Source organism: Falco cherrug, chromosome 4, assembly GCF_023634085.1.
Source record: "Falco cherrug isolate bFalChe1 chromosome 4, bFalChe1.pri, whole genome shotgun sequence".
Taxonomy (NCBI): domain Eukaryota; kingdom Metazoa; phylum Chordata; class Aves; order Falconiformes; family Falconidae; genus Falco; species Falco cherrug.
In genome coordinates this window covers 3,482,754-4,403,781 of record NC_073700.1, presented here as the reverse complement: position 1 = coordinate 4,403,781, position 921,028 = coordinate 3,482,754, and the positions used below count along the sequence as shown (strand labels likewise).

General features: G+C 41.2%; 14 protein-coding genes and 1 long non-coding RNA gene across 45 annotated transcripts; 8 read left to right on the top strand and 7 right to left on the bottom strand.

The window, feature by feature from the left end:
* Positions 1–54,992: 54,992 nt before the first annotated feature.
* Positions 54,993–403,626, top strand: IQSEC1 (IQ motif and Sec7 domain ArfGEF 1). Of its 16 annotated transcripts, none has more exons than XM_055710351.1 (17): positions 54,993–55,396; positions 132,252–132,281; positions 214,410–214,499; positions 222,984–223,070; positions 352,818–353,100; positions 356,802–358,066; positions 372,699–372,860; positions 376,316–376,438; positions 377,220–377,386; positions 379,982–380,121; positions 381,691–381,720; positions 383,962–384,087; positions 385,781–385,880; positions 389,267–389,428; positions 390,126–390,302; positions 397,493–397,542; positions 398,904–403,626. In XM_055710351.1, the coding sequence occupies exons 1-17, from the start codon at positions 55,131–55,133 to the stop codon at positions 399,507–399,509; spliced, it is 3,864 nt and encodes a 1,287-aa protein (XP_055566326.1). In that variant the 5' UTR covers positions 54,993–55,130; the 3' UTR covers positions 399,510–403,626. The 16 variants fall into 16 exon arrangements, with proteins under 16 accessions (XP_055566326.1, XP_055566325.1, XP_055566327.1 ...); XM_055710350.1 differs by having other exon boundaries at positions 389,267–389,440; XM_055710352.1 differs by lacking the exon at positions 214,410–214,499 and having other exon boundaries at positions 389,267–389,440.
* An 8,745-nt stretch (positions 403,627–412,371) lies between these two features.
* On the top strand, positions 412,372–437,811 carry ACAD9 (acyl-CoA dehydrogenase family member 9). Its single transcript, XM_055710367.1, has 18 exons — positions 412,372–412,523; positions 414,868–414,961; positions 417,327–417,428; positions 420,607–420,713; positions 422,118–422,218; positions 423,776–423,854; positions 424,847–425,018; positions 425,563–425,636; positions 427,142–427,217; positions 427,900–427,970; positions 428,328–428,447; positions 429,271–429,399; positions 432,011–432,090; positions 432,656–432,782; positions 434,888–434,965; positions 435,798–435,926; positions 436,962–437,034; positions 437,510–437,811. The coding sequence occupies exons 1-18, from the start codon at positions 412,401–412,403 to the stop codon at positions 437,608–437,610; spliced, it is 1,836 nt and encodes a 611-aa protein (XP_055566342.1). The 5' UTR covers positions 412,372–412,400; the 3' UTR covers positions 437,611–437,811.
* CFAP92 (cilia and flagella associated protein 92 (putative)) lies at positions 437,673–527,929 on the bottom strand. Its single transcript, XM_055710166.1, is given in 19 exon segments — positions 437,673–438,595; positions 439,075–439,154; positions 439,654–439,849; positions 442,444–443,768; positions 446,261–446,578; positions 447,375–447,620; positions 449,173–449,185; positions 449,359–449,709; positions 452,881–453,036; positions 453,901–454,327; positions 454,330–454,789; positions 456,240–456,424; positions 457,374–457,496; positions 468,855–469,062; positions 470,190–470,386; positions 470,585–470,773; positions 470,864–471,430; positions 519,205–519,300; positions 521,609–527,929. Coding segments are annotated over 12 exon segments (2,784 nt in total). The 5' UTR covers positions 470,307–470,386; positions 470,585–470,773; positions 470,864–471,430; positions 519,205–519,300; positions 521,609–527,929; the 3' UTR covers positions 437,673–438,595; positions 439,075–439,154; positions 439,654–439,849; positions 442,444–443,588.
* Positions 478,659–539,936, top strand: EFCC1 (EF-hand and coiled-coil domain containing 1). 2 transcript variants are annotated; one of them, XM_055710368.1, is made up of 8 exons: positions 478,659–479,587; positions 481,060–481,466; positions 517,435–517,577; positions 520,796–520,928; positions 521,249–521,414; positions 527,937–528,095; positions 530,359–530,428; positions 531,967–539,936. In XM_055710368.1, exons 1-8 carry the CDS (start codon positions 478,925–478,927, stop codon positions 532,098–532,100), a joined length of 1,875 nt encoding a protein of 624 aa, XP_055566343.1. In that variant the 5' UTR covers positions 478,659–478,924; the 3' UTR covers positions 532,101–539,936. The 2 variants fall into 2 exon arrangements, with proteins under 2 accessions (XP_055566343.1, XP_055566344.1); XM_055710369.1 differs by lacking the exon at positions 527,937–528,095.
* A 19,288-nt stretch (positions 539,937–559,224) lies between these two features.
* On the top strand, positions 559,225–562,999 carry GP9 (glycoprotein IX platelet). Its single transcript, XM_014284342.3, has 2 exons — positions 559,225–559,321; positions 561,225–562,999. Exon 2 carries the CDS (start codon positions 561,232–561,234, stop codon positions 561,856–561,858), a length of 627 nt encoding a protein of 208 aa, XP_014139817.1. The 5' UTR covers positions 559,225–559,321; positions 561,225–561,231; the 3' UTR covers positions 561,859–562,999.
* Positions 563,000–582,042: 19,043 nt separating this feature from the next.
* RAB43 (RAB43, member RAS oncogene family) lies at positions 582,043–601,997 on the top strand. Its single transcript, XM_005444400.4, has 3 exons — positions 582,043–582,350; positions 592,316–592,499; positions 593,408–601,997. The coding sequence occupies exons 1-3, from the start codon at positions 582,141–582,143 to the stop codon at positions 593,659–593,661; spliced, it is 648 nt and encodes a 215-aa protein (XP_005444457.1). The 5' UTR covers positions 582,043–582,140; the 3' UTR covers positions 593,662–601,997.
* A 5,267-nt stretch (positions 601,998–607,264) lies between these two features.
* On the bottom strand, positions 607,265–621,989 carry LOC102056631 (haloacid dehalogenase-like hydrolase domain-containing 5). The gene is made up of 8 exons (XM_055710370.1): positions 621,830–621,989; positions 619,723–619,932; positions 618,527–618,639; positions 616,778–616,871; positions 615,530–615,563; positions 614,463–614,637; positions 612,219–612,407; positions 607,265–611,401 (listed from the first exon to the last, which is right to left on the bottom strand). The coding sequence occupies exons 1-8, from the start codon at positions 621,938–621,940 to the stop codon at positions 611,005–611,007; spliced, it is 1,323 nt and encodes a 440-aa protein (XP_055566345.1). The 5' UTR covers positions 621,941–621,989; the 3' UTR covers positions 607,265–611,004.
* A 2,652-nt stretch (positions 621,990–624,641) lies between these two features.
* On the bottom strand, positions 624,642–637,735 carry ISY1 (ISY1 splicing factor homolog). 2 transcript variants are annotated; one of them, XM_055709269.1, is made up of 12 exons: positions 637,603–637,735; positions 637,359–637,381; positions 635,336–635,387; positions 633,588–633,653; positions 632,762–632,804; positions 632,475–632,587; positions 631,664–631,781; positions 630,625–630,747; positions 628,097–628,203; positions 626,886–626,972; positions 625,327–625,444; positions 624,642–625,166 (listed from the first exon to the last, which is right to left on the bottom strand). In XM_055709269.1, the coding sequence occupies exons 1-11, from the start codon at positions 637,603–637,605 to the stop codon at positions 625,337–625,339; spliced, it is 843 nt and encodes a 280-aa protein (XP_055565244.1). In that variant the 5' UTR covers positions 637,606–637,735; the 3' UTR covers positions 624,642–625,166; positions 625,327–625,336. The 2 variants fall into 2 exon arrangements, with proteins under 2 accessions (XP_055565244.1, XP_055565243.1); XM_055709268.1 differs by having other exon boundaries at positions 624,642–625,444.
* A 50-nt stretch (positions 637,736–637,785) lies between these two features.
* LOC114017308 (uncharacterized) lies at positions 637,786–638,461 on the top strand. The gene is made up of 2 exons (XR_003562282.2): positions 637,786–638,274; positions 638,354–638,461. It is a non-coding gene; the product is annotated as an uncharacterized LOC114017308 (long non-coding RNA).
* Positions 638,462–640,766: 2,305 nt separating this feature from the next.
* CNBP (CCHC-type zinc finger nucleic acid binding protein) lies at positions 640,767–650,404 on the bottom strand. 6 transcript variants are annotated; one of them, XM_055708243.1, is made up of 5 exons: positions 650,366–650,404; positions 643,433–643,552; positions 643,069–643,161; positions 642,681–642,879; positions 640,767–641,746 (listed from the first exon to the last, which is right to left on the bottom strand). In XM_055708243.1, exons 2-5 carry the CDS (start codon positions 643,533–643,535, stop codon positions 641,629–641,631), a joined length of 513 nt encoding a protein of 170 aa, XP_055564218.1. In that variant the 5' UTR covers positions 643,536–643,552; positions 650,366–650,404; the 3' UTR covers positions 640,767–641,628. The 6 variants fall into 6 exon arrangements, with proteins under 6 accessions (XP_055564218.1, XP_055564214.1, XP_055564215.1 ...); XM_055708239.1 differs by having other exon boundaries at positions 642,681–642,883; positions 643,070–643,164; positions 650,366–650,386; XM_055708240.1 differs by lacking the exon at positions 650,366–650,404 and adding an exon at positions 649,905–650,062 and having other exon boundaries at positions 643,069–643,164.
* Positions 650,405–718,047: 67,643 nt separating this feature from the next.
* On the top strand, positions 718,048–762,231 carry RAF1 (Raf-1 proto-oncogene, serine/threonine kinase). 4 transcript variants are annotated; one of them, XM_005444404.4, is made up of 18 exons: positions 718,073–718,198; positions 728,930–728,985; positions 736,954–737,169; positions 738,040–738,152; positions 739,201–739,303; positions 740,794–740,951; positions 741,899–741,997; positions 743,426–743,579; positions 747,067–747,094; positions 747,185–747,312; positions 748,281–748,398; positions 752,294–752,378; positions 753,369–753,545; positions 754,175–754,221; positions 755,572–755,690; positions 758,039–758,170; positions 759,991–760,125; positions 761,068–762,231. In XM_005444404.4, the coding sequence occupies exons 3-18, from the start codon at positions 736,963–736,965 to the stop codon at positions 761,206–761,208; spliced, it is 1,944 nt and encodes a 647-aa protein (XP_005444461.1). In that variant the 5' UTR covers positions 718,073–718,198; positions 728,930–728,985; positions 736,954–736,962; the 3' UTR covers positions 761,209–762,231. The 4 variants fall into 4 exon arrangements, with proteins under 4 accessions (XP_014139819.1, XP_014139820.1, XP_005444461.1 ...); XM_014284343.3 differs by having other exon boundaries at positions 718,082–718,218; XM_014284344.2 differs by lacking the exon at positions 728,930–728,985 and having other exon boundaries at positions 718,048–718,198.
* MKRN2 (makorin ring finger protein 2) lies at positions 762,227–775,844 on the bottom strand. Its single transcript, XM_055709147.1, has 8 exons — positions 775,706–775,844; positions 775,269–775,397; positions 773,528–773,706; positions 772,445–772,749; positions 770,729–770,943; positions 768,990–769,100; positions 766,692–766,836; positions 762,227–766,073 (listed from the first exon to the last, which is right to left on the bottom strand). The coding sequence occupies exons 1-8, from the start codon at positions 775,729–775,731 to the stop codon at positions 765,930–765,932; spliced, it is 1,254 nt and encodes a 417-aa protein (XP_055565122.1). The 5' UTR covers positions 775,732–775,844; the 3' UTR covers positions 762,227–765,929.
* MKRN2OS (MKRN2 opposite strand) lies at positions 775,769–780,359 on the top strand. Of its 3 annotated transcripts, none has more exons than XM_055709148.1 (4): positions 775,769–776,105; positions 776,224–776,273; positions 776,885–777,047; positions 779,612–780,359. In XM_055709148.1, the coding sequence occupies exons 1-4, from the start codon at positions 775,900–775,902 to the stop codon at positions 779,829–779,831; spliced, it is 639 nt and encodes a 212-aa protein (XP_055565123.1). In that variant the 5' UTR covers positions 775,769–775,899; the 3' UTR covers positions 779,832–780,359. The 3 variants fall into 3 exon arrangements, with proteins under 3 accessions (XP_055565123.1, XP_055565126.1, XP_055565125.1); XM_055709151.1 differs by having other exon boundaries at positions 775,786–776,105; positions 776,224–776,257; XM_055709150.1 differs by lacking the exon at positions 775,769–776,105 and having other exon boundaries at positions 776,169–776,776.
* A 2,574-nt stretch (positions 780,360–782,933) lies between these two features.
* TSEN2 (tRNA splicing endonuclease subunit 2) lies at positions 782,934–793,837 on the bottom strand. Of its 2 annotated transcripts, XM_055709145.1 has the most exons (12): positions 793,785–793,837; positions 792,560–792,750; positions 791,790–791,871; positions 791,017–791,053; positions 788,740–789,259; positions 788,549–788,626; positions 787,918–787,968; positions 787,118–787,256; positions 785,178–785,214; positions 784,401–784,512; positions 783,712–783,801; positions 782,934–783,236 (listed from the first exon to the last, which is right to left on the bottom strand). In XM_055709145.1, exons 2-12 carry the CDS (start codon positions 792,731–792,733, stop codon positions 783,177–783,179), a joined length of 1,380 nt encoding a protein of 459 aa, XP_055565120.1. In that variant the 5' UTR covers positions 792,734–792,750; positions 793,785–793,837; the 3' UTR covers positions 782,934–783,176. The 2 variants fall into 2 exon arrangements, with proteins under 2 accessions (XP_055565120.1, XP_055565121.1); XM_055709146.1 differs by lacking the exon at positions 793,785–793,837 and having other exon boundaries at positions 792,652–792,740.
* Positions 793,838–831,345: 37,508 nt separating this feature from the next.
* Positions 831,346–893,403, bottom strand: PPARG (peroxisome proliferator activated receptor gamma). 3 transcript variants are annotated; one of them, XM_055709349.1, is made up of 7 exons: positions 893,187–893,403; positions 858,167–858,394; positions 856,142–856,311; positions 854,221–854,359; positions 844,860–845,059; positions 840,092–840,542; positions 831,346–832,731 (listed from the first exon to the last, which is right to left on the bottom strand). In XM_055709349.1, the coding sequence occupies exons 2-7, from the start codon at positions 858,384–858,386 to the stop codon at positions 832,484–832,486; spliced, it is 1,428 nt and encodes a 475-aa protein (XP_055565324.1). In that variant the 5' UTR covers positions 858,387–858,394; positions 893,187–893,403; the 3' UTR covers positions 831,346–832,483. The 3 variants fall into 3 exon arrangements, with proteins under 3 accessions (XP_055565324.1, XP_055565323.1, XP_055565322.1); XM_055709348.1 differs by lacking the exon at positions 893,187–893,403 and adding an exon at positions 892,770–892,880; XM_055709347.1 differs by lacking the exon at positions 893,187–893,403 and adding an exon at positions 892,737–892,879.
* Positions 893,404–921,028: the final 27,625 nt, after the last annotated feature.

The window sequence follows — 921,028 nt, the reverse complement described above, 5'->3', positions numbered from 1 at the left end:
AACAGAAAAAGACAGTGGAATAAAGCAGCAATATCTAGTGCAATAGCTACCATGCAACATATAAATAGAATCAGTTGTGGAAAACTGGAGATTTAATAAGACAAAGTTTCATGCATGGTACAAGTTAAACCAGTGAAGAATGAAGTCAGTAATTTATATCTTACAATTGTTCTGCACCACTGAATGGATTTCATTGTTAGAGTGTTTACTCATTATTAACAATAAAATCTGCAACAGTGGCAGGCACAAAAGCAATATCAAGTGGAAAAGAATGAGCTTGAACAAAAGAAGTAGGAGAACAAAAAGGAATTAAGTAAATTGAAAGCAAGTTTGAGCTAGAGGAAAAAAGCAATTCTTTGTGGAAGCAAACATGATGTTACACAGAAACAAAATAATTTGAATTGGTCTTGCTACTTAGCAATGAATAACGCAAGATAGCACTTACCCTAAGTTTCTGAACTTGGGAGCTTTTCGATAGTCTCTCTCACACACATTTATTAAATGAAAATTGCTTGGGTTTCTGTGACTAAAACAGTAAAGCAACGCGCTCCCCTCATGCTGCACTTGGAGAACAGTCATTTGCGAACTTCTCTTTCCTAAGGATCTGGCTCAGTAGAAGTAGCAAGGCTGTAATCAATACATTTGTTAAGGAACAAAGAGACTGGAATATTATGTCAACCTTTGTTCCAGCTCTCCAGGCTGAAGCATGTGCCACTGCTCCATTGCCTGCCATTCTTTGTTTAGTCCACCACTTGGTGGATGTGTTTCCCGTTTGTGTGTTTGCACACTAGCTAGTGACGAAGGAGGAGGGATGGGCTGGTCTCCAACAAGGTCTGTTGTGCTCTCGTGGTACCAGTAGCCTTATAATTTCATTGGTTGCTTCTGATATTCTTGGTGTCCCTCAACATTCACACACAGGCTCATCTAACTTCTGTTTGATTGTAAACACTCATTTTGTATTATCTTCTAAAGTTCTGAAGTAAGTTGGACTGTCTTTTGGTTCTTCATTCAGTGGCTCTTTGTATGGCGTGTATGTAGAAAAAATATGTCAAAGATGTTGGGGAAACGGTACAGTCCTGTGAGGGGTTTTTTGTTGCTCTACACTGTGTAGCAACAGCAGACTGACCTTAATGTGTAAAATACTTATCTACCAGCTACGTGGCTAAAGACGTGTCCTAAGGAGCTTTAGATCTAGCTATTTTGGCAGAACCAGGGGAATTATCACAGGCAAAGTGTGATTTTTCTACTTGTGGCACTCTGGAGGACGGCTGAAAGCTTGCAAAGTCCTATCAGCCCCCATAAACAAAGGAACTAGGGTGTGAATCTGACCACAGAGGGGTAGAAGTCAACGGTTTAAGCTGTGACTGACTAGATAAATTCCCTAACAAATACCAACTACTGTAATCATAGATGGGTTTGGATACAAACTTCCTTACCTTTCAGCTGTAAAAAACGAGTGCAGTCTATGTATAGTACTAGAATTCAAAATGTGATGTGGGGCACTGAATGCACATTATTCCTTCCACGTAATTTTCTCTTCAAGGCTCTGTTTTTCATTGTGACTCACTAATCATCTTTGGATTTTAAATTTATGGCCAGGTCCTGGTGGTAATCTGGGATTTCCTTCATTTGCTAGATTAAAATTTTATTTTATGCTGGTTTAAGATTGGCCAATAGAAATAAACAGCCTTCGATTCTAGCACAGTTTAGTATCTCTTAGGGAGGGAAAAGATATCTGCTGTCCCGAGCATCTGACCCCAGCTGGTTCATTCTCACTGCCAACTGTTTCTTGCATGAGCAGAAAATGAATAAAATTACCAAACAAAGAAATATTTTCAGCAACTACCCAAACATTCAAGGCTAAACATCCTCCTTGGAATGCCAGGTTTTGATTCCAAATAAACAGCTGAATTGAAGGATTATTTTGATAGCATTGTAGAAATATTGTTCTGCTGGAGATGCTTAAAGGTCAACTAGAGTGCTTTGTGGGCATTTTTTGTTGGTGTTGGGCTAGGTTTTTTTGGTGGCTGACTACTTCTGGGCATGCTGCCTTCCTAAGGCATGTGTGATAACTCACTGGGACTCTCACAAATCTGTATGTTACACAGGTTATTACCATTGCTATAGTCCCCATATTCCTCCTCCACTACACAAATGTCAATATGTGTGATTTTTTCTGTGCCTCTCTGATAGGAAATTCCACCTCCTCCTTCAGCAGGAAGAAACTGATGAATTGATGTATTGAAGGAAGAAGTAGATTGTAGTTGCTGTCGCTCTTAAATTATTTAATTAAATTATTAATAATTTACCCAGAGCTGGAGGGGGGCGGGGAGCAGAACGTCATTTAGGCATAAAACATGATACAGCAATTTCTTTTTTTCTTCCAGCTTTACTGAGTATGCTTTTAAAAGAAGCCAGGTATAGATCACTCGCTTGTTTGATGTTTAGATTTCCGATTGCAGTAACATAGTACAAAATGCCGCCATTAAGAACAGGGTAGGTGAAGGCAGCATCGTGCATGGTGCAGAGTTTTAAGGTCACAGAACACTGTAGCGCACACTCCAGATTAAACCAAATAATCTTTGTGACCTCCGCTGTGCAAAACAATGCTTTGACTATCAAAACCTTTTCCTCATGTTCTTGGATGGAAAATGTGGCAGTTACAGATACTATTCAAAGGGGAAGACAGTCACGCAAAATCTACAATTTTTTCTGCTATGTTTATATATCCCCTCTATATCAAAACCCACAAAGATCTATATGTGAATACAGATACTATTTTTTTTTCCTTTTCTTTTCCAAGAACGTACTGTAGTTCTGTGGATCTAAAGCTCATATATTTTTGGTTTAGTAACGGTTCCATTGCTGAGTGCAGGAAGCCCATCACCTAAGCCACTGTTTTGCTTGTGCCTCTGCAAATGTTGCAGCCTTTGGCTTTTCCAACCGCATCCAGAATTGGATTGATTTTTTTGAGTGTTGGCAATTGAAAAGTTCTAAGATTTATTTCCATTTTCAAAGAGAAATTTTGCAAAGTCTGAACTTGCATTTAATGATTTATTTCTTTATTAGCTAGCCTATTTCTGGGCAACTTAATGTGGAGAGAATCATCTCGGTGGCAAATTAGTAATATACCTAGAGGTGTCAATCTAGTATCCATTCATGGGAGCACTGGCAAAGGGACAAAATTAGCCTGTGAGATAATGCAGCTCACATTTGCTCCTGCAACTCTGAGTAAGTGCAAAACTATATATATAAAAAATAAATATCAAGTTTTTCCCTCACCTTTTCATTGTGGTTAGGAGACTGGTGATAAATAAATGTGGTACACAAATCTCAGAGTCCATAATGTTCTCCTAGCGCTGATACTGCTGAGAGTACTGCAAACAACAAACCAGCCAACAAACACATAATGGAAGTAAAGCTGAAAGACTGGTGAGTTTTCCACTTAAAAGGTTTGAATTTGCTTTTTTAGAAAGTAGCGCTACTAATAATCTTAAATCCTCATATGCCATCAACACCACAGCAAATGTGTTAAGCTTATGTAAGAAAATATGCATCATAGGCTTGACCTGGGAATCTAAAAGTCAAACCGTGCTCTTTTCAGCTGGTGGGTTCTTTTCCCCAGCTTTAATGAGGAACCATATTTTTAATGTGCTTACTTCATAGTCCATCTATTTTTAAGGGAACTGTGTTTAAGTGATGCTGAAAAATCATGTTAAAGCATCGTGCAGTTCAAATCTAGTTATTAACAGTTCTGCTGATGATGAGGGAAGTGGAATCTAACACCACTCACTTTACTGCATCCCTGTAGGCTCCAAAGTTAGTGGTGGCAATAATAATTCTAACAATAGACATTAAATTATAATAGCCTCTATATGAAAATTAATAGAAATACCATTTCAGTATGAAAATGATTATCTGTTTTTTCAATAGGCACTAAATGTACTTTACCTGCTTGGAATTGTGTTTTTCATTTCTCTTAAATTCAGATATTTTTGTAAATTTAGGAAAATTATCACCATCTTAAGTTTTGTTTTGTGGGGTTTTTTGTGTTTTTTTGTGGGGTTTTTTGGGGTTTGGTTTTTTTTTTTTTGCTTCTGATATTGACTGTCTGGAATGCTTTTCAGCACTTTATTTTTTTTTGGTCAAACCTATGTTTGCAAGTAATAACCTTGTGAAAAGCACACAGCACTTTCGGTCCACCTTAACACAATCTATTTTGCACCTAGGAAGATGTTCTAGTAAACAGACAGGCATTTTATTTTTTATGTCTGCTGAGGTATTTAAGAACAATTAAATCCTTGTAAGAGTAAGAGCCATTTTGAGATGGGGAGAGGAAATGGAAGCCTTGGAGATATACCCCCCAAGGCAGGGACGTTCTGTAATGGTTCTACATTTGGGTTGAGGTGCATGATTGGAACATAGGAAGGTACTTTCATAGTTGGATCATTGCACTTAAAACAGTGAAGGAAACAGGGAAAAATATATATGAAAACATATGATGTACTCCTTCAGAGTAGCAATCTTGCCTCTCAGTAACTTGGCACGTCTTCTGCTTGTTCTGATGGAAGATTCTGTTTCCCAGGGCATTCTGTGTCAGTCAGTCTGTTTTGGAACACAACGTTAGACAAGTAAGGTTTTTCTACTGTTCCTTACTTGGAACTAAAAGTGTTTCTCAGCTATCTGCCTTTCCCCTTGCCATTCCACGGTTCGCCTCTGTGAAAGAACTGCTCTCTCCCATGCCGACAGTAATGGGCAGTGAGCTTTGTTGCTGGGTTTTTATTTTTTAATATCAAATAATTTATAATATATGCTATTGGTCATCGAAATTTGATTATTTCCTGCAAACCAATCATTCAATCTTGGTGTGAAATTTATGCGTTATAAAACAGAAAACTTTCCCCCCCTAGTTTTTCTTTTTTCTTTTTTTTAGTTTTTCCTCTCTCCTCCCTCATCCCCCCCCCCCCCTTTTTTTTTTTAAGTTTGTACAATGTTGAATGTTTCTTGGAACAATTGTTAGTAATATACATACTTAAAATCAATGCTGAGGCTCATGGCTTATAGGTAATTATAACCCATGTGAGCCATAATTAGATATCTAATAGATAAGATGATGTCATAGCACATAATTTGAAGTACAATGTTTTCCTTAATTTCTTAAACTTTATTTACAACGTTGTTAAAATAACAATACTAGACAACAAGATTAATTTCAAGTTCTGTGTCATCTAGTCTTATTTCATGCATCAGGCAAGAAAAGACCCTACCATAACACTGCCATAAACTTACTTTACTTTGTCATAAAATCATCTAAGCCTGTCATGGGTTTGAGGTGGCTATGACTAATGCAGTGAAGTCTGTGATAATGTTTCTGTCCTGGATTCAAGGGACAGACCGTGGGCCAAGACGGGATTTATTCTTCCCTCATAAGGTCAGATGAGAATAAACAAGCTACTTCCTGTTATTAGAGTAAGTTTACACCTTCATTATGAAATCAGCTAAAATGTATGGATCCTCTTTCACACTGTTAAATGCATCTTGCCTATTACATTGCTCTTGTCTAAAATATTATTTCAAACTCCTGACTACGGACACCTGCCAGCTATGTAGAATAAAACCCTGTATGTTGTCTTCAGTTCTACTCCATGTGATGTTGATAGTGTAACGCCTGCACATGTTAGCCTTTACCTAGCTGGTGAGGACTGCGCCAGCCTGCCACCTCTGCCCCGTCTTCAGTCATCCGCTCCAGGGGATGGCCGCCGTCAGTCATGGTGCACCTGTTCTGTAGTCATTCCTTCTTTTTCCTTCAATTTTTTTGTCTCCGTGATCTAACTTAACAAATAGTGTTTTCGTGTTCTAGGTGGTCATGGAGGAACTCAGTCCCTCCGGTTCATAATATTCTTCCCTTGTAGCCTAACTCTTTCCAGTTGCAGTTTTGGAACAGGTCTGAACTAATTTGTGTCCTTGGATCAGTGAATTACCCAGCATTTGCAGTTGGGCATCTGCTGGTAACAGCCATCCTTAGAGCTGTACTTAATGATTCTCTTTCCTGAGCTGAGAGAAAGTATATTTATACCTGCAATGCAACGACTTACCAAGTAATAGGATTGACATGAGGGAAACTATTGTCCTTCAAGACACACTGAAAGTAGGGTGAAAATACATCGGGTGTTTTCCAGCTAGTATTTCCCAAGGGGCATTAGAAGTAGAAGGTCCCAGTTCCAGCAGTGAGTCACAGAAGCAGGTATGTGTAGAAAGCACTGGACGGTGAAGTTTTCCTCCTCAGTGGGGGTGTGGGGGGCAGGGAAAGGCAGTGTGTTTGCGTATTTGGAAAACACACTAAGCCATGGTTTTGAATGTAACGGGAATATCAGACATTTGCAGTCTGTGAACCTTGCAGATATATAATATATATGACTTAGATTACAATTGTGCTATTTCTGGAAACCTTTAAAGTAAACTATTTACTTCCAAAACTGTGCAGGCTCTTTGTATCTGCTGTGCCGATGTCTGACCTCCTACCTGAACTCAACGTCTTTGTATATGCAAACACGCATCCTTTTGTGCATTGCTCTTAAGATGTCTGTCAGCAGACTGAGAATGAGGCTTCACATTCTTCAGGTTTATTCAAATCTCTCTGCAACCTTGTTCAATAACCACATCTTGTCATTTGTCCAGCAATAAATGAGCTTCACATTTTGCCAAAGGAAGCTTTCTGTATGACTCAGCTGCTGTCTTTTTGCCGATTCACCCAGTATGTTTAAGTGTAGTTATTTGATATAGTTGGACTGTATACGGTGATGTACACACATTTTCATGAAATCTGTCAAATGTGATTTTAAAGTCATTACATGTGCTCTGCAACAAAGCGGGCAGAATTATAGAGCAGTATGCCTTTTGAGAATGCTATTGTAAACGTGTCAGAATTCATTCTGACTTTTCATGTAGGCTTATCTTTGAATAGCATCCTGCTGTTATGATTAACGATTGCTATCATGAATAAAATCTCTTTGGTTTCAGCAATAAAATAAACTGGTTTATATATAGAACCCACTGTTGAATAGGACCTTAAATATTTATTTCCCACTCTTCTTGCCAAATAATCTTCAAGGTGAAGCCTTTCTTCTAATGAAACAATTCCAGCAGTAAAAGGCAGATCTTCAGGCAGTCATGGTTTTAGAAATGAAAGTCAGCAGCAGAAAGCGAGCTATTAGAGTTGCTCATCTAAACAAAACATTGTTGAAATTCTGTGAGCTGGAAATTATGTAAATTTGTCTTACTATGAAAAGCTTTGTGGTGATCCCAGGGGTGATCAGCATCAACCACCATTTCAGGCTACCTGGAAACCCCACAGTAAGTAGCTTGGCTTCATGAGCTACATACGTACCCCCGGCTCTGTTTTCACATACGTTTCAGTCTTGGGACTTTTAAAAACAGTAGACTTGCCTTTGAAGTTTTAGTATTGGTAAATCACTCAAAAAACCCCAGTTTCTTCATAGGAGTTGGTAAACCATCATATAAACCATTAATGTCTAGTTGTAGAGTTCACATTTTTACAAACAAAATTTAGCAAGAGAAAGCAAAGCTTTTTCCTCTGAGGGTTACCATATGAAGACTTCTAGGCTTCTGGAGGATTGGAATAGTTCCAGTTAAAGCCTAACAAGCTAAAATTTAGAAATAGTTGGAACTAATCTTTGAGAGGGGGAAGAAATATTCTCCGGGAGTTCTTACAGACCTGTTGTTTCATTAGTATATAAGAAAGCAAAAACCTTCTCTGCAGCAGCCTCCTAAGCACGGTAGAGGTGATGTTGGGCAATGTATTAAAATGAAACGTAGAGGTAGAAGACAGCTTTTTCTTCATAAGTAGGTTTGCATAACATAGTGAGACTAGCAAAGGAAATGATGTTAACAGTCTTCATCTCCCATTTCCATGGGAGCCTGGTTGCGTGCAGGAAATTTCTGGGAGGAGACAGCAGGGAGGGAGAGGAAGGTTTCCTCCAAGTAGTTCAACTTACGACTTGGAAGTTGTCTTAAATTCTGGGTCATCTTCCTTTCAGGTTAATGTGGTATATTTGCATAACATGTGTGACCCAAGAACATTTGTTTTGCTGCTGGAGTTGGACCACAGTGTTTCTTTGACGCCAAGTCTTACGTATTGCACTGTTCAGTTGTGCTTCAGGAGTTTTCCTAAGTTATCATTATACATTTCTCTCATTCCATCTGCAAATAGATAGGACTGTACTAAGTCTGCTATTCATTGTTTAGGTTGCTTCATTCCAGATAAATAAAATATTTAAAGTGAATATTTTTCCGGCACCTGCAGCTGCTCAGAAACACTGCACAGTATATGCAGATGAAATCAAGTGGAAAGAACTGCTCACTTAAAATATTTTCAGTGCCAATAAGCTTTAGGAATTTTGTTGTTCTCTGAGAACAGGTAATTTCTAAACCACTGTTCTTTGAATACTTCAGCTTCTGTGTATATATCGTAAAGGTGTACTTGTACCTCTTATTAGTGACTAATCACTTATGTATATTAATTTGTTTGTTGTCTGTTGCTCAGACTACTAATTCAGCATACCTTTCCGTGGCCTAAATGACTGTACTTTCAGATAAGCTCCAAGCATGTATTGCTCGTTCACTACTTGCTATTTGGAACTTTTAGCAGCAATTTTTCAAGTGTCTTGGAGTGCTGGTTTCTTTTGCATTTTGGGATTCAAGCGTTATGGTCCAGAACCAACAAAACACATCTAGAAATCCATACTTTCTAAGTGACAGAATTATGGGAAGTGCCGTGTCTGGAGTAGCTGATAAACTTGTGGGTCCAACAGAAGGAGCACATCCCTCCCACAGAGACTGGATCCTGTAATTTTGTGACTCTACAACTGCTCATATACAAATTCTTCTGAATAAAAATTTTAGCCTTTTTTTAATCAGCTTGTCTTGAGTAGTATGACTATGCAAATCTGCGGATACATTTGGTGACTAAGTTTCGTTATATGGATTTACATGTGCAAAAAGACAAGCTTGTTACCAGTGTAGTGGTGCCTTGATTGCCTGCAGCTGCTGAATTTGTATGTGCCTTGGATCGTGGTCATTTGTAAAAATGCAGAAGCATTTATGCAAAGTTCATAAAAACTTCTGATTTCCATTTAATGGAAAACGATTTGTACATAAACCCATGAGAACTCACTTGACAAGTCACCAAAGCGAGCTAAGACCTATGTCTTAGGCATTAAAGCTTGTTTCATTTGTCTCCATTGCAACACAGCTCCTGACAACTCTTCACTTGGCTTACCAAGCTTGTGAAACAGCGTATGTGGGAGTAGTCCCCTTGACTAAGTTTACAGGAAGGTGTCCCCAAGAAGAAGAACTAGGTTTAACTCATGATCCATCACAGAACTGGTTCTGTCTCCCTCCTTTATCACTACGTTACACTTTACAGACCATCATTTCACTACTGTTTTATACTGGTTATATACTGTGTTTTGCCCTCCCTGTAATGTTAACTTTAATATTTTTAAATTCTGTAAGTTACATTCTATGAAATACTAAAACCTGTAAAACTTTTCAGCTGAGGGCTATTTGTTTTCATTTTTGTATGGAGAAGAAAGAAACTTTTCAGCTGAGGGCTATTTGTTTTCATTTTTGTATGGAGAAGAAAGAAGAAGAAAGGAAGGAAAGAGTGGTTGTTTCTAGAGCCCACAGCACTGCTTTAGTGCTTGATACAGAACTGTGAAGTATCTTGAGCTCTGTTGTGGAGAATCCATGTGCGGTGTAAATCAGAATTGTTAACCTTACCTCACCATTGGGAAGGCTGAAGCACACTTTTTTTTTTTTTTTTTTTAAGTGATACTCAGCTCTTTTCAACTACCAGAGATACATTGCTAGCTTTCCATTGAAAATAATGTCCCTATGTTGTTAAAAGGGTAAAGCTCTCGAGGAAACTTGTCAACGGTCAATAAAGCAGCGTGTGTCTTAAACTTTATTATTTTAAAATAAGGCAACTACTACTCCCTAGAGCATTTCAACATGTGAGTACGCTTCCAAGAATCAGTCAAAGTTGCCCTTTGCTAACGATGAGTTCTGCGTGAGAAGAGCGAGTAGGGCTCCGAAAGAGAAGAAACACGGTGGGTGTTGACAACCCGTGCTGACAAGCATGTGGGCACATCACTGCTAAGCATCTTGCACATCAAGAAAAATTTACTGCAGCTCGGCCAGGCACACTCGGCAGGGCGATGTCCTAAGTCCAGTGCTAGTGCTTCTGAAGCTGCGTTGTTGTAGTTGAATGTGGAAGTTGGTGTTTTATACAAAAGAGATGTTCTTATTTGCATCGTATTTAGAAGTATTTTGCTGTGAATACAATACAGTTCATTACCCACATAAATGGGAATCTGATTCCACTGTGTACATTGCATCAGCAGCGTTATGTATTCCAAATGAAAATGTTTCTTAATCTGATGTATGACAGTGTTGCTGAATGATACTGATCTATTTAAGTATCAATCAAAACTTGTTATCTCGGATAACATCCTGGTATGTGTGTTTACTTTCTTCTTTCCCATTTATTTAGATTTTTTCGGGGGGGCGGGGAGAGTGGGGCACCAAAAATGTTATGACTGATTCATCAAAGAACTTAAATATGTATCTAAAATTGTGCCTAGTTAATTAGTTCTATTTAAAGTAGTTCTACTCAAATGCATAAACTTTTTAGCATGGAAATTATTTCACTGCATAATATTTCAGTCTGTAATTCAAAAGCCTCCTGCTATGTTCAAAGCCCAACCAGCAAATCTTTTTTCCCAATAATTGGTACGTACATATTCCTGAAGGATTTTGAGATGTTTAGTCCAGCAAGAATTGCTATCTGGTGGACAACAGGGAAAACCATGACAAAATTTTACTATTATTATTTTTTTAAATGTAGGCAATTATAACTAGGCAAGAATAAAACAATATAGTAATGAGAGGAACAGAGCTACTCAAAGCTTAGTGAGTAGCTAGTACTGGAGCCATTATCAAAACCATGGTATTTTTCCTGTTAAATGTAGGCAGTAAAATAATTTATTTAAACAGTAATTTTTTTAATCATTTTATTCTTGATGTAAGTAGTCAATAAAGTGGCGTGGCTTGGTTATGAGGTGGTGGGGAAGTTCTTACAGTTGGCAGTGATCTACAAAGTGGGTCTGTGGCAGTTTCTTGAACAGCCTATGCAAGGGTTTGCTGCTAGTGCAGTCTCTAATGGTCCCGGCAGATGCCATCTAAAAGGCGAAGATTCTAGCGCAAGCTCTTTGCGAGAGTATTGCCTCCCAATTTAATGCTATTGCTTGTACCATAATGCGTTCAGGTCGTGTGTGTGTGTCTGTATACACGCGCATCAGGAGAGTGAGGAAGCCTTCCAGATGGAGATGACTTCAGGCCACTGTATGGCCCAGAAAATCAAAACAAGCACTACAGTTACATAAGAGCTCTTTGACCTAACGTTATTTCATTGTTGCAGTGATCTAGAAAGGATGAGGTGTGTGGATTTTTGTGTTTTGTCTGTGGATTATCTTTTTTTTTCCCCCATTTGGATGAAAGGACAACACTAGAGCAGTAAAAAAATACATAGCAAAACTTGGAGAATAGTGTCTGCCTAGAGGGTCGAAAAAGAATTAAAATGAATCCAAAGTGTCTGGTGGGCTAGGTTTAATGCTATTCATAAATCTAATAAGGATGTAATTGTAGTGGGTTTCCCAGTTTGGTTTATTAAAAAAAGGAGATGTAAGTAAACTATTTACTGCTATTTAAAATTTAGTACTCGGGACGGCTGTATGTACACCCTGTTTCACATGTTAAGTGCACAGGCTGATGCTGGAAGTGCCCAGCTTTCCTATCAGAATGAAGGTGATGGTGGGAAGGACTGGGAGGAAGGGCTATAGAAGTTTGACTCTGAATTTACTGCTGAGGAGGGCAGTGTTTACTACCAGGTAACAATCTCATGTTAGCTGTCCTTTGGTAAAATTCTTGTGGAGGTTAATCTGAATGGAAATGCAAAATTCTTCCCAGAATAGAGCACACACGTGTAGCATTGTTCAAGACTGGTTACAGATGTTCCACCTGAACTGTCTGCCTCAATACAGGCAAGAGCTGCTTGATAGTGTTTACAAAGAGCAGCGTCCCCTCCACATGCTACTTTCATGGATGTGGTGTTGTGGAAGGGTGAATTGCACTGGGCTATACTGGCCTGTGGGAATGTCAGCTTGGACATCATCAGCACTGGGTTCCAACGACCGGTACATAAGCGTCTGTGGGACACCTGGGTCTGACCCAGCGTGACATAAAATTATATCCTTGGAACTCCTGTAATTCTCACTGGCAAATCCCAAAGAGAAATCTGGATGTCTGATTGTGCAGCACCCATGCATCAAGTGTGACACATTAAACATCTTGTTACCCTCCTCGCATATAAACCTGTGTCTCACAAAGCAATCTGCAGGCAGTGGAGGACACTGTGGAAACACATGAGCTCTAAAGCATGACTTTCCCCTGCAAATGCTGTGAACAGTTCTGACCTGGGTGGTTGTTGAATTGTTCTGTCTGTTAACCTTGAAAATAATTGCAGCAGTTGGGGACAGATTCTGAAAAAGACTGACAGATGTTGTTTGCTTCCCACATGGATGTTGTAAATACATGTGCACAGATAAAGTAACCCTAAATGAAAGGTAAAATCTGGCTCACTAAGTCAGTGATAAAACTTTCAGGTCAGAATCTCACAAAATAAGCCTTAAAGCATCGTACAGAAATGATAATAGGAAGACAAAAAAAACCAAAACCTAATATAAATTTCTGGAGGAGTTGGTGAAAAGTGTTGTAAAATAAATGCTGTGACCTTGAGATATGAAATAGTTAAATATCCCATTTCCAGGATTGTCATTAGATGTAAATCTTGGACTGTAGGGCAGCCTCTGTTCTAGAGGGGGTGGCACTACTGTATATTGGGTTTGGCAAATTGGTGAGGTGTGAGACTACATCACAGCAAAGAGAGACCTGACCCCACGTACATGCCAATGCGGGTATTGCAACACAGCCTCAGGCAGCAACGCAGAGACAGCTGACCAGTCTACCCCATTCCCCTGTACAGCAAGAGGGTATCTGGGGTCCTCACTGGACAGAGCTGGTGTCAACCAGCTTTATTCCCAGGCATCATTTGAATAATGGCCACAGATAACTTTGCTTCAGGTGGCACAACCTTCTGGCAACCTGCAAGAAGGTATTTCCCCGTCATGTGTAGGGGGGTGTCCGCCCCATTCAGTTAGGTTAGCAAGACAGCAAACAAACGACTAGTTTCAAACAACATTTCCTACAGAGCTGTTGAGCTGCAATTTCAGTTTGTGCTTTTTTGCTCTGCTGGCAAATTTACAAGCCCTCTGGGGATAACTTGCTTTTTTGGTAAGTTATTTGTAACGAGGACGTTTCCCTACATGCCATTCAAACACATGACAATCACCACTGTAAGGCAGCATCCGTCACTGCTGTGGTACGGCCCATGCCAATGGAGCCTGGCACTTGCCTTGCATCTCACACAGCGAGTACCCCCTGCCTCTCCCTGATTAGCGTGCAGCTCAGCTTATAAACATGCAAGGAACAAATCATCCTAATTACAAGGTACTTAGAAAGCTAGTAAGACGGATTGGTATTTGTTGTTCTTTGAACATTAGAATTATTCTGATAATGAGTATACTGTGTCTTTTTTAAGGGTAGAAAAAGTTCAGACTCTGCAGATGTGTCTGGAGCGCAAATACCTAGCCCACATAGTGCCAGCGCCCTCAGTGAGGCTTGATGTACTCTACTAAATGCTTTGAAACCTGGTGAAGAGCACTATAAAAGAACCAGGTGGCGTTTATTGCATGAGGGCTCTTTTTATATGATGTCTTTTCATTACATATGAGGAAGGATTTGCATCCTCTTCAGAATGGTAAAGCCAAAGAAAGTACATGTCAGCAGTCTTTGATCTCCACAGTGCTACTACATCAAGTTCCTATTTTGAATGGCCTTTCCTCTGCTTATTTAGGATTAACATAATACAACTTCCATTATTTTTCCGTGTTGATTTGCCTTTCTCCTCCTTTTCACAAACCATGAATTTCTGCTGGGGGTTCCAGAATAGTAATTTTAGATAATCTAGGTTAGACTGCACCTAAAAACTAGGACTATAGAGACCACAAACAATCGTTTAATCATCCTTTGTTGCAATTTGAGTCCAAATCAGTTTGCCTCACACAGGGCACCAATTGTCACAGCACAAACAAGCCAACAAACAGCAAAAAGGATTTACCCCTGGTCAAACTCTACTGTCTATGCTGTTTCCCCATCCTCCAGAGGCCAGACCACACCCCTCCTTGTATATGCCACACTGGGATTTTCCTTCTCCAGACTCTTCCTTCATCCAGGGCTTTTCCCACACTCCTCAGAGCTATTTAACCACTTTGCTGTGGGATCACAGCTGCACATCATCAAAGCAAGGCCACAGCTGCCTATTATCAATGTCAATCAGCCCCCATCTTCATTCCCCTACAATCCTTCCCATGGAAATGAGGGTAAGGTAAAATCTAGACTGTTCTTTTAAACTCACTCTTAAAACCTCCAGAGAAGGAGTGTCCTCGATCTGCTCTGGTTGCCCCTTTGCTGGAGCCCTCCAAAGGCAGTCTATTTGAATGCTGCTGTCACTAACATCTTAAATTGCAGCCTTCATTTGGGAGAGGGACTCCCAGATGCTGCTTCACAAGTAGCGCTCGCGCTTGCTCCTGTAGAGGATGCCGCGTAAGGCAGGCGGTGAGTCAGAACTCGCCGGGCATGCCACGAGCACAAGTAGACAGCAGCGCATACGATGTCCCAGATTTCCTCGAATCTTAAAGTATCCCTAGCTCAGCGTAATGTCACAGTTGGGCAGGTGGGGAAGAGCTGGTGGGGTTTTCTGGTTTTGGATGGGGGGAAGCATTGCCTAATAGTCAATTTGCACTTTTTTCTTCTGCAATTTAAAGCTGACTTCTTGTATTCCCCTCAGCTGTCACACAGAACAATCAATATTGTCTTAACTACGGCACTTGGAAGACTGACGTTCTTCTCTCTTCTAGCACAAACAAACCTTTTCCTCTGGTTAAGATTCTAAGCAGTGCATGTTTTCTCACACATTTATCACTCCTCTCTAATCTGTACTTACTTTCAAAGCATGCAGCCAAAACCTAGATACAGCACTCCAAATGACGTCTTGACTCCACAAAGTAAACATGGAATAATTACTTCCTATTTCTTGTGTATGGATCTTCCCTTAACACAGTCTTCTGTCAGATGCTTTATTCTGAGCTGCCAGAAACGCCAGATATATTTCCTCCCCGCAGTAATCTGTGAACACTTACTCATAATTTGATATTTCCCATTTGCAGTATTTTTTGCTTTTCTGTGGAGAGTTTTATTGTCATTAAAACATCTATAATAGATGTAATAAAATGTAATTATGTCATTAATATCTCAGTAAAGGGCTGGGAAGGAAAGTGGTGAGGGTAGGTGACTAGAAATCAAGGGGGTTCTCAGATAGGAAGAGCGGATTTATTTGGGGCACCAGTGAGGGGGTTCCTGGGCACGGTGGAACGGCCAGCCCACGAGCTTTGTTCCTCTGCTCCACTCCTACGCTGCCCACACGGCTCAGGCAGAGGCTTAAATGAGCTGGTTCTCCTCGCTGCATGGCACCCTTGTTCTTTGCTCTCAATTTGTTAATCAGATGGTAGTATGCTTATTAACCAGGAGCTAGCACCTGCTTTGATCAGAAAACAAAACTGCGTTTTGTGTCAGCAAATTTCTCCTTTCTCCACAGACAGCAGTTCAAAGTGCTACAGGGACGATAAACTTCCACGCGGCCTAATTCTTGCAGAATGTGTCCCCTGCCGTCTGAGTGAAAAAAGAGTGAAGAAAATAAATGTCTTTAGCTGAGAGCCAGTCTTGTGAACAGTTTATTCTTAGCTGTCCCAATAGTTTCCCTTTTGTTCTAACCATTTAGAACAGTCACGGGTAGGAAACAAAGCTAAGGGGCCGTGCCAGTGAGGCCGGCTTCGCACCACGGTTTCAGCAGCTGGTTTCTCCAGCCTGGCTGGGAAGAACAGAGTAATTTGCTTCCTTTATAGCACTGCAGCTCCCGAGTTATAGTGCTGAGCTGCAAGCCCTGGACCCAAGAATTCTCTTCTGCTTTGTATTTGGAAACATAGTCAAAATTAAGTGAAAAACAACCAACCCACCCAAAACTTAATAGTGCACAGAAAGAACTAAAGGCCTCTTTGGAAAAGCTGCAGGGAAAAGGGGGATAAAGGGAAGAACAACTGCAAACCTGGTCCAAAACTGAGAGACACCATGCATGTCTGTTTTACGGCATTGACAATGTATTTCTAGCGTCTGAGAGTATACATACATATATTTATATGTATAAACTTATGTTTGTCACATCTTCTGTGGTCTAGGACTAGAAGGTGTCCCGGGGTTGCTGCACCAACAATATTTCATAGAATTCCTCTTCAGAAGGGAACAGAAAGCAAATGGAAGGACTGTAAGAAAGGAAATGCCAGTTGTTGTAACAAGTACGTATTATTCTAGTAACTTAATTAACTATAAAATACCACTTAGGATTTGAGTATTTCTTTGTATTGTGGCAATCAAAAGTCATAGACTTCAGTAATAACTCTTACTGCATGTATACACATATTTTTCTTCCTTTAAATTTCTCTAATAATGTAAGTCATGAAATCATAGCAAGTCTAGAAACAAAAGCCTTAATGCCAAGGAATCCTTTGGGGATAGAAAAACTCTAGAAGATAATACAGCACTACACAGATACCGTCTATTTTCTTGATATAAAAAATATCAGCTAAGTGACATTGCTTGGGTGCTTAAAGTCATCAGCAGTCTATTGGATGACTTTTGTTTCCACAGGCTTAAACAACAACACGTCTTATAATAGATAATCTTTAGGGAATTTGATGAGGAAGAGGAAATTTAAGGGCAATCTAAAGGAAGAGGTGCTTACATACTTAATGTGGAGCTGAGAGGCAAATCCTGGTTCTGGACCTTCTTTCCATGGACTTTAGAATGATATGTGGACAGCTGCAAAACTGACCACATAAAGATTTTTGCCAGTATTTAGACTAGGAATTCAAGTTTCCAGTTGCATTCTCTCTCTCGCTTTCTCTAAAAGGAGTCTTCTTAACAGTAGGGAAAGCAAGAAAATCTGAGTCCTGAATTGCTGCTTTTAATGCCCAGTTATTAATATCGCTGCCTTCTCAGAATTTCCATTCTGCTGGATTTCTTTCTTATTTCTCCCTTTCACTGTGCAACCTTACTGTTTTCAGTTGCCGCTGAAGCATTTTGCTCACAGTTCTAACTTCCATCCTTCAGAAAACTCCCTTCACATTATAATTTTCTTGCAGTTAATACCAGCACATCACTGATATTTCCTTAACAGCCATGACTTGACTTGTCACATAAAAAAACAGTGGCTCTGTGGAAATCCTGGATGCCTCCTCCTTTCAGGTACAATAAGTATAAACACTGGTCATGCACTGAGACATTTCATATAAATTATTAAACTTCCATGGCTCTTACTTTCCTGTTTTTAGAGCACAGGGTTTGTAAGCTTTGGAACTAAGGGCCTGGAATTCATTTTTACAGTTGAGATTTAGCAAATGAAAGTGTCACGCTTACTCGCTCACTGTGCCTTCTGGAAGTAGAATAAAACAGTTTTTCTGAGCTGGAAGGGGGTTTCATGGTCTGATATGCTTTCTGTTATTGAATAGATAATTATATATAATAATATATATTTCATATACATATAAGAAAAAGTTTTTGTAATACATAATCCTATATGCTTCAGCACACACTGTTAACCAATTGGCCTGCATTAGCTGTAGTCCTGTCCAAAGTTGCTTGAGTTCTAATTCATTTTGCCCTGAAATCAATGGTATTTTTTTATCGATTCAGACATGGTTATTTTAAATGGAAGTATAATGCTGTTCGTGCTCATTAGCAGATGTTTACCCAGACATTTCCTTAACATACTTTTGTGGGGTCTTATTTCCTATGTTTTGACTTTGGGTGTAAATGTTGTGTTCTTTGGTTTAGATTAATTTTTTGTGTGTGTGTCAGAATTGTGGAAGTTTCTTACTAATCTCACCTTCCTAATGATAAACATTGGAAGGAGATCAAAACAATACGGTATCTTTTGAAATGTATGGCTTGCCTTGATAGCAGCATATCAGAGAATGTCAAGAATATAAAAAATTACAATGCTGTTCTTTTGCATGTCAAACAACTTACTGTGAAATAAATAGCTAAAAGGAATTTAAATAAAATTCTTCAATGCAGCAGCTAAGACAGAAAGTATTGAGAGAAAGGGAAATCCATTCTGCTAGTAGAATCCTCCTTAATGAAAATTGCTGATTCACATTCAGTGAGTAGACAGCTGTGAAGATTTAAGACATTAAATCTCACCAGCTGTTAATCACTTTCCAGCTGGCACTCATTGCCTGTGGATTAGATAGAGCTGGCAAAACGTAGTATATTCCTAGGCTTCAGAGTCACAGGCTGACTTTTTCAAGCAAATCTACCACTGTCAGTGGTTTGAATGGATATTCAGCCCATAAATGAATGTGCTTCTAATCTCTTGGGAGAGATCAGCAGTAGCAAAAGAGCGGGGCAGATAAGCAGGGCTCAGTAGCATCTTAACACGCTGCAGCAGCATCAGTTAAAACTCATTCCTGGGTTGGCTCTTTTTTTTTTTTTTAAATGAAAGTCACTACATCTAAACTGAGGAGCCTGGGGCTGCAGTCCCAAGCCTGGCAGTGTTCTGCCATGCCCACTCCAATGTGGGGGGTGACACCCAAGTACACGTTATTTTTCCCTTCCACTCTTGCTGTAAATCGGTAGGTAGAAAATCAGTGCTGGATGACAGAAGGGAACTTCTGTGATCTTTGGCTATTTATCTTGGGCTTAGAATTCAACACAAACACTCCATGGAGACTTTTACTTACTACTTTTTTATTTGATTCCATAATTCTTAGTTTTCCTTAGAAGCAGAAATACATAGGGCAACCCCCCAAACCTTCCTCAAAAAAAAAAAGGTGATTTTTGAGTATTGGATCTCAGTCATACACTGAGGAAAAGGTAACATGATGGTCAAGTAATATTTCAAAAGCAAGGGCCAAAATCCACAGCTGTTGTGAACCTGTAGTTCATGCAAACTCTTTCAGTGAAGCTGTCTCTTGCTAGCTGGTCAGCTGCTTCCTTTCACAGCAGACTGACTTCACTTGCAGAGTGAGCTTAATGTTCATGCTAATTATCAAACTCTGCCAGGAAATGTCCATAATATCTATTTTGCATCCTTCCTAAATTCAAGTGAGGCTTTTAATATAGTGTAGAGGAATAGAAGATCCACTTCTCAAAAGCACCAAACGGGATCTTGAGCCAAAGGTCAGTGTTTTCGATTACTTACTCGTATCAGAAATATTCAATCCCAAAGAGCAAGTATCAGTGAGTGTGGGGTCATGACAGCGAAGTCAAGGTGGCAAGCAGAATTCTTCCAAAATACTGTAAGCAGAAATAGAGTAACTAATAAAGGTGTTAAATTGTTCTGCCTTCAAATGGGAGTTTTGGTAGAAGTTTTAATAAAACAAAGTTTACCATGAGACACTGAAGTTCTTCTTTAGGCATTGAGTCTTCAAGAGCAAATTGAAGAAAAGATTCCTGTTATAAAGGAGAACGTACAGAGAAGGCTGTCTTACAAGGAAACGGAGCATATAGCCTTTCTGACCTGCTCAGCAGTCCTGCTAACACCAGGTGGTCCAAGGGTACTTGAAGATGATGGTATAAGCTATAAATATTCTACCTGCTTCACTGAGTACTCTATAGTTCCTGTCTTGGAAGGCTCATTTGCTAATTCCTTCAGAAATTGGAGTCAGCAGCAAACACCAGTCACTTGCCAAAAAAGCATCTTGAAGGGGTAGGAGCAAATTGTAAAAATGAGGACAAAACAGGGACCTAATCTGAACAACTCTTGTCTCTGGTGTTTTTGTGCCTGTGACTATGACACCTGATAGGCAGTTTGGGAACTTCACTATGATGACAGAAGCCTTCCCATAATGAGGAAGAGTTCAGAGGGTTTTAGATGTTGTTCTCTGCTGAGAGAACTGGCAGCTGGCCACGATGCTCTCCTACTGTAAAAAGCCAAGACAGAAAGCTGAAATTATGCCAGTTCCTATTTTTGTTTTGTTGATTTTTTTTCCCCCTGCAAGTGCTGCGCTAAGCTCATTTTACGGTATCTTTTGTATTGTATTAAAAATATGCTGGAGTTACAGAATTTATTCGGAACACCTGCTTCTGGGCCACAGATTTCAGTCTAGTCACGGTTTACGTAAAAAACATCCAAAGCATTTGGCAAACTGGGAAGCTGGCCCCAAACCCTCAGTCATGTGAGTGTTCAGTGTGGAACCTGCTCTCCTCCATCCCCTGAGGTTTGCTCTGTGTTGCACGCTTGCTGGGGCAAGTCTTCCTTCCAAGGGTCCCCCTCGCTCAGCCTGACCCAGCCCAAGCCCACCGGCAGTGCCAAGGGAAGCCGGCCGCACCAGGGGGCTGTAGGTGGGACAGAGGGAGGAGATGGAGCTGGGCTGAGGTTTCTGTTTGCACGACACGTGCTCGTGTAGGATGCTCTTGTATGCTATGAGAAAATGAAGTTGTGTTTGAAACATGCCATCTTCGTGCTCCTCAGCTTGCTGCAAAGGGAGGATTTCCAGCACGGATGATTCAATACCTTCCTATTATGGTGGGCCAAGTAGAAAAGTCTCAGTTTCAGAGGGTTTGCCCCTGTTCTTTATGCTGCTTCTCTGAAAATAACACTAGTCTGCTTTCAAACAGCTGCATGTGCTGAGACTAGTTCAGATTTGAAGTACTAGTACTAGTAAATATGAAGTACTATAGAGGAAAACAGATATCCTATATATATATAACACTATGTATCGGCCCTTTGTGAACATTGTGGCAAGGTAGACAGAGACTTAGGATTTTGAGGGTCATATTTCAGGAGTTGTTTTTCAGAGATTTATTAAGAATTGCTTCTCCAACCACTACTGCCTCAAGAATTTTTTAGAAGTGCTGATATTTTTGCTATAGTACTTTATCAAAGGATTGTAGAGCAGAAGGTATGAAACAGGGATTTCAGTCACTTCATCTTTCCAATCTAGTTTTTGCAGAGATTGCTGTGCCTATAACCAGTCTGTATGGCACTGATGTGATCGTTGGCTGCGATAGAGGGTGTCAGGAGAATTGGTTTGGTTTGTTTGTTGTTTTTTTTTTAAATACTGTAAATAACAACTGGAGCCACAAATGGATCCAGGCATTGTCATACTCAGTGTTGCACCGTCAGATTTCTATTTGGCTCCACAAACCAAAGTGTGAGCAGGTCTGCTTCTGGTATGGGGACAGCTGAGTCTCCCAGTGAATAGTGCAGTGAGGGGGAGAAGTCTCAGCTGAACAACAGGATGTGGCAACGACAGCAAACCGTGCCTATTGCTAGGATTTAGTGTCAAAATGTTCTGTGTCCATCCAGGTTTAACAGGCCTTCCTCTCTCAAAAAGAAAGAGGCAGGATCGTAACACAAGAGGCAGTAGACAGATAGGAAATAATAGGAAAATTCAGGCTGAAGGGGCCTCAGCAGACCACCTAGTCCAAGAAAAAGACAGCATAACCTTTCTGGACAACCTCATCCAATCCTGACTGTCCTGGTGGTGAGAAAGCTTTTCCTTATGTCCAGTCAGAGCCTCTCTTGCTTTAGTTATGTTCATTGCCTTTTGTCTTCCTACCATGCACTGGCTCCATCTTTTCAGTGACTTCTTTGTCTTCTCAAGTAACCGCTACAGGTGATGCAGCCCTACCTCCCGGGAGGCGGCTGAGCACCTGCCTGCCCACAGCAAGAGGTGAGTGAGCTCCCTGTTTTGCTTTGCTTGCGTGCACGGCTTTTGCTTTACCTGTTAAACTGTCTTGATCTTGACCCACAAGTTTTCTCACTCTTCTGATCCTCTCCCCCATCCCACCATGGGCGAGTGAGCGAGCAGCTGTGCGGAGCTGAGCTGCCGGCTGGGGTTACACCATGACAGCCCTTTCTGGTGCAAAATGTGGGGCTTGAAGTGTTCAAGATAACAACATTTTTGATTGGGAAGTGCCAGATCGAATTTATAGCAGTTATTGCTGTTTAGCTATTAATTGCCAGGCTGCTGTGCTTGCCATGGGGCTCGCTTGCCCTACTGTATATTGGAGTCTAGTGCTCGTTAGTGGCTGCTTTCTGCTTTCGCTGCTGCTGTGCTGCTGATCATCTGACTCTGCTGTATTATGGGCAGGAGCAAAGCCAGTAGATTGGAGGAAGTGATTGGTCACCTCTACTCACCATTCATTAGACCACATCTAAAATAATGCCTCTGTAAATTATGTTACATTCTGGTAACAGCAATGGCGATGTGCCGGGGCTGGCAGGTGGCCAGGGCATCGCTGCTGTGTCTGTGCTGCTGTACTGGGCAGGCTGGGACTCCAGGGTGAGCTCGAGTTGAAGGGACTGTGACCTGTGGATGAGTCCACGTGGGAGCAGGACACCCTGAAGTGTCTGTAGCTGTGGCTAAGTCCATGCCAGAGCAGGTATATCTCCAAGTGGCTGTGGTTGTATCTGTGCTGCAGCAGGTATGCCTTTGGAGAGATTGTGGCCCAAGCACAAGTCCACGCTACAGCAGGTACACCTTGAAGCATCTGTGGCTGTGGATGAAGTCATGCTGAAGCACCTGAAAGTATGTGGCCATGGATAAGCCCATGAAAGAGCAGGTATGCCCCTGGAGGGATGGCAGCCATGGGTAAGGCCACATTGGAGCAGTTTTACTTCTGAAGGGACTGTGGCTGTGGGTAAGGCTACGCTGGAGCAGGTCTATGGTCATGGTCTATGGACAAGACCATGCTGGAACAGGTGACCCTCAAAGCGACTGCGGCTGTGGATAAGCCTGTGCCGCAGCAGGTATCCCCCTGGAGAGGCCGTGGCTCATAGCCGAGGCTCCACTTGGAGCAGGTACACCCTAAAGGACTGCAGTCTGTGGATAAGTCCAAGCTGGAGCAGGGGCAAGGGGAGGAGTTCACTGCAGCGATAAACCCTATGACCTGGTCTGAAGGTACCAGGGGTGGAGACTGTAATGGAAATACCTTTAAATTGTTGTAATGCAGGACTTGAGTTGCCTGTTATAGGAATTACTATAGGAGGAACCACCCAAGCCAGTGGAGGAGAAGCCTTACAAGCAGCAGTGCAAGTGCAGCTGTGACCCAACCTGAGCTGGCTTTGGCACCCAGTAACTCCATGCAACACACCACCTCTACTCTCCTGAGTGACCACCATAACAGATGGAGCCCAAAATCACGGACTAAATGAACTCAGTGGAAATGTTGTGGACATTTATGGACATTTTACAGACATATCACGGGGATGGTCCATAGACTGAGGGAATGATATCTGTGTATTATATCAAAGGATGGGAAAGGTGGTGGTGGGTGATCAGGATGTATTGAATAAATTGGATCGGGATGTGGGACCTGAATAGGATGTAAAAGTGGAGAAATGTGCTGGTTTTGGCCGTGGTAGAGGATTTTTTATTCATAGTAGCTAGTATGAGCTATGGTTTGGATTTGTGCTGGAAAGACTGTCGATAATTCAGGGATGCTTTAGTTATTGCTGAGCAGTGCTTACCCAGATTCAAGGTTTTTTCTGCTCCTCGCCCCCCCCCCCCCCCCCACACACACACACACACAATGAGTAGGCTGGAAGGGGACACAGCCAGGACAATTTTACTTATTAAGCTGTATGTATCTCAACTCATGAGTTTTCTCTTTTTTCTGATTCTCTCCCCCATCCCACCAGGGTACAACAGGGATGTAACATGGGGAGTTACCGAGCAGCTGTGTGGGGTTTAGTTGCTGGCTAGGGTTAAACTACAACATCTCACAGGCACTGGAAAGCTTCTCTTAAGTTCCCCAAACACTATCTCCTTCAGACTGACCAAGTCCCTTTCCCTCAGCCTCTCATCACAGGGGGAAGTGCTTCAGCTCCTGACCATCTTGGCCCCCTGCCTAACTCGCTTTTGTTTTGAATGTCTTTGCCGTACTGTGAAGCCCCACACCAGAGGCATTATTTTAGATGTAGTCTAATGAATGGTGAGTAGAGGTGACCAATCACTTCCTCCAATCTACTGGCTTTGCTCCTGCCCATACAGCCCAGGATGCTGTCCTGCCCCGCTGCAGGGTGTGCTGCTGGCCACTCTTCAGCTTGCTGTTCAACCCAGCAGCCAGGGCCTTTCCTGCAGAGCTGCTCCCCAGCCAGTGGGTTCCCAGCCTGTATGTTGTCAGGCGGTTCTTCCTTCAATGGGGCGGGATGTCACATTTTTAATGAATGAATTTTGTAAGGTTCCTAAAGGTCGGTTTTTTCAGCCTACCTACATTGCTATGAATGATGATCCTGCCCTTGAGCATATCATCATGTTTTCCCCTATTTGGTGTCATCTTCAAACATGACAAGAGCATACCCCATCACTTCCCTCATGTCTTCATAAAGATGTTAAACAGGACAGATGTTAACACAGACCCCTGCGGAACTCCGCTTGTAAGAGGTCCCCGGTAGAATATGACCTGCTAACCACTGTCTTAGCCTGATTGTCCAAAGAGGTTTTCATTCATTTAGTTATCCACCCATCCATTCCTTAATATCCCAACTAAGAAACAAGACTATTTTGGGTGACAGTGTTGAAAGCCCTGCTAAAGTCAAGGTTGATGACATGTACTGCTCTTCTCTTGTCTATTAAATATTTATAAAGTTAACAAAATTGTAATGGTTTTAGAGAATTGGTGTTCTATTGTTTGTAATAACAAATATTTTAATGAATCACTGACAGCTCCTGACAGGCAGGTTTTGGTTACGGTTATTGGTGAGCATTAATTGAGGAAAAGGGGGAAAATGGCCAATTTAAATAAGAAAAAAAAAAAAAGAAAAAAAAAAGGCACTGTTGTGGTTTAGCCCCAGCCAGAAACTAAGCCCCACGCAGCCACTCACTCACCCCCCTGCAGTGGGATGGGGGAGAGGCTCAGAAGAGTAATCATGAGAAAACTCGTAGGTTGAGGTCAGGACAGTTTAATAGGTAACGCAAAAGTCACGCACACAAGCAAAGCAAAAGAAGGAGTTCATTCACCACTTGCCATGGACAGGCATGTGTGCAGCCACCTCCTGGAAAGCTGGGCTCCATCAGCCGTAGTGGTTATTTGGGAAGACAAACGTCATCATTCTGAATGTCTTCCCCCCCCTTCTTCTTCCCCCAGCTTTATATGCTGAGCATGATGTCCTATGGTATGGAATGTCCCTTGGGTCAGTTGGGGTCAGCTGTCCTGGCTGTGCCACCTCCCAGCCTCTTGTGCTCCCCAGCCTGCTCACTGGTGGCGTGGGGTGAGGAGCAGAGAAAGCCTTGGCGGTGTGTAAGCACTGCTCAGCAGTAACAAAAACATCCCCGATTTACCAACACTGTTTACAGCACAAATCCAAAACACAGCCCAATGTGCTACTACAAGGAAAATAAACTCTACCCCAGCCAAAGCCAGTACAGGCAGTCAGTCATCTCACAGAAGATCGTTTAGAATATTGTGAACTATAACACGGTTAATACTGGCACAAAGCTCACACTTAGGACTATTTTGAGAAAAAACGGGGTTTTGCTGTATCATTCATTCATAGAAATGGTTAGCCTTCCATAAAGGAATTCAAGTTCAATGAGCTGAAGAAGAGGATGATGTTGAATCGCTGGAGTGGGGATCAAGTCAGTGACTTGGATTCTGGTCCCTGCCTCAAGGACTGATTAAACAGCTGTTGAAAATAATGCGATACTCATTCTTTGTGAGTTGCACGATGGATGGTTGAGTTGTACAGGATTGTCAGATTGGGATATTTCTGGGTCTGCAGTGGAGGCAGAATTTTGACAGAATGTTACCGTCACAAAGAAAAGAATAGTTGCTTGGGTGAAAAAAAGTTTGAGGATCATATTCTTGGAAGTATGCATTTAAATTAAGCCTAAATTATCTTTTTTTTTCTGTCTAGACCAAAGGCTTTTTGGTCTATAGCCGAAGTTACTTCCTGAAGCTGCCATCCCCTTGGACTCCTCCCAGCTATGGGAAAAAGCAGAACCTTGACAAGAAATTATGATGAGGAACCTGGATCTACAGGAGCTGTGTAATTGCATATTGCCTTGTGGAACCTACAGACGGTTAACTGTAGGAAGGGAAAACAGGCAGAAACTGTCATCTCGTGTTTTGACTCATTATGGAAAAAGAAAGATGGCAGGATGGAGAAAGACCAAAAAGCTTTGCCTGATGCTCATGTTGGATTTCCAGCATATTTCAATGTTGACCTTAAACACACCTTTGAGCACTGATACCCGTTCTTTTTCCACATCAAGTTTTGATCAGATAGCTGCTCTGCTTGCATTGTCTAACACAATATATTATTACAAATGTCATGTGGCCTTATGGCTATGTGTTAACGTTCAATTCTAATCAGTGAATTTCCATTCCTTCCCAGCTTTAGTCCAATCTTCACACTAATGTGTAAAGCTCTCTGCCTATTCTTTTCTCTGGTAAATACTTCACAGTTCTTAAACATGCAGCTATGAAACAGAGAACCCTCGTAAGCTCCTATCAGCAATTCATCAACTTGAACACAGTAACAAGCCATAGTTGTGGCAGTTCTATAGCAAAATACCTTCAAAATCTTGATTTTAATGAGAGTATAGGCATCAGTTTGTGTTCAGGGTGTATAAACATAAATTCATTTAGTATCTGTGATTATATAGGAAATGGAGGATAGCATAACTATTTTAAAATTCAGGATGTTAAATAGAGGAAAAGGAAAGATCCCTCCTCCCTTTGGAGTTTTTATCTTATGAGGTGGGAGGACAACAGTGTACATACAGATACGATTTTACACAGACTTTCTAGTTAGGTGCTTTATGTCAAACTGAATTGCATTCAATAACTTTGGGTATATACAGGAATTTAAAATTTAAATGAGAAATTAATTTAACAGGCTTTTGTCACCAGAGGCCATAAAAAGTGCAAAGGTTAATGGCATGAGAAACAAAAGTCTTCACATCCTGATTAAACCAAATCCTCTCCCAGTCTGTTTCCTGTTCTCCATGGGGCATCATCACTTTTACTATGATCTGCCAAGGTTACTTTCTTTGTTCTTTATTACCCTTTGTGATAGAAATGCTACACTATTCCTGTATGTGCAAAGCTTCTGATAAATGCTCAGTGATTTTTTTGGCGCACAAGGAATGGAGAATTAAGGTTTCAATCCTAAGAGCTGCACAGAGTGACACTTGGCATTTTTACCAAAGGAAAGTGTCTGATGTGCTACTATTAACTTTAGTATGGAACATGCATGCTCATGTCATCATCTGTTATAAAAATTCTTAGAAAGAGAAGTGTGTTGCATCATCTTACTATTGTAAATCTCAAAATATGAAGACTTGCTCTGCCCTTCCTGATCCCAGTTTGAGTGGGATGATTTTTTTATTCTGTATCCAGTTTGATGACAAACTATAAGTGGTGTATAGTAACAGCAGGTTTTACACCATACTCTCCTCGTCCCACTGCAATGCATTGGTAATATGATCTATTTTACTTCTTCCACTATTGCTTATTTTCAAGTCCTAATTTAGTTGTTCACTGTATTCTTTTAGAGAGGAATTAAAATCCAAAATACCTGAAGGAAACTATAGTGGACTTAAACCACAAGTAGTAAGGAATCATGTAAGAGAACATAATAAAATGGTAACAGCAGGCTAAGCACACTGGAGAGTTCAAACCTTTTTTTTTAAATCAACATGGTATAGAGGAGGTTCTACTTGAGTGCAAAAGCAGGGAGATAGCCTACATGGTAAGAGAAGGATTTATTGGACTGCATGAATTTCTTTATTGGCATCCTTACATGAATGAAGACTGGACAACATGAATAACTGGTGGTAAAAATGTAGTCTGAGCCAGCTGCTTCTTGCTTTTCTCCTATAATTCATTAAGTAATGTAATAAATACATGTAAAAATCTGAAAGAATTTGCTTTATGTTTTAAGAACAAAAATTTCCAAACTCTAGTCAGGAACTGGTGGAAACCAAGACACTGTTATGAAGTAATAGTTGGCTTTTGTAGAGCACTTTCTGTCAAAGAATTTACAATTTCCCAGAAGAAATTGAGTCAGGAAATGAAGCATGTCAGAATTCTCAGTCACTGAATGGCAAATTCAAAGCATGTAATAGATGAGACTAGGACTGCAGTTGATTATAAATACATTGGTAAGTTGTTAAAATGATCTTTTATCTATTGCACTTGACTATTCAAGCATATTTTATCAATCCTTTATAAACCAGGAATGAGATGGGTCCTTCTTTATTATTTCTTCAAGGTATTCCAGTTCTTTAAAGTATCCCTGGATTTATGAAGTGCCTGCCGGTAATCCTCTCATCTGCCTGAGAGAAAATCTGAATGCTGATAAGTTCTCATGTGCTAGAGAGCCACATGTTTTGGGAGATAGCTCAAAATAACGGGTTGTGTGTTTGCACTTTTGAAAGCCTTGAAAAATTCATTTCTGATGCAGTGATGAATGAACATGTTCTCAGTGTTTTTTTACATTAAAAAAAATCAGTTTTCAGTTTTGCATGACCTTATGTATGAAGCATATAGAGACAGGTACAAAACAGAGCATATTAAGTGTTTCTGCAAGATGACAGTGAGAGAAATAGAGAGAGGATTACTTCTTTTACTGGAGCAAAGCATCCTCAGTGTCTGCAGCTGCTTGACCCAAAAGAACGGATTTCAGATTACTTTCCTACCCATCCTGCCCTCCAAGGTTTGCATACTCTTTAACTGTGCTTTTTTGATGTTGCAACAGTTCTCTGCCAGATTTCTTTCTAGAGGGCATCATTCTCCCTCTTCAGTTTTCTTTGAGCTTATTGCAGTCCTCCATGACAAAGTCTTCCTTTTGCACTGTTTGTACAGCACGTTGCACAGTGGCATCTGGTCTGCAAGGAGGATTCCTAGGCACATGGTAACATGAATAGGGAGAAATAACTGGGAGCAAACTGTCTGAATTGGATAAGGATAGCTGCCGCTGCCCACTTGCTGGTATCCTGGCCGCTCTCCTGCAGTAAGACCTCACGACTCCTGCTCAGCAAACAGCGGTACAAGGCAGCAGGCATTAGCCCACAAAGGCATGAAGTCAGCAGCACATACAGGTATGAAGGCGTCTATGAGATGCTGGTCATAATTGTAAACGGATCTTTGAAAGGTTCTTTCAGGGCTTGCAGAACTCGAAACTGATATACTGTGATGGCAGGTGTAAGAGATGCTTGTTGCAAGTACAAACCGGGGCAGCAGTGAGCGTGTGTAAGAAAGCTCCACCAGCATAAATCATTTCCCACCATACCTCCGTACCACCTCACCTTCCTTGCACTGCTCTGTTCTTTCACACAACGTGTTACTGCATCTAAGTCAGAACGAGCTGGGAGAGAGAAGTACCTTTGCTCTGGAATGGAAAAGACAGATCTGTTCTACAAGCTTTGTCACCTGGAAAAATTTGTGGTTTTCTTTGATAACAAATAATACACAGAGCAACAGAAAATCTGCCAACCATGGCAGAGACTGTAAGTTATTACCAACATGGGCAGTTTATCAGTGACAAGTTATGAAGAGAATTAAACACAACTGCTGTGGTCCACCTCATATGAACTCAAAACTTGAGAGACATCTAAACCCCACCTAACTCGTAAAGATTGAAAGCGATGTATTAAAACCAGCAACAATAAAAAGTGATTAATTCCAGGCCTTATTCTAATGCACAGCATGAGAGAATGAACCAGAATGGACCAGGTGCAAACAACTCAGGGCTATCGCTTCTATATTTTGTATAAATATTTCACAGTGCTTTTCAATACATCATTTTAAGTCGTTATAGATATGCTTTCTTTACATATAATGAAGAGTAATGGATATCAGATAAAATGTTTGTGGGAAGGAAGCCTGTGAAATGAGAAAAGCAAAAGAGATTTTTTTAAAATCAAGAATTCCATTCCTGAAGAGCATACTTAACTCAGGGAATGGGAAGGGCTACATGGCTAAATGCGGGGAAACAGCTCTGTTGATAGCGTGCTGTTTAGACAAAAACCTTTATTTCACAAACCGCTTGCTTGTGGAAGTGAAGCACAGCTTCTGTAAGAGTGCAAGGAAACCTGCACCAGGATTAAGATAGCACATCCAAAATCTGGGTCCACAGCATCAATAATAACAATGTAAATGTACACATATGCTGAACACGTTACGCTTCAAAGAGAACATGTACTGGATGCTATCTGTTGTTCTCAGGTGCAAATTCTCTTGTAATTATAACTGTTCCGTAATGGTTATGACTGGAACAGAGTGCACTGGGAAATGTAGGTCATGACCATAAGGGGTATTTCATCAGACATGAAAGAGGGGACCCACGCTTAGAGGGAGTGGGAGCAAAGTAGTAAAGGTGTCACAGTGAAAGAATTCCAGCAGTACGCGTTGGGAACATTGATCCTTGTTTCTATTTGTCCTTGCAGATCCTCCCTACAGGCTAATTTGCCTTTACCCATCGCCATCCATCCAACCACCCCGAAGCAGTATACGCAGATTTGCACACATGCTGCTACCGAATACAACTGTACTGAATTTTAATAAAATTTCAGTAAGGGGGTGCCTCTTGCTTGTTGTGGAAGAAGGAGTCTGATACAGAGGAAGGAAAATGTTTACCCTGGGATGTAAAAAGCTGCAGCAGCATCACTTTTTGGTACTTTGGTCACTAGGGTTATTTAAAGCCCTAGGAAGAAACTTCTTAAACCTGAAGTCCAGCATCGGCAAGGGTACCACTGGGAGTTTCTTGACTGCCTTGCAGCCTGTAGAAGAGTTGTCTGATTATTAGTGTTTAAACACAGCATTAATATCAGAATGTAGTTTCTGCATTAAACTCACATATTGTGAGTCACTAGACCGTCGTTCATGTTGGAAAGAACCTGAAATTAATGCTTACTTTGGCTTTATTCAGAGCTTAATACATTTCATTCTTTCCCAGTACCTCACCAAGCGGTCAGTAATTACACTAATAGCGTTATCTCCATTATTGAACAACGTCTTGTCTAACCAATATGATTAATTTATATGCATCTGGTATAACTTGTGCTTTCAGGACTTTTTATGATCATACGTATGGTTTTGGCTTTCCTCTCATTCTTCCTGACTCCTTTAGACATAATGTCTTCCTTGGTAGGCAAAATGCCATTTTTATCTTTAGGCTTAAATTGTGTCACTGTATTTTAGCAACAATGGAAATTTATAATTCTAACCAACAATGTGAGTCTGTCCAGTTCTGAACCTCCCGCTGATCTCTGCCAGCAAGAGTGAGGCTGGTTTAGTTGTAAAATATCACAGGGCATTACTCGGTGCTCCCAGTGGTCCACTTCAGGCATATGAACAAGCAATGGTTTTCATATAGGCTATTACAATTTTTCTTGGAATCCTCATATTTTTGAGATATTTTTAATAAAGGAACTGTTATGATAGCTTGTTATTAAACTAGCTACAGAAAGCTATTCCCCTTTCACTTGAGCTTGCATGGATATTCTTGTCTTGCTGATTTGTGACACATTTGGGTTTAAGGTGATATTTATCATGAACTTGTCACCTTTTGTCCCAGAGATTTTCTTTTAGAATCATAGAATCATTTAGGTTGGAAAAGACCTTTAAGATCATCAAGTCCAACCGTTAACCCAGTACTGCCAAGGCCACTATGTGATGAGCCACATCCCTCAGCACCACATCTACACGGCTTTTAAATACCCCCAGGGATGGAGACCCACCGCCTCCCTGGGCAGCCTGTTCCAGTGTCCCTTTCGGTGAAGAGATTTTTTCAAATATCCAACCAAAATGATTTTTGAGAGCATTTGCTGAAATGTGAGATTGAAATAGAAATTGCTTCAGTGACTTTTATAGCCCCTGTAAGTATTAATTACATTTCTTAATTGTCTTTTCAGTACTCGGGCATTTCATAGGTTGTGAAATAGATATTTCAAAAAGTATGCCTTCTTTACACCATACAGTTTGTTGAGATATGGAAAAGTTTCTTTCTTCGTAGGAATTTAATTTGTATTGAAGTCATTAAAAACATTATTTTTTTTATTGAAAAAGCTACACCTAGACACTTCTGTTCTGAAACGCTGTCACCAAGTCTTATGGGAATTACAGCTCATGCCTCTCATTTGCCTGTTCTGCCACAGGGGCTGGTGACCCTCTGAGTGCTGGGAGAAACTGTGATGCTGTAATCCCAGTGCCCTTTCTTTTAAGTTGATTACTATAAACAGCACTCGTATCCATTAAAAATTCCTCTTATTCCAGCCTGTTCCTCTAGATGAGTGATGCTATGGAGTCAAAATGCTATGATATATCTCCATTTCCATGGCAGCCAGCAAGCTCTCTGTCCTGATTATTATTTACATATTACTTTTAGAAAAGTGTGTTACGGCTGAGCAAATACTTTGCAAGTTCGGCTTCTACATTCAGATTTCTCTTGCAGCCTGTGGTTTGAGTGTATTCAACCTTGTTAAAAAAACTGACTGTATTTAATCCAAGTAAATTGTTTCTTCTAGTAAATGTCTGTTTTCCAAGTGAAAGAATGCACATACATTTTGGTCTCAACAGTGACATTCTCTCGCTTTCTGGGCTTTCATTTCTGTGAAGAGTTGTGCTGGTAAATAAGCCTGTTCATTCAGATTCAAGTAGTCCAAGTAGAAGAAGGGCTCAAGGGCCATGAGTGGCTCCTCTGTTACACTTAGATGATGCTACAGGAGCAAAGATTAAGGAATCGGGGTTATGAATCCCAGACACCGAAGTGCTAGGTCAGGATTTTACGGAATACAATTATCCAACTCTTCAGCAGAGCAGGGATCTAATCAAGTATCACCCAGAAAGGAAGTAAAACCAAAACTCAGGAAAAAGGAAACATCAAAATATGCATCACTAAAACCAACAGAGACGGAGAAGAATCCAAGATCTTATTAGAGTTTCTGGTTCTGAATTAAACAAGTTCTGAATTATATGTCTAGTTGTTGAACAATGAGGGAGGGGTCTGGCGTTACGCAAGGTGCGCACTGAGGCACCTTGGCTGAAGCGATACACGTGGGTACCGGCTGCTGCTTGTGTTGCAAGTGTCGGTCTCGTGAATATTCAGGTTTCCTCTCCCATTCCTGGCAAATGTTCACTTTATGCATCTGGCAACAAATAACATTTATAGGGCAAGAATGTCTGCAGATGTAATACTCCCAACCCTCAACAGTCGACTAGTTTTAGATCCGTGAAAATGAACAGAAGTACTTCTAATTACAAAGCTTTTCTGGATTAACACAGCTTTTCATGCTGCCGTATGAAAGAAAGGTATTTTGCAAGTCAGTAGGCCTGCTGTCATCTTCTCTGTGCGTTTGAATGGGTCTAAAGGACCAAATCTTGTGGCATGTACCAATGTTGATCTGAGAACAGTATGTTATACCTGTTACAACGTTTTTTCATTATTTTTTCAGACTAGTAGCATGATTTCAAAGATCCCACTGTTATTTGGATGTTCTACATGATAAAGTAACAAACCTAATTTTTATTGAAATAAATGATAGCAAGGGAGTGCAAATATCACTAGCAGGAAGGTTTGGATTTGCTTGCTCCAAAACTAAAGCCATCAAATGAAATCTGCTGGATTGTGAAGAACCAGTTAGAGCTTTAAGTTCAATATCTCAGAAACTCCTGATAGTAGGAAAGAATACTATCTATAGCACTATTATTAATCTGACATAAGCAATGTTATGCAGTGCGTATTATATTCACAGCTACAGAGAAGCCAGACTTTAACATAGCATTACTGTAATTATTCCTTTTTTTCATCAAGGATGGTGATGAGGATGTGTTCCCCATCCTTCTTCAGTTCTGATCTCTCTCACTGCCATCTTCCTTTTTGCACTATAGCTGAAAAACAGTGGTAGATATTGTTTGAGGCATTTCAGAATATTGGTTCCCACAGGCTTTGAAAATATTCTGTCCTGAATTCAGAAGGGCTGAGCACTAGCTCCTTCATTTATACTTCTTGGGAGAAGCAGGTTTTTTGAAAGAATTGGTACCTTATGAGAACTCATCGGCTAAATTCCTGCCCAATGTGAAGAGAAAGAGAAGTAGAATGTCATTAAGAATTAGAACATGGAGACTTTCATCTGCAGTGACTTGTGATAGAAAAGACCCAACTCATGTCTGTGAATTCACACCGGATTTAAACAGCGTGTTCACCTCCCCTCTAAGCGCTCCAGCATCACACATGAAGCTCTCAAGGGGGAAGCTTTCACCATGAGAATTTAGGTGAACGTTCGTTGTGAAATGAGACATCCACAATTTTCACTGGAGCAGAGGGACTACATTTAGACATAAATGCCCTATACTTAGGGACATGTGCAAGAGATCCTGATTCAACTCAGAGTGTAAATTAAAGCTGAATTTTTTTCTTTAAAAAGAATGACCCAAATTCCACAACGTTCCTTGGGAGTGCCCCCTTTCCCTCCCACCCCATTCACCATGCAAAATATTAGTACCAGTTTCATCCTGCTGTGAAGAAGGAAAATGTTTAGGATCAAAGGAAGAGTAGTGGATATGGAGCCAGGGTAGGGGGGACATTTGCCATCAGCTCACCATGAAATTCAGACAGGAATTGCTTAAGTAAAAATTTTAAGTGACCTTTGGGGAAAGCCAAGACCCGTGATCAGTGAGAAGAGCAGCAAATATAGTACCATAGATCTGGTTGGGTTTTTTTTTTAATTTCTTATCATGTCTTCTAGCAAATGTTTTTTATGAAAAACAGCTGTCCAGGAACTTCATTCTTGTGCATCAGGGAGCATGACACTGTTTGGCATTAAAGCAGCCATGAAGATTTGACCTTACCTGAGGATCTCTATTTGCCTATAACTTCCCTGTGTCCAATTGCCCCGCTCCAGAAAGGAAATAACAATTTTATGCATTTACTCATCATTCAGGAAGCTGTGGGGACTTGAACCCCACACCCCGAGTCTCAGAACATCCGTCCTCTCGAGATACTGGAGTTCAAATGTGGTGCCAAAGACAAGGAAGAAAGCAAAATTCCATCTTCTTTAAAAAAACAGGAAAAGTGGGCTTCCCTATGTCATACTGTGTTTCTTGTCTTGCTGCAGAGTGAATTAGCTTTTCTGTGTGGGTTTTACTTTGCCTCTTCATGTTACAACTGGAAATCCTGATAAGGCTGACCTGAATCTATAGAGAAAGAACTGATAAACACGTGGTTTTACTTTTAACAGATACGAGTAGTTCCACTATTTCATGGGATGCTGATAGTCTGTTAGTGGAAAAAGTATGCTTTAACAGTCTGGATATGATTTATCTTCATACGAAACCTGGCAAGAATTTCCAAAACACTTTTAGTTTATGATAACAGATTTTTTATTTTACTTCCTTCCATTGTTATATAGAAAACATCACCTGATGAGTGGCTACAAAACACAACATTAAAAGTTCTCAAAAATAACTTTTATTATGCACAAGTGAAAAAAAAAAAAGTTTTAGGATTGCCACATGTTGGAAATACTCATTTTACATCTGTTCATCAAATAAATTGCAGTGAAGCCACAAACTGTGCATTGTTCACTTCAGCCATGAAATATATACATTAGTGGTGTTTAGGATCAGAAATCACCAAGTGTTCTTTCAGTTGCTTGCTTTGATAGCTGATGAGTTTTAAACAAGAGAATAATAAAAGTTGAAAAATTAATGAATTCAGTTTTAATCAATTAAGAGAACACTACTATATTTAACAAACCCTGAACGACTAAGTATCTGAATTCTCAGCATTTTAATTGCCACAGGTATGATTATGATGACCCATAAGCTTTAAACTTCTGAGGACAGAGCAGCAAGGTATTCTTCAAAAACCACTTCCCATTAGCCGTGTGGTATAGTTGCTACAGAACTGCAGAAAAAAGTCCTCAGAAAAGGAAAAAAATGAGTATACATAATTATAGATAAATGGATTTCTAATGAAAAGAAATTAAGAAATGCTTCATCCATCCCAAGCTCTTGCGTGTAACTGGAAACTTTTCCCATGTTTACAGTGCTCAAAACTTTTATAATTTATCTTAGGTTTTTTCAGCCAAGCATAAAAGCTGGGAAGACACAAGAAAATGAAGTGTGCAAGCAGCCTGGAAGCCAGGCATTCTCCTCGCTAACAGTTTTGACATTTGGGGTGAAATGGACTGCAGGACCGGTGTATGTCACTGCCTTCCCAAAGCAAGTTGGTTTTGGCAGCAGTCCTTCAACTATGTGGAGGCAGACGATGATATTCCGCTCTTAAATAAGAAAAAACATACAGAATCAGTAGGTTAAATTGCCACATTTCTTTTAAAAGGAAGGTTATAGAAATATTCATGTTACAGCATTTCCACCGGACAACTCTGGAACAAGGAAACAAAGCTGGCTTTACAGTGAATAGATAAAAAGAGCTGAGAAAACAATAGCAGCTCTACCATCTGACTGTGATAAATTAAAAGAAATATGAAGTTAAATCACTGAATCCTATCTCAAGTAAAATCCTTTTTGAAGCCATGGGCATTAGTGTTTGGTAAAAATGGGTAATTGTAATGCCAGGTCCAATAGCACTTGTTATATTATCTACTACATTAAATCCCTGGCAAATATTTAATGGGATTAAATCTGTCTTCTGTTCTAGATTTATATAGCACTGTGAGGGCATAAACTTTATTAAAGCTCCATGTAATAGATATTTGAATCCTGACTGGAAAATCTCATTTTAAAGCACCACATCACTTTTACATTCTCTATTTTATTCCCATTCCATCATCCCTTCCCCAAATATGTTCCCATTAATTTAATATTTTTATTCACTTCCCTTAGCTTCAGCAACTTCTAAGGCCCTCATTTCAGCAACCCCACGCTCATATGGAAATCACACGCTTTAGACAGACCTGTACAGGAATTATTCTATGCCTAGCAAGGAGCTGTAGTACCTCAGTAAATGTTAAAACCACTAAGACTTGCCACGTTCAGTGAAGAAGGGGAACTCTGTTCCTTACCGGCCTCTGTTCACGGAACAGCTCCTCTCTGCGTAGGAGTTTACGTCAGCGTAAGCGCATGTACGGATTTCCGTTAAAAATCAGAAATAGGAAGGAAAACTTCTTCCCACTTTCTCCCCACTGATTTTCTGCTTTAGTCAGCAAAATACAGTATTCATTTATGAAAAGGCACATTTTCCCCTGCTATTTATTTCGTTCTATGAAATTAATACATGCACCTATTACAGCTCTTGTCTAATTGCAAAGAGGCAAGGCGCCTTCTCTCCCTGAGGCCACCCTGTAACCAAATGTACTTTGCAGGGCGCAGCGTGGTTGCACGGCCTTCGGAAAACAGATGTGAACTGCTCTGCGCATGCTTCAGGCCAAATGAGCTTGCATTCAGAAGCGGGATGTAAATATTCAACAGCTGCTTTAGAACTTGGGGGCCAAATTCACAGTCGTGCACTATTGAGTAAGCACGCATGGTAAAAATCAATGTATAATGAACTGATTTGCAGACTCAAAACTGGAGTTCTCATTTGAACAGCCCACAGTTATGTAGATTTTTTTGCTACCAGCTGTGGCAGTAAATGAAATTAGTTTGACACATATTAATATGTAATGTTTACAATCTGGTCAGGTGCTGTACTGCGCATTCATCGTCTGTAAACCATTAACAGCCTCTGCACTCTTTTCACCTCTGAACTAAAATAGCAGTAAGTTTTGCTCTCTTTCACGCAGCCCTCTCAGCTCCTTTTAAGTGTCTTCTCATTTGCCATACTTAGCTGTAGGCAGATTCTTGTGGGTACTCTGTCAGTGGATGGAACTTACACCACTCCTATAGATGATATAAGCACAGCAGTAACTTCAACGATTACACTGAAATATGGCCATATAGGAAACCAATATATAACTACTCTATAGTCACTATAACTACGTATATCAGCAGATGAATGTGACATTGCCATCTTTTTCCGTGGTTCACAGCATCTTTTTTTTTTTTTTAATTTAAATGCAGAGCATAAGCTTCAAATGCACCAGGCTTCACAACATTTGTAATAATGCTGTCAAAACACCCTCTAAATTATTTTCTGAACCATAAGAACATTTTACTCTGTTGGCATTTCCTTAACTAGGATAGTACTACTGCTGCCTGAGAGGTGTTACATTAGCGGAGTATCTTTGTGATGTATAAATTATAGCATTTGTCTTGTAAATAGAAGTTTGCATTATGCATTGATGAATGAATGTGTGCATTTAATTTAAATGGATGATCAGAATTTGTTGAAAATTATTATCTACCTTTCCAGGAAATTTCCATTATGTTCAATTACATTTTTAAGAGCATATCACATGAGTAATGTTAGTGCATATCAATTCATAAAATTAGCATTTCTTGTCACAATGGAGCCCTTGAAAACACCAACTGAAAAAACATAGATTGTTTAAAATCTTAAACTTAAATCTCTGCTTTGTTGAAATTCTAAGAAAGTCCGTTTAGGTGAAAACATTTTTTACCTTACTGTATCAAACCACACAATGCAACAAATTATTTTGCTGTGATTGCATGTACCAGTGGTGAGTTACATCCAATTACACATACATACCACGCCATACATATCATACCAAATTTAACAACTTTCAAAATCTTGCATTTTTTCCCTACTAACACACATAAACAGTATATATTCCCACCCTAAGATCTGCTTACAGCAGGTAGAGGCACTATTCTGCAGAATGTCAAGGTTTCGTGCTTTCAAAAAGGTGTGAGAGCTCTTATATAGATCATTTTAGAGTCAGAATTAAGAGCTAATTTAAAATACATTTGCAATTGCTGTGGGCATAGCAATTCGCCATACAGCACATATTGGAAGTGGAGGGTAAGGTCAGCTTTTAAACCGTTTATAGCAGAACTGAGAAATATTTTGGCCTGTTAGTTGAAAGGCAGTTTATAAAGGCAGCTGCTCCTTACAGAGCAACGATTGCAGCTGATAGGGTGTTATTTCAATGCTGCTATGAGAGTATACACATCCTGAATCAACTACTGCATGACAAGATCACTGAGTTCTTGGAGATCAACAGCTTCAGGGTCGGACGTTACAAGACCACAACACAGCTCTGTTTCATTACGTTGTTTTGTGTGGGTTTGAAGATTTTGAGATACTGAAGATAAACAGAGGCAGCGGAAGGGAAAGTAACTAGAACCTTAGGCTTTAATCAGTCTTAAATGTGCTCTGGAGGGTACCTAAACAGATGTGGTTGTTAAGCTCTCTGTATCAACAGTTCTGCTAGGTAGTTAAAATACTCCCAGGGAACTACTTCAGAGTTAATTGATGTGGTGTCCCTCCTAATAGTAGACAAGAGCTGGAAGCCAAGAGCAGACACGAGTTCTTTCCTCAGGAACTGGAAGGCGACAGCTCCAGCATTCCCAGCTCTCAGGCAGCTGGAGGGGTTTGGGCTGCCCCCATCCCGTGCCGGCTTCGCCCCAGCTAGCCCCAGCCTCATGGGGTGCTCGCCAAAGACCTGCCCAAGTGCTTCCGTGGTTGCTGCTAAAGAAACGCAGCTGCAATTATTTGTCTGTAACAAGCTCCTGAAGACAACCTATAGGCACGAGAATGCTAAGGGGGTGCTTGTGCTGACGTGGGACATGAGCAATGAGGGGCAGGTTTGCGCCTGGTCACCTGGTGGCACTTCAGACCTGAAGCTCCTGATTCTTACCTGGGGAAAACTTTTAAGCTTCTGGAGAAAACCTCAATGGAGCATGCTGGAATTTCCTTGTGCTGTCCCGATATTTATATCTTATTCTTTCCTCTGGCATGGGGATTTCACTCCTTCCTGCTCTCTGTCCCTCAGCACTCCTGCCGTTGCTTGTCATTTGCAGGCAACCTCCTTGGTACAGTACAAACACTGCCTTTCCTGTTTGCACTGCAGCTTGTTGGCTTTCTTAGCTGCAATGCTTAGAACACCAGTACAACACTGCAAATCAACTACTGCTTTACCTCATTATTACTAAACTAGAAAACAAAACGTTGGAGAAATGGGAGAACTAGACTAATTAACTGTTCCCTCCATTTTTTTTTCTCTTTTATTCTTAATTTAATTTTTGAATCTAAACTTGGGTTCACTTTGTAAAGTATTTTGCTAAACGCTACTGACTGTAGTTTTGTTTTACTGGTATCCCACATGGAAAACACATTTTTTACGTTGACTGCCAGGGATGCATTGGCACAGCCATGCTGTGCCAAGCTCTCAGCCAGCCTCCTGCTCCATGGTACTGAGCTCCCTCTCACAGCACAAAGGCTGCTCTGCTCAGGCCTGTGTCACAGAAATACTGACAGCGATGGGCGTCTTTGGGGATGTGTCCTCGTCCTGGCAAAGGAGCTAGGGTGACAGCGCTTTTCCACCTTTTCAGTGCTTCACTTTCAAATCCTTGCCACTTCTCCCTTGAATCATCTTGTTCCGTGGCCAAGCCGAAAAGGTTCCGTGTGCCACTGGTGGCTCCTGGATCACCAGAACGACAGTCACATGCAACCAGTTTTTCCCGTGGCCAAGCCTGCTTCATGCCACCCTCCTCAGCCCCAGCGCCCGCATAAGCAATTATGCACGGTAAAGTTACAGGGCTATGGAAATGCTGGCACTGGGCTTTGAGTCGGTGAAGCTGCAGCCAGGCACCAAGACTGTTAAAGCTTCGCAGGTGCAGCAGTTGGATGGATGGCAGTGCCACGTGTCACCTCTCCACTCCCTCCCTGACTCAGACCGCATTTTTAGCAGTTGGATGGAGGCCTTTGCCATGTAACAGTTTGCCCTGTTCGACTATGCCAGTGGTCCCAAGTCGTGGTGGGTTGAGCTGAGAAGGCTGCTGGATGTTTTCTGTATCGGGTATTCTGCAAGAAGACCCTCATCAAAAACCGCGCTGCTATACGGTTGACTCACATTCTTTTTGCATGACAGTACCTGTTGACACTTACGTACGTGAATGATTCAGCTAAATGCCTCTCCTCCCTCTCATTTATCACTGCATTGAAATTGGACGTTCTGCATATGAAAATTACAGGTTACTGTGAGCTGTGTTCAAAAGGGTGATTCACAGAACAGCATAACAGACGATTGTTGCTGGCATCTAGTGATGACTTCATTTCTTGCTGTTGTTTCAGCAACAGAAAGAAGCTTTATCTAGGATGGGTTTCTGACCCTTCACATAGATACTTTTTAAATTATCCTTTACTTCATGCTCATCCATGATCAATCCCTTTTTGATTGTTTGGAATCCATAAAGGCATAAGAGTAAGAAATAGGTTGTAGCTTTGCGACAAAATGCTGGAGGTCACTTTTATTTTCTTTGATGTCCTTGGGCCAGATATCAGCTTACTGAGCCACTTTTGCGGCCAGCTTTGTATCACACAGTGGAAAGCCAGGAGAAAATATCACCTAGGAATGGGGTCAGCCACACAGCTGAAAGAGTGTTCACAAGCTGCGTGTTGTCTTAAGTAGCCAGCAACCAGAGGGAGGTTGGCAAATCGATGGGGTGGGATGACTCCCTATGCTGTGGCACGACAGCAGAAGAAGTTGCACATGTTGATTTGGCACTGGAGACACGGATGGTTTAAGAGGACCAACCACTCGCCCTTTGCCCAAATTCAATGCAGGGGTAGAAACGCGGTAGATAGATAGATACACACAGCTTGGTGCGACCATCAGCGGCCAATCTTCCTGAAAAAATCTGCTTGCTGAAGTATGCTTAATGGTGATTCTTAAAACTGAAATATTTCCAGCCAGAACAGGCCAAGATCATCTTCTTAGTGAGGTATTAATTACTGACCTGAAGTTACATACTTTCCAGGGATTATTTGTATTGGTGTTTATCAACTGAATTTTTCACAGGCATTCACGCCGCTCCTTTTGAGAACTGTAGTGCAACACCAAACACTGTTTCTTAGTCAGCAACTCTGCTTCAAGAACTGACATCTAGAGACAAGGATAGAAAGCAAATCCACCTTATTATTCAGTTCTCTCTTCTCAAAAGAATTTTGTAACAGATGTAACACTGCCACACAGCATATGTCTTCTCAAGTCGGAACATTTCCTTGCATACTAAGAAAAGAACATGGAACCTGTGTTTAAGATCCATATGGGTGATACTGGCCAAAATATACATCGCTGTAGAAAACTATTTCCAGATATGCACATACTTACGACAGAGGCCAAAATACCCCAATAAAACCTTCCCACAAAACAGAGTCCTAAATTTATCTCCAGAGGATTAACCTCAAATAGTTCTCACAAAGGTTTTTTCACCTTTTCATAAATGTCATAGTCATAATCGTTCAAGCATGAAATCTGTTAAGGTCTTGGCTACAAAACCTAAAGGTTTGGGGTATCTGTAATAAGTCATGGAAACCAAAACAGACTGTATACAAAACTGAACTGTTGCAATGCAGAACTGTGTGTTTTCCCTGTAGCAAGGAAAAAAAGTTTATCCCTAAAAGAAGGTATTGAGTGGTCCATCAGCAAAAATTCCTGAATGGGGACAGGCCAGGTCCATGCAGAGGATGTGAAACAAGTTTAAGCTTCCGTTTTCCTTTTTCTCTTTTTTTAAGATGAAATATGGCATTATTACACCCTAATATGTATACTAAGATGACATTTATCTTGGTAGTACAATCGATCAGTCACGGACCAAGTTGTATTTTCACTCCAAGTTGTCCTGTCTTTGTGGGAATTTTTCCAACCCGGAGTGATCCATGTATTGTAACACAGTCTCAGTAGCACATACCTCCTCATGTGAATTCATGGTTAAATCCCTTCCCATTGGGCTGGAAATTTACCCTTAATAATTCCATAAAACACCTTGTGCAGATTTAATTTACTTCTGCCACCAGATGGCACTTGTAGTGGGTTTATGCTGGGAAAATAAGTGTGTAAACTCTCTAAGGCAAAGCATTAAAATCAATTTAAAGGCAGGACACTGTTTACAAACAAGGATTTTGCATAACAAGGGACTGCTTGCTTTGCCAGTTGGATTCTGTAAGAACTGATACGCAGTGTTTCATCAAGCAGCATATTTACTTTCTTCTTTTTAGAAGGAATGATATGTATGTGCAGACCTTGTCAAGGATTCTTCATAATTTTGCACTGAAACAGTGTAAGACGAAGACTGGAGCGTCTGAATTACAGTTTTGCTGACCTTGAGTTCACAATGTGATGCTGTAACTGCTCTGCAGTGGAAGCTGGTTGATGAATAATGTCATCAGCACCTTTCTGAAGAAAAATATAAAGGAAAATGAGAAATGAAAAAAAAAGGGGGGGGGGGGGAAGGAAAGGGAAGAGAAAGAAGAGGAGGAAAGGAAGGGGAAGAGGAGAAGAAAGGAATAAAATAAAAAAAAAAACACCAAAAAAAAAAAAAACCCAAACAAAAAAACAACCCAGAAAAAAAACCAGGAAGAAAAACATCCCTTGCCAGATTGTGGCTGTGGTTGCAGCAAGCAGAACAAGGGCTTTGTCTAGTTCCCTTTCGGAGATGGAATATGTATTTTTGTCAGGCATTCTGTGAAATGGTAACGAGGAACACGTAACAATGCAAAGGGCTGCATGAGCTCCTGAGCTGTGCTTTTGCTGTGGGTGGGACCCAGCTTTGAGGAGAATGTTTACTTTAGGTAAATTCTCCACTTTTGCCCTTCTGGCACATATGGCAGTTGTAGCAGCGGAGATTCTGGGAGCTTAAAGGGGGAAAAAACCTCACAGTAACAGAACAGAGGACAAAACGGAATGGGTTGAAACCTGTTTGCAGTTGTAGCTACACCTTTTTGAAAGCCCTTTTTGCTCCCAAAGGCTGAATTAATTTCATTCTACATTAGAAATTCCTGGAGATCTATTTTAAATGTCAATTTATAGCTAGCATCCAATAAAGCAGTAATACGACAATGACTTTTTGACCACCAGGTTTTGAAAAACCTTAGCTGGAAAGTGAATTTTTTTGCAATGCGGAAGAGTCTTCCCAGGCCTTACACTAAAGTAATGGAAGAACTATGTTCCTCAATAGGTCTGAGTAATGCAAATACAACTATGAGGTATTTTCTTTACTTTGATTTTTGGAAAATATCTTTTTCAGGTGAAAGGCAGACCCAAACATTAATAATGCATCTTTTTCTTGTAGTAATTCAGCAAGTAAATGCGGTAAGAGGCTTTTAAATGCCTAGATCACTGACAGGCCAAAAAAAAAAAAAATTAAAAAAAATCAGAGTTAACAGTCCTGTCATAGTATCCCTCAGAGACAGGTTTCAAGATCACTTACCCCCAAGTATTTGATTAGTGCCACTTCTGCACTTCAGTAAAGAGCTACTCACATGAATTAACCCAAGATACAGAGGATAGGTCTTGATTACACAGGACTATGAAATACAACGCTCAGTACAATAAAAAGCTTTATACAGAGATTGGGATTAGCTTTTCCATGTGAGAAATGGATCAGATTTATCACGTAATTTAAACTGCGCCTTCTTTACTAAGAAGTTAGCAGCATTTCCCACAGTAGAAATTCACTTAGTTGCCAATGCAGAGAAAATAAGTCTCCTGAACGGGTTGAGGATCAAAACACTTATGAAGGAAATTGAATTCTTTCCTATGGCTGTTCCAGAAGAGTGGGGGGAGAGGTTTAAAGAGCTGACACCCTTCCTCATTGCAGGTTCCTCCTTTGTGATTGAATCCTGCAGCGCAGACGAGCGCCGAGGCGCCTGCTATGAAGGGAAGAACCTAGCCCATGTCAGACCCTGCCAATCTTGCTGGGTTCTGGGCCTGGCTACAAACTTAGATGAGAGACCATTTTTTCCTTTCCTGTGGTTTGGGTCTTTATAAACCTTTGCAACAGTGTTAGCTGCCCAACATTTTCATCTGTTCATAGCTTTTGCCTGACTTGAATGAAGGACAATTTCAAGGAGACATACCAGCACCCAGGCATTGCATTTCTACGTATTCTTCTCACCAAATCCCTCCAAGGCTGCCAAGTAGTAAAAGGAGAGCACCTACACCGTGCACACAAGCCCCACCGAGCCTGATAGCTGAGGAGCCTGAGCACAGCAATCTGTCTTGGTGTGATCAGTATTCTTTAGGAAATCTCATGAAGCAAGCTGCTGCGCTCAGGAGAACCTACAGCAGTTTGTCACAAGCTCCCAGCTAGTCCATTCCCTATTTTTAAGTCTAAGATCTCAATTCCTGTTGAGGGACCCACAATAAACTGAATCTGTCGTTTGTACTAAGAACTTACTTTGATATGGTGTTTCTCCTTGTGTTCTAAGTGCCTAGCCAAGGGGAAGGCTCTAAACATCTCATTAACACTTTGTTGGAGATCTCAGATCATTATTCTCCTCTGGATAAATGACCCAGTTTAATTCAGACAAAGCAATGTGCACAAAGCAGACTTATGAAAAAAACATAGCTGGTTCTTTTTGTATTGCATTTCCAGAATTTACATCTTCATCTCTTCTTTGTAGAAGCAGCACATTCCTTTTTTACTTTTCCTTTTGGGTAGGCTTCCAATTCATCTTGAGAGTGAATCAAGTTACTTGTGCCTTCAGATACTCAGGGACGGGGTCAGTTCTGGAGGTGCCTCTGATTTAGAAAACCTGTTCGCTCTGCCAGTCTGTAATCCCCTACGTAAGTGTTCACTGAACGTTTTGCTGCCACAATATTTTGTCGTTCCATATGACAGATTTTCCATCTGTGATAGAGCCTCCTCTTGAGAAATGGTTCGGGGGGGGGGGGGGGGGGGGGGGGAGGAGGGGGGGGGGGAGGGGGGAATAGATTCCTTCCAAAAGCAAGTACATCTCTCTCTCTTTTATTTTTTTAATTTTCAACTGGAAAGAACCTAGCTGGAAAAGATTCCAGAAGTTACTGCATTATTTTCTCAGAGGTCTAAAAAGAGATTAGGATCAATGCTGATCCAAGTGAAGCCTATCCTGATCATTCATACTCACCAACACGTGAAGAGCCCTGTTTGTATGACCAGCTACTAAGAGACTGGGGATGGACTAGGTTCCTGTGAAGCATTTTAATCGTGAGTTTTTAATAGTAACAGGAAATGTGCAACAAAAGCCACATACTCTGTAAGGAGAGCATACCCTTGAGACTGGAGTGCCCAAATATCCACAATATTTCATAGTCCTTGCCTATGCAAGACCAGGTTCCGATGGCAAGAGGAGAAAAAAAGGAAATAATAAAACAAAATGCTTTTTTTGCCACTATTTGGCAATTATGAAGCAGCAAATATATTTTTTTCATGTTAGCTTTGACAGAAATAACTCCCTTATCTTTAAACTTTCACAGAGTTCAATAGAGCTTAACTACATTGCTCTAGGGCTTCTCAATGCAGTTGCAGTACAAATGCTCATAAAATGGAGAGAGGCTGACGAGTTACAAATACTAGTTTGAAGATCAAGCGATAAAGTACTTTCCAAGGCTTCTAGGCTGAAATAGTAAATAACAGTGTTACTAATGATACAGTCCAGCATCAACACGTTTCATCCCCTCCTACATACTTCTCAACACTGTGAAAAAGAAGGGATAAGAAAAGGTTAATCCTGTCTGACCCTAGCATTTTCTTGTTCAGTTTTTCATTTCCTGATTTTGAATCTTTACCTAAGACATCTGGAGGTTTAGCACTGTTTATTTGGGTAAGAAGCAATTGAAATTGATTTGTCTATATAATGATGTATTTTCTTTTTTGGAGAAGGACAGAAGAGTTTCCAGTCTGAATCTGCAAATCTATTTTTAAGTATTGCTGCAAATAAAATGAAAGAACTTAAATTTCCCTCAGCTGTTTTCAGTGATAAAGCTGGGGTATGATTTTTACTCCTTGCCTACAAATGAAAGGTTATTTCTCCTTCTCTTCACACATATACACATACACACTGTCTTGGACAGCAATACATTACTAATTTCTCATTGGAAAAAAGTAACTTGTCCACAAACCTCAGACCAGTAAGCGTGAAAATATGGTGAGTCAGTGCAAACAAGACTTCTAATTGCATTAGTACAAACATACCTTAATGACCACAGGATCAAAAATTTACTGTTTTTCTCCCAGCACAGAACCAGCTGTCAGGCAAATACCTTTTCTAGTTTTCACCTTGTTACGTGTTTCATCACCAGTCTCCAGGTCACCTTTTCATTCAGGGTGGGGACAGAATAACGTACACTATGTAAACATACAGCAGCCAAGGCAAGGAACATACCTCCACCCTTGAAAAGAAATTGCCAGTTCTCTTGCCACCATTAATATTTAATGATGAAAATCTATCCTGTGTTTGCTATAGGTCCAGATTTTAAGGAGACCCTTTTTTCCCTAGCTAGTTTTCGTCACAGAAGCTCATGTTGAATCTCACTGTACAGGACGATGTCAGGATCTGTGAAGTAGCAGTGCCTTGGGATGCTCCAGAGCTGCAGGGGCTGCAGCTGCCAGCACGGTGCCGTATCCCAGTGAGGCAGCAGTGCTGAGCACAGGGCTGCACTGGTGCTGATAGCTCACTGCTGAGACAGGAGCGAGCTCTCCGCACACTTCCCTGTGTAAACGTAACGGTGTTCTTTGGGGGCTTTGCTCTGCACCGTTTTGTTAGTGGGAAAGGATTTGCAGCCTCAAGGCGTGCTGCGGGGACATACGCATGGCAGCGCCCATGTTGCAGATAGGAAGATGGAAAGTTCTTGCCTGTTACGACAGAGTTTGGAGATGGACTGGAGATTAGAGGTTCTCAGTAGCAACCCATAATTATGTGCTCGTGACCTTTTTAGTTAATGACTGCCTGAATTAACATTGCCCATTTCCAGCTGCTAACATGCATTGAAGAGTGAAGTGTTATACTGAGGTATGTCAATCTTGACAGCAGATAGAGTAGCTGTCCTAGGGATGCTGTACAATTAGCAAAAGCAGGTGAAACGCTCCACATCAGATGTACGTAACAGCACACTCAATTAAAAGGTGTTCTGGATGGGATGAAAGGATCAGGAACCCAAGCCTTCACCACTTACATGCTGTTGCAATTCATACAAAATGAATAAATAGGTTTGTTCCCTCCAAATTTTGTTGATGACAAGGATTCACTAAACCATCCAAACACACAAGCTAAAAACCATTATAAATGGCAAGAACATATTAAGCCTCTGTCATAACCTTCATTTTCAGTCACCTAAGTGCTTCCTGATGGATCTGTACATCTTACTTTGAATACTAATTGTTTTAAATCATTTATAGGGATACAAGATTTCAAATAAGCCAGGAGGTATGGAGAGGTACACTACTTAAAAGAATAGGCGAGGCTGAATTTTCAAGCCTTCTGAAGTTATTAAATGCTGTAATTAGGATTACCCATGCAACAAATTCTTCTCTTTGATCATATACATATACACAATGGTATGCCCTGCTTTCAAACTATTTGTGATTTTATCCATTGGACTCAGACAGAATGAACAGAATACATATTGGAAATGCCATTTGATAATGATTTTTCAGGATGCTTCCCCATCGTCTAATTTTTTTGCTATTTCAACTTCTCTTTGAAGGTAGAATTCTTTCCTAATGTAAAAGACATTACTATGCCATCTAAGCCAGTTTCTCTTCATAGCATCCTAGTAAGCACCACACCAATTACAGATGTGAAATGAGAACAAGAAATTAATGATAAAAATCATCAGTGTTCATCAATGTAGGTGTCCAATTTAAAATACCTCTGGCAAAATAAAAACATATATCTGAGGATTTAATATTTTATCACAGTTGCTTCTTCTGACTTTTGCCTAATTTCTGTTCCTATGGTTATTTAAAATAACCTTATCTGATGTTCATGTTTTCTCACAATCTTATTCTGAAAAGCACTGTTTGCTGAAATTCACTAGATAATTCAATCTGAACAACATGGTAAGCATGGAAAAACTGACTCCAACCAACTACAGAAAAATACTAGAATGGAAATGGATGGAATCAAAATGGAATACAACATCTTAAAATGGAAAATAGTGGGTGAATTTAACTCTGGCAAAATAGATAATTATTCCTTTAAGTAGTGTTTTTTTTAAAAAAAACAACACACCCCCAAAAACCCCAACCTTCAACACATTTATATGAGCAAGTTTGCTTATTAGGTTTTTATGTAGAACAGACTTCAAGAAAACTTTGGTTTGGGTGTTTTGATATTGAAGTGCTGCTATTTGATATTGTGTATGATATTGTATTGCTTTATAAGCTTAAAAAAAGAAGCATGTTGCAATGAAATCATGTAATCACAAGAAATGGTGATGGACCACACCGATGCATATTTTAGCATTTGATATTCCTCCTTGCTTTCAGTGAATCTGTGAAGTTGCAGTTTTGGGAGGGTTTCATCTGTTTGCTTTCCTCTCTTTAATAGCCAGCTTCCTAATCTCATGTCTAAGTTTTTTTGCCCCACCAATACGCCTCTACTGTTCATCTGTTTAATGTGTTTTCTTCCAGCGCCTATCTGCTCTTGACACTAGGTATTTGATATCGTAGCATATACTTTTCTCCTTTGGTCACGTGTCCATTCCTGCCTCTCCTTGTCATAACTGAGGAGCGCTCACCGACTGCTGCAGCGCACCAGAAGCATTACGCCCACCTTCAGTGACGCCGCTTCAGCTCCCGTTCTGAGTGTGTGTGTACCCTAATACAGCCATACGTGCTCCCCGTCCGAGAACGGGGTACTCCCCGTGCACCAAGGCCCTTGCACTGCTGAGATCCAAGGGCTTACGAAGGCGTCTTGCAGCTCCTCTGCAGATCATGCCAGGTGCTTCATTTGCAAGTGCTCCATGTGGTGTTATCCCCCTTCCTCCCGCTTTGCTAGAACGTGGCATCTGTCCCACCAGCCGGGGCTCACAGTACGCCTTGCCTTCAGTGCTGCTGCCACATTACACTCCCCAAGAAAAACCATGAGCCATCTCTTTAAACAGCATATCCTTTCCTTTATAAGCCCATTACTGACTTTTCCTCTTTCCCCAAAGAAGCAAAATATTCCTTGCTAATTTATCCCACGCTTTTATATTAGAGTTGCTTGATACCTTACACTAACAGGGCTTTTTAATTTACAGGACTCAAAACCACAGTACTTTCCCAAGGACTTCAAACAAGAGGACACGTTGGGGTTTTTTTTGCCTACTAACATTCCCTGATTCTGCTTATCAAAACAAGATATACACAAAGAATTCACAGACACTAACAAAAATACAAAGGAAATACTTTTATGAAAGGCTCATTAGAGCTAAAGACTCGGTTAAAGTTAGGTATTTAGATGGATTAGCTCAGGACCAAACTCTGCAGGCAAACTTCCAGATCAAGCTATGTAACCCAGAAGAGCCAATTTATCATTTCTTCCATAAATCAAAAGGCAAGTCACGCAAACAGCAATGATCAGTAGGCTTGGCATCAGCACTCCAAAAATTATAATTGAACTTTCTACTGCCTTGTGTATACGCCTCAAAATAGGGCCTGTAACTTTGTCATGCTTAGCTTGTGATACTTTAAATAGTTTATAAGCTGGTCAGGGTAAAAGCACAGCCTAATTGTTCAACTGCCATACAAGCTGCTCAGGCACCGCGGGGTGCGCCGAGAACTCCAGGGCTGACAGAGGCTGCTCAAGCAATCTCCCTTTTACAAGAGGGAGACTCAGTGCATGCCATTCATCCGAGAACAAGTTCAATGGTGTTATGATCGTATTTCACAAGAGATTATTGTGAAAGATTTGTGGTAGGAAAAGGCACAAGGATGTTCCATGCTTGTAAGTAGAAATCAGATAGACCAGTAAGAGAAGTAAGATGTCAGGTTTTAACAGTGGGTTATCCGTAACCAGGAGAGGGGAAAGAAGCAGCCAGTTTCTAAAAGACTTCAGGTCTTTAAGGTTGTGCCGCCTTTTTTTGGTGTTTTGTTTGTGTGTTGGTTTTGTGTTGTGTTTAGTTGTTTGGTTTTTTTTTTTTAATACCAGTCTCGCAGGCAGTACATGCCCTACCGAGGCAATGGTCCAGGGCAGCAGCATGATTTCTATTGCCTTCCTTCTCCAAGGAATCTCAAAAGCGTGCAGCAAATGGGCTACAGAGAATGTTGGTCTTTCTGGTACCGCTCAGCTGTTTCCCCACTGTCAGCCTGCTGGAGACGAACAAGCGCTTCTGGGTGCACGGGGAGTACCCCGTTCTGAGACAGGGCACACGTATATTGTGTATTAGGGTACACACACACTAGGCACATGGTGTGAAAGAATTTGGTACCTACACATAAACTCTGGCAAGAGGGTAATGCTCCTCAGTGTCTAAAGACAATCCAGCAAAACCAAGGAGAGAGGGAGAGAAGTAAAGGGGGAGGAGAGCAGGCGACAGTGCAAGCAGGAAGGAAGTGGCTTCCAAGAGAAATTTTTGAGAGAGAGATGGAGGGCAGAGTTAAGATTGAGCACAAATCACTGCATGACTTCTGGGTTCTTGTGTTTTATATTATACTGACCTAATTAATTGTACATGGAAAATATGTATCAGAGGCTTTCTCCTGGTCTTGTATTTGACAAAATTACTTCAGCTGTTTGCTCACTCCTGGCATTATTAGCCACACCAAATCGCTTTTGAGATAGTAACATTTTATGCTTAGTTTTTATGCAGTCCAACAAACTCACATCTGACCAAACATCCCAGTCAGACAGGCATGTAGCAAGTACAAGAGCCAGGTTTTTAGAATTGGACCAGCAGATGTGCCCAATCTCTGTGGGGCATCTAACGGCATATGGAGTCCCACAAGCAGCAGAGACACCTCCCTGAATCCCGATCAGAATTTGGATCGGACATGGGAACAAACGCCCTTACACTCACAAATGGTACTCTGCAGGGTATTCATTTGCCAGAAAGTATAAAGACCTGAGACAGCCTAAAATTAAGGCCATCCTGAAGTTCTTCCACAGTGTGATGGGATATTTATGTATTGCTAGCAATGAATTAGTAAGAGGATCCTACTTACTGAACGCGCAACATTTCCTTTCATATTTAAGACCCCCTTGGCACCTTCCTAGGCAAGAATTAACCATGTGATACTTAGCTTATAAAAATGGACAGTCTGAGGTAGGATGTTAGCAAGTAACACAAATGCTATTTTGGCAATTTTCATATTTAAAAAGGTTAGGCTTGATGTCACTTCATTTTCTAACTGAGCAAATCCGAACAAGCTGGATCTGCTTTTACAATCTGTGTCTTACACAGAGAGACTGAATATATTATTGATTCCATGAATATGCTTATCTTCTAAGTTTACCTCTTGTTAATTTACAGAGCGTGCTGAAGCACACAGGCCTTTTGAGGCTCAGAGGAACAATCCCTCAGACACAGAGCACCCCCTCCCATTTCTAAATGCCGAGTGCCAGCGACATACCAAGCACACCGGGAGCATGGCCCTGGTAGCCAGGTGCCAACCCAAAGGCTTTTCTGAGGGTTTACTAAAATTTTCCAGTCTAATTTATGGTTTCCTGGGAAGAGTGTTTCCAGTAGGTTTGCTTTTCTCCATGTCCTCTATGGGACAGCACAAGCAGCCGAGCTTCTGACTGGCAGGTCAAGTTCATTATCTTTTTACTGGTATCCTCTCAAAAAAACCCGACAAACCCCAAACCCTCCAAAATCAAGCAGACATGAAAGAGAAGCTAGTCCCTTCACAAGCTATTATTCCTCAGTTAGCTTATCTAACAAGACTGTAAGCCACCGAACAAGATACAGCTTTGCCATTTGGGAACTGAGGCACTTCCTTGTAATCTGTAAAAGAAGGAAGGAAAGTAATCACACTTAAAACGGCTCGCGCCTCTTTAGCAAGGCTGCACGGGTCCCACGAACTCAGGAATTTCTACCTGAAATCGCTTTCAAACGGATTCTAGTTCTACTAACCACTGCTGTTTCACTTTGGCTGTCCTCTCTGTGAAATGCTTAATAAGCTTTTATTGTCTGCTGATACATTAATGAGTTTTGAGCATCTCACTTTACATTTTATTTTGCATGTAAGAAACAAGTTCACTTGCTGTATTTATCAATGTAACCCCTGCCAAATATTTGGGCTGCCTCAAATACTACCATGCAGGTTGCCTCAGCAAGATGTTACATTTCTTTCCACAAAGAGCAAACTGATCTTCAGCAAATACATTCTGAGCAAATAGTATACTGAAGAAAAAAAATATCCTAATGCAAAATACTGATGGAGTCATTGGAAGAGAAGCTCGGCCTCTTCAAAAAGCAGCTGAAGCCTTTTCTGTGAACTCACGATCCTCCCTAGGGCTGGAAATGAGTCCTTCGTGCTTCACTCACTTCAACAGCCCTTCATTGGGGGTATGTCCACAGCAAAAGTAACAGGTTTGATGATAACTTGTTTCTACCTAAAATGAGAACGAATATGAGAATTGCCGGATGAACCTCTGCGTTTCTGGGCTTCATCCTTCCCCCACGCCCCTTCTCCCTATGTTGCCAAGCCGGCGGCAAGAGGCAGAAGAGGGGGAGAAGTCGGGACATCCACCCTGCGCTTTGGAGCTCCATCCAAGAAGCTCCAGCCCCTCACGCCAAGGAGGCCACAGAGAGCCCCGAGACCCCGGGTGCCCACCTCCCTGCTTTGCTGCATCAGGCATGGCCAAGCGCCATGGCTGCTGGCACATGCCAGCGAGGGCTGGTGCCACAAGAAAGGGCTTGTGCTCCACCGGCAGCAGAAAGCGCCTCTCTGGGAAACGTGGCTAGTGGGAAACTCGCAAAGTTTAAGAGGTAGAAAAACGAGGAAAAAAAATGAAGGAGTCATCGAGAGGATGGGAGGAGAAAAGCACGCATTCACCTTCCTATCTTCTTCCTGCACTGTCTCCCCGTTTCCCTTTCCTATTCCCGGTTTTCCCAAGCGCTCCCACCGGGCACGCCCTTGGGACGATAAGGGGACCCCCACCCCAGCAGCTTGCCCAGGCGCACCCCGGCGGGCAGCGGTCCGGCCCCGACGGCGGGGGCTGCCGAGGGGGGGCCCTGCGGCGGGCACAGCGCCAGGACCCCCCGGTGCCGCTCCGCCACTGAACACCGCGGCCCAGCAGCGGCGGGGGTCGCCCTGCACCCCCACGGGGCTGCGCGGAGCGGGGTCCCCGCACGGCTGCCCTGCCCCACCCGCGGGCCGGAGCTCCCCGGGGCCGCACACCACCCCGCTCACACACCCCCACCCCCCCGGCGCCGCGGGGACGGGCTGGCGGCGCCCACCGCGGCCGCGGAAGGGGGCCAGGGACCGCGAGGACGCGCCCCCCCCCCCCCCAGCCGCCAGCCCCCCGGAGCGGGCAGCCGCGGCGCCTCAGCGCGCAGCCCCGGCGGCGGCAGCGCGGCGCGGCCGGGGCGGGGGAGCGGCGGGCGGGCGGCTCCGGCGCGGGAGCGGGCAGGGCCGCCGGGAGCCGCCGCAGGGCCGGGCGGGCTGCGGGGGCTGCGGGGCGGGCTGCGGGGCTCCCATGCCCGGCTGCGAGCTCGGCGGGGGCGCGGGCGCTGCCAGGCGACGGGCTGACCCGGCTGCGGCGCTGGCGGGGCGGGACAGCGCCCGTGCGGCAGCGGCGGCGGGGCTCCGGGCGGCGGCGGCTGGGCAGTCCCCGCCGGCGCTGCCCTCGCTCGGCAGCGGGGAACCGCGCGGCAGCAATGGCGGCGCGGGCCGGGAACCGCTGCGCGCCGCTCCTGCGCTCGCCTGGGCGGCCGCGGCTCTAGGAGGGGAAGCGGCGGGCGCGCAGGGGGGCCGGTTTCCGGCGGGTTATTTATTTCTTCCCTCTCGCTTAAGTTCCCAGCGGAGCGGGCTGGCCGGCACCTGCGCCTCCCACCTGCTCGGCGAAGGGTGAGAGGTGCGGGGAGGCCATGGAGAGCCCAGCGGAGAACCCCAGCAAGGCGGCGGAGTATCTGAAGGAGCTGAACAAGATTATCGAGACGCAGCAGGAGCTGCTGGAGAAACAGAAGCGGCGGATAGACGAGCTGGAGCAGCAAGTGGCGAAGTTGTACCACGAAAATGCCTGCCTCCAGGACGAGCATCACCGGCACCTGGCCACATGCAGGCTCCAGCAGGGCGGGCCCCCCGCCTACCCGGGGGTGCTGAGCGCCATCCAGGAGAACGCGAAGCATGAAAAGTAAGTGCTGCCCGCGTCCGTGTGCCCCCTTCCCCCAGGCGGCTTCTCCTGTGGCGGGGCTTCCCTTCGTCTTTCGCCTCCTGCCTTCGGTTCCCAGAGCCGCCCCGGGTGCGAGCTCTGGGCAGCGGCGGGACTCCCTGCTCGGGAGCGAGTGCCGGTCCCCTCGGGGGGCAGCTGGCCGCTGCGGGGGGGATGCCCCCAGCCCCTGCCCCCCAGCCCGCCCGGGTGCCGGTGCCTCACCGCTTCTCCAGCAGGGATCCCGCGGAGAGCGGGCCCGGGGTGGGGGGTGCCGAGCCGCGGCAGCACGGCCGGGGCTCCCTAGGGCAGGCTTCGCCGCCCGCCGTGCTCGCGGCTTTCCCTGCGCTCCGGGACCCGGGCAGCCCTCACCGCCCGGGGCGGTGGTGGTAGGGGGATGCTCCGGGCGCGCCACCCTCCCGGCGCAGCAGCATCAGTGGGGCGTTAGGAGGAGTGGGGCGAGCTCTGCCCTTCTCTGCCGGGCCTGCACCCCGCCGTGGGAAGCCCGGGATGGCGCTGCCACCCCCCCCACCCCCCTCGGCCGTGGGGCTGCCGAGGCCCCTCGGCGGTGCGGGGAGCCGCGCTCCCGCCGCTAACGAAAGTGACCCGGCGAGGGGTCAGTAAACATTGGCAGCTGGCCACCGCGCGGGCTGGCTCGGCCGGGTGGCAGCTCGCCCGTCTCTGGGCCGCGTCCGCTCCCAGCCCTCGCGTCTCTTCCCAGCCTCCCTAAGCTGTAATTAATCGTGCGCTTCTTTACCGCGCGCGGAAAGCCGCTTAATTGCGCGCGATCCTGAAGGAGCAGGAATTCAGGAATAGCAGTAACTACAGTCGGGGCGCTTACCCGACGTGCTGCTGCTTACGGGAAAGTATTTAAGATTTAGTTTTCCTTGAGCCGAGTGGGAAGAGCGTGCATCGTACCGAGAGCCCGCTTAGCCGCTGTGGCACCGCGCAGGGGGCCGTTCGCAGCCCCGCGGTACAAACGCACACGCGGCTGCACCGGCGGTTCGTGCCGCCGCGGGGAGCCGGGCGCGCCCGGTTGCATAAGGGGCTGTGCGGGACGCTCCGCCACGCCGGGCCAGCGGGGGCTCCGCGGCTGCCGGCCCAGCCCCCCCGCGCAGCCGGCCCGCCCGCCCCGCCGAGGGGTGCGAGGGGGGAGACGCCCCGCTTCGGGCGCTGCCGTCGGGGTTCCGCTGTGGCGGGGGGCAGCGGGACAGCCCGCCCCCCCGCCCCCCCTTCCCGGCCTGGCTGCATCGCCCTTTCCGCGGCGCTGGGGGTGGCGGAGGGGGCTGCCCCGGGGGGTTGCCGGCACCGTGGGGTCCCCCCCAGGGTGGGGGCAAGAGCGGCTGCTGCCTGGTCCTGCGGCTGCGGCGCGCTGAGGGCGCGTTGGCTCGGGGGTCGGGCCGGGGGCTGCGCACGGGGACGGGGCGTCGGTCACTCGGGGCCCCCTTTGCCGGCCCCGGCTCCCCAGCGCCTCGCACCCGTGCGGGGGGGCAGCAGCGCTCCCTGCCCGGCTCCCTTCCTGCTGTCGGAGCGTTAACGCTTCGGGGCTTTTTGGCGATGCCGGGGTTCTCATTTCAGGCTTTTTTTTTTTTTTTTTAATTAACAAAGATGTCTCTATGAAAACTAAGCAAATAGCTCTTTAAACATGGAGAGCATATGCTGTCATTTAACAATCAATCCCAGAAGGCGAAAGAGCTATTTCCAGAAAGTATGGGCTATTTACACGATTCCTACCCTGTGCATCTGTGTCCAGTGCCCGAGGATTTTTTGTGTGGCAGTGCTGCTAGCACAAGGCGTCCGCTCGGCTATCTTGTCCCATTTGTCTCTTGCAAACGACATTACCAGAAATTGTACAAATGGCTTGCCTTGTTCGATAATATTTCCTCTGCTCCAGCCCATGACTCGTTTGCAGCGCTCTCTTTGGGCAGGCAGCTCGGGGGACTCGGAGGCTTTTAAGTCTCTTAAGTGGATTTGAGGCTGGAATCAGAATTAATCTGGGATATTTATGGCAGTGTTGTGTTGCTCTGAGGCACAGCCTGTGGGGCTTAGTGGGGAAACGGGGAGAGAGCCCGCTTGGCGAGGCTGGCCCTGGCCTGGGCCCTCTGCCCATGTACTGTCTGTGGTGAGTCAGGTTTTCAGGGCCACCTTCATCTGAGGCATGCTGCCTCCCCAGCCGTCCTGTGTCCGGCGGTGTCGTCCCCCTCCTTTTGCAGGGAGCGAGCCCCTTCTTTCCTCCAGGATACCCTGTCTTGCTGTGTGTGTGTGGGGGGGTCCCACCTGTGGGCTCCCCAGCTGGGGAGGTGGGGGGCTGTGGCTGCTGGGGCTCCTGCTGACCGGGAGCAGGGGCACCAAGCCACCCACAGGACCAGTTTACTGTCATACAAAACATGGAGGAAGTCTCCAGCTGGGAAAATAGAAAATACTCTTGTTTTGAAGTCTTGTCACAGTCTCACAGTTATCTTGGCTTTCTGAGAACCAGACCATGGGTTCTGGGTGTCTGCGGCTTCGTGTTGAGAAGCTCCATCTCGGTTTCCCCAGAATTAGATGTCACATGCTCCTTGTGTATCTTTGCGTGGGGAATAGGAATCCCTTGCTGCTGAAGTTCAGTATTGGGTGTCAGTGATGCTTGTTTTGGGGATCTCCGGTGTTAGGAGGGAGGCAGCTTGTGAGTTGGTGTGTCCCACCTGTGCCCCCTGCCCCCAGTCACAGACCTCCCTCCTCTTCCAGAGGCAGCAGAGCTGCTTCGTGCGCTGGTACCAGTGGCAGTCAGTGCTCTCCCGTACCCTCCAGCACTTCAAAGGTAAAATGACTTGAACACTTTTTAAAGGAAACTGGGCTTCTCTTAGTCAAATACATCAAGAAATCAGTACTTACAAGCACTATAGATTACTTCCTGTACCTTGAGACTGGAACAGGTTTTTTTTCTAAACTGCTTAGACTCCTGTCTGCAGCAGTTCAGCCTCTGTAAAGTGGATACGGATCACTGACGCTGTAGTGTCAGGATGGCTGTTACCTATTACCAGGTGGTGGTCAGCTTGTGTGATACAAAAGGAAGCATGGAAATATTATACAAGATAATATGCCTATAATTGCATCTTACACAAAAAATAAAAGATTTGAAAAAACCCAAACACAACAACAAAAAAACAACCACAAGTCCTCAGCCTTTTCAGTTTGTCCAATGGGAAGAATATATAGCTGAAGACTGCTGAAAAAAATTGGAAAAGCTGGCATATCTGTAGAAATTCTTTAGCTGGATCTCTTGTGGGTTGGGGAACTGTTAATGAGCGCTGTAGTAGACTTCTGGAAGAAAAAACCCACCCATCCAGTAAGGTAAAAATACTCTGGTTTGTGTCCTTCCAAAAACCAGACCAGAGTAGAAGGAAAGTTTCTTTTGTGTAGGTTGCCCTCTGAGGGAGGGGAGAGCAGAGGGATGGATTAGCAGGTGCAGATGTGCTCTTCAACCTGCCAGGAGGGTACACCACAAAAGGTTTGGGTGCTGCTTCACTTTTGTAGTAGTTTGTTGAGTGCAAATCAACCTGAAAATATCCCCAACTTGGAATTGAGGATAATTAGTTGATTACAGGGCTTTGTTACATGTAGTGAATCAGCATGTTAAAGATAACAATAGGTATTTAACTCATTAAGTTGCAGAAGACTAATTTTCAGTAATCAATTTCATTTAACATTTGAGAAAACAGAAAGTACTTCTACAACTCAGACCCTTAGTGGGAGGAAGATGTGTTCAATCCATCCATTTTGGTAATCCACTTTTTGGTGCAGATACATAAAAAGAAACGTGCTGGAGCATCTCACATCTATGCAAGTACAGTTTTGTCTAGCTCTGAAAATTCAGCACTGGCACGTTACCAGCTTAGGGAGTGATATTTGTACTTAACCTAATCAAGTTAAAAACCACGCTGCTTTTCCACTGAGAGTGCCTGCTAAGAGTTCGAGCAGGAGGTAGGGAATAATTGTCTGCTGAGATAGAACAATCTTAGAGGGCTGTTATTTGCAACTCAGTCTAAATCCTGCACCTGGCCTGACTGATTTATTTTTAAATGAATCTAGGACTGGCTTTGTTCTCTGGGGAAAACTGTCACGACTCAGAGCTTGAAGAAGTCCTCACTGTGTTTAGAAGATACACCTCAGCTGAGACTGAGGGTAGTAGTAGTGCGGTTTAGGAAGTGGAAGTTGTTGCTCTGGTGATATGTGTGGAGGCTTCTTTATGGGTTACATAAAATGAGATTGTGGCTTTGTGTGTCACTCTTGGCACTGAATGTCCCCTTGCACACGGTCTTAGCAGGGACCCCAAGGTTGCACTGGTGCTACTGCAGCATGCTGCGTGTTCTGTCACTCCTGTAGCAGGCAGGGACGGTGTAATTCTGAAGTTGGGCAGAATGTGAACTGCCATCCTCAAATAACTTAAAACATTCTGTTTTCAGTCTGTAACTGGAGCAGCATGAATACTGAGCTATGAGAATAAGGATTTCACACTGAAGGGAGTGCTTTTGCTTTTGAAGCACTCATTTCAGCATCATTAGTGTGATTTGTACATCAGCAGATGAGCGAGCATCTCTTAGAACAGGCATTTGTTGTTCTGGCAGGCAGTAGGAAATCAATAGTGTGAGGATGTGTCATAAGACATGAACTTGCTAACTAAACTGAACTAAATTATTTTGGATCTCAGTTGAAATATTGACAAATTCTTGTACAAATATCTGCTAGATGTTAAGCTAAATAACACATAAAGACAAATTAATTTGAAAACTGATGTACTGTATTATTAATAAAAAAAAAGGGGGGGGCGGGCAGGTGGGTGGGCAGTGGTGGTGCCAGAAAGCACAGTGATAACAAAATAGTGTTCTGGTATCAAGAAAGTTCCTGGGAAATCAGAGGAGGGAGGAAAAACACGGTCCATAAAGAAAACAGCAAAAATACATGCTATTTTGGGAGAGAAAAACCAATGCAGCAGAAAGTAACCCATTTATACACAGTGTGTTTAAAGATGGTTTAAAAACCTGAAATGAAGTAAATCTGTCCCATTTAAAGCAGACCAGACCTGTGGAATAAGTACTCAGTGGATCTGAAATCCTTCTGTAATGAAGCCTTTTATTCTGCTGACCCAGAACACAACTTTTGCACTTCCTAACTTTGGAGTTCTTGTGTTCTGAACTGAAGAATCAAGTACGTTTTCATGCTAGTTAGTGCTTTGGTCTTCCTGATGAATTTACTGTCCAGGAAATTGGAATGCACTTCCAAAGATCTGCTCGTGGAAAATCTCTGGCAATGGTTATGGATCCTAGGTCCTCAGCAAGCAAATGAGAGCTGCTGTAATTGCTGTGAGTCTGAATGTCTGAAGATGCTCTTCCCTTTCCTCCAAAAAAAACCCTCACGCCAAAGTGAGCCTGTGTGTGATGCTCTGTACCATATATGCGTGTAGTTCACCAGCAGCGTGCTAGTACTGTCCCTTTCTCGAGAGGTGTGTGAGGAAGACCTGAGCTTCAGTCTGCTGGTTAGTACCAGAAAACAGCTGTGGGTTCAGTGTGATCGCCTGTGAGAAACAGCGATACTCAAACTGGAGCAGCCGTGGCCGTAAGTTCTGCTGGGAAGCTAGGAGGTCTGGAGCAGTGTGCTGTTATAAGGCAGTGGCTTTGGGGTCAATCCTGAACGTTACTGTGGTCGTAAATATAGTAATTCCTGCTTGTCGAGAAGGTACGGTTTAACATTTTAAAGTAAATTAGAGGGGTGGCACTGAAGGACTACGTAGAAACGGGTTAGGGTGAGCAAGAGCAGACCTGTTCTTTGTAAATGTGCCAAGCACGGTGCTTGTGGAGAGCTCGGCTTCCTGCTGAGTGAGGGATGTGAAACTTCATCCTTACCCACCTAAATAACGGCCCTTAGGGAGAATGTGAGGTACAGACATACACAGCTCTGAACCTGACTGGCATTATTGTTGGCCTGGTTATTTGCATGGGAAGACAAATCTTCATCAGTGCTTCGGGATGGTGTCTTCTAGCAAAAAATAAAGTGCAGCTTTTTTGTAAACCTGAAGCAAAATACAGCATCCTCAAAGTAGTATCTGTAGGAAGTATTTACTCAATGGCAGGTCGCAGAAGCTATGTGGAAAAACCCAAGGTATTTCAAGGTGTTTTCTTACAGCATACTGATGGGGAGTAAATTATTAAAATTAAAATAGTAAATTATTAAATGCTTCTTGAAAGTAGCATCTTAAAAAGTTTAATTCAGTTTTTTACACCCAGTAAAACTAGGTGGCTTTTATCCATGTGCTGGTCAGTGATGCTAAACAGGAACTGCGGTGCAGGGTTTGCAGTTGCCATGCCTGACCATGGCCCTGAGGTGCTGAGTTTCCTCACAGAGCGGTTGCAGAGGTGCATGGCTTCCTCTGGGACCTTCTTAAGGTATGGGGCTGGTTGGGAACAGCCAGAGTTTCCTCCGTGCTTCTGATTTTGGTACTATTTAATTTTGTGGGCCCCTGGGTGGTACAGCTGAGCAGACCTGCAAAGCGGCGCAGCACAGTGAATTTCCCCTGAGTTTATGGCTCGTTTGGGATTACAATCCCGAATTTGGGAAGAGTTGCCTATAGAGTAGGCAGCCTATACACAGATGGGTTGTTTGTTACTTAGAGCCACCTTCCGTCTGAGGGCTCCTGCCTCCTTCGTGCAGGTGGCAAGGAGGTCATCTCATGCTGTTCACCAAGGTGGTGTGTGGGAAGCTTCTTAGGTAAGTGGATTTTGTAGGCCAGAAGTACTTCCTGATATGCAGCCCACACTTGCATTACTCTAATGTGATCCTATCGTTCCTACTCAAACCTCCTCTATTCCATTAATTCCACCTTTTTTGTGGTTTGCAGCCTGCAGACACTTTTAGGCTGTTCTTGCCAGTGCTCCTGTCTTTCGTCTTCGCTCAGCGAGCCTGTGAATGAGGTTGTTGTAATTTCATTCTGCCCCTATCCTTGCTTAATTGTACTATTCTTCTCAGCAGAATTGTTGCATTAGAAATTTGGACAATCTGAGCAGGCTTTGGTACCGTAGAACAATGTGATTTGAGGAGATAGTATGCGATGGTGCATTCTGCTGGATTTTAGGTCTTTGGTAGCTGGCCCTGCTGTGGGCTGCTTTTTTTTTCCTTCCTCTTCCTTTACTAGGGGGCTCCTCTGTAGATTTTTCATGGTAGTTCTTTGAAATGCCAGAGTTCTCAGCTGCTGTAGTTTACTGTGTTACAGTGGAAGAAGTGCCGGTTTGCACTAGCTAGAAACCTGGACGAGAACTGTCACCCTTGTGTGGCCATTACCATGGTGTTGTGATTAAGGGCAGAAGGAGGAGTAAGGTATGTCCCTTTGGTCCCACCTGGTGACCTGTTTGCCCCTGGCAAAACTAAGCACTGACAATGATTGCGATTATACAGATGGGCAAGTCCATGTTAAAATTATCAGTCTTCTCCTAATGGGTTGTTCAGAGATTTAGGTGAAAAAATATTGCATTAAGTGTCATGCTTGAGACGCACAAGGTTTTATAAATCCTGGGTTCCTTTGGTGCGATATACAAACTTGTTTGGGTTTAATGATGTTATTTGTATGATAAGTGTAAGGTAAAACTAATAATGTTGCTGCAGAGTGCCTAAAATATTTTGAAAGGGTCAACACTGTAAAGCAGACCAGCTTTCACAGCAGCATCTGAAAACATGAATCTTGCTTTCTTTGAACAGCTGGGTCTGAAATGCCTTGTTGTTTCTCAAAGGCTGTGGTGCTGGCTGGGGCCCAAGCCCCCCCATCCCGAGGCAGCGGCACTCCGGTGCTGGCAGCTTCGCTCCATCTGCCGGCACATCCCTCCATGGCTCACGGTGCTGCCGGGTTCTGCGCGCGCCGTGTCGGATCTGCTTCTGAACAGCAGCGCCTGTACCGCTTCTGCCTCTCTCCAAAGCGTTAGAAAAGCTACTGTGAATGTAGCTGAAGGCTTGTCATGAGTTCAGGTTTGCTTTATTTTTCCTTCTAGTGTCTTAAAGTGCAGAGGCAAACTTTCTGCTCAAATAGTACCATTTTAAAATATACACAGGAGAGAAATGACTCTGCTGTGAGGTGTCTGTGCGGACTGAGTCTTGCAGCTGTGCTAGGTAAGGAAAGTACAGCTGCTGAGTAGCTCTCCATAGTGATGGATTGAAACATAATACATGTTATTTGCATGTTACTAAGATCGCTAGTCAGACTTCCCTAACAAGCATTGGTAGAGACAACAACATACATGTAAATACATCCTTTACTGCACCATGGTAATTCAGATTTACTGTGTGGAAAGAGCACTTTATTCTGAATAACTGGGCAAATAAAGCCGAGGAAGGAGGGTGGGGAAACAATCATATCCTCTCTCATAATTTAAGATGCAGCTGGGAGTTGTCATTTGTCAGAGTTTCTCCCATCTTTGCTAGATTTCTGCTAGCTGAAAATAACTGTGGGTGGTGTGGACCACTGGTACTTCGAAGCTTTTAATTGCTTTTTTTTGGGCATTGGAGCACGTAGCTATCAGGTAAACAGTCTGAAGTGCTGTTGATCAGCCAAGCTTGCCAACAGTAAGCACTTTTCCCAGGCTGTGGGGGCTGGTTGTGTCCATCTCTGCAAATTGATTTCTGCCCTGAGAGTTTAGCTGACATGTGGGGCGGTCAGAGGGTACCTGATAGCTGTGCTGGAAGGGAGCCGCTGGGAGCTGGGAGGGTCTTGGCCTGGAACACTTCCAAAAAACTTCAGCCTAACGAAGTCCCTTCCCTAAAGGATGTGAACCACCATCTTGTGGACATAGTTTCACAAACATGTTTTCAAGGAAGAGAAGAACTTGACCATTTATTTTTTTCAGGGGGTATGTGCCTTTGGGTTTTGTGTGTGGTTTTTTTTTTTTTTTTTTCCTAGCCACCTCTACCAGTTTTCTGTCCACTTGAACAACACTTTACTGTGAAAATGGCTTCTTAGTCCTGCAGCTTCATTTCTGCAACTGTGCCCCTTTGCGTTTTTATTTGATTTATCTAAAATTTAGGTGTAAACTTGAGTAGCAGAAGGTCTGTGTGTGTTGACACGAGTATTGATCAAGGTGGAATAATGACCCACTTCTTGAACTTTGTACTAATGTGCATTTGTACTAGCACTTAAAACAATTTGAGGATCATATGTGGAGTCTCTAAAATATCATATTTCCACATTGGCAGCCTCTGGAACTTGCTGTACTATTTTTGCTGGGTGGATGGAGCTGTGTAGCACTTCTAACAGTCATCAACAAGTTCTCCTAATGCTGCCATAGTAAACAAATCCCTGTGGAATTTCCTGGCTGCCAGTGTTGAACTGGTATGCACCAAGCTGTGTATTGAATTACTGGCAAACTAACTGAGCTGTTGTTAATATGCTTTCTGTTTGTTGGGAGTGATGCTAAAACAACTATTTGGGCCACCCTGTGTTAACTTCTCCCACTTCTAATTTTCAAGCGGTTGAGTTCTGTAAAACGGATCCTTCATTTTGCTGTGTTCAGACCTCTGCTACCTTATAATCACATTCCAACTCCTGGGAAGATTTTAGTTTTATCCTGTACTTTTCTGTTGTGGAGTGCCTTGAGGGATCGTTGTACGGTCCGGGAGGTGTGAAAGCTGATTAATGAAGTTAATTACAGATGACACTTAGTTCTGTAGTTGCTTGATTGGTTCAGAGTAGAATTAGAGAACTGAACGGTGTCTACCACTCTTGCTTAATCGGCTGGTCACCTGAGAGGGCCAGCATGCTGCCATTTCTCAAAGGCTTCAGTGACTCTTGTGTGCTCTCTAAAATTTGGGAAAACAGGAGGAGGAATCCAGCTTGGGTCTCCTACATAGTACAGAAGACTTTTTTTTTTTTTGTTTCCTTTTTTTTAATTCATAAGATTGTCTCAGTCAACTTACTGTTGAAATAGTCTTTAAAACTTGCATCAAGCAAATTTTGTGAGCTTTAAGTGAACACTCTGAGGATCCCTGTGTGACAGTGCAGAGCTCGTTTGGAACTTGGCTTCTGCTACAGTGAAAATGGAGTGCCTCCAGGTTAGGGTTACCAGAGATGGCCTCTTCGAGAACCTGCTTGGTAGAGTATCATGGGGTAAAGCCCTGGAAGGAAGAGGGACCAAGAAAGCAGGTCAGTATTCAAGGATCGCCTCCTCCAAGCTCAGGAGCGGTGTCCCAAGGAAGAGGAACTCCAGGAGGCACACCAGGAGGCCTGCAGTAATGAACAAGGAGCCCCTGGACCGAGGCAAACCCAGGGGAGAAGCCTACAGAGGGTGGAAGCAAGGACAGGTAGCCTGGGAGGAATACAGGGTAATTGTCCGAGCAGCCAGGGACCAGGTCAGGAAAGCTAAAGCCCCGAGAACATTAAATGTGGCCAGGGACATCAAGGGCAACGGGAAAAGCTTCTGTAGGTACGTTGGTGGTAAAAGGAAGACTAGGGAAAACGAGGGCCCTCTCTGGAAGGGAATGGGAGAGCTGGTTACCTGGGACATGGAGGCGGCTGAGGTACTCGGTGACTTTTGCCTCAGCCTTCGCTGGCAAGTGCTCCAGCCACACCGCCCAGGTGGCAAAGGCAGGGACCGGGAGGACGAAGGGCCACCTGCTGTGGGAGACGTTTGGGTTCGAGACCATCCAAGGAACCTGATGGTGCGCAAGTCCATGGGACGTGACGACCTGCATCCACAGGTCCTGAGAGAACTGGCGGATGATGTGGCTCAGCCACTCCCCACCCTATTTGAGACGTCGTGGCAGTCGGTGAAGTTCCCACTGACTGCAAAAGGAGAAGCATAACCCCCACTTTTAAACGGGGAAATGAGGAAGACACAGGAAACTACAGGCTGGTCAGTCCCACCTCTGTGCCCAGCAAGATCATGGAACAGATCCTCCTGGGAACTATGCTGAAGCACGTGGGAAATAAGGAGGTGACTGGTGAAAGCCAACACAGCTTCACTAAGGGCTACTTGTGCCTGACAAATTTGGTGGCCTTTTACAACTGGGTTACAGTATTGAGGGATGAGGGAAGAGCAACTGATGTCATCTACCTGGACTTGTGCAAAGCATCTGATGCTGTCCCACATGACATCCTTGTCTCTAAACTGGAGAGGTGTGGGTTTGATGGATGGACTACACGGTGAATAAGGAATTGGCTGGATGGTTGTGCTGAAAGAGCTGTGGTCAGTGGCTTGATGTTCAAGTGGAACCAGTGCTGAGTGGTGTTCCTTGAGGGTTGGTACTGGGACCGGTGCTGTTTCACATCTTTGTCGGCAACGTGGACAGCAGGATTGAGCGCACCCTCAGCAAGTGCGCTGATGACACCAAGCTGAGTGGTGCGGTTGGCACACTTGAGGGATGGGGTGCTTCCAGCTTGTCCATGTTCCTCTGCATTAAGTGGGCCCATGTCAACCTCATGATACTCAGCAAGGCCAAGGGCAGGGTCTTGCACCTGGGTCAGGGCAAACCCCAGGATCAATGCAGGCTGGGCAGTATGGATTGAGAGCAGCCCTGAGGTAGAAGGACTTGGGGGTGTTGGTGGACATAAGACTCAGCATGGGCCAGCCGTGTGCGCCTGCAACCCAGAAAGACGACTGAATGCTGAGCTGCATCACAAGCCGCATGGCCGGCAGGTTGAGGGAGGTGATGCTCCCCCTGTGCTGCGCTCCCATGAGACCCCTCTCCTCTGCAGTACTGCAGCCAGCTCTGGGGCCCCCAGCACAAGAAGGACATGGACCTGCTGGAGCCAGTCCAGAGGCAACGAAGATGATCAGAGGGCTGGAGCACCTCTGCTATGGAGACAGGCTGAGAGTTGGGGTTGTTCAGCCTGGGGAAGAGGAGGCTCTGGGGAGACCTTACAGCAGCCTGCCAGTACGAAAGGGGCTTATAAAAAAGAGGGGGACAGACTTTTTAAGTAGGGCCTGTAGCGATAGGACAAGGGATAATGGTTTTAACGAAGAGGTTAAATTTAGATTAGATATTAGAAGAACTTCTTTACCGTTTGGACGGTGAGGTGCTGGCCCAGGCTGCCCAGAGCAGCTGTGGGTGCTCCATCCCTGGCAGTGCCCAAGGCCAGGCTGGACGGGGCTGGGAGCAGCCTGGGCTGGGGGTGTGTGTGTCCCTGCCCGCAGCAGAGGGGTGAGACTGGATGGTCTTTAAGGTGTCTTCCAACCCAAACTGTGATTCTATGATTAAACACATTCTATGATTATTTGTCATGCCTAGGAGATGCTGTTGTAACCAAAGAAGAACCTCTTTCAAGTTCTGATTGCATTTAAATTAGAAGAGCGATGATTGATTGAAATAGTAAGACAAGACCTGTTGGAATGGTAACTTCTTTATGAAGGTGTGAATGGGAAGTATCAGCCGGAATGCCGTTCTCGTCATGGTGGGAGAGGCTGAAGGGCAGTCCTTGCCCCCTGCCAGGTGTGACCTGCTGCTTAAGAGCCACACTGGAGCATGACAGTTTTTTAGCAGTGGACTGCATGCTGTTGGATCAGTAGACCTCAATATCTCGCTAGGGCTGGTTGCACATATGAAATGGGATATTTTAATAACAAGGTGAACGTGACCTCTGTTCACCTGCCTACTCTTAAGTTCCTTCTTTCAGAGGTTCACTGCAGCAATGTTCTGTTTTTCATTTTCTTTCTGTGGACGAAATAGTTCTCTGCTTGTGCTTGGGGAATATAAAATCTTCTGTTTGGTTGTCTTCTGTGCACTACTAATGATCCTGGAAATACAGAAAAATGTCAAGGATATGTGTGAGAGATTCTAAACAAGTGTTTGTCTTCCAGTTTAGGTTCAAGTATGTCATGTCATTCTGCAATTTTGATCTCTTAGTACGGCTTTTCTGAATTTAGAAAGTTGTATTTCAGAAGAATGAAGAATTTTTGACAAACCAAAAGTGAAATCTTATATGTTACAATATATTAGAAATTATTTTTGCTTGTGTGTGCTGTATCTTTTAACATGGTAGGGTAGATGCATATAGCATTGAACCCTAAGGGCTTCTTGGAATTTCGTGTGCACTCAAGCCCCTTGCAGAGGTAACTATTAAGTCTATATTCTGTGGACGCACTGTTTGATACTGTGCTAACAGCTAAACGGTGTAGGTGCCACTTGTGCTCTATGCATATAATTGAAGTAAAAGGTCTGAGTCTTTGTGCTTGTGACTGCTCCAGGTCGTGCACAGTGTCCATGCATCGTGTGTCCAGGGCGGGTTGCAAACAGGCATTAATCTCCCACCCTGCAATGCAGCTGGGATGTTGTAATTGTGCTAAATTCAGAGGGACTTCTTAGCAATTCTAGTCACGATGGCTGCAGTGGAGGGATTGCAGAGCCGAGCTATCATTCTTCTTCATTCTTGCTGCTTACCTTGCTACATTCACTTCATCTTCCTTTCACCAATGATTTCAAAGTAGAAACTGGTTCAGACTACGTTTTGCTTGATAGTCTTTTGTTCCCTTAATAGTTTCCTCGGCGAGGCAGACATGTAGTTCTCTAGAAATGAAATTCCAGCATTGTTATTCAAATCCCAAACAACTTGATATATCATCATTTTAAATTTTTGGCTTGAGTGCCAGGATGCACTGGCACCATGGACGCCCAGGTGCACATGTGGTGTGCTGTATACATGCACTGCATCTTAGACTGGCTTTCATGAGGAGGTAGGGCTATTTGTGTGAAGTTCCTCATGGTGACAGTAAAGCAAGAGTTCACAGCCATAGGAGTATCCCTTTGGGGTTTTTACTCCCTACTAGGAGTTATGATTAATGGTTCCTTGTTGTGGAGAATAGGTGTATTGACTTTTCTTGTATTGCGTCCTTATATATCACACAGAAGCATTTGATTGACTGTTTTGGAGTGGGGGAAGTGTGTACACTTCAAAGAATGCGTGCTTTAATCTGTTCTGCTTTCTGCTTGACGCAGGCAGGACCGTGGATGGTGATTCTTAAATTGTAAGTGTAACTTTGTTAGTAAAAAACCAAACATTTTTGATTTTTGTCTTGATGTTTAAAAAGATAAAGTGGCCTGTATCATCTTGTGTCTTAATTCACGCATGTAACTTGGGTAACTGTATGGTACCATAGGAGTTAGTAGGCTCTAGTTACAGAAAAGTAAAATGGTTTGGTCCAGCCCTCCCTGTTGATGGCATATTTACCTTTCCCAAGGAAACGATCAGGGGGATTTCCTTCTCCATACAGCATAGTCTGTTCTTGTGTTGATCTCCTTCATTTGGAGCTCTAAAGAGGGAGGTGTTGGTGCAGGGGTCGGGCTGGGCTCGGATGCGAGCGAACTGGCTCCCTTTGAGCAAAGTAAAACCTACGTTCAGCTTTCAGGCTTGATTTTATTTTAAGCTTTTAATGGAGTCCACCACTTCTTGAGTGCTTGAGGTTGTCATGTGGTGAGAGAATGTCTTAGTTTTCCCCTTTTCTGCAAGACAAACTTCTTTTTTAGTTTGACCAAGGCTGTAATGGTGGGGTTAGTGCAGAGTTAAGGCTGACCTGAACGTGCACGCTGGCCTGCAGGATTGTGGCTGTGTCCGTACCGCTGGCGGTAGTGGGGGAGGCTGAGTACCGCACAACGATAATCTCAGCGCAAGAACTTGTTCTCCGAGAACATTTTCGCAGACAGCTTGGGATGAAAACTTTCAAGGCAGTCGTCTGAGGCTCTCCTGAGACTGCCGGGTAACTCGGTAGCTACTCCTGGCTTGTGTTTCAAAGAAAACCCTCTGAGGCAGTTTTACTACCCTTTTAGGTATGTGAGGCTTTTTAGATACAAGCAAGAGCTGGTCACCTTTGACTTCATTCTAGTGCCGTGATGAGACATGGTGGCCAGTGCTGGACCCCTGTGGGGGGCTCGTCCGCCGCAGGTGGGGTGTGCCTCGGCGCGCTTGCTCGGGATCTATCACAGGGTTACGGGCACGCAGCTGTGAGCTCCGAGACCCGGAGAGGAGGAGGCAGGGAAACGAATTTAACATATTCTATTATGTTTTATATATATATACATATATACATATATATATATATAAAATATATAACCTGTTATATTATAACAGGTGTTACGCCCTGTAAGTTGCCTGGTCTTTGCTGCTTAAAAAAAAATGAATAGTTGGATTTGAATCTGGATTCTGTTAAGCAGCACGGGTTGCTTTTAATCCTGGAAAGGTGATTTCCATGCTGAAATCTCTTCATAGCAGTATGATTAAAAGGGGTTTTTGTTGTGCACAAGTGGTCAAGCAGTACAGCCTTCCGTCTTGTATTAACTTGGGTAACAGATGAAATCTCATGCTAACGTGAAACAATTCATAATTATGAGCTGTACTCTGCAGTGAAGTCCCACGATGCTCTGCCTTTTCCCCTTCAACTCGTGTGCACGCCTAGGGCAGAAATACCGTCCTCGGAGCGGGGACTTGGGTTGTGCGTAGGAAGTCAGACAGCCGGAGCGTGTGTGAACGCATGCTTACCTGGGCTGGTTGTGCTGAAATCTGATTTAGGCAGGAGATTGTCCAAGAGGCTAACTGACAGGTAGCTACCTTCAGTGGAGCTCATGCCTTAAAGGAAACCAAGAACCCTTATAAAAAGAGAAAAAAAAGGCATGGCTCTTTTTCCCTCCTCTGCTCTCTTTCTCAATATAGTGACAACTTTAAGATACAAATTTCCCTGTCTAAGAACTTATCACTGAGAAGCTGATGCTCATATTAGTGCTCAAAATTAGATATCAGGCCTTTGTCTCGTAGGGTTTTATGTGCTGGTTAGTGACTTTCCTCACCTGCTTTTTTTCAACCATCTTATGACTTCATGCAGCACTTAATCTCCATCCAGATGTACCTGGTAAGAGTAGCCCCTAACTGGGGGGCTGAGGGTTGTCTGTCCTCTTGCCTGCTCCCTCTGAAAGCAAGAAAGTATGATTTTTTTAGTAAAGTTATTGCAGAGTTACGTAACTTTTATTCAGGAAGGTGCTTTGCAGCACTGAGCTTCGCTTTTGTAACATGATACATCACCAGAACTTGCTGACATAAGCCACGATCTTCACCTTCACCAGTAAAAACCGATTTCCTTGACCTTACTTACCTATGTGCAGTATTAGAAGCTTGTTTGATTTACTCTAGAGGATGGAAGACTGCTAGTAAATCGGGCACTGATCTAGTTTGTGTACTGAGTCGTGCATAGTCTGAGTCTTGTGACTCAGATCTTTATTCGTGTGAGACTGTCAATGTTTTAAACAACTTCTTGCGATCTCCAAAAAGTGGCGTTTCCCAGATTTTTAAGAAATGATCAGAAGTGATTTTTTTTTTCTAAACATGGCATGGTGTGACCCTCTTAAGCTCTTTCATGAGTCATCTTGCTGTTTGTGAAGGAAATCATTAAACCTCTTCAGACTAGATGAAGAGTCCCTTTTAGATAATGTTATTCAATTAGCGACGTCCTTTGCTTATGATAACCTGTGCAATGAACCTTGATATTACCAACACATTTATAACTAACTCAAAGGTCGCCAGAGCGGTGTTTACTGTTGGCATTTGTCCAAGTTTGTCCTTCTGTCAGTCTTCGTGTGTTATGTTAAGGTGTGGTCTTGTATTCTGGCTAAACAAATACATTGTGTGCAAGCAACCGATTAGCTTAATAAATAAATATAATAAATCTTAAGTAAAATGGGTGTGATATGCTTTGTAATTTTGGGGGTGAATCTGGTCCGTGGGAGACTGGCCAGTAACCACAGCTGGAGGGGAGGTTCCTTGCCGGGTTCCTCTGAGGAACAGTGGTGAACTGTAACCAGCTTAATGCTAAAACCACTTTGAACCAAGCCCTTGAAGGATACTTCTGGACTGTTTGGTTTATAATTTAATTTAGAATCCAGAAAACATAAAATGCTTCCCTCCTGTTTTGATAGATTTGCTTGCCATGCTGAGTGCAAAACGTGCGAGTCAGTGGCTTTCCTTTTAAAACTGTTTTATGAAAGGAACTAAAAAGACCATTTAGAGACAAATAGCCTATTTGTAAGTCGTGGTGCTCCTTGGTAGCTGAAATGCCAACAAAAGGTCTCAAATCTGTCACCTGCTCAACTAAGCACAGGTTTTTCACTTTACTCCTTGTGCTCAGCTGTATAGATGTTCTTGCTGGTGGGGAGTTAACTGGGCAAAATTCTCATTCGGGCAGAAGTGATTGCTAGTAGTGATCTCCTAACTATTATAGATCTGCACCTTTCCCAAATAATGGATTCTTTCAAGAAGTCTGTCTTAATAATTGATGTCCAATGTATTATGTTATCTTCACCAATTAAAATCCTTTATTTTATGAAAGGGAAAGTAACAGAAAAGTCTCAAGTGTGCTGCCTGTGGCTTTCTGCCAACTTACCAGATAGTGATTGTAGTTGAATTTGAATTCTTTGTCAGCAACAAAGCTTTATTTTTCTTTTTTCTTTTTTTTCCTCTTAAGCAGGTTGCATCGGTTTCCAAAGAGTCATGACGATGTAGGGTAGCTTGATCTCCACATATTAGGTAGATCCCTGGGAGATGGAAAAACTTAAATCTCTAATTAGAAGCTTGGCTTATTTGAAATAGAAAGCTATGTTGTAATAAGTAGTAATGCCTGGGATGCAGCGATAATAGCCAAAATAAACTTCAGTGCCTTGAGGATTGTGAAGCTTGTGATGCTGTCAAAGCAGATAAGTTGTTCTCTTCTCTCTTGGCTAATTTTGTATTTAATATAAAGCGTGGAGGTACTATTGCTTTCCCCAATACACTTGAGAAAATGTAGTGAATGAAGAGTGGTTGAACACATTAGCTGCAGCTTTGCAATTTGAGACCCTCTATATGATAATTGTTCTTTGAATTGAAAAGTTGATAAATTCCGTTGGCATTTTCCGGACACAGATGAGTAAATTGAGTTTAACTGTCTTTGGAAGGATGAGAGTTCCTGGCTCCTAGGCCAGACTAAGTCCATCTGAAAAACAGCATCCTTTTCTCAAACTGGGAAAGACGTGTTGTCAGTGTGGGCTGAGATCCTGGTTAGCACTGGGCAGGGAGACCTCGTGGAGTGGGCTTGAAACCTGCACAAGAGAAGGAGGTGAGGTACAAGAGGATTAAATCTAGAAGAATCACTTGGATGTACCTTAGAAATTCTGATCCCGGTACAGGGTTATCAAAGTAGATGCACAACTGAAGAGTTTTGCTGACTCTACTAAAATAAATAGTTCTTGTTGACTTACTCAAGCATGCAAAGTAAGGGATAGCAACTCCAAGGTCACTCCAAACGTGTGTGTCTTGTTCTTATGCTACTTGCATGCTAGCAGAGGGAAGCTAAATGGTCGTCGGGGCTTCTATTGGAGATATGCTTTATCACATTATCCAGCACTGTTTTTAACCTTCCAGGTATGGATTGAATCCGTACAAAGCATATGAACACCCCTGCACACCCAGACAAGGTGTCTTATGCTTGAGGGCTTGGTGAGTGCTAGCTTGTGGTCTCGGTGACTGTAAACAAGAGAAAAGTCCCCCTTTCCAGGTCAGTATGTGCTCAGGTTTACTTTGCTGCTTTGTCTTTCCTAGGTCTTCTCCTGAGGCTGTTCTTTAGTATGCTTATAGGGAGGGTATTCTGTCTGTCTGATGCAGTTCTAGTAATCATTTGACTGATAAACAAGTCCTATAATTTTTTTTATAATAATCTTGTAGGAATGGGGTGGAGTGGGCAAGCAGGCTGGCTTTGGTGGTGCAGATCCCCTGCCATACGTGTGTCTGTGTGTTGACAAGAGAGGGGTTCAGTACTTGCTTGTATAGCAATTGAACATCTTTGGCATATGTATACATAGCAACAGTGTGTTCTGAGATTCTTCAGTGTGTCAAAAAACCCAACAACACAAAACCCCCAAAAACCCCCACCCACCTCACCCCCACCCCAAAATATCATGTTCCCAAACAGTGCAGGTAGAAGACTAAATTATGTATCTACTTAATTTATGGTCTCTCCTGTGACTGTGATACTTAGACAGCAAGTGACTTTATTCTGGTTTTGCATTTTTCTTTCAACTGGCCAGTCCGGCTCTCTGGAAGGCAAAGCCCTTGCTGTAAACCCCGGTGCTTTTGAGGCACATTTTTCCTCATTCAAGAGGAGAGCTTGTTTTTCGCCTTGGGTTGTAGCTGGAAAGCAGTGCTTCTGGGAGGCTTGCTCTGTGCTCACTCTGCTTCACTCTTCTAAAAGCACTACAGATATCCCCTCCCAAATTTAACTTTCTGCATTTGCTTAGGTTTCCTCAGCTCCCGGGAGTTTATATTTGGGGGCCATCTGTTATCTTGGCCTCACATGACAATTTTATGTGGGGTTGCTTCTTTTCACTTCCTTCACGTGGATGTGAGTTGTTTAGATTTCTTTTCAAACTTAACACCAATATCTAATTCTTTGATGTTGTACAACCCACAGAGCTGCAGATATTTTTATTTGCATGTGACCAGTAATCCACTGTTAAGTCAGTGTTGAAGACTTTCTATGGGTAGAACAGGATTATAAACATCAAAAGGTAGCTACGCGGCACAAACTTACTGACTGTTAATTGTGTTATTCCTGTGTACGGTAGTGCTTTTGGATTTGTGCCTTTAGGAACGCTGGGAAAAGGGCTGTTGCTGAGGTGGCTGGGTTATCTTCTCCACTTTTGGCAATGTCATTCTTCATAATGTAGACTTCGAGCAGAATTAATACATCACTGTGCTAAGGCACACTGAAAAACCTACCTGTGCTCCCTGACTTGGCTTGATAGCAAGAAAAAAAAAAGTCATGTTTCCCTGCGTAAAAGTAATGTGGGCAAGAACTTACACTTTAGAAAACTTGCCTTCCATTTACGTGGTCGTTTTTCTTCAAACAAACAAACCCAAAACCCAACCCAAACACCACCAAACCTAACAAAACCCCCACCCGATAAAAGTGGATTTCACAACTTGTGCTTTATTTTTATCTTAGTCAACCAAACATGGTGAAATAGCCGTGGGTATCGTTTTGTCCTTGCTCATCCAACAAAATATTCTGTGGTTGCACAGCTGGAGTGTGTACTAAATATAGCAGAGGTATGACGGAAGGCAGAAATAAGGTATCTCTCTGAACACCTCCCTCTGCTCCCTACTTTCAGAGAGCGTTACTGTTCTGTGCACTTACTGCTAATACAGCCCATCTGCTTGCTGAGGAAGAAGCTCATTCAAGGACTCTGTTGGGTGGCTAAGATGGTGTTGAGAAATGAGTCTTCATCTTTTTACTGCATCTTAGAGTGAGCCGAGAATGCATCGTTATTCTAATTCTTGATGTTTCTCAGTATGCAGAAGAAAAAGATGTCATTTCTAGCCTGCCTTCGCGTGCCATGAAACGTAGCCTGGCTTGATAAGCAGTGATCACGTAGCTGTCACCAAGTATAGCAGCCACAGGGGGTGGACAGAGACTGACTTTCTTGTCTACTATTTGCAATGGCAGTAATTTTCCTTCCTTGAAAAAAAAATTTTTTTAAAGCTTTACAAATAAGAGTGATATGGCACAGCTTGTAGCTGGAGGCAGTTCTATGAAAATGAGGCACAGTGAGACAAATACAGATCTGTATTTTTATTTTTTTTTAAAAAACAACCTTCTAATGTAATGCCTGCAGTGTATTTGACTAAGCAATCCATCGGTCCTTGTTTATTTTTTAGTGGTTATGTTACTAATGCATGAAACATCCAAATATAGTTTCACCTTGGCAAGCCTTTAAGTGGTCCTCTTGTGTAGTAGCCAAAGCCTGTTTATAAGTTGGATTTTCTTCTGGTTTTGGACTTGAAAGTCACTGCTTTCTTGGAGAACACTTTTTTACAACTGGTATTTATAATGATTTCAGGTACACTGGTATTCTAGTCTATGTTCTTAGAACTGGGGTTTCTTGATATTTTTCTTTAAAGTATTTCATACTAGATTTAAAAAATAGTAAGTGGGCAGACTTTCTTGAAGCTGTTTGCAGTGGTGGGTAACTATGAAACAATGTCCTAGTTCAGAAGCACTTTGCTACTGTACAACACTTTGAGCACATGGTGACCTTAATGAAAAATCACAACTAGGTTATACTGAAGAAGAAATCCTAGCGCTGCAGTAGAAAAGGGCATAATAAGTTTGCTGTTATTTGGACTTAATGATTAAACCCCCACGCCCCAAATCAAAAAAAAGCAAAATGAATTGCTGTCTGATCTTCTGTTTATAATTAAGCAAATGGATCAACCAGAAATGCTAATAAGTCTGGCAGTTCTGTGCTGGGACTCTCACTGTCTGGTACTGCTGACGAAGCAATGGTGTATTTATTAAAATCGTTGAGTCTGTATTTTGTTTGTTGCTGGCGCTGCTGATAGAAGTGGATTACTGAAGAACCAAGAATGGCATCCGACAACAGGCTTGTTTGATTTACTGCTTTCTGTGCTGTGTTTTCTTTACCGTAATTTTTAAGTTTGTGTTGAAGATCCAAGCATCCTCAGGTGGTAAGGGGTAACATCATGACTGCACGTCAGTGTAGCTGGTAGGGGCTTCAGTTTCAGATGCAGTTTTGCCGTTCATGTATGGGGTGTTGGTGAAATTCAAGTTTCATGAAAGTAGGTGTAGGAAACCTAGTTATAGTGCTAGTGCTTTTTACTGAAACCATCTGATGCTGGATCTTTGACATTAATGAAAAATGTGTTCTTTATGTAAGAAAGGGCAGAAAATCCTTCCAGAACAGTCAGCCTAAAAAACCATCAGATTTCCCCCTCTTTCCTCTCCTCCCTCCCTCCAAAGAAGGAATTCTGAGAACTTAACCACAAATACCATGAGAAGTGCAATTAAAAGGTGTCTGAGACTTGAATGTCTCATCTTGCATAGAAAAGGTTCACAGATATTTTTAATCTAAAGTCAGAAATTACTGCTGTGTTCCTGTTGGTGGTACTGGGAAGTGTTTCCAGAAGAGGCCCTGAAGATCAGATGGTCTGTCTACAGTTATTTAAGGAGTAGGTTCCCAACCCTGAGAGATTCTGGGGGTTGTAGATCCTTCTTGTTTTGTATCCATCTCGGTAAAAGCTGAGGGTGTTGGAAAAACTTGCTGAATTTCAGGAGGGATGGGGTCAGCTTGTCTAAAAATGCTTTTATTTTCTGCCCAGATGGTATACAGTGAGTTTACCCTTAGTGGCAATCTTCTGTCAACCTGACGTGTGACTGCAGAGTCTCCAGATGAATACTTAGGATTAAAAAAAACAGTTTAGTACTTAGAAATTGAAAAGGTAGGTTTGGTAAGTAAAAGCATTTAAGACTTCTTTCCCAAATTAATTCAAAGGTCACGTACTGAAGTACTGGGGGGTAAGTTCAGCCCAGAGATCAGGGTAGCAGGAGGTGGCGGTGAGCGTTGAAGAGCGAGGCCCAGCCCGTGTGAGAGCATATTTATGTCTCCATTGTTACAGAAACCTTCAGTGATGGAAAAACAGGTACGGAAGGATTAAGTAAACATAAGCATTGTCCCAGAGCTTTGAAGCAAGTGTAGTTCTTGTCCCTTGCTGACATCCTTTTGCTTTGCTTGTTTTGGAGTCAGCACTGGGTGCTGGGGTTTGTGCTGTGTGATGCCTGGAGCTCTGGGTCCTGGGTCCCAGAGAGGCGAGGGAGATGCTGTACCTGCTGCAGGCCATGCAGCTTCTCAGCCAAGAGAGCCTCCAACAGTAGGCTGAATTCACCTGTTCGTGTAGCATGACCTTTTCTTGGTGGAGATCCTAGCTGAAAGATGGAGTAACGTGCAATTTAGTCAGCTTTAATGGCTTTCCAAATGTGATTACGTTATTTTGATAACCATGCGGAGTTTGGAGCTAGGTGGTAGTTATCTGAAGCTTTTCAGAATCCTTAAGTATGTTTTTTTCCTGTTGTGTTTTTTTTTCCATCCTGCTCATATGAGAACTGGCAAGCTGAACATAATTTAGAACAAGTAGTATGAGTACTAGAGCAGTTGTCTGGTTAATCCCTGCTTTACAACTTCCAGAGCTCTGCTTGGATTTTGAGGATAGGTCATGTGTAAGTGTCTGCCCCCCAAGCGCATTGCTTCATGTTTTTATCAGATGTTTATCATCACTTTTCTTCTCTAGGGGGTAATCCTTTTCCCAGCATTCCCAGTTTACCTGTCTCTAAGACAGTATGTCTGCTCATTTGTTACTTGAGCTAATTGCAATCACATTAACAGAATGTAGCCAAGTATGGCTTCAGGCAAAAAGGAAATTATGTGTATATATGCACCTATATAAAAAAATTAAATGCTTAGTAACAGTGACAAGCTAGCAAGCGTAAATTTTAAAACTACTTTGCCTAAGTGGATAGAGAAAGCAAGTGCAAGTTCCATCTTCCTGTCCCTTACCACTGTTAGTGCTTGGTTTCATTTTGCATTAAGACCAAATAAAATAAAAGTACTTCTCTAAATGCTTTTGATACAGCAAGGGATGAAGCTGTAAAGACACTAGGTAACTCTTGTCTTCAGCCAACTGTTGGCTTTAAATGTCCATGATCAACCAATGTTCTTCCACTTTTAGTTTCCTTTATGCCTTCCCTCAAATGCTTAGGGCGTGCAAGCAGGCATTCTTGTTATTTCTAGCTGTTACAAGGTGATTGCCTTTTGATATTAAAATTTTGAACTTGTTTTATAGACTCTGAGTTACTCTAATAAAAATACTGAGCCAGATAACGTTGGTTTGTCAAACCAAATAAAGCAAGGACACTTTGGTCCAATACTTAATTTCTTCTGACGATATTAGATGTGAGCAAGCTGATGACTGGTTTTGAGTTTACTATCATATTCTCCATATAATCTTTCTTTAATCGTTTTGAGTTTATCACACATAGATGCAGTCTGTCAGGTTGGTTGTGCTCCTAAAGGTATCCTGTGTTATAAAACCCACGTACTGGAGATTATCACTGTGTAGAAAGTGGATGTAGTGGAATAGCTGTAGTGTCCTTGTAAGTGTTTTTACTCATCCCTTTAATTATCCATTATATGGGTGACTTAGTATGACATTTTGCAGTCGTTTTGATGCATGTATTAGCATAATTTTGCTGGACGTGTACAGTTACTAATAAAGATGATACCTCTGTAAAACTGCTGTCAGTAATTGTAGAATAAATGTAGTAGCTTGTATTTGTGTAGCTATTGACTTAGTTATATTTGGAAGAATTACAGTTAGTTTACCCCAGTAAACTTGAAATACAGTTTTGATATTGAACGAATGATTCTTTTGTCATCTTCTGTGTGCTCCAGTAGATTATGAATTTGTGCTTTTATGTGCCTTTTTATAGATAAGCTCCCTGTTTCCAGATCATGTGTTTCAGGGCCGTGCAGTGTAACCTGTCTCGCTAAATCAGCTTAACTGTAGTCCAGCTTGCACAACATAGAATGATAATAGATTTCAAATTTAATAATACTAAATGACATAAAGTCCTAGAAACCTTCTAGCCATCACCCCTTGCAAATGGCTTTATTAGACTTGTAATTGATGTTTGAGGTAATTAGTGCATACTGTAGGGTAGGGCATTATCTGAATTTTCTGGATAGATCAACAGGCTGAATGTCAGCTGCATAAAAGTAGTTACTTGAGGGTTCAGCAGCATCGTAAGGATGGCTTGGAGCAGGGGTCCTCAAACTTTTTAACCAGGGGGCCGGCACACGGATGCAGTGGCAGGCAGCCATCTGCGGCTGCTTGGTTTCCCCCCCAACCCCCGGCGGGGGGGGTGGGGTGGGGGGTCTGTAAATACCGGGGGCCGGATTGAGGACCCTGGGGGGCCATATCCAGCCCGTGGGCTGTAGTTTGAGGACCCCTGGCTTGGAGCATTGCAGTAATGTGGTCTTAAGGCAAACCAGAAACACAGATTTTTTTTTTTTTTTTTTTTTTTTTTGCTTGGAGGGGAATTTTAGAAGTAGCATCGTGATTAACTTTTTTGTCACTTGTACAGAGAACTGCAGGTGGGGAACGGGAGAGCTGTTTGTTAATAGTATGGCAGGCATTTATCTTTGATGTAGAAGTACATGTAGCTGTGCTAGAACCTCCAGATGTTTAAGAATAATCCACTGTTAACACTTGCATATGAAATGTATTTAGGAATCTACTTTGTCTTTGAAATTGGGATGATGTTTGAATAGTTTAGTGCTCACAGAAATGGATAACCAAGGGTTGCTTGACTCTACTAGAGATGGTTTCATATGGAGTAAAATGCTCAAAATGTGGGGATGACCTTACAACTCTACTGTATTTATTTTAAAACTGTGAGTATAACTGCTTTTGGCTTTAAAGGAGCTGAGGCTTATGAAATACAGGCTGTAAGTTCAAGTGTGGGTTGTTAGGAGTAAATGCTCCTGTGCAGTTACTTCAACAGTTTGATTCTTAGTGTTCAGTTTCTTTTGTATCAAAGTCAGTTGAAGCTCAGCGTCAGGCAGGGCTAAGCTTTGCAAAGACTTCAAAAATGTGTCAACTTCAAGCATGCAAGTAGTTAATGAAGCCAGTGAGACTGCTGGTAGCAAGGCACGTAAGGACTCTGCTGAATTAGGATGTGTGTTTTCTGGGGATAACCATATACGTTGGTGCTGTCACTGTTCATCTGGGTGCCTGAAGGTTTATATGAAGACATCTCTGCACCGCTATTCTCCTTCCTATGTAGAGCATTCCGCATACATGAGTCATGCTGGTGTCACCCAAAAGTGTGCACTCTAGGACTGAAGGGCAAAAAAAAAAATAAATTGTAAAGAGCTTCCAATATCTCCATTGTGTTCCAAATGAATCTTTCTGGCCTCTGGCTGAAACTTTGTAGCTGTGGAAAGAAGCCAGTCTGTGGCCAGGAGGGAAGCCAAAGCCAGCTGTCAAGAGGAGAAGCTGGCAGCTGGGTGAAGTGTTTTAAAATAATTGTGTGGGGAGCATTCAGTAAAAGCTCTCACAGATTTTCCTAGCCTTACTTGTAATTTCAGGACATCACTGATTTAAAGAAAAGAGAAAAAAAAAATGCAATATAATCATATAGGAAGCTGGGGAACCCAGCCACCTTCCAAAGTACAGGGTGAGGACTGAGGCTGAGTACGGTGTAAAAGGACGGTAAAGAAGTGCTGTTGCCTAGAGGGGGTGGTCTTAGTCAAATCTCACAATATTTAGTCCTTGAACTCCCACCTGCTAGTCATGGTTTAGAATTCCAGCTTTTATTTAGAGATTATATTTTTAAGCAGCTTTTTTTTTTTTTGATATATTTTGCTATGGCACAGCTAACTTTTAATGCTCTATGGGAAAAATGTTTGGCTTGCAGCAGAGTGCCAGAAGTGATAGACTGGTCCATATTTTTATTTGCAAAGGAGAATATTTTACTGAAGTCTTTGCCAAAAACCTGCCACATGAAGGGCAGGAGTGTGAGGAAAGGGGCTATATATAGGGAGATATATATATAGATGAGCAGTATGATCAATTCATGGAGAAGCCACTCACTGAAAACTTCAGGTTTAAACAGTGCTTTTTGAACATAAGTGCAATATATAGGAAGCCTTGTGGTTAGTGCAGGTTTCACTAAATCAGTAAATCCTTACCAGCAGCACAAGCAACAACAGCATTTACAACTGAAATGCAAATAAGTCCTTAATGTGACAGCATTGAATTTTCATTTTTACTTGCAGAGATAAAATTCTATTAAGTAGTCTGGTACTGTTCTTTATCAGATGCAAATGTTTAGTTTGCTGCCTCCTTTTCCTTCTGCATCTTTCCTTGTGCCCTTTCCCCCCCTCCCCTCCCTGGAGTATAAAGCACACATTAAAAACTTAGTAGGCTTTGGAGCAGACCTGGAGTGCCCCGGTGTTCAAGGATCCCCAAGCAGTTTATAAACTAAGCATTATCCAGGTTAAATCAGTCAATGTTTCTCAGCACTCCCAGATGAAATGTAGTGACGAGCTACTTCTGTTATGTCACCAGTATGACCCATTTCTAATGTTCCATTTAGCTCCCCAGCAAGACTCAGGGCACCGGTTTAAAGTTATTTAAAATTATCTTCTTTAAACGTGTGCAGAACTAAGTAAATGCTTCTCATCAAGTGAGAATAATTAAACTGGTATAACTTTGATTCAAGGAAACCCAGGGCAATTTAAATTGATACTATTGTTAATAGTGAACCGAGTGTGACTCTTTGGCCATCAGTATTGTAATGGCACTTTGAAGTGTGTGTGTGTACATAGATACACAGCACTTAATCACAGAGTTACATCTAAATGAAGTGTGACTGATCTTGTTTGTTCAAGATGGGCTCAGTGTCTGAAGGCTGCTTCCTTTGCTTCACCAGACAGCTCGCCTGTGCTCGTACAGCCGTGTGCGTGCAGTGTGAGGGCTGAGCCCTTCCTACGTGCTTGTTTCAGATAGATGAACGCTGATGGAGCCTTGTGATGGTGGGATTGTTGGGAGCCTGCCTGGTAGCTGATCTACTGGGTGCCGTATTTTAACCTTCTGTTTTCCAAGAGCTTAAGGGGTATTTTTTTTGGTTTGTTTTTGTGGGAGTGGGAGAACGGAGAAACTGAACAGAGGGAAAACAAGCCACATTGGCAAGCTTTCAGAAGCGATTGCTTTCCTACGTCACCCTTAATTCCCATTTTTAAGCTTGCAGATGAGCTGTGTCAGCTTTTCAGTTGTCCTCATGTAAACAACGGCTTTGGGTGCATTTGTAATCTTAACCTGTCCAAAGCCTAGGAAATATTAGGAAGAGCCTTCAGAGTTGTGGGCTACGTGACCCGCGGCCCTGGGACCCTGGCAGTACCGTGGGATGCTTGGCTGTGCCTCTGCAGCAGGGCTGGGGTGCAGTTGTGTGCTACATTCTAGTCTCTTCCCCAGTAAATGCGTATGGGGGGGTACTTACTGAAATAGTGAAAAAAAAACCAAAAAAAACCCAAACCACCCCCGCAACCCGAACTAGCCTCTCAGTGTAAAGTTCTGTTTCATCTTGAAACCCTGGCATAGATTGTTTTTATTTATAAGCAATCCTTGCTAATACTGAATTAGTATTTACTATGAAATAGTTGAATAAATTATGTCAGGAGACAGCACTGCTATGTAATACATAGTAAATATATAGTAACTTTCCAACAGATGCAAGCTTCTTGTTAAACCAAGCAAAATGAGCTTTACAATATGGGTTCTTAAGGTGGTGTTGAGGAGGGAAGGAATTATTTTTGAGCTTTAAATGACTGCTATTTTTCTATATTCCTTGTGTAATTATAGCCTAACTTCTTGTATGAACTAGGATCTGGTTTATAAAATTAAAATTGGATGCATTTGGAAACAATTTAAATTTTCTTAATAGAATCCAATTTTATTAATACAGATATAGTTTAAATGGCTAGTGGAGACGATGGCGCTTGAAATAACAGTAGGTGCTGTGACTACTTTGGCTGTTCACAGTAGGGAAAAATGCCCTTGCAGAGACATTGTGTATGAACAAATGGAAAAGCGCTGGATCCAGAATGTGCTTATATCCCTTTCAGTCCCGATCCTGTGTTTTATTCTTTTAGGCAGTGGTTTTCCTCGTTTAGGTAGGAGCACATCACCATAGGAACAGAGTGCCTTTGGAATATTTTTCTGAAAGGAAGAGACATTTTACAGCAATTTCTTTTCTGCCTTAGTGTGTGGGAGAAACACCTTGACTGGTTTGCGTTTCCTTGTACATGAATAAATGTCTGTGTGGCAGGAGGTGTGGAAAAAATAATTTGGGAGACAGCTAAAGATGGGAGTTTACTGTTAATTTCTAAAAGCCGCTGGTTTGGCAGCTCCCCTGTTCTTTTCAGGTGAATTGTGTCTCAGCTCAGTTGGTTTGAGAACCACCTGTAGTGTTCACTGGGCGCAGTTTTTGGGTGACACTTAATGGCTGTGGCACTGTGTGTGAGCACGCCTCGGGCAACGAGGCGTGGGGTTTAACGCGCTTCTCCTGTCAGCATCTCTCCCAAGCACCGACCGCAGTTTACTGTAAGAGAACAAAAGTTGCAACTGCAAAACTCCTAAACTCGCCTAAGGAATGAACATGCCTTCGCAAATCACCCTGTGCAGTTTGGGTGATGCTGGGTATTTTGTTCATTATCAATCAAAGCAGGGGTGCCCCCTCTGCCCCGTGTGCTGGTACTGGGTGCTGAGGGGAGCCCCAGGCTGCAAAATGAAGTGTAGTGAGTGCTTGCACAGTACTCTTAAGAATACAAGTTGTTTGTAACGACCCCAGTTAGTTCTTTGTTCAGGTGCTGCTTCTGAGTGCGCTGTAGGAAGGGGTGTGCAGCATCGCTGCCTCTTCAGCATGTAGATCTAGAGCTGCAGCTTCATGTCAGTTGTGACTGACCTGTTGGATTTACAAGCATGGGATCACGGATAAGTTTTGCATGCCTGAGTGTTTTCAGTTTTGATGTCCTAGATAGGTAAGAACAACTCTATCTAACAATGATGTATGTGTTTTGAATGACACACCAAGGTAGATCCTCTCTCCTTCAACGCTACTTCCAAAAAGTCTGAGTTTCCTTGTGATGTAGGAAGTGAAATGTGTGCAGGATTGTGGTTGTGGGACTCATGGAAAACTATACGTGTATACTTGTTTGGCACGGAAAAAAATAGTACGTTTAGCATCCCGTTTTAACTTAAATTTAGACATTGGCTCAGGGTTTGCCTTCCCTCTCCCTCCCTCTTTCCTCCCGCGCTCATGGGACGACCAGAAGAGAACGTGCCAGTGAACTAGCTGCCTCAGAGTAGGCTTTTGCTTAAAAGTCCAGTTCTAAAAATCCTGCCTGTACTTGAGGCTATCTGTTGAAGCATGGACTTTGTATCTTCATTCTCCTTAAAACCAGAGGAATATTTAACTTGCTTCATCCCTTCTTTGTGGAATCTTCATTTGCCAGCTGGTGCCAGCTTACTGCTGTGCCAGGTCACTTTGCAATTCTCTGCAAATGAGGCATGAAAAAATCCGTTCCCTTTGCCGTATTCTTTTTTGAAAGGCTTGCCTGTATCTAGCAGTATGCACCGACTTTGTGCCTCTAGCTGAGCCGTTATACTACTTGTCCAGATAGTTTGGTTTGGTCTGTAAATATCTGTGTCAGCCTGAAGGGTACGTGGCTCTGCAACAGTGCTCTTCGAGAATGGAAACGAGGTGAGAAAAATTGCGAGACTGGTAATAATATATAAAATGACCACCCTTAATTGAAAACTCTTCCCTGGGGAGGGTAATATACTCCCTGTGAGCAGGCACTTGTCGGCATTAATACCTGGGAGGAACATTAGCAATTAAGCAGTCCCACTTATTAAAAATGTTAGTTTGATTTTCTTAATACCTAGATAGAATTTTTGCTACAGCAGACTGGCCAGAATGCCTGTGCGGAGGCTGGGAGGATATATCACTGCTAGAGCAGCTCCGAGCTGGATTAACTTCAAACCTCTAAAAATAGCTTGCAAGCCATCAAAAGCGAAAATGCTTTTTCCTCTAGTGAATCATGTATTCTGAAGGGAGGGCATATGAAAATTAATCTGTACTGCCTTCTCTGGAGTCTTGCAGAGAACTGGCTAAACAATAGAGCACAATGCTACTGTACACTTTGAATAGGTGGAATTTCTGCAGCAGTATTACAGCATAATACACGGCAAATGAGGTTTCAAATCTGATTATATTAAAATGAAATACTACAAGAAATTCTCCTGCTTCTAAACAGTTTTTTTCCCCCAGGCTTCTAAGGTTGCATTTGAGACAGTTATGTCCTAATATTTCATCATTTGGATGGTTATGAATAGCTTTAATTCATCTTTTTTCTCCCCCCCCCCCCCCCCCCCCCCCCCCCCCGCAATCCTTCTATTACACTTCAGCATTTCTAATAATGCCTTTTGCATAGCTGGCAGAGAGTGATCTCTGGTATTGCTGAGGTGAAGTTCCATAGCTTCTGGAGCCGAGCAGGCTGTTCCCGGTCTGGCCTTCCTAGCATGCAGCAGGAGGGGCTGTTAGCTTTCTCACATCGGCTTGAGGATACTTTTTTCCTTTTATTCCAAAGTGGTAAAGCAAGACTAACTAGTCTGCGTTTGACAGCTTTTCAGCAGTACTTCTGTCGATGGTTATCTGTGGAAATACAAACTTGAGCTCTTTTTAAGCAGTGTTACGCTTCGTGATTTTGCCAGGAAAGTAGTAATGGCGTGGAAGTAGTTTGCAAAGGTAGTCTACCCTAATGTTGTTTACAGCTTCTTATTAGGTTATACTATAATTTGTGGATGTGATTAGCAATTTACACTTTAGAGTCCTGGCTTTTACTTACAAAAGCTATAGAGATATAAATTGAGAGTTAACAGTGCTATCAAAAATCAGATGTGCAACTGCAGTCTGAATGCTGCTGCTTTGCTGGCTTGACGGACCAGATTTTACTTGTCAGACTGGAAGCAGTGGAATTGCTGTCAAAGACTGCATTTAGTAACATGATGAACAGAGAGGTGTTTGAGAGCACGTAAAGCACATGTAGCATTTACAGGAAGCGTAGTTTATCTTATGGGCAGAAGTAAACTGGGTATTCCCACCTATATGTAATGTATAAGGTCCTGATCTGTAGAAATGCAGTTTGTAGCAGTTCAGCCGCTGTCTGTCTCAGCAATGATGAAAGTATGCATTGGCTATGCATTTCAAACTAAAACAAATGGTACTGTTAGTGGGTTGGAAAGTCCTTGTTCTTTCTGTGCTGGTTAAGAACCTAATTACTCTAGAGCAGATTCTTTTGCAGCTGCTAGCAGTGAGCAAACTGGAATACCATAATGAAGAAGGGACTACTTGTAAACATGTATTTTGAGTTAATGGGGCTTAGAGCAGCTAGTGACTGGTTGAGGCAAGTGCTGTTAAAACACTCTGATGCCTGCTGGAAGAAATAGTTGCTGTAAGTCACTGCAAACTTGAGCTGCTCCTTCAGTTATGCATTCGGGATGGAGTGACTATGGAAAAAAGGAGGCTTCTATACAGAAAGTGTCTGTCCTGAAACATCTTTTTAGGTAGACACTGTTTTGCTGTACTTATTTGTACTCATGAAGAAGCAAAAATTCTAATAATAAAAATAATTTCATTAAGAATTGTTACTGCAACTTCCTTAAGCAAAGAACTTTAAGCATTGGTCAGAACCACTCTGCATTTCCACTGAAATTTTAGCATAAAGCGCTTCAAGTACTTGTGTGTCTCATCTTTAGCACCAAGTTTGATTGTCAGCACCAAGTGAATTGAATTTCTCCTCTGTGCTGTCAAGAGTGATGGGAATTGAAGAGGAATTCTATCTTAACATAAATGGATGGATATGTTAAGCCAGCAATCTGATTTTCATATTGAATTTAATCCAATAAAACCTTCTGTTACAGTCATGGAGTTTTTTTTGGTTAGCTTTTTTGAAGGGTTTGTATTTCTGTCTTCCTTATGTGTCGGTCTCTTCTCTGAAGTTTCAATTTTCTTACTTGAGAGACATTGCAAACAGAAGTGGTGTCTACTCCACTTTCTACCTGTCTGAAGTTGTAAAGTTTCAGGACTTAAAGCAAGGTTAAAGGACAATTTGAATTTTTCAGTCCTGCTTTGTGGCTGAAATGCATTTGTTTTTAATAAAAATATGTGATGCATTGACATTACTGTGAAGAAACTTGAACTGTTCTTCCTGTTCTTTTAGAGTGTATTTAACTTGTAGGAAGTGTTTAAGCGCTGTAGGTGGTTGCATGAATAAAGGCATGCAGGGAAATACTGTCTGTATAGCATGTGGAGAGATAGGCCATTGGTCCTGAGTAAAACACAAACAATTGTAGAACTAATAAATACACAAATCTGTGGATATGTGGCTTTTAAATCTTGCATTGGGAAGCTTTACAGGGACCACTTGGTGCTATGTCTCCTTTTTGAGGATATTGATCAACTTGCTATGTTTTGTATTCTTCCTCCCATAAGCTTACAAAGCTCGAGTGCCAACTATTTCAAAATGTAGATTTCTCCTTTGACTCTCAAAATTCCAACTTCTTAGAACCTAAAAGTCCTTTGTTTGTTTTAAAAGCCATGAAGACATTTGTTCTCAGATGAAGCTGTGTTTCATGTACTGGTCTTTTGCTAAAGAGCGGCAGATGTTCAATGTTTCAGTTCCAAGCTTTATTTTCCAAACAGCTATTTTTATTTATATTTTTTTTAGCAAATGCTGCCTCCCTTATTCTCATCTCACTTATCCGTTGCCCCTGTTTGCCTAATGCTTCAGCTGAGTTGTCCGTCTGAGAAATGTGTCAACAGGAACAACATTGTTAACTGCAGCGTGGTGATGCTGTCATGTGAGATGCAAGATAACATCAATTCATTGGTAATATTGAACTAACTGTTAGCTCTTGGCTTGGTTTAACTTCTCAGCATAAATATTGCTGTATACTAGTTATGGTGAGAACTTGCAGACTGAATTGGTTTGTTCTGGAGTGCTGTGTCCAGTGCTGGACTCCCCAGTTCCAGAGAGACTGGGAGCTACTGGAAAGGAGCCAGCTGAGGGCTACAAAGATGATGAGGGGATGGGAGCATCTCCCTTCTGAGGAAAGGCCGAGAGAGCTGGGCCCGTTTATCCTGGAGAAGAGAAGGCTGAGGGGGGAGCTGACCCATGCCCACAGATACCTTAAGGGCGAGTGCCAAGGGGACGGGGCCAGGCTCTGCAGGGGTGCCCAGCGGCAGGCGAGGGGCAGCGGGCACAAACTGCAACACAGGCAGTTCCAGCTGAATGTGAGGAAAAATGTCTTTCCCTTGAGAGTGACAGAGCCCTGGGGCAGCTGCCCAGCGAGGCTGTGGGGTGTCCTGCTCTGGGGACATTCAAACCCACCTGGACATGACCCTGTGCAGCCTGCTCTGGATGAACCAGGTTTAGCAGGGGTTGGACTGGGTGCTCTCCGGAGTCCCTTCCAACCCCTACCAGTCTGGGATGCTGTGTTTTAAACAGAAAATACAAGAAATCTGTTTGCTTGAGGCTGAGCTCTCAGATACTGCAAATATGACTTTTAGCCAGTTTGAATGTATAAGGCTTGGGAAAAGTAAACAAGTTCTGTGGTTTATCTGAATCCTGCAGGACCCCGCACACATCTTCAACCTTTGGATTCTCATCTGGGTGGTGGTTCCTCGTTTTTAACCTACCCTGTCGTCTTAAACTAGGGGAGGTGTTAAAGGAGGCATCCATAAGGTATCTGCATGGTCCGTCCATCAGTTGAAATAGGGCAGCTGCTGACATGGCCAGGTTCGGCACCACGCTTGGAGCTGCTCTGCCTTCATGAGGAGGGTAGATGTTACGTAGGAAGTAAGCAGAGGGTGTGTAATTGCAGCTTGTCATCTTAATTTGACTGGATAAGGTCGCATTTTGTATTTTTGAAGGTCTGCTGAGCTGCTGGCAAGTGTCCCCAGAACATCCTTCTGTGGAGCATCTTTGCTTCTGATCGCATGTGCACGCACTTGGTTAATGAGGAAGAAATTTCTCTTCGTCAGTCCTTATCAATAACGCGATGGTGACTTTGGAGGAAGGGGAATAGCTCTGCACTTACGTTCCCTTCCTATTAATGGGGCTGTTAAGTAGCATGTAAAAACTGCTAGAAGTAGGAGGAAGATAGGTCAGAGTTTTAACTGTAATCGCTGGCTTGTGAGACTTAATTGAACCATTGGTGAAACTGAAATGGCAAGTGTTCAGCCATGGCTTCCTGAGTCATCCTTCTGGGGGCAGCAGCCTGGTGTCCGTGACGTATGGCAGTAAATACAGCTTTATATAATTGGTACTAAATTCTACTAGAGTAGTAAATGATATTATATTATTCATATAATAATTTGTATAATTAGTAACAAATCTGTGTCGTTAATATGAATGTCAATATGAAATTCAGTGGGTAAAAATTTGATGCTTAATAACACACTGATAATAAACACTGTAAATATAATTCCACAGAATTATCCTTTAGGATTTGGTAGAAGATGTCTGAAGTCTTGACTATGTAAACTCACCACAGACATGTGACAACTTGGGATTTCTGGCTTTTTTTGGACAGTCTTGTTCCTTTAGCCTCATTTGTTTACCTGCCTAAATGTCAACAGTTTGAGGTATTTGTATTCGAACTCTCCTGAATTAATTATTTTTGTTTTAATTGTGAGGAATAAAGATGTGTCAAAGTAAAGCCAAAGAAAAATCAAACAAAAAACCTCTGCACACTTCAGAGGGCTATTAAATAAATTCATGCATCTTCCGCTACCAATCAGTAACAGTATCTCTGTAGTAACTTAGCAAGTATCTGTAAAATGTCTCAAATTTAGTAGAAGTTTTAGATGTTTGATTGCAGCATCAAACTGTTGATACTGTATGTACTATTTAATTTCCTCTGAGTTTGCCTGAATAATAGTCTTGACTCAAAAATTTTTGAAAAGCAAATTCAACAATGATGCCAAGAATTGCTATTAAACTGTTTGGTGAAAGTTAAGAGCACTAATGAAATGGGCTTTGACATAATTGCAGTTCAGATTCACAGGTAGGCAGAGTCAAGGATATGAAAAACAACTTAATGGAAATTCAAGTTGTTGTTAGACAAGTGGTGAAAGAAATGAATCGAGTCTTCCCAAGGTATTTGAAGGAGGACTTTAAGAATAAGGCTTATATGAATGCTATATGTAATTCTTAGTTGGCACAGTAAAAATCAAGTTAATGAAGGAATCCAAAATATCTTATTTCTTTGCACCGGTTCAAGATACTTCAGTAGAACAGGCTGAAGTAAGAGGCCTCAACTGTTAGGAAGGCTGTGATGTTCCATGAATCCAGAATAAATTGGGAGGGGAATGGTCTAACAGGTGGGCTGGGGAATGAAATCTTTAAAAACTACACATCATGATACTGGCTAGCAGAACTACATCTTAGCCTTGAGCTGTTTTCTCAGAACTAGTGGATCAGGTCCAATTCCCATGCATAAACATAAAATAGCATCCTTTTTAAATGTGGGATTGTTTCTGTAGGTAATGAAATCCTGCAAGAAGAGTGTTCCAGGAAGGAAAGCAACCTTCTAGGTTGCCAGTAAGTGAAAATATTTCATAAAAAATATTCTTCCTTTGGAGAATCTCAGCAAGTGTTCCTAACGACTCCCTCGAGCCTCTGTCAGCCGCTGTAAGCGTTGATTACGGTGATGAAGTGGGATGCAGCAAATTGCAGCGGCTTGTCCAAGAGAGCAGTATGCCAGCAGTAGATCAGGGGATGTGTTTTGTTCTGCCCTGCGCCTTCTCCACGTTGCAATTAATCCTTTCACTTGGTGCTTTCGGAGAGCCATTGCCTCCATGGGACCGTGCTGTCCTGGCGCAGAGGTGCGCTCCCCTGGCGAGTGCGTGTCCTGCCACGGCTTTTTGACTGTTTCCTTTGACTCAACGTTGACTTGACCAGTATCTTACTATATAACATATGTTACTATATAACAGCAGTTCTGTCATATGTACTCTCTGTTAAGCAGACAAGATTTGACGCAGCCTGTTCCTTTTTAGGCTTTTAGGGAGCATGGTGTTTTACAGGTAGCGGCAAGATCCCTTTCCTTGTAGATGGTAAGTGAAGTATGTCCCACGCTTTGAAACCAAGCAGCTGAGGATTTAGTGGTGTCAGCTGCTGATGAAGTTCTGCCAAACCACGTGTAGAACATGCTTGAGAGACCCAGATTCTAGGCTTTCGTAGCATGAAAATTGGACTGTTAGGGCTTTTTGTAGCCAGCTTGTGGTCCTTAAAGGAATTTTACCTAATGCTGCTTGTTGCTAGAGGTAAAGGATGTGGTTTGGGGGATTTAGAATGTTTTAGTACTTTAAGTAGACTATTTGGGCTCTGTGGGCTTCACCAATGCCTTATGGCTTGCTAATTCTCTGTTTAGCTGTGGTCTGCTAGTTCTCCCATAGGACAGATACTAGTGTTGATGGTGATTGTGCTGGTTGTGGTCAGGATTTTTTGTTGAAATTCTGGCTAGAAACATGCACACGGTGTTACAGAAGATCCAATATTTTCATGTATGAATTCAACATAACTATTGCAATAAAGGTGAAAAGAAGGGGAGAGAAAGTGGTCTTAGTGTGAGAGGATGACACTGGAAAGTTGTTGGTTTTGTTGTTTTGTTGGGTTTTTTTTTCTCCAGAAACCCTTTTTTTGATATTCGGTGCCTGTGGCATTGGCTGTCACTGCTGGTTAAGTACTAATCTCTTTCAGTGCAGCATCTTGTATGCTGCATATGTAGGGTCTGAAGAAACCTCAGTGCTGATGGCTTAAATCTAAGCTTGGTTAACCTGGTAATAATAAGTGTCACTTGGAAACATGAAGTGGTATTATCTGGGAGACAAATAGGCTTCCTGGCCCCATGGCTGAAATCTCTTGTCTTCAGCATTGGGTGGAAAACCTCTTAATCTGTAACTTTGTGGCAGTGGGTGCTTTTGACCTAGGTGCCATATTCTCCAGTTCGTAACTGGAACAAGTTTTCTGTTAAATCATTCCTCAAATACATTTCTCTTGAGTTTTTGCCAGGAGGAGATGCCACATTTGGAATAGACAGATGTTAATGCAATATTCTCATTTTTGTGTCTCGTACATGACTCTTTGTTACCTGTCTGTCTTGGATGGAACAGTTTACGAGCACAGTTATTAGATGCCTAACAAAATCACCAAAGGGCCGTTCCATGGCACTTCTGATGCGACACAACAGTTTCAGTTCTTGTTCTTGATGTTAAGCTACCTCGTTGCCTGCCCGAATTATTGTCATTCATAGGACTGTGCCCTTGGAAAAGGACATGGGGATGCGGTGATCATTCTCCACCAGATCAGAGGCTGTGTTCTCTCTAGAAATACCGATTTAGCTCTTGTGCTGTGATCTATTTTCTCACATGTATACTTTCTTCCTGGGTTTTAAAAAGTAGGTGAAAGCATGGATCATGGATTTTGAAATTAAATATGATCGTATTCATTGTCTGCTAGAAATTAATTTAATGCCCATTTAAAATAATATCTCTTTATCAGGTTAATTCACTGTATTGATGGGGAAATAAGGAAATGTTTTTTTTCCACCTTGAGCAGCGAGAAAGGTGGCTTTGTACAATTTCCCAAGCAAAAAAGTTTCCTCATGAAAGTAACAGAAGAACTCTTTGAAACTTTGCTTTGGACTGTAGAGGAATATTTGGCTTTTTTACTTGGCTCTGTTTTAAAATGGACCATAGAGACTTGGAGTAATTAAAATATATTTTGAAATGTTGAGAATTTTTGAAAAACTTTTTTGTTTTGTTTTGCTAGGAAAGCAAAACAAACATTATATACAGAAACTCAAACCCTGAAATAGTACTGCATCTTTTTTTCAATACAGATTTGCCCGATGTGCCAAGCAGTCTGTTGTTATCCCAAGGTGGAGGGCTCCTGAGACTGGACTGAAGGGCTGTGAGGCCGGACCAGACTCTGTTCTATGTATTTCTAAAAGCTTCCTTTTAACTTCCATCTTTCTGTCATAGCGGTTGTTGCTGCTGTCCTGCTGTAAGTCATTGCTGCAGTGACTAAGGTGTGGGAAGTTGTTGCTTCCTATTTATAGCTGTTCTTGTTTAATCCGGTGCTTTCTCAGCATGCAGGGTAGTGACTCCAGGCTTTCTGCTTGTGTTGGGATCAGAATTGCTCCTCGTTAACTTTGCAGTCTCATTCGCTGCTTTGTGAGGGTCCCTGCTGGCTGTGGGTACCCACCTGCACTGGGCACCTGGCCGTATTTCTTTCTAGTGCTACTAGCAACGCTGTGTCTCTGCAATACGTACCAGAAATACTTTTCTTCAAGTATTGAAAACACTGTTAAGGGGGGGGGGGGGGGGGGGAAGTTGATTCTATTTGCGAGTTTTCGGAATAAAACTGCTGTCTTTGTGCTTATGCTTTTGGGACCGTTTGTTCTCTTTCTGTGGGGTATTGGATCAGTGCTAATGTAACCCAATGGAGCGTAATGACAGACCATACGGATCCTTGTGAGATTCATGAACAGAATCTCTTTAGGAAATGACCAAGAGCAGCGCTTGCGGGATGCCGTTTTGCATCTCACGGGCAGTATACCGGGCAGTGGCCTGGCTGAGGAGGAAAAAATCAGATTCCCAGTCACTTCCTTGAATGAAGCAAATTTGTAATGCCAGGCAGAGCAAGGTGACCCCTTTGAATAAATCAGCAGTGCTCCCCCAGAGCCAGGAGGGCTGGCCGCCTGGGACTGGCGGTGCTTTGATGCTCTGGTACCCAGTTGGGACCTGTCTTCTCAGCTAAACACACTTGAATGCTAAATGGGGAGATGATGATATTATTAATCTTCCTGAAAATTTATTACGCAGTCAGCATGCTATTCTAAATGTCCTGCGGTTATCTGCTTGTTCTTTGTGTAAATTGCTGTTAATTTGAAGGTGTGTTGTGGGCCAGTGCACCTCCTGAAGAAAGGCTCAATCCTTTCTGCCCTAGGGCTATATCAGAAAGATGGGTAACAAGGGCATGAGAACTTGGATGTCTTCACTGTTGCTGTACAAAGATATGAGGTATAATTCTTAGTGTTTCATAGGGAAAAAAAAATCCACTCACCTGTAGAAGCAATGTTTAGTGATAACCCAGTCAGACTGCATAACTGGGATGCAAATCAGAATGTATTTTACCTTTATAGTAAGAAGTGCTAATTGTGTAGATAAGCAATACAAGGCCTATTTCCTGCCCATGTTATGTCATATCTGCTTGATAAGAAAGGTAATCTCTTCTTAATGATCGGAATGGCGAATACTTGCTCATAGGACAGCGCTGCTTCTGTAATCTGGAGGGTGAAAAACAAGATGGGAAGTCCTGGTTCGGGTCGATGGTTACCATAAGCCTTGCCTTACGTGTTATGATAATTTTCTGTGGTAGTAATTAACAAACATTCAAGTTGTGGAGGACATAAATATTGACACTGATGTATGTATGAGCTGAATTTTTAAATTGAGTAGATTACCACTGGCTGGGGTAATACAGTTGCATGAATTGGACTTTAATTTTGTGCATTCAGTTCGTATTTAGAGGACTATATAGCTATTTTTTAGGAACATAAGTTGATTTACTCATTTAAAAATGTCCATTTCAGTGCTAACAAGTGGTGTTTGTGTACATGTGTTGCACTGACAGTCTTCCCTTTTCACTACAGGCACACAAATACTGTCTTGCCTTCCAATGTTTGAAGGGCGGTAGGGAGGGGAAAAGGCAAAAAAGGTCGCCAGATGCTGGGGATGTGCTGCCGAGAAGCACCTTGGCAAATGGTAATTAAATGTTTTTGCAGCTTGCTCTGATATTGTGGTTCCGTACAGATCCTCTGTTGGGTGCGCAGAACAGGCAACATGTTTTGGCTGTTGGTCAGTCTCCTCTGTTACTGTCTAAGGATTCCCCCTTTCTCTGGTATACCCTGGTGGGAAAACTTGTTTTACAGTTCTCTGCTGCTGGAGAGACATGGGAAAAAAAATAATAGAACTGAATTATCTGTCTCTCAAAAAAAAAAAAAAATTTCTTGGCATTTCGAATGAAAACTATTTAAACATTGAGGATAAATGTAAACTGATGTTTTATTTGAAGTGTTCTACGCTGCAATAAATAATTTCTATACTACTTCATTGCTGGATTTAGTTATGATACTGAGATAAAACAAAGCAGAAAATTGGTCTGCTGCAGAAGTTGAGAGAATGTTATTCATAGTTGCAGCAAAACTCTACGAAGTACTTACTGAAATACCCACCAACCTTAAATTGTTCTGTATGTAGAGCACTGGAAATGTTGGGTGAATTATGTAGACAGGACACAGACTACAGGTGAAAAATCATGTGCAGGGATGCTGATGGCTTGGTAATAATGACTTGGTGCAGTCTGTTTCAGTAAGAAATGAATCAACCTGAGGGTGCTGTGTTTTGTTCCTTAAGCACATCAAATGATAGTGGATTAAACCACAAAAATGACCAGTGAAAGAGGGTTTTTTCTTTTTCTTCTGCCCAGCAGATGGATTTGGTTTACTTCCTGTGCTATATGGTGACTTTATTCTAAGGCCTTTTTTTGAGGTTAATGTAGGTGGGTGATTAAACCAGAGGTTTGACCAGTCAGACGTGGAAACGTTTTGTTTGAGACTTCAGGTAAAAGTTTGCTGTTTGACTTTCTGGTATGATTTTGTCTGGATATGAGAAATTGCTCTCTGGGTGTATATGCATATACATACCATGTATGACATTATACAATTGATCATCTGTGTGTGGACGAGCAGCACACGTGCATTGTCAGCCTACGTGTTTTAAGGTACAGCCCCCTAGTGAAAGTGTTGGGTGTGAGTGGTCAAATTTGTGGTCGAATTCATCTGGACCTTATGCTAAGTGGATACAGAAGCATTTAGCTGTTCCAGCAGGAGCAAGAGAGTATCGCTGTTACAGGTTAATGGAAATTGATAGCTGATAAGACCCTACTATGAACAGAACAATTCCCCTGAAGATTTGGTAACAAACTTGCCCTGTGAAATGCACTTTTGAAGTGTAGAATAGGAAGAAATAGAATGAAAAATGGAAATGGAGAGAAGTTAACAAGAAGGTTCATCTCACCAGTGTAACTCCCTAGTTGTAGAGGTCTGGCGGGTGCTAGTCTACACTTGGATGAACTCTTAGTATAAACTTCAGTGTTTTCCAGTGCATTTGGTATTCTTTCAATGAATCAAGCATGCTTGAAGGTTGCATCAGATGACACCAGCAAGTAAATCTAGATGTTTCCGCTTGAGATGTGAATTTCTGTAGCTTACGCTGAATCTGACTTCCAAGCTGAGTGTTCTAACAACTTCTTGCTGTTTGTGGGTCAGACGAGAAGTTAAACTATTTTTAACAATAACTTTATTTGAAAGGGGCAACTTAGCATTTGTACGGGATTGAGTCATCTTCCAGTTGACTGATACAGCCCAACATAGAGAAAACTGAAAGTTATTTTTTGTTCAGCTCCTCCACAGGAGGTGGTATGTGCATCTCCTTGGTTTCCCTTCTAGAACTGCCTCTGGTCTGTCATCAGCTGGGGGCGGGGGGGGAACAACCAAAATAAACCACTATTTCTGTAACAGCATCTCTGGCTTATGTTAGTTGATGCCATTGACTTGAGAATAAAACCAAAATGGTCCAATACCCTTCAGTCTGTGCCAATTCAACTATAATACACCAAATGGCAGTGCTCAGCTGTCCAGACTGAAAATGTTTCTGTTGGTGCATGTGATGCCCATTACTGGGTCAGATGGATGCTAGGTGCTCGCACGATCTATGGAACATTAATGCCAATCATTTCCAATGAAAGATCATGAAGGAGTAAACACATTTTTCTAGTATGTGTAGAGCAGTACTCTTGCTTCCTATTTGGAGGGGGAAACAAAGCTTCCATTTTTTGACTTAACGTGAAACTAGGAATGCTTCTTGCTTGCATTTAGTATCTTGATGAACTCCAGTATCAATAAAACTAACTTATTCATTCTTTGAAAATACAAAAGCCTTATAGTGGCAAATGTGTGTAGTTGTTTGGAAAGAGTTTTTTAACCATGTTAATTTTGCCTCTGTGACCTAGTTGGAGGGCTTTCTCTCCAGTCAAATGAAGACTTTTACTTTGCTTGAAACGGACCTTTTTTTGTGGGTGTTAAGGAAACTATTTTAACTTAACGTTTTACCTGTTACTTTTGGCTGGTGAGCCAGATGGGGGCATAGTGGTGCTGTGTTCCTACTGCTTCACCTTCTAGGCTTGTAAAATGGAAAATTCCTGGAATATTTTACAATCAAAGAAAACTTCTTGAATTTTGTGCTGCCCTGAACGTGTTGCAGAGAAACTCTTCATATGTAAAGTTCCTAGCGGAAAATATTTTACAGTAGCTTTGGAGAATGAGACTAAAGGGAACATGTAGTTTGGTTCAACGTGTAAGACAACAAGAATAACTGTATGCGTTGACCTGCCTTTTTCTGTCTGTCAGTCTAAGCGAGCATCCTTGTTGTATTTTATATCAAAACACATTTTTAATAAAAATAATAAAAAAACCTAGCCCCAAACCCTTTATGTGCATGGAGTAAGAATAGGAAAGATTCATGAAACTCTCAGACTTGACATCTTCCTATTGCTTCTGTTGACATCTTGGCTAAAGAGATATGATAAAAAATGGTTATTTTCTTGGTGATACTATATAATCTATCTACCAGCTTTGGACCATGTCCTGCACCTCCTTTCCCCAAGAAACCCAGCTGCAAAAGGGACAATAACTGTACTTGCTGTAGGGCTTGGGAAACACTTTGGGTTTTAGATAAATTCTTTATCACAGAGGTGAGTTGTAGAGGAATGGAGGCAGTGGGTTAATTAGCATTGATAACATGCAGCTGTGGCCTTGCCTCAGAGGCAGTGGGTTGATTGACATGGACGATGTGCAGCTGTAGCTCATTCCGCTAAGTGGTTAAATAGCCCTGAGGATGGTGGGAGAGGGTGTTGGATGGAGGAGGAGCAGTGTGGTCTGACCTCTGGAGGAAGGAGCTACAGCATGGACAGTAGAATCTGACCGATGGTAAAGCCTTGTTGCAGCTACTAGTTTTTGTGCTGCAACAGTGACTGATGCTCTTCATCAACAATATCACTACTGACCGGTGTAAGTATTAATGTGAGGTGAAGGAGGATTTTATGCTGCAGAGGATACAGTATGGTCAGCACTGTGCCGTCAGATGCGGGCTCTCATTTAATGCCATTGGCCTGTATGTGGGCTGCGCACCCTAGGCTTCCCATTGATTGTGAAATTATTAACAAATATTCTGAACATGTCATGTCCATTACTACAAGCCACCCAGTTTAGGGCTGACCGAGAGATTAATGAGAGCTATCCACTCTATTTTAAATCTAATTATTTTTGTCTACATAAACAAAACCACTAAGCATAAACTATTGTGGAAGGATATGTTGTATGTAATTCGGTTATCACATTTGTAAAGTATTGGTTGGTGGCTTAGAATTAATTCCGCAGACCAGTTGCAGTAACTTCCCCAAAGGGGTGCGTAACGCTGTTCTGGGAACAGCAGCCTACCAAGGTGTGCTCCTTGTACAAGCTCCCTGTGCAGGCTGCCTGGCTCGCTGCTCTGCTGGAACTTCTCGTTAGTTCTGGTTGGTATTTGAGCAACAAACAGACACAGGCTGTCCACCAAAGCTGCAATACTGGAGGAACTGGGCAGCCTTGCCAGGGCAGCCCTCCTGCCCTTCTCTGAACCTTTATCATGAGGCTGAAAGTTTCTTCCCCCTTCACTCATCTGTTCTCTGACTTCGGGTACGTCAGGAGCGCTCCCTCCTGCTGCGGGGCAGCTGCAGGGCCGCTTCCAGCATTGAGCGTGGCAGGTCGCTGCGGGCACGGTGCTGCCAGAACAGGGGCTGCCCCTGCTGAAGAGCTGTTTCCAAGTCCACGGACATACCCCTCGTTTTCAGATAGCCCAAGGTTGCAGCCCATCATGAAGACTAGTTCTAAAACCACCAAAGCAGTGATGTTTTGTGTGAAGCCTATCATCAATGTCCAAAACCCAGGCAATTTTCCCGCTGTACAACTTCCAGAATGCAAATGGAAAATTTGGTTATTGCGTTTCAGTCTGTGACTCATCTTGGGAAATGTTAAGACCTGTAATAAATCCTACTGCAATAAATTGTTCTCATTAGCTTTCTCTGTCGGAGTTTCCTTAGTCTGTGCTGGTAGGTAAATTTTCTTTGCTGATGGGAGAAAAATGTGTAGGGTGTGATTCAGTGAGGTACTTGAGCATGTGCCTTCAACTTTGGTCCTGCAGGACGTGAGCTGGAAGGAATGCTGCTGGAGCGGGTCTGTGCAGCCCCCATGGTCAGCTCTGTGCGGGGGCCCGGAGGGTCAAGGTCAGGACCCTTCACCCTTCAGATAAGGAGGACTGTAAGGGGGAATGGTACTTTGCTGCACTTGAATGTCAGATCGACGCTTGAAAAGAAATAACTGTGGGTGATGAGTTTTGGTTTTATCTTCTCTGCAAGTTAGTAAATTCATGCCTCAATTTACTTAAGTGAAAGTTTATTATGAAATAGAGAAATACTTGTGTATTTCACACAAACTGATGGTGGTCTGGCAGTGCTGTCACTTGAATTATTGCTTAAATGTTTGCCTACCATTTTTTATCCCATAAACCTAAACAAAGGTGTCAGTAAGCCATAGAATTGTGGGGAGGGGAGGCAACTTCTGATGTTCAGAACCCGTCTTTGCTGGGGAAGCCACTTGTTAAAGCTTTAGTTCTTCAGCTTCACCTCTCTCCTTTCCCTACCACAACAGTGGGACTGAGTGAGCTGAGCTGTACTGACCCTCGGTAAGACTCCTCTGAATTGAAATGCAGCGTGACAAGGATTTATACAAATGCTCAACAGAAAATCATGGGTGATCCTCAGCGAGCTTGATTGCATTTAAAATCCTTGTATTCAATAGCAGCAGTGTTGGACTTCTCTAATAGCTCCAGCGTGTAATATGGTCCGTGGCAGCAGTCCCTAGCATCGCTCTTCAAAATATCCAGAGATGATTGCTGCATACTGTTCTTCTGTGCTCTTGGCTGATTGCAGCAGTAGCTGGTCACCTGAACCATGCATTTTCAACTTTGCCGCCCCACCTACTGTAAGAAAATCTACAGTCTAGTACTTGCTGTTGGCAGCCAGCTAAGGAAATGCTGGATCTTGCACTCCCCATCACCCCAACAGAAATGCTTTGGGTTGTAATGGTTGTCTTTACCCATCAACATACTACTTGGACATAGATCCTCTGCTTAATGTGACTGTCGTTCAGGGAGTGCACTTGAATGTGTTTCACTGGACTAAAAAACCCCAAGGCTCACGCCAAAGCTGATGCTTGACTCGGTGGCTTTCTGGGCACTTGATGCTGTAGCTGAGGCACCAAGGCAAGGACACGCTGCTGCTGGCAGAAGTGACACCTCGGTTAAGCCACTGGCCTTGCAGTGTATTTTGCGAGCTTTGCATTATTGATAAGCAAACACTTATCACAGCAGATACGGGCACCCTGTGCTAGCAGCTGTCATGAATTGATCCAGATCCTGCAGAGACAAAAATGTTCCTGGCAGCTGGAATGTGAAGGAATCAGAGGAGGAATGCTGTCAAGGCCTGATGTCTGCGCTTTGGGGGGAAACGATAGGAGCACAGAGAAGGAAAAGATAAAACTGTTATGGGAAACTTCTACAGTGCTCTTAATTTCTCTTTCGGCAGGGAGTTTTCAATGACTTGCTCTGGCGAGGGCTGTCCCTGGCTGCTGTGGGAAGCCCGTTCCCACGGGATGTTCTTGCCAGGCTTGCACGTCAGTGGCTTCACTTGACTTCCTCCAAATTCCTTAATGTGGAAAACCAGAATGCGCCGTGATAGTCAGACAGTGTGTTTTTCCATTTGCATTAGCTGAAGGTCAGAGCACAAGAAGGTGTTCTTAAATGTCTTAATATTTTGGGCAGTAGCTATTAAGTGGAAGGCCTGCAGGGTTCCCTTTCCTGGGAGAGGAGCCCTTTTTCTTTTAAAGTTCTTTTCTTTGGCAGCTCTGTTGAAGCTTGCTGTGCTGTGTTTGTTTTGCTGTTTTGTTATTTTAGGGTTTGGTGTGGTTTTTTTTGTTTGTTTGTTCGTTTGGGTTTGTTTGTGAGTGTTTGGGTTTCTTTTTGTGTTGTGAGTTTTCTTTTTTGTGGGTTTGGTTTTTTTTTGTGTGTGTTGTTTGTTGGTTTTTTTTTACGAATAGCATGTTTTAGGATTGAGGAGCTCAAGCAAGCCACCTTTCACTCTAGAGATGCCTTCATCCTTACATAATCCTGAGTGTTACAAAGTTGCCTGTCTGTTAAGTCGGTCAGAAACAACCTCCCAGGAGCATTCTGCTGACAATTACTCCATTGCCTTTAATACCAACTTGAGGCTTTAGAAACAGGTTCCAGTGGTATTTGGAGAGGCACTGCTTTTTCTGACCACAAACCTGTCTGCAGAAAAGAGCTGGCATTCCTGTTTGCTTGTTTCCCCCCCCCGCCCCCAAATCCTGAGTCTATGCAAAGTGATGGAAATTGCACAGCTAAGGTACTGGGGGGAAATGAGCCACTGGAAAAGGGCAAAGAAATTGAAGATTGATCTAACGCTGAGAGGGGCTCATGCTTTTCCAGGGAGAGTTGCTGCAAAGGGAAGATGCTTGCTTTGTGCCGTGGGAATTGCAGTAGAAGCATTAGATTTAGGCAGAAGCAGAGGAGCCCAGTTTAAACAGCTCATGAGAGCAGCGCTTAAGCCCTGGGGCAGTGTTACTCCCTTCTTACAGACCCATTTCAGTTGCGCATAGTGTGTGTTTTAACCTATTCAGATAAAATACAAACCTAGCACCCCTTGTTTTGGAAGTGTGTCTATATATCCTGTCTTAGTGCAGTCCTGAACTACATTGTCTGAAAGTCATAGAATATTCTAAACACAAATACTAAATTCTACTTCTGCAGCATGCAGCCTGTGCGAATTGTTTTGCCTGTAACAGTTCTATAGTGTTCAAATTGGCAGCTCCACACCAATGTGAAGTGTATACACTATACATTACTCAGCTGATGTATTAATTTTGCTAATCTTTACAGGCTTCATACTTTTAAGGCTTCAATTCAGTGTTCTCACTAATTGGCATCCAAAATAAACAGTTACTTTAGTTGGCATGTCTACAGGAGCAGAGAGTATTAATGTTCGGTTTTGGTTTTTTTTTTTTAATCCTGTGTAATCAAATTGTGATTAATTGATGCAATGCAATGAACGTGTTACGTAAGGTGGTTTCTTTTCAGCAGCTGAAAGTCTCTGGCATTTCTCAACCTCTGCTGAGCCGATGGCCTTCCTTCGCCGGGAGGAGCAGTGAGGCCAGTGAGAGGCCCCTGTGGAGCAGATGCTGGTTAAAATCAGCACAAGATTTTTCTAACGCACATTGTCCTGTGCTGGCCGTATGGAAAGGTCTTTAACCCTTCCCTCATCAGTTTCTTATTCTGATCTGCTTCTGCTGTATCTCTTCCATTAATGAGACACTGACCAGGTAGGGAGTGTTACATGTACTACAGGTATTAACTACTGCAGCAACAATTTTGTGAACAGTGTGGCTCAGTTTCTCTGCTGTTAGAAGTAGTCGTTATTTGACATCGGTAGGTAACAGCTGATGAGGCTATAAATTTGACAGGAATACTCCCGAGGAATGCAATGAATTCTGCCTTTTGCACCCTGACGGCCACAACAGTTCCTGCTCTGGCTGTGGCCTGGACTCTGCAAACTCTGGAGCCTGTGGAATGTCTTGTTGCTGGGATCATTTATAATCACACACACACACACATATATATATATATATACACACACACATATATACACGTATAAAGTGATACAGGAAACTGTTAGACCACAGTGTACAAAAGCTCTCCTGTCACAAACGTTTAAGATTATATATCCTGGCATGGTGGTAAAAGATATAGGTTTGGATATATATTAAAAATTTATAGTGTGTTGGAAATAGCTTTTTTTTACGTTACACTGGGAATTCTTTAGGTAAAAGCGCACGAAAGAAAAATTTATCTTGCTGTTCAAATTGCCTGAAGATTTACTACTTAAAAAAAAATTTAAGAGTCCGGCAGTGCATAGATAGTTTTTCATAACCTGGAGCCATAAAATGCAGGTGTGAGTCAAATATATTCTATGTTCAGAAGGTGGTTGCTTTAAGATAATTAACTTGCAGAAAGGTATGTAAAGATTATCTTAGCCAGAACAAATTTCTAAGTACCGTGTGGAAAAAAAATCCAATAGACTTGTACACACAGAGTATTTTTGACAGAATTGCGATGTCTCAGGAGCTGATTCTCCTTGTGGAAATGCAGGGACTGATACAATCTATCGAACATTGGCACAATGTACAGAAAACTTCATTTGCGTGCCTCTTAGGTGACAGCTCTCGGAAGGCTTTGGGGAGTTTGCAAATGGAAAATATTTTAAGGAGTTACTGGGGGCAAGAAATGGAACAGTTTCCTCCCGATGTCTATTTAAGAAGTAGTAGGCAATGAGGGGGAAAAAAATAGATTGCTTTAGAAAATAATACATTTGAGGGTAGCTTGTGACTGATCGCAAAGCTTGCTGTCAGAAATTCTGCTGGATTCTCTGGAATAGTTCTAACAACTTTTATTAAATCACGTTCCTGGCAGGGAATGTACTTTTTTGGCCATAAAGCAAAGCTGTGATGGTAGGATACAAACCCAGTAGCGGGGCAGTCTGAGCAGCCAGTCTGTTCGCTCCAGGCTTCAATGGGAGCCGCCCAGCAAAGTGTGTTTTCACCACAGCCCGGACTGGAGTGCAGAAGCGATGGTATCAATATTCCTGGCTGTTCAGGAGACCTGTAAGCACCGAGCTGTTTCAGCCAGCTGTATTACGGACTGGCTGTACGGCTCAGTGACACTGGCTTCAAAGCTTTTTGCCTCTTCAGTTCCCGTATCCCGCTGTTACGGTGCTTGGTGTTCTGCCGCAGCTACTCCGAGCGCTCGCTTTCACGTGGTGGTGCCTTGGCCACGGGTCTGTGTTCTTCGTACCACTGGTGCTGGCCCTGGCTGGTGCAGACATCACATCTCTTAGGAATTCTCTGCTGCAATGAGGCTTGCCCTCCTTAAGGATTTTGACTGTCTGCATTGGCTCTTCCATTAGAACAATTCTTTAACTGTGAATTGAGTTTTTGCTAATTAGTCGCACCAGTCTAGAATCTCTCCATACATTGTTCATCATGATTACCTCTAGTTGTGCATTCTTTAGGCGACATGTGGGTGTTGATATCAATACTGACAGCACTGGCAGCTGCAAAGGAGGCCGGTGGCAACCAAAGGGGCTGCTGGCGCCTGCCTGGGGCTGGCAGCTCCCATGGCTCGGCATCCGAACGGACGGAAGCTGCTTTGTGTGGGAAGAGGAACCGTAGGCATTTGTAAGGTTACAGAAACGTTCTCAAAGCAAACTCTGTTTAAACCTTGGGTAATCTGAACGCTTGGGGAAGTTTCGACTTCTATTTAGCAGTGAACCGAACTGAAGCTTTTTTTGTAAACAAGCTTTAGGGTGTGGAAGCTGAAAAATCCAGTAACCTGAAAACTTCTCTGTGCTTACAAAGCTGTCTTGCAGTTCAAGCTAGTGTAAGAATGGCTGCTGATGGCAGATTAATATTTGTTGAAATGTTGGGAACGCAAAGAAACCAAGAAATTCGATCTCACGCTTGTTCCCTCTGTTCATAATTCACTGTTTCGGTAACGATAATTTTACTAGCAGGTTTCCTGTCGGCTGTCCTTAATACTGTATGTTGTACAGGTATTAATGTAACCTTAATAAATGTATATTTAGGCAAATGACAGTTGTTCTTCCTGCCCGCTGGCATCACTGCTGTGTAGGTATTTAGGTTATTAAATAGTTTTCTTGATTTCAGTTGCATTTGGCCAACTTTGCCTAGGTAGCCCATGGGCACTGTGGGCTAGGCGCAAAGTAAAATGTCACCAACCTCTGGAAAATGGGATATGAATATTTTTCTTAACTTATCTGTGTAACGCAGTGGGTCTTTAATGGTATTTCTGTACGTTCACTTCTGTTTTCAAGATCACTTCTGTCCTTTAGTTCCAACTTCCTTCAATTTCATTTTTTTTTTTTTAAATAAGTATATTTAAATAGTAAAAGCTGGTAGACTAAACGATTTGGACTACCTTCTCATTTTGCTGCTGCTGCTTACTAGCTTCTGTCTGTCTCAGTTTGCTGCTCTTGCCACTTGCTTAGGAAATAAGCTGTGAAACAGAGCGCGCTGCTTGTCCCGACGTGGCAAGACTAGCACACTGAGATGGAAAAGCTTCATGTAAACTCCCTGTGATATACGTTGGTGAATTGAAAAAGGAAAACTAATGGCTGTACTCGAGAACAAGGACTCCTGCATGATCTGGGGACCGACAACTGGGACTTTCCGATGCAGGGATTTGAAGTTAACCCAAGGGTGAAGCTGATGGCTGGAAGTGATGGGCTGATAGCTGCCATTACCACCCGTAACTAGGTGGTCCTAGTAGCACCCTGCCCCTGCTGGGAGGATGCTCGGTGGGTGTTGCATGAGCCTGTGAGCACACAATGGACTGCAGCAGCCAAGTGTGCTAGGAAGGTGCTGTATGAAGCCCGGACCTTTGAACTCCTGACTGCACCTGGGCACGGCTGCGCTGCTAGTTCTGCTCGTACCTGTCTGTGCTGGTAACACGGGGAAAGACCTTTGTGATTTTGAACCTGGTGCTGTGTAATTTCAGCAGTATATGCTAGGTCAATAGAGTGAGAAAACAGTTAGTATACTTATACGGTTCCGAGTCAGCTCTGTCAGAGGTGCTGAGCTGCCGGCAGCTGCTGCCCCTTCATAACTTTGGTTGTTTTGCATATGTGAAATCAGACTCAGTTACACTTCTGAAAACCTAAGCATTCAGCAGGGTTTCTGAAAACCTTACCCAAAATTTTTTCTTCGGCATGACTACAGAGGAGTTGAGCGTGTTATTTCAGTGAAAGCAATTGCAGTCACTTAAGTGGCATTTTTTTGAGGCTTATTCTAAATCCTTTTAACTAAGATTGGAGCTAGAGGTGGACTTGGAACAAACCCAGTCTCTCACCTTTCCTGAACTTGAAAATTTTTGTTTGAATGTTTGGCTTCAGTGTGCTTTCAGCTCATATACAAGAGCGAGAGTTGAATGCAAGTACTGATTTCTTTCAGAGTAGTTACGATAAGGAATATTGGCGTACTGGCAAACTTGGCTGAAACTATCAAAAATAAGTTTATGATCTGATATGTCCTCTCTAAAATAAGCTTTATTAAGGAATCTAATGGTAATATATTTGAATACATGCTGAGTTCTTTTTCAAGTGGCAATTTTAGGTCTTAGGACCCAGAAGAATAGGTTTCCTTTCCTCATAAGGAAAAGGCTTTTTTTAACCTTATGCTGGTAGAAGTGATAGTCCTGTTACACAGAAATTCCTTAACTTATTTTATTCCAGCTGGACATGTCTTGCTCTGTAGAATAACACCAGGTTAAAATCTAAAATTAACTGCCCTTTTTTACTGAGCTAGATCATTTGAGGAAATAACTTTCCGTAAAAAGAACAATGTTAATCCAATTTAAACGTGCATTTTTGGCAGAGATGAGCAGTACGTAGCGTTGCAGAGCACATCTGAAGCACCTGTGCACCGTGATGGTGTATACAGAGCTGGGTGGCATAAAATGTACTATTTTCTGTGAACTGTTTTCAGAACAGTTCTTCACAGAATACACAGCAAACTCGCGTAGGAGTTTCTAGATGTGACCCTTGCCGTGTCAGCCTTCAGGGAACTGGCTTGGGGCATGTGTTGGGCAGGAAACCTGCTGCAGCATTCCCCAAGCCTTTTGCACCAGATTTCTAGGGGACAGTCGGGAGAATGTTTCGCTGCCGTTCAAACAGGTGTGGGAGCAAAGATACCAGTGAGGAAATGGTCACGATGGTTTGTCAACAGTGCAAAAATTAGTCTCGGACTAACATTTAAAGAATGAAGTTTAACTGGCTGGCTTCCAGATGCATTTCAGATTTGCATGGGAGATCATGGATCTGAAATTCCTGTAATTGGAAAAAGTAAACCCAGTGCGAAAGGAGTAGAAATGAGTTTATAAGACAGTATTTGCTATAGTGTTTGAAGGTGTCATTTCTGTAACATATAGGATAGTGAGAATGAACAGATTTTTGCTGTCCTTTGACCTCTGTTGCTTTATAAGTTACCATGTACTGCATGAGAGAAAGCTTTTTTCATTGGTGAATGAAAAGGTGGTGCTTCAATGTAACTTATGTAACTCGTATAAAAATCACTGCTATGGCATGAAGTGTTCAAGCAGATTTATTCTTATCTCTGCAAATAAATATCCTATATAAAAAAAAAAAAAAAGGAAAAAACACAGTAAATGTAGTGAAGCCAAACAACATGAAAGTGACAGGTGAGTTCCTGGGTTAGGTGAGTAGTTTGCATGCTTGAATGAAGTAGTTCATGTAAGGAAAAATAGTTAGATTTCTGCTTGGCAAAAATTCAGTTATTAAAAATAAGCAACAGGTTTAGAAAATAACCTGCTGTGGCTTCCCTGTGCAGACGTGTAGCTTAAAAATGCTCTTACATTTCACATCCTTTCTGGTCACTATTAGTAACTAGCACTTTACAGTTGAAAAGACTAATAATTTCATTTTTAGTTATCTCTGCCTGTCCATAGAGAAGTCACAGCGGTGCTGTGACACAGAAAGATGTGCCACAACACCTGCTTTGTGGAACCATTCTCAAAGCTAATTTTTTTTGTACAAAATACGTGGCCTGTGGAAATCATGACTGATGGCATGAGTAGCCAAATTAAATGTGAACCTGAAAACCTGAGGAATACTAGTTTCCTTGTAGCTCCCATTGGAAAAGGGCAATTGGGTGTATAGCTCTGTTTCCACATTTGAAAGGCGCTGCTTTTATCCTCCCAGCAATCAGCGCTGCTTTCATGCAGTCTAATTCTGAGAGCATGAAAATGTATTTCTGAGCAGATGTGTGCTGAAGTTTGTGGTTGTCTGCAGAACTGCCCTAATGGGGTAATACCAAAGCGCTGCCCATAATTGTGGACTGAAACAGCTGGCTTATTTTTAATCAGCCCATAACTATTATTAATTGATATTTATGTAATATCGCAGATTCATCCATGGATTAACATATCACAAATGACAAAATACCAGACTGCCACAGAAGTAAAATGAAGCATTTTTTGTTCTTGTACATCTTTTTTGGGCACAGGAAGGATAAAATTTTATCCCAAGCTACTGAGAACTTGTGTGGGTAGAAAAGCATCCAGACTGAACTTTAGGGTGTTTTTTGCAGAGCTATAAATGATGATTTTTTTTTTATTGTAGCTGTGTTGATTTTCTCGATTTTTTTGAAAACACTCTGGCAGCGTGCTGCAGAGCTGGGATCTCTCTGTATGGAGAAGCTATTTCAGGACTGAGATTTGTACGGGTCCTTCTGAGCTTAGGCATTTGTGCTTGTGATAACGGTATTGCAAAGCCAGTCACAGTGAATGTTTTGAAACTTCTAACACTAGTGAGGAAATACCTCTTTCTGGAACCTGTTGAGCCATCCAGAACCCGTAATGCTTGGAATAAAGACTTGCAGGCTGAATCAAAAGATGTATGACAGTGCTGGCCAAGTTGGGTTTATTCCGCTATGAAATCTTGACTGTGCTGACCTCAGAAGGCATACGCTAGAACTCTGAAGCTATTCACATCTTAGTCTTCAAAACAAGAATGAAGGGTCAGCTAAGTGTAACTGGAAGGGGAAGTTTGCTTTATAGAGCCGTGGGCGGGGGGATCTCCCAACTCGTGCACTACACAGCAGCTGGGTCGGCTGTGTGTTTGAGATTTGTCTTCACTGAAACATCACTTGTTCTTATTCCTTGCATTACGACTGTACCACGTTTGCAGGAGCTGTTTACATCTTTCCATTAGGATACGCTGCAGTAGCAATTAGGTGAAAAATTCAGAAGTGGGAAAGTAGGAATTGGTAAGGGAAATGCTTTCAACATCTAAGTGATGGGGTTTTATGCAAGTGTCTTTAGTAATGCTGTCATTTACCTAACACCATCATTTCAGCTATCCTCCAAGTATCTCCTTCAGACTTCTTACTTCTGCAGATATATCTGTGTAAAAGCAGTATTGGCCAAGTTCTCTCTGGAAACATCTCAAACGATAATTTTTGGTATCTCTTGGAAGTATCCTAGCTGAAAAAGTGTGATTGGTTCTTTCTGTGTTTGTGTGAACTGATGGGATCCCGAGTTGGGATCCAGATCCAGGCAGCTTGTACGGGCTTGCTCTTGACAACGTTCACCTTACAGTCATTTTCACTGAGAAAATACATTCAAGCTCAGTCAGATGTTTTTAGAATGTACACAGAATTTGTGACTTTATTTAGAAGCTGGAGATCAGAAAGGCAGCAATATGACTTAACTCCTTCCACACGTGCTCCTTGCAGTCCTAGCGTAGTTCTGGACTTGTAGCCACAGTGAAATCTGCAGGCTCCTCTGTTTCCAGCACGTTCTGTGTGTGGCTTTTCCTCTGAGCGGTCTGTCATTTGTTGACGTGGCAGCTGAACAGCCAATAGAGGACAAATACAAGGAGGTGTGTAAGAGGGATGTAATCCACTAGCTAGGTGTTCATTTGTTCATATTACTACTTGCATGAACACAAAAATGCATCTTTAAATACTGTGAATTCCAGTTCAGCACTTGAAATAATACGTTATCTTGACTTTTTTTAAAATTAGTTCTATAGAATTATGACTACATGACAAAGTGATGAAAGCAGTCCTCTTACTGCTTTCTCTTTAGGATGAAAGCAATTAGGCAATGTTATAAATGTTGGTATCTAACAAGATATTGGTATATGTTGAGATTCATTTATGCACATTTAATTGAAAGCAGAAATGATCAGCAAACATCAGTGTAATGACCTGTACTAACCTTGACGTGGTTGACTAATGAAATTATGCCTTGTCACTAGTGGTATATGTTAATTTTATTGAGTTATTTGCTTATGAATAAGATTATTCATAAAATCTGAAAGCAGTACCATGCAGTCATCTTTTCATATATTCTTAGCCATCGCATGCAACTCTGTGCATTAACTTACTAGAAACAAACAGAAGCGCTTCTGGTCTTTTATAAGCAGGAACTTTAAATGTCAGGAATGAAATCATCAGACTTAATAATGCTGTAGGTGTGTATCACAAGATTATTTTTCATGAAAAGTACATAAAATAAGCACTCAAACTATTACGTTCTGTGGAAGTGACAAAAAGTACACATCGTGTTTTTCCATCTGCCTCCAGGAATCTACCCCATCCTTTTCTTTGTGTTTGCTCTAAGTACTTGTAACAAGTGTGGAAGTGGGTGAGAAACATCACACTGCAGATTCTTGGAATTGAATTGGAGTTGAAATGATGTGGAATTGCTTTCTAAGTGCTATATGGTAAAACTTAGTAAAGGGCGGGGAGGGATTAAAGAATAGAATATATATATATATATTTGTCGAAGTCACTGAGGCTAAATTAGATAGTATCTTTTAACAAGCATCTACTTAAATGTTCTCATCTCTTCATGCAAATCTGAAGTCGCTTCAGTAAACGTAACCCAGACTCGGTAACCACTCTCTCAAGGCTCTATCAGTCCATTTAAAACCCCCAGTTCTAATAAATGCTAGCTGGTTTCTTCTGCTACTACTCCTGATGGCTGAATTGGGTAGCTGCATAGGCTAGGCTGGTAAACCTGACATGGAGAATGGTACAGACCTTTATTTTTGTTTAAATGAGATCTTACCTTAGTATTTGTGAAAGCAGTAAAAGCAGCAATAAGCAAAATAATAAGGCTTCCTTAGATCATTTGTCTGATGTGCAAATGGCGAATTAAAACAAAAAAATATACCCAATCCACAGTATTAATATATGCCTTTAGTTGTGGTTGTTGGTACTACTTGTTCTCACTGCCATAGCTGCTGCTCTGTAGCCTTCCATAGGTGATATAGAACAACGGAAGGCAAGTGACTTGTTTGCTTGTTTTATTTTTCTTGGCTTTCAAGTTGCTGTCATTTCTTGAGAAACAGGATCAAAATATTACAGTGCTTCAGCACTTTTGCAGTTTTCTAAAGCAGTTAATAGTTATGTTTGTGTAATTTTCCCAGTTTATAGTTACATTCAGTAAAATAGAAACCCAGCCTTGTTCTAGAATGCTTGGTTGTGAGCAATTACCTGACACTGTCTTCTGCGTCACATATATGCCCTTTCTCAAAGGCTCTTGCCACAGAGCTGAGCAATACTCTTACTTCCCAAAGGTCTGAGCTGGTCTGCTGAAGAACCGCACCATCTGTACAGTGTTATGTAGGTGGTTTGGTTTTTATTGTGGGTGGGGTTTTTTTCTTCTTCTTTAGGTATCTCCTTCTGTAAAACACAATACTCTAAGAAGCAAAGGCTTGCCACATAGAAAAATGCACTTGACTCCTCAGCTTGCCCTGCATATACTTTTCTTTACCTGTGTTGGCTGCCTTGAATGTACTGTCTCATATGTTCACTTAATTTCTCAATATATATTTAGGGCAGATCAAGATAAATTGCCTGTGGTGGTGTTTCAGTTTGTCTACAAGCAGAAGTAGTTGCATGCCTGCTGGTAAAGACAACTGGTTGAACTGCTCAGATCTGTACTAGAGTACTCCTCACTAATTGTGCCTTACTTCAGAATACTGGATGCTTTCAAGCTATCACTTTTCAAGTGGCTTAAAAAGTGGAGAAAAATCTTCCCAGTCAGTCTATGGATTATTGATATTTTTGTAACATATTACTACTTCAGGCATAAAATTCTTACTGAAGTTTCCTCTTTGTGTCTTGGTCTGCATTATCTAAAACTGTGCATGATTTGAGAAATGGAATTTATCCGTAGTGTTGTCTAATATATTGCAGTTCAAAGATTCTCTGTAAATCAAGTATTCTCTCAGGACCTGGAACTGAGACGAATTATGTCCAGTAATTGCTCTTAACCTTCCACTAATCATTAAGAGATAAGGTCAACAGGTTCAACGCTTCCACATGGAAACTTCCAGGAACAATATCCAGAAAGTAAACAATCCCTAGGAAGTGATGCAAGTATTATATGGCGCCACTTCAAAAACTTGTGGTATTAACTTGTTTGAACTGTACGAGTTAATTGTTGGGTTTGTAATGGTGACATTCTCGCTCTTTGTGCTTCTAATACATCTATTGTGTTGAAATGAGTGAATGCATGAGCATTGCGCTCTACCCTAGACGTGACTCCAGTCTGCAGCGCTTGCTGAAAGGATGGACACCAGTTAGAGTTGGTCTGTGCACAGAAAAAACCAACCTACCTGAGTGATTGAAGGCAGATAAATATAAGCTATGGTTAACAGTGGGATAAAATAATTCGGGTCAAAACTAGTATCTATCATCTAATTAAATTTTGTCGAACCTTAATTACATTTTCTACATAAAATTAATCACGTTCAAAGTCTGTATGCTTGAAGTTTGTGCCATAAGCATCTCTCAGATCTGTCCTGGGCTTTCTGTGTACGGTGAAGTGTTGAGTAATGACAGGAAACTGATTTGCTGTCTGAAGCTTTTCAGCTTGCAGAAGTAAACTCGAGCACTAATGTACGTAGGAAGACTTAAATTTACTGTGGTATATCAAAATCCAGCAGAAAAGTCTGAAATGCGTGTAGTCTTGCAGTTAAGAGACAGGGAAGATGAATTAGTTGGGTTTGATAGGTGGCTTGAATTTTGAGGTACTAAAATAAAGGCTTTTCATAGGAATTTACCTTTAGAGTTAACTTCGGTATGACTGCTAAAGTTTTAACTTTCTCACTTAAAATTTTAGGGTTGTTCAGACTTCTTCCAGGGCTGTCTTTGAATGATGTGGTTAACATAAGTAGGGCAGTGTTTTAGGGACTGTGCTGAACAGATTTTGCATTCTGAAGAGTGTAGTATTGTGATTAAGTAGAGAAACTAGTATTTCTTACTATAGTGTAGCAGCTGAGCTGAACTCGTCTTAAAAAATAATTGGTCTGGTTCACGTCATCTAATGACAAAGCTCCTGTCGTATTCAGGCTTTCATAATGAAGTTCACTTGAGAGGACTCTTAAACCTTAATGCTTTACTGATGTTCAAAGCAATAGAATTCAGAAGATCCTGTTCCCTTAGTCATAGCTGCTCATTTGTCTGAGTTTTCTTGGGGTATTGGAAGAATAAGAAGTTTTGGTGACAACAGTGTAGAATAGGATGATCTGTAGTTATGTGGCATTAATATCATCTTTGGACAAGCTGAAATTGCTTGAAATGCTGCATTTGCAAGTGCACGGTTACATACCCTGAGGATATTGAAACCATGGTTGTAGGCTGTATAAAAGTCCCACATGGCTGATGGGGGAGATCGATGTAACTTAATAGTCAAATGAGCACAATGCATAGGACATCCAGCCCTGTGAAGTTTGGTGCAAATAGCTGAAACAAAAATAGCCCAGTGACAAATCATATGGATTGCTTATTTTTTCTCAGGCAGGATGCCTTGCCTGCTGGCTCACAGCTGCTGCCCAGCTCCTTCTACAGCGGAATTGCTGCACGGCAGAACAAACATTGCAGCGAGATCTCTCTCTCCCTTTTGCCTTCCCAGGGAGCGCGTTACAATGCATGCTGAAGGGATGTTTGCAGGAAAGGAGAACTATCTTTGCAGTTCAAGGCGCGTTCACAGAAAATACTGGCTGGTAGACTTGATGCAGCATACACAGCCAAGTGTATCAAATTCAACGAACCGCTGCTTTTGAGCTAGGGGCTGGGAACAGAGTTTCCCTCTCTTCAGCCTCCTCACCCAAAGTAAACGGCACTAAAAAGATGAAAGGTGGTCCTAATAAGGTTTAAATCCATACAGTGTGTACTCTTCTGTACAAAAGTAACAAGGACCAGATGTCCTCTAAATCCTGTATTATGGGATTTATTCTGGTTTTAAGTTTAATTGTGTTTGGATATTTGTAATTCTTCTGAAGAAACATATATACTTCTCTGTTTCGGGTTAAGAAAAATAATCCGCCACTAATGGGCATACCTCCTAACTTTCTTCTCATTACAGTTCAAAGAATTGTGACAATTAAGATGCAGCTGAAAAGGCTTCAGTGGCCGAAAGACAGAGCGTTTTTAGTAAACTGGTACATTTTGTGCTGATATCGCTATGGGAATCATCATGTCCTTGCTGCTATCATCTCTTGCACTAGTTAGAATAAAGTTAGTATTGCTGTGGTTGTGTAGGAATTACACTTTTTGATAGTGGCCTAACATATATCTATATAATGAGGGACTTATAATAAGGACAGACTTGCAATGCACAAAAATACACTGTCTCCTGCCGTCTTCCCACTTCTCTGCCTCTGCAGAAAAATTTGCTGCCATACAAATGCATAGGTGCCTAATCTTTGCTAAAACCTGAAAAGCTGGCGATTATCTAAAGAAGGAATTGTACTGAAAACCTTCTAGTTGCGTGGCACTTAGTGTGGAATTGTAAAGGTCTGTGTCAACGACTATATGTAGAGCAGAAACTTGGTGCAGCTTGCAAATGTACAGATGTGTTTTCAAGCGAAATGTGCTTACCCCATTGTATCTGTGCCGTCCTTGGCCCCTGTTCAGCAGTGATTGAATACCACATCTGCAGTAACCACAAATGGAGACTAGGCTGGGCCTCTGGAATCATTATCTACAAGAGCTGCCTTTTATGTGAAGAGATTGGTTTGGGAACTCCTTGTGCCAGGTAGCAGTGATCCATCAAAATAATTTCATAAACTAAAGTGACTATTCAAATGCAGACAGTGATTTATTGTAAAAGAAAAGAAATCTTAAATTTCAATATGTATGTAAAGAAGCTTCTGGAGTATCATCGGTGTTTGATCTTTGAGCGTAGCTATTTCCAGGAGTGGAATGTTATTGCTTTTGTAATGTCAGAGTACTTACTATAAAAATGGGCTGTTTGATGGATGAGCGTCTGAACGGATGCTCTTCCCCCAGTTCGACACCTATTGCATACAAGCCTGTGTCGGTTTACAAAGCTGAATGATGCTTACGCATTTTGAGCGCTGAGCCCCTCGAAGGCAAAGCCTGGTTAAGCAATTAGTGTATCGAGTGCCAGACAAATACTATCAGCACTTCATTTGCTTGTGCCAGTTACCATTCATTGGGCGTTATTTAAATTTCTCTAGCAGCTCAGGCACTGCTAAAAATAAATTCATTTGTTTGTAGACTTCTTTGACAACAGCCAAATAAAACCCCGTTACTGTATTTTGAACAGAAGGCACAAAACCAAATAAGCGCTGTTTGAATTTGGCTAAAACTTGCTGTTACATGGCTGAGACTGGATATACGCCTGCTTTTTTTCCCTTCCTACCCCCATTTTCTTTCCTTTTGAAAACTTTTTTGTACCAGTGTGCTCTTACCTAAATGTGTGTGTTAGCTGGCCCGAGTAAGGAGCAGCTCTTGTTTTTTTTGTTAGCAGTGAGCGTTGTAGAGCAATAAGACTAAGAAGTGGCAGCAGAGGAGCTGTTAAAGGCAGTGCTTGGGGCTGGGAACACAGGGCAGGGGCCTCGAGTGCGCGTCCCTGAGTGAGGAGGAGGAAGGCTGAGTGTGCTGGAATGCAGGCACGGTTGGGCTCTGTGGCAGGGACCTCTGAAAGGTGAAGTGATGGACCTGGGCTTCCCGGCAGCAGGGGAGCGCTGAGGAGCTCTGTGTTATTTCAGCACAGCAAGTGAGGGCAAAAGGAGATGAGGAACGTCAGTGAGGAGGACAGATGGCATCTGTTGCGGTATCTTGGCTGTGCCATACTACCGTTTAAATGTCCTGGAGCTGCAGAGCTCTGGAATGAATGCCGCTTCTAGGAAGCGAAAATGCTGAGATGAAATGTATTATATAAATTAGGTTTTCCTATCTCGCTACATAAGAAATATATAGAAAGGATGCACAGTTACTGCATGAGCCAGCAGCCAACCCCATGTTTACTTCAGTCCTGCCCTCTGCTCGCTGGGCCAAAGGAACAAACAAGACTGCCCATCACGGACCCAGCGGGAATTAGGGCTTGGATCCTCTCAGCTCAGTTGCTGTAGCTCTAGTGGGGCAGATGGACCCATATCCATGGGCATCAACTTGATAAGGTAATGCTTAATGAAGTCCTAGTGGCACTCTGCTTTTTACAGAACTTTCTCTTTCTCTCTCTCTTTTTTTTTTTTTTTAGGGGTATGTGAAAAGGTTAAGGTGATTTTTAGCAGGAAGAGCTAACCTCTAAGGTGCAGAACTGTGAATGTGCTCTTACTCCGGGCAAATGGATAGACGCATGATCTGCTGCCACTTAGGGTAGTACGCTACCAAATATCGCGTCTGAAACACATTACTGGGAACAATGACACTAAATGTGATTTAGCTTTGTAATGTTGTAAGGATTTAAAAACGAGAATCGCCAAAAAATACCCCCTCAAATCCCCAACAACAACCTCTGAAGAGTCATTGGTTCTGTCTAGAACAGTATGAGCTGTTGGGGAGTGCTTTGATCTAAAGAAAAACAAAATATAGCGTATCAGTGTCAAGAGGCAATTGAAAATACCAAATAGCAAATTGAAGGGAAAATCAGGTAAAGCTGATAGTGCAGGGGTCTCTCAGGGGGGTGTTGGAGTAACACAGAGGATAAAGAGGGTATTTGAAGTAATGCTTCTAAAAGCTGAACAGATTAGTTCAAACTCTCCCTGAAAGTTGTAATTGTACTGAAGCTTGCATTTGGGGGCTGATTTTAAGATTTAAAAAACCCTACTAAAACAAAACCAACACAAGCAAACAACCCCCCACCCCCAGAAAAGGAAACTCCAGAGACCATGCCGAGCATTGCCTCCCCTCCCAAAACACCACCCCACCCCCCCCAAAACAACAAAAAAACCCCAAACAAAATACCACCCAAAAGATCCAAAAATCAAACAAACCCCCCCTAAACAACCAAAACACTTGTAAGGCATTTTCTGGAAGATAAGAACTAGGCTTTGTTGCTCCATCCAGTGCCAAAATAATCTCAAGAGCTTGTGACCTCGAGATTACCTAAGGAAGGGCGTTTTGTGTACGGGTGGCTCAGGCAATAACTGCTGCAGGTTTAGGGACAGGTGGAATCTGACTAATAGCAAGAAAGCCATTAGCTGTGCGTACAGCTGTTATAATTGAAACTGAGACCTCCAGGCATCTAAAAGGAAGCCAAGAATCCTGTCTATGGGATTTTCTCCTATAGTAGAACTTTTTTTTTTTTCTGCGTGCAAAGTTTTAATAGTTACCGATTACAGTGCTTCCAAAAATTTAACTGAGGTGAGAGCAAGCACGTCTAAGACTTCCATTCTTTATGCCTTCTATCTAATGTACGCTTGGTTTTGGCTTCATCTTTTCAGGTTTTTGAGTTCAGTCTTAATTGGAGAAAAGGATTATATCGATGGCAACAGAACTCAGGTCTGAATTATACCCATGTGGCCACTGAAATCAGGATGACTTCAGGGGCATGTTACGTGGTTAGTTAACAAAAAATGACTGGGACTTGAACGTCTACCAAAAATGACTGACAAAGTCAAACAGCCCCCGTCTCGCGTGGTGACATGTCTCTTCCCAGTGAAAGCCATACCAATTCCACTGGGAGCCAGTTTTATGCCTCCATATGTTTCAGGTTGTCTTTGTATTTGGTGTCAGCCCAGCAACTGCCTGTGTAGGCTCTGAGGTTAATGCAGAGGTTAAGTACGCTCAGGCTTTTAATACTTTTCATGCATCTTAGTGTGAAATCTAGTTTGTGCTCTGAAAGCACTGTTTTATTCTTCGAAACGATAACTTTGCCATTTTAATGACAAGTCACTCAGACGTCTAATAACCTCTGTGTGGAATTTAATGTGCAGGTGCTTCTTTTGAGATCAGACTGAAGTGTAGTTTATATTCAAATTTTTATCCATGAAGTACTTTGGTTTAAACTGCATAGGGAGGCTTCAGATGCTGGGTTTTGATTTGTAATTGTTGTTGGATCAATGACTGAATGAATTCCTGGCATGGATAGCTGACACCAACTATGGCCCCAGAAGTTTTATTGTTTCTTCTTTCTCCTTATGGAGTAAACATAGTGAGATCTTGTTGTATGTAAAAAGTAAGTGTAGAAATGTAATGACCTCCAGAGCCTGGGGATTAAAAACATACATTCCAAATGTGGAAAATCGTTCATTCTTGTTGAAGGTTTCTTGGCTGCTCAATCTAACCAATCCACACGTATGTCTAAAATACATTTTGACAAAACCGCTCTGCACAATAATAATTTTATTAAGGAAATTACAAATACTTGATACAAGTGAAGGATGAAGCTTGATTTGATCATTTTCTAAACGTTTATGGCTGATGACTGCATGTTTAGAGGCTAAATTGATGATAAAGGGTTCTGCTGTAGATACCATCATATTCAGAAAAGCATCTAGCTGCCATTAGAGGCAAGGACCTCTATAAGGGAGTATTTTAATGGGAGCCATGACTGTTGAAAAGCCATACTTGCATCTTGGCTGTTATTTTAAATGTAAGATAAAAGGATGCACTCCTTAAAATAAAATTTTAAGGACGTTTTTCTTTCTTTGTAAGGCCTTGCCTGTAAGTGGAAAGGCAGTCAGGAGTAATCCCTGTCTAGTGGCTTGCCACTTATGATCAATCTTAGTTTAGGCTAGAATAATGCCTTCTGTGGGTATATTCCATACAGAGGAACACCGATTGCTAATGCTTTTTAATACTTTGTACTGCTGCAAGGAAGTTTCTTCCACTTGCTCATAAAGCAAAGGTGGTTGCAGTATCATGGAACTTCCTTAGACATTTCTGGTGTGCAATTACATATACTAAAAATTTACTATGCAGTTCTAAATTGTTTCTGAGGTTAAGCTGCATTCTCACTTCCTCAGCTATTAAAAAACCCAAACTCACTCAATTAACTGAGCTGTAAAGCAACATCTAAATGAGTTTTGTGAAGTTACTGGTTCCTGAGCTGTAGCAGGGATAAACACGCCTGCAGGTCAGAGGGGAAGGAGTAAGTGGCTGGAAAAGTTTCAGCTGCAGGGGAAGAAATAAAGGAATTGGCTCATTTATAAAGTGATTAATGAATAAGAATGAGATGTTTTTCAAACAGAATTGAAGCGTACGCACCATTTCACTTTTTGCAATATTATTTTCTTGTAAACAATTACAAATTGCAAACAATTGGGGGGAGGGGGGCGTGAAAAGAGGTGGAATGGTTTTGGGAGATTTTAAACCTGAGATACTTTAGTTACTCTTTGGATTCAAGTCTTTATTCTGATACTGACTTTAAGAGCACCCCCTGCTTATCAAAGCAAAATATTTACTTGCCTTCCATATGGCTCTTTGGCAGTATCCTTACTTTAGATCATAAATTGGCTTCACTGCAGATTCTAATTGCTTAATCTCATGAGACAGGTGTTGGTGCTGGACCTCATGTAAAGCAAGCGGGAACCACGGGGCCTTTTTAGCACGGTGATGCCATGTTCCGGAGGCGTTAATTTTACAAAACCATTACCGCTACCTGCGGTGGGAAAGGATAGTTGATGACTTCTGTAAACAAAGCTTTCTTCCTTGGTGTTCTGTTTGTCTGTATTTTCTGTTCCATGGATCACTTTCTGTCCTACTCTGTAGTAGACACGAAGGGTTTGCATCCTGGATGAGCCTGTCCGCGAGGAGCGTAACTGGCCTGTGGTGGTGGTGCTGGTGTGGTGAGCGCTGGGCTGCTTGGGGCAGGGGCTGAGAGAGGGCACCTGTTCAGTTATCCTCTGGTTTAATTGCCTCCCCTTCCAGAGATGGACAGCAAATGCTTTGGGCAGGAACAAACTGTTTCCCACTTGCTTTGTGTTTGGACCACTGCTCGTTCAGTCTCCACACAGTGTATTAATGTGCTCCCTGAAAAGAAAAAAAATTGCCCCTTCCTTCCCTCCAGGTGACGTGGCTGTTTCTGGGCAGAAAATAACAGTATTTCTCCAGTTAGGTAGAAGGGCCCTCAGGTAGCTGCATCTGTATGCTGAGTTTTATGTGTCTTGTTTTTTGTTAAATATTCAGGTACGGAAGGCTGTTCCAGGCTGCCCAGGCAGTGGTATGAGGTAGCATCTGCCCAGCGTGGGTCTTCATTTGCATGCTGGAAGAAGCGTGTTCCTCCGCCTCTCACTGAGCAGGCAGATGGTCTCTATAACCTTGATGTAAAGCACACAGCACAGCCTGTGGAGGGGGTTGCTTTTTGTGAAAACACGGGACTTTGTACCCTGTCTGATGCTTGAAACTCTTTTCAGATGCGAAGGGGAAGGAGAACCTCAAAGGTGCCTGGATGAGCACGGTGAGGGCAGGACAGCCTTGCCGCTGGTGGCCTGAAGCTCGGTGGCATATGCCACAGCGATCGATGGCTGGGCGGCGGCACCAAGCTGATCTTTTTACGATTCTCTCATCAGAGATTACTGAGAGTTTGGAACAGACGCTCCTTGGACAGCAGTGGCTGTAGGCAGTCCAGGAATAGATCTATCAAGCTCTTTATGGAGACCATATGCCAGTAGCTGCACTTGGTGTTTGTCTTAGAATGTCATGGAACTAGAATGTTATCGTAGAATATAGAAGAATATATAGAATAGATCATAGAATATCTATGGGAGATGAGTATTTGCTGGTTCTTGTGGATAGAGACCTGTGTCTGTATGGGGTTAACAGTTTAGCTTTAAAAGACAAAATGGCACCTGCTACCTAAGGCTGTTCCCAGTGTTCCTGTCCAGGCTCGCAGCCAAATCGATTTCCTTAACGTGGCTGCTGGAAGTGTCTGTGTGACACCTTTGTCAGGACTTAGGAGGTTTTGGTGGCCACTGCCACAGGAGCGATGCGTTCCAACAGCTGGAATGGAAGGGTGCTTCTTAGTGTGGGGGTCTTCTCCACAAACACAAGTGCATGCAGGCAGAGACTTGAAGACTGCTTATAGTAGATCTGTATTTAAAAAAAGGGGGCATCTGAAGTGACTTAAAATACCTACAAACTAGAGGTACTTTAATAGGAGTTGGGGAAAATACAGGACACAAAAAGTGTGGTTAATGCTCTTTCTGAAATAGCATGCTGTTCCAGTGACCATTGCTAACGTGCTGTTATAGGTCTAATAGCCAGTCAATTCGATAAACTCATCAAATGGGTCCTATTTAAAGCTCTCAGTCTTATGTTGTGCTGTAATACAGAACTCTTTCTTGTTATACCTCCTCCTTCCCCAGCACGGTAGAGTTCACTGTGCTGTTTTATATCGGTGTGCTTGGGGAGAATTGCCATAAGGTGGTAATTCCGTGTTGCAGGTGAGTGCGCTGGGCTGGTCACGGAGGAGCAGTTCCAGCAGCACGACTGGCAGTTGCCTGCATTGTTGCTATGGCATACAAGGGGAATTGGGCACCTGCTGTCTCTTTTTTTTTTTTTATTTCCCCCAGCCCCCCTTCAAAATGGTGCCTGAAAGCGTGTTTTATATAACTTACATTGGATCTTTCAGCTGATGATTCGTATATTTACCTTGTTTTAATTCATCTTCACGATGCCATTTCACGTGGGAGATGGTGTACTTTCAAGCATGATCTGCGATGAGAGCCATTAGTCGTAAGTACCAGCCCAGATTTAGTTTGTATGTAGTTCTGATATGAGTTTTAAGTTTTTTACTCTTTGGGACTTCAGTTGAAACTCCTTTTTCACTTTGGATAATGGGCGATCACATCTGTACTCTTCCTGCTTTTCTGCAGTCAGAATGTATCGCTGGGTTTTTTTGAGGCTATGAATGCACAGAGTGCATGAGCGGTGGGATGGTGCCCAGTGGAGTGTGTGAAGTGTTAAGAATAATGAAACAGAAAGCTTTTAATGTATTAATCATAACATGAAGCCAGTATTTAAAAACATGGAATAATACCAAAGAATAGGTTTTTTCCTATGTCTTCATAGGAAGGGTCCTGAGGCCTTAGCATGAGGTTGGTACCTTTATAACTCGTGGAATTTCCTGGAAGGCTATGCATCCTGTGACGCGTTCAGCTTAATTATGTTGATGAAAAGGTGTCTTCTGGCTTTGATGATAGAAGCACTGTAATACGTACAGAAAGTATACGTATCTCTCGAAGAAACTGATGCACTGTACTGGAAAAGAGCTGTTCACTTGCTAGAGACAATACAAAGCTGTACAGCTAGGAAGAATATGACGAGTAAAATACAAACTGACACTACTTAAAGTGCCAATACAAATGCACTTACAAACTGCTGAGCTACAGTTCCATCAAGCATGGGGATGTCAGCTTTTACTGATACCTTTGTTTTGTTTCTCTTCTATAATGCAATAAACCATCCCACTGGAAGTACTGGACGGGTATAGCTGTAAGCCAGCAGAACGGATGTTTAGTAATTAGAGGTATGGTTCTGCATTATTCACCTACTGCTGCTGGCGCAGAGGAATTCAAGATTTGTATGTGACATGGTACAAGAGGAGAATTAATCCTTACTAGAAACTGTTTGTTTATTATAATGCAAATGATATGCTGCAAAATATGTATTTCTGGTACCTGGAATTGGAGAGGGCATTTTTGGAAAATTGCTTCTACCAAGTATTGAGTTTTTGTTAAAAGGAAGAATAGAAAGGTGAAAAAACAAATCTGATTTTAATGTATAATGTTTGCTGCATGAGAAGTGCACTCAGTTTTACCTTTGATTATATACAGTGAAAATTGTATGTTTAAAAAATGTTTCAGGATTACGTGGACCTCTGGAACACTCAGACTCATCTTCTAGGCAAGAGCATCTTCTGTCTTCCCAAGGCTTTCACTGAGCCTAGTCGTGAGGTGTGCCTTGTTGGGGGGGGTTCCACGATGATATTTTTCACTAACTGCCTTGGAAGGGCGCACACATGCAGTTTTTAAGTTTCCAGTGGAAGAACCTGGAGGTGGAGCTAGGCGACTGCTCGTCCTGGTACAGCATGCTGTGGGGTGCTCCTGCCTTGCAGGCTCTGTTCCCACTATTAAAAAAGTGGAGGGAGCCAGGCTTCAAACCTCCCAGCTAAGTGACTTGCTTTTTTACTGTAGTGCAATTTTGTTCCATCACCCATTTTATTTTTGCTTAAACGGATTTATCAGACATGGTTGTTAATGGGGTAGCAGTATTAGTCTGAAGGATTTCAGGCAGCAATTGTGAAGACTAGCTAAAGTGCTGGAGGGGAAGTGTTACAGCTCTCGGTCCTCCTATAATTGAAAAAAGTGAAGTATCTCATAAATGTTGACCCTGTGCTATCTTTCAAACTGACTCAGCAGTCTGGACTGTGGGAGTCTCTTCATTACAGACCCCGTGCAAAGTGACTGAGGCAGGAGTTCCCTGGCCAGGCAGCTGTGATCCTGGGGCAGCTGCCCTGGAACTTCCAGAGAGCCAGAGCTGCCCGGAGCTGGCGTGGCGGGGGCTGGGAGCCTCCCGTCAGCAGGACGTGCATCCCAGCTAGAGCCTCCTTGCAGGCAGGCTGCCGGGCAGGGGTGGAGAAATGCTGATTCCTTACTGCTCCAGGTCAGCTTCGGAGCGGCGATGTTGGCTGCTGCTTTGGCATCGCCAGTCCGGGTTTGTGGGCTTGGGGAGGTTGGAGCATATGGGAATCGCTGCGTTAGCTTTATGTAGCTCCCCCTTTGTAAAAGGTGCTGCTTTCCCCTCTCCCAGTAAGCTCTCCGTATGCCTCAAGGAGTTACTGGCGTAGCTAGAGCCTTCCGAAATGAGGGGTGCTGCAGAGCACGAAGCTGCTGCTCTCGAGGTACAGGGTTGTATTTCTACGTGTGCAATAAAACCATCACAGGGGTTATTTGGCCTGTTGTTCCCATGGTGCTGAAGCAGCGGGGATGTTGGGTCGCGTCTGTGCCTCTGCAGTACCAGTCTTGCTGTCCTCACTCGCTTGTCTCCGTGGGCCAGTGTTATGGGTGTATTGCAGCAGCAGCAGCAGGAGGGGTGGGTTGTGAGCGGATCCCTCCGTCGGCTACTTCTGAGTAATTTGCCGGATCACAGCAAAACTGGGATGAGGGATGTGCGGAGGGGGGAGGCACCAGTAAGCTGAGTGGTTCCACGCCTCAGGCGGAGCTACAGCCTCTCCGGGGTGAAGGCTTTGCTGGCTCCCTCATCCAGTGAGACCTGCCTGAGAGCAGCAGAGAGGAAGGGCATCGCTCGAGTCCTGCTGGTGTGTGCGGCAGCGAGAGCCTTGCTGCTCACACCGGTATCGCTGTTCCATTTCTAGTGCTGGTGTTTGGGTGGTGCTAATCACTGCCGTCTATCTCCTGTTCAGTTCATGTAGGCTTTAGGGCAGAAGAGATGGATGTGGAGATGCTCTAGCAACTTCCGTCATCTTGTATTAAGACCCCCACCCCCCCGGCGATACGTCTAGTCATTATTTGGGAGGTGAAATAATGACGACAGACAAACCTGTGGTGCCAGGTTTTAAGGCTGTTGGTTAGATGCCAGTCCTGAGTATTTTGAGTTTGTTGAATATTGCTAGGTCAAATGCTTGATGTTCACTAAAACAAAATTTCACATCTTTCTATTCTGTTAGGTAAATAATTGTTCTGGTTTGTGATGTTGGAACACTTCTAGCAGTTTACGTTTTTGTTTTTTTTTTTAAAAAAAATCACATCTGTGACATGTGAGTCTCCTTCTGTTGTTATTCTTTTCAAGGAAAAACTTCTCTATGCTTTTTCTGTTCTCAGTATGCAGATAACTTGATTTCAGAAACATACCTCTGAAGAATGAAGTAGTAAACCCCCCTTGATTGGCATTGCAATGGGGAAACTCTGTTTACACTGCTTTTTCCTTTGATGTCTTTGAGCTTATCTTTATTCTGACTTCAGACATCTCTTTCCACAGACTGTTCATTACTAGCAGCATCTTACCTGTTCCTAACCCTAATGTGCATCATGTGTGACTTGACACATGTAACCTTCTGAAAGAAACTTTTTGTTTTGTGGAAAGTTCTTAGACCCTGTCCTGGAGGATGCCAAACCAAATGGAAGTGCTATATTCAAGATGGCCATTGAACTTTTTCATATTATTTGGAAAAGAACAGAAAAACTGTTAGGGTATTACTGCTCTCAAATAATCTGTGAAAATAGAAGTTTTCCTACTGTGAATGATAGGGGGTTTATCTCAGTATTAAATCAAAATGCAGTGCAGTAATTGTACTTCTGTAATTGATTTTTTTTTTCTGTTACCATTGTGATGGGCAGATCCAAGAGCATGTTTTTGCAGCAAGTGCTTGTTCCTTCATTCTGTTATGCATAATAATAAAATACTTAGGAAAAGGCTATAATTAGTGGTGGAATTCATAGTTTTTCCTCATCCTGAAACTTACCTTCTTAAAATGCTACTGACGGGACAGGTCTTACTATGCTTAATATTTTGTCACTGCTCTTTAGAGTCCAGCCCAGCAGAATTTTTCGGACCCTGTCTGATACACAGAGCCTTGCAAGCTCACCCATTTTTTTGGAAAGGAAGACCTCCGTTCCATAGGTCTGTGTTACAGGGCGTAGTGTTCTGGGCTTCACTGGCAACGTGCTGGTGCTGACCTAGACGCCCTGGCAGAAGGGCAGGGGCGTGCTGGCCGCGGGGCTCGGTGGGCTTGGGGGTGTCTGTTACGACTGTATGTGCAGCAAGCAGAGCCGCTCTTGTCAGACTCCTGGAAATGAGTGTTTCTTAACAGAGTATTGCTCATCTGCTGTGATCCATAGGGGCACATAACATTGCTCAGATGCAGTAGATGAAAATAAAAATCCTAGGAAGTGCTAATAGCCTTTAGATGGGGGCCTGGAAGTTTCCTGGCAACATCTGCCTTGTTTTGAATTGCTGCTCAGAACATAAATGTATAGCAATTTTATACTGAAACATGCTAATGCCTAGTCGTGATATGAGTAGTACTGTTTATGGAGCCCTTAATGAATTCTTCCTGAAGCTTTTTTCCTTGAAGGTAATCTGTTCATCTGCATTACAAATGCTGAAAGTCTTAACATATTACAAATGAACAGCCTGGAACAGGTGTAGTTTTCTTTCTTGAGGCAAGTTCTGTGCTCAGCGCAAGGCTTCATCAAATGCATTTGTTGTAGTATTTGTGCTATAAAGATTTGGTTCAATTTTCATAAAAAATGAAATTAGTGCTCTTTAGTCTGTGGTTACTGTATACTCATACCTGTGGTAGGTCTCCTACTGAAATAAAATTAGTTCTTGTGGCTTGCAAGAAGAAGATGTATTTCAGATGGAGTATGATTACTTAGCATGGAGGTTTGCCGTGCTGTTGCAAACCTTGGCTTTTACCCAGTTTGTTTGTTCTGACGGGAGTGACAGCTCTAGGTGAGGAGGTACGGCTGGGCTGGGTACCACGCGGGCGCGTGTGGGGCGGTGAAGCTGTACTGAAGCCCTGTCCACTTGGGGGGTTTACAGTGAGGTTCTGGTTCTGCTTTTGCCTCTTGGTCTACCTTGCCATGTCATGCAAAATTTTGCATCCTGAATATGAAGCTTAGGCAGGCAGAGTTTTGAAACTGTTGTTTCTACTTTCCATATAACCTGTTTTTTTAGAACATTGCCATAACTCTGCTCATTGCCTAGATAAAGTGTCTGCTTAGCTGGAAATTGTTGCAGGGGTGGTTGTGTATATCAGCCGATATAATATGCCGTAATGGTTATGAACGATATTTTATTCTGAAAATGATTACTTCATGAGTCAGACGGAAGCAGCTTTACATTGTGCTGTTTCACTTCTAAGTATAGCTTTAAGTGTAAACAAATAATCAGATGACATAAGGCTTTCAGCTTGTTTATTATTCCTTTAAGAGGAGGGAATAACGGAGAGAATTGAACGTTTCCTGCTGGAGCGAGCCAGAGATGTGCTGAGACCTTCGGAGTGAGGAAGAGCCGTGGAGTGAGCTCTGCCTCTGAAGCTGGGCTGCTTCGGGGGCTTAAGCCCCTGCTGTCACCTAAATGAACAGGAGACTTGCTGGCCGGGAGGGGAACCTCTCACGTTCTCAGTCTGAGTGGCTTTTGTGTCTTGTGCTTGGCTCAAAGATTTTGTCCAAATTGTGATATTCCTGGCTTTCAGTTTTTACGAGCTGAAAACCTCCCACCAAGGATGTTTTGTAGAAAAATTGCCAACTGCCTCTGCAACTGGAAGCCAAGACACTTTTTGTCATTGCCCTGCTCGGTGTATCTGTAAGAGGACAGCGGTGACTGTTCCTTGGGTATGCAGAGCAAAAGATAGTGAGTCATTTTGGTAATGTGAATGGAGATGTTTTCTGAAATCTCCAGTTTTCACAGATGCAGACTGACAGGTGGCGGGTGATGGCAGTACTTCGTTTAAACTAAACAAAAATAATTCAGGATTTTAATCATTACTTTGGTTTGTGGTCTCCTGCAAGCCTGAAGTACTGGGTTTTTTTGGGTTTCTTTGCACTTGTTTTTTGGTTCAAGGTTTGTTGTGATAGTACCTGTTCCTGCTGGCCTCTGCTTGCAATGGGACGATGGTAAATACTTCTAACAGCAAAGTCAGTCTTGCTGCTGTTGGCTGTAACAGCCTCAGGAGGATGTGTTTTGCCCTATTTCCTACTGAGAATGAAGTCCCTGGGGTCAGGAAGAAGACAAACTTGTACTTTAATGGGGTGTGTGAGTTAATATTTAGTTCTGCTCAAAATGAAATATTGGAAACCAGCCAGAGATGAGAGATCCTGGAGAAAGCTGCATGACATTTATCACATGGCTGATACAACTTATCTAAACAGAATATATTCTGTTTAAAATAGTGTAGCATAGAAGATATTATATATATTGTAGCCTTTCCCCACTTTAAGGTCTACCTTAAAAGAAATAATGTGGTATATTGCCAGAAATTTTGTCACCTTTCTCCTTGTTTCAGCAGTGACAGTATCATTTCTTCTGTCTGGGTCAAAAGGAAAAAGAAAAATCCAAAGCCCAGCACATGCTTACAGTGTGAGCAGAAACATTAAATATTGATCCAAATTCCTGGCTTTTAAAAAATGCGTAAAGAAAACCTAATGCCTTATTCCAAACTACATGTGGTGGCTTTTTTCAGTAGCATGTTCGTTTAGCCCTGCAAACCAATTCCTCACTCGTTCCCTGAGTAAAACTGACCATCTCTGAATAACTCTTTGGAATCTACTCCAGTAAATTTTAGCCTTGGATTTTTTTTTTTTTTTTTGGTTAACCTTTGGGGATCCCCGAAATGAAGAAGGGCTGGTGGTCCATCTTCCCTCAGCCTTTACCCTGTAGCCTTGCCTTAGCTAAAATCCTTCTGGAGCTTTAGCAAGAGGAATAGTGAGTTGATGGGGAGATGGTCTAGGATGGCTGCTTGCTGCTTTGGGTGACCGCAGAATACTCTGAGTGCCTAAAGACGTTTCCCCTTTGTCATTCTGGTCAAGGAAAGGCAGAAAATTCAGACATTAAAAATGCAGTTGTCTCAGCTGTAGTTGAAAACTTGAAAGGCACAAGCAATTACACGTAACATCTTTTTCAACTGCAAGGTGTATGTTCTGCAAGATGTAATTTGCTGAAAACTGAGTGTGGGAAGTTGTCAGTTAAACACTTAATTCATTAATTTTTTTATTACTCATGGGGATGCATAGGTGAGCTTATTTCTCTGCCTCCCCTTGCATTCATGTGGCTGTCAGGGGTTAGATAACTGTGTAGAAAAAAGCTACTGTGATGTTGCCTGTTGTCTATCAGAATATTTAAGTGTGTCTAAAAACGTGACCACTTGAAGTGACGGACAGGCTTTGAAAAAATGAGAAGGGAAGCACGGGAACTGATGAATTAACACTGTGCCAGCTTGGGATTCATAAAGCTGCAGTCTGAGGATAGAATTTAGTCCTGTGGCCGTCCTCTCCTCCCCTCTGCTCTGGTCCCCCTTGGATGTGTTGAGGGGTGCGTGTGCAGGCAGAGTCGGGCTGCTAGGTAATAGGGCAGGGTGCTGGGTTGGAATGCAGCCACTGCTGATGTCTTGCGCAGGTCGGTATGTTGCAATGTCTTCAATACAATGAAGTAATGCAGCTGGATGTAAAGCCATTTGATATCAGATCCTGTCTTTGTTACCAAGAACTGGCAAAGTGTTCTCTTGAATATTTAAGAGCTTTTCTGGGTGTGGATTTGTGGGATTGTTTTTCCATTCCATGTTGTTTTATAAATTCTTTCTAATGTGCAGTAAAATAAATCTTGTGATAACAGATAATGATGCCAGTAACACCCAAATTCTCAGAGCTGTTAAGGTCTTTGTATGGGTAGGTACTGCATTCGGGTACATGAGATGCTACAGGAAGTTTTTTACAGTGGTGACAGAGATTGTTAAACGAAAACTATACTTCCTTAAATGAAAAGCAGTGGTGACTCTTCATCTCAAGTAAAAAGACCATTGTAACGATTTCAGAAGAGTGTATATTGAAACAGAGTTCAGCTCTGCAGCAAACCTTGTGGGTTCTCCACTTTGCTGGGTGTTGCAGGCTGAGATTGTGCCGTGTGGCTGCTTACAGCACTCTGCTTTCCAGGCAGAAGTGGATTCACTTTGCTTTGGGCAAAAGAATTTTCCACTGTGCTAATTTCTCTTCTCTTATACAGTATTCGATGATGTCAGCTGTCAGAAACATACTGATACGCCTGCTTGTAGGTATACCTGGCCACCTTTCTGTCCCCTGCGCTCAGCCCACTGAATTGCAACTCTCCTGCTGCTGCCAGGCTCTCATGGGGCAGGGGGCTGTGCTCCTCTGTTCCTCCTTTCCTCAACTTGGGCTTTAAAAATCATCTAGACTTCTTTGAGCTTGAAGAAATTAAAGATAATGTCAGAGCATGTAATAAAGGGGGAAAAAACCCCCAACAAATCATCAATTTTTGCTACCAATTTCTAAAATAGATTCTGATATTTAATACTTTTTGCTTTCTGGCATTAGAGTTACAAAACGTACTAGCCATAACTTTTTTTACTGCCTCTAGCATAACATACAAGTTATCATTGGAGATGGAGGTCATTCTAGTATCAAATTGGCTGTGGGTTTTTTTGTTGTGTTGTTCCCCACTTCAGTCAAACTAGGGAAGATTCTTTAGTTCCTGAGGAAATACCTTTGTCTTTGATTTTGAGGAGGCAACTTCAGTGCTAGCATGTTGTTGCTTAAGTGCTAAATTTTGCAAGTTCATATTGATCACCTTTTTATTTGGGTCCCTGGTAAGATGATGTGGAAGGGGTGTTCTGAGGCTGGTTTGCTCTGGAGTCTTCTGCATTGCTTTGTCTGCTTCCTGGTTTTGCAGAGCCTACTGATGTATTTAAGGCTTCTGTAGCGCTGAGGCTGGATTATTTTGGAGTGGGGAAGGAGGGGAACTGGGCACACATGGTTGTATGTTTTCTTCTGGATTTTGTGTTGGTGAATTGCTGGGAGTAGTGTGTTTAGGTTCCTCTTTGGAGAAGGAAACCTTGTTTGTATGAATGACACTAAATTAAATTCCGTTACTTTAAAAATATTGGAGAGGGAAGGGGGAGAGGCTTTGTTCCTGTTTAGATAAAATTATCTCACCTTGAAAAACTATACTCTTTAAGTTCTGTAACTTGGTATATCTTCTCTCTCATCTTTATACATGTATGAAATTCAGACAAGTGTGGGTTTTTAAATATTTCAAATTACTTTTATTTGCAAGCCTTAGCCCTTTCTGCGTAGTGCCTATTAAGCCTGGGGATTAGATTCCTAAATGTATTTGCCTATGATCTTTTCAGCTACAGAGTGAAGAAAAGCAAAAAAAAAAAAAAAGTACAAAGGTACAAGCTAATCTGCTTCTAGAATAATGTTAGAGGTTGGTGCTTTTCACTTGCAAATATGGAACATAAATCTTTGTTATTGCGCATGTAAAGAAGGTCTTTGTTGAGGGTTCAGAGGGTCTCAGCCCATATTTTAGTATTGTGGTCACTGGCTTCCACTGTTAACTGGTTTTTAACTTCTAATAGATCTATTCTAAACTTAGACTGGTTTCTTTAAATGTGTTATTAGTAGGGAAAGTACAACAAGCCTGAGAAAAACTAACTGAAATACAAAGGGAGAGAATGCATCAGAAAGTCTAGCATTTTTAGACTGTCTGGCTTATAAATGCTAGAAGTAATTATGTCCTAAATATTTGTGTATTACTTTACAGGTCTGAAGGTGAAAGTTCAAGAAGCATCAGGTATGTGTATGTTGTATTTTTTCTGTCTTGACGTCTTTGGTCTAAGGAAATACTGTATTTCAAAAGCATAATTTTGTTTGAAAGTGTTCAATTGAAACAGATTTTTTTTTTTAAATGTGGATTTTATTGGTACTACTTAGCATGCCATTTGTATTTTGAATAAAGGATCTTCAATCTTGGATAAGTTCAGTAATAGATAGCATGATATTTCCTAAACGCTTCTGTCTCCAGTATGGTTTAAGACTGTTCTATTAGTTTTGATAATTGGAAGAGGTTATTTGTAGTTCATTTTCACTGTTTTCAGTCCAAATACATACTCCGTAGTCATTTGTATTGGCAAAGCTGTGAGCCAGCTGCCTGCCAGTTTTTGGGGGAGCATCCGTGCTGGGGAGAAGTCCACGTACGTGTTCAGGCTTTCTTAGTAGTTTCCTCTTCTTTACTTGACAGCAAGAACGTTCATTGACTTATTACAATACTCGTTATGCACTTGGAAGATTGAGATAATTTAGGGAATTTAATGTAGTTATCAGGTACTTTACTTTTAACTTATTCAGTATTTTATACTTGTTAAGGATACTTTTTTAAAACCTATCTCTGGAAATTTGGCTGTGAGAGTTGGACTTGCAGAGTACATGTGCTCTGAAGAGGACTGAAATGTTGAAGTTACATACTTGAATCTGAAAGTGTTCCATGTTCATTAGACTGTTACAATCAAGCAGATGCCTTGATTCTTAAGCAGTGTGACCATTTATCAATGATAACAAGATCCAAAATACTGTCTGTGGGTTCGCTGTAATACCCTGGAGCTTGTTTTAGGGGTTATCAGGACTTTGCATCTAAGGAAGCGGTATTTTATTTGTGTGGGTTTTTTTCTTTTTTTTTCTTTTTTAAAAGAACAACAAAAACAACACAGCAAAAAAACCCCAACCCAACAACAAAAAACAAAGCCAAGACCTTCCCTTGCAGAATTAAAAATCCAATTCTTATTGATAGGTGTGCAGACTATCCACAGAAACAGGTAAATTGCAGAATAATTGATCTGATATCAGAAAAACAGGGGTCTCCAGGAAGTGTTCCGAGACCCTCTGAAATGCTTTTTTTTTTTTTCATCAAGCAGAATTTCAGATCAGTGTATGGCACTGAGCTGAGCTCGAGGCTCTGCCGGGGAAGCTGTAACATATTTGAATATATGGAAGCTGTAACATATTTGAATAAACAGCAGCTGCCCCGGACCAAATGGCAAGCTGCTGCAGTCCAGATCGTAGGAAGATGTTGGAGCTTTATTCCTTGGGGATTTTTAACTCCCAATGGGAGTTGCCAATGTGCTGGCAAGCTGTGGAAAGGCTAGTGCTGATCAGCTATCGCAAAGAAAAAATAAGTCCACTGGCATGAGAATTTACAGAACTATAACTGAGGTCACATTTCAACCCCTGACAGTCGTTCTGGTTTCAAACTGCAGAGTCTCCTGCAGGATCTGAGCATCCAGATGTGGAAGCAGCTGCTGAGCACCCCGAGAGTCAAGTTCCTCTCTTAGAGGCTGTATTTTGAGGCATTTAAGTAGTGTGGAGATGCAGCTGAAAGCCAGTTACTTCAGATCTGGTTTGGGTGCTACCTAAACCCCAGTGTTACAGAGCTCCAGCCCTCGCTGTAGCATGCGTCGGTGAACCGAGATGATTTCATTGTGGGGTGTGCATGTGTCGTTTGGCTGCTGGGTGAAGGGGCTGGGCTGCAAGACTGGTAGAATAACGTTTACATGTCTGGCCAGATAAATTCCACACCTTAGAGGAAGGGTCTGCTCAGACTCGGTGCGTCTGTAGAAACTGGCACTACTACAGGGAGCATGTTTCTCCCATGCGCAGGCGTCAGGGTTGTGATAGTGACAATCAGCAGCACGTGTTCTATACGGAAACCTGCGGGCAGGCAGCGTGAGGCTTGGAGCGCTGCTATAATCTTCTGGTTTGAGGCTGTTCAGTGAATTAATGCTGTTATTCAGCATGCACTTGAGTTACTCCAGGACAGTTCCAGACTTCTGTGATAACCTAAAATTAGGCGAAGAGATGCGTGCAGTAGCGGGCAGTGCAAGCAGGAGGCAGAGCCATATTCCTCCTGGAATGGTCTTTCCATCCGGCTCTTCCATCCTCTCTCTCAAGTTGTGTTTCTTCAGAGAAGAGGTGAAATGTCCCGAGAACATGCTTTTATGTTTCTGCCTGCATAGAATCCTGGTCAGCTTTCGTCTTGTCTTGGGCAAAAGCTCACTTAGCTCTTTACCTGTGTCTGGCTAGATGCTTTACATTGTGGTTAATTTGCTTCAGACTGTTTTCCTTGATTTCTGCCAAATGAAGATGAAGTGTAATCATCTCAGATGAAATCAGGTCAGTCTAGGGGATAGTGCTTAAACATCATTCCTCCTCATGGAAATACCAGGAAAATACTGGCAGATCCGTGTGCTGACTGTACTGTGCCAGCATCTTCTGCCAGATTGTTCAGTTGGGTCTGTGGAGTGAAGCATGGCAAGGAGCTGCGAGCAGGTGAGGGGCCAGGAGTAAAACGTATTGGCTCAGCACTAACTGCACCAATACTGCGCTGAGGTTAGTTAAGGGCTTATGTTTGCGGTCGGTAAGTGAAAGTATCAGGATTGTAGCATTTGACTCTAGCATGAGCACTGAAGATAAAAGGATCACTGTAAATAGAGAAGCCGCTGTGGTGGTTGGTTGGTTTTTTGTTTTTTTTTTACATCCTTTCTGCCAGGAGATTGCTTTGAGATCAGATGGATGGCTAGCTCAGCACGTCTGTCACTGGAAACCTGTATCCTAGGACAGTCCAGTGGCTTGTGACACAGGAGCAAGACCGTTCTCATGTTCAATGCTACCGGGGGTACGAGGCGACCCAGTGCAGTGATTAGCTTTTACTTTTGCACTTCTAGCAGATGCAGAGAGAGAAACAGATCGCTCTCTTGAATTCCGTGTGGGTCAGCGCTGGTTCCGTGTGGGTCAGCGCTGGATGGCGTGGGCATCGAGCTGTGGAGCAGCTCTGCTCTGCATCAGCTTCATCCTTCTCCCTTCCCTCCCTGCTTCCTGCCAAACCTGCACCACCGCCATCCTTGTTAAACTTTTTAATTCTTCTAGGAGGGTCTTGTTAGAAGTTTTTCTTAGAACTCTGAGCATTACATAGAAGAATTAGGATTCTAAAGGGCAGGCAAATAAATGTATGTTGTGGGGTTTTTTGGCTTGTTTTGTCCCTGTCTTTCCCTCCACCCCACCACCCCCCCCCCCCCTCCTTCCCCCAGCTGTGATGTGCAGCTGGGGCTGGCAGGCCATGCCAGTCTGGCACCAGTCGTGCCATGGGACTGGGAATCCCTCAGTTCGGTTTAGTCTCTGCCAGTTGAGTGTAATCAGACTTTTGTCTGAGAGATTTGGAATAGCTGGCATTTTCCAGGCTGAAATGGAATATCCACTACAAGTGATACCCTAGAATTTTATACTGTTGCTCAGTTGCAAAAGTTATTGCCTTGGTGCATTTGTTTTTCAGTAGCTTTATAGCTTGTCATAATGATGAAAATTTATCCAAAGAATGTTTTGAAGCGTCCTGAAATGCAGCAAATGCTGAATCTGACTGCAGAGACAAAGCTAATGCAGAAAAGCAATATGATTCCAGGTAATACACTGAAACAACTAACAATCATCTTGATTCCCCCCCCCCACACCCCTTGGCTTTCTCATTATGTGACCAAAACACCACTATCCTATTGTTTGTGCAAGCCCTTAAAACTCTTTCTGCATATAATATTGTTGTACTGTAATAAACTTGCATTGGTTTCCTTTTGGTGAATGCCCTGTAATTTTCAAGTCTAGGTATTTGTTAAATCTATTAAAATGGATAAATTGCATTCTCAGATGTAATGAACACATACACAGTGAGCTATGAAATTGTCAGTGTGATGGTCCCTTTTAATTATCTGTCTTCGTATGTTTTCAGCAGAAAATTTAATTTGGTTTACAAGCAATTCTAATATTTAGTAGCATGACCTGACAGTTACAGATATGACTGTATATATGTCGTATAATCTATCATACTAAAATTTGCAAGAATAGCATGTCTCAAGGTTTAGTAACCAGAAGACGTTCCTCTTAAGTCTTCTGTGGACCCTGCGTGTTTTCAGGAGCACAGGGCAGCAGAATGGAGGATTCAAGCAGCATACGAGGTGCAGAGGGACTCAGAAGATCAGTAAGCATCACTGATGAGCAAACCTCTAAAACCTCTCCAGAAACAATACCTCTGTTCTGGCTTGCCTTCCTTTCCCATTTTTATTCTTCTAAGAGATTAACAGTAGTATGAATGGCTCAGAGACCTAAGATTTAATTAACCATGTCCCTAGGTATTTTTTTGCTGCTTTTCTGCCAGTAAAAGAGGTGAAATTAATTATGTTTGAGATGACTGTAGCTACTCCACACAATTGCTCCATGGTATTGCTGGTGTAACACTGCTACAGCTGGTGTGTCAGTTGGTCGTCAGCAGCGCAGAGCATCTCCCAGACCCTGTCCCAGCAGCCACCCTGTGCAAAATAAATCTTCAGTCAGACCACTGGAATTCACCTGTCCTCTTTAGGGTTTTGTGTTTCTTTCCAGTTGTGTGCTTTTGAAAGGAGAAATGAACGGGGTAAACTCTAAAGTAACAATACTGCATAAAAGCAGGGTGTTCTCATGGCTCCTGAACTGAGAGGTGCCAAGGCTGTTGCCAGAAACCTGTGGTGTTCAGTGAATATCCACATAACTAACTTAAGAAAAATGCAAGGGAAGAGGGGAGAACCTGAAGGTTAATTAAAAAAAAGAAGAGGGTCAGTAGAGCACTAGCTGTGCAGAAAACATCAGCTAAATAATTTAGCTGATCCAAAAGAAAAGTCTCGGTCTGTAATTCTTCTCAGTAAGTAAATAGATGGAGGAGGTGTAAAGTTTTGTGTTAGTTGAGGGCCATGCAAAAAGGCTAATTTCATGTAAAGGTGTGCATTAGATTAAGTGGAAAAGTGATTGTCTAATTTAATTTAGAGCAGGGAAGGATTGTACAAGTATCAGCCTCATTCTGTGCTGTGTGGAGTGGGAGGAATGGCTGTTAAACACACCTTGTCAAACTTCAGTAATTGAGACAAAGTCTAGCAGGAAGCAAAGTTTTGTGTGTTTTTGTTTTATTTTACCCCAGTAAAATCTACTTTGTGTGACTCAGCCTTCTCTCTGATAACCTGCAAAGTACAGGTTTGGGGGACTTAGAGACAGCCGGACTCATAAAACTAATTTCCGAGTTCAAATGTATTGCTTTGCAATCCAAGTGACTCGGTGAGTGCATCTGAAGAGGGCCTTTTCTGGCTGGTTTGCATCCCTCCATAAAGCCTCTCTACAGTTTTATAACCCGTCCTTAAAATGTGCAAAAGCATAATTTGTTACTAATTAAAAAAAATCTTTCAATAGATTTCTACATAAATATCAGGCTGACCCTCAACAGTAGAATAGAATATGATGAGGTTCTTGATGTTAATTTAAACTAGTTTTATTACTGCTGTATAAATAAAATATATGGAAACAGCTTCTAGTAGCTGAGATGGCTGTGGAGTTGCTAACGGCTTTAAAATTGCAAAGCTTTAACATGAATTTCAGAATGAAAGGACAGCAGTATGTTAGATCAAGTTGTCAGAAATGTTTCTGTGTCATCTTTTAATAGTTAACTCCACACTTGTAATATTAGAATATGGGGGTTTTTTCCTAAAAACAGGATGGAAGATCTACTTTTATAGAATGAATGGGTGCAAAACTTAAAAAAAAAAAAGTTTAATAAGATTGGGAGTATTCCTATTTATTCTTAGAAATCTGTCATCCTGTGCAACGTGGAATCACGTGAAAGGTGTGCTGTAAGGTATGGGACTTCCCAGAAGTGGGGGATACTATTGATGTGGAAGCCTTTGTACCATGCTCACACCAGCGCTCTGCCTGTAGTTTTTGGTCATCTCCTTGAGCAATAGGAACAATTCCTCCTTTTCACCCCACACTGTACGCTCTGTCTCTATACGCTTAACGAATATTTTCTAAGTGCCTGACTTCATTGGGATGACTGCTTGCCTTCATCCCCTCGCGCTTCATTTTTGTGCTGTGAGTGATGATCAAGTACCGGGGCTGCTGGGTCCATGCAACCCAGGGCTGCCAAGGAAGGACATCTGAGACTGCAATCTTCTCGAAGAAAAAATGGTTGTGACTAGAGGGGAACGCAGCTCGCCCCAGGAGCTGGGGCCAGGTCCCAGGAATACTGCCCAGGGATGGTGTATACTTGCTGATGTGGGAGGGCGAGCTCAGGTGCTGGAACCACAGGACCAGCAATGAGGAAGTCTGGTTTCAGTCCCAGCATCTTCCCCACAAGGCTTGAGCTGCGTCCTTGCGTTAAATTGTGCACTTGAACCACACTTGGGGAACTGGGTGATGTTTAAGACAACGGAATGTTAAATTCTAGCTTTAGATAAAATTATAAAAGTAGTGAAGTCTGGAGATGCAAGCATTAGCGTGTGAGTGTTCTTAAAAGGTGAGCAGTATTTCCAGAGTAGATTTTTTTCTTCAGTAACTTACATCTCTTACTAACATCTTAGAATTAAGCTGTTATTAACAAACAACTGTAATTGTTTTTTCCAGATGTTCTTGAAGCTGATGAAAGCAAATTAGCCTTAGGTTGTTGGTATTATTGTTTCTGAAGCCTTGTGCCAGCATTCCTGTTTGCAACCAGAATGTCTGTTCTGCCCTTCCGACTGCCAGAGGACCACACGCTTATCTATAAGAGTTAATACCGGACTGGATTTATTTTTCTCCAGACTTTGCATTAGCGTTATACGTTAGAAATTGTTTTATGAAATGATATGTGAAGGATTAGGAAGGCTTACTAAAATCAATAATCGGTAGAATCCAAGGTGCTCAGAAGGTTTCTCATAATTTGTTTCTGCTAAGCTCTGGTGTTGCATGGGACTGTAAGAGGCTCTTGAGGCTTGCTAGTTGTTTAATTTTTTGACTACTTAGAAATCTGGCAGTTAATTGGAAGATCTTTCTCGGAGGCAGAACAGCATCAGTATTGTCTTGTACTGTTACCTGTTTGACCATTCAGAACTAAATTTGTAATCGGGAGAGGAACTGGAAGGAAAAAACCTGCACAATGCCACAACCAGCTGGTACAAACGATGTTGTCTGTGGTCAAAGCCCACAGTAGATGGTTGGATGATGGTACGGATAGGTGAGCTCTGGACTAAGTGTACCAAACACCACCATTGGTGAGTTAGTTTGAAATGAACTGATAGTAACATAGCGGTCAGGTTTGGGCCCCTCACTAGAAGAGGGATGTAGAGGGGCTGGAGCGTGTCCAGGGATGGGCAGTGGGGCTGGGGAAGGGGCTGGGGCACAAGCCCTGTGAGGAGCAGCTGGGGGAACCGGGGGTTCAGGCTGGAGAGGAGGGGGCTCAGTGGGACCCTATTGCGCTCTACAGCAAGGTGGGGGTGGGGCTCTTCTCCCAAATCACAAGTGATAAGACAAGAGGAAAGGGCCTCAAGATATGCCAGAGGCGGCTTAGATCAGGTATTAGGATTTTTTTTTTTTTCACTGAAAAGGTGTTGAAGCATTGGAACAGGCTTCCCAGGGAGGCAGTGGGGTCTCCATGCCTGGGGGTGTTTAAAAGCTGTGTAGACGTGGTGCTGAGGGACGTGGTTCAGTGGTGGCCTTGGCAGTGCTGGGTTAATTGTTGGACGTGATGCTCTCAAAGGTCTTTTCCAACCTAAATGATTCTATGACTGAATATGTTTTGTTGGGTGCTCTGTGACATGTATGGGATAGGAATGCCTTTTCGGTACAAAGTGAATGTAAACTGTATTCGTGGTGAAAGGGTTCGTGATCAAACGGGAATTGCTCTCTTGGCTGTTGCTTCAGCAAGGCTTGTCTTTGTGAGACATGGTAAGAAGGTAACAACTTGCGTGTCAAGCAGAATAATCTTCTCAGATACTCTGCACAACCAGTGTAACTGCAGCGCGTGGGCTGGTGGCTGATGGCAGTCCTTCCCCATCAGCCTTCTGAGGAAAGTCACAAGATTCTTTGACAAAGGAAGCAGGGAACGGAGGTTTGGGTGGTGATTGCAAGACACTTGCCGAGTTGGAAGAGGGGAAGGCGATACTGCTTCATGCAGCCAGGTTAGCTAGAGTTTTGCCTCTGTTTCTAGTGTGCTCATGTATCTGAAACTACCATGTGCCCTACCTACACCCCTGCCCTGCTCGGGGTATACGGTGAGTTGATTTCATCAGAGATTGTAAATCGGAGAGCAGAGCATGGCCATATATATGCTTTATATGGCTGCCTTGACAAGGGAAGCCACTGTCTGTTTTCACAAATTTGTCACTGCATGTTCTTTTTACTCTTAAGTGGAATGAACTCACAGTAGTAAAGCTTTTTCCTCAAGTGTAATTGCATTCAGTGTAACAAAATAACTTGGCAGCATCAGTAGTGGTATTTTAGGCACTTGATTTTTCGGGAAAGAGATTATGGGAATTAGTTGTAAACTGGAAAGAGACCTTCAAAATTTCCTGGTGATACTGAGTGCCTCTTTTTTTTTTTTTTTTTTTTTTTTTAACTTGCCTAGTTAGAGGTGTTTTAAAAGTTTCTGATTTTCAAAAAAAGGTTGACCATATACCTGAACAATCGGTCCAAGTGTTATAAATTACATATCGGACTTGCCCAGCAGAATTATTAATGTGATCAGCAATTACATTCTAAAATGTAATTTTCAAAAAATTAAAAAAAACTACATGCCAGTCCAGTATGGGTAGTTGATCAGTGACTTTTTAGCATTCAGCAGCTGCAATAGTGTAGATATTTTAGCAAGTACAATTTCAGAGTTAACAATGATAATGTAAGTCAGAAGCATACACTTTATTTCATAAACCTTCTATTGTTTTTACACATCCTCTGTTGGAAGAAGAAAAACAAGAGTCATACTGTGCTTTTTTGAGGCAGTTTAGTCAAGAAGTGAGTTAACAGAGTTCTAGTTCTCCAGGTATTACAGCCAAAATTATACCATTGCTTCGGAGCATCCTGTGTAACTGCATGGCTGTGCTAGCTGGTGGGAGGGGGGCGGCTGAGGGGACCTCTTTAACCTGAGTCTTCAAAAGAAGTCCACAATTCTGTGCTTCGTATAGTAAGGGTTTTATTTTTCTGGATTGCTTTTCAACATGTGTTTCATGACTCAGAAGTTTCAGGTACTGTAAATGATTCTAAGCATCAATGCCATTAAACTGTCTATATTTTGTAGAAAAAATAATCTGTGTGAACTAAGGTAACTGTTTTTCCCTCCGTTAATGCTATTTCCTTAGACTCATTTGGCAAGGAGATATAGTAGTGTTGTACTGATAGGTGAATTAAAGGGAAAAATGCTGGATTTTTTTTTTTGCAATAGTTGTGTAAACATGAGTAGGTGTCTGCAGTTTAATGGAGTTTTTCATTTCAGGTAATGTATTACACCGCTGTTTTTGACTTCTGAATTACTAAGATTCCAATTTTTATACTGCAAAGTAGAATTAAGTCTTGCTAAAAACTGGATACCATCCAGGTGGATAAACCAGCATATGTAAGCATTATGTCTAAAATTATTTGCACTGGAAATAGATGACTGTAATTTGTATAAGTTTCTAAGTACTGATTGTGCTCAACAGAATTCTCTTGACAGGCTGGCAGTTGTTGAATTTGCAATCTGTAAAAGACAAAGCTTTGTAAGTGGTTTCACATTAATTCAATGCAGCTAGTTTTTATACTCGGTCCTTGAAGGAGTTGTTCTTGTTCAGAAGTAGTCCCATTGGTTACTATGTAAGATAAGGCTGCCTTAATGAGCAATATGTGTGAACAACTTAATTCAGTAAGTTGAGTGCTTGTGGTGCCACCGGATTTCTTTCTTGTGTAGATAAAGTATTTTGAATTTCCTTAATGATTTTGCTATTCCATCTCAGTTGGTTTTGTTCTTTTCTATTAGAATACACATGAAACACTGGCTAAATCTAGGGGATGGAATATGAGAATAATGAAGGAAAAAACATAGACTATTTTATACTTTGTGTAGTTCGTCGTGTTCTTCAAGGGCTTTGGTTAAAGTTGGTCTGGAGCATCTGCTGAACAGTTTGTAATTACCCGGTTGAATTCTTGTTTCCATGCCCTCACTCTAGGCAAGACAGGCAGGACTCATGTGCATTTTGAGTAAAACTTGACACATCTGTTAGCTGTTTGGGACAATGAGAATCACCTCTAAATGAACTAGTGTTTTCAGCGAGCTGAAGGCATCCTGCTGTGCAGCTCATACTAAATGAGGTTGCCTTCTGCCTCCTCTTCGTCTGCTTTTCAGAAGAACATGGAATCTGTGTACCCTTGTGACACAAATTTTTCCCTGGCCTGTGATGTAGGCAGAGGTGTGTCCATCACATACAGCTGGTGGGGGGGGCAGGTTTAGAACACAGAACAGTGGCACAGTGAGTCCAGCGGAACCGCTGCTGTAGCTGGTGCAGGAGTTCCAGAGGACAGGGTATGAGCTGAAGTTGGTTTATCTTATGAATTTAAACTAGGGCTTTTTCTTTCCTTTTTTTTTTTTTTAATGGAGGTGTGATTATATTTGCATAGCCCTGTGAGGACGTGAATGATAAAATCTGACTTTAGGAACCGAATTAACTGGGTATAATTTCCTCTCCACTAGAAATAATCTACACTAATTATTGGAAATACATGTGCATGTGCAAACTGATAGGATCATGAGTAGAACACAGTGAGTTCTGTTGATTTGTCTCTACGTACTGCCGATAAAAAATACCTCCTTGCATATAATCTTTCTTTTGAAAGAACTTGTATGTTAGACACTTACAGATAGGACTTCTAGCCAAAGGTACCTTGCAATGCAAGATGCAAGGTTCAGGCACAATGCAGCAATGTTTATGTAGGAGTCTGTGCATTGACAACTTAAAATCAAAGAGAGAACATTCACAATTTTTCTTTCTGATCTCAATGCTTTACACAAGTAGTCATGGTTAGACTAATTCAATCCAACAGGAAAATGTGCAGCAAAAATAGATGTGTAAAAATATACTGATGCCTTTAAAGGCCTTTTTCCCTTTTTGCTTTTTTAAAATCTATATTCTAGGTAGTTTTATGCCTCAGTGTAATTCAAGAATGAGCCTTGGATTTGGAGTGAACCGTGGTTTAGATATCTGGTTCCTCATCTGAACTGTTTTAATGATACTTTTGGCAGTATTCCAGTAAGTGCAATTGTCAGTAAATGGAAGATGAAGTAAGCAAACGTGTATTGGAGACACTGAGAACAGAATCATATGCTAATAAAAACATAAAGACAAAAAGAACAACATTTTATGTTATCACAGTACAGAAGAAAAATCAGTATCCTAAAATAGACATCATAAATAATTGGAATCAAGGCTAAAGCTTTGTGTGTGATGTAACTGCTTCCGAGGAACTATTGAAGAAGCGAGTTGGAGTGGTTGTGAAGGCATGTTTATGGCTGAGGTGGTGATTGTTGGTTGATTCCCTCCCCCCACCCCCCACCAGTTCTTCCCCTGCTTTCCAGAGGAAACGTCAATTTTTGTACCATTTTTATGGGGCTGTCAATAGCTTTGTCTGTACTCAGGGAGTTCTCAGAAGTTCCTGACTTGTGGTGGCCACGCGGTCCTGTTCAGAGGCATGGGGAGTGCACCACTGACAGGGACCCCTGCCAAAAATCAGGTGGGGCTGTGGGTGCACTGGTGCTGTCCGTGAAACTGAAATAAGGCACAACCTTCTGTGGGGTATTTGTGTGAGGTGGATGGAGAAGCGGAAGGAGAGCAGGAGGAACAGATGCCAGTAGAAGTCAAGAAGTGCTGTTTGGGTGGTTACCATCCTTACAGCCATGCTCAACCTGATGAACAAAACCTTTATTTAGAGAAGTGTAACTATGCTGAGCTTGGGTGAGTGGTGGAGTGTAGGTGTAGACATCCTTGTGTTCTGTGATATGGAAGTAGAGGCCAAGGAGTTCTTTGAGTTTGGTGAATGTGTTGCTTTTTTTTTAGTGTCTGGTCCTAACGTTTATCTTCAGATTGCTGTGGCCACCAATATCAGAGAGATATATCACTAGATTTGATAATGGTAGCAACCAAACATTATATCACACGATTTCAAACTATACGCATGTTGTTCTACCTTCTTTTGCAAATGAAGCTGTAGATTTTTGTCGCCTTTTCAAAGATGAACAAAACTAAGTAAGACAACTCTTCATGCGTACTTCTTGTTCTTAAAGTGTAGTGAAGCCTGTAAAGGTTTCTGTGACTTCTTTAGTAAAAATAACTAACTGAAAGCCTTAACCTTTTGTGCCTCCTTGCTTTGCCCTGTCATTAGCTGTCTTCTGTTGAGGTTAAGAGGAGAAAGTAAAGCATTTTAACTTATCTCCGTAATGGATGCCCTTACTTGCTGAAATCCCATATTGATTCTACAGTCTTATCTGCTGAACATATCTGTAAGTACCTGTCAGCTAGTCTTGCCTAATTTCTGCCATCAATTTGGCCTCATTAACTTATTGTTGATTAAATCAAGCACACTACTTGGGATACCCCTGTCATTTATTTATAACAGTTAACTTTATCAGGGGAATAAGATTCCTCCTCTGAATTTTAATGCAAGAAACAGTATCTGTATAGAAAACTAGAGACTGGAGCCAAAATTAATAGGGCTGGATGGAATACTACATACACTTGGCATGTGACACATGGAAAAAATCGTTTGAAGGTAAACAGACTTGCTCCTGGTTTTAGTCAAGCTTTATTCTGACCTGTATTGTGTATGGTGCAAAAGTCCCAAGTCGTATACTCAAGAACTACGTTTTGAAGTGTTGTAAGGGTACAGTTAGAGAACGTTCTCTGGGTATCTTCAGCCTTCCAATTTCTTTGCGTGCTTTTGTTATAGAGTCAAACTTAATTTGATCTTCAAAACTTTTGAAGTGGTAAAGACTGGAGCATATCACTCATACTAAACAAACCTTGAACTTAAATCAGTCAAATCCTTCCTTTCTAGATACTGTAAACCGATCGTATGCATGAATTAAGATGGCTTACCATTATTCAGTTTTTTTAGGGAAAAAAAAGTCCCTTTGTGCTCAAACAAATATAAAAAATCCATCAAGAATTCATTTAAATTTCTAGCCTTCTAATAAACCCCTCAGCTCTGATGCATAAATCAAGGAAAGTTTCCACTCTGCAATGAAGATGAGGATTTCAGCTCACACGTTGTCATTTAATATGTGCTCAGAATATATGGAGTTAAGCTTGACTTGCCTGAGATGTCACAGCTCTTTATTTTTTTCATCATCTTTTTTCTGCTGCCTTTGGTTTTGAAATGAACTGCTTTGAAAAGCACTGCTGTAAGTAACCTCCTGACCAACGCGTGTCTTTGCAAAAATGACAATAGACTTCTCAGAAGCACAGCTACAGAGGACTATATGCTACCGAGATAACATTAGCAGGATATCTGAGTGTTACTTTGATTGTGCACTTTATCTATTGTGAGTGTTTGACTTTGAAGAGCTAGGTCTGCTGTGACTACGGACTACTATGTTATTTGTAATCCTTTGGCACTAAAACATGCTGTGCTTCCTGAAGTAATTGTGAATTAATTGGCATTGCTGCGCTGCATACAGCAGATGTAATCTGGTTCCTTTAGAGAATGCTTTCCACAGCATCCTTCAGAACTGAGGTATCAGAATAATTTAACAGTCTTACGTACAGATCTTGGAGAAATGCATAAGGACGTCTGGAAAAAGGTGTCAGCGTAGAGTAGTGTGCACACTGCAGAGAGAAGAAATACAGTGGTCATTGCTTTGGGATGCTGAAGAGAGACTTCAAATAGCACTCACTTAAAACTGATAGCATAAATAGGCCTACCTTTAAACTCTAAACCAATCTATACCTGCTTTTGGAGAGTCATCTTTCTTGGAAGCTCAAAGCAAAAGTCACTTTTCCAAATCTGGATTCATAAGAAACAGTTGACTTCTGTTCTGGCAGACTTTCTGGACCCTCTTAGGAAGAAGTAGTATCGTTCTCCTCTAAGGCCTGCTATAGCTGGCAGCTCACGTAAGAGAATTATTCAGACAGAAAGCAGAGCTACTAAATGAACCAACAGCTGGTAGCTACTTGGTCTTTTGTTGTAGCTACCTGATTTATTTTATGAAAAAAGAAATCTGAGGAAGCTGAACAAACAAAGCAAGGATGCTCATGGCTAATTACGGACTCTGTAAATATGACTGAGTCATCCATGAATCCTGTTGTCAGCATTTTTCACTGTTCTTGCATTCTGTTTAGAAAAGCAAGGAATGGTCTGCCTAAGTATTTTGGCTAGATCCAAAGAGGACTCTAAAATGTCAAGGCTAAGTGACTGAACATTTCAGTAATTTCTGGCTTCACTGCTTGTCTAATTTGCTTCATAATCCTTGTTCTATAGAGCTGGAGGAATTTTTCTTGGACCTGCTCATGAACTGATTAAAATGGAGGAGGTCTGAAGGCGTTATGCTGATGCCATAGTTTCAGAGTCCAGAATGTCTGCTGGATTACATTGTAAAAGAAAATAGTAGAGGGCTTCACGCCATTGCGTTTCTGCTAAAACCTGTGGTGTTCGCCACCGTGCCCACGTTCTGACTGGAAGGTTTCATCAGAGTAAGCCTGGCTCTGGGAGGTGGCTCTGTCCCTGGAAGGGCATGCTGTTTGCGTGCTGGAGGGGGATGGCAAAATGGTCTGCAGGGCGGGAGGTACTCTTTGCTCAGTCAGTTATTTAAACGACTGATTCTTTCAGTTGTAGCTCCAGCACTAATGTGATCAGATTCGCTTCTGTCTCTTCTTGCCCTTGCTGTATAGGATCCTTATTTTATGGCAATCCATTCTCTTTCTATAAAGACTGAGCATGTGGGAGATAGTTCTTTCAAGTCTTTGCTTCAGCAGATGAGTCATTTCTCAGTGCTTCAGGGTAGTGAATGTACCTGCTTTCTTGTGATACAATCCTTGCAATGCCTGAACATTATTAATGTAATGCATGTGACACACAAATCTGTTTCTTTAACTGCAGTCTTGTTGAGAAGAGATGATGGACAAATTTTTGGAAGCCAGGCTTTTTGTAAGAAGAAATCAGTGCTATTTTGATAGCATAAAACGGAAAGGCTACACGTTCTCAGGATCTACGCTTTGTCTCTGTAGTGGTGCTTCATTATTTTAAGGGGTTTGCATAATTGTGGCTTATGTCCTTGTTCTCTCCTAGGATACGCTTCATAATAACTACAAAGTTTCCTAAAAAAACCCTAAAGTAAATCACAGTAACATTAAGTTTTCCTCTGTAGAACATATGGTTTCTACTCCTTGAAGACCAAGCCCTTCTTTGGTCTTGTGGAGATACATTCCAATACTGTAGATGTTCTGAGACAACATAACATACTTTGCTGGTCTGAGTGTTAAATAGTCAAGATTTAAACTGCTCTTCTGATGCCTTGCTAGGAGCGACCCCACTTCTAAATTGCATTAGATTGTTGAAACTATAACAAACACCCCAAACTACACACCCCATTATGTAATGTTGGGTGGAATGAACTTAATTTAAAAAAATAATCAGGGAAATACTTCTACGGCTACTCTAGAAATACGAATAGCAGCTGGCCTTTTATTCCTCTGCTAACATTGTACACCCTCACCATTCATGCCTAACCTAAGTCATTACCAGTCTGAGGGTTTTATGGAGGTCTTTTCATGTAGTTCAGTAATGAGCATGTTCATTATCACTTTGAAGAAAAAGATCCTGGTGCTGTTTCTTAGATAAAATAGGGCAATACCAAAGGTTTAGGATTAAACAAGAATCGTAAAAGCTGATTTTTTTACTTTTATATTTGCACTTAACTAGTGGCAAAATTGATAACTACTGCCTGAAAGGATGTAGGAAGTTACTAGGCAATGGGTAGTTAACAATAGGAGGAGGGTGCAAGGGTACCCTAAGACACTTGTATGCAAGCAAATAAATTACTGGTTCCTTATTCTGAAAGGATCATACAATTATAGAATGGTTTGGGTTGGAAGGGACCTTAAAGATCATCTAGTTCCCGCCCCCCCCCCCCCCCCCCGCCACGGACAGGGGCACCTTCCACCAGCCCCGTCCAGCCTGGCCTTGGGCACTGCCAGGGATGGGGCACCCACAGCTGCTCTGGGCAGCCTGGGCCTGTGTCTCACCATCCTCAGGGTAAAAAAGTAAAAAACTTTTTCCTAATACCTAATCTAAATCTACCCCCTTTCAGCCTAAAGCCATTGCCCCTTGTTCTGTCACGACATGCCCTTGTAGAAGGTCCCTCCCCAGCTTTCTTGTACCCTTTAGGTACTGGCAGGCTGCTCTAAGGTCTCCCCAGAGCCTCCTCTTCCCCAGGCTGAACAACCCCAACTCTCAGCCTGTCTCCATAGCAGAGGTGCTCCAGCCCTCTGATCATCTTCGTTGCCTCTGGACTGGCTCCAGCAGGTCCATGTCCTTCTTGTGCTGGGGGCCCCAGAGCTGGCTGCAGTACTGCAGAGGAGAGGGGTCTCACGGGAGCGCAGCACAGGGGGAGCATCACCTCCCTCAACCTGCCGGCCATGCGGCTTGTGATGCGGCTCAGCATTCAGTCGTCTTTCTGGGTTGCAGGCGCACACGGCTGGCCCATGCCGAGTCTTATGTCCACCAACACCCCTAAGTCCTTCTACCTCAGGGCTGCTCTCAATCCATACTGCCCAGCCTGTGTTTGTGTTTGGGTTTGCCCTGACCCAGGTGCAAGACCCTGCCCTTGGCCTTGCTGAGTATCATGAGGTTGACATGGGCCCACTTAATGCAGAGGAACATGGACAAGCTGGAAGCACCCCATCCCTCAAGTGTGCCAACCGCACCACTCAGCTTGGTGTCATCAGCGCACTTGCTGAGGGTGCGCTCAATCCTGCTGTCCACGTTGCCGACAAAGATGTGAAACAGCACCAGTCCCAGTACCAACCCTCAAGGAACACCACTCAGCACTGGTTCCACTTGAACATCAAGCCACTGACCACAGCTCTTTCAGCACAACCATCCAGCCAATTCCTTATTCACCGTGTAGTCCATCCATCAAACCCACACCTCTCCAGTTTAGAGACAAGGATGTCATGTGGGACAGCATCAGATGCTTTGCACAAGTCCAGGTAGATGACATCAGTTGCTCTTCCCTCATCCCTCAATACTGTAACCCAGTTGTAAAAGGCCACCAAATTTGTCAGGCACAAGTAGCCCTTAGTGAAGCTGTGTTGGCTTTCACCAGTCACCTCCTTATTTCCCACGTGCTTCAGCATAGTTCCCAGGAGGATCTGTTCCATGATCTTGCTGGGCACAGAGGTGGGACTGACCAGCCTGTAGTTTCCTGTGTCTTCCTCATTTCCCCGTTTAAAAGTGGGGGTTATGCTTCTCCTTTTGCAGTCAGTGGGAACTTCACCGACTGCCACGACGTCTCAAATAGGGTGGGGAGTGGCTGAGCCACATCATCCGCCAGTTCTCTCAGGACCTGTGGATGCAGGTCGTCAGGTCCCATGGACTTGCGCACCATCAGGTTCCTTGGATGGTCTCGAACCCAAACGTCTCCCACAGCAGGTGGCCCTTCGTCCTCCCGGTCCCTGCCTTTGCCACCTGGGCGGTGTGGCTGGAGCACTTGCCAGCGAAGGCTGAGGCAAAAGTCACCGAGTACCTCAGCCGCCTCCATGTCCCAGGTAACCAGCTCTCCCATTCCCTTCCAGAGAGGGCCCTCATTTTCCCTAGTCTTCCTTTTACCACCAACGTACCTACAGAAGCTTTTCCCGTTGCCCTTGATGTCCCTGGCCACATTTAATGTTCTCGGGGCTTTAGCTTTCCTGACCTGGTCCCTGGCTGCTCGGACAATTACCCTGTATTCCTCCCAGGCTACCTGTCCTTGCTTCCACCCTCTGTAGGCTTCTCCCCTGGGTTTGCCTCGGTCCAGGGGCTCCTTGTTCATTCCTGCAGGCCTCCTGGTGTGCCTCCTGGAGTTCCTCTTCCTTGGGACACCGCTCCTGAGCTTGGAGGAGGTGATCCTTTACAGGATGAAGTGATTCGTGAAACTTGCCTGTTCTCAGTTCCAGTTACAAGTGAGAAGTATTAGCTAGTAAAGTGTTGTAAGTAGAAAGAGTAAGCGCCTTTAACCTGCAAAAGAGGAGTTTTAATTTCTGTTCTGACTTCCAGAAGATAAAACCTAGGCTGGTTTTTTGTCACACTTTCTCCTAACAGGAGTGAAAAGTAACTTACAATGTGGAGGGAATTTCCATTTAAATTTAAGAAGTAAGAAAATGTAGTCTGGAGTGCTTTCCATGGGCTATTTCAAAGTAAATGCATTCTTTATTCTGTACGTTCTCCAAGTGATGTTAGATCTTCTGCTTGAGCATCTTCCTGTTTTCCTGTGTCACTGCAGCAGCAAATAAACTCTCCTGCCTCTATGATGGAGGATACGAGCAAACATCTGTCCAAGTGGCATGAATTTCATGCAGCTGCAAATAATTTTCATTAGAAAACATAAGCCTGTCATTTATACTCATTTTTTGGGGGGAACTTACACTAGTTTTCAAAATTAAAAAATTGAAATGTCGTTATGACCTTTTAATTGCTTTGCAGCAGATGGAGCTGACACACAATGCCTTTCTATGTTAGACCATAACGTGTGCTTAACTGATTCTTAAATGAACTGGTGGTAAAAATCTAGATTAAAATTCCTATTTTGAAAGATAGTGTAGTGTGCATGTGCTTTTTGGAAGACCAGGTAATGAAAGCAGGAGCATTTTGTGTGGTTGTGTGCTTTTTATAGGGGAAAGATATATATGTAGGTATCCAGGTTTAGACTGTTTCCTTAAAGTGTTTTTGTAACACTTTATTAATTACATTTATTGTAAATATTGGTTTTTCTCTTGGCCTTTGTTCACTTTGCTTTCTTGCGTCTTTATTGTGAGCCAGAGGAAAAAAGCCATAAGCCCAATATTCAAAACCAGTATTACAGTGGAACAGTTTATATGCAGATAGAGCTGAATACTTGGGATGCTTGTAACAGCTACATTTTCAGTGAGAGAAAATTTTTATTATAAAAGTTGTAGAAACGGAAAAAAAACAACCCCAAATTAATACCTTGGTTTTGTGTTGTTGCAAAAAGCTTAGGGAAAAACTTGGAATGCTGGTAATGGATTTGGAATTAGGTGCTTGGTGTAACAGGGATTGTAGGGGTGATCCATGCAGCCAGGGCTCTGGTTAAAAATGTCTTGCACTGCTTTGAGGTAGGACAAAAAAATGGGGAGAAATATTATTTCACCTGTCACAGAAGTGCACACTTCTGAAGTTTGGCATAAAGAATTAGGCATGTACTGCAAGTATCCAGGCAAAGGTAAAAAAGCAGCATTATTACCCACTGCATGCTTAATAGCTTTTCAAACTGGACATCCCAGTTATTAGGTTTCCTTCGGTCTTGCAGCTGCCTGGAGCAAAGAGCACTGTAGCAGGAAGGCTCTTTCCTTCCCTGGAGATGCCTGCATGGCCGTGTATTAGGGCATAGGTGTGCCTTGTGTTTGTATTTGTTGTTTGGGGTTCTTTTGTTGTGTTTTTTTGGGTTTTGTTTTTTTTTTGTTGTTTTTTGTTTAATTAAAAAAAAAAGCTCTTAACAACGTGGTTGGGGTACTTTTGTTCTGATAGCAAGAGGTTATCGTGAACATGCTTAACCTGCATTTGACAATCAGGGCTGAACTGACTGTGTGAAGATTGGAGGTGACTTTTAGAACAGTAATTTTGAAAAAGTAGGTGTTTGTACCCACCCCACCCTGCCCCTCGCCAACTCCAGGTAATTGCTTCAAAGCAGCAGAATTGCATATAATCTGAAAACATTTTTCCATGTCCCCTGGGCTTAGGTAGGTAAGAGAGTGTGGTTGCAAATCTAGGACAAAAAAGAGGTGGTAAAGCAGTGTTAAGGACAGGGATGCAAGCTGTTCCACACCTTTGCTGGTACAGGGGCAAGATTCCGATATTCTTTGCAATTTATTTGTTTGTCCCTGAACTTGAGGGTGAATCCAAAAAGGGAGCTATTAATAAATTATTGAAGATTTGTTCTGCCGTGGAGTACTAGGACTATCCTGTATTAGGGTCCTGTGCTGCAAAATGTCTGGGATTCAGCTGAGATTTGATCACTTAATTTAACAAAGTGATTAGATTATGGCTGTAGTAAGCAGAAATGCTGATTGGACAAAACAGATAATACTGTGAATTACGAAGAAAAGGTGAATGCTGATTTTTTTTTTGTCTGCGTGTGCACACTAAATTAATACAAATTTAAAACTCTATATCCACACTATATCCATGTTAGGTGTTTTACTGTACTAACATTTGGAAAGAAGATAACACTGGCTTTGAGGATTCTGTTACCTCAATGTCTGTGATAATGAAAGACACCTACACTTAAAATTCGGAATAAGTAGAGCATGAAATACTACACAGTGTCCATGATGAGAAGTTAGAAAAGTGTTTAGGAAAAAAAAAAACAAATGTAGAGAAAACAATAAACTTGGCATTGATAGATCTTGGCCAGCCAGATGATGTCAAGTAACTTCCACATCAACTTGAATGCACTGAATGCCTCAGAATACATTTTGGTTGAGCTAGTTTTAACTAAGCTTATCAAATTTTAACTAGGATTTTCTTTACTAGGATTCCTGCAAACTTTGCCCGTGCTTACAAAGCTGCGGGTACAAATGCACCACAAGTGTGAGTTTGGGAATGAGTAAATTTCCTTGTTTACATAAATAAGGTCAGGAGGGCACTGTTCTTGAACCAGGGTAGCTTGGAACAGAGCCTGCAGGTGTGGTGCAAATGACCTCTGTGACTGACCCTCACCGCTGCTGTCTGTCATCTGCCGTAGCTCTCTCTCTCCAGTATCTCACTGTTCTCTCCTGTCCATCTGCAGCGGTGGCTTTTGGCACCCTCGGCAGCTGTGTCGCTGGCCAGGGGCTGTGTGGAGCCACCAGCAAGGTCCTGGGAGCATCTGTGGCCCTAACGCTGTGTCAGGGGAGGACGTGCCAGGAGGGGAGAGGGAAGAGCGACTGAAGTGATGAGTCCCTGGGGGGAGCCCGATGACCTTGGGGTGCAGCAGTTCAGCCGCGGTCTCTTCTTTGAGTCTTTCCCGCGGAATCTGTCTGGCAGCCAGGCAGTTGCAAACTGTATTTAAAAAGAAGCGACAGGGACTTCAAATAGCATCCTAAGTGCCATTTTCTGTACAAAATAATGACCAATACTGTGAGATAAGAGAAGGCTTAGTGCATTTTAATAACTTTATAATGAATAAATCATCTTTATAAGGTTAATGAAAGCAGATACGATGTGAAAGATGAAAATGTGGTTGCTATTTAGGAATTCCTTTCTAAAGTGTGTCCCTCCACGGTCTTGACCAAAGAGTCTCGGAGGATCTGTGGTGTGAATTTATGATGTTTAATGCATCTAGCAGTCTTGCTACCTAATAAAAGTAGTCTATCTCCAAATATTTACTGCACTGCATCTTACATCGCATTCGCATATCTAGCTTTTCTTCTCACTACATGACTGTTGGTCTGCAGTGTCATAAATACTGAAAAATGGCATGTAATTAAGACTATTTTCTATTAGTAAGACTTGTCATTGAACTAAGGGCAAATATTCCAAACACAGAGCAAAATCCTGCTTTTGTAGACACTTTAGTCTGTTATGCTGACACTAAGTGGGTATTTTGATATGTCAAGTGACAAGATAAACACAGCACAGTTCACTATTGCTGCTTTTTATAGTTTCATAATGGATGTTCTTCACCCTTAAAAAGGCACTATGCAGCAAAAACTCATTCATTGCGACTCCTTCATTTCGTTTAAACTGGCATATAAACAGCTTCAGGAATTGCCGAACCCATTTAGAGGTTAAAATGCAAGCGAGAATTTATTCCTTTGAAGTACATATTCTTTTTATTCTTCCTTTCCCCGATTGCTTCTTAGGTGTAAAAATTAAGCATCTTCCGAGTGTCTGTGCCTGTGCTGCCCCCGGCTCAGACGTGTGCGTGTAGAGAAGCACGCACATGGGGTGCGGGCACGTGCACTGCCATCAGAAGGGACGTGGTACTGGCCTGCGGAACGGAGGGAATGGCAGCGATTTCCTTAGGGACCCTACCAAAACAAACCCAAGAGTCGCCAGCTAAATACCTAGAAACCGACTGGTTTTGCTGGGTTAAATATACGTAACGTGTATATGTTGTTCTTACAGAAGGGTAACAGTGTTTTTTATAAAACTGCTGCCAGCCCCGCTTGCTGACCTTGGCTGGAAGCGGACGGTCCCTCTGCAGTCCAAGCGCGCTGCTGTTCCTGTGGTTAGCTGCACAATGGGTGTAAGGCTGGAAATCATACATGACAGGGTCTCGCTGCATTTGAAATGGGCTCTGATTTTTCTGATGGTTTGTTTATAAAACAAAACAAAACAAAACCATCAAAAAAACAACCAAACACACTCCATCAGGCAAGCTGTGTCACAAGTCCGGCTCTTTCCTGCGAGAGCTTTATTAATCAGGTTTTGTGATGTTTTGCTCTTTGGGACTCTTAACTTTAAAAATACTTCTGGCTGCTTACTGTAAATTCTTCTTAAATGTGTCTGTCTGTAGTTACCTTAGACTGTCTGCTGTGAAACACAGCGATGCTTTTGAGGTATAGCAGGATGATTTATCAGGAGCGTTGGGGCTTTATTTACTTATTTTGAGAAATAAGCTGGCGTACACGATAAGCCCGCTTCCTTTTGTGGCTTGGCTGAAGTGCATGTGTTAATACTGCTCTGAGGATTTCAGAAGCCTGCCCGAGGTGTGCGAGTTGAGTGCCACTGGCAGATAAAAGATCTTTCCTGTCCGCTGCCTCTGCTGCTTCTGCTCCTGGCGCTGGAGGTGGTACTTCCCTGTCTCTCTCCTGTGCTTTCAGCGTTGTCTCTGCTAAGGGAACAATTTATCTTGTGTGCTGTCAGTGTTTGATCACTAATTGGCATTTCAAAGTGCTGCCATACAGCAACTCAGATTGACTTTCCTGATTGTGTTAAAATACCTGCAGAAGGTAACGCAGTCTCTTTCAGCATCCCAGTTCACGTTTTCAAAATGCTGCTGGAGAAGAGGCTTATCCTAGGTTATAAAGTGCCTGTATTAAGCTGTTGAGCGATAACCATGATTTTAAGAGTTTATACCCATTTTAAACTGATGTCCTATATTGGTGATCTCCTTTTCCTGGGGAAGGGCCCTGCAATGGCAAGGGAGAATTTCAGCGAGTTTTCTGATGGGCACAGATGGCAGGGCAAGGCAGGGAATGTCACTTTATTCTTTTTTTAGGGGGTATGTTGTTTGAATGAGGCTTTTTTTCCTCTGTTTAAGGTTGTGGGATTTCTGCAGCTTAGGTGAATGAAATATGATTGCTCTAAGCTTTTTATTACTTGTTGGTATATTTATGACACTGGCTGACTGCTTGTGTTGTGGCTCGCCATGCAGTTGGTTTATGCAAAGAAAAAAATAGACACAAGTTCCCAATAAATAAAACTGAAACTATTTTTAGAAACTTACTGCTCGTATGCCTTGATCAAATAACGCACACCATGTTCTGTCAACATCTTCTAATGAATAATGAAACAACGCTGGCTCTTCATATTAGGGAAAGAGGGTGTTTATCCAAACACTTGAATGTGTGCCTGTTTCTGCATACTTTATTTTATGCAATAGTTGCTAATTAATAATAATAAATTATAAAGCTGGCAGTCAAGAGATACTGGAAATTCTGAACAAACATTAACCACCTAATGTTCAGAAAAATCATAAAATATACATTGCTTGCTGATGAACTGTTTCCTGAAACACAAAGCTGCTTTTAAGATGTTAGTAAATAATTTTTAACAGAGCTGACCTGTTCTGATTTTTCACTAACTGATAAATCATTGTAGAAGGGCTTTTGCAGACCTCTGCAGGGGTCAGGTTTAGAAAACCTGCATAAATATGTATCCTGTCAGGAACTGGAGCCAGGGGGCTGTTTGGTCCTGGAAGTGGCTCTAGGAATTGAAGTATCCTGGAGTAAATTTCCATTTGTATTGTTTATGCTGCTTATTAAATTGGAGTTCTCTAGGGTAAGTATGTAGCAATGGTTTTAGTTAACAGGGACTTGTTTGTGAGTAATTTCTCCTTGTCTCAGTCCCAGTTATCTCTGTATGAAGTCAGCAGGACTGATGCTGCTAGCTGGTGTCCTGTTAAATAACTGGCTTCAGAAGGGGAAAATGTATTTATACCTCCCTTGGTAAATACCTACTTAAATGTAACGCGTGTGCTTGTAAAAATACTGCTGCTTTGAAAAATGCATCCTAAAGATGTTTAAACAGAGTGTTTCCTGCTTTGAAATGCTGAATAGATGATAAAAGGCACTAAAAACAAAGCTGAGATTCATGTTAAATGGATTTTTAGTGTCATTTTGTATCAGCGCTCTGCAAGGCATTACCCATTACTTTGTTCCATTTTCTGAAAAGTAGAGTGAATTATTCCTGTAGCCATGGGAGGTGGGCTGAACCTGATGCCCACTGTAACAAGATGTCAGGTAACTGATGCACACGTGCTGGCATTTAGAAAAGATCTGCAAGAATCGAGGGTCAAATTGTTTTGGTGCTTTAGGTAGCTGCTGAATGTACCAAGTTACTTAGAGAATATAATACAAGGTTTTTCTCTTAACTCATGTTACTTAATCTATCTCAAGTTCATTTTCCTTTAAGATTCAACTGATGGGAATACTGGTTTTTCTGGTTTTGTTCTGTTTTTTTAGCAAAATCTGTTGTATTTTTCTTCGCAAGAAGTCCATGTTCATGATGCTGAAGCTAACTTGCATGAAATACACAAAAGTTACTGTGCTTCATGTAGAAAACACAATAGCAAGCTCATAGTAATTCAGAACAGTTAGTAATAATAGAATGAAAAGCAGAATGAAAATTTAACATAATGTTGTTAATTTCATTATTTCATTATTAACAAATTAGTAGTAATAATAATGTTTTACATCTGAAGAGCCTCTTTTTGAAGTTAAGGAACAGTTATAATTCCATAGGAAAAGCTGCTATCTGCAATGGATTTACTGCAGTTTTAATAAATTAGATTACGAAAATTCAAATATGCTAGAAATTATGCAAGAAAACTAGTGGCTAACAGTTAGGTGTCTTTAATGACCTTTCAGTTTCCTGTGTGGCTTTTGTTTAAATCATATTTTTAAGCAGTAGAAGCTGATCTCTAGTGTAAACACTTCTGACGTGGTTTGCATGAATTGTTCCACAGTGTACAACATGTTATACAACATGTGGCCAACACTGGATTCTTCAATATATTTAAGAAATAATCTTAGAAGTAATTTTCTTCTTAACATGGGTGCAATTTTCAGTGGTCTTCCATGGAGCTATGTTCATAGGCTGCCAGCAGTTGAAATTTCCTTTCCTTCCAGGAAAATCAGTCTTGCCCATGTTAAGAGCAACCTCTATTTTCTTTCTCTTTTTTTAACCTAGAAACCTAGGCGAGTTCAGGTGGTCCTTTGATGGCAGCTGCCTGTCTTTTGAGGAAAGGGTTACGTTTACATGGAACAGGAAAGGCACTTGGAGGCCAGAATGTCAGCTGTGAGAAAGGGATGGAGGAGCATCCCGGATGGCTGAGCTCTTGGGAGGGTGTATGGGGATCAAGGAAAAGGCAAATGCAGTGGCAGTGAGGCGGGAGAAGTAATGGAAAGATTAAGAAACCAAGAAGGAAAGGGAAGATAACATTTAGTAATGACATTCACATTTGGTTTTGTTCAGACTCAGCTATGAAAGTGGCTGATTACATGTAAATTTAAGATGGCCCTTGTCCCTCAGACCTCTAAAACAAATAGCAAGAAAATATTTTGTTTAGCTTCTTTATCTCAATTTTATATCAGTCAGATTATACCTGGGATTTTGAATTAATTCCTTCTGAAGCATTGGCCAGAAATGCTGCCTTTGGTTTTGTGTTGGCTTCTATTGCGTGAGTCTTCCCTTGGTAAATACAGACCTTTTTTTTTTTAAAAAAAAAAAAAAACCAAAACACACAAAAAACACCAACTGAACACCAAAACACACACACAGAAAAAAAACCAAACCCCAAACCAAACCCAAACCCCACACCGCCAAACCACCAAAACCCGAACTAACAAACCCACGCTGACAAGCCCAAACCAGACAGGGGGCACTCGGACAACCCTTTCTGCATGGTACCCCGAGAGACCCCCTGAGCCCACTGTGGAGTTTGGTCTTTCACGTCGTGCTTTCGGAAGATTTGGTTTTTCTGAGATGAGCCATAAGGTGTGTGTTTGGTTCTGGGTCGCTCTGAGCTGTGGTTCCGTTGTTGGGGGAGCATGTGTGGGGGAAATGCTTCTCCATGGTAGTTTTCCAGATACGGCTTAAATATCCAAGGAACAAATTAGTAGAGTCTTTACAAATGTGTTGACTTTACGCCAGTAGTCCTGGGCAGGGTGGGAGCAGTGCATGCGGTATCTTAAAATGAGGAAGGGGTCCTACTGATGCAAAAAGCCTGCCACCTTGACATGAAACCGCTGGACCTGAACTGCAGCCTCCTACATCGCACCCAAAATGCGCATCCATAGCGGCCAGTAACTGCAGCGCTGTGGCTTGGAATTTGTCACGGGTCTTAGCTCGGTGGCCAGGAAGCCCGTCCGTCTGTCCCCAGTTGCCACTTCTAATTTCCCTCTAATAAGAGACTCTATAGAGGTGGCAGAAGCAGCAGGACAGCACCGGCTGTGCACGAGCAGAGGATGGTAGCAGGGAGTGAAAGGGGTTGTCGTCTGGGTAACTTACCTGGTGCTTACACAGAAATTAGTGGAATTTGCTTCTGTCTTCAGACAAGGGAGGAGCAAGGCAGGAAATTAAGATCTTGGTTAATCCTGGCTGAGGGCAGGTTTTAAGTTTTTCCTGGTATTAAATAATTAATAATATAACAGATAATAAAATAAATATATATTAATAATTATATAATATATTAATAATATAATTAATAAAATAATAAATAAATTTTTTAAAAAAAGTTTTCCTGGTATTAAATAATGCAGGAGAAAGGGATGTGATATATAAAAATGCATGTATATTGAGGCCAATATATCTGATACTGGTGAACAACCTCTTTACTAAACATAATCTTAAGAGTATGAATTTCTGGCCCAGGCACTGCTCCACAGCACCTCTGGCTTTTTACAGAACTGTTCAGCACGCGTGCCGTGAACTTGGTTTGGATTTACAGCGAGGTGTTACGTACTCCACGCTTACTTTTTGGGCCGGCATGCTGTGCACAAGTTAGGCTGCAGATTATTGTCCCGAGTCCTTGCAGGGAGATGTAGGAGATCACTTGTAGGGGTTTCTTTACCATACAGAGGAGCTGGTATGGTTTGGAAGAGCTGACTTCAACTGTTTAAAATATTGGGCATCTGACAATCCTGGCTGCGATCAGCTATCTCCTAGAGTGAGGAAGCTGAGAGTGCCGAGATACCAGGCTGATGGACGGTTCAAATTTTTGTAATACAGTGTGAAGGAGCCTTGTAACGCTGATGTACTTGAAATGAATTTATCTTCAAAACCGCTGTATCATCATAAAAGCAATCTAGATGTGATACCTATGCCTGTAGTTGGATTTGTGAGGCTAAAGTACCTCACGCAAATGCTGAGGGATGGAGGGGTAGACTTGTTGCTCACTTTGGAACAGAGCTCATAGTTTTAATTGATAGCATAAGACTTCGTGTCCTTTCAGTCAAGGCCTATAGATACCATGAAGCAAAAAGTGTTTAGTCTTCCACTTTGATACACAAATTAATATGTGAAATACTGCATGTCTTTTTTTGATGGAATTTTGAAAGCGCTGCTGAGAACTTGCATAAATGTGATGTGGGATAGAATGATACAAAAAGTGGAATTACGTCGAGCATCTCCTCCTGCTTGGCAAGACGTGTGGTGAGGGAGGGCAGAGCTGAAGTGTGGGTGCAGGGTTTGATTTCCTCAGACACCTGAGAAATCCAAATCCAAGAACATATTGAAATATTTGTGGGATCTTGGGGCTGATTTGCTCAGGCAGGTGTGGATTCACACTGAGATTACTCCACAGACAGATCTGAGAGCCCGTTTTATAGAAGTCCCAACATGACAGTTGTTCTTCAAAGCAAGTATCTGAAGAGTCTCTGCGAGTGAAACAGGGCTGGTGTGCCCCGTCAGGAATCTGAAAAAGCTGCCTCTGTTTTTCTCCTTTTTGAGCCTCTAAAAATGTTATCAAAGCTGTCAGCTCTGTGGGAAGTCTGGTCGGTAAAATTGGCTGAATCCTGGCAAACGTTAGGGTTCAAGCTGTGGATCTGAAAGGCAAACGGCGGTGCTGAGTACCTGGGCAGTGCAGCGGGGCAGCAGAGCATCTCCCGGCAGAAAACACCCGTTTCCAAGTTTGTCCTGCACTGGCTTAAAACAAAAGGGAGATCAAACTAATGTGAACTGCTAAAATGTTTAAAAAGTGTTATTTGATTCTTGTAATACATCACAATGGCAGGAGAGAGCACTGAGGTAAAAACAAAAGGAATTTATGATGAAGATTTGCGGAACAGAAAGCAGAAAAACTGCTAGCCCTGCCTTAAGTAGAAAGCTTTGTGCCTGAAGCTGCTGGGTTTTGGACCATTCCTTATTTATCCCGTGACCCCCACACTGTGCTGTTAGAAACTGATAGCCACAAAACTGGAAACTCTGATACGGAGACTTCACGCTGGTTTACACAAGACCAGAAAGTATCTTTGAATAGGAAACACTGCGCTCAGCTGCCAGGCAGCGGGCATGTCGCCTGTGCGAGTGTCAAGCTGGAGTGAGCCCCTGGCTGTGTCAAAATGCTCAGCGCAAGATAGCGTGCTTTTTTTTTAAGCTTCGTCAAGACAATTCATGCCTTGCTCCCAATTTTCTAATGTTTTCACTTCTTTAGGTCCAAACTGTTTGGGCTGTTAGCATCTCACAAAAGGGCCTTGGCTGCACAGGGTGGCAGGTGCTTCAAATATGTGCCAAGAAATGGCCCTGCTCCCTTCCTCCTCTGAGAAATTAATACTGTAACTGGCATAAAAGCTTTAGACTTTGGGTTTCCTTTTCCTGGTGTTTGTTGTTGTTTTTTTTTTTTTTTGGTTGGTTTTGTTGTTTAATAGGAAAATACAACCAAACGCCTGATGGCTAAGTCTGTGTTTGGTGTGATCTGGGTGGCTTGAACATCGCCTTTATGCCAGATTCCCTGGAGGAGCTGTCAGCCCTGTGCCCGGGATCCCTGCGGTGAGCATCTCTACCCAGCCCTGTCAAAACTTCCCGCTCCCCTCCAGAAGTCGTGCGGTGTCACACACAGTACCTCAGTGACTTAAAACGTGAAGCTATAGTCCTTTAAAGTGATTTTTCTGTTCGCTCCATAGAACGCTTGGATCTACTTTTGTTTTCCTACTTTTGCTTTAAATTCATATTTTATTTTGAGTGAAGAGCAAAATGGAGGAAAAGCAAGCAGCACGGCTTGCGTTGGATAGTTAGTCTTGTACAAGGCATTGGCGTAAGAGCTGAGAATTGTGCATTTCAGTCCCTGTGGCACAATTCAGTTGACATTAAGGTTTGTAGGAGATTTTTCATTGACTTGGTGGAAACTGGATGAGGTTCTTAAATTATGCATAAGCAGTCTGCTGACTGCCTTGGTATGAGTGATTTTTTTCACCTCGTGAAGACAGAATGAATGTTTTTTAAGGCTGTTACTGCAGTTTGCAGTTAGACACAAATCGCTCTCGCTTTTGTTAGGCGCATGCTTTCTTCAGTACATTAAAGTTTAATATGCATAAAGTGCAGCACTGATCTGAGATTTACAGGAGACTAAGGGTTGGACAGTCAATTACCAGGGCCATGGTAGGAATGCTTTCTGACAGGATCCTAATAAAGCCCCCTGTAGAGTCAGAATTGTACGTCAGCTGTGCCGTTCTCTCTCGGTGTCTCGTCATGGCTGGGGGCTGTAAGGGCAGCGATCCCGCCGCAGCCCCGCGCTGCAAGGACGGGGGATGACCGGGCGGTGGGGAGGTAGTTGTTGTGGCGTTACAGCAAATCCAGCAGCCTTGTACCGCTTGCATCCGAGGATGGGTGCAAGGCTCTCCCGGTGCTGGAGCAGAGACCAGCTGTGATGGATTGGAGGGAGGCTTCGGACCTCTCCACCAGCTGCCCTGCCTCCTGCAGCAAACCGGCGCTAGCAGATGTTCTCCCTTCTGCTCAGGGTTGTCTCGCCTATTTCTGAGGATGCCAAATCCCTCACAGCAGATCTTACAACACGTTTTGAATTCCCCTGGGATTTTTTCCATTGAGGATGGTTGCTGGCTGCAGGGCAGTGCTCCCCAGATGGAAGCCGTAGGGTGGTGACTGCTGATCTGCAGCTCCAGCATCGCGGTAGTATTTTCTTGTAGCAAGGTGTGTCTCTGAGCAGAAGCAGTGGGGAGGGAAGAGTTTTCTGACATTGTACTGAGGTCTAGAAGGAAAAGTAACCGTTAGCAGGGTTCATCTCAAATTCAGACTGTGCTAAACCCAGCTAACTAGCAAGAAGTAGATGCAGGTAGTAGGAGCTGAACAGCAGTGTTGCATACGTGGCTACAGATCCAGCAGTAGATGTAGTCATAAAATCTATTTTTTTCATATAGGCAAGATGATTTAAAAATTTGTTGGCTATATGAAGCTACAGAAGCTCTGTGAAGAAACCGAAGTTGATTGCGGCAACTGTTGGGTTTGTACCCCCGCTGCTTGTAGTGCTGTTCCCTGCTCTGCTCAAAATGATGATTATAAAGTACAGCTCCTGAAATTACACCATTTTGTTCTGTTAGTCATCACTTTTCGTACTGAATACCATTCAAATATTTGCTCTCTTTAGCTGATGCCTTCGTCTGAAAAATGCAATTGTCTAGAAAACAACCTAAGTACATATTTAAGGAAAACAGTCTGTATTTACGCGTTAACATTTAAGGTGCTGCAGCGCTATTCTTACATTTAGACGTGTTAGGAGGAAAATAGGTCTGTATATTTAAAGCAGGAAGAAAAAATTCCACTGAAAATGTCAGACAGTAATGTTGACTGGTGGTACCGGTGCAATTTTTTCTTAAATGAACCACTGTGTACTGAGACCTTTTCATGTACAATTTGTGGGTTATACACTTGAAAAGCTGTTTCAAACATACTGTTAGGGCTTCAGGCTTTTCTTATTACCGTAGGGCTAAGTGGTGGTGAGGTGTGTTATGTGATCTGCTGTGTATGGAACAGAATGTGGACCTTAGCACATTCTTACGGCATTAAAATGAGGCTTAACTTTGATTATAATATAGATTTTAATAGTATAGCATTGAAACTGTTCAAAGTTCCAAGTAATTTTTCGGAGATTGTGTTCTCCAGCAAGTCATGTCACTTCCTGAGATGTGGCATTAATATGCTGCAGAGCTCCAGGAAGGGAGAGACCTTGCAACCAAATTATTTCCCTGTATCACATCTCGCCACAGGGAAAGCATAGAATTCAGCTGTGCAGAATAGCACACTGAGGAGCCTGGTGCTGCCTTTCGAGATAAAGAAACAACCCTGGCAGCTGCTGTTGTACAGCTAAGAATGTAAAAGATGTTACCGAACTAAGTTGTTTATAAAAGCAACTATGCACTAGATTAAAACTAGCTGAGGTTTTATTCAGGTGGTATTTATATGTGAACAGGGCAAAGCCACATTTCGGGTTCAGTAAGACATTTGTTGGTGGTTCTGTGCAAAACTAGATTGTATTTCTGGGTAGCTGAATGTTAATGCATAAAAATAATGTTCTTATAACTACAGAAAATGGGTAATGCTTCGGAGTGAATGTAGAAATGATGAAAAAACAGATTTTTGTCTCCGACCTTAAATATAACTATCCTTAGCCATTGAAAATGCCATGTTGGTCTTCACAGGAGATGAGATACAAAATTCACTATTGATTTTTTGCCGTTGTGCCTTCTCAACTGCCTAGATAGGTCTTCAATTAAATATAGAAATTGTCTTTAATTCTCTTAAATTGTTCTGTGCTGCTACTGTCAGGTGTTAAGTAGCTCCTAAATTTCTTATTATGGTGAATAAATGGCCTTGATATTGAGGAGCTAAGAATTATAAATCCCACTGTCATAAATCTTCCAACTTAACAGAATAGGAGCTGCAGTGCTCAGTGCCATTAAGAGTTGAGCTCAGTGATTCTGGAGTATTTTGAGTAGCTCTGGCACTGGGAGTGCATTGTTTCAAGATTACAGAGGTTTGGAGCTATGCAGTCCTTTTATATTACTGGCTTTCTTTAGTCCTGCAGGCTATTGCCCAAACTTAATGCACTGAAACATTAGTTTTGAAGCTGAAAAACAGGGCAAACAAAAACCCCCTAGCAATCTAAACTGATGGTGGCTTAGATCACACTGCACAAAAAGCCTTGAGGTTGGGCAGGGTGATTTTTGGATGAAGAAAAATATTTAGATACCAAACTCCTGCAAGACAGGAGAAGCATTTTTCACTCAGTTGTTGGCTGATTGCAAACATATTGGAGATGCTTCATTTCTATACGGATTTTTCTCAGGGTGGCTGTGGGCATGTCTAGCTGTCGTCCAGCAACATGTACACTTATCTACCTACTTTTTCCAGCGTGGGGATTAGCTTTGCAGGAAACTGAAGTGGTGCTGGGAGAGCTCCCCCTCTCCCCCATCCCCCTCTCAAGGCAAAACAAAGAAAACAAACCCCAACCTTCAAAGTTTCTTGCTGTTGTGACATATGGATAAAAAAAAGAATTATATACATTATATCTTTAAAAATCAATTAAATTTTCCCAAGCAAGTCTCTCTTTTTTTTTTTTATATCCACACATGCTTGAAATATAAGAAAAGGGGAAGTTCACGTTTTGCCCCTAGGAGATGTTCTAGGTAGTGCTGGTGAAAATAGTGTGTTTCTCATGTCCCTGCCATATCTTCCTATATTTTCTCACAGCCGCCTGATGACTGTGAGCCTGTTTTTGCGGATAGCCTACCACTACGCTGAGAAACATTCCTCCCTCAGTTCAGCATTCCGTAGTGCTGTGAAGTTGAAGCCTTCCGATGGAGAAGTGGGTAGTGGAAGAACAAGCCAGAATATTTTTCTTAGTGAAACGGGATTGTTTCACTCGGTCCCTGTACCCTGGAGTGACTACATTAAATGAGATGTTAATTGGGAATGTTGCCACTCTGTTAGGTAGAGACGGATTCTGTGAACTTGCATGCACGTTGCCTTATATATCTAAATAAGCATATCTTGGGCTTGAATGGCATTGCTGAATTAGTTCTACTGCTTCCATTGAAACAATTCCTGAGCTGCTCGGAACAGAATATGGCCAACGATGCTACAGCAGCTGTGCACTTCTGTTACAGCAGATTTATATCATCTGCCTAAATCTGATCTTGAGATTGCTGCCAACTGAGTGAGATTTGTTCAGGTGGTTTGATAGTGTTGGAAGCCAGAGGGTTCACCTGGATGTGTTTTTGGCCCAGTCTGAGTGGTATTAATAGCTAACATTAGTCATGGTCTGGATGGAGCCTGAGCCTCAGAACTTCTCTCAGCTTGCCCGGGTGTAAAGCAGAAGTAAAGCTGCAATTCTGAGCAAATTGTGCATTCCTACTGTGCTCTGAAAGGAAAATGCAGGCGGTGATATGAAATCAGTGGTGAGCCTTGACACCTTGCATAACTTAAAATGATTTTGTAAATGATGATAAGGGCTTGCGTTCAAGGGCGAGTGAGCCCTGCTTATGTCTAAACTGTTGATGAAAGGCTACTGTGAAAAACCTTGATGAAGTTTCTGGAACAAAAAATTTGCAACTCTGGGATGTAAATGAACCACTCATGGGAAACAGAATGAATAACAGCAATCTTATTTGAAATTAATGTGTCCTCTCTGCTAGCCTGCCTCTTCCAAGCCGAGGGGATGTGCAGAAGAGGAAGCCTTGCCTTCTGCTCCCTGACAGGGGAGTGTTACTGTGTGAAATCGTGATGAAAGATGTAGGGTTGCTATAGGATGAAAAGGGAATTCAATCAGTAGTGTTCTGTTGAACCGAGTATCGCCAGGGGTAGGGTAGAAATACCATGGCACTGGCAGACTGTTATGTGGCTGACGCTTTTAGGGCTTTTGCAGCCATTTTCTTTCCCATGTCAAGACCAGAAGAGGCTGGATACAGCCACTGGGGTGAGTGTTGCTGAAACTGGCTGATTGCAGCTCCAAAACTGCTGCCTTCTCAGTTCAAAGAGACTTTAGACTTCCCGCTCGGTATTTTTCTGTAAGAGGATGATGCACCACTTTTGCATTTTGACTGCATTAAAAACAGAAGGCATTGCCCTCTTTCACAGACTGCTTTTTTGTGTGTGTGTCTCATTAGCACTTTCTGCTTGTGAATAAACTATCAGCTCCTGGAGGTGCATTGAAGTTTTAATTGCCTTTGCTTTATTTGGTAGAGAACTAACCAAAGACCTTTAAAGCCTGTATTCTGCTACCTCCTGCTAAAAGGCCTTTTTCTGAGATACCTCCTCCATGCTGATGCTTTCTAATAAAAGCTACAAGCCTTTAATGAGCTGTGTCCTTTGCAGCTTGGCTTTCTGGTTGCAGTCTTTTCGAAATCAGAATGACTTGTCCTCTGGTGGAGGAAGGACAGCTGTTTTCCTGCTGAAACCCATGAGGCATGTTTAGTCTTCCTGGCTTTGAAAAGGTTGGTCCAGTTTGGCTGAGCCGGCTGTTCCAGAGACCCACGGAGCAGCACGGCTGTGAGCCTTGTCTGCCTTCTCTACGTTCAAGCCTTTGTTATTTTATCCCCAAGCCATGCTCTTAAACCAGTTGATCTGGGAATTTAGGGAATCCTGTTGGCAACATTCGCCAAATTCTCTACTTTCAAACATTCAAAATTCTGTGCCTACAACGGGTTCAGTGTTTAAAAAAAAAGAAAACAACCAACAAAAAAACCAAAAAAACCACACCCCAAAAGTTCCATATTTTAAAAATAAATACAATCCATGTATATAGCTGTATTTCATTCCATTACTATTACAGTTTATTTAAGTATTAAAAAGACTTTTTTCTCAAAGCATAGCCTTCCATGGTAATATCTTCAAATGCTCACTAAATCTAAGTATTCATTAAGCAGTTTCAGAACTAGGTTTTTTATATATAAGACAAAACGTCATTTTTGGAGGGTTAAAAAGCAGTCTTCAAAGGAAAAAGTTGTCTTCAAATGATTTTAACAAAAATGTTAGGAAACACTTGAATAGATAAGAAATACTGAAATCCTTGGAGGAAGTTTCTTCCCCCTTTCCACCACAGGCAGAGACAAAGATGTGAAGAGCAGGAAGAGAAGGAATTAAGAGAACCCATCTTGTGATACAGTTTGATTTCAGCTAATACATTACTAAATACTTTCTTGCCTCGGAAGGTCCAGGATGGAGTTTATCATTACACTGTTGCTGGATACAATGCTTTCTAATGAAGTGCTATGTTACATAAAGTATTTTTTTCCATTTTTCTATGAGACCTTTCTTGTGTTCTGTCTGTTCCTTGGTCAGAAGCCAGGTGTGCATCGTGTACAATTTCCATTAGTCAGCCAAGACATAGTTAGAAGTTTGATGTGAAACATAATTATGTAGTATTTAAGTAGTATTCCTTGAGTTATTTTGGGGGTAGGGAGGGGAAATACTAAATGCAGGTAAATGCTTGTAAATTTATGAAATGATTGTAAAATTAGTTAATCTTAAATAACCAAACTCTGAAGATTTGGTAGCTAGTTTACCTATTTTTATCCCAAAGTGAACTTTTGAAACTGGATTATGCCTTGGTCTGAAATCTTACCATGCGTTTTCTTTACAACTCTAAAATCTTGGAAGAACATCTTCTAATTTCCCCCCCACCCCCCCGGTGTGAAAGCCAAATTTTTAACTGTTGAAATCTAACTCCTGGCATTGATTTTCATGCAGAACCAAGCAGTGTGATGTGTTAAACGTCTCGAATCTTTCTGTGAGCCTGAGCCATGGCTGTCGCTGTCAGCCAGAGCCCGTGGGCTCGCTCTGTGCCACTTTAGGAATGGGTTTGCATTACTTGCTTACTGAACGCTATGTGCAAACAAAATTTGAATTAATGTAGTGAATTACTCTACTTTGCTCACTGCATGGAATAGCAGAATGAGCGAGTTCAGTTTATATGGATTAACAGCTATTCATTCTGGGCAGTGCCGGCAGAAGCAAGCATGCTCGTTATCAGGTTGAAGAAGGATTGGGGAGAAGGGACATGACAGTTTCTTTAACCTGTATTTGCTGCTTTTAACTGAGAAATTCATGGTGTCTTATGAATAAAAGATAACTTAGTCTGATTTAGTGCCTGGAATTCACTTACTTGAATAGCTGCCAGTACTTACAGGCTGAATTAGTGCTGGTGTAGAGATTCCTGATTATATGAAGTTTTAAAGTCTTAGTTTAAAAATGAGGGGCAAGTACAAACTGCAAAACCTGGATTCAATCTTCACCAAATCATTTTTAACTGTTTTCTTACTCCTGAGTGTTTAAATCCCAAGAGGTTGAAAATGTAGCTGGCAAGTTAAACGGGCAGCAAGCTGAGCAGCATCATTTCTCCTGCTGATGCACAGCCCCCAGAGCAGCACTGTTTCCTTCACTGAAGCCAAATGCCTTCGAGTCCTCTTTACTTTTAGTACTGTGAACAAGTACATGGTTTTCAAGCCTGGAGATGAGATCAAGGATCAAGCTTCATAATCAGCTTGTCCTTCCCAAATGGAAAAGGGAGACACGGTCCCTTTCTGCCATGAATATAGTTGATGGGAGTTTGATACAGCTTTTAGGTTTACAGCTATTTCTACTGTTGCTCCCCAAAATGAGCAAGCCAATTGCAACAGCGAGACCGCTGTGTATTGGTAGCCCCTTGCCCTGCCCCGTTCGCTTTAAGGCGGGAAGGGGAAAGGCAGCTGAAGAAAACGAAATGATGGTACCAACTTGTGTGCTTCTTGGTTATGGAAACATTTCTGCTTAACTTTATTCAAAGAATATTTTTTAATTTCTATTTTATATAAAAATTATATAATTATATATAAAAATAAATAAGCCCAGGTGAATCAATGAAATTCACCTGGGCTTAAAGCTACCAGGTTACCAGACTTCCTAAAATGATGGGCAGGTGTTTCAGGGGAAAGGTATTCCATGATATTTGTAGCAGGAGGCTGGGCTGCTGCAAGGTCCATGTTCCCTGAGAAGTGTCGTCATCTTCTGGAGTGGTTTTTTAAATGACTTGAAGATAAAGTAGCATGCTGAGTTCATAAGTGGAGAAGGTGGGAGGGGCAGTGTCCCACCAAACCAGCCTGTTACTGCAGAGAGGGGTGGTGGCGTGTGGACCAAATCCCTGCAGGTGCAGAGGCAGTGGAGGACTTTGGTAAGCTGTGGGAGAATCCATGCAGGAAAAACCTGCCACGTAACATTTCTGCCTTGTTAGGCTTCTGTGCAGGTGTGCTACTAACAGTCTTTCTCTATAGCTTCTGTACAAGTAATTTTATTTTTTATTGAATAGAACGTATCAATTAGTAAGTGTTGATCAGATGGTTTACGTGAACTCTTGTCAAGCTGCAACTTTTACACAAGCTGCTCTTGAATTACGTCTTCATTGATGTAAGTAAAATCTCCAACCAGAAAATACTGTTGGTCTGTTATCAAACAACAAAATTAAAGAACGGCTTTGCAGCAAATGGCATTTACTCTTACACTTTCTATGGGGGTGTGAAGTAGCAGTTTTCTCATGAGATTATGGGCCAAGTTTCAGTTACTTGGTTGAATTCTTGGACCTGCTGAAGAAAGGAGGGCTCTAATGCGGAAGAGGAGAGGAAAGAGGTGTTTCAGGCGCTCACCTTGCACTGTAGTAAAAGTTAGATAGTTTTTGATAACGTTAACTATTTGCCACCTTTTCTGTGTTGGTATGTACTTCAGTTTGTCACTGACAAGATAATTTTCCTTCATGAAAGCAAAAAAAAAAGGCAAACTGGCATGTGGCACGTTTGAATGCTTGTAGTAGAGTGAAGAAGAGAATGCCATGTACCATTTTATAGCTTTCCTGAAATAATGAACATGTTGAAGTTATCTTTTCAGATTGGACTAAAATCTAGGTCTGGGAATTTTGTGAGCTGGTTTAACTTACAGTGTGCATTTACCACTTTTTATCAGTGTTTCCTCTCCTAGTCTAAAATGCCCCAAACTTCCTACCTTTTGTGAGAGTGCCCATGTCAGGTGGTGAACTCTGTGGGAGGAGTATTCCCGTTGCACTGCCGACTCCTTCCCACCTGCTGGGAAAGCCCAGCTCAGAGGGGAGGGCACACTGGGGTCTACTTTTGTCAGCGGAACAAGCTGCTGGTGGCTTGTGTGCCTGGGGTGTGCTCCGTGATGCTCTAATGGGGGCAGAGGTTTCTGTTTGTTAATTCCCAACGTAAGTAATGAAAGAGACGAGATCAAGAGAAGTCATTAGACTCTAAGCACGTGTTTCATGGGATGCTTAATGGATTAAGTGTGTGCAGAAAGGAGAGCTCAGCAAACTGAATAAAAAAAAAAAAGAGATGAGAAATAGCACCGTGGGGCTTGGGACTGGGTGGTGTGTCTCACTTCTGTGTTCAGCTCAGTCCTCTGCCTGGTCCCAGGCTCAGCAGCGCAGGGAGCCTGCACTGGTTAGTAGTCCAGGTTAGCAGCAGCCTGGTACTAGTGATGGTGCCATTCTGATATGCTGAGTGCTGGTATAATCTTGATGTCAAACTGCAGTGGATGTTTTAATGATGCTTGCAGAAAATCTTCACTGTTGATAATTCTTCACCGGACATCATGTATATAATGCCTTCCTCTGCTAATGTGATAAAATGCTATCTAGACACTGATAGCTAAAAAACAGCCCCAAACCATTTCTACCTGTTTTGGTGGTGGTGTCACCATCATCCTGTCCATGGCAGTACCTGCTGTTAATCAGGCATGGCATAGCAATGGTTTCTCTGAATTCAGTTTTAAAAAAACAAGTAAAGTTAAAATCTGAGGGCTGAAGTGGAGGACTTTACGTTAGAAGACTTGTTTCATTTCAGCCCTGTCATACATACACTGATCATTACTAGCAGCATATTTAACTCTGTATTATTTTCTCATGTATATTCCCCTTGCAGTTTTGGAGAGGCCTTCTTAAAAGTAAATATTAAATGGTTATTACTGACCCTGGGAGGATTCTCATTTGCCATTTTTCTTTTGATAGGTGTCGTAGATCTCAGGTACCTGTAAAATCACCTTCCTACTATTGCGGTACTGAATGTAGCTGGAGGGTGGCTCTTTGAGGTGAGCTAGGAGATCCGTGCAAGGCAGAGAAAGACTCCAGAGAGCCGTGGGGGGTGGGGGTGGAAGGGCGTAGCGGTGTTTGTATCGTGTATGTGCGTGGGAAAGCTACAGCCTACAGGGTCAGAGCTAGAGCTGGTACAAACCAGTGGCAATTTTCACTTGATTTCAAAGAAGTTGAACTGAATCCCTTTGTGGATCTGTCCCGAGTGTGTTTTTCACCTGCAGCTTAGGCTCCTTGGCCTGGGAGCCTCACACTTCTGCAGGTCAGACGACCTTGATGTGATCTAGCACAAACCATGATTTTTGGACTCTTGGGTTTTCAGTTTCTAGCATTACTGGACAGGGAACGGGGAGCGTGGCTGTGCCATGGGGATGTCTCTGTTTGTGTGGCTGCGCAGCAGTCGGCGCTTTGTCAGAGTTTAAAACCAAAAACCAAATGACAGGCAGGCCACGAGGTGGGGAGTAAACTTCAGACCTCATATGTGCTTTCGTCTGACAAATTGCTTGCGGTTCTCAGGGTGGTTTGGTGGTGGGTGCCTGCGAGGGGCCTGCGTGCCTGTGCTGTGAGCTGGGTCAGGGTGCCTGGAGAAGGTTCCAGAAGCGGTGATGGCTTGTCACAATGTGGGGCAGGGTCCCTTCTCCTGACCTATGTGTGTCTTGGCCACTCCTGGAACCTGGGGCAAGAGAAGATTCTAGAAGCCCAGGGGCTGGGGCTGATGAACTGGGGCATCCTCTCACAAAGCCACGTAGTTTCCGCTGGATGTAATTGTGAAAGGGTCAGTGTTCACTGAGCGTTTGTTCGGTGTTTATGTGCGGACCTTGAGCGTTTACCTCACCCCGAGTCTGCGCCGAGGGGGTCGCAAACCTGTGGTGCTCCCCCTTTCCCGCAGGTGGGACGTGACACCGCCACAGCTCCTCCTGAGCTCCTGTACTGCTACACTGAGTCACATCAAGCTTTATACTGCGGGGTTAGTCACGCTGTGGGCCATTCTGGGCTCCGTGGTGGCCTGTGGTGGGAGCGTTGGGCAGGATGGTCCCTCTGAAGCCCGTCGTCCTCACGCCTGCTGTGTCTCTGCCAGTCCGCTCATGGCCACTTGTTACTCTGCCGTCGGTGGTGTCATTCAGCCTGTGCTCTTTCCTGTCTTTCAGATATTTTTTTAATAGGGTCACTCAGTTTCTTTGCTGCAGGATATGTCTGCACACGTTTTTGCCTCTTTGCCAAGCAGTTTTAGCTTTAAAGGTCTGAAAATGGGTCAGCTCACAGTTGTAATAAGAAGCATCTAAAGCCCCTACTATTATTACAATATGGTCATGGTATTTACTTTTCAGCAATGCTGGCAAAAATACTAATGTTTTCTTTAAAATTAGGTGCGTGAAGATCTCTTGCATACATGTGACTTCTGTGCATGTTCAAATGGCTGGCGGGGGGCTCCTCACCCTAGCCTCCCCCTGCCCGCTGCTGCGGGGGGCTCTGCCGTCCAAAAACACTGCAGTGATTTTCAAGACTAGGCTGGGTTTAGGGCAGTAGAACAAGACATTCCTTGCGCACATGCTCTACTGCGTAAACCAAGCCTCAGAGAAGGTTCAGCTAAGACCAGGATCCACTGGGCTGAAGCTGTCTGAGAATTTCTATCCAGAGAACAGTAAATAATTGTAAAAATGCTTTCTTTAATATGATACAGGCATGCCTGCCATGATCACTCTGCTGTCAAGTTCTTTGATGATAGCACCGTGGGACCTCTTTGCATGCATCGTATGTGACTTTATAAACACATGTAGTTAACTCTGTGAGCATTTCCCCATCTTAATAGGGAAGAGGAATCTCTCAGGGATTGCATTTGTGATCTTTGAATGGTGTAGAACAAAGCAGGGAACTGGCATCTGTTCAGGATGCCTGAGTTTCAATCTGGGAAAAATGTGCTTGGCATTGTCCTCTTCCGTGAACTCTCTTGCTCCACGAGTCTTCCTGACTAGTTTTCTTTTCTAAAACCATATTTCATGTCAAAACCACAGCAATTTTTAAAAACTCTCTTCTTGAGAGAGGCACCTGTGCCAAATTGGAGGAGGATACTTTCTGTCAGGGAATGATTAGGATTGCAGGTTATACTACATACTACAGTTTATACTATATATTTCAGGTTTGGCTAAAAAGCAGCACACGTTGAAATGCTTACCTCATGTTAGAGTTTGAAATGGTGGCCCAGCATCTCATTCTCCCTGCTTTTGACTGGCAAAACTAAGACTGGAAGGAAGGAGAATTTGAGCGTTCTGGATGAATTTTGTCTGAAACAGACTACTTCAAATAAAGCTGTTGTCCCTATTCAGAAGGATCAAATCTTTACTGATAGAGACAAAACCATGCCCCTGGTGCGTTTTGTCACATCATCCATGTCTTTGTTCACCCTGGTCACCTCCACCTCTCTCATGGCACGAAGTGCTGTAGGTTCTCAGGAAAGACTTAGAAGGATTGGATTCTCTTCTGGTTACAAAAAGCTGGAAACAGGTTCAAAGAAAATGCCTTGCCTGGTGTTCTGAGAGGAAGGGTTTTAGCCAATAAATGGCTAAAGCAGAGAGAGGATGTTTTAGTGGTGGCGTTGAAAAATGAAGGTTCAATTTCCACTTTAATGATGCCTGCCTGAGTAGCCTCCCTTAAATGGAAAGCTTATAGTATCTCACCATCAGTGATTTATATGGGTATTAATTAAAGCATTTATTAATTTATAGGTCTTTCCATTTTGATTATACTTTCAAAACAAATGAAAAAAACCCAGAATTTTCTTTAAGCCAATGCTTTCCTTACACTGATACAAAAATACAGCATGTGTGAATTTGCCCATATGTCCGCCTGTATAAAGAAGAAAAATAATCGCATTTTTCTAGGTGGAATTCAGCATATCTACATGTTTGAGTCTTACAAACGATACACTAAAGCACAAATAGATGAGGCAAAGAAAACTATGGTGGGTTTTAGCTGGCTGAGAAATAGAAGGATGTAAACAGCAACCTAATGTTACTGTAGAGGAAAACACAAATCTGAGCCTTAAAGTGGAAATGACAGGGCAAATAGATATATTGATTATCTCTTTTTTTAAAAAAAAAACAACTTTTTTTCTAGGCTATAAAAGGCAGAAAAGTCTTTTAGGAATATTTCTGTAGCCGTTCTAGCATTTGAGTATCAATGCTGGAAGTTAAATATTTATCTTTTTTAAGCTATTTCTGTTTATATACTCAGTAAGTAGCTTTTGTCTTAGAGGATATATTCTTAGACATGTTCTTATTTCTTACATCTCCTTAAATTGTATTACGATAATGAGGTATTCAAGTTTTATGTATAAATCCTTTTTTAAAAAATGTGTAATAGTTTTAAAGGGACAGGGTAGTGCGTTCTGTGGTGAAATACAGGCTCTGTGGGAATTTTTTGCGTTTTATTGCGTTCAGGTAAACATTTCAGCAGGTGTTCTGTGGCAGTATTTTAAAAATGGATAAAATAAATCTGCCTCTGAAAAATAAGTGGATATTTTGACCTCTGCTTTTGAAATGCTCTCAGTACATCATGGTTGGCTTCTATTAAACAAATACCTTGCTCTTTAGAGTGAGTTTTATTTAGAAGCTAAATGAAATAGCTTCCTGCCAGAAAATAGTGATGATTACGTGCACCCGTAAACAATTCAAGATAGTTCAACCAAAATAGCAGGTAGATAAACCTATAGCCTATAGCAGCATGATGGTTCGCCTCAGAAGGTTCTGCAACACGGCAGAACTTTTACCTTTAAAACCCCCGCAGGCCTCAGGTAATTGCATAGGTTAACAATTTTAAATAAAAAATCAGTTATTTTTAGTTAAAATTTAATTTTTAATTTTTTTTAAGTAATAATTTAAAAATGATGCTTTTTTGGAGTTGAAATTCATTGCTTCTTCCAGTTACCACAATCTCAGTCTTCTGACTGTACAGATGGGGCCACAACATGGGGGATTAAACTGGACTAGAGTAGTTCCATGCCAAAGATCTTATTACAATTCCTGTATCAGTTATCAGCAGCATTTTAAACTCTTATTCATTGTCACATGCTGGCATACTGGTATTTGGGGGACAAGAAGGGAAAAAATAAAGATTTGCATGTTCATCATTATCGATAGTCAGGTGTGAGCTGGCAGGTTTAAAAGTTGCTCTGGAATCTGCATCTCAAAGAGGTTTTCGTAACATCAGGTATTTGGGGTTTTCATTTACTGTTGTCGATAGATGAGGCTGAACACATTTAATAAGTAAGCTTTCCTCTAAATATAGTATCTCTGAGTATTTGCCACCAGTTCGGAATATTGTACTAAGCTTCAGAATATATGTCTGAGAGAGAGAGAGAGAATCCTCAGTGGGATTAATCAAAATTCTGTTTACAGTGTAGTGACTGTTAGATTGGAAATGTTTATAAGTGGGACAAGTATCATGCACTAAGACGGCCTTAAGTGTTTAATGCAATTATACTTTTACTGTGCTTTGTATTATTGATCAGGCTCCTTTGCTTCTAAGATGCCAAATACTGTCCTTCCCCTGTACTCGAGAAATCCAACTGAACCAGGGGGATAGATTCTGTCTGGGATCCTCCTGCTACCCCAAGGCACAGGAACACTGAGCTGCACAGCCGTTAGTTGGGTTAAGCATAGCAACTGCTCTGTGTTGTAAGCAAGCTGTTCTCCCTGGTTCCCCATTCAGTTATTTATTGTCTTGTATTTCAAGTTCATGGAAGCCTTCTCTGCTTGACTATAATTTGAAGGTGCCTGAGGATATGAAACTTAGCACAGTTGCTGAAACCGTGTCATGTTGGTCTGACACCAGCTGTAACACTTAATTTCCTCAGTAATAAACCTGGGTAAAAGCACTGCCTACCATGAAAGCAGCAGATAATAGCTATCATCACAGAAGGATTCAGAGGAAGACAAATATGTAAATCTGTTACTTAAATAAAATTCGTATTTTTGGCAGCCCCTTGAAATACATTTAGGTTATAAAATACCTTAGGAACAGTTGGACAGCAGCCTTGAAACTAATAAAAACATTTTTCTGTAATTACTTGTGTCTAAAAGGCTCTCTGAAGATGCAAAGAGAGGGTGTGTTTTTTCTTACAGAATTAAAATTTTGTCTTGGTATAGAAGCTACAGAAGGGGAAAGTAAAGGTTTTTCAGAGAGCGTGGTTTTGATGCAGAACTGCCATTTCTAGTAGCTGATCCCTTGGAAGAACTTAAGCGTGTTTTAATGACAAACAGATCGTGTTCTTTCTGTGAAGAAAGCCATTTCCATACCAAATAGCATCACTATGCTGTATTGTCTGCAGTTCCAGGAATGATATTGCCGTTAGATTTACTGTCCCACAAGCTTTACTTGACCCTAAAGCAGAGATGTATGTTTTTTCATATGCCAAACATGTTGAAGTTACTGACAACTGGGGTAGGCACAGAAGTGGTTTTAAAATGCCAAATTCTGTAATGCTGGAACATACCACCGTTCTGGATTGCCAAGCAACATGGATTTATTGGTGGTCAAAAAGAGGTGGAACTAAAATTAGAATTAATTAACATGGATGCTGTTCAATACTGAGCTTTGGCGTCAGAGGGCTGGAGAAGTTACTAGGAGAGAAGTGCTGCTGGTAACTGGACACGTACCTCTTTAGACTCTGAAATATGTTCAAAGTCTGGTCATACATTGGTTGCCAAGTAAAGAAAGTGACCTGTCACATTCACTTACAAAACTGATTTCATGAGAGTGAGGAAGGAAATAAGTTAAAAAAAAAAAAACACAAAAAAAACAAAACAAAACAAAAAAACCAAAAAACAACAAACCAACAAAAACCCCCAAACATGTTAAATAAGTGAATAAAAATAAAAAGAAAAAGAAAAAACACTGTTCTAGTTATGTGGCAGCGCTTCCCTGAGAAAAATTAAGCCATCTCAAGAAGCCTGCATGTAGGCTTTCAAATCTAGACTGTTTCAGCGCATTCTATTTCCCAGCAACATTCCTCTAATGTAAACTTTTCCTGCCATTAGACTGATTTTCCGTTTCTGGTTACCCCGTGCTTTATGCCAGCCAGAGCACGGTGGGCTCCTCCTGTTTGGATTCCAGCATTGAGGTTTAGACCTGTCCTGTCCAAAACAAGTCTGGTTTGGGAACCTGCTCACTGTGACTTTCCAGCAGTGAGATGAACTGGAGGCATAGGAAGCGTGAATGTGTTGTCTCATATTTCTAATCTAAAAGCTGTACTCAAACAGAAGCGCCAGACTGGGCGCTGTGTGCATGCAGCTAGCTGTGCTTTAAGATCCTTCTGGTGATGGACGTTGCCCTGCGCTGACGTTGGCACGGCATGCTCAGCCGAAGTGGAAGTGCCATCAGTGCATTTCAGATAAGCATATACCCATTTTTAATCTTGCCACACATTTTCTGAAGCGTGTATTAGTATCTGAGAAGTTATTTTTATCACAGGCTTTATAGCTTGATGATCCAGTGCTTTCAGAGTTTTCTCCTGATGGGAGGAGAGATTGCAGTCTGCACAAATGGCAGGAATTGTAATAACCTAGCGTTCCCATTTGTGCTGCCAGGGATCACCGTGCAGCGAGCAGAGCTGTATCTGAAACTATAATATGAAATTCTGTAGAGCAAATTTCAGTTTAGATCTTTCTGTTCTTTTTTTGTTACTCGTACAGGTTGACAGTCCCTGCTGTAGTTCCTTACTCTTGCTTCAGTTTTAGATTAATATGCATAAGTAACGCTTCGAAGCAAGAGAGTAAGCTGTTTTCGCTTACTGCATCCTGATAAAACCAAACAAAATATAAAAGCTGCTGAGATAGAGCAATATTAGTGTGTCTGTGTCCTTCCAATCTGGAACACCAGAAATCTGGCAAATACAGATCTGAGCATGTTCTGGATCTGAACCACTTCTGTGAGTTTCACACTTTTGAGGCTTGGCTCCTTCTGCTGTTTCGATGGATTGCTCTCACTTTCACTTGTGCTGCAAGAGGGTAGTATTGGATTGAATTCTGCTCTTCTGTGAGAGTTGTCACTGCTTCCCAGTATCTCTCTCTGAGAATTGGGTGCTTCATCTTAAAAGATCATCCATATCTTTTTTTGTCTTTTGTACCAACTGTTCCTCAGGCTCTGCCCACCCCTGAGGCTTGTACCAGCACTGCTGCATAACTTCCTGTGATGCTGTCCAGAAGGCACATCAGATCTTTGTCCTGCAAAACCAAGGGATCAAAGCTGCTGTTTGTTGTTTTGTGGGGTTTTTTTCCTTCAGTTTTTCAGCATCTAACAAAGAATTGATGTCATGTAGTCTGATTTTTCACATAGTGGTGGCGTTGGTGAAAGTGGATTTGAAAGGTTAGATGTTGCAAAGAAGAAAAGGTATGTGCTATTAGGAAACAAAAGCCAAAGAGCTATCGTGGGGATTTGGAGACACCCTGAAGGTTATACCATAGATGAGATTGTCATAGTTTGTGATGTGAAGGATGAAAAATACCTTTTCTCTTTACCTGCAAAGCAAAAATCAACAGTAGTCTGCAGTCAGTGTGGCATAGCTTCCTCATTAACTGTGGGGCTGTGGGATGCTGCAACATGTATGCGTATCGACATTGTGGCTGAATGATTAAGTAGTAGAGCTGGTGTTTTATTTAGGTCTTGGGACAGATTGCTTCAATACATCATTGGGAGCTGGCATCCCAAAGATCAGCGATACCCCTGGGGAGGAATCCTGCTCTGAGGAGCAGGCACCAGCTGGACTTGTTGTGGCTGAGGGTTTCTCTGGATGTAATTCTGGAAAAAGCATCTAATGGGTCTGTAATTGTTTGGGAGCGATGTTCGTCTGCATGTGGCGGGTGAATGCTGCCTGTGTCCCCTGCAGCGCTCGCAGCAGGTGCCCTGGGTGCTGCCACTGGGGCTGAGCGGTCCCTCAGTCACACCAGCACAGCCCTCATACTGGGGCAGGACAGCGCTGCTGGTTCTCACCCAGCTACCATCCCTGCCTTTTCCAGCAGCTCTGGGTTTGGCAGGCTGCTTTTCTTGCGAGCAGTACTCGCTGTTGGAGCTGGCTGGCTTCCACGGAAGGGGGGACTGGCTTGTAGGGGCTCTTTCGTGGGCTTACCGGGGCTGGTGCATTCTGCTACGGGTGTTTCCCTAGGAAGGCCTGGTTTAAAGTAACCTGCTACAAAGACAGGTAACTGAACATTTCTTTCTGACACACAATTACTTCCCCCTCATTCACAGAAGCTTATTTTCCAGAGAATATTTGTATTGATCTTTTTTCTCTTCCTTTTCTCAAGGTTGCTGCAGTCAGTGAGTCTAAAACTTTGATTACTTACGCGAGTAGCTCAGTAACGTAGTGTGATTCATCCTATTAGAATACATAAAGGCTAGAAGCCTCTACTACTGTGTATAACATGACAAACACAAGTTTTAGAAATGAAAAGGATCTCATCAACTGTGGATTTTGCTTTAGTGTTATCAGTGTAACGATTTAAACATGCAGCATCTTTTTTTGCCCTGCTGTTGATGTTGTGGTGAATGTACAGCTGCCAAAGTCAATGGGCTGTTTATAGCTATAGAGGAGCAACACAAAACTCTGATCACCACCTGCCTTACTGGCAGATAGTCTGAAGTTGCCTACCAGGGAGACTGGTTTTAGTTTGTGCTGGGGAACACCACCTTGCTCTTGTTCACCTGGCTTCATTTATCAGTATTGACAAGTCATAGCTAACAACAAACGATTGAACTTCTAGTGGCTTTCCATTGATTATGTCCTATTTCAAGTCCTCCTGCTACATGCTCTTCAGTTAATTTTCAGTGTAACTCCAAGAAAAACACGAACATAGTTGTTTCACCTGTGCATGTGAAAATGGAAGGAATTATCCTACTGTTTCCAGGAATTTCTAAGGCTGTTGGAGGATCAGTTTATGAAAGAACAAAAAAAAAAAAATTGACAAGAGGAAGCTATAGATCCCCTTAATGGAGACCTGATAACGCTGATGAAAAGCAGACAGCTTGGGTATTGTTAGGGAGATAGGGGAGTTATGGTCTCTTTTCACAGAGGTGATGGGGGCAGTGAGGCTTATGTTTGGAGAAGGTACTTTATACACTTCAGGGACAGTTTATTACAGTTAAATTATTCAATTACAACAGGGTTGATTGCCAAAAACTGCCATTTAAAGGACACAACACCTTTGTTGACATAGCATGTAAATTCAACACCATTAGTGTTTATCTTGAATCTTTTTAGTTTGAACAAAACTGGTTTAAAGTACCACTGGTTGACTTTTTCAAAATCAGAAGGAACCAACCCACCAGCATCCTTTGAGAAGGAGGAGAAAAAAATAGTTACCTGTGCACACACAAGAACCTAGTTTAGGGTCCATGCTCTATAGTTGGAAACTGTTCCAACCTGCCTTCTGTTCTGGGGTGGTTGTAATGGTGGCTAGGAGGGACTGTTGCTTAAACTACTGGAAAGGCTTGTTCTTGCCACTGATCAGTTCAGTAGCCGAACATCGTAGCTGAGCACAGGAATCAGTTTTTATTATAAACTGTTGGAATGGGACCATTGAGAGTGAATACATAATAATAATATGGAATTCTTAATCAATATCCAACAAATCACAAACAGTGAGTGGGGTTTTCTTGTTTTGATTACAACAGATATTTGGAAATCAATCATCTTGCTCGAAGATGAGTTATCTTTACTTGGGTTTCAGTGGGTTTTGTATTTATAACAGGAATTTATACACTACAATTGCCTTTATCTTTTAGCAATTAATTTCAAAGGTATTTAGCAAAAAGTTCTTTCTGAACAGAAGTTACAGTGCTTAAGGTTCTGACTCAGTAATGTCAGCTTTAACGTGTCTATGTTGTCATGGTGTGTGGAAGACTCTGGAGAAGTTTAAGCATATCAAGCTAGTCACCAAGGAATTGTCCCTGTCCCACCACAGTGGAACTCTTGATATTGGTTTCCAACCACTCTGCCAAGCCTGATGCGCTAGACCTTATATCAGTTCTGACTTTTCTTTACTTCTAAGAGCCTGACTGTTTCCTCTCGAAAACTGCCTTTCAGTCCTGCAACTGTTGTGGCTGCTTTGTTTAGGTTTTTTGTAACTCGCTTTTTCTTTTAAAATAGCCTGTTGCATGTTGTACAGCACCTAGGATTTTTGCCTAGCAATTTAGTTTTCAGTTTTGACGTGTAAATTTGCAAAGTATTTACAGCCAGAGTGGCAAATGAGAGCCATGTGGGTTGGCTCCAGACACGTACGAAGTCAGTATCGTTTTATGACGTTTTGAAAACCTCAAAGTTTTGGAGCAGCTGCAAAGCAAGGAAGATGTGTGCAACATGCTGTTGTAGTGCTGAAGATAAAGCGGACAAACCAAATCAGCCCCTTCCAGCCTGAGTCCCCAGTGCAAAGGCATTGATGAATTAAATGAGTTGCCCTTTGAAGAGGAATGTCCTTTTCAGGTCCGTTTCTAGGCAGTGGTCTCAAAAGTTGAGGGCACAAGGGCCCAAGTGTTTCCTTCAAGCTCAGCATCCAGTGAGTTTGCTTAGCTAATGAATGGTCAGTCTTACGTTTAATCTCCGGCAGAGCTACCTATTCCAGCCGCTGCTGTGTATTTCCCATGGATGCTTCCCTCTGCTATATATCAGGATTAAGAGCTAAAGAAACATGCTAATTACTTAGTGGGATCAGCATCTGCTAATGAGATGGGGTACTACAGTTAAACGCTGGTCTTTAACAAATCTGCCTTCAGATAATTTTCTCAGAGCAGAGTTTTGTCTCTGTGAACTAGATACACGTTGCACTTGAAACAGGCACATTATTAACAGCATTAACAGGGAGGGGCTTCTGGTGCAACAGACAAAAGCCCTCAGGCACATGCTCTTACTCTGCTGGCATATGACAATGAGCTGTTCCTGTCTCCTACAAGTCTTTCAAGGGTGTTTGTTTTATTTGGAGAGAGAGAAGCAAATGCAAAGATTGGGATGTGAAGGTGATCGTACCTTGTCTCACTGGTGTTAGGTGGAGTATGGGCCAACAAATTATGGTTCCAGACCTTGATCATGCCAATATTGATCAAAGAGTGAATCTGGAAATATGTTTACCTCGAGCTGATTTTGAAAGATGGCTTGTAACTTCGAAGCATAAGTATAAGCATACTACAAAAGACGGATGGGGGGTCTTGTCCTCCACACTGCCAAAAGGTCGCTGGATTCCTGGTGTACTTGGGCTATGGAAACAGGGCTGAAAGACAAGTAGGAGGCCCACATGCTGTTGAAATATTATGAGAGTTGTTATCCAACTAGCTCATTAACATCCAGTTCCAGAGAAAAGGCAGTAAAAATCCTATTTTTAAATAATACTGCTGTAGGTAAATGTAGTTTGTAGGACTACACGAGATAATTATAGTCATTCAGAATCCCAACAATACAGGAATACTTAGCTTAAGAAAAGAAGCATTAAGTAGCTTAATGTTCTCAAGCTATGAGGAGAATAGTGACCTAGGCTTGTGTAGAGTAGGCACAAAAGACAGGCTATTGAGTTTGGTACATACGGGTAGTGAATCATATACCATAAAATGGTGCTGTATTGGCATTCTGCAGTTAATGTAGACTTCTGTCCCATGAAGAAATGTATAGATAATAAAGGAGCACATCAGTAAACTCATGGCGCTTTCATGAGTCTGAAATTACAATTTCAGTGCTTTCTTAAATGTGTGTGGTAGGGGAGGGGAAACCACATTACAACAAAATTATAGTCCTGGTGGCTAATAATGCCTTTAGGTTTCATGCTTCGGAGTACAGAGATGCTGTCATGACAGGGGACACTGGAACTCTCAGTATGAAACAGGTACGAGAGCTGCCAATGTTTATGTGATTGCTTAGTGATTTTAGTATAAAAAACAATTACAGCAAAAGTTTCCTTTGCAAGCTCCTACCTTTTTTTAGGATTGATACTGTTTTTATTCAAATTCATTTACATGTGGAAGTGTTAAAGAAGCACACGGAATGTATGCTTTGCTTTTAGAGCTTCCTTTCAGCTTTGATAGCTGTAGGGCTTCAAATTTTGCAGAACGCTTTGTTCTCAGCTACCAGATGACTTATTTTTGTGGCAAAGATCGACGTTCTCATGAAAGGAATGAATAACAGTGGCTAATTTAAGAAAACAGTAGTGTTTGCTAGTGGGGTGGTGTCCCACAGGAATCACTGTGTCCTTGCATCGTGTTGGTACGTCAGAAGAGAAGCCAGTCCACACAGAGACAAGCAAATGCAGCTGTTCGGGGGACTAGATGTGCTGAGAGAGGAAATGCAAACTTCTGGGGCAATAACATGAGTAGGGACCAAAATGAGCAGAAAACGTGGCTTCACAAACAGGAGGTGTAGGGTTGGAAACAAATTATGAAGGCAGGTTAGCAAGGATTAAAGAACAACTGCAGTATTAATGAAGAATGATGGGGAATTGCTGCCAAGAATACAATTTCTGCTGCATTCAGGAGGAGAGAAGTACCTGACAAATGATAAACTTGAAAGGTGGTGTTTGATAGATGTATTAAAGGTGATGCCTGGAAGGGAAAGATAATCATCCAAATGGAGAATGGCAGCTTCCATCAAGCATGGGGGAAAAATAATGTGTGGGCCATTTATTTGGTGGAATTGGCCTTTTGATTATCATCTTCTTGTATCCAAATATAGAAGACTGCCAATTCTTGATGCTCTAATACGTGAAGCTTACGGTAGTGGATGTAAGAAACTAGTAGCAAAATTACTAGTGATTATCTTTGTGCGTGTATTTCCAAGTTGCATTAATGCTTCAAAACTGAATCTCTTAGTAAACCAGTATGGAAAATCTGTAGGTGATAGAAAAGACTCCTCCCACCCTCCAAACTTCATGTCGAATTGTAAACGGATAAGACGCCTACAAGTTGCAAATCACAGCTGTGCAGTCCTGTGAACGGCTACTGCCCGCCGCCCCCCCCCCCCCCCCGCCCCCAGCAATGGGGTAACAGTGACTGGGAAGCTCAACTAACACTGTTGAGGCCAGCGGTCTGAGAGAAGAAACCTCTTTTTAGAACCCCAAACCTCCACAGAAAACAACTTACAGAAATTGGTGAATGGAAGCAAAGCAAAAGCATTGCTATGGGAGGGAATCTGGACTCTCCTTCAAGGTAGAAGTGTTTCTGGATAATATATTTTGCAGTTGCAGCACTCCTTCAAATCTTTATCTGTAGACTTCCTAATTTCTTGAGATGCTAGTTAGGTGTCACAACTTATTTTCATCACACAGAAATGCAAGTTTAGTCAAGGCATGAAGATGTTTAAATGCTGTCATACCAATGCCGTGCTGTTTGAACATGTCTTCTGGGTGTCTCAGTGGGGTTTTAAGGATCAGCCCTGTATTTTATGAAAGGATGCTTCCTTTTTGTCGGCTCAGCATTGGCATCTTTCTGTTCTGATTATACAAGTCCTGCATATTGTATGATTTTAGTAAGACTTTTCAGCATTTATTTGACTTTTTAAAGGTAACAAAGCCCTGTATCCAGCAGAGAGAGGATCAATAGGTAACTGTTCTCAGCACAAAGTGAATTAAGCCTGCTGAACCTGCCTGTTAGCCTAGACAGTCCAGCTACTGAGATTCAGGAATGATTATATTTATCCATGACTGAAAACTTGTATGGTTGATGTAAGTCCTCATTAATATTGGAAACTCATAGTATGATCATTCATTCCACACAGAAGAACTCAGGGTTTTGTTGGGTTTTTTTGTAGGCTTCCAAAGGGAGCATACCTTGTCTGCGTATATATGCATGTGTTTATCTGTGTACATAAATAGTTGTTTACGTAACAGAATTATAATGTATTTTTTCCTGTAGAATGGTACCCTCTGGTTTGAACAGCGTGGAACCCTAAAAGCCAATTTACTTGAGCCTTTTACCTGCTCTAGTGGTAGCTGTGGTGTCCTGAGGACTGTTGGCACCTCTGCAGAGCATGGGAGCTGAAAATGTCGAGATATGATTTGGGTATGAGATGGAGTCTCATGTTAGACCTGAAAATCTTTTCCTTGGTTTGTGCTTACCAATGGGCCCAAATGTGCTTGTAGAACACCCCGCGGAGGCTGGCTGCCTTAGCACTTCAGTGCAGCTAAGCAGCCTGACACTGCTCAAATAGTTACTGCTCCCTTTTGTTCTTCTGGGAGTCCAGTCGTACCTGCAGGCAGCACCGTTCTGCCATCTGTTCTCTCGCTTTCCTGAACTGTGTGTCCATCAAAGTAGGAATACTGCATTTATTGCAATAGACTATTTGAATATCTTGTACATACTGGAGCTTAAAAGATAGCAGGTTAACCATGCACAAGATCATGTGTCACACCAGAATTATATCAAATTTTCCTTGAACTTTAAAAATACACCTGTTTTATAGATACAGGTCGATTAGGAATGTTTATTATATTGATTCATAGAATATGTGAGAGCATTTCTGCAAGTATGTCTCTGGATCTCACGTGCAAACTCTTCATGAAGATTACCTATTTGCTTTTCAAGTTTGTGAAATGGAAATGTAAATCTTCTACATGTTTGATAACTGGAAATGTGGAACTCTCATATACTGGAAAAAAATGCAGCTCCCTGGCTGTGCTTTGAGGCTCCTCCCTTCATTCTCAGCATCAGGGCACCTTTTTTGAAACTGGCATAGCCAGGGTTTGATGCTTTGATCTTCTAGTAAGAACCTCCTAGTTATTATTTTCCACATCTACGGATGTAATAGGCAGTCAGAATATCAGGAGAATTATGAAGTGCTTGTATTTGTCTTTATAAAAATAATTCTTGTGGATTCATGGGTAAATTTGTATGACTCGGGTTAAGTCTATTCATAAGAATTTAGTTCCTGCCTTGCTAGTTCTGCAGAATGGTTCCTGGGTGATAGAAAAATAAGAGGCTCTTGAAAAGAGAATTAAATTCAAAAGCAATTCAGTTTGCCCGTTTGTTTTGTTTTCTCCCCCTTCCCCTCCCTGGGTCTTGTTGGTAGGTTTGGTTATTTCCAAATGTAAAGTGTCAGTCTCATCAGTATTTTTCCCTCAGTAAAGCTGGTTGTCTGGGGAAAAGTCACTTTAATTATGTTTCCACATCTGTTTTTTAGAGCTTGTTGGTTTACTTTCAGGATGGATAAAAATGGCAGTGTTGTTTGGCTAATTGCTTGTGCTGCCTTGTGCAGCGTACCACGGCTGCCTGCTTCTCCCAGTGCCCTGCGCCCAGGGTTTTTGTATGCTTTGTGTGGATATGTGTGTACTGAGCTGGAGGGGTGAGCAGGGTGGGGGCACACGCCTTTTAAGTGATCTTCTCTAAACTGCAGCTGTGATCTCGATCTTAGCTGGGTTTAAGACCTTGCAGACTTCAGTGGCACTGTCCTTTATGTCTTTACTTTAACCGTTAGACAAGGAATAAATGAAGAGCTGTCTTTTGAACATCAGAAATACTGCTTTAGCAGTGTCAGACTTGGTCTGATTTTACACAGACCTGAAGTCCTCAAATTTTCAAAGATTTTTGTTTTCTTAATATTCTTAAGAAGCAAAAAAGCCTAACGCTTTCTCTTCCCTCTGTATGCATATTTTCTCCATTTCCTGCTGCACCTGCTTCCCCATCCCAATTTTGCTCTTGGTGCATTTATTTCAGTTTTCTTCATTCATCTACTTTTAAGTGACTTTTAAGTGATAAAGCTAAATGGGTTTTCCTTGATTCCTGATGCTTTCTTTTATGCTTCTTAAACATTGTGTGATGGCAAATGTGACAGTTGATTGCAGATTTTCCACATCTGTAATTTTTATGCCAATTGACTATATAAATAAGATGTCATCCAGACTTCATAAACATAAAAGTGAAATTGAAAAGGTGTTTGTATCTTAAAGTTTGATTACTAAAATAAAAGTAGAACCCAATGCAAATGCTTGTGAAGCTAGCAGAAATTAGCACACATGAAAAGAATGTAATGTAAATAATTATCACATAAAATTAAATGTCCCTGCTGCTTTTTTATTTTGTGTTTAGATAGGGTGAGCTTGTCATAACCTCTAAGGCGGCTTTATATTTCCAACACAGTGTGGTTGCATGCCAAATATTTGTACGACCATTATATCTAATATGGTAACATTTATACGTACTAGATGCAGAGTTCATTATTATATCAACTAGTGTAACAAAGTCAAAGTACAAGAGGTGAGTAATTAAAAGCTCAGGTATATACTTTTCTTACTCAAAGAAATTTATGCTAGAGGTAGTGTTAGTATTTCAAGTTAATCACCAGTCCCACTAGCACATTTGGAGAGCTGAGAATGCACTGAGTTGTGCTCTTTTGTTTCTTAATACAGGAGATGGTCATAGTCTAAAGGAATTGGCAGGAACAAATCAGAATAGAAGAGCTTTTGCCTACATTTAGATCCCCCCCTCCCCCTCCCCAGTGGGCCATATCCAGCACAGCTTGGAAAAAAACTTAAAATTGGAGACAAACATTGCAGGATCAGCTGTACTTTTCACACTGCTTTATAGCACATAATGTAAAAACATGGTCAGTGCTCCCGCACCTCTAAAATCTTTTTCAAGCAATTTGTAATCACTTGTATAAAGCATATCTATCGATAGGGAGAAACATGTTGTGCTTATTGGATGCTTCGTGCTTCTTTTTTGAAAGAGTCTATAGAAACTATTGTATTTTGCATACACTCTGGTATTTCTTTTTTTCTTTTGTGTATCAGCCTGTAAGAAGAAATTTTGAGTTACCAGAGATGAGTAAAAACACTGCACACAGTGGACTACTAATAGGGTTTTAAGTGGCTTTGATACAGCATTGATGCTTTTGTTAAAAGATGATATATTTCTTTTGGGGATTAGTATGTTCTTGTCTTTTTTGGTGTCTAGTTATAGCGGATGTTGAGCTAGGTCAGAATTCCAAACTTCTGAACGCTGCACCCAACAGAGTGGTGAAGATATCTGTTAAATGAAATTCCTTGCTCTTTACCTTTCCTTATTGCTCTCATAAATGGCATTTCAGGAAGCCGAAGCTCTATATATTTGAGGCATGTCCAAAGCACATCAGATATGTTTACATTCACCCATGTGCATCATAGGTCGGTTCTTGTTCAGTTTGCTCTGTCTTTTATTTTCGTGCACAGAAAGCCTGCTAAGGAATATTCATATTGTCTAACTCTGCATTTAGGTAAACACTTCAGCTTCATTACGTTCATTCAGTTGATTTAAGTACTTGAAGTTACTGATAGAATCTGAGTTACTTACATTCAGTGATATGGAAGCTCTACTGAGATTTTGTAGAACTGGAGTTTAAGACGATGGCACTAACTGAAGTGATTTGCTGTTGTTAAAGAAATGGTCTCTTATGGAAAACATTAAATGTAACAAGGAACTGGTATCTTTTAGATGACCTGGCAGCTTTGGTTGATTGCCTTGACTTGCTGTGCATATAGTAAAAGGAAGATTATTTATATTTTAGATGACAGTCTAGGTCTTGAGCATGAGCAGGACAAAGGTGATGCAGGATTTTGTGTGCTGGGCAGAGATGCCTTCCAGGGTACTCGGCAAATCCATCAATGTTCAGAGCCTCAAACCTGGGCGTAAAGACATCTTGTAGCGGCTCATAGGCTTTGAGCAATATATGGTTTGGTTGCCCTTTGTGCTAGGTTTCATTTCTTCATGTAATCTCTCCAGATGTGCAAATATTAGCTGAAGCGATCTGTGCTGCTGTCTGTTTTCCTGACTGCAAGGGCTGTGGCACCTCCTGGTCAGCAGTCCTAGCCAGGCTCTGCTGTTCTCCAGTGTGATCCCCGTGGCTCAATGCTGCTGCTGGCAGGCAGCCTCCTCGCACCTGCACCTCCCCCCCCTTGGAAAATGCTGTTGCTTAATCCACATGTGTCTGGCTGATCTTGTAGCTTTGGTGGAATGAGGAGCTGCTGCAAAGGTGGGCTTCAAATGTCATTAGTTTCTGTCCACGACCACAAAGAAGCTTATTCAACTTGCTGAATTGCAGGCTTTTACATCCTAGTGTGCGTTAGCGTTGGTGATGTGAAATACCTCACTGCGTGTATGCAATAATCCTGTTGAAGCTCGTGTCAGTGAGGTACGTAGGTCTGCGTAAGACAACCGGAAAACCAGCCCAAAGCCCGAATACAGAGACATGACCTCAGTCGTCTTGGTTTAGGTGGCAGGGAAGTGGCACCGGCAGGATTGTTGCCAGAATTAGCTATAACAGAACAGCCTGGGTCTTCCCCAGCACGTACCAGCTCAGGGCCCCCTCTGCGGCACGGGCCATGGCTGGTGGGCCGCAGCGATGGCGTCTCTGCCCGGTGGCTGGGATCAGGGGACAGCATCCAGAGCTGTCGGTCCGCCAGCTCTCACAGCCTCTTAAAACGCCTATGCTTAAAAAAACCTACACAGTGTGCGCACTGCTATGTGTCAATGCCAAATCCAGTTGTGATGTTTCTTGGTCTCCCCTTGTTTTTTGGAAGTTGTAGGGAGTTAGGAAACCCGTAGCTTTGTGAAGCTGGGAGTTCCGTTGAGGGAAGGCTGTCCCCAGCACCCTGCTGGTGTGGTTCTGATCCAGCGTTGGGTCTGGGCACTAATTAACACTTTGCACGCTGTGAAATGGATAGCCTTTTGTGTGCTGGGTGGGAGAAAGCAAGCGCGAGCTGCCATCTGTCAGTTTGCCTGTGTGTAGTACCTTTATCTCCAAGTTCTGTACTTTGAATCTTTAACAGAATAGTTGTACGCACCTTGCTGAAGCCAGCGGTTGAGATAGGATCCAGCTTCCCCCAGATTTAATCGCTGCAGTCAGCAGACAAGAGGATCTTTATGGAAGAGGAGCTATGGCTCCCCGCCACTGTCAGGAGGCAGCACACAGGTTAATAGGGACTTTTAACCCTGTAGGTTAAGCATAGGGGGAAGGAAAATGGGACTTTCCTTTCTATAAGTAGAAGCAGCGATCAGTACAGGCGCAATAAAATGATAAGAACCCAGTATGAATTGTGATACACATACTGATGTGGCAGAAACATAGGAGGTCTGAGTATGTAAACATCAGTAGATGCTTGTTATAAATTTCAGTGAGTAAATACTTTCTGCTGGCGTGTCGGAGACTGCTGTTTGCCACCACTGCAGCATGCCTTAAGGCAGTTTTGAGACGGGTAATGGATTAACAGTTCTTTTCTAAAGAAAGGAAGCAAGGTATACCTCACTCGGATTGTTTCATATCCACTAAGTCAACCTAAGGATTAACTGTTAAATTCATTTCCTTGTTCAGCTTAGAAGTTGTTGTGTAAACTCTTGCATAAGCCCGGCTGGAGAGCTCACTAGGCCCCTTGCCTGTGCCAATTTAAGACTTTCCCATTTCCATTTCGCCCTTACATACCTTTGCCGGTTAATCTCTCTCTCTTCTAATACTGATGATGCTTTTCAATGACAATAGCTTTTTCTCTGTCCTGGGAAACAAGTTTTTTAATATAACAGTGAAATACTTTATACAGTTGCAAATAAATGAGTGATGATGAAGATGGATACTTCACGTATGCGTAGTTTACATGTTTGAAACGTAAAGTTTTGCTGCATTTTAGGAGACTGTACCTTTACTGAACAAGTTATTACCTCGAATTTAACTTCATTACTCTACAACCCTTTTTTCAGCCTTTGAAATGCATCAACGGCACCACTGTGGTAGTTTATTGTGCTGTGAGAAGTGATTGATTTTTTTTATAATGCAGTTATAGCAATCGTGATGTCCCAAGGCAGCTTTCAGAACTCTTTATTGCAGTCGCACATTTGAGAATATGGTTTCTGATGCTTCTTCTTTAAAACAAGAAAAAACACAGCAAAAATCTAGAAAACAAAAAAAAACCCCACCCCAAACCAAACAAAACCCCTGAACAAACCATCCTGGCTGACAGAGCCAGCTCCTCTCAGTGTCTGCACATGATGGAAAGGCAGGGTAAGGGTTCATTTGCAAACTTAGTCATGAATTGGACTAATACTACAGCTATTGCCATCCATCAGTTGTTTCATATCAAAACTGAGTCTGTTGCAGTAATTTCTTTTTATTTAGTTTGGACAGCTTCCTTTGGATCTCACAGTGCTGGTTCTGGTTTAAAGGAGTTTTCTCATTGTTTTGGGGTTTCTTCATTTCAGTATGAAGCTTAGACATACTGGTGGAATTCTGTAGTTGTATGAATTTTGAAAATACTTTCATCTTGAAACCTCAAAAAAAGACTAAATCTCTAAATGTCTTTATAAAGTACTAGAGTAGTTTTCCTTAATTTCCTTGGTGTTTTTTCTCACAGCGTTTTCAAGCGGCAGTTTCCAAATCAACTTAAAAGTTCCCTAACCATAGTTAATAAAAAAAGCGTCCATTAGATCTTAGTGTTTCTAAAACAAGCATTTTCACTTGCCCACTTCTGCAACGGTACGAATGTTTCTGGGTGTCTGAGAACGCCCGAACTGGTCCTGAAATATGGTGAGAGACTAATGAACATGCTTAATTGAACTGGTACTTCGGTGTTGATGTTCTGGGCTCATTCCACCTGACCATGAGGAGCTTCATAGGACTTCTTATTCTGCTTTAAAAAGTTTTGAGTTTTAAACCAGATACTATTGACCTTTCCCTATTAGTCTGTAACGAAAAGGAGGAACAATTCCCTTGTTTCTCTGTGCCTTAGCGAGTGCCTCAGGAAGGCACGATGATGTGCTGGGATAGTGTCGGACCTGACCTGGGGTAACTGCACTTCCAGGATGTTTTGCATCAAGTTATATTTTGATTTAGCTCTCAGTAGGTTGTTTTCTGGTCATCTGCTCAGAAGAAGCAAATAGGTACTTCCATGCCGGGTGAATTTTGTCCGTTTAGCTTGTGAGTGGGAAGTTAAATGTTGCTATTCTGGATGGCTCTCACACTGGCTGGAACTGAGCAAATGAATCTGAATCATGCTGTCTTAGCTTCCTTTCAGAATATTTGCTTGTGACTTTCCTAATAGTGCTACTTATTCCTTCCTGCATGCAGTTTTCTTTTTTTTGTCTGTCTGAGCAAAGGGAATGGAGTAGGAAATCTTTTCCGAAGCAAGACATTGCCCTCTTCTGGGTACGGCATGAATCAAACGTGCTTCCAAGCCCCCAGCTTCCACCTTAAATTAAAAATGTGCTCCCCCCTGGCATTTCCAGAGCATCAGCCTTGGTACCTCTAATTACTTTATCTGAGATGACTTAGTCACTTTTAAGCTTTGATGAAATACAAAAGCTTCATGGAACATGTATAGAAGAAGAATAATGGCTTGGGTGACAAAATCATTTCATTCAAAGTGTTGCCTTACCTGAACTACAAACAAGAGACTCATCTGCTCACTCATCAGAAGGGTTATTTATAATGGAGTGGTGCTTCAAGAAACATTGTTTTTAGCATAAAACGATCTGTTCATCTGCCTCCTTTCAGCAGATGCCTCATATAAGAGAGTAAAAGTTTAATAAGATCCTTTTGTATCATGAAACATATGTACACTATAAATAACATTCAGTTAACAAAACTGGGGTTTAAACCTTTGTATTTGGATGTTTTGCTGAATATCTAGCTTTTACTAGTGGAACAAAATATTTCACATAGACTATGTTAATTAATTTCTTAATTAATTAGAAAAAAGGTTGCTTTACTTAAAAGATGATGGAAATATTTCTCTGAAATGTCTATTACTGAAACCTGCCAGGTTGTTTAACTTCTGTAAGAACATGGGGTTGATTGAATAACCTTCAATAAGCAGCTGAAAGAAATAACTGCTTTAAGAGCATCTTTTCATACTGAAAAGATGAAGGAAAAAGAAAAATCAACACTTCAGCAGTTCCCTGACTCTCCTGAGAAGCTGCATCTCTTTTATTCATTATCTCCGGTACCAGTTACAGAACTTTCTTCTGCTGTAATGTGATTTCACTGGTTTGCTTCATTTTGATTTGAAAATGTCTGGCATTTTCATACTTTCCTGTTAAGTAATGAAAAGTAAGTACTTGTGAAAACCTCCAAAGCCACTTCGGTACATAAATTGATTCTGTTAGAATAAAATGTTTCCACATCTGATCTTACTGAAAGCAGCAGGAGAAAGCAGGGTGGGAGTCACGTAGAAGAAACATTTCTACTTTTGTGACCACCAAAACCACATTCCTTCTTTGCTACTAGCAGCAGGCAGCACTAAAGATATTGCAAAGCAGTCTTTGTGCTGGGCATCTCTGAGCATTTTAGAAAAAACAACCACAAACAAACCAAAAAAACCCAAACTGAACTCCAGCACCTTTTTGTGCCTCAGTTTTGTACATTGAGTGGGTCAGTAGCTGGGTAGGAGAACATTCTGGTGCTGTGACTATTGGCACTTGATACACGGGGGTTTTCCCACAGATTAGTAGGAAAAATGTGCTTAATTTTGCATCCAGACAGTGTTAAGTAATACAGTAGGAGAGCTTTTACGTGTGTGGTTGCGAATCTCTCTCCTAGCAACACACATCTGCAGGGACTGCACTTCTTAAAGGCAGCATTTTTGAAACTGGCCAGCCAGCTGCAGTATTCATCATACTAAATTTCTCTATCTAGACAATTAATTCACCTCTTATTCTGTATTGTTTCACAATATTATTTTATTTATAGAAACTCTTTCTATAAATGGAATCATAGTTTTCGTTAACCTCTTCTAACAAGGATCACATCATGAAGGAATGCCCCCTTCATTTTATGAATTGAGTAATTTATTGCCACTGAAAACTCTGAAGCCTTTCCCTTCAGTCTTGTCTCCAGCCTGGTACATTGGAATTCTCTAATAAATTAGATCAACACTTGGAATATAAATAGATAAGCATGTTAAGCAAATAATTTTCATTTAGAAGCAATTTTTTAAACTGTATTTGTTTTGCAACTTATGGGGGTTATTTTTGTTGAGGAAGTGATCCTAAAAAAAGTGTTGCAGGTTATACCTTTTTTTTTTTTTTTTTTTGGTTTAGGTTTCTTTTGGGTTTTTGGGGGGTTGGTTTGTTTGCAAAATGTTTTGTAACACCATGCAGAGAAATACTGTGTTCCTGTCAGTTTTACAAATCGGTCTGAGCTGGGTATTTCATGGTAGAAAGCAGTGAAGGAAGTATGAGCTTGTGTCTCAGATTCATTTCTCATTCTTTTGTCTCTGTTTATAAATTCTGAATTTGCTCGTACCTATGCACCTTCCCTGCCTCCAAGAAGTTAGGATAGGGGTTGATTCTAAAACACGTATGGTGTTAATAGATCGTAGTACCACAGTAAAGCTTCTATAGCTAGTGCCTGTGTGGTGGAGGAGTTATGAAGAATAGTGAAAACTCTTTTAAGTTTTTTCTAATGTCTAAATACAGATCAAGAGATGTGGCCCGGAGGAAGTAGAACTACATACTTCTCATTAAGAAGAAACGCTGAATAAGTTTTATATCATGAGTAGGGATTCAGATGTGACTAGTGAAATCCTCGTTGTGTCTCTGGTATGTGTCTGAGCTAGAATTTTGTGCACAGACTTGTTAACGAATGTTTCATTTCAAAAAGGTGGCTTTCATTAGTCAGTGAGTCAAGCTTCTATAAATATCCCTAAAATAAGGCAGACTAGTGCCATATTGTATCAGTGTCTGAATAACAAGAGCAAGTGAGAACTGAGTCATTTCAGTGACTCATGTCAGAGACCTGGTGTTACGCTCTACAGTATAAAATCTAGTGATAATTGTGTTTCAGAAGACAACTCGTATGAGATACATTGCACTGATCAGAGGAGCGAAAGGTACTTGGCTGTATATAGCAGAGATCGTGTCTAAGCTAATTCTTTTCTTCAGCAGCGAGTAGCCGGTATTTCCTAGCCATCTGGCCTTCCCGGAGGCAGCTAGCTAATTCCCTTCACCTGCTAAGGAAAAAAATTAACTTTGAAATTGATCTTGGTAAGAGGTGGAACTTTTGCTTCATTTGGCCACCACAGGGCCTGTAATGCCCCAACGTGTTGCCTGACATACAGTATGGCGAGAGCCAGGTCCCGTGAAGGAGCCACCAGCAGCTGTGGTTTTCCACCCAGGCAATTCGTGTCGTTATAGCAACAAGGTAATTCATATATTTATTGTGTACAATGCTAAGCCATTTCACGTTGAATCATTTTGCAAGTTTGTGCAGACCTGCTCACTCAACATATATTGAATGCACTTTAATATATAGTGTTGCAACACATCAGCGACTGGAATGCCTGTTAGCTTGGATAAGAAAAGCAGCCTTCTGGTTTTTTTCACTTTATTGGCATGGCATAACAATAGCAGTTTTTTAACATACACTAACCTTCAGTTTAAATTAAAGGCTACAGTCTGAACCACCTACTTTAATAACTTGTCATCCTTTTTTTTTATTTTTTAAAGCCTCTCTTACATCCATGCCTTTAGCTAATCATACCTTCTAGAGAAGCTACACGGATTAGAAACAAATTGTTCACCATACGTTGAGAAAGTAGACATCAACTGGGAGCTGCTGGCAAGTCCGTCTATGTTGTATTCTTCTTACAATGGATGACTCAGTCTTGGCATTTAAGTTCCTTCCTTTGCCAAAAGCATTCTTGTCTGAACTAAAGCAGGTAGAGCACTCACTATGTCACGTTTGATAGCTGCCACCTTTACTCATCCCGTTGCCTTTCTTCCCCATGGAAAGGCTGTGCTTTGCTGAACGGGGGACACCCTGGTGTGACTTAGGGAGGAGGAAGGGATGGGGTGTGCCTGTGTAAATGTAGTTCCAGCCCCAGAAAGACTTTTTGCATGCAAGATGGTACTGAAGTAGTATGGCTAGAGCATTAAGAAAATATTTACACTAAAACAGGATTTGAGAAGGGATGCATCGGGCTGTACACCAAACATTCGGGAAGCTGTTCATGCCTACAACAGAACAGTATCAGCTTGGGTTTAGGTGTATCAGTATAGATATGTAGCTGTTCGCTTAAAAAAATAAAAAATACCTTTGTTACCCCCATATGTTAAAATTCAAACTGGGCTCGAGAAGTGTTTAAAGGCACTTATGCCTAAACTGACCCCATTAGCCTTGTGTGATGAAACTTTCTTTCAATGTTTACTTTTTATTTTAATTTCAAGTTACAGTTCGTGCAGACGTCTCGGAGGAAGAGCATGCAGTGCTGATTTAAAAGAAAAAAAACCCCTCTCTTATTCTCTGCCCTTCCCTCTCATGGAGTGACCTTCGTTCCGCTCACCATCCGCTGTAACACACTGAACAAGGCTTTTTATGGGATCTCTCAGGCTTGCTGAGCTATCTCAGGAGCCTGCTGGTTTGGTTCTTCCCATGGATTTCTTTCAGCAATCTTAGCAAGTGTTGATTTTGTCCTATATGAGCAATCCACATATATCTTTGTAATCTTCAAGACGGAAAGATTGAGACTGTCTTGAAGACATTAAAGTTCTTTTAGTTGAACATTCGCCTACTGAACCGTATCCGTTCTCAGTTTCTGCCCATACAAAGGCAGAAGAATAGACTCCTCTGACAAAGCATGCAATATAGTATGCCACAGCTCCACATTATTATCTGAAATGTAATCCTAAATAGGAAGATTTCTTTTTTTTCCCCCCTCTCATTAATTTTTAGGGGTCATGAGATGTAGCATAAAGAAACGATATTGTATAGGTACAGCTCTTCAGTAACGCCGAGTGGTCAGATGTCTAGCAACTAGCTGTGTAATTCATCATAATATTAGCATTGTCGGAAAACTAGTGTTCTTCTGATGTATTTGCAGTTAGTTCCGGATTTGAATTTTTGGTTGCATTTTAAGTTAGCCTAAAATTAGTATTTTTCTGGAGCAAATGTTACAAGAAGTGCCCAGTTTACTGTTAAAGTAAACTGGAAGCCAATTAATTCTGTTTCCAGCAAGAAGAATATTCTAATTTATTTATACTGAAAACATCTTTGAATATTTTTTTGAAATAACAGAAATGCCCTATTCTACTGAGGCTTGCAAAATCTGAATTAATAGGCATGCTTTTTTGAAATTCCTCTAGTGCATTTAACAACCTCCACAATTATGAAAACAGAACAGATTTACCTACTGTAACTTTGATCACTGCCTCCAGTACCATCTGTCTTCCTTTTGACTAGCAAGGGTGGCATATTGCCCTAGTCCTCATCACTGTTCTCTGTGGCTGGAGAAGCAATGAGAACCTCCAAAGATGATTATGTCTGGAAGTTGCAACCCAATAATCTGCTCGGTAAAGTTCCTTCCAGCATTACTATTAATAGGCCTTCAAGGATCCTGCTCCTCAAAGGAAGTAAGAAGTTGAGAGTGCCATGAAAAACTTTTTTCCTTTTTTTTTTTTTTCTTTTTTTCCCCCCCCATAAGGGCTACTGTACAGGGCAAGGCAGCTGCTGTTGCTATTTACTAAATTTTTTCTTTACTTCATCTCTTTAAAAAAACCCATCAGTCTTGATCTGTTGGTGTACTGCAGTGGAGTGGTAAAAGACAAGGAGAAAGGAATCAGAAATGATCCAAGGAATAGCTTCTGTACAAAGAATGATTAACTACACTGCTCTTCAGCCCGAGAGGGGTGGCTGGTGGGATGGGGGAAGGGAACACAAAAGGTCGATAGGGTTGGCAGTTGTATAGGGAGAGGGAGTAAGAGTAATCATTCAACGTCTTCTGTAATCCTAGCTGCTGAGCAGAAAATGAAGGCCGATTAAGGAAGCAGAAGTATATTTTTTCCTGTAAAGCAAAATAAAACTTCACAATGCTCTGGCACAGAAATTAGTTGATGCCGAGTTTATACAGATTCAAAAGACATGGTTATGGGAAAAATTTTTGCCCAGGCTTGTTAACCCTGAAGACATTCCTGTGGTAAGGGACTTACTGAGCTGTAAGGTCTTGGAAACTGGGGAAGTATCAGAATATGGCCGAGTCAGACAGTTGTTTGAGTTTAATGACCTTGGAGGCCATCTGCTCCTACCTCCTGCTCAAAGCACGATCAATGCTGAAATCAGACCAGTTTGCTCAGGGTTTGACCAGTCAGATCTTGAAAGCCTTCAAAGCTGAAGATAACTGTTTGGGGCTCTGCTGGCCAAACCAGGCCTTGCTGAGCGTGGCGGTGGGAAGGCATGTGTAGGCTCGCCGCAGGAGCCGCTGTTTTGCCAAGACCTTTGTTCTTATGTCCATGTTCAAAAGAAAGTTCAAGAATGTTGTATTTAAAAATGGAAAAAAGGAGTAATTAAAAGGTTTGTTCTTTTTTCTTTTTTTTTTTTTTTCCTAAACAATATTAGGTGATAAAGTTAAACGCCGTGATGGTATTTTGTGCTTAGATTTTCAAAAGGTCAAACTGAAGCGTGTCTCAGTGGTGTGGTTGCTGCTAACGATGTTTACTAGAAATCCACAATGGTTGCACAAATGTACAACAAATTTCTTGTGTAATGTGCAGTTCTATTTTCAGATATTTGCATGGGAAAGAGACTAACCATTTCAGACAAACTTATGTTCAAGAGGCTTTTACGATTAGAATTCATTACAATATTTCTGTGGTTTATACTCCCGTAGAACTGCATATTATGTGTGGAAAATTTCTTTGGAAGTGTTCTTATTTTGAATTTCAGGAAGAGCTGAATAAACATCTTTATAGTAATATATTCTAATTGTGTTGTTAATTATGCCCTAAAAATTGTGAAAAAACTTTAAGAAAATGTACAGTTATGATGTGTGTGCTAAACTGAAAATCCGGTAAGATATTTTTTCAGAAATCATTTAATGTAACATTGATAAAGAAAACCTTTTTGAATTGCTTTTGCTTTCCTGTGGGATAAATACTGATTGCATGCCTGGCTATCCGTTTTGCTCAGTGCCCAGCTCCTTGAAAACATCGGCCCAAGCTTAGATGACTTAGCAATGGATGGAGTTCAGCTGGTGTCTGTATGGTAGGGCTGCGGTTTGGCTCAAGGATTGAAGGCAGGTACTGCTTCAGAGTATTAAAAGTCTTGTTCCTTTTTACTTTAAATAATATACCATCTGTAAGCATGTATAGTCCAAACTCCCAAAATCTTTAAAAACCGAAGAGAAGTTGAGGCAGGTGGTTGTTGGGTTTTTGGTTTGTTGTTGTGTGTGGGTTTTTTGTGGTGGGTTTTTTTTTTTTTTTTTTAATTATTCTTACTGCAATGAATATACTTAGCATTAAAGATAAACCCATTCTCTGGCTACGCTGTATTTGTGTCCATGCCAAGAGACTCATATCACAGTGATGCTTCCCTCTGTCAGACTGCTTTGTGAACTACATTTGAGTGTGAATTCATCTAGTCCAGGAGCACACCTTCATTCCCAGGCTGAAATATCAGCATAAACACTTTCAGTTAACATGTCTACCAGAGCTGGCTGAAACTTACTCCTCAACGATGAAACTCACGGTAGAGACTGTCCTTACATCACCTATCTAGAGTCTAACTAAAAGTTTGCTTTTGAAAAATTAACCTGGTATTGCTATAAAGACACCTTGTTTGAAATATACTGAAATACAGAGGGGCAGATAGTGTTTCACTGATGTACGTTAGTGTGGCTAATATTTTACCTGTAACCCAAAAGAAAACAAAAACAGGGAGAAAAAAGTAACAAGGAGTGCAGCAGCAGCTCATTAGTTGTTCTTACATTACTTGTACCGATCAAAACAAGTTGGTAGCTGCTATATGTGGAGGAGAATTGAAATGGGATAAACATTCAGGATTTCTTCGGTATTAATCGTTCTGAATTGTAGTATTAGAATTTCTAAAGTTGTTTCAAACCATTTCTGCATATAGAGTAATAACAAAATGTTCCATGACTTGACCCTGTTCCTTTAAACTTTCGAAGATGTTGCCCTTGGCTGAGCTGCTCAATATGTCAAATCTCAACGTGAAATGCAAAAGTCTGCTGAAGCTGTCCTGTGAAAATGACCCGTTTCCGTGGATTTAACAACAGGCACTTGCTAGGGGCTGTTGTATTTGTTTGTGTTGGTCTGAAAGGTCATTTAAATTCCTGAAGCGTCTGCCTTTTAATATTTATAACTGAAGTACGAATAAGAGATGCAATAGGTTGTCCTAAAAAAAAAAAAAAAGTGTAGAGGTTTTTAGGATTCTTCTAGCAGAGCTCAACTTCAATGACACACATTCCCAAGGTCGTTAGTATCCAATACAGCTGCTCTCAAACAGGCACGCTTAGATAGTAGCTGGCTTCTGAAAGCCTCTCAGAGGAGAAGCTGCCCAGCTACTCCTTCTGCCTGCGAGAGCAGCTGTTTCACCAGCCTGATGCCTCTGCTGCATTGAGGGACCCTGGCCAAGTCCACAACATCTGCTGCCAGAAAAGAGAACTGGCAAATGGTATGAGAGGGGTTTCTTTGTGTCTCGAGTATGTATTCTGTAGTCCTTGTGGGCAAATGAATTTTCTGTGTGCAAACTTGAATACAGTTGTCTTCCATGCTCTGCACTGCACACATACCGGTATTTTATTTGTTAAGGCTTTTGCAAAAGAACCTTGAGAGGATGGATACTTGATTTTTTCATTTACTCTTAATTCACCAAAGAAAATACCGTATCTAATCTCTGCCTGTAGACATATTAGAAGCACCAGAGAACCTGCGCGCACGTCTGCATGCTCTTTTTAGAACTAAGCTTATTATAAACTGAGGGGCTGTGGAAAAACAAATTGTGTTTCAGGGTAGTACTGGGAGATGTGGTTTACCTAGTTACATTGTCCAAATCAGAATTTGTGTTATAAAAATGAACAAAAGTTGGGCAAGAGAGAGAAGGGTAGCAAAAGGAATCCTGTGCTGGTGGTGTTATGGTGAGGAAAAGAAGAGAGTCTTGAAACAGTTACCCCTGCCCACAGTTCTATACAATTTGACCTGACTCGCAGCCAAAAAGGTTTTGGTTCATTTATTATTTTTTTTTAAGCATATTAGTATGTACTAGTGGAAATGCTCATGAAAAGAGACTTCTGAGACCTGATGGCCTTTGGATTTGAGCTCCTGCATGAGGTGTCACCTTGTCTCTCCACTTAGAAGTGCTTTATTAGTTCTCTGCCGTGCGAAGTTGAGGCATATATTAAACAGAAAAGCAAATGCTGAGCCAGGAGGAAGAGGAGGAAGCCTTGCTTGTTGGATGTTGCTGGGATGTGGGATTGCCACTTGGGTGAAAGGTATTTTGATTGATGTTGCAAACTAGAGTTCTGTGGGTTTGTTATTCAGGCCTCTGAATAGAGCAAACTGTGAAGCTGTTATTTGGATTCTTATGCTAATCCTGACTCATCTCAAATCATCTAGGCGGCTTCAGGATAATGTAAGGAATAATAACATGCTTTGAATACTGGTGCTTTTGAACATTTAAGGCAATACATGTGGATTTTTTTTTAAGCTTCCATTGTTTTAAAATTGTCACAAAATTCCTATCCTAAATCTGCTGTAATCCTGCAGATATGCCTGTGAAGCTGCAGACATTTGAAATACCTGAACCCTTTGCTTTTTGTAACAGATGAGGGGAATACGATGGATGCTTTTTCATGTGCAGTTGGCTCCAGAAGTTTTATTGCCTTTTGCAGTGGTTCTATAGGTGTGCTTTGTATTGATTGACAGGTCTTTCTCTCCCGAGAAATCTGCTCTGGATAATGCCTTGCTCACCTTCTGTAAGTTATAACTTTAAGTGTACGCTTGCCATGAACTGTTCTCTTCCTCCATTTTTTCAGCATTGATCACTTCACTGAAATGTTCTTATTTGAAATCGAGTTGATGGACCCTACCTCACCAAACATCATCAAACTGGTATTCACTTTCACATTCTCAAAACTACTGAATATTTTTGAAAAACCCTTTCTTGACCTTCCTTTAAGTTGAACGTACGTTTTAAAAACTAATAAATAAAACACATGACACTGGAGATGTCAAGGGTAACGTGTCACTGCTGGCACAGGAGTGCAGGCTTTGACGCAGACTGCTTTATAGCACTGACCCCAGGCCAGGGCAGGGCTCCTTTGCAGATCCCATGTTTTTAGCCATGGGCTGTTATCTCTGTAGTGCCAGGAGCTGCTGCAGCCCCCTGAGGTGTGAATGCAGGCAATGGGCAGGCAGGCTGGCAATCTTTCTTGCCCCTGAATAGGCTGATGTGGTCTGTGACTCAGAGTTCAATACAGCCAGCTCACCCCGTTCTTGCCGCTGTGGGTGCCGCACATAGCCTTATCCTGCTTGGTCACGTTGGGATGATCTGTGAAGCAGTAGTATGGTAGTACTACAGCTGATCAAAAAAGGGAGGGTAAAAAACCCAAACGAACAAGCCTTATGATACAGCTCTGTATGTTCTTGCTTTGCAAAGTCCACCACTGTCGTTTCCCAAACGCAGCTAGACTACAATAATAGTTTTGCAGCCAGGTGCTCCCTGGCATTTCCGGGGAGTGGGATTACCACAGCCGTGAACACCCATGGCTCAGGAACTCAGCTGGGATTTCTTTATTACCTCCTCAGGTTCTCTATAAGCTTGTAGTGAATGTAAATTATATGCTTGCTGTTGTAACTGCGGTAACTTACTGCTTCAGTCAGCAATGCATCCGTGAAATATCCAGCTAGATTTTTTGTTTATATTTACCCTGGGGAGAGAGGTGGCATTGTTGTCTTTATTAACATATTGACATGTTTATTGACATCAGTTGTCTTCATTCTTGCCTGTTTAATTAACATAATTGATTCACAGAACATCTGGCTAATATTTCTGGGGCAAATACTCTAACTAGGCTTGTTACTAAAATTGAGTCTCAGCCCCTTATTGTGAAATCTGCCATGGGTCTAGTTGCCAAAATAATTAAATGACCATTAATTTGCAATTTTTCCTCCATCTAAAACACTTAAGCTGGATTTTTATTAACAATTAAGAACAAAATATTTACAATGCCTTCACAGTAAATGAATGCTAAGAGATAATAATGAGATGCCTGCTCATTTTTATGTAGAAAAGATGAAGCAAATAACGGTAATGTCAGTGTGTTATACAAGAACCACTGAATAGCAGCTGCAGTCAACAGTTTAAAGCTAGAAATAAAATGCTTGATTAATAGGAACAAAGGATGTAGGAAATACTTCTGAACTCTTATTTCTGTAGCCCAGAATGAATGCTTTTCTGAGAAGATACCCTGGATTAGTTAGGTCACTGACTGTAATTCTGAGTTACGTCAGAAATATGTATTAAATAAAAACATCTGCAGGTTCTAATGAATTGTGATATCCTGAGCTATAGACAGGCACTTCCTTATCTCAGATGATGTATTACATTGCCCATTAGTTTGCTAATGTTTGTAAAATATCTTATGGTGACAGATATGGTTTTACTTAGAGACCAGGAGACGTGTAGGCATTAATTACATTCTGCTCATTAGTATTCATTCATCTGCTGATACGTATTTACTGTTGTGTGTGCATCACCTCGGATACTAGAAGGTGCATGCAGCAGATTTTTTCCTGGCTTTTGCGTTTTCAGCTCCATTGTCCAAAAGATGAAGGACTGGATCTGAACAAACATTTTGTACTTAAGTAATTAATAAGTGAAGAAATATATGTCCAATTAAAACTCGCAATTTAAAACACATCCCGGTCTTGAAGAAACAAAACTGCTTTTCAAATACCTATTACAGTGTGATTCATTAGCAATGTATTATTTTATTAAAGAGGACAGCAGCTGTGACCTGATATCAGGAAGCCCAGAAGAGTGACTCAGGCCAAAATACTGTACTTAGTCCATGCCTGCAACTGTTTCTAGGCTCTGTTCCAGGTATTCCTGCTGCTGCTCAGATTTTGTGCATCTGAAATAGTTTGGTCCTGGATTTTTCCTAAGTGTTTTGATCTGCTGTTCAGTTATACTCAAGCCTGTAACTTTATGGACTTTCTTCCATATTTGTTCTTCGTTCATGGCATATTTGAAGTTTTTAAGTTTTGGACAGTTAGGGTATTGTCTGGTGAAGTATCTGGCGTAAATATTTCCACAGTTACAGAGGACTGTTCCAAGCATTTTGTAGGCTTTGAAGTTTTCCTCTTAATAATGAAGAAAGGACACAAAATCAGAAACTTAATCTCAAGTAAAATCTTGAAGTTTGCAATGCTGCAAAAAATTGCTTGACAGTGCTTTGTTTCATTTTTAAAGCAGTAATTTTAGCTGGGACACACAGCTGTGTAAAGACTAGAAATGTCTAGTATGTCTTTAAATTGCTACTCGTCCAGAGAATGCTCACTCGGGGTAATAATTCTAATTATGGGCAATCAAGTAGGGTTTAAGTCTGATATTTGGAAAAGAACCTGCTCAAAAATCAGATAAGCCCTCAGCTGATACAGTACTTCTTGCCGTGTGTGTCAAGAATATATATGACATAAAAAGATGGATGGGGGAAGCAGAAAGGAGTGGCATGTGGTTGAAATTGTGGGATTCTACGATCAGGTTTTCAAAAATTTTCACCAAGCTATTCTACTTCTTCACAGTTCAAAGATGGATTTTCAGCACTGAAAATAAGTCATTTATTATGTTATCTAAGTTCTATCCTGGTCATGTGGCCCAAAGGCTCTGCAGTAGTTTCGAGCTGTTCAAATAATTTAACATATAAAATTGTGTAAACCTAATGTTAATCTCACATTCTGTGTTCAGGGAGTAATCAAGTCTGTAGGATATTACAGAGTGCTGCTTAATGGAATTTTAGTGGTTTAATTTTGCAGACCGATTTTTCTTCGCTAATTTGTCATGTAAATACTTACTCTGGGGTAGTCTTTAGCTATTAAAAATTATTACTCTGAAGTTTTGATTTTTCTGCCAGAGACCATGGAGCTTCTGGCAATTAAATGTCTAATGATGTTATAAGATGTGTTAAACCTAAGATGTCAAACCCAACCAAACAAGAAAACTGCACCACAAAACCAGCAGTGCTACTTAATGGTGTAAATGTGTATCACGTCCAGGGCTGTGTTGAAGCCCTAAGTACCGGTTGTGAGTTTGCACTTCGTGGTACGGTGTGGCTATGTGAGAACTGTTCTCTTCAGCTGTTAGCAGAGGATAACTGATAGTTATTGAAAATAGCAGTGTTACCCGAATAAGCTGACTTCAGGATGTCTCATACAAAGATGAAGGAAATTTGTACTTTGCGTTCAGAGTACCTGCGTCTCTTATTTCAATATAAAAGCAATAGCTGGTGACAGATCTGAGCACACTATATCTCTGTATGAATTTCTTCATCACAAAATTTTGCCAATGCAGGATGACATGAAAACCTGGAAGTCAATTTTCAAACCGGTTTCTTCTGTTGTCAACAGCACCATAGTAACATTTCTAGAGGTTTCACTTCTGAAATGAAATGTTCTAATGAAAAATACATAGACAAAGAGTTATTTTAGTGGGGCAGGTAGTCACTGAGTTTTTTTAAGCTTTTGTGGTTTTTAATACATCTTTTGCTTTGTAGTTCAAGCATCATTGTGTCTGTTAGAAGTGGGTAGAAGCAGCACAGATGCTGTTAACTCTGGGTCTTCTGAAATGTTTCTGGCTAATTAGTGTTTTGCAGATTCTATGCCACCTCTTGCTCTTCAGCAGATATCCTTCCATGTCACGAACAACCTTGAGCTGGAAATACGTATCCTATGGAGTGAATGGAGTTAAGCTTTCTTACCTTGTTAAGGATTGTGCCGTGCCCTAGACATGGCAGGGAACATAGTTACTGTAACAAGCCACACACGCATCCTGATTTATAAATATAAATCTCACTCCAGGGTCTGCTGAGCCTCTTGTGAAGTAAGTGCTTCAAGTAGGGACTTCAGCAGACGCAGAAGTGTATGGTCCCCTCTGCCTGATGGTGTGCACAGGGGCAAAGCCCATGCAATCCTGTGACCTGCCTGGGGGCACAGACCCTCTCAGCCTGAAAACTGCTGCTGCAGCCATTAGCTGCTATCCTTGGCATGGGCGAGTGTCATGAGAAAGAAAACAAACTGTTCTGCTGTGTTTTGTGCAAAGGGAAGTTCTACTCTGCCAACGCTGTATCTTGGGGGAGGATGGTACTATTCACCTGGCTTTTTCCACAGTACACACGATCTCTTGCACTTAATTGTGTTTGCTACAGTGAAAGAAACAGAATTGTATAGTTGAAATGAAAATGTATCAAATGTATGTGCACAGGAAAAATTGGGTATTGAATATATTGGCATTCCTCTGCATTTCTTCACAAACAAACAAGCAAAACCCTTGGAAAGGTAAGCAGAAAAAAAATGCATGGCAGATAAAATGTTTGTAATCCCTTGTGGGCATATTAAGTGCCTAAAGAACTTGGATATGTTAATACTTAAAATATGCCAATCTGTTGAGTGAGGGTTCACGTTACTTTAAAGAAAGATGATCCTTTTTCCAGAGTCACATGCAATGCAAGGGAGTTTGAATAGTTTTCACACCAAGGAAGAGGGCAAAAGTGGCACAAAACAAGATTCCACAAGGGTATTGAGAGCCACTTACCATGCGAATGTGTGTCTGTAGCCAAATAAACCAGTTTTAATAAAGTTTTGTTGATACAAAGCTTTTTAAGGGGAAGTATGAATTAGGGCTGACTGAAGGTTTGTGAAAGTATTTTAATTTGGGTAGGATAGATTTTTTTTGTTTTGTTGGCTTCCTTTTACAAAGAGTTGTTTTGCATAGCGGGAGGAGGTATAGTTATTTTAGAGCCTTGTGTTAGCAGTGTTCTTAAGCAGAACTTAAAAGGAAGCAGTTGGGGCTTTAGTTGCTTAACAGAAAACAAAGCACACTTTTAATAGTAATACTAGTGTACAAATAGAAAAATAATTTATTGTGAGTAATAATATACAGATTTTTCCACAACTGTATTTTGCTGCCAGTAACAGTTAATACTTGCAGTGGTTTTGTGATGAGAGCCAGTAAATGAATGCAGCAGCTAGTGACCTGATGCTGAGCTGGGGCTTCATTTTGATGAAGAGCAAGGACTTTCCAGAAAAGCCAATGACGGGAGAGAAGCTGTTGGGATTTAGTCCATGTTTGTTTCTGAGAGAGGGAGATAGGGTCCGAGGCAAAGCAAGTCGTTTCAGTGAGATGATAGAAACAAGTTTAACTTCCGTAGGAAATGGACAAGCTTGGAGAAATTAAGTAAACTAGTTATTGAAATGAAAGAGATGTAGTGGGAAAGAGGGGGCTGCTTGGCTTTGTTCTTTAACTTGGAAATAATTTTGGCTGTTTGGCATGAAGTACCATTTACTTGCCTCTGAAGCTGAATGGCAAACGCTAGCAGGGAGAAGTATTAGATTAAATAACTTTTTCTAACTACATTAAGTGTACATGGAGAGTATATATGATAAAATAGATCAATGCATCAGCACCTGTGTATAAAGTTCTGAACACACAGGGATAAAATGAGTATTGCAAAGGAAATACAAGCAAATGTGTGTCAACTGATCAGTAACAACCAAGCTGAAAATCAGAGGCAGCTTCCTATGAAACCTTTGGGCATGTTACTAAAATAAATAGTAGGGAAAAAAATTCAGAGGCTTCAGAATAGAGCTACATTCATTCATGAAAAATATTTCAAAATGTGATTGAGAATGAAAATACTGTACTGTGACATAATAAATTTTTGGCAGTCCTTTTACAAATGTTTATTTTTGCTTTGAGCGTGCATATTTGATCAGTGTGACAATACTCAGCTAATGTTTCACAGAGGGGCAGCACCTGCTTGCAGGAAAACAAAACGCAGTGGTTTATCCTTCCCTTACTATGCCGAGAACCACAGCATCTCTATTGTAGCCAGGTTTTTTTCCACTGTTCCTTGGACGTCACATTTTGTGTAATAAAAGTGCAAGCACATAGCACAATAAGCGATACAGAATTAGGTTCTTATGGCAGGTGGCCTTGGCCAGCTGCCGGAGTGCGGTGGCTCTTGCTTTCCTCCTCCTCCCTCCCTCCCCAGCAGTATGGACCCCTTGACCTCCATGCCCGGTGTTTGGCTCTGGCCACTGGGGTGATTACTGGGGCTGGTGGCTGGCCTCAGCCGTGGCATCCTCGGGCACGGTGTGGGTCCCTGGCACAGCCGTGCTCTCTGGTGCCAAAGGGAAGCTCCACAGGTACAGGCCAAGCCCCAGGCTCTCGGGCATGGTTCAGTCTCAGGTGGCAGTGTGAGCATGTGGGAGTTTTTGGCCAGTAATAGCTATTTTTCCTATAAAAATAATCTATATGGTCTCTCAGATCACTGGTTGCTTATATAAATGTCGTCAGCTTTGCCCCCTCCAACCCCATACGCAGGGGTAATGCTCTCATCAAGCCATTTTGTACTTTTTCTTCTTAAGTTCATAGTAACAAACTTTAAGGATGTGGCACGTGTTGGTACCGGGTAGGTTAAACTTCCATTTCAACACAAACGAAGCAGGAGCAGGGCAGGGAGAGGTGTGCGGTGCGTATCTCCCAGGCGATGATCGTCAGCTGGGATGCGATGCTGTTAATCATTCCTGAGGGACAGTGGACTGTAATGCTCGCTCCCGTAGTTATAGCGCGAGAGCCAAGTGCTCCGTTACGTGCCAGTGCTGACGCTGGGCTCGTGGCACCGTGTGGAGACGTGGCAGGCAGGTGAACCGCAGCTGCTGGCAGCCCCGGCACAGCCCCCTATTCCAGGGCTCCCAGGGACGCTGGCACTGTAACGGCGTAAGGGCACTGAACTCTGTCCAGATCAGGCTCTGTGTACTCTGTAAGTATCATTCTGAGGCCATAGACATACTTCTTGACCCCGATGTTTAGAGAATGTCCTGGATGTCCATATTTACTAATTGGTCTTAAAATGATAAACTCGCTTTTGGGGCAGCGATAATGATGCAAGTAGAAAAATGTATCAAACTGTTTAGTCCACTGAGAGAAAATTTTTGAAAAAAATTGGGGGATCTTTGAAACAAAGGGTTGGAGACTGTCATTAAACACCACTGTAGAGCAAAAAAAGCTGATCATGGTAATAGCATGCAACACAGCTGCTCCTAGTCACACTTGTGATATCAACATGAAGTTTTAAAATGGTTCTGATAGTTATTCTTTTCATATTTGGAGCATGCTGGTTATGTATTTGAGAAGATAGGTCAAGGCCTCATGGGGGCAGGGTGAGGGATGTGTGCTTTATCCCATGTGACTTCACTTTTAACTTCAACCGCAAGCCTGGTTTGCTCTGGTTTTCTCAAATGAATAAATAGCTAAGCATCTTAATCACGCAGAGCTCAACATGTTAATAATAAGCATGAAAATACAATAAATGGTAACAAATGGCTTTGCCTAGTAGTATATCCCAAAACATTCAAGAAAAATTCAGGCCTTAATTTAAACCAAACAAGCCAGCAAGCAGTAGGGAGTGATTTTGGTTTGTAAATGTCATCTGGTATATGAATTGCAGTGCCTAAGTTGCGGTGATCCTGCAGAAGCTGTCCTATATGATATTGTGTGATGTTGCTCAGATGATCTCTTTATTTCTTGCCGTAATGGAAGGAACAGAAATCTCAGCAGAGAAAAGTAGTTTTTAGAGGCAGTTCACTGGTGGTGCTGGTTATTGATGTTGGCAGGTCATTAACGTAGGTAGGACTTGGTAGAACTGATTGCTTATTGTGACATGCTGCCCCTGCTGAAGCCCGTGGGAGTTCTTTCCAGTCATTTCAGTGGGATCAGAGCCTTTGTATTTAATACTTCTAGATTGCAAACTTATTGGGGTAATGATTTGGGTATCTTCTGTCTATGTCTTTGCATATAGTGGCATTGAGTAACATACTGTACAAGTATCTTGCTGAGTAGACTTTGTAAAGCTAGGGAAAACTGCAACCCTGGTGTTCCCAATTCTGCCCTACTTACTATATTTTTTTTTTAGAAAGGAAAGCCTTTCTTCTACTTCAAATGCTAAGGCTAAATAGCCTTGTGCGGTTACTAACTTTTCACTTTGTAGTATTCAATCAACTGCAAAACATTTTAATTCATTCTGCTGAGATACAAACGTGGCCAGACTTTATCCTATGCTTACTCATCAGGCAAACTTCATATTGTTTTAGGGGAGAACGGAGGAAGATGGTGAACTAAAGATATGTTGGCTCAAACAGCAGCTTGAGCACATGCTTAACATAAACTATGCAAGTTAGCCTGTTACCTTGAGTAAAACAGTAAGAGCTCAGATGAGTTTAGAGCCAGATAGTGTGGGGTTTTTTAATTTTCATTGTATTTGGACACCTCAAAACAAAAACCAGAACCAAACTGAAAACTTGTACCGAACACACAAGAAAATGCTATGCACTATAAAAGCTTCGTGACTATTATCCTGCCTAAAATTAAAATTTCTGTGACATTCATTACAGAATACGGAGGTACAGCTTTTCAATTACTTGTGCATCTTTCATATACCGACCTGCAGGCTGGGTTACTGCTTTTGGATACGTTGGTACTATAGTACCTTCCTGTAGGAAGCCTCAGTGAATGAGCAGTGGGCATCAGTTCTGAGCCTGTGTGGCGACAGAACTCAGCGCACACGCAGCAGCCGAGAGCCTTCCTGTAGCATTAGTAGTGCTGGATTCTAGACAATCCATCTTTCTTTTGCAGTTTGCTTTGGCTTATTGATTTGACTTGTCGGTCTTGTTTTTCATGTCCCTCAAAACTGTGCTTTTCAAAAAATAGCTTAAATGATTAACTGTTTCACAGGACTAGTAGATCCAGTTACCTGACCAAAGGGTTTCCTCTTTGACTGGATCGATGGTCATTCAGAGAGCACCTTACTGAATACCTTTGTAACTTACTCTTCGCCTCTCATTCAGCCGTATTCACTGTGCTGCCAGCCATCTGCAGAGACTGAATTTAAAAACAGAAGAATCAGACCAAGCTGACAAGACTGTATATTCTCTTCCTCATACACCAGTGGTGCTTAAGCTGCTTGACTTTACAATAGGTTGGAAAGCTGTTTTATGGGACTCTTTATGGAATGTTTTTATTTTCTTAGCAGGCATTTATCTGTGTGATGAATTGATGCCTCTTAGAGGGCTTTGGCTGAGATGTGCAAATTCACAATACTCAATCACCTTCTAAAATTATACTATTTCTTCAGTGCTCTGTATTTTGTATCTGTTAAACATGAGGCAATATTTGAATCATTATAAAGCTTCTCTGGAGCAGAGGATACTTGTAGGCTGTCTTCAGTGCAATGGGAAACTCACTTGTCTTAAATCTGTATTTCACTGAATTATCTTAAGTTGTGGAAAAGATATTTAGCTTCCTGAGTTAACAGATACCAAGTAATCAGGTTAATGGCTTGCAGTGTTGTATATGTGTTTCAAGGTATGGATGCTTCGCATCAGGCCTTCGCTGTGGAATGGGGGTGTTTTGCTGAGCTGTCTGATCCTTGCCGTGAGGCCACGTGAGTTGGAGTTACAGGATCAAGCTCACAGCAAAGGTTTTGTGAATGAAATAAACAAAGCTATTTCGGACTTGCCCCATTAGGCCGGATTCTGTGTAGGTCGCTTTCTGCTGTGTGGGGCTGTGCTGCATCAAGTGTGTGTTTAGATGCAGCTGTCTTAAAATGAATGCTGCTTGAGACCTGTTGACACAGTACATAAGCATTACAGACTGGTTTGGGGGGGGGATGGTGGAGAATTTTGGGGCTTTTGCCTCCGCTAGTTAAGGGTTCCCATTGCACTGCTGTAACACTAAAGCATATAAAGACTGCAGGGCTGTGGCTACCCTGACAGTTCTACAAATGATCAATTTTACATTTGTCAGGATGGAAAGTGAAGCTGAACAGGTAAACATAGGTGTATGTCTGCTAGATGAAATTCTTACATTGGTTTCCAGTGTAGCAGGAATTAGTATGGCCAGTAAGCAGGTGTAAACAGGAGGTTGTAGATGTAACTTTAACTTCAGGCAGATGACTGACCAAAAGGGAGCACCTTAGGGTATTTTGGCACAGAGTATACTCATTTGCAAATCAGTTTGGACCAAAGATAGTCAATAACTCCTGCCTTGCCACTTTTTTTTTTTTGAAAGTTTACATTATTTAGCAGCGTCTGTGACAGTTCATGCTTCTCTTTAGCCTGGGGAATTTCATAGGTGATGCTGTGATAAGTAGCATTTGGCTGACCACCTGCTCTCTTATTCTGGAAATATTACAACTGGCCATGAAACAGCTATGAACTGATCACTTGACCACGACAAATGAGCTGCCCTCATCAGTGTGTTCTGGTATATATTTAACTTAATAATGCAAGCAGATGGTCATTATATTGATTCATGAAGCAAGGGAGGAAGTTTGGCTGTCTTGATACTGTGAGGCCTGAGTGCTAGGCATTGGTGTGGGGCAAGAAGCAGGGAAGGGGAGGAAAAAATGAAATTTTTGTAGTGTGATTTTTGTTTCTTGGGTTTTTATTGTGAGGGGTTTCGTGGTTGTTGTGATTTGTTTGATTTTGGTTTTTACAAAGGACCGCTATGGACAGGAATAAAATAAAAGCAAGATTAGGTGACTCATAAAGCCTGTGCATATGGTCATTCCCCTGGAGACAGACTGTTAGTGCACAAGCATGGTGCTGCTGACACGTTTGCACCACTGACGGTGCTCAGAAGGGGAGAGAGGGGACACAGGAGGGCAATAGTTTGTAGAGTTGTGAAACTTCTCACTCTGCTGTTTTTATTAATGATGTGACAAGTCTTTTGAAGGGAAAAGGTAATATTTAAATAACAGCCGTTTGGTTTGTTTGTTTGTTCTTGTTGTTTTGGTTTGGGTTTTTTGGGGTTTTTTTTCAAAGAATAGCTTTGTTTTATACTCTCTACCTGTTTATTAACAGGGTGTAACTGGAGATATAAACAAGAAACTAATTCTATAAAACATTCAGCCACTATCCTTCTGAGCTAAACTGGGAGGTTCACAAATTCCCAACCTGGAACAGCTTGGTTTGGTTATTCATTCTGTAACTTTTATATGAGAAATACTATATACAAAACAGTATTCTCTTGAACAGGAGCTTAATCTCATACTGTTTCTCCTAGCTGCTGATTAGCTTTGCTGTCTTATCAGTTTATGTCATAGTATGTGACTATAAATTGACTTCGCAGTGAAGAGGGAATACGGTTCGTCTTCACAGATGCTGCTGTTACCATGGAGATAAAAGGACCAATGGCCTTTTCTTGGTTTGGACTGTACTACAGTGTTCGTACAGAGATGGTGCATTCAAAACCGCAACATTTGGTGCTTTTATATTGCAGCCTAAACATCAAATGAGAAAGCATATTGTTTTTTCTTGTGAAGAAGTTTAACAATAAATACAGATTTGTGACTTCTGGAAGCAGAAAGCAAGCCCACCAGGAATGTGAAAACAGTGTGGCTGGTTTATGCTTGCTAAACCTCCTCTCCGGGAAAAACCTCTTGGCTTTGCAAAATATAACCCTGTAGAGCCTTTGGGTTTATCTGATGCAGCGTTTGATGCTGGTTACATCACCAGCTTACTTATCTGTGATGTTTCACCGTGGCTGATCTTGAATGAGCATGCAAAAGCTGTTCATGTGATTTTTATTTTTTTTTCCTTAAGAAAGAGCTTTTCTACCTCAGATTGCGTGAAAGAAAATATAAATTCCAAATCCACAACACATTCAAGGATGGCTTGCAGAAGGTGTTATTTGTGAGTACCTTTTCCTTCTTCATCTGTCATCACGTCTCTGATATCTGTGTTGAGGATTCCAGAAGTGGGAGTAGTGATCAGTTTATTGTTTGGTAGGTTTCTTTCCACGAACCATTTTCAGGGTGTTACCTTTTTGGCAAATGAATGATTTGTATATTAGAAATGTATACATGATGATTGTGTTTATGCTTATGGGTATTTAAACATTTAACTTAATAAAGTGAATAAGTCTATGTTTAGCAGTGAAAAAAAATAACAGAAAGCCCCACTTTGCATACAAGAAGCAATGCAGGATGCTACGAATTCTGTCTGTGATGAGTCAAGACTCTCTCTTCCATTTTGTTTGAATGCTTTGTCATATTAAAGTGTAATCTGTCCTTTATGTACATAAATACTAACACAAGGATATGAAATGCAGTCTTAAGCAATATAATATCAATCAGGCAAAATAACGCTGTGTTTTTGTTGTATATATGCTTGATCAGAACCTAAAGGTGCACTAATTGCTTACTATTTACTTGAATAGTTTTTCAAACATTATAGTCAGCACAGGAGGAGTTTAATATGTCATTCATGCACTATGCAGTGCAGGAGCCCATTGCATGACTTGCCACGTTTGGCAGAAGAGCTAAGTGCTTATCCACTTGTAGCCAGAGGAAGGAGAATGCAGAAGTTTGCATAGTGTTTGTGGTGTCAGGGTATATGTGGCAACCATGCTTGGGCAGTTTTTTCAGCTGAATTCTAGTGGTTCCACATCACCCTTACTAGGAGCTTTCTCTTAAACCATACTGCAGTGTTGTTCCACTTCAGGGAAAAATCAGAATAAAATAGAAGTGAGCGTGCAGTTAGGTTGTCCTCTATGACCCACCCTCGCTGCCATCAGTGGTTCACTTCTAACCCAGTGTTTTGAAATGGCTGTACCTGCTATTTACATTTTTGAAATATGGTTAAAGATCCTCTCCCTTTAGGGTTAAATCCAGGTTTGCCAGAGATCATCTATTAAGCAGATGCAATTGTCCTCTCTAGCCTTTTTCAGTTATTTTAATGGTACCTCTTGGGGTCTTGATTTAGTAGATCTGCTTCATTTTCAGTAGCATGGGCCATACACAGGCATAGTAAGTTCAACCATTCAAGAATAAATTACCCCAAATGAATATTGAAAGAGTGTTGAAATCTGCTCTGAAGTTTTCTTTAGCCTTTTGTTTTATGGGGAGGGTATGATGGTGAAGTTCAAATGTTTTAAAAGCAAAATGTACGGAAGGAATGTAGGAAGTTGAAATAAGAAACGTGAACTTGGAAAACAGGTTGTAGCCTTCCAGGTATACGTGGATCAGTTATTAAATATAACGCTGTATGTTTATACAAGGGAGTAGTAGAAATGTTAGACTCCATTTTAATTTGAGTTCTGGGATTTGGGGGTTTTGTAACTCTCAGCAGAGGACGGAATTTCTTATAGTGCTTATCATATGGTGTTAAAGAATGCCCCATCTCTATAGGTTACTTTCTTTGACAGTGGTGTTGCAGTCTTATTTATAGAACCATCTTGTACAGTATTTTCCTCTATTACTGCTTACATGTTTAGTATTTTTTACCTACCTCAGCACGTTGGTGTAGGAAACAAGATATGAACTATGACTTCTATAATTCTGTGTTGTAACTCCTATTTAAGAAAGTCCATACTGATAGTTGAAAAGAAGGAAAATGTATGCCTGGGTTTTTTTTAAAAACTAACTCTCTAGAACATATATATATATATAAAACATTCATGTTCTTTAAAACTGATCTGTTCTGATTACTGAAAACATATGTTAAACAGTATAATACACTAGCTTTTTAATGCATTACTAAGTTTTGAGATGAAAACTTAAATACTATAGTTCTGTCAACGTTCTAATAATATATATGCTAAGAACTTTTGCCTTTTTAAAAAATAAAACGTATCTTTTTTACATCTTAAAATGTAAAAAGCTAGGTTGTTGCCATTCTAAAAAAACCAACCTAAACAACAATTTCAGACTACTAGGATTAGCAAAAGTGTTTTCCCAGATGCTGCATTGAATAGAACATATGTCTTTGGACCATTGTTTTAATAAATAGGATTTACCTTGCTGTAAATCTCCTATGCTATATCTGTGTAATTTCATTCTTTGTCCATTTGTATTTTTCCTCTTTCATGAGCTTCAAATCCAATATGTATAGATGTCACTATTTAGATTTGGTTTTACTATGATTATTGCGTTGTGAAGTTATAAATTTGGCTGATTTTCTAATGCGAGTTGTAGTTTCTTGAGAAAATCTGGGAACCAATTTATTGATGTGGAAAATATAGAAAAGATTCAGTGAAACCATCAATTTTATGATTTAATCTAAAAGATTTTTTTTTCCTTCTGTCATATGCAGCTTCACGTCTTTCTGCTGCTCTTTATTTCTGCTTTTGGTCTGTGTGGATTTTTTTCTATAGATTTTGAAAGTGACTCGTAAGCACAAATGATACAAGTGCATTCATGTGTACTGTAAATTATTGTACATCACCCTTCAGAATAGATGGTTTTATAGTAAGACTTATGCAAGAGGGAAATAAATGTTCCTAATTATAAGTGTCTACATATTAGCAATCTTAATTAAATTCACCCTAGTTACAGCTAACCCAGTACTGGAGGCTGCTTACAAACTGTGCATTGGCTAGGATGCAAAAGAATCACCTCTTGCCTATTTAAGTAGGCTAGTACTTCATTTTTGTGAAAGCAGATAAGTTTATAATAATTATTTTTAAAATAATTATGTCAATAAGGATTGTGTTCTAGGATGGAACAAAAATAACTGATGTTTCTTGTTTAGTGTGCTGTGACTGTACTGGCTTTATTCTCCCGAGAGATGGCAATTATTTTAAGGCCCTTTTAATGGAGGAGAGGGTAGTGAAAGTGTACCTAATCATTTTTGTGATAAACCCAGTTTTGGACGCTTGAGTTGGAAATACAAGAAAGGGTGGTATTATTCAAAACAAGAACCTATCGGTTCATATTTATACTGCAACATGTACAAATGCTGATACTTAATCATTTTGATGACCAAATTATATGTATTCTTGAGAAAAATTCAGTGGTCTATACTCCAGCCTACATGTGCCAATGTCTTAGAACTGCAGATTTTATTGAGCATCCTTGATACGCAGGGATTTGGTGTCTAAGAAGCTGTGTACAGAAAACAGTCTTGTTTGAAGGAAAACAATAGGAATAAAGGTATTAGTTGCAGTCTTCTATAGTGTGTGACAAACTGCCACGTGCCTGTGAACTGTAAGGTGTTTACATATGCAACTCTAAATGCCAGACCAGCATTTAATTTTGCACAGTTACCACTCAAAAAAGTGTGTAGGGGAAAAACTGTAATGAAGATCAACACCCTGAAAAAATTGCTATATGCCACCACAGCCTCTCCTTGCCATAATTGGCTCCAGGCTGATGGACATAAAGTGGGATGAATCACATAGAAAAAAAGAAAATTTTTTTCACTGCTACTTCAGAATCATGCTATCCCGTGTATGTTGGGTGAAGACGCGAGTATTGAAAGGAATATCCTTGTTATCAGAACAGGAGGGATTGGTCCTTGCAAATGTGAGTGGATCATCTGCTAAATCACCTCTTGGCGGACGCGTGCCCAGCGCTCTGCTCTCTGCTCTGCTGGGGTGAGTTTCCAAAAAGCAAGTGGTCTTGTAGGCTCAGCCAGCTGATTCTAAAAGCCTTTCTGGCGTCTTAATAAACATGGTAATAAGCGAACTTCTAGATGGAGTCGATACACGTCCGTATTGTTACGATTGCTGTTTGTCACGTATTTGGAGGTCAGTTTGATTATATCTCAAGTTTTATTTCTCATTAAATAAATGGTTACATTTATTAAATGAGAACAGGACAGACTTCACTAGTTTTAACTATAGTCTTTTCTAATCTCAGCTATATCCCTAACTCTGGATTGATGTGAAGAAAAAAAAATTCAGCTTATAAAATAATGTTGTTCTTCATCAGGATAAAATACCGAGAAATGGAAGTAGTCCCTTTATTAGCTTGTGGGCATGAATCCAATCAAACCTCATTCTTAGCCGCCCCAAATGACATTGAAGTGAATGGGCTTATACAGGGGATGGACTTGTCTGCCACTTCGGATATTTACAAGCTATTTGTAAAAAAGGTATGTGTTAACTAGCACCAGGTATACAGGGTGCCTGAGGCAGTATAGTAGGCTGTGCTGGTATAAATTTTTCCTAGTGCTCGCACGTACTTGTTGGAGCACAGTACCTCATGGAAAAATGTACCAGAAGAAAAAGGAAGAATATTGGCAGACGGAGGTGAACAGATTGTTATTTCGTACAAAGAGGAGGAGGAGGAGTGTGTGAAGTAATAAGGCTGCAGATAAATACAGCAGTTACGGTGAGCAAATGTACCTTGTAGAATGCTTTAATCAGCCACGTTGTTAACTTTATAAAAAGGCAGCATTTCTTTCAGCTGTGGGCCTGTACCAATACACTTTTACTGAGTGCCTGTGAGACAACAGTTTTTCAGTCTCTTCTGTCTGATATCGAATAATCTTGTTAGGAAGAAGTTCTAAGTGTTGATTTAATAATGCCCTCAGCTTACTCACAGGTTTACACATGCTGAAAATTAAATGAGCCAAATTAAAAAAAGGGTTGGATAGCGTATGCTGTACTAAATGCCGTGTGCTACTCGGAGTTAGAAGGACATGCTCTCTCCAGGCTCTCGGCACTTGACTGGATGGATGTGGTTCGTGCTACAGCCCACAGTGCTGCCCTGCTACCAGGAGCAGGAGGTGGTTACCAGCCTACTAAGGGCACATTTTGAAAACAGTAAGAGGATAGTCTGTTAAAGCAAAAGTAATTCCAAGTTAATAGCCTAGGATTCTGCTCTCCCAGGTGGTTTTAAAACCAATATTGAGAAAATAGTCTACTGAGTTTGAGAGGCTTGTGGGTGATTGTAAGAGAAAATGAGAGAAAAAAAAAACGCAACAAAGCAACAAAACCAGTTGTAGCTTTATGCGATGATCAGTGATCTGTTTCTTTGTATACCTAAGCAAGGCTCTAGTACTGAAAGAATAAAAAGAATGGTAATTTCTGTTCACTGAGGCACAGGAAAATGTTAAAACGAGTGGTTTCTAATGGCAAACATAATGGAACTTATACAGAAGTGAGAGGAACAGGTATACCTACTTTGGGTCTGCATACATACTTTATAGCTGGATTTTTCCCGTTATGTTGGTATCCTGAGGGAGGTGTGATTTCATGGTTTTGTTTTAGGTTTGGTTCTGTTTTTCTGTTTAACTAGTCTGTTTTCCAAAGGACTTTCCTTTAAAATTGACAAGCGGTTACCTGTCAGTACTTGGGGAGCTGGAAGAAACCTGGCCTGGAAGCAGGGAAATTGCAAAGCTTCCATGTCCACTGGGGTGTTGTGGTCATGTTTTAGAAGTTGAAATTACTGGAAGTAGCGTTCATCATTTTAGTCATTTGTCTGGTGTCAGTGCTGAAGTTGCTGCGGTCTATTTATAACCTTATATCATCTTTTGAAGACCATAGATTAGAGAGGTAGAAACTAAACTTAATAGGCCCAAGTATCTAGGGTACTGTGAACAGGGGAAGCGATTACTTCTCCAAATTATTTAAATATATTTCTTCTGATGTATGGCTTCAAGTGTTACAACTTAGCAAACCGATTTTTTGAATGCAAACTTGTGTTGAAGAGTGATCAAAAAATCTAGTTAAAAACCAACCAAACAAAAAAAAAAACCCCAAATACAAAAAAAGGCATTTGAATCTTGACCTTTTTGTGATAAGGAGTAAATGAATGGAACCTATTTTAGCAGTTGATTGAAGATACAAGATGCCACATATGGATCTTAGATTGCACCAGCAGAAGGTAGATTTGCTTTGGGTAAAATTAGTATGCTATGACAGAGGCAGCAAAGCCTGAGCCTCATCATTTGTCAGGCTGATTGGGCATCAGTCAGTGGGAATCTAGAGGAACCAAAACACAGAGTCAAGATGTCCCTCATTTGTAATATTTGGAGCAGAGTCTAAGCCTCATGTTTGTTTCTGTAACTAGTTGGACAAAGAGCGTATCTTTCAACACCCTAAACATTGGCTGAAATCCAACCTGATGTATTGAATGTCTGTTGAACATCTGAGATGTTCTTTTTAGAACACAGCAATGACATGTGGTAACTTAATTACAAGCCTGTAGTTGAACATTGTCATCTGTTTTATCTACTCCATACCTGCACTTACGATGCACAGAGTGCCAGCGTACTTACTACTTGACAAAACTTTGGCACTTCTTATTTGCTATCAAGGTGGCTGGACTTTTGCATTTCTACTGCGCCTTCGAAAAGAAACTCAAAGCTGTTGAGCTCCTAACCAGTGTGATAGGTGAGTATTAACCTTAACTGCAGATGAGCAAAGAGATTATAGGGAGAACTTTCTTCTTTGTTTAGAATTTTTTTTTTTTTTTTGACGTAGTAAAGTTGGGATAGGACAGATTTATGGAGCCTTATGGGCAGATTCTTTTTGGAGTAGTCAGGAGCAAGCTCTGTTTGAAACGCTTTGTTGAGCAGAACTGAATCCAGACAGCTTCTTTCATCTGTTTACTGGTTTATTCCCTGAAGAAGAGGTGTACTATTGCTGAGAATAGACAGGTTTGTACAGCAAAAAAAAGTGGTGGGAAGGGAATATGGGACACTCTCATACTAATTTCCTCCTTTTGCTTCTACTGAAAAAAATTAGGTGTTCACAAAGCAGGAAGCAGTGATTTCGCCACTGTGATCAGTTTCCCTACTCAATGTGAGACTATTGTGCAATGCACACTTACAATGTGCCACCCTGGTTCTGTGAATTGTGTGGAGCAACTTGTTGTGAATATTGTATGTTTTTCATGTCAGAAAATACAGCTTTTGTGTGTTCTAACCGCTTTTATCATGGTCCATCAGTGCGTTCAGTAACATTGTCCATCTTTCTTTAGAATTGTTCAGTCCATCCTTCCAAGTAGTTTGAAGGTGCCACCAATTAGTACTTGTGTGCTACGAGGTGTTAGCAGGGTATGTCCCATGATGGCAATATGCCTGGTGACTGAATTGTGTTGTGCTTCTGTTTCCACAAGCTCCAGTACTTTATAGGAGCTACCATCAGTTGCTATCTTCAGACAGAAAATCTAACTCGTCTTGGCCATGCAGTTGCTGACACACAGTTGGCAGCAGAAATCAGAACAGGCTGACCTTGCAGGGTTTTTTAAAAAGGATTAGTAACAGACTCCTTTCTGAACAAAGCCTGACTTCTTTTGCTTAACCACTCTGTTTGATCTCATAAGAAAGTGACCTCACAGGATTCATTTAAAAGCCTCAGGGGTGTGGAAGAATCAAAATCAATCTTCTGAAACATTTTTCAAGATGCCAAGCCAAAGGGGGGGTGGGGAGAAACTTGCATGTATGTACACATACACACATTCTCTATTAATAGTCAGTTTGGACGTTTACAAGTTAAAAGAGGATTTTCAATTTAATGGCTACTTCTTCCATATGTGCACACTCTAAGAGCCAGGAAATATTGATTGATATTGTTATGATTTCCTAGAAGGATACTGTGTCTTAAGAAGCTTGATTAGGTGATTTTATCATGGAGGACTTACTGTGCTAAACCTTGTTTAGTGTTCCCTGGCACAAACATCAAAAATGCTGAGAACTGTACTGTGTGTGTTGCTTAAAGATTTTTCTAAGCTTTACTTCAGATGCAATACCTTGCCTTGTTTTGCAACCCTTCTTTGTGTTTAGTGAAACAATATAAATGTAATGATCTAGGGTGCAGAATATCTTTTTGTGTTGTAAAGCTTTTTTTCTTTTTCCATGCTTTAAACAAACTACAGCAATTAAATTAGTATTGCACATTTTGGAATGTTGTTTAAAACTTGGGTGAAACTTGGATTCTTTCAAATTTACAAGTGGCATATTGCAATATATTTATAATTGCTGGGCTTGAAGAAAGCTTGTGTCCATGTTCATCACATTATTCCTCCTCTCATGTAAGCACTGTGTTTGTAATTCCATTAACAAAGAAACAGCTTGACTGGTGCAGAGTAAATTGCAAGTCTGAAGCTTCATTTGCACAGGGATTTTAACCCTCAATGTTTAGCTTTTGCCTCAGTTTCGCATGGCAAGGCAAAACCAAAGTCTTAAATTGGCGTTTTATCTCAATCTTGCAACAAAACTTTGATTCTTCATTGCAACAGTTCATCACTGTCATTCTTGATGTGTATATTTAAACCATGGGGCTGTTTCCCTCCTTATTTCCTGGGATTCAGAACTGACAGCTGTACGTCAAATTTCATTCAAAGTTATTATGAGTTTCAGATATACCTATTAGCACCTGCTTTTTCCCTAAAAAGCCCCGTTCTAAACACTTGGTGTTTTGACTTTGTGTTTTTCCTTGTGTCGTAGGTCTTTAAATACTCTGCACCAGTTTTGCTGTCCAGCTCCATTGTACCATACCCAGCTAGCTGTCCCTGCCACACACTCAGAGTACAGGTAAGAGTAGATATGGTCCACCCACTTTTTATTTTTGAAGAGAGATCTAATGTTACAATTTGATGAAAGAAAAGGAATTGTAGTTTAAGTTCTAAAAGAAAAAAAATAAAAAAGCATATCAAACATTTTTAATCATAGGATAGTTCTCATTCACTTCTCTCAGGCACTCTTGAATTATACATTAAAATGATTTCATGTGCTTTAAGAGGCACATCCCCCTAGACTCTCTGAAAGGTAGGAAGAAGCTAGTTGTGAGTTTAGTTCTCACAAACAAACATACTGAAATGCTTTTATAATTTATGTAGGGTAGCGATGTCATTCTGAGCAACACTTTTTAAACCCCTGACTATTTTGTGACAGTATGTGAAGCAAGCCATGTATTTTGGCCCACTAAAGGTTAAAGTCATGGACCTGCAAAAGTCTCAGCACTGCCTTTTGATTTGAATGGAAGCAAGGGGGCTTTAAACAGTTGCAGGACCTTGATGCCAAGCAGAAACTGCCCTAAATATATTTTTAAAATCCTGTTTTCCAGCTAATAATGCTTCATTTAACATAGTTGTCTTTACTATCTGTTTTCCAAGTTTTCTTCGACCAAATACAGAGAACAGTAGTTAGGCATTTTAGTACAATTCATTCTCAGTGCTAGTGTTTAAGTCATAGAAGCATCAAAGGACAGCTAATCTAAGTAATTAGAAATATGAAAACCATGAAGAAAGTGTGCATGTCATGAAAAAAACTGTCTTTAATTTTTAGTTTTACTATTAGTGATTAACTTAGTGATATTGCCAGCTCATGAATAATATTAATATCAAAATATTGGAAGTCTGGTGCTGAAAAATCAAATCATTTTGTACCAGTAATAAGGAGAGACAAAACCAATGAATCCTAAATCTGTAAATGCATAAACATATTTCTGATTTGAATGTTTCATGTCTTAGTTATCTCTAACCATGCATGTTTGGATTCATCCTTTTGTTTTACATGACAGCATTTGTTTGTATGTTTGATTTTTTTTATCCCATCAGAGCTCTTAGTTTTATTTGGTGGTAGCAAATCCATAGTTGAGTTGTAAGACAACTTGGTACACCTTTGGTGAGGAGCAGCACCTGAACACTGTTAGATTCTCCGCTTGCTTTTTCATGAGGCCTTTGGTTTTCCTTTGTCCTTAGTTTATAATGCTTTCATTTTAAAGACTTACTAAAGATCTTCCTATAGGGATGTTGATGGGAAAACCCGTTGTTTCTTGAATGTTTGAGTGTTTTGCTCCATGTAGGTTATTATTTTTATCGGTAGTATTGCTTCTGGAATTAAAACTTAGAGCAGCATAACTTTGTAGTTAAAAAATCCTAAACTTCTCTAGCTGCTTTTGTCTTTCTGTCTTTGTGCAGAAAAAAAACCAAAAAACCCACAAAACCCCTGCCCTAAATGTGGCTGGATCTGTAAAGCAAGAACAGTGTTTAGAGTACTAATGTATAAAACGACACACAGAATTGGATGATGCCCACACACACGCCACAAGACCTTCAGCTTTTGTTTAAGGATTGGGGGATGTGCAGGAACTCGTCATCGACTCTGCTCTCAAGGAAGTTTAGGTCTCCAACTCTCCAACTGTGTGTACGTACGTAGCCATAACTCAGCTACAGCCGGTGGAGATACGGGAACTTCCACCAATCCATGAATATTTTAGTGCTTCCCATACCTAACAGTAATGGAGCAATCAATGGGTCAGTCACCGGCTGCCGGGCAACTTCACGCGCTCCCCATCTCCCTCACCCCTCGCTGGCTGGTCAGCCCTGGTCTGCCACCAGCGTGTGGCCGGCGCTGGCCTCCGGCTTTGTTGTGCATTAGATAAGGGAGGTCAGGGATTAAGACATGCCCTTGTTCTCCCCTTGCCTCCTCCCCCAGCCCAACACCCCAGTGACCGGGTTGTAAAATGAGTTTTGCAGAAGGTGTCGATGCAGCAGTGGCCAGCACCCCTGGGGCTGCGTGAGCCGAGCGGTCAGCAGGCTGAGCGAGGCCTTTCCTCCCTCCCGTCACCTGCGAAACCTCCGCTGCCGCGTCCGACTTTCTGAAAGGCATCGGGACACTGGGGCGAGTCCAGCAAAGGGCCACCAAGGTGCCCTGGGGCCAGAGTACAGGGCAGGGGAGGAGAGGCTGAGGCAACAGGGGCTGTTCACTCGAAGAACAGAAGTCTCAGGCTGGTGCCGGCTTCAGCTCCTTACCAGGAGAGTATGGAAGAGGTGCAGCCAGCCTCTTCTAGGAGAGGGTAGTTTTCCGCATGTCAGGAATTTGCTTGGTTTACCCATGAGTTAAATTTCTGAAGCTGTTGTATCCAAACTGATTGTTGCAACTTGACGTCACTACAGCTGTAATCTCTTAGTTGAGTACAAATGATGCACCTGGTTTTGTGACGGACCTATCTGTGGGGATCCTACTGCTGTGGGTAAAATTCAACTGCTAGAACACCAACAGGAGTGGGTTTTAAATTTCCACATACATTTAACAGCATTACATTTAACTTTAACTCTTACCATTTATCAAGTTATAAATAGAAATCATTAGAAGCAAAACTAACAGAAATGGATGCTTCAGTCTAACTTTGGGTTTGAGGCTTTATTTAGAAAATACACAGAGGGATTAATTTTGTAGCCCAGAATTAAAAATTAAATTTGCTCTGAAAGAAGCAATTAATGAATGCACTACAGTGAGATCTGGAACATCTTTGATTTGCTGTTAGCTAATTGCTGGATGTTTTATTCACTCCGGCAGTTTTATTTCTAGTCAAGACGATTTTTGGCATCTGTTTTGAATTGTTAATAGGGAAATAATGCATTTTTAATAACTGCAGCTATTGCGGTAATCCCTTGCTTGCTCATTTTACAACGTTCAAAATAGACAGAAATAATACAATTTATCTTGCATTCTCCTATTATAAGAAGTCGTCTGAGGCAGCCTAAGCATATAATGTACTTGCAGCTAGTTACTGGTCTCTGTATGTTCCAGTTAGCCTATGTGTCTCCTGCATTTGTTCTTTTTGAGCCTTAAAAACAATGTACTCTAGGTCAAAGCTGCAAATTCCATGAGGTGCTCTGTGTTTGTTAGTGATTGTTTCAATCCAGGTTTTATTGCCTGGTGTGAAGGGCAAAGTCAAGGAGATGGTGGTACACCATGGAGAGGCTTCCAAAAGGGCCTGGATCTTGCAACTGCAGTTTCTGAGCCTCTTGCTGCTCCGGCCCGCGTTATCTCAGTGGCCTTGCAGCGAGAACAGGCACAAAGCAAAGCCCAGAGGTGTAATGGCGTTCAGAGAAAGTACATGTAATTATTTGTTTCTCGTTTGAGGAACGGTCTGTTCCCCACATTTTCTAAACACATCTTTCTAACCAGACTTCGGTTAGTACTCCAGCCTATCTGTGTAGCTGCTAGGTGCCTGATACTAACAACGTAACACACTTGTGCACCTGACTGTTTTAGACTTGGAGTACATCAGTTGAACCTTCAAGTTACTCATCTTTTTACACCATTCCCAAACATGCAGGGCTCATTTACAGTCTGAGGATAGTTCACCAGCACACCCCTGGAGAAGGCATCCTACTCTGCTGTAAATTGGGGGGGGGTGGGGATGTGTTGGTTGGGTTGGTTTCTAATGCCTCATAGCCCTAACGCTGCTGTAGCCGTCAGCTCTTCAGGCTTTTGTGTGGTGAGTGCTATGGCAGGAGCAGCTGTAGGAACGGCTCCAGGCAGGAAGATACAATGTAGAAGACTGCCCACGCTTGGGAATGTAAAATTGTATCCATACCTGTAGGCTTTCTATGGGTATGTTTTAGGCTGATACATGCAACTACAACTGTGGACAGATTTCCTTACCACTAGTATCTAAGCATTTTTTCATCTGATGTGTCTATTCATAACTATGATTTCCTTGTTCTGATTTGCATGAAACGTTGCCTGTCAGTCAGTTCTTTCTCCATCCACTTTACCTTCCATCCTTCTAATACCAAAATAGATGCCCTTACGTCCAAAGACCATTTTCAAAATCGTGAAGCTAGAGATTTTTTTTTCTTTTCTTTTTTTTTCCCCAGTGATACCTGTGAAAACAAAAAGATAATGCAAAGGATGTTATAGTACCAAAGAAATCCCATCGTTTTCTTGCAGTCTCTACCTGCTTAATGTTTAATCAGCACCTCTGGGAGGTAAAAAACATTATTCTGAAAATAATGTACTTCTGTGAAATTTTAATGTGGAATCTTTGTTTCACCAGGTAATGTTGGCTTACGTGCAACAAACCACTGTGTGGAAGACCATAGAAGGATTGGTTGTGCTATTTCTTTTTGTCTGAGCCGCTGGTAGGCGTTGTAGCTATTTTGTTACCATAACTGGTTAACACAGAAGCTTAACATAAAATGATATCTAGCTGACAGATGCTTCTATATTGTATTTGAGTGGTCTGGTTTTTCATACTTTTTTTCAAGAGCACGGTGGGAATTCTTGCATGCTAGGTACAGTCAGGGAAAATTGGGAACTTTTTGCTTAGATTCCTGAAAGTGAAAAATACCTGTTAACAGATAAATTTGGTTCTTTGCAGCTGTGGTTTACACTTTCCCACTAATGAGCACTATACTGTTTCCCAGGCTCAGACACATAAATATTTCACATCCTTTACACATGCATCTGTAAAGACATCCCACGCTACACAGCAGACACCTCAGTCCTGTGGTAGTTTCCCAGTCAATGATTAGTCACAGGTGAAACTGTAGCTGCAGGAGTGTCTTCAGAATCCTTTGTACTATTGATATGACTATTTTTTGAAGTTTTCTACCAAGAAAAATGTTGAATAGGAATCTCATTTCTAGCTGAACAGCAATCGCCTGGCTATATAAGTTGCCACATTTAAGCACTGTAACCTCTTTTTATAATATGCAGAGATTTAAAAGCTGGAAAATGTTTTTTTCAAATGGGGCAAAGAAGTGAAAGCAACACAGCTCAGATGAGCCAGCATATTGCAACAAAGATGCAATATGCAGATACAGAAAGCAAACCAGATCCAAACTCAGACCAAGTCGTGTGCTCTGTGCTAAGTCAGTGTGAGGTTCAGATGATTATATAAGGCATCTGTGCTCAAACCCTATGGCAAAGGAAAGCTGGCATAATTATAGTAATACTTGTAATTTTCCACTTGATGCCTACATGATCTAGCAATGCAAAAATGGTGAATTGTGTTCCTACACAGCAAACTGTTTTCAAACAGTCAGAACTTGGCAGAATATCATGAAATTTACTATTTGATTTTGGATTTTCTTGTTTTTCTTCCTTCATTGTGTTCCTTTCCATCCTCCTCCTTTAGCTTGTTATTTAGTTTAAAGGAAATGACCACTCGTGGCTGTGTTACTAGTAAAGAAGTGACCTCGTGCAAGCTTCCTTTTAAGCCAGCATCCCTTCCTCCACCCGCCATAAAGCACGCTATAGCATTACAGATGTAGGTATTCCAAACTGCTTCTTTAATTGCCTTTGTGCCTTCTGGTTTGTAGCACCATTCATGATGCTGGCAACTCTGCATGGAAACAAAGTTCTTCCTTCTACTTGACAAGAAGGGGGGTGGGGGGTGTGTGTGTGACGTGCAGATCTGTTAATTGTCAATATTTCTGTATGTCAGTTACCAGCAGAAGGGGAAATGAACCTGTTCTGCATTTTCAGTGGAATATGGGCAGTGAAAATACCTGTGGAAAGTTTTTTTTTAAACATGTTAAAAACAAAGGAGCCATAGCCACATTAGGCTGGCTATGTATATAACTACTTAATGTAATTTTTTTTAGGGGAAAAACAGAAATTGCCCTTTAAAAATGGCTTTTGCCTCAGAGTTTGACTCAAAGTGTTGGCTTAGGCTCATTTAGTTGTTCTTCACTGTATTGAAAGTCCTGCCTCTGAGATTGAAGTGGGTTAATTGGGTGGTTCTTGCAAACAAGTTACACTATTCATGGATTTAAAAACACCCCAAAAAAATCTCAAGCTTGATTTTCCTAATGCTGTTCCCTATGATTCTGTTCCTCTGTCTTTTTTCTTTCTTGCCCCCCTCTTCCTTGGCAGGGAAGATAATGTTCTGCACCAGTTCTGCTGTCCACCCTCGGGGTCTAGTAGTCCATCTTCAAGATAACAGAGAAGCTCGGGGTCGCTAAGTGTGCAGTCAGTGCTACATCTGTATAATCCATCTCTCCTCTCTTACTGGTGTGTATGGGACTGACATTTGCATGGATGCCGTAGGATTCTGACTCATGTCAAGTGTGAGTTATTCAGAACGGCCCAGCCATAAATTTTTGCCATCGATGCTTGGTAATCTCCTCTCCGTGCTTTTCTACAGCTCTCCTCCTTGTGTCCAGTATTTAAAACACACGCGAACTGTAAGCAAACACATAAAATGCACAGTTTATTTTGAACTAAAATAAACAGTACCAGAAATCTTTAAGTGTACTGTGAGTTTTGTTATGGTATGTACATGGTCGTGTGATACACTTCTCCCCCAGATGTTGAGAACACGGGGTGGGAAGGAGCACCTTCACAGAGTCTGTATTGTGTGGGTTTGCTGCAGACAGTCCTAGAAGTTTGTTTCAAGGTTGGGCAAATACCAATGTGGCACTTTATGAATGTTGCTATATAGAGATTAACCATTGTTTCTTTGCCTTTTGATCATTCTGAGGAACCAGCACATTTATGTTCTTACAGCAGATGCTCTAGCTAGGAGTGATTACAACATTTCTAAGCTTCTTTGAGGTCTGTTTTCTAATTTTGTTTGCCTGCGTTTGTGAAAGTCTTGTATTAAGCATTAGCAAAAGTGCAAGATGATTACTCATGTACTTCTGTTACCTAATCGATGAAAATATTTTTCTCTAAGCTGTGAACAAGATCGTCAACAAAGGAATGAGCTTGTAATTGAAGAGCCCTGTAACTACAACCAGATAAACATGAACGTGTCCACGGGTGTCTTAAGAACAGAGTCCAAGTTACCGTTGCCCACAAGGCACTTTGTTGATTACATCTTTCCAGACACATGTTGTGGCACAAAAATAACTGGAGGATTTCTACTGGTTGGATCTTCCAAACCTAAACAGCCCAAGCAGATGTACCAGGAAACAGAATTTCTATGAAGTGGCTTTTACTAGCCTGAAGCTCACAAGAAAGAAAAACTGATTGGGGTTGGGGGAAGGCTCTTAAGTGAATGTTGTCACTATCATGAGTTAAAATATACTCCAAAGCATCTGGGGCTCCTGTAAAGGCAGGGATGGCTGGATACAGGGTGAAAAGCTGTTATTTATTTGCAGTTATATGTGGCTTTGAGGATGGGATAAAAGGAGAATCATCAGGATCAAGGAGGGAAGAACTGGAGAGGTAGCGTGAGGCTCATCCTCGTCCTGTATAATGTGTTTTTTTATGACCCTGAAGAAATCCATATAAAAAACAGAATACAGGTCATTTGCTTTTCAGTTACATTTGATTTACTGTTTCTATCCTTCCTGTTAAATGTTTCCTTGTGCTTGCCTTAGGTATGACTGTGAAGTGTCCAAGGCATAAGGAAGAATACGCTTGCAGAAGGCTGATCTGCCTTCGTGATTTTGCAAGTTTGTCTACATTCTTTATTCTTACTGCAGGCTGTCAGCAATACATAGCTGCTTCTGTAATTTGGTATTGAATGCTTCTTAGTTTCATGTGTTTCTCAATCACTTGGCATTACAATATAGATGAAGCAGTTTCATTTCCACTCTAAAATTTGAAAATTACATGTGCAAAAATTGTCTAGTAGGGTTATTGCAGTTTATTATATCCCTGAAAGTGCTGCGATGTTTACTGGGCAGGGTAAAACATTGAAATGTTTGAATGTTGCTTTTGATTTTGGTCTTCTACTGCTATAATTAAGAGTTTCTCAGAGTTGCTTCCCAAAGATAGAAACAGTAAGAATTTCTGATATTTTGACTTGCTTGCATCTCCCTCCCAAATGTAAACAGTAATTAACTCTCTTTACTTGGTGACTGAACTGAAGCACCGCAATTAACCTCTTCCATAGGATAGGGTTCGTCCAGTCTTTCAATGAGTATCTTTTATATAATTCTGTAGAGGAAAACAAAGAAGAATGACTACTATTTAAATGTGAAAATTAAACCCACCAACTCTAGGTGCCAGCCCTTTTGCCTTGAAGATACAGCAGCTGATTATCCTGAACGTGGTTTGTAGCTAACAATGTGTCTCAGGAGAAAATGAAGTCAAAGACTGATCAGTGTTATTAGCTGTAACAGGGACACTATCATTGGTTGGTTTCTATCTGGTAGTTTTCCAATTAAGGGAAAATAGGATCATTATAAGTTGCTGGCATAATTTGAGTTGGTATCCATAGTATCATGGCATTTACTCATTGTGGAGCAAATAGAGAAGCTGACCTTCTCTGATGCAGTGAAAGTCAGAAATGCAGAAGTAAACATCTTCCTATTTAAATAAATCATGGGTGGCTAAATAAAACATGCTGTGAATCTCAGGATTTAGCAGTAGAGCCTAGTAGGGGTTTTTTTTTAGTTAACTGGAGTTTGAAAGTAGATGACCTAAATGCTGCACATTATTATAAAACTGAGGAAGTTAACAGTAGAAAAATGTCCTTCTCCTGATTCCTAGATGATTTTGTACTGTTTCTATGAAGACTAAAAACTGTTTTATTGTGCATTTTAGTATGGAAGGTGAAGTAGAGGTGGAATTTTTCGTGTTTTTGTAGACCAAGTATCTTCATTCAGGAGTTCAAAGGACTGAAAAAAAGCTGCTGCTCTGGGGGAACAGAGCTGGGGAATTTCTGCTTTGGCACCTTTAGGCCCTTTTACCTAGTAGGATCAGGCTATTTTGTTTTTCTTCTGCAATTGTAGTTCTCCTTCGCAAACATACTCAGTTCTTAAATTTTTCTGGGTGGTTTTGCTTAAAATAGGTAGGTGAGACTATAGTTTTGCAGAGCAGCTACTGGCTTGCTGCTATTTTCTGCACATGTATTATTTTCTCTCTGTAAGTGGTGGCGGGAAAGTCATTCAGCGCAGTGCAGTGCGCACACTTCGTGCTTGCCTGGTGGGGTTTTGTGCACCGCTAGATGGAGCAAAAACCCCCCAGTTCAACTGTGATGAATTAGGGACTCTCCTCCCAAAGCAGACTGTAAAAAAACTCTAGCTGAAGCGAAATATTGTGTAACGTGAGGAGAAGAAAATAATCCCCTGAAAAATGTAGGGTGTAGATCTTAAGCGTGACTGAAATCAAGCGTTTAAAATTTTCCTTCCACGTTCCTGCAGCTATGAAATGGAATATGGATTGTCACAATTTCAAGTAACTCAAGGTTCATGATGAATTTGAATTGCGTGTTTAGTTTATGGCCAAGGAAGCCCCTTACTGGAGAGGTGCCTAGGGATGGCAGAGTGCAATCTGCTGGCAGAACGGAACAGCACTGAGGTCGCGTTTCAGGTGGCTCGTAGAGGTCATTGTCCAAGCGGTAGGGACGTGGCTCCTCGGCAGCCGTTGCTTGAGGAGGCTCTGTGTGCCGTGGGGCCTACGGGCAGCAGTGCTGGCATTGCCCCGGCAGGATGTTCATTTGCCAAAGTGACTGTTTTGAAACGCGGGACAGAGTCCTCTTCCCCTCAAAGACTGAGACGGAGCAGGGAGGTCCCAGCAAATGTACCCCCGAAACACGCCGTGCGCCATGCGAGGCCTTCCCAGCTGGGCTGTGGTGGGGCTGCCAGTGGCGCTGGGATTTTCGACTGTTTCCCAGTTCCTGGGCTGGTGGCTAGAGGGAGCGGCAATGCAGGCCAGCGGCTCCCAGCTCGCTCGGCAAGTTCATCATTACAAACCGGCTGATTTTATCTCGGGAGGCTGGAGATGAAAGCGAAGGAGGAGGCCATCTATATTTGCTTTCGCTCGCATGCTGTTGACGCTGGACCTGGGGAAGTGTTTGATCACGTGAAATGACGAAGTGGGTACAGACGCCGGCGTGCCCTGCAGTCAGTGCTGGTTATGTATTTTATAATTATTATCATCAATACATAGTTTGCTTGTGATGTTTGGTCTGCCTCTACCTTTCTCAGGTTCTAATGCAGAACGTTTTGCAGGGCAGGTGCGCGAGTTCAAGGATGTACGAACGGCCCAATGGGACATTGTACATCCGACTGGCAGATGGCAGATGGTTATGTAGAAAGCAGTATGAGAGCAAGGCAAATAAATGGCAATTCTTCTTCTAGGCTCCAGTAGATTTTGGCAGGAGACTAATCCATAGGTGATATCTAGTGGACTTTCAAAAATAAAGCATGAACTGATCGCAGAACTGCTAGATAGATGTTCCTGCTGTCAGAGCAGCAGAAATTCTTGGTTTACTCTTCTGCCTCAACTGAATTAATTATCATGATTCAATTAGGGGTACCAGACCTGTATTTACAGGGCATTTGGCTTTACAAACCTTTTCTCCCATGTGCAGGTCCGTTTCACATTTTCTTTTCATTTCACAAAATGTGCACAGCGGTTGCTCAGTCCTGGGTGGGGAGCCTGGGAGCACAGCTGTGCTGGAACTTTGACTCATCCGCACCAGCGATAGCTTAATGTGACTCAGCTGAACAGAAGCTTGACTTTTATTCCACCACCACCACACACACACACGCACACACGCCACTGTCCTTTGGTGCTTGGTGAAGGACACTCTGCCCTCCTTTCTGAAAGGAGGTCCTGGTGCCGGCTTAGCTGGCCGTGCCAGGTAGTGAGCTCGGTGCTTGCCGGGGCTGCTTCTGATGAGCTGGCAAAAAATGGATAGAGAAAGAGGAGGCAGAACTTCCATCGAGTCAGTCCACAAGGAGAAACAACATCTGATGACCTCAGTGAGAGTTTTTCCTGGCTACGTCTGGATCAAATTCACCTCCCGCTCTCTGCTGCTAGTTGCCTTTCCATGACTCAGTGCTGCTGCTGTTCAGTTGCCACCCTGTAACATAGAGATGTTCCTTTGCTGACCCTTAAAAGAGACCCTGGGGACCTTCCTGGGGGTGGGAGGGACTCGCTAAGAGGGAGTTATTTCTGTTTTTCACAACAGAACGCTGCAGGCTCAGAAGGAAAGAGTAGCTAAGACAGCTAATATATTTTGGTCTGCATGCTTAGTGTATAGCAAACATTTGGGTACTCGTTAAAGACAGCTTCTAGTAACTAAAGATGCTAATAAGGGTGGGAGTTTTCAAAGATCCTGATTAGTCTGGCTTCCTTCTCCGTGCTCAGCTGATGTCTTTATCGGCAATAAAGGGAAAACAGCAACATTCATATTTTACAGAAATGACCAAGGTAAAACATTAAAAGTTGAGGATGAGATTTTAGAAAATTTGAAAATAATTAGCTGTTTAGTTATTATTAGCTGTTTAGTTATTATTGTTAACTAAACAAGCTGGGGAGCTGAAATTTCAAATAACCAAAGACCGTTTCTTCCTACAGTTGTGTTTACTTGCCATATTAAAGGGAAAGTTTGTACACAATATTTTTCAGGAAAAATATGTCCCTTTCTAATTTCTAGTGTTTCAAGCAAGTGCTTTTGTTTCCATACCCATTAGAGGAGTTGTTTTTCTTTTTTTGATGTTATTTGTATGCTCTTTGGCCTTTTTTGATTTTGGGCTGATATGTTAGAGAGCAAATGCATAAAATGAACCCAATTTATGACCCTTTAATGTAAGCATTTTTTCCTAAAGAAATTGTGTCACATTTCATTCACCTCTGAATTTTTTTTCCTAGCCAATCACTGGAGCATTGTTACACCTGAAAATGAGATGGTATTAAAATCTGTCTTGCTCTCTTCCTCAATTAAATTCATCTTTATGGAGAATTCAATTAGTTGTAATTGATATTTTATGACAAGATTTTGCCAGAGGCTGGTGTAGTACAGATAATTAATCTTGATCAGGAAATGTTACTTAAATAATTTTATTTTGTAATCCTACAACCAGTATTATTAATCAGGTGACATGTATTCTGACACTGGAAAGAATGGGCAGCTAGCCCACTGCTCCATCTCTTAGATGTAGCAGATGTTTCTGACAAACAAGTTTGTTTGCTTGTTGGTCACGAGGTGTCTGATTAAAGCAATTTTGCTCAGCTTTGTTCTTTGTTAGTGAGTGAGCCCTCAGCTGTGCCCACTGCTATCAGCTGGCTGTGGAAGCCATGAGATTGCTGGTGGTGCCTCTAGGATTCAGCATGAAATTGAGGTGCTCTCCACACGTGTTTCACTCTTCAGAAGCTGGCAAAGATGCGTCGTCTGCTTTATGCTCAGACTTTATTATTGAAGGCTCTTTTATTTTTTTTTTCTTTCTGATTCTTGGGGAGCTCAATGAAAATGTATTTAGTGCTGCCAGTACATACTGAATTCCAAGTAAGACATGAACAGTAGTAGTTCTTTCCACAGACTGCTTGGTTAGATTACATCAGTGCTTCAAGGCAAGAAAATAGCCAATGCTTTTTAAAACAAAACTGAAAGCAACTGGGTAATAGGCATTGTCAACTCATTTCACATTTTTCATCAAAGACTTAAGGATGATCAAAGAGCCAACAAGGGAGGCAAAGGTTTAGGTGTGTAAGTGGAGCAGCAGGAGGCCTGTCACCTTATTACAGATGAGGCTTAACGAATCCTGAGCTTTGCTTTCATGTTTCATTAGGCACTCGTCTCAGCCACAAAACTAGTCCAGCTTGAGGAAGGCCACGGTTAGCCATGAACAGGAAAATTTGGAGGCAATTTTTATTAGCCTCCTTGTAAGATGCTTGATCTGTCAAAACTTGGAGTGGCAGAATATGTAGCTGTGGAGGCTAGAAAGGAAGACAAAGTAGTGCCTGCTGTAGCCAGTTGTGCAAGTTTTTGCCAGTTGTTTGTTTCATCTAACTCTCTGCTACTGAAAAGCTAAATGGTGTAATAGTCTTTGGGTAATAAGTATGAAATTGAAGAATGTGGAAGATTTATTTAAAGCTTATGCTCTTCAGGTACTTAGACATTTTCCTTCCATATTTTTTGTGTTTTGAGGGCTTTTCCAAAACACTTTCAGTGTTGTGTGTATACATACGTATATATACACATATATAGCAGTTTCCCAAGTATGGTTGTTCTCTGAACATGTACAGCTGCATCCAGATGGCAGGCAGAACCTTGGCCTCTCCCAGGCGCATCTGGGACTGCAGTCTGATTTCTGGGTTTACACTGAAGCTGTACTAGTTCCCGTGGGTACAGAGTCACCCTGAACTGTTCTGCTGAAAATGCTCTTTGGAACTTAGAATGAATATGGCAACCCCTGGTGAACTCTGAAGTGATGTAACGCTTGTAGTCATCTTACTGTGGTTTCAGCTGGCTCCTTTTATTCTGAAAAGTTAGAATTGTTACTATGGTAAATTCAATTTTTTATATATACTATAGTGTATAAATGCATGTGTCCATATATACACACACATATTTATATATATATATATTAAATCTGCTACTTACACACTCTGGTATTTGCATAACTCCCTAATGCTGGGGTTTTTACATGTTGGACAAGAGGCCCCTATGAAGTGGCCCTGTGCAGGACCCCTGACTTGCAGTCCTGCAGCTGCCCTTGGTGAAACCCAGCACTGGTGCCGAAGAGTCTGTAGCCTATGGGATCCACCTGGTACTGCCAGGGAAGTTTCTGTCTCAACTTCAGGTGTATTTGAAAGTTAACGTGCCTCTGTACATTCGCTCAGCACACTTGATAAATGTGCATTGCCACTTCGCTGGAAAATCGTGTTTCCTTTCTATTGACTAGGTTGCTCTGTGGCTTCCCCACCCTGCGTCCAGCACGCACACTACTAACCCCACTTTTAGTTGTTTTGCCACAGACATGCTGACGTAGCTCCAGTTGTGCTTGTTTTCAGATTCTGTGGTAGTTTGCTAGTTGCATGTTATTTAACTTAGATTTGTAAGCCTCTTCTTCCGGAAAACGACGCTTTTAAAAAATTCTAACCCCATTTTCGATTCATTAGGTCTGTAGCCTACAGGAGTAGCATTACTGAAACATTTACTGTGCGTGTGTAGTGATAAAAAGTTGTTTTTCTTATTGAAAAGCGTCATAACCACTGACTGATACAGTGCACTACAGTTTAAATTATTGATTCTGATTAAGTGAATACCTCTGTCAATTTTCTTTTTCAGAAATTGTGAAAATCCTAGAATAGACGCAGCTTTACTGAGAATAGGGAAACAGCACATTGATCGAGGTCTTTGAATCCACTTAACAGCTTGTGTAACTCTGTTACATTTCCTGGGAAACAAAAGGGTCATGCACATCGATCTACAGTATCTTGTAATCTGCTGCTGGTTGTTAAATGCTCGGTAATCAGAGAAAAAGATTGCTGATGTGCAGAGAAATAATCATAGATTGCAAGTGAATGTATTGAAATGGGTTGCATCATATGAATTAAATGATTATATAATATGAAGTATTACATTCCTAAATTGTAATACTGATGTTTCTGGACAGATACAGGATCGAATAGCTTTGTCGTGGTACGTGATAAATGAGCTTCTAGCAGCATAGAGTGTGGCTCGTGCTGCCTGCAGATCTGTGCAAGGGAATAAGGCTCCTCTTCAAGCCTTTTGTTTTTCTGTACATATGTAAGCTTTTGCGGTATGCAAACTACGGGGAGGTGCCGGCAGCATATGGTAATACATGCGAAATACTTCAGCTGCAAACTTCTCTCAGAGCACTCATTCTGAACTAGGGATTTAAAATCTGCTGATGTGAAGATGAGAAACAAAATGTTAAGTCTATAAACCAATATGAAAAGCAGAGTAAAGTCTATCACTGAACCGCTCCTGTGGTGCAGCCACGTACTGCTTTGTGCCAACAGATCTTTCAGGCTTTGAACTGTTTGCAAGCATAATGTTCTTAAAGTATGCATGAATGAGATACACCCTATCAGAAATAGTGTCCATTTTAAAGGATGAAGTTGTAAGTCTCTGCTCTTAGGGTATAATGTAATGGGGCTGATTTGGTGTGTTCTTTTTTGTATTCAGCTTGATGTGGTTTATTTTACTTGGCTGCCTCACTCTTGCACAGAGCTGCTGCTAGCTGGAGCTGCTGCTAGCTGTTTTAGGAGGACAGTAGTAACACTATAGCTTGGAAAAAGACACGTGATATTCAAACACATGTTTTAAATTACACATGCATTTTAGGTTTACTCAACAGCCTTTGTTTTCTGTTACTTTTCAGTCAAGTGATCTCAAATGCCATGCAAGGATACTTAGAGAATTTAGATCCTTGTGCTACCTGGGTGGATACTGGTATGGGGAGTTATGCAGAAAGTGCCCTTCTGTCTATACTGAAGCTGCTGTCCTTTCCCCCTGTAAGTTATATGATTTTGCTTATGCTGTGGGTAAGCAGTCACACAAAAGATGGAAGTTAGCCTAACTGGGTTGCTGTAAGTGCTTAACTGACAGTGATCAAGAAACCTTACCCATAATGCTACAGTCTTTTCAGATTTATGACTCTCATAAAGGTCCCTTTCTTTGCGGATGATATGCAGACAAAACCAGGGAAAGGTAGCTGCTTCTGACCAGTAGACAGAAGGGAGAACTTTTAATGGAGAGTAAGTTTGTCCAGCCATACTGTTGAACAAGACATTTTCAAACACTTCAGTTCTCAGATTACATGAGTATGCTGGAGTTTTGCCTCACAGAGGATTAAACATAGATCTGGAAACTTTAATGTCTTCACACTGAATTATATACAACACACTTTCTCTTCCTTCTTTGGAAAACCTCAGGTCCCATGTTGCATGTACGGGTTGGTTTTGTTTTCATGGTTCTAAATTTGAGCTGCAAATAGTAGTGAAGCTTGTTAATAAACATCTGATCTTCACGTAACTCTGGGAATAAGTGTCATTTAAATGATGGGCTTTACTTCTTAGAAAGCCAAAACCACATCACTGAAATATTTTAATATGAAATCAGTTCCTCTGGCAAGATACCAACTTGAAAAACATACTGATAAGATGTTCAGCGGATAATAAATTCTAAACCATTTGTTGTCATGAATGATTCCTTGATAAAGTTACAGGTTTGTTCCCCCAGCCCCGAGTTCGGGGCTGGGGGACGTGCAGCTCCTTTGGAAAACACAGCAGAAGGCTGGGATGCCTAAATACAAGGCATACCCGACTGATGTGAATTCTGAAACTGAATTGTAAGACACGGTGATGAAGAGTCTTAAACAGCAAGGTCATTAGTCTTTAGATGTTATTGCTGGAGTTAATCTAGCTGGTGGGAGTTCTTTAAAGTTAATTTTTCAAGTAACATCTTTCACTGTACAATCTGTTACTGCAAAAGTGAAATTAGAGCATTTCTGAAAAAGGAAGCTTCTCTAAGTTCCCCCTGTTGTTACTTTTGCAGATTGCTCTAGGAATGCAGGCCCCAACCTTGTAAGCGGAAGAGTTTTATTTAATGTAATTCTGTTGCTTCTGTACATAAATTCAGTTTTACTTTTGCACGGTCTTCTCAAATTAATAAAGCCAGCTGAGCTTGCTAATCTTGCTATTTCCTCATGGCTTTTAGGTTCGTGTTGGGATGGCTTTATTTCCTGGATATTGTTTTTCTTATAGAGTTAAAATATCTTTGAGATAGTGTGATTATATTTTTGTTTGGAAAGCACATAATAAAAATGAGTGTTTGGGCATGCTTCTGTGCTGAACACTGCCGGAACTATGACAGAAACCTGTGATGCAAAGGAAAGCCTCCTGAAGGAGGCAAAATGAAAGCAAGCTTGTGCTATAGCTTGCACACAGCCCGGACCAAACTCGGCTGCATCTCTAGTATGCCAAGTAGAAAAGCATCTGCAGATCTTTCCTAAAGCTCTTGTTGTTCTCTGATCTGTTTCTGTCTTTGAAGAAAGCCTTTTAGTCACATAGCTATGCGGTATCTGGAAGAGATCCAACAAAAAACTCTCTATCAATCAGTTGGTTTCTGAACAATCAATTGCCCGCTATGATTTGTAATCCAGCTTTAACTGTTAGCGACCTGGGAAAAATGAGCCGCACTCTGAGGGCAGGCGGTATGGGCTTTCCAGCTCAGAGCTGTGCAAAACCTCTAGAGCCAGCAGAACTCTACTCGGGGATCTAAGTCATTCAAGCCCCAAGTGAGGAAAGCTTTTTATTTCTAAGAGCAGCATTAAGCGTGTATTTAAGAGCTTTCTTGTCTAAAGGGTTCATTAAAATACTTGGAGCACAATGTACAAGAAGAGAAAATTAGAAGCAAGAATTTCAATGGTATTCAATGTTCCTAGTTCTTCCAAGTGCTGCCTTTTCGTAGGTGAACAGTGCCCGTTATGACAGTTAAGCTATTAAATTGTATATCCAAAAGAAAGGCTTGATTTGAACTATATTTTCAGGTTTTGTTCCAATGACTGACATCAACTGAGTGGTGTTTAGTTCTGGCCTACTGACCATGCAACTCTGCGGAAACCTCTGGCGTTGGGCTGTTCTGCTTTTAGCTCTGCAGTTGGGACAGGCTGCTGTGAGGCAGGTTTTCTGAACTGAAACGTCAGTGTAGCTGCCGGAAGAATTACAGGTTTCCTGAGAGCTGCTGCCTTTGCAACAGACCTGTTTTAAGATTGCAGTGTGTCCGCCAGCGAACTGAACACCACCACGGTGGTGAGTTGGTGGCAACAGCGGGTTGGAATAGCCCTGCCGCATCTGAGCAAGCATCCGTCCAGGCCAGTGCCCCATCGCTGACAGGGCTCCGCTGCAGTGCCCAGGCAGACATGTCGGAGTAAGGCACGCATGCTTTTACGCTAGTCTGCCTTTAGTTCTTGAAGATATCTTGATTCACTTGGATTGTGCTAATTAATGCAGGAGACATGCATGTCTGATAAATGATGCTCCAGCCAGAAAAGACATTATGGCAGAGCTTCTAGCCATATATCCATCAGATTCCTCTTAATTTCTGGGAGGAGCTCAGTCTCCTCATTAATTTCTCATCCCTGATACTCAAATTAGAATTTCCCACAGCTTGTTTCTTCAGGGGCGTTTGTTTGGGACATCAGGCAAAGGGCTGTGTAACCAAAGTGAATGCTGAACTGCAGCCGCTGGGTCCCTTGAGCTCAGGGCACTTCCTTTTGGGAGCGTGTCCTGCCTGACGGCTTGGCAGACCGCTGGGCAAAGCCAGGCTCTGCTCATGAGGGGCAGCTCAAGCGAAGACCGCGTGCTGAGCAGAATTTAGAAGTGGGAGGCTAAAATTCAAATGTCAGCTTGTTGCTTTTTTCTGTTACTTCTCTAAGTGACTTGATTGAGCGATGGGCGCATTGGGAGCTGGGTGACAAAGCAGGTAACGAAGGGGGAGCAGAGTGGAGATGACCCAGCTCTCTGGGTGGTGGTGAGCTCCAGCATTATGAAGAAGGCACCGTACTGCGCAGTGCTTGATACTTGGGTGGTTTATTGCTTTCACTTGTCGGTAAAACATGTTGGGTGTCAAGCTTTCACACATCCTGGAGTCCTGTCAGTGCTCATAGAAGTGACTTAGAGAAAGCTCACACGGAACAGGAAGGGATGATTTTATTTGACCAATGTGACAGCTGGAATATCATTTCCAGTTTTGTTCCGGTGGGAGGACAGCATTCTGGCGGAGTATGATCCTTCTGCTGCCTTCCTGTTGCCCACTGTGTTTAAATGCTTTGGGCTTCCCTCCCAAATGGAGTAGTAAGACTGGGATCTAATGTGCTCATCAGTGCTAGGTTTCAGACCATCCTCAAGCAAGGGTAAATATTCCCATTTCATGAAGCTGCACTTTGGAATATAAAGAAATAAGTTGGTCCTCCCATGTAAATGAACGTGGGGAGGATCACAGCATCAGTCTGCGGTGAACAGGGTTCCCTTTCTTCCATGTGCTGCCAGTTCACACAAAGGAACTGTGACGAGCAGCAGCTATTCACAGAGCAATATCTAGCACAGTGTCTTAAATATTTAATACATTATTTTGCATTCCTTTCCCTAGTATTAAAAAGATGCAATACCGTGCTGCTTCTAGCACCAAAGGTTTGATAGAGCTCAGATTTGCGTTTTCTGCTCACACACGTGCACTTTGAGTTGCCATTTGCAGATGGCATGTATTTGTACTGTGATGTTCCAAGTGGATTTTGCTTCTTAGCTGTTAGATGATAAATTTAAACAATTTTTATTTGGGATTAAGCTGCAGGTTTGCTTCAACTACATTTATTTATTCTGCCACCATTGTGAATTTTCATGCCAGAAGATGATGGCTTTTTTCAAACTAGAAATTTGTCCTGCTGCTTGTACAATGTCTGCTAATGATACGTAGTTTTATGATATGTAGTTATTTGTAGCCTCTGTCAGCAGTAAGACAGGCAGTGCTATGTTCTCATTTATCCTCTGGTTAACAGATAACGAAGCAATTGCAGCCATCTGCACTGATGGAAACGGACTGCTCATGTCCCAGCTTAGCATTATTCAGTAGAATTGAGCCTGCAGGGCTGGAAGTTGCCCATGGGACCCTGCGAAGGGGAGGCAGCCATACTGAGCTCTAAACCAGCGTGGGGACTCGCAAGTTTATCTGTTCAGTGTAGTAAGAACCTCCATATAACTTTGCACTGCATCAAGAGGGTTAACAAATACTCTGTAAAAGGCTTACAGCACAGACACCGTGCTGGAGCGCTAGAATCACTGTATTCTGTTTATTCAGTCTCAGCAAGAGCATAGGTCCTGTGTGGTTCTGTTACGCTGGTGCTTACTGCAATTACATTGACATCTTTCTTAGAAACGTCTTAATGTTTTACATTGTCACTGTTCCATACTTAGAGACAGAATAGTTTAAATTAAGGTCTGTCTTTGTAATGCTGTCTCCCAGATCAGTAATGCTCCTTACCTATTGTCACAGCTGAGGAAGGCAAGATTTAAGATTGTCAGTTCTTCACAGTATTCATGCTTTTCCTTCTCTTTGTCCTTATGGTATAAGGAAATCCATCTTATGCAGTTTCAGAAGTAATCTTCAATAAGACTGATTTTTGTATTTATGAAAAAGTTTGATCACAAAAAGGCAAAATAAAACAGAACTTGGATCATTGCTGAAGGTACCAAGAAGCTAATTGTGTGTCTCACTTAAATCTGCTAAAACATTTTGGAACGTGATCTTTTAAACACCCATTTGCTAGGAATCCTGTATCCCTGGGTTTGCTCAGTACACAGCACAAATACCACGTGTTACAGCCCATGGCCTTGGTTTTTGCTTCAGGACAGAACTCTCAGCTGGAGTTGTATTTACTCTTTTTGTGTATGGATACCTAAAGCCCACTGAATAAGACAGCAGCTGTCTCAATTTTAGACTAATGATTTCTTGGTAGTATTTTTATTTTGTCCTGCATAATACACTGCAGAAGTGGGCTGTTGATGATTTCTGTGCTAGCTGACGGAAACAGATGCAAGGTCTAAGCAAGTTTGTAATTCAGGAGTTGTGTGTATCCGTATTTTGAATAATTCTTATTTTGTATAGCCTTGAAAGAGGTGGCTATTACCAACAGTTACATCTGTTCTTCAGATTTCATGCTGACCATGTTAGGACCAAATAACCCAACTGAGTTACAGCCCTGTGTGCCAAGTTTAGTTACAGTTCATGCGATGATTTCTCTGCCTTTTCTCTAAAATGTCAAGTATTTGTGTGACGAAGAGATGTCATTCAGCTGACTCACCAGTGCAACTGGCGCAGCCTTCCTCAGCTCCCTACCTAGAAGGACCTTGTGAACTCCATGGAAACAAACTGGAGATGCAAAGCAGCCTGCAGCATTGTTAGAGCATTTCCCTGGTAATGCAGGATAGGTCTGCAGTTTGTTTTCTTCTCTTCAGTGGTGCTTATAAGTCTTGGCTCAATTTTCAGCCAATTCCTTGTTCTACAGGTAGTAATAGTTTGTTTTCTTGTGTATGTACAAAGTGGAAATTCTACATATGTAGACAAGCCCATTATATTTTCAGTGGCTTTACCATTACATAGTGTATGATTTCTTTCTGGACTACAAAGGTACTGAGTAAACTCCCATTAGGAGTAAACAAATAGGATTGTCAGACCTTGCTTTCTGTAGACCATTGCAATACTTGTTTTTCTGTCCAGTTAATTTGTTAAAAACAAAACAAACCACCTTTTGAAATAACCTAAAATAGATGTATTTTTATTTTTCCTGAAATTTGTCCTGAAACAGACACTCCTGAAATTACTTTGTGTAGAATGGGATAATTTGTTTGCTGTAGCTTAGTGATACTGAGTTCAGGATTTGGATTATTTTTATGTTTTAAATGAACTTTCTACCTTTGAGCAGTGTTTGGAAAGAAACCAAAAGATTTAAATGGGATTTTAGATGTAAAGATAGAAGGGGAGTTATTATGTGATTATACTAAAATTATTTGGTAAATTCAATAAGAATTAACTAACTTTCTGTACCTCAAATCCAGATCTTTCAATAGATTTTAAACTTGATTTCTCCTTCTCTACTGGCTTCTTTTTTGTGGCTACTAAGCTTTGGTTTTTATGTTGCCAGTCTACTCCCGAGGTTTTCCCACAACGACAAGGTGAATCTGTGGGCAAGTGACCAGGTTAAAAGGCTGGCCGATGGCTTTTTCTGGGGGTGTAACCCTCCTTAGTGTGTGTCTTGGTTTCCATCTTGCTCCCCAGTGGTGGAGCTGGAGCAGTTTGTGGCTCATGCAGGGAGACTTCTTCAGCTACACAGTGTAGCTTTTCCTGTGTCTGGCACTGTTTTCATATCTGATCTTCACATAAGGAAACCAGTAACAAGCCTTTCTCCATAGGGCTGCTTTGATTCTGTATTTGATGGAAGAAATGAATTGTGCGAGGGCGGGATGTTTCTAACATACGTTACCGTAAGAGGCTCCATTGTCCGCCTCCGTGCCCCTGGTGGAAGGGTGCCCCGGTGACACGTGGTGGGGAGCCGAAGCTGCGGTGGGGTGTCTCCGTGACAGAGCCTTCCCAGGGGCTGCCCACTATGGACCCAGCGCCTTTCAAAGCCCTTCCCCAGTGCCTGCGGGACCTGCGGGGCGCTGAGCACGCTGGCAGCTATTGAGGCTCTGTGTTGCCAGCTCCCAAATTGATTAGATCTGTGGCTTTTTGTGTTCTGGGCTTTTTAACTGCAGTTACTAAGTACATAAACAGTTACTAAGTACATAAACAGTTACTAATAGTGTGGTGAACTGCTATGAGCAGCAGCAGGGAAACTTCTAGAAAATTATTTCAGGAAAACCAGAACCTTTCCAGCCATGTTCCAGGACATACCAAGACTGGTATTTTTGCTGTGAGAGCTGCGCTTTTCCCTGTGTATTTAAAAACATCCGTGTCTCCTGGCTGAAGCTTTTGGTCGGTGGGGAGCCTGCCTTGGGTGCCTGTCTTCAGAAAGCAAAATGCAGTATTTCTGATGAAGCTGTAATCCTGCTGCTTGTGGTTGTGTAAGGAGTCCCTGAGGTCACAACGGGCTGCGTGTCATTCGGCACCACAATCAAGGTTGCGCTGGGATGGAGGCTAATCAGCGCTGCCTTGTGTCTCATTACCATCTCTTCTTTATGCACAACATATTGTCACTGCACAAAGACAGTCTGTTAAATATTTATTTATAGTCAGAAGGGCCAAAACTGTTAAGCAAAGATTATTTTATTTTTTTTAATCTGTTAAAAGCAAGGCTATGTTTAATCTGTTTAAAAGTCATGCTCAGTGAGCAGGTTGGCACTACCATAGCACACTGTGTTAAGCAGTAAACTTAATTATAAGTAAATTAAGTTCACCCTTTTCAATTGTTAAACTAACAACGAGCTGCAAAGCCAACATATGTAAGCCACCCCCTCAAAATTCATCACTATTTACAAATCTTGAACCCTGGAAGCAAGCAAATTACAGGGTGGAATAAGCTCCTAAAAGCTATTTTAAAGCTTTAGTGCTTTGAAAAGCTATTTGGACAAAACAGTTTGTTTCCATTCTTGTACAGCTAATTCTTGCATATGCTGTGTTTATGGCCTCCTCCCTTCACACAACCCTGTTTATTTTTGTAAACAAACTAGTAATCTTGGGATTAAAAGTAAAGGTTTGACACCAATTTACAAATACCCACCGTAAATATAATTAATGCAATTCTAATGCTAATTTTATGGACCTCCGTGGACTACACACATTTATGACTATAAGAGCAAAGGCTGATCTGTGGGAGTTTGTGTAAGGGAAGTAAATGGATAAGTGCAAATAAACATTTAAAAATTATTTCTAACATGATGATGGAGCGTTCATTATGAGGCTTTGGCTAATGTTTGATTACAGCCAGTGGAAAAACAGGTTTCACCCTAAAAAATTAACTATATATCATATATATGTTGATAATAAACCTGAAGTCAATGCGAGCAAGTCCACTTAGTAATACCATACTACATATTAATATATTGCTGCTTAAATATAAGCATAGTTGTGATCACCTCTGTACTTAGAGTGTCTTAACTAAACTTTCTGCTGCAATAATTCTCAGGATGACTCCTTTTTGGGTTGCCTTTTTGGGTAGAGAGTACCAAGCCACAGAATGTAAGGATGACTGTTCCGTTGGTAAGTGATCAGATGCCTGGTGTGAGGGAAGCCAGCCAGGGGGTAGAACGGAACTTCTACCGCCTCTTCGCCCAAGAGCTCTGCTCTGCTCCCTGTTCCATGGAACTGTGCTATTTTTGCTTAGTGGCTGTACCAAGTCCAAAAGCAATGGCCAGGAGTACATGCGTGTAAGCTGCACAGTGCTGTTCTTCTGTCATTTGGTTTATGTGTGCTGCCCTATTCTGGTGCTACTCCTTGCCAGTAAGCCTTCTGGTGAGGACAATATTTGCATCCTGAAATTAGATATGCACCTAACCCAAGGGTCAGCGTTAACTTCATGAGTTGCTGAAAGGCGCTTTGTGCTCGGGGACCAAGTCCAGCAAGTGTGAGCTGGGTCCTGCGGGCGCGCGGGCTGTGGCGCAGCTAGCACCTCCCAGGAGGATGGTTGCACTGCCTGAAATTTTCAAGCATCCGCAGTGTGAAGGTTTCTGACGCTTCCTAAAGCAGGCTGTGATACTGGCATGTGCTAGTATATTCTGAGGTTCTGCGCTGATACAAGGGAATTGAGCCGAGCTGTTACTGCTAAGCGCACACAGTACAAGACTGAAAGGCGACAGGTTCTGGAAATGCTTAATGTAATGGTGTAAACAGTAGGACTTGTGTCAGTCCTTAGAACAAAGACTTGTCATTTTTGCGTAAGAAATAAGGAAGGGTAGAGTGCTTTTAGGATGCTGAAAATGGATCGCGTTTTGACTAGTTCAGAAGAATGTTTCTGTAATTCTCTTTTCTCTCGTGTATAGGAAATGGCTGTTGGGTTCTTTGGGTTTGGATTTTTCTTAAATCCATGATTAATGGTGTACTAAGTGTTTTGCAATTTCAATAAAGAGGAAGAAAATGTAAAGTCATTAAACACCTGATATTTAAGCACACGGTATTTTTGAATCGTTTTAATACTTTATAATTTTATTCTGTCATCTCAGGACTTCATTGCATCTCAACCGATCCACTCAGGTACTGTAGTAATACAGATGGTAACTTTAGGTTTGAAATAACAGAAATTTATCTCTATTCTGCATTGGCTGTATATTGCATAACTTCATCTTACAATGCCTCGCCACTAAAGGCATTGACCAAACAGCTGGATTTTTCGGCTTTGGAGGGGATAGTTTGCTCTCTTCCAGGGCTTCCAGCTTGAAATTCATCCTAGCTTCAAAGAGTGTATTTGTTCTCTGAGGAGCATGAAGAGGAGGGAGGGAAGGTGTGTTCGTGCACGCATAGGGGCGAACCATCTCTCAGATGTTTATAACTTCAGATTGGGCTGAAAACATTTGGCCTTCCCTGGCAGTTTTATACCGTTTTGAGTGAACAATACTGGTTGTGTCGAAACGTCATTCGTGTTTGCCATTGCTCAGCGTTCTCCTAAAAGCACGTGTATAAACTTCAGAGGGTGCTGTCATATGAGTCATTGCAGTAACTGAGATTTTACTTTGATCATTCAATTTAGAAAAAATGCTTAGCACTGTTAACACTGCATATCAAATGGGTACCTTGCATCTTTTATTCTCATAGTTGCACATTAAAGAGTGCATCAAAGTCGCAGGCTTCCTTTGATGAAGTTGGGGCAGAGTCCCTTCCTCTCAACTTGACACTTGTTTTGGTAAAAATCTTCCTTTGGAGACGTTACGGATTGAGGATGTGACCTTTTCCCACGTCGCGTGGTTTTAACCTTGCTTGAACAAACCATTAGTGGGGACTGTTCTGTTTAACCTTTTTCAAATTGAAGGCCCTCTATATTATTAATCTTCCATTATTTTCCAGTGTCTAGTCTTCTCAAAGCAAAGCATGTGCCTTATTATCATTGCCGAAAAAACACACGCACACCCCCTACGTTGTAATATTATCTTTGTCTTCAGCTCAGCGTAGCAACACCAGCCAAGGTTCAGTCATGACTGTAGTTTTGTTCCCGTCTCCCGGGCTGACTGGAACACTGCTGCTTTGTGTGGTGGGACAATGCGGGAAACAATGTCAATGCCCCCCCCCGCCCCACTTTCCTGCAAACTTATTTTAGCAAGAACATCATGTAGCTGGTTTGTGATTTACGAGAACTACGTATTGCTGCCATCTTCCTCCAGGCTCGATAAATCTTTGTGAAAATAGACATTTATTACAATGTTTTTCCTTCCAGTGATTTTTTTTTTCTTCTGTGGTAGGATATCGGTGAGAAAAATGGGGAAGAATTAGATAGACATAAGAAGTGGCTGAATTCTAACATTTGTTGGGAAAAGGAAAAGGGAATATTCTCTGAATAGGGTTAGTTGCACTGAATAGACATGTTTTCTGGAAACTGTGGTGGTTGAATCATTTTAAGTTGCTGTGGGACTATAAACTCATGAATATTTCCTTGTCTTAAGCTATTTTCAATAAATGAGACCATGTGATTTTATATCTACCAGTTACCAGTATGGCCACTGCCATTGCTGCATGGCCCCATGAACCATGAAGTTTAATTCATGCAGTGTATGTGTTAAGTTCAGTGGCTGGGCTCTCATTAGTATGCATTCAGTGCATAACACTTGCTTAAGCCTGCAACAGAGAGGTGCAGGCTGGTATAGAATCCTTGGTTGCACTGCTTTATATTTCAAACAATAGTTTTAGAAGGTAAAACATAAGGTATTATTTAAAAAAAAAAGTTCTAAGTTACCAGAGATTTTGAGACTTTCCTCTTTATCCTATTCACTTTTCTAAAATGCCTGTGCTCTCAGACATTCCCTAAACGAATTAAAACAGATAATCTTGAGGATACTTGTAATTTTTTTTTACAGAACTGTCTTTTTATAAAAAGTTGTTTGGAAATAAATGCACTTCCATTTAGGAAGGACTTTTGAATTTTAAGAATTATAGTGAAATAATATCTGGGAGTTACGAGATAAGTAAAAATGCTACTGTCTAACTACAAATGAAATGATTTTATGATGTTTAAAAACTGTGGAGTAAAACAATCATAGAGGAGACGTTAAAGAAATTTCCAGATGATATCAGTTAAACCAGTGAATTTTTCCTAGGGTTAAGTAATTATCGAAGAAATTATGTAAAATCTAGTCAGCTTCAGTAGGTCAAATAAGCCTGTTCTGGAGCCGTAATTAAACACAATTAAGGCTATTTCTTATTTTTAAGTAAAATGAAAGCTAGTAGAAGACTTCTTATTACTCAATGTGTCCTCATGAGCCTGTGGAGCAAATTTACCTCTGAATGACCCATAAAATGGAATGTATCAATTGATAGGAGCCCATCCAGTGTCCCATCTAGCAATTAGTATTTTCTAATCAGGCTACTTTTCTTGCATTTTACTCACAGAGTTCCTGTCCCCATCAACAAGGTAAGTTTGCCCTCAAAGAACCACTCTTCTATTTCTCACCTGCTCTGGACCACTGTAAGCCAGCCTTCTGGCTTTGTTAAGTGTCAGTTGTATGTAGATCCACCACCAGCCAGAGCCATTTGTTTCCCCTGGATTTATTTAGACTGCACTTGAATTCTGTAGGTTCAATTTGAAAGTTAACACAGTTGTGACATCAGAGAAAAGCCCAGTGCTGTAGAGAGTAAGGGCTGAGAAAAATTTGCTTATGCCCATTATAAAGAAAAAAAGCTGCACAAATTGGCATGCTATATATATGTATGTATGTATATTTTGTTTCGCACAATTTCTTTTATAGTCTGGACGTTATTTGTTCTGGATATTTTGAGTTGGACTCTGACAGCTTTCAGCTGATATCTGAAAATATTTTGTTTCCCAATATCTAAATCTCACTGTGGGCCTTCTGGAGTGTTGTATTACCAGCTCTGTTTCAAATGATCCAGAAATTTAAATATTAAAGTTTTGCCGAAATTCATGGCATATTTGTCATGCTCTGTAACAAAGTGATCAGTTAGCGTTTGTGTGAGTTTGGAGAACAGACGTGCAGAAGAGATACTCAGCATTAAGGGAACAGCAAATCTCTTACTATTCTACTTGATGAAATTTTGGCAGCTTAGAGGCTTAATAACCAAAAATGAAGGATAGTATCAAATGGCAATTAATATTCATCTGTGGAGGAGTGCATAAATCTGGGAGCTGTTTGAAGTGATGAAAATTTGTTTTGAGTTACCGGAGCGTTTGTAGGCAGCAGAGCTTCCCTGCGAGTGGGGAGGAGAGGAACAGCGAGCTTGATTTCGTGTTCCTGATTCCCTGGGATCTCTGTAGAGCACATCACAGTTTGTCTGGGTGTCGCAGCGGTGCGGCAGGGAACCCAAGAGCCCAGATGTTCCGTGTTCCCTGGCTGCGAAGGGATGCTTGCTGAAGTGGTGCCCAGAAATGCCTAAGAGCGCCAGGAAGAGAGATCTGGTTTGGCAGAGCCTTCAACGTTGAAGTCTTCCTTACCCTTTGTGTGGGCAACCCAGGAAATTTTCCCAGAGCTTGCTTGTGGAGACTCTTGGATTTCCAATATCAAGAGAGGGACCTAATGTACAGGAGCTTTGTGCGCAGTTGTATTCTGTGAACAGAGGGGCCTTCTAAGTCTCCCAGGAACTAGTTTAGCATCTATTTGGTTGCACAAAATCTTGTTTTGTACACCTTGCGTGTGTTCCTGCTATGATCCCTGCTTTTTAATGTGGTGGGCCAGGGTACCAGGGAATTAGTATAGGAACTGCACTGTCTTGGTCTCATGATATGCTTGAGCTCCACAGTGTACAAATCGCTAGCAGGATGCTTTTGTGTGTGGCCATTGAAGTATTTCACCCTGGAGTCATGAAAAGACTCATGGAAAACAGTTTTCTCACTGCAGGCTTACAATTTCTGTACTCCAGGTAAGTAGGCAGGTACATTGTTTTTCTGGGCACTTGAAATATTTTTCAGGAATGCTCCCAGCATATCACTTATAAGGGTGTAAGTAAGTAAATAACAGTAGTTCCATGTACGTATTTTATGAAGGGTTAAAGATGATGGAGCTAGACAAGATAATTTTCCTGATTTCCCCAAACTCCAGCGTTTGAAATCAGTATACCAGTAACTCTAGCAGGCACTGTTTCATCCTGGGGTTATTTTATACAATGCTCTGCCTCATCAGTGGATTGTTACACTTCACCCTCACAGCTTCAAGGATTAACAAGACAACCACCCCTAAAAAAAGGAGGTGGTGTACTATATGGTTTTCACTTTGCCCTTTTTTTTTGGTGGCTGTTTTTGAGAGACTTGTCAGCGGCTTCAGTACACTGCTGCCAGAGCTGCCTCTGCATAGCAAAGCTCTAAATGACTATAGAAATTTTCAGTAAATTGCTCATTTACGGTACCAGTCCTGAAGCTGCAGCACATAGAAAAATTCCTGCTCTTTACTAGGCCTGGGAATTCCAAGTCAAAGGTTTTCGTAAATGCCTTTCTGAAAGAACTAGTTTTATATCCAGGGTGAGCGTGAGATGAAGCTTAATTTTCTTTGTTGTTTTCCTCTAGAAGACAAGTAAAAATGAAGAACGTGTTGAAAGCATGGTGCTTTTCATTTGCAAAAGTCCTAATTAGCATTTTCTCTGCATGCAGTGCAGTATAATCGGTGTTGTTTGCTGTCAGAAAATTCATGGGTACATAGCTTCTACTCACTGGAAGTCCAATATTTAGAATTAAGTAATTAAGGTGACAAATAGCATTATTTTTTTCTGGAGTGGGTATGATGGAGAGAAAGAAATTGCCTTGCAATGTGAATAGTCAAATGACCAGTTTTCAGACAAGTCCCATTTCAGGATCAAGTCTTTGGATGGTGTCTCTTGAGCTTAATTGTCTCGGTATGGCTTTCCCGTTCTCGATCCTGACAGTACCTGGTCTCGGTTATGGGGTGAGGCGTTCCTTGCTGCTGCTTCTTTTTTTTCCTCCTTTTTTTTTTTATAACTTCTTTTGTTGTTGTTGTTTTTTAAAAGAATTCTCAAGAAATTCAGACAGAAGAATGATCCCATAGGGAAAACTCAAACACTTTTTTTTTTCTGCTATCTGCTTGTTCTTGGAAATAAAGGGGAAAAGTTTCCGTGTTATACTCTTGCCAGTGGACCGTAGCCTGTCCTGATGGACCAGCCCAGGACATGGCACCAGGGTGATGGGGAAGGCTGGGGCCAGCCAGGAGGCCCTGGATCTCAAGGGTCTTTCGTTCAGTCCCTCTTTAGGTACAACTGTCTCTGGAAAACAGGGGCTGAATCAGGGATGAAAAGCTGGGATGGAAGATTTTGATAATGAAAATCTAAATATCCTTAGCATGATGGCATCGCTGCCTTGAAAATTGCCAAGCTAATGAAGCCCAAGGGGATACGAATTCAGGAAGAAAAACAGGCTTGACCTTTCACAGTGTTTCACACTGCTAGGAGGTTTGCCTCTCTTCTCAGCAGTAAGCAGGAGGGTTTTCTTAGGAATCGCTGCAACAGTCCCAGTTCTGATGCTGCTCTGGAAGAAATTCAGTGAGTAAATGCAGGCATGACAGGCAGCTGATTATTTTAAAGTGCATCTTTTAAAGAAATTATTTTTTAAAAGGCCTAAATCAAATGCACATCGTGTTCGTGCTCTTTCACCCAAGTTGTTTTTCTTGTGATCTGTCCATTTCCAGCATTCACCCTATATTGTACAATGTATTTTTAGGGAAATACCAAAGTGTGGCATAAGCATTTTTGAATGTTTTCTAGGCATAATTCACCTATTTCTTTACTTCACTAAAGAAACTGCCAATCCTTTCTTTAAATTTTAAATTTATAATTTCATTTTAAGTAAACGTACATGAACTGGTTTTCTAAGCAGTTGCAAGGCACTTAAGTAACGGAGCAGTGTCAATGAGTAAAGCCAGAAACCAGAAGGATCCCTAAATATAGCTTATTATCCAGGCACTTGGGGAGCCAGATAGGTCCGCATGGAAAAGAGCCTCAAGCCAAGCCTTAGGAGTTTGGATTTATTTTTGTGTTTTTAAAATTAATTGAAAAATAAAAAGAAACCACCTGTTCAAGTGCCAGGCTCTTTGCTTTGTGTCTGCGGACCTCTTGTAAGTTCCCCTACCTTTTTGATACTATTGCGAGCTAGATCCTCAGTGTTTACTATTAGTGGTTTTAAAAAACTCAATGGAATGAGAAAGACCCACACTGTAGTTTCTGGAAATGTGAATTGAATGGCAAACTGGATCCAGGAATTGGGTCAGTCCCTACTGGGACATTGGTTCTTAGTCAACAACCGTAACAAGAACTTAAAAAAAAAAAAAAAAAAAGAGGGAGAGAGACGACAAAATACACACTCCCCCAACGATCCCCCAAAACAAACAACCAAACCACAAAACAACACCACAACCCACAAACAAACCAAAAGGAGCCATGGCTTCGGAGGCTGCCCCGTGGCCAGCAGCGCTCCCCGCGGAACAGCCGCTGCGCGCTCTGCCCGGGGCGAGTGCCGGACCGCCACCGTGCGCGGCGGGGGGCGCGGATGGGCGCAGCATCGTTCACGGAAGACAGAAACTGGCCGTGGGCCCCGTCCCTTCCGAGCAGGAGGAGCCGCTGGTCGCTGCCCGGCCGGTGCTGCGGGCAGGGGGCGCGGAGCCGCCCGCCCCCGCTGCGCCCCCGCTGCCCGGGGGTGCTGGGACTCAGATACGCGTAATGTGCCTCGGCAGTGGGGAGGGTCGGCACTGCTGCCTGCCTTTTTTTTTTTTTTTTTTTTGCCTCTCCCCTCCTCTGTCATAAGGAGCCCCCAGTGTGCGTAGGTGCTGGCAGACAATAGAGCGGGTGTGATTTACACGGGAGGAGCTGATTAACGGTTGTGTGCTGCTCTATTTAAAAAAAAAAAAAAAAAAAGAGGAAAAGGAAAAAAAAAGCCTGCAGTTCCCATGTGATGGGATCATAGCACTGCCGTGATTATAGGGCAGTTGTTGTCAGATCTGATTGAGATAATTGCTTGCGTTTTCCAAAGTTCCGTGAGCCTTAAGGATGCTTTCCAAAGGTCCTTCAGAAACCTGCACTGGAATAGACGCACGCTGTTTGACCAGGGGGCTTTTAGTGTGGCCTGAAATAGCCAAAAGGAGAAGTGGGATTTCTGTGTAATAACAGCGATCCCGGTAGTATTGGGGACTGGTGGAAAGATAAACTGCGATCAGGATCAAAGAGCGCACATGAATTTGTATCCTTTGTGCGACTGCCTCTTTGTATTAAAGTCGGGTGCTGTAACTGTGCAGGTGCTGTGCCATGTGCACGGTTAGCTGCATGTGTGGGGAGCAATTAGAAAGACTTATGCTGCAGCAATAAGAAGAGTGTGTTGGACTGGATCTGTGTCATTCAAATCATAACAAAAAAAAGTCTTGTGTGGTTAAAACCTAGCTGCAGACAGCAGTCTCTGCCGTAGAAGTATTTGAAAATGCTGAAGTTAAAGGCCTTCTGCTTGGATTACTGGCAGTTTTTATGTCTCCAGCCTCTTCACGGTTTCTATAAAAGGTAAGGAAACATTAACTCTGAAATGCTTTTCAGAACTGGGTGGCTGCACATGATGCCACCAGTGCTTTTACTTGCTATTCCACTCTATTGCTGAAAGGCAAATATGCAGGGGAAAAGGGAGTGGTAGAGAATTAATGAGAACTTGTGACAAAGATTGTAAAGCTGCTTTTTGTATTGCATTAATTATCAGCCACTTTTGTCTCTGTGCATGCAGATGTGAAAGGTGATGATGCTGTTTGGTTTTAACATTTATTTTGTCACATCATCTCAGCTAAGACGCAATTAGTACTTTCTCTTCTCTGATATTTTATCCTTAGGCACAGTAGCTTGTGCTGTGTAGTGTACAGACTGTAAATAGTACTAGGAGATTAATTGAAATGTCACAGAAATTTATGTAATGCAGCAAAGATACTTTTTTTCCCAGAGATATTTAGTAATATAATAGTTCATCTTTCATCTCCCTTCCAGCACAAAGTGCACATCACAGTCATTCAGAGCAATGGGCACTTCACTTAGGCAGGTCTGACACACAGCTTAAATGATTGATGGTGAATAGTGATCATAAAGAATAGCACTGGGTGTCAGATGCATTGAGCTTGCCTATTTAATGGAACAGCAAAATAAGCAATTCCATTTAACGTGTCCCTGAACTTATGCTGATGCTTTTTAATCTAAACTTGTGTTTTCTTGCTCTTGATTTACGCTACTAAGCAGAGGGAATTATATGTGTTTTAATTTTCTGGGGAAAAAGTAGGGATCGGTTCATTGTTAACAAAACCCGTGCAATTCTTTAAAATAGGATTCTGTTCTTGTTATGTACACTTTCTGGTCTGACTACTTATTGTCAGCCTACAGAAAGTGCTTTGTACTAAATGCTAATTGCAGTTGAATTTTTCATGCGGTGACTGAAGGCTGGAAAAGGGAACTGTTCCAATCTTTTTCAGGGTTTAAGGGGTGCCCCGCACTTTCTGGCATTGAGTAATATAGGACCCTCATCTGTGACTATTGGCTTGTGAAGTTTCAAAAGGTACCTTTATTCTCCTCTTCTTGCAGCTTTTCACAGATTCTATTTCTAAGCCAAAAAAATTCCAACCTATTCCCAGCCCATTGTAATGTCTTCCTTGCCGAAAAAACATATAAAATAATAGAAATGTAGCCAGACTGTTTTGACACAAATAAATAACGAAATAACAAATACATAAATGAAAGCTTTATGTCTTGAATTCCTGGCGAAATCCCAGCTTTGTTGGAAATGAGTTACTGTAGAGTTATTCTGCATCTCTTAATGGAAACCTCTGTCATAGCTAAGGACTGTCCATTTATGTCCTTCCAGATAGTTAATTTATTTGTCATCGAAACCTAGATGTACTTGAGCCTTGAGTGTGTTTGCATGAACAGGAGTAAACAGAGGCCTTAAGCACTTAAATATCGGACAGAAGCACTTTGCTTTCTTCGTTTTGAGAACAGGAAAATTGAAGGAAAGTTGCCACTTTCTCACATTTTAAACAAAGTAAGTTCTAGATTAAAGCACAGTGACAAACCAGCATGAAGAGCAAATGGTCCGGACTAAGAAACCTAAATGTGAGAAAAAAATCCCTAACTTTCTTGAGACATACTTTCAATTACTTTTAATTCGTACTTGCAGATTCTTTAAAATGCTCTTGGAGAAGAGCCAAGGGGCTGTGGGGAAGATTTGTGTGCGTACATATAGATAACTTGAGTAACGTTTCCATTGCATGGGTCTTGCTACGTGAATTTTTGGTATTAGCGTTGGGGTTCTTGCCTGTCTGCCGTTATGCTTTGATGGCGTGGGGAAGATGCGTCAGAGAATGTAGGCAGGAGCAACTTCAGACACTCCTCTATGCCATTCCCTCGTGCCACCACTGTTACCTGGTTGACCAGCCGTGGCTTCGGGTGAAGAGGCGCAGCAGAGAGTTGTGGGGGAGCCAGTGCCAGACACCTGAGCCTTCCTCGTGTACAGGTCATGCTCTGACAGCAGATGACTTTCTGGAGCAGACATGGGGATGCTGTGGAATAGCCGCCCGCCTCCCACTTAATCCGTGTGTTCCTGGTCCTGTGGGGTGACTCAGAGGCTCATTGCTTGGCCAGGAGAGCTCTGCTCCTCGTGCACTCACCCTCCCCAGCAGCGCTTAGCAAGCTGTACGTGATGAGAAATGTGACTGTTCTTTTTCCTTCTGTGGACTGTCTGAGCAGAGCATGACTTTTATTTTCAGTCGTGGTCAGTGCTCAAAACTTCGGTAAGCGTTTCTTGTTGCTTCAGCAGCTCTGCGGCTTGCTGCTCTATGTTCAGAACTCAAGCTGTGCTTTTCAGCTTCTGTGACTCGGGGAGGTCTGGTGGGGTCATCTATGTTGCCTGACCTGGACAGTTCTGATTGACAGTATAATTTTGTCTTGCACTGCATGGAATTGTGCATCTATATATAGAAATCCATGGACTTGAAGGGAAGCCCATGCAAGGTCTGTCAGGTCTTGCAGCTTTCTTGCCAAGCTGCGTTCACGCATACACCCTGAATGTATGGAGCAGAGTGGCGGGATGGGGCCGGCACACCGTGGGCAGCGTGCTGCTGCCTCGGACACTTCAGAGCAAGATGACACCAAGAGGCTCAGCTGTGGTGGTGGGCTGTCCCTGCTGCCCAGGGATGAGCAGATGAGCCGGGCCCCCTCCCTGCCTGCAGCTGCGGTGCCAGGTAGGGCACTGCAGGAAAACAGTGATTCTGGATGATGGGACAGTTAAAACTGGGGCAGTTTTTACCTTCCGAGGTGCTACTTTTCAAATGTATTCAGGTATACAAGATTAAAATCCAATTCCAAAACTCCTTGCAGCAAGCTGTGCGTGTGATGATTCCTAAAGAGAAGCCCAGCTAAGGGCAGACACCCAGCCTGGAGCAGAGGGCTTCTGCAGGGGTTGCAGTCCTGTGTGAGAGCTGATTCAGTGAGGTGCCTTTCCTTAACACAGCAAGGGAAAGGGGGAAATAAGCTGGCTGCACTCCCGGTCCATTTCTTAAATTTGGCAGCAGCTTCAGTAGCCAGGACTTTGCCCATCACATGCATATTCCCAGAACAAAGTGCAAGGTCATGGTGCTGATGCCTCCAACAAAGTGTATTGAAACTAACAGCCTGCTTTTATCGGAGTTGCAGCAGATTGTTGTATACAGCAAACTGGGGGGACTGGGGTAGAAACCTGGCCCCAAAAATGTTGGGTAATTCGCTAAGTTATGAAAATCAAATTTCAGCTCTGTGTTGCCATTAGCACTGCATGTGTTTTGATGAGCGCTGTGGAACCCCTCACTGAAGTGCGGGTTTTCAGTATCCTTTGAATGCAAACACTGGAAGTGTAGGGATGTAGTCCAATAACAGATTGAAGTGTAAGATGAGCAAATCACTGTAGGGTTTCTGTGGGATTTTGAGGATGAGTGTCTCATGCTTTACTCAGTGGATTACCACAAAATCATGTGACTTCAGGTTTAGCATGTGAAAGTGAAGATTTTCTTTAGCCAGTGGGTGCATCGTGCTGTGCTTCTGCCAGCTGGTGTGTAATAGCCCAAGCGAGAAATTGTCACAATTAGCATTGCATTAAAGATAAAGCATAAGGTGAGAAAATTTGTGGCCGGCAGTGATGGTGGCTATAATCTGTAGTCTGGGGAGAATTTTTCCTCCCAGAAATGTAGTCTTCCTTCTTGCTAAAAACACAAAGTGCCAAGTTTGTAAATGCTACTTACTGGAATCCAATTGCTTGACAAACAAAACGGTTTTCAAATTACTTCTTCGCACTTTTCAGTTTTCTTCCATCGGTTTTGTCTCCCTAAAGGAGACATGAGTCCCTTACAGAACAATTAAGGCCATGCCTAACAAGCATCTGATTCCAGCTGCCCCAATGGAATAAGATATGCGAGAGAGGACTGATTTTTTTGAAGTAGGGATTAGCTGAAATTGTTTCTACTAGTCTTCAATTGGGACTGGCAGTTCCAACATTGTGATTCAGGGTCAATTGAATCATGTGCTTAAGCCCATCTCCAGGCAGGAATAGGTCTATGTTTTGGTATATGATTCATTCCCATGAGGATGTTTTGGTGGTGACTATAAACGAAAATGCTTTTCATGAATTTGCGTGTTAGGCACAGCTTATTGCTCTGCCACACTGGAATATCACAAAGTAGCTGAGTGTCAGAAGCTACTTAAAGCCACTGTAATATTGCAGTCTGCAGGGCACCTGCAGCTCTGCGCTCAACCTCTTTCCCATTTTTGTTATCCAAGAAAAATTTGTAGTGTTTGAAGCTTAGAGGAGTTGCCAGCCTTAATTTAGATGCAGTTTAAGACAGCGCATGGGCTTTAAATGGTCTATGTCAGGACTGTCCTCTAGGTTAACTCTTTGTTAGTCTTTGGTCTTCATTTCTGGTGTTAGCAGCATGGACACTGCTTCTCTAGGGTTATGTGAGGTGGGTTCAGATACACCATATAATGTGCTTGCTAATAGTGCTGCTGTTTAAGTAAAATACACCATAAAAAAACTGCAAAGAACTTGATGGTCACATGTTAAAGGGAATGCTATTGCTAAATTATTATTTAAAAACAGATTTAATAAAGGGGGGGGGTACTTTTAGGTGGTGTGTTATACACAATACTGTAATCCTGTATTCTTAGAAACAGTAGTTGTATACTAGTTACGAATCTTGGTAATGGTGAGCGGGGCAGGGGCAGGTGGGAATCCTTAGGTTCTAGTTCACGAGAGCAGGGAACTTCTTTTGTGCACTTCCAGACAGTGGTGCCAGTCGGTTGCTTTTCTTCTTGCTGTCATTTAAATTACGAGCTCCTTTGCAATATCTTGAACAAAACAATAGCAAAGTGGGTGGGAAAAATTACTGAAGCTTTGTCTTGAACTTGCATTTGGAGTTCACCATATATGTTGTTAGGAACAAATAGTTTGCTTTCACTTGACAGTGACTTCATCCAGAGCAGGGCTGAGTCATACGCCTATAGCACAGCTTGCTCGCCAGAGGTTTGTGTTGGCAATGCTTATGCAATTGCAGAGCAGCTAAGAGCATAAAATTCTCTCCTTCTCCCCCAAAATCCGCCGTCCTCTTGAAGTACAGCCCACAAACAACGCGGATGGCAGTATTCCCACATTCAGCATAAAAATCTTTAAGAGGAAACCCTCAAATAAATATATGAAGTGGCAAAACATCTTAAAAGCAATTGGAGGACTTGCCTACACTCAGGGAAGTAAAGTGACTTCAAGTTGAGAAATTTAAATTAAAATATCTGAGATACCTGTTAATCCGGGTGAAGCTTTCATTGTAATGTAATTAATGCTCTGTGTATCTGAAAGAGAGGGTTTGTGCGGGTGTTCAAAATGCATTGTTTGTAGGCCTGAAATTGGTACTTCTGGTTTGTCTCAACTTTCCGGGCTGTTCTTCCTACCTGGAGGACACATCTTGCAGGATCCCTTCACTTTCCATCCCTTGGTTTCACTGCGGTGTGCTGTGGGACTTGGGCATTGCTGAGCAGAAATACTGCACGAAGGCACGGGGCTGGGGATGGCTCTGCCCTGGGCACTGCTGGGACCCAGAAATGGGTTCGGGCTGCAGGCAGCTCTGTGTGTATGTGCCTTGCTCTCTTCTGCCTCCCTGCTGTCCTCGCTAAGTCAGGTCCCTCGGCTTCCTGAGACCTTCCTTTTCCTTCACCCCCCCTCTCTCTCACCCAGGAACCATCTGTGAGTCCTCAAGTTCTCCGTTCTTCACGCTTTGTACAGATGTTAACCTCCCGCGGAGAGAGCCGCGTCAGGGCTGGGAGGCAGCGTGGTGTGGGGGCAGCGGGGTCCCTAGCCCTCAGCTGCACCCCGGGGGAGCAGTGCGGGGGGGCTCTCCCAGGCAGGCAGGGGGGTCCCTGCCTCTCAGCTGCACCCCGGGGCACGCTGCGCCAGGCTTGCCTTTCTGTAGCTGATCTCTGCTGCGTTTAGATGCAACTGATGGGCAGACCCCAGGGCAGTCACATTTTAATCGTGTGTTTGGCTCTGTGCCCTGCAGAGGAAGATTGGAAGCTTTCTGAGCTTCCTTTGATAGGCTTCCAAGATGAAGTCACAGAAGAGGGAGCCTGGGAGCATGGTGGAGGCCTGGAGCGTTCGAGGAGGCTGTCAGAAGCTGCAGCTGGAGGGGCCTCTTGGAGCGACACAAAGCTGCCAGCTCCTTGGGGATGCGAGGGGATGTCCTTTATCAAAATGCCAAAATCATGCCGGCTGTGCTCTGCGGACAGACTAGTATGTGGATGTCACTGCTGTAAACTCCCAGGAAACGTTGTGTTTTGCACAACCCTGGGAATGTTTGTGAAAAATCAGCAAAGGAAGTTTAAAAGGGAAGGAAGGAAAATACGGTGAAGGCTAAGGAAAAAATGTGTGGTGAAAATATTTTATTTAAAACTTTTTTTCCATCTACAGAAAATGTTGACTTGTAACAAGTCGAAGGTTTAAAGATACCCTAAATTGGCTAAAAAGCCAGGATGCATTTCAACCTAAAAATTTAAAGCACATCTGATTGTAAAACCCTTTCAATCCTTAATTGGTAATAGCTGTTGTGTAGAGGGAATGCTACTGAAGTTAAAAATAGGTCTGAAACTGTCCTGGCAACCAGAAACGTGCTGGCTCTAACAATTCACATGCTCCTTTTGTCAAATGACCTATAAATATGATTTGTGTGATAATAGGAATCCTGTTAAATTCTGCTTTGTGATCATTTCATCCTGGTAGAAACTTCAGGAAAATAAGCGAATTGCTGCCTTGCCTCTTGAAGGCAGCGGCACTACCCACCGCGCTCCTTGCAGGAGCGTTGCGCTGACCCCGGTTGGGGTGAGCCCGGGCAGTCAGAGCAGTAAGATTAGCTTAGCGGCCAGCATGTCGTGTGTAAAGTGATGCATGCATCCGGAGCACATGACTTTATCAAAAAGCAAATCAGATAAGGTGTCCTGGGTGCTCTGTTTCTCAGAGCCACTTGATAGTAACTTCCACAACAGGGGCTTGACGCTGCTGGCCCCCCTCGCTGGCTGTGCCAGCGGAGCACTCCCTTATCGCCTGGGCGTCTCTGCCAAGTATGAATGAGTCTCAGGAGGGGGGAGAATAACAGAGTGTGAGACTCCAGATTAAGTGCTGCCTTTCTATTAATATCACTTTAAAGTAAGACACCACCTACAACTTGCAAAGGAACCTTAGCACTAGCATTTGAAAATACATGGCATGATTTATGTGTGCTGTAATCGCTTTGCCTGCAGCAGCTTTGTTTCCAGTGTTAAAACAGGTTCAAATCCAGTTCTTTTCTGTGCATTACCTCCCTATACCACCCTACACCCCGCACCCCACCCTTCTCCATCACATGGTGGGCTAGTAGTTGCCCTTTGTTCTCTTAGCACTCAAAAACATTGGGAGAACCCTGTTGTTACTAACGGTATGTTGTATGTGCTTGGAACTGGCCAAGCTGAGGGCTCTGACAAACAGCTTCTGGTGACTTTTGTTCCAGGGTTTTGAGATGTTGATTCTTCCGATTGTTTTTACTGCCCTGCAACAGCTCATGGCTTCTGTGTGCAGTCAGCAAAACAAAAAACCTGCGTCTGTCTCAGCTGTTTCAGGTCCTCTTGGTGCAAACTCACCTGCGTCAGCAGTTCCAGCCGGTGCTCCAGGCTGTGGATCCGGAGCAGCTGAGCACCAGCGGTCCTTTACGCTGACTTCAGTGGGCAGCCACGGCTTGTTGGTGTGGTGGGGAGCGTCTTCAGTCGCCTCCACTCTTTGCTGGGTTCTCATGAGCCACTTGAGAGTGCTGACATTGTGGCATCATCTTTGAGTTAGCCATCGCAGGTGGTCGAATTAAAGATTTCTTCCTTAAAAAGATGCACTCTGTTTTACAAAGTTGAGAATTGCTCGCTGTGTTTTACAGACATTGAAACGCAGCTCCAAGAGGGCTGGTGCTTCCCACTCGATGTAGAACTGTGGGGAAAAAGCTGGGGGGAAACCTAAGAACGATGTGACCTGATGGAGGGGGGCAGCTCTTCCTGATTGTGCCTATTAATGCACCCACTGGAAATCAAATAGTCACTCAGTGTCCTCGGGAGACGAAATGGTGCTGGGTTAGGAAAAGCCAGTGTACTGAAGTGGGAAGAAATTTTGGAAGGAGGCAGAACTTCTCCTTGCACCTTCCTGTTGCAAGTTGGCAGGACGAAAACGGCTTGTAGTACACGAACCATTAGCAGAACACTGTTGTGGGTCCAGGCACAGCGGTGCTGACGTGGCTTCTGAAAGCAAGAGTTGTGCTGTGGATGCTTGCAAGGAGGGCGGATCTAATAAAGATTTCCAGGGAGTATAATAGGAGACAATAAAATCAGCAGCTAAGTGGATCTGCCTGGGGAGTTCTGCCTCATACAGAGCCCGGTCCCACGCACAGTGTGCCTGGGTGGATGCAGTGATGTCCTGAGAATGGAATCTGTTGTTTTATTTCAAGGGGAAGAGATAACGGCAGCTTTCGTTTCCACACCCGAAGAGGAGTAACAACCCAGCCAGGCAGCAACAGTCTGCAGGCGGCCCTTGTGGCCAGCCCACAGGCTCAGCGTTGGCGAGGATTTCTTGGCCAAACGCGCGAGTGTGGGAGAAGGCTGTCACTGGCATCGTTACACTGGGTTATGATTGATGCGCAAAATGGAGAATCCATGCCACGGACAGACGTGGTGCCAAATGGCCCCTGCAGTGCTGGGGCTCATCTTGACTTGTCATACAGGGAAAGCAAACAAGGCTTCAAAAAAGTGAACTCATTTGATATGCTAATCTGTGCCTTGTTTCAGGCATAGTAATGTCACTGTGAACAAAGGAGAAGAAAGTAAACAGCTAAGACAAAAGGGACTTACTGTCTTATTGCTGCTGGAAAAGTTCCTCTATTCCTGAATAAGATTTTTCTTAATAATAAGAAATAGTCAATCAGTCAGTTTCCTCTTTGATATCTGTTCTGTTACCTCCTTGGTAATCATATTACAAAGGAGCTGTTTTTAGAAAAGGAAGCCTATCATGAGAGGCACAATTAGCTGTAGGTTTTGATTAATCACCAGTTCTTCCCATCTGTGTATGTACAGAAATCATCAGCTATTAGCCGATGCTATTAGCACCCATGCTTGGGCAGAGCCGGCATTGTTCTCTCTGCCCTCCCGAAGCTTTACAGGATGCTTTTAGCTTTAAGCATACCTCTCAAATACCATTTCAAGGAGCGTTTCACCGCACTCTGTTCTTTATATTTTCACCAGAATAAATAGCATTTATTTACATCCGAGATTTAATCATAGAACTGTAGTTGTATTAATTCATGTGATTTGCATGGTATTCAGCATTTTCTGAATCTATATTATTTTGTCTTTGTCAGTTCTGTATTCCAAATATGAGCCTGCTATTCCCTGTACAATTAATACTTGCTTAGCGGAGGGCTAACCTGGTTTGTCCAGGTCTTTTTGGGAATTAGTGGACAAACTCAGCTCATCAGGACAGGAGCTGAAATACCCTACACTATTTCATAAATAGCCTCCTTTCCATGGGAAATGCTGCAGCAATGATTTAAACAGCAGCCCCCGCACAAACCACCCCACAGCATCTCGCTTCTGTCCTATGATGCCATCACATGTTGTCTTAATCCATTTGGTCACTGGTAGTGCACAAATTTTAGAAACACAGATGAAGAAGGTAATTAAAATACTGTTCTCTTATGGGTCTCACCCACTTTAATCTATCTTTAGAGACAGATAAAAATACTATTCCTGCAGATGCTGGTAAATATCAAAATATTGCAACTGGAGGTGAATCAAGGAGTGTATAATCCAAATACATCTATTACACTGAAGCCCCAACTATGAGCTCAAAGAGATGTAGTTGACACAACTGAGCGTGCTGTTGATACCTTCATACTACACAGAAAATAAACTACCAGTTTTATACTCTGTATATAATGGGCTTATTTATGCTAACTGAAGTATTTCAAGTGTTATACCGTGCAAAAATCAGAAAATCTATCTTGTAGGCACTTCATCTCTCAAATTTGCAAATTAAGGTAACGGACAGGGTTCAGCTGCTCTGCCTGAACTTACATAGTTTTTTCCGTCATTGAAATGTAGTTAATGACTATGTTAAGACAGAGGTACACATTTTCTAATGTAATTTTTCTTCATTAAGCCTAATGATTTAAAATGTGGAACTTGTTCTGACTCTTTTTTTGTAAGCCATCAATAGCTTGCTCCAGGAACAGTTGTCAGAACCCCCCTGAAAGAATCTCTTTTGAAATAGTAGTAATGGTCACGATATCCTAGATAAAACGGGCTTATGCAAAATGGAGTTGTGCAACAGAAAAGAGACTAAATTTAATCATAAAAGCATACTGTTCTATGAAGAAGTAGCATGAACTTAATTTCTTGCTTAAGTTTTATAACATAAACACATATCTAATGTCTTTTGATTGTGCTGTTGACCTCTTTGTGGAGAACAGAGTGTTGATCTAGGCTTAGGAAGTTTTAATCTGTCATAGCAACAACAGTAACTTTCAGGGTGGTCTTGGAGAAAGCAGGGCAGGATTTAAAGGGTTTGTCCTTCAGTTAAAAAGATTAACAATAATTGCAACTATAATAATGCTTTTCTCTAACGTTGATTCCAGGTCAGTATGTGTTGAGGTTTAAATTCTATTCAAACTTTTGGCATTAATAAATGTGTGATCAAACTTAGCACAGTGAGAGAATCCCATATACATGATGAGCAAGCTGGGGTTTGGTTTGGGGTGGGGTGTGTGTGTGTTTTCAATCAGATCTTGCCATTTTATTTTTTATGGAGTTTATAGGCAAAGTGTCATAGCTGATATTCTCTACTGAAAGTCATAACTTTGTATGTGTTCAAATAGGGCTTTGGAAAATGACTCATTACTTTTTTTTGGCACTAAAAAGTTTATTACAGTAGAGAAGAGATTTTGCAAACGGTCGAGGGTTTATTCAGCCTAAACCATTTGATTTAGTGCGTGTGTTTGGTAAGCGTTTACAGTGCTCACAAGTGGTTTTCTAGGGTTGTGTTACGGAACTGTTCTTTTGAAGTGAAGTGAAATAAATTGGAGTAACTTTTCACAGGTGCTGCAGAGGTAGGTTTTTCTTAGTTGACAACTTGGAGCAGGATTATATGTAGCTTTTTGAACAGCCTCTAATAATGTCTTCTGGTTTGCAAATAATATAAACAACGAGTCTTGTAAATCATGAAGAAGTAACCCGAGACTTCAGATGAGAAAGCTGGCTTCTCTCTGGTTTAGTTTGCGTGGAGGTCGGAGGAATCACTTGGAAATCGTGAATCAGTGCTTGGCTGCTGCGTGAACCTTGGACTAGCTTTGTCGTCCGCTGCTAAACTTACTTGTTCCTTGAGTTACTTGGATTCATTTTCACTTTGCAAACACTTCAGAGAAGGTCATGAAGGGAGATGGTAGTGCGATGTGGAATCTGATGTGGAAATACTGCATTTCTGTCAGGACAATCAGGTACAGTAAGAATATATGAAACTTTGTTTTGTGGCAAGTCTAAAAACTGCATGTGTTGAAGATTGTCTGTCCTACTGCTCATATTCTTTCACCCTGCGTAGTTACCTCGGAGTAGTCTGAGATGATTATTTGGCTAGATTCTTACTTGTCCTTATACTGAAGCTTTGAAAAGAAAAATACAGGGTTATTTCAAAAAGTCTTGAAGGAAAGTGGAGTTTTCATGATTTCAGCGTCTTGGAAATACCTCTGTCTCATTTACAAGCAGGCAAAAGTTGGAAAATGAAAGAAACCTTATTTTCGTGGATACTTGCCTATCATAACCTTCTATTTATTTTATCTTCTGAATCCAGAGATTCAGCATGTTCTTAGCATACCACAAACATAATTTGCTTCGGGAAGGGGGGGGGGGGGTGAGGAGTGGGGGGTGGGGGGTGGCAGAGGGAAGAAGGTGGCTTTTATGGCAGAATGAAACTGATGTTTCAAATGTCTCTGAGCGAGGGTAGTGCTACAACCTCGTACCTGTGTGCGTTATGTGAAAACACAGCCGGCTGCAATAAGATGACAGGCTGTGGCTGCTGTGCATCGCCGGGCACATTCTTGGAGTGGTTCTGTTTGACATGCTGTGTGCTCCCTGCCAAGAGCAGTTGCTGTGGATTCCAGTAGAGTTTATTCCAGGAACGGAGCTATTAAGCGAGAGATGCTTGGTGATTGTGCTTTCTCACAGCATTTTTATATATTTAAAAATAGCTAGCCATTTTCATGATATAGATTGTTCGTTACACGGCTGTATGATTTGAATGGTATGTTTTGTCATGCAAGCTTCCCCTGAGAAATCACATAATCTAAGTAATTACTGCATTTCACGCTGCATAATTATTCTGTGCTGTGGAAATATTTTGGAGAGCCTGAATTCCTACATGAACTTTTGTTACAACCAGGATGAGACCGTGGTCATCGTCAGGATACCGAAATGAAACTAAAAAGTCCCTTCATTGCCTGCAGACAGTGAGTCAATATAATAGAAACTGGAAATAATCCCTGAGAGAGGATTTGATTAAGATAAAAGTAACTTTATTTATGATCTGGGTTTAGAACCAGAAGCAGAGGGAAAGCCTAAAACAAACCAGATCATTGCTTAAATCCAGAGGAACGGTCTTTACAGCACAGATGTTCATCCTGTCCTCAGGGCTGCTGGAAACGTCTGAGAAAAGTTCTGTGCAAAACTCCTGAGCCGTGAAGGTGCACGTTCCCACTAAGCCTGGGCTGGAAAGGTTCCTTGGACCAGTGGGTGTGGTGTTTTCCTGACGTTTAACGTGCCGGTTGTGCTCACCTGCAAGCAGCCACCTTCTGTGATCAGTGACCTTACTGCTGTTCAGAATGTGTAGGTTTAATATTAGCTTAATTGCTTACAGCAGGGCTTGTTCATAGAGCAGCCTGCTGGCTCTCAGGGCTTGCATAACGCAAAGTAACGTTCCTCTTTGTTACGGCGCGATGAGTATTTTCAATTCATGGTTTCGGTGGTTTGAACAGATCTATTTTCTTTGGCAGCAACACCAATGAGTTTGAGAGCGTAAAAAGAGCATTTTTCCTTTGTGGAAAAAGATCTCCACTACCTTAATTTGCTTTTCTGACATCCTTCAGAAATGCTGAAACTCTCCCTGTGTTTTGAAAGGCTCCAGTAACCATCCTGGCTCAGGTCCTTATCCATCAAGGATGAGGCTGTACCCGTCCTTCTCCCTCTGCCTCCTCCCCTTTGTGGAAGGCTCTGCGGCCCATGCAGCCCCTGATGCACATTTCACTTGGCCTCAATGTCTTTTATACCAGTAGAGTGAGGTGGTTTTTTTCCTTCAGCTGCCCTGGTAAAAGCATTTCTACCTACCCCACCCCCTGGCACAGTCGCGCTGCGCGTGTGTGGCATGGGCTGCACTGGAGCACTTATGCCGCAGCTCCTGCGCGTGCGCGAGGCCTCAATGAGGGGCTTTACGCCCCGCTGAGGAAACAGACCCCCTCCAAAAGGAAAATTATAATTAGCTGGGGTCTAGGGTTAGGCTTGTTTCCGTTGAACTCCAACAGCTTTAAAAAAAAATATGTTTGACTTAATCTTTGTCATCCATTTTATTTCGACTGCGTGGCTTAGGGGCAGAGAGATCACCTGCATCCGTGTATATGTGTTTAAGTTTATGTGGCTAGACCTTAAGATCATAGGGTCATGCCCGTCAGCAGGGTGAAATACATGCATAGGACTAGAAGAAAATGCAGTGGTTTTCTTTTTGCTAAGGGGAGCTGTAGGATAACGCTGGGGAGAGAGCAGGACCGTGTCACCTGGAACTACAACGCTCTGTCAGAATGATGTCTTGTTTTTTTTCTTCCGTGGGGTGTTGGCCTACTCCTAGAGCAAAATTGCAAAAATTCTGAAGATGAAGGGATTTATTCACTAACGCCCTGAGGCTGAGATTGTGGCGCTTAACACGAAACTGCTGCCCTTCCCAAGAGCTCAGTTCTGTGAGCCCCTGCCAAGCCTGCGGTGCTACCAGCCTGTCTGCTGTGGTGTATCGGGCAGGCAGGGTCCGGCTGCACCCCCAGAACGCGGAACAAGCCGTGGGTCATCCCTGCGCCCCGGGACGGTGCCCACCTGAAGCTGATGTTCCCAGGTATCCGGGGGAGAGTTGTCATTCCAGTCCGATTTGCACTGTGTTTGCACCTTACGGGATGGGATACCGGATCCTTATCCTCTTCCCTCAGCTGGACCAGTCTCCCCGGGACCAGCCGTGACTCCTGCCGCGCGCAGGGATGTTTTACTCCCCTTGAGGACAGCAGGTGCTGCCTGCACGAGAGGTGGGAAGTGTTCCTGCCCAGAGCACTGTGAGTTGTCTCTCGTATTTCTGAAAAGGGGAATAACGGTGTTTGTCACCGGCACCGTCCCAGAGTGAGGGACAGAGCAGTGTCAGCCCCCGCTTGTGTCACTTGCCCTTCCCACTGAACCCATTGCTGGCCCCGCGTGTGTGCAATGGGCAAACCGTGCCCTTCCTGCTCCCCTGAAGCTCAGTGAGGGAATACCGTGCCAGATAACCATGTTCTCTCTGCTGGTGAATCTTCACTCGTGATAGTATTTGCAGATGGAAAACTCTTCCAAAATCAGAGAGCTGGCAAAGCATGAAAGTAGAGCTGGGGTCAAAGCATCACGAGTCATTGACTTCTGTTAAAGTTACATTTTAATAACCCACCACCGATGGGGGTATAGGCAAATTATATATATATATATATGATTAGCAAATTGTCACCATATTCAGATGAGCCGCTGTATTTGTAGGGTCACTCACGTTGGTATTAAAACAGAGCACTGTGTGTTAGATGAAGATGGGGAGCAGCTCAGCTCCATGTCGGATTCCTCGTTCCACCAGTAACGTGCTGTGTGCCAGCCAGCCTGGACAGATGGGGTTAGTGGGCAGAGGAGCGGGCTGGAGCCATCTGAATCAGCAGATCCACAGCCCACAGAGAACAAATTAAAGAGTCTATACTAATGTTAACGCATAGTTTTCAGCTTGCATCTTCAAGTTCCATTTGCAAGTAATGGAGGAAAACAGTCAGTAGTTAGTTCTCAGTGCTCTACACATCTGGAAAAAAGTAAGAATTAGTCCTCAATGTGATTTGTCATGGGGTTTCTTCACTTATTTTCCTTCTGCTACAAACATTTTCCATCTTGATTCAGTCATACGTTATTTTTAGTTGTCTGTTTGGTGTGGGGTTTGGTTTTTTTTCTTTCCTGACAGAACAGTGCTGCATTTTCATCAAGGAAAAAATAATACCCTGACCAGGGAAAGGGTCTTAATCGGGCTTTAATGGCGTTTTGGGCAGCACGAGCTACAGAGCTGGGGAGGGGAGGGGGAGTCATGGGAGTTTGGAGCCCATAAAGGTGGTTTGGTGTATCTTGTGTAGGGGGTTATTCATAAATGTTCTCAGCATCCACGCTGCATCATGAAAGCTCAAGCTGCTCTAAATAATAATGCATTGCAGAGGGGTCAATGTAAAGGAATAATACAGTGAACGTGTTGGTCCGCAGTTAGTGCTCAGTGGCGGTGCTGCCCTATACATTATTGCAGCTCCTTGCTCCTGCTTCCAGACTGTCTGTGCACGGTGCCGCACAGGTGTGGTACAGCCATGCAGGAAAGGCTGGGAGCAGAGGGGAGGGGGGTCCATCCAGGGCGTTGCAGTGGTACGGATTGCCTCGAGGCCCCGCAAAAAAATTTGTGTTCGCATCAGGCAAGAGAGTGTAGCAAGCAGCAGTGGGAGAGCAGAGGGGGACGGTGCTAACAGCTCAGGTGTGACTTCATCTTACGGGGGACAGTGTGGGCTGCAGACAGGGCTGAGGGCCAGGGCTGGGGCCGGTTCGCTCAGCAGTGTGCTGGCGAGTACCAGCAGCGTGCCCTTCTTAGGGCTGTTTAACTGCCACGTGTAACCAACAATAATCAGACACTCAATTTATGCATTTCAGTTTTCACCTCAAGTGAAAAATAGAACACCCACCTCAGGTATTCCTCCTCATGCCTACCGGGTTAATGTTTATGAAACTTAGAAAAGAATATATGTTATGTGTTGTTCCAGGCATAAGCAATAGAGCTGGCATCTTTCATTAAATCGGATGTTAACAAAGTGTTTTTTTCCTATAGCTATTTATGGCTTAAACACCAACAAGAATTACTAAAAATACACTTCTAAGATTAAAGAAAAAAAAAAAGAAAGAAAGAAGTCAAACCCAAAACTAAACAACCCCCAAAACTTCTGTGTTGACTCCTGCATCTCCAGAACATGTTTATTTTTGCATTCGGTTTCTACGTGGGTTTTTTTGTCATCTGCAAAATGCTGCAATTGAGAAGCTACAAGGCAGAACTGAGTGTAAGTCACTATTAGTAGTCTGGATGCTTTGATCTTCATATAGTGCATGGCTTTCTATAGCCATCAGTCTTGTATTCTAATATAGTACAACTGTAATTATCCCAGTGCAAACCTTCCTCTGGGTTAAAAGATCTCTTCATCATGACGGTGCCAATAGCCACACAGCACTTAATGAATTTGTAATAAGCTCTTGATGCCAGTGTAACAAATCATTGTGAGGTTCGAATGAAGTTGATATCTTTAGAATTCTGTGTTAGGAGCGTGTGAATGTGTCCTGTGCATTTTGCATACTAAAATTTATTATTTGGGTAAAGTGTGCCCTGTTTCTCCTGTTGGCTCTGGTCTATGCATAGGAATCTGGAGGGGAAATCGTTATGTTAATTCCTCGGAGCTCAGTTGCTCTGCCTAAAATGGATTTGTTCAAGGGGTGACTTACACATTGCTTTGGTTTTGTCTTGGATTGATATTTTTTAACTCATTTAACTGCCTTTAAATGTTGCTTCTGTTCAGCTAGGGTGTATCTGTGTTTACATGGCTGGATTATTTCAATCTGATTGTTAATGTAAATGAGTGGTTTGTGGTTTGAGTTCAGGAAGGGCAGTTAAACAGGTTACGGGGTTACAGATCTGTCAGAGCAGAGGACTGGAACCTCATCAGCTCCTTTTGCCTTTTTTTTCCTTATTGTAATTTTTTTCCCTTCCCCCCCCCTCTTGTTTTTTTCCTATGAATACTCATGAAAATGCTCCTACTTAGTATTTCCATGTGCTTGTTGTCTTGGACTATGCTGTCTTTGTGCATCACTTGCTGTATTATTGCTAAAAGCTAAAACTGTATCGGCAGGGGCTGTTAGAGATAGTGGGTGATTTCAATTTAATCCTTCCCTGAATTTTAGTGTAAAAAGTATGACGGAAGTTGCAGTATTTGCACGTAATTAAGCCTTTCTTCACTTAAAAAACTCACAGGTGAGGAGGGTCAGCTGCCTTGGAATTACACAGAAACTGTTAGTCCAGCAGCAATGCTTCTGGTTTGTCTGCTTTCCTGTACAGAAAGTGCAGGGACCTTATTGACTTAGAGTTTGTATTTTTTAAGAAGGGTGAAATAATTGCAGAATATTGAAGTGATGCACCAGTGTGAGACCTGAAGGCTGGTTTTAGTCACTGCCCACATCAGTTGTATTCTAAAAGTTCTGTTCTTTTATTTTAAGGCTGAGTGTACTGAGCTGTTCTGGTGTAAAAGAACCCGAAGCCAGCATAGCTAATTAGCTAAAAATGAAATCAACTTCTAGCCCTCTTTGGAATTTTTATGTCTTTGCATTAAAGTAATTGCATCAATGTTTCCCTCAAAGCTTTAGTTTGGGCTAAGAGCAGCTCTGGGCTTGAACTGTGCTGAAGCTGTGTCCTTTCAGGAGGAGGTATAATGACACGCATTGAAACCCTACAAGTCAGAAACCTAATCCAAGGCAGCCGAGAGGAGTTAACGGGCTGTTTTATTATTTATTTACACAGACCTTTCAAAAGAGCTTGTTGAAGCAGAGTCATAGGTTACTGAGCTGGTAAAATTGTTTGCCTAGTGATGGACGAGTTCGATTATATTTGAGGTAGCTGTTTGTATTTTAATGCTTGCTGAGGGTGATGGTAAAAATGTATGTGGCAGCTTGTAGAACAGAACCGCTGTTCGAGGCTTGTACTGCTTCCACTGCTAGTCCTCTTGCTTCATGTCTTTTCAGACCTAGCAACTGGCGTTAAGGATTTGCTTTGAAAGGGTACTGCTTCTGTTGTTGCTTCTAGATTACTCAGCAGTTTTTATTTTTTATATTTTAAGAACTCCTGAAGCAGCCTTTCAGTTTGTGTCTTTTTGCTCTGAACATACAGACCAGAACCAAGTTATATGGAAGTGTGGCCTGCTCTTCAGTTTGAACAGAATTATCTTCTAGTGGACTGTAAAGAAAATTATTTAGAAAGCAAAGCTCTGAACTTACCTGTTTTTAACAAGATCATGCATTTTCCAGAAGGACTCAGATGACGTTTTAGTAATTGGTGAGTACTGATCGATTTAATCCTTATGAATCATGTGATTAAAGTCAGTGGATGGTGTGGATTAATCATAATATGAAAAGCATGAGATGCGAAATGATTTTAATGAAAAAGACTTCTGCTCAAATGCCTGGAAAAGGTTTTATTCCTTTTCTAATAGGAATTCATTTTGCTATATAAGTGTGAGTTTTAATTCCCGGTGTGCTTTTGCTGTACTCCATGCAATATCTGCCTATTAATCATTGTCTTTGACAATAATTGATTGTAAAACCAGCAAGAATTTATGCAGTAAGCAGAGTATCCTGCGTTCAGTCATCTTTTAGCAGGAGACAATAAATTCATTTGTATAATTAACTGTCTGACAGCTATGAAGTGTTTGAAGTGTTACTAGATAGGGTTTTCCTGTACTCACCACTGGTGGGGGGTTGGGGGTGGCAGAACTGCTTAGTTAGGAGAGCTTAGGTTCTCACGACAACTGCAGTAAGAGAGAAATGAAGAACCCCAAACAAAACCAAAGCTCATCATGTGTATATTTACTCCAGACCCTCTGACTGGCTAATGAAACTCAAATAAAACTTGCAGCTGGCAAAGCATGACTGCAGGACCTGCTGCACTCACGGCGCATCGCCACGCTGCACGTGTGGAGGTGTAAACCTGAGTGCTGCGGGCAGATCAATTACAAATTAAATATGCTCTTGAGTCAGTCACACCCGCGTTGATCTTCTGGAAGAGCCTCAGCAACATGCACAGCATTTGACATTTAATGAATTCTCAGTAGTTGCAATATCGGTGATGGATAGTATTCTTTTGCGTCACCAGGGGGCCGCTCTCGTGGCCCAGGGGGGTCCATCCATGCCTGTGACTGTAAATTAAGCCGGGGGATTTGCCACCCTGGCACGAAGCATTCTGGTTCAGCTCTCCTGAAGTTACTTATTTTCACATAAATTGGTTTTCTAATACGGGAGTCGTCTCAGATGCAGTAGTTTACCACATCTCCTTGAGTAGTGGGTGATGTTCACCACCACCCCTCTGCCCCCACTTGCTTTCCCAAGCGTTTTTCACTCCGCGTTGTTCAGGCAGCAGGGAATGCCGTCGGTCAGAGGGGATCCCTCACAAGAGCATCCAAGCACTGATTGCTGCTGAATCCAGGTGGCCAGAGCTCGTGTGCGGGTGCAGCACTGCGGTCCGTGTTGCCTGTGGCTTGGCTGAGCATTGTGCACGAAGCCAAGCCAAGCGTGGCCCCGGCGCGGAGCGGGAGACGGCACCGCTGCCTGCGCTCGGCGTGCTGCTGGCGTTGGCTTGGGTGCTGCTGCTGCCTTGGCAAGCCGCGTCTCACTGTGACCTTTGGCAGGAGCTGATGGTACTGTTCCCCCTGCATCCCGTATGCTTTTTTTGTGTTAAAGCAAGAGATGTTTCTACACATCTGGGCAGGTTGTGACTGCTCTGTCAGAAAGGCAGAATACAAAGCCGGTGCGGGCTGGTGCAAAGGGGAGTATGACCTTTCTGTTGCTTGGGAGCCTTCAGAATGTATCGTGAAGTCTTACGGAGAATGCCTTTGTTAAAAGGGCAGTGGGGCTGCAATCTCATCTGTCGCCCACAAGCCTTGGAAGAGGATCTTTGTAGCTCGAGTTCTCTGGATGTTTGTTCCACCTCTGACTTTTTAAATGACTCCGTAGCTGTTTCTCCCCTTCCAGCAGCTGGCGGGGGGTAGGTGTGTGTCTGTGGTCAGTCCATCCTCAGCGAGAAGGTGAGTCCTGCCCCCCCCCCCTCCCGTTCCTGCCCCTGGGCAGATCCATGGGGCAGTTCCCGCTGGGAAGGGGGTGCCGAGCTGCTGATGCCTCCTGGAAGGTGAACGGCGCGTCTGCACCTTCACCCTGGAGCCTCCTGTCTAAGAGGAGGCACACTTGCCTTTGGAAGAAGCAGATGGAAGCCATAGCTGTTATTGGCAGATAATAGTTATAAAAAAGCTTTATAAAATCTCTTGTAAAAGCCGTAAGAACAGCTTTAACACAGTTATTATTGGGGTTTATTGTGTTCCTAAGGAAATGGAAGCTGGTTTAACAGAAGTTTGAGAACCAAATTAGCAGTTACCATTTGTTAAATTGTCTACTTTCAATCTTAGGCATTCAGCTTAGTTTTAAAGCTGAGTTGCAAGTTACTTAGAGTTGTTGGATGTCCACAGAATGTCCGCAGGCCGGTGTACTGCAGAAGAAGAGTTCTGCATGGGTAGCTGGGTCTGTATCAGATGTTTGTACAGCCTAGTTCTCTTCCATGTTTAACTCGGGAAGAATGAACTATTGCACCGAATCAATGAAACAGGGGCAGCTTGATCTTTTCAATAGTTTATTTATCTGTCTGAAATTCTTTCAATATTTCAAATTAAGTGAAAATTAGGCATTATGACAAACATAATTTTTAAGCTGACTGTTCAGGAGAGCTTAATCTGAGCTGCTAGGCACACAGCTCTGAATTCAAGCACTTTCCCACAAACAGCAGTGCTCAAGACTTCTGTCCTGCAGTGTGCTCAGCTGAGTGATTTTTATGGACGTGAATACAAAGACCTGATGATAGAATTTTACTGTCTGTATGTTTTCAAGTGAATGTAACACACGCTTGAGGAGGAAAGATGCCAGTGAGAGGGAGATAAATACTTGAACTTTTTCCAAATGGCCAGTGTTAATTCTTTAAAAACAAACACATGGAATAGAACCCAAACCTTAAAGGCAACCTCTTGAAGAACTTGCCCCAAGTTGTTTGTCCTCTTTCAGGCTCTGAAACCACCACATCTTCCTGGTTGTTCCACCTGTGTATTCTTAAATACTTCAGCAGATTCATTACTCGGATTATAGAGGCTTACACAGTCGCTCATACACCTGCACCTTGTGACACTGTTCCACTTATTGCCCATCCTGCAGGGACAGGTGTTCCTTGGAGTGAATGGGGTGGCGAGTGAGGAATTATGCTGAATCGGCTGTAAATGATAGTTTGTAAGTACTTCTTGTGCCTATGCTGTGCTGGCCTGCTTGCTCTCATCCGACTGTCCCGATGCATTGGTTTTGTTGGCATAACGACCCGTTAGGTGGTGCGGTGGTAGATAAGGGAGAAGAACCCATGGTGAAAACAGGCTGCCAAGGAAATGGGCCAGGACTAATGAGTTAGTGGGGCTGGGGCTTCTTATGCCATTGTCAGTTCTGGAGGAAATGTTCAGCAAACAAAAGCATAACTAGACTGATGGGGGCGTTTCCTCCAAAATACTGAAACAACGAAGCTTTTAAAGAAATTGGGAGCGGAATCCCTTAAAGCGTATGTACCACGTGTGCCATTTCAAAGCACAGGTGGACACGGGTGTTTGTGCAAAGATGCCAAATGAAAGTCATACAGTTGCTGAAAGGCACGCAGATCCCCTATTAATACAAGTCCTTGTACTGTTAAGAGGGCCGGGGCATCAAACAGCAGCGGTAGCAGGCATGTGGCTATTCAGCTGCTGCTTTAAACCAAAAGCAACCAAACAACACCCCACACACACACCCAGAAACCCCTTGTGCAAGTTATTTCTGTATTCTGTTACTCTATATTTCATAGTATGTATCCAACCGTTAAATAAGCTTACTGGCTTAGTAGTGTTTTGTATCAATATTTGATAATTTCCTCAGACTCTGAAGAAAAGTCCATCTGTTTGAGGCACTTAGAGCCTGACGGGAAAGCTCTGGTTGCACTGGGAAGGCTACATGGGCGGTCAATGTTGTAAAGCTGTTTTGAGGAGGGGAGAGACTCTTTGTTCGTATTTGTGAACATACTGAAGGGTTGATGGTTTGCGGGTGTGTTTTGTTAATGGGATAGTTTAGATAGTCATGTTAGGGAACCCTAGGGAGGAGGACTGAGAAAGCTCTCAGAACAGGGAGTCTTGATGCCTTAATACAAGTCATTATTTTACAGACATTTTCATCTGGATTGTTGGTGACTGTAAGTGGTCGGAATTCAAGGTCTGAAGGTGTGTAGTATCCTGGAGTGTCGAGTTCTCTGAAGTAGTAATTCTGGGGTAGCATAAAGCTGAATTTTCTAAAATGAAAATAAATAAGCTCAGGAGGGGAGAAGAAAACCTTTCATGACTTATGCTTTTAGGGAATGAAAAAGGACTACTAGCTGTCTAACCTTTCAAGAGACTTTTTTTTTCCGAGGTGATGACCTTCTATCTATTGGTGCCTGCTCAGAACCATTAGCTCACTGGGGCTGTTCTGTCTTTCATTTTCTAAGTGATGAGGTCAGGTACCTGGTCTTTGCCTCCTCCATACCAGTGGCTAATGATGTTATTAATAAGAGGAACTGTGTACCTAATTTTCCATCAGAGAAATAGGGGGGGTGGGCTGGGGGGTCAATCCATGTCCTTAGGGTACTGATATCCGTATGTGTCTAAAACAGATGAGACTGGGAAGAAAACAAGAGACCTGTGATGGTAGTCTCAGCATTTTCCATATCTGTCTCTAATTCTTGATATCTATCAAAGCAAAAAAGATGAATTTCACCATGTCTAAATCTGCTGAGAGAGGAGGGAGGGAAACATTTTGTCCAAGTGTTCAGTGTTCATTAAAAAGGGAGATGAACTTTGCACAATGGTTTAAAAAATTGCTTTAAAATCTGGTCCCGATGTGTGCTATTCATTCATTCTTCATAACTTTCCTTTCAAAAAGCTTTTAAAACTCCTAAGCACAGGGCGAGGATGCACTTTGAGCTGTGAAATTGTCTTTGCAGATCTCGGAATTTTTTTCCAATGGTAATTTCAGAGCTCATGTGTCAACAGTGTATGGTATTATCATTTCCCTCTGGACTTTTAAAATCTGTATCTCCAGGGGAAATCTAGGGACCATATGATGTCAGCTCTGAATACATTAATAAGAATGAAATGTAACATTTGTTAAAGATTTAATCCTTTCATCAGAGAAACATCGTATTATTCTGATTAAGAGGCGTGTCAATATTATATCACGTTGACTAGAAGTTTCTGGGTATCAGCTAGACTGACAAGCTCTAAACAGCTTTGAAAATATCTGGAATCCTCCTCTTGGCATTAAAATACACAAACATTTGCTAAAGTAATTACTTTTGTTGAATGAATCTGTGGCGTATCTTGGGAATTTGCTGCTGCTGAACACTTACCCCCCCACACACCCCCACCTTCAACCTACGTGTCACAAAGTAATTCCTTGCAAAGGCTGCGAAAGGCTTAATATAATCAATCCACATGCAAATAAATATAACCATATTAGTTCTCGAATAGTAGGAAGACACTGGAAAAATCTCCAACTAAGGCATATTGTTCTTTGGCAAATGTTTTTCAAGTGTTCCCTCCTCTTCAAGCTGGAGATTCTTCTAATTAAACAGCTACGGCAACAAATGCTGTCCAGCTGAGGGTCAGCTATAAAGTTCACATCCCAGATGGTTGCTATCTGTACATGACTGATCCACCAGATAGGTTCAAATGTTCCACTGGATCTTCTATTCTTTTCTCTCACCCTTCCAGTATTAAGGCAGTTTGTTATATTCCTATCAAATATTTATACTGGTTTCCTATTGTCATTTGCTAGGAATTATTTAGCTAGGAAGAAGTTTCCCCGGAGCATCTGTTCTGCTGCTGGAGAGCACTCTGTTCGGCATTCCCTTCTACCAGTTTCTGCAGTCAGAGTGTCCAAGGCTGCCCTAAAAAAAGGCCAGAAATAAAAGGCACGCGATCGTGGGGGTGAGGAGAAAGAGGGATAATGTTGTTAGTGTTTACTTTTACTGTTTCCGTGGATAGTTAAAGCCTATGTGCTTTTATCAGATAATCAAGACAAATTTCAAACGATCTTGATGATTAGCACTGATGAAGCACAGGCTGACTGCAAAGCTTAGCATCACTGGTAGCTATATAAAAATATAGCAAAATAGTGTCTGTCCTTGGTTTTGTTTTTTATTACATGCTACTATTAAACAGCCTAGGTAATGCATATGGGAACACGTTGATTTATTTGTGTATTTTTAAAAGAGACCTTAAGTATTTTAGACTAAGCTTTCTCATGGAGATGAGAACTTAAGTTTCTAATTCCTGGTGTTTATAGTGTTGTGAGTTTTGGAAGACTAGGTGGTAGGAGGCTACAGTTTCTTTTGGTTCAAATTCCAAAAAAAGAGTGGTTCAGCAGTTTACATATAAGCAATAAGCAAGACAGAAACAGGTTCTGAGCTGTAGAAAATATGGCAAGAAGGTCTTGATGGAACAGAAGCCGAATATTGCATTCATTACTTTTCTGTAATTATTTTTTTTATTTCATTAAGTGCAAACTGGTAGTATTCCCAAACTGTGGTTAGTACTCAAATTGCCTTCAAACCTTCAGATTCACATTCTAAGTTAGATTAGAAACTGAATTAAATGTTTTAGAGAAATGTTGGGTTAGATGTTGCGTGGTTTTGTGTTGGAGAGGTACAGTGTTCTTGCTTTTGTCACTAGAAAAACTATATCAAACATGAAAAGAAACAAAAAATAACCAACCAACCAAAAAAAACTAAACAGACAAAACCCAAAGCAACCACACAGACAGAGATACACACACTTTCAAAGTTTAAGCTTCCATAAACCTGGAGGACAGATTTGCCTGAATTTACTCAGCTTCAATGTTTGTCCCCAGGCCGGGGGGTTTTGCCAGTACATTTGCAGACGCTCTGTGATGTCTGGCCGTGCTATTTGTATGGTGCGCTTGGAATTAGGAGTAAGGATGAATTTCAATCCCGACAGGTACTTTGATCACTCTGTTGTTGAATCCATTTCTAAATAAATCTGATGTTTCAATGCAGCTGAATGAATAGTAAATACAATACAGGAGGGACTGTTTTGGTGCCATTGAAATTCAGTGGGGAAACTCCCACTAACTTCAACAAGCATTTCACTTTTGTCCTCCGGAGGGAACCAACGAACTTGGAAAATGATATGAAAGGTGCCTGATCTTAATATCCTTAAACTGATGGCTTGTGAAATACTTCTGCTGCCTTATAGTTTTCAATTATCTTTATCCTTCCATTGTTTTTTAAAATAAAGCAAACGTTGGAGATCTGGCTACAGTAGCAATGAAATATTTCTTATACGAACTAGTTTGTGAGCTAGTCTGTTCGGACAGTGCAGAACCATTAAGATCCTGTTAGAAATAAACTGCTGTCCGAAGTTGAAGGAATTAACAGCATGTGCAGAACCCCCTCTTTATTCTCTACAGTTAACAATTTCTACTCATTTGGCCAATTTTGTGTTGGCTCTTCTCTCCTAATTTCACCGTGTCTTTGAGCTTTCAATATTGTAGGTGTAGATTCAATTAAATGTGTACAACAACGTGATGCTAACCCAGAGAAACGTTCCTTTCAGCGATCTGTACAAGGGAAGACCTTCTCAGATTTTCTTCTATGTCCTCTTATGTGTCTCTGTTGCCTCGGGGTAGGAACACAGTGGTTGCAGTGGGCGCATTCTCACAGAAAGCTGCTTAAGCAGTTGGCTTTGGGATGTGCTGAATGCCACAGCAAACCGCAAAGCTGAACGCTTCAATGAAGACACAAACCTCCATTTGTACAATGTGGCTTAGCTTCCTTAAGAAGATTTAGGAACTGGAAGCAGACCACGTCAGTCAAGGCAGCAAAAATGTCCGTCAGTGGCCCATCCTGCTGTGGAGCGCTCTCAGCAAGCCGTCACCTGGGCTTACGGGGTAACGATACTTAGTAAACACATCGGCATGTCGTCAGAAGAATGTGTTTAAAGGCATCGTAAATCCAGTGCTGGGGTAACAAAATACTGTATAAGGCAGGCCACAAAAAATAGAGGGTTTGTTGTGTCTTTAAGGAGTTCTTTTTCTCTGTATAGGCGTTCAGCAGTAACCCCCAGTTTGGCGTAGCATGTCTGTGGGTAACGAACGCTGCTGCTGCATTCATCCTCCCCGGTGCGCGCACAGGGTCCGTGTGCCCCTAAAATCCGCTGTGCTGTGCCTTGCCAGGTGCTGCTGGCTGAGCTTCCTCCCCATCCACAAGCTTTGCTGTGCATGTGGGCTAACTCTAATGGCTGTTCTAATGTAACTAGTGCCATGGCCAAGCACCTTGCTAAAGCCGTAAGCACAGGTGGCTGATAATCTGTTTTAATTATAGTTAACATGCTTAATTTCAAAAGCGATGTGTAAAGCTGACAGGCAGTTCCAAAGAGCTTTCCATCCCGGCTTCTGAGCCTTTCAGTAGTCGTACACCCTCCAGTGCACAAGCCTTTAAATTATTTACCCAAAATTGGCTTTGAAGGAAGACATTTAAAAAAAATAATTAAAAAAAATCTGAGCCTGGGTATATTAAGACTTGATGGAGGAATGGAGCGTAAATAAGTGCCCTCATAGGAGCACTCTGGCTTCTGCTGATCCACGGGGAACTCTTAACAGGTGAGCTTTGGAAGGCTTCTTGGGGTGTTTTTTGTGTATGTCCACTTCTCCCTGTCCACCCCAACCCTGTTTTTCATTTTTTTAAAACTAGACAGCTCCATTTATTTTGCATTTTTAGTTGCTTTTACAGTGATCAGCCCTGTGATCAGGTGAACAGGTCGACGTGCTTTGTTACTGTCCTTTCCAAAGGGGCGTCACGCTGCATGCAATCGGCTGCTGTTCTACAGACAATGCCTCCTGGTTTGGTTTCAGCTGGTTTTGGGTTTTCTTTGGGGTTGTGTGCTTTTTTTAATCTGGTTCTTTTTTTTTTTCTTAGTTGTTTTGTTTGGGGTTGGGTATTTTTTGGCTGTAAAAACAAAAGCCTTGCATGCGTTTAACTTTCTGATTGCTTGTAGTACCAGAGGGGGCTGCCAAGCTGCCTGGGCAGCTGGTAGCCCCACTTCGTCATTTTAATACAAGCTAAACCCTGCTCCCACTCAGAGGTCCACATGCAGCAAGCTGTCTTCACAGGCTAAATTAAAAGCAGGTTTTGCATATGATCAGCAAAATAGGAATGTGGAGAACAAAGAGTATAGGAAGGCTAAAGGACACGCATCCTATCGCTTGGTGTTCTGTGATTCAGAAAGGAACGATCATTTTCCAAACGCTACCCCCTTTCAATAGAAAGTGTTCTAAACTAAGATAATTTTTGAGTGACAAAAGACGCTAAACGTTAGCCCTCACGCTCTGCAGTGTTGCGTAGGATTTAAGCTTATGCTGTGGCTCCTTCATCCAGTGCCTCGTGTGGCTGCACTGACTGTGTGACGGACTGTAAATTCAGAGTGCTGTGAGATAATGCTGCAAGAGAAGTTTTCTTGCTTTTGTTTTAATTTTCCTGCTATTTAATAGCATTACTTTTTAACCTACGCAGCATCTAAATATGTTTTCACACTGAAAAAAAGACTTCTGGTACTTTGGAATTGAGATAATTCCTTTTTCCAGCACTTGCCATGAACTTGCATAGCTTTATCTGTTTCCCTTTTAAAAGTACCCCTTCTTCCTCCTTCAATATTCCCAAGCACATCCTGAGTGTCCAAATAATCATTTGGAAATTCTATCAAGACAGTATTTAAATATCAGATACTGTAACCACGTGGCACAGAAGTTCCTTAGTTCCCACAGCTACAGATGTTGTGAGAATATAGTGAGTGCTGAAAACGATCATCGTATTGCACAAACTTCGTCTAGAGACTGTAGAATCTATAATTCCATGTTTATAGTTTGACAATAAAGCAGTGATTGTGTATCTTCTGTGATTTCTATGGCTATTAAGTTATTTATATTATGGTGAGCAAGCTTTCAAAATCTTCATATGATAAAGTTGCAGATGTTCTGTCAGCGATGGAAACTTGGGATTCTGATACTTCCTCACCGACTGCTGGTCTCTGTGGGGTTTGTGTGGTTTTTAACAGTTTGGGGCTGAAATAAAAACTGTTATTTGATGGAGCAGTGCGCTAGAGGGTTGGGTGGTGGAGCCGGGAAGGAAAGCTGTGCTGCTGAGCAGGTTGGTGGGACGTTTAGACCTTCGCCTTACTACAAGCCTTTAGGAATAGCTCCAGGTACTGTCGATGCTCACGGGAATGGGTACCATAAACTTGGAGTTGCTGCGTGTTGTGGCAAGTTTCATTTTAGAGGTTCATGGGAGTTTTGAATGACACCAAAGGGTATAAAATGCGGTGTCATATGGTCTGGCTGGGATCCTGCCAAAACCTTCCCCACCACCTCCAGGTGTATTCCTGAGGGGATCTCAGGGCAGGGTATGTCGGGCTGGTCTTGCATGTCTTGAGGAGCACAGAGAAATACGGCTGTATCTTTACTCCATGTCTCTCCTTCCTCTCTAAACAGCGTATCTAAATGAGTTACATTTTCAGGTGGAACCAAACCAAATCAAGGGGTTAATCATGAATTTGGGGAGATCAGGTTGTTCTCAGCTGTGTGATTCAGGCCATTCTTCCTCCGCTGTGATTTAAGACGGAATGGGAAGGGTGGAAAGGAAAACATGACCAAGTACTGGCATCTGGGGGAGGTAGTGCAAGCTCACAACAAGACTCTGGAAGAAACGGGGAGTCAGAGCTGGAGTGAAAGAGGAATTTGGGGAGATCTCAGGTCTCCTGAGGAATTGAAGTGAATCTTATTAAGTCCTCAGGTTTTGTTATTGAGTCCAGATCCCCCGCTTGCCGAATACTGCTTTGCAAAATGTGATCTTTCCGCTATGCTACATTGCAATGAAACATAATACAGATATGTTGGTGGTTTGAAGATAAGTAGTATGTTCTCAAATGGGAAATAGTTGCATCTGTGTGACAGAAGCCACCAGCGATTATACTGCTTTACAGAGGTAAAAATTATTAATTATAGCCATTTAGTCAATTACATACCCGTCTAGTGGAATTTATTCTGGAAATGCAAAACAAATATGAAGATCTGAAAGATGTTTACAGTTTAAATATTGCATACAGTCTGTAGCATAACAAATCAACTGTTCCAGATAAGGCAGGATAGTCTGTGTGTTTATATGTATATATCAATATGTGTATGTATTTACATATAAAACAATACATAAGACTCCAGAGCCTTACTATTTCAAGGTGAAATCAAACTCTTTCCGTTCAATACTTTTATTGACTCCACAGCTAATGAAGTGCAAAGACTGTATATTGTGCCTGCTCTCAAAGCTGGGTATTTGACGTTTACCCTCATATATGAGTTACGCTGAAATTCTTGCAATAAAGCGGTACCTTTGAAAGCCTTTCTAGATTAGCTCAAGGGTCAAAACTGACACTCACATGTGAACTTTGATAGGTTTGTGGGAGGCTGAATTTCAGATCAGCCTGTCTCTAGTTAAAAATGCAATGAGTGGATCAGCTGTAAAATTAAAGATGCTGTAGGATCTAAAGAGAAAGTTCTTTGTGTAGCAGAAGTATAAAGTGTGAAATGCCACAGCTCAACAGAGAATTTAAAGAGACAGTCGGCACTAATATGGACAGTACAGTGTCCGAAGTATCCCTGGCTATGGGAATTACTCGTGCTTTTAAGCTATCGTTTCAGTGTTCTGCAAGCTTGATATAAAATCCTCTGCTCCATGCTCACTCCCACTCAGGAGCCCTTGAGAACTGGAAGGTTTAATCTTACAAAGTAGCTTTTCTTCTTGATGTAGGTTCTGTTTTAATGCGTGTATATATGTAAAGTTTGCAAAATTAAAATCGTACTGCTGTATCATGCATTCAGGGAGTCACGTGCCAGACAAACGTCCCTTTAACGAATGTGCAAAAGCTTTGATGGTAACTTGAACAGTAAAATAGCTGTTGGTTTGTGAACAGTGCCTGTGTGCCTAGGTTGCTAGTGAGAAAGCCAATCTGTATTCCGGTGGAAATAAATGCAGTAAAATACCTGCCACTTGCAGAAGGGCTGATGCTGGGAAGAGGAATTCCTTGGGGCTCAGCTCCCGCACCCGCGACGGAAGGTGGTGCCATTGCCCCAGGCTGCCTGCAGCACGCGGGGAGGTTGTGATGAGTGTGTGCAACTGAACGTCAGCACTAACAGACTGTGCTGTTTCTCTTTTGTAAATGGGAAATGTAAAAGTAGGTGCTTGATTCTTGTTTCACTTGAGCTAAACGCGCCCTGATCTGTCAGGGGTAAGGAGCAGCATTGCCTTCCTTCTGACAGAATGAACCAAAGCTGCGGCGGTGTCTAGAAATCAGTCCTGTAGCCTTGATTCGTCTGAACAGTAATGTGTGAGGATGTTCGGAGTTCCAGTCATCTGGTTTATGAACTGTATTACTTTGTTTAGGAATATAAGCCAGGGGCTGTGAATGGGAATGATTAATTTCTGGACAGCAGTTGCTATGTCCTGGTTAAGTAAAATTCTGTGGTGTTCACAGGACCTTTTTCTTATCGAAGTAGTTCAGGGTGATGCAAGTACCTATAAAAATTTAAGTGCGTACAAATGGAGAAGAGGATGGTGACTGATGAATATATTATACAATTAAAAACCTGTTCTGAATGATAAGCAAAGCAAAGGAGTACAAATTTATGCCACCACACTTATGGGCAACGTATTAAATATTAAGACAAAAAGAATTCTAACAGCATTAATTGCAGCTGGTAGATGTGTCAATAAGGGCAGAGGAAGCGGATTCAGCTTATTTATTGTGGTTTGGAAACCAAATTAAGAAATGTTTTCACATCTTATGAAGTAATGTTTTCTACTCTGTTGTTTTCAGAAGGTAAAGAACACCTGTCAAAACAGCACATCTGGATAAATTATATTCAAATGCTTTTGGAAGGGTTGGCCAGCAAATTCTCCCCAACATGTAATATTTAATGGGGATGGGGAAAACAGAAGCCATAACATTGCAAGTTAATGTAATATTCATGTTTGAGAAGAAAGGAATGGTCTAGACAACTGGTGATGTCTGTGAGCCTGCTACTGACTTTTGACAGAATTGTAGAACCACCAGTATGCAGCTCACTGTGTTATCCTTGGTCTTTAATTGATATGGCATTTGTTGACATAAATTGAAGCAGGCTTCTGTTTGTAACCGACATTGTGTATGCAGGGTGGCATTGCTTATGGTGGATTTGTACGACGTGGGAGTTGTCAGAGCCAGTGTTCTCCAAACCCTTGGATTGAGTACCCCATCGGTAAAAAATGTTTGACCACTGACTCCCAATGTGTGTGTGTGTGTGTATATATATATATATTTGTAAATTATATACGTATACTACTGAAGTTCTAAGATCATCTTCCTGCACCACCATTGGTCAGGTTCCGAACCCCCAGGGTGTGCACACCCACCCCACTTTGGAGAGCGCTGGTCTAAGCAACTAGAGTCAACAGCCCTGCTCAGCAGGTGTAGTTCTGACAGTTCTCAAAATGTAGCTGTGAATTAGGATTACTGCAGAGCAGGTGAGTTTAAGTGGAGTCATAAAGATATCACATAAAGATAATTTTTAATATTGTGGTAAAAAAATAATTGTAGTATCCATGGATGACACATGTACAGGGTGAAAGAGGACAGCTGTAGGGTAGCTTGGTCAGCAGAGCACAAACAGACGACATGCATATTTAATACATCCGAATGTAAAGCTTGGGTGTCTGTAAACTGGGGTTGAAGCCCATGCTTAGAAGAACGGGGACTCCTCTGTCCTGAAAAAATGGTTCTGTGAAGGTCTGGGGAGTCGTGCTGAGCCATCAGCAAACTGGTAAGAGGCAAGCCAAGCTTCGGCAGGGACAAGGAGAGCTGGTCTGCTCTGAATGTTTTCAGCATTTAGGAAGGCTGAAATGATTGTGGTAGCTTCTAACTTTGGAAGCTGCCAGGTCTGGGCTATGTTTTCAGATAGAAGGACAAATTGCTGACGAGATTCCTGTTTTCTGTTCTGTGTAGACAGTTTCATTAATAACTCACTGCACATATGGTGAAATTTTTTAGAGGCAATTACAGATATGACATATTGTACACATGGTTTTAGAGCGCCGTGTCATCAGTTGCTACTTGAAGCAAATGACTTTGTGACCTGGAGGTACTCTTAGAACTGAAATTTTAAACTGCACAGTAAGTTCTGGTTGAAGATTTGAGGACAATTTTTCCTTTTTCTAATAATTTCCTCTAGTGACAAATGGAAATATTCCTTATTACTCCTTAAGACCAGGTTTTACTAGCTGCCAAGCTAAAATAAATCTGTCTAATTAGAATAAATAAAGCATTTCTAGATGTAATAAAGCTGTGCAAATGCCTTAGGAATTCTAACTTGACTCTTGGTGAAGAGCCTGATGGTGTACCAGGGCCGTGAGCCCATGTGCAGTGGGAGTTTTTGGATTCAAACAGGACTGCGTTGCTTAGGCCCACCTGAGCAGAGACCTGCACATCACACTTGTGCTTTGGAAGGATGGTGTGCTGGACAGACCCTGCAAGGATTTGATCTCTTTGCGTTCTAGATAATTTGTGTAAATTACTGTTACGCTCCATCAAGTGCTAGATTTGACAGTCGCCTTATATGCACACGCAGAAAGGACTTGGTGCAAGCAGGCAACATCTGCAAGGTCCCTCTGTTCCTCTTTGTTAATTTTTAAAACCTGCTTTTTTAAAGTGTGCCCCTTAGGTGCCTGAGATGCAAACTGCCAGTTGCACTATGGATCTCTGTTTCTGGTGACTCACTGTCTCCGCTGAGATTTTGGTGGTATCTTGGTGTGATTTGTGCAGTTTGTACCTGCTTTGCAGAAGGCAAAACTAATTCCATGTTCTGATAACGTAGGAAGGGTCTGTGGGCAGAGCGCTGGTTTGGAGCCTCCCTTCATTGCCATGCTCCACAAAGGGCTTTCTCCCTCCTTCTCTGACCTTTCAGGTGCAGTAGGTCTCCATTACCAAAACGGGAGGTAATATCTTTCTTATACCTTATAATTAATTCTGAACACCCTATACCAAATTGTTTTTCTTCAACACCAAGCTTAAGCGTTGCTAACTTTCATTGTTTACATCAGTATGTCCTTATAAAAAGAAAAAAAACCAACCCACCTCGGAAGTCCTGAGAACTTTGATATCTCCATAAAGGTGCGAACACTGAAGTGCTAAGCACTGTTATCAGTGGACATGGAGCCAGACATTAAAAACATGCACCCATGTGTGATGTGTCCTCTGTCGTAAATTCACTTTTCTCCTAACATCACAAAGAAGTCAGAGCTTACTGCCTTTCTCAATATATATGACAGAATAGGTTTCTTATTGTGAAAACACTGGCGACTTGCTGGTTTTGCCACTTCATACACCAGTGGAAAAGCTTTTTGAAGAGCGTGAAGGGAAGTTTAATGCTATTTGTTTGCTAAAGGTAGGGAAAGGCTGCAAACTCATCACAGAAGCATTTTCAATAGTATTTTTTCTGTGTGGCCGTATCACTTTTCTCTATATGTCTTGCAGTGATGCTGTCATTCTGTTCTCTACTGACGCGCTTGATACCTGCTGTAAGAACATGAAGGTACAGGTTGTGTAGCGTTAATTGGGAATGGAGCTATTTCCATAGGCCACATAAAGATCACCATTTGGAAACAAAAATAGAAAAGCTGCCTGAATGTTCATTTCAACCCTGGGTTTTTAGAATAGCTTTGACTTCTGTCCTTTGAAGGCTACGTGAGGCTCAAGGATGGCTGTTTGAAGTGATCCCTGGTGGATTTTGAATATGTGTCTATGGCAAAGTGCAGCAAGCTGACATGATGACGTGACACCAGGCCAATCTCACCTTTATCTTGTTAACATAAATACCCTTCTAAAAACGCATGTATTTTTAGGAACTGTGAATTAGCATCGTTCTTCCTGTACTTCTGTCCTTCAACTGACTCTTTGGCATGTCAGTAGGAGGGGTGTTTAAAGCTGACCTGATTCCAGAACAAAGAATAAATTCCTGTTTGCAGTGTATCTCAAGCATTTGTCATGATCCAGCTCCTTTACACTTGATTCAGCGAAGCTCTGAGCATGTGCAAACTGAATTTATGTATAGCATCGAGTTTCTTAAAAGCAATTTTAGGAAAAAAAGACTGGTAAAACAATAAAACATTTTTCCTAACAGATCAATCTAAAGGATTGATCTTTTTAATCAGTATAACAACTGGGAAGAGCTATATATATGCTGGCTTGATGGATTATAAATCACACTCATCAGAAGGGAAATGGAAAAGATGTTCTTTCCGTCCCATTTGTCATACTGGTATTTATTTCCAAAGAGTGTTTACTCCTTTGGAAAGAGTGCAACAGCTTGAAAGTCATCAGTGTCTACTTCTCTTTTCAAGCTGCATTAAGTATTTTTTTTGAAACAGCTCCATCTCTGTCCTCTGCCGAAGGCCGTGCTGGGTATTTCCTGGGGCACAGGGACGCCCTGTGAAGTCCCTTACGTAGGCAAAGCGTGATGCTATGGCAGAGCGTTTGTGGGGCAGGGGGTGTGTGTGGGGCGCTGGAGCTGGGACCTGTGTACGTGGGCGCAGGCTGAACGCGTGAAGAGCTGGCAGGATTGATAGACCCCAAGTCTGGTGTCCAGCCCTTCCAGCCATGGGTAGGAGGAGGCTGAACGAATAATGCTTGTTGAGGCCAAACCTATTCCTGATGCTTTTAAGAAGTAAACTATAACAAAAGATATTGCTGGGTTGGTTAGTAAACATCAAAACCAGCAGCAATTACAGGGAGATAGAACTGAAATGAGAGTTTCTGGGCTATCAGCACTAATCCCTTCTACTTCAGGCAAGCATGTTGTATGTTTTCTTCTTATAATCCAGTCATTTTCCACAGTTTTGCTGCTCACAGAGCTAGAAATCTTTTTATTTCTATCTTAATTCGGTTTCAACTTGTGCACATTTCTTCTTGGGCCGATACAAATTTTTCATTTCTAGCCCATACATTCACCCCACCAGTATGCATTGAAAAAGCAATTCTTACCCCTTTTCGGGGCTTGGTGAGCCCATCTTTTGCAATCCACAGTCGCCAGAGCAGCTTTCTGTCATCTAAAGGGGCCACCTTTGCACCCAGGGCAAAGTTTGATTTACTTTTTCTTAAATTTGGAATACCAGTGCAGTTATTCTAGCTGAGGTCTCACCTTTGTTTTAAAAGCATATCGCTGAGGATCCTGCCTTTTGGCAGTCTGACGTGAATATCTTTAGGGTTTTTTGATGCTTAACATGCAGGCTTTTCCTTATATCCCTGCAACTTGGATTGACAGTTATACTGAAAAAAGAAACAAACCTTTCCCCACAGGATGTGATTTTTACAACTACTAGTTTGCTGCTTCCAGTAAAGGTACCGAATAATACACCTTAAAATCCCCATAGTAATATTACCCTGCTGTATCTGTTTCTCTCCAATTTTTAGTGCTGTGGGAAATCTGCCAGGGAAGTGCAATAAACACATAATAAAAACTGTGGGAACTATATAGATGTACGTGTACATATGCACTTATTTAGAAATGCAAACTTTCTGTTTCTTCACTTTAAATACATTTAAAGAAGTGAAGGCTTGAAGAACTTTGGCAATAAATTTGATCTTTTGCTCCAGAACATCTCCTTTTATCTAAGGAGACGGCGCGTAGCATTAGCACAGAAGATAGATGACATCTGTGTTGCTGCAGCCTGCTCTTGGAAGAGTTTCTACAGTGTGCTCGACCGCTGTGAGGTTCTCTCATGGAGAGGAACGCTCAAGAGAGGTGCCAACACTCGCGTTAGCCAGCAAGGGGAAGGGAAACTGTGGTCAGAAAACAGAGGCTGCTGCTCAACTTTTCTGTAAAGTAGACAGAATCTTTCTACCACTGTTTTTTGGTGACTTCCAATACCAAAAAGGCAAAGGTCAGTTCTGTGTGAATGACAAACCAGGCATACCTGTGAAATGAGCCATTTCTACCCAGTTGGATCGAGTACATAGAGATAACGAGTGCCTGGCGCGGACCGTGAGGCTGTCTTTCTCCGAGGGAGCTAAAGGAAACAGCAGGCTGGCTTACTGGGTGTGCTGGGAAATAACGGGAATGGCAGCAAATGCCATTTTGGATAGTCTAATAAGAACATGAAGCACCTTTTCAATTTGTAGAGCCCGTGCTTAACTTTCATGTATATAAAAGTAATTTCATTATACTTGGAAATGCATTCAGGTGCAACTTGTGGCTGCTGTAGTTTCTCTTAAGAATTCATAGAGCTGTGATGCATTTGTAGATGCGTAACATGCTATTTTGCTTTCTTACACTTCAGATAGATTAAAACAGAAAGGCTAACAGACAAATGATCTGTAGCCTAGATGCCAAGTCACTGCTTAATTTGTCTAACAACCCAACCATATAGTCTGTTTTTCAATTTACAATTACTGCTCTCTACAAGGTACAATGAGCTGATTTCAGAAGGAAATGGATTTTTTTATATGTCACTGTCACGTCTACATGTGTAAACATAGATACTTTTGTCAGACCCATGTGATTTCATTTGCTGTCTGATCTCTAATTTCATAGATCAAGTCCTTTAATGTATTATCATATGTTGTATATAATGTAGTTATTGAAAAATCGATCAGGTTGTTGTCTTAACTTTTTGGGAAGGAGGGGAAGAGGAGGCTACAGTTAAAAACCCATCAGCCAGAAAACAGAAAGGGTTCTGCTGAAGTAAGGAGCACTTTGCCTGGTTCATCCGTCCTTCAGGCAATTTTGGTATTGAGGGAAATACTCTTCTGTGTGTGCGTGTGATTTTTTTTAATTATAATGCACTGAAAGTCTTAGGTTTCTAAAAATAACTTATATATCATAACTTGTACATGTTATTAGGCATGTGAAGGTCTGTTCCTGAAAGGAGGGGGACTACAGCTCAGTGAGCAGTCTGTGTGCAATTTTGGGAGGTAGGAAGTAGAATTGTAAATACTTCTCAAATATTGATACTTTTTTTATGGTTTTCTTTAGCTCTTATTTCCCTAGCTTTCCCTTTTTGTAAAGACGGCAAGAGACCATCATTTCTTTGCTTAGCAGGAGGAGAAAAGGGGTTATTTAAAGTGAATAAAAATTAATTATTATACCAAGGATTGAAAGTCAAGAGACATGAGTTCTATTTCTAGCTTTGCGGCTGGCTCGTAATTGCTCTTTGGCAGGCGATGTCATGGTGTGACGCACACTTAAACGGGCTCTGCCTCCTGGAGTGAGCGGTCCCTGCTCCTGCGCTGCCCCTCACCAGCTGTAGCACTCCTGGGAGCGGCAGGGCCATGAACCAGAAGGGGAACCCATCTGGCTGCCAACAACCCCCACCCCCCAAAAAACAACCCCACAACCGACCGACCAACCAACCAACAAAAAAAAAACCACCAAAAAAATCCCAAAAGCAAACCAAAGAGCAAAAAGGTAGTGACGGAGGAAAAGGAGGGTATTTCTTCAGCCAGAGCAGCTGCCTCATCCACCTCATGGTGCAGGGTTCAAACATGCCAGCACAAGACATGTCAAAATGTTAACCTTACTGCATCTCATGTGCCTTACCTGGGAAAACAGGAAAAAAAATATTTGAAACTTTTTTTCTTCAAAATATTCATTGGTTAGGTAACGTGGCTTCCTTGAGCTGCACAAGACTTTGATCAAATCAAGCAATCCAAATAATTGTCCAGCAAAGCAAAAACTGTCTACAAAGGTTTGACCTTGAGTAGGTATAAGGACTGCTTTCATCATTCACTTGGTGGGATAAAAATAATGTTACTTTAAAACTACCCTGTAGTAGACAAAAATATCCTGCTTTTAGTATGCACAGAGTAAAAAACCACCCAAGATAAAGGTGTTACCACACAACGTTTAATTCAGCCTCAGTGGCTAGACTATTATCTTTGAAATCATAGTGAAGTATAACTGATTTTGTTGCAGTCTATTGAACTTCGGCAGCCTTCAGAGTCGATCAAGCCCAAAATAAGCGAGTGCTCCGGTTATTTACAGAGGTAATGCCGTTTGTAAGAAAATATAAACATCCCTATTGAACTTTACTTCTTTTTATTGTAGGGCAATATTTTCCTTGCATGTTTCTTTTTTGGGCTATTCTTCATCTAAACCTCCTTTTTCTAAACAAATCGGTTTTAAAAAAGAAAGACTGAAAATCTCAACAACAAAAAGAGCAAATCTGAATGACTGAGATTGAAAAACTTTTTTCAAGTCAGAGTGATATTCCCTGTGTGAAAGAGATGAGCTGCTTTTTGCAAATTGGGCCTTGGATAATGAATTTTATTATGAGCCTCATTCTTTTTAATATGCTTGTCTCATTTAGTCACAGTTGATTTTTACAGTTTTATATCAGTCATGACTGTATATTCATGGGATTGCAGTTTCTACAGATGATTTTCTGTAACTTGGATTTTGGACCAGTTCTGAGGAGGTATAAATGGACAGTCTGTGCTGGAAAACCTTAACGAGCCTTGAAAATTACATCTGGGTTTTGCTCTTTTGTTGCCATAGGTGTAGAAGAAGGAAAAAAATAAATAACTGGAAACTGGGGGAAAAGATCAAATTCACCTTGTTTTCTTGAGTGAATAATCATATTGAAGTGGTGTGGGTTTGTAAGCAAGACACAAGGGGGTTACCTAACGGCTTGTGTGAGAGACTCCGTGTAATGCAGCTGAAGTAGAGCCCTTCTTTCACTTAGTAAATATAACAATAATCAGTCTGTCCCAAATGTTGTTAGCAAGGTGTTTAGCTTGAGTGAAAGGAGAAATCAAAGGAAGTCAGTTCAGTACAGCAGCAGGAACTTGAATTCTTGGGGAGCACTTCAGGGGCGGTACCTATAAGAAGGGTTGATGAGACTCTTCCCAAAGCCCTGGGGAGAAGGGACAAGAAGCCGGGAGGGAACGAAACGTGGCAGGGGAGCACCCTGTGAGAGGGCAGGAGTAGCAAGAATGGAAAAGGCACCAGTGAAAAATGCCCTGGGGTTTTAGGTGTAGATGAGCTCTGTAGCACAGTAAGGTGAAAGGTGGGGAGCTCAGAGCTGCAGAAGCTAAACATCGGGTCAGGGACCGTAAAACACATGATGCTTCCAGAGGTGGGAAGAGAGAATTCATGGAACTACCCTTCTTCAGGCAGGTACTGGAACACAGGTAAGTGAGGAAGGAAAACAATTTACTGAGGATGATCAGACTCGATAAGGAAGGACTAAGTAGAAATCAACCAAATAACAGAGGTTGAATCCTTGTAAAAGACTTGAATGTTTAGAATCACGGTCTGCTTGCATTGCGTCAGATGCAAGCACCTAACTGTTAGATCCCAATTTAAATTATACTGCATGGAAAATGTTGTCAGGTATGTTTAATGCATTTCTTGAAATACTGTTGTGTCTACCTCTAAATCTGCTTTAACTTTCAAATTATATATTTTTCCTACAATTACGACCGTTTTTCTGTTAGTCTGAGGCAGGTTGGTTTTACTGATGATTACTCTGCTCATAGCATGTAATGACTGCAGTCAGGCTTGCCTTCATTGTCTCTTATCCTCCCCTAAATGTATACCCTGCCAGCAATCAAGCTTCCAATTGGGAAATAAGGAGAATGTGGTTGGGACTGCATCACTAAAGGAATGAACGTATATCAAATAAACTACAGTGAGATGACAAACAGCGTCTCTCCGAAGCCAGCAGTGATAATGTTACAAGTGCCTGTGACAGCCTCTGGCTGAAAGAAGCCAGTGGCTTTACCCATGAACGGACAAATCGATCCCTTTCCCTGGAAAGGGAATATCGTTCCAGACACCGGGGGTGAGAGTCATTCTCATACACGAGAAGCGTGCGGCATCACCTTACCGTACACTGCAGGTAACAGGGGTCTTCCAAAACGTCGTCATTAACACGCATGAGAGTACAAACTCCTGCTGGCATCAGGATTCTTCTGCTGTCAGACTGTTCTGGCTGTTCAGCATTCGGACACATACTGCTTGTTTGTGTTTCATTTTTAGCAAAGGAAAGGGGTGTGCAGCAGCTCTTAATTTTTAACCAGATTTCTTGCCTCTGACTTTTTTTCCTGCCTCACTTTCCTCACCTTTGATATACAGGCAATGGTAAAAGCCGTTGCCTCCTTCAGCCAGCTGTTGTAACGGTCAGCAGCTCCGTCTGCGAAGTGTGAAATGGTTTGTACGGTTTCAGGTGTAATAGCACCACCAGAGCCCTGGCCAGCAGAACAGGTTTTACTGAAGTACAACCTCAGACCCTCGGGAGGGGAAAGCAGGGTACCAAGGTCTCTTTGGCAGCACGGCAGCCTTCGCAGCTCCCGTGGAGCTGCCTGCTGTGCCCCCACAGCACAGGGCTGAAGTCTGGTCTTTAGTAGTTTACCATTTCTTCTGCAATTAAAATGGCCAGTATGAAGGAAAAAAAATTATATATATATAGATATATATAAAGACAGTATACATTTGTTTATTTCTTGAAGACATTAGTTTACATGTAGCACAGCACTGATAGAGTTTTGGTTCATCTCCCACCGGTTCTCCTCTTTGCAGACTAGCCGGGAAGGCGTCACTGTGCAGGATTCACTGCTGCGTACACAGAAAGCAGCAATGAAATCCTCTTACGTGATGTTCTCGTATATCTCCAGTGCTAGAGCTGAATCGTTCCCAATAATAAAGCTAAAACTGCTCTGTCTTCTAATTTCAAACCTTCTATGTAGTAATTTCTTGCCACTTGACCGGGCATTATGCTAAAAGTAATTGAAATCACACTGTATGTGACAGCATATACAGGCTACCTTCTGCTCTGTTTTGGCAGTCAGTAATACAGAACAGAAAAAAATTTGGTTTGAATTTATCTCAAAAACTAAGTCATGTGAGATTATGATGACATTATGGTGAAAAAAATGATAATCAGAACAAATTACTTTTTGAATTAGTTTCCCTCCTGTAACTATTAGAGGCTATAATTGTTGCACCCAGCAGGTAAAATTTGCATAGAGTTTATCTGCTTGTATTAATATGCTTATGTAATACACAGGAAAGATTTTGGGAATTGGTGAAGGTGCCAAGATCGGTTGCAGTTGTACCTATGAGACAGAGCAACTTTCTTGGTAGGTGCTAGAACCGGGAAACCTTGCGCTTTACCTCCAATCGATGAAATCCATCCTGTTCCTAGTAACTTTTAGCCCAACCAGTGCAGTGCTAAATTGGATGGACTAAGCTGCCGTATTTTGGCTCGGGAAGGCAGTCAGCTGTACTGGAGGACCAAGGCGATGTTTGGCTATGACCCAATGTTCAAGACTAAGTTTTCCCAAGGAAACAAGGATGCTTAATGGGTGTTAGAATTTGTTGGTCTCCTTTTGCCTCTGTGTAGGTTGCAGCGATGCTCACTGATAGCACAGCAGGGCCGTTGGCTCGCATGATCGCACGACTGCTTGTAGACAAGGCAGTGCTTTTACAAGATGTGTTCTCATTGGGGAAGAACTTGGAATTTTTTCCTTAGCACATGTTAGAATATAAAATAACACACGCTGTGTGTTTTGGATATGCATGCGCATGCCTGGGGCAGTGTCAAGAGGGCTTGTATATGGATTCTGTTCAGTGCCTAAACAGAATTAAAATTGTCCGTCTGGCACCTTGCAGAATCCTGGAGGTGGCAGGCACGCAAAATGTGAACTAGACAGATGAATTGTACAAGTCCAAGTGGAGAAAGAAAGCATAATTGCGTTCAAGATTAATGCCCTTCTAGCTGCAAATGGCAATCTGCATCCATTCAGGGCAAAACTTCCTGGCACATCGTCTTGTCCAAGGGGCTGGTTTAAGACAAAGATTATTCTGATAGCTGCAAATGAGTATTTCCCTGACTTTATGGGGGTAAATCAAAGTAAGATCAGAATTATGTGATCTTGAGCTTTTTCCTTTTGGACTTTCAGGGAGGCTTACCTGGGAAGGTGCTAGACTTTTAGCTCGTGACAGAGGGGCACACGGTACTGGGTAAAAGCAAACCGGCCACTTCAGTGTCATTCACACAACTTCTATCAGTGTTGCTGTGAGCGCTCCATCTCCTGGGAGCACTGAGCCCTTTTGGCATCCTCATGCTCCCTCCTCTTTTCTCATGCACGATCCCAGGTGGCCGAGCTCCACAGGACCATGCTTCCCAGCTCTGAAGGTCAGAATCCTCGTTAGTGACATCACAACCGATTTGCTTAAAACCAGGCTGAGGTCACTGAACTGTTAGGAGGTTTCAAGTAGAAAACGTGAGGAAAAGCAAATCAGCTCTTTGGAAACGATGACCTCCTCCATCTCCCAGAGCCACTTGAGCAATGCGGTAAAAATAACACAAAGAAACTGAGCTGTTCCTGGCGTGTAAAACTGACCGGACTTGCAGCTCGTGGGGTCTCACGGAGTGGGAGGGTGGATGCCTTCCTCATCAGCCTCCAGCCAGCTAATTAGACAGCTCGAAGATTTCTTCCCAGCTGCAGCTGCTCTTGAAGCATGCAAGCTTGTTAATCCTTTTTTTTTTTGTTTTATTGTTGTGAGAGCAATATAAACTTTTTCTTACCAATATGTATTTCAATAATATTTTGCACTTATTCAGCATCTTTTGCATTGAAAATCTCAGAAGTGCTTGACAGAAGGGAGTGAAAATTATCTTCAATTTTTCCACAGGGAAAGCTGAAGCAAGCTTTTAAGGACTTCTGGTGTGGATTTTGGAGAGGCAGCACATTCAGATATTGAATTTAGGCTTTTTTAAAAAAATTTTTTTCCCTTTCTGTTTCTTTTTTTACTGGAAAAATAGAACTTTTAAAACTTTTTTCCTGTACTGGAAAGCCATTCCAGAGGCAGTAATGCAGGGCCTGGATGCAGGAGGTTGCTGATCCTGGTGTGATCCTCCATGCGCTGGGAAGCTCTGCATAAGATTTTGGTGTGTGTCCGTTTTGACCTTGAACCCTGGAAGAGAGAGCTGTCTGGTATTTGATGACAAATGACGTGACAAAGATGATGAAGGAATCACATGCAGGGGAACTGTCGCAGATCACTTCTACATAGAAATGTGCTGGGAAGTGTCTCTCTGGACGTGCCACCTTCTGACAGAAAGGTTTGACGTAGGGAGGGCAGTGAAGAGGTTCTGGTTCTGCTGGAGGCCTTGGCTTCATGCCGAAGGAACACGGGAATGGTGAAGGGAGCGAGATGGGAGCCCAGCACACAGGCGTGCTCGTCTACCCTGTCAGTTCCTCTGTATTTCCCGTCCTGGTTGAATTACCTTTCCGATGCTTTTCTGTGGCCGTGTTTATGTGTTGGAGTAACACTGGCTGCTCAGAGCCGCCGCTGGGCCGTGAGCTCCCTCGGCTGCCTGAGGAGTCTGCCCAGGAACGCGCGTCGGCACTCGGGCCCCTTGACCACGCTGTCTCTGTCTCACAAAATGCAGCCGCTTCACACGTCCCTGCCGGGGTGTGTGTGTGTCCCCAAAAGGTGGGAACGCTGCAGGGAGCGTGTGGGCAGCAAACCATGACGGTCCCGTCGGCAAGGGGGCACCAAGGGGAGCGTGAGCACGCAAAGCAGGGCAGAAGGGGAGCAGCCTACGCACGGCATGCGTGGCTTGGTACGGGGAGCTCGAGACCAACAGCCTGACAGGTGACAGGCAGGAGTTTTCGGATAGCAGGGGATTTGCTGTATGGTACCGTTTGTCAAAAGGGCAAAACCTTCTCTGCCCCAAATTGCACTTCATTTCTGCCGTGCTTCCCCGTTCTTGAAAGAGTTTCCACTCCTCCTCTGTTGGCTCTTTGCAAGTGACTGTTGGTAATACTGGCCCCGAAAACTGGTAGAGCTGAGCGAACCAAAGCAATTCTGTCATCAGAGGGCTATGCTAAGGGAAGCAGTACAACTCTTTCTCTGATTTGGGAGAAGGATTGTAAACCCCTTGGGTTCCAAGTTCAGCCCAGCTGAACTCACAGCATTTCAGTCTCAAACGGGGCCGGGGCGCTCCGTTATCTCTTGGGCTAAATAGTCGGTAGTGTTGTGGAGTTGTGTATCGTAACACGTGCTATACAGATATCCAACAAAAAAAGCTATATGTTGTATTTAATATATTATTTTTATTTATTATGCTACTAATATGAAGCGCCTAACCTACCACTACATTTGTATGCAAAACTCTAGAAATAAGGTTGAGAAATTTTTGTTCCAAAATTTACCTTTTCAAGGGGTATCAAATCCTTTGGCAAAACACTGGAAAAGATCCGGCATCTGGTTGAACAGATCCTGGTTTACTTTTTTTTCATGATGTGTCTGTGATTTGCTGCTGTTGGAACCATGGCAACTCGTAAGCATTTGCTGGGGCTGGCTTGGCAGTATCCGTCTGTACTGATGCTATTCTGAAGAGCACATGAACTTGAGGAAAAGCTTAGCTCAAGTTTCACCAGTTAGATGGAAAGAGCGTGAACAGTGTTGCTTTTTCAGGTAAACTATAACCTTAAAACCTAAAGTACTTTGGGTTGCCCTATACAACGAAATATCAGCGACGTAGTCCGACCTTTGGGTTTTATTTCAATATGGGTTGAAAATGCCCCAGTAACCACGAACACAGACTGTGCATTTCAGAGGTACAACTGCAGAAATGATGATGTGCAAGAATTCTTTCCTTTGAAGGCTGGAGGAGCCTGACCAAGAAATACCTCAATGAGAGGTGCTGAGCACCCGTCCGCGTTGGTGCAGTCAGGAGGAGCTGCACTTCAGCCCTCCCAGCAACACGCAAAAGCCTGACAGAGGCAATGGGCTGGGTTCAGGAAGGCTTGGAGAGGCTGGTTTATGTTCTGTCTGGTTTGGTGATGCTTAAGAGGATAGTCTGGGGGGTACTGGCGGAATCACAAATAAAATTGGGATGAGAAAATACTTTCTGCTTAGGCATAAAAGTCACACTACAGCATTTTGATGCTTATGCATCGCTGGTATTGTTCCAAAATTTGAGTTGTAAGTCGGTAGTATACCCCATTTGGGGCTGAGCAGCATAGGAGTTGAGTATTACCTAAGAATTAGTATCAAATTTAGAAAGTGATTTCGTTCCGGGAAAGCACACGTAGCATCATCATTTTTATACAGCCTAGCATCTGCTGCTTAAGCTGCCTGCTACATCTTGTGAGGTTGAAAAGGGCACTGACCTTGCCGTGAGATTGCTTGCTAGCCAGGATTGCCAGAGAGCTGTGGTATGGCTCAGGGTGCGTGCGGGTGGGAAAGCTGCTGAGCAGAAGCTCCAAGGTCCGGCCCATCACAGCGCCGTTAGGTAAATGTGCTGATCAGTACAGTCTGTCCGTCAGCTCCCAGCCCTGCGCTCCCCGGCTCCGGAGCACGGCACTGACCCAGCTTCATCCTCCTGCAGGACCAGCCGGCTCTTTTTATGTTATTGCTGCACGTCCACCGCAAAGGGAAACTGTGACAGCTCCACCTGGATGTTTGATTTTATTTATTCATGGCCCGTGGAACAATGAAGTCAGAGGTAGGTGAATGATGCAGTGCAGGAAGTTGCTGCAGCAGTAGCTTCGCTACGGAGATGATGATTTAATGTATCGGGCTAGCGGCGGAGGAAAATATTAATAAATTCCATTTATGCATGTATTGGGCAGGGACTGAGGCAAAACAAGGCTTTCTGGGCACAGCAGATGATATTTTCTAATTATATAGCTTTCTGTTATGCCTGAAGTAGTCATGTACGAAGGTTTTGCTTTCATTAAAATGAAAGAAACCCAGCCTTTTCAAGGCAAAGCTCTCCATTTAACTTGCTGGAATTAACGGAATGTCGTGTGTCGTTCTTATAAATGCATATCAAGTTCTCAGCAGAAAAATAAGCTTGTTAATGGTTGTAGCTGATGTACAGTGTTATGTAGATTGCTAGCATTGATTCCAGGCTGTAGGTTCAGGTTTCTTATTTGCATTTAGTCAATTGAGTCTGTGCCCACCCCGAATCCCTTCTGGTGAATTTCTGTGGCTCAATGTATTTCTTCTTTGTGTATCTGCTTTTAAATAAATCATCAGAAATATAAACAACCCTACAGCAGAGGGAGCGGAATGTTTCAGGAAGCGGAATCCTTTGGTTCAGTCGCACGCAATCGATGCCGTTGTTAGAGGAGGGGGGTTCGTGCAAGCCATGAGTACGTTTTGGGTTTTGCAAAAAACAGTCTCACGTCTGCCTCGCAGGTAGGAAGGTGGGGGTTCGTAGGACGGACAGGTAGGTGGGTTCCTAGAAGAGATCCCAAAGCCGAGCTGCGGGGCTGGCCGTGCAGGTGGGTGCTGGTTATGCAATGGCTGGCCACGGCGCCAGAGAGGCGGCTGAGAGTTTGGGCTTGGTCTGCTTCTTCGTTTCCTTTTTTATCTCTTAGTATGTGCCATACATTTCTTGTGTATTTCTGAATGCTAAATAATTCTTAACATTATTTTTAACACAAATTTGTTAGTTTCTGTCAGCGTCATTGGGCTTAAACGGTGTTAGATTAATGGTAGTAGATTAATATCTTTTTATGTTAATGGGGGATTAATCGTTGCTATGTCTTCCAAGCACCCGATACTTTAAACTGCTGTGGGTCCTGTGAAGCCGCTGCGTGGTTAGGACAAGCCAGGCGGGGATCTGAGCTGCCACCAGCGCCCGGGGCGGGACGCTGCGAGGTTCCCACGTAAAACCCAAAGCTCTGCTGTGTGCTGCCCGTCTACACGCAGGCGCTTTGCGTCTTTACGCGGTAGTTTGAGTTGGAGGTGGTGGTCTAGGGGACCGCCCAATGTCTACAAAAAATACCTTGAAGTCCTAAGCCTAGTTCAAGTTAAAATTCACAGCCAGATTGCTGGTTTGTGGGAATCCTTATAAACAGAAGGAAAAATACCTGGACTTATCATTAATACAAATGTCAGAGAAGTTCCTCTGCTATGGAATAGCTAGGGGTGGTATGAAAACAGTAAATCTGGACCTAAGTGTTGTGTGCTGTGAAGGTCCACGGGCCAACAGATTGGGGGGGGGGGGGGGGCGAATCTGTCTGAACAACTAAACACAGAATTCCTTTCAGCAGACCGAGAGGAGTGGGTAGCGTAGCGTCAGTGGATTAAAGGGTGTTTGGGGGTGAGCGCCTGTGTCACTTTGGGAAGGTCACAGGCAAGAAATTCAGCTTGGCGTGCCCTGAGTCCAAACACTGCCATTCCTCCCGGCGCTTCGCCGTGTGTGGTGTGGAGCTGGGGGGAGTGCGGGGCATTTCCCCCTCACCGGGCCGGTCCATCCTCCGGGAGGCGGCGGCCCAGGGATGTGCTGGGCTCCTGGATAACATCCCGTCCGTCTCAGAGCAAGTCAGCGTGCGACGTCGTGCACCAAAGGAGCAACTCTGTTGCCCGCTTTTTTTAAGTGCTTGAGGAAAAGTACTAATAAATATTACATAAAATGATTTTTTTCTTTCCCTGAATTATCCTTTAATTTTAAACATGGTACCATTTAAAAGCAATACTCTAGATTTTTTCCTAACTCTTTTTTTCTGAAATAACTTACAGCATTTTTTTTTCCTCAATTAAATGAGAATAAAAGGTACTGTTTTGCAGTTTCAGGAAAAACATAGGTCTTGAATTTATAAATGCATCACTTGATTAGATTTGAAGCATTTCTGCTTGCAGCTATATACATGATTATATGTTTGAAGGTCTGGAGGCTTTCACAGGCATGTTTTTGGTTTTACTGTGACAGGGATGGGTAAGGGTTGTGCATGTTGCATGTACAAGTTGTGTATTCAGTACACAAATTGAGGGGGGGACCTTGGGGGACTTAAGTCCTTCTTGATGAAATCGTTATTTTTATAGAGGGTAGAGAGACAAGGCATGTCTCATTACTAGTCGAGTCATGCTCTTTATGCCAAAGCAACTCTAGTAAAAAGTGAATGGCCCCCATGCTGAACAGCAGTAAAGCAATAAAACCCTTAATTTACATATACACAGTTGCCAGTTTGAAACAGTGTTCATGAAGGGCAAACAGTGCATCAGCAACTGCACGGAGTTGGAGCATTTTTTCATTACTCTGTCAACAAATTTAGATATTATTTTTTTTCAAGTGTAAATAATATTAGTTTTGCTTTAATGTGCAGGCAGGGCCTTGCTAGTTTGCTGCAGTACTGGGTGGTGTATGAGGCTGTTCAGCAATGCTTGTGTTCTGCGCTCTCAAGCTGCTGGGGAACAAAGGAGGCTCATGCTGGGGGCAATGCTGTGAATGAGGCTGTTGCAATGAAGCAATGCAAAGGGTATTTTCTAGCATATACCACTGGTTCACTGGGGGGTATTGTATGGACAGCTGTAATTATTTTTTTTTTAAGACTCTTACCTGTAAATGGCAATGCTGTCATAGTAAGAATTGCATCCTAAGCGAAGACGAGCAGGAGTTTCAGTGTATGTGGAGGGAGCTGGGAGTTTAAATAGGTAAATTGTGTAACTGGTAATGGTGATCTCCCAATGCTCTGACACTACCGCCTTCCCAGTGCTTGGTCTTCAGAGTACTGAAGAACTTTCAAAGGAAATTCATGTTTTCCAGGAGAAAATTTTTATTAAGGAAAAAATAAACAAACAATGGCAGGCAAGTTGGATCTTGTTTTGAGACTTCTCCCAGGCAGGAGCTGCTGCATTTGTCTGAGGGGACTCCTTCAGAAACAGAAACTTTAGCTTTGTCAAAGTGTAGAAGGTTGTCAGGCCACTGTTCTGTGCCTATTGGAAAATTAAATTACCTCCTGAAGCACGAGAAGAGAGATGAAAGGGGAAAAAAAAACCAAATCCACTTTTTAAAAACAACACTTGCTTTTCAGCAAGACGAAACTATATGTCTGTGCCTTTTGCAAGAGATGGCATAGCAGGCTACTGCCTCAAACATTTACCAAAGTGAAAAATCCTGCTGAAATTCAGTTTAATCCAGGTTGCTCATTCTTCTGGGGCTGCGAAAAAAAAATAAAAATCACAGGCCTTACACATGTGAAGACAGTGACCTGGAGTTTAATGAATGTGTTAGCCACTTCCTTAGAAAGCTTAGTCTTCTAACACAAACAGTGTGAGCATGTCCCAGGGTGATGCTGTCCAGGGGTTTCTCAAAGCTAGCGTGTGGTGCGTCAGTGCTAGTCTGGGTGCTGAGAGTCCTTACTCAGTGCCGTGGTGTTCAGAGGTACGTGAGCAGGCTGGAGGGGGAGGAGAGCCGAGTCTGCTGCCATTTGCTACATTTTTTTGTGTTGTGATTGCTGGTAGATGCTCATCTTGAGTTGAGATAGAACTCCTTCATCTTTAATGTCACGCATGAGGTACCTGACAGAAGCTGAATTTCATGGACTGTGGGTAAGATCCTTAATGAAGCTAGGTGTACAGGGGTTGGTGCTTTTTGGTTTGTTCCACAAAAATACATGAAATCGAAAATAAGTAACTTTTCATCTTCAAATAATTTTTATAAATGTTTACCGATTTATATGCACAGCACAGGCATTCACAGTACAAATGCAAATCTCTTCACTTTTCCAGATGGAAAGACTGAGGGAGAGGAGGGGAGAGAACAGTTTGTTCAGCTGCAGAGGGAAGTTGATATTAGAGGCAGAGTTAGATTCTAGAAATCTTTGTTGCTGGTGCTGTGCTGTCACAGCTGCCTAAGAGCATTAGACAGTATCTATTTCATATGCTTGAACAATGACACAGAGAAATAAACTTTTCAAAAGTGTGATTTGTGTGTGTACATGCTGGGTACGTGACATCTGCAGAACGCAGTGTTTGGCAAACACTTTTAGGTCTTTGAAGTGAAACCAGATCTTTGAGTTACGCTCAGTGTCTTGCAGGCAGTGCTGAATTGACAGTATTCTTTACAATGGGTATAATCACGTTACACATTACAGCATAACTTACTGCAGCCCACTTTTTACTTCTGCATGTTATTAAAATGCAGGGGAGGGGAATAGCTGGACTGCCTTGAACTTTCAGTAATGAGCACAGCAATCAAAATAGCGGAAACAACTAATATTTGCAGACAAACCAAGAAAAGGAAACTCACGCAAATGTTATTTCCCAGTCTTCACAATTTTCCAAGGGCAGTGCTGAAGTCTGCCTTCAGGGGAAGCATCAGCTGAGCAGCACAGTTCTCATGCAGTTGTGTTGGAAGGCAAGGGGGAGAACCCCAACTTTTGGGAGGCAAGGGGCTGATCACCCTGACCTGCTCAGGCTTGAGGCAGGTAGATTAATACCAATACTGTGCGCTCCAGTGGTATTTTCCTAAGATTTCAGCCAAGAGTAGAACCCATTGAGACAGCCTTCGGGGCAGCCGTGGGCAGCGGAGAACGCAGGGATCAAGGGGTGTAGCTTGAGAAAATGGCCTGTTGCGCTGCCGCGCGTTTACAGTGTTACCTGGAGCGTGCAGTACAGGGTGTTGGTTCAGCTGTGTGCCCCTGCCATGGGGCTGCATCCAGAGAATATTCTTGGATTCGGTTCCAAAAGGGGGGTGGTGAAATATATTGCGTCTTAGACACTCCTCTCTTTTTCCTTGTTTGATAACTGCTGCCAAAGTGGGCTGGCCTCAGATGTGTGTGTTTCCAGTGAAAGGCCATAGGAAAATATTTCCTGGTAATAAGACCTGACTGGTTGGATGCCATCTGTAGGATATGTTAGTATAACCGGGATGTTTTCTGTCTCTTGATTAACATGATGAATAGACTAATGGAAAATTAAAAAACCATTGCATTATCAGTAACGGAGCTGGTGAGATGGGAAATGGGGAGAGCAACACCCTGGTTTAAGTGCCTGAGCATAAGGCACTTGTGTCCTGTAGAACAGCTGACCTGTGCCGCTGTGCTCTTCGGTTGGTGGCCCACATGAATTTCAAAAGTGTTGCTCAGCTATGGGAATGATGGTGACATTAGCCTGCCAATGGGAGTATGGAAGGCTGGGTGGAAAGGAAATAAGCCAAAGAAAATAATTGCATGGTTAAATTTTGCTCAGCTGTCCTTTCCTCCTTCTTCCCTTCCTGTCTGTGTGTTCCTTTGGCTGTTGTCACGGGACTCCTCGGTGGTGCCATTTCTTTTGTCACTTCATCCCACGCCAGCACTCGCCCGGAACTTTGTAGCTTACCGGTACCGCTGGCTCAGCTGCTCTGTTCGTCGCCCTGCACTGCACCATGCTTCAGAAATCCTTCTCCTCTGCGCCCAGCAGAACACGCCGGCGCAGCAGGGTGGGCACACTCCCCCCACCTGCACAATCATGGCCCGATCCTGGATCCTGGCTGGCATACTTGGCAGAGGGACCCAGAAACAATACCTGGTGGGGGAATGGCTTCCCTTCCAAGCGAGGAGGAGGCCAGGTTTGTGCAGTGAGGAGAGGGGCCCTAGATCCCAGCTCTCCAGGATCCCTGCGGCGCCGCACAGCGCACCAGGGTGGCTCCTCACTCTGCTAACCGCTCCGCGTTCCACTGTCGGCCCAGCAGCGTTCGTTAGCACAAAACTGACATTCCAGACGTTTCTGAAGAAGATAGCAGGACGGAGAAGGAACAGAAGTGCAGAGGACTTTGCTTCCCCAGTGCTTGCTGGTGCATTCAGGGCTGGAGCTGATGGCAGGGGGCCAATCCTGGCAGCTGTGCTCAGGTGCTGGCTGGGAGCGGACCCCGACCGGGTGCCTGCACCCTGCTGCCTCAGGCCTGCACAGGAGCTAGAGCTTGGATTTTGTTCCTGTCCTCATTTCTGCAGGGGAGCGAGCAGAAGCCCAGCTCTAGCTTTCCAGTTCGGTCTCCTCGCCCGCTCCTTTTTGGAAAGGTAAGGAAACCCGTGGGGGAGATCTGTGCGCAACTCCTGCCTTGGTCCAGAGCTCAGACATCAGTGGAAGTGAATGAAGTAGCTGTCAGCTGTAAGAGAATACGAAGTATTAGTATGCAAAAGGAGCAAATCCCAAGCAATTCACATTGCTACTGAGGTTTCCGCATCCTAGTACAAGCTCTTTGCTACAGCAGTGTCAGATCTAGGAAGTCTGAAATAAAGCAAGATGCCTGGTGTGCATGTTTGCATATCAATACCAGAAGTGTTTTCGAGCTTGTGTCTGACGAAAAACATAAGTGGTGCTTGAGGTCAGGAGCAATATCAGAGTTTGAAACATTTGTGCATGCAGTTAGTCCTTGTGTTTGTTTTGCAAGCTTTCTTCTCTTGCAAACTCCAGTCATTTGTCTGAATGCTAGATCTTCCGTGCAGGCTTCTGGGTACTCTGGCGTCATCCTTATGCATATTCTTCTGCTCAGAATATCTGATTTGAATATCTTTGCCCACCGTAAAAAATTTTGCCACCTAGCAAAACATCCAGGCTGCTTCTGCCTAGATAAACAGTCTCCTGGAAGCCAGACAGGATTTCTTGAAGAAATCCAGTTTGTGAACCAAACCAGCAAATGAGTGGAATTTTTTGTTTATGTAGCCTTTGATTTTAATTGGATTACAAACAACCAAGTGCATCTCTTTATCCAGTCTCCCTAGAGCACTTGTGTCTGTGTTCTCGAGACTTGTCATCATTAACTGTTTCAGAAGCTTGGGCAAAGAGTATAAACTGGGGGGTACAGTGGAAATATAACAGTGGAGATATGTAGGAAGTTGACTTTTATTTGTTTGCCTGTTTCTGTTTGAGAACTATTTTGTCTATGAAAGAGAAAGCAGCATGCACAACAGAGATTAACACAATATATACGTTTCTGAAGGATAACCTTTAGTGAATATCGCAAGATCCATCAGGTCTCAAGTTTGGTATTAGAGTAGGACAAACTGTGATGAAAAGAGCTTCGTTCATGGAATGAAATCTGGACAACTGTGTACTTTGACTTATCGTTATGGTGCTGCTCTGTCTCCCTTATCTGTTGCTCAGACTTCCACAGATAAAACTGTAAATAATGTTTGCTGCCGGGATTGACTGACCCGTGGAAGATGGGTGCTCTGATCGAGAGAGGGCTAAATCACCCTTTCAGCAGGCTGACGTGTCGAAGGTGTGGTCACTCGGTGCTGCACATGCCGTGGTAAGAACGTGGTCACAGGGAAAGAAAACCAAATGCTGGTGAAAAGGAGCAGTATCTGCTGGTAACCAAATCTGAGCTGACCGAATTGCATCTTGGACGGAGGCTGTGTTCTTTTGTTTGCTTGTCATCACGATAGAATTGTGCCATTGAATAGATTTTATTTTCAGTTGGTTTTGTGTCGGGAAGTAAAAAAGCATGGGCATTTAAACAATCTAGGAAAAGTGAGCCACCCTCTGAGGGTATGTTTACCCAGTCTTTTCAAATGTTCGTTTCCTCTGACACTTTTATTTATCATGGCACATAAATACCAAGTTGAGCTGTTTCCCCTTCCCTGAGCTCAGTGTTTTTAAAGGAAGCTGATGTTCAGTCTTGTTGAAGAATTTCAGGCGGCTTGATAGGAGGACCACGGGTAAGAACAACGATGCCATCTTGCAAGAATGTCCTCCCAGATTTTCTGGTTCTCATAGCAAACTAAAAAAATCAACTCAGGAAGACCATGTGATACCAATGCTGCAAGTCTTATGCAATTCTGGATAATGTGGTTACAGAAATAGTTTAAAGGTTAGCCTACGTGCTGTAAATATATGATCTTATTATATGAATTTTCTTATCCTAAACCCATCTAGAATGGATGAAACAGCATTCCTAAGCACTTCACAAGGCCTGTCATTGCAGGGGAGGTTTCTTAGCGGCCTTTAAAGCATTTGAATTACTGTATAATGCTATTCTGTCATCTCTTAGCAGGGCTCACGCTCTAAACACTTTTATACACAATAGAAATTAAAATGGAATTGGGTAAATTCTGTCTCTCAAATTCATGGACTGTCTAGTGATTGTTCGGCTGCTTTGTATGAAATATAGGTTCCTGTCTAGTAGAGCTTAGTGACTTGGAGCAAAAAATTGTAAAATGTAAAATAGTAGGTCAGATGTGGTAGATCCGATATTAACTCTTTCTGTACACTTTTTGAAGTATCTGCATCTGGCATTATAGGCAGGTTTGGGTTTATTCTTTTTCCATGCTTTAGGATATTGAAAAAGTAAGCTTTTTTTTTTTTTTTTTTTTTTTTTACTGTAGATACGTAGTTTATGGGGTGAAAAAGTATTTGGCATGCAACAAAATTTTTCAAAGTTTATGAATATAGTAGATAGCGATCATTTTGGGGTCATCTGCACATGTGCCATTTTTATGATCTCGGAAGGTCCTTCATCGTTCTTGGTTCTCCAGCAGCACATTAGCTTTCCAGGGAACTCTGTGGTCTGCTCTCTCCATTGTTACAGCTGAGTAAAATTTGTTGTAATTGTACCAGCAAAGGCAAGCAAAAACTATCACGTGCAGTTACCCTTTTTTAGGGGGCAGCGATGAGGTTACTGAAGGACATCAGAGAAAAAAAATATTCTAATGTGTGGCTCTTATGTAGGACCAGTTTTCTGTGTAGTTGCCCACGTGACACGGAGACCCCAGTGAGATGGTCTGAAGCTTCTGTCTATCAATTCCTGGGCTTGAAAGGTTTCTCCTTCCCAGGGGTGAGCTGTTACTTCACAGCACTTCGTGACTTCTCTGACATGAGAGTTTTTGATAGACTTCAGTGTGCCCAATTCTTCCCTGAAAGATGTTGCCTGTCTTCTTTTTCTGGTGTCAAGCAACCACAGATTGCAATGCAGGGAGAAGCAAAAAGTTGGGAAGAGTGTGAGGTGGTTCATGGTGAGCACTGGTTCGAGGGTCATCTCTCCCGCCGTGCCGGGGCAGTTGCAGAGCAGTCGCTGAGTGTGTCCTCCCATGTCTCCGCGTAAGCGTCGCTGGTTTGTGGGTGCACCCAGAGGTAGCCGCAGCAGCATGTGGGTGGGTAAAAGTTTCTGCTGACCTCTCTGCTTTTAGAAAAATAGCTGAGTGTACCTTAGCTTCTCACACGATATGTATGGAATTTGGGGTGCGGGAGATGAAAAATGAGGCTGCTGCGTGACCTCTACAGCTCAAAGCAGGACAGAGCCAGAAAGTGTGCCAAAGCGGAGAAACGTGCTTCTTTTAAAGCACATGAAGATACAGCAGGATTATTTTTTTTACAGTCTTTGTTAGCCAGCCTGCACCCTTGCTTCATGGTGCTGTAGGAACTGCTGCTTGGTACTGTAGGATCTCCAGGCCAGCAGCGGGGGTGCCTGCTGAAAGTGGCTGCAGAAGGTGCTGTGTGCCATGGGTGGGAGCACGGGGGGGTTGGGGACAGCTTTCTGCCTGCTGTGCACGAGGATCTCTGCTTCTGGGGCTCACTGGTGGTACCTTACTGGCAAAAGGGGGGTGTTAGAGAGAGGAGAAATGGGGAGATGTTTGCTCTAGAGCAGCGCGTACCGTTAGCAACAGAAATCTGCAGAGGTCAATTGGTCAAATAATAAGCTAATCTAATGTCCTAGAGCCATCAGATAGAATTTATCAGGAAATGCTAAAGTTACCGTTCCTGCAGGGAGGGGGATTTAGATTTGCTGTGTGATGTTTTGTACTTTGTACCCCTGAATATAATTTGACAGCAGTCTAAATGTGAACAACAGTAGTGAGGTTCGGAGGTAATGCTGTGGACATCTACTCTCACACTTACCTAGGCCTCTTAAATGTGCGTAGGTGATCTTCCACAGCGAACATTTGGTGTGGTTTAATTCCTTCGCTTCCTAGAGGAAAAAATGCCTGCCTGTTTTCATGCATCTGGAACACTTAATAAGACTTAAGGGCTTGCCTTGCCTGGTTGTACCTGTCAAAGCACCATTTCACCAACGACAGAGACACTGATTTGCGACACTGTCCTGACAGCACGGAGCAGGGGCTCTCTCATTGCTCATGTAGAAGAAAGAAAGGCTTGTGAGCATGAAATGAAATTAAAATATTTGAGAGCTTTAGTACAAAACTATTCAGCACCTCCTGGGCATTGTGCTACCTTTGGTTTGGTTCTGCTGGGTACCCTATCTGGAAGTATTCTAGAGAATCAGAACTAGTGCAAATTAATATTTTAATTGATCTATTCAGTTCTGCAGAAATAACTAGATGGTCTCTGTTCCCTAAATAAGAATAGAAAAATCTGTGACCAAGGCTGGTCGCACAGCAGTCCTGTTCAAAATGATTGGATCACTGCGACAAGCTTTCATTCTTTAAATAGTCATCCTGTTAGCTGAGGAATGGCAGAGCAGCTCTGGAAGGCATTTCTGTAACATTAAATTATGTCCGTGCAGTATCTAACTCTCTTCTCTGAATCTGACCTTCACCAGCCACGTCCTGACGGCCCCAACTTGAGAAACCCCTGCCTAACCCTGAGTGAGATCAGGTCTGGCCGCTGAGATGCTTCATGTCATGACTTGTGAGACCACCAGGCCGCTCTGGCTCGGCCATGGGGTGCAGGTTTCCTCTCCCAGAGAGTCGGTAGGGAGTGTACTGGTTGCACTGGGACGTGGCATGGCTGTGGTGGTGCAGCTCCTGGGGAATGGTATGGGTTTGCTGGCTCTGCCAGGGAATCGCGTGAAGTCCATATGGGCCAGAACGCCCAAGGGCTGCTCTCTGCTGGTTAGGCGCTTAATTGTACAAACGTCTGTCTTTCGAGTGCTGAGGCTTGCGTGATGTGCTCGCAAAGCGCAGCGGCTGCCGCGCTAAACCACACCAGCGTGGTCAGCAGGGGCTGGCAGAGCTCCGTGGGGGACGAGGGGCTGCTGGCGGGCCGCAGCGGCTGCGTGCGCTGTCCTGCACGAGGGCAGACGTCCCACTGCGCTGGCAGAGCTGACTCCTACACTAAGCAATTAATTCTAAACCGGAGTTTACCTTCCGCCCTCAAATGGCATAGTTGCGTGGTCGGCACGGAGGAGCCACCAGGCAGTTTCTCTTAAGTGTAACATAAATTCTAGCTCCTGATGTATGCTTTGCTATAGGTGCTTGCCAAGACTCTTTCTGTAACACTCAAGAAAGGATTTCTTTGAGTAAAAATATCCATGTTTGGCTGCCAGAGCACTGCACGTTTCTGGACCTTTAAATTAAGAGGAAGGAGCTTTTGGTTAGTTTAACATATACTTGTGTCTTCCTGCGGGGTTCTTCTGAGGCAAGACTTTACAAGAGCAGGTTTGATCCTTCTCAACAAGGCCCCAGAAACCATCCCCGAACGCTCTAACATCCTTAGAGGGCCTGAAATGCATTTTTCTAATAACTGAAGGTATTCTTCTGTTCATTTTTATCAGAAAAAGGAGAAATATTTAACCGGAGTATGAAGGAGACCTATTTTCAATATTCGTGAAATACTCCAAATAACTGCTTATTTTTATTTGCCAAAACAGGGTGGAGTACTGAGGTTTGTGGTTGAGATCACCACCACCGAGAGGTGACCTGTTGACTCTATGTTCAGTGGTGATGTAATCTTAATGTTCAACATTTTTTTTAATTCTATAAATTTAGAACAGAATTCTCAGAGTACTTTTTTTCTTGCAGTCTCAGCACACGGATTCCTTATTAGCTTGTGCAAAATGTCTGCAATTAAAATTCCCTCACGAGTAGGAACAGTTTTGTCCTGGCCTGGTTGTATCTCTGAGCTTCTGAACCTCTCCCAGCCATTCCGGTGATGAATACAAATTATTCCATGCTTTTATTTTTCAGCCCATTAAAGGGCAAAAATGGGAGGGGGAGTTTAAATTGGGATATAATTGGTTCTTTTGTGGGTCTGCAATAATTAAGTGCGTGTATGTGGACAGGGAGTCAAGACAACACCGTTCTCACTGAAAGCTGAACTGTTGCTTTACTTCAGGGATAACTTCTACTAAAACTTGGGGCAGAGCCCTTTGCCTTGCTAGCACTCTGAAATCCGCCTCCCTGGCTCGCTTCAGCCGTGGCCAGCTGCTGGCCCTGAACTGCCACTCGCACCAGGACTGAAATGCCACCTAGACGTGTTCTCCGAGAGCAAGCTGGCGTTCCGTGACAACTGAACGTGAAGTTGCCTGATGCAATTACTGTGAGGAGTAACGGCAAGTTGGGGGCGTGGAAGGAGATACTGTGCTCTGAAAGCTTACATATTTGGTTGTCTCCTGGCAGCGGCCCCTCGCCGTCAGCCAGCCCGAGGCATGCCTTTGCTGCACTTGTCACTGGGCGAGGATCAAGCAGAAGCTGTCCAGCTGAACAGGACTAATCCTGGGGACCACGCAGGATGAGCTGTGTGTAGGGCTGTTGCATAGCAAGTCCGGGAAGACCACCTGGCTCGGAGGAGCCTTTTCAAAATACCTTTGGAAAGCTGCGCCCACAGCCCAGCGTCGCAGGCAGCCTCTTTAGGTTAATAAAGCGATTCATAAGCCCTGGCGTGTTCCCCTTGGAGCGTGCCATGGTGGGCTCGGGGCGTGCTTGGGTTTGCTTTGGACACCCAGGCACCAGAGCTCTACATTTTCCAATTCATATAAATCTGATTGATGGGGTCATGACTTCAAGGCAGAAGGGGCTCCAGTTTTCATTCCCGATGACTAAAATTGCTGCAGGCTCTGTTGGGTGGAGATAAACTTGTGCAGCTGCTTTCCCCACAGAGGAGCCTGGATTCTTGCCGCTATGCAAACGCGGAGCAGCTGTCCCACGTCGCCGAGGCACAGCCGCGTCGTTGGGAAGGCAGCACCGTGTCCGTGTGGGATGGAACGGCTACTGTCTGCCCCGGGCTGGTACCTGGCCGTAACAGGTGGCTGGATTCTCCTTTTCCCTCTTTGCTTGGCACCAAAAACACAGAGCCACTACAGAGAGGAGAGGAGGTCCAGGAAAGGCTTTTGAAGCGGAGATGTAACCATTCTTCCCTGGGACCATGAATTGGCTCCCACAGAGTTTACATCACGGAGGAGGGATGGAGGGTTAGGGCAAGGATAGAAGAGATTTGGGTTTTACTTGAATCGGCTCTTTTCTGAATGGATTGATGTGTGGCGATGCCCATATCCAGAACCATCTGGTCCTTACTACGCCGGACTGTAAAAACCTGAGTACATCCTAGACAGAACATCACAAAGCAAACCCAGAGGTACCGGCTGGGGACTGGGCGGTTTTATTGTTCCTTCCAGAATGCCAGTGAGGCAGGAACTTGCCCAGTTTTTATTCCAGTCTATATATCCACACTGTGTAAATAAATTTGAAGTGAGGGCTTTTACATGCATTTTTACAGCTTATTTTGGAGGTAATAGAAGTAGATAACCAATATAAAGCTGCTACGGAAACTGTCACGTTCTTATTACCACGGGAGGCTTGACCTGAAGGTAAACATGACGTGGAGAAATGACAGCCCTACAGCCTGTGGAAGGAGAACAGTTGGTACAGGTGAAGAGCTGGCGGGACCTGGAAGATACTTGTGTGTGTGCATATATGTATGTACATACGCACATGGGGTAAAATAGAATGTGTTAGCATAAGTACATTTCTAAAAATTACCAGTCCTCTGCAGTGTGTGGCCTGAAACAAGAAGGTATGCAACAACAAATTGTGGAGCTTGGTTGTCTTGTAAATTATTTCTATTATCATTCATAGGACATCACTGTTTACAGTGTGCACAGCAGCATTTTGGGCACCTGCTTAAGTGCAAATTCAGAACTAAATGTTTTTCCTTTAGAATTCATTAAGGACCTTTCAGCTGTTGTGAGGATGCTATTTCATGTGCTGCTCTCAAGTCAATCGTAGCATAGTTTAAAAATACCATCGTGTCCCACCCTGCACTGCTGTCTGTGTGCCTCAGCCTCTTGGGTTTTGAGAGCAAGTACATTCTGCAGAGCTAAAACAAACCCCCCAAAAGTGCGTATTATGCACGTCTGCAAAATGATGTGTATGCACATAAAGTCAAGGGACTAAAATACTGTTTTTAAAAGGAATTCAATCAATGAAGGCTTATTTACTCTTTAAAGATTTACGCCTAACACCATGGGCAGTTCGGGGCCAGCAGGACTCCATGTGGCTCCAGCAGTTTCTAGACCCCAGAGTAAACACTGCGGCACTGCGCGTCAGGATGAAAGGACCAGAGAAAACAGCCAGCTGGATTCTGGGGCATGAATAATGCATCATCCCATAAATACAGTCTTAATAGTCTACAACGAGTGTATTTGTTAAAACGCCATTCCCCCCCTATTCCAGTTCCTCTGTTTATGACATGAGGAGTCTCAAGCTGCCTCTTGGAGTTAAAGGAGGGACTGCCAGGCCCCTCCGATGTCGTTGGGTAATTACGATGGCACACCAACGTTTAATGAGAAACAGAAGACATAAGGCTTTCACTCCCTGTAACTCTTGGCCTGCAGCAAAGAAAAATACTAAAAAGGAACACTTCTGCTGAGCTGCCGTGGTTGAATGTAATGCTTGAGATTCTCGTTAGCCTCCGATCCCAGTTTGAGCAAGCAATTAAAGCTTGGGGAAGCTAACGTGGAGCTGGTTGGGGGGAGATTTTTATGTTCTTTTTCCACTGCGAAAGGCAATTAACTATAAATTGTACTTAAAGAGTTTAATAGCACAATATGCAGTTCATCTTCCATTTGCCTGCATGTTTATACCTGGGAATTAGGTTGTTATGTTGTTGTTTATTTACTGGTTTGGAAAATACCTGAAGAGAATTTGTTGATGAGGGTGGTATGACAGTATGATTATCTGTCAAATCAGCAGGTATTTACTGCTGATGGTGCAGGAGTCAGCCTACGCAGGATGGCAGTTTGATTATATGGAAGAGTTTTTAGTCCTGCTTCATATTAAATGCTTTGCTTTTGATGATGCTTGCTTTGTGGCACAGAATGTATTGACTCTTTCCTCTATGCTGCGTTCTTCTTTCCCCGCTGTTGTTTCTTAACTTCTATGCTAAGCGACAGATACAAAGGGGAAAAACCCACCACAACACCTCATTCTAGAGTGGAAAAAATAAATAGTCTTTTTTATAAATAACAAATAGTGAAAAAAAAAATCTAAAAAGCGATTACAAAGTACTTCAGTTATCCCTGTGATGCTGGAAGTATTCTTTTTAAGGAGCTACATTTTTAGTACTTTATTTTAGTAATTTCTTATTATACCTTTACATTTAGCCATTTAAAACATTGACTTTGGGTGACTGTAAGGTGACAATCTGCCTCATCTATACCTGTTCATCACCGAAGGGATGTTTCTCCCCATCCATCGTTGCTTCATTGATGCTGCTCTGCAGCCACCTGTGGCAGAACAGTGCAGAATTACGTTTTGTGTGATGTACAGACAGGGAGATGCTGTTCATAACTGAGAGATTCTTTATTCCTGTTAATATCTTTGACTGCATCTTAGAAGTGAAAATGGTGAAACAGTTATGGCTCATTCTGAATGTTTATGGTCATGTTTCTTTCTGCATTAATCTGGTAGTGTATACATGTAGACCAGGGGCTTGGGTGCTGCATATATAGATAAAGTAACCAAACTGGAAAACGTGTATATGTTTCTCAAATTTGAGTTCATAATTACAGTCACTGTGTGCATAAGGAAGGGTGCTCCAGGTGAGTCTGTGAGCTATGTAGAAATCTGGTCCTTGGGAGTGTTCTCATTTTCCATTCATCCTTTTCCCAAATGTTTTGGTCTCCCTATGTAAGAAATGAAACTCGTCAGGTTATTTCCAGATCACCACCTCAGGAGACAGTTGTGGGTTTGGCCTTCATTGGCCTTGAAGGACCAGGAGAGCTCAAGTTCCTACTTCAGGGATGGAAAAAACGCAGGCACCACTGTAACGCTTCAGTTGCATCTGCTGCTTCAGCCAGGGAGTTCTAGAGTGGATAGGTTGTAAACATGACAATGTTCTGTTTTGTTGATGGGGTAAGTTCAAGTATTGCAACTATTCACTTAAAAACAAAAAAAGTAATCTTGACTCTAGACACCATGGTCGAGATTTTCAAAAGCAAAGCCCGGTACTGTCAGCATTAGGCACATATTTTCAGGGGTACAAAGAGAAGCTGGGCTTTCGGCACCCTTGGGTGTCCCCTGAGAGGTGAGCACTGCCCGTGCACCTTTGAAGTACCCCCCCCTCAGCCCTGGAACTGGATTTCAGTCTGTTTCTAGAAGCTCTGAACCCTGACTGGGTTTCTAAGGTGACTGCTCTACTTCAAGAAAAGGGGGAGGAAGAAAAAAAAAAAAAAAAGGAAGATAGAAGCCTAATTGGTGGTTTAAAACACATTTCTGAAGATGTTGGTCCATTGCTCATGAACAAAACCATGAGTACCGTGACACTTCATCCAGCGTGGTTATTGAAGGAGGACCTCGGTAAACTTCTCCACTGTCTGTTCATGAAAGGTGTTTAAAAAACCCCAGCAGTTCATATTAGCAGTAATATCGATGAACTCTGCCAGGGAAAGGTATATTGAATTAATAAAACTAATATTATCATTTGAGCTTCCACTTTCCAGATTCCTACCAATACCAAACAGATGTTTTGGACCTAAAAGTCATGTATTGAACTGAGACTGGGAGGGATAGCAGAAAAGGCTTACAAACACCTCAGGTCCATATTGGCTCGTTCAGTTATGTTAATGCTTTGTACATAAGTATTCTTTTAATATAGGTTATGACTTGTATGAATATGAAAGTGTTATTCCTATTCCCTTACAATTTAACATTTATAGCTGCATACGGTGTCTGTTGCATTTGTAAATTTTATCTTGTTAATATTTATGAGTTCGATTCTACAAAATGCATTTGCATTTAAGGAGTTAATGTAGATTTTCTATTTTCTTATAGGTTACCTTAAAATAACAAATATAAAATCTGAGTTAGAACATGCAGTAAAAAATAAAAAAAATACTTTTTACTACCCATAGAAGAAACACCAGAATTAAAAAGTGATGTGTTTACTAACCTTCTTAAGTTCCCTCTTCTCTTTCTGTGGCTTAGAAAATACAAACAAAATAACATGGTGGTTCTGCATCTCATCAGTTGGATACTCAGCTGGTGTTTGGTAACAGCCATTGCCTTTTCAATGGAACAAAAAGGTTTTATGCAAGTGTTGGACGTTGCTGAATACATTTGCTGTATTTTTGTCTCATACCCCGATGTTTCTGCTTTCATTTTGTATGCTTTTGCTTCAGTAAGATGCCCACCTGTTTTGTGGTTCATCTATAAATCACGAGCAACTCCGAAACAAACCGTATTGGCAAAACACAGATAAGTAATACTGCTAATCATAATAATCTTGGTATTTCGTGCCCTAAAACATCCCTGCCTGCTTTATTCGTATGTATGGTTCTATACCCAGAGTACTGTCTTCATCTTAGGATAAGGCGAAGTACCTAAAGATGGTTAAACCTTTTGCTCAGGGAAGGCTTTATGCAAAGCCGCTGTGCCATTCCCCCCTCCAGCAGGATGATTTCCATGCAGATGGGTCCGTGAAAGAGAAGGGAGAGAAGGGACCTGGATCAGGATGCTGACGGTGACTGTACGCTGCTGGCAGCTCTAGCAAGATGGACCTGAACCATCTGAGGAAAAACATTTCCCAAAGTAAATATTGACAGACTTTTCTGCAAGGGTACAACTTCAGCAAAATGCATCGCGTGTCACCTGCTCAGAGGTCCTCTGCTGTGGGAGAATGCCAGCTTAGTCGGAGATTAGCAGGAGAAACTGTTCAAAGGCAGATGGAGTTGCCTGAAAGCTGGCATCGGGAGCGGAGCTGGCTCTTTGTGCAGACTGACCTACATGCTCTTTAGCAGTGTCAGGTAAAATAATACCTGGTCTGCTTGGCTGCAGAATTTTAATAGAAAATGAACAGGAAGAAGCAGAGATAGACACGTTTCTCAAAGCTAATTTGTTTCTGCTTTCATCAAACAAAGGTAGTTAACGTTTATCTCTTAGGGTATACTTAGAGGAGCTGGGTGTAAATGCTGAGCTATTTCAGTAAAGGCTTTGCTCCATTTTTTCCAGCACCTGTCTGAAGCCTTTAAGGTGATTCAGCTCACTGTCAGCTGTGTGGTATTGTTATCCTGTTGAGGAGTTACGACATCGCGTTGCTTGGTTCAACCTGAAAGCCTGCTTGGATCATTTGTACACCAGCCTTCTCATACTACAAAACACAAATGTACATTTGTATTGAGCCTTTTATCAGAAATCATAAGCTTTATCTCTCTTAATATAATTATTTGGAAAATCCATGTTATTTGTACCATTTAAGTATAGTCAGAAGACTAAGCAGAGAGGCGGTTTCCCCCAGCAAACTCTCACTTTTATTTTTCAGATTGCTTGCTGCTTACAGAGTTTTCATTTTACAGCTTTTTAGGAATGGTCACCAAGAGCTGTGTGTGGATTTCAGGGTTTATACCTGACGCACATGACGCTTTAGCTGTAAAGACAGCGATCGTGGTAAACACATGAGCATCGTCACTGGCTGGCGCTGAGCTGCTCAGTAGCCACGTGGCTCTCGGTGGCCGGCTGAGCTGGGCTCTGCCGCTGCCTGAGCGGGTGGCTCAGCCCTGCCCTGGGTTCTGTGCTGGGGCTGGTGCACAGGCTGGGCCAGGCGGGCTGGCGCTTGTGGAACTGGCTCCCGTGGGGCTGGCTCCCTTGGTGCTGGTGCTTGTGGGGCTGGCTCCCGTGGGGCTGGCTCCCTTGGTGCTGGTGCTTGTGGGGCTGGCTCCCGTGGGGCTGGCTCCCTTGGTGCTGGTGCTTGTGGGGCTGGCTCCCGTGGGGCTGGCTCCCTTGGTGCTGGTGCTTGTGGGGCTGGCTCCCTTGGTGCTGGTGCTTGTGGGGCTGGCTTCCGTGGGGCTGGCTCCCGTGGGGCTGGCGCTTGTGGGGCTGGCTCCTGTAGGGCTGCTCAGGAGCTTGCATCCAGCTGAATGGCAGCGCTGATGTGCTGGTCATTTTCTGGCCTCTCGATTAGAGTTTGTCTGACCACGCTTGATAGAAAGGAGCCAGAGTGAGGTGCTTTTTTGTGCCTTTGCCTTTCACCCGGAGGGGAACGTTCTAATGGCTTTGGTAAATTGATTAAATTATGTTTTGAATGATAGAGACTTCGAACATTCAGTGTATTTCCGGATGCTCCCTGTAGCAGAAGCTAACTCGCTTCAGGCATTTGTCCCCCATCTGGGATTTTGCCAAACTCTTCTCTGCTAGCGAGGCTGTTCAGAGCATGAGCTGTGGTTCCCAGAAAGCCATTTCAGCAACCATTTCTGGGTGAATTCCGCAGCTTTGGCTTCCGTGTGAAGTCAGGTCTCTACGTCTGTCACACACGGGAGTCACCACCCGTCAGAGATGCTGCTCTGCCGGCCGCAGCTGTACACATGAGTCAGCATGTTCTGAAAAGCGTAAATGCAGAAACATATTCTGCAAAATAAAACTATGGGTGAATTTTTTTGGAAAGCTTATTGCCTCCCTCTGTGTGTTGCTGTCACAGACTTGCAGATGTGCCTGTGTAATGCTTTATGGAGAACGCGTGTGTGTGAGGGCGTAGGCATGTGGAGGCGCTGAGTACAGGGCTGAGTATCCTAAGGATAATGTGTTCTGGAGAGAGAAAATCAGACACACAGCCGGAATCAGTCTGAGCAGAGAACACATCCCTGAGTTCTTTATACGGTGGTTTGCTCATTATAATAAAAACTGTAAGAGACTAGAAGTTATTTTTATTTGAAAACTTTACAGAAGTGTCTGGGCTTCTTTATTAACAGGTTTAAAATAATTAATCCTTCCTTTTTAGAAACGAATTAATTGAAGAACCTATGTGCTGTTATAATTCCCTGCAGGACCACTGTAGCATTATGTAAAGCCGTGCACAGCATATGCAGCTTTCACCAGATGTCTGCTTGGGAGCGTATCTTTGACTCAAAAGGAGATGGTGGTTTGCGACAGCCTGTGCTGGACTCGTGCTTGGTGGTGGAGGGAGAGGACGAGGGAAGGAGCTTGGATGGTGTGTTGCACTGCACAGGAAAACAATGTTTGAAAACGTGGGAGGAACAATGAGTGATGTTTTCCTTATAGGTGTTCGTGTTCTGTGGCCTGTCCGTAGGACTGGAAATTGTAGCACTGTTGCTGTTTGAATGAGAAATCTCATTTCTGAGCGTCCAGACAGGAGCAGCAGTCGCAGTGCATTCCAGCTCCTGCATGGCGCACAGTTGCAGCGAGTGCTTGTGAGGCTAGAATTCAGTGTGGTTTGTTTTAAACATTTGAGGGGTTTTTATTTAGATATATCCGTACTGTAGGGAGTGTAAATCTAGGTCTGCTTTTTGTTAGAGCTCTTCTGGTTTAGGCAGGCTGAGCTGAGTGAAGGCCAGCCTGAAGGGGTCACAGCAGCATCAACCGTTCTGGCAGAGTGCAGAAGGCTTTGTCTTTCTTCAGTGCTAATGCTGCTTCATCCTTTGAACTATTCTAAGCTGCAACTCCCTTTCAACAATCCTAATGCTGCAAAGTACGAGACGGTAGCAGTATACCTCACCCTTTGAATGCTTTCTTCGGACTTAAACAAACAACCAAAAAACCCCAGCCTCTCAACTCTGAATCACTGAAAGATAATGGCAGGAGCTTTGAAAACCGAGTGCCTAAAACCTGTTTGTTTCATCTCAGTTTTCATATCGATGTGGTTGGCGAGTCTTGTCTGTCTGCGGTTTCATCCCATGGCACAACACGGTGCCAGGCAGATGCTTGTGCAGGAATGAGCAATTGTCGTCATCTGGCTTTGCTTCATCTGCCTCGGGAAAGGCCTCGTAGGTGCCACTGGTCGCTTACACAGCTCCATTCTAGGGGAAAAAATAAGTGGTTCAGATTGTCCATCTTACTCAGACGATCTTTCCACATCCTTCAAAATGTACTTGTTTCCTGTGAATTGCAAAAAGAATCCATCTGAAATAACTTCAGCTTGGACTGTTCCACTGTTCATTCCTTCTGGCTCATGGGAGAGGTTTCAGGATAGTACAAAAAGGGATGCTTCAGAGTATTTCACCATTCGTGAAAGCTAATTTGATCAATGAAACACCCAAACCACAGCAAACACCTTCCCGCTGTCAATAGTGAAGGTAACTTTCATCCTTAATAGCTAGAGTATGCTTGTAAGTAAATATTTTATAGAAAATATATGTAAGGAAAAATCACCAATCAAAGAGTATCAGGATGGGCTCTGCTGGCTTTATAGGCAAGGTCAAAGCAAAATGAAAGTTCTCATTTGTATTTAGAGCAGGTAAAGTGTTTGTCTACAATATGCAGAAATAGAAACATGTAAATAAAGGTCCATCTGTGCTGCCAGTTTTAAGTTGAAGGTCTGTCACACATCTGAAAAGTTACTTGTTAAGACTCGTGATGGGCAACAAACGAATGCAGAGTGATATAGGAGAAAAGCCACTACAGTGGTTGTAAAGCAGGCAACTGATACAGTTTGGACACATTAAACTATTTTTGCAATTATTTTGTAAAGTTTTTTGTAATCATCTACCCATGAAAACTAGAGGATTTTCTTGCCAGTGGAGAGTATTGAAAGTTATTCTGAAAACAGTACAGAACAGCAAAATTTAAAATCTTAATTTCTCTGATTTTTATTTTTTTTTTTTTTTGTAGGAAGAAAAATATCATTACTTTAAATCAAATTAGCAGAATTTCTGGAGTTTAAACTCATTGAGCAATACTTCACATTTCAATTACGTTGCAGTTCATAAGTTAAACGAAAGGTGGCATAACATCCAAGCTGGTGATCCAATCAAGTGTCAAAGGTTTCTAAAACTTCTTTTTGAACTACAGTTTTATCTTTATTTTAATTCGGTCTCTAGGAAGTCAGAATTCTCTTCCTAGACTTAAATAGACTTTTTTTTTTTTTTTTTTTTTTTTAGTTGATAACTAAACAGGTAAGTGCTTGTCCTACTCTCTCTTCCTCCTTTTCAGTGGGGTTGCAAACAGGAATAACGGTTGCGTTATGCGTATGGAGGAATAACGGGGGGTTACCAGGGTGAGCATGGGTTTACGCGCAGCACACTTGCGTTGTAGCACACTGGTGTGCTCCTTGGCTGGTGTAGCGACGATGTCAGGCTGCCAGCACAGAAGGTTGGGTGTGTGTTACAGGTGTCAGGCCCAAAGCAACAGTTGGCTCATGGTGAATGTGACGGGGTGTTTTGATAGTAGAAGCCTTTATAAATGCCTCTTTGGGATTGTGTGCATGGATTACAGAGACCTGGTCCCTGTACATCACTGTCAGGCGATGTTCCCAAACACCACTGGAGAACTGGGAGGCGTTCGGCTATTTTGCACACAGGCCCCAGTGGCTGACACTTTATTCGGTCTCAGGTTTCCACCAAGACTGAAATTTATCCTCGTGTTTGTTCAAGAACCAGATAGCCACAATATCTGAAAACAGGTTTGCCAGCAAAGTGTTAGTGTGCCGCCTCTTTGGTCTGTCCGTTCTGGTCCCCCAGTGTGCTGTGGTCTCCTTTGGACACATGTAGTGCATTTTGCACGTTAAGCTTAGCTTTAATTTTTTTTTTTTAATTTTAAATTAAAGTGGATGGGAGTTACAACCTACAGTCCATAAAATATTGTTCATATGAGAAACCTGAGGGCTCCAGATGACTATCAGTCTATGAAATAGCCTATTTCATCTTCATTTGTGCTTTCACTACCTATCAGGCTCATTAGATCGGAAAGCCACAGTCAGGTTTCCATAGAACACTGACGGGATCAGCATCCCTTGTCCTTTGCCCCGCTACACCTATTGTAGCTGCTACCAGCTGCAGGTAACTGGCCATGCTCTGCCTTGTTACCACTGCGCAATCCCATCGACAAAAGAAAATATTTCTTGTGATTTAGTTCTCTGGATTCTTGACAAACAGAGCCTCCAGCACACCAGGAGAAATCCTGCCCTCAGAGGGAGGAAATCTCTCTAGTCAGTTAACATGAAAGGCTACAAATGGATTAAATTGCTGGTGCTCTCGCAGTCCTGTGTGTGCTGAGCTGAGGAGGAGAAATTGGAGTCCCTTTGAGTCCAGGGTATGTTTCCTCCACATTAATGAAGATAAGTAACATTGATATAAATTGCACTGAATAATCTTTTGGCGAGTGCCAAAGATCACCCATTTGTAATACATTCCTCGTCTCTTTTATGGCCTCCGGGTCATTTTTGTTTGCCAAGTTACAGCAGTTTCCAGTGTGGTTACCTAGATTAGAGGGGGGGGGGGGAAAGGCCATTTTATGGTGGTAAAGAAAGCTAATTTACATTTCAGATTACTTCTAGATTGGCTAGCAGCTTTTCCTGAGGCACAGGGGGGTGGTTCTTACTGTAAGTCAACTGTTTGCATTTGAAAGTGTGCCTACCCTTAACTAAACTGTGTAATTAATTAGCGTAATGGATTTTCATTTTCTTTTTGTCTTAAGATTTAGATGAGAATTTATTAAATGTTTTCTGTGACAGGGCAAGAAGTCAATCAGACGTTAAAAGTGCCTTCACTAGCATCATGTATTGCAAAATGACCTTGTTACGAGTGACAAAAAGGTGATTTTTTTTTTTTGTTTGGTTTTTTGTTCAGTGATTTAAAATACGCTTTGGTTTATGGTATAGGTCCCTTATTACTCCCCTTGTGGGGCAAGTGGCTGTTGGTCTTCTGTGGGGATTTTCCTTGGGAGAGGTGGAGGCTGCTGCAAGGGGGGAGGGGTGTGTGTGTGTGTGTGTGCAAGTGGCGGTGTGTGCCGTTCCGTGAAATCAGTCTGTTCTCCCCTGAGGAGCTACTGGGGTTTTTCATCCAAAGCGTGTGTGTGTGTATTTTTTCTTCTTTTTTATATAAATTCAAAACAAGGACTGCAGTAAATAATAATTTTGAAAGATGGGAACTTCACACCCTGATGTCTTCCCACTGCCTCTTTAGTCTGCACGCAGTTGTGCCAAAATATAACACTTGTGCAAGACGTGAACTTCAGGAGTTACGCTTTTCCAAAGGAAAACAGAATATTTTCTGTTCGTCTATGAACAAATATGTGCTGGGCATAGTCATATGCAAATTGCTTCTTCTGTTGGTGTTTTGCTAATGGTGCCTTACGGAGGTTTAAGGCAAATCCCATGTAAGCCTTTTAAATAGAGTCCTGTGTCACAGGGGCTGTCTCCAGGCATTCCCTGTGGATCTAACAGTGGAACATGCGTTTCTTCTTTCACTTAAAGTATTAGCAAATGTAATTAGTTTTCTGCACTGAAGAGTTTCAAAGAGGGATTTTCCTGATCATTTTTTACCTTAACATACCTGTGTAGGCCAGTATTATGCAGAAGGTAGTTAGGAGGGATGTGCTTGTCCAGACGCTGGTAGCTGCGTGGTTGAGTTCTGTGCTGGCACACTCAGCATGGCAGATGAAGGGACAATATATGAGGGAGAAATCTGTGAATGAGCATAATGGAACAAATATTTATCACTCTGGTAATAAAACCCCCTGCCTTTGAATCCCTGATGGATTGCATGTAAAATCCGGTATTGTCATTTAGATCTGATGTTTTCTGATCATTTCCCTCTTGTTTCATGTCTGCAAAGGAAGCATAACATTATCCCACTCTTTCACATCCTGCCCCTTTGTTTTCCAGCATAGCGAGGGGTGTATGGCAGGGGTGCTTCACGTGTGGGACTGTGGAGCGGGCCGGGGGCTGCGCGGTGCAGCCAGCAGGATGGGGAGCACCGCTAGCGACGTGCCCTGCCTGGGCACTGCCCTGCTCAGCGCTTGGCCGAGCTCGGAGCTGGTGCTCGGCGGGCAGGCAGAGGTGTTCTGTCTCCCTGTGAAAACGGCCGGGGCTGCCCAGCCTTTTTTCTGAGAGTTCTCCATACAGCAGCTGTGCTGCCTTCCCGGCTCCGGTGAAGGAAACTGTGGAACAAAAATACTCCTTTTTTGAATGCTCTTCATTCCATCTTAGTGTGGAGCAGCTCTCTAAGGTGTGTGTTTATTGCTTCCTCTCCTCTTTTTGTTTATATCTGGCTCAAAACACCATTCAAAGTTTCTATTGGCTGTAAAGGTTACCGTGGGAAAAGTCAGTATTTGAGTAATTTAAGCTAGGGTTGAATTTTTATGGTTAATGAATCTAGTTCATGGGCTTGAGTCAGTTAGCGGAGGCTCAGACTTTGTTCGCACCCATAGTGGTGTTATCAGTGCCACAGCTGTTTCCTGCGTTATGTGTGTGTGTGTATATATATGTGCCTTAGCACAGTAATGCATTTTGCTCTGTGATCGTTGCTGGGGAATGTGGGTTTGTTGTGTTTTTTCTTGGTGATTGCCCTTTGCCTTACACGTAAAACTGTAAGCAGGAGGCCTTCGCAGGATTTTGTGGAAAGGGACTTTACAGAACTGGCACGGTTGCTTGCGGTATCATCAGAGGGATACGGAACTGCCAAAAAGAAGGGCCGTGTCTGTAAATATTTGTGCATTTGAGCCAGTTCTTCTATCTGAGTGATACAGTGCATCTCCATGCAGATGGATTTGACAAAACTTGAATGCAGATATGTATCCTTCCTGAATTAAAAATTGGTGTACTGCAGAGTCATGCACTAATACAGAAGCTGTGAAAATACTTTCATAAAATACCTTTAAATCAAACTTTATTAGGTCAATAATAAGACCATCCTTATAACTTTCTTCATACTCATTTGTTTAAATATGCAGTCAGTGAAAAAGTGATTTCTCTACCTTAAAAGTGGATTTCGGTCCTTTTTTTTTCTGTTTTTGTAATTATATATGAGACATTTCAGTGATGCTTGTCATTTTAAACTTAGTGCTTGCTATCAAAATAAAGAACTGTAATACAATCTGAGCTTCAAGTAGAAAAATTGCCGGGTTTAGAATGGCACTTGCAGAAAGACAAGTAATGGAAAATATGTACTTCTGCATGATTCTCCATGTAGCACATTATACTGAGCCAGATGCCACAAATGCTGGTAGAAAGACAGTTGTATACAGCACATAAATCAGCAATGTTCAGCTATTTAATATTGACAAGCAATGATTTTCTCAAGCTTTTAGTCCCTATTTCTGGGGTTTGTAATTCTTTCCCATTTTTGTTCAAAGAAACACAATTCTGTATTTTCCAGAATTAGAAAATAGTAGTAAAACCATGTTAAAATCAGTCATGTATTTTTCTAATTGACTTCAGTGTGTGCACAAAACCCCATGTGCACGCAGAAGCTCACTCATCTTCCTAAATTTGTGAATCGATCGAACGGGGAAAAAAAATTAGATACCAAGCCAACAAATCTATGCTGCTCTTGGGGATTGAGAGCTTTTGAGATGTTGATGACGTGAAGCATAACTAAGCATTGTTAATCGCAGCTGTCTGTTAATCCCAAAGAAATGCATTTTGCAGAAAGCACATTATTACTGTCATAAAATGAAAGCAGAAAAAAAAAAAAAAGAGGAGGCTGTGGGGAACCTTCTGGTATAGCGTATTTTTAAAGGATGGTTCAGTTTCAGTTACTTTACACAGGGTGTTTCAAGAGCATTAATACATGGTGTATTGGCTACCTGCATTATATGTATCATCTCAATGTTCATGTTCTGTCCAGCTTCATTCAAAGATATTTTATTCAGGGACAACTACTGCATAGGCGGTATATGGAGTATCTTCTGGTGTCAGTGGATTTTTCTCATGGCTTTCTAACAGTGGTACTTTGGAATATTAAAAACTCCCAAATCATAATGATCATTCCATTCTGGCCCCGTTTAGAGACAACACCTAGAGGTAAAGAGTGAAAGGGATCTTTTGCTTTGCTTTTCTCTTGCACCTTACGTACATACTCCGTGGGTCTTACTGAGTGCTACGCAGGGTGCAGCCTGGTCAGATGTCTCTGCCCGATGCAGGGTGAAACACGGAGGTGAACACAGGCACCTGCCAGGGGGTGGGGAAGGTGCAGAGGTCAGAGGAAGGTAAAGCCGCTTCTTTCCATGGCAGTATTAGCTTAATCTGACGGTGAATCTGCACCGTCTGTGGTAAAGGAGAATTACTTTACCTTTTCATTCCTTTCTTGTGATGAAATTACAGTCTGGAAACAGACTTTCGCTGTGTGAGGTCTGCTCTTCCAGAAAATGAGGATATATTCCTTACATCCTGAGTTTCTCAATATTGAGCCACGTGGAGGTAGTGCCTACGATCCTTGTAATAGCACCGCACGCACAGTGAGTGAAATGCTGGAACCTGGTGACTCGGTGTTGCAGATGCTCGGGTGAGTCCCAAGTTGTGGGAACTCTGGATTCATCGGAGAACATGGCCCTCCACGTGAGGAAAACGAAGGAGCCGCTCTCGTATGTGTTTCACTCTCTTGTATGTATAATGTATCAGCAAACTTGCAATTGCAGTCGTCTTGTACTCGCAGACCAGAGTCCTGCTTTTATTGCCCCCAAGAATGCAGGTTAAAGGTTTCCTATTTACTGCATTTTGCTCTACAATTTCTGGCAATAATAGAGTGGCCGCCTTGGCTTGCCGATGAACTCCTTTGTAAAGGGGCTCTCTGGCTCCTTGTCAGCCTCTGTACTTTCTCTGGGGGATTTCCAAGCATCCGCTATCCCTTTGTCCATGGATTTGTAAGAAGAAAGTGTTGTCTCTTGAAGAACCACGGCTCAGCGCTGGTTGCAGCTCCTCAGGTTTGCTTCCACCACTGGGGTGAATCATGGCAACGTTGATGGCTGATGAAAGCCCCCTACTAAATTTTTTTTGAAAGGGAGGGTGTATGGTATTGGCACACAAGAAGTTGTTCCACGTGCCTATGGATCTGTCAAGAGAAATTTCAAATATCTTGATAGTAGTATAATGAAATGTCATTACCTAGTAACTGATGAGTTCTGTGGGAAGTTGAAACCATCTTGCTGTGAGCTGCGCTGTGGGGAGCAGAGGCAGGACCAGAGAAGATGAAAACATCAGCTCAGAAGCAGCGTTGACCGGTGTGCCAGAGTTCCCTGGGAGAAACACCCGGCTACTGTACTAAACAAAAGCTCTGCCTAACGTTACTTTTTCCAGGGCTCTTCCTGTGGATGTAAATAGTCCGTCAGTGCTGTAGTGCACCTAATTAATACAGTGTACAATAGTTCCCCACCCAGGTGAGGGTTTGTAGGATCAACTACTGACTTTGAGGGACAAAACCAGGTAGAGTATTGACGGCAAAGAATTTTGAGGCAGGAATCCTGGCTTTGGTCTAATGGTTTGACTGTAGGCTCTTCAGACTGTAGACTGAACCCTCTTCATGTATTGTTTTTCTCATTGCTGAGATTTTGCATATGTGTGTTACAACTTGCTACAGTTCTGCAGGGTTGTCTGGTTTGCGTGCTTCCACACTGGATAAAGCAATGTATCTTAGTGTTCTGAAACATTGGTATCATTGTGGAATTTCCTTTTTTGCCCAAAATCAGGCCTCTTACCCAAATCTTTTAGCCAGGGCTAAGGAGAGAGTTTGGTGCAGAGCACAGCCTTCCACTGGCAAGTTTTCTTCTGAGGGGCTAATAACAGACCCTTTTCTTTTCTCCTTCTGTGGAGCTAAGTGTCTTGTCTTAGGAGAGAGGATAAAGAAGCAGAACATGTAGATCTGTTTCATTTTTAGTTCTCGCGCTGATCTGCAAGGTGACTGTGAAAGGTTAATCTCATTTTCTTCTGCAATGGTTTATAGTCTTTGTGCTTTGATACGCCCATCCTTCACGTAGTGATAATGCTATTTTATATTTTGTAAAGGTGGGGGGGTTGAAATAGGTAGTTGAAAAGTACAGTTTCAAGTTGACAAACCTTGAAGTCAGTGAAGATTTCCTTTGCCTTAAATAGGCTTTGGGTCTGTTCTTAGGAGAGTAAAATGACTACAAAGATTTGTTGTTTTGCCTTCTCCATAGCAACCAACAACATAAAGCCTTTTCCCAGATGTGTTTGTTTAAAGGCTTTGTAAGTTCAGCTTCAAAAAATGACCTGAAGTTGTAGCTATTGTTTTAATGCTTATTTTTGTATATCAGCATGAAAAAAATAAATTGAACTAGTATGCAGCCGTAGGAAATGAAGAAATGTGTATGAAAGAAGATGATAAATCGGGTTTTGGGTGGGTTGTTTCGTTTGTTGGTTGTTTGGGTTTGGTTTTTTTTTTGGGGGGGGGGGGGGGACACACAAGACAAAACTGGGATAATTACAGTAACATGTAGCTTGTAAAGAATTCCTATTTATACATATTTGAGAATTCCTATGTAATTCCAGGTCATGTGGGAAAATTATCACAGTATACTGTGTTATATACAGTTAGAGAATCAATTACTGTTTGTTGATAATTCTTATCATGCACCAAAAGAGGTTACTGTGAAAGTGCATCATGCTGAATGTCCTTGAAACTGATATATCCCAATATTTTTTTAATGAACATTTAGTTTTTGTTAGATATACAGGTAAGCATGGGTGGAGGGAGAGCATGAGAAGCAGAGAATTCATCATGGGAGGGAGGAGGTGGAGGATCTGTATGGGTTAGTGTATTTTTTTCAAGGGATGAATTGGATTAATATCCCCCCACAGCCCACTGTGAGAGGAAAGACACGTATTTTTATTCGTTTATGCATTTTATTGTACAGTGCTGTGTGGCTGTATTTATACTCTGCAGGAAGAAAATGACTCCCTAGTAGTTTCTTCCATTTCTTTTCTGGGTAACCCTTTGCTTTTATTCAAGCAAAATGCGAGACAAATGCCTGTTTCAGCCTTTTAGATCTTGGAAATAATGGTGTATTAAATGTGATTAAGTTAGGAATTACCCTTAAGCAGGGTCATAATTACTGTAGATTTAGATGGCATGTTATACAAATTGCTGTGTGCTCATAATTACAAATCGAGTTTGTTGAACTCTGGGGGTTTATAAACTTTATCTTAGCTATTAGCACATTAAATAACAGTGATTTATATAAATTATGGGATAAACCAAAATTTCAGTGTTGTGCTTAATCTAAGCTTTAATTATATTCCTGCATTGCAAATAAAATACAGTTAACTTTCACAGGGAAGATTGGATAGTCTTAACATTCAGTGCTGAGATATTGTTAAACATGGTAACACTAACAAAATTGGAGCCTGGAAGTATGTCAGTCGTATTTGCTGGGCACGCTGGCTGAAAGCTACGGTGGTATAAAGTGGACGCACTCGCAGTTGCAGTGAATGAGCTGGCTGTCAGCAGTAAGCTCTACCCATGCTCAGCCAGCCTGCTTGCTTCAGAATTATTTACCTCGAATTCCGGACTGATCCAGTGAGCCTAACTTCATCGTTTGAAAGCTTTGTTTGCATCCTCTTGCACAGAGATTTCCTAGTGCCTTCATTTTTTCTTAAGTCAAATTGATCTTTTTTGCCGTGGAGGAAAGGTAACTCTGTGTTGTACTGTTAGTTGTGCTCCAACAAATTGCCAGGAATTAAGGATACAAAGACACAAAAAATTACTATTTCCTTACTTTGTGCTACATATTTCTACAGTATCTTGGTGGCAGCTTTAATGCTATGTAGGTGTCAAAATAGCAGTGGGAGAACAGCAGCATATGTAGCCTCTATATGTCCTACTGGTTCTGCCAAAGCTTCCTATACAAAGGGCAGATAAATAAAGTGGTGTAGACACCCACGTTGGCTCTGTGTTGTTTGCAGAGCCTCTCCTGCCCATCTCCTAAGGCCTGAAACGCCACCTCCATATGTTTGGCATAGAGCATAAGCACTGCACCTATGTAGTCAGGATAGCACAAAAGTGTAGCTATGCGCCACCAAAAAAATTGTCCAAAAATATCAAACCTAGATGTCTATGAAAAATCACTGCCAGTTACCTGAGGGAGACTGGATTGTGTGCTATGGATTATGGTTCAATGAAGATGGTTCTGGAATGCTGAAACATAAATGAGAAGTCTCTCCAAAAATAATTGCATCAGGCTGCCTTGACTTGGAAACCACAATGCCATCTGCATAGTGCAGCAAGGATTTGGTTTTCTGTGTTTAATTTTCTTCATTGGAAAACATGAGAGATCTTAAAAATGTAAATGATTGTGGCATTTAATCTTTACTTGGGGGTCTGAAGACTTACTGAAAACGTGAAGTGATTTTATAAAAACTTTGTAGCAGAATTGTTGAAACAAAATTGAGAATTCTAGATAGTTGATATTGGGGGAGCGGTGGGAGCTGTAACAATTATCCAGGTAGTATTTGAAGTGGGACCTGCCAGTATTGCTTGGTTGGCTGCTTACCTAGCGCGTTCATGTCTGCCAGAGGAAGGTTCTGTTTGAAGCGGGTTCAGGAAAGCACGTTCTTCAGAAAATTCTGACTGCTTTTGAGGTCAGAGCTTCTTGAGAATCCACCCTTCCTAGTACATATCCGCCTTCACAGCCCACACTGAAACCGTCTGCGCTTGGTTTCTAAATGGAAACTGGTTTCCAAAGGAGCAGTTGACTTCTGTGGACTGCTTATGTCTGCTTTGGGTTTGTCTCTGTTTACAAGTAGAGATGAAGCTTCATGCAGGAGGGCATTGAGTCAGGACCAGAAAAATGCAGGATTGTTGTCTATGCCAGAACTTCGGCAGGGAAGACTGTCTGGGTAACCATTGGATGTTGAAAGTAGGCGCTGAGGTGTAAATAGTCTCTGGTTATAGACTTGCAGTGACATTACTATCAAAACAGTCAGTGTAGGTGTGTCCTTCCTGGACGTATTTGAGTTTCACTGAAAGCTAGTTAAACCCAGGCTCATCGGAATCTATGCCTAATGCTTCCTTAGGAAACTATGCAAAATGCACACTTGATCCAAATGTTTAATTGGGTTTAAGTAAAGTTGCTTTGATTATTTTTATCATCCAGGAAGATGTGATCAGCTCTCGTGGCATGTATTGTAAATAAGAGGTATGTTGTATATACAGCACAAGGGCACAGCTGGGCCTTTCATTGTGCTCTTTCTTGTACCTGATTCGTTTGAGCAACATTTTTAGTTTCTGTCTAAACTTCTGAGTTTTCCCAGACTTCAGAGATCAGCCAGTGCTGCTTTGATGTGCTGGAGTATTTTCATTCCTAAAAAAATACAGTGCAAGTTGCTCTGTCTCTACACGAAATTGCACCAAATATTGTGCATTATGAATGAAGCCTTTAGTAGTAAACTTACCAACTCCCCCCCCCCCCCCCCCCCCCAGGAATGGCTCGTGTTTTCTTAATTAGCTTCCCCTTCTCCAGTACCTTGGCATCTAAATGAAGACAAGGAGTGTCTGTGGTTAGACAGTTTGCCCAGCTTACATAGACTTGATGCTTATTTTGATGAAAGGAAACTTAATTTGGAAGGCAAGATGTTTTGACAGTTCCATGCAACAGGAAACCCAAAAGCTGAAACTTGTCTTGCTTCCTTGCATTATTACAGGATATTAATCATATGGGCCTTACTATTTTTTTGAAACACTAATTCCTTTGTACCTGTAGGTAGCACTATTTATCTACTGGTTTTACGGTGCAATTTCAGCTGTTCTTTTGACCTGTAAAGCTAAAATTGCTGGAAGAAGCGTCTACCAAAGAAACTATGACTTAGCAAATACTCTTCAAAATTATTTGCGGTTTAGATGGGCGGGGGAACTCGGACTCTGTTTTGAACAGGAGCAGAGAGCCGATAAGGTGGTGTTCCCTGGGGACAAGGAGTTCTGGGACTGGCTGACTCCTTAGTTCTTCAGCACTTGGGTTAACCTTTCAGATACACTGCAAACCCTTCTCTTTACTAGGCTTTGGGGGAGAAAGACCAGGGCAGCATCATGAAGCAGCAGCTTTTTTGTTAAAACATTTGTGTAAAATGTTCTTGTGTGTAAGAAAATTATATAAATTCAATGTTCTCATTTGCAGGTATGTGGTTTCTACATAAGAGGCGTATATGTAATTTAAAGCACCTTTTACGGTATTCTAGGAGATGAGATGGTTTTTGTTTAGGAGTTACTAAGTTACAATTAACTCTGTTTAGACTTGATTTCTTGCAGTACTTTAATCACTGCATGGTGAATCTGCCTGAAAAAAAAAATTAGGAAGGATAGTTATTCATGTGTCAAATACTGCAATGATGAAATTCAGTTGGTGTGTTGTGGGCTTTTTTTTGTTGGGATTTTTTTTTTTTTTTTTTAATTCTAGTGAGGAATTCTTGCTTGCCAGAACTAGCTTTACCATTGAGCTACCATGTATTTGGAGATTTCTTTCCATTCCCATTTAAAAATGCTGTGAGAACACTGAGGACATGGTATAGCAAAATCCATGAGCTTTCTAGATCAGGTTTCAGTGGAGCAACAAAGGATAGTAATTACAGTCTTTTTTTAAATACTCAGTTGTTGTGGTTTTTTTTTCCTGAAATCTTGATTCTGGTAGGTTTGGGTTTTTTTAAATAATAAATCAACCACTCTTCCCAAAATTGTTCTCCTGTCGCCAGGCCTCTACAGTGCTTAATGTACTGTATTTGCCTTCTGTGTGTTTCATGCCACTGGTTCACATTCTGCCTTGCAATTGCAAACCTCAAACCATCTCACACTGGTGCAACACATATAAAACCAGTGTTTGATGGAAGTAAATAGGATTTGGATTATTGTGCTTATATTCAGAACAACAACAGGGAAGTTTAGATGCTGTTGTTTTGAATGTGTGTGATGTTGATAAAATTGCTCCATTTCCTCACCTAGTCGTGTGCCTGGGAGTAAGCGTAGGGGGAGAGAGATGGAATATTTGCTGCCAGCGCAGCTGCTGTCATTGCCTCAAGTCAGGGTTGTGGGGGTTTTTTACAAGTTAAATTCTTGCTTCACTTTCTTATTCTGGTGCATCTGAAATATTTTTCGCTGTGCTGTTTCGCGTTGCTCTTTCCACGGATGTCTCCGGGAGTCTCCCAGAAGCCTTCGACAAAGCGCAGCCACCCCCGCCTCGGGGGAGCGTCACCCCCTCCCTCAGGTGCCTCCCCCGGCTGGCTGCGCTTCTTCGCTGAACGTAATTCAAAAGATAATTGGGTATTTATTTTATTTTGAGCAGAGGAGTTGGGCGGGAAAACAGCTGGACGCAGCCTGACCGGTGCCTTCGCTCCGAAGGCAAAGTCTGCTTTAAAACTTCTCCCTGCCTGCCGAGGGGCTCCGGGAGCCGCAGCTCGGCGCTTTGCGGGAATTAGGGGGGTCCTGGCCTCGGCTGGGCGTGCGCCGCGCTCCCGGTTCCCAGGGCCGGGGCGGAACTCGGCGCGGTGCGGCCCGGCCCGGCCCGGTCCGTCAAGCGGCCGCCGCGGCCTCTGGCGCCTCGCGTTCCCCGGGAAACCGGCCTCCGCGCGTGCGCGCGGGCGGGAGCGCGCGCCCCCCCCCTCCCCTCACCCCCTCCTCCCCTCCTCCCCTCCTCCCCTCCCCTCCGGGCCGTGCGCGGCCGCTGAGGGGAGCGGGCGGGGCGGCCGAGGGGCGGCTATGGTGGCGGCGCCCAGCTCCCCGCCTGCGACTTCGGCCCAGCCATGTGGTGCCTGCACTGCAGCGCGGAGAGGACCCAGTCGCTGCTGGAGCTGGAGCTTGACAGCTGGTAAGCCCAGCCCGAGGGGCGCGGGGCGGGGGCGTCCCCGGGCGTCCCGCTCGGCGGGGCCCCCGTCCTGTCACACAAAGGGCTCCGTTCCGCCGTTGCCGGCCTCGCCGGTCGCGTTGCGGGAAGCTGTAGGCGGGGGGAGCGGCGGCCCGGAGCCACTGCCAGCTGCGGGGGGCCCGGCTGGCGGTCGGGGATCCCGCTTTGCGGGGTGCAGGGGGGTGAACGCGGGCGGCCGCGGCTTGGCGGTGCTCGGGAGCCGAGGGCCCGGGACGGGGAGCGGGAAGAACTGCGGTGCCGCCGGTCCCGTAGGAACAAAAGTTTGAAACCCCAAGCGTTTAAGCGTAGTACAGACGCGGGCCCGTCCGCCCGCTGCCGGTAGCCGGTGGCAGGCGGGGCCGTTACGCGGCCGGCAGCGCGCGCGGCCGCCGGGACACCTGTGCGTGCGCGGGGCGGGTGCGGTGCGGGGCGGTCACGTGCCGTGTCACGGCGGCGGGTCCTGCCGCGGGCTCTCCTGTCACCCACCGGGGGCACCTGGCCCTGGAGCTGTCAGCCTGGGAAGCTGTCCCGACCGCACGGGCGCTGCGTAGGTACATGATCCTTTGCGACTCGTGCCCTCAGCGAAAAAAAAAAAAAAAATTAAGTTCAAAGGCCTTTAAAGTGGGGGTACCGATTAACTGACGGCAGATAAACAGAAAATGGGAGTCGTCACCTTCATACATACCGTCTCTATTGTTACGATGTTGTTTACTGCTAAAATAACATGCATCACATTACAAAATGCAGCATTCTGTTACATGAACCTTTTGAAAACTAGAAGTACAAACCAGTTGGTCTTGTGCAGTATCGCGTGTAGATTATGATAGACTAAAAGAGTTGTTCCGGTAAGTGGGCTTGCTAAGTAAGTTTGTCTCCAATGCGTGTGAAAGTTTAGTCCACCGAGCAATTAAGTGAAATTCTGAGCTGATTGACTCTTAAAGAGATAATCAATTTAAATCAAGCTAGGCAGTATCTTAAATTGGATGTGTGCATGTGTTTAAATTGGATGTGTGCATGTGTGGAAAAATATAAAAGGAGGAAATTCAGCGTAACTACGTATGAATGCAACAGTGTCTTTTCTGGAAAATAAAGGAAAAATGTTTTTTGATTAAGAAAAACTTTTTATAGTACAGTTTAGTCACACATTTAATAATGCTTAAGCCCATCTTTATGCTTAAGGAAAATAATAAAGTTGAGCTTGCAAGTTCCCTGTGTGGAATTCGGAATGTTTGTGTATGCGAGTTACATTGGATGGCTTGCTTCAAAATGAAATTTGTAGATGTTACTTTGGTGACAGATTTGCCTCTATTCACACAGTTACGTTCTGCTATTCAGTCATTGTTTCAGACTGTTTTTCCTCCATTTGCACATTGCTATGCACTTCCTTTCAGTTAAACTTGATTATTCTGCCTGGTGTGTTAAAAGAGGAATTGCTGAGTACTTAGTTTGGATGGTTTCATGTATCTGTGTCTATTCTTGTGGCAGATATCCTTCATATAAACACAGAATTAATTACATCTATCTGGCCTTTGGGAGAACTTAAGCCATGCTGAATACAATGACCCATTTCCCATTTTACTTCCACTTTTGTACCAGATTTGTTTTGTTGTAGCAATGTCCTGTTCTAGTTCCTGAAATGGCAGATATCGAGAGTACTGTTATATAGTAGTCAGCTGGGTTTTTTCTCTTAGTTAAATAGGTGCTCAGTGTTGGGATTTCATGTGCGAAGTCCTCTATTATCAATTTTTTTTTCTTATTTCTGCTAATCTGAAATAATTCATTATCATCAAAGATATTAACTGTAGTACAAGATCTGGAGCTAACCTGTGAAAATTATAGCACTCAGTGTATCAACAGTGTTTGGTTGTTTCTTCGCCCCCTTAGAATATTCGGGGTGCAGTTAACTGCAGTTAATAATCTGGTGCTGTTAATAAAAAACTTGCAATTCAGTTATGTAGAATAATTTGCAACTTGTAGGTAAGGAAGCCCAATAATTCAGTTTTTTACTTAAAAAGTACAGATACCAAGTTGAACAGTAACTGACTTGTTCTTGTTACAAATCTGTATTGGAAGGTTGCTGGGAGTTTACACAGTGAGTTACTACTGGGCAAGTGGACTTCTTTGCTCGAGACGGTTCCCTCACTTCCAGTTGGCAGCATGTTCCCCTTGAGAACTGGGACATGATTTCTTAGGATAGACAGCCCCTGTGGCCTTCCATGGTTTTTCTCACCCTGTGACCATTTCGTATTTGCAGAATGCAAATTCTCTCAAGAGAATTGCTTTTCTATTCATGTGGCCATAGAAAGTATTCTTCCAAATGTTGACTTTTCATGAGAATCACTTCCATCACTTGGAGGCTGGGATTATTTCATGCCTTTGAGGATCTAGAGGTTAGCTGCTAGGACTTCAGTGAAATAACTACTTTGAAGCAACAGTTTATTTTTATACTGGTCACGTTTTCTCTGAAGTGTAAAGATGACAATTCAGAGATCAAATTTTCTGAAGAGGAAGATCTCATAACTGTGTAGCTGATTAGTACACTTATGTGATTACTCTAATTATGCCTGCAAACTGTGTTTGCCCTGAAGGCCAATATGAAGTAGCTGTGAATTATAAAAGCTGGCCTAAAAGTAGCCAGTCCTCTGTTGATGGATGCAGGGTGTCATCCTGAACCAAAACCAATGCTTGTGGAGATGCTACCTGCAGGTATTTAACATCTCGTCACAAACTGCAGTTGTGCTTCTTGATGTTTAACACCATGATACTCAGACTTCAGGTGTCTTTAGCAGAACATGGTAAAACAAGAGTGCGAGAAGTGAGAGACTGCTTTCCTAGTAAAACTTTTCCTTTTGCTTACTGCTTGGTGTCCCAATTGAAATTCAAGACACTGCATTGCCTTAACTTTATAGCCTCAGCTGTGTGGCGCTCAATGAGTAAAACTAGATCTAGCCTGATACCAGATCAGCTATACTTTGGAAATATTCATGCCATAAAGATGTCCTGGAAATCACCCAGTAGACCTTCATAGAATCTCAAGATCCAAACTAATGCACTCTCTTTGTTGTAAACCCATGCAGCTTGCAGTTTCTGCATGATTCTGACAGGTGCAGGGAAATTGTTCAAGTTACTGTATTTTTTAATTTTGCATTTTTTTTAAAAAAAAAAACCTGTGAAGGGCCACAATTTGAAGGGGAAGAACCCACTTTGTTGCTCTGACCATTATGATACATGGATATAGATCAGCTGGGTGGCTGTACCTATTGTGCCTCTTCATTGCAAGGATTTACCATAATTTATGAAGGATGTTAAGGATGCAATTTTCTTGCTCTTGCAGCATTTACATAGTACTTTTTCTGTCAGAATTGATGGTGATTTTATCATTAATTTCAGAGCCAGGCATATTTTAATCACAGTAGCTGTCAATCAATTATTGCTTTTTAAGTTTATTTAATGACAGAACTGCAGGAGACCTCAAAAACTGTAATCAAGATGGAGCCCTGATTGCTCTATTTGTTACATTAAATGTATGAGGATGACCCTTAACCCAGACACTGCCTGATCAACGGAACAACTGGAATTATGAAGAGGTGAATCATGGGTTTGGGGAGAAAGTGTGCTCGTGTGATGTTTTCGTTAACTGTGCTTTGTTTAGATGTCATTGATATTTAAACAGAGTATGGGCCATAAGCCAAATTCATAATCCCAAGTTTGCTTCTATATTTCTGTTGTCTGAGAAGGCTGAGTAGTTATAATAGCAGAATCAGGCCCTGAATTTGGAAGCGTATTTTTAGCATCCTGCATATTTTCATTTTATGTCAGAGTTTGTGTAAATACAGATTTTGTTTAATTCATACATCTTTGTTATGCAAAAATAGTTACTGAATGCAGGCTTTATTAGCAAGACTTATTAACACATAAACAGTTTAGTTACATAGCCCTTCTTGTGTCTTTCAGGAATTTGTTTGAATTTTATTTGGAGGAAGGATGATTCTAGTTAGGATACAGACAGAGATGGCAACTTTACTGCACTGCTGTGATTTGACTCCAGGTTTCCAGAGAAGAACAGATGCTGCTTTAATCCACTGTAGCACAAAGCCTTAGTATTATGTTAAAGGGGACTGCAAATTTAGCTAAATAAATCTTCTTTTGCTTCCTTTCAATAGACAAAAGACTAGAAACATTTTCATGAAATTATTGTTAAGATGCCTTTAATAAAAATAAAGTAAAAAAGCCAAGCTTTGGTATGATAAAAAAAAAATCAAACCCTTTTTTCCCTGTGAGAGAAAAGCAGAAAATTAGAATGAAGGACTCAATAGCCTGTAATACAGGAAATTGATGTAGTATATCTGTTAATCAGATTCTTTCAGTAGTTCAGTGTCATCCGAGTTAAACTCATGCTTAAAAACAAAGGACCCAATTCCCCATTGCCTTATGTTGTGCAAGCACAACAAAATGCAGCAGTTGTAATTTGGCTTCCTTTTACAGAAATGCCTACATACAGGAAAGGGCACTAAAACAAGTTTAGCGTTCTTTTTCTGCTGGGTACTTGCATTGTTGAGTCCAAAAAAATTCAGTTGCCCCTAAAATTCACCAGATTTACAAGGATGGATGTGTCATGAGTTTAAATGTTTTGGTAAGAACAGAGCAAAAAAGCCCTTAACTTCCTTCTGTTTGTTGATATATACATGGCCTTTCAGGTCATCTTTATGCAGTATGAAGGAAGCAAGGATGCAAACCTGATGGATTTCTGTTGCAGGTTATATTTGCAGCCAGTCCTAAAACTGCACTACAGGAAAGTTGACAATTTGACTTTAAATTAGTGTCCACTCCCCACCTTTACAGAAGAAAGGACCAAACACCATTTCAGATCCTGTGGAAGGTGAAATACATCAGTGGCTATGGGCACTGTAGCTTCGACAGCTGCACTGCATGTAACTTGAGTCTAGTGTATTTCTTTTAGAGTAGCCTACAGCCGTAACGATTATAGTTGTGATCCTTTCAGTTTTCATGAGTCAAGTCAAGGGTAGGCCATGTCAGTATTTGCACAGAACTCCAAGGATAAATTTTCGGGAAGGAATGGATTGTTTAGTTGGAAGCACTCTTGCCTTTAAAGATAATACTGTGAAGGACAGGGTTTCCCTCATTCTTTGTGGAGGTTGTGCTGTGGAAGTCATCATTCAAGTGAGATGGAGAGTAGTGTTCCTGATCTAGCTGCAGTTCCCAGGGGTCTGGCAGTACATAGAACAGAACAGGCCTGCATAAACCCCTCACTTTCTGGACGTGGTTCAGGTTCATAGCAGTTTTTTCTCTCAATCTAACTTCCCTCTGCACTTTCAATTGGTAATAAAAGTTACCTTTATTTTTCTTTCTTACGTGGTTCTGCTTTATTGTAATGTGGAGTGAAACAGCTGTTGAATTTCCATTCTAGAGATGTCTGGGGTGATTCTCATACTTTGAGGTTAACATTTCACAGGGTGTTGGATGGTAAATAATATTTTCAGCTGTTCGGAGATCCTTGAAAGAAAAACAGTTCATTATTGTTGTTTATGTAGACTTTTCTTACATTTTATTCTGTGAACCTTGTTTAGAAGATACCAGTGATGTGGACCATTTAGTAGAAACTGGTTTCAAGGAGGAGCTGATTGTAATGCTGCAGGTTCTGTGAGAATGGGACTTTACATCTAATAGTTTCCTATTAATAGTAGTAGTTAATGCTTTTGTGAAATTGGGAGAGAACAGAGGATTGGCCAGCCTTAATGGGAATTGTCCCAAATGATGGCAATCTGTTGCAAACATGGATTCTTTTTTTGTTATTAAAATGTGATTGAGATGTTTGTGATTAGGTTAACCTAGAAGAAAAGAAATATTTCAGGTTTTCCAGTGCAGAGTGATACACAAGATTGTTTCTGACTGTCTTTTGGTTGACATTTTCGAAATATATCTTTGCACAGTATTTTGTTTTCAGTTCACAATATTGTGACTCTTGTGTTCAGGAATTGGACTTGTCTTTTCCTGAAAGACCGTTTTCCATTGTGGAAAGTTCAATGAACTAAGCTGTGGTAAAGTGCCTAGAAATTCTAACAGTGATCCAAGTTCTGTATTTCAGACCTGATGTTCTTTTGTGGTTGGCCAGCCCCACGTGCAGCCCCCTGCTAAGGCAAGCTGCATCAGCAGAAGTCAGTGCAGATTGTTGATGCTTCTGGGAGCAGGAGTTGCAGAGGCGTACCAGACGTCTGTGTGCTGCATCGAAATGAAGCTGCTATATGCGGCAGTAAAACCTAACAGTTACTTTCATTGTGTGTATGCGCAGTAAATACTCTGTTTTTAGGTACTGATTGGGATAGGTGATAAAATTATTTAGAACATAAAACTTAAAATTTGCTAATAGTTAAGTTTTGTAAGGAGAAAGTTCTCGCCTGATAATAAGCTTTGAAATAGCATGTATAGGTTTCCAAGATAGAAATTGCTACCTGTGTTACTTTTTTATTGTGATCAGTGAGGTGGCTCAGAAGTCCTGCTGAAAGCCTACATTTAATTCCTCACTAACAGAGAAAGAACTATGAAATATATGGACTCAGCATAATGGAGAGGAAACGTAAAAGGAAGGAAGTTTGTAAATAAGAAAAAGCATCTGTCAGCTCTTTAAATGATTTAGAGGTTGTAAGCAATCTTCTGAGGTCTCATTTTTTGTAAGATTGAAGATTTACACGTAGCAAGACGCAGAATATCTTTCTGAGTATGTCTGCAAGTAACTTCTGTATTCAAAGGCATTGCCTTGAACCTAAGTAACTTCTAAAACATTTTCTTTGCTACCAATCTCTGTACTTCAAACCAGATCTCTTGCCATTTTGTTTCCTTAAACACTGTGTTCTGTACACTTTGATATAAACCTTAGGTGTGATGCAGGGTATAAAAATCTCACTTTTATGAGGATGCCTGTGTTTAAGAACTGGTTAGCAGTGATTCTGTTCAGTAAGTTGCAAAACAGACCTCTCTCGGTGTGTGCAGAATGCTTAGGGCCAGTTCCCATTCTCACTAACTTGGTAGCAACACTCCACACTTCACTGGAAGTAGGAACAGGGGTTCTATGTGCTCATCCATTTTCTTTCCTACCTGGAGAAAGTTTCCCATGCCTGTTTGCATTTATATTGAAATTACGTTGTTCTCCCATAGAGAAAACTAGTAGGGTTTCTTTGACTTTTGGTGGTTGTTTTTTTTTAGACTTGGCATGACATAGTTGGCAGTCAAAATGCAGGGTTTGTGCAGTGTTTAAAATTGAGTGGTGCTTCTACATTGTATATACTTCTATGTTCAGTTAGATTAGTAAAAGGTCTTTCTTTGATCAGACTTTTTGGATTGGCTTTTTAAAATATGTTGCTCTAAAACCTTATAAAGTTTATCTGTAACTTCAGAAAGGAGTCAAACACTAGAATTGAACAGTCCTTTTCTTTCTGATTTTAGAAGTGGGAGAACTTCAGCCAACTATTTCTTAAGTCTAAGTGAGAGAGCAAAGTTTCTCACATTTATCAGTGACATTGTTTTAAAGCCCACCTCATTAGATAATAATGATATATTATTAACTAATTGAAATTCAATCCCTTAGTTGTTTTAAATAGGTCTTTTTGTATAATATTTGTTTGCTACTTAAGTGAAAATATGGCCTAAGCAAATACAGCTGTGATGTGAATTTACCCATTATAATGTCCAATACAGAAAGATGGCTTTGTTGTCATTTCTGCTGTGTGGGCTCTCTGTGTGCTCTTTGGTTTATGATGATTCTTAATTTCCCTCTGCCCAGGCACACAGATATACTTGAAGGGAAAAGCTGGCCTGCCCAAAAGTTGTTCCTAGCTCTATACTGCATCTTCTTTGTAATAATTTGAGATAGATAAGGGGCCCAAAACATTAACATGAGTCAAATGATAGGCTTTATCAAGTATATTTGATCTAAGATGAGAGGATAGTTTTGTTCAAAGTATGGACTTTCAATGCCTGAAACATTTATTTACTCAGTAAACAAGATTTCATTGAGGATCTTTAAACTAATTCATGTTTATAAGATGTGGAGTTATTATATGAGAGGAGAAAGAGGAGCATTATCCACCAAGACCTGAACAGGGAGAGGAAACTAGTATTTAGTTTACTACAGAACCTAACTGCCAGCAAGCTGGTTTCTCAGCACTGTTGTTCTGTGTCACCTCTTCCTCTGGTGGGCTTGGCACAACAGCTGAAGCCACGACAGAGGCAAAATAGAAGGACGGCTGGTACAGGACACCGAGGATTTTTGCATTATCGCAAATGCTGCTTCAGCTGTGCATGCAAATCAGTTTTTTCTCAGCTGCAGAAACTAAATCTTCATTTTTAAAATTAGCGTTGCATAAAGGTCATGGCATGATATAAACAGTAGAATGTGTATTAATATCTTACTATCTTAAATACATGCCATGTGTAGATATGATAAGTAAGAGGATTCTGGTTGCTAAGTGGTGTATCTGAATAAATAATAAATTGTTGAGGTCAAATTCTACCCCAGCTGCATCGGGAGACTCCACAGATTTCTGAAGCTTATCCTGTTGTGTAAGAGTTTACATAGCAGGAACAGGACAAAGTCTGCAGTGGTAGGTAAACCTTCACAGATCACAGATTTTGTTAAATGGTCAGATACTGCAGTTACACTTAAAAATTTTTAGCTTCATCTGTATAATAAGCTTAGCATCCATGACATTTTCTGATGTTGGTGTGTTTTGGGCTGACATATCAAGAGGAGGAGCTTATCATAAAAAACCCTCTAAAAGTTTTGAAAATTGGGCTGATAAATTTGAGAACTCTTCCTTGAGCCAGAAGCCTCAAATTATTACCATAGTGATCCATTTTTGAAAGAGGTTGAAGTATGGAATACGGTCATTGCTGAATCAACATATGCTGGGTGATGATTAACACAGATTAGCAGAGAACGTAATGTCTGTCTGTGCCTGAGATAGTCTAACATTTGTAAGCTGTAGTCAAGTTGTGTCGATGCTGTCAGTCTCCTTTGTTACTTTCCAGCTGCTAAATAATGAAAATAAAACACAGCTTTGCCTTCAGCAGGTAGGGTTCGTAAGGTGCTAAATGGGTGAGGGTGGGTTGGTTGGTTGGTTTGACCCTTCTGTAGTAAATACCTGTGTCTTGTAGCCAATATGCTGCCACTGTTTGACTTAGACAAAGGTGATACGCGAGGTGTTTAACCTTTCTTCTCCTCCTTGGAAGCTGAAGATAAGCTCAAGTAAGCTCTTTTCAAATGGATATTCTTAGTTCTTAAATCTATTATATAGGTCGTTCCCTAAAATGGAGAAGTTGGGTAGATTTTTGTTTACTTGTCTTGTCTTGCTGGTGTGCATCTCCATTTCAGAAGAGACGGTGCATTAACTCCTACATTCTGTTTTGGCATGGAGAAAATAATTTTTCATCTTTCTTCCCCTGCTCTCTGCTACTACTAATGGCATATAAGACTGGGTCAAAATGCACTTTAAAAAAAAAAAAAAATTAATGCCTATTATGGCGTTATTTAGTGAGAATTAAAATCTTGGTAGTATCTGAATGAGTAGATGTTGGGGTGTTTCTGTAATTTTGAATCCAGGGCTTAGAGCAGAGAGGGAATGAAGGTTTGCAGTGCACATGGTGGTGCTTGTCTGTGGGGCTTTGGTCGCTCTTGTCAATGGTTGTCAGACTGTTTCAACTTAAGCTGGCTGTTACTGGCGGTCTTATTGCACAGAACATTACAGTATGAAGTGGTTGCTTTGTTAGTGTTCGCTTCTGAGACACATGCAAATTTTGTCTGGATATTTCTTGCAATGATTTTTAACTTCAGTAAGATGAATTACCTGGGACATTACTTTGATGTGCATTCAAAGGTTTTGTTGGTTTCTAACAGAAACAGCTGAATTGAGAGTGCATTCTAAGTAAAAAACATTGGTCAATATCTGGATCAAAGCTTTTGCCAATGCCTGTGAATACTGTTGTCCATCATAATGGCTTTGAACTTTTGACAGTGTATATTTGAAGGTAGATTGGTTTGTTAATGCTATTGCATTTATTGAATTTGGGGATTTGTATAAGTTCTTAATATGATTGACTTTTGTTTACTAGACAGCACAAAACAGACACGTCAATAAGAACTAGATTCTAATCTGTTGCAAACTGTACTGAAAATATATTTCTGCTCAAATGTTCTCACTCTATTGGGGAATATTTTAAGAGCTGGGGAAAAATGCTAGAAAGATAGCTTGTATGAACTACGTATGTCTAATTTTGCATTTTAAGTAACTAACTTTTTGTGGAGAGTAATTTGAGATAATACAGTGCATACATCAGAGCTTTAATGAAATACAGCTCCTAGTTTATAGCAGAAAGCACCACCGGCACTGAAATGTAAGCCAGCTTTGAAGCTGTGGGGTGTACCTTTATGTCAAATGAATGCTTATGTTCGGATTACCTTGTGTATGGGGAGTCATAGTTTTAGTTAGCAGTGTTATGCTGGCAATTGTCACAAGATTTCACGTTCAAATGAGGACTTTGTTTCACGTGTAAAGACAGAGTTATATGCAAGAAATTAACTTTTGTAGAGGTTCGTTCCTGTGTGGAATGCCTAGATTTTTGCCATTTAAATGGGTTTTTTTTCAGGCTTTATGTTGGAAGTGTCTGACCACACCAGCTGCTCCAGCAGCTGCCATCATGCTTCTCTCTGTTACTCAGAGTTAGTGCCATGGGAGACTTCTGGTCTGCATTCTTTGAGCAAGGTAGAGAATTTGGATCTATTTCAAGTGGCTATCTATAATTAGGAGTTTAAAGATTCAAACTCTGATCATAACTCCCAATCTTAAAAAGAGATAGTTGGTGTAAAACGGATGCATAGCAGTTCTTCCTTCCTGGGCATTTGAGCCTATTTATATAGGATATTTATGTAAATAAAGGCAGAAGTTTTACTGGGAATCATGTTTATGAAATGAGGTTTTAATACAAAAAGCTTTGCTCTTTGGTTTGTGTTTAAATTAATCTCACGAATCATATGGCAGAGTCCCTAGATATCTAGATAGTTCAGCTGTAGATACCATGTTAATGTTTATGGACAGGAAAGTTTGGGACAAAGGAAGAAAATAAGCTTGCAGAATTGTTCTATCTGTAGATAGGACTTAAAGGGAACCAGGTTTTCGTATGTTTTTCCTGAAGGGGGGAATAAATGGCATGGATTCAGGAAGAAGCAGGCAAGGCAGAGAAGGGATCAATTTGACTGAAGAATTTCATGAACTACTTGTGCAAATGCTTCACTGTTGCAAAAAATAAAATAAACTTGTAAATCCTTCATTAAGTTCAACTTGAATTCCAGTTATGCAGAAAACCTGGAGTTTTGACTGCTGTCTCTGGCAAGTGATACTCCACCACAGCCATGCTTCAAAAACTGCCTGCTTCCTAAAGACCAGAGCACTTGTAGTGTCGTGGCAAAGCTGAGTGGTTTTATCATTGTCATGCTGACTAGAATTTTAAGTTGGCCATGTTTTTCTTACTGTATTCATATTACTTGTGCATACTTTCCACAATTTAGAAGGAATTTATTCTGTGTACCTTTGAACTTTTGAGGATCTAAAATGCTATGGAAAAATCTTTATGATGCAGCAGCACAAAGTGATTATATTGTCATACTTCTCTTTATGTCCAAAACAAATTTTTTACAGGATGAATATAATGCTGATTGGTTCTCATGCATGTACCATCCAGTTGTTAGGGCCTGTTTTCAATTTCATGTCTTTGTATTACACTGTTGAAAGTCCATTCTAAATGAATGATGAAAATAACTAGTGATTTCAGAGAATGTTCACTGGTAAAATAATTTCTCAAGTATTCACACTGTTTAGCTGGGAGGGTCTTTTGGTTCTATTTTAAAATATTGCATGCAGTTTTGGTTTGGCATTTACATTATTTAGAAGCATGTTGAATTCCTTTTTTGTGTTTAGTTCCAAGCTAAATCTGCAACATACTGGTTTGAACATTTGGATGATTTCTGTAAGCATATGTTCTCATTATCTTTGTATTTTAGTCCTACAAATGTACTGGGACACTTTACTACTTCCAAACTGTGAGGTTTCTGGGGTGAGTGGGAATACTGAATAATTCCTTGCATCTGATGTTGTTACATACTTCCTCTTTATATGCATGTAGTTTTGAAGATAAGGTACTGGGCCTCAGTAAAAAGGCAATTTTTGCATTTCTGGTTATCATCTCTCCTTCGTAGTATAGCCTGTCTAAGAAGTAAATGCTTGTGCCTGTGGATCCAAACATGCAGTTTCTCTGATGATTTTGCAATTACTGTCAGTGGAATAAAGTCTATACTTACAGAAAAAGTGTGGAGTTTGCTCTTCACTGCAATTTAGGTCTTGAGTACTCTTTCCAGTATTCATTTTGAGCTCAAATATTGACATTTTCTTGCTTTTCAAAATTTTGTCTTTATTGTGCTCATTTTTGGTTTTGCTAAGATAATAGTTAGGCAAGATTTGAAGGAAAAGGAAGGTGTAAATATAAAAAAAAGAAAAATAAATCAAGGAATAACAGTAGGTATTCAAAGAACCTGAATAATACATTGTTTTAAAATGTAATGGTGGTTTTAGTGTACTGCTTACTAAGTACAGCCTTTGTGATCAGAAATAATAACTGAAGGTATAAAATGAGAGACAGGGGAGAGAAGACTGCCAGGTTTGTGCTGCTAAAATGCCCGGAGAGGAAATGTTTTGTTTTGGTCATGGCTAACCACGCAACTAGGTTTGGTGATTAGATGGAGGGAAGGAGGAGACAGAGCTTTTTCTTATTAGGTAATTCTTGAAATTACTTTAGCACCTGAATAGTGGGAAATAACTATTAAAAAAAATTGCCTTTTTCTAGCTAGCAACATCATCTCCTTCATGTTTTGTAAGCATGGGTTTATTATATACTACTTTAGTCCAGCGATACAGCCATGTACCGTGCTAGTCAGGTTTGAATTCTAGGCAAATTAGTTAGAAAAGCAGCTTTTGGCAGCCACTGTGTGCACATTGGTGTGAGTCTTTGATTCAGACAGAGCAGTGAGCTTTGATTGTGTCGCTGTTAGAGAGCAATGTGCATCTTAGCTGCACTGCGGGGACGACCCTTATCTCACCGCTCTGCTGATGAAGCCAACAGATCCCACTTGCATGCATGTATGTCACTTCAGCTGATGTATTTTAATTTTAAAGTGTTTGCAGAGTGTGTGACTTAGCCTTCACAGGAAGTCTAGACCCATACACACAAAAAAGAAAAGAAAATGCCTGAATCCATCTATATTTGGTATTTAATACTGGTTTATAGTCATTAGTAAAATTAATCTGATTTTCACCAATAGTTTTATATATCCATTGAGATATGTTAGAAATACTGTACCCGGTCTGTTTCTTTTTTTCTGTAAGTCTTTCTTCTTCCCTATTGTTTCTTGATACAGTGGTGTTTTGGTTTGTTGTGGGTTTTTTTTAACACTATTACAAGTTGAGGTTTATGCAGGAAGAAACTTCCAGTGTTAATTTCTGATAAAATTCAGCCCTGATTCAGTCAGGGCTGGCTGCTCTTTAAAAAAGTAATTGAGGTGTACAAAACCCCAAAGATTTTCCATGGCTCTGTGTTAAAGTTTGTTCATGCAAAGTCATATTAATAGTACTGATTATTTTTAAATAATTAATTTCCATTTTCACTCTGTAGCTGCTCCATTTGGTGCTTCTTTGTAAAATACTGGCAAGCAACCTTTTTCTGGCTTGGCACATAATGAACGTCTATTTTCTGCTGAAACAGGAGTGTGATAAAACAATTGGAGTTCATAGAATGAAAGGTTAATTTCAACTGTTTTGCATTCTCCTAATATTACACAATTGGGATATGCAACATACTGCCAGGCTGCCTAGTAATATGCCATCGCATAGTGCAGGGAGATGAACCAAATTTGTCTGCTGCATTATTTTAAACACTGAAATTATCAGTAATTCTACTGAACACGTATAGTAGGTGGCAGATGCCTCAAATTAGAGACCTTTATTAAGAAGTTTGGTCTGCTTCCAGTTAGGGCTGTGTCAAGTGTTATATTCTCTATTTTTGCAGTGTATTTAATGTACTTCATTTCTTACGCATCTGCCAAAGACAGTGTGTGCAGGGTGGCTACTGGAATTGAAGTAGTGCTGGAGAGGTGTCATAACTGTTCCCCTTGTCATTGAGGACTTACTCTTAAGTTTTGTTGCAAACCTCGAGCAGAATCCTTGACGTTTTTGTGTGGCTGCATTTTTAATAAGTAGAAGATAAAAACCACCCTTGTGACTGTGCAGCGGCTGGCTCGTGGTCTGAGTCTGTTTTGAAGCAGAAGTCTATCTTGAGAGTGTTCACTAAAAAGGATACATGGGCAGGATGATTCTCAATTCCCTGCTTCCGTACCACGATGTTCTGTGTGCACTTCCTACATAGTGGAGCAATACAGCTTGTCGTCCTTAAAGCCTCACGCAGGTCATATTTGTGGAAATACTCTTCCCCCCCCCCCCCCCCCCCCCCCAAGCATATGTAAATTAATAAGAAGTAGAAAGCAAACTGCTTTACTTTGTCAGTGGAGTTTGATTTTTATGAAATAACTCGTGTGAAGCTTCAGCTGCTCTTACAGGACAAGGAGGAGCTGAATGGGAGAAAGCCTTCAAATATACCGTACAGACTGTGCATGCTTGTTTGCTTTAAAGGGCTGTTGTATTGTTGTGCAGGAGGCTACCTGTTGTAAAAGATAATTACTTCCCTGTTTCAAAGGTCAGATGTGATGACAGGGAATAGGCCTGTGAGCAAAATGAGATCAAGCATTACAGTCAGTCAAGGATCATGCTTACGTCTGAAAAAAAAATATGAAAGACTAAAAATAAAGAAATAACCCTTTACTTTAATCAGAGCCTCAGGCAGACCCCCTTCCATTTTTTTTCTGATTAGGCCAGTGCCCTTTTTGTTGATGAAAATTAAAGTGATCCATTGAAGTTATCATTATTAAGATGTCAACATGAAATTATAATCAATGTGGAAGGGTTATTAAATAGTTCACAATTTAAGGGCGAGGAAGGCAGAAAGTCATAGAACCTAAGAAGGGGGAATAGTGATAATGCCTGACTTCCTGTTAAAAACAAATTTACCATGGCTGTATGAAAAGTCCTTACAAAGAAGCTTGTGATGAGCAACCTGTGAGGTACAAAACAGTATGGCCTCATAGTTAGCAGAACAGAGAAATGTATTTCGGTATTTAAAGAGAGAATGTGAAGCAGTTCAGTACCTTACTAATTTCTTTAATGGATACTTCAGAGAGAATGATTTGTTTGTTTTTAATGGGTGGTTACACAGTTTCAGTGTCACTAGCAAAGCTCTGGATAATTTATCATTTTTGAGTTGAAAGCCAGCTGTATCATGGAGGGAAAGGGATTCGTTTCCTGTCAGCTTCCTTTTTGGAAAAAGTAATGAGTGCACACTGAAAATATTTCCAGCTTGGGTAAAGTATGTTTGAAAATACCTTTTGGGCAGAGTCATATTTTGATGGGCAAGGAAAGAGGACTTGCTTCCAGTTTTACATGTTTATAGAAACATTTTGAGAAATCTAAGGGGCCTTTTTCTCCTTTGCTTTAAGAAGTACACGCTGTTCAAGCTAGGAGAGTTTTGCCAGTGTTAATCTTGATCTCTTCTGGCACTGTGGTCCAGTGGAGAACGTTCTATCGGAAATCGCTCTGTACTTTGAAGGGATTGCTGTGGTATGTGTATGCAGCAAAGGTCACAGCATTTCATTGCTGAGTGACAACAGGAGCGCTTCTTTTTTTATGTTCACGTACGTGTAAGTGAAAGCAAAATAAGAAATACGGGGTGTGGTGGGAATGTGGGATTTGACTCTTTTAGAGTTTGGGTGTACCTGTTCCTAAAACAAAAGGTAGTGGAGGTGCTGCAAATGTTTATATTCATGCATGTGTGGAGTGTTTACTAAGTCTTTTGAATGATTAAAAAAGTAAAATTTTGTTTTTCTACCAATGCTCTGTGTACACAGAATAAGGCAGATAGTAAATATTTATGTGAAACATATGAAAAAGATGGAAGAGTGCATGTGCATGCCCTATTGCAATGTGAGAATGCCCTACTGTAAATATAAAACAACTGCAAATTACTATTAGTCATCACTACTTCAGAGTAAACCTTGACTAGGACTCAGTTTTTAAATGTTTCCTGTTGTGTACAAGTCTTAATATAAAAGATTTTTTTTCTTTCCTTTATGCCTTAGCAATAACAGCATTCATGTGAAAACAAAGTAGTTTATTTGCCAGATAGCTCCTATTGCATTTTCCCTACCTGAAACTATTTTGCTTTCGTTAGCTAGAAACACCATCCCTTGGGATGCTTTACTACAAAGCATGTCAACAGTGTCCCGTGGGAGCAATCTTTCACTAACAGAGAAACAAATTAGATTTCTCCTGTAGGTACTTTTTCCCAGCTTCAGTTTCTAGAAGCATAGTAGCTCACGAGATCCATTAAGTCCCAAATCTCCATTGAGTAACATGAAAGTAATCCTTTTATGTCAAACTGTAATATAACAGTAGGAAAGTATTGCTTTTATTTGTCAAAGGAAGGAAAGACACAAATAAGCACTTGTCATTTTGAAGTAGAACAACTTGGAGAAGAGCAGTTTTATAAGAAATTATAAGTTTTATTTTACACAGTGGTTGCTGAGTGACTTACTCAGGATGTTATTAGTAATTGCTGTATAAAGTTAAATAACAACAAAATGTGCTGGATGTCTACATAAAATGATACTAAGTAAAACTATGCTATTTGTTGCTGAGGATTTTCCTACAAAATACTCACCTGAGGATTTTCCTGTCTTTTCATTCTGTGTAGTGTTGAGGGTGAAGCTCCAAGCAGTGAAACTGGCACATCTTTAGATAGCCCATCTACTTACCATCAAGGACCTATAACACACAGTTCAGCTATAAGTCCAGACCATTACGATCATTCTGCTTACGGGCTGTATTCTGTCTCCCCTGGACAACAAAGATCTCGAAGGCCGAAACTTCAGCACTCAACATCCATTCTGCGGAAACAAGCAGAGGAAGACGCTATTAAAAGGTCAAGATCACTTTCTGAGAGCTATGAACTCTCTTCAGACCTACAAGATAAGCAGGTATTTGAGCTTTGTTACTTAACTTATGACAACAGCAACATGTCTGTAAGCTGGGAAAAATCTTTTCTAGCATCCCTTCAGCTTTGATGCTGAAAATACCTTTTTTTCCTTTGACCACCTTAGTTTGAAATAGTCCTACATCAGCATTTCTGAGGTTTTTTACTTTTTTTTTTTCTGTGTTGTCATCCCTGTGTACCATACATCTTCTCTGCTTCCTGAAGAAAGGCATAAAAGATAATGTTAACAGTGTTAAAAAAAAAAAGTTCCACTAGGAATTATGATTTCAGGCTTGGGACAAGTACTAGAATGTAATAATGCAAAATATTTTTCTAAGAAAATTAGTCATTTTGAAACCTGGATATCTTTGTTGCTGAAAGAAATTAAGAACTTATTGCAACTGGCACGCTCATATCTGTGTGGTGAATTCAAGGTCTTAATTGGTTTTACTCAACTAGGCAAAACTCCCATGTGCTTTAAAAAGAACTGGATGGAAGCTACACAGATCTTCAAAGCCTTTGTCCCTAAAAAGGCACTTCTGTAAGATGGCCTCTGCCATTCCTTTTAAGATTTATTCTGAATGTAGTCGTATTTGAAAGATGTTTATTGCCATGTAAGTTCAAATTTATAATTTGAAAATGATACTGTAATAGCTTAAGGTAAGCAAATATGCAGGATGTGCTGGATTTCACTGATAGATGCACAGTAGCTGACACAACAGTGTTTGTCGGTTGTGAGTTTGGAGGTTTTTCTGTTGGAGATCTTCCTTGCCACAGAATATTTTGTTTACTGTGAATCATTGTGCTATACTGGAAAGTCACTCCAACTTGTATGTTAACATAGCAACAGTGGAAGCAGGCAAAATTCTGCAGACAGGGAATTGACGTACTCCTGATTTTGGACGACGTATTTGATAGTCCCTGAAATTTATAGGGGCTATGTCTCATGTGCCAGCTGTTTGTTCTGAAATTTCAGGTTGGAGGATCATATAATGTTGTTCCAGAGAGACTTGGAAGAACAGAGCTTGGGCTCTGACTTGAAGCTGATATTTGGGATAGCAAGTATAAGTTTTGCTTAGCCTTTATGATCACCAAATTCTATATTGGAGTGGATACATACCAAATTCCTGATTCCTGATCTGGATTATGCCAGTTTTGTTATTAAATTGGATTGGACCTCCTTGTGAGATCTGAAATGTTACTTCCTTTTCCACCTTTAGCAGTCGTTTTCGCTAGGTGTCTCATAAGGGAGTGATACAGAGTGTAAGGCTTACTGAGGAGGTCTGCTGCACTGCAGGTATTCCACAGAGCCTAATTCCATCTGTCGTTTTAGGCTGGTTTGATAGAGATTGAGCACTGCAGATGTTACATTGTATTTCTTCAGGGAGTCCCACAGAACAAAAAGTGACAATGATACATAAAGGAAGCTTGATACTAAAGAGTTGCTTACTGCTCTTGAAAATCTCTCATTAAAATATCAGAAGATACTGAAAAACAATTTAGGAAAGTGTCCAAGGTTTTACCTAAAGGCAATATTCATTAAGTGTGCATTAAATATGCATTAAAATTTATTAGCAATATTAGACACAAGTCTTATAAATCATCAAGGCAAATTCAAAAATACTTCCAAGTAAAATTCCCACAAAAAATCCTGATTAATTATAATCAATGATGATATTTTCTATGTAAACCTGAAGGACAACAGGTGTTTGCAAGAATAAAGTACATGTAATTTATTTTACAGAATATTAGATTTTGCTTTATTCTTTCACACCAGCTGTGATAGTTGTCTTTTCTTTAGCTGTGACATTTAATTTTGAGAGGAGAACTAAACTGAAAATTCAACATTTGTTTTGAGATTAGTCCAGCAAAATAATCTCTTATGTTTTATTTAAACACACGTGACCTAATGTATGCTATGGATAGAAAGAGCAAATGTGTGGCAGCAGTGGCAGGGTTGTGATAGAAGTTCTTAATTATTTTTTTAAAAATCTTTAGAATGCCTCGTTGACATATGCAAATGTGGGGGTGATATAAACCCCATTGGGGGGTGAAAGGCTAAACAATTTTTTTAAAGACAGACTGTAGACAATTATGCAGAGACTTACAGATTCCAAGCTCAGAGATCAGACACAGCTTTTTGAGCTTAGTTAAAGGGTGTTTCCAGATACAATGAAAAGAACAATTCCTTAGCAGTAATTCTGATCTGAGCCCATGTGGGAAGCTGGCTACCTCAGTTTATGCCAATAACTGTGCATAATACATTTTGCATCTAGAGTTAAAAAATGAAAATTAAAAAAAAAAAAAAATCAATTATTCGTACTTAAAAAAACACCAAGGGGAATGGGAGCTGCTGAACCAGGCAATAGCACTGAAAGAAAGAAATCAACTACTCCCAAATGGTAGACATAATGGACTAGAAAATATTTTTAGTAGCATTTAGTTTCTTCCATAGAAGGGGGATGAATCCCCTCAGCACATCGATATCTGAGCGTAGCAATTATTATAAGATACCTCCAAAGTGTGTGTGTGTGCGGGGGAGCGGCTTGTGCGTGCAACTGCATATAACATAGATAATTAAAACATGGTGTCTAATGAAAAAGGGTACCTGGATTTGCAAGTGAGGAGAAACGACTTTTGAATCATTGGAGTATTATGGAAATTGCATGGACTTATACAAAAATGCTGCCAGAAAAATGGTGGGTTTAATTGTAGTACTAGCCGTATTGCTCTGTCATGGATGTTTTGTGTTTGTGAATAATATGAATGCAGCAAAGACTAATCAGAACAGAAATGAAATGTTGGGGAAAAAATGAAGTAAAACTTGTTATTCACCTTGTTCAGTCATTTTTATTTTTTTTTAAAGAAGCAATGCTTTTCATGTTTTGGAAGGAAAGGTCTGAAATTATCTAATGAGTATTCCAAAAGTATTAACATATCATTTTCACTAGGTTAAAGCAATAGCATTTATAATGTATTTATTTTGCATATTCATTCTGTTAATTGGAAACACTGTCAATGCTGAGTGCAATTACAAGATTGAAAATAGATTTGAATTTGTATTTAGAAAGCCTGAAATATGTTCTTGGTTTGAGGAAGGCTCTGTGTGTGGATATTCCATCATAGAAACCTCTCTGGAAGCCTGTGGTCTGGGACTCTTGGTTTTGCTTTGATATCGGGCCTGGGTGAAATTATGCTACCTGGTTCTCATTCATGTGGAAAGTGATGCATACATGGAAGGGCAATGGCCACTTCTAGAAATTACTTCCAAAATACGGCAATTCGCATTGTACTTGGATTTTACTTGTCTGCAGTTTTCCCTACAGAGAAAGAATGACTGCATCATACTGCACTAGAGTGCTTGATCTTGTCTGCTTTGACATGGGCACACCAATACTAACATGTGAAAACCAAAATTTATACACACACACACACACAAACTTCCAACACCTTAATTTTATATGACAGTATTCATATATTGATACTTTTGTCTGTATTTCTATGGTGGAATTTAGAAATGACTATTTGGTTCACTGTATGTGCAGTTGTTCGTCTGGAGCTTTGAGTTTTTACTTTCAGAAACAGTATACACTTTGAAAAATGTCTGAAAATTAAAGTTGTTAAAAAGAATTATTTTTTTATTATACTCTAACCTTATTCCAACCTGCATCAAGTTACAAAGTAATTGTGTTCACCCTTTCACAGGTGGAAATGCTAGAACGGAAATATGGAGGCCGTCTCATAACTAGACATGCTGCTCGTACTATACAAACAGCTTTTCGCCAGTATCAGATGAACAAAAATTTTGAGCGTCTTAGAAGTTCTATGTCTGAAAATCGTATGTCAAGACGCATTGTACTGTCCAATATGAGAATGCAGTTTTCCTTTGAAGGACCTGAGAAAGTCCATAGCTCTTACTTTGAAGGAAAACAAGTGTCTGTTACAAATGATGGGTCAAAGCTGGGATCCCTGGTACAGTCTGAATGTGATGACCTTGGAGAGTCAGCTACAATGAAGTCTCCAGCAGCATCTACTGATTTTGCTGATGCTATTACAGAACTGGAGGATGCTTTTTCCAGGCAAGTGAAATCCCTTGCAGAATCTATTGATGATGCACTGAATTGCCGTAGTCTACATTCTGATGAAGCCCAGACTCCGGATCAAGTCAGAAGTCGTGAAATGGAAAGGGATAGTTGTGCTCAAACTAAACCAGCAATTCACAATGTGGATCACAGGAAGCTTGATGAGATGACAGCATCATACAGTGATGTTACGTTATATATTGATGAGGAAGAGTTATCTCCACCCCTTCCACTTTCGCAGTCAGTAGACAGACCGTCCAGCACAGAATCTGATTTGAGGCTCCGGTCTGTGAACTCTTCTCAAGAGTACTGGTCCATGACCCACAAAGATGATAAGATAGACACTGATACGAGCTGCAGGAGTACCCCATCACTGGAATGTCAGGAACAGAGGATGAGAATGGATCATCTACCGTTGCTAACTATAGAGCCACCCAGTGACAGCTCAGTGGACTTGAGTGATCGCTCTGAGAGAGGCTCGTTAAAGAGGCAAAATGCATATGACCGAGGGATCACTAGTCAGCAAGGAAGCCCAAAACACATCCCTCACAGTATTCCTGCCAAGATCATATCGCGAGAGGAGCAGGAGGCGAGACATAGGGCTAGGCCTATAGATAGCCATTTAGCTATCAATGGCACAGCCAACAGGCAAAGCAAATCAGAGTCTGATTATTCTGATGGAGACAATGACAGCATCAACAGCACTTCCAACTCTAATGACACAATAAATTGCAGCTCAGAATCTTCTTCTAGAGACAGCCTAAGGGAGCAAACCTTGAGCAAACAAACATACCACAAAGAAACTCGCAACAGCTGGGATTCCCCTGCCTTCAGTAACGATGTTATCAGGAAACGCCATTACAGGATTGGACTGAATCTTTTTAACAAGTAAGTACAGCATTTCCTCCTTCTCTCTGTGTTTGGTAGAAACATAGCCACTGAACCAGGAATATTTTTCTTGTATCAGATAAGTAAGACTGGTGTCTGATACCGACTTTTCAGTGAAAAAAACTGAGCTGCTGAAAAATGGCCACAACAGAGTGGTGACTGTTCATGTCAGGATACTTGCACATTGATACCTTCATAGTTAAACAGCTTCAGGGGAAATGAAAAAATGTAATTATATGTATATATATGGTAGTAAACTATTGAAGAAGATGGATTGGATTCCTTTCTTGTTGAAAAATATGGTGGCTAAATCCTGATTCATTTTTGGTGTTACAACAAATTCAGATTTCTTCCTGCCCTAGTAATGTGGTGTTACAACACTTGTCATATGGGAATTAGAAATGACAAGCAGTGTAAGATGAGTTTCCTGTTTAACACAGGATGGGTCTGGAATTTGTTCTGTAGATTTCATCAAAACTTTGATACTAATGAACAATGTGCTGAATATTTTCACACTAAATGAATATTTATTATTTATCATAACATTATCATCAAATCTGTATTTCTGCCTATGAGTGTTAGTTTTCCCATGTATGGAGTAATTTAAAATTTGATAAAATAACTTACTCGAGTTTCTTTGTTTTATTGAAATACTTTCTTCTTTGGACACTCCCAGGTGTCTGTAGAAAACCATGAATATTATGACAGAGGGTAAGAAATCACATACTACTCCAAACTCTGTATTCAGATTATTGGAGTTAAACAGTTTTCATTGGAACTATCATAATCTGAAGATAAGAACAGCTGGGTAGCTGGCATTAGAATTCCTAGTTTTTCTTCACTGCTTTTTTAATGCCTAGTGTGCCAGTTCCCTTGCTGTGGAACAGGTGCAATTTACTTAAAACTTTTCTGGTACTAGTGCTTACAAAGCTCCTCAAAGCACTTAGATGATAGATGCCAAGTGCCAGACTTTTCCCTTATTTTTCTTTTAGATGCTCTTGGCAGGTCACAGTGTTTGTATAAGTTTTTGGAATTTTCTACACAGTACTTCAGGATTTCTGTATGAAAATTTTGTAGCTTCAGAAGTGCTAATAGATATTTCAGTGTGCTGCCATAGACCTTGCTTCATAGTCTTCTACAGCTTTTTTTCAGCTAGCAGTGCTGTGATTTGTTTTGTTTGGATTAATAGGTCAGTGTTCTTCATACAATAATATGTTGTAATGTTGCAGACTACTAAAGCTTTCTGAAGCTGTCAGGTGAGGCTGTGCATTACAGTACCAAGTATGGATCAGCCAGGTTTGGCTGTAAAAACTTTCAGGTTTGTTTTGTTATCTTTGTAAAAAGTCAGTAGGCCTTTAAGGAACCTTTTAACCAACTGGCAGTATGTAAGTCATAGGATCTCTGCAGCTTTTGCTCCTCATAAAGTAGACTGGGTAGGAAGTTATATCAGTTTGCTGTTTTTTTAGATTTGAAAATATTAACATCCTGGGGGGGGGGGGGGGGGGGGGGGGAGGAAGGTGCTGGTACTGTTTGGCTGACATTTAAAAGACTTGACGTTTGCTCGTTTTTTTGCACAGTAATTAAGCCTGAAGCAGTCAATGACCAGTGAACTTCAGGCTTGATAATACAGTCTTGTGAGTCAATTGCAGAAGGGTGTAAGAAAAGAGGTGCATTGAAGAAGTGCTCAAGCAGCATGTAGGGATGAATGAGAGCACTGGAAATTGTCAGATGCTTCTAGTGACATGCCATGTCAGTAGGAGGCTGAAAGTGAAAAATAAACATCAGGAACAGAGAAGAACAGAGGCTGTTACTTGAAACACATCTAAGTGATCTTGCTGCATAGGAGTAGTACAAGTCTTGGCAGTGAGCTCCTGAGAGGATATGTACTCCACCCATGCGGAAGGACTGTGTGCAGGACTGAAAGTAGTGCCTTTGAAGTTACCTATTACAAGAAGTCAAGGTTTTTTTCCAAATGTCTGCATCTACCAGAGGAAATTTTAGGGATGTGTTTTACAAGAAGTTTATGTTAATTTCATTGCATCTTTAAAATCTTCCTTGCAAATTAAGTTCCCAGACCTTAATTAAGAAATAATCATGTCATTTCTTTCTGGTACATGAAGCTTGGCTGAAATGCAAAGAATTTAGAACCTTAAAGAAGTGCATGAATTGCAGTAGTGTAAATACTTCTGCTTTGTTCACTAGGAGTGTTGAAAGAATGAAATTTTTTAAAGCATGGAAAGTCACTATCCTCACAGTTGAAATTTCAGCAGTTGCTTTATAATTTTTCTGGTTTTCCTATTACAATAATAGAAGCCAAAATCATTACAAAAATCAGAAGCCGAAGTGCAGTTTTCTTAGCAGAAGCCCTCTAGTTCACTTAAACGCTATTATATGCAAAACATGAGTAGCATGAAGGTCCTTGGAGAATGGTGAACACAGGACAGTAGAGAAAAAACTATAGGGAATTGAAAACCATTTTTCTAGGAGTTCTATTACTTGACCATAGAATTTGTTTCAGGCTATAACTTGACACTCAGTTTGGAATGGTAATGTTGATTAAACTAGTATACTTTTTTAAAGATGTTTTGTGGTATCCACTATGCTAGAACATAAAGTATTGCCCAAGTGGGATGATTTCTGCCAAAGAAATTGCAACTAAGTAACAGCTTCTGTACATTCTCCTATTTTTGAACAGCAGTAGTGATTTTACCCTGTCAATAGGCTGTCAGATTGTGTGTTACCATTCATTGCTTTCCTAAAGGAAGGCTTGCAGGTGCATGCCCAGAGTGCAAGGCTCCCAGGGAAGCGTGGTAAGGCCAGCTGTGTTGAATTAGGCATTTTCTTCAGTGTAGTTTGAAAGGGATGTAGTCTGGGAGAAATTACACTGAAAACCATTCCTCCCTTATAGGCAGAAGGAAAGCACTACCTAGAAAGGTTTATTTTGCAGGCTCCAAACCCTGCCAATGCAAATCCAGCCTTTGAGACCGGTTTGCTTATAAACAAGGCTTCAAGAGGCCTTTTAACTGCTGCTTTAAAAAAAAAAAAAAAGAAGGGAAAAAAAGTAAAAAGGGCTGTGATTTTATTCTTGCTTTGACTGCAGGCTGGAAATACCAGGCTTACCAGTTATTGCAGCCCAATCTGGTAGGATTTTCAGGTTTCATTCTGCTATCGGTGCACTGATGGTTCTAACAGATTAAATAGGACCGAATGGTTTAACCTCAGTAGTCTGAGGAAACACGTCCTGCCCTTGGGTCAGCTCTGCAGTCAATAGCAGCAGACTGTAATTCAGTGCACAGCTGTGTGCGTAGGCAGTAAATTGCCGTATTCCCTTCTGTTGTGCCACCGTCATGGTGGCAGTAACTGTGGCTCCTTGCCAAGTGCTTGTGGCCACCAGGTATGTTTGTTGATAATGCTGCCCTCAATTCCTGCCTCCTCAAACTGCAGTGGCGTGCCCAACTGGGCCATGTCAAATAGTGCGGTGTAGTGATTATTCGGCGTTCTCTTGGGCGGGGGGTACAAATGCTTTCTGTATTAGTAAAGCGTTTTCAGCAAAACTTGGAGAACATTAGAGTGGTTGAAAATTTGATTCAACTGTGCCTAGTATTATAAAATATTGGAGATAAAAGTGCATTTCTTAGACTCTTTTGTTAATCTAGGTGACTAGAGTCATATTTAGTATCTCCTTTGCTATATCAAGTGTTGGAAGATGCTGTCAAATGTCCTGTCACCTAGCAGTGTTTCTATGGCATTGTGATTTCACCACAGGTGCCAGTCGTGCTGGTGCCAATTTCTGACATGGCTGGCAAAAAGTGACTCTGAAGTACAGCTCGTGGGCCATCGCCACCGTGCTGCTCTGCTTTTTATGTTGTAGCAGAGTTCTGTTGAGGGCTAATTTTGTGTAGTGTTTTGTTGAAGGCTTTGTGGCCTAATCTTACACATACATCTTGGAGGTAAATTTACATAACACCACTTTTCTAGAGCAGAGGGTAGGCGATAAATATTTTTACAATAAGTTTTCCCAGATGCCTTTCGTCCCCGGCCCCCCTTTTTTGTCCTTTTTTGCTTTCTGGAAAGGGTAGTGACAGATGGAAGACTGTTACCCATGTGTCCATGGTCCATTACAGCATAGTGTTTTGAAGAGTTTTCTGTAGCTTCATTTGTAACGGGCTGTTATCAAAGTCCCCACTATTCCAAAGTTCTCTCCAAGGATTTACTGACGGAGCTAGAAAGGCATGAGTATCTGTTTGCATTATGCAGTGATCTATCATCCTTTGACCTGTAAGCCCTGAAAGCCCTATTGCCTTCATTTATTACATGATGGGGATGATTTTATTAAAAATTTAAATATCACTATTGATGTGAATTGGGTACTCAGTCCAGGAGCAGACTTTTTAAAACATGTCCAGATTCCTTGGAATGTTAATTTAAATATTTCTTTATTTTACTGAGCAGATATGAGAGGAATTTGGTGAGTGCTGGTGGGATTATACCAAATACAAAATTGCAAATTACAATTTCTAGCTAAATACTTGTTGGAGGTCTGAGGCACACAATAGTAATATTTGTGAAAAGGCACATTTTTCATTTTCCATGAAAGCAGCTTTAACTGTTCCGCAGAGGTATGCTGTTTCCATCATTTATACGTAGGTAGAGATTGAAGATGATTTGGGTTCCTAAGCACTTACGTTCAGAAAGTACTGCAAACTTTTTCTCTATTTGAAATCCATAAAAGTTGCCAGATATTATTAATTATTTTTCTTTAAAAGAAGTTTCACAAGTAGCCATTAAGTTTAAATACTGTAATAGGTGTACTAGTCTGATGTTGCTCCATTTACACCAATCACATGCTTAATTTCACATAAGACATTGAACATATTTACTGTATTGCTTTTAGTCAGGTGTCATGGCATCCATTCAGCATTCTCACATCTGGTCTGAAAACATCTAGTTTTAGACTGTCCCCCTTAGAATTTTAAGTTGAAAGCGTATTGGAAACATTTCTAATTGTTTTAGACTCTGTAGTTGCAGATGAGTAGGAAGGAGAATGTGTAAATCAAACGGAGTTGGTTCTGTTTACCTTTGAACTAATTCTTACTATGTCAGCTCTTCTCTAGTATCTTTGCAAATTGTGTATCTTCTGTGATTTTCTGGAATGATTCAGTAGAAAGAGGAAAGGGGAGACAAGAGGCTTGTTCAGGATTTTGCAACACAGCCATTTGCCATCCTCCTGTATGTGCTGAGAGGGACTTTACTGTTCTTACAACATCTGGACTGCAGATTATTCAGGCACAGATGGTTCCAACAAAAATTAAAATCAAAGCACTCCATGTAGCTTGTCCTCTAACATGCCGAGGAGTTAGTAAGAAGAGAAGAATGTTCTTAGCATGACTCTCATTATTTCTGAAAACATTTAGCCCTAAGTGAGAACACCCAAAGGAAAAAAAAAAAAAAAAGTGCTCTGTGTGTTTTGCTTTGTTCTGTATGTGTTTTATCTTTTCTCCCCGAGGACCCGATTTTCCTCCTTTTTTTTCCAAAATGGGTGCTTTGATTAGCATACGTTATGTCCTGCCTATAAAAACCAGCCAAAATGAATAACTGTGGATTCAACCAATAGCTGATTTCAAATTGAAATTGAATAGCCAATTTCAAATACAGGCACAAGGATTCCCTTTATTGCCATTAAAAGAAAGTATAAACTTTACCAAATGTTGAAAGCAAATTTAGTTTTTGAAAGGCTGCGCTATGACCAGCGGTAACTGTGTGCGAGTGTCCCTGGAACCATGCAAGAGCCATTACCTCATCCTCGCCGCCAGCTCCGCCTGCCCTTACACATTCCGGGCACACATCTCCCTCCCGCTGCTACGTGCCAGGAATCGGTAACTGGTTTGCTCTAACAATGCCTGGGTGCGTGCTCAGGATATGGTCAGTTATTAGAAAATGACCCTATGAATGGAGGAATTTGACTGGGTGAGCAGCTCCCAGACAAGCATCTGATATGACTCTGGATGCCAGAATTTTAATTCCTTCCCACCCATCCCACTCCCCACCCCCAAATCTCAAGTGACTAAATTTTGCAGGTGAAAAATGTGAGCAGCTGCCTTTGCAGGCATACAGAGGACAGTCTGAACAGGGAGTTGGGAAGGCTGCATAGGAACCCTGGGAAGAAGAGTTAAGGAAGAGAGAAGGGGGCACCGACTCTTTCCTCTTGTTTAACAATTCACACCTATCTACTGAATTGAAGTTTGGTGGATCTGGAAATTAAAAACCTGCGTATCTTTAAACAGTATTTTTGCATTGCCAATCTGAAAGGTATCCATTTTAAATGTGTCAGTGTTTCCCATTTGCAATCAGCACAGTTGCAGAAATTGAAGCTGAAGTACTTCTGTTATTTGTAACTGGGGTGAGGGTGTGGAAGGAGAATTTAGGGCAGGGGCACTAGAAAACATTAAGATAGGGACTGTTCCTCAATTTCAAGGACATAGTCATCTTACTGTGTCATTCCTGACTACAGCTGCATAAACATGAATGTAATACTCAGCCCTGGCAAATAGTTCTGAGAGAGCCAGCAGGTTTTTCATGTATCTTGTCTCAAAGTGGAGTATATTTTGCTCTGCTGGCAGCTACACGCTCTTTTCCCTACTCTGAGAAATGCAGAGGTGCAGTGGGGTCAGAGGAGGTGAGAAAATCCTCAAAGAGTATTTTGTTCCATTTATTTAGGTAAAATATTTCCTTCATTCTTGCAAGGAAGGAAGAAGCGGGGCGGGGGGTGGGGAGTAGACTGTCCACTGCGGAGAGGGCGAATAACAAGGAGCTACAGAATCTGCTATGGCATGATGACTCAGGATTGGGTTTACTAGCAAGGACATGTCCAGCTACTGCATTGCAACTGCTCGGGGTGTGCCTCTCCACTGTGCTGGCTGCTTTGTTCCTCAAGGCTGATGCTTCTCATACAGAAAAAAATCTGTTTCTGAAATAGCTTTAATCTCTATTTCCCCTCCTTTATTAGAATAACCTAGGCTTTCTGCTTGGACCCTTTTATATACTGTTTACAGTTTTCTAATAAGCTCTGATTCAGGTGATAGTTTTCAGGCAAGCCTAAACATGCAGTAGCAGTAATAATGTTTAATGTATAATTTTCTAGCACTTTACTAGGAAATGGTGACATGAAGAAACTAATTGATCAGACCAGAAGTAATGGTTAGAACTGTTTAGGTCAGTTACCCAATTTTATGAGAACAGTTGCCTTGCCTACAGGGTTTCCTCTCTTTATTTTGCTCCCCCACCAAACAGAACTGGGCACTGAGATCACTTCCTAGTAAATTCCTTTGTTAGTGACATTGTGTATAAATTAACTTTCACTGAATGGAGGTTACTCCAGGTAATTTGGTGTAATTGCAAGTGAGCTGTGACCTTCACATCTGTGGTGGTAGGTTTTTGGTTTGGTCTTGAATGAACCTGAGAAGATTAACATATCATAATGTAGTGAGGAGAAGTCATCCCCACTGGGGGAGAAACCATAGGGTTCCTGCCCAAATAATGTGAATAACTATCTCCCCGTTTCCATGAGATGCAGAGAAGCTGTGAGAAATGTGCTGTTTCTTGGCTCGTTTTCCTGACCCAGGGACTCTTTCTTGTAATTACCAGAAGATGCAATTTACACCTAGTTCTTCTTTCTCTTCATTAAACAGTTGTGTAACATGAGAATGTTGCAGCTCAGACTTCCCAGTTTTCTCTCATTTTCTTCCTTTCAGTCCCCTTCTTGCCTTGCTGCATAGTTGACTGAACCCTGGCAAGTTGTTTCGGCACTAGTTTGGGTAATATTTTAAGGATACTGGGTTTTTTTCTTTTTTTCCCAGAAGGTTTAAAATAGACACAGTGATTCTCTTTGTTGCGGTAGCAGTAGGATATTCAGCAAAAGTGAAAGAAGTACAGCCATTGAAACAAAATGTAGTGCCTGGCAGGCTGAGGAGAATGTTCAACTAGCTTGTTATTGCCAATTTGGCTATTTAAAAATATTTACCTTCTTAAATGATTCTAAGAAAATTCTTAGATTCTTGCTATTGAAAAAGTAATCTCTGGATTTTAACGTTAAACTAATGCTTCGTTTTGTGATAACTGTAAATATTTTAAAAATGGGATCTCTAGTATCAAAAGCAAGGATGATTTTTTTTTTTTTTTTTTTTTTTTTAACAGAGGGCTGGCATCATAGTTGGCAGTAAATTCTCCACCCCCAACATGAAAAGATTTCTTTGGCAGGAGCATGTTTGTGAACTGTTTCTGTTTTCAGTGTTGACAGCCTCTAAGAAATGTTTGTAGTTTTGGTTTGCTTGTTTTCTAGATTCTTGCAGCTTAGAGTCCTTTCAGTGTAGCACTTATGTGTGCCTAAATGTAAACAAGAAACCAAAAAGCATAGATGTGCCCTCAGAAATACTGGCATTCTTTCTGGATATTTCACCAAGCTTCTCATTTTCGGTCAGGCTAGCTTTATCCCCCTTGTCTCAGCTGTAAGAATAGTACAGTTGTCATTGTTTACATTGTGTAATAAATCCCTAGTTTACCTCAAAAGATACTTTTGGCATTGCTGGGTATTGGAAATCTAGACATGGGCAAGCTGCTTCCTGGGCTCATTTGTTTATTAATGTTTCCATTTCACAGCTCTGTTATTGTCTGAGCATCTCAAAGGAAATATCAAGATTTAATGTGGGTTTGGATGCTTGTAAGTTTTACATGTTTAGCAAGTCAGAAATAGGGAGGGCTTTATACACCTTTGTATTGTGGTTTTGCTGTTTATTTCTTTTTGAGGTAGTGATCACTATTCTCTTCTTCTGTTGGCCAGCATGGACATGGGCATTTTATCCACACTATGGCTTGGTTAGTACAGCTGATTGGGCAGCTATGGCAGGAGCTTGACTGGATTTAAAAAACCGACCAAACAAAAAACCCAAACCCAAAACAGACCACCACAAAAAAATCCCACAAAAAAAACCCCACATACACAAAACAATAAACCCCCCTTTTTTTCTCCTAGTTCAGTTTGTCAGGAAGTCCTAAACCAGCAACAGGAATGAGTGAAGAGACTGGTGCCAGTACTGGCACTGCCACTGAAGTGCTCACCTACCTACAGAACTGGGGTTTAATGCGTTCTGCAGTAAGACTGGCTGTACCAGTAAGTCTAGTAGATAACAGCAAATGCTAAGTCTGTGCTGATATCTTTTTTTTTACCATCTAGAATCTGACTAAAAGTTTTCCTCTACCAAATTCATTTTTTTCATTTCAAAATTGGAAATTTCATTTCAAAAATTCTACAATTTTTTTCAAACATAGTATTTCCTATAATTTTAAACCTAATGTTTTGAATACTTAGGTAATACAAAGCCTTATTTCTGAAGTACCACCAGCCTTTGGAATCTGGTATTACTTTGTCCCACAACAGCATAAGGTGGTGTATTTCTAACTGTTTCCTCGGTGTATTTCTAACTGTTTCCTTTTGTGGCTTAAACAGAAACCTCTGTGTTTGTCCTTGATCCCACACTACCTGTTGGGGTGTGTGAGCACATTTGCTGTGAACTGACTTGGGAAATTAGTCAGCAGATGCTGTTATGCTTCCCTTCTTCAAAGGGAGGAGCTGTTTCTGACCGTGGCTTTCCTGTTTTCTCAAATTCTGGCAGGTCTTGGGCACCTTTGAAAACAGAATTCAAGCAGAGGAAATGTCAAACGAGGGACTGGAATTTTGTGATTTTGATGGTCCATATTTAGTAATTCATGGAGCTTTAGGGCTGGGGTTTATCATTGGCAATGCAGATTTTCTGCAACAGCTAGTTGCACACGGTGTAAATGATTGTAATAACATGTATCCTAAAGTTGCCTGTCAGTGATTCCTCCAACCAGGTGAAAGTTAATTGAGACAAATAATGACACATTCAGAATTGTAGATTTCTGGATCACTGCTCTCTTTACTAATTCACTTATGATAACAGAAATATTAGGGATGCAGTGGTTTTCTAAAGATTCTGTGCTGCTTATATAAATTTAGGGTTTCAAATGAGAAACTTATTTTTTTTTCTTTCTATATTTTCCTAACTTGGGTAGGGGATACTTCTCTCAGAAATGTCCCAACTTTGATATCATTACTCTATTTATTGTACTTCTTTTCTACCCCGTACTCCAAAGGAGAACTCATTCTTAGGAGAGCCTGGTCCATCACTTAGATTAGCAAAACTCTTAAACATACAGACCTTTTTGTGACTTTTCCAAATTCAACCTGCATAGCTATTAAAGGAAGAAAACCCAGATCCTCTTCAGCTTCACCATCTAGAAACTCCCAACAAATGACCACTCTAATGAGATCTACATGAATGTCAGCAAGTTATATAAACTTTCACTGAATCTACGCTTTCAGTAGTGCATGTAGAACTTGCTGAGTAAATAAGCCATCTCCTACTAGTTAGTATTAGGCATAGGAAGGAAAGGTGTAATACTGACTCGGGGAAATGGCAGTGATGTGCAGGGGTTTGCTATTGTCTTGGCTTTTTAGGAATGGAGTTTTGGGGAGGGGAGGGTTTGGGGCTTTTCTGCTCTTTGTTTTTTTAACTGATATCTGTGTGTGATTTTGTGCTATTCATTTCTGGCACTTACTTCTTCTTAAAGATGTCATTTTCCAGAAATTGCTGCAGGATTCAGCCTGTCTTCAGGAACACACAAAGTCAAAAATTTTACTGGATATGACCAGTGCTCTTTAAGAAGCAGGCTTATTAAAATGTATAGTTTTCATCCGTTGTTCTGAAGTTTGCATTACTTTCTTCATCTATGTTTTTCCCCAAAAAATCACTTTAAACCATCCTAAAGGTCTTGTTATTAATCATTTTCTGGAGAATTCCTTAACCCTTTGTGTAACATCTGAGAATCCTATGTAAATATGTTAGTATGCATCTTTTGTGTTAGTTGTTTATTTCTTTTTCTTGAGTAGATTTCTTTTGATTTGTTTTGGTTGGGTGTTTTTGTGTTGGTTTTTTTTTTTTAGGTAGAAGACAGTTTTAAACTTTATTTTTGGAAACAATCCTGTAAATACCAAAAGTTCTCTAAATATGTATGTTATCAGCTGTGTAAGGTGCTAGCTTCAGAGGATGCATTTTGATATTAGTTAATGTATTCAAATCTGAAAATAAATGCTCTGAGTACACAGCTTTCGTGATTGCTATTTATAGACTTCTCATCTTCCCTGTTATTGGTAGGTGTAATTAACAAGCCATACTGGGAGTTTTCCTAATCACAAAAGACTCTTAGTTGTAAGTACAAAAAGCTCTACGCTCAGTTCTGAGTAGGCAGGATATCTGAGTAGGGTAACATGTCAGATGTCCTATCTCATGTGAAATCCATGATCGTCATACCTGGTGTCAGGGTTGGAGGGAGCCTACAACAGCAATAAAACTCCCCAGAACCTCCCTAGCTTAGAAGGCAAAGAGAGAGAGCGAGCGTACTTCCAGTAAGCTGCTTGGTAAAATGTAGTTCATATTAAATTCAATTTCTTGGTCAAGAGTATTGAATGAATTCAAGGTTTCAGATCATCAAAAACAGAAATATGAAGACATTTTGTTGGCAAGCTAGACTTCCAGAACAGAAACTAGAATTATCATTTATGAGCTGAATGGGAAACCAGGGAGATGCCCATTGGATAGGAAAATTTTTCACCTGTAGTATTTAATACCCACATTTAGCCACAGAAATTTATTTTATTTAGAACTTTATTTATGCACGTGCCCACATAACCTTTAACCTTCAGAGTTCACCTGTGAGCCAAAGAGCATTCACTTCCATAACAGGAAAACTGAAAACATGGTAGGCTGCCTTGCTTAGCAAGTGATACCCTAACAACTACAGAGTGGTACCAGCTGCCTCTGGCTACTTGCCCTTTATGCCATCCTTTGGAATACACTCTATTGTAGACTGTCATTAACTTGAGGCGAGGTAGCAAAAGATGACCTGAAGCTGTAGGTTCTGTCGTTAAGTAGGTTACACTGCTAGTGCTTGCTCTAACAAATCTTTTATCCCCATTGTAGTGATGACTATCATCAGAACCTTCAAAGAAAAATCCAAGTAACATTATGGAAAGTTACAATTCTCATCTCAACAGGTAGTAGCAATTCTCTAGAGAAGCCCTTAATTCTTGAGTTCTTTATTTTTAGCAGTAGCTCTGTACTGGCTTAGTCTGGGTGCTTGGCTGTTGGCTGGGGTCAGCCCACCAGTAGCTCTTCAGTTGAGGTCATTCTCTAGGTTTGCAGTTTCTTTCTAGAACAGAACCACAAAGTTAACAGTTTTTAAAGGGCAGATTTCAAAATAATATGACACAATTTAATTGATCTCTAGTTGGCAAATTCAGTGGGTAGGGCCATGAATTAGAAGGAACAAAGTTTGTTCACTGTGGAAATGATTCTTCCAGGTTTGTTACTCTGAAGTTTATGCCGCTGCTACTACAGTTTGTTTTACCAAATAGGGAATGAGTAGTCTTCATTCTTACAGCTCAGAGTTTTCAGGTACTACTTTCATGTTATTACAGTTCAGAGTTTACATTGCTTCTGTGTTACAACTTTTGTAACAAAATGGACTACTTTCACATAATCCTAGACTGCAAAACTTCCTGGTGCTTCACTTCAGCATGAAGAAACTATCAATGGGAAAAGAGCTTTTGGGTTCCAGTGTATTGCTAAGTGGATTTAGTCTGTTTTGGAGACTTACCTAGCCTGGCTTGAAGTGTATTTGAATGAAGTGATGTCATATTGCTGAACCAGAAGCAGACCTTCTTATGTGAAAAAGGAGACCCTGACTTATGTAAAATACAAATATGTAGGAGCTTATGCCAAATTAGTCACCTTTGTGATGATTTTAAATGTTCAGGTTTATGGGGATAGTAAGAATTCAAGTTGTGGTTTAGTACAGTGCGTAATGATCCAGCATTTTCTGTATCTTGAGTAAAGGTGATCTTTGGATCAAGTTGTGCTTTTTGATAGTGTTCTTTGTTTTCTGTTTAGACAATTGCTGGAGAGGCACTCTCCTGGGTTTTTATCGCTCTGAATTTTACTGACAAATGTAACTCACTAACAAGGGGCATGGAGAAAACTATTCCTGGTTTTGTTGGATGCCATGATTTCAAATTCAGAAGGATCAAGAATTCTGTAATACAACTCAAAAGCATATGAACGTAGCAGTTATATTACTTACAAGAAAAAGGATACTTTTTGAGTATGGAGATTAATTTTACAAGATTGTATTTAGAAGATGATCATATGTTAATCTTATTTCAGATGAAAAGAGCCACAAAGCCTGATGCAAGAAATTGAGATTTGAGAACTCCCTGTTGATTAAATTATAGATATTCCTCTGATCTATCTAGCTCTTAATAGGGTATTAAGTGTATAATAGTGTAACGTAAAAGAATAGGAGAAGCAAATGGTGATGTATTTAGTAATGTTATTTGCAATTAAAAACCCTGAGGAAGGATTATGGTTGTATGATCAACCTTGTATAAAAATAGTACAGTCACCTTGTCCTTTGAAATTGATTTTGCTTGCCTTAAAGGAAATATCTTTCAGGTCATCCAGCATACTGCAAATGATTTGCTCTTACAGGTGGACATTATATTATAATTTCTTACAAACTAAAGATGATGATGGAGTTACTGGTTCTTTAAAGATTTCCCTTTAGTATCTTTAAAAGAAATTATAGTTGTTGTATCACACTGCTGGAAGATGCAGCGCACAACGTGTGCTCTAAGGGGAATTTTACATCACTTTGAAACATAAGCAGCATTTGCCTTTATAAGCAGTAGATTTTATTGCCAGAAACCAATTCCAGCCGCAACCCTTCTCCCCAGCGCACACCTCTTAATATGTTAAAATCAGTAGCTTCAGCTTGCTTTGTTTTGAGATCAAAAATGGTTACAGCTAACTCTGGAGGTGACATATAAAGAGATGTAAAATACTGCAGAAACTATGAAGGCGCTTGTCTGAGGCAAAGAAATATGGGGCAATGGGTGTGTTAAAGGACAAGAAAAAAAACTAAATTAGATGGGAGTGCCACTATGTTTAATTGCTTCTTTTGGCATGACTGACAATTTTTTCCCCTTATTTTTTGTATTCTCATCTTGCAAGTTACACCTCTTCAGATCTTTTTGTTCAGTAAATTTAGCTTTTGACAGCAGGGGGATGGCAGGTCAGGGATGTTTTTTGTTTTTCTTTGTTTCTTGTTTTTCAGCATCAGCTTTTTAGTTCAGTTTCTGGAAGGTACATCTCTCCCAGCAGCAGGAGCATTTAATAGCTGATGTTGGGCTTGTCTTTTGCATTGACAAGTGTTTTGACTTTCATGCCTGAAGCTGCTTGCATATAAAGCATCTCTTTGGAAGGGTTATGGGGCAGGGAAATGTGTAATAACATGCAAAGATGTGTTTCAAAGCTAGTAAGCTATTAACAGTGAACAGTATGTTCTTACAGGATGGTTACATTTATCCTGAAACCATACTAGCCCATACTAGTAGTATGTTAGTTAAAAGTGATTGGCAAAATTGTTGTAAAATTTTAATCAAATGCCTTCGGGTCCAAAGGAAGAAAATTAATAGTTTTGCATTCTCATTTCTCCTCAGAAAGCCTGAAAAAGGAGTCCAGTACCTAATTGAGCGAGGTTTTGTGCCAGACACTCCAGTTGGTGTTGCCCACTTTCTCCTGCAAAGGAAAGGTCTCAGCAGACAGATGATTGGAGAATTTCTGGGAAATCGACAAAAACAGTTCAACCGGGATGTATTAGAGTGAGTATTCTGTGTGGGGAGGAGGTAAGCATATTTTAATGTTTAAGTAAGCCATGTCATCGAGCTGCAGGTAATAATGGTCTCTGAATGTTCTGCACTTACCTCTGGGTCTTGTTCTGAAGGAGGGGGAAGCCAGACTCTTAGGGGTTAAAAAAGAAAGCATGTACATGAGCAAATATTTATTTCTTTGCTTTCCAGCTAAGTTACTGTTTTTGTTATTGATTCAGCAAGATACTTACAAGGATTTATATTCCCTGTACTCATGTACATTAACTCTAAATTTATGGTTTAATTTCATTGGCTTTAAAATACATTATTTCAAAGTCTTTTTCCTTCCTTGGGCTCTCTAATAATTTACTGACTGAAACAAAATAATATTATGTGCAACATAAGGCCTCCTCAGTAGTGGAACATGAAAATAATTATTACAGCGAAATGGCTCAGATGTTAGGTAAACAGGGATTTCAGTGTGTACAGGCATATGCTGACAAGATCTATACAAAGTGGTTTTTTTCCAAAAGATTAGATAAACAAAAATTGTTTTAAAAACCAAAGAAATTCAAAGCAGAAAATTAGACTTTTAGCAGCTTGGTCATAAATTTTTAAACCTTATATACAGAGTAGAACAAAAAAAGAAGCTTTATATTAAGAGGGTGTTTATTTAAAACATGTATTCTTGTGGGGCTTTTTTTTTTTTTAACTTATACCTGACATACTGACCTGTAAACATGAATACATCTTAGTCCAGTTTTGTTCAAGGAACTGTATAAAAAATTTAGTTAGATGTTTAACAAAACAGCTGAGAATGGAAAAAGCCCTGCATCTTGTCCATTAAGGAAGACTAGGAAAAATTCTGACCGCAGTTTTAAACCGAGTATAATGAAAGCTGTATGAAATTTGCATTGGTCTTTCTTGAGGACTGAATGTTGGTACATAATATTGATACATTGCAAATAATTTTAAGGTTATGGTATCCTGCTACAAAGTGTCTGCCAACACCTTGTATTTTCTTTGTATATTTCTTATAGACTGCTCTCATTGGCTTCTTATTACAGAGATGCTGGTCACTTTCTCTACAGCCCTCTTGATCTTGCTATTATGCCATCAGAACTTACGTATCTCAAATTGTAAACTTGAGCACTGAATTAATATGGCTAATGGCATGGGTACATATGCCATAGACCTTTCTTTAGAGGTCTTCTCTTCCTTTCCTGTGCCTTGGTAAAGGCTGCCTTCTTACAGTACAATACCCAGCAGAAAGCAGCAGAAGAGCCTCCCTACCAAAGCATGCAGCCAGCCTTACAATAGAGGAACAGAATATGGCTTGGTTTTGATGCAGTCCCTCTTCAGCATGAGTCATTATTAGCTGCTTGTAATGGTTGTCTGGATTTTGCAATTATGAGTCAGGCTAGGCTGAAGACTTTCCAAAAAGTGCATATTTTGTTATTTTTTAAAAGAAAGCAGTACAGGTCTAGGACAAGATGATTTGTAATCTTAGATGATGCATTTTGGAATCTTGAACAAATTGTTTGCCCTCACTGTCTCAAACAGATCAGCAGAATATGGGTAAGAAGTTTATCTCTGCTAAGCCAGATGCTGAGTCTGATGAGGTGAATTGTTAAGAGTAAGGTCATAATCACCTGCCTACAACCCCACAACAATCCTTTCATTGAAATTAATCTGTTCTTAAATAAGCTGTTTCAGCTACGCTTTGGGTCACGGAACCCCCTGTAAGCAGTGCTGTTATCTTGGTAGAGTTCTGAACCTCGCCTGCAAATGGGAACAAGGTATTTTTTTCTTAAAAAGAGACAACAGAATAGCATTTTATCTTAAATATCACATTTACAGATTGGAGGTAGATTTTGTCAAACTGATAACAACTCCAGGTTATTACACAGAAAAGACATTTTAACAGGTGATCCTTTTTCTGTTACACAGTTTCAAGTGACTTGCTCTTGATTTGTGTTCAAGTTTCCCGGATGCTGTAAATTAGTGTGTTTTAACTGGCTGAAATCTTCTTTTCATTGGAGCTTAGAAAATGCTCAAGAGAGTAGCCTAAATTTTTGACCAAAAGCTGCATTCTGGGCCTACTGTAGTTGCTACCTGGTGGTAGCTCAATTGTAAAGGCTTGTTTGGGTGGCGCAGGTCTGGCATGGCTGGCATTGATGTTGTTGCCCTGCCCAACATTTGGGGGACATCAGACACCCTTCCTGCAGCCCTGCTGTTCTGCAGCGCGCCTCGGCATTCTCTCTTTGCCTGACCAAGGAGTGCATGGTGTCACAGAGGTGTAGCTGAGGATCTGACCTTCTACTGTGTCTTGACTTTGCATTAGAAAACAGAAGTACAGACTCTCAAAGAAGGAATAAAATGAAACCGCCATAAAGAACACTGTTAAAAGTGAGAGGGAAAGCATGACATTTTGTTGCTCTGTACGGGATTCCCATCATTTCAGTTCATTACGCTACACAGTTCAGTGCAAGAGTACAGGCAAGTGGTACAGTAGAGAACCAAGGCAGCTGTTGTTGCGCTGGCTCCGCAAATGGTATGTTCCACTCTTGCCCAAATTTTGTAAAGAGGTGGTAAGCAGATGTTAGCTACAACACTACTACAAGACAAATGTGAGCTACTCTAATTTGTCATTGTATAGCTATACATTTAAGAAAAGGCTTTTAAAATTGGATTGTGCTTTCTATCTGTATTACAGTGCTGTTATGTGCAGTGATTCATATCTGCTTATTTAAAAACTTAAAGCTGAGTTTAAAGAAAGGAAATTTACAAGCTTCTGATTTTAAAGTAGTCTTTAAACAAAATATTAGAATGACATAGTTCACATTGTTGATTACATTAAACTGGTTCCTTCTTTTATTTTATGTCAGCACTGTATTTTCCGAGCAAGAAACTATTTCTTCATAAATGTTCACTGAAAGACATGGCAAATGGTGGGGAGGTGAGAATTACAGTAATAGTAAGAGAGTATCCAAACAAGATTATTTCTTTTTCTCCATATGTAAGAACGTTCCTAGACACAGAGCCATTTGGTACAGGTTATTGTGCTTGCTGCAGGCTGTTTGAGATCCAATATTGTGAACAGTATAGGCTCTTTATTATTGTTATAGGCATTCTAATAATTGATTGGCCTGAAAGCACAAAACCAATAGTTATTCTTGGCAATGGTACGTTGCTTACATTGGTCAGACATTTGCTATTCCAGCAGCTCTTCTGTTAGAAAAAAAATAAGGACCCGCTTACATGTGCACATTCTCTTTGATCTATTATTTGCAATCCTTCCTTCACAACTTACCTACACTTACTGCAATTGCTGCTGAATGTTTCAAAAAACTCCATGAAACTCTACAAGAGATGAAAAACTGAAAGGTTTTTTTGGTCTCAAAAGCTTACCTTTGGTACCGTGTTGTTAGAAATTAAGACACAATGGCACTATGTTTTTATCCTAGCTGTGTTGTGGATGAGATGGACTTCTCAACAATGGAACTGGATGAAGCACTCAGGAAATTTCAGGCTCATATCCGTGTTCAAGGAGAAGCCCAGAAAGTAGAACGGCTCATTGAAGCTTTTAGGTATGATGCTGTAATAAATTACTCAGTCACCAGAAACCTGCTGTTGTCTAACTGTCAGGCTGGAGAACTGGGGAAGTTGAGTATATCTCAGTTACTTCCCTGCTTTTTTGCAGTGTCCTTGTCAGCTACATACAGTTTCAAATATGGTGTGTCTTTCGTGGTGGTTTTGCTAATACGAAATAGGAAGTTTTAGTTGCTGCTGGTGTTCATGTATGTCATTTGTATTAATATAGCAAGGTTTTTCAATTAAAAGTTCTTTTTGGCATCAGTTGAAAAGATATTCAAGGACTTCTGAATGTCTCTAACAATGGATGCAATCCTTTATATGAGTGAAATTACAAGGCCATTTACATTTTAGAGTATATATGCTCTCAACTTTTCATAAAGAATTTCAAAAATAGTGGAATAAAGAACATTAACTTAATACTAACACAAGCATAATTTGCCCAGGGCAAAATGAGATGTAAGTCATTATATGGTGGTAAGCTAAAGTCAATGCTGGTTCTTACCTGGTGTTAGCGGGTGCTACTTATGGAGAAAAGTGGAAGACTGACATTGTAGCTCAGAATCCATACTAACTGAAGTTACAGTGGTAGTACAAAACAAAAGCCTTCCACGTTTTAGGACTGGCTTATGAAAATGTGTAGATGGAAAGCTAAATATATATATGGAATGCAAATAATGGCTTGCTCAGCCTCTGGAATGGAGCAGTTGGTTTATTTTGTGGAATTAGAATAGTAATTTATAGCTGTGACAGAGTCCCCTTTTTGCTTTTTTACAGCCAACGATACTGTATCTGCAATCCCGGTGTTGTGAGACAATTTAGAAATCCTGATACCATCTTCATTCTAGCTTTTGCCATCATACTGTTGAACACAGATATGTACAGCCCCAATGTGAAACCAGAACGCAAAATGAAGCTAGAAGATTTTGTCAAGAATCTAAGGGGTAAGCAAACACTTAACGATGGAGGTCATGAACGCTTTTCCCTGTGACTGTCATTGGAGGGCCACTGTGTATATTCTGGGAAAAAGGTAAAATACGGGGCACTTGTTTCTGATTTCACCTGACTTAAAACTACTGTCATTTTTACAGGCTTTAGTTATTTCTGGAATAGTGAAAACAGGATTAAATATATGATATTTTGTCATTTTTATCTTGTTTTTCTTGAATGGATGTACTGCTAGGACCTTTTGTTCCCATGTATATGTATATATTATGGAACAGAAATTGCCATGATGAGAATTTATGCAAATAAACTAAAGATTTAAATTCTTGGGGGGGGGGGAAGTCTGAATTCCAAAATCTTCCTGAAAGGTACATGGTAAATAGTACAGAAATTTCATTTAGTTTTCTTCATTGGTATATTTTCTGATCAAGAAACTCTTTGCCAGGCTACAGCACACCTAAGCTTGCAATTAGATTGCCAAAAAAATACAGATAATTTTTCAAATCTGTATCTTGGACCTTTCTATCCTGGTTATTTCTGGTGAAGAACAACAGATTTTTATGAAGTATTGGCTCAGCCAGTGCTCAGCTGTGCCTAAAAGGCAATAGTCACTGTAGAGCTGAGGAGGAAGGTCGTGGATGAGGAGGTAATACCTGCTGTTGTTCCAGGGTATTTGAGGAAGAATGATTGAGACAGCACTTACCTTTTATCTCAGAAGGGTACTCAGATGTTAGAGAAGTAAAATGAGGCTGAAGCCCCCATCCTGTTTTTTTTCTTTACAATAGTTTGTGCCCATAGGCAGAAAGAAGCTTTTACTGAGGTTCCATTACTATGTGTTTGTGCAAAGACCAGGAAAATTGCCTGCTCAGCCACTGCAACCCTCCTCCTCCTCCCCCTGCCTTTAAGCACAGAATAAGCACAACTTAGTGCACAGTCTCTCTTCTTTTGGCTACAATGGATGTAGGAGCACAGTAGCAGAACAGGCCCACTATTGCAGGCACTAGCAAGTACTGATGTACTGTTTAACAACCATTTTTTCAGTGGTATCTAAAAGTGGGCTGAATGGCAGAAAGACATAATCACGTTGCTTAATATATAAAAATATATTGGTGCATCTCAGATGCATGGCGGTTTGGATTCATGTGTGCATGTGGTACTTTTATTTTAGTACTAGTAAAAACAAAATACCTGTGGTGTTCTGGAATTTCAGACCTTGAAAATGAGAGTCTTGTTTGGTGATTTTATTCTTTTAGATTTATATAAGACATCAACGAACGTTCTATGCTTAGCAGAAGTTTTAGCTTAGCAAAATATAAGTCGGTGTTGAGATCTTATCATAAAGTCCACAAAGATTAAAAAAGGAATGATTTCCATCACTTAGCGTAATACTACAGTTATATTAAATACAGTACATTCTCTCTGAGCTGCAGCCTGACTGCCAGCAATTTCTATAGCAGGTGTTTTTGTGACAGGCTACCTTGCCTGTAACTTTAAATGACTGGATCGCAAAGGATGGTCTGTGGAAGACTTGCTGGTGTGGAACAGAACAGAGGCAGTTTTGCTTCCTTCTGGTTGCAAAGAAACAGTATTTTATCACAGTATTTTTTAAGCAAACAGTTGTTCCACTGGGTGACAAAATATTCTATTTTGGCTGCTGAATGGGAGATAAGAGTTTATTGCTTTAAAACCTGTTTAACAACTAGACATGCATCTGGTCCCCAGGAAATCCAGCTTTAAGTCACTTATGGAAATTGGACTCCTTCCACTGCTATTAAAAATTCAGGAGCAAGCATTCAAGGCACTGTGGCATTTTTTAGAATACTGAGATACCAATGATAATCATGCAGTGTTAAAGAATAATGCTACTAGGCTATTTTGTTGATTTGTTTTTCCAGAGTAAATTAATTGGGTTTGAAATCATTCAGGAAATATTGGTTAAATTAATTTTAGTGGATGTTCATAAGGTTCTCGTGTAGGAAATTATTTCATGAACAGTGTTGAGTAGTTTTGGGACAAAGGCAAAATGGAATGGTTGATCTGCTTCCTCCCAGTAGTATATTCCTAGGAGAAGGTCATATGGAGATTTTAGTATCTAAAGGGTTATTGAGCTCATTTTAACTCATTTAAGCTTTCATACCAAGCAGAGGAAGCTTGAAAGAAGAAAAAAAAAGAAAGAAAAAAAAATTACATAGGAAATTAGTCTTTTTATGGCTTTGTTTTAGATTAGAGTTTTAAAACAAAAAACCAAATCTGTATAATATCCATCAATGTCTTGGCATATTAGGGGAGGCAAACTTGGACAAAAATCAGTGCTTCAGTAATAAGTAACGTAACTTCTGGTGCTTTGGTAAGGTAGGCACAAGGACAGCATAGGACGTTAGTTGACAAAGTACTGGCAGCTATAGAACAAAACAGCATAAACAAGTACATCAGCATTCTTAGGCAGCATCGATGTTACTGTTAGCAGAGGAAACAAAGGTTGCCCATGTTTTTATCCTGTCCTTGCCGAGAAGCCTGGATTGCTGAGAAATAATAGTGTTTGTTAGATCATTCTACTGATATAGACTGATAATAGAAACTGTTGCCTTCTGCAGGTGTGGATGATGGTGAGGATATCCCACGAGAAATGCTGATTGGGATTTATGAGCGAATCCGCAAACGGGAACTGAAAACGAATGAGGACCATGTATCCCAAGTCCAGAAGGTTGAAAAACTCATAGTAGGAAAGAAACCGGTAAGTTTACTTTGCACTGCCTATCAGTTCCTAAGGAGATATAGGACAATGCACAGTACAGAACGATGCAGAAGTGTGTTGCTTAGAAGTATAAATTGATTGATAAATGGCAAAAGGCAGAAACTGTCAAAATAATAATTTGCTGTGAGATTGGTTTTAATTTTTGAGTATTCATGGTGCAGATACATTTTGTTGTTGCAGTCCAATATTCATGATGATGTTAATAGTCTTAAAATCTTCTCTATGTGAAGCTTTAAAATTCTGAAATTACACTGAAATATCTGCATTTTAGGAAGTTCTCGTGTTGTTTTGAGGTAATTGAAGTGTTTTGGTAAATTGATGTAGAGAATCACATTCCAACATTTACATTATCAGTTATGGCTCCATAATTTAGAAGAGTAATAGAAAACTTCTGTTCATGTCAGTGTCTTTCTCAGCTTTGCAACTAGCTCTATGAACTGGTTTTTTTGTAAGGGGAGATCGTGTTGTTTTGTCTCAGAATTTATCTGAAAATCCAGTCCCAGGGTTTCTGATGTTGTGTTTGAGCATCTGAAAATACCTCATGCTTTGTTGTGGGAAAAATACTGAAATACTTTGCTAAATAAATTAATCTTCAAAGCATCTGTTGGAAAAGGAGAGAAAAAATAAAGACCACAGCATTTTCCCCTTTGTTTTAGGAGCTGAGTGCACACAGGTAGTAAGACCAGTATTTTACATGCTAGCAATGATACCTAGTGTGGAGAGGGACAATGGATACTCCTAGTGTCATCTTCTGAAAATCTTCATGTTAGTAATCGCAAAGGGAGCCCAGAACTAAGCCAAAAAAAGACTAGATTTGCTTGGTTTTGAAGTTCTACATTTTTTATCAGCTCTGGGGAACTTTGCTGCAGCAGGGACTGACAAGTTGGGGGATTTTTTATTAAGATAAAGAGCATGGATCTCAAGATTCTCCCTTTTCTCAGACAAGCCTCAACATGGCGTGGGGGGGGAAGGGAATGAGGGACCACCCCAAAAAAAAAAAAAATAAAATCTAATTTACTTCTGTTTCCAAGTAAAGAAATCTAGAGGAGATCTCTTGGAAGAAGCAGGAGAGAGAAAGCAGAATTTCCTTAATAACAGCTTTTATATATTTTTGAGGAGAAGGGAAATAAATATTCTGAAGTCAGTATTTGACAGTCACTTATGCTTTCATATGAAAGTTATTTTCCATAATTGTTTGGGGATTTGGGTTTATATATAGGTTTCTGTGGGAGATGGGTTTTTTCATGGTTTTTCACTCAGGCATGTGGCAAATCAAATCCTAAAACTAATCCTGACCTTGTAAATTAAATGGGATTAAGAAAACAATGTCCTCCGTGGAGTCCTAGGTTCAAGGATTCTTCTGTTGCAAGACTTTTTAACTGTGTGAAAGAAAATTTAGGAAAAAGTCAACAGTCCTTATTGATAGAAATATTTGTTTTTACTTTATAGGCATTTAGTCATAGTAAGACCATGACGTATTTACTTGCTATGATACAGTACTGTGTTTCTCTGAAGTTTAACGAACTTGTATATGTCTTTCTACTGTAGATTGGATCTCTGCATCATGGACTTGGTTGTGTAGGTATTTTTCTCATACTCCTTCAAAATGTATAGTCATTTTAACTGGCAGTGATTTCTTAAACTAGCAATAATGAATTCTGTTACATTTTAACTTTTTTAAAAATTGGGCTTCTTTCAAGCAAAATTTTCCTATTGTTATAGTAATAACTCTCAAAGTATAAAGATTTTCTTAAAAATACACTTCCCAGAGACTGCTTAATTTATTGCCGAGACTTTTTTTAGACCTTTTTTTTTTTTTAGTACACTTTTTATGCATTTCAAATGCTGTTATCACTGTAGAAATTAGACAGCCAGTAAAGAATAAACAAGTAAAATTACAGTTGCATCTCACCTTTCCATTTGGGCCGTGGTGTGTTTATTCTTTCTGGTCCATTTCAGTATCAAATGACACTCCAGAAAGATATTGCCAGTTAATTTAACAGTTCTCTTCTGCAAGGTGGATGAACATAGAAAATATTGATTCCAGATTTAAGTTATAGGCATATTTAATAACAATACTAAACCTATTCTTCTGTTGCAGTGTTTGGCTGACTTTAATTTCATGGTAATGTTGTTGCTAGTAGTTTTGAACAAACCAACCACCCCATAGCAGAGGAGTGCATGTAGCGCTCTGAAATCTGATTACCTTATACAAATTTGATCCTAATTTTTTTTTTTTTCTCAATTATAATGACACTGTGCATTAGCAGCTTCACTCAGGACAATCCAGAGAAGGAATTTTAAACTTTCATTCATTTTTTCAGTCTCCTGTTTCTTGCTTTTTTTGTGTAAACAATTAAAATCATGCAAAGCTATCTTCATATTCCTAAGTTAAATACCTGCCATTGTTTCATGGATGCATGTCTAGCAGTACCACTGGATTGTAAAAGCAAACTGAAAGATGTGACCTTCATAAAATATGGTGGAAGGGAATGTTACTGGATCCATCTATTGCTATCAGTGAAAGTATTGTCTATAGTTAAATTTCAGTGTCACTGTGTATAGGCTCAGTGACTACCCTTGGGTTTTGTTACATTGCAGTAGCAAATCCCCGCCATGGGCTGGGGAAACTACGTCTGGAGGTAGGAGAGAATGACAACACGCAACATTTACTCCTGCCACTTTTCACTGAGAACCCGTATAAGCTGTTCAGTTGACAGAATAGCCTAAAAATAGAAAACATTGATTTCTCCAGCATTCTTCACCTCACTGGCTCCTTTAGAACATGTCAGATCTTTTCTCAAATACCTTCTCTTTGCAAGTTCAGAGAGGGTAATTAAGTTAATGCCATAGATAAATTAAACCCCATTAGCATTTTACTTTTTATTAGTATAGTTATCATTGGATTTCAGGGAAAGACTGGAATCTCACCAAATGACTTGATAACCAACCAGCAACAAAGGCAAATACTGAATCCTAAACTCTTTTTTTCCCCTCTTCGCCCCAGCCCCTCCCTGCTCATATAGAGGAAGGAGAAGCATTAACATACTTCGACTGTTTTTCTTTGCCTAGTAAATCTTGTAATTTCCACGCAGAATCAGGAATTATAAAGAAATAAAAGATATAAATGAATACATATCTAGTTACCAAAGAATATGCTCTACTTCAAATTTTTTAAAGTTTAAAGGGTTTATTTTAATATTGTTGACAAGGTATCATCATTCAGATTTGAAAGCAGATATTTCAAATAAGAAAATGGAAAATGATTCTTGCCAGCATGAGAAAATACGCCAGACTGAAAATGCATTTACTTTTCCCTGATGTCACCATTTCCCTGCTATGGGGGAATGAACAAATTGTATTAACTCAGTGGCTGACAAAAAGTAATCTACAACATCAGTCTTTTCACCTCACAAAAGCTGAAGTTGCTTTGCATCCTTTCTTCTTAATAAAGATATGTAAAAATGCTCAGGAAAGCAAACATCCTTTGCTTTGAGCTCCCACTTGCTTAATCTTAAGTTCTTTCAAGGTTTTATTGTTTCACAAATTCTATCCCCAGTAAAACTTTTCATTGGCATCCATACACAGGAATGCAAGCTGTTAGAGAATTTATATCAGAACTATGATGACGTTCCAATGTTATGCAGATTTGTGGCATATACATATTTATTTTTCTGTTGTTTGTTCTTTGATGAAAAAGTCCAATAGGCTTAGAGGTAAAAAATATTTGAAGTACTCAAAAAAAGACTCTGGGTATGAAAGATGTTCATTCTTGGCTAAATATTGCTATATTAACTGTGAACTTTTGTATTATCATAGGTTCTCTCTCTACCCCACCGGAGGCTTGTTTGCTACTGTAGGCTGTTTGAAGTCCCAGATCCAAATAAGCCTCAGAAGCTTGGATTACACCAGCGAGAAATATTTTTATTTAATGATCTTCTTGTGGTATGTATTTTCAGGTGGTTAGACTTCTGTGGAGGTATTTCTATCTTCATGAAATCAGTGGCAATTAAGTGCACGAGCATTCCTAAAAATAAGTATCTATTATCTTTTACTCTGTACTCCAACAATCTTGGGATGATTAAGATTGAAATTTTCTTAATTTTATTCATTATATATAATGTTTTTCAAAACTGAAACCTTTTACTGATTACTACACTCTATTGTAAGAAAGTACTTTGATGTAATAGTTTTTACTGGAAAGAACAAAAATTCGCTCCAGGTTACCCATTTCCCTAATGGGTAAACGGAGATGTTCTTTATTCTGTGAATAACAAATTCAAGTTACTTGTGGAAAAACAAAATTACATGCTACTTTGTATTCCCCAGGTGTTCTATGAACCAAATATGTTTATTCATTGAAATAGGAATAGGATATGTTGAAATAGATTTTTACAGTTGACTTTACTATTTAGTGTGCATTTAACTTGAACCAGTCTTTTGAAAAACAGACATACCAAAACAGTGACAGCTTGGAATTATGTGGTTGATTTACTCTTAAAAATAGGAAAATTTGTTGCACTCTATTTGGAATGTATTTGGCTGTTACCAAAGGACTAAGAACTAAACTAAGTATTTCATGTTTTGTTACAAAAAAGGCATACTTCCGGTGCACAACTTCATGGTGTTTTAATTTTTACTTACCTTCAGACCTTACAACCAGGAAGTAAATTTAATAAAAAATAATCTTTTTGATAATGAGAATAACCTCTTAGTTGTAAATGTGAGCTTGTGTGTAAAGTGATGAAACATTGTTGTCTTCAGGTTGCAAGTTTTCTGTTGTTTGTTATTACTTACTCAGATGTCAGTAGTTTTTATCACACTGTTTTGGGACTAATATAGACCAAATTTGTCAGTTCTAGTAAAATACCATCATCAGAAATTAAAATTAGAAAGAGCTAGTGAAAATAAACCTCTGGGCTATAAAGGGTGGTGGCATTCACACTTTAGGAAACCCCCAAAATTAATGGTATGGAGCAGTATGTTACTTACGTTGTAGCAAAAAGTAGAAATCTCAGAGCTTTTATTGCGATAGGTGCTGTAAAGATCATAGGGGAAACAGGGCATCTTACTGTGTAAGGCAGTATTTGGAGGTGCTTAGAATTGAAGCAGGTTTGGAAGGTCACAGCACATGAGAATAAGGGCTAAGAATTAAACTTCTGTGGAGCATCCTGCCTGTAGTCAGCTTGTAAGAAAAAAGTGTGAAGTGTGGTAGCAGCTGCGTTTTTTAAAAAATGATAATTTAAAAATATTTACATTTTTGCTGGCATGTAGAGTGCACAATAAGGGTGCACTTGTGGTGTGTTTTTTTTTCTTTCTGAAATTTTAAGTAGGATTCTGGAGAAATAGAGAGCACAAAAGCTTTGTATCTGGATAAAATATTAAACCTTCTTGCTAAGATATACCAATGCTTCAAAGCTAGCTTCAGTAGTAGTAGATTAAACACCTCAGTTGCATTTTTTTATTTTTTTTTTAAAAAAAAAAAAAGGAAAAAATTGCAAGTTCATGTTTTCTGGCAGATTATAGCTTTCTTTGGCATAAAATGTTTTCTCATATGCTAGTTCTTAAGAACAATAATTTTCCACAAACACTGTGTGGTGAAAGGGATATTTCACTTTGTTTATTTGATAACTTTCAGGTGACCAAGATTTTTCAAAAGAAGAAGAACTCAGTTACATACAGTTTTCGACAGTCATTTTCCCTCTATGGAATGCAAGTTCTTCTTTTTGAGAACCAGTGTAAGTCTCTCCTCTCTTTTTAGATGACCATCATATTTATAAATAAAACAAAATTTTAAAATGTGTGAATGAAAGAGGTGAACAGGATTTGATTCTGAATATAGGAATAAAGTTGCTCTGAATTTAACTTAGCCCTAAAGTTTAACACAAGATGGTATCAGCATAAGAAACAGCAAGGCTGCTATTAAGATTTTTTTGGTTGTATTCAGAAGCCAAATCTAGCCAAATGTGTTGTTTGTGAATACTTGTAAAGAATAAAATGTTTGTAAAGAAGCAAATACATTTGTTGCAGAGTCAATGGTACGGTTAGCTGGAAATGTATAAATGATAATAAATAATGACTATTACGATATGTGTAAATCAAAGCGTTAGCATTATTTAGTTTATTTTTCTGATATATATATTAACTTAGTGCCTAGGTAATGTATACTCTTCAAATATAAATACAAAGTAGAGTCTAGATTAAAGTTTGTATTTTCTGAAACCTTTTTTTTTTGTCAGTCATAATCTGCATCAATCCGATATACTTTTTATCTGTAATGCTTGTCAACCTTAGTCTCAGCAGACAAAAACACAACAAAAAGCAAATAGTTTGCTAATGGCCTGATTTTAAGCCCAGACACATCATAATAACGTAGCAGAGCACAGTTGGTTGTAGGGTACACAGGGATACAGTCTATTTGAGCTGACCTCATGGTTTGTAAACCAAACCTTGCCCTTAGTGATAAACTGGATACAGTGCAGTGTGACAGTCAGTAGTTTCTGTGCTTTTCTATTGTGGAAGGCTCTTGTTTTTTCTTGTTCTTGAGAACCTGCTCCAGTGCTCATGTCACTCAAAAGAAGTTGCTGTTATTGAGTCAAAAGCATCTGGAGATTTCAAAGGGGAAGATTTTGTAGAGCTTACAGCAGTGATGTAGCCTGTAGATTATTTATATGCAAACATATTTATTCTCTCTCTTGTGCACACATTGTATGATGTAAAATTCATTTTTAGAGAGGAAGGCCAAATGTTTATATCTTGGATTCTACTAAAAATAGAATATATAATTCCTTGATGTCAAGTAAATAAATTAAAAATCTTGTAAGCATGCTGAGTAGAAGCACTTTATTCAAGTAAACTTAAAGATACCTATAGTGAAACTAGGAGTGAAGAGTTGGATTCCTTCCAGTGAACTGGAGGCATTTTAACTGAGACACTTTAGTAGACGCAGATGAGCTCCAGATGCAGCGTCTTCCAGCTGGGAAAGAAAGGTTATTCTTCCCCTCTGGTTTGTAAAATGCATATTTTTGGTTTCCCCTGTCCCCAGCCAGCTTTGGATTGTTTTGGCTGAGCTATCGTGCCATTCAGTAAATCTGTCTGTCGCAGCTGTCAGAATCAGCTGATTTCAAGTGAGTAAAATTTGGTCTCACTAAAGCAGAAGCAACAAAAATGGTTTTGGCTACTCACCAGCAGCCAAAGAGCATCAACCATGGTTGCCCTGGATGATAGAAGAATTGACTTCTAATGGCAGAAGTCAATGACATCAAGGGGTGGATAAGCTCCAAAAGGGAGAATAATGTCGTATATCTCTAGTAAATAAATAGGCCATAAGGGAAGTATATTTTAGATTTTCAGTCAAAATCACTGAGAAAATAGAAAGGGCAAGCAAATAACTTCAGAGAGAGTGTATATGAAACCAATAAATACTTATGTGTTTCCTGATACTTAATCAGTACAATGTAGAGGAGTATCTCTGATAATAAAACACTTCTGCTTGTTTATTATTTGGAACTCCATTCTTTGCTCGTATGTGAAGGTAGCCCATGTGACTTTAGGGTTACCAAGTTTCCTTGTTCAGTTCCATAACTATTTCCCCCCCCCTTCCCAAGCGGTGCACTTTCTAGAGCTGTTTGCCACTTCCCCAGTCTCAGTGCTCAGAGCACCTGTGGCGGTGTACCCTGCTCTCCACCAGTTTGCTGGCCTCGCGCCAGCTGCCTCTGCGCCGTCGGCCATGTGGCCGTATTCTGAAGGACAGCGGCTGGAGGCGGCTGTCTGATTTGATTGAAGGTAGATGCCATTGTCGTGTGGTCAGCAGAAGCAGGTCAGCTATACATTACTGCTGTGCCAGATGTTGATATCAGACCCCAGCAGAAGCCCCGGGCGCTTGCCCCCTCCTTCCCTCTCTGTGCCCTTTGAGGCTTGTGGTAGCCCACCTGAGCAAATGCCAGGATATAAATGAGATCGCTCCCCACCCCACCCCCCAGGAACGGTACATGGACTTGCTTCACTTTTAGTTGCGGCTCTTGATTTGGAAGTTAAGATACCCTTTTAAAGAAGCGTAGCATTTGCGTTTGTTTCTCAGTATTTTAAGTCTTTTTGAAACCAAATGGCTTTGAGGGAAGAGACTATCTTGCATCATCTGCTGGTTCTGCAGGGAATGAGTTTTTTAGTACGTGGGAGCACTTGAAGTTCAGATTGAATACTTAAGTAAATATTTGAGACCTTTAGCAAACCAATAAGGTCAGGCAGTTGAGTGAAAGAAAACATTGTGAATTAGAATGCACGTTTTGAGTTTTCCTGTTTTCTGACACCCTGTTTCTACAGGTCTCTGCTTTGAGCAAAGGCTGGTTCTGTGTTCTGCGGCAGAACATACCTTCATTATAAGCTTTCTTTCTGTAAATGACCCTTCTGTCTCAACCAGGAGATGTTTTTCACTAGCTGTTATAATTAGCATTTTCAGATGTGCAGCTAGAAAAGAGGCAAAGACAGTTTGCTGAAAAATCTGCCTTTTATTGTGAAGAAGTCCATAGTGTGGGCCAAAAGGGGTGGGGGAGCAAGCCCACTCCTTTTATTTCTTCAGTATGTAATTTCACAGATAATTTTAACATCTCTTTTTTAAAGAAGGGAAAGTAGGATGTCCCCACAACTGAATAGGAAATACTAAAAGCTGTACATATGCTAGTGTGTTTGTCTTCCTGCAAACATAAAGTTGAAAGTGCAAGACATTTGCTAGTATTTGAGAGGCATTACAGTAGTCTTTATTCAGCATGGTCACAATTGAGTAAGGTAGGTAATGGCATCCATTCCATGAAACAAAAGTTATCGCCTTAATTTTTGTTTTTTATTCCCTGTGATTTTTCTGTTACATTGTACATGATACCTTAAGGGTAACAGCTGCATAAATACTATCTTTCACTATTTATTTGGTATCTCGACAGTTAAGCAGTTCAAATGTATTTTAGGGATTTCATTCTAATTCTGTGCCTTTAGACTTCTATTTCTCTTAGTCCCTTATATGGTAATATTAGTAAAAAGCCTTCAGGGTTTTTTTTGTTTTCTTTTGTTTTATAAAAAGAAAAGTAATCGGAATAATCAGAGCTTAGTTTTTCTTGACTCTTTCTTCTAGATTATCCCAATGGTATTCGGCTCACATCAGCTGTTCCAGGAGCAGATATCAAAGTTCTAATAAATTTTAATGCACCAAATCCTCAGGACAGGAAGAAGTTTACAGATGATTTGAGGGAGTCAATTGCAGAGGTTCAAGAAATGGAAAAGCACAGAATAGAGTGTAAGTACAAAGGTACATATAATAGAGCATTTTCAAGCTAATCAAAATAAGAAAATATTGAATATATGTATAGAATTAGAACTCTTTAAAAGTTAAAAAGTAATGTGGGTGTTTTTTTCCATGGCTTTGAATTCTAGAAAGAATTAAAAACTAATGATATCTTAAGCCCCCATCAGAGTTCACTGACTATTAATTTACTGCAGCATAGCTGCAGTGGCTATTTAGCCTGGGCAAACTGCAAATAGCAATGGACAGAGGAGAGATGGATTTGTAATTTGTAGTATAAATTACAGTAAGAATTTTAGGGATAATTTACATCACTCTGAAATTCTCAGGGATGGCCTTTCAAATAAGTTTTTAACTGAATTTTTCATCATTTCCATGTTGATATTCCTGTATTCTCTCAATTAAATAGCTGTAACACAAATTGATATATTTTGCTGGAAATTACATGAGTTGTCTAAATGTGGAAGTTTATCTTGTTTTTTTCAAAAGAGGAATAGCCTTTCATCCAGTGTGGTGTAATATAAAGCTGTTAGTACAGGAGTGAAGTTCCTCTCTGGCATGTAACAGTGCCAAAACGAACTCTTATCTATTAGTCACAGTAATAGGTGATCACATCCAGAAATTGTGATGTTACAGTGTCCTTCATTATAGTCAGTAAAAATGACTTGCAAAATTATTCTCTTTCTCTCAGCTGAGCTAGAAAAACAGAAGGGTGTGGTGCGTCCAAGCATGTCTCAGTGCTCCAGCCTGAAAAAAGATTCTGGCAATGGGACGCTGAACAGAGCTTGCCTGGATGACAGCTATGCCACTGGGGAGGGGCTGAAAAGAAGCGCCCTGAGCAGCTCCCTGAGAGACCTCTCTGAAGCAGGTAAGCGCCGCCCGTGTTTCCTTGCTCCGACTAGTGCATGCAAAGATGCGTGAAGGATGTGTATAAAGCCCAACTCACAGTGGGCTTCCAGAACTAGTAATACTGAAACTTCAAACATTTTAAATAGCTCTTCTTTCATAGTTCGTGTTTAATTTCTGTTTGTTTTTTACCCTTGTTCTATTAAGCGACCAATATTTGAAAGCATTTAAACCGTTGTAGATTGCTATATATACTTTTCAAGGAGAGTGAAGACAGAGGAAAAATTGTAAGTGTTTTGTAAAAAAAAAAAAAAAAAAAAAAAAAAAAAGGCTTCCTTGTGCTAGGAGTAACCCACTTAGTTTTCCTTTCTTTTTTTGTTCCCCTTTGCTTCTTCCCCTTCACACAATACGCTTAGAAAGAAAAGAAGCTGGTCTGTGTGTAATGACCGCTTTCTGTGTATATTGTGCTCAGATGTACCTGTGTTACCACCTTGATGAATGAAATTGAGTGAAGCCCTACTACATTCTGTCTAGAGCTATGCGATTCAGATACAGTGTGTCCCTGATGGTCTTCTCTTATTTTGTAACTCAAGATATAGTCCCAATTCCTGCAGAAGAGGTTGTTGTGAAATACTGCTGCCAATATAATAAAAGAAGCCCTAGTGGACAAGAATACTGATGCCCCACAAAACCACTGATGTGTCTTAAGATTTATTAACTGATCAATACAGCTAAAGACTGGAAAGCAGTGGTGGTGTGAAATTTTTTTTTTACCCAAAGAAAAGCCAGGGGAAGCTTGGTATGTTTTTGTTTTATGGTTTGCCTCGGTAATACATAACTGGCATACCTCAGTAATACAGGCTACCGTGGGTAGTAACCATGTCTTTCAGTGTTAAATGTGATTCCTGTCATTTACAAGAAGTCAAATCTGAACACCATGCCCCCCATTCAGAAAGTACTTCTGGGGATAGTAACGACTTTATTTTTATTTATATAGTCTGTGTTACATTCTCCGATGTGTTCTTTTAATTACAGTGATGATTTACAGTATAGTCATAATTTCAATACTATGTATCTTTAGAGTAAACACTACTTATCTTTTTTTTTAAAAAAATAAAGAAGAGATTTTAGCTATGCTGCAATAAAAATTGTTGTAAACTGAAATTATAGCCTGTTTTTTGTGGGTATATGTATGGGCATACAAGTATGTAGAGAGTGAGCTCCTTCAATTTTTCTATTCTCTGTTTAGGCTTTCATACTCATATGTCCATTTGCTTTCATTAAAAAGACGTAGAACCCTGATCCAAAATCAGGCTGAAGTTGAATATTGGTGCTTGATTGGCTTCAATGGATTTTAGATCAAGCCACTAGTCTTCACCACCGTTATACCTCAGATTTGAGGATACTTCTGTCATCCTTTTTTGTTGTTTTGTTTTTACTTCATTAGAATGAGAACTACCATATTGTTGAATATGTGAGTTCAGTGGGTATCTGACCCATAAATGTGATTTCTGATTATTTTTTTTATCACATGGGTATTTTTCATCCCTGTCTTTCAAACATTTCCATGTACTTACATTCACGTTACGAGTTTTATGCAATAAACAAGTATTTGTAATCACAAAAACATTTCACGTTTCAACAAGGCATGCCTACAATGGGCATGCTTATTAATGAAAAGAACTTTTTTTCCATAATAAAAAATGGAAATCACAGACTGGAGGGTTTATCAATGAGTTTGTTAAACCCAACTAAACTTAATTTTAACTTTAAATAGTTGAGAATTATGGAGAGCTTCTGTTTGGTCTTGTGCAGTGCAACTGGCTTGCGAAATTACTTATCTGTTATATTGTTATTTGGTGTAGTAATTTTAATGAGATTTTACATGTGTTTTCTGCCTTTTCTCAGTGAATAGCTTGCATGTGAGGCTGACTTTTTTTTTTTTTTATATGGGAGAGATGATCCATAGACAAACAAAGAAATCCTTTGTTAGCAAGATACTGCATCCCAGTGATTACACCATATTAAATTGCTTCTGTAAAAGAGTACTGAGCTAGTTTGCTTCAGTTCTTTTTGTGGATAAAACACAGGATCAACAAGGAGAAGGAACAAGAGTAGTAGGGCTACGTGTGAATGTGCGTCTTTCTGTAGGAAAAGGCATGATGAAGTGAATTTGTAGAGTTCCCTTCTACATTTTAACAGAAATAAATCTAATAAACATGAGAAAATTGCCTGGTTGTATATTTATGCAGCAAGGCAAATAATTGTCCAATAAACATTGCAAAAACAAATTGAAAAAATTTAAATATTTATTCAGTGAAGGGGAGATCTGATTGAACAGCCTTTTGGCTGCATGTATATATGACAAAACTATTTAAGAAAACAGTCCATTACTCTCTACCAGATACCACAGTAGTAAGTGGTGGCTGTGGAAAGTGACTTTAAATTTCTGTCTTGAAAACGTGTGATGATTCATAAGCTGCTAGAGTTAATGAATGTTGATACCTTGAATGATTCTGACTCCTAAGCTGTAAACCGTAAGGAAAGTCAAGATCTCTGTCAGAAACAATGTCAGGAATCATTTCCTGATGGTGGTTCTTGCATGCATTTGCCGCAGTAGCTTAAATCCTTATTGCAAAAAGGGTGTGCATGAGGGTCTCTTGATTTTAAAGGTAGTATTGTTCATTGCGGATTGCCAGTTCTTACCATGGAATAAAAAGCAGAATGTGGCAACCAGCTGTTCCAAGATGTGAATATGTCAAAAGTATTTAGTGCTTTATTTTTCTAAAAAGAAACATACATAATTTATTACACTTTCTTGAGTTACATAGTCAAGGAAGAACTGATTTTATTTGTCCCAGACTTTTGAAATTCTTAATTTACATAAAAATATTAGGAGACACACAAATTTTAATGCAGGTAAAGCTGAGTTTTATGGGTTCCAATAGAATTTTGGACATTACACCACTTCAGATGCAATTACAGGATCAGCAGGTTTACAGCAAGGTGTGAAGTCCCATCATGGCCATTAGTATGTAGGAAGGATGATTTGGCCCGTAAAGCAGAGCATTGAGGATTAGACGGGTTGTGTTTCTAATTCTCTCTTTCTCACAGGTTTCTTGACTGATTTTAGGCTAGTCAGTCTGAATTCCAGTGACTTTGAGTTGCTGTAGGGACCCAGTGTTTTCACATTGACTTTACGGTGGAGAGCACCCGTGGAAATCAAGCTTTATTTCCCCCATCCCTAACTGTAAGGTGGAAATAATATTTACACACTGTGCTGGTTTAACAATTGTAATTTTATGGTTTGCCCTGATAACACACAACTGGCATACCCTTGTAATATTGGAATCTGCACAGAAGTGCAGAATGGTATAATGGTTACTATTAATATAAGTTGTGCTCGCAATCTCCTGAGCTATCTCAAAACAACTACAGGCCAGTAGGGACTCTTAAAAATACCACCACCAACAACAACAAAAAGAAACCCAAAACAAAAACACAAAGTAGTTCCAGAATTAAAACAATTCTATTTGTATATTGCATATAGTCTGTCATCAGGCAGGGTTACTCAGTTATTTTTTCCCTCCTTCTTCATGGATTTTCCTGCACTATATAGGACAGAGGATACTAGCAGTCATTTTATTAGAAGAGCTTTCCAAGTAGGGAGAGATTTTTCCTGTCTGTTCCCTTGTCACTATTGTTATATTTCCTATTCTTCAGTGGAATAGCAACAGTCAGTAATGGGCATGACAGAATTTACTGGGTTTTAAAAATAAAACAGATCCATATGAATCAAGTCTTTTGTGATACGCACACATTAATACCAAGCCATTTTACAGCTACACCCTGCACTGTATATAAACACCTTTGTATCAATGTTTCTGTCTTATGGAAGAGACATTGTTTGGTTTTCGAGTGAATGAGTTCACAAGGCAAGGTGTGGTTATGCTGTATTCATCTCCTGCGGTTTAATCAGTATTTTGAGAATAGTCTGTTTTAAGAACCCAGGACGCTATTTTCACAGTCAGTGTGTGATCTTAAGACTGAACCTGTTTCACCCAGAGAAGATGAAAATTTGAAGGTTACGAAGAGTCTTTTCACCCTGGAAAATGGTGTCTCTAAATTAATGATCAGAGCATATTTTTTAGACAATTTTGATCAAGTCAGCTGGGGTAGTACCTGTAAGCTCGGTAGCCAGATGGTTACAGAATCTGCTGCTGCTGGGAATATCAATTTCACAGCCTTTGGAGGCTAGTATAACAACTCATTGTTATTAGAGCTGCTGCATCAGTTTGCTTTACCAAAACCTTAATTTAGAACTTTTTGCCAAACTTTTTTCCCCAAGACATACAAAGCCAGATCATAATACATTGTTTAAATATCAGTGTATCTCACTGGCATAGAACAGAGTTACAGGGTACAGTGAGAAACATTGACATTTGCTGTAATGATCTGCACATCTGAGAGATCAATTTCTGCAAGTTAGAATGGATTTTTATTAATGAAACTCTGAGTTTTCTTGCAGAATGTTTAAGTTCGTAAAAATACTTTAATCAGTATTTCTACTATAAATTTGAAATATTCTTAGTCCCATATGATGCGTGTACATTTATGGGATGTGTTATACATACATAAGTTAAAGGTATTTCTTACAAAGAATATTCATATCTAACAGCAATGAGTTGTTGGAATGAATCAGAAAAGTTTAAATTAACTGAAATTTAATTCTATAAAAATAAATTGTAAACCACTCTAAGAAACATCCTTAAAAATTTCAGGTAGATCACTGGTATATTAAACAAAACTAGTCTTCAGATTTGATGAATACCACCTTGCTTTATAGCACAGCTGTTAATTATTATGAGAGTACAGAGTTATGCTTATGTACAATTCTAATTGAGAGTCACCATTTTCTTGAAATGTATTTGAACACTGCAGTGCTAGGGAAACGTTTTTGAGATGGGATGCCACCTTGAAGACCAGAGAACAATCTTGTATAAACACACATTGGCAGGGGGAACTCTCAAGAGGATTTACTTTATAGTTTCATATCACACTGTAGGCCAATACAGAATTGGATACAATTTGTTTTTAAGAAAATAAGCAAAGTGCTCTGTATAGTGATAGTGCCTATCTGAGGGAAATTATAGGCATTTTCAGTAGGATTTTTCTGTTTGTTCTCGGCTTTGCTAGTACTACTTTGCCCTGAAGTTATTCTAAGCAAAAATCCATCTGTCTCTTTCTGTCTGTATATACTGTGTATATACTGTGTTCATGGTTATTTTATTAGACACCCGCCATATGCAAAAGGCATTAGATTTTCCTGTTTTCCTTCATTTTTGGCCACATTTAATGGCTTGTGGCAGCTGTCAATCTTATTTGCAATATTGACTGCTAAGTTACGAGATGATGTCTCTGTGTTTTTGTATCAGCAAGCAAGAGTGATTTGGGTGTTAATCAGTACTAATCCCATAGCAGAGCAGAAAAAAATCAAACCCTGACTAAAAGTAAATATAAGAGATTATCACAACCAGTTTTCCTTGGGGGGGTTCGTAAGACAGTACAATTACAGTTTTGATGAGGCTAAAACTGCAGCAAGAGATGAAGCACCAGGCTTTTGACAAAGAGCCTATCCAGGGGAGTCGTTCAAAATTCTAACAACTTTAGTAAGTCAAACAAAACACCTTGACCATACATGCCTTCCCCTCAATTTAATGTTAGTGTAGAGGGGGTTGTACCAGGGAGCAACTCTCAGTGATGAGAAGAGAGTGGGAAATGTTACAGCAGTCTAAAGAGAATTGTAGCTTCTCTGAAGAGAACTTGTGTTACAGGGCAGCATCCCATGACCAGCCAGGTCAACATTATGCTTCTGGATCTAATAGGTGGTATTTTCAGGTCACACTGATCTTATAAGACTTATGGGTGGTCTAAATGGGTCTGTGACAGGGTATGTCAAGATGTAAGGGTCAACCTCCCAGTAATCACTGTTGTGCCCCGTTTACAAAGCGGTCCCAAAGTTTGTCAGTGTAGCTCTGATGTGGCTTTGGGGCTTCTAAAGATGAGGGTGTGTGGCTTATAGGTTCAGTGATGCTGAAATCTTGACATTCCTCCCCAAAACCGCCTGTCAGAGTAGAGGATTCTGAAGGCAGCAATGTACCAGTGCAGGGTGGAGACTGATAGTTGGCCTTGCAGGAAAGCAAGGAGAAAGCACTGAGAAAACTTAGGTTTCTAAAAGCATGCAATTTTAGAGAAGCTTTGTGAACCTGACTGCTCTTTAAAGGTTAGCTCTGTTCACACACCCGGCCTGTAAAGTATTTTGAAACATCGCAAAGCAATGCTTAACAAGCGATCTTTTAAAAAATACCTATTTCCACTGCAGCCATATGCTATTTTCTCTTCTGTGAAATTAGAGAGAAAATCTGGGATCCTGTCTCCTATATATAGCCACTGAGGTGTTCTGGCTCTTTAGGCAAAGTCTGGCGGTTTAGGCAAATATCTTTGGGAATTTGAGAACACTGGAGAACATATCCATCATGCTTAAAGATAAAGCACTGCACAGCTAAACAAACAAAATCTAGCCATAATATCAAGACAGATTCCAGATTTATTGGTCAAAAATTAAGTTTAGTTTTGTTTTTTTTTAAACCTCATGAAAGAAGATTATATGAAATCCACTCAGGTTCAAAACTGAAAATGAAGTGACGAAACTGATGCCCCTTACCAGTCCCCCACAGTGAAATTCAGACTATGCCAATATTAAATATTTAAATTAATACTACCCCACAAGTATGTATCAATGCTACCAGTCTTTGAAGAAAGAAACTTCATAGATAATTAGATTCCAGAAAATCAAACTATTTAAAATACTTGCTGGCCAACATCGTAACCATACTACTAAATATAGTTGCTAAAATACATGTATTTTAAGAGCTGTACAAATTTAAAAAAACACACACCACTAATGATAGTTGATTCACAACAACAATACCTCTTAAAAATTCATCAGGTACAGAAACTTAATATAACTAATGGCCTTAAAAATCTAAATTTCTGCCTTAGTAGCTGCTGTACCAGTCCAGTGCAATGTTAACCCCCCTGCAGCCCCTCTAGTTGCATTTAGAGACTCCTCTAGTGATTCAGGGAAAGCAGCTGTTTTTCACCTGGGTCTTGTCTCAGTCTCTAATCTATGGTGTTGCATGTCCTGGGCAGGCAAGCGTGGGCGACGCAGCAGTGCAGGATCGCTAGACAGCAATATGGAAGTAAGTAGGAAGTTACTGATGTCTAGCTGGATGTGATGATGTGCATTTCAAACCTTTCTTTTATATACATATTTTTTTGCTCTTTTTTCTTCTAACATATAACCTGCCTGCCACAAAAAAAAAAAAAAAAAAATATGCATGCCTAGGCTACTCACTCTGTATTCTTCTGGCTTCAAAAGCACTGACAGCTTGTTTTAGACCAGTGCCATTTTTGGTTTGAGCTAACCTTGTTCCCTTTGTTCCTGCAAGCATGGTTAAATGAATATGATGTGTCCTTTTGCCACCATTTCAGTCTGGTCCCAGCTTAAAAGCCCACTTGCTCTTTGTTACAAAGTCCACTGTTCTTGCTGTTTGATATTTAGCTACAACTATTGACTTTCATGCTCAACCATTCCCATTGCTTCTTTTCAAGTTAAATTGCTAAATGTATGCAGTCATGACACCATGGAATTGCACAGATAGGGCATGGGAGGAAAAAATTACTAAGACAGGTGAATTCAATGTGGATTTCATGAGATTTCATTCATCTTCAAACCATTTATATATACTGTTCATGTCTCTGAATTCAGCTTGCAGATTTTTCTTTTTTCTTTTTTTTCTTTTTTCTTTTTTTTTTTTGTGTTTGCTTTAGGTAGATTGCAGTTTAAATCTAGCACACTTTGCCTAAGTACTGTTGTGTCCCATAACTCTTTAAAAAATACAAACCCAAAACTTCCAGAAACTAAATACACCATTCAAGGCTAAATAATAGAGAATGTTGGACCACAGGTCAGAAGAACACAATCACATAGAAATCTTAGTGGCAAAAATGGTATGGCTCCATTTAACACATAATTCAGAGGTAGGCTTGAGAAGCAGCACTGTGGCATATAGTAGTGGAAAACTACTATTAAAAAAGAAAAAAAAGGAGTCTAAAATACTGTTTTGAAATCTGAATCGTAACTGTAATATTTGCTGCTGTGTGTTTTAACTATTTAGGTTGAATTTAATGTAGTTTATTTTTTGTTGTAAAAAAGCAAGTATGGTATTTTTTACAGTATTTTAAAATGTATTTTTCCTTTTAAAACACACTCCTAGGTCTTATGTCATGTTACTCTTCTGTAACATTTTCTTATTTAAAGTCATAACTTTCAATATTAAAGTACTGAGAGAAAAACATTTAATGCTTCAAATACCCCAAGAAGGGCATGAATGCCTCATGGGCAACACAGAGAAGGTGGAAATAAAAATTTTTCCTAGAACTCTTTAACATAGTCCACCCATGTGAACACTGAAGGAGGAGTTTGTGGGTCAGTGTGAAGTTTTTCTTTTAAACATTTTAAGATTTTTTTTAATTTTTATTTCTATTAATTTCTTTTTAGGGGTCCATCATTAGCAGTCCTCACATGCGCCGAAGAGCTACATCAACCCGAGAGTGTCCATCTCGCCCTCACCAGACTATGCCTAACTCCTCCTCACTCCTAGGTTCCTTATTTGGTAGTAAAAGGGGAAAGCCACCTTCCCAAGGCCATCCACCATCTGGCTCATCACAGCAACCTCCGCACCCTCCAGTAATCCCACATCAGCAACACTCACAGCATCCTTCTGCCATGCATCACGCAGGGCCAGCTGAGGGGCAGGCGCAGGCACAAGTGCACTCCCACCATTCGCAGTACTGCCACATGCAGCAGAACCCACCCCCATACCACCACCACCACCACTATCACCCTCCCCAGCATATCCAGCACACCCACCAGTATCACCAACATGTGCCCCATGCGCAGCATGCGGCGCACTCCCAGCATACTCCTTACCTGCAGCACCCCCATGCACAGCACACCCACTCTCCTCATCCGCCGCTGCCCCCTCCGCATCCAGGGCACTCTGCGCATCCCCAACACGCTCAGCACCACCACGGACCGCCTCTGCCTCCCTCCACTTCAGCCAGCACTAAGCCCAAACACAGTGGCATCAGCACAATAGTCTAGAACATACTGACCCTCCTCATAACTATAGTTTTAAACAAGGTTACAAAGGCACTTACAGGAAGCAACAAATAATATTGCCAGTTTTTACCTACACAGTTTGAGTTGTGTGAGCTTAAAGGCTTGCTGTTACTAAATAAAATAATTCAAGTTAGCGCAACCGATACTTGTTTTACTTAGCTACTTGATACACGTTTACCATCTGGTTAGTTCTTATTTTCAAACTGCCTTGAAAACATGCTGCTTGCTGAATATGAGTAAAGCTACCTTTTACACCAAATCCCTTGACAATTTTACATGCATAATAAAAACTTAAGTCTATGGAAAAAAGGAAAAAAGTGATACAGAACCAAGTGTTGCATTCTTGCTCTTTTATTATCAATGGGCAAAAAAAAAATGTAGACCTGATATGGTTGATGAAAGTACGTAAGTAAACTTTATATAATATAAATATATACATACAAATATATATATACTGTATAGTTAACATTTGTGCTTGGGAAGAATTTTTTTCAGTCCACAAAACTAGCAATATAGACTTTACAAGGAATTCCACTTACTTGATAGGACAGTATAATAGATGAATAGCATATGAAAGAGTAGACCAACATTACACGTTAGAAACAATTTTCAGACATTTCAGTGTTTTCATTAAAAGTCCTCCGGACTTGCTAAGATTTCTAAGCAATCATTACTAAATGTGCCAAGTAACATAGCATTTAAATGTTGTAGTCAAATACTGCTTTGTATAAATCCTTATTTTATTAACACAATAATATCATATGTAATCAGTATTATAACTGCTCTGCTATTTCAGGTAAGCAAACTTGTTAAGATGCAGTAATTACACCATAGCAATGTAGGATGACCAGTTACCGGTGGTCATCTTCAAGCATTGGTCACACAAATTCTTGGACACTTTAAAGGCTGTGATAACTGTGAATTTACATGATCCACGTTTCTTTTGTATGCATACAATTTAATGAACACGCATGAAGGGTTACGACAGGTGCATGTACACACTGCAAAAACATTCATCTCGAACATGAAAATGGCAAACTTCCATTTCTCAGCTACTTTGTTTCCTGTTTACCATAATTTCTCATTTTTACCCCTAATGAAGCTGAATTCTAGTCAGAGCGTTTCCAGGTGGAAGTGCTCTAAAACTTGAAGGTTTGTTTAAGAATTTAGTATAGGGTTTTTATATAGAGATTAAAAAGATACGTAATTCCATGTAGCCATGTGCTAGCAACAAAGTGGCTTCACCATTTCTACTCATCACATTTGTTAGTTTGAAAGTACCCAGCACTCAGCAGGCTGAGTTTATGCTCAAACCCTCACTTCCATAGTCCAGTTAGTTGCAAGACATCACATAAAAATAGGCTGTGCTGTTGTTGCTTATGTGTTGTAATCAAACCATTTGCAAATTTATATACAGTTTTTATCCCAAAATCCTGTACAAAGTTATACATGGCGCGTACTTTGTAGTTTCAGCATTTTGAGCCACTGCAAGGACTTTACACCTAAACAGTAGAGACAAAGGAATCACAACTGCAAAACTGTACCAGCCTAAAAGCAAACCTTGAAGAGGATGAGCAAAAAGTTCCAGTATGAGATGGGTAAAAGTAATAATAATAGTAACAGCCACTGGTCGATTTTCTATGTGACAGTAATAAAATTGTCAGAAATAAGGAGGACATGAGAACAAGGGAGTGACTTTTCATATTGGCTTGCTCATAGCATCTCTGATATTGGGGGGGGGGGGGGGGGGGGGGGAGAGGACGAGTATTTTTTCCCTTTCATACCATTGATATCACAATACCAGCAAAACTGCAAACTGAGCACTTTGTTAACCTCCACAGAGAGCAAATACAGCAATCTAGAGTTTAGCCTTTTGTTTAAAGCTGTCCATGTTTGTTTGACACGTGCAATATGTTTTCCCCTTCTGCTTCTTCTCCTCTAAATTATCTTCATGAAAAGAAAAGAAAACAAGTAATTACTTCTTTTTTTTTTTCCTAAGTATCACTCATACTATTCTAAATTCTGCAGCTCACCTTAAGAGGGCTCATACGGGTCCCCTGAGGCTCTGTTCCTTGCAGTTTAAAAAAATATATACTGTTCTTATAAGGGAAAGTAGAACTGTCTGCATGTCATCTAATGTTATTAGTGTGAGGCTACACTCTACATATTGTATATTTGCAAAATATATCAGTGTTACTGTTGATATTAGTTGAAGTAAAGTGATAACATATTTCAATATGTAGACTTTTCTTCATACATCTGTACCAATAGTAGAGTCTAACTGTAATTTATAGGTTGTTCCAGAAAAGATAAAGAAACATTGGGGTACAAACATCTTTCAGAAACTGCATCTCTTAATTAAACAGAGGTAAGAATGCTCCTCTTCACCGAGTGACAGAGTCTGTGCTTGTTTCAGATGCAGAGTTGTAATGTAAGTAGAATTGCCTGTGTATGGAATAAATGCAGAATATGCAGTAGCAGTGGAGAGGAGAATCTGACTCTAGCAGTGTTAATTAACAATGAAGATGTCAAATCTCCCAGATCTTCATTTGCTCTATGTTTAAAAACCCCTTTCATTCATTTAAATTAGAGTTACATATAAATATTCAAAACTTACACAGTAAGCCACATTTTAATGCTTGACCACTGATTTTTCCATGTGTAATCGGATACTCAGGAGATGTCACAAATGTGCGTGCAAAAAGCCATTTACACATGATTTCATGTACACATGGGGAAAGAGTTTGTGCTAACCCTCTAGGTGCATTAAGTCTCACGTGTAAAATTACAGATCATTTTGAGGCTAGTTTAAAAACCAAAACTGGTCATAGAAGAGCACAGCATTTGTAAACTATTATTTCAAGTCAATGAGGAGAAACAGTGGACTTGATTATTTTTATTTTTATTTTTTTAGACTGTGTTTGTATGTACTTTAAACAAACAAATGTGTCCCGGTGTCAGCATAAGTCTTAAGAACTTTGCTGCTTGTTTAGGGTTGTAGTATAACCTCTCTGACTCCGTCCTTGACTAACGATTGCTTGGAGCAGTGTGGATCATGCCTAGAGTAGGAAAATGATAGCACTTCACCATTGCGTGTGGTTAAGGAAATTATTTTTTTCTGCTTGCAGGAGTAAAATTGAGAGGGTTTTTTTCTCAAATGTCATTGCCAATTAAAAACTGGTACAGAGCTACACAGAGTGACCATGTTTCTCTTTTCCCATTAATGATGTGGCGAAGTAGTAATGCTGGTTTGAAAAAATGAAAGGGCAACGTAATGAATGAAGGTGTGGCAACAAAAATCTTTTCTGGGACAACAATGAAATATATTTTGGGGGTTTTATTTTTTTAAGTTAAGAATGAAATGTAAAACAATGTAAAAACAAAAAACAAAGTTCATCCTAATATAATGTGCGTCTTGTATTGCTAAAAAAACCAAGTCTAACATACAGTGTAGAATGATTTTCCCATCATGTACTGCATGCAGCAGAAGCCTCTTGTTTCTTGATAAAATGAGCTGAAAGACAGTCAGCAGATATTTAAACAATGAATCTCTAGATGTTGACTTGCTGTTCCATATGAAGCTGTGTGTTTTCTGCAGTTAAGCATGCATTTTGCTGTTCCGTTGTAAAATACCATCGCACTTCTTGCCTGCAAAATGGATTATTGTGTATATATTTAAAAGAAAAGTGGAACCAATAACAAGACTAAATTTGGAAAAGAGAAAAGGGGGTGATGAAAATGGGACCAGTAGGGGGAATAGATAGTTCTCTAAATTGTACATAGTGTGTAAATTAGCATTACTATAAGTCTGCAGTCACTTTGAGGTTGCCTATCTCCTGCTAGGAACTTAAATCAGCTTTGAGTTGTATTAAACTGTTAGAATTAGGTCCTGAATGCAGACTGTTAAAAGACTTCAAAAAACCATTATGCTTACAAGAAGCTTCTGTTCTGGGGAGGCTTGAGACCCCTTTTGTAACATGGGGAAGAAAGGAGTGCTTTCATTTTAATATGCATTCTGTTTGTAAGTAGTAACAGACCCTATCGATGTAAAACTATAACTGTGATCATGTGGAGAAATCAAATAAATCATTTAAAACTCTTTGTTTCTCATTTTGTGTAATCAAAGAACTTCAACTCTCCAGACCTGAAATGAAGGAAATTCCTTCCAATGGTGTCCTGGCCCTGCTTAGTGTGTGGGATCTCTGCTACTTACTTCAAAGGGGCCAAGATTTCAGTCCTCACCTTAAACTAAAGATAAGCTGGTGGAAATTGTGGTCAGTCCTGTGGAGACTGTGATCCCTCATCAACAGGTTTTGATTTCTCTCATGGTGCTGTAAATATATTTAGGTCCAAAGTACAATGAAGAGCAATAAATACAACACCTAGATCTGCAATGAGAGGTAACACTGAAGAGGTTTTTTAGTGTACTATTTACCCAAACATGCTAACACTGAAAAACATTAACTGTATTCTGAATCTTCTTAACCCCGAGCTGTCCAGCATGTTCAACTGATCCCATTAAACTTTTGGCTGTCACACTGCCTTAGGAGCTGGTGGTCAGATGACTGTCTCCCCGTCACTCAAGTGTTCTAGGTTTGTCCTTCCCAAGGATACACTCCGTCGTTTCCCAAGCGCAACCTACACCCTTCGGATCGGGATTTAAGAGTATTCCTTGCTTCTGTGTGCTCGCTGGCAAGGAACCATCATCATACTGCAGTAAGTGATGTAACTGAATAAGTAGTATCCCGTTACTAATTGTACCTGTATTTATTTGTTGCATGTCTGGATTTAAGCCATGGAAGAATCACTGCACAGGTCTGTTTGCCACGCATGGCCTTCACAGTATTTGATGTTACAGTCTTGCAATTACTTTAGATAATAACCTGTGGAATACCTGATTATGTTATTTTGTGCATTTTCTAGATTTCAAAGGGATTATGCAGTGTCTGTAAAGCCTGTTAAAACTAATCCTTCGCTATCAATTTCAACTAAATCTCATATTTTCTTGTTTTTTCTGTGAATTCTAGGAGATTCTTGAATTGGTTTGTGACAATAGTCAACTATGACATATTTATGAATGGCTGTAATTTCAGGATGTACATCTTGATCAATGATTTTTCTGATAGGTAAGTACCTATTTAGCACTAGATACTTCCAGTGTGCCTTGCTGAGCTGTGTGACCCATTAGAAGATAACGATGCCGCATAGAAATATTCTGTTAGTGGAAACAGAAGAATTTACAGTGATGTTCTTTACTGGTACTTCTACTCCTGTTTTAGAAGCTGTGATCTTAAGAATTTTGATGCATCTACATTTGGAGCAGGTAAAGAGTCTGTCTTCTCTACTTTAAGAGCCTGTAAATGTTGGTATAAATTTAGGGGTTTTTTTCCTGATCCATTTTTAAAGTATTGTTTGAGATGCTTAATGGAGTTGCATTCATTAAGTTCTGATAAAGCTTGTATGTACATATCTAGTGAAAAACGCCTTCATTTAAGAAGTTACGCCTTCTTACTGAGGGTAGGTAATCTTACCCTACTATTACGAAAAAGGTCAAGGGGTTTTTTTCATAAATTATAACTGGAAATCACATATTTTGCAAGTCAGAAGTCTTAATTTTGAAAACTTTTCCTAAACTCTGTCCTATATTTGTGCATTTTACGTGTTTGTGTGCATGTGTCAGTACACACAGTAATTGCTTGAATTAACTGTCATGCAGTAACAAGTTACTTCATCTCTTCTAGATAGAATCTTTTTAATAGGGGGTTACTTGCCAAGTATTTTCTGTGTTATTTTGGTTGAAATAAATGCAATATTGAAATGACAGGCAAATAAACCAAAGAACTTCGTATGTTTTACTTCTGAAACATGTTTTATCTGTATTTTTTTTTCAGGTTTTTGTTGACTTAACAATCTCATGAATTCTGTTTAACATTTGTTTTTTTTTCAGTTGGCCTTAATGGCTAGTTTTCATTCAGGAGTTTCGTAAAAAAACAGGGGTGTAGTAGCATTTTACCATATATTTATTTGGACTATATGTAATAGTTGTGTCGTGTTTTGTTCATCAGCTACAGCCTGTGCACAGGTGAGATTTGGGAGCCCCAATTATTTCTATATTTGTTGTACAGTATCACAGGCCCTGGTCACACATAGTCCAGAATATCTTTCATATGCTGTTGCTTATCCCTCGGCATTTTAGATAGAGCCTGAAACATTAAGCAAATTTCTAGGGTTTTTTCTGCAGTCATTCAAACAACTGTCACAAGATATCAGAGTTATGATGCTGTTAGGATTTTGTAATAAATCATATTACATTGTGCATATGTACTGACAAACGTATTTGCATAAGATGAAGAATGTGCTTACAGTAACATGCCATAACAAATCTTTACTGGTATTATAGCAGCACTGTATATATCTTTCTCAAAAGGAAGCATACTGGATTTTTAGCCTGCTTCCTAGCCTCTTAGTGATTTTTGCTGTTATATCTTGTTGCTAGAAAATTCCTAGAGGAGAACATAGCAAGCTAACTTGATAGAAATATCTAAAATACACAAATGATGGAAAAATGCTTCATTTCAGGTGTGTTTTTTTAGTAGACTTCGTTTCTTATTATTTCAGGAATTAAAGCCAAGTCATGTATTACTTGGCAAAACTAAACCAACTGTTGGATAAGGCTGAATGTTAGGAATACTTTCGTTAAGGTCTCTGCTTGAAGTGCTTCCTAAGCTAAATAAGAGTTAAATGCAAGTTGTGTGGGTGATGCTGACTTGAAACTATCCCTTTTTTCAAATTGTTAGATTTATTATTTTTACCATACATATAAATGCATATTTTAGGGATAAAATATTATGAAAAAATTCCTCTTAATTTAGCATTCTTGCGATAACCGAGATGTGAAATTAGCATCATGGTTCAGAAGACACAGCCAGCTCAAACAAATCACACAAGCATACAATTTATCAGCTCCATTGTAAAATGACATACACAACTTCAGCTTTCATTTATTTCTTCATATTTAGACGTAGAGATTTAAATGGGTATATATAATGAGCAAAGAAAAAAAAATCTGTCTTTAATAAGATGAATAGGGTAAAATCATTCTAATGCAAATGAAATGTTATGCATGCATAGTGAAAAATGCTTTCTCTCTACAACTTCTCATTTCTGTGACAAAATAATACATTAACAAGTGTTTGACAAAGAAATGGGCTCTATTTTTTTTTGTCTAGGGAAATGGCAAAAGCAAGGACTATGCAGGTGTTCTGGGTTAGGAGGCTGTTATTCTGCAATGGTATCACAGTGAACCAAAGCTGGAAATGAATTAATTTAATCATTACCATTGCGATATTTTTTTTTTCAATGAGGAAACAACCTGACTTTCAGACATGGAGTTTCATCACATTTGGATCCAGCTGGACTGAGTACGTGCTGCTTTTCCTTTGTGCACCATCCTTGGACAGGAACCCTCATCCCTGAAGCCCTCCAGATGTGTGGTCCCTCTCCCTCCGAGGCGCCCATACACAGCGGAGCCGCCATGCGCAGCGGAGCCGTGGGTCAGGCCAGGGGCCGGAGAGGGCGCGGTGCCTTTTGTGAGCCTGTAGGGAAGCAAATGCTGCACTGGGGGTGTGGGAGGAAGGAAGCGAAGGAGCACGCCTGTCTCCTGCCGAATGCATGGCTTTGGCAGGACCGCCACACTCATGCAGTGGGGTATGACCCCCACGAGCATTTTCCTCCTCCATAAGCTCACCATATGCACTAGACTTATTTTAGTTTTACTGGCTAAATACCTTTATATTGATTTCTAACAACAGAGAAGAATGTTTTTATTTAATGATTCATCCTATGTATTTTATTTTCCATCTTTGTGGTAATGCTGTAATCCCAGGTCTCTGCTTCTGCCTCAGCCCTTACCCCAGGCTCTGAAAATGCCTTTGCTGTAATTAAAAATAAAATTAAGAAGAAGGGAAAAGAAAACCACCCCAAAAAAACCCCAACCAACAAACTACCATATTTGAGATACTTCTGTTGTATTTCAAAACCTGAGTTACAAGAAGTAGCATTTTCTAGCCCAATGTGAAATGTGTACTAAGTATTCTAAGTAGGACTTTTACTGAGTATTCGAAGTAGGGCTTTATGCATCCTAGGTGTTTATAGCCCTAAATCTTCACAGCATTTCAGCAATTTTAAAAAATTTCTTTATGTGCTGACTCTTCTGCTATAACAATCTGTAAATTTTCAAAGTAGTTTGCATATATATCTTATCCCTAAAGATGGAGGAAACTTTGTTTCTACTCCTCCCCCCCCCGCCCCCCTTATTTTTTCCCCTGCTACTGCAGCGTTCAGGTTTCTGGGCTATTGGAATATTTCATGACCCTGCCAAGTGTCTGTGGATTAGCAATGAATCACAGGGGAGGTATCCTGAACAACTCCTCTGACTGTGCAGATTTGAAATAACTCGAAGAAAATGCTGGTGAAAAAGCACTTGCATTTTGGATCATCTGTTTATCTTTCCACATATGAGAGGGAAGAAACAGATGCCTCATCTGGGATGAAACAAATTATTAAGCTAAAAAAAAAAAAAAAAAATATTTCTGAGATCATGGAGCTCCTTTCCTTGCTGTCCAACACTGGAGTATGATAAAATTTATTTTGGCAAAGAGGCTCTTGACCCATCTCCCTCCTGTATTCATTAATACTGCCAAAATATGCTTTATGCAGTTACTGCAAGGTCTTTTTATAGCCACCTGTGTTCTCTCACTTATCACTGTCATTTCTGTGTGATATAGAATCTGTACTATCCAGGTTGGCTTGCTGCTCTTTATCTGTCAATGTGCTCATACAGAATCCCACAGTAACCGCTTGTTCCCTATATTGAGAGTTTAGGTTATCTCGTCTCTTTCACAGAGCAAGAATTATACTTGATTTCAGTACAGTGTTTGGCCCGTTTTCTGTCTCATGAAAAATTAAAGCTTATTTGGCTGTAAAGAAAAGTGTATAAAATTTATAAATCTATAATTTAAATGTATAATTTTAAATAAAATACCTTATAAAATAAAATACTTGAAGACATAAGTTAATTTAGTGCTTCCTTTTAATGTAACATGACAGCACTAATTGAGAGTTTGCCTTTAAGTGCCCCCTTAAGTTATAAGGAATCCCCTTCCCTAACAATATGTATCTGTTTCTTTTTCAGGTGCTACTTACGATAGCCTCAGTACAATAATTCTGGATCCACGGTAGCTTGGACAAATGTGTTTATACAGTGACAGTGTTAACATCTGTGTTTCAAACACATTACTTCCACAGCATGTAACCAGGAGCAAAAGTGGAAATACCAGTTCCTGCTCTCACCTTTCCCAAGATGTAATTTGTAAGCCAACTTTTTTTAAAATATGCAGACGGGAGAAATGATGCAACGAGCACATCATCGCATGCCCACGGGAAAGACAATTAATGAATTTCAAGTGCAAAACTTTCCTACCATCTGTCTGACTGAAAAGGAGAAAACAATTGCATAAAGGGAGGAGAGGCTAAAGGAATTGTATGTGTTTTCCTGGAAGTGCTGCAAAGACTGGTGAATATTTTTAAAGTATTTTAGACCTACAGTGGCACTTTTCCAGTAAGTAAAATATCCGTGTCTCAAGGAGCTAAATATTATCAGGCGTTTATATTACTGAATACCGATTTTTAAGCAGCTGCTGAAAAATATAGTAGAGTAAAAAGGAAAGAAAAACTGTAGGATAATTTCATGATACTCATTTACTGGTCTGTGTCTCTTTTGTATGAATTCCTTCTCAAGGAAGCAATTCTGTGTGGAATAGCCTGAAATGAATGGACATTACTGTGGCAGTCACGGTTGATCATAAAATGTGAGTTATGAAGACCCCTCTAATAGCTGAGGGATTACCTGGTCCAGGAAGGTAGTGAGGAGTGGTCTAACAATTTCAAAGGAAGCTGAAACGATGTGAATATGTGGATGAATAGCAGGGACAGCAGAGATGAGTTGTAAATAAAAGTGGGGAAAGAAAAACGTTGGGCATGTTGCTGAAGCAGACGGCAAAAAATACATTAGTATTTTTTAGCAGCATGTTGGGTAGTTCTGTGAAATGCAGTTTGAAGATGTTTCTAGGTCAGAATGGTGGAATTAAGTGTTAACGGAGAGTTGCAGAGAACTGCAGCTGCCAGGAGTGTGCTTTGAGCTGTAGTTACATACAGTATTAGGAAGAGTTGCATGTGCAGGACAAAACAAGTGGTGTGATACCACTTGTGTCAGCGCAGAAACAGAGGATTCTTTATGTGCAAGTGATAGTCTGCTCGCAGTTTCATACTATGGATATGCTATCATCCGCTGTGATTCGTTCTACAGCTGGAAAAAAGTCAGGTATTTCTTTAGGATGTGTTCACAATACCATTCTCATGCTTAGTGAATGAACTTAGGGTGGAGTGTGCTGGCTGCTGTTTCAGTTCTTTTGAACTTCCTGATGAGACATCTTTTTCCTGCTGTTTCCCAACTGCCTAGCCTTGTTTTCACTGTTTGGATCATTTTCTTCAAGCAGCCTTGTACTGTGCTCTTTGTTTATCCTTTCTTTAAAGTTGTCAGATCATCCCTCTTTGTACTGACCAGAACCAGTCCAACTCGTCTCAGTAGAGGGTGGCCTCAGCTTTAGCACTTGTGTCCTTAGCCTGGGGGAGATGTGAGTGGGCCCACACCTCTTCTCCTGACCCACTGGAGGATGTCTTAGCTACCACCACCTCTGTCCTGTCCAGAGCTGGGATGTGGCACTGGGGTGGCATCACCCTCTCCCGTTTCACCGCAAAGTCAGACAGGTTCCCTCTCAAGTGACATCATTGTGGGAAGGCCATCTGCTCGATTAACCCAGTGTGTCATGAGGCTGAGCAGCAGAGCAGGCTTGTAACGCCTACTATCCATACCATCAAGCCGCTATAGATAGAAGCACCCTGTAGAGGCAGCAACATGTTATCACCCCACCCCAAAGATTGCGAAGTGCTGGAGCCAGCTCAGTGTTCCCCATGCTTTTTTTTTTTTTCCCCCCTGATATGAGTAGACATCCCCTCTTGCTTTTCCACCTTTCAAAACTAAAAGTTTGAACAACTTCACTCAACCAGAATCGAACATGTGGAGATAAGAAGCTCTGGTCGGCTTTGGTAGTTGGCACTCCCTGTATCCTGTAAGCAGGATATCTCAGTAATGGAACTGAAAGCTTACGGAGAAGCAGGGTCCTGCAGGTAGCCTTTCCTATCACCCTTATCAAAGGGCTAGCAAAGGGGGTTGGCCTTTCTCTCATAAATAACGTATCCATGTTTCATACAAAGACAGGTAGTTGGTACAGATCATCAAAACTTCACCCTTCAAGAGACTGTCACAAAATGTGAGCACTCAGCAGTTTCTATCACCGATTAATAGTTGTAATTCTTGGGTTCAAGGAGTCTGTGAAAAGGGGAACCTTTCTGGAGGAGGATTTGTTTCCTCCGTGTTCCACACCTGTTTGGACTCAACAGCATCTGACTGACTCACCAAGGAAATGAGCGAAATCCTTCTCGCCTCCTCCGACGTGCAGTGTTACACACTTGTGTAATACCCGTGGCTTCAGTCAGCCTGGTCAGCGTGCGCAGCGCTCTGACGGTACCAGTCTGCTCGCCACTGCTTAGGATTTGAGGATTCCCACAATGTGAATACATACATATACGTACACACGCAGAACAGTGAGCAAAGCTGCTTGAGCTGGAGATCAGGTAGAGGTTCTCACATTTTCCCTTCCCCTCGCCCAGAGTTCTTTCCTATGCCCAAGTTGCAATATGGTGCCTTGGAGGCAACCAAAATGGCAATGTATTTGGACTACAAGATTAAAGGATTTACATTTTACAAGTCATAAGTAAACTAAGCAAAGCAAGCGAAGTAAATCAGACTGTTTACCTTTAGTTCCTGTTCTTTTGTTAAATGCCTCTTTTTTTTTTTTTTTTTTTTTTTTTTTTAAATCCCTAGTGTTCTGAAAGTCTCTTCACAGACCAAAACAAAATGAGGGCAGCAGGACGTGGTGATCCTTAAAGTGGCAGATTAAAGACAGCCTTTAAAAAAGGACTTGAAAGAAGTACTCCAAGCTCATGAATTCTCCCCTTGTGTACGTGAAGTTCAGCAGTCGTGACGCACCCGTGTGTCACTGAGCACTGTTACCCGCCTGCGGGTGGGATGCGGGGTGGTGATGCAGCCTCTGGTGCAGAAGCGGAACGGTGTGTATTTCCTAACCAGCTGTCAGTGTCCGGGTAACCAGCTTGGTAACCTGGACCGGCTTTGCCACTCGGCTCTTTAACAAAACAAAAGCTGCTGCGAAAGGCACGGCAGATGAAAGCAAAGGCGGCGTATACACCTGAACGCCCTCGGTGCCTCGGGTCTCTGCAGCGGCTGCGCCGGGCACTCCTGACCCGTGAGGGTGGCTCGGCCAGCTGGGGTGGGGGCTGCCAGCTGTGCCGGAGCCCTCCTCCCAGTTCCAGCGGCACACGGGCTGGGAAGAGCTGGGGTTTGATGGAGATTGGGTGGCGATGCCCGTGCCCTCGGTGTGCCGGGCCCGGGCGGTGCCGCCTCCCCGGTGCGGGAGGGCAAGCCCAAGGCTCCGGGCGCGGGGCTGTCGGCCCGCCCGGCTCTGCGGCTACTGCAGGGCGGCGCTGGGGCACGGAGGGGCCCCGCGCACTGCGGGGCGGGGCGGGGACCGGGCCGGGCCGGGCCCGGCGCCACCGGGTACGGGCCAGGCACGCGCGCCGGAGGCGGGCTGCGGCGGGGCGGGGCGGTGCCGCGCCGCGGGGGCTGACGGGAGGAGGCGCGCGGGCGTGACGCGGCGACGCGCGGCGGTGGCGGCCATGAGCGGGTTCCTGCTGCGTGCGCTGCGCTCCGCGCTGCCGGGCCCCGCCGTCCGCCGCCTGCGCACCGGCGCGCCGCGGCCCGCCTTCGCCAAGGAGCTCTTCCTGGGGACGCTGCGGAAGGTGAGCGAGCGCCGCTGCGGGGGGCCGCGGTGCGGGGTGGGCAGGCCCGGCCCGGCCTCATCTCCCCGCCGGCAGCGGGGCGCCCCGCCGTACTGCGGCTTCGCACCTGCCGCCCGTTACCGGCCGTAGCGGGTCGAGGTCCTTTGGGTTGGAAAAGGCCTTGGAGGTCACGGAGCCCGGCCGTAACCCGGCGCTGCCGAACCCCCACAAGCCATGGCCGGCGGCGCCGCCTCTGCCTGTCCTGCACTCCCGGGGACGGCGGCTCCACCGCCTGCCCGGGCAGGCTTGCCCCGGCGCTTGGCCGCCCGTTCTGTGAAGAAATTTTCCCTAACGGTTAATCTAAATCTCGCCTGGTGCAACTGCAGACCGTTTCCTCTTGTCCCGTCGCTTGTTAACTGGGAGAAGAGCCCGACACCTCCCGCCTGCAGCCCCTGTCAGGCAGCTGTAGGGAGCCATAGGGTCCCGCCGAGCCCCCTCCTCTCCAGCCTGAACCCCCGGTTCCCCCAGCCGCTTCTCACAGGGCTTGTGCCCCAGCCCCTTCCCCAGCCCCACTGCCCATCCCTGGACACGCTCCCGCCCCTGTGTCCTTGCCGTGAGGGCCCAGCACTGAACGGTGTTGGAGGGGCGGCCTCACCAGTGCCGAGGGCAGGGGGACGGTCACCGCCCTGGCCCTGCTGGCCGCACAGTTTCTGACACAAGCCAGGAAGCCCTTGGCCTCCTTGGCCACCTGGGCACACCGCTGGCCCATGCCCAGCCGGCCGTCAGCCAGCGCCCCCCGGCCCTCCCCCGCCGGGCAGTTCCCAGCCCCCTGCCCCCAGCCCGCAGCGCTGCTGGGGCTGGTGTGACCCCCGGGCAGGGCCCGGCACTCAGCCCCCTCGAACCCCATGCGGTGGCCTCGGCCCATCGGCCCGGCCTGGCCAGGCCCCTCTGCAGAGCCCCCTGCCCTCCAGCAAAATGGAGAAAATGAGGCAGCCTGCTGAACGGTTACTGTAGCTGATGCTCCCTGTTGCAGTCCAGGCCTGTTTGCTCTTAGGTGTTTCAGCTGCAGCTGGGTTAAATAAATCGACCTGTTTGCACCTGTGTGCACAAAATGCATGGTGTAATTCTGAATGCTCAAGAACAGCCAGCATCTGAAGGGCTACTTTAAACCACTCTCACCTGTTCTTGCAAGCCTAGCAAATTCCCTACAGAAACACAGGTCTCTGTTTACATTGGGCTCTGGGCACTGAACTGTATTCCACAAAACTTATGTCAGTTTATCTTCCGTTTACTTCAATAAACAAGGGTTTATGTGAACTTTTGCTTACAGATTTTTTTATAGAGAAGATTGAAGTTCTTGTTTTTTCTAAGGACACCACTGGAAAAAGCAGTTACAAATTTGAGGTGTAACACTGTATTACAACTGTACTTGTTAATCCAAGGTTTGGATGTGCATTTATCAGAGATTAGAGTTAAATAAATTTGAAGAAGGAATCCACTGAAATGAGTTGAACGATAAATTCTCTCAGAACAGACCTTGTTGAGTAAAGTGTTGTGGCGGTTAGCAGTCAGACTCCATCACATTAAATCCCTCTCCATGTATGCCTTTCCCCCTACCCCCAAAAAAGTTTTCAATGCAACAGTTTTCTGAAAAACAACACCATTTACTAGATCCTGAATTTCTGGAGCTGATATGATTCTTCACACTATCAGAAAACAGGTTTGTTTGGGCGGAGTTAGACTTCTATTTAAAAGGGGAAGGATGATAAAAATTAGAAGCATGTTTCTCATGTAGTCTTTCAGTTCTTGTGTTAGTTGCTTGGATTTTTTTTATTTATTCAAGCCTGCCACATACGGCTTCCAGTTTATGACCAAAATACCAGAGTGATGATAAGGAGCAGGATGGAACTCACTAACCTTTGTCCTTGTGACATTAAACAGGTGGAATGTACTGTGTGTTTGCAAGTGATAGCATTTATGGGGAGCTTTGAAAACATAATGATAAATTGATTCTGATACGTATTAGAATTAACTATTATTTTTTTAAATCCCCAAATGGGATCACATTGACAAAATTCATGGTTGATGAAGGAATTCTGCATCCCCATAGTTCTTAAAATCTCTGTATTTCTCCCTAATGTTTCTGTTTTTCAGGTAACACCTTCTGATTTGTTTTTGGTATGTAGTAAAGTTGAATCCTGTGGATTTCATCACGTAAGGCTGTTTCTGAACATTTTCCACAATGCTTAATTTTCACAGTTTTTACAGTCTAGTAATTGAAAGGCATATGTTCTTGAATTTTTATTTCAATTGCATGAATCTTGCTTTTAAAAAACAAAAAATAAATAATTGCCTCTTATTTTAGGAAGAAGTTTTCCCTTATCCAGAAATTAGCAATGAAGAACTAGAAGAGATCAACCAGTTTGTAGAACCTGTGGAAAAATTCTTCAGTGAAGAAGGTATAGTTAGAAGTTTCTTATTCCTTCAAGTGATTGCAAAATGATTGAACTGTAGCACCTGAATAAACTTATTATACTTAAGCTATTTAAGTTACTTTATGGCCTTATTGCTAGTCATGAAGTGCTGCTGATTCTGTAGGCATATTCATTTATGGCTTTTTTAATATGGAGGTTTTGGATGCTGATGAGAAGACATAAATCTTCAAAATAGAAAAAAATAAGTAGATAAAACAGAAAGTAAAAGCATTCTGGGATAGAGGTAGGATTTGAAATGATTTTTAGTTTGGTTGAATAATGCTGTTTACCACTTTATACACTGTAGATTTGTCTGAAACTTTTTAACTGTTCTACTGTACTAAAACTGATTTTAGCAAAATTCAACAGAGAGACTCATAAATGATGACTCACTGAGAAGCTATGAAAACTCAAAAAGCATTTATGTTTTTTCAGTATTAGAGTAGTGATTCAATTTTAGAAGACTCATATTAGCCATATGCATTGCGGATAGGATTGCAGAGTGTTTCTTCTATTGCTGGTGCAATAGATAAGCCAATTCTAGAGCAGTTGTAGAAAATTGGTTTTTACAGACAGCAATTTCTGAGACAGTTAAACAGTGTCGTCTCAGGTTTCCTGCTGACAAAGATACTAGGTCTAGATTGCCAAACTGCAGGAGTTTGAAGAGGCCTGTAATTGGCACAGATCACAATTTATGAGATCCAGGTAATTTTAGCTATAAAATTGTAATGTTGCTGACTGACATTAAATTAAGAATTTATGCAGATTACATTTTTTAATTCTTTGCTTTGTTGGGGAGCATAATTTATGGAGCAAACCTCCTGATATTTAAGGGAAGAATTAAAATGTCAAATTACAAAGTCTTAACTAAAGTGGACATTGCTTATCTTTGTTTGAATTCACAACTACTTGTGTTTAGTTAGTTGGGGTAACTTATGGGTGTGGTAAAAATAGGTTAAGAGGGCAGCCTTAAACAGTGGGAAACTTGATATGATTGACACTGCTAAGGAAATTCACCTTGGCAGTCGTTATGAAGCTTGACAATGTCCAGACGTAGGTCTGTAGGGGCACACTGGAGAAAAGGTTAAAAACCACCTTTCCCTCCCCAGAACAGTTGATGGCATACCACAAATACGCATCCGATACTACGTAGCTAAAAAATTAGCTGGGGAACAAAATGCCTTTTTTTAATATTTGTTTTCTTTCTGAATAACTTGTAGGAGAGCATCAAAATGTTTTGTTGCCTCCCCTATTATATTTTGTATAGAAGTTACAGCAGCATTTAACCGGAGCGAATGCGAGGTTTCTTTTAGGAAAAGATGCATTGCTTTTGCAGAATTACTTCATTTTGTGTATTTTTTGGAAGGATGGCTTGTGTTCCTTTTACTGCAGCTTATAGCCTTCCTGAGCTGCTCAATGTGATCCTTGTTTATTCAGCTCTTTTAATCCCCCAAGAATGTGAGTAACTCATAAGAACAAGATTTTTGTAATTAACTCACTTATGTTTTCTTTCTTTTTTTTTTTAATAAATCATGACCTAGTTCAGATAGAAGGTCCTGTAAATTCTTCACTTACTCCAGTCATGGAATCTGCTAATATGCACAACCTGTGCACACAGAAATGTTAGAGAACCTGAAATAAAAATCAGATTTTTCCCACTTCCAAGTCCTTTTCCTGTGTATGTTGTGACTTTACAGCTATAACAATGTTCTTGGGACCTTCCAGTTGGTTCTGTATTTTGACTTTGATGGTATAATAAAGTGGGCTACTTAAGTGGCACATTGTTCTTCAGAAACAGAATTGGGACTTCCTGCTGTGGTGTTTAGGACTTGCCTGTGTGATTGTCATCCAGAGGCTAAAAATCATTTTTCTCTTTGCACGGGAGAGGGGGATGGGCTGGGGTGGCAGGCTGTGGCAGACAGCCCCCAGCCAACCTGCTGTATTACTTGTACAGAAGCCAGGCCAGGGTTGAGACTTCGCCAGCTGCTCTTGCCAGGAGGGCAAAGAGGACGGTCAGTAAGATCAGACTGAAGCTAGGAAGAGTAAATCTGGTGACGCTAGGGATGAGGAGTATGCTTGTATCTGGCGCAGCAAGCCCTGTCTTTTCTAAAGATGCTTTGGAAGGCTAGAGGGAAATTACGGCAGGGAGGGATGTGATGCTCCAGCAAGCCCCTTTTTCTCGAAGTTATTTCAGTTCTTCAGGTCTGGGCTCTCAGACTGACAGTTAAGTTAGAGATCACACTGCTGCATGCAGTGGCCTTGGCTCTGACTTGAGAACGCTGCAGGCTCAGAGATTTTTTTCTGCACTAAAAGACAGAGCTTTAAATTATAAAACCATCTGTACTTGTAGTGGACTCTAAGAAGATTGATCAAGATGCCAGAATCCCACCTGAAACTTTAAAAGGCCTCAAGGACTTGGGTCTCTTTGGCATGCAGATTCCAGAGGAATATGGTGAGTAAATGATCACAAAAGAATAATCCAGTAGTCCCTGTTAAGTGATGCATTTTGGGGTCTTGCAAAATGTGTCTGTACTATTCCATGTGTAGTCATTTGACTTGAATATCTAAATTAGGAGCAGAGGCTTCCTCCCTGGTTAATAAAGAGATTCAGGCACCAAGAATGTCTGTTCGCTCTACGTAGGGAGCTCTGCATACTCTTGGGCACCTAAGTTAGATAATTAATTTTAGATGGTGTAAATTCTTCTTAGAATAGCATTTTCCTTTTTGTTCTCTTTTTGGATGCAGTAGAGTAGCTTGACATTCTGTGGGTCTTGCTGTTCTTACTGATGGTTCCTAAAATTGTACTGGGTCCAAACTGCAGTGTCTTATGGAACGGATCTGTCAAAACTGTCACCTGTCATTGACAGATAGGAATGTGTTCAACCACAGAGAAGTGTGAAAGTATATGTATTAGAAGTATAGCTTTTGTATCAAATCTTTCCTGTGCAATACTGAACAAAAAGTTTTATGTCTCAGAGGACATTATAGTGCCAATTGAGATCAGAGGCATTAATTCCTCAGGGGATTAACCCTTAAACTTGCAAAGGAATTTTCAAGAAAATGTTGATCTTATTCTTATGCATATAATAAAAATTGGGATTGAAACTAGCAAAAAATATGTGAAATCTATAAATAAATGAGATAATTACATTGTCTGTTTTCTATTAGAAAAGAAGGAGACTTTAAAGAAGACAAAACTGACCATCTTCATCAGATAGTTTCAGTGGGGAAGATACCTAATTTTTTCAGAGACTACTGTGAAACAATATTTTTTTTTTCAGTGATTACAGTAATAATATATAAAGCTGGAGACACACCTCAGTATTTATTTTGTGTTAAAATAATACCCTATTTCTGGTAACACCTTTTTTGTTTGTTGTGTTAGGCAGTGTAAGTAGTGTTGCTCTGTTGTGCTGATTTCAGTTCTTTAAGTATTGATATACAAATTCATTAAAATACATTGGACAACTTCCAAGTACTGTAATATGGTGTGATTTCTGTTGAGTAATTGATTGTTAATTAATACTTTTGAAATGCATTAGAAGTGGTATTAAATATTTTTCATGGGCTTTCAGAACTAGTCAGGGTGATGTGACAGTAAGTTAGAAAAGAGGTTTGCAAGCTCTTTCAAGTTTTCTATTCAAGACCGTGTCTTGGAAGGGGAAAGATCTGGACAGAGCACCTTAATGCAGATGCAGGGAGAGAGGTATTTAGGAGTTAAGAAATATATCAGAAGAAGTCAGGAGGTTGGTGTCCACTGGAAGGAAGTGTTGGAAGTAGAGAACAAAGGACAGAGCTCAAAGCAGAATGGTAGGAAGCATCATGATGTTGGAAAGAATAACTTAGTACTGATTAACTAGAAACTGTTTCCCACTGTTATTTTTTTTTAGAGTCTCAAAGGCAATGTATTTGACTTCAAAGTCATACTTCAGTGTAATAAAATGTTATTGTTGTTTTGATCTTCTATTTTGAAGCTGTGAAACAATATTCTCTCAGCTTCCAGTTTGTAAAGGGTCGCAATCCATTCAGCATACGTGTAGAAAATCATAGTCCTGTTGTCTTGTAAAATGTGTATGCTGGATTGAAACCAGAAGAGGGAAAGCAGTCACCTTGCTATAAACACACTACTTTTGTCTGCACCATAAATAATATGCTTCTAATGAGGTTATTTCCCATTTTCTGTAGTTTAAACCTGCAGTATTTTTGGTGGTGATACTTGTCATATTTTAAAGCTTTTTAGCCACACATACTCAGTGCTTCATGCATTACATGGTGTATTTTGTAATGGCTTGTAATAGTGGCACATGTGCCAGAAGCATTACAATGGAGAACGTTAAGGGGAGAACTTAAAACTCATGTAAATCATGGATTGATGGCACTCTCTATACACGGGCATCACTGGAATTACTATGCACATCATCAGGAGTCTCCAGGCTGGATCCTGAACCCAGCACAGCTTAGAAAGGCGAAGAGAAGTAAGACTGTAGAGGTAGGAGGAGTGTGAGTTTTAATTTGTCTAAGCGTGCTCTGAAGGACAAAGGTGTAAGAGCCAGTGGTGTAAATTGATGGTGTCAGGGAGACTTGTTCTTGCATTTATTCAGCATACATAACATAGTAGGACTATTGAGACATCTACCAAAATAAGCTGTTCATTATGCCACTCTCTCATATAGAAAATCATTAACCTGGGCAAAAGATGGTCTTTATTAGGTAAAATTGTTTATTCAACAGTAACATATAAAATACTCTTAAATTACAGGGAGCAATACTTCTAGTCCTGGCAACATAAAATTCCTGAACATTGGACACATACAGATGCAGCTTTGATTTATCCCACTTCTGTTGTTTCCAGACTCCTCAGAAATAGTCTCTGTATTTGCAGCAGCAGATCACAAAATTCTTCCAGAAGGGATGTGCTGATGTCAAATTTTTTCTTATATATTCACATTTTTTTATTAAAGACATCTTTGAAGTGTTGTATTTGATCCTTTGGTACCAGTTTGGAAGTCTGCCTGGGACCTATTGTGTCACTTTTGTTGTCTGAGTCGTTTTCTGCCCTGTTTGCAGTGGCGCTGAGGACAGGCTGGCTGGCTGCGTGTGCCAGGACCAGCCAGCCCCGTCTGGAGATGTGGCCGGCATTGCTCCCTCTCCAGCTTGGTCTGCAGCTGGGCAGCTCTACAGTTCCATATGGGCTAATTGTCTGGCTTCGTAACGTAGCACGGAATGTCAACAAAAAAATGTTTTTCTCCTGTCAGCACAGAAATTCAGACTAGAGCAGGTTTTGTGCTGAATCTCTTACGATTTTCATATTGAATTCACATGGATTATGCTGTGTTTGCAATGCGTGCATGCATGCTCGAGCACAAACGCATCTGCTTTCTGAATAAAACAAAATCCAGCACAATTGTGCTTATTAAAAAAGTTACTGTTTTCATAATGTGTTCTTCTAGGACAGCTGCAGCAATGTGGTACTTGTTTGTGGACAAGTTACATCCAGTCTACGCTAAGGCGCTCTCCAGTTAACAGTGTTATGTTCTTGATGCTTCTGTACTTGAAAGGGAATTTTTTGGGGGAAGGGGCAAGTTAAATCGTAAGGTATTCCTTGGAATAAAACCTAGTATTTGTTCCAGGTGGTCTTGGTCTGTCAAATACCATGTATGCACGTCTGGGAGAAATCACTTCCTTAGATGGATCTATCGCAGTTACTCTGGCAGCTCATCAAGCTATTGGGCTCAAGGTAATGCTGTTCTTTTATGTCAGGTAGTTCTGTGCAACTTGCATAGAAAAGGTGAGGTAAGGTTTGTGTAAATGTGGAGTGTGGGTGTCACAAGTAAGAATTACAGGCAAAGCATACGTCACTTGGAAGGTTCTGACATCAGGTTGGGGGGTGGTGGTCCCAGCACCCTCTGCCAGTAGCTCAGCCTAAGACTTTCATGCAGCATGAAGACTGAATTTGAAGTACACAATAAAATTATTAGTCCAGGAAACATTGAGATAATAACTCTTAAAAAAATACCTTGAATAATCCCAAGGTTTTTAGATTGAGCAAACGTGATAAAAACAGCTAGAATATATAGTGAAATAAAATATCAGGGGGGCTGAAATTATGGGGAGGTGGGTTAGCCATGCAGAGAATTCAGAAGGATGCTTTTTCTAGCTGAATGAGACTGCAGATTGGGGGAACTTAGAGAAGAAAACATACCCAAGACCAATGTGCTATCGCAAGCATGTGGATTTTAAACTCATTTTCTGTACAGTACAGCTTTAGGTATGTACCTTGTAGCGGTGGATGGATGGTAGTAGTCTGAAGCTTGAAACGGCAGTAAGGTCATTATAACAAGAAAAAATTCTTCATGGAATCGAGCAGACAGTGCTAATTAAAAATATGTATTTATTCCTCACATTACGTAAAATCTGACATCTATAAAAGAGGACTAGTGAGCTGAGCTGATTTTAAAGCAGTCTGATGAGGAGTGTAGTGTAGGGTGCAACTACCGTTAATTTTCCTGCTGTGGCCAGTTTTGGTCAGATGGGATTAATCCTAATTTGAGTAACTGTATCTTACCTATTGAACCATTGATTATTTAGCTTTATCATGTATTTTTGTATTTTGTCCTTCGCAAAAATCTTGCTGTACAAACATTAAATAAAATAGATAATTAAGGTAGGTGCACTCTCACAAAAAGTTACGGAGTGCCCATCTAATGAAATAATTTGGAACCAGAGTAAATAATATGTTCTGGTCTCTGATTTGGAACTTTGAAAATTACTGCTCTTGAGGTTATTAAAATAAAATTATAATGATAGTCCTTCCTTTCAAATTTGTCATATCTTCATTACTAACTCGGTGCCTTTCAGAGCAACAGTTAAGAGTTCACTTACAGGATAAACAGAGTGAACCCTACCCTAGAAGGCAGGCTCAACAACAAGCCATTTCCTGCGGGCATTTGAACACCTGTGTGATGACAACTTTGACATATTTTAATGTCTGATAAATAATACTGTCCATTGGTTAGTAAGCTGTCTCTTGTTAGGCCATAAAGTTTGCAGATAAAGCTTTGTCAACTTGATGAGGCATGTCAGCTTCATTTCTTTTTACACAGGTTGATGCCGAGTTGTTTTCTCTTAATTCTGTATTTAGGGTATCCTCATTGCTGGCACTGATGAACAGAAGGCAAGGTACCTGCCAAAGCTGGCGTCTGGGGAGCACATTGCAGCTTTTTGTCTCACGGAGCCTGGAAGGTACTGTTTTTGTAATCATAAAAGCTTCAGAAAGCACCAAAACACTGGAATTATTGTTATTTTTAATTACTTTCATCTTCATTACAGTGAACGTCGGGTTAATATATTAAATTAACTATTTGGTACATATGGCTTCAGTGTATTGGTTTTTTTTTGTTTGTTTGTTTGTTTGTTTGTTTTTTTAAAGGTGCACTTCAAATCATGTCATTCATCTTTCCCCCATGTGCTGCTTACAGCAGTTTCCATGAAATCACTAAACATTGTTATTCCCATCCCAGGAATTCATCCACTTAGTTTCTGGCATTACTGAGTATGAATTGAAAGGGTACTTTGTGCTATGTTAGAAATAATATGCTGTGACTGTTCTAGGATGCTTTCAGTTCTTTTTCAAAATTATAAAAGCCTGTATTGAAGGCGCTACCAAAAATAATAGGAAGTCATTTTGGCCTTGCCTTATAGTTTAGAAAAGGCATCTTTGTCGCAGCAACTTCATTTCAAAGATAAAGTTACATTTATTAATTATGTTTATTCATTGACTGTTGCTAGTGTGGCAATGCAAATTCTGTTAATGCAGAGGAGGTGCAGTTTTCTTAAAAACATACAGGTAGATGGTTCACTACATGACTGTAAAGGAAACTGATTGAAGGGCTGAGGCCAGTCAAATGTTCAAAGTTGAATCCTGCTTGTCCATACAAAACTATAATTTGAAACTGTCTTTTCTGAATTCTTGTCTGCTAGAATGACTTGCAGTGAGCATTTGATTTACTTGCTAATTTTCGTGTCGCTGTGATGTAAATACCTCCTAACCATTAGTGATGGTTTTTAATCGAGTCCTAAGCTGGGTTTTGACCCTCTAAAAGCTATCCCTCTTGCAGGTAAAATTTAAACTAGCACAGATATTTTTGCAAAGTGATCCATGGAAGGGACTTGGAAGTAACACATGGGCTAACTGTGTTCTGAAAGTCTTCTAACATCTTTATTTAGCCCAGTGTTATTTAAAAAGATTACCAGCCTTAGTAACTTTAACTTCAGTCTTCTTAGAGACCTTAGTTTTAGTGCACAAAAGCAATCATTTGTAGAACTGAGTTTTAGAGATCTAACCCTATTAAAATACCAGCTGAGATCTGGCTGTTCGAAGAACTCTGAAAGCCCAATGTGAGCGTTGTGGCATTTTGGTTTGTGGAAGAGAAAATTCTTTCAGCGGGGAGATGATGTGCTGCTTGTTGGGTTGCGTAATAAGGTGGTGATTCAAGAGAGGATATGAACTTTTAATCACAGAATGGAAACTTTGGTTGTTTTGTTGTAATTCATCTGCTGCTTTTGCTCCTGTAGAAAGTATTTAATGTGCCCAAGCGCTCATTGATAGAGACTATCACATGATTGTTTTTCATTTCTGTTGAAGCTTTTTTCACTTAGGGTATAAAACCAAGGTGTGAATTTTTGAGGAACAGCTTAGACATTTTAAAGGATGGGAAGAGGAGAAGATGTAATTTTATTTTTTAAAGCATGTTTATTTCTTTTATTTCTTTAAATATTAACAACTTTTTTGGCTTTTAGTGGAAGTGATGCTGCATCTATCCAGTCAAGAGCAACCCTCAGTGAAGATGGGAAGTACTTCTTATTAAATGGCTCCAAGGTATCCACTCGCAGACTGGAAACGTGACAGGTTTTTGTTACAAGTTTATAGGAAGCATCTTGGTTTTTTGCAGCATTGCGATCAGTTGTTTTTCCTAAGTAAAGGGCTAACTTGGCAGCTGCACCACAATTTTGAGGTTTCCAAGCTAGTGAAGGATGACCCTGTCAAAAAGACAACCTGTGTTGTTTTAGGGCCAAAGAGAATAGAAAAGCACACTGTTCAGGGAATAACCTTCGCTGAACTCCTGGTAAGAAAGATGTGAAAAGCCGCTCTTAAGTGTCATGTCTGTACCGCCAGCTCAGGGTGTTTGGCTGCAGGGAGGGTTGGTTGGTTAGCCCCCTTTGTGACAGCATAGGCAAAAAGGAACCGAAAACCATATTTTCCTCTCTTAGTTCTTCATGCCAGGTTTTGTAGGTAATTTTGAAAGAAAATTTGGCATTGAATTGGAAATAGGGCTCCTTGGAGCATTCTGCTAAAAGAAACAATGGCAAAATACAGTCTTGAAGAAATGTGGAGATATATGGTTTCAACAATATTTGATAGATTGTGGACTTGATCTGTAGTTGTTGATACATTTGCGATGTGAAGAAACCCATCCTGTGGGAGAGGCTGTACATATGTGGCCTGATTCAGAGAGTTTCTCATGAGAGTTGAAATTATTTGGGGTAAAGTGGTTCTACAGTAATCTGTATTACCCTTGTATCCCTCATGTGCCATAAGTACCAGGTTATACAAGTGAAAATGCACTGTGAATTTTAATTTGATTAAAATCTATATTACAACCTATTCTTATAGTTGCTCTAAACCATTTTGTGGTCAACTTTCCTTGGAAATGTGTTCAACAGAGGCAAACCAGTAGCAAAACACTCATTAGAATTTAAGGGGAGAAGCAGCAATTGTTCACCACTTTGTTCTTTATGAAACACTTAAGAACAGTGCTCACAAAATCAGAACAAATATATTTCTTATATCTCTTTCCTCTCTCAAAACAGGTTTGGATATCAAATGGTGGCCTTGCTAGTATCTTCACAGTATTTGCTAGGACAAAGGTTGATGAAGATGGACAAATAAAAGACAAGATTACTGCATTCATCGTAGAGCGGGATTTTGGTGGAGTCACCCATGGGAAACCTGAGGACAAGTTAGGCATTCGAGGATCCAATAGTAAGAATCACTTAAAATTGTTAACAGAAATTCGGAGGCAAGTGAGTATCAACTTCCATATTTTCCTGTGAGCCCTTCCAAATGCCAGGTGTGAAGTAAGAAATCCTTATTGTATAATTCTGCACATGTGAAGCGTCCCTAACTATGCAGTGAAAGCACTTACTGAGAAGATTCAGTAACCAAGTCAGTGTAATCTAGAAGTAAGTTTCCATAGGCTCTTCTTGACCTCACTGACAATGTTAGTTTTTCACCATGTATCACTTGGGCTTCAGTGCTCTCTCAGTTCCTCAAAACGGAGACGAAACTATAGTTTGCTGTTTACACAAGGTACATTAATTTTACTTTGAATATTTTACATCAGTAATTGATGTCAACTGCAGTCTTTTCCGAAATTCGAACTTCTTTGGCAAACTGTATGTAATCCCGTCATAAACGGTGCATAGGAAAACCTCACTTCTTACTACAAAAAGAGCAAATTATGTTCTTGAATGCCTGCTAAATATTTCTACGTCATAATTCAACAGCAATTAACTCTGTGTTTCAGCCTGTGAAGTACATTTTGAAAACACCAAAGTGCCTATAGAGAATGTAATTGGAGAAGTAGGAGGGGGATTTAAGGTAAGTAGTGAATAACTACTGGTGATTTTTAAAAGCCTGAAGAAGACCTTTCCCCCCGCACCCCCCATACTGAAGTTTTCTTACTGGTAGTGTGAACGTTGCCAGACTGAAGAACAGCGGAGGACAGACTTCTTTGTTTACCTTATGTGCTTTGTATTAATTGGTTTCACTAGCACAGTGCACGAGCGTGCCGTAACGTCACATTTCTATGTGTTTCTTCCCGATACAGTTAGAGAGCTGGTTCTGCTTTTGATTTATTTATTCCGTTGGTTTGGCTTTTTATTGTTCTTCATGGCATACTGTTCTCTTCAGAGAAGGGAGCAACTTTTTCAACAGAACTTCTGAATTGAACCAGGGAAACGCCTGCTCTTTTCTGCAGGCAGGACCGTGGGCTGTGTAGGAAGGAAGAGAGAGAAATTGGTGTAACAGGAAATGGTTTGAGGAAAGTCCAGATCCTGTCCAAGGCCCCGTGATTGTCCCGTGATTTTCCAGGGTTAGATTATTGCACAAGGAAGTTATGGGAGGAGTGCACTGACAGGCTGGCTCTGCCTACGCTGCCACTGCTCTGGTGTTGGCTTCTCTTCAAATTGCATCAGAGCAGTGTGACACCAGTAAAGGTGACGCTGGTCACTTGCTGTTGTAACTTTTCTTTGAGGGTCTGACATGTGGATTCACCAGACTGGTCTTAATGGTCCTTCTCAGTTTTCTTACTCCTTCTGTAGCAGGCAAGTCCAGACCTAAATGCTAAATCAAATAATCTTCTTTGATGGTAGTAAAGGTATTAAAAGATCTTTATGGTTTCTTCTTCAGATAATTATTACAAATTAAGATGCAGTAACAATGACTTCTTGCTAGATTTCTTAACAGTCTTTGAACTGTCACCCATGTTTCTCTTGTTAAGAAACTACTAGAAATCTTTTTTTGTCCGTTAAAAAAAATCTTTCTTTGTACGTTATTGATCTGTGTTTCATTCCTACACCTTTCATTCTGGTTGCCTTTTCTTGTATGTTGCTGAAAAACATCTGAAGAGGGAAAGCATCCATCGCAGGTCAGCTGCAGGGAAGATTTTTATATTTGGCTGTTGTGTGTACACATTAAACAATATTCCATTTTTCTTAGTCTGATAAACTTGAGCAGTGCTGTCTAGTTTGAATTTTGTTTGTCTAGTTGCAGATAAATACATTTTTATCTACATTTTACCTTAATGGAGTTTGAATAGGGGATTACTTCCAGGTCACTGGATCATTAGTATCTGAAAACTATTTCAAATATGAAATTGGGTGTAGAAGGTCACCTGAAAAGCTGAGTTTTGAAGCTTCATTGCTGGGATGCTGAATGCTGTGCTGACCAAGGTGAGGGCAGGTCTCACAGGATAGGAGGTGTATTCCAGCGACAAATGAAATCCAGGAGAGCACTGAAACATGAGGCAAGGGAGCAGTAACCATCATGGCCTAAGGAGAAGCTTTGTAGCAATATTGCCTAAAAACCATTCCTTTTCTTCACAGGTTGCCATGAATATCCTGAACAGTGGAAGATTCAGCATGGGCAGTGCATCTGCTGGAATGATTAAAAAATTGATAGGTGGGTGAATTTGCTGGATGCCGTGCAGAAAGCTGATATGCATAAGGTAGATAGCACAGTGAATCCAAAACAGTAAGACATCTTCATTGTAATGACATCGCTGTATTGTCAGTCATGACATGCTTTGACTTCTTTAAAACACTGAAATATTTTTATTAATTTTTTTATTAAAAGCCTGTTTACAGTGGTTTAGCACTGAATTCTTTTCAGTTCATATAGGGGAAAGTTATTGCCTCTGTTGAATTTTACTGAGGTAAAGTGTCCTTACTAAGAGAATAGCAGGTATACTGCTGCTTTTAGAAGGTATAATCTGCAAAACCTCCCACTTGAATAACTGGCTCAAAGCTTATAGGCAGTGACAAGTAGTGAAATCAGTTTCTACCAATAGTTACCCAAAATAGTAACAGAAATCCCTCTAATCCATTAGCACCAAAAGGTGCCTTCCCTAAAAGTACAGGTTCAAACCTCAGATTCGTGTTTAAACCGTTGTTCCCAGGTTTGATTGACACCGTCATTTTGGGGAGGGGGTGTGTCCCAAACAGCTGCTCCTGAAGCCGCAGAGGGCTCGCTGTGTATGGGGTGAATGCCACAGTCAGTTGTAGCAAGACACCACCAGGAACGGTCTGTGATGCTTATAGTTCTGTTGTTTTGAGATGGATTTTTTTATATTTTTTTTTTAAAGAAATGACAGCAGAGTATGCTTGTACCAGGAAACAATTCAATAAGAAACTGAGCGAATTTGGATTAATTCAGGTAATAAGAAATGAAAAGCCTGTGTGCTTTGTATTGGCTAACTGCAAGGACATAGATTATGCTGGGGTTCTTTTGGCTGTACTGGTTTAAAGAAATTGCTGGAGGTACCAAATTTGTGTAAACTTAGCACAGACTTCTGTACATTCATCTTTTATAGGTCTAGAATGATAAACGTAATGAATAAAGTTAATTTATTTTTAGATTTTTCATGATTTTTTGCAATTGTCCTTTTTAGTAATTAGTATTTGATAATATTTTAAACATATCAAAACTGCAGTTGTGCTCTTAAGTTTCGGGCTTGATTGTGGGATTTTGCATCTGAATTAGTGTATGATTCCTCACGTTACCGTTTGACAGGAGAAGTTTTGTTTTATGGCTGTGAAAGCGTACGTAATGGAGAGCATGGCTTACCTCACTGCAGGAATGATGGACAGGCCGGGGTTTCCAGACTGCTCTGTGGAGGCAGCCATGGTCAAGGTGATTAACTTTATTGAAAGGCTGGCCTACGGTTTTAAGGTGGTGCAGACTTAACACCTCTCATGGTTTTCAGTCTACACTCCAGATTGCTGCAGGGCTCAGCAGTTGCATTTAGACATACGGTACAGAAACCTCAGCTAGATGAAAAAAACAGACATTACTGTTTGCTCTGTATCCCACATACTATTGATAGCCTCACATTCAGGGTTTTGTCACCTTACGAAATAAAAACTGCATACAGCAGGTCGGGACTGTCATGGTCTTCTTGAACCCTGTTTTTATGAGGCCTCACACGGTGGCAGGAATAAAAAGACACTCAGTTCTGCTTCCAGCGGCAGGCCTGGCTCAGGTGCTCGTGTCCTGGCCTTACTTCAGAACGGGTTGCAAAATAAATACTGAGCAGGAGCTGGGCCCGCTCTCTGGAGCGCAGTGCTGGGTGCTGCTGGTCTACAGGCACCCCTGGGGGGAGCCCACAGGTTTTCAGCCCCCGTTGATGGTCCCTTGTGGTGTGGTCAGTTCAGAAGAACCTGGGCAGGCGTGAGGGGCTCCAACCCACCAGCTACAGCCCATCTTCCCGTTTGTGGCTGTCGCTCTCCCGGGAATGTTTCCTTAAGAGACTTTTTTGTGGATTGTAAGGAAACTACTTCATTTTGACCCAAATACACACCCTGAGCCATGAGGATATTATTTTAGGCCCGCTTTTAGCAGGACTGTTGTAACAGCAGTACAGAATATTACAGCAATGTCACACAGAGGCAATAATGGAGCAATGTATTCTGTATTTACTGTGTAGCGTGGAGATTAAAGTACCATTCAATGGCAGGTGTTCAGTTCGGAAGGTGCCTGGGCTTGTGTAAGTGAAGCACTGCAAATCCTCGGAGGCCTTGGCTATATGAAAGATTACCCCTATGAACGATACCTCAGAGATACCAGGATCCTTCTGATTTTTGAGGCAAGTATCAATATACTGGTCTTGCAGTAAACTGAAATTCACGCTCTCGCATTCTCTAAACCTGGGCTGAAACCCGAGCGTGCAGTTGGAACAGACCTTCGTTCGTTTAGTTGCAAAGTGTAATAGTTCTAAGACTGAAGAACTAACCTGTTTTCTTTGGAGATAAGGATAGTACTTTCTTATAATAAAATAAGATCTGATGGCTTTGATAGGCTAATTACAAAGTTTGAGTTACAGTAGGAACCGGCAGCAGCTTTGCCTCTGAAAAGAACAAGCTGGTACTATATATATGTGGTAGTATATCTACAGTTTTATATACACATATATGTACTGGTAGAGTATATATAGTTTCTTAAATACTTAGAAACTTTCTGGATGTTTTTAACAAAATATGCAGCTGTTTTACATACCCTGTTATGCAAAAAACAGCCTCAGTTCATGGTTTGACTTTGTTGTTTTGAACAGGCTAAAGGAATCTAAATGAGCATAAAAGCCTGAAAGTATTTTAGTTGACAAAACTAACTCATCAGTTTACGTTCCGTAAATAGTTGTAATTACATGTGCTGACTCATGATGAAACCAGAGTCCTGTGTCTGCCTAAGCAAGAGCCTTACACGAGTGACATTGGCCATCTTGCTTTGTATCGAGCGTATTTTGAAACACTTTTGCTGCTTTTATTCTCATGTCTCTGTACTAATAAAAGCAATAGGATTTGCTTAAGCAGTATGGGCAAAATTTTAATTTTTAAACAGATTGCTGGAATAGGTTTTTCTGGGTTTTTTTGTGGCTAAGCTGCTTTGTTGGTGCCTAGACTTGAGTAACCTTTCCTCTTGTGTGCTGCTCACGAGTGAAGCAGGGAAACTTACACAAGGTGAATTTAGAGGTTTAACTTACTGATGTGCATTTCATGTATTTAAAAACAAAAGAAAAGTTGGCTGTGAAGTTTACTCTGCTTCCAAGCTGGATTGTCAGTGCCCATTCATCTGTACGCCTGTGTCAGACTTGCAGGCCTGATTTTTCTTGATGGACCATTTAGAAATGATGGTTTAGCTGCTGGTGTCAGGACAGCAGGGGTCCCAGCGGCACAGCATCGCAGGGACGAGTTGTGGGGCTGCGGGTCGGGGCGTGGCAGCCACCGGGCTGCTCTTGCGAATACACGTGCGCTGCGCGTAGCGTGGGCAAGTAGGAAGAGTCAGTTCCGGGGCTGATGAAGGAGCAGAGCCAGCCGGCCTGTAAGGTCATCCTCCTCCGTCCCGCGGGGTTTGGCCTTTGTGACTCCGACAGACATTCTGACCAGGGAAATGAAACCCAGGTGCAAGGAAGGAGTGCTCTCCGGACTGGCCGAGGCTGTAGGGACGGGCTGTAGGAAGTCCTGTCATTCCGCTCAGTTTTCCCACAGATCCCAGCAGTTGCATGAACTTACTGTTCTGCTAAAACAAGGCGGTTGTGCTTACCTTGTTTACCTCAGCCCCTTCACGAGGGACCTGCAGGCAGCTCCGGTGAGGGCAGTTTTGCTGCAGCCAGGGACAGAACGCTTGGCCAGGGACACTTTCTGTTGTCCAACAGCAATGATCGGTGGGCTGTGCCGTGGATGTGCCCCTCCAAAACCTCCCACTTAGTCTTAATAACAGACAAATGCTTTTTCTTCAAACTGTCACCTCTGTCACTTGGCCTGTCACTGGCTCAGTACAGTTTTGACACTGATCTGATCCTCAGGGTGCTTTTCATCGGTGACCAGCCTTCTGTGCTTTCATCTTTGTTCTTCAGCTGTCTCTGTTAAAAAGTCAATTGTATAATGCATTCCCAGACATCGAATTGTGTAGTATCGTCGTAATTTCTTGGTCTGCATTTGCTTTCCAAACAGGCCCATTGGGCAGTTTTACAAGTATTTAGATGTTCCTTTACTGGAACAATGCAGAACCTATTTCTTACTCCAGATGCATTTAGTCTGGTTTCTTTTTTGTTGTGATACAAATGTATGTTTAATAATGAGAGGCTTAACTTCTTCACAGCTAAATGAAATCCGAACGTATAGTTGAGATAAAGCAAAAGACAGCAAACATTTCTGGGTGGATGAAGAGTAATCTTTTAATACTAGAACAATAAAAAGGGAAGGCTTTCAAAACAGACCTGCTTGGAAAACATGAATATTGCTAACTTTATAGCTACCTAAAGAACCTGTCTTCAAAATTATACATATACTTTGAAAAAAAAATTATTGATAGAATGTTTAGTCTTTGTCACTTGCTTCCAGTATCCCTGACCCTCTGCAGCTGTACGTCCTCTACCTCCCCAGCTCCGGCAGTCATCGTGTCAGGCAAACACCTGGGAGTGCAGTTTTGGGCACAAGTGTGTTTTCCTTACAAGTGATGATCATCCTTTGTCTTACATAGAGCTCTCAAAAGAATTTTATCTCACGAGTACAAATGCATTTTAGACTGTTCCAAGGAAAAGCACAGCACAAGTTATTTAGTTATTTAGCCGCTAAAAGTTTCAGGGGAGAAAAAATGTATACAAAATATTAGCACAGCATACCTTGATTTTTTTTTTTTTAATACTAAAACTACTTTGAACTTGATACTGACTTCACTTTATATTACTTTTTTTACAGGGAACAAATGAAGTTCTGCGAATGTATATTGCTTTGACGGGTATGCAACATGCAGGCAAAATCTTAACTGACAAAATTAAGTATGTTCTTATTTATTGCTAGTATATTTTATGAACTAAACAGAATGTGATACGTGTTTAACTGTAGCTAAAAGGGGGAACCCACAGTGTTTTTCAATGTATTATCTATCTAAAATGTAGTTCAGTGTTACAGGGGTCCTTCTTTTTTCTCTTTTAATTGGATGTTTTATAGATCTAGGGATCTCGGCCTTCGTGTATTTTATCTTATAATTCCAGCTTGTGTAAAATTCTTTCAAGACCAGTAATGAAAATTTTATACCTTCAGACTTTATTAGTCTTATCGGTAAGACAGCTGTAGTGTACATATTGAGTACATATACTGGTCTCTGGAATTTATTGTATTTTTGAGAGGAACTGAAGATGAACAGTGTTGTGTGCTCCTAAGGCCGTATAATTGTTCTCCAGACTTCATAGTAATATGGATCAAAATACTTTGAGATTCATAAACAAACTGCAGGTTTTTTAGTAAAGCATTTACAGTTTATACTGGTTGTCTGAACCTCCTGAAACTTCTTTGCAAACCAGGACATGGCCTGTAACAGCTGTTGTTTACCCAACATTTTAGAGAAATCAAGAAAGGAAACGTGGGAGTGGCACTGGCTGAGTTTCTAAGCAAATTGCAGGACACGATGGGGAAAAAAGTGGATTATGGGCTAGTTGGTGATGGTGGAGTGGTGCATCCCAGCCTGCAGGTAAGGGGGGGCGGGGGGCAGTGCTCTCTGATCAGATCCAGGCACTGCTCTTTCATATTTGATTCCCTTCACTGCTTGTCAGAGCTTGATGTCCTGTTTATGCAAAAAAAGTGTGCGCTTAGGAACAGCAAGGTAGAGAAATCTAAGCAGATGTTTCTACCACTTCAGGGGTAAGGACTTACTACCTTGATATGCACCCACATAGTATCTGTAACTATGAAGACTGCTCTAAGTCTGTATTTGTGCCAAATCCAGGTTTGTATCCATTCAAGTAATTTATATAAATTGAGACTTCACAATATTCCAGTCTTTGTGATGGTCTGGTGCTGCCCTTCATAATAAGCTCAGTTACAAAACACAGTATTTTTTCCTGTTTAATAGTAACACAGTTTGAGATATGAATTTCTGTGCACTGTGTATACATACTTGCTTAACTGCTTACTTTGTAAATAATATTTATGACCAAATATGAATGGTCAGTTAATGGAAAAAAAGAGGAGGTACGTTTTTCCTACGATGTTCTGTTACTCATTTGAAAAACCGTACCAGATGATTTTGCCCGTCGGTGTGCCTGTCCTGCAGGTCAGCTCTTGCAGGCACACAGGTAAGAGGATTTGCCAGGACTTGCTGATGCTGGTCCCTTCTCCCAAGGAGCCCCAGTGCAGTGGCACCTCCTGCGGGCAGGTACGCTGCGTTCTGCAGTGCCACCAGAGTAGGTGGGTGCGTTCGCTGCAGCGGTTCTGACCCAGCTGACACTAGATCCGGCTCTCTGAACAGCCTCAGACCGACTTACCTCCGGTCACAGTGCAAGAATCAGCAGAATGAGTTAGTTGCGTTTATGAATTTATAAAAGCCATACGTGACACTGGAAATTTTCTTCCTACTTAATGCCAGAATGTGAGAGTACTGGTGAATTCACACGGTAGTACCAGATAATGTTGATTCTCAGGGTTTTCGTAAACTGCAGCACGCACTTAGCATAAGAATTAGATTTGCTGTGCAGAACTAAACGTTGCATTAAGAATTTTTTCAGATTATTATTTTGCATAAAGACACTACGGAAAAGTTACCAAAAGTAAAATATAGAAAATTCAAATGCATATTTTATAGAGAAAGAATAGCGCCTGTCTGGCTTTCAGCAGCAAACTGGATGAATGAATGTTAAAAAACCCAGTGCTTGCCAAGTGAAGACCTAGTATTAGCTGGGCTTCAGGATACCAAACTGCACCTGAACTGTGATTTTTTTTAATTTTTTTTCCCCTCTCAGGAAAGCATCAAGGTTTTATAATCCCATTCCTTTTAGGTTCATAGGGAAACCTTTCCCCCTTTTTAGCTGGGAAGGAAAGGATGTAAAATGGTGAAAGATTGTCCCTTGCTGGGAGCAGGCGCTGCACCCATTGCCCTGTTGCCAGATGTGGTGAATTTATGCCATTCATCCATGTGGTGCAGCAGACACATCTGTAATTATGCCATGCAGGGTGCTGGAGTTAAAACAGGAGAGAATGAACTTGGAATACCCTGGATTTTCAATTCTGAACCTGATGTGTTCTGAAATCCTGGTCAGTGACTGGAATTTGGTAATAAGCGCAGTATTTAGCAGAAAACTGCACTGCCTTTTTCTTAGAGAAGGAGCGTTTGTTCTTGTGGGGCAAACATCTTGGGGCTTGCAGCGGTATCTTCTTCAACAGCCTCGCCTGTTGTTCAGGTTGGTATACATTCCTCCTTCATTTCGGTCACTCAGAATTGATTCCAGCCCTCTTAACGTTCTGCTGGGCTTCAGTCTTGGCTCATTAAAAATAGAAAATTAGTTTTGTGGTTGAGAATTCTCATTTGTGCCTTGCCTGCTAAGCCCACCAGCAGCGCTGGGCTGCAGCAGCCGGAGTGGGGGCCTGGGGCCGGGGGGCACAGCACCACCCGTGCAGCAGGCAGCCCCTGCCCCAGCCAGGGTTCGGGCTGTGGGCTGCGCAGCTCAGGGCAGCTCGCACGTCCCCGTGACGCGCTTGTTGCTCAGCTAAACGTCCTGTTCCAAGGGGGCAAGGGTGGGCTTGGTTTTTTCCCTTAGAAGACTGCTCAAATTGTTGTGTATTTTCTGTTTTATTTTATAGGAAAGTGGCAAGAAACTTGAAGAAAACATTTATTATTTTGGAACTACAGTGAAAGGCCTGCTAAGTAGGTTTGGCAAGGTAACTCGTTCCTTTTCTGTTACCTTTATTATTGAATAGTTTATCCTCAACCAAATTGGCCTGACTAGAATCTAGAGTGGACTGTGTGTGTGGCAGGGGCCAGCCCCAGCCCTTCCTTTGCATGACACACTGCCACGGGAGGTGAGACCATACATTCTAGACCCAATGTAATGGACAACTTCTGTTTAAAAGAAAAAACAAAACAACAAAAAACCCCACAACAGAAGAAAAGACGCAGCAATCTCTGTGCAGGATTTGTTTTCTTTTGCCTCTGACCCAGGCTGCTGCAGTGACTTGTGAAACACTTTGCTGGGAGCAGGCGCTGCACCCATTGCCCTGTTGCCAGATGTGGTGAATTTATGCCATTCATCCATGTGGTGCAGCAGACACGTCTGTAATTATGCCATGCAGGGTGCTGGAGTTAAAACAGGAGAGAATGAACTTGGAATACCCTGGATTTTCAATTCTGAACCTGAAGTGTTCTGAAAATGCTTATCAGCCTGGGCCCCCCATGGTCCACCTTGCCGAACGCGTTTTTTTGAACAGGCTTAATATGGTCGGTACTTCAGTGTCAGTGATTCGGCATTTACCAAAGTGGTTTCAAGACACAGCAATTTTACTGTTGGCTGCAGCCAGAAAGACTGTTAAAAGGTGGAACACGGCTAATCCCAAGCTGTTGAAGGGCACAGACAGCATAGTTAATCCCGTTAACCCAAACCTTTCTGACTCAGGGTGGAACCCATCTATGCTAAATAAGTACGAACCTAAATACAAAGTAAGAGAAAAATGTTTTAAATTGAACTACAAGCTAATAACCATTTCACTCTTCTAGACAATAGTGGAAGAGCAGTTGGTTCTGAAGAGAGTGGCAGATATAGTCATTAATTTATATGCAATGACAGCAGCTATTTCCAGAGCGAGCCGGTCTGTCAGCATCGGGCTAAGAAACCATGACCACGAGGTAAGTACGCTTTAATTGTAGTCATAACGTATAATGATGTGAAGCATACAGGCAGACCCGCTTAATGTCTGCACTCCTGGATCATGTGGCTTATCAGTGGGTATCTGTTACGGTTGTGCCTGCCGAGGGGCCTGCAGGAGGGGGCACTGCCCCTCGCCCCTCGCCGTCTCTAAGCAGCTGCTCTTGCCTGGCCCAGCCAGCTTTCCCTCAGCGCTGAAACCTGCGCGAGCATGATGCTGGCCTCAGAGCGCTCTGGACCAGCAGGCGTGGCACGCTGATGTCTTTGCAAAACAACACCAAAGAGCTTTTGTTACACTTTAAAAGTACATTTGTTAAGAATTTGTATCTACCACAGCAAACTCCTGTAAAACCCACTGCACCAGAATGTTTCTAAGCCAGTCCGTACGGCAGTGCAGTAGCCACACCAGTTGCCTCTCAGGTGCTCTGACAGTGTGCAACTTGTACGTTCATTGTGTGTAAAATATTTGAAACACATACATTTATGAATGAATTACAAATTTACATGTTCTACTTAACCCACTATTAGTGTGCCATACAATTATTAACAAATAGTAACGTAGAACAGCAACGATATTTTGCCAATACATTTATTGACAGTGAGAGTTTGACATGGTGACGTGCAGGTGATTGTATAGTAGCTTCTGTAGAGTCATGGTAACAGTTACTCTTCAGGACAAGTAAATCTGCTACAATCAAGTGTTAGACAAATCCAGACTGATGAAGGTTTTTCTTCACTGGCCCTAAGGCTTCACATTCTGTGCGTGTGAGGCCCTGCTGGCTTTATTACCAGAAGTGTCTTCTAGGCAATTCTGAGTGAAGGGGTCATCCCAACTCCCACGCTCAGTAGCTGTGGGGAAAAAAGTAACAAGTTAAGTTTGCAATGTGCCTCACTGGCCTGCAGTGCTCTGCTGCCGAGAGACAAAACCAGAAGTTCAAATGACTGTATTTTTACTACATTGTTTTGCTAGTGAAATTCATTCACTAGTATTCAACTGAGTTCTGCTGTTTTCTCAGGTGCTTCTTACAAATATCTTCTGCACGGAAGCATATTTCAAGAATAATTATGCCATGGCTCAATTACAAAAATGTAAGTTCTATAGAATAAAATATTTTTTATACTCTTATGGGTTTTGCAGACTGTGATCAATAATAGCTGGTTTTGATGTGATCAACAGAATAGTTTTGCTCTGCTTTTAATTTGGATGAGGAACAGAACTGGTATCAGTTGAAAATGAAATCTCTTCATTTAATAGAGAAACTGCAGTAATTCTTTTTTTCCTACTTTGGGGAGAAATTTTCTATATAAATTTATAAATATAAACACAAGATATAAATATTCTCCTGTAGAGAAAATACTAGATAACAATTAGGTGTTTGACCTGATTAGGCATTTGTTCTGGGAAACACAGTCTGCAATAATCAGTTGTCTTCAGAAGCTGATGATAATTTTTTTTCCTGGCACTGAAGTGCAGATACTTGTATCTGTATTCTAAACTCCTTTTCGAAAGAAATTTCAAAAAACTATTAACACTTCAGTTAACTTCCCTTCTGGTTCTCCACAGATGCAGACGAAAATCTGGATGACTACATTAAAAAAGCTGCAAAGCATGTACTGGAGAAGAGAGCGTACACCTGCTCTCATCCGCTGGACAGGACATTCTGATCACCTCCCTGACAGCGGATACGGATGGATGTAAATCGGTGACTAATTCTCAGCAGTTCAAGTATTTGATACCTTAAAAATAACTATTCTATGAGTTTACCAAATGTAATTAGCTGTAAGAGTGTAAAATACAACTTCTAACCACAACTTCCTATAAAGAGGATAAATAAATAAATCTTATTTACATGTCAAGTTATCTTACCAGCTGTGTATATGTCTGTTTCCCTTGGAGCTGAGCTTTGGATGGTGAGATACGTTTTCCCAGGGAAGGAATTGGGCATTTCTTACGTATCTGTAGGCTGAAATCAGCTCCGTCCGTACCTTCAGACAGTCACTGCAAGGCTGGCAGAGTCGGAGCAGTTTGGTTTGGAAGGGACCTTGGGGGGTCACCCTGCGCAGCACAGCGCCTTGGCCGGGAGAGCTGGGAGTGTCTCCGAGGCTGGGGGTTCGCGGTCTCGCTGAGCTCCCCTTTAAATGCTTTTCCTGGTATTTAATCAGAATTCCTCCATGTTCTGTTTTGTGTTTTAAAAGCAATAAATGGGGGTGGGGGGCGGTGTATTTAAATATAAACTGTCATCGTTAAAAAAAACCCCTCAAGATTTGTCATGAGCACTATCCAGACTTGATGACAGTTCATGCATTTTTCCCCTGCCCCCTCGCTAACCCCAGACGGGACTTGGCTCCCCGGAAACTCTCCCCTGTGCAGGATCAGTCTTCTCCCAGTGACATGTTTCACCAGTGTCCCCATACTGGTGTCTGGGAATGATCTGCTGGCGGGATCTCGTTAGGCGGGCAGTTATTTCGGGTCGCAGGTACCTGCTGTTCCTGGAGCGCTTTCTGTGCACCAGGTGCCCTGTATCAAGAACCACTTCGCTGTGGCGTGTCCTGGAGATGGGCTCCCTGGCGGGGGCGGGTGGGGGCGCGTCCTCCCGCTCCTGCCCGTTGGTCTGTCTCGTGGCCAGATGAGTGTCCACAGCGAAGTAACCTGGAATGGAAAAGGACTCGGATTAAACTCTATCTGTCTACAAACTCCTGATAGTGGGGTTTGAATAAGGAGCTTTGATCCAGTGCAGGAGCGTTTAGACTGATGTGGGCTCTGGCCACACCTGCCAGCAGCAGGTTCTGGATGGGCCGGTGCCACAGGCAGCCCTTGTGAGCCGGGAGCCCGTGGCCGCAGGGATGCAGCTCCGCCTTGCCTTTGGCAGGCACAGGCCAGCATGAAACAGCCACGTCCATGTTCAACCTGGGGAAATACCAGGTTCCGCACTGGCAGGAATGAGTCGCTGCTCCACAAGGTGACACGCGGAAGGGCAAAGCCTGACCTTGTTAAGCTGTAACCCCTCTGGCTCCCGTGGGCGTCTGAAAGATCACATCTCTGCAATAACTGAGTAATGAAATGAAGCGAAGCGGGATCTTGGCTGACTCGATGGCTGACACGACAGCAGCACAAAGGCCAGAACTCACCTCCCCCAGTGAGGAACACACCAGCAACTCATCCACTTCACCCTGCTCCACAGGTCACTGCGATAGTAACTACAAGTTTCCTGTTAATGCAAGATTTGCTGCCTGAGATACAGTTTAATTTAGAAAATTCAAATAACATGAAACTTCTTCAGATTCCTAGCAGTTAAATTAAACTGGAAAGGTAAAAATTGTTCTTCAAGAACTTAGATTTATGCCTTTGATAGAAATACAGCCTACATTCTCCATGCAAGGCCAGGCATGTGGTTCAATTGTCAGCACCCTGGTGGCTCTGGAAAGCTCAGTCTGCAGACATGCTGTCGTACAGAGCGGCACACAGGGCCAGTGTTCACCAGTGGCAAACCCAATTCCTTAATTCTGGAGTTTGGAGTTGAAAGGGAGACCTCACAAGAACGCCAAGTTAGCCCATATAATTGGTTTGTTTCTTTGGGATACACCCTAAGAATTTAGTTTATCGACCTAGTAATTTATTACTATACTGTCTGCGTACTGTAACTGCCACACACCACACAAAACGACACGGGCCCGCGTTTGCTGCCGCTGGCGATCGGGTGGTCTTACTTGAAATCCATGCCTTGGAGTTTCTCAGCCTCGCGCTCTCTGTTGGGCCAGAGGGTCACATCCTTGCTCTGCTTCAAGCTGTGCCAGCATCGGGACCAGGTACAAAGCCACTGGCGATGCTCTTCCTGCTTCCCAGGAGGGCGTCCGCGCTGGCCTGACACCACTGGCGGTCCAGCATGGACAGGGCTGGGACGGGCTATAGGGCGAGAAAACACCGTGAGCCCAGGTCTCGGCCAGCCAGTTCAAAAAAGGGAGAGGTGAAGAATCCCAGCCCGCACAGAGGAAGTTTTGGGCGCCTCCAAGCTCCAGAGTCAATTTTTAAATGCACGGATCCCTCAAAGCCTGGACACTGACATGAGAGCTGGGGCACCCCCACGTGCGGTACATAAATCAGCCCCAAAGCATCTCCCTGCTGGGGAACCACAAGGCTGCAAACGTGCCCAGCCAATGCGCATTGCTCAAACGTGTGCAGGCTTCTAAGCCTGCATCTTTAAAAAAAAAAAAAGCCATTACGTGCAACCTTTGTGCTTCAAAACCTTCAACGTACAAATCACAAACTGATTACTAGTGCTAAGTGAAAAACCCAGATGGACAGAACAAAACCCAACCCACCCACCCCCCCCACCCTCCAAAGTGCACCACTGCCGCGTCAGTAACGACAGTGCCCGCAGCCGTGGCGCAGCCCTCGCTGCTTTCCTTGCCTAACAAGCCAGTGGAATGTTTCCCAGGAATTGCCCCAGGACCAGCGAGCTCACCAGCCCCAGGGCCAGCCCGAGCGCGGGCAGCACGCTGTGGAGGCAGGGGGTGAGCACCCCCCACAGCCAGGCTGCTTCCCACCGCGCACACACACCTGCTCATGGCCGTTAGCAGGCGGCGAGGGAGGTGCACGGCTGGAACGCGGCCCACCGGGATCCACGAGGGTCCTGGGGGTAGCCCAGGAGCTCCTGGGGGTAGCCCAGGTGCCCCCGCTGTGGCCCAGCAATCCCCAGGCCTGGACAGGTGATACAACCTTTTGTCAGAGCCAGAAATCCCCATCAGGAAGGCAGGGGGCAACCCGCTCTAAGGTGCTACAGCAAAGATGATTAAAAAAAAACCCCAAAAAGACCCCAGGAAAAAAGTGATCAGGTAAAGGAGGCAGCAATCCGAGAGAAACAAATTGCTAGAGAACACATTAGCGTCAGAATGCACAGATAATAGAAGGCAGCGGCACTGAAACTAGCTAGTGGAGCCAAGACATTGTTCACCCTTCTGAAAACTGGCATAAAATGAAAAATGGCATAAAAATAAGCAGAAAATAAATGTGACTCTGCGTGTTTAGCTTTAATATCGTCATTGTGTTTAAATTCTGTGTTCCTTCAGTGAGGTACATCACCCAGCAAGGACGTTTTCTTTTTCTGTCAGAGGAAAAACACTGTACTAGAAAATGAGGTTAGTTTGGAAATTATTAAGAGCAAGAACTAAAAATACAGTGCTTGCTTTTGTTTGGTTGGGGTTTTTTAAATCTCTCTTCCAAGGCAGACCCTTGGATGTTAATGTGCATAACATCTCCTTTGTAAAGGGTTGTCTTTGCAAAAGGGTAGCGAATTCTGTGAGGCAAGACAAAGGTCTTCCCCAGGGCTGCAGTTGGAAGGCTTGAAAAATGCAGTCAAGAAACTTGGGATATGAGAGAGTCAAGTCTGACGGCTGTAATTAGCACGGCGTGGAGCGCAAGACTGAGTATCCGATAAACTAATAACAGTAGGTATATGCTAGATCTAGCATATGTATATGCTAATCTAGCAAAAAGCATGGTGTATTGGAATTATAGGAAACAGGCAAAAAGTCCAAGATGAACAAATTTTATAGTTTGCACAGTCAAATCAAAAGAGGAGGCGAAGCACAGCGAGCACAAAGGGCTGCGCGGCTCAAAGCCGGGGGAGGCCCAGCAGCTCGCGGCTGTGCCCACTTCGTAGAAGGACTGGTACTCAGAATATTGAAAAACAAAAAAAGGTGGGGGTGGGCAGCAGTGAGCTGGCCTCAAAGGTTGAATTCTGCTTTTGTTACCAACATTCTCATAGTTCCTGTGTTTGTTTTTCTAGCGCATTTGTAGGCAAAAGGGAGCTTCAGCCCCTTTGATCAAAATCGGCTTTAAAAGCACGCTCAGGGTGCGGGTCAGTCGTTTAGATGCAAGCCCTGACTACACAGCCAACAAAAGAACAGTTAGGGGCAAGGCCACCCATACAGCTTTTCGTATTAATGAGCACAAATCCTTTAGTCCTGCAAACTGGGGTGTCCGTGGGGGGTTTCTGCGCCGACAGGCTGAGGCGCAGCGCCAGGGAAGCCTATACAGCGCTATGGCAATCAAGGGGACACATGGTGAGACATTTGGCATCTGGTCTATAGAAGTGCCTCGACCCCTACATTTCATTATGGGACATTACAATCTCTTTTAGAGCTGCTAAGCCAGCTGGCCAAAAATTGTTCTTCTTTTCTCACCCACTGCACACCAACAGGCAAGCTAGTTAATTGAACAGAAATTCTCCTCCTTCCTCCATTATCTCTGACCGTCAAAGCAAAGAACTAAATAAAAAAAAAAAAATTGTAAAAAAATCATTTTGTGCCTGGGCTATGTTTTTCTAAGAGTTTTGTAAGACTGAGTCAGCCAGGGCTATCAACACCAATTTTAGCAAGTGTTTTTACTTCCAAGAGTATTGTGCTAAATTAAGAGTGTCACACACGACCTGCCTTTCCGAAGGCGCAGGACAGCTGGCTTGGTGCCAGGGTCAGGTCCCAAGGACAGTCACCCTTTACCTTCAGAACCGGTCCCGCTTTCCCGGGTGAGAATTTCCCAGGTTCATCTTTCAGAAGTCCTTGGTGCTTCTGTCGCCGGGACCTGGCTCTCGGCCCACGTGTGGGTAACCCTTTCAGCTCGGTATCATCGAACGCGGTTTGCAGAATCGGAGCAGCAGCTTCACAAGGCGAACAACGGACTGTAAAAGAAAATCCAGGCAAAGGAAACCGGCGAGGTGAAAAGATAACTTTTGGCTGTTGGAGCTAAAAGCAGCCGGCTAAGCGCCCCTTGCGAAGGGCAGCCTTTCTCGCAAAGGTGCCGCTAGCAGAAGGATGCGGGCGTTAAAACCACGGCTAGTCCCCACTGCAGCCCACTGCCCTGTGGGCTCCATAAAACACATGTGAATGTGGAATTAATCCTGACTGCTTCCCAAAAGTATTCCTCCGTAAGAAGCCCTTGAGAGGAACTGCACTAAGTTTCTTAACTTAGTTATTAAGCACTTTGTGAGTTGCAGGGTAACGTGCAGCAGAAAAGTTGTAAAAGATGAAGATTAGAGCAACCGCAATAAATCTATTATTTTTCTATTCATAAATATTCCAGTGAATCTCACTTGGTTCAGGGGAAAAAAAAACAACCCCACACACCACAAACCTTCAAAATCCTATTTCATAACAAAATACAACTTTGTTACTGTTTGTGGGCGAACACAAGGCTATACCCCGGCCGCCCCACTGAGGCCCGTGGGAGGCTGCTGCGATGGCGCGGATGGAAGTGGCTCAGCCCAGCCCCCCTCCGGGCCGATTCCCTGGCGCTGCGCACGGTGGGCGAGGCAGCTTCTGGTCCGACCTCGGTAACCAGAGCTGAGCGTCCCCCGCCCGTGTTTAAGGAAGGTCAGGCAGCCCACAAAGCTGGCTTTACCGAAGGACAGGCCAAGAAGGATCTAGACCTCCCTGTCGTATTTTACTACACGCAAAGGAACTACGGCTCAGAAGCTGGGGGGTAAATCTGGAGCACGGCCGAGGTCTCACATCCCAAGATGCCTCATTTGCCGGAGTGTGGAAGTTTTGCTGTGTACAGCTCTGCTCACTAAACCTCTTTGCATTCAAACTCCCTTCCTCGACGGCAGAACTGAACAAGCTTCGGGACCATATGTCAGAGCTTCCAGTTAAAAGCTTTGTGATGAGTTAATTTTAACAGATCCATCACCAGTCTGCGGAGCTGTTGTCACGAAGAGCTCAGGTGGCTTCTTGTAAAGATCAAAATCGATGCGCCGTTTGTCCCAGCTCCATCTGTCTCGCGCCAGCACTGGCTCTACGTTAGCGTGCAGAGCATTCTCCTGCCACTTCTAAACGAAAATGGAATCCATTTAAGAAGCCAGGCCAAAATCACCAGGGAGAAGTCACAAAAAACTAAATTAGCCAGACTCTTGGGTGGTGATCTAACTACCATAATAGGGTCTTACCAACGTCCACACTGCCCTACACAAGCCTATTGCTCCCTGTAATTAACCTTTCCATTTGTTGTCTTTGATACACACAAATAAGAACAAAAATCCACTTTGTGAGCAAACTGCTGATAGCCTAGTACTGAGCTGCTACCTAACGTGCAGGCACTTCCAGGATTCCTGGGAAACACCTGTCAGGGGACCCAGTTTCATATTCATGTCACATTTCTCTGCAGTGATATAAAGGGTCTGATGCACTTTCCTGTGCTTCATACACAGCTGCTAAACTTGCAGGTGAAAGTGGACCGTCCCTCTCATCCAGGTGGCTCCATGTCAGCATCCTCCTCTGCACAATGAGAGCGAGAGGACAGACTCAGCCCCAAACCAAACCAGTTGTTACCTTTTCCCAAGGGGCAGGAGCGGGCTGGTCGTACAGAGCTGCCGGAACAGCGAGAGCTATACATCATCCCAAGGATAATCTTACAGCATAGTGCTTTTAGAAAGCAGAAGCTGTCCTAGTGCTTCTAAAAATACAGTCATCAGTATTGAACTCCTGGGGCCAAGAGCCCAGGTGTCTCGAGGAAGCAGGTGAGAGAAGCAGCACGTGCATTGGAATCACGGCAGGAATATTCATCATCACAATTGTGAAACAAGAGTTCAACCTTTTGTGATCACCTGACTACCCGCTGCTGAAGCACCAGTTAGATTTTTTTTCAGACAAAAAAATTATCCTTCCCAAGCTACAAAGGAATTCCCACTGTCTGTTGTTAGCCTGGTACTTTCACTGTTTTACCTAAAACTGTGTAGTTAAAGGACAGCTGAGTCAGTGCAGAAACCGTATGGAGATATTTTATTTCAGGAAACCAGAACTCCTCCAAGAACTGTTTTGCCTCCCAAGGGATGGTGTTACAGAAGACGGCTAAATTGTGTAGTTGAGAAGAAAACCAGAATGGTTGAAGAGGCAATGTACCAAACCCAGACTGCCTCAGAACGGGATCCTAACAGTTTTCTGCTTTTGTTCTACCTTTCAGGTAACACGACTGGTGAGTTCAGGATCGATCTCCATTATCCAGTATAACGCTGGTCACGCCCGGCCCTGCGTGAGCAGAAGGAGCCCCCTTCCTCTTTTCTCCCAGCTCCACAGGCAGCACCGATGCTGCCCAGCTGGTGGTCCTGCCAGGTTACCCTTAGTGCTGCTCAGGCTCAGGTCAGCTCCCTTCCCCTCTCTCGTCCCGTCACTGGGTGCCAATGGGCAACACAATGTGCTGATAACTGCTGCTCCCACACGGCGTGTCACATTCCCACATTTATTCAGTAACTGGTGTCAGCTGCTGCACTCTAAGCCCGCTACCCCTTTTTCAGCTTGTCAGGGTTTGATCCTGTGCTGCTGAGTTCCCTTCCTCTCCTTTGGCTCTTCGGCAAGAGGCACCAGCTACCGCGCTGTGCTGCCTGCCTTCGGCTGCTCTCCGCCAGGGAACCTTCTCTGCTCCTTCGGGAGAAGGCACAGGCTCCAGCATCACGGATCAGAAACAGGCACTTTGTTTTCGCTAACCTTTCCACTTCAACTATACTCTAACCTGTTTGAGAAACTACTTTCATTTGTATTTAAAAAAAACAAACAACAAGATAAATAAAGCCTGAAAAATTAAATTAACACCCACACATTCTTGCAAGATACCGTAATAAGATTCCAAGCATACAGTTTGTTCCACTCTGTGCTGTGACTGTGTGCAATTAATTTGGTAGAATTTACTAATCCCGCACAAAAAAAAAAAAAAAATATCTCTGTTCTAGTCCCTTTATTTCCTCATCTTGCCAATTCTAATAACATACAAATTTTCTTCCGAGCAGCAGACCACACGTGCTTGAGTACGCGCAGTGAAGACTGTTCCAAACAGGGAATTGCAAACTTGTCAACTTGATGATCCAGTAAAATGGCAGAAATCTAGAAGCTAAAGAGTAAAGAACAGAAGAAGGTAGGGAGGACACAGGGCAGAAAGAAAATGATAGGCAACACAGTGGTGGTGGACCAACACCCCATAAAATTGTAACTGCAATCCACGAATAAAAGATGGAGGAAAAATAAGCAGTGAGGGAATTTGGAAACCTGAAGGAAATGAAGGAAGGCTACAACTAGATTGGCAACTCATAAAGAATAGCCTGGAACCCATCCAGAATGCAGTATTATGACTTTTCTGACACTAGACCCCACCTGAAAATGTAAAACAAAGCACTTTATACTCCATTAACATCCAATTAATATTGGAAAATGGATTTTCTGTATGTGTTCAGGGTAGAATTTGCATATCCAAATGAATGGTCATCTGGGAGAGCTAGGTGCTGACGTACCCAATTGCAAATACAAGTGTCATCCTCAAAACTGCTGCCTAGGCTGTACCACTCAAAAGAGGCTTTTGTACGTTAAAGCAGTCTGCCCCCTTCAAGCCTCTTAAAATGCACGAGTTCACTTGGGGCTGTTCATTTAGGTTTTCCGTTACCTCCCGCAACTCCTCCAGACGTGCCTCATCAGGCATCCGAGGGTGCAGGCGGCTTTCAATGCTGCCCTTAAATCCAGGAAATACAAACCCATCCGGGGACAGCCACACACTCCTGGATTTTGCCAAGAATTCCTTACAGGCAGCAACCACATCCACTGGGTCAAATGTTGCTGACAGACACTCCTGACAATATGTGAATCTGTTATCTGGCTCCTACAAAAAAAAAAAAATTAAAAAAAAAATCTGTTAGCGTGAATTCCCCTTTGCTGGGAAAGGAGCTCGTAAGGTACAGAACCAGTATAATTTATTTCCTTAAGACTTCAGGTAATCATAGATCAAAATTATATAAAAAATATATCATTAAATATTTTTAAAAAGGCTTCACATTTCATTCTCTTATGATGCAATGATGGATTTCATGGCAAGCAGTATAACAGAATCTCTGTAAAATAATTACAGAAAGAAACATCTTCAATATTATTTGTGCAAAAAGACAACACTAGTTCATACTGTGTCGATGGTACATTACGAACAGTTTTCACACCGCTACAGTAATTGCCGCTAGCTGACACGAAAGCAGCATTTGTTACTAAGATTCAAAAGCCAACTATATATGTATAAATATATATAAAAGACAAAAGCAGGCATGTGCAATCCTTCAAATGTGGTCGTAAATGTGTTCTTCAAATCACTTAATACTACATACATGGATGCTGCAATTACTCAAAAATTCTCCCGTTTACAACGTGTGGGACACAGAACTGGAGGTCACCACCCAGGTTATCCAGACCTGCACTCAAAATGACAGCCCGAAGCGCGGAGACGAGACAACTGGACTATAACCAACAGCATTAAGAGCAGAATTTTGTTTTGCATGAATGAATAAGCAGTAGATCCCTTCCTACGCACTAACATGGCAGTTACCAGCGTGTAAATATTGAATTCATCTCTCTCTTTGAAGCACTGCATAGAGCAAGCCAAGACCTTTCAGTGACGTGCCTCGATTTACCTTTGCCATTTCCTGGCGAAGATGCCTCTTGGCGAGCTCTGCAGAATTCAGGCTCTGAGCGCTGTCGTTAAAGACAGATTTGCCATCAACCGGAACAATCCTGAAAGTTTCAAGTTTTGCCTTTTCCACCTTTCCCTTGGGCTGGCACACAGCGCCAATGCGAGCCTGCAGAGAGGGGCTACGTGTGGGTTCTGTCTGAAGTGGGAATTCCAAGGTTTTTTGTAAATTACAAACAAGCAAATGATTCTGTAAACATTAAAAAAAACCCCAATTTTAACAAAACAAAACAAAAAATCTGTATCTAGATTTATTACACAACAGCTCTTTGTTAATAAAATATTCCACAAAAAGACTCTATTTTAAAAAAAAGAAAGCACTATTTCACCTTTGCATATGATATTCTGCAAGACTAATGACAGCAGACTGGATGCAAGCACTCAAGAGAGAACGCCTCCTACTTACAGATTTAAGTAGTTGTTCTGGAGAGCTGATTATGGTTGTCTTCAAATGAGATTAGTTCTTTCATTTCTATGACTCTATTAACACCCCAGCAAATACAGTGACATGGGGAAACACCATTATTAGAACTCTTCAAATTTCCCTCCCGACACAGCATAATTAAACCCTCATACCTATTCATTGCCTTAAGAACGTCATTCTACTGTGTTTACGGTAATTATGGCTTTGAATTCAGCCTCTGCCATAATAGGTAATTACAGCAAGAGAGTAAAATTGAATTTTGGATGTCACTTCCCTGTGATATCCATGACATCCACTTCCTTTTTTTTTTTTTTTTTAAATCAAAAAGCCTAAAAGATTACCTTACCTTCTATGAAAAAAATATTTCCATATTTTCTTTTCTATAGAGGACTTCCCAGTTCCTCTATTAGCCTGATCCGAAAACATGTATAAAAGCAAACCTGCTTAAAACACCCACTGGGAAGACTGCCGACCTCACACAACAAAATAATGCTACACTTAACCTACACGGAACGATGAGGCCCTCGAGCCCTGCTGCTCTCATCCCCCCTATGACATTATGAATGCAAGTAGCAGGAACAATTACTTAAGATTTTCTCCTTTCCTAGTCCCATGTAAAGAGATCAAGACTGAAAAAAGAAACAATTAAGAGTTAAATTTCTTTCAGTCCAGCCAAGACAGTACCCTTGCACAGGAACACAGATTTCCACTTCTCAGGCAAAACCCCTTCGTATTAAAATTCATCCAGGAAAAAACATTCAGAGCTATTCTTCATAAGCCACGGGATGGCTGGAGTCCTCAGCTAAGCTATTTACTCCAAAACCCAGTTCAGACTGCCAGGAAACATGTGGGACATCCCTCCTTTGATGTCTATATTAACAGGAAAGCGTTTAGTTTCAACACATTTTCCCCAAGGCAACAGAAGGGCTGGATGGACACTGGCGGTGAGGGAGAAGAGGTTCTAAAAAGCTTCCCTGTTTCCTTAAAGCTCAGCTCAGCTCTGTCTGCAGCTACTGGTTTTATTTAGTCAGGGATAAATGCCATCAGGATTGCCCAAAGGCAAGCAGGTCTTTCACACAGCCGGAGCAGAAGGCACAGTTTCCCCAGGAGCTCAGCTGACGGCTCCCCTGCAAGCATCGGAGGCCTGGATGACATGCTAAAGCGCAATGGGGGAGCTATGGGGAAGAGAGGGGCAAAGAAAAACAAGAACCCAACCCAAAGATAAATTACAAGTCCTTTAAATAAACACCTTTCTTACCGCTCACACAGCATCTCCTCTCTTCACCTAGGATTGCCTTCTCCTTTGAGAAGTAATTACATTTGCAATTCGACTTTTGCAAAAGAAAATAACCCTGCACTTTTTCATAACGCTTGTGCAACACCTACAAACGCCCTACCAAAAGTTTTTAAGCCTAATGAGACATTGTTTCAGGAGACAAAGGAGGTGTTGATTAAGGACATGAAGTTTTGCAGCTCTGAGGCTTGCTTGCCTCCTGCATATCGCTAGTTACTCACCCCAGCATGGTTTCTCTCAGAAGTCATTTTGTCTGCTATTTCTTTCGTCTGTTGCGCACACACTTCATTGTGGCTATCGAATGAAGAATGTACTGCCTGGTTCCCTCTGCTAACTTTTCCTGGTGCTGTATAATCATCGGAGGAAAATGAGAGCAAAGGAGGTTTCCGAGTGAAGAGATCCTCATTGGTTAGGGGCACTCCGTATTCGCGGCTCGGGGCTGTGATCGTCTCTGCTGAGGGCAGCAGATCCCCGTGCATTACATCCCTCAGCCTCTTGCTGTGGCAGAGGTAACGAAACCTACCAATAGACATCAACATTTCATTATTTGCATAAAACGTGCTGCCATCAAATCATTACAGTTGATATCACTGTAGAAAAACTACACAATCTTCTTGAAAGAGCTTTTTGTTAAGAAATCACGGTCAGTTCACGTATGCTGGCATTTATCAGTAACAAAGAAGTTCAGCAGTTTAATAAACCTACGAGGAATATTCTAGGAATGTCGCTGGCCCTGGATTTAGCTGCAAGTTAACGATTAGTTGCTGAATTTCTCCAGCCTCTGGAAAGGCAGTGAAGCAGCCTCCCTTCATGCACACCGGTTCTAGTGTACGACACATATTTATGTTGAACACCCACTGAAATCCACCCTGCCTTACCTCTGTTTTCCAGCACCTTCTGATCAACCTTCATTCTATACACCACCCATGACAACGCTTACCTCACATCGCATTTCTTGTCATTCGCTGCATTTGGCCTGAAGAGGTTGGTGTCAACACAAAAGCCGTTCTACCTATATGACAGCTCCTGACCCCCCTGCACACACTTTGGACACGGGCACTAAATTCTCAGGCCACAGCAGAGACTGTGAAATAAGGTGCCTTACGTGATGGCCAAACATAGCATTAGGATTCCTTCCCCAACGTGGGAATTTATTAATTCATTTATCACATTGCTGTTCTTTATTTGAGAAGAGTAACTTTACAAAGTACTGTAGAAGAATTCAATTGTAAAATTACTGCCACATTATTTTCTTACCATTACTTTTGTACAATACATGTGACTGATAACTTTAATGTCAAAGTGGCATCAGCATTAATGACACACATTGAGTTTATATTGCTACGTTAAAAATTCAGTTGGACAATGTGCATATGGATCACGTGCATTAGTTTCTCTACAACTAAAATTATTTCCTGGTTAATTTTAGCAGAAGGAAATCTATCAAGAAGCAGCAGTTTCTGTTGTGCACACATTAAACCACCAACTGACTACAGAAAACCAAAAACTAAAAAAAAACCAACCACCATGAGCTCTACGGTCAGTTCAGTCTGCATGCTCCAGCTAAGAATTTACTTGCATTCTCTGAATAATTACAGACACAGCAGAATAAGGGAAAGGCAAAGAGGACTGACACCCAAAGCCTGGCAGACACGATCCTCTCCTCTGTGACGGTGGGTTGCTGAAACGAGTTGCTGCCTAGGACACTGGATCAGCCACTAAAGATGCTTTTCCTGAGGTTCTCTCTGATTTTATAGCAATGAGTACGATGCAGTATAGTAATCATCCCTGCAGCTCCACTTCTCTATAGCAAAAATTACCCCCCTGCATTTAAAATTATCCCAAGCATCCCAAAGCCTTCACTTTCACTGCAGGAACCCAGGCTGCAGCTATCTAGCAAGTTGTGCACAGCAGCTAACCTGCTGATTTAACTTTCTTTTTTTTAGACAGGAGATAATACAATAAAATTGCACAAGAAAATTAACTGCCAAGTACCTAAAAGATGCAGTATTATGTTATTTTCCATCTCAAATGTTGCCAGCACACAGCTTAAGGAAAAAAGCTATTTACCAGCCATCAAAGAAAAAAAAGAAAAAAAAAAAAAAAAAAAAAAAAAAAGGACTCTTCAAGACATCACAGTGTTGGTCGCCAGTCAGCTTCTTTCCCTCCCCATCTCACAGAATAAATAGAAAACAAATTACAGATATGTGAAGAGGTACCCAAGTTATATGCAGAGATCATTAGAATGAATATACTTCAGAACTTTAAGTGTAAAGGTCTGGCTTTTCAGTAGCTTAATGAAGTTAAGTTTCATTAGTCATCAGCAAAAAAGCAGTTCTGGAACTCGAACGCATCAGCCAGCGAGGGGGAACAGCCAGGTGTGCTAAACCAGCCTGCCGGGTCGGAGGTTACTGCACTCGTTTTCCAGCAACTGCCCTGACATATGCAAATCAAAACTTGTAGCAAAGGGGCGATCCGTACGTAACACACATTACGGAGCGTGTTTTACCAAAAAGCAGCATGTGGGAGGGCGAGGGGGAAGGCTGCTACGAGTCTGTGAGTCTATTATTGCACATTAACAAAACTCTTCTATGAAATCAGACTGATGCCTAGGAGATGTCCACTCTTTCTTGTTTCAGGACTAAATGTCTCCATCCATTTCAAACAAGCTTTGCAGGATTCCAGTTCAGAAGTTAATCAAAACCAGCCAGTATATTGCTAGAAAGCAAAGCAAGCAAATCACAGTTCTTCTCTGCCTTCTAAACCCAGCTTGCTCATATCAAAGATGGATGGTACCTTGTTCCACTTCTCAATAGATGTGTCTTAATTGACAAATAAACAAAAAAGCCACACAGAAATTTTTTGCATTGATTAGTAAAATACAGACAGAGATGTACACACATAAGACTTCACCCATTTTCTTTGTCTTTAATCCATCTCATGAGATGTAACGTCAGAGGTGCTTTAAGGCCAACAGCTGTGAATACCTGACAAAGTGAGCAACCTGGCAGAGATAAGCAACAAATCCCCCCAACAGGAAACATTCTCCCAGCTCTCACAAAACTCCTCCAATTCTCTAGTTACCTTAAGGAAACTGGTTTTAGAATTCCCCACTTAGTTCAAGTGATTTTCTGGCTCTATCAGGTCCTACTTGGCCTCCTCCTTTACTCCACCTCTATAAGAACAGAGCAGAGAAAGTAAATCCTTCCCAGCTGATGCTTCTGACATCGGAATTTTCTCTTTCTTCAATTTGTAGTACATGCAGACAGTTTCTGATATACCATCCTACTGATACACCTCTCTCTTCTCCTTTACAAAGTGTAAGTTTCTGCCCAAACTAAAGTGGGCTCACCAGGCGCCCACTACCACTCCATCAGCAGTTAGGAACCCGTGCTCTTCTGCCTTACCACACCTGCGCTAAAACAATTACCACCAGGTCCACGGACTGCTTTCATCAGGGAAAGGACCCGCAAGAGCAGTAATTTCTGTACCAAATAGTCACTCTATTAACATTTAATTTCTTGACTATGAATCTGGACAAGTCATACCTGGACAAGGCTTGGAAACACGCCCAGGGAAGCTCGCCTCTGACGTAGAGCAGGGGCTGTTTTGTGAGAGTGAAGAGGGGCTGACAGAGGCAGAAATGATAGAAGATAGCTCCCCGGTCCGCACACAGGCGCTGGTGGACAGACAGTTGTGAGTTATAGGGTATTTCCAGTTGTCCACCTTCACGTCTGTGAGTCCTGCAAGAAAGTACCCCAGCGACAAGGCTGACACCGTACAATTACCGTACAGGCTGCAGAAGAGTTACCCTCTCTAGTGAAACTGCTTTGCTTTGGTCCTTGGGATGGAACCTCTTTCCATGGCCTTCGCTCCACACAGACTGTTCTGAAAACATTATTTTGGACAAAATGGTAAAGAAAAACATCAAAACTCTCATGACGTAACTGAGTTAGGTATGTTTTCTTTTTAAGCCACATGGCAAACATCCGAAAGGAAGCTCACCTCAGTTTCATCAGTGTTGTGCCCCTTACCAGCCTTAGTGTAGCTACTAAAGCATTATATAACCATTTCTACTACAGATAGAAAACACATACTGCAGCGTAAAACAAAGCTTTGGGTTTGGTTACAGGTGAGCCCTGACAAGAGACCCCTTTTCATGCAGTAATTTCAGTAACTGCAATGAAGTGACTCGCATCAAAATAACCCCAAAAAACCCGCAACAAAACAAACCAACAAAGAACACACCACTACAGGAAAGCTTAAACAACATGGCCACAGTGCTGGAAAAAATATCAATTATTTTTAAGTATTATATTTGAGGGAGACATTCACTTTGAATTTGTCATGTTTTCCCCTAAACTCAAAAGAAGAAACAGCTTGACGTCCAGCTTCCTCATGGTGACTGTTTTGTTTTAGACACCATAAAGTACTTTTTGCCATTATTTAGAACTGGCAGATTATAGCGTCGTTTCCACAAACCAAGCAGCAGCTTAACAAAAAAAAGGACACGTTGCTATCCTTCTCATTTTAATTTTACATGGATGATCTATCGTGTAACATGATAAAGATGAGAAGATTATGTCTCAGGTGAACCAGCCACTGGGACTCATACCCACTAAAACCCCATAAAAAGCATCAGCAATGTACTTGCCCATGTATCTTTGTATAGAAAAGGATGGGGGAGGTATAAATCAAATTAAAATCTCGGGATCTAAGGCAATAACTGATGAAAAACCTCAAGTCTCTTACCTTTCAAAGTGTTTATCCCATAGTTTCTGGATTGCTTTGTCTTTTAATCCCTCCAAGACAAAGAGATGAGTTGCTCCATCCAGTAAGTGAAAACCAGTAACAATATCCAACTCCGAAATTTTCTCAAGTGTGGTTTTCAGTTTCAATGCAGCAAGAGCCATTCCGATTAAGTGTACAGGATAGCAGTCCAGCCGGAGGGCTTTAGCATTGATTTCTGTAACCTCTTCCACCAAATCATGTAACAAAGATGGATTATTGTAGTCAAAAATGTAGATTATAGAACCATATGGGCAATTTGCGACTTGAGCATCAGCAATCTCTCCGTGCATTCCCAATGGCACGGCTATTTCCACTCTTACTTTCAAGAGTGAGCCTGATTCTAGGTAATGTCCCATAGGTAGTAGGGAGGAATACTCACCGATTCTGCGATTTTCTCTTTTTCATCCTCTTCGCTGAAAGCAGCTGTTCTTGGAGCTGAACAGTTATGGATGGAAGCACTGATAGTCAAGCACTTTTTACCCAACAATAAATCAGTTAGACTGACTTTAGCTACCCCATGTGGATGCCAAACTTTGTTCACTGTATAAGAGTTACAGGCTGTGGATTTGCACGCGAGGAAGCTCTCCTTACCCACTTTTTCATCAGCTGCACCCTCCCCAAACAAAGATGGCTTTTTTGTGTTGTTTTCAGTGTTTCTATCGTGATCATGAACTTTAGTCTCCAAAGGTGGACCTTGAAGATATCTCTGTAATTCCCCAGGTTTCATCGTCCCTGTCAGAAGTACATTAACATCCTTAAAGTAGGCATGAGTTCCATGGAGTTGTCCATGAGTTCGATGAGGTGGGAAGTTGTGAAATTTGTATGTGCAGTAGGTGGGAAGACACAACTTCTAAACAACAAAAAACAGGGAGACACAGATATTTGTAGCATTAACCTTTTTCCTTTTTATTTTTAACCTCACCAAAGAATCAGCTTTTCTAGTAGATAAGGTATGGTGGACATACCTCATGGCACAAATTATGGTCTTTCAAGCTGCAAAGAGGCCATTATACATGCCTAGACCCTGGATTTGGGGAATATACTGTCCTCAACTTTGTTGACTTTCCAAATACATCAGAAAAACTCTTATTGTTTCTAGATCATTAAAAAGGAGCATGCTGGGGACTGCAATGGCTCCCAGAACTTATTTTGTTTCTCCCTGTGCATTAGGATTCAAGACCTAAAATAAATGCCTATAGCAAGATGTTAGGAAATTCAACAAGTATAAAGGGATACTTTAGGGAATGGACTGTATGATCTGCATTATTAGCCATTTGTTTGAAAATTCAGGGAAGCAAACAAGGGGATTAATTCCACAGTATTTGTCATTCCTCCACGTAAGCATCCATCAGCATTACAGCAGCCTGCATGGAGGCAAGTTCAATTCCAGGACTACCCTGACAATTCCAAATTTGCCACCCTTCACTGATATTCTCCCGGTTTCTCCTTATAAATACTGCACCAGTTTGCCTAGTCTGTCATAAGCCCTGCAGTGTAAAACTCCACTGCAGAACTATACGCGCCTGTATAAAGTTCCTGACATAATATTATTAAACTATTTTTACAAAAACATCATACTGATTATAAGGACCAGGCTGATGCAACTGGAACCAGATCTTTCATATACCATTCCCTTATAATTCCACCTCAGAGAGGGATCAACAAAACAGTTCCTGAAATCAAAGGACTTTGACCTTAATTTCACTTTCACACCAACAATATATAATACTCAGAAAAGAGCCTTTTTTTCGAATATTTCAAATTCTTTCATCTTGAAGATGCAAACATTTGACACAAGAATGTATGTTCTAACTCATCTCTCAAAATTTATAAATATAAGACCAAAAACTTTAAACTATATTCTCACCAATATAGACATTTCTTTGTGCACAGCATTTTTAAAGATGTGAAACATTTGCTTTTTTTTAAAAAAAAAAAAAGTTAAATAATATTTTTAACATGGGAACAGAAGTTGTTCTAACTAGTAAGTCAACACATACTGACTTGTCAGGAAATTGTTGCAAACCATATAGTGCTGTGACTGAATTGGATCTTCTCTGGCTTCCTCAAGATCCGCTGCTCAGAAATCAAAATGGAATGACTATATATAAATTATTGCCCTTGGAAAACACACGGATTGCTGGTTTTGCTCATGTACCCACCGTTTATCATGAAGTATTTTAGTCATATTCTCCAATTTTGCTACTAATAAGGAAAGTTCCCTTTAAAACCATGTCTGTATTTTAAGCAAAGCTACTTCAGGGTAACAAGGAAATTCTTTCAAAAAGAAGTAGCAGTACCTGCAGCACTTCCGTGCGTACAGGTGTGTTTGGGAGGCAGGTAGCCAAAGTAATCCTTATAGTCGGTGGGTTCAATTCATGTCTTTGTTTTTCAGACAGAAGAGGTGTTTCCACAGTGAAAGTTATGTAAGCATCTAAAATTTCAGGACTGTTTTCTGCCAGACAGCTGATCACCAATTTTTCTCCTTTTTAAACATAGAAGATTAAATACTGTCATAGAAGCAATCCCACCCAGGCACCTATGTTTGATGCAATTAATTACAAACCTCCACTGAATTTGTATTAAAACAAAACAAAAGTATTGTTTCAACTGCTTCAAATATTATTTAGCTTTTACAGTAAGAAGAAAATAGCCCCCAAAGCAGCATCAGAATCCTCACTTGGGCTAACTGCTGAAAGCACACAGGATTTATTTCTTTTTAAAGCTGTAAATATACAGTTCACATAAACACAAAAATTCAAAGAGTTCAGAGACTTTTGTCAAAATTAAACTCTTTGTTAAAGCTAAACAAGCACCTTTAAACAAACTGACTTCCCTGCAAGCAGCTTTGCCACATGCATACAGTCAGCAGCTGAGTTTCACGCTGCATGACATATTGCTGTTTCTGTCTGTGTGCACAGAGCACAAAGGGGAGATTTAACTCGCTACACAAAAATAGAACAACATATGTTAATAATGAATGTTAATCTAATCACAGGCAGGAAACCACAGAAATAACCCACTCAACTGACCGATACCCCATTTTCAACACACTAAATCAAACAGCACACAAGAACTTGGATGCATGTGCTGATGGAGAACTACAACACAGAATTATTTTTGACATTCTGCCTTTCAGAGCACACAGACCTCTAAACATGTTAGCCTCCCTCCGGTCAAAATCAAATCCCAAATCTTTCTTAACCAGTTTGATAAAAAATGCAGCAAGCAAGCACAGCAACTCAAAAGAAGAGCTGCAGAAATATTACTGCTGCTGGTCCTCATTTATAAAAGACAGTGTTTATCCAGAACGTGAAATTCCCTAGGGATCTTTCAAGACAGCTTCCACCAGGCAGACCCACCAGCCCGGGCCCTTCAGAGGAGGAGACACGGAGCACACCTAGCGCGTCACTGCCTCCCTAACAGAGCAATACCTGCGAGGAGAGGCATGACGTCTAACTGCAGTGAAGCAATGCCGTTCTCCTTTGCCGCAGTAGCATCAATGCTTCTTTTAGGACCAGAACGTTTTCTGCCTGTTGGTGGAAGGCAGGGTTGGACTGAGTAGGAAGGAGGAAACATTTTGCTGCAATTAAACAATGAAATAATTTACAATTTACTGCAGTAGGTGGCATAACTCAGAATCATCCTTAGAAAAGATGTCGATTATACCCTTTAACACCAGCTTAGGCTGGTTTTTCAATATGCTCAAATTTCCATTGCACAGTCCACTATACTGTATACAGAATTCCTGCTTTACAAAAAAATTATTTAAACCCAAGTATTTAAACCCTACAGTCAGATCCTTTGTCCAGTCAGTTAACTAAGCAAGCACAGAATTCCAGTACAAGCAGTTGAAGTTTGACAAAAAATGCAGCAAGCAAGCACAGCAACTTAAAAGAAGAGCTGCAGAAATATTACTGCTGCTGGTCCTCATTTGTTATTATTATAAAAGGAATGCCAACATGTTTTAAGGACATATTTAACACTCAAATGGAAGGAAAGACAGGCATGCAACATGTTACTGAAGTTTTGCCTTTTAATAACAGCAAGAAATATTAGCAGTTTAAATTACAGTGGGGAAAAAACAGCCTCCTTTGAAGATAAACAAAATGATAACCCACATCGAGAACTCCCTACAAGTGTGTAACTGTTTATCGAAAGCTCATAAATGGAAGTTCTACCCGCCTTCATTCTGCAAGAAGCAGCACGTGGAAGTTTGAGAGGTAATTCTGTAGAACTGATGGCGTAAGTCACGGGTCTCTAGAGTCATGGGAAAGACGCACCAAACCACAGCCAGGAGGTTACAGAGCAGACGTGGTTCAGGGGTTAAGCCCTGTGCGACCTGAGCTGCCTGCCACCACTGCACGCGTACAGCCAGGCTCCAAAACGCCTGCCTGCCCTGCTTCTGGCTGGGATAGGGTTTATTTTCTCCTCTGCATGCCCTGTTTTGCATTAGTGTTTTCTTTACTGCTCTTCAAAAGGTCTGTCTATAAAAGCAGGAGCAAGCGCCAAACTCTGCCACAGCGGACAGCAACAGAAAACAGTTGGCAAGTAAAGATTTGGTTGACACTATCAGTGCATTCACTTATTTTGATAGAATCATAATACAATTCAATCTTATCATTCACATCCAGTGATGTTTACTGATAAGCAATTGTACATTTTATAATGTGTACTGGGGGTAATACGTACTGTAACCCTGTGATGCTGTGCTGGTTTTTGGCCAGACAAGCATGCTATTTAACACGGCTGCGTTAATATATGCTCCAGTGTCCACTGTCACAGTGATTATCATCCCCCACCTTTCACAGGGCCTTCATCAATTGTAAACTACAGATGAGAGCAAAATATTACTCAGTGGGGCTGTGGATCTTCATTTAACGTAATGAACTAGAACTGGAAATAAAAACAGACTGTAAAGCACAAATCAAAACCCGGCCTGCAATGGAAAAAACAATGCAAGTGACATGAAAAAAAAAGCTTGATAATGTCACAGTTCGGGATAGTTGTTTTAGCTCCAACACTACTCTTTAACTGTTTTACAAATTTCATTATTGCCCACCCAACTCCCTTGCAAATATCCATCACGTTATCTCTGGAACACTCCAAATGGTAGAAGAGGGCCATCATCATCATCCCTGTTGCACACTACTAGCTAAGGAAACTGAACGGTTTATTAAGCTGCTGAAGAAACACAGAAAGTTCACGGCAGAGCTGAGACTAAAATAAAACACAGGTAACTTTTTTTTTTTTTAAAAAAAAAAAGGGAATTCAAGGTTAAAATAAACAGAATTCCATATCCACCTTTTCAAATCCATAGTTCCATCCAGAACTTACTGTTCATGGTGACTGTCCTGTCTGATCCATATGGCAGAACTCCACATTATCATTTGTTTTCTCAGTTTCTTTTGAAGTTGAATTAACTGGAAGACCAGCAACAGCTTTCTGCTGCAGAATTCGGGCCTTACCCAGAAATCTGTTTTTTGCAAGTGTCACACTTCTGAAAACATTAAAAAGAACTGAAGTTATTTAAGAAATATGGAAAATGAAAAAATAAATCCCTGCCATGCTAATGATTCCACCAAAACAATTTCATTTTAAAAAAAAATAATACTCAAGTCTAAAAGAGCTCAATGGCCAGAATATAAGTGTAAAGGAGAACAAAAAAGGATAGCAACAGGATACATGCTCCTTCTCTTTTGAGTAAGAGACCAGGTACCTGAAGAGATGCATAAAATAAACCATCTTGTAATACATACTACAATATCTTACAGATTTTTCTGTACCTCTGCTTTGCTTTCTGAGGAAAGAGAAATACACCTGTTCCAATACTGTTCTCCTTTGGTATCCCCTGTAACACAATTACAGATAGACCAGAAATCTAGAATTAATACATTTTCACTGTATTATAGGAGCAACTGCCTTCTCAGGGGGAAAATGCTGCTAGGAATGCTGTCACAGCATCAGCATTAACAAGCTTCCAAAACTTTGTAACATCAACCCCTGCTGCAAATGGTTCTTCATAAAACTTCACACATTTTATTCCCTACAAATTTATTCCTTACAAGTTTGACACATTATTGCTACTGATAAATGAATATTAACCAGAAACAATAGAAAAGTCTGTTTAACAGAGGTGAATCTCACTGTATTTTAAACCTCCTGAATAAATGATTTTGTTGTCCCTGTCTTCAGAGCACTGTTACACATTGTACCTGGAGGGCAGCAGTAGAAGACATACCACGGCAAAATTATTTTATCTGTGAAGAATGCATTCAGCTCTAAAGATTCCTCATCATGGGGCGACAGAACTGGTGGTAGAATTTTCTATGCAGTTCAAGGCAATACAACGTCTGTCCAAGAAGTTTTTGCATCAGTAGTTGCAAAAACTCAACACTGTTTTACTTGGCTTTATAGGCAGGATTTATAATAGCAGCAGTTTGAAAACAAAGGTATTTGGTGATGTTTTGAGAGGTACAATGTTTAATAATGAAATAATTATAGTTCAATATATGTAGACAGATATGTAAAGTCTATACTTTTACACACATGAAGACATCCCTTTTTTTTTTTTTTTTTTTTAAGACTTTCACAACCATTTTATTGCTAATAACATAGACTGCAAGAATGGCAGATGTCATCTAGCCATCTCTGAGCGTGACTCGTGTTACATGCTTGGGACACAAAGCCCAGCTCTCCCTGACTGCTGCCCCCACAGCTGCTCACAAGGATTGCTTTAAGGCTTTCTCGTGCTGAGCATTTTCTCCAGATTATCATATTCAATCTACAGCATTTTCTCTAGATTTATTAATATGTGCTACATCTTCCCTTTATCCTTGGCATTAAACCTGTCAAACATACTTTCTTCCTCCTCCTCCCTCCAGGAATCTTAATCTCAGAGGTCTAAATTCTTCAGCTGATTCACAAGCATTATTTTAATTTGGACAGGCATCCACGCAGTGAGCAACAAGTCAAGGCTGTGGCTGTGAAGCTTGAAGCAATATATGTTTATAGCACTAAAAATAATAATCCCTTACCCAGATTAAGGCAAGCATTTCCCATATAACTCTACCTATCCTCAGAGATGTTTCAAAAAGGGTCATAGTAATAGCTGGGAGTGGGCAGAAAGGCGGCTGGCTGCATGGTTTTGCAGCACTAAAAGTGACAACATTAAAAATACAGATTTTCTTTGTATTCCTATAAAACCACAGTCAAAATTGTTAATATATGTAACAGGTAACTACGTAGTGAATGACAGATTGTCAAAATAATTACTTTGGGAACAACAAATCTAAGTAAAAAAAAAGTTTATATGTGGTTTTGTGAGTAAACTATCATGCTAAGGAAAAAAACCCCACACCTGCTTAAAAAACCCAACCACTAAGGCTGTTTCATTTGCCTCAATACATACAGACTAAATAAGTCACTGCAAAGAGCTGGAGACCCTAGAGACCATCACTATATACAGAAAACTCCAGGTGTTGGGAATAAATAAGGAAATGGTAGTGTGGAGTTCATGGAGGCAACGTGGAATTTATTGGAAACCTCCCTGCTGCAAACTGAGAAAGCATAGAGGATATTAGACCATATGTGGGCATTTACAGCAGTATTAAGAATTGTTCTGGAACCAATTTGAGAGAAGAAATGCAGCGTACAATTATTGTGACCACCATATTTCCTGGCTGTGGACTTTTGACACAAAATGAGGCAAGAAGGAAGCTGATTCTTTAGAAGAAAAAAAAAAAAAAAAAAAAGATTCTTTTCCAGGTGTGCAAAGGAGCAGCAAAACTTTGCCAATAAAATTGGTAAAATATAACCTCCTGAATGTCAGATTTGCTTTTAGAGTAAACATGTAGGCTGCTTGTCAGGTCACTACAAGTCCTCCACAAGGAATGATCATTACAATAACATAAAGCTAGAAAGAAACATCACCACAGTCACAACACAGGTGGAATGAGAATGTTCAGGTATATGAAAGAGCAACAGTGACATACGTAAGGATAAATGTTCATTCATTTTATCCTGTTTGAGCTTCACTTTGAACAGGTACATTTTCCCAGAACTAATAGCCTGATAAATATTCTTCGATAGCTCTTGTGCCATTAGCCTGTAATACCTCTAAATAAGTTTCCAGTAAAGATATGGAGGGGTTTAGAAAACTACTAGAATATTTCTATCTAAAAATTATTTCTATTCCAACTAATCTGTATTGTAAGCTCAGTTTGCATGAAGACTAAACACATGCTCTTCATTTTTCACAATACTGATGTCATTTGTTCACGTTTCACCCAAACCTTGTTACTGGCATGACAGACAGCATAAATGCACGCAAGGGAAGTGCAACGGCATAAGGAACTACACTTTCAGACTTCACCTGGACAAATAGCCTTCAAATATCTTTATACTTCAGCAATATAGACGCTTGCCAAATGCAGAGCAAGTCCAAAGTACGGTGATGCCCTGGGGTTCTACAGGAAGTCTTAAACAACGTGGACACCCACCTCTGAGCAGAAAGGATATGCTTGTGGGAGTTACAGAGCAGGATTTCACCAATGCTATTTTTGGAGTAAAAACTCTACTTATTTTCAACAACACCAACTCCCATTTGCACCGATTATCTCCTCCCATAAGCCATTAATAAATAAAACCCCATTCCAAAGGTTGTTTTTTCATTTCTATTGCCACAAACCAATATGCAAAAGATAAACACACTAGCCCCACTGATTCTAGCAGTTTTGAAGCTTTCATCATGCAATCATATGGTATTTACTGTCACACTCAAAAATACAACGCAGAAGGAAACAGCTCAGTTGGCAAAGGCTGCAGTATGGTGGGCATGAACACTTAGTTTACAAAACCGGGAACTGAGGACTGTTAAAACCAGAACAGGCAGCAAACCAAGAATTATGCAAGGTGATGTAACAAGGCACTGATTGAAAAAAAATCAAGATTCTCTCAAATCTTACAATTCAGCACCTTTGTTAGAGAAGTGTTCAGCCTCTAACAGCTCAAAATACAGGCTAGGAACTTAAAACAAGGTGGCTAGATTTTCTAAGTGTTGTGAGAATGGGTTTTTTAAAGATGGTTTTGCACTAAGGATTTTGCTTCCATGTGCAATTCAACAATCTTTCTGATTTTCTTCGACTCTAGAAATGCATGGGTTTTTTCAGCAAAACAAACCCCACACCATTTGATCTGCAAGATTCACTTACAGATATGCTCATCAGAAATATTACTGTTCTCACAGCATAGAAAATACTCAGAAATATGTATCTGTAAAGCTAAGCTCATAAATTTGTGCCGAAGGCATTAAGAGTCCTTTCATTGGTTTCATTATCTTTTGAGCAGAGTCACAGTTGGACTAATTCTTGTTCGGGAGAAATTCTTGAAGTTACATAACAGCACAAAATGAGAAAGCACATCATAAAATATGGGACTGGATTCATTATCTTGCGCTATCACCAATTAATTTTTTAGAGACAAAATGGGACCCTTGAGAAGTCATTTAAGAGTTTCTATTTTTTCAGATGACATTCTGAATGACGTATTTGAGATACACCCTATTCATGATTCATTTCTATTTCAAGTCCAAAGTTTTGCTTTATGAGTAATACCCCAGAAAATATGACTCTTTTGTTATATTTTAATCACGTCTTGAACCCTCTAACATTTTCTACAATTTTAGAGAGTTACATGCTAATTGTCAGAAATTTACCACTGAAAATTATTAAAGCAAATGACTTATTAAACCCAAAGAGAGAGTAACTGTGCCTAAAAGCAGAACAGAACAAATACTGCTGTAGCAGCACAGTTCCCTATAAACTCAGCATTATCTTAATTGCTTTAGAAAATTACCTCATGGTAATTTGACCCAATACAAATTCATAGTTGATCCACTGAGCTCACGAGCCAGCAAAGCCTGCTCTGCTAGCAACTGTTCCTGTTGACACTACCCTCAACCTTTCAAAAAGAATGAGGTGCCCTGAACAGCAACTTCCACGCTTTTTGCCACTACCAAACTCTTTCAGCCCAGCAAAGTCTGCGTTTATGTAATTATTTCATAACAGCTACTTCACCCCAAATCTACTACTAACAAGCTGGATGTATTAAATCTTGATGCTTTTTCTCCTTTCCTATAATCAGTAGGCATCGGTGCAAAAAGCAGTAATTAACCACTTTTGAAACCACAGTATAATTATACAGCATTAAAAAAACCCCCATAGGTACTAAAAAACCAATTATATATCCTCAACTGTACTTTTTAACACATCAACATTTCCCAGTGCAAGTGCAGCACTCTTACCTCACTGTACAAAAGTCATCTCTCCTTGATGGATCTGGCAAACCACAATTAGATGCTGCTAATCCATTCAGATCAGTTTCTTCTGCTGAATTAAAACAGGTTTTACATTTGTTAAGTATTTCTCTTTTAATAAGTCCATTAAGACTAACAAAATGCAACTGTAAAGCTCTAGGAAAATGTGGTGAGAAGCCCCATGCAAGCTGTATTTTTTAACTCAAAATCACAGCCCATTTAATTTTTGTTTGCATCTCAAGGATGAGTTTGAATAAGCCTAAAATATAGGAAATTAAATATTTTTTGAGGGATTTTGAGAGATCATGCAGAGAAACTAGAATATTATAAAGTCATACTTTATTACCTAGAAAAATAAGTTCCATGGTAATTATCATATGCAATTTAAAACAAAACTAGGAATTAACAAAGTAATGAAAATGAGGTGAGAGTACCCAAGTAATATTTTGTTAACACTGAATATGCTATCTGTACTTAAACATCTACTGATGTCAATAATGTATCTTAACACATGAAAGACTGCATACATAAGAAATAATACATTACTTTTGCCTTATTTATTTTAATAAACTGTTCCAATTGCTATTCTAGCGAACAGCCACAAAAAAAGTAGTGTTACCAGTGTCCAGAGCTCTTCCACAATGTGTAGAAATGCCCAGATATTTAGTGAATGTTTATATATGCTAGAAGTATGGTATACTACACCTAACTGTCTTCAAATGTTCTTTAATTACAGAAAACCACTCTACAGCCACGGGTTTCGGTGTTTATTACTCAACAGTTAACCTCACAACAGCCTTAAGCACACTGAGATGTAAGTCTTAATTACAGTGAGATTAGAGGAAAACAACCCTGTATATGAGTGGCAAGGACAATTTGCCCTTGAATAGCTATGTTCCACACAATAAAGGCCAAAATTTGCCATCACCTGGAAGCCAGCAAAGACAGAGCAGTGTAATATTAGGTTTTTATCCAGCTATAAAGAGGATTCTAAGAAACTGTAGCAGCTTACTTATTTCACAGAGCACAGAGCACAAGTACTGATACACCCAATAGGGCACACAATTTTTTACAGTCAATGAAAAGAAAGGTTAAGACATCTTCAGAACATTCCTTTCTTCCTTAACATGGAACGGGTTAGCGTGTAGGCAAAATGCTGGCATCTCCCCATTCATCTGAACTGGAAGCCGTGTTCCTGTCCCTTATTTCCTTGAACACACTTTCTACCTTTACAGATTTAATATTTGGTCCGTCGATCCCCTCTGTGCCCATCACTAGATGGCACTACTACCAAAACACAGCTGCATTCTGCTCGCCTAGTTACCCCAGGAATTAACCCACCTCTATTTAGATGGCGCGTGTCATTAATCATCAAAAACCCCCTACAAAGATAACCAAGCAAAGCTGGTGACACAGTGTTCCCCAACAGAACGTAAGCAGCCCTACATCAGATGCTAATATAGGAGGAAATCACATTATCTGCTGAATCCTCAGTACCTTCCTGCAGTAACAAGATTTCCCTTTGGATAATTCTATTTGGCAAGTTCATCTTTGTTTGTAGATCTAACAAAATCACAGATAAATCACAAAGGGACGACCTAGCTGCAAGGTTTGTTTTCACCAGAAAAAATGTAAAATTAAGGATAAAAAAAAGAAAAACAAAAGCAGCAAATATTGTTTGTGTTTTCACAATATGACTAAAGTAAAAATAGGGAGTGTCAAAGTAATTGCTTTCCAGTATTTTTTGGACATTTTTGTTCATAAAAACATTCTAAGAAAACAACTATTAAATTGCAAGGCCAACTGCCTAAAAGCAGAGATTTTCACAATAGAAGGTCTATGCTGCTTGAATTCATGTACGTATCCAAGACCTCAGATTCTTTTTCCACAGTCCTCTGCACCAGACAGCACACTATTGTTCAGTGTGTTGCTCAATGAAAGAATATTTCAAAACTCAGGGTTTTTCTTAATGCACAATGCAGGTCTTGGTGTAATTTCTTTCAAAGTATCCAAGCAGTAATCCTGGTGTATCAAAAGAGTTACTGAAGTTCTCCTAGAGAGCTCTGTAACACTCACTGCTGAAGTGTCTTTTTGCTTTCTCAGTTTTCTGTAACAACATGTCATATATTCTCTCCAGTGTGGAGACTGAAAATTGAAGTACAAAAAAATAAGGCACAAGATTTTCACTAACCTTGATAGCCCAGCTGGAAAGCCAAGGACCTAGGGTTTTTTTTCAGAATTCTCACATTCTATATTTATTTTAAATGTCATTAACTTTTCATTCATTTGCTCTTGACTTCGGCTGCTGTTGTGAGCTCTCAAGCCCCACGTTCTCCTGGCGGGCTCTGTAACGCAGTACCACGTGCCTCTCAGCTCTGAGCAGAGCACTCTCCACTCAACAGTGCCCTGGCGCAGAGAAATCCCAGTTTTCCCATTAGCAAGCTTGCACGGGGCTCCACAGGGACGATGAAAGCTAGCAGCAGGGTTTAAGAAGGCGCAGCTACCAACGCGCTGCCGGTACATGGAGAACCCGCTGCAAGGCCAGGTTGTTATCTGCAGCAGGTTCTCAATCAGCATAATGCAAGGCCAGATTACAGAACGGCATACAGCTGGGATCCCACCAATGCCAGGAGCTAGCACTTTCATACTTCTTCCATGCACTAGCAATTCAAAGGACATGTGGCATTCTGCTGCTTGGATTCCAGATATTTGCCAATGGCAGAGAAACAGAAAGAACCTGGGAACTTGTGTTGTAGTCATGGCTCCAGATGTTAATGCTGTCACTTACAAATGAAGCAGCAGAAAATCCCAATGCTTTTTTCTAGCGTCCCTTAATAACTTTCTGTGAGCCAGCCAAACCTCTTTCCTGCCCCAATTCTATCCCAAAGCTATTAAAAACTTGTCCTAACTAGACCTACTACCTTCAGCCTTCCTGCAACACCTTGTTCCCTCAGTAGATTCCTTGGTCCTGTTCCTGCTCATCTGTTGCCCACGGTGCCATTGCACTCCCCTTCCCTTTTCACCCATAAGCTAGTTCCAGCTTCCATACTGGTATACCTCCTACAGGAAGGGTGGAAGGCTCCTCCTGTGCCTTGGATTCCTTTGCTGCTTTGATTTTTGTACAGCTGGGTGCTGGCTGACACTCTTCAAAGTATTTTCTTTGTGATAGCACTGCATGTTTTACCCCACCTATCGGGGAAAAAAAGAAAATAAAATAAATTCCCTGGCTTAGACTTCATTGCGTAGTCTGATTGAGCCACTCAAATTTTGAGCAGTGATTTTCCCATGGCACCTCTTACCCTTTTCCTACTATCTGTAAGAAGCCACTCTTGGACTTCAAGTCTGTTCATCTGGAGATGAAAATCATCAGTGTTACTGAGATTTACCTCAAAGCCCACAGAAGAATCTAGCATAAAATGTTTTCCCTGAGTACTGCGTAGCGATACATATTCCGAAGACAATCTTGGGGCAGGCGAGGTTTGCGGGACCTCCCAGCACACTGAGCCTGCAGAGGAGGCAAACAGCCCTGGCAGTGAGCTGCGGGGGCTCCGCCGGCAGCATGCTGCCTCAGGAGGGAAAGCTTTCAAACCTTCGTCTTGCCTTCCTCCTGCGGCTCAAACATAAGGCTGCTCGTGAGAAAATACCGAACTACAAACAAGTCTCCATTCCTCAACAACGACGACTCCGGTGCTCAACCTATCTTAAAGACCAAACCCAAATGCTGTCAGAAATCTCCACCAGCTGCAAAGCCTATGTGCTGCCAAACCCCACCACCTCTGAGCAAACGTTTATTAGCATTAGTTCAATCAAAAGAAACCGAATCCTTTATTAACTAACTAGTACCTGAGATCTTATAACCCCACCAAAACCCTATCCACTGATACACATGGGAAAGAGAGAACAATTACAGTCTTTTACTAAGAAATTATGCATATTTCAATAGTAACATTAATTTTGACAGTAGTTTCAGGACATCAAATCAAAGGATACCCCATTTACTCTTAGGTTTCATTTCATGTTTAGTTCTCTGGTATTTATTAAGGACTCAGATCTCACGTCACACATATCTATAAGAGCCCTAACAAGGTCTAATGACATTAACTCAACTAGTAAAAATGAAATATAAATTATAAAATAACTGTCTTTGAAACCAATGAACTTCAAGCTAGTGTGGCCAAAATTTAGGGCTAGATTCAAGTTATGGGGTTGCGGAAGACAACAGAGGGAGAAGATGAAATCGAAAGACACACAGCATAAAAATATGGCTGTACCAGTTTGGCTTCTCAGGACAATAAGAAGAATCTTTGAAGTCTATCTTTAAAAAACGCATACATTCATTGCTACCATTACTACCCAACAGCCTCAAAGAACTTGCTAGTTTTCAAAGGTTCAGATCACAGGCCTAACTATATTTTCCTGCCATCAACATTTTCAGAAGCTGACTCATGCATTCATTAAATCACCAACAAGTAGGAATTATCTTAATGGGAATGACGTATAAATGTCAAATAATCTCAACAGTAACATCAATAGGTGCAGTCACAATTTCAAGATATGTTTTATCTTAAACATTGTCTAATATTTATTGCATTAGACTTACCAACAGCCTCTGCATCCCTTTCTAGTGAAGAAATAATATTTTGTTTACAAAGCTTTGCTTTTGAGGAAACTTTGTCCTTGGTATCCCAGATTTTTAAAGTTATTTTGTGATCTCTTAGTTTTATTAGATATTCATTGGCGACAATGATATCAACACTATGGTCCCATGATATCCACATCTTGTCATTTTCAATCCATGGTGTAATAGCCTATTAAAACAAAAGATTAAAATATTTACAGGAGATGACCAGTACTGAAGAATTTGCATTCACATGCTGACCACTATCACGACTGCTCTCAAGCCTACATATCTTATTCCCTTCAGCTTCTGCTGGGTCTTACATGATGCAACCCCCTGCCTTGCTCCGTCAGAGCAGCATATTTTGTTGGATCCAGACAAAGTGTCTTACCAAGCCAAGGTCTGATACAAAGACCCAAGGCAAGAACAAACAGCAATTAAGCTGTTGCTCAGCATGAGACTGTGGAGTGAAGACTTAACAGAATACTGTAAAAGCAAACGTATACCCTTTAAAAAGTTGAACTGGTATTTATAAAATTAAAGGACCACCACTAAGCTTCACATCTATATGCTGGCAAACAGTAAGAATAAAGCACTTAGAATTGCCAGTATAACACTTCAATCAGCAGCTTTGCAAGCGCATTTTGTCTAACAAAAATATCAAGCTGATACTCAGAAGAGCAAAGTAATCAAAGAGAGCCATTGGGAAGACTGTCATGCAAAGACAAAATGTGAGACTGCACAGATTGCTTTAAAACCAACTCTCATAACCAAATATTTTAATTATGTTAGCACTGACTTTTTAGACATGATTTCTTAACAACCCAAGGTGTATTCAAAACAATATACCAAATTCTTTAAGTTCCTGTATTTCAATGCACAGGATTCAGTTAGACACAAGCCTAAATAAAATGTGCAAAATTCTTCAAGTAACTTAAAAATCCTTTTCTCCACAACGAAGATCAAAGGCATAAATTTCATTTTTTTTATCGTTAATAAAATGTAGTTGCCTTCAAATTATTATTTTATCATCTTAGTACTTGAAAAATAAAAGCTATAAGCCCAAGGAAACTGATATCTAGAGGAAAATAAAATACTCTTTAACGCACCAGCCTCTTACTATAAACATCACAAATTACTGCTGATCTGGGCTAGCAGAGTCAAGTTCTACCTTTGATATTTGTTCGATATCTGCATGTGCAGATAAGGCCTAGACAGCTGATAAAGCAATACACAACTACAGCATTATATATCTGAAAACATTTTCCTACCTTCTATATATGGCATTTTGGATTATGTAGTTTTATTATATTTTACCTTGGAACTAGATTCTGTAAATAACTTTGCTACCACCCCAAACACCACGAAATCCAGTTTTCTAGGTACGAGGTCATCTGGTAGAAGGAAGTACTCAATGTGGTAGCAATGCTGCATTCTTGGAATAGCTCCCGATTCATCAACTTGGATTCTCTTTCCTCGAAAATCAGGGGGATTGGGTATCTTCTGCTTTTGTCCTAGAAAGAATATTAAAATTACTTGGAAGCTTTAAATGTTGTCAAAAATGACACTTTCAGGGGGAATTAATACTCTCTGCAACAACAAAATGGTTAGAGGCATTCATTCCAGCATCCCAACAGAAAAATGATTGATTGAACACAGATGAGTGGTGAACATGAAACTCTCAACCCAGTGCCCAACCCTGCGGTTCTTACCCAGGTTTAACAACTGTAATGGTCCATAAAGTTCCTGGAACTGCCCCCTTCATCCTCGCTTCCTGCAGCGTGACAGCCAGTGATTGCAATTCCCAAGGCATATATGTCCTGTTACCCAGAGAACTTCCACAAAGCAGAGCTCCACACGGCTCAAGGGAAGGCTGCCTGTACCACAGCTGCTGCCTTATGCTAAAATAACAAGTTAAATATATATATATCTCACCTTTAAACGACCAAAAATCAGAAGTGGCCAAGTTGAGTATATATGCCAAAACCAACCTTTTTTTTCACTGTTAGGCAGTAGCTGAATAATAAGCACCAGCCAAGATCAGCACCTGGAGTACCTGTGGCTACCACGGAGCCAGCGGCCAGGAAGGACCTTCAGTTGCTAGTGACAGTCACCCCATGGCAAGGGGCACCCATGCCCCGTGGCCACTTGCTGCAGCGCTCTAGCCAGGAAAATTCAAATCAACTAACATCTCTTCTAACATCATTGCCTTAAGCCATTCAAGTCTCTGCCACATGAATTTATGAAGTAATAAAAGAAGGATTCTTCGGCATTGCAGTGTCAGGTGCTGACCTGTGGGCTGGGCAGGGATGGCTAGTGAGATGGTGAGTGTGCAGGCCACAGTGGGGCCACCCACCGGGCCCAACGACATGCCTTCAGGTGGGAGCAGCCCGCTGCGGCCCCCTGGCCCTGCCGCTCCACAGGCGCTCCCAGAGCCGGCTCTGCTCAGGTCTGCCATCTCTCCTCTGTCGTCTTCCTCCATCTCCTCTTCTTCCGCTGCCTCCGCATTCTTCTGCTTTTGCTTTGCCATCTTGACGTTCAGACAGCAGACTCAAAGGCTGTGGAACAGGACAGACAGCTTTATGTTAGTGCTGAAATGAAAATCCCTACTAGAACCAAAGCAGAAGCAAGGAAGGACAGTGTGAAGAGGTGGAAAAACTCCCATTTCAGGAATGATTTCCAAGCGCGTACACACAAACTCAGCGGCTGGGTGCTGGGGGACAAGCAGGACAAACCCCTCAGCAGGGCATCCATGCCTGCCAGCACTGGCCTGCCACATGCTTCACTCAGTGCAGGCCTTCCCTGCCGACACGCTTACACCTTGTGCTCTTTGTAAGTGTGTTTCTCCACGCCTATCTCCGTTTTCAAATAATGCAGGCAGGAGCCAGCCTCTCAGACGGCAGCCGTGGAGCCACATGCAGCCCAGTGCCGTGACACCGTGACACCATGTCACTGTGGCCAGGAGCTGGGCACGAGGCTGGTGCAGCACCCAGACAGGCCACGGCCACCGCCAAGCCGGGATGGCCACCCCTGCCCAGCACTGAGCACACCAGGGGCCACCGGGCTGCAGCCCCCACAACACCCGGCCACGTTAGCTCTGCACCTCTATGAAGCATTTGAATCTGAAAATTTAGTAAGTATTGCCACATAAACATAGAATTAACAACAACAACAAAAATGCAATTGCATTCCCTTTCAAACATTTGTGATATGATATTGTGAACATTTTTCCACTGTATAAATTTGTTGCCTTGAGCACAGTTGATATTTATGGTGGAGCGGGCAAAGGAGTGAGACAAGGATTGTCTACAGCGGTAGTATGTAATTAAATACGCATGCACCTAACAAATCAAGAAAATGTTCGCTTTCCAGTACTATGAAGAGCATGTCCATTCAAATGGCTCAGCAGAAATAAGAATAAACCAGATAGAAACAAATAGAGATATGTGTTTCGGAGACAGCACCGCAGGATTACGTACACACCGAACCCCTGAGCTGTAAACAGTAGTGCAGGCTCAGGCACTTCGGTTACCCACCAGCTCCCTTTTCAGACACTCAGATTCCCTACATTGTAACTAACATGCTGTATACACACAACTTACCTATCAACTTCCCTTTCCTTCGCAGCAAAACCATTACAGGATTAGTTCAACAATTACACACCAAACAAATACTTCTGTCTTCTTGCACAAACCACACATCCTATTTTTCATAAGAACAGCTCAGTATTGAAGCCCACTTCAGTCCATTTATTTTGACAGTATTTCACATAAGGGGGGTGAAAAGGGGTGGGGCGATTCATTGCACAGATTTTGGTTCTCTTTGTTTTCCCACATGATTATGTCACACAACCCATCATTAGGAGCTCAAGCTGACATGCCAACTGTCTGCACAAAAACCAGCTGAGCGGAAATTAAAATGCCAGTGGAATAGAACATGATTGTCATGAAACCCTTTCCTGATGGATAAAAGCTTCAACGTTGCAGCGAGTGTTCCATGAACACACAGTTCCCCTGTGCCGTTCCCACCTCTGCCTTCACGGAGGGGGGCTGCTAACTCTCTTTCAGACAAACACAGTGGGAGCACCTGTATTTTTCATACGAAACGGAAAAGCACATGAAAGCCCGCAAGGATCCAAATATTACAATGACTGAACAGCTTGGTGCTCCTTTCACACCCGCGCCAGATCAAGACCCAGATCCCAGACGCCAGCCTGCCGCTCCAGCCCCCAGATCACGCGTGCGGTAGTGTAAGGGTCGGTCTAAAGAGAATGATATTGTCTCAACATTGCTAACAGAGACCTGGAGATGGAATGTGGTCCTCATGGACACCGAGACCCAGTGACCCTGAAGGAGAACTGCATGGTACTATGTATTCTATGTCTATGAGTACTATATAGGAGTATATACATATCTACTCATAGGAGTACTATGCCGCTCCCTGATACCCGGCACTGGAAGGAACAACTACGATAAGGTCGCATAACAAATGTTGTTGTTACAACGAACCAGAACATGTGTGATAACCTGGCTCAAGAAGGCAGAGACTGACAACAATCCATGGGCCAGAGGAGGAGCAACGTGTATTGCTTGGCATAAAAGAGGACTCCTTAGCAACCGAATTTCAGGAGATCTTCCCCACCAAGGATCATGACAATTGGAAGGACCGGCGGGACACTGCCTGGACCTGGAACCATAGGGACACCTTGGACCCGTGGTGGTAGCTATAATCCTCTTTCCTTTTTCTTTTTATTTTATCTTTTCTTCACTTTCTGTCTTTCTACCTATCACACGCCGCTTTACAGGCAGACAATAAAATTGTGCTGTTTGATTGAAGTATAACCCCCCGGTGTGGTCGCCTTGATTTTTGCGCTTCGAGATCATAGTAAACGAACCATCACGAGTCCACTGAGTGGACCGCGACAGGTAGCTACACCTGCAGGGGACCTGACAAACGGGACTGCGTCCCAACGGCAACACTCTCATTGCAAGCACAGACATGAGGAGAGCAGCAGGAGCGAGACCCAGCTAACCGCCAGGACTGTGCCTTAGGCAGAGCGCGGGGGCATTCCCCACTCTTCCTGCTGAAGCGGTGAAAGGAGTTCAAGATTGATGAGCTCGACGGGAAAGACAGTCTGAAGATCTGCTTTGGTATGAAGAGTCCCGGCAGGCCGTGACCAGGCACACGCTCCCCGCTTGCTGGCAGAGCTCAAACCATCAGGCCAGAAACTCACCCTCGCAACTCCTTCGGGCAAAGGCTCGGTGCTGCAAATCCTCAGCAAAGCAGATAAAACCTCAGAATTACAAGGAGTAGGGGACACCCAGGTTCTTTGTGCTGTCGAACTACACAGCACTCTGTCCAGCATGCCTGCCGGGGGGAATGTATGCTAAGGTGTCCCACTCACTCATAAGGAAGCTGATTCTGATTTTCCAGGGGTTTCAGGTTCTAGATGTCACGGGAACAGCCAGACTGACGCAAAATGGGTCTCAACACCAAGGCTGAGGCTTCCATCACCCTCCTTGCATCTGCTCCTTAGAGTCACTGTACCTCCATTCCCTTACCTCTACACACAGACTTAGTAATCTCTGATATTTACGAATATCCAGGAGAAAAAGTGCTCTGTAAAGGCTAAGTCTAAATAATACACACTTATCCAGAGAATCTACAGTCTAATTTACAGTAGAAATTAAGACAGCATCAGTGTTCTAGAAAGAAAATACTTTTCTGTGGTAATTTAGATACACACTCTTAACAGGAGTCAAAACCTTGCGGCAGAGGCTCAGATCACGCCTGCTCCCTACAGCCCGCACAGGACCTGCTGGCAAACAGCAGCCAGAGGAACAGAAAGCCAGCAGGAACATTGACTGAGGCACTGCCAGCCAAATTCTGCTCTCACTTATCCTATTGTGAATTTCCACTTTCCCCCCTCCATTTACTCCAAAGATTTGTTCATAAAACAGAAACATTTACCCCATGACCACCACTAAATAAAAGTTGAAAGCAGTAGATTTCTCTTTTCTAATTACTATAGAAGAGTTTTAAAACTATTCCAGATGCTGAATAGCTAAGAAATGTCAAATACAACACCTGGTTATTCAGAGAGTTGCAGCTGTTTCCTCTGCAGACTACATAACACATCGTTTCTTCCCTTTAAATAGTTTATGCCAAGAGAAAGGCCACAATCTAATTAGCAATACCATTCAGGATAAAAAACAAGTTGCACTTAGATAAGGTCTTTTGTTAATCCCACTGGTTTCCCAGCAGCTCTGAAGCAAGGGAGATTGCCAGTTCTTGTCCAGTTTTAACATAGATGTTTTCCTTACATTCAGAAGCTTACTAAGGTTCCCTATATCAATGAGCGAAACTCTTCCCTGTATCCACCCATACGCTCTTCACGTCACTAAACATGTAGAACATCTGCACAGTTTATCAGAAATACCTACACACTCACTGGATGTGTACGTCTAAAATCCTGTTTGTGTAAGTATTCAATGAAAACATGCTGCAGGCAGGAGCAGAATGACATGATAGATAGGGAGGAATGCTCAATTACAGTGAGACAGAGAAGGAAAACTGTAACACAGAGCTGTCCCAATACACTGGACCTAACAAACAAAAAGACAACGCCCAACGTTTCTGGAGTTACAAGTAACTTCAAGAACGTGCCAAGAACAATGCTGCACCACTAACATTATTTTAACTCTCTCTGAAGTTCCTTCTGAAAGCAACTCTTGCAGAAAAAACAGTTTTTAAAGGATCAGTAATATCACAACATGACTTCGTTGGGAAGGGTTTGGAAGACAATTTTTCGGTCCTTAGCACTACATTTTCACTTTTTTCACTTTTCTTCTTGATAGCAGAAAGTCTGGTAGGAATAATTTTTTTATTATTATTATTTTTATTTTTTTTACTGTAATGAAGTGATCTTTCCCGCAAGACGAGCATCTTCCACAGTCCTGCAGTCCTGGCCGCCTCTGTGTACTAAACAACAACCCACCGCACAAATGAGACCAGACTACCAATACCCTGGAGCATCAGACATAAACACAAACTGTGCTGATCCTCGGTCCTGCAACACATATGAACCCTGAAATAAAATCTATTTAACTTGAGCTCAAGCTGGTTTTTTCTATAGTTTACATGTCTTAACTAATCCCATGGCTACCTAATAAATTTAAAACATTATTCCATCAATGATGTTGGCAAACAAGCTTGAGTTTGATCGTGGCACCTTTTAACATCTTAAAATAAAAATATCCAGTTAAGTAATTTCAAAAGCAGTATTTTAATATACTTCTAATTTCCAGCTATTACCACAGCACTGTAGAAAGAGCCACTCTGTTCAGATCCTGCCTTCACATCAGCTCTTTCTGCAGCTGGGACTCCATTAAGATACTTTTCATGCTGCCACTGGGTGCACTGAATGCACTACCAGAACTGGGAACAACTTAGCAAAGAAAAATTCCTTGAATACTTAACTAAAATGCTGCCATCTCCCTGAGTAGGTTTAGAGAGTAAGTCGAGGACCTGGCAAACCTTGTCTGCGTAAAGAGTAAAATCTTAGTCTTGCTGTAGTTGGGAGTAAATACGGGAGGCATAATTACACTGTGACCGGCTTTTCTGTACCTCTGATATCAGGAGCACCACACTGGAAAAAACCACAAATGTTAACAGTGGAGCAACCCGGTTCAGTTTTAAAGAAAAGCAGGCTGCAAAAGGGAAGTTTACTTCTACCAAATGCAACCTCTTTGTCACAGAGAGGCTGAAGTGACATTAAAGTTTTCCCTGGTCCAACTGTTTTCACAGTTGTCTGGTGTTTAACTTGGGTCAGGTGGCTGGGTTTTAAGAAAACATGATGCAAAACCCAACTGCCCAACAGTTGGAGCTTCTCCTGAAGAATCAAACAAAATTCAGCAGCCAAAGGCTATTTTGCTACAATCAAGTATCCGCTTTCTTTCAGAGATGAGACTTTGGTGGATATGAATTGACATAATTTCTGATACTCTCATTTCCCCGTCACGGGGATAACAGAGAAAGCCAAAGATTTGTTATGCCATTGATATCCTTTGTCCTTTCAAACCAGAAGCCCAACAGATGGGCAATGAGGAATTTGATAGAGGCCCTAATGCCCCCCAGTACGGCTAACGATGCCTCTCTTCCATCCAGAGACATCACCAAGAAACCCAACTGGGAACCGTAGGTGCTAAAGTACAATTTACGCTGACAGGTTTATAGCCTGGTAAAGATTCTGGCAGCCTTTAAATCAATTATTTCCACTTGATAAATATTTTTACAATTGAAACTAGCCAGACCAAAACACATTTAGATTGTTGCATTGTCTAACTCCAGGGCCTCTAGGCTTTAGTTGGTCTTTGGGGTCGGTGGGTTTGATGCGTGTGGATAACAGATGTGGGTTTACATAGTATCTGCTAAAAACATTCAAGGTTTATGTTACTGCCTTTCTGGTCTCTCTTTGGTGCTGCATTACAGGGACATTTTGACCCTAAGTAAATTTCTTGCATTAATAATGTTATCAGACTAAGAAAAGCTGAAGTTTTATAGGTGTATACAGCTATGAGGGCAAATAAGGAATATATACGCATCCACTTCATCCAGTCACGCCTCAAGTCAATCAAAACCAAAAGTTACAAGTTTTGTATCGCTTCAAACAAGAGGAAAATGGGAGAATCACTCTTCAAAGGTACAAGAATACATCAGAAAAACCCACTCAAAAAGCCTTTAGGTAAGTCCGTGGGATGGACAGCTTTCTAACAACCGCAGGGGTACCAAACGCTACAGTTTTGGGTAACAGCCACACAGCAGATCGCTGGTGGGTAACGCTCAGCCCTTGGGAACAGGAAGGCTGATCCTGTGGAGCATCGAGCACCCTGGGGGACCTGCACCTTGTAGCGTAAAACCCAAAGGAGATGTTCAGCCAGCCAGCCTTGACGCTGCCACCTACCACAGGAACAATCAGAAATCTGACTTTTGGTAAAGAGGAAGGTCAACAGTCTTCCAGAGGATGTTTTTTCTTGATGTGCAGCGCACAGCAGCCAGTCGACGTTCCCATGCAACTGTGGTAAGCAGAAGCAGCACCCTGAGCGCACCCGCCGTCCTTACCGTGCCCTGAACGCCCTCGGGTGGGACCCCCGCCCCCTGCCCAAGAGCACCGTTTGCACCCAGCGCTGAGCACCCACCTCTGCCCCCCGCCCAGCCTGCCGGCCGGGCCCCGCAGCGCGCCCCCACCGCCCTGCCCGCCGCTGGTCACCCCCCAGCTCGGCCACCCCAGCCAGGCCTCGGGCACGGCCGGTGCCGCGGTCGCCCCTGGCCCGTCCCGCCGGCGGAGGAGCCCGGCTGGTGCCGCTCCCTGACCGCGGCTGCGGCCCGCGCCCGGGGAGGTACGGGCCCTGCCCGGGGGGGGGGGGTCGGACCCTGCCGGTACGGGCCCTGCGGGGGGGGTACGGACCCTGCCTGGGGGGCTACGGGCCCTGCCCGGGGGGCTACGGGCCCTGCCCCGGGGGGTACGGGCCCGGCCCGGCGGGGGGGTACGGGCTCTGCCCGGCGGGGGGGTACGGGCTCTGCCCGGCATTCACTCATCCCTCTCACAGGCAACAGCTGAAGCAATCCATGCGGACACCGGGCAGGCACCAGCCGCCGGGGTGGGAGAGCCCGTCCCGGGCGGGCAGAAGGACCGACTCTGGTGCCCGTTCGTTTCGTCGGTTCAGCGGGACCCCTCGCTCCTCCGCCAGCGCAGCCACGGCGGGGCGGCCGGCGCTGCTCGCCTCACGGGGGAGGCGGAGATAACCGGGTCCCGAGTGGGCAACGAGCCTGGAGCCCGGGCCGGCCGGGGCCCCTGCGCTGACAGGCGGGGGGGAGCGGGCGGCACCTGCCCTCTGGGCCGCACGCACCGGCCCCGGCCCCGGGGAGGGCAGAGCCCGCCGGGGGGGAGCCCCGGTCCCGCCCCGCCCCGCCGCGGGGGCCGGGCTGCGAGGCGAGGCGGGGGCCGCCCCGGGGCAGGACGGCCGGGCGGCGCGGCGGGGCCGGCGGGCGCGATGGAGCCGCCTGAGGGCTGGGACCCGTACGGGCGGCCGGCCCGGCGGACGCAGTGGCTGGTGAGCGCCCTGGCCTACCACTACGGGCTGGACCGCGGCGTGGAGAACGAGATCGTGGTGCTGGCCACCGGCCTGGACCAGTACCTGCAGGAGATCTTCCACCACCTGGACTGCGCCGGCGCCGGCCGCATCCCCGGCGAGGACTTCCGGACGCTGTGCCAGGTGCTGGGGCTGGAGGAGGCGGCGGCGGCCGAGCCCGAGGAGTGCGCGGGGCTGTGGGACGGGCTCTCGGCCGAGCTCACCTTCCGACAGTTCCACGCCCGCCTCTGCGGCTACTTCAGCACCCAGGCGGGCAGCGCCGCGCCGCGCCTGCCGCTGGGCCGGGAGAGCGAGCACATCGAGCGGCAGATCCGGCTGCGCAGCCCCCGCCGCCGGGACCCGGCGGTTCCCGGCGCGGCGGGGCGGCCCGGCGGCGGGGGGCAGGCGGCGGGGCGGCGGCCGGCGGGGCCCTGCCCGCCCGAGTGCTACGAGGAGGTGGTGGCGCTGGAGCGGGCCGAGGACCGCATCGCCAAGCTGGAGGAGGAGAACGGCAGCCTGCGGGAGCTGGTGGAGGACATGCGGGCCGCCCTGCAGAGCAGCGACGCCCGCTGCCTGGCGCTGCAGGTGAGTGCCGGCACGCTCGGCTGCCTGGGGGGGGGATCCTGAGAACCCCTAGTGCCCCCGCCGCGGGCAGGGACCCCCCCGGGGCAGGCTGCCCCCAGCCCCGTCCCGCCTGGCCTCGGGGGCAGCCCCTGTGCCCGGCCAGCCCCGCGCCCCCTCACCGGGCAGAGCTGCCCCGCAGCAGCCCAGCCCATCTTCCCTCCTTCAGCCTGCAGCCGCTCCCCCGTGTCCCACCGCTGCGTGCCCATGTAACCCCCCCAGCTTTCCTCTGCCCTGCCCCGGGCCGGTCCCCAGGGCAGCAGCCCGCAGCGCCGCTTCCACCTTTGGCAGCAACATCTTTAGCAAAGTCTGGTTACACAGAGAGACTTCAAGGAGGGATGTACTTTCACCAGTGTGACATTCTATGTATCAGGGATGCGCTGAAAACCACCCTGCTAAAATTGTGGAAGATATCCATTTAACAAACCTGAGCGTACAACTGCTGCTGGTCAGTTATGTGACAGTTACACCTTGCTGGGGGATGGGGGGGGGGGGGGGCAAAGTAAGAAGGAACTTTTGGGTTCTTACCTGCACAAGCATGTGCAGTGACTCAGCCATAGATGCCTGAGATCTTTGCCTCAGGAACAGAAGTGTGTTTTCTTCAGAGCACGGTCATGGGGGTTCAGAGTTGGAGGCAGATCTGCAAACAGTCCCTGGCTCCTCCATTAGTTCTGGGGCAGGTTTCTGTTCCTGCTGTATCAGCTCAAGCAAGACACATACACGTACCTAAACAGCAGTTAAATTACTCTGGCATGAAATAGCCTAGAAGGGGCAAAGCACTGAAGGGCAGAGCTCACTTGCTGTTCCGGCAGGTCAGCCCTGGCTAGATTTAACACTAACACAGCACCCGCAGGACTCTGCTCCACGTGTGATGCTGCCATTTGCATTAGCTAGCTGTCCACCTTCACAGCATCCAGTGTGGCAGGTGAAAGCCACTTGTACCATTGCCATTTGAAAAGCGAAAGGATGTCAGAAGCAAACACAAAGTTGCCAAAGGCCCCAGAATGAATCAGAAGAGCAAAGAGCTCCAGAACTCCACCGCCTGCTCTCTATTCACTTCTACTGAACACAACTTAAAAAACATAACTGGAAGTATTTTCTTTTTTTCAGAATACTAGTTGCTTTTTGACGACAGACTATAGCAGTGACATTAAAGCTGTACAAAAACTTTTGCAATAACTTGATTTTCCACTTCAATGGGTAGTTTTAAAATTAAATTTATAGATAACCAATTTAAAAACTCCTTTCCAGCGGTTGTTTTCTTGTCTCTGTATTTCACAAAGGTAACTTGTCACTGATCAGCTAGCTATAGGTCATTAAAAAAACCTCCAGTGAGACACAATCCATCCATTTTCACTCTTGATGTGAGTGTTTTACTTGCCAGTTGTTTTAAAACACATTAATTTCTCCCTGCTTTCTGCTCCTGTTCATTATAGGTAGGACTGCGGAAAAGCCATGCTAACCATAAGGACGAGGGGACCTGTTTTGTAGGGAGTAAGAGACCATTAACACAGAACAACTCCCAGACCAAGTGCCTTCAAAGTGTCCTGAAGGAAGTGGAACTCATCCGGAGCTCCAGGGATGGGCAAATTGAAGAAGCAATTAGGTTCAATCAAGAGTTAGAAAGAGAGCTGAAGAGCTCTCAGGAAGCTCTGGTCAGTCTGGAGGATTGCAACCGTAACCTGAAGAGGGAACAAGCAGAAATGAGGAAGAAGGTTGAAGAGGCGAGGCACGCCGTCCTGAACAGCCTCGGCAAAGTGAAGGAGCTAGAAGTGAAAGCTAACGAAGTGCCACATCTGCAAATATACATTCAGCAGCTAGAATCGGAACTGCAGCACTATAGGTAAGTTTGAGTCCATCAAAAAATGCCAATAAAATCACAATGTTGGAACGCAAGTTAGCTTGAAAAATCACTGATGGTAGCTTATTAAACGTTTCCAAATACATCTTCTAAAATATAGCCAAGAGGGAAACTAGAAGCTGTTTATCAATTTTCTTGGGAGGGATCCATGACAGAACCGGGCGCGTTCAGCAGAAGGTTGCCCAAAATCAGGGCGCTGACCTACAGAGAGCTGAATTAGTCCTCAGACGTACAGCAATAGGACTCAACGGAGTAACACTTCAAGTAAGCCTCAAAAGTAATTGATGACTGTCCTGCAGAATCCGCTTCCAACACACTTAATTTTTCACCTTAACTAGCTAATATCAGTGCAGTCATTTCCTGCTAGTTAGGTCGCACATACAAAGCCAGCGGTAATCAGATGGCTGACACGCCGTTTCTTATAAAACCTCTTCAGCTTGTCATACGCATTGGAGTAAAACACACAAGGCCAACTTCTGGCCAGCAGTTTTAACTCTGCGGTGACTTTATTGCTTCCTCACTCACAGAATATGTAATACTCCAGAAGAGAAAAGTTAAACCACTTTCCTAAAACCACACCATAATGTGGTGGGAGTCTCAAACAAAAATGAGATCATCCAACTAAAACCCACTTTTGTAATAGCATAAATAGTTTCCAAAAGTCAGAAAGCTGGTCACAAATTTAATAGCTCACTGCTTTTGTTGGTTTTTATCTCAGACAGAACTTGGACTCATTGATGGTTATTAAGTGCTAGGCATTTCTTTGCAAGTTTCAAATGGACCTATGGAATAAAATCCTGTTTATATTTTTACTGACCCAAATTATACTTTTTTCCTAACTACTAAATCTAATATTTTAATACATTGTCTATTCTGAACTCCTTGTCTCTTCCTAAACTTATACTTCCTCTGTTTGCTTATAAGAAGAGTTCATAGTGAGTTATTTGTAGCATCTTTGCTATTGTACTGTTTTATGAAGTGAGGAAATTCTAAAAATAATAATTTTATCCAGTGTCTTTCTATAAGCATTGTGTATATTAATACCCGTGTGGCTGCAGAAGATAAAAGCATTTATTTAAACATCTATAGGAATTTAAAAACACTGTGAGGGCACATAATGTTTGAGGTGACTGTCGTTTACAGGGATATCTGGATGAATGATACAATTCTTAGTGGCAAGAGAGATCATGCTACTTGTCTAGTCTATCAGGTTCTCCCTGGCATGAGCAAAGACTTAAGATGAGTTCTTGTCCTGCAGAATTTTTTTCCAGATTATGGTGGAGGATAAAAGTTGCCTTTAAACAGGTAGGGAGGAACTAGTTAAAGACAATAAGAAATGTCAGCTGGGCCTTGCAGAGCAGGAACTTTTATGGGTTACATCAAAACAAACAGCGTGAGCTTAAAAATGTAAATTATATGTTCTTTGTAAGATAATCTTCATCTATAATATTTATTTTAAAATTGCATGCTCATTTTTAAGGGGATTGTAACGCTCAGGAACGATGCTAGACCGACTGTTTGAAAACTATACTCCTTTTTTAGCCCTGCGGCCCATTTAGCACAGGACCAGGCCAGCTTCCACGTGCAAGACCCTTTAACGGATCTTAATTCTATGTTAGCCATAAAGCACTTCTGTCTCCCTTGTCCATGTAATGCAGCCCTTGGCTTGAACAGTTGAACAGCAGAGCCACTTAACGATGATTGTGACTTGCATGCCTGTGGTCCTGTTCCACGGCTCTGCAGTATGTGGAATACCGTAATTCCACACACTCCATAGTGTGGCGCAGAGATGCCCAAATTGCCAGAAAATAGGTAACTGAAGCAGTGCAGAGCTCTGGGTTACTGTGATGAAAGAACTGAACGCTGGCAGGGCTAGCTCTGCGCTCTGCAGCCATCGGCAGCACGGCTTGTCCCACTTGCTTGACTTGCTTCCACTTGTGCTAGAGATGGCAGAAACTCCTGCTCATGGAGAATCATCTCCTGTGGTGCAGAAGTCCAAAACCCATGGGCGTAGCTTGGGTGAGGCGCTAGGAGCGCACATGGAGGGGAAGCTGATGAGTTGGCCAAAGCACAGAGATTGAGGGACAGCTGCTACCTCCTGCAGATTTCCAGTCTGTCAACTGGCAACTGTATTACTTGCAATGTTATTTAAGTCGGTATGTATTACGCTGGGTGCGTGTCTTAGGTTTTGGTCCCCTCTCTCCACCATTTCTACTGTCGTTAATTTTTTAGTCCCTGTCAATTTTGCGGGTCAGCTCAGATACTTTAAAGGTAAACTTCAAGAAATTCCTTTCTGAAAAACATGAGTTAAATTCATTTCAGAGGGAAAAGATGTCACAAGAAATTGTATATGTATCATTGCTATTATATATTTTTTAAATTGCATAATTTACAATGTCAGTATACAGAAAAGTTTAGGAAGTTATGCAGGTCCGATTTTTTTATGCAGTGCTGCCTGGAGAGTTATTCTCATTTTGTACAGTTACACTTGATTTCGTTTTCCCAGGTATAAGACTTTTCATTTGTAACTGATCAACTTTTCCATTTTTGGACTACTCTTCCAGTTTCTCAAGATGATATTGGGACTAACCTCCAAATTGCTGTCTTTCCCTCCCAGCCTGGTGTCAATTGCACACATGTAATTTCTCTTTCAAAAGCTGGAAGCCTAAATGAACATACTGGCTAGGTCCCAGGACAGATTCTCGTGACCTCCACCTGGTAAACTGTCTTTATCTGAGAGCAAATCGTTAACAGCTATTCCCTGAACTCCTATTTTTCCCCATAAGTTTTGCTCCAGCTCAAGGAACATCCATGTATGCTAATATAGTCTATGATTTATAACTATTGTTTATAAGAATGCCACACCTAAAGATGTTACTACAATGAAGGTGTCACATCTACAGCTTCTTTTTATCCATTCAACCATTTTCTCTGTCGGAAAAGGAAATTAGATTGGTTTGACATGAATTGTTCCTGCCAAATATAAGTTGGCTGTGTTTTCTATACTACATTGTAGGTGGCTCAGAAATTGATTACTTAATAAAGTTTACAGATTCTTTTTCTCTTCAATAGCACTGAAGGAAGTAACAGAATTTAACAACCTTTTTTGATCCTGGTGTACCAAATAAAAAGAAAGGTCATTTAGGATTGAACTAGACTTCATAATGGAGATGTTCACAGAGGTTTTATGTTGCTGTGTTAGCCAGCAGCACAGTAATTACGTAGGTCAGTGGAAGGGGTCATAAAATACTAAAAATGCTTCCCATGTGCATGGTCTGTCTCCCAAATTACTTAATTATCCATCAGCATTTATATGTGTGAATGAGAAGGAATCCTTTTTACACGGAACGCAGACAGTATTGTTTCCTCCCCTCATAATCTTTTATAAATATGAAGATGGAGTCTTCTAGCATAATTTCCTCCATTGTTTCTTTCATAAAGTCACCAGTGTTAATTTTTCTAAAAAATTACAGTTTCGGTTATCCTATGTCAGAAATAGTTCAATTTTTCTTTTAGGAGACAGTGTCCTGATCTTTTCAGTAATTTCTCAGGTTATCATTTACTCCCTAAAAATATAACAAGATGGACCAAACAGATCCAAATCAATAATCCAAGAACAGGAGAGGAATATGGAAATATTCCTAACTCGTAAAGAATCAGCTCCTTTAAGTGAAGAAAGAAAAGCCCTAGGAAGGAAACACTAATCCACAAAAGGAGGTGTACATAGTAGGTTATTTCTAATTGGAATGATAATGCATGTTTTATATTTAGACATGTTAGAACTGTTCTATTTTTTAAAAATAGACATTAAATAAAGAAAATCTGGACAACTTTCTGCTTGACTTCTGTCATCAATACCAGCTACTTGCTGGTTGTAAGGTGAAGTGCATCTTGGCAATTTATTTCAGACGGCACGAAGTTTGGATGGAGGCGGCGGGTGTGCATGTGCTGGACCACACAAAAGGCTCGATCGAGCTGCAGGCAATAGGTACGTCCTTGGGCAGGAGCGAGGGCAGGCAGGGAGCAGTGACTGATGGCAGGCAGTGAGAGCTGTGACAGGCAGGGGACTGAGCTCATGGAGAGCAAAATAAAATGTTACTTTGCAGAGTTATCTCTAAGAGCACTCAAGCAGTTGTTCTAGGTGAACCGAGGTGATGTCATTTTATTTTCTAATTCTGCTTGTACCTGATACTTTCTTCCACTTAAGGATGTGAGAAGTTATATATTACATAGAAGTCTGTGGAAAAAAACCCACAGAACTTAAAGTTTTTTAAGAACTTAACAGAAGCAGGTGAGCATGTTACCATCATACAAAGCTTAGACTACTTGCATGTCTTGCCATAGAAGAATGATAAGTGAAGTGAGCAAATCGGGTTACTACTTATTCGAAACACTAAAGGAACATTCTGGTTTCACAGGAAGGGATAATGGAAGGTATTGTTACATATGGTAGAAAGAACTATAGAGAGAAATTTAAATACGTTAATTTGATATTGAAGAAAGCATAGAGCATCTCTTCCTATGGAAGAGCTAAAATGCAAGAAGAATCTTTTAGTTCTTTTTAGCATTAATAATACTTGCTTCCCATAATAATAGCAAAACCTTTACTTAAATCTATTCAAATTAATGCTAGTGCCTTTATCCAGAAGGAAGCTTGTGCTTGGGTGCTAATTCTGACATTGGAAATGTATCCAGTTCTCTGGCCTTACTCAGTGCAGGGCTCTTAGTTACACGGTGTTTATTCTTGGGAGGCTTTCCCTGGTTTCTCGCTAAATCCTCTTTTTCATCTGGCTTGCCTTATGTGCTGTGCTGGGAGTAAATCACTGTGAGCACAATAGCAGTGCCACACACACAGACCCAGTCCCTGGGCTGGACGTGCTTTCGCCGTGTCCCAGGGATCCTCCCAAGCTTTGCTGAGGCACCATTTGTTGAACCCGCCGTGGCTGTCACGTAGCAGCCCCCACTGCACGTACCTTCCTGGGGACGGAGAGATTAAAGCGCACTGCAAGCCCTGCCGTAGTCAGCAGTAACAAAAAGATAGTCCAAGCCAAAGGAGTAGGTTTTGTCATCTCATACACACTATCTGGCACAGGCAGCTGCCTCTTAAAGCTGTCTCCTCCTGCCCTTCTCTGTGTAATTTGAATCATGCTGACCCCCTCCTATACTGGAGAGGTTATTTTTCTCACCTGAAGGTGTGCAGTCACTTTTTCTGCTGAATTAGTGCCTAGAAATTCAGCCAGCAGCTTGGTGGACCCCATGCCTCCCTGGCAAGCTGCATCACACCTCTCCAGCTTTATCGTCTTCCCCCAAGAAAACAGACACCTTTTGCTGCCCAAACTTTCTAGGTGATGCAACATATATACCTTGTCTTATGCCAGCAAAAGCTGAAGATTAATTTCATACACAAAGATAAATTAAAGAAAAAAACTGCTCCCCCACCCCTTTCAAATAATTTCCGAAGACTGGGCTCCCTGTCGGAGGCTACACCACTGAAAGCATGCCTCTAGAACAAAGTCACTCACTCACCCTCATTGCAAAAGCCAAAATCAAACAGAATTGGTCCCAGCTGGTAGGGGGCCCTCAGCTGCACCCCTCCGGATCACCTGGGTGAGCTCCTGTGCAGCTCCTTCCTGTATCGCATATTAGCAGTGTGTTACCTTCTGCCATAAAGGCTGCCCGGGTACCTGCCGGATGGGCCTCCCTCACCGACCGTGGGGCATCGCTGCCGTCTGCTAGTGCTGTGCTCAATTTATAGACCTTAGAATTGCATTAACCTTGGTGATACCCATCGAAGAGATCCTGACCCTTCAGCTCCCGCTGCGTGTAGATACAAGCACAGCAAACTCCACGCATTGTGGGTATCCTGGGAATGGAGTTACCAGCTTAAGACAGGGATCTCTGCATCTGTCTTGACCTAGAAGCCAACTAACATCAGTCTAGGAGGGCTGCATAAAAAGAACAATTATTATTAGCAATAAAAACGCATCCATAAGCCAAGAGTTTGTAGCCTCCTGTCCCAAAGTGTTACAGCTCATTATGAACCTGGCTGGCAAATGTTGCCCGTGCAGTCACACACTCTTGATTTATTTCTTAAGCACGCCTCTCATTTACTCCTTCAGCAAGCCTGACAAGTCTGTAGCCCCTGCTGCTCAGGGGATGCCTGCTGGAGCACCCAGCTTCTCCCGCCTGGCTGGAAGGTCCCTGTATGACCAGGTGCCCCCCGCGCTCCGCTGGGGCACCCTGCCACCAGACCTGCTGCATTCATTGGCAGCGTTCCTTTGCTTGTAGGAGTAACGGGAACATAACAGGGCAATAAATCTACTGAATGGAAGTTTACCAAACCTCCCTAATAGATGCTTCAAAAAAACAGCCGTATTGTAAAAATTTGCTTTTTCTTCAGGTCAGTTTTGTAAGTCAAAGCAGCAATACATAACCTCAAAGTTTAATAGCAGTCATACGCAACCTATGGCTTAAACTTGGGGCTTCTGTGTTTACCTCCCTGAATGTCAAAGATATTGACAAAACCCTGAAGTAGAAACACAGGGGTGAGACCCTGAGAGGACCAGGGTATTGACAAGCCAGGCACTAAACACACCTTTTGTATGAAGTTTGCATCGACTCCACCGAGCCCCTCCAGAGATAAAATTAAAACAAATCAACCAAGCGGGTTTAGCACAGGTCATTTTTGCTGTCGATTCACATAAGTTACTTGGAAAACCCAGACACTGCTGACCATCTGCGCTCGGGCACAAGCAGAGAATTCTGCACTCTTTTAAGCTTCTTATTCTGCTGGAGGCATTAAAGGGGAATACATTTTTCTTTCCTTCATAAAACTTGAAAATTACTTAATGAAAATGAGGAGAGAAGTTCTACTAAAGCAGTAAGAAGTGATTATTTACTCTTTGCTCCTCATCTCACTTTCCTTCAGGGTACAAAATAGACAAGGTACTTTGTAAGATAGATGCTGACAACCCAAGTTATCCAACAGATTCAAGTGATTTGTTCTGCTAAAAATAGTCTGCTCTCAGAATACGGACAGATTAACGGTCTACAGGGGAGGATACCTTCTCTCTTGAGCGTATCCCCAAAGCAACAGTGATGTGACAAGATGAGTGAAGTCACCCTAGAATAGTTCAAGGGAAATTTGTGTATGTTATGCTTAAAAAACAAAACTCAACAAAAATCCTTTTAATTTATGCACTAGGAGGAAAAAAAAAAAAAAAAAAAAAGAGCATGGAATCTAGACATGCTAGAGGGAGCTGCCCACGCAGACCTGCCCTTCAATTTGCAAGAAATATGTTCCATTTCAGCAGCTTGCTTCAACCAGTTGTCTAACAGTTAGTCATCCCGAGAGAGAAATTAATGTAGCCTCTTAATAGGTGCACAGGCAATCATTCTATTGAATCATTTATTTAAATTCTCAAAAAGCTTTTTTTATGTAGTGTAAATACTAAATTATCTGGACACCTGGGAAAACATCTAGAAAGTAAAATCAATTGACTCTGTGACTTCGCTGGGAACTTGCCATAACACAAACCAGCCAAATTTAGTTCTTAAACCCCATCCCTTAGGATAGCACAGGCAAGATCACAAGATTTTAAATACCGTCACGTTACTTAGGACACTGCCAGGGATACTCACAGAGGTAGATAGTCAATCTGTATTTAAAACTGCCTAGACTCTAAGCGGGGGTGGGGGGGAGAGGATGAGCTAGTAGGTGTCGCTGATGTTAGGAAATACAATATAGGCAATTTCTGTATTTTCAATGACACAAGACAATTATTTAGCAGTACTGCAAATATTTGCGGGAGTTTGTTCTGTTTACTCATCTTCTCACCGTAGTCAGAATTCTGGCTGAATCGCTGGCCATGTTTACTGTACTGTTCTCCTCCTTCCTTCTCCAGTACTTTTTTTCAACTTTATCAGGATCTCATCTGCCTGCTCAGCAGAATGATTAAAATCCAGACTGATACTTGCCTCTCTAGCACTTGGCTTAGAGTATTCTCTTTGCGATGCTCAGCATATTTTCCTATATTTGCCAGATTTGCCTGCCAACGTGAATCCCAACTATTCATAACTATAGCCACTGAAACAACCTAAGAAAAAACACAGTCACAACTGCCCTTAAACTAGACAAAGAAAAGAAAAAATAAAACTTTGACTAAATGCATCTGATCTTAAAGCTTCAAGTTCTGAGATAATCCCAAACTGGGAACACAGAGACTGAGATTTTTTGTGGGGGCTGGGGAGAGGAGAAGGACAGGAACATCAGCTGGACAGAGTGTTTGCTTCAGTCCGTTATAAAGAAGAGATATTTTCACAATTCCAGATGTAGAACCTACCTGTGTGCTCAAGTCAAGCACCTAAAAGTTGTAAGATATATCAACAGGCTGGCTTTGGTTGTTACTTACAGAGATCATTCTTTATCTATGAAAAAAGGAGGGGGGTTGTACAGTTTTATAGCTTTTCATAATGCCCATCTGAAAATCTGACGAATTCTGACAGTGTCCTTAAAGGATCACAAAGTTGCTGCTCAACTTTAAAAGACTGACAATGTATGAAAAGCATGGAATGAAGCTGGGTCACTACTGCAGATACCTGTATCGCAGGATGCTGACTGCGTCCTATTCACTGATGCCATTTCACATAGGAACATACTTTATAAAAAAAAGTGGTTGGACAAAAAATGTCAAATGTAAGCTCTGAGCATGATACATCTTCAGAAATTTACTTCTGTATAACAATTAGCTTCAGCCTTCATAGCATCCTGCTTAAAACCACTTGAAAAATAAGGCGTAGAAGCTGTGACTGACCGTGTGTTGCAGTCCCTCCTTGTTTGTGGAAAAAAATGTTCTTTGAAGGGTGCCTGAGCTTCAAGCGCTAATTGCCATCACATCACACACCATCCATTTCAAGAAAAGAGGTGCCAAGTGGTAGGAATCAGGTTACAGTGGAAAGACCCCAAACCTTGCAATAAATCTACAGAATAAAATCAGGCCCTGTGCTTTGTTCTGTGAAGAGTCTCTTTTCAGAGCAGAACGTTTCAGGGAAGGGTCACGATGTCACATTAATCATAACACCGAGAAATCTGGCATTCACGAGCACATCTGCTCTGCTTTTATTCTCTGTACTTGACCCCCTTGCATGTCCTTGGTGTTAGTTCACATAACTTAAAAGTATTTGGAACTGCATATAGTGGGGTCAGCCGAGTTTAAAGCAGAACATTGTCAGGCTGAAGTTGAACTCCGAGGAAAGTATTTTCACACTGGAGCTGGTAGGTCTCCATAGCACTCTGCTTAGCAGAAGATTACACAATATAAGCAATCAAAGCAAAGCCAATGCTTATGAATACTGCACAAAAGTAGGTTATGCTACCCATTTCTGTGTCAGCAAATAGCCAAGGGTGGGATTTCCAACAGTATATGTGCACCTGTATTTAGTAAAAAAACAGTATACGTTACACCTGTATTTTGTGGTGCATCAGCGTGCTGACTCCCCGTGAGCCCGCTCTAGAGCTCCTGCATGGGCACAACGTCCTGAGCATCCCACATCCCCGTGCTGCAGAGCTGCACAGCACAAACCCGCTCTTTGGAATTCATTCCAGTGATTTTATACCCCACAACACAAGCACGCCCTTGAAAGCACAGATCTCGGATATTCTTTACTGCAGAACAGTCAAGGGGGCTGTTTATAGCTGTTTAATTCGGTGGCCTGACAGATCTGGCACGAACGGGGTAAACAGATGGACCACTCACTTACAGAGACTGCTCTGATTTAATATAGATCCAGGCAAAGTACTCAGGCTGAACAGTTCATCCTCCAAAAATATAGTTTGGAAACAGTTTAAACTAGTTGCATATTTAGGTTACATCAGGCAAAATTCCACATAGACAAAAATAAAAGGAAAAGCAGAAATATTGTGGTCCTTTATTTGGACATTTTCTTGCTGGGATGTTTTGATTTTTCCTATCTGAATGACATTAAATCACTACAGCTAAATTCAATTTCAAAATACCATTTTAAGACATGAAAAAATAAATGAAACCCACATGGAATACTTCATTTTATGTTGAAGAGGCAGCTTCCTTAGATGCAAAACATATTTTTCCTCGGATTCCTAATTCAACCAAACAAAAACAAAGAAAAAAGGAAACATTTGAACTGCTATAAGCAAAAGTCAGGAGAGAAGCTGGTCCTTAGCCTGAAAGATCTGTATTTCCATTCATGATCATACATAGCTCTGCTTAATTTCCAATCCTATCCACAGTCCCCAGGACAATTCTTTTAGGAGAGGAAAAAGAACAACAACAAAAAAACCCCAAAAGGATGCTCTTAGCTGACATGGTTGGAAAGCCGGTATGTCTGTGCTGCTGGAGCCCTGCCCGTGGTGTGCCTGGTTTTGCAGGAGAAGACTTCTGGCTGTGAAATATTACCGCCACTGGTACGATATTCCCGGGTGAAGGCGCTGACTTGGAATGAAAGACCTTTTCAGTGTAGCCAGGGGGTTGGCATCTTTCAGAAAAGTTATGATTGATCTCTATACACTAGAATTATATACTGAGTCTCTTCTTGTGCTGTCAATCTTACGCTTGCTGCTTTTCTCCCTCTCCTGTTGTTACCCACCTTTGCTCTCTTTGGTTTGGGGTTTTTTGTTCATCATGATCTACGGTTTCCAAATGGTGCTTCGAATACATTTTAAAAGAGGAAACTTTAAAAAACATTTATTTAAAGCTTTTTGGGTAAATATTATGCACTATGTGAACAATGTAAGCTCAGAATTCACATCAAATAATCATGATTAAACGTCTAAAATCCTGAGAGCTCTGAAGTGTATAGACCTGTACTTTGTATAAATCAGAGAAACTATCAATCCCTAAGGCCTGGCACTTGTTGTGAAGCCCCAAAAATAATTTATACTTAAATTGCAGTTCTCCAGCGTTATCAGTTATGGCTCTGCTTCTGCAAACAGCACTGTCTTGTATCAAACAAATCTTTTCTTCTATTTAGGATACAGGTTACTGATAATCTAAATTACCTCTCTATTAAACAATGTTCTTTTTAGAACGGAAGATTATTAATGCTGGAAAGGTAGCAATTATTTCTTCCCCTTCCAAGAAGTGAGCTTTTCTGTGGCAGGCTCCCATGGATTAGGCTAAATTAACGGAGTTCTGTTGTGGGAGCGAGCATGACGCATGGTACCGAAGTCACCGGGAAGTGACTGATGCTTCACTGCCTCACGTGCTCCAGTCAAAACTTTTAATTCTATTAATCTGCATCCACCTGTCATTATATAGACGAAACAAACAGAAAATAACCCCTAAGCAAAGCCATGGCTCCCTAGGCAGAGCCCCCCCAGAACCTCCTGCCGGCCCCTGGAGCTGCTCCGGCAATTTCTTCCCGTCACACAGGTCTAAAGAAAAGGCCACGGTGGGCAGGAGCGGGGAAAGAAAGAGCAGTTCTGCTCATTACTGTGAAAAAGGAGCTGTCAAAGCGTCACCTTCCTTCAGCCTTCCTCCCTCGCCAGCCTGTTTTTTGACCCAGGGAATGGAAGTGTAAATCAAGCATCCAGGACGAGCGATGGGCCCGCGGGGTCTGCACAAAGCAGAACGAGAGGCTGTTGGGAGGCAGCAGGCGATGCTCAGCTGCTGGTTTCCTGGATTTCGTTAGGACAGAGGCTGGTGCTTGAACAGCCATGGTGAAGGACAGATGCCCTGCCTTCTCCATCTCTAAACACAGCCCGTAGGGTCCCTGCATGCATAAAATTAACTGTAACCCGAGGGTGTATATCTGTGGTCAAAGGGAACAGGATCAGCAGGACCACCAGTGCAAGGAAGATCCGAACTGTCATTGGTCAGGCTGCAGAAAGGGTCAGAGCACGGGTTCAAAGCAAAGTTTTAACTCTGGCCACAAGAATGGGTGATTTTAATTAAGTTCTGTGTTGGAGGGAGAATGGTACAAGCGCTCGTGATAGGCGAGATGGATGTGAACTGGGAGAGCTGTTGAAATACAGACAGAAAACGGTGTGTAGTGTATTGTTTTTAAAAGCAGGCTTATGAATTATCCATCAATTCAGCACACAGAGGCCCAAGTTCACTTTTAGGTGTTTATTATTTTTTGTGAAGTTAAGCAAACCAATGCTTCTGAACATTTCTTCTGTGTTTTAACCAAGCTTAAAATAAAGCAACTTTTCAAAGACAAAAGTCCTCCCAGGACCCTGGGAACATATGCTGCTTTGCCATGTTTACAAAAATGCTAGATTTTTTCCATCACTTTATAGATCAAACTAAAACGACGATTTGGCCTAGAATATAATACCCAAAGTACCAGGTCAGAGGTGAGTGCTGCAGAACAGGTGTAAAGGAGTTTGTGCCTTAGGTTGTGTATCCTGATGTTTAAAGGGCTTCCCCTCCACCTTCAATTAAACAAATACATACTGCACGTATTGTTAATGTACTTAGTGGATGACATCCATAATAGATTTTTATATTAAGAAAAAAAAAAAAGTATCCTGTCATATATTAAAACCCATGATGAATCAAGATGTTTCTATCTCATTAAAAACACTGCAGGAGAGATGATTGTTCAAAGGCAAGTCTAAATTAACCCTGGAATCAAACACGGCAAAGTTTTACCTCAGTAATTTGATTCATATCTCAACTGGAAGTGCAACTGTATCACAAAGCTCGGATTCAGATCAGAATATCCAGTCTTGGGGGGGAGCTGGGTACCTAACTTCAGTTTTATTCTGATCCTAACCATGACTAGTAGCCTGCCTTGGTTAGTGCGTGAAAACTTTTTTTTGTTTGGTCTGTGTTTTAGTTGGAGAAATATGCTTTATATCACATGGTAAGGAAAGCTACGTTAATGTGATTATCATTTGATTTTTAGATAAAATAATAATGAAAAGATTTTTTAAAAATACCAATTACTCCGCATGTTAAGAACCAGGATCAGCTGTGAAGAACTGCAGAATGATCTAGGATACTGAGTGATGGGATGGTGGCAGGTGACACTTACCATCTTAGTGAGAACTGATGTGCTTGGGGGCAAGGGGGGAACAAAAAAACCAACCAGCCCCAAACAACAGCCCCAGTGGAACAGATACAGTGATAGACTCTGAGCTTAGCGTAACTGCTCAGGAATTATATCTTTGAGGTTTATAACTCTAGGAACGTATCTGTTCATTGCTGAGTTGCAGTGAGGAAAGCCAATGTAATTTTAAAATTTATTAGGAAATGAATAGAGAACAAAGAAAACCATTATGTACATTTATAGAACATTTGTATCAGAAAAGGGAAATTATGAACCTTTCACCTAAAACAGAATAAAACTGAAAAAGGCATAGAAAAGGCAGCAAGTGTGGAAAAAAGGCACGGAAACTATATTAGGCACTTGCAGATGTGGAAAAGAGATAGCTGAGGAAAGATGAGTGAAAAAAGTCTATAAAATTTTTATCAAGATCAAGAAGATTAATAGGAAGAATTGTTCAGTCTCTTCCAGTGCAGGAACTGTAAGTCATCCAATGGAAGCAAGAGGCAGGTTCAAAGCAGACAGAAAGAGTGGTTCCTACGCAGCAGATAAAGCAAGCTGGGGAGCACCTTCCCGCAAGATGCTTAGCTTGATGAAAGGTTACATGGATTTAGAAAGCAACTGAAATACCAATTTAAAAACAACAACAACAAACCCGAACAACCAAAACCAAAAGCCACACCGCTCTTACAGATATTAAATAGCAAGATGGCATCCCTACCTGAGTCACCAAGCAAATCTACACACACACTGAAGAGCGTAGGGCAGGGAAGGGCTGAGGATGCAACAGGGTACATGAATTTCAGGGGAAATGTATATACAGGTATTCTCCTTGAACTTAACATACATAAAATAGCAAAACGTAGTTTGATTTTAGGAGCATCTCTAGCATCACCGTGTGTTCCCCTGCAGGAGCCCGAGGTTAGTGCCCTGGGGCCAAGCTTACCCAACACACTGGCAGCTGAAGAGGGCCCATGTCTAAGCTCAGCCCCAACTCAGACCTCAGACAACAGCTTTTGAAGAATCTGGTGTTTTTCCTTCATATATCAGTTTCCCAATCTAAAAAGTCAGATTATAATGACCATAGAAGTAGGCAGCTGTTACTCACCTCAGTTAATGGTTCTACAATTACCTTTAGGATAGCAAACGTTGAACTACAAGCTTACAGATGCCATTTAATTCTTTGTGCAACTAAACGAGAGGTGGTTGCTACAAAGTATCACTGATACCTGGCGATTAGCAAGATTTAAAAAGGCTTATTTCTCTGGTAAGAAGAATTTCTTATTGATAAACATGAGCTAGAATTTTGGAAAATCTCTGCACCTTGTGTTTCAGTGAGAGACAAAGTCTGACTCTTGGCTCTAGACAAAAATTTTCACCTGTTAGCCACCTAGCACGAGGTGTCTTGCACGCTCCTAAGCATCTGCTTGTGGGACATCAAGTAGGATACAGGATTAGATAACTGAAGAGTCCAACCAAAATCTAGGATGACAAATCCCTGCACAAGTCCCTACCTTTAGGTTGTGCTTTCACACCCTGGGCTTTGCCTGATGGATGCCTCTTGTCCCCTCTCAAATCACTTCATTCATTTCCACCCCAGCACCAGAGGTTCCCTGCCCAGGTGGAAGCCAGGACACGCTGTTCAACGCAGATGTCAGATTTTGTGCAAGAGACAGCCGTACCAATATTGCAAAGAGCCTTTTTATCATTTTATGCCTACGGCAAAATTTAATCTGAAAAGCTAGGCTTAGGGTTTCTGACACGCTGGCACAAGTATTTTCCTACAAGGGATCCGTTTCAGTTACACCAGCGTGTAGGCCCGGTGGTTATCAGCACAGGCAGAGATCTGGAGGCAAGCAGAGCTTTGTCAAAATACTGTAAATTCATCAGAAATAAAATACGTACGTTAATACTTAAATTTATTTGGCCCTCATGCTGTTTGCAGCTGTCTATACGCCAGTGTTTCTCTGTTCACATATCCTCACTTCACTCCAAGTGACTTGCTATGTGCATATGTACATGCAATAGTAAAGATTCTGTTCGATAGAGGGTGGCGTGATACCTTACATCCACCGTGCATATGCAAGTGCCTCACCGATATCTGCCCATCCATGCAAGTCTAACTTGGTTTCTCACACTGCTGGGGCTGTCACAGAGAGAAAACTGTGTTCTATAACCCTCGAAAGAGGGATTTTTCGCATGTCTAGCCAGGTAGTCCTGAGATAGAAATACAACATTGTGTCCCATCAAAAAAAGGAGTGAGGAGGTTCCAAAGAATATTAACGGGGAATCCGCTTCTCCTTTAAAACCCCTGCGAGGGTATAAGAATAACCTGACTGTACAAATGGAAGCGGATCAGACCGAGACAGCCATCCTGGAGAACACAAAGCTGAAGCGGATTATAGTAAACAAGTTATTAAATGTCTGGCATACATTCGGAGCACTTGCCTTATTCACTTCATATTCACGAGCGAAGCAGCCATTCAAACCTAGACCAACAGCGCTGCTTAGCAATACAAAGAATTTGATTTTAAATAGTGCTGCTGCTCCCATCTTTTTATTAATATATTACAACCACTCCAACTGTACTATTAGATTTACTTCAACCACTGTAACAATTGATGTTACCAGAATACTAACTATTCTGTTTTAAATGGCAAGATAAGAAAGTAACTTTGCCTAATAAATCTTAGCACTTTGTTCTGTGTAAATGTGGCTGGGGACTTATGTATGTTTTGAACCCTGATGTTAATGTTTGTCATTTCAAAAATCTATTCTTACAGAGTTACTGTGTACTTGCCAGAACCAAAGATACAAAACACAGGCCTTATCCTGAATATTTTAGTCCCTGATAAATGTATGTGTGATAAAGGAGCATGATGAAAGTACTTGGTTAGATTATTAAGAAAAATCTCATTTAAAATCTATTCATGTCAATATATGTCTTGGAGAAAACTCCATGCTGTGAATTCTAGAGAACTCCATCACGGATATCAAATACAGACACTTTAAAAAGCAAATAATAATTCAGAAGAGTTACACTTGGACTAGATGATAACTGTAGGTCCCTTCCGACTGAACTATTCTATTCTAGAAGGAGAATTCATCATTTTTGTAAACACTGCACTGTAGTTTCCCCCTTCAGGGAATTTATTTTTAAAAAATAAACCATGTTTTATCAGCTCACAAAGCTGCAGGTCAAATCCCCGCAAAGTTTTCCTTTATGGATTGTGTTGCGCTTCTAACTTCTTTCCATTGTTATAGGTGCTATGCTAGCAAATAAGTATAAATACGTAACAGCATGGGCTGCTGTACTAAAACTTAAATATGTTTTCCAGTAGGTTTTGTATATGATGCTAAAATCAGTCTCTAGAGCACTTTTCAATTGGCCACAGACCCACAGGGAATGAAAAAGCACATAGTTAAACTAACCTAAAGTTGGATTCCAGAGTCATTGCTGAGGAAATGAGCCCATGCACTGGATGAGGTCAGTCTGATGGCAGTTTGAGAACTGTACTGGTGTTACACTCAAAGTTTGGACGTTTTTATGCATCTTGAAGATAAGTCAAATACGTTCCTCAAAAGGATGTTGCTTTGATTTCAGCATTTCTCACAGAGGGTCAGAGAGTCTCTTGGAGAACATCAGGTACCGTTTGGAGTCTAATCATCCCCAGGTCCTGCCGATCCTTGCAGCCCACCAGCAGCAGAAAGAATAAGTAAACCCCCCTCCCCACGCCAGCCCCGCCAGGCGAGGCAGCTCAGATGGTTCCACAGAAGATGCAGCTGCTGGAGGCAGTACAACCATTATGCATATTATTTAAAAATAAAGAAACAAAACCCAAAAAATTGTAAAATTACGGGCACTGAATCATTGGGAAGGTTTTTAAGGCATAGAAAGTGAGTATCTTTCAAACTGGCATCTCATGAATGCGTTAAGAATTTTCAGTGTACACTTTCTTTTGTAATAATGTGGTGAGGTGAGAAGTCACTAACAGCAGCAGTGCTGAACAGGGCAGCACTGTAACTATAGTCCAAAATTCAGTTTTCTGCACAGAGGCCAACAAAACTAATCCCACCCTTGGAAAAAAAGGCTATTCTGCAAGCAAAACTCTGCTCAGATGCAGCCTTTCCAATTCAGGGGAACTGCAGCGATAGACAGAGCTCAGAAAGAGTAAACGTGATTTCCTAAATCCTCTACAAGACCCCCGGGGCCTTCCAGCGCATCGGGCAGGAGGAGCACAGCCTGGTTTTGTTACGCTGCAAGAAGTGGAGGCGGTCTGTCCGCTCGCTCGGCGTGCATCGCTCCGGCTGCGCCCGCGGTGGGCTCCGACCCACGCTGGGCACGCTCCAAGGGAGCCAGCGCCCAGGGAAAACCAGCCACGACAATACCGTTCCCAACAGGGAGGCGCGATGCTGTCAAAATGAATGATACGGTTCTGTGAAACCATTTAAATATTCAGATAAGCTTTTCTGTGTCTATAAGGACAAGCTTTTACCTGTCCGTTAAACCACCACAGGAGTCCACGTGCGCAATCTGCGTGTGGAAATTTCGAGGCGCTGATTACTGGGACCCAGGAAGAGATTGCTCCGGGCTTGCTCTGCGCTGCATTGCTGTTGTGAAGCATCCCCTGTATCTCCCCGTCAGAGACAGGGCAAGGAGAAACTCTTAAGCATAGTGTGGTTGATCCTAAGTTCTTATATCCATTGTCTTCTATATAAAGAAAAAAAAGCCACATACAGAATAGATCAGTCCCTGGGAAGACACAAGCAAGAATAGAATAAAACAAGAATAGGTGGCATGATTGTCCTTGGCCTGACAACTGAATGTTTAAGGGAAAAGAAAGAAATGTTTTAATGAAATAAATTGTATAGCTGTACCTAAGGTTAGGATCAAATGTAAGTGCATTAAATTTATCTCCAAAAGTGATAAGCATTTCTCTCCACACCCTACTGTTGCATATTAACTTGAAAAAGACTGGAAAACTCATGGGGTATTCCAGTTCTCACTAGAAGAATCCGCTGAGTATTAATCACTCCCTACGGTTTTTATGTAGAATTAAGAGAAATCCCATTGTAAGAGCTTGTCTTATATCCATTTAAAGATCAATACATTTTAAACACAAGCCTTACATTTTATTTGGATTTTGGTAACTTGTTATTTTACAGAATGGTGATGTAACATCATGAATCGTACTCAAATCAGGCTCCAAGTGGCTTAAATCAAGCCACCGATACCATTTTAATTGTATCAAATTTGGGTTCTACGTGATGAAGCTCCAACTTGTAGAGTTCTTGGTTTAAGAAGGTGCAGAAATCTAATCACCATTTTTATTACAGGAGCAACTGAAAATCCCATAATAACTGGGTCCTCATTCAACTTGATAAATAACCTCCACTTCAAGTCGCTTCTAAAATTGAAACAGTCCTTCAGAAAACTGTTTGCTATTTTAGAACACATCAAAAACTGGACCCAGGTGAACATCACATCGTTCTGGGGTTTGTAAACATTTGATCACTCCTTTTAACTCACAAAAGCTTGTACCTGCCAAACACCTGGCACAGTGGGCAGACAAACAAGGACATGTTTTCGATGGATGTATTCACGAATACTCTGAGTGTACAAGTTCAGGGAGTAGTAATGCCACGTTAGTCATGCCTCTGCCTTTGGAGTTGTACAGGGAAATCCTCAGTCCTTCTGCAGCTTAGGCTTTTTTTTTTCTCCCTCACATAGGCGATGTGAAATACAGGAAAACAATATATTTCTTTGAAGTAGTAGCACTAGCAGACTAGAGGTAAACCTCTATTTGATCTCCAGGTTCTGAGCCAAAATAATATGACAGCAGCAGAGTTCAATTACAATTTCCTAAGCACGGAGGTACCAGTTTCCCCTTTGAGTTACCAAGGAAGGTCACACTGATGTTACCATGAGAAAGTCGCATAAATCCTGTCCACACCAGTAGTATACTTCCCTCAGACTGGGATGTGCTGGCACAGCCTCATTATTTCATGAGCAATGGTGTCACCATGGGCTCTCTTTGCTGGTTCTGAAAACAGTTAGCTGCAGAAGTAATAGACCCTAAAATTTCAGATGTGATGGCTATGGCTCTGCTGAGTTACCAGATGGGTTCTGGGAAGATGAGATACAGTGAGCAATGTTGCCATTGCCTCCATCTATAGACATGGGTTAGTCACCAGCAGCAGCGTGACGGCACAGAGCAGACCCGTTAAACAAGCAGCTCTTGTTTTAACAGCCCAGCCATCCGTCCTGCACACAGGTACCATTCGCTACGGGGAAGTTTAATATACATTCAGCCAAATAAAAGTCGACGGTCGATGTCAAATTGCATGCAGCCAGAAAAAAAAACCCTGTTTCCTAGAATCTCACACAGTCTAGGTTGGAAAATACAGCAACTGAAACATTTCCACAGAATCATGTTGCCTGGACCTGAGGAAAAGGCTGCATACAGAAACTTTTGGAATAAAGGCAGGCACTGAAGTCCTGCGGTAGGTCACGATTTTGCTAAGCCCTTTGCTAAACAGCAATGATAATGCGCTGAAGTAACCTTTGATCCTGCATGGCCTTTCTAAGAACTGAAGTAAACAGAGGTCTTAAGGGAACACTTGTATGCGTGCCATCATGTCCCTGCTACACTACTACAGACCCAAGAGCCTAAATTCCCCATTATTCTGATAACTGTATTTAAATAACAACTATTAAAGCAGCTGCCAGGAATCTCACTGCCATATGCCCTGTCATCGCTGGTACAGACACCTGAAGGCTCCTTGAGGCAGTTTCAGATGACTTTAAAACCACGTCATGCGAAATAGCTCTGCACTTGATATATCCTTTCTTTCTGTTACTAATGATGTGTTTGGGTTTTAACTAGAGGTCGGGGAATGACCTAGTGTTTTAAACAAACGCTTCTGCTGAAAAACAAAATTTATGCACCAGTTGTTGCAGGGGTGGATGCTATGATTTATTTAAAAAAAAAAAAACAACAGCTTAGACCTTTTATCAAATCTGCAACTTGTCACTTTTTAAGCATTAACTTTTAACAAGCACTAATACTGGCCTTTACATCTGAAACTAAGGTCATTTCTATTCTCAGTAGGACAGGGACCTGAAAATAAGCAGTATTTATCCTAAATATCCCAGTTCTGGTCAGGATGAATGCAATTCAATGAGCCTTTGCTAATGCAAACCAGACTTCTGCATGCTCGTGGGATGCTGTCATTAATCCTTCAAGGACACAAGTGTACAGCTGGATTAGTTTACTGCCAGCATCTTTTTTTTCTTCAATGACCCTCCAGATATATCACGTTTAATGTACTCCTGCCCCATTTCAAGGAATTTATAATCAAAAATGCAGACAGAGCACGTTAAACCCCACCTTTAGCTGTTGCCAGCCTAATCACTACAGCATATACAAATTCACCTGGAGGATTGTTAGAGCCTCTCTCAGTGACTGAGCATGGCACACCGCAGGGCAGCAGGCGACCACGTAACAAAGGATTGTTGGGAGCCCCTTCAAGTAATAAGTACAGCCAAGATCATTTTAAAAACCGTAACTGATAGTTCGGAGGGAGAAGGGATCTCTCCCAGCTCAAAAATGCAATAGCGTCACCCCATGCACAGACTACACCAATTTCTTTCTTCCTCCCCCCATTTAGTTGTTCAAAGCATCTAGAGAAAACAAAACCATGGGAAGTCTACCTTCACTACAAAGACCTACAACTGTTTCTCCTGTTTGGTTTGGGGATTTTTTTTAGTCTATCTTCTCAGATGAAATAGTATCTTTAGATTCTGTGTGAGGTATATATACAAACACCGGTCTGTTCAATAGTTTTATCTCAAGCAGCAAACAAAACCCATCAGGCTTTGTTGTGGGACTGAGCCAAAAGAAACCCAGAAACACAGCAGCCTATCAGTCCTGTTTCTGCTCCAGTTTCCACGGGACTATTTCAGATTTACAAAGCCTTTTACACTCACTCTAGTGCAAATTGTAAAAAGTAGAATATGCCATGCTTGAAATGTTTCCATGAAATTCTGGTACGTAGCTAGCGTAGCTTTAAAATTAAAAAAGCAGCATGGCCAGCCAAGCAGTATGGATAAACAGGTTTGGGTTAGATGCTTTTGGATTGCGATGGTGTTGAACTTTTATTTCATGTATCTCTTGAAACATAATGTTTCTAGTTACTAAAAACCTAGCAGTAGAACTCAGGAACATGTTCTGCTTTCATTTTTTACCTGTTTCTGTATTAGAAGTGAGCACAGAATATATTATCCCTAACGTTCTCAAATACAAGCAACACACTGCGAAAGCTGAATCCATCTTCTTCCTGACATTTGGCTTTATTAAATGTAGAAAGAGATGTTAAAATGAAGCTCAAATTTCCTCTCAAGGATTTTAAGGATTTTCAGATGTAAGGCTGTCTTCCTCAAAAAATTGTCATCCCACATGCTACATCCCCAGTTTTTAATGGGCCACTTCCACCCGCTAAGATGGCGTGGGCTATAATGAGCATCTTGGTGCAGCCCACGATCAGCGGCAACATTTTCCTAGTGTGACTGGACTTGCTTTTGAGGCGGGGTGTTACAGGCGCCCCCCTCCCTTTTCACTGCTTGCAGAAAAAGTCAGAACAACTTCTCCATCACACATTTGAAACTTCAGGGGAATTTGAAGATGGATCAGAAAGGAATTTCAGTGTGAAATTTCTGGAAGGTTTTCATTAACAAGTATTTCTGCATGTCAAGTGTTGTCATATTTTATCCTAACCTGTCTTCCTTCTAATATGTAAATCTCAGGATTTGAAACTGTATTCTAGAACATCAAAAAGCTGAGGGAAAAGATTAAGTCTCTTATTGGATGCAAGAGGAATGGATCAGCGTTAGAAAGTTTGGGATCTCATCCAAGGTTGAGGCAGATGAGAAGTTTTCCAGAAGAGTTGCCCAGGGCAATAAAGTGGAAATAGAAACAATGGTATAAAAACCTGGTTGCAGAATCTTAAATATCAGTTGCCTACTGTCAACAAAAATGAAAGGCTAAATACATGTTTATAAATGTCTGGGGTTTTTAATTCCACTATAGCCGTAGGATGTTAAATTTGATCATTGTTTTTACAGTAAGATCATAGAACTGGGATCACCTACCATGTCAAACAACCGCGTTTATTTTAAGTCTTCCTCCTAGCGCTGTGTTACAGAGAACTTCTGAGAGCCGCTTCCTGTTTTTCATACAGATTTCCCTCTTTTCCTGTGGAAATCTATTGAGGAAACTCTATGAAAACAAAAGGAAGTATCTGTTTCTGAATACCTGTAAGACTGTCCAAAAGCATCCCCTTTGCCTGCCGTGGGGCTGCTGGTGGGGGTGGGGGCTGCAGACGGCGTGAGCAGCGCTGTGTGCTGGGGGGGGACACACGTCAGCCCTCCACCGAGATGCACCCCCCACCAGATGCAGTGGGGCTGCTGCGGGAAGGGGAGTCCAATTAAAAGGGAAAACCCTGCAATTAAGCATTGTCTTAAAAAAAAAACAAAACACACACAGAAAAAAAAACCCCACCACAAAAGAGGGGGGTGGGGGAATAAAAGAGAAGCAAATAGCCAAAGCCTTTTGTTAGGATAATACAGAGTAATGTTGATTAGAAAAGCATGAAGCCCAGTTACCTAACCTTCCTACAAGGAATTTTCCTAGTAACGACTTCCATCTGCCCCTCTCTCCTTCGCCTCGTTTATTAGCTCTGCTACCCCAGAGGCGCCGCAGGGCTGCACCACAGCCCGCGATGCCCACGTACGGCCGGCCGCTATCCAGGGAGCAAGGCACAGCAGCACTGAGCCACCTGGGATTAAAGATCTTACCTACACAACATCCCTTTTTTAATAACCTAATGCTACTAAGTTCTATAATACCTCAAGCATACAGCAGCCCAAACAGAATCACTCTCAGAACTGGGGTTTTTGCATCACTTCAATTAACTTCAAGGCAGCTCTGATTTGCTTTAGACGTATAGGTTTTCTAGACTGTGAAGCCAGAAAATTCAAAACAAAAGTAGAAAACGTACTCAATGTATTTCACCATAATTTAGTGCCTATTTCTGGTTTCAGACAGCCTGCTAGGCCCGACAGAATCTGGGTGAAACCTGCTTCCTAAATACTACAATTCTGCTGCATGACTGAGCATTTCCAGGGAATCTGAGCCACATTTAGAGGACAGAAGGTGGATTTGTTTTGATTTTTGATACCCTTGTTAAATAATCTATATACAGTTTCCAGGGCAGGAACCACTTGCTCAATCAAGTTTTCTGCCTGTTCAGTTAGCTGAAAAAAATGGGTGGAGATGGAGCAGGGGGAGGAATGAGAGCTGTTTTAAGTTACTAATAAAATCTACCTGCCCCTTCATCCTGCAAAAAGAAGTCCTATTATCACTGATATTATAGTTCTTTTCAAGGGCTCCTGGCAGGATTTCACTATACCATTGCCCTAATTAATTGGGAATACAGCCCACTCTGGGTGGCTCCGAAGGATCCAGGTACAAGCAGTTTTAGAACATCACCCCAGCCGTACAGCATCAGTGGTGTGTAAGTTACAACAGTAGGTTTAACTCTTCCTAGCAGAGACTGTTATCGATCCTGTTTTCACCCCAGTAATACCTGCCAATTTCAAACAGATTAGGTCATGATTCCCCTACACTGACACAATATACAGTTATGGTAAGTTACATTGTTCACATCCTACACCGACAGTCCTGTGGTCTAAAGACACCATCATGTTGTATACATGCATCTGAGCAAGGTACCAGAAAACTGGCCTTAATAGTGCAATAACATTTCAAGAAATGGGAAACCATCAAGATGTGACCAATAATCCATCAGTACCGAGCAACACTGCCCAGCTATTGCCGATGTTACTGTCATTACAGTTTTAGTCTCTGTCTTTGCTGGCCTGCTGTGTGCCCAGGTTACACTTCTTAAATGTCTTTTAACGTATACTTACTCCTATGATCTAGCTGCTCAACTATTTTAGCTTGTAGTCCCTTGAAGTACTGTATCTGGTCTAGTGGAAGTCGTTTATAAAGCCTGGAGTTTTTATATACATTAACCTACATTTATGGCATCTAGTTTTTTAGAAAGAGGTAGAAACGAGCTAGTTATACCTTTTTTTCCTCCACTAAATATTTGTAGTAATTTATGTTGACTTTCTACAAATGCTCAGCCATGTTGCATGTGGCCCACCCTGCAAATTCCAGATGATTCTAACGGATAGAAGAGAGGGGGAATATGAATCATGATTTTATGCTGTTGAACATCACTGAAATCCATACAGTATAATCATATTACAGAAACTGAAAAGTGGTTTATAAAGCAAAAGCTTGAGGGGAGCTGTTAAATGAGCTTGTATGAACCATACCCTGAAGTAAAGTTTAATCTTAGATGAAGTTGGCGATAAATACAATGCAAACCCACTTGGACTGAGGCTTATCAGTTATGGAAATTGGAGGTACTGCTAAGACCAGCAGAGGTCCACCCCTGGGGACAGCAGATGAGCCAGTGCTAACCACGGTGTCTGAAATCGGTCCTTACCTGCAGGGAGCAGCTACACAAAGGATGATGTTACGTTCCTGTCATTGGCTTTCAGCCTCCAAATACCATTTCTCACTCAACCATATAACCAGGAAAAGACAAAACAGGAGCTGCTACGTTTGCTGTCAAAATATACCTAGGCCCCTCTTAAATGCAGGAATACTAAACAACTTTTTCTGATCTCAATGAACTGGCAAATGACTTATTTGGGAAGGAAAGTAATTAATTTGGCGCGCTCTAAAGATCTAAGGATGTTTTTACAAACTTCAAGCGAAACAGAAAACACAGCCCCATGAGGTAATTGTTATTCTTGTTTCCTGACCCAGGATCTGAGGAAGGTGGAAGCTCCGACTTCCCCACGTTCGCAGCAGATGGCTGCTGGTGCTGGGGGCTCAGGGCTCACGGCTCCTCCGTGTCCCCCAAGAACCGTGGGGCAGCTCTCCGATGCGGAGCACGTGGGACCAGATGACCAGACAGGTCTTGATGCAATTGTCCTGTGAGAGCTTAAGAAATACCCAACCTGGCTGCAAACCCAACGGCTGCAGCCTCCCTGTCCACACATGTCAATGCCACGTTTCCCCAAAGGCTTGGTGAGCACCAGGCAGAACCAACTGCAGCCAGCTCAAGGCACGATGTTGCCGTTAAGTGAGCCGCCTTCCCTCTCTGTCTCTCCAGATCCATGAGGGTCCACATCTATGATGTTCTGAAAGGAATTTACATGCTGGTAAACAGGCTTTTTCAGAGTTTCTACCACATTCAGCAATACCTGTAGTTTTACCTACATCTAACAGAGAACTGAAAAACAGCGTTTTGTCTCGAATTTTTTTTTAAGCTCTAATTTTTGAATTTTAAAATGCAAAATTTTTTTGAAGATTAATTTTTTTTAAGCTTAAATCAAGCTCTAAGTTTTTAAGCTCTAATTGTTGAATTTGGTGGGATGCCCACCCTGCTGATGATGAGTACTTCCTGACTCTGTTTAGGAACGACGCTCTTCTTCATCCAGGAGACATTAAAAGGATCACTGGGCATTTGATCTTTACTGACATACACTCTAGCACGCAGGGCATAACAGAAGGATTCCTTGGGATTAAATAGCACACGTCTACATGAAGGAATACACAAGGGGAGTTGTTTGCTATACATGCAACGTCAGAAGGAAATTGTCTACAGGACAACAGCTCTGCTGCTCCTCTTTATCTGGCTTACATGCCTTATATCAAGTATTTTGGTTATAGCTATCAGTGGTTTAGAATCTCATGGTATTTTAGTTATTCATTTTTGGTTGTAGGCTTTCAAGCACCTTTCTGTAAAATGCAAGTCAGGGTACCAGGAGAGAGAATTCTTAAAAATAACAGTTTGAAGATTGGGAAGGACAAATAGATTTAGGAGAAAACATACACACAACCCATGCATTTGAAGTTGGGGGTGGGGGGTGTTTTCACATTCCTCTGTCACTGTTCCTTATGGGCTGGGCTAAAAGGAGATCTCAGAAAGTGTCCGGAGAGAGGTTTTTCCAATGGGACAATCTGCCTGAATAGAAGCAGAGAGGGCTGGAAATCACAGAACTCCAGGTTGGAAGGGACCTCAAGGATCACGTAGTCCAACCTTTCCTGGCAAAAGCAAGTTCTCACTCAAGACTGTTCTCACACGAGCTTCACCCTCCCTTCAGACCCATAGTTCCTCAGAAGCTGGAGAAGTAGATTGTTTGCGCCACTTGTCTGAAGTGCACTTGTACCGTATCACCAATATGGAGCCTTCAGCAAACACCAGGCAGAAGGATCCGTGCCCTGTCCTAGAGTGGGGCTGGAGGATGCTGGCCCGAGAAAGGACACCCACACAGCGTGGAGTGCCTTGTGGAGAGCAGCCTGGTGCGGAGCCAGGCACTGCGGTGGCAGCCACGAGGCGGGACCCCAGCCATGGCGATGCCATCGGTCCCCTCCTCTGGTGTAGCTGGGACAGGGCTGTTAGGAAAAACAGCCAAAAGGGCTCTTATGGCACCACGTGAAGACCAACAGCAGAGATGTTCCTAACCCAGCTGCACATAGCCAGGTCCCCTGAACTGCCGCTGCACCCACACAGCCTGTTAGGAAGGGCCACCGAGGGGTGTCTGGCGCTCTGGGCTGAAAACGCTTAGCCACATCGGGGTAAAAGGGAAATGCTGTTACTCAACAGCAGGTAGTCAGGGGGTCAGTACAACGCTGAAGCCCTTCTGGCCCTGCAGCTGTCCCTCAGTATTATCTCTTAAGATGCAGACCACTGTGCTGCTTAGCATCACTGGGGGGGCCAGCACCAGCCCCAAGTCCATGCACTCCCTGTTGATCTTGCGGGCTTTTGGAATAATTCTGACATTGCCAGCTTAACACAAGCTTCAGTTATACTAAATTAAAATAATCGTTCTGATATGGAAGGAAGGGAAACTCAAGAGCAGAGCTACGTAACAGATAAGAAGAGGCAGCAACAGATCTCTGACTTCCATGACTAGGTCAAAAGACGAATCCAGATTTTTAATTCCGACTTCCAAGAAATCTTGTGCAAGGTTTAGCAAATAGCTCCTGTGCTAACAGTTCAATCAAGAACAAGTGAGACTTAAATTTTTCTAGCTTTATTTAGGTCTGCATTGTGTGCAACCAAACTCCAGACTTCCAGTGCCAACATCTGAACTTCTCTCTTGTCACACCCTGCTAGCTAGATCTTCATTCCAGTGGAACAACATCTGGAAATCATTTCCTTTATTTTGTCACAGAAGAATTCATTAATGGGCAGGAGTATCTGCGTGACATAATTCCAAAGTGATCTATTTTCTTCAGGACAGTACAGTGACTACTAAGCTTAGAATACCCCACACGGAGCAAAAAGCAGTCTGGTTCATCAAGGATATACTCGTGAACTACTGCCATGCAATGCAATCCCTTGCTAGGTGCAGGATTTGTAAAAGCACTAGAGTTACCTCATCTGTTTAGCCCAACGATCAAATGTTATCTTTCATGGAGCCACCCAAGTGACTAATATTTTATTAATAATGGTAAACTGAAGTTTCAAGGCCAAAAAAGGTGAAGGACAACATTAAAAAGCGAGGCTCAGAACTGTTGAGCTGCATTTCAGAAATTAATGTGTTCGGTAAGTCACAGAAGGAAACCTGCCCATGCAGTTTTAATTCATCTTCCTTAGTCATTTACTTGTAAGAAATTTATGCATGCGTGGGTGTGTGTATCCATGCATAAGAGCATCCGTTTTGTACTTAGGTGGGTCTTGCTCAGTGCAGATATTTATCTGAACTGCAAATGTGGCCTTAACTGATACATTGAAAATGAATTATTAGGGTTTTAGTATACTCCTCATCACAGCGTAATACACCAGGCAATATACCGAACTAGAAAGATTACATTCAAACTTTTCTGTTAATTTTAGGTGCCTACCCCGACTTAATGTTCACAGTACTTAGTATTCCAAAGCAAGGCACACAAATTGTAATTTCCACGATCCCATGCTTTAGCTGCAGTTCTCATGTCCCACAGTCTCAAATCCCATTAAGAAAAAGAAAAAAATCAGGACCCAGTTACCTGTACACAAGCAACACGGTAATTAGTGCATAGAAAGCCTAACTGAAGTAATCTGCCCAGGATTACGCAGGGTGTCTGCCAGAGACAGGGGTAAAATCTGCTTCCTCAAAGGAGCATTTCGTTGCTTTAACAAGGACACTACCCCTCCTGTTTCTGCGTGTGTTGCCCGACTTGCTACCTGTAGCTTCTGCAGTAGGTGAGAAAGGAACCTCCTGGCAGAAGTTTCCTTCTCTCAAAATTTGTTGTCCATTCACAGGAATTGCTCATCCCCTGGCTCCCATGAGGTAAAGGTCACACAGGAAAAACAGACTGCGATTTTACAATAACCATATTGTAACACACGTGCTCCAGGGGTTAAGGCACCCTCCTGACATCTTGTAAGTTGAGAAGCTTAAAAAACCCAAACCACTAAATACACTTAAAACACAGAAATTTGTATCAGGTAGATCGTCATGACATCTGTGTTTTTCACCAACAGGGTCAGATTCTCTACATTCTCTGCATAGATTTCTGCCTCAACTGACTGCACGGTAAATTATCACCCTCCATGCGGACCTGCAGTGGGGGAGGGAGTGCAAACTAATTGCTGGATGGTTTTCCCAGACATTTACTGATAGGAGAGTAATGACAAGACTTCAACAACTTGCATAGCATCCCAAATTTTATTAGGGAGTATCTGGCCCTCAAGCACTTTTTTTCTGCGTATTTCATCTTCTGTCCCTTTGTCTCTACCCCAATCCTGTTTTCTTATTCCATGTTAAAGCCTGCTTTTGCTGTAATTCTCATTTTAACCACTGTACGTATCCGGGGTATAAGTCAATTGCGTGTTTCCAGCAGCAGTAAAACCTGACCAAAAGGGCTCTCCACCTGCTTGCTCCCGTCTCAGCCCTGCATTTCATCACCCCCTGAAAGATGCAACTCTTAGGGCTGTGCGCTGATCCAAATTCTAAGCGTCTCTCCAGAAATTAGAGGGATGAGATATTTTAAACATCTGTCATTTCATAAGTCCAGTTCACAACAGCACAAGCACTTGCACAACTCTGAGCATATAGGATCAGGCAAGTATAAGAAGATGCAGAAAGGAAGCAAGGGCTAAAGGAGAGAGAGAGTAAGAAAGAGGGAGGTTTTCTTCCAAATGTATTTAGGTACTCCTTCAGGCCTCAAAAGCTCCTCTGGTCTTTTCTAGATGTCAAAGCCACCACTCCCTGGGCTAGTGTCCTTATCAGGGAGCGTACTGAGGCTGCAAAAGGGACAGTCTTCCATACCCCACTCGTGGCTGTCAGTGCCAGCTTGCCTGATGTAAACAGAGATTCACAATTGCTGGCAAAGTTTTATATAGTTCTTTGTGGCCATGGACTGGAGCATGTTCAATGATTCAAAACTCTTAAAGTCAGTGCTACAGACAAAAAAGATACAAGGCCTTTTAGAAAAGCCTTTACTTCTATTACTTTTGCTTACCTGAAACCAAAAAGAACAGCCTATGAAACATTTGGAATTGAGAAATTCAATCCAAACAGAGTGGGAAAGCAATATGCAATGGAAGGTCTTTGCATCTAAATCTTTGAGAATCGAGAGTGTCAGAAGCACCAAAGTACCACCCAGGAAATTTTTCTAAAAACATTTTTCTAATCTGATCTCAGGTTTTAAGCAGCGGAGTAAGAAGAAAGCAGCTGGCGAACAAACATTAGAGACTGTACTAAGAGTAGTTAATTTCTGAAAAACAATTTCTCCCAAACAGTCTGAGCTTACAGAATTGGTTCTTCGGAATGGGACAGCGTGGACAATAAAAGGCACAGTACTATCCTGCAATTTCACTACATCTGTACAGAGGTTTGTGTTGTCTCAAAAACGTTTCAAATCGTTGTAGGAAGAGCACTGCAAGCCAGCAAGGTGTAACACCGCTCCTCTCTGCTGCATCCGACAGCACCATCGCAAGACTTGCCTGTTTATACACAACGTGCAGAAAGATTGAAAGATTCTGCAAAAAAACACATTGCCATCAGCAAAATTATTTCTGTCCTAGAGAATGCTGATTTTGGCAAGGTAACAAAAATCATCAGCCAATAACTGGACACCTCCCAGAACTGTAACTGGTATTATAGAGGCTCTTGAAGTACAAACTTCTCCTTATTTCAGCATTAAACCAGGATATTTAGTTGTCTTTATTACAGCTACTAAAAATTCATACTTGCAAAAATTTATATTTAATGCTTTATAGATCGAGCTATTTAAAACCTGAGATTAAGGCATTTAAAGTCTGGATTGATCACAGAAAGTTCATTCATATAACTTCTGTTGGAGAGGTAATCACAGCTTACAGCACCAGAGGCAGATGTATTCAGAAAACCTACAGAGACACTTAGGTCCAGTGTGAAAACATATTGATCTGAACATTAAATGAAAAGTTGTAAAATAAATTGAAATATGCACACCGTCCAAATTCTGTAACCTCCTGTATGGGATAAGCCAAACCAGAAACCATTCCGAGTTCCCTGAACTCTCACAGTTTGGGTAAAATAGTACAAAAATAATAATAAAAAGATAAAAAAATAAATCACACCTCCTTTAACAAACACAAGTCATACACTTCTAAAAGTATAGCTTAGTTTGTATAACTATACTTAGAGCAATGTACCTATTCACACAGCTGTCTGATCTGCTCCAAGTAATTCTCTTTTAAAAGAGACTAGTTAAAGATCTATGAATGTGAAGCTAAATAATTCCTCAGAGTTATTTTATGATTAGTCTGGAGTTATTGAAGTTAAAGATTTGTTTAGCACCAGAAGCAGGTGGGTTTTGCTGCAGTTAGAAGTTTCCATAACAATAACAGGAGAGCCAATTAAAAGCCAATTAGTCATGGACATTACGTTAAGGTCCAGTACTTTGCAAACTCTCCCCTCTTCAATTTTCCTTCTCTTCAGCTGCCCATTATCCTCAGCACAAAGAATTCCAGATGGATGGGGGCTGTTTGCCCGTCTCCATGGGAGCCCTGCCGCGCTGCACCCTACACCAGCGCTTCCCAGGCGTCTTCAGCACCGCGTCCCCCTCTGATCTTCGCCCTAAACAAACGTGCTGTTTATTCACTCTTCTTATTATCTATGAAGACCCATACAATGTTGTATGAATACTAATGAGAAGAGAATTAAACCCAGGTTTCAGAATGAGTGAAGATTCCTCCTTTATAGCATTTACCATGACAGCGAAAGCATAGCAGCTGGCCTCTCGTTATGCTCCTCTTCAAACCCTGAAACCTCTGCCACTTGAAAATCACATTTGGCATTAAATAAAAAGCTCCCAGACAGGGGAAAAAAGTGACCTAGTGGTTAAGTCACATGATGAGAAGTCAGGAGGTCATGGTGTGGTGTTGTCCTGCTACCCAAGAGCACCACCATGGCTCCATCCTTGCCTCCATCACTCGGTAAGGGGGATGAAACGCTCTGTACTTCAATACATGAACTAAGGAGCATGAAGCAGCCCTAAGAGACAGCCTTCTGTACCGTTTGGCTGCATCTGCTTCAAAGACCAAAAAGCAGAACTTTTCTTTCCAGTCAGAAATCTGAAGTATCCTCCAAAGTGAACGTAGGATCCGGTACAGATGGCAAAATTCAGAGGAGGAAACAGCCCTTTTCTTCCAATAGACCAAGCTTCATTAGTATCCTTAACGCTAGAGCTTCTGGGCACCATTTCTAATTAGAAACTTCTTCAATCCATCTCATGTTTAGTTTCTAGTTGAGTTTAAAGGAATGCTAAGTTTGCCCTTGCAGCTACGTGAGCAGCATTAGCAGCCCCCTTTCCCTGCCACAGCTTCTGTATAGTCAGAGATCTCTGGCTCTGCCCCTTGATCTTTGGCACCAGCCTTGGCAGGTTATTGCCTTAAACTGGTTTTGGATGACACGAATGAAAGCCAGCTGTGTTTATACACCCCTCCTTTGGAACCCTGGCCCAGGACAGCCCCCCTCCCTTTCCCTCTGTCACTAGGCTGTTGGTCCTGTCCTTTCCCATCACCTTCCCTGGTCACTCCTGTGGATAAATCAGTGCCCAGCACCACACCGGACCCCTGCCAAGATGCACCAAAACAACAAATTTCCAATATTGTTATTTCCAGCGGATCCTGGACATTATATATAGATGATCAAATACAGAAATTTAAAAACCCAAACACACGTTGGAGACTTTGTATCAACTCACACTGCTGCTTGCTTTTTTCTTCATTTTTATCTGGCATGGACAAGGTCTGAAATTCCAGCTTGTCTGGCCACATGTTCCTTCACACACATTTAAAATATGCCCCGTTCCTAAACATCTCAAAATAATTCCCACATATGGTTCTAGAAAACAACACCGCATCGTAATCTGTGCTGACTTTTTATTTAGAGTGCAAGGTCCACAAACTTTGCAATATTTCTTCTGCTGGGGAAACTAAGGCACAATGCAATTTGATGCAAATGATGGAGCCTGTGCCAGAACAAAGATTTAAATTCTGGAGCACCTGTGTCTGAAGACCCTTGCTGAAAACTTACATTTCTTTCTAGTTTCCCAGTGAACATCTCCAGAGGAGACAGACATGGCTGTCTTTCATCAATATGTTGGGCAGAAAGACCTAACAAGACATGGCATCTCCATGGCTCCCTCAATTTCTCCACATTAAGAGCGCGCTGATGAAGTCCTCTCAAGAAAATTACTAAAGAACACAAAGTACAAACTGATTATATCATCAACTAATTGTAAGTTCCCTTGCAAGAACTACAGAGAGGTAAAAGCTATTATTTAGGTCTGTCTCGAATCTCATCTGAACAGAGGGAGTCTGCTATTCTAAGTTCTGAATTAGATGGGAAGGGCTGGTTTTCCCACCAGACTTCCTCATGCTCCTTGGACTGCAAGATGGATTGGAACCAGGCTGCCAGACGTAGGGAGTCACCACCACCAGCTGCTCTCCCATTAATCATCACAGCATTTACCCCCTTCTGCCATAGAAGATTTTAATTCTCCATGTTTTATGGGTTAAAGTCTCAACCAGCTTTGAGAGTACAACGAATATCCACCCAAACGCCAACATCTCTGTACAATGCGAGCTGTAGAAATCTCTGAAATCCAAACAGATCTAAAGCAGACTGCAGCTCAAAACTAAGGGAACGATCTGCATGCCAGCTACAGCCCTCAAGAAATAGTAAAGGTTCCTCATTGAGCACCAGACTCCAAAGTATTTTTGCCTTAAAATGAAGGAAATTGTTACATTTTCTTTTTCTGAAGCATGCTGTTCTCATGAAAGGGAATACTACTCTACCCACAGTAACTGCCCAGAACACCGAAGCTCTGTGATGCTTCCAGGAGCCCCATTTTGAATGCCCGAGCTTAACACTGCTTTTTGTGCACTACCCCATAATTATTTTTTCCAGAACTAATGAAGCTAAGTGACTAGCCAGGCTCCACTCTGGGACTGCTATTTCCCTTGACTTTACAGGAAATCAAATTGTTGCTAAGATAAATAATGCCATAAATGAAATATGTCATTAGTTTTTAGCCAGTCAGCTCTACTCAAGGGGGTAAAGTAAGGGCTGGTTCCTAAGCATGGTTTACCTCAGCTACTGTCCCTGGAGATATTTTGAAATATTGACTTCTGTTGTTAAATTCATGATCTTATTTACTTAGTATACTTCCACAAGCAACAAGGGAACTAGTACTGGTGCGGTTCAGGAGCTGACAGCAGCTGTGTTGGATTAAACAAGAGCTCTCTGCAATACTTGGCTCTAACTTGGCATCAGCTTTTCTATTACTACATCTGAAGTCCCTTTTGTAGCAGGGGTTGAATTTACAGGCAGGAAGCCTTCAGAAGATTTGCACAAAAATCCACATTACACAACTTGTTTCAGTAGGACCAATTGCTGAGTGTTTTAACTCTTTTTGTTGAAGACTGAACATTCCTTGTACTTCACCCATTAAACAATATTCACCAGACCACAACTAATCTTAGGAAGAATGTGGAGGAAACTTAATTTCCTATAAAACTCCTGAATTTGGTTAGATGTCTTCTGCATACAGCTTCTTTGTGACCTACACAACAGATCCTGCTAGGAAAGGAATAACCGCATTTTTCTGTGGTCTAAATAGGAAAATACCCTATGTAACTATTGAAAGTAAACTTTCTAAATAGTGAAAAAGGAAGCAATGGAAATGTAATACTATATAGTTCCTATAGAACACATTACACAACATACATGTGTAACGTGCACAAGCTTGAAATGGACTGGACTTGGTGGTCAGTTTGATACCTGACAGGTAGCTTGTTCCTACCTTGGCAAATGTCTGATATAAGCCTTACATGTATAAATTGATATACCAAACTTCTATTTTTCCAATGTAACTATGAGTTTCTTACTACATTATAAAGGTCTAATTTCTTAAATTCTCCATAGCTCTGATTTTAGCAACATTTTATGGAATTAAGTTACATATGTATATCGTGTGGGAAAACCAGACTCCTAAAATAAATTCAGTATTATGTGTTGCCTTTCTATTTCACAGACCCCGTTTACTACTTTGCATGTAAATGGGAGTGTCTGAATTAATTTTCTTCAGTCAACTACATTGCATAATTCCGTTGTTTTTCCTCTAAAACAGTGATACTGTCTTTTGGTACATCCCTATGAAATGGAAGGTAGGAGAGTCAAACCAAATGTATTCCAACAAAAAGAAGCAGTAGCTATAATGGACTCATGACTGACATTTCACATTCCACTCCCATTCTTACCAAAACATAGTATTTAATTATATTGTTAGAGGATAAATCTATATTATTCAATTTGTTAGATTTTGTTTCGTGTACAGTGGAAGTACCCATTTTACTATACGCAATGACTTGTACTGTCTTACATGCTTGGGTTGGAACATTTTCAACTCAACTACATGTTAGAGGAAAATTCCAGAATACATTTACATGTGCTACCCTGAATTTCCTTGAAGGTACTCGCCCAGGGCCATCCATTTAGGTAACTATAAATTCCTCAGTCTGAACAATCACTGCCCTTCATTGAATTAAATTGCTTCTTTCAAAAATACATTTTGCTGGCAAGTTTAAAGACCCATATTTATCAGTTACATTATTTGATCTCAGTGGCATCCCTTGAGAGCCCATTTCCTTTAAAACACACAGATGTCATATCCTCTACATTCTACTCAGAGAAATACACCATTTCAAATGAGATGGTCAGCAATTCAGAAGCCCGTTACCAAGATGCTTCTTACCTGTAAGTCACTTTCAGATGTATCGCTGCGTATGCATCGTTCTTTTTACCTTTTCAGTCTCTGACACTGCTTCATCTTCAGTGCTCAGAAGACTTAGATGAGAACTGCCCGACATTTCTCAGTCAGAGTACGCATCCAAGTGACCAGATGCACGACTTGGTACCCTGGCTGTGGCGCTATGGTGCCACAGTGAAGATGAAGCATGTACTGCCCTGTCACCGCCGGTGGAAAAGGGAAAGTTTGTGGCCAGAGTAGGCTGTTCCCATACAGAGTTTCTAGAAGTCTTTGACCTGAACTAAAAGCTGCGTTTAGCTTTTACAACCTAAAGAACAGCTGAAACCCACCTTGCTTTGATGCTTTCTGAAGCAAGCGAATGCAGCCCTCAGGGGTTTGATTTTGCAGGCGCTGAAGGTAAATACACCCCTGCTCTTCCACAGAGTCCCAGCAATTGCATTCACATTCACTCACGTGCTATGCCGTGCCCATTTGTCTTGGGTTTTCAAGTTTCCTCAAGTCCACTTTGCTGTGCTTTTCTTCTCCAGGTCAGAAATGGAGAGATGCCAGCGCCCCCCCCGAAGCAGCCTGGAGCAGAGGGAGGGAGCAGCCCCAGCAGGGGGGAGATACCCCCTGGCCGTGCCTGAAGACCGACGGCCTCCCACTGGCGGAGCCGGGATTTCCGAGAACGGTATCAAACCCAGTACCCAACTACTTTATGTGCTCAGCGATTTGTAACATCCTCAGCAGAAAACCCAATGTAAATATCAACCCAGCAAATCCACACACCAACCCTAGTGAATCTTGAAATCCTAGACCTAAACAAAAAGGTAGTATCCCAGCTTTCTAATTCTCACTCCCCACATAATTTTACATTTAATAAAAGACTGAACTTATCACTTCAAGCTATGATTTAAAACTGCTTTTTTCCAATATGATTTCACCTCACCAAAACCTTTTTCCTAGCTTAAAAAGCTGAAGTTCTGAGTTTTTATTTACAAAGAAATGAGAACTCCATACAAAACCATTTCCAAGGAAACTCTTTGCAGTTAATATTCTGTACAGTCCCCCACTCTTTGGGAACACCCTGGCCACCACAGTAACTCTGAGAAGGTCCAACCTGTTTCACACATGTGACGTTAACTCCTGGCATAACATTGCACACGTGCAATTTCTCATGGGGCAGCATGAAGCATTCTTTGAAAGCCTTCTAAAAAAAATAAATAAATAAAAATCACTGGGTTTGCCAAGGCTGGCTCTCACTATCAATGACCTTGAGTAGGCTTTTGTAGAGCCTACGGTGTCAAGGGCTCTCAGAGACAGCAGTTTTTCAGGAGGGGGGTCATTTAGCTGCAGTAATGAAAGACATTTATGATAGCAGTCTTGGAAGCCAAACTTCTTCCCCTCACCCCTGATAGTGGTTTACATGCCAAGCAGACTAATGCAAAGTTTAGTAAGTTTGGTTTACCTTCAGTGATTTATTTTTTCTTTGACATATCTACTTCAAAGAGGACAAAAACATTAATCTGACTTTAACAGTACTTAACTGTTAATTAGGCATCTTCACTGCAGGCTGGAGAACTGTACCTAGTGTCAAAACATCAGGTTTTAGGTATGGATTGAATGGAGCTGGCAAGCAGCTGCTTCGGCATGAGAACAACATATAAACACAATGGTCATTGTAGCACATTCTCCATGTGGTTAGACTTGTAAAATAAACCTGCTTTTACAAATGTTTTTATCAGATCAGACAATTTGCCAGCTCAAAGGTAGCTTCCACATCTAACCTACACCGTCCATGTTTCAAGTACAAGCAGCTTTTTAGCAAAAGCTTTTCAAACAAAAAAATTTTTGTGCTTATAGATTTAAAAATGCAAAAAAGCATTCCACCAAATAAAAAAGGATTTCTTAGGCATAAAAGAAAAAAATAACTCAGAAAGTTAAATAAATATCACAACAATAAAGTGTTCTATGATTCTACCGACCAAATATTTTTTAAATATTAGCTTAGTAGAAGAACTTCAATAAAACACTGACTTTATGTTTGCATAAGAAGTTTTGCTTTCCCTCTCTAGTTTCCAGTCCTGCTAATGATAATCTACAAGGGGAACATAAAAGATAGTCTCTTTAGCATACACATTCCGTCAAAGCAGAGGATATTCCTGCGTGTGTGTGTGCAGGGAAGCATTATGAACATCTCTGATATCGTTGCATGAAGACCATTTGAAATTCACACACCTTTTCCTCCATTTTTAAAAACCCTAATCTAAGCATCTGCTGTGCCAGATGCTGCAGTTAATTTACTGGATTAAACATACCAGTCTGGAGCTCTGTAAGGAATCCATAGCATTGCGTGATCTGTTCTCATGGCTGCCACAACAGTTATAAACTCTGCTTGTTATCCCTTTGAAAACCTATGGCAAGAAAATAAATGATGATAGGAAAAAAAGTTCACTACTAATGTATCACAGATTGCAAACAGAAAGTCTTGTTTGTTTGTTTGTTTTGGCCATGCACAGCCTCATGGAAACAAAACGCTTTAATAAATCAGTTTGTCCAGGGAAAGCATTGCCATGAAAACACAGCCATTCATTCTCTAATTAAGGAGCAATACTGCGTGCAATGAAGCTTTGTCCCTGCTTAGGCAATAAATTACCGAACATGATAAGCTATAAATTAGGCACATTGAATGCTACTGGAATGAAAACTGCATTTACAAGCATATGCCAAGTGTTAATTAAAATTTAAAAAATAAAATTAAAAAAGCCAACACCAACACACACCCCCCCCCCCAAAAAAAAAAAAAAAAACCCACAGCATGCCACGTCCCTTCGCTGTGGAGCACTGTGACGGGGAGGTCACTGGCACAGCACAGCTGCCCCCAGCTGGGTGGCCTGCCCAGCTGAACCTGCACACCACTCATGGTGCCACTAAGGTCACGTGTTTCAATATTTGAAGGAATAACAGCATTTGGCTTGAACACTCCATTAGAATTCACTAAACCTGTGAGTAAGGTCAGTCATTATAAAATTTAAAATCACATTGACATTAGCTTAACCTGATGTCAGCTCAAACCAAGTGTTCAGAATGCAGGTGTGAGCGCTGCTTTTCGTGTGCTCAAGGATTCAAAAGACTCCCAGTAAGTTACAGGCACCACAATAATGCTCTAAGTCACAGTAAATATCTTTTTGTGATAAAAAGGAGTTAAATGCAGTAAAAGTTTTTATAAGATACAGCTAAAAAGTTCAAGTATTACTGTAACAGTACATGTATATAAATATGTATTGTAGGCAGTTCATTCATAATTTATTTGGCCTGTGGGGAAACATTAGGCTTAGGTAAAAAGTGAAACAATTAAACATTAGATAGCTATGGGTCTAATATTACATTTATATATCAAAATTACTGTCCCTAAAAGACATAGTAAGGGAATGAATTAGAGAATGTTTATATCAAATTCCTGCATTCTGAGTATGTGTTCAGCTACTAAAATGACCATGCAAAAAAAAAAAAAAATCTTACACAGCACAGTGGTTTCCCACCCCTCTTGAAAAGCGTACATTCAGTTGTGTACATGAAGAATAATTGCCCCCACCCCAATAGCACACTGATCCATCACACTTACCCTTATGTTATAATTACCAGAAGGGCAAAAGAGAATTGAAATTAAATACCCGCAAGTTACCTGCAAGAAGGTGCTGAAGTATTCAAGACTCGTGCAATAACAATTTGCAGAGGGTCCCTCACCTCAGCTTTAAACCCCTTTCCATGGATGCTGAAGGACCCCATCCTGTGTTTCACTGGGGGTTTTAAACTCGCTTCTTTCTGTCTCCGTAGCTTAATTTGCCACAGCTACAGCACCTCAGGGTTGTTGGTTTGCTGCTAAGTGGTTGTTGGTTTCTCGAGCAGAGGATCAGCTGTTCCGCTCGGTGGAAGGCCAGGCTGCCTCTGATGAAGAGGAGGAGAAGTGGGCGGGAGACCAGCCAGCCCAGGTGGACCAAATGAAGAAAAGATTGGCCAAGCTCCCTTGCTGTGGCAGTGGGTAGGTACCAAAGATTAATGCTATTTGATGTCTTTGCAATTGTTACGGCTTTGGCTTTGCAAAGATTATTTCTTGACCTGAAGGCATCATGCCTGCAGTAAGGAGCAGTAATACTATACAGCAAAATCAGCGGGCCATCCCTCACAGCTCATGGGGAGCAACGTGCTGGGTGTTCCCACCTAACCCTGACCCATGTCACCTACGACACTTAACCTGTCATCTGTGCTGCCAAGAGTTTTGCAGGAAAACTGGCTTTTACAAACACAGACCTTCATCATGAGCTTTCACTGCCTTTTTTTTTTTTTTTAATGTCTATCTAGATGTGATGAAAAAATGTGGAAAAAGCTAATGTCTTATTTAGAGACCACCAACACCGATGGCTACGAAGCAGCCCCTGCGGAGCTTGCAGACAGAATCACACAACTGACTGAACAGCTTGAGCTTAAAGGGCACGAAGTGAAAAAATTGGAAACAAATATGGAAGAGGTAACAGGTGCCAAGCTGAGTGTGAAAGACTTATTTATGTATCTTTAAGTAGTTGCATTTATATACATATGCATTTATATTATATTCCGGCCATTCTGCTCTCTGTTGCTGATGTTTCTGACTGTGCCATTAGTTTGTCAGCTCAAACATCTCATGCTTTCCTGGAACACCCACGTTGCTAGTCTGGTTCCTACCTGAAATTCCATGTGTTTGGGGGGTGAGATGCACGCCGCCCACCGGGCAGGCTCTTCGTACTGTCCTTCATTTAAATTGTTTCACATGGCCACTGGTGCTGGGAGTGATCCCCCACGGACAAGGGGGCACGCTAGCCGTAGGGTTACCAAAGGCAGCTTGCAGCGGTTCCCGGGCTGTGGATGGAACATCCTCATGTCCTCAGACATCCAGCTCCTCTGGGAGCGCTGAAACATTTCAATGAATCCCTCCAGCCGGCTGAGGTGCAGGGGCTCTCTGGTTTGAAATCCTCTGGAGGAAATCATCCAGTTTAACTGGTTCCCAGGCTCAGACAGATATGTTTACAAATAAAAAAACCAATTAGTTCTCAGGCTTAGCAGCATGTTCAACTTCCCTTCAGCAGAGGTTATAACCACAGTAATTAAAACCCCCAGTGCAGTATCCTCTTAGTCCCACGTAAGCTTACTATAACATCAGCCACAGGTGGGCACGGATTTAACGCTAGCGATCTTTCTCTGAAACAAAAATAATGCACCATATGCATTGCTTTGGCCTGCTTTGTCTTAAGGTTCAGTTAGCGCTTGGTCAGTATTTTATACCCCTTCTTTCAAAGGAGCGTAAAGATTTCAGTAGTTCTGGAAGGATTATATCAATCAGTAGACTATTTGAAGTAGGAGTGAAATACTCAACCACTTTACATGTTGCTGTTCTCTGATTTTTATCAGTATTTCGTGTCATTTTCCTTCTTGACTAGGTTAAATGAAAGAGTTTACTTGTGAAGAAACAAAATTAAAACCAGAATAAAATCATATTTGTGTCTTACACAATTTGCAGTATTCGGGGACAATTTATTCCTGTAATGCTCCTTAGAGCAACACAGAGCTGCTCTCTATACAGCTTAGCCTCAACCCACATAAAAAACTACGTTTATTCTTTTACCTATGGAAGGAACTACCTTCCTGTAGATAGTGCCATTTTCTTCTTCTCCTTGTTTTTTTTCTCCATTCAGAGGTACTCATCTTCTTCTGCCATATCGTATTGCCTTCTTTTCAATCTCTGCTGATGGATATTAGTTCTGTGCACCTTGTTCAGAAAAGTACCATTATCTATAGATTAATACAAGATTCCAGGACAAAAATGGAGTCTGTTGCTCTTGATTTAAGGACAAGCAGGGAGGTGAATAAGACAGTGCTAACTCAATGCAACATTAATTTAAAATCAGTAGGATGAATCATTGCATTACCCTCTAACTTTTATTTAGCCAGCATTTGTATCTTGTGCGCAGTTATAGGTATTTTTTTTCTGATGCCACAAAATAGACAGCCAAGTAATAAGTAAATCCTTTCAAAAAGGTGACTGTTCTATAATCAGCACAAAGCAAACAGGAAGACTGAGAAAGGCTCTCTCTCATCTAACTTGCAAATAAATATATAGGCTAAATAAATAAATCACCAAGAACACTTTCTCTGATGACCTGACAAAACGACCTTATACGTTGTTCGGTACGCTCCTGTTTGGACCTGCTCAATGCTGAAAATCAGACAAATAACAACAAAGCTAACAAGTAACAAGCTCGACAAGCAAGGAAAGAGCTACACTCTCAAATACTGATTAACAATTGCTTCAATCTAAGACTTGTAAAACCAGAGGATGAAAGAGTTCTGATATTTGTCATATCTAGAAAGTTCTGCTCTCCATCAACTGAACATTTAAAAATGGTTTCTGCTGAAGACAGGGTGGTGAAGGTGTCAGGACCTGGTGATAATAGATGGAGAAAGCATGAGTGAATTCTAAAAACAGCGATACACTGCCAAGTGTAATGTTGCAAAGAAAGGCCAATTATTTTTTCTAAAAGCTTGCGTACAATCTGCCAGCTTAATTAAAAAGACAATGAGTTTATGACCTGCCATACAGGGTCAGATGAAAAGTTCATCCTGATCTCACCCATCTGATGGCAAACAGCAGTTGGTTAGAGCAAAGCAATGAGAAACAGGACAGAGGATTTTCCTCCTGGTATTACTCGCCTGGTGCACAATACACTATGGACAGACACATCTTGAACTGGACATTGCAGGGAGTATCATGTTTAATGGCCAGTATTAGAGCTATTTACTGTGAATTCACCTTTCCCTTCTTTAAAGCTAGTAATGTTTTTGGTATCTCAGGGCAAGGACTTCCACATAAAAGTTCAAAAGGAACAGGTTTTGAGGATTTATTTTTCTTAGCTCTAAATCTTCTGCCTGATCATCTACTGTCACCTTGGTTTTGTGCTTCGGAATCAGCAACTGATCTTTCTCTTGTAATACAAATTTAAAGACTTTTACTACCAGAATTACTGCCTGGGTTATCACCATTCCTAGTCTGCCTCAGCTCTCTTGGTACAGAAACCATTACTTACTTCTGTTATTCTGTTTTATTCTTCCATGTATTTTTCAAGCAGTTACCTTTTTCAAATGAGAACAACTGAAAATGTGCTTAGTATTCAAATGCAAGCCCTTCGTGGCACAATGATAGTTTCTGGTTTGTCCCCAGTTCCTTTTCTAATAGCTCCTGGCATGCATCCTTCTGAGCCCTGCTGCCCACTGAGCAGTACCTTCAGGAGATTACTTTTTTTTTTTTTTTTTATTACAGCTTTTCTAGATCTCCTTCTCCAGTGGCAGTCGTCATCGCTGCATATATGCAACATTGCATACCTGTCCTGCATGCCTTACTTTGCCTTGGTGACACTGAATTTCACCTGATCTTTGATTGCCGTTATCTATTCGGTATCATGAACACCTGCTGTAATTCTTCACAGGCACTTTTAGTTTTGATTACACCCAAAAAAACACTATTGAGAGCAATCACACACTTTCACATTCAGCTTTTTTTAAAAACCCTTTATGAATATGAGGAAGAGCTGAGGTCTGAACCCAGCTCCTTGTGAGACCCTAAGGATTATCTCCCTCCACTGTGAAACCTTCAGCCCTGGTCACTCTGTGCTCTGCCCCCATCCCACCTTTTAGCCACTGCAAGTCCATGGCAGGATCCGTGCTGCTGCCATGTGGCAATTACCTTTTCTTCCTTTTATTTTGAGTCTGTGGTGATGAATCTTATCAAAAGCTTTTTTTCAGATTTGAAATATGCTCTATCGACTGAATTAACATTATCCATATATATTCATAGGCCCTTTCAAAGAAATCGAATAGATTCTCCATTATGTTCATCTATGAATTCACCAAGTCCCTCCTCGGTTACAGTTCCAATCAATTTGCCTGACAGAATTACTGATACTCTCGAGGGGATGTGCTGTTCCTCAGATCATCTCTGCAGCCTCTTCTAAGAACTGGTGCTCTGTTTGCCACCCTCCGGTCCTTTGAAGGGGAACAATTCAGAAGATAAATTGCACAGCACGGTTCAGCACTTCGTCCTGCTGTTCTGTTACTGTTTCCTTCCCACTTTGCCAACGTTTCTCAGGTTCATGGAAAAATGGCACGAATGTGAAGGCCTCCTTAATTTCTGTGGAAGAGAGGATAGAATTATTTTCTCTTACATTCCTTAAGGGATTTATGCATATTGATTATTCATTGTCCTAGATATATTTGTGCACACCACTCCAGTGCTCACATTTTCCCCGTGGCATTCTCCCCTTTCATAAGAGGGCTGGCTGTCAGCAGCAGACTTCTCAAAACTGGTGTTTGGCAAAGCAGTATTTCCATTTCACAAGCAAGGCACAAACCCAAAATCAGGCTTTGCTGAGGGACTTTGCCAAAGCTAAGAACAAAACCCTCTCCCCTCTGAGCCCGGTGACTTAACTACTGACCATCCTTCCTCAGTATCTAGGTTTTAAAAATAACTTATGCTTAACTACCATCATTACCTCAATGCAAATGTTAAGGAAACAACAGGTGCTAGATGTAACCTAGCTAGGGAAAACAATTTGGGAGAATGGGGCACTGAGCCACCGTCTTCAAGCAAAATAAGAAGACAAAGGCGGCATACCCCTGTGCATCAATGAACCAAAGGCATCAGGAGATCAGCATCCTTATAGATGACAAAGTGGTTGTTAAGGCAGAAGTGCTGTGGAAAGCAGTTTACTTACTACTGCGTAGGAAATGGAAGCAAAAAGGGCTTTGTAGGAGCGGTCAAAATGAAGAGGGAAAAGAGGCGGTAGTAGCAACAAAATGCGGCGTCCAAGTACGAGTAGTGGCCCTCTGGGCTAAGCGTATTGCTTGTGCTGTCTGTGCAAACCAAGCAGCTGGTTGTGACGCTAGACAGCTGTGGGGAACTCGAGTGGCGTGTATGCTAAAGAGAAAAGTTTGGACTTCTCCTATTGCCGTTTGTGTGTGAGACTCACTGCACAGCTCAGCCTTTCAGGAACACCCGGCAGGGGACAGGGGATGCCCTGTGCAGCTTTCCAAGGGCGGCAGTTTTGCCAGCACGATGAAAGCAGCAGCTGAAAGCAGCAGATAAGTGATGTTAGGGGTGCAGGACCAGGATAGATGGGCACCTGTTATGAATTTCCATAAGCATCTGTCTAATTGCATATTGGGAAAGTCCCTTCTACACTTAAAAATAATTACCTTTTTACCTCTCTGTTACTTGGTGTGACACCGCTTCAGCTGTACAGGGGAACACAGCTACTTCATGTATTTAGTACCTAGCTATGCCAGGTGGCATTTACAACGTGGAGACAATCTCCAATATAATAAAGAAAACCACATGTTTAATTCATTGAAGACCTCCCACAGCCTCTGAGTATTTGTTAGGTCTCGGCTGGACTGCTGACACATTGGTGGTAACAAAGTTGGCTCTCCATACAGGAAAATGTTAGTCTATTCATCTAGAAGCAGTGTTCAGACAGGGATGCTGAAATCATTGTTTGGCAGATGGACCAGATTAAGTGGTCCAGACTTCTGTAGTTGTTGTACAGCTCAGTGGAGCTGGAGTGCCTCACAGGGCAAAGCTCACGGAGAGCTAATGGAACAGGCTGATTTCCACCGACAGGGGAATAAGCACCAGCTAATATGTACTATTAGCACTGTCAGAAACTAAAACGACCTTCTAGAAGACTGGGTGTGGATCAAGGATTGTTTTCTTTTTTCACTCTGATGACACTTGTGTTTTAGGGAACTGGAGTTCCTTGCCATATATTAAAATTCACTAGGATACAAAATTCTGCCCCAAAAAAATCTATTAAATACTGTGTATATTAAGGCCTTCACCCTTTTGAGTTCAACTCTGCTCTTAGTTATTTCTAAAACTGCAATAAGAGAAAAGATGACAACAAAAAGGGATTAACAGAGCCAGCCAATCTGGCATTTACCCCACATGATTTTGTCTCTCCCTGTAATATTAATATATTTAGATTGTGCTTGCAACAACAAATTGCAAAATGGTAACAATTCAGAATGCTGAGCACAGTAATGACTGAGAAATAAGTTCACTTCTATTAATAAACCTGAAATCTGTCAGTGCTTTCAAAGGTCCAAAATTAATATCTAAATGACATATTTTCCAAGGAATGCTTTTCAGGCTCTTTTTAGCAGCTTGGCCACGTACCTGCAACAGGCTTGGAAGGCATTTACTTTTGCAAATGGTGCAGCAGCTTTGTGGTTCGAACTAAGTCACTTAGATTTTGCATGGAAACAAAAGCAACATTTAAAATCCTGACCATTTTTTCACAGGAAGGTCTGAGACAACTGACAGGCCAGCCCAGCTTTGGAAGGTCCAGGTCTGGGGAGACCCCTCCTGCCTGGGATTTCTATACTGTTCAAAAAGTCTTGTTAAATCCAGACTTTTCTGTGCTTAGCTGCAAACCAATGATTGACCAAACACACAGGCCAGTGTGTGTTTTGCAGAACCAGAATCTTAAATTTCTTTCCTTAAGGCATTTTTTTTTTTTTTAAAGCCAAAATACTTGAAAGTAGCTAATTACCTTCTTGTTTCACTGCATGTACAGATGTTTGATATGCAGGAGTTGCAAGACAAAGACATGATTACATTGGTGAGGGCACACATATGTAGAGGATGACAGGAACGCAAAAGATTAGAAAACTGAAATAGTAATGCTAGTATTTAAAATTTCTGAATTTTATTCATATATATATGAATGTGCTTGCATCCAGCGTTTAATGAACTGCCATTATGCACAAGAGCAAAGCACACATTTCCTAGCAACTATTGATTCTTCGCTTTATGTGGTACGTTACAGAAATGTCTACCTCCTTTCAAGAGAATCTTCTGGAGTAAACTGACATTTATCAGATAAGGGGGAAAACTTAGCTTTGCAATTATTGGGAAAAAAAGGGAAAAGCTCCAGTGCTTTTAATTTCCTGTGTCATTGTCCAGATGAAAGGCCCATTGCTAGGTGAACTGCAGCAAAAGGTGGAGGAGACTGAACTGCTGAAGATGGAGCTGCAGATGTTGGAGACTGAGAGAGTTAGGCTGTCACTGGTGGAAGAAAAGCTCATGGATGTTTTACAGCTGCTTCAACAACTTCGAGACTTGGTATGGCAAGAAAGCAGTCCAGAGACTTAAAAGTGGTTTTGACTGTGTCCTTTCCAAACTAAAAAGGATGTTCGTACTTTCTATTAAGTACAAAGTCCTTTACACCAGGACACATTTTTATACACGTTTGCCCTGGGAACTAACTTCTGGTGATTACAGAAAACTTTTAGACAGCTATGGCTGACTTTCTGAAAGAAGCCTAGAGGTCTCCTTGGATCTAGACCTCCAAGCTTTCATTATCCTTTAAACAAAAATTTAGAGGAGACAAGGAAAACAAAAATGCTAGTAATCCAAAAGATTCTAGAAGATTATTTTTCCTTCTAGAAAAAGACCTTTGTTTAACTGCATCCTAATGTGACACTGAGTCAGTATTAAAGGGATAAAACCCCTTCCTATATTCCAATTAAGGTATTTTTGGTAAGAAGTTTCTTATCCAATTAATAATCCAAACATGGACTTACAAAAGCTGATGCAATAACATCCCAGAAGTACATGGACAGTATGGCAGTTCAGTCCTTTAGAAAATAAGTTTATATCTCCTGCTTGGGAATGATAATGGTAAGGGCTGGCCAAAAGATTGGCAAACTGGATAATCTGCAGAACATGGAGCCACACTGGACTGCTAGGAACTAATTTCTTTGATAATGCCTGAGAGTTCTCGCCAATTTTCAGCAAAGTTCTGCCTAAAATCTGTGTGAGATGAAAATGCTTCCTGAGATGATCACTTTACTTTGTTTGAAGTACACTCATGTTCCACTGCTGACTCTAGGGAACAAGTGCAATATCTCATAATTTGGTAACTTATTTTAGCACTTGACATCGAAATTCTACTTTCACATTGCAAGTCTGATACATGCATCAATAATGATCCACTGAAGGATTAAACTAGTAAAGGCTACGACTGGCAACAAGCATAATAACCTTTTGTGTCAAGACTTCAACATGCCATTCACTGGTCAGTTGTCTTATTGCAAATCATTTTTGCTTAGGAGACAATCCATCACACAATGTGCGATATGCCATATCTCAGTGGTAATAGCACTCGATGCTAATCATTGCTGGAAACATGCCACTGCGAGCTGCCAGCTCCCACAGCACCAACACAGGCAATAATGCTGTCAACAAACAAGATAATTTACAGCATTCCCAGTGGAGTTTAGCAAGGATCCCCTAAATCCCTGATGGGATATACTTCAGACAAAAGAAAGCTTATCCATCAGAAACTGTGGGTTTAGGCGTCACTTCCCCAGCATATTCACCTTCATGTTTTAAATACCCCAAGCATCTCATTCGCAACAGAATCTACCCCAAAACAATGACTGTCCGAAGGCAAAGGCTTGTCCTGTTAGGACTGTTCAAACCTCATGCTGTGTTGCAGAGGTCAGGTGTAACCGCTACACCACTGTCCCTGCCGGGCAGGCGGTAGGTGACTAGCACCAGTAAGCAAGGGCAGTACTGCCTGGGCTGCTGGGAGGGATGGCCTCTTTCTTCCAGAATAGCTTCCATCTGTTTTCACTTCTTGAAATTTTAACAAGAACAACCTGTCCCTGCAGATACGGGTGCTCTAAGTGCTAATTAAACTGATTGCAAGCCCATCTCCCAGAAAGCATGCATTAGTGTCTTGATAGCAAATTAAGAGAGTTTGTTTTCCAGACACATTATGTAACATCTCAACAGATTTCTAATGTAAAAACTACCACTGAGAAAGACCATCCAAATCCTAAGTAGGTTTTACAATGCTCTCACTTTGGCTAACGTTTATCGCATCTCAATATATAACTAACGGTGGGCCCGCCACGGGACACGCACAATCCCTGCTGATTTGTTTATACCTAAATGGCTCCCAGTGATCCCTGGAGCAGCTGGCTATTTCTGACACACGAAGCCTGCCCTTCACCTCTCAACACAGGCCCAGCAGAGGACCGAACTGGCTTTCGTTGTGCATGCCCTGCTTACACTCCTTGCCATCTAGATCCATTTGGACACACACTCTGGAATATTCTGTATTTTCCACCAAATAACTGTGATTTCTCTTTCTACAGCCGTATTAAGGAACTGTGCCCCTCCACAAACTGCTATTATTTGAGCAGTATCTAAGCTAAAATGCTTGAAAATGAAGCCAATATCAAGTCTTGTGTCATCAGCTTTCAGTTTCATTTTGGTTTACTTTCCAAATGTAAATGCACTGTGCATAGATTGTGTTGCATACATTTAAACTGGTGAAGGACCTATTTGTGCCATAATACTCTTTTGTTTTTTAAAGAACGTATCTAAGCGAGCCTTGGGGAAAATCTTGCTGAGCACTTTGGAATCCTGCCGTGACCCCCAACCTGGTAAGAAAATAAATCACGTGTAAAGATCAAGAATCACGGATGGGGGAAATACTAGATATATCATGAACAGATGAGTAGGAAAAAAATATTTCAAATACTGTGGGACAGGTGAGGGACAAAAGTACTATGCAAGAAGATTACCTATAGAAAGTGATGCTTTCCATATCAAAAACAGGAACACATCCAGGGCTTTTTTTAGCCAAATTTTAATTAGAGTGTGGACTTAGGGGAACAATTCAGTATCCCACTAGTGTCTGCAGGGCTTCATTGATATGATAAAGTGGAAAACACAACCAGGTACATAAGGCACCAATTTATCAGGTTTGCTACCCCACTGCGTGTTGTATTCCTCTGCTGCAACACAAACATGATACGTAAACCGGAATATTTCTGTAAAGAAACCAGATCAAACCTGCACTCCTCTAGTAATAGCCTTTTGTGTTCTTCTTATGAAAATTAAACTCACAAACTCCTCTCCCTTGACAACGGTCTGGTGTACCAGAGCTACCTCTGTAGGAACCATACAGGGATCACAGCCTGGAGGTTTAGGTTTGATTACTTTGTTCCTATTAGCAGAGCATTTGTACTTACCTTCAAGAAACGAACACCCTGTACCAAGCCTAAGAACATGCTTGTAATAGGCAGACGGCAGTCAAAGACACAATTATAAAAGACTATATGCGGCCTGAGGGTTTCATTTTGGAGAATATTATTAACAGTGATTTGGGGAGAATTACATACAACATTCTGGGGTTTGCAGTTTCAAAGCCTTGCTGTTGCTCATGTCCAGCAATTCTCCCAGAGCTACGCTATGCTGTGCCGGCACGGCTGCAGACGAAGCACGGAAAAGGTGGCAAAGGCAGACCTTGGTGGGCTCCAGGCCACCACCACAGAGAGGAGCTGTACCTGAGCCACAGCTCAGGGGTTCTCCTGGTGAGAACAAGAGAGAGGTATCCACAGCACACAAATGTCCGGAAGGTACTACTGCTAATCCTGCAGAGGAACACTGACTGCAAGTGCTGCTGCTGAAACAAACTACCTCCCTCTGTAGCTGCAGCACAGCTCAGCTTCCTAAAATGACCCCAACAACTGAAGTCACCTTGTGCAGCGCTCTGTCCCTTCTGCATCACAATTGCCATAAACTTCTCTGCTTTGCCATCTTCTCTGCTTTCAATTTTCTGGCTGTGCACTCAACTTAAGGAGATTTCCTAAGTCTTTGCAATCAAACCTCTTCTTCCTCTTTGACAAGACTAAGTGGATGGTTGGATGGACAGCTCTTCATTGTGACATGAAACAGTCTTTGTTCACACAAGTGTATGAGGACTCAGTGAGCAGTGAATGACGCAAGAGAACCAGTAAAGAAAACAGTTCCGCTCACATTTTTATAGGAACGGGAATTCATTATTTGGTCTCAAAATTTAGACGTGCTATGGTAATCACTTGACATGGCACCTAGGAACAAAAGAGTTTGTGTCAATGATTGCTAAACTGCAACTCTCTTTTTTCAACTTATAATCTTTGCCATTTTCTTTTAAAAGGAAAAGCCCACCTATTTGAAGTCCTAGATACTCTTTACCACGAGCTGACAGCCTGCGAAGCCTTACAAAGCCAGCCTCTGGAGAAGGCGCAGAGTTGCCAGTCCTTGTCTAACCCACTGGTCATCTCGTGCTGAGCAGCAGCGCCAGCTACAACCCGCCGAATAACGGTCCTTGTTCATTCAAACGTGTGATGAATGAGTAAGATTTGTCCAATTCAAGAGAGCTGAGTAATGGACAAGAGTAACAGAATAATTCAGCCACGGAATCAAAGGTATGCTGCTGCCGGGAAGAGCGCCAGGTCCCCCGCTATGTCACAGCCCTCCCTGATGTGAACGAGCATCCACGACAACATGAGGATTACGTAGCCACATCGGTCTCTGACGGAAGCCTAAGCATCCTTGTGTGATGGCCCTGTAACTGTATTGGTCAACGAGATAAAAACCATTCCAAATACACTGACCTGACCTGTGTAGATTTACGACCCTGGTCACACGCTGGCTGGGCACAATTTCTAGCTGTTGTGATAGCTCAGTTCAAAAGCAAGAAGCAGCCTATGTCACCGCTGGCACGTAAACTGCTCCCTTAGCATACAAGCGACAAAATGACTGTGTTTTGAACATACACACGAGTGTAAGCCAGTAGTGCAAGTTTTAAGGGCTCATGTATAAAACATGTTTGTGTGTGTGTGTGTATTTGTGATTCAATTATTCACCTTATTTAACTCTGAACACAGGTTTTGTTATTGCTCTGCTGAATTTTATATTTGCCATTACGGTGCCTTAGAAATCTGCAGCATTCTTTCCTGACGATAGTCTTAGACTTTACACCAAAAGTTAAATTTAACTGCTTGAAATAGGTACAAGGCAATTGTTCCCAGGCTCTTAGGGAAAGGGAGGGTTGAAAAATTCACTTTGCAACAGCTGCCATTGTGGCGTTAGCAAACAAAACATGCAGCACACAATTTTGTTCTCTCATTTCATTTCCCTCAATGCAACTGCAGAGACGCAAAGCTAGGCCCTGCTTGCAGGCAAATTAATGCAAAATGCTGGGCCTAATCATGGTGCCACATAACATTTTAATCAGCAATAAAGTAACTCCTGAGGGCCAAAGTAAAAAAAATAGGTTGCTTCCAAGATGCTTTTGCTGTTTCGTTCAACTATCAAACACAGAAACTAAAGAAGCAGAGTTATCAAATGATCCAATGCAATTTACATTATTAAAAGATGCACTGTAGATCTTTTAAGAATTTGAAGTGATTTGCCCATAATAACACCAGCAGTGAAATACGACCATTCAATTCAGAACGGTGCATACATTAATTTTTTCCCATGAAAAAGGTTTTCGTACAGGAATAAGGTCCGTACCACAAAGCAATCTGGGGAATAAGAAGATTTGTATTCCTTCCTATTCGTAACACACTGTATAGATTACACACACCTCCATCCAAGATTGTGATACATCACTTAGCATTTAGAGCCATGTTGATAACAAAAATTCGCAATAGATATTTTCATTTCATTTTAGAGGAAGAAAAATACAGTGTTTTGCAAACAATGGAACAAACTCTGTTCAAGATGGTTTACCTGTTTGGTTTTTTTCTACTTTAACAGAGGAAGATTTTAAGAATAGATATATATTTTTAGTGTAGATTTTTCATAAATATAAATTAGACGTGACGTATCATAGTGCAATATTCACCCTGTAAGAAAGAAAACTGTATACTAATACTAAATATGTCACTAACATAATACTAAGCATAATATACTTGGTATATACTAAACTATATGCTAATATTATATACTATAAAAACTATACACTAGATGTGCAACAGATAAAAATTAAAATGAGCAGAAGTTAGCTCCCTGCTTGGGCTCATTTCCTGAAAAACCAAGAGCTAGTATCAGCTGCTGCTTTGTGCAGCTCTCTTGGACTTTCCCAGGAACACTCTATATGTGCAGAGAGAGAAAATGCCAGCAAATCGTTACGTAAGCATGATGTGTGTGTACAATTAGCAGAAGAGACACCTCAGAAATGGGATTATAATGCAAGTACGCTCCTGATTATGGATACTCTCACGTACTGCAGGATCCTTTCATCATTCAGCTCAGTATTGTTTGCTGTATCCACCCTGTCTATATATACACGTGTTATTTCTATTATATATACTTATGCATACCTTAAGATTGCTGTGCTAATTTTATACTTTCGGTAACGTTTTAACCACTGAGTTTCCACTTCACTTTCTAATATATTTCCAGAAATTTAGACTATTAAGTAAATGTCCTAATGCCAAAACGGGGGAGAAGCAATATAACCTGAGTCCTGCCCAGCTTATCCAAGCTGCAGTGGGACTGTAACTGGAGACTAGAAAATGTCACTAGAAACCTAAACTGGTGTTAGGGAGGATGTAAATAGTTCAGACAAAAGGAGGGTTTTGTGAATAAATAAATAGCATTTAACTGATATGAGAAGCGGCAAAATCATATCTTGCAAAGTTAGCTTCAAATACTGTAATGTTTCTGTTTCTTTAAGAAATGCCTATATCAGGTTCATTGCTGATACATCAGCATATGCTGATTAATCCTTTAATAATAAAAGCTGATTATTTTAACTCCAGGAAGTAATTAATATAGAGCAAGTCAGACTTGCAGTATTTTCATAAGAAGAATCTGTTCTTCAGGTGGATCAAGAAGCAGTCCTCAGTCAAATTCCTGCTAGAAATCAGAGGCAAAGCACAGCCCTGTACTTTGAAAGACCTTCATTCGTGACCTTAAAATTGATTTTTTTCTTAAACACTTTTACCTTAATGTTTTATACTGAGCCTGTCAGCAGTGCTGCTGAGGCTGCTAAATATTTCATATGAAGCTGTATAAATACGTGACTTTGAATCAATGGAATTGAGAAACTTCTAGCTCAGCCTTAAAAGCAGGTAGACTGCCACATTTTGATTTACTATGTGGAACGTGTTCAAAAGACGCTGTACAGTAATCCTGGGAAGCAAACCCAAATCTCTGGGTTTTCTTAAAGACTTAGCTCATTGAGTCAAGTGAGCTACATTGTTTGGGTGGTTTTTTTCTTTTTTTTATATAATTTCTTGCCTTTTTGAGTGTTGGGATTGTTTCCAGATAACCAGAAAACTGAAATATCTAATCAAGTCTCATTAATAGCCTCACTATATTTCAAAGGCTAATAATGGAACAGTTATTACGCACACTGTTGGCTGCATAACAAACTCCTCTGAACAACTGGAGCAATCCTCACAGCCACATACTCTGCAATTGCTTATCTTGGACATATAAGATCATAGATTTGCACAAACTAGTACTTGCTTTACAGGGAACGTATACCAAGTTTAAATCGACTTTGTAAAAAAAATTCCCTATATGACAACAATGGAAAAGAGAACAAAGAACACTCAAAAGCCTTCCATTTAAGAAGTACAACCACAAATCTGTATCTTGCATCTCTGCAAACGTTTTGTTTTGTTGTATGTTCACCAAATGGTAATAAATGGCCATTGGCTTGCATCTTAACTTCTCAGTAAAGAAAAATATCACAGATTGAGTGCACGTGCTGTAAACACAAGTGCAGTTGCCCATCTAAAATTTGGCATAAGCAGACAAAGGCCATCACAGCATGCCTCCCCAGCATTTCTTTGTTCAGTAGGAAAACCAGTTTGGAGGAGTACGCGTGACATGTTATACCAGCTGGGACCTGAGCCTGCTGTACAGCTTCCAACTTAGGGTTACTTAGGTCTTGCCTGTAATAAGTAGTTTTTCAGTTAGAAAGGCAATGGGCATCTATAAAAGGACTAAAGTAACCTAATTACGCTGGCTTTGAGGCATGCTGGTTGAACTCTGGCCTCACACCATGCTCAAGATTTTCTCCTCTCCCCAACATGTTAATTCCTCATTCCGTAGATTTTTATTTTCTTTCTCAAGAATAATCCCATTCTTACAGAAAGGACAGTTTGTTTCATGCCATGTGTATCTGCTGGGGAATCCTTAACGTAATTCATCCTAACAAAAAAGTTTTTCTTCATCACCTCTTCTCCATGTCCTTTCCTCCTTCTTGCCTTGCAGAGCAATAAATCCATCAGGCTCCCAGATTTTGTACTTTAAGACTGGTGTCCAGTTTTTTCCTTGAATGAGCTGCCAGGAGTGTTCTCAGCACTCCTAACCCTCATTCCTACAAGTCTCAGGGAACGTGCCCTTTCTCCTGCTCACTTGTCCCCTAAACCTGCTGGTCTAGCTCTCACAGACCTTACGTATATACTGTGTTTGCATTTCCTTCACCTTCGAGATGGTTCAACATTACATCTCCACAAATCATCATCAGACTTGCTTTCTTAGCAGACGCCATCTTAATTTATCAATTGTCTATTAAAACTGCAAATCAGCCTTAACAAGGAAGCTGGGACGTGTCCTCTGCTGGATCTCCACTGTGTTTCCACAAAACCAGCTTTTTGATTTGACTTCATTCCCAAACTACTTTCTCCTCCCAGTGCCCTCCAAACTTACCCTTTGGCATATTTCTCTCTGAGATAACCTCAGGGTCTGCACATTTCTACCACAAGTTACATTTTTCAAGAAGAGTTTCCTCCTCCCATTATTTTTTACTTTATATGAGGTATTAACTCTCAGCAAATTAAACTCCACCTGATATATAAAGTTATTCAATAATTGTCTGATTTATTTGCATCGAAGCTCTCTCTGAAGTCCTGGCAGTGACCGCTCATCACAGATGTTACACTGATTCACCAAAGTTTTGCACCAAACCAGTGTGGCCACCTCCAGCTAGAGATGCTCCAAGGTGTTGCTGGCATTTGTGCACGCTTTTAGAAGTAAAAAAATCCTTGGCATGGATACTTTTAAATGTGCTGAATTTGTTGGAATTAAATCTCCTCCCTTTAATGATACTGTCCATTAATCTACCACATGGTACACTGCGGTGATGAAAGGCTGCTCAGATTCCATTCTTTGTTTCCACCTTCCCGTTAAGAAGGGAACACTTTCAAACAGCACTGCGTAAAATAGAATTGCTTGGTATGACAGGATGACAATAAACTTGCACAGCATGTGTGTGACACATCACATTACCAGCCAAAGGATTTCCCCCAGACTTATAATTTCATGGAGTTTAAGACACTGAATCCTTTAATATTTACATTATCTTATTTGCTTAATAGTTTTATGTGTAATTCTGCAAAATGCAAAGCTATAGAGCATGTTTCTTAGTGTGAAATTCAATTGAAAATCATCTTCATTTCCCAAATTACACTTTACTTTCAAAAGGCTAGGATTTTCAGAGCTCCAGTTTGCTTTCTATTCTACTTTTCTGGCTCTTCTAATGTGCTAGCAGAAACATCCTTACCCACTTCCCGTGGTGTTTGGCAGCCCTAAACTGTGGCTGTTGCAGGCAACTGGGTGGGCTGAATGTGTTTCTTTTCTGTTTCTTTGGGGATGTTACCAGACTTTTCTGAGCCCAGCTTCCTCCCTGAAAATGAGGAAGACAGTCAGCATTCCCCATCTCCACCTCCAGCCAGCAGATGACACCAGCTGAGCATCACCCATTTCAGCGACACATGTACGTATCCTCAGTGGAGTATCCATGGGCGGTGAGTCACTGCGCTAGGCCAGCTGCTCAGCGGCGGTGGGAACCCTGGGGAGGCTGAGAGGCACTTTTCTGGCATTCCTCAGCATGCCAAAATAGTTCACCTTCACTTGGTCCCCTCGGTACTTTTCAAATTAACATTTGGCCTTTGAAGCTGAAAGTATCAGACACGGCACCCAGAGAGAGGTACTCGGGCTCTTAGAAGACCTCACCCTTAGCAAGGCCAAATCGCTTTCTTTTACGCAGCTCCCTCTCTTCTTCACTTTGGAGGGGTGTCTGCATTAGAACAAACCTCCCCGAATTGAGACTCACTTCTGAAATGACATTATTTCCTAAAATGCTTATATTTTTTCTGAGTTGTAACCATTTCAGATTCCCTCTCTTAGGAATTGTCTCTTCCTAGACTTAATTCCCTATCCATTTCCAAACTGCATTAACAACAGAACAAAAGAAAACAATGAAAAGGCACCGAGGAAATTCCAGAAATCCTAGCTGGCGTTTCAGAAGTCACCAGCCAGACATCAAAGTCAATTCATGACCAGTTTTCCTCCCACCAACACCACTATATTTTTGTCTAATGAAACTCACAAAAGGATAGTAGAGTGTCAGAATCAGTAGACAAAGGTCTGCTTAAATTTCCGCATTTGCCAAAACCTGGAGCACAGCATACAGATCGCTGTTTATTTTTAAGTTCAATAATAGCCTAGGAAATAAAAAAGCATGAATTCAGCATACTAATGCATGCTTTAGAGAGTGCAGGCTTGGTATATTTGCCATTCAAATTTGTGAACAAAACAGCCCTTACTTAGTTCAGACTTCACCAGAAAACTTTGTTAATGAAAGTTTAACTGCTTCCACACATCAGCTGTCCGTGAGCTCACTGCAACAGCTGGTTAGCACATCTGCCTCGGACAAAGTGAACCCTTGGTTTTCATAAAGCCACCAACATAAAGATAGCACAGGCACAGTCCAGCACCCGCAGGCTGCGACAGTGACACATGGGCACCCTGTAGGTGAGCCACCCTTGGGTGAGCTTTCAGTGTGACACCGAGTGCCATGGATGCTGTGAAATGGAAATCCATGATCCTGCAAGTCCATTCTTTCCATCGACTATTACTTGGAAAATGCAGCTGCATTACAGGATTTGTCACAAATACAAGCTCACATGACAGCGTTGGTAAAGAAAGTGTAGTTGGAATTCAGCAATTTCAAGTGCTGAAGCAGCTAATTAGCATAACCAGGCCTTGGCCCTTGCCTAGCCCTACCTAATCCAAGGCTGGTGTAAAACTTGGTCAGGTTAATCAGGAGGAGAATAGAGAAAACATAGATGATCAATGCATGCACACAGGTCCTCTCAGAAACACAGGTGTTTTTAGAAAAAATAATATATGTGACTAGGAATTGCTTGTTCCAAGACTAATCATGCTTGAAGAAGTGAGTTGGGTGGGGAGGAGATGGTGATCCGAGGAGGAGCTTGGAATCAAGGCAGAGACTGGAACCGAATAGATGCATCAACTGGGACAGAGTCAGGTGATGGATTTGCAGAACTGACACGACCAAAGGAAACTTCTAAAAACTTCAGACGTTGACTAATGGTTTGATAAGTGTCTATAGGCTGTGCTGCACCCCTTTGCTCTCTGCCACTCGGTGGGGTGGTGGCCCAGCTCTGAGCCGGGGTGAAAGCAAGCCTGGTGGTACCCGCGGCTGTGGGAACGCTCCCATTAACAAGCGTGCCCCCGCGCCTGCCACGGCAGGGGGGTGCCGATCCTGATCCTTCAGGCTGTGCTGGGGAGGGGAGGTGCACGAGCCCCACTGTGGGGACTACAAAATAGAGACCTTCCTGAGGAGACGGCGGAGGGTGAGCATCCCAGGGTGTTACCCAGGCTGCAAGCACTGCACGGCTCATCCTGCCAAAGGACAATCTGTGCCAACTAGCCTAAAGCTGGCTACCACGTTTCTCAGAACCAATCCCTTACTCTGTGAGCTCAGTGTACATCAAGCTTAAAAAATACTATAACACATTGTGTAGTAACACCCCTTTACGTACCAGTGAGTTAACTTATCTTTGTCAAGGAGTAAACAAGGACTGTAGGATGACATTGAAAAATTATCAGTATTCAAGTGGTTTCACCCACATCCTCACTGCAAAGCAAAAAGGTCGTAAGAGCTGAGTGTGCTATTATAGTTAGGGGCAATTTCTGTAGTTGAAGGTTTTACTGTTGGATAGTTCTGGTTTTGCTGATTATTTCTCATTGATTTTTTTTTCCACTACATGTGGGGAAAAAAGTTCTCTAAGAAAGGTGAGGTCCAGTATTTTGCGAGGGATTTTCTACCTCTGAAGGTTGCCAAAAAATAGAAAAAAAAGAGAAAATATATGGAAGGCGAGACGATTCAACCTACACATACCATTTAGATTTTAAAATGTTATATTTAAATAAAGAATATGCAATACTCACGGGAGCATCCTTTTTGTTTTTCAGCTAATCTTGGAATTAAATTCATTGCACTCTCACAGTACTAGCGCAGCATACGCAGCAGTACTGCTTGCTTTCTTGTCAAGCACTGCAGCTCCTACCAGCAGAAATCAGCTCTGGGGACGACAGGAGAAGTCAGCACGGCTGCTAATTGCTTATGAACAAACATCTGTCATGCCCAGGGCTGAGACACACCACTGACTCATCTACCAAGGGATTGATAGTCACCCAAAAATGTCACCAGGTTTTGAGAGTCGTTTGAAAGTCACTCTCAAATGGGCTCACATTTTAAACCTAATAGCCTCCTGGGCCCTTCTCTGAGCCCTGCCATCAACAGCATGTAGCACATCCTACTGCCATGGAAACCATTTCTAGGTCACCTTTACATAACAGTGCGGAGAAAGCATCTTATCACCAACTCCACCATTAAAGCACACTCCTTCTCAATGAAGATTGCAGTAACCAACTCAACATTTACTGTAATTACACATAATAAGCCACAAACAAAGAGAAATACTCTCTCCAGCATAAAGATGGGAACATGCATACCACGCAGGAGGTCTTGGCTCAGACCCTGTTGTTATACTTCTGGTCTTTTAGCGAGGGGAGCAAAATGACTGCCTGATCCTATGAGTCCATTTTGTAACCCAAGATGTGTAACAGCTTGGGTGAAACTAATTCTGTAGAGAACATCACTAACACTGGAGAGAACCTACCAAGAGAGAAAACGCAGCTGGAGCTGCTTTTACATATGTGGCTGGAGCTACGTATAAATAAAACTGACAGAACCAGTAATTTCAGTCACAAAATCAAATTTAAGGAGCCATTGAACTGAGCGACAATATATCGAGTAGAGACAGAAAAGAGACGAGAAACATTTCAAATCCTGAAATACAGAAATATTTCAGGACATAAGAAAAAATTACATAGCTGATTCTTTTCTGTTCAGGGAATACATAAGAGTTACTGATGCAGGAGTAAGAAACTGAATTTTTACAGCAATTGTTAGTGAACACTAATTAATTATTTTAAGTACAGAACCAGTATGTTCAGATCTGTGAAGGAAGTGTCTTTAGCAAGATAGAACTTGGAAAGGAAACCTAGGAAGAAAGATAAACAAAGTTTTCCTATTACATTGATAAATATGTGAATTTTACTTCTGTGGTGATGATTTTAGCAACAATGAATTGCTCTCAAAAATGTAATCTTGAATTTACACTGCAGGACTTCTAGCTTATGTGCAGGGCACAGCCTTCCATTCCAACAGCCACAAATCCTCAAGAAGGACATTCATATTTATAGCTATCATTTGTTTCATTTCTTGCAACCACTGGGTTTGTCATGGTTTTTTTCCCCTGATGGAGAAGCAGAACAGCTTATCTAGCAGCCACCATTTCATAAAAGGGAATTGTTGCAAGTCATGGTAGACTGACCTCAACTTATACTATTATTGCATTGACTGTACAAGTCATTCCCAAACTCGAGAGCTACAGCATGACAGAGATCACAAGCAATTAACAAGTACAGGGAGAGAGGAAAAAAATACAGCTGAGACTCTGAAATAAAACATATTTGACAATGCTAAGACTACTGAAAAGGAGATTCTGCTGACAAGAACTGTACAAGAAAAAGCTCTCTAGAATATGTGGAAGGAGAGGGTGAAATTTCCTTGTCTCCTGTACAGACAAGGATGTCGCCAAATGTGGAACTGAGACCATGTTGACAAGGTGAAACTGAGAAAAGTGAAGGACAATTTTTCAAACAACTGAAAAGTCAAAGTTACTTCAATATTGCATACAAATGCAGCGCTACATTATCACTATTATTTTAGGAGTCTAGAATATGAAGGATTTCATAATAGGTTAGGATAAAAACCCACTTACTCCTTTTCTGAGGAATGTTTCTGAAGGTACGTTACTAGAACTGGGATTAGCATTGGGAAAAGGCTGTGAAAATTCATTATGGAGAACATACATCAATATAATTAAATATACATTTAAATATAGATTACCGACTGATAAATTATATGAGGAATAACAAATCACCATGCTTGTTTGTGCAATAAAACCATTCACAGGGTTATTAGATCAAATATTTGAGCAACCTATTTAACTATAAATAATTAAATATACCATAGGCCACTGAAAGGCTGACTCATCGCTAGAGGAGCACGGAGGAACACAAAGACACAGGGTTTGCACTCAACGCTGTATATTCACTGTAATGGGAAGACACCCTCCCTCGCACAGTCAGTCTGGATAATCCAGTAGCCGTGGTGCTCACCTGGGAAAGGTGGAGCTGAAACCCAAACATGTGCTTTGATTCAAGAGGGACTTGAACCATGACCTTTTTGAACCTAGACGAAGGCCCACAGCACCCCGGGCCGCACCAGCCAGAGCATTGCTAGCGGGCCGAGGCAGTGATCCTTCCCCTCGGCTCAGCACCGGTGGGAGATCTGGGGTGCTGGGTCCAGTGCTGGGCTCCCAGTACCAGGCAGTCCTCTCGGAACTGCTGAAGCCAACCCAGCAGAGGCCACAACAGCATTTTAGGGAGTGAAGCCCCTGATGTACAAGGAGCGGCTGAGAGAGACGAGGCTGCTCAGTCCAGAGAGCTGAAGGCTCAGGGGGAACCTCACCGACGAGCAGAAATGGCTGATGCAGGCAGTAATGAAGGCAGAGGCAGATTCTTCCCCGACACCCATCAACATGGCACCAGGCACAAACTGAAATACAAGAAATTCCACCTAAACATAAGGAGATTTTTTTTTTTTTTTTTTTTTTACTGTAAGGGGGGTCAAACATGCAACAGGTTGCCCAGGGACGTTGCAGTCTCCAGCCTTGAAGCTACTCAAAGCACAACTGGACATGGGAGGACCCTGCTGCAGCTGACCGTGCTCTGAGCATGGCAGTCAGACTAGATCATCACCAGAGGGCCCCTCCAGCCCCAACTGGTCTGTGATTCTCACAGCCTCTTACAAATAGAGATGAACGTCACTACAGCTGGCGTTCTGTCACAGCACCCTCAAAACTGGCCGGCTGCAACAAGGCTTTTACCACCCCATCCCAGGTTAACTTCAATAAGGAGTTCCCACACCTTGCCCCAGCACGGCCACCAACCCCCCACAAGGTTTCATCAGGTCATCTACTGCCTGGGCTGTTTCTCCATCCCCTTCAGGCCAGCCCACCCTGCTCCTTGCCTCTGCTGCGTCCAGGTTCTTCCTTCTCCAGCTGCTCTCCCAGCCAGCCTCTCCTCACCCAGGCCCCCTGCTTCTCCCAGGGCCTCTCCTCATCTCTCCTCCATCCAGGGTGCTCTCCCTCTCCTTCTTCTGGGTCTCTCTTCATCCAGAGCTCCTCTTCCAGCCCCCTTAGAGGTATTTAACTACTTTGTAGGAACCAGCCACAGCTGCACATTATCCACGTCAGCCAGCCCGCTGCCCCTGAAGCCAGCCCACAGCTGTATATTATCAATGTTAATTAACCTGCCTTCATTCCTCTACAGTGTTCTTCATTATTACCATCATGAACAGGGAGAGTATTACAGAAAATATACAACGAGAAAGCAACGTGACAGCAGAAGAGCCGGTGACTACCACAGCATAGGAAGTGTGTCCCTCACCTACCAGAAAGTCTACCCTTGGCTTGAACTGTTTCACTTCAACTGAATCTCATTTTGTGATGGAAAAAAAACCAATGTCATGAGGAATCCTACCCTGTTTTAGAATTTAGAAGCCTTTAAAACTAAAAAAATTGGCAATACAAAAACCTTGGGTTTCTTTATTCTTTTGCTCATGCAATCAAACAGCGACTCCAAGTTTACTATTCTGTTTATATTTTTTAAGGAAAAGGAAGCTTAGAACTAAGTAGTAATAAGAATTTTTAAAGCCATTTAAAATCTTACAAGACATTTGATATTGCCTTATAAGCAAGCAGAAACAGACTTAAAAATCCATACACAGGCCCATATACTACTGCTACAAAAATATGGCAAGAGCTAACTCCAGCAATTTATATGAAAAAGCTGGAAATTCCTTGTTACAGACTCCAGATTCACTTCATTCCTGCACAGATGAATAAACTCTGTAAACAGTTTTATAGCTGTATCTGCTGTTGAATGATAACATTATGGAGACATGGTCATAACTTCTGCTGAAAATAAACAGCTGGAGATCTTTGAAGGATAGTGGAATTGTAGTTCAGCCTTTGACTGGCTCATAAATTGTCACACAAGCAAACAGCAAATATAAGTCGCATTTTCCTTTCTTTCTTTCTTCCCTATCACTCCTCGCCCAGCCAATGCCACATAAAAATTTCCATATAAATTATAGCAGGTATGGACACAGGAATGCTGACAAGCCACTTCATGGTCCTTCTACAACCACGTAACAGCACAGAAGTGCTAAATAGATCCCAAAAAAGGATCTTTGGAAGCATTTTACACAAATATGAGAAGGAAAATTAACCATAATAGACAAGTCATTCAGATGTAAGTTTAATTTTTCATATCAAGTGGATAAGAAAGAATCAGAAAATGTCCTTAGGAATTGGCATGCTATGTTCACACACATGCACTATATATATATGATTAAATACAAGGTAATTTTGCTACTCAAACAATTTGAGCATTGTATGTTCATATTTGTTCCATTTAAGCATCAATGCCAATGTAATGATCAATTCCTTAGCTACATCTAGAGCCCTTAGTCACTCACTTGACCCTTCTCAGTTCCAGGTCCCCCAGTATTCACTATTTCCTTTGACCTTAGCTTTTACACTGGGAGAATAAATGGTTGTCTGCTGGGCAGAAGGCAGATAAGGGCTATTTCCCAATAAACAGCTTCTATATTGCCTGCTCAAGGGCACCTACCTGTCTCAGTGCTTTACTGTTTGGTTCTGTAACTCTCATTCATCTTTGTGCTCTAAAATGCATACAGCATTTATTATGAACCAACCCATAAAACACCCACACATAAACCACAGTAAGCTATATGGGAAATTGGCTCCTCACAAGTGAAATCTCCCTGTCTAATTGTGTTTTACCAGTCCATAGTCTCTTATTTCTCTGACCAGAGTAAACATCAGACATGCAAGAACAAGAGAACATTTATTTTTATACCGCGTGCAGAAACAGTATTTGAGAAGCATAACAGCAGAGACACTTGCATTTGAAAAGTCAATGCAAGATAAGGACAGCAAGCGTGTTCCTTTTCTTGGTAAACTGGTGGCACTGATACATTCAAAACAACAGTAACTCATCAGGTCAGTCACATTGTGCCAAATGATGGAGTTTTAAGAACACCGGTGAGAGGTACCAAGTGAATTGTTGCCATTCACATCCTAAAAAGGCTTGTTGAAATGAAGAACTATTCTTTGTGCTACTCATCCAGGGCATGTTTTCACTATGCATAGATCAAAACTTCTGATCTGGCCTAACCTGAGGGCTGCTGGACACCCTGAAAAGTCCCGTCCCCATCACAGGTGGGCACAGTACCAGCAAAAACATCTGAGGAGGAGGGGAGCTCCTGCGAGGAGTTTTTGAGGCCCCAGTAATCCCCCATCACTTCTTTTGGCTGAGGTGCTAGAGAGGCATTTTTTCCCTCTAAATATCTCAGGGGAAAACGGGAAAGAAGCTGAGGATGCTCAGTTCCCACCTGATCTAGCCGGCATCCTTGGTGCACAGGGGTCAGCCCCAACGGCCTCAACACCGCAGCGAGTTGTGAGTGTACTTGTGGGTACAGGGGGCAGGGGCTTTGGGGGCACCAGAAAGTTAAGACACCCTAAGAGTTGTCTCAGCTCGGGTGAAAACAATACCATTTGTTTGCAGTTTTTAAAAACCTTCTGGCTTGAATAATAGGGAGAGAAATTTGATTTTTGTTCAGAAAGTTCCAACAAAACAAAAAGGGGGGAAAAACGTAGTTACCAGACAACAGAGGAGAAAGTAACACAGCCATTTCAACAGACCTGACACTACCACAAATCCAGTCTGGCAGGTGTGTGCACCCTACCTAGAATGTGAAATTAGTCCTGCGTACAGTAATGATTGCTAAGCACATCGCTGTGGAAATCGAGAGCTCCCAGCAGGCACAGGGAGCCTTCAAAATGTGGAAAATCAATGCACTGTACGCTGTAGAGAATGATTGCAGCAGAGTGACCTTTAAACAACCTGGTAGCTTGTAAGTGAGCAGAAGAGAGGTGCCAGGGGACAAGCCGAGCCTGTGGCAGCACCAGGGGCTGCCAACAATCCGGCCTGGCAGCGGCTCTGTGGGACGGGGGGGGCAACAGTAAGGACAGCTCACCCACAGCTAGAGCAAAATGCACAGCATATTTAACAGTAATGCTACTTAGTGATCCGAGATGAGAAATAGAGTCTACTCCATACTGTGGAAACTACACGGCATATTAAGATACAAAGAGTACCCCTGATGAATTGGTGAAGACAGCTACACTAACGGTCCTTCCCTCCAGAGAGGGACCAGAGCCCGGTAAGTGAAGTCCTCCGCATGTCAGAGGGACGAGGAGATGACATATTAGTCCCTTCACACAGCTGGAAGAACAAACTTAAGCAGAACAGACCAGGAATTTTCCAGTGAAATACTTCAGCCAGAAAAAGTGCGCTTCATTAAATTGAATTTTATTTTGTTGATACTGTAAATTGCATCAACAGCTCTGCAGTATAACCAACAGTCCAGGGGCATGGTTCTCACCCAGGAAGGGGAAGATTTAATCTGAATAGGGATTTAACTTTGGTCTCCCATAGCATCACAAATTCTCTACCCAGTGCACTACTGACCTGCTGGGTTTTCTCTTAATCTTTCCTGTTGGAGCTGCTCCACTTTGCGTAAATAATTGCATGTTACACAGAGGAAGGAATTAAACCCAGCTCTCCCACGTCCTAAATGAAAGCCCTGACCAATGGGGCACCCACTTCAACTTTACATACACCTCTTGAGTTAAACTAGTTTAAATCAGCCTTTTTGAATATAGTATAAATCAGACCAAATGAAATCAGCTGAAATAAGCAATTTACACTCAGTCTTCCCTTCTTGTCCCCAGAACAAGAAAAGCTATGCACGCAGCCTTTCGCATTGTTTAATCACAGCTATAAATAAGAACAACGCAAGCTGCTAGCACAGAGCAGGCCTAATCCGAAACGGGCTGCTCCTGGACACCAGGGCCACTGCTAGCCACCGTTGTTCTGGTGCCCCTCATCACAGGCAGGCTGGGTGTGGGAGGGGAAGGAAGAGTTATCCTTTCATCTTACAGCCCAGGGGCTCTTTCAGAGCTAGGAAAGCTGGAGGGGGAGGATGGAGAAGGCCGCTTTGTGCAGGCCTGCACTTCCATCTGCTTTGTGTAGGCAGCTCCTTCATTAGCGTTACATTTACTTGTAGAAAATCCAGCCACATTAGCTCAGAAAAAACTTGAGTGTATCTGAGCCACAGAACACTGGCAATGACGTTTACTGGCATGCATCGATTCTGAAGTGTGTTTTATTTGCCATAGGAATTGTAATAACACATTGAAAAGAAAGAATTTAAAGTGTAAGGAAGAGTTTTATATCTACCAAAAACACATTGCGCAAGAATGTCCATCACGTTGTGCAGACTATAAAGTGACTCTTTAAATCTCTAAAAATTATTGTAGATCTCAGCATACTTTCTGCAAAAAGATGGATTTTTTTCTCCCATGCGTTTTTCAATTTTCTGGCGATTCTTGTTTTACATACTAAAAATCCTCTTCCCATTGTTTCAAATATGTTAAATACTTTTACCTGTAACTCAATGTCAATTTGGTTTACATTTCTTCTCTTGTATGGTATGCTTCAGGGTTAAACCACTGTAAACGTTCATAAAAATAGCTTGCCACCCAGAAATGCAATTTAGATAGCCGTTATCTTCTCATCTAGAATTAAATACCTACAGAAATACAATAAATGCTACAATCATTTTTAAAAGCTTCTAATTTTTAGTATTTTCCTTTTGCAAACCATAGCAATTTAAAAGCAGTCTCCCTGTAAGAACATTCATCACCTTATTTAATAAATGTAAAACTCCAGTACTTATGATCCAAGTTGTATGTTTTCTTATATGCTAAAATATATATATAAAAAAGTAGCAGACAAGCTGTAATTTAAAATCAGACTAAGAATTTTTTTCACAGGCTTAAGAGCCAAGAACTTCATCTTTCTAAGCAAAGGAAACACAGCTACTGTTATATAGGAATTTGTATTATGTACTTATCTAGAGAGAGCTTAACAAGACCTTGATTTCAAAGGATGGTGGGTCGGCAGCTGCTGAAAGTTAGGGCTGCTAGTAATTTCTCTTTCTAGATATGAAACATGGTGATATGAAAGTATTTTTGAAAAAAAGTGTTGTGAATTATTTTTTGAGAAGGATGTCGGTCTATTAATGTCAATACAAGCATCCCTATGCCAAAGCATTTTACAAATTATAATCTAGAACTCCAAAAGTAGCAGAAGGGAGCAAAAACTCCCCTTTGCTACTTTACTGAAAATGGTTTTGAAGAAAAAGTAGCAATAATGTTTCAGAAGGTGTTTGGGAACATAGTTCTTATATACTGTAAGCAAAAACTAAAATTCAAAAGTAAATAAACTCAATCAGACAAAGTATGTAAGGCTTCAAGAAACAGTTAAGATAGTAAAAATCTTTGGTCACTAAGTTGGGGGGGGGGGGGGAGGTGTAAGGGTAAGAGTTTATTTCTTCACCCAACCAATCTGGTTTTGAATGAAAAACATAATGCAGAACTGAACATCAGTAAAAAGATCCCTAAGAATTTTTGTATTACAGTAGTCAACATGTATTTACATTTTACCTCCTAGCACAGTATGATCAAACATAATATTCCTCCTTTATTTATTGTCTATGCTATGTTACTGGGTTGATAGTATCCACTTTCAGGCTGAACCTTCTTTTCACTTTCTCCTGTGTTACCCCAGAATCTGGAAATTATTTTTATCCTTAATCCCTTTTTTTACCTAGCTCCTTATGCATAAAGAAAAATCAACTCTAGCCTGAAAACAATAGTATATCAAGAATTTAAAGACTTGAAAGGAACTTGCTTGAGACTTGCAACATTTACAGTTTTAAACCATTGATGCCAAAGGGACTCAGCTCTCATCACAAATTTTTGGCTTAAGAGATGGGTAATGTAGGTTTGCTGTTTAGGGGGGGCTGTTAGGGGTATTGACAAAGTCAAGGAATGGGGAAAAATTATTTTGTTTTTCAGGCAGATTATATTATTCCTGTTTACATTCTATACGCTTATTTGACCAGTCTGAGACAGTCTGGTGGGTGAAGTATCAAAACCCAGAAGATTTATATGTATTTCAAAAGTCTAAAGCAAAATACTCCTACTCAGAGCTGTGGTGCCTGAACTCAGTAGTTAATACCAGTAACATCACTTAACAGACTGCCTCAGTAACACTCTGTTATCTGATTTTATTTTCCTATAAGCAGCAGTTAGGACATTCCGAATTCTTCATGGCATGACAGCTTCCATGGCATTCCGGCTGCAGCACTGGCTAAGCTGATCAACCCTTCCCACACGTGGGGACGAACTGCACACAGGCTTTGAAGTGCTACAGTGATGGTCCTTGTTTTCTGCCTTTTTTTTCCCTTAAAGTAAATCATAAGCTTTGGAATCATTACCATCAATACTATCATTATTAGCTAACCTGCAGACTAGCTCCCACATCTTCTCTGAAGCTGTCTCACTGACCAACTTTGTCAGCAAGTGTCAACTTTTCCTAAATCTGTTCAGAGCACAGATTCCAGCAGATCCAGTGACTTGCCATCCATGCAGCTATCTCTTGGTCCCTGTCTTTCCCTTACATTGCAAGGTGAACTGCCTCAGTTTACGTTAGCTAAATAGGGCAAAAAATAGGAAGCTTTCAAAGATAGGAGTCAATCCTTAGCTTCTATTCATAAAGTTCTCAAAGGCAAATATATATATAGTTCATACTGTTGAAATTACATTACGAAAGCTCATTCAATGGTATCTGTCTTTTGCCCGCTTAACTCTAACGTGAAAATAACAGCAGATTGATTTTTTTGGCTTACACTCTGACAAAGCATAAGTTTTGGGGGAAAACTACCACATACAAAACACCAAATCTCAGGCTGTGATATATAGCACTAGGTCGAATGCATCTTTATTGACTATGAGTTACATGTGCTTTAGACTATAACCCTAGCAATGGGCTCTAACAGGGCTCTGCACCATGCCTGAGCTTCTAGATGACTTTTACACATACCCCCTCAAAAAACGAACAGTTAAAATAATAGAACTACATACAGACTGAACCATGCTGTTAATCAACACAAACTACACTTCCTCTCCCCAGGACAACAACACCTGCAGGATACATTTGCATATTGCACACATCTGCATTGGAAATAACAGAGCTGTAATAGGTGGAACAGATGGCAGGATGAAAGAGAAAAACCAAGTGTTGAAGAGCGTACCTCTACCTCTAGTAGCAGCAAAGTGCTGAAAGGAGGACCTGGAGCAGTCAGAAAGGCAGGCTTTTAGAGAAAAACACTTAAGAGATATAAGCTGTTCAACTTCCCTTTTCTCCCCTCTTAAATAAAGATAACTTGCTGTGACTCATAAGATGCAACTACTTCAGCATGTGGCTATTATTTTGGTATAAGATGCCTTTTTCTTCTTCAGCTTTGCTGGATGTTTTTGGCTTAAGTGAAGGAAACAGACACTTACTGCAGCATGTGTTCACATATGGAATTTGTCAGCAGTAGATGCTTCTGAGCAGGTTCAAGTGCGAACAAGACCTGCATATTATGTGTCCACTCTGTTTTTCTAAAGAAAAAAGAAATCACATTTACTTTCAATATATCTGCAGTACACTTAAGGCTCTAAATGGAGTCCGAGTGACTCTGTGGCTTTTGGTGTGCAATAAACATCATGGCTGTCTTTCAAAGTTGGTAAGAGTGTGGTGTTAGCTATGCCGGGGCCCTCCTTTTCCACATTGCCAAAGATTACTACATAAACCTTTGCCACAGTCCAATCATGCCAGCAGTTTTACACACTCATCTGATTCAGAAAAGCAGTGGTTGTGCAATGACATTGCCATTATTTTTATGCTGTATGAAGTAGCACCCAGACTTTACATCGTATTTTAAGCATTCCGCGCTTGGGTTTTTTTCCTGTAGATGAAAAATATTGTCAGCAACCCTGCACTCATGAAAATTCACATCATACCAACACCCCAGGAAGATCTTTAAAACCTTTCAAAGACTAATCTCAAGAACGTTTGTTCAGAGCCACAGGTATCTTCACCCTCTTCAAGATGCTATTTGCTGACTCTGAACAAGAAAGACAGGTACTGAATTTCAGTTTACAGGCTTCCTTAGAAACAATAAAAACCTAAAAATAAGGTGACATCTGCACTATTTACTAGTTGTATCCAATATCCTAAAGGCTGAGAAAATCTCAGTATTCACTGAATTGAGAATTAGCGTCTGTGCTTCTTCCCTCAGATGTTCAATTTATATCCGTAAGGAACTTTGCCCCGAGTAAAACTGCTGACTGCTCTGTATGTTCTTTTATTCCGCTATTAATCACAGTCAAAATGAGAAGCTTCTCGAATGAGGATTTTCAAACACAAGGGTTTGATAGCCCTGTTTGACACATCAGGAACACAATGTGATTTGGGAACTCTTTGAATTAATGGATTCAGATTATTCTCAACCCACAGGTAACATACCATTTTTTCACCCATTCCCTAAAAAAAAAAAAAAAAAATGCCTGTTTACTGACTCTATATATGGAGGTGATTCAGCAAAGTCCTGGCCATATCAGCCCCAGGTCCAAGCCCTAGCAGTTCATTTTTCCCTTCCAAAAACCCCTCCATCAGCCAGAGGCTGGCACGTGACACAAAGCCCAAGACAGTGCTTAGGTGACAGTTCCCGCAAGCACTGCTCCCTTTACACCAACCTTGGGGTGACAGTTTACTAACCTGAGTAGCTCTTTTTCTTGTTTCTTTTCCCGTATTTTTTTGGTTTTAACTGTACTTCTGGCTGTAGAGGGGTGGGATAACCTCCTCCCCACCTTTTCTTTCATATGGGATGAACAACTAATCTCAAACAGCACCTGCAGGTTCTGCAGGCAAGGAGCTGTCTCTGCCCACCTCAGCCCAGCTTTATTCACAGAAGTGAAACACCCCTTTTCACCCTATTGACTTCCAGAGCATGATTAAGAAAGAATTACTATAATTTTGACACTTTTTTTTACCAAATGCCAGATTTACAAACTGAGCAAAAGCTAAAATGTGTACCAAAGCTCTGTTCAGCTGTAGCAATTTAGCAACAGTGATTAAACTGGAGGTAGAATATAGGCTTGCCATATAGTCTAGAAAGGCTTCCTCCATACTGTAAATTGTGTCTTGTCCATAGAGATTTATCAGAAATGCCACAGAGTTTGGAGAAGAAGAAAAGGAAAAACAATTGGGTTCATTAGGAAACAAACTGAAACATCTAAGAGAATGTAGATGGTGAGTAAAGGCAAAAAGCAAAGCACAGAGGCAAAATCTCAGGCAAAGCACCATGATCCCACTAGCATGCCTAGGTCATAATGGAAGCCTCCCTTCAAAGAGCAAGAAGTATAATATACTTCTGAAGGGAGACAGTGACAGAGACTTAATAGGAAGGAGAATCCCATGGATTTTTCTTTCTTCATCCTTTTATCTGAAAAAAACTCATATTTCGGAATACTTCACATGAGGACTCATTTAAAAAGTAAAGTACACATGTTTTCTGTAGTCATAAAACCTGAACAATGTTCTTTAGTTTGTTCAAATAAAGGTGCCGCAGCTAGACCTGTGGGAGCAGCCAGCCAAGGTGCAAGGCAAATACCAGCCGATTTCAGACACGTGCTCAGGGTGAGCACTTGACCAAGGTCAGAAAGCTTTCTTCTCATTCCAGGCTCGGGCTTTTTCCCATTAGAGGCTGAGATACTCCCGGTGTTCTGTGCTTATCAGCATGGGGAGAATGACACCGTGAGTGTCACTGCAGGATAACATCAAACCAACAAGATTCATCAGAACTGATGTGGAAATAAATTATACATAACCTCCAACTAGCTCCATTAAATGTAGGAAGTTTTGCTGAAGTAGAGTCATCAACACTGTGTTTGAGCTAGAGAGAGCAAACGAGGGCAAGGAAAGAATTAGATTATGCGGGAAGAGACTTGAAGCATCTTTTAAGGAATTTACAGTCCTCCTCAGAGGAGCACTGCTTATTTATTCCCTGGTATATGTGACCATATGATTAATTCATCTGCCAGCTTGATAAAACTGACACTCCAAAGTGTTCCTATATTAGGATTCAGCGATAGGAAATAACAGGACTAGCACAGCAGCATTTTCAGCTTCTGTGATTTTATCACAGGTCACGCTATATAAAAGATTTCCTTCAGAACCCAACGCTTGTAGGCTTGTGATCAGCTTTCATTAGCAATATCTAGCCTTAATGACTGTGAGCAGAACTTGGAAAACATCAACTTTAACGGTTCAAAACACCAAACCCACTAAATAAAAAGGTTTGTGGATGTGGGGGTTTTTTTTGGTTATTTTTACAAAAATATTATGTTGTTTTAAAATGCAGGTATAATAGTATGGGGGATGCAACACAAGAATTGGAAAAGGGGGATTGGCCATAGTGTTATCTCACATACTAAAGCAAATACCATGTGGTAACACAGTTTGAGAGTGTTGTTCATGACTGCCCTCCCAGCCACATGAAAATCATTTGGGTATCTTCTGAAGTGGGTTAAATGGGTGAGCTGGGTGCGCGTTCCTGGCAATCCATCTGCTTTGCAGTGTTCTGCAGTCCAGCAGAACTGAATTAGATCTGTCTGCAGTGACTTTCTGTGGCCCTCCCTGTGTGATCAGAAGGCTGGGCAAAATCTTCTGCAGTTTACTGTGGCACAAAGAACACAACTGGGCATATCTGCAAGTTTTAGCCACACAAATGGTGTGTAAATACAGCATTAGTGTGGAAGGAGTAATGTGACTGTCGCTGGTCACATCTGGAAATAATTAATTCACCATTGAAAACATATCCAGAGTTGGCTGGTTTATTCAAAAAAAAACCATGAAGTCACAGCTTTATAGAGGGCAATATAAAACCTAACCATCTTATCAATTAATTATGAACAATGAGTTCTATAATGAATTACCATGGTAAACTCATCACTTGAGCTTTTCCAATACAGTCTTTTACATCAGACCCTAATTAATTTCTAATTGATCTTTCCAAGAGCAACTGTTCAGTGTGACCCTGAAGTTCAATGCCCTGCCTTCAACATTTCCAACTCTTCACACAAACTAGCAGGACCTGAGCAAATGGGGCTGCAGACTGACTTTGTTTATCACCCAGCTCCTTCAAAAAGGACAACACAACACTCAGAGCGCTCCCTGATCTCATGCCTTTTACAGTGCTACTACAGCTATTATGAAGTAACTTGGTAAAGATGCTTAAATGCCTTTAGCAGGCTTGACTGCATAGTTACCACAGTTTTCAAACAAGGTTCCTTTATGACCAGTTCTCTGGCTGTCACACTGGCAACACTGGATCGACAAACAGAATGGCCCAAAGAGCTGGATCAAGGCAGCAAAACAATCTGGAGCTGAGGATACTACATCCAGCCACATATACTAGGAGAGGAGGTGCTATTTTGGGCTATCTTTAATCTGGTCCCAAGTATTATACCTCCATTAGTACCTGGAACAAATCAGATTTATTTCCAGAGCAAATATTGCAGTTTAGTTTCATCTAAAAAGGCATGCATAGAAAACTGAGATCATGAGATTTTCTCTGAAAGTTCAATTCTGATCCCAAACAAAACATCCCCCCAAATGCAGTGTCCTGTTGTGACTGTTTGACTGAACCATGGTATTGCATTGTGATTAACAGTGACTGTGCAGAAAGAGCTAGAAAACTAATTACTTTTCATTGGGGCAAAAAATATTTAATTCAGCAAAGCAAGGGGCAGAGGGGCACAGGTGGCTCCATTTTACTAAGCCCAGTATGTCCCACTCAGCCCGTGGAAGCCATGCAGAAGCAGCAGCTGCACCATCACTACTGGGATGGTTGGGCTCCCTGGGGTGCACTCGGGGCTTATTGATGGAACCAGGAGCACAGGGAGCTGCCCAGGCACTGCCCTGGGGTGGGGAACACTGCTGTTGTGGTGGTCTTCCACTGGTGGGTTTAGAGATTCTCTCCCTAGAAGCTTCCTCATCTGCACTCTATCATTGTTAGAACTTAGCATAAATGGTATCAATATTTTCCCGAGGATGGTTTGAATCCAAATTATCCATGAATATTTATTTTCATTAACAGGCTCAAAACCCTAAGGGTTCCATAAAACACAAACATGAATAGCTACCTGATCTAGTCAGACCATTTAATATAGACATTTTGTACATATCTTACATTTTTATCTTTGAGGTTATGAAAAAGGGAATTTCCTAAAATAATATAATATTTCAGCCTTTCAGACAATTTTTAATTGATAAATTATATCTAAATGTTGATTCAGTGTATGCAAAAGCATAACTTGTGTGACACCTGGTGGGAGGACGAGCAATAGCTGAAGCTTGCACAGCAACTATGCAGTTTTGCATCCTGAAAACAGCAAGGAGGGAGGCTACAAGAACAGGCGAGAGAAGAAAGAATTATTTTATAGCATAAGTGGAGTACAATTCAAGAGGAGAATTCCCTAAATGACAAGAGTTTATCTGCCTGTGTAATAATCTTCTGAGGAAATAGGATGTTTGATTTAATAGTGGGGAAATTAAATCAGGTAAAACCATGGTAAGTGTGCCACGGGAAACAACGCAATAAGCAGAATATGGACAGGGTGAAATTCAGAGTCCTCCTATGTATCAATACTAAAAAAGCTTTAGCAGACTAGTTCTCTAGAATGCAGTAGATAAAAGGAATATTTTGGCCCTGGGGTGACAATAACTCCTGATGTGAAAGAAATCACAGATTTTCTTTAATTCATTCATTCTGCAAGCAATATTTTGTGTGTGAATGAATTTCATTAACATTCTTTTTTCCTTCTTTTTGATTATTTGTCTAATTCATTAATTACCAGGGACTCGCATCCAATTATATAGAAATATTTTGCTTAGGATGTTCCCACCAACTGATTTGAAAATGTGAAAGGACAGATTTAATTAACATGATAAAACTTAAATCAGAAGCATTTTTGCTGTCTATTAACAATGTGACATGGCAAGATTTTTTAGCATTGGAAATTGAAATAGTGCTCGAGAAAGATTCTGTGTTTCTAGGTCAATAACAGGTCATTGACAGCAATAAATTACTATAACTTCTTAAAACTGTCTATAAAAAGTAATGGCATATTCTGCTTGAATTTCCTCTTAGTGGGTCATGCATTTGAACTGCACATTTATTAACTTGCAGCTTTTATTCTTAAGTGCAAGGAAATTCATGATCTCCCTCCAATACTTTTTTCTCCCTATATAAGCAGCGAGATGTAGCATCCATGGTACTGACTGGAAAAGCCAAGGCCTCCAAAGAAAACAAGTCCAGAGGTGTGCTTCTAGGGGGTAAGGTAGCAAGGAAGGTTTGTTTGGAAAACAGGAGTGTTCAGAAATACCTCCCCGCTGAGAAGAGACAGAGCCTCTCTCATTCACAAAAAGTTCAAATGGATTCATTCCGTGAAAAATATATTTTCAGACTATAACAAGATTATAGCAGATTATAACTTTTTTCAAATTGGCTCTCAATAAATCCTCTTAAATGAGGAATCTTCGTCTGGCCTACAAAAAGCTGTAGCCCTAAAATCCCACATGCAAATGCCTTGTATCCTAAGCTTCGCTTGTGCCAGACGCTCCCTGCATACGTTCACCTCCACGCAGAGCCAAAGGGAGCGGCCCATGTCCTCCTCACAAGGAACGGATTCAGGGACCCAGCCACCGCTCCAACCACATGTGACACAGCAGCCAGAGGAATGTAGGACTACCCACAGCACAGAATTTGAATACGGATTCCAGAGGATTCCAAATATTTTGCATCTCTTTCAATGCAAAAAGGCAGTATTTTATTTCAGTATATAACAGGAAAATTTTTTATTTTGCGTGGCAGCATTCCTTAAGACCTATGCCATAGATTGCCTGATATGGGGAACGGGAATAAGGGAAGACAGATATTTATGAGATCTATGACCTAGTGATGTACATTTAAAAAACCCAAACAATTCCTAAGGTAGACCTAAGGCTGTTCCCATTATTAGCAGTGCAGTCCCAGGTCCAGATGTTGAACATCTGACAGGCAGATGAACTATTCATTTCAACAAGGGAGGAATCACTTTCCTCATCTTGTAGAAAAGATCAAAGTTCAAATGGGGGTAGAAGTATTTCTATCTTCTCCCTCCAGCACTGTCTAAATTACCTTTTAAAATACTAAAGGAGATGCATATTAAGTGTGGTTTTTTCAAAGGAAGTTCCTAACAAACTTCAGGCTACCAGTAATTGTTTATTTAATGAAGAAAAGTACTTTAAATATAAGCAAGAATTAAACAATAAGAATTGCTACCAGAATAATTTTAAATGTCAGAAATTTCCCTTCCCCCCCGAGAACAGCATGTTATCTCTAAACAGCAGCTCAGAAGTAGGGCTCCGCTCCACATCCGCATTGTCTGAAACCCACCTGGGTTTCATTTCCAAATGCAGAACACAGAGCCCAAAACAACACACTACACAAGAACTTCCCTGAATTAAACATCAGATCCACAACATGCTGCGTTTCCAAATGTCAGCTGCTGTCTTAGTGTTTGGTAACTAAAGCAAAGGAAAGCTTATTTCAGTTCTATTGCAAAATTTTATGTACAAAAAAAAAATTAAAACCAAGATCCTATCTTTGTTTTTGTTTTACAGAAACACAGCATTCTTTATTTAGGTGAACAGATACATATATATTATAAACTTGTGTCATCCTTAATTACTGGCTTTCTAGCCAAATATACACAGAGCGTGTTATGTTCTAAGATGTCCCATTACTATTATTCAGCAGTTGCTATTCTTCAGCAACTTTAGTGTGAAGAAATCTGCAGGATCATTGTCCTTTTCTGAGCAACACACAGCCCTGGTGACTGGGAAGGAAGGCTACATACATGCCCATAAGGGAGCCGTGCTAACCGCGGCAGCGAGCCTTTCCCAGCACACCTTCCTGACTATTCTGGAAGCCATTCCTAAACTCCAGACCAAACCAGGACACTACACAACAGTTATGTTCCAGAAAATATCACAAGAACCAAAACAGGAATTGATCCATTGCTCCATACACATGTGCCACCCAAGGCTGTGCCAGGGGCACTGACCTGCCCAGGGTGCCCTGGCTCAGGTATTGCTGCATTGCTCCACATGGCAGGAGACATGTCACTCAGCTCTTTGCATCAGATATTTTGTCCAAACTCCTGATCATCACAGAAACCTTCCTTTCGCTTGTTGCCTTAATCTTTCTTGAACATGAGTGACCACAATTAAATACTAGTCCTACTAAATAAATTGCTTCAATGTAATGGCAACAATATTTCTCTATCCCTTAATAATCTCATCTGACTAATGTAAGTTATTTTGAAGTCTGGTTTTACAAATTTTACTTTGATCAGTGGCAAGGCAGATACCAGACACCGAAACAGAAGCAGTCTCTCTCAAGCACTAACTTCAGCTCCCTTGTATTTTGCTTGGGCTTGCATGTGTCAGCAGCTGAAGCCCAAACCAACTTTTATACCTGTAGATTATTACAGCTGAGGAAAAAAAAAATTGTCTTTTTTTAAAAAAAAAGTACATCTCTAGGCCATAGATTTCATAAATATCAGTCTTCCCTCATTCCCGTTCCCCATATCAGGCAATCTATGCCATGCGTCTTAAGGGATGCTGCCACACAAAATAAAGGCAAGTCGTTTTAGATTTTTCCAGACATTGTCAGGTTTAATGGGAAAAATATAACACCAGTAAAAAAAAAAAAACTCAGAAGCATTTCCTCTTGGCTGCAAAAAATACAAAAGCAGCCCAAGCGCTATATGCTGTGACATGTCAACCATATCTAGCATCTTCTAATGGGAAGGTTTCCTCTTATGCCTAGGAAAGAGCTCATCTTCCTTAACACACTTCCTCACTGACTCTACAGTCAGCTCCAGTTGCCAGTTGTACTGCAACACTTTGTACCAAGCAGGAGGAAAGGAACCAAGAGGGAATAACTAAGGGTAAGTGTCAGCCAGGCATCTCACCAACTCTTTCTTTCTGCATTTTTGCCACAGTTCTGTTTTATTTGTAATTGCTTGCTGTTTCTACACTAAATCAAAAGACATCATCTTTTCTACAGATATTGCTTAACTTTGTTTTGTTCAGTTGACAGCCTGTCCTTTTAAGATGCCAACTTTGAAAAAAAAAAAACAACCCAGCTCTAGTAAATTTCCTGAAAAATAGCAGATGAGTATCTAGATTCATACCAAAGATATTCACATAAACTACTTGCTAACAAAGACATTGGAGATTGTTAAGATTTATATTTCAGCTTCCCTGTAGTTTATAATTTTACATAGCATTAATCTAATTTTAAATATACAAATACAGTATTTAGATCAGGAATCAAAACATGTCTAACTATTTTGGAAAGCTGATCAATAATCCTTGTAAATAAATCAAAGCAAATTTAAAACAAAATTAAGCAATATTCCTTACAATTTTAGTCTTTATTAAATGAAATCTACTAGAGAGACAAAGGTCTCAGCTTATTTTAAGTTTAAGAGGAAAACCTTTTTTTATTATTAATCTGAAATATCTTTACACTTGAAAACATGATTTTGAAGAAATTTCTTTCCAAATTCCATTCTACACTGGTATCATTGAGGCTCCTTATGACCTTAGTATGTAAAACCTCTTTTATTCAGCATTTTTTGTTGTTAATAGGTCTGTTGTACCTGCTTGCTATTTCTCAGGCTTTGTCCAGCCCGATTTTAAAATTATACTCAATGTGCTTCTAATGCTTGCCTGCAAACAAGTTCTACAGCCTTTTTCACCTTCTTCAGTTAAGAAGGAGTTTTCTTTAAGTGTCTAGTGTATAAACACCCAACACTTTTTACAGTATCTATACATTTCCATGTAGTATCCAAGGCAATATATATCCAGATATTTTTGCTTCAATATTTACTTATGGCAAATTAAGGGGGGGGGGGGGGGGGGGGGGGGGAGGGGGAGGAGGAGGAGAATGAAATACATTTTAATTATGGGATGTATTCAAATCATAAAGAAAGATTGTTTCAAGTTTGAAAATTCTCCAACCTGTGCAAGGGAGTTTGTATTTCAAATTTCTATCTGGTTCCAAGGCTAGCTATGTATTTCTAAATGCAGCAACGTAGTAGGAAATACGGGAAGGGAATAGCCTTAGAGGTTTTAAGCTGCTGAATAGAAAGGACTAAGATGGAAGGTTAGTGGGTTCCACTCTACAGAAGCAGGAATGGCATAGCAAAACAAATAATTACCTGCTAGCCCAAAGCACGGTTATTTAACCCTAAAAGATAAGCAATACCAGATATGCAAAATTTACAGTTCTCTATTCTTACAAATCTTGAATCATATGTTCAGAGATGCATGAAGTTACAAGGCAAAAAAAAAATTTTGCCACATAAAAATGCGTACTTCCCAGTCAGAATGTTCATACTCTCAGATGATTTTTAGACATTTACAATTAATCAATCTCTTAAGCTCAATCTTGAAAACTGACTTCATCACACAATTTTAACACTAGATCTATGAAGATACAGAAATGAAATCCAAATCTTTGCATAAAACTAACCTAGTTTTTACCATTATCTCCTGGTGACATTCTGTTCTAGAACTCTGAACAATAATATATTCTGTACAATTAAGAAGGAAAAGCAATGAACTAGAGACAAGATGGAAGCACTGTGCTCTCTCCCAGTTGCATTTATGCTACTTGATGTCAGGAAGAATGGCTCTATGTAAGAAATAGAAAGCTAAAGGTTTTCCTCCAAAATCCTAAACCTCACGAGCAATCCTGAGAGGCATAGCTGTGTTGTAGTTCTCCGTTTAGACACATGCTAACAAATCATACTTATCAGATCATTATTCTTACTCTCTGGGTAGCTGAAGCATGAACAAGACAGAATTCATCACTGTTGCAGGATTCGCCCTATCGCTGCTGTGCCACATGACCCAAAGCGAAGGCTGTCCTCCCTCCTGCGATTGTAAGTCACTGGGAGAGACGAAGGGTTTACACATCGACTGCAGCTCCCGGGAGCTGGCGGACCTGCCTGCCCTGCCTGCCCACACCAAAAGGCTTTATCTACAGAACAACAGCCTGACCTCGGTTCCTCCCGGGGCCCTGGACAGCTTGCTCAGCCTGGAGGAAGTGACAATTTTCGACAATCCTTGGAACTGTGACTGTCATATTCTGTATCTAAAACTCTGGTTAGAAGACATCTCTGCACTCTCTCTGGAAAACACCAGATGCGCAACCCCAGCTCCTGTGAGGATGAAGCCCTTGGGGCAGCTGACTGGGAACGAGCTGGGGGTTTGTAAGAGGCTTCTCCCAATCAAGTGTCTTGAGTTCTTTTGGAGAGACCTCATTTTAATCGCTGGAGCAATAATTACACTTATTTTAGTAGCAGAGGCTCTGAAATTCTCAAAAAAGCTGGTCTGCCAAATGAAGCTAAGGCAATCTGACTTGAGGGGCTCGCTGTTGAGAAAGCTCACTTCCAAAAACCACAAGATGCAGTGAGCTGTTCACTACCACTGGCTTGAGCAGAAACATCAAACTATTCCACCACAAAAAAAGCACACGCACTGGCAACGCTAGTTTTAGTGGTGAACATGCTACAAACAGATCTCAGGGCTCAAAGTCTGGGTCCTCAGATAGGTAGGTTTGATTTAATTGCCTTTCAAGAACAAGCTTGATGATGTATTGACAGGCAAGTTTCATCCTGCTACCACCTACTCATACGAAAAGCAGTTCCTAAATTTTTAAAAATAATTTAAATTAGCTTTTCCACTGAATTTGCAGCTCTTACAGCAAGAAGACTTACACCTTTTACTATATGGAGATGAACACCCATTGTAGTATTTTAGCAATTCTTTTCTCACTTGTAAGCTGTGTGAGCATGTAATGTGTTACTCCCTCATAGTGTCCCAATGGGTTGGTAGGACCATTCTTTTGTGCAAAAAAGTTCAGCCATCTCTTCCTCAGGTTCAGGAGTTCCCTGCCAGCAAAACCACTATGACTATATAGGCCAACCACTGAACATATCTGTCACAGCACTCGCAAAACCATCCGGCTGCAACAAGGCTTCTACCATCCCAGGTTAACTTCAATAAGCAGTCCCCACACCTTGCGCCAGCACGGCCACCAACCCCCCACAAGGTTTCATCAGGTCATCTACTGCCTGGGCTGTTTCTCCATCCCCTTCAGGCCAGCCCACCCTGCTCCTTGCCTCTGCTGCGTCCAGGTTCTTCCTTCTCCAGCTGCTCTCCCAGCCAGCCTCTCCTCACCCAGGCCCCCTGCTTCTCCCAGGACCTCTCCTCATCTCTCCTACATCCAGGGTGCTCTCCCTCTCCTTCTTCTGGGTCTCTCTTCATCCAGAGCTCCTCTTCCAGCCCCCTTAGAGGTATTTAACTACTTTGTAGGAACCAGCCACAGCTGCACATGATCCACGTCAGCCAGCCCGCTGCCCCTGAAGCCAGCCCACAGCTGTATATTATCAATGTTAATTAACCTGCCTTCATTCCTCTACAATTCCTCTACAGTATCCCTTACTGAACACATTTAAAGATGGACTGGTAATGAGAATACAATCAGGAAAAGTAATTTTAAATGTTGTTGAATTTCCTAGAGAATAAACAATAAAAAAACATTCTATGTGAAATTGAAATAATGGATGCTTATTGAACACTTATACACACCCAAGTTTGATCTCTTCTACAGCTCTACACATTTCTGATTCAAATTCTAAGAAATTTCCAGAGCTTGTATGCCAGCTTTACTACTGATATTTGATACACTGGATTTTATGCAACAGTTTTGAAGATGCTTGATGTACTGTCTTCCCTGCTCTCCTTTTGCCCCCCATCCTCATAGAAAAATTGTTGTGGTGCCTCCAGCATGTTGTTCTCTCCCCAGCTTAACTCACAAGACTCCAAGAATAGCAGTTAATGCTGTGATGCCATCTGGTCTGGTGCAGTTAGATGGGAGATCTATGAAGGTCTTCTAAAATTAATACTACTGTTGGCAGTTCAATTTAAGACACGTTTTGCAAATGCTCCTCCTAGCCCCAAACCTGAGCTAGGTGTTAGATGTTTTCTGCATGAAGGTGCTGAAGGCTGGCTGGCTGTTTACCTAGCACCTTGTCACATGAGTGACATCCCTTGTTAAAGCACATAATATCCCTGGCAAAGCTGGCAGTTAACTTTCTTCTTATAGGTGGCCTTGCAATTACCGTGTACTGTCACTTCTGTGAGAGGAGACTCATTCCTAGCCACAGACACCCAAACCGAGGACGGTGGAAGCTCACAGGGATATTTTCAGGTCCCTCTTGCCTCTGCCAAAGCGCTTCAGCAATGCGGAGTCTGACTGTCAACGCTGACTGCTGGCGACATTCTCAGGCAGCTTTAGAAGAGACACGTTAGTGTCCGGGACACACCTTCACTGTTGGTCCTCTCTCTCCTGCACTGGCAGGGAAAAGCCAGCCTGAGACACCACCACTTGTCAAACTAAACTGGCACCAGTTCAGGGTGAGTCACCTGCCCCTCTCCGTGACACTGCGCCCAGCAGAACTGCTGGAAAACCTCTGAAGGGCAGAGATTTGGGGAAGGGATGCACACCACAGGCAGCGGGTTACACGATTTAGTAATAAAACATAGCATGGGGGCTTTAGTTTGAGAAAAGGAAAGGAATGGAGTCAGATGTTTTCCCTGTAAAATAATTAATGATCTGGGGGACAACACACCCGTTACAGTGTTGAAGTCTGCAAATGATACACAGTGGGGAACAAGAAGATGGAAGTCATGCAAAGAGCAGTGGGTTACTTCCAGTGCCAAGAAATCAAAGGCAAGATTGTACATCTAGAAACAAAAGATGGGTTGAGGATTCAGTTCAGAGAAGGCAAATGATCTGGTAATCGTGATTTCCCATGTATGACATTGCAGCAAAGGGCTAATGTGATCTTTCCTTGCTGAAATAGGGAATATCGTTTAGGGATATAAATATTTACTTCCATGTTTACATAAGCTGCAATAATTCAGTATCAATGTCTACAAATCAAGAAGAATCAGCTGCAGAAGAATCAGAAAAGAAAATACAGGATTGAAAATGTAGCTTAAAAGGAGCTTAATCATTTTCATTTAATAAAAAAAAATTAAGGTCACAGCTTGTATGAATTTACACGAAGAAAAAATTGTTACCAAAGGGCTGGGAGTAGAAATCAAAACATCAAACTAGAAACAGGGCTCAAAATCTAACAGTGAAAATAATTATTAGCACTGAAACAGCTCATCAAATGTCATGGCGAATCCTACAGCTTAACCAACACTGGGCATTTTTTTTGAACTGGTAGGCACTACTGGAAATTAGAATGATTTTCACAGATGTGCACAAGACACCTACAACATTACAGCTGTTCTTACTGCTTTGGCCACCTGCAAAATTTCTGTGGGCCAGACCATGAGAAGAGAGACCAGGGGCAGCACAACACCCCTGAGGAGCTCAGCCCGTGCCGGCTGAGCCGCCCTCCCACGCTCCACAGCAGCACTGATATTCCGCTCTACCTTCTCCAATTCCATATCGCACTCTTCACTGTAAGTACTCAAAGAGCAGCAAAGCATTTGCCTTTCAGAAGTGTTGCATCCCTGCTGCAGGAAGTGAACCATATGACCTAGAAACGGCACGGCTTAGTGAGGCGCTCCCAGCCTCCGGTGCAGACTGGAGTGAAATTGTGTCTTCAGATTTATGTGCACATTTGGATCTGGTAAGCACATTCAGAATTTCTCCAGCTTTATTAAATGTTATTCTACATAAATAACCTCTGCAGGAGAGAATTTCAAATAAACACATCAGAACACAGCAGTGCACATGCTTAGATAATTTTAGAACATTTTCTCTGCACTGAGCTTTTTAATTTTTTAACAGGCAACTACCATTTTGTATTAATGCAGAATATTACAGAAGAAACGCACTCTGCAACCTCCCAAGGAGAATTTCCTAAACGATATTTCTTGTTTCCCCAAAATAAAATAAATCATTAACGCTAAAAGCTTATCCCTCTCTTTTGTGCCTATAAAGCTAGATATGTATAAAATACTAAACTGCTTTACTGTATAGCTTTAATAGTACAAACATAAAAAAGGAGCAATCAGCAAACATTTCTGCTTATACCAACCAAAGTATTAAGCAAGATGCACAGAATACAAAAGAAAAAAAAAAGTACCTGAAAGAACATCTTTTCTGACCTATTAAGAGGAATGGCATAATATTGCATGGCAATATTTTACATTCCACTAAAACAGCATTGTATTTATCACTTCTGATCCATCTGGCTTTTGTCTGAAAAAGAAAAAAAAAAACTCTGAGAAGGGGAAAGCTGGAACTGCTAACCGAAGGCTGAAGAGCAACATTGAACTGTTTATCTGGCAAGGCCACTACTTCGTGCATAAGCCACATACTCCATCAAATTGCATAAATAACGCTGCAGTTGCTAACAGTGTGCAAAGACAGGAAAATACGTCAGCTATTTAAATGAAACATGCAGCTCTCCCAAAGGAGTTTGTAAAGATCCCAGGAAGTGTTACTATATTGTACCTGCAAGAGTGCAAACTAGTGAATATATCTGTTTTCACATTCTTTAGTAACATAGGTGTAAGTACTGGGATTAATTGCAACTAAAAAAGTTATAAGTTTTGGTTCAATGTTCAGCAAGACAAGTAATCATACTCAGAATTATTGAGAAAAAAAAAATCCTATTTTTAAATGGTTCACTGTAATACACAGAGGAGATTCGTGTAAACTCCAGTTCTGTGTAAACTGCAATTCAATTGATGTGAAAAATATTTGTGGGCTTCATTTATTAAATAGAATGGCAGGCAAATCACCTTTTTTTCTTGACATGCTCAAGATTTTCTTAACATTGTAGCAAAAAGCAATGCTCAATCTGAACAACTCCTGTTTAGCTTAATACTTGCTTTCTGTCTAGGTTCTACAGTTAGAGTTGATTCCAGATTCAGAAAATGTTACTGCTTTTTTTCTCCCCCACGCCATTTGACACTAATAGACATACAGCACTGCCTAGAAAATAGCCACCAACGCTTAGGTGAATAAACATTAAGGGAGGCTTGGAATAGAAACTACGCACTTTTTTGTGACCTTACAGTTTCATCCCACACCCAACCTACTTCAAATGCTACTCAGGGCAGTGGCACACTCCCGGTTTGGTGTATGTAATGCCCATTCACAGCCGAAACATGCAGATATTTTATTTCAACAGGTCGTACCACTTTTGGCTTCCAGGTTTCCCAGTTCCCCAAAACTTGACATCACAGCATCATGCATCCATGACAAGCACTGTCGAGCATTTGTGTTTCACCTTTGGGCGGTTGGTTTCTAATGTATTTGGATATTTTTTTTCCACTTTTCCATTAATTCAATAAATCAACTAGGAAAAAAATCTTTAGAACAGCAGGATAACTCCCACCAAAGCAAGTGCAATATACTGAAGTGACTAGTGCCTAAATTTGTGTGTAATAAATGGTTAGAAATATACAGGACCCTTACTAAAGGGCCCACAATGTAGGATGTCAGTGTGAAACTGAGAGGTGAAAATCACCAGTTTTGCTTAAAAAAAAAAAAATTAGAAAATTAAAATCTGTTCTTTATGTATGGCAGGCTGCTTAGATACCTTAAAAAAGTCATAAGCATCTCACTGGCCTTCCGATGAAACATGAAAGAAAAAAGGAATGGATGCACATACAGGGAATATATGTGCAATTATGAAAAAAATGAATTAACATGACTATTGGATTCTCTTAACATAGGAGTACTGGGCTGCTGATAACATGGTCTGATCACACAGCAGGTGACATTCAGCATTTGGCTGTATGAATAGATACACTTAAACTATTTCCCTGGGTAATATCACCCTTACAGTCAGTTCTGAAGAAATTAACCTCTACAGCCTGTAGCCCTGTCTAATGGTTGAAATTTTTCATACTGCCTTTTCGCCTTTACTGCTTATTTGTTATCACAAAGGCCATCATCAAAACGTTGAGCCACAAATACTCTTGGACAGAACAAATCATTATCCTTCAGTGCCTGCCCTTCTTCAAAAAGGAGAAACCTGTTTTCATTAGGTATATCATTAAGCTGCTTGCAGTTATTTTTGGTACAGCTAGAAAAGAAAACCCATCTGCATTGTAGCCTTATTTTAAATTCCCTACTGTTTCGAAACCTGGCCAAAAAAAAACCATCTCAGTAGAAAACTCATGAATTTTAGAATAATATTTGCTTATCACATTGCATGGGTTTTGGCTGAAGACTCTTAATTCTGGTTCTGGAAATGGAATAGAACAACTTATCTATTGATGTCATTGCTAGATAAGACAATTATTTCATTCTTAAACAAAAATAAAATGTATCTGCTTCTTCTTTTTCCACTTTCATTTATTTATGAAGACCTCTGAGCTGTAAATTTAATTGCAGGCTACCAGATTATCCATTCACACAACTCCTTTCTTGAAAGCTGTACTTTTATTTACATGACTCGTGTTCACTAAAATAAACCAGTAAGGAAGAGGTCTTGGCATGTAACAGAATAGTTTCATAGATCTGTGATGCAATAGACTAAAAATCCTCTAGTCCCTCACCCCTGACTTGGACATAATTATATCCACTGTTGATTAATATCATTAGGAGTGAATAAATGAACAATAAATGGTTACTGTTTCATATAAAATAATGTGATTATTTTGTTCCACAAAACTCCATCACAAAACTCATAACCTACCCCCCTGCCTTATGGCACTAACAGGTCATCAAGGCGTAGCCAAGGAAGGGACAACCTTTCCAGTCCATCACAGGACAAACATTTCACAGCTAGGCTGTGAATAAGTGTGCTATTCATTTGTTTTTGGAATAGAGAACTACAGTGTCCAAGTCTAGCATTTTAGGTCTTTAAAAACCTCCTCTGGTTTTAACGTATTAATAGTACTTTATAGTCACTTGGATCTCTCTGACCTGCCAATGATGATATCACTCTGACTGGGGTGATCATGAAAGTCCAGTGGAATTACGCAGGGGATAAGTTTCCTCTGAAGTGTTTATAGGTTTCCATTGGGTTGTTGTGTACAACCTTCCCACAAGGCTTACACACACATCACGCAATGTTATTCTCCACTGTGCTAGAGGGCCCCAATATTATTAATGGAAGGTAATTATTATGATGAATGTGCTAACAATCACCTTTGGACCTGTATAAAACACAAAAAGGTAATTCCCTAAAAATTACTGTGCTTCAGCCCAGAGTAGGCTGAAAGGCATAAACGCTCTGTCAAACACAACTGACCCTGTGTGTTAGTGGAGTCAAATCATACAAATTATACAAATACAGTACTTTGGCTTTGCATCGCTGATACCAACCTCTGAATGCAGCCACTCTGGACCTGTCTTCTGAAGTTAGTTACAAATACTTCTTTCTTCACCAGAGGTAGACTAGTACTGAAGCATTAAAGCATTTTTGCTAATTTATAAGACTGGAACAAGGAAAAAAACTCTGAAAGAATACGACAAAGAAAACAATAGCACAGTTTCCAACTGGGCAGCAGTAGCCTAGGCAGGTCACTGGTGCTCCTCGGAAGCTACAGCAAGAGCAGCAAAGCCTGGGGGGGAACTGCACAAAGGACAGAGCACCCTGGATGTGAAACATGGAGCTGAGCAGGAAAGCAAGTGGAGAAAATGGTGGTATTTCCATGGACAGTTGATATACCTCCTTTTTTTTCCTTTTTTTTTTTTTTGTGATGAAAAATACACAGCTTTCTTCTGCACTCAGAAGGCAGGAGGCTGGACCACTGCCAGCAACATTGCTACAAGCAACACTGACAGGAAGTGCTGGTTATTTTGGGCTCAGCACCATGATAGTGTATGTAACTACATGGCTTTGAGAATTAAGCCAGCTCACACCTTTCTGCCTTGGCAGGAGCATCTGCTTGCGAAAGAGAAGAGCAAGTGCACGTCTGTGATGCAAGTTATTTTAGAAGTGATGCTTAGTTATAGTAAAATTACATATTTACAGTAAAAAATACATTCCACGTGCTGTGGATTCACTGAATTTGCTTGATTTCCCTCCTCGTCCATGTTCTAAGGATGCTGGTATTTTGAGAATATACTTTTCTCATGTGTTTCAAATCCCACATTCTGAAGATGAAAGCTGAATGAGATTTAAGCATATTCAACACCTTTTTTCCCCCACAAAGCAATGAGGAAGCAATCTGAAATCAGTTTTCTCTTTCCCCCTAGAGTAACTCACATGCCTTGAGTAGCCGTCCAGTCCTCCCCAGGAGCTCTGAGTAAGTCCATGAGATGGATACATGGCATTTTACTGTTCTGAGGGTCTTCTCTTAAACGTCACTGTTAGACGTAGTTCTGAATTTGCAGTAATGTATCTCAATGGTCTCACATTCGTATCTAACCTGAGAGGATTTTAACTGTAAAGCTTGCCTATCCTAAGGCTTGTTTGGCAGCCTGCATAAAATAACTTCATACTAAATTCGCACTAAAGACTAAGTACAGCTTTGTTCTTAGTAATAAAATACATTGCAAAGTTAACAAGCTTGTATTGTATTTATCATTTTGCCAAGCAGCTATGCACAAAAAGATTCAGGTTAGTGTCCAGGCCTTAGACCCAGTTCAAAGTATTTCAGTATGCAGAAAATGAGTAATAGAAAGTAAAATATTTTTTTCTGTTAAGTTAAACCCCAGCTATTTCATAAGATATATGTCACATAATGACAGCCATTTTCCACCTTAGTTGTACAGCTACTGCTTGCACCGACCAGGTGTGGAACTGTGTTAACAGCTGCTAGAGTAACCCATCCAGTAACAAGTTTCAAACAGCAAAATATCAAGGTTATTCATAGCCTAACAGGACTAGTGACAAACAGCAGCTCCCTCAGATGAATAGGAAATTTCTTTCATTACTGAACTAGTAAACATATACTGTAAGAACTAAACACTAATTGAACGTACAAAATATATGTAAAGTGGCAGTGAAACAGGCTTTTTAATTCATCTAAGCTACCACACTTGTATTCTTTAAGATAAACTAATTTGCCACTACATACATACATTCTCATACTGGTTTTATGTGTAAACGCGCTCTTTGGGGAATTATTAAAATAAAATTTGACACTTCCCAAAACCTGGGGTTTTTTGACTCTCAAGGTCCACACACTTGTGTGTTACGATTTATACCTGAACTACATGATTTTACTTTTGCTGGCCAACAGGTGAAATGACCACACTGAAAATCAATTCCTAATAATTCCTTTTATAGTGCTAATTTTGTCATAATGCTTAGTAATGCTAAGTTTATCTTAGTAATGCTGTTTATGCTTTTTCTCTTCAGAGCACTACACAAAACAACTTTCAAAAGTGCTTGGAGTCTGTTGCTAGAACCCATGTAAATATTTTGCTATTACATTGACTCCAATTAAATTTAGATTACACTCAATAATGGGTGTGTGACAACAAATTGCTTTAGTTGCATAATGGCCACATGGCTGCTATTTATACTGAGCTCCTTCCCAGGGGCACTTTGCTCTCTGATGTACCCTCTCAGGATGCCTTCCCCAGAGCATATTCTCAGTTTACCCAAACGATTGCCCGTGGGCAGCAGCACTGATGTCACTTCAGCAGGCACACAGCTACTGACTGACATGGCAAGCTCATTTTAGGCAAAATAAACCTGAGGTACCTGACAGAAGTTGGTTCAGATTACCTTTGTCTTTACTTACAACTTCCTTGTTTGACCATCAAGCATCCAGTCCTTTACCAACCTGCAGTTATCAAAGGGCACTGTTTTACACAAGTACATTCTCTGAGAAAAGTGGATTGAGGCCTCTTGCCTCTGAAAAGTATTAAGAAATAGGGCTAAGGAAATGCAGAGCATTCATCTTGGTCCAGGAAAAAAAATTAATCATCCAAAGCCCTTTCTTAAATGGCCTTGATCTATAGGGAAGGAGGTGTCAGCAGAGATGGATTACAGGCTCCCTTTTCCTCCTTGAATCATTTTTTCTTGTCTCTTCTTAGGGGTCAGAAGATCTTTCCCTCTAAATTAGTAATTTATTTTTTGGCTAGGATTCATATATTGCCTTTTATGACCATGGAGATGGACTATGGAACGTGACACATCTGTATAAAACGCGCTCCTACCAGCAGTACAAAGCAGTAGAAGAACATGGCAATTGCCACATCATAACAGGATGCCGTCAGGACAGTAGAGCACTTAGAAGCAAGTACATGTTTGACTTCCCTGAGTTTGCAAGGCAACTGCAAAAACTGATAACTTAATTTTCAGATACACTTACCCAAAGCTAAATTATCAGAAACAATAAAACTAAAATAGCAGCAATTACAACCTGAAGGAAAAGGGCAGCCACAGTCCATAAAAGAACACAAATTGTGTGTAACGGAACCTCAGAGCCTCCGAAGTGATCCCTTTTAACTTTGGTAACAGTTTTTCAGTCAGACAACTCTGAAACTGGATCAACATTGTCACCTAGTGGCTGCTGAAACCTGCCAGGGAGAAAAATTCCTTGAAGGTTGTCACCCTTCCGTACCAAAGCCTCAGTAATGGGATGTGATAGAGTGATTTTCCAACCAAGCTACCAACTACCGTTAGCTCTTTCTAGAGTCTTAATACAGGTCTTCGGTCACAAAGTGTCAGGTGTCACAAGACATAAATCGTTTTCTATTGACAGAAACCTAAAGTTACTGTACTTCTGGACACGGCAATACAACCTCTATTGACTTTCTTCACTGTGATCAATCATTTTTAGACATGCCTTAAGTTTTCTGCTGCTATAACTCCCAAAGACACAGCTCAGTCTTTATATAAAACTTGACATAGGTCAGGTCATGACCTGAAGTCATCATGAACTTTAATGTAAATTAAAATGTGACTAACCACTTCAGTACTGTAGCTTCATCCTATCAAAGTGCAATAAAATAAAGAAGAAAAAAATTGTAAATTAAGCAACTAAAACAAACTAATGAAATCAAAGCAAACAGCACTTTGCAGGTTTTTTCCTACCATTCCTCCTCTGCTCCTGAAAGCCTGAGACAGATCTTTCTGAGATCATTTCAAAGCAAAGAATAAAACGTCAACAAAGTAATTCCAAAAAGAAAACAAAATTTTTAAATCTGTGGCAATCTGTTAGCTATCTTCAGTAAAGTAAAAGAAATGGGTTTAGATATATTTCAGATTTAGAAATTATGATCTGTTATTCTATTTTGCATAAAAATACACTGTGATTTTTCTCAAGGAGCTTCTCGGGGTAGAGATTCTTAAGCAGTGTGCAAGCTTCAGGTCAATGCACTTTCAAGAACCTTGTGAGGGAAAACAATACATTTATGTTACAGACGGCAATTTCACATTTACAGCAACTTCCAGCTGAGGAACTCAAAAGTTTTATGGAAGTGCTGGCTGAGTGCACGTTGCTGCAGAAGCCACATCAAGACACACCAATTCTAAGGCCCCCATCTTGCCTCCTGATCAACCCAAATAAACCCTTACGGTCAAATAAGCCCACCAGCCTAGTGGGATAGCCTCTGTTTAGTAGGTAAAGAGCTATCAGTGAGAATCCAAGTGCAGGATCTTTGGCAAACCAACCAGAAAACCTGGAGAAAAGAAGTCAGAGCTGACTGCTCTCCATTTTCCTGCTTGTGTTCAAAATAGTTGGTTTATTTTGTTATTAACATCTGTTGCATTAAAGGGGAATGGAATAATTTAGCAGGAATTGTATTTTTTGCTAAAGGTTTCTTATAATATTAGATCTGTAATTCCCACTCCAAGCAATTTCACAACGTAGGTGAAAAAGCCCACCTTTCATGGTGAGCTTTTTTTTTACGAGTTCACATCAATCTCAATTCAGTAATATAAAATTGCTCTTTATTCTTATATTTACTGTTCAGTGACTCAAAAAATATGTTGAAGTTGCTGTCTATGAAATGAAAACAAAAATTCTATTCTACCCATAGAAAATGAAAACAAAAGAAAAAAGGCATTTACTTACCAGATCTTCTCCTTTTATGCATACTAAACCTTCTTGCTCCTTATTTGTCTAAATCATGCAGAAGCAGCATAACCAAGTCAAAGATCTGGATTTCAATACTGGCAAAGTTATTTCACATGTTGTAATCCCCTCTGCACCTCTGCAGTTCAAAAGACAACAGTTAGCACAAATAATACTGCAGGTTGAATTTGGCCCCAGCTTTTTTACTACTGGTGGTGGAGCAAAAGTGGTAATAAAGCCAGCTTGCTCTCAGAACAAAAAATGGGGCTACAAGTCAGGAGAAAATGTTTTTAATTTAGGCTGAAAACACATTAAGTCAATGACATCATATTTTCCTAACACCACTTTTACAGTCCATGCGTAGAATCAGTAGTTTTCTTAACCTAGCTTTATTAATCCAGCAACTAAATTACTATGCCATAGATGTATCACCATTTTGCTTGAGGAAGGCACAAGTTCCAGGGAAATTTAAAGCTGAAAATGCACAAAGCAATAAGCTGCAGGAGGGTTTGGGAAGTACTGATAGAATCATGGCATTGTGACAACTGCCACACTCCTTACCTCCTGCAGTACAATGCAATAAAATTACATCAAAAAGTATCTGCTACCTGCAGTTTTAAACACTCATGTTTGGAATTGTGAAGAACATTGTAAATGTTAGGTATTCTTGCTATGACAGGATTTCATTAACTGCCAACTGCTCAATTGGCACACTCTAAAAACAGACCAAAAAGTTACATCTTTCAGTCCGCCTTTTAATATAGATGTAATAGAACAGGCAAAAGTGAAATCACACGCTATTATGATATTTGAAATAAGTTGCTGGTATGTTGTTTACATTTCATGACATCATGCAATTGAAACTACAGAGAAAGTACTAGAATTTAACAGAAAGATCATTTTGTTTGCATTTTTCCAACATGTTATACCAAACCCCTTATCTATATTTGAGGAAACTGGAATGTGCACTTGAACTGAAGCTTTGCTGGCTGCATTTCAGTTCCATCTTTTAGATACAGCAAAAAATTGTAGGGTATATTCTAAATTTACTCCAGTCATAAGGCCAAAGCAACTGTTCCTAGGAAATAAGAAAGCTATGATATATAAGACTTAGCTTGGAAAACCTCTACACAAAGTCTTTACAGCTGAAGTAATCTTTATGGTACTAAAGGAAGAAAATGGGACATTTCAGGTTTTTTAATCTCCTATGAGGACATTTCAGATTTCACATAGGAGAAGCAGCAGCAATTACAGTATAAATACTGGCAGGAAATATATCAAAAAAGAGAGAAAGTACTAACAGCCACTGTTTAACCTGCTTACACAATTCAGAGAGTAACAGATCTGTACGTTTCAAATGAAGATGCTAAACATGAGCTTATATTGAGAAAAAAAAATAAGCCTTTTAAAAACAGTAAGTAGAAGATAAAGGTCTTGAAAACCAAATACACAGTTGTAGAAAAATGATAAAGCAAACTTCTTTAATGAACAGAGACATCAAAGATAAGAAACTCTCAGAACAGCAGTACTGCCACGAGATGGGATGCATTAGCTATAGGACTATATATGCAGGAATGAGCTGCAGTTTAACTGACTGGAACCTCTGCTTTTATCACGGGTAATTTTTACAGTATCAACAACAGGCTTGGGACTTCTTGATAGATTCATAGTATTTTTTACTTTTACAGTGTTTTTTAGGAAGAAAATGTGTTCATAAATAAATTCAAGCATGTATGTGTACATATACATATGTACAAGTATATATACACACAGAGAGACATATCACAGACATATATATTCACAAAACATATTCAGATATCTTATATGGCCTTACTAAGATAAAGATATCCAGGCTGATACTGTCGAGTGTTTTACAATCTTTATTTCATTTTATTACATCAACCCTAAAACATCATTAAGCCAAAAAGAGAATAAGATTAACAAATGCAGAAAACAGTAACACAAGGAAGATGATTTACACTATATAAAACTGATTTCTAAATTAAATGCATCAGCTCCGAAAAGAAGACTTGGGCACTATGAAAACCCTTACCTGACTGATGTGCAGCACCACCACTTTGAAAGGCCCAAATATAATAGAATAACCTCCCCTACCTCAGCAATCCATACCAGGGAAAGGAAAAGTTACCATTAAAAAATCCAACTATCATGACAAGTATCAGGGGATCTTAGACATGTGAAAATGGTGAAAACACAGATTTTGAGATGTCTGATAAATTTACAGGTAGTCATTAATCTCACTCCGAAGAATGAGAAGTCATCAAACTATGCGGGTTTCCAAGCGGTTCTTTAACCAATATTTCCTGACTGTGCAGTCACAGGCGGCCGTGGTTCAACCCCGGCTGCCAGCCAAGCCCCACACTCGCTCCCCCCAGCGGGATGGGGGAGAGGACTGGAAGAGTAAAAGTGAGAAAATTTGTGGGTTGAGATCAAGACAGTTTAATCAGTAACGCAAAAGCCACGGGCAGAAGCAAAGCAAACCAAGGAGCTCCCTCACCATCGCCCATGGGCAGGCTGGTGCTCAGCCGTCCCCAGGCGAGCAGGGCTGCATCACCCGTAACGGTCACTTGGGAAGACAAACACCAATGCCAAACGGCCCCCTCCTCCTTCTTCTTCCCCCAGCTTACATACACTCAGCATGATGTCCTGTGGTATGGAATAGCCCTGCGGCCAGTTCAGGCCAGCTGTCCTGGCTGTGTCCCCTCCCCATTCCCCGTGCCCCCCCCCAGCCCTCTCGCTGGCAGGGCCTGAGAAGCTGAGAAGTCCTTGACTTAGTACAAACACCACCCAGCAACAACCAAACCCACTGGTGTGCTATCGACATTGTTCTCACACCAAACCCAAACCACAGCACTGTACCAGCTACTCGGAAGAAAATGAACTCTATGCCAGCTGAAACCAGGATAGAGGCCAACTGGTAAATGCTCCGTCCATGTGCACAGTGCTGTTCCATGGGATTCTGGTTGCACTGGAAATGCAAGGCAGGAATACCGGTAAGCGCACACGCTGTTTAAAGGTATTTCACTTATTCCCCTTACCCTACATTCCTGAAGGTGCATCTACAATCTACAGCGGCAAGACGACACAGATCAACAAACAACTCAAGAAACCACACAGATACACGAAACTAGGGGACTGGCCTGTGATGATTTGCCAAATAAACCTGCCTGTGAGGAACCAAGGTTTTTATTTCATCAGCAACTCTTTAGTGTTTGAAACTATGATTAACAGCTGTGTTTTAAGAAATCTGTTCTATTAATGGGCATGTCTCCTCTTACACTCTGAGATAAAACCTGTGCAATGACTGGCTTTCATTCTCTATAGAATACAGACAAGAAAAACAGATGGATGACTAAGATTAACAAAAGTCTCTAGAAACTAAGCAAAGCAGAATTTGCATTACATTCATCAAGAAGATGATTAAGCTATGTATATGAATATAGTATTTCAAACGACAGTGAAGCCAGTATCCACGACTGAGTCATCCAAAAGGAACTGAAATAGTTTATGGCTCCTGATATTCAAAATGCGTAACATGGAAAACTTTATGAATGCAATTGAATATTTTTTTATTACTAGCTTGTTCTGAAACTTGGCTGATAACAATTTCAGCACTCGTGTAGGGTAACAAAGACGTCATACGTGACAAAGTCATACACTTTGCCAAACAACTGCATAGAAGAAACTATTTCACTGTTAGGATTCCCCCATGAAAGAGACACTACAAGTTTTCTCAGAGCAAGGCTAGGCTCTGCAAGCTTACAAGGAGAAGTACTCAGCAAAAATCCTTGGCTGGAGAAGTTTCAGACCCCAGATTCATTCCTGTTTGTTGGTCAGCAACTTCTTTATAACTTGATGGATTCAGTGCCACTTGCACTAGTACAATAACAGAACACCAGGCAAAAGCAAAATTTCTGCTAGAACAGGCCACAAGCGAGACAAGGTCTAAGTGGCATCATTTTTCAAGACTCCAGGAGTCTTCCAAGTGCTGCGACCACTGCAGCTTGGAGGGACAAAGGGCTGAGTGTGACAACAATGAGCACATAAGGATTTCCAGGACAAACGCATTGTAAAGCTGTGGGGCTTCCCAACTGATCATAATTCTTACCATTACCTTAAAGAGCATCTCTGTCTATATGCTGCTCCCCAATTACTTCTCACACAGCATATAGACATACAGATATGGAAAAGAGAGGCTGTCATATACAGCAAGAAAATCTTTTGACTAGTGACAGTCCTCAAAATATCCATTCATCTTGGCCCTCTGCGAATGAGTTAAAAGGTCTACACCCGATCCACAGAGAAGACAAAGGTTTGTCTCTCCTGTAAATATTAAACATTCAGGTAATTTCCCTAATTATATTTTTGCTCAAAATAGCTTTAGAACATTAACAAACTAAAACCAAAACTACTAATATTTTAACTGACAAATGTCTGACTCTGCTAAACTTTAAAGAGAAAGTTCTGGACATAAATACGCATAAATCAGCATTTCATTCATAGAATCAGAGAGTCATAGAATAGTTTAGGTTGGAAGGGACCTTAAAGATCATCTAGTTCCATACCCTGCCACGGACAGGGCCACCTCCCCCCAGCCCAGGTTGCTCCCAGCCCCATCCAGCCTGGCCTTGGGCACTGCCAGGGATGGGGCACCCACAGCTGCTCTGGGCAGCCTGGACCAGCACCTTGCCACCCTCACAGTGAAGAATTTCTTCCTAATACCTAATCTAAATCTATCCTTTTTTAGTTTAAAAACATAACCCCTTGGCCTATTGCTACAGGCCCTACTAAATCTCTGTCCCCACCTTTCTTACAAGTCCCCTTTAAGTACTGAAAGGCTGCGATAAGGTCTCCCCAGAGCCTTTTCGTCCGCAGGCTGAACAACCCCAACTCCCACAGCCTGTTTCCATAGCAGAGGTGCTCCAGCCCTCTGATCACCTTCATTGCCTCCTTTGGACTTGCTCAAACAGGGCCACATCCTTCTTATGCTGGGGGCCCCAGAGCTGAATGCAGTACTCCAGGTAAGGTCTCATGAGAGCAGAGTGGAAGGGAGAATCACCTTCCTTGACCTGCTGGCCACGCTTCTTTTGATGCAGCCCAGGACACGGTTGGCTTTCTGGACTGCAAAACATGTTGAACTTTTTGCCCACCAGTACCCCCAAGTCCCACTTGGCAGGGCTGCTCTCAGTCCCTTCATCCTCCAGCCTGTACTGATACCAGGGGTTGCCCTGACCCTGGTGCAGGACCTTGAACTCGGTCTCATTGAACTTCATAGGGCTTGCATGGACCCACCTCTTAAGCCTGTCCAGGTCCCTCTGGACAGCATCCCTTCTCTCCAGTGTGTTGACACCACTCAGCTTAGTGTCTTGACCTCACTGTCCATGTTACCAACACAAATGTTGAACAGCACTGGTCCCAGTACCGGCACCTGAGGAACACCACTCGTCACTGGTCTCCCACTTGGACAACTCTTTGAGTGCTGAATTACTAAACTGTCTATTATTACAAAATCCTTCTGCTTAAAATTCAGAACAATCAAAGTTTGTAAAAGAACACACCCCATAATACTGCAGGCTACATGGCTCAGCAGACTCAAACAGCCAGCCTTACCTGTGGAATAGTAAAATCTAAGACCTCTTCAAGATAACCTCCCCCTCTCTGGAAGTACAAAGCCAGAGCCCACATGATTACAGACACAGGTAAATTTTTAAAGAGTAGAAGTACTGAATCTCAAAAAATGTCAGAAGTATTGAATGATGGGAAGAAGAGCAGTTTGCTCTCATAAACTCAAGTCACAAAATATGTATGTTTTAATATGTACAACCAAGAATTTATATATCAAATATATGGAGCTATGTCAGGTAATGGTGAGTATGGGAGCATGACTTTATGAGTTCAAAAAACAAACCAAAAAAACCCCACAAAACAGAACAAAAACCCCGACAAATAAGTAGTTCTTATACTTTATAAAAGTATACAAATGTATAAGTAATTTTGTATATATTATATTTGTAAGTGAAAGTAACATTTAACTATTTAACAGATAACTCTTTTTAAAAAGAAAGTACAATATATTACTGCTTTTGTTGTCTCAAAGAAATCAATCTGTCCAAGCTGACTCAGCAGTAAAATTGGCAGGCTATAAAGCTATCAATTAATACAGATGCTTAAGCATTCTTTTAACCAGTCTAATCAAAGAAAGTTTGTGCCACATAAGGAGCATTAACACATCAAATAATATGCCTGCATTATGAATACAAGGAGGAAATGTTGAACTTTGCTGAAAAATTTATCTTGGAACAGTATAAATAACGTACCAACCAAGCTATAATTCAAGTCATCTTGGCTTTCACAAACAGTTTTGGCAATTGCTCTATATCCACACTGGAAGTTATTAAGAATGAATGCTTGCTACTGCATAGAACTACAGTACTCCATAAACTTACTGAGTCATTGCATAGTTAGAAAATTTACTTCGAACCCCTACCCTCTGCTCCTTCAAGCAGTGCTGCAGAAGAACAGGTAATACATTCAGGATTCCTCCCTGTGTTGTTCAGTGTTTCATATGAGATCACTGTATATGTTTATTTAGAAGGTCAGAACTTAATTTGCTTTGTAACTCCAAATCTCAAGCAGCTGCTTTGAAATATGATGCAGTCTCACTACCCAGATTCCACTATCAAATGTGGAAATTGTGAGTAACTTTGTACCTGTAGCAAAGGCTCTGCAGCTCAAGCCATTCGTTAGAGTTGAAAATTAACTTCTCTTGTTGAACTGAGTTAACCGAGTGAAAAAGGAAACTGTGACTAAGGCCAGTATAGGGGCTCTTCTACCATGTTTTGGCACTGTTTTCTAGTAAATACTAGAGCAGCGCTAGTAAAGAGGCTACTGGAGAGTGTTTTCTAGCACACTGTATTCTTCTCTGATAAATGACTCAAATACAGCCAGATAGAAATTAGAATTGGCTCAAACACATTTTGGTTTTGGTAATCTTTGCATGAAACAGGTGTTAACCTCAATGGAGTCTGGGGATTAATCAAAGACAAGCATTTTAACATTCAAATCACTATTTACAGCTTTCACAACTTGAGAGAACTAATGAAAGATCCCTCACATAAGCGTAACAACATAATGTGACAATTCATGGGGTTTGTTTGGGGAATTCTTTGGTTTAAAAGCAGTTCAAGGCTCACGATGACAAGCAGCAACAATGACAGTTGACTGAAAAAGTTTGTAATGATCTATAGCAAGGATAACGGAATACCTGATTTATAATTGTCTTCATAGAAGTAGTACCTTTGTTTTTCCACTACAATAAGGTCATACAATTACCTCTAAATACTAAAGAAACATCTCTAGTGATATTTCTTCCTAAGTAATCTAAATTCCCTGAAGTGCTTTGCTCAGACACTGAAAGCATAAGAAGTGCTAATTACATGAGAGCATAGGCACAGCGATGTCTCATTTCCTCTTTAACACTTTCTGTGTCCTGGTTGATCAATATGCTAGAATTCAATGGCTTGCTGAATTCCGAGTTGCAGGCTACCGGATACAGAAAGCCTTTGTTCCAGCCTGACAGACTACTCATACCTCTGCTCTTGCTCGAAGGTTACCATGGATCACCAGAAATATATATCCAGCCTGGAAAAGAATAACCATGAAGCCACCCAAACCCACACTGGGTCAGAGCAATTCAGGACAAGACGGCCTGGCTGGCTCAGTCAAAAAGAAGTTTGTTCTCTTCCTGCACAACTAGTTACGGGAAATTTAACTTCCACTGTCTCTGCCATGAAACAGTTTCATTTCACAGCTTTATCACTGGAAATGACGAGAATGCAATTCAGCAAATCTTTGGTACAAAGAGCAAGGTGCTGTGTCAAAGTATTTTATTAGTAAAGCTGATATTTATGAGCATCTTGACTCACCACGTCATCTAAAGGGCAGTTGGTTTTGCAGATAAGCAGTTCAACACAAATAATTCCAGCTGCCTGAGCCAGACTCAATACACAGAACCAGTCTGTGATGCAATATATAACCACACGTATACACGGGCATGTGTGAGATACGTAGCACGGTGCTGGCAGTTTTAAGGATGTCTCTGAGCAGCACAGCCCCCTGCGGGGGCGAAAAGCACACACGGCCTTGGGCCGCTGCTGGGGGCACAGCCCGCGGCCCGGCGCGGCCCCAACACCCACCAGCCCACAGGGCGAACCGGCGGCGCTTCCCGGGTAGCTCAACGGGAATGGCACCCGCCTGCTGCCGCGGGCCAGCCCCTGCAAAGCGCCGCCGAGGGCACGGAGCCTAAACGCGGCCCCCGGCACGGGCGGGCCCGGCACCCCGCGCAAGTACGGGCGCTCCGCCCGGCAGGGGCTGGGGGCCCAGCGGTGCCGCGGCCGGCAGCTCGCCCCAGCGCACTCAGGCGATGGCTGCCCGGGCGGCCCCGGGGCGAGCCGGGAGCCCCGGGCCGGGCCGCGGGGGCAGGCGCGGTGCCGCAGGCGGCAGCCCAGCCTCCCACCGCCCCGGGCGCGGGCGGGCAGGGCCGGGGGAGAGGCCAGGGCCGGGAGGCGGCCGCGCCGGCCGGGGCGGAGCGGGCGGGCGGGGGCGGTCGGCGGGCGGGCCCAGCGCTAGGCCCGGCGCGGCGGGGGGCGGCGGGCGCTGCGCAGAGCCCGGCTCCCCTCGGCGGCGGGCGGAAGGCCGGAGGGCGGCAGCGCCATGCCCGGCCCGGCAGCGCCGGGGCCCGGCCCCGACCCGGAGGAGAGCTACGACTTCCTCTTCAAGCTGGTGCTCATCGGGGACGCCAGCGTGGGCAAGACCTGCCTGGTGCAGCGCTTCAAAACCGGGGCCTTCGCCGAGCGCCAGGGCAGCACCATCGGCGTGGACTTCACCATGAAGAGCCTGGAGATCCAGGGCAAGCGGGTGAAGGTGAGCGGGGCGGCGGGGGGCCGGCGGCTCCGGTTCCGGGGATGGCGGCCAGGCGCGGCTCACTCCCAGGCCGCCCCCCGGCGCCGCCGAGCTCGGTGACGGCACGGCCGCCCTGAGATGCCGGCGGGGGGCCCGGCCCGGCCGCCGGAGGCGGCGGCGGCGAGACGGCGGCCCGCGGCGAGCGGAGCCGCCCCTGCCCCTGTCGCCGCCTCGCTGCTGCCCCGCCGCGGGCCGCCGCCGGGTCCGGGGAGCGGGGGGCCGGGCACACCAGCCGCCAGCCGGGCCGGTCCCCTCTCGCACCGCGCAGCACCGGTACGGTCCCCGGTGCGACAGCCCCGCGCCTCGGGACGCGCCCTGCCCGCAGCACCCCGCGGCACCCCGCTTCCCGGCCAGGCTTCTGGCTTCCTGCCAGCCAGCAGGAGCCTCGGCTGCACTGCCGTGCCTCCAGGGAGGGATGCGGGTCTGGCCGGGAGGGAGAAGCTGGGGCAACTGCTGTTAGATCCGGCTTATTTACAAGTTCTCTTAAAGCGTTGTTCACAGGGTGTCTCACAAAGTGCAACTCTTAGAGCTCTTCCCAAACCAGAAGGCATCAACCCGACATTTGACTTCTGCTTGTTTTGTGCTGGAGAAAATCGGCTAGTTGTTAGGGTGAGAAAGAGGATGGGACAGTCACCCCGTGGAATTATCCGTAGACTCTCAGTCACGCAGCTTCCCCACGGCAGAGCGGGCCTCTGCGCACAGCAGCGATCACACAGCAGGGAAAAAGGCTTAAAGCACCTGCGGTTTGGGGGGCTACTGGGATAAATCCCTTCGCCAGCCCCCTCTGGAACACAGAGCTGTAACTCTCCCCCAGTGTGACCAAAAGGAACTTGATGCAGTCGCTGCCTGGGAAAGACCATGACGCTGGCAGTGGAATTCTGGCCTGTGTTTACCAAAACAGGTGTCAAAGTCCTCTATTGTCTTTTTCTTATAAATTAACTTCGGTGAGCAGAGTATTAAACAGAGAAAGCTGCAGAAAATGGAAGAAATGAAGGCTCACGTTTTTTAGGAAAGGAGAGGGATCAGAAGTTCCACACCTAGCAAAGGTGTTTATTTTCTTGGTGTTATTTTGCCTTTTCCTATCATGTGTAGCTGGGGTTAGCAGTTGAAAAGGAAACTCGCATTTTCTGTTTGTGCTGTTGGTACCTCTTCCGCGCTTTCGTCAGTGGGGGGGTTTCTCCTTTAAGATTGAAACCTGGCTCCATTTAAATGCCAGGCACATAGAAAGTGACAAATGTGTCTGTTCCTGGTGCCAGGGGTCTCAGCCACGACTTCGGGAGTAGGGGAGGGCTAGCCCAGGAAATAATCCACGCTTCCTAGGTGTGCTTTTACATCCTGTCAGTACTTACACCTGAATATTCCTGTACTAGTAGTAAGTCTGTAACAAAAACCTGTGGATTACTTCTAAGTATTTTACAAAAAACAAGTAAGAAAATGCAAGCTCTTGGGGCTTTCTTTTTCTTTGGATTTTCTGTACTTCCACTTAGAAAAAAATTAGGGATGCCCAGATTGAAGAAAAGTGTTCTAAGCATTACTTCAGCCAAATTAATCCAACATTGTTGTTGAATTGCCTTACAGACATTTTTGTTAGCCGCTCAGTCAGGGACACAGCTAGAATATGAAAACATTTGCTTTGAGGTTTTTTGTTTTGTTTGGTCTGTTAAGGTGTGGGGTTTATGTGAAGTTTAAATTCCGGTCAAGCTTTTCCAGCTGGATTGAGATTTCAAAGCAGTCCATCTGGGTCCTGATCTGGGTAGGTTTGTTCAGCATGCCACAGGAAATGGAGAATAAGAAGGCATTTTATTATACCCTTGTGAGCTCCCTTATAAAGTAGGCAAGTAGTTGTGTGTGTGTCTTGCACATTTGACAAATTTGGTTTTGGTGTTGGTTATAGTAATTTGAGGAAAAGCACTTTAGCTGTCTGAACAGATCATATCCTAGCCTGTTAGTAAACAAGCCTGTACATGTGCTCCGGGAGAGATGGACTGTGTTTCTCATTGTTTCTCAGTCACGTGAGAGACACTTGTTTAAGAGTCTCAGATAAATTCTTGATTGGGCTGTATCAAACCAAGAGATATTCAGGACATGCTTAAAATACTATTTGTTGACCTTACAAAAAGAGCCTTAAAGCAGCGTGCCAGGTGATTGTGCTGCTCCCGTTTCATTATGGGTTTATGCTACTCAAGACTATCCTCATAAGGAATGCAAAGGCTTGTTTCCTTTTTAGCAAGTGGTACAGGAATGAGAAAACCCCCATTTTTATAATTGTTTAGAATTTTTATAATTTATAATTTTTTGATAATTTTTATAAGCTCATCTTTAGAAGCCCCTTCAGAACAACAGTGTGTACAACAAAAGTCCCAAGAGCTTTTGAACACTGCTTGCACCGCATCCCCTGTGGCCTAAGCTTAATTTTTGGTCAGGCTAATGGTAGTATTGCAACACAACTGAGTGAATATGAATTGGACACTTACTTTGAGATTGAAACAAACATTTTAAGGTTAATTGTATTAGTGTCCCTTTCTGTTTATAACTTCAAATGTTGTTATTACAGTTATATAATGTTTCTGAAACATTTGGAGCCCAGGGATTTTTAGTCTCACTTCCTTTTTTTTTGCATTTTTGTTGGATAAGGGAAAAGAAGCATGTTGGGATACTAAAGGTTAAGGTTCTGCAAATAACTTTTATCTTTAACGCAAGGCTTTCCTCACATCTTAAAGCTGTATTCTTTCAAGTGTCTCAAATTATATTTCATATGCTGCTGCTTCATCAGCTACTGAAGCTGACTAAACTACATATGTAAAGAGATGTTAGTGCTTGAGAAAGGAGCTATTCATGGACAGTCCTGATAACTAAAGCTTTCTCTTCAGAAATAAAACAGTAAAGCGCCGGTATCATAAGCTTCCCCAGTATGTGCTAACCCTGATTTGCAGAGATTAACCATTTCCAGAGAGGAAGAACACGTAAGTTTGTCTGTGCCGTCCAGTCTTCTGATTCCCTTTTTGTTCTTTAAGATCTCCAGTTGCAATTTGAGGTATTGTCCGGTGGGATTACACGAGCCAGTTGCCTCTGAGACAGGCTGTTGTGAGCCATGGGCTCTTGGAGGCATTGAGCTAAGAGGCGAGCTGTGCAGCACGAAGCCAGGCAGGGATTTGGCAGATCTAGCACACTGGCTTCTAGTGGAACTTCAAAGTCCAAGTTACCTGTGATGACCATCTTGATTTTTTTTGTTTTGCTTTGGTTTATCATAAAGGCAAATTCTGACCAGCATTTATCCAGAATTCTGTGCTGCCGCTCCTTCCCTCCACGCCCCCACCCCACCCCCCCAGTTTAGGAAATGTCTGCAGTCTATCTTCATTTTTTTAAAAAAATGCTCTAGTATGTGCTGTTTTAACAGGTTGAAATTGTGGCATACTATTCTCTATAAAATACATCCTGCTTAGCTGGCTAAATCCTAGAGTACAGACCAGTTCCCAAAAGCTGTGGCTGTTGACTTAATGCATAGTGATTAAAGTCCTATTGATAAATTAATTACTTGTTCTTTGAGTGGTAGAAAGAATCTGGCAAACAGAACAAAAATGTTTTGTAACTGTTATGTCACTGTATAAAAAGATATTTATAAAACAGTGGAACTAAGATTTTACATAATGATAGGCAAGGACATTCAGAAGTCCATGAACAGTGGTTAGTAATAACAAAATCCCTTTTCTTTTGATGAATTTCCTCCTGTGAACTGATAAATTGGGTATCTTTAATGTCTACTTTACGCTGTCATTTCATAGTGTTCTACATATACTGAACATTTTTTTCCTTTATGCCATGGTTTTTCTCCCTCCCTTCATAACAAATACTTCTTTATATATTGTTGCACTTCTTAGTTTACAAGCTTTTCCAGCCCATATGATATCAAGATTCTTGGCTTTTATTCAGGCTTCATGGCTGTAACTAAATCCCTTTCAGAATGGCCCAAAATGTAATGTGTTATTATCTGGCCCAATTGCAAGAAATATAAAATTATGACTTGTTAACTGTCTTGTCTCCTGACTGTTTTATTTAATAACATTGCTAAACAAATATAAATGAAGCTGTTGGTTTTTACATGGAAACAATGTTCTTTGATATCCAGAGGGAAGTGTAGCTCTCTTCCGTCAACTACTTTGATACCCATAATGCCAGAGCAAACAGGAATGCTACATTCCTGCAGGCAGGGACTCCTGATTCTCTGAAAACTTTGTAGGGAAACAATTGAACAAACCGAACAGCTACCCTAACTATTCCATGTAGGAATATCACTTTAATTGGAATACATTGCCATACAGATGCTAGTTTGTTGCTTTTGGCAAAAACTGTATAGATTAAGTTGCAAGATTGTTTCACTAAATCTTTTTAGGAGGAAGTGTTGTGATTTGCCAGTGTACAGAAATGTGCGTTAGTGTTTGCCATTGAGGTGACAGGATTTAGACACAGTTGGTTAAGAATCGTTGAGCACGGTCTTTGCATCCACAATTTCACTATCAGGAAATGTTATGGATAATGCTATATTTTGAAGAATTCATAGTAGAAAAGTGACATTGTCTTTGTAAAGGAAGGTATCAGATACAGGATGTACTTAGTTATTATTACTGCTGCTTCACAAGCAAAAGTAAACCCAAACTCCCCTGATCGTTTAGAAGAATCAGGAAAGTTCTTAATAAATTTTGCAGGAAGTAAGGGAGGGAGAAGTTATTTAACGCGTCTTGAGGCCATTTGTTCAGCATTAACCTTTGATCAACAATATGTTTATCAATGCAAGAAGAATTCACATCAAACCATTTGATAATGTACATTTGCTATGCTCTGTGGTCAGCCTGCCACTTGCCATTTTCAACTTTGTTTCTACAGCTGAAACTCTGCTTTCTTTAAACCTAACCAGGCATCCAGAATGATCTTCCAGAGACCCCCGCATAAATTTCACCACCTTCTGTTTCCTCCCTTACATCAAACTGAAACATCCCTTGTTTCAGTTTTTCTCTGGTGTCTCTCATCTTTCTGTCGTGTGCCATTGTGAGGAGCCTCACTCAGTCTTCTTGATAACCTCCTGGTAGGTACTGGGCAGCAGCTAACAGGTCACCTCAGACCCCTCTCCTGTGCTGAATAAGCCTGTTCGCTGCAGGCCCTTCTCCTAGGGTATGCACTCCGGTTACCTGACCATCTTGATGGCCCTCCACTGAACTTGCTCCATTTCTTCCATGTCTGTCTTGTACAGGGGACCCAAAATTGGACACTGAATTTTAGCTAGAATCTGATAAGTGCTGAATAAAGGCGGGTTGTCTCCTCCCTTGATTACTGGCTTCACTCCTGTGCACACAGCTCAGGATGCTGCCAGGACACACTGCTGGCTCCTGTTTAGCTTGCTGTCTGCAAGGACCCCCAGGGCCCTTTCAGCACAGCTGCTCCTCAACCAGTCAGACCCTAGCCTGCATCTTTGCAAGGGGTGAATGACATACACTGCCTGTATACTCCTTCCCAACAGGAAAAGATGAAAAAGCAAATACGAAAAGATGTTCAAGACTTTGTCTAATGTACTTACGGAAAACTCCAATTCTACAGTGATCATGTAGAGTCATGAAAAATCTTACAGGAGTTCCTAGATTTAGCGCTTTCCTATTCAATACCAGCCAGTGCTAACAGCTCTGCTATCCAAAAACTTCAAAGCTAAAAGCAAATCAAAATAATCAGCTTTTGTAAGTAAATGGGCATTCAGTAGTGAAACAATCGGCGCAAGAAGGATGTGGCTCCTTGTCTTTGTTCACTTAGGGTATTCTGTCATATTCCCTCTGAACAATGGGTCTTTATTCTCTGTTCTTCATCCTGTCCTTATCTGCTACTAGAGATGGTCCCCCCGAAGGGCTGCTACCAATCTATTTCATAGGTGTTTTCTCTAAGTATCCTCAGATTAATTTAACACGATTCTCCAGTAATCCCAACTTCTCTCTTTCTTTCTTACATAAAAATTGTTGCTAAAGTAATTACAAAATCAGGACTTGCTTAAAAAGGTTACTAAGAGACAGACATTGCTTCCATCACATTATTTACAATGCTGAAGCACTTAAATCGAGGAAATAAATATGAAATTTGTGTCATATACTGTATACGTGATACACTTATGCAATACAAAAGAGTATATGATTGTATCTCTTTTTTTGTTTTGTTTCATTTTTTGGTGACCTGTGGCTAGTACAGTTCATTTGGTATTTTGATTTTAATATCTAACTTAAATTGAGGGGCTTTCAAATGAGAAATACTGATATTTTTTTTCCAAAGAATTTGCAGTTGTTATTTCCTGTCAAGAGTTACATATTTGTAAATACAGTATAATAGAAAGACTGTATGATATTTTTACTATAAAATGGTGGTTTAAACTTACAGTTGTGATTGGTATTTATATGTAGTTCTCATGTTTCCTTTTCAATGGAATTGTCTGAAATGTATCTGTACACCTAGTGGACAAAAATACTTAGGAAAATAACTTGTATTTTTGTAATGACTCACTTTTAGTTCTATATCAGACTGATTCATGCTATACAGAAATGCTTTTCTGAAGAGTTTTCTGAAGATGCTGTCAAGCATATTAGCTATATTTTGCCTTTAGAAATACATCTTGTTTAAATTGGGTAATCTGGTTCATGATACTTGCATACTCTGTGTGTGTCTGTAGTGTGTGTTCTTAATGATTTAAAATAAGCCAGTTATTAAAACTTCAAACAATGTGGCAGGACAGGTTTTCAAGGTTTCAGATTGTAAAGAGTGAGTTGCTATTAGGCCCCCCAAAAGCACCTTTGCACACTGAGCGTGCTGCCAGGCGGACTGATTCATACCAGCTGAAGCTGCCATCTCTGCACGGGTCTGACAGGAGACTGTACAAGGGCTCCTGACCCAGCTTCAGGTGAGCTTGCTGATCAGTTCACACCCACCTTCAGCACCAAGTTAAACTGAAGGGGCATACTCATGATCGGTTCAGGACAAATTTGCCGTTGCTCTAAACAATCGTTGCACCTTCCTCCCCACGCAGTCTGCATGCTTTCAGTACCATGTGGCTGTGTAATTGGTATCCAACCTCCAAACAAAGGGAAAACCCCTATTTTTCAGTTACATCAGTGAATTAAGCTATATGGTAGAGCAGATTAGCAGGTGCTAGTTTCAGTGCAGGGAGAGGGCAAGGATATGCAGCTGGGGTGGCAAGTAATTTGGTTGAAGCCAGTCATTAAACCATGCCTGTATTTCACTGACTTTCCCTGAAACAAAGAGTGGGCACTCACCTGGCTCCTCCTGCCAGCAAAAGCAGTGGGAACAGTGACAAACAGTGTGTCAGTTGGTACGTATGTTTGCAAACAAAGTATCTGCTTAGGGGTCTAACACATACTGTAGTCTCAGCAATGAAAGCAAAACTACAACAAACTGAAGATCATGTGGAAAGCTAAATGATTCTGAGTCCTTACACAAGAGCAGAGACAAGTAGGGGGACATGAACTTCGAATGCCTGAGGGAAAGAACTTACCTGGACGATGTGGGCTGGGAGAAGACTGCCGTTTGGGTTCCTGAGAAGGTCAGACCTGTGGTCTGTGCTGTTCCCAACAGGACACCGAGGGCTTCAGTCCTGTGAACACACAGACATAAATGCTGGAGTAAAACATGTGTGCGGGTGCTCTGAGATCTTGTGGTGACATTTTGAGGTTGCTTTATCACTACTGAAAGGCTGTGGAAATTGGGGAGGACCACAGAAAGGCCAATATTGTACTCATCTTCAAAAAGGGCAAGAAATCCTGGGAAACTACAGGCTGGTCAGACTCATTTTGGTGCCTGGGAAAATTAAGGAGCAATTCTTCTTGGAAGAATTAAGTTTTGACCCCACTTTAAGCAGGCATTTGGCTTTGTCACCTCCCAAAATCTGTCCTAACCTCAATGATTCTGTGATTCTGTGGAATGTACTTATACTGAGGTCTTCAAAATCCACTATATAGCACAAGGCTGGAGACTAGCTTGCTCAGTCACTCTGCAGCTAAATCACTATTATTTATACCATGTGAAAGGTGTAAGCCAAAACAAATATTTTTAAAAATATTTAAGAAGTTTATAATTCTTCTGTATGCACAGAATCTCTCAGACCTCTCCCAAGAGTTGGGTAATCATCATTAGCCTTGTTTTGCACTTGACCTAATGGAATACTACGGTTTAAAACTACGTAACAGATACAAAGGTCTAGTGGGAGACTTGAGTACAGAGAACATCGTATATACATAAACCTGCCATGAACTTCCTCGTCTCTAGTAATGGCCTCCTGACTGCTCTAAATCATTATCAATTCCATTAATAATCAGTGCTTTATGGTGTTCTGAGTCCATTACAGTCCCTTCCCCTTCTCTGAGAAAACTCTTATGAGGACCGAGGAGCACTTTTTCATTGGATTGATTCCTTTTAAGCTGTACATATGTCATTTGGGATCTAAATGCTTGGCTAGCACAGGAAAGTGATCCAATCAGTACAGCCTATTCCAAAGTGAAAGCTGCTGCTCAAACACGCAGCAGAGTCAGAAGACACAAACAAAATACTAACGTGCAAAAGAAATATATGGAAAAATTATTCCATATTATTTGGTATAAAATATCACTGGTGCATTGTGTTACATTATTGTCAGCTTTTTAAAATAAAGAAGCTCAGAGAGAGGGGAAATAATAAATAACAGGTCCACAACAGGGGAAGGTTAAAAAACCCAAAAGTATTTGCTTATGTCCTGTCTCAGTTAAGAGGAGATGCAGAATCTAAGGAACAGCACAAAAAGACAGGCAGTGGTCTCCCACTGATTGTTTGGGGATATAGAAAGTGAGCAGAAGGACAAAAAATTATAAAACTTAAAAAAGGAAATTCTTCAGTTTCATTGCTACTATATATTGAAACCAAGAGCTTTGAAAGATTCAAAAAGGATTAGAGATTTATAAGGAGAATGAGAACATCCACAGTTACCTTAGATTAAAAGCTCCTGGAATATAAACTCTCATTTTCCAGGACGTTAGACAACCTATAAAACAACTGGATTTAGAAAGAAATTTTCCCTGTGAGCAGGATATTGTATTTGTCCACTCTTGACTTATTTGGCTTCTTTCTATGGAACATTTAGTACTGGGAACTCAAACCCTGATACTAATACTGATAGTTCGTGTGCTGCTGGATTTAGACAGAAGTATGTAAGCTAAGCATTTCTTCTTCCTGCCCAGATGTAATGTCTGTGGGTACCACCTAGCAAAGAACAGGTGACTAGACTGACTAGATCTTTTGCTGACTTTATTGAAACCTAGGATTGCTGGCATTTCTTTTAAACATTCTTTTACATTTTATGTATTCTATATACATTGTTCTAATTGTCTCGTATTTCCTCATAAAACAGCATCAGCGCTCTCAGATGACACTAGCACATCCCACTCCAGTTGTTACTGCCCCTGTAGCAGAACTGACAAAACCACATCAGTACCACAGACAATGTGTAGTGAAAACCCACCTGTAGATTCAGTGACACACCAGATGATGAACTGGAGCGGCTTGGCTATGGACTAACATCTCGTTTTGCTAACTCAGCTAGAGAAGGTGGTGACGGGGTAAGGCTGGACATGCAAGCAATAATTTCATAATCTGCCACACGAGGATGCATCAGAGCTTGCCTGCAGGAACCCAGAGTGTCTCAACACAAATAGAAACTTCGAGCAGCCAAGTGAGAATAGGTTCTCCAGTGTTTATTATTATCCTTAAATCATGAACAAAGGACTAGAGAATTGTGCTGCCAGAATGCATCACACATAGGGAAGATTTATAACAAGGCTACTGAATCAAGTCCTACCTGTTGATTCAGGAAAGCTTGCTAGCCAGTGTCTCACTGTATGCTTTGTATTATTTAGTTGCAGATCTGGGACACGGCTGGCCAGGAGAGATTCCGAACTATCACACAGAGTTATTACCGCAGCGCCAATGGAGCAATCCTAGCCTATGATATCAGCAAGAGAGGCTCTTTCCTGTCCATTCCTCGCTGGATCGAGGATGTGAGAAAGTATGCCGGTTCCAACATAGTGCAATTACTGATTGGTGAGTTAAAAATACTAATACCGAGCGCTACAGGTTACTGTACGATGTAATTAGGTACAATATTTGTTTAAGGTGGTTAGGAGTTTTCTTTTTGGTTGATGATAAGATGTACAATAGATCTGACTGGAAATTACCCTAGTATTTCTTTTAATTAGAAAGTGCTGTTTCAACAAAACACAAATGTTTTGCTTGGATTAACTTCTGTTAAGTAGTAGACAGCTTTGTATCAGAAACCAGCTTTGAATCTTTTGCATACCACTTAATGGAGAACTGGGTACCCAAGGTTTCCAGGTTCAGCTGGAGGCACAGCTGCTGTGGATCATAAGGTTTCCAGGGCCCAGAGAAGCTTCAGTATATCAAGACAATGTTTTTTGGTGAACTGGAACACCTGCATACTTCTGCAGAGGGATTTCAGAAGGACTTCAGGGCAACCGGGGTTTGTCAGTTCTCTGCTAGAAGTTCTGCTTCCCAGCCCCAATGTTTCTGACTACGGTGTGGCTCTCAGGAGCTTATAGATCCACTAATACGACATCAGTACTCTTCTAGATTTCCCTAGGTATCAGCAGGCTGCTGTCATTTTCACGAAATGGTTTTAGCTTTCATTTTTAGCCCATTTTTCTTCTGTTAAGGTCTACAGCCACTACTATTTTGACTTTTTCTGTTCTCTGTATGAGTCATACAGAAATACAGGTTGGAAGGTGCTTAAGAGATTATCTAGTCCAACCTCCTGCTCAAAGCAAGGCTAACATTGGGTTAGTCAGGGCCTTTTCAGTCAAATTTTGAAAATTTCCAAGAATGGAAATTCTGCAGATTTTCTGGGCAACCCAAGAACTTCCTGCTAAATACTTACTTTGACAACAGAGTCATTAAATAGTCATTATGAATGACTCTGTTGTTTCTTCTTTCAGGAAACAAGTCTGACCTAAGTGACCTTCGAGAGGTTCAGCTGGAAGAAGCTCAGAGTCTGGCTGAACACTATGATAATATCATCTGTGCCATAGAGACCTCTGCGAAAGACTCCAGCAATGTGGAGGAGGCTTTTGTGAAGATGGCTACGGAGCTCATGATGAGGCATGGAGGCCCTATGTTCAGTGAGAAGAATACTGACAGCATCAAGCTTGACAGCAAAGACGTTGTAGAAGGCTGGGGGTGTGGTTGCTGATATGAGCTAGGTGATATCCCTAACTTTACTGGAATTTAGATGGTGCTTCACCCTAATGCTGAGTAGCATGGTAGCCATATTCTCCTCCTCCTGTGAAACCAGCAATTTTGTAGAAGTTAGACACAATCCTGTTTTCTTTGGTGTCTTATTTTTTAAAAAGGGACTCTTGAGAGGTAGTCCTAAAAGTCAAGCCCTCTGAAAAACTTACTCAAAATTTGACCCCACCATTTTATTTTCTGTAACCTTCATACAAGTTACAAAAGTGGAGGAAACAACTTTGAACTGGTGATGTGGGGTAGGAAGACAGATAGTTGGGGAAGACTGATGCACACCCGAAGTTCTGAAGCATTTAGCACGGGACTGTTCACAAAGGAGGTCACTTCTGGAGTAGGCAATCTCGACAGTGTCTTTTTAAATCCTCAGCACTCCACCAATGACCAGAAAGTGACAGTGTCTTTGATAAAAGTATGTCAAGTGTAAGAATACCCAGCGTTTTGATCACAGGACCAAATAGCAGTCACCTGTCCTAGGGCATATGGATTGCTAGTGAGCATTGGAACAGGCCAGGGTGGTGAAGCCTTCTCTCAGGTTTCGTTATGATTTTATTAAGTTATCACTTTAACAAAAAGCAAAATCAGCCTGAGCAGTATCACGTGACTTGCTATCAAGCGGAATTGGACCAGTGTAGTTATTTTAAATACAGCCTCGAGGAGATGGTAGATGCATTTCATTTGTTATTGTTTGCACAGTGATAGCTCCCTTTTCCAAGTGGGTATCATTGAGTTTTTGCCCTCAGGTCTCTCAATTTCATTCCACAACTCAAGACCTGTGCCACTGGAAACAGGAACTGGAGAAACCTTGAACTGACTGGTAGCCATGATCTCCTGCCATGTGCCTAATGGTCATCTACAGGGTTAATTCTAGCCATACATTTGACATGATGTTACCAGAGTGTTTACTGCTTGTTTAGAGTGTTTAAGTGGCATAAGTGAATTCGATTTTTATTTTGGTTTTTTTTAAAACCATCTGTTTAAATACAATCTGGGCATATAATGGGAAAGAAGACCTCAGAATAGCTGAAAACTGCATGCATTGCAACTTCTTGGTCATAAGAAACCAGCAACTTTTTTAATGATTCCTTCCCAACTTTGTACTCAACTGCTTCCCTCTCTCTATCACAAGTTACCAATTGCTTTTCATTTCTTGAGAACACTCAGCAGGAAATAATCTTTCACTGTTGATCAAAAGTCTACATCGTTAAGTAAAATAGACTTCGTGATTCAACTACATATAGTTGTCTTTCAGATTCAGCTCTGTATTGTATGTTGTAGATGCAGTAGAAGTACTGATGGCAGCAGTCCTCTCTGGATCTACACTCTCAAGCACCTTACAAAAACGGATTTGCGAAGGGAGCAGAAGCAGAATTATTTTTAACTCTGCAGTTAAAGCAAAAGTGTTCAGAGGTAACAAGTGATTTTTGCAATCCTGATACTTTGAAGAAGCTCATTTTCAGAAAGCATCCACTTAAAGTGAAGTCACTTGTCCCTTTTGAAAATCTTGATCAAAAAGGACATGGATTTGCTTGCTACTAGGGCTACACCAGTTATTAGCCATTCAACATATCCAGTATCGTGAAAAACAGGGAGATTTAAGAAAGGGCTAATGGATCCTAGATTCAATACTATTCATCTTCCTACAGAATATATTAAACCATTCTCTGGTCTTTCTGGTTTTTTAAAACTATGAGGTAGATAATTGAGGAGTAACATATGCTTTGTAGCCTGTTTGCTTCTAATCTAAGGGGTAAGTTTTCAAGTTTTATAGTTGTAAGAGTGAAAGGGCCTTAATTTTTTCAGTTAGAGTAGTTTTCACAATTCTAATGTTTTATATGGAAGGGCAGGTTGAGCTGCAGTACTTGATAGTATTTTTGGGTAGTTTTCCAGGACATTGCCAGCTCTCCTACATCCAAAGGTAACAGGCAATAAGTGTCCAGCAGTAGCTGGACACTGAAAATGAGAGTTTTCCAAACACTAGATTTGTTAGTGATTAGCAAACCTTCTATTCCACTCTTAGGAGAAACTATGAAGACAGGCCAAGCTGAAACTCGGTCCTGACGACTGCTTTTCCTCCTGGTTAGGTGGTCCTTAAGATACAGAATACTAGTAAGCATCTGACTTTATGTCGTGACATATTATAGTTTACATCTGCAGGTCACAGTCCTGCAGTTCTGCATGCTTGAACATGGACCCTCAGATAAGCTCAGCCTCCCACTATTTGCAGGATTAGTGCCAAATTAAGCCATGCTGATAAAACCTCACACACATTTAAGAACAGTATTGCTACTACTCAGATTCAAATCATTAGTTTACATAGTAACTCGTCCTAAAACTAGAGCAAGATGCAAAATGAACATAAATCCTGCTTCCAATGCAGTCAGCGAATGATTGTGTTTTTAACAGTAGATGGAGAACTAAGGAATTACTGATCCATTTCCTTAGTTTTGAGGTTTGTTTAGTAAACAAGTAGAATTAGACCAAGCACTATTCTTTTCCTTAAAATTTGTATATCTCTTAAGCTAGTCTTGCAGGTTGAGACTCTGTCTGCAGGTTAGTCTGTTTCAGTCAGAAAACATGAAATACGGCATCAGTGATTTGTTCGCTGTGCTTTCAAATGAAGGCAGCAATTCAGGTTAGTTTTCATTTTGCTGTAGAAAACTAAGACTATGGCTTTAAGTCAGCTTTGTCTTCTAACTCTTGGCTCTTCTATGTTGTAACAAGTGTAATACAAGTTTGCATGCCCTACCTAACTGAAAAAAGGGAACAAAGAAATAGACTGAAGACCTGGTTTATTTTTTCAGGTTAGTAGCAGATACCAATGACAGTGCTTGGGCTGTCAGTAGTAAAAGGCTATTTCAGTTACCAGACCCTTTCTTTGCCTAGTAGTAATAGCACAATACTCACTAGGCTGATAGCTTCTTGACCAGAAACAAATTAACTTAGAGCTTTTTGGTCCCCTTCTGAAGACTTCTAATAATTCACATGCATAGCTATGTAATTTAAGTTTTAGGAAGACAGTCCTGTTACTTTAATTCCATTAATCCTATTGAAACCAAAAGGACACCTGGGTGAAGAGAGTGAGTAGCAATAAACCTGAGACTTACGGGTAAAAACCTCGGTTTCAAATCTAAGGTTACAAATGTGCTCTGATGTACATTGAGTGAATAATTCAGTAGTGCGTGATCAGCGTTCACAGCATAAACATTTGCCAAGAAACCTGTTTACTGGCAATTGAACATTAACAAGACTATGGTGCAGTAATTGCTTTTAAGCAGATCTCCTTGGCTGACCATGTATTTGCATTAGTATTTATCATTTATTTTTGGCAGTACCCAAAGTGTGCAAAATATTACAAAAACACAGAAGGGGACATTGATCCCTGCCTTGTCACAGTTAGGAGTGGAATGCAGAGTAAATACTGAAATGAAATCATCAGCAGAATGTGGTTCCCAGGAGCATGGGCACTGTTATCCTTTGTATTGATTTTGTTTTAAGCTAATTTTATCTCCGGTTACTTACCCAGTCCATCATCACGGATGGAACTTGTACAAATATTTATATTTATATAAATATAATACCAAATAAATGTTAGCCCAGAAAGCTGCTAACATTTGCTCTGCAAAAAAAATTTAAAAAATGAAAATACTTACGAACAGCGGAAAAGTCCTAATGATTTTATCATTCTCACTGTACTGGTAAGCAGGTCACTTTTGGAGGAAGGGGAAACTATAAAACTAAATGAAGCCCAGCTAATACTGTATAGATTTCTGAGAACTTCACAAAAGGTGGAGCTCTTGCTCAAATTTTTTATTTGCCTTTAAAGATCATATTTATTTGAAGAATAAAACTGATCATCACGTGCAATATACATGCATTACTGCAGTAGTACATGACAGTATGTATGCACTCCACAGTAGCACCCTTAAATAACACTAAAGCCTTGATTTGCCTCAGGATATGCTGTCCCACTAAGATTTACACCTCTGTTACTTAATCTCATAGTCCCAGCCACTGACCATTTGAATGTCTTTTGCCATCTCATGCCAATCATGAGGGAACTGGGAGGTAATAACATTATTAGTTTCTCTTGATAGGATTGTTTTAATCCATGTTATGATGGCAGTCTCTTTAAATCAAAATTAATTTTAATTTAATTTCATTAATAAAACTTGTTTATCTTTACCTGTCCTGCTTCCAAAACCTTTATATATTAACAGACCACTGAAATTTACCCTGTTGCATTATTTTGGGTAAACAGTGTGCTGGAAGAAAATGAGGTGAGAACAATACACACTTTGTGAAACTTAAAAATAAAATTACTCTCCTTTTGGCGTCTTCCAGCCTTGGAGAGTGCTCAGTTTAACCCCTGTCAGTCATTCTCTGTGGAAACTTCACAGAAACAAACCGGGTAACGGGCAGAGAATAAACAGGGAAAATCCAAGGAAACTGGAGCGAGGATGTACTCTTGTGAAGAGGTAGTTCTCGCACGACGCACTTTGCCCTGGTAGCTGATGATGACCACGTAGCTTGTATTCCCACCCTGGTGGTACAAGAAGTGAGGCAATTAAAGAGCAACAGATGCAAGGACATGTGTAGTTCTTGGTGGAATTGACAGAAAATTAATCTCAAAGTTCAGGCTAATCACACTAACCACTTAATTATCCTTTCTCAAATGATACTAGGTTGTTTCATCAACTAAAGGGCATTCTGGATTTACAGATTTGAAAATGAAACATGCTATATTGTTAATGTAGATTAATAGTTACATTTTATTTGTTGTACAAAGTATAGTGACTTCAGTCACAGAGCACGTGCTATATTGTTAATGTAGATTAATAGTTACATTTTATTACAGTATAGCGACTTCAGAGTCACAAAAGCAGAGTCCTTTATAACTGGGCTGTTCTTAGATTTGACAATTCTTTTCCATGCTGTAAGAATAGATTCATAGATTTAAGATATACTGTCTCAGTTTTATTTTTGTAATATCTTTTGGTGCTGATCGTTCCACTGAGATTTCAGTTAAAGAACCAGCCTCCTGGGTATCTTAGTTTTTACTGGCCAGGTAATGTTAAATTTCTTCTAACTCTATTGAATTGGGTTATAGAGCTATTTGAAGCAGCAAAATAATCTCAGATGGAAGCATTTAATTGCAATCCCCACTGTCTACTTAAAAAAAAAAAAAAAAACAACAACAACAACAAAAAAAAACCCACAGAAGTATTCCACAACTAGATATTCTGATATGTGGCACAAGTTTAGCCCTCTGCATCTTTTTTATCATTTCATTTTATTTTACTTGGAAAAGAGCAGAGTTACAAAATGAAAACCAACCAACCCAAATGTATGTTTGCTGTCCATGGAATTGTTGCCAGAGGTTAGATAAAAATAGCCAGTATACTCTCCTATCTTGATCTTAGATAGCATTTTTTTAATATGACTGCAAAATGTTAAAATGCACTTTAAAAATAATTCTTTGAAGCACAGAAGGGTTGCATTTTTTTTTCACTGTATCTTTTTTCACAAGGGTTCCTATTACTTTAATACTGATAAAGAAAGTTACCTGTATGACATAAGTAACTTCAGGCATCACTGAAGACTGACTGTGTCAACAATTGTCTGGTTTTTCCATATGAGTCAGTGGCCAGTGGAAAACAAGGGAACAGAATAATTTCACTAGAATGAGAAAAGTGAAGCCTGACTAACGATCAGGGAAGATTTTCTAGTCTGATTGAATGTGTTAGGTTTAATTAATGCTTACTCAGTTCAAAGAAAATACTTTCCTTCCCAAAGGTAAAATAACAGACTACACAAATAGTTTGGGGTTTTCCTGTTCGCTTTTTGTACAACAAAAATGTGGCTGCTGTGTATACTGAAGAAGAATGGACTGCTAAACTAGTTAAGGTAACAGCATAGTTTAACATTTGGAGAGCTGTTAAATTGGCTTAAAGCTGTATTTAGAACCTATTCCTTCCACTAAAAGGTGAAAAGTATGTCTCTCCCTGAGGACACTATTGGAAAACTAGAAGATTCAAGATTGTACCTTGATAAAAATTTATTGAGGCTCTCTTTATCATTAAAAAAGTCACTTTCCATGTTCCTTCTGCAAGATATTTTTAGACTTCAGTTATTTCCAATTCGATTATCCAGCTGAACTGCTGACACTGATTTCTACTTTCTTTCAACCTCAAATTTAACAGAAAACTGAGGATGAAACTTCCTATCACAAAGTGCTGAAGGGCAACCAGATTCTAACCAATAGGTTTTTGCACATGTATCGCCATCACTCTCCTGCTCCTGTGACAGTTAATATCTGTAATGCGTGTATGTAACACACCGTACTCTGAAATTAGCCAAGTCCAGCTTTGCGACCATTCATCCGGGTAGGCAGTGTAGGTCAGGGAAGGTATTAGGCAGGTACAGCAGCTCTGCAAAGCTGCTTCTGTTTAAGCCACTTCTGTCTAGGGCTTACCTAGCCCATTCAGAATTTGTTATTACAGCTAAATTACTACATGTGAACTATTTGCTTTTCCTTTAGTCATAAACATTTTAAAAATTCTACGTTTAGATACTTTAATTGTAAAGCCTCAACTAGGACACTAAGAACAGTAGTCGCCCAATTTAAGCTTTCATAAGAACATACACCTTATCATTGACCGCTCTGTAGTTTAAACCATAATTCCCCCATGGAACTAAAATACATCTTGAAGTACACACTATACAGATGTAACAGCTAGCTAAAAGAATCTGATTTTATGTAAATTTTAGCTTAAGAGAAAGTACCTTACATATGACCAAAATTATGGCAAGCTAGCAGTTGTGATTTCTAATTGTTCAGTCAATTCTTTTTAAGACAACTGACCAACACAATCGGTACACTTCCAAAAGTCAGTCTCTTCAGTAACCACTAAGTAACAGCCTGTTACACTGCACTGTGCTGCAGAACATGTGATGATCAACACTCATTATTTCTGCAATAAATTTGATGAGCAATATAAACTTACATGAACATGTGAGGGAGTGATTTGGGGTTTCTAAACTATTGTATGTGAAAACAAGGGTATGAAGGATTGTCCTTTGAACACGGCATGCAAACTTGTCTTGACAATTTGAAGGTACTTTTAAAAAGTGAGTTAAGAGCTGAATTTTCAGACATTAAAGCTGCTGACAGATGCCTACCAATGTCTTCAAAAGTATCTAGTTATCATTGCAAAAAAACACAAAACTGGTATGGAACTGGTTTTGCACTAAAGGGAAGTAGTTATCAGGAAAAAAAAAATACATTAATGTGAAAGGTAGAGCATCCTTATTATTCTGCATTTTTCCTGTTCGCTCCCTAGTCCAATGCTGTGCGTAAGCAAGCATTTTTCCCTTTATAAATGGTATTAAAATAGATTATTCTAAGTGTGAAAAGTAGTTTGATACTTGACAAAATAAAATGCTATATACATTTTCTTAAGAGAGTGATAATATTGATGAGAATAACTTTGCTAACACAGTTTGGTGTGGTAATATAAGGGATTCACCAAACAGCTGAGTTGGAATGGTACATACACGTACCGTTTCAAAACCGGAGGAAGCCAACGGATGAGATCAGACACTGTCCTGCTTGCCAGGCATAAAGTAGGTACAGACACATACTGAGCAGAAGTTGAATTTAGTTATTTGTAACAGTTTTTAAAGATTTCTATTTTGTAAGTCAGTAAGGAGAAACGCTAAGATTTTTGATAGTCAGATACGCTCAGTGCTGTCAACCAGCTTTTCCCTCCTTTGTGCCTCACTGGTATCTGGCAGACAGAAACCCCACAACTCCAGAGACTAGATAGCATTGGAGTGAGTCTGGCTCACACACCTGTTGGGGAGAAAATAAAAATCTCTTAATTCATATTGAATTCATTCACTGCATTCCAAAATTATTTCAGGGGTTTGGATGATAACAGTGTTAAAATTATTCTGCATTTTCTAGGACAAATCTGTTGCTGTTTCTCAAGGTTTCTTCGAGAGATGCAGGCTGTACATTTCTAATCATCCGTAATGACTTTGCTTTTAAACTTTCTTATCACAGTACTGGCTAGATCATTTGGAATATGAGACAAGGGAGCAAGCTTGCATACTACAGTAATTTTTTATACTTTACCTTCATCTATTTATGGATTTATCATGAAAAATATTTTTAAACATATGAAACCTGCTTTTTGTTGTGAATTTTAGCAAGGTAGTGGATACATTGTACTGTGTATCATTAAAAAGGTTCAATTAAAGTAAACATTTGGCAATTAATATCTTTTGTTGTTATTTTATGCATGTGCCTTGCTGTGGTTTATTATCAGAGACAAAATCAAGTTTTAAGAAATAATGTATCCTATTCTACAGTGCTGTATGGTGTTCTACTTTCACTCAAGATACAATCTAATGTACTCTTGATTAAACAAACAGTGCTTAACTCCCTTCCTCTTATCCTTGCCGCTGCCCGTCACTTACATAAATGCACGTACATTAAATTGTTTCAGATTAGTAAGCTCTCCAACATAACTGGCTGGAGGATTAAGAATGAAAACCAAAGTCCTCAGTGTTGGAGAAATGCAAATAACTTTTTTCAGTGCTTATAATTAAGTGTAAACGATGTAGTTACAACTGTACCTTCACAAGGGAACATTCAGATCGTGGATTTTATTTAATTGCTGTAAATTAAAACAAAGTAATGCCCCTTTCTTTTTGCTTGGCTCTTTAATTCTCACGTCAGTAGATGACCATTTTTATGCGGAGGAGCATGCAAATATTGAATTACTTGGTTCTGTGTTCAGTCTACAACTTCAGTAGTAGCCTTGGGTTCCAAAACAGCAATCAATAGTTTTCAATGAAATGGCTGTGCTCTAAAGACGGTTCCTTACACTGCTGGGTATAGCTGAACTCATTAGTTAATTCTCTTAGAGTGACACATTCTTTACCACTGAAACATTCTGGACGTAACTACGCATGTCACTGGTGTGCACAGCGCTGCAGAGAATCGGTGTGAGAGATAATGCAAGTGTCATGCTCAACGTATACCATCTGTTGGTAAGTATTGACTTTTTTTTTTGTATACTTCACGTGTTCTGCACATCTGTAGTATAGTTTCTAAATCTGTGTGGGGAAAAAACCAACTTATGCAAAAAACACAAAGGGAAAAGCAAGTTGTGAATTCCAAGGGTGTGATATGATACAAAGTGTAACAGTTTATACAAAACTGGGTTTCATTTCCGTAAATAATACCATTATTAGATTATATTTCTAGAATATAATATGTAGAACAGTTCTCTCTAAACCCTGTAAAACGCATGGTCTTCACAAGCAAGCCTGTGCTTTCACAGCCTACACCAATGATGAGCTAGTCATATGTCACCTTGTATGAACCTTGGAACCTGCCTCTCCTGCTGCTCTAAGCTCTCACAATATTTCCAGAGCAGAAAGGACACACACCTGTGTCAATAGAACTTAACTAGTTTCATAGCTGCTTCCCAGGTCGTCTTCCAAAGCACTGTATGACAGGCAGACTACACAACACTGACTGATAAGGGAGCAAGATGGGTGGCCACCGATGGGTGGCTAGAACCTCCCCAGGATACCCTGGTGCACCCTTGAAAATGCGAACAGGCTGAACCAGTCATGAAAGGTTATGTGGAGGGGAAAAAAACACGCACTGAAAAAAACCCAAAAGCCTGCCCTGATCTGTGCTGCCTGATCATTTGTAAGTGTGTGTGGCAAATTAAAGTATGTGTCATTAACAGGTGTCTTTCAGTAACTTGAATTTATTGTGGAAAACAACTGTGACAACTGTTTAGTTGGCTTATTTTAAGTGCCTATCACAAACACTTTAAAGGGACTTAATTGCATTTCTAGGAACTCTTCCTTGAATCCTCAAGGAATGTGGAATAGTTTGAATACAGAGGAGATCTACACACATCACTACCAATTGTATCTTCTTGTTAATGAGGTGAACTGGCCTTCTTTATGTAGTTTGCACCTGCAAAACAATACACTTTTGTTTATAGTCTTAAGTTCACTGAATATTTTTTCTTTCCATCTATGGTCAGGCACTGAGCTGTTAAACTAGCAAAAAGCATATTCACAGATACACTCCCATACCACAAAACACAAGTCCCAAGTCCTATTGAAAATCTGTTTCTTACTCTGAGAAATATTCTTACTTATACAACAGGTACTGCTTCTGCAAGAGGTCAGTAGATAAATCTGCACTAAACCTTGCTGGATGTTAAAACTGTAAGACATGTTTAGCATGATCTTGGATTCTGATCCTGGCATACAAGGCCAACAAAATGCAAGGAGGAGAACTTTTAATTAAGACCAACTGAGTCTCAGGTCATCTTAATGAGACAAAGTAAAGCCATCTTTACCTTACACAAAGTAAGCCCATTTGTGCTATTTTGAGTATGTAGTGCTTTATTTTATTCACAGTAGTGACCACAGAAACACCCTTTTCTGAAACTTTCAAGGTGCTGGCTCTTTCAGTCAACGTTGAAAACAGGATGTGTTCCACCACCCAAGCATGCATCCGTGTATTGACAAGACATTTTAATACAGACTGTGTAAGGTATGCAGTGATACCATACACCATAAAGACTGTCAGTACCTACTTCTCTTCACATTACAGAACATACAAGCACACCACTGAGTTTTAAAGAAACTCCTGTAATCCTGGCTTCTTGCCTATGACACCGAAGGAAAGACATTTCTACCTCTTTCAGCAACTACTTTCTGTGTGTAGTGTTATACAGGTCACTGTTTCTATCTTCCTTTAATCCCTGGTGAGACTAGGTGGGGGGACAAAGTAGCTACACTGCACTTGCTGTAGCAGCACAGCATTCCTGCTTTTAACCAGGACACAGGAGGCAGGGTACATGGAAAGCTAAGTCAGCCAGAGGCCTGGGCTAGTTTACATACCTTCAGCTGCCTGTGCAGTTAGTGTCATTTAAAGCAATATATACCTATACATTAATTTCAAATGTATTTGCACTTCATACAAAACTGTATTCAGTCATTACAAAGGTGGATGCCTTGGTGCTACTACGTGCAGATACTGTGCTCGGAGCTGCAGTCTGAACCATTAATTGACTCAAAGGAGATTCAATCCTAGCTGTCGGGAACAAAACCAACTTCCATTGGAAAAGTCAAAGTTTAGCACAATGTTTCTGTGAATCGTTTTGTCAGTATTCCTCCTTTCCATCCATCACCTAGAAACACTTTTTGAACAAGAAAAGGCTGACAAAGAGCTAACACTGATGTACTGAAAATCCAGAGCCGAGAAAGCACAGCCACAGTACGACACCCATCCCTCTGAGCCCATCCACACTGACGGAACAAAACCCAAGTCTCCAGGGCCCTTCCACTGTCCATCCTTCCCATATTTTATTAGAAGCAACCCTCACGTGTCACGCCCACGCCACAGTGGCTAATTTGCTGGCTGAAGAAAGCCCAAACAATTGCCAGTTTTATAAAGCATACAAACCCTCAACATAAAACACAGCTCTTACTGAAATCGCATACTTGTGTTCATTTGAAAGCATCTACAGCAAAACCAGGGCACAAACGCATCTTTCCATCCACCTTGGGGTCCCTCTTGGACTGCTGGGCCACAACCTCCCAGCTGCTGAGGGAAAAACACCCAGTGCTTTGCACTTGTTTGAAACCAGGAAAGGGTGCAAATGAGAGCGACCAAAAACCATGAATGAACGCTCGCACCTGCTATTTTTTAAACATTTTGGCTTTTTGAGGGTCTGCCAAGCCCGTACTACCACTTACCAAGCTGGAGTTGATGGAGTTGGAGAACTTGGAGCCTTGGAGAACTGTGTAGGGGCAATGGTTTTGCATTTTACTACTTCTATCCCATGGAAAAAGAAAAAGCTATAAAAAAGAAGAAAAAAAAAAAGGGGGATACAGAAGAGGAGAGGGTCACAGTTCTGCACTTCGCTTGCTGCCTGCGCTGCAGTCACCACTGCAGTGTGCAGCCGGGCTGAGGTAACGCCAAGATGGTGGAGAGTGCCCCCAGCCTCAGCCCCACCCCGAGAACCCCAGGACAAAACCCTCACCTCCATCGGGGAGCCACCTAAGCCCTGGCTGCCCTCACACAGCCGGAGGAGCCACCTAAGCCCTGGCTGCCCTCGCACAGCCGGCTCCTGCGGGGCCCACGCTCCCTGGGGCAGGCGAGGCAGCGCCGGCCTCCTGCCCGCAGCGGCCCCGGGCCAGCCCAGCCGCAGGGCTGCGGGCGCCTCGCAGGGTGAGACAAGGTCCCACCTGGGCTTTGCTCTGCTGAGCTGCGTACCTGCCTGGCATTGAAGAACAGTTTATTTATGTGAAAACCAAAGGTAGATTACCTTTCACGGGTAATTCATGTTCATGGGAGGTGGGCTAGACAACTACATTTTTGCAGCTTTTTGGGAGGCAAGCCACAGATGCCTTCTCAGAAAACCAGACACTAATTTGGAGATCGATTCGAGCTGTCTTCTGCCCAAAGAACAGGTTAATTTCACCAAAATGACAAATAATCCCCTCAAAAACTACAGACAGTGGTGGGGAAGCAAACACGGGCTGTGTGTGAAAGCAGGCATCATTGCATCCCCAAAGCCCAGCCCAAGCCCCACAAACGTTCTTCTGTATTCTCTCAGAATTTAATAGATCCTGGACTTAAATATCTCAGCTCTGCCAAAGTGCATGGTCCTGGTTTAGTTGGATCAAGGTGTCTTTTGATGGGAAGCTCCTGATCACCTCCCAGTTGCTCTGCAGAGCAGCCACCAAGCATGCTGGCCGGACTCCCGCGGGACGAAGCCCAACGCACCCCAGCAGAGGTCTGTATCATATAGCAGGTTGGGAACATCTCTCAAGCTTAGTAAAAACATTCATGTTAGAGGATCTTTTTCAATTTCTTACTGATTGTCTTCCAATCCTACTGCATCACAAAGGCTACGCTTCATCTCCTACCACCACTGAAATAGTTTTAATTTTTCTACAGATGATTTGATTACACTGTATTGCAGCATGTCATCACATCTGCGTTGCTGAAAACATCAGACACAGCAACATAGAGAGGGTTATCCCACAAAAAAATTACTGAGCAGTTTATGGAAAGTAGTAAACTACTGCAAAACACTGCAACAGATTATTGTGAATTACATCTTTAAGACAAGCTGCCTGGAACATGATCTTTTACTAAAAAAATCTGTAACTTTAAAACACTCCGTAACAAGTAATATCAGTAAGCATAGCAGACTGATTTTATACATGTAGGATGTGCTACAGAATAATTATTCCTTTCATTACATTTAAGAATATTCAAGTTTTGACATGATAAATTTAATTTTAAATGCAAGTTTTTTAATACTGAAGAGGAGATACCTGAAAATTAGTTTTTCTTCAAATATAAGTCTCAAATTCCTCTAACTGAGAAATGCTTCTACAGGAAAACATGTGATACGAAGACAATCTTGACTGGAGTTTAAAATAGTGTCAATTTTCTATTAGCAAAAATAAGTACAGGATGTGTTTTCAAAAGGTTGTTTTTGAGGTGTTTTTTTTAATAGAACAAAAGGTATCAAGAACAAAGATACTAATATACAAACAAAGAGCAAGTTCTGCTTACCGGGAACTTCAGCAAGATTCTCAGAAGTCTTTTTAAAACTGATTTCAGTGATCCATTTCTGCACATCCCGGTCACTTAGGTGTTTCAACAGTACATTCTAAACGTCAGAGTAGTATTGTAACATCCAAGAGTTTACGTATGCTATGACTGAAATACACTGAACATACCATGTGGGAAACACCATCTATTTCAAAGAGGTAAATGTCAAAGCTGAAAACATATTAAAGAAGGTGAGTGAAAATCCAGGTAAGAGGACATTCATGGAAAGGAGAGCAAAAGTTAAGACCGGATCTTGGTCTTTTTCTTAACTAATATAATATTCATTCATCTCACTCTTAGCTGAATAATTGGAAAGAATGTTTTACTAAATGCAGTTTTCCTTAAGAACTCTGAAAAAAAAAATCTTTCCAATACCAGAGATTGAGATTTCTTCTAAGGATTTCCACATCTTAGCTTGTTACTAACAAAGAATCACTATATTTCACTTTAAAATACCAAAGGAAGTGTTAGAAGTGACAGTGGTAACTCGATGCGATGTTTTATGACACCACTTTTCAAAAAAATTCTCACCTGTACCACTTCCTGAGTGAACAGGAGGCACAAAATTCAAAGAGTTGGAATTCTGTCAGTGTAGCATCTTCATTTGTAAAACATTAAATAATAACATAATTAACAACGTCTACTTTTTGAAGGGTCACATGAGTAAAAAGATCAAGATTACAAGTCTTCTGCAGAATTCACTATTCAGTAAAGCAGATGGAATGGCAGGTTTGCCTGGTCACATACCAGTACTTTAGCAGAAATATTTTCAACAGAAATTGAAGCAGAAATGTAAACTGGAGCGGGATGCACTGAGGGAGGAACACACATGCTTTTTTTTTTTTTTTTTTTTTTTTCTATATTGAGAAGTGTGCTATATTACTAATACCAGTAATATTTTAAAATTCTAACTGCAGTATAAGGGCTCGGTGCACATAAACATTGGAACATGCCACCAAGGAAGCAGCTTGCTTCCAGGCTCTAGAGCTAGACCTATACTGTGGGGTTGCAGTACTCATTAGGGAGTACACAATTTAATTGCAATGTACCTAGCTCAGCACTGCAATGAAGCTGTGTGAACATCAAGCAAGTGGATGCTGTGAGGTCCTTCACATTTGGCAAGAGCTCCAGGTAAAAACATCCTCAATGGTAACTCACTATACTCCTTCAAATCCTTCCTTAAAAATTTACTTTTCATGATATGTCACCAAAATCTTTGCCTAGCTCGCTGGCATACCACAAGCGTCTACTACACTAACATTTTTCTTTTGTGTTTCGTAGTAACACCCTTTATTAATCACCTTTGGCCACCATTTGTGGCAACAACTGCCAATTTTTTGTTTCACGCTGACACAGCTCAGTATCTAGTGGCACACTACTCCACTACTGGGACTCAGTTCATATGAAGAATCACATTAAAGATTGCTCAGACTCATCAGGCAACATTCACACCCCTGCAACACAGACGTAGCCCAAATGGTCCAAGAGGGATATAGACTAAAAACCTGCCTTCCTTTCAGTTAAAAAACAGTAGCAGCCTGATTAGCAGCCAAACATTTTTTTTTTCTGCATATGCATTGTAGCCTAATGTTTCCATGAGGGATGAAACCCACATATACACAGTTCCTTCATGAACCTTTTTAAGTATTCATGCATATTCTGGGGAAAAAATAAGAAACAAAGAGAACATTTTCTGTTCTTGACATCAACTTCCACATTTTTATTCCTTGCTTCACTGACAGCCTGAAACTGCTTTCAGTAGTAGTTAAAAGAGCTCTGCAACATGCTTCCATACTAAAAACATTGCAACTTCAAGTCATCCTGACATTTTACAAAACTACAATCTTTACTTAGAAAGATTTGGCATACTTTGCAAATAGTTGGCATATTACAGAAAAGTGCTAAAGAAATAAGTATATATCTGTTTATTGTAACCAATAAGAAAAGGCAAGAATGTGCTGCTGTGATACCTTCCCAGTGAAGAAACAGGAAACACACTGTTCAGAGCAGTGTCCTTAAACTGGATCCAGCAAGATACGTTGAAAACTACTGATGAAACACTCAAGAGTGAATGACTCAACAGTCCTGATAACAGAGAGGGGGATTACAGTGGTTTGCAAATGGAGAAAACACAACAAAAAGCTGACTGCATAGCAGCAATATTCTCTTTGTGATGTTTTCAGGTTTTGGTATCAGGATAATAAGCAGTGAAGAAGTTGGCATAAAGTGAAATTACTTCCTGGCCACCATCTGTCTATTAATGCTTTTAAGCTAGTGCTCTGCTAGTTCTGCAGGAACTTGGGAAAGGAAAACCCACAGATTTTCGTTTCTGCTATTTCTAATTGAAAAAATTGGGGAAAAAAGCAAACGAACAAACCACCATAAAAACCTGACTAGCCCCCAAGGTGATGATAAGTGGTATTTGTGTGTAATTTGACTTTGCGTTTAAAACACACTTAATTGGCTTATGTTTCCCAAAGTCAAGTCACAAGTATACCATACTTGTACATCATACTGTCTTGTAACAACACAAAAATATTTTCAAAGACATCTTTTGGATGAAAATGTTTTAAAGTATTTTACAAAAATAACATAAAATAACTTATTTTGTTTTTTTTTAAATGAGCAGCTATAAAAACCATGAACCAAACAACATATAACATTGACACAAGATGGAATATATTACACTAAAGGCCGGTTAATTACCACAGTAGTATGAAACTTCAAGTAAATTACTAGGCACTTTTTGCCCAAACAGTAGTCACTTGTTCAGTGGAAAAGTCCAAGTGACAGAAACGCCCAAAACGTAATTGCTAAAGCTTTCTAAGATTCTAAATTCCTCAAAAAAGTGCAGATAAAAAGGCAAAGACAAAAAGGCCAGGTATTATGCCACACAGGACATCCAATGTTAGCCACTTTTCTTACATGACTGTGCTCAGCTTAGCTGGAGTTCCAAAAATGGTGTTAACACGTCAGCATTCTCCATCTTACGTGGGCATTTCTATTAAGGCTTTACGTGTCAGAGTAGCGAGGAGCAACAGCAGCTTTGGACACACGGGAAAACAGATGAAAGGCTGCAGGGTTATATGGGAGCAAGTACAAAGTAGCAGAACAGATGAACTTCACTCTAATTTGAAAGAGCACTCGTTACCTGCAGTAATACATGTCGTGCTCTAAACCAGCCAATTTGTAATGGTGTGAATGACCCTAGCACCATAATCCAATATTCTGAAGACACCTAGAACTAAATGTTCCAACTTTTGTTCCAGCAAAAAAAAGAAGGTAGTGTGGTGTGGGAATTAAAGTACCAGTAACACGCATTAAGCTACTATGAAAAATTGCTATTAAAATACCTAACATAATGAATAGAAGGACAATAAAAGGGCAACTGAAGCAAAGAATTACATATTTTGAAGTACTTTAAAAGGAATTATTGATATTTAATACACTTATATTAAGTATATTAATATACCTATGTATACTTAATATAAGATTGTATTAATTTAAAAGTTTAACATTTCAGAAAGCAGCAGTTTGTGGCATGATTTTAAAGCACAGTTTGTTTTCTGGGATAAAAAGCACAGCACTGAGTAGTCCTTAAGAAATCACATCATCTCAATTAGGTGCAAAGCTCTCCAGCTGGAAGACCAGGTCTACAGCAGCATCAACATCTGGTACAATATGATCTGGTTCTACTAGACCAGGATCAAATCTAAAATCTCTGTGGCCATGGAACACTGTTTCAGATATGCTCTCCCTGGTATCTAAGGGCACCTCAGTGTGAGGGTTGTAAACCCCAGTACAAACAAGAACAGACCTACAGTGGGCAGCAGTTGCAGATGCTAACTCATTCTCCCAACTGTTGTCTATTTCATCATCCTGAGAGAGAGTGGCAGAGCCTCTGCCACCAGCAACTTTGGCCTGAACCCGTGATTTTGAACCTTTTCCGGAGTTCTCTTCGAGATAGCGATTGTAAAGGTTAGCACCATATACATCCGTCATGAGATTATCTCTGGAAACGTAAGAAGAAATTTTGGTCAGCAGTGCAATTTTAGTTGTCAAATTTCTATGTATGAAAGACATTTTTACAGTTATGATTTAACAATTTATCATTTACATAACTTTATGTGGAAGTATGCAGATAGGAAGAAACCCAATCCTATAGCTATTTTATTACACCACTTTCATTAAGCATGATAAAAGTGAGTAACTCTTCATGTTGAAATTGCAAACTAGAGCAGGGGGAGGGAAAATCAAGGATAGGTGTTAGCAGTCCATGAATAAGCTTATTGTATTTCCAAACATCTTGGAGACTCTGGAACAGTCTTTAATACAATACAGCTGTATCTCTTCTTACGAAAAGGATTCCATGATGTGACAGCACACACAGTAGCATATGACCCAGCTTAATGACCTCACAAATAAATTCTGGCTCTACTTTCTCTAATAACTGTCATTTACTCAAAGCTTGTTTTATTAGGTTTACTGGCATAACACCAACAAACATCCATTCAAATACTTTTTGTTAGATTTACACAGCCTATTACAGAAATAATAATAATTTTTAAAAAACAGGACACATCTTAGTTGCATATAAACTGGTTTTTGTGCTTCCACAGAAATTATACATAGAAAGAGCAAAGTATTAATTTTCAAGATTAGAAACAGCGGGGCTCAAAACCATTATAAAAATTACACCATAGCACCAAGAATGTTGGGTGGTCCCAACAGTATGAGAAACAAACTAGTAAGAGTTGTCTATTTTTCTTTGCTGGTATTTATGTTGCAAGTCCTTTCCTGCTGTACTCGTTAGCCTTATGATATCTTACCCGACAGCATAAAGAGTCTGAATAGGTTGCTTCCACTGCCGTTCTGCTGCCTGAGTCCTGATGAGGTATTCTGCGTACTGGTAGGTCAGTTTACTAGGTTTGCCCATTAAGGCCTCATATTTTAGATCTTTGCCAGTGATCTTCTTGTAAATGTTTTCCAAACAAACCATGAATGTTCCATGCCCAAACCTACAAAGGTGTAAAACCAAATCAAATTAGATAAGTACAGACTAAACAAAAAACCCAAGGCTTTTTTATTTCATGATCTTTTAGGAATAAATTCTGCAGCTATCAAATTTCCCCTCAGTTTGCACCCAACAATTCCACAGCTGTTTCACTGAAAATTAAGTGCTGATTAGGCAAATGATAAACACCACCATAAAAACATGTTACTGGGACAGCACAACAGACTTACCCATTTTTATAACGTATCAATGGTTTGTGTTAAGTGTTACTTGCATTTAAGATGCCCTAGTTACAAAAGTGATGCTTCTTGACATAACGCCTAGGCTGTTATCTACTCTCTGCAGTGACCTAACAGAATCAGATAAACCAACAAAGAGGAGAAATGGAAAATGAAAATTAGAATCAGACAGAAGGAAAACTGATCTCTCCTTAAATGCAAAACTCACTTGTAATACAGAAACAAAAAAACTTCATGGGTTTCTCCAATAATAATAATTAAAAAAAAAAAAGATGCAAAGGAGGATCGAAGAACAAACTCTAATTTTACAGCATGCTTTTGATAACTCAGTTACTCTGATCAAGGTGCAAACAGTGATGATGGGTCATCAACCAAGCCAGTAAATCAGGAGTTTAGAATATGTAATCTCATGATGAAAAAAAGAATAGTTTTATTTCACTACTGAAGTCAGGGTGTGGGATTAGGGATGAACTAATACATCACTTCAGAACACTGAATTACCAAAACACCCTAAGAAGAATAAATATTGCTACTCAACAATTTACATAAAATAAATTTCACACACTATTAAGAAGAGCTGCTAGGTAACTTCCAATGCACATAGGTTAGTTTATCTGCTCAAAACAGGTACCTATAGCATAAAAAAACCCCAAACAGCAATATAATGAGCATCAGAAGCCAGTAGAGATATATGAGGTGCACTAATAAAGAAATTAAGTCTCTAGTGGCCTCAAGATCAAAATAGTCTTTTAAGGATAAAAGCAACAGAGAAGAAAGCAGCTGTAGCACTTTCAGATTTGTTGCTTTGTACTATGAAATACCAGTAAATAAACATAAAATTAATTCCAGTAATTATCAGCAGCAGCTTAAAACAACTTAGTCATGGCATTATACTCCAATCATGAAGGTTAACTGCACTGACAGATGCAACCTTGTCATACTGTCAAACTCTAAGGAAAAAACAAACATTATATGGGGTCCTTCCCAAAGGACACAACTTAAACTATGTATTTTATTCGCTGCAGATATGTTGGTTGCTTTAGTCTAGCCTGAAACTATCACACATACATCTCTTACCAATGTGGTAATTAGACATGGCCTTTGCGTCCACGTAAGGATGTCTGACAAGGTCTTTGACAAGATCTTTGATCAAGGCAACAGTCAAGTCACAAAAACAATTTCTATTTCACTGTATGTTCAAATTTTAGATGTGGGGAAAGGGAGGGGAAACAAAACTAAAAGAACTACCTTCTATTGAAAATCAAAATCAAACAAAACCACTACCACACCTTGTTTGGTGTATTCTGCTTTGTTTTGTTCTTGTGTTCCTTAAAGAGCTCACTATATTATCCTCAGCTCAAAAACACTCCCTGCTTTCAACTAGCAGGGTCAGTTTATCCTACCAGAAACTGTAGGGTGGAAAAAAAAAATACCAAAGACCTAATGAAATGAAACAATGGCCTTGATAATTTTTAACATTTTGTCCTTTGAACTGAGACTCTGCAGCCCTCGGGCAAAAACCTATCAATGCCTACTCCCAGAAGAGTGGGGAAACAAAGAGTTTTAGGGCTTAACAGCAGTTTTTATCTTGAGTAACCGATTTCCTGAATGCAATAACGTAGATAGCAGTAAAGCAGCGTTTGCTGGAAGTGCACTGCTTTAGAGATGCTGTCTTCAAAGCTGAGCCCTACTGTGAAGCTATAGCAAGCATTTGGTGTAAAAGTATTGACTCTGAATTGTACTGAAGAAATGAGGAAACCCCAAATAATAAAACCCCCAAATGTCATCATAATAAACGTGCACGTTGTAATTGCACTTACCTTGGAGACTGTGCTTCAGCTACCCACATCAGATCCATGTTACAAGCAAGTACAGGAATGTGAGGGTAATTTTCATGGCGATACGGATTTCCAGGATAGCCACTTGTCAGCAAAACATCTATTATCAACTGAAGGTTGGTTTCCCATCTGACCGGCTCCCCAAACAAAACAACAGCTATGAGAACAAGAATTACAAAATGGAGTTACAGAATTGGTTAACAGTGCACCAAATCTGACATGAAATCTTGCTCTAAAGAAGTTAATTTGATTTAACTATGAACTGATGAGATAGTCACATTAGGTGTAACTTAGGGTGTTGATATATTACAATGTCCACGAATTCACAGAAAATCTCAGAAGTAACAAACTGCAAAATCTACAGGTTTAAGAGTATTTTTTTTACTGGCTATGTTTCTCCATAGCAGCACAGAATATTAACTTCTAAATATTGTATCTTTAAGTCTTCCACACCTTTTTGGATTCTATGTTTACACACATTACTTAAATAATCCATCAGAGATGTTATTTTGTTCATTTTAAAACAAAATTTGAATGTGTTTTTCAACATCTTTTTGGTCTCCAGCAATAATCTGACGTGGTTTTTGTAATCCTGAAGTTCAATTTCTACTTTCCTGTACTTCAGATGAGATGAGAGTGAATACATTGTACTGAAACAAGACGCTTTTCATAACTATAACTCTGAAATGACCACCCTGACTACTGTAAGAACCAGACCAATTATTTCTGAACACATAGCAATTCCTTCCTCATTTTTGAAAGGAAGGCAACAATAGCCTGTTAAAGGAAGATGAAAAAGAAAGCAGACCTCACCTACCTTCTCCAAAAAAAACCTTCAAAAACACATGGAGGAATAGTGCACACATTAAAAAAACCTAGCTATATCACACATGATACATTTCAAATCGATGACAGATGCCATTAACAAAGAAATCTTAGAATTGTGTCAGCCAACTTTCAGAAATGCCCAGCCATCTACAAACAAATTCTAGCTATAAAGATATTTCATCTGTTAATGGATAGTTGCAAGTTAAATAAAGACAACTGACCCTCAATCTTGGGAAGCTCCACAGCAGAAGGGTACTGCAATAAGAAAAAAGTGAAAGTTTTCTACAAGATCAAACATCTACTACTACTTGCAACACAATAAATTCAACTACAGCTCAGACAGTTGCCTTCTGCAACACCGACAGGAAAGCTACTGGATGGCATGTTTGATTATTGACTAAAAATAAAACATATACCTGACGTCAGTTTACTTAGAAACTTGTATTTCAATTCTGCAGTGAAATCTCGTGGCAAACAAGACAAGTCAGCGCATTCAACATCCGCCAGCCTCCTACACCTACTGAACTTCCTCTGGCAGGCTATAAAGCTTCACTTGCTCAATTTACTTCTGTACGGAAGTACGGATGTTTACTTTTCCACAGGAATAAGAGGCTTCTAGTATTAACAAGATATCTGAGAAGCAGTTTTTGAAACTTACTTCTTTAACACTGCTAAAAAATTAAAATGTGTTGCATAACACATAATATATTCGCTAAACAACAGGAGTTTGTTTGCACTTCATGATTTACTCCCTACAGTGACAAATACATTCAGTTTCTTGAACTTCCACATCCGCATGGTTGAGAAACAAGGCAAAAGGTGATGTAACTTAAGGTTTCTACGAAACCCAAGGAATTTTTTGACTTCACATGGGAAAAATCCACTCTATATACTGACCCTGAATATGTACAATACGCACACCTATTTACAGTGTATGTCTTCACTTTTTTAAAAAAATTTGCACAATTCAGTTGAAACCATACTGTTAATATTTAAATATATTTAAATAACTGTATAAACAAGAAAAGCAGTCTTTTGGAGAAAAATTACCTGCAAAGTTATCTGCAAAGCATTAATTTAAAATCGAAGCAACCTCACAGCCTAAAAACAATACCAAAACAGTAACAATCCTACAGTGAAAGAAAAAGCTTATTTGATCTTGTGCACATCTGAGGAAGCTAGTAAGCCTTCCAAGACGGATTTTGAATTAGGGATCTGTACTAAATTGTTTTCCCACAACACTAAGGTACAAACCCAAAGATTATGTTAAAGAATTCCACTGGTAGAAAAGCGTCTATACATTTTTTCCTGAAAATACTGTAATAAAAAAAAACATAAAGAAGCAGAAAAGCAAAGTCAAAGTAGAATGTAAGAGCAGCAGCATTAGTTTGGTAGTTGAAATACTGGCCCCTATTACAGCATGTCATCTAATGCGCAAAAAAAGTTTTAAAACAAAAATACATACTCACCAGAACGTTGGGTCTTCTGTCATGGTCAACTACATCTAGCAAAGGATGTTTCTCCCTCAGTGTTTCAATGGTAATAGGCTGACAGAAACCAAGGCTGGGAAAATACCAGTTAAGGATCCAGAACTGCTTCTATTAAAAGATTTTTTTAAAAATTTCATGTTGACACATTTAACATAGGCCACTTATCTGGTAAAGTAAATTATTTAGGAATGAAAGCAACAGATCGAAGACTGACTTTTTCTTCTGTGCGATGAAAAGATGATCATCCCATTATTTATAAACGGGAGACCCGTGTGCCTGAAATCTTAAAACAGAAAATACACATACATCTTTTCTCAAAAACAAAAAGCAAGAAGCCACTCTACACCAGCAATACTCTAAAATCATCTTTACCTAAGCACAAAAATAAGTTTATCTGGCAGCAAGGCAACATCTTTTGTAATTATTATAGGACAGAAATATGAGCTTGTGGAGACAGTATTTTCCTCGACTAACTCTGCTTTCCTTAGGCCATTATAGCTGCAAAGGTATAGCTATATAAACAAACACCATAAAGCTCAATCTCTTGCAAAATGGTGGGCTGGCCAACCAGGTTTAATTATGCTCTGCAAGCAGTTAAGATAAATACTGAAACATATCAAAAAAGCAAAGGACAAAAAGGGAAGAATAACCTACTGATTTGCATAGTAGTGCTTTTAAATGCTGATATATCCCATTAATTTAAACTTCATTAACAAGAGACAATCAAACTAAAACCACTCATTTATGTAAAAAGCAGTTGTGATGCTACTCACAATGCTAAGACAACTTCTCACAATGTAAATGAAAACAAGAGCTATGAAATTTATCAGTTATACAAACTAAGCCACCTGATTCTGTATTGGAATTAACATCACAGGCCATTTGTAAAGTTATTTTAAGATAAGATTATCCCATATGAAAATGCTATCTCCAGCAGGAATATGTTTTTTGTATTTTTATTCAGTCTTGCAATATATTTTTCTGTTAGCTATGCCTAACAAATTTTGACAATTAACTGGAACGCTCCTTCAGTAACTTTTTCTCATCTTTGTATTTGAAATAAAGTTTATCCTTACAGGTTGCATATACATTTTTAGCAACTTATGATTTACACCAACTTTACTTAAAATCCCAATAAAGGAAGAAGTGCGGAAGGGAGTTACTGGAAGCACGAGCAAAGATTATGCAAAAGTTAAGGTCATCAAATTACAGTTTGAAGCTTTGATACCACCATTATATCAACATAATTCAAGTTCTTTTTGGCAGTACAGCAGGAGAAAAATATTTTCAAGTGTAGTCCTACTCTAGATGTTGGTTACAAAAGCAATGCGACCTGGCCTGGCCACATGCTTACAAGCCGATCTTGAGTCACTGAGCTAAAAGCCACCCCTGATAAATAACAGATAGAATGCCATGCTCTCATCCTCAAGGAGCACAAACGCTTTGCGCTAAAGTGTCATTTACATATAAGTCAAAAAATTAATGTTCTCTTTTTTGCTTCCTCATTAAAAACAGATAGAACAAAGTAAAGCATGTATTGACATATCAACCATTTTAAAAACATTAATTTGACATCATCGTAACAACTAGCCTTGCTCATTACTGGATTTGCAGTGATGAAATATTTGGTCTTCACTTGATCCGCAGAATCCCCCTGAACTTGATTAAGGAAAATACTTAAACAGGAAGTTGTGCTGTGGTCGTTTGGTTTTTTTTTTTTAAAGATACTCTTGCGCAATATCAAGCAGCGGTCCTTGTCCAGATACAAGAACACATTTTTCATGAAAACGTTTGAACATCCGCAGAGGACTGTGTGACATCATCACCTGATCTTGTGAAATCTGTTTGGGATTTAAAAACAAAAGGAGTCTGCTGTTATCAGGTAAGTTACTCCTATGTAGATTTAATTAACAGATGTGAAATTCTGTGAATTACAAAACAATCATACGTGTCTACCTAAAACCCTACCACATGATTTTCTCCTAAGTTTTACAGACATCATGTTGATAATATGCCAAGGAAAAAAAATGCATTACTGACAAATTGTCGTACACACCCTTTTCAGTTTCCTGAATTACACCATTCAATATGAACACAAGGTTTTCTGTCCTGGTTTTACAGAATAACCTAATTCATTCCAAAAACAACCAGGGAAGAAGAATCAGAACTGCCTTAGTTCCAACTGGCGTTCCTTTGCAAGGCTGCAGTGTTGATTTAATTGTATCAGAAAACCATCTTCTTTTAGTTTACATATCACCCATTCCTTCGACAGGTATAAACCCAGTAGAACTATTATCCTGGAAGGATGCTGTTGATGAACCACTACTTATCACCTTTGCAGATCTAAAAACCCCTAAAATAATAGAGATGTCATTTTACCCATGACACACTGCATTTTATTGATACAGATACGTCCACGTCTGCTGATCCCTACTGAAACAAAAGGCACTGCAGAAGTGACTTTACAGCTTTCTCTTAGGAATGCTCAAACAGTCCCCAGCAGTGGGTAAGTCCTACTGGTAGCAGCACCCACAAATCAGGGGGCAATAATGTTTTACTACTTGTATCAAAAATGGGCAGGAAGCTCCCGTCTTGCACATTGTCACCAAAGACAGTCAGCTTGCTAGAGCAGCATTTCGTGTTATTGACACACACGGATTTTTATTCAGGAGAAGGCAAGATTTATTTGCACAATAATAATGGTGCAAAGAAATACCATTACGATTAGCTTTACCATTGGAAAAAGCAGTACCTTTAGCAATGGAAATACAGTTAGCTTTGGACACCATTTTGCTCCAGCAAATCATTTCAGGGGGCTTAAGGGAAAAATAAAAGTGATTAACTGAGCAGGATCTAATAGAAGATGGTACATGACACATTCACCATAAGTAAATAACTAAATAAACAGGATTTAATCTACTCACTGGAACTCCCAGGAGATGAGACAACTGATCAGCTTTCTTCTGGCGAAGGCAATTCCCGGCATTGGTGACAAATACTACAGGCACCAAGAATTGTCCCTGAGGATTCACTAGCTTTTGAAAGGCCGTTTTTGCAGCAGGAATTGGAGTCTTTCCTCGTACCAGTACACCATCGATGTCAAAAAGGAAACCAAAGGATGGCGGTATGTTGAGCTGCAGGAAAGAATTGGAAAGAAAGAGTACATTAGTGATGCCTATTCTTCCGCATGTTTGATGAGGCTTACAACAGCTAAAGCCCAATAAAAACAGACGCCTCCATGGAGAAGCTTTAACTTTGTCCCCTCAAGCTCCACGGAGCTTTAACTTTGCACATTTTAATGTGCCTTACAGACACATTCATATGCTAAAATACCTACCCCGAAAAAGGGAGCACTGCAACCCCTTTTCTTACACATACAGGCTCACCAGTTCTACCTTGCTTTATGAGTAGCTCCAGCATGTTTCAGAAGGCAGGGACAAATGGCGCTGAACTGATAAAAAGAGGTACAAAATACAGGCTGCTGTGCCAGGGGGTCACACTTTTGATTGATTCAACCCCGCTCTATTTCACAGGTAATTTCAATGCACAGAATACTAGCAAAACAAACTACTAACAAAACAAAGGTAAATTTTTCGGCAGCAGGTAACTCTTGAATGCAAATATTGTACTTGGCTCCTCCCTTACAGGATGTTCAGATACTAAAAGTGTCTAAAAGCTGTCACTTGCTGTTTTCTGTTTCATAGCGGGTTCGGTGATGACTAGATAGCTGTTGTGTTCCTTATACATCCTCTCAGGTGATCCTCAGTTTTACGTATGGCAGGCTAACACCCGCAGGTAAAGTTAGCACCTCCTTAAACAAAGATGTTGTTTGAGGTACTAAAGTTTATCTCCTTGTCTGCCTTTGAAGAGGTGAAGAGCTTGACTTGTAAGCTCGGAAAAGGAGAGCAGCGCTAGCTGGGGGCAGGCAAGGGGGGCCGGGTGATAAGCCTGAGGAGCGGAGGCAGAGCGGACTGTTGAACAATGGAACCGTTACTGAATCAGGTTGGAAAAAATGGACCAGAAATGATCTACAGTCTCAACGCCACTCCTCTGCCAAGCTTAAAATGGAATCCAGGGCTCTTGGGATTTATGATCCCCTCTTCACCGGGACAAAAAAGGAGCAAGAGGTTAAGCAGAGGCCGAGCGCGATGGGGAAGGGGGGTGCAGGCACGGCTCCAGCCGGCCGCGGCGGCACAGCCCGGGCGCCCCGGCAGCGCCCCGGCAGGGAGGAGGCGCTTGGCCCTTTCAGGCAGCACTTCGTTCTCATCCGTATTGCGCTGCTGCGCTCCTGGGCCGCGCCCGGCCCCCGCCGGGGCCACCGCTGCCACCGCCGCAGCCCCGGCTGTGCGGGCTGCCACCGCCCTGGCCCGGGATTCAGCGACGGGCGACACACGGGCACCTGCGAGCCCGAGCGCGCGCCGCTGCGCACCCCGCTCGTAACGGCCGGACTGCGAAGGCGCCGCGCGGTCCCCGGGGTGAACCGGGCGGGTCTTGCTCAGCCTCACGTGCCCGCTCCCACCCCCCGCCCCGGCAGCCGGTGCCTGTGGCGGCCCCGGGGCGCGGGTCCCGCCCCTCCCGCCACACGGGGACGGGGCGTGAGCGCGAGGGGACGAGGAAGCGCCGTTTGCCGGGTGCACGGAGAAAGGCGGAGCGAAGAGCGGCGCTGCGCGCAGGGGGAGCGAACGGTGCACGGCCGGGTCCCGGTCTCCGCTCTGGCCGCAACGGGGCACCCCCCGCGCCTGAGGCGCCCGGCAGCGGCGGCAGCAACTCCGGCGGGGGGTGGGGGTGTGCGGCCCCGGGCTGCTGGCCCGTAACGCGGCGCGGGCAGGGCCAACCCGGGCAGCGGGAGCCGCCGCTGCGGCAGCCCGGACCCCGCGGGCGCCCCTCGAACAGGGCGGGCGGCCCGGCCGCGCCCTGCCGCCCCGCCGGGGCCGGGTTCTGCGCCCACCGGCCGGGGCCGTTCAGGTTTCCCGGCGGCTCCGCTCCGCACCCCTCCCGGCGCCGCCCGCGCAGCCCCGGCCCCACGCTTACCGTGCGGCCGCCCCCGTCGGCCGCCGGCGCGCCACAGAGCCCGCCGGGTGCCGGGAGCCGGGGGGCGCCGGCCCTGAGCAGAGCGCGGAGCGGCGGCAGCGCCCGCCGCATGACGGCGCCGGCTGACGGGCAGCGGCGGAGCCGGGCGGCTTCTCCCGCCGCGGCCCGCCCCCCGCCCCGCCCCCTGCCCCCAAGCCCCGCCCCCCCGCCGCGGCCCGTCGGGCGGCGCCAAGCGCCAGGCAGGGCCCGGGGGGCGGCAGCCGGCGCGTCCCCCGCCACAGCCCGCGGCTCCGGCCGCCGCGTCACGCTGCGGGACCGCCAGCGCCTGCGGGACCCCAAACCCCGGCCGCAGCGCTGCGGGGGTCGCACCGCACGGACGCCGCCGGGTGAGGCACCAGGCGTGGGCCAGGCCGGGGCGGGCGCGGTGCGCAGCGCTGCCCTGCATCCCGCCCGGCCGCTCGCACGGGTCCGGCGAAGCCCCCTGCTCCCCGCGGCACGGCTCGGCTGCGGCCTCACCCCGGCACAAGGCAACCCGGCACCCGTCCAGCAGCACCCACCCATCGGAGCCCGTCCATCAGCACCCGTCCAGTGGAGCCCATCCATTGAAGCTCGTCCAGCAGCACTGCCAGCACAGCTGCCGTTAAGAGGCAGTGGAGCCAAATGCATTTCCAAAACACAAAAGCGAACCAAAATTGATGCAGATAACTAGGGAGGTTATCCCCTCAGAGCTCAAGCTGGGATCACACACAGCGCAGAACTCTGCGGCATACAGCAGAACAAGCAACATGTAGGCATGTATGAAATGAATTTCATAACCTTGGCACGTTCAAGGCTGAGGCGTTATACTGATGGTACGAGCTGTAAGCTCAACAACACACACGTATTTAAGTGCAGCTGCACGCTCAACGTAGGAGTTAATGCAGAGCCTACGTGTTGTTCCATCCTCCAGGACACACTACAAGATCCATTTGCTGGCTTTGGCTACAGAAGCTTCCCAGCCCCAGCAGCACCAGCATTTTGGCAGCCTGTAAGCAAGGAGAACGTGGGCATTTTGCTGTAGGTCACTGCTAGCAAGTAATTACTCTGTAGCTTGTCAGCTCAGATGCAGCCAAAAAGAGCATTCAGCTTCAAAATGCTTAGCACTCAGAGCTACACAGCAAATATTTGTGCAGCAGGTTTAAGCAGCAGCCAGTTTGCATTGCACAGCTCCGTATTGCATTTTTGTACACGTATCCCATTTCTGTGTTGGTCAGCAGAGATCAGCGATGCCTTAAAAACTTCTCTGTTTACATCGTTACATTGGTCTTGCTCAGGGCTGGTAGCTACTCCTATGAACATGAATACAATTACTATCCTGGCTTGATTTATGTTTTTCCCCCTCCCTTCTGTCATTATTACTCTGTCCCTGATCTTTTGTCTTTGTTTTCTGGCTTCTACGTTACAGATTCATATAGTGACAGAAGGGATCAACCATTGGTACTACCCAAACTCCCAGACTGGATCAGGCCATAAAAACCAGTTGGGTATTTTCCCCCCTAAATCTAGTTTGGCTATCTCCGGCATATAGTTTAGCAAATCTATAGCAAGACTGGCATTCCTCTTCCAAGCACTGTTCCCCTGGAAGAAAAAAAAAAAAAAGAAGAAAAAAAGACAAACCGTGCAGCCTAGCAGCATCACAGCTGGCAAAGGGCTGTTCACAACAGAGCTGTAACTCCAAGCACCTTTTTGGCAAGCCCATTTGGCAGCTCCAGTTTTTTTGTCGGTGTCACATCTCCCCTGCCCTCGCCCTGCTCTGGTTTGGTGAACACCACTCCTGAAGCATGATAAAGACTTGGTAGGCTGCCTGCCAATTTATTCAGCTCTGGGGACTCAGTTAGTGGCTCAGCACCAAGCAAAAAGGCCTTTATCCCTCACAGACTATCTTTTCCATGGGCAAAGAACACTAGTCTGACCCAGTACTGCTGAGCCACGGACCTGTTCAGCAGACCCAAGATGAAAGGGGCCTATTTTTCCACTGCTGCTGGCCAGGGGTTTCAGGGAAGGAACTTGGGTAAATGGTGCTGTCTTCTACAACAATACAGATAGCGTGGTGGTAACAGTACACCAACCTTCGCTAAACCCCAAACCAGAAAACACTCAAGGAGCAGCAGCAAAACAACTTTGAAGAGATGCTTGCAAGTCAGAGAACACAAATTATTATCACTCATAAACATACTTGTTTACTGCTTCACTAGAAAGCAAAGAAAGCTGCGCTGCTAACGGGAAGAGAACGTGTTTGTAATGATAGTTGCCTGCTTGCTATCAGTACTTGAGTTTTGGTTTTAGTGTTGGGGTTTTTTTTTTAGATTTTAATTTGGCAGCTATGCTTTCCACTTTTTTAAGGCTTTTTTTGTTTGACCATTTACATCAAGTAAGACAAAGCTTGTCTGTAATTTAGAGCTTTGATTGTTCTGGAGTAGATTACTTCCAAGGGATAGCGCTGTATACTAAGAGCATCTAGAAGCTCTAAATAGTCCCAGACACGGTTACTTGGTTGTTAAATACTGTATTCTCTAGATAGCACTTCGACTCCATGGCTGCAGATGTCCAAGTTCAAATTTCATTCTCTCAGACCTGTATAACGATGTCAGTCACACGTAAGCCTCCGAGCAGGCTCTGCTGGTAGGCTGCCTCTTGTCACACGACACACAAGCTAAGAGCAGCAGGGGAAGCAGAGCTTCAAACCTCTATGTGGGATGGCTGTTTCTCATCCCGTTCTTCGGCTACAGTTAGTGAAGCAACACAATCCTTTCAGCTAGAATGAAACAAGACATCAGGTTGCAAGTAAGCTTTTAGTAAAAATTTTTGAGCAAGGTATTGCAAAGTTGGAAGTATTTACAATAGCTGAAATATCCAGCATTTAAACAATTCACCCAGGCACGGTTACAAACCACAAAAAGGGTAACAGCTTTTAGACATACTGCATGTGTTTATATGAAGAACCACATCAACTTCAAAGTCACTGGTAAGATTTGCCATCAGGGTACCTGTGAACAGCTTCTAGGCTATCCTGGTAAGTGAATCAGGAGTAACAAATTAAGTTACTTCTGGACTCGGCTCAGCATGTATTAACATGAGAAAGATGTGTACACTTACAGCCAGGATACAGCGGACAGAAAGGCAGTAACACCATTCAGCTTTCCTTCAGGATTTAAGGAGTCACTGGTTTGGGGCTCTGTCGGGTGAGAGGCACCACTGCACAGACCGTTTCACCGTGGAAGGACCGAGGACAGTTGCTGAAGATGCAGACAAGCTAACCTAGGTCTGGTCTTTTTCAGCACTGAAGAGCCAAGTCATCCTGGTGGATAAACCAAAACGATGGTTTTCCTTCAGCAGGACACACAAACTTTACCACTTTACCGTTAACATCCTGAGGGACTTTCAGAGCTCAAAGTGTCTGCTACCAGAATATATGAACCTGTTGCTTTTAGATGGATTACACAAAACGTGGGACATACTGGTGCAATGCTACAATCCTAAAAGTGTTTTTGCTTCTTCGCTCTGTGCCATGAGGGTTTCACTGGCATACTTCTGAAGAAGCTCCATCTTCTTTCTCCGTACAAGAGCTTCCTCAATCTGCAAATACAAAAATAGGATGACATTCAGCTTAACTGAGATACTGAATCTAGCATGCTTTGCTACTCAGACAGGAGGAACAAAACCACAGGAAACAGACTGTGAAAGTTAGAGGTGTGTACTAGTGTAAAAGTAGTTGAATTAAGATGAGTCAGGAGTGTCTTTTCATACTTAACTGAAGCTCATGGAAGCCAAAAGCAGCAGTACGATAGATGCCTCTGTTTCAGACCTATGATCCTACCCTTTTTAATTAGGATATTAGCCACCATTTCATTTTACTCTCAGGAGTATTTTGTTTCAAGCAATTGTCTTAGATATAGCTTTAACAAACACACAACACGTGGCGTTATGCCACACCAGTCCACACCCCTGAAATAACAGTGTGACGAGTGTGCCTTTCACATTAGCAATGGCTATGAACCTCTTACCTAAAAGTTGTCTGGAAGTGCCAGCAATACATGATTCTTTAACAAGCACGTACGCTAAAGATCTACTAATACTGCCTGCAAGACTTGTTTTAATCTCAGTAATCATTTTATATTTGTCCAAACTGCACACAGGCACACAGTATCTCTCAAAAATAAGTGCTCTGAACCTCAGTTTTTGTAATGCAGTATCTAGAAGGGGTAATCCCATAGGCATAAGGTATGGAGTGATCTGCCACTGTAAAAGCGTTACACTGACTACTGTCTAATCAGAAAAAACTGCTATGTAAATCAGCAAGTTTTCACCCTCAGTTATGCTCTTTTCATTATGAGAATACAATCAGCCGGAGTGCAATGTTTTTAATCATTATTTTTCTCCTGAAGTTTTGACAAGCCATTACACATTTTGTTGAATCTGCCGGATCATGACTTCAAAGGACAACACAGCACCGTTATCTGACAAGATGGCAGCAGGGGACAAACTGCCACATGCTGTCTGCGTGATGTAAAGGCATACCTACCAAAAGATATGTAACTCCAGAACATTCTTGCCAATTGTATATCAAACAACTTGTACTGTTAAGGTAATATATATATCCTGGAGCAGTTTTAGAATATAGTAGTCAATTCAAGGTCATGCCACCAAAATAGTTTTAGAAAATTCACAAGAGCAAACCCTGCAATTCAGAAATCATCCCATTAAATTAAAAAAAAGTTAAGACAGGCAGCAGAAAAGATATAGTAGGCAATTGGGGTTATCTTGGTCATAGCACCACAACACTTTCCAATGTATGTAATATTTATGAAGGTTTGGGGAATTCTCAGGTGAAAATGGTTATAGCAATGGTACTGTAATTCCAGTTCCACAGCATCTGCAAAAGGATTAAACAGCTGCAGTGTCAAGTCACAGAAATAACAAACTGAGGACACTTTTACTGATGACCTGCCATAAGTTAAGATCTCTGTCTTGCAAAAGCCTGAGTGCATCTCTGCAACTTAATTTTGTTACGTCTTACCTCCTGTTGAGATGGCACTGGAACATGTGCAATAAATTTCTGTTGGCCTTCTTCACCTTCTTTTTCCTTGCCACCTTCCTCATCAGACTAAAGGAAAAAATAATTAAGCCACATCAAGTTTACTTTCTGAAGAGGTCATCAAAAAGCCCTTTTTTACTTCCTTTGCCAGAAGGAACCAGATACAGCAGGATAAGCGCTACAAAGACAAGGAGGTAAACAGGCCTGAACAACAAAGGAATATGAGAAGCATCAAGTTCAGCTTCTCCTCCTCGACATTTCCAGAATCACTGCCTTCATTCTTCATATGGCTTTTCCTCTGTTGCGGCATGGGCATGAGTGTAAAGCTATATTCCCTCCTCTCCCCTATCTCTGTCTGCCACAGTAAAGCTATAAACAAAAGGGGAGCCAACTAACCAAGAAGGAAGCAAGTGCTTTAAAAATATACATACCACTTCCCTGTATAGCTCTGTACTGCCTCCTTCTCACACCTCAGAGCTGGGCTTACGAATCATGACATAACAGAAATAAAACAGGGTACCACCACTTTTACCTTATGGACTAACTCCTTTTTATTCTTGTGATAAACCCACTTAGGTATGGACTGCGAAATAAGAACTAGTTTCCAGTACCCCTTTTACAGATCTCGGAGAGTGGTGCCAACGTCCCTCACTTCTCTTACCAGCCCTGGATGCACGGAGATTAAAGAAACAAGAGCCATGTCCCGGTAGCAGCTGCAGCGTCAGCAAAGCCTTGCTGTATCACAATTCAAGTATAAACAAGACCCGAGCAACCCTGGGTTTTGCTACACATTGACAGCATAAATTACACTGCACACAGACCTACTTGTGCTGTTACTGATGTAGATTGTACTTGGGAGCGAGACTGATCAGCGTTAACAAGACACTAGTTCACAGATACCAGCACTCCAGGCAGTGACAGATAAACCACAGCAAGGTCTCAGCTGTTAGCTGTTTCTCACTCAAATAAGAAGTCTTCCTGAGCTGCTAGCTTTCATCGCTTTCTAAACTTGCACCCAGTGTACTCATTTAGTACTGATTTTTACAGAACAGGGACAAACGTATAGGAAGTTAGGCAGAGAGAAGGCCAGAACACAGCAGCAGACAGGTTCTTGGCAAAGCAACTCTGCATCCAAGAAGGCAGCACAGAAGACACATGAAATGTTACATCACCTTACATTAGCCATCACATACCTCATCATCATTGACAGCATAGATATTTACTTCCTCCTCCTCCTCCTCCCCTCTTGCAAGTCGTGCTTCTCTCTCCATTTTCCATTTTTCCACTGCTTCTGCTATAACTGGTTAGGAAAGGAAAATGGCAAGTGTATCTGAGAGCATGTTAAAGCAGCACGGTCCCACTTCCAAAGCTCTTCCAACAGACTTCAACTTCTTGCTTAAATCCTCTACACTGTTAAGGCACCCTTACTGTAGAACCTGGATGTAGTATCTAACAAAATACACCAACGCAGTCTGAGCAAAACCCAGTGCTAGCATTTTGAAACTGTGGTACTTGGCAATGCCTTAATTTGGGTACATTTTAGACTCGAAGTGTCACAGATAAATATCAACCTACTTTCTGAACAGAGCGACAGGGGAAGTTGCATGACCAGGCTAAGTGGCTCCTACAGCTCTGTAGCATGTCAACAGCTATAGGAATGTTGATCACTGCGTAGTCAATAAAACATGATTACACTCCTAACAGTGGCCACCTACATAAGTCTCTAAGCCTCTCTCTTTTCAGCTCATAGTGTATTTATCCTATTTTGTAGCATGATTCCAAATCTGTAACTCACTGCTAGCTAGCTGTTAGGCTACTCTACCTCTACTGCACAGCTGAGTACTAGTAAGAACGCTAAAACAAGTTTTAAGAAGACTAATCAGTGACATTGCCCGTGTATAAAAATTCTAGGGAGGTGCAAAATTCATGCAACCAGGCAGGATGAAATGCCTACAACAGCAGCAGTCAGCAGTCACTCCTCCTACCTCTCAAAGATTTAACATTAAAATGCTCTTCCCCAGACAGCAAGGTCTAACTAACTAGTGGCATCTTTGTGTGGTTTCGTAATAGAACAGGTACCCCAAATTAAGAACATTTTTCAATGCTTTGTTTCAAAAAAAATGTAAGTCTTTGATAACAAGGTGAAAACCACAACAGCCCAGACAACAAGTGACTCTAAGAGAATCTTAGCTATTGTGCATTATTAGTACATTAACTGTACATTAACAGTACACCTATTGGTTCCGTTAGCATCTCTACCCTTGTTATTTCAAGTGGTACAATCCCCAAAGATGTTAGTTTTCTTAAACAACCACATGAATCCAGACAAACTACCTCTCCTGCCTGTAATTAACAAGACGTGCCAGCTGAACACAGAGGGAAGCCGTTCTGCAAGCGCCGCACCGCACAACTTCCCTTTTTTCACTATCAATTGTCTGCCAGCCAGCTGCCGCTCGCTGACTTTAAGGCTCTAGGCTATGCTGCGGGACATGGATAAGGGAAATATTTCCTTTAGCTCCTTCTTCTTCCCTGTCCTGTAATCTAACTGACAAGGCATAATCTTTTAACACACAATACGATGAGGATCTCACACACTGAGCAGGGCTAAATAAAAGTAGTGGATGACCATACCACGAGAAACTAAGTATTGGTAACAGTTACAGGCTCACCTGCTTGTAATCATCTGGACAAGCCACCTCCTGCAGTTTCATTTAAAGTTTTTCACTCTAAATCCAGACAGATAATCGTAAACACAAAGCACCACCATTTGAGAAAAACCTGATCGTTTTATCTGCTGTGTTCTGTGGAAAAGCCTGCCAAGGGTTCCTGTAGCAGGACTTTTCCTGCAGAGCACTGAGGATCTGCCTGCAGTTGAAGCTTCAGAAGAACAGACCATAAAACCAAACATACAATGCAAACAGCAACAAATTGCCAGGATTAGACACTGCTTACCCAAAGCACTAAGAGGACTATTTAGAAAACAGCTAAGCTCTTAAAGGTGGTGTGCAGCCTCTTGCCCAAAGCTACACAAATACCAGAAGACGGCACACAGTGCTGAATATTAAAGTGGGTTTCAGGAATTAGACTCATAATCCTGATGTCTTTACTGGGCGAGTCAGTAGAAACAAAGCCAGAGAACTAAGTGAGCAGACACATGCATAAATATTATCTACTGAGGAAGTATGGGTTTCAAAGGAAAAAATGTTCACAAATGTGTTGAAATTCTGAGATGCATGATGTGGATAAATCAGCACAGGCCACCTAGACTACAGGGTTTCCAGAAGGTCCCCTCTAATCTCCAAGAAAATGAAACAGCTATGTTTGTGGATAAATAATTAGATGAGACAGGAAACAGATGGTACAGTTGGTTTTCACAAAGGAGGGAGATAAGTGCTTGAGTTCCATAGATCTCCCTGTTGCAATCTACTCTTATGTTCTTAAGCATGAAAAAGGTAGGGAAAAATGGAGATGTTCCTTCAACAGCAAATCACTTGCTGACAGTATGAAATCACTAACAACAGTAAAGAGGAAAGCCATCTCTAAAGCACACCCCCTCACCCCTGAAAAGCCTTCCACAACAGTGATTAGGACACCTATGTAAGAGATGAAATCTGACAGCTAAGCACAAGACAACACCCACGGGGGAAAAAAGAAAGCTATCTTCAGAGTCCGCCAGCACCCCTTCTTGGACTGGTTTATGCAGGTTTTGTATCTCACATACCTTTCTTTTCATGTTCTTGTTCCAGCGGCTCCAGAATACCATCATCTTCATCCCTGTAGCCATAGTATTCTGCATCAATGGCTTTCATAAGCTCAGCTCGCGTTTTCCGAGGTGGTGGGAGGGCTGAAAGAGCACGACCGTCATTCATCCAGGTCCATCTCAGTAACTTGCTGGGCATTCCTGGTTCCTGTCAGCCTCACAGCAACTACAGCTACCTCGCTTAAGCTAATAACCAGTGCCTGCCCCGAACTGCTGCCGACATTGGGAGCACTGGTGTTTTACTCTGGACTGCACAACGCAGTCTGAACAGGTGACCCAGTGCTTCATACCGCACAGGTCCCACCACTGCCATGCATGTGGCTGGTTTGCCTCCTGTACTGGAGTCCCAGTACAGAGCAAGACTGCTAGATGAAAGGAACTAAAAAACTGCCTCAGGCTCCCCCAGATCATGTAGTATTTCCCCTAATTTTTCTTTGCAGACAGAAAGTAAGAAAAAGCTGATTTACTCTGTGTCACTTCCAGGCCCAAGTAATTCCCACTCATTCAATGACAAATTATACATGCAGTTTTATCCATTTACATCTAGTTTTTCCTATTATGAAAGATGATTCCTGCTTCTAAAATTACAATCGAGCCAATTTCCTTTTTTTAAAAAAAATTCTGAACTCAGAGTACAATTTAGACCTTATCAATAAAGTTAACCTGTTATGCTGGGAAGTTTCTACACAACATCAGTCCTGATCATTTGGAACACCCAGCAGAAAACACACGGTTTACTCTGTTCTACATTTCTTTAATTGCAAACAGCCAAAGGTGTTCTTTGCTCAAAGAAACAGCATTTAATTAACTGCTTGTGTTCAGCGTTTTATTTAGCTGATCTAAGGCACAGGCCAGAATATGGTGTTACTAGCATTCCCCACATACTACAGCAGACATTTTACTCAAGATACGTACTATATCTTGAGTATATATGTACTATGTACTATATAGAAATACTACTATGTGTTTCCATGTCTGGGAAGAGTTGCTATTTACTTACGTTCCTTTTCAAAAAGTTCTCTAACTCCTGGTAAATCCTTTGCAGCTCCAAAATACTTGTAACCTCGGTTTCCTGGAACTTCTTTCCCTTCGTGATCTAACATTTTCGGTCCAATCCGCTGGAAAACAGAATTCATTCTTTAAAATGGTATTCCTCTTGTATTACCTGTTTTCCTGGGCATCTTCAAAGATTAAAGGATCGAGAAAGAAGATGCACTACACCAGTTCAAACTACCCTGCAAGTAAAACACCCTCACAGCTCATTTTTACACAGGTTCTCTACTTCTACGACAAATCACGCATTTAAAACAAGCGCCCATACCGGATTCACCTTCCCAAAATATCCAAACCCGTCTTATTCTCTGCACTAGTACATTCAGGTATCAGATAAACCAGCACTACTAATCTGACAATGAGCACACATTTGATGTTTCAGCAAGTGAGAGCTAGCGTCATTATTTCAATTTCGGCAGTAGCTCGGTGAGCCAAGGGAAAACCCTTCTGCAGACAGACAGAGAGCAACACAGACACCCAGCACCGACCGAGGGGTAAGATCAGACCCTGCTGCAAACTCCTACCAGGAAGGCAAGGCCCCTTGAACTGGTGTTCCAAATAAAAAGTCTGATCTGCTCATCACGGAAACAAATATTTCTTCTAACACAACCTAACATTTTTAGGAGCTGAATGAAGTTCCTCTCTAACAAACATTTGCCAAGTAATATGTGGTTAACTAAACATTGACCAGATTTTTCCCATTGGTCACTTCACCTGTAAGCAGAACAACCATGCAGTACAAAATCATCTACACTTACAGCATAATCAGGACCTCCAAGCTCCTTTATTCTGAATTCCCAGTGTCCTTTCTCCCTCAGAAGTTTGTTTATCTCATCATTCAGGTCCCGAATTCTGAATTCACCTAATCCAGCTGTTAGAGGGGGAAAAGACAACAAATTAGACAGCTTACTAGAAGCACCAGAGTAGTTTCAGAATTTATGCAATGGAAACAGTATAGTTCACATGAAATGTGAACTACACTGTAACTGCTTAAGACTGGAGATTAAAATAAAATGAAAAAAAAAGCTAATGAGAAAAATCTTACCATTTTGAATCTGCGCCACTTTCTTGGAAATTTCCCCAATGATCTATTTAAATAAGAACACAAGTGATTTTCTCAAAAAAAGACCCAACCAAACAACGAAAACCACAACCCCCCCCAAAAACCCACAAACAAAACCCTAGAAAGACCCAACTTCTAAGTTGCCTTTTCGATCTAGAAAATGGACCCGAGCCTATCAATTTAAAATATCAATATAGATTTTATTCAGACACAAATGAAGTACCCCAGAAGCTTAAAAACCAAGGAAACATTTTTATAGCTGTACATGTGATGAGGAAAGAAGCATGTCCACAGCGAGAGGCTGAGAGAGAACTGAGTCTGACCCACCTTAAGAGAAGGCAAAAAGGGAGTAACTTACTGCTGTCCTCAGCCACCTAAGGGCAGCTGAGCTACCTACGGTATAGAGAGGGCAGAGCCAGACTGTTTGGGATGTGCATGACAACAGGGCAAGTAGCAACAAACAAGCTGGAACTGGCGAAATTCTCATTAAATTCAAGGGCGGGGAGGGGATCATTAAGAATGTATTCAAACTCTGGAACAGGTGCCCCATAAAGCTGTGGGAATCCAAATTCTTGAAGATATTCAAAACTCAGTTGGACATGGCCCTGGGCAACTTGACATGGTAGGACCTGATCTGAATACTGTGGTGAACTGTAGGATATTTCAACCTAAATTATTATTTATCTGATATATATATATATATCTGTGATTTAACTGGCAGCGTACTGAAGAAGTCTGAAAAAAATCTGTAAGAAGCCGTCTATAAATACCTACTATAGAATCAGAAAAACCTACAGCTTGACATTACCTGTCGCCTCCATTTCTCAGCTTTAGGCAATTCATTACACTCTGATGCAAGGAAAGGTCTTCGCTCCTGTTTGACAGAAAGCCACACACCATGAAGTTTTCACCTAGCATCAATATATTGACAGCATTTCATGCAAACTTTATTGCTTAATTAATCCCAGACTATGCTACCAAGCTCCAGTATCTTGCGCTCCCGCTGATTTTTAGCAAGTGGAAAACAGTGACTATTTACAACCCTGCCAAATTAAAATTATCAAAAAATATAAAAATCTATGTAAATCCACTTTATTCAAAACAAAACCTGTCACCTGTTTTTATAAAACACCCCACAATCCTCTCCAATACAAATAACGTTCCCTTTCGGACAGCTGAATTACAACATCATTTTCAATATACCAGCATCTGAATAAAATCCACTGTCTTTCAAGTATCTATTACATTTAAGCCTTTTTTTCCTCAATTGCTACTACCTAAATAATGTAATTTTCTTCCAAAATGATTTTGTTTTGGATAAATTGTAGTTTTGAGAATACAAAACTCCTTTTCCCCAACCTTCTTCACATTCTACAGACTGGCTTACACAAACTTAACACTTCACATTACCTCTAGGACTCTGTCTGATACTTTTTTATGTATTAAAAAGCCTTCCGTCACATAATATACTGGGAACTCTAGCCCATCTTATTTTCTGGCTGTTGTTCATGGAATCTTTTCCACTGCAGTTTCCCTCACACTGTTATTTTCCACTTTACTGTTTCATATTGCTTGCACTCGTGTGTAAAACAATTTAACTTGCAAAGGTATGACACCTCAGTTGCCAGAATTCCTTTGTCAGTTACCCAAAATTAAAAATTTTAAGTCTGTCCAAGAAACATTATTGGGAACACTCCGATTCCAACATAAATATTCTTGCAAATTGAGTTATGATTCAGTGAAAAATGTACAGGAATATCCAGAGATGGTTTAGAATTAGTCTCTAAGGTTCTGCATGGGTTTAGGCATGCTGTTTCCTTCATTATAGTGGTGGGATTTTTAAATTACAAAGTCACCAAGTCCATTTTTTGTCAATCTTACATCAAGTAAAAAAAAAGCTGCATGATAGCGAAGATGATGAACAGATGCACTGCTGTCATGTGTTGGGTTAATAACATGCCTCGAGTTCACAATGATCCTGACAGCCCCCAGTTTCGCGGTTACTGTTTTGTCCGAGTATCACCAATGAAAGAGATTAGAAGGATTTCTCTACCTCTTCTGGGAAGAAATCCAAACAAACCTTGTGATTACTGTTAGAAAAATATGTGCACATGTATCCATTTGTGTAAGCAATTGCAGAAGGAGATAACTTGAGTCTCGAAAATAATTTTCATTTTCTACCACATGCTGCCTCTATTTTCAGCACTATTGTAATTTGGTTTTTGATTGTTGGTTTTCCAAACTATTACATAAAAAAAATTAAGTGATGTTTAATTTGCACTTTCTTCTCGGCAGCCGAGCCAATGTTTCTCTGAAACACCCACATACATAGAATTTTCTTAACCAAATAACCTGTTTAAAAATTTATTTACTGTTTGTTTTGCCTCACTGTGAAATACAGCCCCTACTTCAGCTGCCTTCCAGGTGACCAATGTCAGACTCCTACAGGACACCTGTATCTGGCACATGCCCTGGCAGCTGTCACACAGCTCCGCACATCGCTTGCGTCCCACTCTTGATTGGAGCTAACAAAGCTTTAGGTCTTTTACATCATACCTTAACTTTCCCTTCCTCAAGCTGAGCTTGCCGGAATCTTGCCAAGGCCGTCCTTAAGAAAAGAAAGGAAGCAGATTTACTTTCACAAAGCTACATTCCAACAGGAATGAGTTCTACTCTGGATGTTTATTATGGACTTAATTACAGTCTGTAGAAAACAAAGGCTCGAACATATTCATTGACTAGGTCTTCCAGCCAGCAACTTCAATGCTAGAAATCCTCGGGGGTAAATTTCTTACATAAATGTAAACACTGGCAGCAGCTAATTTTTTTTTTTCTGTTTAGCATATGCCAACACGTTCACTATTAGCAGCAAAAGGATGTCAGCAAGTTACAAGCACAAGGATTAAAGGTTACAAATCTTAGCAGGGGATACATCACAAAGCAAACAAAAAACTCAAGAGAAAAAAGCTTCAGTAAGGAAAGCAGCAGTCAGTAATCAAGTTTATCAACATAACCAAAGTATTCTAAGTCTCTCGCAACTGAGCAGAGACTACACACACTACAATTTAATACACAGTTTTATTTATTTACTAGACATTTAATAGGTATGTTAAAAAATGCAAAACAATCGACTGCATTTAAAACCTTGAACAGCATACCTATACCCTGCATCTAAGCCAATTCTCTAGGCTGGAGTGCCAAGGGGACGGGGCCAGGCTCTGCAGGGGTGCCCAGCGGCAGGCGAGGGGCAGCGGGCACAAACTGCAACACAGGCAGTTCCAGCTGAATGTGAGGAAAAATGTCTTTCCCTTGAGGGTGACAGAGCCCTGGGGCAGCTGCCCAGCCAGGCTGTGGGGTGTCCTGCTCTGGGGAGGTTCAAACCCGCCTGGACATGACCCTGTGCAGCCTGCTCTGGGTGAGCCAGCTTTAGCAGGGGGTGGGCTGGGTGCTCTCCAGGGGTCCCTTCCAACCCTGACCTGCCTGGGATTTCCAGAATGGAATCACACCATTCAGTCCAGTGTCCGAGATGCACTGGCTGGGATCACTGCAGAAGAGCACCTTGCACGGAGTCTGCCAGCTGCAGTCTCTTCAACCTCCCTCTGAGTTACTATAACAAGCTCAGAAAGTGTTTTTGGAAGAAAAACACACACAAGACAAATATGCTGAAGAGCCTCTAATGTAGCAGTTCTACAGGGTGGCCTGTAAGGCGTTTTGAAAAGTACTCAGGGAGGTCAGGAGAAAAATAAGTATGTTAAAAGCCATCGGTTTAGCCCAAGCTGCTCCCAAGCAACAATTCTGCTTAAATCAATGCTGACAGACTCCTGCCCAGCCTGGCACCTCTGTTCCAAAAATGGGAACTGCCTAAAACTGTAATGGGTTATTAGAACGTAGTTCACCACATTTACCATCCAGCCCCTGCTGCAGCCTCTGTCCCGGCAGCACCAGCCCAGCGCTGAGCAGTAGGTACACCAGTGCCCCACATCCCCCTGCTCCTGGCCCTGCGTTCCCTGGCTCCCTGAATCCCCCCGCTCCCAACCCCTGGGCATGCTGGTGCCCTGCACCCCCCTACCCCCAGCCCCCCCCGCCTCCCTCCATCCCCCCACTCCCGGCCCTGGCCCCCCCGGCTCCCTGCATCCCCCAGCTCCCGACCCTGCATCCCCCCCTTTCAGCCTCCGGGCACACTGGTGCCCAGCATCCCCCCTGCTCCCAGTCCCCGAGCACACCGGCTCCCCGCATCCCGCCACTCCCAGCCACACCAGTGCCCCGCATCCCCCCGCTCCCGGTACCCCGGCGTCTCCCTGCGCCCCGCATCCCCCCGCTCCCAGCCCCCGGGCACGCCGGTGCCCCGCGTCCCTCCACTCCCAGTCCCGGGAGCCGCCTGACGCGGGCAGCCGGGCGCTGGAAGGCCCTGCCAGGCTGCCGGTGCCCCACGGCGGGTCCCGCCGGCTGGGCGAGCGCGGGCCTGTGGCTGCGAGCCACGGCACTGAGGGCCCGTGTGCGGCACCGGGGAGGCAGCGCGGGCGGGGCCGGGCCTGAGGCGCCGGCCCGGGGGCAGGAGCGCGGCGTCCCCCGCACTCACATCGCCTTCTCCGCGTTCCGGGCCTGGAAGAGAGCAGAGACGGACCGTTACCACCCGCGCTCGCGGCGTCTGGCCGCCCGGGCCCAGCCCCCGCCAGAGCGGCCTCGCTCCGGGGCGCCCGGCCGGGGGGAACGGGGGGAGCGGGCAGCACGGCCCGCGTGGCCCTCGCCCCCGGCCCACCGCGGGAGCAGGGCCGCCCGCCGCCGGGCCCGGGCCCAGGCCCCGGCCCCGGCCCCACACTCACCATGGTGCCGCCGCGCCGGGGTACCCCGGAAGAAGACGCGCCGCCCGCCGGAACCGGAAGCGGCCTCGGGTGCGCACGCGCGGCCCGCGCAGGGCAGGACCGGCCCCGCCGGCGGGGGGCGGGGGGTGCCGGCGGGGGGCGGGGGGTGCCGGCGGGGGGCGGGGGGTGCCGGCGGGGGGCGGGGGGTGCCGGCGGGGGGCGGGGGGGTGCCGGCGGGCCCGCCCCGGGCTGTACCGGGCCGCTCCCGGACCCGGCCGCGCCTGCCCTGCGAGCCCCCCCGGGGGAAGGGCGTAGCGCCGCCCGCTGCCTCACGCCGCTGCCCGCCCTCCTCTTCCTCTCGGTGTCCCGGTGACGAATGGAAACGCGCTTTTTTGCGGCGTTCCGTGCCCCGCATTGCCGCCCGGCCCCCCCAGGGCGGGATCGGCCCCCCCAGCACCGCGCCCCCCCCCCGCGCCCCCCGGGGCGACCGCAGCCGCCCTCCCTAGCTGCTCTAAAAACCACACTGGGAGGACTGGTTTCAGTGAGAATATATTCAACGACTCCCGGTAATTTTAATAAAATAAAATTTCCCTTTCCAGAAAGCGCCAGCCCCTGGAGCGCATCATGGGACGGGTCTTCAAAAACCGATGGGGTACAGCGGGAAAGATTAACACGGAAGGGACAGAATAGCAGGTTTGAGTCTTCCCAGTGCCCCCAGTCTGTGAGATCCCCGTTTGCTTGCTCATCTCACTCGCTTTGGAACAACTGACAGGTGACGCAGCAGCAACATTCCTGGCTGTTGTCCACAGGACGATGACTTGGAAGAGCCACCTTAGCTGGAATCCTTTTCTCCTTTTGAAGTTACATCCCGCTTCTTCTTTGTTTAAAAAAAAAAAAAAAAAAAAAAAAAAAAGAGAGAGCGCGAGCTCTCGGAGACCACCACTACTTTTCAGACACGCCGCAACAGCTCAGCGGTAGTAACGCAGCAGTTAAGCACCTGAGCACCAAGAAGCAGGAGCTGCAGGAGCTGCGTAACCCAGCTTCATCGCCAGGTTCGACAGGAGCGGGGAAGTCGGCTACAGCCGTCGCCAGCACCAGCAGGTCTTTGACAGAGCAGTTCTTTAGCTACGGGTTAAGCCCCAAACTCTTTGTAATCACAGAGCTTCACGCTTTGTTACTGTTGAACTAAGATAATTATATGTAAAGATTCAGTTAATTTATACCAACCTGCCATGAGGCTGAGGGAGAACAGGTGACCTGAACTACCCCACGGCAACCCACGCGTTTCAAGCGTGGATTTTATGAGGGTTTTGGCAACCGCCTTTAAGACACAGAAGTACATTCATGCTCCAACAGCAGCTATTAAAAGCAACCAACCACACACACACGCCGCTCAAAACCGCCGCACAACTCCAGCCCCAACAAAACCCCTTCCCCAACCCATGGCTCCACGGGACCAGGAAGGCTTTGCTCAGTGCGTGGAGCCCAGGAGCAACCGGGACCAGCTGCAGTGGCTGCCGCCACCTCCCTTTGGTTTTACACTCGGTTCCTTCTACGTCTTTATGTCACGCTGACCAGGCAGAAGCAAATAGTTGGAATTTTTTTCTGCTTAGGCAAAGCACCGCAAGAACATTCCCTAGTGAAGTACCTTAAATAAAGGCACCTCGGCCCACGGTTCTGCCGGCCCACGGTTCTGCCTGCGCAGCAGGACCGGCTCAGGTCGGCTGCTGCCAGCCAAGCCACGGGCCTTCTACCGCCCTGTACTCACTGCTCCTCCCCAGCAATCTCTTCCTTCTCCCTGAACTACGGCTCAATGTTTTCCACAGGCTTTGAACACCAAACCCAGGCTGAAAGCTTTAGTTCTAAATCTTCATTAAATGCTAAGCAACTCTAAATGGCTACGGCAGCCCACCGCAAAACAGCAGCAATCCCATCAGTTCACCTGATGCAACTCAGCAGCTACAGCCGCCAGCTTTCCTGGACACCCACCTTCTAGGCATCAGACTTCCTGAAACAACCTGAAGCTTATCAGGCCCCACACGCTCCCAGGCACCAGTTCTCGTCGGGATCTGCCAGTTCATCAACCGCAGAGGTCCCGCTGCTGCTCTATAAGCCTCACCTACGTGCTCGTCTGCTGAAAGCCACAGGCTGAAATTGCTCCTGGCAGACCACAGCCTTCAGGGGCACCACCGCATCCATCACCTTTAACAGCCTGGCTTCCGAAATAACTGGAAACCTTAGCACGCTACTCAACGGGTTAACTGTCAACAGAGCGCTAGAAGACAAGTAAAGGAGCCAATTCGGTTTCACTCCAGCACAGCTGTGCCTGGTGCTTCTCCTCTCTGACATCGCAGGCCCTTTTTCCCAGTGCTGTAGCACACAGAGCCTATGAAAACCACTCTGGGACTTCAAAGGAAAGCCTTTGGTTTGTGTGTGAAGATGCAAACACAAGCAGCCTACAGCACACACCCCCTGGCGCAGCTGGGCAGATTCCAGATGACCTGCCAGCGCTCCTGAAGGCAGCCAAGCCTCGAGGTACCTCCAGCTTTGCCCAGCACTGCAGGCGCCCCTTCTCCAGCCCTGCCTCACAGCCAGGCACTCTGCAGTCAAGAACTCCTGCCCTTGTTTTTCTTGCGCGTCAAGACGACTTTATTCACTGAGTGGACGTGCTCAGGATACAGATGAGAAGGGAGCCGACAGAGGGTGACTTCTAACCATTTAGTAAGCCTCAGTCAACCAGCACACTGGAACGTGTGGGAACGGGCAGTGCCTGTAACACGGGGCGTGGGACAAGACAGCTCTTGGTGCAGCAACACCGGTGAAGGCTGAGGTGCTGCTACCAGACCGTGAAACTGCTCCGGCCCTGGAGCTCACAGCACCCCCAACAACGGCTGGGCCTTCTTCAAAGGTTTTACAGGAACGGCTTCAAGTGCCTGGGCAGGGATGAAACAAGCCCACACAACCCATTCGCATGAGCATACACAGATCCACAGCAGCCTGGAAGAACAGCTGCGTATTTGACATATTTACAGTTTGATGCTACCTGATGGAGACTTAACATAAAGACAGTACAAAAGAAAAGTCCAAACTAAAACTTTTTACACCTCCACATACCCCTTTTTAATATGTTATTTTGCACTGTGTACATGAAAACCAAAAATAAACAAAAGGAACTTTAGCCAAACTCCCCTTCCTCCTCCAGCTTTATTGATAGTTTAAAATTACATTTTCTATGTTCTAGGACTTCAATTGCTTTTACCATCTTACTTTAAAAACTGATTACAAGCAAATGAAACTCAGTTGTCTAAGTGATATAGTATACAAAAATAACATCTTGCTTTCTGTGAAAATGCATTTATTTGCAACTCCTGAATAGCTCCAAATTGTATATGCTATGAGCACTGATGTCTGGGTTTCAGATTTACTTTGAAATATTTACTCAAAAGCTTTCCATTACGTTCTGTATCTCCAACATGAACATTCATTGACTGAATTACTGTTACTTTTAAGTTTATTCCCGATTTCTCTCTCTCTCTCTCATGGCCATGAACAGGCATGTGCATCTTGTTTGTTTACTCCCACTCAGCTATATGCTCTAGGTAGGGCCTGATACAGATATTACTTGGTGTTAACAGCTACTGAGGTCAGACAATCCAAGGCCATTGTAATAAAATTAAAGTTATGAGGAAGTTTAGACACTTCCAGAATTTCTTTCCTCCTGCATAGGATCACTTCCATGTAACCCAGAGAGGGTTTGCTGGTCTGACTCAACTCTTCCCACTCATCAATCCCTATTCACCAGTGGCACGGAAAGGGGGTTCTTTAACAAAGCATTATACATAACACCTCTACCAAACTAAACATAAACATTTTTGTAGTTAAATGCAGAAAGTTGATTTTTCCACCCCTTTCCTCCTTTTACACGGCAAGTAAAGCTCACTGGCCTGGGAGTAGCCTCTATCTGCCAACCTTTGGCCAGTGAAGAGGATTCAGAGAAAAATAATACAACCATCAATCAGAAAAAGGAGGGGCGACAAAGGAAAATAATTAGGCTGTAGCTTCAATTGTGCATTCTCGTGCAAGGTGCCCTGACTCGCCGCAGCGATAGCAGTTGACTTCACTGGTCTTGCTGCAGTTGATGGCTACATGGCCAGTTTCACCACACCTGGAAAAAGCAAATGATTTATCAAAGACATCCAGAAAAGTTAAGTCAGAAAAGCAATCCTATTCTGTCTACTTAAACCTCACACAACACTAGTTCTTGCACTCAAAGACTTCTGTTTTAGTGTTCCAAAATTCTTTGACAAGGCAAGCTTCTGTCCTCACCAGAGCAAGGAACTGTTCCAACTCCTCAACTCACATTAATCACTATATGCCAAAACCACCCTACATCAAACACAGAAGTTGGGTGGTTTGTTTTCTTTCTTTTTACCATGTGCTGGGTTTTGCCTGCTTCAATGCCTCTGTCTGCAGTTCAGCCTTGTTCTGAGAGTAAGTAGTTGTAACTCAAACACACCATGTTCTCTCTCCTTCCTCCACAGGAGGGAACTTTGGCAGGAGTGCAGAATACTGCACTCAGGAAGGCACTGTTTCTGGTACAGGTCTGCATGTGAAAGCCAGGCAGCATTTTGAAGCTGGCATTTCAAACTGATTTAACACCTGCTTCTATGTGTAGTTCCTACAACCAAGACATTTAAAGTATATTCTCACTGGGGCTGGCTGTGCCAGTCAACTGATTTGTACAGCTGGAGTTTGTTAGTTCCCACAGAGGATACAGGGTACCCAACTCTAGTTTATCTTTTTGTGGAAGGTAACAGGAAGTACTTGCCTGTAGCACAAACATAGAGCCCTTTCTCCTGTACAGCTCAAGGGATTTAACATCTGCATTTTTCTGGCCATCCAGAGATGCACATCACTGAACTGATTACTCGACTGGGCTAGCAGGTGTTACAAATCTTTGTTTTGAAGAACAGTAGATAACTCTTAAAACAACTAGGCTACCTGGCCAAAGTTTAGGCTTCATTTCCTAACCAAAAATCAGACTCAGCAATGCATGTGTCACTTAAGGTACATTTTGCAGTTGTCTTATCAGTTCTTACCTATAGCATTTCACTTTGGTGCAGTCTTTTTGAATGTGTCCAAACTCTCCACAAGAATAGCACTTCTGCTCATCTGCATGGTCACAGTCACGAGCCAGGTGGCCAGGTTTGCCACAGTTGTAGCAGCACTGCTCTCTCTCCCTCTTGGGCTCCTTGCAGTCCTTCGCAATATGGCCACCTCTACCGCAGTTATAGCAGGCTTCCACAATAAGAAAAACATACCAAACAAGACTATAAAACCTTGGTAGAGTGAGATGTAGCATGCTTGTAATATAGGACACGTACAGCTACTGTTTTACTGAATTTTGATCAGTGTACTGTATCCTTCTCTTCTACCCCAGATCTCTGTCCATATGAATGAAGAGGTAGAATATTTAGTGATACTTACCATCCTCCTGAAGATCACAGTCCTTGGCAAGGTGGCCAGACTCACCACAGCGGTAACAAATGTCCGGGAGAGATGAAGACATGAACTGGAAGCCTGCTTGAAATGGGTAACAGGAGAGAAAAAAGGCTTAAGGGTTAAGTTCAGAATATTCTAAGAGTTCATCAAGGACACTGCCAGCTGAATTGACAAGTTAACTTAATGCCCTGGGCAAAATTCTTATGCACAGGTAAGAACCAACCAAATTATTACCAGTCTATGTCCCAGCTTCTTCACTTTGGACTGACAAAGCCAGTTTTATAGACTACAGAGTGGTCAGCTAGAGATCTTACTACACAAATACTGAAAAATCACAACAACCAATCACCTCTGCCACGGCTTCTCATCCCACGACCACGGCCAATTCCAGTAGGGCACTCCCGAGCCCAGTGGCCAGTACGTCCACACTTGAAGCACTCGTTGCTGCTCATGGCTGCAGATTAGCTGCCTGAGGAAGAAAGACACTTTTAGAACACCTTCTCCTCCCCCAACCAAAACCCACATTAAAATTAAGAAATTTAGAGGTTTCCCACAGTGAACACCAAGCAGGACTTCTGGCTTACCCAGTACTTTCTTTTACAATACTGATCATGACTACTAAAACCACTGTAGAGGATAAGCTTTGCCTGGAGTAAGGCAGCTCTGAACAGCAAAAAAAAACCAAACCCAAAACCAGCGTAACACGTAGTGTTTCCTCTGTTCAGTTTCTGTAGACAGTCTTCACTTCAAGACCTTGTAAAATGCTTAGTAGTGGGGGAGAAAAAGAAGTAGACCCCTTTAACTGTTGTCTTACCAGGGTTACTGTTGTTCTCTTTCAGTAATGCACCTTCTTATTTCCCAGAGTTAAAACGCAAAAGCCAGCTACTTCCCTCTACAAATTTTTTTCTTCCTGGCTTTCTCTTGAAGTGTCTGACTGGCAACTACTACATTTATTGAGTAATCAAGCTTCATCCTAGCAGCTACTTGTAAGAATAGGCAGTTATTAAACCTAAAGCCTTAAAGAGCACATTAGCTTAACATTTGAATACTTAAGCTCTTTAAGACCTATATCACAGGTAAACTCTGGGAAACAAGATTTACAACTGCAGTATATTAAGTATGCAGCCTGAGCTACAGGTTAACTCCCAGGTTTACATGAAAAGAAAATGTTTAAGACATTTGGCTTCCCTAAAAGACACCAGACACTTGCCAGATATCTAGAAGGCTAACTTGGAAAGCATCCTTAGAATGCTGGGAGAACATCAGATAGGCATGCCTGTCCGAGACTGCACAAACCACTTCTTTTGCCCATATTGGGGAACGGAGGTATGCATTTCGTGGAGCAGAAAGTCAGTCTGCCACAGGCCACTGAGGCAGTGGTTAGGATGGGGCAGGTTAAACAGACTGCGGTCACAGTACCACAACTCCCCTAAGCTGTAAAACAGTTACGCAAGACTCCTAGAACTAGAAGAAGAACAAGGAAGTTAAACATTTAAATTTAAGCCTTTTTTAAAAGTGTGCTTGAAGACAAGTTTAAAGTACACCGGTCTAAAAATACCTCTGTCAAGCTTTGTTTTGATGAAGTCTCCTCAAGTTTAAATGCTTCACATGCTCTCTCCCAATTCATTATTCTCAACCCAAGAGAAACAGAATCATTATTTGGTATGTTTGGCAGTTTACCTGATCTCCCCATCAAGGTAATCCTCTTCTCATAACCCTACAATCTATTCACATTAGAATGCTTCCCTCCCCCCCAAACCATGCAACATCCCAGATTACCAGGAGCATTCACAAGTTATATCTTGAAGAAAGCCACTAAAGAAGCAGTCAGAACAATAGAACAAGACCTCAAGAAAGAACTAGAATCAGCATCCTGGCATTTAGCTCTTAAATGGAGAGAGTACATCTAAACATGAATTTTTATTTAAAGTACTGCAATGCTGGACAAGCTTACTGCAGCTTTTAGCTACTCCTCCCTCAAAACAGTTCCTCTCTCCAATCATCTTCAGCACAGAAGTGACTATCCATCCTTCCAACCTCAGCAGAACCCTCAGTATTTAAAGTACAAGAGATACAAGCTTAGTATGCTACTTCTGTAATGCCACATCTGCCTTCCAGCTCGACCAGATGAAGGTGTTCACTCAAAGTGCTCAAATGAAAGGTTGCAAGATGATCTTAAACAGATCTAAAAGAGAATAAAACAACTGGTTGCCTGAACACTTCAGAGATATACTTGGATTTTACATGTAACAGTCTTCTCTGCTTCATCTCGGTGTTCAAAGATTCCAAACTATCTTATTAGGACACCTAAGGGTGCAGAGCATTCGACTGTGGTGGCAGCAGCTGGCACTCAGTGTGCTATTGTTTATGCCTGTTTTCATAGCAACCATGTTGACACTGCGGAACAGGAAAAACACAAGCAAAGCCAACTGCAGGAGCTGGGCTCAAGCACAAGGGCTGATGCTGCTTTTAATTTAAAGCAGACAAGACGGGGGTCTCTGAGTTATATACCAAGGTATATTCTTCACACAACTTGTAACTCTTCTAAAGTCTTTACAACACCTTTACAGATACTAACAACTACCAGGCTTTCGTTCTAAACCATGAACTTGAGACTACAGCCGTATGTGACAGGATCAAATATTGCCACCAGTTACCCACGTGAAGATCCTAACAAAGTTAGATTAACATATAGTAAAAGACAAACATTTAATAGGTGAGCTAGATCTGCTTTAGATACACAGTGGAGAAGTTTTTATACTAAGATTGATCTGCCAGCCTGTATCTAGTCTGTCCATCTGCCAGTCAGGGTCAGGATCTGCACGACAGCCAAAAGCTCACTACTTGCTGCCCCAAAGGAACCTGAGAAGTTTTACACCCAATTAAAAAATCGTTTCCCTTTTAACTACTCCCTCAAGAGGAAAACCTGAAGTTTCTTTTCCTCTGGTATACATCAAATTGGCTTTAGGTTTCTTACTCAGTTTGTGGAATCTTAGTTCGCCAAACAACATTCTCTGCACAACTATCCTTCAAGGCTATTTGAGAAAGATTCATTTAAAACCCTTTATCTTCAGAGGCCCCTCTTCCCCCCGGACTCAGATATTTGAAGGTTACAGCTGCCACAGAAGTACGATTACAAAGCATGCTGCTCCATCTTCAGATACCCTAAGTATATGATAGAAGTACCAGTTTGCCTGGAATTTCTCCTCACCAGTATTTTAATGTTTAACTTCTGCATTCTTCCTGTAAAGGATCTGAAACAAAAACAAGCTCACCAGCTAGAGGTGGATGCAGCTGACACTGGTTTTACTCACCCCACATTCTAAGAAACCTTACATGAGACCAAACTGCCCACCAGTGTAAACTGGTTTTTAAAACCAATAAAAGGATTTAGTTTTCAGATAAAGCCAACAGCCACCTTTAAGGAGAAGAGGCTGGTTCAGAAGACAAGTCCTTAAATGGGTAGTCTCCAGCCTGTTTGGACACCATTACATTACTCAGTAACCTCCATGAGAAAAAAAAAAAAAAATCACCCATGAGTGAAAACCAACCAAGTTCACATTCTCCTCTATTAGTCAATACTCCTCCATTTTGTCATCACAGGCAAGTTTCCAGCAGTTCCTTTTATCTATCAAGGCCACCTCCAGTACTTGTTGAAGTCTTCCTGGAAAGTTTTCACTGAAGTTGTATCTATTAGTGTCTTCCACAGTTCAACCGTGTCACACAAAGCACACACAAAGCAGCTTGCCTCCCCCTCGACAGCCCACAGAACTGTATTTTCACCTCACCAGGACACAAAAATAAGTAACAGAAAACAAACTATGTCCTCAACTAAGTATTTCTGAGCCAGGTCAAATTCTGCAAGATACTAATCCACTGCCTCAGACTAGATTGCAACAGTTTTGAAGAAACACAAGTTCAGTTGCCCTCAAACCTTACCTTTCTACTAAGGAAACAAGTGTCATTCATCTGAACTCCTTCTACAGAGCTCTGTATTGGTAGTTTCAAGTTGAGATAAATCATCCCGCGGCCATTCAGCAAAAAATTAAGGATGAATTTTATTTTGTTTTGTAAGATTATCCTACTGCTAAAAAAACAGCTCCAAGATCCAAGTGGGAAGTGCCACCACTGTGGTTTCTTACATCAAATCTGAAGCTTCCAAGCACAACTTAAGTATCCAGCTTCAGAGTAACAAAAGTTTGTGATTCTTCTAGTGATACTCTTTTATCAAACTTCTAAGTGGAAGATCATGCCTTTCTGTGGCTTGACTGTTAATATGCATTCAGAACTTTATAAAGCAGGAGATGTGCTATTAATCTGCAGGCTTCACACGCAAGATCCAACAACATCCAAGCCTGGTTTAGTAGCCCATCTGATGGAAACAACTACCGCTCCTTTTTTTATGGCTTTTAGCCTAGATGCCCTCTGAGGATGAAGTTGTTTTAACAAACAAAAAGTTATGCTCCCCATAGTAGAAAGGAAGTTGAACTTCACCTCTGAGATTACTCATGGATTTTTCTGGATACTAGCACTTCCTTAGAATTCAACAGCCCAACAATAACAGGAGCAGTTATCTTCATTATACTTACCAGGTGCTTCTTTAATCTGCAAGTATCACTTCTATTCAGTATTAATAGGACTTCACTACTTCAATCAAAGGACAGACTAGATAAATGCCACTGCTAAAGCCAGCGTACTTAAGAGCTCTTTGGCCAGTCAGCTATACCAAAGAGGCAAACTTGATCATCAGCAGTTTCCTTCCAGGCTGTTGGTGATCCACCTACAATACCACACCTGAATTTGACAAGGCAGCCTGAACATGGTGAAACCCCTATATAACAGGCAGCTTAGCTTTCCCCTCCTGTAAGATAAGCAAACTGAAAGGCAGAAAGGACTACTAGCATAAGTTCTAGCATTTAGTTTCAAAAGAGAAGTCAAAATATTAGTCATTTCAAGAAAAAAGCTACCCGTGAGGAGTTTTTATTTCCCAATAACTGCATTTTAAGAATTGAACACAGACACGACTTTCACAAAAGCTACCGAGTATTCAGCTGGTTGAACTTCCACATCTGTAACCTGAAAACACACTATAGAGAGAGTTAGTGATGCTCCTGTCTCTGGCTTTTGTCCTCACTAGAAGAAGACACAAAATTAAGCATTCTGACCACCAGATAACAATACCCCAGTTCTGAAAGGCAGCAGTCTGAAACTTCAGGAAAACTTGCAGCGGTGGAAAGCCAAGCCCTACAATCCATTTAGACTCCCCCAATACACTCCACAGCCAAGGTGCTCCAAGAATACTGAATATTAACCAAAACTTGAAAACTTGGAAACCTGCTGAGAGGCCAGAAATATATCATGACTTCAATTAGGCTAGTAATTCTGAGATAGCTTTGTTGACTCAAATCAGGAAAGCAAAAGTTCACTAAAAATGTGACTCTGTAGCACTTTCTGCCTATGCATACAACATAACATAGAGTGGGAGACACTCCAGATTATCTACCAAATAAGCACATTCTACCATCTTCCCCTTTTATTTTTTATTGCTATCGGCACAAAATGTTAAGCCTGAAGTAAACAACATCTGCAACACTTACAGTTTTTCACATAAAATTCAGTCCAGACACTATCAAAATCAGTTTTAAAACATGGCAGGTTAAGCCTGTAACTCTCAAAGTTGTTGCACAGCCCTGCTGAACTCCTTTAACCTCTTCCCTTTGAAGACAGATGCAGGATTGCTTCTCTAGGCAAGTTTGTGCTCAGGAGGAAAACTGGACTAGGCAACCCTAACGCTGTGTGGCAATGGGATCTGATTAAGTGCTGAAATGAAAATAAAACACCCTATTAAGTTTAATAACTGCTTTAACAATTCTGAATAGTAAATGAGTAACAGCGGTTACTTGAGAACTATGTCTGACAGGAACTTAAATGAAAGGCTGCTCCACTAGTCCACGATCTGTAGATGTCACAGGCTATTTTTCCTATCCATTTATAGGCCACATTTGGATTTGGAGCAGGCCACCATCCATGCCTGTGGTCGGAGACAAATAGTTGCAACACCTCGACCCTCTTGTCTCCGGCAGAGCCTCACACGTGGGGAGCCACGTGGTGCGCCCGGCCAAGGCCCCGCCAGCCGCCCCGCTGCCACCGCGCCGGGGAGCTCAGCACGGGTTTAAAAAAAAAAAAGAAGGGAGAGGAAAGAATTAAAAAGAAAAAAAAAAGAATAAACAGTTTTATTTCAGCCACCTTCCACCCAGCTCCCTGGTCTCACCAGATCTCCTCCCCGGCCTGCCTGCGGCCGCTCACTCACAGGGAAGTTAGTCACAGCGCGGCCCGCGCCGCGGCCCGGCCCCGGCCGCCTCCCCCTCCCCGGCCCGGCCCCGTGAAGCGCAGCCCGCCGGCCCCGCGCCAGGCCCGACCAGCGGGACACGGCGCCACCGGCCCACCGGCCGAGCGCCGCCACCGGGCCGCCGCCCGGGCGGGAGCTGCTGCCCGGCCTGCCCCAGCGCCCCGGCCCCCTTCCCCCCCGAAGCGCGGCCTCCCCCCGCGCCGCCCGCCGGAGTCTGACTCACCCGCCGCCCGCCCTGGCGGGGCCCGCGCCGCCCCACTCCCCCTCAGCGCTCCCCCCCCACCACCCGCCGCCCCCAGGCCAAAGGACCGCGCCCCAGCCCAGCCGGGCCGCTCGGCACCACTTTCCCGCGCACTAGGCCAGAGTGCGCCAGCGCCATCATCCCCCCCGCACTCTGCCTTCGCTCCCCGCCGGCAGCCCCGGCAGCTCCCCGCTCCCCGCCCCCCGCGGCCGAGGCCGGCCCGGCCATTACCTGAGGACTCCGGAGCCGCTGCGGCAGTGGCCCGCCCGGACAAGTGTAGGCCCCGCGCTGCCCGGCCCTGCCCGCCTGCTCCCGGGTCCCTTCTGGCTGCGCCACACGCGGTTTGCACACGGCCCCGCGCACTCTCCCCCCGGATCACCCCGCCCCTCCCTACTACTCTGCGCACGGCTCACTGGAGGGCACCTCTCAGCCAATGGGCGCCAACCTCTTTTCCGGGTGACCAATCCCAGTTGCAGACGGGGCCACCCAACCACGGTAGCCGAAAGGTGGGCGGGGCCCGCCCACCGAGCCTCTCCGCTCGCGTGGTGGCGGGCGGGGCGAGGGGCGGCAGCGGCCCGGCCTGGTTCGCCGGGGCAGGGGGGGCCGCGCCGCGCTGTTCCCAGGGCGCCGCAGGACGGAGCGGCTCCTGTCAGGCTCTGCGGTACCTCCCTGCCCTTCGCACCGTGACTCACCGCCCAGGCAGCTCCGGCTTCCTCCCCGCGCCGCCTCCTCCCCCGTGCCGGGTGTCCCAGCGAAGGGCGCAGTGCGGGGAGCTCCGGCGCCCGTTTGACGCCTCCCGCCAGGGGCCGCCGGGCCGCCCCGGTACTGCAGCAGCAGGCGGCGGCAGCGGAGGGCAGCGACAGGCGGGACGGCCGCGGGCCTGCGGCCTTGCGACAGGCGGCTCGCAACGGCGCGACCCTCTCCGGGCCGGCCGGCGGGAGCTGCCCGCCTGCCTCCCCTCCCTCTGCCGTTGCCCCGCCGGCTGCCGCCAGCCCCCCGCCGTGCCAGGCCGAGGAGAGCTCGCCCCCGGGCCGCCTTTGCTCCCCGCGCCGGTCCGGGCCACCCGCCCGCCGCGGGCCTGGGCTGTGCCTCTCGGTACCCCGGTGCCGCCGGCCCCGTCCCCCCGCCGGGGCTCTCCCTGCGCCGCCCCGCCGCGGGCGCTGCGTACAGCACCGCCGGTACCGGGCTGAAGCTCGGGGCACAGGCCGGCGGGGCCGTGCCCGCCTGCGGCGGGGGGCTGGGCCCCTCCTCCCGGCACGCCGCGGGCCCGCCGGCGCGGCAGCCATCTTGGCCCGGCGGCTGGGCCCGGCCGCCGGCAGCGCTAGGAAATGGTGGACGCGGGGCTGGGCGGTATAACCGCGGTTCTTACCAGACGCCGATAACCTCATTAGTGCCGGTGATCTGTGCTCTGGTATTTAAACACATTACAGACACACGACGGAAAATGTTTGTCGAGTACTGAACAGAATTACATTCTTATAATCCGCCTCACACGAATCTCATAAGTAATACTGCTACTTGGTCTAGTACTCTGTGGCTACTGCGTTTAGTACTTGGCCATGCGAACTTTTATGTAAACCCTCTCCCTTTTGCCTAGAAATGTTGCAAACCCATCAGCGCTGAGCACTGCGCCCAGGCCACGTCTGCGCGAACGCCCTGGGAAGTGCCGCACCCCCGCAGCACCCACCGCCGCTCCCCTCGGCTGGCCGTTACCGTCACCGCTCTCTTTAAAACTGCCTTTTCACCTTTTCAGCTTTACGTTGAAACGTGCATCCCCTGCCCACCACACCCCAGGCCTGAAACCACGGCGTGAGGCGCGTCACGGAGATGCCTCGGATTGACCTTTTCTCAAGCTGTAAATCTAATATTATAGCACTGGAGTTAGGTTTCTTTTATTAGAGTATGAGTAACAACGTATGTCTCTTCCTCCGTGTTGTTAAGTGCAGTTCATTTGAGAGGGACTCGGGTTTATTTGTGTTTTGTGTGCTGTATTTGCATGTCTGTGTTGTGTGGTGTATAATATGCCGTGTTTTCTCCAGAACTAAACCAGGCCGGATTGCGTCAGCATCGAGGTTCCAAAAGGGGCCGAGCCCGTCAGGCCTACCTCTGCATGTGACCCTAGAATGTCTTGCTAAAACTTTTGCCAGCTCTCGTTCTGGTGTTTGTTTTACAGCAATGTAAGAACATCAACATTGCCAACAAGATCTGTACTCATAATAACGTTTCATCTCTTCTGTCATAGTACAGCATAATTTTCATAGCCCTTGGTTGCCTCAGATACATTACAATCCTGTTCACAAGTAGTTGTACTTTTAGTTTTGATGACTACTCTTTTCAGGTGATAAAGGGAAGAAAATCTGTGTTAGCTAAGGAAGTGCTCAGAGCTTCTAAATCACCAGCGTGCCTACACTGCCTTAAAAAAACCCCAACCAAACAACAGAATCATGCCACTGAGAAAGATTGCAGAGAGAAAATCGTACAGCCTACATTTTTTCATCAAATCTTTACTTTTTTTAAAGTACTAGAACCTGGCTTCTCTCTGAGTCTTACAGAACTCAGCAATTTCAGACTGACAAAACAATTGTGATACAACTTTTCTAACTTTTTCTTGTGTTTTTGCTGGTTGTACTTCTGGTACCATCCATGAGGCTAGGAAACTCCAAGGTTAACCTGGGTGGCAATCTGTAGGCTTGCTGTCATCGAAAGCTTCTGTGACTGATAGAGCCAGTCAATTCCCCTGAACAGATCAAAACGGTTTACTTTACTTGAAGGAGTTTCAAATCGTATCCTGGACTCTCCCTTAGTCAAAATGGAAACGGGGTCAACTGTGAGTAAAAACGCATTACTCAAGAAGTGTTACTGCTGGTGACAAATCAACTAATCATCCTCTCTGAAGTGTACTGCCACATATACAGTTCCAGTGTTCTTATAATATCGAATATTTTTAGCTATGTTTCATAATAATGGATGAAATTTTCCCCCAGCAGATTAGGAGAGTCTTCTAACAGCATTTGGTTCACGTGCTTACCTCAAGAATTAATTTGGCTTGTTGTATCTTAATAAAGCTTGTGATTCTTGTTTTGCCGGTTTCTCTTTGATATTTAGGCAAGGGATAGTCTTGCAGTTAAAGAACAAAGGTGAGGCATGACATCTGTTCCTGGCTCAGTCAGTACTTCCTATAGAAAACAACGTAGACAGAAAACAAGGTAAAAGTACAAAGTCTTAAAATTCCTCATGCGCAATGAAAAGGCAATCTTATGTCAGTTCCAGGCTTCTCTGTTGTGTTAGCTCTGCCCCCAAAATCCCAAGCCTTGAGAACAATTTATGAATAACAGTGCTCAAAGGAGTTCAAGTACAGTAATAGTTGAAGGTAATCTTTTGTTTCAGCAATATATCTTTCCTAACACTGTTCTTCGAAGTGTTGGATGAAGAGCCAAAACATTTTAAGACTAAATAAATGAACAAATCACATTTTGCAACAAATGTTCTCGCGTTGTTTTCCTCTGAGTGGATGGACACGTGGGTAGGAAACTGTTTCAGTTGCTGGGCAATTGTTGTTGCTTCTCAGCCACGTATTTTTATTGTTATGTAAATCTTACTTCATTTTGTACGTGGGATTTTTCAAACCCAAGGAGACCTAAAATAATTGCTGTGGATCGTTAAACATTCAAAAGAGAAACTGCTTTTGGAGTATGGTTTAGTTGGAAACAACATGTCAGCAGCAGTTTCAGAACAACGGGTAGCTGTGGCCCGTTCCATCCCCCGTCCCCAGCCATTCGTTTCCCCTGGCAGGAGGCCATAGCAGAGCAGGAGCACGCACCTATCTTTGCACAGTTCTGCCCCTGAACGCTTTGCCCTAGCCTTGTCAGTAAATTTTAATTCCAAAAGTATAAGAAAAACAAAGGGAGAAAGTGTTTGTTTTCAAAGGTCGGCAAGCGATGTTATCCCACTAAGATCATAGATTGCTTGTGACATTCTGTATTGCAGTGGCACGTAAGAGAGGCATGTTTTGCCTGGTTTAAGCCCACTGGGTCAGCAACGTCCACCAAGATTACTCCTGCAAAAAAGGAATCATCCGTTGCTGAAAAACAGAGTGAGTCTTCAGTCAGCACTGTATATTTATTTCTTCTAAAGAAGTCATAGTCAACTGGCTGTTGAAAAGAGGCCTGATAAAACACCCAGTGAAATCAGTAGCTGTGCTGGGAAAGGAAAGACTGGTTCTGGTTAATGCTTGTCCACACAAACAACAGTTCAGGAAGCTTTGGTGGTGATCTTAGGAGAAATTCTGAAATATGGATGGCATAACCTCCTGGATGATGCAACAGATAACTGGAAAGATCTGCCTGCTTCTTTTATAAAGTGTTCATATTTATATTCAAGCTTCATGGCTGAATTATTTCATAGGCTTGTATGTTCTTTTTTTCTTTGAGAGAGAGAATGTCTATGCTAAATTAGCTACATACAGTCTTGTAGGGTAAAATTATTCTGACTGAAAAAAAGCAATCATACTGACTGATTCCAGATGCTCGGTTCTTTTTTATTTGTTATAATTAGCTGATAAGTTTTCAAATAATTACCTATTTGATGTATATAATAATACAAGAATGATTAGTTAGCTCATGACTGTCATACAGATACGCACATTTAGTCAGGCAAAAAGAACTTCCTTTGCTAACAGAGAAGTCCAGCTACACAGTCATCCTTCTGTTTCTCCAAAGAAAATGAAACCCTTAAATATGTCTGGAAAACTACTCTACGCTCTGTAAATATTTTTTGATAGATGTATAGATATATGCAGCAATGCATGTATGATTTGGCAGGGACCAGCGAGGGCCAGCTGCTCCCCAGGGGGCAAGGAGCCAGGAGCCTCGGAGGTCCCAAGGTGGCAGGACCCAGCCCCACAGCACGCGGGCAGGGCAAGCCCAGGGATGGCAGCTGGGATCAGCCATGAGTCCAGATCATCAGACAAGCTCATGAGGAGGAGGCAGGTCTGAGGTGATGCCAGGAAATCAATTTGCAGATTAGGATCAAGTCCAGTGGCAGTAAACAGAGGGAGCTGCAGTCCGGTGATTGCCAGGCACGAGGAAGACCGGGCTGGGACCACAGAGGTCCGCGGGCAGGCACAGCTGTGGCCGCGCCACAGGTGCGCATGGAGCTGGGGACCAGCACCCCCCATAGCTCAGGCAGGGGCTGAGGGCCCGGAGCCGAGGCGCGCCCGCGGGCAGGGGTGCAGGTGGAAGCACCAGGAGGAGGTGGTGAAAGCAATTAAAGTCTATTAGTACACTCATGGCCCTGACGTTATTAAATGTGCTTAGGACTGCCGTGTCTTTAAGATTTAATGTATTTTTAAGAGTTACTCCATTGTTTTTTGCTGATGATACAGGTGACTTCATTAGCCAGACAGGTTTTCTAAGTGTGCAGTGAAGTTTATGACTTGTATGAAATTGGTTATTCAGAATGTCCTGTGGAATAAAAGCCAGTGCTTACGTGGTACAAAGGAGGGCAGAAGTCTTCAGGACTCAGTTATGGCACATGGCCTGAAGCAGCAGATTGGTGTCACGTGAAAATGGGAAGATACAACCTGCATATGAAGGCACCACGAGCTCATATCCAACACATCCAACGGCCAGTGTGCCAGACTGAGATGCAGTGGGAAAATGACTCAATATAGTCTCTGAAGCATGGTCTTTGAGATGAAAAAAGCACCCAAACCTCTTTTCTCTGTTCTTATTTTTAAAGCAAGCTATGGAATAACCTACTGGGTCCCAGCTGCTCAGTAGACTAATATTTTGTGCTATGTACATCTTCAAGCTATCATTTCCTTTTATCACACTGGCAGTTGTACTATTTCAGCCCATTGTTATGTCTGTTAAGGTGACTACAGCGTTAAAAATCACACTAATATTTGATGGTCTGTATGGGACTTAAAAGAATGACACAGCACATGATGGAGCAGTCCTCGCTGAAGGATGCCTGTTAGACCACACACATAAAAAAATGAACAATAACTTATATAACCCAAAGTGTAAAGTAGCTTGGGCGCTATGCCATGATAATAATAGTAGATGTTTACGTGTACACAGTCTTGATGGAGTTCTGGTATCCCTCTAAAATGGGATATTCGACTACAGGGTCAGATTTTGTACTACTGCTGCATCTATTTTTGTGTGGTGCCCTAAGGTTAAATGTTACAATGTAAAGCCAAGGTCGGGAGGCACCCTTGATTGTACCGGTGAATGAATTGAAGCACACTGAAGTATGTTATCAGCTGTCTGAGCTTCAGGCACCTGCTGCAGTCAATCTGTAGCCCTGGGTGCTTGTTCGCTCGCTTTCAAACACTTTTCTCAGTTTTCCCAGTGATTTACACAACTGATTCTAAAATTTAGGTTTTGCTGACTGGGAACCAGTGACAGAAAATCTCTATGTAGTGTTTTATTACAAATACAACTAAAAATAATTATCAATTTCACATGATTGAACTACATGAGCCCGTCTTCCAATGTGTTTATCAGTTGCGTGCTTGTGCAATTCTGTTTACTTCAACAGGGTGCCTCCTGATCGGCAATTCCAGAAGAGTATCAGAGCCAGTAGCCAAACCTTTTCTTTGCAGGGCAACTGTACTGAACTGTGCAGAATGGATTGTGACATCTACATTTGGGATAAAGAATCAACCCATCTTGTATCAGCAAATGTTTGCTGTCAAGCAACTGTAACTGGACGCCAGAGGTGTTACCTTGTTTAGAGGGCATCCTCACATGGCTGCTCCAGTTGACTCTGGGCAAGAAAGAGATTCTTAGGAAAAAAATATGTCAAGAGCGCAGCGGCAGCCCAAATGCTAGAACAGCTTTGTAAGTTTTCAGGAGACAACTGACAGCAGAGAAAATAAACTGTTATAACTTGACTGCAAGACAACTAGAGTCTGGAAGAGGAGTACAAAAGCAAAGCTTCTTTGTCCTTTCACACTCCCACCTCTCCCCAGTATCGGGTTCCTAACCTAGTTTGGATGCAGCAATGCTCAGCTTGGATCCAAAAATGAAATGAGCTCTTTATCTGTACTTGACTAGACTCCAAAAGATTTCAGTAAGAGGAGGCTGAGTAAGGACTTGGCTGTAGGTGGATCAGAGACTTTGCAGTGTTTATTTATTAAATACATCCCATCTGGTGTCCTGTTTGCAGCCTGCCAGAGCAAAAGGGATTAAAACTTTCCCCCACCCCTACAACTCATTACTGAAATAAGGAGTAGAAAACTTCCCCCCTCTATATTATTACTGGAATAATCTGTCAATCAAGCAATTGAGCTGTTTCACCTTATCACAATCTTTGCCAAGAAAGATTTAGCAGCATAATTTAATGGAAAATGTTATAGCCACATTCCTTTCAGACGTAAATTAATTGTAGAAAGATAGATATCTAATGGGAAAAAAAATTGTGTTAATATTACAGAGATTTATCTGCTTTATTGTTTTTTCCAATGTGGTGTTTTACCTGAAACAGTGCAGAGCATATATGAGAGCAAGTTAAGTGAAGTTATCCCCCCTCTTATTGAAATGTGGATGTGAAAATTACAGCATCATTTTAGCTTTGTTGAATATTAGGTAGAAATACAGACATAATTATCATGAAACCTCTTTCGATAGCCAAAAGACGGCTAAAAGACATGTTCGCTTAAAGCTGTGCAAAGCAAGGTTAGGGGGTGTGCCTGTCAGGAAGGAGCACAAATAACTCACAGTCAAGGCAGAAATTATCCAAAACCTGTAAACATTATCAACAACAAAAAGATAACTGAATTCCACACTAATTTCAACCAACTAACAAATGAAAACAATCAGTCACTACCAACAGAGATGGCAAACAGTTCTGTAGTTCCTAGAATATTTTTATGTGCTAAAAATAGGCATGTCTCACTTTAATTGCATGAGAAACTATAAGCTGAGGATGAGTAAAAGGTCATAAAAAGGTGCTTGGCTTGAAGGTAGAGAAAAGCATCAGAGCAGACGTATCAGAATTAAGAGTTCTGATAAAGATGTGTATGTCAGGTACTCTGCAGGGCTGAGTTAATGGAGTTGCTTTAATTATGTTGTATGCTAGAAGTCACAGCAATAATACAGGTGAGGCAATGTTAAAGGTTAAAAAAAGCCCAGAGACTGTGGGGTTCACCAGCAGCACAAACATACTGTCTGGACTTGTAAAGGTGAAGATTTACAGGTAAAAACTCTTCTAAGTTGTTCTGACTTCCACCCTGTTCTTGTCAATTCCATATGAATTAGATAAAAATTGTCAGCTTCAATGCAAGTTTTTAGTGAGTGACAACATCCTAAAACCATGAAGCATCTTTTTCTTCTCAGTGCATACACCCAGGTTCTGCTCTTCTCCTGCTGGGATCTTCTCAAGTTGTTTTAAGGATTTCAGTCCCAGCAATGCAAACGGACGTGGCAAAAACATACAGAGGCCCTGGGGTTCGCTGGCTGTGAGAAAGTGGGCAAGTGGTCCTGCACCCCCAGACTCGGAGTGTAACCTGACTTAGGGCCACCTTTGTGAGCCAAGCCCTGTGCCAGCTTCTCAGCTCTGCACGTGCTCTGCACTACTACTGCACCAGGGTCAGGGCTGCTTTCAGGGCCTGCAAGTGCATTTAGGAAGGAACTATCTTAATTTCCTAGGCTTCTCATTAACATGTGTAAAATTTAACTTAGTAAATAGCCACCTCAGTCTTGAAATTCAGGAAAGGATTTACTGGTGAGCACATATGGTCTGCTATATAAATTCATAGTTCATAATTCACAATAGGTGTGATCCTCTCTATATAGATAAATAATGTTCTTCTGCTTTCCAGCTTTTTGAATTGTTTATTCATAAAGTCTTGTGGTGCATTAGTCTTAGGGAATCTATAAATCGCTCTGTCTGTTTATAGTTTACCTTAATACTTCTACATGAACTCATTTATGGTATGAATGCAGAAAGGCCTTCCATTTAACATTTGACCTTTCAAAATATGTTTGCAAGTGCACTGTTTTCTTAAAAGCCCTTCCTTCTCACCCTAAATACATCCAGTTCTACTACTCAACTTGGCAGCTGGAGCCACAGCTCGGCCCCGGGGGGGGTGGGGTGCAGAAGGGCTGGTGGAGATGCATGGTGTGCAGCAAATACAGTCTAGACAGGAGCCGTGTTGCACGGTGGGTGTTGTTCTCACATTGATTGGGGAGAAGCAGGGGTGCTGCGGGATACGATGAAACGGGCTGATAAAGTAAAGAACTTTGGTTCTGTTCCTGCGGCACAGACAGGCAGAACACACACTGCCATCACTCTGGTCTGTCAGATGTCCAGCACACTTCAGGCTGTTTGGATGTCTCTTGGTGGGTACCTGCAGGTGTGAAAGCTAAAGGGACTCAGCGCAGCCAGGACGGTGATTTTTAGATCAGGGGCTGTGTCGACATAGCACACTGTGAAGGCCAGTCCTGGATTTTCATATATTTATCTCATCAGCCTCCACTGTATGCACTCCTAACGCTGGAATTCCTTAAACCTGTATTCAGGGGAAACTGAGGCAGGTTTTCAAGCATCAGACCTTTAGAGAAGCTGGTTATTTCTATTTTGTAATGCTGTATGCAGTGAGATTTTGTCTCACTGGATGTTTTTTCTTCCCAGATGGTCTCTCTGGAGCAGCTGGAAAACTCATTTACACATTTTGTACGACTTCAGAATTACAGAGTGCAAAAGATTCTTGTCCCAAGTATTGCACATAAGGTTGCAACCTGTAACTAAACTCCCATCTTGCTTTTGTCGGCGCCACAACAGGACAATGTATCGCTGGTCCTTTATTTCAGAAAAGCAGCTTACATGGCTCATAATGGGAAAATACTATTATTAAAATTACAGGATTAAGCACTGTTATATCGCAAACTGGTTGAAACAGATCATTAAAAGAAAGATCTTCCTTTTGCATGTCCTGTAGCTTGACCAAGCTGCACTATAAGGAACAGGAGTGAAAAGTCACTGTCATCTAGTCTGCTGCTCGAGGAGAGCTCGTTTATAGTGAGGGAAAGAATCCAGTGCCCAATAAAAAGGGATACCCGTTTGGAAGAGAGCAGGAATAAATCTGCCTGAAGTATCGGCTAAATACTAGATGACTTTGTAACACAAAATAGTAAATGATCTTTTGAAGATACTAGTCTCAAGTTAAGAGTGATGGAGGAGTCAGAATATAAGTCTTTCAGAACATGTGGTAATGCTGCTTGAGTTTCTTATCCCGTGACACAAGCAATGAAACTTCACATTTTTAAGGCTTTTTTTTTTTTTTTTTTTTTTTTTTTTTTTTTTTTTCCCAGTGGTGGCCCAGCTTTACAACATCTTGGGAATGGAATCATAGAATCATTTAGGTTGGAAAAGACCTTTAAGGTCATCGAGTCCAACCATTAACCCCGCATTGCCAAGTTGGCCACTAAACCATGTCCCCAGGTGCCACAACTACAGAAAATGAACAGGATCACTGGTGAAGTATAGGTTCTTGGGTAGAAAACAGGATCTGCTTAAAAGCTCTGTTAATTTGATTTGGCCAGTATCCTGATTCTAGTTCTTTTAGAAGAGTTTACAAGGATAGTAAAAAGCAGGAATATACTACCTATAATGTAATTTTTAAGAGAGCTGCCAGCAAAGTTTCTTTCCCAATGTCAGATACAGATGGGTGAAATAAAGTGTTTATTTATACTCTAAAAGGGGATTCCCAGTCAACTACGCGAGTGATATAAGCATCACTGGTATATTTGGCAAGTTATATCAAATTGTGCATACGGACTTCAGAATGCAGACACTTGGTTTTCAAGACATTTCTAATTCCAAGCTGATTGTACAACATGTACTATATATGATGCCTGTTTTGTATGTAAACACTATAAAAGTAGATAGAGGTACCTAAGAATGATGCAGAAATGCCATTTGTTTACAACATTCGTCATTCAATACAATGCAGTAAAAAGCCTGTCTTTGCTCAGAAGTGTGGTTTGTTTTTCCTCACTGGCGTCCTACTTGATAATATCATACTATAGTAATTTAATATGCAAGAACTCATCTTAGCTTCAGATTATTAGCATTATCACCAACTTTAATAAGTACACTTCATATTAAAGTCTTCTTTAAAAAAATTCTTCCTTTAAGACTCAGGCAACTGAAAGTCTAGTCATAATTATATCATAAACATCCATCTCCAAGGTTGATCATGCTAATAAAACGAGTCATCTAGAAGCATGTTTTATCCATGTGAGCCTGAATTTCGCACAGTACTGGTATTTAGCAAAAAATATGAAAGAGGAGGTTATGTGTGAAATTAGAAAAATCAGATGCTCCTGAAAACTGAAGAATAGAGAGAATTAACTGATTTCTGCCTTTAAAGAAAGAAGATATTATTTTTCTTCACTGTGTGCCAGGATGAAACACATTATCTACTAGGGAGGGTCGTGATTATTTTCCTGGAAGCAGCTCTCAGTCAGCTTCAAAGTGGGAAAAGTGGTAAAGGCAATAGCAAATGGAAAGTACATCAAGAACGTGTTTTCATATTTTGAGTTGGAAATGACCTTGGGTGTTGCCTGATCCTTTTATTGCTACAAACATTCATACAGCGACTAACGTTGACACTGGAACACTCAGAAACAAGTACGTTAATTAGTCAACTTGATGAACAGGTTTGTGGTCGTGAAACTCCTGCCAGCCTACGTGAGTAATTAAAAGCTCCTTGCATTTGGTTTGAAATAGAGACATGAAATGCAGGACCTCCGTTGTATTCCCAACTGCAAGTTACTCTTTGAACATCTGCAAGTTGTGTTGTAAATGGTCCTGGTGACTGAAATCTCTTAGCAATGCCACAACCGATAGCCAGACTGCTTCTGCATGGAGCTGAGAATTTGTGCTCTCTGAAGGTGATGATTCCAGCAAGCCTGGACAGGTTTTCAATTTGAAGGAAGAACGGGGAGGCATGTTAATCAAACAGCTCATCGTTCGTCATCTGGTGGACACAGAAATCACTTCTCCTTGTAGGTGTATAAAGGGAAGGTCTGAGTGGCCTCTTCCATTAAATTTTCATTTAATGAAACAAAACCTCCCCCTGCTAAGACAGGAAAGTGCCTTTTGGCCAGTCCATTAGTATGGTGAATATAATTGTTAATTCTTCAGGCTTCTGTATCTAAGCACGGAGACTGCTAGAAACAGTAACTGCAGAATGTTGGTGATGCCTGTGAATTTCTAGACAAAATTCATCTGGAAAACAAATGCAGCTGTTAGAATACATGCAAAAGGTTGCAGACCAGGCACTCTAAAAAGTGGTACATGCTAGAGTTAAGTTTGCTTGTACAACCTTGATTTAGGAATCTCGTGGACAGATTTACAATAGCCTTTAGTGAAATAATTCAGTGCTGTTTTTTTGCAGCCTCCTTGGAGTCAATCAGGTTGCATACTAGCAGAACATTTATCTTGTTGTAAAAGCTGGGAGGTGCACAAGGAGGCAGGAGGCTACAGGAAAGGGAAAGGATAATTTCATGCCTCAGAGAACTGAGCATTGTCCTGGGTAACTGAATTCTATCTGTGTTTGTACCACAGATCACCTGTGATACCAGACAGGTCACATAAACGAAACTTTTCACAGATGGTGACTAAGTGTATATGCTTCATTTTCAAAGGTTTTGTATTTGAGACACTCGGAAGTGATGAATGACCATAGCTGTAGGCAAGTCCTAACCCTGAAGCATGGGAGCATGGGAATTACCAGAAAAAAGGGCCACAGGAACTTCTTCTAAGCCAATGATCATCCTTGGGAATTGTTGAATCTGTTTTATGAAGTTGTCCCAATGTAAACTGACTGTGTGTCTAACCAGCTGGGGGAAGACATTCATCTTGAAAAACATAAGAAAATCATTAAAATTTGGTAGAGTCACAAGCAACACACCAGGACTGTTCCAGAGGAAAATGCTGGTAAATAATATGTGGTACTCTGTCCTTCTTTGGACTACCTCTAGATATATAGGGGAGCCAGTGGGAGAGATGACAAACTGAGGAAGACAGGGAAATTTCTATCTTTCCAGTTTTTAAAAGTGTATCATTGATACAGCATAGGCTAAACAACAAGGTTTTAAAGAGTGTAACAAGCCACTCACACGAGTGTCTCCATATTAATCATTCATTTGAAACGGGTTGCTCAAGTACATTTTCTAATACAGATCCTAAAAAACATTTAGATGCATTGCCTGCATCTAAAGGCAATGTTAAGCTTTGTATCTGCTTCACATACTTCCCCATCCTGCCATTATATCTAAGTCTACTGATTCTTTAATTCTAACAAGTCCTTTCTGAAATTTACCCCACCCCATAACTTAGGAGTTGTGCAAACCCATCAGCACATACTCAGCCTTTCTGAGTCTTGGGTGTGATGCTGACTTCAGCAAGATCATGGTACCTCGTTATTGCTTGACGTAGTTGTTGATATTATTCTTACTCCTCCTCACCTCCACCTCTCTAAAAAATTTTAGGTCTTAGTACAGTCTCAGCTGACATCAGCAGTTGCTTGCAGTTGCATCGGAAGGTGATCCAGCTGAGGAAACTCGCCTGAGACTGTGAGATCAGTGTTCACAGAGTCACGATTCCTCTATAATCTTGTAATTGTCCACTGTTCATTGTAGACCTCATGTGGAGCTCACAGGTTTTGATGGCAGCTTCCATCACTTTCTTTCTAGAAATTGATAGAAAAATGACTCCCAAGTAATTATTCTACAGTATTTGGAGACTGATCAAATGTCTTGCAAGTCAATGACTTTCTGTCTATTTATTGAGTACAACTGGAAACACAGACACCTTGGCAATATTAAACTTGTCAAAATCAAACCTGAAACTCCTGGTTTGGTTTTCTGTTTGATGCCTCTCTGGGCTTTGCACTGAAACTCAGGAAAATGATACTTGTGGAAAATGGGGCAGTGAAAATGCTAGAAGCGGTTGAGCAGAGCCAGGGGAGTCCCCCTCTACAAACCAGCCCACCTCCCTTCTGTGTCTCTGAGGACAAGATCCATATGCTGCCCCTGAAAATAAGCCATTTATTTCTGAAAAATTAGGAAAGAGAATACTGAGAGAAAGAATGTCTCTAGCTAGTCACTGGCTGCCTCATCTAGAGTAAGTTTAAAGAAACTAAAACCACATCCACTTAAAGAAGTAACTTTAAAGTGTTCTCCTAAAATACAATCCAGCTTATTTGTATTACTACACCATAGAAAGCCACTGGTTTAACCAGATCAACATTTTGCGCGTGTACTTGGGAGTGTGACTGGATCAGGGAAGCAATTCTATATTGGAATAATGACAAGGCAGAAGCCACACAGTACGTGATGTGACGGTGGTCCATGCAGGCTGAAATTCAGAAAGCGCAAGGGCCATTTCACCCTGTTCATACCATGTAGAACAGGATGTGTGAATTCCAGCAGATCTAATTTCAAGTTAACTCCATATTTATACTCGGGGTGCTCATCTGTTGCACCAAGAAAAGATCGTCTGAAAAATGTGATCCCTGTTAGTAGTAGCTAAAAGGCTCATTCAGCTCATCAAGTAAAGCAAGCAAAATGCTTACTGGCAGGAACAACAGCCGTATGCTTGACCTTTACCCATTCTCTCTCTTCTCGCTTCACATTCAGGACCAGGCTCGACGCATTCTTACGGCGCATGTATTTGGAAAGAGAGGGCTATTTTTGTTCACTGTGTGGTTTCTCAGCATAGTGGGTCTTTAGGAATATTTCCTTTCACATCAATCCCTTTAAGCATTTTATGGATCATAGTCTGTTCTGGGAAGTTAGTAAATTTGAATTCATGTTTTGAAGTTCTGTCGGGACTCGGAATACGATGTGCAGAAGGCAGACAGCACAGCTGATGAATAAAGCAAATGCAGACTATGGAGTCCTGCTAAAGCTATTACCAGAATATTTTACATTTTCCATGCACCCAAATTAAACCCTTTATACAAGCAAAGTAATCCAAAACCATCTGGCACTAGAATTTGGGATTTCATAATGCTTTAATGCAAACCATGTGAGCAGGGTGTCCAAAATGTCTGTGTCAGTGAGCTGAAATAATACATGTAAGAAAGATGAACTTTGCAATAGTTCTGTCCAGTTTTCATTATGTCCAGTCAATGAATACCTTGTACCACTGCTGTTCAGCAAGGATAACTTCTGCGCTGTTACCTTTCCTTGCCTGACACTTGTCACTTCACTGTTCCTGAATGCAGAGGAATAACCAGGATCAGAGAGTCGAAGCCTAAACTATGAAGCCAGATGTGCAACTCCAGCATAAAGCTAAATAGCCACATGATTTTTTTCCATCTTGTTACTGAATGACAGTAAGAATTTGCTACTGTGGGTCATCAAAGACCTATTTGGCCTTCAGTATGGAAGAGATGCTTCATCCTTTGCCTAGCTGTTCTCTTGATGTGCTTTCCCACTCTACATTTCAATTTAATAAGCAATGGGAATAGCTCTGCCAAAGGGAACTCGGGATCACTTTGAATTCAGTGTCACTCTCCCCTCCTCTCAGGGCTGAAACCTACAATGAGTCACCACTGGGTGACCGGGCAGATACTGGTTCTGTGTAATGGAAGCCCAGTGTTTTCAGAAATCTGAGCAGATTGCAGCCAGACTGACTCCGTGCACATTTAACAAGCATAAAGTCTCTCTTTCCTGACCATGCCTCTCCAAAATGTGCTACAAAAGGTCTTGCCAAAACACTATCTTTCCAGCCTCCTTGGGGTCCCTGCCAGTTATCTTCCCCACATGGATCCATTAATTCTTCTCTGGGCATTTTTTTGAGGGTGTTGCCAGAAGCCACCTACACTGTTCACACGGGGTGCCTGTGTCCTGGGGACACTCACAGGCCTGTCTGGCCTCAACCAGCCTAGTTCCTCCACCCACAGCTCCTGCACATGGGCCCAGGAGCTCCACTGTAGCACAGTCCTGGCCCTCCAGCCCTGCCCCAAGCTGGGTTGCAGGAGTGCTGCTCCACCACAGGTGCGCCTGGCCACCGGCCCCACGGACCCTGACCTCCGGGCTGACCTCCCAGCCTGACCTTGGGTCTGTCTCTTCACTATGGACCTGCCCAGCAATCACTGGACTGTACCCTTAGGAGACCTGACCCTGGCCCTGACTTGTGGATTGACCTGTTGGCCCTGTCTCTTGTCACTGTCAATGCGTGGGATGATCTGGACTCATGGCGGAACTTAGCTGCTACCTTTGGGTCTGGCTTTGGGTCTGGTAGGTCGCCATGGGACTGGACCCTGGCTGTGCTACCGCGCTGGGCATCGGGCTCCCTGCCCCGAGGGAGCAGCTGGCACTCGCTGCTCCCTGGCAATGGCGCAGCCTTGTCAGACTTGAAGTCCTTCTCAGATCCCCCAAAGTCCAAAAAATCCAAAATTTGGTGACAACAGAACTGAAAATAGATGTGGAAGAAATCTTCAGTAATGATTTGAGAACTCTGATTATTCCAGCAACCGCGCTGCAAACCAGAAACACTGTCCTGTGTTTATTTTGCATTAACCCATGCAATGCCCAGCTTGATGGGTGCCGTGAATGCTGCTGCCTGCTGGGCTGCTGGGACTGCTCTGCTCCTGACCTGTGCTGCACGCTGCTCAGCCTGAGCTGGTGATGGTTCTAAACAGCAACGCTGACCTTGGAAGTCCTTAATACTGCATTTTGAGAGCCAAGCAACTGAGGAAAATCTAGGCTACTCTTTCACTGAGTGTTCACTTCTCATTTACATCAGATTTTAGCAGCATAGGAAATAAACTACAGCTAAATGCGTGCCGCTGGTGTATAGAAGTGGCGAATTTCATACATTAGTCTCATCCTCTCCTTAAGAACTTCTTCCTGTGCCACCACCTTTGTCTTTTCCCAAAATACCTTTTTGTGGATGACCTGAGGTGCTAACCCCAGACTTGGGGTACAAGAGGACTTCCTCCCCGCTGCACAAATGTTATGTGGTGTTTCTCCTCTTCTCTTCCCATGTCTTGAACCTCCCTGCCTCTAGATAAACTTTATAACATTCCTCAGTCCTGGTGCTTTCACAGAAGAGGTGGCTCCTAACCAGATAAGATTGTTGCATCTCTAATGAGAAGAAATTGAGGGATGCCAGCTTTCAGCTTGCACCTTGAAATGTGTACAACATGCAACAGGCAAATGCTGTGCCTGAATGTAAGAGACAGCTTTACCCTGCCAGGGTGAAGCAAGAGAATAGAGGACTCATCTGGCACCAAGCCTTTTTAGGCAAAATTTCAGATGAGAAAACCTTGTAATAGTGTCAGTAAAGTAATCACAACAATTACATTAATCCGGTTGTGCAGGACTGAGAAACTTACGGCAACTTCAAGCCTCCCTGCAGCACGTTGAAGATCACCATATGGTTGCTCAGTTAGGTCAGGTAATCACAGAATCATCAGATGGTTTGGGTTGGAAGGGGTTGTAAAGATCACCTAGTTCCAACCCCTGCTGTGGGCAGGGACACCTTCTGCTAGACCAGGTTGCTCAAAGCCCCATCCAACCTGGCCTTGAGCACTGCCAGAGATGAAGCATCAGTCAGGCAAGGACGAAATAAAGGCAGGAATCGATTTTATGAAATTTAGCTATGCTTCTATTGAAGCCCTAGGCAGCTATTTCTTATTTGTGAGCGGCACAGCTTACCTCACACACCAGTCACGCTGGTTTATATTTCTGTCTTCAGTATCTGAGCAGGTAGAGCAGGTTAGGAAGGCCAGCCTGGCCCACCATGATGAGCAAATGCCACACCACTGTGGTGGGGCAAAGACGCAGGTGCTCGTATCTCCTTTGCATCCAGATTTTCAGCCACTTGTCTACCACCAGAGGATGCAAAGGGACACTCAGTTTAGAAATGTAGTTTCCAGACCATCTCTCAAATCTGCAAGCGTTATTCCTCTGGAGTTTCTCTCATTGTCCCTACCTTGAAGAAGCCACCCGCAACTCCTGGTTATCCATCCTTGCCGACTTCCCTTTTCTAATACCCTCCCAGAACACAAGCTATACTACATTAGCAGTATACTAAATAGTAACATGCTATATTAGGATACTATACTAGTAGTATAGTACATTACTACTAGTATAGTATTTTTAACAGAAATGTTTACTGATCATTTAGTAGTTACTTTATTCCAAAAAAATGGTAAATTCTGCTTTTCCAATCAGAAACGTCAAGTATTTTGTTATTCTCTTTTTATAAAGCTGTGGTTCTGGATCTTTGGCTACGGCGGTCACTGCCAGTTCAATGTCCCTGTGGCCAGGCCGGGGCAGAGCGTGGCCTGATGCATTTTAGGGCTTTAACGTGCGCTCCCCAACACGGCGGATCTCCATGTCAGCCACAAGAGGGAGGACGTGACATGCAGAACGCTGAAGGTTCCAGTTCACCAAAGAAATTTCCAGTTTACAGGACAGTTAACGCTAGTTTACCTTAAGAGTCTATTTTAAAGCAGTTTAGTCAAAATCGGTGCAAGAAGTTGGCTGACATTTGTAGCCAAGTATAAGAATAACTTATTTTGGGTTGCCATAAACATATCCCAAATTGACATAATCTAAACTAAGAGTCTTTGCAGAAGTGTTTATACCAGTTTAACTGAGTTGGTTGAAACCTCTGTGGAAGATTAACTAGTGGGACTTCTGTGTTTGGATAAACACTAAGCCTGAAATACACTAATTTAGCTTAGAATAGGAATGAAAAAGTCTGGTTTATCTTCAAAAGTAAACTGTGTACTATATTCATCATCAGCTTCACAGAAAGTCCTGCCTGAAGAAGAGACGACTCATCTGTATTTGTTTCTATTTTGCATTAGTTTTTGTTCTTGATTCTGCCTCATACAAACTATCTCTCGACGCTGGGGCATTCTGTGAGTGCAGCAACACAACTGAAAACAAGGGAGAAAACATGTTCTAGCACTTGGCCATTTGAGAACTTTGCATTTAAAGCACAATTTGTAGCACCTTTCTGGTAGCTCTCCAGAAAAAAATGACTCAATTTGTTTTAATGACGGTGCTGAGATGTTGCTGGTTCGTTTGTTTGCTAGGATAGAGGGGGAAATCAAGTCTGGCATGATTCAGTTTTGAAAGGTCTAGATCTGTAGAGTATCTTCTGAATTTTTTTTCCCATCACATGCTTCTCTCAGTTAAGATTGCCTTGTTCCTCCCTTTCATACACTTCCTCCTAGGCTTTGTAATCTACATCGCCTCAAGGAAATGCAGCTGTCATGATGGTTCACAGATCAAAATTCAGCCTTTAATGTAGCTAAGGCTTGGTCCATTAACTACCTTGAAGATTATGACCAAAGCCTTAAACTGGCATCTGAAATACGAAACTTCAGCATGAGTTAATGAGGCCCAGGGAAGCTGCACAGGAGGCAGCTATTGTGTCCAATACGATGTGACTATAAAGAGACAAAAGCAACTAGGGCTGCAGTGGGAGTAAGTAGCAGGGCAAAGTAAAGCCTGAGACAGTCTGAAGCAAGATTAAAGAGTAATTTCACGGGAAGTTCTGGCTATGATATGAAAGAGACATAGAAGCTAGCAAAGTCTGAAGACAAGAGTGACGTGACCTTGCTCAGATTCACAAGAAGTCAGGCAGCAGCATTCATCGTGTTTAGGAGTTACTCTGAGCCACGCAAAGGACAGAGGGAGGTTGCCCTGGAAGCGAAAGGATGGATAGTGGTATTCCCAGAAAGCAGAGGAGCCACTTGACAGTGGGAGACTCTAGTGACATAGGTGGCAAAAATCCGATTTATCTATGGGTCACATCAGCTAACAGTAAATGGAGGAAAATAATCTAGACTGAGAAAGGATGGAGCAGTGAAGCCATGTGTTCATATCTGTAAGTTTGAGTGAAAAAAGAATTTCAGTACTTGAACTTATTGTTAAAAAAGTTGTACCTAAGTGTCTGCCAGCACTAGAGTGGATGGACCTACAGTTTTACCAGGTCTGAGCTGCAAGAGAAAATGAGCAAGAAGGAATCAGAGTATCAATTAAGCAGGATACATTCCAACATCAGCATAAAGAGAGAGATGCTAAAATTAAGGATTGATCAGAAATAGCCCAATAAGTTTCCACTGAATCAACATTTTCTGATGAAAAACTGTCCTGGCTGGAACACTTTCAGCAAGCTTGAATTGTTACATTGAAAGTACTAGTTATCACTTCTCCGTGCTAAAAATACCAAGTGCTCACGATTGCTGGCTTTTCAAGTTTATTATAATTCTAAATATGATTATGCTGTGTGACTCATTGGAACAGATCAAATGACAGAAAATGTAAATTGACAAAACTTAGAGATTTAGGTATTAGGACTATTCCATACAGCATATGCTTCATGGAGGCTCCCATGACAAAAATATGTTAAAATTTAATTTTCAAATATTTAGCACTACCTGTGCGATTGAAAGTAAAGTCAGTACAACTTAGCTGGACTCTGCATATTCACTGTCTTCTATTTTACACATCACCAGCTGAATGAACATATATCCATCTGACTATCACAGAGGACAATTGCTGCAATAAAAGCAAAAAAATGAATTAATCAAATTTTGTATTTTCTGCTGGGCGATATTCATAAACAAAAAAATCTTTTATCAGCTGAGACAGTGAAAATGGTGATAGCTTTGTTCATGCAGGTCGTCCTACGTTATCCTTCAGCCTTCCCCACTGAGTCAGACAGGATTCAAAAAAGAATGGGTTTGAGATGGCAGGCCATCACTCCATTGATAATGAGCTATTTTTTTGTGATAGGAAGAGGACGGGACCTGAAGTCCAAGGAATTTCTTTCTAATTCTATGCCCTAATTTGAACAAGACTATAGATTAACTCAGTTACTGTGAGTGAAGTAATCCCAGCAGAGTTGGTGCACGGCAGGTTGTTAGTGCCAGAACAATTACATCATATACAGGCACACTGTAACCTTCTGTTGAGGGGACAGTTCACCGATGACTTCCAAGAAGTGAAGCTCTAATTTAGAAGCAGATGTTAACCACTTACTGGTAGTGCTTTTGTTTTGACCAGGTATTTATTTTGCTTAGTTGTTTGGTAGCCAGCTGCCCTGTCAGGCTTGACTCCCTGCAGCTGAGAAGCAAAATATGAAATGCAGCTCAATTTTTCATTGTGACTTTTTTTTTTTTTTTAACTTCTTTACACTGATTGAAGTATAGGTATAAAGTTGTAAATCTTTGTGCTTGTTTCCTAGGCCTCATCTCACAGTTCATTACAAATACATGTATGGATTCTACAGCTCGATAAGCACAACTATGACAATGTCTTCGCACAGCATCTGTGCCCCTCAGAACAGCTCAGCCGGTTGTGCCATGGCAATGGTACAGTTACGCAGGCTCCAAAAACATCTTAAAATATAGAGCCCTCTATCTGCATGCTCAGTAATGAATTGTAGGGCTTCTCATCTACGCAAGCCCGGATACAGTTTGTGGTTTATGGATCGCAAGCACTTGGCTGCAGAAGCTTCCACATGTTCTTTATATCCTTGTAGTTGGAATTTTTGAGTCTAGAGCCATGACATGCCAGCTCCAGCACTCCCATACTACCAGTGAACACAGCACCGAGCCTCTAGTATAGCTTGGGGTTTTGTTTTAAATGTTTTGAGGAAGACTTAAGCGTTAACAAACCTTTGTGATCCAGGATTTGACTAAAGTAATCCGGAAGAGTGGTTTCAGATGTTCAGTGCCTTAACCCTTCTCGTCCACCCGCCCCTGCTGCAGCCATTATTTACTTGACATACAGCCGTCAGAAGAGATATTTGTCACTGCTTGTCTGCTAGCTGCAGAAGAGGTTTTCAGGTGCTCCCATGCTGCTACACCTCGGTAGGTATTTGTTTCTAGCCACCTGCAGATATTTTGCAGGAGACATTGCTGTAGGGCAGCAGGGAAATTATTGTTAACCCTTTCCAGGCCAGTGTGCAATCAAAAAGTGAGCCAGAAATCTTGCATTAATGGAAGAATAACAGTGTTTCATTTAGGAGCTCCTGACATCCGAAATGCCACCATTGGCATATAGCATCAAACAAGGCTCTTGGCATTCTGAACGTTCAAAGTCAGAATACATGGGAAGTTGCCACTTGCCTTGACTCACAAGGGGAAAGAGCAGGAATTACCCCTGCTTGTCCTCTTGTTGAGCTCAAGTATGAAACTATGTCACTGGAGAAAATGTAAGTCCATGCAGAATGCATGTTTTAAGTCAGACAATTAATGCAATCTCCAAAATTATACAGCATATGCTCAGGATAGCATGTAGCCTCCATTCATTTGATCATCAGCCTCTTCCACGTCCCAGATCCAGACCCGATGCGCTGGGACCGGGTTTGTCAGATCACACCATCACTACAGCAGACTGCCTCAAGGGACCAAAGTCGGGTTGAACTCTTATGACTCTGGCTGTGCAATGCTGCTTTCCCCACACAGGCTGTGGACACTCTTAACTAACATTTTCAAATTGCTACTGGTGTGCGTAGGAAAGGAAATATGGCAATAATAAGAATATGATGCAAGATCCCAGCCTGACTTGTTCTGTCTTTGACAGAATTGAAGCCTTGTTCAGACTTCCCAGGGGAGAAAAACTTTAAGAGTCCATTAACCAGGGCGTCAGAGAAACAGCTATAAAAATTTTCTTGGAAGAAATTTGAGTGTACTGGGTGGTACTGACATATCAGTACAGCATCTTATATCTTTCATTGGACAAGAAAATAAGAACATTTGTATTTTAATTTTATTATAGCTTTGCAATTAGTAAAAGGCAATCTATTATTAGCGGTACAGCCTCATTAAAGTCATCTGTGCTTACACAGATGTATGTTTCTCTGTCTCAGCAATGACTCTCTAAAAAAAATCTCATTTATTCATATTGGATCCTTGTGATTGGAAGGTATTTTCAGTTACTATTTCTGATTTCTAATGCTTATTCTGAGAATTAGAAGTACCCATTCACCGCCAAGTACTTTACCATATATAGGCTTAAAACCTTTCTTAAACAACAAAGAACAATACAAAGCTGTTACCCCCAATTCCATGTAAATGCAAGTAGGCCAGTGTCCCCAAATGCATAATTCATCTGTTAAAGACATCTGATTGTTTTATGACAGCTAACATGCAAAGTAAGAATGAAGCTGAAGAGTGTGGGTGGCTACCCATTTTACGGTCATTGAGTACATGCCCCACAGCCGATTTCAGAGAGGCACCTTCCCTTTTCTTGGGATATCCCACGAGTCACATCTGCCTGTGCAGTGCTCTCATGCCCCTTAACACTGTATTTGTAGGCTCACGTCATTCATCTTGTTTCGTCAGGGAAAGTACCTTCAACAGCACTGCCACCATGTGCCCCGAGTCGCTCAGCGGTGTTAGGAAATGCGCCGACAATTGCCCAGCGGTGGGAGATTTGCAAGGGGGGAACTGGGGGGAAGCATGACGGGCTCAGCGGGCTTGTTTCGTTAATGGTCTGGCCTCGCCACAAGCAATCATCTCCTCCATAATCTTTCTTGCAAAACTTTGGAAAAGGAGTGTTTTCAATGGTTTTCATTATGATGCTTTGTCACAGTGATGCATACATAGAATGATTCTTTGACTTCAAACCTAAAAAGTTGGATATTTCAGGCTCTGAGCATGTTCAGACTTCACAGTCAGGGAACTGGAAGCTCTTTCAAGGCCAGATGTAAAGTCCTTAGCCAAAAAATATTTCCACTGAAATTCTAATGCTAAACTAGTACAGCTTTAAAAGTCAGAAAAGTTATTTTTTTTCATTCTGTGCAGCACTTTCCAACATTTGGTGACTGTTTATGACTTTCTACATAACCATTAGGAATAAGGGGGACAGCAGACTTGATTTGGAGAATGGAGACTACAGCTTCAGGGAATCTGTTATTTCAGGGAGTCTGTTACTGATATTTTCTGGCACTCTGTACGTTCAGACAGCATGTGTGAAGGGCATAAATCCCATTAGACCAGCCAATCAGTAAAAAATGGATTAATACCAAGACATTAGTTTCACATGGGAGTGTAAAACTGAACAACATGAAACCTCTCTGAACCTCATTCCTGCTGCGTACAGCACTGTGTATCGTGCTGCTCCGCATCCTTGGCAGGAAGATGGGAATGGCTGTGATGGTAGCACAGAAACTCCAACACATTTTGCCAGGCTGCTCCCAGCTGGTGGAGACGCTGCCTTTATGTACCATACCAGGAAAAGGATCCAAGTTCCTTCACCAGCTGGTGCAGGCTGGCTCAAGTCTGCACTGCATAGCTCGGGGCCCCGTGTGGTTGTCCCGAGATTTCTGTGATTGTTGTTTCATTTCTTGCCTCAGCTGGAAATGCATGAAATAATAGTTGGATTAGTTGTAGCCTACCACAGTTGTGTCTTTATAGGATGATGCCAAAGGTATAGATCTCCTGCCTTCAGGCATCTGAAGACATAAGGACTACTAGAGAAGTATTAGAACAAATTTGGTACAGTTCGTGTCCATCTCTCCTGGTTGAAAATGTCCCCTGGTTTCCTTTCGGTTCTAGAAGGAAACCCAGCAGTAAATTAACCTGACTGGGGGCCTAAGATGAAGCAGTGGCTGAGCCCCACTGAATCTGTACCTTCACATCATTGAATCTTCAGTGGAGTTTAATGATGTAGGAATGATGATCCGCGTATTTGTATCTCCAACTGTTCCCTTGGAGCTTTTATCTCCCTCTGTACAGGAACCCCTGTCTTTTTGGAAAGAGTTCAAAGGCAACTAACACCACGCAGGGCCTGGAGGTATCCTCAGTCCGAGTCCTTGGCTGCCGATGGCCTAGGATGCTTATTAGCCAGCTACAGAACTCCCACTGGCAAGGGGAGGAAGGGGGCTCAAAAGGTGTTAGTAAATGAAAATGGTAGAATAACTGACTCTTGATTTTGGGAAGAACTGCACAGAAGAAATAGCTCCAATAAATACAGTATTTTATACTTTATCGGTAAGTTGAAGTTTTATACACGACCTTGGCAAACTCAGGCAGTAGCCCTTAAAAATGCAGTGCTGGTAGGCAGTTTAACACCCTTGCTTCTATTGTTTCTAGCTTTAATAAATACATTCCTCTTGGGTCAAAGCTCTCCATGCTTAGTTCTAGATCAAAGGCCAACTTTCGTGTTTGAAAAGACAAGTGAAATGTGTTTTCAGCTGTGAATTATTCAAAAGGGGGAGTAGGAAGGAAAGAGACTTTAATGCTGCGATGAAAAATGTTGCCCTCTGGTTACTAAAAATTTCTAATCACTTCAGCCATCTTTTCCAAAGTCTGTTTGGACTGAGGAGGATCAGCTCTCGGTGACTCTCGATTCGCCCTGACTAGTGAAGGTTGCTTTGGGAGACATTCTCTTCAGAGATTCTCATAGCTTTATTGGGGTCGGTGCACATGTGCTACAAAGAACTGGGGATCCGATTTCACGCAGTCAGCACTCCTGCGCTAAGCTTATCTGCTCAAAAGAAGATCGGGATATATAAACCAAATAGCTCCTTCCTCAAGATGGTGCAAAAGCTCTCCCATCCGAGTATCTCTACAGTTATGTGAGGAAGGTATGGCAGAAATATGAATGGCCCCTAAACCAAACCAAACAGACTGAGCATGCAAAAACTGGTGAACTTCTAAAGGTCACGCTGCTCTCATGCTAACTCGGCTCTGGCTATGCATTTCCCGTTGCAAGGTAAACCTCGACTGTTACTGTTATTTGCTCTTTGCATATATGTAATGAAACACGGAGGATTCAGAGATGCAGGAACACCCCTAAGTTAAAGAGTTTTCCGATTTAATACTGAGCTAAAGTTAAAATTTCACTCCTGGCTTGGCAGTTGCCCTCAGTCCTTTGCGGTGCCTCCTTCACCAATGACTTGCCCTGTGTCTGTTCTGGATGCTTGGCTGAAGACACAGAACTGCACGTTGTAAGAGATGCTGAGCCTGAGTCAGCAGCGTGCCTTTGGCCTTGTTAGACACACTGGCTGAAGAGCAGAAAAATATGCAAAGCAGATCAGCTTGTTTCACCATATATGCGAGAGCCCAGTTACCTTTATATAAAAAAGCCTTAGGGGTAGGTGTCATTTGGAATTTAGACCCAGTCTGAAATAGCCAAAACCATTTCGGCAATATAATGAGTCATGGATAATGACTTAGAAGAAGACCTCACGTAACCACATGTGAAGGGCAGGCTCAATCTTCAGTGCTGCAGGTACCTGTGCCTTTAAAGGAGCTGACATTCACTTCACCTCCCTGGTATGCAGTGTCAGATAACCAGTGCTCTGCTGAACAATAGATAGAAAGCTGACAGACTTTCAGAGGAGCAAGCTAGGTTTACATTAGGCATTTTCCATAAGGTCTCTTGAAAAGGTACACCCAGCTCTGGAAAAGAGAGCAAGCAATAATTGCACTTAGTAGTGTGTGCGGTAAACAGACTTGAGAGCAGGTGACAGGCTCAGCTAAATAGAAATTCTAATCTTAAAAGTGACTCTAAAAGTGACATTGCGGAGGACTGCTTCAATCTGTCTGTCTTTTGTTCATTTTATAAACACATTTTTCCTTGAACTGCCAAGTCTGCCTGTTCCCCAGAGAGGCTGAAGTCAAGCAGGGTTCCTCCTGACTCATGCTTCATAGACAGCAATTGAAGATGTGTAAGTGAAACTCATTTAACCCTACCCATGACGGAAACTATTAGCATAGTGGTACTTTTCTTACTAGAAAGTAACTAGCACAGCTGAACACATGTGCAGCTTTCTCCTAGGCATCCTTCATCTATCTGACGAACTTCAGGAATGGTTTGGGGTGGCTTAACTGAAATCCTCAGAGAGATTCAAAGCATCACAGTTAGACCAGAAGACATGCTTTACAGTTACAGTTACAGACAGAAATATCAAGCATGAAATAATTTAAACATTAAAAATGATCAGAGGCTTCTAATATCACAAGTTGGTTTTCTGCTCTGTTCTTCTTTGAGCTTAGTGAAAGCTCACTCTAATTAGTATTTCTTCCACTATTTGCCAGGGTCTTCTATGTTTTGTATGGTAAATAGCGAGGAATGACCAAAAAAAGTTCATGCTGTTGCTTGTCTGAACTCAAAGGCTGAAGAAGATTCCTTTTCTCACCTGTACACTACTCTTGCAGTGGCTGTACGACCTACCCATGCCACAATTTCTCATCACTGAAAGGCTTCACTTCCCACCTTCTCATGTCTTTAAGGAAACTACTGGGCGAGACATAGGACCTTGTTAAAGTCACGCTGAAAAATAAAGTATCTCTGGCTTTGTATCAAATTCTCTGACTATGAATCTGTGCAAGAACTGTGCCGAGATGTCATGGTGGCCCTGATTGTCTCATTATGCAAATGAGGGTCTGTCTGGGTTGTACAGTTAGAATACACGACTCCAAAAAATACAACTTCTTATTGTTACTAAATAGTTAAATGATTAGGTCTGAAATTTAGCTGCTATTTTAATTTGGACTAGAGTTTCCATCATCTCACTTTTGTTCCAGAGAGAGAAACTAGATCGATTACCAGAATTAATATCTACCCAGTTTCATTTATTAATACATTTGCACAGTTCTGTTTGGTTTGCAAATACTGTAGGATGGAGATAGATAGATAGATAGATAGATAGATAGATAGATATATGGTAAGTGTGTGTGTGTGTGTGTGTGTGTGTATATACAAAAAGAACCAAAAAGCTGTTTTCATAAACTTGATTTTTATTGTTGCTTTTTTACCCCTCTGTACAAATTAGAGAGAGCCCCATCAGGAGTCGGTCTCCACTAGGAGAGAAACTCAAGCACTTGCTCCCAGCTGATAACAGGAGAACATGGAGCCCAGGGACCCCTCCCACCCTACCACATAAAACAAGGCACTGAACATGCAGGATCCAGTTTCAACCACAAAGCAGTCTTATCAGCACCAAGGAGTGTCTTTGTTCTCATCCTGGCTCTTGACCTGTATCGTGAAGGTAAATATGCTTCACGGTTTCTTTTCCTATGTCTGTTGCATGGGTAAAGCAAGAATGAACAGCCATGCAAGTCCAGAGACCTCGTTCCAACAATTTCAGTTGAAACCCTGGCCTGATGTAAGTATGTATGCCACTCTTTATGCAACATTGACTTTAATGAAACTTCTGCTTACTTAAAAGGACCTAAAATGCTAATATTTTACATCTACCATACACACCCAGCAAGTACACTTTTTTCAAAATCCCAGTTATCTGTGTATCTTCACTGCTGCTGCATGCAGTTTGGATGGGATGTTGACCATGTTGTTAGTATAACATCCAATACTGTATTATTGGATTATCTTTTAATGGCATCATGGAAAATTCATCTGTGGTTACATGATGGTGGAGGTCTGAGACTAAAATCCAGAATTCTCTCCCAAAAGTCCTTGTTGTAACTGTTGACTCAGAGGACTCTGACATCCTTTCCCTGGTTTTCCCTCTGCTGAGATGCTGAATTGCTATTAGGGCAGTTTGTGAAGCCCAACAATTTAGTGCTTCCTGTTGAACTCATGACACGCTAGTTCACCCAGAATTACCAAAAATCCTCAGAATTATTAGAATCATCAGAATTATCGTGGTCATCAGTTTTAGGACGTAAACAAAATGAAAGAGTTCTTTTTCTCCAAAATGATATTACTTCTGCATTGTCTTAAGCTATCATTTTTTTAGACTCAGCTCTGTCCCAGATATACAAAAAAACCTAGTTTGCTATTCAGTATTATGGTGTGACTATTCTCTTCTAAGAAAGAGGGAGGCTGGTGATACTTCTAAATGATGTAATAGTCATATGGGAGTTCACTCCCCGGCTCAGATTCGGTTCCTCGTGTTCAGTGTCTCCATCTACAAAGCAATATATATTACATGGAGATTTTAAGGGCATTGAGAGCCTGTGTAAGAAAGGCAAACAAAATATTACATGTAAAATTACATCATTTTAGAATATCAAAGTGCCTGGGTACAGTAACTTCTCTAAGAAATCTGGGATTTTGTTAATGTTGTTTTAATTTTGTTGAGCATTAACCCACAAGAATGAGGGCATAAGGCATATTTCAATCAACAGGGAGAATTCAGTGAAGTCTATCAGAAGATAAGAGTTTTCAGAAGATCAGAAGATGACAGAAGGAGATCAGATAGGGTAGCCTACGTTGATTCTAGGAAAAAAATCTTTAAGCACCATTATAAATGTTATCATCTAAAAATCTATTTATTTGGAATAACATATTTGCTCATTTTAGTGGTGAAGTATTTAACTGTAGCCAGGATTCTTACTTGCTACAGACATCCAGGCATCTGCTTGTCTGCCCTTCCCAAGTCTGTATATCTGCAACTTTGAAAACACTTGCCTCCTTTGGCCTTGGGCTTCTGATCTGGATGAACAACCATAAATCATACCCCAAAACAGTGAGAAAGAAACCAATTAAAAATACTGTAACAACACTCAAGAAGCAAGTCCAAGTCAATAACAGAATGGTATGGCTAGGAAACTGAGCCCCTTGAAAGTATTCTTTACATATATAATGTTTTTTCATCACCGAATCTGTTACAGCTAGTTCAGATAATTTCCCTGCACACCAACAATTAGGACAAAGGAAGTACAAAATACATGTTCTAAATGAACGTTCAGTCTATTGATAAGTCTGCTTATGATACATTAAGAAATGAGGAGTATACTTATTTCCCCATATGGAGGAAATTCTTAGGGAAGTGGATATTTAGTGTTTTTGGCGGATGGCATAAATGACAAGCACATTGTCAGCTATGATTTGGAACTGCATTTAAAAAATGTGCCCATGAAAACCATGTATTAAGCAAAACAGCACTCTAGCTCAGAGATCTGAATCTGGTTAACATTTGACAGATGCACAATTTTTCACTCCCAGCAAAACAAGAGAGGAGATCACATCCTTCTCAGTCTAAAGCAAAATCCTCACATTGAAGGAATTAAAGTAAAAAGGTTTGGCTCTGCTGATCCTGGTGCACTCTGTACTCGAAAGAGAGATACAAGACCTTCCAGAACGTAACTCAAGTAGAAAATGAGAGTCCACTTTTCCCCATAGAGACCCCAAATTGAGACACTGCAAGTTAGACTGCATGGGTACTCTTAATTCCCTCTCAAAAGCATAATTAAGGTTGCTCTCTTTGAAGTTACAGGACTAAATAAAAACCTTTGGATTTGAAATTCAGTTATCTGTGCCTTCCACAATTATCTCCACATCATTGGTTTTAAAATATGCCTTCTCCACAATACAGATTGCTAGGTTAATGGTTTTTTACCGTGTCCAAACCCAGAAAGAATAAGCCAATGCAGTAAAGAGCAACGAGCCTACAAGAAACGTGTCGGGGTAGGTAGGAAGCAATTTTTCTTTAGAGATTAGTTGAAAAGAAACTGTTTATTAGTGGCAGCTACACAGCACACAGATTAGGGTTTCAATAAAATACACTTGCATTTGAGAATAAAACAGAAGAATTTATGTTTACCCTAACGCATAGGACTCACTGTCTGCTTTACAAATATTTACATGCTGAGAGCTTAAGGCTTCTTGTGTGTCCTGCTCTCACGGACCCACTCCTCTATATTTCTTGGTGACAGAAATGCAAAAAGTCGATGAATCATGACCAGTAGTGGTAACTCAGGCCTCACAGTTAAGTCATCTGAGCAGCACCCCATTTTCTTTTTATAACTGCCTTGGGCTACCACGTAGGCTTCCTAGAATGTCTGGCTGCATCTCCTGCCCAGCACAAACATTTCTGCACCATCCACCATAGATAAAGCACTGCCATGTAGATTCAAAGCTGTAAACAAACACATACCACACTTAAAATCACTTTTAGTGAGGTAACTTATTAAATATGATGTAATATATACCCCAGAATTATACTTTGGATCTTGACATTATAAGGATTTCTATTCTGGCCATCCATGCTTTCTCCTGGAGGATTCTTCCCAAGCTGGGAAAAGCCCGGCTCAGAGAGCCCACGGTGGTGTCACACATTTTCTGACCTGGTGGTCACACCTGCTTTTCAGTGCTAATTGCATCTGGGGTCGTGCTAACCTCAAGAGGCTCCTTGGTGGTAGATAGTCCATAGGTGCTTCCAGCTCCCCAGAGACCAGCCCACTCTCAGCATTCACTGGACTTTCTGCCCTGAGCACCTTCTCCAAGCCCTGTGGACTAAGCAGGGAGCAGTCTTAATACTTCTGAGCTCTCTGACAACGGCTGTGTCAGCTCACGCTCTCTGGCATAACCTGTGTACATCTTGAATGTTAGAAAACAGGAAACAAAAAAAAGACAGATCAGAAACTTCCTTAACAAATCAACATTACTGTCTTGCCAATTTTAATTAAAAAAAAAAAACACCCAAAAAACCCAACAAAAAACCCCCAGAAGAGTAAGTGAATGGGCAAATTGCCAACGAGCAAACTGCAAGAATCAACTCATCGTTAAGCCACGATGTGAAGCATTTTCAAGTAGGTGTATCAGGCTGCTAGCCAGCAGCAGGAAAGCAAGCTAAGGCTTTGGGTCATTTAAGGAAAAATTTTGATGAGAAGAGCAACTCTATGGAAAAGTTGCATCAATGTGGGAGACTAGCAAGTTTTCCACTTCAGCTATGCTTGACACAGTGAGACACTGAAGCACCACAGTGGCAACAGAAGTTTCTAAACTGTGATATTCAGTGTTGGGGGTAAATAATATCACTTTTCTTGTGTTTCCTTTTAAGAGTTTGCTAATTGGTACAATGAGAGTGAAGGGTTATCCATGAACAAGGAGCATCAAGGAGAACCAAAAGGAACCGTGATGCAAAAAATAACTGAAAAATTAGAGGATGAGAATACAGCAGGAGATTACACAGGGCACATTTTTGCAATTTCTTCCCAGTTCATCCCACAGCTGGCAGAACTACTTCAGACTGACTGTCCAAGTTTCAAATTAGTTGAACAAGCATGAATACTGAACACCGTCTATGCCAAGGAAACATGCTCGTGTTATGTAATTTGCCCAAACCAGCTTTAAACATGCCAGGAATAAAATTTAAAAAAATGATTGAACCTTCTTTGTGCTGTGGAGAAAACTTACAGATAATGTTAATCGCTCTGTTCGAGACCTCTGCTTTTCAGTTCTTTTACTCTGAATTTGTTACTGGTGAAGAGTCAGAGAAAGTGCCTTGTAAGAAACTCATTTTCAAGCCATTTCACTGTTACACTAATCTATATACTCAATGTATTAGCAGACTAGCGTTCTTGTTCTCTCCAAGTGGGGTTTTGCTGTTGCGGTGTGCTGTGTTCCATTGCAAGACCAATGCTTTCTGGTTTTCTTCATTTGCACTCTTTCTTGGCAACAAACAATTAAGCCTGCCAAAACTCAGATAAATAACAAGGTGAAGTGTGAGGGCAGGAGCCGAGCATTTACCACCTAGCTAAATGAACTTTATTCCCTGGAGGCTGCAGGAGGAGCAGTGGTTTAGTGAGCTGCGAATGGGATGGGCAGTCTGAACACTGTATTCTAATCTGGGCTCTGCTGCTGACTCATCATGTCACCTTTGGGAAATAACTGCCTCAACACACTTGTTTTTTCCTTCCGTGAAGTGCTCACGCTCCATTGTAGACACTAGTTACCATAGTTACAGATCCTAGAATAGTTCGGGTGAACAATTTCTCCATCAGGTAGACTGGCAATCCTTTATTTTGCTCTGTGCTGCCGAAGAAAGGATCAGGGGTGATGGAAAATTAAAAAGCCACTTCAAGCAAGGTAATTCAGCTCCTTAGTATCAGAGACCAGATTTATTCCAGTTGCGTACCGTGAAAGAGTAAGGTAAAAACCTGACACCTACTCACCAAAGGCTGGGTGGAAGACGGTGGCCCTTAACCCGAAGCAGAACTGGTAGTTGCAGTTATGTGTGTATCAAACGAGCCATCATAACTTGGAAAATCTGACCTGTGAGATTACTGTCAGCGGTGACCTGCTGCCAAGCAGCCTATTCTTATTTATTCCACCAAAGTCAACCTTGCTGACACAAGCCGTTTTTAAAGGCACTCTGCTTTGTGCATGCCTGTCCTGTTACTAGGTTACTAGAGAATGAAATATCTCTCTTTTTTTGTAAATCCCTGTTCTTGCTTTTGGAAGTCTGCTCACACAAATCTGTTGTAGAACAGACTTATTTGCATCTTTGATTTCTATTTACTTACCCCTAACTTTTCCCAGCTATTCTTTACATTTTGATGAACTCTTCTTGCCTCCTTTCCCAAGCCCTGCCATAAGATAAATAGAGGATTCAGACTATTTGGTTTTGACCAGTGCCAAGGTTTGCGCTCTCGGCAGCATGCTGATCATGGCTGCAATTCCTGGCTTGCAGGGACTTGGGATCCAGTTACATTTGCTGGCGTCAAGCAGACTCTACAGACCACTGTGCAATACTGAATCTAAAAATAAAAGGGTGAAAAAGTACAAAACCAAAGAGAGCGGGATATTAAAATTCCAGGAAAACTGTAGAAAAGTTTGGAAGAGGCACACAAGCAGCCTCAGGGGAAAATGCTAACATATTGGGGGAGTTTAAATTAAGCCTGTGGGTTTGCCTTTTTTAGCTGTGTCACCCATGTGACACTCAAGAGTTCAGCCTGTGGGTCCAGGTATTTCTGCGAACACAAAGAATGCATTCGAGCCTTTTGGAAAGGCGCATCACTCTGTCTGTCTCAGCTTCTTGCCTTTGCTCTCCGTAAGATCTGTTAACCCCAGGTGCACTCGGTTTCTGTTCGCACACATCCTCCCAGCCGGGTCCCCTGGCAGCCTTTGGATTTCTCCTTCGGATCAAAACCGCTACCGATGGTGCCAGCGGGCTAGCTGGGTGTGGGAAGGAGTTCAGGCTCTGGTGAGTCCCGGGGGGGGTGGGGGGAGTATGATTTTCACAACTTCTGCAGCACTTCTAATTGTACAGTGACATACGGAAGATTAGTGAGTCTGCAAATCCAGGCTAAAGGGGCAGGATTAAATACTTGCTGGACCTGCTTCACAAGGTTAAATTAATTAGTCTGAGATCAGATAGAAAAGCCCGAGCGCTATTTCTAAGGAGCACTTTATGAATCTCATATAAAGACTTTGGTGGGAGTTTCCTCATTTGCTGAGGAAAAATCTAATAATCTTTCTCTACTTAGCTATTAAACCAGAACAAGAATTAAATTTCACCAAGTACAAAGTTGCATTTATAAGTGCAGCACTTGTGACTGTCCTTTCCAGACCAGCACAGTTCCATTTTAGGGTTTCAGACTGCCTGCGTTTGAATTGTTTGTAAAAATTCTTTCTAGATTTAATCAAGGCCTATTTGCAGGAGACTTTATTTCTGCCCCCTTTTTGATGCTTTGAAATTAAACCCACGATGACTGTGGAACTGAGGTTTAAAAGTAGAAGTATGTTTGCATAACAATGTGTTATATATACACAATACGAGCTCCATGGCTACCCGTAATTGCAGTGATAGTGTATCTGCAGCGGTAGCTCCTTGGAAGTTTGCATATAGGTCAGAAGTTTCCAAATGATGATTGAGATTATTATGGATTGTATTTTCCAAGTATGCCACAGTTTAGTCATGGGACTCACAAGCATCTGGGAGAGCTGTGAAGTTCTGCTCCTTCACGCTAAACTGAAAGTTCAGCTCCGTGGACCGGAACCAGCCCTGGTTCATGTTGCTGAGATATTGCAATGTCTCGCCTTACCTCTTACTTCAGCTTCTTAATGCATTGCTGCAACCCAGTATTGCAGTGGATGAAGCAATAGGACTCAACACCTTACTTGCTCGGCCTTGTGTGTTATGCAATTTTAGATTTGCTGTGGTTCTTGATCTTAAATACAGTAGCTCACACTGCACTTGCTAAAGAAACCTAGAAGTGATCTCCTGCTGGTATGAAGTGGATGTTTAAAACTTCATGGGTATTTTTGTTGGGGTTCTCTCTGATACCCTAAGACAAAACCTCTGTTGTCCCAACAGTGTGACCTTGAAAGTACTTCACATGCAGCATTTTATGCAAGTTGTTTTTTAATAGTATAGCTAAAAAGAAACGTTGTAATAACATATAACAATTTAAAAGACACAATCCAAATATTTAAAAACCTGTGCTGCTAATTTACATGCCTTCATTTCCCTCATTAATTTTCTAGGAGAAATTTGGACCTATGTATTTTAATAAACAGCAGAGGAAAAGCTAATGGAACCATCAGGCAGGCATTTGAAGCTGTTTCACAATGTCTCAGGCTGTGTGTGTTCTAAACAAAAACCACCTAAAAATAAATATGCGAAATGCCTGTTACTTATGTATATGAACCCGGCAGATTCCTTCATAGTTTTACAGCACATCAGGTTTGCAACTTAACAGCTGATTAAGCGCACCTTACAGTGAGAGACTCAGAGAGTACAAAGGAACCAAACACGTTGCTCTACTACCTTACGCAACTCACCAAGTCGGTGAGTCTGATTTAGCGTAACTCAAGGCAGAGTTGTGTGAGGACTCGTGGCCGTTATGAAATAGCCAGAGGGCCAAGGCAGGGTCCAAACCCCGCTGAGCCAGGCACTGCACCCGTATAGCAGAGGTTTGTTTACCTTCTTGCTGTCCAGCCCTGCTGGCTCCTGTGTTACCTCATCTAACTATTGTTTCAGCTATAGACCAAATCCTTTGAAGCCTCTGTTTAATAAAGGTGAGTGAACAGGCTGAATTTCTCATTAGAACAGAAAAGTCAAACTCACCCCCTGAAGATTTAGGGTTTGCATTTTTTTCCTAGATAGTCTGAGGTTTAATAAATTTCAGCTATGTATTTGGAATTCATTTTAAGGAAATAACAGTCATTCATATCCTCTGATAGAAAAAAAAAATCCCAAGCTTTTTGATGACTGTCCACACTTGGACAATATCTGGCAGCAGGTCAGAAGTTACAAGAAAAGCAATAATATCCTCCTTTATCAAAGCCTATGTCAGCCAGGACACTCAGCACACAGGAAGGTCTGGAGTTTCTGCCCGACTCTTAAATTCTTCAGCTGCCTCAGAATCGTAACTCTCTTAACTCCCTCAGTCTTGTGTGTGTCCAGGTTCTCTCCCTCTGTTTGTCCGTGTCCTTGTGAAATCCTTCTTCTCACTGCTCGGTAAAAATAAGTTATTACATGCGTTGTATGAAACCCTACCTTACCTTTTCTTATAACCAAAACACAGGTCAAGACAAAAAGTAGGGGACATGAAATACCAATTCCTCTTTTCCAAAACCAAGAACTGAGGCAGAGGCTAAGTAAGTTGCTCAAGGACATACAGTCCACTAGCAGTGAGGGAATCTGAAGAGGCTCACTGAAGCTCACAGGAAGCTATGAGTAGCACAGAGGAAGAGACAAGCAGGCTGTTGTACCAGAAAGATGCAGCGCAACAGTAGGACAGAAAGATGTCAAAATACACTGACATTTAGGAGCGGCAGAAAGATAAATTTCTGAAGGAAGGTCAAGATCAGCAAAAAAGATTTGTAGAAACCTGAAAGATGCTTAGCACAGTCCCAGATCTATTTCAGTGCAGTGAGGAAACCAAGTGATAGGAATATAATGTATCATCTTTCTTCATCTTATCTTCTTTCTGATGTACATTCTAAGTAAAGAGTGAATGTGTTAACAGCCTCATGCAAAGTCTGGGCATTGTGCTCTGCCTTTATTGCATGTCTCTGACAGCACAAACAGTGGTCATGGAGTGTGCTCTGGGGAACACACAAAAGTTTCTCGACAGGTCTGGCACAGATGTTTTAAGTTTTGGGGCTTCAACATTTAAACTCTCTCTCCACCATAAGAAAGCATAACTGGCGCAGTCTTGACCCCTTGCAGCCAATGTAGAAGCCCATGCTGTTAATTATTTCAGTTTGCTAGGGACTGTAAACGAACAAGTGATTCGGCCTGTAAATAAAACGGGTGGATATCCAGCAAGGGGAACTTCATCAGTCTACAAGATGTCAATAGACACATCCTTAACCAAAGCAACTAACTCACCAAACCTGAAGCACTTGCTTGAAAGGCTGGGCACACTGTAGGTTCAAAGAAATACTTGGAAAATGCTTAACAGAATAAAGTTTACTATTTCTCCTTCTTGACCAAGTGATGGTTGATATTTTATCCATATGGACGCACCCCTCTCCCCATATCACTTTAGGGCAGAGAGACTCAGTATGGAAATCTGCAGTCCAAATAATCTGTTGGCAAACTAATATGCAACAGAAATCAGGATTTTATGTTTGGGAATGTCAAGCGGGCATGGTGATCTGTACCACTTCGATGTATAGTATATATTATGTGTCACGTTATCAGACAGCTTTAAAATCTAGCTTACTGTCTTTACATGCTTCGTGTAACTCCATCTATTATTCTGTACTTTCTCCTTGGTTGTATGTAGCCATAAATGTTTCACGGAAGTCGGCTAACTTTTTGTTAACAGACTTGTCTAATATAACCCAGGTGTCTCCACATGCGTTTTCACTATTGTCAGTGGCAGGTGCTAGCCAGACTGGCACTGAGAACAATTCAAATGTGTGCACAGACTGCAGTGTGCGACCAAAATTCTTTGGTTATTAGATTGTCATAGAAACATTAATAATTCAAGATCTGCAGCACTGAGCAGTGTTTAATGACCTCTACACTAGCCCCCCCGCTTTTACCTGTTGCTATATTTTGGGCTTGCATAACCAGTATAGCAGAGCTAGATCTAGCCCTCCAAAGATCTGGGTCACAATTAACCAGAAGCTGCTGGTTTCTGGAGTCACTAACTAAGGTAGCAGCAGGGTCAATTTTGTATGATGTCCTTTATTTTTTGCCTTATTTTAAAGAATGATTGCTGGAGCAAGTTGAATATGTTGTGTCTTGAGTATTATTGAGGCTGGAATGCAGCCAGAACAATCAGGGAGCAAAGCTTCTAGGCAGTTTTCCATATCTACAATAAAACTCAAGTCTCTAGCAAAGTTATCTAAGGAATCCAGGCTGAGAACAACTAATGAAAAAGGAATGACACAGATAGCGCTGTGCTATAAGGAAAAAAAGTTAAGCATTTTATGATTTTGGACAAAGTTTCCTGCACAGTTATATCACTGCATTGCTTTTATTTCTCAGGAAAAACTGAATCAACATACTGCCACTTCAGCAGCTACATTCAGGTTCTCATTCTCTGGAACCCTGGGTAAATCAAAATGATCTTAGAGAGACAGATCCAAAAGTTACAACCCAGCCTTGCCCATTCATACGTGAAATAAACCATGGCCCTCTACCGAGGACCAAAATGTGTGTACTTTGATCCAGTATTTTAATTATTTGATGCCTCAGCTATGGTGCAGTTTGTTGAGTATTGTTCCATGCTTCTTTAAGAGCCAGAAGACCGTGCTTGTTGTGTTTTGAACATTAGAGTACCTTTCAAGAAAAAAACCCATTGCTGTATGAGCAGCAAAACTAAAGCAGCTTCACTACAGATTTATGTGGTCTCGTCCATAAGGCACCTTTGCTCCCCACTGTGATAAATAAGGACCATGTTTCTCATTTCAGTGTCACCCCCACAGGGGAAAACCTTCAAACGCTGTGGCTAGTTCAGCTTTAGGTAACTGCCCACTGTAGAAGGCAGTACAGTGTACCATGGTTGGTTTCTGAGTTCTTTCCTTCAGCTGGGGAATGAATATGGTTCCTCTCTCTGCCTTCAGTTGCTGACTTCCAAGAAACTTTAGAAATTTAATTTCTTTTGAGACCTTGGCTCATGTGTCAAATATGTTCGAAATTTGGAGCAAGAGATAGACTGAACCATTACATAAGCTTCCTTTCCTTAGGAAAGCAAGCTAATCAAGATTGTTTCGTAGAAAGCCCCACACCCAAATGACTGGAAGCGCATATTTATTACAAACATAGACCTATGCCAAACAACCACCATCAGAACCCCTTTGTCCAGTGTCCTTTCTCTTCCCGGTGACATATGCTTGTGTCTGACAATGAAGCACATACTTTGTCATCTGCTTCTTCAAAGCAGATGTAAATTAACTATTAACAAGTACATTAATTATTTACAAGTTATTGTCAATTAACTATTTGCAAGTTAATAGTAATGTCAAGTTATATTCCCAACTTCAGTTCAGTTGGATCCAAATCAGTAATAGATTATCATTAATCAGGCTGTAGGGGAAAGAATAACGAAGTGGAAATGTATTAACATTTTTTTTCCAGAATGTTAGGTTAGTGTATTTTTTCCTCTAAGCTCCAAAGATATACTGTATTTCATTTCATTGTCAGATATCCCAAACTTCTTAAAAATCTGAAGCAAAAAGATTGGGATGAGTATTCTGGACATTCATAGTATGTTAGATTAATATTGTTGGCTATCTACACTGCATACCACAATTAAGTCAGCACTCCCGCATCTGCTAGCTAGTCTGGAGTCTGTTGTAGTTTATGTGGTTGCTACTGACTTCATATTTGAAGCCCAAATGCTATCTTTGGTCTGCTTTTTGTGTGTTCCTATGTACTACGGATCGTGCTGCATGCTGGGGTGCTCTGTGCTCCTTCCAGTGCCTCTCTTTAGGTGGGGGAACACGAGGATGTTGGCTGTACTTTTCCACCTAAGCACCAAGATACTGTATGGTTCCTACTGGGAAAGCCAAACGAGGGTGGTGGTGTCATGCCTATCACCAAGAGCAGTAGCTGCATGCAGAGCCAGAGGATGGACCAGCGTTTGCAAGAGAATGAACTGTGTTCCCTTTGCCATTGAACTGATCCTTGCACAAAACCCTACTGTATTTACACAGTTCTCCCACAGAAGATGTGGTTTGGTTGTATTTCATTTTTAATCATACTGCACTGCAAGTTTAATTTAATACCTGTTCATTTTGATACTCAGAATTTATATTAACTTTTACAATCAATTGAATACAAGCAGATTCAGTTTGATACTCAAATTTAATACTTGCTCATTTTGATTACAGAAGATGTACAGAAGTCCCTGCGTAAAGAACCTCATGTCTGAGGATCCTTAGCTTGTTCCCTGATTTAAATCTTGCCAGCCAGGGATCGCTCTTTTCCCTTGCCTCAGATCTGGTGAGAATCAGATTTTGTTTCCCTGGAACGTATCAGGTAGCAGTGTTGGGGGGTTAAAACAGAAACCTTCTTACTTTGGAGGCAGCAGAGAAAGATTCCAGAACCCCATTATAAGGTTTTATTCTACTCTATCTTGTACTCTTATTCATTTGGTGTACAAGAAGAAAGCATAAGTAGTTCCATAAAGAATGTGGACTTTTATTGAAATGGAAGAACACATCTCTCTGGTGCCCAAACACTCTGGTATGTGAAATGATTGTTTGGTTAGGAAAAGAAAAAAATCTCACACCAAAACCAAACACAAGCAAACAAACAAAAAAAATAAAATCAAAGTTTTGGAAAGCCCTGGTTTTGCATGCCCCAAACACCAGGTAGACACCTGCACAAATACTGTTTGCATACAAATAAAACTGTGTACACAGAAGTCTGGAGGAAAAATCTAAAAGCTGAAACACACTATAGAAGCCAAGCCTCAAATCTCCATCTTTTACAGGATGTCATTATTGAAATAGTGATTAGTTTAAGGTAATTGTATTAAAGGAAAAAGTAGAATAAATTAAATGGTAGCAGATTCACAGCCTCTGACACTGGGACTTTTACCTAGTTGACTGAATTTTATGCAGAGGTATTTTTAGCTGCACCTGTAGGTTGTTTTTGCTTTTGTGAAATGTCTACACGCATATCTACAATCTTTTAAACCACTGTATCCACATGCCGATCAAAGCAGCACCACACACGTAAAGTATCATCTCATTGAGATCCTTGCCAACAAGCTCTCTGAAAAAGATGATTCTGCTTTATAATGTCCACAAGATTTACAATGTCCTTTTCTCTTTCTAAAAACGGGGAACCTACAGGTGGACAATGCAGGATTTAAGCTGTCGCTAAGCAGCGACCCTAAACCTGTCAACTAGTGCTGAAAGCTCTTCCAAGCCTGGCATGTCATGTCAGAGACTGTTACTGAACCACAGCCTGCTTCCCACTGTTCGCACGTGGTGTATCATCTGTAATCCAAGTGTGAACTGAAATGGAGAAAAATTGCTTGAACTAACCCCATGAATTTATGCATACCAGGCCAATATTTTCTTAAGCTGAAATGAAATTAAGTCTTCCCAACCAGCAGCTTATTTTTTCTCACTTTTACTTGAGTTACTTAACTTCTTATCATATACGTGGGAATATTTTTACTATTTTTACTGGGAAACTAGCATTTAATCTGTTTGTCTACCAATTCACTGGTACCTGAAAAAGCTGGCTAAAACTGAGCATCATTCCGCAACTTCCACATCGAAAATTATTCAACCTTTTTTGTTTGAGCATCTGTAGTGGATTTGAAACAAACCTTGTAGTTGTGAGAACTAAACAACTTGAAACAGTTTTGGATTCAGAAGATTGAAACTTCAGGCAGAGAAAGAAGTGCTGCTATCTAGAGTAAAGGCTATCACAGACTTTCTATTATAAATCCTGTACTTCCTGTGCCTTCCAAAATCCAAATTTCAAGTACTTGGGATTTCTTATTTTCCTGGTGTCTAGTTCAGATTATTTTTTTTTTAAAAAAGTACTTAAAGCTATAAGTAAGAGTCCTTGATCTTTTGATGAGAATCATAGTGAGGAATGTGAATGTTCTACCAGAAATATAAAAGCCAAATTTCATTAAATGCATCTATGTGCTGAAATGGCTTTGTGCTTCAGAGATGGCAGTGATATTGCAGGCATTGTCTTAGCATGCTTTGCAACATTCATTCTGCATTGTCTAGACTGTGCTCGTATTTCTGAATCTAGTTTCTTTGTCAGAGGATTTTGCATTTGGCTTATATGCAATGTGTTATTTTTAATTTGAATCTGCATGGATATATACCTGCAATAGTAAGTGGAGACTTGCTAGTAGTACAAAAAAAGGATTGTCCAGAAGCGGAACAATGCTGTAACGTGGCATACACAGGGCCTATCTAATGACTGACTACAGGAAAAGGAAATGGTTTACTGCAGGAAGGCTCTGTATTTCTAGTGCAATATTATCATGCTCAGTAGACCAGATGGGTAACATTTTAGGGAAACATTTCATCTTCCCACAAGCGAATTTACTTGCTTTCTACACAAAACTCATGTATATTGAGTGAAAAGCCTGGTTTGTCTTTGTCCAATACTGTTCTCGGGATTCTTGTCTACTTTCCCACATGTAGAACAAGGCAGAGGCCAGAGTGAAAGAATGGGCATGATCACAATAAAAAAAAAATCTAACAGAAAGAAAGAGAGCAACGTCTTTGCCTCCCCTTTGCGCTCTTGCAGAAAGAAGTCCATGAAGCTGCTGCACTGCAGAACATAGATCTACAACAGAGGAAACAGACAAAGAAAAAATACTGTACTAGTCACAGTGGTTCCACTCTTAGAGAAGCTGTATATTTACCGTCTACATGAGAGCGCGGACTTCGGTCCACTGACAGACAAGGAGGCTGTCCAGCAACCACTATCTTAATCTGGAGAAAAGAGAGCTGGTAACGACAGTAAATCTCTTATTTGCCACTCAGGATGCCAGCAGGAAGAAGAGGCTATAGGAACAAATGCAGGGTTTCTCAAAGTGAGAAAAAGGGAAGAAGACTTGGTATTTTAGTTCAAGCCCCTTTTTATTTTTCTGCTGTAGACCATTGATAAATCAATATGATCAATATTCAAAATGATTTGAATGAATCAATCAATGAATGAATGAATCAAAATGATCAATAAATTGCTGCATTTATGCATTTGCATTTAATACTGCAGCCTCCTCCCCACTTCTACGTATGCACTGACTTTTAACAGCTAGACATATGAATAGAAGAATCTTTTCAAATTGTGGCAGAGGAAGAGACTTTATTGTAATGCATTTGCCTAAGTGCAAAGTGCCAAATGCAAAATAACAAGAATCACCCTGGTTCTGCAAAATGGGGAAGAAAAAGTGGGTCAGGCTTAAGCATACTCATTGCTGATCTGCTGAATTGCTAAGCACCTGAAGCTAGTGGGTAGCAGCAGCAACTGCAATTGCTTGTTGAAGTTGTTCTTGCCTTATTAAATCAAGTCAATACTTGCTCAATGATCAGAATCTCTCTCAGCTTCCATCTTGCACTGGAGCTCAGGGGAGGAGCCTTGCATGCAGGCTTTACTGTTCTTCTTGTAAGAACTAATAAACAGTATAAAAGTGGAAGCATGAACGATCTGTCATGCCTGGGGATATTATTGAAACCTGGTTACATGTAGATTCATTCTTATTTGGTGATGGCAACTCCCAATCTGAAGTCACCTGTAGCAGATGAGGAATTCCTTGGGTGTATCAGATACTTCATTTACCTTTGGGCAGATACCGAGAAAAATTACAGGTTAGTTAGCTAGTTCAAAAGGGAAAAAAATGCATTGCAATTAGAGGGCCCATTATAAGCAGGAGACTAATACCTGCCAAGCTGCATTCTGGGATGCTGGGATCTGTTCCCAATGCCATCAGATGACATGCAGAAAGAAGATGCAATAAGTACAAGGCTTTGATTTTGAAATTATATACATAAATATATATACACATATATATTATTATTTTTTATCTGAGGGAAGATTTTAATCAGTATTTAATCAAAGATAATGTTTTCAAGGTGCAGAAGCAGTTCTGGTCTTCTTCAGATTACATGTTGAAGTTGGCTATGTATTTATAAATCTTGTTTTGTCATGAGCAAGGGTTTCAAATTGTGGATATGGTTTTACTTTGAACAGTATATCGTATATTTCCCACTAAGTACAAAAATGTATGGTTTCTATCCTAAGAGAACTAAGCATTTAATGTATGATAAATTGGTACTATGTCAGTTGTGAAAAGCATTTAAATACCATAACCGATTTTACATGTGGGCTGGAGACAGCTCTAATTCTTTGTTTTTCCAAGGTACATAAGAGACCCTTGTGACAGTCTGGTGTCCCATTTGAATGTATTCAACTCATACATTAAATAAATACTGTTCAGAAATACTTTATAAGTATGCAGATCTTGAAGCCTACATGGCAACACTGACTTGAGCAACCAGAACTCAGGAATTTACACAGTCCCTGCAGTTAGTTTACAGACTAGTGGATGTGCAGTTTAAGTGGCTATGTTATCTTCCTCTGCTCAGATTAGCTCTTCCCCATCAAAGTTTCCACCCCTATACTGTGAATGGTAAGTGATGCTTTGGGAGTGTACAGGCATGTAGAAGAGGGGATTCTTGTAGCAGTTTTATTTTTGAGAAAATATTGTTAGATTTCATTACAGAAGTCATGATCCTACGTACTGAGAATAAAAAAAAATAATTTGATAATAATTCTCTTTTCCTAATGTAATTGAATAAACCTGTATCTGAAAGACTAGTAAAAATGCTCAAATTAATGATATGCTACTTTATTATTACTGAATTATTATTTTTAGATTTACACAAGACTCAAATCCTTAAGAGGAGTTCAAATCTGTCTAGAACCAGATTAGTGTGGTTTTGTGTATGTGAGTGAATGCAAGGGAAATCACTTCTCTATTCTATCGATAAAAATCTCAGAGCACATTCTAATACACAGATCTCCAAGATAACATTAGGATACTTAAAAGCATCCTGCTCCTATGTTGTTTTTCACATTGCTGCTACTTTCTACTGTGCAGAGGGAAACAGTAGCCAAGGGATGCAGGAGTGTAACCGAACCACATGTGACTTGAGCGTCTATTGTAGAAAGTGGCTGCAATGTAAAGGAACTGTTTCCTCTGGCTACAAAAGTGAGGGATGATAATAGCTACCTTTCTGCAGATAGGCAGCCCTCAATTTCAAAATCAAGTTTACAGTATCCTGTCTTGCTGATGAATGACATACCCATTCGCCAGAATGAAGCTGTAAGAACTAGCTTAGTGTAGCGCTGTGAAAAACAAACCAAAACCTGATTTCATTCCACCTCAGTTTCCCTGCCAGCTTCCTGGATTTAACTGTTCTCTGCCACCTTGCGAGTGGGTGCCTCGCACAAGGTGTTTGCCAGCACTATTCTGGTTTCTTTCACAGGCTTGGCATTTGGAATCCTTCACATATTGCAAAAAAAGACCCGGTGTCCTTTCCTCAGAGTCTCAAAATTCAAAATAAATGCTTTGCCTACCTTTTTCTGGTTATTTCTTTGACCCAATTCTTCTTCCAGACACCGAGCTGAAAGAATGCCATGACAGCCTGATTTCCTTCAGGAGTATGCAAGCAATTAGTATTGTTTAAGGAGCTGATAAATCTGCAAATTTCTAATTTGCATGAGCATATGCTAATTCTATTCAAAGTTTATTTGCTAACAAGGGCTTGTGGGAAATTTATTATTTCACCAAAGAATTTCTCAAATTCTTGTGTGCAGGCTAATGAAGGAGAAATATTGCATAAACCAGAGCCAAATTTTACATTTTACCTAAATGTAAACATTTAGGTCTTAATCAGACACTTGTGCAATACTGTTTATGTAACTTTCAGATTCAAATTTGGTTGTTACACCACTTAAGTCTAAATAGATGCCATGGTACAAAATAAGCACTCATATTCTGATCAGGATCACAGTAAATGAAAGAGATTACTGACTAAAGTGTTTATTTATGGACAAAGGTACTAGAGATGAGCCACGGAGTCAGTAGGACCATGATTCTTCGATACAGAGTTTGATGAAATGAATGCTTAGTGCTTGATTTACCGGTGTAGCCTTCACACTAATCCTTCTTATCCAGTGTTTGCCTCTCTTCCTATTTTCCACACCCACCACGCCTTTATGTTATTAACTGTCAATTTATATGAAAAATGTCACATGTTATTGCACCCTGCCCCTTTGGTTATGATGAACTGCACCAAGTCCCACCTTTCTGTATCCTGTATCTCTGAATGTGAGTCAATGCACACTCAAGAGACATTTTGTCTTCAAAAGACAGTTTTTTATTCTCCTGGTTTCAATTACACACTAAACTCTGAGATTAAAAAAAGATACGATGTTATTGCTTATGTGTCTCCAACTACCAGTGGATTAAAATAATTTTTTCTTATTTAACAAGCAAAATGCAGTATTTCACAGCTCTTTTCAACACTTTTTCAACACTTCAACATGTAGAAAACTTAATGCAATATTGGAGGCTTTTACTTCCAGGTTGTGCTACTTTTTTAAAAAGGCCATATGAGAAACAAAACCATCCTGGTCATGTTAACAGAGCTTTGGTGGTCCCTCTCCTATACTGCAGTAGTAAGACACAGAAAATTCAAGTCAGTCTTCCGTTAGGGGAGTGGGAAAATTATTGAGAATCTGGATATTTACAGTGATGCTTGTGTTGTTTACAGTAGCTTTTGTGCACATGGTGAGCAAAGAGTATTTAAGAAAAATGTATTTCAGAAATCCTAGTGCCAGTAACTATGCTCAGAGATTGAAATATCCAATAAATTCTGTCAGTGGTAACTTCTTGAAACGTTCCTAGATCATAAACATTGAAGCTCTTCAAAAGTTGTACTTGAGTTACCTACAGAGGGTGGACTAACACTCCCAGTGAAGGCTGTGTTAGGGGATTGGTAAGCACATCCTTCTTCTCATATTGTTATATGTCTAAAGGGCAATAAAACCAGCTGGATTCATCTTAAGCATAAATAATTATAGTAGCCCCTAGGGAAAATGTATATATTAAAGTTGCTTTCAAGGTTGACAGCCATTGTAACTTAACTGTTATTTTTACTTGTTCTACCTATACTAAAACTGGCATGAATATATTGTGATCACATCTTCTCTTGCAATATAGCATATATTGTAAGTACTTGAATGAAAAAAAGACTCATTATGTATCTGGTTTGAAGTATGCACAAAAATAATTAAAAACATTCAGATTCTTTTGTGTTCCTATAACTTAACTGCTTTGAGTCCCATAAATTATCACTTGATGGGCCTTAAGATTCTGCTTCAGTGGAATTTGTTGAGTAATATCAAAAGCAACTGAACAAGTTAAGAATGAAATATAGCTTCCAATCTAAACTGCAGTGTTCAATACTGAATTGTCTACAAAAATTGTAATTGCTTTCTAACAGGAAGCAAAAGATGTTTAATTTTTCAGAAGTAGAAATTAGTAATTCACAGATCAAAATCTATTCATATGCAGAGATTACTCATCTATAAATTGCAGCTGCTTTCAGAGGCAGTGTTAGATTACTCACTATACCCTGAAAATAACTACAAAGCAATAGAGAATGCTTATGTATCTTTCTTTCAAGCTAATTACTTATGCAAAAATGCATCTGTTGGATGACACTGATGAAGCTCATGACTTTCAAATATTTCCTTGTCCTATACAGTGATTACTCAAAATGTATCTGTTCATAAAGAGAACTCATCAAGAATCTTTCAACAAAATGCTTTTCCATTGGAAAATGAGATTCAAAGCCAAAAGCTTTGCATGGAAATTAATTTATTTTGGTGAAGCTTTTGTCAGGAAAGGTTTCCTTCTTCCAAGATAAAGTTTCTGGTTTAGATGAGACATCCCTTCATTCCAAATTATCAAATAATGTAGGCCAATTGCTTGGGACAAAATAAGTTCCACGATTTTACTCCTCTCCATGTGTATTCACACAAAGGAAACCAGTTCCATCAGGAGAGACTGAAAGAACTACTAAAACCAGCCACCGGAGCTGAGTTTGGGTATCCAACTTGGTTATGGCAGAAGCTGAAGACCTAGCGTGTAGGTAAGAGACTTTACCCCTAATGCTTGGGGGTTTTTATTGACAAGCTTCAAAAATGGTCTTGGCTTTATCCTCTAAAGCTTCTTAGGGAGCTCTTCCCAGAACACTTCCACCCCATGGTTAAGTAACTTCTAATCCAGAAAGATCTGTTTTGCAGATTCCAAGTACAGTTGCACTGTTACAGGCCTCAGCTAGGAAATAGATGTGCAGTCATTACAGCTTAAATAAGCCTGGATTCCTCCCTTCAGGGAAAAGTAGTAAAACTAACTTTCTTGAAAGCAGAGGCATCCTACTTGGAGCCTTTTGTATGCAGCATCACAGCAATCCTCATTTTTCAAGGGTAGGCTATTCAGCTAGGTTTTTCTCCCCTGGTACCGTCCTCTGTCATACTAAGTAGAATCTGGAAGACCAGATTCCTCCCTCTCTAGTATGCTTTGTGACGGGAAAACAAATGGATCATAACTCATTTTCCCATTTCCCCTCATGGTCTAGTCTTGCAGACACCACTACAAAGGAGACATTAAACCTTTCATTTTCCGTGAGGGGAAAGAATGAAGAAAACCCAAACACAACATGTGTAGTGTTTCCTGAATTCTTTGCCTGTATCTTAATGAGTTGTATGTCTATGACTTCATGCAGTTCCATTACTTGATCTTCAGCTAGCACTCTCTGTACTAGCTATGCACAGACTCTGTGTTGAATAGCTGAAGAACATCTTTAACTCTAAACTGGGTGCTGATATTGCATAATTAACCTCAAAAAGCAAAGGCTGGATCCCGCAATATCCCGAGGAAGAAAACTTCCACAACAGCAACAAGAAAAGCATATGGAGTGTGTGTATGTGTGTATCTATTTATTTTATTATCCTGAGCACTCTGAACTGGAATCTGTTCCTGTTGCCAGTTCTCCTAAAAGTACAGAAGGTAATTTGCCTTTGGGGTATGGGAACTTTTGAAACTGCCTGATAATAAAGGCTTCCAGTAATGCCTCACATTCTGTTCCACCATCCTATCTGTTAGTGATCAACCTGATGACAACATCCCTCATCAATACTTACGGTACCCAGCTTTCATCTAATCATGGCTTTGATGCCCTTATTTACTTTCTGTTCCTTGTGGGTTGCAGCATGCACCTGCTTTTACCACAGGTTTGAGACAGCTTCTAGAGTGCTCCGGCCAAATGGAGGGGACCCCACGTGCTCTTCAGCCCTACTCCACACCAAGAGGGAAGAGCAAAGCCCAACTGACCTGTTTTTCGCAGGAAGGGTAGGGGGAAGTGCTGGGGGCTGGCCTGGACTTCTGGCCGCTTTCTGCTTCTTTTCTTCCTGTGAGGGCTGCACTAATGATTCTGCTTCCCATTTAACCTCAGCTGACTAAAATCATACTGGGTGCTGAAGGAGAGAAAGAAAGGTCCATCTGCCTTGTCAAGTAATGAACTAGATGCTCCACCCCAGGAGATGGGAATAGCAGATAGTCAAAGGAGATTTCCACAGACAGGGTTGAAGATGATGTGAGAGCTGGAGCCGCTGGATTTCCAAAAGACTAGCTGGATCACAGGACAGAATCACTTTACTCTTCATAGAATCATGAGAATTAACAACACTGTACTGTCAAAGTTCAAAGGAATTGATCAGGAACTAGAGTCTGTTCCTCAAGCCAGACCAAGAGTATACCATGGATGAGCCGTACCACTGACAACATGTGCAAGAATTTCCCTTTGTGGGATTAAACACTGAGCTGTTATACGACTGGCTTCAGGAGATCAGAGCTTAATGCAAATAAAAATTTGTGAGAATTCAAGATAAGTTGTTGACACGTAACTTTTGATTTTAAACTTTCCACTGGAAGTCTCCATACATTTTCAAAAAAGGATTTGGAAACAATACTACTTGCTATTCTCCGGAACTCCTGGAATGTTTTATCTCAAGTGTTAATTGTCCTCCCCATTAAAGATTAGATGAGCAAAGAAAGAGAAAACTGCATGTCACAGGACAGTTTGGAAACACACTGGTCATCACCTTATTTTTTAGGGAACTTGCTGATTTGTGACAGCATTTGCATTTGATACTTCTCAGACACGATTCTGGACCAAATAGCCTCTGTAAAATAGTGCCAGAGGGGCAACTGAGGATCTCTGCAACTACTACAACATAAGCTGAGTGTTAAGTTTCTTTCTTCTCTTATAGGCCATGGGGAAAACAGGGCTGCTAGCCAGAAAAGTGCAATGTTCATAATATTATAACGTCATCTCAGTATGGTAGGAAGTGAGTAACTTAATTTTGATTCTGTTTACATTTTGGACAGTGAAAGCAGACTGTTTATGCTGCAAGCATGCTAGTTAAACTCTTCCTAGGTAGAGGAAGATTTTACACATGAGATTTTACAGATGTCTGGAACAAATGTACAAATGCTATGAGTGGTAAGAATTCAAAAAAAAACAAAAAACCACCAAAAAACCCCCAAAAAACCACCAGAACCAGATTTTCCTAGTGGAAAAGGATATGCATAGATGTGCTTTCAGAGAGCATGCCCTTCTATGATGAATTTCTCTACTGGATAGTGAAAGTCTTTTTCCTTCTTTGCTCCCCATGCGACATAGCAATGAAGGGAGGAAGATGCCTCAGATGAGGAAGGAGCATGTTATTTGCAGATGGGACTTCTTCTTAGAGGTGTGACATTTACTGCATGGACACCTACATCTGCTTGGCCCAGGAGCATCAGTGAGGTTTACTCCTGTCTGACTTCCATGGTACACTTTGTCTCTCACCCACCAGAAGTGGAATGATACTTACATAGATGATTCACGGCTGAAGTGGGAACTTTATGTAATAAATGCTTCTGTTACGTAGTAAATAGTTCTGTTTTCTATTCCAGTATGCTCTTTCATCCTTCTTCCCGTTGAAAGTGTTAAAGGGGCTTTTTGTTGTTTTCCGGTGTCTCATTCTTCATTAATACAGTTTGGGGTTTTTTGTTGGCTTTTTTGCAGGTTGTTTTTTTGTAGCTTTCCAGTGTTAGTAAGCAGTAGAGAGATCTTTCTTGTCAGTATTACAGTTACATCTAATGCTAGGAGGAATTCTGGCTTATGAGTGAGTGTGTCCCTCATAACCAATGTTGATGCCTCATAAACAGTTTAAAGACCAAGGGAAGCATCCTTGTTTCTATTTCAAAGGCAGAAAATTGAGGCGTCGGGAGGCTATGGATCCTTACTGAACAAAATGGTTTTGAAATATGTTCTAAAATCTCAGAACTGAGTCCTTGTTATAGTAATACCCAGGAGTCTCATGACATTTAGCTTATCTTTGCCTCATCCTTTCTGAGAGGTATGAAAGTATAAAGTAAGAACAAAGAGCAAGACTGAAAATTGGAGACTAAAACTGTCTCTAATGTCTCACAGAAACAACCTCTGAGACTGCCTTTGCAGCACGACCTACCTTCCAGAGGCTTTGAACCTCTTCATACTGCGTTGGGCATAGCTGGAGCATATTCGGTGGGTTAGCAGCCTGCAGAAGGGCAGGAGGCGTGCCCCGGTGCGTTGTGCTTATAGGTGCCCTGGAGATGGCTCTTTCCAAGCCCATTAGACACAGCCTAATACATGCACATGTGCAAAACTCACAGCAGAGCTGACTATTTCACCTCAGTCTTTCTAGTTCTGTGTCACCAAGTCCTGTGACTTCTTGGTATTGTGGGAGCCTGCTGAGAACTGGTATCGGTCTTGTGAGGATATGAGAAGTTCCAGCCCCACTGTGGATTTCAGCCCTCCGCAGGACAGAACTCTTCTGAAATGCTGCTTTCCTCCTTTCTGTACCACTAGAAGGAGCGGCAACAGTAAGGCTAGGATAGGAAGCAGAACTAACCCCCTGTTAGAGGGAAGAGTGAAATGTGGGATTGTGAAAGCAGCTCTTGTATTTGAGGTCAAGCAAACTTGAGAATGGCGGTAATAATATGACATATGCTATCCCCTCATCTTTTGGGGATAGCTGAGGGAGTAGAAACCACCAACCTTCCCCACAGGGCAGATCTAATCCTTAAACAGGATTTATTTTTTTTTTTTTAATTTTGTTGTAATGTCACAGTTTTGATTCAACACTTTTGAAGCTACAGGTGTGTCTAACAATGGACATTCCCTGTTACTGCCTTGCTGCTTCAAAATTTTTCCCAACTGATGCATTTCCACTAATGAAGTAATTTTGGTGTTCTTGAAAATCTCTCTCACGTTTAACTCAGCCTCAGAGCTGGTAAAGCATTTCAAATCTGCTTAAGTACATTTCAATTACTCACCTAAGTCACTTGGTCACATTTCTGGTAAAGCCACCATTTGAGCCCTTCACTGCTTTAAACCCAATGCCTTTGTAGTTGTTGCTCATTATAATCTAAAAATTGCTATAATATAGTTTTAAATCTTTTTATTGTGCATTTTATCTTAAAACAACATTATTTCCTTATTAACACCTAGCTCTATGGAGAGAATTAAATGGCATAAAGCTTGAATACTCAAATACTCCAGAATAAAAGAAAACTGGAATTAATGGAGCTGGATAATAAGAGTGACTTCAACAACCAGGAGCTATGACAGTCTCCAAAGCCAAATGAGTCTGCTGCTGAATTTCACAATGGTGTTACGATGTGGTAGAAAGAAAGATAAAGCACAGTTTATTTATGGGCTAATTTAAATTCAAGACTAGTTCTAGAAGATGGACCTGGCAAGTTATGTGCAGTTCATAACAGGGCTGCTTTTTTGTTTTGTTTTTTCTTAAGGGAGATACTAAAACTTGTTTTTTCTTTTCCAGCCATATTCCATGCTGGAAGGAGCAATGCTCCTCTCATGTGGTTTGAAATATCCAGCCACTTGGCCAATGATCTCATGCACCAGGGCATATGGAATGACGCTCTTTGCTTGCGTTAGTGTACTAGCACACTGCATACAGCTATCAATTTTCTTTCACCATTCACAACTCAGGACTGTGGTGTGTGTTTTCCAATATATTCTAATAGAAATCTTGCAAGCTATTTTATTTTCTTTCTGGCTTCCTTAGAAATGTTTTACGATTATATTTTCAATAAGGTCTTTACAAAATACTTCAGACTTGGGAAAACTTCACATATAGCATGTTACTATAGGAGTGCAGGTTGGCAAACCTGAAATGTAATCAGCTGCCTTCTGCTGCATCTCAAATTTCCTGGGTACCTTTATTTACAAGAACATATGGTAGAAAAGCAAGAGACTAAAACCCATTCATATTTGGGAAGTGATGAACCTCCTTCATGAGGATAGAACCTCATAATGGGGTTGCTTAACACTCCCATATCTATTTCTGTCCTTGAGCAGAAGAAATTAGGTGGTTACATGATGATGCATTTAATGCAGAGTAACTTTGCCAAAACTAAGGTCTCACCTGTCACTTCTGTGCAGTGCTTTGTATTGCTGTGCCAAGGTTAGCAAGAGGATTTTTCTACCATGGGACGCTGATGTAAGCATCCCATGCATACAGACGAATGCTGCCCTTGACCTGATTCAGTGCACTAGGGCTAACCTTTTTGCTGGTGATTTTCCTAGATTTTCTCCAAATATTAATTTTTCATTTTGAAAAGAGCAAGGATTTATTCCATGTTCACATTACATCACTCCATGTGACTCCTTCTGTGGCTATTTTTGTAGCCTGTGGTCATATCACTTAGTTCCTAGAATCAGGATGATAAATTTTAACACTGAACATTTATTTAGTTAGTGAACTTCTGTATTTTTTGACTGCAGAGTTCCTCATTTTACTTTTTTACTTCTCTTTTGAGCCTGGCTTTTCTGTAAACTGTTTTGTTTACTATATTGGGTGGAGTCTGCTATACTTTCCAGAATACCTGCATGGGAAAATGTTATTTCTCTTTCTTCCCTTTTTTTTTTGGTTTTTTTTTTTTTTTGTGAGTAGTCTGGGATGACAATCCTGTGTGCTTTAAATTTGCTTTTTGAAAACACTGCATGCTTTTCTTGGCAACACAAAGCAATGTTAAAGTGCTATGCATACACACAAACTCTAAGACCACCATCTTTTTGTACATTCTGTGTATCTTAATACCAGAAGTTAATACCTCAGATGTTTCTTTAAGATATACCTGTCAAGGATTTCCAGGTTATTTGCAAATTTTTTTGTAAATACAGGAGAGGTATTTTTTAGCCTTCAAACAAACCAGATGGTATTTCTGCTTCACTGCAAAAACTTTTCTAAGTATTTTTATGTCATATTGCTACATTTTTTTCCTCCAGTTTCTGGGTGTCAGAGAAACAACTGTGTGTTTATCCTACTTAATTAAACAAGGGTCAAGCAAGGCAAAACACGCACTCTCCAGAATTCTGTGAGGATTTTGTGAAGGAACAAGAGCATCACTAAATCTGAGCCATAATTTTTCTAAAAAGCCTAGGCAGTCCTGGATCAAGACTCTGACAGCTATAGAGCATTTGGAGAATAGATCTAGATCCAAATCTTGTGTCCTAAATCCTTTTCAAATTAGGAGATGCACATGCTTTACACTATAAGTAATATATATCAACAGATAGATTACTTATTCTTCTTGGTCAAACTGGAATTAGTCAAACCCTGTACTTCCAGCACATTTTGGGGACAGAAAATCTGCTTATTTGTTATTTCAGTAACTGGACTAAGAGGAAAGTAATCAACTGGCCATTTAGAATGTAAGTCAAACAAAATCAGATCAGCACAGATTGGAAATATGAAAGGGATGAAAATGTCTTGAAGCTACTTAACTGAGATGCTGTCACTTCAGAGTGACAAACATAATATTTTTATAAAATTGGCTGCATTTTGTAAAAGTAGAAATTAATTTCAAAACAACTGTATACATACCTTTTTGGTGGGAATTTTCTATGTAATTCTATTGTACTTCATGTACTTGCTACAGATAATAAAATATTAAGATCTATATTTTAATATGTCAGAGAGACAAGTCAGTTGAAATCTGGTAACGAAGTTCACAGATGTCTCTGTGTGGCAGTCAAATTGTAAGAAGTCTCATTACACAAATGGAAAGCACCTGCTTTGTAAATTAGTTCTAAAATTCTCCAGTTGTACCCTGTCAATAGGGTACATGTTCTGTTTTAACTGTGTTCTGTACAATACAAAACTGAAATCTGCATGTGCAGGAACATTTCAATATCGTTCAACTCTAGCGAATCTCCTGTAGCTGTTTGTGTTTGGCAGTATAGTGAAACTGCAGGATAATTATTGCCAAGAAGTAAAGATATTGTTGTTATACAGTAAGAGTTATGAGGGGAAGTTGTATAGTTGGATATTGAAACAACAGACTGCCGGCCTTTGGTCCTCAAGTTTGTTCCCTGCCTCCCTCATTAATTCACCATGTGCCCTTAGGGAAATCAATCTCTGCTTTCATTCTGAAGTAACAGCTAAAAGGATAAAATGCTTGCAGGTGATTTAGAGGTTAAAGATGCTATTCCAGAGTCTCAACATAATCTACTGACTCTTAATTAAAAAAAAAAAAACAACCAAAAACAAACGTAAGGGATTTTTCCCTACAAACCTAAGAAGGATAAACTGCAGAACAGAGAACACTATTAGCTGCAAGAAGTCATTTGTCAAAAAGTGTAAGTTGCTTCTAAATGAGCATGTAAAAGCCCTTGGCTCTGGTATTTTAAATATAAAATCATAGTAAAAGTGAATACAAAACCCAAAAGGCAACTTACAGAAAGTATGAAACTATAAAAGACTTTCAGATGCACAGAAATAGAAAATCAGCCTCTAATTCAGGAAAACCTTACATTGATTGCTATAATATGGGAGGCCATAGTAGGGGGAGACCCTTTTTTGTTTGTTTATGGCATTCTACCTAATCATCTGTCACTGGATTCATTGTGGTTTGTGAAGTGCTGTGAGAACCTATGATAGGAAATGCCTACGAATTCACACCAGAATACCTACTTCCTGCGTTTGCCTAATACTTATTCAAATCTATCTTCAGTCCCTAAAAGATGACAATATAGGCATGGGAGAGATACTTGTCTTATGAAAATAACTTCATAGTTCTCTGTCATCCTTTTATTTTCCCAGCTGAGGAGTCCTAATCTAGTTAATGCTTATCATGTAGAATCTGCTTTATATCTCGAAAAATCCATGCTGCACTTTTCTGTTCCTCTTGATTTTATTAAACATATATTCTGGCACAGGATCAGATCTGCATGCTGTATTCAGAATGTGGGTACATCCTTAATTTATACGATGCAATAATTACTCTCTTCTGTTTTGTGTTCAGCTCTCATCCTAAATTCCTAACACTGCTTCTTGTCTTAACCATTGCTGAGCTGAGCTGGCATTTCTGGGGAGCTATTCACAGTAAATCCCACATCTCCTTATCTGGTTGACAAGAGCTAAACCAGAACCCCTTACTGTTTACATACCCATGTAGGCTGCCTTTTCCTAGACTGTTGCTTTGCATTCACTTGCATAAGATTTAATCTACTATTTCATAATAGAACATTGCACTCTTTCAATGTATGTGTTTTAGTCTCAAGCATCTTAAAAAATTGTGTTTATCAGCCAACTTTCTTGCCTTTCTATTTTTTTTAATAACCTTGTGAAGAAGTCATATGAGCTTTTTTTCAAAGCAGACAATATATGTAATCAAGAGGTAAATTAATTATAACACGTGGAATTTATGAACAGACAAAAAACTAATTTAGCAACTTCATCTCTGATCGTATATAATAATATTGCTGGTTGTGTCTGTGTGATAAACGAGTAAGAAGGAATAGCCTCTGAGATGTGCTTTGCATATACAAAAAGATACTTTTTCTGGGATCAGAGTTTCTAACTACTCAGGCTGCAGCTTCACAAGCTAAAGAACTGGATCTGTAGGCTGTTGCCAAATGGGGAGATTCCAGTCTCTGTATGCCTGCCTCACCCACCAGTTGGGCCTTCCTGCTCCTTCCCTTGCATTGATCAGGAAGTGCTGGGATTGTTAGATTACTCATGAAAACATAAAAATCTGACTCACCATGCGGTGTCATGACTGCTAGATCCAGTGTGAGAGAAGGGGCAGAAACGTGCAGCTGGGGTGGAAAGGGGGAAAAGGGACTGCCCCTTTGGCAGCACTATGTAATTAGACTGTTACCTGTATTGTGAAATGGCACCTAAGCCCTAAAGCATAGTGATGCTCCTAGTTTCTCTTCAGAGGAAAAACCTGAAATACAGAGAACTTAACCAAATCCACAGTCTTTCTCCACGTGACAAATGTTCTGATGCAATGTGACGCTTCAACCCTAGACCAAAAACATGAATGGCTTCTCTGCATTATCATACCTGTGACTTGCTTTGAGCACACCATCTCTGATTGTTATGCAGGTTAGTACTCGTGCTGCTTCTGCTGGAAGTGGAAGCTTGTGTCAAGAAATTATATTTCATTAGAGAAATGTTCATTTTTTGGCTTAAAGACTGACTCAGTTAAATCTGATAGCGTTTAATTCTAGTAAGAATAACCTTCAAAAAATTTTTAGCCTCATTCTCTAACTTCTATGAATTGAAAATCCCCCAGTAACCTCTTAATTATAAATAGATAAATGCAGTTGGCATTCTCAGTGGGAAAACATACTGGGTGGCATATGTTTAATGCAGTGCAGGTGATGCAACAACTTTGGAACTGATGGCAGTAGTGAAGGCGGGGGAGGAGAGGACTGTATGAAGGTAGATAGCGATTAAGGCTGCCTGATAACAGTAGCCTTTTTGCTGTTTGTTTACTTTTGTAATATCAATGGGAAATCAGAATAACAAGTTCAGGTTAAGCAGTTTAGACTGAAGATAAATGCTAATGTAACTGAAAGCAACTGTATAGCATATCAACAGCTGCTTCAGTATGACATCCTGACATTCACAACGACATTCATTTATAATACTGTTGAAGCCCAAGGGTGTTATGCCTTGTAGTAAATAGTTATGGTAGGAATAGTATTTATTCAGCTTGGTGCTTTGCAAGTTTTCTACTGCATTAAGTTATCGTGGAAGAATGATTCTATGATAAAAGTTTTCTAGAAACTGCTATTCTTTCTTTTCATTTAATGAGGAATGTAGTATTCAGTGTGAAAACTACCTATTTTCATAAGATAATAATTTTTATTTTTAATAATTTACATATAAGATTATTTAGAATACTGCTCAGCTTTGGCTACCTAGCATTGTATATCCTTGTCAAGTCTTCTTTTATAAAAAATTATTTTCAGTATTTTTTTTTAAAAGACTTTTTAGGTCTCTGGCCCAGAAAAACGATGGAATTTACTTACGATTATCAAATTATCAAATTCTACAGTACTAGCTACTTCCAAATAGTGCTTTCTTACCAAGAGCTGGAACTGCAAAGTAAAGGTAATTAGAACACGTTGGCTTTTTGCCAAATTCCAAGGTAGACCTCCTTGGCAAGCATCATCTCAAATGTTTCATGTAAGTTGTTCTACAGCAGTTCCATTTCCCTCTAGGAAAAGCTATTTTATGGAAAGGGAGTCTTAGCCATCCTTACTTCTTGACTATTATATTCTTTACTGTTCTATATCACTACGCAGCAGTAGGATATTTTGTTGTTAATTCTTTCCATTACTCACAAAGCCGCACAAATATCTTGGAGCTTTCCTCAGAGAATTCTTAACTTCCTACAAAAACAAGCAACAAAAAACTACCAGGAAAAGTAACCAGAAGATTTTTAACCACTTGGGTCTATTTCCTATCCTTAAAAGAAACTAGGATTTTCCACATTTAAGTTAAATACTGAAGTGAATTACATGGCCTGTGCTAAACTAAATAAATCTATGATCTATGACTTTACATGAACTGTATTGTGTCAAATATGATAACAGTTCCTATTTCTTACCCATACTCAAAGACTCCCTAGGATTGCTACACAAATTTAAATTCTTGAATATGCCTGCTTTTACCTTTTGGTCACATAGATGTGAGCTTTCATTGTGTTTTTCAAATATATGACCTATCTGCCATCACTCCTTTTGATAAATGGAAGCTTCTTTAATCCCATATTTTAAATACGAAATACTGGCTAACACATGTATACAATAACTCTAACTTTGCATTTACTGTGCTAACACTCACTACTCCCCTCCAACCACCGGAGGAATTGGGATATATTGTAGTTTCAGATTTCAATACTTTGAATATTGCAAGGACAAACTGTTACACTTATGGTAGTGCATGATGCTAAAGCTTTGCACTGATAATGTTTAAATACTCCAGGCTGCTCTAAGGTGTGGTCAAATGGAAACACAATTGTACTAAGGCTTGGCACATATTGTTATATGTTTGTGCGTTTCAAAGTAATGGCCCACCTTGCAGAGAATCTGGAAGAAAAGTGGAATGCCAGGTGCATCTGGAAGAGAGAATTTTTCTTTCTTATAGTCAATGTACTAATGGGGAGTTTACTAAATTTAGTAAATCCTGTCCTCTGATACTGACAGGTAATGATTTATTATTTTTTTTAATCCTTAGGTGTTCTAAGGTTATGTTTGGTTTGCATTTGTTTTGTTGTTGTGTAGTTTGGGGTTATTTTAATCCCATATCTCAAAATTCTATGCTAAATATTGCCTTCCTACATATCTTGGAACTATATGAAGATGGGTAGGAAAGCACAATTGCAGAAGTTAAAGGGCGAAGTGTAGTGATTATACATAAAATTATAAAAATAAACAATCTCAGTAATATGCTTTACTGTGATAACAGTAAAAATCTGAGGTTAGATCTTTGGTTTCAATGAAAATACCCTGAACTCCTCTAGATATAAACAAAGCAGGTGTGAAAAATTACAATATATTTAATTTATAATAATAGATAAGGTATTCTATATTACAAATATTCTGGAAACTTGCTTATAAAAATATGCAATATTTATTTTGAACAAAACTGTGTCTATAATCACCAATACTTAGTTAAGATTAAGTGTAACTGACTGTAAACAAAGCCGAGAGGGGTGGGGGGGAAAGACAAATAATTTTGCTTGCATTCTTGTCAGCGAAGAGCATGACCCTACTTGAAAACTTGATAAATCAAAACCCATTACTTGGAAATAACTTTGTTGCTTTGTACTGAATGTTTCACCCAAATATTTAGTTAAAATAGCTAATTTTGAAATCTGTGATCCTGAAAGCTACAAAAAGTCAGATAACTTGCCCAAGAGTGCTGGGTCAAAGCATCTGAAGACTGCATACACAAACATAAGGTGTCTTTGTCATACTGTTTCTTATTCGCAATATGGACTTCACAAGAGGAGAGAGATATCCACCTTAGTTTATTTTCAAAATACAGTCTTAAAAGAGGTGTATCTGTCAAGTATGTCCTGGGGAGATGTCTCAGCAACTGATCAGATAGCAATAATGCTTTTGAGTTTCACCCTCCTTGCCTCAGGAAAGATTTAACTTTACTTCAGCTACAGAACCATCATAAAGCACCACTGACCCTATACTACTACAAGCAGTACTCTGTTCAGTATTAAGGTAATAGCATGACATATATAGAAGAATTAAAATAATGGTATATTGAAGTCATCAGACACCAAGTTGGAATTGTAGGTAAATATATATTATACACTGGCAACTAGTATTTGCTATTCCTTTCCCTCCATTTAACTTCATATGTGTTAGGGGAAAACAAAACCAACTTTTTTTTTCCATTTCCTGTCTGAAAGTTAGCGAACATAGAATCAGGTTACTCTAACTCACAAAGATGTTAGCAACGCTTACTTTATGAAAAACAGGGCTTTAGTGCCCCTCGGCCCTGCCAAATATGTCGCTTTTTTTTTCCTTCAGCCTTACTATCAAATAAAAATGATGTCTCAACAATAATGTTTTACCAGTTACTTGAGTTCTTATGTCACTGTTCTGTTTAGATGAAGTGCAGAAAAAAGGCTTACATAATTTGTTGCTAATAGAAACTTCTGTCTCCACCAGAAATAAGTTTGAAGTCAAGGAATGTCAGAACAAATTAATCTGAATACATCTGAGTATTAGATATACATCTTGAAGGTATTAAAAATACTCAGGTAGAACCAGACATGTTGATACTCATTTCTCTGCAATTGCTGAAAGATTTAACAAATCTACTAACGCATACTAGAGTTTTGCAGTGAGGCATAGCAATAGACTTGTATGTTTGCATTCCTTTGACCTGATGTCTTTGCTAATTACTGTTCAAGTAATTTAGTTGTTTTGCTCACAGCATTGTTTTGGGTTTTATTATCTTGCAAAAAGAAATGAAAAAAAAAAAGTTCTTACAAAAATAAGACCAAAAGGAACATCATTTTGTTTTAGAAGCTTTAAACATAATTAAACTGACTTTTCTGTTGGAGAAAAAGCATATCCTGATGCATATAATCAATCCGATTACAATTTCATTTCTTAGATGGGACAGCGGTAACAGCAACAAAAAGCCTTTAACAAATGACATGAAACATCTGACAAACATCCCCTGTCTTTGTAATCAGAGACTAAATTAGCCATCTACATAAGCATTTTTTTTTAAAATAGCATTACACTGGTGTATCATCTTGCAGAGCTTCATGTGGTGAAATCTACTGATGCATCCTGCTGCCGACAAGAATAATGCTGATAACCTGTAACAGAGATAGGCTGCATTAGCATATACTGAAATTTTCACCGATGCACCTTAGTTTAGTTCTGAAATACTACGAAGCAGCATGCTTTAGACAGATCTGTTATGAACTTGCACAGCTACGGAGCTTAATCAGCTTAATAACAAAATCTTCAACTGTTGTTATATTTTCATTAGTACACTGTTTCTGAAGTTATGAGCTTACAACATAATTCTTAATTGTCATACCCTTCTAAGCACAATTTGCTATATATGACATTTGAGGTACAAAGTATCAAAGGCTAGCTAAAACACGGGCATATTGCCAAAGGTAATGTATGCCTTTGATCACTTATCTTTGTTTATCTGAATCTTTCAGATGAACTTAAAAGACAATGGATAAATAGGCTTATGTTGAAAGCCAAATAGGTTTTTTTCTTACTTTGCATAGCGCTTTATAACAAATCCAGTAAACGAGAGTTCTATTTCTCTTAGTACATGAAGGTATGCACATGGCTAAAATGGACTTTTAGTTTGTCATCTTGCTTGGTAACTTGAACCTCTCAGTGATGCCAGGTGTTTATAACCTTATACCTATATTCTAATTAGTGCAGTTTTCTCTGGGAATAACAGTGCTGGAGAGCAGCTTGGATAGATATGCTGGCTAGACTGCTTTTGATTCCCCTGTCTCTTAGAATCTACCTTTGATAAAAGCAGAGTGTGATGTCAAAAAGAGCGTGTTTCCATACACAATACAAATACATGGCTCCTGATCGAAACTATTGAAAAAAAAAAAGTTTGGCTTTTTTTACAAAGAATCACAACAAATAAGAATTAGAAAAAGATAAAAAGAAAACTTATAATTTTTTCTTTTGTTGCCTATCATCCCTTCATATGTTTTGAACATATATACACGCACGCTCAGGTATAGTCAGGTACATATGTGCATGTACACACATCTTCCTATTTTACTCTGTTGCTACTAATTCAGTACTCGGGATTCTTCACAGAAAACTGAAATTTTGCTGTCACCCTAATGTACATTATGACAATAAATAACTTCTAGAGAAACTAAGTACTGAATGCAGTTCAGTTACCACACACTAAAAATTCTCCATGCACAGGAAAAATAATGCATAATTGAGGTCATGCCAAATCAGATGATCAGTCTTTTTATGTAACTCTGTATCAGGTATAATAAAAATCATCTCTAGCTGAGCAATTATGTATTCAGGCTAGGTTCTAAAAATGTTTTGTCGGGAAAGAGCCATTTATGCTTTCTTATTTTTAAACTGTAGTACCTAGCTCTGAATAGATTTTATTGTGGTTAGACTTTTTCAGAAAGTCAAAATAAACCCAATAAACCAGTTTGGTTAGGTTTCAAAAATAGAATACATGTATAAATCAAAGTGCTGTATTTATTGTCTGTGAAGTAGGAATGACTGTTCAAATAGCCGCAAACGAAAGCCTAGATTTCTTTCCCTCACCCCCACCCCCCGTGTTGGAGCTCCAGTAATGCTTATTCAGACAGAGTATTAATTCACTGTGCAGGTGGCACCCACCAGTTCAGCATCTCCACATTAAATTTATAAAACATTATTCTAAAATGATTTCCATGCTTCGATATTCTCAGTATATGGTGGTATACTAGTTGACTCAGTACATTTGTCTTCCTAAGTTCTGTCTGTGACGAAAGGAATGTTACCCAGATTCTCAGCCTTCCTATTGGGAACATAACTGCTATCCCTCCAACACATTTCCAGCTACAGGGGAAAACCACAGCTATGGTTACATAGTAAAACACAACTATACTTGTCACACACAATTTAACAGAGATCACTTTGAAACCACATGGCTGTAGTGATATTTTTATGATTTTACTTTTTCAGTCAGCTTGTCCTGCATGTGCAAACAAATGGGTTGCCAAGGTCTATAACAGTAAATGAGTCAAGCGCCGTGGCCTGAGTCCTGAAACAGGGACAATTGTCTGTAAGCAAGACCTGTGCTTTACAGCTCAAGTTTCAAAGTTATGACCAGCATTCTCACATGTCACAACTTTGTTTCACACTAGAAGAAAATTAAATGTTGGTAATATGTGCTGCAAATGCGTAACTAAAATTCAGGACAGCAACTTAACTCACCCTGTCTGGGGAAGAGTGTGAGAGAACTGGATGGGGTAGTGCAGTGCCTCTGAATTTTCCTAGAAGCAAATTGCATTGCACTGAAATTGGAGAACCCGAAATTCTCTGCTACACTGCATGTAACAAGCCCAGAGACACTGGATATCTATAATACCATAAATTACAGCAGGAACATATGGAGGACTGAAAAATGGTAGAGAGTTTGTTGGAAATTTTAAGAATGTTTCATGTAAGATTATCAGTGATCAAAGGCTAATGTAACTTTTTTTTTCAGTAAGAGATTATTGTTTACTGTTTGCAGAGCTGTTCTCTCAGAATAATTTATCTATTACTGCAAAGCTTAATGAAATCTTTCAACTCTATTCTGAAGTGTTCCCACACAAACTTGTATTGAAAACCTATTGCAATTGATGTTTTATTGTTAAGTTTATATAAGGTCAACCCAAGAACCATGTAAGTATGAATACCTAATAGATGGATTATAGTATTAGAGATGCAATCGATTCTAGAAGAATATACAAATCGGTAGAGGATAAAAGCCCTTGACATTACAAAGAATTATATATGGTTTTAGATAAACATGTTTCTTAAATGAAAGTGCTACAGCAGTAAAAAAAAAAAAAAAAAGGAAAGGAAAAAGTAAAGATACTAAATTAAATTTATATACAGAATGAAGTGGTCAACAAATCAGGGAAAACATGTCTGGACTTTTGCGGAGGCAACTATGGCACAATGTATTCACCTCAGGTAGTGTGTTTCACAAGGTGTGTGCATGTGTAAAACACAACAAAAGAAACTGCATGATAGCTCTTGGTAACTGCCTTAAAGCACTTGGCTTGACCTTGGAAGTAAATAAACTGAAGTGAATTTAAAAATATATGCTGTTATTATTTCATGATTCAGTATCTGTGAGGTTTGTATCAGACAGCCCATTCTGTATCATGAAGTACATGATTTAACTTTACACTGAGACAAAGGTTTCCTGAAGGAAATCCTCGGGGGTTGGAACCTGAGGATACACAAGCCTGTGCATCCCTGTCTCATGACTGACTGACCTCCCTTGAGTTTTCTGAGTGCAGGAGCTGCTTAAACTTTGGATTTGCTTCCAGAATCCAGCCTTTCCAGGGAAGTAATGAAGTCACTACATCTATAATCTATGACTGATGACAAAGACTGAAGCTTTTGAAAGGCAGTGTCTTTTGTGTTGTGCCTATGAGAAGTCAGGTGTTATTTTCAGAAGGAAGAGAAAGACTCCCAAGATTTAGTTTCACTATTCGGCTGAAGAGATGCCGAACAGAGTGGAGGAAGGTATGCACCGTAGCCAGCCCAACAGTAACCACATTTAGTTCAATATGGATAACAGAAATAGTTGAAGAGTTTGTGCAGGATAAACCAACAAAAATAATTAATGTGCACAGACTGTGCTACATTTTCCGTTCCAGCAAAACAAGTTTACTGCTTTGTTAACAGCTTCATATATAAGATGTCCTATTGTTGCAATACATGCAATTTAAGTTCTACAATATATGAAAACCCCCATATAAACTACAAAGTTAATTCCCATCTCTCTTTGATCACTGCAGTGACACGGGGAAATAAAAGTCTTTCAGCTGAACTACAAAATATAAACAGCTTATGCATCTTCATACTAATAAGATATTCCTTATTTGGAGTACTTCTCTTGTCGGTTGCTGTTGCTTGATTTGTTCAAGGCCAGTTTCTCCATGGCCTCTGTACATGGGACTTCTTTTGTATCTAACTTGAACTAACTTTCTGCTAAGCAATGATCTCTTACTCAAAAAGAAAAAAAATTCTTAAGGGGAAAAAGATAATAATTTATAGCATATATCAAAATAACATGCAGAAGTACAATTCTTTGAATGTGGCTCAGACTGAATAACCCTGGAGAAAATGGCAAAGTTTGTCTCTAGCAACCTTTGGCTTGAGAAGTAACGGAGTAGTATTTCATACCCAAGCTCCCATAACAAAGTGTGTATATACATTTCTTATTTTTCCTAGCCAGCATTACACTCCTAATTATTGCTACTCATTCCTGTGCAGCTTACAGGTCTTTTAGGTACTAAAGATACAATTAAGGTTAAATGATGCCACTTAAAACATTTTATATTTTTTGAGACTCCCCAAGTAACCATCATTAAGTAGATAAGGAATAATAAATATTGCACAAAGCAAACTGAGCCGTAACAAATAAGTAACAGGTTTAAGGTTTTACATGCTTCTTTTCAGCAGGCAGAAAAGATGGTCACTCAGAATCATCCATCCCATTTTTAACTATGAGGAAACCGAAGTCTGTGAGGCTGGGATGGCTTTGCCTGTGTGACACTCCCACTGGATGGAAGGGATTTCCCAAGTCTACAGCCACTAGACAGATTTGCCTAGTATCTCAAGATAATAGTTACTGTCACTAAGTTAGCCTGCTCTAAAGCCCTACTGGCACTGGTTCTCATTCTCTTTCTAACCATTCCTCAGGCTACTGTTTATGCGGGGGGAAAAACCACTTCAGATGGTAAATAAGTACGATTTGATTATATGCCTGGAGAAATGGAGGTCTATTACCTGGACATTCACATGTTAAACATATTGTAAACCCAACCACTAAACACAAACAGAAAACAGATCAACTTCAGGAAGAATGCTAATAATTTTCAGTTTATTTTGCAAAGTTTGTTCAATTTTTGTTTCCCTTCTACTTTAATGCTGTAATGTTTGAGTTTCTTTGCTTGGTTTCCTTGTTTTCTTTTCATTTCTTGTAATTATTGTATTTCTTTGCATGCACTACATTGTTTAACTATCTGAGACTTGGCTTGCTTTCCTCTGTATCTGTGTTCATTTGTTCCATAACTACAATCCTTGCTCCTTCTACTCTTTTAAAAAAAGTTTAAAACTTCTATGACAGGCTTTCTGTCAAAACAACCTCTTCCTGAGGTGGTTATCTCGTTTTCTTTCCTTTTTTAAGCTTTTCATAGCATGTTCTCACTCAGATTTTATATTACAAAATTTTAAGCTACTTTTGCATATTTTATGAAAATCTGTACCTCTGTCTGCCATTATTACATGGATATGCTTAGTTTTAAGACATGTGAATATTTATTGTACACACTGCTTTGAAGTATTTTGTTTCTCCCAGACCAACTCTCACAGATACATGGATAATACTCCTGTTAAAGTAATGGAAAATGTGTCTGTGCATCAGAGGACTCCTTCAGTTTAAATGTGACATTTAAGAGAAAAGCTACTCTCTAAGAATTTGAAAAGAATGATTCATGTTTTACGACTTAATCTTGGTAGATAACGCCTTGGTCTGGGTTTGTTTTTCTGGGTTTTTTTGGAAGGTCTGAGCCTGTGGCTATGGGGAAAAGAAAAAGAGAACAATTGATTTTCCTAACAGAAAGGTTGAAATCTCTGTGTGTTTGGCTTGTAAGAGTGCTACAAAAGGTCAGTTAAATCTTTCTTATAGCAATATCCTCTAAACTGAAGGCATTACTACACTGATTCGAATAAGTGGATCACTTCTAGAATGCATGGGAATGAAGTACCCAATCAGAGTATTATTGTAGAGACATGGAAATTACTGTTTCAGCCTTCTAGAACTCCAGGTTGCCATCCCTATTTCAATCTCCTATTACTTGGCAACCACACCTCTTCCTGGAGGGCACCAGTAGCTAAAGAATTTGTATGCTTTTTTGATTTGGTGCTTAGAAGAGGCAAGCCCAACAGTGCTGCTTTTTTTCTTGCCCTTGCTATGCCTCCATGAGGTTAATGTGACTTGAGTTGAACTCAAGCATTGGTTTATATCAGAATAAACCTTCTTCTGTAGAGAAATCCCAAATAAGGCTGAGAGAATTTTGCTGGAGGCTCTTTTTAGAGAAGTGCTTATTTAATTAACAATTAATGTAACTTATATGACTGTAAATGCAGTGTACGCCCTCTAAAAACAGTTCTAGGAAAAATGTTTTACTTTGCAATGGCTATCCTTACAAGTTTTGGTTTGGGATGATAAACTGTTTACCATTTAACATGCAGTGCTGTACATCTTCAAAGCCTGACCTAAAATAAGGTTAGTTTGAGATGCACCGGCAGTAAACCACACCACAGTCCTTCAGTATCTTCACTCTCTCACGGAGGCTGTGCTGAGCTACATCCAGGAGAGTCTGTCTGACAGCTGCTCCCCATCTCCTGCAGGAAAACAGGCTGCACGCTACTTTATTTTATTGTTTCTCCCTAGATACCTTTCCCAGCAGTTCACACCCCACCCCTCTCAGCACGTACCGCCTCTGGGGAATTTCTGCTTGTTCCCCTCAGAAACAGGGTTTGCTTTCCAACAGGTAAGACTGACGGGCTCTACTCTAGACGTGTGGCCGAGGCAGGTCACTTAATTAAGCCGATGCCCCCACTTAACTAATTGTCAAACAACCAAGAGATTTAGCCCAGGCAAGGCGGCGCGGGCTTGAGGAGAGACGACTGTAATACCCGGCTAGCGGCAGCGCTGAGGGAAGGCGGTGGGCGGCCCCGGCAGGGCCCACTCCAGCCCCCCCGGTGCAGCGGCAGAGCTCAGCCTCCGCCTGCAGGTCGGTGCCCGAGAAGGGACGGAGGAAGAGGAGAAGAAGAAGGAACGGAGCGGCGAGAAACACCTCACCTCCCGCCGCGCCCGGGCCGAACACCCCACAGCGCCTCAGCCGCTCCCGCCGCTCCCAAATGGCGGCCCGCGCTGGGGGCGGGGGCGCGGGGCGGGCGCTATCGACTGCTCGGCGCTCCACGGCCAGGCCGAGAGGCGTGGAAGGGGAGGACGGGGAAAGAACGGGAGACAGGCGAAAGGGAAGGAGCGGAGTGCCGAGAGGTTGATGGGCGGAGGATAAATGTCTCGCTGAGTGTGAGGCCGCCATTTTAGATGAGGAACGAAACGAACGGCGCCGAGCGGGACAGGAGCCTGGAGTGAGCCGTCGGGAGAGCGTGACATAGGTAGGAGCGGCGTTAGGCCGGTGAGCGCCAGAGGACACGGCGGGGAGCGAGGGAGGGAAGGGCTGCCCCTTCGCCCCTTTCTCTTCGGCTCTCCCTCCCTCGGTGCTGGCGCCTGGAGCGGCGCCGGCTGCTCCCAGCGGCGGCTCAGCCGCGGGCGCGCTGGCTTGGCCGTGAGGGAAACCAGCGCCGGGGAGGGCGGCCGCCCGCCTCCTGGCAGGGAGCGCGGCCGGAGGAGGGGGGATCGGCCGGCTCCGTGCCTGCGGGTCGCGGCTCGCCGTGGAGCCCTTTGCGGTCGGATCGCCTGTGCGCGCCGCCTCCCCTCCGCCGCCGGGGCCGCCCTGTCCTCCGCGGGCTGCCGCCTCCCGAGGGCGGCCCGGTGCCGAGCAGCCCGGGATGGGGGGGCCGAGGCCCGTCGCGGTGCGCCGGGTCAGGTGGGAGGGGGGTGTGCCGCGGCCGCCGCCTGTCAGCGCCAGCGCGGAGCCCCGGGGCCGTCCCCCGGGGCTGGGGGTGCTGCGCGGCCGGGGCGGGTGTGCCCTGGGGCTGCGGCCCGGCCCGGTGCGCCGGCGGGCGGCATGAGCAGCGGGCATCCAGCGGCACCTGGCACGGCGCCCTGATGGCGGGGGGGGGGATGCCCGGCCGGGGCTCCGCTTGCTCGGCCTCCCGGGTCTGCAGGTCGCTGCTGGCGACTTTGTCCCCCCTGCGCTTCCAGCGGGGACTCCCGAACCTTTCTGCTACTTTGATCCACCGTCTTCTGAACCGAGAACGGAAAATGCGTTTAAGTTATATTAGCATAACTGAATGCTTTCTGCTTAGGCGTTCTTCAGTTCAAACTGCTTCCTTGATTTTACTTTTTTTTTTTTCCGACTTGGATTCAGTTTAAAAAAAGACATCTGAAAACGAGAATAAGATTCTTTAGTTTCTTGATTTCTTCTAAATTCTTACCACTTTGCCATGCGGAGTCGGTGTTACTCCAGAGCCAGGGCTTGAGGATTGCACTGTTTCTGGACTCTTTTTATCTGCAGTCTAAATGTACACACAAATAACCTGCCTGTGCTAACAGCAGCAGTCTCTCGTCCGTTGTTCGTCTTGCCTATGTCAGGCTAAATAACTTCTGTGGATTTTTTTTTTCCCCCTCCTTAGCCTTTAAGTGACATCCATAAATACAGAGACCTTACCTGGGACAATGAGACCTCAAAACCAGTTGTAGTGGAATTGCTACAGTACAGTGTGTGTTCCAGATGCAATTGTAGGTTGTTGTAGGTATGCAAAACGTAGAAGGGTCTGTAATAGAGTAAAGCTAAGATTCTTCCAAAACTGAAGCCAACTTAAAATACCTGAAAATAGTTTTGCACAAAAGACTTCACAAATATTTTTTATTTTAATGCTTCTGAAAAACTCAGCTCCAGATATTGCCTAAAGGATCACTGCATTGTGTAAAACTAGGATATAATTTGAATGGGCATTCTTATCCTTTAGGACATGTCTGCAGCGTTGGTGCAGAAGAAAAGATTGAATTGGTGAATGTGAGAGTTAATTTCACAGTTCAGCCAGTTCGGTTAAATCTGTTCTGTGGACACCCGTTCAGAATGGAAGTGGCTTTAATTTAGTTTTTCCTAATGAAAATTTTCCATAGGTAAACCCTAAGGCTATAATTAATCATAAAAAAGGTATGGATCTGAATATATGTTCGTGAAATGGGTGAGTGATTAATATGGTAGGCAATTTAGTCTTAGATTATTAAATAAGAACTGAACTGGTTTACTTGGGTTGGAGCAGTGGTGCTTTCAGTAATCTGGAATGTGTTTTTCTTATGGTTTGTTGCCATACTTAATATCTTCAGGACTGGCTGACTTATTGTGCAACACTGCTGACTAACCTGCTTTGAAAGAAAATTTGGAAGCAGCAGAGAAGATACCTTTTTTTTTTTTTTCCACAGAAGATGTAAAACTTTTTTTTTTTTTTTTCAGTTGAATGCCTTTGGTGTTTACCTATAATTTTCCATTTTTTATTCTTTAGCAACAAAGTCTATTTAAATTAAATTACTTACGAAGTTACTGCTGTCTCAGGGCCTGAACTTACTACAACTTATTAAAATAACTCATATTTTATAAAACCACAAACATGACACACGGAAATCATTGGTCAGCATTTCTTGGTATGCTAAATCAGCACTAGTTTCTTCTGGGACATATATTTCCCTCCTCCCCCCAGTTTATTTACTTGGCTCCTTCATTGTTGGGAAATCAGGAGTTGGGGAAAAAACCAAGTTTTCCTTGTTTTCTGTCTTTGAAAACAAATTAAATTGAGATGATGGGAGCTTTTGGTTTGAAAACTTCTGTAGGAGATGGGAACTAAAAGCTGTTGTTTGAATTATTGTGTATAAATAAGTCTTCAATCAGTTTCAAATGCAGAAGTTGTGCTAATTCAGTTTTGTGTTATAGATACAGGAAGTTTAAATTATTTTTATATTCCTAGTAAAGTTAGGAGAGCAAATGAACTAATAAAGTCTAATTCAATGCAGCAATGCAGATTTCTATTTGAGTCTTTGATTTCTGCTGTCTTTCTCTTCCACGACACCTTCAGTCAGTCCCTTTGTCACACTCTTGGAATATCTCTAGCACCCCTCACTTCCCCATCTTTGCTCTTGCCTTACTTCAACACCCTCCAGAGTTCGTTCCCCGCCCCCCCCCCCCCCCCCCCTCCTTTCTCTCTGTTCTTGTGTTGCTTGTCTACCTTCTTGGCCTGCGAGGTGGGCTAGAGGGAGGGTTTTCTCTTGGTTTGGTTTTGTGAGGTGGGGATGCGCCCCATGCAGCGGGCACACCACAGGTTTGTGCTGTGGTGCCCCGGCTGATGAAGAGGCTGGGAGAGCACAGGATTGATTCTTTAGTACTTTGGCTCCCTATTTCCATAGCCTGTGGGAATTTCATATTTCTGACATCTCTACCAAACTGTTTAGTTGAAATAAGCTAGTACGTCCAGGAGTTGCTGGAGGAGAGGCAGGACAGCTGGGTGGCATGGTCATGTAAGACCAGTTGCCTAGGAAACAAGGGTAACATGTTTTACTGCAGTTCAATTTCCAAAACTTCAATACAGATTCAGTTTGAAACAAATGAATAATTGAAAATTATGATTGTTTTGTAAGAAATATGTTCCTGGACTGTCTTCTAACGTAAAAATGCAGGAGTATAAGGACTCTGTAATTGTGTGAAGAGAAATAAAGTCAGCATTTTATTTCTTGTAAAAATACTGAATTGCATAAATCAAAATTGTCTTTGGAGAAGTAACAAAAATTGCCAAAGCAATATTAAAACTTGTGGTTTAACTAAAATTTCAAGCATGGTACTTAAGCATGATTTCAGTAAGTTTTACATAAGTTTAATTTGTAAATGAGCAGACATTTACATCTGCATTGTACCAGTTTTGATTGATTTTTGTGTAAATGCTTATGCAAAACCCTTCAGTATTTTCTGGTATGAAGTACATCCATTGTGTATTGAATAAGGTTGTGCAAACATTTTGTCAGCCCTAGAAGTTAATGGAAAGCGGAACTGATATAACACTAGGAAATCGGGTAAAAATGCCAGTTTTATGACAAATTTAGGAGGTATTTTAGCAATGAGCATGCATTATTAGCACATAAGTTTTGAGACAGCATGAAGTAGATACACTTACTCTGCAGGGGTAATACAGATAGGTATTTAGGGTTAGTTTTTCTGAAAAGAAGGTCTGTTTTGGGCAAAGTTCTGTGAATAATTCTCAGTGCTCTGTTGGCTTTGCTGTGTACGCTATTTTTTTGTAAACAACAATTTTGCTTTGAAAAGCAGCTGGCGCACGTTTATCCCTTTAGTGACTTGAATATTGTGTTTGTACTATAAATGTCATCTGTTTCACACAAAGTTGATTTTATTGCAGCAGTGTGTACTGACCTTTTACAGTTTAATAGAATATGGTCATCTTGTGTACCGACATGCTGCAATGCATACAGTAGATGAGGATAAACAAAGCACTGTTCTTGAGTCATTTGGAAATGCGTAAAGCATTTTCTTGGTAGGCTTCAGAGCTAAGAATTATAACTGATAATTAATAAACAGCATGTTTACATAAGTGAGTATAATTTTTTCAGGGTTTTAAGTGACATAGTAAATGGAATTGAATTACCTATTTTCCAGGGGGTTTTTTTTGCTTGCTTATGGGGGATGACAAGCTTTTTAGAGCTAAGGTTGTAATGTAGAAAACCTCTGCAGTTGTGTAGAACAATACAGTGGCTAATGCGGGTCACTGGGTTTGTTTGCAGTTGCAGGTGTGTCTGTGTTCTGCCATTTCTCCTATACATGTTCCAAATGTATCCTGCACACTTGCGTAAATGAAGCAGAGCAGTTGCACAGTTAAATCAAAGCTGATTGGTTTTAACTTCAGGCAAAAGAATTTTAGAATTGCTTTGCAAATAATCTGTGCATGTGTTAGAGTCTGTAAGTAACTGCCTTGTTTTCTTTGCACTATCTGAAAATCTGCAGATAGGACCTGTATCTCCAGCTCTTCTGATATAAGCCCCTTTTTATGTTGTTGTTGTTCTCAGTTTCATTGCTGTGTGGAATCACTTCACTTGCTGTGTTGTGGCTCTGCAGATGTTGGGTTGATTACTGTAGTGGTGCCTGTTTTGTCTTACTGCTGCATTACATTGCTTCATTTCAGATTTCGGCTTATGTTGCATACTTGCTGTTCGTTTGACCCTAAAATATTTCATTTCTGACAAACAGCTGACAAAAGGGTGTTAATTAATATTGCATTCCAATTGAAATACGTAGTATCGGTTAAGAGCGGTTGAGACATCTTGTATATTTTTAGTTCAGGAGCTAGAGGGAGGTTGCTTCACTAACTTGCAGCTGGGTGTGGCATGGGGTTAACCATATTAATTAAAGCTGGCTCAGAGGTTTAGACTTTAAAAAATGGCTCAGAGCCCCCATTATAGTCCTCTCTTACATAATTTTTTTCACTAGAGAACAAGCTAGAGTTTTGAAAATGAGTATTTTAGGAACACAGAGATGGACAAACTATCAAGAGGGAGATGCAAGGTAGCATGCAACTGGAAGGAAAATGTCTTCAGTGCCTTTGTAGGGCTAACGTTTAGGTGTCTATTGAGAAACTTTACTATATGACTAATCTTCCTTTTTCTTTTTCTGTAATGCCTTTTATTTTGCTAGTCATTTGCTTCCAGTATATGTCCCTGTCAACTCTATTGCTAATTTGTGCTAGTTTTTGCCTATTCTACTTTCTTGTGCCATTTTCAGTTATTTAAAAGTGTTTGATCAAAGTCTGGTCATGCTTTGAATTTTTTCTAGTCATCCTTTCAATCTATGAGCATACCACAAAAGGCACTGTGCTCTTTACTCTCCTGCTACCTGTGGAAGAGATCAACTGTGTCTCCCCCCACTGTGACTGCTTGTTGGACAAACAAGTAAATTATCATTCTGTTTCCTTTATTCTGTAATTTTCCCTGTGTAGAAGAAACCGTGTGAGTTTTTTTACATAAGAGTTTTTTGGTGAAACTGAAGGAAGTATAGTGAAACAGGTAAAGATACATGTACCCCCTTCTGTTTGCCTGGAATTGTTACAGAAATGTGGGAACACAGAGCGGTGGTCCTGCAAAGTAATGTCACAAATGCAGGGAGGGCCATTAGACTGGAAGCTTCAATGGTGGCAGTGTTGTGTGGAAGAAAAAACACTAATTAATCATATCTTAATTTTTTTTTTAAAAAAATCCTAATTTATTCCCACCCAAAAAATGCTAGTTACATTATTCCCAAGTGATTATTATAGAAAGTGCAATGTTTTTATACATTACTTGTAAAATAAAGAGCAAGGTGGATTTTAATTCCACTTAATGTGGAGATGAAAGAACCTGTAGTTAGCTCTCTAGCTTCCAGTTGAAATGGTGTATTTTGATATACAGTAACAACTTGGTGGTTTTTTTTTTTTAAACTTTGTTTTAGAAACTTTGTTCTGAGTCTCACTGAAAGGTGATCAATATTTATCACATAAGATGTGACTCCAGCTTCAGATTCGGTAAAACCTTTTAGAATTCCAGAAGTTCAGAATTTACCTAGCAATTGTTCATTCCAAGATTACTGTCATGTTAATATTTTCATTAGTTTGATAACTTGTGATAGAATTTGAATTCCTTCAGGTCTGATCTGTTTCATAAGCCCATTTAAAATTTTTATCAACTCTTTATTGGTGCACTTATTGTTCTATGGGTGGTTTTTTTGTAAAACCTGTACTGTAAAAATTAATGCATTAAGTATGGCAAATGTGTCTGAATTCTCTCTACATTGGAATTTACATGAGACCTATATATATTTTTCTTCATATAGACACACAGTACTGGGGCCACTGTGTCAAATAAACATTAAGGAGAGTTAAATATGTTAATGATCATTCAGTATTTCTTAGACTGAGGGGGAAAAAAATACAGTAGTAACTGTGCAAGTGAAGTGTGCTGCTTTTTTATAGCTTTCTTTTCCCTCCCTGTCTCCCTCTCCAGTAACATTGGAAAGCCATGTCCAATCAATACCCATCTGTAGGCATGAGCAGGCAGAAACCTGTTTGTGGTGTTGAAGATGGGAGGATACTGGTTTCCCTTGTACCTAATTAGAAAGCTAAGCAATTTCAGCCATCTGTAAGTCAAACTGCTGGCAAAGGAGCATGAATTTCTTCTAGCAAAACACTTCTGTCTTAATTTTGATCGCTGGTCTAACAGTTTTAAATGGTTGTACTGTGAGAGGTTATCTTTATGTGGAAACGTGGAGGAAAAAGTCATCTAGAGTTCAGGTGCTAGGGAGTGGTTGGTCCAGGCTGGTTGGAGTTGACGGGGTACGTTTGCAGAAATGGGCCAAAATGGGTTCGTCAGAGGATGGCACATGCATAGCTGTGAGAGAATGTAGTAGGTTAAGTAGCTTCCAGAGCATGTTGCCGCCAAAAGAAACAACAAAGTGTGCAAGCCTCTAATTTTATGCTGACATTTAACAAAAAATAAACCGTATTCAGAATTACATCATTCATCTGCGTTAAATGCTTTAGAAGCAAGTATAAAGCTTACACAGGCAATAACAGCATGCTGAAACAAAGTGTTCATGTCGGTGATACAGTGGATTGATTTCAGCTGAAAGTGAGTTCCAGAGCTCACTCTTAGATTTCTCAAACCTTTTAAGTTGACTGTGACTTGTTCCCTGGCAATCAAGAGGTTATAAAAAGAGAGCCAGCTGATGTTGCAATCTAAGCGCTGGCCATACAGTGGAAAGACTCTCCTTTGGCATGTTCACTAGTGCTATTTTTACCTATTCCAGTAAGATCTGCCCTTGTGATGTTAGCTTACAGGACAGTACCTGGAATTATTTTGTTTTACAGAAGTGCTGTGTGCTCTGAAGAAAATTTTCAATAGAATTATCGGGCAGATTGAGACTAAAATTGTCTTACATTTGAAACTGTATTTTCTTTTGTCACCACAAATAATACTGCTGCTGTAATTGTGAGAGATTCACTTTTGTTTGCATGTTTTATGTCTGGCAGAGGATTTTTTTTTAAACTTGTTTCCTTTGTATACTGAGTGTTTTGTCTTTCTTACTTTCTCATGTGGAGACATTAAAAATCACATTGCCTATTTAAAGACGGAATTAACAGGAATAAGTGTAGTAGTAGGTTTTTAACATAACTTCTAAAAAAACCTAGCTGATCTTGGTTAAATTTAAAGTTGATGGTTCCTTTACACAATAGAAAATTAATTTAATACTGTTTTCTGCCAGTGACAAAGTACTGTAACAAACTGATAGTAGTAAAAATTGGAGGAAACAGCAAGAATGCTGTAACAGTGTAACACTAGCGTTCACTGTAGAAGTATCACACATAGGATATCACATATGCAGATGTATGGCCATCTGAATCACAGTGCTGAAATGTCTAATGTTTGTGACTACCTAGTCTTGAATACAGTATTGTCCAGGGGTATTTTCTAAAACCATCAGCATCTAGTTCAAAACTGAGTTGGCAACACTGAAGCACAAACGACAAACCTGTAATTTTAAAACTCTTGTTTCAAACTCTTGTTCTGACTATTTGTGCAATTAGGTGAATGTTTGTAGCAGAACTTCTAATTTTTTCAAAAGCAATGCTGAAGTGTGATCAGCGATCAACTTCTGTGAGTTCAGTGTTCCCCGTACAGAACACCTGCTTCCCTTTCTCCTTCTCTTGCACTGTGGAGTATCTCAGGTGGAAATCCTGCAAGTAGGCAAACTTCCTCCAGTACAGAGTCGTTTTCTTCTCCCTTGGCTTTGCCATTGTCTTAGGTGAACAAATTGCTTCTCAGGTTTAATTGAATCTCACATCTGCAATAACAGCTGGTATTTTTGTCAACTCTTTTGCTTCTTAAACCCCCCTTGTACCCAGTCCTGTTAGTAAATACTCTTGCTGATTTTTTTTCATTTATTTCTTATCTGTCAAGAAAAATAATGTGATTTTTACTCCCTTAACAGCTGTTGCTTTGGCTGCAGGTAGAAATACTGTACCTGCTGCTTCTTTAACTCAGCATACTTGTTCTATGCTATGCTTTCTTGATTTTTATATGAGATTCCTTTTTCTTCTGCCTGATTCTACAATAAAAATGCTTTGTTTTCAGTCTGTAAAACCTCTACCCCTCCCCATCATTTTTCTCACCTCTTTTTCATCTAAAATTTTCCATCATACTGACTGGATTAAATTTCTCAAAGTTTGTCCCAGACTCTTTTCAGCTCAGTGTTTAGCTCTTTGTTTTCCTCAGAAACTGGTCTTTACAAATCTCTTGACTTCTTAGCTAAATGTGAGGATCGTAACTGTAGCTTTGTTTTTATCAGTTTGCTAGTAGTCAACCTAGCTACTTTGAAACCCCACACCCACTATGCCTATATTGGTTCCTATGAGGATGTCTTTCTCTGGTCCTCTGCTTATTCTTATGGTTCTTACTGGGGTTTTTTTGATCTTCCCTATTTTTCTGTGCTCCGTCCCCCACATACTTTCTGGTCACATCACTTTCCACACCTTATTTTCCTCAGTAATGTAGTCTGTTAAAAATAAACAAACACCACCTACTCTCCCTTGATTGAGCCTGGATTATTTCCTAAACATGTCATTATTGCTGATATATGGTTGTCTTCTGTTAAAACCAAAGATCTTGGCTTTTCCTCTGGTCTGCAAAAGACAGAATTCCTTACTGCCTTCTCCCCAGTCTCTCTGCCTATCATTTTGCATGATGGAAAACATAGTCACAATATTTTGTATATCACATTCATAAATGTTTGCTGTAGAGGGGTATGCAAGTTAGTAAGTAGGGTAAATGTACAGTTCAGGCTCTAAGTAGGTTTTAATTTTAAAATTACTAAGTGGCTCAAGGTGGAGATCCCAAAGTATTCTTCCGATTTCTGATTAGTCTTTGAGAGTTTGCTTGGGTAAAATCATTACAGCGTTTTCTTTTTTTTTCTTTTCTTTTTTTTTTTTTTTTCCTCTGCCTGCTCATTCTAGGAATGAGGATATTTCTAACCAAAAGTGAGCTAGCAATGCAAGATCTCCTCTTGAATTTTTGTATATATACTTTCTTGTGTTTTATATAAAGACGTGAGGAAGCTGGAGCTGTTCAACCTGGAGAAGAGAAAGCTTTGTGAGGAATCTATCAATGTGTGTAAATACTCTGGTGGGAGGAAACGAAGAGGACCCTAGACTAGACTTTTCTCACTAGTGCCCAGTGACAGCACAAGGGACAATGAGCACAAATTAAAAGACGGGAATCTCCATCTGAACATAAGAAAACACTTTTGTTGTTGTTGTTACTGTGAGGGTGGTCAAACACTGGAATAGGTTGCACACAGAAGCTGTGGAGTGTGTGTTCACAGAGATGCTCAAAACACAACTGATGTGGCCCTGGGCAGCCTGCTGTAGCTGACCCTGCTTGAGCAGGGAGGTTGAACTAATTCATCTCAAGAGGTCCCTTCAAGCCTCACTGACTCTGGGACTGTGTTGCATCTTTGCCTTCTGTAATCATCTCTGCATGGGGTTGTTTTAGGAATTGCTAATTAGGATGGGAACTTTGGGTGAGAAAGCATTTTACTGTTTAATATCTAGTGAATATTTCTGTATATTTGAATTACACTTCTTTCTTTGACTGATCTGAGCTTCCAGTCCTTTAATCAAGACTTCTTCATCTTCCCTAGGAATTCTTCCTCTTATTGTTAATGCTTATACGCAAGATCCAGATAGCCTTCAGAGGCGTAGCTTCTTATTACTTTCTTTTTGTTTGTTTTGGATCCAAGATTTGTGAGTCAGCAAGGTGTTTCTGTGTATAAGTGAGGAACTGATGTCCAAGGAGAAAGTATTCAACTTGAACTTAATTTTTATGTTAGTGAGCTTTTAGCTGTAAAAGATTTTTATGATGTTCTTGAATAAGAATGAGGTGATACTGAGCTGGGGTAGTATCTGGCTGTCGTGCAGTCTGGCCTTACGCAGTGCATCTCGTTACACTGAAATATTGCATAAAGTAAGGAAAGCCTAGAAGGCGCTGAAAACACAACAGTAGAAGGATGATAAGTTAACTGTACTATTGAAGTAATTCACAAAATAATTTTTTGGTTATTACTTTGGTATGTTGTGCATCTGTATAACTTTGTCTATTAAAATAGTAAGTACCTTCTGTTTTTGTGTTACCTTCCACAGATGATGCACTTCATCCTTTTGTCATAGGACTTCATTTGCTTAAAGGAAAACTAAAGGTATAAATAACTTGCTCTGCTTATCTTTGCCTTCTTCCTTACCCTGACCCATTCTTTCTTCTGAGGTCTGTGGGCCCTTCCTGGGGGAAGGGAAGCTTACCACAGATGAGCTCTGTGCTTGTATTTCTTTACTGCTACTAAAATCTGCTTTTTATTTTTTTTGAAAAATTCCACAAAATTGACACAATACCTACAGTGTTTGCTTTATCAGAAGTGTATGTTTAACTTCAGCTCTTATTTTAGTCAGTCTCCATGGATATTTACTTTGTAGGGGGAAAGCCCTTCCTCCGTTTAGAACTTCAGATCTTGGTATTTGCCTCTCTTCTCCAAATGGCGTTTGCCTTTCCACACAACTACAGATCTGTTGTGAATAATCCAGACCTAATGTAAATCATGTCTGTGACATCTTACAACTGGTGGTCGGGTTTGTGTTTTTTTTTTTCTTTTCTTTTCTGAGATTTTGTCTCTGAAACAGAAGTCTATTATGGTGATGTTAAATAAATAAAAACCCACCCAAACCAGAACTGTAATTTCATGGATGTATTTAGTAAGATAATGTAAGATAGAGTTAAAATGGAGCATGGTTTCTCTTTGGAGATGCTCGGGACAGTAAATGTTTGACATAGTTTAAGTAATTTTGCTTGTATACGTTCTGTATTTTCTAATTATATTCAGCTTTTATTTGCCATTGTATGCCGGTTTCTTTGCAAATAACTTTACTTTTATTGTTTCCTATGTGCTGGTAATGGAGCTATCTAGGCAGTTTGTAACTAAAATACTCAAGTAGTATCATGTTAGATTTAGTTCATATTGCAGAAACATATGTTCAACTATTCCCAGGTGCACTTTGTTATAAAATATATGGGAGAATCATTTGTTCTATCTTCTCACAGAAAAATATCTCAAGGCCCCTTCCAAACCTTTCTTGGTGCTATTGCCCATATTCCCTGCCCCCCTGCCCCCCATCTGTACATTGTTTCCACGCCCAGGCTCTTAGAATTGCAGTATTGACCTCCCGGTGGCACTGCTGGTTCTGGCACAGAGCCCACATTCAATAAAATACATTCATTACTTTAAAGCTGCCCTGAGTGAATGCAGAGAACACCTAACTGTTGAATTAGCTGGATTGCTGCATCCTATTCTAAAGGTACACATAATCTGGCATTGTCTGGTACTTTGCAATGATATTTTAACAGTAACTGTGGTGTGTCTGAACTGTACAGTTAGCTTGTGTACCTAGCAGCTCCCAGCAGTTCCTTGAATAATCCAGTGCCAGGCTGTGTTCCTTTGCAGCAAAACTGAGGTTGGCTTAAACACTGGTATGTTCTTGGTGGTGGTGTCCTCAGTGTTACTTCACTGACCATGTGCAGCTGAGGGAGGACAGAGCCAGTAATTCTTTGTGCTGAGATTCTCAGTCACTTTTGTTTAATCCTTGAGAACTTGTGTGGGAAGGGCATTTGGTGGATTGCTGACATTTGAGTAACTTTTTCATTCTTGCTGTAAAGTGGATGAGTTCCAGGCAACTGTAAACACAGTTTGGGGCTTTCATCCATACTTGAAACAATTCAAGCATGAGCAAGTTCAGAATGCAAATAGGCATGTGTCTGAGAATGTATGTACAGTTGATTGAAAGACTTCGGGGGTTGGGGGGGTGGGTGGGGGGGAGGAAATGCTTGTCCAAGGTTTCTTGTCTGTGAGAGAAATGGGTGACCGATACTGGAATGATCTGTGTGGAAAGGACAAACCAAACTGATCTTCCTAAAAATTGATTAGGAAAAGTAGCCTGGAGCCATTCTGATCAACAGAGGAGAACAGGCACAGAGCAACCAAAGGTACAGATGGTTTTGGTGACAAATACCTACTGTCGGAGCCCAAAGTACAGCCTATTGCAGCCAAGTAGCGTGACTTGGTGGATGCTTACTAAGCAAAGTTGTGCTCTGAAAGTTACTGTTAAATACAAAAAGGTGTTCATCTTGCAAAGGATTAATCAATCTGAAAGCCTGTCAGACTGAGTTGTATTGCTTGTGTCCTCCTTACTGTAGAACCCAGTTGCTGGAAAACCAATGTTACTTTTTTCCTTAAATACTTCAAAGTATTAGCAGCATAATGGCTGAAGTAGTGACTAGGAAATGAATGGTTCAGAGAAAAAGATTAGAAAAGATACTTCCAAGATCTGAGGCAGAAATTAGATGTGTAACCTTTCAGTATTGGTTGTTTTTTGGGTTTTGTGTTGTTTGGTGGTGTGGTATTTTTACCTGAACAATAACATTTCCTTCTGTTAGTTTGTAAACTTTTTTGGTCAGTTCTGTTAGGGGGGAGCTTGCTTTTTGGTGTCGATTTCTTAAAATGAAGGACATTTCAAGGAAAATGCTGACCTTGTAAATGTATGAGTTCTGGTTGGGTTGTTAGATGATCCTAGTTCATGCCCAGCATTTATGTTTACATGGATCACAGCTTTATTTATTAATATAGGAATGGGTCCATATTTGTCTTTTACTGCTATGAAAAGCTACCTTTAAAAATTACTGCTATTTATCATGATAGGTGCATGTTTGGTGTAGGTTTCTTTTTTTTTTTTTTTTTCCCCCCCCCCCCCCCAGACAACTGGTCACCCATGCAATACTAAATCAATTGAGAATTGCTGTATGGGAGGGGAACAGAAAAGACCACAGGTGAATGTATTATTGATCTTTTTGTGTCAGAGGTGAAAACTTCCCTTACAAGCAACTCTTAAAGCTTACATTTTCTAACAAAAGTGTTAATTTTGAAATGGATTCTGGGTTTTGTTCCGTGGCGTTTTGCCTTTGTATATGTATTTCATTAAACAGTGTGACTATTAATTGTGTGGCAAAAATGGCAGCGTGTGTGTGTTGGGAAGGGGCACTGTATTTACATTTTCATTAAAAGTTTTGGTGTTTGTTTCAGAAACAAAGGGAAAGGGCAAGGAACCTGAACTCAAGAGGAGAGGAGTTTAGCTTTGTATCCTGTGAACATTCAGACTCCTTCATTGCCAGTTTCAGCATTCCTTAGGGAGACAGACAGGAGTTTTTAGCAGTTCAAACTAAACACTTTTTGCTAGTCTTGGAAATAGTTAAAGTAACTTGAAGTATCTTTTGGATACGAGTGAATGATATGTGTATGATTTGAGTGGATATGAGTGAATCATCTGTAGGAATTTGTTACTGTCAGATTGCATGTTGCATAGCTGTTTTGTGCATTTGGTTTTAATGTGTGTTCAAATGACTATCAAAACCAGTAATTATGCAAAAAGTACTGATGGGAAGTGCAGTCTTGATCACAGTGTGCAGTATACCTATGGGAGGTGGAGGAGTAGTATGAGGTTATTCTTTTTTTTCTGCTCAGATTGAATGTTTAATATGAAACAAATCATTGGTTTCATAGCAGTACTTGGGTCTACAAGGGGACTGATACACTTTAATATCTCCAAATGTTCCTTGAATGCTGCTTTTGCAGTTTTTCAGTTGTAGGCATGCTATTTGAAGTAGTTTTCATGAAAGTGAAGAGTTGCAGGAAGAAAAATTTTAAAAAAATTAGATACTTGAAAACATTCAGCTGGCAATGGATTGTTTGAGCATGGCATAAACATAATTCTGGTATCTGGTAATGGTTATATTTCAGAAACATGCTTGTAACTCATTTGGAGGAAGAAAAGCTAGTTTTTCTGGAATAGACAAACTGAAATTATGTATTTATAAAGGCATCACTGTAAAATCTCATTTATTTTAAATTGAATTTCCCTTTGAAACATATCTGACATCTTTTCACTAGAGCGAATTGGTGTAAATCTTGGAAGAGCTGGAGAAAATAAATGTAGTTTCTGTAAAAATAGCTTTCATCAATTGCTGGTTGGAGCAAAAGACACAAAATGAATAAACAAATCAATGCTAGGGCAGCGTACATGTCTTACCTGTTAACATGGCCAGAAGGTGGACACACTAACCTGTGTCCTATGACATAGTATGTCCCTTCTGCTGTTGTTTGGTTCTGTGGTTGGTGTAGAAATCATGTGCATGTGAATATTATGTTGTGTGATTATATTTAAATCTTTTTTGTCAGTTCGAAGCTGGTCAAGTGGTTGCCATGCTAATTCTCTTACCTTGTATCTATGTATGCAGTGAGCTGTTTGAGTTCAAAGTGGATGTTTTAGTATATACTTATGAAATTTTTTAAGCTATCTTTCTTTACATTAGAAGGCAGGGGAAAGGTCTAATTCATTTGTAAATTGCTTCCTATGAAGCAGCTTTTATGAATGTCTCTGTTCTTCCAGGATAATAATTTGGAGTAAGAACAGTGACTAGGTTTGGGAAGTGAACATGTCCAGTGGCTGCCCATGTGGTATCAGTCAGGCATTCTTGACTGGACTCTTCTTGGCCTGAGTGGAGAGGTACTTCTGAGGACCTGGAGCCTCCTGCCATCCCACATGAGGGTTGCCTCTGAATAGTTGCAAAAGTTCACAGCAGGACAATTGATTTCTGTTTCTTTACAAGCTCCACCTTACCAAGTGCATGTGCTTGCACCATAGAAGCCAAGAGCAGGTTTAGCAACTTTTCATCATGGATCCTCGGTCTCTCCTTAGGAGACTTCAAATATCTTTTTAAACTTCCCTTTCTTCTCCTCTACCTTTCTACCCATAGGCCACTTGCAGATTGTTGTCCACTCCAGGCCAGATCTGAGCCAAGTTCTCATCTTCTCTCTTCAGTGGTGGTTCCTTCTTGAGGTGTGTGAGTAGAACGCAGAGCCTTCAGCTCAGGCAGGAAGGAGGCCTAAGGGTGGCATGTTCTAAATTTGCCTGCTGAGGTCAGGAGGTGCTGTCATTTTGTAGAAAAAGAACTCTCAACATTTGTGAGCAAACCCAAGCTGCCACGGAGACAATAATCAGCTGCAGCCAAAAAGGTGGCGAAAATGTGCTGGTGAAGCATGGTGGCAAGAGAGAGCAGGGCATTGCTGGAAGAGTGGATTATGCCAAACGTACACAGTCCTAGAATAGCCACCATTTACTTGAGGCAAAGATCGTAAGAGTGAGAAGCATGCAAATGCCTGATCAAAGATACAACTGACGTTGTATTGTACAGAAGGCTGATAGCAGTTGCTGCCTTTCTGACAACCTCAGAATGTGTTTCTGGCATCTTCTGTGTTCTACAGTGTGCAGTAGGCCTTTCGTATTTGGACAAGAGAACACCGTAAGCGCAGGGAAGTACCTTTTTTGGTACAAAGCTTAGCTTTTGTCAAGGTGTGGGTCTGAACTTTTTGTCATTTCCTGTTTTCTCTTGAAGTTTTCAGGAAATGTTGACAGCATGTCAAAATATTAAACATAAAGGCTGTAACATTAGGGTGTTGTCAACTTACAGAAGCAGCGACAGCAGTGAGATTTTGATGGTTGCCCCTCTATTCCTTAACTTACTCAGTCGAGAAATCCAGTTGAACTCCTCTTGTTTTGCCTCATGTGTTACCCAGAAGGGTGAAATGAAGTAGGGTTCCCCAGAGTGGGTAAGTTAAGAGGAGGAAAGAGAACAAGCTGTCTGGGTTTTATCTTGCTTGCCCCTCTTATCAAACAGTTTATCTCCACTCTGTTTTTATTGTTACCATTTAACCTGTTGCTCTTTGAGCTGTCCATATGCACAGTTGTTGCAACTGAATGTAACTTTTTTCACCTTTCTGATTCTTGGCAGTAGGGTAATGCATATGAACTGCAAGATGGTTGTAGTTGCTTGTGCATGCTGAACTCGGTTGTATTCCTGAATTTTATCTCCCCTCCTTTCTTACTTGTTCAGAATGTCTCTGTGTCTTCCTATTCCTTGCTCCCTTTTTTCACAGCGCAAGACTGTTGTCATTTATGTGCCATAAATTAAAACAAAATAAAAATAATATCTAAGTATCTAAATCCTATTAGATTTCAACTGTATATTGAGTTTGAAGTCGTTACTGACATTTAAATATTTTGAACCTTTGAACAACTGGAGCTGCACAACTGATGGATTGGTGCAGGAATAACGACGACTGATAGGAGAGGAAGAGAGGGTATGCACCCTGTCAGGGAAAGAAATGTTCGTGAAATATCCAAAAGATCCCGTTGTAGCAGAGAGCCTTAAGAGGCCCCAAGTTCTGCAGAGTTTGCGTGGGAGGGTAGGTGCTTCCTATAAACCAAACCTTTTTCTTTTAAGTTTGTTGTTACACGTTTCCTTTCTAGCTACTAGTCGGATCTGGGTTTAGGGCTGTAGCAGTGTGAAGTACTTGGAACACTAGCTAAGGCTTTTCAGAGCTGTGCTGTGAGAGAAAACACTGTGAAATTCAAATTTATCCTTCTGGGCATCCCAAAATGGACACTTAACACTAGTGGAGATTTTTTTTTTTTTCTTTTTTTTTTTTTTTTCCTCCACACGAATTCCATTACATTGGCTCTTTAACAAACATTGTTGTCTTGTCTCTGACATAAGCACGTGAATGTTTGGGATAGGAGGAGTGTGGTTGTTTTTTTTTTTTAATTTATTCTTCTTATTTGCATGGGTGCTACACAGAAGGGCATAAGGAAGTGAGTTGGAGGGTTCAAGTAATTTGCAACAGAGGAGGACAGGACCATGAAATTAGACTTTAATAGATGCTGATAGGAGTGTTTGTTAGTGTATATTGAATTGAGTTGTTAGTGATTTCAGGGGAACATTATGGGTCTTTCAGGGCAAGTCTTTCCTGTACCGTAAGGGGATGGAACTAGGGTTGCTTGGCAGACCTGTACTCTGGCATTTCTTGACTGATTTGCTCTTCGACTTTGCAGCTTTAATACGACTTTCTTTACCTTTCATACAGGTGAACAGGGATATAGGTGGTGTGCACAACCACTGAAGACTGATTTGGAAACAGTCTGCTAACATGACAGAAGATGTGCACTTGCACTATGTAGTTCTGAACATCAGTTTCTTGGATGTTTATAGAGGGATGCAGTTTTATGGAGGAAATGAATTACCATGCCTATTTTCACTGTTCCTTTTTTCTTTTTTTTTTTTTTTTATTTTTGAAGGCTTCGTAGTGAATCTAACTACTTGGAAATTTAGTGGGGAGTACGTTTCTTTGTTCAAAACTGTCTCAGACTTTGATTTCACTTAGTTTTGAATAAGATGGATTTGGAGTATAATTTGGAGTTCAAGCTGCATTGAAGTTGTGATAGCTGGGGAAGAAAAATACTGGTACTTTTATCTTTGCACCTGAGTGTGCAAAAATATATTATGTGCTGATTTGGAAGTGTGCAGAGGGGGCTGTTCATGTCCCTTCACTGGCAGAGGTTTGTGCTGAAATGTAATAGAGCATAGTGTGTGTGGGTTTTGACTTTTTTTTTTTTTTTTCCTGTCTCATACTGTGTAAACTGTCATACTAATAAAATGCTGTGTATTTTGTTGTATACTAAAAATACAAAACTTGCTACCTTTTTTTAAAAAAAAAAATCAACATTGCCCCCTCCCCCCCAAACCAAAGCTCCAAGATCACTGATAAAAATACAATTTTCTCAATGAATTTTTTTAATTATAAGTCTTGATGGGCCTCTTAACAGTACAGTCTATGCTAATTGTTTGCATGCCATATCTGCCTTACATGACTATTTTGGCCTGCATCTAGCCACTTTTCTGAAGGCCCCTCAGGCACTGATTATTTAAATTAACACGATGGTAAAGTGCTTCTGTGATATCAGCGGTGCAGTGAGAAGAACTATGCATATATTTCTGATGATATGTTCATGTGCAGAAAGTCAAATGCTTTCAAGACTCAGGCTAATTTTGCAGATGTGGGTGAACTGTACCATGTATCTGTAGGTTGATAGTGTCACAAGGGAGAAGGCAGAGCAGTTTTCAGATGCTTTCAAAAGAGGCTGTGAAGTCCATTGTCTCGGGAAGAGAGAATACCACTGTATAGCGAAGTATGTTGTAATTTTCCCTGACTTTCTCAATTTTTGTTTCTCAGACTGCATCAATGGAGCACATTCAGGGAGCTTGGAAGACGATCAGTAATGGTTTTGGACTCAAGGATTCTGTCTTTGATGGCCCAAACTGTATTTCGCCTACTATTGTCCAGCAGTTCGGTTATCAACGCCGAGCATCTGATGATGGCAAAATATCAGATACTTCCAAAACTAGTAATACCATTCGTGTTTTCTTGCCCAACAAGCAGCGCACGGTGGTAAGTCTACATTACCTTTGTGTAAGAGACATTGTACTGTTCCCTTTGCTAACACTATGGCAGGTATGTCAAGCTCACACAAAGTCTTATTGTAACTAAGTGCGTTGTCCTCGGTTTGTTAATTCCAGAGGACATATTTTGAAAACAGTGTGTCTGTGTTTTGAGAACCTGTATTTCCCTACCTCAGTGCTGTATTTTTCCAATACACATGAGCACGATACTTTACTCACTGTCTTTGAATGTTAAATACGTAGTTGGCTGACCTAAACACTGATGCCTGCGTGAAGTAAAATACTTAGTCATTGCTGTCACCATTTTCTTCACTTGGATGGTCATAGTGAAGTATGGTAGTTAAAGCTGAAGTGAAACTTCTTGAGGGAACGCTTCTATTGGATTTCTTGGAGTTCAGTGGACTAATAATAGTCTTATGCCAAGTTCTCTGAAATCTAAATTAAGCCTTTTTCTACACTTAAGGTAACTCCATTTGCCTGCATTTCTGTTACTTTTTATAGGCTACCAACTTGTATGCATGCTGTATAAAATCCAGTTTCACAGAAATTTAGTAATTGTAAGAAATGGAAACATTATAAAATGGATTCAAAACTTCCTTTACATAAGCATGCAATAGTTACGTTTGTGGCAGAAAACATGCCTGCCTGGCAGGTTGGCCTAATGTGTGGCAAGTGAAATCGGAAGGTGCAGCAGTCTCTTGTTACATCATACAAGCATTTTTATTTATCTATTCATTAACTTCAAAAGTGAACAGCTGTGCAGTTTAACTTCTAAATAAAAAAAAATAATACTTTTTGGGTCCCAAAGCTTAACCAAATTCTGTAATCACTGACTAAAACTTTTTTCCTTTGGCCACAGGTAAATGTGCGAAATGGGATGACCTTACATGACTGTCTTATGAAGGCACTTAAAGTAAGAGGTCTGCAGCCAGAATGCTGTGCAGTTTTTCGACTTCTTACTGAACCAAAAGGGTAAGAGTCTGGAATGTTTTATGTGAAACTTTCAACTAGAGAATGTAATAATCTTGGGTTTAGAATAGCAGCGTTAATGCTTTCTTCCTCTCTCACTAGTTTCTTTTTAAAAACACAAGTTGTTTGTGAACACTTCCATTTTGCTTTCTTTACCCTCCTCTAGGGCAACTCCTTCAGCTTCCTGGGTATTAAAAAAAATATTTTTGTTTTAAATCTAAGTATTAAAAATGTTCGAAATTGAGGGGTACGCTCAAGTGCTTGTAGTGTTCTTGCAGAGGCTTTTGTCATGCTCTAGTTGAAATGATGATACGCCTTTGTATTCGAGATGTGTTTTTCCTCTGCATTTGTAGTTGATTAAACTTCAGTGCTAGTGATTCTTAGCCATCACTTAAATGAACATCTCCTTTGTGTGCTCAGTTTTAAGGCTCTGCATTCCTCTACAACTTTTCAATGTTTGGATTTAAATCTCACTTCAGATATTCCTTATTTTTTGTAGGACCGGGGATGCTGCTATTAAATACCAAATGATTCTTTTACAAGCTGAGGGAGTGAAGGTATCTCATGGAGTTAATACATTTAACTTCACACCTCTTAAGGCTTGGGCTTAATGCTCTTTTAAGCCTCAGTCATGAGGCAGTCATTTGTGGGTTTACTTCTCTATGTAACTGAGTCCATTCTGGGGTCACCAGTAACTTCAGTGCTGAAGCACGTAATATGGCTTTCATGTCACTAAGTCTGCCATTCATAATTTCTTGTTTTGTTTATAAGGGTATTTCTGTGACTCGATTACAGCTTCTAGGTGTCTTATTTCGAATAATCTTTATATCTAATGACTTTTACATTAAAAAATAGGAAAAGAGGTGAATTGCTACATTTTCAAAGTTGCTTCTAATTTTTTAAGTGAATATAGCTCACTATAAGAGGGTAGCCATGCTTTTTTGTATTTGTTTTCAGTTCACTCAAGAAAACTCACAAAACATAAATCATTGATTAGGCCAGCTTTCTTACCTCCTAACTAATTTTGTTGTCCCCATTTTCTTTCTTTCAGAAAAAAGGTGCGTTTGGATTGGAATACAGATGCTGCCTCTTTGATTGGAGAGGAACTGCAAGTGGACTTTCTTGATCATGTTCCACTCACTACACACAACTTTGTAAGCTTTTTATTTTCTGTATTTTGATGTAAATTGTGTAAATTGAACAATGTATTCAACCAAAGGATGGTTTAGGCATTGGGTACCTTTTGGCTCTAAACACAAGGTAGGGATTTCAGCAGTGATGACTTGATTCCTTCATCCCTACTTCCCACAGATTAGATTGGCTAAGTATCCATTTGCAGTGAAATGCCAGGATTCTATTTATGTTTAGTGATTCTTAGGTGTCAGAGACTTTAAAAGCTCACATTACACGTATTCTTCAAAGATCTGATGATTGCCACTTTTATTTTATATAAATACCTACTTCTGTAATTGTCATACTAAGATACCATGTCCTTAAAGTCCAGAACCAGGAGATAATTTGCATTTTCAGCCTCTGGCTCATCAGTCAAGAAAGAGTGGATAAGTCTGGCAGCTTTATTGGACTGTTGGTAATTGTGAATGTACAGGGGTGCTGTTAATTCTGCAAGGTCATAATGTTTTGTGAGCTAATGCTGCCTCGTAATTTGAGAGAGTAGGTTTTTTTGGGGGTGGGGGCAGCATTGAAGACTTTAGATTTGTAGTTTCTTCTCAAAAACAGATTATTTGCCCAGTGTAGAGCAAATAGAGAGCTGCTGTTTGGATTTGGTTTTTTTTTTTTTTCTTTTGTGAAGAGATAATGCCTAACAGTTTTACCTGGCATTATTTTGTTCTCCCTGAGAAGGAACTCTGTTCCTATATTCTAGCCTTTTTGTTGTTTTGTCCAGAAATGTATTGTGCCAAGTGGCAAAACTAAATGATAATCATTTAGATCCATTAGAAAGGTTAGCATTAATTTACAAAAACTGGAAGTAGCTTTACTTTTACATTTTTAGAAATCTGGAAGATGTCCAGATCTGGAAGAAGCTCAGGCTTTGAGGCTTCCTCCAACAGTACACTCCGGAGGAAGAAACCCTTTGGTCCATTTTAGTGTTTTTTGGTTTTTTTTTTCATATTTCAGAAGCCTTAAAATAAATGTTAGATGTCATTTAACAAAGTAGAATTTCCTGAACCTGTTGTATTTACTAAGGAATTTATTTCATATGCAGGAGGTATTGGTTAGTCATAAACAGACAACAGGCATTTTGATGAACAAACAATAATTAGGCAGTTCTTACAGTCTAATCCTCCTTCACTTTGTGATACTAAAAACTTAATTCTTGGCCCACGCAACTCTTACCACCTTACTGAGTGCACAATATTGACAAACACTTTTCCTTTTTTTTTTTTTTTTTTTTTTAATTTAAATAATTAGATAAACAAAGCCCTAAATGTTTGTAAGCTTTCCAGGTTTCTAACCAGACTGGAAATATATGCAAGAATACTCAGTTGTGGTTTTAAGTTCAGTAGCACTTTGGGGGTACTGAAACATTTTAACATGGTATTTATTTATGTCAAGCTCTGAAGTTGTTAATGTCGGCTAATGAAGAGAAGCTAGTAGCTTGAATTAATCGTTTAATGTTTTCTAGGCTCGGAAGACATTTCTAAAGCTTGCTTTCTGTGACATCTGCCAGAAGTTCCTGCTAAATGGGTTTCGGTGTCAGACATGTGGTTATAAATTCCACGAACACTGCAGCACTAAAGTTCCAACCATGTGTGTCGACTGGAGCAATATCAGGCAACTCTTGTAAGGACTGTTCCTTTTTAATAGCAACACTAACTCTCTGTGACAGACAAGCATTGTTTTTTTTTTAATCTCATTATAGAGATAAAGTTGGATTATTGGGGTGTAGTCATTTTCATTGGTATACAGAACTTGTGTATTGATTTCATGAAACAGTCAGCAATGGTTGTCTACTGCCAGGTGAAGAAGGCCATTTACATTAAATGCATTTTGTTCTTGCTGTAAACTTTAATATTCTGGGACAAGCAAACAGTTTCTGAATGACCAGGCAGTTGCTATAATGCCTGCTGTTTCAGCAGAGTAATAGTAATTCCTCTAGCATAACGCTTCTTTTGGAAGGAAAAAAGGTCATGATTCAGTTGGTTTTTAGCTGTTGGGAGCGTGAGTGTTCAGAACTAACACAACTTTTGACACCCTGTTGAAAATGCTTGGAATGATGAGAAAACTGAGGAAGGATAATACTTTCCTAATGTTGATTAGAAATATGTTAGAAGTTGTTTTATGCAAAAGTGTTAAAATCTAGAACTGGTTTTATGTGTCTTGGTGAATGTTTTTTTTTTTTTTGTAACGGAACTTGGTCATATAGTTATGTATTTTCTTATACTGACCGGTCATTAGAGTGTAAGATGACTTGTGCCACTCGATGCTACCTGGTTTTAATAGAAATTTAAAAAAATTGGTGTTGAATACCCTTCCAGGAAAATCTGAGGTTTGATGAAAACAGATTTGTATCATAAGTTTAGAAAGAACACGTAGAAATTTTCTTTGGGAGTCTGAAGTCATAGTTTTCAGTCATACCATACGCAGAGGGAAAATACTATGTATAAGAATGCGTTCATGAAGTTAATTATGCTGGAAAGAAACAGCCCTTTAAATTTTCAGCTTTCAAGAGCATTGTACAGGAGGTAGTGTAGCAGTTGAAATTGTAATTGTTTTTGTTGATATTTCAGATTGTTCCCAAATTCAAATATCAGTGACAGTGGTGTCCCTGCACTACCTCCCTTGACAATGAGACGGATGCGGGAGTCTGTCTCCCGGATACCTGTTAGGTAAGCTAGTATTTCCTGTCATTTCTGTTTTGGGAAATACAGTCGTTTAAAAAAAAAACCCCAAAACCAAAAAACCCCAACTCCTCAAAAATAAAACAGTCGTATAGAAGGTTGGGACAAATGTCCAAGAAGGCAACACCACTTCATTGTAGGTAATATATAGTGACCTTCCTTGTTCTGAGATTCAAGCAAAAAGTGATTTGGGTTTATTTTTAATTTTTAGTCTTAAGACTTTAAGAGAGTGTATTAAAGGTTTTCTGGGGACCTTTGTTTTCCTGCTTAAGAAAATTCAAGGCTCCCTTTGTTATTTTTGTGGATTAATTTTATTTGATCAGGTGGTATACATGTAAGGGTTTGTAACTCGTTTTGCATGACTTGCATACATAAACTAAAATAACATTCTAATGTTACGATGACAGATAAGAGTTTAAAGAGAGAACAGTGGAAACTGAAAATATGTTCGTCAAAGAAAATTCTGACACCTACAGAGAACATTCCTGTAGTTTTAAATGCTAGAATAAAAATTGCTTTCCCTTCAAAGGGGCCTGTCTTCTGATCCTAATTTATGCCTGTATTCTTTTCCTTGAAATTCTAGAGGCTGGAGAGGGCAGGCCATCTTTTGTTTTTTCTACATCCCTTTGAAAAATCGTGGCCTTTTCAGGAATGAGGCACAGAGCACGTAGCTGACTTGCAAATGGTTCTATGCATTTATTTATTTATTTTAGTGGGAACTGCATCAGGAATTGATCTTATGTTCTCTTTGCCATCTTACTCTATCTCCAGTATCGTTGAACAATGACTCATTAACTTGATAGTTTTTTAAGCTTTTTGTGAAGGCTGGATGGTTTCAGTTAAGATACTTGTGTGCTTTGGGATGAATAAGGTTTGAGTGACCTTAAGTTGTGATTTATAACTCTTTGTTGAACTGGATTCTAGTGTTGGCCTCCTTTTAACTGGTATTGGGTTTCACGACTTCCTTGCTGGCTGTTCTATGCGAACCATTGAACAGCCTTGCAAACCTTTACAAATTCAGGGCTTAGCAGTAAAAGTAGCTCTTAAGCTGTGCATTTAACAGCGAGCAGTTTGTTTAAATTTCACTGATCTGAATTAATCCAGCAAAGCCAGTATTTTATCAGCATATTAAATGTGATTTGGTGGGGATTGAGGTGAACTGTGGCAAAATTTATAATGGCAGAAACAGACATGTGAGCTGACAAGATCTTCCAAGATTTTTAGTTTGTTTCCTAAGTTAAGCTGAGAATGATTCAGCTGACCAAATAGTTTAGTTAGTGTGCAAGTCCCAACTTTTTCTCTGTTTGGAATTCTGCATGTATTGCTTTTGGACAGGTTACATTGAACGGTATTTTTCAATTGCTAGAGGGGAAAAAATAACCACAACTTTCATTTTCTCTCTTCTTTCCTTCTCAGTTCCCAGCACAGGTATTCTACACCTCATGCCTTCACATTCAACACATCAAATCCTTCCTCTGAGGGCTCTCTTTCCCAAAGACAGCGATCTACATCCACACCAAATGTCCATATGGTTAGCACTACAATGCCTGTAGACAGCCGGATAATTGAGGTAATACTGGTAGGGAGGGAATAGCATAAAGTTAAACTAAAATTGTGACTGGCCATCTGAAAGTCACTGGTTGCTTTTTCTTCTTTGCTTTCTGTCATTTGCTTACTGTTTGCTTTAGTTGGCTGAGTGATGAAGAATATAGGTGTCGTGTTTGCATAGAAAGTTACTAGTTTGTTCTTGCTGTCTTTATCAACTCTGCTGAAGTTCTAGGTAGATTTTTGGTAATTAGATCTGTAAAGATGTGGGGGGAGTTTTAACAATCAAGTTTCACAGACCTGAAAAGAAAATAAGTTTAGTTTTGCTGAAGAAATGCTTATTACACATGTCTAAAAATGTTCTTTCAAACTTAAAATACGGGTTTTTTGGGGGGTTGGTGTTTATTTTAAATCATACCACAGGTACTGCAAGGCTGCGTATAGTTCTCAGAGTTGGAACACTCGAGTCAAAACTTATTGGCAATATGTTTTGTGTTATACCTGTATGGAATTAACAGCAGTTCCAGGCTTGTGTGCTAAAGCCGTCTGTATCTGAGAATATTTCTGCTGTTACTTGCTTTCAAGCACTTTCTCTCTTTTTTTCTTTTTTTTTTTTTTTTGCTTTTTTCCCCCCTACCTTTGACAGTAGTGAGAGACAGCTCTTTGAAGTCAGGCCTGAAGTGGTTGGTTGTTTTGTTTTGTGATAACCTTAGCAAACTAAGGGAGTGGTGTTCAGGAAAGGCTTGCAGAAAGCAAGTGCTGAACTGCAGGACTTCAGAGAGTGCTGCTGTTTGGGTTTTTTTTAGCTCTGGAATAGTTTTTTAAACTCTTGAAGCCAGGCAAAAGCCTTCGACTGCTGAGTTCACTTGTGTCTTCAGCTGGTAGTTTATAGGCTTGTGGGAAATGTGAAGATTATCTGAAACGTTCTAGAGAAGTCCTCTGGACCTTTGGAACTGAAGACAAGTGCACTGCAGCCCTGGGAAGGTTTTTTTGGTTAGAAGCTTTTTGTCAGCTGGGTTTTATGGGGGAAGATACCTTCCCTTTCTCTTCAGTTTTTTTAGGCTTACAGCTGTTTTTTACTGCTTCAGAAGCCTGGCTGACGTTTTTTTACGGCATGAAAAAATAACGAATCACTCAAAAGAGAATATGAACTAACTTTTTGTATTAATAGTGTGATGAGCCTTTACAAGGAGACATTGCTTTGTTTATGCATAGCAGTAAAGACAGAAATACTTTCTGTTCTGGCTCTCCAGAATATGATGAGGACTAAATAAAAATGGCTGTCATGTCTTAAAGGCAATAGCTCCTTTTCCAAAAGGCTTAAAAAGAAATGTTTAAAAAAAAACAAACGCCACAAAAAAGATAGTAGAGACCTCCTAGTATGACACGAGAAAGACCACCTTAATAAAGTGGTTTACCAAAGGATGGGTACTAGTGAATGTTTGGGTCTGAACAGGAATAGTTACTTAATTTTATTGCACTTAATTATTATATATCAAACAAATTAGGTTACTTTTTCTTTCATTTATCCTAACTTTTAATGAAAAAAAAATATTTTTTTATACTTCCTCTCTTCTTTTCTTTTATCTCTTACTGTCTTGGCCTAGAATAACAGCCTGAATGCTTCTCCCAGTTCCTGGTGCAGACGATTTTGTTTGAGGGGAAGAGTAGGTATTTTCTCGGTGCCTGTTGTTTTCTTGTGATTAACAGGATTGCTATAACTTGTAAGCCGTGGCAGTGTCCACATGAAAGTTTAATCTTGAGTTGATGAAAATCTTTATAGCATGTTTATACTTAAATATTGAGGACGCTAATTGGAAGGGGCGAATTGGTAGAAGAGATTAATTTTGAGTTTAGCTGGATGAATCCATACTGGTCTGAAATTTGGTGTGAATTTGAATAGGTTTGGATTTAGAGATGCATTTGGTCACACAGTTTTTAAAGGAAAACCTTCTCAAACACATCTGTTGTGTGGCTTTTTTCTTCTGGAAACTATTTTGTTAAATATAACCGTACAAACCCCTTAGATTAAGAACGTGATGTACTATTTTTATTTCACGTCAAAGTTGACAGACTACAGCACTGTGAATAGGATTATTTGTGTTGTAAGAACAACTCTAAAGAACACTGGTTTTGGTTCATGTGCTGTGGAATTTGTAAGCAAAAAAAGGTATTTACATCGGTATTGAAGTTCAAAAATATCTTTTTCTTAAATAAGAATTATGTATGTACAAGTATGAGAACAGTATTAAATTTAGTTATCCTTTGCCAGCTTGCTTGAAAGCAGTTAATGTTCTCAGGCTGATGTACAAAACCCGTCAACTGTAATTAATTCAAGTTCTTAAAGATTTTTATTGTCCTCAAAATGGACAAAAGTAGTAACTTGCAGGAGTTCTTTTTTGGTAGTTTATGCAGATTTTAATTCATTTGGGTGAAGAGTAGAGATACTATGGAAGAATATAGAGTCAAGTTTGGGAGAATGCAACTAACTAGCTAAAATTATATATTTCATAAATGATTCTTTACTAAGGATAGTCTGAGTTAATTTGAAAACCGTATGGTGGAATGTAGGCTTGTTTTGTCTTCCTATGAAATCTTGCATTTATTACTCTACTAATCAGTTAGAAAGTTTGAATTGACTTCTATTAACTTTGACGGTATTTAACATTTCTGTAGTGCATGTTCTTGCTTTGTACTTACACAGTACCTGGATATTTTACCTTTCCTGTATGTACTTTGGGATAATACATAGCAGGTGAGAAAAGTTGTAAAGTCATGTTTGTCAGAGCTTAGTTTATCTTGTGCATGGCTGTAGAATTGTGTTGTAAAGTGCCTGTGGCATGAGGTGAGAGTTGTCGCACTGTACCAACTAGTGACCTGTGTAAGAATATGGTTTGCAAATGTCGTCAAACCTTAATCTGTGGGAAAATGTTTTGAAAATTAGATGTTTTTGTATTAGGGCACTAGATGTAGTCTTTTTTTGGGGGTTGAAATAGTATGGTAGAGGTATTTCAAAATGTTTATTGACTTGGAATATTTTAGGGGCTTTTAAAAGTTTTCCTACTTGTAACCCAAAACCTTTTTGAGAACTTGTCCCTTAGAGATAGAGGACCATCACAGGAGCTATGTTCAGGTCTGAAATAAAAGCATGTATAAAAATCCAGTGGTGGGAATGCAGATAGTATTTCTGGTGTTTCTTCTTGTTCTGTGTCCTTTTTTTTTTTTTCTTTTTTTTTTTTTCTCCTCCTCCTCTCCTTTTTTTGGTAGTCGTACCTTTCAATATACTATGAATATTTTTGATGTTTTGTAAGAAATCATGGATTGCATGGGTTTTAGCATATAGGATTCTTGTAACTAGAAAATAGCCAAGCTGCAATCTTTTGGAGAGTGTTGGTCAATACTGTATCGCACTTGACCAAAACCATCAGGAATTATTTCAGTACTATTTCTGCTTGTTCCTTTGTATGCTTTCATATATTTATTAACTTTATTATCTGTCTTCTGTGTTTTAGGATGCAATTCGAAGCCATAGTGAATCAGGTATGGTTTTTACAAAAATAATTTATAATATTATTCTGTGTGTATTTTCTGGTTCGTAAATTGTTTTTCTTCTGGTTTTTTTTATTTAAGCCTCACCCTCTGCTCTGTCTGGCAGTCCTAACAATATGAGCCCAACCGGCTGGTCTCAGCCTAAAACCCCAGTCCCAGCCCAAAGAGAGAGAGCCCCTGGATCTAATACACAAGAAAAGAACAAAATTGTAAGTATGGTAATATTTTTTTTAAAAAAAGATGTTAAACTGTGCTGGGGGTAGTGGTGTGTTGAGATACGTTTCTGTACTTAAAAGGCAGTAAAAGCTGATGGTCATCTTGGATTGCTCTATACCATGCGTATTTAATAGCAGTATAATGTTAACTACCTTGGAAAAGATAGCACTATTGCATTGCATTATAAATACCCAGAACAGTGTGTTCTGGATTGAAAATTAATTTCAGACAGTATTGTGAAATTGTTTTTCAGTACAGATTCAAGGACTACTTTTCTAAATCTTCAGGGGCTGTATCTTTTTTACTTTTTTAGTCTGTTTAAAGTTAGCCTTATTATCACTATTTGAACCATGTTGCCATAGCTTCTATAGAAAGCAGATATTGATAATACCATTGTTTCCCAATAAAATTAGTCAAAATATCCCAGAGAAAAAAAGATCTAACAGAATGAGAGTTTTCACTCAAAGGCTTGATTTAAACTAATGGGCAGGGGTAAGGAAAGAAAAGATAGTATAATAATGAATAATATATGTAATTTTTTGAAGGCTTACAAGATTTAAAAATGAAACTACAGTTGCTTAGTGGGACTCAAAGTTGTTAATCACTTAGATGTTTGAGAATTCTGCTCTCATCATTTGTGTTTCTTTTTAAATATGTAAATGAGTTTTAGTATCGTGATTTTGAAACAGTAAGTTTCTTAAGTATTTCAGATGTTTTTAGGTAGTTGCTTATAAAATATTTGTTCCTCTTAAGATCTAAGACCAAGGGGTTTTTTTGTAAACAAACCCACCACCCCTCACAAATTGAGGCAAGAACAAAAGCCCAAACTGCAGGACAAAACTCTCAAGGTTTCAGTGCATCTTAAACTTGTATGATGGAAGTTATTTCATTCTTGGTGTGTGTATATATAAAATATTTGTTTAAATACTTAGAGTAAAAGCCCTGTCGATTTTTGTTCCAGAGGCCTCGTGGACAGAGAGATTCCAGTTATTACTGGGAAATAGAAGCAAGTGAAGTCATGCTTTCTACCAGAATAGGGTCAGGTTCTTTTGGAACAGTTTACAAAGGCAAATGGCATGGTAAGTTCTTGACAAGTGTTACCATATTCTCAAAATGTTGATAGGGTAGGACAGCAACCTAGAAAAAGGTAAAATTGTTTTAATGGTGCTATGTGCGTATCAACCACCAAAGGTACTAGGGGAGAGATACAAATTTCCTGATACCAGTAGTGGTGAAATGAAGGCAAAGAACAGACATCAGAATCTGAATCTGACAAAATGCCATCAACATGCTCACTATATTGCAACCAATGTTTTCTTTATTACCGTGTTCTACAACAGCTTGTTTTCTGAAAAGATTTCACGTTCCATTAAGAGGATTGAATTAGCAGAGTTAGCTTGGAATTTTCACAGACTGATGTTAAATTATATTTACCTTTTGTTTTAATACCTCTATGGTTTAATTAGCATACTTACATTCAAGGTGGCAGGGAAGGGAAATAAGCATAAATAGTTTTTTTTGTAGAGATTTTCTAAGGGAAAAACAGTTGATGTGAGACCTTATGATATAAAGGTAGCTAGAATACTTTGAAAAGAGGCACACTGCAGAACTGCAGAATTAGTTTTGAAATTCAGGGCTTGTGATTTAAAAAGAAACACACACAAACCCCTCCAGGGCCTAATTGTCATAAAATAAGCTGACCAAAAAAAATCTGGAAACTTATCTTCCACTCTCTATTTTAAAGGAATAAACACTTGCATGTCTTAAAGCCCAAATATTGTTAGCATCAATGGAAGGACTATTCTTATGCTAAAAGTGACATTCATGAACAGTTAAACTGATTTTCATTATGTAAGTAAAATGGAACGCAGAAATCAAGAGGAAAAATAGGTTAAGTAGGATTTTGCTAAACAGAATAATAAATGAGAATTTCTTGTCAGTGTTTATTTTAATAAAACAGTTGCAGCTCCTTGTCTTGTTAGGATGTTTTGGAGTGTTAAACAGGAGATGCATGGAGCTACACGTTTAGAAAGAACCCTCAGCTGTGTGCAGAAGATGGCTGTAGAGCTGTCTCCTAACTCAATGTTGATAAGATTGAATATCTTATTGTAGTAACTGTTGGTAGTTTTCCTGATTTCTCAAGAAAGTCAAAGTTAAATTACTAACTTATTTTTTTTAAGTCATTTGCGGTGTGGTCTTAAAAGATTTAAAGGTTTATATTTCTTGCAAATCTTTTCTGTTTAAAATAAAACTGGGAGTTCACTGCACAAATTAGTGAAACTGCAGACTTTTTTGTAGTAACCTATTCTAATAATACAAATGCAGCAATAAAAACGTCTTGGTGAAGCTAAATGAAATTAATTTGAAGCGGGCAGGTTGCTGCAAACTTAAGTAGAAAGTCTAGATTAAGTTAGAGATGTTGGGTTGGGTTTCCTAACGTGCCCAGCTATGAAGGGCTGTTTGCAATGAACCTTTGGAGAGCACCTGTAGAAGACTGTGTACAACTATATGCAAACCGTTTTAGGTTTCCAATAAGTTTCCCTGACTTCAGTCTTCCAAAATAAAAATGAAGTGTCAAAGACAGTCTTGCTCTGAGGAGCGCGTGTCTCTTGAACAGGTATCTTGCACTTCCATATTTTTCCAGATTGTTCTGATGGTTAAGTACTAATTTTCATATTTGCACCGCTTCTGTTACAGACCCCATTTGGATCCTGTAGTGTCCTGTAGCATGCTTCTAAATTTAAAAGGCGGAAAGAGAACCAAGGCAGTTTAAATGGGTTGGAAGACTACCTATCATAAACACTCACATTTCCCCTTTGACCCTGGTAATCAGTTCTAGGGTTTTGGTGGTTGGGGGGTGGCGGAAGCTGATTTGTCTTCAGATTGCTGCTAAACAAAACAAGTGCTATTGTGTATTTGTTTCTGTAGAGAAAACTGCTTGGGAAATGCCATCAAGCCTAAAAAACGTGGCACCTGATTTAGTTAAGAACAGTATACGTCGTCTGTGGAGCAAGGATCATGATAGAGAATATATTGAAAAATAATCTGAAAACATGTGGCCTGTAATCAGTGGATGCTGCATCCTTGCCTTGTGTGGGCATAGCTCGTAGCAGTAGACTTCAAGCATTGGTAGACCATTTATTGGTCTTGCATTGCGTGTCAAGAGGAGTTGCGGTAGAAACTGGCTGGTTTTGAAGCCTGTGATTTTGGTAGTCACGTGAAAGAGTGTAGTCTTTCTATCAGTTCTTCTCCTGTTCCAGCCTGTAAGCAGAGACATCTGTAAATGACAAAACATAATGCATACTGCAAATGTGTGAGATGGTTCTCTTTATGAACATGCTAGAGGATGAAATAGGAAGTGTATTGCATTTACTGATGTTAAAGGAGGAAGATATAAATGTATAATAATGTGTTCAATATTTGCTCATCTTTGACTTCAAATTATACAGCAAATTAAGCAACTGGTAACTACAGTGGAAGATACTGCAGTTAACTCAGGGTGCCCTGGAACTTTCAAGTACCAGTTCACATACCCTTCTTCATTGGCAACTTTTTGTTTTTTTAATTAGGCAGTTAGTATTCCTAATGTATTCAGTTGATCATTATATTCTAGAGACATGCTTAACATATTTTTCACGTATATCTTTGAAGAGGCCATATTAAGAAGAAGAAAATTAGTGATTGTGTGGTAGCAGAGAAATCTGCCACTCAGGATTTTTTAAATGTAGGTGATGATTCTGTAATCTTAAGTGGCAGCAGCCTTTAAAACTATGGGATAAGCCTATGTCAGGAGTATAGCACCTCTCAAATCTTTTTACTGCATGTGGACTAAAATCTGAAATTTCAGTTTTCCTAAGCTGCTTTTATCTTTCTGTGACAGTGTCAAGGCAAGTTTAATCCCCCTCTTGAATTCTAAAATGTGGTCCCTCGATAGTTAAAATGAATATGATACTTGCTTCTTTCACTGAGGAATCAGTCGGTCTTGCTTTCAGTGCTCTTACTTTTGTTAGAACAGTTGGCTTCACTCCACTATTGTACCTTTTTTGAATCAAATCAGTTCCACTGTTTTCTGGATGTATGCTGTAAAGGCTTTTACAACTTCATTCTGTAGAGACAGTCTCCAAACAGATAGCACTGGGTCATCATATATTCCTCTCTGTTACCCTTTAACAGATACTGAAATTTAAAGCAAGCACTGACAGTGGAAGTGAATCAAATGAAGATTTTAAGTAAAACTTTGAAATGTATTAGCTTAATAGTAAGGTAGTCGGCTTCCCATAGTCCCCAAATTTGTTATTGAAATACTATAATCAGTTATATTGTTCATGATTTCTCTGCTATTCCTGGATAATTTATCCCTCTCATTCCTGAAATTTAGCAGTATTGAAATCTAGAAAGTTTGGTTTTTAAATGAAGCTTATATTTTAAAAGGATGTGTGTATGTACCTATATGTTTTTTTTTATAGGTAAACATATTAAAACTTTAAGATCTAAACTTATATATACACCTTTGTATTTTTATATAATTATGCTGGCTAAAGCTGGATAGAAAAAAGGGAAAGTGATGAAACTTTGGATACTGTTTGGAAGCAGAGAGACACTGATGTGACTGCTTGAAATAATGTGCTGAGAATGCACCTACACTAGAATACCTTCCGTGTCTATTTGAGATTTTAGTAGCTTCATATCTTGCAAAAAGAACGTGTAGCTCTAGCCAGGTGTAGCTGTTAAAAAAAATAAAGGGAACAATTGATGACTTCTTCCATTAGCCTGAAATTCAGGTAAATGAATTGCTTGATACTACAGGCGTTTGTATGTCTGCAGGAAAGTCATGACTTGTGTACAAATTAGTAGAGGTATCTTGTGCACAGATTAGGAATTTGAAGTGTACTGTGTGTTAATGTCATTTTTTTTGGGGGGGGGGGGGGGAAAGCACTGCATTTAAAGTAATTTTTATGGTAAATGTATTTTCAGGGGATGTAGCAGTGAAGATACTAAAGGTTGTAGACCCAACCCCAGAACAGTTCCAGGCTTTCAGAAATGAAGTGGCTGTATTAAGGTGAGTTGGTAGTTTCGTTGCTAAATTCTGTTACTTCAAGTTACTGTATTTGACTGCTACCCCTCCTGTAAGCAGTCGTGCCCAATATTCTATGTTTGATAAGACACAAAAAGCAGAGATAAAGAATAAAAAAGAGAGAATATAGTGATACTTCTGAATATTGTTGTGGAGCTCTGAGACAGCAGTCATAATTCAGAGTATTTCAGTGGTTCTTCACTGTTTCTGAAAGTTGTCCTTGGAGATAAAGCATACTAATACCCATAACTGTTCAGGTCACATTTGGTATGCAGTAAAAGGTGACAATTAATAAAGTCTGTCATAATTCTCATCACTGGACAGAATACTTGAACTGTACCTTTTAAAATTGCAGCATAATTCCTTTTTTTAATGTATACTCTGATCTACATAACTATTTTCTGCTTTCAAGTACTGTTTTTGTGGTGTCCAGTTAACTACCTGTAATGTTAATCCTGAAACTGAACCAGAGTACGTAAGAATTCTCTTCTCATCTGTTAATTTCTTCGCAGTTTATGACCCTTTTGTTTCCTATTGAGGTTCAGTCTTCTATCTACGTTTTTCACTTTTTCACAGCTTTCAGGGTCATTTCTGTTATTCCAGTAACTTTTTCTAATACCACTTGCAAGCACGAGCCTTGGTTACTGATTTCAAAACCTTTGAATTTTCATGACACCTTTTTTCTAAAGGCTGATTTTAAATAATTTCCTTGGAAGTGAAAGTATTTTAACTAAAAAGCAGAAATTCAGCTGACGTTGTTTAAAAAATATAAATTGGCAATTCTGGTGTATTTTTATTATTTTTAAAAACAAACCTTACACACACCTCCACCTAGCAAAAAAAAATGCAGGGAACTTATGTTTTTGGACACAAAGACTGAAATAGGTTCCTTCAGCCAGGAATGCATTTTTAAAAGAATTTGATAACGTTTTTTGTAAAGATACTAATTTCTCTTTCTCTGCTTCTTTCTATTAGGAAAACTCGGCATGTTAATATTTTGCTCTTCATGGGCTACATGACTAAAGATAATCTGGCCATTGTTACGCAGTGGTGTGAAGGAAGCAGTCTGTATAAACACCTGCATGTTCAAGAGACCAAGTTCCAAATGTTCCAGCTCATTGATATTGCTCGGCAGACGGCACAGGGAATGGAGTGAGTAGGATAAACAATGCTGGCTATTTTTGTTCTTGGAATGGTGTTTCCCTTCTCTTCCCCAAACCCTAATATGCAAAGTTACTGCACTAAAATAGTAACAAGGCACAATGGTATATCAAGGAAAGATTTTGTGCAGCCTTAGTTCAGCACTGTTGTGTGCATTCTTGCTTTTGTTAAGTATCTTTTTTCTTACCTTAGTTCACGTTAGACCACTAGTCATTTTAGCAGTCACTTGTCTCTATTTTATCATCTTTTGTAGCTTGAGTTCTTACTGCAGTGCACTGGATCAGATCCTATTTTAAACATAGAATTATTTTTTTTCTTCCCTGTATTGCTTACTGTAACATTGCAGTGTTTGGCAAACACTAATTAATACTTGTGGTGCTTCTGTGAGATGAGAGGATGGCTGTTCCTGCTGTATGCTTACAGGGTTCACAGTTACAGGATTATTTTGGAAGCATTCTCCAGATACCTGAGCTGATACAGTAACCACATCACTGGTCTTTCAGAACATGTTGTAATGTTTGTAGCATAGAAGATGCTGTCATTGTCTGATGCTGTCAGTGCTCATCCGAGTTTGTGGGAACAGCCTTCGTAATGGCACTTTTCTGCTTTGTCTTTCACAGCTATTTACATGCAAAGAATATCATCCACAGAGACATGAAATCCAATAGTATCCTTTCCTAACTTCATCGTATTTCCTTTAACGCGAGAGTGATTTGTTGTTAATACAGAGCTTCCTGGGGGGTTGAACTAGCTGTTTCAAATGTATGTAACTCCTAACGAGTAATTCTTGTTGATTGGTAAGAAATTACTTTTTAGCAAGGACTTTGATAGAACATACGTGCTTGCTTACCAAACTGTTGTGATAAAGATGGAAAACGATGTGCAACAGTTGCGCTCCAAAATTGTCTTTTTTTACTTGAGTGGTGTTGATCCAATTCTGTTACCCAAACCCTGTACTGGAGAGGAGCTGCACTCTACCTGACGGGAGGTATGTGTGCACATGTGGGTTTTGATACTATTTCCCATATATTTTTAATAAATTTAAAACACTTTCACATGACTAGCAGAAATGAGGCAAAAAATCTTACTTTAAACTCAACAAAAGACAACCTTTTACCACTGTATTTCTTGCAAAAATATTAATTTAGTAACACATATGGAATAAAAATGTTGGAAACCGATGTCTTTTGCCTTTGAAAATGACTGCTTTTGAAATTGCCAAGAAGAGCATCCTTTGAGCTAGCAGCATGAATTGTAACTTCCTTTCGTAAAGTGTGAGCAGAATGTTTTGCAAATGTCATCATCAAAAAAATAAGCCAAATTTAGTAGTTCCATAATGTAAGAGGATTCCCATTTTCAGTTAAGCTAGAAAAATAATCATTTTAGTATATAGGAGGTCAGGAGTTTGGATTCCTGATAATGATGACCATTTTTGTGACATAAGTGAACTCTTCTCCTGACATGGAAATGAGAACTAGGGAGTCAGTCATGTTTCTATTTCTGAATCTGTGAAGCAGATACACACATCTGTATTATTTGTATTTATTTCCAGTTCAGATAGTTAAACTGTAGCTAAATAGATCTGCCAGACAGCTTTATGTAAATAGATTTTGTTTCTGCTCTTAATTTTTATTTAGTTTTCTTTTTTGAGTCGTGATGACTTCTATGTTGTTTCCTTATATGTTTCTTGACACCAGTTATTTAAGCACCTGCAGTCACTGCTGTTAATTAACATAGTTGATTTCTGTCCTAACTCACCATAAAGATAAATGTGCAAAATAATGCTGAAACATCTGGTCTTACTTAGTCTTAAATGTTAACTCTGTAAATACAGAGGCCATAGAATTACTTTTCCTGTGTTTAAGATACAGCTTGTAGCAGGTTTTAATAAAACAATCAGCAGTTTGGATGGTTGGCTTGCATTTGTGATAACCTAGCCAGACGTTTCATAATCATGTCAGAAAACTCGGAGTTGTTTAGTCAAGTTTTCTACAGAATTTCTTTAACAAATGTTTAGATATATTTCTTCATGAAGGCCTCACAGTGAAAATAGGAGACTTTGGTCTGGCAACTGTAAAATCCAGATGGAGTGGATCTCAACAGGTGGAACAGCCCACAGGTTCAATCTTGTGGATGGTGAGCAAAACATTTCACTGCTTATAAATAGCTGGGTTTCATTCTGTTAATACATGTTTTGTTAGTTGAACGCTATCTTAAAGCTTTAGATCTGAATGAATCGACATACGCTGTTAGTACAGTGTAGACATACTATTCCAGTTGTAGGACAAGTTAAAACTGAGGAATGAAGGGCTGGAGTGCTTACTTGTCCAAAGTAGACACCATTCACCTAAGGATTTCTCCTTTTGATTTTTTGGAGTAATTTTAAATATTTAGGGCAGAGACAGGGCTGTCAGTGGAACTGGAAGGAGCTGTTCCAAGGGAAGAGGAGAGCCTTTTTCCTGCTGTAATTGTGCCTTTCCCCAGATGGGCTTGTCTAACAGGCTTTAAAATGCTTAATGGTGGCTTTGTGGGATTCTTCAGACCTGCCTTTCTTCATCGTGGCCTCTTCTTCCCCTGCTCCCTGCTCGGGACCTGGCAGCATCCCTTCGCGCAGATGCTGCTGATCGCCATCGGGCAGCTTCGGCAGGGGGCTAGGGACAGGGTGGGGAGTGCTTCCAGAAGCGTGGGAGTGAGCTCAGGTCATCTTCGGGGCTGTGGCAAGATGTTTCATACATACCCTGATGCTGCTCCTCACCCGGCACTGGATGGCTGCGGGAGGTTCTGAGGCAGCTCAGGACCGTAGGTGAAGGTCAGTTGAGGTACAGAAGTTTTCAAGTTCTGCTGGAAAGTTTCTGGAGTTTCTTCTGGAAGTAGTACTGCCCAGTCGTCGTCTGAGAGGACATTCCCAACAATTACCATTGTTTAACTTCTGCCGGAACAATGCAGTTCCACAATTTTCCTTCCAAAATTCACCTGGAGAAAATCTATTGAGTAACTTGTCAAATGTGGGACTTCGTTAAAGTAAATGGAAAAAGTGGTATAATGCCTGTTACAAGGTTAAAAAGCATCATTGAAATTATGCAAGAAAGTCTTACTTGGCACTCTCAGTATTTTCTTGAAGTTTCACTTGACCCATGTTTGTTAATACTTTTGCAGTTTATTTAAAATTCAGCATGTACACCAACCAGCAGTATTTTCCAGCTCCCAGGACAGGGCACTCAGCAACACTTGTGGCAGGTACTTCAGGGAAGTGTAACCAAATAAAACTGAGTTGCTGAATGCTATGTATTAATACATTTTAATTCTTTCAGTATTTACCACTGAATGAGCTGCAGGTGTTACTTGAAACAGGTTTTCCTTTTAAAAAATTGTTCTTTATTACTAGGCTTGCAGCCTTCATTGTTCCTCATGTATTTGCATTTTGAGAAAAGTCAGGAAGTGTTCATTTAGAATATCAGGATGCTGATATTTTTAATGAACAGACCCAGATTTGTTTATGACCTATAAAATATGCAAATCACCTGAAACAAAGTTACAAAAGCAGAAACCAGTTTTTCTTTAAAAAAGATACATAAAAAGCCAAAGCTTTTTACAGCTTTCTGTAAAAGGATTTAAAACTAACTTACCTAATGGTATGCTTATACACATGAAACAGATCTTGGAAAAAATCCAAACCCTTGCATTTTTTAATCATTTATAGACTGTCTTTGCTGAGTTGTCATTGTGTAGAAGGAGAGGTTGATTCTGTTCCTTGAAAGTTGATTTAATCTGTTACTGGGGTTTTGTTCTTGTACTTTAAGTAGTACTTAGCTCAGTAATTCTGAGGGACTTCTTTAGTGGGAGAAAAAATTCTTAGTCAACAGGAAAGATATCTTGATAGTTTATATCTTGTTTTATTAAATTATTCAATGTCGTTTAAGTTCTTTAGCTTCATAATTTTGCTTTGTTTTGCAAAGATGTGAGAATGCTCTTGCATTTCTTCCCTGATCTTTAATACATTCTATTTTGTATTTGGCTTTCACATTTTATGTAGGTGTTTTGCTATCAATTTTACAAGAGATTAAGTCTGTATTAGAATTTTATATTTTTTCCCCTTTAACATCGATACCTGTTTAAGAACTGATGGTGAGAGGGACTCAGACATATGTATAACAGAAGGCAATAAATAGTGCAACATGGAATAATAGTTATTTTTCTAATGGTAAAACACTTGTTAAATTCAAGTGTTGTTTTTTTGTTTATGCTCAGCTGTATTGATTTTTTGGGGGGTTTTTTTTGTTTTTTTTTACTAAGATGTAGAGTAGCACTGCCTGAACTTTTTCAGAGCCTTAGGTAGAACTTACCAAAGGTTTTGAAGGTATCCTTTGTTCACTAATTTTTAGTTGAGCTTGTTCTCTGCTTTCCACATATTTTCACCTTCTCTTATCCTTTGCATTTCTGTTCATATTGCTCATAACTTTAATCGTTTTTTCCTCCTTCCACAGGCACCAGAAGTGATACGGATGCAGGATAGTAACCCGTTTAGTTTTCAGTCAGATGTCTACTCCTATGGAATAGTATTATATGAACTAATGACAGGAGAGTTGCCATACTCCCACATAAACAACCGAGATCAGGTAAGAAACATCCTTTGAATACTGCATTTTATTCCTGAGCACAGTACGTTTTGTTGTCCTTGACAAATGCAAGATAAAGAGGAAAGCAAAATAAGAATTGAGATGTTTACAACATGATTTGCTTCAGCAGTAAATCTCTGTAATTTAGTATTTGCTTAAAAGTTGACAGTGACAGTTACTCAAAGAAAATGTTTATTAAAAAATATTTTTTTTCAAGTGCCCTGTCAATTTATTCATGGGTTGTAGCAAAAGCTTTATCAATAAAATCTTGGTTTATGTATTTGTGGCTATATGAAGTTTCCCTTCTGATCGTAAATACGCTGTTCTTGCATCAGCAAGATTGGATTCTGTGCTTTTTACTAAGTGAAGACAAAATAGCAGCTGTTGTCAAACCTTCTAGTGTTGAATGTTAGTTTGTGTGACTTGGTCTTTACTAAGATGTATTCTTGCCAGTCAGTTAACCAGTAATTACAAAGAAGCACATTAAGGACAGAAACCTCAACTGTTCTCTTTACATGAATGCTTTTTCTGGCTTAGCTTAAAGCTAACTCATTCTGTAGGGCATGAACTTAAAACCGTTAAATCTTTTTGATCTCTGTTTTGCTGATCCTCAGTTGTGGTTTGTGTTTGGTTTTGTTGTTTGTGCTTTGGTTTTTTTTTTTTTTTTTAATAAGAGCTTATAATGAGATGTGTGTGTGTATGTGGGACAAATTACTAGATTTTAGCCCCTGTTTAGTTATGTTACATAGTCTGTTTTCCAGGTAGAAGAGGCCAGTTCTGTTTAAGGAAGTTTGTTTTTCTTATTTTTAAGGTCATCTACAAATTGGGATATTAGAATGTTTTAATTCATAATGTTTAAATCATATGCAAGCTTTAATAATCGTTACTGTTGCAAAACATGCAACACATGACTCTCAAGTAAGTTTTCTGGGGAGGGATAGAGTATTTCCTGGAGAACACCACTGAGATCTCCATTTAGCACCGTTATATTGACCCTTTTTTTTTTCTTTCTTTTTTTTTTTTTTTTTTTTCTGAGATGGCATTAGTTGAAAGAGAAGCAATGGTTGCACCATTACCTGTTCACCCTTCCTTCCCCCTGGTAAAACCCTCAAAGTCCCCTCAGCCACCCAAACCTACCACTGTTTTAGCAGATAATAGTCTTAGCAATACTATATAGGCAACTATTAAGGGTCCTGGAAGTCTGATGAAAAACCTAAAAGGTGACCATATTAACTTGGACTAAACCAGACAATGTATTTTCCAACACTAACAGCATCTTTTATTGTCTCAAAACAAAACCAACCCTGTTTTCTTTTCTGCTGCATCAGTTACGATGATCTCTTTCAACTTGCTAGCTGTACATCTCCATTTGCAACGCTGTTTTACAGCGATACCTGCAAATACAGTTTCCTGACTGTATTTGAAGCTTTTTTTTTTTTTGGTATTTGAAGTATAGAGAAGCTGTGCCAACCTGGCTGGCTGGTTATCAGGGCTCAGACTGAGGATCAGTTGTCACTGTAGCCTTCACCTGAAGGAAACTGCTGTGTCCTGTTCATGTCACGTAGCATCTGCTGTTTCACTCTGAACGCAGTAGCTCCTTTGCTTATTGAGCATTACAGACCACCGCATCGCTCTGACCGAATCATGTCCTGCGTGACACACGTGCAGGACCGTTGTTTAGGTTCATTAATTTGGATTCTTCTGGTGTGTGTGTGTGCCTTTGGTACTCATGTTTCATCACTTTGGGACACTAAAGCGATCAAGCAGTGAAACAACTTTTACAACTTTGGTTTTTCTGCTACTTGCTTGTTCTTTTTCAGATTATTTTCATGGTTGGCCGAGGGTATGCTTCTCCAGACCTCAGTAAATTGTACAAGAACTGCCCCAAAGCAATGAAGAGGCTTGTAGCAGATTGTTTGAAGAAAGTTAGGGAAGAACGACCTCTGTTTCCACAAGTATGTTTTCTGCATATAAGTATCACAGTATTTTATATATAACCATTGGCACACAAAACATTCTACACAGATTTAAGTTTTGGTTTATATAAAGGGCAGCCTGCTTCCTTATTTTTGTTTCTGTATGTGCATTTTTCATAACCCAGCTCTTAGGCTGTTTGTAATTCTGATTGTACGTAGCTCCTGTGAAGATCATAAAAAAATATTATGCACAGACTGAAGCAGTTAGACTAACACGAGAGCAATTTGCTTTCAACGGCTGGCCCATTTTAGAGATAAGCAACTCCCCCACCCCCATAAAAATAAAATCTCTCTTCATATTTACACTTTATTTTAGTATAGGTTTGAGGTGAAATGAGAGACTATTCCCCCTTCCCCACAGCTATGAACAAGCGAACAAAATCCGCCGGGGGATGTAAATTCATGTAGCAATCTTTGGTATTTTTACCAGGGATACTTTACCTTTTCCTGTCACTGTGAGGATGACAAAGGTACTTTCTTATACTCTTTAAATAGGTGGAATTAAATATCAGCAGATTATGCAAAAATAACTTCTTCCTGTTACAATCAAGCGTAACTTGTTGTTTAAAAAGTTCTTAAACGTCATTTTGTGAACAGACTGTTAGGCAGAAGATGCAATTAATTCCCTGTTACCCTGCTGGAGATTCGCATAGATGCTTGTTAATTGATCATAATGTCTTTTAATTACTGACAAGTACCCTCCCATCCTCTGAAACTCAGCGAGACCCCTCACAGCGATGAGACTGCATGGCAGAGCTGGATTATTGAAACAGGAGTGTTCCTAGAGTGTGTTTTCAGGGCCTCCACACAGTATACTGTTGCTGTTAAAGATATTCTTAAAGCCATAACAAATGAAGGTTTAAGACTTAAAAGAGCTGCTGGTCTAACAAGCCTTCTTTTAACTTTACCTGTCTTCCTCAGATACTGTCGTCCATTGAGTTGTTGCAACATTCTTTACCCAAAATCAACCGGAGCGCTTCTGAACCATCTCTGCATCGTGCCGCCCACACAGAGGACATAAATTCATGCACGTTAACATCCACGAGACTACCCGTGTTTTAGGACCGTGCTCCCCTTCCCGTGATCTCTCCAGTGATGGGGAAGGAACAGAAGTAACAGAAGTTGTGCTTTTAATTGCCTCAGTGTACAGGATCAGTGCCAGCAGGATTATCTGCATCCCAGTTTTAAGAACAAGCTGCTAAGGATTTCTGCAGTTCTGTCCTGCAGGGACACAGCTCCACATCGCCTTTTTCTACAGTTTCTTTTACTGGGACAGTTACCAGACTACAAATCAAGAGATCTATTACTATTTTTTTAATAGATGCACTTGAGCCTTATTTTTCCCATACACAGAAGCGATGGATGTTTCTTTGGCCGTGTTTCTGGATTGATTTGAATCTGTTGATAAATTGGTATTTTTTACAGCGAGGATGGCTTGCCTCGGCGTTTGAGGAAAGGTGATGCATCATGGTGCTCGGTGATTGCCCCACGCCATACGCCACTTCGGGGTGGGGTGGGGAGTTTTGCCTGAAATGGGTATCCGCAAACAAGGCTGAGGGAAGAGGAAAAAACTTTCTGGAAATCAGCTCCTGCCGAAGAGCTTTCATCAAGCCAATGAAATAAGTTAAAATGCTAATTCAACACAAAATAGTTTTGCAATAGTTTTGCACATAGAAGAAAAACTCTTGCAAAAGAATGGAATCTGTTCTGAATTGTACTGCTCAGAGAAGGAAGCTAGCCAGGCTCGCTATGGTCATCCTCAGTAACTTCAGCAGCTTACTTTGGTACTATTGACTTGTTTCTTGCAGCCCAATGAGGTGGTAAGTGCAGAAAGACAGGCTTTTGTGGCTGAGAAAAGGCTAATTAACATTACCCGTATACTTCTGCAAATGAGCGTAGTCTCCATCCCATCTGAAGCTGTCGTCCAAGAGATGCACTATCAAGAGGAAACTGAGCATATACAGTTTTTCTTGCTGATTTGGGTTTTAATTTTGTTTTTATTGCTCCTGAGAAAATGCATTTATTGTAAGCCAAGGTTCCTCTGATTATCTTATTTTAATAAAATAAATTAAATTTTAGGTTTAAGATTCAATGTCGTCATTTAATGTAGTAATCCATAGTTCTGACATGTACATCTAGATTTGAAAACCTCAGAAAATGACATTCTGAATAATGTTTTAAAAGTTACTAGGATAAGTAATAGCAGTTCAAGTAAAAACACACTTGATACGACAGCCGATAGGTTTCCAATCATTTCCATTACAAGATCATTTTTATTCTACTGCGATAACCTTTCAGCAGCGTCTGCTTGCTAAGCCGACTGGATGGTACATCAGTGTAGGTATTTGAATACACCATTTTTGAGCAGCATTACATTTTCTGTGAACCTGTTGTTTACTTGGCTAGAATTGAGTATTTTGCCTTGGCTGAACTTAACAGATGACAAAAACCAGGTGGTTTAATCTAAGAATTTATTTTTTGGAATAGCATTCTGTTTAAGGATCTTTATTAGGGAAAGAATGGAAGCCAGGTTTCCGTTGCTGGAATGGAAGCTTGGGCTTTTGTGTCTGTCCTTGGGCATACAGGTCATTATGGGGCTCCTCTCTGAATACACCGCTGAGGTCCAATGAGTGAAGAGACAAGACAGCTGTAGTCACTCTTGTCTCAATCTAAACAGTTGCTGAAAATTTATTAGGCAAAATACTTGTGCTGTGAATTCTGACAGCGTACATGGGCAGCTCCTAACTGCCTGTGACGCCCGAATGGCTGTTCGGGCTGCTTATTTCCAGCAGGCAAAACACCCATGGAAGGGAAGAGAGGAACTTGTAGTACATAAGCCAGCCACATACTTAAAGAATAATATCTACACCGTCCTCAGAATATCTCATAACATGGGTGAAATATCAATCCTTAAGTGATAATTGAGCGTGACCATAAAACTTGCTTGCTAAAAAGTAAGTTGAGGGTTGAAGGAAACTGTTCTATATAGTTCTGTGTGATTTGTAATAATATTCCTGGTATTTTAACTGCAACCCTCTCTAAACGTAATTTATCTGTCATTTTACTTCTATTTTAATAAGTTTGGGGGGAGAGAGGGGAAAGGAGAAACGGTAAAAAAAGCGTTTACTTTAGCTGTAATTTCCAAAAAGAAACCGTTAACTCCTGATTTTAAAATGGGTTACGTGTCTCTTGGAAAATAAAAATATTTTTGATGATTAGGCTTATTTTGACCAGCACTTAATGTCAAATTAGATGAAAGCTGCTAAGTGAAGAATTTAAAAGGTCTGAGTTTCAAAGTCTGATTGCTCTTAAGTTATAAAAAAAATAGTCTCTAGGTAGCTATGAAAAACAAGCTATCCTTTTAATTTCAGACTACTGTTAATGTCGTCTTGGGGCAAAGCAAATCAGGAATGTCTTGTTTAAGGTAAAAACGTCCTCTTCATTGACACTTTTTGGTGTATTTTGTTACTGAAAATATTTCTTTCTGCAAAAAGAAATCTGTGCAAGACCTGCTAGAAACAAGCTGCCGTGGGGAGGCTCAGGGCAGCCTCAGGTATGCCGGGGCACCTCCTCTTGAGCATTCATCTTGGAGAGTACGCTCTTGGTGATACTTTCATTTTGCTTCACCTCTGTAATTAGTGATGAAGAATTGCACTAAAATGACTTAACAGAGTAAGACCTTCACTGGGGCCTTCATAGGCCAGTTTTAAAAAGAAGCAGACAAGCAAGTGGTTGTAGATACTGCCAGCCTAAGGCCTGACGCTGCAGTAAGCATCGTTAAACATTAACTTCAGGGGGACTTGATTGTGGAGAAGTTACATTTCCTAGGTCAGAAGAGAGAGCAAAACCCGCACGCTCAGTTTGAGGGAACCTGGCCAGCAGAGATGGGAGGAGTTTCTCCCTCTTCTGCTGGCACCCTTACAGAAATGAAATGTTTCCCTCCAGAAGGTTTCTCAGCCTCAGTTTTGACCCAGAAATGCAAACCAACCACTGAAGCAGAACGATAAGCCCCCCCACTAACTGGTGCCATTTATGAATCCAGGTTACGGTTTCTGCTGTTTTGCTTTATGGCAGTGACCCAGACCCCAGTTCTGCCCCTCAGAGCGGCGCCCCGTGTGCCACGCTGCCCTAAGGGTTTCACACACTCTGCTTCACAACGCCATTTGTCCCCTCAACAATCAAGCCCTCTGAAATGCCATTTGTCCCCTCAACAATCAAGCCCTCTGAAATGCTCGAGTCGTTAAGATAAGCAACCTTTCAAGGGCAAGCCCTCTTACCTTTAGCCCTCGGCTGCATTGGCCCTCTTCTTACTTTGGGGCCGTATGCTGAATGTGCTGGAGAAAACTGCCTGTACTTGGGTGTTTCCGTGCTCTATTACGCAGCAGCCGCTTCAGCTGCGTCCTTGCTGAATTTTCAGTTTCACTTGCAAAGTTCATACAAAGGACAAATGGCAGAATTAACTCCTTGAACCGTTTTTCACCATCAAATTGAAACCTGCTTTTGCAATATAAACATGAACTGAATTTTTAACAAAAATAAAATTCAGTAATAATTCCATTAACGCAGAAGAGGTGTGCCTTAAGACCCGGCGCCTGCTGGGCCTTTCACATTGCTGTCCTTCATCTGGAAAAGGCAAAGGGGTGGTGGGGGGCAGCACCCCCCCCGTCGGGCAGCCCCCCTACCTGTCACTTCATGGGAAACGTTTGAACTTCTGCTGCGGCTGGGGGTGAGGCTGTTCCAAGACCCCATTACGGCCTCAGAAGGTGCAGATGGCTGAGCCCAGGTACCCGTCAGCCACACCATGAACTTCAGGAAAGCGGCTGTTAAACTAATGGGTTATTTTGTAACTGAAATTACCGAGGTTGCACAGTTGCAAACTGTAAGATCACTGCCATAAGGAGATCAGAAAACTTTTAGTTACTGCATTTAATCTTGGCTACTTCTTTTAACCTGCATCAAGGGTTTCCTCGATTTAAATTGAACAAAAACGTAACTACAACTGTTGCAGTGACTAAAAGTAGCTACTTACTGTCATGACACAGTTTCCAAAATCCAATTCATGCTCTAAGTTTAATTTCGCTGTAAGTTGTGACTCCAGTGTTGCTCTGCCTGAACGTATTAGAGTTCTATTTGCTTTACAACAGGTGTGCTAAGAGACACTTCCTGCCACTACACACACTTAGTATTTTAAAACAAGGGTAGGAGCGTAACGGGCAGAGTCCTTGAGAGCCAGGCAGTGTCCCGGCCCCACTACTGAAACAAACTCACTGTAAGAATACAGTAAACTCTATCCTGAACTCTAGGTACTGCTTTGAGGTGTGACGTATTAGTTTGTAAATCTCCTTTTTAAGGAAGAAAAAGCTACACTGACCACACTTCCCAGTGGGGTTTTGTAGATATACATTGAGTTGATTTGGGAGGGAGGGGGGAGCACCCAAAATAGATTTAGCGACAGTTTTTAACAGCTTCAGCTTTAAATGTTAAGAGAGGAGCTGTATTTACACTACCACTCAGCTCACAAGACAGCTTACGTCAGGCCAAAGAGGGAGGAAACCCTCTCGGGAGTAAGGGATTTTTCCATGCAATCGATTTCATTCTTTAAATATATTTTAGTTGGGTTTTTTTTTTTTTTTTTTGCCATACAAAAAACTATCTGAAAACTTTACCAGGACTGCACAAGTAAACCACAGGGCACATTCATTCGAACGGTGCTGTAGAAAGTGTAAAGCATCGCTAAATAAATAGCTCTAGATTGCTATAGACGAAAGCACCTTCCGTTCTCTTTACTGAGAAGTAGCAGAATCCTCCTCGGCCCCAGAAAGGTGCATGAAAAGTTCTCCGAGTTCTGTCACTTCGTCGTCTGTGCTGCTCACAGTCCTACTTTCTCTGTCTTCAATAAAGTCCCACAGGCGCACGGAATTGAAGAACTGGAATAGAAGGAAAGCTGGCTGAGCACGAACCAGTACTCGTCACCGTGCAGTCGCAATGCCTGCCCTTACCGAGCCTCGCTGCCTCGTTAAGAAGTAAGTCGGTGAGAAGCCGAGATTCGGAAGCTGGGTTCGCGCTAGGGTGTGCTGCCGCTCAGCAGCACGTGCTGTTCAATTCGAAGCGGTGGCCGCTCGGTCACCATTACGGTGCGGGCAACCTAGCCGGCAGGAACGCGCTGCGGGCACGCGATGAAGGCGCCGCCACAGCCAGTTTTCAAGAAAGCTTTAAACTTGGTAGCTGGTCTTACTGCCAGCGACGTGCAGGCAAGAGAGATCAGTTTTTAATACTGTAGGTGAAAGCTGGATCAGCAAAATTCCTTTGAAGAAAGGTTTGCCATGAGAAAGACTGGCTGAAAAACTAAAACTATTATAATAAATTTTTGCTTTTCAGTAAAAGGTGCCTTCTCCTTCCCTAATAACAAACCTTTCCCTCAAGGAAAGTTGCGGGGGTGCTTCCTTCACTTCTCCGAGACCCTGCATGGCATGAAACGTATTTAAGCAGTGTAAGGTACATTCAAAACATGGTTTTAATTACACTTGACTGGAGTATTCCCTTACCCGCACGGTCCCCTCAGAGCTGAGCTGTTTCCTTGGTTTTTCGGGTTCAGCTCGTGTCCCATCCGGATACGCATGAAGGTAAAGACACTTCCCTCCGAACGGGCAAGTTCCTTTCCCTTGTTCAAAATACTTGCAGGGCTTTTTCCTGATTTAATTAGAAGAGAGAGTTATTGCCTTCAGCCAGGAAAGGAAGTAGATAGAGTTCACTCTCCACAGCTTAACTCGTCCTCGGTCAGTGATGCAAAGTACCGGTGCTGCCAGTACGCCCCGGGTTGGGTCTCCCGTTCCCTACCTGACAGCCCTCAAAATAGATGGAAAGATTACTAGCAGTGAAAAAAGAAGTACATAAAGGAACAGCATTATAAGAAGAAAAAAAATTCAACTACCTTAAGACATGGAAAGTGAAGGATGCTCAAAGAATGTCATCGATCCTACACGTGCATCTTCACCACCATGAAAAAATTTGTTGCTATTTTTCTAGCGGCACAACTCTCCTGTACTTTCCACCACTACCTTTTTACGGAACAGTTCCTCCATCATCTCCTCTGGAAGCCCTATGAGCACACTTTGTTAATGTACGTTCCCATCTGCTCTGTTGTTCAACCAAGCTGCGCAAGCTACGCAGCAAGTTTTGGAAAGGTGTTCCTTACAGGGGCAGCGCAGCGGCACGCAGGGCCTGGGGGACTGTTCTCCAGTGAGAAACTGCTGAAGAGGCTGCACAATGCAACTGGACTCGTAAACTCAATATGCAAATAGTGATGAAACTGGTTCCCAAGACATTGCTACAGTCCATCTAATAGCAATTAAATGGAGAAGGAAACGTCAACGTAACAAAAACACCCCAAACACCTGAAATCCCCGAAGGAGGCGGTGCATTAAAAGCAGGATGAATTTGTCTTGGTTTGGAGCTCAAGTAGTCTGTGACCTCCAGGTTGTAGGTCTGAAATTTATTTTCGTCCTGCGCTGGCATGTAAATTGAATGGATTTGTGGTGGCGTGACCCCCTGCTCTTCGCTTAGACTCCACTTTAGTAGCATTTTTTCATTCCACGGAATACTAAATCCTCAAGTTAAAGTGACTGCCAAGAGATCTATCCATAGAATTTCTGTACAAAAGATGTTTTCATCTACAACACAAAGCATTAGTCTTAGCTGAGCGCTTACGCAAACCCCCTTTTTCTATTTTCTTCTACAGGACAGGTTGGCAGGGGCCAAACCCGACTTCCAACGCCACCTGGCACCGCGGCTGCAGTCACACAGACGCTCACCTTGCTGACAGCACGGCCAGCTAAAAACTGCAGAGCTGGGGCTTCCCAACGCAACTTACCACCCTCAATTCAAAGCCCTTACGGATTAAAATAAACCAGCCGCAGGGCATTGAAAACAAACTGTGTCTGATGAGCCTCAGTTAAAAACGACTGATTTTCCTCCAGTATTTTGCCTGACTATAAGGTAAAACAAGCCCAGATGCTGGATTAAACGTTTAATGGCGCAGGGCCGCTTTCAGCCATTCTGCTGCGTTGTAGCAGGACTTCAGAGACTTACAACCTTCCTGAGCAGCAACAGCTCTGTACGGATTTCGGCAAGGCCTGGGTTTTTTTCCGTACTCCGAAGGCCGTGCGTCAAGGGTGGTGCACACCACGGGATGAAGCTGCACAGCCTTCAGGAAAATCGCGACCACCGGCTCGGGGCAGGCACAGCTCCGCGGATGCCTTCAGAAGGGCGAGCGAGGAGGTAAGTACCGCTGCCTTCCTGACGTGCCGGCTGCGCAGCCCCGACACATTCCAGGCAAGCGCAGCTCGGCAAAGCTGCTGGAACCCTGCCCCTCAGCAGCCCTCTCCCAGCGCCCCCAGCACCAGGCACGTCCTCGCTGCGTCAACAAAAGGCACGCGCTCAGGCAGTGGGTTCCATTTCCAGCAGACATTACAAAAACCCGGTGGAATTTTTATCCCGTATTTCAAGAGCACGACATCTCCCTTCCCTACTTGTTTTCCTCAGTAAGCGACAACCTTCCAGGGAACTACGTCCAAGGGATCGACAAGCCAATTTTGGCAAGTGAACTGAAACAGCTTCGGCGTTTCAGAGCACAGTGAGCACGAAGAGTTTCTGATCTAGAGTTACATGACAGACCCTTTCGTGGCAGTCACAAAGTTAAATAAATGCGTTAACGGAGATTAAAAGTTTTCTGTAGATTGGTTTGTAATTAAGAAAGCTTCAAAATACAGGCACTTAGACTAAGTCTTAGCACATCTATCTTAAGGACGACGTAAACAGTGTTTGTAGTTTGTTACCAAACTTACCCCACTCCCTGCTTAAATGCTTCGATCAGCTCGTTCTTCTTCTCCTGGTCTTCCACCCAGTAAGCACTGGGAATGACAAACTCGGATATCACACGGCATTCCGGGCAGGACCTTAACGGAGCAAAACCAAACAGCAACGCTCCGTTACTTTCCAAGAGTGACACTCCTCAGTAAATCTGCAGTCTCCCAAGGGAAAGGGAGATGGTTTGTCACACGGAAGCAGCAGACGCCTTTTCACACGTCAGCACGGCACACACGTGCGTGCTTGTTATTAGTTTTGATCGAAATAACCCACTCAGTGCAGCCAGGGCCCACGCTACCTTGTGTTTGCTTCTAGACTTGACCAAAAGGAATGGGTGTCTCCTCTGTATGCAGAACTAAACTGCATTTGCTAATCCAAATACAGAGAAATAAACCGTAATGATTATGGGACACCGCGGCTCCCACGCAGCAGAAAGCCAGACCAGCTGAGAAGGGACAGAGGAAGGTCCCCGAGCCTTTGAGATGTGATCTGACTGCTACCAGCAGCGACGAGCTGTGCGCTTCATGGTTTTACACGATGGATTTCTACGCAAGGAACTACAAGAACCAAATACGCAACTTCAGTCCCTCAGCAAGCCCAGGAAAGGCTGTTACCACGGTCCCACAAGTCCCACAGAACACCCCGTCTCCCAGCAGGCAGCGCTTCCATGACTAAGCCAAGTCCCTCCTTTAGGTTAACTTTGCAAGGACCAGTATGTTCACCATTATGGAGAAGTGTAAAAAACCATGTTTGAAGAACTTGTAGCAGTACTTAACCCAAACCCAAAGCAGAGTCCAGGGCACTGTTTCTTAAAAAAAACCCAACAAACAAAAAACCACCCCAAAAACCAAACTCCCCAAACCCCCACAAAAAACCACAACACAAAAACCCCAACAACTCCTTCCCAGTCCCTACTGCGGGCAACAGCACCTGGCCAACAAAAGCTTGACTCCAGCACAGGTTATGTCCTAATGAGCTAACGTTCACTTCAGTGACATCTATGATCAAAGTTGTCCAGAACAACCTATTTTGGCAGAATACTGAAAATATTTCCCACCTTTTCCTCGGTGTGCTTGTAACTTGAGAGAGTTTTCAAAGAGATGCTCAAAAAAAGGAAATTGCCCTAATTGGACGTTTTTCATTCTCTCATCTGAGAATGTTTGGGATACATTATTTATAGAGCTCGACGATGAAGGTGTTTACTCAGATACAGATAAATGTGTGATTAGTGGGACATCTAGCTTAAGTAAGCTGTAATTTAGAGAAACATCCAGTAACTGAGCACATACATGGCAAGAATAAGGAGGGAGGGGTTTTGCACACAGGGTACGGTGAAGGGCGCTGGTTAACCAGGTCTCAGCAGTTCCAGAGCCCACGTGTGCACACGCTGCCCCACCGTCAACGCAGCGAGAGAGGGCTAAGCCACCAAGGGCCCGTACAGGACCACAGCACGTAAGTAAACGGTTACCAAAGGTTACCCGATGCATCCTAGTGGTCTTGAAGGTAGTTCTCGTGGCCACATAACAAGATCCTGGAATCTGCCAGCACCTGGGACCAGGATTTTCTGAGCTCAGGTCTTACTAATTGCTATGTTAATATTTACAGCTACAGAATCCCTTACCACCGGGTTTATTTCTGTATCGAGTCAAAGCACCCCAGCGAGGCTATCTCACTGACACAGGCCCCAGAGAAGAGGCTCTGGCTAACATCAACTTACTTTATGATTTGATTCTCGAACTGCTTGGCACACCTCCACTGCCGGATGCAAGACAAGCAGTACGTGTGATTGCAGTTGGAAAGGATCCCAAACCTCCGCTCAGAGGCTGACGGTTTCTCGTACACCACTTCCATGCAGATACTGCACACTTTGTTCTGACTTGCCTGAAAGGCAAAGGCCTTCTCCATGTCATGCTCAAAGGTCGCCATGCACATCTGTCACAGGAGAGACATCACCGGTTACTGCAGCCCACGTAGCAGCCCGCTCCTTGTAAAACAACCGTCTATGGAAAGAATCTCTTACAGGAAAACCCAAGTACACTCATTAAGAGCATCACTCCTACCTTCATCATCATAATTTAAGAACACTACGTTCAATCACGTATTCAAGCCCTTCCGGTGTTCTCTGCAGCTTCAGGGTATCAGGAGTAAGGGCGCGCAAGCACTTCCCTGTACCTCTTTCTGTATCTCTGTCACGGAACAGGTATTGCACAAGGAGATGTGTCAAAGACCCCCACAAACCATCTAATTCAGGACCCGGAATGGGGGCCACACTCAAAATGTTACTCTGCTTATCATTAAGGCCACACTCACTCACCAGATACCCCAGCTAAGGGATAAGCCTCTTATCCAGGCTTCCCTACATCACTTCTGCTCACAGTATCCCAGCAGCGACAGTCAATAACCAATTTACACTCTCACAGCCCTACAAGGTGAGCTGGTGGTTACACCTGCATAGTTTTACTTGTCAAAGGTCCCCGGACTTGACAATTAAAATAAATTTCAGAATAACAATAATAATAATAATAATAACAACAATAATAATTAAAAAATAAAAAGGACACACAGTAATTCCACATCAGAAGCAGCATTTCGACTAGCACACCTTCTCACCCAGCACACACCTCTGCTGCCGGAGCTGAGCACCCAGCGGCCGCGGTGACAGACACCCTGCCAGGTACCAACGAGCTCTCAGCAGAGGGGAGAGCTCCTACAGCAGCACCTGTTGCAAGTATACACTGACTGCCCAGAACCTGAGGTTTTTAACCCCTTGGATTTTACTTCAGACTCTGAAGGGACTTGTGATTCAGTAACTGCTAATGCTGCTGGTCTTTCTCCTCCTCAGCCCTGAGGACTGGTAGCCGGGCAGGGAAAAGAGCAGCCCCTTAAGCCCATCTTCACCCAACCAATTCCTCATCGAGTCCCTCCAGCCACCCCACTTCAAGTCCAGCTCCAAACCCTCTGTACTCCGCTCCGTCTGTCCCTACGTGACACTGCCCTCAAATCAGCCACCACCACGAAGAACATCTGAAGAGGTGACTCAGCAGACTGACAAGGCTCTCACAAGCCTGCAGCAGCCCACAGTTTCTCTCCTCCACTGTACATAACGTACCACCGAGATGTCGTGTAAGTTACAAAAGACATTTTCCCAGCACTTTAGGGTGGTCTGGGAGAAGGCTGCAGGCAAGTTTCTGATAAGGATGAAATGGGAAAAAAAGAAGTTGCTGTAAAAGGCGCTCTGCATCACTGTTACCAATTAAGCCCCAGATGCTTGAACAGACCTCTTAGGATAATTTTATAGCTAGAAAACCAGCAAAACAAAAGCTCTTTGGAACAACAGGCTCTTCTACAAAACACATCCTTAGATTTTAGCGCAAACAAACCAAATCTTGCACCGAGCCAAGCGAATCTCACACCATTTTCATGTTAATATTACCATCTCGTGAGCCTTCCTCTGTTCTTGGTCGAAAGGGTGAAGTACTTGCAATCCACAGATCTCGCACACATCTCCGTGGAGGTAAAGGCAGCGATCTCCGAAGTGGCACGCTCCCGCTGCAGCATAAGGACACAGCTGCTCTCCATCCGCACAGGAGCTTCCAGCTACCGGGTCTTCCAATCCGCTGCAAATAGCTTCCAAATACGAATGGGGCTTCATTTCCGGATTATCGTTTTGGTCACTGCAACACACCACATCGCCTGCGGTGCTGGGTTTCTGCTTTTCTTCATTCAGGCCACACAGATCTTAGAAAACAAGGACACGGTATGAACCACACACAAGACACTGCACAAAACCCACTCAAGAAGCTCCACAGACCTTCTTTCCAATGATTGCCAGTTATTGGTTTGGGACTTTTTTAAAGTTTCCTCTAAGCCTCTTTTGCTCGCAAACCACAAGGCTTGTCACAAATTACCAAGCAAAAAGTTCCATTTAAAAATTTCGTGAGCTGTTTTCCATTTACAAATAGGCTAAAAAGTCCTCTGGTACACAGGAGGGCAACTGGCCCGTTCAATGTGACTGCGAGAACAGGTGGGGACAGCTTGCAGGTGGCAGCGGGGCTCGGCTCCTCTGCCCTGCCCATCAGGTGTGGACGGATGTCTCCATCCTGTGTTCCTAAGGGCTGGCACAATCCGTGCCAGGCAGCCCGGCAGAAAGCAACCAGGTTTCTTAGCATTTTAAACGCCCTCAGGTTGAGAGCGACACGTACCAAAAAAGATCTGAGGGGCAGAGATATTTTAACCAAAAAACCCTAAATCAAAATAATAAAAAAAAAACCCACCCCCAAAAATCCCCCAAACCAAACCCCATCTTTTGGGGAACACCAGGCTAAAAGTCGGTCGGCTGGACACGGCCATTACCAGGTACTGACAGGCCCAAGCCTCTCGAGGAACGAGGCCTCATCGGGAGAAAGTCTGACCACACCTCTCCAGCTGTCCAGGAAACTCAAGCAATAAAAGGAGAAAAACTACCTAACTCCTGTCAAGCATCAAGGAGGACGAGCACAGCACCGCTCCCACTCACTTCTGTCCCTGAGCACCAGCGTTTTCTTCTCCCGCCTGCCAGCCTCATGCGGTTTGCTCCTGACGCCCGGCGCGCTGTGCTCGGCAGGATGGCGAGGGTTGTGCAGTGCTGCCGACGGGAGCGGAGGCGGCGCCGGGGCCGCTGCACCCCCCGACGCAGGAAGTCGGGTGTGATCATACCTGCGAAAGGAAAAAAAGATGGAACAAGTGTTACAGAGGCTAAACTTGGCACAGTGGCAGGACACCGCCCTGATGAATACTTAAACCAAAACTGAATAGCTACTTTTTTTTTAAAGGATTGTTCTGACAAGTTGACTGAACTTGCTCAGTCTCTTTCAAAGCCAGACCTAAAGGCTTCTCAGTCTCAAAAAATGGATGCCTCTGAAAGCACACCTGTGTTTTCTTCTCCAGAGACACACAGCATAGCTGAAAGAACATTAGTCATGCACACATAAATTAGATCCTCGTCACCCCCTCACACAAACAGGTTCGCTGGCATTTCTCAAAGAAGCAACATCAAAACGCTGTGCAGGAAGGAGTGACATTTTGTGAGCTTCGCTTCCCCCTGCAAGCAGCAACACTTAGACTTTATGCTCCCACACCCCAGAAGATGCAGTATTTGCAAACAGGATAGGAAAGGACTCGAAACATCCAGCAAAGCCATGGAACATATTCCAGCAGCAGAGGAGAAGCGATCAGTGCGGCAAAGAGGCTGCTCCAGTAAAGCCATGGACATACCCAAAGGTAGAGCATTTCTGATGGGAACGAAAACATTCTCTGTCTCGGTTTCTGGTCCTGTACTCAGGACCTGCACGTGCCCAGGGACCTGCCATACACATAAACCGCTTGCGTGCATCGAGTGCCTCCAGCTCCAGCAAAACTGCTGGAGTGAAACAGCAACAGGCGCTGCAGCCACCTTTAGGGTCCAGTCAGGATATGACGTGGGCCCCGTGAGTGACATGGCTGCCAACATCACCCACTACTGATCCAGTGCGAGCAGCTAATGGAAGCTACGGAAAACACTAACGTTCCATCGCCTGAGCCGAGCTTGGTAGCACGAGCTAAGGGAAGGAAAGGAAATACAACCAAGCCATTGCAATCACTGCCACGCTGCTGTCAGGCGAAGGCACAAACAGGTCTCCCAGCTGTGACCAGAATTCCTGCACAAAGGAGCTGCCCCTGTGGCACATCCCCGATGGAACGGAACATTAAGTAACACACGGTATTTACTGCAGCCTTTCTCCAGCAGTTTTACCCATCAGTCTTCAGGGCAAGGCATGATACTGTTCAGCTTTCCCACCAAACCCAGGGGAGCGACTGAGACAGAACTGAAAGTCCTTGAAACTGTGCAGCAGGTTCTGCACGAAGGAGGCTACAAGGTCCCTCGGGAGGGCCGGTAATAGGGAACGCAAACCATGCTGCCCAACGCTATTTCCCACGAAGTTGCAGGCTCCGTTTTTGCATTTAATAGGTCTTACTACAGTAAGAATGGGATAAAAAACATACATGATACCTATGGTTTAATCACTACAGAGTAAAATAACTGCTGAAGCCAACCAAAATTGAGCAGAACTATAACACCGGACCCATAAGCTGGTTTCGGTGCTGGGAGAAAAAGCCCATATTTAATATCTTATTTCGTTCCCTTTACCATCTTATCTTGAGCTCAGATTCCCTGGGGTTTAAAGCAGTCTGCATGTGATTGCGATGCCCGGCTCTTCCACAAAGCACCCGGCGTTTACCTGCACCGCGCCCCGTAGGCACACTGTCCCTTCTGGTAGTACTTGCAGATGGTGGACGATCTGCTCGTCGATAAATCGTGCGAGAACAGGCACTTGCTGCCCTCCCGACACACGCCCTGGAGGTAGTACCTGGGGGAAGCAGCAACGGTCAGAGGTCCGTGCGGAGCCGGGGGGGGGGGAATGGGCCCTGCCCGCTCCGCCACCGGGGCCCCCGCCGCCGCCCGGCCCGGGCTGCCCCAGCGCAGGAGAGGGCGCTGCCGCCGCCGGGGCCTACACCGGGGCCCAGCCTGGGAGGCCTCCGCCGCCTTGTCCTCGCAGGCCGCAGGCAGGCCCCGGCCAGGCGCCGAGCAGGCCGCGGGCAGGCCCCAGGCAGGCCGCGGGCAGGCCCCAGGCAGGCCGCGGGCAGCTCGGCGGGGCCGGGCGGCGGCAGCGCTCACCTGCAGGTCACCTGCTTCGTGCTCATCCTGGCCCGGCTCCGGGCCGCGCCGCCCCGCCTGCCCGGTTCCGCTCCGCCGCGGGCCGGGGGCGGGGCCCGCCCGGGCACTATTCAGCGCCGCGCCACAGAGCGCGCCGGGGCGGGCTAGAGCGCCGCGCAGGCGGACCACGGGGAGGCGGGCGGCGGCGCGGCGCCATGGCGGAGGCCGCCATCCTGCGGGTGCGGCACTGCGGGGCCGACATCTTCTGCCGCCGGGCGCCGCCGCGCTGCCCCGCCTGCGGCCGCCCCCTGCGCGGCGCCGGGCTGCCCGCCGCCCCCGTCCGCCTGCCCAGCCCCTTCCGCCAGGGCCACCGCCAGCGCTGCGCCTTCCTCCTGCGGCCCGCCGCCGGCACCTTCCTCGGGTAGGGCCCGCGGGCCGCCCCCCGGGCTGCGCGCTGCTGGGCCGGCACCCGGCGCCCGCCGTGCCTGCAGCGGGGGTGCCCGCCGGGCCCGCCGCCGACGCCGCTGCCTTTCTTCCAGGGGGTACGACGGGCGGGCGGACCTGCACGTGGGGGTGACCAGCACTCACGGTACGGAGCGCCTGCAGGCCCCGCGGCTCGGCCCGGTCCCGCTGCCCGGCCCGGGAACCCGCGGGAGCGGCGGGACCGGCCCCGCCGCCGCCAGCTGAGGCCGGAGCGGAGCCGCCGGGTGCCTTGTGCTCCCCGCGCAGGGAAGTAAAAAGCTTTACAGATACGCAGGAAATCTCCACTTACGTTTTTTGCTAATTCTAAAACTCCCCCTAATTAAACAAAATTTTAAAAAGCCTCCTAAAAAAACCTCCAAAAACATACCAGGCTCTCCTAGAGTAAGCCCACCCTGCAAAAATCACACTTTCTGTGTTCGTTTACTGTGAAGCTGGTCTAACTGGGGTGTGTGTGTGTGTTAGAAAGGCTGCCTGGTTGTCCTTGCTTTCATTATCAAAAGCCACCCGAGCTTGCCCTGCAGAAGCAGAGCAGGTGTTTGATGAAAGGACTGCATTTTTCTACCTGTAGCCACTGAAAGGAAGCGACTACAGCCAGCCTAAGAAATGCCAGTATGGAAAACTAGTAGCAGCTTTCATTACTTAAAACACACGCCCCCCCCCCTCCGCCATGGATCTGATTCTCCAGCAGCACCTGACAATCTGCTGCTCTATTTTCAGGCGTGGTGTATAATTACGACGATGAGGGCATTCACAGAGCTGAAACTGGATGGGAACAGTGCATCGGCATCCCACTGGTACAGCCAGACATGTTTGGGCTTCTTCAGCAGTGGGATAAGCTCCTAGAGGAATTTTCTGAGGGAGAGACCTGGCTTCCTCACAGGTAGGTGGTTTGAAAGCTGGATGCAATAGAGTTTTTAGTCTGGGATGATAAATCAGGCTGTTCTGTTTTGGACCCTGAGAGGCTGCGGTTCATTCAGAGCCTTGCTCCTTCAGAACACACAGGCCTAACAATCCAGCGCGAGCAACGCCATCAGGCTGTCAGGAAACCTACTGGCCCTGTTAAACGGAGAGAGTGTTTTTAAGCTGTCAGTAATGAACTCATCTGCTAGAATGTAAAAGCTCTAAAATAAAGAGATCGTTCTAGGGAAGTTTTCTTCAGCAACAAAAGAATTTAGCGTGAAAAGACAACAGTTCAGTGAAACACGGAGTGCTGCTGTGTAGAAAAGTCCAGGCATGATTCCGTCATTATTTCTTCAAGGTTTCAGCAGTTTTAGGTGTATTTGCATTTAAAAGCTGACTACATTGATGGGATTCTTGCCCAGACCTTGCATCCAGTTGTCAGTGATCAGAAATGGGAAACATGGTCAGGCTCATTTCCAGCTGATCCGTAACATTGCTTTGGACAGTTCACTACAGAAAGGCTTCCACATATTTTGCATTAAACCAGTATGTTCCAGCAAGAATGTTCAGTTGTTTGTAGCTTTCCTTGAAGTTCGTGCCCGACGACAGTGTTACAAGTTACGAAGCCCAGCTAAACCGTGCACTGCCACATCACCAAGCGGGCTGGTGACAAAGCAGCCTGCTCCCCCCAAAACAGCCAGTGCCCGAGCTGTCCCTCTGTAACTGCCCAGCGACAGCCCGTCTGAGCGCAGGTCCATGAAGGATTTAAGGTAATGAATGCAGATGTCATATAAGAGGAAAAAAACAACCATCAAACCAAAAGCATTTTTCAGCAGTTCTTTATGTGCTGCTTGATAAAATTTCAGAAATAATTTATTATCACCCTAGCACCAGGAGATGAAAGAATTTGACCTAGGATAAGAGTTTTTAAATGTTTATGGAACTCATAAAGCTAACAGGATTTGTGTCTGTGGACTGAGCCCTGAGCTGGTGAACCCAACACTGTTTTGTTTCCAGATGTTTTGTAGTGCACAACAATGGTGGCCACTCCTGAAGTTACTCAATTATTTTTCTTTAACAGTTATTTTGGTAAAGCAAGTACACTGTGGCAAATTGCTTGCTTACTAAGTGGGAGCTCATAGTCACTCCGTTACCCTTAACAAACACCAGAAGAGCTTTGAAGAAAACAGCTGTCCTGACCTGGGCTCAGGGTTGCTTTTCATACCCACAGTCCTCAGACCTTGCACAGACACCTTGTAAATTCCCAGGGGTGACAGGCAAGCCTCACAGAAGATTCCCTGTGGCAACAGAGACCACTGAGGCACCAACAGTACAAGGCAAGGAATGAGTCACAGGGCTAGGAAGAACAAGGGAAAAATGACACAGGCTGAGGCAATTAGGGAAGAAGCTTGAGGATTAGGCAGCTCTGTATTAAAGACAGTTATACAGTGTCACGACGGAGGGAAGACACAGTCACTCAATATGAGTGATCAGCAGACTTCATTTATTGTACCTTACAAGTCACCTTTTATGCCTTGTTATAATTAGCTCATACATATTACAAAAGTTAAGCTCATTATTGGTTAGTTGCCTAAATACCAAGCCCGCCCCTTGTTTCTCTTCTGTAGTTTTCTGTTCCCACCTGCAACATGCTTTTCCCACCGAAATCTTCCTGTTATTGTGTAACAAGAACAGCCAAAGACAGTGTATTTTGCTTTACTTCAGATAAGCTGAGAGCGATGTGCATTTTTGTCCAGCCAGCTGGACTATGTCTATGTGACCCTTTCCAGCTAACCAGTTATCCACAATACAGGACCAGTGGAATAAACTGCACTATGTGAGTGAGGGAATGGAATAAATTACTGAAGTGGTTAGTGGCCAACATGAAACATTTGGGAGAACCCAAGAAACAGTCTGACCGTGAACAGGTAAAGGCCACATGCTCATAGGGTAGGGTAGCAGGGGAAAAAAAGATAAAAAGGGCACAAACATTTTAAATGGCTGCTACTCCTACTGGGTATTTCTGTCCTTGCACAATGGCACAAATTGTTGCCAATGGGAGTTTGACTAGCACACTCTATAGCAGCTGTATCAACATACTAGGGACAGAAATCACTTGATTTGAAGTAACCTTCCAAGTTCATGCCACACTGGGGGAAGCCCACATAGTGGCACAATTAACACTACTGCTGCAGGAAGAAGTTTTCAAGATAACAGAGTAACAATACATCAAGAGCACAGGTTAACAAGGTAAAAGCCAAGTAAGTATGAAAAAATAAGAACTCATTATTGTAAGATCTGTAGCCCTCTTGCTTTTTTCTTTTCCTTTTTTTTTTTTTTCTTTGTTTTATGCTCACAGTTTCTAGTACTCCTGGCTGGAAAGTGCAACTTGCAATACATAGAACGTGTTTAAACACCAGCATTAAAGGAAAGCGGCAGTAGTTCTTGGAGAGCACATGCTTCATTTCACTCAGTAAAATACTCCTCCATGCACAGTACTTAATGGATTAGTGCTAGCTCTTACTACCAGTGTATTTTTCCTAGGTATGAAGAACACAACCACAACTGCTACACATACGCACTGGCATTCATTAACAGCATACTGACTGCACAAGGAAAACGGCAAATGAGTAAAAGTGAATTTACAGAGAAATTTGTGATCCCACAGACAAAGAAAGCTGCTAAATACATAACTCTGCATCAGGAGCTAACAGCTAATGATTTCTACATTGTACCCCTTCCTGATCAAGAAAAGCAGTGCTGAAAATAACAAGCTGCTATATTAAACATCTACAACAGGCAATAGGAAGTCTTAAGACTCCAGATCTCAGGGTTTAAGATGCACAATCTACTTAATGTATTCAAAAAACACAATTAACTTTACATGTTAAGCTGCACATCATGGAGGAATCGGGAAACTGAATTTGTGCATTAGAATGAAATTACATACAGTGTACACACCACAGAAAATTTGTTTCTCAGTACTATTTGTATGGAAAAACGTTTTCCTATTTACATTCACTCTATGTTCTGTTCTGCCAAGACCAGGAATCGTAACTGCAATGTAATTAAGGGTTTTAACAAGTGAACTGTGGTAACTTAAGCTGTAATGCACCAAAATGTTTTTTTTTCCTGTCACATTTGTTTACTGATGAGTGAAAAAAAAAGGGGGGGGGGGGGGAAATTTGTGCTTGCATGCTGCTGAAATCCAAAGTCTGACTTAACGCACATTCACTACATGTAAAGTTATTTTCTTTTACTTTAATTACTAATAAATATAACAATAAATCAATCCAGCCTCTGTCAGATGTATTTATTTTCCAGTTCTTCTTTACATTTTGCACATTTGTTCCTCAATCCAAGACAGGTGCTTAACGTTAAAAGATAATAATTTAGTGTCTCTGTTAGTATCCGTAATAAGAAATGGACTCCTCAGGATTCCTCTCAGAGTTAAAACTTTACAACTTAACAAAAAGAAATTTAAGTTAAAAAAAATTAAAGATATCCTCCAACAGCACTTTTACCTGTTGTACATTACATGGAAGTGTATGCTGAAGTCAGAATTGTGCAGTCCATAATTTTGTGCAATTTCACTTTACTTTTGGTTCTGGTTTAAGAAAATAATTTCAGCTTTTTTTTTTTTCCCTTCTGCTAATTTCTGCAAAGAAAGCTGGTTTTAGTCTAGATTCAGGTCCTGTTTTCTCAAAGATGGAGATGTAGTCATGAACGATTGGGGTTTTGTCCACATCCAGTTTATACTTTTGTAGACACAAACCGCACTGACCCTGCCCACCCAATACTCTTTTTAAGTGCCAACACACTTCACATACTTCCCCCTTCATGTTCTTCCACTTCTTGCTAAATTCTAAGTTATAGATCCTTTAAAAGCATATTAAAAAAACACAACACAATAGAGATCAGCTTGAAACGCGCAATTCTGCTGCTAAGAGACCTCCCATCCACCTGCTCCTAGTGCAAGTCAGAATTCTTTGACTAGGATTTAGCTTACAAAGTAACTGTGCTATGCTACTTCTGAGCAAATCAGAGCCCATACCTCATTTAAATATTGTATTTAAAATGGTAAAATATAAACACAATGGCAAGTATCAGTGCCATGGTACAACTATCTAATGCAAGTTATTTGCTACAACAGTGCTGATCTGCAGGTAGAAATAAAAACACCTTGCCACGTACAGTCAATGCATACATACCTGTCCAGCTTAAAGAAGCTGTTACGCAATTAACTTTTTCATTTTACATCTTTCCAGCACAAGTTCTATTAAATGAAAGCAAAGACAAGAAGATCTTCCACTTTGCCTACAGTTTCCTGCATTCAGGACATGGCTTTACAATCTAAACTGCCTAAGTAAACAAGAGTGTGGTTTTGCGTTTGGTGGGAACAGTCCAAGTTGACAGAATTTTTACCAGCTCTGGAAAATCTGTAACCAGGAGGCAAACCCCCTTTTGTAGTGAATGAAAACAGCAGAAAGAAAATCCAAAACTCTGTCGTTGTCACCAGCTATAACGTCTCCTTACTGTTGTAGCAAAGGGAGGGGGGGAATAAACATCTTAACAGCGTAGTGAAACAAGGAAGCCTATTGTTCAAACACCAAGATGGAATTCAAATGCCTGAATCTAAAGCAGCAACACTTAAAATGCAGGGTAGTTGATACTTAAACCTCCTGGCTCTACTTGAAAGACAGCTGAATACCTGCTGGGTTGGTTGGTTGGTTTTCCGAATGTGTCTTAGCAATAGTAAACATCATGTTTGGGAGCCTGCAGTCTAGGTGATTAAACCTTACGGAGAAGTTAGAAAATAGCAGGCACCTAGTGTGGCAGGGCAGAACGGCTCAGCACTGCCCTGTACCTCACTATACAAACGCCGTGGTGCCTCCCAGTCTGTTCTACCACATAACGACAGGCCAGGGCACAGAGAGCTACGAAAGCACTATGAAAAAAACCAACCACCAAACATACAGACTGTTGTAGTTGCTGGATAAAAGAAAAGCAGTGATGAAACTGAGACTTACACTGGCCAAGCCAGAGAGGCTGACTTCCCCTCACTAGCTCAGCAAATCATCGTTATTTTCTGCACAGTAACCCATTCTCAACAAAAGTAAAGGGCATCAACTTGTGGTCAGGGTATTTTACTCTCACGGAGGAATCTTGTGCTGCAAATCCCAAAGGAAGAAAGACATTTTACCCAAATGGAGAAAGGTGCCTAACACCTAACTTTGCCGTTAGGTGCTTTGACTCCAGAATTAATTTAAATCCTTGCACGTTCTGAGGGAAGTTCCTCAATTCTCATCAGTGGTTGTGAAAATAAGCCACTAAATTCCAGGGTCTAGGCACCTAACAGCAGCGTGTTACAATGCTCAACAATGCAAAAACCAGATCTCTCCCCAAATCTAAGCTTGTGCAACTTCAGCAAGGCTATGAAGTCAGGTTTTGTTTGAAGAAGAATGGTACCACAGGCATCCCAAAAGGCTACTTGACTGGCTGGAATTGCTGCTGTTTTTTAACAAGTTAAAACCCAGTTAAAAACCAGTTAAAGGACTATCAAGTTTAAATTCTCATTTCTGAAGAAATGTAGGACCTTGGGCTGAGCCAGGAAATTAAGATAGCCTTACAGCTCCCAAGTTCAACACTGAAGAACCTGTGAGGTATTCCCAGAAAATGTTCAATCCCCCATTGCTTAGGCTTTCAGGCAGACGGGTTTTGCACTTCAGTGGCTCTGCAGGCCACAGTGCCTATTCAGCACTAATGCCTGGATCTGTCATAATAGTAGAAGTACCATTACTAATCACTGCAGAGTAGCCACCACGCAAACATACACATTTATCAGTTTTAAGGGAACAAACAAGTATTTTGAGTCAGAACACAGGTTTAATTTTTTCCCCTTCAAATGCATTATTATAGTTCACTTGTGTTTTTCAGTACAACATTCTCTCCAGTAAACAGGATTTACCTCGTTTTAAATAGAATTTATACATACCAGCTGAGTATGTCGATAGAAACCATTCTGAGGCAATGGTTCATCGTGAGAAGATCAGGTAAAAAACCAACAAGAAGTGGTTTCAAAAATAGTAAGTTTTTCCTATACAGTCAGTTAAAATTCATCTTGCTCACTGCGCTCACGAGAAGAAACCCAACGAGATACAATCAGTTCCTGAAATAAAAAACAGCGATTATTGGGGGTGGGGAAGCTACAGAGAACCAGTGAGGGATGGAGATTAAACCTTTAGCAAATTGACATATATCATGCGACCACTGAGAAGTTTTAGTAGAGGACTACATTTGTTCCTGAAGTGAGCTGGTGTCTCACATTTTTTCTCCCTTAATTTTTAAACAAGCATTAACCTTACAGTCTCTGTGGGTATCCCTGCTTCCCCATGCAAATGCTCACAATTCACAGTAGCAACAACATTAAAATTTCGATTAGATCTTAAGTCTTTAAAAAGCCTGCAATGCACTCCTTTGTGCACGGACGGGGCACAAAGGAATCTAGTTATTTTATCAGTTACGCGTGCAAAAACCAAAGCATGCTAAAGAGCAAGCAACAGTTCCAAGGGGGCCCTTACAGTCAGCTGTCCAGCTGCCCCAAGGCAAAGCCACACTGCCAAAGGAGAGAAATAATTACTCACCTGAACCTTAATTCTTTTCATACATTCTGGTGTCGACATCTCTTCTTCAGTCATGTCAGAAGGTCTAATCAAATAGCATAACATAAGTTCCTGTTAACAGAAAACATGAGTACATTCATTTCAACCCATTTCTTTCTAGACAAGTTTTAGATTCGTTAGAAATGCAGCTACCAAGTCTCCTACGAGGTGTGTTCTGCCAGCCAGGTTGGGGAGAGCTGATACACATATCTCGTTTTACTTATCAAAGCATACAACTGCCATAAGATAAACTAGAATGGTAACACAACACCTGAGCACCCCAGCTGGGAGTGTGGAAGCACTATGTTTGAGGCTCTATCACAGTGAAAATTTTTTGGAAACTTTCAGTTTCACCCTTCAAAAGAAAATCCTGGTAGATGGAGAAGACTTTAAAAACAGAAGTGGCAAGTGGGAAAGAAGTGTCCCTCGGGTCTTCCTTCTGTTCCTCACACAACTTTTAACAGGTGACAAGACTTTAATAAGCTTCTTCCAGAATTCATCTGGATATTGACAAAGGAAACTTGCTTGCCTACTGGCAACTCAACACGTTCTTCAGCAGACCAGAAACAGGAGGATTCTCTTTCCAGCCTCACTCCCACTCCCTGTTCTTTGGAACTAAACTGTACATTTATCGTTTTAAAGCTATTTTAGAACTAGCATCTTACACTTACCTTAGAAGCATTAGCAGTTGTTCGGTTCAACCCAGACAAAGACTTCCAGCTGAGTGGTCTACGAAGAGAACCTTCAAAATTATCATCAACTAATTCAGCAATAACAGAGTAACTGGAAAACAAAGCAGATAGGCCGAGTCACAGAAAGAAAACTACTCTTTCAGGAAGATCATGAAACTTAAGAATCAGAACCTAAAAACTGGCGTTAAACAGTATGCCAGCATGCAGTAAGCAAGTTGTGAAACAAGTCTCTTTCTACTAGGAAAAGAGGAGAAAAGGTGAAGTTGTGAATATGCTCACTGGCACTTTCCCTCCCCACCCTTCTGCTAATGTTTGTAGCATTCTCTTACAGATGCCCATCTGACATTTATAACCAATTTATTATCTAGGAGTTCAACCTGCCTCGCTAACAAATAAAGACAATTATCATCCCTTAGAAGTTTTTTCTCCCAAATTACACAAATTATTCATACTATATATTTTTAAAAGTCAGTATTACTAAATCAAATCACTTTCCTGAGTGCATTCATCATGTGGGTGCTAAATATGCTCATTGCAACTTTTTAGTTTTTAATGTCTTACTACTATTATATGAATTCAATGAAATTGTGTTATTTAGTACCTCTGCTAAAAGGACTTTTGCATTCCCAGGATGAATGCCTCTGGCAAAGTATTTTGCATGAAGAATATGTGCTTAACCAATGAAGATACTAAATTTGTGTGAGAAAAATTTACTGATTTGAACTAGGAAATTAGACAGAAACATGAGCTTCAAACCTTGCATGATAGAAAGGGGGGCCTTTTCGATACAGCACTGAAATGAGAGAGAAACACCTCAGTTAGATAATCACGGAGTTTCCATCCGAGTTTAATACCAGGCCCACGAATATTTCCAAATGTTTTGTCAGTTTTAATTACACAAGAGAAAACTTCAACGCTTTTGAATTCTGCTCAGAATTAAGTTGCCCCAGCAAGTGGAGAGAGAAGGAAGAGAAAAAAAGCCGTGGGAACAGCAGGGTGACTGAAGGCAGGGGGTGGCAGGTAAAAGATAAAATAGAAGAGCCAAAGGACAGTTAGCAATTGCAGTGGGATAAAGAATTCTTCAACAGACTCATGCTTTTAACCCTGTATTTGTAAAGAAGTTGAGCCACTGGAGTAGAAGTAAAAGATCACAATAAGCCATCAAATTTCTGTTCCAATCAAGCATTTTCCACAAGTTTTAGGAGAGGCACGGGTCAAGTTCTTACATACTGCCCACCAGAGCCACCAAAAGTTCCTTCTTTATATAAGGGTACACAAGACTCTTTGAAGCTGGACTGCTGCCTTGAGAGCTAAATGGTTGCATTTCCCGTCTTCCCTTTGCCATGAGCTTGAAGAGGGGCCTTTAACTAGCACAGCTTTTCTTACACAGCTGGCTAGCATAGCCCCTGTCAGGAAAAGGTCGAGTAGCACTTCATTCCAGCGACAACCACGATTTGCACACTATTCATTATAAGCAATTGTAGTAATATCAGCTGTAAGAAGGTACTGCCAAAGAACAAGAAGGAGCTCAGGAATAAGGCAGAACTCTTGCCAGCCTTAAACTAATCCAATTCCTTTGCCTGGCACAAATCCAAAGGCAGCGATATGCTGAACAACAAATTCAGACCCAAACGTGAACAGTGAACAAACTAGTATAAATTTCATGTGCACATCAGGCGACCAGTAGCAAAACCCCACCTACAGCCCAGGGTACCAGGAGCAGTAATGATTAATTCAGCCAAACCTACACCCCGAGCTAAGGGACTAGCTCAGCACAACCTCGACATACTCAAATACACACCACCCCCCCAAATTATATAACTATATTAAAATACCTGCTGGTCTGCATGCATACATTAAAAAACATCTCCCGTTATGCACATTTTCCTGTAATGACAGGCACTACTGTACTGTTCATGTTGATGTGAGCTGAATGTAGTTCTTGAATTACTTAGCAAGGGATTATGGACCCTACTAATTTTTTTCTGTGAGATTAAAACCCCTACCATTAACAAACAAGCACGTCCCTTCCCCCTCCTCCCCTCACCCCCCCAAAAAATAGTAACTCGTACAGAGAAAGTTTTAGCAGTAAGTTCAGCCAGCAGAAGCCCAACTTCCATTAAACGAGACTAACAATGAGATGCGTGGAGAATTGGGATCTAGATGCAAACTTGCTATTCCCGAGACTATCATGTTAACACTGCAGAATCCCAGCCTGGCTGGGGTTGGAAATGACCGCTGGAAAGCATCTAGTCCAACCCCCTGCTAAAGCCTGTTCACCTACAGCAGGCTGCTGAGTTGCATCCAGGCAGGTTTTGAACTCCTCCAGAGAAGAGACTCCACAACCTCTCTAGGCCGTAACACAGCAGAAAATGGGTTTAGATGGGGACAGAGAAACTTGGGAAGGGAATTGCAGTGCAATCCTGTATTAATTATTAACCTCACAAAGCAAAACAACAGGCCATTTGAGCTGTCTCTTCAGCTACGAGATATGTGATGCTATTTTCCACTCATATCCTAATTTTATTGCTAAGTTATAGTCTGGCCAAAAATGTCTCTTGCCAACTACAAGCAGCAAAACCTGTTCCAGGCATGTGGCTCCTCATCACCGAATTCATCTTTGGCACCGGAGTTTTGCACTGCCTGAAGAGAAGTCAGTTGCACATGATTCAATTTTTTTTTTTAAAGCCACTCACAGAGATCAGTCCCATACTTCAGTCCGACTTTGGGGACCCAACCCTTACTGCGGAAGTAGTGGTACGCCATGTAGGTAGTTTTAAAATCAGGCTTCACTTCGCTGAAAACTTCCCATAGCTTCAAAATGGTTAGGGGCTCCTAAAAATCACAAAGGCATTAACGTGACTATATTAATATTAAGCAGATATAGAATACTGTGTGTAGTAGCGCATAACAGCCAAATATCAAATATCTGCAAAGAGCAAGAACTTCAGGCAATAAATTATGGAATCCCTAAATATAAGACAGAAACCTGCTGCTCTATTTAGTGGTTTTTTTAGCATTTCACCATCAGTCCCATAATGCCCTTGATTAAAGGAAAATTTGATATATCTTAAACTAGAAGCACAGGTTTCAATTATTTTGTCATTAGATTAACAATAGCTTGATATACTTACAGATTAATGCTTAAAACTCCAAGGAATTTTCCTGTTTCAGGAAAGAGACTGTTTACCATGTTATTCCTCCCATACTTGCTTTCCCCATACTTCCTGCCTGAGTTACAACAAAAACCTTTCCCTACAGAAAGACTGTGCTTAACAATATTTGCCTTGGTAAACTTAACACTTTCAAAGCCATATTTCATAAACATATCAAAATACCATTACTTATAAGAAAAACTTCCTAATTACTTTGTTTGGTATTTCCTGCTTCAGAATTAACAGCATAAAATACTGCCACAGTAGTAAAAATTTCAGATCAAAACATATCCAAACTGATGTTATCCCCAGTAATCCAAAAACTAATCCAAATCTCTTACCTCACCATAATAAATACTTAAACATCCCAGAGCATACACCAAGAAAAAAGCCTGAAAAAATAAACAGAGTAAGTTTAACTGATAATTACTCTTGTAGTTCATAATCCATGTAAGAACAAAGGCCCAAAATAATCTTATACAACCATCCTGTCATCACAACAAACAAGTTGCCTGAAGATTTTCTTTGAGATTTGTCTTCATGACCTTTACATTTCAACAGACACAGCACTACAAAAAAAAATCATGAAAAATAATCTAGTCTGTAGACTACCGAAGGCACGGTGTTAAAACTAACATATGTGAATATATTTAGAAGCAGCACAACCAAAGCAGGACTTAAATAAATGTTATATTCCTGGCACTTCTATACTTAAGTGCTATCACTGGTCTCTTTTTCAGTGGGAATATTCGTCTAAAGCAAATGGGATTGGAGCCTATATATTTTTTAACCATATCATGTAACTATTGCAGATTATTAAAAATAAATTTAATGACTAAGACAATCCAAGTAATTAGGAGACACTGGAGAACTCTGTACCTTAGAAACAGGTATTAAATTATATTGTAACACAGATTAATGTTTACTTTTCAGATTAAAAGCAAAACAACTTGTACTGTACTCGAAACATACCTCTTCCAAGCTGAGTTGTAAATATTCAAAAATCCTGAATGGATTTTTTCTGCATACTAGTTTTTCCTTCTTGATAAGCTACAAGAAAAATTTACTATATTACTAAAATGTTAAACTGGAAAATATACTGAATTCTGAAAATAGCACTGACGCTATCATTTTTCTAAAAGATTAGGATACTCTATCCTTACATTTCCTTGCGCATGAGCTGAGTCACCTTCAGGACATAAGCTACCTTCTTCTTCCTCTTGCACCAATACATATTCTGGAGCACATTCTTTTGATCTGATCACCTCACAAGATCTTTGCTCAGTGCTCTCTTTAGCCTTGCAGCTGCAATGCACAAGAAAACCATGCTTCTGGCAAGATGCTTCCGCTATCTCTTTCAAGTCACTTTGTTCCTGTTCTTTAGAGGCACATATGGCTGCTGGATCTCCTTCCAAACCCGCTTTCTTGTGGTCTTCGTTCTGATTCTCAGGACTTAGGGCTACTACATTTCCAGCACCTGTAGAACACTGTCTGGAAAGTTCTGTATTTTCTGTATTTGGGCCCATTGTGTTGCAACTATTACTGGTTTGCTCAGCTCCATCCTTTTCCAAAAGTGGTAGCTCAAGAGGTTTAGTGTAATTTTCGAGAATCTTGGTAACCGAGCAGTCATCAAATCCTTGCTGTCGCAAAATACTTTTAGCCCACTGAACATGACACTGGTACCTAGTAAACAAGTAGAATAAATGAGAAGTTCTAGGGCATTACATCCTTTAATTAACAAATAAAAACCAGCACCTTAAAAAGATTTGGTATAGTTCACAAACAAAATTTGAACACCCCCCACTACCTGCTACCCAAAAGACAAGCATGCACAATGTAACAGGACTCCAGTCTTCAAGAAGCTGCAGATCTTTGGTTTGCCTTTCAAATTTTTGCGGTAACAAACGCCACTAGTGAACGCTGCACAAGAACCATGCATTGAGGACTACTGCTATATAGTTTCAAGCAGCAAGAACTTCATCAGACAAAAATTCCCTTCTCCCATAGAAGCTTTAAGCCTGAATTCCCTGCAAAACCATCTTGGTATCAGAGCTTGCATGATTAAAATACGCAACAAGACTTTGTATATAGAGCTCTCACACTCTTCATCTATTATATACAGCTAACTACTGAGAACACTACCTTCAACACTGTTTTAACAATCTTTGAAACAGCAACAGCATACCAAAAACACCAGTGTAAAAATCGTAAGTAGAAACCACCTTCAGTTTTAACCAAAACCCTCACATCTCTGAGAAATAACAATAATCCCATCAGTGAGATAGTAGCTGAAAGCTGTAAATATTTCTAATATTTTTCAATTCTCATGGAGTTTTTAGTACCCCTTCAATTATTTCTCCTTGGACGAGAACATTAATATTCAGTGGAAGACATTAATCATCATTCCGTGACAGTTACAGGCAGCTCAGTGTAGCTGTCCTTATTCAAACCTGGGCAACTCTGCTACAGTATTCTTTATTTCCCCCAATAAAATCCTAACACAGCAATCGCAAACCAGGTAACGCAGAACTACAAAGGCAATTAAATGCAAATGTCATGTGTCAACATAAAATACAAGTCCCTCTGAAGTCTCATAATAAAGCTATACAATTCAGTGCTGAACTTTTTGTTGGAAAAAATAGACTCCTCTTTGTCCTATGATTAATCACCATATAATTTGCGCTTACAGAGCTCTACTGATACAGACCATGATGCACTTTCTGCACCAATGTAATTACACTCGCATCCATGCTCAGCTGTATTTGCTGGCACATAAAGTAATCACTAAGTAGACAAGTAAGAATGACAAGTGTTTCTGCAAGCAGCAGCAACTGTAGCAGCAGCAGCAGCTATATTGCTACTGTTTGTCTTACCCAAAGTTGAGGACTGAAAGAGCATAATTTTTAAATTTAGATAAAGTAAAAGTTCGAGAGTTATAAGATTAAAGCAGAGTAACTTGCACACTTTTTGCAGTTAGTTCATAAACTATTTAAGGTGAACAAACTACCTATGGGGTCCAACACTGTTTTGCTAAATGTGCAAATTAGCAATGTTAATAGAGACTTTAAAAAGAAAGGTAAACCATTTATCTGTTATAGGAGTTCAAGAGCTGCTTCAGCCCACACTACAATTCTTCAATAAGGAAATGGGAGAGATATTTTAAATAGCCTGCCCCAGAAACTTCCTTCTCCTCCTCAGCTAAGAAACAAGTTTATTATGCTTGATATTATTACAAATGAATTACCTATGAGCTTAGATGAAAAACCATGCTCAATATCACCTACTCTATTTCTGGTTTTTCTAATGTGATTTATAAATGAAATAAAAAGAAAATAAATAGAAGTCATCATTATTATTTATACTGCCAACAATCTGAAAACCAGTAAGCAAACAGAATCTGTTTCCTAAAAAAATCTAAGAATTAATGTAAATTAACTTACTTTTTAGATGTAATTATAGGCAAGTTTAGGTTAGCACCTGTATAGAGAAAAAAAAAAAATCATACATTGTTTCATCAATATAAAAATGCTTTCTTGTGATTTCAATCACTGAAGTAACCTGCAGCCCTGTAATTACCCCCATTTTCAACAATGTATGCCATTTTGGTCCCACTTGTATTCAGGAAGGACACAGCAGAACTAGAAAAGGTACAGAGGTTACAGTTTGAACATGAGGAACAACCAAATACAGTGTTTTTCTCTGGCCTGTAAAAAGCCAACTACAGAGGGATATGATAAAATCCAGTGATGTCTACGGAGAGTTAACTGTCACAGAAAAATAAAGAATGACAGTCTTTCTATAAACAACCAAGAGTAGACTAGATGTAATTGGCTATAAACACATTACAAATGTCACATATTCTTGCCTCATGATTTCACAGACACTATAAATCTACTGATTAAACCCAAGAAAAACTGGACAGTTATATGAAGAAAAGTCCAAGGATGATACCTTTACTTACAGACTTCCTAAGCAACAAATCAGTGAAGGCTAGAAGAATGCACTAAGGAGCTATCGACATATGTTTCCTGTTGTATTTTTCCTAGGCATCTTGTACTGGCCATCATCAGGTATGGGGAGAGAGAGATCCTTGAGCTGACCCAGTAGAGATTATTTTTCTGTATGCAATTTATAAACATATATCTTCAATGAGCAAAGAAAAGTGAAAGGTACTATTAGAATAGTGATGAAGGTACAAATGGGCACAATTTACCTTGCCACTTAGCAACCAGTGAGGGGTCTGAAATGCTGTACATCGGCCGACTTTTTGAAAGGATACCTTTTCCAAAATAGCCCTTCAGAGAAAAGGAAAAGTCCTCATTATGACACAAAAATTAACTTCTTTCCAAATTACAAAGAGATTTAACTCAAAGATTTAACCAGTGGAGAGTGTTGAGTCTTTTTTCTCAGTTCTAAATACTTGTCAGGTGACACCCCAAGTAAATTTCAAAAGCAGATACAGAAGAAAACACCTGTATATCAAAGCTGTGACAATGCATAATAGAAAACAAAGAGATGGATAAAGCTACTGCATAAGAATGGTGGTGAAATGGTACTTGGACATAAAAGGCTTAAGCGTAGCTTATATTACTCAGGCAGAAATCACTCTGAAGTGAAAAGTATACGAACACTTATAAAACATTAATTCTCCAACCTCCTGAGCTTTAAAAACAAGAAAATGCTTTTACAAGGTTGCACAAAATGTTGAAAGGTGAAATAAACATGACAAATGTGAAGTCTTCATAGCTGTATTTTAGCTCACAATGTCACTTCATTCCAAAATTTATTTGCTGGGATAAAATACTTTTCAGATATGACACAGAATGTATGTCTTGTAATGATTCCAGGAGAGGAGGGAGACACAAGAGAATTACTGGAGGCCGAAAAGGAAGGAAAGCATAAAGGCAGACAGATTTTAACATAAGTAGTATGCCTTGCCTACATTTTAAACACTAAAAATACTGTGCAAACAGGGTACAGCACCTTGTTATAAAGCTGTTCAATATCATCAGGGTTCCGCACAATAACATTACTGTTAATGATTTCAGCCCGGCACATTCTGAAATCCTTCCCACCTACATCCACAGGAAAGGGAGAGTCGTATGACTCAAAAACTCTTCTTTTCCTTCTTGGGGGATGAAAAACCGCTTCAGCCATTTCTTAAATGTTTCCTCCTACAAAGTGGAAACAAAGCATTTAACATTCAGGAGTTAAAGTGCACCTATTTTTATATGTTTCAGCGGTATTCCCTTCCCAATAGCAAATCAGCAATGAATCCTACAGCTCTGTCCAGGTGTAATTCCGCAGCTGCTGTGCCAGACACCGCAGTGATGATGTGCGGGTGCAGCTGGAAATGTTTTTAGATAAAAGTAGAAGTTTTAGAGTTATAAGGTTAAAGGAAACAGAGTAACTAACTTGCACACTCTTTGCAGTTAGTTCATATACAACTTAAGGTGAACAAACTACATATGTGGTCCAACACTGTTTTGCTAAATGTGGCAATTAGCAATGTTAATAGAGACTTTCAAAAATAAAAAAGGTAAACCATTTATCTATTATAGGAGTTCAAGAGCTGCTTCAGCCCACACTACAATTCTTCAATAAGGAAATGGGAGAGATATTTTAAATAGCCTGCCCCAGAAACTTCTCTTTCTCCTCCTCAGCTCAGAAACCTCGGCTGCTGGAAACGTTTCCAGACTCAAGCAGACGACCGAGCAGAAAAGCACAGACTGCAGCACACCGGTGCCTAAATATAAACTGTTTTCAATAATTACGGGAAGAAATTTTGACGAGCGAGGCACCGCTTGGCGGGTTTCTCTTCGTTAACCCGGGCAGCCCTCCCGCAGGGCGGCGCAGGGAGTCCGGGGCTCCAGCACGGCGCAGGCCGGGCCGCCAGGGCCCTGCCGCGGCCCGGGGGGGTGGGCCCCGGGGGGTGCCCGGGAGCGGCCTTCGCGCAGGGCCGGGTCCGGCCCCGGCGGGAGAACCAGCGCCCACCGCCCCGCCCGCTAGGGCCTAGGCCCGGGCCAGCAGCGCGGCGCCTCGGCCCAGCCCCCACACAGCGCCCACCCCGCCCCGCCGCCGGCAGCCCCGCCAGGGTCGCGGCGCTGGGGAGCCGGGCGGGGAGCGGGGGGTCCCGGCCAGGCCCCGCGGCCACAGCCCGGCCGCCGCCGCCCGCCCGTCGCCACAGCAGCCGCGCGCCCCCACGCACCCGTCCGCGCCGCACGAGCAGGCCGCGCGCCGGCGGGCAGCGCCACCCCAGCCCGCCCCGCCGGAGCCGCGCGTGCGCACGCAGCGCCCCGGCCCCGCCCCGCCCGGTGCCCCTCCCCCAGCCCGCCCAGGGGCCGCGCCCGCCCGCGGAGCCCCAGCCCCGGGGTGCGGGTGCGAGTGGGGCGGCGGGCCGGGCCGGCCCTGGGCTGCGCGGCGTGAGGGGTGGCGGGGGTGGCGACCGGGCGAAGGAGCGCGGAGGCTTCCGCACCGCCGCGCTGCCGGCCTCGCCGCTGCTGCAGAGCGGCCGCTGCTGGCGGAAATCACAGTGAGGGGAACGGGCGGTTTTGTGCGGAACGCCCGCCCTGAGGGGAACGGGGGCGGCTGCGGCACACGGGCGGGGGAGGCCCGGTGGCTGTGGGCGGGGAGGCGGGGGGCAGTGCTCGGCTCCGGGCGGCTGTTCCTGGCGGTGTAACAGGCCCCTGACACGGCGCGACCCGTTAGCGCCCGGGTAACGCGGTGCCCTTGCACGACGGGCAGCAGCGGGCCGGGGAGGGCGCAGCTGGTCGCCGCAGCTGAGTGCGCTGGTGCGACTCGACAAGGGGAAGTCCCTGAATAAAACCGAAAGCATTTTCTCTAGCTGGTGGGGAGCAGACGTCTCCTTTTGTTTTGATGAGACGCTGAACTTGTTACCCGTGTGAGCCTCGCTCATCAAATTCATCATCGCACACACACTCGCGATGCGGCGACTCTTTTATTCTGAGGATTTTTATTTAGTTGTGAGGTACCGCTATCAAAGGAATGGATCCAGAGCATTTTGGCTCCAGGGAGGCTGACCCTCAGTAGAGTGCTCTGATTGACGTCAGTGAATTCACTAATGAAAAGTTGTAAAAATACATCATTCTTACGAGGCATTTAATGTTTTATTCCCATTTTACAGAGAGACTTGTGAGCCGTGGGGCGGGCAGTGATGGCTATAAGGCCACACTAAGGGAAATGTAGTGCAAAACACGAAAATACTAAGCTGGTGTTGTTACATTTTTTCCTACAAGGTCCACTTTATATACTGGCTATGAATGTTAATTTATTTGGAATGTTGATTCATATACAAAGTGTTGAAGCTAAACCACAGAGAATTCTCCTGTATTTGTGCCACCAAGTACACAGCAACACTCTGATAACTTCAGGTTCATTTGTAGAGCTCTACCATTCAAATACCCGTACATTAAAGTATGCTAGGTAACAACATGAAAGCAAAGATGTCACTGTTTCAAAATTCCTTCTAAATTCATCAAACCAAGTCTCATTTTAGTGGAAGCAGTGTTTATCTGTGCTAGATATATGTATATTTTCTCATTGTGCAAACACATTAGGTTGAGAGGTACCTTTCAGTGAGGAGCAGACAAAACATGAAAAAACTTTAGGTCAGTTGCTTTCCTTCACATCTCCTTATCTTCCTACAGCCTTGAGAGGGAAACCACAGCATACGCCATCCAGTCAATTAACTGAATCGCGCACACATTCCTTTGACCAAATATCTGCTCCCATTTCTGATTATAAGCCCAGATTTGTGCTTCAGCCAGAAATTTTGCTGTCTGAAGGACAAGCTTGCTTTAAGATGAGTCATGTCAAATTTTTTTTTAGCATATCAATAACTGTACAGACACTTCCGCAAATATCTGGATCTCCCTTTTTGTGATGAGACAGCAGATGACAAGGTGGCAGCTAAATGATTAGGCCGTAGCTCTGAAAGGCAAACCCTCAAGATTATAGTGATTCACAAACTGGAAGTGAGTCAGAAATGTCATACTGCAGTCAAGAGTGAAGAAGAGTGAGAAGAGTGACCTCTGAGAAAAGACTAAGATAACTCAGTCTAGAAAAGGTAAAAAGGGCAAAATAGAGCACTGCAAAGAGGGAGATATATGTTGTTCTGCGAAAATAACAGCAGGAACAAGGAGATTATATGGCAAAATAATATTGTACCTGTGAGGTGAGGACAACACTGTCATTACCTGGGAGGATTGTACAATGCCCATCACTGGAAATTTTGAGAGCAGGTTAGACAAACATCTTTCAGGAACAGTTCAAATAAAATTAATCCTGCCTTGAGACAAGGGACTGCACTAAAAGCACTGAAGATCCCTTTCCTGGGAGTTTTCAGGATTTATCCTGCCAGGAGCTTTTCTGATCTCTCTGCAGTGCGGCAGAAAATGCAATACTCTGCACTGCCCTACAGAGGCTGAAAGCCCGCAGCTTTTGCTAAATCACCTTTCAGCCGCACATTTCTGTTTTACAGTCTTACGCTTCAGCAATGTCATTATAAGAACAGACTATTTTTGTTGTCTCTCACTGATTCATTGTTTCTAACACAGAGTAATTGAATGCTTGCTGTTTCTTGACACTCAGATGAATTATTCCATTGCTCTTTATTAAATTAAGGTCCAAACCAACGTCAGCTTTCTGAAAAGACTAACATGACCCTCTTTTCTAAATCGTGATGAGAAGAACTTGGTTGTAACCCTTCAGTTCTAGAAATCCATTGCCTTAAACTTTGACACAGTCGCCTTTGCTCATAATTTTCAGTTGTCTGCTGCCTGACTTTCAGTGCCCTGTTTTTTATATTGCCATCCCCAGAATTTCCTATAGCGTGGTCTGATTCGGGGACACTGGTGCATGCGTAGTAGTTCCTCTCAACTAGCAATGTGTTTTGCCAGGGGGAAGTTGCTAGCTTCTGCTCTGTGCTGTTACAGGATTTCTCAGTAGGTGGTAGAGGAGAAGAACTGAAAAACGTTGAGGTGGAAAGAGATGCTCCTACCATCAGGCGTATTAAACCCTTTCTGTGACCACAGACGTGGTAATATCCTTTAAAATCTGCATAAGCATTTGCAGTCATGTACTCTCAGCCTTTCTGCAGTTGTGCCTTCCACAATGACTGTTCATCTGGAATAATTCCTATTAAACTTTCCATTTATAAAATAAAAGCTAATTTAATATTATATTAGCTAATATTTAAGAGCTAATATTAACTAATTTGCGTGTTATGAAGATTCTACTGCCAGTAAAGTTACATTGCCACATGCAGAAAAGTGCTAGGGAGTTTTGCTATCCGAGGTGGTTGCTTTCTGGATGTTTGGGGACTTTTATAGGCAGTCAGGAAGTTAATTCCCAGTCCTATCTCAGCCAAAACATACAGGCCAGGTACTCTTTAAATACATATTTTACATTCTTAGGCTTATTAAAAGAAACAGAAATGTCAGCCTGTAAAACTATTTGTCTATGTAGCAAGTTAGTAATAAAATCATAAAAGAATGACCTATTATTCTAGCCTCTTTAGGTAATTTTGGATTGTGTACCAAAAAGAAAAAAAAAAAAAGTTTTGCATAGAATTCCATGAAATTCAAGTCATGATTCATCATCGGATTAATTTCTGTCTCTGGTTTCCACAGAATGTTCCTGTAAAGTTTTCTTACCCCATACTAGTTGGGGTCCACAAAAGAAACATTATGACACTTTGTTTTAAATAAAGACTGTTCCTTTCTCACAAGGTGATTTGAACAGTAGTTGGAGGATGGGCTGCAGTTATTTACATTAGCCAGTTCCAGTTTCCCCAGACTGACAGAAATTCCCATGGAAATTCTGGTTACATTAACTTTGACAGAGATACAGGACTGTTTTTGGAAACTTTAAAAACAACAACTAGGGAATACTTTTCATTTTTATTAATATGCAGTATCTTAATTTTGTTTATTAAAGAAATAAATCAAGGTTAGTTTCTGCTTAGTTTCAGATGCTTTTCACAGGAGACAAAAAAAGATAAGTCAGACAAATATTGGCCAAGCATCAACCCAGTAAGAAATCCCATAACAGCAGAAATCCCGAGGTGGATGGCAATAAAGTGAATAGCATGAGAAAAGAGAAGATTGAACATGAGTATGTAGCTAGCATACTTACTTCAGACATGGAAAATGATTTTGTTTTCTTGGAGATGAAACACACTTTGAGCAGGTATTGTTACAGATCCGTTTGATCTGGCTGACATCCCGTCACATCAGTGGATGACGCGAGGGCTCTCTGCCGACATCGCGGTGCGCAGTGTCGCCTTTCTGTCCTCATAGCTGGCTCTCAATTTGTGTTACAAACTGTATGCATTTGAAAACTATGTGAACATTCATTTTTTCTGCGTCAAGTCTTTCAACACCCCCAAAGTTATTGCTTTCCTGCTCCTCACAAAAGATCTGAGCTTGTAATTTTGGGGGAAATTAAGGGCACTTACAACCTCTGAGTTCTGCCCATCCCTTGAGCTCCATTATCAGATTTATTTACCTTTTGTTGAAGGAACATTTGTTCCTTCATGGGTCATTACTTTTTCTGCTTCATCAGTCACCTAGGTAAGTTGTTAAATGACGCACAGCTTCTGTTTTGCCAAATTCAGACTCTGTCACCTTCACCTCACGCAACTAAGCAATGGGCCAGGCAGTGAAAAGCAAAGACAAAACTCCAGGCTTCAGCAAGGTAATCAGTAAAAGTCCGTTTCATTTTTATTATTTTTAATTTCAATTGGAAAGAAAACTGTAATAATTCGGTGTCTCCACTAGATGTCCATGTTTCAGCAATTTTCAGTTACAACGTCAGTGAACCTAGCAGCCCTGTGCGAAATGCATGAAAAATGCTATGCTCCATTGAAAGATGTAAATACAAGATAGATTTTCATATTAGTGAAGTTGCGCACCTGGCTTTTTGTCTAAAAAGGCACTGAATTTAGCGCAGAACGCTCAAAATCCACCTTTTGCTTTGTACATCATCTGCTCTCAGTAAAAGGTCCTTTACGGCTGGCAGACTCTTCAGATACCGAGTATTGCCTCTCTGGTTGTTTACAACCTTGTTTTTCATATTCTTTCCCAACTCATGTGCTTTGTATTAACTTGTAGGAATAAATAGGTGGAAAAAGAAAGCTTTCAAGATTTTTAGTCATGGGGTTTTGGTTGGTTTGTGTTTTTGTTTTTGTTTTTTTTTTCTGTTTGGCTTCTAGTTTTCCTATGCACAGTTCTTTTTTGCATTCAGATATGTGCAGAATCCTAAATCAGTGGCTCCAATTTTTAGATATGCCTGCGTGATTGTTAAATACTTGCTTTGCTCATTATATTTTTCTTCAAATATTGATGTCTAATATTTACCTACTTTCTCTGGGTATCTAATGGGTGTTGGAAGGCACAGTTATGTTCGTGAGCACGTCAGTATGGTAGCTGAGCACACGTTCTTTTCTATGCTCACAATTTTAAACAAACCGTGTGCAGACAGCCTTTTGGCCTTGGTATTCATTTACTGGAGATGCTTTTCACTGCTTTGCCTGGGCAAGGGAACCTTATGGCAACTGCAAAGAGCGAGGCTTGCGCTCCATTTTAAGCGTGTGCTCATCTTCTGCCGAAGCGGTGAGTGCTGGGGCATGGGAAGTGCCAGGCTCCATCTCCAGACATCTCTGCATACGTGGGCAGGAGAGGATCTCTGTCATCATCTGCTCGTTTGCCTCAGCAAATCTGGAGGGTTATCTTTACCTTGCCAAATTGGTGACGTTCTTTCTCACTTCCTTGAGTACCTGCAATAGTGCAGAGATGCCAGTTTATGTCTCCATGATGTTTTTGTGATTTGCACACCCATTCGGTAACGAGAGACCAGCGGGGTGCTTCAAATACTAGGGAATTCCAAGGAGCTGACATGAAGGCCTTATATAAGATTACCAAATTCCATTCTAGGAACAACCCAGAAGAGAGATTTTTTCATTGTTTTTCTTCTGGTTTCCCAGGCATTTCCAGTTTTGCTAAATGTAAGGATAGAATAGATTTTAGAGAATGCTGTGTACCAGGCCATTTTAAGGCAGCTTCCAGGACCAGAGGCAAACTAGTCACTAGTGATTTATAATTCCCATAGATCTGAGTATAACATCTAAAGCTGAATTTGTCTCCAACGCTTTTACCTCATTTATAATATTAAGGAAACAGAGTAGTTTATTTTTGTTATATAACAAAATGAAAGTTTGGTGTCACTCCGTTTAATCTAGACCATGCCTGATCCAGGAATGTGCTTTAACATGGCTGTCTGCCTTTAAGCACATAAACAATCCTACTGGATTCAGATATTATCTGAAATGTGTCTCAAAGCTCATCCTAAATGCTGTCTAGGTTCATGTGTCACAACTGACAAAAGGACAAAATAACAAGCAAATCAAGATAAATCCCCAAATCATCACATTGTAAGAACTGAAATAAAACAAATAAATCAGTTTCTTGCCAAAAGTATATACATTTTTAAACACAGCACCTCCCCCCCTCCCCCCCCAAGAACATCCTCTTATGGAATATATCCCAATCTTCAGTATTTATTTTCCGTTTGTTTAATAACAGGAAAAGGTTTGTAGCTCTTTTGTTGAGTTTTACATGTCAGCATCTTAATATTCCTATGGCATTCTTAAAACTTTTACCAGGAAAAAAACCAGTGCCGTGGCCTGTACTAGGAAATGTTCTGTTTATTTTAAATGCATTTATGAGCACACAAAGGCAAACAATTACCTACCATAAACCAAGGGGACGACTTATAATGGCTTGGTGGCTCATTTGTACTTCTTTATATAGTTCCTTGGCTCATTTGTCCCTGCCCTTCCTGTGTTCTGTTTGTTACCTCTCCCTACCTTTTGAACTCAAATGTAGATCAAATCCTTCTTTTCATTTCCCCATTACCTGCTGGGCTCTGCTTCTTTTGGTGTCTCAGCCATTATGCACGTTGGGCTAAAGGTTTATCCAACATCTGTTACTGGATCCATAGGAAAAGAATTGTGACTAGTATGAAGAAGTGAACCCTAAAACTGAAGGGCTGCTTTTTATGTACATAGCCCTTAGGCCAGACTCTGAAAGCAAGTATGACAAATAGCTTTCAGATTTTGTTAGACTTCTTACAGAAGTACTTTAACTTATTTTGGCCTTGCCTCTTTTATTGTGGCAATGCAGTAACTACAGAAAATTTTGGCCTAATTGTGTTAAAAAATAGGATACTTCTGGCACTGTAGGATAGACCAAACTATATCAAATCGGCTAGCTCTCTTCACATGGCTATGACACGATGTTGGCTTGTTTAAACAATGAGTAAGGTACAAACAGCTAGCAACTGGATTTGCTGGGATTGTAACTGTGGGCACAGTAGCATTTGAAATCCAGGCTTCAGATTAAAAAAAAAGTAAATAAGTCATAAAATGAAGCGCAAACATCTTGTTTCCATCTGTCAAACTGTGTAAAGGACAGTCATACTGGAAAGAATGGTTAGCTTTATGGGGGCTGCTGGGGCTTGGGCTTTGAGGACATCTCATATACTTGAAGTAGTTGGGGGAGGATGTGTAATCTTCACCCAGTTATTCCGCATCATCACTAACTTAGCTACACAACAGGTCTCTGGCACAGACACCAAAGTTTCAGAGGTAAACACCAGGCTCCAAGACCCAGGCTTCGTTGGTCATGTCTATCTCCTGATTATTGTCATTAAAATGAGATTCAGCAGAAAACCAGGATCATTACCATGCCTTTAAAAATGACCAGTCTCACAGCCACGGAATAAACATGCAATGCTGCTGATCTGAGATGGTTTGCCCATAGTTAGTTTATCTAGGAAGCACCTTTCATAACTCAGATGACTGACCAGGTATCACTAGAACAGGTAGGTCAAGCATGGCCTTTTAAAACTGCACGTTGCTTCAGCTGAAGTCATCTCTATAGGAAGATACTAAGCCTGTCAAATGGAATTTAAATACTGTTTAGTAGCGAGGGCTCTGTAAGCATGACATGATAAAGAAAACTGGGGGCAAAAAAGGGGGAGATGGTCCAGAAAGATTTCCTACATTATGCTAAGAATTGAAAAATGTAATTGTATTAACCCTGATCGTGAGCATGGCCGCTGCAAGTCGTGACTGTGTTAGTATGAAGATATTAATAAGATCACATTAACAACATGAGCAAATTAAAGAGGTTGGCACAGGACAGAACGGGTTGGTCAGGACTTTTCTGAGCAGTACAACCAGTCAAGAGTGCTGCAGATCTTGGAGGATGCGTTGCAGGTTGAAAATTAGCCCTGCTAACCTGCTGAAAGGGTGGCATTTTAAGTTGCACTCCACTTGGAAATGGATGAACTAACACAGAAGCTGCCATATTACAGAAGGCTTTGCTCTCATTGCTCAAAATGCAGGCTTTTACACCTTGGAATAAGTAAGTGTTGGAACTATTCTGCAGCAAAAAGAGAAGACTAAGCGCTTTATTTTTACCATGATGTAACTGTGCTATTATCCAAGCCCACACTTGAAGCTGATCTGGTGTGTTTAACTCAAGGCTAAACTGAAGTGTTTGGTCTTCACTGTGCTTTTATCTCAGGATTGCTTCTGTGCTTTGGTTGCCACAAAGTAATAGCTTTTTCAGCAGCCAAGTCAAGCCCTTACTGTATATTTCTGCAAGGTTATTTTCACACATGATAAAATTTACAACAGGCTACTATTCTTTTGCTTCTTATATAAATCCTGAACAGAAGCATGTGGCCAAGCAATATGGGTGGCTGTATTTGAATATGAACAATTCTGTCATCGCATTGCAGCATGTTATGAAACCTACTGTGCAATTTATGACACGATTGGATTTCATATCACAAGGGAAGAAGCTGATTAACAGTCAAATGACTACTAGGTATTGGCATGCAGATTTATGAAACAATAGATACAAACAAGTAAGTCATACACATATAATGGAATGTCCCAGCAAAACTATACATTAACACTCCATTTCTCATATCCTTTCCCTGACAGCAGCAGATAGAAATCACACACATAATTTACTGATCTCAAACACTGATCTTTCAACATTTGTCAAATTTTGTATAAGTGATTTCCATTCTGTTGTGTCCTGAAACATTAGAGAAAGATGAGGGATATTTGAATGGTTTAACACCTACAACATGTCACAGATGGATAACTCCATCTGCAGATGAATTTGTTCCATTCATTGTATTATACCCTCAACGTCCCGTAGGAGAATCACAGTTCTGTGAAATGCCTTTGGGACCCTGGATTAGGTATTTGGATCTTGGATTAGGAAGATCACTTGTAACCAGAGAGTGCCCTGATGAATACACCTTCTGAGAAGGCTCACACGTATGCTTTTTAAAGTGTTTAAGGTCTGAACAACTTACACCTACTCAACTTGTTCCAGGTATAGTTGCATGAGTTTCATATACAGACTGCCTAGAACAACAGGATAAAACTTCCTGGTTTGTGACAGCGTTGTCCACCCGGGGACAACAGGAATCACTGTGTGCTGATACACAGAACTTAATCATTTGGGCAATGATAATAGAAAAATATTGTGAACACGCAGTCTCCAAGGCACATGTATTTCATATCTGCATTTTGCGTACGTTCATATTACACACGAGTTGCTGTCAGGGGGCAGCTGCAACTCTGCAGCCTAATTCTGAAGTCATTTAAAGAGACATTCATTATGTTTAACAGACCACAGTCACATAATGACATCTGAACTTCACTGCTTGTACTGCTGGTGGCTGAAAGCATACTTCTCTTTAGTCTTCAGATGCAAATTTCTGTGCTTACATCTAAAGAATGTTACAGTTTAAACCACGTATGCTTTCCTTACTCTTTTACCAGATTCTAGAGGTCTGTGATACTCTTTCCCTGAAAATGGCTTCTTTCTGTAAGCAATTGGAAAACTTATATCTCAAGGTGAAAAGTGATACAGGCATTTTGGATACATCTACCTTTGTAAGAAATGTTTTTTCATAACTTTAGAATTGTGGTATAAATACATTAATGAGACAGAAATATAGAGCTAAGTATTCTCATTCTTAATGTTCTTCATTCACAGCTTATAATAGATACTTGTGTCTTGCCTTAATCTTCTCTAGGGTAGGGACTGTTTTCAAATGCAGGCGGCAAAGTAAAATCTCATTCCTGCTTGAATCCTCAATACTGCTTTAATGCAAATATTGTGGCTGTGTGTATAATTTTTTAAAGCTAAACTTACTCAGTGGAAAGTCTCACAAATCCAAAATTAGCAAAACTTTTGTAAAGTTCGTATTACTAATCTATGGAAATTATAACAAAGGTGTTGAAATCACTTACGCTTTTGCTGACTCACTTCCCCCACGGGATAGCTGATGACCTCAGAAATACCCTCACAGAAGTTCAGGGCATGTAGTTGCCATCTGTACTATAAGAACATACTGAACTCTCAACTCTTGTTCATCCTCAAATTTTTGCTTAATAAACCTTACTTCACTGCAAAGCCAAGTCTATTCCAAATGCCATTTTCTTTTATAATCTATTCTGACTCAGATGCTAAGTTAGTATGGTATTTACAAAATATCTGTATCACCATGAATTTATCTTGCCAAGAGAAGTTAAATGGTTACCTATTAAAAAGATTTTATAAGCACGATATGCCACAGTAAACATTAGTAAAAGCTGTTCTAAAACTATTTCTGTCTTTTGTTAGGAAACAAATTATTGAGGCTTGAAGGGGATGACTGCTTAGTAAAAGGAAGGAGAATTAAACATACTGAGGTTTTAAAGGAACTTTGGTTTGCTGATTAAGTGCTTTCTACAGAAATGCAACTAATGTTTCCTTCTTTTTTAATTCTTAAATCAGGCCCAACTGCCAGTAAATGACTTTACTGTGGGTGGAGGTTTATTTTTAGTCACAAGAACATTATAGATTAAGACAGCAGGCTGAAGATCAAGACGTCTGCATGCTACATAAACGACCACACGCTCCAACTCTTGGTGTCAGCTCATTCATCTCACTGTGGCTCAGATTAACTTTTAGAAAGAACTTTGCAGTAGCCATCTGCTGAGGCTGTAACGCTGCCTTACATCGAGTCCCTCCTCTTATCTTTCTGAAAGCATCTCGCAGTTTTTAAACTTCACGCCTTGGACTTTACTGGGATTGAATATTGCAGTTGACACTCAGAGTGGTGCTGGAATTTCATCTTCTTGTCTGTAAACTTGCCTGTCAATCTAACAGGAGAACTGCTTGGCAGCTAGTAGTATTCCCTTTGGAAGTCTGGTGAGTGGTGGACACTATAACCACGCTGCCCTTTTAAAACAAAAATACCACTCTCTATGTGTGATAGATAAAATACTTCAAACCAAAACTCTCACCAAATGTTTACTGTCACCAGATGACAACCTGGCATCCAGCTGGTAAAAGACAGAGTGAGGTTTTTTAGGTGCCTGCTGGGCTGTTTGTGCCATTTCTGAGCAGTTTCTCACCTTATTCTAAATTGAGAGATCCAAGAGATCCAGCTTTTAAATGAGCTATTTTCCTTTGCTTTTGAAGGTATTTGTGTCCACCAGTGCTGTTTACCAAACTAGTGTATGCTGAGCTACTCCTTCTCCCATCTTGTTGAATCAAAACATCAATAAGGAAAGTAATTCTGACATAGCCAGCATAAAGTGTTCATTACATTATTAATAGAACAGAGCATTCTATATCATGTCATCTAGCTTTCAGAAGTGTTGAGAGACTAAATCTGTTAATGCTGGAGAAGCTCCCCGAGATCCATACATAATCTCTGGTAAATATGCTGATTTGTTTAAAATAAGTGCAACTCTACTCTGAAAACTGGACTGCACGCAGTGCTGCTGCTTCAATAGAATTGTACTTTGTTCTTACCAGCTGACCAGTTACTCTTTTTTTCGCTCCTCTTCATACTGTAGAGTTAACACAACTGCTGATTACAGTTCATCTCCTGAAACTCCAAACACAGTTGTTTACTGAGTTTCCATCAATTACATCTATACAAAGTCACTGTAAGTGACAGGTGGGCCACCCAGGGCATAGCTGGCCGATACGGGGCATAGCGTGGATTAAATCTGAGGTCCTAACCCGACCTCTAGATCTTTATACTTTTGGACACATGCAAGGAACCTGAAAGACTCTTATCTTGTGTTCCAGTACCCAAGCTAAATTGGCCAGGCTTGTGGTTGTCCAAAAAAATGTTTCTGCGATGTCTGTAATCAGTATAACTTCTTATACACATAAATCTGCGTGACTATTGTCCTCAAACAGACGATAAAGTCATATGCCTTTATCAGTCCTTGTCGCCTGCTACAAAAACCATACAAAGTAAGTATCCATGGATTCTTGCAAAAAATCTCAGGATTTGAGAGTGCTGTATACTATATGTATTAATGGCACAGTTATCCCATGACAGCCCGGTGTCAGTAAGGTATATTAATGGAAAGTCTTGGGACTACAAACTATTAACACAACTCTTTGCAAGACCGTAGCACGATTGCATCAATTCTTGCAATGGGTGTATGAATCCCTTGAGCGAACACTGTCTGATTAAAAAATGACTTGTGGTTGGATTTGAATACTTGGAATAAACAAAACAGCAATTGACTATTATGCAAGCTCTATATACTTGCCCCATAGACTTTCACAAAAACGCCACATTTCTGACACCTTTCCAGCGGGCTATTTAGAGGCACCACAGTCTAGGCAGGCAGGATGCTAGACTACAGATGTGAAAACTGGGTCCTGCTCCCTGTTCTGACACGCACTTGGCGAATAACACCTCAGTTGCTCAGCATCCCTATTTGCTAAATGGAATGAAGCCACTTACATACCACTTTGATATTAATAGGGAATGGTACTGTTATTTAAGACTTTTTATTTCTTATAATTATTTTTTAAAAATACTTTTAAAGTAATTCTTTTACAAAAATTCATTTAAAAATGATTAAGTATTCATAGGACTAGTAGCATCTATCTAAATGCAAATTTACTCCTTCATCCTATTAAGTATCTATAATGCATATTTAAAATCTCCATAAACCTTCTTGCTCCATCAGGAATATTCTGGTCTCATAGGTAAGCAGCAAGAATTTGAAAAGACTTTCTAATGCACACTGATGGCCTGTATGCAGACTGCAGCAAATTGGAAAGACCTAGAAAGTGTGGATTAAAGTAAAACTGCTTTTAAAGGACAGAATTTAACTGTTCATTCCCCTCTACAATGCTGAACCAGCAGAAATGGCAGTTCAGATTCTGAACCATAGAAGAGGCTACCCCATGACATCTGATAAAATGAGTCTTGTATTTTTTTCATGTAACATCAATTCTAGAGGGTCTGAGCACCATCATTTGTTTACATCACTGAGAAAATATCATATCAATTAAAACATGACAATTATTCACACAAAATTAATTCCTTGCCTCTGCCTTCTGTTGTGCCTGGTTTAACCTAGTCAAGTGACATTGAATCAGAACAGAGAGATGAAATAAACCATGCTCTGTTACTCAAAATCTTCCCATGTAAGTCCATACATATTTTTATGGATGGCAGATTTAAGTGTAAGTATCCCTTAACGTACTGGAAAAACAATTAGGCATTGCTAACCTGTATCAGACCCCAGGTCTTTCTAACCTGGTAACGTCTATTCCAGTGGGATTTTTCCTCCGGCTTCAACAGAAGGTGTGAAAAAAGAACATTGAATGTTGCACTGCTGCAAAAGCTACTGTCTTTGCAGGAATGCTAACCCCCATTGTGGAAAAAAATCCGTGCGGAAAGCCGAGTAAAGACCTAAGCTTCATGGGCTTCGACGCCTTCTCGAGGCAATCCCTTTCTCAGCACACAAGCGAAATGGCCAGGCTACCCTAGGTTCCCGAGGAGAGAAATCCCCCCGCCCCTGGTCCCCGCTCTGAAGCCATGAGTGCGGCGGTACAACAGCTCCCGTCCAGACCGTGCTGCACAAACCGGGATGGGTTTTGGAACTGTGATCTGGGACAGGGTGCCAGCCTGGCTCCTCTGCCATCTTTTCAGAGGTGTGCAGAATAACCGCACGTGTGGCAGCTGCCAAAAGGCTAAATGCTATTCAGGTTATTTCTACCTCTCTTTTTCTAAAGGAGGGGTTTAGGATGAGGAAAGATCTGAAACTTATCATTGTAATTTAGACTTTTGCACAGAATATCCATGTAGATAATCCCACCAGTGGTTCTTCCCCATATCAGAATTCCAAGGCAAACTCAACTGTTTAGTCTCTGTCACATTGCTGCAAAGCCAAATAATGTCAACGTACGTAAATAAATATATGTACTACCTATGATATAATAACTTCTATCTGCACTGCAGCATACTGCAACATACATTCAGGTTGCTACCTGCTAGTTGAAAACAACAGGTAAGAGGTGTGAGCTGTATTACCTTTCTGTGAGGCACTAAGCATTCAGAATCAGCAGATTCTAATTATCAGTGAAGAGGCAGTGGATGTCAGCTTCTTTCGTAAGAAAAGCAGCAGTCTGCTGTATCTTATCGTAGTACAGCCAAAACAAAGAGGAGATGCCGAAGTACCAGCTCTCTTCAGAGATAGCTTGCTGCTATCTCAAGTGCCATTGAACGGAGAGATCCAATGTCATTGGGATCTGACTGTGGTGTACAGGATTTGGGCGACATTATCAGGGCACGTAACTCTAGGGAAGCCAAGGGAGGGTTCATTATCTACTACCTGTTTGCAGCCACTTTGGGGAGAAGAATTTCCAGTAGCAGTCGGTTCATATTGGCAATAAAACAGTCTTCCAGGAAAAAGGGAAGCGTCACTTCATCAACTGCAATGGAAAATAAAGACAGACAAGTAGAATGAATATTTTAAAACTGGTTAGGAACAATGTTAGTATAATTGATTCTAGGAGTTGTTGGTTTTGGTTTTGTTTTCCACGCAAGTGGCCAGAAACTTCATTTCATGAAACTAGTGCTACAACGTTTACAGCCATAAGAAGAGGCGAAAGGGGTAAACGGGATTGTTAGCCCACACAGAATTGTTTTCTACTGTAAAATTACTAGCATTTTATTTAATCTATCTTTAGGTTTGTACTGATCATTTATATTCAGTATGTCCTCAACCTAAACTTTCTGATGATCCTAAAGTCAATTCCTCCATTCTGTAAAAACTGAGAAAATTGTAGAGAACATTGGGTTTGAACGCAAACCCTGCCTGAACCATCTCCCACTCTTCGTGCAAGGCTTTTAAACTTCTCGCAAGGCTGGAATGTCTGCGACTGCCTCCTCCTTTGATCTGAACTTCCCATAAAGAGAGAACGATAACGTGTAAAATAAACCCTAAAAGAGCTCCCCATCATAACGAGACAATCAACAATTCAGTGTTTCTCAAGTTTTTCAGAACATGTTCCCCTCTCTCCTGTAGGAAGGTGACCCGCAGACCGTTGCAGCCGTGCTGCACCCGAAGCCTGCAGCCTTTGGGCTCCTTCACCCTTCATGGCCCAGCAGCGTCGATTCACGTTTCCTGTGGCTGCCAGAGAGGAGAGAATTTTCAATTGGAAGAGAAACGAGTTGAGAAAGGGGAAAGTAGTGAAGCAGAAGTCAGGAATTCCCTGCAATTTACCACATCGGTACAGGATATACTCCTTACTCCTCCTCCAGGGTCTTCCCTAGAGCAGCTGTGGGTCCCCCAACCCTGGCAGTGCTCAGCGCCAGGCTGGATGGGGCTTGGGGCAACCTGGGCTGGTGGGAGGTGGCCCTGCCCATGGCAGAGGGGTGGAACTGGCTGATCTTTGAGGCCCCAATCCAACCAGTCTATGACTGATTCTATGGTAAGTGAGAAAGAGGCATCTCAGGAACATTAAGGTGACTAAGTTTGACCCTAAACACTGGGGTAAATTCCTTTCAAGATCCCAAGAAATGGAACTTACCATGGAAGAAATATTCTTCAATTATGGTCTTCCAGTATTCCTTAAGTTTTCAGCCAGAGTTCTTTTCCTTAATTGTGTTCCATCATTTCCAGTTTCATTAGCAAACATACTACCTTGTATCCCTCCCCGCATGAATGCTCTCTAACATCCTAACACAGATCATTTGGTCATTGTTCTTCATTCCCATGACTTTGGAGGCATGTGAAGGGCACCTAGGGCAAGTGTGCAGCAAGCAGGTCTTCCCATTTTGGAGTTGCACCAAACATCTGCTGTTCATGAACCTCATGTGGTTTTGTCTGGTACTGGGATGAGATGAAACTCTTGCTGCCTTTTTCAGGCAAGGGCTCGTTGCAGCACTGCAAGGTCCTGTTGCATCAATGTGAGGTTTCAAAATATAGTAAAACTAACTTGGCCCTAGATTATTTATTTATCAATCTATTTATTTGGTACTAATGTCTAAGAAAGAAACAGCATTACCACCAGCAAGATGATTCCAAGCATCTGTCCTTAGCTTTCCAGTGACCCTAGGGAAGCAACCCATAATCCACATATTTTAATTGCCACATTGTGGGCTGTGGAGGGTGGGAATGTGGGCAAGCATATTTCTGGAGCTATAATTAATCCTACTTGTTGTAGGGGTGTGATTTATGTGACAGCCTCATCATTGCGGGAATAAAGGAGTTGTTATGAAGAAATGTGGAGGTATATTATTTGAAGGAAGAAGAATATATAGCAATTCCACCGTCTTTAATAAACCATGCATATTGGAAAGGCACTCTTAAAATGCAGTAGCATGCTGCCAAGAATTAGTCTGTTTTCTACAACCTGAGGATTATTCCAAAAGCGTCCCTGGAGTTTTTTGGCTACTGAGATCAGGATTCACCAAGAATTTGAATTAAAGGCTGCAGCAGAAGTCAGAGCTTGCTAAGTGACACAAACTGGGGCTTCTAGATCTTCTGACAATCGAAGTATCAGCAGCACATGATCCTTCTGCTCTGATCACCCCAGCTCCTTCCCAGACCACCCTGCTGGCTGTATTTGCCCCATTCTCCCAAAGGAGCCCAGAAAGCAAGGAACGAACCATTCTGCCGCAACTTTTTTCCATTTTAGCGTAAGCAGATTAGACATAACCTGGCTATTACTTCATGCACAGTCTCTTTTGAAACCTGGTCATCTTTTAAAACAGTATTGGATATTTTTAAAATTTTCCTGCATGAACTCTTCAGCTTCCTCCAGGATGATTCTGCACGAATACAGACTCTGTATCACAGCTCAGGGTAAATCGCAGCACTGAAGAAACCCAGCATACCAGCAGCATTCTCTTGTCATAAACGTTTAAACATATGCTGACCCACACACTTTGTATGACCAAAAGCAAATGTTCCTACAGAAGTATGTCATCTGACATCTCTATCTTTTTTGCCCACATTGCTTCCCTTTTTTCCATACTGATGCTATGTACTGATGCCATGCTGAGTCACCCCCATGGTGACAAGGCACAGCGTATTGCTAGTAAACAGCTTTGACTTATGTAAGCACCTATACAAGGGTAATTCCTAGGTACGCTACTTGGCATGGACCAGTTGCAAAAGGTAATCCCCTTCTACGGTTAGTCAGAACACAGCAATTTCTTCGCATGAATTGCTCAGAAGAGTAAGACAACTTACATTCTCTGTATTTAAACTGCTGGGTAAGATGTAAAGGAAAGACATTTGTCATTCTGTTCCCTCCGTTAGCATTCCGCCATCCCCACATGTTACCTCGTAGTTCAGGCTGAATTCAAGTTACTAATTTGGATGCAAAGCTACCCTTAACACAGTTGCATGCAAATAGATATCATTTGCTCAGACAAGAAATTATTCCATTTCTTCTCCTGTGAAAGCTTAAAAATTGCTGTAGAAATTATCTGGCCAATATATAATTATCTATAATCATCAGCAGCTCAGCTACGGTATTATCAACAGTTTCTAGTATACAAAATTTCAGGATCCATATTCGGTGCTAGTGCAAATGTCGATAGTTCCCACAGGAGTCTGGTGAGCTGGTAAATGCAATACTGGCTGTGTTCATTTGCAGAAAGATTTCGGGAATAGTACTGCGTTAAGTTACAATAATTCCAGAACTTAATCCTAATGTTAGAAAATATACTAATGCTAGCACTGTTGAGCCTTGCATCATGAAGCAGGCATTGTTTTGGCGTTATACAAATATTATGTTCCTCAAAAAATATTTTGCATTGAAAGCAAATCAAAAGAACTTCTGTATACATCAGCAAAATATTGATTAGTGCAAAGGTAACAAAATGTGGACAGAAGCTATACATCTTTTCCTAGAACTTCACAGAAAACTAAATGGTCTTAGTTCTGTTCATACAGAAAAGGACCCAGTCAATTAATAAGCCCCATTGTCAATTATTTCAGCAAAGATAAGGAATGAATGGTTAGAAATGCTGAATTCACGTGCATCCCTAGCAGTGGCTTTTCAGGCTAGTGTCGGTAGACACGAGGGAATTCACGACCAGGTACTTACAGCCTTGCTGCCAGAATCGTACCATTCTGCAGGTAAATGGACTTAATTCTCAGGGATTTGATTTATATGTATAAACAGAGGAGGAAGTCAATAGGATAAAGCAAAACCCTAGTAGGATTCCATAAACCCATCCATTCTTTTTAAAACCGTGGAGGAATGTGACAGAAGCAGCAGATGACACAGGCTGCTGATCCTACCCATTGGATTTCATAGAACTACTAATAAAAATAAAATAAGCAGTCTTTCTATCTAATACCCCAAGCTACCTGGTGGTTGTGAGGGAGAGTCAGGGTATTACATCTGGGAGATATCTAGAATCTTTCTGTCAAAGACGTGGCTGCCATTCATGCAAAGAAAGTGAGAACTTGGCATACGTGCTGCGGGGGTGCACGTGCAGCCATTTGAAGGACTAGGCTGAAAATATACCCTGTGCCCCTCCTATCATTTCAGAAAGCTTATCAGTGCTGGCTCAGGCTGAGGGCCAAAAGGCAAATTGTTGAGCATGCAGGACCCTGCACTCTCCTACCCTGGAGCACTGCTCATGGGAACAGAGCTGGCAGCACAGGAAGCTTAAAACGAGTCATAAATTTGCCCATTTTGGAGAAGTAGCCAATATTTCATGAAGTGAGTGTTCCTGTTCTCACCTTCATGAACAGAACGGTGTTGTACAGCCCTAAATTCAGTGGTGCTCACTTTTCATTACCTTCAAAGGCTTTTCCCATTCAGAGGCAGCCCTAAACCAAAGCAAGACTTAATGGTCAGCCACCAAACTCCCCGAGACCGGGGTGGGTGGGGGGGAGGCAGGTACAGAATTCCAGAGAACAGAGCAGTTGGGGCCATTTCAGATGCTCAGATGTCACCTAGCTGCTTGCCGAAACAACCGAGAGTGAATACGAGCAGCCAGAAGCCCAGCCAGGTAGCTGCAGAGCTGGTCAGAACTGTGAGTCCAAACACATATTCAACCAGTGTTGCAGCACTATCCAAACCATCCGGCTGCAACAAGGCTTCTACCATCCCAGGTTAACTTCAGTAAGGAGTCCCCACACCTTGCCCCAGCACGGCCACCAACCCCCCACATGGTTTCATCAGGTCATCTACTGCCTGGGCTGTTTCTCCATCCCCTTCAGGCCAGCCCACCCTGCTCCTTGCCTCTGCTGCGCCCAGGTTCTTCCTTCTCCAGCTGCTCTCCCAGGCCCCCTGCTTCTCCTGGGGCTTCTCCTACATCCAGGGGGCTCTCCCTCCTCCCTCTGCTTCTTTTGGGCCTCTCTTCATCCAGTGCTCCTCTTCCGTCCACCTTAGAGGTATTTAACTACTGGAACCAGCCACAGCTGCACCTTACCCCACATCAGCCCCTGAAGCCAGCCCACAGCTGTCTATTATCAATGTTAATTAACCTGCCTTCATTCCTCTACAATTCCTCTACGGACCAGCATCCTCAAAGCCAGTTCATGCGATTGCAGCTGGCATTTCAGAAGGATGGCGGTAAGTGGCTGTGCGCGCAGACCCGACCCAAAGCGCTTCAGCACAAGCTCGACGCCCCTTCCCCTGGCATGGGACAGCCCTCTCCCCCCTGCCGGGCCGCTGCCCCCTGCTCTCTGCTGGCTAACGTGTGTGGGGAAAGGAGGTGCACAAATGCCCTCTCCGTGCACAGAAAACAGAAAAGGAATCCTCTTGTGCCGCCGCACCTGAGAGCGTTTCTCCCCGGCCTGCTGGCCTGCAGACAAAGCAGATGCCACCTCTCTTCTGAGACCGTGACTCACGACGACTTCTGCTGTCATCTGAGGAGGTCCAGGCAGAACAGGGAGCATGTGACCTGAGGCCAACTACAGCCGGGGATTTGGATTAAAAATAAAAGAATATTTGTCACTGAATATTCCATCCTGCAAGGAGCAGAAAGTTTTCTAATGGGGAATGGAAAAGCATTTATTGTTATTAAAAGTGCTTCTGGTTCACTCATTTTTTCTGGCCCTAAGAACACCTGTGCTTTGATGGAAGGTGATTCCCCCTCATGAGTTTGGTTTAGGGAAGAAATCTGTGAAATGCCACAATATCTGTTCTTCCTCAGGTGGGGAAGAGAGAATGTGCCTGTGAGAAGCTGCCTGCACCTTGCACTTCTGAACCAAGTAAGAGCAGCAACGGGACTGAGGCTCTTTGCAGTAGATGTGCCTGGGGTATATATCCTGCTGCCAAACGGGGTCAGAACAAGGAGGAAAGTTTACACCAGGGGTCCTCAAACTACGGCCCGCGGACTGGATACGGCCTCCCAGGGTCCTCAATCCGGCCCCCGGTATTTACAGACACCCCCCCCCCACCCCCCCCCGCCGGGGGTTGGGGGGGAGGCCAAGCAGCCGCAGATGGCTGCCTGCCACTGCATCCGCGCGCCGGCCCCCTGGTTAAAAAGTTTGAAGACCCCTGGTTTACACGTTTGTTGTCCGGAACAAATATTTACAGAGTGTCCAAGCTGCGGTTTACAAGGGGATTATCTACTTGGAGTTAATTGTCAGTGAGTTAACCAGAGATGAAATGCCCGTGTGCAGATACAAGGTCCAAGCAGTGTTTGGTGCTGAGCATCCGCCCTGTTCCCTGCGGAACGACCGATGCAGGAGGGGATGTCACCGTGTGGGCAACAGGAGTGTGCACGCCGCGGGTCACCTGCTGGAAACAACCAGCAAGCTGGGGGGTTGGGGTTTTTTGTTGGGTTTGGCGAGGGCTTTTTTTTGGTTGGTTGGTTGGTTGTTGGGTTTTTTTGTAACGCCCGTTTCTGCCTTGCTGATTTTGGAATAGGCACGGGGCCATGACTGACCTTAGCAACCAGAGCTGCACAGTGCAGGCAGAGAGACAGGAGGTGGCCATTCGGTTCACTCTATGCTATCTGCTTTAGCACGGCATTTGCTCTTCAGTTAATCAGTCACTGGCTCCTTCTAGATGGCCAGCTTCTCCAGGCTAGCGCCGAGTGCTTTGCTTTGATTCGGCTGTAGTTACACATTGACCCAGTCCTGTATTCACCAGCTGGAGTAATAATCAGCCATCAGTACGGTCTGTAAGTCACAAAGTTCTCTTGCTGATAATTTCGTCATTGCTTTATCATGTGGCAGCGCAGCACTGCTATCAATGTGGCACAAATCGAAGCAGCGGTATTCTGCTTGCAGATTGTCACTCCAGTATTTTGTCTATATGCCCAATCTCACACAAGCAAGCCAAGGAATTTCGCTAACTCAGCTAGAGCACTTCGGCTTTGCAAAGCTCTGTAAACACAAGTTCCCAGAGAAGAAATCCAAGAGCATGTTGTGGCAGGGAAAAATGTGTTTTAAATACATTTAGTGAGAATTACTTAAACAGCTCATCAATCAAGTGACAAACAAAATGTAAGATCTTATTTATAATCCTTCTTTGCTTTGGGTATAGTAAAAGGTTAGTATATGGCAGGAAATTAAAATCGTATTTTATTTTTCCACCTGCTTATTTCTATTATACCTTGGCCAACGGTATGTAGTCTTAGTACATTTTGTAACAGACCTCAGGGCAATGTGGGAGCAATAATGAAACATCATTATATTTTCTGGGAGCAACTGCAAAAGCTGATGGCAAGATTGGAGGCTCACTTCAGCTATAGGTTATTGCACACATTTTTCAGGCAGCTGATAACAAGGAAAATAGCTGTGCTGAAAAATAGGTAAACACTCATTTTTTTTATTTGCTTCAGAAACAGATCTCCAAGTTAGAAGAATGATTTCTTTCTTATGGCTGTATTTTCTTGAGTGTTGAAATCTAGCTTAATCAAAGAAAATCTATGGTGATTAGTAGGCTGAAACATTCAGCCTCTGCTAAACTAGTCCAGTGTGTGGTTTTGTCATATTTTCTGTTACTTTTAAACAGAAATTACATGGAAGACTTCAGTACAATAATAGAGTATTTGAGGCAAGACTGTATTTTACACGGTGTTCACCATTTTATGTATTTTCTTTATATATATTCCTATAAAATGAATAATCCAGTTGTTCTCAGCACTGAAGAACAGGAATGCAGAGGCAGTAAAGAGCACTTGGCATACCAAGGTTCAAAGTTGCCACGTCAGGAAAGCAGGGTGGAGGGGTGCGGAAGGACCTCGGTGTCACGTTGGAAACACAGAAATAGCAGAACAGTGCTCGAGGGGGCCGAGAGATCTTCTAATCCGTTCTCCTGGTCCAAGGCAGGAGCTGGGAGTCTGAAGCTATTCCCAAAAGAGTGAAGGGAAAACCCAGAAGCTGGTGGTGGCGGTATCTGGAAGTGACTGCACAGGAGCATTTCTGTACAGTTTCCCTTTTTCTGAGTTCGGTTTATTTGATGTCAAATGTGCAAAACTTGGTGTGACAAGATGCTGTGTACATTAGCAGGTGTAGCCTGTGCTCCTGCAACATCCCTCGCTTTTTATGAGCAAGTGTGTGAACTGCACGTTCACACAGGTAGTTAAACCTACAGTTAATCTATTTGTTGTGTCAAGGGTGGGGTTTTGCAGGCTTTGTTGGCAGCTCCAGGTCTGAAAATGCTGTTACCAATGAAATGAAAAAAACCCAACACATTTAAGCTAAATAAAGGAAACACTTTGATGAAACGCAATTAACTTGCAGGTCCTGCTTTCACAGGACATTGGTGAGGACGTGTCCATAGAAAGAGGTTTCCTTCAGTGGATAAACCCTTGCTAATGAGAACAGTATGGACATATGTATGCAATAATCATTTCTGCCTTTAGAAATAATAAATCACCAGCTCCTTTATGGGGATCAGCATAGTAGCACCAGTTACCTTAGCAGCAGCAGCTAGTCATGTGCTATCTGTTGCTCAATTCAACCTGTTAGAGGCATTTTGTATTGTATGCTAAAGGAGCAATTTCCCACATTTGCATACTTGGGCCAGACTTTAATGAAAAATCTGCCTTGTAGACCCTTCTTCTGTTCTTGGATGTACCCTCTAAAAATTTCCACCTCACCCATCCACAGTTTGCAAACATTGCTGCTTCTTCCAGCCCTGATTGCATATTATCCCCATGGCAAATACAATTGCCTAATAGAAACAAACATTAAGAAAGCATTTAATGTATTGTTGCTTGTCCTCTAATAATAAATGCAACAGCTAAAAACAGAGAGGAGAACTGTCACCCGGAACAGCCAGTTCTGAGCACCCAACATTTTGGGAGAGGCTCCAGTAACATGTGTGGTACCTTCTGAAACGGGCTCCCAGGCAAGACTGGGTCATATTTTTGGAAAGGCAAATCTGAACCCTTTTTCTTGAATATGAAGAGAAATACTACCATCAGATCACACCTCTGTTACAAACTCAGTCTGATCCTCTTACAATGATTTCCAGGGGGATGGATTCATACCGGGATCTCTAAATTCAAACTTAGGTTGGTCTTTGAGAACTTGATCCTGCAATTAATTATTTTCTGAAAACACTGAATGCCCTTTAACATCTTTTTGTGCACGTAATGCAAATGAGCGACACAGATGCCCCTCAAAGAAGCTCAGTGCGGCACAGGACTGAGTGTATGTCCCGTAAAGTAAATCTCAGCTCTTCCAGCAAGGCTGTGTCAAGGTCCCTAGGAAAAGCCAGTGATAACTGTCGTCAGCACTGTGGAAACATTGCAGCACTTGGGCACCCTGAAGGCTTAGAAGTGACCTTGACCATCACATCCCAGTGTGGGGAGAAGTACATACAATCACATCAAGTGGAAAGACTGTGTAATAGCGTAAAATTTTAGATTTTTTTCAGAGAGACCCAAAATTTCTTCTGCCTCAGATTTCCTTTATCTGACACAAAATAATTTTGTACTGGTACAAGTCTCACAAATGTGAAAATGAGAAGGAAAAGGGGAAACTAGAGGAAGAGAAAGAGAAGAATGAACCGAGATCAGCTTTGCTAGGTTCCATGTATATATGATATTATTTAGGTATAGTAGCAGACACCTTCAGAATTTCATCCATTAGTTGAGAGAAAGAATTCTTTCCAAACTGTTAAGAAAATACAGGGTGTCACTTCACTGTGGAGCGTATTATAGACTATGTTTGGCTCATTTTTATTTAGTCATCTCAAATTTACATCTGCAGCCTGTAGAAGGAGCAGCGTCTTCAGCGTGCAAGCCCTGCCACAGCCTGAAACATGGATCTTTGCAGGAGATTAGTGCCACGCTGAACTCTCCGCTCTGTAGAATGAGGCCACTTGGAAGCGTGGCTCTTAGGCAGTCTTAAATTAAGCAGTATGAAATCAAGCCATAATATACATGCACATTTTTTGCTTTGTAAATAGTAAAATAGCTAGAGGACAGGACCTAGAGGGAACCCAGCAATCGTTTCAGAAACAGATGCTGACAAAAAAAAAAATAAAATCTGAGACTCTTTGGTGTAACTTAAACATCCTTTTTTCCTACATAAACGAAGCCCTGCTAATTAGCCAAGCTATCTTTCCAGTGTCTTGTGCCACAGGTTTTTTTTTTTTTTTTTTTTCTGCAGTTTTTAGATCACTAATGTCCATTAACTCTTGGAATATCAGAGAGAATGTTAAAAAACATCTATTTCTTCTCTAAAAGGAAAAGAATGCTATGAAAACAAACTGTGGCTTTTTAGGACTTTTTGCAATTTCCTGAGGCTTTTTCTTGAACTGGGGAACATCAAGTCCTCCCTCTCCAGCAATTCGTGGGAACAGTAGACTATGCACGAGAGACTGATTAGTGCAAGTCTACTAGAGAGGGAGAGACAGATTAATACAATTGTCTGGTTTCAAAATGTCTTTCGAAAGAGCGCTGTTGGCGCGGGAGCATGCCCGACACAAATGCGTTTGAGATGCCATCAAGCAAAGAGTAGAGTGAACGTATTATGGACTGGTTTACTACTGGCACAGGAGGATGGCTTTCCTCACCAAGAAACAGGGTCTTCCTATAGAAAGAAACTCACATCCTACATAAGAAATTAAATAAGGTGCCTTTTTTTTTATTGTTTTTTTTTGTTTCCCAGTTCTCCTCCCTGTGCCCTTTTCAGGCATCTTAGGACTGTGCCGTCAAGGCAAGGACATAACAATCATGGATAGTGGTGGGCAGTGTCAGTTGTCAGCCTACCAGATGTTTTGGCTACCGAGCAGTGCCTTTTGTAGCAACAGCAGCACCGTACTGGTGTGCACTGGGGTCATGGTTTGCTCTGCCCAGATACTCACTCCCTGCAGCAATGCCACAAATTGCCAACTACTCCGCAGTTTGTAATGGCATATCATTTTTTTCTTGTGTAGGTAAAGCTTCATGCTTTTGTTTGCTGAACCTTGCTGTCTCGCTTCCAGACGCTTCCTCCATTATCTCAAGATCAGGTTGAATTAAAATCTTTTGCTCCAAAATGTGTAAGTCTCTGTGACGTGGCTTAGAATTGTTCTAAACGTGCTGGATACTCTGCCGCCCTAGTCGTTAAGAAAAACTTCAAAGCAGATAGTGCCCAGGCAAAACCTTGTGCCTCCCAGCTGGTATGATTTCTCAGTTTGACAGCAAACTCCCGAAAAATCACTTTTTAATCTATTTTTTGCACCTGTAATAGCTTCACCTTTCCATGCTTCACTACCTCGTTTGTACGACTGTTACATTCAACTGTGCAGTCGTGTCATAGCACATCTCCTGCTTCCTCCTTACTCACAAGGCCAATTATTCTGTCAGAAAAGGAAATTAAATTAACATGGCATGATTTTACTCTCGACAAAAATATGTGGACTGCTTATTATCTTGTTGTTGGCTGGATATTGTAAGAGGGATAGTTACTCGAACAGATCAGTAACCGACTGAGCATTTGAAACTGGACTGACCTGTAATTCTCCTAGTCCCTTCTTTTTCCTTTAAGAAGGGAGGGTGGGAGCATGGGGGGGGGGGGGGGGGGGGAGAAGAAAGAAATTTGTCCTTCTTAAGTCCTTTGAGACCTCACTTTTCCATGATCCATGAGTTCTTAAAGATAATTGTTTAATGGTTCAGATTGTTTCAGCTATTTCCTTAAATACTCCAGGGTAAATTTCCTTGCAGCTTGCTAATTTGAATATATCTAACCCAGCTGAACATACTTAACCTATTCTTTTCCGACTTGCTATACTCCAGTTTGTTGCTAATTCTAATTATTCTAAGCATCTGGTAAGAATTAACCTTTTACTGTGAAGACTTAAGAAAAGAAGATATGAACGATGAATCTTTAGTCTGTTATTTCCTCATCTTCCCTTGGTAGCACTGCAGTTTCTGTGTTTCTGTTATTTTTATTTCAATTTACAGAACCTTTCCTCACCTCCTTCAATACCTCTTGCAAACTGTAGCTTTCTACTTCAGTACTATAACGCCAAAGGATATTTCCCAGCATGGGTGGCTTGAACAACTCGGTGCCAACAGAAAAAGGACCCTTGATTTTAGAGGCAGCGATTAGCAGGGATAAAGCTGTCCTAGCAAAGCCAGCTCCAGTGCCGGGCTCCAGCCCAGCAACTGGATGCATTACATCGGTTAGAGAGCATACCATTAGACAATTTAATTTCAGTTTACTGTTTATTAAACATGTACACTGGCCTGAGGTGATCTCTCTAGAGTAGTGCATCTTCACGTTATCCAGGCACCCCTGCTTTTCAATGAGATGGGAGAGAGCAGCACACAAAACCACTGGGATGGGAAAAAAAAAAAAAAAAAGAAGAAATAAAAAAAAAGAAGTTGCTCACTTGCAAGCAAACACACAATTTGGGAAATGAAATTTTAAAGCAACGGTCCTAGCTTAGCTTTCTTGTTTGTAAATTAAAATCTTTTTAGTGGGTTTTTTTGAGATGGCCAGTGGATTTTTCCACTTGGTGAAAGAAACATTTCCAGGAATACTGCAGAAGACCCTGTAACAGGGGGATTAGTATGCAGCTGGCTTTCTGGATGATCTCAGGCTAATCACTTACCTGCAACCCCCGTGCTCCAGCTTCACCCACCAGTAAAATGAATCTGGCTGATACTGACTGTTATAAAACATTTTGAGCCGTTTGCTGAAAGACCACTCCTGAATTAACCTTCTCCATTGGGTTGGTCATGCATAGGGCTGTAAAACCAGGGAGCTGAGCATGGTCTGAGTAGACCGATGTGATTTCTTCAGTAAAGGTGCAATTTGGAGGCTGAGATTTTATCTTTGAAACCATGTTTGAAAGATGTATTAAAATGCCCAGTAAAATATGTTGGATTCTTAATCCATTGAGCAATTACTCATTTCAAATTATAGCAGCAGCATTAAAACGCAGCTGGGGTAATTTCTAAGAAAATCAGAAGATATAATCATATGACAACATTCTTGTGCCCTGCAGCCCTGACACATGCAGAACGCCTGCTGAGCTCGAGGAGGTCTGGTGTGTCTAAGCGCAGTGGAACAGGCTTTGAAGGAGTGCTTTGCCATGCAGCTATCAAAATGAAATTTTGTTCCTCTGGATGTCAAGCAAAATGTACCCACTGTCTGTGATTTAAGACTTACCAGGCAGGCCAAAAATATATTAGCTTGCTCTTGGCAGTGGGAATCACATTTGTGTAACAACAAGCTTTAAAACCCTGTTAAGAAACATTGTCTGATCTGTAACATGGGACTCATTCATTTCGTTGTTGTTGTCATTTTACTGAAAAGAAAAAAAATGTGCAGAAAACATTTTTCCAAAATTCTGTAGGGTACTTTGGAATGTCTTCCCCTCCCCCTCTCTCCCCCCTTTTTTTTCTTCTTTTTCCCAAAAAAGCAAACACCACAACAGATTGGGTAATAGCTCCATCTACTAGTTATTTAAGGCTTGTTTATAATGTAAAGGAGAATGTTTGTTGCAAGTGTCTCCTAGACACACTACTGTCCCTACGCTATCTCACAATGTGAATTGCACAAGAATTTCAAAACCAGTGCCTAAAGTTAGGCTCCTAAATCCATATTTCAGTATTCAGAGTCCAGTTGCTTGGCGCTCAGCTCTTCGGAATGCCAGACCTTGGATTCATTTGGCTAAATGTGGATCAGAGTAAGATCAAACAAGGGACAGGGAAAGGCCAACGAGTTGCAGCACTCACCTGTAACGTGAGGGACAGCTTTCAAGTGCCTGCATTGCCCTCCAGATGGGTACTGCAGCATTCTGTGCCCCTTTATTCATGCAAAGTAGAAGAGGTCCAGCACAAAAAAAAAACCCCAACAAAAAACGAAACCAAACAACCAAAACCCCCCAAACTATAAAAGAAACTGGCTGCAATGGCTAAAATACCTACCAGAGCTGAGGAAAACTAGATTCCAATAAAGTGGCTCAGGAAGAAGGGTCTGAACCTGGGTTTTCATCAGGACTTCTTGATATAGTCATGGAGGGTTTGAACTGTCTCATTTTTGTCCCATTGCACACTAGAAACTGATTTTGCGGATGACATTTGTGTTTGGTTTTGCAGAAGTGCGCTCCTGTTTTCAGCCCCACTGCAATAATTTTATATAATAATTTTGATAAACCTCGATCACGCATTCACGCTCAGCAGGAAAACCACCCCTAAGTTCCCACTCAGTCCCCTCGATCACAGCTCCCGGGGAGAAGGTTTGCTGCCTTATGGGATCGGCAAAATGCTCCTTCCCGGGATGCCTTAAGGTTGCCGTTGACCTCAGGATAGCTGCCGAAGGCAGGAACATCTGGGTCTGCACAGCTCCCATCCCCTGGCACAATGATTTCTGGGGAAGGAAATGCTATTATAATTTGTATCCTCAGCCCCTTGGCTGCTCACCAAAGTATCATAACTCTGAGCAAGACAGACACTCACACCCAGCGAAGGCACAGGCCGGATGCAGGGAACAGGAACTGGGGACAATGGGAAGAACCTGGGGTGTAGCAGCCACGGGCTGTGTCCTCTGCTCTGCACCCAGCCAGCTCCCTGCGCTGCTGCTCCCTTACCAGGGCCATGCACCAGGAAAACCAGTCGGACGTGCTCCTTGGTACAACCATCTCCTCTCTCCCTCTTGTTTGAATAATGCCCACAACTGAATGCGGATGTTCCTGCAGGTGGACGTTAGGTGGTCCTTGCTGGTACAGAAGGGAATTTCTCAGCTGCTGCCAACCAGCCGGGCTTCGAGATGGCAGGGTGCTGGCAAGGGTCACACTGTGCTCCTTACTGAGTGTGCACGTGTTGCTCCTCAGGGGGCAGCAATGGCACCAACAATCTATTGTCACTATTTTTAACATCTAATTTCTATCTCACAATACTTTGCATGTACTGTTCTTTGCAAACCTCTTTTCTGCCTATGTGGGACAGGTATCCCCAGTCTTCCATTTAGGAGGAATCCTGCTGGCTTTGGGTGCAGTGCCCTGGCTCCTCACTGACAGCACAGAGGGGAGCACCGTTGGTGAGCCGCCCGACAGCGGGCTGTGGGGCAGGCTGGGAGGCATTGCACACCACACCACAAAGCAGCGTGGCTGTTACGGAGTGCTTCCGACACAACCGCAGAGTTCCTGCCCAAGCCCACCCTGCCCTGCGCACAGGACACGTGCGGTTATTCATGAGCGAAGAGCGAGCGGCAGTGCTCAGGGTCTGATGCTCGTTATTGTGTTTCATCCTTCGGAGAACAATCCTACAAGCAGTCCTGGTTCAAAGGTGGCTTCAGTGGTGCTGTGCACTGGCAGAAGCACTTTTGTGAACTGAAAGTTAGGACTGAGTGAAAACAGAAATATTTTAATGCTGTACCTGGGGTTCTTCTGTACTGTCTCTTGACAGGGATTGAAATGCAAAGTGACATGTGGCATAAGGAAGCATCCACATGAGACCGGTGATGCGGTTATACTAGTGAACTGAACGTGCCCAGCTCTTGGGCATCAAAGCCAACCAGCACAGAACAGCCCCTGCCCATTCCACAGAACTGGAAATCTCGTCTGGTCGGGAGCTGCCAGAATCCAAACCGTGAGCACTTCGGTCATTCATGTCGTATATAATACAAACGGGATTTTTCTCTAAGCACAACAGCTACTATTTAGGCTTGATCCCAGATTTGGAGATATTCCCTTGGATTCAGAAGGTTTTCAGTCAAACTCTCTATAACTTGGTTAATTACATTCCAGGCTCGGTATTCATTAACAGGTACCGCTTTGCTGTGTGCAGACAGAAGTGCAGTGCAGAGCGAGCACCGATGAAAGGTTGCCTATAAACGCCGTAAGTGGTGCTTTACAGCCCATGGTTTCCTCCCTTATAATATATGGATTAAGTTGTATATGGCAGTTGTCCAGGAATGACAATTTATTATGGTAGCACGAAGTAGAAACACACTGCGCTTGTATCGTACCTTGCAGGTAAAGCACCTCACAGTCTTCTACAAAGAGCAAATTAAAGGTTGTGCTTACAGGGGTCCACAAACAACTTACATCAGAAAACACTCACTGTATGAGTACAGCGGTTTTATTGCTGGATGCCAAAAGTGCCCTTTTATATCCAAATATATATCCAGATATCCAAATACCGCCCTTGCAACTCCGTCTTGTTTTGAAAATCCATTTTTTTCATATGATTTCATCCACTGTGATTTCATTTGGCATAATGCCATTGCTTTGAACAACCTTGTACAAGATCTGAATTATACTTGCAAGCAGATTCTGGACTTTTGCATTACAATGGTAAATGCAATGATCACTTATAGAGTTCATCCAGAAATTAAGGTAAACAACTCCCAGTGACTTAATTTTCCATTATCTTTGCACATCTTAATTTTTCTTAATAACAACTGCAAACTAAAAAAAGATGTTAATATACTAAGCATTTAATACATTTTATTTTTAATAATTAACACCCCTCCTCTTTTTCTGATAGTCATTTGCAGCATCTTTTTCCACTGGACCGCAAGTGCAAGCTTAATAATAAGACTCAGGGAATTTTATTCCATAAATTGATCTTGCTAAGGCAAAGCACCTTGAAAGTCCAATTTTCCTTGAAGCTGCCTTTGTTGCCCTTGTTTACCTTTTATTGTAAAAATGCATAGACTACAAATACATCATGTTTGTACCTCAAAGTGTATATGCAGAAGAGTATGCAGAACGTTTTGTCCTGCCTGTAAGAGCCCAGCAGGCCAGAATTAATGTGGCATAAACCCACTCTTGTAAAATGCAGGAAAATGTGAAAACAAAAAGCAAAAGAAGTATAAAACATGTGTAGAAATGTTCAGCTAAAGAGCTACTAGGTCTTTTGATCAGAGTTCAGCTAAGAGATAGCAAGTATAACCTGGATTCATCACTGCAATGAAACTGTTCTTTGCACATGAGGGCGGACAGTTGGACTGGGCACGTCAGGATCTGCTTCCAATTGTGTGATGCTAAACATTCCTTTTCCTTTGATTTCTTCTCTTTTGAGGCTAAATTTTGTGAGACAATGTTTTTGGTAAAAGGACCTCCCCATACCAGTGGGGGATTCACAATTGGAATTTCGGAATTGCACGGCTTTGTCTTTCTGTGTGTGCCTGCACGTATGTTTGGAGCTCTGCATGTGGGATGGCCTCCGTGGTGTCGGCTCTGGGTCCTATATGTTAAAAGGAGAAAGCACAGCAAGCGAGGTTTCACAAGAACAGCTGATTTGGAGAGATTTGGTTGAACAGTTTGTGATACTATCCTGTTATCAGAGACCCAACTTCTTTTTTTGGGTCTAGAACCCAAACCTTGCCCTTACTATGAAAGCCACCTCCTTTGCTCTGCTGTGATTTTTTATTCAATATAACAGGAAGAAGCGAGACCTCTTTTGCCAGCAAACAGATGTCCACTAAAAAGGTTTTACTAACTGATCAATTGCAAAATCCCTCACTGCAATCCTTCATAAAATAAGATGCCCTCTGTCCTTCCTCCCACCCTAAGCTTAGTTGCCAAAACTTACATACAAAATTATTACTGTAATGTTTTATAGTCACTGGGAAAAAAATATCCATTTGGTCTTACAGAATGATGTGAAATGAATCTCTGGCCTCAAAAGAAAAAAAAAAGTCTATTAAAAGTAGCTCTTTTTCCTCCCTCCTCCCTCTCCCAGGCCCCTTTTGCTCCCCTCCCCCCAATAAAGGATGTTTTGGAACAGCCTTTTCAGGAAACATTTCCACAGCAAAATGCAGCATCATTTATAATATTTAAAGCTACATTTTTGTTGAGATGGCTTGGCAGGCTTTGCTTGCAAATCTGGCAGGATATGGCCAGCTGAGAGTTAGCACTAACAAACTGAGGATATGCTGACACAACAGAATGCTTTAATCATCGTTGCAGCAAGCAGGACAAGATCTTCTCCTGCACTGCCAGCTCTTCCCAGTGTGAGAACCAATGGTGCTGCGTATTTCTCCTTCCCTCCCCTGCCTCTGGAGAGTACAGTTTTCCCTCGTCGTTTCCACTGAACTAAAAAAACCTCGTTGGGTAACAGCATATAATATTATGAGCAATGGATATTCCTCTTGGCCAATGCTGTTATGAAAATGCTACACATTTCCAGCACAATAAGGAAGCTTAATAATTAAAAAAGAAAGTCCTTAAACAATATGTGTCTCAATAGAAGGGCTATTTTCATTTGCAGCTAAAACTTTTTCTGCTTTACCATGCATACCCTTTTCTAAAGCAGAGCTGAAAGTTCCATTCAGTTAGCAAAACCATAATTAGAAACTTGTCTCATTTGAGAGCTGAGAACTGATTTTAGCCATTTGCAAAAGTCTGTTGAAGTACATTTCACATTTAAAAAAAGTCCCAAAGAATTTAACCCTGAAGACCTAAGAGTTACAACCTTGAGTAAGGCTTGCCCAGAGTAAGGCTTGCGCAGAGAATTCCTGCTGGATGATCCAGACAGGCTTTAGTGCAGAGGCTGTTCTTGCAATAATCTAGCACTGGATTTGATACATCAAACAACAAAGACCCATGTCGTTAAAGTGACTGTGAATTGAACCAGCTATTCATATTCTGAAGGCGTATTGATGTATAGATGCTGTTTGCTGGCTTTGCTACACTAAAACTTCTTGCAAACACCAAGTCTTATAAGGCAGCTGGCTGGCTGCAAGGTAAAAATGCCAAAACCTGTCAGTGGCAGCCTGAGCAGCCCAGCTGGGCGCTAAGCTGTGTCGTTTCTTGTCCGTGGATCCTGAGCAGGGCAATGTAAGATTTACTTACTGCTCTCTCCGTTTGTCTGCCCTGTCTTGGTGTGTAAGTTACTTGGAACAGTGCTGGTGTCGCTAAGGCCAAGTATAACAGGACTCTCTAATCTCGTTTAGGAACTGTAGGTGCCTTGCATACAAATAAGCACGATTAGAATACGGTTCCAAGACTGCACGCTGTGTGTGTTGGGAAGAGGAGTTGATATCTTTGCAAGTGTGCAGCTGATGCACAGAACGCAAAGGCCGGGAGAGGAGGGTACCATAAACAGGGCTACTCCGTACGGTCCTTGAAACAGCGCGTATTTGCCAGGTCTGATGGAGGAGCAGGCACAGTGAAACCACGCTGCCTCCATACCCGGAGTTGCAGTTGCTCATACCCATCTCCAGCTCTACACTGAAACTTGGGGAAATGTGTATCAAACACCAGCCGCACAGGGAGGGGGAATCTATCCGGATTTATGTCGTGAAAGTAGGACTGTGGCAACAGAGGACTGACGAAATAGAGGGCTGGATGGCAATGCAGGTTGATCAGAAGTCAAAATACTTAGATCTAAATACTCTTTCTATACTGGAAAACGAGTGGTATGTATTTTGAGGCAACTCTCAGAATGCATGAGCCAAAAGGTGACATGTGGCAGTTATTTTTTACTGTCTGGAGTTCTTCCAGCCACAGGTTACTGGTAATGGTCTCTGGTTAGGAGCTGTACTATAAACGAATATTAGGTATGCCCTTGCTCATGCGCACACATACACATTATATTGCATCTGAAGCTTTGGAATCTTTTCCTCACTTCCTTTTGTTGTTGGGCCACTTGTTGGCTACTGATTGTTTTCTTAAAGCCAGTGAGCAACATTTCAGATATGCTGCTTCGCCACTCTTTTCGTATCTATACCCTGCGTATCAAAATAAAAAATCAGAAATTCAGAAACTGTTTTTCCTACAATTATCAGTATTTTCAGGGCTGGTTAGTGCTGGTAAGTGTGAAAGTACCGCTGTATTCCTGCCGTTGGAGACACAGCTATGCAGCTGATTTTTAACTGCTGTAAGCAAGGCAGTTGGGAGGGGGTGTGAGGTGAGGCACATCATTTTTTCCAGTGCTTGAATGAAAACCTGAAGCATTTGCCAGGTGTATGATTGAGCAGCTGATCCAGGAGGCTAGTATGTTGGGTCCCCCCTCCCCCCCCCCTTTTGTCTTCCTCCTATAAATGTCTAGCTGCAGCTTTGTATTGCATATGCTTACGAAGCTGATGTTACATCTGTTTAAGGGAGAGCTGTTACCTCTTATTTGAAAGGGAGAAGTCCCATTAAAATGTACTCAACTTCAAGACAGAGTTTACAATCGCCAATCAAATATTAAATCCTGATCCCCCAGGGCTTTGTGAAGTGAAACCCCGAGCGTGTGTGTCACAGCGGCGGGGCAGGGCAGGGCAGGCCTGGGGCACTGCTCGAGCAGTGACCAGGAAGCCCATTCTCTGGGCTGCACTGCTTGAGCGTGCTGAAGGGCTGGCTGTGTTAGAAAAAGGTGGTGTTAGGAACACGCAGCTCAGCTGCTTCCTTTCATGTAGTGCTGGCGGGCCGGCGGCAGGGCAAACAGCTACCTGTGTCGGTAGGACAGTTTCCTTGCTGTTTTGGAACCTGGTTAAAATGGTCTCGACTGCCTTTGCTATAATAATGGTGATGCTGGAAGTGGTTTTCTCTCATCTAAGTGTAGGCTACTCACAGCAACCTTTACTATCAAAATGGTCCCCAATGACCTTTCTCTGAAGAAGGTCATCTTTCCTGCTACATAGAGACCTGTGAGCATTTCCAAGAACCGCTTTGATGGCTGGCTGATGCTTGGCACGGTGAGGGAGGAAGGCAGGTAGCTGCTGGATATGTGCAGGTACACCCAGTGACTTTCTCTGGACATGATTTACCTCTGGCATTTTTCTACTGAAAAAGCAGATCAGTGTACAATACTGATCTACAAAACGTAGACTTGTAGATGGTAGACTTGTCTACAAGACAAGACGACTACTATGAGATGGAAGAACAGCTCAGAAGTTCTAAAACCTGCGGGAATGTACCAGTACCCCACTCAGCGCATCACCTCTGAAGCTGTTACGAGGTAGTGAGCAGATGACTAAGGACAATAAAACACACCAGCAAAATGAAGTTCTTCAAAGGCAGGCATATACCAGCTGACTGTTTCTATTTTTGAATTGTTAAATGTTTTTAGTAGCACTGAAGATCAAACCCCAGATTGTTCGTTTATGGCATAGCCCATTCTAACCAAAACTCTAGAGAGTCTGAAAATATTACAACCTACTTATCAACTCCCATTAGCAAGGGGTTTTTTTTGTTTTTAATAAATAAAGTCCCATAGAAACAGAAAGTATTTACAATTAGATCAAAATTCTGAATATAATTCACAAGAGAAAATGCTATTTTTTGAGAAAATGTTTTCATATCCTCATAACAGTCATTTGTTCTAAATTAGTACATAGCAATTGTCCATTAAATGAACATTTTTCCCTTAAGACCTATTCTTGTAGAAAAGTATTTTAGGCAAAACTTCCTAACCATGATGTAACTGTTTAGAATCAGAACATTTCTGTGATTAGTAATTCACATAAAAATTAACATTTTCCATGGCTTGAGGAAAACAGCTATCAGAATGTAAGAGAAGACAGGATGTAGGGAGAACAATATATTTTATTGGAGCGGCTTATACAGTTGAAAGAAGAGTATTGGCTTTTGGGCACGCAGTCCCTTCGTCCCAATAAAGGATAACACTTTTTCCTGCAAAACTGTCTTCTCTTTTATCCTTAGACCATTATGTCTATGATTACACTACCGCTCTCAGAATGTATGGATTGTATATGTCCACATTGGACTGGATGGCTTAAACAGTGTCACTGCTAAACTGCTGCTTGCAAAACTATTACTGCTTGCAATAAAGTAGAATTAAGCTCTTTGGGTTAATGTGCTTCTTGGTTACATTGAATTTTTTCCTGTAACAAAGTAATGAACTTAATTTCATTGCCAGTGCATCTCTTCCACTGGCCTTCTCAAATAATTTTTAATATTACTTACATAAGAACAGGCCCTAGAAGTCTTCTTTACTTAAAACTAATTCTGAACTCTCATTTCCAGTGAAGCCAATGTGAAATTGGATTGTGTAAGAAATGCAGGCTCAGATTAATAGTTTTTGCTGTGTGCTGCTATTATAGGAATTCAGTGTTGGAGCTGTGTCCATCTCAGCGCCAGTTCATCTTTAATATGTCCTCCTACAGGAGGGGATGAACTCTGCGATTAAAGAGAGGTTCTCCGACAAAGTGATGGATGGCAACATTGCAAACGTCCGGTGGAAAACAACTTAAAATAAGGAGAGAGGGAATATTTTCTTTTGAATTGCAACAACCACAAATCAGTGTGCTTGTAGTTCCTGTCAGACCCCGACACTCAGCTAGCACGATGTGTCTGGCTTGAAAGGCGCAGGAAACCTGCAGCCTTGAGCATTAACACGCCACGTTCCCTTTGCTTGAGGGCAAGCATTTCTCAGTTACCCGAAATGATCTCATTGCAAACTTGGCGAAGATCAAAGCTGCTCGCTTCAGCCTCGTACTGACTTCATCTCAGCACAATTTCACCTGTGGGTTTTAAATCTCGAGGCTGAATGATCCAATTCTCCAAACTCCCTGGTGAGCAAAACGCTTACTACTGACCATAGGCCCAGAGGTTATCTGAAATTAGTAGTAGGAAATATTTTCAGCTGTAGAAGGCATGAGCTTAAGGATTTATTTGAATATTTGCCTCTGTCAGCCTCTTTATTGCATAATTTGCACCAACTTAGATTTTCAAGGTCTCCATTGGAAGTAAGGCCAATTCATACTCCCTGAAAATCCAGCCTACTCACATTGCACTTACACTGCCTTTTGGTCCACTTCTGCATCACCACTGAACTTGTCTCACTTAAGTTTAAGTCACACTTTTTGCTACATAAGCACAAAGGGGACATGGTGAGGAAACCAAGGATATCCAGCTGAGGACCACTCCTGACTTCAATATACGTTACAATTACTGGCTTTTTTTCCTGACGTCCCCTCTTCTGGCCCACCAGTGTGGATCACACCTGTTCACAAACAGCTCAATGGGAATCCAAGGGAACCTCATGTCAGCACTGAGAATACCAAGCGAAGATAGTGTAAGTAGATTTACCTTCTGTTAAATTTATTCACTGTCCTATGCTTTGCTCCCAGGGGAAATCTTAGGTGACATTATAGGGCAACATATATATCAGAAAATTAACAACCTTATCGGCAGCGTACATATCAAAGCGTTCTTGTTCCCGGTGATAAACAAGGATAGCTCAAGTCAAACCAACATCGTAGGGTTTCCACTACAGGTTTACATTTCCAAGAATGAATTTGAACCTTGCTTTTGTTCAGGAAGAGTCACGCTATTCCAATTCTCCATGACATTTCTGACTGAATATATTGTTCAACCATAGTTCATCAAATAATTTGGGACGGCTGCAGGCCAAGTGGTTTGTACAAACCTATTCCAACTACAGACTCCAGAGTGCCCGAAGCTGCATCAGCACCAGCTGCTGTGGCACGTGCCTTGGCGGCCGTGGGGGGCAGCTGTGCCGTGCCTCCTCCAGGCTGCTGCTCCACCTGCCTCGGCACTGCCTGAGCAGAGTGATTGAAGAGTGATAAGCAGTGCATGTTCCCTCCTGAATTAATTACTGAAATGGCATCTACTTTTGGGGTTTGCCCACAAATGATGGGCCTAATTCTTACACGAAGACCTCTTTACCGAGCTCTGTCCGTGTACAGTTATATTACGGTAGGCACAGATATTGTCAGACCTGACTTTTCCAACTTTTGCCTGTCGTAGGAAGTGACAGTAATCTGTGATTCAATTTTATTGTTATTTTGCTGCTGCCTTGGGAGCACAAAATCAAACATAATACTTAAAACGTTTCCCTAGAAATGTTTAAGAAAAAAGATTTTTATTTTTAAGTTGAAAATTTAACTGCATGCTTAACCAACTTCAGTGAAGCATCAATCATACTGGACAAGCAATTTTAAGAAATAAGATAGTTAAAAAAATTAATTCTGAAAATACTGCCAACAATTTCATGATATAGATATTTTTAATATTAAAAGTAATTTGTAAATGTGTCTTTATAAACAATATGCATAAAATAGATCTACTATACTAAGCTCTCTCTTTTTAAATGCTGTTTCACAGTAATTTCTTAGGTATGCAAAATTTTCCCTCAAAGAAATAGTGCAATCTGAAGAACATACATTATGTCAGCGGATTAGAACTACTATGGTCATTAATATAAGTCTTTATAGATTTCTTGTAGGAGTGGATGAAGACTCATATCTGTCTCCGTTTTCTTTATTATTTGCAAAAGCTGCACATGTTCCGTTACAATCTGTCTGAGGTCCGTCATTTTCTGAAGCAACTTTGCAAACAGCTGTGATGATTCTGGATGATTCAGCTTTAGCTGGAGCTCCAAAGCTTGCAACAGATTGTCTTGTATATCTTCAATGGGCTTCACATTTAACAAACCTGGGCGATCTAGGGGAAAAAAAGAATCAGGAGTTGTAAGTTTAGGAAGAATATGGAAATATCAATCTCATGTACTAATTTCTTAGAGATTTCTAAACTTTTACGCATGGCACTTCCTGAAAACTTTGACAATTTCTTAATGTATTGATTTATAAGATTTTATTAGAATTTGCTCAAAGAAGTTTTATAACTAGTCTTAGAAACAGTTCAAGCATTTGTGTGGTGCAGATACAGAGGCAAGTTTATACAATACTATAATGCTTTTTCCACAGTACAGTGGGAGTGTTTATGGGAAGAAAGAGTGAGATATAGTTGGGGGATAAACAACCTGTATCAGGTAACTCACTTTTGGAAAATCAATACATACTTAGATGGATTTCCATGTAGTTGCTACCATTAAAAATGTTTCCTGCTAAGCGGGATGCTAACCTATCTAAAAAAAAGAGCATAAATTCAACTTCTGCAGTCATACTAACCTGAGAGATTGAAAAATCACAGATCAGGTCTTCTCCACACCCAAGCTCCAGTTGCTATTAAGTCTCATGATAGCTTTTAGCATCAGCTCATCAACTTAGCCACAAATGCCGATGGCAGTGGAGAACTGATAGATGTGGCGTGTACAGAAAATGCTTCTTCTGGGCTCATGCCAACAGAGAGTTTTCCTCCGTATGGAGGAGTCTGGGATGGATGTTTACAACCCCAGTCAGCTATCTGCACTACCACAGCTGCGAGAGTCCAGGATTATCTTTGGCATATCTTACTCTTTGGCAAGAACCAAATATTTCTTTTTAAACTGTTATTACCTTTCATAATAATAGCTGTTTTGTTATTTCTGTCTGTCCCCAAATACCTTAAGTGGTTGCAATTATTATCCAACATAATTTGTAACTTGAGGTAATAAATTATTTGATCCTACACTCCTGAAATAATAGTGTTACTTAACATTATTAGATTGTCACATATGATAATGACCACCGATAATTTGTTACTGCTAAACTACTTGATACTGGGTAACACATCCTGATTATCAGAATATTCCATGAAAAAACAGTCAATAATTTAAATTACATTTGCTGTGTATCTATGAAATCAATTTCACAGCTTGATCAATAAAAAGCAGTGCCTATAGCTAGCCTTAAAGCACTTCTCCAAGGCAGTATTTCCATTTCAGGAAGGACAAGAGGTTAATCTATATTAAACATTTTAAAAATAAGGTGTTTTTTTCCTGTCATCTTAGTAACCTTTCTGTTACTGTTATTTTCTGAACTGTGCATCCAGTTCTAGCTCAGCCTGGCTTAGTGTTGTATACTAGAAAAAAGGCTGAGAGAAAAAAAAAAGTTTTTTATAAATACAGTGGGGTTTTACTTCACGGAGAAAAAATTGCAGTGTAAACTAAAAGGCAAAGTTGGCGTGAAAACAAATGAGTATACACAAGCCATGAATACATGTAGGTCACTGGTCAGGATCGTTAACTCTCTAAGAGGTGAGGGTTGGGGAGAGTTTTTCAGAAATAGGAGTATCAGCAAGTTTGAATATGGAGCCTGATGTTTGTTTGACGGTGGCTTTATGAAGTGGCTGCTTGCAGTTGTAGGTGACTGGGCTCTGACCAATTTGGCCACTCTTTCTGTTTGGTATTTCATGCTAATGAGCTGTGCTTGTCTTGCAGAGATCACTTATTTTATACCGTACAACGGATAATACCATGAAATATGGTTCAGAAAGTCTGTAAGTAAATACCTGCAGGCAGAAAGTTGTTTCCAAACAAATGGCCCCTTTTTATTAATTTCCTTTGGCAATACTATCAAGCAATTTTTAAAAAATTCTTAGAGAACGTTTGAGAAATTTTAGATATTTATTTGTAGATTACTCAAGTGCACTGCATGTGCCGCAAAATCTAGTTGCCTTCTTTATATCTTTCAGAAACTTCCCAAATTTCAGCACTTCAAAGCTGTTAATAATTTTGGCTTTGGACTGCGATAGCTTTAAATTTTACTTCTGCATTGCAGATGAACTCTGAACCAGCTGGGTATGACTCAGTGTACAGTGATATAAAAAATCAAAAAGCACAAAGACTGTGGCCTTGATTTCCTCTGAGATTAATCTCCATTTGCCCTCTGCTTCTTTTATGGTGGGAATTTTTAGGGTGTGAGTTTTTCAGAAGTGAAACTCAATTCGAACGTTGTGCTCCCCAGCGCAACTTTCGAGTCCAGGAGGCAAACCCAGAAGATCAGTACTGAGTGTGGAACTTATCAAGGAGCCCCCCAGATTTGGTGCCCCAGGTCAATTGAAGTTTAGTGAGACTTAAGCATCTAAAATCCTTTATCTTCTTTGAAAACCCCCATCTAATGGTTTTATAATGACCCAGTGGAACTAGAGTCAGAAAAGATGACTATGACAAAAGCCTAGGAGATCGTCAGATGTTATTTTTAAATAAGTCAATTCAAGAGGAAGGAAAATTCCCATTGAAGGCAAGAGAGATTTTTCATGAATGAGAACTTCAGGATATGGACATTATTTTTTGGGTGTTGACAGTTTGCTATACTTTCTCACTAAAAATTTCTTACAGAGGAAAATGCTGTTTCTGTTCCAGGAAACTTATCTAAATCAGAAAAAAAAAGGAAATAAGAGCCAAAAGCTTTAACATATAGGTATTATGGTCTATTTCAAGTTGCTAAAATGCTCTTAAATGTATATGCTCCGGACTCATCGGGTTACTGTATCAGAAGGTGTATTTTGTGCCATAAGGAACTCCAGATAGATGTGGCTTGTAGAAAAAAATACAAATGATTAACAGTGAGCCTTGAGAAAAAATGTATATAGAGAATAGGAAGAAACAGGAATGGGAGTAAAGTAGGTGCGATGCTACAGTGGAGGCCTTTGAAGAGGCTGAGACAGAATTGCTGTTTGAAAGCTCACAGAGAAAATTATACAGGGAACTGACAAGGGAAGCGAAAGACAAAAACAAATGAGTTGTAGGAGTTTCTTATGATACAATGAAATAAGGTTACGAAAAACTTACGGAAAGAGAGTTGAAATGATGAAGGTGAGAACTAAAAGTGAATTGGACACCACTTTTAAACCTCTCTGACACAGAAGACTGTCAATTGAAGTTTAGCTTTTTTTACGTGCTGTTTGTGACCTGCCTTTCATCATTCACACTACGCCAAAGGAGTACCACATTTCTCTTATACTATTTTTCTTTATTCATTTTTCCTTTAGGTCTTCATTCATTGTCATACGGCTGTTTCATTTGGTTTGAAAATTCTGCAGGAAGCTGCTCTAAGTAACAAAATCTCCACAGCGACTGGGAAAGGCTAATAGCCCCTTGGTTTTGAGTGTCAGCTGTATGACTGTGTAAATCGGTGTTCTGTACTATCTCAGGGAAAAGCATTTTCTTTGTTTACCTACTTACAGATTTGGATGCTTCTTTCATGTTCCTAACAATTACAATTTTTTTTCTGCTTCTCACATATTTCCATCTGCATGCCTTTACCCATACCTTTATATTTTAATATCTTTAAGTGCATTTTGCATTTAAATACACATTCTAAAATCTTAATATGATAAAGAGACAAAGACACAGCTGACTGAAAAACTGCTGCTTCTTGTGCTGAGGCAGATATGACTCAGCAGTTTGAGCTTTTCCTTCTGAGACTGTCACATGTATTGTAGTCACCGGGATTTTGGTTCAAAGCCCACAGTGATTATCTGCAGTTCTTTGTCCAATTATAAAGCATGTCTTTGTTCTAATGGGTCTGCTAGAGCAGGATTTGTGTAGCAGTCAAATATGAACTATTTCTTGGTACTATTCAGTGAGAAAACTTCAAATTTTGCTGATCTCGGATTGTAGCAAAATTATTGAATATAGTGTTTAAACAGGCAGCAGTGATTCACGGCTCAAAATGTACCGTAAAGAACACACTCAGAAAGCAAAAAAAGTGAATGTAGCAGCATTTCTGAACTCAAATACTAGTTGGGCTGCGTGTTGACTAACAGAGTCTGCGTCTTTACAGGTATACCCTACTACAATTCCCCACACCACAATATCCTGAACGTTGCAGAAGATAAGTTACAGAAGTCCAAGTCCACCCATGAGATGTAAACATACAACAAAATTAACTTTTGAGCTTTTTATTTATTTGAGAACAACATGCCCGAGTGAGTTTACTTTGTTTATAAATGTTGATCATCCCAACAAGTCTTGGACTATATTATCTTTCCTGCCCAACACAGACATCCAACTTGTTCTCCTTAAACCTTCTTACAATAGACTTCATTTTCAGCACCAGTATGTATACTATTTTTAAAGGTGCTTCAAGTTCTTTAACATGTATACCATGGCACTCACTACTGGCTGAGAACGTGTCTCAGCAGCACAGAGGAACACGACAGGGAGGAAGAATATCTCTTGAAGTTTTCCGGATCTCCTTTTACCAAAGCTTATTTATCCAAGTTCCCATAAGTAAAAGAGTGTTGTGATGAGAGTTTGGCATTGCTGTTAAAGGCATAAAGCACTTCTTTTGTAAAAACAAGGTAATATCCTACTGCTCACACACAGAGTCTGTCTCATCAGCATTACATTCAGAGTACTAGAATTTGTTTGCCCTTTACAGTATTGCTTTAAAGCACAATACACCAACATTAAGAACAACTCTTCAGCTTTGTACTAATGAGTTCAGAGTAAATTTGGAATCATTGAGACAGAGTGAGGCTGCACTGAGCAGCTTGGAAACAATAAAATGATTGACTGTGGAAGTGGGAGTACTTTCATTTTGTTGCTATTCCAGTTAATTGGTCAGCTTTTTATATTTTGTTACATGGGCATTTTGCCTTTTTACATATAACACAAAGGCAACTGTTTCAATATCAAAAGGCTGAACTGTTTTATAGGATTTGTGGCAAATTCCAAGCACTCACTTCACAATGAAAAGCTTTCTACATGTAATGTTCCAGCTGGAATTATCTTTCTCTTTCCCTTCTCTCTTCTTTTTAGAGCTGCATAAGAGAGAGCACCAGCGGAGCCAGCAGAACTAACACAATTTCGCTAGGCAATAACAGATTCACTCAGAATTAGAGTGTTTGGCTTGGATCTTTTCTGTTTCACAAACTGAATTACTTTTTAAGATATTTGTACACGGGATTTCTTGAATTGACTTAAAAATTACAGTACTCCTGCAGCTAGTAAAATCCTTGAGGTAATATGAACTGGTTTTGAAATCCTATTTTCAATGAAATAATCCTGGTTTGATATTCATGTACTTCTTACAGAAATTAAGTTCCGTAAGAATATAACTCTTACAAAAACCGGAGCGTGTGAGACATCTGAGAAACAGGATTTCAGTTCTATGCCACATAAGATATTACAGTCCCACAGGACGCATACAGTTCAATATATATTATATCTGACTCTAAATTCCATGATAAAAACCATTTTCTAATTGGCAGCAAAGCTCAATTTTTTTTCAAAATATAAACTCGGGTTTTACTATATAAACTATATTATAAACTATAAAATAACTATAATGATTTTTGTGAAAAAAAAAGTTCTTGATAAAGACAGGAAAAGATCTTTACTATCAAGAAATGAAAGGATTTTCTTAGAAAGGACTAATTTATGTTTATACGGATTTATATATTTATATGGATTTGCTTCAGAATTATTTAAGAGCTAACTCTTAAAATTCAGTAGCTCTTTACAGATCTCTGTTTACAAATTATTCTTAAAAGACTTGTTGATAGATCTGGTTCAACACTGTTGATTTCTTTCTGTGGATCATTGTCCTCCTGAGATCTAAAATGTAAGATTAGTTACATCATACCTATTTCCTCTAATATAAACCAAACATCACTGAAGACCTAGCGTTACAGATTGCAAGTTGCCTTTTTTCAATTAGGAGTGGATTTTCAGAGGCCTGTTTCTTATCTGTCAAATTTCATTATATTAGAAAATGCAAAATATTGGCATGTTTTGTGTAGTGCCCTAATAGGCTTGTATAATTTCTCCTCTTCCATCAAAGCCAAACAAAATATACCAGTAACATATTTTCCCTTCCTGAATTAATTCCAAGTCCTCAGGGATCATTGTGTTCGAAGGTTTGCACAAGAAAATGTCTTCTGGGAATTGTACTTGTTTGAAGTGGATTTAGTTAGTCTAATAAACCATATAGTGATACCACATTTTTACTGAATGAAACACAATGCCAGACGTAATTGTATGTGATTTTAAATGAAGCTATACATAACAATGCACTCGCAACAGAATGTTTGTTTTTAAAACAATAGCATGTGGTTGTTGTGTTTGATTGCTTAAACATAATTTAATAACAAAATACTCTGCGTTGCTCTGTGAAGGCTCTGAATTCATGACATTCAGCACATTCCTCCCATTGATAGCTGCACTACCATTCTAAGCCAAAACACACAAAAATCAGTAGGGTAAAATTTTCTTTGTGCAACATCACTAACTTGATAGTATTGGCCAAAGTCAAAGATCTTCAACATGACCTGAAATGCATACCTGATATCTGAGATTCTCGGTGGAACGGTTTGTAAGTGAACTAAGTCTGGCTAGCATTCACTACTTTACAAAACATAATAGCTACATCACCGCAGAATGAGATAGAGCATATTGACTGTCTTCAAAACCTGAAAATTGAGTGCCTTTTCAAATGAAGTGTTAAAATGCATGTGGTCTGATGACCTGGGCTTTCAGATTCATGCTTTGCTCAAAGCATAATGTATAAAGATTAATATAAGCAGAGCAGCTTAGGAAATCTGAACAGAGCAGACACACAGCCCCTGTTTTTCTCAGGCATTAGAAGAGCATTGTTTCTTGAGAAATGCATTCTAACCCCCCACCCCCCCTTTTAAAGGCAAATAAAACCTTGCAGGAGTGAAACAAACAACAACATCAGAAAACATCATAACAATCCTGTAAGCCAAAGGCCACATACATTTTGAAATTTTTACGGAGTCAAAGCTATTTGTGTACAATTAGCAAGCCACACAATCTAATTGCATGTTTAAAAAACCCTCATGCAGAATTTTAACTTTTAGAAGTTCTTGCCAGTGAATTTCCACCCTTCCTGTTTTCAGAAAGACAGTCCTGATTTTGTTTTCTAACTAAATGGACTGCTGATTCAGCAGGCATTTCCAGCTCCATCATTAGTATCAGGTCATTTACATTTTTACTTTCTGCCTGACACTGAAAAAAGTGCAAACAACATCAAGAAAGCTGAAAATTAATAAAATACTATGTGTAAATAAACTCATACCCATCCTGTAGTGCTGAGCACTTTCCTGTTTGGACAGGAATCAAAAGTGTCAATTTTATTATATAAAATATCATATTAAATAAGACAGCACTTACCTCCACTTAGTATAATGACAGCTATAAATATTGCCAGGTCACTGTCATCTAATTCCAGTGCATTGAACTTCACAGCAAACTCAAACTTGGGTTCCATAAAGTCACAAAAAGGTTTTCTCAGGCTCTTCAGGAACTCCCGTGTCATGAATCCTTGTCCATCAGATATAAGAACTCCATCTTTATTCATCAGAGAAGCCAGGAGAGTATATATGATCTCATGGACGCCATATTTCAGGAGAGTTACTTGATCATTCAGGTCAAGATTCACAAAACCTGGAATGTTCTTGGCAAATTCTGTGATCTCCTGCACTGCCTCCACTGAGCGGAACTGGCATCGCTGGAAAATGCGAATTGCTACTTCTTTGTTCTCCTCCTGCAGCGGTGACACATGCTTGCACTTGATCTGATCTTCTCCCATCATTAAAGAGTTCATGTCATAAATAACAAATGGCTAAAAATGAAAGGAAAAGAGAATTTACTTTCAAATGTCCTTTCTATGGACATTTTACTCCTGAGAAAGGGAAGTACCGTACAGAGGTATCAGAAAACACTTAGATATCTATGAAAAATATATCAAGGGTTATACTCCCTTGATTTATTCCCAAAAGAGTTAAACCTTCATAAACCTATTAAAGCAAATATCCACACGATGTTAAAATGATTTACAGAAAGCACAAGTAGTTCTTAAGGACTTCTCACATGTTCCATGAATTCACATTCTAAAAATAGGACTTTGGCTGATACTTTTTTTAATAATTGGGCGAGAGGGGTAAGGAACACTATTTTAAAATAGCCATGATTTTTGCCTTTTTGTGTTTGTTTGGTTGGTTTTTTGGGTTTTTTTTGTTTGTGTGTTTGTTTTGTTTTGTTTGTTTGATTGGTTTTGTTTCATAGAAGTTCTGTAATATCAGAATTCAAAATTTGGAATGCTTATAAACAAAAGATTAATATGTTACTCCTTTTACCTGCATTTTAATGGCTTCTATAAAACAGAAACTAGTAAGTGTACACTGACATGCTTTCACTTCTGATGATATAGCTTCTTTTTTATAGGAAGACAGAGTATATTCACATTTTGATTACTTCATACACTGTAATGTTCTTTCCAAGTTTTATCCTTCTATAAAATACTGCAAGTAGTATCAACTTTATGGTATTGATTATCTGACAAACTTAACCTTTTGCTGTTAATTCCTTTAAAAATAACAAAGTTAGGATGCATTTAAACTCAAACAAGTTGTCAATGAGATAGAAAACACAAATAACACGTTACAAACTACAGCAGCCAATTCAGAACACAAGAATGAAACTGACTGTGAAATAATCTCAACTGGAATAAATCAATTTTGAAAGCAGATTAGAATAAATAGTGCCAGGAAAACTTTCGTTATGATCTGGAAACAATCTGTTTCAGAATATGCAGAAGAAGCTCCTGGTTTTAAAGAAGTGGTTAAGCGAGGATTTCTTGACTTTATCTGAAGGATCTTTTCGTTAGAGAATAAATGACTAAATAGTTCATTGATGCACTGAAAATATATCTACTGATATTAATATTAATTAATATACACCAACAATTGAACTACAGAAATTCATTTTTTAAATTTAAGATCCTTTAGGATTACAGATTCTAATGCCTTAGTCACATGGGTGCTCACTGTCATGTTTTCATATTCACTATATGCTGCAGAACAGATTCAAAAAACCCCCAAACCTCCCTATACATAGTCTGTGGTCCTCTCCCACAGAATCAGCTTCTGGAAACTTCTAAAATGCTATTCCTATTTGATTAAATCGGTTTTGAAGTCTATTCAGTGCTAAATTATGATGGAAGTTTTAAAACTGAAATTAGCTGCTTTCTTTGGCGTCTCTTGGTGCCGTCTGAGGAGGATGTTGCCCATGGATGCTTGTCACTACCCGCCAGCTAGAGGTTACTGCTCCCATCGCCCCCTGCAAGTTCTGCAGACGGAGCTTGTGCAAGCGCTTGGTCGTCTGGCTCAGGCTAAGTCGAAGGCAAAGCTCCGACCTGCTTTCACCAGGAAGAAAGGAGGGGTGGTGGTGGTGTGACAGCTGACAGTTTTGTCCTTAACTGATACAGCTGCTTGGCAAAAAGAGGTCTAGCTGGGAACCAAAACACTAATATCTGCACAAGATGATTTCGGTTTTCAAAATGGTTTCATTACATCGGTATTCTGCTGCTGACAAGACCAATGGAAGTAGTGCTGTCACTGTCACAGTAACCGCAGGCAAACCTAGCTCCAGACCATGAGGTTCAGTTAAATAGAGTGTGAGGTGTGACACAATTTTTCCACTTGCACCAGGAATTCAGTGTGAAACCGAAAAAATAAACACGCTGCACTGAGAAAAGCCAGAAGAATAAGGTATTTTTCAGTATGTAATGTTATTTTGGCAGCATTTTATACATATCTGTACGTAGGTATATGCAGGCATATGCAAAATAGTGGAATAACAAGACTATAGAGCCTTTTAAAATACATGTTTTAGTAATAGTAGGTCATTTTGGTTTCCTTGTAGAAAATTTTAAGTGGGAGCACAAAGTACAAGGAAATGCCATCTATCCACTGCATGTACACGTGCTTTAGAAAGACTATACTATGCCACCAGCCTACTGACATTAGAAGATGAAAATCAAGAAAGAGTTCAAAACAAGTAAAGAATTTTTTAGCATAAATATTCAGATGAACTTTGTGAGTAGAATTTTATGCCAAATGAGCACTGGATATCCCATAAGAGGATGAGTTAGTAATTTTGATTTTGACACACTCAGTTAGCATATCCAATTATTTTCAGTTAATGCAGATGATTTAACAATTAAACAATAATATAAATTTAAACTATGTCCAGAGTAAACAGTTTGATGTTCCAGCGCACAAAGTCCATTACAGTTCAAATCATGTAAATGTTATTACGTATTAATGTTAATTAATAGTTATATATGCATATCAATATTTATAAACAATAAATTAATATTAATAAATAATTAATGTTAAATACTATCACTCTTTCAGTGTTAATTTTAAAACGATTGAAAATTTGCAACAAAATGAAAAGCTGAATCTTGTGTCTATTGCTTTGTTGCTGTATTGTAATTGGCAAAGTTTTAAAACTTTCAAAAAAAAAAAAAAAGAACATAATTTATGGCATACTATATATTTACTAAATGAGTATTGCATTAGTGTAACTTGCAGACATGACCAAGTTGCATAAGCCCAGATGTTTGTTAAGCGCCCAGCACAGCCCAGCAGCAAACCACGTGCTAATTGACTTCTATGACAGCTTCACAGAACCTTACAGAACAAAAGCAGAATTTGTGGATGCACTTGGGACCTCAGAAGCAAACTTCCCAGATTTTTAAACACACATCTGGAAAAATGGAAGATGAGAGCACCATAGGTAACCCTGCTCAAAATGCTGTCATGTTCCAGAGTGTGTGGTGGGCAGCTGCAGACAAAAGGAGCAGGGCTCCTGGTGACGTTTTTACGATGAAGAGGAATAAACAAGATAGATAATTAAGCACCCTATTTTTCTGTTTCCCAACGCAGATACATAGTTTTTAATAACACACTTAAGAAACCCTAAATTGCTTAATTAATACTTTCCCAGTAAGCTAAATTTCTGATACAGAGAGGGAACTGCAGAAAGACTTGGAAAAAGCAATGACCCTCAAGTGGACTTAGCATATCAGCTTTCTGCAGAATAAAAAAAAAAAATGCTAGTTCAAGTTTTATGTAGTCCGTGATGAAAAGTTACTCAAATTGTAAGTGTCCACCATATCTGAAGTTTTTATATGAGGGGTACAACCATATTAAGGGCAATATTTAAATTATGATTTTAACTATCTTTCAAGAAAAAAAGCCTGAAATAACCTCCACATTCAATATGGTCAGTTTTCTAATCCTGACAATTTTTTTTCCGATGATTCTAGAAAATATATCAAACTAAGAGTTATAAGTTTTGGAATACTATTTTGCTCTTTAGGTATTAATATAGTGACAAAATTTAAAGCCTACTATAATTATCAGGTCTTCTTCATCCTCCTCTCACTGATACAGAGGATTGTTATGTACCACCAGTGAAGTTTCCAAAGCAACCCACAAATACACATATCTCTATTCCCTACTTTTCAAAAATTTTCTTGTAGACTCTCCTAAAATTCCAATAGCACCAACACAAGATACTGATCTGATCCAAGATGAGAGAGTTAAATGCAGGAAGTCATCAGAGCATCATGAGAATAAGCAGCATAGTTGAGGCTAGCAGTGGTGCTGGTACTGGGAATCATTTGACACATGAAAAAGAACTACACTTATGAAAAAGAATATTCCTTTGGGTACATCTAGTGCTAATAATATGCTATGATAGGGCTGCATGAATAGTACAACAACCAATTCCTGACAGCTAGATAGCTACCTTAAACAGATAGTGTGGAAGATAACCTTTGGTGAAAGAGAAGGAAAACGGGAAGAGTGGATCAGAGAATACAAAAAGGTTAAGATGACCTTCAAATTCTTGTACTGGTTTCAAGTATTTTATTAGGTGAACTTGGAGTTTTTTCAAATAATGTTTACTTATCCTATCTAAAAACATTTCCTGTGTTTCAGACACAGCTTGAAATATGTAACTGCCAACAGCAAAGCTTTTTTTTTTTTTTTTTTTTTTTTTTCTTTTTTAAAGATTGTCAATGTGGTAAATCATTTACTCAAAAGAAAGAGAAAAAAAACTCCCAAAAAACAAAACAGAGGGAACTAACTGATTTGTCTGTTGTCTTTCCTGTCAAGATCGCCCTCGCCTTGGCTTTGGTCAGAGGGAAGGACTTTATGTATGAGTCATACAAATGTTTGGCAAGTGCTCGTAGATCAGCAGATTCAGGGTTTAACTGGTCGATGTCGCTGGAAATCTCTGCCAAGAGCTTCTCCTTCTCCGCCTGTGGCATTCTCCCAAACCTGATGGCTGAAGAAGATGACAAGCAATTACTATAGCTATAGTAACACCTAAAAAAGCATATCTGAATACCTTTTTATGTCACTTTTTGTTATGACCTCTTGAAGTTTTTATTAAAACAGTACTTAGGCAAGTAAGAAAAAGATGATTTTTCTCCAGTATTATAGGCAAAAAAAAGCTGAAGTGCTTTAAATAAATGTAAACAAACAAATCTCAAAGAGGAAATAATCTATGTGCCCAAACAGTTAAGATTACAATATCTTGCTTGGAAATGCAAAACCTATTGTCAGCTCACCTGACAGAGCTGGTGAAAACCACTCTACCTCCAATCTAAATAAAATGTAAGGAATCTTTAAAATATTAAAATTCTGTTGGCTTAGGGCAGGAACCACCCTTCAGCCTTCTATTGTTTTGGGCAAATCACCATATGGGTCTCAGATTCTTCATTTGTTTAGAAACAAAACACTCACATGCCTTGTAGGAATAAATTCCTAAATAGTTCAACAGGACTTAATGTAGCAAGTGCTATAAAATGTTACCAAAAGAATTAAGGAATGAGAAAGAAGGTTGCACAGGGAATAAGAAAGCCAGAAAAGGCTGAGTTCTTCATGGTAACTCTATGTGCATGCAGTGTTGAAAGAACAAGAGGTGGTTCTGCCTAGTCATACCCGCTCACCATTGCTCAACAGCGATGTAAGGCGGGCTGTAAAACTCCTGCTTTTACACCTATGTACTTACTATCCAAGACACTATTTATTCATATGGGGACTGACTTGGAAAATATTTCAAATGAGCCATCAAGATCAAGACTGATTTATCATGATATTTCAGTAAACAGAAATTATTTTATTTTATGAAAACAAAACAGAACAAAAGAGCATCAAAACAAAAAACAGAAGGAAGAAATAAAGGTTTGCATTTTGGCCTTAGGAGGAAATGGAAATAATAAAATATTTTTTCAGCAATTAGTGTCCTCCCTGGTTATAGTAAAAATGCTGTTAAGATCATACATATGAATGATTGTGCTAGGGACATTGATTCAGGAAATGACTAGCCACTTTCCTTTTACAAGTTTGCTTGCAGTGTGCTGATGGACAGAAATAACACTTTTTTCCCAGAAAAAAATAATTGTGCCAGAAAACATAACACCCCCATCTGTCATATATTATAGTTATTGATTGGTTCTCTTCTTTCATGGCTGTAGAGACAAAGTTGTTTATTTTTACAGCTCTGCTACATTTCTCTTTCAGTAAACTCAGTCTCCAAATGATGCATGCTGTAAATTTAATATTTACTTGGGTATTCTTAGAGTTAACACGGCAGAATAAAAATCATCGTGAAAGGAATTCTAGTTCAGTAGGTACAAATGAACATATTCTACTTCCCCCACCCCACCTCCCCCACCCTGAAAATGTCTGTTGCTTATAATTTTTTCATATGGGAAATTTTGAATAATTGCCAGTTTATATTTGTTTTGGATCATATATACGATGGCATATGTAATTTTTTCCTCTCTCATAGGAAAGACTAAGTATTCTTACTCAGCTGTTAACAATAGTTTTCAGGGAGACGTCACTGCTCTCCTTTCTTCTGAGAGCAAAAGAAATTATTAACTTCATATTAGTTTATATGACATACTAAAATGTCTCAAAGAGACTAACACCGTTCCGTAAAGAAGTGAGTAGATGAACATATGATAACGTTAGTGATGTATAAAAAATTAGTATCAGACAAAAGGAGACTTCATATTGTACTTAGCGTAACCTAAATAAAAAGATGAAAAAAATCATCATAACTACAAAGGAGTTAATTCAGCCACATATGCTTCCATGAACACTGTGTATCAAGATGGTATTTTCATTTTGCAGTTAAGATGGATTCTCTCACTATTAAAAATTCTTATCTGTAGTTAACACAAATCCTTCGAGTTTTTTTAAAAAACATGTATGGATGTGATAACATTAAACCCATGATAATGATATCTGCATTTTAGACATCCTTGAAGATGTAAATGAAGAAGTATGAGTATTCCATGCAGTAAGTAGAGTGAAGACTCACTGAAAATATTTTATAGCATTTACAGATTATTTTTTTCAGATACTTAAGGACTGATTCAATAAAAAAAATATCAAACCATCATCAATGTAATAAAGCTAAAATATATTAATACAATATTGTAAGAAGTTGTTGCAGGGACAACATGTATAACTAAAATGTGGGGTCAAGAAGGTGTTAAAATAATAATATAGCTAATAAAAGTGTTAAAGGTTATTTAAAAGCCCATGTTGAACAGTGTGGCTAGACATTTGTTAAACTTATATTTTCATTAAAAGCTATTATGTTCTTCACTAAACCTGGTTTCAGTGTTAGTATTATTTTAACATTAAATTTGTGACATGCATCGGATTATGTTTTATGATTAATTTGTCCACTCTTCAAATGTGTATTTTGCAATAGTTTCATCAACGGGAAAAATCTTGTGATACTTTGGTGCTTCTGATTGGGTTCTTGCTGACAAATTCAACTCCCCCTCACCATCTTTTTTTGAGGAAGAATATGCAAACTGAAGACCTAAGTGAAGCCTAGCAAGACTTCTCAGACCAATACAGTGGACTTTTTAATCTGGAAAGAAACCAAGGGAAGTATTAGCTTCATATAAAGGACTGTTAATAAAAAAGGAACACAGGAACTCTAAGGATCATGTCCTTTGATAGATTTCACAGTCATATCAGGAACTAGGTGCTTTGGGCCAGAAAAAAGTTTTGTTATGATAAATCCTACTTGTAAACTATTTTGACATTTTATATGGAATAAATTTATAACATTATATGTAGTATCTTCATAATATGTTTACAACAAATTATGCATCCCCAGCAGCCTGATGTGAATGCTATAAGCTCGTTCTGTAAGCACACTAACTCTAACTGTTATGGAAACAGAGCTTGACTGAACACCAGTATGAGACATGATTCTGTTGTGGGCCTGTTCTTGAGAGCTGGGGTTTGCAGAGGCAAATTTATAATCTGGACTCTCACTGGCGTGACTCCCTTTCATCAAGGTTACTTCTACAAACCAGGGATTGAAAAAAAAAAAAAAAAAAAAGACAGTATATTGCTTCCCCTTCCTATGTTTTAACATTAACTTAGCTCTAAAATAGTTCATACACTTCCCCAATGCATTAAAAACAATAGAATTTTATTTTCTTTTATCTTTCCCCCCCTCCTCCCCTTTTCTAATCAGTTATCTACTGAAACTTTCTTAATGATGCACCACAGCGTATGTACCAGCTATGACACTGATTACTGAAATAGAGGTTTAATGTAGAGATTTTACTGAAAAGATCAGGGATTTTCAAAACAGATTTGAACAAAAGATTGTTTTATCATTAGAGAATAACTGATTGAGCTCTATAATTGTATTCTTTTAAAGAATAGAAACCAGACCGGTAACAAACATCTTGCTAGAAATTCATACATGGGTGAATAGACTAGTGCCTTTTTTTTTCAAGTAAGTTTGCCAGAACTGAGGAGGATAGTTTCCTTTTTAAAACTTGTGGCAGTTTTCCACATAACTGATTCTACTGTTGCACTAATACTGCCAGTATAAAATGGGCTTGCTTTTAGTTTTGAGTATAAAATGACAGCATAGTATATATACTGTATTTTCTAAATATACCCCTTATCCTATACCCTGATTCCTGTGCAGAGCCTTGTGTCCTGTCCAAGAGGCTTTGGGAAAGTAAATTACAGTATTTGTGCTAGCAATTTGGTATTGCTAAACAATGTATTGTTGATAGTTCCCTGTTAAAAGTTTACATAGCACTGGTGTAGAATTGATAATAAATGACAACTTACATTGTGTTTACTTTTTTAATGGAAAATAAGATTGACCAGGGGTGTTCCAGAATCACATTTCTGGTGTGCTTATTCATCCCAAATAAAGCATGCCAAATTACCTTTGCAAATTAGTTACGAACCCTAGTGCTTGTAATATAAAATTCTACTAATTTACAGAGCGTACTGAAGTACGTAATACTGTTAATATTTCATTTCCTGTTAATAATTCTAGAGGAGATGCCTTCTTTCACTTACCATTTATTTTTATTTTTCTTGTGACTGTGATACTTATGTTCCTGAAAAGCATTTGAGATCTCTGCTTGAAAAGTGCTATAAACCCCAAATACTATTTTTTACTGTGCTATCTGCTTCAGTGCTTTTCCTTGTTGGAATCATATCTAACTTTTTGTTTCCATGTGTTTTAGAATTTGTATAATTTTTATATATACAGTCAAAAACCCCTGTGAACATTAATGTTAAATCAGAGCCTTGTCTTCACTGTGCTAAATTTTAAGAATGCAAACACCCTTGTGTATAATCTATTTTGAAGTTGAAGCCCAAAGACACAGAGGAAGACTATATCAAATCATACATGATTAAAACTGCATAGAAATTTACTATACATTTTAAAGGAATATTTGGCATAGGTTTGGCATGATGCTAATTCTTCTATGACGATCAGATTCCTGGTTTCTCTTTTAAAAATTACTATTTAAAATTCCTTCTGCATAAATGAAAAAGGGAAAGAAACCCAGAAACAGCAGAAGTATCACTGCCAAAGGTAAGACTGAATTATATAGCAAGTCTGTTAAAATGCTGAGATTACTGTGAAAGTAAATTAGCACATACGTTGTTATATGGTAAACTAGGTTATAAACATTAACGTCTATTCCTGAACACTTGCATGCTGCATTCAGAATTGAGTTAGATGTAATAGCTTTCTGTGCTATGAGTAAGCTTTGTTACATCAATGTCAAATCAGTCCAAACTACCCCCCTGTTATCAAAGAATGCACAAGCTGATTAGCTAATCAAAGCAGTATAGCGGGGGGGTGGGGGGTGGGGGGTGGGGGGGTGGGGGGGTGGGGTGGGGTGGGGTGGGGTGGAGTGGGGGGTGGGTGAGGTGGGGTTGGGGGTGGGGGTGGGGGGGGGTGTTATCTCTCACTGGCCTAAAACACCCATCGTTGGTTTAACAACCCACTTGAGCTGGATTGCCAGCTATCAGATCACATGTCTACTCAGTTCAGCAAAACAGCCCCTAGTATTAGCAGTTTGCATTTAGCAGATAGGACCAAGTCTTCTAAACACAGGAACTGACTTCACTAAGAATAGGAACGAGATCTTACTGTCCTCTGTACTATATAAATCCTTAGGGCATATCTTGTTGCCTGCTATCATAATATCAGACTTTTACATAGATTAATTTGGCAATAATGAAATCCCTCAGGAATCTCATAATATTTTTTTCTTGTGTTTAGTGTGTGAAAACTATGCTTGGGGCAAAGTTTGTTATGCACCTTTGTATGGATTGTTTATTAGCAGTCCATCATCTCCACATGTCTTTGTTTCTTTCTAAATGGGCTTTTTTAGGATGAACTAATAATAGCAGTGGATCTTTCATGATCCACTTTTAAACACTGTCCCTATTTCATGAACATATGTGTCTGAAGTAATTCATGAATTACGAGAATAAACTTTCCTAAACAAAAGGTGATCATGACCCAAAGGTATATTTTCAATATAGCACTTCGTTAACAACATAAAGTTAGAGAGTTCTGAATAAAACATTCAAATCTTCTAATGTGATAGGCAAAAGGATAGTTTAACTTTTTTTTTTACACTTTAGAATATATTTTATAAATATTGTATTAGTTGCAGCAGATTCTGTTCAGTGCTTCGTAACATTTCAGGCAAAATCCAGTTATGTTCAAAATTCAGCCTAGTAGTTTCCTTTTGGAGAAATTGTCATTTTCAGGGGACTGAGACAAAAGTCAGGGAGAGGTCAGGCACCAGGAGATTTACAGAAGGTTATGTTATAATATAATTTGGAAAGTGGGATTTTAGATGAGAGGAGAAGTAAGAGGGATTGATGATACCTACAGAGGTTAGGGTGGGAAAAGGAGAGTTTACAGAATGGATAAGAGTTCACAGTATTTCTGGTGGTTTAGGAAAATTTCAAGGATGGGTGACATCCTTTTCTGCTTCTCTCTCCACCTCCCTCCTGTGACCCTGGCCTCATCTACTATTTCCCTGGACCACTTATTCTCCTTGCTACTCTATCTTCTCTCTCCTCCATCTACACTCACAGCAGGTCCAGCTTCCTTACCTCCTGGGGGCCTGGGAAGCAGATCAAGGCAGGATTTGTAGGGGTAGGAAGGGCAGGGGCAAACCAGAAGGCTGGTGTAAGACATCTGGAAATATGGCTTGCTGCTGATGCTGCAGGGGTGGAAGGGGTTCAGATGGCGATGTCTGTCACAGTAATAGAAGGTTGTGCAGGTTTGGGCACGTGCCTGCTGGAACATAAGATCTCTCTCTCTTCCCTTTGGCAGTTATTTCTTTTATTTTCATTTACAGTATTCTTCAAATGTCAGTGATTTAAAACCAACAGTAAGACACTATGTGCTATGTTATATCCTTTGCCTTTCAGTGGGAAAAAACTACAGACTATTTATCCTTACGCCACATTTCACAGCTTGGAGAAGTCACTACAATTGCTTATAGGCCATTCTGTATAGCACTCTCCTGACTGTCTAGATTATTTTTGAGCATAAATAAGTCCTCACATAGACTATAAACAGTTTCTTATACTAGAAAACACAAAATAAAGCCAGGGCGGATACCTGTCTGAATTTACTGGGCATATACCCAGACTGAGCAATTAACTGCTCCCAGAACTGATAATAAAGACATATAGCCATGCGTGCTCTTTTTTCCATTACAGTAGTTAGTTTTATATAAATAGCATTTTTAGTAGAAGAGAAAAAAATAAATTTAGATTGCTAAAATTTTTTGGTTCTAAAAGAACAAAGCTTCTGCTTAGTGGTACTTCAGAATACAATCTGAGCAACTAAGGGTTAAACACAGAGTGCACTGTGGCTAGAGAAGAAAAGGAAAACAATATTCAAAGCATGAGAACACTACTGTCTTTTTTAACCTTCAGCCAAGTGGTATGTAGCATTTATACGTGAAAAAATGTGGTTGTAGCTGCTAAGTGTCTCCTTGCATTCCCTGTTTTTGCAAATGCCCTACTGATTTTGCAATAATATGTCTATGCAAAGACATAGATTGGAACCCTCAGGCACAAATAATCCACATTCTGATTCCAAGCATTTAAAATTCAGAATTCACTGCCCAAATGGCTGAACTTCATTCTGTAGATGTAACTTAAAAAAGTATCTCAGTGTCATTGACAACATCCAGCGTTGCATTTCTGCATGCATCTTTATACAGGCCTGTGCCTTGAAAGGCAAGATTTAGTTCTTTTTTATAGATTTGTTTGTTTATAAATGATGGAGGAGCGAGGGTGTTGTTTCATGCAATGTAACGTAACCAGAGTGGGCAAAAAATGCAAATGTAGAAGCCAATACTTGAGTATAAACACTACTAACTCCCTGTTAGGTGAACTGCTGGTGAGAGCAAAGGAAAGCGTTCCTTCAGGCCCTGGGACAAACGGCTTTGCCTTTCCCCTCCTCTCTGTGCTTCCCCCCGACTCCCATAGCCATGGCCTCTGCTGGTGCCACAGCTTCTGCCCTGGCACTGGCTGAACGGGAAAAAATGTCAGGTGAAATGTTAATTTTAAAAATACTTCTTGGGCCCTTCATGTTACTAAGCCAGAGAGAACAGTCTTAGCCTCCCCCTTCTTGATAAGGCCGCACATGTTTCCCATTGACATAATTGGAAGCTATGTTGCTAGGTTATGAGGGAATTTGGCATGCACCTTGAAAATAATAATAATAATAATAATAATAATAATGAAACCTCCTGAATTACTATAAAAATACCCACAGTAGCATTTCAAAATTAGATTTATTTTTAAGTGCTACTGTTGCATCCCAGGAACTTGAAAACCATACTTTCTATTAGCAAAACATTTCCCATACCAATTTACATTCAGTGCATGTATTAACTTCTCAAACCACAGTTAAGCTTTCCTCTTGGGGACAGTACACTCATTTTTTTATATTGAAAATAATGAAAGTTCTAAAAAAACCACAGAGAAATTATTTTCCCAGTCATGTTTGCAATTCTTTACCCTTAGAATTACATAAGTCTCTATGTTATGACATTTAATTCCTGTTTTTACTCAACTTTGCCAAAGCAAGGCAGCAAAGAATCTTCATTATGTCTTTCTGTCCAAACATTCATAAGTATTTCCACATGAATTGATATGTGAATTTTAAAGTTCAGAGGGACTTTCTTCTCAATTCTATGCAAGAGAGCAGTCTCATGCTTACCTACTGCAAAGAAAGGAATCACAGAACCATACACAATTGCAAACACCTTTGCTATCTAAGACTGCAATTTATTCAGAATGGAAATGCTCCTTACAGTTCACAGATGGGAGGGAATAGTCACCTCTGGACGGTGGAGAGATCAGACAGTGCATATAACACAGCAGTCACAGCTCTGCACACCATATGATGAAAGGCCAACAGCTGAACGGGCATGCTAAGAAACACTACGCTCCTACTTACCACACATTGGAATCTATGCCCAGATGTGGGTATCCTAGGAAGGAGGAGGACAGTTTTTTTTTAAAATGGTACAGGGTCTGCCCCATTCATCTGAAGTATGTTGCGTTCCAGTGCAAAAAAGTGTTAACTTAGTGATGCTAATGGTCCTCAGTAGGTGTCCTATGCCTCAAATTCAAGTTATTATTCACAGTTTCAGTAAACTCTCTAGTCCCTTTTTCATAATTAAATTAAGTTTTCTGCTTACAGGAAAGACACTGAGCTACAGTATGCAGAAGAGTCTCGTCAAAAAATAAGACAATGAACTGAAAAATAACAATTACACTAGGAATATGTTCAGGAAGAACAACCAACAGTGTAATGAGCAAGAATGATGGAGAATAAAACCAACTCATATGTTGCGCTACAGATTATATTGCTAAGTACAGATCTCTACCTATCTGATCTTTATATTGAAAGCAATTTCCAATGATATACAGTGTCCTATACTCAGAGGCAATCATTCTGACATGTATTTCTAAACTGCCTAGTGTAAAGGAACAGAAGACTAGATGTTAAAGCAGCACATTCAGTAATCATATTAATGTTTCATGTCATTTTTCAGATGAAAGATTATTGTTTTAAAATATGCTATGTGCGCTTACCATTATGTGACATTCCAACAGCAAGGCATTTCTGAAATCTGCAGTATTGACATTTATTTCTGCTTTTCTTATGGATGCGGCAATTAAGATCACACCTGTCATAAATTAGCTTTAATCTAATTGTTCTTCGAAAAAAGCCCTGGAGTAAACATAAAAGGATGCAAGAAACTGTCAGTATCAGTGTCTCACTTCTTTATACATACAAAGCACCCTTCTGCACACACGCTGAACCTAACTTTATTTCAGACAGATTTCCAAAGGAAGCAAGGCTCATGTGATCATACTCTCTGCTTACCAGTGTGCTCCTGTTCTGATCTTATTAGCCATTTTCAAGCTAGTTTGATAGAGGGGTAAAAATCTCAAACAGGTGGGAAGCCTATGGGAATCAACCGGGTTTAAAGGACACTAGGAACAACATAAGCTGAGAGCTTTGCAGAGCCATGCTGACCACGAAGAACATAATGTCCAAGGAAGCAAAGCTCTATTTGTTCCACTGCTCATGGGACAATTTGTTATAAAGAGAACGTGACATTTTCAAAATGTAAAGCTCATTAGCAATATAATTTTTTTTATAAATAAAAACAAACCAGAAATTCTGCCAACAGCAGTTTGTTCTCAAGTAAATAAAAAAGGTTATATTAGCTGTTTTTTAAAAAATTTTCTTTGCTAACCAAGTATTTTTTAAATTCTATTTCAAACATTTATTTTCCTTTTTGAGCCTCAGTACTTAAAGAGAATTTATATTTTAATATATTTTACTTTGTTTTTGCACAGTGCTGAACTAATTTTGCAATATTTATTTCTGGATTATGTTTTCTAGTTTTTTTATTTTCTAGTTTACCTTGATTGTTTGGATATTACAGATTTTCAAAGTACATCGGCACATGAAAAATCACAAAACTTGGTGCCAAACTTATGGAAATTATTGCACACAAGCCTTATGAAGTCTTACAAAGAGAGAAATCAATTATGGAAATTCACACTTCTGTCTATCCACAGTTTAAAGATGCTTTCTCAGATCACTCAATCAATTAATAAAGTTTATCCAAATTTTCATCGTTTGTTCCTTGTAACAATCGATTTTTCCTCACAGCAAATAACAACAAAAGCATAATGCCAACTCTTATTTATGCAATTCACTGGAACCTAAATAACCAACAGCATACTTATTGCTTTATGTGTGTTCCTTAATTCAGTGCTACAAATTTTATTTAAGCTCTGCATTGGGTCTTTCCCATTAGTTACTCTCCTCAAGATATTGAAAACAGAGAAGATGGGAATGTCATGTTAAACTCTGTAATATTTTTCTTTGAACTCAATGAATTATTATTTATTTCTTTCTCTTGCATTTCTTTTCTCAGTCTTGAGGATGATCAATTTTTACACTATTCATTTGTCCTTTATATGCTATAGACACTAAATATCATTGACATAAAAAAAAGAGATGGTGGAGTTTTAAAGCAGAAGGCTAAATTCTTTAACACCATTAGACTTTTCCACAGTCACCTAGCAATGTGTAAATTAGGTAAAGAAACTCTAATGGAGTTGGAATTTTAAATTGCTGAGTATTGAGCTTTGGAGCTGGGCAGGAGCCTGCTTTTGCTGTGTTCTATGAATTCAGATGCTGCAAGTGACCTCCAAGACAGCAGGAATGAAATATAATTGCATAATTGACAAAAGTAGAAGAAACGCACAAAAAAAGTTGAATGGATCAGTAACATAAATAATACAAAAGCAAATTATATTTTCAAAAATTCCTGCTTATTAAGTCATAAAGTATATGTGGTATATGTGGAATGATTTACTTAAAGACCTAAAACTTTTTTTTAAAGCATGGATCTCTGATTTTACAAAGTGATTATTCAGATTAAAATAGTATCAAATTTTACTTACTGAAAAAAATATGTTTGTGATGACTTACCTTGCAGCCCTCACATGCATGCACACCATAGTGAAATCCGGAGGCCTTGTCCCCACACACACGACATTCAATAGCCATCAGGGAGTTGGAGGACTCCTCGTGAGGTTTATTGTACAACTGAACTTTTTCTGAAAAATAGGGTGGGGAAGGAGGCTCCATTTTGATTGCACCTGTGTAGAAGAGATTTAAATGATAAACTTTAAGTTTAATTGAATATATAAAAGAACATGCAAGGAATAATCACAAGCAATCACAGTAAACATTGCCAGATTCATAGGTCTGCTTCATAATCCAAAACAAGCAGTAAACAAAGAATGTAAAGGGATGTAAGCTATAAGCCACTATTTCAGTGGTAGCATATAGCCTGAAAAACCAGATTCTGATGTAGAAAGTGTATTACAGATTCAGTTTGCAGCTCTGTAGTGTGGAATGATTTGAAGACAAGGATATTAAAAATTTATATATGGAGACCTCATACTTGAAAGGCCTTACTTTTCTCAGTTTCTAATCTGGTTGTATTACTTTAAGGTGTTCAGAAATACTGCAGCGAGATGGACCAGAGTTTATAACGTAGTCTTAAAAAAATATTTAAGTATCTAATAGGCCTATACATTGAATAACATATTGTTAGATAATACATATACTGGATAATATAATATTGAATATTTAAAGAAATGTAGTTTTCTCCTGGATAACACTGTTCAACTTTGGATGCAGTTTAGAGACACATTTTATCTTCTGAAAGTTTCTTATTAAGAGAGCAATTGATAATATTGAACCAGCTCAAACAATGAAATAAGATATCTTTAAATCAGTCATTACTGGTCATAGAAGAAAGCTGTGACATTTGACATTATAACATTACATCAGATCATGTATCAGGATAAGGTGAATGTTTTTGTTTTCCAGACTGTTTTTGTTTTCCAGACTGGCTACACTATACAAAATATATATGTATATTCCTGTATAAAACAGGAAGAAAAAAAACAGGAAGAAAAAAAGAGAAGTGGAAAATTATTTAAGTAAAGACGAAGAGGATTTATCCTACCTAAACTCTACTGCACTCTCTAGCTTGTTATTAAAGTGTTATGGACATTTCTAATTAAAGAAAATAAAAACAAATTAGTAGCTGGAAAAATGCCTTTTAATTTATGACATAAGTAACCCAGTGGTACACAGCACCTGCTTTGCTGTACGACCAAAATTAAATACCACGATTTTCTTAGCAAGAATTCCCTGTAAGAATTCCTGTACAGATTGCTACAAGCAAATGTGATGTCAGATCTAAGTACGCTGAGGGAATCTTTTAAAAAGTTCCAGGCACAGCAACCTTACATACCTACTTTGAGCAGACGTGCAGTAACAACTTGTTTAAGAATTGTCACTTCCTTTCTTAAAAGGAGAGTGCCGTGTAAATTTTTTTTACTGTAGCTAGTGAAAAAACATTTTTCATAGAGAATAAATAGTAGTAGCCCATGAAACTCCAAGGTTATGCCTGCATTAGGAGCACTGATAAGAGTTATACCAACGTGGTGACTCAGATGCAGAAAATATTTCTACTCCATCAGTTTCTTAGGCCACTTGGAATGTAAAAGCTACACATATTAATAATTCATATGCTATGTACTCTGGGGCACTTTTTTAACATCCAGGATATTTATTCTGCATTGTGTGCATAGAGCTTCAAAGGACAATTTACACACAAGATATGTGAATGGGAGGCTGGAGGTTTCAGGAACAAGTGGTGGGGTTCATGTGTCAAATAAAAAGTGTTTAATGTCATTTTAGATACTTTATGATGCCTTGCCTGATCTCCAGCTGCTGTTCTCAAAGGCTGAAGGTCTGCTATATGTACTTGATCTTTTCTGTCTGCCCTGCAAGAATATCTTGTGGACATCTCTGATGATACAAGAGACCAGCATTTAGACATCTGAATACTTCTAAACACTTTGGCTGATATTACACTTCCCAGAGAATGAATCAATATGAACAGGAAAGAAGTATTTAAAGAAATTAAAAGCATACTTTGGCAATCCTGGAGCTTGATATCGTATTTATAATCAATGCTTGTCTGATCAGTTCTTGCAAGAGGAATATCTTCGTAGTGCGGTGAAGAAATGCTTGAAAAATCAACAGTGGTAAATGGCTTTATGTCAAAGGAATGTGCATGATCATCCATCGCAGACAGATCCACTGGACTAATTCCAAAATTAATGGGCCAAAACGGCATTTCTGTGTCAACCATTGTAATCCCTGAAAACAAAACAAACAAAAGAAACAGAAATTTCAAAAGAAGCTAGTTTTCTCTGTAATGATTTCAGGCCCAAGCTGAGATCCAATTGTCTCATGTCCAAAGGGCTGAGGTGCAAGCTCACAATCAGGTATAGGTTTTAGGGGAACATTTAGGCTCCCTCTGTCATTTGGCTTGAGTTGTCACCATGTAATGTGTTAGGCTGTATAGTAACATCGCATGGCTAATGCCAGGCAGTTAACCCGGCTTTGAGGTTCTTCTTAGGAAGGCTCTGACATCTCACATCTTAAGAGCAAACGAGGTTTGCTGGCATCCAGGGCTCAGGCTAAGCTTAGAACAGAGTGGTTGTCTTCGGTATGCTACTAGACTGAACTGATCTGGTCTGTACTTCAAAAGGCAGCAGAGGCAACTTGTAGGCTCACAGAACAATGGTTAGACGAAAAATTGACAAAAATATATATGGAAAAAATAACCACCTAAATAATTATGAATGGCCAGATGAAACACAATGGTGTTTTAATATTATATTTTACAGAGCATCTATGTACTTTAGTAAGCATGCAAGTAATTTCAAAAAACCCAAATACACCAATACCCAGCCACCCCCACCCCTCCCAGTGATGTTAACTTAAATCAGCATAACTGGAAAAAAACATTTCACTTTTTTAACAGACAGATAACACTGACTTTAATTCCATCTCTCAACAGCATGCATATGAATAGAATTAGAAGTATTCCACAATTCATTTTTCAGTTTTGCAAATCCTAATTGTCATCCACTTCGCCAGTGCCTGAAAATCTTAAAGATTTTTATATTAAGAAGAAAAAAAACACCAGTAGTTGGTGTTAAATAAATGGTGTTTTTCCTCCAAATAACCAGAAATATTGGAAGTCTTTACTCATTCAAGTATGTCAAAAGTTTTATCACAGAGTCTTAAACACAAGGATCAAGGAAATTTAATTTAGGACTTCCAAATCCCATATGTATTTATACAGATCTTTACAGTAGTAAACAAATAAAAACCTTCAGTCTTCAAAAAACTCAGTGAATTTAGACAGAGATGCAAATTGAGTCTTCTTCTGACAGCTGAACCAAAAGCCTTAATTTAGATGTATTTCAACTATGAAAAACCCTGTAAGTAACAGCAAGTGTAAAACACTGGTTTATAGCTAGGGTCTGACTTTAATTTTCCATGATTTATAAAAAGAACATTCTAATCTAAAAATAGAATAGATGTTATGGAACTAAAATAGCTTGGTCACTTTGGCTGTTTAGTTTGGACTTTAGACCCAATCAAGTAAGTAGCCTTTAACCTCTAGATAACATGAACTTTGATTTGATCCACTTTGAATCAAAACTACTCCGTCACACTGCCAAAAATGTTGCAAAATGAATATAATAGAACAGACCTGCTCTGTAATTTTGAGATCATCCTTTGATTTGACAGGCCTGCAGGTAAGTAAAACAGTGCCTGTCCTCCCCATCAACTGTGCTGAAGGGCTCAGGTAGGAATGGCTAGGAATGGTTAGAGGAAACCTTTCCTCAGGAGAGTCACCGTCATTCTGCCACCTTTTAGGACTCGCAGCACAACCCTTTAGCTCTTCTACCTTGAACACTGGCAACAAAGCTTGTAAGATAGCTTTCTTATTCTTAAATTTCAGATAAGAAATTCTCGCTGCAGAGGGGACAAAAGAGATGCTACTGTATCCCGTGCTGCGCAACATACATGTTGCCTCTAGTAGAACAGAAGGGGAACCTATAGCTCCTTCATACTGCCACTCGTATTCCTACGTGACTGATAGAGTCCTGCAAAGCAAACGGTGTTGAAGGGTGATGTTGGCACGTTTAGCCTAACAGTCAGCTAGCTGCCTACCTTCCCAAAGGCTTCAGCCACTGGATGGGGCATACAGTCTCATATTAGCCTTAATGGAAGTAAGATCCACCTACAAGCAAACAACAGAATTTCTAACTGCCACAAGTGAATTATCTGGTGGAAGTGCATGATAGGCTGTCAGAGTGCCTCAGTGTCATACAGTAGCTTCAAAATAGTAAATTTTTCTGTTAACGTGAAGTGTAAATCCCTGGCCCATCAACACTGAAAACTGTTTGTCTTGAACAGATCTCCAAAGAAAGCAGTAAAATAGAATACACTCCTTCTTAAGAGTCCATTTTTGTAATTGCTCAGCCACATCTTTAAAAGAAATTAAATAGAATCAACAGACCTCTAAAATTTAAACATTGGCTTATTATATCCTTTAAGCAAGTGACATGGAGTGTTATGTCCACCTTGTATCCACAGAGGAGGGCTGCCTCAAGGGTGAAGAAGGATGCCCGTAGGCATGGTTCTGGTTATGGTCCAGCTTCATCCTGCGAGGTCCAGAGGACTCTATATGTGCAGGTGCACTCACGAGGTTACTGTGTGGCCAAGAAACAACTGCAGGCAGCCACGTCCCCAGCAGGCAGGAGGACTCATAGTGACAGCTGCCCTTGCACTAGGGAGGCAGCTGAGGAGGCTGGGGTCCACGCTTAAAGGCAAGTGCCAGCTTAAGTCACTCTCTGAATAGGGATATGCTTAATCCCTCACCACGGATCTCAGTTTTTGTATTACACACACACAGACCAGATGTTAAAATTGTGCTGTTTTCCTCCAAAATCCATAAAAGCTCTACAAAAATATTCTCACAATCTTGAGGCATTATCGCTTTGTAGTTTCGGTTTAAAGGGCTCCAGTTTGCAAATGACTGAGAGCTAAACAGCCAGTTAAAGCTAGGCTATATTTCACTTTAGAACACAGGGAATTGCTGTGGTGTTTTGGAGAATTTGGTTACGCATAACATGATGAATTCTATGAAACTCCTGAATCATTACGGCAGAGTGTGTGCACGAAATTCATAGGCACAGATATACTACAGCTTAGAAAGAGCCTCAGATAAGGGTGCGAGACCAGATGTCTGGCTTGCTGGGCACAAACTACAACAGCTGAGAGGGTATAGTAATTCCTTAGCAGGAATTTTCTGTTTTCACAGACAGCACAGCTAACTTTTTTCAGCAGTCTACCAATGATTTCCAGAGCAGTTTCATGGTGAAAATATTTCTAGCCTAGAACTGTGATGTTTTAGGTTTTTATTAAGCTTTAGAAGAAGCAAAATAAAAATAAACAAATAGTGACCTGTCATCACGTAATACAAGGGATAGCGTTTCATGCATGTTGTTTTTTCCTTACCAGTTGTTTTTTTTTCTGTGCATCTGTTCACATTATACACATGATCTGTGTGCTGGGAATAAAGGATATAAAAAAGCCAAAATTAAACTGAAGAGAAAAACAGGGAATTGTGGGTGCACCTATCAGCTGTGACAGGTCACAAAGTAATTCCATTTTATGCTACTCATAGTTCTGCTCTAAGGTAATAAAATCTGGACTCAGCAGCCATTTACAATTTTTTTCGAGCAAAAGCCTATAAACTCCACCCCTTCCAGAGGTTAACATCCCTAACATCCCATGACTAGTAATAACAGTTCTTCTGATCTTCAGGCAACTAAAAAGGCTTTGCTAAATTGTTCCACTACAAAAAAGTTTCCTTTTAGTTTTCAAAAATTATTATGTTGCCTGTAATTTCATCTAATACTACAAAGGTACCTATCAATGGTATTATACACATACACATAGGTGTGTGTATCTGAAGTATTTCTTAAAGTGTAAGATTCTGACGTGGTAAAATGCCTTAAGTAGGTAGGTTTTACTCAACACAAAAAAAAAAAAGGTTTGCATGTACATTTTTCATTGCTTTCCTTCCCTTAAAAACAGGTAATTTTGGCCATACTGTAAATCTGAACTGACAAGGCCTGAGTTCTGTACCATTTACAGGAATTTAACATCCACTGCCAGTCTAGCATGAACCTAGGAGGGCTCATGAACACAGAACATTTAATCTAACCACAGCTGAGAAACATTTTGCCTCTCAGGCCTCACAGTTAAGGAACGTACATCTCTTCTGAGGGATGTAACGTTCTCCAACAGCAGCACCACAAGACAGGACAAGATGGGTGTTTACATGCACGTGTGTCTACGTGTGGAGAAATGGATATATATATATAAATATATATATATCCATATATATATTTGGCGATGGGGAACCATTACTATATAAAATAAAGCAAATTCTGTGATTTCCCAGCTGTAGGGACTATATTTCTACTACTTACTATGACATCTATGCAAAGAGGCGGCAAGGGATTATTTTCTTACTGCATTAACTATACACAACAAAAGGACTAAAGCATTTGACTTTCTCTCATTATGCACATATTTCTGATTTGTTTGGTTTAAAAAAAAAAAGAAAAAAAGAAAAAAAGGAAAAAATCAGCAATGTGAACTGGTATATAGATATACAGATCAATAGGTATTTTTCAAAGATGCCAGTAAATTCAAAGTTGGTAAAAGAATCTTAAAGATGTCAGTGCAATAGATTCTGTACTGCAAGAATATCTAAGGTCAAACTAAAAATAAGAGCTGTTTTGTGCTACTTTTTCCATTTCTGGATAACAAGATGCTATTATAGCATTATTTTATCCAACAAAATAGCTAGGCATTAGTGATCCCACAGTAAAATTATTCATCAACCTTTCTGAATTATGAGAATTTTTAGGTTTGCTCAGGTTTTGGACATAAAAATCAGAGCATTTAGATACAGTTTTAGATTGAATCTTCAAATATGACTGCTGTGTCTTGGTCAAATTATGGATATCCTGTTCAATTTAATAAAATTTGCTATTATGCTGGAAAAATGAAATTTACTGTATAGACTAATTTATATTATAAATACTAGAACGAAGAAAACCTTTCATGTGCTAGTTTTATTCTTGTGGCATTGAAAACTAAAATATGAAAAACGTTCCTATGTTTAATAGTTAGTTTACAAATATTTCTATTTTGCATATAACTTTATTTCTGCTGTGTATTTTGTCTTTTTTCCCTCCACGTAAAAAAGAAATGCTAATATATCTTTTTTTTTTTTTCTTTCTTTTTTGGTGGTGGTGGAAGAAGTTTAGTTGTATTCTTCTCTTGGCTTTTTTTAAAAAACAAACCACCAAAACATCCAAAGCAAAGTCCAATCAACAGACAATTCCAGAATTCTTTCATAAAACTCACACATGCTCATGTGAGATCCAGGTAATAAAAATGTAACTAATGGTTAAAAAGATTTTCACGTGCAAAAATCATTCTCAGTCAGCAAAAGACTACACTGAATAGCAGCAGAGATGTTTTTCACAAAGTCAGATGAATACGCTTTAACATTTAATCATCAAAAAGACGAGAAGTGAAAGAGAGAATGGTGCGGAGATAACATTAAACACTGAGAAATGAAACTAGTTGTTTTAACTCCGTTTGCTTGCATTTAATCTCATGTAGCCAACTGCTAACTGTTATCTACAAGGAAGTAAAAAAAGGCGCCCGAACCCATGAAACACGTCTGTATTGACTATCAACCATAGTGACAGCATACAGTTAGCTAATCAGGCACTGACCGTGAAAACTATCATACCATTAAGTTAATTCATTCAGTAGCAGTTGCAAATTGAATTGATTTCCGATTCCTAAGAAAGTTATTCAGGGTATTTTTTGTATTAGGAAAACATAAAATATAACAAAAGAGATTACCGTGGTATGAAAAACATCTTGGATCACAGGCTACTCTTTACCATAAACACTACCTGTGCTCAGTTAACCTGAAAGGCCTGTTACACTACATTCTAGACACGCTCTTTCCAGACAAAACTACCAAAATATGACCCTAGAGGTATTTAACAAAGCAACCAGAACATCCTAGCCTCATATGAGTTACAGAAAATCAGAAAAAAAAAAAAAGCGCGATTAAAGCCTCTCAGCCTTGAAACATTAAAATCTAGGCAATGATACAATTATACTACATGGACAGGTATAAATAAGGACAAATATATACATTATGTAATTTTTTTTTTATTAAAACATAATTCATAGACAAGTTTGAATTTCATCTCATGTATAAATGTGTCAGAATCCGTCGAGTAAACTCATATGCAAGTGCTGCAGAACTTAATGGGGACTTTTACCAATTATTTTAATTAAGGCAGACTCAGACCATCTCCAAAATAATGTCATCTATGTTAGTTAAGATCACAGAACCATTCCTAGCTTTAAAGAAAAATTTAGAGATGGTGAAGGGTCAGCTTGATATCCCCATATATTTTATTTATCTACTTAGGAGGAACAATAAAATGTTTTATGTGTGCCTTGCAAAACCACATCTACCCTAAATGACAGCACCAAATCCACTGAATTAAAGACCTTCAATGATCTTTTAGAAGAAAATGCTGCAAAAGGACAATAAGAAGAGAAAGGACAGTCTTGTGATAGAACAATCGCATTCCCCTTTCAATAACTCCGTTCTATTGTTGCCTCTGACACAGAAATTCTGTGTGGCAATGGGCAAGTAGTTCAAGCCAACATTTTCATCAGTGCTGTTTTCAGGTCCTAGATGTGAGGCATAGGGTCTGGTGATACATTGTGTTCAGAAAGTGATTAACCAATGTCTCTGGATGGTGGAATTTGTCATCACTTCTAGTAAAACTTGGGAAAATGGTATCACTTTGTCCTATTCATTGTTCTTCTGGTTACTTAGAGAAAATTGCACCATCCAACTGCATTTACTTTTCCCAGAGAAAATAAAAAAACCCCAAACTACTGTTTAGACTTTTGCCTCAGTTCTCCACTTGTCCAGTGAAATAATATTATCTATTTTCCTCCCTATTCTCTGTGTTGTCATTAATAAGGCAGCCTTCTGCAGCAGGGATGGTATTACTCTACATATTCCTGATTATGTCTGAGTAGAATGAAGCTTTAAGCTTAGTTTAAAAGCCTTTAGGAGATACCTTCTTCAATCATGAAAATAATATATTTTTCATGCATAGTACATGTCATTATAACAGACTTTATCTAATAGACAACATTTGCATAAAATAGAGGTAGTTTGGCTTTGGATAAAGCGAAGTATGTGATTTTTTTCTGTATTTCAAACAATGACTCAAAGCTCTTGGACACAGCCCATTTAATACATTAAAACAACTACTGTGTCGTCTGCAGGTTCTTAAATTTAACAACCACTCCATAACATAGGACCTGTACTATTTTGTGTTCTGTTGCTGCAGAGTCAGCAGAGGGAGCACAACGTAACTAAAAAAAAAACCCAACTCTTTCCAAGAACTCTGCTGACACAATCAATGATGCTCTTAAACAAACAAACAAGCAAAACAGTACATAAAAAGAGCCTTGTTGGCTGATACACCCAGTTCAGTATTTGGACAAATTCAGAAAGCTTCAAACTGCAGCAAGAAAAATAAAATAATAGCAAAAATCTATAAAGACTTGCTTTAAAAATTGTGTTACAGAAGTTTGTACTGTTACGTTTGCATTACCAAGAAACAGAGATAGAAAGGAGTTTTTTTCTTTTTGTCTGTGCACATATTCAAGACATTGGTATTATTATGTGGTGACATATATACTGAACAGCAATATATTGATAGGACTTAAAATACTTATCCAAAGCAGTCTTTTTCCAAGGAAATTACACATTAGAAACAACTGTGATTTTGGGAAAAGGACTCAGGCTTACTTAGGCAATTGATAGAAGAAGTATTGACAAAGTTTTTTATTGTAAATTCAAACTGTTTTTGAAAACTCAGTATTGCCTTTCAGCATTCCTACCCTAGAATTGTCATTATAGCAAGAACAAAAGTACTTCTGCACGCACCCTGGTGTCAAGCAGACGCCTGCTTGTACCACAGTCTTAGCGGACCTGCTCTTTTTCTTTTCATTTATGAATTTATCAAAAATTTTACAGGAATGAAAATGGAGCTCACTGCATAACAGAAGAACAAAACTTTTATGGGTTTGTTTCAATTTGAGAACTCTAAACTAAAGCTCCCTGTCCCCCTCAGTTTACCTGTAAAAACAAAGAAAATACCTAGCGTCCTTTAGCAAATGTTGAGTGTCAAAACCAGCTCCACAGTAACTGACTTAGTGAAGAAGTAAGTTCATAGATAATTTGGTGCATTGCTTTTAACATCAGCCCTGACTCCAAGCACAAAACCAAGACAATGGAGGACATTTCTTCTCTGTTCCTCAGCTCCAGCCCTCAAGCTATCTAAATGTGGCCCAGAAATGAACAGGTCCATTAGGGAATATGCCTGACAATACGAAAAAGATGCCACATAGAAAATATACTTTGGAAAGAATGGGAATAAACATTGCATATAAAACCAAGCCTGGTAGTTCTAGACAAAATGGTTTTGTTACATCTTTAAGCAGAGGAGGAGGGATGTATCACCACTGTGGCAGGGTGCAGCCAACAAGCACACCTGAAGGGTTAATCACAGAGTGGGATGAGTATAAGGTTATGAAAGTCTCCTTTCAGAGTCTGCTGTACTAACCTGCAGAACCAGCACAGGACAAAAATTCTGATAGCAAAAAGAAAAGCAATAAGCTGGGGCTGAGTGGAATGTTAAAGGTGTGACAACAAACCAGATACTCCCAGGAACCACCAGATGCAGGTTTCTGTCACATCTCCACAATGTAAATCATGGGCTAGAGTTGAAGATTGGATGGCTTAAGAACCAGGCTGAGATACCCAAATGGTGCGCTGTGCACGGGCTTCAGGGAATAGTGACACCGAGATCCTTCAAAAAACTGAATAAAATGTAAGAGGGGAGTAAACCCATTCATCCTCTCAGTAAGGCTGCATGGTAAAACATCAGAAGAAACTTGAGAAACGGTGTAAATCCAAACACTTGAAAAGGCCAAAGGCAAGCAACTCATGAATCAGTAGGAAATGTATTCTGTTCCTATAACTGAATTATAACTACAAGCTGTGATCACTAAAAGCTCAGTCCATAAATTTACTACACAGTTTAGGAGCTAGCTGCTAATAGAAGCACAAGAAAAATAATAATAAAAAAAAGCCCATTCAGGGAATAATAGAGCTCTTTAATTTAAAATATATTTTCTATTCTATGCCTGTGGAATTCACACAAAATGGTAAGTGGCCTGGGTTCTTATTTGAAACAGCAGCATTTTATACCCTTGGAGCAACATAAACCACTGTAAATATAAATGCAAATGAGAAACAAGCTCAAAAATGCCACAGGCTACTCGGATATAGTACAAATTCTACCATACTATTTTAAGTTTTTAGTGCAGAATTTGTTGCATTCTGATACTGGATAGATATCGATGAAACTTTAAGTTATTTCAGGATATAAAAGAAATTGATTGCAAGGCTATGTCAAATAACAACTTAAATAGAAATTGAGAATATTGGACAATGGAAGATAGCTGTGTAAGAAATACTGATTAATATATCTGAAAAACTTTATAGACAGATAGCTCAGATTTAAGAGGAACAGCACTTGAAAATCATGGAGAACACAACTACAAAATTCTAGAGGTGACCCGGCATTGGGCTCCCAGTGATGAAAGGCTGACTACAATAGAAATGGAAGTGTTCTACTGCTGTCACAAGACTGACAGAACACTGAGCTGTAGAGATAATTTCTGTTCTCTCAGATTCAAAGTGTGTGGGAAATACAATGTTCTTAGAAATACTTGAGTGGCAAAACTGCACAGTTTTCTAGTTATAGGCAGCTGCAATCCATGCCTTGTGAAGCACCATGTATTGAAACTAAAATTAATCCTGATGAAAAGACTTATCTTCCAATGCTTTTTGTTCAAAAAATATCTTAAAAATACCTCCCACTCTTCAAAATAGAAATTACTGGTAGTTCATTCTGTTGAACAAAAAAAAATAAATAAATAACCGAACAGCCCCAGGAGTATAAAAATCTGAAAAATAAGATATCATCTCATTGCTAATATAAAAATCAGAATAAACATCTACAGAATTCTAATGGGCAAAGATCATGTATCACTATTTACAGTATGCCTACTTGCCTTAGTGGAGCTCAAGTCTGGATCCCTTTGGTTTTGAGGGATTTGAGGAAACCAGAAACTAACACGTCTCTAACTTGCACTGGCAATATTGTAAAACTACCTCATGATATAAAATGTAGGCGTAACTCTCTATGAATCATTGTGATTTAAAAAAGGATCCTGATAGATAGGCAATGAATCACATTCAATTTTGTAATCAGAAAAAGCTGGCTTCTTAAGAGAGACCTTTGCCCCCTTTGGCAAAGCGTCATAACTGAATGTGCCAAGCTACTAAGGAGTAGGCCTTCCCTTGTCAGCTGAGTGGCCTCGTAAGACTGAAGGAAGTAATTGATTTTAAAATATACAAAAAAATGCTGTGCTGTAAAGAAGATAGCAAAGCTTTATTAACTAGAAAGTCACAACACAGCTCAATTGACCAGAGTGTTAATGTTCTCAGAACTGCGCTTGGCTCCAACACTCAGTGTACCTTTTACAACTGGAATTTATTCGTACTGGGCAGACTTTGTATTGCTTAGGTTTAGTGAAAGTTTTACTAACTACAGGAAATTCATATAATTCAAAGACATCATATTTGTGCATCTTAATCTACACCATAATTTTTTATTATTATTTTTTTTTGCCACTGACTCAATGTGAGAGAACAATCTGCTTCGAGATTCTTTGAAACTGCATTCTTGCTGTGCTAAATAAGGTGACTAAGACAGTGTTCCAGAAATCTTTCCCTGCATCCCAAAGATGTACAGTAAGATAATATAATTCTTAATTAATTTAAAAATAAGGTCTCATATCATGTAATAGATATAACCTCTTTTATTATCAGTAACAAAAATAGAAATTGCCAAGGAGTTAAGAAAACTTTTCATTGTCTGAGTTTTCAGTTAGATTTATAGGTTCAGTGCATGCCATTAGAAGTATTTTAAGAGAAAATTCTGTATTCAGAAGTTTACATGCAGACTTATGCATAACCTGTGACTGTGCTTTCGGATGTCAAACTTGTTTCAAAGTCAATAGAAAGTTTTATAGCTTCAATAGAAATTCATTGTTTAGGCCACAGGTAAGAAAAACACTAATGTATATACTTAATATTGTATTATTGCTAGTGGTATGTAAACACCTGCTTAAAGTTAAGTACTTTTAAAACCTCAGTTCCTGGCTAAGGAAGGACTTCTTTAGCTAGGGTATATTATTAAATCAAATATCATACACATGTATACAGACGAATAAATCAGTGTATGTTGTAATACAGATCCATAAGGAGTTGGGTCTTCATAAAATGCCATATTTTCTATGTAAAATTACTGTTTCTCACTAGCCACAGTGAAAACACTGTGCCCAGAATTAATAAAAGTAACTCACAGCTACCATGAAACACTAGTTGCAATGTTAAGCCAGGTGCCTGCTGTATGTTTAAACAGGAAACAGCACTGTCCCAATACAGTAGAAATGCCACCTAGCAAATTTATACTGTGCTCACACATGACTCATTATATGAAAATTTGCAAATTCCTCTGTGGCTTCATAAGCCTTTGTGAGATTATCAAAGATTTAAGCATGTAATATAGCAAAATACACCACAGATGTGTAAGCACTGCAGCAATTTACAAGACAATCATGCTACATTGTTTATTTGGTTTCATGAAGTCATTGTCACTGTGTCTTTTAATGTATTTTAATATACTAATCATGGACTGTATTCTTCAAAAATGGTGTTTAGTCAATGATTATCAACTAAGGTACCACTTTAGCAAGACATTTTAAAACTGATGTACTTCATTATGGGATTCAAATCTGAATACAAAGTTTGTATTTCTTTTTGAAACATTAATAACTTTAATAGCAAAAGTTGTATATTTTATGCACAATATCCAGTTGATTCTTTTTTCTAAGTCATCTTAGGTGCAATAAATTTTATACTAACTCTGAAGAATTTTTATTATATTAATACTTAAATAACCACAAGAAGCTTTCGCAATCCACTTAGTAGTAGGGGAGAATTTATTGAGAACTTTTTATGGAGGCATAATACTGTTGGTAAGAAGCCTGGGATTTTTTTCTTTCCTCAGACTGTCATGTCAGTGCTTTTTAATGTTCACAAGACAGTAAACTTAAGCATTGTTTCCAAGAGATGAGCTAATAAGGCATACGACTGTAATAGGGTAAAATATACTCATTAATATCCTAAATGCAGTTCTCTGCCATGGCAGAATACTGAATACTCCCACAGGAAGAGGAGGAGGAGGAACAAATGCAACATGAGTTTAAACTCATTCCTTGAATTAAATCCCACTTTTAAAGTTTTTCCTGGCAGTCAAATACATTGCAAATTATCCATAAAAATGCTTCTCATATCGGGATGAGCTGTTTTCATCACAAAGCTGTTACCTTCTAAAATACTAAAAATGTAAAATGTAATTTAGTATGGTAAGACTATATGTAGGGCCCATATAATTTGATTGAGCACTGTTTTTTATTCAGTATCACTTTAAATATTTTAACCTGTTGGACAATCACTAAGTCCAAAAAGTTGAAAAGCACCTTGTTGCAAAACTCATTCATTAATGTAAACGTGCTTAGCACTATTTGTGCATTAAATACAGAAAATACCTCAGCATAACAGGGACCATACTTTCCTAGCTATATAAAATTATATAAAGAAGAATTATAATTTCTGATATATACCATTATAAGATAATACTCTATATATGTGTGTACAGTCACTACTCTCTGTGATGTCAAGCTAGTTCAAATACATTAAAGCTTGAGAAAGTAGATAGATAGTACCAAAGAGGGCTTAACATTTAGCATTCTCCTCTTCTAGATGCTCCCCAAATTAACAAGCAGAAAAATATGTTCAGATTTTGTGTGGAATACATTATTTACAGACTGTTAGCGAAGTGTATTTTCACTAGCTACTGAAACTCTTCTATCAGACATTTCTAAACTTGGAAGGGTACTACCAGTGACAGGCATACCACTTCAAGGCACAATGCTGCCCAACAAGAGCTGGAGGACCCTACTCTTTACTCCATCATAATTGTTGCCATTCCTCTGACAAGAGAAACACCAGGCAAAAGAGAAATGGGTACCCCACTTTGGCTACATCTAAGAGCAGGCTTTGTACCAGCCTACAGTGAGAATACTCAACTGAAATCATTTCATAATAAAGACACATGAACTTTTGTACACCTATCATCTGTTGCACAAATGTATCTCTTTCATCTTTTAAATTAGGAAAAAAAAAAAAATCAACCTTCTCCACTGTACAAACTAAGAAACATATAACCTGCTCAGCCACTTTTCAGTAATAGAGCAACCTTTTGTCATCTGACTACTGTACTTTTGACCCGCCAAAATATTCCCAACTAAAATATGTTGACGTGTTTGTACATGTGTTTCAATAATTATTGTTCTCAATAGTGTAGGATATTTATCACATATTTAGATCAATGTTCTTTGCATCTCACGTACTCCATCTTTCTAAATATTAATTTTCCCAGATAGCTTTAAAACTGCCCCATCAAGGTGTCTTCAGGCTGCCTACACAGGAGCGTAGAATCAGGTCGTAAATAGGGCAAGCTTGCTTTTGTAACTGAAATTGCGACATTGTGCAACACTGTGAGAAGTATTTAATGAACACAAGTAAATTAGTTATGAATTGTGCTCTGAATTTAAGTTACCTTGAACAGTTCCATTTCGGAATCTTCTATTGGACTACAGGACAAAAGTATGAAGAGAATCTTCCCCATTTTGGGCTTTTTTGGGGGTCAGTATAAAATACAACATAATATAACATTGCACTCGGTATTTTATTCCAGAAGAAAAATAGGTGAAAACTTTCTGAAGGAATTTTAGCACTGAAAACTGACTATCGTAAGATCTAGATATAAAATATTAATTTTAAAGTCTGTGTATGACTATAATAGTGATCTGAGAAAAAGAATACTAAAGTATCAACTATAAAACCTCAGCATTAAATTAGCACCAACTTACCTCCTTTCATGTCATTGTATTTCTTACTTTCAACAGAAATTATAGGCATTTAATTAGGAATTTTCTATTTGATATACTTCAGAAAAGCTTCTTGCAGACTGGAACTTAAGACTATAGGAAGTATTGAACAGAGAAAAAAAACCCACAAAGCTAACCCAAACAAACAGAGCCCTGGATCAGAGTTACTATGAAATAGATGACACTAAGAAGCCCTAAAACAGAACTGTTATCTTGAGTTTTAAACTAAATATAATGACTGCAACTTCTAAGTTTATGGGCTAACAATTTCCCTAGCAAACTAAGTAGTCCTGGATGTCAGTCTATCCATCAGACAAATCGAACTATTTTCAATTATTTCATTTCTGTTCCTACCATCTAATACTAATAAACAAAATTCCCTTTAGCCCTTAAAAAGAATCACAATACATGCATTCAGAAAATGGATTATCAGTGCAACACTACATAATAATTCAGAAAAGGGTACATGCTCAGTTGTTATACAAGGTTATTTAAACCTATCACCTATTCCTCAGTAGTTTTCTGAGAAAAGGCCCCCCCCGCATCACAAGCTTTTCTGAAAATTTGACATGAGTCTTTGGGAGTGACACAGAATTTGATGAAGATATTTTACTTATTTCCAAATGTACTTTTCAAGGAAAAAAAACCCCAAGATAACTTTATCTTAAGGACATAGAAGTAACTTACTAAATACACAATAAGTAAGTGTTGCTTGAACCTGAATGAAAAGATGAATATTCTCCCTGCAGCCCTTTGATAAGAAGAAATAGACAAAATTTGTTGGGCAAGAACATGATTTCATCTTCTATTTAGTTTCAAAATCATTGATAGACTTCAAAAAGAACTTATATATAACCTGGATGATGATACATTAATGCAAAATTATACAAACTCCTGACTTTGTTACTGATGCATAAACTCACTGTGTTTTCTAATAAGAGATCTAGCAAGGTTTGGATTTTACAATGTGCATGAAAACTAAAAGGAAGGAATTTCTTTGACCTTATTTTCTGTTAGGTTATTCTTCCCCTATGTTGTTAATATCCTAAGAATATGTCTGCTATGACTTGGCCCTACTTTTGTCAACCTTTCTATTTTGAAGCAAAAGTTTTTCCAATTCATCCATTGAAATTGCCTTGCTTTCCCCGTGAAGGAATAAATATTTCTACCTGCCAAGGTAAGGAAAATTACTTCACAGAACTCATTTGTTCCTTTATGTGAACTGTATGTCACTCCTGCACTTTCTGTAAGTGTAGTTCATCCAGAAAGCAGGGTATAGTTATATTAACGTTTAAACATATATGTCTGGCAATGAACAGCGCCCATTTAGTTAGCAGCTTCAGGGCTTTTGCTACTGTTCTTTGCTTCTGCAATAAACTGTAATTTTAAAAATTGTGGTTTATGTTATTCTTCAGTTATTAATATTGGTGATCTTTAACCTAGAGTGTTCATACAAAGCAAACATCACTCTCGTCACTCAAAGTCAGCAAAGTTTTGACCTGCACAGTGACTGACACAGACTGTACAAATTGTTCTATTAAAGGAAGATGGAAACTGGTGTTGCTATTTTTGACAAGAAATTATCAAGAGTTAAAATGACATCATTTTAGGACACCAAACAGATAGTATCCATAGCTAAGAACAATTTAAATTTAGGAAAAATTTATTCATGTATACTTTCAGAATTTTGTTATTTTTAACAGCTAATGCTAAAAAAAATGCTTTAATAACTAAGGCTGAACAGTCACTTCTGTAAATTTCTTTGCTTCCAGCTGTAAAGAATCTGCCAATACTTGACTAAATCAGTAAAGACACCGACTGCACTTTATATTTTGCACATATATATTGTGGAGAGCATAAAGTGACTGTCAGCTGTAAGTTAAAAAATCTCTGTATGCCCCCATCACATATGTTCATATGGATTTCAGATTCTGTGAAGCTCTGTATATGAGACTGACAGTTGCCTGTAGAGATCCCAGTTTATGTAAACTTGCCTGCTTTCTTTAAAAATGTGAACTGCCATTCCATTTCTATATTTGACAGCATTTGCTAGTTTCAATTGAGGAGAAAAATGTATAATCAAGTTCTAATGCTGTTTCAGTAAGATTAATAATTATAGGGTTATGCAACATTAACAATACTGGTACAAGCAAAGCAGCTATGTTAAAATTTAACAGCATTAAAAAGAGGGGAAGAAAGAGATTGAGAAAATTTCAGTTCCCTTCTCTGTCATGTGTTCTTGTCATCATCTTTTTTTGTCTATATTTAAAATACTTTAAGAATTCCTTCTGCAGTGATCTAAGAGGACAGCTAACAGCAAATCTGTTAGTTTCACGTCATGATATATAGATTTATACACCACAATTCAAGACAAAAATGCATCTTTAATTCCATTTATAGCTAACTGCTTGCTTATTTTTCTAGAATATTTATAAAGTAATTTGGAATACTGAAAAAAACCACATTAACTAACTTTCTGGAAAGTGTTATTTTGAATAATTACATGCAACTGTATTTCTTTAATCTAAATATGCGTGTGATTTTCACATACAAACCACAAATTATACACTGGAATTTTGCCCGTATACTCTGGGATACTTGATAACTTGATTGGTTTATTTTGAAATCAGCTATTCGTCTTCAATTTGGTCAGACTACCAGTAGTTAACCTTGCAATAAATTATATCGTCATACCCTATTATTCCTGTAAGGAGATTCATTTTCTAGACAAGCAAGTTTAGTGTGAGGAACTAAAAGTTATTGCTGTGACTTTTTGTAACCCCTCAAGCAGGCTTGTGAACAACTAAATATCACGTGGCTCTGATATATAACGAGGATAAGTTACTGTGACTTTTTACTGTTCCAGGGTTTTTTTTTTAACTGCTAAACAAAAATCAATTGTTTGCAAATGTCTATATGCTGAGTTTGAAGCATGATCACAAGACAGATGGTCAATCTCTTCAATGATTCAGTTATACTTAAAAGGAATCACATTGAAATACCATTGAGATTATCACAAAAAAATAAATTCTTAAGGGACATCTGGATTACATCCAGTGCATTATATGTAACGTAGAGCTGAGTATCAGGATAAGACACTCCTTGCATTCACGGTGCATGCAAAACACTCACTGGAACTTTCTGAACTACCTCTAATTCAAAGACCAGAAGGGGTCTTCAGTAGCAGACTGCTTCCCACACCCTATACTTCCTTGTGCAACAAGGTATGAACATCTTTTTTAAATCTTATTACTATACTCTGTAAAAAAATAAGAAATTATTTTACAGCAGCTTAGGTGACTCTTCGCCAACAGTGATATACTAGAGGGATATGATAAGGATGAAAAGAAGGGCTATAATTCCATTACACCCATCTAAACTGAGAGTGTTTGGGAATTTAGAACCTGGGTTTGATCTCTCACTTTCATTTTCTACTATCAATATATCATAAAAAAATAGGTTAAACACCAAACTTCTGCAGAGCAGAAACTGGTTTTCATTGGTTTATAAGAATACAGTGTTCACCTCAAAGCTTTATACAGGCATACCTTTCCAATGTAAAGGAGGGGCTTCTAAAATGTGTGTGGCATACTGTATAAAACAAATACTATTAGACGATGGTCTCCCCTGTATTTCAAGAATTCCTAAACTGTTTCAGATGTAAACTGGTACCGGACTTGGCTCATTGTTTGAAACTATGCAAGATTTTGTACAACTCTACATAACATGCTCTTTTGAGTCAGACAAGATAATTTGGGGTCAAACACTGGCTCCTTTAAAATTAACTCTAAGATTTCTATCAGTTTATTTAATTTACCTTTTGTGAGACAATGATGAAGGCATGTGATTTTGAACAGGAATTCTGCACCTCTTGGTCAATATCTGAACCTAACATATCCAAAACCTCTGCCAGCACAAACATACGTATCATACCAAACTGGCTCTCAAACTGAACCTCCTCCTTCCTCAGACATTCTGAGGAAATCTTTGGTCTATAATCCTCGGTTAGGGAAAATAGTCAAAATTATTGATACTGAGATCACAGTAATACATAAACTGATGAATAAATAGCTTCCTCACAAGATTTAGATTTCAATGAAAGCAGAAAAAGTTGCCAATTCCATTATGTTTGTCAGATGCAAAGCCCCCAGATTATCAATGGGCTATGGACTGTGGATCACAGAGCTCAACTGGATCTTGTATCTTGCCAGTTGTATCTTTATTTTACTATTTGTTCTCGGATGTTAAAAACACTATTGGAAGCAGTTCAAAAATACATTGCTGGAAAATTGTTAATGCCCTAGTCATACAATGTCATTTTGAAGCTCCCTGGGAATTTAGATTTGCACAGCTTATTAGGATATGACCTTTCCCTTGATTTTTTATTTTAAGATCAAGTTAACATGAAATTTCCCCAGTGGGAGTTGCTGTGTTTCCTTCACAGATAAGGAAAAGAGCAATGGCAACTCCGTATAGAGACAACTTTCATACATTTCTACAATACGGACAACTTTGTGGGCTTGACAGACATCCAATGCATTCCTAGAGGTTGAGAGGAAAGTCATGCGGTATGTTAACTAAAAAAAACACCAACCCAGGAACATAACAAAGGTATTTCCCTGAATCTACACCCCCCCCCACCCCCCCCCCCCAGCGTCATTTGAGATTAAGCTTTGGGGAATTTTAAGGCCTATGGACTCCTTGCATTCAGAGAATCAGGGGTAGCACTGGTGTGAGATAATGGCTTGTTGCTGGAACACATTCATACTCCTTTGGGTGAGCAATTACTACCTATACAGCACTCTCTTTCTTCACGATACAGATCTTGTCTCACAAATTCACACACTTCAGCATTTCTATGCTTATTAGATTAGCATAATTTTTCCTGGGATCTCCTGAAGCTGATCTAAAAGCAGGAGGCTGAAAAGTCAGTTCTCAAAACTTTCCTATGTGGCAGGTATTCAAAAAGGCTAATAAGAATATCTCAAGTTATATCTCGGTGGTCAGTGCAAGAGGTTCCTCTAGAGCCTGATTCGGAACAGTTAAAGTAGTTTCTTGCTCTAAATTATTCTCCAGAGGAGAGATCTCTCTCTGTAATATAGGCTGATTACCAACAGTGTTTAAATACTTATATAAAGTAAATACTTTTTAATAGTTTAAGACAGGCATAGTCAACATTTTTCAGCCCTTATCTCTCTATGTCAATGAAGCCCAGAGAGAGACAGTTAAATAATTAGAAGCTGAACAACATTGTTTATATTTGAAAACTTTCAGATGGTCAAGATTGCAAAAACTAACAGCTTTTCATCAGTTTTTATTCAGGAGAAAATAATTTTCCTCACTAAAAGTAAAATCAGTCGGTCAATAAAGAGATCACGAAAAAGAATTCAATATTTTGATTTTTGTATATTGTGGGTAAAAGCTTTACAAAGGTATTAAACTTTTGCTATGCAAACAACATTTTTGCTCAACTACAGATACCAAAAGCAGAAAATGAACTGATAATGAAATGAAATAAATTATTTTTTAACTTTTCCAAGTAGTCTGCTGACTTAGTACTTTGGGTTGGCATTGTGCATATAATGTTCTTATAATGATGCCACATTATAACATAAAGTATATATGTTATACAGTATAATATAAATTCATCCTAGTCATATTTGAATGTCATAGTAATGATGTATCTGACAAAACCATACAAAGATTCAACTGATACCTAAAACTTCAGCTAACTTTATGAATTTCATCAGTCTGCAATTCTTCTCATAGGAGTGATGCATATTGCCTGATGTAATTTGGCCATGCAAACAAAATGTAGTCCTTTAAATTTTCCTGCAACATCTGTTAAGAGGGGGTGCCCCCATTGATTAAATTTGCATTTCCAGAAACAGCCCTTCCTCTTTCCATGACTGACAAGAGATATGGGCTTATTACTCTAACAAGCAAGTAGAAGACAGCCTTAAAACCAATTTAGATTATAGCAGACTGTAGGAGTTAATTTGCAATTGATCTGAGGCTAATCTCTCTTGGGTAAGTACAAAGTAATTATCTACATCACCAGTTAAAGACCTCTGTGAAACATATGTATCTAACAAAGGAGTAAACAAATCCAGACTGATATGATTTACTACATATTGTTGTAGAGTGCACTGATGTCACATATTTGTGACTTTTCAGCAAACAAATCTAGGAATGTGCTAATAATAGAGAAGGAAAAAATTACAAGCTGAATACTACAAATGTACAGGAAGAAATCTGTTGGCTAGCATCATTTCTACCCGAAGAGTGTATCAGCAGGCATGTTTGAAAAGTGATTCAACAGAAACCATGTATCTTTTTCTACTCTGGTGACATGGACTCTCAATGCAGATTCATTAGTGTAAGCACTAAAAGTTTATTTACAGAGGGCAGGACCTGAACATTTCATGTGAACACATTCAGAGCATGATAAAGAGCTTTGTCTCCTATTAGTAATTTAAATAATTGTGATTTGGTACTCCCAACACACCTATAATTGAATTCCTCAGTCATAAAATCACTGGTGCCAAACAAGTTCTGATATCTTTTATCAAGCCTCTTTTTTCTTGTCATTTGTTAACATATTTCTTATGGAGCTTTTCTTCTTTTTATAGATACATTTGCTTTAGTTATAAATTAACCCTGGAATTTACTCTCCCAGAGGCCACAAACTGCTTTTCTATTCTCTTGAAAAAGTTTCAGGCTATATGAATTTATGATTTGGAACAATTTCGAATAACAGTTGGTGGTTCAAATAGAAAGGAAGGAAAATTTTGAAAGATTAACAAAGCCATTAAGAATTAACTGAAAACGTTCAGTGGCTTTTCTGTGCCTTCTGCTCTGGAAGCCGCCATTAATTCACCGAAAGAGAACGTATTTGCCTGTGGGATTTCTGGTGCTTCCGGTTCCTTGTAGTAATATTAACTGAGATACAGCCTCATTCTGAAAGGTCCATATTCCATATTTTGACAGCTCCTAAAGATGGCCAGTACATCCCAAAGGTATGCAGAATACTTTAAAAATTTCAACTCAAGTGCAATTTGAACCATGTTATAAAAACATCAAGATTTGTTTAAAAGATTCAAGTAATGACCATTACAAGACTTTTTATTTGATAAATGTAAGCCTAAAGAAACAGGGCTTATAATATTTGCTGTTTCCTATTGTGTGTCTTTTGTGGGTGTCTTTCTCTTCACGCCCAATAGCTTTGGAAAACTTTGGCTTGTTTTAGCTAGAACTGACTACAACATAGAGGAGGTGTAACACCATAAACCTAAATTGTTGTTAGTGTCACCACTGAAAGAACAAGTTTGAGCTCACCCTGTAGTAGGTATCAGAAAACGCAAATGAAAAATTCCTAGAAGATATTTCCATAAGAGACTAACTTGATTGGTTCCACTGTTCAAAGAAGAGTTTGTATAAGGACAGAATAATATTTTGTAACAGCCAGGATAATATACACACTATTTATTTATCCTTCTGTGCTACTTTCAGTATCATTACAAAACACTGACGTTTGAAAAATGTGATTTGATTTGACATACTAAATATCCATTTTTTAATGCTTTAACTCCTGTTTTAGCTAAGATTTTCCAAGGTGGAACGATTTGGGGAAAAAAAAAAAAAAAAGCAGCCTTCATGATTCAGAAAACAGGAAATGATCTTACAGAACTTTGCATTTCAGGATTATTCTTCCTGATCCAGTTTAGACTGGCTGTGGTCACGCTGCTGCGTGCACCACGTGTAACAAGGTGCTGACTTAATCCAGTGTGGGGTGGGTTAAAAATGACACTGTTTGTTTTTTAAAATTACTTTAAAAATTACTCTTTAATTAAGAATATCAAAAAGGATTGGAGATCCCAGAGGTATTTTACCTATATAAATAATTTGTAGGCCGTGCTTTCCTCCATCTCCAGTTTCCTATATTCAATACAATGTCCTTCTTGCAAAGGTAAGCAGAACTTCCTTCCCTACATGCTGTTTCTGAGATTTCCAGTCAGTTATTTGAAGGTAAAATTTTCATCTTACATTGTGCTTTGGGTCTCTGATTTTCATATTTCTATTAGCAAGTTAGTGCCTCATCCTCTGGAAAAATGTGTTAACTTAGTCTGTATTTCTTCTTAAATGCTTCATCTGTTTAAGTACCTGTAGAAGGTTCTTGCTTTATCTTTGTTGTCTTAACAAAACACGGCATTTTCTGCTCCTTTAATTGAATCAATAGCAATACAGCTGAAAGGATTTTTAACAGTCAAAATATTTATCAACTTTCACAACAAAAATGAGGTTTAAAATAATGGCCACATTGTCAAATATTTTAGCTCTCAAATCTTCAAGGCTTACAATACATATTTATCTGTTTAGATTTTACAATTCTATGCTTTCTATTTAATTAAAAATTTTAAAATCCATGACTTATTTGTTGACACTAGTTGTGGAAAATCAGTCTGATTTGGTCCTATTATTCATTTGTAATCTCATTCAAATCAAGATGATGAGCGTAAAGGTCAGATTGCATGGACTACCTTGAAGGATCAGAACCATAAAGTTCTACACAAGTATAACCATCTACTCTCACACCTTGTGTACACATTTCATAACTTTGTTTGCACTGTGTACTTTCACTTGAGCCAAAAGGAATTTTCAGAGCAAACAAGTTGTAATGTATTCTGTAAAGGTGAGTTAGCTGTCTATAGTTCTTGGACCAGACAGTAGGACAGTAACAATTTCAAAATATTTTTCATATTGTTCAGAGTGATGACTATGTCATATACAAGTATTTTACTAACATCTGCTCAGGACAGATGTATAAATAGAGAATTTTGCCATCATGCAACACAAGTATGGTAACAACTTGATCCTTCACCAGGAGTTAGAAAAACATTTTAAGAGTATTTTTAAAGATTTTGAGCTTTATGTTATATGTTTTTTAATTTATGTATTTGACAGCCAAATGAACAGACAATATAAAATGACATACACAAATTTTTCTTTTGATACAATGCCAACAATCTACAGTCTCTACTTTGCCAGACATACAGCTTCTATTTCTTTCTTGTGTGCTTTCAAACTTACAAAGATCTCCCAGTTATAAGTGATTAATTTTTTAGAGCTAAAAATCTACAAACAGAACATTAAGCACAGCTCCTCTTGGAAGAAACTTAGAAGGAAATTACAACAAATCTGAGAGGCATTTAAGCTAATTCAGTTTCAGCTATACTAACAGACTAAAGAGTACCAGGACTCTCACTCTGGCCATACTTGTTTGACTCACATAATCAAACTCTCTTTGTTGTCAAAACTGGGTGGCAATACTTAAATGGCCTGTGGCAAATGGTCCATGGCCCATGCTAACTCCCAAAGTATTTCTGGAAAGCGCTTGAATGGCTGTTAGTTGGCTGAGCTAAAAATGGACCATGGACAATTCTGTGAATGTAACAATTTAACAATCCAGTTCTAAGCCTGTGCCCGAGACACAGCCCTTTTTAATTTACTAGCCTTTGAGTTCAACTAGACTTCTCTGAGACTAGGGAATATAATTGCTTTGGGATTTTGTTTTGTTTTTCCTCAAATCCACCAAATTACTTAATTGTGTATTAGCTTTTTTTCCTAAACATGATCCCACTTTCTGCCTGCAGGCTGACAACAAATGTAGTAGGTACCCTTAGCTTTCAGGAAGGGGGAGCATGCAATTCTGAAGGTGTTCACCATCAGCATGAATGTGAATAAGACTCTAGAACTCTCATGAATCTCACCAAAGATGCATTTCCTTTGGTACAACTTTTTATTGAGAACTAATACAAATTGTACTGAACTGTTTTTCCCAAATGTGCACTTGATTTCAGTGAAATAATACGTCTGTGCAAAAAGAAACTGTAGAGATAGAAAACTAAGATATAAGTTATATTCTTGATACTCAGACAGACAGCAAAATTATAAAATTCCCTGTAACTGACATCTAAAAGAGGCATTTATCTACCTATCTTCATGTCACATAAAAATAGAAGAAATATTTTGCTACTTCAAAAGTCCACAATATAAAAAGAGCAATACTGGAAACTGCTTACTATTGATCTCATCTTCTGCTCTGAGAATGGGTAACAACATATTGGATACAGTCAGCACCTCAAAATCACCCCTGGCTTCTAGAAGCTAAAATAATCCACGTGCCCTGTGGCTGTGGTTGTAGAAGAAAACTTGACTATTCTTCAGCTGGATACAGCAAAGGTCATAAGGAAACCTGTTATGAATAATGGCTCATAGAAGATGAAGGGAGGAAAATCCTATGGAGTCTGTCAGTACCTCTTCCCAATGCAATGCTTATCTCTGCAGTAGCTTTTCCGATTTTTTTCTCTGATTTAATTTCATAAATCATTATTCAGGAGACGCTTTCCTTGAGGAGCCATACAGCAGTTTATTTGACATATTGGAATCAGAAAAAAAGTGTTATTTAGTATTTAACCTACACTGTTTTTATTTAATTTCCATAGTCATAGCTAAATGAGCACGCTATCACTCTTACCATTTTGAACTCCAAAGAACTCTTCTCCCACAGAGTAACTGCCAGGTATAATTACTATATTCATTAGCCCTTCCTGGAGTAATTGTCAGGAAAGTGGCAACCATACCTGCATCAATTTCTTCTTCCTCTTTGCTTTTTTTCTGCTTTCCTTTCAGGAAAATTAGAGTTTATCTCCACTTTGTCTTCCTCACACTGGGTCTCTCACCTTAGTCGCCTCAGTCCTCTTCCCCAAATCTACATTTTAAAGGTAAAAGTAAAGGGAGGAGGAAAGGGAGGGGTGGTCCTACCATCCCTCACTGTTTTCATGTCTACTGATTTGTTGTGGGTTTGTTTTTTAATTTAAATCCATTCATTCTGACATTATATAGAGATTCATAGTACAGTTATTTCATCAGTGACAGCAAAACAGTTACCCTCCTGTCTAAGGGTCATACTTTAGCAGAAATTTAAAATTGCCACATGCTGTATAACATTGTGCTGTGCCTTCCTGTTAGTGGATGGGGGAGGAGACAGGAATCTGTTGCACAGCCTGCATCAGAGAATGTAGTCACACTACAGTATATCAAACTGAGAGTATGTACAAGTTATTGTTATTCTAAACTTACCTCAGACTTCAGCAATATTCACTGCCTGTTCTCCTGTCCTTAGTGACAGGAAAGCTGTCACTTGTTGTTAGCATATCAGACAGTTCCTGTTCTCAAAGGAGTAATAAATAAGGCTAGATTTAAAAAACAGAGCAAACTTGGGCAGAAAAAGAACAATGAGTAGGAATGCCAAAATGCAGTGAAAGACCGTGTTATGGCATCGTCAGCATATCTTAAACCAAGAAAAGCTGAAAAATCTCATAAGAGACCAGAGAGAAGAATTCAAAATCAAAAAGGTTCCAACAATAAACTTTACTCTTCGGGAAAGAAATTCAAACATCTGTATTTTTAAAGAATTTCCCTGTTTTTTAATACCTTATTTGGCAATCATAAAAAGGGCTAAATAAATAAAGAAAAACCAACAGTCTTAGCCAGTCTTCCTACTGTCTGCCTTCAAAATTTCCTTTAATTATTTAATTATTTTCTTTTCCTGATACTCTTCATGGACAGCTTTTTCACTTTTCCCCAGCTCTCTTCTCTGCTGGGCCTCTGAAGTCCCACACTGCCCTTAGATCCCTGTCTTAATCCATGACTGCAGTTAATCTAGTCATACTGGACACCAGTAGCCTCTATTAAGATTAAAGATACTCCAGCTATTTCACAATATTTTTAAGCCAGAGCCTATCTTAAAATGGCACATTACTCCATCGATTCTACATAAATTTGTTTTATGGACATTTTTGCTTGTAAAGGAGAAGAACACTGTTGATAAAGTTTTGATCTTTTAAAAACAGAATTGATAAAATATACAGAAAGCAGTTTTCTGGGTTTTCATTTGATCTCTCACATACTTAAAATTGGCACCCTGGTGACCCAAAAAAAGAATGGAAAGAAATGCGCATGACTTCCACATCCTCAGTATTACATCATGAAGGATGAAACAGCATATTGGGTACGGCTCACAGGGCCTCTGTACTGTATGTAACTTTTTTGTTGCATAAAAATATGCCTTTCTTAACAAAACAGTGACTCATTAAAAATTTGACAGATACCGTATTCCAACATACGGAACAATGAAAACAATGATAGACCATTAGACAAAAACTCATTTCATAATGGGATCACTTACCATGAACTCTGACATTAGCATGCTAAGTGTTTTTTTAATATAAATTAAAACATGAAGGTAAGTTTGTGGGAAAAAATATTTTTAATATTCTATTTTTAGGTTAAGATTTTCATTGCCAAAAATTTTCATGAAGACATGTCTACAAGAAAATGTCTTTGTGGGAGGAAAATTGGGTTCTTGATTACTGAAGGGTTTTCCAGTACTCCTTCAAGAAGTACTTCAAGTACTTCTGTCAAGAATTCCTGCCTATGCCAACTGTGCTGTAATAACTATTACTTAATAAATTAGTGATCCTGGTCTAAGAAAATAATTCCTCAAATGTCATTACCTATGTCAGAAAGTAACATGCAAACCCAAGTAAAACCTAAACCAGTGCTATAATTGCAAGTGTATATTTTATACAAGGTATTGGATTACTGGAAAAAAAACCAAACTAAACAAGATAATGTGAACATAATATCCGCTGCACCCAATTTAACTGGGTAAAGTTAGCCAGCCTGATCACGAGGCAGACCCAAAGAACAAGTCTTTGGGCAGTGCCCAAAGGAAACTGTGTAAGGAAACCTCTTGGGTCTCTTATTCATCATGCCATAATGTTCTTCCCTGTATCGCAAAAACAATTAACCAGTTCAAGACAATTGGCAAGCTCACATCATAGCTAATACTCCAAGAAGCTTTCAAAACAGAACAAGATCAATTGGCAAGCTGATCATGGAAACCAAGTATGGAATTTGCTTGCAATAGCATTTCTTCAGTGTGAACATCCAAATAATTAAAAAAAAAAAAAAAAAGCAGCAAGCTAGGAACTAGTAATTAGGTTTCCATAGGTTTTTTGGAAATTATTTTGCATTGTTTTGATAATGAAAACCACTTTAAAATAATTGTTAAAAACCTGAAACCTTCAAAGTAGTTTTTCAGTCTTTGCTTATTTCCTATTTTAAGTTCAGGACCTGCCATAATAAACTTTTGCAATACTAATTTTGAAACGTATTCTCTAGTTGACTATAACAACTCATACTTAGCTGAGATCTTTACTTCAGGCCAATTTAGCAATTCCGCCAATAGGTCTACTGTAAATTAAAAAAAAAAAAAATAGAAAAAAGAAAAATCCAGTAAAAATAAACCTTTTTAATGGTGCTTGTTTCATTCAGAGAACTGACTTAATGTGAAATCCTTTTGTTCTAAATAAAGCTTAAATTTTCATCTTGTTTATCATCTCAAAACATCTCCAGCAACAGCTGGAAGTTCTGAAAGTGAAAGCATATTTGCAGAACTTTTGCTTCCACACACTTAAATCATGTTCTAAGCAAAAATGAAAAATATCTACATCTTTACATGAGTGTCTTGCAATATGCAGTCATTTGTCAAACTCTTTTGATGTTGACAATTACTATGGGATATTTAAAATAATAAATAAAATACTAGTCTGCTTTTCTTAAAATTTCTAATAATTTTAAAAATCAAATACACTAACATGCCTTCATGTACAAAGAAGGCATCTCAGACATGCAGTTTAAATGCAAATCATGGCATCCAGGAGTGATGACAGAAGAAATACAGTAAAATCCTTACAGAACTTTAGTGACTCAATGAAGTAAGTCTATCCACCATCACTGGTTAACTTTAGCAGAATCGGAAGAATAGCTACATCACTAGGTCAGCACAAGAACTGACATACTACAAGCTAGAAAGCAAATAGATAAAATCATTTTCCTCATCCTAGAGGGAATGAGAACCTCAGCCTGTGGCCTCTTCAAAATTTCTCACAGTTCCATTACATATGGTCCTGAATATGGTTAGAGAATACACAATATTCTGTGTAAATCAAGCAACCTTTTGCCCTCACATACTTCTGTGCTTCCTCATCTATAGATTTCTCTGGGTGTAACTGAAAATAATAATTTGGCTTTTTTTTCTTTTTTTTTTTTTTTATATTAAGAATGTAAGGATTCTTAATGTTAAGATAGGTAAGGTAGGATTAAAAATTGGTTTAGGAACATACCACATAATAACATGCCTCTACTAAGCTTAAAATCTGAGATTCAGAACAAAATTTTGCAGCTGAAATACTACTGTAGGGAAAAGTGAAAAAGTGAACAGTAACTCCAAGTAAAGCATATTCAAGACGAAAGGATCAGCTCTTCAGTTTTATTTCCTGTAGACATAAAAAGTCAGTACCTAAACCTATCACGAGGAAATATGTACATTATGAAAGGCAGTAAATAGAAGTGGCCACATTTTTCCACAAGCCCCCATATTAGATAGCACCACAAAGCACCAAGTCTAGGTAGTAAAACCTGTTTTTCTGACCACCCCTACTAGAAGATCTTGGTGCGAGTGTTAAAGCCTGTAATTAACATTTTTCTTTTCATAGTTCCTTTTTTTGGTGTAACAGAGTGACTGTTTTGGTAGTCTGACACATGTTTCAAACCACCATGGTTGGGAACTTATTTCACAGCAATATTAAAATATTTCCCTAGCATAAATATTGAAAGTGTACATAATTCTATTCATATACAGGCAACAACCTAAGTTCAAAATCTCTCAAAGTTCCAAATTGCTGCTACACAACCGTGAATAGTTACAGCAGTTACACAACTTTCCTGTTCAATAAATCAAAACAAACACACAAATACTATGGACATATAATGCAATATTATAACATAAAATATTATTTTATGCAATGCAGCATAATCACATATTGTGTAAAAGGTTTTCAGATAATTATCATCTTGTCTTAAAGTCATTTGCTTAAACTCAGTGGAAAAACACAAGATACAATAAAAAAGCTTCCATCACTCTCACCTATTCCATGGGGGCTAAAAGTGTTTGTATGAAAATAACATATTTAGAATTGTATACATGCAGATAAGTTAGAGGAATCGTAGCTGGAGTCTCCTATTAAAAGGTATAGGATTCTGGCAAAAGGGAATCTAAAATATGTCACAATCAGATTTGTGATAACAAGGAAAGACAAGAGTCCCCATGGAGCTCATGAAATTCCAATAACCCGTAAACCAGTATGAAGTATAATATTTTCCTCCCATAATAGCTGTTATAAGAGCAAAGCTAGCACTCACATCTGATTTGAAGGTCTAGAATAAAGGGATACCAACTGCAATGCCTGTATCAAAATGTTAGTATTTCATTTAGAGATAAAACACATTAAGAAATTGAACGCATAAATTCCAGAACAAAAGGCAGAAAATACACTACTCCTGTTACACTGGCATTTCTTATATAATGGAAAGAAAAATATGTAGGACTTTTGCTATAATATATATTCATGGTTATTCAATTTCAGGCATTTTAGTCTTACTGAGCAAACAGCGATTTATTGAGAGTCGGACCCTAAATATTCAGTATACCCAAACCACAGACTGGCTTCAGGAGTAATTGCACAGAAGCAAGCCGACAAAATTTCTAACGCTGCATGTAGATTGCAGACCTGACCCTACTGAAACAGCAGAACTGCCACTAACCTGCATGAAGCTGGGATATATTTTTTAGATTCTATGCATCTTCCAATAAACCAACATCACCTTTTTTTGATACTGTGGAAAGTTCTGTATATTTCTCTCTTGGGATATAATCCAAGATTTATTATGCTGTGTTATCAGATGTTATAGATAGCCTTTCAACATTACTGAGATAAGTAAGATGTCATTCTATCACACAGGGCTAATACAATACCTACACACACATATCCCCTACAAGTATGTACATAACCATACACGCATGTTCATCTTGGCAGTCGTCAAGCATACTTGTGCCTGAACATACATTCACAAAGCTACATAAGCTTTGGTTTTTTTTAATTGCTAATTATCAACTAGTAGAGTAGACTTTGGGATTCATAGACTTGAATCCATAGACTTTGTCCTGAATGTGCAGACTGCATGGCATGGAGGTGATCTGCTTAGTCATGAGGGAAGGGGGTGGCTTATGCAAGTCCACAAAGCATCATCTGCTAGTTGATTCCAGAAATTTACTACCTGGCTTTTGAGGTAGGTACTTGTCTTCCCCTTTCTGAGCAGAGTATTTTTTCTATTTAGAGTGAAATCTACTGAAACTGCAAAGTAAAAACAGCTGTATTTAGAGAATAGTGTGCTGCTTAGAAGCTGAGGGGTTTTTTTGGTTTGGGTTTTTTTTTCTCCTGTAAATTTGGGGATTTGTTATCACACATAACTAATTTTTTTTGTGTTTGTCATGACACAAATGAAAATCTATTACTGTTGTAAGAATCTATTACTGTTGTAAACATAAATCAACACACTGAAATCATAAATTACGGTTTTTACATCAATCTCTCTACTACCTTATGCTCCATTATAAATCTGTAACTATTTGCATTCTTATATCATAGACCATACAGTATTAAGGATAGGGACAATCTTGATTAAATTTGAGTAACAAGAGGTCCCAATCTTGACTAGGCTGCTAGGTAGTAATGCAACACAGGTAATTAAAAATATCTGTGTAGTTCATGTATCATGAATTTTAATTGGAGAATGATGTAATTGTTCAGTTCAATTCTATGGAGTGGTTTAGGAGAGGACAAACAGGCCAAATAATATAATGGAGAGTGTGGGTGGAGTGGGAGAAAAATGTGAACCTCATCAAATTGACTTAAGTTCTGTGAAAGTTTTCAGATATGAAGACTGTAGAGTAGACCTTGGTTGGGGTTTTTTTGGGTTTTTTTGTTGGTTTTTCTTTTGGTCTAAATTAGATTAATAAAAGCCTGTGAAAGTTTTAGTTGTTTTAGTTGCATATCTGCCTAGTGGTGTAACAAGAGGTGACAACTTTGTAGCAACAGTCAAAGGGGAAGTCCATGCTGCAGTAGAAGACCTGATGCTGAAGTAGAAACTTAGTCTTTCCTATGGTTGCCAATGTAATTTTGCCTTCATATCTACTTACACCCGCAAGATCTGCCAAGTATCCCAAGGCTCACTCACCACAGGTGCTAGTACTAGGGTGACAATTTGCTTAGCACCTGCAGTTTCTATGTATTTTGTCACTGGAACCTGAAAGAAAGTATGACTGAAAAAAGACAATATCCTTCATTAAAAAAAAAAAAAAAAAAAAAAAGAAAAAAAAAAAGCAGGGGGTCAGGGGGAACAGACCAAAGAAATGTAAGAGGTTTATCCTTTACTGTAGGAATCAATTTGCATCTTGTATCTGAATTCTTATGAGTTTCTCATTTTTCATTCTTCCTTGGAAATGCCTCCACAGGGGGGAAAAAAAAAAAAAAAAAAGAGGGTGGTGAGGGGGAGATTTTTTCCAAACTTCTCTGTAACCGTTAAATGAAATCCTTAAGAACTGACCTGTTAATGGGAAACCCCAACTTCTGTTTGTGGCATGGGTAGGTAGGACTAGAGTATATCAATGTTCTCTTGCTTTGGATTATTTCTAACTTTTTCTTGTGTTAGTTTGCAAAAAGTTAACCCGAAGAATAAATCCCTGCTGTTAAAGAAAATATACATCATTATGGCAATACAGCATGGAATAATTAGCACTCATCATCTAATATCATGCTAAATTCAATAAGTCTGTCAGCGACTAAAAAATGAAACTAGTAGCAATAACTAATGGGAAGTATTATATCCATGACTTCAAAAGAACCTAGCATGTAGAATTTATAATTGTATTTTAATTTCTCTTGAGCAACTGCAGTGGAAACTGTTTTACTGTATGCCAGAGGAAGATACAGGAATAATCATTGTGAAAAAAGCTAGTAAAAGAAACTCAAATTATGAATATCAAATATGCAAAACTAGCAATTCACGATTAGGCTACAAAAAAATGGCTAGTAAATATGTTTAACACCATTCTGAGCAGATTATATGTAAAAAAAACCACAAACCAAAAAAACCCAAAGGATAACCTCTACAATCAAGATGAAAAATATAACTAAGTATACTTTCCATTATTTAGTCCAGCTTCATACAAGACAGACGTTTTGTTCTACTTCTAAACTTTTCCTTCTTTTCCCAATATAACTTTTTGAAAAATTAATTTTATTAGTCATTGCTATAAGTGGAAAATTATACTGGCAGTAATTGAAGCTGGGCCTAAATTTATTTTATTGACTTAGAAATGCACTTATGGTTATTTAGAAAAGTTCACAGAAGAGACAGATTTAGAAGCAGTGTTGATAGTGGGTGTTTTAATCAGTATCATAAGGAAGGTCAAAGGGCATAGCTTCAGTATTTTTCAACTAGATTCTGGTATTTAGCCACCTTCATTTTGTGGTGATTATTTTATGGAATATAAATTTTTATCAGAAGAGAAAGAATTATTTGTATATTCTGTATCGTAATGGAAGCTTTATTGAATGCTGATGTTTAATAAATGGTATTATCCAGGAATTTGACATTGAGGCATTTTAAAGAAATACATACTATCTTAAGGATGTGTACAGATATATAATCACTGAACCACTAACAGTTAATGAGATGTTTTGCAAAACTGATGCCTGAGAACCTTCACATTCAAAAGCTGCCTGCGTAAAAATACCATTAAACTATATTTCTGATAGGTTATCATTCAAAGTCCATGCCAACTATTTTTTCAACTCTCTTTGACAAGCCCACACTTATGTTGTACCACACGCCTTAACACCCTGCTAAGAGTGATTTCCTATAATCTCGTAATTAAATCTCTAAGTAATTTTTGCAGCATTTTTTTTTGTGACAGCCAAGAATAATGATGTTAAACACATGACTTCATGCACCAAATTCTGATATTAACAGGAGCACAACATACAAAACTTCTTTTCAAAGGAGAGCACTGAGTATCAGATGTCATAGCTACTTGGTGTACACTGGGAATTTTTAGTTAACTAGTAACAAATCATAGTAACCTTTTAAAAGGTAAATTACTGATTAAATTATGGTCTAATTGGTACCAGAAAAAAATTCTTTTGGTTGTTTCAAATGCTCGTTTTTAGATGGAACATTACAATGACGTTTCACAGCAAAAACTTGTTCAGATATGGGGCAGCAGGTCACAAGTACAAGGCTAGCCCACAACTCTACTGGTCTTTCTGATTTACAGGATTTTACTGATTTTACCGTAAAGTTTCCACTACCTGAAGAAATGGGTAATTTCCTGAGCTTTCCATCAGAATAAATACCAGTCTTACATCACCGATATTAATAAATGCATCACTGTTAAGTCAGCATTGTATTGTCGTGTGTACGCAGTGCCACAAAGTTACAACACACAGGAACTTGCACTCTCCAGTTGTAGAATACCCTGGAGAGAAATGACACCGGGGAGATTACAAAAGGCTCCTGCAAACCTGAGGCATGCCACCAAGACATAACATATTTCAACATAGTATCTCAGTTGCTGAAGGCTCAGAAAGGCTCCCCGACTTTCTTGCGGTTGAGAAAAAAAAAAAAAAAAAAAAAAAAAAAGTCTGTTCATTCATTGAGCGCGTTAGCCAGGTGAGCAGCGACACTTCCCCGCCCGCTCCTGACGGTAGGAAGGGGCACCCCGCCGCCGAGCCCGGGCGGCCGCTGGGCACATCTCCCCCCGCTGCAGGGGGACACCCCCCGCGGGCGGCCGCTCTCCTCAGCACCCTCCTCTCCGGGCGTGAGTCCCGGCTGCCCGGCCCGCCTCCCGGCCGCTGCCCGAGTACAGCACCATGGACACAGCGCCCACGCTCCCCCCGCCAGCGCGCCGGGGCTGAGCCGCTGCCGGGGCGGCCGCGCACCTGGAGCCCCGGCCCGGGGGTCCCCCCGCCGCCGCGCCCCTCCCGCCCCGCCGCGCCGCGCCTCCCCGCCCGCCGCCGAGCGGCCGCGGCCCCTCTCCCCGCCCACACAGCCCCCGCGGGCACCGGCAGCCCGGCTCCCCTCAGGGCCGTGCCCCGCGCTGCCCGGGCTCCCCGCTTCGCCCCTCGGCTCCCTCCAGCCCCGCCTCCCCGAGCATCCCCGGCCTCCTCCCGCCGCGGCCCGGGGCTCTGCCCTCTCCCCAGCCCGGGGCGTCGCTCCCGCCCGCGCCCCGTCAGCCCCGCCGGCCCCGCTCCCCGCAGCGGCGCCCGCACGGCCGCGCCTCCCCCGCCCGCGGCTCTCCCCGCGCCTCCGCCGGTCCCCTCACCTCGGGGGAAGGTCCCCCGCAGCCCGCACTGACCTGGCGCTGTCAAGTCTCAGCGGGAGAAACTGTTCCCTTCTAGTGGGATAAACTCCCCCGCTCGGCCCGTCCTACCGCCCAGGCGCCGCCTCCCCCGGCCGGGCACCGCCTCCCCGCCGGCCCACACGCCGGGGCTGAGGGGCGAGCGGGCGCGGGGCGCGGGGCTCGCGCCGCGGCGGGCGGAGGGGCGGGGCGGGGCGGGGTGGGGGCGTCGCGGCGGCCCCGGCGCTGAGGTGCGGGGCTCGGCGGGGGCACAGCCGGCCGCGGCGCGGGAGCGGGGCGCTGAGGGGCCGGCGCCGGGCCGCCTGCTTGGCCCCGGAGACCCCGTCCGGCCACCCCAGCCCGCTCCCCCCCGGCCCGTGCCCGTGCCCGTGCCCGTGGTGCCCGTGCCCGCTGGGTGCGATCGCAAGCGCGTACCTGCGGGCAGGCCGCGGGCCCGGAGCGGGGCTGGAATTTGATCCCTGCGCGCTGCGCACTCCCGCGGCGGCCAGCGCCGCTCCCCCGCTGCTAACCGCTTTCTCTTTGCATTCCCGCTCTCCAGCTCACCCCTCTGCGCCGCGGGTAGCTGGTCGCCTCACCTCCGTTTGCATCCTGCTGTGACAGGGGTAAAGGCTTTTCTGAAAAGATTCTTAGCAGTTAACGGAGGTAAATGAAATTCTTTTTTCCCCTCACTGATCTTAGCTACGGATTCTCTCTCCCCCACCCCCACCCCCCCCCACCCCCCAAGGAATGCGGAGAGGAACGGTATAGGCTGTGCTCGGTAAGTCTCAAGAGAGAGCAAGTTCAAACAAGCATGTCACCTCCTTCTGCTTCACCCTCCGATTCTTTTAAGAATAAGTTAGGTGTAAAAAAAAAAAAAAAGTTGTAAGATCAACAGGCTTTGGAGAGTCATCTTGTAAGTCAAGATGCCCCAGGACACAACAGTTTACCTTTAAAATCTCTGGATCTCTTGGACATCATTAGAAAATTCAGAAGATCCCGAATTTGCCTCATGATGGGTTTTTAGTCATCAAGCATTTTGACAGAAAGCTTACATCTGCTTTTGTACTTGTATACTGAGGCAATTTATAGATTAGAGTTGAATACGTCAAAATACCTGGTCTACTTATAGACACCAACATCGCCTACAGCTTTTTTTATGAGCCCAATCTTCCTGTCTGTAGAGGCTTGAAGCCTTGTGTTAATCTTTATGAGAATTATCTGTCTGTTTGTATAGGCTCGAAGTGTTACTTATGCCTTGACATATCAAGGAATTTACTTTTCCCTCCATCTGAATGTTTTAGCCCTAGAAATGTGGAAATCTTTTCTTTATAAGGTGGAGCGGTTTTTGGGGATTTTTTTTTTTGTTTTCTTCTTCTGTTTTTTTGTTTGTTTTAGTGTTTGGGTTGTGTGTCCCCCCCCACCCCACCCCATGCTGCAATAATATCTATTCAGCAATACTCAGAATTAGGAGCCAGGTACTGAAAACAAGTAAAACAAAACCTCAGAATTAACTCAAGGTGCCATGCATGAATAAACAGGCAAATATGCGTGAAATAATCTAACAATTACCGAGACTTAAATACCCAAATTATTAATGTTTCTGATCATTTTACAGCAATATCTCAGGCAAAGTTTCAATGGAAAGTTAAAAGAAGGATCTTAGCTGGACAACTCCACAGAGCTCAGATTTAGCTCTGCTGTGAACAGAAACAAGGCTGCTCTCTGTGCAAACTGCTGGAGAATATACCCATTTAGCTTAAGTCTCTGAATAACAGAGGATCCCTCCCAAAAATCTGGGCTTTAACATGCAAATTTTTTAAAACCCTGTGAAACTGGGAGCATTCCAAAAACTGGCAGGTATTAGTGAACATCTGATTGTGACTATAAACTCATACTTTGAGGCTAGACTTCTAGTAAGCTCATAAGTAAAGCAGAAATACAAAGCATAGTTTAGATTTTAATTAAATTGCATGGGCGAAACAGGCATACCTAACTCAGTCCAGAGAAACCAGCCAAACAGAGCTTCCAGGGAAGTATTACAAAATACCATGTCATTTTATTTCTGTTATAAGCATTGTATTCTTTTAGCAAGTTCATCCTTTGAACAGAACTCATAAAATATAAAGCAGAAACAGTAATGTTGATCTATGTACAAATTAGGTTTTGTAAATATACATTTTAACAGATTGAGACAGGAAAGGAAAAGAATTAGTCTGATTTCCTGCTTAACATAGATGTTTAGGTAGCATTTGTATTTCATTAAATGTTTCTTTTAGAAAGACAGCTAATCTTGATTTGAAGAATCAAGAGATGAAGAACCCATAAATTCTCTTTGGTACTTAAAAATATGCCTTATAATTTCAATTAATCAGTTTTTCTTTATCAACAAAGAGTGGGGTTTTTTACACGCGTAACATAGAAAGCCAATAATTTTCATATTGGTAAAGAAATAAAATAGGGTACAAGTTTATTATTTATTCTAGAATTAATTCTAGTTTCTTTATACAGTAATGAAATGGCCATAACAAAGAAATTATCAATTTCTCACACAGCTTTTGTTTGCATTATTTGACTGCACAGTTTTTGATTATGTGGACTTTGTCCCCTACTTATCTGAGAGAATTCCTAAGTTTGGCTGGAACCTTTAAACGTTATGAAATACGAATGAAATGTCAGGCTCGGGCCTTCCTGAATCATGGGAGATTTTTCCTAAGTTCAAAGAGAAGCTGAAAAGGGCCTCTCAGCATCAGTTCTAGCTTTAAAATTAGATGATAAGTTATCTAAAAGAAAGATCAATTATACTTTGCTTTTCTTGTTGCATATAAAAACATTAGTTTGTTGTTTTCATGTAAAGGAATTGCATTTTATATTATTTTCAATCATGGAATTTTTCATGGTAAGTCTTTCTGAAGTTTGTTGCATCTGAAAAAAACCATATTTCTGCATACACTTATTACTATTAATTCAATTATTAAGAAAATGTGAAGCAGATTAAATTGAATCAATTGGCAAAAACAGTCTCATTGAAATGAAAAAGAGTACTACATGGAATCTCGAGACGGATAAGGATAATAGCCTCTCTTAAACATTTTTATTTCTCTTTTTCATCTTAATGAATGAATTTTGGTGCAACAGGTTCTCAGGTAAGCCAGGTAGGGGTTTACGGTTTGGTCTGAAGTTAGAATAATGAATACATTAGAGACTCTGTCTATGATACTGTGATTTGTACAATTGGCTTGAAAAGGGTAGAAATCTTGTAAGGATATAGAGGTGAAAGATTTATACCTCTTCCTCTCTCTGCAAACACACTAGTTCCAACTTTTACTTAATTATTGTGATGTTTCCATTGTGTCTATGCTTCAAGTCTCTAGGTGCATTACAGAAGTTTAAAATCACAAATCATGCAGTGTGTCCCATCTCAGTGTTCTGGATAAAATGAAAAATTATCTAGCCAAACTTTTTAACATCTAGAGGGCAATCTCATACACTAGCAGTGTGACTATAAATCTAGCAGTCAGAAGAATAAGTTCAGATTGTGGGGATTGCGTTGGTTTAAAGTATTGGAGTTTAAGCTAAAAAACTATTGTATTGCTGCCTTTTTAAAAGTTACCCTGTGTACTTGTGTTATATAATGTTTAAATTTATATATCTCATGATCTGTATTGATAACAAGAACTTTGTCTTGGCATATCCCATTCTGTCTTTATTGGCAGCTTTTTGTCTGGGAAGACAGGCTTGTAAAAAGTATTTCATAATATTGCACCACGCTCCTGTCTTCAGTTTTCACGTTCTATATATACGTAATTTTACTTGAAGGAAATCAGAAGTTTCAACTGTTCTCAGTGATGTTTTATACGGGTATATGGCAAAACCTGTGGTATAAACCGCATTTCTTTAAGTGATGGCAGAGGACTATCCCTTGGTATCATTCCAAGCTCTTTGGAGATTGTACTCTAGTATTGTTATACTGCATTTAGCATGCTGTGCCTCGGATCCAGCAAAAGTGATAGGACTAAGCATAATGCAGATTTTTCATAGATAACTGTAGAGCGGGTCAAAACAAGAACCCTTTAAACTAAAAATGATCCTCCTTTTCCTGAACTTTGAGGCTTAGATAAAGAGAGAACAAAATCCAAATCACGCCTTCTTTAAATCAGTAAAGCCAAGATCACACCAGGCTGCCTACTTCTAATTATAATGTTTTTTTCAGGATCCTTGGTCTCTCCCCAACTCTTGACTTCTCTGATTTCATTCTCTCTTGAAGAGAATAACTTCCTTTCTAGGACTGTCTGGTTCTTCTGTAATCGGATATTACCTGCATGTTCTAGTCCCATTCAGATTGAATGGGTCCAAATTGCATATCACACAGAGATAGCAGGAAAAGTAATATATACAAATAAAGAGCTCAAGCATATACAGCTATCTGTCAGATTTTTTAATCCATCAGAAATTTATATCTGAAGGAATCATTTCAAAGCAACCAAAAGTTTAGGTTCATTTTGAATCTAAATTAAAAATAGTTTATCCTAATTTCTCGGGTGATTAAGTTTAGACAGATTTATGAATGCAACTTATTCAACTTCAGAAATTCAGATTTCTACAATTAGCCATGCTTAGACATCTTAAATTAGTAGCTGATGCAACCAAGACTCAGAGTTGTGCTAATATAAGATGGGAAGGAGGTGGCTACTTCTGTGGTTAAAGCATGGGACTAGCTGCTGAGAGGTCTGGGTTCTATTCCTGGTTGTGTCACTTGCTTCCTGTGGGTCACCAAGTTACTTAGCTGTGTATTATTTCACTCCTATATAAAATGGAAATAATACTTACATTGCTAAAGCACTGTAGAGTCTGAAGTCGTTAATGTTTATTCAATTATTTTATGCTTATAAAAGGACTTTGTGTATAACTGTATCAGCAGGTCAAAACCTATATCCCTAATGTAATTGTTTTCATGTAATTTGCTTCGTCTTTGCCACACAACAACTCACTGATTCCAGCAAAGAAGACTAAAAACTCAAAAGTGCAGATTTTAACTTAAAGCATCTAGAGAACTTTGCTTCCAGGTTCCGGTTAAAATCTGTTCATGAAGAGAATCGAGTTTTCTTTTTAAGGGTGTGAGAAAGGTAGTTTTGTGGTATTTACTCCCTCATAACTGTTAAGAAAGAATAAATACCAAACCCCCACCCCCCCTCCCATTGTTTCTTTTGGAGGATTGTGTGAAGATCTCTTGGTACTTCCATTTCCTATAACCTTTGTCCTGTTTTATAGTTTTTATACATTGTTGTGATGGAATTAATTTGAAATACTATTTTTAAAATCCCTGCATTTTACATATTTCACCCTAATCTCCAGGGTGCTCCACATAGATGTAGGAAATACTGTCAGTCAATTAAATGACAATTCTGTAGAAAAACATTCTACACTGCAGCTACTAAATCCTGGCAAAAGTCATGGAATCAAGAGCATCTTCTGGTATGCTGCCTAGCCTTAAGGATTAGTTTCTCAGCGTTTCAGACACAGTGGCATGGATTTCACGTTTGTGTTACCACAACTTCTATTTCTATAGCAGAAAGAAACTCTGGAGGGTTTTAAACCAAGGAGATTGTTGTGTCTTTCAAATGTCTGGCAAATTAGGTTAGTATGCTTAGATACTTACAAACATTTTGAACATTTTGTAATTCTGTAAGACAGATACAGACAGTAAAAAGTAAAGAAGAATTAGCTGGCATTCAGACAATCCTGTAGATTTAATCGTGTTAACTGAAATACCTGTGTTAGTTTTTGCAGCAAATGGGTTGCACGGCTTTCAATAACAAGACCAAAGACTAAATAAAGCAGGTTTTTGTTTGTCTTTGTAATTAATATATATTATTATAATGCTAAACTTTCTAAAATTGTGTCATTTTAGCAACGTTATTTCTGAAAGAATCAGGAGGAGTGGCATAACAGTAAAATGGAAGAATCCTTTTCTTACATCTCACCAATTGTATTGCAGTGGCTTCTTTTTCCACAGAAGTTGTGACCACTGAGGTATACTCCAAGCAAATACACACAAAACTCTGACTTCTGGCTTCTACACATGGATTCACAGGCAGTAGTGTGAGACTACTGATAGCAGCGTAGTGAAAAAGTACGTAAATATTTGTAGTGTCAGGGCATAATATTTTTCAAATGTTGCTTTGTGTAAGTGTACACAGATGCTAAACTCAAAGGCCTCAGATGATGGTTTCTACTGCATAAACAATATCTGCTTACCCTGTGATTAAATCTTCATCATAAAAATGTGCTGCCAACATGCATGGAATTTTGCTGGGCAGAGAGGCAGTAACTAATCCTTACTGATAGTTGAATTTTGTTTTGCGGAAATGCAAGAATAAAATATATGGTCAGGAAATACAGCTTGAAATAGCTGTTGTATTAAAGTCGTCATGTTTCATTCATGTAGTTCCACTGGTTTGTCAGCTGCTCTTCTGAACTGACTCTTGTTAGCCTTTTAAATAAACCATTATTTTCATTTAAGATATTAAGACTCTTAAAAAATAAAGTTAATAACGGGTTTCTAGTCTGTGCTGACTGTTAGAGGATGCCAGGTAACTTTAGCAGTGAATCAGTGGCTATTTTGGGAGAAAAATATTACAATAATTTGCAGGAAATAACCTTTTTGTTCCAAAACAGCTGTCATTGAACACTATTATATCTACAACAATTAAAATTATCTTTGGTAACTTTTAGTATTTGGCATTGCTCCATTATTGTTCAGTTAAATATTTTTCAAGTATGTTAGGACTTCTGCCCACTGTGTGCTTGAAACCCTTCATTATCAATACAGAAGCTCTCGCTCATTTTTGTCATATTGTAGTCTCTCATGGCAGGACATGTGATAGCTTCTGTGAAGATTCTTTGCCATTCTATAGAATGGCAACAGGATTTCTGCTGAGCACTGATGATTCAACATTTACAGTATAGAATATGCTTTCTAATATGAAGTGTTGAATGCCAAAAAAAAAAAAAAAAAAAAAAAAAAAGAATGTGCTAGCTAGCATATAAAGTGAATTAGGAAACATGTGCAAACATCCTGGTGAATTTAAATAGCTGGTTGGATCAGAAATGGAGGAAAAATAACATTGGGTCAGGAACAAAACACAAAGAAGCCAGAAACCTTGTATTTCTAATTTAGGATATAAATACTCACTGCTAAAAAATTCTTTGTTACAAAATGTAATTGATTAAAAAAAGGCAGTTTTAGGGGGTGTTGTTGGTTGATGGCTTTAATATGCTTCAAATACTAATTAAGAATATTTCCACAGTGCTGAGACTTTGTTCTCTCAGATTGTAACTAGTTGATATGCAACTAACACCTTTTGTGAATGGTTTTTCAGAATGAAATCTTTATTATTTGTATTGTAATAGCACTTGTGATTCCTGGTTATGGCTTTGAGTCCTCACTATTAGCAGAGCAGAACTGAAAGAGAGTATGCTTTTTAAAGAGTCTATCATACATATATAACATATGGTAATGTTTTATTAATAGCACATTCACTTATTGTGGTATATGCTTACTTGTATTTGCATCGGTATAAGTTAATATAGAAGTGTCCCTTCCATGTGACATGTATCAGATGCTATCAATCTCATTTTTCTACAAAAGAATTTACTCTGTGAACTCAATTATTAGTATTATCTTACCCTATGTATTCTTGTGTTAGCAAAGGCAATCCTGGGAATATATAGAGGACATTGTGTTGATTTCTGGTATTTGAGTTTTATATATACTACTAAATAATAAAATGTAGCAGTTTAGTACACTGTGGACTGGAACCTGGCAACGCACTGTTGTTTCAGTGAACTAAACTAAATTTAATCTTAACTCTTCTACATTCATTTGAAAATTTCTGACATTTGGGCTGGATCACCCCTTTACCCCTTTATGCGTTTAGTGGTCTCTGTGGACCTTTCATCGTACTGTGTACAGTTCTTTGGTCCAGCAGTTCAACCTGAAGTAGCAAGCCGAAGCAGTTGAACCAAAGTATAAAAAATAAGAGTAGAATTGTAAGACAGAAAATCGCATTAAATGGGGAAATTATAATTGAAATTTATTTTGTATTTCATTTATTCCCGCTCAAATATGCTTAGTTACAAAGTATCCACATATAAAAAGTTATTTTTATTGTGTGGAGTTAAGCCTTTTGCTGTTTTTTTTGTCCTAAATAGGTGATATAGGTAATTCAATTTTACATTATAAATCAGTGGAAAACTAATTTTTTTAAGGATACCATATAATAACATACAGATAATAAAGTGTATCAGAAAACAGGATTTTCTTATCATAGCCGCTCTTAGAGTATAACAGTACAAACGGAATCACAACTGAAGTTACATTTTCAGTAACAGCTGATTTTCCATGATTTGTTTTTTCAATAATCATTTACACCTGCTTCAAATGAATACAGAGTGAGAAAAACCTCATTTTAAATGTGAGTGAAAAAAAAATCTTGCTACTTCTTCCAGATAGACCATAAAAGTTTCAGCTCAGTGGGAACTAGCTCCGATAATTTCACTAATGATAGATGGACTGCTGCTAAGAAAGTATGGAAGTTGCAACAAAAAAGCTTTTTGGGAAAAAATATCTTGTTTCTAGACTGTGACTTGGACAGCTTTGATCTTCAAGGACATTTTTGTAAGCAGGATAGAACAACTTCTCATCTAAACTACAGTGGTATATAATGGAGTGAAAACATAACAACAGATGCACAAGATGTGAAAAGCAAAATTTCAAATTTATTATTCCGTATTGTAATGAGAGATGCAGAGGAGGAGGACTGTAAGATTTTAACTTTCATTGTGAATATTGGGAGGAAGATAGCAGAATGACTTTTGTGTCTAGATATATGTCCAGAACATTACTAAAAGTGGGAAAAAACGTTATTAGTTTTAAGGATTTAGCCTGTTCCTCAGAATTAAGTTATTGAAACTGCTAATCTTAGCTCAGAACAAAGAAGTGATTTAGGGTAACTCCTCTCACACATGTCAGCAAACTCCTTCCATTCTATCTTTTCTGTCTCCAGTTTCCTGTTTACTCATCATGCAGCTCCAGTCTCTTTTTGTCTGGAGTTCTTTATTAAGGGGTGTACCATTTTTTAATTTATTTGATTTTTTTTGGTTAGAAACTTCATCTCCATTTGTCCAGGTTGTTACCTCAGCTTTTTTGTCATATGTAACATTCCCATTTTTTAAATTGTATGATGTGATCTCTTATGGTCTGATCTACTTACCAGATCAGGTTTTTAAATTCTCTCAAACCTTCTTTTAAATTAATGCTTATATTTTTGAGAAACAGTCCTTGTAAAAATATATGCATATCTATTACTGGCAGTATGTTTGAAACAGGCAGCAGTATACTTATTTCCCAGCTATGTTAATTTGCTTTTCCAACACTCTGAGCCAACTCAAGTTGGGAAAATAAATAATGATTTCTAGTAGCCAGGTGAAACTAGGAATGTGGAAAAGAAAATAAGCCAATCTGCTATGAGATCTGAGGGTATGACAGCAAAGCCAAACGTTAAATTCACCTCTTTCTGATTGTGTTATCTTTCTGTCTTTTAAGAATGGTAGAATATTTTATATTCATGTTTCTAGAAGATCTCGTAACGTTATTTATAAGACCATATTTGTGTATTCCTTCACACATCTAAAAACAATTTTATAAATATTTCTTAACATTGAGTAGTGTTGACTTCCAGCTACACTTTTACTTTACACTTTTACACTGTACTGTTTTTCCATATGCCAATCATCTGTTACCCTTAAGCTTAAATAGTAACAATGGAGCTGGTGCTGAAGCTTTTCTGTATGACCATTTGATTAAATTATAAAACTTCCCCATAACTAATCTCAAATTGAAATATATCCTTCAACTCATATTAAAGGTAGAGAGTTGCCCTGGACACAAGCGAGTCTTTTAAAATCTCTTTTAAGTGAGAAAGGACTGAAATTGTTTTAGTGTTTTTGGTTTGGCTTAACTGTCTTCTTTTAACTGTTGGCTTTCTGTTGGAGAAACATTATCAGTCTGCCTACACCCCAGGCATTTAAAAACCATTTCTTTACACTTTTGTTTCTATTCAAAAGGCAGCCACACCACTCCTGCTGATGCATTAAAACAGAGCACAAGTGGGCATATCCTGCTGTCAGAAATGTGCACACATGTGACTTACAACAGGAATTGTGTGGGTGTCTGAGATCAGAATTTGGTCCAATGCATGCTCTGCCTGAATTAGCATCCCGTTTTGCTGCGCAGTAGCAAAGAGCTTCACCCAATGTCCAAAAAAGGAGCGAGTGGATCGCGGATCGGGATCGGCACAGGCGCAGCTGGGCTCCCAGAGGTCTGGCTGGAGCCCTTGGCGAGGTGGCTTCCTGATGGGAGAGTGATAAAAGGGAAAAGAGGGGGACTTTCTAATGTACTTGATAGATTGTGTGTATGGCAGGGGTGGGGTCACAGACAAAAGGAAAAGAAGGCTTTCTGAGGTTTCTTATAACAAGGAGCAGATTTTCTGTGTGCTTCTGACCTCGTTACTTTGCTAACTGAAACACTGTCTTGATTTTCTTTTTGTGCTTGGGGAAGCAAGGAACTAGGAGGGCTTTTTGATCTCTCCTGGGTACTTCACAGCAATGATTCCAGGTGTATGCTTCAAAACACAGCTTTTAGAGAAAAGGGCATTAATAAGAACCAGTTGTCTCTTCCGCCTGCTGATTCTCTCTATTGTTTCAATTAGACACCTTATCTCTTCTAAACCATTGCTAAATGCGCTAGAAGCAATTACAGACTAACACAATCTCATTAAAAGAAATGCTTTCTTAATCTAGAAATTTATGTAGGGCACAACAGTAACAACAAAAACCCCAAGCATCAAACCAGAAGTAAAATAACTGTCAGAATCAGGATTAAAAAGGCCTTCCAGAGCCTTTTGATTGATGCATGTAATAAAAAAAAAATTAAGAAAAACCAAAATTAAATTTAAGAAGGGTTGACTTCCTAGGCCTGCATTCTCCTTGTATTTAAACACAGATGTCCTCTTAAGTTTCAAATCATCCCTTAGAAAAAACTGGTTTCTGAGCCCTAGAGACACAACAGAAAGACACCTATGGACATGCTGCAGGCTGCAGGTTGCCTGAGCTGAGGGAAATTCATCTTCCTGAGTCCTGCAACTTTCTTCCCTGCCTGAATGGTGCATCCTGTGACATATGTTCCCCAACAGCCCATTTGTCCTAGTAAGAAACTGGCCAATCTAACAGTGGGAAATTAAATTTGGGAGAATAATTCCCCTAAAAATTAGGACAGCAGTTGGTGGAAGAAGGATAGCTACAGTTTGATTGATCATCTTCTATCCAGTAATGCTTCAGCGAGGACCTTTCCAAGATGTGTATGTTTCTAGGTTCATTTCCTAATAATGTGCACCTAAGACCACTTACATCAGACCTTTCAGAGAATAGGTTTTCTATCTATAGAGCCTCTAGTTTCTTTCTAAAAGATTTCTGTTTGCAATTTTGTTTTTATTTTCTCTTTTGGCACTGAAGTTTTGAAGTCTGCTTTGAGCTTTCTAAAAAGGACTGCATTTCTTTCCTATGTGATGTTACCTATCCGGTGAATAGAAAAACTGGCGTTAGTGAGACCTGTTGAAGAGAAACACAGACCTGAATTACCTATCGTGTTCCCTTAGGTAAATGTCTTTCACTGGTAGTTTATGGGCAGAAACGTTAAACATTAAAAATCTGCTCAGTTGTGTACAAGATTCTTTGAGTAGATAAATGACCCTGTAATAACTTAAACTCTTAAAGTAGATGTTAATTGGGCTGTGAGTAATTTTTAAAGCATTGCCATAGCAATAAGTTGCCAGAATGTTCTCTGGTCAAAGCAGAATTTGGGAAATTCCTTTCACAAAGTGGCTTTAGTTATTCCTGAATATAAGTGAATAAAAATATTTCCATAAATTATTACTTTTTAATGTTATTTTAACTGCTTAAACCAGTGATTTGACCTGTTTACAGACTTCCATAAAGGACAGAGCTGTATTGTGAATGATATGAAAGTTGAGAAACTTTTCTGTGTCACCAAAGATCTTGTGTGTTCTCTGTCGATTTTAAAAGTAACATTGTAGTACTAGCACTTAGACCACAATCCCACATACGTTTACACAGGTCTACTGGCACTACCGTGGGAACAACTGATATTAATGCAGTTATTTGTGTGTCTGTGTCAATGACTGCAGGAATCAAGACTTCAACTTATGCCTGATGGTAAGAAGAGCAGAATATGATCTCTTGCTCCTTTTCTCATAACTGTGGGTAGTCTCTGAGGGGGTGCTTTGCCCCAACTCTTTGTTTTGGTTAGTGGTCTGCGGTCCGTTATGGAAAACAGACATTTGTGAACTGAAGAAAAAAAGCAGTTATTGTCTGCAACGTCGTTTCCCAACTCTGAAAAGCTATTTCAGACTCCTATGCAACTACAGATGCATGGTTGGAAGCTAGTAAGCAGACAGAAATATGCGTTCCTACTAGAAAACAAAATATACCTCTTGTATGGAAAAAGCCACCTTATAAAATGGAAACTGTGAGTGACAGCTTTTGCTTGGACTTCTAAGCACATGCTTCCTACCTGTGAGGGAGAGGAAGATGCTAAAAAGTGGCAAACCCATGAAGTGAAAGAAGTAGCTTCTATAAAGATACTAAGTTCTAAAGGATGTTCTGTACACACTTGCTTTGCTCAGGTGTTAGTTTTTGCCTGAAAATAACCCTGAACTTGTCCGTCTTATGGACAACTTTTCTCTGAATCTTCTCCTTTTCTATGGACACTGAGGTGCTCTTTTATCTTTTCTCCCTGCATAACTGTGTGCCAGGTATTTCTGCCTAGTGTCTTTGTCGGTGGCTCACGGTAGAGTATCCAGACTGAGGAAAGGTCCTGACATCTTTTTGCACAGAAACTGCATTATCAGAAAGTTTTTGACTGATGTAGGATTCCATTTTGGCTGTATGTGCCAGAATGGATTTACAGACATGGCAAGGAGCATCTTTGTGTTTGATTTCAACAACATCAAAGAATCCAGTTACCAATCAGATAAGAAGTGAAGGAATATTATTAAGAATAGGTAGTGTTTTCTGAATTACTTAACAATTTAAATGGGCTTTTACATTGCAAAGACCACTGGAGAACTATTGATACAAATTGAGTGTAACAGTGTGTGGGAAACTCTACTAGGAGAAAGTAAGAGAGCTGCACTACACTTTACAGCGTTGTTACAACTTGTAGACATCAGTGACTTGGACCAACCTATAGAAGGTAAAGGTCAATTGATTCAGTAACTATGCAAGGAGGGTTCTTCTAGCAGTGGAAACTGGAGGAAAATATAAAAGATATAATAAGATTTTAACTGCACAGGTTCATATTAAGAATATAATTAAAACAAGTCATCTAGAAAGTGATGTATTACTACCCAGAGTCTGCAAACCAAGGTTTAATATATCTGTAGAAGACATGGTTGATTATCAGGCATTAGTTAAAGGTTTGCTAGAGCAATTTCTGGGAAAGTTTCTATGTCTTTGTATTATGTGGGAGATCAAATCAGATAATAACCTTTTCCATCTTTAACATCCACAATATCTTACTTTATGCACCTGAATTTTGAAGATTGGTAGTACCAAACAATTACTTGCGCTTGTCTGGAGTTGCTTTGATGCATTCTTTCCACTATGGTAAATAATTTAATGAATAGTAAAATCCATGTAATCTTTCTCTTAACATCAGATTTATCATCTGGTGGGTTTTCTCCCCCTGTAGATTTCCCTTATTCCTTCCATAATCTAAATGACAGAACATCAGTGCTTCCATGGCTGTTCACAGTATTTTATTCCCTGTGTAATACTACTTCTGCTTTATAGTTTAATTCTGTGAAATTCTGTATTTAATCTTAGCTTCCTAAATGTTTAGATTTACCACTTTCTGGTTCTTCTCTAGTTTTGTATAAATGTGAACCATTTGGCACGCCTGACACCACATATTCTGCCAAACAGCAAAGAAGCTAATTGAAATACTCTGAGTATTTCAATTTCAATCTGTGGGCCAAATCCTCAGTTGTCATCAACTCAGTTGTCGTAGTCATGGAGCTCCAACAGTACGTGGAAATATGCCGATACAAATAGAGGCTATAGCCTACTATCTGTAATTGAGATCCGTTGTTTAGTTGCCTGATGGAAAGGAAATTTTTCTTACATCCTGATGCTGTTTTCTCCAGCAACATGGTTTCTCAGTAATTGCCACCTTTGTCCCCCTCATTACAGAATGTGCTATATCTAGCAGCTAAGATGAACTGTTGTACCATCCAGGATTGAATGGGGCAGCGGTCACATCCACTCTTGGCAAATAGTTTCAGCCTTGGATCCTGTTTCTTGTATCCTGATGCTGAGAGTTCTGTTTACTACAGTTTTGACAATAGCCTTTGAGAACGAGTACTCTGAGAATACAATAGTGTACCTCCAAAAAAGTTGCCAAGAGGAAAAAAAAATAGACTTCCTTCTTTGGCAGTGGTAGAATATAGGTAAGGCTAAGCAGCATTCTTAGCCAGCAAGAAGGGCATAACAATATATTTTGACTCCAATAGATCAAATGAAATCTCCTGTGAGAAAATACTTTTTTCTTAGACAAGGGGAGTCTAGAATGACTTTTCTTATTAAAGAAGATTTTATATAGAGGATAGACAAAAGGAGGATTGAATTCAAACATTTAAGGGGAAAGGAAACTATGGTCATCTCAGAATTCTCAGCCTGCTATGGACTGTAGTTAGCAAGCAATGCAATTTAAAAGAGAGGATGCCATGAGTGCCTATGAAAAATATTGGGACGTCTTGTTTATAGGCAGTGTATCACAGCTGCTTATTTAGTATCATTAAGAGAAATTTTAATACGAAAAATAGACTGTGATATCATGACTACCCATGAGGTATCTCTGGAAGTATCAGAACAGTCAGAGAATGAACCAGAATGTCCAGGACTCCTCCTCTGTGTGAAGTAGGCTGCTGCTTGATCTAGTTCCCAATAATTTTTTTCTTGTATGGGAGAAGGACCGAGGAGTTGAGGTAGGAGGAAGAAGGATATCTGTGCTACTTTTTTCTTATCTTCCCTGGAGAGTGGAGAAAGAATGGTAGAGCTGCCACTGAGGCTGGGCCTGGAGACCAATCGTAACTCCTTTTGGAAGCAGCATGGCAGAGGGAATGGTGCTGAAGGGCTGTGAATGCTCTTTGGTTTATACTGTAAGGGAGAATGTATCACTGAAGGGCTGGAAGGATAAAGTCTAAATGTGGATACTGTATTGGGCAAGAGAAACAGAAAAGACAGACATATAATGAAGGAAGAAATAGGAAGAGAAAACAGATAAGAAACTTGAGCTTCTGGGTTCCCAGTCATTAAGTTTTCCGTATAGACTGGTACAGATTTTAGCGGTAAGGGTGCTGGTTTTGAGTTGGCTAACAAAAATGAGAGCTGTTGTCTCATAACTCAGGCACTAGCCTGATTGTGGCTGTTGTGTATGCATGAAGCTTTTTTTTTTTTTTTTGATAGTGTTGATTTTGTTCATCTTCAGCAGCATTTACAACAGAATTAGTCAAACTTCCACTCCACTCAAAAGACATGTTTTTTAAATTAAGCTTCAACCAAAGAACAAATGGATTTAAATAACAGGAACAAATGTTTCATGAAACAGAAAAGTTCAGTAAATCCCCAGTCTGATAAATTCTAGAGGTCTGATGAACCCCCCCATACTATAGCCTCATTTGTTCCTCCTCTCAGCTACCCTGTGGACTTCAGTGCCACTACTTTAATTCCCAATGCCTTTGAAATAAAATAAGGCTTGTGCCTTAAACACCTTCAAATCTTCCCATAATTTCACCTTCTTTATTCAGAACTTCTACTGTCTGTGTTTCAGTAACTGCACCAGGGGTGCTGGAAATTGCCACAACATCAGGAGAGCAGAGGTGAGAGATACCCAGGTCATCCATCGGGCAGGTGTGCCCTGGTAAGGCACGCTGGAAACTCTTTCACGTTATACTGGCCAGATGCAGTGATTGCTCTGGGGAAGGGGAGGATGAGAGAATGAGCGTGGGCGGTACACGGGAATTCACTCTGGTTGGCTGAAGGCTCGGCTCGAAGTAGAAATATGCTGACTTTTGTATGTATGTGATAAATGTGTTTTAAGAATAGCAGTGATTTCTTAATCCAGTTTTGCAAGTACAAACAATTACAATGCCTTGTAAAAGAGTTGCTTAGATTCCATAGTCCCAATGTAACAAAGATCAAACTGCTTTTCAGCTTGTGATGATCACTTTTACTCCTGTTTGAAGGAGGAGGGGAAGGAATTCCAGAGTTTGAAATCAAATATTTATATCTTAATTTCTTTATATGAAATTTTTGGGAAAAATACCAGAAACTGATCCTACTATTTTACTCTTTATTCATGGATGGCAGTAAGCATTGGTGGCTTTGAACACAGTTGCTGTTTTGTGCTGTATATTCAAGATGGGGTTTCTGATGACCCAGTGTATACCGAAGTACAGAAGAAAAGCATTTTAGTGTTTCAGAACAGAGCAATAGTTTTTTCTTAACACTTTCTGCATTAGTGATGGGATTTGCTTGATTATGCTGTTCTTTTTAAGACTTGTGGGAGATGAAAACATTTTATTGCTATATGTATGCAGCTATATTTCAATTTTGAAAAGGAGAGGAAAGCATACCATGACATTTAAGCTCTACATGCCTGAAAGAACACAAAGCTGGATCTTCAGTTAAAATAAGAAACGTGTATTACTGAGGTACCGTGTTTTTAAGCCCAGTCCCTAATGAACAATGCTGCAGTGGCATTTGAAAATGCACAGAAAATAAATCAGCACAACGTGACACTGTTGGCAGGAATATTTTTTTGTGTGTAGAAGATAATCCCAGGACTGATCTGGCATACGCTGTCTGAATTGTCTTGCATCCCAAGGGTGAGTTATTCTTCTAATACAAGGCTCAACATTGAAGTTGTTACCCTTTTAAAGTAGGGATTACAGAATTTATGTATAAAACTACAGGGTAAAAAATTACGAAAATGTCTTTCGTTTTTTCAACTGCGATGCTATAATGTTATGAATTTAATTGCAACTGTATCTTTCCTATAGGTAGCGTAGCCAAGGTCTGTTTCAGAGCCCATGGGTGGAAAAAAAACCCAAGCCCTGTTTCTCTTCTTTCTCTGTTCCCTCATTTCCCTCCCATCTCCCTATTGTCAACTGGGGGAAATTGGCAATGAGGTTGTGTGTGTGTGCACTTGGGTTGGGGCCAGAGGAACAACCCCAAAAGCCTCCTTCCTGCAGCTGCAATAAACAAAAAAGTGAAATTTAGCGTGTGCCTATACTCAGCCAAAGAACTTCACATGAAAATTTTAATTGTAGGGGTATCTTTTTTTTTTTCTTTGTTGGGGGTATTTTAGAGCACTACCTAAAGTTTTTGCTTTACGGCAGGCTTTTCAAATTATGCATTCATTTTCAAAAGGATTTTGCTAGCATAGGTAAAATATAGGACATAATTTGTCTATATTTGTGTAGGTCATTCAGTTATTTGTAGCCCACTGTCTCTCTGTTACTCATATTATTTCCTCTTTTTGCAAACCCTTTTCATATGATTTCTTATTGTCTGGAGGCGGAAGTTTCCAAGCTAATGTGGCCTAAGCTGAGTTTAACAAAAGAGTCAAAAAAGAGGAAACGATTAAATGTGTTTGAATTTTATCATGCTTTCAGTTTTAACAGCTTTGGGACTCTTAGCTGCCATAGAAGTAGTTTGGAACAAAAACTAATACAAGGTTGTTGCTGCACCTCACATTTCCTTATGGCCGTGGGCTGTAGGATTTGTCCGATGGGGAAGCGTTGGCTGCCGCTGCCCCCTGCGGAGGGACCCCTGGGTGCTGCCCGCGCGGGGCTCGTGCCAGGGGTGCAGCCATGACATCTGCCACTGCCCCCTGCTGGAAGGCACGGGAAACACCGATGGCTGGGTAAGCACGGGGACTGCCGGCTCTCCTTCGTCATTCAGGGGTTAGTGCCACGGGGGGCATGTCCCTCCTTCCAAACTGGGGAACGGATTCGGTTTTCAAGATTTAAACTGAGCTTAATCAAAAAAATGAATAGCAGTGTCTCAAAACGGGTGGTGGTGTTAAGATAGAGGAAGCTTCATTTTAAAGCCAAAAGAGAACCGAAAGCTGCCCTGTTGAGATTTGTTTTGTGTGATCTAAAAAGCATTTATTTGGACTTTAATATTTTACATTTTGGCATAATAATAAGCAGTGACTCTACCAAAGTTCAAACTCAAAACATAGGTGTAAAGGTGTAGAACTGTTATGAAGAGTTCCAAATGAGCTGAGATTAATTAGTAGCCATCTCAGAAAATCAATACGATTGATCTCCTAAGTGTTTGCATCAGACAGAAATTGTGTGTCTGACGTTGGTGGAACTGGGTGTGGTAGCAGTCGTACTGGTGTAATGCCCTAGCTTTTAGTGATTAATGTAAAAGCAAGGAACTTTAACACGTGAACGTTGTATTGAGAGCAGCTCAGCCAACAGTGTAATGACTGAAACAGTCATTGAATGACAGATGATTAATTCCATACAGAAGCAGTACTACTTTCAGGTTCTCTGCACATAGCAGAAGGGATAAGATAGCAGACAACATAATGTAACCTACCAATTACCCTCTTTTTGCTTTTGTTTATGATAATATCGTGATTCAGTACCTTTACAGAAATTTTCACTGTGAGATTTTTTTTCTTTCAAAACATTTCGTAATTCATATCAGGAAGCCAACAGTCAAAGAATAGCTACAGAGTATCTCTGGTGGGAAGATGGCAATACACTTGGAAAATCCATTCTAACCAGATCTGCTGAAGAGAAGAGAGAGGATAGGCCTTTTATGCTGAAGTGAGTTTTTGGCATGCATTTTCTGTACACTGTTACAAAAGCTTATGTGCTTGGAGTAAGAAATAATACAGGTCACTGAGTGCAACCACGTATGAATTACATCTATTGTGTGCGCTGTGAAGCAAGAGGCTGATGTGAACGATCTTTTCTCTTGGTAATTGAAAAGAAAGTCTTTGCAGTAAGATGCACAGAACTAGTAAATATATGTACGTAAGTACATAAGGTTGAAAAATATTTAGTGGTTCAGAGAGCATCTCAAACTGATGTATATGTTTCTTCAATTTACTTTGCTTTTGGGAAAATCCTCTTCCTCCCCCAGAAGCATGAGGCTTACTTGCTACAGCTTGGGGCCCTGTGCTGGTCTCTCATGAGGAAGATGGTGGGCAGGGGTGCAGTGCCAGTGCACCCCAACCCCCACCTGGGCTCCTGCTGCCACAGGTGGCACCTCGGAACCTGCAATGCCAGCTCACCTATTGCTCTTCAGTGTTTTTCTTGGAAGCATCCTAGAGCCTCTTCTCTGTTTACCAGCATTTGATCCCTGTGGTTTATCTTTCACAATGGACAAGTGGATTGGTATTCACTGTTACTTTTCCTGTAAGGCAGCACAATTGGTCATAGCTGGCAGTTACCTGCTTTTCAGGATTTTTTAGTAAAATAACTCTTTGAGAAGATAGCTGATGCCTTGGCCAGAAAGAGGCTTCTGATTTTTTCTACAACTCTTTAGGCCTGAACTTTTTATTAGTAACTTGAAAATTATGGAACACGGTATTTGTACTTGAAAAACAAGTATTTCCTCCATTAAGACTATACCTTGTGAAATACTGATATGCATATAACCAACACTTCCATTTGTTTAAAATGTAAATGATCATTGTGCTGGGTAGCAATCAATTTTGCAACATCATGGCGGTTTTTTGGATTGAATTGTCCTGATAGTACACACCTGATTTTTAGCCTTCGTTGATATTAAAGTAGGTGTAATTGGCTTGTTAATACATTTGACTTCTTTTGGTGTGGGTTTCATGAATAGAGTTAAGTTTACTGTAGCAGCAGACTGGGCGCCAATATTTCACACAGGAAACAAGTCTCCTCAAAGCCCAAGCTGCTCCAAGAAAGTGACCGACTCCTACAAAAATGACGTATATTAGTTTAATTATTGTAAAACAACTTCCAAAGCTGCTGCAGCAAGATCAGCTAAATAAGCAGAAAATCACTTAGCCATTTTGTGTGTGTCAGAAGCTAAGTAACTGGGGGGTTTGATCAGTTGTGCTGTTAAATCACTTTCGATGCTGATTCAGAAGGGCATGTTGCTGAAAACCACAGCTGGCATTAAGATACTTTTCTAGATTAGATGATGGATTGTATTTTAGAACTGTATTGTGCAAATTGGGCACAAAAGTTAGTCTTGACTCCATCATCATTTCATCGCCTATTTCAGACTTATTGAACTTGATGCAAAGGAAATGACAGACTTCAAAAATTGTTTTTAAAGTTCCATTCAAACTTCACAAGTATAACCTAGAATATGCAAGTTCTTATTTCAGCAGAATGAACAGACTTTCTGGAACATGGTACGATACTTGACAATGATTGATTTGAATGAGTTGTTTTTTCTTGTCTGTGTCAGTTTTATCCCCATATGTTTGTAATTGTTAGGGAACTTTTCAGAGCTCTTTCCTAAGAACGAGGCTAACTGGAAATGTAGCTTTTAGATTTTTCCAGTTCTTGAAGACCACTTTTAAACGTAGCATAGCCCAAAGGAAATGTTTAGTCTGACATTGTCTGATGATGAAATTTAGTCAGTTAAGGTCTTGTGATATCTTGTTAAAGTATGCACAGATTGAAATTGCTTCCTGTCAGTGGTCAAGGAAGTGAATTAAACATTAGAAAGCAGGGACAGAATGGAAAGAAGGTGTGGTGGTCTGAGTTTTAATCAGAGGGTGCTGCAGTTTTGAGAGCAGAGGTGCCAACCTCAGCTGTTGCTGAGCAGTGAGGCAGAAGGGCAGATAAAAGGCCAGATACAAGTATAAACTGCCTGCAGCTGAATGTTAACTCTGGTCCTCAACGACAGGCCAAACAAACACCAGAAGTCTCCAGGAACAGGTATACATTTTCCTGATTCTACTATTTCTAATGCAAACGGACTGATTCGCTGTAGAATAAAATCAAATATCCAGGTAGATTTACTCAGTTTTCACAAATCTTTCGTGTGAGGAAAGGAACATAAGCATCCATCTTTCACAATCAGAAGAAATTTTGGCAATCCTGCCAAATCAACTTTAACTTGGGCTGGCTTAATGTAATGGGTGCAAACTCATTACTTAGAGGGAAGAAGAGAAAGACCACAAGAACTGTGCTGCTGGGTCAAACCAGTGGTCAATATAATTCAGTATTCCACCTCTGAATAATGGCAATAGGAGAGGATAATAAGAAAAAGATATTCTACATAGTTTATTTTTATAATCACGGTACTTTGGCGTGGTACCCAAAATACAGACTACTGATTAATGAGAGTTTCCTGCGATGTTCTATTTTTTCATTTTGAATGTCTACAGAATGGACAAATTTCTGGTTTGAGAGGGCCAAAATCATAGGAAAAAAGGACTAATTAACCACCAGAATTACCAGGAATGTTTGCTCTTCACAATTAAATTTCAATTCAAAATTAGAATTTCCTGTGCTATGTGTTGTACTAACTTGCAGAAACGAGCCGGTAGCTCACTAGGGAACAGCTGCTGAGCTGTTGAAACAAATTTCCTGCTACTAGTGCAAAGAAAGCATGTGCTACGGCGGTATCGGTGAACTTTGTATGGCTCTTCTACTCTGAATAAAGGCTGTCAAGCTATTTCTGAGAAACCCAACACCCCTGTTTTGCCTGCTTCATGGTATTTTAAGAGAAAGTATTAGAGAAGGTTCACCATCTTCCAACCGGAAAGAAAATGGAAACACATTCTTCTGAATTGCTGAGTCACTCTGACACTCTGAGCCAAAAGCTGATGCAATTCTTCTTTTATCACCGGAAGATCTCTTTGGTAATCACAGACACACCTCTTATTTCAATAGCTTCAGTAAAGGACTGTTGATTCCTCAGACCTAACCCAGCGTGTACAAATCACATTTTTGTTTTCTAGTTCCAATCTCTAAGAATAAAGGTTTAAAACTTGAGAGGCTGCAAGGGGCAAGTGTCTAAGGAAATTCTAAAATTTCTACTTCTAAAATACGGAACACTATTGTAGTGCTTTGATGTGTATTTAATTCTTAATGCTAGTTAAAAGCCTTACTTTTGTGCTGTTTGCCACAATAATCTGTTTTTTATTGTGGCAGAAATTATTTGAGCTTTAACCGAGCATAAATACAAGCACTATAGAACAACAAATTCTCCATTTTCAGTCACTTCTCTAATGTCATACATGATATCAGATTGTAACATTATAACTAGGCAATTTCTGTATGTGACTAAGTTAATAATGTTTTGTTACCAGTGGAACGAGGACCACCAATGCTGTTTCATTTACTTTCTCTGATCAGCTTGATTAAGGAGAGATGATGCTGTCCTAAGAACGTTAAGCTTGTGCTGGTAAGAATTTTAATAAAAATTTTACTAACTTCTGATCAAAGGAATAAGCCCAACGTTAGCAAAATGTTAAGCTGGCATTTAAGTCGGCTATAACATTGATATAAATGAAAAATTACAGGCATTTTTAAGAGAGTTGAGAGAAATGAGAGATCAATGTATTGCTTCTTTTACTGTTAGAAGCTCTCCAGTTTAAAAAATAATTGATATTACTTCTTCCACACCCTTCTGCCATAATTATGTAAAGAATCTGGATTATGCTTCCGACTTGATTTAACTGTTTTATAATAAGTCACAAGCATACCTTGCCTACTTGATGATATTCCTTTAAGGTTGTGCCAGTCTTTCCATTATTAAATCATGTTTAGTGTTATATACTGGTTGCTTAAAAAAAATTTGTTTCAAGCTTGAACTTGCTATGCATTCTCAGCTAGCCATATGTGTGAGGGAGCACAAAAAAACATCGGTACTATCTAGCAACTTAACACACTATTTTTCAATTTAATGGAAATTTTGGCTTTTCCTTAAAAAATGTGAGGGAAAAAATATCTGGAGGGCTTCAATGTGGTAGCGGGGAGAATAAGCTTAAAAATAACGAAGATCTGCATTTTGTATACATGGTCTGTGTGCTGCCCCTATATATTCCTTCCTGCCCACCCCCCCTCATAAATCTGACCCGTTTGTAGAAAAGCTGACATTTGGTTTGAACAGGGAGCAAGCAACTAAAATGGAAGACCTGTGTGCAGAGAGTAGGAAGGACTGTAAGATTTAATCACAACCATTCAGATACATACAGAAGTGCAGGAGTCCTCGTTACCCACTCTGCTATTATTCTGACTTAGTTTTTCCTGATGTTCGATGTTAGATGAGAAGTGAGAACAATGATGGGTCTTTTTGTAACCTTTTTAGTTACGGATTTTTCCAACACATCACCCACCCCCCATATCCTAGAGAAACATGGAGACCTTGCAACTCGGTATGACTGACCAGTCTCCAGAAGTTTTTAAGTATGCAATGCTATATGTTTTGTAGAACAAGGTAGAGATTTTTAATAGCTGAAATAATGTTTTGGGAATGTTCAGAATGAAAGACTAGGTCCCTTATGGGTCACTAAGTAGAGTTCATAGCTGGTCAGTGTACTTGCTCCCCTCTTCCTAAGTTTTATGCGTGACCTACTGAAGATCAAAAAGAAATGTTGATTTGGAATAACTACACCTCAAGAAGATGTCCTAAAATGTATTTGAAAGAGTTGCTGTAAGGACAGTAAAATTCTTCTTTCTGACTTTGTCCTGAAGAACAAGTGTCCAGGTAACCTTATGAGCAGCTCCATTTCCCGGTGTGCTTCTGCTGAATCTAGTGTAACATATATTTTTATGCCTTCAGTCTAAAAAGTAACCTGGTCTGTAGTCTTTCTTGGACATAATTATGTTTTATTCCCCATCTTTCAGAACAGATGATTGAATTTAGTTTTCACCCATTCAGTTTTTAGTATCTGCTATTTCTAAAGAGAACTCAGGACACTTAAGCCTCCAGTTCATTTTTTTGGGGCTGTTTTTCGTTTTTTGGGGGGTGGGAGGCTGTCAGGGGGGTGGCTTTTGTTTGTTTGGGGGTTTTTTCCAACCTATTTTAGGCTTTTGCTGTAGTCAGAGAGAGGTAGGCTAATAAACTCATCTTAATACCTCGTTGGAAGGTACATTTACTATAACTGTAAGTCCGATGTTGTGAACACCCCTCACATCCAAGCCCTTAAATATGAATGCATCCTGTGTTAATGTCTCGTGCTGTGTGGGACTGCCAAGTGGTCTCTTATCCAAATACTTACTGGGCTGGGGACTGCTTAATCTCTGAGATCAGGGAGACTTATTCTGATGTGGCTGTAGACTCTAGACAGTTAAATTTGCAGAAATCCACTGAAGGCAGTTTGCTTTTCAGAAGTTGCTGAGGGCGTAATTTGGCTTTTTGCAGTTTGAGGGTGGGCTGTTTAACCTGAACAAGTTCCAGCTTGTTCAGTTATAATTTAACAATATATTTTCCCCATACTTGCTGTGTTCCTCCCAAGAGATGCTTGCATCTCCTTGATGCATGAAAGGATACCTGTATTTAATGTACATATTAAATAAGTCTGTAAAGTAAATTCTCACATAATTTTACATTTAAAAGTACTATTTGAGGTGTGTGTGTGTATATAATTTTGTTAGATGCATGTGTAGAAATAAAACAGTCTTTGCTCTTCCCTTTTGTACCTCCTCAAGACATGTAATCTACAAAGCAGGAGAATTGCATGATAAAATGTGCCAGAGTGGAATGCATAATTATTCCAGAGGAGGGTAAGTCAGTTCAGAACTTGTACTAACATTCTTAAGGGTAGAAGGAGTCTTCTTGCCATGAAATTACATCAGCTTTCTATGGCGCAGAGTCAATGCACATGCTTTCCCTTTCTAGTAAAAAAAAGGTGTGAAAAATGCTAATGTCTTCAAAAATACACTGTAGAACAAAGCTGAGTAAACGAGTATATGTTATAGCTTGGCATTCACCTGTAAGTGAACTTGACTTTAAGGGGAGAAGAGATTGAGACATTTTACTTTTAAAACAACCATTTCACTTCTTTAATAGATTAAGTCATGACTTGCAAACAGACAAAAAACATCTAAATAAGAAAAAGAATGCTTCCTTGATCCTAGTTCAGAGGCATTCCCATAACAGGTGGGGCAGAGGCCTTTAAATTACAGGTCTCCTCCATAGACCCGGATCTGTTACAATTCCATCAAGCAATGAGAAGAGGCGTTTTCACAGCAAATAGCAGTGGATGCAGCTAGCAACACCCAACTTCAAGATTGTTAAAAGATGAAAGTTTGGTTGGTTTGTGTAGTAACATTATCAGAGGTAGAATCTGTTCTATATGGAAACACTGCCTGGTTTCCTAGGAGTCTTAAGAAGAAGGATACAGCACTTACTGCTAACTAATAGACTTAAATTCCCACCAAGACGAACAGTTAACTAACAGAGCCCAGCACAGTTCTGCTCTACTATCATCTCTATGTAGTAATTAGGCCTGGTTCAGCTACTGCATAGGGAGTGACTAATTTCCATTTCCCCAGGTGGAGAGGGGAGGAAAGGAGCATTTCCTTTTTTTTTTTTTTTTTTTTTTTTAAGCTAGAAAATCTGGCACTTGCAGCTGTTTGGTAGATCTATTGTGTGAGACAAATTGTACACAGACGGCGAGCTGATATGGCACCTTGGCAGCAGAATTTGTTTGTGCACTAAGTTCTAGTGGTAGTCTCTTTTAGCAGCACACCATGTTTCTTACTGCACAAGGCCAGTGGAGTGTCTGGTCTCGGGCTATGCATGGCAGCAGAAAAAAAGGCGTATGTGGGGAAAACGCGCCTAAAGGTACATCTATGGTCATGACACTACTGTTAATGCAGGTTGCAGAGAAAGAAAAATGTGCAAAAAGTAGAGAGTACAGGAGTTTAGCTTGAACCCAGCCAAAACTATGAAGTATTCAGTGATGATAGGTATAGTCAGGTTAGTAATCTACTGTTTAAAGGGCCCATCTGGAAGATTTACATAATCATCAGTTGGAGAGATCTGTACAGTAGATCTCCAGTTAGAGCACACTTGGCAAGTGAGGTGTTAGCGTATGGCAATCTGTGCTCAGCAAAAGGATGCTTTGCCCCCTCTTCTTTATATTAAACCCCCTAACCTGAGGGGAGGAGGCATATTCTGAGTGAATCTGTGAGATCCTTATGTTTTATTAAAGTGGGCACAAACGAAATAAATATATTCTTCCTTCACATAGACATCTTTTTCTGATTTTCTGAAAAATATTTGCTCAGTAGCTCTAGTTCCCACAAACAAGATTTCAGGAGACTTAAATGGCAGAATTGTATGTGAAATACCTGAGGGGTAAGGGAAAAGAAGCATCAGTTCCTCCTGCTTTTCCTTAACAGCGGAATTACTAAAAATCTAACATCTGTGGTCCATGTTAACTCTTTGGGTGATCATCTTCACTGTTCTGAGTTACAGTAAAATCAAACCCACACTTCAGATGGCATGCTAATGAAGCACAGCACTTTTTAATTTTAGTTTCATACATCTAAAGTACTGTCTAGTGTTTCTGCAGTAGTGCAGTAACTCTGTATTTGATGGAGCAGATCTAGCTGTATAGTTTTAAGTCCCTATACTAGATCACCTCTTAAAAGTTCTCATCACTCAAACACTTGCAACAGACTTTTGAGAAGTAGCTCCCAAATTAAAATCAGGTAAGTACCAGCCCACATGCACTACTTCTTCCTTTTTGTTACTCATCTGGATAGATAAAAGTTCTTTTGTATTGCCTGTCTAAGTGCTTTTAAACTCTATGTAATCTCTTACCAAAAATTCATTCTTACTTAGGGAAAGCAAGAGAAGAACACGAACAGTCAGCTTTCATTTCTTACGACTTACTCCAGTTATCTTCATGGTATTAGGAAGCATAGATCAGTGCAAGGCAATAATAATTCAAAATCTTGCCTTTAAACAAAAATATCAGCTATTCCTCAGAGCTTATAAATCCTTAATATGTAATTTGACTAATTGGGATCGGTCAGAAAACCAGGCACATTGGAGTAAAATAGAAATGGTTAGGAGGAGAGAAAAATGCTAACAAAACCCATATGTAAAGAGTTAAGCTCCCAATTAATCCATTCTCAGTCTTGTTGGGTTAGCTTACATTTTACCTGGTGGCTGTTACCCTGTTACCATCCATCACTTTTGTAGAACAAAGATTTAGCCATAAATTCAGGTACCTTCTCCTCTATAACTTGTAGCTTGTACTGGGAAACTGAAATGTCAAATAATGTGGATTGGTTTTTAAACACCACATCTACCCTTGGAAGTTCTGAGCAATGTCGCTGCTGGCAGAAGACAAAACTCCAGTTCTAGTAAAAAATACAAAGTCTGCCTTTTTCTTTTTTTTTTTTTTTTTTTTTTTTAATTGATCCTGTTTCTAATTCTTTGTAACATAATCTGGGGAAAGAGAAACTCACTCATCTCTTTTACTCCTGGCCTATTTAAAGAGAAACAAAGAATAGTCTTTCTGTTGTTTTTCTTGGCTTATTTTAACTTTCAAGAACGTGCTTGATACTCTAGACATTATCTGAATTCTTTCTCTTTCTAAAAAAGTTAAATTTTATTTGCATTCTTTCTTGAATTAATTTTTGAGCTGCAAGAATCTACAGATGACCAAATCAATGTTTCATGAAACAATGTAAACCATCATCTTGATGTGCAATATTCTTCTTTAGAAAATGAGGAAGAATTAGAGGGAATGAGGAAAACAGGATTTTGCAAATTTGGCTGCTTATTTGCATGATTGAATATGCACTTGGTAAACTATTTACTGATTTTAGGTACCTATTTTGAAACTTCTAATATGAGATGTTAAAAACATCTTAAAAAAAATAGAAAAAAACCTGCTTGTTTAGAAATGTATGTCTAATAAAAATAATTTCCATTTTGGAGACATGTATTGTCATTCAGAGCTTAAATTCATTTGTGCTAGCATATGTGACAGTTTAGGTGATCTTTCTTAAATCAATAATCACTGCTAGGTTCCTTTGGTATGGAGAAATAAACTCTATTAGTGATCAAAATTTGCAAATGCTTCTTTGTTAGCAGCACCGTCTTGCGGAACAGCTTTATTTTGCCAGGGGAAGAAGGCAGAGCTCACTTAAGGTGCC

Excerpts from the sequence above, each read along its gene's own strand:
- IQSEC1 (XM_055710350.1), top strand. The coding sequence starts at position 55,131 with ATGGAGAGCCCAGCGGAGAACCCCAGCAAGGCGGCGGAGTATCTGAAG. Across the intron at positions 390,303-397,492 it reads GAGAGACCTCTCTGAAGCAG|GCAAGCGTGGGCGACGCAGC; the intron begins GTAAGCGCCGCC and ends TGTCCTGGGCAG. Across the intron at positions 397,543-398,903 it reads CGCTAGACAGCAATATGGAA|GGGTCCATCATTAGCAGTCC; the intron begins GTAAGTAGGAAG and ends ATTTCTTTTTAG.
- ACAD9 (XM_055710367.1), top strand. The coding sequence starts at position 412,401 with ATGAGCGGGTTCCTGCTGCGTGCGCTGCGCTCCGCGCTGCCGGGCCCC. Across the intron at positions 420,714-422,117 it reads ATCAAGCTATTGGGCTCAAG|GGTATCCTCATTGCTGGCAC; the intron begins GTAATGCTGTTC and ends TTCTGTATTTAG. Across the intron at positions 423,855-424,846 it reads TCTTATTAAATGGCTCCAAG|GTTTGGATATCAAATGGTGG; the intron begins GTATCCACTCGC and ends CTCTCAAAACAG.
- EFCC1 (XM_055710368.1), top strand. The coding sequence starts at position 478,925 with ATGGAGCCGCCTGAGGGCTGGGACCCGTACGGGCGGCCGGCCCGGCGG. Across the intron at positions 481,467-517,434 it reads TCGGAACTGCAGCACTATAG|GTCAGAAATGGAGAGATGCC; the intron begins GTAAGTTTGAGT and ends TTTCTTCTCCAG. Across the intron at positions 528,096-530,358 it reads TTCAACAACTTCGAGACTTG|AACGTATCTAAGCGAGCCTT; the intron begins GTATGGCAAGAA and ends TGTTTTTTAAAG.
- GP9 (XM_014284342.3), top strand. The coding sequence starts at position 561,232 with ATGAACAAGACAGAATTCATCACTGTTGCAGGATTCGCCCTATCGCTG.
- RAB43 (XM_005444400.4), top strand. The coding sequence starts at position 582,141 with ATGCCCGGCCCGGCAGCGCCGGGGCCCGGCCCCGACCCGGAGGAGAGC. Across the intron at positions 582,351-592,315 it reads TCCAGGGCAAGCGGGTGAAG|TTGCAGATCTGGGACACGGC; the intron begins GTGAGCGGGGCG and ends TGTATTATTTAG. Across the intron at positions 592,500-593,407 it reads CATAGTGCAATTACTGATTG|GAAACAAGTCTGACCTAAGT; the intron begins GTGAGTTAAAAA and ends TTCTTCTTTCAG.
- LOC102056631 (XM_055710370.1), bottom strand. The coding sequence starts at position 621,940 with ATGCGGCGGGCGCTGCCGCCGCTCCGCGCTCTGCTCAGGGCCGGCGCC. Across the intron at positions 615,564-616,777 it reads ACAGAAGACCCAACGTTCTG|TACCCTTCTGCTGTGGAGCT; the intron begins GTGAGTATGTAT and ends TTCTTATTGCAG. Across the intron at positions 614,638-615,529 it reads GGAGCTTCCCAAGATTGAGG|CTGTTGTTTTGTTTGGGGAG; the intron begins GTCAGTTGTCTT and ends TTGTTCTCATAG.
- ISY1 (XM_055709268.1), bottom strand. Across the intron at positions 631,782-632,474 it reads TTGGAGGTCCTGATTATGCT|CGGATTGGACCGAAAATGTT; the intron begins GTAAGTGTAGAT and ends TCTGTTTTCCAG. Across the intron at positions 626,973-628,096 it reads ATGCTGTCAATGATGATGAG|TCTGATGAGGAAGGTGGCAA; the intron begins GTATGTGATGGC and ends TTTTTCCTTTAG.
- CNBP (XM_055708239.1), bottom strand. The coding sequence starts at position 643,535 with ATGAGCAGCAACGAGTGCTTCAAGTGTGGACGTACTGGCCACTGGGCT. Across the intron at positions 643,165-643,432 it reads GATGAGAAGCCGTGGCAGAG|CAGGCTTCCAGTTCATGTCT; the intron begins GTGATTGGTTGT and ends ACCCATTTCAAG. Across the intron at positions 641,747-642,680 it reads ACCAAAGTGAAATGCTATAG|GTGTGGTGAAACTGGCCATG; the intron begins GTAAGAACTGAT and ends TGCTTTTTCCAG.
- RAF1 (XM_014284344.2), top strand. The coding sequence starts at position 736,963 with ATGGAGCACATTCAGGGAGCTTGGAAGACGATCAGTAATGGTTTTGGA. Across the intron at positions 741,998-743,425 it reads GTCTCCCGGATACCTGTTAG|TTCCCAGCACAGGTATTCTA; the intron begins GTAAGCTAGTAT and ends TTTCCTTCTCAG. Across the intron at positions 743,580-747,066 it reads TAGACAGCCGGATAATTGAG|GATGCAATTCGAAGCCATAG; the intron begins GTAATACTGGTA and ends TCTGTGTTTTAG.
- MKRN2 (XM_055709147.1), bottom strand. The coding sequence starts at position 775,731 with ATGAGCACGAAGCAGGTGACCTGCAG. Across the intron at positions 772,750-773,527 it reads GCTGGTGCTCAGGGACAGAA|ATCTGTGTGGCCTGAATGAA; the intron begins GTGAGTGGGAGC and ends TTGTTTTCTAAG. Across the intron at positions 766,837-768,989 it reads GCATTTAAGCAGGGAGTGGG|GAAAAAGCCCTGCAAGTATT; the intron begins GTAAGTTTGGTA and ends TAATTAAATCAG.
- MKRN2OS (XM_055709148.1), top strand. The coding sequence starts at position 775,900 with ATGGCGGAGGCCGCCATCCTGCGGGTGCGGCACTGCGGGGCCGACATC. Across the intron at positions 776,274-776,884 it reads GGGGGTGACCAGCACTCACG|GCGTGGTGTATAATTACGAC; the intron begins GTACGGAGCGCC and ends CTCTATTTTCAG. Across the intron at positions 777,048-779,611 it reads GAGACCTGGCTTCCTCACAG|GTATGAAGAACACAACCACA; the intron begins GTAGGTGGTTTG and ends TATTTTTCCTAG.
- TSEN2 (XM_055709145.1), bottom strand. The coding sequence starts at position 792,733 with ATGGCTGAAGCGGTTTTTCATCCCCCAAGAAGGAAAAGAAGAGTTTTT. Across the intron at positions 787,969-788,548 it reads TACAACTCAGCTTGGAAGAG|GCTTTTTTCTTGGTGTATGC; the intron begins GTATGTTTCGAG and ends TTATTTTTTCAG. Across the intron at positions 784,513-785,177 it reads CCCCCTTTCTATCATGCAAG|TTACTCTGTTATTGCTGAAT; the intron begins GTTTGAAGCTCA and ends TTTGTTTTCCAG.
- PPARG (XM_055709349.1), bottom strand. The coding sequence starts at position 858,386 with ATGGTTGACACAGAAATGCCGTTTTGGCCCATTAATTTTGGAATTAGT. Across the intron at positions 845,060-854,220 it reads TGTTGGAATGTCACATAATG|CCATCAGGTTTGGGAGAATG; the intron begins GTAAGCGCACAT and ends CATCTTCTTCAG. Across the intron at positions 832,732-840,091 it reads TGTCATTATACTAAGTGGAG|ATCGCCCAGGTTTGTTAAAT; the intron begins GTAAGTGCTGTC and ends TTTTTCCCCTAG.